Source organism: Thamnophis sirtalis, unplaced genomic scaffold, assembly GCF_051295495.1.
Source record: "Thamnophis sirtalis isolate CommonGarterSnake01/CBP01778 unplaced genomic scaffold, rThaSir2_p1.2 scaffold_10, whole genome shotgun sequence".
NCBI classification, from domain to species: Eukaryota; Metazoa; Chordata; class Lepidosauria; order Squamata; family Natricidae; genus Thamnophis; species Thamnophis sirtalis.
Window position 1 is genome coordinate 51,404,232 of NW_028261390.1, and position 1,153,433 is coordinate 52,557,664.

At 37.8% G+C, this 1,153,433-nt stretch overlaps 5 protein-coding genes, 1 long non-coding RNA gene and 1 pseudogene across 12 annotated transcripts; 4 read left to right on the forward strand and 3 right to left on the reverse strand.

Moving 5' to 3' along the window:
* Nucleotides 1-118,089: 118,089 nt before the first annotated feature.
* Nucleotides 118,090-123,521, forward strand: HAND2 (heart and neural crest derivatives expressed 2). Its single transcript, XM_014064831.2, has 2 exons — nt 118,090-119,355; nt 122,798-123,521. Exons 1-2 carry the CDS (start codon nt 118,777-118,779, stop codon nt 122,894-122,896), a joined length of 678 nt encoding a protein of 225 aa, XP_013920306.2. The 5' UTR covers nt 118,090-118,776; the 3' UTR covers nt 122,897-123,521.
* Nucleotides 123,522-140,961: 17,440 nt separating this feature from the next.
* LOC106541286 (ribose-phosphate pyrophosphokinase 1-like) lies at nt 140,962-141,850 on the forward strand (annotated as a pseudogene).
* Nucleotides 141,851-213,509: 71,659 nt separating this feature from the next.
* Nucleotides 213,510-223,007, reverse strand: SAP30 (Sin3A associated protein 30). Of its 2 annotated transcripts, none has more exons than XM_014064836.2 (4): nt 222,081-223,000; nt 218,818-218,940; nt 216,741-216,839; nt 213,510-213,871 (listed from the first exon to the last, which is right to left on the reverse strand). In XM_014064836.2, exons 1-4 carry the CDS (start codon nt 222,417-222,419, stop codon nt 213,749-213,751), a joined length of 684 nt encoding a protein of 227 aa, XP_013920311.1. In that variant the 5' UTR covers nt 222,420-223,000; the 3' UTR covers nt 213,510-213,748. The 2 variants fall into 2 exon arrangements, with proteins under 2 accessions (XP_013920311.1, XP_087580706.1); XM_087724580.1 differs by having other exon boundaries at nt 213,719-213,897; nt 222,081-223,007.
* Nucleotides 223,008-242,126: 19,119 nt separating this feature from the next.
* On the reverse strand, nt 242,127-287,565 carry GALNT7 (polypeptide N-acetylgalactosaminyltransferase 7). 3 transcript variants are annotated; one of them, XM_087724583.1, is made up of 13 exons: nt 287,222-287,565; nt 265,131-265,594; nt 259,417-259,583; nt 256,194-256,324; nt 255,918-255,997; nt 254,747-254,929; nt 254,411-254,593; nt 252,666-252,783; nt 251,242-251,364; nt 249,463-249,681; nt 247,761-247,859; nt 246,442-246,570; nt 242,127-245,043 (listed from the first exon to the last, which is right to left on the reverse strand). In XM_087724583.1, the coding sequence occupies exons 1-13, from the start codon at nt 287,345-287,347 to the stop codon at nt 244,906-244,908; spliced, it is 2,160 nt and encodes a 719-aa protein (XP_087580709.1). In that variant the 5' UTR covers nt 287,348-287,565; the 3' UTR covers nt 242,127-244,905. The 3 variants fall into 3 exon arrangements, with proteins under 3 accessions (XP_087580709.1, XP_087580707.1, XP_087580708.1); XM_087724581.1 differs by lacking the exon at nt 254,747-254,929; XM_087724582.1 differs by lacking the exon at nt 254,411-254,593.
* A 175-nt stretch (nt 287,566-287,740) lies between these two features.
* Nucleotides 287,741-292,286, forward strand: LOC148043887 (uncharacterized). Its single transcript, XR_015697904.1, has 3 exons — nt 287,741-287,980; nt 289,660-289,887; nt 291,899-292,286. It is a non-coding gene; the product is annotated as an uncharacterized LOC148043887 (long non-coding RNA).
* Nucleotides 292,287-333,215: 40,929 nt separating this feature from the next.
* On the reverse strand, nt 333,216-909,611 carry GALNTL6 (polypeptide N-acetylgalactosaminyltransferase like 6). 4 transcript variants are annotated; one of them, XM_087724584.1, is made up of 14 exons: nt 909,435-909,611; nt 907,746-908,054; nt 743,661-743,699; nt 676,554-676,662; nt 663,947-664,085; nt 646,555-646,721; nt 466,844-467,029; nt 464,284-464,467; nt 426,788-426,905; nt 417,147-417,254; nt 398,472-398,693; nt 375,023-375,139; nt 363,638-363,787; nt 333,216-334,251 (listed from the first exon to the last, which is right to left on the reverse strand). In XM_087724584.1, exons 2-14 carry the CDS (start codon nt 907,881-907,883, stop codon nt 334,081-334,083), a joined length of 1,848 nt encoding a protein of 615 aa, XP_087580710.1. In that variant the 5' UTR covers nt 907,884-908,054; nt 909,435-909,611; the 3' UTR covers nt 333,216-334,080. The 4 variants fall into 4 exon arrangements, with proteins under 4 accessions (XP_087580710.1, XP_013924050.2, XP_087580711.1 ...); XM_087724586.1 differs by lacking the exon at nt 333,216-334,251 and adding an exon at nt 376,537-376,646 and having other exon boundaries at nt 363,637-363,787; XM_014068575.2 differs by lacking the exon at nt 743,661-743,699.
* LOC148043888 (uncharacterized) lies at nt 630,581-632,302 on the forward strand. The gene is made up of 2 exons (XM_087723820.1): nt 630,581-630,620; nt 631,117-632,302. The coding sequence occupies exons 1-2, from the start codon at nt 630,581-630,583 to the stop codon at nt 632,115-632,117; spliced, it is 1,041 nt and encodes a 346-aa protein (XP_087579946.1). The 3' UTR covers nt 632,118-632,302.
* Nucleotides 909,612-1,153,433: the final 243,822 nt, after the last annotated feature.

Consider the following 1,153,433-nt stretch of genomic DNA (forward strand, 5'->3'; position numbering starts at 1 on the left):
TTCCAGAGAGGTCCCAATTAATTCCCAAATATTATTAGACAAGAAAATATCAAACTTTTTCAAAAAGCAAAAAAATATTTCTTCTGGAAAAGATTGTATATTAGTAATATTCTGTCTACATATTATATGTATGTGGATAGCCAATACACTTTATTTGATCCCTGTAGAATTCTAGAATATCTGATTTGCCATAAGAGAGGTTTGTATGTTACTTAGTAACTTTTAAAGTCAATAAGCCAGGACAGAGATGCTTCCTATGCAAGATCAGAATCTTGACAGAGATCAGATTAAAAGCAGAAGTGTGGGAGGTTTTCAGTCTTAATTTCTTTATGTCATTTCCTTCTGTTATAACGTCAAAAGTCATTTCACCTCCAGAATATACCCTGAAGCAATATTTGTTATAAGATTATTTATCTATTTATTAGATTTGTAACCCATCATGCTGTTTCTGTTTAAAGGTCCTTTGGCAGATGCTAATCAAGGCTAAACTCAATTGACTGAATTCCTGCAAAACATACCACTCACTTCCTCTTAAAGAAAATCTATTTATGTTGTTACTAAGAGCCAGCATCAACCTGATGGCTCAAATTGATCAATTAATCAAATATTTATTAATCAATTAATCAAATATTTATATCTCAAATGCAGAACAAAGAAAAAAATATGAATTTTGTTATTCTCATAAATTGATTGATTTTGATGCTCCCTGATTCCTCAAAATGGACTTAAACATTACTATAATAAGCCAAATGTCGACATACCAATGTGAAAAAGCACATTATTCTTCTATTATTAACTGGTGACCCAGAACTTAACCATTGTAAGCATGCTAATTGCTTATTCTATATCAATATACTATCCTTCCAAATAAAATAAAAATTTTATTATGGTTAGGGACCAGTATATATTTTCCTAAATAACATCCTAGAATGATTGTACGATCCCTTGGCTAAGAATAATGTTATGCTGAAAGTAGCTTTCCTCGAAGAAGCTGTACATTCCTACAGCTTTACTCTTAGTTTCCATTTTTTTTCTTCTCCTGTAAGAGAAGTATTTTCTGATACTGCAGAAGATGAGATACGTACAAACACACACACAAATCTTAGCTATTATAATGCTTACGTATGCTGCTTCACCAGCACCATTTATACCACTATCTCAGAGAACTTTCTCTCTCCAGTGAATGAAAATTTACTCTGTGTGTTTGTATATGTGTGTGTGTGCACATCTTGTTTCCTTGATATAATCAGACAATGGCACGCAAGCTGAACATTAGAGCTCCTAATGGCAGGCTTGGAATGAGCTGGCTGAGAATGCTTGGAGAAGGCTGAGAAGGCTTGGCTGCTTGCACTGAGTCATAAGTTTGGAAACAAGGCCATAAGTCACAGCTATCAGCTGCAGTGCTGCTGTTTTTCTGGTTCATGATAAGCCCGTCTCTTTCTATCCCAAGTTCAGGCCTGCAATTTAACACAGCAGTGACAGCAATTGGTCATCTTGAAAAACATCCTCCACTCCTCAGAAGCTCATACAAATCACTTATTCTTTTTTAAAGGGAGTGACTCATGCACTGGAGCACATTAAGTCTACACTGTCAATGTATGCTTTAATTAGTTGTGTGGCACATAATGATGGAAGGTCAAATCATAATTTAATTTTTGTACATCTTTTTTTTAAAAAAAAACTTAGTTCCAGCAAGACCACCCTCTGTGATGAAGGACCAGCCAGTATAGGGGATCCTAAATGTAGATATCCTGGAAGTTTATGATTCCTTTCTCACAAAGCTTCTTTATATGTTTGGCTTCCCCACCCCCTTTCTTCTTTTTTCAAAAATGACTTTGGCATTCTACAACCTACTTTGAAATCTGTAGCTTAAAACATCAGTGGACAAAAAGGAAACAGATACAAATAAATGTGAATTAGCTTTTTTAGACAAAGTATAATATTCTTTTTTATATTCTTTTTTTTACCTCTCTGCATCATAAATGCCTAAAGTATCATGTAATGCATCTCTAAATGTAAGTGTAGAAAATTTCATTCCTCCCCCACTTCACCCATCTAGAGAAATATGATCACATTGTGACGGGAAAAAAATCTTCAATCACATCACATATGAGCTAAAATATAATTAAAATCTTTAGCACACCATTAACTAGCAATCAAATATGCTGATACATTACATAACAAGAGATGTCCATGTGCATCTGTGGGTCATTACCATTTAGTTTCTTCTCTTCCTTCCTTTCTTTGCAACTGCATCTAAAGTTTTAGAGTTGTAGAGAAATAAGATAGCAAACGTATATTCTGCAGCTTGTTAGAAAACTTTCAAAATCCTTTTGTTGAAGAGATGGCCAGGGAATCCTTCTTCCCTGAAAGATGACTTTTTTATTATGAATGTTTTCTACAATGCAGCAATTTCCAGCAGTTATGGCTGATCGACATAGCCAACTTGTGAATATGGGCAATTGAGCATCTCTTAAAAGCAGGAATGCTTCATATCATTCCGTTGTACCCCACCTATTGCAACTGCAGTTTCCACCCAACATTTTCTGCTGTATGTCAAAAGTGTTAGCAGCTGCTGGAATTGTGTTTGCACAACAGTGGAAAAACAAGATATGAAAATGAATAAATATTAGAATGTACAGGAATGAATAAATTGACAATTAAAATCAAGAGGCTTAAAGTACTTTTTCACGTGGGATTTGTTTTATCAATGGCTAACTAACAGAAACAGAAATTAGAGGAGGGAGGAGCCAATGTCGCAATGAGAAGGTTGTGTAGTCTCAATGCTCTGAGACCACCAACACTTTTGCCACTGGGTGGTTCAAATGGACCTAAACTGTCCCAAAGAGACAGTGAACAGGAAGAATACGTCTTGCTGATCATGGGGATATTGCAAAATCCTCAAAAGAAGCAAGAGAAGTTCTTCAAGCTGGTGACAAAAAATCCAGCCAAGGGTGACAAAGTCGAGGTGGCTCCAAAAAGGAAGAGAAAGTGTTTCCAGCTGGTAAGGAATTTTCATTGTTTTAAAAAAGAGACTGCCTATAAAAACTCAAAAACCAATTTAAATTAAAGAATAGAAGAATCAAGCAGTGGAATTGAATTTGGAATGGTTTTGGACAGTGGTTATCTTACTTTTTAAATATTATTTACATGGATCGAATCTATGCAAACCTTTTGAAATGGATGGATTAAGTTTTCTTCTTCTACCTTCTCTTTGTGACTCTGTAATTTACAGACTAAAGTTTTCCTGTTCCTGTTCCTGTTCCTAAAATACCTGTGGGTATTTTTCTAATTCGTTTAAAGATTGGACCTCTTTTTCTAATTTGATATACAAAAAAGATACAAAAAGAAACTCTCCACTTCAGAGGCTGTGAGGTATTGTTGATCGGAGTTTTGTGTATTCAAAATGGAACATTTTTTTTCTTTCCCGGATTGCTTTGACTTCACACCACAAAGCTTTACTGTTTGGCTACAGATGGATAAGAGCACACAGATGTCCCTTTGAAGTATGTTTTCGACCAGAGAGAAGTGAGAGCAGCGTTCTTTGTGAATCTATGTTTTAATTTTGTTGATCTTTCAAGCTATAATAGCTGTGTTTGTCAGAATGACACAATCCCAAGAAAAAATAAAGGTCTTGACTTTGCAAAATATTTTTTCAGAACTACAGAAATTATCAAATATAGTAGACAAAAAACTGGAATACCTAGAGCACATAACAAGAAAATATGATGAAAAAATTGAAAATGTTCATCAAATGCAAAATGGGGTGATTGAAACTCAAAACACCGAAGTGGAAAATGAATATAAAGAGACTAAACCTGCTGATATCTATGGTAATTGGTTTGTTCCTGAAAATGGAAAGAATGGAATACAGAAAGAGGAATTAAATGGAGAGGAAATCTATTTTAAAGGTCAAGATATAGAAGAAGATAAAATTAAAGAACCTATGGACTTAAAGAAAGAAATTCCACTAGCAAAAGTTTTGATGACACTGCTGACAATCAAAGACAAACTGAATAAGGAAACAGAAAGAGGACATCAAGATTATATGAAGGATAAGCAAGGAGTTGCTAAGAAAAGTCCATACAATGTTGATCAAGAAGATGACTAGAAGATTGGTATCACAAATGGCAGAAGATATGAGATTGTTTTGTTATTGGAACGATACAGGTTGATAGATGGAAGACTATAACTTAATACTAGTTAAACTTAGTGAAATTTAGTGATAATAGATAAAGTTAAAGAAATAATTCATAATGATAATAATGTATACAATGTGTAGTGTTATGATAAGTAATAATTGGATATGAATATTGAATGGTACCCATGAAAGAAAGATTAGAAATCTTTTTGGATTATATGTAAAGGTTAATAAAAAAGAACTAAGTTAGATACAGTTAAGTTTTGATTATTAGGGGAAAATGCTATGATACAGGATATAGTAAAATAAAGGAGGGATAATGATGACAACCTATATATATATGTATGAGTATAATATAAGGAAATTAGATGAAAATTGCCAACAGCAATTTGGAAAGGAGGATTAGAAAAGTTTGTTATTAAATATTATGGATGTTTAGCTAGAATAGGACATAAGGATTCAGTGTTATTGGAAAATTTTAGAAATATTAAATGAAATGCCAGTATGTGGTTATGTATTAAATCTTGGTATATTTTATGATGAATGACATTTAAATAATTATAGACAAATAAAAATGGAGGTATAAGGGTAACATGTATAAATATCTGAGTTAAAATCCTTGAGTTAATATGAATTATGCTTGCTGACTGTGGAAGAGATGCACGAAAACCATTTGTAACCAAATGATACACTTTCTACAGTATATAAAGAAGGGAGATTTTATGTGTCATGTTTGTTTTGAAAATAAAAATAAATTCTATTTTTAAAAAAAGAAACAGAAATTAGAAATCTAAAAGTATGAAAGAAAACACTAATTATGTAAAGAAAGGTCACTAAAATGTATAAGGAAATATTATTAGTACCTGACCATTATTAACGTGTAAGATAAATACGGGACATTACACACACACACACACACACACACACACAAACTATGACAGCACCAGGAAAATACCAAAATAATAAGTTTTCCCCCAAAAGACTGCAGATGAAACAATTTTTCCCCTAACCCTAAGGACAGGAAATACAAAGCCACTGGAATAAAAACCATCACGGCATTGTGGGGAATTATAAAGGACAGTTCCAGAAAGCTCACAGAACCAGAAACGACCAGACAAAAACACCAGCTGAAAGGTAAATTTTAAGTACAACCCATTAAGACAAAGGCTAAAAATAGCTCACCTGGAACTCCCCTTTCCTGTTTCTGGCAGAACTAACCACCAGGATAGGAAAGACAAAAGATCTGGGACCAAAATTAACCCATGAAAACAGGAAAACAGAAGCAGGGCAATTAGAAATCATCAAAACATATCAAACTGCAGGAGCTCACAAAGCAGCACACAACTCAACATATGAAAACACCCATGGAGTCACATAAAAGGTTATTGCTGCAAAAAGCAACCACCTCACAATTACCTCAACAACCAGGTATCACACAGAAACACACAAACCTCTCAAAACTTCCTTGCACCAACCTGGCCTGCCCATATAAAAGCAAACACAAGTGGCTGCTTTTATATGGGCAGGTTGGTGCATGGTTTGCGAGATTGTGTGTTTCTGTAGTGAATTCACTACAGAAATAAATACAAAGTCTTGCGAAGCTGCCTTGCACCAACCTGGCCTGCCCACAGAAAAGCTGCTTTTATATGGACAGGTTGGTGGAAGGCAGCTTTGCGCGATTTTGTGTTTATTTCTGTAGTGAATTCACTACAGAAACACACAAAATCATGCAAATGATGCACCAACCTGCACACTTAAAAGCAACATATTGCATCACAAAGAAAACATTTCAAAAAAACAATAAATTTCTTGTAATAAACATTTTCTGAAAACAATGAATAAATAACCATTCTCTTAAAAACAATTAAAAATATATATTCTATAAATAAATAAAAAATTCCCTAAAAACCATTTTTTAAAAACCACATTCTATAAACAAATAAAAAACCATTATCTAAAAACAATTAAAAAAAACATATTCTATAAACAATAAATAAAAAAACCACATTCTATAAACAATTAAAAAAACCATTCCCTAAAAACCATTTTTAAAAACCATATTCTATAAACAATAAATAAAATATCCTTTAAAAAACATTAAAAGCATAAAGAAAAAAACCTGAGTCACTTACCAGCAGGCAGAATCAGCAGCTCTTTGGTGTGATGGATACAGGCAGCAGGCAGGTGACCAGGCAGTAGGTAAGATGGACTGGAGGGACACAGGGACAACCCAGTCAGCGATCGGCGAACCAGCAAGTCAGTGAACGGCGTGCTTGTAGGCAGATGGGGCAAGCATGGTGCGGACAGGTGGGGCAAGTGAGCGAGCGGTGACCGGGCAGGTGGGGGAGCAAACGGGGGGGCAGGCCAGGGGAAGGAGTGTTCCAGTATGGGGCCTCCAGAAGAACAGATATGGGAAGGCATGCAAAATTTCACCAACCGGTACATTCGTACTGGTGCATAGCAGCTGAACCCACCCCTGATGGGTATGCGGCAAAAGTTATAACTGTGAAAAATGGTCATAAGTCATATTTTTCACTTCCGCTGTAACTTTGAACAGTCACTAAACAAACTATGGTAAGCCAAGGACTAACTGTATACTTGATATATGTGTATTTGGAGTAATCTTTAGATGGAAATTAAGACAAAAAAAAATCAATTGTTTTTCTTCTTTCTTGGTTTATTTTATTTTGGACTAGCTAAATGAAGAACCCCACAATCTTTTAGGAATGAATTGTACTGAAAAACATACATAAATAAAAAATCAATGCCACCTAACATATAGCTTTATCATACATTTGTAGTAAACAGGCATCTCTGTGTCCACCATGACGGAATGTTTTTTTACACATACAGAAGAATCCCATATATCAATGACAGTGTGAAAACAAAGTTCTCCATATTGTGGGTATGGAACAATAAAGAGATTTAAATCATCTGAGTTCGCTCTTGCAATTTGGTAGTACAGTCCTGACGTATATGTTTTTTTTAAATTTCAGCAAGCCATATTGTAGAGTTACCTTGGATCATAATATCATTGACATAACTGAGAAAGAATCTGAATTAAGAACCCAATTCTATGATTTACATTAAAAAATAATTGAAGAACAAAAAGGTTTTAAATAGTGAAGAGATATTTACTGAACGCAGACTCTGTATGTGATCATTAAGAAGAGTTTAAAATAAAGAGTTTAAAATAAAATAGTAAAAGCACAGGGTATAACTGCTAATCACTACATAAGCATTGTAATATATCATTCAGAATGCAAGCAAGATAAGAGAGAATTTATATGGCAATGTATAATAAGATGTGCAAGCATATGTGTGTATATTACACAAATCAATATCCTTTGTATACAAATATTACACTGAACAGCCTTTTACCTTTTGCCATAAATTTCACAGGGAATTTTGGATGTTATGGAATGTACATTGCCTTTCAAAAAAATTCAGCCAGTGCATAAATAGCTTTCTGTAACAATGGCAGCAATATTACCCAGTAATATAAGTTTAAGAAATAATATCAGACAGCAAACCAAAAAATCTTTTTCAGAGTTGAATAGGTCTTTATATTTTCTATATATCAGCTCCCTTATGGCTTGTCAACAATATGAGCATCTTATCCAATTCCCACAGCTGCTTCATATTAGCAATAGGGTTCATTATTAAGTGGTCAGATAGTTTTGCTAAATTTTATATTTTTCCCTTAGGTTCTTGCTGACTGCTGATTTGCAATCATGAACATTATAAATAGCTCTAAAATGTTATTTATCTATTTCTCTAAATTAAGTTTCCCTTCTTCTCCCAATACATGTGAGATATAAGGAGCCATATCATAATAGGTAGAACATGCAATAAACTTTTATACTATGGAAGGTTTATGCTCAGAATTCCAACCAATTAGCCCGTTCTTTTGCACTATAATAATCAATTACTCTACAGTTTGATATTCAGTTCCCTGCATCATATATATGGGACATTCCCAACTTAATACAAATGCACTCTGTACTTATTATTTCCCCATTCAGTTCAAAATTGCTGTGTTCTGTCCAATGCTGCCTTAAGACCTTTAGAATGGCTGGTGTCCATTTCCCCATTCTTATAAGCAGCAACATTGGCTGCTAGGTCTGGCGTGTTCCATCTCTCCAATAACTGGTCATTGCCCCATGTAGGAAATTCATCCCAAGGTTTGGGGGTCTCCATTAGTTAGCAATTGCTCATTGATTTTCCCCCCAAGGAAGATATAATTCTACAGATACTCAGTGATGACCCATTTATTTTCATCCTAGAAACCAGTGTTGCATTGAAACATTTCATCTCTCAGTTTGTATCCTTTCAGTTTCTGGCCAGACTGGGTGAAGAATGTTCTCTTTACTTTCCATGCCCTCTCACACAGTACTGAAATGGTTCCCTCCCCTCTGCCACCCCCATTTTGTTTTGTTAACATATTTAATTTAGTAATTGAAAGCAACTACACAACTTTCTTTATATGCACTGCTACAAACTTTCCATGGTCCAAGGTAGGAATAGGAATAATCTATTGCTTTGATTACTGTATAGAACTATTATAACATTGGAGCTATAATAGTACTATACAGGGAAGAGGAAACAAGAAAGGATCTGCCTTAGTAGCAAACTAAACTAGATGAAGGGGGATGGTAAGGCATTAAGATACGAAAATATCTGAGAAATCAATGGAAATATATAACAGTAATAAGGGAATCATTCCTAAAAGGAAAACTGTCAGATCAACCTATATAGGAGTGAGGTTTATTCTCCCTGCATGGCTGGAAACAACAACAATGGAGTCTAGCCTGAGCACCAGGCTGACCCTGTTGCCAGTCACTGTAATCTGGACTAGAATTTCTGAAGTTGCCTAATGACGTAACCAGGATCAGCACAGGACACAAGTAGTAGCTTAAGCTGCATTGAGGAATTGCCATTACTGCCGTCTCATTTTTACCAAAATAGCATCAATGCATACAGCTGCTTCTACTTAAGTCCCAGGGCAGAGCCAACTATATGCCAAAGCAAAAGGAGGATGTTCTCTCTCTTTTTTCCATGTTGCACACAGACTAAATCTTTCAAAGCAAGTAGTTTCAGCAGAAACCTAATATCCAAATAGTAGTGGAAACAACCAATGATCAAAATGCAATCTAGGTTTACTTATCTTATGAGGAATATATAACTAAAGTTTGATTAAATGTGCACCTTGGTATATTTAAGGCTTTTTGGGATGAATTACTGCATGAATTATACAACTTTATACAACAATGACTTGTGCATTTCACTATGACAGATAATATAAACTGTGTGTGTGTGTGTGTGTGTGTGTGTGTGTGTGTGTCACAACCCCTGGTAAGCCCCAATTATGGGAGGAAGCTAACTGCTTCCAACATCTGTCAATCGGCTCATCACAAGAGTCCATCATGACAGAAACCCAATATTTTTACTGTTGCCTTTTTGTTATATTTGTGGGGTTTTTTAATTTGTGCTGATAAATAAATAAAGGGAGACTAGTATAGATCTATTTCAAGCTATTTAGCTCTCATCAGCTAGCCATACCCTTACTGGGATTCGAACCTGTGCTGTATTGCATCTTAGGCAAACGTCTTAGCCATCAAGCCACAGGTCTCCTCCTTATCAGCTGAAGCCAGGGAAGAAGGTATATATTAGTGTCACAACCCCTGGTAAGCCCCAATTATGGGAGGAAGCTAACTGCTTCCAACATCTGTCAATCGGCTCGTCACAAGAGTCCATCATGACAGAAACCCAATATTTTTACTGTTGCCTTTTTGTTATATTTGTGTTTTTTTTTTTTGTGCTGATAAATAAATAAATAAATAAATTTATTTATCAGCACAAATAAAACACACACACACACACACATATATATATATATATGAAATACTATGTCCATATAATTCTGCAGAAACAAACAAGCATATTCTCCTTTACCACGCTTACTATAAAGATTTATGAAAGTACCATATAGCATCAATGAGATGGCAAAGTATTGTTATCAGACGCCAATAAATTCATAAGGAGTGCTGCCACCTATTGTTAGATGGCAGTGGCGATACAACATCAGTTGACTCAACAGCTTTATAATTTTATAACTTGACAATTTAAAATTTATATTTTAAATTTTACTTTAAGGATGCAGGATCATAATATATACAATATAATATTTTGATTTCTTTAACAAATCTCCAGAGAATGTTATGCTTCCCAAAATATTGAATGTGGGTCCCAAGATTTTTAATTGTGGTTTAATTTAATGTGCTTGAGAAGAAAAAAAATATTAAAAATGCCTGGAGGTTAGGGAGAAGGGAAAGAAGAGGAGAAGAAGAAGAAGAATGCTTAATTTTCAATGATAAATGTTATCTAATGTCATGACTGCATATCATCTATCCAAATGTAACTATTTAAGCTTCAGTAAAGTATTTTCTTGGCAAAACTAATGGCCAGGAGTCTTTTTTTTTGCTAGATGACTGAACGGTTCAGGATGGTTGACAGACTACCTTATCTTACTAAATTCTGCCATACTACTGAGATATGGCATTCGAATAATTTATGTTGCATATCCAAAAATCTTAAATTACACAATGCAAAGTATATCCAGAGCCTGAACTGATAATCAGATAAGTAATCAGTGGTTGAGATAGAAGATGAGTTTAAATTACCTCATTTGTGTGATTTTTCACCTACTAATCAATGGTCATCTAATAAATATTAGAAGCAATTATCACAAAAGTAATGCCTGTGAAATTTTAGGCAGCAAAAGCAGTGATAACTAGCTATAACTATGGAAAAGAAGCTCACTCTACACTTCTATCATTTTCATTGGTAGTTCTATATTGAACTGGAAATATTAATTTTCAGCCTCTTTACTATAATATTCATAATTTCTTCCTTCACTTTCTCCTTTTATTCTTCCTCCTTCCTTGTTATCTTCTTTTCTTTCTTAAAGCACTATATTTTAATTACTGTTCATAGATTTAAAAGATGTCTTTTAATAAGATACAAGATTCCTGTCAGGGCCCAGGGTTGGTGCGCAAGCAACACACTAGGCGGGAGCTTGACAATCTTTATTCAACCACCATTCCCCACTATCCCCACAATCCAGCAAGTTCCAGTCCATTCTCCAAAGTCTCTGCCTACAGGTTACTACGGGAGAAAACACACACGCCCACACAAGTTTCGTGCAACTTCCTAGCAGTGAAAGTCCACAGGAGCACCATCGCTCTCGGAGCAAGACAGGACATCAAATTTGATAAAGTTCACAATGAATATCAAAGTAAAGGATCAAACCTCATTCCACACCAGCAACTATTCTGGAGCAAAGTTCTTGGAGCAGTGGAATGTGTTGCCATGAAATACAACACTTGCTTCCAACAAAAGTCCCTCCCCATGGCGTGTCCTTAAATGCTACTCTCCAGGTGATCCTGAGGAGGAGGGGCGAGGCACCCTCCTGTTGGCTGAGTAGTCAGTTCACCCTGCACTGACTTTGACTTCTCTCCATTTTTCCACTCGAGGATCATGTGGGAGAAGCATTTGCTGGTCTCCAGAGTTCCTCCCCCTCTGCTCCACTGCCTGTGCTTTCCATCCCCTTCCCCCTTCTTCAGTCAGCCTACACACTCTCTTTCTTCCCCTCTGCCTACTCTTCTGAAGTCCAAGGGGCCCCAAACTGCCTCATCTCTAGCCCCCTGGTCATTCCTCATGAGCCATAGGAATTGCACCCTCCCCTTCTGTTGGCCCCGGCTCCATCTCCCCCTCCTCAGATCTGGGCTCAGATGGAGCCATGATAATTCCTTAATTTTTGAATGGCCTTGGCCTGTAGATTTCTGCTTCAGAATTGATCTCCTTGCCATTTAAGTCATATTTGGATTTATAAAAGTAAAGAGATACTTCTCTGTCCTCAATTGTCTCTATCTATTAACATCAATTGTGCTGAAGGATTAGTGTAGTAAAAGCAAACTTTTGCCAAGCAACATGTTTCAATTTCAGTAGTTTTGAAGCCAAATATAGTTTACAATCATATAAAATCTCTTGCATTTTTGGGCATTTATAGTCAGGAAACACATTGCTTTGTAAAACAACAACCTACTAAGAAAATATTTGTTCATTCTCAGAATGCAACATGTAAATAAAAATAAGTCATTTCTGGCTGAAAACCAGAAAAAGAGAACCATGAATGACCAAAAGCATGTAAGATTCAAGCCCTATAAAAACTAGGGCCAGTTATTAATGGAATCTAAAAGCGAATCTCTGAAACCAATAAAAATCAAATATCATCATTTTTTGCTTTTGATTATCTGGCCCCACTTATAACATTCATATCCTATCAACAGCTGCAGACCAGCGCAATAGGTTATCCACAAGCAACAGACCAAATATTTTCATTGGGTCTATTTATGTGGGCCCTGTTGGCACAGCCATGAGGTGTAGGTCCACATCCAAGGAAGCTTTTTGGCTCCATAACAGTTAAGAAAAACTACCTTAATAAATACCAAATGTCTGCATCATTCAAAGCCAGGCACATTGAAAGATAATAGCATATTTGACATTCATGAAATAAATAAATGTGTTTTGTTTAATTTTCTTGATAGATCCAACATTTTCTAGCAATTGATAATCCTGTGGTTCTTGATAAGAGTAACATCCACAAATTAAAATATTGCTACCTTAGGACTACTGCTATTTGGCAAGAAACATATAACTTTTCCAAATGATAAGGATATGACTGTTAAATTAATAATTGAAAACCTGTAAATTCAAAGTTACAATTAGTAAGTCATTGCTTACTAAGCTTTCACTTGGCCTCAGAAATTAATGAAAAGTTCATTTTAAAAAAATGTTCTCCCTTTGAGAAAATTAACATATGCATAAGCTTTATGGTTAATAGTGCAATATATAATAAATAGTAGTTTTCCTATCCTGCCTGTCATTTGCTTTTCTACTCTGTTTATCATAGGAATCCAGTTCAAGGCAGTGCTTTATGTCAACTCGATTGTGAGTGTCGAAGCAGATGGTGGTAATTTAGTTAGTCTTTGGTTAGTCCTTCAATCTGGCGGAAAGGGGCCTTTCTGCTTGCATATGGATTTAAGAGTGGTCACTCAAATTCAAACATAAGTTCAGTTTGGCATTTTCACTTTGCACTTCAGTCAAATTCTGTCAAATTGAAATAGTCCTTCAAAGTTCTGCCAAGTCCTTAAAGGAGTTAGCACACTGGAAACTGCATATGGTCATAGGTATTGCAACATACAAGTTAAATGTGATATGGAGAAATATGTGTGTGTAAATGAGTAAGGTCCCAAGAACTATACTTTGGGTTACCTGTTCCAGGTATTTTATTTTAGCCGCTGTGGTATACTTCCTGATTTGTTCAGCAAAGTTGGTTCTGATTTAGGGCAATGAAAAAAAAAGTACAATTGGTTTTTCTTTGAAAACAGTTTAGTATTATGTCAATAGTCTACAGATCAAACAAAACCAAACTAAATCAGTAACATAGGTAAGAAATATAGTTAGTAAACTAGACCTGATGGAGTGCCATAAATAATATAGAAAGTAAAATGGAAAACATTGTAATTAATCATTCCAGCACTATCCCATAGTGATATATTCCCAGATGCATTCTTTTTGGTGTTAATATAACAGCTATGGAATACTCACAAGGATTTGCATCATCATCATCATCATCATCATCATCATCATCATCATCATCCATTCCCAGGATTTTGGGGTGTAGCACAGCCCTGGTATTTTATGGTCTTGAAATCAGTTTAATATTAATCTGTTTATACCAGATTAATATTAAAACTGAGAATTTTAGCTGTTTAGTGGCAATGTAGCATTTTGGTTATGTTCTGTACTGTTTTAGGCTCTTTGGATGGGAAGGTTCACATATAAATACAGTTAATAATTATTGTTTATTGTTTGTTTATTTTTATTGTGCTTTTTTGTGTTTTATATGAATAAAACATGGAATTTATGACAAAGTAAGGTAAGCCATATGATAATGTAGACATACTGTGGTCTTTTTAAAAGAATATTGTAATGTTTCTATTTGTCATCTTCTCTTTTTCCTACTTAGATTTTCCATTTGTTTAATTACTTTTTTGTTTATGTGTTGACAATAATAGTGGTTGGATATATAAAACCAGTTTAATTTGAGAAATGTTTATGGCAGTTTTATATCACAAGTCTTGTACTGAAAGTCCTGTAGAGATCTGGGGAATTAAACAGGGTGGAAAAATAGATATGTAACTCATTTAAAACATATGTTGCAGATTTAGTAGTGTGTAATATAACTTATAACATGTAAATTTCAAATAGTAAAATAGAAGCATGCATGCCTAATTCAGCTCTCTGCAGTAGAGTCTTCTAAAATCTCTATAAATCCTAATGTGGAAAATCTGCTTTTTTCTTCAGAAAGGAATCATGGGTGGAATACTTGCTAGTAAAAGCTGCATGCGCTCTCTCAGTTTTTCTTCCTTACACACATATATACACATCAAAAAACAAAATGCACAGATACAGTATAGGTGGTGCCTTGCTCAATAGTAGTAATGGTGAGAGCAATCTTGGAATCCTAGTGAACAACCATTTAAATATGAGCCAGCAGTGTGCAGCAGCTACCAAAAAAGCCAACACAGCTCTAGACTACATAAACAGAGGGATAGAATCAAGATCATGTGAAGTATTAATACCACTTTATAATGCCTTGTTTTAAGGCCACACTTGGAATACTGCATTCAGTTTTGGTCGCCACAATGCAAAAAAGATGTGAAGACTCTAGAAAGAGTGCAGAGAAGAGCAACAAAGATGATTAGGGGACTGGAGATTAAAGCATATGAAGAACGGTTGCAGGAACTGGGTATTTCTAGTTTAATGAAAAGAAGGACTAGGGGAGAAATGATAGCAGTGTTCCAATATCTCAGGGGTTGCCACAAAGAAGAGGGAGGCAAACTATTCTCCAAGGCACCTGAGTGTAGAACAAGAAGCAATGGGTGGAAACTAATCAAGGAGAAAAGCAACTAAGAACTGAGGAAAAATTTCCTGACAGAACAATTAATAAGTGGAAAAGCTTGTTTCCAGAAGTTGTGAATGCCCCAACACTGGAAGTCTTTAAGAAAATATTGGATAGCCATTTGTCTGAAATGATATAGGCTTTCCTGCCTAAGCAGGGGGTTGGACTAGAAGACCTCCAAGGTCCTTTCCAACTCTGCTATTGTATTGCATTGTATTGAATTGAATTGTATTAGAATCTAAGAAAATTGTATGACATGACAGCATGATGAGGAAGCAACTTCGATTCAGAATATAGCTCATGAAAAAATTCCATTGTAGAGTTGCAGTCAATATGTATACCCATCATTACCTGAATACAAACTTTTGTATTTAATACTGGTATCCATATATATTCAAGCTTTTGTGAAACCAATTTTGAAGTGAGTGGTGCAACATTATGTTCTCATTACAACTGATTCCTTCTTCCTAGGTTAAAAGTCTAGGCAATATATACCAAGTTGTAATCTGTGAATGATCTTAAGAATAATTTAAATATTGATATCAGAATAGTGCAACATTGCAAACATCAGTCTAAATTGATTTTTAAAGCAAAAAAGATATATAAAAACATAGTGTATATTTTTCCATGCTTAAATATATATATTTAGTTGATAGATATTCATATTCTATAATTAAAAGAACTATCAGTTATAAAATAATTTACTTTTTTCAACATATTTAACAAACAACTTCATGCTGTGATTACTTTGACTCTGGCCTAACATGTTATATGAGCCACATCTTTACAGAACTGCATCATTTGTTTCCCCATTTATTTCTAGGAAGATTCAAAATATTTCCTCAACTTACAATTTACAAAATAATAATAAAGAATTACCAACTTATTTTTCTTCTCTACATTTATGTCCCACCAATTAACAAAATCATTGTTCAATTGCATAGATATAAAAGCATACAATATACAAAGTAAATTATCTAAAAAACCCACATATTAATTCATTTTTCTGCCAAGTCCATCCTTGCCATCTGCAGTAAACAGTTAAACTAGAGATATTTTAAATCATTTAAAGCAGTCCAAATAATTATAAATAACCAGTATTGTATTGAAAGTTTTGGAATATTTCTATCTGAAGCAGAGTACTAATATCATATAAACCTGTTCATTAATCTCTGGGTCTATATGCCTTTCCTCCTACATGATTTTGCCAAAGGCATTAACCCTTTCTCCTTAGCAGCTAACCACAATTAAATTAGCCACTTACAGTTACCAAGAGATAGAACAAAGACATTCATATTAAAAAACATTTTCTTCTGTCAGGCATTGGCTGTGACAAAATGTTTTAATTGTACTACAGAATTATGAGAATGCTGTTCTTATTCAGAGTTTCCTGTTTCCTACATGGAATAAGTTTAGTGTTTTATCAGAAAAAAAATAGTTGTTTTCTATTTCTTAGGAAAACAAGAAGGAAGGCTTTGTTCATTTGGCAAAGTATTACCTGAAATACAGGAAACACTATGAGTAAAATATCACTATCAAAAAGCGATGTACCTCTTAGTTTAAAAAAATGAAACCACAAAATAACGTTATCTCTAATACAATGTAATTCCACGTTTGCTCTGCAATAATTTTTCAATCTTGGTAGTGGGTGGGTGGTTGCATTTATTAGACAATGTCAAATTACAAAAAAGGAGTTGTCTAGGGAATTACTTAGCAATAGCAATAGCAGTTAGACTTATATACTGCTTCATAGGGCTTTCAGCCCTCCCTAAGCGGTTTACAGAGTCAGCATATCGCCCCCACAGTCTGGGTCCTCATTTCACCCACCTCGGAAGGATGGAAGGCTGAGTCAACCTTGAGCCGGTGAGATTAGAACTGCTGAACTGCAGATAAGTCAGCTGAAGTGGCCTGTAGTACTGCACCCTAACCACAGCGCCACTTCGGCTCTACTTATTTTAACAGCACCAACATATTAAATATTAAGTTTAGCTGCAAATCCATGTCTATCTCCATTTTAGCTTAGTTAAAACTTTTTTCCTAATCCATTCTGTCTCTATTTTTGCCATGTGTTCAATCAGTGAAACATTTACTTTTATTGAGGTGGAATTATTTTCATACAACCAAAAGAACCCCACAGATTTTTCCACTGTGTCAAAACAGATACATATCCTTTATCTAATTTGTATTATACCCACAGGATTAATTGATTTTCAAATAATATTGAATACCTATATCTTCCTTTTCCATGGCAAAGATCAATTGACTTGTAAAATATAGTATTATAGGTTAAAGGCAGAGAAGATTACATTTCCTATGCTTTATTGCCCAAACTGATATGAATCAGATTAGAAATTTCTGATCTCAAAGAAGTTTTATGTGAATTAGTTTCCATCACAAATTAAATGTTTTCTTGCAGCCAGGCCAGATGAAGGAAAGTGAGTAAGAAAACTCCGTAAAGTTATCACTATCAGCAGATAAGTCTGTTCTTCAAAACAAGCCCACAGGAAAAATGTTTTTATCTTATCATTTTTTGCACACAGTTCTTTGCAAACAATATTGTGTGCTTTCCTTTATGAAATGTGTTTGTGGAAAAGTGGAGTCATAGGATTTATATACTGGGAATATAGGAAAGGAAAGGAAAGAAGATGTGCTGAAACTATATTAACATGCCAAGCAAATGTAATGCTGAGGCTACGAAGACAATATAAGCAAAACAGCTTTCAGTTGTTATATATGTCATACATAATTGTAATATCTAAATGTATACACATGTGTGTGCATAATTATGTAAATATCTACATATACTTTATATGTGTGTATAATCAAATCTTGCTGTTTTCTGGAGGAGCAACGTGCATTTTAACAGCATTAACACTGAAAATAGTTCTGTAGGTATGCTTGGTATTGTATTTGATACAGATAATAAAAGGAAGATTAAAATCTGGAATCATATAACATGAAGTGTGCCAAAATAAAAAATTAACAAGGAAAGACAAAACAAATATCATACAAAATTCACTGATTAGATTATTCAATATAATTCTTAATTATACATTACATCTCCTATTCATTTTTGTTAATGTCAAATTATATTTTGTGCCCAAATAATCTGTATTATTGTCCTTAAAATCTTTAATATTCTTCGGGTCTGTTAGACACTTCATATGCCAGTTTTAATAAATGATAGCTTGAAAAGTCTGAAAGAAAATTCCTTGGAACTTTGGAATATTGAAGTTTTTGGAATATCATTTACACTATTTAATTTTCTAATTAAATTAAATTCTCTAATTTTATTTTCACAAAACAATAATATATTACGCAGGAATTTAGAATCATGCATCTTCATAATTATTAATATGTATCACAAACAACATTAAACTCATCAATGCTTATTTAAACAACATTCTTGAACAACAAAAAATAGAAGTCCTATGATTATACAATTAAAGAAAAATAACATTTTGAAAAAGTAAGAAGAGAGAAATATCACTGGGGAAAAAATGTACTGCTCTTAAATCTAAATTTCTGAGCCAATAGTTCAACGGTTTGTTTTGTTTAAAGATATAAATAAAAGGATCTTTCACCTATGTAGCTGGCTAGAGTATCAGGCTTCCAGAACCAGGCTGTCAAACTCTTGATGGTCATTTGATTGTCACCTAACAAACAAAATTATAAGTTTTAAACAGATTGTGTATCCTTGGCCAAGATGGATTTTCCCATTTAATGGAGGAGCTGGAAGAGAAGCTGTTTGTTTCCAGATATAAGTTCAAGTTGGATCACTGGATAAATAATTCATCTGGGAGTATCAAGGGACACAAAGGTATCTTTGTTATTCTAATGAAACCAATATTATGCTCTCTAGAATCAATGTGAATCATAAAACTACCTATGACCAAGTCTAAAAAGTCTAAGCTTTTAGTGCCGTGTGGTGATAACCAGAATTCTTCCGCCCTGATCTGGATTTCCTGAACTGCTAGCAATATATAATTTAATTTTCAATGTAAAAATGTATTACATATGTTCACTAACACCTCTTTTATTTCACTCTGACTTATATATAGGCCTTTCAAGTCATTGCACTACAAACAATTGGTATTAATGGCAATACTTTAAAGTAATATTGAGGCAGATGCATATTCAGACTGAGGTACCAGAACATCAGAAGCATTTTATTTTTAGAGATGAAACATGGTAACATGGTAACAGAACAGCACAGAATGTTAGTAATCACCCATAAGGTCACGTACAGTATCTTATATTTCGCCTGTTGAGTGTTTGTGTGCAAGTTTTAGGGTTCCCAAAGACATGAAAAACCACTAAGAGAAACACGATCCTTATGAAGATGTGGAAATACTGAAGGTCATAAATAACATCAAAGACCATTTCTACTCTCTAATCTTATCACAAAAAAAGCCTTCTTCAACATGGTGCCCTCCAGATAAGATGAGATTGCAACTGTCAGAATGCTCAGCTAGTCAAGGAGTCTGGAAATTCTGGAAGGTGCAATCCCACAATTTCTCAAGGACCTTAGGTGGAAAGGATGTAAAACCTTATTTTCAAAACATTGTCTAGCTCAGCTGAAGAAGCTAGACATCTCATGAATTGCTTGCCATGATTTATGATGCATCACAAGCAGCTTTGTCACAGCCGGTATACCTCTAAAAGTAGTATTTATAAAAGATGCTCAATCCAAAGCACATTATGATACAAAAGCCATAAGTGACCATAGAGTCATTTTCAAAGCATAATAGTAGAAATGACATCATTGTATTGCATTGTTATAAGTTATTTATGTTATGTTATATTATGTTTATATACCGCCTGTCTCCCAAAGGCAAAAAAACCCTTCTTAATCTAGAATCAGTTTGTACAACCTATAAAACTGTACTACATATGGTCATGTGATTGTAACCTGGGCCCTTGGCAACTCATGTATACTTACAACCGGTTTGTTTGTTTGTTTGTTTAAGTTTATTTATAGGCCGCCCTTTTCCCTGAGGGGACTCAGGGCGGCTTACAACTTATATAGGAAGGGGAAACATACAATGACATATAGGACAATACATAATTAAAAGAATAGAGCAACATTCATCATTCGGGTGGGGATGGATTATAATCTTTGGATCTGGGTACTTGAGAGACCGCCTTCTGCCGATCACCTCCCTTCGACCGATTAGATCACACAGACTGGGCCTCCTCCGCACTCCATCTGCCAGTCAATGTCGACTGGCGACTACACGGAGGAGAGCCTTTTCTGTTGCAGCTCCGACCCTGTGGAACGACCTCCCCGTCGAGATCCGCACCCTCACCACCATCCAGACCTTCCGCACAGCCCTCAAGACCTGGCTCTCCCATCAGGTCTGGGGATAGGTTTCCAATTTACCCGCCTGAGTGTTGACTGTTGAATGCAAGTTGTGTTTTTATTATTTTCTTTCTTTTGTTCACATATTGTTTGTCTTTGATAGTGCACCCCCTTCCCTTTGATTGTAAGCCGCCCTGAGTCCCCTCAGGGAAAAGGGCGGCCTATAAATCTTAATAAAATGACTAAATGACTAAATAATCTTTAACCCCAGGCCTGACGGGATAGCCAGGTCTTGAGGGCTGTGCGGAAGGTCTGGAGGGTGGTTGCCAAGCACCTGCAAGCACGTCACCATTTTCAATATTGCCTGTCTGCAGAAATGCTTTCTGATTAAATTTTCTTAGGATTTTTGGGGGGATTTTAAGAGCCAGAGCAGAGAGACACTTGTGTGTGGCAACTGCAGGGTCTCTCCCACCCCCCACCTCCCGAGGCGCCCTGTGTTCCTTACCTTACTGCTGCCTCTGTGCTTTGGCATTTAAAATCCTACTTGCAAGCAGAATTTTCAGCACTAGAGTGGAGATGAAATATGGTACAGTAAGGAGTGCTGGCTGCCTGTGGGTGATAGGGAGGCCATAGGAGGCCATGCACGTGTCTCATCACTTGGAAGCTAAAAATTATGCTTGGCTTTGGCCAAGAGGATTTCCAGTCGCTGTGTGGAAAGACATCTATGGCCTATGCTCAGCCTCCCAAGGTCTTCCTCCCCTCCCCAAGCCACCTTATGTGCCTTGCTTGGGATTCTAGCTGCTTAATGACCCATGACAACAGGTGCACCCAGGAGTGCTGGGATTGTAGTCATTAAGCAAAGCAGTCATGTAACAACTTGCTTAATGATGCTTTGCTCAACGACCAAGATTCTGGTCCCCATTGTGGCTATAAGTTCACATAGTCTTTATCATTATGTGCATTTGTCAGTATGTCAATTTTTTAATATAACAAATTTAATTATAACCCCACAGTAGAATTATTTTTGCCGTCCATTGATTGTATCTGTGGCTTTATTCTAAATATGTGTTGAATTCTTCAGTTGTTTGAAATAATTACACCTGCTTTTAATTGTGCTAGTATCAAAAAAGAAAAAAAAGGTGGGGATAGGAGAAGGAAAACTGAAAACTCTTAGAGTAATTTTACTATATGGTTAACTTGTTTCACATTTCTTAAATGCAGCAAGAAAGAGAGCATTAATTAATTTATTTGGGAAGGAAGCTAAATAAAAGTCAAATCTTGGTTGCATGCTTACAATAAGACATTTCTTCTGAAATTTTGATATTTTTTGTACAATACCCTGGCAAAAAGCAAAGACATCTGTGAAAGAACAATTTATTTTATGGACATCCTTGTTCTGCCAGATAAAAATAAAATGTTCCACATAATTCCTCCATTTCTTGAGCTGAAATGTCTGTTTACATGCTTAAATAGTATTGATTTTCTCAATACTGTACAATGTAAACACAGAAATATATATTTTCAACAAGTTAACTAAAAACAACACTGTAGAATTGAAGATAATTAGCTAGCTGATTCACAGTATATACTTTTTTCAAGTTCTGGACCTGAACCATAAGTCAATATTTATGACTGCATAGATAACATTATCTCTATTATCTCATTGGCTTTGGGAGAAAGCAGAATATGGGACAAGACATATGTAACAAGGAGACATAATGGCTTGAAATAGCACAACCAAAATGTTATCAAATGACTGCACTTTATTCCCTAAGCTTTAGATTCAGGAAAATATGAAACCCCAGATCCATTACAAAAGGGAACAACATTGGATGTGTACACGGTAGTGATAATGTCCAGTTATACTGCTGTAGTAATAAATTACAAATATCCATCATACAAAAAGTGACAGTAAGGCAGATTAATTGGCTAAGGAAATAGCATATACTGAAGTTAACTGGAAACTTTGATTAAAGTAGTAATAAACTTCTTAAATTAAAAGTACAGGTTGTTTTGCAAAACCAAAGTAAATTAATGTTCACAGTTTTAGAAAGATATATAAGTCTCTTCTAGCACTGAGAAAAAAATCTTACATGAATTGAAAGTCTTGAATTTGTAGATTGACTAGTACTAAAGTTGCCAGCAAAGGAAGAAGTATGTATAAAATCAGTGCCTGTAGCAACTCCATTCTCACTTCTAAATAAGATATATATGAAGATCTAGAACAATATACAATATACCTCATAAATAATGTGAACTTTACTATATAGAGCCTCCTTAAGTCAATCAGCTATTTCCCAGTATAGAAGATAGTCTTAATGGTTGAACAATTTAATAGGTTCAATCTAACATGGTTTAAATGTTTGAATTTGTGCCATGCCATCAATGTTACACCAGATTATTAAATATAGAAAACATATTCATATATACCAAATATATGCATCCTCTAGAGGCTGCATCTGAAAATTCCAGCATTCCACTAGTAATATGTACCAAATGACAGAGTTAAGGGCTATCGTTCATATCTACCTTCCAGCTGTTAAAGATTTTCAGAAGATCCACTGTTGCACACACTGTTCTTATTATTTCTATTTTTATTTATTAGATTTATATTCTACCTTTTTGAGGCATTTAAGTGATATATTGATGGCAATATGTTCCACATATTTATAGAATCAGCAAAAACTTACATTTGTGTAAATTTATATTTTGATTTAATTTTAATTCAATTATTGCTAAACAAGTAACATTATTTACACTTCATGAACCAGTAAATATATTCTTCATGGGTACAACAGGATCCAGGAACACTCTGAACAAATGGGGATATCCAGTGGCTTCTATTTTTTGCGATTGTGGTGACATGCAGAAAATAACACATATGTATACCTGCCCTTTGTGTACCGATCAGTGTACACTTGAGGCCCTCATGGTAGCACAACAGAAAAAAATTATGTTGCTAGTTTCTGAGCATTTAATTGATACATATTTTAATCTTGTATATTATATTTTAAATGTTATAATATAATATGCCTTATTTTAATTGTGGTCCTTCTGACATGAATAAATAAATAATGTATTCATACAATTTAATGGTAACCGCTGGAGATTCCTAGGAAGACTGCATGTGCAGTCTCTTTAGGAATATTAAAGATTAATATAAAATCCATAGTAAGTCCTCTCCATTAGCAAAATAGCAGTAGCAATAGCACTTAGACTTATATACCACCCCGTGGTGCTTTACAGCCCTCTCTTAGTGGTTTACAGAGTCAGCATATTTCCCCCAACAATCTGGTTCTCATTTTGCCGACCTCAGAAGGATGGAAGGTTGAGTCAACCTTGAGCTGGTGAGACTCAAACTGCCAAACTGCAGTCAGCCAGTAGTCAGCAGAAGTAGCCTGCAGTACTGTATTCTAACCACTGTGCCACCACAAAATGAAATGGCTAAGGTGACAGATGTTAAAAGTAAACAGTGCAAGACTAAAAAAAAAGAACTATATGCCATACAATAAATAAAAGAACTGCACCCTAGAGAAACATTTGTTTTAGAGGTAGCACAGAATGTTACTTGACTATTGTTAACATATATTATGTTAATATATGTTAACAATATTATTTGTTTATTATAATAAACATATATTATAATATATGCACTAAAAATCTCTTATTTATTGTCATATGACACTGGACAAGCAATTGTTTCCAATTCACTTATTTCAGGGGTGTCCAACTCGTGGTTTCACGTTGTTACATGATGTTTTGTAACTTTTTTCCCCTTCACTAAACCGGGGGTTGGCGTGGCCATTGTGTGACGCATCCAGCCCATGGGCTGTGAGTTTGATAGCCCTGGCTTCTTCTAAATAATTCACAATTTTATTCAACTTTATCATATCCTTCACCCTACACCTCTGTAAAAAAAAGTCACTTTTATTTTTTTCATAGTGGAATATTTTTGTTTTTCTTTTCTTTTTCTTTTCTAGTCCTATTGCATCTTTTTATTTCAGATGAGGTTATAGGGTTTAGATAACAGACGTTTGTGAATAAACTAACATTTTATTTCCTGACTGTCTCCTTCATCTTTCCCATCCAAATTACTTGGTGTCTTTGAATTCTTTTGCCAGATATTCTGATGTGGTGTCTTTTATAAGTATTTCAGATCATGTTAAAATCATCATATTAAAATCATATCATGATTTCATAAATAAACATTTTAATAATTATTTTAGATTTTGGTTTCTCACTTCACTTGACAAATTATTATATAAAAACATTTCACAATGTTGGTTTGAATAGCAAATGGATTCTTGTTCCCCAATGCATGTTAAGTAATGTTTTTAAATTTTCACTTACCACTATTAGTTATGCAGCATATTTGCTGAATTACTTGATTCAATTTCTTAAAAACTACGAAGTGGATGAAGAATAAATTTGGCTAGAAAAATCTCATTTTGTAATCCTCTTCCCATAAAATATATGAATTTAGCATATATTTTGTGTATTGCAAGAAAAACAAATGCAGTTAGTTCAACATAAATGAAAACATTAAAGAGGTAATATCCACTTGAATGTTTTAGAAAGTATTCCAAGATTTTATTCATGAATGGATTTTCTTTTTATGATTATGTAAGCCACTGATATTTCAAGCTTACATTGGCATATGCGTTCAAACACGGATTTGTAATGAATGAAAGGTATATATTAAAGTATACGATTCAAGAAAGGGTTTGGATGAGGATGGATTGTTTTATTTTATGAAATATGCACAAGATTTGCATTAATCCAAGCTGTGATTTAATAATGAAAAAGATTATCACAATACTTGATAGCATATCAATCTATAAATCAAGTACAGCCATGAATTGCTCAGAGATTCACCTATCTGATTTAAGTGAAATCTGCGTGCACATATGAATATTTATGAGTTCAAAAGCTACAAAAATTTCCCTAGTGCACAAAGCCACTCTCTTTACTATCATAACTGTTCTACTTTCTACATTCTAAAAAAATTCCTGGGATATAAATAGTTCAACAAATATATGAAACAGATGGCATCTAGGAAGAAATAACAAAACAATAGATTTATTTGTATTTTAGAATGAATAAGGAAACATCATTTACAACAGAAACACATGACATGTTTCAACCCTGTTTGAATTTTATGTAATTCAACGTCCCAATACTTTACATACTTAATATAACACTTGTAATGTATTCTGTATTTCTCTTTTTCCTACTTTCTTCACTTCATTTTGTTTACTTCAATCAAATAAACAGCATAAATGATGAGAAAGACACAAGAAGGGATTGAATATGGCTGCTAGAAAAGCTACATCAAGTATAAGGAACTGGAGAAGCCGGGATCTTATTACTATTTTCACATTTGCAATTTTCACTGTGACAAAGATTACACACAACAATCAAACATTTTTTCTGTTTTTATTAGAACTGATATCAAGATGCTGCTATCTTATACTTTTCAGTAATTTTCTTTCCATTGCTCTTTTTAAGCTGATTTTTGGGAGCAATTCTGTGGGAAGAAGTATTTTATTTTAAACAAACTATTAGAAGTTAGCTGTTAAATTTAAATTCTGAGCTCTATTTAGTCATTTTAAAATTAATTGAATGCATTTATTTCCACTAATGACTGATTCAAGTCCACACTATCTCTCTCCTTCCCTTCTTTAAAAAAAAAAAACCTTGCAACTGCATAACTGACTCACAAATCACTAGTAATTAAGTTAAAGTTTAATTTCATGCCATTTACAACATTTATTACCATATAATTTGTCTATCTTAGATATTCCCGACAGAGTGGAGCACTATCTGTAAAACATTTTGTGACAATTTTCCTTTACATCATAACATGGTGTAAACGTTATAGATTTAGTTCATAACTCTCCACATTGTTGTATTGTAACTATATCTTTAAAGTTTTGTATCTAGTTTAGCAGACCATTTTTTGTTTGTTCTGTCTCTGTGTTTTATCTCAGTAAAAGTTTATTGTCCTAATATGTGCTGGTGGTTTGTATGAGTGTTTCAAATTCTGTATATTTTCCCCTTAATGTTTCTTCTTTTTTCTTAAGATCTAATTTTATCCTTCTGGCTATTTGTAAGTACATAAACCATGGAATATTCCAACAATCACTAAGTAGTTCTTGCTCTGTGTTTAATTTAGTCATAGAATATGAACCATATTTGCATAAGTAATTATATTTTTCATGTTGTAATTATCTATAATATAAAAAGCATTTATATATTTACAGAATTTATATGGCTATTTCATATAATAATTCTAGGCAGATTACAAGAATCCATAAAAACATGCTAAAAACAAACTATCCTTGCCCCCAGATCAAACATCTTCCCAGTTCAACTCCCATTATAGCCGAATGCCTCAGGAAAGACTCAGGTTTTCATAGCCCTCTTAGGCTAAAACTGAAGAGTTTTTCATTTTTTGCCAAAGTAACTAAATTAGTGGACCAGCGAAATGCTGTGGACACAGTATACTTGGATTTGTCAAAGTAGACCACAACCTACTTTTTGGTAAGATAGAAAAATATGGTGAAAAGCATCACCACCAGATGGATTTGTTAACAAACACAAATCACACTCAGTGTGTAGTTCTTCATGCAACTACATCTACATGGAAGTGAGTAAGGAGTGGAGTACTCTATTTTAGAGCCAGTACAACATCTTCATAAATGATTGAAATGAGAGAATTGAACTCATCAAATTTGCAGATGACACTAACTGGCGGGAATAGTCAACACCCAAGACTTGAAGACTGGTCCTTATCTAACAAAATGAAATTCAATGTAAAGAAAAGTAAGATTTTACACTTAGGCAAGAAAAACAAAATGCACAGGTACATAATAGTGAAATCTGCTCAATAGCAGTAATTGTGAGAGGAACCTTGGAGTCCTAGTGGATAATCACTTAAATATGAGCCAGCAGTGTGCTGCAGCAGCCAAAACAGCCAATGCAATCCTACATTGCATTAACAGAAGAATAGAATCAAGACATGGGTGGGTTGCTACCAGTATTACTGCCGGTTCGGAGCACAAAAAAAAAAAAAAAGTAAAGGGGAAGGTATTCTGCAATGTATTAAAAAAAAATGAAAATATAGATGCAAAGGACAAAGCTAAAGAAACCTAGAAATGATTAAGACCAAAAAAAGCAAATAATGATTTTCCTGAAAACAAGCATGTTTTCTTTTTATGTTTTGGAAGTGGGCAGAAAGAAAAACAAATGAAAAAACTTAAGCAGAGTGAATGGAAATAAGAGCAGAAAAAAATGAAATTATCTAGAAGGTATGCTGGAAAGAGTGTTTTAGAGGAAGTCTAAATGGATGGGTAGAACTGAAATGCTGCAAACATTAAGCTTCAAATTAAAAAATGCTGACAGAATGCCGAGGTGGTGCAGTGGTTAAATGCAGCACTGCAGGCTACTTCAGCTGACTGCAGTTCTGCAGGTCGGCTGTTCAAATTCTCACCGGCTCAGGGTTGACTCAGCCTTCCATCCTCCCGAGGTGGGTAAAATGAGGACCCGGATTGTTGTTGGGGGCAATATGCTGACTCTGTAAACCACTTAGAGAGGGCCGAAAGCCCTATGAAATGGTATATAAGTCTAACTGCTATTGCTATTGCTATTAAAAATGGAAAGGTTGCAGGTGTTAGTGCTACCATAGCAAAAATATTAAAATCTGGATATGGTTTATGTATGAGGTGCAATTTATTTAATTTTTGTGCAACATCTATCCCTGACAATTGGAAGAATGCCTCTTGTACCTTATGTATAAAGAAAGGAAAGAAGAGTGGGGTGGGGGGGAGGAAGAGGGGATGCTTTGTTACATGCACCTGAAAATATGTTTGACAGATTTCTCATCAGAAGGATTTAAGAGATAATGATAAGCAACATCTGGGAATGATTCTTTATGCAAGGCAGATGTTCGGATGCATGTGAACATGGCAAAGAAATTTATTGTATATGTATATGTGTGTGTGAAAAATCTTGTATTATGAAATGTTTTGTGCAAACATGGCACTTACTGCTGGTTGGTTAATAAAATGTTGCTTTTTGATAAAAGAAGTATATGCAGGAAATAAAGCATTTGTGTGAATAAATGGTTCAGTGTCGACGAGGAATAAGATAAGATATGTGATTTTCCATTGGTTATTTAATGTATATTTTGGTATATATGAATGTTAAATGCTTGTGAAAAAAGTGTCACTAATGGATATAAAAGTATCTGTAATTTTGCAGGTTATGCTGTATTACTGTCTGAGCACACAAATAATTTGCAAAAAAATTTACATAGATTGTATAATGCATCACGTATACAATGAAAGTTAAGGTATCATAAATCAAGACAGTTGTGTTTGACAAAGAAAAAAAGTGAACAATTGTGAACTATTCATTGATAACAAAATGCTAGATCAAAGAATGATTTTGTGTACCTTCATGGAAAGGAAGCTACATTTCAAAAATAGATGCAGAAAATTTATGATGTGGAAAAAATAGCAGTAAATACTATGCACTCTACTTGAAGGACCAGGTATTTGTCTAAAGAAGTGAAAATGAATGTATTTAAAACATGCTTATGTTTAGCCTATCATTTGGAAGTGTGAATTGGGAACACAAGGAGAAACAAAATTAAATTGAAATATGGCAGGATTTAGACATTTGTGTTATAAAACAAGAATAAATAAGGTAAGGAATGAATGGGTGCTAAGAGAATGTGTGCTGAATATAGAAGGGAATTAGCAGTATTAGTAGTATGAAAGAAACAGCTAACAATAAACTACAACATAATAAAACTAAAGAAAAACAAATGTGTTGAGAAGAAGGGAAAGCCTAAAAAGCCACTGTTGGATGAAATTCCAGTGGGGGACTGGAGGCTAAAACATATAAAGAACAGTTGCTGGAATTGGGTGTGTTTCGTTTAATGAAAATAAGAACTAGGGGTGGCATGATAACAGTATTCCTATATCTAAGTGGTTGTCACAAAGAAGAGGGGGTTAATCTATTCCCCAAAGCACCTGAAGGCAAGAACAAGGACAAGAACAATGGATGGAAACTAATCAAAGAGACAAACAACCTAAAACTAAGGAGAATTTTCCTGACAGTCAGAACAATTAATCAGTGGAATGACTTGCCTCCACTGGAAGTTTTAAAGAAGAGATTGGGCAACCATTTGTCTGAAATGGTATAGGGTTTCCTGCCTGATCAATGGGTTGGACTAGAAGACCTCCAAGTTCCCTTCCAACTCTTTTATTCTCTTTTGTTATTCTGTTAAATCCATGAAACCCTAAAAAAGGAGTGAAAAAGATAAAATATGAAGATATGATGGTTTGTAAGGATGGCTTGTAAGAATAGAAAAATATGGAGAAAATTACTGAATAGTGTTTATGTACACAAGTTTAATTTGCTTCCTTTTTTTGTTATCTTTTTGGCTAATTAATTTTCTTTCATGCCCTTATTCCTTTTGGTGTTCTGCTTACTCTGACATAAAATGCCATGATGGATAGATTATATGTTCTCTATACATATAATATGTGTTCCAAGCCTTTATTTATCTTAACATATTTTTAAAGTATTTTGCTTTATGTTAGCAGTCAAATTTCCTTCACACAGAAAAATGGTGTGACCAACAGGCATCTGGTCCTTTTTTGTTTGGAAAAAACAAAATAATATTAACTGGATTGCATTTTGTAGCAGTACGAATATAACAACAGTTGGAACCAGAATTTATTTATTTATTTATTTATTTATTTATTTATTTATTTATTTATTTATTTATTTATTTTTATCCCACTTTTATTGTTTTTACAAATAATGAGGTAAACACATCCAACATATCTTCTTCATACTATTTTGCCAATCCTTAGTGGCATAAAGCACAATGTCATGTTGACTTCCTTTTTAGCACAATACAATATAATAACATTGCAACCTCAATGCTCTTATTTCTTTTTCCCTTTCTACCATGTCTTCTCTTTTTCCCTTTTTCCTTCCCCTAGTTTTCCACTACTTTTAATTTTCCTTTGTATTTTATATTTTAATAAGTAGATAAAATGTGTAAAAATTATAAAGCCTGATGTCACATGAATGCACCACTTGATGATGGCAATCCCCCAAGTCCTGTTGTTAACAGATTAGTGTGTCGGTTGTTAAGTGAAAGTCTTTAGAAATTCAAGTAAATGAGTGCAGATACAATATTGTTGCTATTACAGAAAGTTGGTGGAATGAAACCCACAAATGGAACCACACTCAACATGTAGTCCTCAATGGAACTGCATCTAATGGAGGGCAGTATGCAGTGGAGTATCCCAAGGTTCTCCTTGGGAAGAGTACTTTAGGCCAAGTACTCTTCAACATCTTCATCAATGATTTGGATGAGGGAATAAATGGGAAACTCATCAAAGTTGGAGATGACACCAAGCTGGCAGGAATAGCCAACACTCCAGAAGAGAGGCTTAAGATACAGAAGGATCTTGACAAACTGGAACATTGGGCACTATCTAATAAAATGAAATTCAATGGTGAAAAGAGTAAGGTTCTACATTTAGGCAAGAATAGGTGGTACCTTGCTCAATAGTAGTAACTGTGAGAGGGATCTTGGAGTCCTAGTGGACAACCATTTAAATATGAGCCAGCAGTATGCAGCAGGTGCCAAAAAAGCCAACACAGTTCAAGGCTACATAAACAGAGGGATAGAATCAAGATGAAGCGAAGTATTAATGCTACTTTATAATGCCTTGGTAAGGCCACACTTGGAATACTGCATTCAGTTTGGTCACCACGATGTAGAAAAGATGTGGAGATTCTAGAAAGAGTGCAGAGAACAGCAACAAAGATGATTAGGGGACTTGAGACTAAAACATATGAAGAACGGTTGCAGGAACTGGGTATGTCTAGTTTAAAGAAAAGGAGGGGAGACATGATAGCAGTGTTTCAATATCTCAGAGGTTGCCACAAAGAAGAGGAAGTCAAACTATTCTCCAAGGCACCTGAATGTAGAACAAGAAGCAATGGGTGGAAACTAATCAAAGAGAGAAGCAATTTAGAACTGAGGAGAAATTTCTTGACATTTAGAACAATTAATCAGTGGAACAACTTGCCTCCAAAAGTTGTAAATGCCCCAACTCTGGAAATCTTTAAGAAGATGTTTGATAGCCATTTGTCTGAGGTATAGGGTTTCCTGCCTAGGCAGGGGGTTGGACTAGAAGACCTCCAAGGTCCTTTCCAACTCTGCTATTGTATTGTATTGTCTCACCTAACCATGACTTCTGACTTTCTGCTAGCTGCCCCACTGAAGCCAACAGAAATATTTCAAATCACAGTCCTTTGATCGTAGGATATTGCAACAGATGAAACTATCAAGGATCTTCATAAGTACCTGTGTTCAGTGCCGTCATAAATTTGAGCATTTGCTGAAAGAATAATTGCAACCTAAGGACAAATTGTATATTTAATAAAAAGGCTGATCCCTATGCTCCTCCCTCCCTCTCTCTCTCTCTCTCTCATTTATTTATTTATTTATTTATTTATTTATTTATTTATTTATTTATTTATTTAAAACTTTTATATGCCGCCCAATCCCAAAGAACTCAGGGCGGCTTACAAACAAAATATAAAAAACATAAAAACAATACAATTTAAAACAACAATCATCCATCAAATTCATTCTAGTCAGGGCTGGACCTCACTAGTGAGATCAACAGCCCCAGGCCTGCCGGAACAGCCAAGTTTTTACGGCTTTCCTGAAGGCCATCAGAGTGGGTATGGTCCGGATTTCCCAGGGGAGCTGGTTTCAAAGAGTCAGAGCAGCCACTGAGAAGGCTCTCCTCCAAGGGCCCGCCAGCCGACATTGTATGGCCAACGGCACCCGAAGGAGGCCCAATCTATGGGATCTTACTGGTCGCTGGGAGGTATGCATCAGCAGGCGGTCTCAAAGGTATCCTGGCCCTAAGCCATGTAGGGCTTTAAAGGTGATAACCAACACCTTGAATTGAGTCCGGAGACCAATAGGCAGCCAGTGTAGCTCACGGAGGATAGGTGTAACGTGGGTGTACCTCGGCACACCCACTATCACCCGAGCAGCCGCATTCTGAACTAACTGCAGTCTCCGAACGCTTTTCAAGGGTAGCCCCATGTAGAGCACGTTACAATAATCCAGCCTTGAGATGACAAGGGCATGAGTGATTGTTAGAAGCGCATCCCAATCCAAATAGGGCCACAATTGGTGCACTAGGTGAACTTGGGCAAAAGCCCCCCTGGTCGCAGCCGACAGATGATGTTCCAATTTCAGCTGCGAATCCAGGAGGACTCCCAAATGGTAAGCCCTCTCTGAGGGGCGTAAATTTTCTTCCCCCAAGGTTAAGGATGGACTGTCCAAACAGTCCTTCGGGGGCAACATCCAAAGCCAGTCTTATAGGGATTGAGCACAAGTTTGTTTGCTAACAGTCTCCAGACATCGGCATATCATGTCCACCACTTCACTGAGCTGGCAAGGGGCAGAAAAATATAATTGAGTATCATCAGCATATTGATGATACTTTACCCCGTGCTGTCGCATGATCTCACCCAGCGGCTTCATGTAGATGTTAAATAGGAGGGGGGACAGGACCGAACCCTGCGGCACACCACACTCGAGAGGCCTAGGGGTCGACCTCTGCCCCCCTACCAACACCGACTGCGACCTGTCAGAGAGGTAAGAGGGGAACCACCGTAATACAGTGCCTCTCACTCCCACCTCCCCCAGGCGTTGCAGAAGGATACCATGGTCGATGGTATCGAAAGCCGCTGAGAGGTCAAGAAGCACCAGAATAGAGGAATGTCCTCTATCCCTAGCCCGCCAGAGATCATCGGTCAGGGCGACCAAAGCAGTTTCCGTGCTGTATCCGGGCCTGAAACCAGACTGACAGGAGTCTAGATAATCCGTTTCTTTCAAGGTCCGTCGGAGTTGAAGCACCACTACCTTCTCAACAACCTTCCCTAAAAAAGGAAGGTTGGAGATGGGACAATAGTTTTTCAAAACAGCTGGGTCCAGGGAAGGCTTCTTGAGGAGGGGTCTCACCACTGCTTCCTTTAATGGTTGCAGGAAAAAACCCTCCTGCAAAGATCCGTTGATAATTGTCTGGAGCCAGCCTCGTGTCACCTCTCTGCTGGTCGAAACCAGCCAGGAGGGGCACGGGTCTAATAAACAGGTGGAGGCACTCATTGCTCCCATGGCCTTGTCCACTTCCTCTGGGGTGACAAATTCAAACTCATCCCAAAAAATCTCTCTCCCTGTTAATTTTATTAGAATGATATTACCAGTAATTTTATATCATTCTCATGTTGATTTCACAACTTTAGTCTTTTGAGCAAATCACAAATGTTTCTTTTGTCCAGCTAGTGGGATTTGTTTTTGTGACTCTTGCTGTGTTTGTTCATAGCTCCTTTTTTGACAACTCCATGTGTGCTTTAAATATTTCCTGTGCTTAGTAAGAAAGCCTTGTGTGAAGTTTGGAAATACAGAGCATGTTGTAAGTCATATGAAGGTGGAGGGGATTATTTTATTTTATTTTAGTTTGAAAATTAATTTTAATGCCAACTGACTTTTCTTGTTAAAAAGGTAGAACTTTTTGTAAAACTTTGTATAGAAGTGTAGGAAGTTAAGCACCCAGACCTCTCCTAGAAAAATGAAATACCCTAGGAAATATTGAAAAGGCAGAATATTATATTTCTCTGGATGTGAAAAGTGAGAAACATGTTTTAAAGGCAAAGTCGCTCCCTGCAGCTTCCTGACCATCCCCATTTGTCAATGGGCCATTAAGATGCCCAAGCCAATCTATACATAATAAAGAGTTCCTCCCTTCAGCTCCAGGTGATGGGATTAAGACATGATAGTATTAGCCCTTTACCCAACTCACCATATGGCATTTCAGAACTCAACCAAACTTGGGACTCAAAACACAGCCTAGAGGGTTGCCCCTGCATGGCCCCATGGGAGTCTGACAACCAATCAGAATACATTTCTTTCACAGGAACAGGAAACAGAGAGGTGGGGGCAGAGTATTAAAAATCCAGCAAGCCCCTCCTCTTACTCTCTTCTTCTTCATGCAACACCTGGAAGCATGTGATCATCTTTTTCCCCAGGACCTCAAGCCATGTGGTCCTGTCCACCATTAAACCATCTTTCTAAGCAGCCTCCATGTTTCCAGTGTCTTTTTCCCACTCGGTACTGAATCCAGAAGGACATTTCTTCCAACAGAAGCTAGCAGTAGAGTAGTGTGTTTGCTTATTTTTGCTAACCAAGACAACATCTAAAATGTACCTTTCTGTCACCTGGCAATCCAGAGTCATGTGTATGTTAAAGAAATCCCTTGATTAATTTTAGTGGACTTCTGCAGCTGCTTTTGCACAATAAAATCTCACCTTCTAGCACTGCTTTTTTTAAACAGAGGCAGTATTAATAGAATATACTAAGCCCACCAAATGTCAAGCTTACTTGAAAGTGAGTGGTATTTAAATGGGCCTAATACCAGTAGGTCTGAAACTATTAAGCCTTTACAATGCAAACATACAGTCCACTTTATGCCATTCTGACTGGGATGTTTAAGATCCCCTATGCAGCTGTTACAGCTTCTTCTCTTTCCTCAAGAGAAAAGGGGAGTTGAGTCATGGCTTTTGGTTTCTTCAAGGTTAATCAAAGGATTGTGGTGTAGGTAAGTTTCTTCAATTCTGGACTCCCTTGCCCAACTAGTCTTACTCTAACCCATCAGAACTTTGAAGTTGTATTTTTTAAAAGAACTGTACTCTCTTCCTCTTTGCTAGCTAACAAAAAGAATTATTATTACTACCACATTTGTGTCTCTTGGATTTCTTTCCCTTTTTATTATTTTGGCTAATGCAGGCCATTTTACAACATAATTGCACTGAAAAAGAGCAATTAGAATAAAAGGAGCTTCAGTCAATAAGTACTGCACTTATTACAATTATGCTAATAACCTTGGAAATGTAAGCCTGCTTGAATTACCCAAATAATCCTTTAAGAGAGGGAAAACGAAAGGAGAAAAAGAGAGATGGTGGAAGAAAACTGATTTTAAGTGAAAGAAAACATGCAATTGGAAGTCTGGATCAGAAAAGCAGAAGTGATTCCTATCTGGGATAATCAGCTTTGTAGCCTCAGTTGTCTGTCTTTCTGTCCTGCCATTGGCTGTCAAAGAAGATATGGCCAAGCTTTCTATTTTCACAACAGGATATCTGATTCCTTTCATGAGGATACACCTAGGTTAATTTGGTTTAGTGGTTTGCTGGAAGTAAGCACACTCTTCTCAGCACAAACAGCAAATTCTGCTTCCCACTTTAAAGCAATTTCTTGCTAATAGCCAAGGCCTGATTGGCAGCTTGGCATTGTAAAGTGTGATTTGGTTGGATAAATATGTTTAGTCTGGTAAGCACTTTAGTGATTGAGTGCCTGTTAATGGATAAAGGTGGATTATGGTGAAACCTCTACCCTATGGAGGCTATGAGCTGTCACTGAACACTTAAGAGATAGGAAACATCTGAAAAAGAGGGCAAGCAAATAATTGGGAAACTATCGACAGAGTTCTCCAAGACATATTCAAAAGATTTGATGGTTATTTTAAGGTCATAAGTGTCTTAGAAAATAATAACCTCAATAGAGAATATGTTTCCTGAAATATCACCTAATCCTATTTCAAAATTTCTGGATTTCTACCTGCAAAAACAGACAAATGGTTTTTAGCAAAACCTAGATGAATAGGATTGCTCTTGGTACTTTATCTTAATGGACCAACACAATAACATAGAAAACATGTGCAACCAGGAAATCATTGAAAATAATTATAAATGGGAACTGATAAAAAAAACATAGTTATAAAATTAGCTATTTTTTCCAGAATGGGAATATTGTAGTATTTCCAAAGAGTAACATTCTAAGAGAAATTATTCTAAAAACAATTTTAAGCATACCCACAGTTTATGCACACATAGAAGAACATATAAATATTTTTTCTCTTCTCTCTCCATGTTTTTAACAACTTAAAAACTTAAGCGCTTGGGTGGCACAGTGGTTAGAGTGCAGTAAGCAGGCTTCTTCTGCTGATTGCTGGCTGACTGCAATTTGGCTGTTCATATCCCACCAGACTCAAGGTTGACTCAGCCTTCCATCTTTCCAAGGTGGGTAAAATGAGGACCCAAATAGTTCTGTAAAACTGCTTATAGAGGGCTGTAAAGCACTGTAAAGTGATATATAAGTCTAAGTGCTATTTTTATTAACAACTCCACAATATGATTTTTCAGATAAATCAGTGCTTCCCTAACCAAATTAGGTAAAAATGGCATTTCTTTTTATAATGACACATGAACCCATTACCCACAACAGGGACATTGTTTAAATTGACTTAAAGTGTGTCACCTATATTGGGTAAAAAGGACTTTCAGATTAATAGTTTGGGATAAGGAAGGGAAAAGGTTTGGGAAGCCCAGAAACAAATCAATTGCTTCCATAATAAAAATTTCAGATATACCAATGAGACAGTGGCAGCAAACATTTCCAGAATGATAATAATAGTGGGAAAATTGCAGCATCCAATCTGGTTCGGTCACTGGGACCAGATCTTTTGTCTTCCAAGGTTTTGGACTTATGCTGGAGCCCATCCTCATGAATGGACCAAAGCACACAGATAATTTTTGTGCTGAAGATGGGCTTAAGCACAAGTCCAAAAGTTCAGAAAACAAAAGCTCTGGTCTGACCCAGATTGGGTCCTCCAACATTCTCCTGGCACACGTATATTTACCTACATTCAGTGGAAAAATTATTACATTATTTCAAAAGCAGGATTTTCGGCATTAAACAGAAGCCTTTCAAAATAACCTTTTTCCTGCTATAATTATTTGTCACAGGAAACGATATTTTCTTCCATGGGCATTCTCAAACTAATTAGTGTTAAAATAGGAGATGAATTATACCATCTCATAACTTTATAAATGGGGAAAAGTCATAGATCTAATGGCAAATACTCTAATTGGAAGGAAAAAAATTAGGTTATTAATCCATTCTGACAAGAGAGTACGCACAATTGAACATGTATGCAAATCCATATGACTTTGCAATCCAAAGCTTGTTTAGATTTACTTCTATTATTCATTATTACTTTCCTAGAGTACTTAACTCTAATTTTGGAAATAGATTGCAGCAATGGCAACTAGCACATTATCTAATTTCACTTTAATAAAGATGAACTGTGCAGTGTTATCCTTCAGTACTTTATGCATTTGAAAGTTTACACTGACTTTAAATAACATTTCTAATCTTCTTGATTATAACAAGTCTTATACTGTTTATCTAGGCTACTTTGCTGATTTGGCCAGAACAACCAAATACAATTTATCAAAATGTTATTTTGTTAAACGTTTTGTTAAATAAATGCCATTATACTGTCTGTTCACTAAGTTTTTCAGCATAATAATTAATGAGGGGAAATCTTACATGCCTATGATTGAAGAATTTTATATATCTAAATATCCTATATACCTTTACTGCTTTCTCCAAACTACTATAGATATAACTGAAAACAAAGATGGAAATGTCACTTAAAAAACATTTGTTAAATATTATTCCCAGACTGATGTCATTCTGAGAAAAATTCCAGTTTATATATCTGGAAAATATGTTCAAAAAATAAATTCGTTGTTTAGAATATTTCTAAGGGAATCCTCAATTACAAGAATATTTTTTTGAGAATACATAATTACCAATTAATAAGGAAGGACTCAGTTTTCTGAATTTAAAGCTATATCATGATACTTACCTGTTGTCAAGAATTAAATACGGTACATGCTAAATTGACTTTATGGGTAAATCCAATTTTAAAAATTGGGATAAAATAACACAATATCATAACACAATGGCAATTTTTACAGTTACAACTCTTGTACACAACATTGTTTGGACCAGCAGCATTTTTAGCCTCTGACACCTGAAATATTAGAACATCTTGTTAAATCCTTTAAAACTAAAAAACCTACCATTCGTTTCTATAGATATTTGTAATCAAAAAATCAATTTGACTTGGAGCTGTTCAACAATGAAAGAATTAGAGGTTCCCAAATTGTGAAAATAATGGGGAAATGTTTTAATTTATATAGCAATAGTGTCAATGGCTCTCAAATTGTGACTTATACAACAAAAATATATTTATAATTTATTGTTTATATAGAAAAGAACTGACAAAACAGTATTTTGTTGGAGATGAAATAAAGATAATGCTTGTCCTTATGGGTTTTTTTTCCCCTTTTCTTTGACAATATATGTTTTTCTTTGTGGTTCCCCCCCCCCGGTTTCTCTGTCATAATTTTAAAAGCAATAAAATAACAAATATAATTTCTACTGCTTTTAATATCTTATATCCTGTAAAATGGACTTATAAATTCTTTGTTGCTTCACTAAGAATTATGTTTCTTTGTGTTTTTCCCCACTGAAACTCCTACACTTGCTATACTCACAATTTCATCTTAATCACATTTCCTTCTTTCTGTTGTCCCTATATTTCTAGTCACCCATGTTTCCTTACCTTCCCAATTTATCCCATTCAAACTTAGACCAACAGTGAATCTATAGTTCAAAAGGATCATTCCTAATTCCCCAGCCTCCTCCTCATACAACAAATTAATGATTTATGTTAGTAAGTCAACTCTTTGTTCTATTTTTATTTTCATATCTTCTCCCAGGAATTAACTGCTTCTTTCTTCCAAAATTAAATTCTTAAATTACTTATTTCATGTACCTATAGCTTAATTTTTATACTAGCTAATATTTTAATATTGTATTTTAACTAGCCAGTCAAAAGAGATGTGTTTATTTATTCATTATTCATTTAATCCCTTTTGATTTTGGTTCTGTCAAAATACTTTCATCTGTGATCTTTTTTCTGCTGTATCTTCTTGACCTAATTTCAACAGTTGTTCCTTGCATTAACATTAAGAAACTCTTCTTCAAATCTGCCAAAAATTTATTTATAGTTTAAATATTATAAATGATTACTATTTTTGTCGTTTTAATTTAAGTGAAAATTCCTATTTATATTCCACTCCCATTTTTATTAAGAGCTGTGTAAAAGGATTAAATACTATATTTTTTGTTAAGGTTTGACTAATGTCTTGGTAAAGCAAACCTTATCCTCTCTCCAGTTCATTTTCTTCAGTTTACTAATTTCCTGAATACTTTTTCCTCAAAGTAATTAAAAAACTTAATTACAATATTGCCCAGGTTTGTTAAACTTTGTAAGACTGCCTTTTGAACCCTACGTGCCTGGTTTTTTTCCCCAGACAAATGTAATTCTTGTAAGATATCATTAAGTTTCATTATTATGTAATCTATCCTGCTATTGTTCTCAGCTTTTTTGCTAAGATCTTTGATATTGAGATAGTTTTTCCTGTTACAATCTTCAATGTTTGACAGTGGGGTTTAACATACATAAGATCCTTCCAATCTCAATACAGAATGAAGAATAATTATTGGGAAGAACCTTGGGGGTCTTCTAGTCCAACCAAGTAGAAGACCCTAAACCCAGTGGTGGCATTCAAATAATTTAACAACCGATCCTCTGCCCTAATGACTAGTTGGGTAGGTGTGGTAGACTGGTTATATGACTGGGTGAGCATGGCCAATGTGACATCACTCAGATCGAGGGGTGGCCTCACCTGGCATCTCATGACCGCAAGTATGGTGCAACAGTCGTAAGCATGAAAAACGGTCATAAATCACTTTTTCCAGTGCCATTGTAACTTTGAATAGTCACTAAATGAACTGTTGTAAGTCAAGGATTACCTGTACAAAAAAATACAAAAAGCTCTTTGCTTGCAAAAAGGTTCTCTAAATACCAATAATTAGATTAGAAATGGGGGAATACTCATGAAGATCAATGACAGTCATAGCCATCATGGAAACCTAAACCATTCAGTCTGGATAGCTTCCTTTTCATAAGCAATACCTGCAATCCAGAATTACAAATCAGGCAGGGTGCCAGAGCACCTTGGGGAATTAAAATAGTTAAAATGCAGCAATAACTATCGGCAGCCAACTCTTGCTCATAAAGTGAAATCCTTTGGCAGAGAGATCATTTAAGCTCTTCAGAAAGTAGGTGGGCATACTTGGGCTACAAAATGCCAAAAGACAAATTAACAAAGTATATAGGAGACCCAGGTTCAAGTCTCTGCCTCCCAAACTTGTCAGGATCACAATAAAATTAGTACATGTTACAGATATGTAAATAAACTTCAAGCCTGGTGCCATGTTACTAAGCCTTATTATCATAAGAGAAAACTACAATGAATTGGAGGGAGCATTAACATCCCTACCCACCATTTTGTTTAAAAAAAACTCTTACTATCAGTGAGCAATCATGTGTCTTGGCTGCTCTGAAGCAATTCAAGAGATTCCTGTCCCAAAGGTGTTTTTTCAAGAGGCAATTGGACTTTCTGGAAACCAAGAAAGTCCAGTTGCCCTTGAAAAAAGCACCTTTGGGACAACCATGATCTGGATGACTGAAGAATCCCCATAGACAAGAGTCTCCTTTGCTCAGTGAACTGACAAAGCATCCTTTCCCACCCAGGAGAAGCAGTCCTCAGATCCATTTGTACCACTTAAAGATACCAGCTGGTCTCACTCACCTCACAAGATATGCCAAGAAAATCATCCAAACAGACAGCCAAGCTTGCATCCTGTCTCTTGGAAGTATACCCCAAAAAGACAGTGCCATGAATCAGTAGAGCCTGACCTTATAAAGTGGGAAAAAACAAAAGGCTGTTTCTTCCAACAGCCGGTTTGTCAAACTGCTCAGAAAGTGAACAAATGGTTCTCCTGAAGTCGGTGCCGACCGACTGAATCCCACCACTACCTGAACTATTTCAGACAAGTAGCTTTCTAATCTCTTTTTAAAAACCTCCAATAATGGAGTACCTACAACTTCTGAAGGCAAACTATTTCACTGATTAATTGTTCTCATTGTCAGGAAAGTTCTCTTTATTTCTAGGTTGGTTCCCTCCTTAATTAATTTCCATCCAGTGTATCCGGTGCTTTGGAGACTAGCTTGATTTCCTCTTCTTTGTAGCAGCCCCTTACCATATTGGAACACTGCTATCATGTCACCCCTACACCATCTTTTCATTAAATTAGACAAGTGAATTCAAGTCCTGTGTTAGCCAGGAAAGCAAACTAGGTGACTTTGTGTCAGACACTCCCTCTCAGCCTAACTCATTTACATGGTTGAGAAAGAATAAAAGAAGGAAAGTGTACTGGATATGTTTGCTGCCTTGGGTTTTTTATTTTGAATAATAATATGATTTAAAAACTGCAGTTTGTGTTTCAGTTTGGCCTCTTCTTCGCCACTGGAAGGGCTCTGCCAGCTACTTGGTTTTAGTTCCTTCATGCACATTCTAACTTTTGTGGAGCATTTCTGGACCTTTTATATTTCCTGATTGTCTGAATTCAATTAAACAATTGATAATAATTAAAATGTTAGAGGAAGAGTCAAGATTTTATGAGACTAAGTCATACTCCCAAGAAGAAAAAGGAATGTATGGAAAAGATTTGTATGAGATAAAAGGGTTACTATATGAAAATAGGGATGATGGTTATTATTATCCTTTTTATAGTGTAACTAAATCTATTCTGAAATTTATATTAAATAAAAACTTGAATTCATTATATGTGTGAATGATTTTATTCCCAACCTTACTGTATTGCAGAGATCTTTTGATTTGCAGAGTTCAAATTGAACTTTTCTTCAAAGATAAGAGTTCTGCTATTGATATATAGGAAACCTAAATGATCCGGCATGAATTTGGTGAGTTTCATTCAGTTCATGGTATTTCATACCAATTGTTTTATAACCAATTCTAGTTTACAGATGTTGAAGTTCTACAAGCCTAATGACTGTTTATCCTTGCTTTAGAAGAATACCAAAAGTTTGATAGGGTAATTTCTCCAGCCTCAAAATATAAAGTCTGTCTCTCCCTTTCACACAATTAAGTATACAATTTAAAAGAAATTATGGATGACAAATATTCAGACAAAGAGTGTGTGTGTGTATGCCTACATATTTAATATTTCAGAGAACTGCAATTTAAATCTTCAAGTCCACTGCATGTTTCTATAGCTACATGTTTAGCTGAGGAAATGCTTCTTTACCATTTAAAATTATTAATCTTGCATACAAATTTCATATACTAATAACATATTTGGCTAAAATCCTACGTGATTTGGCAGTTTACTCTTATGTGTCTCTGATAGTGGAACTGGGGCATGCCTTAAAAATATGAGAACTCCAGACATACATCTGATCAACATCTGTTTGTAATAAATATATTTAACCTGTGCAGTACTTACGGTATTAAATTTGATTCAGCACTTTCCTGGCTTAGCGTGCTATGGAATTTGTCATAAATATATGTAAATATTTTTACAGACAAAGAAACTGAGCATGTATTATTTTTTTATAAAGCAATGAGAAACAAAGTAGATCGCATATTAGAAGAATAGCAAAAACCAAATCTATGACTATACATTACCATCTTAAAATAGAAAAACAGACTTTTGTTGAGTCAGATCATTGGCCAAGGTTTTTGGCACAGTATAGCTGGAATTTTTCAAAGTTTTGGATAGTCTTTTCTAAAATTGACAGAAGCACTCAAAGCATGCACTTTGCAATGAAGCAACAGGCTCCTCTTCTGGTTCATTTGTTGAACTCCCCAATCACTCTCTTTCAGGATAATTTCTGAGCATCAGCTACAAATACTTATTTTTAAGTCACAAAATACCTTGATTTAAAGGATGTCACTGCATATAAATGAGTCTGCATTATAAAAAAATATGGACCTTTCTTAAACAACAGATTATGGGAGTTCTATACAAAGAAAGTTTTTTAAAATTATATTTATTTTTGTTTTAATTTTTTAAATTTAGATATTTAGATTTAGATATTTATTCTTTTTACAAACTTTTTTCCAGTAACCTCAGAATAGATTAAAAGCAAAACCTATCTTATTTTGGAATTATGAACATCATTCATGAAGCCAGCATAGAATGAAAATGTGGGATAAAAGTGGTGCAAAATGGTGAGTTTTCACTTTGCAGCTGGATTTCTAATTTTCCAGATCAGGATCTCTAGAGTTTTGCTCCTTGGTCGGGGGTTCTGCAATTTCTTTTTTAACTGGCAGGTTTTAGAACAACAAAAAGATTGAAAACATTTATTTTAACCTGTCCTATTCTCCTATTTGTTTCTATGCTGGCTTCATGTTTCCTGCTAGGTCTTTAGCATGGCCAATCACAAAAACAGATAGCAAAATCATATCATCATGTTTTGGTCCTTCATACAGCCTAATTAAGTCAGGACTAGCATAATATCCAGTGATCTCTCCTTCGTCCCAGCTGGTGCCTCATACCTTTCAAAAACCCCAGTTCATATTCTCTATTAGAGCACTAGGAAGTAATCTCTGCTGCTTTTCATTTCCATATGCTTCTACTATATATTGCATTTTGCTTCTTTAACATCTTATTTTCTCTTTGATCCCTTTTAAAAGAAGCATATCTCACATTTCAATTCTGTATTCCCTCCAGTATATAGGAAACCATAGCAAATGGGACTACAGATAGACAAATGTTTCTTATGTTGCCCATCTGTAAAAATAATAATAATCTCGGTTTTAAATTTTAAAAGAGACTTGGAATCATTGGAGTACATGTGTTCTACCTATCAAAAGGAAGCAGCTGTGAGGCTGATAAGGAGGCTTTTCTTATAAACAAAGGACATTGTCCAAACTTGTCTGCACATGAATATTCAATCTGCTGACTTCAGCTGACATCATTATCAGAGATAACAGTATTCCAAAGAAGTGGAACACCTTGTTGTTTGAGAAGTTGCCAGGCAAGATAAGCAAATGACAAAGTGGCAAACCAGCAAATCAGTTCCAACATCCTTGATGGCGTCAAATCTAACCAAGTATGTCAAGTCAAACTAGTCCACAAGGTTGAGGGAACAATCCATTGATAGTCATTCACACCTATTCTCTATGAACAGCAGTGGAAACAACTGTTTTCATAGGCAAACTGTAGGGAAGTTCTTTACCTCTGTAGAATAATACAAATATAAAAATTCTAGCCAGTTTATCAGTTCCTTTCTTTGGAAACATTTGAAATCTCTGTTCATTAAACAGTAATTTTGTTTATAATTATATTTTATCAATCTATTGTTGATAACACATCAGAAACAAAATAAATGTCATTTAGTTGGCTGTTCTTGCATTTGCTTTTTACATCTGCAAGTGTATTATTACCAACTGAAGAAGATAGTTCACCTTAATGTTTCTTAAACATAATGCATGTTAAATAACAGATAATTAAATCACTAACATGATTTAGCAGCTGTAATGCTCTGGGATCTCCAATTCCCAGAAATTAAGTGACAAATTATCAACAAATCACTTCTGCTTCTATCATATTGCACAATGTTTATTGAAATCATCTACTACTAAATATTCCCTTTTTAAAACTATGCCCTGAGAAACAAAGGTGACAAGCATTATAAACAGACATGAAAAATGAAATTTCAGACTTCTATTTGTCACAGTCTTTCTTCACCTTTTTCAAAAAAATTCATTACGGGTAGCTTCAAATGGCTTGTTCTACCATGTAATTGGTCCGCATCAGCTTTTTCAACCTGGTGTCATCCAGATGTTTGGACTCTAGCTCCCCAAATTCCTCACATGCTAGGAGGAAATGGTCGACCAGCATTCCCAATTCATTTGGAAAAGCCTACACTGGGGAAGTTTATTGTGTACCAATGAACTCACATCTCACATAGCTCTGAAAGAGGAAGCAATAAAAGGTAACTTCTGACCTTAGGAGGATTAATTTTTTTCCTTTTTATTATTATTTGCAGATAATGTGTTTCAAGACCAAAGACATTATCTCAAAATAAGTGCTAATGCTGTGTGGCATGATTTATGATTCAGAATTTCATAAATTCTGTTGCTACTCTTAATCCTGTAAAATTAATAAAAGCTTGGAACAAACAGATATGGACATTATTTCATTATATGAAAATGTAGACTTTCAATTAGAGTATAATAAATTAGGAACCAGACACATTACACCAAGTACAGCTTTCAACCAAAGAAAAGTTCATTCCTGTCATACACATTGTACATGAAGTGTAAGATATATATTTGCTACATGCAGTTCTACCTGACTAGATGATTTTAAACTTCAGAATACAAGCATCTTTGGTGAATTTTCTGAGAAAGTTCTGAAACCTCCCATTTAAAAAAAGTCAAATTAAATTATTTAAAATAAAGTACACTTAAGATCATTCTGTAGAATACCTTGTTCCACTTCATTTTGCCATCAACTGTAATCTCTGGTCTAACCTGTGTGCCACCCCAATTTAGTCTACATCTCCATCTCATTGCTCTCATCATCCTGAGATCTGATTTCTAAAATCAAGACGTGTCTCCAACCTGTGTAAGATCTTCACACAACAAGGAGCTCCCCCCGTTTCATTTTGTTGCCTTTAAGCTAACACTTGAGTGCTTAACGTCTTTTATATGTCTCTTTTGTATTTCAAGAAGATATTTTTTTCAAAGCAACTAATGATCTTTCCTATATGAAGTCAGCTTCTTCTTCCACCTCCTAACAAAACTCCATCAGAGATAGGATTTTTCAATAAGCCTAATTCAGATTGGAAGTGCAACCCACTCTTTTGTCCTTATTAATTGGTATATTTTTAAGAACAAAATCAAATGGGAAAAATGACATATGAGATTCATAATTTACTGGATTATTCAAATACTCCAATAGTGAAAAAATATACATTTTTGAAAATTAAAAAGTACCCATCTCCATTGTTTCAAAATGATTTCAGTACATCAGAAGTTTTCAACACATTCCCAAGGGTACTCATGCAACTACTTTGGCTTTCCTACCCACAACAGACATTTGTTAATGCTATTCTAATAATGTAAAAGAAAACAAACACTATCTGCTTACCTGGAACACCACCTATTTATTAGAACCTTGAGAATATAGCCCATTTCTTTTTCCTTAAGTTTATCCTGAAATGAAGTGTTAAGAAAATTTGTTTTTGAGGTATTAACAAACAAGGAACATAGAATTTCAAGATCTTTAAAAGAGCTGATAAACTGCATATCTGTATCTCAAATTTGTAGACTGACTCCCTTCTCAGTCTTGTATGTATTCCCATCTTTTGCTTCTTTACACTATCCTTATTAGCTTTTGAAATACCAATTAATTTCTTCTTTCAAGGCCAGTCTTTGGCACACTTTTATCAGATTGGGTAGTATAGAGTTTTATTCCTTATTTTAGAGTGTGAGAAGATAACAGAAAGTGACAGCCTCTTAATGAGCTAATATAAATAGTCTGGTCTAGAAGAGTTTTGCTGACTATTTTTAGCCATATGGCTTGACTCAGAAGAAATAATCACACAGCTTAGAAGTTAAAAAGTAAGGTAAAATACATATTAATGGTCTAGGCAAAATGAAACTTCTGTCACATGTACAAGTAGAAGATAAACTTCTTATACTTTTAAGTTTATCTTCATAAACCTTAGTTAATGATTAATTCTGAAATAATCTAATTTTTTTAAAAAAAATAATGTAGTTCAAAAGTTCAAAGAATTATAAAGATCAATTTTGGGGGCAGAGAAGCTAATTCCTTATATATTTGCTTTACAAATATTTTACTAAACAATGAAGTACTTTTCCTCATAATGGTAGTGTATTAGAAGAAGTTTCCTAGATGATTATAATAGTTAGTTAACAATAAGTTTTGGAATTTAATATTGCCTTTCATTATAATTGATATTTTTATTATTTCTATGTTTTATATAATATTCTTATTATTGTTTTTCCTGCTATTTTGTTATTAATACAACAATTTAACAATAAGAATAACAATTTCTAAACAGATTTAATGTTGAATAGTTTTAAATTCCTTTGGCCTGTTTTGTAAGGAGTGGGAAATTAAAATTGTCATACTATATTAATCAGCATTCAATTAGGGAAGGTGTGTGTTTATGTGTTTTCTAAGACACTTTTTTTCTTTTTAACGTCTTGTTTGTTAATGTTCTTGAATAAACTAAATATATATTTAACTAAATATATTTTAAAATAACTATTAACTTCATATCTCTTTGACTCAAAAAAGCAAGTTCTGCCATTCCACATGGTGTGTAGGTACTAATGACCGCATCCATCATTAATCTTATCAACTCCATAGAAGCTACCTATATCAAATTCTAAAGTTAATTAAGCATATCTATATTAAAGTGTCATCCAGATCAGTGTAGTTAAACTGAACAACCCATACATAGTTTGCATTCCAACTTCCATAGTTTTTTTCTCCTTGACCATGCTTTATATTGTGATTGTAAATTTAGCTTTACCACCAAGTCATGCTTCCTTCAGATGAACCATTTTTATAGAGCTAAGGTGGTGCAGTGGTTAGAGTGCAGTACTGGAGGCTGTTTCAGCTGACTTCTAGCTGCAGTTCAGCAGTTCAAATATCACTGGTTGAAGGCCGACTCAGCCTTAAATCCTTCCAAGGTGGGTAAAATGAGGACCCAGAGTGTTGGGGTCAATAACTCTGTAAACCACTTAGAGAGGACTGTAAAAGTACTATGAAACGGTATATAAGTCTAAGTGCTACTGCTAGTTGAAATAAGAGCAGAATCTGGGCAAACAAGTTACACTTCAATGCATAGATACATAAGGTGACCAGACGTCTCACTTTTGGTGGGACAGTCCCGCTTTTGAACCATTTGTCCCACGTTCCGCGGTGTTTTAAAAAAGTCCCGATGTTTTTCCGAACACATCCCAGAATCACGTTTCACAGAAGAGAATTGTATAGAACATGCATGAATAAAAAGGAGGCTGGGATTTTCCCACCTAGCAGCTGATCCCGTGTTTGTCGTAGAAGCGTGGCGAGGAAATCAATTGGCCTGCAAGGGAGCTGCAGCAGCCATTGGCCAACATGCTCAGGAGAGATCGTTTCCCAGACCTTCCCGCTTTGTTAACTTCCCGTCAGGGTCCCCTTTCTATGTCGTGTCCGCTGTTGCTTTTGTTTTGGGCCACCGCAGCCATGGCTAATTCCCGACCTTTGTGGCAATGGGCAGCAATGGCTCGCTTGCAGCCGGAGGCAGACGAAGCCCGTCAGGCAACAGCAGTGCGGGAACTCCTGGAGCGGCTTTTGGGCCTGAGAGTAGCTTCTGCCTTCGCGGTATCCATGAACCGGTCTTTGGCCGGGCCTGGCGGTCTGGACACATACCAGCTGAGCTCGAATAGGCCAAACACAATAAACATCTCTGGCTCCAGTGGAGTGGCCGCCGCCTCGGGGATCTACCATTACTTGAAGAACTTCTGCGACTGCCGCAGAGTTTGCCCCCTGTCTCCGCAGAGATTATTGTCACCAGCCCCAACAGGTGATTCGACCTTGGAGGAGAAAGGAGGCAAAGGGTCTCCCTAACCTCTGTGTGTGAAGTAGGAGCATATCCGGCTTCGTCTTGAAGATATGGGAAGGCATCTTTAAAGGCGGCCCTGGAAAACCCGCTTCAGATAAATTTAGCAGTCTGCCAATTGACCGAAACTTTTGAGCCTGAATCCTTAAGTGCTGAAATGAAATTCGCAGAATGTTTGACATAAAAGCTGTATCTGGGACTTATTGAAAACTCCCTATTGTCCAATAGTTGCTTAAGGCAAACTGGTTTCCTTCAAGTCCTCAACTTATAAGTTTAGGTTTAGGGACTGAAGTTACAACAACACTGGAAAAAATTGATGCAATGACTTTTTCCACACCTAGGACTACCTCATGATCACGGTATTTGGACTTTGCTTTGCAACTGGCAGGTATTTTTGACTGTTGCAGTGTCCCAAAGTTAGGGACCCATCTTTTGCAACCTGATAAGTAAAGTCAGTGGGGTAGGTAGAGTCACTTAACAATATTGTTACTAACTTAATAACTCTAGTGAGTCACTTAACCATGGCAAGAAAGATCATAAAATGGGGCAAAAAACACATAGCAACTGTCTTGCTTAGCAACAGAAATTTTGGGCTCAAATGTCATAAGTTGAGGACTACCTATAGTATTGAAAGCAATGCCTTAACACGTATAATTAATTATCACTCAATTTCTGGGTGTGTAATTCAGTGACGCCCGTCTTTTCCAGTTGGGAGTGAGCTGAAATAATTTTTCAAGTACAGTATAAAGGCATTATCTCCCAATGAACTTGAGTCATACAGGTAGTCCTCGACTTACAGCCATTAATTTATGACCATTCAAAGGTACAATGGCAGGGGGGGGAATGACTTGTGTCCAGTTTTCACACTTAAAACTATTGCAACATTCCCATAGTCATGTGATCAAAATTTGGGTACTGTCTGATGTCACATGATCACCACTTGAACCCTTCCCTGCCAGCTTCCGACAAGCAAAGCCAATGGGGTAAGTCAGATTCACTTAACAACTTCATGATTCGCTTAACAACTGCAGTGATTAGCATCTCTGTGGCAAAAGAAACCTCATAAAGTAGGGCCAAAGGAAATTTTGGACTCAATTGTGGTTGTAAGTTGAAGACTATACAGGTAGTCCTCGACTTACAACAGTACGTTTAGTGACCGAAGTTACAACGGCACTGAAAAAAGTGACTGATGACCATTTTTCACACTTATGACTGTTGCAGCATCCCCATGGACATGTGATTTACATTCAGATGCTTGACAACTGGTTCATAATTATGATGGTTAGAGTGTCCCAAGATCATGTGATCATATTTTGAGACCTTCTGCAAAGCAAACTCAATGGGGAAACCTAATTCACTTAAAACCTCATTCACTTAACCATACTAATTTAGCAACTACAATGATTTACTTAACAAATGTGACAACAAAAGATCTAAAATGGGACAATACTAAGGTGACCAGACGTCCCGCTTTTGGTGGGATAGTCCCGCTTTTAAACAATTTGTCCCGCATCGCGTGGCATTTTTAAAAAGTTCCATTTTTAAAAAAAATAATAATAACAAGAACAAACCCACCCACCCACCCACCCACCCGCGGTCAATGGTGTCCCATTTTACCAATGTTAAAATCTGGTCACCTTAGAGATACAGGACCTACTCACCTTGGTAGAAACATTAATTCTGACCATGACTAAGATGTGACCTCCCAAGTGCAAAAGCAGATCAGGAAACAAAGGTCAGAGAAGGCAATATAAACTCTGATCAGTAAAAGCAATATTCAACTGAAGACCATGAAGCTACAATAAATAGGTTTCAACCTGAGAGCAATAAAACACTGCGACATTTTCTAGAACAACTTTGATCCTTTAACTCCAAATCTTGTAAACCTTCTAGAAGTCTTAGACTGAACCTGAAAATGCTTTGTTTCTCATACTGAATCTTGACTTGAATTTTAAAATGGATCTTGAATATCTTCTATGGTGCTTTTTCTGGTTCTTTGATTGGTCTGTTGGACTATGCCTTCCCATTAGGGCAAGATGTTGGATATCAATGTAGTCTTTATGACCATGTGAACTGTTCAATTCTATACTACGCTTTTGCCGTTCAGTATTATTAATTCATCAGTTTCCTTAGTATTTTCCTTTTTTCACTTTTAAAAATCTTCTCCATCTCTGATATGTTAGGTTTCCTGATTGAGTTTTAGGTTTAATTTGATGATTCATCTGCATGGGATTTTTTGTCTTCTCATTGGTATTTGAAAATTCTTTCAAAGATTCAGCACCAAGAAATTTATTTAATGTCATCTTTATTCTTTTTTTCCCAACCACTAATAGAATTCTTAATTAAAAACAGACCTAGATTGATCCCTGATGTATTTTAGACATTATTTTCTCTCCTTTCATTTAAATCCTTTTTTCACCAAAGATGATACGGAACCTCTTTATGAGCTAGCCTTTTTGTTTGGCAAAGAAGCAAGGATAAGGTTACCATCTTCTGTGACACAGATGGATCTGCCTAACTATTAAGAGGCAATGCCAAACTGGGGGTTCTGCTGATGGCCTTTAGTAAATACCTTTTTACGTGTTTGATCTGTGCCCAATTATATACTTATTAATATGTGAGTCTATAAAAAATGCATACAAATAGATTAGCTTTCAGATAGACCATGTTGAATCCGGCAGCTGCATGACGATCATGCTAAAATAAATATATTATCACTTTATCTCTTACACAATTGCATGGCAGAAAGAGTTCAGTTGTGCTATTGGTTCAGTTACAATATTCCCTTCCCCTTGTAGGAAGTTATCACCCAGCCCTCTCCCAGAAAAATGAAATATCCTAGGAAATATTGAAAAGGCAGAATATGTCTCTGGATGTGAAAAGAAAGAAACATGTTTTAAAAGACTGAATATCTTCCTGTAGCTTCCTGCCCATCCCCACTTTGTCAATGGACCATTAAGAAGGCCAAGCTAGTCCCTTTACATAATAAAGACTTCTCCATTTCAGCTCCAGGGGGATGGGATTAAAGCATGATAATATTGGCCCTTTACCCAACTCACCAAATAGCATCTGAGAATTTAACCAAACCTGGATTCAAAACGCAGCCTAGAGAGTTGCCCCTGCATGGCCCCATGGGATTCTGACAACCAATCAGAATACAAGCTCAAGATCAAAGGCCAGAGAGGGGATAAAACCAGGGACTCTGCATCTCAGTCCTTCCTTCTCTTTTTTCCACCAACATTAAAGCATGCGATCACCTTTTCTGTTTAGGACTCATTCCATGTGGTCCTATCCACCATTAAACCATCTTTCCAAGCAGCCTCTATGTCTCCAGTGTCTTTTTCCCCACTTGGAGCCGAACCCAGAAGGACATTTCTTTCAGCACCCTGAAAAGGGAAGGGTGCTCTATGTATAGTGTTGTCTCAATAAAGGATCATTCCTAAACAGTTTTCTCAGTAACACAACTTTTTCTCTTAAAGGATGAATAACAGTGTGGCATATGAGTATATGTGTGAAGAATATGAAGCTATTTCGATACCTGGACTTTTGAATGAGGTCTTTCCTTTCTCTGTTTTTTGTAGGAGCTTAGATAATATTGCATAAGACTCTGGCTGGAATCTCTTCATGCATTATTACAACAAATATAATAAAGATGCATGACTTAAAGTGAGTTGCTTGAAGAGGAGAGCCTGTGGCTAGATTGCAAACAGAGCAGATAAGATCAGTCCAGGGGTGGGTTTCAACCAGTTCGCCGCAGTCCCTGCGAACCGGTTGATCAGCGAACCCAGAAGTAAGTAACTTCCGGGAATGGTGAAGGGCCCACCCGTCCGCCCACGCTCCTTACCGGTCTTTGAAGGCTTCTGCGCTTCCACGCAGGCGCATGACACATACAGCACCTGCGCGATTCTCTGCAAGCAGCTGGATGACACATACAGCACCTGCGCGAGTCTCCGCGAGCAGCTGGAGCATCGCGCAGGCGCTAAGATGCATGTGTGAACTGCGCGCGTGCACGAGGACGACGCCGGCCCCATTCCAACCGAACCGGTTGGAACGGGATTAGCAACCCACCCCTGGATCAGTCCTATGTTTATCCCAAAAGACTGTCACAGCTAGGACAAAAAGCCAGCAGGAAACAAAAGAGCAAGCTTGAGGATGATGGCCACTATTCTGCTCTCACCTTTCCTCAAATTCTGAAAAAGTTTATTAGTCCAATTATTGAACAAGAAGCATGAGTCAGAATTTAGTCAGTGTGAAAGAGATAACATACCCAGAAGGATCCAAGAGATAAAATATGGTTGCCATTAACAATACAATACTTAGTTATTTGAAGAGCTCCAAGTTATGAGAAACTAGTACTGTACAGGTTGTTTTGCAGACCACGTGTGGAGGTCAAAAGTGAGCCAATAGGCATATGGGGAATAGATGCAGTATGATAATTTTCAGCTGGTCTAAGCACTGACATAAAGGTCTGGAAAATTAATTACATATTAATCAACATGTTAATATACATATTATGATCATATGTGGAACAGATCTGAAATATGGAATTAGGAACTGATTTTCTTTGATATTGCATCAAGGTTTTAGGGAAGTGGTCCTAAACTTTATAATCCCAGATCATTGTGAACTATTTTATGTTATATTTACAGATCATGAAAGTTTAACATTCTGCCAGTTTATCAGCAGAAAATAAACATATTGATTTAATGATAGCCAGCAATATAAGATTCCAGCCCTTAGAGGTAACTGAAACAATATGACTGACTGATCAGAAAGCAGGGTGAAAAAAGCCTTTTCCCCCAAGGCCCTCCAGAACCTTCAGGAGCTTCCCTCTGGGGCGTGAAAAATCAGCCCTGTGGGCAAATTGGAAGTTCAGGAACAGACTTCTGGTTTGTTCATAGGGGTGGTTTTTGCCCTCTGGAGCCTTCAGCGAAGGCTCCTGAAGGCTCTGGAACATGAAAAACAGCCCTATGGACAAACCGGAAGTCACTTCCAGTTTGCTTGTAGGGCTGTTTTTTTGCCCTCCGGAGCCTTCAGGGAAGATTCCTAAAGGCTCTGGAGGGCAAAAAATGGCCCTACGGACAAACCAGAAGTCACTGTTCCCAAACCTCCGGTTTGGTGGTAGGGCTGTTTTTTGCCCTCCGTAGCTTTCAGAAAAGTTGAAATACAAGAGCTGAGGTGGCGCAGTGGTTAGGGTGCCGTACTGCAGGCCACTTCAGCTCACTGTTATGTGCAGTTCAGCGGTTCAAATCTCACCGGCTCAGGGTTGACTCAGCCTTCCATACTTCCGAGGTGGGTAAAATGAGGACCCAGACTGTGGGGGCGATATGCTGAGTCTGTAAACCGCTTAGAGAGGGCTGAAAGCCCTATGAAGCGGTATATGAGTCTAACTGCTATTGCTATTGCTATAGCTCCTGAAGCCTCCAGAGGGCCTGTGGGGGGCAAGGAGGCTGTTTTCACCCTCCCCTGGCTCCTAGAAATCCTCTGGAGCACACTGGTCATGCACACATGTACAGGGGGGCTGTCCCACGCACATGCATGCTGGGGTCACCAACATAGCATTATAGGTGTATGCACGCCCGCGCACGACCCACCCTGCATGATCCACAAAAGGTTAGCCATCGCCTGCAGAGAAGCACCTCTGTTCTTCGCTGAGTCCCTCCGAGACCAGCAAACGACTGCTCTTTATGCCGCCAGACCCCTGGTTGTCAGCTAGGCTTCAGAGCTATCTCCAAGCCTGCCGCCATAGCCAATGACGTCACCGGAAGTCTCCCGCTGGAATAATCCATTAAATAATAATATACAATAATATTGAAATCTTTCCATATACATTTGATTTGGTTCTGTCAAAGCCAAATGGAGTAAATGACTTTAAGTAATTATGTACTTTCATTTTTTTAGTTTAATGTAGTTTAATCAGTTGTGATTCTCATTGATATCAATGATCTTTTTTGAATGTGTGTGATTCTGAAACTGCTTCTTTACTACACATTTGTCTTAATGCAAAACATCATAGTTACTTGAGCATGTCTTAATATCTAAACAGATATCTTAATATCTTAATATCTAAACCTTTTAGGGAATAGGGCGGCATATAAATAAAATAAAGCTTAAACTTAAATTAGACTTAAACATAGAGAAAGTTAAGCAAAATTCAATTGTTTGAAAAGGAAGTCATCCAGGATGCTCATACAAATGTCCTTAGCTATCTGTCTGTTTTACAGATAAAGAAAGAATGGCCTTAGATGGTTAAACTGCAGCTGTTCTCTCCTTTAGGCTATATGGCAAATGGTGGGAGTTCCTGGGAGCAATCACATCTGGAAGGCTGCATATTATTCCTTCACTGTAATATTTTATCTAAAAAAGAGAGTTGATAGTTAATAGGTAAAGCAACTTGTTTGATCAGTAAAAGATTTATTTATCTTGGTCTTTCTTCTACAAAAAAAAAAAAAATCATGAGGTTAACTTTTAAAATGTATCCAGGTCTTAACAGTTTTAAATAAACACTGTACTGCACAGAGCACAGAAGGACACAAGAGAGCTAATTAGATATGAGTTAATTTGGGGGGAAATGTTCTTCAACAGTTCTTTAATACACTGTTCTCTTTTTGCTATTAGTCTTCTCCACAGCACCCTCCACTGCTTATATCATGACACTCTTGAAGGAAGTATCTTTCATGATAATTGAAAACATTTCTTATTTCACTTCATAACTCGTATTTTAGAAAGCCTTCAGGAAACACATGTATATTTCTGCATATGCAGAGAATGATGCTGGTTACTTACAATTTAACTATCCTTGCTTTCTAGTCATAATATTTAGAAATCAATGTTTATAATGAATTTCCATAATACTTGGCTTGGCCACTGAGTGAACTTTTTTTCAAATCCTGATCATCTAAGCTATTATGTTAGCAAACTGTTAAGAAACATCCAAATAAACATTAGAACTGGTTTTGAAATGATAATAAAAAGTAGAGTTGCAATACTTACATTATTTAGAATGTAATATTTGCTTGAAATACAAAATATAAATACTGTATAATGTTTGCAATGCAAAAAATATGTATTGTATTACTTTTTTCTTGGTTTTGTTTTTTATGTAGAAATACAAAGCAGTTCATTCTAGTTAAAATGGAAAATTAAGAAATCTAATTCAATCTACAGTACCCTTTTAAACAAACCTCTGTCAAAAAAAAAGATAGAATGGCAGTATTTTTAAAAGAACTTTAAAGAGAAAAATAATACAATCCTGTCCAGAATCAAAGTTGATATAATGACTCAAGACTTCCACAGCATTTTCCATCCATCTGAGACTGAAGATAGTAAAAGCTAGTATAAAAATTAGTTGTTTTTAATCATAATTATGACATCTCATCTTGAACAGGTGGCTGTTCTCTTTCATTGACTTCTTATATATTTTAAGTGAAAAATTGATCAAACTCTGGGAACCTCATATTGTAGTGCCTTAAATACTGAATTTCCCCTCCCCATTGATCACTGACTCCATTGTCCACATAGAAAAGAGAAAATCATAGCCAAGATCTGGAAGCTGGAAAAAAATTACAGAAAAAGAGAACAATTTATTTTCATATTGTTGTTAAGAAAACCATATGACATCTAGTGACTCTATTTAGTAATTAGAATGTGAGCTACGTTTGATGCTCTTTCCCTGATGTTTATATAAAACTTAAATGAGTGTTAAATCCCCAAAGGCAAAATATATACTTTAAATTTAAGAATGATTTTCTTCTGGCTGTTGTTGCTGTGTGTTTGGAGTGCTTGAATAGTACAAGAGCAATAACATGTATGAAAATAGTACATCCCATTGAATAGTGCTGTATTACTTTTTGTTCTGTAACTGAAATTTAAGGAGGACAACAGGTGGTGGGATTTAGCTGGTTTGCACCAGTTTGGTGGAACTGGTAGCTAATTTTTTTGCTGAGTTCAGCAAACCGGTTAGACGTCTTTGGAAAAATCTGTGTTTTCCAGAACACGTCTTATTTTTATTCAACTTCCTTCCAGGTTGGGGGGGAAATCCTGCCCAAAAGTCCAAGAAAACTGTCTCATTTTACAACAGGCGGAGGGGAGAGGCCTATGCATAAGGTGTTAGCCCAGGGGCAAAGCACCAGTGGAACACCAGAAGGTCAGAGAGGATGCAGGCATCCTGCCTGCAGTGTCCATGTCAGCTGCCCTTTCCGGCCAGAGCTGAAAGGCCACTGTGTTGAAGTTCTGGCCTTCCCTCTGGTGGGCCTGGGCAACTGCTGGAGAGGGATAGGCCTGGTTCAGCTCCTGGCACCCAGATGCCCTTGCTTCCCTGAAGCATTTCTCCATCGCGTTTCTTGCCATCATGTGCAGGGAAAGAAAAGTTTGTGGGACTAAAAAAAAAAGTTCAATCGAACAATTCCAACTTCGCAAGATTTTTTTTTCATGAGAAGTTGGAATTGATTGATAGACTGATCAAGGTGTTCTACTGGGCAACCATTTGTGTATGAGACAGCAATATGCTGCAGCTGCCACACACCAATATGATCCTAGGCTGCATCATTAGAGGAAGAGTATCAAGATCACATTATATAGTCGTACCACTATAAACTGCTTTGCTAAGACCACACTTGGAATATTGCATTGAATTTTGGTCACCATGGTAGAAACAGTTACTGAGACTCTAGAAGGAGTTCAGAGAAGAACAACGAAGATAATTAGTGGTCAGGAGACTAAAATATATGAAATCCCTTCTATGTTCTGCATTCTGAATTCTTAGGAATTTCAAATAGACCAAATACATGTTTGTTGGTGTCATGATACTTAGAAAGTCACATTAATTCACTCACACAAAATTCCTTAATTAACTATTTATGTTTACGTAATAAATTTTAGTACTGCAATTTATTCAAACTATTGACTTGTGGAAAGGTAAGGCATTTCTTATTTTATTTTACAAATGATGAAATGCTGGTTTAATAGATAAGCACAAGCCACAGATAGGAACAGACTATGACAAGTGCTTGTTGTATATTCTAGTGTCCCTCCATATATAGATAATTTTAAATTATTTTGTTTTTCCACCAGAACACAGGATGGATTATGTGAAACATGCCAAAAGGGCACATTGACTTTCTTCAAGATCTGTAATTAACCTAATAAGGATTTTCTACTGGACATCTGATTGCTGCGTATATTAACTATAGCAACAAGGACATCTGGAATATGCATAATAGACTTTTTGATGGGCATAATTATTATATATTTGGGAGGTCTGATTCAGAACTTAAAATCACTATTTTAATAGAACAATAGATATATTGTTTTTTTTAAAAAAATCGCTCAATTTAAGTATGTTTATACTTTTACAATGGGCCTTATTTTTCATCCTACAATGTTTAAGTAAGGACTTATATGATAGCACCTGAAACAGCATTGTATATATAGACCAATTTTACTCTATGTAAAATCCTTAGCCTACCTCCAGCTCAATCTATCTCACAGGATTATTTCTATGATGGAAAAATGGAAATGGGAGTATTGTTTTACCCTACAGCACTAAAGTACAATCAAGTTCCAGTCTTCTCCTTCCTAACTTCTACTCTATTAAGTAGAAGGCAAATACTCTTACTAGGGTTTGCTCTGATTCTTTAATCTTTAATACTCTTGCAAGACTCACCTAATCAGGGCTCAGTATAAATTTACAACCACCAGTTTTTACAGTTTAACTAGCGTGAAGCAGGGACAGGCAGTCAGGGGAGGCAGAGCCTCACCATTGTCATCATGAAAAGAAAAAAAATGTAAAAGGAAAAAGGCAAGAGCTGAGTTCAGGCTGAGCTAGTTGCTGCCAGAGTCACTGTGGATGACTCTGCTTAACTGTTTAAAAAAGACTCTAAAAAAACGCCCTCTCCAGGAGGAGGCAGGAGAACGACGTGCCTCATCTAGTCTGACCTTAGGCATTTTATGATCACTCGAGCAGAGTAAAGCAAGGATTAAAAGCTGAAAAATTCCTGACATAGGCAAGGCATGTCGTTCTCCTTCCTCCTCATGTAGAGGGCGCTTTTTAGAGGCTTTTTAAAACAGTTAAGCAGAGTCATCCACGGTGACTCTGTCAGCAACTAGCTCAGCCTGACCTCAGCTCTTGCCTTTTTCCTTTTACATTTTTTTTTCTTTTCATGATGACAGGCAAGAGCAGAGTTGAAATCCTCTCTGAAACTGGTACGTGTGGGTCAGAGAGAGGGGAAGGAATTCAAACTTCATCCTCAAGTGTAGATCCCTCCCCAAGTATAGTTTGATTGCAGGCAGAGCCACGTTGTCTTTTCAAACACACACACACACACACACACACACACACACACACAGCTGGATAAAACTATATAAGCCCAGCTTCACTGATTACAAGTTTGAAAAGGCAACGTGGCTCCACATGCAATCAAAGGCTGGGATTGGCTCCCCTCCGGCTTCTCTGCCTCTTCTCTCACCCCAGCCTGCAAGCAAGAGGTGAATGGGTGGGTGGGTTTTATTGCAGTTCAGGTATTTCCCACCCAGACAGCAGGCTACATTTGCAATGGTGGAAACTTCTCTGTGTGGGTGTGTCTGTCTGTTTGAGAGAGGGGGGAGGGAGGGAGAGAGGGAGGGAGGAGAGGGATGGAGAAGAAAAAGAATGAAGGAAACTTTTTCACAAAGGAGAAAAACAAATTCTGTCGCTTTAAATTGAAACTGAGCATCCTGGCTGTGGAATTCTGGGAGTTGAAGTCCACAAGTCTAAAAAATTTGAAACCCACCACTGTGTCATTGCCATAAACTTCATCGGATGTCACTCATGTGAAGGAATGTAGATCTGACCTTGGAAATGGAGGTGAAATGCTCAAACTGTGTAGAGAGGAGTTTCAGAAAAGGTTACTCACATTAAAAAGATGAAATTGTAAGAAAGAAACTTCAAATAAATCTCTCTTTATTTTATTCAAAATAAGATAAAGAGAAGCTCTGATAGGCTTTCAAAATTTTGTTCTAACTTATAGTGATTATTAGCAATCCTGGAATCCTGTTGTGCCTTTTTTCTAGATCTTACCAACCTCAAACATCTGATATTAATCTTGAAAGTATCCTTGCTCTCTTATCAGAGAGGTTTAGACTAGAAATAAAATGAGGCAAAATATTCTAGAGGCAGCAGAACAATTTTTGAAGCATTATTACAGCATCAGCAGCAAGTAGTTATGCAAACAGCAAATTTGCATAACGCCATGGTTTAGCTAGCACTTTCCAGTTCCATGTAGATTTTCTCTCTTGCATTGTCTATTTAACTAGGGAACATGCTAGGCCTGCCTTTAAGAGAGGAAGATTGAATGAGTAAGTGTTTGATGAGTTATATGGCTTGTTTGGCATGTGGGAAGAATGAGTGATTCTGACAGAAAATGTGATGGTGAGAGGATGTAAATTTGTGGAATTTCAGAATAAGTACTCAGTTCTAATAAATCACAAGGCATAATTGATTTAAAAAACTTAAAATGACCCCACTTTGATTTTATTTTGTATAAGATGAAGTAGATAAAAAATCTGACAGTTTTTAAAATTGCATTGTATGTTATATACTCTACTATTATACATATAGGTGCTGTCTGCATGTCAAACAATAGCAAAGGGCCGAAGCCATTGGTAACCTCATTTGTTCAGACTGTCTCTGGATCTTGTACCTGTGTGCAGTCTATTTAATGATTTCCATACTTCCCAGCTTTCACCAGTTTCAGTTTGGATGGCCCAGGTGCCAGTTTCTCCATTGGCTCATCCAGTGTTGTTCTTTGGCTATTTAGTCTGCAGTCACATTGGCACAATCTCTGCAGCAAGTTGGGTCATTATTCAGGCAATTTAACAATCTCCACTCAGTAGGTAATTTTCCCAAAGTGAGTTAAATTCCCATCCATTAAGGACTGTATGCATTGTGTATGAGGTAGCCTGGTGTAAGCTGAGACAGAAACCTCAACAATATTATCAGCTAAATAAAAACCCAGCATGTTTGGAACAATGTCCCATTTCAAGTATCTAACAAACATCTCTTATCAATTCTACAGAACAGCTTTTATCCTTGGCCCTACAATTTTTTCCATTTGTTTCTTTCCTCCCTCACAGAGCAACTTTTAGAAGGAAAAGCAAGTAACTTCCTTGTGTATGAAAGATTTTGCCCATTTGCTGGAAAAAATAGTTTCTCATGTGCTTCCACACCATCCTTAACATGGTGAGCTAACTTAATGATGCTCTTCTTATCCTATTCTCATGCCAGCTCCAAGAAGAACATTTTCTTTCTCTTAGCTGACAAGTCACCGTACAAGATATCTTATCTCTAAAAGAGACACTAAACTTGTTGCAATTGCCATTATTATCAGATACTTTCAGCAGCCTTAGTGAATTTGTCAATACTTTCTAAGTTTATTTCAATAAATATATCATGGTTATCTATTACATCTTTGGTTTATATAACAAATATCAAAGAATATATGTTTGTTCAAATGTGCACCAGAATTTTTAGACTTGATTTTTAAATTTCATCAATTTTATATCACCAATTTCAAAAATATGATATTGATGTCTGTTAGATATATGGTCACAATGCAAATACCTTGAAATATGTTTTTTTTTTAAAGTGACCAGCCTCATAGACTAATTTGGCCTGTTAACAACTCCAGGGCAATAAGGGAATGGTAACACCTAATCTAAACCTTACCTCCTAACCTAGAAAAACATGTGCTTATTACTAATCCACTGGCTATTCTAAATTAAAACTGAAATTTATTATATGGGGAAAGGATAGAAAAATATAATAATGTTGGCTAGGGATCATGCCTGATATTTTGTTTGTTTTTTGGTTTTGATTTTTGAAAGCTGAGAATTACTAGACTGGGAAAGCACTAAAACTTTGGAATTCAGGGCTTTGCAGGGTACATGATCAGAAATGCTTAAAGATTCATAGCTCTCCAGTGGTTCATTTCAAATTTGAAAATTATTTGTAGCAACACAATAGGATTAGAACAATCTAACTAAAGATGCAACAAAAAGAGGGGGGGGTGGAGGCAGGCAAGACATGCATGTGTTGCACTACAATCAGCAGAGCAATTTAGACAACTCCTGTGTTGTAACTGTATGTTTGATTTGATAGGGCTGTAAGTAAATAATTAATGGTCTCATTGAACTCCCTGTTCTTGTTTTAAAAGAAGAGTGCAAGGGTATATAATCTGCAGTCTCCCACTCCAGATTCCTTTTTGTCTTTTTATAAAACAACATCCAACTAAAACTAAAGTGTGTAACTTGCTTCCCCAGCTGGCACTTCTAAAACTAAAAGTTGGACTAAAGTATTATCTTATTCAAACTAGGTAAAATAGAATATCATCAACCAGAAACCTTAAAGCCTACAGAGAGAGAAAAAATTCCTATCTGCCTCAGAGTTTTGTTCAATTGCATCAAGTATTCAGGTAACATAACAGCAGAGTTTTATATACAATGGGTTTATCATATGAAATTTTACATGACAATATGATGAAGTTTTTTCCTTTGAAACTTAAGTGAAATGCAACTGGATAATTATTAAAGCCCAGTATTCTAAACAGGCTTATGGTTCATTGTTACAACCTACTTGCTGTCGCAATAAGATACTCCATTAACTATTTGGCATTATCCCTATAATGCAGTCACTAGTCATATACTGAAGCAACTTGACGTTAAGCTTAAATTAGTGTTTTACAGATTATGCTTGCACTAGATCAACTTTGTGGCCATACTACTTGGAGGAACAATGTCTGAATTATCCAGTTAACCCAGCAGGCTTTCTGTGAAACTGCCCCTCCGGCTAGTGTGCTGTGCCATTTCAACTATAGATGCAAAAGAAACTAAATATCTTGCTTTAATTTGGATAATGAAACATCTGCAAGAAAACAACCAAGCATAGAGAGCACCATGGAACCCTATTTCAACCCTGAGCTACAAATTGTTTCCTCTATTGGTTCTTCCTCTTCTTCCCTTCTTTCATACCATGGCAGAGAGGCAGGGAGAGAGAAAGGGAGGGAAGGAGGATTGACTAAGGACAGCTCCTTTGATACCACAATATTAATACTTGGTAACATATGAAGTCCCAATTGCCAATAAATTGCCTTGATCACGATTGCAATAGCACAAATATCCACACAAATTAAAAACAATTAGTACAAATAACCAGTCTTGATGTAATTAGTTTAACTACATCACTAACAGTTTATTTGCATTTAACAGTAGGAAATATAAATGATTGACTAACAACTCATAATATAATTTCACCAATTAAGTTTCCTTTCTTTGTGTTATATTTAGCTTCTTTTAGCGCAATTTATTTATTTGTTTGTTACTTGTTTGTTTGTTTATTATTCATTTAGTGTATGGTGATGTTACTTTAGCTAAGAGACTACAATGCTAATACAGAGTAATAGTTTGGCTACCTAAGACTGCTATCCCATTCAGTTCATGTTTGCACACTTTCCAAGATGCACCGTGCAAGGGTAAGAGAAAAATTACTTAAATTCCTATGACAATTCTTTTTTATCACTGGCTGTGGTCATATATTCTCCTGATGACTGCACAGCAGTGATGTGGGGTAAGGTTTATGGCTGGTGAGACACTGACGTCATCATAATCAGATTTACAAACATTAAAATCCTACAAATTATCTTATCCAATATTTGATTGGCAGCAGTTAATGGGTTATGTTTAAAATCTCATATCAGCATTCTTTACACATACTCAACTTACAACTGTTCATTTAGTGACTATTCAAAGTTACACCTCTGAAAAAAGTGACTTAAGACCGTTTTTCACTTATGACCATTGCACCATCCCCATGGTCACATGAGCAAAATTCAGATGCTTGGCAACTGGTTCATATTTATGATGGTTGCAGTGTGCAGAAGTCACGTGATCACTTTGTGCAACCATCTGACATTTTGCAACCTTCTGACAATAGACAAGCAAAGTCAATGGAGGAAGCCAGATTCATTTAACAGCCATGTTAGTAACTTAACACCTGCAGTGATTCACTTAACAACTGCAACAAGAAAAGTCGTAGAGTGGGGCAAAATTCCCTTAGCTGTCTTACTGTGCAAAATAAAATTTTAAGTTCAATTGTGGTCATAGGTTCAGGACTACCTGTCTCCTATTAAAATACGACAAATGATCATCATGAAGAGAGGACTGTGACATCTTTAATCTTTTGGCAATTGCATAGAAAATGGGGAGAATTAATATTCTACTTCAGTTCTACTTGGAAATGAACAGCTATCAGTAATAAAATTTAGCAGGGAATGGCATACACTATTGAAAACATATTGTCCCCTAGAACCCTGGGTAGAAGTTTTGGAATATATTTAAGGCAAGTTAAATATTAATAATTAATTTAATATATGTTGCCCACACTGGATGTTTGCATAAGCCATTGAATAAGGAACATTTCTAATACAGACGTATATATGTTGATCTGCAAAAGTTGCTTCAGGTGAAGTTTTCTGCATATTTAATTCAGAATGGAGGAGGAGGAGGCGAGATGAAAGGCAAGGGGGGAGGAGGAATTCCTACTCTTTCCCACAGTGTATCCCTCAGCAGTATGCTTAAAGCCCTCAATGGCAGGTAACTGTAATTCACATCCAGGTCTGCTCAACCACCCCACTTTGCACCCCAAGTATTATTTAGCTAGGGGTGGGTAGAAAATAATGAAGAATAAACGTGTTCCTCCTGGAGCTTGTGGAGGGGAGCAGCCATCCCCACCTGTTACCAAAGGAACCTCAGACGGTTAAAAGGGAATAAATGCAGCCTTAGTTCAGCAGAAATGACTGGATTCTATTATTAGCCCACCTCGGATAATAAAGTGCTATTGCCATCCACGCTCTGGCAGGCTGGGATGGGGGGTAACTTCCAACAAAATGCAGCAACCAGAGAAAAGCATCTAGGGACGAAGAAGCTTGTCCGGGGAGAGCCAAGTGCTGCTTTCGCCTTAGATTCCTCTCCTCCACACGTGCACCTTTCCTCCCGGGCTCTCTCCCAGCCACCTCACCAGCTGCTTCTTTTGCCATGCCATTCCCCGGCATGGCAAAAGACTTTCTTTTCCCTTCGCCTTCCAGCCCTCCAAGAAGCACCAGATCTGAGCCAATCCACCATTGCAGCTTGGTCTGGGCTGCAGGGAAACCTTACTAGCGGAAAGCACTTTTTTTCACCTGCGGCGGAGCTCAGGCATTCTCTGCTTTCCCCCCACATCCCACTGACTAACCCACTTATTTTTTGGAACCTTTGATAGGCTCGCATTCCCCCACACACACAATCTTCCTCCTTTTGCAATTATGCAAGGTTAATTCAACAGAGAAGACTCAATCCAAATGGCGACTGGCATTGCATTTATTAAAGAAAAAACAAAAAAAGGAAATCTGAAGGAAAAGAGGGAGTGTGGGGTGGGGTAGGAGGCATCAGAAACAGAGAAAGAGAAGAGGAAGAGCAAGCGCGACACTGCAGCTTTAAACAGAATGACAGAGTTGGAAGGGAAGGGACCAATGACTGCACTGGACTCATCACTTACTCTGCTGAGTCAAAGGAAGAACCAGCGCCCTCTACTATGAGGCAGGAGAACTGCGTGCCTCACCTACCTCTGGACTTTTTAGGCTTTGCCTAAAAAGTCAGACTAGATGAATCACGCAGTTCTCCTGCCTCATAGTAGAGGGTGCTTTTTAAGAGGCTTTTTTAAACAGTTAAGCAGAGATATCCACGGTGAGGCAGCAGCTAGCTAGCCTCACCTCAGCACTCGCCTTTTTCCTTTTACATTTTTTTTTCTTTTCATGATGGGAGTGGTGATTCTGTGCCTCCCCTGCCTCGTCTGACTGCACGTCACTGCTGTACAGTAATAGAAACTCTTGTAAGTTTGTTGGCCATAAGCCATCTAAAGCTTTCTAATGTTGTGAGTATCATGAAGTGAACTGGAGTTGTTTCAAAATGCAGTAGGTAATTTGGAACCTACAATTGTATTTGCCACTTATTCTGATACTTTCTTGGCCAGCTACACTTTCTGAACTTTTAAAGACACCACACAAAGAATGTATATTGCAATACTTTAGTTATATTTAAATGAAATAATTACTTCTTCTTAGGAATACAGATTAAGAAATGCGTCAGAAAGGAAGCAGAAGGCCTTAAAAGTGCTAAGTATATGAAAAGAAAAGAAAAGAAATGTATACCGTGCATGTTCTTGATCAGTTTTATGGTTTTATTCTGCAATTGTTTTTACTCAAAAATGTGAAATGAAAATCAATGTTGCATTTTGCTAGGCACTCAATAAGTAACATGAATAGAGTCTTTCTAATAAAAAAGTGATTCACAACATAACTTGAACCAATGCCATCAATCAAATTTATATATCCCGCCTGTTTAAATGGAACAAACATATGGCAATCATTTACAAAGAAAATCCTTTGGAAAACTTTGTACAATGTTCCTGAAATAACAGCTAATCTTTGACATAACCCAATGGAGAGAAAAAGAGTTAGAAGAAAAGAAATCTCTTCCCTCCCACTCTGATTAGAAAATGCTGGTTTTAACTTATCACCATTGCTCAACCCCATTCCTAGTATTTGGCTCTATTGAGCTTTAACCACTAAAATTATGTTGCTGTGAGTGCTAACAATTTTATCTGTGGCTTAGTTTATCAATTAGTAATATTTGAATCTAATGAAATCACATTTGTGTTTTAGTGCTGCCAGAAGTAAACACACTTTGGATCACATGCTTCCTTATCCTTAACAAATCTCCATAGTATGAACAAATATTCTTACATAAATCATCTCTATTTGAAAATAAGATCTCTCAACTGAAGAAACTTTGAATATATATTTTATTATTGTCCTATTTCCATTAAACTGCTAGCTTTTGAAAAGGAGTAAAAAACTATGTTTTCTAAAACCTCGTGGCAAATTTCCTTTCTGTTTTAGATAAAATGAATATCGCTGGTGCACAACATAAATGCATTGATATGCTTTTTCCATTTGTTCCTTTTCAAGTTTTCTTCAAAGTTAATGAATGTGTGGATCAAATAAAAAAGGAAAATACAATTTCCATTCAGAGAGATCATCTCATTTCTCATTCATATTTCTTCTGCTTCTTCTTTATCTTATCAATTATCTGATGTTATGATGAACAAGATGTAGAAGATTTCTTGTTTGTTTACAGTGAAAGAAGAAAGAAGGAAAAACAACTCCTACTACCATCTAGTGATTCAAGGTGACCTTTTTTTTACCGCCTCCCTGATCTTCAGAAAATCCTTTTATTTCCTACAAAAGAGGTGCAGAATGTGAAAAGTACTGCACAAAATGCCAGTACCCTGATTCAGCATAACACAAACCTACTGCTGAATGCTGAAATCATTTACCAAATGTTACTACTACATGTGCTGTATGTAACAGAAATATTGTATATCTCTGCAAAAACTAAAACGAGGATTTATTGATTATCTGCAAACTCTAAATTCTGCATAGAAAGATCTATCAATGCTGCATGTAATATCTCACTGGAAGAACACATGACATTCCAGATGTTGTTAGAACCCAATTCCTAAAATATCAGCTCATATGTCATGCTCGCTGCGGTAATGGTAAATAGAAATAAACAACATATGGAAAACCATACATTTTCCACATCTGCTAAATATGAGTATTTTCCAAAAAATAAAAAAGACATTTTGCCATAGTATCTGCTATATGAGATCCTTTAGATGGAGATACCAAACTTTAAATATGTGATCTTCTATATATAAAGCTTTGTTTTACCATTTGCATAAAACTGTTTGAGATGTTCCCTGTCTTCATAGTCTCCTCCCTTACATTTTTATAAGTAAACAGACTCAGTTGTCTCATAGCTTCAATGGTTTCTGCCAACAAATGCCCTTACTGTAGGGTGATACTTGCTGTGCTAAAATTGTGTTTATTCATGGTTTTATAAACTATCATTTATTCAATCCAATTTTCTGGATTCAAACAGCACAGTGAGTTGAAGCAGCACGTATGCTGGCTTCCCCAATGTATTAAATTAAAATGAGATTGAGTTCTGTGCAATAGTGACTACAGCCTAAATGTTAGGTTCTTTATTAGTAAGCACTATCATGTATTTTATCAAAAGCATGTAGAACTTGGTTAATGGATTACAGGTACTCCAATCCAGTCATTGTATCATTGCATAACACTTCTAAATTTGTAAATAATGTTAGATAATGCAAGTGAATTAAAGTAGAAAATTGTTAACATTCTAAAATATGATCAGAACTTATGGAGTTTCACAAAATACAAATTAACTCATAAGAATGAATCTCTTAGGAAAAGGTAAAAGAAAAAGAAAACATAGCTGATTGCATTTTGACATTCTTGGTAACACATGGAAATTCCTCTATGAGGTTGCTTTCTATATAAAGAAACATCTTAAAAATGCTTGTTGAGAAATTTTCATGTTTTAATTCCTAATTCATTTGATCCCTACCCTTACACAGTGACACATTTTTTTCAAACTCAACCTACTACTGTTTATGTGGCAAAGCAACTGATAAATAGCAAAATAGATATGACTCTTAGGGAGAAAAGTATCAGCACCATCCAAGGGCATATACTGTGATAAAATATGTGGCCAAAACCAGATAATTACAGAATTTTCTCGACACTTGGAAGAGAAAATAATGCATAAAGCCCATTAACCAGCAATTAGATATTATATTTAAACCCTAAGTGATTTAATTTGTTTGAACATTAACAGTTCATATTACAAAGGATAGAAATGTCTGATGTTTTCATTCAAATCCATTTTAATTTCAACATGCAAGATCCAGTCATTTAAAATACAATTAACTATGATTTCATTTAATACCATCACACTAATAGAAATGCTACTAGGCATTAAGTATAAGGTTTGAGGTTTGTAAGTTGAAAGCCATTTTATATGTAATGGGAGACATTGCCACCTTCAAAATTCATATTTTGTGCACTTATATCATTAAAGCAGCAGAAAGGAATGGGTGGTCAGTGGTTTTGTGCAAGAACATAAATATATGATGTGATCCAATCAGATCATACTGAAGCCCTGATTTCTAATCTTTATTAGAACATTACATAATATGTTTATACTTTGAGAGGAGAGGAAATCCCATTGTACTATATAAAGAAGCACTTCATTCTTTATCATCCAATAGAATGAAAGCTGCATTAAAGAAGAGATATACATAGAAAGTTTTGATAAGGAAATTGGAGTATAGTACATGATTTCCTGTCTTAACATAAGAGATATTCCCAGGAGATTGGTTTCTTCCTTTCCACATTCTCTTTATTTATTTAATTGTCTACACTGAAGAGAGAGATTAAATTATTTCCATAGACCCTTAAGGAATTATCTAGTGAATCTGCCACATAGAAAAGCAATTACATAAAAATAAGCTACAAATGATCAACCAATAATTAATTAGAAACAGAGGAACAAAAACAAATGTTAAAAAAGATGGCTTCTTGCGGGAAAAAACAATTCTTCAAACTCACAGAAGTCGGTCAATTTCATTAAAATTTCAGGGGCCAAACACAGAATAAGTTCAAGTCTGATGACTGGACTTTGGCTTACAAATTTTTACTAATAGATTCCTAACTTCCCTGATCTTACATGATAATTGTATGTCAGTATGGAAGAAAGGCATATATTTGTCCTAGAACCTTGAAGCCTGTAGCTCAATATTAGATTTCAGTGACATGCAGTGAGTTTTATGGCTGGTGAGGCAGCAATTTTTTTAGACTTGTGGACTTCAACTCCCAGAATTCCACAGCCAGGCATGCTCAGTTCCGATTTAAAGTGACAGCATTTGTTTTTCTCCTTTCCTAAATAAGTTTCATTCCTTCTTTTTCTTTTTCTTTTCCCTTCCCCTCCTTCCTCCCTTTCTCCTTCCCTTCCCCCTCTCTCAAACACACACACACAGTTGCACCAGGATTCAGAAAATTTAGGTTTTCCTCCTCAGCCCATGTTAGCAATACCACTAGCAACATTTTGGCTGGCAGGTGTAAGTAGAAGTAGAAATTCATTCTACTGAAAACATTGTTTTTGCTTATGATTGGATAATTAAAATTTCAGAAGACCCAAAGGCATAGTATTAGAGTGTTACATAGTGCATAAACTAAAGAACTGTCTCAATATGCTCCCTCCCCCCTCTCTCAAACACACACATACACACAAACAAAATTGCACCAGGAGGATGAAGTTTGAATTCCTCCCCCTCCCTCCGATCCACATGTACCTTTTCCAGCTGTTTCAGAAGGGATTTCAACTCTGCTCTTGCCTGCCATCATGAAAAGAAAAAAAACATAAAAGGAAAAAGGCAAGAGCTGAGGTCAGGCTGGGCTAGTTGCTGCCAGGGTCACTGTGTGGTTACTGCTTAACTGTTTAAAAAAGTCTCTTAAAAAAACGCCTTCTACAGGAGGCAGGAGAATGACGTGCCTCATCTACATCAGGAATTTTTTGGCTTTTAACCCTTGTTTAGCTCTGCTCAAGTGATCATAAAGTCAGACTAGATGAGGCACCTCATTTTCCTGCCGCCTCCTGTAGAGGGCACTTTTTTAGAGGCTTTTTTAAACAGTTAAGCACTAAGTGAAGTCATCCATGGGGACTCTGACAGCAACTAGCTCAGCCTGACCTCAGGTCTTGCCTTTTTCCTTATACATAATTTTTTTTTCATAATGACAGTAGTGAGGCTCTGCCTCCCCTGCCTCCCCTGACTGCACGTCCCTGTTAGATTTCAAGATAGCCTTCCTGGAAATAGGTTTTCTGAACTTCTATATAAAAAAGACACAAGACAAGGATGTCCATTATCCCCATTGTTATTTACATTGACACTGGAAGTGTTAATTAGAAATATTAAACAGGATCCAGAAATAAAAGGAATGGAAATTAAAAAAAAAAAAGTATAAATTATAAGCTGTTGCAGATGAACTGGTTTTTATATTAGAAGAACTCTTAGAAACCAGTCCAAACTAATAGGAAAAATAGAGTTGTATGAAGAAGTTGCAGGATTGAAAACAAATAAAGAAAATAAAAATAAAGAAAGAAAAAACTAAAATATTTGTTAAAAATCTTACAGACAATCAGAAAAAACAAATTCAGAAAGAAGGTCTCCAGATAGTAAAGAAAGCAAAATATTTAGGAATTTACTTAACAGCAAGATGTGCAACAATTAAAGATGATAAAGGTAATGCAACAAATTAAACTGTATTTGGAGAAATGGAAGAAACTCTCTGATAAGAATAGCTACTATAAAAATGAATATATTGCCTGAAATTACTTTTCTTATTCCAAATTATACCGATAAAACTAGAGAAAAATATTTCGAGGTCTTGAATCAAATAATTTTGAAATATATTTGGCAAGGGGAAAAGGCAAGAATAAGACTGGAAATGTTACAGGAGTCTAAATGTAATTGTGAGGAGGGGTTACAGGATTGGGAGTTGTATTACCAAGAATCTGTACTTACATGGGTGAAAGAATGGATAAATATGAGGTATAGATGATTATTATTACTGGAGAGCCATGATCTTTCTGTGGTATGGAAAGAATACAGTACATAGATACTTTCAAAGACACTATGTGAGGAATGTTTTATTTTTAGTATGGAAAAAAAGTGAAATAAAAAAAGTTTAGGTTTATGGTAGCGCAGTGGTTAGAATCCAGTACTGCAGGCTACTTCTCTTGACTGCTGGCTGCCTGCAATTTGACTGTTCAAATCTCACCAGGCTCAAGGTTGACTCAGTCTTCCATCCTTCCAAGATCGGTAAAATGAGGACCCAGATTATTAGGGCCAATATGCTGACTCTGTAAACCTCTTAGAAAATGCTGTAAAGCACTGTAAAATGGTATGTAAGTCGAAGTGCTATTGCTATTGCTATCTGGCATAGCTCTCATATTCCTCACAGCACATAAGTCCCACAATAACATCAAGGTACTGCTTATTGGGAAGTTTTTATTTATTTATTCACTGGGGATTTATTATAATTTGTCACAGAGCCAGATGTATACTCTGGATTTGATATTTTTGTCCATCTATCAAGTTCTTCCCAAGGACCTGGGATAGACAAATGTTGTTGTTTGATTATGTGAAAGATATCATTATTTCCAAATAAAACTGCCTTTTGCAATTGACGGATTTGATCAACGTCAACGGTGTTTAAGTGGTTCTCCAGATGCTTTGGGATTTCATCCAAGATGCCTATTACTAGTTTGCTTTCTTTTACCACAGTTGTTGTAGTTCAATTATTTATTTATTTGTTCATTTATTTGTTTATTTTTACATTAATATGCTGTCCTTTCTCACCAGTAAGGTGATTTCTGTTTCCTGTTTTGAAAATCTGGTGTCTTGGCATATCTATAGGATACCAAGTTAAGAAATTTCACTAGAAACAAATTAGATTTAAAAGCTGAGAAGATATGTGCAGCAGGCACTTAATATAAAAGGCATGAATCAAAATTGACAGATTCTAGTAAAATTCTCTAGGAATGATTTATACCCAATATTTTTTGGGCCAGAACCATTAAATATCTTACCTATTTAATAAAATTGTGTCTTCTAAGCATGCTTTTTTCAGTTTTCAATTGCATTACATGGCATAAATCATTATTTCCTTTTTTCAAATGAGTATATCATTTCATAGAGTGTGTTTATAGATGACCATAAGCAACCGATATTTAAAAACATAAAATTTCAAATAATCTGGTCACAGATGACAAAAGAATTCTTTTATCAAATGTGAAGCACCCAAGAATGTTAAATGCCTGCCTTGTGCCAAACATTTGTGAAAAATGAAATGTGCCAAAGAAAAAGAAATGGAGAAGAAGAAGAAAAAACTTGGACACTTGCCATAACACCCATTATAGTACAGTCTGAGATCTTGACCTTTAATGTTATACTTATTGTGTTTCTGACACATTTAGTCAATTAAAATGGCTGAAGTGTAATTTGTTTTTTTAAGTTTAATACAGCATGTCAATAGAAGTTAGCCAAAATTTATAGTAGGAACACTAAAACTGCCATGTGCGCTTAAACAAATGAAGCACAATTCATCATGGTTGAAATAAAAATGTACATCAGGCTCACTGGACTGTATGCTTGGCATACCCGTGTTGCCAAATATAGCAAAGCATGTTGTAGCTGACACTTCCAATGGAAAAGACATTTCAGTGTGCCTTAAATATTGGCAAGAAAAATCTGGACCCTCTCCAATCCTAAGGAGTGTTAACATTGGCACTTCCACTGTGTACTTTTACTGTAAATTGTTGTAGCGTATATTTGACATGGAATACCCAGAGGATTGATGACTGAAGAAAGGAAGATTTTTTATTGTGCTATGTTACCTTTTTCAGTCATACATACTAAGACTTTATGTCTTTGGAGTTTAAACAAGTCTCCACCTGTACTCAATCGCTGAAAGTTATTTTTCATGCGACCCTAGTTTGCTTTGTTATAAATCCATAAAGCATTTTCCATTTTATTAGCCAAAAACAATGACTGATTTAATAATAAAACATTAAAAGCTGGAGGTTTTTACAGATATTTCAGCCTTTTTTTTCCTTTAAACACATGTATCCTTCCTTAAATATATCAAATTAGCTAGTCAATTCTATGTACTTTTATATATTAACACAAATAAATACTATTTTTAGTGTTACCCACATGATTATATCACTAACTTTATTTTTTGCTATTTATTTATTTGTTTGTTTGTGTGTTAGCTATTATAATGTCTTGAGTGATTCTGGGCTATGACTTTAGAATGACTAGAAAGGCAGTGATTTGAAATGGTATAACCTAGAATTAAGAACCTCTAATATTGATGATGAAGCCTGATATCATGTCTTAAAATATAAAAAAATAATTGTATGTTGTTTGGCTCCCTTTTGCTTCACTCATATAACACAGGGACAAATTGCAAGTGGTAACATCAGTCTTCTTTTTGGATAACTTCTTTTGAAAATAATGTTAAACTTTTGCCAGTAGGTAAAAATGAGAAAGAAGTAGTTATGTTTTTTCCCTTCATTACTTGTCTGGAAAATAATTTGCAATGGCTTCACATTGCAAACTGTCTTAAGAGATATTGAGAATCTATAAAAGTTTTATACTGGTCCTTGATATTGTCTTTACAAACATCCTGACCATGCCTATCTATAAATAGCCTCTATATCTGGCAGTTGGATCAAAAGACATTTTCAGCTATAGGATTATCTCATATACACATGCACAAACATACACACATACATGTACAACACATACACATATATACTTCTGAGATTCTTTTGAAATAAAGTCACAAAATAGCATCAACTCTGGACCTTATAAAGGTTAATAATAGGTTTATATTCAGTTTGTTTCACTGGATCAGAGGTGGGTTCCTACCAGTTCGCACCTATTTGGTAGAACCGGTTCGTCAAATCTACCAAACCGGTTAGAAGAGGTTCCACCAGTGGACCCGGAAAGCAGGCCACACCTACAGAAGAGCTTCCAAAAAATTTTGAAACCCACCACTGGTCCTTGGATATGATTATTCTACACTCTCATGCTCATATTTATAAAACTCAGTGCCTCTGTGAAAGGTAAGGATGACTACTGCGTTTGTGGTGCAATCAGAACATTGCGTGTGTTGAAGTTGTTTTAACGCAAACCAAAGATGCCTTTTAAAAAAACAAGTTTACATCATATTCTTATGCATGCCAGTGCTGTGTGTGAGATAATTTAAGGTGGTTCTGACAAGTGTCGTCAGCATCTTAATATCCGGTCACATGGGCAGCAAGCCACTCCCATCCGGTCACATGGGTGGCAAGCCATTCCCACAAAGGAGGCCACACCCACAGAGTAGGTTTGAACAATTTTTGAAACCCACCACTGCACTGGATGTCTGTGGATGGATAATAGTTGGTGAAGAGAACAGATGCTTCATCTTTGGGAAAGTACCCACTTTCCTTGTTATACCTACCAATGCATGAAACTTAGGCTAAATGCCATGTTTGTTTTAATAGTTCTTTATTAAACTTGTCAATAATCTCTGTTTTCAGTTCAGTTCTGTCTACTTTAAACAGTTCCCTTTTAAGTTCCCTTTCCTAGGATATATATATTTGCCTTCATTGGTGAGTTATTACCAATCCTTGGTTTGAATTGTTGGTACATTATTTCCCTAAGCTTATTATGAAATTCCTAGCTGAGATCAAGGGCAAATAATTTGCAAAAATATTCTTTTTACCAAAAACAAATCCCATTAAATGCATGATGTTATTTTTTCATTTATTTATCTGATTTTTTAAATCCCACCTTCTTTTTACTCCATATACAATTCAAAACAGAAAACATATATAATACTCCTACCTCCTCCTATTTTCCTTACAAAATATGGTGAGTTAAATTGGGCTGAGAGGGACAGTGGCCCAAAGTCATCCAGCCAACTTTCATCCTTATGGTGGGACTAAAATTCACAGTCTCCTGCTTTCTAGATCAGCACCTGAGACTGTAAAACAAGACTGATAATAGCAAGAAAACAATCCCCTTTTTCTTTATGTACTTCAAAACTAAGGTATAAGGACCGTGTATCCAATGCATAAGAATGCTAGAAACAGTTCCTTCTATTTTAAGAAAAAAAAATGAATGCAATTTATGTCAAACCATAATGCAGGTGTCCTAAGCAGAGGTGGGTTGCTCCCTGCATTACTGCCGGTTTGGCGCACACAAAAAATTAAATTTTAAAAAAATTCTTTTTCACATAGTTGCAGAAATTAGTTTGCAAACATTTCCTTGTTTTGTTTGCTTTTTAATATGCTAAAATGCAAGAATGGAGAGGGACCTTCAAAATCACCAATCACTTTATGAAGGGCTAAAAGGGTGATTTTGAAGAGTCCCTTTAATGCATGAAGACATAGATTCAATCGAAAGCAAGTCAATGCAGGCTATAAGAAGCAGCTAAAATATCCCTACTTCTGTTTCATGAACCTTGTTATACTGCCTCCAAGTGTTTACAAAGCTGTCACCTTTAGTTAAATTTTAAATAGTTGTGTAGATCCACCCAGAGATCTAAGAAGATAGTTTGGATCTGTATCATCCGGTAACAGTCAGATATGTTACATAACATCAAAGTTATTTATCCACCAAATTCGGCAGTTTTCACAGATGTAGCAATACAATAGGGTCTCAAAAAATCTATATTTATACTAATCTTGCCTGAGAGAGCAGTAATAATAAAATATTAGGCATATATATGCAGAATTCTTTCTTTTCAACTTGCTCATACACTTGCTAAGTAATGTTATGTCACAGATTGCCTAATTCCTTTGAATGAAAAATAAAATAACTTGATGCTCTCTTTTGAACACTTCAAATGCCTAAATTCTAAGGAATATCGTCCATACACTTTATAAAACAAAAATATATAATCTTAAACACCCCAACTTTCTTTTCTAGTGTTCTAGTCTACTGTGTTTTAGATTTAAAGTTTATCCAATTATGCATCTAATAAATAAATTCAAGTCTCTATTAAATCTTAACTTTTCTAAATTACTAAAACTATCCCACAATTTTTTGAATGGGATGTATACTTTTAGTATCATTTGCCTTAAAGTGGGGACGTGGTGGCTCAGTGGCTAAGATGCTGAGCTTCTCGATCAGAAAGGTGGGCAGTTTGGTGGTTCAAATCCTTAGCGCCACATAACGGAGTGAGCTCCTGCTACTTGTCCCAGCTTCTGCCAACCTAGCAGTTGAAAGCACGTAAAAATACAAGTAGAAAAATAGGGGCCACATTTGGTGGGAAGATAACAGCGTTCCATGCACCTTCAGCGTTTAATCATGCCAGCCACATGACCACAGAGACATCTTTGGACAGTGCTGGCTCTTCAGCTTTGAAACGGAGACGAACACTGCTCCCTAGGGTCAGGAATGACTAGCAGATATGTGCGAGGGAACCTTTACCTTTACCTTATGAACTAAAGCAATGAAAGCAATTCAGCTAACAATAAACAATACTTGCATATGATGGAATGGGGAAAGAGAGAGAGAGAAGGTGAAATTCCTATAGTAACAAATAGAATCCTTTTCTTTCCTTTCTATTGTCTGGTTGTGACATCCTCTAGAGAACATTTTCTTACGTCCCAATTTGGACAGGAATGTTGGCTTCATTTTGGTATATATCTATTAGGTGCAGAGTGATGAGTCTATCTGGCTTGTGGTTCACAAAGGCTTTTCCTGAGCTAACATGTGACTGATCCCTTGGTCACCAAAAGGATATTTTCCATCAGCAGGAACAGATGTTACTTATTCGTAAGGTCTAAATAAAGCATATGATTTTGCAAATGTTTGCCTCATGCACATTTGTTGGCTGCCAAATGTAGAGTATAGATTTAAAAGGATTTGCACTGGATTTAAAAATAGTCATTAGTAAAGTTACAATTCTGCATGTGCAAAGAAGGTATAGGGTGCAAAAGGCATGGGATAAGCTAAAAGTACTAGCAGAGTGTCCCATTTTTTAAGGGCTTTTGGGGATTTAGGGCTTACCTATCATTAAGCAGCCTAAAACAACTGCTGCAGATCATGGGGAAAGACAGCAAGCAGCCTCCCACCAGTCCTCCTATATCACCTAAAGTTATTTAATCTGTGCCAGCACCACCAGCCTGTGCAGCACACTGTCCAATGATTAGTGTTGAAATAAGATTCATTTCCCATTCTTTTTGTATTCAGTATGCTGGATATGCTGACGGAATTTGCTTGCTTCAGACTCGGGCTGGATCTGCTGGGACTCTATATTAAACTAGAAACTTAGTCAAAGATCTAGCTTGATAGTTTAAAGTTTAAAGAATTTTCTCTTCTTTCATACTGGCATTTCTAAAGATTTGCTGAATTTACAGATGGGAAGAATTTTGATAGCTGCTGCATTTGACATTTTGGGCAGTGAAACAAAGGCTGTATTGCATGAGGCAATGATATAAGCTTTGTTTATCTGTGAACAGAATTGTGATTTTTTTCTGTTTCCCTGGGTTTTTAGAAGATGTTCGGGCATACAGCATTTCTATTTTAAGCTATTTTGTTGATTATGGGTTTCCTCCCTCAAAAAAGGCAAAATGGCTGCCAATTTCTAGTAATGGTTCCAGAACCATTGCAAATTGCACATGAGTCTAAAATGGAGCTTTGGCATGGGTGTGTGCCATATTTTGGTATTCAGATATGTATATAGTATGGGTCTCAAGCTAGTTTTTCCTTAATCAATTTAGAGAATAAACTGTTTTGATTTTTGTTTCCTTCCCTGAGTTCAACTAATTAAATAGAGGGATAAATAAAACTGTTTAATAAAAAATTATGCTCTTGACCTTCTTCATTTTGTAGTTCTTCAACTATCCAACTATCATCTATCTCTATGATCATTTAAGTCTATTCCATGTTGTCAAAATCACAAAGCTACTGTCAGTCTAATAAAATTTGTCATTTTTTTTCAAATATGGATACATCTATGAATCCTATTGTGCATATAATAACAGGTGGAAGCAGAGGCACAATGGTTAGAATGTAGTATTACAGGTTAACTCACTGCTCACTGCCAGGAGTTCGCTTCCCAGTAGCAAGATTGACCCACCCTTCCATCATTCTGAGGACAATAAAATGAGGACCCAGATATGCTGACTCTTTGTAAACCGCTGTAAAGCATTGTGAAGTGGTATATAAGTCTAAGTGCTATTGCTATCTTGACATTTTGACTATATTCTTTTAACAACCCTGGGTCCTGCTTTACTTTCTGGTGTACTTTTCATATGAACCCAAACATGTTTGGCTGAACATGGTTAGAGTTATATTTATTGAAGAAAGCACCTCAGACCTTTATATCTATATTAAACAGATTTAAACAGTGTTATATAATGAATGCATGTATTTATTTGTACTTGAAAAGAGTACCACAAAAGCATTTATGTTTCTGAAATGTTGCAACATTCAACTACTTGTTACAAATTAGACAAATTTAATTAAATGGTATCAATCTACGTTTTAATGTATATGATTTTTTCAAAGACACTGAAAGTTTAACAGACGAACAAAAGCTCCTTAAACACTATTGTAGAGGTTATACAAAGGTTATGTATAGACATGCGCAGCAAACTGCCATATCTTAGTAATCGATTACCTCAACTCTCTATGAGCTCACCTAATTAGTGAAACCAGGCACTACCAGGAACTGTTCTGTTATGTGAGATTCTACCTTGGCTGGGATGGTCTTAGAGATTGACAAGGAGAATGTACCAATAAGATGCTGTTGCTATCTATGCTCTTGCTTTACTTGCTGAAACTGTATAAAAGCCTAATAAACTCTGCGTAAGGCAGAGAGACATTTTGGACACCTGCTGTGATGGATTTTTGAGACCAACACACTACCTTGTTTTTAGCTTTCTCATTCAAAGTCTTTCTTTACATTTCATTAATACTTATGTATGAATGTGCTGTTTATTGACCCAATGAAAGATAGGTCAAATATAGACTAAGCTTCTGAAATGTACTAATATTCAGAGGACCTCTCATGGACTATGAATGCTAACATGCTTGTGAAGAAGGCACAGAAGAGGCTGTACTTCCTGAAAATGCTAAGGAAGATAAATCTATTTCAGCATCTACTTCTGTCCTACTATCGCAGCACTATTGAGAGTCTCCTGACATACGGCATTCTTGAGTAGCTCTGCAGCAGACAAAAAAGCTCTGCAGTGAATTATTAAAACTGCCCAGAATATCACTGGGCTCCAGCTACCTGGATGACATCTTCGCATCTCGCTGTTTGAGGAAGTTGCATAACATTCTCAGAGACTCTTCCCATCCTGCTTACATTCTTTTTAGACTGTTGCCTTCTGGCAGAAGATACAGAACAATTAAAACAAGGAGCACATGTTTTCTGAATAGATTTTATCCCAGAGTTATAATTTCACTCAATAATGAACTAAAGAGCCACCATCAGTGAACTATTGGACAGCACTACTTGGTCTATTGTGTTGATGTTTGGGTGGCTTGGGGGGGTGATTTTTTGGTGGGTGGTGATATATTTGGGGCTTGTTATGTATGTTGGGCCTGGTCTCTGGGTGTTATGTGAATTTCGTTGTATGTGTAAACTATGTATATACTGTATGTACAATGACAATAAAGTAAAGTAAAGTATTGATAATAATAATGATCGACAATGATCAGTATCAGGTTTTACCAGGGTGAAATATTGTATGTCATCAGGAATGTCTTTTCAGGCTTTTCTTGCCCAAAAGCTTCACTGCAACATAATTGCTCCTAAATTAGCATTCAATATAGTTCAGTTACTCCAAGGATATAAAACACAGCAGAATGCCACTGCAGTCTGCTTACTACTAAGAAAAATAGTATCATAGAACCAAGATCTAAACCTTTTTTCTTTTCTTAATATTTTTTTTTATTTTCAAACATACAAAAGACAAAACTTAAACATAGATTACTTTTACACTAAGGTGACCAGACGTCCCGCTTTTGGCGGAACACCCCCGCTTTTTGATGCATTTTCCCGCGTCCCGCCCGCTTTTTAAAAAGGCACGCTTTTTTTGGCGCTTGCAGCTCCCACCCATCAGCTGCTGGGCTGGTTCATCGTTCTGTTCTATGCTACCACCTACAAATTTAAGCCAGCCCAGCCTGCCGCTCACTGATTTGATTGGCTGGACTTCAGCCAATCAGTGAGCTGGCCAACCAGCTCACTGATTGGCTGGACTCCTTAGCTGAGGACGCATGCGCGAGTCTCCATTTTATTTCGTCTTTGTTTTGGGCAGCTGCGCTTACTCACTGGTGGTGAGTAAATCATGTTTTGTATTAAATTTGGTACCGTGGGAATCGGGAGGCGCTGGGCTGGGGGAAGGAGACAGCCCCCTTGCGGAGTTCGCAGCCAGCCCCTGTGCTGCGCTGGAACGGGCGGCAAAACCTCTGGAACCACGTGGAAGTTCTCGGGCGGCTGCTCCCAGCTCTCCTGCCCCAGAGGGAGCAGCCGCCGGCGACGGCGGAGGAGGAAGCAGCCCGGCGTCGCTGCTCGCCGCGCGCTCCCTCGCTCGCGGCCAGGCTTTGGTGCTGCCTTTCCCGCTCTGTGCGTGCTGCCCAGACCAGACCTCTCTTCCTTCCCTGGAGTCCGTTCGTGAATCAATGGGATTCGCCGCAGAAGGAAGAGAGGTCGTGGCAGCGGCAGACGCCAGCAGAGAACGTCCCCTCGCTTCTGGGCCTCCCTGCTGCTGTCCCGACCTCTCTTCCTTCCGTGGAGTCCGTTCGTGAATCAATGGGATTCGCCGCGGAAGGAAGAGATGTCGGGGGAGCGGCGGACGCCAGCAGAGAATGTCCCCTCGCTTCTGGGCCTCCCCGCTGCTGTCCCGATCTCTCTTCCTTCTGTGGAGTCCGTTCGTGAATCCATGGGATTCGCCGCGGAAGGAAGAGATGTCGGGGGAGCGGCGCCGCCAGCAGATAACGTCCCCTCGCTTCTGGGCCTCCCCGCTGCTGTCCCGATCTCTCTTCCTTCCGTGGAGTCCGTTCGTGAATCCATGGGATTCGCCGCGGAAGGAAGAGATATCGGGGGAGCGGCGCCGCCAGCGGAGAACGTCCCCTCGCTTCTGGGCCTCCCCGCTGCTGTCCCGATCTCTCTTCCTTCCATGGAGTCCGTTCGTGAATCCATGGGATTTGCCGCGGAAGGAAGAGATATCGGGGGAGCGGCGCCGCCAGCAGAGAACGTCCCCTCGCTTATGGGCCTCCCTGCTGCTGTCCCGATCTCTCTTCCTTCCGTGGAGTCCGTTCGTGAATCCATGGGATTCGCCGCGGAAGGAAGAGATGTCGGGGGAGCGGCACCGCCAGCAGAGAAAATCCTCTGGCTTCTGGGCCTCCCCGCTGCTGTCCCGATCTCTCTTCCTTCCGTGGAGTCCGTTCGTGAATCCATGGGATTCGCCGCAGAAGGAAGAGATATCGGGGGAGCGGCGCCACCAGCAGAGAACGTCCCCTCGCTTCTGGGCCTCCCCACTGCTGTCCCGATCTCTCTTCCTTCCGTGGAGTCCGTTCGTGAATCCATGGGATTCGCCGCGGAAGGAAGAGATATCGGGGAAGCGGCGCCGCCAGCAGAGAATGTCCTCTGGCTTCTGGGGCTCCCCGCTGCTGTCTGTGGATCAATGGGATTCTGTTAAGGTTACAATTGGATGTGTTGGACGAATCTTAAAAGATGAAACTTTTATTAAAACGTTTGACTTAACTAATAAACAAACTAATCCAACCTAAATGTAGAGGAGGAGAAGAAGGGGGGGATTTAAAAAGAGCAGAGGAAAAAGAAAAGAAAGCATGAAGAAAACATAAAGAAAGGGATGGGAGGGAGGGAAGGAAGGAAGGCAGTTTATGTTGAAACAGAAAATATTATATAAGGAAGAAAATGGAAATAACTTAGGAAGGAAGGAAGGAAGGAATTGCACTTAATATTGAAGGAAAAGAGAATGAAGGAAAAAGTATTGGAAGGATTGAAAGAAGGAAGGAGGAACAAAGAATTACACTTAATATTGAAATGGAAAAGAAAATATAATGAATGAAAGAAGAAGTATAGGAAGGAAGGAAGGAAGAAACAAAGACTGTTGAAACAGAAAAGATAATATAAGGAAGAAAATGGAAAGACGTATAGGAAGGAAGGAAGGAAAAAAGGAAGACAATGTTGAAATGGAAAAGAATATAAGGAAGAAAATGGAAAAAATTATAGGAAGAAAGGAAGAAATGTACTTAATATTGAAACAGACAAGGGAATGAAGGAAAAAAATATTGGAAGGATTGAAAGAACAAGGTTTTCCTTGTATGGGATTGATAGTGTCATTCTTAAATTTATTCCCCAAAATTTTTCCCATTTGTCTAGTTCAATGTTATAGCCAAAGTTCTGTGCCCATTTTATCATTGGTTCTTTTACAGTTTCCAATTTCCTCTTCCATTTGATACTTCAAGAGGAATTTGTATATTTTCCCTATCATCTTTCTGTCCAGACTTTGAATAATTTTATTCAATTTGTGTGGTTCTGTTTCAATACCATATATTTTAGTGTCTTTATTGTATTTAGTTTTAATTTGGAGGTAGGTTAGCCAGTCACCTTTCATATTCTGATCTGCCAATTCTTCAATTGTTTTTAAATTTCCCTGTCTGTCAATTAGATCTCTGTATCTTAGAATTTTGTTCCAATCTGTAAAATTTGGGTGTGTCGTTCTTTCTGTTGGTGATAGCCAATTTGGGGTTTTCACATAGTGGATTTTTTTGATTTTGAGCCATTGTTGCAGTAAAGTTCTAATTAAATGATTTTGAAAGTATTTGTGCGTTTTATGTTTGTCATTCATTCCATAAGAAATTATGCCAGTCTGCCTGCAGGTCATGGACTTCTAAGATCAGAATTCTTTTATTCTTTAACTCAATCCAATCCTTCATCATTGTCATTGTTACTGCAGTTGCGTATATATAGGCTCCCTGTGTGCTTCCATCCATCCCTACGAAGATCTGCTGACTCTGCCTGCCTGCTGGTAAGTGAGCTGGGTTTTTTCTTTTATTTTTTTAATGTATTTTAAAATAATATTTTATTTATTGTGCATATGATTTTTAAAAATAGTGTTATTCTGTGTTGATTCTTTTTTTAAATTGTCTTAAACTATTTAAAAAAAGATTCTATCCAAAATAAATTGAAACAAGCCATTTTTAAAATTTCTATGCACAATACTTTGAAATGGACTCAGGAGCCATGATTGACACTGAGTGAATTTGCACTTTTAATAATCAGGAAGATACAATGGCATTGAAAAAAGTGACTGATGACCATTTTTCACACTTAGCGACCGTTGCGACCATTTTTCACACTTAGCGACCGTTGCAGCATCCTCATGGTCATGTGATCAAAATTTTGTTTGGCAACAGATTCGTATTTATGCTGGTTTCAGTGTCCTGGGGTGACCTTTTGACAAAAAAAAATTTTTTTAATCAAGCCCCCCCCCCCCCCCCGGTCAAGGGCGTCCCTCTTTTCCAATCTGAAAATCTGGTCACCTTATTTTACACACTACATTGGAACTTCGTGTTCCTTCTTATAGCAGTTTCACCTCAGTACAATTCTCCTTATGTTGTTTCCCCTTCTAATATGTTTCACTTAAATTTCACCATTTTTAACCCTCTTATTTCATTGTCTTTTACTTATCTGATATTTTGGCTAATTACCTCTAATAACTTTAAATACTCTTATGTGTATATACCTAATAAACCTCCTTAACTTCTATTTAGGACTTCATTAATTTCTTTCATTGACCTTTGTTTCTTTCCTCCAACCACCTATACTATTTTCTCCACGTCTGATAATATTCTGTCTCTTCTTTTTCCTGAATTTCTTTTGTTAATTTGACCATTGTGGCACAATCCAGAACCTTTCTTATTATTTCGTCTTCGTTTGGTATCAGTTTGTTTTTCCATTTCTGAACGAAAGCAATCCTCGCCACCATAATTATGTGTAGGATTAAATACAAAATTTCTTTTTTTATACTTGGTTGTCATTATTCCTAATAGGAATACTTCTGGTTTCCAATCAATTTTGATTCCTATTATCTACTCTAACTAATTTTAAATCTTTTTCTAGTATTTTTCTGCCTTCTCAAGGTCCACCATGTATAATAATAAGTTCTGTGTGCTATTTCACATTTCCAACACTTTGGTGATATACTTGCTGAGATTTTTGCTAGCCTTGCTGGTGGAAGGTGTCATCTGTAAAACATTTTATACTGGTTTTCCTTGTATGCGACTGAAAGTGTCATTTTTAAATTTGTTCCCCAAAATTTTTCCCATTTATTCAAATTGATATTGTAGCCAAAGTTCTTGGCCCATCTTACCATCTGTCCCTTCACTATTTTTTCTTCCGTTTTTTATTTCAGAAAATATATATATATATTCTCCCTATTATCTTCCTTTCTGTACTTTGCATTATTTTATCTAATTTATGTGGCTCCATTTCATATGCTTTAATATCGTTGTTGTGTTTAGCTTTGATTTGCAAGTAGGTTAGCCAATCAACTTTCATCTTTTGATATGCCAATTCCTCGATTGTTTTCAGAGTCCCCTGTCTATTAAATAAATCTCTGTATTTTGTCACTTTGTTCAAATCTGTAAAGTTTGGGTGCATAGTTTTTTTCTTTCTGGGATATCCAATTCAGGGTTTTCATATAATGATTTTTAAAAATTTGAGCCAATTTTGTAATAACTCATTTCTAATTAGATGTTTTTGAAATAGCAATAGCAATAGCAGTTGGACTTATATACCGCTTCATAGGGCTTTCAGCCCTCTCTAAGCGGTTTACAGAGTCAGCATATCGCCCCCACAGTCTGGGTCCTCATTTCACCCACCTCGGAAGGATGGAAGGCTGAGTCAACCTTGAGCCGGTGAGATTAGAACCGCTGAACTGCAGATAACAGTCAGCTGAAGTGGCCTGCAGTACTGCACCCTAACCACTGCACCACCTCGGCTTGGGAAAGTATTTATGTGTTTTATTTTTACCATCCCATAAGAATGTATGCCAACATACTTGAAAACCGTGCCCTTCTAAGGTCAAGATTCTTTTATTTTTAAGCTCCATCCAGTCCTTCAGCCATATTAGTGTTGGATTTGGGCACCTTAGCTTTTCCTAAAACTTCATTAAACATTTCCAGTCCTAATTCTTTCAATATTTTTTTATTATATTTATATAACTCCATCAGAATCCCATACTGGTCCTGGAGTTTTATTGTTCTGATTTTTCAGGACTAATTCTACTTCCGCTGTCATTATTGGCCTATTTATCACCTCCCTTTGTTCTTTCAAGATTGGGTTTATCTTTTCTGAGTTTAGATGTTGTTTTATCTTAGTTTCCACCAAAATATCTTGTGCAAATAATTTTTTAAAATATTTTTATATAATTTACTTCTTTTTTCCTGATTTATGTTTAATATTTCCTTCATCATCTTTTAGCATGAGCCGAGGTGGCGCAGTGGTTAGAGTGCAGTACTGCAGCCACTTCGGCTGACTGTTAGCTGCAGTTCGGCAGTTCAAATCTCACCGGCTCAGGGTTGACTCAGCCTTCCATCCTTCCGAGGTGGGTAAAATGAGGACCAGACTGTGGGGGCAATATGCTGACTCTGTAAACCGCTTAGAGAGGGCTGAAAGCCCTATGAAGCGGTATATAAGTCTAACTGCTATTGCTATTGCTATTGTTATTAGTTATCTTTCAAATCAATTGTCCTCTCTGTCCAGAATGTGGACTTTGCTGTCTTTAAAGGAGTGACTTTTGTCTTTCAAATGCAGATGGAATACTGAATCTTGTCCTGATGGGCTTGTTCTCCTATGTTGTCCATGCATTTGTGAAGTGATTGTTTTGTTTCTCCAATGTACAGATCTGCAATAGTCTTTCTGCTTTATACTACATATATCACATTGTACAGCTTCTTTCTAGGTCTTTTACCCTTGGGTGGAGAAGCTTCTGCTTTAGTGTGCGCATGTATGTATGCATGTATGTATTGGTTGAAAATCCTCAGATATTCCTACAATGTATGAATGACAATGTTGCTTTGTTTGTTGTTATCTTCTTTGTTTGATCAAAGAAGATGATCAAATCCTGAAAAATATCCAGTAGGAGCTCCTTCATAACAAACAAAGAAGAGAGGTAAAAGAAAAAATTAAGAAAGTCCTATTACTTTTTGAAAATGCGTCTTTGGGTAATCAGGGAGTACACATGAATTAATCACATGTAACAGCTCCAAGGGAGTCTCCCTTGTCCTCTGGATACAGCCATATGCCATCTTAATATAAATTAAGTTTGAAATAAGGGGCTAAAATAGGACTCCATTTATTTCAAATCAGTTTAGAACATACTCTTACATCAATTATAAAAGTCAGGCTTGAATTTTGCCAGACCTTAAATTGACAGAAATATCAGACCTGAGGAATCTTGCCATTTTGAGACTAGCATATTGGGTTGGGGTAGTAAAATACAAGATACATTGAAATAACTTTTTTAAAATGGCCAGTCCGTTACAAAGGGCAAAAGGTTCCATTCATAATTCTTTATTGTGAAGTATATCTAGAAGATAAATAATGCTTCCCCAAAAGCACATTTGTTTTCTATCCTTTTCTTAAGCAGAGTGAAGCTGTCATTTCTGCTTCTACCTGTCATGAGGGGAAAATATCCAACATATAGGGAAAATGAATTTTACATCAATCCTGTTAAAACAAAGGAATGGTATTTTCAATAAGTTCTGTTATATGTCATCATTCAAGGGTAATGGCATTAACTACAATCTGATCAATATTTTAAATATTCTAAGGGTCTTTTTATATGACTGGATTCTTGTAGAAGCATTTTTTTCTCATGCTCTATGATGGAAATTGAATCTGATGGCCATATTCTCTCTACTGAACTTACTTTGGTCTAAGTTATTATGCTGCTTCTACAAAAATAGTGCAGAAAGGTAAATAGCAATAGCACTTAGACTTATATTACAAAGAGTCTAGTCTCCTCTTTGTAGCAGGTAGATCAATTATGATTTCAGGGGGAAATGTGCAATTATATTGCTGTCCATCACATTGCTGACCCTATTCATAGAGGAAATAGTATATGAAATTCTTTCCTCCATGGCTTCATTCATAAGTGTTATTGAGTATTCATATTATTTGGATATCAGTAAAAATCCCATATATATACTTTATTCTTAATCATTTCACAATTCCATTTTCACAGAATTCACAACCTTCTGCCTGAACATTGGGGGCAAAATGTTAGTTTGGGTCTTAAGCACAGATATATGGCATAGATGTTTCTTTTAATGAGATGGACTCAATCCAGATTTTTATTTTATTGTTATATACATGTTTTATATAGTATATTCACTGCCCAGAGTTGTTGCATAGAAAGGTGGCCGTACAAATTTGATTAAATAGATAATGCCTGCTAAACTATGATTTTGTGCAAAAGTATATCTTTGTTTCCAGGCTGACAGTCAAACTTAATCAGTTTAGTGTAGTGGTTAGATCATTGTATTAGGACTGGTCTAATCTTGGTTCATGTCCATGCTCAGGGAGGAGAATACTTTAATAATTTGGATCAATCATATTAGATCAAGTTACTTTGCAATTGTGTTATTTTCATAATACTGGAAAAAGAAGCACTCTTATGTACACCACAGTTGAGTTCATGTAAGAAAAGTGGAAGATAGTTCAAACAAGCAGCAAACACTTGGATATTCAGTGCTGGGCCAGAAGCTGGATTGAAAAATTAGGGAGGGCAGAGACAATAGAAATAAATATGTAAATTAAAAAATTAAATTAAGAAAAAATTAAGTTAAGACAATTCTTTCATGTATTAATACAAGACATGTTACATATTATAATAATTATTCTAATATAAATAAATATTATATAAAGTATGGATTTGTATTTTGAAGTGTCATCTGCTCCCAATAATTTATGCTTTGAAACTGGCAAAAAAAAAATCGGTTTATGAGACCTTTTTTTAAAATCCCTTCTGCTGCCTAAATAAGCTCAAATTGTAAATTGTGGTTAACTATTACAGCTTGCAATTTAAAGTCAATTCCAGGACAGGTGAATCTGAATTTCTAAGTAAGGGCTAAAGAAATAAGAGCATATAGAAATAGTCTCATGGTAAAATTTGCTTACAGTAAATGTATGTCTTTGGGCAGTAGAATTGACATAATTAACATAATTTAAGCCTTAAAATTTATGCCAAAATATTAAAATATTTAGCTTTCTTTAGTTCATGAAAGCCAATAATACTAATATTATTGGAAAATATTTTATTGGAAAACATTTTAAAAATTGGATCTTCCATAATTAATTGCCAATTCTGTTAATAAAAGGATGCTAGTTTCTTAAAGACTGCTAAATAAGGCCAAGAGAGAACAATTGTACTATAACTGTAGTGAAATAGCCAGCTGTCATTTAATTTGTTAATGATCTTCTTTAGGCCAATTAGGATATTAGTCATGCTGTTCCTGTCCTTTTTGTATAGATTTTAAAACAATTATAGTTCCTCCTTCCCAGTTGTCTGGGATCATAGCTATATGGTTAATATATGGAAGAAGAGCAGTGGTGGGTTCCAGATTCTGTTCCAACTGGTATGGTTGGAATGGCTCCGGTGCCACCCACATGGACGCACGTGGCATGTGCGCACTCGCTTGCGGGGTTCTCATGCGTCGTACTTGCCTGCGATGCTTCCGCAAGCCTCTGCGGCAGAGCATCCTGCAGGCATCATATGCGCCATGCGCAGAAGTGCCAAAGGCTTAAAGAACAGGTAAGGAGCTCGGGCGGGAGAGGAGGGCCCTCTGGAGCACCGTATCGGAACGGTATCCAGTGTTCCAGGCAGGCTATGATATGCCCGTACCAGGCCATACTGCCTGCAACCCACCACTGAAGCAGAGAGAGCAACATTGGTGTCCAACAATTAGAATTAGATTTAATTAGTTGAAATAACGAAGACTATGTGTTGACTTCAAAGCACAGAAGAGTTTATTATTGATACCTCTGATAAAAAAAATCTAGATATCTAGAGGTCAAAACTAAATTGGCACTAGATAAGGGTCAGCAGAAATCATGGGGGGATGGACTTATGTCTTTTGTGACAACTGATGACACATTTAATCCTACCTGCATGTAGGATTGTATGTAGAAAAGCTCAGTCTGCTCTTCTACATTTACTAAATTCATTGGTATTGTTTTCACTTTTATAAGTTTCTGGAATATGTAGCTTCAATAAACTTGAGACTATTTTTATTCCGATCAAGTGGGTTTAATCTTCATGCCTCATATTGTCTTTCTGCTCCTTTAATATTGTACTGGTAAATCAGATGGCAGTAAAATAATGAAAAGCTCTAATAATGCTATTTTACCAGCAACGCAAGTTTTGAGTGGAGTTCCCTTCAGTTTGAACTAGTCATTGTCCTCCTTTCAAAAGTTTTGAGTCTGGCCACAGGACCATGATACATTAAATATTTTACTATGGAAAGGGGAAGAACCAGGTGGGTTTAAATGTACATCAAACCTGCAGAAGATTGAAAAGTGTGTATTTCTTTCCTCAGAGTGAAACCAGCAAGACAACCCATCTTCAAGGGAGCCATTCCATCTAACTCTGTGAAAGCAATCACTACCTGGCAATTTAAGTAGAACATAACTTGATGCTTGATTGAGCCTTGCATAAATTCACAAGTAAAAATTAAAAAATTGAGACCTAGGAACTATATCAAAGTATTTAGGACCATAGAAAAAGTTATCTAAAAGTTAATAAAATATGGCAGATAATTTATGAGTTACTAAAATATCATTTTAGCCCATATCATTTCTAACAGCTATTCAGCATTTGTAAATAGGCCTATTTATAAGACATATCAATAAAGCTATCTGGCTATTCTTTTTTCAGTGGACATGGACAGGAATTGTACCTATCATCCATTTCCTTATCTGTTACAGCTGCCAAAGTCTTCCCATTTCATACACATCTATTCCCTCCTGCTGGGGAATTCAACAAGAACAACCAACCTTTCCTTCTTTTTCAGCGGAAGTCAGAAAGGATTATCTTCTTACTAAATACTAATATTGATGCTTGCTAAGTGCTCGGGCCTACAACCACCTGAGGCCTGTCAACCAGAAAGCCTCCTCATCAGCTAAGGCGCACTGCTGGCCTGGCGGGAGAATCCGAGGCACGCCATTGGTTAATAGGCTGACAGCTCAAGGTATAAAAGAGCTGTCAGCCAACAGTTTGTGTTCTTTCGTTACTTGTTCTAGTTGAAATAAACAGTTGATTAGCAGCTCTGCCTCCGCATTTTTCCTCAGGGCTCAGGCCTGAGCAATGCTGATGTTGGAACATGTAGCCAGACTGATGGTTTGTGCTTGCCAAGTACCAGAAAAGGGCCATGTTGTTATTGTTAGAAATGATGCAATAATGCCCAATCTCCCATTTACCACAACACTCGATGAGAAGAAGCCAGTCCCAAATTGTTGTAGGCATTTGTGCAGAAAGAATGGTGCCAGTCCCTTTTTCTAGAAATACTGGCTTACAATTTCTTTATGATCAGGTCAAACAATAACTTCATTCATTCCTTGAAGATAACATCATCTTTAAAAGTAATTTATTCACCAAATTAATCTTTGTTTATTATTTATCATTTCCATACCTGTTTTTGTAAGTGTTCACACATTTGATAGAGGTGATACTTTAACCAGTTAAACAATTTGATACTAGCAAATGTAGTAACATGGTGTTCAGAACACAAAAGCAACATGCTTCCAAAGGACTAAAAAATACTTCCAACATTGCTCTTTTATGAGGGGGTAACCAAATTTGTTGTATTTATTTTGTACAGTGACAATAAAGACTATACTATAAGAGGCATCAACCTTTTAGTTTCAGTTTTTTTCATTAAATACTTACAGCAGATCACCGTTACTGTAAATACTGTACAATAAACAAGTTAGAGGAAAAGATTCACAATGACTAGAGAAACTTTCAAACTTTCAAATGGTACTAAAGGAACCACTTTACTTAACTATAGCTTTTTGGCATCAAGCTGTCCATTCATATTATAGGAGTCTGTGCAAAACATTCATTTGATGGTACTCGTAGCTCCAAGAAGAGGGACCATGATTGATTTTTCTACCAGTCAGTAACTTCAGCCAAACTACAGCTACATGTTATCTTTCCTGCTTGAGGAGTTATTCACTGAATAAAGGGAGGGTAGTTTGAGTATCCTTTGAAGTCAAGCATCCTATTTGAAATTAAAGTAATAAAAAGACAAAATGTTTTACTAAATCTTCTTTATCGTACTATTGTCTTCCATGAGCTTGATCTAATTAAAGATCTCTCTGGGCTTTATTTCATCTGCAGGATAGTTTTTAATTCTCCAGTTACTTTTTATCTGACAAAAACTGTTTGTTCCAATAATATATTATTATAGCATTATTTCATTAGTTCATTGAAGGTATGCTCACTATAGGTGTCAGTTCTATTCATAAAAGGGTAATTATATATCATGAAACTAAACAGAGTTTTTAATTTTAACAACAAATATGCTAACACTTTTAAAAACAGTAACCAATGTCCAAACTAAATCTTTTGTTTGTTTGTTTGTTTATTTATTTAATCAGACATACTATAGCCCATTGTTTCTTAAGGAGCTAATGAATGCATATATTTTATAAAATGGAAATTACCTTAGCCACCTCTACCATTAGGCACAATAGAACTACTATCTCAAGCAGCTGTTTTGTGGTGTCATAGAAGTGCAGCAAATAGTTATTTAATTTATTGTGGGGGAGAATATTGTCAGGGAAAGATGTTTATGAATATTTCTGCAAACATAAAGTTGTGCAGTTTTAAGGACTTTGCAAACTGATTTCATCATATCACTGGCTATTGGCAAGGGTCTCAGAAACCACAGCTGCAAACACCAGCCTATTTTCTGTGCCAATACATAATAAATGGAAGAAAATGATTGCATGGAAATGTGTTTTCACATGGAAATGTGAAAACAAAAACAGGCATCCATGTGTATATAGAGAGACCATAAATCTTACTTTTCCTTGTAAGTTATTTAAAATGGGAATTCATTGTTAAGACAAAGAAACTTCAAAATGCTGATTGGTTCAACAGGGAGGACCAGGTGTTAGTAAGGGAGTCTTGAAATTAATAAATGAGTTGTTTGGCCTCAAAGGTTTCCTTTTCAGCTGTTATTTCCTGTATCATAATTCTGTTCTTTGATCTTACACAAAACATTCCAATCTGTGTCATCTTTCTTATGCGTCTTTGGTAAATGTAGCCCTATAAGTATTTTTATATGCTGAGAAACACAGATTGCTATCAAACTGCGCATGTGAAATGTATTATTCATGTGAATAACCACAAAGATACTTTTAAAGCATTTATTAAAGATGCTTCATATATCACAACTCTGAGAAGAATAACAGCTGGATGGAAAATCTGTAAGCTTCACAAGTTAGTTCCTTTTGGATGAAACAAAATACTGCAAAATTACTAAATTGCTTTTTTTAAAAACCTCTCCCCACATTAATGCTCCTTTAACAGTCCGTGTGTGTGTGTGTGTGTGTGTGTGTGTGTGTTTGTGTGTGTGTGTGTGTGTGTGTGTGTGTTTTTGTATCAGGGGTGGGTTCCTGCCAATTCTAACCTCTTCTATAGAAGAGGTTCCACAAATCTACAGTGCCGTTTAGGTTCCAGCTCCCTCCCCCCACCCATCCGCACATCATCAAGATGAAGAGCGAGAGGAGGAATTCTGGGAGTTGAAGTCCACAAGTCTTAAAGTCTGTCAAGTTTGAACACCCCTGGGGTTTTTTTCTAAAGGGTTAGGGGTGCAAGGGTCTTGTAACTTGACAGCTTTAAGACTTGCGTGCTTCAAATGCCAGAGTTTCTGAGCCAACATTTTGGTTGCAAAGCAAGAGCGTTGTTAAGTGAGTTTAAGTGGTTTCTATGTTTTTGTAACTCTGTTTGTATTTCCCCTCCCTTTTTGAGTTGTGAGCCGCCCTGAGTCCCTTCAGGGAAAAGGGCGGCATACAAATAAATTAAACCATAAACCAACCATAAACCATCACATTTTACAAGTTGACCACACCCACCCAGTCACATGGCTGGCAAGCCACTCTCATCCGATTACATGGCCAGTAAGCCACTCCCACCCAGTCACATGGCTGGCAAGCCACTCCCACAAAGCAGGCCACACCTACAGAAGAGGTTCTAAAAAAATTGAAACCCACCACTGGTTTGTATGTATGTGTTTAGTGCCTTTGAGGCCTTGAAGATAACTGTTGTTATCCAATGCCAGCCTTAAAAATGGGAAGTAATTTTGTGCAACATAAGAAATGTCTAAGCGCAAGGTATTTTATACTGTCAAACATAAGTAGAATAAATATAATTTATGGATTTCAAAGGGGTATATTTTAATTAGAATGCCTTGGAATTATGGGAATGTCAAATGTATCTTGAAGGCACTATGCCAGTGACAATCTACTGAGCCTGTTATGAAGGCTAAGGCTATAGATAACTATTAGCATGATAATTCTCTATGTCTTGCCTTCATGCAAACAGAAAAGTCAGCTGCATTCATGTTATATATGCAAATTTCATACCAGGAATGAGAACACAAAACAGGCTTTTGATCTAATCTTAGAGAGCTTGATCTTAGTGAAGTTAAAGATTGCTTGAATGCAACATGGGTTAATGTTGCATTAACCCTCTGCAGCCTTTATTTAGGCTAAACGAAGTTTAATATTAGTTTTAACAATATTTACTCCAGTTAAATTTATTTTCAGCTTGCCAGTGCAGATTAGTTTTGTCTTTTCTAGTTCTTCCTATTAAGGGTAGAAAACAGGTTTTTTTTAAACTGTATGAAAAAGAGAAAGGAAATAAAATGAAATCAATAAAAATATGTACACAGGGAAACAAGAGTAGTCATTATTGGATGATTAAAGGAAGGATATTCAAGGGCAATTAAGCTATTCATCAGTAATCGTATTGTCACATTTAACAGGAAGCAATAAAAAGGGTGGTCTTACAAACAGGAAACTTATTAAAAGGAACAGAAGTCTTGAAAAACTTTTGCCTGTCCATACATGACAAGCTAGTGCTATAACTATTATTCATTAATGGTCACAAAGTAGACTTGAAAAAAGAATGAAAAGGAGCACAGGTTTAAAATATAAAAATATGAGAATGGTATTATCTTGTAGAAAGTGATGGGAAAGGGTAATTTGGATTTAACTATGAGTAATAAAAGAAAATATAAATGCTGACTTTTTAACCTATTAAAAGAAAAGCAGTGTTCAAAAGACAACAAATATTATTAAACCTGAAATAAAATTCAGCTTCTCCATGATGAAATTATTGTTAACATACAGTACATATCTCAACATGTGTCTTAGATAGGAGATTAGAATGTGTATGTGTGTGAGAGACAGACAGACAGAGCATAAAAGAATTGATATCTTGCATGCTAGCTATCTCTTTGTGTCATGGTGTAAAATAAAATAAAATAATCAACATTTAAATAATGTTACTTAACAATTTTAAAAAGGAAATTAAGCTTATTAGTATATGCCGTTCATACATATAAGTAGTCTTGTACACAGAATTTCCAACATTTTAGTGCAATTTTTTCTATGTCCTATAATTATTAGGAGACACATGGAAGGAAATCAAATAAATATCACTAATTAAAGGATTTTTAATTTGTCATGACAGAAGACAGGAACATATAATGAGGACAGCAAACACATTTGCTGTTATACCATGTTACATGGTATAATATTTGATCCATAATGTATGTTCAGAGCAAAAAAATCTCTTTATCGCATGTGCCCATAAATATTATCTTGATTCATTTATCTAATACAACATGAATAATTCATACTAAGGGTGGCAGAGGGACAAGTGAATAGCATAGTATAATGTTCTTTGGCAAACATATCATGTTACAAATACTGTTTTGATAGATGAAAACTTTATTCAAGTTAGATTTATTTACCATTATACTTATTGAAACTGATATGGCTATGCAAATGTATCCTTTAAAAAGCTATGAAATAGAAGTGCTTAGAGACTGCGAGGACCTTAATCCAGACAACAGGTTCCATTTATTAATGCACACAGAGACATGTAAAAAAAATTAAAAAAACATTCCAGCCCCTCATTAGACTTCTTTATATCTTATCGTGCCCTCAACACCTTTTGGCTGCCAAGGATATTAATTAAGGAAATACTAACTTTTCTACTATGTGTGCTTCAGGATATTCTCAACCAGCTCTCTAGCCTTGCTATGGTTTAGTGCAGCACTCCAAGCAATTCAGAACACCATAAACATTTCAATTTTAAATTAAGATGGACTGTGGGTAGCTAATTCATGTCACGATGAGATGTGATCAGAATAAATCCTCTTTGGGAAACAGAAGGGCAAGTAGATCAGACTCCAGGTTGCCACAATAATGGGGACTGGTAATGGCTAGACTTGAGGGATTACTTAAACTATGAGATGAATTGTTTTTCCTTATTGCTGAATGAAAGGGATCTTCATCCATCCTTGAATCAGAGAAAAAAGAGACTTCATAAAATGATCTCCCCCACCCCTCATTATTAGTCTCTATCCTGTTTCTATTGCATCTGCTTCCACTTAATTTCTCTCCAAAATAATGGATAATAAAATCTAACAAACTGCACACATCTTGAGTCTGTCCTTATATATGTTTGAATAAGAGGGAAAATTCTAGTCTAGCACCAATACAGCTGAGAACAACTTAATCCTGTCTCAGGCATAGATTGGAAACAAGATGAAAACAAATGCATTTGTCTGATTGATTAGTTGGCTGGGTGGCTGGTTGGCTGGTTGGTTGGTTGGTTCCACTATCACAGAGCAACATATAAAAAGAAATGTTGCCAAGGCTTGTTTATGGCATGGTTAGATACAAGAGGAAAAGGTTCTCACTGAACCTAATCATCTTCATAGAATTGTTATGAAAATAAAATGGTTGAAAAACTCTTGATCCGCTGGAAAAAAAAGTTAGCTTTCACAAGTTGCAGAAACAACTCATCGTAGGTGTGATGATATAACTACAACACTATATCACATCAGCTTTCACTAAATTCTAAATTATTGGCTTGTGAATAAAATAAAAAAATATATTTGTTAAAAAAAAGAGGAAAAGGAAGAACTAAAGAAAGGAAAATATACAGATAAAGAAGAAATGTGAGGGCGCACATCATTTGTCCCACTTCACTGTTCTGAAACCAAACCATATTTTATCGTGCAAGCTCTTTATCAAACAAGTTCAAAAATCAAGCAGATTTTGCTCACCTACAGATCAAATTATTTTATATCTCAGTTGACACAAATTGATGTTATCTTTACTATAATAACCTAACCAAAAAAATAACTTTTTGTTCAGCAAGCAAGAGTTTGTTTGTTCGTTTGCTTGTTTGTCTGCCTGCCTGCCTGTTTCAATATAGTCATCCTGGGTAGCTAACAATATTTAAAAAACTATCAGCAACCAACACAAAAGTAAAAACAGTAACTTAAATGAATTGATGTATTTGTCTTCTGTCCCTTTCTCTTCCTTTACTGCCTGTTCTTTTGGTTCAACCCCTTCATCAATGGCTTAGTTAAATGCCCGATTGAATTTCACCCTTTCCATTTGAACTAGGTTTGCAGTAGTTCATTGAAGGGTTTATAGATCATGAATGACCAAAGTGCTTGGATGTGTGTATTTAGGTCAGTTTGCAGGATGATGTCTGTGCAGTGGGGGCAAATCTTTCTAAAATAAAACAGCTGCATAAGAAATGGTCAATGGCACTGGAGGCAATACGATAGCTGCTATTAAAGCCCACTTTGAAACACTTCCTTTTAGCTTTGATGATGTTTTTATCTCAAAAGTTGCAATTGATTTTTTTTCTTCCACTGATTTTTTCCTCAACTGACCTTAACTCAACCCCACAAATCACAGCTTACGGTAATCTTTAGCCTATTCAGACTCTTTTTCTCTCCAGGATAGGAAATAAAGGCTTTTGTATAAATGTCCATTTAATCATAACACTTAAAATTAGGTTTCTTTATGCTAGCTAATGATCAATTCACTAAGTACAGTAGAACAATTACTTTCTGCCCAAAAGCTTGAGAAATAGTTTTTCCTTATTAAGAATATTATGCTAACTACCCCAAAAATAGTTGTATACCAGTATTTCTCATTGTCCTATTATCAGTAATCCTGTCCAGAATACTGTGTATGAATGGATCCTGTGCCCCCATCAATAGGTAATGATGAGTTTGTGTGCACTCTTCAATCAGTATGAAATAAAATTAATATAGCAAATTAAACTGCAAGAGACCCTAAATAAAAATTGGCTTAAATCTAGAAGGTTATTATTTCAGGAATCTTATTCTCCATAACCTTTATATACATGTTTTTGCTGAGACTTTATTTAAAAATATTTTTGTGTTTGCAAGTATAATGTGGTTTGTCAGTGTTATATATAAGTGATTGCATGATATCTGTAGATGCCATAGACTAAATAAATAAAATAAATTTCATAAATCTGAAGTAGGAATGGAGGATCTGGTATATAATTTCATTGGATAGTCCATTGGGAATATAATTAAAAATTCCAGAGAAAAATGAAAGAAAGGAAAAATAGGATTGATTTTTGATCATTGGGGCTATGGCAATATTTCACTGATATGTGATGTAAAAAAATAAATAAAAGGTTTTAACAAAATTTCCCCAACTATCATTTTACTGTATTTTGTAGATAAAAGTAAATACCATTAAAATATTTATCTGGAAGATCTTCTTCCAGATTCTCAAAAGCATAATATATCCTTTGAGAAATGCCAACTAATTCTATACCAGAAATACCAAAATAAGTTACTATGAAAAATGGCCCTTTTTTACCTGGAGATTGGAGAAAGAAAACTGGCATTACCCTTACTGTGAAACTAATTGCTGAGCGGTGGACTAAAAACAGAAATAATAAAAATTGGATCTACAAAAATTAAAAGATGATTTTCAGGCTTTGGGGACTTCATTTTAGGCAGCCATCTTGTATATAGTAACTGAGAAAATATTGCACTGTAAATTAAAACTGACCTCTTTGGCATTTAGGTCCAAGAAGTTTTGTTATTCTGACATTACTTAAGATCTGATAAACTGCTATAATCTTCTCCTATAAACATTTTATTAAACATCTCACTATCTCAAACCCAGGAATGTTGTACAACAAAACAGCCACATTGCATCATTAAAGATGAAATATGCTGAGAATCTATGAGGAGCAATAACTTAAATATAAACAAGATTATCCTTGAATAAACAGCACTGAACATGCTAAGCTCAAAAATAAAGGAGAAGGGATTTTTTTTCTTAGCTATTTATTCATTATTGCACTGGCTTGTTCATACTACTCTATTTGCAGTGCTATCTGAAAGTACCTTCTCCATCTTTTTTAGAAGGAAAAAATTGCATGTTACCAGAGGTGGGTTTCTGCCAGATCGGCCCGGATCGGGTGAACTGGTAGTGGTAGCGGCTGGAGGCTCCGCCCACCCACCTGGATGCTACTGTGCATGCTTAGAAGTGTTGTGCATGCACAAGCAAACCAGTATTAAAATAAATTGAAACCCACCACTGCATGGTACATATTTATCTGATTAGAATTGAATCTGCTTGAGAATGAGGATGAGGATGACAATTACTTTAGTACTTAATTCCAGACTGCAGGGTGAAATCTAATGTAGTCTTTCAGTTAATAAAATTGATTCTCTCTGTGAAATAGAAAGAGGACCAAAGAAATTACGCATTCCAAATCTGCTGTGGGAGGGTAGGGGGTTTTCGTTTGAAGGAAGCTCCCTTTTGAATTTTGAAAGCATAATAAATGGATTATAATTGGGGAAAGGTGGTTCTTCTGGATTTATTAATAAAAACAATTCTTTCTGTCCAAGAATGAGAAACTGCCCTTTGGAGAAATGTTTAACTTGTGCTGTAAATGAGTCCAAACACTTCTCTTGCACAGAGGCATCTGCTCCCTAAATGTCTCAGTTGCACTTTGGAAGGCATTATGTGTGTTTCTTATTTCCACAGGTTTTCCAGTCTTCTAGCATACCTTTTTAAAACATGTGTAACAAACTTGTAGAAGAGCAGTAAAACTATTTTTTTAAAGAGTGACTGTTGTTCCAGTCAATTTAGTCTGAAAAGAATTGCCTCATGTATTTTCTGTCCAGTTTATCCTCAAGTATCCAAACTCAAAAGTTGAATTTGGGCCTATCTTTATCATTCAAATCCAACTACCTCATAGGGAAGTTTGTTTGGAGGGATATGAAGCAGGAGATGCCATGTATAGCATGTTGAGGCAAATTATAAATCAGAGAGAGAGAGAGAGAGAGAGGGAGGGAGGGAGGGAGGGAGGGAGGGAGGGAGAGAGAGAGAGAGAGAGAGAGAGAGAGAGAGAGAGAACAATAACCAACTTGTTACTATTCTCTCTCTCTCTCTCTCTCTCTCTCTCTCTCTCTCTCTCTCTCTCTCTCTCTCTCTCTCTCTCTCTCTCTCTCCCTCTCCTTCTTATGTCTTTTGCAGTTGCCCATGTGTAGAAGTCATTTGTGAATAATGCAGCCCTCCATAGCCACAAAGACAAGCTCTCAGATATTGGACTCCCATATTCTATTCACTACTGGTTCTCCTAGCTATGACTACTTGAATTCAAAGTTCAATAATACTTGGAGGACCATCACTTCCCCCATTTTTGCATTAAACAGGTACATGAAATCATCTTAGAATCTTTAATAGAAAATTTATTCTTTAGATCCTAAAAACATGGCAACATTGACTGTCATTGCAGGTCTGCTGCTGTTTTTAATATTGCCTGTTTTAGTAGAGTAATATCTGTCTGGCAAGTGTACCAGACTGATACTCACAGACCCACACTCTCCATTACTTCCAAAGGTATTAGTAAAATGATCCCAGCTGAAAGCATTTATCCAATTTTCCCATTGTTATTTGGACAACTAAATCATTAAAGAGGGCTGTATCATTACCCTTGCTACTGTTTTCAAAATATATATATAATGTGATATCTCTATAGAATCAAACCTTGGGGGAAATGGACCCTAGCTGTGGAGATTATTCATACATGTATGTATGTATTTGCGTGTGTGTGTGTTTGTGATAGAGAGATATATGGACCTAACTTGACTGAAGCAAGGTTAGTTTGGAACAAATGCCCAGAATACAATGATTAAAGAAAATGAGTTTCAAATAACACTTCATAACTGTGAGGTTTCAAAAGAAAATTGTACATGTGCATTTAAAAGCTTCAAAATGATTATAATTAGACTTATGTAAGCACAAAGTACCCTGTATTGCATATCAAACTGTCTTCAGTGCTACTAACCTCAAACATGGCGTGAAAACAAAAATCTGTATTATTAAAACATGATTTATGAATAATTTGAATTTTCAATTGTACTTGACTTTAAGGGAGTCAGATTATTGTATATCAGTTAAATACTGTAACTCCATGCCTCTTATAAAAACATACCTCTTTTCATTACACAGCATGGACAATTTAGGCTTATTCAATTTAGAATAAGGTAGCTTAAAACTTTTTAAAAAAACATTTTATTGTAAGATGAAGAATATTTGATATGTTAATAATATTCAGAAGAATCAAAAACCATCGTTAACTGAAAATGCATTGGCTTGATTTCCACAAATAAAAAGAAAAGAGTAAAGAGACTATGTTTATAGATAAAAGATTGCTCGAAGAGTCAGTGTTTTCACATTGTGCTTGTGGTTTTGTTCTTTCCCAGCTCAATCCTATGTATAGAAATAGGTCTGTTGAATTCAACTGGATGTGCACAATAAGATGTGTCAATATGAAAAATAATCACACAATTTGATTGAGTAACTAGCACTAGTTATGTATGTATTTCGTTAAGCAGTTAAGACATATTTGTTTTGCTTTATGAACTATTTTTAAAAGATGATTTAAAACTATTATAAAATAATATAAAGCAAGAAAATGAAGAAAAAGTTAAAGATGCAAGAAAAAATGTAAAGAAAAATAGAAAAAATACAAAGTAGAATCTAATTTTCTTTACAGCAGTTATAAATACAATTATAACTGTATCTATTATTTCATGATTATAGCATCACTTTCAGACTATATATTCTGTCTAATAATATTCATATATCTGTCTAATAAATCATATTCATTTTTTCTGATTCTACAAAAAGTCTGGAGAGAAAGGAAGGAAGGAAGGAAGGAAGGAAGGAAGGAGGGAAGGAGGGAAGGAGGGAAGGAGGGAAGGAGGGAAGGAGGGAAGGAGGGAAGGAAGGAAGGAAATGGAGGAGATCTCAGATGGTCACAGACATCTACACTTAACTTCACAGTTGACTGTTTTTTAGCTAGTGCTAGTATTAGCATAGTTTATGTGCAGTTCAAAAGCAGTATGAGATCCAAGCTATTATGTCGATGCACATATTTTCTAAGTGCAGTCCAAGATTTTTTTGAAATGGTACCCATTGAGATTATTAAGGCCAGTTAATAGCATAATCTTTTAACTTCTATTTTCAGATCTTGATACTTCTCCAATTCTTTGTTTTCCACTGTCTCCTAATATTGCCACATGGATTGTTCACACTTTCTGTTTTTCAACCATAGTTAAATCTGGTGTGTTATGAGTCAAAGTTTTATCAGTTTGTATTCAGAAATTCCACATTATGCTCAAACCTGCTCATTATTTTACTACTTCAATTTTATGTTCTCACCAAGTTTTGTTACAGTCACATGGTAAATTTTGAGATGAATTATTTTGGTAGTCTTTGTTATTGATTATAATCAGTCTATGTGATCTTCCTGCATGAGTTGAATATACGAACTCCTATTTTTTCTGCCTCAGCAAAATCTGCATTTGAATCATTTGGTTATTTTTTTAAAATTCTGACCTTGAATGTATCAGTTCAAATAGCTTGTTCTTGAGCAACCAAAATCAAGCCATCGGTTTCTTTTTTTATGTTCCAGTTGTAAGTCGGGTTTTATTTATATCCACTCATTTAATCATTTTTACCAGCACATTTATCTATGGTAACTTGGAAATGTAGATATAGATACTGCTATTGCTATATGACTTGCTTAATACATGTATGAAAATGGTATCCAAGTTTGATAATTGAGGGATTGCATTATTGTTCCTTCATATAAAGGTGTAAACAGCCAGAATGAATGATAAAAAAATTACAGATGTGTTAGTTTGTTAGGTAATATTTACAAAATGTTTGGAAAACTTCTGAATGAAAATATAGAAGGGCTATTGAGCAAAACTTAAGAAGTAGAATGTGGTTTTGTGTTAGACAGAAGTGAACAAACCAGATTTTTGATCTTCAACAAATTAAGGAGCAACGTATAAGGTGAGAATGAATGTTTATAGTATGTTTGCTGATTTGGATAAAGCCTTTGAATAAACTGAAGATGCATAAATTATTGTGCATTTGGCAAAATGTGAGAAACATTTTGATTGTTAAATATGATTAAGAATAGTATACAGTGGAATTAAATATCTGTAAGAATAAATGAATGCTTAGTGAATACTCCACTGTTGAGCAGAGAATAAAACAAAGATGTTTCTTGGTATACACTAGTTCCTTAATATATTGAAAGATACATGCATAAGAAATGCTTGTAATGGTATTAGAAATACGTTGTGAATGTTTGTGCATTGATATACGCAGATGATGCAATGCAGTTGCATGAGAATTAGAATGATAAGCTGAAAATCTTGGACAGATTTTATGACACAACAAAGAATGTGGATCTGACTATTATCAAAGGCCACGGTATATAATATAATGTATATGTGACAGGAAAAATAGGGTAAAATGATAAATTGCACCTAATTTTTTTTAAAAAAACATAAAAGCAAATTGACAAATTTGTATACCACAGTAGGATATTTATTAGACATAGGGAAATGAATGGAGAAATTTTAAAATAGGTAAATGATAGTAGAAAGATAATATGTTGTTTGTCAAGGGAATTGGTGCTTTAAAAAAATGCTAAAGAACTCACGAAAACATGTTTCTCCCTAATTTGTTATATAGAAGTGAGATTGAGGTATGTCAGGAATAACATAAAGTTGAGTGCAGTGTAAATGAATTGCTTAAGAACTATGTGAAGTTAGGTTCCAGAATGGATTATAACTTGATGAATGTAAATTGAATTTTAAAAGTTAATGACAATTATGAACAAGATATTGTAAGGTATGTAGGAGTATTTGATTTTGCTGGTCTCTAATTGCCTTTTCTTCACAACACAATCCTATGAATGTTTACTCAAAAATGTAACCCATCCCCCCATGTTCAATTGTCTTCATCCAAGGTCAACTTGTAGCAGATAAACTCCTTAGTGGCACAATAAGGCTACTTGCATTGACAACCCTTCATAGGGAGGCTTTCAAAGGTTTTTTTTCCCCATGAGCAGAGAAGAAAAATAAAACTTATATCTAAAACAGAGGGCAAAGTAGCCACCAGCCAAATCAGAATTACAAGCAGCAAGAGATTACATTCTGACAAAGGTCTTCACTTCTCTTTACTGCCCATTTGTTTTTGTAGCTATATTTAACAACACTTGATTGAGGAAATGTTGAAAATAGCAGCTTGGACTTCCCTAATGAGACCTCTAGAGGAAAGCTGTGATGTCCAGAGGTGGGGGCCAAGAAAAAAAATGGGACAAGAAAATGGAAGGAGTGGAGAAAAATCTTTAACTCTTTACAGGCATCAAAGCTTTCGCATATTAGGATGCTTTGCCTCACAGCTTGTCAAGTTTTTTATTTAACTTTTTGAAAGAAGTTTCTTTTTTTCACCTTACTCTCTGGGTACTTGAGAATTTTTCTCAACTTTATCTTGGAAACATTTTGGCAATCACTGGCTTGTCAGAGCTCTCAAACAGTAAAGCTATTGTGTTCTTCGTTTCTATCACATCTCTTTCCATCGCTCTTTAGTTTCCCTGGCTCCCCGCATTTCCAAACCTTAAAAGGGAGAAGGTGAAAGGCTTCTCCATAGATATGATTGTGTAGAAAGGCAAGAAAGAAGCAAATTGTTAGACAAATGACTGCACAATGAAAGTGAGAACCACAATTCACAAGACACTAGCAAATGCAACACAGCCTAGAACATCCACAGTACTGCTTCATTACTGGGGTAAAGGACACAGCAAATTGGCTTTGAAATGATCACCTCTTCTCCTTTGCACAAGTGTACCAGTGTACCAGTGGTACACCTACAACAAGTGGTGCAGCTACAACAATCTGCAAACCATTTGCCACAATCTCTAATGCCATTTGGTATCTATCAACTTTCAAGAAAGAAAAATTAAGACAATCTTCAAGTTGGTTTCAATCCAGCCTTTCCAGTTCTACTAACTCCTATCATTCAGCAGCCATGATAACACTCCTTTCCCTACCTATAAGAATGCAAGCCTATTCTGAAATCCTGCCAAGAAAATCACAGGGAAGAGTTGCCAGGAGTCAAGAATGACTCAAAAGCACAAAAACAAAACAATATATGGCAGCTTGGTAGCACTGGATGCTTGGCTTGGATCAGTCCTCTTGTTCTCCATCAGTACAGCATGAAGTACAGTAGGGATTCAATCTATTGATTAATCTTCTACATCAACAAAACGGATGCACCATCCAATCATCCTTTTGAGTTCTTGCTACAAACTCCTGGAAAGATAATTATAAACAAATGAAATCTGCCCGTGGAACAAGCCTACTTTGAACAAGACCAGAACTGCATAGACAAGGTGGTAAGCCTAAGAGGCTATACTGACACAGGATTCCAACGAGGCCTCAAAACTGTGGCCTAACTGCAGCATACAACATAGTTTGGGGGGACAGGTTGTTATATAAAATGTGCCATATTATCCCCTGCAAAAATATTTATTATCTAATTAATAACATGCTATGTAATAGGTCTTTTCAGATAATAATGGGGACAACATACGTAAGTTAGGTAAGAAGATGAAACAATGGCATCCCACAAGTCTCTGTAATGTCATCTACACTATTCAAGTTATACATATCAGATGTGCCAGCAGCAAGGAGATACAAATTTGTCTATGCTGATGATTTGGCCATTGCAATACAAGAAAAACACATAGAGTTGACTGATAGCTTCCTGTCCTCAAAGATCTTAACATCTTGGGCATTTTTTTTCTCACTAAAGAACAAAAATATGAAGCCCCAATGGACTACTTAAACAACAACTTACTCCCATATGATCCCCATTGGACCAGACTCTCCCCTATAAGATACACCTAAAAATATGGTGGTCAAAATCAACACTATGAACAACATACTTTAGAAATTATGTGGAGCTAAATGTGGAGCTTCAGCTGCCACCCTCAAATCATCAGCACTCGGTTTGGTCTCTTCCACAGAAGAATACTGTGTCCCTTACTAGTAAGAGCTGCTATACTAGCAAGTTAGATGCCAGACTCAACAACACCAAGAGAATTATAAATGGATGTATTAAAAATGGTTCAGGCTTCCTGTCCTGAACCATATAGCGCCACCAGAAGGCAAGATGTACTAGTGAGAAAAATGCAGAAAAAATATGAACAATTCACTCCTACCGGTGCATACTGACATTCTTCATTTATCAGCCAGAAGACTCAAATCCAGGAAACCCCCACTAACACTTGCACAACATCTCTCTAACAACTTTAACATCAATTTCCAATAAAAAGTCAAATGTGTTGCTGGATGGCAGATATAGAAAGACATATAAATGACCCCATAAAAAGGTGCCAGTCTTTGAACTACCATGTCTGCAATGGACAATCTTCAATAGGATTTGCACTTCAGTGCTCCACATCTTCTGGGATTCTCTGTATAAATGGGGCATAGCAACCTCCCCTTAATGTGATATCATGACCAGCTGTAAACAGAGGGCATATACTGGTCTGATTTTCTTAAATAGAAATGATGCTGCACTTCAATGGTTAGATAGTCTAGACATTGGTATTGAACATAGATCTTTTTAACATTTAGATTTTATTGTGTTCTCTCTAATCTAGATAAAATGTTAATGCATATTGCTAGTTATGTATGATGCACCATAAGCTAAATAAATAACAGTGCATGAAAAATAACTACAATTACTTAGGCTTGAAATAGCATAACAATGAAATGGTGTAGGAATGAAATAATATAGAATAATAGACTGAAACTCTGAAATGATGGGGAAATGCCACTGTCTTTGCTTCTTGAAAGAACATGATGTCAGCATTTGTTACCTATATAAAGAAAGGAAAAAAGAGGTTCTAAATAAAATTGATGTATGTGAATCATTTGTCTCATTTTTTATTTTATTTTTTAAATTCAGCTTAATACTCAACTCATAGCTTTGGTTATTGGAAGCTGGACATGCAAAATTAGGGCTGCCCCATTTGGCAGTGAGCCCGAACTGAGACAATGAAGTCAAGAGTTGGAATTGAAAGCAGCAGATCTTCTGCCAGATTGAACGATGGGGGAAGAGCACTTCAACTCAGCAGTGAGAAAATGGCCTATAAATCTCATGCCCTCCTCTGTCTGAGCCTGAGGAGATGTGGTAGCAAGGATAAATGCAGTAAAAGCACATGGATTATAACAGAATAACGGAGTTGGAGGGGTCCTCGGAGGTCTTTTAGCCCAAGCCTTGCTCAAGCAGGAGACCCTACCATTCCAGACAGGTGGCTATCCAGATACTCTTCTTAAAAGCCTCCAGTGATGGAGCACCCACAGCTTCTGAAGACAAGCCATTCCACTGGTTGATTGTTCTCACTGTTATGAATTTTTTCCTTAGTTCTAGGTTGCTTCTCTTCTTCATTAATTTCTATCCATTGTTTCAATTATTATTCAAGACTTGCAAGCAATGAAATATGATGCTTTCCTAAAGGCAACTGAGCTTTTAAAGGATTCTATCCTTCCACTTACTTAATGATGATTCCAAGAAACAGCTTGTATTGATACTGTAGCTCATTTTGGTCTTTTGGATTCATCAAATATGTTCATTGTCCCCTTGCAAAAGATTCTTTCCCCTGCCTTGGAAGCAGAGCACTCCTATGTAAACTCAGAATAAAATTGCACTAAACTGAATAGATGGATATTCTCCAACTTGGGGGGAAAGGGGAATTGGTTCCAGTAGTTCAGGGACACTTTCTTCGGAGCAGACAGACATGGACTTGGATTGGTCCTTTGAGCCACCTTCTCTCTTAGGTGTACAACTTGTCCTTAACGGGCTGCAGGTGTTGAGCACTGCGGCTTTTTCAGGATAGTTCTGCGATCTTCCATCAGATGGTTTAAAGGATCGGTAAGGATCATTTCTCATTGGCCGCTATGGCTGCGGGTGATGCCCAAGACCTCTAAAAACAACCGGCCGGTTGCAGACGGCTGCTAAATTTCCTTCCGGCTACAAGATGCTGATTCTTCTGGTTCTTTTCCTGGTGTCCAAAGAGAAGACCACCAGACCCCATTCGGTTAGTCCGGGATTCACTTCCTCCCTCCTCCCCATAGCCGGCTTTAGGGTGCACCGCACGCCCTCAAGAGAACCGGGAGGGCGGAGGAGCTGCCGGATTGCAAAGGAAAAAGGCAAAGGGCGGGAGGTTGCTGCCCATTCGTTCTACCGTGTGTAGGTTACGACATTTTCTATTTGTCCTTATTTCTAAAATTAACTGGTGTCATTTTTTAACGTGAGCCAGAACAGTTTTTCTCCTCGCGTTTTGTACACAAATGCCTTTCCTGCGATGATGGTCTTTCTTAAAACCGCCTATATGTTCCCTACTCCAGCAGCCTGTTTACTAGCAGACTTTTCTATACTTTCTTCTCCTCTCTCCAGTCCTGGCCTTACGGGGGTGTTTTAAGGATTTGCCCTGTCTTGCTTTATTTGTTTGTGTGAAATTTAGTTTGAAAGGAGATCACAGAGCGCAGAAGGAGTTTGTCATGAGAGAATTACCAAGTGACCCTGCGTCTGATTATATGTCATTATCTGGAGACTTGGTGTATCCAAATTACCACAACGGTCTCACTCAGCCAGATCAATTACACTGAGATACCGGGGCGGGGGAGGGGGCGGTTAAGCACACCGACACCTCTGTAAGAAGTGTGCGTGAACGTGGAGCTTTGCACGACTCTTGCAACTTCGAAAGGCGACTGCTTTTGTCAATGGAAATGGCAAGAAGGGGTCCGGCGGCGGCGATCGATCTCTTGCTGCCTCGGAAGAACTTCCGCTGAGCTCCAACGGGACTCGCTCGGTCGCGCTGGGATAAATGTCTCCGGTCCGCCTTCCTGTTTGACAGTTTCGCGTCTACTGCGAAGAAGACCGGAGAGAGCGGATCAGCGCTAAGAGAGAAGCCGCGAAGGGTATTCCCCTTTACGCACTTGGGACGGAAGGAAAGAGTCTTGGAAGGCGCTGCTTGGTTTCTCGCGACTCAGGAAAGGGAGTGAAAGCAAAGGCCTTTGAGCCACAGGCCTCGCTCCTTTGGGCTTCTCAACGGTTACCTGAACCCAAAGGCCACGAAACTCACGACTGACACTTGAAATGCTCTGATATGTCAAAACAAGGCGTTGAAACTTGTAGAGTAGAATTCGGCGCATTTGAATTCGCAGGTCTTTCCAGGGCTCAAAATAAGCGCGGCAGCAGCAGAATAACGGTATTTGCAGGGAAAAGCTCGCGTTCTGGCTTTGGCGCTTCTCCAAAGTTACTTGAGTGCTACCAAAGCCCCCGTCTCTGCATGTATATATCACAGTTTTGCTATTCTCAGCATTTCACTTCTGTCGCCGCGATCCCCACCCCTGTTCAGGACACGGAGGACCGAAGCCCAGAGCCAGAAAGGCTTTCTGCCTTTCTCCCGGCGCTCCAACTCTGGGAGCCGACTGGAGAAGCGGCCACAACCGCAAGGGGGTCTAGATTTCAGGAGAGCTTATAGTTGCAAGAATATAAAGACGGGCGGAAATTCGTTTTCCTGCTAAAGCGATTCGGTTCAGGACGGATGGTCCTCCCGCTCTGCTCCTTCCCACCTCTAAATGCAAATAAATCGTTGCCAAGGGTCCCTTCGCATTTCGTATTTAGCAGAGCTTCCATAAGTTCGAAGGACTTCTGCTAAACGAGTAAACCATATATACACTCGCTCTGTATTCGCTCTGTATTCAATGTATGGGCCACTCGTTCTTCACAGCTCATGGGATCTTGTCCTGAGTAACTAACCTTAATTACACGATTTCCTTTAATTAGGCAAACTGAAGCCCAGATTTTCCTCTGCCCCTACAACGCATTAACCTCACCAGGGCCCTAGATCCAAACTTTGCAGAAGGACGCAGTGATCCCACGTGTGCGTTCTGCTGACTGAGAAGACGCGCCAGGTCTTAAGAGGGCCAGAGGAAAGGATCTTTGGAGGTGCTTGTGCAAAAGAAAGTGCGGAGAAATCACTTGCGAGAGCTGTGGAATTTAAGCCGAAGTCGCCAGCCTGTCATCTTTATTTTTCTAACAGCAATTCAGTTCCGGGCACAGAATGGGCCAGAAACACTGGGATTTCTTTGTGCCTCTCCTTCCAACGATCGGAGTCCTCTGGATAAGTCTGACTACAATTTCCATTATCCCCAACGAGAATGCTTATTGGAAGGAAATGCTGAGAATTAGTATTGCTGCTATTATTAAATCTCCACCCCTTGAACGGGGAAAAGCAAAATAGGATTATATTTATGAATGGTGAATTGGTATCAAGGTGAAGCTCAGCATTCAGCCCAGACAAGACTGAATAGCTAGGAAGGCATTTCACAGTATCCCATTAATGGACAGGGATTTTAATACAATAAAATAAATGAAGTTTAGGCTGTTACTCTGTAATATATAAATTGACTCCCTATCCTATGAAAGAGTAGATTTTATTCAATTGAAATCTCCCTTCCGACATACAGTTTACTTGGTTGTGGGAATTATCCCTAGACCCACATAAAAAAGCAATTCTCGTATATTTCAATTAATATGCCTTTGTCCTAATTTATATAGTTGTTTAAAAGTAATCTATACAATTGCCCTGTAAAATGCTTAGAAAACCAGAAAGCTGTTTCTTGCAAATAAAGAACTGTAGGTTCCTTTATCTAAACCATAATTATTTAAACAATATGAAATCACAAAATTGTATTTATTTTGTGCTTTTAAAACACCTCTAAAATAACATTATAAAATATTATTAAAATGCAGGAATCTGTGGACACTATATAATGTCACGAAAATTATCTTAAAATAATAAATATAATTTTGTTTTTAAATAATTTTAATTTTTGCAAACGATGATGGGCAAGGAAAAAGAAGAAACTTAAATAATAATTTCCCACATCTCTTGGGGTACAACCTATACTCGCTATAAAATACCCTCTGAATTCTATGGAATGTAGGTCAGAGTAGACGTGGATGGTAAGGGACTCTCAAATTGTGTGCTGGCAAGCGAAGACATCTTGATTTCAATTACTGAATGGGAGGGGGAGATCTCACATATCTTAAATTATAAAATTGATGAAACAACTAACAGTCGAGAAGAGCTATGGCTCCTTAATAGTGCGGGTGAATGTACCGCCCTGCTCGCCCAATCACACTCCATTTTTTCTTCTGAATATGTAACTGGAATGTTGGGGGGGGGGCAATCTCAATGGGAGATAGAGATGAGGTGAATGCAACCAGCCAGATGTCAACCCTCCCTCAAGGCTTCCCGATTTCTCCATAAATCAATAATCGGAAGGAGTTAGGAAATTGGATGAATGGTTGCATGAAAGAAGATCTGAGTTCTTCAAGAATAAACGTGTTAAACTGTAATCCCATCGCTTAAACCCCAATTTTCTGAGAGATAAAGCCCACTGAATTAGTAGAACATATTTCAGGGCAGGTTTTCTCTGGATGGCTCCTCTTCAGATGAACAAGATATTTAAGGAAGCACGCAAAGAACCCACCCGCCTGCATCTGATGCTCCCAAGTACTCAGCAATTGGGAACGGCAACGATTTTCCTCCCCATTACATAAACCTAAGTAAATCTGAACTCATTTAGATGGAATTCCTACAAACGCTGTTTTTGAAACCAGTGAAATAAATCTCAAAGAGGAGACATACCTACACAATGTTATAAACACTAGACACTATAGTAAAGATTTGCATTCCTCCATCACCAAAGGGAATCGTTACCCAGCAATAGTGTATTGGAGGAAGGAGGTAATGTCAGTTTCATTTGATGAAATTATCAATATAGATTATTGAAATCTGGAAATAATACACAAAATAGTAAAAATAGGGGGTTTGGAGAGGAAGAGACAGAAAAATCTTACTTTCTCGTCCATTTTGACTCATCCACTGCAAGGATAAGTCAAAATTGCTCCCAAAAATAAACTATGTTGGCAGACGCATCAAAAAATTAAAGTGTAGGAGAGACAGCAGAATGTTTTTATTTCCAAGACATTCTTGGGTATCACTTTATGAACTCCTATTCATTGCATTATCTTAGTGTCCTGCTTTAAAGACACGTATGTATGTGCGTTTTAATTGGGACCTACTGCTAGATAAACCTGTCCAATTTAGCCTGCAACACAAAGTGGCGGCATGCAGTCTAACCCTAAACGCCGCCGATTTAAACGGGAAAGCCCGCTGGTCTGAATGAACTTGCTTAGATTTGTGGCCTCCAACACAGAATCGGTAGAAGGCGCTGTACTTGCCCTGTGGTGCTGGAGAGAGAGGAGGGGAGTGAGATGCTTTTGTTACTCTCCCGGGTAACTGTTTCCCTTGGGCCAAAGGCTTCGCGGGCAATTTCCAGAATCCGGATCGCAGATGGGGGGAAATTGCAGAGCCAGGCTCCTTTCTGTCTGAGTGGTGGACGGTCATTCCTTCCCAGTCATTTTTCTGCTTGCGGTGAGAATCCAAACAACCAAGGCTTATTATACCCAGCAGCTGTCGACTTGAGCATCCCTAAGAATAAATCGCATTCATTCAACATTGTATTATGACTGAGATGTTCTTGAGAGGAGTGGGTCATGTGATAATTAAGGGGCAAAAAAAAAGAAGCTATGAAGAAATAGCATCAACCCTCGAAGGCTGGAGTGAGGCTTAAAACACGCCAAAGTCTCCCCGCACATTGTAGAAGGAAGGACGAGGGTGGAGTGGAGAAAAAACTGGCGTGTATTCCACCTCCAAATAATCCTTTTTAAGCCATCCTTTCCTCGGTACATTTCCTCTCTCGAGTTTTGCCGCTTGTAAACAATGAACATTTAAATTATCCTGTCCCTTCCTCCCTTGTTAACGGGACTAAGAAGGAAGAAAGGAAGAAGGCTCGCGGGGAAGGACAGCCAGACAAACTCTGCACTTTGTGTCTCTGGCTTGTGACCTTTTAGTAGGTCTTTTGGTTTCTTTTATTTGCATGGGCCAAAGAAGACAGTGGGAAGCGAGTTTTACCAAAACGTACAGTTCTTTTCTGCTTCTCCCACAGGGAGGGAGGGAGGGAGGGAGGGAGGGAGGGAGGGAGGGAGGGAGGGAAGGAAGGAAGGAAGGAAGGAAGGAAGGAAGGAAGGAAGGAAGGAAGGAAGGAAGGAAGGAAATGAAACTAACAACGAACACATTTTGTCCAACTTAGACAAGGATAGAAAGAAAAGAAAGGAACAGATACAAGAAAAATGGAAACCAAGGCAAATCATCTGCATGTGGGAGAGATTTGTGACCTGGATACTCGTTCTGAGGTCGCCATTCCGCCGGTTACACGCGTCCGGCTCCTGGGCCATCCAACAGCATCACCGTGCATCTGGCCACAGACCCGAAGAGCCCCACTTGATCTTTGCTCTCCAGTGGCTGCAGCTCATGGAACAGACTGAAATGCGCCCTCTCTCCGCTTCTTTCGAAACCTCTGGGGCTGCCCAGCGCCCTTCGCGCTCCAGATTGTAATCTGCCCAAACTTCTAACAAAGAGCTCTGGAAGAGAAAGCAGACAGGCAAAGTTGAGAGTTCGAGGTGCAGGCCACCGAACTGCGGGACTGAAAAGGAAATTGCCTTTCATCGTTTCCCTCTTAACTTTCTCTTTCCGACTTCTTTCTTCTTTTCCATTAATCCTTTTAATTATTGTTTCTTCATTTCACTTTTTTCAAACAACTCCCCCACCCCATTGGTCTCATAATTTATTACAGTGTATTCCCATACACTGCTACATTGCTATAGCATGCCTCTTAATTAACTTAAGAGAAGCTCAAACTCAGGAAAAGAAAACTATACCGCCTTGAACCGACTTCTTTGAACACATAACAAGCTTCCGAACTTGGCTACAACGCAGCCTCTCTCGGTGGAAGCTGTTGGTCCGCTCCGGGGGAATTACTTCGAAGCGGATCTGTACAGAACACAATCAATATACCTATAGGTGCGAGGCGTCAGTTCTCTTAAATTAATGCCGATTTACTAAAGAAGTGAACGGAGCATCTGTCTCTTTGGACTTTGTAAAAAGAAAAAGAAAACATTAATTTATAGGAGCATGGAAGGAACCCAAAAACGTTCGCTTTACTGACTTCTATGGATCTTCCAAGTCCTTCTTAGTTAATAAGGAGGTGATAATATGAATTTGCCAAGGTGGCTCCTTATGGAAAAATAAGGAAAACTCAGGAGGAGTTGTGGGACGAAGTGAAGGCCGAATTGCCCTGCAGTATTTAGAGTCAGGCAACTGTCACTCCGGAAAGCCGAAGGGTTCGGTTCAAGCAGCCACCTCGCTCGGAGACGAGAAAAGGGCCGCTCGCTGGTATCAGACGAGTACGAGGGGGGGGGGTTTGTCCTCTCCGCTTTTCCTCTCCTCTCTCAGAGGGCTCTGATATTCCTTAGCTCCTCCGTTGTTTCTGGCCGGGACTTTTTCTCGGAAGCTCCGTAGAAGCAGCCGCAGCGCTTTGCCGAAGAAATGTCTCAAGAGATGCGTTTTCCTCGAGCTGGGGATCTAAGAAGTGCGGAAAAGCAAGTCCCTGTACCCCCATTGCTGCGTTAATAGCCAGGTTAACTCGTGCCGTCTGATGAAACACAATATGATGGAAACCAACGGCTGCTTTATGCCTTTCGCATCAGGGAAGTCATTCCAAAGTTTAGCGACTAACAATACAAATCCTAAAATGAAGGCGTTTAATTTAAAAGGACACGAATCCCGGCTTTTCCTCAACAACCTGATGCGGTGTTGTGGCAAGAAATTCCGCTGGCTTCCCCTTAAATGCAGCAGGACTGCACGCATTCGTGGCGGGTAAACGCTCCTGTTGGAGAGGGCCGCTCGGCTTCCAAGGAACTATGCTAGGATCTGAGTGTAAATTGACTTAATGCCTCAACCGGAAAATCGGGATCAAGCCAAATGCTTGGATTTAACCGAATTGCCGGTGGGGGCTCCAAATGGCTCCCTTGCCTTTACTGCTCTCCTGACAGTCATCTGCCGTACTGAGGGCAAGTCAAGCTCCCTGAGAAACCAGGGCCAAGTCCTCAGGTGCCTGTAAATAATTAAGATCGCGTTCACCGTCCTTTCCCTCCTTAATGAGACTTAATATCAGGCCACCAGAGGATTCTAAATTTAAACAGGGGCAGGTTGCAGGCCAGACTAAGGGTGCCATTGACCGTCTTTATATGGGGCATATTTAGCATTTGCCCATAGATGGTTATTTATTTTCATTAAACTCTCCATTTCTACATGAAGATTCCCCTGCATTCACATGTGTGAAAACACATTCATTTCAGATTGGCTTGTTTGGCCAAAAAAGATAATGACAGTTATAGGGTAAAGTTTATGCATCTTTTTTTTTTCATTTCAGCCTTCATCTATCTGGTTTTGGGAGAATCTGCCACCCTTCTGGGATTTCAGTAGAAATGGATGGGCTTCCCTTTGTGCAGTAAGGAGCAAAGGCCTAACACACACATATTGCTTTTCTCCCATTAAGCCAAAGATTTCTCGAATAGGTTACAATGGAGCCATCAATGGCAGCAGAATGCTTGGAGTTAGATTTAGCCATTATTTAAAATGAATCAGTGAAATAATTGCGACTTTTCCCCACCTTTATTCAGAAAATTCCCTGTGAATAAGATTCAGAATTTGAATCCCATTCATTTAAGTTTGAATGTACTGAATGAGAGGCAGTCTTAATCTAACAGGAATCAACAGCAAGGCTTCTCTTGCTGGGAGAAAACTTGTAGATTACTTATGCACCTCTAAGAGTGCTTACTCAGGAGTAAGTTCCACAGCTAGATATGAGCTGTAAATCCCACAGTCCACTTTAAGGTCTGCACCCATCAGATTTTGTCTCACTTCTGCCTTTGGTTATGACCACTTGAGGAGGGGGTAGCAGTGAGATCAAGCAGTAGTCTTGAAATAAAACAGGGTCCCATATTGCAAAATCCAGAGTTGGAGTGGCAAGACCCCTTCAGTTTTGGCTGGATTTTTGATTGTCTCCTCCTCCTCCTCCTCCTCCTCCTCCTCCTCCTCCTCCTCCTCCTCCTCCTCCTCCTCCTCCTCCTCCTCCTCCTCTTTCTGATGAACCACAACCTATACACTTATTTTATGTATTCCTCTCCTTCCTTCCTATTTTCGGGTCACAGGTAAGCTTTAATTTTGCTTTCAGGAATTTTTCTTGAAGCAACAGAGACTAAGAAACTTTTATTCTTTGTACAATTCTATGATTGTGATCAGGAGAGAATTAAGCCCATATGCTGGGTAAAGCAGCAGAAATAAAAATAAAGTTTTCCAGGATGTGTGTGATTATTTGATCTGTTGCTCCCTTTATGTTTGGGGCTGTGTCCTAAACTATTTTAACCTTACTCTTCTTCCCAAGAGTGCAGGTGGCGGGAATCTTTCCCCCACATATCGATCCAACCTCAGGGACAAGGCTAGACAATGCCTAAGTTCAAATTTCTAGCCCACGCGTGAAATGAACTTTTCCTTGTTTTTGTGTGTTCAACATTTCATATGCACAAAAATTACAGGTGAATACTATTTTTTTATCAGGACTTTGTTACCTACCATACTTTATAAAGTTCAAGCCCTGCCTTAGCCAGCTGGGTGCATTCTCTCTCAGCCCAACCCAATCCATGCTATCCCATAGAGTTGTAGATGTAGGAAAAATAGGAAGTAAAGTAGGTTGGCTAAATTCACTGCCTTGAATTATTTGTAAAAATAATAAAGGAAGGATAAATTTATATATACTTTAGCCTAATATTACTGTTAGATCACACACTGTTTTCCTCATATTTTCTGGCCCACACTATTATTAACAGTCATAAAGTAGCTGTGTCTTGTATTGTTAAATATAAAAAATACAAGCATATGCTTAGATATTTTTAGCAGAAATATAAAAATTAAGAGCTTGAAGTGCTGTTGAAAAGATTTGATTACTTACACAGGCTAAATGAAGGGGCGGCTGATTTCAGGTGGTAATACCGGACTGACCAAAAAGCTTGGGGCAGGGAGCATTAAGATTAAAATAATTTTAGGCAAGAAAGATATTAATTCATGGCTCAGGTCAACATTTTGAACAACTGACTGTTTCCTTAATATAAGACCCAGTTCTCCTCTTTTTAGATCATACAATTCCTTCTTTTATTCCCCCCCTCCCCAATTATCCTTTTGCTTTCCTCTTCTTTTGGAGGGGAGGGTATTTTTATTTTTTTATTTTTTTATACGAATAACACTGAACAAGCAGGCATCGTTTTATATCAAAGGAATCTTATACAGACCTAGAGGTCTCATTGGCTGCAATAAGTTGGCTTGCAAAAATAGACTCATTAATAACATTTTCAGGAGGATTACGGTCCTATAGCGGGATCCCTTCTCATTATACTCCAGATCTTGATTTCTTTCTGGACCACGGAGAGGTTTACATTTATGAGACAATAAATGATACTGACAATGGCTTTCTCAGCATCAGATATCCTCCCCTCATCTTTGTAAATGTAATATTAGTATAATTTAACCAAGTTTAGCTATAGGCATACTTTTATATCAAACATATAATACAATACAATACAATTGTATTCTGGTATATTATTCATTGGTTGGCAATATATAGATATACTTACATCATACTATCATAGTATAATAATACATCTGAACTGAGACAGTCAAACGTTTTCCTTGTTTTTACTTTCAATCCATTTTAATAGTTAAGATTTTCCACCAAAACACAGGGAAGGCACGAAGATACTTACAGGAAAGCATTGTTTAAATACTTGCATTAATCTTTGAATGCTGGGGCGAGGCAGAGACTTTTCCTGGTTTGTTTTAATTATATTACGGATAGAAACGGCAGCCAATCCTAAAGAAGAAGTTGAACAATTAGCAGCGCGAAGATCAAAAAACGTTTTACGGCTCAAAGCAAAATATCCCGCCCCCGTCTGTAGTGATTGGCTTAAAGAGCCTCTGACGACATATATTAACCCGAACTACCCTAAAGATGTAGCTGTACGCGGAGACCAAGCTGGGGAAATCGACCAGTGCTTTGCGCAGCTCCGACTCTCCTATCTAAGCGTTGTGCTGTTTCCTCCTCTGCCTCTTTCTTCCCTCTTTCGCCCTTTTTCGAGACCATCCTTATCACTCTTCTCAGCGGGTTCCACGTCGGAGCAGGAAGAGCGCCGGATTTCCCCTCCTCCCCCAAAACGGACTGGCTGGGTTTTGTAGTCCCGGGAGCGGAGTAAGAAGAACTGGAATCCCAGAGGAGAGAGCCTGCTGCTCGCACTTTAATCGAAGGAGACGCGATTCCCGTCCAGGCGGTGGGCCTGGACAGCCGGAGGGCAAAGGGGAGGGAGACGCGGGGACGTTAGGGGGGGGGGGAGCAGGTGTAAGTAAGCAGCCCTTCCACCGCCCGCTTTCTTGCTATTTTGTTCGCTAACTACTCGGAAGACGTGAAGGGAGGAGAGCTCATCCATTCGGGGAGGGGACGCTGCTTTCATTACCTTTTCTGCAGCTTCCAAGGTTAAGCCCCCCCTCCCGCCCCGTATGAGTGCGGCGGTGGGGACTGATCCTGCCCTCTCGGCGCCCGGGGGACTTGGCAGCGCCTGCCCGATGGCAACGAGCTGGTGCTAAGGCCGGGGTCTTCACGGGAGCGGAGATCCAGGGGAGCGGATCCGGGGTGGCGGGCGGCCGGGGAAGGCCGGCGGCGATGAGTTTGGTAGGTGGCTTCCCCCACCATTCGGTGGTCCACCATGACGGCTACCCCTTCGCCGCCGCTGCAGCAGCCGCCGCCGCCGCCGCCGCCAGCCGCTGCAGCCACGAGGAGAACCCCTACTTCCACGGCTGGTTGATCAGCAGCCACCCTTCGGAGATGTCGCCGCCCGACTACAGCATGGCGCTCTCCTACAGCCCCGAATACGCCAACGGAGCGCCAGGCCTGGAGCATCCCCACCACTACGTGGGCGGCGTGGCTCCCCCTGGTAGTGACGGCGGGCCGCCGGGCTTGGGGGGCGGCCCCCGGCCGGTCAAACGGCGCGGCACGGCCAACCGCAAGGAGCGGCGCAGGACTCAGAGCATCAACAGCGCCTTCGCCGAGCTGCGCGAGTGCATCCCCAACGTCCCGGCCGACACCAAGCTCTCCAAGATCAAGACGCTGCGCTTGGCCACCAGCTACATCGCCTACCTCATGGACCTCCTGGCCAAGGACGACGCCAACGGCGAGGCCGAGGCCTTCAAGGCTGAGATCAAGAAGACCGACCTCAAGGAGGACAAGAGGAAGAAGGAGCTGGTCAGTGTTTGCCGCGGGCCCGGGAGGGAATGGGGCGGGGAAGGCGAGTATCACAGGCCCCCAGCGCCGAAGCCTCTCTGCTTAGGCCGGCACTCTCTCTTCTGAAGGGCCGCTGAAAGACGTAGCTCAGAAGCAGAGCGGGCCGCGTTTCTTAGTCTCACCCGGCTAAGTCCGCCCTTAATCGATTGAAATTTAGGGACCAACCGGGCAGACGGGGGAAGATAGTGAGTTTCGGGTAATGCAACAAAAGGGTCGTTTCTTAGGCGTCCCGGATGGATCCAGGAGGAAGGTTCCCCCAATGTCTTTGGAATGGAGCTGCGAGGCTTGCTTGAGGGCCCAGAGAAACAATAGCCTGGTGTCCTCGCCCCAAACCAAGCTCATGGAGCCAAAATGAGTAGGGACGAATTTGACCCTGGTCAGGGCTGGCCGTAGGGGATAGAGGTAATGATTTTGGCTTGATTTCCAAATAAAATATTCTCAATTTGAAGTAATTTGCATTTCAAATTTTGTTTAAATAGTGCATAATGTTTTTTTGGAGTTCAGAGCCAGATGAATGGGAGGCCCTTGGATAGGAGAATATGCCCACCCCAAGTAGGAATTGCATTCCTGTGGCCGATTGGAAATGGCCCTCGTGATAGTCATATATTAATTCATATGCAATAAAACATCCATCTTCCTTTATTCCCAAGGAAGACTTTTTTAAAAATGACAAAGAGAGGGGAAGATGCAGAGATAGGATCGCTGGCTGGAGCAGCCCTTTCACTTCCCTTCTGACCAGGTTTACTGAGTTGCTGTGTAACTAACACAGGTCCCTGAGGGGAAGGGGGAAAGTATTTCTTTAGATGAAATTGCAATTCATCTTTAAAATAAACCCCATCCCTTTCAGCTGCATTGGTTTCTAGTCTCAAGGCCTTTTAGGACTGCAGACATGAGAAACTAGTCAAGGATTCACAAATTGGCTAAATGAGCCCACTAGGATTTTGTAGAAACTGTCTTGGGAGCCAACATCTTTATAAATTTGTCCCTGAATGAAATCCTTTGGAATGTTCTCAGCAATGATAAGCAGAGGGATCTACTAAGAATGCCTTTTTAAAAAATCAATAGCTTTAGGGGGGAAAAACTATTTCTCTCATTCTTCTTGCTTTAGCTCTCCAATGTTGGAAGTTTCCATTCCAGTTTAAATCCAAGTGTTTAGTTTTTGCTCAGATGTGGGTTGGAAAAGATCCTAATTTGTTTGAGGATGAAACTGAAATCAGTTTGCAAACCCACCCAGCCCCCAGTTACTAGTTTCCCATCACAATCCACATTTTGACTTTAAATTGTTAATTGAGACCCAAGAACATCAGAGTTCTACAATTTATGGCTGTCTTAGGAAAGGAATATAATTTGGGAAAAGAAAGGGAGGATAGCGGACACCTTCTATTGTTATGCCCACAATAAAAACTGCCTTGCAAACCCAGAGGAATTGGAATAGTTTGACTCTAAATTTCAAGTGGTATTGCAGTTTCAGATTTATATTCCTTCTCCCTCTCCCCCCCCCCCCCGCCCCCGTGAGTGCCAATGAGTATTCTTTGTCACTGCATAAACATTGAAACTGCAAAATATGATTTTTTCTTCAACCTGGTAACCTACAGATAGCTACAAATTCAACCATCCTCAACAGAAGGTACAACACAACTGGCAGGCACCAGCCTGGGGAAACATGTACTACAATTGGATATTAACCGAAATCTCCAAATGTTGTACTTGCCTCACACTGCTTTGTGCTTTCTACTTAATTTCTTTCAGAAAATATCCAAGTCTTTTTGCTTCCATTCGTACAATAAACTAAATTGTGGTGTTAGAATTAGAATGGAAGCACAACTTTTATTTTAAACCAACTTCAGCTTAAATAGCTTACAGGAAGCCCTTCTTCTTCTATCAACGCTTCCAGTTGTCATGTTTCTTGATTTCTTGCAAGTTAAAAGCAGCGGAAAAAGCTTGCGTGTAAGCAGGTTTGCCCATGTGATCAATTGGCAATCTCTGATTATTTTCTTTCATATTTTGGGATGCTATTTATGGAAAATAAATGTTGTCATGTTTTGGGGCATGAAAGCTAAAAGATGCATCCCCAAGCAGACTAGAAGAATTAAGGTTACAAACAAGCCTGAAGGTCATTTTAAGCTGCAGTTTGGAAAAGGGTCAAGATAAAGAAATGAATAAATTCCAAATTGGAATTTCATTTCAAGCAGACAGGCTAACCCATTGAAATTGATGGAATATGTACATATATGAATTTTATAGCAGCCGGAGCATTCAGTGGATTGGGGCCTGAAAATCCACATTCACTTGAAAAAATTCACTGGAAAAATTAATGGCATTTTGATCAAAATATCTCCCATATAAAATATGCATCCAATTTTGGAGATTAATATATGGAAAGTGATTTAATTTTTGAAGGCTAAACCTTTTTGAATAGGGTCAAACCTTCTTGTAGAGCTGTGGTTAGAATAAAAAAATACCAGGAAGTTTAGTATTTGCTCTTTAACTGGCGTTGGGTGACTTGTGGTGGAAATATCTTTCCCTGGATCAGCTATCCTCCCAAGGGGGGGACGGGACCCTTTCCTTAAATTGAGATTGTATCAATATCTGAGGCAGCTCATTTAACACCCATTTAAACTGACCTTTAGCACGTGTGTATCAGACATCATTTTTTTCTTGCAGATATGGTGCAGACAGTATATAGACAAAATGATGAATTTGGGGACTGGGCTATGTGTGTGTGTTTTACAGCAAGTTTACTAAGAGGCTTACTCTGCACTGTGCATTTTGTATCAATACAGTCACAAGTACAGTCTCAGGCTATTTGGCTATATATTTGCAATTAAGACAACCCCATGATCATCAGAAGCATTTTTTAAATTGAACTTAGATAAAGATATTTAAGTAAGTATGTGCGCGTGTTCCCCTGATTCACCCAGAAAGGAATTCCAACAATCAAAGTTGTTAAAATCTGGATTACATTGCAATGTTTTGTGATTGCGCCGGTCTGGAAGACGTAAAACTGAATAAGTATCCAATAAATTCAGAAGGGAGAGTAAGGTTTCTTTGACCACAGTTCCCTTGTTCTTCACCGAAACCAGCCGGCTTGCAAAGTAACCCCAGCACAACCCCAGCACGCATCTACCAAGAAGTAAACGCCCATTGAAATGAACGGCGCTTGCTTCCGACTTGTGGATATCTACGATTGCAACTTTAACTTGTGAATCGCCGGTGGCTGCGAATAAACCGGCTTGTGAAAAATAAAACGCTGAATCTGGTTTTCGGGTTTTCTGTTCTGCGGCCAGGTCTGACGGCCAGTCCCGCAGAATCTCCCCAAAGGGGACGGATGGGAGGTAGTGACCCACAAATGAGATGAAGGATAATGGCTTTGTTTCTCTCCTTCACCCTTTTTCTCAAACAGAACGAGATCTTGAAAAGCACAGTGAGCAGCAGCGACAAGAAAACCAAGGGAAGGACTGGCTGGCCCCAGCACGTTTGGGCTCTGGAGCTCAAGCAGTGAAGGCGAGTGTGAAGAGTGGAGAATTTGTCCCTTCTGGGACTCTGGACCTTCCAAGCGAGGTTGCTCAGCTGAGGACTTTTCCTTCTTGCCCTTGTTTTGGAATCGTATGGTTTATTTATGTGCAATTTCCCTCCCCTAGTCTTTCTCCTTTAAAAAAAATGTGGATCCTGGAAGAAAAGCATTCCATACTTCAATGAAATAAATAAAGAGGAAAACTCCGGCGTGGTATGGTAAGGAGAAACACGATCTCCAAAGGGTGGTTCCCCCTTCCATCGTGATGAATGTTATGTTGCTTTGTTTGTATAGAATCCAGGATACAAAAGGAAATCAAAATCAAAAATGAAGGCATTAGTGTGTAATATGAAATGTATATCTTTAATACCTGCTCTGTTTTGAATGATTGTGGATGATAACTGTAAGCCAGTTGCTTCCCCGTCCCCCACCCCCCAGGTTTCCTATCTTACTCGAGATAGGACTCCAGAGTTGTGAGCGTTCCCCCTCCCCTCCCTCCCCACCCCCCCATCCCACAGTGAAGAAAATAGTGTCTAACAGTTCTTTGTTAATCTGCACTTCAGTCCTAAAGGAAGCAAAGCAAAAATTAAAATTAAACTTAAGCAAACTACAATTCGTGCTGTTGAATAATTAATATTGCAAGTCCCAAATGTTGTAAGTATTCATTGGATCATTGAGTGTATTTTTAAAAGTTAAAATAATTATATTTTATAACCTGAAAGGCTTTAAACCCAACCTCAAAATCTTTTGTAAAAAAATTCTAAACATTAACCACAGAGGTTGGTTAAAGTGAACTAAAATACAATTCAATTATGAAGACAATATATAAAAATCGATCCTGTGTGCGATTGGCTGGGGAAATAACATGGAACCCTTTAAGACTCACTGCCGAGTAAATGTGATTAAGAACAGCTTGTAGTTTTGTCTGGTTTTTTGTTTTTTTTAAACAAGGCTTTTATTTGGGAAACTAGCGGAGGTTACGTCGGTGGTTTGGAAACTGAAGGGGCAAAAGATATTCCAAGGGCGGGACATGTTTATTCAATTGTTATGATTTTGAGATTTTGGCTCATTTAGCACAGCTTTTTCTCAAAGGGACATTCCTTTGTGATCAAAAGAGAGAAGCCCTCTTAGCGTTTAATTTATGTAAGAGTCGCTATGAAAAAAAGGAACGCCAGAAACCCACTTTTCCTTTGCTTTCTGGGGACGAGGAGAGGAGTAGAGTCCGCTTACTTTTGCACTGCGATTTTTACTGATGGGACTAATAATTTACCGCGGCCTTTGAAAGGTGTTTGTTGTGAAAGAGGGAGGAAAGCAAAGACGGAAGCTAATCTGGGCCTGTCTTTCACACTTATCAGAGTGAGGGTGCCCCCCACGCCGGCTTCACTGCTTGGCGTGGCTCGTCCAGCTTGTAAGGCGAAGTTAGGAACGGTTTCTGACGGCAAATCACCGGGCGGGGGGGAGCTTTGGCTGGGGCATGCCAACGCATAGTTAAGCGGGTCGGTTGGCCTGATTACATAACAATCTAGGCATCTGGAAAATGTGTGAGAGAGCCATTTACACACGAAATGTGAGTGCCTTTCTCCTTTGCGATATCCCCGAACGAACATTTTCCAAAGGCCTTTTTTTTATATTTTAACTCACTCCCCCCCCCCCCCTTCAAATGCTCTGGCAAAAGGCTGGCGAATTAGAATTGGCTTGTTTGCATAGGAGGAGAGAGGAGAGGGCGGCTTGCGATGCGGGGCGATAATGGCACTTGGAACCACACCGGGAGAAAAAAGGTGCTGGACTAAGTTGCCATGTCTTCCGCTCCAGTCTTAAAACTGGCCGGGCCCCGGTCCTTCCTATATAAAGGCAATTGGTCGGACGCCTTGGGGAAGTCGAGGTGTAAGAAATCGCGTTTGCAAAAACGTTTGTTTTTTTCCGGCCTTTGTGGGCAACAGGCAGGCATTACTTACCGGTAGAACTCAAATCAGAATATCCAGCAGAGAAAACGCGCGATCCTAATTACCGCTATAAAATTTTCGGGTTGAGCTCTAAGATCTAATGGCCACAAGACCCGGAAAGCGGGGGAGATTAAGATCGCTTCCTTGATCGCTCTTTGTTAGGGACTAAGTGACCGGAACTGTTCACTTTTCTTTTCTTTTCTTTTGCTCCGTTTTTTGCATCTGTACCCCCTTAGCGTGCAATGGAACCTCTTCTGCACGTTGGCTCTGCTCCAGATCCAAAGGGAAAGGCATACGTGTCAGTTATAGTAAAGACACCAAGAGATTTTCCAATGTCCTCGATCATTGCTCGCTCCTCTCGCTGACTACAGGAAGGTTGCGAGGTTAGAACAACCGGCCAGAATGATGTGCCCTTTTCTAGCATTGGGGTCAGACTCCTTGGACTAGCCGGTGCACTTGCTTTCCAGAAAATGCCCCCCCCCTCCTTAAAAACAAGAAAGAGAGAAGAAAATCACTGCTACTGTAGCTGAAGTTGGATCCCACCGGGCCTCCGCTTCCTTTCCAGGATTTGTCCTGGGCGTTAATGTTCAGGTCACCAAAGTTTCGGGTCAGCCCTTCCCTGCCTGGAAAATTTCTAGTCTCCAGGCACAATCGCATGTAATCAATATACGATGATTTCATCAACCTATAAACACAATGCTTCACACTGGACTTTTTTTTATTTTTTTAAAAAAGCCCTTGCTTTCAATCAGATGGTTCGACTTCTGCGCCCCCCCCCCCGTTACTTTCCTTTTAAAATATTTCCCACTTTAAGGGAAGAAACGTATTGCTTCCGCCTAAGCCACTTCTAATTCTCAGACACTAGAAAGAACTCTAACCAGCGTCTGGTTCATTTAGAGAAGTTACTTGAGGAAGCCAGCCTTCTTCTCACGCCAGGGTTCGCAGCTCAGACAAAGCAGGAAGGACAATTGGGAAGAAGTCATTTCCAAGAACTCGGTGAAACAATAAATATTGCGGCCTTTTGGGTGAACTCTATGGTGGATTCCTCATCTATCTTTTTGAAAGTGAACGGCGCGCGCATGCATTCAGGCAACGCTGGGATGATGAAGTGAAAGCCGTGAGTGGAAAAGGCAGAATCCAGCTCCTAGTCCGGAGTTTTTCAAGGTGCATTCCAGTTCAGGTTTATTCGGATATAGTTATTGGGGGAAATCATCGTAAAGGTGGATGGTACTACCTGAGCTGCCCTATACGTTAATCAGAGTTCAGAAGCATATGGTTAAAATATCTATGGATTAAAACTAACCAGAACTAACATTTCCTTCTCAGATGGCAACATCGCTTGTAAGCATTTTCAAAGATCATTTCAGGCAATGAGATTTCAAACCTAGGAGGCTCAGGATCCAGGGCATAATGAATAAAAGATACCAGTCAGTAACTGGAAAACTTTCCTTCCTTCGTCGCAAAAATGATCCCTAAACTTTGGGCTTTAAAATGGTCTCTTTCGGTCAGCTGGCGGTCCCGGGGAAAGGTGATGGCGAGCGACGAAGTGTCTAGAGAGGGAGGCGGAGGGAAGGGCTTTTTTTAATTGCTCGGTAATGGGGCTGTTGCTGTTTTCTCAGGAGCAATCATTCCTGGAGCTAAATCGCAAGAGCCCTAGACAGGCCGGAGCCGACAAAAATGTAGCTTTTGACGTTAAAAGCTAAATGGGGAAGCGGGGCGGTGGGAAGGTAAATTGATGGCCGATTGGGATGTCAGGAGTCCTGGCCCCAAATCGCTGGATTGGAGCGGCGGGCCTGATAAGGTCCTCGTCAGAGTACGTGGCCCTTTTGGGCAGCGATTGGCGGGGACCTAGGACGGGTCTGGCAGGGGGAAAAAAGAGGCTTCTCACAGCCCGCTCTCTCTCCCTCCTTCCCCCTTCCTCCTCTCCCCCTCTCCTCCTTTCTCCCTATCTGCAAAGTTCTCGCGAAGGTCAAGCCTGAACTCCCCCCCCCCCTCGCCTTTTGAACGCGCGCGCGCAGATCTACTGGGGCCAGAACTGCTCTGGGCTGAGCCGCACCGTTGGGGGGGGGGGTTGCTCTTTTTTCCGCCTTCCGGCTGGGAAAAATAACTTTAAAAAGTTGTGGCGAATATCTCATAAGTAATCGGAGAAGAAAACTAGAAGGTTGGCGAAAAAGAAGCTAGTGCAACTGTTCTGAATTTTTTTTAAAAAAAAAGCCTCCCCACGGAAAAATCAAAGGGCTGTGCAATCTTTTTCGGTGCAATCCGAAAAAGCTCCTGCCCTTGCGAGGTTTGTTGGGTGTAAGGTTCTGGCTGATGGAGGCAGTACTGGTGCCCGGGACTTTGGGGCTATTTTCCGCTTAGAACGGGCTCCGTTTCAAGGGAAGAAAGTTTCCAGCCGGAAACCGGAATCACGCTGGCTTGGAGCCCTGTACTATCCTTTGGGTCTACTTAAGGCCATGGAAGACAACTAGCCTCTAGCCAGTTTTGAGCCCGTTTATCACATGAATGATTAGAGATAAACTCTAAATAGGGATCAGTCTGGATTGCAAACCCACAATTTCTATTTTTTTAAAAAAAATCCCGACCATAAGCAACTCACAGCACTTTAAAAATACACCATAAAATATATAAAATAAAATCCATAAAAACATTCCTTTTAAATTGAGATAAATCCGATGTTTTATTTTTCTTCCCTTTTAAAAAGAGCAACATGTCTTTTGGCACCTTGATGCTGAACTGGCATGCAAGCTTCCATAGGCTGTACCAAGATTCTTTGTTAGTTGCAGCAATAAATAAAAAAATAAAAACAAATCCATTGCTCCATTTTTCTGGATATTCTATACTGTATATTAACAAACTGCAATGACAAAAATATTTATATCTCATTAAATTGGATGGAATTAATCCTAAATAATAGTTGCATAGGACTCTGCTGTCAACCCCTCATTGCAACCTGAGCTTGCTTGAGTGCCAGCTGGACTTACTTTCTAGTAAATGTGCCAATGAGTTAAAGTTTTAAAGTTCAATAATAGACTGATGCACAGATTTCCAAAGAAATGCATTCTACTGGGGACAATAGACAGATTATAAATGTGAAGTGGGGAGAGGAACTCTAGAAATATTTTTTTTTAGATTTTTCAGATGTAGTTTTTATGCAGGTTTATATATATATATATATATATATATATATATATATATATATATATATATATATATATATATATATATATATATATATATATATATATATATATATATATATATATATAGGTTTTTTCTAAAGTATTTGGCAGTCTCGATCTAATTTTCAGAAGGGTGCTCTCTTTGCTTCTCAGCTATTTGCCAACCATCCTTTCTCCACTAACCAAGCCTTCCAGAGTAATTCAACCACCCCTACTGATTCCAAAACCAGGACAGGCTTCATACTTTCTAAAGAATGACTGGTGAAGGTAGCAGACTTAATGAGAAGGGATCTACACTGAGAAAATGGCTGGGGTCTTTCCAAAGCATAGAATGCTTATTGGACTAGGACAGATGGAGTTGGCTTGCTAGACAACAGAAACTTGTGGGAGCAGTTCCTTCTCACTTGCTTATTTTCAATTTACACTGCTTTAAGAGTTAACCGATTTTGTCAATTACCTGGCATTCTGATCCTAAACACATTTGCTTAGAATTAAGTCTCTTTGATTTCAATGGGACTTTACTTTCCTATAATATCTTCCGTCTGGACTGTGTTCTTTTACAGCTTTACAGGAGTGCTGCTGCAAAGTATTTTTATGTACACTAATTTGGGGTTTTAAGCTTACTTGCTAGGAAGTGAATCCTACTGGGATAGGTGGGAAGCCTTCCCTTTAGTGATATTATGGAGAGGAGAAAGGCCGGTTTGCAAATGCCTGAAAACAAGCCTTTTCTCTATCTGTGGAGGTATTCAGACACAATAATGTATGTCTGCTTCTTAATATAACTACTTGAAAATAATAATAAGCAACCTCTACTACTGACTGAATCAGTATACACAATGCAGTTTATTTAAGATGTTCATATGATAACAACATCTATTTTAATTACTACACAGGAAACAGTGAAATATTCTTATTTTTCATCTGATGCCCAAAAGTCATCCACGAAAGTTTAAAACAAAATCCAACTTGTTTTGAGAGAGGTTGTGATGGCATCATTCTTTTCCAGCTTTGTATAATAATTCAAAGCAGGCACTGTACAAGTGTGTGCGTGTGTGAATAATTAGCATTTGAACTAGGATGAAAGTTCCAAGCTTATCCTGATGGAAAAAAACTTTTTTTTTAAAAAAAGAGTCGGATTAATCATGTTTGTTTATTAAAATTAATGCCAGTAGAAGTCATTATTTGGCTTTTTCGGTAGTTGATCACTACAGTGTCTGGCTTTATGTACCAGGAATTTAACTCTGTTGCATTGAAAAGGACTTGTTTCCAGTAGGCATATATCAAAAAGTAGTTATTGTCTTTTTCTGCTTTTGATCTCAGCACTGTTAAGCGGTTTCTAGGTATGCCTGGATTGAGGATGCTCTCAAGTGTTTAGTTCATTGAAAAAAAATTACAACCATATGAAAGTTGCCATCCTGTCCCTTTGCCTATTCAGAAATAAGTTTTGATTAGCTAAATATGACTGTCTTGCCCCTCCTGTTCAACTGTGCCCCTGTCTCAGAGACTGCCTGCACCTTTCTTGACAATGTTTTTCAGAAGTGGTTTACCACTGCCTCCTCTGAAGGGTTAGAAGATGAGTGGCTCCAGTCAAAATGTTTGGACAGGGACAGGGTTAAGTGATTAAATATATATAAGCTATCTGAATATTTTCAAAACAACCTTTCAGGAGAACAGCTAAAGTTGAGCATAAACTGCCTGTTTACTTCCAGACAAGAATGTAGGAGTACAGTATGTATAGGAGTCAGCTCTAATCAAGAATCCCCCAACAATTTTGTAGAAACAAAGGGACTGATATCCAAATTGGGCTATCAGATCTCTATTGTGAAAATCCAGATGATCCTTGGATGGGAGCAAAAAACATGAAACAGACAACTTCCTTACTGCCATTATCACCGAGATCCTTTGGCCAGCTCTGGTAGCTCTAATTATGTAAGATTACAATTCAAGCCTGTTATGCTAGGGCTGATGTTAACTGTGGTCTATGTAAATGGCCATAACTTACTAAGGGTGAAAAAAAAGCTACTTCCTCCTGCGTCTGGTGTTCTTACAGTTAAAGTTTATTATTGTTTTTCTTCTCTCTATCCTATGAAAAATAGACACTTTTCTAAAGCAGCTTTTCTCATTTCTAATTGGTCAATTATGGTTCAGCTGTTTCAGCCTTCACCACTAAATGGAGTGCAATTATTATCTGAATTACATATTCATATACATTCTGAGAAGCAAAAAAACAATAATGAAAAGGAGCAATGGGGCTTGGGAGAAAGTTCCTACTTTCAGAAGAGATTTTGTGGGCAACGTATCTTTGCCAAAACAGAGTGGTATCTCTTTCTCTCAATCCACCCACCACAAGTATTCTTGAAACAATATTATTGCTTTGAGGATTGTCTGCTAAACCATTGATTACAAATTTATTCTTAGGCAAGATGTACTGTATGTCCTGATATTTATTAAAAGACATCTGGCACTGAACAATTCTTTCCTTTCCTCTCTCTATCTTGCAATGAAACCCTCTGTGGACCTTCTAACGTCACATCAAATGGCGAGGAGCCATCCTGCTCTGAAGCTGAGTGTAATCACCATGCTATTTTTCCAAACACCATCAGCTGAAGTCCAGATCACCAGCTGGAATGCGGATGCAATGAGACATTTTTCTTGTTCTTTCTTGTTCTTTTCTTTTCTTCATGTTCACCCAAACCCCCCATTCCTTAGGTTTTACAGTTGCTGCAATTACATCTCACTTTTTAAAAATGCTATTTGTATCATATTTATTTATAAATATATTGGAAACACAGGTGCAGAAGCAAAGGAACAAGGACCACCTATACTTTCTAGTGTCTGTGCATTTTGTCATGAATCTGTTCTTACCTGGGCTACATTTTCACAAATCATTCCAAACTATAATGTGGTGTTCTGTGTTTTTGGTTTTGCATTACAGGTGTATAATATTTATGTTCAGAACAAATCCTATGATGAGTAAGCCATGATTATAAAAATAATTCTAGGCTAGGAACACAAAAGCTTCTTCTTCCCAACTATTCAGACATTTTGACCACAGATCCTATAATCTATCCGGCAGCAGCCCTATTGCATGAGCTGATTGCAATTGCAGTCTTGCATGTATGAAGAGCACCAAGTTAGGAAAGTTTATACTATTCACAACTCCAAAATAGATATAGTTGAAGCATTTTTATCTCCCTTAAGCCAAGAAGGATTCCTTAAGTGGCTGACAGATAACAAGATAGAAAAGGAATTTGGGGAGGCAAAGAATTGACAGACAGCTCTTTTGAATGGAAACACCTAGTTTTGTTCATAGTACACTAGAGATTTAAAAAATACCCCTAAAAATGGGATAGGTTGAGAAGGAATGTCAGCATCAATCCTATTTGATAAGGTATTAAGCCTTAATGTAGTGATGTCCAGGAGTGAAATAAATTGCATGGCTCCAGTGATGGCTTTGTTGCTGCAATGCAAAACTTCCCCAATCTAGGCCTCTAATGCTACCATCTGAAGTACAGACATCATCTCTCATTCTCCATTTATTGAATTCAAATAAATGACATTTGAGTCATATTTCAACATTGATGGCAGAAAATCTTTGCCACACCCAAAGGCAAATGTTTAACTCTGCTAGCACAGAGTACAGATCAGGAAATGGAACTCAGGGAGATGGATGGAGGTGCTTGGCCATGGCAGAATCTTCATGCATCTTGCAATTCACCCAATCTTTACTTTTGCCAAAGTTGAACAAAACACTTGCTATTGTTCAATACTTGCTTAATATTAATCTCACATTCAATCATTCTTTATGGCTCTCTTAATAGAAACACCCCACCAAATAACAATATATTTCCCCCTAGACTAGAACACACATATTGTTCAGGATGAAACATTGAATGGATGCCTGGGGCTGCCATCCAAAGTTAGACAGGGGACCCCTAAAGGTGCTTTTTGTTTCAATTTCAGGTTTTGTAACATAAAATGCATTTGATATATGATCCTCTTCAGGTAGCTTAAATGTTCACTTTTAATATGTTCACATTCACTTTATAATGCAGATTATAATACATATGTATGTAATGTAGTGATTAAAGAACTGGACTTGGACTAAATTTAGGTTCTGGTCCTACATCGCACAAAGGTACTGAATGGTTCTGGGCTGGACTCTTAGCCCCACTTTCCACACATATCTGTTGACAACAGTTTAACATGGGAGGGGGAGAATATTTCTGCCACATGCACTACTTTGAGTCCCTCCTCCTCAAAGGCAAATAAATAAACACTAAATGGTCATCTATTTATTAAAGTTGAAAGAATGATTATAAAACCTTTGTACCAAGAAGAATATTTTCAGGTTGTTAAAATGATGACCTATATTGGCCATTTAATTCCTTATTTCAGACCGACAGAATATTACAGAATATGTGATGAAGAATAATGAATGACACTTGGATACTGTTTGGAAAATGGGGGAAACAATCCTCTCCCCAATTTTGCACTATTGCAAAGAGAGTTTCAGCCATGTAGGTCTTCGGAGGTACTACTAAAAGTAAATAAAAATGAAGTAAATACATGTCTATGGAGATTCTCAGTCATATAGGTCATACAGGTAGTTGACCCAAAGGTGCTTTTTCAAGAGGCAACCAGACTTTCTTGTTGAAACAAGAAAGTTTGGTTGTCCCTTGAAAAAGCACATTTGGGACTGAAGTCAATAGAGTTTTGCAGTTGCATATTCCTAGCACTTCAACAACTTTTGGATCGCAAATTTTAAAAATCAGAGGATTTCTTTAAATCTGGGTTGCATGTAATTTGGCTACAGTTTGACTATGACTTCAATGATAAAGAGATAGATAGGGAACAATAGAAGAGAATATTTAAAGCTCAGTTTAAAGCTCTTGAAATGCAGCTCTTGGAGCTCTCTGAGGTTGCTGGTTTTCTTGAAGATATTGCATTACCAAACTAGGTAATATCATTAATGCTAGTCCTAGTCCTAGCACTGATTATGTTTGAAACATCTGCAAGAAAATCACCAACTACAACAGATGATAGATAGATAGATAGATAGATAGATAGATAGATAGATAGATAGATAGATAGATAGAATAGCTTTCTAAACTTTAGAATAGTGTATCATGAAACCCCATTTTCTAATTTTCAGAACAGAGCCCTTGCTATAAAGCATCATACAGTATTTTTTCCTGGCTTTCAATGAATTGCAAATTACTTGTAATAGAATAAAGTATAACCAAATCCAGCTTTTCCTAGAAGCACCATGTTTAATATTTAAAAGAAGAAGCCAGCTGCATTTAAATACTAAATGTGTGAGCTTGCAGCCGTGGTGGCTCAGTGGTTAAATGCAGCACTGCAGGCTACTTCAGCTAACTGCAGTTCTGCAGTTCGGCTGTTCAAATCTCACCGGCTCAGGGTTGACTCAGCCTTCCATTCTTCCGAGGTGGGTAAAATGAGGACCCGGATTGTTGGGGGCAATATGCTGACTCTGTAAACCGCTTAGAGAGGGCTGAAAGCCCTATGAAGCGGTATATAAGTCTAACTGCTATTGCTCTTTGTTATATTCTGAACTTTCATGAATTTCAAATGGATTTCTGGTAGAATTTGATCATGCCACCTATCCCTAAAATTGGGGTAAGGAAAATTATGTCTGGCACCAGAAATTAAATAGTTGTATTCCCCAGAAGAAACGTGTGTTGCACCATGCAATCCATCCATATCATTGAACATGGGTTAGTTACATATCATAAACCATTATACTGCTTGAAAACTCTTTTTCCTTCATCAACATTATCTCAGTAGATAGGTATCAAAATGCCAGCCATTCACTGAAAAATGATTGCATGCTTCCCATGCTACCTGGACACAGGTTCTCATGTGAAAGAGAGAGATATATTGTCTGCTTTGATAGAGTTACATGCTTCCTTCCTGGATTCTGGGCTTCTGTGAGGAAAAGATTTGATCTGACCCTGGAAAGCAGGTTGAAGCTCCTATATTATATGCTCACTCTTCCTCCTTCCTGTCTTCCCTCTCAAAACAGCTGGAGTCCACCATTGCAATCCTAGGCTAATTTTGCAAATAAACTCAATGGAAAATTAAAATTATGTTCTCTTTACTTGGTTATAAAATGAAATGCAGCCCTGCGTGACATAAACCCATAGAATAAGCCATGCAAATTCAAATGAAAGACAGGAGGAAGGAGGATCTGGTTTTCCTAGCCTTAGGTCCCACAGTAGATCAGCTGGAAAGCAAATGCATCCAATAGGTCTGGCCTAACATGCCACCATCAGGAGAATATCCTCAAACCTCTTTAGTTTAATGTCCAACAAATGAGTTTGTTTGGATGTAAGACAATGTTGCAGCATTTTACCACTGCAATAGAACAAAGGAACTACTGGATATGCATGTCTCCAAATGTTGCTTAACAGTAATTTGCAACAAGTTTTGTACTGATACATTAAATATTGAAATTTAAACAAGCGTGCAATTTCTATCAATTGAAGAAAACATTACATCATGGAAAGGCAAAGGCCAACTTCAAATGTGGGCAAAGCACAGGTACAAAGGAGAATATCTGAGCTTCTTTTTTAGTAGTAATTTTTATTAAAATTACAACCACAATGATAAAAAAAACTCTAATACAAATTTTAAAAAAATAAAAACTGGGAGTTGCAGCTCACAAAAAGAAAATAGAAAAAAGGACAAAATTAGAATATAGTAAAGAACAAGAAATATAAAAGAAATTATTTCTCCCTTCATTAAATTATAAATGATTTTAGTAATTTATCACCTTACTTAAAATGCAACACATTTTTTCCCCCTATATTCCCATGATTAAGAACCTATGACACAAGTGCCACAGGTGGCATGAGGAGCCATTTGTCAGGGCACACAAGATGTTGCCCTGTCAGCTGGGCAGTGTCCATGCGAACGCTGGCCAGCTGACTTTGGCCTTCTTTTGAGGCTGTTTTTCACCCTCCAGAGGCTTTAGAAGGCTTCCCCGAAGGCTCCAGAGGTCACAAATTGTGTGACCCATCAAAACCGTGCTCGACTAAGCCGCGCCCGATTAAACCACGTCGCTGACGTCATCAATAGGGCGACAACAGCCACCGCGGAGAAAGAAGGGCGCTTTAAATAGCGCTTTGAAAGCAAGCTGATTCAACTTAAGGTAAGGGTTAGGTTTAGGGTTAGGTTTAGGGTTAGGTGTAGGGTTAGGTTAAGGGTTAGGGTTAGGTTTAGGGTTAGGTTAAGGGTTAGGGTTAGGTTTAGGGTTAGGGTTAGGGTTAGGATTAGGTTTAGGGTTAGGGTTAGGGTTAGGGTTAGGGTTAGGGTTAGGGTTAGGGTTAGGGTTAGGGTTAGGGTTAGGGTTAGGTTTAGGGTTAGGTTAAGGGTTAGGTTTAGGGTTAGGTTTAGGGTTAGGTTTAGGATTAGGATTAGGTTTAGGAGGGTTAGGTTTAGATTTAGGGGTTAATTTTAGGTTTAAGGTTTACAGCGTGCTTCTGTCTCCGCACTGTTGTCGCCCTGTTGATGATGTCAGCGACGCGGTTTAGTCGGGCGTGGTTTAGTCGGGCGCGGCTTTGTGGTGGATCCCACAAATTGGCCCTACAAACAAACCAGAAGTTACTATTCCCAAACTTCCGGGTTCCCCTTATGTCCGTTTTTTGCCCTCCAGAGGCTTCAGGGAAGCTCCTGAGGCCTCTGGAGGGCATCTAGGGTGGGGAGGCTGTTTTCACCCTCCCCAGGCTCCTAGAAAGCCTCTGAAGCCTGGGGAAGGCAAAAAAAAACTGTGGCAAAAGCAGGGGGGATTAGCTGATTGTGAGCACGTGCGTGCAATGGGGGTGCACATGCATAGCATTATGGAGGGCCCAACAAAGGACAGTAAAATTTAATTTGCTCTTGAATGTTTCATAACACATAAAATTAGGCACAAAACATGTCTTCGCTAACTCCCTGACTAAAAAAAATGAAAGTTTTTTTATCAGAGTTTTATCTAAGTCTATAGACCCCAGATAAAATGCCAGGTTTTTGATATGTAAAAAAATCAGACCAAGATAAATCACTTCAGAATTCTTTACACATTCAATATATTATATAAGCAGTAAAAGTCAATTGAAAAACTGAAATCTTTTAGTTTAGAAAAAAAATAAGAAAAACCTACAATAGTGTGGTTCCATAAAGGTGCATACATGTAAACTAATACTTCATTAAGTATGTTGGTATCCAATCTTTTGAGGTAGAAGCCTAACAGCATGGCACATCTTGCCTTGGGAATCTTTGAACTCTCTTCCTTGCAGTAGTGCTCCAAATCAGTCAGATTGCGAGAGCAACTCCTTTGCACAGCCCTCTTTAGATCAGCTCAAGATTTTCAATTGGATTTAGGTCAGGGTTCTGCCTGGGCAATTCCAAAATTGTGATCTTCTTGTGAAGCTATTCTTTTGTTGATTTGGAGGTGTGCTTTGGGTCATTGTGTTGAAAGGTGATATTCCTTTTAATCTTCAGCATTTTAGTAAGGGCCTGAAAGATTTGTGCCAAAATTGATAGGTATTTGGAACTGTTAATAATTCCCTCCAGCTTGAGTAATGCACCAATTCCAGCTGATGAAATGCAGCCCGGTTCCACCACAAAACCGTGGTAGACTAAAGCGCGTGTGACTAAAGCGCGGTGACAAAACCACACCTTCAAAACCGCGCGACAACAGCGCGCCGACAACAGCGCGCTGACAGAAGCGCACTGTAACATAACCCTAAAAATAACCCTAAACCTAACGCTAAACCTAACGCTAAACCTACCCTAAACCTACCCTAAACCTAACCCAAAACCTAACCCAAAACCTAACCCTAAACCTTACCTTAAGTTAAATCGCGCTTCTGTCGGAGCGCAGTTGTGGGCGCGCTGTTGTGGGCGCGCTTTTGACATAGCGGTTTTAGCACCGCGGTGTGGTCGGCGTGCTTTAGTCTACCACGGTTATGTCGTGCCACGATGCAGCCCAAAGCCCAAGACTGGCACCAACACTCTTCACTGTGGGAATGTGGTACTTAGATGACTTAGCTGAGGGAATAGAAGGGGAACTCATTAAATTTGCAGATGATGCTAAGCTGGTAGGAATCGCCAACACCTTAGATGATTGGCTCAAGATCAAGATGAATCTTGACAGAATAGAACACTGGGCCCCATAAAACAAAATGAAACTCAATGTAGAGAAAAGTAAAGTCTTACACAGGCAAGAAAACCAAAAAAATACCCATAAATATGGGGTAAAATCTGGCTTAATAGTAGTAACTGTGAAAGGGATCTTTGAGTCTTAGTGGACAATCAATTAAATATGAGCTAGCAGTGTGTGTCGGCAGTTCAAAAAGCCAATGCAATCCTAAATTGCATTAACAGAGGGATACAATCAAGATCAAGTGAGGTACTAATACCACTCTATAAAGCCTTAGTAAGACCAAACTAGAATACTATATCCAGTTTTGGTCACCACACTATAAAAAAAGATGTTGAGACTCTAGAAAGAGTGCAGAGAACAGCAACAAATATGATTAGGGGACTGAAGGCTAAAACATATGAAGAACAGTTGCAGGAACTTGGTATGGCTAATCTAGTGAAGAGAAGGGCCAGGGGACACATGATACCAGTGTTCTAATATTTGAGGAGCTATCACAGAGAGGAGGGGGTTAACCTATTTTCCACACCACTTGAAAGCCAGACAGGGAATAATGGGTGGAAACTGATCAAGGAGAGATTCAACCTAGAAATAAGGAGAGATTTCCTGACCTTGAGAACAATCAACCAACGGAACAGCTTGCCTTCAGAAATTGTGGCTGCTTCATCATTGGAAGCTTTCAAGAAGAGAATGGACAGCTCTCTATCAGAAATGGTATAGGGCCAGGATGGCGAACCTATGGCACGCGTATCACAGGTAGCATACGGAACTATTTGTCAGGGTACACGAGGCGTTGCCCTGCCAGCTGGCCAGCACACATGCATGCACTGGCCAGCTGCATTCAGCCTTTTTTAAAGCCATTTTTCACCCTCCACAGGCTCCAGAGGCTTTATAGGAGCCTGGGGAGAGTGAAAAGAGCCTCCCGGGCCCACCCAGAGACCCTCCGGAAGCTTCAGAGCTTCTCTGAAGTATCCAAAGCGCAAAAAAATGGCCCTATGGGCAAACTGGAAGTTCGCTAACGGACTTCCGGTTTGCTCATAGGGTCGGTGTAAGCCCTCCGGTGGCTTCAGGGACCTTCAGGAGGCTTCGGTGGCTTCAGGGACCTTCAGGAGACTTCACCGAAGCCTCCGGAGGACTAAAAACAACCCTACAAGCAAACTGGAAGGTCCTTGAAGCTTGTAGCGTCGGTTTAAGCCCTCTGGAGGCTTCAGGGACACCTCCTGAAGCTCCTTGAAGCCTCCAGAGGACTTCCGGGGGAGTGGGGGAGGCTGTTTTCTCCCTCCCCAGGCTCCTATAAAACCTCTGGAGCCTGGGGAGGGTGAAAAAAGTATGCAAAAAATGGGGGAGCGCCTCTCATGCGTGCATGCACACTGGGAGGGGGTGTTGTGTTTTGCATTATGGGTGCAGACTGACAGGGTCCCTTCCAACTATGCTATGCTTATGCTATGCTTTGCTATGCTATGCTGTTATGCTCTGCTATAACGCTGCACAGCAAACATGCTTTTTGTACCAAACACATTTTCCTACATGCTTTTTTTCAGACTGTTGGAAGAAATGTCCTTCTGGGTTCAGCTCCAAGTGGAGAAAAAGACACTGGAGACATGGAGGCTGCTTGGAAAGATGGTTTAATGGTGGACAGGACCACATGGTTTTGAGTCCTGAACCGAAAAAGTAATTACATGCTTCAATGTTGGGTGAGGAAGAAGAGAGATAGAGCAGAAGAAGGGGTTTGCTGGGCTTTTTATAATCTGTTCAGCCCCACCTCTCTGTTTCCTGTTCCTGTGTAAAAAATGTATTCTGATTGGTTGTCAGACTCCCATGGGGCCATGCAGGGGGCAACTCTCTAGGTTATGTTTTGAAACCCAATTTTGGTTGAGTTCTCAGATGCCATGTGGTGAATGGGTAAAGGCTAATACTATCATGCCTGAAGGGGAGAACTCTTTATTATGTAGAATAGACTGCCTTGGGCATCTTAATGGTCCATTGACAAAGGGGAGTGGGCAGGAAGCTGCAGTGAGCTACTTTGTCTTTAAAACATGTTTCTCCCTTTACACATCAAGGGAAATATAATATTCTGCCTTTTCAATATTTCCTAGGATATTTCATTTTTCTAGGAGAGGGCTGGGTTTTAACTTCCTACAAGACAATGTAGGTTTTAGCAAAATGTATTTGGGCTTCAATGTTTTTCTTTGTAAGAAAAAGCTTCTGCTTGCCATCCTACCCCACAGCCCAGACATATGGAGAATACTGGAGATGGTTGTCATGTCTAGTACACAACCAGTATTTTGCCAGAAATTCCTGCAGCTCTTCTAATGTTCCTGTAGGCCTCTTGGCACCCTGTCAGACCAGTTTTCTTCTTGTTTTCCTCAATTTTAGAGGGGCATCCACTTGTTGGTAACTGTCTTGACTTTGTTCCAAGGTATAGCCAATGGTTTGTAATTTTTTGTAACATTCTTTTAATTTATAATTTCAAACAATGAGGTCTCTTTGCAAGCCATAGTTTTTGCTGTGAGAGACAACTAAGTAAATATCAGAAAAAATCCTAATAGAACAGCTGAACTTTATGTAGACTTGATCAGACTGACTTAAATTGATGGCAGATATGTACTGACTACTATTTAACAATAGTTTTAGTGTCTCTGGCTAATTCTAAACACAGCCATATCCGTACTTATAGGAGGGTGTGAACACGTATGCAGTTATTTTTGTTTTTATTTTTCCTACTAAACAATTTGCTTGTTTTTCAGCCAAATTTTACAGCTTATATGTTATATTAAAAATAGGAAAAAAATTCTACATTTATTGTGTTCTGTTTTCTTACATCTCAAAAGCCTGACAACAGGGATATATAGACTTTCTGTATCTATTGTAGATGCCCAGGTTAAAATGCAGTTTACCACTTCTTTTTCTAGCAGAAAAGTATACCAGAATAAAATTGATTTACTAGGTTACTGAACTGTATTTTGTCTCACCATAGATTAACAGTTTTAAAGTGGGAAATCTCCAGGAAGATTCCCCTGATCTTGTTTCCCACCAGCCAAAGAAGCACAAATTGCCTTTAGAAAAACTGTTAAGATCTGTGTTTTCTCCCTTTTGAGTGGAGTTCCCTTTTGGTTATTTGTCATGCCCAATTTCTATTTTATACTGCTCTATTAATGCTATGTGCTTATTATTTTCTCTAATTACTGTTTCTTTCTGTTGGACACTACAAAGAGTCAAATGGTTGGAGTTGGATGGCTCTATGAGTCCTAAATAAATAAATTGCTCTCCTTAATGTGAGGTAACCCAGAGCAGGAAAAAAACAGGTTTGGTCATCCATCAAATTGCCTGCTTAAAGACATGCGCGTTGCAGTCTAGGTAGGGCAGAGGTCTCCAAACTTGGCAACTTTAAGACTTGTGGCTATGCTGGCTGGAGAATTCTGGGAGTTGAAGTCCACAAGTCTTAAAGTTGTCAAATTTGAAGACTTCTGCGGTAAGGTAACAAAGGGGGCGTGGACAAAGATGGTGGCCTAGTGTGCGCGGCCCGTCAGTCCGTATTTGTGCGTTCGAGGGCCGCCCGTGCGTCGCACGTCCCTTTAAGCGGCGCCGGCGCCCAAAAGGCAGAGGCACTGCGACGCTGCTGCTACTGGATCTTGAGAGCGACGGGCGGGAGGGCCGCAGGGAGACGGCGGAGCTGCTGCTGGTGCCTCAGGGAGGCGGCGGCCCCGCGCAGAGCGAACCTCGTCTTCCACCGCATAGCGCTGCTCGCCGCCGCTGGTCAGGATGCCCAGCCTCAAGATCGTCACCAGCAGCTCGCACCGGGACCCGGCGCTGAAGATCGCCGACCGTCTGGGCAAGGTCGTCACCAAGAAGTGCTCCAACCGGGAGACCTGTGTGGAGATCTGCGTGAGCGTCCTCGGCGAGGATGCCTGCATCATGCAGAGCTGCTGCTGGTGATCAATGCCTGCCAAGATCTCCTTGGCCAGCGGCGTCAGGGCCATCAAACCTGCTTCTCAGAGGGTTGCCAGGACAAGAAGGACAACAGAGCCAGCCCAGATCTCTGGCAAGCTGGTGGGCAACACTCTCCATTCCCAGCACAGAACACACCATCACCATGGACCTCCAGCCTCTCAGAGTCAGAGTTTCTTTGATATGCTGTGAACAACCTGTATGCTGAACCTGGTGTCCTAAAGTGGATCAAGGAAAACATTGTTGAATGGAAACACTGCACCATTGTCTCTCCTGACACTGGGGGAGCCTGTACTGGTTAGGTGAATATGGGCTTTGCCCTCATTCATAAAGAAAGGAAGAAGATCAACGAGGTGGACCAGCATGCTTCTGGTGTGGGATGTGAAGGAACAGATGACCACCCTTGTGGATGAGATGGCATTCACCTATGGTACCATCTGCCATGCTGATGACAAACTGCTTACAGCTGGCACTATCAAAGTTTATACCAACCTGATTCATGGGATCTTTTCTGGTCCATCCATTTTCGGAATCAACCTTGCCTGCTTTGAAGCAGTTGTAGTCACAAACACAAATCCCCAGGGAGAGAACAGGAAACACTACCCTAAAACCCAGGTCTACATCTATGATTCTGGCTGAAGCCATCAAGCAGACTCACAATGTGGAATCTGTCTCTTACCTCTTCAGTCATGTCCCTTTATAACTATAGCTGCCGCTTGGGTGGCTTTTTGAAAAAACAATTTGTTTCAAATTCAATTTAAAAAGTTATTTTTAGGCGTATATACTGCTTCATAGTGCTTTACTCTCTAAATGGTTTACAGAATCAGCATATTGGCCCCAGCCTGCAGTACTGCATACTAACCAGCAGAACAGGATAGCACTTTTTTAATTGTCTGATTAAAACTTGGGGGCTTAGAGATTTCTTATGCCTGACATCTGTCAGTCAGGCCATCTTGGAGCATAGGTCTAGAGCAGGGGTCAGCAAACTGTGGCTCTGGAGCCGCATGTGGCTCTTTCCTCCCTCTGCTGTGGCTCCGTCACTGGTCGGGGCCACAATTTTGAGGAGTTTCCGGTGGGGGGGGGGAGAGAAGCACAGTGCGCCAGGAGAAGACTCTATGGCAAGGGGAGGGTTTTCCAGTTGTCTCCACAATTGATAGGGCTTTCAGTTATGACAGGTAGAGGAAAAAGTATGCAGCGCTAGGAGGAGACTATGGTGCGGGAACTGAACTTCCTGTCAGCTCCAGAATTGAACAGGGGGCTTCCAGTTAGAAACTTTGTGGCTCCCGGTGTTTTCTTTTCTGTGGGAAACGGGTCCAAATGGCTCTTTGAGTGTTTAAGTTTGCTGACCCCTGGTCTAGAGCATTTCGGAAATAACCCAAGATTTAAATTCAGAAATAAGCTGTATTGGGTTATGAATTCAGAAGAGCAAGTTAGGATAAAGTGGAGGGAGGTATTCTGACCTACAGGTATTCCTCAATTTAATAGCAGTTCACTTAGTGACCATTCAAAGTTACAACAGCACTGAAAAAGTGACATGACCATTTTTCACACAACCGTTGCAGCATCTCCATGGTCACATGATCAAAATTCAGATTTTTGACAACTGATTCATATTTATGATGGTTGCAATGTCCCAGGATCACATAATCACTTTTTGCAACCTCCAAGCAAAGTCAATGGGAAGCCTGATTCACTTAACAACCGGGTTACTAACTTAACCTGTGATTCGCTTAACAACTATGCAGTGGTGGGTTTCAAAAATTTTTGGAACCTGTTCTGTAGGTGTGGCCTGCTTTCTGGGTCCACTAGTGGAACCTCTTCTAACCTGTTCGGTAGATTTGATGAACTGGTTCTACCGAATAGATGCGAACTGGTAGGAACCCACCTCTGCAACTATGGCAAGAAAGGACATAAAATGGGGCAAAATTCACTTAACAACTTTCTCACTTAGTAACAGAAATTTTAGGCTCAATTGTGGTTGTAAATCAAGACTGTATTGAGTTAGGTATAGTTAGCTGGACTTTGTAGATAAAGGTTTCAGATTTCTTTAAAAAAGCAATACATTTATGTTTGGAATAGCCCTTCTGACAGAGGAGCAGAGAAGGGATTGCAAGGAGCATTTGTGATGCTTTGGTCCATTTCTCCACTAGAAATGGGTGAAGTGGGAGGAAGAAATCAACAAATACTCTATTGTAGAGTACTGCAAGGGAATGGCAGTACTTTTAAAGTGTGGTCATAGTTGGCAATCCCTAAAAGTGTATGGAGTAGGCAAAATAACAATAAGCTATCTTTCCTAGTTTAAATCAACTTTCATTATAGCCTAGAAAGGTGCCTTGTTTTAGGGGAAAGCTGACTCTGATCAGGTATTATATAGACAGATTCCTCGGTGGAAGCTAGTTGCTTGGGCCCACTTGGCCCAAAGGATAATAATGGGGAAAGCCCAGCACACAGTGGCTAGGAGGCAGCTCTAGGGGCGTGACCCGTCAAAAGCGCGGAGGACAAAATCGCGCTCGACGAAAGCGCGCATGTGACGTCATCACAGCGCGACGAAAAAAATTAAAAATTGAAATAAAATTAAAATTAAAGCAAGCCGATTCACATAAAGGTAAGGGTTAGGTTAAGGGTTAGGCTTAGGGTTAGGTTAAGGGTTATGGTCAGGTTTAGAGCGTTAGCGTTAGGTTTAGCGTTAGGTTAAGGGTTAGCGTTAGGAACCACAATTTGAGAATGAGTCCTCAGTCTGTACAATTTAATTCACAGTTTAAAATATTCTCTTCAAGATAAAATCACAGAGCATTGACAGAATTCCCCGTAGCTGACCTGACAGAGGAATTTGAACATTGCACTAGAAGCACAAGAGGATATTCTCAACTATCCTAATATTAAGCACAACTGAATAAATTGAAGGATGAATACCTGTTCACCTATGGGTTAAGTGAAAACAAATAGCGGAATGTACAACAAAATATCCATTGATCAATATCATTCTACACACTTTTAGAAAAACACATAAAGTATCCCTATACAAACGTTTAAAAAGAAATTGCTCCTATTTCTGTTCTTGGGTGGGCTGGCAGATGTCATCCACTGTTTGCAGACTGAAAAAAAGATACTGCTTAGAACTGCTGCACTTAAGGGCAACCTAAGTCCTCGGTTTGCCATTGAAATGGAACAATTGGGGACTTAAGTGAACGTGAAGATCGGAGATGTAACCAGGGCAATCTTCCTGGTCTCCGGCTACGCTGAAAGTCATCGAAAGACGTCGTGGCGCAGACTTTCCAACCAGCCATTCTGCTCGGCAAGTTTTCTTGACGTCCCTGCCTCGCCTTCTTTTCATTGATTTACCTGCCGACTGCTGTGTATTTTGGCTGCTCAGTCTCTCCCCGCTCGCCTCTCTCCCCTTTGGGACACCTCCGCAGCGATCCCTACAGCATGGAGGAAGGGAACTCCCTTGGAGGGAGTGGGGAACGCCGCCGACCTTCAGCCTCGCTTCTTGGAGGGGTGGCTCTGTTGAGGAGGCCTGGTTTTCCTGCGTTTACTCACTGAATACGCTGGAGGGGTCAACCCTCGAGGTCTGGAAAGCGGGGGCAAGTGGGGAGTCTCGGTTGCCAGACGCTCCCCGCAGACTCTGAGCAGCCCCTCCCACCTCCACGAAGGGAAGAGGGGAGATTCTCTAGGTGGAAGAGCGACCTCTCGGCGGGTGTGCGCAGGCGCGCGCGTTCGGGTCAGGCTGCGGCTGTCAGCGGTGATGGGTGCCAGAGACAGGCGCTACTGTGGGGCAGATTGAGTTTCTCAAACGAAATCTCGCGCCCTTCCGCCGCCCTCCTCCCGCCTTTCTCCAGTAGCGACGTCCTTCCAAAACAACAGCGAAGAAACCAAGAAAAAAAAAAGAAAAACACCTCCCCATCTGCCACAGATTCTGTAGCGGACGCACTTGGAGACCCCTGGAGGGGAAAGGTGAACTCCAGGAGCGTTCAGTGAGCAGCCAGGACTCAGGAGGGGCTTGGCCCGCCCCACCTCCCGCCAGTCTCTCTCGGATCCTCTCGGCGGTTACACAGTCCTTTGCTCAGTTATCGGCGGGAAGAAAAGGGAGGAGACGGTAGGTCACCGGCTGCAGACGGGGACGCGCGAGGAGGGGGCGCTTTTCTTGGGTCGCGGGTACTGCAGAGCCTCCGCTCTCTCCCACCGCTATCCGTTGGAAACGTCCCACTCCCGGATCCCAATGGGGAAGGTTGAAAGAGCTTGGCCTGGAGGACTGGGGGTGGGGGAGGAAAAAGAGCCCCTGAGGGAGGCCGGGGAGATTTCTTGGCCCATTGGCTCCGAGGGAAGAGTAGAGAAACGCGGCGTCCTAGAGAAGGTTGTGTTCGAATTCAGCCTCTATTAGTCCCGCTACTTAGGGAGAAGTGTAGCGCTGGCCTTTGGCCCAGGGAACTCCACCCCACCCCACCCCCAAGCTGAGATTTCGAGAGGAGTATGGGATTTGGATCAGTTGGTGCCGCCCACACCAAAGATCGAGCTGCACACTATATTAGATTTACCACTGGATGAGTTTTATCACAGAAACAATTGGCTAATTCAGTGGTGTCCAACCTTGCCAACTTTAAGACTTGTGGACTTCAACTCCCAGAGTTCCTCAGTGGTCTCCAACCTTGGCAACTTTAAGACTTGTGGACTTTAACTCCCAGAGTTCCTCAGCCAGCAAAGCTGACTTAAAGTTGAAGTCCACAGGTCTTAAAGTTGCCAAGGTTGGAGACCACTGGGCTAATTAACGCAGGGTCCTTGGGTGCAGATCAGCAATCCAGTTTCCTCAACTCCAGACTTCAACAAAGTCTAACTTTACCCAAAAGGGTATGGTCTCCATGCCACCCACAACATTTTCTTTCAGTCCCTGGTACTGTGCTTCTAGATATTTTCATTATAAATCCATCCACAGATTTGTGTTATGTCCTGGATTCATAATAGCTGGTGTTTCAAGAGCTTAATAAAATGCAGGCCCAAAGGATAGAAAGCCAGAAATCTGAAATAGGAGGGCTTTGATTGCAGATATTTATTGGAATTACATTACTGATTGAAAAAGAATTTTTTGGGGTTAAGTAGACGTTCTTAAGTAAATTAGGGTCAATTAAGATTTGGAGGAACTTGATATAAGATATTTCCTTTCATGTGTTGATGTAAAGCATTTATAACTACACCGGTTAAAAAGCATTAAAACCAACATATAAGAATTGAAGTGTTTTGGATGACCCCTTTCCATCTGTTCCCTCCTGCCCCAAAATTGTCTCTAAAAATAGAAAGTTCCTGTCTAGCTTGTTGTTTTGTAATTTGCAGAGATCTATTCATAGGAGGAAGTATTAGACTATTTATCTGAAAGGCTGTAGCTTCCTGAAGAGACTCATTTTCCAAGGAATCTGTTTAGAATCTCTCTATGGATATTGCGCACCAATTTTATATATTTATATTTGGGATATTTGTATATCATGCAGTCAGGCTCTTTTAAAGTCACTAAATGTGATGCTATTCGTTTCAAGTAAAAAGTTGTATTTACTTTTGAATCATAATCATAAGAACCATTTTTCCTATCTCTCAAAATCTAATTGGAGTCCACTGAGCTACTTGTGTTAATGTATGAATGCAGTGTGATACTTACTTTTATCCAAAGTTAATCTATTATTTGTTGTGTGTGTGTGTCTCTCTCTCTCTGTGTATCTCCAATACAGAATATTCTTATTCCAATTAGAATAAAGGATCCAAGACATACAGACATGTAATGTGGATTTTGCATCTCCCCATTCTGTTTTGTTTCTTCTTCCAGTGCAGCAGTTACAATAGTTGCCATGTAAAAGATAAACATTTCCATTTCCAACTTCCATTTTCACCATCTTCCTTTCTTTTTTGTCTGTGTTCATTCATCCACAAGCTCCAGATGCATCCCTGCCTAACTAATTACTGTTTATTTTTAAATGCTAATGTATTTTTAAACATTATCTAAATGTTGTGAATCACACAGAGTAATTTGATTGAGATGAATGACCATATAAATCTAGGAAATATGAGTAAAAATAAAATAAATGAAACAATATTTTTATATTTTACAATAAACCCCCTAAGGCAAGCTCCCCAAACCAAACTGATGCTTTCCGGTTACTATGTACTACAGGCCCTATCATTTCATTTTGCTGTCAACGTCTTCAGCATGTTACAGAGGATAATGGGCACTGCGATCCAAGGCACCTGGAGATCATCACCATATGGAAAAGCTGACCTAGATGTGTGACCTGATTTGGCTATTCCTGCTTGCCAGAATGCTGCCTCTGGCCAGTTAGTTTTCTGATTTGCATACCTGAAAACTGGGCCCAAAATTAAATAGCCTTTTTCCAAGGAGAAATTATCTGAGCTGACTAGATCCAGATGGAAAGATTCATCATCAACAGCAATGATGAGAATGATTAATGATAGCAACAACTGGAACAATCTGTTAAACAATTTGTATTATGCTAGATCTTAATAAAATTTGCTCAAGTTTTTGGTGGAATCCTTTCAAAGACATCCCATTCCTTTAGCATAAACTGCCTTTTTCTAGCATCATTCATTTAGCATGAGAACCAAGGACCAATACAAATGCATCTTCCTCGTCCTTCATGCGGATTTATTTCTGAATGAAGTATGCAGGAGCTCTGAGATCCTTATAGAAGGAAGGCCATATTTTACTCGGATTGATTTCTCCCCGCTAGAAAAATGAGAAAACTCCTAAAACGCTGCTATATTCCCAACTACCTACTTAATAGCTGGCTGGAGAATTCTGGGAGTTGAAGTCCACAAGTCTTAATTTTGCCAAGTTTGGGGACTCCTGCTCTACAGGGATTTCAGTCCTCTCTACCGACAGATCCTGGGCGTGGTTTTAGAAAAAGACCTACAGAATCCTAGGTAGCTTGAGCCTAAGTTAAGAATAGCCCTTTTCTGTGCTAGAACTCGACTCGTGCTACTTGTAAAGAGCCGACAAGCGGAAGGCTTAATGAGCAATAGCAAGGACACACAAGCAAGCACAGATCCAGAATCACGCCTGATTCCCTGGCGTCTGGGAATTGGGTGGGCTCTGGTTTTTCCGGGCCTCTGATCAATAAGAGCTATTTCTTTCCAGGCGACTGACCGTCTTTGACTCCCCCCCCCTCTTTCTTTTTAAAGCGTGCTTGTTTTTAATTTTGACCCCGGTCTAGTTCACCAAGTCTCCTGTTGGAAGCAGTTAGTTGCGACTGCATTAGCCGGGCTGGACCTCCCAAGTGGCTGCGGCCGGCGTGTTAGCGAACAGAGGCGGCTCTGCACAGCGTAAAGTCTCGTTCTCGTCAAGTTGCTGGAAGCGGGAGTCGACGGGCTCCGCGGCGGCGACGGCCAGAGTCGTAAACAAAGTGGAGGCTTCCTCGCTGCACCCCCCCCCCCAATCCTCAGGGCAGAGATTTCCCCTCTCAGCTTCTGAAGACTCCCATTTGGGAAATCACCTTCCAGAAAACTTCACCAGTTTAGATTTCTCTGCCCCGTCCTAAATGGCGTGCTGAGGGTTGCCTGTTTGAGCAAAGTGCTGGTAACTAACGTGAACATTTCTTTTTTCTTTTAATCTCCCCTCCACCTTTTAGTTTTCTTTGCCCGTTTCTCCTCTTTGACTGAGCTTTTGGCCCGGGTTTGCGTCTTCAACGAGGCCCTTCCTTCCTTCTTTCCCTTTCAGGCAAACGCATTGATTTCTTTCAAATCCACTTTTTGAGATGGAGAAGTTTTCAGGGCGAGGGGACTGCTAGCTCAGCAGATGAAGAATTATAGAACGAGTCCCCTCAATGCGTTCCTCCCGGAGATATTCGCGGGGAACTTCCTGGCCCTAGAATGGCAACCCAAGACCCCACCGAGCAAAGCTGTTTCCTCCAGTAAGAAACGTGCCCACGAATGACAAAACACCCCAGACCTTCGCTTGCAATCATTTGGGCTGATTTCGGAGTAATGGAGCTCCGGGGTACAGGAGAGAGACCGTGCTATCGGCCTTGTGGTTTTGCTAGCCAAGGGGTCCGAGTGCCCCGAGACCAGAGGCTACCTTCCCACGGACTGAACTTACGAAGGGCGTTGAGCGAGTGAATAGAATAACAGAGTTGTGAGGGACCTTGGAGGTCTTCTAGTCCAACCCCCTGCTTAGGACGGGAGCCCGTCCTTTGTTTCCGCAAGAAGAATAAATGGCTACAGAACTAAGAGGATTTCAGAAGCCCATCCCAAAGCTCGGAAAGGTGTCTTGAAATCCCCTCAACTTCTAGCTCTGCTGATATTTAGTCCAAGCTCTAGAGACGATTTAAAGGGTGTTTGATTAATTTAACTCGGACCTGGAATCTACTTTCCGCGCTGTTAAAGCATCTTCCCGAAGTAAAGATTCTGTTATCCTCCCACCTTGTTTGCAAGAAAATGGTTTTTCTCAACCCTCTTTAGCTGTCTAGCAATTACCATGGTTTCCTTCGGCCAATTCACTCGAAGGAACCGGTCGGCCGGAGAGCGGGACGTTTGTTCCAAGGACCCCTCGGCAGCTGATTGCAAAGAAGGTCCCCACTCTGCAACCGATGCGGAAAAACGGGTAAGTTTCGCTTCTTTCGTAGAGCATACGAATTTCTGAAGATCATCCCGGGGGCAAAGGAGATTATCATGTTGCCCTTCTCCAACTTTCATTTTTGACTCAGCAGAGTCTTTGAAATGGTTTGACACAGTCCCATCTGGGGTTTATGGTATCTGAAAATCTGACACATTGCAAAAATATCCCTCCCCATTAAGGAGATGGTTGGTTGGTGGCCTTTGGGGCTCCCCGGTTGCATGCAACATTTGGATAGAGGAGGGAAGAGGCTTTGACTTGTGCAAAGGCCATATTAAAATACAGCTCCAGCAAGCCATGGACTTTTTAAAAATTATTTCAGCTATGCTAGAAGTTCAGAAATACCTCACAGACTTAGGAGCTCTTGATATTTATGAGGGTGTTGTGCCTGATAGATTTCATTAACGATTCAGAAATTGATGTGCAGAATACATCAATTATACAGGCTGACTGGGTATCAGTGCAGTGGGATTTAATTCCAAATGAAGGGGGGAATGTGCAATTGCAAGCTTAGTGTACTTCAGTAAATACTAGTTGAGTGTGATGTTATCAAAAGGTGGCCATAGTCTGTATAAAACATCTTTATTTCTAAATAAAAGGGTTGGTTTTCAGTTATCTTTTAAGCAAAGTGTTTTGTAGTGCAATTTTTGAACTTCCAGTCAGCTATTAGTTGAGTTTCCCTTTTCTCAATTTGTTGGCTCGTTGGTTTGCTATATAAATTTATCTGTTTATTTAGAGATCATTTAAATCATGAATGATCAATTGACAATAAAAGATGGTCCTGTTGGAAGGTTTCTTTCAATGTCCTGCGAAAGAGAATTATTGAAGTAAATCTCTTGCCTTTTCCCAAAACTTCCAAATAATCTCCACCTGTTTAAATAATCTGATAGTAGTTTTAAATGGATTTCTGTTCGACATTTAAAATAAGGAAGCAAATCTCTTTAAACACTTCTGTTAGGATTGGAGGGGAGGTGGTGTCCCCCGGAGAGCTGTAAAACAGCACTATCCTTTACCTGCCATTCCTTTGATTTAAAACCTAATTTTGATATGTAATATGGGACAAAATAGAAATATTAAACAAATTGAATTGGAAGAAGATCCCAGAAACACCTGAAAGTCAATGTATCAAAGACAGGGTAAAATGCTTAAGTCATAAACTCTCAGAAATACCTCGCAGATTTAGGAGTTCAAGGGATGGAAATGCAATTGAGATCTGAATCATTATACAAACCCTTGAGGTTTGAGATTGATCAAAAACTAACCAGTCCAGGATAATTCAAGGTTTACACAGGTGATATAATAATGAGCATTTTAATTTCCTACCATGTGTGGAGAAAAAATATTTTAAAAAGGTTGAGGATTTGAGTCAAAGACCATAAATGTTTTTCTTTCTAAATTAAGTATCTCACATTGTAAGGCATTTAACAAGAATCTCTCCAATTAAATGTTGGAAATTACGTTCATGTTTTGGTTTAATTTGGATATTCCTGGGTTGAACTTCTTAGCTGGAAGCCAGCTATGCCACTTCAGCCTCTAGGTGGCTTGTGAAACAGGGCCAGGTGAAGAAGGAACCCACTGCAGAAGAAGAAAGAAGGGAAGGCAGCGTTTCTGGTTTCTCTCCATTTACGCCTGAACGAAGGGGCTACCCAACCACAACTGCAAACAGAACATTTCCAGACATACAGAATCATCGTGTGTGATGGTTGAACAAGAGAATCCACCTCTGAATATTTTCTTGTATCCTAAATATCCCTGTTGGAAGTTAGGGCCAACTTGTTTAAAGCAGCTTGTGTCCAATAATAGCAAATGGAATGGAAGCCTCATTGGATAGTACTGTATATACTCAAGTATAAGCCTAGTTTTTCAGCCCACTTTTTGGGCTGAAAAAAGCCGCCTCGGCTTATACTCGAGTCAGTGAAAAATTTGTCCGAAATGGAGGAGAAAAAGGGGCGGGGCCATGCCGCTGGGTGACGCTCGTGAATGGCCCAGCGCCCCTGTGAGTTTCCCCTCCCTCTGTGTCAGTTTGCCACGCAGCGTGCACTGCATCATCCCCCCTCCTCACGTTCTAATGTAATGCAGGGCTATCTTACGATTCCCCTTCCTCCCCCTCCTGCCGCTCTGCAACGATGTCCCACCTCCTCCTTGTTATGGCAAGCAGCCACATAGCGATGTCCCACCTCCTCTGGTACAGTGATCCAATGATAGGAATCACTGTGCCGTGTGTCATAGGAGGCGGGACATCATCATCACAGCGGGACATCAGCATCATGAGGTGAGTGAAGTATTTCATTGAATACACCGGTATTGTCTGATAATAATTTGTTATGCAGAGCAAATTTTTACAATGGCTACTGTATATTTAATGGGCACAGGCAGGCTGTATATGTTATTCAATGGGCAATGGCATTATTGGTATCTATTTTTATTTTTGAAATTTATCGGTAGCTGCTGCATTTCCCACCCTAGGCTTATACTCGAGTCAATAACTTTTCCAGTTTTTTGTGGTAAAATTAGGTGTCTCGGCTTATATTCGGGTCGGCCTATACTCGTGTATATACGGTAAGTAGGGAGACCTGCAGCCATCCAGCTGTGGTCCTGAACAGTGTGCTCGGTGGTGAGGGGTAATGACAGTGACGTTTCAGCAGTTTTTAGTGCTTCTACTGCTCTAGATAATAAAGAACAGGGAATGAGGTTTACTGATAGTCCTCAATTTATAACCATAATTGGGAACAGAATTTCTGTTGCTAAACAAGGCAATTGTTGAGTGTTGCACCTGATTTTACAACCTTTTATTTGGTTGGTTGTTAAGCAAATCACCACAGTTGTTAAGTGAATCATGTGTTCATTAAGCAAATCCCATTGAATTTGTTTTTTGGAAGCTGGCTAGGAAGGTCACAAGTGACAATCCTGTGACCCCAGGCCCTGCAACCATTGTAAATACATGCCTGTTGTCAGGTGTTCAGATTTTGACCACATGACTGTTGTGGCCCAGCAGGAGCCGTTGGAGCTGCCACCAGACTCCGACAGCGAGGGGTGCTATGAGTCGGCTCTGGAGGATGTGGAGGACCCTAGACAGGGTTCCGACTCTGAGCAGGGTGCAGAGAGGCTGGTTGGCCACCAGGAGGCACCTGAGCCTTGGACCAGTGGGGAGGAGACAAGGGAGAGTGAGGCAGACAACAATAGTGAGTTGTTCCTGGATGCACGGCATTGAAGAGCTAATAGGCGTCAGGAACAGTTGTGCAGTTACAGGAGGTAATTGCACTCAGCTGGTGGTCATTAGGAGCCTCTCCAGACTATAAAAAGTCTACTTGTGCACACGCCCCTCTTTGCAGAAGTCAACACAGGATCGAATGTCGGAGAACATTGTATGAGCTTGGCAGGCTGGATTGCTGCCAAGCCTTATCTGTGTTTATTGCTGCCCAAGCTTGTCTGTGCCGGGTTGCTGCCAAGGATCTGTTTGTCTGTTAATTAAATGCCGTAATTTATCTCTGGCTCGGAGTGTGCTTTGGTGTGGAATGAGGGGGCCAGAACACATGACTGTGGGGATACTGCAATTGTTGTAAGTCAAGGACTGGTCATGTCACTTTTTTCAGTGCTGTTGTAACTTCAAATGGTCACTAAACAAATGATTGTAAGTCAAGGAGTAACTGTACCTTATCTTTTTTGTTATTGTCAAATTTCTCCTGCCTAACATTAATATTTTAGTATCACTTGGTTGTGTGTGTGTATTACTTTTAAAATAGTTTTTATATGCTTATATGCTTTATGATATATATTTGCAGTGCAGGGTCACTATACAGAATAACAGAGCTGAAAGTGACTTTGTAGGTCTTCTAGTCCAATTCCTGCTGAAGAGGGAGACCCTATACCATTTTAGACAAGTGGCTGCCCAGTCTTTTCTTAAAGGCCTCCAGTGATTAAGCACTTACAACTTCTGAAGACAAAGCACTACAGTGGTTTATTGTCCTCACTGTTATGAAGTTTCTGGTCAGCTCCAGGTTGATTGTTTCTTATCTTTTGGTGCTTTGGAAAGTAGATTAATCCCTTTCTTCAGATGGGTGGCTATATAAATCAATCAATCAATCAATCAAACAAACAAACAAACAAACAAACAAACAAAGGGAAAAAAATCCAAATCTCCACCTTCCCTGAATATATGAATAGTTTAATATATATATTCTTTTAGAAAGCCAAATATTTTCTTATTTTTGGCCGAGCCAGAAAGCAAATGTATCATTGTAGAAGAATGCTAGAAACATAGCATTTTTAAAATGATTTGGAGAAAAAAAATTGAACAGGTGCAGAAAACCTAGCAATGGCTGGAAAACTGAGAAATGGAGGCATTTAACTTAGTTAAGAGATGTCAAGACAGCATCTATGTATTTTTCAAGTACCCTTACCTTCCAGACTTCCAGCAACTAGAGACTCTTTCCCAATTGAGGTTTATAGCATTCCTCTACAATAAATTGCAACATCCCTTATGTGGATATGGCTATCATTTTATAATCTTCCCACTTCCTTTCTAGAACTCTTTGGGAGTTCAGTTAGCTCTACTGTAGTTCATTGCATTAACTCACCAATAGTCTGAAATAGTGCCCATTATTTGATTCCACAGTTGCCACTGCATTCAGCAGCACTTATAGCCTTGGTCACCACAATCCATCCTTCTTCACCATGCATAGTGCAAGACACTTCCTTATTGCTGCCAGAACGGTACATGGATATCACCAGGAGCCCAGAGTGATTTAAAGGAGGATGCCATAATCTAAGTCAGAAGGAAATAAAATCCAGCATTCATTAGGATTTTCTTTGTTTTGTACTTCTATAACACTTACAGAAAAAAAAGCAAGGCTTGCAATAAATAATATATTTTTCCCTTGTGCCAAAATTAGGCCATAATTCCAAGTGCTTTTATCAACTTATTCTCAAGAACTGGCTAGGAATGTCTTGGCTTTGTTTCTTTTGCCGACAATTCTCTCTTCAGCAGATCTCAAGGTTTTCCAATCTGTATTGCAGATGAGTTGGATTACTGGCCCTCAAAGTCCCTAGCAGTGGGAGAGGAGTTATGGGATTTCCAGTCCAAAACATCTGGAAGTTGCCAGGAAAGGCATCTTTAGTCTATTCATGTAACCCTCCCTCTCCACCCGCAACTCCTGCTGTTTATGTCTTAAATCAATGTGTACCGATTCAAGGTTTTTTGGGGGGGTGTATCTGTCCCTTTCCTGGACTGCAAATCTTATTTCCTTAAGTTTTAGTTCCCAACACTGAAGGAGAAAAGAAAGAGAATAGAAAAGTCAATCAACCAACAGAACTTCACCCACATTTAAAAAGCAATTTTCAAAGTGCTTAATGGAAGGCAGGCAGTTATTTCCTTTCCTTTCAATTTTATTTCACTTTTACCAACCTTGCTTTTGTATTTTTCAGCTTCCACCTGGAAGGACACAGTGTCAGTTAGGTTAATAATGCGAGGAATTTCCAACACACCCCTCACCTTTTCCCCCGTGAAATACAGGTAGTCCTCAGCTTACAACTATTCATTTAGTGACCATTCAAAGTTATAACAGGACTGAAAAAGCGGTCTTACTACCATCTTTAACACATAAAACCTTTGTAATATCCCCATAATCAAATGATCAAAATTCAGATGCTTGGCAACTAGTTCATACTTATGATTGTTGCTGTATCCCAAGGTTATGTCCTCACCTTTTGACGGTTCCACCACAAAACCACGCTCGACTAAACCGCGCCCGACTAAACCGCGTCACTGACGTCATCAACAGGGCGACAACAGCGCGGAGATAGAAGCACGCTGTAAACCTAAACCTAAAATTAACCCCTAAACCTAAACCTAAACCCCCTAAACCTAATCCTAATCCTAAACCTAACCCTAAACCTAACCCTTAACCTAACCCTAAACCTAACCCTAAACCTAACCCTTAACCTAACCCTAAACCTAAACCTAAACCTAACCCTTAACCTAACCCTAAAGCTAACCCTAAACCTAACCCTTACCTTAAGTTGAATTGGCTTGCTTTCAAAGTGCTATTTAAAGCGCCCTTCTTTCTCCGCGCTGGCTGTTGTCCCCTGTTGATGACATCAGCGACGCGGTTTAATCGAGCGCGGTTTTGACGGGTCACGCCTTTTGACAAGCAAAATCAACAGAAAAGCCAGATTCACTTAACAACTGTGTTACTAACTCATCAACTGCAGTGATTCTCTTCACAACTATGGCAAGAAGGGTCATACATTGGGGCAAAATTCACTTAATATATGTCTCACATAACAACAGAAATTTTGGGCTCAATTGTGGTCATAAGTCAAGGACTACCTATAAAAGGGTTTTTTCTTAACTTCGCCCAGATTGCCAAATGTACAACCCCACTTCTCCAGAAGAGAATATATAATGATACATTTACTTATTAAGGAATAAACCAGATTGAAATTATGGAATTTTCTTCTAAGTAGTCCAGAACATTACATTCTGGCTGTAAAATATGCAATCAGTGAAGCTGGCTATAGAAAAGGAAGCAAATGCAGATCAGCAGGTCAGGCTCTCAAGCCATCCTCAGCAAACTGGCGCCTTCCAGATGTGTTGGACCAATTCCCAGAATTCCCAGCCAACATTAACAAAACACAAAGGTCATACTGGCTGAGTATTCTGCTAGTTGAATAGTCCAAGAAGATTGTGGATCTTGGGGAAGATTGTGTGAGTCTATAAAGTGCTACATTTTCTTTTCATCACCACCACTTCTTTCTCTTTTACTCCCCCTTTTAAAATAAGCATTTTACCACAAATAGTCTGCAAGTTTGTATGTTTTTTTTCCTTCCTTGCATTATTCCCATCCTATGGCAGGGTCTGCTTGCACTTTTGCATGTTTTAATCCAACAGAATAGACTTCAGGAGTGATATTGTGGCCTTGATGGGTCCTTGGTACTCTCTGAGTTTGGCTGTTTTCTTGCAGAAGTTTCATCATCCTAACTCGGTAACAACATCAGTGCTAACAAGGAGTAGGGTTGGCTCTTCGTTTATATTCTATATCTAGGGACTTGCCCTGCTAACTTTGGTGGGAGAGGTCTTGGAGGTTCTATGGTTGGGCTGTCTACTTTTAGCTTATTAGGCCATTCCTTGATTAAGGAATTGTTTACTTCTTGATTGTTGGTCTGATGTTAATCTTGGTGTTAATCTATGCTTATTTGGGTGTTCTGGAGAGTTGTTTTGGTCTTTTTGTTGCCTTTTTGGCTTGTTGATTGTCTCTTTTGCACACAGTATGTAGATGTTGTTTATATGTCTATTGATGGCCAGTTTGTCAGAATTTCTAGAAATTCTCTAGTGTTTTTGGACTTGAATTGGTTTCTCAGTTGAAACTAGGGTTAAATCTATCGATACGTCGTGAAATTAAAGAGTTGTAATCATGTCTTTTGACTGCTGGTTGGTGTTCATAGATGCTTACTGATAGTCTTCTGCTTGCTTGTTTTACATAGTAGTTATTGCAATATTTACATTGCATGCTGTAGACCAGTGGTCTCCAACTTTGGCAACTTTAAGACCTGTGGACTTCAACTCCCAGAGTTCCTCAGCCAGCTTTGCTCTGGAAGTTGAAGTCCACAGGTCTTAAAGTTGCCAAGGTTGGAGACCACTGCTGCAGACAACTCCTGTTTTTTTCTTCCAGGGCTGCTGAGTGCTTTGGGTTACTTAGGGTGTTTTGGAGGGCTTTAATTGGTTTGTCTATTATGCTGATTCCATGAGGTTGTAATAGTCTGTTCGTGGCTTCTGATATCTTTTTATGTATGGCAATGTTATCCCTTTTATGGCTAGTGTTGGTTGTGCTATATTGGGTTGAGTGATCATGCACTTTTTGATGACGTTTGATATCCATTTTGCTGGAAGATGTTATATAGAAGCTTCTTTCCTTTTCCAGATGTTCAGATTTCTGAAGGATGTTTGTACTCACCTAAATAGAGGTCTCACACAAGACCATCCCACCAACACTGACCACTAGAATATAAATTGAGAGCTAACCATACTCTTTACTAGCACTGATGATGTTATCTCAATTGGATAATGAAACATCTACAAGAAAACAACCCATCTCAGAGAGCACCAAAACCCATTCTTTGAGATGTTGCAGATCCTCTGTGTATGTAGATTAAATGCCTGCTCATTTTAAAGCTTAAATATATGTACTTATTTGGAAATAGTCACATTTATGGTAGCTCCTTCAAGAAGCACATTTGGATAATACAAGCCCAAGTCTCCTTTGGAAGTATAAGCGCTTTTAGTGCCTGGTTCTTAGCACCTGGATCAGGTGATAATTAGAGGTTGAGAGGTGACAGAATGAAAGGTCATTGATTCCTTGGAGAGTAAAGAGGCCATTGAGACACATATAACCTTGTTGGCTGGTCCACACATCACTCTTGCCTGCATCTACAGAACCTTCTGTTAGCAGCAATGTGCTCTGCTCCCAGATCATCCCAACCAAATGGCTTCCTCCTTCCCCCTTAACTTTGGAATGTCATATCACTGGAGCTCTAATGAAGACAAATAAGCTGTTTTCAAAGCTGTTGACAGATTGTCCTAATAGAGAAGGGGGGAAATCATATAACTGCACCAAATACCAAGAGGCAGTGATTCATTTGGGAGGCAGCCTATCTCATTATGTACTTCCACTGTGACTCCTTCTAAATAAAGCAGAAGTTCTTATTAAAAGATTAGTGAAAAAAAGGCTTGGGCCCAGTCTTGAGTAAATCTAATGAAATGTACATGTTTTATTAGAAGACTCCATTTTAGCTTAGAACAGACAGAACAGTTTGAACAACATCCTCTTAAGTGGATCCACTACAGCTATCTTCAATCTGCTGCAACGTCCATGTGTTATTGTCCCCCACATAATAAGGGTACGAACTTGGGAACACTATTTTGCCACATTAGTCTTATTTATAAATATACTACTAAAACTCCCATGTCTATTTCATTGCAACCTTCAATTGGGAGAAACAGGGCACCATAGGGCAACACCAACATTTTTCACATAGGCTAACTCACAGAATGCATCCAAAATCTGAGACTCTGACTCCCATAGAATTCAAATTTGGCAAAGTTGTGACTGCTTCGGTGCCGTTGCATTGCCGTAATCAGCTGTAGTCATGTCAACGTCATTTCCAATGTTCCCCTGCCAGCTTCCTATAAAGAAAGTCAATGAGGAAGCCAGCAGAAAGTTGAAAGTCACTCTTGCTACTGCTTTCTTGCCTGCCCGTTGTCATTCTATTACTTTGTTTATATAAGGAAATATCGGAAATGGTGATTCAGTGAGTCTTGGGTTGTCTAGTGATAAGTAAAAAGAAAAATAAACATCAGTGGGTCTACACTTATCCATAATCTTGGTATTTAATTTTCTATATGCAGAACAATTCATACAGGTCGTTGAGAAATGTATGAATATGATAAGTATAATTGGTGTTTTTTTATTTTCAGAAAGTATATGTTAAAGCAACCATAATGAAAAATATTTGGCACAAATATGGAGTTGAAGATTAGTTGGTGAAGGTAATAAGAGTGATTCATGATGAAAGTAAAACATGATGTAATAAGTAAAACACTTAATTCAAAAAATAATTGGCTCCCCTCTCACTTAAATAGGGAGTAGACAGGATTATAAGATGTCTCATTGAATGTCTAATACATGGGTGTGCGAATCAGTAAAGAGTACTTATTTTTATACATGTATATTCTTAGGCATTTGTATGTATATCATGTAGCTATAGGAGCAACAATTCATACAACTTGAATATCAGAAATTCGGGAAGTGATATTCTTTGCCCCATGCATTTTTCACGTAAACAGTTTCCCAGAATTAGAAGTTTATATAATTTTGAATTATATTCCTATTGCAAGAAAATTGGGACAATGGAAGTCGTTTTTTTACAGCCTGCCAAAAGTTTAAAGATTTCTTCTTTGTTATTGGAAGTATAAACTTATTGTATAGCCCCAACTATTCAGTGGCCCACATTTCTAAAGTTAATAGTGTCAGCCTCTGCTTTGCTTGCTTACTATTAGCTGCCATAAGAAACGGGGAGGATGGGGGCCTGGTGTTTGGGATGGGAATAAATGGTACAGGAGTGAATGGAAAAGGGAGTTTTCTTCTCACCCTTTTCTGCGCATGCTGGTGGCCGGTGTTTGGACTTGGTCAACACCAACCATCCTGCACACCAACCTGATGATGCCTTTTGGAGATGCACCCCACATGACATCTAAGGCAGTTGCAGATTGGACACTGGGGTGGAGTCGTTGGAGGGAGTGGGCTGGGTTATCATTTGGTATGTATTTGTTCGCGCCTTCCTGGCTCAGATCTTGCTTTAGTTTCGCTGCTATCTTTTTATAACCAGTAAAAGAATTTTAATTCCACGAACAATGGAGTTAGGAGTTTTCTTTCTTGGTTATTGAGGGAGGCACGCCTGACAAATAGCAACATACAAAGTGCTTATCTATGTAAATTAGCTATGAATGATAATAAATGAATGTGGTTATCACTTATTGAAATACATATGCAAAAAAGTTGTATGTGTACACATACTCATGAATATAGGTCTTGCATTTCATTATTTTTTTCTTTATCATTTTGCATATTTTTCATTTTTATTTTTGCGTTGTATACAATAGCGAAATAAATAAATATACATAAACATATAACTCTGTCTTGTTACCAGATGTAGTTTAGTGCTGTGCCTTATCCCTCATTATTTTCTTACAAATTATATATTTTTAAAGGAAGATTATTCATTTTATCTTATCTCTGTTGTTGTACCTCTGATTCATGAGCTGCATTGACTACCAGTTTTCTTTCAGGTGCAAATCAAGATGGAGCTGGTCTTCTGAGAAATTGTCTCTCCCTGATTACATCTGCCTGTTCTATTGAGCCTGGCAGGAGTGAGGCCCATTGGGCATCCCACCTCTTAAGGCAGGAGTTCCCAACCCTGGTCCACAGACCACTGAAAACTGGGCTGCACAAGAAGCAGGCAAGCATGTGAAGTTCCATTTGTGCAAGCGGTGGGCACGCTCATAAAACCATCCTCTCCCCCTTGCTGCCACCATCTCCACTGTTGGTCTGTGGAGCCAAAAAGGTTGGGGACTGCTGTGTTAAAGGATTCCATATGATGAGATTTAGGAGAAAGCATTTGTGGTCTTCTGGAAGTCCTTTAAAGCATGCTTTTTTTCAACAGGCCTGGGAATCCCCTGGTAACAGGGAGCCTTTGTATTGGTTGCATCATGTGTTGCCTCTTGATGTATTCCTCTCCTTTTTTAATTTATTTTATCATTTTTATCTGGGTTTGTAAAATGTTTTATTGTTGTTTTAGTGTATGCTACTCAGAGCTGCTTTGTGCAAAATTAGTGGCCATATAAATTTGATACACTCACTCACTCACTCGACGCCTCTTCACCCAACGTGGGTATAGGCGACTTCCATGGAAATTTATGGCGATCCATGGAAGCTGTTTCGGCTGGATATACCCAAGGGGACGCCAGTCCCAAGGGTCGACAGAGCCCGATTGGTGGGAACAGGGGGCACCACGTGAAGGCCGGGTTGTCGTTTGATAGTTGAGAGGCTATATTTGGTGCATCAACTATCCTTGCCCCCCTAAATTTAATAAATAAATAAAAAATAGATACAAACTGTGCAGGCTTATTTTGATATTTCAAAAGAGCAGATTCCTATGTTATACTGTATATTAGTTTGGCCTTGTTCAAAAATACCTCACTATAAAGACTCTTGAGTGGAATAAACGTCTAAACATTGTGCCTCCCTATTAATGTCTCACTGTGGCCTTCTTTATAATGTTGGTATTTCCTAGGTACTTGTCAGTAGAGAGTAAAGACATTGCCATCTCACTGTGTTCTCTGAAAAAGAGAAAAAGCCAGTCCTCTTGAGGAGGAAGTGCAAAATTTCCCCTCCGTCAAATTAAAAAAAATATGGTGGCTTGCTATAGTGACAAGGCATGACCTTAACCCTTGTGGTTAAGGTCATGCCTTGTCACTACAGTATGTCACCATGTTAACTTTCAGGGGAAGAAGGAATGAAGCAAGGAGACAGGATAAGACCCTAATTCTCACTAATGGGAAACCGCTTTCCCCATATCTCCAGCATTAATGTTTTGCAGCATTCCTCCCATGCCACAGCTAAGTCTGAAGTAAATTGGCTCAGAGCTAAATTGTCATGAGAATATTGAGTGGAAGGGTAAGGGAGGGTCGCAGTTGCATGCAATTATGCCACTCAAAGATGGAGCACCTCAAATCAAGTGTGTGGAAGAGCCATGTACAACTTTGTCTCCAGTTCTATGATAGGAATAAGGTGAAGAGTAACCTTTGTAGACTACATGGATATGTTCACATAGCTTTTTTAGCAACAGCAGAGAAGTGGTTTGTCACTGCCCTTTTTACATATTTATTTTATTTTCTAAGTTATAGTCCTGAGATTTCCTCCTGATCTTCCATCCAAGTACTTAATGGACTGCCTTATTTTTCTGAAATCAGTCAAGGCACTTGGCTACTAGTGTGCGTTTTAACTAACTCATTGTAAAAGAGGAAAAAAGTCTTTTCAGAAACCTGAAGTTGAACAAATCATATGCAAAATGTTTAGAATACCCAGGGGTGGGATCCTACCAATTTAACAACCTGTTCATTTCGCACGCACTTTGCACGCATTCACAGTTTAGAGAATACTTACTTTCCGGATTGCTGCTTGGGAAGGAAAACAGCTGAGGCACAGCACTCTGCCGTGCGACTCAGCTGAGAAGATAAAAGTAGGTAAACCGGAGGGGCGGGCAGGTGGGCCCACTTGCTTGTCGGAGTGAACTGGTTCACTCCCAGCTGATCTTTGGAGCTACAGGTTCACCTGAATCAGTCCAAACTGATAGAATCCCACACTGAGAATAGCTGAAAGTGCTTAATAAAGTATAATTCATACGATCTAAACAGACTTTTGTTGTTTCTGTTGCAACAGACTTATAAGTGCCATCCTCTCCACCACTGTATTCTCCTACTACTATCATTTGTTCTGGAGTAACTACCAGCTGGAATTACTGTAAATAGTAATACTAATGGTAGAAAAATGTTTTCTGCTAGGATCTCTGAAGATTGACTTGTAGATTCTTAAGTCTCTGTGTGCTGTCAACCAGATTAATTATCTAGCCATTAATTCTTCTCAAGCAACATAAATGCCTTTGGTACACCCTCCTGGAAGCCTGCTGAGTTTCTGTTGAAATGTTTGGCTTTCATTAGAGAAAGAATGATTGTGATATCTGCACATGATCTGCTTTTATGGAATTTAGGGAACTCTAGGTGCTCATTATGTGCAAAGCTTTCAAAGAGGCCTCAAATGTTGCATCCCAGCAAATGAGCAATCAGCACAGGAATACTTAATACTTAGTAGTTTTCCACTCAAGAAAGAGACTGCAGCAATGAGACCAGTTTATTTATAATTCCACAGCAATCTAATTCTAAGTGGAGACAACATTTTTTCTTCTAATGCTGACTTTTTAATTGTAGATCTAAGATATGCATACATAGAAGGATTGAGACCATTTAAAGAAGTGAAAGGATCCTTACATTGGGCAGCTGATTATAGGTTTAATATGTAGGTATAAGACTTATAAGGTGTACCTTCCTTTCTATTTATTTATTATTGCTTTCCAAAATAATGGACACATTGGGGTTAGGGAATATACCGAATTAAATAAGTCTTCATTTGTTTCATTAAATTTGTTCCTGGATCATCTGCAGGATTATTATGGGACCATCCAAGACATTTTGCACTGGGCCTTTTCTTTCACTCTCAGTTCCATATATAGAAATTGACTACATCGACAGATGAACCTTATTTCAATAATGATGACGGGACAGTATTGTCTGCTATACCTCAGAATAATGGGTTACTTATAGGAGGTGAGTCAGTCTATAATTTTAATATGGAATGCTCCAGTATTAGAAATGAGCTGTATTTACAAACTGAATGGCTTCATCTCCTGTAAGTGTCCTATTAATCAATGCCCTGCAGACCCCATTATCAAGGTGTGTTTTTTTTGCAGCTGTGTTATGATTATTTATGCCAAAAGGTTTTGTTGTTGTTGTTGTTTTATGATTAGCCATGTAACTAGAGCAGTCATTTTAGGAATGCACAATTGTATCCCTTTAAGATAACCATATTGCTTATAACATGGTATCAAAATTTCAACTGGCCAAAAAGATTGGGGATTGCTTCTCTAATACCTCATCATTGGCTGCTTGCCACACCATATGATGCCTTCCTACTGCCTCTTGAATCATTGGTTATTCCTCAATTAATTATTATTTCAGTATCAATGTGCAATTTGGGAGTTGAGCAATTCAAATTATGTAGATGGTACGTGGTAGAGCACATGACTTGTGCTTTTGGCAACTCTGTGGACCTGCACAGTCTGATGGTTTTTTTCTCCGAATGAACTGTTTCTATAACAATCACCAAGAGAAACAGGAATAGCCAAAGTTGCCATGAAATGTCCTTACAGCAATCTATTCATTTAAATATAACAGGAACTCAAAACTGACAATTTGAGAGAACTGATGATACTGAATATTTATGTTTACATTTTATAGAATCAGAACTGAAGGTTTCAAGCTTTAAAAGATGGAAAGCTACAGGGACTGAAGCATTATAATATTTTATAATTTAATGATCTCAGTTTCTAAGATCAACTTCTTGCAAATTTAGCTCTGGATGTAGAATATTAATAGTTTGTAAAAACCATCTAGCTTAATCCAAGACACTGAATGCTCAAATGCTATTGTTCTCAATGTCACAATTTGATTAGTACTAGAATACATTACATGCAGATTTCACTCAACAACTGCTCTGCTTAATGACCATTCAAAGATATAAATGTGCTGAAAAAGTAATTTTAGAACTAGGCCTCCTTTATAACCATCACAGCATCTGTACCAGTGGTGGGTTCCTACCGGTTTGGATCGGTTTGGCCGAACCAGTAGTGGTATGGGAGCCTAGGTCATTGGAACCCAGGCCTGCCACGCCACTAAACCACTCCCGAACTGGTTCACCAGTCTCTTCACTGGCATGTTTCTGCACATGCACAGAACAGTTTTCTGCTCATGCGTACAAGCAAAGAAAGCAGCGCACACTTAAAATACCCTCTCAGTGAACCAGTAGTAAACCAATTAGGAACCCACCACTGATCTGTATGATTACATAATTGTCATTTCAGTGCTTTGAAACTTGTGGGTGTTTATGACCATTGCAGCATTCTGTGGTCAAATAATATCCATTTGTGCACTTCACTGCCAGCAGCCGACAACTTCAAGGAAAAGTTGCCAGTAAAATTGCAAGTCACAATCACATGATCACATATAGTCACTCTGCGCAGTGTTGTAAGTTGAGGACTACCTATATTTAAACTCCTCTGGTATTTAAGGCAATCAGGGCTAATATTTTCCCAAGACCAGGGTGCGGAATATGTGGAGAAATGGGACTTTCAAATCACTCTTTCTAGAAGTTTAGTTTTCATGTCTTAAAATCCAATTAGGGAGCTGGGGGCGGGGGAGAGAAATAAAGGACAACAAAGGCTATATAAATTGCAATATGGAATGCATGTGGTGGAAATTAAAGTCCTTACTGGCCAAAACATGTTTCTTAGGTTTTTTTTTTTTTTTTTAGCTTTCTTTCCCCTCCCTCTCCTCCCCTCAACACACAGGCAAAATAACTCAAGGCCATAAACACAACATTAAGTTTTTTTTTTCAGCAGCAAGAAAAATAAGCAGAACTTCTCAGTTCCAACTTTTCCATTAAGAAAAGCAGAAAAAATGACTTGGTATGAATCTCAGTTCTAAAAGAAATAGATAGGAGAGGGGGGGAGGGAGGGAGGGAGAGACAAAGACAATGGATGAAAGTAGTATTTTAAAAGAGGTTTTAAAATAAAATACATTTATCATCTCTATAGCTGTACTCAACATATGACAGATATAAAAATAGACTGTATATACATTACTGTATTCTAAAATCCAAAGTAATTCAATAAAACTGAAGTTAGGGAAAAGTAAGTCATGTAAAATGTTGGTCTATAAGAAGTTTAACACTCTTGTTTGATTTTCTTCCCACTGAAAATTGGTGGAAAATTGATCTACGATCATTCACATTTTCCATTCAATTAAAATTCATTATTTTAATGGAAATAATTTAGCTAGATTTCATTAATGGCATGTGTCAAATAAGGATAATAATGTTCAAAAATCTACATAATTATCAATAAACTTGATAATTGAACTGAAAGGATTTCTGAGAAAATGTAAGAAAACACATTCTCCAAAATTTGCAAACCGTCAAAAAGAGAAAGAATATAATATTTTAGAAATTAATAATTTCAGTATTAAGACCGTGAATACTATACATTTGATAATAAAAAATCAAAACCATTAACTAATGGACTGAAAAAATGAAACACCTGATTAAATTAATGTAAGATCCTAATGGTCAAATAACATTTAATATGTTTAAGATCACTTCTCATTCTACAGCACTTTTCAACAACTATTACTAAATCAATAAAACCAGAGGTAGTTAGTAAACTCTTGATATTTTACTACCATATTTTTCGGACTACAAGACGCACAGGTGTATAAGACGCACCAAGATTTCAAAGAGGTAAGTAAGAAGAAAAAAAGAACACTGCTATCATGTCTCCCCTAGTTCTTCTTTTCATTAAAATAGATATATCCAATTCCTGCAACCGTTCTTCATATATTTTAGTCTCCAGTCCCCTAATCATCTTTGTTGCTCTTCTCTGTACTCTTTCTAGAGTCTTCACATCTTTTCTACATCGTGACGACCAAAACTGAATGCAGTATCCCAAGTGTGCCCTTACCAAGGCATTATAAAGTGGTATTAACACTTCAAGTGATCTTGATTCTATCCCTCTGTTTATGTAGCCTAGAACTGTGTTGGCTTTTTTGGCAGCTGCTGCACACTGCTGGCTCATATTTAAATAGTTGTCCACTAGGATTCCAAGATCCCTCTCACAGTTACTACTATTGAGCAAAGTACCACCTATACTGTACCTGTGCATTTCGTTTTTCTTGCCTAAATATAGAACCTTACTCTTTTCACCATTGAATTTCATTTTATTAGATAGTGCCCAATGTTTAAGTTTGTCAAGATCCTTCTGTATCTTAAGCCTATCTTCTGGAGTGTTGGCTATTCTTGCCAGCTTAGTGTCATCTGCAAATTTGATGAGTTCCCCATTTATTCCCTCATCCAAAGTTGATGAAGATGTTGAAGAGTACTGGGCCTAAAACAGAGCTTTGGGGTATTCCCAGTGACGTGCAGTCAGAGGAGGCAGGAGAGGCAGAGCCTCACCACTGTCATCATGAAAAGAAAAGAAAATGTAAAAGGAAAAAGGCAAGAGCTGAGGTCAGGCTGAGCTAGTTGCTGCCAGAGTCACCGTGGATGAATCTGCTTAGTGCTTAACTGTTTAAAAAAGCCTCTAAAAAAGCACCCTCAACAGGTGGAGAGCACGTGCCTCATCTAGTCTGACTTTAGGCGTTTTATGATCACTTGAGCAGAGTTAAGCAAGGGTTAAAAGCTGAAAAATTCCTGACGTAGATGAGGCATGTGCTCTTGCCTTTTTCCTTTTACATTTTTTTTTTCTTTTCATTATGGCAGGCAAGAGCAGAGTTGAAATCCTCTCTGAAACAGCTGGAAAAGGTACTTGTGGGTCAGTGGGAGGGGGAGGAATTCAAACTTCATCCTCCTGGTGCGGGGCTTTGGGCAAAGGCTGGAGGGAAGTGCTCTCCCTCCCCAAGTGTAGTTTGATTGCAGGCAAAGCCACGTTGTCTTTTCAAACCTGTAATCAGTGAAGCTGGGCTGAATCCTTCCGGGGCTGGGAGAAAGTGTGTGTGCTTCAGTATGGCTCTTTGACTGGCTTCCTGCCTCCTCCTGTGGTCTCCCTGACTCCCTCCAATCCAACTGTGTGTGTGTGTGTGTGTGTGTGTGTGTGTGTGTGTGTGTGTGCTTGTTTGAGAGTTTGTTTGAGTGAGAGAGGGAAGGGGGTAGTAGGAGAGATAGTCCAATCCAACTTCTGTGTGTTTGTGTGTGTGTGTGTTTGAGAGGGGGGAGGGAGGGAGAGAGGGAGAAAAGAGGGGAAGAGAGAAGAAAAAGAAAAAGAAAGAAGGAAACTTATTTCGCAAAGAAAAAAAACAAATGCTGTCGCTTTAAATCGGAACTGAGCATGCCTGGCTGTGGAATTCTGGAAGTTGAAGTTCACAAGTCTAAAAAAATTTGTGTCAGTGCCTCACCAGCCATAAACCTCACTGTTATGTCACTGGGTATTCCACTGCATACTTCCCTTCATGTAGATGCAGTTCCATTGAGGATTACACGATGAGTGCGGTTGGTCAGCCAGTTAGGAATCCATCTGGTGGTGATGTTGTCTAACCCACATTCTTCTACTTTATCTAATAGTAGGTTATGGTCTACTTTGTCAAGTGCCTTACTGAAGTCCAAGTAAACTATATCGACGGCATTCCTCTGGTCCACTAATTTTGTCAGTTTGTCAAAGAATGCAATAAGATTAGTCTGGCATTCTGTTTTGACAAATCCATGTTGGCTTTTGGCTATTACTTTGTTTGCTTCTAGGTGTTCGCTAATTCATTGCTTGATTATCTTTTCCAGAATCTTTCCTGGTATTGAGGTCAGGCTGATAGGTCTGTTGTTTCCTGGATCTAATTTTTTTTCCTTTTTTGAAGATGGGAACCACATCACTTCTTTTCCAGTCCTCTGGGAGTTCCCTGGTGCTCCAGGATCTCTGAAATATATAGTTTAGTGGTTCTGAGATCTCATCTGCCAGTTCCTTCAGAACCCTGGGGTGTAATCCATCCAGTCCTGGTGATTTGAACTCGTATAGGGTACACAGATGCTCACTTATCATTTTCTTCCCTATTTCAACTTGTGTTTCTAATCTGATTTTTGTGGTGCTATTTTTGATAGGTTGGACTGTTTTATCCCTTTGTGTAAAGACAGATGCAAAAAATGAATTAAATAGTTCTGCTTTCTCCCTGTTGCTTGTCACCTTCTTGCCACTTTAAATGGACCAATTGCTTCCTTAACTTTTTTCTTTTTTTTACATGTTGGAAGAAGCTTTTTTTGTTATTTTTTACTTTTGTGGCAAGCCTTTCTTCATTGTGAGCCTTAGCTTTCCTCACTTCATCTTTACAGGCTATTTGCTGATATTCTGCCTTAGTTATGTCCCCATCTTTCCACTTTTTATACTTACCTTTGTTGTCTTTCAATTTGTCAGAGAGTTCTTTATGCAGCCATGCTGGTTTCTTTTGGGAGCTGTTATTTTTCTTCTTCATTGGTATTGTGCTAGGCTGGGCTTTTGTAATCTCATTTTTCAAAATTTCCCAAACTTCTCGAGTTGTTTTCCCCTTGAGAATTCTCATCCATGGAATTATTCCCAAGCTCTAAGTTTATTGAAATTAGCTCTCTTAAAGTCCAAGTCTCTAGTTTGACTTTGTTCTACTATTTGTGTTTGCATAATGTTGAATTCCATATACATAAGCGAAATAAAACTTATGCATCATCATGAAATCTCCAGAGCTATAAAGCCTACAAACTAATTTGCCATGTATGTTCCTCTTGGCTTCTAGATGCTCAATAAGAAAGGATTTTTCCAAATTACCACCAGAGCATTAGTATTTCCTATATTATTATTAACACACTCTCATGCTAAGGAGTTCTACTCCCCTTTCCAACCTGAAAAGAAATTTGTTCCAAATGCAAAACACAAGGAGAGATGAGGAGATTCAGTTTCAGTTTTCCTTTCAGAGCAGGAAGCAGCTTTGCTACAGAACAGTTGAGCTAAGCCACTTCCAGGCTCTTTCCTGTTTCCTTCTTGCTCGCATAGCAAATACTGTTTCACTTTCAAAACAGCCCTTTGATGCTAAGGATTTCTACTCCCCCTCCCCACCTCAAAAGAAATCTGTTCCATGCTCTGATGCTAAAGAATTCTACTCCCCCTCCCTATAATTTAGCTCCATAGTTGAGCTAAGCCACACCCAGACTCCTTCGTGTGTCCTTCTTGCTCACACAGCAAATACTGTTTGAGTTTGCAAACACTACCCAACTCTCACACACACTGTCAGGATGCTAGCCAGATGAATACCGATGGATGCTGGTAGGCAGAGGCAGATTATTTTCTCCTTATTTTCCTCCTCAGTTCAGACAAATGTAACTGTAACACCAGTTAAAAGGAAAGGGGACAAAAATGCAGAAAAAGATTTACAGATGTGATTAGGAAAACACAAGTAAGAGAACCTGCACACAAGTATCATTAAACTCTTCCCCAAGTCAGTAGACAGGCTGTAAAAAAGTATACATCTAATAATCCCTATGTTAATCAGTCACAAATGCAATAAATGCCTTGGACTAATAAGTATTTGTGAGTTTTAAATATGAAACTCAGATTGATTGCTCCAGGGACAAGGTTGTTAATCTCGAACCCCAGTTATCATGTGCCTGGTGCCATGCTCTAAAGTGGCAGGATGAGAGTCCTGGGATGTGTTGCAGTGTCGGTAAAGTCCATCTCCCTCCCCTTCAGCCCTACCTTGAATGCTTATGCAGCCTTTTCACCCACCAGCACCCAATGGCAAAACACTTTCTGCTGTCTGTATGTACAACGGATGCTTCCAAATGACATCTTTTGGAGGCATAGAGGTGAAGGAGGGAAATTTTATGCCAACATTCAAAATGCAGGAGCAGGTCTACCACAGGATAGGGAGTATCATGGTGAGACCTCAGCAGCATCCTTATTTCTCCAGATATACTTTGTTGGTGATGATGACAATGAGAAGCATATCTATTGTGGAATCTACTCAGGCGTTAATCCACAACTGGTTAGCCAACTGCAGAAGTTGCTGCATGAACACAACAAGTATATTCTGGAACTTAAGGCTGCTGTTGATTCTGTTCTTAAGGGCCACAAGAACTTCCAAGTGGTGATTAACACCAATAGCAAGCCTTCTGGAGCTCACCGAGGTCGTTTCAATGCCCCAATCATTCTCCACAGCAGAGACAACAAGTTGTTATGAATCAGTGAGACGCACCATGACTATGACGGTCTCCAGTACCCTCTGATGTTCTGCCGTGGAGAAGATGACTATTACATCAGTATACATCAGTGCGACCCAAACACCAAGGTTCCTCTCAAGAAGACCGTGTCTGCTGCTGCCTTTTACAGCTACAGGAAAAGGGAGCGTGAATGGCGAAGAATGCTGCTTACTGCAGTTCCAGTTCCATAGCAAAGCATGAGTATTCAACTGACTAGTTAGATATAAATTCAGAACACATCAATAAAAATGTCATAATTTATTAAAATACATGCTCATACCTGCAACAATCAACTTTGTACAATGATGGAAAAAAGGCATGATATTGAGAACTGAAACTTGAAAACTATGCAGCAATCTCAAAATAAACAATATATATGCACAATAGAAATTTAACTAACTTTAACCAAGAATGGCTTCCCTACATATTATATATTATACAGCAAGATAAATACAAACAGAGTATGGTTTCTAAAGTTTGCCGCAATACGTACTACAAATTATTCCTCAGAATTTAAGATTATGCACAATTTAGGAAGTTTATAAGATTAAAAATTTAAGCAAGGAACTTTTATTTCTGATTTTAAAAAGCAAGGATTTGACTAATTGCCTCCTAAAACTACAAAGATTGTCATGATAATCAAGGAGAAGCTTAACTGCAAAAATGATAACTTAACATTCCAAAACTTTGGCATCTGATCCCAATAAAATATCATTGATAGTGCATACATATCCGATGACTTACTGGAGAAGCTATAAAGAGAAAAGGCTTTTTTTTCAATCTCTGGAGAACATGTGTTAATGGTACAAAATTCTGAGTGGAGGTTTTTGATGAAACACAGGATTGATTACTCTCCAGGTTTAAGTATGTTAGGCGTATTCAATAACAGAATAAACAAATTACAAATCAGAAATAGATCAGAAATATTAGAAATTTAAGAAATTATTCCTCAGCACTGGAAATATTTAGATAATTTTTCTCTTCAAATATTTCAAGGTAGGTCCAGTTTATTGATATGTGAATAATTTTGAAAAAAATATGCTCGATGAACAAAAAATAAAAAAAACATTTTTATTGAAAATGTTATAGTTTTATTTGTCAGGTAAGCAATAAACTCCTCTACAAAAATCTTAAAGTTTATGAGAAATTGATATGTAATGGCATACGAAGTAGTTATATACCTGTGAAAAATGTAGCGGGTATGTGCATATATCTATTTTCTATTCAGTAAAAATAAAAATAAAAATGTAATTCAACATTTATGATCTACCCAGTAGATAAATATTTGACAGCCCAGGTTGTCTAAAGAATGAGATTGCTCAATTCTGTAGGGAGAAAGAAGCAGATAGATCTCCCCCCACCCCCACCCCCACTTTCTTACTAAAAATTACCTCTTAAAATATCAAAAATAGGCCTCTTCTATTCTAGCATGAGACCCTTCAGCATAGTATCTTTGACCTAGCAGCTCATTCAGTCTGATATATGTTCAGTTTGTGCTATGAAAACTCCACAGTTTATGTTTCATTTCAATAGAAGTACACTTTAATAAATCTGTGTTCTAGAGATTAAAAAGAACAGTATGTGGGCTGACTGTTGTGTTTATTTGTGTAGTATATCCCAAACAGACATGAGAATCCCAGGAAACATTATCTAAGAAGCATTAACAAAGACTATCTTCTTCAAACATATCCTAAATTCCTTGACAGCATCAAGGCAACCAGACACTCCTCCATGTAATAAACTGAGCTCATTTCTAGAAATCTTTCAGGCTTTCCAGGGGTTCACTGGCTGCAAATTGAAATGGAATTTCAATAATATGGGAGATTATTTATGTAAATGCATTGGTTTATCAGTTTACCTACAGAAAGACACCATAAAGTCTTCTACTGTTTTTCAGTGTTAAAATCTAGTAACACAGAACAATTTTAAAAATAATAATAATTCAGCATTTACAAAGAGCAGAATCAGTTCATAGTTTGCCACTTCTCTAAGAAAAACTGCCATTGAAAATAATAATTAGAATTAAGATTTAAAATGCCTTTTTGTTTTCATTTATTACAGAATCATATGTTGAATATCATATACAGTTGCTCATATAAAGAAAGCAAAAAACCCAAAAACAAATAAACAATAAAAAAGGCAAAATCCAGAGCTCAAAACTTGCACATACAGCTTTTGAATAGAACAGACTCATCTTTCACACATCCATCCTTTCTCTTATATGGACCTGATTTTCACTGATAAGGGAGAGTGGAAAATATATTTGAAAGGCTCTTGTCCAAATGGAATTTCATTTCTCTGTCAGAGCCTCTACTGGCAAAACAAAATCACCAGCCTGATTTCTTAGAATCTTTTAAATACAATTTATGTTTTCTTGTCTGCTGCAGAAACTCTTTTAAAAACTCAATTTATTTCCCCACAAGGCCAAAATAAGTTAAATACTTGAAAGCATATAGCATAGATCTTTTGTGTAAATCTTTTCATGGAAAAACTAATCTCCAAAGTACATGAGAAAGGTTTCTAGAGGAAAGATTCAAGTTAGAAGTAGGATTAGATGAATCCATGGGAAAGCTGATCAAAAATAATTCAGAAGACAACCAATACTAAGCAACTATGTCAGGAGCAAATAGCAAGAACACCATGTAAATATGGTGTTCAATATTACATCATTAAGTTGAATCTAAATAGTATTACTCCTGAACTCAAATCAGTGATTTTTCAAGTAAAGTTTTCAACTCATGAGTAAATTTGACAAGATATTTATTCCTGTACAGTACATATTTGGGTTGCAATATTAAATGAATGGGTTTTTTCCTTCTTTGAGGCCAGTAAAATAAAGTAAGAGAATTATTTTACTAAATTTGGATGTGCCTAGGGCTGAGGAACCAGATTATCTGAAAAAGTTTCAGAGCTCACAGCCTTCTTCTAAAAAATTCTGTTGTAAAGTGCAGTAAAATAAGCAGAAAGGAGTTACAACGATAGAAATAAGCTATCCTCCTCCACATACTTCTGAAGAAAATTGGAAACTTCAAAATACTCTCTGTCAAATCGCTCCTACAGCTAAAAGATAGGGTTGCTCTACTTGTGAAATTAATAAATGTACTTTGTAAACTATGATGAAAGATTTTATAAAGGAAAGGAAGCATGCAAATGTTAAATATAAATATAAATACATTATACATGCATTGTGCAAATACATCAGTATACAAAACAGCGTTGCAGGAAAATGATTCTGCTTCTAAGCTGACACACTCAATTTTAACAGCAGGAGTGACACCAAAAGGAAAGGAGGAAAAGGCAAAACATTTGTGCATAAATATCAACTGGTGGTTCCCAATGACATCTGAGGTTCACAACATACATACTATTACTTCACTATGCTGGGTGTTAGAGATCAATAGCATATGTTTAGAAGTCTTTAAGCTTACTTCTAATCATTGCTCTTGAAACATGGAGAAATGTAACCTTAGCCATATGGGCTTCGAAGCTTTTCCTTTGTTAACTCCAAGAACCATTTGGGAGAGTTAGCAGCACCTTTGACAGCCAAGTAGAGATACGCTAATTTAATTTTGTAAGTGATTGTATGATCTTGTATGTGTTTTTTATGGAGAGAAAATGATAAGAAAGCAGAAAGAGAGAACAGATGTTTTTGCAACCATGAAAAAAATCGAATATTAATACAGCTGTAACAGAACAAAGATTTAAGAATCTCTTGTAGAAAAAGTTGGGGGTTTCAATTAGAAATACCTCTCTCACATGAATAATTTGAGATCCATCCAAAACAAAACCAATAAGCTATGATTAGCCATTTTAAGCTAATGCTGTGCCCAAATCTGCCATGAGTTTCTCAATATTTTCTACTTTGTGAAAGCAGTTTCTTATTTTTCCATGCTCTTAGAATAGTTAACAATTACATTTGAATTCCTATTGCTATGTTCTGCTTTATTGTTGGAATTAGTGAGGGATTTTATTGTTATTGTTATTGTTTTCCGAACATATAACCTTCCTCATTCCTTAGTACTTATACAGATAATCCTTGCTTGCTTCATGACTGTTCAAAGTTAAGACGGACTCAAAAGAAGTTACTTATGACCCATCCTTACAGATATCACTGCCCCCTCCTTGGTCATGTGATCGTATTTCATGTGCTTGGCAACTGGCTCACATTTATGGCAGGTGGCAATGTCTCACGGTCTTATGATTGGGTTTGTGATGGGTTTTGGTGTTTTCTACAGAAAATGCCAAAAGACATTGGATATGCTGTATTCACTTAATGTTCACATGGTGCACTTAGCAACCATATGATTCAATTAACAACTGATCTAAAAATGTCATAAGGTCAAATCAGTTCCCATTGTGACCTGCTTAACTGCAATGACTTATGGGACTCAATTATGGTCATAAGCTGAGGATTACCCTATACATTTCTGTGAACAAGCCCAACGGCAATTTCACTTCTGATGTCTTTTCTAGATTTTAACTAAAAATTGAGAGTTTATGGGGACTGTGGACTGCTGGTGATAAAAGTATACAATGAAAAAGAAGAAATGTCTACAGCTTTATTTCGTGGCACGACAAAACCGCGCTCGACTAAAGCACACCCGATTAAACCGCGTCACTGATATAGCAATAGCAGTAGCAATAGCAGTAGACTTATATACCGCTTCATAGGCCTTTCAGGCCTCTCTAAGCGGTTTACAGAGAGTCAGCATATTGCCCCCAACAATCTGGGTCCTCATTTTACCCACCTCGGAAGGATGGAAGGCTGAGTCAACCCTGAGCCGGTGAGATTTGAACCGCTGACCTGCTGATCTAGCAGTAGCCTGCAGTGCTGCATTTAACCACCGCGCCACCTTGGCTCTGATATCATCAACAGGGCGACAACAGCAAGCGCGGAGAAAGAAGGGCGCTTTAAATAGCGCTTTGAAAGCAAGCCGATTCAACTTAAGGTAATGGTTAGGTTTAGGGTTAGGTTTAGGGTTAGGTTAAGGGTTAGGGTTAGGTTTAGGGTTAGGTTAAGGGTTAGGGTTAGGTTTAGGGTTAGGTTAAGGGTTAGGATTCGGTTTAGCGTTAGGTTAAGGGTTAGATTTAGGATTAGGTTAAGGGTTAGGTTTAGGGTTAGGTTTAGGGGGGTTAGGTTTAGGGGTTAATTTTAGGTTTAGCGTTTACAGCGTGCTTTTTTCTCCACGCTGTTGTCACGCTGTGATGACGTCAGCTACGCAGTTTCGTCGAGCGCCCTTTAGTCAAACACGGTTTTGTGGTGGAACCCTTTATTTAGCTCCTAATAAGTGCAAGAACAATGCAATCTTTCCATGACTAAATCACTGAAACATTGTTTTCTCTTGAAATAAAATTAAAATCAGATTCTACATCAAATTTAATAAAAATGCAGATTTTTCGCCCTTCATTGCACACTATTTGAACTAGGGCTTTGTTGTTGTTCAGGTCAACATTAAAACAAAAATAAGATAAAGCTTATGATCAATGTAAAAATAAGAGTACATATTTCTAAGAATGCTTTGTTTACCCAATTTTGTTTAATCTACAGTAGTACAGGGCTTCCCAACCCCAGGCCATTGGTTGATACTGATCTGTGGCCTGTTAGGAACTGGGATGCACATCTGGAGGCGAGCAAGCAAAAGAAACCAAAACCCACACTTCACCCAGTCCATGTAAAAATTATCATCCACAAAACTGGCCCCTTGTGCCAAAAAAGCTGGGGATCACTGGTCTAGCACACACCAATGTAAGCTACACCAATATCTAATTCTTATACATAACATTTTGCACTATAGTTATATTTGAATTACGAAAACACATTTCTGGAGATTATGGGTAACTTGCCCATTCATGACATTTTTGCATAGTGGCCTCATCATCCACAATCAGATACATCAAACATTAAGAGAGAAGCAGATGGGTGTTTATGGACATCATGAGGGGAACCTCCTAAGAACAGATACTTGCCATGGTAGAGGGTTAAAAACAGTCACAAAAGGTTGGCTCATATGACACATGATTTGAAAGCTCTTCTCGATGGGCATTCAGAAAAAAAGGTGCATGAGAGAACGCAGAATGTTCCTACTTAACGACCTAAACTTTCTTTCTCCAAGCCATGGTTACAGCTCCAGTTTTTAGTCTATAGTGTCTCTCCAGAGGATTTACATATTCCTTCTTCAGGGAGCAAAATAAAGATTAAGGACTGAAAAGAGTCAGACTAAACTGGAAATACACAAGTCTATACAATACAAGAGTCAGACTAAACTGGAAATACAAGTCTATTTCGAGTATTCATCTAATGAATGTTCCCAATTTGTGTAACTCCTGAAAAGTCTTTTCAGGAGTTACACAAATTGGGAACATTCATTAGATGAATACTCGAAATAGACTTCCTTCTACTAACATCATTCAAATTAATGTCAGCTACCTTGCAGACATATGTATATTCAGCTTTGTCAGACTTTTGGCTTACAAGAAATCAGAATCCATGTTGTCATATGCACAAAGGATTTTCTCCTAAAAATATATATGCTGAAAGTGTGGTGTGTTTATGAAGTCACCGTAATTTTAGTGACATCACATCACATTCTTTGAAGGGACAAAGGAAGATAAAAAGTTAAACATTTATCAGAAATGCTCATGAGGTGTATTCTCTAGTTTGTATGAAGACTAAGAGATCTTCAGTTGGTAGGCACCTTCTTCCTCTTCTAGATGGTCTCCGGTTGATAACAAACTTTGTAGGAAGAAGAGCAGTAGTAGGAATATTCAGATAATATTCTCTCCACAATGCCCCATATTTATTTTCTAAAGACATCCAGTTGGATCAATGGTACATCATGACATAAAGTAATACATACCCGGGATATACAAATTAGCATAAACTCAACCATTTTATATTCCACATTCAGATTTTGTCTCCAAAAAATTATATCTAGTTTTTTTTTACTGAAATCTTCAGACTTTAGTTTTCTGGGCCACTTAGTGATGGATAGGGTGAGTGGGCTCTTAATGCTTTCCATCCCTTCCCAGCTAAAATGACTGATATTTTAGAGATGGATGAGGCTTTTTTCCTTTGTAGTGTCAATGTTCAATTCAGGAAGCATTACAAGCCCCCTCCCCTTTTGCAAAAGTCTGTCTGGTGGCAAAGCTGAGACAATTTGTGGCTATAAAAAGGAAAATCCAGGAATTCAGGACATCTCCCCCCCCTTAAAATGTAATCTTTTTTCTTTTGCAGAAGGATGAATTCTGCTGCTAGCCTGACTTCACTAATAGGACATATTAATTCCACAATAGATCTTGTAAGAATGAAAAACCTAAGTCTGTTCATAAGATCCATGCTAAGTGTGCTGTTGAGAAACTATTTCTGCCCTCTTGGCACATGAGTTTCTTTCAGAAGAAAATAAGTTTTTAAAAAAAATACTTCAATGTTATCTGTAGGGTTTTGGAGGATTTTTCTGCACGTGCTTTTATAATCAATAAATAATCACTAACTCCTTGGGGGTTTGAAAACAGGGTGGTAATAAGCATGGAAGTGTTTATTCTGAAGTAGACAATACATGTTCAGAAAGATTAAGGATGCTCAAATCAGTAAAAAATGGGGGCTCCCCATAGCTTAGCCCAATATATTTGATGAAGAACAGGACACACATTTGAGAGAGGCTGTGTATGCAAATGAAATTGGGAACACATTCTACCAATTAAAAGGATTTGTTCAATGAACACATGAAAAAAAGTCAGATGGAGGAGCATACAGTAAGAGAAGAAGTTATGTTATAGACACATGTTGTGATGACTTTCAGGTTGAAAGTTTCTGATCTTATAAATTTCAAAGCTCGATCTTCCAAGGAGTTAATACATATTTGATTTTTTTTAAAAAAATGTGCTTTCATTTTTAGTTCTTTGCAATATTTAAGTTACAGCAACTTGGTAAACTTCCATATAGCTTCAAATGAATCAAAGACTTCAAGCCCACCTCAGGTGCTAGCTCCAAACAAAATTGCTTTAAACTGTGAGTGACAATTGACCCATTGACTCCCATATTAACTGTGGACCTATATCAGTGCCGAGATAAAATTCTGTCCATCTTTGAAGGGAGTATAAAATATTGGCATTAATTTGCTGGTCCTACTGAAGATCCTTCTTCCTGTGCAAAGTGATGATGAATTTATCTGGTTTTGCACCTAATCCTTTTCAATAATCTGAAAGAAAGTCACCTGCCAATTTTAATAGTAATGCAAGCATGTGACAAGTTGGAGTCTAGAGAACTGAGTGGTTTTGATGTGCTTGACTGTCCCTCTTGTTTTAACAAACACTGCAAGATCCAATAAGGATGGATCTATTCACAATCTCTTCTAATCTGCCAAACACTTATTCTGTAGACTTTCAAATTTGCCTGGTTTTGAATATGTTTTAAGGAAGGCTTAAAACCAATTTAATAAGACATTCCATGCCTGTTCCACTTAACTGATTGTCATATATCAAAAAACCCTCTCCTGATGTGGTCTGGCTCTTACATTGCTCAATTTTTATATCATTTTTCACTTATTAGGTAAATGGCAATGAAAAAAGATCCATATTCCCATTCCTCCACTGTGAGGAAAATACACTATCAGGTATTTTTTAAAGCTCCTTAAAGATCTAGTATTGATGAGTAAAATTGAGTAGATTATATTTCAGATATTCCATACTGTATTATTTTTTTCAAGCAAATACTTTTTTAAAGCAGTGTGCACAAGGAAGTATCCAAAAGTGGATTTTTTTTTCTTTAATGGAAGGCAGCAACTACATTCCAGGAACCATGAAAGTTTTGGAGGCTAAGGTCACTACAAACTGATATATGACTCCTAATTCTATGCATTTCCTGGAAAGTTTGCTGCCAATATTTCTAAAAATAAATAGTTCATTTGGAAGCAAAAGAGTAGTGATTTGATTTGCCATTTAATTATTGGTATATGTGAATTGTCACATTGTAGTACTGGTACTGCAATATACAATTTGTTGTCCGTAATGGAAATCTTTAGAATGGGACATCTGATTTGTTTAGGATGGACAATCTCAATGTGATTTTTTTTAAAAAAAGAAAGACTGCAGGCAATGTACTTGGCACCATTTTTAAAACTTATAGGAAATGAAAGATTGCACTCCAGAAAGATACTCCTTGCTATTTTGACTGTGAAACAACAGCACATAGCCTTTTTGCTCTTAGAGGAGCCTGAAAAATTATTTTAAAAAGAAGGTAGTACGCGGTGGAGGGGGGAGAGGGTTGTTTGTTTGTTTTGCTATTGCAATTATCCTCTGCTAGCAACTTTGAACTTCCTACTACCCTATTTAAGAAATTCTTGTTCTGATTTTGGATCTATTTACATAGATATGTCTTGCCAGAAACAGAAGTGATAGGCCTCAGATAACATATCTCAATGGCAGCCAGTAAGAATTCCATCAATGAGCTGCCAAAACAGATAGCATATCTGTTACAGCAATTGTCTCAAAGGCATTTTTTCAAAAGACAACTGAACTGTTTTTTCCTTATGGAAGAATAAAACATCTTGCTTTTCCTCCAATAGCTTCATGAGTTGTGATTGTGGGGGATGGAAAGATTTGTTGTTAGTTGCGAAGTCGTGTCCGACTCATCGCGACCCCATGGACAATGATCCTCCAGGCCTTCCTGTCTTCTACCATCCTCTGGAGTCCATATAAGCTCACACCTATTGCTTCAGTGACTCCATCCAGCCACCTCATTCTTTGTCATCCCCTTCTTCTTTTGCCCTCAATTCACAGCATAAGGAATGATTGAGGGCTCACTTCTCCACCGAGTCCTTCCTTCTCATTAGGTGGCCAAGGTATTTGTTTCATCTTCAGGATCTGGCCTTCTAAAGAGCAGTCAGGGTTGATCTCCTCTAGGACTTACCGGTTTGATGGAAAGATAAATACTAACAATTGAGACTGAATTATTATTATTATCATTATTTATTTGTCTTGTATGCCGCCCACTCCCGGAGGACTCCGGGCGGCTCACAAAAGACAAGGGAAAGGGGGGAACAAGACAAAGACAACATATTAAAAACAAAACCAACATTCACAATTTCTGTGGAGGTAGATGCTTCTCAGCTCCCCACAGCCTGCTGGAACAGCCAGGACTTGGTGGCTTTGCGGAAGGCCGGGAGGGTAGTAAGGATCCGGATCTCAACAGGGAGCTCGTTCCAGAGGTGGAGAGAATGGAAGGATAGGTTCTTGGATGAGAAGCAAAATGTTTTCTACTTCTTCCTCAAGGAAAAGACAATCCAGTTACCTTTTGAAAAAAGCACCTTTGAGACAACTGTGACCTGGCTAATTTAAGAATCTTCACAGATGCCACAGCAATTCTTTTCTGAAGACCTTTTGAGTTGGTCTGATTACATTAGCATTTTTCTTATTCTAATGTGTATACTTATCCACTGTAACCACACTAGATCATGCAAGAGGTTTTTTCATTTTATTAGATTGCTATGTTATAATGAGGTACTCAAATGATTTAAAACATATTGAATTTGATACTCAACACATTTTGATGCAAAAAAATTGTCCTGCTATTCATTGTTCATTTGGTACTCAATGCACAAGCTAGAATTTGTCTGTGTCAGCCGCCTTGACTCATTACATTATTCTTATAGGAAAAAAATGTTTGGCATTCATCGTTTTTGGTCATCATTGTGCCTCCTTGAACCAATTAATGATGAGTACCAAGGTACCATTTTACTTGTTTTTCCCAGAAACTTTTTTATTGTCTTACATAGTATACATTGTATAAGTATAAATTCACATAGTTTTTATTCTTCTATATGTTTATCATTCTTATACATTTGTTATTTCATTTAATAGGTTATAATATACAGTTTGGGTTGCTTTATTTACCATCCCTTCTTCCTGTTTTAACACCACCTCATTTTTCCTTTCTTTTCTCCCTCCCTCCCTTCTCTACTTTCTTCCTTCTTCCTCTCCTTCCCCTTCCTTTTCCCCTTACCTTTCTCTCACTCCTCCTCTTCCTCTTCCCCTGTCTACTCTCTCCCCTTCTCTTCCTCTCTCTTCCATCCTCCTCTCCTCACCTCTTTCTTCTTTCCACCATCTTCCTTTCATGTTCTCCTTTCTCTTTTTCTTTTCTATTATTGTAGGTGTCTCTTTCCGGCCTCAGTTTATATTTCCTTGGGATGGTATTTCCGCAGACCCAAATATAATTTGATATCATTTCTTATTCCCTTACTTTCAGTAATCTATCCTAGCTATATTTTCCTCCCCTTTATATCTTGCTTTTGGATGTATACTTATATATTTAATATTTTCTTTTCTGTTTTCCCCTTCTCCCCCTCCCCCCCGCTTTCCATTTAACAGTGCCTCATCTGGGTTCTATATCTTCTCCCTATTTTCTTTTCTAATTTCCTTTCTATAGCCAATCATAGAATCTTCCCCATGTCTTTTGGGCAAATACAATTCTTGCTGCTGTAGTTACATGTATAATCAAATAAGTATCCTCTTTCTTGAATTTCTCTGGGATAATACCTAATAAGAATATCTCTGGTCTAAATTATATTTCTTCTTGTAACATTTTCTTTAACCATACTCTTATTTTAGTGCAATATTCTCTTGCTTCTGCACATGTCTACCACATATGATAGTAGGAGCCTATTCCTTGTTGACACTCCCAACAATTCACTGATTTGTCTTAAGACATCTTTGCTAATTTTCCGGGTGTCATGTGCCATCTATAAAACAGTTTGTGTAAGTTTTCTTTATAGGCCATTGACGTGGTTAATTTATAGTTCCTTTGCCATAGTTGTTGCCACTTTTCTAGCTCAATCGTGTGGCCAAAATTCTTTGCCCAAGTTAACATTGTATCTTTAACCACTTCTTCTTCTAAGCTAGTTCTTAATAGGTAGCTATATAGTTTCTTAATTTTTCTTCCATTCCCATAAATATCTTATCCAGCTCTGAAGTTCCTAAGTTAAAACCATATTCCCTTTTAACTTTCTCATATCTTGCTTGTATTTGTAATTGTGGAAACCATCCTATATCAAAATGGCCTATTTTTCGCTCATTTCTATCCTTCCAGCCCCCGGGAGCACTCTGCAAGGCTCCTAAAGGCTCTGCATGGCCATTTTGGTGAAGGGGGCACGGTTTTGGGAAGCAAAAAATGCTGTATTCAGTGTATAAGATGCACCCAAATGTTCAGCCTCTTTTTTGAGGGGAAAAAGGTGCATCTTATACTCCGAAAAATATGGTGCATGAGTAAATAAATGAATGTTACCACACTCATCTTGCTAAAGTGGGAAAAACAATTTCATTGAAATAATAGAAAATACTTGTAAAAACAATTTCAACTCAAGGATTTGATAGCCAAAACTGACATATGATTAGGCTCAGAGAAGTTTCATAGATATTTTATAAATGTCTTCAGTCACTTTTGCTTTTTTAACACTGTCACCAACTATCTAATAAAACTGATGGAAATCAGTTTTAGTTCAATTAATTCTATTTTATTTTTTAGGAAATTATACTGATATTATCTCTACTACTAAGAACAAAAGTAGCAAAGCCATTAATCATATATGTACCTGTTCTGACCCTCCCCCTCATCCCACACTAACACACACTCCGAGCCAGAGATACATTACGGCATTTAATTAACAGACAGACAGGTCCTTGGCAGCAAACTGGCACAGACAAGCTCGGGCAGTAATAAACACAGATAAGGCTTGGCAGCAATCCAGCCTGCCAAGCTCACAGTAATGTCCTCCGACATTCAATCCTGCGTTGACTTCTGCAAAGAGGGGCGTGTGCACAAGGTATCTTTTTATAGTCTGACCACCAGCTGAGTGCAATTACTTCCTGTAACTGCGCAACTGTTCCTGACACCTACTAGCTCTTCGATGGCGTGCATCCAGGAACAACTCACTACTGGCCTCCGGCTCACTCTCCCTTGTCTCCTCCCCACTGGTCCAAGGCTCAGGTGCCTCCTGGTGGCCAACCAGCTTCTCTGCGCCCTGCTCGGAGTCTGAACCCTGTCCAGGGTCCTCCACATCCTCCAGAGCCGACTCATAGGGCCCCTCGCTATCGGAGTCTGGTGGCAGCTCCAACGGCTCCTGCTGGGCCACAACATGCACCTATTAGAATTTTCTGGAAAGAAAATAAAACATGGAAAATCTTTTCTCATTAGCTGTTGGTAGAAGTTTAGGAAATGAATGGTATCAAACTTTGTTCAACAGCTTGTTAGTTTTAAGATTAGAAAAAAATATCTATATCGGGGAAACTGAAAAAGGTTCAACTTGGAAAGAACAGCTACAAGGGAAGATAGAAATTAAAACTTAGAGAACAAACTCTATGGGAAAAAATGTGGGTGGAGGACTAAAAACACATTTCAGATAGAATGTGTGTCTACATAAGTCACATATGAAAATATATTAAAGTTGGAATAAAGTGAAATGAGAATAATTTTTCATATGTATACTCCCCAATGTAGTGGGTCTTTTAGTGCTTTGTGTGAACTTCAATATTTTAAATCTTTTGACTTTTTTTTTAGAAAGAACTGATTGTAGCTTCATTTCTTTTTTAAAACTGTGGTTGATTGCACTTTGGGGAATAATTTTTTTTCTTACTTTATACATAAAATCACTTTTGTCTAATATTGATTTGGAACATCTGTTGTGGACATCTAGGTTTTCAGCTTCAAGGAAATTTTTAACTGGCAGACTTCTGTTAAGATGCTAAAACATATAAAATCAATTTTTAAATCAGCCTGAGAGACTATGCATAATGCATGAGATGAATTATTTTTGTTTTCTTACTTTAAAAAAACATGTAGGAGACTAGTCCCATCAAAGCCTGATCACTTGAGATAAATATTCCAGCTTCCCATAACATAAAGTCAAATTTCTTGTCAAGTTAGAAGCTGACCAAGTGATAATGGAAAAGAAGATAGAGAACCACTTAAGAGAGCAGTAGCTGATGAGAAAAGGGACAGAAAAGTAGATGAAAAATCCCTGGGGCTTTCTAAGGAAAAAGAGATGACACAGGATATTAGTATCAATGGAATAGAACTGGATAAGGTTATGCAGCCCATCCAATAATAGAACAGAAATGCTACAATGACATTGAGACCTGAAACAGGCATCCAACATGATTTTAGCCAGGAAAAAATAGTTATTAAGACTGGGGCAAAAGTGAATTACAGAGTCAAGAATGAACAATTCCGTTTCCTAACAAGAAAACTGATTGCTAGAACAATAATGAGTCATAATGTCATAACTCTTTTACTTACATCCTAATAAACTAGTATATAAAAGCATAATTTGAAGTTTCTAGTTGATTTGGCAAGAGAAGACCCTGCATGGGATGCACCACCAACATATACCTGAGATGGCAGGCATTGGGAAATCCTTTCAATGGCTGGAAAGGACTAGACTAAAGACAGCACAGAGGCAATAGCAATAGCAGTTAGACTTATATACCGCTTCATAGGGCTTTCAGCCCTCTCTAAGCGGTTTACAGAGTCAGCATATCGCCCCCACAATCTGGGTCCTCATTTTACCCACCTCAGAAGGATGGAAGGCTGAGTCAACCCTGAGCTGGTGAGATTTGAACCGCTGAACTGCTGAACTAGCAGTCAGCTGAAGTGGCCTGCAGTACTGCACTCTACCCACTGCGCCACCTCGGCACTGATCATAGCAACACAAGAACAGCCGGGGTAGGAGAAATACAAAATTATTGACTTTGGAGGGACATGGTTTGCAACTAGGTTGGCATAAGGAATAGACTATTAACAACGTGGGAAAAAGTAAAAGAAAAACACTACTTAGAAATACCAATGTGGCTTTCAACAATGGAAGCATTGACACACCCAAATATTTGTAGTATGAAGAATATTATTAAATACAAAGATGTTTCAACAGAAAGGGGGGAATTAAAACAAAAACAAGAGTTAGAAGAACAAGGGATTGATATAGGTTGGTTTTCATAATGGCAAATACAATCAAACTACGAAACAGATAAGAGGGAATATGGTTTCAATTTGGGAAGCTCAGAGCTGGATAAGATACTCATGGGAGCAGAAGAAAGAATAATTAAGAAATTATATAGCTATCTGTTATGGCCCAGAAGGAGCCATTGGAGCTGCAAACAGACTCTGACAGTGAGGGGCCTTATGAGTTGGCTCTGGAAGAGGTGGAGGACCCTGGACAGGTTCCGACTCCGAGCAGGCCGCAGAGAGGCTGGTTGGCCACCAGAAGGCACTTGAGGCATGGAACAGCGGTGAGAGTCGAAGGGAGTGTGCTCATGACGTCAGGCCATGGAGTAGTGACGAGGAGACAAGGGAGGTGGTCCTGGATGCCAGGTGACGCCGGGCAGATCGATGGAGAAAACAGCTGCGCTGTTACAAAAGATAATTGGACTCAGCTGGTTGTAACTAGGCTCCTCTCAAGATTGTATTTAGGAGGGACTCAGGGATGAGTCTGATTTGCAGGATTCAACTTCATTCATAACGCTGGAGAAGCTGTTATCTGTCTATGTTGAAGTCTGAGTTGCTGCCAAGGTTCTTATCTGTTTGTTTATGTTTGGGCTTTCAGCCACTGAAGTTTATGTTTCCTGTTAATTAAAGTGCTGTGAAATTCCAGTTAAGCTTGTCTTGGCATTTGTTACTGGATGGAGGAGTGGGTCAGAACAGCTATCTATTAAGAATCAGACTAAAAGAAGACGTGGTTAAGGATACAATGATAGCATGGGCAAAGAATTTTGGTTATACAATTGAGTTAGAACTATGGGAAAGGAATTACAAATTAACTATGTCAACAGCGTACAATTTTTTTAATATAAAATGTTTTATAGATAGCACACACCACCCGAAAAATGAGCAAAGATGTTTAAAAGTAAATCAGTGAAATGTTGGAAATGTCAACAATATACGGGTTCATATTATCATGTGTGGTGAACATGTGCAGAAGCAAGGAGCTATTGGACTAAAATAAGAACATGGTTAGAGAAAATGTTACAGCGAAACATAGAGTTTAGACCACAGATATTTTTATTGGGTATCCTTCCATAGAAATATAAAAAAGAAGATACTTATTTGATCATACATGTAACCAGGGCAGCAAGAATTGTATTTGCACAAAATTGGAAATCAGATAAGATACCAACAAAGAAGAGATAATAAAAAAGATTTTAGATTGTGCAGAGATGAACAGGTTAACTTTGAGAATAAAGGATAAAGAGGAATCAATGTACTTCAAGACATGGGGAAGATTTTATGACTGGTTAAAGAAATCTAGAAAAAAAAGCAAGAGAGCTAGATAGAACCCAGATGACACACTATTAAATGGGAAAATGGGGGAAATAGAAAAGAAAGTATTAAGATACAAGTATATGTTCAAGAATGAGACATAGAGAAAAAATAGTTAGGACATGATAGCGAATAAAAGGGAATAGGAGAGGATAAGCATAAAATTATAACCGGGTTTGTGGGAATATCATCCCGAAAATACACAAGTTGAAAGTCGAAAAGAGATCACCACAACAGAAAAGGAAAGGAAGAGAGGAGGAGAGGAGAAGAAGACAGGAAAGGGGAGGGAAGGAAGAAAGAGGATGGGAGAGGAAGGATGGAAAGGATAGAAAGAGAAGGAAAGAGGGTAGGAGAGGGAAGAAGAAGAGAGGAGTATGGGAGAGGCAAGGGAAGAAGGAAAGGGAAAGGAAAAGAGGAAGGAAGAAAGTAGAGAAGGGAGGGTGGGCGAAAAGGAGGAAAAATAGGGTGGTGATAACATAAAATATGTGTATGGGATGGTAAGCAAAGCAACCCAGAATGTATATTTTAACCTTTTATATGGAAAAATAAATATGTAAAAGTGATAAAGATAAATAAGAATAATAACTCTGTGAATGTATACTGTAGGGGTGGGTTCCGGTTGCCACTACTACCAGTTCATTCAGGGATGTGGTGTCCGTAGGAGCACACATGCTCAATATAAGAAAAATTGCTCTGTGCATGCACAGAAGACAAAAACAAGATGGTGTGCACCGAGAGAACCAGTTCGGGGGTGTGGCAGGCCTGGGTTACTGCCGATTCCACCGACCCAGGACGCCAAGTTACTACCAGTTCAGCCGAACCAGTCCGAACTGGTAGGAACCCACCTCTGAAGAAAAGGCACTAAACACCAGGTCTAGCAATAGGGGATCCTATTACTTAGAAGGAAACATCTGAAAGGATGAGGGATGTGGATCAGTGGTGGGTTGCAGGCGGTACGTCTTGGTATGGGCGTGCTGGTGCCTGCCTAGAGCACCGGGTACCCTTCCAGTATGGTGCTCCAGAGGACCCACCTGCCCGCCCAAGCTCCTTACCTGTATTTGAGCTCTTCAGCGCTTCCATGCATGCACACAGAGCGCACTACGCCTGCTCAATGCTCCACCAAGCAGCTGGAGCATCACAGAAGCTCATGGAGGCATTGCAAGAGGTAAGGATGCATGTGCACGCTGTTCATGTGCGTTCATGTGGTGGACGCTGTGCACTGTGGCAACCATACTGGTTGCAAGAGCCGAGGTGGCGCAGTGGTTAGGGTGCAGTATTGCCACTTCAGCTGACTGTTATCTGCAGTTCAGCGGTTCTAATCTCACCGGCTCAAGGTTGACTCAGCCTTCCATCCTTCCGAGGTGGGTGAAATGAGGACCCGGATTGTTGTTGGGGGCGATATGCTGACATTGAAAACTGCTTAGAGAGGGCTGAAAGCCCTATGAAGCGGTATATAAGTCTAACTGCTATTGCTATTGCTATTGCAATGGGATCTGGAACCCACCACTGATGTGGATAGATTTCATTCCATCTGATTTCTTTGGATGAACAGATATTATCGGGAGTTTGCAATTCTGTAACTGTTCAGATTCATCAAGATTTTTAAAGGAGCTAATCAGCACCTTGAATTTATTTATTTATTTATTCTATTGTCATTGTTATCAAAATGATAGATGGCAGTTCACAGAGAAAAAGTGTGATATAAAAACCAAAAATAAGAGCATAACAATCCTATAACAATGCAAAGAGAAGAAAAAGGTATAAACATAAAGTTGTACTGGAAGTTAGCTGGCAATCAGTTCAGCTCCCACAGTACGATGTGATCTAGACAAGTTGGGATACACCCATAATTATTTAAGCCGTTGCATTCTGGATAAGTTGAAGCTTCAAGGGTTGTCTCCCGTAGAAAATGTTGCAATAAGCAATTAAGAAGTAATTTAGGCATGAGTAACTGTGAATAACATTGTCTGAAGGACAACATTGTCTGGAGTAACATTGCCTGGAGAACATTGTCCATGGGGTCATGATGGGTCGGATATAACTCCGCAACTAATAAAAAAAAAACCTGTGTGTAAATGTTCCCATTTTAGGGGAGGTCATAAGTTGTATGTATGCTAAAGCTGTGCAGGCCTGCTATTTGCTGAAATATAACCCTGTAAAGAACTAGATGTATTTTTTCTCGAAATAAATGGCTACCCAAACTGAAACCATTCAGTCTTTCTCAGAGTAAACTAAGGTTGTTTTTTCCCAACTAAACGCTAATAGGCTTCACAACACCACTTCAACAACAGCATCTGTTCAGCTCTGTCTTAAAATACTGGACTTACAACCAGGTGATCCAAGTTCATATCAACTGGGTGATTTTGGACCAGTCACCCAGGAAGTGTTGAATGGCAACAGACCAGAGATATGACATGAAGCAAATCGTCATAAAGTTTATTCATATTTCAGTTTAATAAAGCAAGACTTTTGATATCTGATCTCCAATATGAAATGTTTTGATTATCTTTTCAGTGTTTAGTTGTCTTTAATTCTTCTGTAAGAACTAGTACCTGCAAATGTATATGTTTGTGTGAATATAGCTTTTCCATCTAGTTCAGGTACTATCCAGAAAGAGATTTCCCTCCACCCAGATTCCAGGTTCCTTCTGACAAATTGCCTAGTGTATTCTTTTGCTGCTGATATTTTTGACAGATTAGCAAAGTATCTCTTCCTTGATATTCAATGTTCCATTTGAGAACAATTGCCTAAACCATGAGTCATTCTCCCAGGCTTGTTTTAGGTCACTTTTCCAAGCAATCACTGCCGAAGAACCTGTACAAGTAATGCATTGTATGAATGCACAAATAAATGACACAACCCAATGGTTTACTACTATCTGCCAAGTTAAACTAGTGTTCAGCAGCTGTGTACATTTAGAATGAACTCTGGCACAACTGAAGTTCATAAATCAAGAACCACATATTTTCTTCCCATTAAGATGGTTAAGGGAGTGGGGAAAGGGAATTAATGTGTCTAGGATACAAATGACATTTCTATGTATTTATAAATGCAAATAAAATAAATTGTATATAAAGCCTACTGTAAGACTGAAATGGTGAAGGGATTAGTGGGTTTTTTTAATATTTTCATCTAGTTCTGAGTATTTTCTAGAGTTTTTCTGAGCGTAGTCTTGCTTTTAATATGCCTTTTTTTCAATTTTTGATTGCAAAAAAGAAAATAAATTAATGAAGAGATTTATTAACCATTCAGAGCTTTTCAATAGTTTCAGCTATTTTATCCCATCCACTCTCCCTAAATTAAATGAATTACACATTCTTATGAAAGGGAGTGGCAAAATATACAATTTAAAAACCTAAAATCCCAGCTTCATCAAAACTATGACATAAGCTATGTCTATGCTTGTATGCTTATGTATTTTCAATCAAATATATAAATGCAAACTTTAAATCTTTATTTATTTATTTACTGTATTTTATATGCTGTCCATCTCATGATCGTGGTGACTCTTGTAAATAAAATAAGGAATCTCTAAACAGCAAAACCAAAAACATTTTCCATCCCATCTTCAAAAATGCTGAGACAGTCCTTTTTTCCCAGTCTTTTTCTATAATGCAGTCTTTTCTCATATATAAAGTGAAAACCTTATGTAGCAGGGCGGAGGAGTGAATAAAAGGGGGGCTTGGGAGGAAGGGGAGGAGACAGAGGGAGTGCAAGAAAAGGAAGGAGGGATTGGCTGGGGGGAAAGAAAAAAGGAAAGGGAAGAAAAGGAGCAGGAAGCAGGGAGAAAGGAGGTGAGGGAAAAAAAAGGGGGGGAATAAGGGAGTAGGCTAGCAGAGGCTTCTGTGGGCCAAGCCTGAGGGAGAGGCGTTTGAGTGAAAGGAGACAAGCGGAGAAAACAACGAAGGAGCAGAGGCTGTGGAAGGAGAGCCCAGCAGGCAGTTCAAGAGAAAGCGAAGATAGAGGAAGAGGAAGAAACTCCAACCAGCCACATGAATACCACCCTATCCATGACCTGCCTGCTGACCACCACCACATCACGTGACCCTGGCAAGTAGAAGTGCATCATAGAGGGGTTGCCAGGTTGGACTGGCAGCCATACGAAGAGGGCCAAGAGAACCCAGACTCCAGCGGCCCTTAACGAGGGTTAGCGCTACGCTTATATTTCATTAAATGAAAAATAAATGAAAATAGGTTTTAATCAAAGACTAATGTGTGACATTATTTCCTTTTTAATATTAAATCAAGATTCTAAACAGCACCGGCATTAGACACACAAGACAGTTATCTCTGGCAGCAGACCCGAATGAAAGGTAAGACTTCTGGATCTGGGCTGCAGAAATCCACATACCACTAGAGGGCATCAAAAAGTTAGAGCAAGAAAAGTCACCATAGTTGCCTACCCCAGAGTTGGAATCTCCAGTATCCTTTGTACTCATTGAGTGGTCAACTGGAGTTTGCAATTCCAATGTAATAGCCATACAAAGAGTGGCAGCAACATGTTCTCAGTAATCCCTATGACAGTGTTTCTCAACCTTGGCCACTTGAAGATGTCTGAACTTCAACTCCCAGAATTCCCCAGCCAGCATTTGCTGGCTGGGGAATTCTGGGAGATGAAGTCCAGACATCTTCAAGTGGCCAAGGTTGAGAAACACTGCCCTATGAAACCCTATAAAAGTTGCATTCTATCATAGTGGCTTCAGATAATATTCTGATCAGTTTCGATATATATAATAGATAAGGAGCCGAGGTGGCGCAGTGGTTAGGGTGCAGTACTGCAGGCCACTTCAGCTGACTGTTATCTGCAGTTCCGCGGTTCAAATCTCACCGGCTCAAGGTTGACTCAGCCTTCCATCCTTCCGAGGTGGGTGAAATGAGGACCCAGACTGTGGGGGCAATGTGCTGACTCAATTTGCTAAAAATCTGTAAACTGCTTAGAGAGGGCTGAAAGCTCTATGAAGCGGTATATAAGTCTAATAAATAAATAAATAAATAAATAAATAAATAATAAGAAATGAAACAAATATCTTTTACCTCAGGAAAGAAGCTTGATGTGCTTCGAGGGCCTATAACATGCAAGCTGCATAGACATGGCAGGGCTATTCTTATGCATCGGGAGGCATAACATAGGAATTATCTTAATTTTTCCTCTCACAGTGATGCAAGCATTAACATTTGTTCAGTAGGAAACTGAAATGATCTCAGCAAAGTTGTGGTCTGGAAATCACAGCTCAGCTGTCTGAGACCAAAGTACACAAATACCAAGATTTGGCCTTTCCACAAGAATTGCTAGAGTCTTCTGCCCGTTTGAAACAAAACTGCGGGAATCGTAAGAGAGGAATGCATACTCTTTGAACCTTTTTTGGTTCCAGAACACAGGTTTTGGGAAGGAAATAAGGGGGGGGGAATCTAATTTGTTTTAAGATTTTAACTGTTTTTAGCTAATGGTTGATTAGATATTTGGAATGTAAATAAATATCATAAAGAAATTGTTTTATATTCAAAATGTGAAACATTAAATATGACTATAGGCTATGATATGAGAGGACAGGACAGAATACAGTGTTTCTCCAAAAATAAGACTGGATCTTATATTTTTTTAGACCAAAAGACCCATTAGGTCTTATTTTTGGGGATGTCTTATTTTGCTGCTGCCTGCCTTCTCCCTCCCACCATCTGCTTGCCCAGGCTGCGATGGCTTACAGGGCTTCCCATGACAGACATATTTTTCTTCCAGCACAGACCAAAAGCTTCACCTGCTTGCAAATGGGGTGCTTTGAAACAGAGTGATTTGTACCATTCCCGAGTGCCTCATACAGTGGTGGGTTTCAAAAAATATTAGAACTTCTTCTGTAGGTGTGGCCTGCTTTTTGGGAGTAGCTTGCCAGCCATGTGACTGGGTGGGCGTGGCCAACTTGCAAAATGTGGTGAAACTCACTTAACAACGCTCTTGCTTAGCAACCAAAATGTTGGCTCAGAAACTCTGGCATTTGAAGCACGCAAGTCTTAAAGCTGTCAAGTTACAAGACCCTTGCACCCCTAACCCTTTAGAAAAAAAACCGAGGGGTGTTCAAACTTGACAGCTTTTAGACTTGTGGACTTCAACTCCCAGAATTCCTCCTCCAGTTATGTTGGCTCAGGAACTCTGGCATTGAAGTGTGCAAGTCTTAAAGCTGTCAAGTTACAAGACCCTTGCACCCCTAACCCTTTAGAAAAAAAACCCCAGGGCTGTTCAAACTTGACAGCTTTAAAACCTGTGGGCTTCAACTCCCAGAATTCCTTCTCTTGTTCTTCATCTTGATGATGTGCGGACGGGCAGGGGGAGGGAGCTGGAACCGGTTCTAAATGGCACTGTAGATTTGTGGAACCTCTTCTATAGAAGAGGTTAGAACTGTCAGGAACCCACCCCAGGCCTCATAAGTGCCCAAATATTTTTTCCCAGATGGAGAAATGATGGAGACTGAAAGCTCCATCTGCTTGCAAATGGGGCGATCAGCAGGTCTTCCCACTGCCATGGGTAGGTGCCCTTGGGCCTTTGGGGAATAAGGGCCGATTTTGAGGTTGTATTGGCATGTGTAAGGATTAAATGATTAAAGAATATTAATTTCATTTTTTCCACCTCAAGCACAAAGTCCAAAAACAGTTTCCAAGTAGAAACAAAATTAATTTTATTCTTTTCTTTAATCAAAGCAGTCAGTTTAGCCATCTCTGCTAACTCCATCAAGTTTTGCAGCCATTCCTTCATTGTGGAAATTAAAGTATCCTTCAATTTTTGTGCATAAAGTATTCTTGCTGCTGTTAGTAGCAAGTTCCATTTTTTTCAAGTTCTTTATCCATTAAGCCTATTCTGCTAATGTTACTAATATGAGACCTGCGCCTTAAAGTTCTTTCCAGAGAAACAAACACAATTGGGATAAAAGGAACTTTAGTATTCCATTCTGTATGATAGGCACAAAAAATGTCTTGAGAATGACTGGAGGAATGGTTAACTATCTTCTCAGGTTAACTTCTTAATGCTTAATTGAAATTATTCATGTTAATACCAGTCCCCGTACCTTACCTCATCTGAAAGATCTTGGTGTACAAGCAACAGGTTCCTGGTTGCTGATATTTGAAAAGGCAGGATTCTGAAAATGAAGCAGTTCCACATTTTAAAAAAATCCCTATAAATAGAAGCAGGTGAACTGTCAGGCAAAACAGACATCTATATACAGTTAGACTTACTGTATATAATCTGATTAAAGTTTAAGAAGCTTTGAAAATCAGCTGCTAATTAAAGCTTGGCAGAAGTGCTCATCAATAGATTCCACCTCTAGGAGAACATACTGGTTGATGCCTCATGAAACCAAAGCTTATATTAGCAGCCACCGCCAAATCTGCTTTTAATAATCTCTCCTCAGGCATTTGTTGAGCAAGTGAAATTATCTCTTATATGACCCACAATTAGCTGTTTTAAAATATACAAGCTGTCATGCTCACTTATGTTGCTTCAGGCACAGTTGTTGCAAAATGGGAACTGTGATGTAGTCAAATGTAGGCATTTCATGTTATAACTCTGACCACATCTAAATTTAGATCTCAAGGACAATCAGGTGCTGCTGTCCCTTAGGCAGCCATCAGAAACCTGCAATGGAGAAAGCCAGAATAGATCTATCATGACAATATGTCATCTCTCTTATAGACAGGATTCTAACATCTAAAACAAAAGAAACTAAAGAGCTTGTGTAAGACTGGGGCCTCTGAAGAAAGAGGCGATCATGGAGGAGGAAGTGACCAGGGCCTCTAAAGGAGCAGAAATGGGACTGGTGAAGGGAGAGCGGGTGGCATACAGGAGGAACCTCTGAAAGATTAGCCAGGCCTGGGCAGAAAATAGGTAGATACGTAGAAATCCAATTTTTTCCCTACCGGGTTCTGTTGGGATGGCTTGGTGGTGGGGGTCATGTGACTGAGTGGGCATGAGTGACATAGAGTTGGCCATACCCACTCAGTCACATGACCCTCCACCAAGCCATGCCCACAGAACCAGTAGTAAAAAAAGTTGAATCCCATCACTGTGGAAATGTGCAAAAACGAGCAAAAGCGGCCCTCTTTTTTGCAAAAATGGGCCCGTTTTCTGTCAAAAAAAAAGGCATGCATAGCTTTTAGGATGTTTATAGAGTGCTTCTGGGGGCTGAGGGGGCAAAAACAAACAAAAATGGTCCACTTTCCACTCAGTTTTGCCCCTCCCCAGCCCCCAGGAGCACTTTGGAAGCCTCCTAAAGGCTATGCACAGCCATTTTTGCAAAGGATCCAGGGTTTCAGGAGGCAGAAAGTGCTCTATTCAGTGTATAAGATGCACCCAGATTTTCACCCTCTTTTTTGAGAGAAAAAGGTGCATCTTATACTCTGAAAAATATGGTACTTCATTTTCTATGCCATACAAATAAAGAGCCTTTACCCACTCTACCTACCCTCAAAGACAAAACCATATATCTATGAAATAGTTCTCCCTATGCTTTATCCCTATTCTGCCTCTATTACTTCTCTTTTGACTCAATTTTACATGAATTATGTGTAATATGACTGCGCATATCATGATTATGCAGGAAGAACAAGCAAAGCAAAAGCCAATTGGGGGCTAGTCTAACTGCAGGATTCTTCCCATTATCTCTAGGCTTTTTCCGGTGCCTCTCCTACATCCTGTTTTGCCCTAAGCTGGGTTGAATACAATTAAAACAAAAACAATCTGAAATCACTGATTGGTAGGAGCTGAGATAGAAGCATAAGAGATTAAGTCATTTTTTCCATAAAGACATTCGTCATTAAACTGGTCAACTATTTAAACATCACTGACGAAGTATTGTCAAACAACTACTAAAAGAGAAGTGACTGGCAATAAGAAGATAAAATAAATGGAAAACTTTCCACCCTTTTTAAGGTACTGTCATTAAGTCAACCCGCTGTGGTCAGATTGTATAAGCTGATCTGAAGGCAGGCTAATGTGCCTCTTCTCTCCCTGGGCTTTATGTTGGTGGTTCTCAATCTTTTCTGCACCACAGACCCCCTTTAAATGCCTTTTGTGCCCAGGGCCATGGCCACTGACCTCAAGACTAAACTAAAGATTTAAATCATAACATTTCTTCAAGCCTTCAGGGACCCCCTGTGACAACATCGTGCCTTCCCAGGGGTCCGCAGATCACATGCTGAGAACCATTGCTTTACATAAATAACTACATAAATATCACCACCATTTTTCTGCATCTCCTGTGGTATTTTTGTTCTCATCAGAACAAATTGAGGGCTTTGGTGTATGACTAGACAATCATGGACTATGATATTTCACCATGAAAGAGACAGCTGCAAAGAAGATTGCAGGCACCTGTAGGCCTTTCTCCCCAGACTCAAATGGCGGAATTCCTTATAAAGAGCTAAACTTTGAAACAAGGAGAAATGTGAGGTTTGTGGATGCACAGCTGCTGCCAAATAAAAGGACTGAAGAGTCTGGAGAAAAGAGAACAGGCGCAAGAAAGCAAAGAACAATGTTGGGATGGAACTAATGTTTCACCTGCTGCCCATTAATAAAAATGATAAAGAATAGAAGAAATGCTAGAGAGAAAGAGAAAGAAAAAGGGTTTAAAACATTGGTGTCCAATCTTTTGGCTTGCCCAGTCCTCACTGAGTGAAGAGGAATTCTCTCAAGCGACATTTATACTAAAATATATAATATAGTTAATGTATATAAATATCACTAAAAAACCCCACATGACGTTAAAAATTAACAACCTTATGAAACCACATTATTAGATATCCAAAACCATGTGAGGCCCCTAGACTATGGGTTTTGACACACACCTACTTTAAAATCAATCCAGGATCTGTAAGAGTTAAAACACTGTTGGATACTAAAGTATAGTATCAATGGTAATGGTATACTACAGTGGTAGATTTCAAAAATTGTTCGAACCTACTCTGTGGGTGTGGCCTCCTTTGTGGGAGTGGCTTGCCGCCCATGTAACCGGATATGAAGATGCTGACGACACTTGTCAGAACCACCTTAAATTACCTCACACACAGCACTGACATGCATAAGAATATGATGTAAACTTGTTTTTTAAAAGGCATCTTTGGTTTGCGTTAAAACAACTTCAACACACGCAATGTTCTGATTGCACCACAAACGCAGTAGTTATCCTTATCTTTCACAGAGCCACTGAGTTTTATAAATATGAGCATGATAGTGTAGAATAATCATATCCAAGGACCAGCGGTGGGTTTCAAAAATTTTTGGAACCTCTTCTGTAGGTGTGGCCTGCTTTCCGGGTCCACTGGTGGAACCTCTTCTAACCGGTTCGGTAGATTTGACGAACCGAACCAGTTCTACCGAATAGGTACAAACTGGTAGGAACCCACCTCTGGTATACTACTAGTAAAACTAGTACAATATTGCATAAAAGTAGAATACTGTAGAATAGTAGAATTTGATATACAAATAGCATTACTAGAGAAAAACTCATAATAAAGAACTCACACACATAGATTTGTATGTTTCATTTTGTATCTTGTCCAAAGTTTTTAAAATAAAACACACCTTTTTATAGTGTGATCTAAAAATCCAATTATCTTTTATTGATCTTTTGAGGCAATTAAATTGGGTAAAGTTTAAAAAGAAAATGTCACAAATTGATGTTAGCTCTGGGATCAAAACAGAGGGGATTGGCTCAAACTCAAGAGAACCATTAAGTACTATGTCTGTAAGAAAACAATCATCTACTGTTGAAAAAGGGAATTTGGACTTCATATGCAATAGCCAACATTCTGGCTACAGAAACCAGACCTCTCACTATCTTGTTATAAGCAATTTTGTCCACTGAGGCTGAGCAGAAGATTCAAATAGGGAGAAAGGAAGCCTAGGTGCCTGTAATTTTCTTTGCAGCCTGCTGTTAAATAAAGATTCACCAAATGGCTTTGGAAGACATTAATGGAGAAAAAACTTAATCTCATTCTGGACCTGTGGATTAGGCAATCCCAAATAATTATTTGTTGCTCTAGTGTTAAAGTGGCATTTTCCACTTCCATTATAGGAGTTCTTAAAGGTCATCAGTTTCCTTGCACCAATCAGAAAGAACTACTTATACTCCATTTGTCTTTTGGATAGTATAGAATAAATGAATCTGTCAACTCACAAAATCCTATAAAGATTGCAGAGGCAGGAAAGGCCTGTAGTACTTTATAGAAAGTAGCATTTTATGGCTTAGTGTCACTATATAGAACAGCTGTAAACAGCTCTTAAATTAAAAATCTTTTTTTAAAATTAAGACAATCTATTTAAAAAAAAATGGGGCATCCCAAGAAAAATGTTATACTGGGACATATGTTTTTCAATGACTATCTGAATATATTGGTTGAAACCATTTCAGAATATGGAGCTTAGTGCCCTATTTTTCCTATTTATTCAACTACATGTACAGAAAATATTTGTTATTTTCAGAGTTAAGAGAAATGAAAAGTAAGCACACTCCAGATAAATCAGAAGTTGATGCAGTGCCAGTCAATTGTTCTGGATGCGTGTTATTTAAGATTTATCTGTTCAATAAATGATTCTCAGCTTGAATTCAACATTATTTTTAGAATCAGTTGGTGCGCTAGAAATGTTATTAGAAGACTTAAGCTGGGCATGCATGATTCAGTTGTTTTCAGAATGTGTATTTTGACCTTATGTTGAAGTTTTACCTTTGGCTACTACAAAATATTGCTAAATTGTCAGTATGCTTAAACAACTATAATGATATCATACAATGACATATGGCAATGCAGATGTGAGATTATCATCATTTTTTTAATGTTTCTTTAATTATAGCCCATCTTTATTATTTTATAAATAACTCAAGGCGATGAACATACCTAATGCTACTTTCTCTTCTATTATTCTCCACAACAACCTTTGGCGTGAGTTGGGCTGAGAGGGATTGTCACGGTTTTAAATAAACATTTCCCTATATAATCATTTTTAAAGAATTGGCACTACTGGTTAAATCACTTATGGACACCATTTATGGTAATGTTGACAATAAAAATCCTCAGGGTTTAGATATAGATTTGCCATGCAATGACAAAACTTACCTTTGTCTTTTCCACTAAGAAAATGAATCTAGATTTTTTTGCTTCCACCGAGATCTCTTGCATTTTGCTGTGCCTATCACCCTCTCTACAAATTAACCTTTTGATGTTTCTGCCTTTCCCCTTTGATATAGTGATGTTTGTAGAGCCAGAACTTCATTTACTTCTTTTCCGTTTCGCTGTTTTATCTCCCTCATACCAGCACTGGATCCACCCAGTGGTTTTTCCCACCCAGTGCATCTTTGATGTTTCATTTTGCTATTTGCTACATGTGAATGTAGTTCCATTGAGGACTATATGTTGAGTATGATTTGTCAGCCAGTTACAAATCCATCTGGTGGTGGTGCTATCTATCCCACATTTTTCTAACTTGCCAAGAAGTAGGTTGTGGTCTACTTTATCAAATGCTTTACTGAAATCTAAGTGTACTATGTCCACAACATTTTGATAATCTATTAATTTGATCACTTTGTCGAAGAATGAAATAAGATTTGTTTGGCATTATCTGTTTTTGGCGAACCTATGTTGGTTTTTGGTTATAACTTTCTTTGCTTCTAGGTGTCGGCAGATTTCTTGCTTGATTATCTTTTCCAAGATCTTCTCAGATATTGATATCAGGCGGATTGGTCTGTAATTTCCCGAATTTTCTTTTTTATTTCCTTTTTTGAAGATGGGAACCACATCAGCACTTTTTCAGCACTCAGGTAGTTCTTTGGTGATCCAAGAACCTTGAGTTGAGTTGAGTTGAGTTTATTATATTTCTATGCCGCCCTATTCCCCAGAGGGGACTCAGGGCGGCTCACAACCAAGTCAGGGGGGGATATGGTTCTGAAAAAAACATCTCTTAACTCTGGGATGTAGTGCATCAGGATTAGGTGATTTGAATCCATCTGAAGAACACCTGTCATCTCTTTTTGCATATTTTAATTTGCATTCCTGTTATTTATGGTTCTGTTTTTGATAAGTTGAGTAGTGTTTTCTTTTTGTGTGAAGTCAGATGCAAAATATGAATTAAACAGTTCTGCTTTCTTTCTACTGCCCGTTACTTCTTTGCCATCTTCTCCCATTAGCGTATCTATTGTTTGATTTTTCCCCTTTTACATTATATTAAAATGCTGAGAAATAGTTTTCTACAAATACAATTTCTTCAAATGTTGTCCTGAACTATTTTCATGTACTGTAAATATGTCAAGTGAGTTTCAACACAATGTTGTTTTTTATGTAAGTGAATGAATTGTTGCATTCATTGTAACATATATGCTATGGTATTTCTATGTAGTCTTTTGATTTAATCCGGAGGCTTAAGCTGGTGCTGTCAGAATTCTTCTATTCATAGCATATGCTTATTATACATGCTGTTCTGCACTTTTGCATGAGTTCAATTTGTGTACCCACCGCAGAAGAAAATATAATAACTAATATATTTAAATCTTAATCCTTAAAATAAGACTGAAAAACCAATCACTTTCTAAAAGAATTTCATTGAAGATAATAAATTGGAATCTAGATTTGTTTACTAGTTCCAAGATCATAATTCTTGCAATTTAAGATTTCATCTACGTGAATTTCAGCCATACTCTTAATAGGCACACATTTTGTTGGTATTGTTTTAAAACAATAGAACAGGGAACTACAATTACACCTGTACTTATAGAACTAACATTCTAAAGGTGCTTGAAAATGGGTAATCATAAAATGGTTAAAAAAGAACAATTGACAGGATTTATTGAAAATATACACAGTGTAAATAAAAATGTCTTGCATTTTCTTTCTACTCGCGAAAATATTTAACTTAAATGGCAAGTATTGCTTAGTTGGTTCTTGGTTTAGCTAATGTACAGTGAGAAAGATGCAAATGTCACTGATCTTCCTCCTCTCAGTTATAACAAAACCAGAATGTCCTTAATCTTTAGAAACAGAGCTGGGAGTAAGAGGACATAAATAAAAGCAAAGTCAGATAAATCAATTAATATTGGCCTCTTACCACTCCCACCATTTCCAGTATCGTAATTATTTCATATGATCAGAAACCTCTTAGAAAATTTTATTCCATGAGAAGAAGACTGTGAAGACAATTTATGTAATAATCTTTTTGAAATAATTTTATTTGCCTGGAACCTTTAACATTTTCAAGTACAGAAAATCTATGGTCAGCCAGATGTTGCTGGACAATAATTACACTTAGTATCCTGTCTTTGACTATACTGTTTTGAAATGATGAGAACTGAATGGAATAACACAAGATCACATCCTATTGTATAGATATGGATCAAATTGGAATCTAAATCCATCTCCCATCATCACTTCTGCAAAGAACTATTATTTAACTATTATTAATCTTCTATTAATTAGTTTCTGGCTTCAACAGTCTGCCATCTCAGGTGGCTCCTCTGACATATTGCAAGTCTTAAACAAGGATGGTGTTTAGGTCTACTTTACAATGCCTACACAAAAATAAATATGGCAAAGTGATAAAAATAGATACATTTGTGTTGGCTACTCCCTAATTATCCATATTTTAAATATTATTAATGTTGCATATGAGAGATAAACTTCTAAGTACTGTAGGTAATATATACTATTGGTATGCATGTATAAATAAATTTAAAAAATCAATTGCTTTCTAGGACCACCAGATGGAGCCAGAAAACCTTAAAATCAGGATTTGAACATTCAGAATAAGGACCACTGGTGTGCTACAGTTAACCAAGAAATGAACAGTGTTTTTGTGTTGAAAGCATAACCTTGATTATTACAAAAGATTATTACATGGAATAATTCCACTACCTAACTCTTTTTTACTAGCTAATCTGTTAATTTATACCTTTATATTTTTAAATATTTCCCCACCGAAGCTTCGCAATGTACTGAAATTGAATTGATCCCCAAATCTTTATTTTCTAGCAAACTTTGGTATTCTTTCACCTTGAACAGAACCTCACATCCCAATTTCTGAAACAAGCAATCCTTTAACAGGGTTTCTTGAGTGTAACAGATACATGCAACCCATTCGCTGTTAGCTCTATGGATCATCTGCACCATTTAGTGGGATCCAATGGGGTGGATGTTGGAGCAGCTGGCTTTGATCTCCAGGCAGCCATGAAGCTCACTCGATGGCCTTGAGTATTCTGTTTAGACTAAGCTATTCTGTAGAATTATTTTGAGGATCACAAAATATGAAATCTTAAGGATTCTTTTTCTTTCACAAATCATGGAAGAAAAAATTAATAAATAAATATTCAGAAAAAGACTTTCATGTTCAGAGGTATTAGCAAGTCTGCATTTCCCAATTTCTTTTATTTCTGACAAAACCCTTCAGAAATGGCTAAGGTTGTTTTTATTTTTAGCTATTTTTAAACAAACTTTTTCATTTAGAACACAAAATTTAAGAAGTAAGAAAGGCAGAGATTTCATCATGGTTTGGGAAAGTGCCCTTATGGGATGCAACTTTTGTTCCATCTTTCTTATAAGCTGCATCAGAAATAGAGAAGGTGAGGCTCTAGAAACAGCTGCAGCCCTGAAGGCCTTGAATGGGACCTACAAGGCTTTTAAAATCTGTCACCGTCATCATTAATTAAATAGAAGGGAAAATACCATTAAAAATAAAGAACAAGATCAAATTAACTTTTTAAAACTTTTAAAAACTTCTGTTTTGTCCTAGTCCTGTGAGTTATTTTTCCTTGCTCCACCAACATACAATATTTTTCACACTATAAGACGCCCCCCCCAAAATAGTGGGTGGAAATGTCTATGCATCTTCTTTTTTTCCAGTGACAAACAACAGCTCTTTATTAGGCAAACTATGTACAATCCAGCACCATTCTGTTTGACAGCTAGCCCTTTTATAGGGAACTGTCAAACGGATCAGCCAATCAGCTTTTAGTATATTGCCACCAGATCGAAGGACCTTGGTGGAACCTACCATACTGGCTGCCAGTATGTAACACCCCTCCACTCTTAGTTGGGCTGATCCAGCTGGTGACGTTGTCACGTGGGAAGGCGGGTCTTTTAGAAACTCTCTCTGACCTGTGGAGTTCAGTTGTTCCTAGGATTTCAGTCAGGTCAGTTAGACCTGTTGTCTCTCTGGCTCTGCCTGGTGGAAGCTCCTGGAACTTTCCCTGGGGCATGGCTGGAGTTCCTAGAGCCGGTTCGCTTGGAACTCACTGCGGGCCCCCAACTTTCTCAGATAAGTACTCCGGTACCTTCGGGCTTGAGAAGTCTGTGGAAGAAGTGTATGCTTGCTCCTTTTGGGTAGAGCTTTGGCTAACTCATGCAGGAGTTACCTCTGGTTGCCTAAGATTTGAATGGTCGAGGTGGCCTTGGAGCTGGTCAATGTGCCACTTCCAAACTTTCCTGTCCTCGAGTTCCAATTTGTAAGAGCAAGGTCTGGTGATTTATGCAATTGTGGCAGGAATCCAGAGAGCCCCCCCCCCCCAAATGTAGTTATGGGCGTAAACTCGATCTCCTATGCTAAATGATCTTAGTTTGCTGGTCAAATCAATAGGTGGCTCGGCAGAATAATTTAAGGGAGACCTTAGTTGGCGACCCATTCATAGCTCAGAGGGGCTTCTGCCGGTCGTGGCACTTGGCATGATGTGTTGGTAAAGGAGGAATTGGTCTACCCAGGTTTGCCAATCTCCCAGCCCCATCCTGGTTAGGGCTTCTTTTGCAGATCACACCATTCTCTCCGCCTGCCCATTGCTAGCCGGATGGAATGGGGCAACCAGGGCATGTCTAATTCCCCGTTTTGCTAAATAAGTCTCAAATTGGATGGCTGTGAATTGGGGCCTAAGATTAAGACGTCGGGCAGGCTGTACATGGAGAAAAGTCTCCGTAGCACCTTGATGACTGCCTCTGCCGTGGTGATGGTCATGAGGACTACCTCTAACCACTTTGAATAAGCGTCCCAACTACCAGAAATACTTGCCAATGCATGGGATTCGCAAAGTCAATGTGTACTCTGGATCAGGGTGCCTGGGGTCTTTTTCATACCTGTGTGGGCACCTCTGGGGGAGCTGGTCGGGATTCCTGGCACGGAGTGCAGGTTGCCACCCACTCTTAAATCTCCCCATTCATATTAGGCCACCACACGTAACTCCTTGCCAAAGATTTCATCTGGACAATTCCCGGATGCCCTACATGCAAGGCCTCTAATACTGCAATTCACAGTTTGGGTGGAACAATTACCCGGTCCCCCCACAGGAGACATCCCCATAATACAGACAATTCATCTTGCTTTTTAACAAAAGGTTTGAACTCAGCCCCAACCGGCCCCTTGGACCACCACCCCCTGTGCATCTCATAGAGTGAATATTGGGTCAGGTGGAGGGGGTCGGTGCCACCGCCTGTCACCGCTGCCACCATTTGCCACTGTCTGGCAAAGCAGCTGATTGGAGGTTGGATCGGCCTCCCAGAATACCACCGATCAGCTGTTCTAGGTGGTGGGGGTCACTGCCGTTGTTTGCCGCTGCTGCTGCCAATCGCTGCTGATTGTCACTGCCAAATGGCAGCAGCGCCAATCAGTGGTGAATGGCAGCGAGCTGTGATCGGCAGCAGCAGCAATCAGAGATGACGGTCTGTGGCAAATGGTGGCAGCGATCGGCAGGCAGCAATTGGCGGTGGCAAACAGTGGCGGCAATTGACGGTGATTGATGGTGGTGATGCCCGCCGCCTAGAACTGATTGGCGGTATTCCACGAGGCTGATCCAACTGCCAATCAGCTGCTCAGCAGTGAAGGCTGCAGCCTTCCCCGCTGGTGGTAGCAGCTCAAGTCAGTTGATGGATGGTGGATGCATGTGCCACGTACCAGGGCTGCAAAAAATGCTGAAGCTGACCAGGCTGTTCGCTTTTTGCTGCAAGGACACTAGCCAGCATGTGTTCATTTCTTTGGCAAAGAATCCACAACAGCATTTTTCCTGACTTTCTGAAAATCTTCAAGACCTGGTTGTGTTAGCGGGCTTGAGATCCCAGGGACTCAGCGAATTCTTGAGGTTGCACAATTAATATTCACCTATTATTTATTATTTGTAACTGCAATTTCTACATTTTAATGCTTTTAACAGTTCTTATTTGTGTATTATTGTTTTTTTAACTTTGTTTTACACTATCCAAAGTCATTTGCTTTGTAAAATTGATGGTTGTATAAATTTGAAAAATAAATTTAAAAAATAAATAAATTGACCACTCAAATGACTGAACTTCTGCATAGAGATTGAAAATTGTAATGTGGGATTTGGCTAGACTGGACAATAATATAAATAAACATAGAACTGGGTAATTTTGGCAAAATCACATCAGATAGCTGTACAATTAGAACAGCTGCTAAATGTACCGGTGTATGATACAATTAATTAATCAGATACCTTGGCAAAATTACATCAGATACCTGTACAATTAGCCCAGGTGACGTCCAGGGCTGTGTGCTCTCTCCATTATTTTTTTCTTTCTATACCAACAACTGCATCTATTCAGAAGAGAAGAGGAAGGGATCTTGGAGGTCTTCTAGTCCAGCCCCCTGCTCAAGCAGGAAATCTCAAAGTTAAAGTACTGAAGTTTGCAGGTAATACAACAGTCATTGGTTTCATTTGAGACAAAGATGAGTCTCCACATAGATGGGGAGCTGAACAACTGGCTCTGTGGTGCAGCCAGAACAATCTTGATATGAACACACTCAAAACTGTAGAGATATTTCTGCTTCCATTTCCATTTCCATTCCATTCTTTTTGCTGCATGTGGCTACCTATGCAAATAATGACTTTTCTTTTTTAACGCCAGAGAAAGTGGAACAATAAATCATAAATAAAAACTAAGGAAAAATATATGTGGAAAGGTTTGTGGCTTACTGAAAATGTAATTTAAGTAATTTTTAATCAAGTAATGTAAGCACCAGCATCCTGTATGAAGCTCCTTGCGGCATGAACCTAATTTAAATATAGGCACATCAGAGGATTAAAGTAATTCAATATAAGAGTATGTTGAAAGAGAATACATAAATATTTCGGCTGTATGAATACACAACCTTTGAGGTGTAGTCAAAGGATACATGTGGCTGCACTTGCCTTCTTGATATTTCTTTTTCTCCTTCTCTGTAGATGTGCCTATTTGTGGAATGAATTGGGGATGCATGAGAAAGAAGTGGGAGAATTACAAAGTAAAACACAGCATGCACAGAACACAAACCAGTTTTTTTTTTACAGTCCATCCATTTTCTTAAAACCTCTTTTTTCCCGTTTTTATCCAATTCTAAAATCTTTTTAATTTATTAAAATTGGTGGCAATGGATGAGAGATCAGGAGACTGCAGAAGACCACAGAAGGGTACATTTAGCCCTATGACCATAAACTTTACATGGTATATAGACAGTCTACAAAAGAGTGGCAACCATGGTTAGAAGGCAGCCATAGAAACATTGAAGAGGACAGCACAGACATGGTACACATTGTCCATTATTCACACATAAGCCTTTACCCTTTAGATTAAGAAAATGAATCACAAAGTGAAAATGAGATGATTAATTAGCTTCTATTCCTTTAAAATAGGGACACGGTGGCTCAGTGCCTAAGATGCTCAGCTTGTCAATCAGAAAGGTTGGCAGTTCAGTGGTTCAAACCCCTAGCGCCGCATAATGGAATGAGCTCCCATTACTTGTCCCAACTTCTGCCAACCTAGCAGTTCGAAAGCATGGAAAAATGCAAGTAGAAAAATAGAAACTACCTTTGGTGGGAAGGTAACAGCGTTCTGTGTGCCTTTGGCATTTAGTCATGCTGGCCACGTGACCACGGATACGTCTTCGGACAGCGCTGGCTCTTTGGCTTTGAAATGGAGATGAGCACCTCCCCCTAGAGTCAGAAACAACTAGCACATATGTGCGAGAGGGACCTTTACCTTTATTCTTTAAAAGTCATCACAGATCATTGCTGGACAAAAGGTTGATTCAGTTAAGGTAAAATTTTATTTAATGCCACAAAGAACAAAGAACAGTTTCTTGTTTAAATTTTTCAGTTTGGGGAAACCTGCAGCAAGTAACTACATTAGTGAGCCCGTTTGGAATTTTGAAATCATATTATGGCCATATTTATAAAAGAGCAGAAGGCAAAAAGACAGCACGGACAGAAATTACTCTATTTTGGGGGCGGTGGGGGTAGGGATTAATAAGGGAAATAACGGTCATATTTCAAGATAATGCTTTGTTTGGAAGCATACTCCATAGACTTTTAGTTATGCACCTTGGGATAAACACCTGGGGTGTGAACAGATTTCCAGAAAAATTGCAGACTACAGGAACCATTTCCACTTCAGTTTGAGATTCAGACAACACAGACTCATCTCCAACAGCCTCCGCTTGTGCTCAACAGTAAAGGAACACAGGGCAGAAAACCGTGACCCATCAAAACCGTGCCCGATTAAACCGCGTTGCTGACATCATCAACAGGGCGACAACAGCCAGCGCAGAGAAAGAAGGGCGCTTTAAATAGCGCTTTGAAAGCAAGCCGATTCAACTTAAGGTAAGGGTTAGCTTTAGGGTTAGGTTAAGGGTTAGGGTTAGGTTAAGGGTTAGGTTTAGGATTAGGATTAGGTTTAGGGGGGTTAGGTTTAGGGGTTAATTCTAGGTTTAGGGTTTACAGTGTGCTTCTGTCTCCGCGCTGTTGTCGCCCTGTTGATGACGTCAGCGACGCGGTTTAGTCGGGCGCAGTTTAGTCGAGCGCAGTTTTGTGGTGGAACCGCAGAAAACATCCTGCAGCCAAGAAGGCCCCACACCCATTTGCACTATTCAGGTAACCCTCAGCACACAGTTAAAGCTCCAAGTGGCCTGAATGACTTTCTAAAAGAATGCAAATGACCAGCCGTCTGGAAAGAATATAAATTCTTCCATTCTTCACCATTAAGTGAGAGCTGAAGAAGCTTCTTGGATGAAAAGCAAAATGTCTTCAAAGAAAAAATAAAAGTTTAATTGCCTCCTGAAAAAGCACCTTTGGGACATGCATCAGGAATGGGGAACCTGTTACTTTTCAGGTACTTCATCATCCCTTCTTACCTTTGGCCATGCTGAGGTTCCATGAGAATTGTAGTTCTCTAAGGTCTGAAAGGCCTCAGATGTCTCCACTGTGGCAACAGTAACCCATGAACTCATCACTATGCAATTAGGTAAGTATACTGCAATGCTCTCTGTATAAGCCTGACTCTGGAAAAGATCTTAAGCTATCTTTGGGACAAAAGGTAGCAGCCAAGATGTTAGTAGGTGATATTCCTATTCAAAATGACTATTTCATACTAGTAGTGCTGCTTTTGAACATAAAGTCCTACCTGGCTTGGTTCCAGGATAACTAAAAGAAATCATCTCCAATCTATTTAATGTCTATGATTTTTTTTATTTATTTTGAAGCCATTTTTCTTTTCTGAGCATGTCACAATCTCCATTTGCAAGTACCATGTTGCTGTTGTTGCTTTTCATTAATTCCCACTTAAAAATCAGAACAAAAGAATTTTGGTTAAACCCTGAAGTGTTTACAAGCATCAAGTTTCTATCCTGAACTGATAACATTTCAATAATTGCTTGGAATTTAAATAAAGGGATAAAGTATTTATAACACATGACTCAAAACATTATATTAACATTTCTAAATATAATTAAATGAACTTTATAATTCATTTAAGTATAAAGCAGCTTGCAGTATTGTTTTGAAACACCTTAGTGTTATTGCATCTAATAATTCAATTCAAATGTTGATTCTATTCTGCTCTATTTTAGGAAGACGTGGAGAGGTTAAGAACAAGATCTGCCATACCTTAATTTATTCACTATGTTAAGCTAATTGCAATAGAAACTAATGAAAATCTCAGTAGCAGTCAAATTATTGCATATATTGAATACTATAACAATCCAACACATTTGTTTGTTTTACATTGCTGTCCTATACATCTTAAGTAGGGCTCTGTGGAATTTTATTTCTTCTGAATAGATACACTGTAGATTCATACTCAAATCTCGTATCAAAGTCAGAACTGATCATTTATACTGTATTAGTGACTCATCATGATTGGAAGAACAAAATGAATCTTAATTTTTTTCAATGTGAATAATTGAATATGTATGTTTACTCTGGAGAAAAATAGCTTTATAAGGAAAAAAACAAAGTATCTTAAGTATTTTTAAAAACTTTATTAAGTCCTTTTTCAAAATAGAAGTCCTTCATTCTAGCACTGATACACTAGGTTTGGACATTAGTCCATTAGTATATTTGAGTTCATTTGAAATATTCATCTGTAGGTCTAATGAAGATTCATGAAAGCAAGAATGCGCCATTTCTACATGTACCGTATATAGGAAAACTCTGAAGGAAGCCTGCAACAACAGTCCTTAATTCTTATATTTGGAATGCCCACATGAAGCATCCTAGATCCTAGATATTTCAAGATTATTTCTCTGTTCAATAGGATTTCAAAAATCATTGCCATCAAAATATCTTCCTTCTTATGAGACTGCTAATATGACAAATTCTAACAGTAGTTTGACAGGTGAAGACATTCATGCAAAGCAGCTTTTGATCACTGTATCTTTTTAGCTGCTAAAATGTTTATAAATTGAATTTGTTTTTAGGTCAAGTAGGAATATAATATGCAGTCTGCTTAGCTTTTTAGCATGGAGTAGGAAGGCTACTATAGGCAGCTATCTTCTTAAAAACATGCTGTTGAGGAAATCATATGCATGCTTATGTAAAATAAGTACCACTGGGTTCAGTGGGATCCAGTGCCAGAATTAGTTTTCCTTAGACTGGCTCCTCTTAAATGTGATCAAGCCAGGAATTTCAAACAAAACAAGCTCACAGTTGTGGGCCCTCCTAATTTGCATTATACCAGGCTGAAAGTGTATTTTATTGCTTTTTTTATATTTTTACATTTATAAAAATGTAAATAAAGTCTACTCTCCCCTGCTAAGCAGGTATTTTTATAGTATTGTTCTGTTTTTTGTTTAGAATCATTCTGAGAGTAAACAGAAAGTTTCCTATGGACGTCTGTGTACATTTTACATATCCCACTGATGCTTAACTAAGGCAGATTATACCAAATCTAAAGACATGGTTTAATAAAATATGGTTGTCATAACACTGGATTCACAGGATCTGTGAAATTTGGATTCAAGTTTCAAGTTGACTTTGAAGATCAGTAACTCTTTAGCAAACTTTTATATGTCTGTTGAAGAAATGAGGGGGTGAGCCATCATAAGCTCCCAAGGGTCTAAATCCAATAATTAAACAAAACATATTACTCAAGTTTTGCATAATCCAATCTCTTAGCTTTTGCACCATTTCTTTCAATGTTTACTCTTACGAAAATACAGAGAATCCTGTAAAAACTGCAGCATCAATTTTAATACCTAAGTGGAATTAGTGAAAAGAAATTATAATTATTGAATTTCAGGTTTAAAATGTAGTGTATTGAGAACAAACTGTAATGAACAAAGGGACATAAACATGAATAGGGCTGTATGGTCCACTCAAATTTAAATTCTTGTTTAACATTACAGTTTCAATATTAATCTGTTAATTTATCAAACTTGATATTGTAATAATACAAATATAATTACTCAGAACTTCTCACTCACTGACTCCATCTTACTATATATGTTGGAAGAGCTATATGTAAAGTCAATTCAAGACTGGGAGACAATGTGCAGTGAAATACCATGTTTTCCCAAAAATAAGACTCAGTCTTATATTTTGGGGGGCTCCAAAAGAAGCACTGGGGCTTATTTTTGGGAAAACACAATTTCAGGGTGATCAGTACGGCTGGTGTCCCTCCCCACTTCGGCACGCACACAAGATGGTACGTGCGTGGGAACTGATGGTATCTTGCAGCAGATGCAGCCCAATCTCTTGGTCGGCAGACTCTGGGGCTGCGCAGCCTGTGCAGAGCAGATGAGTTGATTCCCTGTTCAAGCAGCAGACATAGGCAAAGGCAGTGGTGAGGCAGGCAATCTGGATGCGCCACACAGACTGCATGAAAGGTAAGACAGTGGGCCAAGCAGGCAGCCGGATGCAGGAATCTTGTCTTCATATGGCAGCACCAGCAGCAGACAGAGGCGAACAATGGGGTGAAAGGCAGGCAATCCCAACATGCTATGTTGATTGCAGGCAAGTCGAGAGACACCAGTCCACTGACTCTTAGCTTTCCCACAGGCTGTTTGGTGCTTCAAGATCACCTGGAATGCATTCCCCCACGCCTCTCCCTCCATCTGACTTGTTGACTTTCCCATGGCTCGCATGCTGCATCTGGATTGTCTGCCTCACCCCCTTACCTCTCCCTCCATCTGCTCCTTGGACAAAGAATCAACTCCTGTGCTGACCATACCCTCCACTAGGACTTATTTTCAGGGTAGAGCTTATATCAGGTGCAAGTATAAAAACCAAACTAGGGCTTATTTTTTGGGGGGTAGGTCCTATTTTTGGGGAAACACAGTAGACGGGATTGTGAGGAATAGAGATTTAAACTTAGCAAGAAGATCTGGTAGGGCACCATTGAGTGTTTTTTCATATCTGGCCACGGTCTATCAAGTTGTACTTCTGCTATACCCTGACTTTACCAACATTTGGGTCAAGTGGACTTTGTTTAATTATTTTGTTTCTTTGCCATAGAACATTTATATTTCATTTATTGGAATTTTTTAAATAATGTATTTTGCTTGTTTTTCGTTTTCAGCCCAGACTCACATCACGTGAGTTGAGTGGCCTTACAACATGCATGTCATAAAGTAAATATCTACAATTAATTCTCAAAATACAAATCTTGTCATAGCTCTAATGGACATTCCTGAAATATATTGCCCTGCAATGTAGAAGGCAATTGGAAAACTGTTGGTGACACTTGTTTATTTCTGATATGTCTATTCTTTGCTTAGCAACAAAATTTTTGGGCTCAATTGTGATGGAACGTTGAGGACTATATTGTTTGTCTGCTACTGAAGAAAATAAATCAGTTATACAAAGTGTAGCAGTTAGCAGTTAGGACAGCAATTCAAGACATTCCAGTAAATTTATAGTTTCGTTTCTGACCACAAAATCAAATGGTTGTTATTATAGACTGTAATATAATAGGTAAGTATAGACTTCCAGCACATTATCTGAAAAGTAAAGGTGCTGGCATGATTGAAGAAATACCAAGCATGATTATGCTTCTTGGTATTTCCTCAAAGACACTGCATAGCAGCTACGTGATTTCAGGAAAATATGTATGTCTTTGAGATATTATGCCATGCATATCAATGCCAGTTCCTCCTTAGTTAAATATGATTCTTTTTTCTGAATCTTTATTATAGACACCGGACAAGCCCAGAAAACAAATGCAGCATCATATGCAGGCTCACAGATTCAGAATGCATTATCATGCATCTCAAAAACACCTTTTTTTCTTCCTATCCAGAATGCTGAATACCCTAATAATGAGTTCATTTAAAATAAAAAAGACATGTTGGTTCCTCAATGCCACAAATGAGCCTTAAGACTCATTAATGTCATCTAAATCATGATTTAGAGTAGGCATGGCACAGAGGGCAAATCATGCTTGGAGTTTTCAAACAAGCCTATATTCGTTTTAAATGCATACAGACTTTACAGTCAATAAAAAAAAACAAGCACTATTCTTATCATTACTTTTATCATACAACATAAAGGACAAATCGTGCAAACAAGAGCATCTGAGGTCACTCAGATGAAATATTCAAAATCATACAAAGACATCAAGGAACGTTATAGCTAAATATACTTATCCTTGCTCAACCACTTTCATTATAAAATCTGTATGCATTTAAAAAGCATGAGCAACATTCAAATGAATGAAGTGTTTTGAAAAACAAAAGTAGTTCTAGTGTTTAGTTCAAAATTCTTCCTTTCCAAGGTGATAATCTTCTGCAGCTGCAATGCAGTTGCAAGGATCAATGAATTCAGACATCATACAAAACTACTCAGCATAAAACAGTTTGTAATCAACATTTCCCAGGCTTTTACACAAACAGGTACTAATTTAGTCAACTGACAAATCTCTAGAAGTGTAAAGTGTGTGACTTTACATAATCTTTAAATTTTGCTTAGAAAGGTATTAAGGATTTAAAAATATATACCTGAGAAAATATAAGAGCTCTGACGCATAAAGGCCTTAAAATATTCTTTGGACATAATTCTGAATAAATGAAAATAAATAAAATATTCTTTGGACATAATTCTGAATAAATGAAATGAAGCTTTAATATTAAAGCTTACAGAAATGTCAGTTATTATTCCGATATAGGCACAGGGACATCAATAGTATTTATTTAAAATACTTTCATCATGGAAACCTAATTTATGAGAATAGTATTTTCCCAAGAAAAATAACATCAGAATACTCTGAATACTAATACAAAAAATGCTCAGAACATCCAAACCAGTCTTCAGGTCTGTAAGTCTTAAGTTTGTTTATTTAGTGAATACTGCTATCCATTTTTAGATCAGATTTGTTCTTGTCATTCTTCACTGAATAGATGAAATAGGTTAAGGTATCCTTTTCATTCACTGGAATAGTCCGAAAATGACATCCAATTATCTAGAGAGGGGGAAAAAAGTATTTGTCTATATATTGGAAAAAAAGATTGGACAATGGTCTAAGAAGTAAGCCAAGTAATAATAATTTATTAAAATGTTAAGGAATTCATGCAATAATGGAAGCATTAAGATACCAGTCTTCTTAAAAAGTACATTAAAAATGATAACATAATTGTTATGCTTTGATTAAGGAATAATAAAAAACAACTTATACCCATTATACCATCATGTATCTTAAATGAAATGATGCAATATATTAAAGATTAACTTATCAAAGTAACCTGTAAAATAAGTTTAATACATTACCAAATATGACTCATTTCCTTATAATATTTTGAAAAACTTGAGAATTCAACTACTCATGAATGCCAACTTTTTAAAGTTTGTTAAAAACGTTTTTTAGTTTGATATAATTAAGGATCTAATATTAATGTTTTTGTCTCCTGCCTTAATTATGTGCTATTCTTTTATGCAAATTATAAAAAACACACACTGAAAAATATCAAGGGTCCATACTGGGACAATTATGCATCATCACCTTGATAAAGTAGCCACATTTTAATCTATACCTATTGGACGAGTTTTTGCTACACAGAATGAAGAACTCGAGAAGTTTTCTAAATTTTCAAAATATCCTCAAGATAAACAAAAGTAAGCTTGATTCAATCAAATGTTCTTGATCAGTAGCCCCCAACGTGTTGAGCACCAGGGAACAGTTCTGTGGAGAGAGATTTTTTCACAGACCAGTGTGTGGTTTTGTGTGCTGCCTGCATCCTGTAGATGGGCCTCTGCTTGTTTGCAAGGACCAGTTTCTGCCATGTTATGGATCGGTGCACAAGTCATGCACAAGGACTTGTGGACCCCTGTTCTTGATGAAAACCAGAAGTACTGTTTCATATTATATTTCTGATGTTTGAATACTACATTCAATCAGTTTCCTTTAAGAGGCGCAGTGGCTTCATGACCACATTGGAGATGATCTCCACCCCAGTGGTTTGAGTCCTAGCACTGCATATCAGGGTAAGAGCCTGTCACTCACCTCAGCTAACTTGTTAAAAGTTTGAAAGCATGTTCTATGCTAGTAGGTAAAATAGGTACCACTTTGGTGGGGGAAATAAGCTGGTGCTCCATCCAGGGCGTCATTTTCCTACCCTCTGAATCTTCCTGGTTGCAGCACCTGTTGGAGAGGCAGTTCTGGGAGGAAGAAGGCCTGCTGCAGGAAGAGCTACTTTTTCTTTTTTCTGGTATGAAGCCAGCTTGCTCTTTTGGGGTGTGCGTGAGAAGTGTGTGAACATTTCCTACAACAGAGCTGGTACCTTGGCAGCCAAACTACCACTTTACAATAGCATTATGGTCTCCTGGTTAATGTAACACCACCATATGCTAATAACAACAATAACAGTAGTAGTTTCCTTTGTAATATCCCTTGTTAAATTTGGTGATATAACCTATTCTAATAATTACCGTGTTTCCCCGAAAAGAAGACAGACCCTGTCTTATTTTCTTTTGACCCCTGAAATAAGCGCTTGGCCTTATTTTTGAGGTGCAGAAGGCAGCAAGTGTGGTCCCCTCATGACTGCTACTGTGTTGCAATATTTTCAAGGAGGGCTTATTTTCGTGGGAGGGCTTATTTCAGCTTATTTCAGTTCAAAAGCCTGACTGGGCTTATTATCTGGGAAGGTCTTATTTTCTGGAAATAGGGTATACTTAGCCTATTAAACTATTTTAATAACTCTATTTCTTCCAATTATCTATATGTATTCATTCATTAATTCATTTATTGTACATAGTTACCCATCTCTCCATTATGATGTAGGTGGATAAAAGCATAAAAATATTTTAAAAACCCAAACAAATCGGCAATATACACATAATATAAGCAAGCTCTCTAAATGCAGGTGGCCAATACCTGCAATCCCTTCCCCAAAATCTCTTTTCTGATCATTTCCAGGCCTAGATTGCTTTTCCATTGTTTCTATTCTTCTACCTTTTCATTGTTGTAACATTATAAGCCAACATTTATCAATGAGTTTTCTATCTTGTTCTCAAGTTGTCTTTCTAGAAGTTAAATCCACTTCAGATTCTAGCCATGTTTATTTATGAACAGTTATAATTGCTTGCTTCCATGCTTTTCATTTTTGCAATTATATCAGTAAAGACATCATGTTTTCAACTTAGAATTTACCCCTGCAAGTTCTTCATAATCTACATAGTATTTGATTCCATTTTATTTATAATACATTAATTTGAGCTTCAGTTAACAAAACTGAAGGACCTGGATTTTTGGGGGCAATATGCTGACTCTCTGTAAACCGCTTAGAGAGGGCTGAAAGCCCTATGAAGCGGTATATAAGTCTATTGCTATTGCTAAAAACTAAAGGTCTTTTGAAATGGCCAGTCTTGAACCACTTTCTAAAAAGCTCAAAGGAAAGTTATTTCATAAGTGTGTGTCGGGGTGGTCCCAAATAACATTTCTTTGGAACTACACTTAATGCATAACTTCCAAAAGTGGAAATTTAGAGGAGAGCCTCTTCTACAGACTTCAACCCCAGGCAATTAAAGACGAGAAAGATGTGGTACCAACATATGTCAAAGCAATAGACTCTTCATCCATCCAAACCTGGCCAGGTACATTTATTAAGTGAGCAGATGTTTTCCCTAACCTTGTTGTAAAACTATATAGATGTCAACATGAAGGAATAGCAAAGATTTGCAGAAATAGAACTTGGAGGGAGATATAAGCAATCATTGGAACGAAAAGAAGCCCTCAGAATTAAAACATTTAAAAGCTATAGTACAATTCAGAAAAATTATGTATTATGGCACATTTAATTTTTTGTACTCAAAAGAAAAAATAAAGTCCTACTTACTTCAACAAGTTGTGCTTTATTAAGTCCGGGTCTGGTCTGTAATTTGAAGTGCCTTTTGTATCTTCTTAGTGTGTTTACTTGCAGCTGAAACAGATCAACCTAAAAAGGAAGAAACATGGTTCTTTAACCTGACAGTAGTCAACCTGTTTTATCTTCCAAATATTGTGTGAAATTTTGAACAATGTTGTCTTCGTTTTGTAATGTATAGCAGGGGAGTGCCACTGGAACTCTTTGGTTAAGGAAGGTACATGTTTTACACCAATGAAGGGTCCCAGTTTCAATCTCCAGAAACTGTTTTAAAATATCTCAAGTTAGGGGCCCTGGAGTGTAGTGCCACAAATCCACAAAGCTGCTATTATAGTAGGCTACAAAATAATGAGTTTCACTTGGTAAATTTAACTATCTCATTCTAGTAATGAGTTTAAAGTACAGCAAAACAGCTAAGCTGACCAAAATCTAAAATAACCACCATTCTTTATTTATTATATAAACTGAGATGGATAAATGATGTTCCAGATGTTACTGAAATACAGCTCTATACATTTCAAGGTCATAATTCATTTTATGGCATTTATATATTCTTACCTAAAATCATTTATTCTTAGAAGTAAACCTTATAAATGGGAGTTATTTGACATAGATTGTCAGGAATCAGAATTAGGCAAAAATGATGGTGGATATAAATCTTAATAAAAATGAATCATATTTACCGTGTTTCCCTGAAAATACGACCTGTACTGAAATTAATGTCCTGCCACATTTTTCACGTGGGCAAAAATATAAGCCCCCCCCCCCTGAAAATAATCCCCCTCCGGCCAGGCAGAACACTGCTCACTGACCTAGTGGTATCCCAAAGGTGCCAAGCTGCGGGAGCTGGGGGGGAGGTGCTAACGTTGCTTGCCGCCTTTGGGATACCGCTAGGTTGGGGAGTGGCGTTCTGCCTGGCCGGAGGGGGGAGTTGCTCCCTTCCGAGCGGGCTCCCGAAGAGCCGGGCACAGCCTCAGGGGCGAAGCAGCCATGAGGTAACCACACTCACAAGCAGCAAATCCCCTCTCCAGCCGGGCAGAGCGCCATTCACCAACCTAGGGGGTATCACTAAGATGCAAACTCATGTGGCACTCTGCCCATTCCCCAGCTCCCGCGGCTTGGCACATTTGGGATACCCCGTAGGTCAGTGCATGGAACTCTGCCTGGCTGGAAGGGGGGGGGGTTGCGTGAGCGCCTGTTCCCTCGCCAGCTCCCCAAGCCCTTGCGCAGCTCTCCCAGGGCATCGCCGCTGGCCGTTGCCACCACGCTCCAAGCATAACTTCCAAACTCCAAAACTCGGGACCGAGTCTTCCAGCATCAGCCGCTCTAGGAGTGCTCTCTATGGTGGCCAGGCTGCTGGAAGACTCTCTGTCCAGAAGACACTCTGTCCGGCAGCCAGCCCACCATAGAGAGCACTCCTAGAGCGGCTGATGCTGGAAGACTCGGCGCCAAGTTTTGGAGTTTGGAAGTTATGCTTGGAGCGTGGTGGTGGCAGGTGGTGGCGGCCAGCAGCGGTGCCCTGGGAGAGCTGCGCAAGGGCTTGGTGAGGCTAGACGTGGAACAGGCGCTCGCCCAACCCCTCTCCAGCCGGGCAGAGCTCCATGCACTGACCTACAGGGTATCCCAAATGTGCCAAGCCGCGGGAGCTGGGGGGCGAACAGAGTGTCACGTGGCTTGGCACCTTAGTGATACCTCCTAGGTCAGTGAATGGCGCTTTGCCTGGCTGGAGAGGGGATTTGCCGGGCAGCTGCTCGTAAGCGTGGTTACCTCATAACTGCTTTGCCCCTGAGGCTGTGCTCGGCTCTTCAGGAGCCAGTTCGCAAGGGAGCAGCCACCCGGCAACCCCAAAACAATAAGCTCTTCCTGATAATAAGCCCAAGGCCATATTTCACAAAAGAAAATAAGATCCTGTCGTATTTTCAGGGAAACACGGTAGCACTAAATGAGATGCAACACATATCTAAGCCACCAAATGTTTGAACAAAGTATTGCTTTCGTATCACATATGAATTATGCAGAGACTAATTCTGAGAAAAAAATACGAATCTACCTCTGGAGTGTCGATGTCTTGCACTGGTGAATCACCATCATCATCACTGCCTTTTCTCTTTCTTCTGTTTCTGACACTCTGAATTAAGTTTTTGTGGAAATCACAAATATAAAGATGTCTTGCCTGAAAGTTTAAAGAGATACAGTAATTTAACATGCATCTCTGTAACATTTTCTGTAATCATAATTCACATGCAAATGATTTTATTAATATAATGTAAGCAAAGCAATGATATTAATCACTAACCCTTCTGATTCAAAGGTGGGTTGCTCCCAGTTTGGTCCGGTTCAGCCAAACTGATAGTGGAATTGTGGCCTGGTCGCAGAACTGGTGGCGACCCAGGCTGGCCATGTCCCGAACTAGTTCCCTGATCTCTTAGGCTGTTGCCAGCATGTTTCTGCACACGCGCAGAACAATATTTAGTCAACTGCACATGCACCAGCAATGCGCGGCCAGTGCACGCGCACAACGAACCAGTACCAACCAATATAGGAACCCACTTCTGATCTGACTGCACTAGTTGATGTAAGAGGAAATTTGGCACCTTAGTTACTGCAGTACCATCATGACTTAGCAAATGTTTTTTAACCTTTTTAACCTACTAGCTAGGCAAACTCAAAGAAAATGAAGTGATACTGTGTTCATGTATATACAAAATGTACAGACAGGAAAATAACTATTGTACAAAAAAAGAAATGTTCAATTCTCAAAAAGTAATTTAACTTTCCTAATATGTTTTAGAATATTAAATTGCAAAAGTAAAATTTCTGACTGTTTTCTATGCAAAATAGATATTTTTGATTGTGCACTGAGTAATAAAAAAGCAACAAAGCCACTTTAAGAAAAAATATGTATGGGTAATTTAATGATGAATACACAATATTAGAATTATTTCTACCACAGAAAGAAGTTGTTTGAGGAAAAAATGCCCACTTCAGTAAAGAACTAAAGAGTTTGGCAATAGATGCAATAAAGTACAGGATATTTTATTGGCACTCAAAACTATAGGATCAATAGCATATTTACTAAAAGAATGTTGAAGAGCCTCAAAGCCCACAAGGTTACAAGTTATATATTCTCTGAAATAATACAAAGGACTTACAAAAACCAAGTGAATGATAACATGATTTTATACCAGGAATATAGAATCCGATAACATGGGTTGACCTCACAAGACCCATGCTTTAAGTTTTGCTCTTCCAAGAAGCTCCTGACCTTTCTACTGATATTAACACCTTATAAATTAGAGAGTGTCCTTCCATGCTTGATAATAAGCAACCAACTTATTCCTAATAACCAACTTATTCCTAACAAGTTGCTTTTTGTTTTTGTTATCTACTTCCATTCAATAGTCATCAGACAATTCCAGCTTGTCTCATTCCATATACACTTCAGGATCATATGTACAGATAGAATATTATTTATCCCCCATATTCCTCAATTTTCTTTTCCCTCCTTTGGTGGACAATACAGTGGATGGAGACCAGAATGAGAACAGACAGACTATCCTGGAGTCTTACAGTTGACATCAGGAATTACAAACAAGTTCCACAACAAGACAGTCCACGCATTATCCATACATATATTCTTTCAAGCATTCTTTCAGAAAGAATAAAAATACAATAAACAAATATTTGTTATTCCCTGGCAGTAATTTATGTTCTAGGACTTAGGTTTTACTTATTTCTTCCAGAGTGTGTGGTTGTGAATCAATGCAATGTTAGTTTGCATATGGGTATGCTGATTAATCTAAAGCAACATGAAAAATGCACTAATTTTCATGCTACACTTCCATTATGACATAAAAGCCCCCACAAAGTACTAGGATAGATAAGCATTAACCATCTAACTATATTTATTTGTTTTACAAAATCTAATAACGCTTCCTGTCAAGAAAGTATCTAGCAGTGTACAATAAAGTAGCAATTCTAAAACTATTTGCTAAGGACAGAGTAGCTCACTGAATTCTAATTTTCTAGTAAAAATAAATATTCTAGTTGTGCTATTAATCCACTAAGGATCACACTGTAGGAGTTTATTATCATCTTTGTTTTGGTTTAGGAATGAGTAGCATGCTTGGCAAGTAGTAAGGGGACACACACACACCAATGTGAATCTTCAAGGAATTTCTGCAATTAATCATATCATACGCTGCCAACATTTAACAACATTGTTTAATTCCATCAATACTGATAACGAGACATTTCCCAGACTTGTTCTTTCCGGTGGAAAAAATCACAAGTATCCGCTCTACATGAACCTAACAGATGTTTACTGTCTGGATTACGTGCTTCGAGTTTAGGAATATCTCGCACTAAAGAGGTTTTTCTCATTCTTTTATTTAGCAATGTATGCAGAAGCCACGAATACCGTATATTTTGGAGCATTTTGTATTTTAAAAAGAAAGGTTTTCTAAGAGCTTGATGGCTGCCAAAGGAAGACGACAAAGTGGCAAAATGGGACGTGCAACGCTGCAGCACGAGGCGGAGCAGTCAAGTCCTGTCCTCTCCAGAAGGAAACAAATTCAGTGCTTCATGTAACACACACCAATGATCGCTACGAACAGCGATAAACAATACTTGCAATTTCTTGCCTAGAGACCTTCACACGACTTTATGCTAAATCCCACCACCATGTTCAAGGGGAAAAGAATGAGCTGAGGATAGACAAAAGCAGAAAAGAGCAACAAGAGAAGCTACTCACAAAGACCAGTAGCTGAGGCTGCTCGGCTTTTGCAGCGTCAGCCCACAGCCAACTAAACAGCAAGAGCAAACAAAAACAGAAACAACAAGCTTGCTAACAGCTAACCCTTCAAAGATCTGGAAGGAAGAGGAGAAAAAGAAGATAAATCGCCCCTGTCAAGTCTTTTCCAGGTCTAAAGCCTTCTCCATGCAAATAAATATTTAATACATATTCCTAATATAGACAAAACACAAGTCGCCACAAAAAGCTGGAATGGGCTGTAAGAAAAGAGCAAATTTTCCTCTTTCAATAAAGCTGTTCTTGCAGAGAGAGAAAGCCAAGCCAAACCGTACTAAAATCAAAGGAATTAGAAATCAACACAGCCAGACCACAGAACCTTTGGTTTATCCGGAAAAGCATCTTTCCCATTCATTCCCCGTAGTCGGTTCGTTTTTGTTTTCTTTACTGTAACCGCCACCGCTGAGGTTATATGGGGCTGGCGATGGCGGCTTTTAAAAAGGTCAAGGGATAATCCCAAATCAACCAAAGCCAGGAGCTCCCCGCAGATTTAAGACACTTACACTTTTGTCCAGCTCGATCTTCACCTTCTTCTGCGAGATGCTCTTCTGGATCCGCTTGCTGAAGCTGGCGTTGCCCGCAGCTCGGTTACATCTCTCGCCCTCCTCCCGTAAGCAGCATAACTGCCCAGCACCGGGTCCTGCAGTCCCAAGGGGACCGGCTGAGCCCGCGGCTATTGCAGCAGCAGCCGACGAAGTCGCTCCCAGCCCGGCCGTCGGCTGCGGAAGGGGTGGCGGGGGCGGCAGGACTTCCACCGCGGCGGTAGCGTTAGCTACAACGGCTGGGACGGCGGCGGCTTCTCCCCCACCGCGGGTCACTTCCTCGGGGCCAAAGCCGTTCATCGCCCGCCTGAGTTAAGGCGCGGGCTTGCTCCGGTAAGACTAAAACCCACTGAAGTAAAGTAACTCAACTGGGCGGCGTTCCTGCTGACGCTCCCCACTCACCCCTTCCAGACACCGCCTCCGTCTCCTTTTGTCAGGAGGGGATCGGAGGAAGGCCCCTCGGCCTCTGGCAGTCCTTGGGCTCTTGCAGTCCTCTCGCAATGCCAAGGGGCCAAGGGCTACGCTGCAATGTGGGAAAGACAAAGTCGGACACGCCCCGAGTCCTTTAGATGAGAGTGGTACAAAATGCCCGCTCCTTTTGCTCCCAAGACTGACATTGAGGGGAGAAATGGAAACTCCACCCTCCCGCCTCTTTTCTCCCTGTAAAAAGCAGAGCCCAGCTTTTTCCTTCAAGTAGCCGCGGCTCCAGAATCTTGCCTCCCCGGAATAATTAAAATTCCGCCTCCTTCCTTGGTAAAGCTACGGACAGGTCGACTCCGTTTGCTCCTTTCCGCACTCTTTTCAACCGGCTGTGCACTTTTCGGTTGTTTCCAAATTGCAATAGCAACAACCTGCCCCAATGCTGTTTTTCTCCTCCGCCTTTCCTCATCTTCCCCGGGGCTTCTCGGGAAGAGTAGTTTCCCCGTCTCGCCTTCCATTAAAGGAGCCGTGAGCACGGACTACAAATCCCAAGATGCACCTTTGGTGTTAAGCAGGACTTGTATTTACAAAGCGGTCGAACGCGGCGGCTTAGCGGATCTTCGCTTGGACGCGCGCGTGCAAGCCACTTGACTGGCTGTGGCGAGCAGCCTTCGGAAAGGCAGCGAATGAGGGGCCTCTCTACACTCCTGTCGTCTTACTAGGCGGAAGCACGAAAACAAGATCTCCTTCGGTTTATTACACTGGAATGGCTATGGAAAGGTCTTACGCTGCAGTACGCGCATTATCACGTACTACGTCTATCTAACTGGCGTTTGTTAGAGGACACCTGGTTGGAAGAGGCGGCGCTTCGTGCAGCCGTTGATGTTTGAAATCTGTACTGAAGGTTTCGGGAGGGGGAAAATGGAACCGTTGCTTTCTCGTTGTTTGCTGCAGTCTGTCTCCTGGAAGCAATAAAGCGCGGTGTTTTCAGTTGCTGTTCTCCATGACTGAGCTGATCTCCAACTTGCGTTTTCTAGAAGCGCTTTTAAACGCGCTTCTAGAAAATGCAGCAAGTTGGAGACTCTTTTAGCTTGGTGTAGACCAGTGTTTCCCAACCTTGGCAACTTGAAGATGTCTGGACTTCAACTCCCAGAATTCCCCAGCCAGCGAATGCTGGCTGGGGAATTCTGGGAGTTGAAGTCCAGACATCTTCAAGTTGCCAAGGTTGGGAAACACTGGTGTAGACTTCGCTCAAGACGGTTTTGTGCGAAGCCTTTTGTCGGTTCAAGAGGAGGTAGTCTTGTAGAAAATATTCCAGCAACAGTCGAATTTAGTAGAATATTTCTTCCCTACAGACAAAATACAAATCATTTGAATAAGAAAATACGACCATTATTCAACTAAATAACTTTTAAGGTAGTTCATAAATTTTAATGATGATTTTATTAACACTAATTTTAATATAGCACAGTACATACTTTCTAAAACGTATTTTCTAATAGCTATACTAAAGACATGTGCATAAGTATGTATAATGATGTGGGAAGTTATCATCTAGCCCTCTCCCAGAAAAAATGAAATATCCTAGGAAATATTGAAAAGGCAGAATATTTCTCTGGATATGAAAAGAAACATGTTTTAAAACAGTGATCCCCAACCCCCGGTCCGCGGACCGTTGCCGGGCCGCGGAGTACCTGGCACCGGGCCGCGCAGCGGCCGGGGGCCATGCAATGGCCGACTCTTCACTCATGCAGCGCCGTCCCGGAGGCGGGGAGCTGCGCGGAAGCACAGGAGCAAGTGAGGCGAGGAGGAAGAATCCCCCGCTACTACACCACCTCCGCCCCCTCCCCGAGTCAGCCGTCCCCTCAGTGAACGCCTCCGCCTCTTTCTCCTTTCTCGCCTCAGTCGGCTCGCCTGGAAGCGAGGCGAGGAGGGGGCGGACCATGCGCTGGAAGCAGAGCCCTTGGAGGCCCTGGCGGCTTCCCCGGCGGTCGTTGCTGGCCGCTCTCTTCTTTTTCTCGCTGTCCTCCTCGGCTCAGTCGTCTCCGAGTTGTCCAGGGAGGGGCGGCGCGCCCGGGACGGAGACGGCGCTTCCCCTCCCGGCCTTGGCTTGTGAGAAGGAACGGCGGGAGAGGTAGAGAGAGAGAGAGAGAACGTCGGGCAGCCGAGGGCGGGGCGGTCTTTTGAGGGGAGATGGGGTGTGTGTGATTTTGGCGCGCGTGTGCCCTCCGCGGGCGTGGGTGGGGGGCTGAGAGGAGTCTAACGGTAGCGCAGGAAAGGGGAGGGTATGAGCGCCGCCTGAGGTGGTGAGGGGCAGTCGCCAGATTCAGGCCGCCGCTGCCGCTATTGCAGCGCACGGTGGAAAAGCGGCGGTCTTGCCCACCCCTTCCCTGCCTCCCGCCCGCTCCAGTTGCCACAGCCAGGGATGGGGGCTCGGTGCCTGAAGTCTCTTGCCTCTCTTCCAAAATTTTAAAATTTAAAAGACAGAATAGTTGCCTGTAGCTTCCTGCCAATCCCCACTTTGTTAATGGGCCATTGACACGGCCAGGCTAGTCACTTTACATAATAAAAACTTCACCAGCAGCTACAGCAGAAAGGCATGATAATATTGGAACTTTACTCAACTCTCCACATGGCATCTGAGAACTCATCTATACCTGGATTCAAAACACAGCCTAGAGCAGTGATGGCGAACCTATGACATGCGTGTCAGTGCTGACACGCGTAGCCATTTGGGGTGACACGCACAGGATTTCATGCGATTCATCCTCGGCTCCTGCACGGCCGCCGAGGATGAAAGAATCTGTGCTGGAGGAACGGGGGGGGGACGTGTGATCCCTCCCGCCCACACTCACTTACTGTATCGCCGCCGCCCCTTTCTGAGCGCAGGGGCTGCTGGTAAGGCGTGCGTGCCGTGCGCACACATGTCATCAGCGCGGCGAGGGAGGACCCGCAGGAGAGGAGCGCGGGAACAGTGTGCGCCTCTCTCCAGTCAGGCCGGCACAGAGAGTCTACTCCTGGGACTGTCGGTTACGACCGCACCACAGCAGGGAACAGCGGAGTGCCAACGGGAACTGTGAGCGCCATTATACATTTTTGTAGTTTAAACTATAAATTGCGCAAAATTATGTTTTTGTCGAAGTGACACACAACGCGAGTTATGCTTGATTTTTTGCCGATTTTTGACACACCACGCCAAAAAGGTTGCCCATCACTGGCCTAGAGAGTAGCCCAACTTCAGGCAGCAATAGGGTTGTCTCTATTCAGTCATGTCTGACACTTGATTCTAAGGATCAAGTCTTCATATCTTCTGATTTTGCATTGCTTTGAGTTTTTCTATGCTTTGGCTGATGTCAGCTTTGATGGTGTCCAGACACCATGTTTTCTGATGGCCTGCTTGCCTTTTACCAATAATTCTTCCAAACAATTGATTTCTCCTAACCTTTTCATAAACTAAACAATAAGGACTATATGTTATGTAGATTCAAGCCGCTTTAATAAACTTTATTTTTTAAATAAATCCCCCTTCATGGATTACTGCCTTGTTGTAATACTGGGATACAATCCCCAAAATGACAATGATCTCAGTTCGAATCCAAGGAAAACCATTCAACATCAGGCTAGTCCAAGTCTATGTCCCAACCACTGGTGCTGAAGAGGATAAAATTGACTGATTCTATGAAGTCCTACAGTACCTTATAGAATTAACACCAAAAATGATGTCTTTATCATCATGGGGGATTGGAATGCTAAAGTAGGAAGCCAAAAGATAACCAGAATAACAGGCAAGTTTGGCCTTGGAATACAAAATGAAGCAGGGCACAGGCTGATAGAATCTTGTCAAGAGAATACAATGGTCATAGCAAACACACTCTTCTAACAGCCCAAGAGACACATGGACCTCACCAGTCAACACAGAAATCAGATTGACTATGTGCTCTGCAGCCAAAGATGGAGAAGCTCTATACAGTCAGGGAAAACAAGACTAGGAGCTGATTGTGGCTCAGGTCATGAGTTTCTTATTGCAAAATTTAGGCTTAAATTGAAGAAAGTAGGGAAAAGCACTAGGCCACTTAGGTCTGAACTAAATCATATCTCTGATGAATATACAGTAGAGGTGACAAATAGAGGAATTAGATCTGATAGACAGAGTGCCTGAAGAACTATGGACAGAGGTTCGCAACATTGTACAAGAGGTAGCAAGTAAAACCATCCCAAAGAAAAAGAAATGCAAGAAAGCAAAATGGCTGTCTGAGGAAGCTTTGCAAATAGCTGAGGAAAGAAGGGAAACAAGGGAGAAAGAGATACACCCAATTGAATTCAGAATTCCAGAAAATAGCTAGAAGAGATCATGCCTTCTTAATTAAACAGTTCAAAGAAATAGAAGAAAACAATAGAATAGGAAGGACCAGAGTGTCAGCGTTCCAAATATCATGCAGAATTAAATCAGAGTCAAAGGCAAAACTATGCTTAAAAGTTCCAATTTAATATGGCAGGCATGTTGGCATCGTGCTGTGGGATTCCAATTCTGGAAGTTACATCAGAATCCCACCCAGTTAAAAGTTCATGATCTTGTCCTCACAGCCACAGTCCATCACATGGTCCAATCTTCTTCTTCCACGCTAGCACCTACGCTCAACTGCTTCCGATCAGGTGCAAAGGTTTGGGAGACAAAAGATGACCTTGAGCTTCTAGGAAGGAATTTTTTATTTTGAAAACAACACATTCTACCCCTTGCTAAATCCCCCCCCTTAATGAGAGTGTGGCAGGCCAAGGTTTCTTAAAGGAACCGCTGCAGGCCTGACACAGAGATCTTCTCAAGAAAATTGGAGATATGAAGGGAACGTTTCATGCAAAGTTGGGCATGATAAAGGACCAAAATGGCAGGGACTTAACAGAGGTAGAAGAGATTAATAAGAGGTGGCAAAAATACACAGAAGAATTATACAAGAACGAGCTTAACGTCCCTGATAACCATGATGGCTGACCTCGAGCCAGACACCCTAGAATGTGAAGTCAAGTGGACCTTAGGAAATGTGAGCAACAACAAAGCTAGTGGAGGTAACAGTATTCCAGCTGAGCTATTCAAAAGTTTAAAAGATGATACAGTAAAAGCGCTACACTCAATTTGCCAGCAAATTTGGAAAACTCAACAGTGGCCACAGGATTGGAAAAGGTCAGTTTTTGTTCCAATTCCAAAGAAGGGCAATGCCAAAGAATGTTCAAACTACTGCACCATTGCACTCATTTCACATGCTAGTTAAGTTATGTTAAAAATCCTACAAGCTAGGCTCCAGCAGTATGTGGACCGAGAACTACCAGAAGTACAGGCAGGTTTTTGAAGAGGCAAAGGAACTAGAGATAAAATTGGCAACATATCCTGGAGAAAGCTAGGGAATTCCAGAAAAACATCTACTTCTGCTTCATTGATCGTGTGGATTACAATAAATTGTGGCAAGTTCTTAAAGAGATGAGAGTTCCAGACCATCTCATTTGTCTCTTGAGAAACCTATATGTGGGTCAAAAAGCAACAGTGAGAACAGGACATGGGACCACTGATTGGTTCAAAATAGGGAAAGGAATCTGGCAAGACTGTATACTGTAGCCCTGCCTATTTAACTTATATGCAGAGCACTTCATTAGAAAGACAGGGCTAGATGAATCAAAAGTTGGAATTAAGATTGCTGGGAGAAATATCAACCTCAGGTATGCAGATGATACCACTCTAGTGGCAAAAAATGAAGAGGAACTAAACAGCCTCTTGAAGTGGATGAAGAAGGAGAGTGCAAAAGTTGGCTTGAAACTCAACATTAAGAAAACTAGGATCATGGCATCTGGCCTTCTCAATTCCTGGTAAATAGATGGGGAAGAAATGGAGGTAGTGACAGATTTTATTTTCCTGGGCTCCAAGATCACCGCAGATGGGGACTACAGCCAAGAAATTAAAAGATGCTCCTGGGGAGGAAAGCTATGGCAAATCTAGACAGCATACTAAAAAGCAGAGACATTACCCTGCCAACAAAAGTTTGTATGGTCAAGGTTATGGTTTTTCCAGTTGCAATGTATGTCTGTGAAAGTTGGACCATTCGAAAGGCTGAGCGCCAAAGAATTGAGGCCTTTGAACTATGGTGCAGGAGAAGATTCCTGTGAGTCCCTTGGACTGCAAGACGATCAAACCGGTCAGTCCTAGAGGAGATCAATCCTGACTGCTCTTCAGAAAGCCAGATCCTAAAGATGAAACTCAAATACTATGGCCACCTAATGAGAAGAGCCTAATGCTGGGAAAGATTGAGGGCAAAAGAAGAACGGGACGACAGAGAACGTGGTGGCTGGATGGAGTCACTGAAGCAGTAGGCGTGAGTTTAAATGGATTCCTGAGGATGGCAGAGGACAGGAAGGCCTGGAGGAATGTTGTTCAGGGGGTCGCAATGGGTTGGACATGACTTTGCAACTAACAACAACAATGAACTTTAATTTTGCCTGAAATCTTTGTAACTGATGAGAGAAAAAGGGGAGAAAAAGTTAACCAACTAAGGACTGCATTATTTAATTTTGAATATAGATAAATTTAGAAATACTTTTCTATTAAGCAGGCAATTTGAGAAGGTAAGAAGCAGTGACCCAAATTGATCTTCAGGAACTGAAAATCATTCCAGCAAAGAACAATTCCAGAAAACAGTTGCGCACAAGCAGCATAGTACTATTTCCTAAACAGTACTTACTTGACTCTCATTTTCCTCTAAGACAGGGATCCCGAACCCCTGGGCTGCGGACTTGTACTGGTCTGCAGTCTGTTGGGAACCAGACCATGCAAGCGAGCAAAGTTTTATCTGCACATGTGGTATCTAGATAGCTTGCGAAACCATGCCCTCCTGGTCTGGTTCCGGTGCCCACAAGATAGCAGGCCGCTGCTCTAAGAGATCCCTTGACAATAAAAGAACCCTTGGAGTCTTACCAAAATGGCATAGCTGGTTCTTTTGGCAGCACACTTTCCAGATTTGAAGAGCAGCTATTAGGAATGATTCAAGATGACTCTTGGACAACTGGACCTACACGAGAAGAGCAATTCTGAGTGGGGAGCAGTCAGAGGGTGAGTCTCCATCTATCCTTCTAGCTATCTGCTGTTTTAAGTACCTCAATGTTTTTTAGGCTAGTCTGCTACAGAGTTTTTCTTGTCTGAGAGATCTGCCGAAAAAGTTTCAGCTGTGAAAAGTTTAACTATGGAAGTGCTTTGGACTATATCAAAATACAGTCAAACTGCAAGCAATACATAAAGCTAAAGCTTATTGGGAAAGCTGAGCAGAATGAATATTTTTGAATTTACAAACACAACTTAAAAAATTGTATTAAAAGCTTGATAAAGTTCTAAATCAACTCGAAAATAGTAACTATATGCAAGTAACAGCAGTACAAGATCTACAGTCTGACAAGATTGGAATATAATTTATCACTGAAAGACCTGAAAGATGAGCTGCCCTTGGAAAATGCAAGTTGGCAAGGACTCTGGGGAAAGTTTGGATTTTAAAGACTAATAGTTGATAGAATTGGCCAGTTATGAACTCAACTTTTTCAAGAAGATTGAAGGAGTTGAAGAATACATTTATCAAATCTGACAAATGTTAAGAGATGTTACATTACAATTTACAGAACACTTATTTTGTACAACAAATGCGGTGGAGATATACACAACAGGAACTTATGACTTCTGGGAAATAAAATCCAATTTTTAGGAAAGATCCCAATTAATATTTTAAGGAAAAGTCTCATTATTAAGAATCAATCAAGGATATTTGATCCCAGATGGACTAGAGACGACTGTGGTGACTTAAAGTAGACTAGAAGCTACACGTGAAATACTATAAATAGACTATTAACAGAGGAAGTTCAGTGTTAATTATGTTTCCATATAGTAGATGAATGTCAGACTGAGTAGGGTAAATATTTTTCTAGAAATCTAAGTTGTGTCTCTCCTTTATCTTTGTAGCATATCAGTATTCAACTAGTCGGACAATTTAGGTGTTTTATTTTTTATTTTATACACTCTTTTTGCGTAGTCTTGTTTTGTTGTGTTTTGTATATTGTTTTGCAGTTTGTATTTTAATGTTTTGAATAAAAATAAAAATATTGTGAAAATAAAAGGAAAGAGGAAAAGGGGGAAAGAGAAGCTGACAAAAGCTTTTTTCCTATATTTGCTGCTCACTTATCAGCATGAGATATAGTATAAAGAAAGTGTAACAACTGCAATAGAGTGAATGCAATACAACGAACACTAATTTAATTTACAGGTGTCAGGGTTCGAAGTAATAGCCCATATAAAATCAAAGCTCCAAGGCAAGTTTCCTCAAAGTATAGATTTATTAGGCATGTCATATTGGCACAGCTGGTGAAAACCTGAATCTGAAGTCCCCCGGGTTTTCCCCACCCAGTTCAAAATCCAAAGTTCTTTCCCCCCCCCCCCCATCACACACAACCATCACATGCCCCAATCAGGTTTCTCTCTCCATCCCGGAGACTCCCATCTACAAACTTCCAGATGCTGATGGGAGTGTCCTTGGTTCCCAGAAGAAAGAATGTTATTTTGGCTACATATTCCCCCAGTGATCTGTACTCCACCCTCCCTTTCCCTGAGCTCCACCCAGCCTCGCTGTTCCAGCCCTGAAGACGTTCAAAGATGGCTCCAGGGTTGACAACAGATACTGCTGATTTTGAGTTGATGAAAACTGCAGTGCTTTCTCAAAATCCAAAACAGTTATACAATTGATAATGACTGAATGTAAGGTATGTAAAGAGAGATACACCCCTATTGCAGCACAATTTTGCCATGGGTGTAAGGCAAAATTACAAGGATGACAGTACATATATTGTTAACTGAACAATAAAACTGTTGAAAAGTGCTATTTATCAGCACTTTCTCTTTTACATTAACTATATAACACCTAAGAATTTTATTCGCATTTGCAGAATATTTGGACAACATAATTTATCAACAACAACCCTGCCCAATACAACAGCAGTTTATCCCTTATTTCATATTGATAGTTGAATCTGGTTCATCAATGTATGTATGTATGTATGTATGTGTGTGTGTGTGTGTGTGTGTGTGTGTGTGTGTGTGTATGTGTATACAATACATACATACATACATACATACATTTATTTATTTATTTAAAGTCACAACCCCTGGTATGCCCAAATATGGGAGGAAGTTCACTGCTTCCATTCTCTGTCCATCGGCTCGTCGTAAGAGACCATCCAGACAGAAACCCAATATTTTTACTGTTGCCTTTGTTACATTTGTGTTGTATGTGGGCTGATTTGTGCCTTTATTTATTTATCAGCACAAATACAACACACACACACACACACACACACACATGTAATACAGGTAGTCCTTGATTTACAACAGTTAATTTAGTTACCATTGAAAGTTACAACAGCACTGAAAAAAGTGACTTATGACCATTTTTACACTTAGGACTGTTGCAGCATTCCTATGGTCATGTAATCAAAGTTAGTCGCTTGGCAACTGGTTCGTATTTATGATGGCTGCAGTGTCCAGAAGCCACGTGATCACCTTTTGCAACCTTCTGACAAGCAATGTAAACGGGGAAACCAGATTCACTTAGCTGCTTCAGTAACTTAACAACTGCAGTGATTCACTTAACCACTGTGGCAATTAAGTAATATAATGGGGCAAAACTCACTTAACAAATATCTCACTTATCAACATAAATTTTGGGCTTAATTGTGGTTGTAAGTCGAGGACTACCTGAATCAAAAAATAAAACTATAGTATTTAATGTAATCATTAAAACCTTTCTCCCCAGAGCTGTTAAACTAGAATTTGCTTGTCTATGACTGGATAGGCACTTTTTTTGCTGCACTTTATATGAAAGATAATTTAATGCAGTAATTCTGGCAATACAATTTCTGATAAAGTACTGTAATCTTTTTGATCGGAGTTTTCACTGAACTGTCTAGTAGAACATATATTCCATTATTCTCAGAGACTGTTGCCTGAAAATACTCAAGAGAGCCTAGCAGAAATAAAAGGTATGGAAGAAATTTTTTAAAAGTCAATATATTCTTAGTCACAGAAGTTCACTGGATTACTTAGAGTCAGTCATTTTTAGTACAACTTGTCTTCAGGGCTGTTGAGAGGAAAAGTAGGAACTCTTAAAAAGTCTGACTATAAATCTAACAAATGGTAGAAAAATAAAGATTGCAATAGCTTTGTCCCGGCAGTTGCAACTATTATTACTGGAAGAACACTTTCTATCATGTTGTTTTTTATTCCATTTTGCTGTTGGTAACAGAATCAATACATAATTCTTTACAAGAATGTCCTTTGTTTAACAGAACTTTCTCTAGAGTTGCAGTAGAATCTTTATACAGCATAATAACCATGAACAAATCAATACCAGTATCTTCTATATATGGTATGCTTTCATAAACTAAAAGATAATTGGGATGCAGTGACTTGCGGTGAGGTTTATGCCTGGTGAGGCACTGACACAGAGATTTCAATTTTTTTTAGACTTGTGGACTTCAACTCCCAGAATTCCACAGCCAGGCATGTTCAGTTCCGATTTAAAGCGACAGCATTTGTTTTTCTCCTTTGCGAAAAAGTTTTCCTTCATTCTTTTTCTTCTCCCTCCCCCTCCTTCCTCCCTCTCTCCCTCCCTCCCCCCTCTCAAACAGACACACGCACACAGAGAAGTTGGATCCCTCTCTCACTCAGTCTCTCTCAAACAAACACAAACACAGAAGTTGGTTTGGATATATTTTCCAATGGATTGAAAGCAGTTCCTCTGCCATACCCCCCCCCCCCAATTCCCCTGCTGCCTTCTGATCCGAGCCTTTGATTGCAGGTGGAGCCACGTTGCCTTTTCAAACTTGTAATCAGTGAAGCTGGGCTTATATACTTTTATCCAGCTGTGTGTGTGTGTGTGTGTGTGTGTGTGTGTGTTTGAAAAGGCAATGTGGTTCTGCATGCAATCAAACTACACTTGGGGAGGGATCTACACTTGTGGATGAAGTTTGAATTCCTCCCCCTCCCTCCGACCCACACACATACTTTTTCCAGCTGTTTCAGATAGGATTTCAACTCTGCTCTTGCTTGCCATCATGAAAAGAAAAAAAGCAAGAGCTGAGGTCAGGCTGAGCTAGTTGCTGCCAGAGTCGTCGTGGATGACTCTGCTTAGTGCTTAACTGTTTAAAAAAGCCTCTAAAAAGTGCCCTCTGCAGGAGGAGGTGGGAGAATGAAGTGCCTCATCTATATCAAGAATTTTTCGGCTTTTAACTCTTGCTTAACTCTGCTCGAATGATCATAAAACGCCAGACTAGATGAGGCACTTCGTTCTCCTGCCTCCTCCTGTAGAGGGCACTTTTTTAGAGGCTTTTTTAAACAGTTAAGCACTAAGCAGAGTCATCCACGATGACTCTGGCAGCAACTAGCTCAGCCTGACCTCAGCTCTTGCCTTTTTCCTTTTACATTTTTCTTTTCTTTTCATGATGACAGTGGTGAGGCTCTGCCTCTCCTGCCTCCCCTGACTGCACATCCCTGTTGGGATGTCCCTGAGCAGAATACAGGAAGGAAAAATCCTTACCAGTACAAATTCTTATTTGATGAGGAAAAGAAACATGTTAAAAGTGATATCAGACTACTTTTTTTTCAAAGTAACCAAGATTATTAAGGTGAAGAAGGAAACATCCTCAGTCTAATTTGGCTACTACTATTTGAACAGAATTATATATAGCAATGTCTTTCAAGGGCTTAGCAATGTTGAGTCTTTTCCCCTGCTTTAGTCACATTCATACTGTAGCTATAAATAACACAGACCAATGTATACATTACAGTGAAGGTATACTTACTCTGGTTACTTTCAGAATCAGCACAGATATTATAAAAAATGTCAACAATTGCCTAGTTCTGAAAAGTGGCAAGCATGATTCCTCAAACGTATCTCCCAAGTATTTTCTAGTTGTCAATTTAATATATGAAGAACTAGATTTATTTCGTAGATCGTTTTTGTTTTAAAGATCTATTGGTATTGTACCACATAAAATAGAACAGAAGAGATTGGATAGCAATCAAGTATTTTGAAAAACATATAAATATATAACGCAAATTTGTATGAAAACACAACTGAGACATATTTAAAGTCATGATTTGATTATTTTTGATGAAGCAAAATTAAGCAAAATTAAGGTTTTCAGAATATAAACCTGTTCTCATTGCTAATGAAATGTATCATAAATCTTGTATGTAATCCATGTTTTCTCATGATTTCCTCAGATCTGCGTCTATAGAGATATATTCATGAAATCAAACAGTTATATATTGAATGAGTCTAGTTCTCCATATTCAATATTTTTGGACCATGAACACCACAGTGTTTCTGGCAATGAAGTCAGCCAATAAGGCCATGCTTCAGATTTGAAACTAAAAAGATACTTCGGAGCTTGCACAAGTATGCATATAGTACCTGTCTGCAACTCCCTAAACATCAGTTCCTGGAATTGTGTAGCAAATACAGAGGTAGCCATACAATCTTGGAAAAAGAGGCATTTGTTTTAACTGGTACCACATGAGTAATTGCATTTTTGAAGGACCTGTCTGCCTTTGAAGCATTGCATAAGCCAAAATCATACTTATATGATTTCAGACTACAATTTATGTGTTTGTAGAATTCATACAATCTTAATAATATTGTCCCTTTTCAGAAAAGAGGGGTGGAAGGAACAAAGTACATGAAGTAATCTACATTCATACATGGGAAATACCTACAGCAAAGATTAATGTTAATTACAAGTAGAGTCACTTCTGGGTGAGATGAGTATCATATAAATTTAATAAATAAAACATGGGTTTTTCAAGAACAAATCTTAATACCTTATTCTTTTTCTATTGGGCAGCATTAACAGGCATACACAAAGATCAGGAAAACATTTCGCAAAGTATCTCGTCACATGTTGATTATTAAATTTAGTGTGAGGTGGATGGCATGCTGCTTAAGAGGTTACACTGTTGACTTGGAAAAATGGTATTCAAAGAATTCTCACTAATACTTCCTCAACAAATTGAAAAGCACTATTAGGTGTCAAAAGACTATTCCTGGTTCCTATAAGCTTCAATACTTTTATTAGTGATTTGGATGAAACAGTGGAAGGAATGCTCATCAAAGGACAAATGACTCCAAATTATTTGGGGTAGCTAATGTGTTATAATACAGAGATGATATTAAAATGATTTTGATAGGCTATAGAAATAGAAATGGCAGGTTATAATTATCAGAATTATTTGAAACTAACAAAACTTAATCATGAAAAGTGTAGACTTTTTCCTTAAGAGATAGAAACCCAATGCAAGGGTATAAGACAATAACCAAAAAAAAAAACATGTTTTCATATATAACATATTCCAAACTGAATATAAGCCAGTAGTATGATACTGCTGCAAAAGCTGTATAAGTGCCACACTTCAGAAAGTACTTGTTCCACTTTATTTTTGCTTTGATCAATTTCCCTCTTAAAGTACAATGGCCCTTTCTGCCTATCATGCTTTAATACATCCCAAGGAAATGCAACAGGATCAGAAACAGCAATGAATATGATAAGGGAAAATGAAACCCTATGAACTGACACTAAAAGATACAGATGTGTTTAATCTTCATCTTTAATCATGAATGGGATTGTGATAAGAATCAATTTGCACAGATCAGTAGTTTTCTTATGCTAGGCAGCACACAGCATAATGAATACAGGTAGTCTTCCACTTATGCCTGCAATTGAGTCTACAATTTCTGTTGCTAAGTGAGACATTTGTTAAGTGAGTTTTGTCCCATTTTGATCTTTCTTGCCACAGTTAAGTGAATCACTGCAGTTGATAAGTTAGTAACCTACTTCTTAAGTGAAATTGGCTTCCCCATTGGCCTTGCTTGTCAGAAGATCACAAAAGGGGAATCACATAACCTTGGGACACAGCAACAGACATAAATATGAACCAGTTGGCAAGCATCTGAATTTTGATCACATCATCAAGGTGGGTAAAATGAGGACCCAGATTGTTGGGGGCAATATGCTGACTCTCTGTAAACCGCTTAGAGAGGCCTGAAAGGCCTATGAAGCGGTATATAAGTCTACTGCTATTGCTATTGCTATCATCATGAGGCTACTGCAAAGGTCACAACTGAAAAAATGGTAATAAATCACATTTTTCAGTGCTGTTGTAACTTTGAACAATCACTAAATGAACTGTTGTAAGGATGATCTGTATGAGGTTCAAGACATTGTGATTTTTGATTTTGATTGAATACAAATTTCCTACCAGAATGGACAGTAGAACCAATTCAAATGGAGCTGGATGTCTCATCATTGCATATGTTCAAATGGAGGCTATATAGCTGAAAGGTTTTAATCTGGCTCCTGCAGCAAATATTGACTGGATTTAAACATCTGCATTGCTCTTCTGAGTCTATGACTATTTATGCTGTATCAGATTAACAATAGCAAGCTATGTGGAAACCAGTAAAATTTAATACCTACTTTCTATAAATAAGTCTTCTGTAAACTGTAGAGTGGAATTGTTTTCAAGCATTAATTATCTTACTGAATACTTTACTAATTGGTTAGTTTTTATTTTACCTATGTTTCACATATGAAATAAAGGGAGCCAAAATACACAGAGAAAAATATTCTTTAAAAATAATGCTACACGTAAAGTCAATTTCTTTAATTTATTTCCAAGTAGCTCAATTTATGAAATTAAAGCTGAGGGATTCTTAAACATTTTTATACTTTTCTATATAAATTATAACATTGTTTTCAATTTCCAGTAAAAAAATCTACTAAAGGCAATTTTTAAACTTCATTGTGAAAAATGTAATAGTTTATGGTTTGTTTCAATGACCAAAACACTTTATGCAAGCAGTTGAAATCAGTGCAGATTAAGTTACATTATTATTGTAATAGGAATTTATATATTTACAGACATGTGAAAAAGAAAATAAACCTTCTTTGAATTCTATGGTTTTACCTTTATAGTAAAAATCATCTAGTCCTCAGCTGGTATTAAAAACAGATAAACACAACATAGCAATAGCAATAGCAATTAGACTTATATACCGCTTCATAGGGCTTTCAGCCCTCTCTAAGCGGTTTACAGAGTCAGCATATTGCCCCCAACAACAATCCGGGTCCTCATTTTACCCACCTCGGAAGGATGGAAGGCTGAGTCAACCCTGAGCCGGTGAGATTTGAACAGCCGAACTGCAGTCAGCTGAAGTAGCCTGCAGTGCTGCATTTAACCACTGCGCCACCTCGGCTCTTATAGGAGTCATGCACCAGGACAATGATCCCAAATATACCAGCAAATCTACAACAGAATAGTTGAAAAAAAAAAGAATCAAGGTGTTGCAATGGCCCAGTCAAAGTCCAGATCTCCACCTGATTGGAATGCTATGGCAGTACCTCAAAAGAACTGTGTATAAACAAATGTCCACAAACATCAATGAACTGAAGCAAAGGTGTAAAAAAGAGTGAGCAAATTCCTTCACAACGATGTGATAAAGTCAGACAGAACACAATTATTTCAAGTAAACGTTGCTCTACAAGCTATTGGATTATAAAATATACTTTGTTTTTCACACAAGCTTCTCCATTTTTGCTTTCTTTTTGTGAAATATGTCGTGTTGTTTATCTGAGGTTGTATTTGTCTATTTTTAAGAACTGCTAAGGATGATTACTATATCCTGATATGTAAACTATAGATCTCAAAGACAGTATACTTTCTTTTTATATAACTCTAAAACATTGTTAGGGTACAATATTAAGGACAAAAATGTATTTTTTAAATAAAGCATAATTGATTAAAATCTCCATATACATGTATCTCAGTAATATGTAATATTGGGGTTGTTTTATAAGGGATGCAGTTATTAACTGCATAGATCTTATATAGGTAGTCCTTGACTTACAACAGTTCATTTCGTGACCATTTATAGTTACAACGACACTGAAAAATTACATGACTGTTTTTCAGTTGTGACCTTTGCAGCATCCCCATGATCAGGTGATCAAAATTAAGACTCTTGACAACGGGTTTACATTTATGACCCTTGCTGTTTGCCAAGGTTATGTGATCATTTTTTGTAATCGTCTGAAGCAGGGTCAATGGGAAAGCCAGATTCACTTAACAACCGAGTTATTAACTTATCAACTGCAGTGATTCAGTTAATAACGGTGGCAAGAAAAGTTATAAAATGGGACAAAACTCACAAATAGCAGAAATTTTGGGCTCAATTGTGGTTGTAAGTTGCGGACTACCTGTAAATGCAACAGATCTTAGGCAGACTAATTTTGCCTTCTTACATTACTCAGGTCTCACTAGTTCTGATTAGAATACAAGATTCTTATCATACATTAAGAAAAACTTTAAACTGTACAACTACTATGGAAGAAAAATGAAAAATCATATCTAATAAGTTCCTTATACTTCTATATTTGAAGCATAACTAAAATATTCCTATTTCCACATGAAAAATATACTGTTTTCTATTTTACCAATTTGCAGCTCCCTTTTCAAGTTCAAGAAATTCTGTGAATCACTAAATGTGGCAGCATTTCAGCAGAACCAAGACTCAAAATGCTTTTGATTTTTAATCAAGTAAAACCTGGCGGGATCCCAGAATGAGGGATCAAGCAGGGTCAGACTATGTGTTTTCCTGATGCCGCTTTTCTTTGGTGTGTGCTACATAATTTCCTGACTGTTGTAGTTTCAGCAGAAATCATGGCAGCATATTCTATTGGCAAGCCTTCCCCTGATTTCCTTAGTACTTTTCTTTCATTTCTTTCCCCCATTCTATTTCTAGATTTATTACATCCTTTTTATAGTAGGAAATAATCACTGTAGGGATTTTATTAATTATTGCATATATGGAGATAAATTTGTAGCAAATTCAGTTTAATTATATACTTTCTTAATTGTGATAAATAAATGGATAAGGGATATGATATAAAACTATGTTCACACTGAACATGTTTCTAAGCATAAACACCTCAACTTTGAGAATAAAATGGACATGCCAAATATCCACAATAATTGTTGCTAAATTATGTCTGCCAATGAAGTTATTAAGAGTTATATTTGCTTTTAGTTCAAGATCTATTTATTTTCATAGTTAAGTATGCAGTCTAACAATCTAAATGAAATAAAAAAATTGATGGAAAATCTTCATTCCATCTCATTCCTATTCAAGAATATTTATGTTTGAGTTATCTACAAAATGGCTAGATTGGGAAATGCAATTCTTAAGTTTTTAATACTTCCCTTTTGTAGTACAGCAAGTCTCAAAATCACATTGATTCTTACCTTAATATCTTACTCCTTTTTAAAACAGGTGTACTTGAAAATTGAATTCTCTTTTACCAACACACATAATAATGCACACGCCAGCACAAACAGCAACTATTTTCAAGTGCAAATTGATGCAAGAGTTGCCTTCATACAATAAATTGCTTTTCAAAATAAGATTTTGAGCCTGATTTTTAGCGTGCTCCTAATAGAAAGCCTACCCCCAAAATAAGCCCTAGTTAAGATCATCATCAGCTGGGGAGGAAGTTGCCAGTACCGGAGGTAGTAAAGGTAGTAAAGGTGTGAGGGTTGACGGTGTTCAGCAGCAGCCACAGCCTGTATAGTGCACGGGTGTTGATCACCTGTCCAAGCAGCAGGCAGAGGCGAGGCGAAGTACGCAATCCAGACGTGCCATGGGAAAGCTGAGAGATGGTGGGCTGGAGTGGCTGGCCGGCCATGGGAGGATCATCTTTGCATGGCAGCACTGCAGCAGATGAGGCAGAGACATGGGGGGAAGTGACACACAATCTGGATGCGCCGCATGGGCTGCAGGCAAGCTGAGAGACCAAAGACAAGTCTCCTACGGCTGCCTGCCCATCAGCTTGCTGGCAGCCCGCGTCTGGATTGGGTGTCTTTCTCGCACCTCTACCTGCATAGCATGGGCTGTGCAGCTCCAGAATGCGCCTTTTGTGAGTGCACTAGAGGGATGGAGTGCCCAGCTAGGCTGATCACCCTGACATCGTGTTTCCCCCAAAATAAGCCCTAATGCTTATTTTGGAGCCCCACAAAATATAAGACCGGGTCTTATTTTCTGGAAAACACTGGTACTTTAATATTCTTGTCTTAGAAATAAATACATTATTCCATGTATGGATTGATTATGCTTCTGCATGGATCAAAGCTTGTGTGCTTTGTTGGTTCAGAGCTGGATATTTTACCAAAGGCATTCCAGGACAGGAATAACAAGGAAAATTCCAGTGGTGGTAGAAAGACATGAGAAGTGAATGCCGGATGGTAAGGATAAAAATATAGGGTCCATGTGCTGTAAGTTCAAGCTGTGGAGAAACAAGGTGCTTGGAAGATAGGCAGCCTAGTGTTCTGACCTAGGCTTCTTGATACAGTAAAAAGCACATGCTTAGGCCCAAGAACCCTCTTTTTATTTCAAAGGCCATGAATTATGTTCATTTACAGCCCATAATGAGTCCCAAATAGTTGTAAAGAGTCCTACAGTAGGCTGCCAAAGTCTTCAGGATAAGGCTGATAAGCACCCACCTTTATCTTCCTTGAAATGCTGCCAAAGACTTAATTAGCAATTAGCTTGGCAAGGCCACACAGAGCAAAGAGTCAAAACAGAGCTTCAGAAGATAAACTGACCAGCATGAATCAAATTGCTTCCGGCAAAGGCTCATGTGCCTTTGCTTCTCCTTTATGTCTTATGGCAGGGGCCAATCTCCAAGCCTTACTCCTGAGTCGTTCCTTCTGTCTTAACTGTTCTTGTCTTTCGGCAGTTCCCAGTTCATGCGCACACTGGGAAAAGGGAGAACCTGTTCTTCTGCCTCACTGATGTCTGACTCTTGAAACTCCAGAGGCAGTACAAAACTCCCAGATGGCGCTGGCCCCCTCTCTGCCTCTGATGCAGAGCCCTCACCCAAGCCTTCCCCAGACTCCAGGACTGGCCCATGTTCCTCCCCAACCTCCATGCTGTCGCCATGCTGCTACCAGCTCTGCAGGCTGCCAGTGGACCACAACACATAGGTATCCAATGCAGAGGATAGGATGCTGCACATCCCTCATGCAAAAGAGAAGCAGAAGGCTCTCAGAAATGCCCTATTTGCCTAGAATTGTTCCAAATTTGCCTCAGTTGAAACCTGAATTATTTGAGTTTTACATTAGGTGGACCTGGGTTGACCACTGGAATAGCCACCACCTCACCTGGATTAACTCAGCCAAATTGATAAGGCATAATGTTTTATTTCTATCTGTAGGGCAAAACCCATTTCCACTTTATATATCTCTGACATTATGTAGTTTTCTTGGTAAAAATACAGAGTGGTTGATCATTGCCTTCTCCTGTGTAGTATGAATTGATGCTGTTAATATCATAATCCCTTCTAGCACCTAGCACCTACCTATATTGCTTATATATATACTTTCTCAAAATGTTTTGATTATGAACATGATCAATTATTGGTGCAAACATATTTATGAACATGATCAATATTGGTGCAAACATATTATAAACCCACAAGTTAAAATTTATTTCTTCACCTAAAAAACAAGCAGCCCAGAAGATATACAGAAAAATTCCCAGATTATTTCTTGTAAAACTTTTTTAGATTTATACAATCTTTACAGAAACATACAGTGTATCAAAATCTGCATAAATCAAATTTATAAAATGAGTAAAAATGCATAGTGATCAACTTACAGAGCAAGGATATGGGATCTACTTCTTAAAAAGCAGGTTACTGTATGAAAAGTCATTAGGAGTAACGGCTTATGTTATAAGATTTACGTTTAAAAATACAGATCCATTCTCACATACAGTATCATTTTAAATGGATTGCACACAATACCCATTTAGCACATACACACTTGCACAATGTGCAATCTCTTTCACTTATGCATAGTAATATGATTAATATATATTCAAAAATGAAATAATTTCATTCAAGGAAATATTAAATGTGCCCAGAAATTTTATCACCTTTTCCCATCTTCTTCCACTTTTATTTCTAAATTATTAACACTTTTTAATACCCAAAAGACAGATAGTTGAAAAATAAAATCACTCTAAAACTAAATTACATGTATCTGGTCTTAGGGTCAGCATTTATCCTTTTAAATAAAGAATCTCCATCACTCTCTTTGAGGAATAGACAAAATCAGTGCCAAAGATTTGCACTACTGAAATTATTTTTGTAATTCAATAAACTCCCTATTTACGATTCCATAATCCTTTAATTTGGGTTAAGGTTGGGGCAACTGGAGGGAGCTGAACATCAGAAGATTTTTTTTGCACTCTAGGAAATATCTGCCACCACCTAGGATTGAACTCTCAATCTTACGAGTGGGAGACAAGCGTCTTCACCATTAAGCTACCATGCCACTCATGTGTAATTCAAAATAAAATAATTTTAAAATGATCTAATTTTAAAATGAATCTGAATTAATTGATTCTATGCATTAAGTATTTCAGTAGAATATAGGTGTGCAGCACTTCACACCTGACCCACAGGGTAATTATTGAAATCACTCTTTAAGACTGAATATTTAATTTGAACATTTTTTTAATTCTCACCAAAAATGTATTTTATTAACCAAAGTTTTTTTAAGTATTCTTTTTTAATTTAGTTAGGACTAAGCAATGCTTCCAAAATAGTTTGGAAAAGGTGATTCAGGAAGTACCAGGAGTGTGATTAGAGAACCTACATGCAACTCTAAAGCAGTTTTAGATTGCACAGCTTCCCTCTACAGCTCTCGTGTTCTCAGGAAAAGAAATACATTAAAAAATGAAGACAGATATTATGTTTACGTCACTGAATTCTCCCAAGTACGTTTCTGAAACTGAAACAGAGTCATAGCGCAATATTAATGTGCTGTATATATTTAATTTTCTACGTTTGATTTTGTCTTCATGCTATGGGCAAATCTAATCGTTCAAAACATCTCTTAATTAAACTATTTATTTGGAAGAATGAAGTTCTCAAGTTGTGTACCAGAAACAAAAACCCACTCTCCAATTCTACTATACATGGATAGATTTCTTACCAAATACTGCCTGTAAAATAATTCAGAAATTGTTAAGAAATTGGATTCAAGTTTATGAACTGGATCAATTTTGCTACTCAATATTAGGCAGATGTAATTTTTTTTCATTTCTGACATATTTTGTTACGTAAGGGATACTATAGCAGGGAGTGCTTGTATCTACAACAAATTCCATTTGAGGCATCAAATTAGAGAAGACTTAATCTGTTTCAATGGTTCATAGATTTAAGTGCTACCCTTTACACCAATTTAATCATTCAAAATGTTCAAGATGTTTTAACATTGCTATTTTGGACACCCATATCACATTATTGGTATGCTTTATGCACAAATTATTTAATGTACTAATTAGGAATAAAGAGTATACTAGTAAAATTAGAACATTATTTAAACGTAATGTGGGCATTGCAAATTTTTCCTGTTCCTAATATGAAGAGAGACTTCAATATATTTATCCTGTAATGAATTTCTCTGGTCAGTTAAGGAGGAAAAATTAAGGAAACACTAAATATACTGAAGATTCTTTTTTCAAAAAAGCAGCATGACTGTGAAAGAAGGCCACCTTGGCTATAAACCTGTGGCAGTGCTTAGTAAAATGTAAAAACAAACAATATATAACAAGTCAATAATCCCATATTATATGCCAAGTTTTTTTTCAAGTGTGAATGTTGGAATTAAAAAAAACAAACTGCCTGCAAACCCCTGAGTGTAATCCCAAAGAAGACAACAAATACTTGGATCCAATTCTTTTGTTTGTGCCCAAGTGAAAGGCACTTAATCACACCTGGGAAGTTGCCGATTTTCAGCCCTTTACACCATTCAGAACGTTTATAGAAGGTCCTTAAGGAGGGCTCTAGGATAAGGTTGTCACCATAAGAGGAAAAGGAAATGACCTCTTACCCATGTAGAAACAACCTCCTACTACTTTGGATCCAAGCTTGTGCTTCTAACTTTGTTCCAGTAAAACAAGTCAAAGCACTTTAAATGATAAGCCAGAGCATCTAAAAACAACATCCTAAAAGAAAGCAAAGAGATGTAAACATCTATTGACGTTTAAGGTAAGAGCAGTTTTTGTAAACATTAACTGCAGATGATAAATCTATCACAGTTCATCTAAGTCCTTCATCCAGATCAGGACATTCCAGGCTCCCAGCTATACAAGTTAACAGTTGCAGCAGTTTTCAGGTTATTTTCAGTTCTATACAAATTACATTTGTCAGTAGGTAGATGCAGCTATTTTGTTTACACACTTAGGATATTGTTCATTTCCCATTTTTGTGTTTCTTTATTTGAGTCACAATCTGAAATAAATACTTGATGTAAAACTTCTGAACGGTCCAAGCATTTCCCTGATGAGATGTGAGTAAATCTACGAAGATTCTGAAAAGCAAAAGCAATATGCTGTTAGTTTTTAATTAAAAACAACAAATCAAATTTAGTTTTTCTTTAACTTCTCAACAGCAAAGTAGGAATATAGGTTAGGAACTATTTGTTGGAGCAACCTGCCTAAGCCTGACAATTCTATGAATCTTGAGTTTTTGACAAGCTGCTATTTAGATTCACAAGAAAAAAATTACACATAGGAATTCAAATACATTGTACTAGTAATATATACACAAAAGAAAAACCAGACCTAATAAAAATATTTCTTTTTGAGTAAGAAAATAAAATTCTGTGACTAAAGCTTTGGGACTTAGGTATGTGAGCACCTAAGTAAGAGTTGTCTGTTGTAAGGTTCAGTTAGGAACAGTGTGACCCTCCTGGTCCTGAAGTGACTTGATACCATCTTATCACAATCCCCTTCTGGACCAGCTCTGAAGGGTGGAAACATAAAGCTCAATTTTATAAAGGTATTTTACCTTCCTGAAGGACTGGTCTCAATTGACTATAGTGGAGGCTGAGGCATCAAATATGCAGGAGCTCCAGTATGAGTCCTGCAAGGGGTCAGCCTTTCTGTCCCACTATTCAGTTTTTAAATGTACATTTTGGAAATGGTCAGATGCCAACATCCTATGAATGTTACATTATAACTTTTACTGCTTAATTGCCAATTGCATTATTCAATTATTATACTTTTGCATTGTATTGTATAATGGAAGCTCGGTAAGCCATGTAGAGGGCAGTAAGGTTTCGGGTAGCAAACAAATTTTAAAAATAAGTAAGGAGGAAAGTAAGTAAGGAGGAAAGTAAGGAGCCGAGGTGGCGCAGTGGTTAAATGCAGCACTGCAGGCTACTTCAGCTGACTGCAGTTCTGCAGTTCTGCAGTTCAAATCTCACCGGCTCAAGGTTGACTCAGCCTTCCATCCTTCCGAGGTGGGTAAAATGAGGACCCGGATTGTTGTTGGGGGCAGTATGCTGACTCTGTAAACCGCTTAGAGAGGGCTGAAAGCCCTATGAAGCGGTATATAAGTCTAACTGCTATTGCTATTGCTAAGTAAATAAGTACTTCAAGACCTATAGATATCACACTATTGGTGTATCTGCAACTTATTTTCCTCTCCGCCTTGCCTTTTAAGTCACAAAATAATACATACATACACACATATTCATACATACATATTAGGACTATACTATGTTGTGGATAAATTCATTAAATCTTGTTTATAACCAGTAATAATTTCTATGATGAACAAAGGCAGTTACACAGATGAACCCATTCATCCAAAGATAATATCTCATGTTTATATCAACCTGTTTTATGCTATGATTTAAATCTAAAATTCATAAATAGAATTATTTATCATTATCCTAATGGAACTCTCAGCACTAATCAGATACCTTGAAGTACTGCCACTCCTTGTATTCATTTAAATTGCAATGTGTAATCATAACTTTAGATCCATCAGGTCCTTTAATCAAGCACTGGTCATACTGCATGAGTTGGTTAGCTTCGTTAATTCTGAAGAGCTAAAAATGAATATTAAAAACAATGCATTATTTTGTTCTAAAAACTGAAAAATGTTAACATATAAAACGTATTGATGCATACAAGTAAGACTGAAATCAGCCTATAAATATAACCAAAGAGGCATACTTAAATATGTATTGGCAAAAATAAATAATTATGACAAAAAAATTAAAAAGCTATATGCTAAATATTACCATTTGAGAATAGATTTGAAAGTGTATCTATCTATTTCTAGCTAAGAAATTAATAACAATTAATTTCAAATAAGCAATTTCCTGAGGAAGGTTCTGGGACTTCTGTATTTCAACTTCTGAATTCAGAAAATTTTAGAACAAAAGTTTATTTGAAAGACTAAACTAAGTGAACTGTACACAGAAACTAAACTGCTAAGTCTTAAAGGTAAAGGTTTCCCTCACACATATGTGCTAGTCGTTCCCGACTCTAAGGGGCGGTTTTCATCTCTGTTTCAAAGCCAAAGAACCAGTGCTGTCCGAAGATGTCTCCATAGTGATGTGGCAGGCATGACTAAACGCCTAAGGCACATGGAGCACTGTTACCTTCCCACCAAAGGTGGTTCCTATTTTTCTACTTGCATTTGTACATGCTTTTGAACTGCTAGGTTGGCAGAAGCTGGGCCAAGGAACGGGAACTCACTCCATTACCCGGTGCTACGGATTTGAACCGCCAAACTCCCGACCTTTCTGATCGACAAGCTCAGCGTCTTAGACAGAGCCACCATATCCCTTGCTAAGTCTTAAATATAGAGTGAGAATATTATTCCTGTTTACATGGCATGAAAGTTAAGGTAGTAACTTAAAATCTGTGCACTTTGGCTGCTTCAGTTTATTTTTCAAAATCATATAAACTGAAGCAGAATTACAACCCAAATCTCTTTACATATAGACAGTTTCTCTGTATACATTACATTGAAAGCATTTTTTTTTAAAAAAGAAACAATTTCAAATAACTCAATAAAAGAGATTAAGTATACATAGTATTTATTGGGTAAAGGAATATGGGACAATAATAACTTATGATACACACACAAACAAGAAAATTTGTTATATGGTGTTTATATCACAAAAATGTTTCTTGGATTGGGAAGGAGAGCAGCTTCCAATTTAAAAATCATAAGCAATTTATTTAATATTTTGGCTCACAACTGAAACTATTATCTGACTCTACTTACTTGATTTCCTCCCATTCTATGGCATGGACCAAGTTCCACAAAGCCTCCATTGGTATGACCCATACTATCTATGCAGTATGCTGTTTCAAAACCTCTAATCTGAAACACATTTATGATTTGCACTACTGTTATAATATAGCAAATTAATAATAAATAGAAATTATATGGAAAACTATTATTTGTAAACTACAACAAAATAGCGTAATATAACCCATGCATGTATAAAGGTAAATAGTATATCAAATAACAAAAGATTCAAAGTAAACCCTATAACTCTCCTTATAATTAATGCATGTTATGTTCACTCTCAAAGGAGCTTCAGATATGAGATAAGGATCTCCAGGTATTGGTGAACTATAGCCACAACTTTTTTTTTGGGGGGGGGGCATAGTAGAAGCTGCTGAACTGTAGTTCACCAACATTTAGAGGCCACAAGTTCCTTAGCCTGGATTATGGAGCACTAAATTGAAAAACAAGAAAGAGAATTTGTGCATACACCTAATCTTGTTTTCAATTCTCAATTATTAGCACAGAGAACTCTCCCTTTATAAATTTCACTGACTGTCTAAAGCATGGTTTCCCCAAAAATGACATCCATAAATGTATCTGTCCTAATATTCTCTACCATAGCCACAAACTGTATTATATATATTAAATATTATCTCATAGCAGCAACCACAATAATCAATGAAGTCTAATGAAATACATTGAAAATATCTGCTGCATGAGAATAAGAATTATTCTTGTTATAGGCAAAGAACAGGGAGTTTATTTCAAACAAGTAATTGGTAGGCAAGATGTTAATGATGTGTGATATTATACTATTTAAGTAAAGCAAAAATTTAATTCCTCTGAATAACTATTGCTTTTATTTAATTCTCTATACCTGGCAGATGTCAGTGGCCAATTATTTGAATCAATGAATGGCAAAATGGTCTTGGCAATAACTGCAAGCTTTATTTTAAAATCTTCCAGATTTGTCTTGTTTTTTTCCTATTTTCTTAAGAAGCAGTATTTGGCTGTTTGTCTCAATCTTTATCTATCTCATAAATGAGCATCATAAGGAATAAACCACTTCTTTACTAACCCTTCTCTTTGCCTTCTAAATTCAATTTCATAAAGACAATACTTATTTTAACTCCCATTGGCTTATTTATTACAAAATACTGATTACAAAACTTTCCTCTGGAAAAAGTACAAGGGCCATTCTATCCATAACAATTAGTTTAAAAATGTGTTTTCATTTTTATAGTGCCTAACCCTAGGAAACAATTTTCTGTTCATACAACTAATACATTTTGATTCTCTTCCATACCATGCCTAAAATCTCACGTTAATACATCAATATCTGCTACTTTTTGCAATGGTTTACAAAAAAAATCTAAATGTTCAGTTTCAGCTCAGGCAACAATAATGGCATGTGTATCTCTAGTTGGTCAGCAACTCCTACATGAAAAAAGCACTGTTTTCTGACAAGATGGTTTTGTTCAGAAAATCTGAATTTAATTTAATATGGTTTACTATGTGATCTAATATGGTTCCAACTGTTTAAATACTGTAATTCCTTTTCTACATATAAGAAGACACCTATTTCTTACAAGATTCCTTTTGCTTCCTCATCTAATATGCATTCTTAGATAGACAAGGCTAGTATTAGCTGAGGAGAGTATTAAAATACTGATTAAGATGAAAGAGAAGTTACCTCTCCCCACTCCACATTTCTAGGTGGCAGAGGATAATGAGAAGTTATATCATAGGCTATTTCTTCCATAAACCATTTAAAGCTTTTGCATCTGTGATCTTCACGAAATTTTTTCAGGTCTGATATATCACCATAAGCTAGTGCTTTTGTTTCAGGACGACTAGCATAGAAATAATCTTTGAATTCATCCCACCAGACCTCGACAACACGGACATAGTTCTGTAAAACACAAAATTAATGCATACATATGAAAAAGGTAAAGCAACTACAGATAGTCCTTAATTTTCAACAGTTCATTTAATGACTTGTTCATTCAAAATTATAACAGCACTGATAAAAATGACATGGCAATTTTTTAAACTTATGAACATTGCAGATCCCCAAGGTCAAGTGATTAAAATTCAGACATCTGGCAACTATGGTGTTTGCAGTGTCCCAGGGTCATGTGATCAACTTTTGTGACCTTCTGACAAGTAAAGTCAATAGGGGAGCTAGATCCTCTTAACCCTGTTACTAACGTAACACCTTCAGTAATTCACTTAACAACGGTGGCAAGAAAAGTTATAAAATGTAGCAAAATTTACTTAACAAATGTCTCACTTAGCAACAGAAATTTTGGGCTAAATTGTGGTCGTACATCAAGGACTATATTTATCTTACTTGACTAATTTTATTCCAATCACTTATTCAAGAAAATATATTATGAATGAAGGGAATATTTCACACAATGATGTCAATTTGCATCTTCAGTTAATCAAAATCGATTTAAGTACTTCACTCTAAGAACTTAAGAAGGTTTAATCTCTGTCACATTTCCTGCAACAATGTGAAAGTTGGGACTGAAGAATATTGTCTACTATCAATTTACAGAATGATTAGTAAGCAATTATACAGAAAACTTTTTATGTATTTTTATTTAATAAAAGTAGGGATGGAGAAGTTTTACAGTTTAAAGACTAGAATTTAACTGTCAAGTGTCAGCAGTACAATTTAGATGGGATTTCCAGAGAATGCAAAAAAGTTGCCTGGGATCACTGAATGCTTATCTATTAACTAAACAGGGATAGATAATTAGAAAACAATTATAAGGATGTGCAAAATTGTCCAATTGTAGGATTCAAATTAGGTTTTATTTTATTTTACTCCAATAAAGTCAGAGGTTGTCTGTTCAATCTAGATCTGTTTAGCAAAATATCTGAATAACTGAATAGGAATTTCTGCATTCGTATTTATTTCTGGTATGGAGGAAATGCAGTCCGCGGTCTTCACTCTGCCAGTTTGACCCGGCTCTGTGAGATGGAATGAACTCACGTCACTTATCCCTAACTCCTGCCCACCCAGCAGTTCTAAAGCATGCAAGTAGATAAATGGGTACCACTTTGGTGGGGAAAAACCTAGCAGAGAGTGGAAGTGTATGCAGAGAGTAAAAGTCAGTGCTGGACCTGGCCAGACGTGAAGCATTGTGACTGGAGATGAAGTAAGGCAAGACCAGTGGAGGAGCCTGGAAGAGCTATCAACCCGGGTACTGCTAGCTACCTGGTGTAAAAACTCGCTACAGTGCACCAAGGATATATATGCAAGAGCCAATGGAATGGAGTTTAGAATTTGCGGACTACATTGCGTGTCTACCATGCGTAGATTTCCCTGACATTGTATGCCATATGTTAAATTAGTAAATAAATCTGTTGTGAACTTATACAGCTTTAATTTAATTTAATTATTAACACGAAATGATATAGTAGGTTTATATTATTAACATTTTAGTGACATAAGCATTACCTTTAAAGTAGGAGATGACCCAACATAAGCTGGAGGTGGATTCCCTTGCCATCCCTGGAGACGATATATGTGCCCAACACGAGAACAAGGCACAAATAGTAGCTTTCCTCCACACTGCCAAATCTGAATATACAAGGAGATTTTACCAAATCAACACTATATTGAAAGCTTTAAATTGAACTGCACTCTTAGCATTAGTACCAAAATAACCAAAGTAATATGTCTTCCCTAATTAAATCTAATGAGCAGTTACACTTTATGTGGAAGAAAAAAAACCATAAGTAATGTTCAATATGAATAAAATAGTCAAGATTATAAGAACTGGATTTATTCCAAATTATGAAGTCATGTCTGCAAGTTATTTTAGAGACTCGTTTCATTTTGTAGTCTTACATTAAAACCAAAAAATGCAACGTAAGTCTGAACCATATTATTTTTTTCAGACCATAGCAAAATGTTCATTAGATTCCAAGTTGATATATTAAATTTTAGCACACTAAAGAAATACAATTTTTGACTTTATTAGCAAGATTGAACTGAAATAAACCCAGATGTGCCTAGACACTTGGATGATATTATATCAATACTGTTTTTATTACCAAAATCTTGATATCATCTGAATAGTTTAACAGGCTAGATAATTTTACATTTTAAATATTTTTGTATCTGTGTAGGCTTACTCAGAAATATTGCTCTAGTTCATAAACGGACTTCTGTTTTTATGTATTTTGATATCATTTCATCAAAAAGATTATCCAATGACATGTGTGGTGAAACTGACAATTTTCTATCTAGCCAACAATTTACATTAATTCACTTTGTAAAGATATAGGTACAATTTTCAGGGCCACAGAAGTGGTTCAACTTATAATGTACAGTATTATTCAACCTGACCTTGTTCAAACTTCAAAATTACGAAGTGGTTATTTTAAAAAGTGCCATATTTTAAATCTTATATATATAAGAGTTCTCCAGCTTCACCTATGCAAATTTCTTTTTAAGCCAAACTCCCAAAATATTAGGCAAATAAGGAACAAATTCAAGATAACTAAATGTGCTATTTTTAAAAGTCCTACAGAAAAACAGCTATATTTGGCTTTAAAAAAACCTCCTAAGAAACAAAGCACTGGCCTTAAAGAATAAAACAAAACAAACTAATTTAAGATTATCCACAATGAAGGATTACATAACTGAAGGAGTACTATGTACCTGTCTATATAACCTTCATTAGAAGCAGATTATTGTATTTGTATTGTATTTAATAGATTTATAGGCCGCGCAATCCCGAAGGACTCTGGGCGGCTATTCTTATAAGGTTATAAGAATGAAGAAGTCATTTAGGCCCTTTATCAATGAAGGTCACGAAAAGTGATCACACAATGACTTGAAAAATGGTAATAGACTCTCTGGAATGACTGGTTTACCTTGTAGGATATTTCAAAGTTTTCCCCACCCCAGATTTGTAGACCCGGATCATAGAGGCCTAACTCAAAAAAGAAATCACGTTCAATGGCAAATAATCCACCAGCCATGGCAGGCGATCTAGAAGATAAAAAAATATGTGTCTCTGTGTAGCATGACATAAATTGTTATTTTATTAAAGAAACGGGGAATAATTTAGATATGCAGAAATTATAAAGCATTGATTCTGAAGTCACAATAAGATAATTAGAATTTAGGAATACTGAAATAGATTAAATGTTTAATTCTTTCTTTCAAAGAATTTTAAACAATAATACAAAGGAAAAATGCTAAAATGAAACAGTTACTTTTCCAAGCTTAAAAGGGAAAAAAATTACAGCTTGTTTTAATTGTTACATAAGGAGGCATTAATCACCATGTGCCAATAGTTGTATCAATTCAGAATAGATTAAAACATGTAAAGGTTAAAAAAAAGTTCTTAGTGGGTCAAGTGACTGGAATGCTATTGAAGTTTCTGCTATAAACTATTGAAAAACCCTTGTTGACTGGATTTGAGAATGGGTCAAAATATTTTTTTGCTAGAAAGCAAAAATGTTTAATTAATTTATCAATGCTTCATAATTTCAATGAAATATATCAATAAATCACAAAGTAAAATAAAAACAATGCATCAATTTTTAAAAACTGCAGGAAATGATTAAAAAACAGATTTCTTCAGCTAAAGGGAAAGAACATTTGAAAAGAAAATAAGCCAGTTTGCATTGTTAGTGAAGAATAATTGAATCAAAGCAGAACCATAGGTCTATTAATATGGGGAGAGGGAAAAGGGAAATTAGAATAATCTTATTCCTTTCCAGGTAGGTATATTTTCTTCTTGGACATCCATTTTATTGGTGAAAACAAATTAAAGAGAATTGTGAAAATCAACAAAATCAACATATTTACAGCAAATGTATTTGCTTGTATTTGTTGTTATCAGTGTTAATAATACTTCAATTAATCTGGTTAACTCTTCTCCTGACACCAAGCTTGAGAGAGCTCTGGCCACGGTGTTCTCCTGCCAAACACTTGTTTTGCAGAAGTAACTTTGTCAAAACTCTTGACCCTGGATATATTCTCTACTTTCTTTTGGGGTAGACCCAGCACTGAATGGAAAAACTGAGCAATAGCTGCAAGCATTTACAATTTTCTGCTATGATTTCCCTTTCAGCATAGCATAACAGAATATTTTATCACACAACTGCTAATAATTGAAACTAATCTCAGTGTCATTCAAATATGTTAAAATATACAACGCAAAATAAAATAATATATAAGGCAATTCAATGCACTGGAAACAGATGTCAGAAGGGCTGCAAGCTTACACTGATACCAACATGCTTTGCTATTTCCCATTATGATGCCTGAAGTGTTTCATTACTTTTCTAATCAATAAGAATAATAACCATGCACTGAATTAGGAAACATTAATAACCTGAAGGATGTGAAAATTGCAATATCCATTCTAAGCAATTCCTAAAGCAGCAATAGTGTATTATATGTTGCTTAGAAAATTTAGTAGATAAACATACTATAGACAAGTTGCAAAAGTTAATTTAGTTATATTAGAAATGCTTGATCACAGGTTAGTGAAAAAAGAAAGGGCTTATTTTAAAGCATTTTTTTAAGAATGGAAGATCATGCAAGTATTTAATAGGTCAGTACATCCTTAAGAAAAAGAAAAACATTTAAGCCATTTAGTGATTACCGATACGGCTCAGTTTTTGTCTTTCTCACTGCCTTCTCACGTTTGGTCAGGGGAACCCTCTTCCAGAGCATGCTCCAATCCCATGCTCCTCTAGCAAACCCATCTTCGTCACCACCCCCTTGGGGTACAATATTATAAGTGTTGCCATCTATGACATCTATAAGCGGCACAGTACATGTGGTTCTGCAGGATTTTGGATGATGATGGTGAGGATGAAGGAAGGCATATGGCACATTTAAACGAACCATGGTTCATGGAAAAGAAAGGGGGAGAAATGAAAGAATTTAGGTAAGCATGAATTCACAAAGATCAATAGAACAAAACAATATTGTTTACCGATATGGCTCGGTTTTATATTTTCTTTTTGCCTTTTCCTTGTGGCTTAATGGAATACGTTTCCATAGCAAGCTCCAGTCCCAGGCCCCTCTGGCAAAGCCATCTTCATCCCCGCCTTGCTGTGGTTCAACGGAATAGTCATTCCCATCTATGTAATCTATTAGAGGCACAGTGCATGTAGTTCTGAAATATTTATGGAAGGGGAAGAGACAAGATTAAGCTGTCTAATCTAATAGATTACCCACTATCTTTAATGCCTTACCCAAATAATTTGAACAAATACAGTACACAGACATACACTTACTTTTCCTAGAAAACAAAACTGAGGAATAGGGATTATGAATTAACAGAATTAATTCAAATTAATGCTGAGAATACATTTATCTTTTTCTGCATAGATTCTTGAAAATTAATTGTCAAAGGGAATGATGAATAATGTGGTATTGTGCTGTTAAATGCATTTGTCTTGTTGGTTTCATAAGGCAGAAGGACTGTCAAGTGATTTTGCCAGTTTCTTAAACATATCATCAATAAAAAAAAACAATATAAATCTTGCAAATATAATATTTTAACATACATTTTTAAACATGTCATGCATTTTTTTAAAAAATGGGCCTGATTTAAAGCTAGCAAATATACTATTTTAACAGATACATTTATGAATTCTAAACACTGTGAAACAAAAACTAGCAGTTTGCTATAATTACCCAATCTAATTATTTAAAAGGAAGGAAAGGGAACAATTTAAATAATATCTTTTATTTCTGACAATTCATATGCAATTCTGCTTTGCACATTGAGGACTACTTAGATTTTTATTCTTTATTTCAATGTAGCCTTCGTTTATGTAAATATGGATAGTAACTTTTCAACTGTTTGCATTACAAGTGAAATCAATTATGCAATTGATGTCTTTAGGTAATAACAGAACTTTAAACTATTTACAGTTCTAAGTGTATTTTAGATAAAATTTGTTAAGTATTTTTCCTAAATTAGTCTTCTAGAGAAAGCATAGTTTTATCAGCCAACCTGCAAACTTCTATTTGGGCAGCTGAAAAAATGTGTTAGAAAATTACCCATTTTTAAAAAATGATTATCTGTCTGGGATAGATTACTACAAAATTACAATGTTTAAAGGATTCCTGAGGGATAGAAATAAGCAAATTATTACCTGTCTTTAGATATAGGAGCTATTAGTGGCACATACCAGTTTACTGCCACCTCACAGTGGGCATCAAGGTAAATTAAAACCTTTAAAAAACAAAGAGGAAAGGAGATTTCAATTTAGTTTATATTTTCTTATAAAAATGCATGTTGAGTTTATTTTTTTAAATGTGATTTTGCAATTAAGAACTGTGATTGCAATAATAAAGTGGATTAATATCTGTCAAAAGCAAAATTGAGACTATATGGAAAGAAGGATTTTATTTAGTGAACAGTAATCTACCTTTCCAAGTTTAGCCTTCTGGGCTCCAATGCTTCTAGCTTGAATTAAACCTTCTCTCCTTTCATTTCGAAAAATCTTTACAAGGCCATTCCACTGCTTAATATAATCCTCTAGTCTTTCTTTTAAGTGTTCTATCAAATAATAAAAAGAGGTTTCCATGTACGTTATAAATATTTAAGGTTGAGCTAACAATACAAATTACATCTATATTAAAAACAAACATATATTTGACTACATATCTACATACCCCAAAAATCAAGGATGCCAGATTCAATGTGTAATTTAGGTATATTTATTGATAAATGCACACTTATTTAAGAATTGCTTCTTGATTATTCTCCAAAAGTTAGGGATGTCAAATTTATTATGTAAATTTGGTATAGCTGCAAGCTCACTTAAGAATTACTTCTTGATTATTTCACAAGTATAGAACAAAACAGAAAGGCAACATTGAAAATGTAACATTGAAAAATTAACCTTTGATATATTATGGGCATATATTATATCCTTATATTTTAAACTCTTTTACCAACAGAAAAGCAAAAGAAATACTAACCAATTTTATAGACATGTCACAAATGTATATATGCCATTTTAAAACAATGATTTCAGATTTCATTTTAAAAATTAGGCTTCTTACCAGTGTAAAATACTCAACTGACATCAGAAAAATGATAAAATACTATTGCTGCTCTCTGACATACATCACCCCTCTAAAATCATCAATACTTTAACTCACAAAATAAAATACTTCATTTATTAGCAATCAAGATGTGATGAGAGGATATATTGGTACCTGTAATTTATTAATACATCTGACCCTGAAAACAAAAGATTCTAGGATCCTTAAAATACCTTCAATACATATACATGTAAAAAACTGTGTAACATTTTTTTAAACATATTTCAAGATATAGATATTTGATCCTTATTTCAATTACATTAATAAAAGAATTTAACAAATGTAATGCATTATTTATATAATGTCTATGTGTCATTTAAATATTTGCAATTGGAAAAAGTAAGTACACCTTGCATGAGGAAAAAGTACACTTTACAAAGTAAATGTATTTATCACTACCTCAAATGCCTAAAATTATAATCAAGTGCATCAGATGAAGTGTAAATGATTAGAACAGTATTAGAAAGGATCTAAAGGAACCTAAAACCTCAGACATTTAGTTTCATTTGTTCTTTGTTGTTGAAGTTGCGGTGTTATCATACCCTGCTCAAATGAGCTCTCCAATAACTTCAGAAAGATTGTAGATGCCTATGAGTCTAAGAAGGGGTTTTTAAAAGATCACCAAACAACTGGCATCAATTGATGAAAAACAAAGACAGCATTCCACTAGAAGAATTTAATACAACTATAAAGCATGGTGGTGGTAATGTTATGTTTTAGAGCTGCTTTGCTGCATCATGAACCGGGCAATTACATCACAGAATCAATTATAAATTTTTCATTGTACCAGAGGATTTATGAAGGTAATGTCAAACCATCTGTCAGAAGGTTATTTTTAAATTCAAAGATAAAATGATGCAATTGAGTAAAGACACTATGAAAACTGACCTTGTAATCATCTACTCAAAATAATAAACAGAAAAGCTACTTCTATGGAAAAGTAAGTATATCCTTGGTTCTAATACTTGGTATCCGCGCTCCCCAGAAACTACCTCGGGTAGGTATTTCTTATGACTGTCTACCACTCCAGGTCCATCTGGTGGGACTCAGGATCACTGTTTCAGCTATAGAACATATCATTTTTCCTGTGATGAGGTTCACCTTCCAGAAAGCCTTGAAAACCTGATTGTTCCATCAACCCCTGAGGATCCCCTGATGAGCCTGCAATGTACTTGAATAAGGCTAAATTATGATTGCCCACCAGCAATCCTGGGATTCTTTTATGTTTTATTCCTTTGTGTTCTTTTTATCTGCTCATATCACATTGTGATATGGCTTGGTATTTTGCTTTTAAGCCCCCAGAGTCACTTTTTATGAGATGGGCAGCAATATAAACTTGCTAAATAAATATGTTAAACAAGAAAAACAAATCTTTACATGAGGTGTACTTACTTTTTCTCTTAACTGTATGTCTTTTATAATAATTAAAAATACAGGAAAATATTTACATTGATTACCATATTTTTAGTGGAATACTATGTTTAAAATACTATATTAAAATGATCATTCACAATTCTGTGTAGTCTCTTAACTGTTCAATGTAGCAAGGAATTATGAATTGGGATTTTGGAAGAGATAAGCATATCCTCCCAAATGCAATAAGCACTATTTCAGCAAGAAAATGCAATGATTGAAATATGTGCATTATTTAAATTGCTACAGCCATATTTACTTTAGTCATCTACATGGTTTGACTGCTATAATTTTCCCAAATTCTTCATACTGTATCTTTAAAAAATCTAATTTAGTGACTGTTTGAAGTTACAACAGCACTGAGAAAAGTCACTTATGACCATTACAGCATCCTCATTGTCACGTGATCAGAATTTGCATACTTGGCAACTGGTTCATATTTATGATGGTTACATTGTGCCAAGGTCATGTGATCACGTTTTGTGACCTTGTGACAAAGTCAATGGGGAATATGTTCACTAAACAATTGTGATATTAACTTAGGAACTGCAGTGATTCACATAACTGTGACAGATCATAAAATGGGCAAAACAGAAAAATAACAACTGTTTCGCTTAGCAACAAATTTTGGGCTCGTTAAGTAAAGAGCACCTTTATTAACTGTTCCTGAAAAGGTTATAGATTTAGGATATCCAATAGATCCACCAATACTAATCCATTAACCATGCTCCTTATCAAATTCAATTAAATTAATTCACACAATACAATTCAAAATTGAAAATAATACTTAATTATCTCATTTATCGAATTAAAACCTTATTTAAAAGTTCATATTGTAGCAACATATAATGCAGTGAAAAATAATTGAATAATGATATATTTATAAAGACCTAGTATTTTAACTTATTTAATCTAAATGATATTTATGGGCAATACAAAGAACACAAATTCATATAGTCACAGTGACACACATTCTGTGACATCTCAAGATTGAGAGCCCAATATTCCTCAAGTTATGTTCTAAATAGGAACAGAAAGAGCTGGATATCAGCTCAGTATTTCTGATACTCAAATTTTCTAGATAATGATATCCAACCTTGGTTTCATACTTATGTTAAATGCATTTACCTTTATTGCTAAAATCATCAATTAAAACAATTTCAGCCAGATATTTTCTTGGAGTTCTTTTAATTACACTATGAACTGTCCGCATGAGTGTAGACCACCCTTCATTATGGAAGACAATTATAACGCTGGAGGTGAGAAGGTTTTCATCGTAGTGCCAGTATTTGCACCTGCAATAGACAATTTTGTTATTTAAGCAGTTAGTTCCTTTTAATAATTTAAACAATGCAATCAAAAGACGAACAGAGGTAGATGCAAGCATTTCGGATTGACCATCACTACCTACATTACAATTGATTTTTCAATTTTGTTATTGATTTTTATTAATACCTATGACCAATATTAATTTCAATAAAACTAATTTCAATAAAGAATAAATTGAATAGAAATACAAATTTAGAAAAACAGTTATAGTTGCAAAATTTAGCATTGATCAGTTGGAAATTCTTATTAATGTCTCTTGGATATTAAATAGGTCAAAACTCCATTTCCCCCCTTGTAGCAGTTTATCCATTAAGGGAAAACCTGTTTTTATTTACAGCATAAAATTATACACCAGTTAATCTAAGTACCATATTGTGAATCAACTGAAATTTCAAAAAGCTGCCCATGTCTTCTTTCAGTCAATTTTCACTGGAAACTACATAGCAATAATTTACAATGATTTGCCATTGCCTTTCTAGTATATCCTGCAGACCTGGTATTCTCTGGTGACCAAGTACTGATTAGAACTGAGCTTACCTTCTAAGCCAAGACAAGATCCAACAGAACTTGCCAAAAATATGATCAAGGCCCTCAAACTACTTCAGCTTTGCCTTTGTTTTACTGACCTAAAGCTATTATTGTTTTAGTTCCATGCTAACATATTCCTATTTCTAATTCAATTCAGAAATGCTACTAAAAACCCAATTCTATTAATTTCTGCATCTTAACATGAAATTCGTATGCTCAAATAATGACTTGACTTCTAGGTTATTATTTTAAAAAATCTGTAGTTTTAACATAAGCAGATGTGCTACTGAAACCCAAATTTGCTGTGTCTGTATACTCTTTATGAATACTGTTTTATAAACAAAGAATTTTGCATTTTTCCTCTCAGCTGGTGACTTTGAATTTTAAATTCAAAAGTCTGAAAGTTCAAGTTTATTCAGATTGAATATTTCACTCTTCTATATTTTTTACATTATACTAACAATGTATCTATTTTTATTTTAATACCAAGCAAACAAATATTTACGGAAATTCTGTTAACTTGGTATGTCTAGTTTAACAAAGAGAAAAACTATGGGTGACATGTTAGCAGTCTTCCAGTATTTGAGGGGCATGGAGAAGAGAGGATCGACCTATTCTTCAAAACACCTGAGGGCAGGACAAGAAGTAACAGATGGAAACTTATCAAAGAGAGAGCCAATCTAGAACTAAGGAGAAATTTGCTGACAATGAGAACAATTAATCAATGGAATGGCTTGTTTCCCGAAGCTGTGGGAGGTCCATCCCTGGACATTTTAAACAATAGATTGGAGTTGGACAACTATTTGTCTAAAATGGTATAAAGTCTCCTGCTCCAAGGCCCCTTCTAACTAACATTCTATATTCTGATTTTTCTCTTCCCCATTATTCACAGTATCCAGAATTTAAAAATCAGGTATAAGCAAAAGAATTAAGACATCTATATCAGGCAAGTATTTTCTTTTAAATAAATCATAAGCATCATTGAACTGAAATGTCTGCTACTGTCTAAGCAAGTTTTCAAGCATTTAGAGTTTAATATTAAAAAGCCATCTGCTATTTCACAGAACAAAAGTGACATCTAGTGGCAAGTAAACTACCATCAAAAAGGATGTTATTGTACTTTTCATCACCATGTCTATAAATATTTTTATAAAAAGCCATAAGGCCACTGCCAATTGTCATTTTATAATTATATGAAAATGAGCAAGGGTGGTTATCAACTATTTTGCACTTAAGGCTGAATACTAATATTGTAGTTATGATATAATCATACTTCCATGCACGTTTTTTGTATTAAACCTAGACTCATTCTGCCACCTAGTGTTAAATCTTTTATGAGAACAAATATTCTATTTTAACAGTACTTTAATTACTACAACAAAGATTCTATTTTAACAGAACTTTAGTCACTAGAAAGATAGTGAGTGGGTTATTCAATATTTATATTTATTTATTTATTTATTTATTTATTTAATCTCACCCTTGTTTTTTTCCCCAAATATTCTTATCTTCATTCCACACCTGCATATTTGGAAGCATTTTTAAGCTAGAAAATTGTGTACATCACATGCTCTATTTATGTGTTTTTTGTAACATACAGACACACTGACTTGCTACAGAAAGAATTCTATATGCTTTCACCTATACAATATTCAACCATAATGTAGGGATTTTTTTTAAAATGGTTTTTTTATTGACAGATGATAAAAGCTTTATACTATATTATTCGACAAACTCCTCAATAGTGGAGTTAATTTGCATAGCAATAAATACATTTCTATACTAGAAAGACAGCATTTATTGAATTAAAATATTTACTTGTCTAATACAATACAATCTTGGGTCTCCACAATTTCAAAATTTCTCACAGGCCTATTTCAGGATTGAATCCATGCCCTCTGAAAAATCTCTGAATGCCTATTTATGAATTTGTGGCAGTAGAAGAATTTGAAATATTTCTCATTATTTATGTTTATGTGAGAATTGAATCTCAGAAAAAGACCAAGTTTTAAAGACTTTTATACTGTATTCTAAGAAAAAGAGAGAAAAAGAAAAAAATACTCTTAGTAGGTATTTACAAAATCATTCTTGTAACAAAATAAAGCAGCATATTGTTATATACTCAGTAGAACAGTGTTTTTCAACCTTTTTTGTGCAAAGGCACACTTTTTTCATGAAAAAAAATCACGTGGCACACCACCATTAGAAAATGTTAAAAAAATTTAACTCTGTGCCTATACTGACTATATATAAAGTAATTCTCCCACGGCACACCTTACACTATGTCACGGCACACTAGTGTGCCACGGCACAGTGGTTGAAAAACACTGCAGTAGAACATTTTTTGCCTATATAATTCAATTTCTTTAAGGAATTGCAAACTGGCACTACACTATCTACTCTCCACTTCAAAAGCACATTTTTGTCTTTGAATATAAAGTACTGCAAAGCCGTAACAAAAAATGCACTGAAAAAAGTATTTGGCTTGCTAACAATATCATAATCAAGAAGTTGACAAATGTCTTACATTAATTAAATATTTGATAAAAGGATAAAAAAGATTGTTTTATTTATTTAATCTACTTAGAGAGAAAAAGACATAATTGCCTCAATGAAAATTAATATCCTCTAAGGCTACTTTTATTTACTGAATACTAATGAACCATCTAATATTTTTAACTATTTATACTATAGGACAAAATAGGCCTTCACAATTCAATTGTCACAGTACAAAAATAAAGTATTATATAGAAATAAATATGTTAAATGGAGAAAATGAAAAACAAACATTTAGCTGGTAATTCTTATTTCTAACAAGTGCTCTTAATAAAAAAAGTTTAAGCAAGATTCTGTAGCTGATCATTCTCTGGTTAATGTAAATGACCTCCATGCCACAAAATTCTCCCTAGGAGCAAGAGCAAGTTCCTAATTCCAATTGTAGGTGGCGGAACAATGAAATGATCTTCTATTGTTTTGACAATAGAAAAGCAAACGGACTGAAAACTTTATATGGACATAAGGAACGTTCACTACAAGAGGACAACTCTAAGTTGTCAGACTATCTGTCTTTGGTTTCATGATATATGAAGAAACACTTGTGTTAAGGCTCCCAGGTAATAAGTTGAAAGAAAGCCAGGATTTCAGATCGAAAACATACCAAAACAAGATGGCTATTAAAGATCTTTATACAACACAAATTAGCAGAACCCAAAGACTCTTGAAGCCGACCCTCCGATTTAATGCCATATTAGGATGCTTTGCAACTTGATAGTCATAATTTTCCACATACTTTGTTATACTTCTCTACATACATCTAATGCTCCTTACCATCATTTGAAAGCCAGCATGTGTATTACATTATTAGATTTTATCCTCACTTTTTCACTTAAAGTAACTCAAGGTGGCAAACATGCCTAACACTCTTTTCCCCAATTTTCCTCATAATAACAATCATGTACAGTGGGTTGATCTGGGAGAGAGTGACCTGCCCAAAATCACCCAGCCAGCTTTCATGTCTAAGGCGGGACTCTCAGTCTCCTGATTTCTAGATCAGCACCTTAACTACCAGATCAAACTGGGTATTGCTATTTTAAATATCAATAATTTAAATATTATTTTAACATATAAGTTTTATAATAAAATACTAGCTTTGTAAACACTGAACCACAAACAGATTATTTTTTTACTGAAATTAGAACTACAATTATGCATGTAGTACTATGATTCACATAACTTTTAAATAACATTTTGGAAATGTATTTTTGATAGGCTACTTTGTATACCTGCAAAAACTAACCTATATTTCTAGCTTCTTATTAAATAAAAAATAAAGCAATATAAAAATATTGAATATTACTAATGTTTAGTCACATAGCTGCAGAAGAAAGAAAATTATTGCAGAAAAATATGGTGAAAGTAGATTATCAAATTATAAGTTTTAAGGCATAGAATACATTACATGAGATAAAAGATAAATTCTGAAATTCTAACTAAAACTGTATAATGTCCAGAGATTTTGAAGCAAAGATTTTATTTTTTCAATAAAAATTGAAAATTTGGGAAAAATTAATGTACAGGTCATGTTTATTTTTAAAATATTATTTACATATACTTTGTTACTTCGTAAAATCATAAAGTTGTAAGAGATTATTTAGACATCAAGTCCAACTCTGCTCAGTGTAGGAATTCAAAGTCATTCAAAACAGATGGTTATGTAGACTTTGCATGGAATGTTGTCATTATATATTCCTGTGTTTACTTATAAAAGGACGTTTTGTATAAAAATGTAAAATATAGTTTATTCAGAAAATAGTTGAGTTTTAAGTCTTTTCAAGTAATACATCTTCCAATCAACTTCAGGTTTTGAACTAAAGGTTCTGTTTAACAGCATTTTTTCTTCTATGCTTTTATCATTTTATTACTGCATATGCTCCTGAGCTTTGAATTTTGTCTACACTGAGGCAAGTTTCTGAATTCCTTTACATGCGACTACTTTGGTTTGATGGGAGTATTCTAAAGACAGATTTATTTATTTTGTACAATTTTTCTCTCTCGTTTTATTAAATTTATGTGCTACTTATCTAGTTTACATAACACCATATATATTTAAGATCCAAATAATCCCCACTTTTATTGTTTAAAGGTCATGAAAAGCTGACTCTTCACCAGACTTTTGATGAGTCAGCCCCTCACTTCATTTCTTCTGTTCAGCTGTGCTTGCCATTTTTTATATTTTCATTTATTTCTTTAGTGGTTGTGAAATTGCTAGACTGATTAAGAGACAGGTGGTGTACTAGTTTAATAAATCATCATTAGTAGTATAAGTGGTAGGAAATATTTAATTCTCTATTTTTTTTCTATGGTGGGGCGGATACCTTGCAAAAACTGTTACATCTTTATCACAGTAACACAATATAAGAATCAATTTTACTGACATTATATCACTCTTGAATAAGTAAGTATAAAATAGCAGAACTGAAACTTACTCTTCTAGGCGTAAATCATTAATGCTCCGATCTAATGAGATCATATCACTTGCTACCATGTTGAATCCAAATTCTTTAATGCTGGCTTGAATAGATTCTTTATATTCTGATCCTAAAACATATGGCTTGGCTTCCTCACCAGGACCACCTACAACTCCATGGGATTCAGGTTCTTTGAGTTCAAAATTACCAAGAATTCCAGGTCGCAATACAGGGTCATGGTAGATATTTGTCTGTGGCTTAAACGTAAGATACTGTCTCTGCATAATATTTTGCTGATCATTCTTTTCACCAGCATGAGGAAATCTCTCATTTTTGGCCTTATTCCTTCGTCGAATTGATTCCAAGTCTACTTCCACACCTTCAACATGAGGCCAGGGTAACACTGGCTTAAATTTGTCGTTTCCAGGGATTAGACCATTATCTTTATTGTTTGGCATTAGATTGATGGCTTCTTTGTAGTCCTACACACACACACAAACAATAAATATAAAACAAAGTGAATTAGTTACATGGCAACTTCATTTTCATTTTTCCACATTATTTTCACTGTCAATTTATCAATATGAATATCTTACAAATTGATAAGATAGATCTGTATTACAGGCAAATAAGTATAGAATACTTTCTCACAGTCATGTTTTATATCACAAATGAAGGTGAATATACATATCCCAGGACATTGTTGAAGGAACCAATCTGGGTCAGTCACCGGGAAAGGATTTACTTCTTCCAAGCTTTTGGAATTGTGCTGGAGCCCATGTTCAGGGAATTCCTCTCTGTGCTTTGGCTACTCTCTGTGTGTCCTATTCTGCATAATATTATGTTAAATAGTGCCTGGTTGTGTGACGCTTTTTAGTAGTTGATTGGGATGTTGATGGTCAGCTATTAAGCATTAGTTCCTTGTGCTGCCAAGGCCTCACTTCCTAAGCATTGATAAGCTGGTGGTAAACCAGCACTCTGACTGACAAGGGATCCATTTTGCAGGCTTCAATCACTTCCCTGGCTGATTTTGTGCCTGCTCATCCAACAATGTTGGTAGCTATAAAAAATTGAATTGCAATGTGAAGCTACCAATGAGTTCAGATCTCTTTGCCTGACTGCTTGCTTGTGTTCTGTAATCTATCATACATAGTCCAGGCAAGTGATCCTGTATATTACATTGGAAGGATCTCCAAGCAATCTTTGCCATGCATAATTGGTCCTCATATGGTAGCCTCTGGGCTTACTTGCAGATCTCGAAAGCTGCTTTCTACTGTTTTCAAAATGTTTTTGATGTATGGCAGGCTGTGCCATTGCACTAAATATGTATATTCATTCATTCATTCATTCATTCATTCATTCATTCATTCATTCATTCATTCATTCATTCATTCAATCAATCAATCAATTTCTATAGCCACCCACTAAGGTTTTGTATCTTGTTTCTTTCTTTCTTTCTTTCTCTCCACATGTTGTGCAGACATTGTGTAACAAATGCTTGTCCGTGCGCCCATTCTACCTGAATTGTTAACATAGGAACATGCTCTCCAGAATTCAATCACTTCAGAGTTTCCACCAATCTAGAGGGAGGCCTTGTCAGGAGCCTTATTGATCTCTGAAATGTGTAAGTAATAAAGGCCCCCAACAAGAGTTTACAAACTTTTTTTCTTGAGCACAAATCCTAGAGAGCTGTTTGATTTACAGAAGAATTCCCAGGCATCACATCAAAACAGAAGCTCGGAGTGACATTGGAAGGAGATGAGAAGTATGTCAACAGATAGCATATGGCAAAAGTCCCTATTCCATATTAATAGTAGGGGAAATGGAGGGTAGAGCTGTTTGTACGAGCTCTTGTATAGGAAAATTTAGAATTTAATTAATTTAATTTCTAAAATTAAATATGCACTTTCACTTTTATTTATAAAGCATAAGAACTAGTTTTTCATTTGAAGATTGACAAATAAATAGAGGAAGCATTGAAATGAATGGTGGCATGGTTATTTTGAATTTATGAGGTTATTCTGAATATATTTGCACAATTATGTGTTTAAACGGTATAGGTTTCCTGCCTAGGCAGGGGATTGGACTAGAAAACCTCCAAAGTCCCTTCCAACTCTGCTATTGTATTGTACTATGTTTTCTAGCAATGCAACATGTTTGCTTTGCAAATTACTTACATTCAATTGGTTGAAATAGCATAAAGACATTTGTAATAAACTGTGTGGAAAATAATAATAAATCAGGTGACAAATATAGCCTTGCAATATTTGTTAAAGCAAGATCCTATTTCCCAATCTTTATTTGTTATTTGTTGTTTGCATTATATTTTTCTTTAATGTTTATCTTAAGTGCTCATTCAGTCTATAAAAACAATAAAAATAAATGGATAATATCACACTCTGAGGAAGTCTTGTTTATAATACTAGAAAACTCATAGATTGTTTGTGTAATAATGTATACATGTGAATAAAAATCAATCCTTTCATTAATTTTCAACTTTTAATGCCTTCTGCTGATTTTCAACTGCATAACATTCAAATATTTCTAAAGTTGAGTATTCAATCAGTTTTTCTGAAAATCATGTTAACTCCTTGGCACAAGATTATTTCCATGGCTGCTAAAATAAGTCTAAAATTTAAAAGCTCCTACAGATTTGTTAAAATAATATTTCTGCACATATAGCACATTTCACTCTCATCTTGGCTAAGAAATGAGTTTCCCTCTGAGAACCTCAAGAGTCAATTCAAACAGAGAGGGGAAAAATACAAAGAATAAATCTTAATTTAATAATATCTTTATTTAGTAGATGGTTATATTTAAGCACAGTAGAAGCCTGCTTTTAATGGCTGAGTACAGTAATTAGTAATAGTTACTCCATAAAGGAAAACCTCACTATATTATACAAGCAAAAAATGAAGAAACAAATATAATCAAATATCCAAAGCAATTGCCACCATGCTACAGAGATAATATGAATTCCATATTTTCACCATCAACCTGGGTCAATAGAATTGTGTGAAAGCGACTATCTTGCTAAAGCAAGGAAGATGACTTTGAAAAAATTGTTATTGGTATTTTTTATAAAATGGGTAAAATTGTAATTGGTATTATTTATAAAATGGGTATGCAAAAGAATTAATATGGAATGCTCTGTTCAAGATTCTAGCCCATTCACTGCCAGTCATTTATGATCTTTCTTTCCCTTTCCACTATCTTTCAACATAACTCCACTTTTCATACTTAATCTTCAATGCATTATTAGAATCTCTTCTTTTATTTGGATCTCATGTCTGCCCAAGCCCAAGTGAGTCTAGGGGTATCCAATAAGTCCAATATATGGATTTAAAATACACAATAAAAACTGTATAAATGTTTAACACTAACCAATATGCAAAAAAGAAATAATCAAAGGGTTTACAAGCACCCCAACCCGAGGCCTTGAGAGTTCCAGAAATCGAAGAACGTGGGAGGTGTGCATATGTATAGTCACGTAAAAAATTAAAATTATTCAACAAATAATGAACAGAGATGATATTCCCTTTCAAGGAAAAATAGACCCTTCTAGGCTTCTCAAAGACTACTTTTAGCATCCTGCATCTGCTATTGATATGAATTTGTATGGAACAGCCTGGTCCGGGGTGGGTGGCAGTGGTTTGAAATCTTCTCCACTTGATGGTCTTCTGCATAACTGTATGATGATGTCTATCTGTTTGTCTTTTAAAATCTCTTCCCACTCTCATAGCTATTGATAACCTTCTTTCTGAAGGCCTTAGAAGTCATATGGTGACACCACACACTTTAGCAACAAAGAGCAAATCAAATTAAATTAAATGCCTGAAGTTCCTTCGAATGGTCTCTAACAATGGTCATATTTTGAATCTTAGCTGGTGCATCTAATTTTAATTTTAAATATTTGAGATAGTGATAAATCTACTTATTTTTTCCAGATGCAAAATTTACATGTATGTTTATTTAAATTACACAATGGATTTCAAAATGTAAATGGTACATTGCATTTGTTATATATCCTTTAAGAATTTTGTCCAAATGAAGATCAAATATATATCTATGTGGAAATATGCTAAAAAGGTTTTAAAATGTCAATAGGTTGTATTTATTTTCACATGATTTACATGTTCCCTTCTTCCCACTCCATTTTATTTACCTATCAACCTGTGAAGATTTTTTCCCTTCTTTCACTAAACTAAACCATGTCATTCCAGAAACCAGTAGATATTTCAATCCTGATTTTTCTTTCCATTGTGCAAACTACTTTAAATCTTGGGATTACCAAATCTTTGGTGTATGATGCAGCTTTGCCATATTAGATGGAATACTTTATGTAGTAAGTTAATGATATTGACCAATAAACAAATAGGGTGTTGGTACTTACCTGATATGCCTATTCTCATAGTGTGGGAGGAGTATCCAGGATAGGATGGGTTGACCTCGTTCTCTCATTGGTTGAACTGAGTCCCATAAGCTCTTTAAGACATGGCCCTATTGCCAGGTATTCTATCAGACTCAATATGTCATCCACTCAGATCTTGTCGTAATTCTAACAAAAACTTTATTTAAACTTTAACAGAACCGGTTCACCACTGCGAATTATCTCAACAACAAGACAATATCAGGGAGGGGCTGGATACTCCTCCCCCACTATGAGAATAGGCGTATCAGGTAAGTACCAAGACCCTTTCTCCATAGTGAGGGGAGGAGTATCCAGGATGGGACGTACCAAAGCTCAGCGTCACTAGGGAGGGTTCCCACATAGTGTAAATGCATAACCTTATACTAGGTGAGCTGTTTCTCCCACTCTGTGAACAGTCTGTAATACCCTACGTCCAAATAATGCCTCCACTGAGGCGAAGGAGTCCAGTTTATAGTTCCTCATGAATGGTGAGGGAGAAGTCCAAGTAGCTGCCCTGCAGATCTCCGTCAAGGTGGCTTGCGTGGCCCAGGCTGCTGAAGTGCCCGCGCTTTGTGTGGAATGTGCAGTAATCGGCCCCGGTGTCTGCAGCCCCGGTGCTTGGTAGGCCGTTGCAATGCAGGTCGGTAACCATCTGCCTATGGTGGTAGCAGTCACCTTGTTCCCCAAGGACCTGGGCTGGAATGAAACGAACAGGGCTTCTGACCCTGCTTGGCCGAGTCCTCTTGAGGTATATCCTCAGGGCCCTCCTCACATCCAAAGTGTGCCATTTCCTCTGTAGCGGGTGAGAAGGGTCCGGACAGAAGTTTGGTAGTATCAATTCTTGTGACCAATGTAAACAATTGCATACCTTGGGTATGAAGGAAGGGTCTACCCAAAAGACCACTCTGTCCTGGTGGAACACATGTAGATCTTCCCTGTTGGACAATGCCTGTAGTTCAGATATCTGCCTGGCTGAGGTAATAGCCACCAAGAAGGCCACCTTGAGTGTCAGGAACCTGAGGGATATTGTACGAAGCGGTTCAAAGGGGGAACCTGTTAGGGCATCCAGCACTCTGTGCAAGAACCAGGAAGGGTACCTGTGTACCGTGGGTGGTTTAAGGTTAAAAGTCCCCTTGAGGAACCACCTGACCAGGGGGTGGTGAGTCAGTGTCTGAGACCTACTGAAGCACCGACAAAATTGCAGATACTTGTCTCCTGATGGTGTTAAGAGCCAACCCTCTGTCCAGGCCCACCTGAAAAATGTCCAGGACCTGGGGGACTGTGGCTTGAACTGGTTCCTGGTGGCGCACCATGTGCAAAAAGGCGCATCACGTGGAGTTGTAGATACATTCCTTGGACAGCCTGCGTGCCATCTGGATGGGCTGTATAACTCTGGGGGAGATGTTTCCCTCCCTTAGGACGCTCCGCTCAAGTGCCAGGTGGTCAGCTGCAGCCACTGAGGGTCCGGGTGCTCCAGCAACCCCTGGTTGAGGGAGATCCTTTCCCGAGGGATTCTCCAGGGCCTCTCCACCGACAGGGATCGGAGGTCGGCAAACCAAGGCCTCCAAGGCCAATGTGGGACAATCAATACTACCTCCGCCCCCTTCCGCAGAATCTTCTGCATGACCCTGGAAATCAATGGCAAGAGTGGGAAGGCATAAAGGAGCCCCTGGGGCCACGGGCAATGGCACATGTGTCCACAGAGAGGGCTCTGCATGCCATCACAGCTATAGATAGCTGAGAAAAGAGAGACTGCTATAACACAAATTGTCTAGGATTTTTACTTTCCACCTTGATGAAAAGACATCAAGGACAATTAACAGAATCAGTGAAGCATCAGAAAATGTTAAGCCAATAAAAAATTGGCAAATATAGGCTATTACTTTTAAAAGAACCATTCCTGTTTCCACGCAGACTAAAGTATTTGACATAACATGAGAGTATTATAATGAGGTTATAGGTTTATAAAAATCTTCACTGAAAGTCAATTTGATATTTTTAATTTGTATCTGTTAAACATATTGCTCCTCACTGTAATGACTTACAGGTAAACTTTGCTTAATGACTGTCCCATTTAGCAAGTGTTCAAAGTTACATCATGCTGAAAAAGTAACTTTATAACCCGTTCTTGCATTTACAATCACTGTAGAATCCCCATGGTCTTGTGATCGACATTCAGGAACTTTGCAACAGATTTTTTTTAATTAATTCATACACTTATTTTTGTTGTTTTTTCATGCTCCTTCTGTCCTAAATTCTATTTTCTATTCACAAATTTCCCCAAATCCATTTTAAGTTTATTTGTTTTGAAACACTGAAGTTTGCTCTGAGAAAATTTGATCCTTTTTATAAATTAGTTGTTTGCAAACTGTGAGAAAACTTTTTATTGGAAAGGCAACATGTTTTGTGGCACTTACATTCACTATGTTCATGTGAACCTGCAGTAAAGGCTAAGTTTAATTATTTTTTCCCTACTCATCTGTTTTTATATAGAATCTAAATCCTTAGGATCTAACATTACATTTTTGATATTGTCTATGTACCTGAAGAAAAGTATATATACCTGAAACTTTTCTCTCCAAGTATTACCATTCCAAAAGGCAGCTATTGGAATCTTCATCTCAATACTTCCTGTCAACAGAACCATGTTCTCCAATCCACATAATGTTTAACCAAAGACATCTTCAGTGAATATCATCCACAATCCATTTGTCATCATGTGACTGAAGAAAATTATGCTGAATCTCAAAGTGGTATATATTCAAAATGATTACCATTTAGTAAATGTATTCATGCAGGTTTTAAAGCATAGTGAAGATGTGAAACTGAAGCCACCAGCTCTGTATATCATAGGAAACTGTCAAATGTAATGCATTTTTTAAAAGTTTAGTAGACAGTGAAATGACCAGTCATCCCTTCTTTTACCAGTGTATTCGTTAAATGAATATACAGGTCAATAAGTGGAGCTTGGGGATGGGGGAAACTCTGGAGGCCTAGTGTAGGCACAAGCCCACCTGCTGCAGGACTCTCAAGGTCTCCCCCACCCCAAGATATGCCATGCACCGCTTCCTGCCCCTCAGGTGCCTCACATGCCAGTCTTCTGCATAACTGACTGTCTTGCCAGTGAGAAAAAATGGGGAAGGATACGCTGGCCATGATTGTCTATCCCAACTTTCCTCAGTCCTTCTCCCTGCCAAGGTGCCCCAGAAAGGACCATTTCTTTAGCCTTTCAGAGCTTTCTGCACCAATCAGCTGGCTATCAGGAGACTGGAAAGCTTTCCTACCTCCTGCTAGAAGCAAGCCCTTGCATAAAAGGCAGCAGCTTCAGGATAAGAGTCCCAAAACCTTTCTCTTGCTTAATCTCTCTCTCCCTCACACAAAACCACATTTCTTCAATAAACAAAATTAAAAAAGCTTGTTGATCTCCCTCCCACACATCTCAATTAGGTGCCAAAACTAAACAGTCCACCTCTACTTTCTAACCCTTTTAAAAACCTTGTCTCAGGGCTGAAGAATAGAGGAAAGAAGCAAGCAAGGGGAAAAATTTTCCTGCAGCTTTTTCCCTTTAACTGGAGAAAAAAAAATGTTAATCTCCAAAACTAGAGACTTATGCAACAAAATGAAGGATGCTGGGTGTCTGCAAACTTTAGATGTCCATCTGACTGACTGTTAGGACTTAGAAGCTAGACTGTAGACTTCCTCTACAGGCAGTCAGACAAGTTGTTGGGACTCCAAAAATGGCGACCACTTCCAGGAGACATGGGGAGCAGGCCTGAGCACTGTTGGTCCTCTCAGGAGAAGATGAGGGAGAAGAGAATACTACAGTATCCCAATGGTCTGTTGCAGTGGGGGGTTCCTAATCGGTTTACTACTGGTTCGCTGTGCACGCACATGTGCCAGATGTGCTCTGTGTGGCGTGTGCAACTGAACAAAAATTGGTCAGAAAAAAGGGAAAACAGCTGAGAACGCCAATTCAAGCTGCCGCCCTGGATCAGCTGGAAACTTGAATAAAAGTAAGTATAACCCAGGGGTGGGTAGGCGGGCGGGCGGGACCCCTTTTAACAAAAACATAGTACTGGTTCGCTCTCTGTTCGATGGCAGCACTACTGGTTTGGTAGAACCGGACTGAACCGGTAGGAACCCACCTCTGGTCTGTTGTAAGGACAAAGGACCATGGAGACACTGTAGATATCTTAATTTAGAAACATGATTATAAGTAGTTTGGGGTGTTGGTCGTAGCTTTATACCATCATAAAGTAGCCTGTCAATTCTCAAGGACTACCTGTATTGTAGCAGGAGAAATTGAATGGGATACATCTGAAGGAATGCTTAGTTACTAAAGCTGTTATTTACAGCCCCCGTTTGATTTCTATAACCTGAAGCTGTACCACAAGGTTCTGTCTTCAATATCTTCATTAATGACTTAGATGAGTGAATAGAAGGAAATCACATTTACAGACAACACTAAGCTGGTAGGAATAGCAAACACTTCAGAAGACAAGCTCAAGATCCAAAAACATCTTGACAGACTTGAACAAGTTCTTGCAAAATGAAATTTAAAGTGGAGAAAAGCAAGGTTTTACACTTAGGTAGGAAAAACCAAAGGTACAAGCACAGATTAGGGGAAACCAAGCTCAAAAACAATAATTGTGAGAGGCACTTTGTAATACTAGTGGATGATTACTTAAACATGAGCTAACTGTGTGGCAGCAGCCAAAAAAACCTAATACAATCCTTGGTTGTATAAACAGAGGCATAGAATCAAAATCACTTGGAGCTTTATAAAGCCTTAGTAAGGCCACACCTGGAATACTGCATCCAGTTTTGATCACCACATTACAAAAAAGATGTTGAGACTTTGGAGAAAGTGCAAAGAGCAACTAAGATGATTAAAGGCCTGGAGACTAAAACATATGAAGAACAATTTATTTTCCAAAGCACCAGAGGGCAGGACAAGAAACAATGGATTGCAACTAATTCATGACAAAAGTAACCTTGAATTAAGGAGAAACTTCTTAACAGTGAGGACAATTAACCAATGGACCGGCTTGCTGCCAGAAGTTGTGGGTGCTTCATCACTGAGGTTTTTAAGAAGAGACTGGACAGTCATTTGTCTGAAATGGTATAGGGTCTTCTGCTTGAGCAGAGGGTTGGACTACAAGACCTCCAAAGGTACCTTCCAGCTCTATTCTGATTGATTGATTGAACCATATAAAAACGATGAGTAAGAGAAACTAGATACATGAATGGGTAAGGACCACACAGTGAATCAGATTAAGTGTAAAGGAGTGCTATTAGACTCATATAGAATGAAAGAAATAGGGGAAGGGCGGTGGAGGGCAGTGGTGGCAGACAGAAAGTAAGGCCCCCAAACATACATTTATGATCCTTTATCACCATAATGCATTTTCTTATCATAACAATGATATTTTCAATCCATATAGAAACATACAAAAATCTTTTAAGGAATAGAAACTTTGCTTGGGGATTTAAACATTATCTAGAAAGTTGCCTACTGAAAGACATGGACTTAGGCAGATACAAGCTTTCCCATCAGTCCTCATCCTATGGCAATTACTTTAAAATCTTTCTATTTAGACATGTAATTTATTCAGTTTTTGTGTTTACAATAGTCCTTGCCTCAGCAGGTGGCAGGACAGGACTATCATTATTTAGCTTTGGAAGCAACTGGGATGAAAGATTTTTTAGGAAACCCCAGACTATAGGCTAGATCCATCATGACAAACCTATAGCACACGTGCCAGAGGTGGCATGCAGAGCCCTCTCTGTGGGTATGTGCGCTGTCGCCAGTTGCTCTTCTCGGTTCCAGCATGCCAGCTGGCCCAGCGCGCATCCGCACCGGCCAGCTGCTCTCTTCTGGGTTCCAGCATGTACATGCTGGCCCGCATGCATGTGTGCACCAGGACCCAGGAGAGAGTAGCTGGCTGGTGTGCATGCACGCTGAACCAGCTGTTTGGCACACATGCGCGCTATGGGACCTGGAAAAGCAGCTGGGCACTGAGTGCACGTGCACCGGCCAGCTACTCTCTTCTGGGTTCTGGCATTGTGACGTGCATTCCAGTTTCAGTACTCAGTGCTGAAAAGGTTAACCATCATTGGGCTAAACCATCCTCTAAAAAATACTTGGGCATTAATAAAAAGATACTTCTGCACTGCTACCAAGAGAATTACATAGAGCCATATCAATAAAGTTACAATACTGTAGGGACTGGAATCTTGGTTGCTGAACAAAGCAGGCCTTAAACAAGACATGTACATGACTGCTTCCCTCAACAACCACAAAGCCAACACTCTGAGTTGTGGTCATTAAGTAATTTCCTGGGTTGTTAAGTGGATGGAGTCCTGGGGAAAGAGCTTGGGTGCTTGGGGTGGGGAGAAGCCCTGAAATGGTACACTGGGAGCAAATCCTCATTGGGCTGTAGGAATGGAGTTAAAATCTTCAGGAAGGATCCAATGAAGGATTTATGTTGCCTCTGTCCAGTGAAAGTTTGGGTTGGAAATGTCAGCTCTGGAAGAGGAGAATCATGGGAGTCCTTTTGATTTTGAAGAGATGTCCTGTATGGATCTGAGATTCCCCATGGCAGTCTTTCAGATGGCTGCACAGAACTTTCCCTGCAGTATTTCCCATGGACTTTCTAGGGAAAATAGCATAGAATATTGCAAATAGAGGTCAGCAACCACAAAGATTGCAATCATGTGACCACCGGGGGGGGGGGGCACACTTTACAACAGCCAGTAGCACTTTACAAATGGTAAAGCACCTTTTCCAAAACCCATTGTAATTTCAAATGGTCATTAAATGATCAGTTGTAAGTTGGAGACTGCATATAATTCAAAATAATTTGAAAGACTCTCTCTTTTATAATATTCCTTTGAATTGTGTAGCTTTCTTTACGGAATTCTACCCACTGTAAGCACTTGCCACTGCTTGCTCCTTGCCACAGCAGCCACCCCTAGCCCATTCACCACAGCAGCAACCTGCAGTTTTCCATCCTCCAGAGCTCTCTACCCATACCCATGTCATGGGAGCCTTCCCACCTTTGGAAGCAACCATCCCCAGCCTGGCTGTGCTTGTGCAGTAGCTGCTCATGAATGAGCTTGCTCACACTAATTTATTTATGTATTTATTTATTAAATTTCTATGCCACACATCTCACTATTTAAAGCACTTCCTGTGCCCGGCCTTGCTTATGTCACAGCTGCTGCTTTTCTTCCCATCAGTCTGCTTGTGAGATAGCCAGGAATTGCAGCTTCCTGTCAGCTTTCTCATTGAACTGCTTGTTAGAAACTGGCAGGAAGTAATTAGGACATCTTACTTAACAACCCCACAATCCTTGTTTAACGCAGACAATGGAACTGCCAGAATTGCTGTCGCTAAGTGATGTGGTCACGTGATGTGCTTTACAAAAGCATCACAAAGTGGACTTCCGGGGCGGGACCTTGCTGATGGCGGCAGCTTAACGAGCTGCCCCCGGGTTCCTGGCCGCGTTATCTGCCTAAATACCTGGTAGATACCTCATTCTTCAGGCAAAGAAGAATGAGAGAGAGATCCAGCTGGTAAGAGCTTTTCTTTGAAGTTTGCAGCTTTTTTTTTTTTTTGCTGCGAATGGAAGGGGGGCCGACCGAAGGCTGAATCACATCTCCGTGCCAGAAACTTCTGCTGTAATCATTACGGCGCAAAGTAAGGAACCCCTGCTTAGGACAATTTTTGATATATTTATTTGAGATTAATACAAGCAGAGTCCGTACCCGAGAACCTTATCTGCCCTTTTTTTTTTTTAAAAGAAAGAGCTTTCTTTGTGCACTTGGTTTCTAAAAAAAATAAGCTCCTAAAATGGCGGGTGCCACATTCCTAACTGTCCGGCAGAAAAAGATCAAAGGAACAGCCAGATAGCATTCTCTTACTAATTAGTTTCGTTTCTCTGAAGAGCTTACAAGACTTTTTTCTTATCAACTTTTAAAAGCTTTAAAAGACTCCTTGTTAATATAGAGACATTCCAAACAGAGATGAATATGAACTGTTTCGTTACAATGCTAATCTTTTGAAACCTGCTTTGTTACAATGCTCTTTTCTGAAACCTTTTGAAAAACCTCTAAGAACAAATAAAGGGGGGACTTAATACTTTCTTCCCTCGTAAGCTACACAACGGGCCAGCAGAGTTTGAATAATTGTTGAATAATTGTTTGAAGAAAAGATATAATGGCATCAAAATTAAATTCGGGGAGACCTCTTTTTAGGAGTACATCTCACGCACCTGGCACAAAGTTGCAGCTTCCACCCTCTACACCCCCTACTGGAGATTTGCTAACGAAAGAACTTTTTTTTGAGACACTTAGAGAATTTAGAGAGCAGAATTTAGAAACTCTCAGAGAATTCAGAGAGGAGATAAAGAAATTTAATGCAGACTTATATGATAAGCTTGATACTAGGATTGCCAAAACAAAGGACGATATGGTGGGACTTGTAACTGTATTGACAGAATATGTTTCTGGAATGGAAGATAAGCTAGAGGTTCTTGATGAAGCCAACACTAACTTGACATCCAAAATTGAAGTGGTGCAACAAAAAGTTGAAAACGCTGAAAAACAAATTGTTATGATACACTACAAACAGATGGAGCTTGCATTAAGAGTCAGGGGGCTGCGTGAAAACGAACAGGAGAACTTGAAGCAGATTTTCTCAGAGGCTTTTAACCATCTGGTGGAAAGACCGGGGTCCAACTTTGACTGGCAGATCGAAAAATTTTATCGTGCTAACTCTTGGGTGGCAAAACAGAGGCAACTCCCCCGAGATGTAATTATATACTTTACTACAAGAGAGTTTAGAAACATGATACTACAAGAGTCTTATAATACCAGGCTTCAAATTGGCGGACAGGACTTGATTGTCTTGAAAGAAATACCACCCCAAATGCTAAGAGCCAGGAGAGATTATGCTTTTCTAGTGGAAGAACTCAGAAACCGTCAGATACAGTATAGATGGGATGTACCATTTGGTATCATAATTACATTTGATAAGCAAAAATATCGTCTCAACTCTGTATGGGAAGCCCGAGATTTTTATCACAAGACCCTGAAGGTTGGACACCCTGAATTATCTGGATCTGGAGAAAGACTACGAGAAGGACAAGATAAACAGCAAATCACACAACTACCAGACAAAAAGCACCATTTCCTCCTTCCGGAAGGGCAAGGGACCAGAGAACAAAGATCTAGCCGTATGACTACCAAACAAATGGGAAAACAAGGCATATTGCAACAACCTCAATAATCATCGGCCATTGATCAAGGAGTTATGGTCTGAACTCTTTACAGAAGAGAAAGAAAATATTTCACTATCTCAAACAGTTCAAGAACGATATGGTTTGTCTGCAAGAAATTCATATCAAATCAACTGATCAAAAATATCTGTTCAACCCTGAACTTGGTCAATATTTCGTGACCTCTGCTACGGAAAAGAAAAATGGTATAGTTGTATATTTAAGAAAAGACATTAAGGCTGAGTTAATTGAAGCAGATCCCTTTGGAAGATATATCGCATTAGACCTAATTCTAGAAGGGAAAAAGACTTGATGGACAACTTCGAATTGAGAAATGTTTGGCGAGAAAGAAACGCAGAGGCATATGACTTCACCCCTTTTTCTGATGGACATCAATCCCTTTCAAGGATTGATTTTATACAAATCACTAATGATTTATTTTCTAGGGTGAAGAAGACAAAGATTGCGGCGTGGGTCCTCTTGGATCATAACCCAGTCTGGACGGAATTGGGAAGGGTAGTGCAGGCAAGAAGGTCTTGGAGGTCGAATGAGAGTTTATTTAGATATGAAAAGTATATTAATGATTGTAAAAAATTGCCACCTGAATACTTTGTTCTGAATACGAATAAGGGTATATTCATGGAATTTGTAGGGGATGTAAGTAAAGCATATATGAGAGGAGTACTGATGAATATAAACAAAATACATAGACATAAACAAGGGCAAAAACGAAAAGAATTGGAAGAGGAAATCAAAAGAAAAATTTGAAATGTATCCAAATTGTGTTATAGAGGGAAGGAGGTACAAAGGGGACAAAATTAAGGGTTTAGATATAGACAGATACTTAGATAAAGAGATAATACCCCTAGTTAGAGAAGAGTACAGGCAAAAGTTGAACCAACAAATAACTTCTGGGGAAATCCTGCAGGTAATCAAACAACTAAGATTAGGAACAATGTAAACTGCTTAAAGTCTGTCTAATGGCAAGAAGCTGAGTTCAACGCAGAGATTTTACTGACTTTTTTTTCTCTTTTTTTTCCTTTTTTTTAAAAAATTTCCTTGGTTTTAATATATCTTAGACTGTGTTTGATAAAAAGCTATACTGTGTACGGGCTCTGGGAAGTCGGGGGGGGGAAGGGAGGTGGGGTCATAGGGGAGAGGGGGGAAATATAGTATGTGCCAGATTTTAAAGTAACATGATTGCACTTGTATACTGTTGCCTTTTTAATTCTAGTGTAAAAATAAGAAGCTGAATATATTGATAAGATAGTAGAAATACACCGAAGGGAGGAGCAGAGGGAAAGAAGAAAGAGGGGTAGAGGGGGTGGGAGAGAGGATCGGAAGGAGGGTGAGATGGAAGGGAGGGAGTGTATTGGGAGAAAGGAGTGATAGAGGGGGAGGGGAAGTAGGAGAGGGGAATGTTGGAGGGGAGAAAGGAAAGTTGGAGGGGGGTGAAAGAAAGGGTGTATGGAGGGTTGAAGTGGTATATTGGGTTTGTATTTTGGGGAGTATTTTTGACAAGGATGGCTGTGTTTATTGCTCAATGTTATATGGCCCCGGTCATGCACAGTATATATGTGACTATATGAAATGAAAATGAAAATAAAACATATTTGAAACGAAAAGCATCACAAAGTGATGAAAATTCCAGTCCCAGTTTGTCATTGTAATTTGAGGGCTACCTGTACTGAGACTAGTTATAATAACAGAATGTTGCATTTCTTATTATGTTATATTTCTTCCTGTTATTTATAGTTCTGTGAATTAAAGAGATGTCAGATTGAACTGCTTATGAGTATTATGCGCCTGTTGTGGACTTAAAATATTTTTTATCCCTTGTCACCCTAGTAACAATTTTTCTTCAATATCTGTTTCAAATTGACTACATTTCATGGAAAACTTCTGAAAGTAGTTTACATGAAAGAGTAATGTTAGCATTTATACTGTGTCATAAGTCAATAAATCATAATTATGATTTGTTTGAGCAAACAAGACCATCCAAGTTCACACAATATTGAACCTTAATACACTGAATTGTCAGTGTAAGGAAACAAATTTTAAAAATGATTAAATAATCAAAGTAATGTTAAGTTTAATGAGTGGTAATTTGAGCCACCATGTCCCAGCTCTAACAATTATAATAACAGAAAATTCATAGTATAGTAGTACAATTTAATTAGCTATAAACTTCATGTTTTGATGTCCATTAACTGGGCAAAACAGTACATCATAGGGCCGTGATGGCTAAACCTATGGCACGTGGAGCCATTTGTTAGGGTATGCGAGGCATTGCCCTATCAGCTCCAGTCTGCATGCATGCACTGGCCAGTTGACTTTGGCCTTCATTTTTGGCTGTTTTTCGCCCTGCAGAGGCTTTCATGAAGCCTTCGGAAGGCAAAAAACAACCCAAAGCGCAAACCGCAAGTTTGCGAACATACTTTCAGTTTGCGCATTGGGCTGCTTTTCACCCTCTGGAGGCGGCCTACAGGCAACCTGGAAGTCCGTTTCCAAACTTCAGGGTTGCGTGTTGGGCTGTTTTTCGCCCTCAGGCGGCTTCCTGGGAACCCTGGGTCTCCATGTCTGATAGCCCTGGTTCTGGCTCATCCTCCTCTTCCAAGAAAAAAACCAATGGGGCCATCACAATGTGAAGAAATGTACCTTTCCTGATCCACATCCCTGGCTCATTGTGCATCCCCCACACCATTCCCTCACAGACTATTCCTGAATTTCACAGCATTTCTTTCCAAATCCATGCTACCCACGATTGGCTCATTTCTCACACAACTCTGAGATCCCCTTCTTGACCCATACCATCACCCTCTTGTTACACCCCAATGATTCTCATGGACCCTGTATCATTGCACCATTTCTAGCATCTGCATGCCCTGCCTGACCCATGTAGTATCTTTGGTGCACACCACTACCATTCTCAACTCATGTAGCACCTTTTGTGCATTCCCTCACATGCACTCCTGATATGTACTCCTGCACATGAAGATGGCAAGAAGGTTGGAAATTGCTCTCAGTGCTACTGCTTTTTTGCCTCCCTGTGGTTATTGTTTCTCTATTTAGGTAAGGAAATATCTCTGAAATGATGTTCCAACAAGGCATTGATTGCCTAGTACAAATTAAATCCTAGGAAGCATAGGAGGTGATAACTAGAAACAACTGGTTGATCTCAACAGAAGCTAAGCTTGTGTTGATCTAATTAATAGCTGGATTGCCTTCCAATCCAAACACAAATTATTTTTCTCTATTTTTCTCTTTTCCTTGCAAGCCTGTTCAAATGTAATAAATCTCATAAAGCTCCAGTTGAAATATTTTACCTAATGTAATATGCAATTTTACCACCTGTAAAGTACTTCGGGCTATTGCACATAAGGATATTTTTATACTAAGGAAATAAGGTATGTGAAATAGGCATCTATATAAACTGAACAAACAAATAGAAATACTGTATTATGCCCTGGATTTTTCCCCACAAACCCTTTCTCTCCTAAAACTTCCTCATATTATATATTAGCAAACATCTTTATGAATTTGTAAATATTTTTGTTTGCTTTCTCAAGTGTCTTTGGAACTGCATATTCATGAATTCAGATCTTCCGAAAGCTGGTCATAATGGACAGTTACTCTGTTTATCTGGAATAATGCAGATTGGTTTTATATAGAGTCTAAATACAGCTAAGCGTTGGACTATAAAAGTTCACACAATTGTTAAACATGCACATTTCCTTGGCCTGTGGTTGCATAGAGTGAGATTCTGCCAACACAAATTTAGTAGGACTTTTGCAATCAAACTACTCATTGTTTCAGGATTTCACAAGCTCTTTAGTGTTGAAAAGCTGTGATTTGTGGCCTTTTTGAAGACTGCTCTTGCTTTATATTCTTTATATCAACAGAAATTATCCCCAGGAGAGCTGGAATTGAACCTCTCATGTATCACAATCAATGTTCAACACAGTTGGTGAGGATGTTATTTTTTTCAGTGAACTACTTGTTAACTAATTTCATGGCACACTGCCCCAAAAGCAGATAGTTCACTGCTAAACAATTAGTGTTAGCAAACAGTATTGTACTGAATGCTTACTTAAACACAATCTAGCTGTATTCTTTTTCTTGGAACTGAAGCTATGGTTATTGTGGGGAGGGGGGAATCCAAAAGCTTTTCAGTAGCATCATCAAACAGCATCTTTTAGAAAGCTCATGTTTAATGGGGGAAGAAGGGTTAGCAGTTAGGCATAAATTAGGCAAAGCAGAAAGCTATGCTGCTTTGATTTCCACTATTTGTTTCCTCAGCATTGTATTTTGCATAATGAAAACAGCACAAAAGATCACCCCAAATCACAATACCTGTAATATCTATGAAGTCCAACCCACAATGTTTGGTTTTTATGAAAAACAGATGTAATTGTTTTCTTCAGAATATTACCTTTTTTTATGCCGTTAGTTCCATGAAAGTGTTGTGACACATTTCAAATGATAAATGATCCAATTACTTTTAATGGCCAAATTATCATAGTACAAAAGAGGATAAAAAGCACAATGACCTAGAATATTTAACACTATATGTAATTTTCTCTAGAAATTGATCTACATGCTATTTTGGGATTGAAAATTCATGAAGTTCTACTTACACCTCATCTATACTATTCTTCAGGAAAAGAAAACACCAGTAACAAATATGGTAATAGATGAATTTACAAGCAAAACATTAAGAGCACAGGCTACTGCTTATTTAGGGGCAACTGAAAGATATTGTTTTAAAGCGATTCAGTGGAGATTCAGCATGTTTTACATGCAGATTTCAGGTTAGGTCACTTGTTCTTCGAATTAAAAAAAATCATTCCTGGTAAAAGGAATGAATGTACACTTGTTATAAACTTGACACATTTAAAAATAAAGCAAGAAACAAACACCCTTGGATGAGCAAGTTAGTCAACACTTTCTGGAGAGACTCATACCCTGCATTAGTACAAAGTAAGGTATTAATATTTGTTTTTTTTTAATAGTCTGCATATACAGATTGAGCCTTTTCCTCTAAGTTTATATTTAAGATGTGTGATATGAAAATGTATTTAACACTGTCCTCCAAGCTGTTTGTTGCTGAAGAAGAGGTTTTCATAAAACACACTCTAGGAGCAGTACCTATACAAGCAATACTCATCAACAAAATAAGAATGTACATGTATAACTAATATAAAAGAATAATTTATTATATGCACTTATCTCTTTCCTTTATTTTTTTTTAAATTTAGGAGTAAATTGCATTAACACATTGTACAACTTCTCATGTAAGCACAGACTTTGGAATCTGCAGGTTGTTAGTACCTACTATCAAAGATTTTAATTTTTTAAAATGTAAGTTTGTGGAGCACATTATTGTCATTACTGTATAGCATTATTGTAAGTTTAAATCTGAATTCAATCTGTTTAAAATTATTTTAAGTCTAGGAGCATTCTTTGTTTAATAATTCTGCCTTATACTAATTAATATGGGAGCACATCTATACTTTTTTATTGCCCTAAGTAGTGTTTGGTGAAAAGGAATTTGTTACTCCTATTTCAGGAATAACTGACTAAATGTAACATGCCTCACAAAATATTGTTGAAGGGTTCTGGTTTACATACAACAGTGTCAAAGTGCTGCACTTAACCTTCTGGATTTTTATTAACATGTCTTTTTATATGTACATAATTTAGACACAAATTGCTTTAGTATTTGGCTAACATCCCTGTCTTAGAAGGTTCTCAGTGTGAAACACTTACTGTATTTATTACAGTTTTGACATCAGATTGATTTAAATCAAGGCAATATGTAAATTTAATTACTTCTTAAAAAGAACTACCAAAGACTCAACTGGAAATAAACAAATTGTGCTATGGGTGATCTCAAGTTATGACAGCGATTTCGGACTATAAAAGTATGACATCATGTGACTACACTGGTTAGCAATGACAATTCCTTTGTCTTAACCAAACCCCATCAGTCATTAGGCCAGGACCCAACCTGATCCAAGTCATTCCAGCTGGCTCCCTCCCAGCCCCAAGCCTCATCCGTAAGGTAAAGGACTGCTTCCTCTTCAGCTTCCCCACCCACTTACCTGTCCCATCTCTGCCCTTTTGACTCCCTCGCACAATGGAATTATTAGTAGCAGTGACATTTGTGCTAAAGTAGAAGCCTGATCCTTCAGCAGTCTCAGCCAATCACCCCGGTGCCGCTACTTTAACCCCAGTGCTGCTCGAGACAAGCATTACTGTGCAGGGCAATCAAAAGAAGAGAGATGGGGAAGATAGGTGGGCAATTTTAAGCATGGGTACAAAAGCCGAAATTTTGATCACATGATGGTAGGGTTGCTGCAACAACTGGACATGAGCACCATTTATTGAACATCACACTATTATATATAGTTGAATGGTCATTAAGCAAGGACTACCTGTATTTATACTATTGTACTGCAAACCTCTATCTGAAAACATTCCAGAGAGAGATAATTCTGGAATTATTAGATTTACCCTTAGAACATCTTCCCTTTTGAAATCCAACAGATTCTCTGCTCTCCTAGCCTCCCAAAGAGCATTGAAAAACTGGCTTTTTCGCGAAGCACTGGGATAGGTGAGATGGGTAAGAAGATTTTATGAAGGATTTTATGTTGGAAGCTTATTGTTGGTGCCTTTTTATGTTTATGGTTTTAATATATTTATGTATTATGTTGTTTTATTATTGATATTGTTTTAATTGATCATTGGGAAGCACCCAATTTTGATAGAAGACAGATGGCTATATAAAAGTTTTAAATTAAGATCAATGCTGAAAGCAACCCTAAGATTGATGGAACACCAATCAGTGTATACAATAGACCATTAGAAATTAAATGTGTTAATTTTGTTGGTTGCATATATTTCAGTCAAAGTTTTGCCATTATAATTTTAAAAAACAGACTACTGTAAACAAAAACAGTTGATATTTAAGTCACAAAGGCCAGCTAAAGAAGCGCAGAAAATGTAGGCATGCACTACTGAGTCTTAATTCAAAAAAGCACAAGTGAGATTTTATCCAACTACAATACCAGAACAAATCATCAAATTTGTCAAGTTTTGGTATAACTGGTACCAAAATTATAAACACTATCTTTTACTTTTACCAGCAATCAAAAATATTAATACTAAGGATCTTTTGGTTTGGAAAAAGATTTTTAAAATGCACATCTTTTTTTCAGGACTCAAAAAAGCAGGATTAAGTAAACAAAGAAATAGACACTGACATTGGCTATTAGTTTCACATAATTTATTTCTGAAACTTAAACATCTATATGTATTGTTTTTTAGAAATAAGTTCCAGTGAATTCAAGATAATAGCACTGGACTACAAGTGTGCAAGGCAGCACACAAATGCACCACCTGCTGGACTACAAGTTCCCGGTATGGTAAGAGTACATGCAAGTAGGTTGACTGTTTAAATGAGATACAATGCAAAGCCCTCTGGGTAAAGATTTTGTTTCTGCCTACATTTTAATTTTTGCTGTGTGTTGAGTTAAGGAGGCTCAGGTTGAAGTCCATCTTTAACCATAAAAAATCAAGTGATGATTGATTTTGGGCTGTGAGTCACTAACTCACAGCCAAACCTAACTACACGATTTGGAAGAAGATAATAGGGGAGAAAATATTACATTTATAACAGATGAAAAACAAATTGCTAAAGACAGAAGTATTCCATTATATTTCCAGCCCATTCACACCGATCAAAAATAGTTTTCAAAGGATACTAATTATAAACTGCCTGTATCTTTCTATAGGAAGATATTCAGAGATATTAAAAAAGAGAAAATATTTTATGAATCTCTGTATGTGATTGTTTCAGATAGAAGCACCTGTCAGAAGATCCTGTGTTAAAGCATCTCGGTTATTTCCACAGTCTTGATTTAAGAGGCATCTTACACCGGCCCTTCAAATTATAATATTACTTAGGGCTTTTTCACAGCCTTTTCCACCTTCCGGACATATTAGTAGGTTGCTAAGGGCAAAGTCCCGCTTCATCTAACATCAGCAAAAGCATTTATGCAGGCAATGTCCGGCTGCCTCAAGCAACACCACCCGCCCGCTGCCACTGCTGGGCGGCCACCTGCCCACCGCCTCCCCATGGCAAAGGAAGCGCCCAGCTCGTAGTAGAGCCCTTCCAAAGCCGTCACTGTCCTTTCGCAGGCCTTGCCAACGCCACAGGCCGCAGCCTGGGCAACAGAACGAACACCAGCCGCCGCCGCCACCGCCCCCTCTCGGCCGGACCCACATCGAAAGGGAGCTTCGGCCCGACACCCAGGCAGCCGGCTGGAGAGGGTTGTCGGCCGGTGTTCGGAGCCGCACTCCACCTTTCCCCCCCCGCAGGCAAACACCCCTTCCCTTTCGCGGTAGCCACTTACCCGAATCCTTTCCCCCGGGCTGGGCTCTTCGGCCCGGGGGGAAAGCGAAGACCAGAGCAGGAGCAGCCCCAGGAAGGAACCGACCAGGAGGACGGCGCGCAAGAGGAAGCCCAGCTTCAGCCGCATCTTCAGTGGCGGCGATACCGGCTTCCCCAGCCGCCGCCGCCACTGGGATACCACTGTCGCCACCCTCCCGACGACTGCTGCTCTTCACTTGAGCGCAGAGCTTTGCGTGTTTCCCCTTCCCTCCTCCTTTTGCTGCTGCTGCGGCCGCCTCTCTTTCCCCTCACAGACAGGCGCCTGGCGCCGAGCCCCGCTTTGCTCTTGCTCGCCTCCCCTGCAGCTTCGCTTTTCCTCCTCCTCTCCTCCTCTTTTCCTCCTCTCTCGGCCTTCCTCCTTTTTCTCCAATTGTTACCGCCTCTCCTTCCCGGCCTCTTGCAGCGCGCCCGCTCTCACTCTGTAAAATCACAAACTTTTTTCCCCTCTCTCCCCTTTCCTAATACAGTGTGCCTCCCCCCCGTCCCCCCCGGTTCTCTTTGAATATTATTCTTGTTCCTTCTGCTTTCCTTGCTAATCTTTCAGGCCAGTTTGTCAATCTAAGCAGGAAGTCACCTCCAGAGCAAAGACTCCACGTGGCTCATTTACAGCCGCGGGCTTGATTTGGATTGGCACTAGAAAACTCGAGGTTCCCTCCTGCCCCTTTTTCCCTTTGACGCGTCGCTTTAAGGAGGTGGATTTGCAACTGTAAACCTGAAAAAAGTTGGTTAAATACCGGACTCCTTCTCCCAGCTCTGGTGAGATGGGAAGGAGGATTAGCACGCTTGCCAAGTCTTTCACAACTGGCCTCTGTCTTTCTTTGGACTTACACGAAAGAAACGAAAAAATTCGATCAAAAAAGAAACGGTGCGTCCGAGAACTACATCATTAAAAAGATTCTTAATGTTCGTGGTTCTCAAGCATTGCTATACAGGCTAAAAATAATGTCCTAGGAGGTTACTTGGGGAAAGGATGAAGGGAGGAAAGTGAATGTTAGGGAAAGAAAGGAACAACTAATCGGCTCACCGTGATTCTTAGCGGCTCAAGTGCTCTCTGCCTCAAGAAACGAAATGCCAAGTGTGGAATTATTCAAATAAATAAGCCCCAAAGGATTATCTAGAAAGAATTGTCCTAGTTGTCCACTCGTGGTCAGATTCTGCTCTGGTGATTTAGGATTCTAGGTAACCTTTCAAGCCTGCAAAAGGAGAGGGATGGACCTCGAGTTCTTTAGTGTCAAGTAAATAGTTGTATTGATGTTTTACTGGGGAGAAGGGAGGACTGCAATTGAAAGAGTTGTTTGAGCTTCGGCATTTTAAATATCACTTAGACCCACTGACTTTTTTAGAATAAAAGTGAAACCTGGAGCTAAAAAGTACCAAGACTTCTGACAAATTAGTTTCCCCTTTTTGTTCCCCCATTTTGGGGGGCTGTTGAGGGACTTTGATATGTTTTTTTGGGCAAGCCCTTAGAATAATTGTTAGCTGCCACTGAAAATGGTTTTTTTCTGTCTTTTTGTTATATTATTCATTGACTTGCCTTTTATTTTAGAAATATCTTATGGATGTTTCTGTAGTAATCTATTTAATAGTTCATAAGTGTCAAGGCATAGCCATCCCATAAGAAGAACAGAGAGCCTTGAAAACTTTACATTTGTTTTTTTTTCTTTTAAAAAATGAAAAAAGCTGTTACACTATAAAGCAAAGATGATCTACCAGACCCTCTTTATTTACACATCCCAATTAAATATTAAAGAACTTTCTTAGCAGTTAAAAAAAGTAACAGGCAATCACCTAACAAGTTACTTCCAAGCAAATATTTATTTGTTCATTCAATTTACAGTTATCCATTTCTAATACATGGTTCTGGAGAGCCAGCAATGCTTACATACAAGATAAAAACACATAATAATAATATAGTCAACAAACAAGAGAAAAACTAACAGCAATTAACACAATCATGATAAGAGTTCAATCATACCCTTGAGTCCCAGGCTTGGTAACAAGAGCATGTTTTCAAGATCTTATGACATGCCTCAAGATTGCAGCGAATTTAATCTAGGGGATAATATTCCAGACAGAGCCTCTTCTTGGGTCCCACCAAATAACACACTGCAATGCACAAGATCTAGAGCATGCCTTTTCTGCAAGATCTAATGGACAAGCTGCAAAAATGCAATGTACTTAATAATAAAAATCTCATATTGACACAATGATTATTCTACCTCTAAAATAAGGTGTAAAAAACAATATGTATCATAAGTTAAAATTATTTGGATATTATCAACAGGTTCAATGTAACATCCACAGAGCAAAATGTTAGTTTGCTTTTACAGTAGTATTTGAGTGATAACCATTCTTTTAAAGTTACAACAGCACTAAAAAATTTCTTATAATTTTTCACAGAACCATTGCAGCATCCCTGCAGCCACATGATCAAAATTTAGACGCTTGGCAACTGGCATATACAGTGGGGCAAAAAACTATTTAGTCAGCCACCAATTGTGCAAGTTCTCCCACTTAAAGAGATGAGAGAGGCCTATAATAGACATCATAGGTAGACCTCAACTATGAGAGACAGAATGAGAAAACAAATCCAGACAATCACAGGAGCAGTTGTTTTGTTATATACCGGTATGTGTTTTTATTTAAAAGTTAAAACTTAAAGTTGCATTACAAATTAATGGATTGATAAACTCATATATCTTATTGTTAGTTTTGTGCTGTTACTAACCGAGGTTTGTAATATAGATTCTGCTGTGAAGGTAGAAGGTCATAAAATGGGACAGATTAATTTACTGAAGTCATTTTGGATACTTTAATTTCTGTAAATGCTTTTGCTTTGGAAATATACAGTTCCACAGCAACAAAACCGACATAAAATGCATTGCTTCCACAATGATTACATTGTGTTAGAGAGATACTAAGCTAAATATCTTACTTCCCTGATACATTGGCTACCTATTTAAAGGAGCAACTGCAGTATTATTTCTCAATATTTAAAAAATTGAATTGGTCTCTTCTCCCTGTCTTCCAAGGTCATTCCCACATCCTTTTACAGGTATACATGTATGAATATAAGAACTGTGCAATTAGAACAAAATAGGGAAACTTGAATGAAAGCCATTAGCCCAATTCAAACAATGAATCAGCAAGACTTAAGTACACCCTTTTAAAACACATTGCATGAAGAAGTCTTGTTAACAGAGGTCACATCAGATTTTCATCATGGGTATCCTTGCATTTACTCATGTCACTTTAGTGTTTGCTATGGTTGTTTATCTTTTAACAGAAAATTGAGACACAAAACATCATAGAAACCATGAGACAGAAATTTGATGCTAGACAAGATTGGTACAAAAACTGGTTGACTATCAAGTTGGACTGGTTTATGTAGACTTAAAGAAGATTTAATGCAGGAAAAAATGTCTTATGTTTCTTTTGTCCTTGCTATTATAAAAACAGTTGCTTAAATCATAAATTCTATACTAAAATGTTTTGAGTTTTTGTTGGCATAGTTGGGTTGTCATTTCCAGTTGATATTAAAATTGATAGCCACAGAAATCTGGTGATCCATTGTGAATCAACAGTTATAGAGAGTATATATGAGTCTTACTCAAAAGATGTTATGAAAAGGAAATTGTAATTGTCTCTGTTTGTTTATTTTTTAAATAATTTAAAATATGGGTCATGACTATTTAACATTGCTGGAAGTTTATTTACATCTGTGCATCTTGCTACATGTAATATTTGAATTTGGAAATGAAACTATAGAGCAGATTTATCCTTTTCAATCTTAAGATAACTGCTTCAAGGTAATGCTTCACTAATTTAATACATGTAGGTTAGGTTTGGAACACAGTCATTCTTCTTACCCTAAGTTATCATTTTCATTAGGAAGTGACTTTCCAATTCGTGATTTCATGCAAGTTAATTATTTTTTGCAGTTAATTAGTTCATTCTTTAGAAGTCATTTTACTTAAGTCACTTGTTCTGTGTATTTTTTATTTTAAGTTATTTATTTTATTTTAAGTTATTTATTTTATTTTAAGTTATTTATTTTTTATTTTAAGATATTTATCAAACATATATAATAATATTAATATTTGTAAAATTACAAGTCATGGCACTGTTTGATAATATTATGCGAATACAATTGTCAGCAATATAACAAGTGCCAGGATGAGAACACATGTATTGCATGCAGAATTCTGGCATTTCCTACTACGGAGAACTGCTGTCACTGTTAACAATACTTGGTTAGATCAGATATGCAAAATAGCAATAGCAATAGCAATAGCAGTTAGACTTATATACCACTTCATAGGGCTTTCAGCTCTCTCTAAGCAGTTTACAGAGTCAGCATATCGCCCTCACAATCTGAGTCCAGTGAGATTTGAACTGCTGAACTGCAGATAGCAGTCAGCTGAAGTGGCCTGCAGTACTGCACTCTACCCACTGTGCCACCTCGGCTCTACATACACTACATACATCTTTTTTTGAAAATTTCTTAGATCCTTACTATCACCTTAATTTTAAATATTGGGGCAAACATTTGTGAGGTTTTTAAGAGTAAAATAAAGTTTTGCATAAATGTGAGATGCCTATTTCATCCTTTAACACCACCCCTCTTCCCTGAATCTAGTGTGGTGTACCGCGTGGAAGAGGTATGTTCCTGAGAAGGATAATTGAAGAACGTCAGGAGTGTATGCCAAGAGTATGTAGTCACAGCAGGGATACCTAAAAGGACAACCAAGAATGATAGAATAAATCAATCCAGAGTTCTGAAGACACACATGAACAGGTTCAAATAAACCTACTTTGCAAAGACCTTGTTCTCAAGAAGACTTTAATGCTGAGAAAGATGGAAGGAAAAAATATGGATAACTAACAGCAAGATTGATAGTTACAGCAACAATGAGTCTACATTGGAAGACCTAAACGGTTAGTGGCAGATCACCATGGAGAAAATCTGTCTTGTGTCATTACTAAAGTTGATAACAACTTGATGGCATTTAATAAATAAATCAATCACTCTCTTAAAATTCACAGGGTCTCCATCATTCTCCGTATCATGCTCCCATCTACTTTTGAAGTACAGTATGTCCTTTTACATCCTGTGCAAAGCCTCTTGCATCCTCAAACCATCAGAAATTGGACTAGGTGGACAATAGTTTGATTGTGTAAAACAAAACCTCTATATTCCCAGAACGTTGTTTGTTGATATAAATAACATTATCTGGCTCAGAATGAATCATCTTATACTGATGATGTAAATAGCAAAAATGTTCAGAGCAGAATAGAAAAATTATGAAGCCAATATTTTTTTTCTTTTCTCTTGATTTTTTTGCCCAAAACTATTTAGCAAATAGCATATTTCAGTAGTAGCATAACTCTGAATTTAATTTGTTTTAACATAACACAAGTGAGCAATTGCCAACTGTTAAATCTGTTTTTCTTTGCTGCTGATTTTGCTATTCTTTCTCTCTCGTATCACCCACCTTTCATTATTTATTATTATTTCTCTTCCTTTGACATAGGCATTAGACTAATTTCAACATGCTGAGGAATGAAAAAAAATGTTTGGTTTTAATTTTAGCTTCTTTATTCTAATGATGGCATCTTTTGTTAAGATAATATAATTTGCACTTCAATGCTGCCTTCTATTTAGAGAACTGAAATAGGTTCTGTAAGTCTTAATGAATTCAATCTCAACAGTGGAGAATAAAATGCTATTAGCTTCATTTTACATAGAAGAAAAAAACTGACACACAAAGAGTTCTCCTAGTAGAGCACGTATTTGATTGTCATAAGGTGAAAATAATAAATTACATGATACATAATCATTTTCTGCACTTAGGTCTACAGTAGCTCTAGCAATCTATTAAGCTATAGACTTTTAGGGGGATTCTGTCTTTCATGAGTTTCCATAGTAGGAAGTAGTACTACTTAGCATATTTCATTCACACGTATTATGTTTATGCTATATAAATGACAGATTCTTATTTTTCGTTGGTACTGTCATTTATCTTGGGCCAAATCTTTTCCTCCTGAAGATCACATTTTTACTGAGCAAAAGGGTATTTGCTCAGATAGATACTCTTCAAGGGAACACCTGTTTTGTCTTTAAAAGCTATGCAACATACTTGTTAAAGAAAATAGATCAGGCTTGTCAAACTCGCGGTGTCACAGTGATGTCACGTGACCTATAAGGACTTCCCCCCTCTTTGCTAAACTGGGCGTGGCCATCACATAATGCATCTGACCTGCAGGCCGCGAGTTTGACAGCCCTGAAATAGTCACATTGATGACAAAATGTGCCAGGGGTATCATGACAGAAACTCCATCCTTTTATACTTGAATTGCAACAGGGTACATATGTTGGGGTAGAGTTTGCATTGTGAAATTGTCATGTATGTCGTCTTTTTGATGGAAAGGAAGCTATAACAGCATCTGTCCTTGCTTTTATATCACTTTTTCCCTTTATTGTTAGCATTGCTGCTAAAGGATAATCTGCTTTCAACTAGATTTGCCATTGGCAGCTTTAATTTAGTGGTACCACTAATTTTAGTTATTGGTATGACTGAACCATGGAACATGCTTACTCAGGTTTTGAATTTTTCAAATGACACCTCTGATCTGCTTGCTCTAAGAACATTAATTTGTACTCTATTAAAATGTCATATTTTGGGATGAGTCAGTAACACACACACCTGTTTTCCTGTCATCCAAGTAATTTTTCATTAAGCTTGCACTTAGACAGAACATTCAGTTCGGGAGTTGCCATCAAACATACAATACATTATATTATGGTCCTATGTAGTAAAATTTACCAGCATAATCTTATACTGACAATGCTTTATACTGGCATTTGTATCCTAAATAACCTTGAAAAAGAGTTTTATTGATTTTTATAGGGTATAAGTATGGCTTGTGCTACAGCTGCAGGGTAATTTTTGCTTTTTCTAAGGAACTGACTGATCAGCCAATGGTATTTCTTCAAATTAAAGTTCTTCATGCTTAAATTTCTGGTACTGACTGGCACTTATTAATAAATCCCATTTACGTGGAAATGAAGAATGTAGCTATGCTTGTAGGCAGACATTTTTAACATTAGAATATATTTACTTTCAAATAGACAAAATACCTTTATTTGTTCTTTTAGTGTACTTTGTACTGTGACTTTCATATTTATTGTGAAGAGATATTGTGAACTGTTGTTAAGAGATGCATATAATATACTGTGAAGTATTATCCTATGAATATGACTCACTAAACAAGAGATCAAGACCTTTTATTCCATTAAATAGCATTTGATAGAGGGTATTCTCTCTTTTGGAAGACTGCTAGTCACATGGGTAGTCTTTAGGTTAGAGTTATGCACACTTCAGTATAAACAGATGCAAAAGAATGGTAGACTTTAAGCCTCTGCGTAGCGCCGGGAGGCCGCGGAGAAGCTTCGCTCTGCTTCTCACTCAGCCTTCCCCCAGAGGCGATCCGAGACTTCCAGCGGCGGAGCCTGGAGAAGCAGGCCGGGGCAGCGGGCAGCAGCATCGGGGACGGTGGGGCACTTACTTTGCATCGCGGGAGCCGCCAAGCGCCCAGGTCTGCAGCAAAGAGGCAGCCTCCTCCTTCTCGCCCACTCCTCTCTCCTCTGAAGCACGCCCCGCCCAACGTAAGCGTGCTCAAGAAGACACGATTGGCTGCTTCCAAATCAGGAGGCGGGAGAATTAGTGCCTCTTTTCCATCTGAACTTCTTTGCCTTTTAACTCTTTATTAACTTTTAGAAGGCGAAAAATTCCTTATGGAAAAGAGGCCCCGAGTTCTCTCGCCTCCTGCTTTGGTTAACACTAAGCAGACACCAAGCCACTGGGACCTGGAATCTGGTAGCAACTATCTTGGCTTTAATTATTTTAAAAAAAATATTTAAATTTATTTTCTTTTCCTGAGGAGAGTGGTGAGGCTCCGCCTCCCTTGCCTCTAGTGACTGCACGTCCCTGCATACATACATACATACATACATACATACATACATACATCTTCAAATTAAGCATGACTTCACCATACACTTATGGTACTTTTTAAGTTTAGTGATGCCTCATAGACTCATTCAGCCTCATTCAGTTGAAAGTATTCAAGGAACTGACATTTTAGATGACATATGATATTTGAACTTAAATTTAATAGCTTCTCCCATTTCAATTTATCACAAGACCCAGATACTGGATTCTGTTTCTTTTAATCATTTATATATTTTGAGTTGAAGCTAGACCTGAATCTTGACACTTTTCCCTTGTCAGGGATAAAATAAGTATTGCGTTTTTAAAATAAGCAAGCCTTCCTTGTCCACATGCAGTATGCAGATAAGCAGGCAGATTATTCTAGCTGCCCAGGAAGCAAACACAAGGAAGTATTCTGCTTTCAGTGCTACATCAGTTGCAGATGTCAAGCTTTTTGTTCATCACTACGAAAAGGGCAATTCTCACTGACATGTCTTGATTATATAACCTGACTGCCTACTTAAACCAAATTCAGTGACTGCTCAGAAATGATGGTGCTTGCGTAGTTGAGACATTTCTTCCACATTATAATTCCAGAAGAAATAGGGCTGAATAGTGGTATGGGTGCTGACTGAAATTGCTATTATATTTAAGTTTGCAAGCATATACATATTTATCAAAATGAATGTCTCAGGCAGCATTTATTTATTTATTTGTTTGTTTATTTATTTATTTATTTTTCCCTTATGAAACATAAGACAATTTTCTTCTGAATAAGCATGTATAAGATTTAACATCAGGCCTCATTCTTATGCATAATGCATATTTCTCTACAAATAATTAGACAAACAGCAACCTATACTTTTCTGAATAAAAAATTAAAAAGAAATCAGTTGTCTGTTGACGGCAAGAATGTCATCTGTAAACCTAGTTCTGTTAAGTCCTGGAAATGTGCAGATGTAGGCAGTTTCTTTCTGACAGCATGATTACTTACAGTTGATCAAGCATATCTATAGCAGTCATTGGGAACATGTTAGGCTGAAGGCCTGTTCGGTGTGGGCCTAGACAATTTTTAAATGGGAAGAAATTAGAAGTCACCATCATGAATGGGTCATTTGGTGATGGAGTTCTTTATTAGCACTTTGGCTGATGTCCAGATGGGATACTTGAGAGCAGATTCTGTTTTGAATATATTTCAAAGCACAGATTAACAACTTGTGACAGCTATTGATTTGCCTTCACTATCAATTATGCACAGCAAGCTATTTTTATGTCGCCTCTCAATGAGCAGTGACTTTCTGCTATATAGCATCTAAACATTTAAAATAGTTTATTTCTTTAACAAAGACCAATGACTGTCCAAAGACTGTTAAATGACAAATACACTGTATTGAAATAATGATGGTAAGCCTAATTATTACATGTGCAGTTCTTAGGTTGCTGTTTATTGGTATATTTTATTTTAAAATGTGCCATCTTTTCCAATAAGAGGAAAAACCTTTATTTTTTGTAGTTATTAATGCATATCAAAATAACAATTCAAACATTTTTGTAGCATATCATTTTTATACTTTCACAGTACCTCCTTTTAGAAATCAATGAGGGAAACCTCAGATTATTTTTTAAAGTTTTCTGTTGAGATTTAAATAACCCAATTATTAGAAAAGCTTTAGACATAGTATTTTTTTTACTGTAACATATTAGGCATGTAAATTGGATGCAATGCTTTTTATAGATTACTCCCATCATCATTACATGGTGAGGATGTCTTTCTTGAATTTTCAAATATTGGTGAAACCACAACCCCTATATGAAAGATTTGTAATGACAAAATACTTTGGTTAAGGTCTACTTTTTAAAAAATGCAACAGAAAGTTGTATCCACTTTTTAAAAAAATACAAAGCCTGTGGTTTCTCCAAGTGTTGCTGAAAGGAAAGAATAGGAGAAAAGAGACATATTTCACCGGTTCTAATGTGACAGAAGTTGCTTTTTGCCCTTAGAATTTTTAAAAAATGATTTAAAACAAATGTCTGATCTATTTTTCCCTCTTATTCAATTTCTTCTTCCTAATCATGGATTTTAAGAAATAATTTTGTATTATTTGCTGCAAAAGAAATCAGAAGCTTTCTTTCTTTCTTTCTTTCTTTCTTTCTTTCTTTCTTTCTTTTTCTTTTTCTGTCTCTGTCTCTCTTTCCCTCCCCCCTTCCTTTAGTATTAGTTTTTCTGGGTTTTATAAAAATATTTTAAAAGTTCATGTCTTTTAGATTGAAGATAGGTACTGATACTGATTGATTAACTGGGTTCTCATTGAAATTTGTATGTAACTGTGGAAGACTTTTTTTAAAAACACAGAACAAGAAATAGTTCTGTTCTATTCTGGATTATTGAGGTATATCTGAATAATCCCAGAAGACAGGACAAGGAAACTTTCCCACCAGTAGGAAATCACACTTTATAGTTCTAAAGATGTGGTACAGAAATGTCTTCACAATATTTCCTCTGACTTAGGAGCTGAATAATAATTAATTGATGAGTTCAGCTTGTCATCTGATCCACCATATAATCCCCATAATGTCATAGAAGCAAAGGTTGACAAAACTGTGGCATGCAGTACTATTACAAAATGTATTACAAAGAACAGTTGAAGATCCCTTTAGCTTGGAGAAAAATATTAAATGGAAGTATGATTGCACTCTTCAAATATTGCAAGGCTAGGTATATAGAAGGTGTACCGGATCAACTGATTGGTTGGTTTTATAATATAGCCACAAAAACAACATTAATGTTCTAATTGAATATTTAAGAAAAAAATCACCAGAAGAAATTTTCTAAAGACATTTTGGATTAAACCAATTTAATCAAGGGGGAGGGGGAAAATAAATTTTGGTTTTAAAATAAAAAAATATTTTAAATAACCAAAATATCAATAATAAAAGTAAAATAAAAAAAACATGTGACAGCCATTTAGCAAGTATCCTTTAGCTACATTAAAAAGGGGAATTGACAGGAGATTGCAGTGGGCAGCTTCCAAAATCATCCCCAAGTCCATGATTCAATTATAATTTATCCACGAACGTTTTCACATTGTTCAAATGAAACTATTAAATCACGGAGTTGCCCTGTGATTAAATTAGAACAGTAGATCTTTATGGTGAAAGATTTAGCAAACAGGATATTCAGCAGTCCTTTCCAACAATTCTTTGCTGCATAATAGTATTGTTTTTAAAGCACTATTCTCCTCCCAGCTAAGCATAAACTCTTCTCCAACTTATAAATACATAGGAAGCAAGTTAATGGCCACAACATTTTTTCCCCAATAAATGAACTCTGAATACTAGCACAAACTTGATTATTATAACATATTGTACATTGAGCTATTCTTGGGAAGTGTGCAATGTAGAGATCAGATGATGACTGTACCAAACAATCTATATCTAATTGCTCACCTGGCTCAACTTTCAGTGTTTGTATTGATTGAAGTTTTAGGATCTGATTATCTGAAGCACCATCAGTGTTATGGCTGATTTGTTTGATTATTAAGGTCAAAACAACATTAAAGGCCAAAGATTCTTTACTGAAGATGACCCTACTGTCAGAACCCTGTCTATATGGGGGGGGGGGGTGTATTAGAACTGCATCTGTCTTTGGCTGGCATTTATTTGTAAAGATGGAGGTCTATGACAACTTGACACCACTAGCTCAAGGTGGCCAAAGGGGTGGCCTTCTCATCACCACCAACTTTCCTCTGCCAGCTCAGTGTCACCATTTCTTTGCAGGACATCTCAACCCTGGAAAGTCACTGCAAGGATAACTTGCTGTGGGTGCTGGATGGAGAGCCGGATGAATGAGCAGGCTGTCAGAGGCTGCTGGCGGTAGGTTAGCTCCACTCTGAACTGGCAGTTTGGCTGCAGCAGGGGATGGGGCAGAAGTTGGGGAGGCACCAGCAAGTGGGGGCTTCCTATTTTGACACCACCCACATTGCCCCCGAGCCTTGGGATGCATCACTGTACAAGGTTTTATTTAAAGCACTTGCTCACCTTTGACAGCAGGGAACTTTTAGGTCCCCTACAGACTCTCCACAGTTCAGGGCTTAGAGTGCTTTCTAAGGCAGAAGAAAAACCTGGCTGGGGGGGCGGGGGTCTTTGGAAATTTATCCCTTTGTTCCCCTGGGAAGGTAGGTGCTCTCAGTCTGCTACTTGAAGGAGAAAAAAAGTAATCAGGTGAGTCCCTGGCTGGGGCGGGGCAACAAAGCAAGTTCACTGTGGAAGAATCAGCTGTTCTAATGGACAATAAAAGGTGCCACAGCTTCTCAGGCGCAAGGGTTTTTTTCTTGGTTTTTTTGCATATTTACCTTTCTTGTTAAAAGAGGCTTTCTCTAGTTGCAGCCTGCTCTTTCCTTTTTTTGTGGAATTTCTGTCATTTTTGAGGCTTTGTGATTCAAGATGGCGAGAGGGTGGAGCTGAGATAGCCGAGCCAGAATAAGAACCTGATACAATCTGAAACTAAATCATGTGGAAATTACTCAAACTATTTTTGCACTTTTTGGCTTAAACGTTCTAGTGAATCTGTTGAGCTGACTCAACAGATTTGGCTTTCGGAATTTGAACTTTTTGTATGAACTGTGATGGCTGCTGTGAGGGGCAGGAACAGTTTCATTTTAAACAACTTTTGGTTGGTCATTTGGGTTCATATGATGTAAGCTCTGTTTCCCCCCTTCAGAGGCCTTTTCATATAATAGTGTTGATTCACGACAAGAGGGAATCTACAATATTGCTGACTCTTCTTTTTTATTTTTTAATAAATATTTTTATTTGACATTTTCCAAACATTAAAATCACAATTACATTTTTGTAGCTTTCTGTTATTGGTATTTCTCTTTTTCTGATTTCAGGTTTTCTATTTTCCATTCCATTAACTTATACATATTCTTCTTTGTTTCATACTTTCTCATTTTTACAATATACATCTATATACAATATTTCCATCTGTATTGATTTCTAAGTATATGCCATTTCTTTTCATTGTGTTTACTATATATTCCTTATGCATTGATTTTACATCTCTTTTCGAGCCAGCTATACCACCTGTTCCATATCTTGTAGTGCTCTGTTTCCTCTCTATCTCTTAGTTCCATCGTTAATTTGTCCATTTCTGAGCATTCTAGCACCTTTTTTATGATTTTTTTATGACAGGAGATTGATATGTTAAAAATAGATACCTTTCAAAACAACAGTTACCTAAACTATCACAAGCCCAGAGACAACTTATGAACAACCCGATAACCGCTTCTGAAATATCAGAAGCTATTAAAAAACTGAGGCCAGGCAAGGCCCTAGGCTAGATGATCTCGCAATATTTGTTTCGAGGATGAAGCCAATATTGTGCTGTTCCCAAAGGAGGGTCAAGATATTACAAAGACAAAGAATTATAGACCAATCTTTATTATTAAATAAAGATTATAAACTCTTTGCCATTCTGGCAGAAAGACGTTTGAAAATTCTACAGGAAGACCTAGCAGGCTTTCTGCCAAAAAGACAGCTAAGAGATGTGAGGACTGTCCTAAATATTATTGAATACGTACAATATCATAATGAGAAACAGGCTGCCTTAATATTTCTAGATGCAGAGAAGGCCTTTGACAATCTAAATTGGATTTTTATGTTTAATGTGTTGGAAGAAATGGACTTTAGAGTGAATTTTATCCAAAGAATCAAAATGATCTACATGTCACAAAATGCAAAAGTGTCATAAATAGTGAATTAACTAACCCATGTGAAATTTAAATGGATACAAGACAAGGATGTCTTTTGTCCCCTTCGCAGTTTATCTTGGTTTTTGATAGAAGTATTAGACAAGGCAATAAAATAATGGGTATAAATATTAAGTAAGAAATTTATAAATTTAGGGCCTTTGCTGATGACATGGTTATATTTTTACAGGACCCCCAAATAATATAGAATATTTGATGAGGAAACTGGATGAGTTAGGGACTTTGGCAGGTTTCAAAATAAATAAACAGAAAACATCAATGCTGATCAAGAATATGCCTTCTCAGGATAATGATATATTGAATAAAAAGTCAGGCTTTAGGGTGAGAAAAAGGTGAAATACTTAGGGGTTATGTTGACAAATACAAATATAAAACTGTTTCAAAATAACTACGTCTCCCTTTGGAGGCATATTATACAGAATTTACAAAGATAGGATAAATTGCATTTATCACTATTGGGTAGGATTTCTGTAATTAAGATAAATACTTTACCAAAGATGCTTTTTTATTTCAGATGTTACCAATACTTACAACTAATAATCCATTTAAACAGAAGGATATTTCTAAGTTCACATGGCAAGAGAAAAAAACCAAGAATTAGATATATGTTATTGCAAGATGCTAAGGAAAGAAGGGGTTTGGGTCTGTCACATCTGAAATTGTATTTTGATGCATGCTGTTTGACCTGTATTCTTTGCTACAATGGATCTTGTAGCATCATATATCTATACATTTAGGCTGAGTAAATGAAATCAATAAAATATGAATAAAAAACTGAAGTTAGAAATTATTATGGTATTTGAGCATCAGATGAAGTACAAGAATTATTTTTTTCTGACCTAATGAAACGTTGAAGATAAATATACAAAAGGAGTTTGGAATTCTGTTGGTTTATCTATCTATTAAAGAATGACTGTTTCAAAACAGAACTACCTTTGGCATAGTAGAACCCAAGAAATAAAACATTATAGATGAAAATGAACCATATATGGCTGGAAATTGCAAGCAAAAAAGTTTAGAAAGCATTCTCCAGTATAATCCAAATAGAGAAAGCAGCTGAATAGTGGCTCAGAATATTGTTACCTGCTCCATTCTAAATGCATCTAAATTCCTACTTCCTAGTCATGTGTTCCAAAGAAGGCCCAGATATAACTTTTTCTACATCTGTAATAATCATTTGGTTTCTTTCAATCAGGTTCTGGAATTCCTAGTCAGTGGGTCATGACCAGAGTTTATAACTCGTGGTTGGAGAAAGAGAAAATATTTGGATATTCAATGGCTTCTATGGAAAGGAAGAAGGTAGGAAACCAGAGGAATACTTGGTTCTGGAAGGCATTTTGGCCAGGTGATATTTGAAATGAGATGTTGTCTTCAAATATCCTGAATCTTGCAATCCAAACTGAACAATAAGCCATACTATAGACTGTGCTATGTTGGTGAAAAAAGTTCAGAGATAGCATAACCTTATATGCTATATTGGTTGTCTTCTTGCAAATGTATTCTGACTAATCTTCTGAATCCCAACTGATCTAAAGATATATATGCTAGGACTCAACTCATCTATATTCCTTACCTTTCTATTTTAATTATCATTCTAATGATAATTTGCATCCTGGGAGCTTCCCTTAGGATTTTTTTTTCAGCATTCAAGAACTGAAGGGAGTGGCTCGTGGTGCAGTGGTATCTTTGAGTGGGTGAAATCATAGTACTGAGGGGAATGTTGGAAAGAGCAAAATGGATAAAGCAGAATTTTACATCTAGATTTATTTTAGTTAGGAAACTGACCATCCCTATACCAATATTCTTGGTTTCATATTTAATGATTTTGTAATGGTGTCATCAATCATCCTTCCAATGATATTCATGAAATATTTATTGTGATAAATTTATTTGCTTAATCAGCCATTTCTGTGCATTTACATAGTTAAGGTTGTTGCTCACTTTCTAAAAAGTCAGCACCATTGTGAATGTTTATTTCATCCTGCAGAACTTTCTGGCTTGCAATACCAAACATTCTTCCTGCTGTTATTGTTTGATTCTGCCAGCTGGTGATTTGGCAGTCAAGTCACCTTTATTAACTATCTCTAGTATGACCATCTGTAGTTTACAATTGTATGGATTTGCCACAGCAGCTGTATATTTATTTCTACTGAAGATTGTTGGTTGAAAATATGAAATTTAGCATTGAGTAAATCTATCTCCACAGGAAATGGTTAACTATTTTGTGGCTTCAAATACTTCGACATGGTCCTTTGAAAATGATATTCACAGTATTAGGCAGTGGAAAATGTCTTCTTTTTGGAGGTTTTGTATTAAAAAAAATAAAGCATGGATTTTGCTCTACTCACAAAAGATAAACTAATACCAGTTGTCCTTGACTTACAACCATTCATTTAGCCACTGTTTGAAATTACAATAGCAGTGAAGCCACAACAAGTCCTCCACAAAGTCATATCATCAAAATTTGGGTGCTTGGCAACTGGAAATTCAAAATCAGGCATGTATATTTATAAACAGTTTATAGCTATGATCTCCTTGGTACTTTCTAAACTTGGTTCTTTTCTTGCAGCTATTTATTATCAAATCAGTGCTAAAAGAAGTGAGGTTTGTTCTCTTTACACACACACACACACACACACACACACGAGATATATAGTACATAAACATATACATACATATATTACACACTCATATATACAGTATATATATATTATACTCCATATCTATCTCTATCTATCTATCTATCATATTATAACTATTATACATATTTATTTATTTGTATATGATATGATATGATATGTATATTTATTTATTTGATATGTATATTATATGACAGGATTGCCCTGTCAGTTTTTATGAGAGTGTTATTGACAGGATACTTTTCTACATCAAATCTAAAAACATAGATGTTCAAAGATCAGTGATGAAGTGTTGGAAATGTAATTAAAAAAATGGGCACATATTATCACCTGTGGTGGACATACCCAAAAGCAAAACCATTTTGGGTGAAAATGCATACTTGGGTAGAAAAATGTTAAGACAGCTTATAGATTTTAAGCCAGAACTATTTTTGTTAGGCATAATAACAGAAAAATATGATAAAGGGAATGTATATTTGATATTGCATGTTTTAACAGCAACAAGAATTGTATTTGCACAACATTGGGAAAGCGAGGAAACACCTACGGAAGAAGATATAATTTAAAAAATGTTGGACTGTGCAGAAATGGACAGATTAACACTACAGATAAAAGAAAAAGAAGACACAGAATGTTTTCAAACTTGGTACTTATTTTATCAATGGTTGGATAAAATAGAATAGAAATTAGGAACTTATGAGGTATTACTATGTATACAAACTCACCCAGACAGCATGCTGCTCATTAAGCACATATTGTATATAAAGAGAAAACAAATAAAAAATATGAAACAAAAACAAAAAACAAATCAGTGATGTGGGAAAGGTTCTTTGTAGGTGTTTTATATCAGTGAATGGTGCTCTTAAAAAAGATTCTTCAATAGGCTGTATTGCTGCATATGACATCATTGGAATGAAGTGGGCCAAAGTTGTTGCCATGGCCCTTGTGGAATTGATGGGGCAAATGATACCTTAACTCAAGCAAAGAATGAAATTTACACCACTTTTAGGATGTTTGAGGATTTTAAAAATGAAACCAATAGCTTGCTCATGTTGTCCTTCAAATCCCTCAACCAAACTCCAATTATGAGCTGACAAGGCAGGATGTCCCTATTCCAGGGTCTGTAAAGTGAAAAATCTATGGTGGCTCATAGGTTTTGCTCTTGTTTTATAGCCAGAATAAATAAAAATAGAAATTTAATGGTGTATATTGTTAGCTAGGTGTTTTTATTTTGCCTCTTAGATCTCCCCTCTATAGACAGAATATTAATTCCATGGTGCACAGTTCATATGACCATTAAAGTTTCTACTGCCATTCTTGTGACCTAGAAATTGCATTGCCAAAATTTGGTAGATTTTTTTTTTTAAAAACCCTAGTATTTGAAATATATGAAGCTAGGGATCCATTAATGCATCTATTTTATTTTAAAGGTGAAGAAAATCCACAAGCTCCCAAAGGAAAACAAATTTAATCCCCTACTAGTATATGTTTGCCTCTTCTGGTGATATTTGGCATTACTTCTGTACTTTTTGTCCTCACTGGAGAAGACAAAAAATGCTTGTTTGTCAGTAGGCAGTCCCATTTGTTCATCCTTGTCTCATAGTAATAATACCAAGATCCTTCATAAGAAGACTTACTGCACATCTATTTAGTTCAAGCATACAGGTTAAGTGAGAAAATCCACATCTTTGGAAGCAGCCTAGAAAGAGCCATCCTTGTAAAACAGAAGATGAGATTGGACAAGAGTGTCTCAAAGCAGTTGCTGGGAGTGTGCTTAGGAATGAGTTGGGCTCTTGCAGGCATCATTGCTGCAAGTGTAAAGGTCACTGAACCATAAACTCAAATCCTGAGTTCTGCCAAGAACCAAATTTAGTTTATGACTATAGTTTACATTTAGATGGAATGGAACTAAAGTGCAATCCTTCCCATGTCACTCAATTTGCTCATGATCCCACATGGTGTCGCAACCCAAAACATGATAATTACTACCTTATAAGATATAGAGATAACTGATGCAATATATATCAAGTACTTCAATAAATTATGGAAAAAGCTAGTTGTAACTATGTATTTGCCATAGTGCTATGACATAGTAAATACAGTTCTTCAAGCTTGCTCTGATTAGCTCTGATTAGCATGGCATTTAACTTACATCATTTATTTTCTTTTTCTTATGCTCAACAATTTGAGCCTTAAGATACTGGATCCTATTTACTGATTATTGTGAAGTCCTAGGTGTTCTTGGAGTTTGGTTGTTTGCTTGCAGATGTTTCGTTGCTTGCTACGTACAAACATGGTTTTGAAAATGTCTGCAATGTTCCCTCGTCCAAAATTAATCCACCACAAAGAAAACAGGGGCAAAAAGAGATATCAATAGAGGACTGTGAGAAATTTAAGGCAACTTCAGCAGCCACTATCCATTTCATTTCCTGGTTGTGCTTTTTCATTCAACATTTGTAATTTCTCACGTTAAACATCAAATGTTGCCTGTTAATATTTTAATAAGATAACATTTTTCCTGCTGAACTTTAAAAAAATATGAAAGCCTGGTAACTCATTTCCTTTTCCAGAGTTTGCAGAGGGAATTATTACAATTTCATGGATTACAGTAACCACTTTCTTTTATCTAAAATGCTAGAATTTCCATTTAACTGCTGCCTTCATTTGTTTCCTTGTAGGTATACAAAATACAGCTGGTAGTTATATCACTTTCGTATGAACCTATTTTATACTTTTCTTTAAGTCATTAAAACTCCTTTCCATTATTCCTCCAGAAATATATAACTCCTCTTAAAAATTTTAAGTTAATCTGTCTCAGAAGCACTGGAAGGCAGCAGACTTGACAAAGTTGTTTTAAACTTACAGTGAAATTACCTTAACAGTCCTAAATTTGAACTATCAAAATATCCCATTAGTTCTTAGTTAAATATAGAAATATCCTGGTAGATAAAGCTACAGGTGCACCTAGACTTACAGATATATTTCTCTAGAAATCATAGGGCTAACAGACTTGGAATGAAAAATCCAGATGACAAAACAGACTATAAAGACAACTCCTTGTTATCTTAAACAGCTGCCCTGTTTTTGCAATGCAAACATGGTAAGGAATTTTCTTCTTCCTTTGTCTTTTTCTAGAATTTAATACCATTTAATTTATCATCTTCATTCCCACATCTTGTTCATAATCATTACTCAGAATTCATTTTATCTCCTTTTGAAAAAAAAGTGACCTGTCCTCCTTCTTCTAGGATTCAGAGTTCTACAGAAGGAACTTACTCATACTCCCAATTGTATTTTTGCTCTTCTACACCCATCTCAAAATATTCCTGCTTGTTTTAATGTAACCTTCTCCAATCTGAAGTATTTCTTCAACTGTGGATGACAAATTCCATCACCCCTACCCTATACAGTTGCTCAGTATATTGTATCTGCAAAACACCAAGTGAGGAACATTTCTTCTATTGATTGCCTGTGGATTAGCACCAGTTTGTAAAGCTGAAATGGGAATGTTTGTGAACACAAAGGAATATTTTGTGGTTGGACATGAACATTTATAGAAGTACTTCTGAATATCTAGTACCAGCCTCCAAGTCTTCTGTGTTGCAATAGAGTACTGTTTATACTGTAATTGGCAGCCACCCAGTTCAGGTGGCATGAAATAAAAGTAGGATCTTGTTCCTGGTAAAACCTCCGTGTTAGGAATGAGTAAGCAAAGGTGTGTTTGATACTAGAGGAATGCTAGTTTTTCTTACTTTTACCTTTGTCCATATATAAATGAAAGAGAAAGGTTTTTCTCCCCCTTAATAAGATATTGCAGATAGATAATTGAAAGGCTGGCAGGACTTCTCCTGATATATTTTTTCTCTCTTGCCCCCATTATAAGTAGTAGTTGCGTTTAAAATATAATGGGATTTTCATGGGAGATTCAATCTCACCATATCTGTAGAATGGTACATAAATCAATTTCTAATGACCAACTGTCTCACTAGGTTTCCTCAGTGGAAAGTTGTATTTATTGTCCCCAAGATTTGATGGTATAAAATAGGGACAGGCAAGTTTTTTGTGGGGATACATTATTAAATATTCTGTAAGTCTGCTGGAGGCATAAAAGTGATAAATAATACTAGGAAACAAAATGGCCAAGAAACAAAATTTCAGTCCTTCTTAGATTGTATTTTGGGAGGTTTAAGCTTTTATGTAAGAAGCCTTTCTTTTACAAAACTCACAACAACAAAAGTATAACTAAACATTGACAATATTTTGCCAATATATTGAAAAGTCCAAGAACTGCAAAAATGTATCTGTGGGTTGCATGAGACTGTGGGTTATAAGGTGTGGCTAATAAACTACTGGTAATCCTTTTCAGTATGAAGCATTCAGGGCCTTCTATACAATCCTGGTAAACTACCCATAGCTACAGCTGCTAAGGGCTAAGATGTATATAAAGGGTAATGACTTAGGTTTGCACTTCTATTTTCTATGACAAGATAACTTAGAATCATAAAAGATGTATGTGCAATGTATATTTGGCAATCAAATCTTAGCTGCCAAACCCCAGCAAACACAAAGACTTTGAGTCTTTTGTATCTCTCTCCTCATAACTCTCTCTAGAAGTCACAGAAAATTTGTAAACCAGATGAGATAATTCAAAAAAGTCATGAAAGGGAGAATTTCCAAATTTTCTTACTGAAAGTGAGAGAGAAATGTGAAAATATCAACTTTCCCAATAGCTTTTTTTCTGGATATTTATATCAGGTAGATTGATAACTGATTTGTCATGGAGAAGGCTGTAGTTTTAAATGCAGCTGCAGTGAACTTATGTTTTTACTTAATCTAATTATACAATTTAAAAAAATTATAGAAGCAGACTTCTGCATTGAAAAAAACTGTGAGCTCTAAATTTTTAATTTGAAATTATCTTGAAATAAAAAATTAAAGTTAAAAATTATCTTACACCAAAATCCACATAGTAGAATTCTGGATTTTAATTGAATACAAATCCACAAAGGACTGTTGATCATTAATATGTCTGGAATGAAGGAGATCTGCCATTCAGTCTCTGGCTTTAGTAGATAGAGCTGAAATATACTGAGGTACTGTAGGTGAATCCATATCCTTAATCAATATAGCAATTTATATTCCTAAAGTCTGCCTGCAGCTAAATAGCCTGTATTTTACATTTTAAATGAACTCTCTGTAGTCCCTTTAATACTGTCATTTGCATGTAATAGTTTGAATGACACAGGCAAATCTGTATGTTTCATGGCTTCTACATTAAAATATAGCTAAATTTAAAGGCCAAGTATCAGTAGCACCCAAGAAAATGTAAAGGTAGTCTTAACAGGTGTAGTTTCCCTTCTATAGAGAAAGATAACATAAAACAGTGTTGATAATAACAATATTTTATTCAAAGTATCAGTGGCACATTTTGTCATTTGAAATTTCCTTTTGCCAATATTAATTGCATATGAAATTGTTCATATGAAGAGTTAATGTAAACCTTTTGTAAACCATTTCAATCCTAGTTGTTTTATTATTTTGACTATTCCAAAACAATTATTGTTTCAGCATGACTCATTAACCTGCATGGAATAGTGGTTAAACCAAATATGACTGAAACTGGGAATTTTGCATCCAGACTAGAATTAACTTTAAGATAGTGATACATCCTTTCTGGCACCAGCATTTACCTCTCTGATCAATATAATTGCCTGTTTGAAGAGATCTCAGGAACACATCAACACAATCAATAAAATTCATTCCATGAATGGACCTCTTTCATCCTCAACAGGCTTCCACAATTGAACTAAGAGGCAGCTGATTAATAGCTTTGACTATGTCTGAACTGTAAGATTCTCCAATTACTTTTAAGGCAATTGTGTTGTTTTTATTGCCCCTCTTATTCTTTTGCTATGGATTTATTCTCAAATGATTTCTTTTATTCCCGTTAGCACAAGAAGAATTATTCTAGAGTTGCTTTCAATGTTTCTTTGAATTTCTTGCCTATCTTTTGCTTCTCAAAATGATTGAAATAATATATAATGATGCAGTTTCCATAATCACCTCTGAGTCTTAAAAATAGTGTTAGCCTTTTTGCCTAAAGTGTATACAACATATGGGATCAACTCATTTGTATATAATAGAAAAATATGAGACTAGCATCACAGACAATGTATAATATTAAGCATATATTATAATATGTACTGGGTTTCATTTTTGAGGAATCCTAGCTTGATTGAAAATAAAATTCACATTAGCCCACTTTTCATTTAAATTTATATTAACTGGGGAAAATATTGATGAGAAATAGTCTGATTTTAGAGGGGAATGATGACCTCTAAAACAACAACTGGTTCTTCTCAACCCAGATGTTCCCTTTTGAAGTCTTGTTGATTTGAAATCAGCTTTATATTTGCTATCAAGGGAAAGGCTGTGGGAAAAACTAAGGGGTTGCTCAATTAAAAAAAGACTGCTTCTTAGTCAATCTCCCTACTGTAATAGTTCTTTGAGAGTTCGATGCTCATCTGGAAACATCTTTTTGGAGTGCTTCTCACACAGAGAAGAGTGATGCAGGTGTTACTATAACTTTTATTATTAACATATCAAATGTAACCTAATTCACAAAGATTCTGGGCAGTTTGTAAGTAAAAGCATGACACACAAGAGAAATACAATAATATATAAAATGACAAGGATGAAAAAAAATTAACAGGAAGGAGAGAGAAACAAATCTACAGAAGCCAAAGTGGTGTGTGTGTGTGTGTGTGTGTGTGTGTGTGTGTGTGTGTGTGTGTCACTCATCCATGGTGAAAAGCCAGGTCTGGGTGAAAAGCCAGGTCTTCAAGTCCTTTGAAACATCAGCAAAGTGGAAGATGTCCAGATCTTGGGGAAACCAAGAAACCAAGCACTGCAACCAAAAAGGCACACTTCTGGGGTACCAATAGATGGCATTATTTAATTGAAACAATCCAGAGTGGGCCAACTCTGTCAGTTTGAAAAGATCAGGCAGATATATGGGAGATAGGCAGTCCCTTAAGTAATCAGGTGTATGCAAAAAAACAGATTCCATGTGTTGCTGTTGATATATATTAGACTGTTAATGACTGTTAATGGTCAAGTCCGTGGTTACCAAGGAAGCCACAAACTCTGAGCAGATCTGGACTCAATATCATTTGGTGATCAATTAAAATCCCCACCCGAGAATTCTGTTACATATATACAACAATCTAGATCAGGGATATCAAAGTCAGGGCCAGCGGGACAGATGCGTCATGCACTGGCCACACCCACCCCAGTTTAGCAAAGGAAAAATCATGATAAGTCATGTGATGACAATGTGATGATGTGAGTGTGACCCCACTGATCTAGATCCTCTTGGTTCTGAACCATTACCTCCTGTATTAGCAGGTAGAGTATTTCCAGCTCTTTTGCATGGATAGATTATTATAATCATATTTCCCAGGTTAAAATAAGACCGTTTGAAGACACTGGCCTATTTTTGCCTTGGTAAATCTTGGTATGAATCATCAGAAACAAAGATTTAATAGTTGCATGGAACTTTTACAAAAATCATAACTGGCAAAATAATAGAAATTTTATGAAGCAGGTACATACCTATAAATCACAGATGGGGAACAATGGCCCTTTTATGACTTGTGGACTTCAACTCCTAGAGTTCTTTCGTTTAAGCAGTAAATTCAAACAGGCTTTTGCTCTAAATATACTCCGTTGATGATGGCAAGCCCAAGATCCAGTCTTGCAAAAAGTTACGCCTAAATATAGAAAGGTGTTAACCTGTTCAATTGGTTCACCATCTAATTGCCACCTATGTTTCTGATAATGTTTTCCAAATGCCATTATTTTTGATTTAGATTTACTAATGATTAGGGAGTTATCCTGGTAGTAAGAGCTGAATCTTCTTAATAGCCTACTTAATCCTACTTGTAAATATGATAATAGAATCATATCATCAGTATAAAACAAGTTGCTACAGTAAGTATATAGGATCTTCCGCATGTGTACTATGAGATCCTTAATTAACCATGGCAAGTCATTGATATATTGTTGGAAGAAATGTCCTTCTGGGTTCGGCTCCAAGTGGGGAAAAAGACACTGGAGACATGGAGGCGGCTTGGAAAGATGGTTTAATGGTGGACAGGACCACATGGCTTGAGTCCTAAACAGAAAAGGTGATCACATGCTTCAATGTTGTGTGAAGAAGAAGAGAGCGAAGAGCTGAAAGATCCTGGATTTATACTCTCTGTTTGGCCCCATCTCTCTGTTTCCTATTCCTGTGTAAGATATGTGTTCTGATTGGTTGTCAGACTCCCATGGGGCCAAGTTTGAGTTTCCAGATGCCATGTGGTGAGATTCTGTGGAAAGCTAGTACTATCATGCCTTAATCCCATCACCCTGAAGCTGAAGGGGAGAACTCTTTATTATGTAGAATAGACTGGATTGGGCCTTTTGATTGAATGAGTCTATACTTTGAATAGGTTGTTTTGTTGGGGCATTACTAAAAAATCATTTTTATCAGATATCTATGGAGACTCTCAGTCATCCAGCTCATGGTTTTCCCAAAGGTGCTTTTTAAAAAGCAACTGGACTTTTTGGTTTTTCTTTGAAGATGTTTCGCTTCTCATCCAAGAAGCTTCTTTAGAGCCAAAGATGAGAAGTGAAACATCTTCGAAGAAAAGCCAGAAAGTCCAGTTCCTCTTGAAAAAGGACCTTTGGGACATTTATATCAGAGCATTGTAGAAATGGTTCAATAGCATCTGTGAGCTAAATGTTTATTTTTGTGCTTTTTACAGGAATCTTAGATGATTTTAAACTGTTTCATCCTAGTGAAATTGCCAGCTAGAATGGACCTCTCCTTATTACTTCTACTATTCACTTGGATACCATTCTTTATTTTATTTTACTGTATTTTTAAATTTCTATCTGAGTATTTTCGGTTTGCATGCATACCTACATATTTTATTGTTTGACTTCTGGACTATGATTATTAAATTAACTATTTCATTTTTAACTAGAATTTAATTAAGTGCTTTTGACAAGTTTGGACAAATATCTTATTACATTCTTGATTGTTTCAAAGCAAATATCAACAAGAATTTAGCACTCTCTCTTTCCCTGCTACATCCTTTAGAAGTTTGTTTAACCATTTATAAATGGACTTTTATGGTCAAATCTTCCATAGGCTGCTTTCAGGATACAAATTTACAATATATAATCATTCTAAACTGGTAGACATCATAATCAATAGTAAGAATTTATATAACACTATTCACAAACAACTTTCATCCCATAAACAATAGTAAGTAATTCAAATAAACTAATACTAGTTATACAGGAATCTATAACACACATATTTACTTGAAGAATCTGGACCTTTCATTTTGTTCAGGAAGAGAACCAAAGATAGACATAATTGAAATAAACTGCCACCCCTGCAGTTCACCAGCTTAATTGTTCAGGCAGACAAGCAAATAAATAGGACTTTGGAACTGACATCTGAGCTGCTCTATGTAAAGTCACTCCACCAAATACATGGAATAGGAGAGGATGATTTCTGAATGCTGGTCAGCATCTTTCAAACAATTGTCCTGTGACCTTTAGTGTATGGCAGAAATAATAGTATTGTGGTGAAGATGGAAAAATCTAGGTTGCTCTTCCACTTGATTAACAGGATAAATTATAATATGTTTAAGCTAGATCTTATCTTAAAGCAAACCCCCTCCCATTTGTTAAAAGGAAGATAAAAGCAGTTAATTGAAACTATAATTACCCTCAAATAATTTCTATATGGAGAAATCTGAGGTCAGGAAACTGAAAGATAATGCCAATCGCACCAGCTGTTTCATCTGATAAATAGGAAGACATGCCATTAAAATTAGAGGGTAAAAGCTATCTAAAGTTATCTATTGAAGACAGCTGGAGAATAGCTTTTAAGGGCTTTTGCGCTTGCAATAAAATTATGTGGCAGCATTAAGTAATAGCTGAAAGGCAATCATTGTGAAATTATGTGTAGGAAAACAGTAGTAAGATAAGATGTGACTCTACTAACCTAAGCATATAATTTCAATAAAATTACTAGAGTAAGAAGAAGACAGAAAATATAGGCAAGGAAATTTCAGCCTTTTATTCTTCTTAATTTTCTGTAAGCTGCCAAGTCCAAATTTAATTTACTAATTGCATTTGGCTCCATAATTTCTTCTCAAAACTAAAAGGTGAATTGCTACTTCTGCTACATTCCTTTTCCTTGTAACAAGCTTTAATGAAAATGAGTTGTGTGCACTTAGTCTGTTTTTCTAGTTAAATGATTGATAGATTGCTTGCCCTTAATTGCATAAGAATGGTTTTCTTATGTCTCTTGAAGAACTGTCAAACTAGAAAATGTATACTAGAAAATGTATAAACGTACCGTGGACCAGAATATTTTATGACACTTGCAGGATTTTTTGTGAGCTAACATTTCCAGGATCCACAATCCATAATTCTACAATCCCTTTGAGAACTTAAGCATGTATTATTATTTTCTTTATACTGTATACTTCACTTCCTTACTTTAGTCTATTTCGGAGTTAGGAAAGGTTTTTCAGCTTCATGGGTATGTTTATTTTATACTTTCATTTTTGCACCTTGCCTGAGATATTTGACAAACAATGCTATGAAAAGGAAGTAGAACAGGATGCCTTCCAACCACAGCGTTTATCTGTCAGCAGATAGGCTCAGATTCAGACAAGGGCAACCTGTGATTATAGGCCCACATGAGGTTCTCTAATTTTATCCAAATTTGAAGAGTCCTTCCCAAACAATCAGTCCAGACCATTGACAGTTCCAATTGATCACCATGAGTTCATGGGAAGGGAAGGAGAGAAATGTCAGAAAGAACCATCCCCCCAAAGGGAATAATACCTGATTTTTTAAAAAAAGATTTAGGAAACATTGACTCTACCGCCACTTGGTTTAGCCTCAACCAATATTGATATATATTCCACTAATCATTGGTGCCTTAGCATTCAGCTATCAACACTGCCCTATCCTATTCTAGTTTTTTCTAGTATCTGTATTTTGGAGATTTCGGTCATTGAGTAATTCCAGTAAATTCAATAGGGAATATGTTAATCATGACTAGCTTCTTTTGCACTAATTTAAATGGGGTGGCTATCGAATGAGTATATATAAATCCAGCTATCTATCAAAAGCCAGCTTATATAGCGTAATTGATAAGCAACTTATTTTGTGTTACATTTATCTATATATTTTATAAAAACTATGTTGATGTGCCCAACTATATTTAACAGTAAGTAAGTCCCACGAAGATCTTAAAACCCATTTCCAACTAATGGAGATAATTATATTAGGAATAAGAAACCAGATCCAAATCTGTTTATTGAATAGTTTCATTAACTGCCTATCTCAACTGCTTGGAGAAAGGACTCTGCTTGGAGAAAATATGTTTTTAATAAGTAATAAGTGCTTTAGCAGCCTTCTCTCAAACACTTTTCTTTTTTATGATTTGATCTTGACTTTGATATAAATAAAAATAGAATAGAAATAGAATAACAGAGTTGGAAGGGACTTTGGAGGTCTTCAAGTCCAACCCCCTGCTCAGGCAGGAAACCCTGTACCATTTCAGACAAATGGTTGTCCAATCTTTTCTTAAAAACTTTCAGTGTTGGAGCATTCACAACTTCTGGAGGCAAGTGGTTCCACTGATTAATTGTTCTATCAAGAATTTTTTCCTTAGTTCTAGGTTGCTTAACTCCTTTATTAACAGATTAACAGAGTTAGAAGGGACCTTGTAAGGCATCTAGTCCAGTGGTGGGTTGCAGGTGGTACGCCCCGGTATGGGCGTACTGGTTCCTGCCGGAAGCATTGAGTACCATTCCGGTACAATGCTTCAGAGGGCCCACCTGCCCACCGAGCTCCTTACCTGTATTTGAGCTTTTTGGCACTTTCGTGCGCGCACACGGAGTGTACGGTACCTGCGCGATGCTCCACCAAGCAGCTGGAGCGTCGGGGTGGCATTGCGGAGTTAAGGATGCATGCGCGCATGTGTGCACATGCTGCACACATGCATGTGCGGGATGCTGGGCCCCGTTGCATCATATTGATTACAACGGGATTCGGAACCTACCACTGATCTAGTCCAACCTCCGCCAAGCAGGAGGTACCCTACACTATTTCTGACAGATGGCAGTCTAGTCTCTTCTTGAAAGCTTCCAGTGATGAAGCTCCTGCAACTTCTGAAGGCAGGCTGTTCCATTGGTTGATTGCTCTCACTATCAGAAAATTTCTCCTTATTTCTAGGTTGAATCTCTCCTTGTTCAGTTTCCATCCATTATTCCTTTTCTGACCTTCAGGCACTTTTTTTCTCTTTGCTAAACCAGGTGTGGCTGTGGCCAGCGCTTGATGCATCCAGCCAGGGGGCCACAAGTTTGTCATCCCTGATCTATGGTGTTGGCTATTCCTGCCAGCTTAGTATCATCTGCAAATTTGGTAAGTTCCCCTTCTATTCCCTCATCCATTTATACCATTTATGAAGATATTGTAGAGTACTAGGCCTAACATGGAACCTTGTGGTACCGCACTGCTTACTTCCCTCCATGTAGATGTAGTACCCTTAAGGACTACTTGTTGAGTATGGTTTGTCAGTCAGTAACAAATCCATCTGATGGTGATGCTATCTATTCCACTTTTTTTCTATGTTACCAATGTTACTATGTTACTATGGTCTACTTTGTTGAATGCCTTGCTGAAGTCTAAGTATATTATGTCTATAGTATTTTGCTGGTCTACTAATTTAGTCACTATGTTGAAAAATGAAATAAGATTGGTTTGGTATAATCTATCATTTAACAAACCCATGCTGACTTCTAGTTATTACTTTACTCCTTTCTAGATGTTCACAGATCTGTTTTTTATTATCTTTTCCAGTATCTTCCCAGGTATTGATGTTAGGCTGATTAGTCTGTAGTTTCATGGGTCTTTTTGAAGATGGGAACCACATCAGCCCTTTTCCAATCCTCAGGTACTTCCCCTGTGCTCCAGGATTTTTTTAAAGTTGTGGTACGGTGGTTCTGAGATGACATCTACCAGCTCTTTTATAATTTTGGGGTGTAATCCATCAGGTCCTGGTGATTTGTATTCATCAAGATCAAATAGGTCAGTGATAGCTAACCTTTTTGTCATTGTATGCTGAAAGCATGTGCACATGATAGTGTGCCCACATGCACACACCCATAATGCAATGTGTACACATGCCCCTGTGTGCCCCTGTACATGTGCGCATTACCCCCATGCTCCCCCGCATGCTGCATATGCGCATGACCCTCCCACACCATGTTTGGGGCCTAGTAGGCATATCTGCATCCTCTTGTGAGCACAAACAGGCCACGAGGGAAGGGTGCCACCACCCCCATGCTCCTCCACCCCCTTATTGCAAATATTTGTTCATTCTGAGCCTTTGGATTTCTTGTTTTTCTTTTTCAGTGGTATTATGCTGGACTGGGCTTTTATGATCATATTTTTCAGAGTTTTCCAAGCTTCTTGAGTTCTTTTCCCCTTTAGGATTTTCATCCCAAAAGTCTCTGTGAGTTTGTTAAAATCAGCTCTTTTAAAATCTAGGACTCTGGTATCATTATGTTCTATTGCTTGTGTTTGCATTATGTTGAATTCTGGTATGACATGATCACTCTCACCCAAGGTTTCTGCAATTTCAATTCCCTCTATTTGTAAGAATTAAATCCAGTATGGCTGTCCCTCTAGTTCCCTCATCTACCTTTTGGACAACAAAGTTGTCAGTTAGATTGGTCAGGAACCTATTTGATTTTCTCATATGGTGCAGAATTAGTCTTCCAGTTGATGTCAGGGTAATTGAAATCCTCCATTACTATTGTAATGTGTTTCCCACATATATTTGTTAGTTGGTTGGCAAAAAGTACATCTATTTTTTCTGCTTGGTTGGATGGCCTGTAGTAAACACCTATGGCAATTTCATTCTTTTTTTTTCTTTTATACGGACCCAAAACTAGGAGGTTTTCATCTTTGGTTTCATCCATTTCTGTAGCAATGTAGCGGTCCTTTACATACAGCGCAACTCCACCTCCTCTTTTGGGATCTAGCTTTGGGGTCTGGTTTTTTTTGAACACTTTTTATCTTTCTATCAGTATGTTCCAGTCATGTGTTTCATCCCACCAAGTTTGTGTAATTCCAACTATATCATATCTACCTTCATGTATTAATAGTTCAAGTTCACCCTGTTTGTTCCCCAAACTTTGTGCATTTGTATATAGGCACTTGAGGTCTTTATGTCTGACTCTGGGTATGCTTCCTATGTCTCCTATTGATGTTTGAATTTATCTTCCTTCCCATCCCTCCGTACTTCATTATTTGACTTGCTTTCCAGGGTTTTTTGATTGGAATTAGCTTCTGAAGATTGGTTATGCTTCTCCCTCAATTTTAGTTTAAAGTCTTCCTGATAAGTTGAGCCAATCATTTTCTGAAAACATTCTTCCCAGTCTTTCTGAGGTGCAGCCCTTCCCTTGCCAAAAGTCCATCATGGAGGTAGTGCAGACCATGGCCAGGAACCCAAAGTTTTTTTTGTGGCACCAACCCTTTAGCCAGTGGTTCACTTCTAGAATCCTTTGTTCTCTTTTTGGATGATCTGTCGTTGGGAGTACAGATGAAAAAATTACTCATGATTAGTTTCCATCCATTGCTTCTTGACCTGCCCTTAGGTGCTCTGGAGAATAGATTGACCCACTTTTCTTTGTGGCAGCCCCTGAGATATTAGAACCCTGCTATCATGTCTCCCCAAGTCCTTCTTTTCATTAAACTAGACATACCCAATTCCAGCAACCATTCTTTATATGTTTTAGTATCTAGTCCCCTAATCATCTTTGCTGCTCTTCTCTGCACTCTTTCTAGAATCTCAACATCTTTTTTACCTTGTGGAGACCAAAACTGGATGCAGTATTCCAAGTGTAGTCTTACCAAGGGATTGTAACAGTGGTGGATTCTGGATCCCGCTGCAACCGGTATGGTGCAATGGGGCCCGATGGCCACCATATGAATGCACGCAGTGCGCACACACATACGGGCAGTGCATGCATGCGTCCTTACCTCCTGCAATGCCTCCGCAATGCTCCAGTTGCTCGTGTGCAGATGGCCCGTTTCCTTCAAATACAGATAAGGAACGAGGGCAAGTGGGTGGGCCCTCCAGAGCATCATACTGGAACGGTACCCAGTGCTCCCGGCAGGCACTGGTACGCCCGTACTGGAACCCACCACTGGATTATAAAGTGGTATTAACACTTTATGTGATCTTGGTTTTATCCTTCTGTTAATGCAGCCTAGAAATTCCTCAACTTCTCTTAGAAATATTGTTTTACCATTTATAGTAGTTTATCAAAAGGTAATTCTGTATCTAGGATCTCTTTCATTCAATGTTTGTATAGTTGGTTTCTTCAGGTTTTTAATTCCAAATAACGAAGAAAAATGTTTTTGTAATTCTTATAGGGTTTGCTTTAGGTGTTGCTATTTATCTAAAAAAATATAGAAAATTGTTCTAGATAGAACACATCCTTAACTAGATTATTATTATTTTAGTAACTGATAAGTATTTCTACTTGCTCATTTATGAAAGAAAGTTTAGTAATCATAATTCTTCCAGGTTATTTGTATACTGATACATATTTATCTGCTAGGCTTTGTTAGATGAAATGCTAAAGCAGACCGTTTTATATTAATCAAAACAAACAAAATTGAACTGCCTATAATGAATTAGACTCATGGAGTTGAATAATTGGAATGATTAAATAGCTGTCGACTTGATAATCACTTGTCATGACTTGCTGATATATTTAGTTAGAGTATGATTCCGGCTTGTTTTTTAGTGTTTAGAATAGCATACATATAGTATGCTATTTTAATGGGGATTTTCACCTATACATCTAAAGCTATTGATAAGCGATGCTAATTTAATTGAAGCTCAAGGAAAAAAAATGTGCTATAAAGAAGCATTGATAAAAATGATACCAAATTACTCTAGTTAAAGTCAATAATGAAGAGCACAAGAGGATGAGCAAGGTAAAATTAATATTTGCAGCATTTTCTTTCAGAACCCATGAAAGGCTACCATAGAACCCAAAGACAGGAGAGTAATTATCTTGAGTGGCAAAGGCTACTTTAGGATCAGCTTGTAACACAAGCTATTGGGCTTTGTACAATCATAGCTTGTTCTTCCAAGTATCTTAACATTATGGCTGATTTCATGCATCACTAGCACCATAGCTTATTTTATCATGGCTTACCGAATAAGCCACAATGGTTGAAACCACTTAGCATAATATATAATTCTTTCTGCTGATCTTTGCCAGACAACAAAAATCATTGGCTTTATTTCACAACATACTTAATCCTAATAGTCATCAAATGGTTCTGGCACATGGTTACATAGCTGGGTCAGATATCATAATCTAGAAAAATTAGGAACTCTAAATTTCTATAAGAACTCTGTAACATCTTACAATATTTCTACAAGAGACGAACTGAAAATAATTAATTATATCACTGTGCCTTTCCCTATTAAAGTGGTAGTAGGTATGAGTTAGTTGCTGCAGATTACCCAAACCTTGGTAGGATTTTGCAGTAAACTCCAAAATGAAAAGTCTTGGATGTTCAGCTGTTCCTTTTCTTGATGTAGACAAACAAAATCTGGTTTTAGGTAGTTTTAACTGGCTTTTGATGGTCTTATGACAAAGCCACAGGGTAGATAGAATGAACTTGTGGACTAATTTGAGCTAACGTTGCTGATTAATTGATTGGGTCTACCAATTATTGATGTCTACTCAAATTATTAATAGTTCTGACTGACCCAGTTAAATATGTTATGGGAACAAGGCCAGTATGGTAACTAAAGGACATATAACTTTTAAATAATGCCACCTCCACATGTATTGAGACTTCTATTTCTTCCTAAGCAGCTACAAATCATCATTCAGTGATTGCAACCAGCCCATAGACTTAACCCATATATCTTTGTACATAGTGTGTAAAGGACTTTATTGTTCAAGATTTATTCATTTGTTGTAAAAAATAAAGGTTAAGATTTCCCTGTTCAGTGTTATCTGACTTTAGAGCATGGAGCTAATCTCTGTCTTTTGGTCGAGGGAGCCAACAGTGTCATTCACGTGGTCAGCATGACTATATGCCAAAGGCACATGGAATGCTGTTACCTTCCCACTGAAGTGGTTTATATTTGTCTAGACACACTTTACATGCTTTCAAAATGCTAGGTGGATAGGACAACAAAAGGGAGCTCACCCATTGCGCTAACAAGCTCAGCCTTTTTAACCACTGAGCCATCGCACCACTTTTTATTTGTCATGTATTCATTTGTTATACCCTCTATTAAATATAATTAGGAGTAAAAGCAACTTGAAGATGTCCGGACTTCAACTCCCAGAATTCCCCAGCCAGCGAATGCTTCAAGTTGCCAAGGTTGAGAAACACTGAACTAAGGCTTGCTACAAAAATCAAAGATAATAAAAAAGTTTCTTCAAATATATAAATAACAAGAAAAAAGTCAAGGAAACATTCGATCCAAGAAAGAGAGTAGATGGCAAGGAAGTAACAGGCAGTAGGAAGAAAGCAGAGCTGCTTAACTTGTTCTTTGCATCAGTCTTCATGCAAAAAGAAATTATAGCCCAATGAACCAAAAAAGCTACTGTAAAATACAAACCAGAAATAAAAATAAAAATAACCAACAATGCCACAGATCTGTTAAATATATGATGAAGATATGTAAAGAAAAAATGTGTAATAAAAATAAATATTAAAAAAATAAGCAAGAAAAAGATAAGCGAACACCTTTCTGACCTTGTTGAATATAAATCACCAGGACCTGACAGATTACATCCCAGAGTTCTAAAGGAACTGGCAGATGTTATCTCAGAACCATTGTATCATATCTTTTAAAAATCCTAGAGCACAGGGGAAGTACTTGAGGATTGGAAAAGAGCTGATGTGGTTCCCATCTTCCAGAAAGGGGGGGGGGGGAAACAGACCCAGCACCAATCAGTGTAACATCAATACCTGGGAAGATCCTGGAAAAGTTGATCAAATACAGATCGGCAAACAAGTAGAATCAAATAAAGTTTTAACTAGTAACCAGCACAGGTTTGTTAAAAACAGATCATGCCAAACCAAAATTATTTCATTCTTACACACTAAATTAGTAGACCAGCAAAATACTGTGGACATAGTATACTTAGATTTCAGTAAGGCGTTTGACAAAGTAGACCACAATCTACTTCTTGGTAAGCTAGAAAAATGTGGAATAGACAGCATTACCACCAGATGGATTTGTAGCTGGCTGACAAACCATTCTCAATGTGTAGTCCTTAATGATACTACATCCACATGAAAAGAAGTAAGCAGTGGGGTACCACAAGGCTCAGTACTCTGCAATATCTTTATAAATGATTTAGATGAGGGAATAGAAGGGGAACTCATCAAATTAGCAGGTGCTACTAAACTGGCAGGAATAGCCAACATCCCAGAAGACAAACTCAGGATCCAAAAAGATCTTGACAAACCTGAACAATGGGTCCTATCCAACAAAATGAATTTTAATGTGGATGAAAAAAAGCATTACACTTAGGCAGGAAAAATCAAAGATATAAGTAGAGATTAGGTGAGATGTGGCTCAAAAACAATAACTGTGAGAGGAACCTTGGAGTCCTAGTGGATGATCATTTGAATATGAGCCAGTAATGTGCAGCAGCAGCCAAAAAAGCTAATACAATCCTAGGTTGTATAAACTGTGGCATATAATCAAGATCACATGAAGCATTAATGCTGCTTTATAAAACCATAGTAAGACCACACCTGTAATACTGCAAGCAATTTTGGTCACCATACTACAAAAAAGATGTTGAGACTTTGGAAAAAGTTCAGAGAAAAGCAACTAAGATGATCAAAGATCTGTAGTCTAACCCATATGAAAAACAGCTGCAGATTTTGGGTCTGGCTAGTCTAAAGTAAAGAAGAATTAGGGGTGACATGATAGCAGTATTTCAGTATTCGAGGATCTGCCACAAAGAAGAAGGGGGTACCAGAGGACAGGGCAAGAAATAATGGTTGGAAACTGATCAGAGATAGAAGCAACCTGGAATCAAGAAGAAATGTCAGTAAGGACAATTAACTAGTGGAACAACTTGCCTTCAGAAATCGTGGATGCTCCTTAACTAGAGATTTTAAAGAAGAGATTAGACAGTCACTTATCTGAGGTTGTATAGATTCTCCTGTTTGAGTAGGGGGCTGGACTAGAAGACCTGCCAGATCCCTTCCAGCTCTATTCTATTCTAATTCTCTCTCTCTCTCTCTCTCTCTCTCTCTCTCTCTCTCTCTCTCTCTCTCTCTCTCTCTCTCTCTCTCTCTCTCTCTCTCTCTCTCTCTCTCTCTCTCTCTCTCTCTCTCTCTCTCTCCCCCTCCCTCCCTCCCTCCCTCCCTCCCTCCCTCTCTCTCTCTCTCTCTCTCTCTCACACACACACACACACACAATCCCAGTCTTGGAGACATAACTCACTGCATGAATTCCAAAGGACTTTTCAGGGGAGGGGGGAATGGTGTTTCTGTGTGTACATGCATATGGAGAGGTATAATACATTTACATATACGCATAGAGCAAGGCAATTACGAGAGAGAGAGAGAGAGAGAGAGAGAGAGAGAGAGAGAGAGAGAGAGAGAGAGAGAGAGAGAATGAATGAATTGATTGAATGAATGAATGAATGAATGAATGAATGAATGAATGAATGAATGATGGAGACAATTGTTATACACATGACCAAATGAGAAAGACAGATCTATGGACTTTTTTGCTGATGTATAGTATTGTCAAGAATATGTCATTGCATATACTATGTAAATGGCATGTATCTAGGTGGCTGTAGGGAATTCAACTCTCAGTATACATTGAATTAGGAACAGAAATAGTACAGGAGAAGAGAAAAGGCAAATTTTGCAATAAAAAGCAGGAATGCCAGTTACAGCACAGTGAGAAGAAAATGATATATTTTTGAAATGATTAGTCTGAATAGTTAGTCTATTTTAGTGTTAATAAAATTTTAAACTCAAAGAATATATGGTATACAGAAGTGTTTAGTAATATCAAATCTTATGAACTGTGCAGGAACGGTCATATTCATTTTCCTATATACTATATATAGCTGAAAATATTAACATAGTAAACCAAAAAGAAGAAGAATATGTTTATTCTTCATGCCAAAGTTTGATATTTAGTATTTTATTTATATCTAAGGCAATATACGATGTGTTTCCCTCCTCTGAACTATCAACATCCAGGTATGAGTAGGTAGCACTAAGAATGATTTAAATTATACCTTAAAGTCAAGAAGATTCTGGTAGCATTGATGTAGGATTTAAATTGAAACAAGTTACAAGTACTTTATCAAGTAAATCCTACATCGTTTCAGTCACTCCCTGGTATCTGATGAAATGAAACTGCATCTCATTAAAGTGTTTGCCTTTAATGAAATGTCTTAGGGTGAAAAGTGACTTGTAGACTTTCTCAGATATTTGGATATTATAGACTAACAGACTTCTTATCCTACAATGTCTTTAACTAAATTTAGTAAAGAAATGTTCTCTAGGCTAATTCCACAGCTTTGTTGCCATATAGTGCTCATACTGCTTTTTGAAGCACAGATATAAAAGCTATTGGCTAATATTCTAATCTTTGGATTATGTTATTTTTAGGGTAATAATCATGATTTGTTTAAGGTTTTGCATATTTACATTTAAGCCTATTTGCTAGATTTTTACCAATGGGATCTGAAATAGGCTCTTTCTGTTGACACAAGTAGGACAGGCTTGTCCTAGTAGGGCAGGGTAATTCATCAGATAGCAGGGATTTCTGCCATTATGGCTTTAAAGATAATAACCAACACATTGAACAGACCAGTAGCCAGTGAAATTCACACAGCAGAAGTGTAATAGGGGGTCCAAGGACTGCTCTCACTGCTGCACTTTGCACCAGGTGAAGCTACCATGTGACTTCAAAGGTAGTCCCATATAGAGCGCCTTGCAGTAATCCAACAGTAGTGTGAAATGATCAGGACTTGAATAATTGAGCACAGGTGTCATGATCCAGGGAAGGTCACAATTGCTGCATAAACAGGAGCTGTGAAAAAGTTTCCTGGTGGTCATGACTGCCACCTGTCGTTCAAGCAGGAGACATAGGTTCAGGAGAACCCTAGGTTGTGAACTGTGTCTGAATGGATTAGTGGAATCCTGTCCAGAATTAAGGTTCACAAACACTCACATCCTGAGAATTGATATGCCCCAAACCATTCAGCCTTGCCAGGGTCCATTGTCTTTTGTTTCTCATCCATACATCTCTACAGCTGTAAGAGAACATAGAGACAGAATCACTTGGGTCACCATGTGTAGAGATGAAGAACTGAGCATCATCAGCATATTATTTTATCTCAACCCATGGTGATGGACAATCTCACCCAACAGCTTCATGTAGATATTAAACAAGAGAGGATAGAATACTGAGCAAAACTGTACAAAAACTCTGTTGCCCAGCCCCAACTCATGTAGATGGCCCAAAAGGATATCATGGTAGATAGTACTGAAAGTCCCTGAGAGGTCAAAGAGAGAGAGAGAATTGTTGCATTACTCCAATCCTGCCAAAGATCATCCATGAGTGCAAGAAAAGCTTTCTTTGCCACATTGCCAGGCCTGAATACTGACTGAAAGGGATGCAGGAAATCCATTTCATTCAGGATCTCCTGGAAGTGCTGAGCAACTACCTTTTCCACCACTTTCCCCAGGAAGAGAAGATGGGAGACTGAGTGAAAATTGTCCAGTGTGTGTATGTGTTTGTGTGTGTGTGTGTGTGTGTGAGAGAGAGTGATGGTTTCAGGGGGTATGCCCCAGTATGGGCGTACTGGAGCCTGCCCATACTGGAGCCTGCCCTGAAGCCTGAGCACCAGGTACTATTCCGGTACAGTGCTCCGGAAGGCCCACCCACCCGCCTTCACTCCTTACCTGTCCTTTAAAGCCTTTGGCGCTTCCGCGCACGCTCAGCCGAGCAGCTGGAGCATTGTGGAGGCTTGCAGAGGCATCGCTGGAAGGTAAGACACATCCGTGCACTGTTTGCTAAACACTTCTATACCATCTATCCTTTGAGTTTAAAATTTTATTAACACTAAAATAGATTAACTATTGAGACCAATCATTTCAAAAACATATCATTTTCATGTGAAGGATGCCAGGTCTTGTTGCAACTGTACTGATTGCAACGGGATCCGAACCCACCACTGGTGTGTGTGTGTGTGTGTGTGTGTGTGTGTGTGTGTGTGTTAGAGAGAGAGAGAGAGAGAGAGAGAGAGAGAGAGAGAGAGAGAGAGAGAGAGAGAGAGAGAAGAGAGAGAGAGAACGAACTTACCCTTATCTTAGGCAGCTGCTTCTGTTTATTCACAGGGGGGTTCAGAACACTAAGGTAAGGAACACTAACAGATTCAATTGTATAATCTAAAACTATAATTTAAAATTAATCTAAATGTGGCCACAAATTAAACCCAAGAGTCCCACTCTAACAGGGAGATTTTGTATCAGATGAATAACATATTTAGGCAGAAGATTGCAGAATTATATTTTTGGGATTGCAAGTAACCTTGCTGGGTCTTCTACAAGAGGCTGTATTAAGATCATTATTGACTGTTTGATGCCTCAACAGAGGAAATCAGTTATGCTGTTTTTCGAAAGGACTCTACATTTGTAGCAGTGGTGGGTTCTGGATCCCATTGTAACCGGTACGGTTGCAATGGGGCCCGGTGTCCTCCACATGAATGTGTGCAGGGCGTGTGCAGTGCGTGCATGCATCTTACCTTCCAGTGACGCCTCCTCAAGCCTCCACAATGCTCCAGCTGGTTGGCGGAGTGTCATGCAGGCACTGTACACGCCATGCATGTGCGTGGAAGCGCCAAAGACTTTAAAGGACAGATAAGAAGCACAGGCAGGTGGGTGGGCCCTCCGGACCACCGTACCGAAACAGTACCCGGTGCTCCGGACAGGCTTCGGTACACATGTACCGGGGCGTATCTCCTGCAACCCACCACTGATTTGTGGATATAACTCCTATAGGAAGTATAGGAGCCAGGGTGGTACAGTGGTTAGAATGCTAAATCTTGCCCACTGCCAAGAGTTCAATTTTGAGCAGCTCAAAGTTGACCCATCCTTCCATCCTTCTGAGCTAAATAAAATGAGGACCCAGATTGTTGGAGGCAATATGCAAATATTACTTATACATTGTAAACTATCCAGAGAGTACTGTATAAGCCTAAATGATAGAGGAAACCTTAAAAAGCAGCTTCAAATTTATCCTGTCAGTAACATGGACACTTGGAGGAATTGGAATATGTTTTGATTTGTTTGATATTTTTGCTAAATTTTCTTTCGCAGTGCTGCAACACAGAATAATTGCATAACTGAAATTGCTGTTATAATCATTTTTTTCCTATAGCCCAGTTCCTCACTTGGCTAAAGTTAGGAATTTGAATTTTAGAGGGTTATTTTACTGACCAGAAAGTGAATAAAGTAGTATATTATATTGGGATATTTCAGCTTTACTGCTATTAAAAAATAATAATTGAAAACATCTCTCATTCTTTCTTGAGATAAATTGAGATTTTTGTAAAAATGTATTTTTTTTCTACAAAATATTTTAGAATATACTGTACTTCCTCATCTGTACGGAAGCACCATTTCCAGACAAGTGGTTCTGGACTGGTCTTTGGGAAGAAATTTTAATGGCCAACATTTTTTTTTTTTTACCATAAAATGAAATTAGGATTATACAATTGTAGAATATCTCGGTCTCCTTCCTCATCCTCCCATAAACTAGTCAAAATAATAAGCTACTAGGAACTTTTGCCAAGCAACTTGAGGTGTTACAGTACTTAGTTCTTACCTTGCTGGTTAAAAATATCACCCTTTACTGTAGCCATTATAGGAGTTACTTATCTTTAAAACTGGGACAAGATTAACTTAGTTATTGAGATAAACAGATTTAAATTGACAGGAACAAGAAGAATAAAGAACCCCAAATACTTGTCTGGGTCCCCCATCACCAAATGGACTACTAGCAATAAACAAAGATGTATTCTTTGTCCTTCTTACTTACTTGTAAGACTGCCAATAAATATCACATCAACTGCAGTTGGTGTTTATTACAAGGAGATATTGTTTCACCATATAAGACAGCTATTACATTGTTGTCATCTGACTGAACACACTGTTAAGCCTTAGGTTGTTAGAAGAATCAATTACACTTTTATCTGTGCTTATCTTTTTTTTAAAGAGAGGCTCACTTTGCTATTAAGAACAGTTAGTGTACTGTACAGCTTTTAAAATAATTTTTGCACACACTGATGCACATGAATTACTATTTACTGTTCAAGAATCCAAGCTGAAAAAAGTGTCTTAAAATATAATTCAACTTTTTAACATTAAGGAAACCAGTTTGATATGAGATTATGGTCTAGCTCTTCATGTTTTTCAGCCCTTCTTAGATGATTATTACTGTGATAGTACCTGGTTCCTATTCTGGGAGGAAGCTGTGATTTGGTCCCAGGTCCTGCAGCTTTTTTACACTGGGGTTGTGTCTTCCCTTTGTCCCATATGTTCTTCCAGTAGTGTTCAATTTTTACTGTTTGTGGCTCTGCTATTACTATGTTATTGCACTGCAATTGGGATTACACCTTGGATGATTCCAAATATGCCCAAATAAAAGGGCATTTATTTTCTTGGTCTCTGCTTCCCTAGTGTATCTCCTTTGTCTGGTAGCCAGCCTTTGTTTAGTTGTTTATCAAGCTTCAGATGGAGTCAAGCCCCTGTGTTTTTTCAGAAGCCAATCTTATCCTTAATCCCCACCCTTTTTTATAGTTTCACTTGCTGACTAACTTCTTTCCCAGTTGCCTTAATATTAGCCTCCAACATCATTTTCTGAGGGCTGATGTACTGTTTTTCTTCTTGATGTGTAGCCAAGCATTTCCAGTACCACCAAAGTTATAGTATATACCAGTGCATTCGTTTGAGTTATGGCGGTTGGAGGGATTGTCATGAGGACTCTACTAACATCTTCTAGCATACTATCTGATGGTACTTCACTGTCAAACTGGTCTCAAGGGTTGGCCGTAGGTAGTTTTATGCTTCAGTCAGTTGCTGTGCTCTGTAACGGAAAGATTGGCAATGATGTTCCAAATTCAGGTGTTTGCTACACACCCAGTTGTTTTTCCACATCTTCTTCAATCTGCAATGCAATGTGTAATTTGTGTATTTCAAACTGTGAGAGAAGCTTCCTCTTCATTAAATTGAAATATTAGGTGACTAGCTGTTTTTGTAAGAGATGGGGAGCTGGTACAACGGACTTCAGCGAACCAGCAGTTTCCCAGGATGAAGAGAACACAGAGAGAGGAACAGGCAAGAGCCCTTAGCTAGATAGGAAACAGAAGAAGAAAGTAAGGACAACTGCTTTATAGAACGTTGCTGTTTATATCTGTTAGGGTGAGTGCAGTAAGGATTTAGTCTGGCAAAATTATGTCTATTGTGTATAAGCAAATAAAAAATTGCTCTTCATCCTCGGGTTTAATCTGACTGTTTCTCAGTTACTATGGATATAGGTCTTATGTACAGCCATAGTTCCTTCTTACATTTCATATATCCTCTCTGATCCACTGCTGGAAAGTTTGACAACATTCGTATTCCTCTCGGAGCAGTGGACTTGTGATCTTGGTCTGAGGGGTAGTGAGATCATACCCCTGTCGTGGTCAGACCATTGCCTACTGAGGCTTGACTTTCGGAGGCCAAACCTCCACTGTAGGGAGGAGGAACCGACCAGGTGGTTCCGCCCCAGGTGATTTATGGACCCCTTGAGGTTCCAGACGGAGCTTGGGGTTATTCCTGATACTCTCGCCCACAGTCCGGTGGAGACTCTGGTTGCTGCCTGGAACTCGGCAGTGTCGGAGTCTCTTGACCGGATTGCGCCACTACGGCCATTCCGAGGCAGTGGATCCAGGAGACCCCCTTGGTTCACCGCGGAACTCCGGGAGAGGAAGCGCCGGAAGAGACGCCTAGAGCACTTGTGGAGATCCAACAGATTCGAATCGAACCGAGCACTTTTAACATCGTGCATCAAGGAGTACATCAGCGCAATTAGGACGGCAAAAAGATCTTACATTGCCACCTTGATCGCCTCCGCTGAGTCCCGCCCAACCGCCCTGTTTAGGATAACCCGTTCCCTCCTAAATAGGAGGGATACGGGGGATCCCCTGCAGGGTAGGGCTGAGGAATATGTCCAGTTCTTAGCGGACAAAGTTGCTCGGTTTCGGTCGGAGTTGGACTCCGATTCTGCAGATCCAGTCAAGGCACAGGGGGATAATCTGGTTGACCACCGCTGGGTTGAGTTTCAGGATGTTGCCCCAGGGGACGTGGACAAGGCCATGAGAGCTGTGAGTGCCTCCACTTGTGTACTGGACCCGTGCCCCTCCTGGCTGGTTGCTAACAGCAGGGAGGTGATACGGGGCTGGATCCAGGTGGTTGTTACCACCTCGCTTCGGGAGGGGGTCTTCCCCCCCGCACTCAAAGCGGCGGTGGTGAGGCCCCTCCTGAAGAAACCATCTCTGGATCCAGCTGTTCTTAACAATTATCGTCCAGTCTCCAACCTCCCCTTTGTGGGGAAGGTTGTTGAGAAGGTGGTGGCCTTTCAGCTCCAGCGGTCCTTGGAGGAAGCTAACTATCTTGACCCATTCCAGTCCGGCTTCAGGCCTGGCTACAGCACAGAAACCGCTTTGGTCGCATTGACCGATGATCTCTGGAGAGCCAGGGACGGAGGCCACGCCTCCATCCTGGTTCTCCTTGACCTCTCAGCGGCTTTCGATACCATCGACCATGGTATCCTTCTGCGACGACTGCGGGAGGTGGGGGTGGGAGGCACTGTTTTGCGGTGGTTCTCCTCTTACCTCTCGGACAGGTCGCAGTCGGTGTTAGTTGGAGGGCAGAGATCGACCCCTAGGCCCCTAACATATGGGGTGCCGCAGGGTTCGGTCCTGTCCCCCTTACTTTTCAACATCTACATGAAACCGCTGGGCGAGATCATTCGGCGGCACGGGATAAAATACCATCAATATGCGGACGATACTCAGTTGTATCTGTCCGCCCTGTGCCAACTCAATGAAGCGGTGGACGTGATGAACGAGGGACTAGAAGCCGTTAGGGACTGGATGAGGGTCAACAAACTCGTGCTCAACCCAGATAAGACCGAGTGGCTGTTGTGTTTCCCTCCCGCCAATTTGGCAGGTATTCCATCTCTCAGGCTGGGGGGTCAAACATTACACCCCTCAGACAGGGTCCGCAACTTGGGAGTCCTCCTGGACCCACAGCTGACTTTTGAACACCATTTATCAGCTGTGACCAGGGGGGCATTTGCCCAGGTTCGCCTGGTGCACCAGTTGCGCCCCTACCTGAATCGGGAGGCTCTCACAACAGTCACTCGTGCCCTTGTGACCTCTAGACTGGAATACTGCAACGTGCTCTACATGGGGCTGCCCTTGAGGAGTATTCGGCGACTTCAGCTAGTCCAGAATGCAGCCGCGTGAGCGATTGTGGGTGCACCTCGCTTCACCCACATAACACCTATCCTCCGCGAGCTGCACTGGCTACCTGTCGATCTCCGGATACGCTTCAAGGTGCTACTTGTCACTCATAAAGCCCTTCATGGTAGTGGATCTGGGTACTTGAGAGACCGCCTACTGCCAATTACCTCCACACGACCCATTAGATCTCACCGATTGGGCCTCCTCCGGGTTCCATCTGCGGGTGAATGCCGACTGGCGACCACGCGGAGGAGGGCCTTCCCGGTGGCAGCTCCGACCCTATGGAACGATCTCCCCATGGAGATTCGCACCCTCACCACTCTCCAGACCTTCCGCACAGCCATTAGAATCTGGCTATCCCGCCAGGCCTGGGGCTAAGATTGCACCCTCCCGAATGGTATGAATGTTGTGTTTTCTTTTAATTATGTGTCATCGTATATGTTAAAGTCTGTTTCCCTTTCCCTTTCGGATGTGAGCCGCCCTGAGTCCCCCCAGGGAAAAGGGCGGCATACAAATAAACTTCTGAATCTGAATTTAACTTGCTTTTAAAAACTGCCACTCTCTTAAGGTTCTGCACAAAAACACAATATCATACTTATCTTCTAAGGTTTATGAAGCACGTACCAGTCCTGTGGACAGTTAAGTCTTAATTTCATTGAATTCCATGAAATAAGAAGTCTCTTAGAAGAAAATTTGCTTCCTAAATTAACCACCTCTTGTGAAATAAACCTCTTACAAAAAAATATGAGCATGTCCTATTTTTGTTATATAATATCTTATAAGTTGGGCAACACATAACATAGAGTTGAAGAGGCACCCACAACTAGTTTTTTGGGGATATCCAGATCTGCAATTTACATATATCAATCTCTTCAATTTGAAAATTCCTAGGTTTATATCTATGATCTCTTAAAGTATTATTCACATTATTAGTTCCTTTTAATTTCTTTTCTCAGTTGCAATGAAATGAAATGTATATTTTACTATCCTTCTTCCAAAGAAGAAACGTTTTAAATTATTTTTCTCACTTGATCCAGTTGAGATTTCAAAAAATTAAAAATCAAGATCACATGAAGTGTTAATACAGCTTTATAATGCCTTGGCAAGGCCACACTTAGAATACTGCATTCAGTTTTGGCTGCCACGATGTAGAAAAGATGTCAAAACTCTAGAAAGAGTGCAGAGAAAAGCAACAAAGATGATTAGGGGACTGGAGACTAAAACATATGAAGAAGGGTTGCAGGAACTGGGTATGTCTAGTTTAAAGAAAAGAAGGACTAGAGGAGACATGACAGCAGTGTTCCAATATCTCAGGGGCTGCCACAAAGAAGAGGGAGTCAAACTATTTTCCAAAGCACTTGAGGGTATGACAAGAAGCAATGGGTGGAAACTAATCAAGGAGAGAAGCAACTTAGAACTAAGGAGAGATTTCCTGACAGTTAGAACAATTAATCAGTGGAACAACTTGTCTCCAGTAGTTATGAATGCTCCAACACTGGAAGGTTTTAAGAAGATGTTGGATATCCATTTGTCTGAAGTGGTGTAGGGTTTTCTGCCTGAGCAGGGGTTTGGACTAGAAGACCTCCAAAGTCACTTCCAACTCTGTTATTCTATACTCATCTAACACATGTCCCTCTAGGAATTCCAATTCTTGGAACTGGAATTGACTGGATATATTACTTTGGGTAATAGTTATTTTTACAACTCTATTAACTTGGTTAATATTGGTGAAAGAGCATCTCTTAGCTTTAGGCAATATAGCTTTTCTTGACAGGTTCACAATGCATTTTCTATCAATTTAAAAATAGTTACAACAATTTTCTTAATAGATGACAGACACAGTATGAAGATTTTCAAAAAGAATTTTTTTCAGAAAAATGTGCAACATGTTGCCAATGAAAAATGAGTTCTCTGTAACCTTTTTGGTTTATTTTATAAATGATGGCTTAGGTATGAATAACCTGAGTTGATTGTTCAGTAACACTGTTTAATATGATGGACATTTTATTTAATTGCTTTGACGGAAATTATTATTTGTTAAACTGCAAGAAAAAATGGGGTCTCAAAACTTTAACAATCATTTTCATGCTTCATTCAAAAATGCAATCCTATTTTTTTTAAAAAAAACCCATTCCCTATTCAACACTGAAAAGAAACATAACAAGAAGGCTGTCAATATTCTCTGCTGCAACCCTTTATTTTGATAACCTCTTGACTCAAGACGTTTGCTGAGGGAATGAAATGGCATTAGAAGACATCTCCTTCACAATTCTGGCAGCATTTCATACATGTTGCTAGTTCAATGCCCATTTGAACATCCCCCATAGCAGTCATGCACTCCATTAGTTACCCATAAACGACAACAACTAATTGTACCTACTCACTATAGCAGGGTTTGACCTGAGAAACTCTAAAACTCTTGCTTAACTTTATTAACACTGAGCATTTGAATCATTTCATAATTTTAAATAAAGTTCTCCCTTGACCAGCAAGGGAATTGTCAGCAGAGTTTAAGCCTCAGCAGCAGCTGGTAATGTTCTTAGCCAAATTCTTCAGATATTGTCCATCTGCAGTGATATGTGGCTGGCTTCTGCCCTGACATTTGCTTAATCTTCAGAACAGATTTCCTGGCTCTAGGAAAACTTAATTTCTGATTCCTCTAATCCAGATGCTGGCCAAAATGCTGTTTTCAATCTATACAGAGCAGTTTGTTTTCTGTTCCTCGTTAAGAGCTGGTTTCTTTGCTGATAATTTTTTCTATAACAGTCATATTAATATGCTCAAAAATCCACTGTTGAGTTTCAGATAAAGGATCACATCTATTCATGAAAATCTTCTTTTCTGCTGGATTGCAATCAATGCAGCTGCCACTCACAGTATGGAATAAAGTTTTGTCCTGTGGGATGAAAATAAAAACAATTAATGAACAACCAAGTTCCAGATTATTAGAAATGGACATATTTCCAGAACATACTTTTAAACATCTAAGTCTGGTTTCTTTGAGATTTATGTAGCAATTCTACAGTGTAATTTAATACTGGAAAATATTTCCCCAAATTATTTTCAATGAATTATATGTTGTCTTCAGCAGAGTTTCTCAAACTTTGCAATCTTTAAGATGTATGAACCTCAATTAATAGAATGGTATTCTGAGAGATGAAGTCCATACATCTTAAAGATTGCCAAGTTTAAGAAATATTGGTCTAGAATGGAATAGAAAGAATAGAACAGAACAATTTTGTTTTTACATATGACTTTCAGCAGATGGCAGACCTTAGCTGATTTTAGCAGATCCAGAAAGTTAAAGAGATCCAGCTTCGTTAATGTCAGGGAAATTTAGTGCTATACGCTACACTGGGAAGAAACCATCCCAAAAGAAAAGAAATGACAAGCTGCTTTTCCCTCTTATGCCAAGATAATTGCTTCTCCCCACCCCTTATCTAACCTCCCTCTCCCTCCCTCTCTAGATAGATAGATAGATAGATATATCCGTCCGTCCATCCGTCCGTCTGTCCGTCTGTCCGTCCGTCCGTCCGTATGTATGTATGTATGTATGTATGTATGTATGTATGTATCTATCTATCTATCTATCTATCATCTGTCTGTCTGTCTGTCTGTCTGTTTATCTATCTCCTATCTATTTCTGCATGCAGTGATCCAAATGTTGGTAATGAGTGAAATAGGAAAGATTGTCCAATATTTATAAAGATAATTTCCCTGCTTTCAATAATTTTAATATCAAGCCCACACACTTAAACATTCTGTCCTGTTTTGTTTTTTACTCCTATCTTGTAGGAACTGGCTTGCCAAAACCACCATGATAGTGGGAACTTAGTAATAAGGTAAAGGTAAGAGTTCCTCTTGCACATATGTGCTAGTTGTTTCTGACGCTAGGGAGTAGTGCTCATCTCCGTTTCAAAGCCGAAGAACCAGCACTGTCTGAAGAAATCTCTGTGGTCATGTGGCTGGCATGACAAAGGACTCATGTCCACATTGATGAGCATAGTGAATTCTGCATTCACTATAATATCCACTGCAGGAATTGCTATAGCATGAACCTTGACTATAATGTTAATAGCAGTTAGACTTATATACCACTTCATAGGGCTTTCAGCCCTCTCTAAGCGGTTTACAGAGTCAGCATATTGCCCCCAACAACAATCCGGGTCCTCATTTTACCCACCTCGGAAGGATGGAAGGCTGAGTCAACCCTGAGCCGGTGAGATTTGAACAGCCGAACTGCAGAACTGCAGTCAGCTGAAGTAGCCTGCAGTGCTGCATTTAACCACTGCGCCACCTTGGCTTAAATCAAACTAGGTAACTCACAGACTGTATTTAGGTGACAATCCTAAAATCTAATGGGATTAGCAGAATAATACTGTAGTTAACTTTCCTTTTGTTGCAGTTCTTCTCCTGATAATCTAACTGATGTCATGGAGAATGGCTGCCAATAAATGTGGAAAATACATAATAAGTAAATGAACAAACAAACTGATTTTGGGTTTTGTTAATGCCATTCCCTATTCCACATGAGATTCAAGGGTTAAATTGTAAAATCAGAACCAAATTGGTAACTGATCTGATGAGTAAATATTTTAATGAGATATAGTCTTAAAGACACTGTACTCAAAAAGGAAAAGTTATGCACATTGTAGTGACATGCAGCAGCTCTCAGAAGACAGATACTCACACCCCACAATATAATGACAATCATTTGGGTCCCTTGTTTTAAGCTGTTCTTACCCACCATACTACTCCAAAGCCAACTCAATATTTTCTAGTTCTAACTGCTGATGTATTGCCAAAATGGTAAGGCAGATTCATTTTGAAAAGTCAAATCGAATTTTGACTCTTTCTGTATAGCATTGTTTTTTTTGTCATAGCACTTTCTTTTGACAATGCATTATCTTTCAGATCCCTAAAAGTGTCACTGCCATTCAATTGGGAGGAGGAGGGTCTCAGAGTTAAATCACTAGTGTATCTGTAACAACTGGGTTTTATAACTTTACAACTGGTTTCCTATCACCGGAAGACTGAAGGTCCCAGCATTTCTGGAGGGATGTTTATGATAGCCATGTGGGATAACTTACTTTAATGTCTAACTAGAGACAGCCATGGGAACATGTGTTTTATTGACTCTCAGGGCAGAAGACTTAAGGAAACATCTTCACACTTGTGTATTGGTATTTCAGAATACAGAATCTGTATTCGGACAAAGGGGAGGGGTCATTATCAGCTTAATCCCATTTGCATTGCCTAAAGGGTTTCAGATGCTGCTTTGCTTCTAATGGTTTCCATCCTTATTGATTAAAGGTTCCTTTTGAAATAATCCGTTTCAAGAGTCTTTACTTTCTCAAGTTAGGAGAGGAGCCATTACATAAAGCAGCATCTCTCTTCAAAGTAGTCAACCAGGAGAGACAACCTTTTACTCTACTGAGGGGACCCAGCAAACCATGTCTGAGCATAACAGCGAACAAGGACGAACTGACTGCTGGAGGGAGATGGAAACAACCAGAGACCTGCTCCTTGAACGCTGCCAGAGAGAATGAGGTAAGCTTGGAGGACCCTAAAAAGCCCCATTGGTCAATTGGAATCGGGGTGAAAGACAGCTGGGAAGGGAGAACCAGGGGACTCACTCTTACCCGAGGTAGCCAAAAACCAGGGAGGAAATTGGAGTTAAAAGCCCCCTCTGGCCAGGAGGAGCTAAATGAAGCCTTGCTGAGAGAGGATCCTCTGAAGAGGCATGTAACCCAGTTGGTGGTGGAAATTTTGGAAAATCTCAACATCCGGGGGGAGCCAGACCGGCAACTGAGAAGCAGTGGAAGGGCGGCAAATGGGGATGATGCCAGGGGAACTAACCCCCCTCTGGTCCCTGCTGATCAAGCTGACGGCACAGCAGCAGTAGCTAGGAATCCAGAAAACCCTCCCCCCAGTTGGCGCATGGGTTGGGAGCCACTCCTAACCAACTCTAAAACCTGCAGTTAGAAAGGAAAACTCCTTCAATGGGCATAAAATTTGATGGGAACCCAAAAATATTGGGATTCTTTGTGGCACACGTGCTCACCTGCAAGAATATGGCTGTGATTTTCGAACCCAAGGAGCCCGAGTGCGAGTGCTCACCCTAGACCTGGAAGGAGCCACCACTAGATGGAATGTAACTTTACATGAGTGGTATCTCATTACTGAAAAGGCAGAGATTGACATGGCCAGAAATCAGTACCGAGCAGGACAAATGTGGAAGAAATCCCCACCCCAATGGAAACAAGAACCTTTTAAACCACAAATGACACCTTTTTCGAAATCCTTAGCCTGTTTCAAGTGTGGAAAAGAGGGGCACCGAGCTGCAGAATGAGGATCTCAGGCACTGGCCAAGAAATCAGACCATCCATGGAGGGGGGGACATAGGAAACCTGGCCAGCATGGAAAGGAGACGGCCCTGAGGAGTAGGGAGACTGTAGAATCTCCACCTCCTCCCTTCTTTGAGGAGGAAATCCTGGCTTCGCAGCAGAAGGAACCATACTCATCTGGAAGTGATCCAGAGGTTGAACCACTGGTAAGCAAACCAATTAAACTGCTTACCTTGCCCTTAGACTGTTTATCCCCAACTGGGAGAGGGGGATGAAAATCTCAGCTTTAGTGGACTCGGGGTGCATCCGTTGTTTGATCAGCTCAACCCTGGTAAGGAAGTTGAGGATTAATGTAAGGAAGCTGAAAAGCCCCATAGCTTTTTGCCAACTAGATGGGTCACTAGCAGGCGGGGAGCCAGCTTCATTTGCCACTGAGCCTCTACAGATAGGCATCGGAGGAAATGCTTACATTTATAGCCACAAGGAAATGCTTACATTTATAGTGGCGCCTGGCATGGAATGGCCACTAGTTCTGGGTCTTGCATGGCTGAAAAAATGAAACCCCAAAATTAATTGGAAGCAAGGCACCATAAGAGTGCAGATGCACGTGACTTTTGCTGAGAATCCAGACAAAGAAACTGAGGGGGCAGAGCACCTAGAAACAGCAATGCCTGCTTACACTATGCCAACCCAGGGCATACCCAAAGAATATAAAGACTTGGCTGAAGTTTTTAGTGAAAAAGCATCTGATGAGCTTCCCCCCCCCCCCACCGCTCCACTGACTGTGCAATAGAAATTCTACCCGAAGCCAAACTCCCTAAACCCAAGATGTATAGCATGTCTCCAAGGGAGCTGGAAGAACTGAGGGCATTCATTGAGAAAAACCTAGCAAGGGGTTTCATTGAACCAGCTCGGCCAAAAGTTGCAGCCCCAGTGCTGTTTAGAGAGAAAAAAGATGGCTTGAAACACCTATGTGTCGATTTTCAAAATTTGAATTCGATCAGTATGAAAAATATATATCCTCTCCCACTCATGAAGGATATGCTAGCACACCTAGCTAAAGGGAGAATTTTTTCAAAGCTGGATTTAAGCGAGGCTTATTACCGTATCAGAATTAAAGAGGGAGATGAATGGAAAATGGCATTTAACACCCCTCTTGGATGCTATCAATTCAAAGTGTTACCATTTGGGCTACAAGGGGCCCCTGCAGTATTTATGCAATTAATAAATGAAGTGTTGCAGGAGCATTTATATAAGGTCTGCATAGTCTATATTGATGGCATTTTATTATATTCTGAGACCAAGGCAGAACATGTAAAACTAGTCAGGGTGGTTCTGAACAAACTTCGCTCTGCAAAAATTTATGCTAAACTTTTCAAATGCGAATTCCACCAAGAAAAAATTGATTACTTAGGATACTGCATTTCACACCAGGGAATAGAAATGGATCCTTCGAAAGTGCAATAGTACTTGACTGGGAACCACCCAGAACATGCCAACAGTTGCAAAGCTTCCTGGGATTTGCAAACTTTTACAGGCAGTTTATCCCCGCTTTCGCCCAAATTGCTCTCCCCATCACCAAACTCTTAAAAACTAAGGGGGAAGGAAATCTGAAACCGAAGCAGCCTTTGAACTGGACAATGGAATACCAAGCAGCATTTGAAAAACTTAAATGGCTGTTTTTGGCAGAACCAATCCTAAAGTACCTGGACACAGAGAAACTGTTTGTCATAAAAGCAGATGCTAGCGATGTGGCGATAGGAGGCATCTTACTTCAGAAAAATGAGGAAAACATCCAAAAAATTGAATGAATCTGAGCAAAGGTGGGCTATTTGGGAGAAAGAGGCTTATGCAGTTTGATGGGCTCTTTTAACCTGGAGACATTTCCTAGAGGGGAGTAAGATCCCTTTTGAAGTCTGGACGGATCATAAAAATTTAGAAGCCCTAAAGACCCCAAGGAAACTCTTTCCAAAACAAGTACGATAGGCTCAGTACTTTAAAAGGTTTGAATTTACTCTCAGATACCTCCCGGGGGGGGGGATTTCCTGACAGATGCACTATCCAGGAAACTGCAATACAATAGTATGAAGCCAAACATAATCAAACCCATTATACAAGACAATTAACTAGTCACTAAAGTAACCACCAGATCCCAGGGAAAATTATTATTATTATTTTTTTGCAATTCCTACTCTTCAAATGTTTTATTTCATTTTTCATTTTCATTTCATACAGTCACATATATACTGTGCATGATTGGGGCCATATAACATTGAGCAATAAACACAGCCCTCCTTGTATTCCCCAAAATACAAAACCAATATAGCGCTTCAACCCTCCATACACCCTTTCTTTCTCCCCCCTCCAACTTTCCTTTCTCCCCTCCAACATTCCCTCTCCTACTTCCCCTCCCCCTCTAATACTCCTTTCTCCCCCTCCCTTCCATCTCACCCTCCTTCCAGTCCTCTCTCCCTCCCTCTCTACCCCAACTTTGAATTTTATACAAATCACTAATGATTTATTTTATAGGGTGAAGAAGACAAAGATTGCGGTGAGGGTTCTCTTGGATCATAACCCAGTTTAGACGGAATTGGGAAGGGTAGTGCAGGCAAGAAGGTCTTGGAGGTCGAATGGGAGTTTATTTTGATATGAAAAGTATATTAATGATTGTAAAAAATTGCTATCTGAATACTTTGTTCGGAATATGAATAAGGGTATATTCAGGGAATTTGTAGGAGATGTAAGTAAAGCATATATGAGAGGAGTACTGATGACTATATATATATATATATATATATATATATATATATATATATATATATATATATATATATATATATATATATATATATATATATATATATATATATATATATATATATATATATATATATATATATATAGAGAGAGAGAGAGAGAGAGAGAGAGAGAGAGAGAGAGAGAGAGAGAGAGAGAGAGAGAGAGAGAGAGAGAGAGACAGAGACAGAGACATAAACAAGGGCAAAAACGAAAAGAGTTGGAAGAGGAAACTAAAAGAAAAATTTGAAATGTATCTAAATTGTGTAATAGAGGAAGGAGGCACAAAGGGGACAAAATTAAGGGTTTGGAAACAGATAGATATTTAGATAAAGAGATAAGATCCCTAGCTAGAGAAGAGTACAGGAAAAGCTGAATCAACAAATAACTTCTGGGGAAATCCTGCAGGTAATCAATCAATTAAGATTAGGAACAATGTAAACTGCTTAAGTTTGTGTAATGGTAAGAAGCTGAGTTCAATGCAGAGATTTTACTGACTTTTTTTCTTCTCTTTCTTTTTTCTTCCCCCCCTTTTTTTTCTTTATTTTTTTTTCCTAACTTACTTGGTTTTAATACATTTTGAAATCCTGCAGGTAATCAATCAATTAAGATTAGGAACAATGTAAACTGCTTAAGTTTGTGTAATGGTAAGAAGCTGAGTTCAATGCAGAGATTTTACTGACTTTTTTTCTTTTTCTTTTTTCTTTTCCCTTTTTTTTCTTTATTATTATTTTTTCCTAACTTACTTGGTTTTAATACATTTTAGACTGTGTTTGATAAAAAGCTATACCGCATACGGGCTCTGGGAAGTCGGGAGGGAGGAAGGGAGGTGGGGTCATAGGAGGGAGGGGGGGAGGGGGAAAATATATTATGTGCCAGTTTTTAAAATAACATGATTGCACTTGTATACTGTTGCTTTTTTTTTAAATTTTAGTATAAAAATAAGAAGCTGAATATATCGATGGATAGTAGAAATACACCGAAGTGAGGAGCAGAGGGAAAGAAGAGGAAATTATTGTCTAGACCATAGTCACTAAACTCTGAAGCCCAATGCTGTCCTTTTAAGGATAAGATGAAGGAATGGTAGCTGCTCTTTTTAACCTGTTATGTTTTCAGCTATTAGATGGTAATGTAACTCTATATTTTATAGTGCTTTTATTCTTAGATTTTATTGTGGTATCATTGTTGTGAGCCATCCAGACGCTATTGAATATTACAATTCTCTTTCTCGCTCATAGATTATTCTTCTTCTACTCAAAACAGCGAATATTACAATAGCCAAATCCAAGTATCACCCTCTTTATTTATTTTGGATGTTCTAGATATTTGAAAATTATTTTATTTCATTTCTGCTGTTAATGGCCACAATAATGTTATTTGAATTTGAATCCAAGTATCACAATGATACATGCATATTGTAGGGATATCTTCCAAACAGAAAAATGTACTCAGCAAAAGGTTTTTGGTTTTTTTTAACTGGAGAGACAGCATTATTTGTTACATAAAAATATAGCAGATGCCAATGTGGCTAGAACTCAAGAAACCCCTAAATATAGAGCATTAATTTCAATTGGACTTAAGTATGATTAACTTTTCATAAAATGCCAAGTAAGACATCTGTCACATATTTATAAATTTGTTTTCCTAGTCATATTGTAAAGACTGCCTGGCTGGTTCATATTTATTACTGTAGTATATCATATATGAGATAGAGAGACTAAGGAAACTATCAGTCTAGTTTCAACAAAGGTATCACATGCCTTAAGGCAGATCAGTTCTGATAATATTTTTTTGTTATATAAAGTCACTTGAAAAATGACCTAGAATTGCTGCCAGAAAAAGAAATTCTAAGATAAGGTCCATGAAAAAAAGACAAGCTTCTTTATTTTGAAAAAACCAAAACAACATCCCAGTCTATTGATTTCTTTAGACTTAAAAATAACCATTTAGCACAGAAGACTGGCACATTCCAGAAAATGCTCTACATCACATAATGAAGCCACTAGCATTGGCTTCTTTCTCTTGAGGGCAGATAGTGATCAGGTTTTATTATTTCCTATTTTTTAAAAAGTGTATTGGATATAAGGAAAGCATCTTTAGATTTTAGATTTTAGATTTTATTAATATTTGTAGGCCGCCCTTTTCCCTGAGGGGACTCAGGGCGGCTCACATAAAATCAGGGAGGGGGAATACAAACATTGACATAGAGACATATAATAAAATAGCAAGCAACATACATTCATCATTCGGGAGGGGCGCCTATCCTTGTCCCCAGGCCTGACGGGCTAGCCAGTTCTTGCACATTTATCCAAGTGGCCTCTATTCCTGAGGATCAAAATGCAACTATAATGCACTCCTGAGAAATCAAGACGATAAAATATCTGGAAAGAAAAACTTAGAACATTTGGAGATATATTGGGTATGTTTAACTTGGAGAAGAAAACACTGCTGAGAATTGTGATAACAGTCTTTGGACAACTCATATGGAAATGGGGCTGAATTGTTCAGAGGTGTTCCAAAAGACAGGACAAAAGGAATGGGTTTAAATTTGACTGAATAACAGGAAATATTTGCTGACAATAAGACCAAAGATGGAACAGGGTCCTTGGAAAATGCCAGACTCTGTGAGACATATTTGCTCTTTGGAGGACAAAAAAATGAAATAAATGAATGGATGAATAAAAAATATCCATAAACACAAGTACAGCTTTGTGAAAAAGTCCTGCACGCTTTCAGTTTTAAGCTGTATTTACATGTTTAATCAACATTTCACTCATAGAAACCATGCAAAATTAGTACTTTGATGAAAATGTATGTAGTCGGATTGAGATGCATAATTTTTATTAATATAACCAAAGTCTTTTTAAGGTTTTGAGTGAGTTTATGTGCTAAAACAAACACAACTTGAATTTTTGAGAATGTTAGGATTGAAAGTAGCCAATCAGCAGTGAGATGCACAAAGGCTAAATCTATGAACTAATCAATGTTGTCATACTCTCTGACTATAAATAGGCATGAAAAGCATTGAGAAATTTAATTTGGCTCTGGCTGTGGGCAAGGATGAAGGCCTTTGCTTTCACCAATACTGAGCAGCGGCATTGCATCATTGTGCTTCATGAAGAGGGTTACTCCTGAACAGAAATAGCAAAGAGAGTGAAATGCCATCGCACCACAGTGGACAGAGTGGTTGAAAAATACCAAATAACTGGTTCAGTTGATGACAGACTCCGCTCTGAAAAACCAAGAAAGTCGATAAAATGGCAAGATCGGGCTCTGCAATACATTTCAATGGCTGACAGGAAGCTCACCTCACCTCAGATTACAAGAATTTGGGATGAAACGTGATGTAAAAGTGTGCACAAACACAGTGCATCGCAGACTGCTTGCCAGAGGGCTCAAAGGCTGCAGGGCTCAAAGTAAACCTTTGCTCACAAATGCTCACTGCTCTCGTTGAAGTGTGTGGGCCAAGAAGTATGCTAAATGGACCAACAAGCAGTGGGCCAAGGTCATCTTCAGTGGTGAGAGCAATTTCTACTTGACTGGGAATCAGTGCAATAAGTATGTCAGAAGATTTCCAGCTGAAGAATTTAGGCCATATTGCCCGAATCTATCTGTGAAGCATCCATTGCATGTGATGATCTGGGGCTGTATCGTTGCTTCTGGTATTGGTCGAATACAAATTGTGCAGGGAATCATGAATTCCAAGCAGTATGTTGAAGTCCTGGAAAAAACCATCATTCTTTCAGCTCAGCAACTTGTAGGGAAGGACTTTTACTTCCAGGATGACAATGCTTCTTGTCATCGAGCCAAGTTGGTCCAGCAGTGGAAGAAGAAGCATGGTGTTTGACTCCTGGATTGGCCAGCTCAGACCCCATATTTGAACCCAATTGAGAACTTGTGGGCCAAGATTGGTTCTGAAATAAGCAAGAAGCATCCGAAGACCAACCAGGAGCTGATTGAATCCATTATTCAGCCTGGCACCACATTATCACCAAAGATCACATGCAAAGGCTTATACAGTCTATGCCGAAGTGATGCTGCCTGGTGATAAGCAATAAGGGCTGGCCAATTTCATATTAGTAACCATGTTTGGTTACCTAAACGTGGGCCATAAACAATAAAAAGGTTAACAAAACACTAGCATCGTCCTTAGTAATTGCAACACGTATACCTCTGGGTATGCATCAGTTAATCTGTTTTCATAGTCATTGTAAGCATGCATTGTAAGCATGCAAGAAAATTCACAATCCCCATCCAAATAGCACCAAATTGCAAAAAGCATATGCTTTTCACTTAAAAACCACCAATATTTATTTAAATATAACAATATTTGCATAGCAGTTAGCATAAAATATCATAAAATCAATGGCCTATCCAAAACATGTCATAAACCGTAAAGGGTACAGCACTTTTCCCACAGCTGTATATATATAATGCACAAATTAATGATATTTGACTTCTGAGTCACAGTATCTTCAGTTTCTTGCACATTTGAACCTGCGTATATGGAATGGACTCAATATATCATTTTATCATAACTACATGCTGCTGGATTTGACATGTACGTGTAATCTGCAACTGTCCATTGTCAAACTTCACCAGCTCATATTTCAGCCCAATCAAAGACTTACTATCCAGCTAACCTCAGTATCCAGCTTGTAACATGGGATAATGATGGCCTACCTTAAAGGGATGCTTGTGTGCGTTACCCATAATTCTATAGATATTCAAAAGGTTCTGTCTAAAAGAAATGATTATCTTCCAGAAATAATGTTTAATTTCCAGAAAAATATAATCCCTACTAGAAACAAATAAAGAAATATTAGCAGTAAGAAAAGTTTTAATAATAATCTGAGATGTGCTGAAACAATTGATCAAATACTGTCATTTATTCAACATTATTGTTTTCAATGGTTGTGGCTTCGTACCAAAACAATTTATAGCTATTTATGAGTGTTCGTCTGTTGGTGTGAACTGACAGGATGCACTGCTATTGGATTAGCACTATGTATTTCCAAACACTTCTTTTTTATCAGGTTTAAGAAATTCCTCAGTCAGAAACATAGATTTTTGGTTTGAAAGAAGAAACTTTGTGCTCTATTACAAACCCAAATAATAAAAGTAAATCACAACTGTTTTTTCCATTGCTTGCTGACATACACTATAAGGGACCCATTCACTGGTATCTACTGAGTTTCAAATTAAAAATACAATGGGCTCAAATCAAAGGAAAACACTTTGATATGTGTTCTCGTTCACAGTCACACCTGGATCATTAGATACTAATGAAGACTTTCATTTCATCAATTTTTCCCCCATCTTGAGAAAGCAAGAAAGAAATTGTCTGTGTTTCTGAACAAGAAACTTCAATTACAGTATGAAGTAGATTCTTCTCTGACATAAACGGAACTTTTGCACCCGACTTCAAAGAAATAGGGCAAGCTTGCATAATTTGAACATCCAGTATGTTTCTTTTAGCTGCCTTACAGATATAGCATCTCAGCTTGGATGAGAAATCAGTTCACTATGAAAACTGACCTTCTTTGACTACAGCATAAACAGTAAACAGGCTGAATAACTGAGCACACATGAATGTCAGTAGTCTTTCCATCACAAAATTTTAACAAGGCTCTATTTTCAGATAAAAATTTCAAGTCAAAATTTCAGATAATATGAACTTGGAGAAACCTGCCATCTGCTGTTTCTTTCCTTCCTGGAATATATCCCATCCCTTCACTAATTATAAATTCCACATGCCTCTTCTCCAGTGAGAATCTATACTCTCAAATTACTTATTCTGCTTTCTCCATCCAACAGAATAATATATTTTTTTAAAATCATATTGCCATAGCTTAGGAGAATCTTGTAATTGTTTTTTTTAAAATATATTTTATTCATTTTCACATTCCATTTGCAATCACTTATATACAGGGTATTTGCTATAAGAAAAGAAAAAAAAAGAAATAAAACGAACAAATAAAAAGGAAACACAACTCATCATTCACAACCCCACCTAACACTTCCATCCTCCATACACCCCATCTACCCCCTCCAACTTTCCTTTCTCCCTCTAACACTCCCCTCCTACTTCCCTTTCCCCTCAAACCTTCCTTCTCCCCTTACTCCCCACACGCCCTCCTTACATTCCCCTTACTACTTCCTTACTCCTCCCTCTTCTTTCCCTCTACCTCCCTCCTTGGTGTATGCCTTTATTCGAGTGTTGTTTAATCTGATAAAAGTAAAATAAACCAAGGGAAATATATATATATATATATATATATATATATATATATATAAAGAAAGAAAAAAGAGAGAAAAGAAAAAAAGAACCACCGTATATAAATACATTCTTGTTCTTATTGAGACTATGTTAACACCCCCCCCCCCACAAATCCCCATCCCTAATCCTCCCGACTTCCCAGGGCCCACACCTGGCACTACCTTCTGTCTAAAATATCTTGTATACGTATGGATTAAAAATAAAAGTAATATGTCAAAAGAAAGAAAAACAAGAAAAAAGAAGAAAGAAAAGAAAAAAGAAAAAAAAGAAACCACTCTTTGTGTTGATCTCAGCCCCCCATCTTTATCTATGCTTAAATAGTATAAGTCATTCTATCTATATTTTATTCTCGTCTCTTACTTCTTTGTTATTTACCCCAACCTTCTGTAGACTCTCCCGTTCCTCTTCCTAAACCTTATATTCAGATAAACATTTATACAAATTTGTGTAGGCATCAATATACAATCTAACCAAAAATGATCCCTTCCGATAAAATTTAAGCAACGTGGTTCATGCCACATATTCAAATATTACTTTACAGAAAAATAATCAAACTTTCCCTTCTAATAAAATTTAAACAGCGTAAATAATCTTTCTTAACCTCCTTTTCAAACAATAATTCAAAATAATCTAACCAAGCTTCCCCTTCTTAGTAAAGTTTAAGCAGCGTAGATCAATTATTACTTTACACAAAAATCAGTTTCTATCTTAAGATAATCCCAACCGACTTTCTCTTCTAATAGGATTTAAATAACGTAAATCATTCCACATGCATTTTACCCTCATCCCTTGCTTGTCTGATATTTACCACTATCAAATTTATGCAGACATTTGTTTAAGATCTAGCTCAAAGTAATTTCAACCAACTTTCCCTTCTAATAAGAGTTAAATAGCATGGATCATTCCACATATTCAAATAATACTTTCAGCAAGAGTCAGTTAACCTTCTGTTTTAAAGTAGTCCCTTCTAACAAAATTTAAACAACATAAATCATTCCGCATTCTTTTTACATCTATCTTAAGATAATCCCAACCGGCTTTCTCTTCTAATAAGCTTTAAACAACGTAAATCATTCCGCATATATTTTACCCTCATCCCTTGCTTGTCTGATGTTTACCACTATCAAATTTATGCTGACATTAGTTTAAGATCTAGCTCAAAGTAGTTTCACCCAACTTTCCCTTCTAATAAGAATTAATCCGCTTTTTCTACCGGAGAGAGGTCTCAAACCCCCATTCAGTCCTCAACTTTGACAAATATTTTGAAATGTCTAAATTCTCGATCTCCGTTTTTCTGCTTCTCCGAGGGAGGAAAGGCTACCCCCTCCATCTTGCAGCCACGCGGCCTGCCGCTTGCCTTCTCCTTCCGCTTGTCTCTCCTCTCTTCCAAGTGAGTCAGGAAGTCCCGCCTTCAAAGTCCTACAATAGAAATCTCGGGCCTCCGAAACAGAGTTAAGACGAAATCTTTGATTCTCAAATGTAACCGTAATGCCAGCAGGGGCCTCCCATCTGTATCGAATCTGTTGACTCCTAAGCTCTTTAGTTAAAAAGGCGTAGTCCCTTCTTGCTCTCAACATCTGGAAAGGTATATCTTTGAAGACAATCAGGTCCTGGTCATCAACTCGGAGACTGTTATTATGAAACTTTTGCACAATCGCGTTTCTAGATTCTTTTGTAGAGAAATATATAATTATGTCCCTCGGGAGCTGTCGCTGTTCCGCTACCAATGAGTTCTGGCGATAGATTTTCCGAATCTGCCAATCAAAGTTAAGTCCCGGGCTTCCCATCGCATGGCTGAAGGCTTCAGCAAAGGTCTGTTTCAGATTCTCTTGCTCCTTTTCACGGAATCCTCTAACTCTTATTGCAAATGCCTTCCTATTAAAATTTATCATCACAAGCTGTTCTTCAGTGTCTCTAATTTTTTGTTGTAATATTTGAATATTGGTAGTCAAATTAAAATTAGCCTTCTCCAAGCTTTCCAATTTATTCTCTATTTCAGCAGAATAATCTGACAGGGCAGACACGGCTGCGAACGTATTCGCCTTCATTTGATTAATTTTAGACTTTAAATCATCATATAGTTCCAATACAAATTCCTTAATTTCTTGTTTAAAATCATTAAACATTTTAAAGAGATATTCCTGTGTTAAAAATTCTCAAGTAGAGGGCATAGGAGACAAAGGCTGTGGTTCCAGTAAAAATTCTTTAGATTCTTTAGACACATTTGTAGCAAGGCGCTTCTTTGACCTGGGTGCCATAATAAATAAACAAATAAGCAGCGCTTTTGCTCCCCTCTGTTTCCAAAGAAAAAGGGTTTATTTTGTTAAGGAGCGGTCTGCAGGAAGGTAAAACCGGCTAAGTACATCCGCTATCAATCACCCACGGAGAGAAATCGCCATTTTGAAGTCCGTTTAGACAAAGAAGTCTCTAAGACAAATGGTGCTGGTATTTAAGATAGTAATAAAAGCATAAATCTCACAGGAGTGGGACCCGCCCGTATCAATCCTAGCTTGAAAAAACTTTGCTTTGTCCTGGGGGGGGGGGGGGCTAGCCTGTCTGGGGCTGCCAAAAAAAAAAGCAGCTGAGAAGAACTGGCTGGAGATAAAAGCTCCGCTCCTGCTGGATCTAATCTCTGTCCACAGCCAAAAAAAAGAAAAAGGCTGTGGATTACGAATAGACCCTAGCATACAGAGCTACTCCCTGCCCCTTTCTTAGCCAAAAAGGGGTGATATCTATGATCTTATTTAGATATACAGACCAGATCTCTGAGAGGAGCTCGGTTGAGCCCTCCTCGGCAACAGGCCACGCCCCCAGGAAGTCCCGAGAATCTTGTAATTTTTAACAACATGAATTCTTGAGCATTCTATTCAAAAAAATCTTTCACAATATTATAATAAATGATACTGAAGATATAAGATTATAATTGTGAGACACCTCTATTTTGATTATCGTTAAGAGAATATTGATGCATAAAGGATTTGTACAACAGAGTCCTTTTTCAGAGCAAAAAATTTAAACCCTTATCCAACTTCTACTGGGTGATAAGAGAAAAGAAGAGAGTATATTATGTAACAATCCAGGGAAATGGATCCATTTGTGTCTCATACACATACAAGAAGTATGGAGAAGAATTAAAATCATATGGTTCCTGAAGAATCTATTAAGTTGACTATACTTCACATTTAGGAGTAGGGCTAAACCACACCTATATTGTATAATCCCATGAGTGATTATTTAAAAGTATAAGATCACTAAATTCAATACATTTAACAGAATAATGGAGTTGGAAGGGACCTTGGAGATCTTCTAGCCCAACCCCCTGCTCAAGCAGGAGACCTTATACTATTTCAGACAAATGGTTGTCCAGTTTCTTTTTAAAAGTCTCCAGTGATGGAAGATCCACAACTTCTGAAGTTGAGCCACTATATTTTCACCATTAGTAATTTTCTCCCTAGTTCTAGGTTGCTTCTCTCCTTGATTAGTTTCCATCCATTGCTTCTAGTCCTGCCTTCTGGTGCTTTGAAAAATAGGTTGATGCTCTCTTCTTTGTGGTCACCTATCAAATATTGTAACATTGCTATCTGTTGCCCCTAGTCCTTCTTCTCACTAGACTAGACATACCCAATTCCTACAACTATTCTTCATATGCCTCCAGCTCCCTAATCATCATTGTCACTCTTCTCTGCACTCTTTACCAAGTCTCAACATATTTTTTTTATACTGCAATAACCCAAATTAAATGCAGTATTCCAAGTGTGGTCTTACAAAAGTTTTGTAAAGCGGTACTAACACTTCACATCATCTTGATACTTTCCATCTGTTAATACAGCCTAGGATGCAATGGCTTTTTGGTGACTGCAGCACATTTCTGGCTCATATTTAAGCAATGGTCCACTAGGACACCAAGATCCCTCTTTTTTTTTTTTAATTTCAAATGTTTTATTTTCATTTTCATTTCTTACAGTCACATATATACTGTGCATGATTGGGGCCATATAACATTAGGCAATAAACACAGCCATCCTTGTACTCCCCAAAATACAAAACCAATATACCACTTCAACCCTCCATACACCCTTTCTTACTCCCCCCTCCAACTTTCCTTTCTCCCCTCCAACATTCCCCTCTCCTACTTCCCCTCCCCCTCTGTCACTCCTTTCTCCCCCTCCCTTCCATCTCACCCTCCTTCCGATCCTCTCTCCCACCCTCTCTACCCCTCCCTCTTCTTTCCCTCTGCTCCTCGCTTCGGTGTATTTCTACTATCTATCGATATATTCAGCTTCTTATTTTTATACTAAAATTTAAAAAAAGCAACAGTATACAAGTGCAATCATGTTACTTTAAAATCTGGCACATACTATATTTCCCCCCTCCCCCCTCCCCCCTATGACTCCCCCTCCCTTCCCCCCTCCTGACTTCCCAGAGCCCGTACACGGTATAACTTTTTATCAAACACAGTCTAAGATGTATTAAAACCAAGAAAGTTTGGAAAGAAAAAATAATAATAATAAAGAAAAAAAAGGGGGGGGAAAGAAAAAAGAAAGAGAAGAAAAAAAGTCAGTAAAATCTCTGCGTTGAACTCAGCTTCTTACCATTACACAAACTTTAAGCAGTTTACATTGTTCCTAATCTTAATTGTTTGATTACCTGCAGGATTTCCCCAGAAGTTATTTGTTGATTCAGCTTTTGCCTGTACTCTTCTCTAGCTAGGGGCCTTATCTCTTTATCTAAGTATCTGTCTGTTTCTAAACCCTTAATTTTGTCCCCTTTGTGCCGCCTTCCTCTATAACACAATTTAAATACATTTCAAATTTTTCTTTTGGTATCCTCTTCCAACTCTTTTCGTTTTTACCCTTGTTTCTGTCTATATATATTTTTTGTATTCATCAGTACTCCTCTCATATATGCTTTACTTACATCTCCTACAAATTCCCTGAATATACCCTTATTCATATTCAGAACAAAGTAATCAGATAGCAATTTTTAACAATCATTAATATATTTTTCATATCAAAATAAACTCCCATTCGACCTCCAAGACCTTCTTGCCTGCACTACCCTTCCCAATTCTCTCCAGACTGGGTTATGATCCAAGAGAACCCTCGCCGCAATCTTTGTCTTCTTCACCCTAGAAGATAAATCATTAGTGATTTGTATAAAATTCAAAGTTGTCCATCAAGTCTTTTTCCCGTCTAGAATTAGGTCTAATGCGATATATCTTCCAAAGGGATCTGCTTCAGTTCACTCAGCCTTAATGTCTTTTCTTAAATATACAACTATACCATTTTTCTTTAGTGTAGCAGAGGTCACAAAATATTGACCAAGTTCGAGGTTGAACAGATATTTTGGATCAGTTAATTTAATATGAATTTCTTGCAGACAAGTTATATCGTTCTTGAACTGTTTGAAATAGTAAAATATTTTCTTTCTCTTCTGTAAAGAGTTCAGACATAACTCCTTGATCAATGGCCGATGATTATTGAGGTTGTTGCAATCTGCCTTGTTTTCCCATTCGTCTGGTAGTCGTACGGCTAGGTCCTTGTTCTCTGGTCCTTTGCCCTTCGGAAGGAGGAAATGGTGCTTTCTGTCTGGTAGTTGTGTGATTTGCTGTTTATCTTGTCTTTCTCGTAATCTTTCTCCAGATCCAGATGATTCAGGGTGTCCCACCTTCAGGGTCTTGTGATAGAAATCTCGGGCTTCCCATACAGAGTTGAGATGATATATTTGCTTATCAAATGTAATTATAATACCAAATGGCACATCCCATCTATACTGTATCTGACGGTTTCTGAGTTCTTCCACTAGAAAAGCATAATCTCTCCTGGCTCTTAGCATTTGGGGTGGTATTTCTTTCAAGACAATCAAGTCCTGTCCGCCAATTTGTAGCCTGGTATTATAAGACTCTTGTAATATCACGTTTCTAGACTCTCTTGTAGTAAAATATATAATTACATCTTGAGGAAGTTGTCGCTGTTTTGCCGCCCAAGAGTTAATGCGATAAATTTTTTCGATCTGCCAGTCAAAGTTGATCCCCGGTCTTCCCACCAGATGATTAAAGGCTGAGAAAATCGGCTTCAAGTTCTCCTGTTCGTTTTCACGCAGCCCCCTGACTCTTAATGTAAGCTCCATCTGTTTGTAGTGTATCATAACAATTTGTTTTTCTGCATTTTCAACTTTTTGTTGCATCACTTCAATTTTGGATGTCAAGTTAGTGTTGGCTTCCTCAAGAACCTCTAGTTTATCTTCCATTCCAGCAACATATTCTGTCAATACAGTTACAAGTCCCACCATATCGTCCTTTGTTTTGGCAATCCTAGTATCAAGCTTATCACATAAGTCTGCATTAAGTTTCTTTATCTCCTCTCTAAATTCTCTAAGAGTCTCAAAAAAAAATTCTTTCGTTAGTAAATCTCCAGTAGGGGGCGTAGAGGGTGAAAGCTGCAGTTTTGTGCCAAGTGCATGAGGTGTATTCCTAAAAGGACGTCTCCCCGACTTTGATTTTGGTGCCATTATTTCTTGCCCACAGTTCGGCGGAGACTCTGGTTGCTGCCTGGCACTCGGCGGCATCGGAGTCCCTCGACCGGATTGCGCCACTACGGCCCCTCCGGGTCGGTAGATCCCGGAGGCCTCCTTGGTTCACCGAGGAGCTCCGGGAGAAGAAGCGCCGGAGGAGACGCCTAGAGCACCTGTGGAGGTCCGATAAGTCCGAATCGAACCGAGCACTTTTGACAACATGCACCAAGGAATATATCAGGGCATTGAGGACAGCAAAAAGAACATATATTGCCACCTTGGTTGCGTCCGCTGAGTCCCGCCCAGCCGCCCTGTTTAGGATAACCCGCTCCCTCCTAAATAGGAGGGATACGGGGGACCCCCTGCAGAGTAAGGCTGAGGATTATGTCCAGTTCTTAGCGGACAAAGTTGCTCGGTTTCGGTCGGACTTGGACTCCACCTTTGCAGATCCAGCTGAGACACAAGGGGATAACTTGGCAGACCATCTCTGGGTTGAGTTCCAGGATGTTACCTCTGGGGATGTGGACAAGGCCATACGAGCTGTGAGTGCCTCCACCTGTATACTGGACCCGTGTCCCTCCTGGCTGGTTGCCAACAGCAGTGAGGTGACACGAGGCTGGATCCAGGCGGTCGTTACCGCCTCCCTTCGGGAGGGGCACTTCCCCGCCGCACTTAAAGCGGCAGTGGTGAGACCCCTCCTGAAGAAACCATCCTTGGATCCAGCCGTTTTCAACAATTACCGTCCAGTCTCCAACCTCCCCTTTGTTGGGAAGGTTGTTGATAAGGTGGTGGCCTTCCAGCTTCAAAGGTCCTTGGAGGAAGCTAGTTACCTTGACCCCTTCCAGTCCGGCTTCAGACCTGGTTACAGCACAGAAACCGCTTTGGTCGCATTGACCGATGATCTCTGGAGAGCCAGGGATAGAGGCCATGCGTCCAACCTGGTTCTCCTTGACCTCTCGGCGGCTTTCGATACCATCGACCATGGTATCCTTCTGCGACGACTGCGGGAGGTGGGGGTGGGAGGCACTGTTTTGCAGTGGTTCTCCTCCTACCTCTCGGACAGGTTGCAGTCGGTGTTGGTTGGGGGGCAGAGATCGTCCCCGAGGCCCCTAACATATGGGGTGCCGCAGGGTTCGGTCTTATCCCCCCTACTATTTAACATCTACATGAAACCGCTGGGCGAGATCATTCGGAGGCACGGGATAAAATACCACCAATATGCGGACGACACTCAGTTGTACTTGTCCGCCCCGTGCCAACTCAATGAAGCGGTGGACGTGATGAACCAGGGTCTTGAGGCCGTTAAGAACTGGATGAGAGCTAACAAACTGGTACTCAACCCGGACAAGACCGAGTGGCTGTTGTGTTTCCCTCCCAATAATTTGGCCAGTGTTCCATCGCTCAGGCTGGGGGGTCAAATTTTACACCCCTCAGATAGGGTTCGCAACTTGGGAGTCCTCCTGGACCCACAGCTGACTCTTGACCATCATTTATCGGCTGTGACCAGGGGGGCATTTGCCCAGGTTTGCCTGGTGCACCAGTTGTGACCCTACCTGAACCGGGAGGCCCTCACAACAGTCACTCGAGCCCTTGTGATCTCTAGGCTGGAATACTGCAATGTGCTCTACATGGGGCTGCCCTTGAAGAGCATCCGGCAACTTCAGCTAGTCCAGAATGCGGCCGCGCGAGTGATTGTGGGCGCACCGCGGTTTGCCCACATAACACCTATCCTCCGCGAGCTGTGCTGGCTACCTGTTGATCTCCGGGTACGCTTCAAGGTGCTACTTACCATCCATAAAGCCCTCCATGGTAGTGGATCTGAGTACTTGAGAGACCGCCTCCTGCCGATTACCTCCCTTCGACCTATTAGATCGCACAGATTAGGCCTCCTCCGAGTTCCATCCGCCAGTCAGTGCCGACTGGCGACTACGCGGAGGAGAGCCTTCTCAGTAGCAGCTCCGACCCTTTGGAACGATCTCCCCGTGGAGATTCGCACCCTCACCACCGTCCAGACCTTCCGCACAGCCCTTAAGATCTGGCTATCCCGTCAGGCCTGGGGATAAGATTCTAATTCGCCCCCACCCGAATGTTGAATGAAAGTTGTGTTTTATTGCTTTATTTTTTTTTTCATTCACATATTGTCTTATGTTTTGTCTTGCACTCCCCCTCCCATGAATTGTAAGCCGCCCTGAGTCCCCTCAGGGAAAAGGGCGGCCTATAAATCACAAATAAAATCTAAAATCTAAATCTAAATCTTTTCTTCAAACAATTATTCAACAATTATTCAAACTCTGCTGGCCCGTTGTGTAGCTTGCGAGAGAAGAAAGTATTAGGTCCCCCCTTTATTTGTTCTTAGAAGTTTTTCAAAAGGTTTCAGAAAAGAGCATTGTAACAAAGCAAGTTTCAAAAGATTAGCATTGTTATGAAACAATTCATATTCATCTCTGTTTAGAATGTCTCTATATTAACAAGGAGGCTTTTACAACTTTTAAAAGTTGATAAGAAAAAAATTCTTGGTAGGTCTTCAGAGAAACAAAACTAATTAGTCAGAGAATGCCATCTGGCTGTTCCTTTGATCTTTCTCTCTGTCGGACAGTTAAGAATGTGGCATCCGCCATTTTAGGAGCTTTTTTTTTTTTTTTAGAAACCCGATGCACAAAGAAAGCTCTTTCTTTTTTAAAGAAAAAAAAGGGGGGGACAGATAAAGTTCTCAGGTACGGACTCTGCTTGTATTAATCTCAAATAGATATATCAAAAATTGTCCTAAGCGGGGGTTCCTTACTTTGCGCCGTAGTGGTTAGGGCAGAAGTTCCTGGCTCGGAGGTGTGATTCAGCCTTCGGTAAGCCCCCCTTCCATTCGCAGCAAAGAAAAAAGCTGCAAACTTCAAAGAAAAGCTCTTGCCAGCTGGATCTCTCTCTCATCTTCTTTGCCTGAAGAATGAGTTTATCTACCAGGTATTTAGGCAGATAACGCAGCCAGGAACCCGGGGGCAGCTCGTTAAGCCACCGCCATCAGCAAGGTCCCGCCCCGGAAGCCCCACCAAGATCCCTCTTGCAGTTACTGCTATTAAGCTACATTTCACCTAATCTCATTGGTACATTTTGTTTTTCTTGCCTAAGTGTAAAACCTTACTTTTCTCTACATTGAATTTCATTTTGTTTGATAGGGCCCAGTCTTCAATTCTCTCAAGATATTTTTGGAACTTGAGCTTGTCTTCTGGGGTGTTGGCTATTCCTGCCAGCTTAGTGTCACTTGCAAATTGGATGACTTCCCTTTTTGTTCCTTCATCTAGATCGTTTATGAAGCTATTAAAGAATACTGTACCTAAAATGGAACGTTGGCATACCCTACTGCTTTCTTTACTCCATTTAGATGTAGTTCCATTAAGGATTACATGTTGAGTATGATTTTTCAGGCAGATATAAACCTATCTGGTAGTAGTGCTGTCTATCCCATATTTTTCTAGCTTGCCAAGGAATAGTTTGTGATTTAGTTTATCAAATGCTTTCTTGAAATCTGAGTATACTATGTCCACAGCATTTCACTGGTCCACTAATTTAGTCACTTTGTCAAAGAATGAAATAAGATTGGTTTGAAACGATCTCTGGTATGTTGCTTCTGTTATAAGTTTGTTTGATTCGAGGTGTCAGCAGATCTGTTGCTCGGTTATCTTTTCTAGAATTTTTCCAGGTATTGATTTCAGGCTGATTGGTCTCTAATTTACTAGATCTGTTTATTTCCCCCCTTTTAAATATGGGAACCTCATCAGGTCTTTTTCAGTCCTCTGTAGTTCCCCAGTGTTCCAGGATCTTTGAAAGTTATGGTTCAGTGGTTCCAAGATCACATCTGCCAGCTTCATCAGAACTCTGTGAGGTAATCCCATCAAATCCTGGCCATTTGAACTAATCTTGACAGATGTTCTCCTACCATTTTCTAGCCTATTTTAATTTGAATTCCTGATCTATTCTGTTTTTGGTAGGTTGGGCTATTTTGTGTGTGTGTCTGTCTGTCTGTCTGTGTGTGTGTAGGCAGATGCAAAGAAATAATTAAGCAGTTCTGCTTTCTCCCTGCCGCCTGTCACTTCCTTGTCATGTTCTCCCATTAGTGGATTGATCGTTTCTTTGACTTTTTTATTTTTTTCTATGTTGAAAGAAACTTTAAAAAAAATATTTTTGAGATTTGGTACCTGTCTTAGTTCATTCTGAACCTTAGCTTTCCTGACTTCATCTTTGCAGATTCGGGCTGTGTGCTGGGAGTCTGCCTTATTTATGTGTTCCTCTTCCAATTTTTTATACTTATCCTTTTCATCTTTTGGTTTATCATAGAGTTTGTTGTGCAAACATGCTGGTTTCTTCTTGTATTTCTTATTTTTCCTTTTTAGTGGCATTGTGCTGAACTAAGCTTTTATAATCATATTTTTCAGAATTTCACAAGCTTCTTGAGTTATTTTCCCCTTTTAAAATTAATATTTAAGCAATGCCATTCTTTTTTCCTTTTATATTAGCCCATGTGCATTCTAGGAAACTTTCATCCTTGGTTATGTGCATTTCAGTAGAGATATAATTACATATAATGCAATTTCACTTCTTTTTTTGTTACATCTGTTTCTTTTGAACAGTTTATATCCTTCTATCAGGACATTCCAGTCGTGAGTTTCATACCACCAAGTTTTGTAAGGGTGAATAGGTTTGTAGTTTTAATGATTTGAAGAAGATGGATGTTAGAAAGTGGGAAATGGGAAAAGTGAGTATGGAGCATTATAATTTTACAGATCATGTCCATCCACTGTCATTCACTAAGATCTGTAAAGAAAAATGTAATCAAGGTCACTTACTGGATGCCCATTTCCAATGAAATAAGCATAGTTTTCCAAAGCTTTGTTATGGTTAAATAGTACATATGAAGATTAAAAGATAATACACAATTTCAGTCACAAAGCCATCTATTTGGGGGATTTATAAAAATGTTTAAATACAGATGGCAGCTGGGACTTCTGAACTGTAAAGCATGGTGTTTACTAGATACAAGAATGAGTGTTGTAGCAATTTAAATAAATGGTAATTATAATTTTAAGACATGAAAAGATGATCTATATGAAGGGTGTGATGGATGGCCCCAGTCAGCTACACCAAATGAGTGGCATCACGCTGGCCACTCTCACCCAGTTGGCCATGCCCACCTAGTTGGCACACCCATCCAGTAGACCATGCCTGCCTGGTCAACTACGGCCCTGATGAGGCCCTCAGTGAAATTGAGTTTGACATCCCAGACCTATATAGTAAATTCATATATATTCCTAATGTCTGTAACATAGAATAAGAATATTTTCAGAGCTGCCTACACAGAGAATTGTAATTTTTCATCTTATACATTACTGAAATTGAAATTGAAACTGAAATAAAGAAATACAGGTGGGATAAAAATCAAATAAACATATGAACAAATGTATTCCTCATGCAGGATATGTATAAAACCACAATCAGCTGTTAATTATGGAAATATGGAATCTGAAAAATGCATTTATGCCAGATTTCAAGGAAGATAAATAGTACTTATGCTTATTCTGTGAGAAAAATTTGCTTTCATTAGTAAAGTTACTTTACTGAGTATCACCAACACAGGTAATCCCAATTCAAAGGAATCACAATCTACCACTAAACAAAAAACCCACCTTAACAATAATTCTTAAAATCAAATTATTGACAGGCCTAAAGGAAGTCAAATGCTAATCCAGGCTTCATCCTGACGGCCAGAGAAATATTTTATTCAAAACTTATTCAAACATAAGTCTCCATTAAAGCGAACTTCAAACTAAATGTGACATTAGATTTCAATGAAGCAGTACAGAACTCTAAAATTACTTATTTTTATTTGACTTAAAACTAAAACATGCAACCTTCAAATAGAAAAACTATAAGACTATAACTAAATTTAAAATTATTACATTGAATATCTGGAGGACGAGTACACCTATTCCTAATTAAATGCCGATAGCATTTTTAATTCAAAGGATGGAATGTTTATTATACCAGAAACCTAAAAGTAACAATAATCCTTATTCCAAAGCCTCTCCCTAAAGTTAACCTTGATACCATGCAGCTCAATAAGTGTAATCCTAACTACAACATTTTGTTACACAATAGAGCAAGCAAATCATATATAAAGAAACTAATGCTACTTCAAAATATGAAATTTCTTTTAACCGTTATGATAAAATTAACCATAGAACTAATAAAACCTAACCTTAACTTTGCTGTACTTGAGAGACCGCCTGCTGCCAATTACCTCCCATAGACCCGTTAGATCACACAGGGTCGGCCTCCTCCGGGTTCCGTCTACCAGCCAATGCCATCTGGCTACCACCCGGGGGAGGGCCTTCTCTGCAGCAGCTCCGGCCCTTTGGAATGAACTCCCCACGGAGATTCGGACCCTCACCTCTCTCCAGGCCTTCCGGAAAGCCGTCAAAACCTGGCTGTGCCGGCAGGCCTGGGGTTGATGAGTTCCCCTCCCCTCTCGACTTGTATGGCTGTATGACTCTCATGTATTTTAATTACGTGTATTGTGTTTGTATCCCCTTTTCCCCTTTTAAGTTGTTCGCCGCCCTGAGTCCCTCCCGGAGAAGGGCAGCATATAAATAAACTAAATCTTAATCTTAATCTTAATCTTACAAAATATTTTTTTAATCAAAAATTTTCCTAAGCATTCAAGCCAGTTTGGTCTAGTGGTTAAAGCAGCAGGTGAGAAAGCAAAAGACCATAATTTCTAGTTCTGCCTCAGCCATGAAAGCCACTTGAATGCCTTTGGGCTGGCCACTCTCACAAGTTGGAGAAGGGTGTGTTGAATATGTTTATCATCTTGAGTTATTTGTAAACATAATAAAGGTGGGATATACATAAATAAATAAGCAAGCAAGCATCTACTGTAAAACCACCCTAAATTAACAATACCATTCAAAGAAGCCTAAGCCCAAGTTCATCCTCTAGCTAATGTAACTTTTTACTTGAAATAGTTCACACCTGTCACTGGCCAAAAACATTCATAGTAAAGCTACTGCTAAACTCAATTGAACAACAGATTTGAAAGAAACCTAAGGTTATGCATCACTTCATCCTCACTGCCACAGAATTTTCAGTGGCAGTGACGATGAAGTGTTACAAGAAAAGAAAGTTGCAGAGAAGACAGTCAACATTATGGCAAAGTGGTGCGGACAAGTGGTAGCTCCATAAAATCCTGCTAAATTCTTCCACCGAGGAGGGTCTATAGGGCAAAAGTCACCCTGTATGGGTGATGAAGACAGGGGATGCTTCAGTGGTCACGAGGAGAGTGCATCTCCTTGTTTGACCCAAAGAAATCCCCTTTAACTGGCGGAAGAGAAGATGGTCATTACGGCTGAATTGGAGCCGTGACAGCTGAAATGGAAGAGAAGAAAGGAAAGATCCTGTAACAGTGTGCTCGGTCTGGGTAAAAACTTTCTAACTTTTGCCACCTCCTTTGGAAAGTGGGACTCAATTGAGGTGGATAGCAGAGACTAAGACTTGGAGCTATTGTCAGATTTGGAGAAAGAAAATAAATTGCAGACAGAAGCAACCTTAAAGATAAAGGATAGACTGGATTGACTAGTTTTTAGAAATTTAATTCATTTCAAAATATTGGATTATATGTACTTCTATTGCCACCTTGTTTTAAAGGACTTTGTAAAATTATTGGAAAATATTTTTGGATATATTTTATTCGCAGCAAAAGCAGAGAAAAAGAGTAACAGTGATACCTACTGGCCAGAGAAGATATCAGAGAGCTGAAAAAAGTGGAAGAAAGAGTGAAAGTTGTTTAGTCTACAAATTAGCTGGAATACACCACCTTCAAATTGATTATATTTGGTGTTTGGAGACATACTGTGAAAACATTTATGTCAAGCCAGCCTCCCTCAGCAACCAAGAAAGAAACCATTTAACTCCATTTTTTTTAGAATTAAGAGTACTTTTACTGGTTATGAGTAGATAGCAGCTAAGCAAAGCAAGATCTGAGGCAAAAGCGTGCGTAATCATAGATATCAATATGTGACCTAACTCCTTCCCCCTGGTAACCCCATCCTATAGTCCAATCCGCACAACCCTCAGGTGTCATGTGGATTCCATCTTCAAAAAGCATCATCAGGTTGGTATGCCGGACAGTTGGCCTTGGCGGGCAGATTCACTATCTCCAGCATGCGCAGTAGATGGTGAGAACAAAACTCCCTTTTAACAATCACTCCTGTACTTAAGACTTCCCCTTCCAAATACGATGCCTCCCCCTCCCCGTTTCAATGACAGCCGAAAGCAAGTAGCGAAGCAGAGGCTGACATTTTAACTCTTAGAACCTTGAAGATTACAAATATGCTAGACAGTGTGAGAGTGGGAAACAGCCTGGATTTGTTTTGATACTAAGTGAAGGTTGCTTCACTATTTAATGGAGTGATTTTGTGAACTGATCTAATATTGGCTTTCTTGGTGTGATGAATAATTGGGACATTGGGATCTTGATAGATTACTGAGTAACATTTTAATTGACTAAAATAAGGAAAAACATTACAACAGGGGGAGATAAGTGTATTACTAAAAGAAATATTATTGATGCTTCAAGGTACGCAGGAAATGATGACAAGGAATCATAAGGAGATAAAGGAATTGATACATGACATAGTTGTGAGAACAGAAAATTATGAGCAAATGACACTGAATAATGAATACGAAATCCAGGAAGTAGAGAAGAAAATAGAAATAACAGAGGAAAGGACAGGGAAGGAAAAACAACAAATGATTCAAAAAGAAAAATAGATAGTAAAAACTGATGAGATAGAAAGGGAAAATTACAGTTTAAAAGATCAAAAAATGGAAGAGGATACATGGAAAGACACCCCTGAAGTGAGGAAAGAATCATTAAAAGGTCTAATGAAGGCCCAACAGATTGAAGGAGATATTCAGATTAAACAAGAATGATATAAGAAATATCTTCTTATAAGATCCCAAGGGTGGAGTTTGGGAGTTGTGCCAAGAAGTCAATAAGAGATGAGATACGTAAATGGGCAACAGATGAGGGATAGATGTAGAATACTGTTTAATGTAGGAGTTGTTCTATTAAAAATTAGTATAGAGGTAGAAACTAGAAATGGGGAAAATATTACTTTTTAACTTGGGAAATATTTTATTAATGGTTAGAAAATAGAAGCAGAAGTTAGAAACTTAAAATCAAGGAGGATATGTAAACAAAGATGAAGTAATTGTAATTAAATAATGAATATTGAATAATTAGGATAGGTAAACATTATGATTAATAGACGTGGAGGACAATGGTTATAAGTGTGATGTTTACATGATGTTTATAATGTCTCATATTATTATTTGGTAATAGACAAAACTGGACAGAGAATTTAATTAAACAATGGAAAATGTTTAAACAAGGATAAGCGAAGACCATGGTGAATAGATTTTGAGAATAACAGTGATAATTATTGTGTGTATAATATTTTTATGTATATTTAAAAGAGATTGTACCCAGACAGTACACTGCTAATGTGAATATGGAAATGTTATATATAACAAAGAAAATTGCATAATAAAATAATATTAAAAAAGACAGTTGCCACTATAATATTGTTTAAACCTAAGACTTTTCCTAATCATACAAAATCATATTTAAGTTAACATACTACATTTTCTATAAACACCAGGGAAATCTAACCTTAACCCCATCTTTATCCCATTGCCAAAAGGGATTTTTAAAATCCTAAATGTTATTGCCAAAACCATGCCCACATAAGCCGAAGTGTAACTTTCAGTAAACATGAAAGTTCACCATAAAGCTAATCATTCTAACTGGTTAGAACACAGTATTGCAGGATAACTATGCCTACTGCCAGGAGTTCAATCCTAACCAGCTCAAGGTTGACTCAGCCTTCTATCCTTCTGAGATTGGTAAAATGAGGACCAAGATTGTTGAGGTTAATATGCTGATTCTGTAAACCATTTAGACAAGGGCGTAAAGCACTATGAAGTGGTATACAAGTCTAAGTGTTATTGCTATTATTGGAAATATTATAATGTATGTAACCCACGCAGTAAATTTATTCATATATTTTGGTAAATTGTATAAGTGTGTATTTGGGATTTGATTTCACATAGTTAGATCTAATGTATTTTGTCCAATTATTGCCACACTATTGCTCTTTGTACACCTAGTAGCATTTTTTAAATAAACTGTTAAAAATTCAAAAAAATTCAGTGTTGATTTTGCTAACTTTGACTTTGGAACCTCTGCATAATTATCTAGATCACCACATGCCTTTAAAGTATCACAAAGCAAGACCAACCTTCTTATAGCTCCAATGCTGGTTGCCTTTCATACCATGACAGTCATAAAGTGTGACAGGACTACTGTGTGAAATTGCATCAAAGCAGAATTTTCGGGTGTGAAGAGGTTCTCCTGGACGGATGTCTTCTCTCCAACCAAAGGTGAACAGCTAAAAAAAAACAGTGAAGGAAAACAGTGATTGAATGTGACTTTTGAAAGAAACATGTGGCAGTAGGATGTCATTCCAGTCAGAATTGAATCTATTTTTGTCCACCTGAACTAATCATTAAGATGAAGTAGTTTAGCACTGTTGTAATAACATGTCTATAAACTGCTAAAAATAAAGGTTAGATTTAGTTAAAAGATCAGATTAATTTAAAGGAAAACATATTTTAAATATAAAAAAATTCACAATGTACCCAAAGGAAATACATACTTCATGAGCTGAGAAATCACCACATTTCTATGGAACTAATACTAATATTTACAGGAAAATGGATGGTATGAAGAAAGCCACAGAATAGTGAAGCTATGAGAAGACAACCATTGACAAGAATAACTGAAAAGTTCATTGAGAATAAGGTAGAAAATGTATGTCTAGGCTATACGTAATTCAATGCTCACATCACTGAGTAGTTTACTATGAAATAAAATTAGCAGCCAAGGACACAGATTTTGTTTAAATTGTCTTACAGTATTTTCTCTTGAAGTGATACACTGAAGCATCACATTAGATTACTATTTGAAGTTAAGACATGCAAAATTCAGCAAACATTAGGAAATAGTTTATGAATCTGAACAAGTCAATATTTTTTAAAACTTTTCACAGATAAGCACTTCCAAACATTGATTTTCTCTACATTTTGAGTTGCGAACAACACTTGATACCACTTTGCAAAATAGTTCAAATGCAATGCAAATTTCCAAAACCTTCAACATTACCACGGTTAGGTAATGTAAATATTCTTTTCTTCATTTAAGATAGATATGGAATTTACATTAAAAAAAAAATCTTTTGCTTGTGGGTATAATTTTTCCCACTGGAAAGAAAGCTTACTTTGTCTGCACCATCCCCATTCTTATTGTTTAATTCAAACAATGTAAGAGAAAAGTCCAGGGCTGGGCTGCTGCAGGTTTGCACAGGTTCGGGAAAACCTCTAGCTAAGAATCTGCCCAGTTCAGAGAACCCGCAAATCCAACCCCTGGATGGCCCTGCCCATCCTGCCCCTCCCTCCCAGGAGACTCCATGCAGCCTGTTTGGGATGCCAGGAAGTACAGGGCCCGCGCGGATGCTCAGGGAGGGCAAAAAACAGACCTCCCGGAAGTTCTGGAAAAAAGCCTGTTTCCGATCTCTGGAGGGACATTTTCATCCTCCCAGCAGATCCATGATGGTTTTCAGGTGGGCTAGCACTAGCCTTTCAAAGGTTTTCATAACATAGTGGATGTCAGAGCAACATGTCTGTAGTCATTTAGTTCCTTGATGGAAGGTTTCTTTAGCACTTTAATGATAGTAGAACATTTGAAACAAGAAGGAACATAGCACATCTCTAGTGATTTGTTAAAGATGCGGGTGAAGATGGGGGCCAGTTGGTCAGCACAAGCTTTCAAGCAAGGAGTTATATTATCTGAGGCTGGTGCTTTTCCAGGTTTTTGTTTGTGAAATAGTCCATGCACATCATTTTCTGTAATCACCAGAGAGGGGGGGGGGGTCATAAAGGGATGGGGTCTGTTATAGGGGGCTTGGCTGTTGTTGTGCTTTCCTGTCAAATCTACAATAAAATAAATTCAGATCATCTGCCAGTTGTCAATTTCATTCTGCATGGGAAGGAGGTTTGCTGTAAACAGCGGTATTTTAAAGAATTTTCAACAAATTTGCTGGATGGTTTGTTGATTACTGATTTTTTTTAGCTTTTCAGAGTAGCTTCTTTTTGCTGCTCTGGTCTCCCGTGTTAATATATTTCAGACTTGAACTTATGTTCATTTCAGACTTGACTTATGTTCATAAAATAATGGTAAAATTTCATGACATTTGTTAAAAAGGCTGACCATGAGGACATTTAGTCAATGTCCTGTATTATTTTTGATCTCCAGTCTTCTCCAACTTTGCATCCTATAATTAGTGTATTTTTCAGAGTATAACACACTCACGAGTATTAGACGCACCTTAGTATTTGTGGTAGAAAATAATAAGGAAAAAATTCTGCCTCTGCCTACCAGCATCCATGTTATTCAGCTGACACATGGTAACAAGGTCAGCCGATGAATAGGCATAGCAACTAAGTCAGCCAATGAGGGCTATTTGGACTATGAAATTTGCTGTGTGAGCCACAAGAAGACAGGAAGGAGCCTGGCTTAGCCGAGAACTGGAAGTGAAACTGTTTGTGTTTTGCTTGTATTTACTGCTACCTTGAAAAACCTGCTTTTGGTAATGTATTGTATATTATTATTATTATGAATCCTGCTGAATCAGTTACTATGCTTTCTGAATGTGATTGCTGCTGCAAACTCTGATCAGCCAGGTCAGCTTCAGCATTTATTGCAGCCTGATTCAGCACAGCTGATTGGCGGGTGGATCGGACTGCCAAATACTCCCAATCAGCTGTCCCAGGCTGCAGGGATTGCAGGGGTGAGTTCCTACCAGTCCTTGCTGGTCCTTGCGGACCGGTTGGTCAGTGAACCCGGAAATAATTAACTTCCGGGAACGCCGGCAATGTTCCCTCTAAGGTGCGGCTAGAACTGGCCACCCGCAAAGGACCTCCTCAGACTTGTTTTGTTGAGCACTGGGTGACTGACGGTAGTTTGTGCCATCCATGGCTGTTCAAACTAGTGCCAGTCGCCCAGTTTTCAGCAAAGCAAGCCCGGGGAGGTCCTTTGTGGGTAGCAACTCCTAGCCGCTTGCGCCCGGCGCTGCAGCTAAAGTGAACCCCCAAAGCCCCCACTGCCACCGGAATATCTGCTGCCTCCTCCTCCTCCTCCTCCAACAGCACTGCTGGATTTGCCGCCCAATGCTGCAGCTGAGGTGAAGCCGCCAAAGCTCCTGCCGGCACCCCCGCCCGTGGCAGCGATGCCTCCCCCTCCGCTTGGAGCACCTGAGCTGGGCCCTGCCTTATCCCTCTTCCCTCCTCCTCTACCGTGTAAACTATTAAATCAGATAGTTTGACCAGATGCTTCACATACCTCACAGGATGTTTTTAAAAAAAAAAAAAAAAAATGAGCCTAAAGCCTCGATGCTTTAAAAAGAATCCTCATCAAACTAGACCCATTACTTTCCAAACTAATTTTAGACTAATGCTCATTATGGTTGTCAACTTTCAGTACAACATTATGGATTTTTTCAGGCTATCATTTATAATTCAGAGATAGTATTTGGCCACTGCAGTGTTTTGAATAGTGTTTCTGTTGATGGGATATCACATTTTTGTAATTCTAGAGTTGCAAAATGCAATTCTTAGCTGATCTGTAATAGAGCTATTAACACAAGCAATGTTTGCTGTTTGGTAATATGTTTTAATTCCGCCCAATCTTCATTATGTCACTAAAATAGATACATTAAAAAGATGAGTATTTTTCCTTCTGGCAAAGTATTGCTCTATTGTAAAAGTGAAAAATAAGTTGAACCAGGGGTGGGTTTCTCGCCCGTTCCAACCGGTTCGGTTGGAACGGGGCCGGCGGCATCCTCGTGCACGTGCGTGGTGCACGCATGCGTACTAGCATCTGCGCAACACTCCAGCTGCTCCTGGAGGATCGCGCAGGCGCTGTATGCGTCCTGCGCATGCGTGGAAGCGCAGAACTCGTCAAAACCGGGTAAGGACTGCGGGCGGGCGGGCCGGCCCTTCGCCGTTCCCGGAAGTTACTTACTTCCGGGTTTGCCGACCAACCGGTTCGCCGTGAAACCCACCCCTGAGTTGAACTGATTCTTTAATTTTTGCAAATGCTGTGGCTATTTTCTTTTCTTTCCACACTGGCATTTAAGAAGTCAGTTTGTCATTCTAGAGCAAGGAAAACAACATTGTGTAATCCTGTATAAAGCAATCAGATTCTTTCAGTTCCTGTTCAGTTCTTGCATGATTTATTTAGCTCTAAAGATAAAATAAAGCTGCTATGAGCTGGCAGCTTTCCTGCCTGAGAAGAACAAAAGCCAAAGCAGGTTTCATTGACAATATAAGACTGAAATAATGATAACTACCATCAAAGGAATTTCTGGTGCTGCCACAGAGCTGAAGAATGGCATGCATACTCAAAACAGGCTGAGACTTTATGTGTCAGGGTGCAATATGTATCTAAATGGCTAGATTCCAGCAGCTAAAACAGGAGTGTAACCCAGAGCCACCCACAACTTTTTTTTTATGATGATCAAAAACTGTCAGCAGTTTTCTTTTATGAAGAGACAAACAATTCACAAATCTGATGCATGTGTTATAACACAATATTGACACTGCTTCTAATTACCACTTGAATTATGGAAATAGGAAATACTGTCAACTCTAATAGGTATCATTATTCTGCCTGGATGTAGCTATCAGTTTTGCAAAAAGTGTTATCCATGCCCTGGCCACAATATCCCTGCTTTAAGTAGGCTTCAAATCTGACTTGGACTGGAATGAGGAGGAAGAAAATGAGGCAAGCATATTTTATGTAATTTGTACTCGCTAAATATGCAAAAGGAAAATTGCTAGCTTCCAAGAAGTTATTCAATAAATAAACAAAGGCATCAAAATTGAATTATAACATACAATTATAACATACAATTTAGTTATCTTGGCAACTTTAGATATTTTTGCACAACCAAAATAGAAAAAAAAAGAAAAAAAACTTAGAATATTACAAACAATTAAAAAAAAAACCCTAAAGTCTAGCCTACATGGTGAAAATACAATCACAACCATCAACTTATGGATCAAGCTGATAATTTAATACAATAGTCAACTGAGGTGTACACTGAAAATCTTGACCACCAAACCAGAAATTAATGATACTAAATAATCTCCTGCATCCTTGTAATGATGTCAACAGATACTAAGGACTTTTTTTTGGCGGGGGGGGGGGGAACGATGATGACGACTAGATTTTAAAAAGGGCTTTATGATAAAGATCAATAAAAAACTATTAAAGAAATCCAGAAGGGTTCTTTGCATAAATGGAATCTAAACATAACTATAAAAGGCATTGGCTTAGAGATTAAAAAATTGGAAAATCAAAACATTCCATGATCGTTTTTGGAAAAGTTATTGAAGGGAAATCATATAATACCAAAACAAGATGGTGGCTTAAGAATGGTACCCTTTAAAAAAACGAGCAGGAATGCTTTTTGATGTCTGAGAACAAGCACTATTTACAAATACCATGAAGGCAAAAAAATAGAAAAGACTATCTTGGCTACTAAATGTTGATAAAACTGAAATACTTGATCAGAAAATACTTAGATGCAGCAAAATCACAGATACAACTGGAAAGATATTATTTATGTTAAAAATCAGATTCACAATCAATAATAGATACATAAAATAAAGATAAAGTCTTTGAAATTGGCATACAAAATTTATTTGTTGAATTCCAAGGGCACCTGTATTTTAGATGACTCTCTGTAGCTTTAAATTAAAAGCCCAACATATAAAGGAGCACACTGACCAGAAAACAAAATATCAGTCATAAAGCTATTAAAACCAAATGGAAAGGCTCTACGATCATTGTGTCTTCGAGGACTTGGGGGAACTACAGATATTTAATGATTTTCTATACAACATAAAGTTGAAAACCATTAAAATCTCTAGGGGAAAAGCATTATGGATAACAAAGATTGTAATAATTTAGGCAGTTTAATCAAGAAACCCCAAAGTGGGTAAGAGCAGTTGGGAAGAGATGGCTTAAGATAGTCCTTCAGGTAGCCAAGGTCTGGGCCATGAAGGATTTTAAATTCATAACCAGGATCTTGAATTGTGACAACTGGTAGCTAGATGAACTCACTAAGCTGTAGAGTCACATGTACTTATTATGGTGCCCCCATTATGTTTGCTGCATTCTGGACTGGATACAACTTCCAAATGGCTTCAAGGACAACTCTAAGTACATGTAAATAGTAATCACAACATGATAAGCTTATGGCATTATTATTTAAAGAACCTCCTCATCCAGGAAAGGATACCACTGGTGCATGATGTACTTTTGAATGATTTCTTGCCCTCCACTTCCACCTGAACTTCAAGCAGGACATGAATCCAAGTACAACTCACTAAAAGTCAACAGTGGATCACCTACACTATTTGGGAACCCAAATAAAACAGCCCCTTGGCCCATGGATGGGAGGATGGGAGCCTCCTTGTCTAAGACTACATAGTGTATAGGCATTGGATTAGGACTTTGCCTGCAGCACTTGTCTACTCATAGATATAGATATATAACTGGGTATAATAAGTCTATTGAGGCTTGAACAGCAGATGAGCTCACCCAATGGTTTTGTTTGATAATAAATATGAAAGAGAGAGCTTTGAGCACTGTGGCATCCCATAAGTGAGAGGCCAGGGGCCAATCTCCCCCCTATTTATCATTATGGATAGAAACTAGCCACCATGCCTTTTATCCATGAAGAGCCGAGGTGGTGCAGTGGTTAAATGCAGCACCGCAGGCTACTTCAGCTGACTGCAGTTCTGCAGTTCGGCTGTTCAAATCTCACCGGCTCAGGGTTGACTCAGCCTTCCATCCTTCCGAGGTGGGTAAAATGAGGACCCGGATTGTTGTTGCGGGCAATATGCTTACTCTGTAAACTGCTTAGAGAGGGCTGAAAGCCCTATGAAGCGGTATATAAGTCTAACTGCTATTGCTATTGCTATTGCTATCCTAAACCCCCAAAATTGATCCAAAAGGATACTGTGGTCAAAGGTATTGGAAACTGCTGAGAGATCAAAGAACACTAGGATTGATGTGGCACCCCCAGTCCAGGTCTATCCCATGACAGCAACAAGTGAGATCAAGGCCATTTTTATACTAAATCTCATACCTGGAAAAATGGTAGCAGAAAATGAGAAGTGAATACATCTACACATGCATATTGGTTCAAAGTTGTATCCACTTTATGACAATAAGGGCAACAAAGGAGGGATACTTTTCAACCTTTTTACCCAAACAGTGATACCATTTTGAATATTCTAAGTATTTTTAAGGAAAGATGGGCTGGAAGATTCCATTACTGCAATATTGGGTGAACAGTTCATGGGTAAAACCACTTGTCTAGATACTGGCTTGGAAGCTAGAGTGGAAAGAAAGTGAAGAAATGATGGCTTGACAATATTGTTAAAGGTTTTTTTTTTTTTACTTTGTAGATTTTAGCAAATAACACACAGTTCTTAATGAGGTCAGGTCTATACTAACGGATTAGCCCATCATTCAACTGACTGATTAAAATGATTAAGGATCTTTAAGAGATTAAGATGATTAAGGATCTTTAAGAGATGGAATGGTTCCAGCTACTTTGGAACACTGGTTTTCTTCTGCTCAAGAAATCAGTATTGGATCCACTTGTAATGGATAATATACAAGTTCATCTTAATAAAACAGCCTTTTGTTTTGAAGAAGATTGTTGAGAAAATGGTGGTATGGCAATTACAAAGAACTCTGAAGAACCATACGGACCAGGGCTCTCTTAACAGCATTATGGACCCCGGGCAAAGCAGTAATGTAAATGGTCAATAAAATTAAACATGTATTTAAATGTTAGTATTAATAAAAAAATGCAGTAAAATGTAATAAATATGTTGCTGTGTTTATATGATACAAGGTGCATTGAAGGGTTAACATGCAAAGATTATTATGGGCCCCCTATACTCGTGGGGCCCACTGACAAGTGCCCATCAGGCCCATGTGTTAAGACAGCCCTGATATGGATCCATGGCAATCTGGATTCAAACCTGAGCATGGCATGGAAATTGTATTGGTTGATCTAATGGGTGGCTGGTAATAGGATTTGGATGGGGAATATAACCATTCTTATCCAACAGCCTTTGATATTATCAACCACAGTATTCTTCTGAAATGCCTATAAATTTTGGGCATGGGAGACACTTTTGCTCCTGAGTGGGTAGATCCTGCTGGTAGAAATAGGGTGAGAAAATATCATCCATCGGTTTGGAGTGAGGTATCAACATGCAGGTGATAGCAATAGCACTTAGACTTATATACACTTCTTATATATGTTTTACAGCGCTTTCTGATAGTGGTAAGTATATTGCCCCCAACAATCTGGGTCCTCATTTTATTGACCTTGGAAGGATGGAAGACTGAGTCAACCTTGAGCAGAATTAGCCTGCAATAATGTATTCTAATTACACTGCCATCACAGCTCTTGATATTGGATTTATATGTCTACCTGGGTCAAGTGGTAGATTCAGAGCAGTGGTGGGATACAACCGGTATGCCTCAATACAGGCATACCGGTGCCTGCTGAGAGTACCAGGTACCATTCCAGTATGGTGCTCCAGAGGACCCACCTGCCTGCCCGCTCTCCTTACCGCTATCTGAGCTGATCGGGGCATTTGAGCACGCGCATGGGGCATATGGAGCCTGTGCTCTGGTGAGCAGCCGGAGTGTCGCAGGTGGTGGGTATGCATGTGCGTGCTGCGTACGTGCTATGCACGTGCACATTTGGTGCATGGCCCCATTGCACCATACCGGTGCAACTACTGATTCAGAAGTCCTGATTTAGTGCCTGGAGGCTGTCAGGGCATGGATGGAAAAACACACTAGAATTAACTCCAGCAAGATGGAATGCATTTAAATCAGGAACATACTGCTTCCAGGACAAAGCCACTTCGATTAACAAGCTATTTTGTTCCAGGGAAGATAGACTGCAACTTGAATTCTGGGCTCACAGTTCTTGCTGCAAAAGCAGGATATCAAGTGCATCTGTCTAGTTTTAGTTCGTTACATCAATTGCACTACTGCCTGGAATTGGATGCACTAAGGATAATCACTTATGCCCTGATTATCGTACAACTGGATTACTACGATTAGTTCTACATAAGGCTCCCTTGAAAGTCATTTGTAAAATTCAGTTGATTAAAAAAATAATGGCCTATGTACATACTATGAAGAGTTAGTACTGCCATGTAATACATATGCCCTGGTTGCTATTGTGCTTCCAGTGTAATTCAGGCTGTTAATAAATATCTATAAAGCCCTACATAATTAAGGGCCTGTGTACTGTATTTAAGAGACTGCCTTTCCCAGTAAGATTTTTCCCACCCAGTTCAGACAAGGGGCAGCTGCTGAAAGCCCACACCTGAGATATAATGGGAGGATGTTTGACAATGGCTCTTATTTGTGTGGGCCCCAATCTTATGGAACAAGTAGGGGGCAAGATAGCTGTTCCACTTGTGGTCTATCATGAGAAATTGGTTCTCTTGGAAGACCTTTCAAAACTGATGGTGTAGCATTGTTAAAACCAGAATAATGTTGATGTTTTATGTTGATATTATTATATAATTGAGCTACTTATTTTGTTTTATTTCTATATACTGTAACTGCCAAGAGCGCTTTGGATTCAGGTAGTCGATACACCTTATAAACAAAGTTATGTCTTTAATCTAGATCTTTGACCTTTTGAACAATGATAGACTTATTATATTTATTATGTATTACTTTAAATCAAGAATAGTAAATTAATACTGTTTTTCACTGCCTTTGGAACAATATTATATTGCATCTAGCTACAGAAGCCCTTTGCTGAAAAATAAAGAAATCCATATACTTGAATAGTCATTTATTTTTCAAATGATTTTATTCACCTCATCATTTTTTCTCAGTTGACTTTAACTTTTGATAAGCTTTCTATCTTAGTGCTTTTGGGCTCTCAAAATCTCTAAAAAAATTAGAGGATTATTATTTTTCTTTCCTGCCTTGGTTCAACCTGAAACTCTATTTGTCTAGCACTGCTCTCTGCTGATGTTTTGGGGAACTACAGATTTTGAATTAAAAATGTAGACCTATTAGGAAAAAAAAGTTACCGGTATGGGGATATCTATTTTTAGAATCCATTTATTTAAAAGATTTATTATAGACATAGACCAGAACAAATAAAAACACTCAGTAAATATACAATTAAAAATTCTAGAATAAAACAATAAATAACAGATAAAATCTATGTTAAAATCCAGCAGACACATGCTCTACCTAACTAATATTACAATCCATAAATTGTGAGGCCCAAAGTCAGTTTAATACTAAAAGGGAAAGGAATAAGCAGTGCAAAGGTTTGCCACATTTGTTGTATAAAATAGCTATGGTGGATTAGACACATGTTCCCAACGAATCCCCATTAAGTCAGTGATTTCTTCAGCTTTCATCTATATATTGAGTAAATCAAAATCAATATGCAGGAAAAGTAAATAAAAAAAGGTGAGGAATTGAGCTAATATACACCACATTCCTAATCTATCTCCCAACCAGCAGCCTATGACAGCTACTGACTGAAATATTGACTGGTTCAATAAATCAATCAGAACAGAGCTGGAAGGGATCTTGGAGGTCTTCTACTCCAACCCTCTGCTCAGGCAGGAAACCCTATAACATTTCAGAGAAATGGTTGTCCAATCTCTTAAAAAACTTCCAATGTTGGAGCACCCACAATTTCTGGAGGCAATTTGTTCCACTGGCTAATTGTTCTCACTAGGTGGGTTGTCTCCTTGATTAGTTTCCATTTATTGCTTCTTGTCCTACCTTCAGGTGCTTTGGAGAATAGCTTGACTCCCTCTTCTTTGTGGCATTCCTTAGATATTGGAACACTGCTATCACCACTAGTTCTTCTTTTAATTAAACTAGACGTACCCAATTCCAGCAACTGTTCTTTATATGTTTTAGCCTCCAATCCCCTAATATCTTTGTCGCACTTCCTGTACTTTTTCTAGAGTTTCAACGTCTTTTTTTACATTGTGGAGATCAAAACTGGATGTAGCATTCCAAGTGTGGTCTTGCCAAGACACTACAAAGTGGTATTAACACTTCACATGATGTTGATTCTATCCCTCTGTTAATGCAGCATACAACTGCTTTGGCTTAGAGAAGAGAGGCTTATCTTATTTTTCAAAGACCTGAGGGCAAGTCAACAAACAATGAGTGGAAGCTCATTAAAGATATATCCAACCTGGAACTAAGGAGAAATTTCCTGACAGTAGGAATGTTTAATCAATGGAACAGCTTGCTTCCCAGAATTGTGAGTGCTCTATTGCTGGAGTTTTTCAAGAAAATATTGGACGGCCATTTGTCAAAGATGGAATAAAGTCTCCTGTCTTAGGCAAAAGCTTAAAACTAGCACACTTCCAAAGTTCCTTTCAAGCCCAATAATTCTAAGAGCTTCTAGTGTGACCAATGTATGAACAAAATAAAACATCCCTAAAATATACTTGTCTCAACATACCTGCTCATGTGACCATGTCCGTTCAGAACCATCCTTCACACATATATCTAGTCTGAGTTCAGTGCCTGTTCCACCATGCTTACTGTCCATACAGAGATTAGCTGCCACATTTCGAATCTGTAAAATTAACAAATCTATTTTAAGCATCACAACACAGCTTGGAAAATGCTGATTTGTCTGGAAAGAAAGAGAACAAACTTTTGCTTTATTTGCCAATTCAGTTCAGTACAATATTGATAAGAAGTTTTACTTTTGGCTAAAAATCAGCTGCATTTTGCTTAGTTTTAGCCTATAAGAATGTAAGGTGATTTATGAGAAAGATATATGTTAACTGAACATGGAGGAGTAAAGGAGGAGCATCTGAGCAGGGATGTCAAACTCAAGGCCTGTGGGCCAGATCTGGCCTACAGGATGTTTAAATCCATCCCTTGGGTCTGGCTTGGAAATATCAAAGGAACGGCCCATGGTGTCTCTGCCAGCCAAAATGGGTCACATGTCTTGAGTTTGACATCCCTTCTCCAGATGCTCTTCCTTTACAAAAGTGGCCCATTTTTGGCCTCCCCAGCTTCCTGCAGCACTCTGCTGGCCAAGAATGGGCTGCACAGGGGTCTTGCGAGGCCTCCATGAAGCCTGTTTTCTGGCTCCCCGGCCTCCAGCAGCATTCTGTCAGCCAAAAACGGGTCGCTCAAGGCCCTCACACGCCCTGTTTTTGGCTAGGAGATTGCTGCTGGAGGTTGGGGAGGGGCCCCCATGCCCCATTTTGGCTGGCAGGCTGCTGCAGGAGGCATCCGCCCCATCCCTCCCCCTAATCAAGATGACAATCCATTCTGAGAGGCGGGGAGGAAGTCTGCTCACGAAGGAAGTAGTGTATTTTGTCTTGCATTTGGGTTGTATCTGCTTAGTTTTCAATGGTTTTGCACAAGAGATACACAGTAAAGCCTTGCACTTGGTGTATCCCAATCTACATTCATTCTTATTGTATTTATATGAGTTGAATGAAAACATCAACATTTCTTGGGATAAATCTTGGCTCTTAAGCTCAATTGATTATTAACTTGTGTTGATATCAACTGTATGCTGCTCAGGAATTGGATGTTACAGAGAAATATTGAGGTTTATACAGCTCTTTCATATGAGTATATTAATAGTCTGTACCAATGCTTCTGTTCACCAATTTCTCAAAAGCAGTTGTTTTGGTGATCAGTGAAAATCTTCACTATTGCGGCCCTTGTAATTGTGCACTCTTCAACTGACCTGATAATTAGGGGAGTGTAAATAAAGTTATTGTACCTTTCTTATCCAAATTTTAAATTCATTTTGGTGCAATTTTGAGCCACTTTTCCTAATAATGCATTTAGAGCACCCATGAAACAATATTGTCTCAATAGATATATTTGTATATCTATATTTACAGATCAATACTCTAATCAAGAAACTAAAGAGAAAGCTACACTTTCACCAAAACTGACAGGATAAGCTACTGCATATAAAAATAGAGCAAAGCCCACACTCACTTGTACTGATAATGGTACCCAGATGGATAATAAAATCTCTGATAGCCAACAACCAAGCTCAGGATGCACCAAGAAGTCCACAATTTTGTCGTAGTGTTATTCTTTGGTAGCTAAAATATGAGAGGAAGGGAGAATGACCTTCCTCAGAAGCTTCATAGAACAGCATTTAAAATGGAAATATATCCTTTGGTATGCACTACTGCTAAACAAAAAAGATAATTGTGAACCTAGATCAGGCCTCCAAAGAATAGAGAAAAACCTAGCTAAAGTATCCTACTTAAAATGATATCTATTTTCTAAGAAATTAAAGCAATTTTATTTCTAGTCATAACAGTCACCACATAAGGGAGTAGATTTGCCTCTGATTGTAGTCATCATATACATTTGCCTTAGCCAGGGGTCAGCAACGCGCGGCTCTGCAGCTGCGTGTGGCTCTTTCATCCCTCTGCTGTGGCCCCCTGTCGCCAGTTGGCACCACAATTTTGAAAGGAGCTTCCAGTCAGGAGGGGGGGGGAGCAGGATGCGCCAGGAGGAGATTCTATGGCAAGGGGCAGGTTTTCAGGTCAGTTCCACTATTGATAGGGATTTCGGTTATGACAGGTAGAAGAAAAAGGACGCCACACTAGGAGGAGACTCTATGGTGGGGAAACTGGACTGCTGGTCGGCTCCTGAATTGAATGGGGGGCTTCCGGTTAGGACCTTTGCGGCTCTTTGAGTCTTTAAGGTTGTTGACCCCTGGCCTTAGCAAACCTTATAAAGCAGAGATGGCGAACCTTTTTCTTACGGCATGCCAAAATTGTCCGTGCGTGCTATGTCCGCGCGCATGCCCACTCAATTTGTTTATTATTTGTTTGTTTATTATGCATTTATAGGCCGCCCTTTTCCCTGAGGGGACTCAGGGCGGCTTACAATAAAAGGGGAAGGGGAGTGTAGGACAAATACAAAAAGAAATGTGAGCAAAAATAAATTAAACACTAAAACACAACATTCACTCGACATTCGGGAGGGGCTAAAGTAAAGACTTATCCCCAGGCCTGACGGGCTAGCCAGATCTTGAGGGCTGTGCGGAAGGCCTGGACGGTAGTGAGGGTGCGGATCTCCACGGGGAGATTGTTTCCCTGCCCACCTGCGCATGCACACGTGACTGCCTCTGTGCATGCGCATGCAACCCCCCCATGTTCCGGAGACTTTCCTGAAGCCTGGGGAGGACAAAAATGGCAAAAATGGCCTCCCCAGCTCTCCAGACACCAGAAACAGATTGTTTCTGAACTTCCAGTTGGTCCCTTGGTGCTGTTTTTTGCCCTCCCCAACATCCGGAGGCTTTCCTGAAGCCCGAGGAGGAGGAAAAATCAGCTGGCCTGCATGCACACGCATGCCGGAACTGACAGCTGGTGTGCTACCAAACATGGCTCCACGTTCCACCTATGGCACGAGTGCCATAGATTCGCCATCATGGTTATATAGTGATCCCTTGGTACTCAATTGCTTTGAAACTCATTGAATTTTGTACTCAAAGCAAGTGAAAATTTTGTGCCAGTACTCATTGTTTGTTTGGTATTCAATGCACAAACTAGAACTTGTCAGTATTGGCTGCTTTGTGACTCGCTATAATATTCCTTATGGAAATATTTGTTTGTTACTCATCATTTTTGGTATTCATTGCACCTCCTGGAACCAATTAATGATGAGTACTGAGATACTACTGTACAAGTTTTCTTTAAAAAAAAAAGAATGCCACTGTAAGTGATTTAATAATAGTAGTGACTTTTGATGCTGATATTACAGTGCATATGTGTGTATTTTTTAATGTTTATAAAGCTATCTCTTTTTTTGGATTTTTTTTTTGCTTATGTTAATGTTAGATGCCTAGAGTATCTTGTAAGTAGGCAGCCATATAAATGAAAATAGCTAACTAAATAGACTGCCTGCTTTGTTAGCTGTGTAAAGTTACCAGAACTGTTCTTATAGGAGGGATTGTTCAAAAATATACACATATGGAGTGCTAAGTCAAGAAGAGCAATATTTTTTTTATAATTCAATGATTGGAAATTTTTGTAATTGTTTTCTTGAAAACAAGCTATAACATTAGGCTCAGGAAATTCAATTTGTCAATTTTCCAGTTCAGCTCTAAGTCAAGATAACACAAAAACATCATCTTTCAAGAACATGTATAGAAAATGCACAGTTCTATGATATACTTTTTCACCAGAAAAGCAGATAATGGATTATAGCTTCATACAATACAATATTTCTGAATGTAAAACTATGTATTCATAGCCTGTTGTCAGCCAGCATTAAAAATGTGTGTACATATCATATGTATATCCATCCACAAATTAAAAAAATACTGCATGCTAGATAAAACAAAAAAGAAAGAACAAAAGTTAGGATAGGAGAAACCTATTTTCTGATGAAAGTTTCAAAAAATTACACATTAATTTTGTGAGAAAACAAATATCATTGATTCTCCATAAACTTAAAATCTGTGAGGCATTTGCAATCTTAGTGCGTTTTAGTAACAAAGGAGAACAGGCAACTTTATCAATTTCCGTTTTTCTAGTTAAAAGTGAGAATTCTGCCTTGGTAGAAAAGCAAGGAACAAGCCGTCCACAGATTATCTTACTTCCTTCTTTTCTTTTGCGTTAATTTCTTGCTGGTTCACTATGTAACCTTGTTAATGGAGTTCAGCAAACCTTAGGTAACCTTTGGCTAGGCGCACAGTTAAACCTGCTGCTTCAAGTCTGGAAACAAATTCTTCAACTGCTGCAACTATTCTTCCAAACAGAGTTGTAAATAATTATATTCTCCAGATATGCTTCATAGTCAAAGGTGGGTTCTGGCTGGCTTTACTGCCAGTTTGCTTGTGCACGTGCTTTGCGCATGCATGCATAGTTCAATTAAAATTGTTCTGCACTTGTACAGAACTCAAAAACAAGATGGCAGTGGTGATGGTGGCAACAACGAAGGAACTGGCTCAGGCGCGTGGTAGGCCTGGGTTGCTGCTGGTTCCAGCAACCCAGGCTGCCCTACCACTACTGGTTGGGCCAAACTGGTAAGAACTCACCTCTGTTCATAGTGCCTCCCCAACAGAAAATCTATTACAACTAAAAGGCATATTTGAAATGAGAATGACACTGAATTGTAATAAAAGCTGTTTTCTCTGGAAGTTGCCAGGATACAAATCTGCCTATAGATCTTTCTAAGTCTGGCTTAAGTATTTTACTCTTCTCAATTGAACTAGTTGGCCATCTACAATAGGCAGAGGGTAATAGGAGAGAAGAAAGATAGGAAGAGAGGGACAGGAGGGAGGGTGAGTGGGGAAGATGAGATGTATAAGGAGGAGTGGTAAGGGGAGAGAGGAGAAGGAGAAAGGAGGGGGAAGTAGAGTAGAAAATGATGGAGGGAAGAAAGGACGTAGAAAGGGGGAGGAGAGAGGGGGAAGAAAGTGTCGGATAATGTATAAATATGGTGTATGGAGAGCAGAAGAGCCAACAACTGGTCTTTCTTTCTTTCTTTCTTTCTTTCTTTCTTTCTTTCTTTCTTTCTTTCTTTCTTTCTTTCTTTCTTTCGTAGTTGATGTAAGATGAATTGATGTAATTAGTTAATAATACAACATGATATTGACTATGTAATAGTATACATGTGATTATATGCTATGAAAATGGAAAATAAAAAAAAATATGCAAAAAAAATAGGCAGAGGGTAATTATAAACTTTATTTCTTCCTTGTGATATCTTAAGTCTATATAAAAGCTGATTTAGATTGATGCTTTTGTCTTAATTATCTGTAGAATATACTGTCTGTCATGTCTGCCATCTTTGGCTTGGTGCATCACTAGCATCTACCATCAAAGGCTAGGAGGGAGAGGGTAGAGGAGGAACAAATGGGTAATCAACCCGTATAGGTGTGGGATAGGAAACAGAGAAGCTTAGAACCAGTTTGTACCAGCACTCAAGGCCATGCACCCTGAGAAAGAATTTGTGGATTACCACAAATATCGCAGTGTTCTTAAAACACCTAGGCACATCTTCATTGGCTGAAGATGGACTGATCATGGGGCTGGATCTGGACCATGGGGTGCTTAGATCTGCCCTGCATGGTTGCACTGGAAACAGCAAAGGACCAGCCTATGGTGCCCCTGCTAGCAAAAATGGAGCTCCTGAGATCTGTTTTTTCTGGCAGAGAGTTGCAGGAAGCCGTTGCAGCTGAAAATGGAGCTCGGGAATTTGTTTTCACTGGCAGAATTCTCGGCCATCACTGGCACCCCTAACGCGAGTGATGTCAAGCTGGCCATGCCGAACCTGGCCACATCCACCCAGGCCCCCCAAGATCAAACACAACCCTGATGCAGCCCTCAATGAATTCGAGTTTGACGCCACTATCTTGGTCAGTTATGATATATACCAGTGATGACGAACCTTTTTCTTACGGCATGCCAAAATTGGGTGCACTATTATGTGCACGTGCCTGCCCACTAAATTTCCGTAGTCACCTGTGCATGCACACATGATCCCCTCCACACATGTGCGCATGACTCCTCCCCAGGCTCCAGAGGCTTTGCTAAAGCCTCGGGAGGGTGAAAACAGCCTCCCCTGCCCCCCCGAGGCTGAATGGTTCAACGAAGAAGTTCATTCTTGAACTTCCGGTTGGGCCATTGGGACAATTTTTTGCCGTCCCCAGCCTCTGGAGGCTTTCCTGAAGCATGGGGAGGATGAAAAATCAGCTGGCTGACACGTGCATGTGCGCTGGAGCTGATGGCTGGCATGCCACCAAATATGGCTCTGTGTGCCATTTGTGGCACACGTGCCATCGGTTCGCCATCACGGATATATACTTTATATATATACTGAATACATATGTACCTCTCTTTGTTACTAATTACTAGAATTACCTCCACAGACATTTAAGGAAATGATTCACAAAGATAATTCACTCAAATGAATTAGTTGGTGTGTATCTAGCTGTTGACCCTTTGACAAGTAACATTTAAATTTTCTTTATTCCATCTATTTTCCATCTTTATTCTGTATGGTTATACCAACCATACCAGTGGTTGGTTTCTGCCAATTCGCACCGGATCGGGAGAACCGGATGGTGAAATTTACTGATCTGATGAGAGAAGGTTCGACCGGTGGACCCGGAAGTAACTTCCGGAACGCCTGCCCGGTCCTGTTGCTCCTCGCCCATCTGGAAGCCACTCCATTGCTCACTCTCCCCGCCCATCCGCACTATCCTAGACCAATTCAGTGTCAAGTCCCACACCTGGGAGTAGAGGTGGTGAACGGAGAAGCATGGAGAGGTCCAGCGGCACAATCCACCAGATAGCAGTGGCAAGCTCAGGGATTTTCTCCTGGATTCCTCTCTGTCATGCCTCCTCTGATCTCCCAAAGTTCTTTCTCCAGAGTGTGATAGCTTTCTCCTGGATTCCTCTCTGTCATGCCTCCTCCGATCTCCCAAAGTTCTTTCTCCAGAGTGTGATAGCTTTCTACTGGATTCCTCTCTGTCTTTTCTCTTCCCATCTCCCAAAATTCTTTCCCAGCATGTGGTAGCTTTCTACTGGATCCCCCTCTGTCTTGCCTCCTCCGTTCTCCCAAAGTTTTTTCTCTCCAGACTGTGATAGCTTTCTACTGGATCCCCCTCTGTATTGCCTCCTCTGATCTCCCAAAGTTCTTTCACCAGTATGTGATAGCTTTTTACTGGATTCCTCTCTGTCCTGCCTTCTCCGATCTCCCTAATTTCGGCCCTTAATCCTTCAGTTGTCTATTTTTGGGAGGTTTTCCCTTCTCTTCCCCCCCTTCATAAGAGTCCCAAAAATTTTTGCCACATGATTTGGGGATGGTGGTCATGTGACTGAGTGTGCATGTGTAATATCAAGTTGGCCATACCTGCCTGGTCACATGACTGCCAAGCCACACCCACAAAATAGGCCACACCCACAGAATAGGTTCTAAAAAAATTGAAACCTACCACTGCACCATACCATCTGTACTGGTCTAACCTACCAGTACAGAAGGTAATGATTTTCTTCTTTGGTAAGTTTCCCTTCACATCTCATGCTCAAAAGCTTCATAGATTTCACACAGTTGAGGAACAGGCTATATTCAACAGACATTTTAATATTCAGCCTTTCCCTCATTTCCCAGTGTCTTTTTCCCAGAATGTTCTATTGTGTTGATGTGTACAGATAATGTAAATTCACCCCTTTTGTCAAATCTCTATCTATCGTGTCTCCCTTTTCCTTTGTGCATTATGGTGAGAATCTAAGTTATTTCCTATTCTCAGCTCCTTATTAGCAAAACATAGCACAAAGGCTGTCTGCGTTCTGCATGGATTAAGAGATATGTGGAAAGCCAATGTGATGTCATAATGTAGAACGAGCTAATCAGAAGACACAATCTCAAGAAGTGAAAATCCCCACTTTTCACACATGCAGTTCTCATCTAAATGTCTCAAGTCTTCAGAATAAAATAGATATAATGAAATAGGTGAGTTCTCTGTATTTAAAACGAATAATACACCACATCAACTAGCTAATTATATTGTAACATTTCCTAGGTTTTTGAAAGCCAGTATGACACCTCAGCTACCATCCAAATTAAGCAATTTTAAATTAAAATGAACTTGCCATGAAAGTAAAACAGAAGTGTCAAATCACTAATGGTAACAACACAAAAGCTTTAACTCTGAAACCTTCCCAAAATAAAAATGAGCAGGCTTTCCAGGTAAATACTAAAATCTTGGACCTATTCCTAGAATTCTTGAACTGCAATCTATGACCAAAAAAAAATTATGTGACTGACTGAACATATAGTCTATTCATTGATTATTTTTATGTATCATATATTGACCAATTATCTGCAATGGTGCTGAAAGGGCTGCTGGTGGTGTGTGGTTCGATTTTCAGGTCAAGGAGTTCTAGACATAAATAATATACTCAAATTCATGAACTGGTAACTCCTCGTTTGTCTACTTGATTTTTTTTAAAATTAGAGCTGCTATTTCAGATGGCTTGAAGAAAATAACTGAACCCGGTGCTTTACTCCTCTCAGGAAGGTAAAACCTATTAGATCAATCTATTCCAGGTAGAACATATTTGTCAGGCACGCCTCCTTCAGCAACCAAGAAAGAAACCACTTAACTCCATTTGTAGAATTAAGAGTACTTTTACTGGTTATGAAAAGATAGCAGCGATGTAAAGCAAGATCTGAGGCAGAAACGTGCGAAATCATACATATCAAACATTTGCCCAAGCCCCTCCCCCCCAACAACCCCCATCCCATTGCACAATCTGCAAATCCCTTAGGTGTCATGTGGGTGCATCTTCAAGAAGCATCATCAGGTTGGCCATGACCAACTCCAAACATGCGCAGAAGATGGTGAAAACAAAACTCCCTTTTTAACTATCACTCCTGTACCAATTATCCGAGCCCAAATACCATGCCTCCTCCTCCCCATTTCTATGGCAGCCGAAAGCAAATAGCAAAGCAGAGGCTGATACTATTATAAATCTATTCCAGATGTTGGATTCCAAGGGGATCGTGAAGTTTTTCTCTGGGACTCTGCACACAGTCTGAATTAGGCATGTGGCAAAGACCTTTGACTGCACTTTAGCCCTTTGCTGGGCATCAAACCATGATGCTCCTTGATTTTTTTCCCAGCAAAATGAGGTACAATGCTCGAAGAGACACTTGGAGTACTTCTGGAAAAAATGACAAATAGAGCTGATGAAGCACAAGAAACAGCACTTACTAGTGATTACATTATGGCAATATGAGCAGCAACACATAGCCATTTTTCCACTTTTAATACATCCACAGTTAACCACACAGGGACCCTTTTCAAAGTGACTTATTCCTTGCTGGGGAGGGTTGAGCTACAGCACCATCGTAGGGCTACTATGAGGAATAAAGTCATTTGTATTCACTTGAAGTTAATTTCTGAGTTGGCAAGTCCTATCATCACTAAATAAAGTTTTTGTGGGGTTGCCTAAGGCAAATTTCAATCTGTAACTCTTGAAGGAATGGGCAAGGTTCTTGGGCCTGCTAACTTTGCCATCTGTTCATTAGATGTACATTCCTCCTGGGAGTGAAAGCTATCGAAGAAGTGATATGCAATTGAGTACATGCAGTAATACTCCTTCATTGAGCAGGCATTGGCACTATTCACCTTGGAGGAATTAACAATGCCTTCTTTTCTCAAAAAAGTTATTTTTTATTCATTTATGAAATTTATATGGTCAGCCACTTACACAAATAATTCTGAGCAACTTATAAACAATAAAAGCAACATAGTAAAATGAAAAATATAAAAATAAAGGCACTTTAATTATCTTATTCTCAATCACAAATTCACAGTATCAACATTTTATCAATGCTTGTGACAAATACTAGTTTTTAACTCTCTGGAAGATCAGCAATGTTGTCTGGATTCTCAGAGTGAGGCTGTTCCACAGGGCAGATGCCTCAACAGAGAAGGTATATGTAAGGGCTCCTCTCCTAACTTAAGAAAGTGAAGACTCTTGAAACAGAATATTTCAAAAGGAACCTTTAATTAAGAAGGCAAAGCATTAAAGGCAAAGCAACATCTGAATCCCCTTAGGCAATGCAAGTAGAATTAAAGCAGTAGAGACCCTTCCCATTTGTCAGAATGCAGATTTTAGCCAATACACAAGTGTGAAGATGTTTCCTTTATCAACTGCCCTGAGAGCCAAATAAATATACATTCCCATGGCTATCTTCTGTTAGGCATTAAAGTGAAGCATCCCACATGGCCATCATAAACATCCCCCCAAGAGGTGATGGGATCTCAGGCATTTCGGCACCAGGAAACCAGTTATAAAATATCAGTTGTCACAGGCACTGCCAATACATTGACTCCAAGGCCCCCCTCCTCCCAATTGAATGGCAGTATCATTTTTAGGGACCTGGGTTATGCAAAATTGCACTGTTTCACTGAGGGGACCTAGAGCAGAGCATGTTCACCCTGCTGGGGTTTCAGAAAGAAGTGAAGACATGTATCATGCAAGTAACTTGATCCTGTGCCATATCAAGCTTGAAAGGTCATAACCAACATCTGTAATTGCACTTGCAAATATACTAGATAACTAACCTGAGAAATCTCAGCATGCTCAACATCACATTCTATTCTGAATCAGCAGAAGCTTCCACATGCTTTTTAAGAAAAGTCCCAAGGACAGAATAACAGAGTTGGAAGAATCTTGGAGGTATTCTAGTCGAACCCCCTGTTCAAGCAGGAGACACTATACCATTTCAGACAAATGGTTGTCCAGTCCCATCCAGGACAGATGCAAAGAAAGAATTAGGCAGCTCTGCTTTCTCTCTGCTGCCCATCATTCCTTGTCATCTTTTTCTGTTAGTGAACTGATTGTTTCCTTGACTTTTTTCTTGTTTTTATATGTTAAAAGAAACATTTTAATTATATTTTACATTTGTTGTAACTCTTAGTACATTCTGAGCCTTAGCTTCTTGACTTCATCTTTGCAAATTCAGGATATATGCAGATATTCTACCTTAGTTATGTGTCTCTCTTTCCATTTTTAAAAAATTGTTATCCATTTTATCTTTCAGTTTATCAGAGGGTTCTTTCTGTGATCATGCTGTTTTCTTCTTAGATTTCTTGTTTTTCTTCTTCAGTGGTATTATGTTGAACTGGGTTTTTATAATCATAATTTTTTAGAGTTTCCTAAGCACTTTGGGTTGTTTTCTCCTTTAAGATTTTCATCCATGGAATCCTTCCCAAGCATTCTCTATGTTTGTTGAAATCAGGTTTTTTTAATAAAAAAAGTCTAAGACACTAGTTTGATTAGATTCTATTGCTGTGTATGCATTACATTGAATTCCAATATGACATGGTCACTCTACCCCAAAGTTCTTGCAACTTCAACCCTTCTAACATTTCATCTTGTTAGTAAGAATTAAGTCCAATATAAATGACCCTCTATTTCCCTCCTCTATCTTTTGGATGACAAAGTTGGAACCTGTTTGATCTCTCACTGGATTCAGAGTTTGTCTCTCAGTTGATGTCAGTGTAGTTACAGTTCCCCATTACCTTTGTGGTGTTTCCTATATTCATTTGTAAACTGGTTATCAAAATGCTTATCTATTTCTTCTGCTGCTTGGCCTGTAGTATACACCTATGGCAATATCATTGTTTTTCTTTTAGTTTAACCCATATGCATTCAAAAAGGCTTTCATCCTTGGTTTTATGCATTTCTATAGAGGTGTAGGTACATCTCTACAAAAATGGTAGAGTATGTAGCATTTCTATACAACTTCTGTACAGATTTAGTAGACAGTGCATTGCAGTTATCAAGGGATAAAGTGATTAAAGCACGAGCGACTGGATGCAGACCCTCCTGGTGTAGGAGCAGCAGAAGCATAAGGTAAATTTAACAAAAGGTCTCTGAGCCTTGGCAACCACCTACTTTTTGAATAGGAGTTGGGAATCCAAGAGGACACTCCAGACTGCACACAATTGTGGTGCTCAACAGTTGTGTGAAATCTTTTGTCTACTCTTGACCTATTTTTAGAGAAGGTTGTTAAGAAGATGGTCAGGTTACAGCTTCAGAAATTGATGTTCTGGATTTTTTACAGTGAGGTCTCAGATGAGGACATAGTACTGAAAACGTATTGATCTTGCTTAATAATCTGTAGTGAAACTGTAATAAGAGTAGTGCAACCTCTCTGATCTTGATTTCTCAGCAGCTTTCAGTGCCATCAACTATGGTATCCTTCTGAACCACTCATCAGTTGTAACATGATGCATTAAATGTTAGTTGTTTTGGCAGAGAAATATAAAGGAATATATGCCTCTTAATGGGGTTTTGTGACTCCAAAGAGAGAGTGTTTTTGAATAGTTTTGCCATAAGATTCTTTTAAGCAATAATACATAAAAACCTAGAACTTGTCTTCCTCATGAGGAGGGATGAGTTTAACAAATTATATGTCAGACAAGTAATGGATAAGGTGCAGCTCCTGTTGTTGAAAAGAAAGAGGAATTATGATTTAAAGCCTTAGTACAGTAGGCAGTATTGATGGAATCAAAGATATTGCAGGCAAGATGCAGGAATATACATATAGATGTTTACAGCTAGAGCAAATCCTGAAATTAGCATAAAATACCATGAGAAAAGTGACCAGCTTCCATACAAATTCAAAGTAATTAATTAGTTGGTTACAATCTATATGTTCTTTGATCTGAGAACTGTGCAACATAATAATAAAATTTTTTGATGTTGTAAAGTGAATGTAATATTTGTGTTATAATTTTAATTGTTTTGAGATCTTTACCAAAGGGGGAAGAAGTGATATATGGTAGAATCCCGATGTTATTTTTATTGTTCTGCTTTGCATCTATTCATTAAGTTGTTCCTAAAATATGGCACTCAGAAATAGATTCACTATGGAGGAGGAGCCAATATCGTAACGATACATTGTGCAGATTCGACTGTCCAAATCCGCCAATGACACTTTTGCCCCTGGACGGTCCAGCAGGACCTAAACCATCCCGAAGAGATGGTGACTGGGAAGACAAGACCTTGCTGGTCGCAGGAACATTGCAAAGTCCCTGATCGACCCAAGGGAAGTGCTTCCAACTGGCGGCAAACAGACAGCCCCCCCCCCCCCCGGCTGACATAGTTGGAGACGGCTCCAGGAAGAGAGAATGAAAGTGTTTCTACCTGGTGAGGTTTTTTTTTCTTTTCTTTTAGAAGAGTGCCCTAAGAAACTCTTTTCTTAAGCTTAATTAGTCCATTAAGCAAGAACAAAGCAATGTATTTAATCCCCATTGGACTGCCTTAGAAAGTTTTTTGCTCTTGCTTGTAATCTTTTGTGGATTGAGTGATTGCAACGCTTCCATTTTTTCCGCTTGAGTTGAAGGGATCTTTTTTTCCCTATTTCCCTTTACTACTTTAACTTTTTTGGCTTAAATTAAAACTCTTTTACTTTAATAAATTTCTTCTTCTACTTGTTGCAATATTATATTGGAGATACTTAAGGAAAGAGGTTTTAAAAGAATCGAATCTGCCACTTGGAAGCCCAAGTCCGAAGCTTTTTTTCCCTTTGCTGTTGTAACAATGTTTTCTTTGTTCACTCTTATCTGACTATACTGACTGTGCAACAAAAGGGTTTGGAACGTCTCTTTAAAACCTGATAAAGACCCAAGGTCACAAATAGTGGTGTGTGGAAAATATTTTGACAAGAATTGGAAAAGGAAAGAAAAACTTTAGAACCCTTCTTCTTTGAAAACCATAAAAGAACATTTGTCTAAAATAAAAATAGATATATTCTTCAAAATCTGTGACAGGCTAGAGTGGCAGATAGTACCAAATTCTTCTTCTTGCTCTTTCTCTATACTTTTCCTTACTCTAAAAAATGGAGCAATACTCAGATGAAGAAAACTTGTTAATTCAAAATATTTTGGCTGGACTTCAAAACATCTCAGAAGGACTTGAGAGATTTGACAAGAAATGGGACAGACTATGGGATATTACAAAAAAAGATGATGGGGTTATAGCCCCAGAAATTAAAGAAGTGAATGAAAATACAGAAAACAAAGATAAGAACTCAGATGAACGTATAAATGGAGTAAATGTGAGTGAAAGTGGAAAGAAGGGAAGCTGGAAAAGTGACTTTGATAATTTGGTGTTCCACCCCAAAGATGTAGGAGAAAAAGAAAGAGCGAAAAAGATGGAGTTAATAAGACAAATCTATTCAGAAACAAACCTGACAACCAAAGTTAAGCTTACATTAATAACAACTCAAGGGCAACAAAACCACATGAGAAATCATTTAAGCTTTAATGTGCGGAGATAAGTCTTAAACCCTGGAAAGGTTCTGGATATAGAATTGACACAACAACTGGCGAGAAAGACCATTTTGTTACTGGAAAGATACTGGTTAATAATGCCAATTGATGGAAAAAAGCTAGTTAATTTTTGATGATTATTAAGTAGAGATTTTAGTACCTTATAGACTGTTTTAGATTACCATTGACTATTTATCCACTAACATAAATTTACTATGATACTAATAGAGAAATAATAATCCTAGTTAGGATAAATAACCAGGCCATAGAAATGCTAATGTACATTCTGGGTGATTTGTCAAGTAGAAATGTTAATATTTCTTAGATTGTCTTAGATGTCTAATGTTTATTTTCTTAGCACTTAATTAATTAATTAACCAAATTAATTTTAGAACATGTCATAAAGGTGTAATGGTATTGGAGATCTATTGAAATTGCAAATGAACGCCAGTAGGTGGTTGTGTCTTCTAATATAAATGATTCTAGATAAAAACATGTTTAAACAATGGTAACCAAATGAGAATTATGGTACAGGGATAGTAAAATACATCACTTTTCTTTCTTGACTTAAAATGTACAACATGATTTGAATGAAGTATATGTAAGGACTATGGAAGAAGTGCACGGAATATATTTGTAACCAATCGATACGATTTCAACAAGATGTAATGAAAGATGATTTTTTTCCTTATTTTTTTTTGTTTAACTAAAACAAAGGCTAAGATCAAGTGTAGTGTGTGTGTGTATTTGAAGCACACAAGTCTTAAAGCTGTCAAGTTACAAGACCCTTGCACCCCTAACTCTTTAGAAAAAAAAAAACCCAGGGGTGTTCAAACTTGGCAGCTTTAAGACTTGTGGACTTCAACTGCCAGAATTCCTCCTCTCACTCTTCATCTTGATGATGTGCGGACAGGTGGGGGGAAGGAGCTGGAACCGGTTCTAAAAGGCACTGTAGATTTGTGGAACCTCTTCTGTAGAAGAGGTTAGAACTGGCAGGAACCCACCCCTGGTATATGCACTATAAAAAGACAGAGAAGAAATTTAGCAACAATTATTTGATTAGCCCAGGCTCCATTTTCAAGCAGTGATCAGACTATGGTTTTGTCTAAGTGATGACTTTACAAGTTTCTTCTGGCTGTTGAAAACTAGGCTTGCACAGATTAGAAAAATACCAAGTGACACTTCAGCAGCACGACGAACACTGGAGGTGGCGAACAACTAGAGTGCTAAATAAAGCAATTTGCGGAGTCTGGAATATATGGCAAGCAAAGTCAGAAAAGCTGCTCAATTGAATAAACTATTCAGATAATGTATTGTCCTTGACTACCACAGTCAGTGTCTTTACATTCTATGTCCGGGTCACTGCCATGCCATTTTACAAGATAAAAGCTTTCAAATCCCACAGATTTACAGAATAAATCTCATATTAAAAATGCCATGAGGTATAAGGAGGCTGCCAGTAGGGAAAAAAAAAATCAAGGATGCAAAATTGAAAAGAGGGAAGTCTATTGCTCCTTCAGTTCATTTGAATTTAAATCAATGCTATATCTGGCTTAGCCACAATAATTAGCATGGGGAAGACAAAAATGCAGATTTCAGAAATTAGATTCTCTGTCCCTCAGTTTGTGCAGGTCTCATCTAGAGTCTCTTATATTTTTTTCTGTGCTATCAGTTTTGCTTAGGCCTTTATTATCTCATTTTTACAGTATCTCAACCATTATATACTGTTTTTATTTTTAATAGACCTATATATACACTTCCTATTCTTTCCCTTAGTTTGCTGAAGTCAGCTTTCTTAAAGTCTAAAATGCTAGTCTGACTTTGTTCAGCCATCTGTCCCTGCATTATGGTGAATTCTAGTATGACATGATCACTATGCTCCAAAGTTCTAACTATAGCTAAAATTCCCTCAACGATTTCGTCTCTATTAACAAGAATTAATCCAGTATAATTGACCCCCTCCACCTTTTGGGAGATAAAGATGTTACCAATCACCATTACACACCCTTTTCTGTTTGGGGAACTCAGCAGATTCTTCCTTTTTGTGACAGTCTGAGCCACATTTCTTCCTGTCACTAGATGAAGACCTTACTTCAGAAGTCTGTGTGATTTCTTGCAGGGGGAGGACATAAGATCAATTGTTCAACTCCAGTGATAGGAACATTCTTCTTGGTTTTTTTCTGTTCCTTTTGGTGTGTGTGTGTGTGTGTGTGTGTGTGTCCGTCCTCTGAGTGATATGTTGCCATTGGTCTTCCTCTAGCAGCACCAACCTTTTGGGCACCGTGACCTGACAAATGCACGAATGTCAAAAGTGCGCCGACAAAACTGCGGTGCTAAAACCGCGATGTCAAAAGCACGCCGACAACAGCGCGCCGACAAAAGCGCGCCGACAGAAGCGCGATTTAAGTTAAGGTAAGGTTTAGGGTTAGGTTTAGGGTTAGGGTTAGGTTTAGGGTTAGGTTTAGGGTTAGGTTTAGGGTTTGGTTTAGGGTTAGGGTTACAGCGCGCTTTTGTCGGCGTGCTGTTGTCGGCGCGCTCATTCGTCGGCGTGGTTTTGTCGGCGCAGTTTTGTCACCGCGGTTTAGTCAGCCGCGCTTTTGTTGTTCGCGCATTTGTGGTGGAACCTTTGGGCACCACACACTCAGTTCCACGAGGAGAAGTTTTTTTTTTTTTTTTTTTTTTTACTACTGACTTTTTTATTTCATTTTCATTTTCATTTTATACAATCACTTATATACTGTGCATAAAAAAAAAGAAAAAAGGAAAAAAAAAACCCACATAACACTTCATTCCCCCATACACCCTCTCCTCTCCCCCTCCAACTTTCCTTTCACCCCTCCAGCATTCCCCTCCTACTTCCCTACCCCCTCAGACATCTCCCCCTCCCTCCATTTCACCCTCCTCACATTCCCTCTCACTCCCTCTTTACTTCTCCCTTCTCTTTCCCTCTTCTCCTCACTTTGGTGTATTCATACAATTCAATTTGTTTTTTACAATAAAAGTAGAGAAAGAAAAAAAGAAAAAAAAAAGAAAAACGAGCCCCAGTACACAAGTGAATTCTTATTGTTCTAAGGATTGAAACTGTAATTCCCCCCTCCCCCCTCCCCTCTATAATCCCCCCTCCCTAACCCCCTTACGGCTTCGCAGGTCCCATGCCCGGCATAGTTCTTTAACAAGCATTTGAGTATAGTAAGGTCAGCTAACTTTAAAATTAAAAAAATAAGATAAAAGTAAAGCCAAAAAGAAAAAGGAAAAATAATAGAAAATAAAAAATAAAAAACAAAAAAGAAACACCCACACTCACACACAAAAAGAAGAAAGAAACAAAAAGGGTCAATAAACCCACTACGTTAACACAGCTTCCCATTATCTGTAAATCTTAAACAATGTGATTCATTCCAAATTTCGATTATTTTGCTACTTGCAGGGTTTCAAACTATATTAGAACCAGGTAAGTTGATCAATTAGAATTCCCCAACTAAAAATCTCCTTGCTTTGTCTATCTATTCAGACCTTTAATTTATCTCTTTTTTATCCAAATATCCAAACCTTTCTATAACACCATTAAACTCAAATACTTCTTTCATTTTTCATTTCCAACACCTCCCTTTCTATCCTTACCCACCTCCACATATAAATTTTTTACCTTCCACCCTGCCTTTATCCATATCCACATATATATTTTATCCACATTCATTGCTCCTCCCATGTTTACTCCACTTTCCTGAAGATTCTCCGACCAATCTTTCTTAACCTTATATTGATATAGCAACTCAAACAAACATCAGCTTGCGTTCTAGCCCCAAGTAATCTAATTAAACTTTCGCTGCCCTTCCCTCTCCCACACACCTCCCAACTCCGTTCGTTCCAAACCGCAACTCAAAAAGATCACAATTTCCGTTCTCCTTGCCTAAGAAAATAGTTCATGCACAATTTGAGTTAGAGTTCAGACAAAACTTCTGTAGAATATATGTCCAGAATCAGCAACGCTTCTTTCAGTCTCCATGTCTCATCATCAATATGCCACTTTTCCATTTTATCCCAGACGGAAATCATAAAGCTTTAAAAACATCGCTTAGTCTTTATTCTTTAGTCTTCTGCCCTTCCGGAAGAGGAAAGCAACACCCTCCGCCTTGTAGCCACGTGTCTCGCTGTTTGTCTTCTCCTTCTCCTTGTCTCTCCCCAGATCCGGATGAATCAGGAAGTCCCGCCTTCAGGGTCTCGTAGTAAAATTTTCGGGCTTCACAGACGGAGTTAATGCGGTGTTTTTGGTTGCCAAATGTAACTGTAATACCAGCTGGGACTTCCCATTTGTATGAAATCTGAGAGTTTCTGAGCTCTTCGGTTAAGAAAGCGTACTGTCTTCTTGTTCTTAATATTTGAAATGGTATGTCTTTAAAAACAATCAGGTCATCCCCATCAATTCTCAGCCTCTTTCCGTAGAGCCTCTGTATTATCTCATTTCTAGATTCCCTTGTAGTAAAGTATATTATTATGTCCCTCGGAAGCTGTCGCTGTTTTGCTACCCAGGAATTCTGGCGGTAAATTCTTTGAATCTGCCAATCAAAGTTAAGTCCCGGACTTCCCACCAAGCGACTGAAAGCTTCAAAGAATGTCTGTTTCAAATTCTCCTGTTGGTTTTCACGCAGCCCTCTAACCCGTATAGCAAAGGCAGACTTGTTATAATTTATCATGACAAGTTCTTTTTGGGCAGATGCAATTTCCTGTTCTAACGTTTGAATTTTTGATATCAGATTAAGGTTAGTTTCTTCCAAAAGTTCCAATTTGTCCTCCGTTTCAGCAATATAATCTGTCATGACTGTCATTACTCCGATCATATCCTGCTTTGCCTGAGCAATTTTAGCATCAAATTGATCACATAAATCCGATATCAGTTGATTAATCTCCTGTCTGAAATCATTAAGCGTTTTGAGAAGGAATTCTTGTGTTAGCAAATCTCCCGTGGAGGGTGTAGGAGACAAGGGTAGCTTATTAAGGAAGCGCTTCTGTTTAGGTTTGGGAGCCATTCCAGAATAAAAATAAAAGACAAGCAATCAAGCGAGCCAAAAATCAAAGTCTGTGCTCCCCTCAGTTAATCTTTTAGCAATTAGTACGGAGAAGCCTTCAGGAGGGTAGGGTCAGCTAGCTGCGTCAGATCAAACACAAAAGCTACGAGATCGCCATCTTGTGACGCAGCTAAAAAAGAAAGAGAGCCTTTGCGAAATTGAAGCTGGTATTTTAAGTAGTGATAGAAGAAATTCCTCGGGAATAGTCCCCGCCTGGATTGGTTTTTAAATAGCTTAGCTTTGTCCTGGGGGGGGAGGCAATCTGCCTAGGCTGCAAAAAAAACAGCGCGGAAAACTGGCCGGAGTAAAGGCTCAGCTAATGTTGAACCTCTTCTTCATTCACAGCAAAAAGAAAAGCTATGAATTACAAAGAGATCCTAACGACTGACCTTCTCCCTGCCCCTTTCTGCCAGAAAGGGGAGATATCTATAGATCTTATAAGATATACGAACCAGAGTCCTGGCAGGAGCTTGGTTGAGCTCCCGACGGCGGCAGCTCCTCCCCTCGAAGCCCCACGAGGAGAAGTTTTTATGTGGATGGGAGGGGGAATGGTTTTGCACACTGCTGCATCCCATGCGGGTGCGGATGAGGCTTTGCTTGCTTAGGCAGTCTGGTTTCTGGCACACCGCATCCAGTGGTGGGATTCAGCCAGTTCGCACCTATTCGGGAGAACCGGTTGTTGGAAGAAATCTCTTTTGTTTTTTCCACTTTACAGGGCTAATCCTGTAAGGAAGGCAGGAAGGAAACATTCTGGTATTGTTTCTAGCCTAATCTTTATTGCCCTGCTTACAGAAACTGCCTCTCTGGTTAACCCTTATTACATTGTAACAGCTAAGGTGAAGTGTCCATCATCGTGAGTGATGTTGAGTTGGCCATGCCCACCCAGTAACATGACCACCAAGCCCCACCTACCCTGCTGGTCATTAGGGCAGAGAACCGGTTGTTAAATTATTTGAATCCCACCACTGACTGCATCCCAATGCCAGTCCGCAGCCCGGGGTTTGGGGACCCCTGCTCTAAGGCTTCATTTTCTCTTGTAGTTGTTTATTCCTTGCTGTGTTTAATTTGAATACAAACTTCAGCCTTTCTGAGGTATTCCTCATTTTCATGAATGAGATTCAGAGTGGCTAGATATGCCTTTAGTCCTCCCACTCTATCCTCTAGCAATCTTATCAGTTTGCACTACACACACTTAAAAGAAAATGTTTAAGGCCCCTGTAAAGATTTGGTTTATGTGGCTGAACTTCTTTTCACTGAGATTGTTCTCTTCCTGACACACTGTAATACATTTTTTTCTCTAATTTATCCTGATATTGGAGAGTAGTAACTGTTGAAAATGATCCCAGCACAAGTTTAGCTGCATTCCGTGCAATGAATGGAGATACGTGAAGGTATGTACTATACTCCATCCTATTAGGATCCTTGAAGGATGAATGAACATCTCTATTCATATGGCAAAAACCCAGCCTTTTCATGCATCTCTCTAAGGAGAGAGGAGATTGAAGGAGCAATTGAAAGAAAGCTGTCTGCACAACAATTGCTATTCTGCAGTATAGCCAAAGAGTTCTACAAAATTCTAATAAGGGATGGATGTCACACTATCCATTTTTTAACTTTCCTACCATATTCATTGTTCAGAAATTAATTCACAATTATGCGGTTAAGTATGCAATGTTGATAAGTATAATTTAAACCCAAGTGTGCATACCTCTATATATTTTATTTCAAATTAAACATTTAAAATTATGTCAATTCTTTCTTAGCCACAAACTCTATCACACAATTCAGAGAAGATGAAATCCCAGTGATAACTCCTTAAAGAGGTGCTTGAGATTTGTTTTAATTGATTCAGTGGCCCAGTGAATTGAAGTAGGGTTTGTATAAAGCAAATTGCATGCTTTGGCATTTTAAGTATAATAGAAGTGACCATGGCGAATTAAGGCTCACTGGTGTCCTAAGCACTGACAAATCTTAGTGCCCCTCATTTATACATACTGTACAAATCTTCATTGTTTTTTTTTTTTTCAACTTTGTGGTGCCCCCTTGGGGCTGGTGCCCTAAGCACCTGCTTAGTCTGCTTAATGGTTAATACACCACTGGAAGTGACAAATAGTATGTACAGGAAAGATAATATTGAGATGTTATTTTGTTTATAATATGTCCAGGTGGAAGAAATAAAGAACTGAACACTAAGAGATTTACAGTGGAAAAGGTTAAAGATGATCTTCAAATTAAAACGGACTTACTTGTACATCTATACAGCTTTACTTGAAAATGCAAGATGCTCACCTATTGGAACTTCTATACTTTATTGTCATATGTTACTATTGTTATATGGATATCCTTTATTTTATTCAACTGAACTTAATGATTCAAGACAGTATGTATAAGTTCTAGATACAAGACAGCAACTATTCAAAAATCTCTGGCACTTTCTAGATACATTTACTTCTAGATACAACGTATCTAGATGTTCCAGATACAAGACAGCATGTATAATTCTTCCCCTTCATATTTTTTCCACAATAATGCTGTTAGAGGTGGGGGGGGGGGGCTGGGCTGAGAGAAAGTCACCCAACTAAAGGAAGTCATGCCTAAGGGAAACCTGGAATTTAGTTTCCTGGTTCCTAGTCTAGCACCTTAATCACTACACCAAACTCTTGATTTCATACTACCAGTGACTTAACAGTCATATTGGATAAAAGTGAACATTATGGTAATAGAGCAGCAACTATTCAAAAATCTCTGGCACTTTCTAGATACATTGTACTCTTTACAAAAATAGTGTAAAATACTGGCCAAAACTATTTTGGGTACAACTGTAGCCCAGTGATCTCTCTGTTGATAAATATTTCTCCTCATGGGAAACAAGGTATAACTATAGATTTGGTTTATTCTTGTCTCTCAGTCCAATCAGTGACAATGCCCCTCAAAACAAAGATACAAAAGAGCTTCAGGAAAGATCCAACAAATTGTTTCAATTTTCAGAAAGATGGAAAAATATAATGCAGACCTATGGAATAGTTCTTTTCCTACTCCTAATAATTTTTAACATATTCTTTCTGTTTGATAAAGGAAAATGTCTATAATACTTACATTTAATATTCCACTTTCAAAAGTGCTAGAAAGAAAATACAGCAATACGATATCTGGAGGGCCTTTGGCTATGCTAGTATAAGGCAATCAAGACAATTTTCCACATCCTGCTATATTATTCCCTATCTACAGTATGTGCTATGTCGGTACAATCACAGGTTAATCCATACTAAAAGCTGTGCATTTTTTTATATGCACTTTTTAAAGTCACAAATTCCGTTGGTTTGTGATTAGAAGGCATTGGGCTTAATTTTGGCCATAAATTTATCTAGGCATGTTTGGGAGAAAGCATGCAAAGAAAAAGCTATAGCAACAAACACACAAATAGACCTCCTGTTGACAATCTAATTGGAACTACTCTAGTTATTGACTGAAACCTAACAGCAAATTAGTAACAAAACATAGCAGCAAATAGACCAAGAAGAGCAAATATCTCAAAGCATCACTTGGAATTTGTTCAAATTGACTCAAGCAATTATATTTTTGTCTCAATATGAATAAAGCAATAACAGGAAACTCTGCTATCAAGTTACCATGTACAGACAAATATATTTACCCAAAAGGAAGACAAATCTGAATTTAAGATTATACTTAATCTTCAGAAGAGAAAATTAGATGGGCATATTACTATTTCCTCTGAAGAAGAGTTGGGTGCAATTTATTTATTTTAAATATGAATATTATGCCTTGTATTTAGTAAATATGTTTTTCTTAAAATGTCAACAAGGGCAAAAAATTAATGATGGTAGTACATTTTATGTGTGTACAGTCAACAATTGATTCTTAGGTAGTTTCACTGGCCTCATCACTGACCATGAAAGTTAAAGCTGATTTTGTGAAATCTGTAGCATGGTCATAATAGCTTTGCTGAAAATGCATAGCTGTATCTGACTATTTTGAATAAAGATGAGATTAAGCTGAATCCTGGATTTAAGTATGTTCCTCACCTCTCCCCAGGAAGCAGGTGGCGGCTCCACTGGTGGGAAATATTTGGGGACGTCCCAGGCCACTGCAGCCATGAACCACTTGAAATCCTTGCACTTGAGATGCTTGCGAAGCTCTTTCTGGGCTGAAATATCACCAGTGGAAAGATGTCTGTATTCAGGTCGCCTCTGATAAACATATTCAGCAAACTCATCCATCCAAGTTTCTGCCACACGTTTCAGATTCTGAACAACAAAGAACAAGAGGCCTAGTTGATTTTCTACATTGTTTCCATGCAGACAAAGCTTTCTTCCAAGTGCTTGTTGTTATCTTTGACATACCCTAAAAGTTATGGAACATCATTCTCTTAACCAGATATAGATGGTTATACATTAGCAAATAGCTTTTAAGCAAAGAGTAATAGCTTCTTAGACAACATCAGCAACACCACTCCTCCTTACTGCAATTACTGAAAGGGGTTTAATTAACCAAATAACAGTAAAACCTCAATTAATGGTTTCAATTGAATGCTACTACCAATCCTACTTTCACTTGTTACTTAGTAAAAGAAAAATGTAGTTGATTTTTTGCATTGTTTGCAGGCAGAAAATTGTTAAACTTTAGATTAATTATTTAGAATTCAAACTGAATCACAATACATTTCTTTGAAGTTCCATTTACCTGGCATTAAAAAATATCTTCTGAGTCAAAAAATTTTTTTTTTCCCTTTTCAGAGACTCAGTTAATTAAACTTTCACTTCCATCTTCGTTTTCCTGGTTTTAGTTTTGACCAATGGGTATTGTAGCAATAGCAATAGCAGTTAGACTTATATACTGCTTCATAGGGCTTTCAGCCCTCTCTAAGCGGTTTACAGAGTCAGCATATTGCCCCCAACAATCTGGGTCCTCATTTTACCACCTCGGAGGGATGGAAGGCTGAGTCAACCCTGAGCCGGTGAGATTTGAACCGCTGAACTGCAGATAGCAGTCAGTTGAAGTGGCCTGCAGTACTGCACTCTACCCATTGCGCCACCTCGGCTCAATGTATCCCTATAGATACCACTCAATGCTCTATTGTGCATTGAGTGGTATCTATAGGGATACATTGGTGGCTTATATTATGCAAAATGAGTTCCATTCAACAAGCTGATATTTGAACATTCTTGTTCCCGAAAACGTGGGCTGTAATTAGAGTTTTGAAATAATTAAAAACATTGATGCAAAGAGTGTGTAGCAAGAACTTGCCAGATACATAGATGCATTTATTAAAGAAACTGATTGATAGGACCTCCAGGGATGGGTTAAAGTAAACAAGTGGTAGAGATTAAGGGAAGAGACAACAGATGTAAGGCTTTATTTGTTTATTTGTTCATATACACATGCATGTATTTGAGTCAATTGACTCCTGATGGCTGCCAGAATTAGTCCCTGAAGTTTTCTTGACAAAAGATTTTGGAATTTTACCATTGTTTCCTTCTACTGGCTAAGGGTGACATTAGACTTAGATATCTCTTAAGGGAGGAACTTTTCTCTCAAGATACAAATGCAGATACAAAAGGGATGAGTGGTGTGTGCATGAGAGAAAGAAAGTGGAGGATTGTGATTAATTAAAATTAGTTAACTATGAAAAGGCAAAGAAGAAAGAGAAAAGGAAGCTTTGGAAAAAATAAAGAGTAGAAAAAAACTTAAATAAAACAATAGAAATATTGCTTCAGTAATAAGCAAAGAATAAAAGAATGGAAACAGAGATATTCATGCTCAGCAGAATTCTCCTCATAGTTCAAAGAGATGGAAGAACTGCACAGAAGCACACAAGGGATTAAAAGTTTCAAATGGGACAATGAGAAAAGCAGCTAGCAAAATAAAGAGAGGGGAAAATGCCTCTCACTAAGAGCAGAGGACCTGATGAGGAAAGGGAAACAAAGCAGCAACAGAGGCAATTCAATATTTTGTTGATGACTACAGTGACAGAGAAAGAAAGATACAGCTAGGAGAGATGACAGGTTTTTAATAAGTACAGTGATTTTCAAATTGGCAACTACACTTGAGTGAAGAGCTTCAAAGGTATCTTTGAAAAAGGAAGCAGACAAGAAGTCTGTGTACAAAGGGACAGTAGTTTGATCACTGTTTTCAACAACTCAAGCTCCTGTTTTCAAAGACAAGGCATTGATTTCTGTTAATGTTACTTTTAGGTTTAAACATTCTAAGCAGAGACACCTGCAAGTTCTGCTATATTACTTGATCATGGTGGTGTTCTGGGGAGGGATGAGCAAATATACAAGAGTGTATCGTAAGAGTACATACTTCCAGTAGGATTATCCAAGGCAACCCAGCTGACCAGCAAAAGCAAGCAAGCATCTTTATTGGGGAGCAGTGTCACACGAAGATGCTGAAGGTGGATTATCACTTTAATGACAATCACAAATACATAATTTCACATTGTGAGGGAGAAGGTGATGATAAACCTGTTACGTACATACGGACGTTGTTAAATTTACTTGTTTTCACATGCTCACCGGGAATTGGTTGCCCAAACCTTGGGAAATTTAAACAACTATCATTGGCCGGCTGGGCTGCCGGAGCTCCTTAATTTACATGTTTGAACATGCTCACCAGGCATTGGCTACCCAAACCCCGGGAAGTTTAAACAATTGTCATTGGCCGGCTGGTCTGCCGGAGCTCCTTAAAAGGCAAGCTCTGGCAGCCCAGCCGGCAGAGCGCAGTCACTTATTCTTGAAATAAAAAGTGCTGAAACTCACTCGTGCCTCTCACCTACTGCTTCTCGCCGATCTAACACTGGCAATGAACGACAAAGGGACCTGAGAACCCTCTTTGGACAAGCAGCCATTTTGCACAAGGACCAAGACCCTGCACCAAAGCACGAGATGGCATCGCAAGCATCCCCTGCACCAGCGATCTTTAACCCACAGACGGGACTGGCACAGATACATGGGGCGATTCAGATTTTCCTGGAAGCCAACAATTACCAGGACCGGCCGGACAATAGGAAGTGGGCATTATTCCTAACTTACTATGGAATGAAAATCTATAAGATGCCACAGACATTGATTGCCCCAGCAAACGTAGAGACTGTTGCATGGACAACCCTAAAATGTGCCCTGGAAGACCACTACGTGCCATCTGCTACCCTCATGATGAGCCAGAATGAGTTTTGCCACCGGCGCCAATGGGAAGGAGAGACAGTGAATGATTTTGTGGCCAGCCTCTGAGAAATTGCAACCCGGTGCGAATTCAGACCAGAAGAAATGATGAAGGACTGGATCATCCTGGGAATGAGAGACCTCTCCTTGCAAAAGAAACTGTTAATCAGAAGGGGATCTCATTCAAGGATGTGGTTGAGGAGGCCCAGGCAACTCAGTCGTTGGATAACTCAGCAGCGTACATAAGGAAAACCAGTGGGGTACACCAAACATCCGGGGAACCCGACTGGACATCCAAAGTTCTGGAGTATGACGATGAAGGGGACGATGCCAACGTCATCCACCATGTGTACCCAGAGAGGAGACAAAGTACAAGGGACATAGAGGGCAGGCATCATGTTGCCTGGGCTGCATAGGATTCCATTCAAGAGTGATGTGCCATTTCTGGGAAGCCATCTGCTGCAGATGCCAACAGAAAGACCACATTGCTGAGGCATTCAGAGCATCACAGCCCACCCCATCCCAGCCAAGACCCATGGCTCCGCAGGGGAGACCAAACAACCCACAACCTGGCCAATAGCAGAATAGGCAGAGAGAGGAACAGTACCAAGCCCAGGGGGAGATCCATCACACCACTGTGGGCCATTCAGATGTCTACGAAGGGGAAATGTTCCATGCCATGGTGACCATTGAAGGGGGACCATGCAAGATGGAGCTGGACACAGGATCATATTTTATGATCATGTCTTGGCAAACCATTAAGAAATTGAACCCAACAGCCAGCAAGAAGCTCCTCAAACCACCAAATGTCCGGCTGAATGACTACCAGGAGAACCGGATCCAAGTCCTAGGAAGAATGGAGGTTGAGGTGGTGTTCCATGTATTCCAGGGTGATCTACTGCTCATCGTCAATGCCAGCCACCAACTGTCCCTACTGGGAGTGGAATTGTTCAAGCCCCTGGGGCTAGACATCACCGGCCTGCATCGAATCTCAACCCACGACTTTGATCAACTAATGGCAGAATTCGTGGACGTCTTTGATGGGGGCCTAGGTAAATATATGGTGAAACCCATTTCATTTAACCTAGATCTAACCCATCAGGCTCAAACCCCGAAGAGTCCCATTTGCTTTACGGTCCAAGATGGATGAGCAATTGGACAAACTAATTGCCCAAGGAATCCTTGTGCTGACTGACCATGTGGTATGGGAAACCCCAATAGTCACCCCTGTGAAGCCAGATGGTTCTGTCTGCCTCTGCGCGGATTACAAGTGTACACTGAATAAGGCCTTACAGCAAAGCGCGTACCCGGTGCCAGTTGTGCAACATCTGTTGCATTCCCTAGGAAACAGGAAAATATTCACCAAACTGGACCTGGTCCAGGGATACCAATAACTGCCTGTGGACAAAACCACCACGGAAGCACAGATGATTGTGACCCACAGGGGGGCTTTCAAATGCACTAGATTGCAGTTTGGAGTCAGTGTAGCCCCATGAGTGTTTCAGTGTTTAATGGAGCAGCTACTGCAAGGAATCCTGGGGGTGGTGCCATACATGACAACATATTCATCTTAGGGGACTCCATAGAGCAGCTGATGTAATGCGTGTGCAAGACTTTGGGGAGGTTCAAGGAGAAGGGACTTAAAGTGAACCCAAAGAAATGTAAAATCGGAGTGAGGCAGGTAGAGTTCCTGGGATACCTCATAGATGGGTATGGCATCAACCCCACTGACAGCAAAGTAAATGCTATTAGAAATGTCCCCACCCCAAGGAACAAGACAGAGCTCCAAGCCTTCTTAGGACTATTGAACTTTTATGGTATTTATTTTACAACAGAAGGCCACCGTTGCTGAACCGCTGCACAAGCTCCTGGTAAAGACAGTGCCCTGGACCTGGGGCATGGTACTGCTGATCGATGTTACCCAGACAGCCTGGTCCCCACCAGGGACATTGTTGAGCATGTGCAAAAGGACAAGGAGTTGCGAAAGGTTCTGAACTGGGTGCTGAGGGGGTGGCCACAGGAGAAGCTGAGTGAAGAGTTCCAGAGCTACCAGAGTAAACAGGCAGAACTATCAACTATCAAGGGTTGCTTGTTGTGGGGGGGGGGGAGAGTCATCATACCCCAGAAGCTGCAGAGGTGAGCCATGGAAGGGTCACCCGGGGATAGTACGGTTGAAGGCATTAGCCCAGAGCTACATCTGGTGGCCCAATATGGATAAGGACATCATGGAGTGGGTAGCCACTTGCAAACCCTGCCAGGAGACACCACCAGCCCCACCCTGGGCACCTGTGTGAGAGTGGGAAGCAGCCAAGGGACTGCGGTCACACATCCACATTGACTTTGCGGGACCAGTGGAAGGACAGATGTTCCTGATCATGGTGGATGCTTACTTCAAATGGCTGGAGGTCATTATCATGCAATCAACCACAGCAGAAGCCACCATCAGAGCTCTCCAGAAACTTTTTGTGACCCATGGCGTACCCGACACTCTGGTCTCTGACAATGGCCCACAACTGACCGCCAAGATGATGGAGGCACTCCTTGCAGAGCAAGGGATCCAGCATGTTCTCATTGCCTCATTCAATCCAGCGAGCAATGGACAGGCCGAGTGAATGGTCACCTGAATGGGACCAGAAAACTGGCAGAAAAAGGTCGACCAATTCCTTTTCACCCAACACATCACCCCCATGCGACCACCAACAAGAGCCCAGCAGAGCTGTTGATGGGGAGAAGATTGAGGTCCAGACTTGACTGGTACCACCTGGACTACCTTCCAGAGAACCCCCTGGATTCTGCTCGATCAACCCGGGAGTTCAACATAAATGACCAGGTATTCTCCCGCAACTACGCTGGGTACCCGACTTGGCTGGCAAGCCAAATTGTGGCCGTCACCAGGCCGAAGTCATACCGAATGGAGCTAGAGGACGGACAAATCTGGAGGAGGCACATTGACCAGCTCTGACACCACTTGGGGGATGCTGAACTGAGGAACCAGGGTGATTGGACCACACCCGCCAGCTCAGAACAATTCCAGGTCTCCGCCCCATGGAGCATGCTCAACCGCTAGCCAGGAAGCAGGCAGGCAGGAACCGGCCCCACCAAGCCAAGAGATCAAGGGACGATTGTCCAACCCTAGCCACGAAGACATAGCTGCGTCCAAAGCTGTCCCGTGAAGAAATGGCATCTCAGGAGCCGAAGGAACCAGGCCAGAGCTCAACTTGTGGGCCAAAGAGCTCCAGAAGGTTCCTTTCCAGGCAGCCGGAGGAACAGCAGGCCAAGCTCTGAGGGACAAGTGATTTGCGCAGGTCAACTAGGAGACCGGTTCGCCCCACCTACCTGAAAGACTATGTCACCTACGTAGGCTGGGGATTGGACATTGTTCATTCTAGGAGGGGAGGGGTGTTACGTACAGACAGACGTTGTTAAATTTACATGTTTTCACATGCTCACCGGGGATTGGCTGCCCAAACCCCGGGAAGTTTAAACAACTGCCATTGGCTGGCTGGGCTGCTGGAGCTCCTTAATTTACATGTTTTCACATGCTCACCGGGGATTGGCTGCCCAAATCCTGGGAAGTTTAAACAACTGTCATTGGCTGGCTGGTCTGCAGGAGCTCCTTAAAAGGCAAGCTCCGGCAGCCCAGCCGGCAGAGCCCAGTCACTTACTCATGAAATAAAAAGTGCTGAAACTCACTCGCGCCTCTTCCCTGCTGCTGCTCGCCAATCTAACAAAATCACTTCTGCATTTTATCAAAAAACCTATGTTCATAGATCAAAGAAAGTGACTGGCAATTTAGCATGATGGTCTGCTCAGGTCAGATAATACTTAATATGCTACTGAGCAAAAGGTAAGAGTACTAATGGGGTTTATGACAGGTTTCTGGACATCTAAGTATTCTGCTGACAAATAAAACATGTATAGGGTTTTTTTCCTGCAAAAACAGTGGGATTCCAGTGGGAACATGGAACATAAAAATAAACATGAAAAAGTTACAGTGTAGATGAAATGAATCAACTATAAATTGATCTAAAACATCAACAGAATTAAAGTGGACTAGAATTGAATATATTTAGTCAGAAAAGCATACTGTTTACTACCATGGACATGAAAAACAAAGAAGAAATGTTTTATTCTCCAATTATGTTTTCATTCTTAATACAATAAACCAATCTATCTATAAATGTGAAGGCAGACAAAGGAAATAATTTATAAGCAATTAAATTTCATTTATTCAGTTTGAATGTTTGGCTGGGTGGAATGAAAGTATTTAAAATGAAACATATACTAATTTATAGAAATATTTCAGTTGCCTGTAATCTCAAATATGGAATATATCTAAGAATAGCATCATATTGAAGTATGATTAGAACAAAGAGTTTAAACAATAGCCACAGCATCTCACAAGTGAAGATTTAATCTTCATCCAATTTATATGAGCAAGCTTATTTTTAAGCAATGCAGGTAATGTATGTTGATATATGCCATATCTTGAATCCCATCTTGGGCTCACAGTTGTGAACTGGTAGCAAAGGTAAGTTGATTTACCTTTGCCTAGATGGACAGGCAGGTAATGGCCAACCAACCAGATATTTTGGCAGTAGATAAGGAACAGAAGACAGCAGTGGTGATAAATATAGCAGTGCCAAGTGATAGAAACATAAGGAGGAAGGAATATGAGAAGCTAGAGAAATAGCAGGATTTGAAGGATGAACTAGAGACATGATGGAAAGTAAAAGCCAATGTGCTCCGTATTGGCAGCATTTGGGGCTGTGACTCCTAAGCTGGGGAATGGCTTCACAGATCCCAGGAACAATGACAAAGATCTCTGTGCAGAAGAATGCAGTGTTACTTCCATGGCATCCTCAAAACTTTTACACCTCTCAGAATTTCCTTCCAGCATGGGGGAGATGAGGAGAGTGAAAAGCTGAGTTGTATGGATTGTGTCTAAAATGTGCTCAGATGAATGCCGGACTTTCTGTTTCATAGTCAGCAACTCGTCCTACATAGCTGTGTTAGGCTTCTATTGCTACAAGAAACAGTTCATATACTGGGACTCTTTCACCTAACATCTGAGATCATTACCTCATTGTAATGGCTCCTCTCGTAACTTGAGAAAGTAAAGACTCTTGAAACGGATTATTTCAAACCTTTAATCAGTCAGGATGGAAACTATTAGAAGCAAAACAGCATCTGAAATCCTTTAGGCCATGCAAATGGGATTAAACTGATAATGACCCTTCCCCTTTGTCCGAATGCAGATTCTGACCAATACACAAGTGTGAAGATGCTTCCTTAACTCTTCAGCCCTGGGAGTCAATAAAGCACATGTTCCCATGGCTATTTCTAGTTAGAAATCAAAGTTATATATCCCACATAGCTATCATAAACTTCCCTCCAAAGATATTGGGACCTTCAGTCTCCCGGTGACAGGAAACCAGTTGTAAAGTTGTAAAACTCAGTTGTTTCAGATGTAGCTAATGATTTAACTCCGAGGCTCCCCTCCTCCCAATTGAATGGCAGTATCATTTTTAGGGATCTTACATGCTGCCATTCTTTAGAAAAAGGAGAGATTCACCTGTGAAAAAATAGGAAAAAAATTGCATCATAGTATTTTAACAAGATTTGTCAGGGTATTGAGAGTGAATTTTTTTCAAAAGGGCAGGGGCTCTAACGTGATGTTTCTCTACCCATTCATTTTGGGCTGAAGGTAAATGCTTCCAAGCAACTAAGTATTGGGTTTTCCCCCTGTGGGTCCTAGAGTCCAGGATTTCCTTAATTTCAAAATGTTGTTCACCTTCTATCATGATAGGACACGAGGTGTAGGTGCCTGTGGTCTGAGTTGTGAGATTACTTCTCGTTTGAGTAAACTAATGTGAAACACTGGATGGACTTTCCTGAGTGTCTTTGGCAGGAGTAATTCTACTGTTACTGGGTTGATAACTTTGGTGATCGGGAAAGGTCCAATGAAATGTGGCCCTAATTTCTTTGATGGTTGCAACGACTTCAGGAATTTTGTCGATAGGTATACTCTATCTCCAGCATGGAAGGGTTTGAGATCTACTCTTTTATTGTCAGCTTGAGTTTTAAAAGCCTCCCTAGCTTCCTGTAACACTAATCTAACCACTGGCCATGTGTTTCGTAGTTATCTGTTGTGGTTGGCCACCAGGTGGCAGCAGAGCATTGGATCAAAGGGAATGTTCCTGAAAGCATTTGGGAGTTGTATCAGGATGCATGCAGGCTTAGGTCTACTCAGCGTAAAGGACAAAAGAGGAACTACAGGAGATGATTGCGAGCAGCTGTTGCTCATTGGGATCCTCGCTGAGTATAAAGAGACTGCTGGTGCCACGCCCTGGTGGCAGAAGTCAAGGTTCCGTTCCTGTTCCAGTGACTGTTCTTGTTCGCATTCACAAACCGAGAGAAGCCAACTTGGATAAGTGGTTTTGAGATAAGAGAAGCCGGGTTTACATTTTGTTATGAGTTATAGGACTTTTGCCAGAGCTATTATCTTTGTTTATTTTGGGCTCGCAGCCAGCAAGAGCCAGGACTGATTAAAAGAAACCTTTTGAGTTACGTGGCTTTTGGCTTTCATTCCTGGATGGAGAAGGGGGGTCAGAACAGTTATCTATCCATTCTTTTAGTGAGGGGATGGTGGATTCCCCTGTAGGTAGTTCAGGCATAGGGTTGAAATCCTGGCCTGTTGCTGTTCTAAAAGGGGTGAACCCAGTGCTTGAGTGCACAGCGTTATTGAAGGCCACTTCTGCAAAAGGTAAAAGATCAACCCAGTTGTCCTGTTGAAAATTAAAAGAACATCTTAGGTATTGTTCTAGAACCATGTTCCAATTTTCAGTTTGATCATTGGTGCACGGATGGTGACTGGAGCTCAGTCCTTGGGTGGTGCCCAGTAAGTTTAAGAATGCCCCCCAAAATTTTGAGGTGAATTGGACTCCTCTGTCGGATATGATTCTCTGCGGGGCTCCATGAAGGCGATAAATGTGTATCAGGAATAACTTGGCTAGAGATTTGGCAGTTGGGATCTTTTGGCACGGTATAAAATGTGTCCATTTTGAAAACAAGTCTGTTACGACCCAAATGACAGTATTCCCTGCGCTTTCTGGTAGTTCGACAATAAAATCCATAGCTATCTCCTTCCAGGGTGCTGAGGGCTCGGCTACCTTCTGTAACAGTCCTGGCATTTTGCCTTAGCATCTTTTGGTTGCCACACAAATTGGACAGCTGGCTACATAGCTCTCTATGTCCCTTTTTAGTGATGGCCATCAAAATTGCCTTTTAATTAGATGTAAAGTTTTTACAAAACCAAAGTGTCCTGCTATTATGGAGTCTGGCACCTTTCCATTAAGTACAGTCTTTGGCTGGCTGGAAACATACAACTTCCCTCCCACCCAAGCTAGGTTATCTTTCATCAGGTAGCTGTCTTTGTGGCTCAAAAACCATTCATCAGGATTGGCTTCCGGGGGAGGAGCCTGCCGTCGCCGGTGGCTCAACGGAGCTGCCCTCAGAGTTCTGGTCTGTATATCTAAAAGATCTATAGATATCTCTCCTTTCAGGCAAGAAAAAAGCAGGGAGGAACTCAGTCATTAGAATCCTCTTTGTAGTTCACAGCTTTTTGTTTTTCGCTGTGAACGGAGAAGAGGTTCAACAAAAGCTGAGGTTTTTTTTACTCCAGCCAGATCTTCTCAGCTGTTTTTTTTCAGCTCAAGGCAGGTCGCCCCCCCCCCCCCCAGGACAAAACTAAGCTATTTAAATTCAATCCGAGCAGCGACCATTCCCGAGAACTCTTTTTTTAATTATTATTCAAAATACCAGCTTCAATTTTATAAAAAACTTCTTTGTCTAACTGCTTTTCAAAATGGCGATTTTATAGCTTCCGCATTTGATATATGATATATTTAATTAGCCCTGTTTTCCTGAAGACTTCTCTTTACTAATTGCCAAAAGTTTATTGAAAGTATTTTATCTTAAATCAAGGTGAGCAGAGACTTTGTTTGTTTCCTTTTTATAATGGCTCCGAAGTCAAAGCAATCTAAACGTTTTTTCAACAATACATCCCAAGCAATTGCTATAAAGCCGCAGCTCTTGCCTTCTACGCCCTCTACTGGAGATTTGTTAACGAAAGAATTTCTTTTTGAAACCCTTAAAGAATTTAGTGAGGAAATGAAGCAACTTATTTCGGACTTATGTGACAAACTTGATGCCAAGATTGCTCAAACAAAGGAGGATATGATCGGGGTTATAACTGTAATGACAGATTATATTGCTGGAATGGAGGATAAACTGGAACTTTTGGAAGAAGCTAATTCTAACCTGACATCTAAAATTGAAATGTTACAACAGGAAGTTGAAAATGCACAAAAACAACTTGTCATGACAAATTATAAGAAGACTGCATTTGCAATAAGAGTTAGGGGATTGCGTGAAAACGAACAGGAGAATTTGAAACAGACTTTTTTTGAGGCTTTTAGTCGTTCGGTGGGAAGTCCGGGACTCAACTTTGATTGGCAGATCCAAAAAATTTACCACCATAATTCGTGCGTAGCAAAACAGAGACAGCTTCCAAGAGATATAATTATATATTTTGCTACAAGAGAATCCAGAAATGCGATAATACAAGAGTTTTATAATAACAGGCTGCGAATTGATGGACAGGACCTGATTGTCTTCAAAGAAATACCACCCCAAATGTTAAGAGCCAGGAGAGACTATGCTTTTCTAACTAAAGAACTCAGAAATTCTCAGATACAGTATAGATGGGAAGTGCCATTTGGTATTACAGTTACATTTGATGACCAAAAACATCGCCTCAACTCTGTTTGGGAAGCCCGAGATTTTTATTACAAGATCCTGAAGGCGGGACTTCCTGAATCTCCCGGACTTGGAGAAAGACAAGGGGAAGTAGAAGAGAAACAACAAAACACACAACTACAAGGCGGGAGGTATCGCTTTCCCCCTCCGGAAGGGCAGAAGAGCAGAGAACAAGGATTTAGTTATGCTTCCAAAACATTTGCTTAATTTTTAATTTGAATAATACTTTCTGATTTCTGTCTTGTATAAAATGGTATAGTTGCATACCGATGAAGAGACATTAAGGCTGAAAGAAGTGATGTTGATTTCCTTGGAAAATATATTGTATGGGACTTAAAAAAGACTTGATGGATAAAAACCATTCATCGGTGGTTAAAGCTTGTTTAAAAGTTTGGGTGGTGTCATTGTCCTCCAGAGTGTCTCGTTTTCCCTGGGATCTGGTGGTTACTCTAGCAGCTTGTTGATTGTCTTGTATCATGGGTTTGATTATGTTTGGCTTCATACTATTGTATTGGGGTTTCCTGGATAGTGCATCTGTCAGAAAATTCCCACCCCTGGGAGGTATCTGAGCGTAAATTCAAACCTTTTAAAGTACTGAGCCTATCATACTTGTTTTGGTGAGTTTCCTTGGGGGTCTTTAGGGTTTCTAAATTTTTATGATCCGTCCAGACTTCAAAAGGGATCTTACTGCCCTCTAGGAAATGTCTCCAGGTTAAAAGAGCCCATCAAACTGCATAAGCTTCTTTCTCCCAAATGGCTCACCTTTGCTCAGATTCATTCAATTTTTTGGATGTGTAAGCGCATGGTTGTAATTGGTCTTCCTCATTTTTCTGAAGTAAGATGGCTCCTATCACCACATTGCTAGCATCTGCTTGTATGACGAATGGTTTCTCTGTGTCAGGGTGCTTTAGGATTGGTTCTGCCAAAAACAGCCTTTTAAGTTTTTCAAATGCCGCATGGCATTCCATTTTCTAGTTCAAAGGCTGCTTCGGTTTCAGGATTCCCTCCCCCTTAGTTTTTAAGAGTTTGGTGATGGGGAGAGCAATTTGGGCGAAAGCGGGGATAAACTGTTAGTAAAAGTTTGCAAATCCCAGGAAGCTTTGCAACTATTTGCATGTTCTGGGTAGTTCCCAGTCAAGTACCGATTGCACTTTCGAAAGATCCATTTCTATGCCCTGGTGTGAAATGTGGTATCCTAAGTAATCAATTTTTTCTTGGTGGAATTCACATTTGGAAAGTTTAGCATAAAGTTTTGCAGAGCGAAGTTTGTTCAGAACCATCCTGACTAGTTTTACATGTTCTCCCTTGGTCTCAGAATATAATAAAATGTCATCAATATAGACTATGCAGCCCTTATATAGATGCTCCCGCAACACTTCATTTATTAATTGCACAAATACTGCAGGGGCCCCTTATAGCCCAAATGGTAGCACTTTGAATTGATAGCATCCAAGAGGGGTAAAAGTGACTCCCCTGGTGTTCCCTTTCCAGCCATCTTTCATCCCGATTCTGATTGACCAACTGGGCTTTTTTGGGTCCTCCAAGATCACTCTGTTCTCTCCGCCAGGATACAAGGAGCGGGTCTCTGCTTGTGGAGGGGTTTCCATCTCCCTCCAGCAGTCAGTTTTCCCTTGTTCACTGTTATGCTCAGACATGGTTTGCTGGATCTCCTCAGTAGAGTAAAAATGTTTCTCTCCTGGTTGGCCACTTTGCAGAGAGATGCTGCTTTATGTAATGGCTCCTCTCCTAACTTGAGACAGTAAAGACTCTTGAAATGGTTTAGTTCAAAAGGAACCTTTAATCAGTCAGGATGGAAACCATTAGAAGCAAAGCAGCATCTGAAAACCTTTAGGCCATGCAAATGGGATTAAGTTTATAATGACCCCTCTCCTTTGTCCGAATGCAGATTATGACCAATACACAAGTGTGTAGATGCGTCCTTAACTCTTTTGCCCTGGGAGTCAATAAAGCACACGTTCCCATGGCTATCTCTAGTTATACATTAAAGTTATATATCCCACATGGCTATCATAAACACCCCTCCAGAGATATTTGGACCTTCAGTCTCCCGGTGACAGGAAACCAATTGTAAAGTAAAACTCAGTTGTTTCAGATGTAGCTAATGATTTTTTCAGATGTAGCTAATGATGAATCCCAGTCCTCCGGGATTGGGCGGCCTATAAATCGATTAAATAAACAAACAAACAAACAAACAAACAAACAAATAACTCCAAGGCTCCCCTCCTCCCAACTGAATGGTAGTATCACGTTTAGGGATCTGACACTCATTCTGTCAAATGAAAGAACAGGCCATGGTTAAATAATTTATCTAATGTGGAGTTCAACTGAAAACTGAAGGAACCAATGCTAAAACCGAAGCTAAATATAATTGCTGCTGGGGATTTTTCCCTATCCCTCCCATTAAATAAGTTTCACTTTCATAGTTGCTGCAGCTGTTGCTTCACTAGACTTAGATTAAAGGATTTCTTTTTCCTGAGGACATTTTGAAAGTAAACGAATTATCCAGCTCCACTTCATAACTACTATTTGCAGTCCTTGTTCTGTTATCTCTTCAGTAGCAAAGTCAGGTATCAAAGACGTGAAATAAGTTTTGAAAGAAATAGACAATGGAAAAATCTAATGTGGTTTAAATAACACTTCTGGTTAGAACAGTTCTTCTACTGTACTAGGGTTGGTTCCTGGGTTTGTTTAGAAGCAACTTCCCTGGATTTTAGTTATCAACTCTGCTTCAAATATATAAATAAAGCTAGAAGTCTCCAAACAGTAAGACTGATAGAGAAAGAGACAGAGCAAATAAAGAACATTTCTGTTTGTTCAGTTGCTTTGTCTCAATAATATAAAAAAAAACATGTTCTGGAATTGCACAAGGGCTCATAAAGAGGCTTAAGGCTTAATGATCTTCTGTGAATGCCTTTTCCTAAATGACTTGTTGCTTTACATTTGGCTGCCTTTTGTTACTATTTTATAGAAACAAGAGACATTTCTATGCTATTAGACTTAAATATTGGTGCCAAAGAAGGCATGGGGTACTAAAGATAAGAAATATGCATCGTCCACCTCTTCTACATCATTGTAATGCAGGACTATTGAAACCATACAATAATTCTACTGAGCCCTGCTTGGAATAGTAGGCTTATAATAGCTGGACTTTTGAGACCATTCAGAAAGGCAAACTAAAAGTAGGTTTTGGCATGCTTTATAGCAGGGATCACCAACCTTTTGGACCTCAGGGACCGCTAAATTCATAATTTTAAATCCCGTGGACCACTGATATGATTTTTAAAAAAGATAAATAATATTTAGTGCAATATAAAAAATGCAAATAATTTTTCTTCGGACCACCCAAATTTCCTCATGCACCACCAGTTGGTGACCGCTACTTTATAGTGTGTGTCTCTTGGCCACATTGGAGCCTGGTTTGCAGGAGGAATTGGAACTGGGACCATCCTACAGGGATGCCCCCTTGTAATATTTGGAGAGGACAGAGGCTGAGGATGATGCTATTCCATCCCCCTCAGGAATTGGGGCTTGGATGGAAAGCTGCCTGCCCTCACAGATCCAGGGGAGAATCAGCTGTAGACAGACAGTGATAAGAGACACCAGATCCCCTCTGATGAGGAACAGCTTCCTCCCCCTCTCGATCCAAGGGCGCAGAAAGTAGAGTGGAGGCAAGCTCAAATGAGGGCTGCAAGACCCCGCCCCTCCTCAAAAGGAACACCTGGTGTGGGTTGACTTAAGAAGAAACTGAAGGGGGGAGTTTGTCTTTGTCAGGAACAATTGTTTGTTTTGGCTTACACTCCCCCAGCTTTGACATGTGCTCTTGCCTGTGCTTTGCAGACTGTCTTTTGCCTTATGGACTTGCTTTGTCTTATGAACCTGGACTCCCGGACCTTGCCCTGTGAGCTTACACCTTTTGACTTTCTTTGTTGTTTACTATGTTTTGTTTGGGGGACTGAGGGTAGGGTGTAGCCTCTACAGGCCATTGTAGTGTTGGAAGAAATGTCCTTCTGGGTTCAGCTCCAAGTGGGGAAAAAGACACTGGAGGCATGGAGGCTGCTTGGAAAGATGGTTTTAATGATGGACAGGACCACATGGCTTGAGGTCCTGGGGAAAAAGGTGATCACATGCTTCCAGGTGTTTGGGTGAAGAAGAAGAAGGGTTGAGGGAGGGGCTTTCCGGGCTTTTTATAATCTGTTCGGCCCCACCTATCTGCCTCCTGCTCCTGTGCAAGAAATGTATTCTGATTGGTTGTCAGATTCACATGGGGCCATGCAAGGGAACTCTCTAGGCTGTGTTTTGAAACCAGGTTTGGTTGAGTTCTCAGATGCCATGTGGTCAGTTGGGTAAAAGGTCAATATTATCATGCCTTAATCCCATCCTCCTGGAGCTTTATTATGTAAAGGGACTAGCTCAGGCTTTAATGGCTCATGGACAAAGTGGGTGGGGGCAGGAAGATGCAGGAATTTACTTTGTGTTTAAAATGTGTTTCTCCCTTTTTCACATCCAGGGAAATATAATATTCTGCCTTTTCAATATTTCCTAGGATATTTCATTTTTCTGGGAGAGGGCTGAATGATAACTTCCTACAGTAGGGCTGGATGTTGTAGGAATTTAATCAAAGCAAAAAACCGACTCTATCGTCATTCTCTGCCTAGGCAACCTAGGTCATAACAGTTTGCCATAGGAGTGATGCTGTGCAGATGATTCTAGGAATCAAGTTGTTTCTGCCTAAAGAGGCTAGATTAGACAAGAGCAGGCAAAGGATAGGTTGGACATCAAAAACAAAAAGAAAATTGATTGCAGTGAAAGTGAAAGCAAGAACTGGCAATGGTTTAGAAAGTTTGAAAAGTCATTGTTCCCAGAAAGTGGAACATAAAAAGAGAAGTGTTTGACTCAACCAAAGACCAGAACTATTAAGGGTATTATATAAAAAGGAATGAATGAATGAATGAATGAATGAATGAATGAAGGAAGGAAGGAAGGAAGGAAGGAAGGAAGGAAGGAGAAAGCTTTTTTGCCAATAAAAAAATTACAAATCTCTGGTCTAAATATGTGGAATGAACAACAACTTCATCTTCTTTTGCATGTGACATAATAAAAGCTTCCTCATTTTCTTAGGCCACAGGTTATTATGGGACAGCTAGTAGATTCTACACTTAAAATATTCCATGGCAAGGTGATAACCCATATGCAGGATCAGGCTGCAATATGGGTATGAGATGAAAAGGGTCTTGACCAATTGGAAGTACATCAAAATAAATTCATATAAAATATTTTGGGGAGTCCCCAGGGTGTTTCTTATCTAATGATGGAGACAGGCCTACCTTCCATTGCCAGTGAAGTAAATCTTGCATTGTTGGGTCACCATAAGAAACTAGAAAGCCTTCAAAAATCTTCAGAAAGTTTGTTTTTTTCCATTGTATAGTTGGGAATCAATGGACCAATCCCTCCCTCCCTCCCTCCCTCCCTCCCTCCCTCCGTGTGTGTGTGTTTGTGTGTGTGCATGCGTGCGCCCTCATGTGTGTGTGTGTTCTACAAATGTGTTCCGTACTACATTTATGAAATTTAATGAACTGAAGAAAATATTTTGTACAGGATTTTTGAAAGGAATGCCAATAGAAGTACTATTGTGGTACAGTCATCTGTATTTTTATCTTGGTTTTATAATTATAAAAAACATCTCAGCGTTATAAAGAAATAATTTTCTTTCAGTATCTAGTTAATATTACAAGTTGTCCCCTGAGAAAGTATTAGGCACCCCACCCCATTTAGGCTTATTCTGTACTAGGGCAGTTTTAGGCTATCCTCATGTGGAGTGTGTTATAGAATCTAAACATATGGTGAGTTTATTTCATGCACAAAGATGAAAAAACTGGAAATACCTACAACAGAAGAGTGGAATTGTAAAGATTACGGATTTGGTCAGAAATAAGACAATGTGTACTTTTATCTGAGATTGAAAACTTTTTGCTAAAAATGAAAAAAAGCTGAACTGATGATTTATGGATTTTCTGACCGAAAAAGGTTGAATATGCAAAGGAGAAAAAATAGGATGTAATTTTATTGAGGGGAAAAAATTAGGATAAGATTGTTTGTACCTCCTGAAAAGATTTGAAATAGTTTCTTTATTTATCTTTTTCCCCCAGGTTGAATTTATTTCTATATTGTATTTTCTTATTTTACATTTTTCTTTTTTCTTTTTCTTACTCTTATGATATATTATTTCACATTTCTCTTTTATTTCTGTGAAAGCTTTTCAATAAAAATTAAATGTAAACATGAGGTATTAATGTATGATGTATTAGACTCGATCCATTAAAAAGCATAGCTGATATTCAGATTAAAGCTGACAACAGGCACTCCTAGTCACAGAACTGCTTACACTTGCCCAGAAAATAAAAAAGGCAATTGATATAATGGAGATCATATTTAAAGGCTAGACAATTAGCAATTACCAGTTTTCCTCCTAGTAAATGTGTACTTTTGTGACTGGCCATTCCTATTATGGCAGCTATTTTGTGTCAGGGCCCATAAATTAATATTTCTAAAATGTCTCTTAAAGGAGATGTTTTATACTTAATTCTTCAAGATAAGATTGGAAGTTGGGAATGTGATATTTGACTATAACTTAAAATAAAGCAAAAATGTATTGTAGACTTTTTAAAGTCAGGGAGTTATTAAAGTCCAGGAACTTACCCTTGCTAAACTGGTACCAGATGGGACTTTATATGGAACATATTTCCTATAGATGTGCCCAACTCTAGAACATGGAACGTCAAACATGCCACCTCCACACATCCAGACCTGTGAGAGAAATGGGGGTTCAAATGTGATCACAAGAATTAAACAGCCACTGAGAATACAAGCAGATACAATATTTAAAGTTTTTGAGATTTATCCTGGTTGCAGTCATTTGTTTCTTTGGGAATAGGAAAAAAAGAAGTATTATATGTAGCAAAATTGAACTAGCATCTATATGCGTATGATAATGTCCTTACCGAACTAAAATTCACTTTTCATAATTTGCTGCAAGTTGGTGCAGGAGGTTTCCAGGCCCAAAATGGGGCACGGGGGGGGGGGAGTGTGTGCTGTCCCCCTTGCCCCATTTTGGCTTCCAAGTTGGTGTAGGAGACCTTCCAGGCCCAAAATGGGCACGGGGGGGGGATGTGAGGGGGCAAAGGTATATGCATGTGGGTGAGGGAGCACTGGGGAGGGTCATGAGCATATGTGCGGGGCAGGGGTGGGTTCCTGCCAGTTCTAACCTCTTCTATAGAAGTGGTTCCACAAATCTACAGTGCCATTTAGAACCGGTTCCAGCTCCCTCCCCCGCCTGTCCGCATATCATCAAGATGAAGAGCGAGAGGAGGAATTCTGGGAGTTGAAATCCACAAATCTTAAAGCTGTCAAGTTTGAAAACCCCTGGTTTTTTTTTTCTAAAGTGTTAGGGATGCAAGGGTCTTGTAACTTGACAGCTTTAAGACTTGCGTGCTTCAAATGCCAGAGTTTCTGAGCCAACATTTTGGTTGCTAGCAAGAGCGTTGTTAAGTGAGTTTCACCACATTTTACAAGTTGGCCATGCCCACCCAGTCACATGGCTGGCAAGCCACTCCCACCCGGTCACATTGCCGGCAAGCCACTGCCAAAAAGGAGGTCACAAGTACAGAAGAGGTTCTAAAATTTTTTGAAACCCACCACTGGTGTGGGGGGTGGGGTGCATTGTAGAGGGAGGGACACATGGGGGTGCATACATACAATGCATTATGGGTGCAGGGGTATGCACACACTTTTGGCACCTAACGACAAAAAGATTAGCCATCACTGATCTAATATCTATTTTCCATTATATTGGGAGATTAATCTATCTTCTTAGGCTTTTTTTTTACACAGAACACTTCTTTTCTTCCTCCCTATTTCCCTCAAGATGTACCTTGAAACTATTAAAAATATGGTCTATCATTTACACACACACACACACACACACACACACACACACACACACACACATATTCAGGGATATTTTTATTCCTTTGCTGAATATGAATACATATGAATATATTCATGGGAAAACCAAAGCCAACAGCTTTTACTAAGCAAATAGTAATCAGCTTAGACTTGAATTTACAAATAGTCTAATAAGTGTTCTACATGTTCTTGTTAGCACTGATGTATGTCATATTCATTCTCTGAGCTTGTGGGTTGGTTTCATTACCAGGCTATGGGTAAACTCTTCAACGGAGTTTAGAGTCTGTCAGTGTTAGTGTTCTTCTGTTTATAAGGACTTCAGGTGTGGGGGTGAAGTGAGGGTCTTGTAATGGATCTTGTGATGGGTAATGTGTGAGTCATAATGACAGCCTTGTGATGGGTTTTGTGATAGGAAAGTTATAGGTGAGGATCACTGGGAGATGAAATGCTGGCTGGGGAAGTGGCTTGTGTGGATTGGTCAAAGGTTGATGCTGTTTCTGGTTAGCTGTGCAGCTGATTTGGATTCCGAAGGGATTTGTAGGCTGGTTGTAGGTCAAGGTGCCTGTTAGTAGAATTGCTTGTCAACGTTGAGGAATGGAAGACTGTTGTCTGTTTCTTTGTCACATATGAATTTGATCCCATATTACTGAGTAGGCGGTGTATTTCTTTAATGACAGAGATGTCATCAACACAGTGTGTTCAGAATTCGGTTGGATGATGGGTAGAGCTATGCATTTGAGTCATTGTATAACTCCTTCATATTAGGCCTGGTATGGGTGATCCCATTGGGGAACCTTGTACTTGCTTATAGATTTTTCCCATTGAACTTAAAGTATGTGTTATAGGCATAGATAGTTTCATCATGGTTTCTTTGGACACAGAGTATTTTGTGATGGCATCATCTTTGTGGGTGTGGTGTTTAGTAAGTAGATGGTGTATGGTTTCCTTAGCCAGGTTGATGTCAATCAAGGTGAAGACAGGTGATGTCAAAGGAGACCATGATTTCTTTCTTGCTGATCTTGGTGTGCTTGATGCATTGGAGAAATTGTTCTGGGGAATTTATTGAGTGGGTTGACTCATTGGCCATGTGTCTGAGTTTCCTCTGCAGGGTTTTTGCTAGTTTGTACATCAGTGTTCCAGGTAGAGACATAATTGGGTGTACGGAGATCCTATTCTTATGTATTTAGGAGAGTCCATATAACCTGGGTGTGGAGGACTCTTGTGGTTACTTGTGCTTTGTCCCTAGTGGGGTTAGCTATTTTTCTTTTTCCATTTTTCTTAGAGTATCTTTTTTATATATTGTCTTTTTATACAATTAATGGGTTTTTTTCTTAAATCATTGTTATATGCTACCAAGTCATGTTTTTGTAAGATGGGTAGCTGTATAAATATGATGCATAATACATCAATATATATTTCATTTCAGTCTTATTCAGACTATTATCTGAACAGTCAAGAGCAAAAACTGCATAGTAGCAGCATTGGTGAACATAAGAGCCTACACACCCAACCACTCCCATAACTCTAAACCAGAGACATCTGATTTGAATGCATTAAAGATTAAAGACTTGGAACAATATAGACATTTTAGAATTTAGAATTTTATTAGTATTTGTAGGCCGCCCTTTTCCCTGAGGGGACTCAGGGCGGCTCACACAAAACCGGGAAGGGGGAATACAGACATTAAGACAGAAACATATAATAAAATAGTAAGCAACATACATTCATCATTCGGGAGGGGTAACTATCCTTATCCCCAGGCCTGACGGGCGAGCCAGTTCTTCAAGGCTATGCGGAAGGCTTGGACGGTGGAGAGGGTACGAATCTCCACGGGGAGCTCGTTCCAAAGGGTCGGGGCTACTGCTGAGAAGGCCCTCCTCCTTGTAGTTGCCAGCCGACACTGGCTGGCCGATGGGATACGGAGGAGGCCTAATCTATGGGATCTTATCGGTCGCAGGGATGTAATTGGCAGAAGGCGGTCTCTCAAGTATCCAGATCCACCGCCATGTAGGGCTTTATGGGTGATTAATAACACCTTGAAGCGCATCCGGAGATCGACAGGTAGCCAGCGCAGCTCGCGGAGGATAGGTGTTATGCGGGTGAATCGGGGTGCACCCGCAATCACTCGCGCGGCTGCGTTCTGCACTAGCTGAAGTCGCCGGATGCTCCTCAAGGGCAGCCCCATGTAGAGCACATTGCAGTATTCCAGCCTAGAGGTCACAAGGGCCCGAGTGACTGTTGTGAGCGCCTCCCGATTCAGGTAGGGTCGCAACTGGCGCACCAGGCGAACCTGGGCGAATGCCCCCCTGGTCACAGCCGTTAAGTGGTGGTCAAATGACAGCTGTGGATCCAGGAGGACTCCCAAGTTGCGTACCCTCTCTGAGGGGTATAAAATTTGACCCCCCAGCCTGAGTGGTGGAATATTAGCCAAATCTTTGGGAGGAAAACACAACAGCCACTCGGTCTTTTCTGGGTTGAGCACAAGCTTGTTAACCCTCATCCAGTCCATAACGGCCTCAAGGCCCCGGCTCATCACGTCTACCGCTTCATTGAGTTGGCACGGGGCGGACAGATACAATTGAGTATCGTCCGCATATTGATGGTATCTAATCCCGTGCCTGCGGATGATCTCTCCCAGCGGTTTCATGTAGATGTTGAATAGTAGGGGGGATAAGACCGAGCCCTGAGGCACCCCATAATTTAGGGGCCTAGGGGACGATCTCTGCCCCCCCACTAACACCGACTGTGACCTGTCCGAGAGGTAGGAGGAGAACCACCGTAGCACGGTGCCTCCCACTCCCACCTCCCGCAGTCGTCGCAGAAGGATACCATGGTCGATGGTATCGAAAGCCGCTGAGAGGTCAAGGAGGACCAGGATGGAGGAATGTCCTTCATCTCTGGCTCTCCAGAGATCATCCATCAATGCGACCAAAGCGGTTTCTGTGCTGTAACCGGGCCTGAAGCCTGACTGGAAGGGGTCTAGATAGTTTGCTTCTTCCAAGGACCGTTGGAACTGGAAGGCCACCACCTTCTCAACAACCTTCCCCAAGAAGGGAAGGTTGGAGACTGGACGATAGCTATTAAGAACAGCTGGATCCAAGGATGGTTTCTTCAGGAGGGGTCTCACCACCGCCGCTTTCAGTGTGGCGGGGAAGTTCCCCTCCCGAAGGGAGGCGGTTACAACCGCCTGGATCCAGCCTCGTGTCACCTCACTGCAGTTAGTAACCAGCCATGAGGGACACGGATCCAGGACACAGGTGGAGGTACTTACAGCTCTCATGGCCTTGTCCACATCCCCGGGGGTAACGTCCTGAAACTCAACCCAGAGCTGTTCTACTTGGTCCCCCTGCGCCTCGGCTGGAACTGCGAGGGTGGAGTCCAAGTCCGACCGAAACCGAGCAATTTTGTCCGCCAAGAATTGGGCATATTCTTCAGCTCTGTCCTGCAAGGGTTCCCCCGCCTCCCTTTTGTTCAATAGGGAGCGGGTTATCCTAAACAGGGCGGCTGGACGGGACTCAGCGGATGCTACCAGGGTGGCTATATGCGATCTTTTTGCTGCCCTAAGTGCCCTGGTGTATTCCCATAGCTAATTGTCTGCCTGTCTGCCCACCCATCCATCCATCCATCCATCCATCCATCCATCCATCCATCCATCCATCCATCCATCCATCCACACACATGAGTGATACAATGATAGTACTAGTCAGCAGAAGAAAATATCTGGCCTGGCCCTATTGTGGGGCTTTGGGTGAGACTGGAAGATGACTTGTCTTCACAATTGATCTGAGGGATAGATAGGCCAAAGTAGCTCAAAGTCACATATTGACCTCTGAGCCTGGATGGATATTTCAATGTGGGTTTATTTGGTTCAATGAATTGAGCATCTTATTACAATGGTTCTCAGTGATTTGACATTTGGGATTTTAGAGGGGATGAATGATGGGGCTGAGGAGCATTAAAGGCAAGTAAATAAAGACTGAGCAACCTGATTTAGGAGATCTCCAGGCTTTAATGCTGGAGTTGATCTGCTGAAGCACTAACTGTAGATTCCAGAAACAGATACTGAATTTCTAATTACCTGGCCCCATGGGCCTTTGAACTAAATTGCAACTTAAATTACTACCTTTACCTTAGCATAAAACTTTGTTCACTACTTATTTCCTGACTCTCAATACTCTACACACAAAAAAAATCCTTACCTCGCTTCTATTCCTTTACCTTTTGCACTAGTTTCAAAGGAGACAATACATTCTATGTACAGTTTGTTCCTATTTCCAACTGGGGTCTGACTGAGGCAGAGAATAGCTTCTATATGAATAGTAGAAAATGCTATTGAAAGTCATTTAAAATTATATCCATGGGGAAGGACATGTACCCTTAGGGTCAACTCACAGTAATGAAATGAATGAGCAGATATAGATAAAATGAGTCCTGATGTAATTTATTCTCCTTCAGAGGATATATCAAGGAACAAAACAGACAGAGACAGTTAGTATCCAAGCTTCCAGTATGGTTACCATGGTTTCTGTGTAGTGAGGAATAGGCTGCCATGCAATTATGTTTCTTCCAATGACAAATAAAAGGAACACAGGAAGTAGAATAATGCAGTCTTTATGTCTTCTGCCAGAATTGTGAGATACAAGACCAATGTGCATTTAGCTGTGAAATACCTTAACAATAGAGAGTGTAACCTGATGCAGTCTAAATCAACTGTCATACGTTTGGCTTATGGACTTTTATGTCTTTAGATTTGTTTTGCTCAGAAAAGACTCAATTGAAAATTATACTGCATGAACTCAATTCCCCCAGTTCGTTTTTATTCTGCTGAAATAACCCTCACTACATGGTTTGGAGTTCAGACATCCCATGCCATCATTTGTGAGTCCATTCTGTGTAATCTGCTCTAGTGTATTACTAATACAGATGGATTTGTTCCATGCTTCAATGATGTTTGAAGAAGCAACAAGAATAGCACAATTGCTAACATTTGACACACTAAATTTGCATTAAAACACAAGATAGGCATTACGATAGATTAAATTGGACTGGGAACCTCTTGGAGCAATGTACAAAGTTTTGTTTAAGATTAGTATTGTGGTCCAAATCTGTCAATTGGAAAAATAGGAAAATACAAATGGGAACCATTTCCTCTACATTTAAAAAAAGTTGTACTTTATGAAATTATATATTGTCAAATTGTAGATTATCAAATAAGCATCTGGTTTTGCATGTGATAGTGTCTCATGGGGGCTAAAATCTACAGGATCATGGATGCAGTATCATTATAGAAATCCCACCCCTTTTGTTTGTACATTTGGTGGCACATAACAGAGGAGGTGGGGATGAACTGCAATGCTGCACCCACAATATTGCAGACTTTGACATCCTTCAACACACACATACACAGTGATGTGCAGTCAGGGGAGGCAGGGGAGGCAGAAAAAGGAAAAAGTCTGAGCTAGTTGCTGCCAGAGTCACAGTGGATGACTCTGCTTAGTGCTTAACTGTTTAAAAAAGCCTCTAAAAAACGCCCTCTACAGGAGGAGGCACGAGAACCCCGTGCCTCGTCTAGTCTGACTTTATGATTACTCGAGCAGAGTTAAGCAAGGTTTAAAAGCCAAAAAATTCCTGAGGTAGGTGAGGCACGTGGTTCTCCTGCCTCCTCCTGTAGAGGGTGTTTTTTTAGAGGCTTTTTTAAACAGTTAAGCAGAGTCATCCATGGCAACTCTGGCAGCAACTAGCCCAGCCTGACCTCCGCTCTTGCCTTTTTCCTTTTACATTTTTACATTTTCATGATGGCAGGCAAGAGCAGAGTTGAAATCCTCTGTGAAACAGCTGTAAAAGAAAAGGTACGTGTATGTGTGGGTCGGAGGGAGGGGGAGGAATTCAAATTTAATCCTTCTGGTGCAACTTTGTGTGTGTGTGTGTGTGTTTGTTGTTTGTTTGAGATGAGTGAAGAGAGGAAGGGGATAGGAGAGGCAGGGAGGGCAGCCCGCCAGCTCAGGCAGGCAAAGGAGACTTTCTTCCGCCTGCCCCTGTGTCCACGGCAGCCCGCTAGCTCAGGCGGGCAAAAGTCACTTTCTTTCGCCTGACTCTGTGTCCGCAGCAGCCCGCCAACAGAAGGTTCCTTCCTTCTTTTTGTCTCTCTCTAACTTTATCTATCTATCTATCTATCTATCTATCTATCTATCTATCTATCTATCTATCTATCTATCTATCTATCTATCTATCTATCTTTCTCTTTCTTTCTTTCTTTCTTTCTTTCTTTCTTTCTTTCTTTCTTTCTTTCTTTCTTTCTCTTTCTTTCTTTCTTTCTTTCTTCTTTCTTTCTTTCTTTCTTCTTTCTTTCTTCTTTCTTTCTTTCCTTCCTTCCTTCCTTCCCTCCTTTCATATCTCTCTCCCACTTTCTTTTTCTTTCTTTTTTCTTTCTTCATTTCTTTTTCTGTTTCTCTCTCTCTCTGTGTGTGTGTGTGTCTGTCTGTCTCTCACTCTCTGTGTGGCTCTTTGTCTCTATCTCCCTCCCTACCTCTTTTTCTCTCTCTGTCATACTCTCTGTGTTTGTGTCTGTCTGTCTGTCTGTCTGTCTCTGTGTCTGTCTGTTTCTCACTCACTGTCTATCTCTCTCTCTCTCTCTCTCTGTGTGTCTGTGTCTGTCTCTCTCCCTCTCTTTCTCTGTCTATAACCCGTCGTCCTGGATCAGGCTGAGCTGCCTGTCCTTCTTCAACACCTTCCAGGGGTGCACGTTGATCGTAAAATCCATCGGGTCATCCAAAGTAGTGGGGTTCAGAATGATCTTTGCTGAATGTATGCAAACACTCAAGTCTGCTGCTCGCTGCTCCTCAACTAGTTGCAAAGTTCTCTCCGGAGATTATGGCGGGCAGAGGCAGTGCTCGCCTATAGAGCTTTGGCGAAGGGGATTTTTTCTGCGGGACGGAGCCTGGGCAGCTGGGAAGTAGAAGGCGAGGCTTTCAAACTAGTCTGGTTCTGCTTGAAAAGGTTGCTGTGGCGGAGCAAAGGGTGCCCTGGCTAAGGAATTTCCTCCTTCAGTCAGTCTCTGAATTTTATATCCTTTTTTTTCTACAGAAGGGAAAGTTTTTTTTGACTGTACAGCTCAACATGATTAAGGTGATTCTGCTCCTCCGTGGAGCTTTTGCGCGTCTTGCTCACGGGCACGGACTGCCGTCTTTTCTCTGATAGCCACCTGGTTAAAAAGGAGGAGGAGTCTCTGCTGGTCCGGAGCCCATCTGGGAAGACAAGGAATGTGAGGGGGATCCCTCCCCCTGCAGATGGGCTCTGGACTTGGTTTAGCCTCCCTTGGTGTCGCAGCAGCCCCAAGCGTGCAGATCTCAGCATTTTTCGCATCGGGGCATGCTGCAAGAGGGAGTGAGTGAAGATCTTTTCTGGCTGGCGCAAAGGACTTCCCCGGACTTGCTTGCTGAGCACGGGGCAACGGGCCCGCATCTCCACAACCAGCAATCCAGGAAAGGTCTTCACTCACTCCCTCTTGCAGCACGTGCTGATGCAAAAACCACCAAGATTGGAGTGCTTGGGCTTGCTGCTGCGATGTCCAGGGAGGCTAAACCAAGTTGCATGGCTTCCTGGATAGCCAATAACCTTCGCACTCTTCTCCGCGCTCTCCTCAGCTCCTTGTGACTGCAACAGACATGAAGTGGCGGGGGCTGACAGGCTGGAAACCCAAGCCCCATTAGCCCCAAAAGCCGCTGCGCCAGCAAATGGCTTACTTACCTCCTCAGCAGGCAGCAATAGGCAGCAGGAGCGAGCGGATGAGTGGTGGATGGGCGGGACCCGGGGGTGAGGAAGCGAGGGGGCGTTCCACCAGTGGAATCGGTTCTAACTGGCACACTAGATTTGTGGAACCTCTTCTAATGAACTGGTTAGAACTGGCAGGAACCCACCCCTGGATCAGATATGCATAAGGATATTTGGTATGTTGAATCATACCAAAAATCTATCTAGTCTTTTATCCAATGACCTACTAGATCCTTATAGGGAGATCACAACACCTCCCCCCAAAATGGTGAGAAGGAAGAGATAAATAAGTTCTTTCTAATATTCCAATTAAACACATATCTTCCAGTGACCACTTTAGTGATTTTTTTTTAAAAGAGTAGAAAAAAGCCATCTCTAAGAAGTTTATAGCATCAGCATATTGCCCCCAATAATCTAGGTCCTCATTTTACTGACCTTAGAAGGGTGGAGGGTTGAGTCAACTTTGAGCTGGTGAGAATCAAACTGCCAAATTGCAGGCAGCCAGCAGCTGGCAGACAGAAGAAGTAGCCTGCATTAATGCATTCTAACCACTGCACCATCATGGCCATCATCATAGAAAAGAAGTGTATACCATAAGTGCTTACCTTGAATGATATTTCATACTGTTCTCCTCCCCAGATTTCTAATCCAGGGTCATAGCCACCAAGATCCCAAAACCACTGTCGGTTAATAGCAAAGAGGCCTCCAGCCATAACAGGAGATCTAAGAAAGAAACACAAGAGACTTCAGGTGATGGATATTATCAAGGCATGAGAGAAAACCATGTTAATCCATCATAGATACTGATACTTGCTATTTTTACAATATTACATGTGTATATGGAGGTTTTTATCCTCCATATGAATTGTATTTCATCTTGCATAATTCCCAGATAGCTGCTAGCTAGGAATCCAGAGAATATACATATCTGGAAGATATCCACAAGGAGAACCCTATTGCAGATTATACAGTATGTACAATATTCTTAGAATCTTTTTCAATTCAGTACTTTAATATCAATATGTTTGCTACTAGGTGATAAGGTATTTAGATGGTTGTTCAGTTGCCACCATGAAATCTCATAACAGATGAGATTATGGTTTAGGTTGAGCCATGATGCCATACATACACATGACCATGAAGATCGCATTATCTGTAACAGAGTTACATAGTTTAGCTTCTGTAAGCATTACAGTATTACAATCAGATATGGCTGGTTCAAATGCTAGGTACAGTTTTCAAGAAGGTACACTGAGGATATTGCAAAGGTGTTTCTTTTTTTGGCCCTGCATAGATCCCCTGCAATAAAGAAAAAGCTATAACAAAGTCTTGAAAGGGGTAGAAAAATAAGGCATTAAATAAATGAAAGACAGCAATGTCTGGCCCCTCTTAATCCCAATAATTTCTAAGAAAGGATGATTGCACTATACTGTGAATGAGAGATAGTTTTATATAGTGATTTGGGTGATGGAGATAATTGGAAAGACTCAACCTCCTTTACAGATTTGTTCTGATAGAAATTGTAGGAAGGAATGTTGGATATGCCACTTTTAACTCCTAGAAGAAAACCTAGGACATGAAATTTAGATGCAACTACTTCATGATAGTAATCTTAACACGGAGGTATGCTTTCTCTATTGTGGACAGCCTTAGCATACAGTATGTACATTAGTACATCTTTTCTCACTTAGTTTCAATTTGCACATGCCAAGACAAGAAAAAAAATGATAGAATATTTTAGTTAATGCATTTAATTCCAAAAGCTGGGATAGCTATATCTTGTAATTTTCAGCTTATCAAATAAGTTATATATTTAAATGCTATTTCATAGCTTTTACTTCTCACCCCTAGGCAATATTCATATTTATTGAACCCATAGACAAATATTTTAGAATAAAATCAGCCTATGAACCATTTTATTTTAAGATTTTTTATTTATTTTATTTATTTTAAGATCTTATGTACTCCATCAGAACACTATGCAGTAAAGACAAGAGTTATAATTTTAACTTTACAGTATGATATGGGACATTCACTATCAATTAGGCAACATATCTTGCAAGTTTGTGTATGCAAAGAAATTTTTTCAAAGAGACCACTACTCATACTACCCTTGAAGAAAAGGTGGGACATAAAACTAATTACCTAACTATCTAACTATCAACTAGAGGAATAAATAAATACTGCTACAGCAAAAACATATTTTCTAAAAATGACCCCATTGGTCTATGATTCAGTGACTACATAATTCAGAACAAAGATTCGTTGAAATTATTCCTTTTTTTTTTTGAAAGAAATTAAAATCAATATATAAAAATATATAAACTATGGGAAGATTCATTCAATCAAAGTAGAAACAATATTTGCATGCCAACAAATACACAGATTTGATAGAGTTCTATAGAATACGGAATAATTGATCTTAGTTTTGAGTGACTGCCCTCTCTTTTCATTTATATTACACATGCAATGACAGATTCATTTTTGGGGATTCATTAAAATATAGAAAATTGGATTGGATATGACATTTTAACATGAACTAGCTTTGGACTTCGAGGTAGTGGAATCAAAGAATAAGAACGTGATTTATCACATTTTTCCTATTTCAGAACTGTCATTTTATTTATTTTTTATATATACTTCTGCTGCCAGAAAGTTTATATATATATATATATATATATGAATGATTTCTTGGTACAGAAAACTGCAACAGGCATATCTATAAATGTTTAAAATAAAATTTGACATGTAGATAGATATATGTATATATTAGAATAGTACTGGTCAAACTTTCTTCTGTTCATTCCAAACCAGTTTATAGGTGGACTGTAAATACATCTCGTTGATCCAGCGTTGAAACTCATTAAGTCACAAAAGAATGATAGAAGAAGCTAAAGGCTATATTTGAATATTCATTGTGCCATGTTAAACCGCCAGTAAACTAAGATTGACATTCAAGAATTACTAAACATCCTCTGGGGTGTCAAAAAAGAATTTGTTGTTGACTTAATTGTATCTTGAGATCAAAGACACATATTTAACGTTGTCTGAAACACCAGCATATTAATTTGTTAAAACAAGATACTCCAAATTTATAGCAAGTTACAGATGTCTACCTTTAAAATATTCTTTAAGTGAGTATAAAAAATAAACGATTGTATATATTTGAGCTAAATGTTAGAGGATTTAGCTGAAGCATATTCTGAGCTCTGTCTGACACTTTCCAGAATGGAATGGCAAACTCTTCAGACCTAGGGAAATAGCACTGTGTGTTTCCTGGCTCAAAACAGAAGGAAAATGAAATTCAGCATGATAATTCAACATGCTACAGGATCTTTGAAATGTAAGGAAAATGAAATTCACACCATAATTCAAAAAAGGATCTTCAAAAATTGAGATCAGTAGCCACATTACATTGCTGAGGGTGAAATTTGGTCATCCAAAATAATAACAAATCTTATTAAATTTGGAAAGCTACTGAGCCAAAATACTGTTAGATAGAATATACTGGCTGTTTTAGTTTTTTATAGTTTATGCAAAGGGATGTCTATTTAAGCAACAAATAAGCAATAGACAATAGCCAGGGAACAAAATGGCTCAGTGATTAAAGGTGCTAGGCTTGTCAGTTGAAAATCTGACAGTCCAGGTTCAAGACCCAACTGTCACGTGACAGGATAAACCATTACTTACCCCATTTCCTGCCCACCCACAGTTCAAAAGGATGCAAATGTGTGTAGATAAATAGGTACCATTTCAATGGGAAAGTACTAGCACTCCATGCGCCTCAATATATAGTCTTGCTGGCCACATGATCACAGAAATTGGCTCAGTCAATCTCATTGTACACATGTTGTACTCTGACAATAAAGGTTGAAATTGAATTGAAAGTGCCTTTAGACAATGTTAGCTCACTCAGCTAAGAAACAGAGATGAGCACTGCCCCTAAAGATGGACACAACTGGACAGGGGAAACCTTTATCATTAGATAACAGACAAAGAATACCAGCACATTTTCCATCTTGTTTTGAAGGATGATGGACTTTATGCTTCTAGACATTTTATTAGTTATTTCTAATGTAGCATTTGTGTAATATAAACCATCATGCACAATTTTCATGCAATTCTGCTTCCTTTTTTGTGTGATTATGTTACCTTATACTTTAAACGCAGAGAGAGGAAGGATATGTATGTAGCCATCCTAAATATGGAATTTTTAAAATTATTTGTAGTATTTATCACATTTACAGAATTTATTATTCTGGCATGTTCTTTTTTATTAATGCATAAAATAAATGGCATCAAACTAGAATGAAAACTGATACTTTAAACTAAGTGAAGATATTTGTTTTGCAATAAATTATATAAATACTAACAGAACTTGGTTGACTAGAGATGATGAGGATGATTTTTAAAGTAGAAGGCCTGGTCAAGCATACCAAGTTTCCAAAGCTGAGTTTAATGGTCAGATTAAGTCAGTGGTGGGTTTCAAATTTTTTTAGAACCTCTTCTGTAGGTGTGGCCTGCTTTGTGGGAGTGGCTTGCTGGCCATGTGACCGAGTGGGAGTGGCTTGGCAATCATGTGACTGGGTGAGCATGGCCAACTTGTACAATGTGGTGAAACTCACTTAACAACGCTCTTGCTTAGCAACCAAAATGTTGGCTCAGAAACTCTGGCATTTGAAGCATGCAAGTCTTAAAGCTGTCAAGTTACAAGACCCTTGCACCCCTAACTCTCTAGAAAAAAAACCCAGGAGTGTTCAAACTTGGCAGCTTTAAGACTTGTGGACTTCAACTCCCAGAATTCCTCCTTCAGTCATGTTGGCTCAGGAACTCTGGCATTGAAGTGTGCAAGTCTTAAAGTTGTCAAATTACAAGACCCTTGCACCCCTAATCCTTTAGAAAAAAAAACCACCAGGGGTTTTCAAACCTGACAGCTTTAAGACTTGTGGACTTCAATTCCCATAATTCCTCCTCTCGCTCTTCATCTTGATGATGTGCGGACAGGCGGGGGGAGGGAGCTGGAACCGGTTCTAAACGGCACTGTAGATTTGTAGAACTTCTTCTATAGAAGAAGTTAGAACTGGCAGGAACCCACCTCTGGATTAAGTGCAATGCTCACTTGTTACCTAAGATGGGTAAATTATGTGAACCCGTATAGTTCTAGATTCATATTCCATGGTGAAGTTCAGAGAATACATGGCCCTGATCTCCTTTTATACTCTTTTGGGTAAGTTATGCAAAACATCATGAAATGTTATTTGAAGTCATCTGAGCTGCATGGAATCTATTGGAAATAGCCACAATTATTAGAAGAATATATTCCACAAATGCTTATGTCTATGCAAAGCATGTTAGATTAGGACAGGTGAAATTTAGTTTAAAATTCTTACTCAGCCACTGAGTTTGCCTTGTGATCTTGGGTCAATAAATATCTCTAAATCTAATATACCTTGCAGAATTGTCCCTGTGAGGATAAAACAGCAGAGGAAATGGAATAATTATATAAGTCACATCCAAATCCTCAGAGGGATAATGAAATAAATAAATTGCCAACTGTACAAACACATTGTGTTGTTGTAGGCTTTCAGAAGCACAGTCTTATTTCTCTTCTGTATTAAAAATCTAATTAGAATATGGGAAAGGTCAGATCTCTATTTCTATTGTTCTTGAGCAAACTGAAAAAGTAGGCAAGAATGATACCACAGCATTAGAAGTGTAAGGTTTTGCTAATCTTAGTTTTAAAAAGGAACAAACAAGACTTTCAAGCTAACAAGCAAGCCTGTGAGTAAATTTATTTCCATCACACCAGTACAAGTCCTACCGACACAAATAAAAGCAGAGCTATGTTATTTTAGCTAGAGCAAAATAACAACTCCACCTCTTAACTTGCAAACCTAGCAAAGACGATAACGCCGTGGATTCCACTTTAAGACAATGAAATTAGAATAGAAAGACTGCATTTCAAAAGGATTAATATCCAATTAGAAAAATATTATCTCTCACTGAAGGAAGGAAATGAATATTTCAAATGTCTAGCTGGATGGCCCAGGGGTTTTGTTATGCTTTGTTTAGGATTACAAGTGGTTGATTAGAATTTTATGAGCAATGCTTCAGCAAGCCAAAGCCTTTCCTGAGCATGCTTTCCTGAAAGTAAATCAATACACAGGTATCTTTTCCACTCATATGAATTTATTTTAAAGGTAATGAAAGTAAGCCTACGGTTTTAGATGTAGACCAGGGCTGTCAAATGTGTCATGCGCTGGCCATGCCCATGACCAGTTTAGCGAAGAGGGAAAAAGTCATGATACGTCAGGTGACGTCACTATGACAACATGAGTTACACTCCTGATGTAGATACTCATACACACACCAAATTTAGCCAAGGATAGTGAGCCTTCTGTCTATGAAAATATTTCTATTTTTTAAATTATATTCAGTCATACAAAGGAAGTCATGCTGAATTAATCACAAAGTAAAAATGTATCTCTCTCTTAAAAATGGAATTCAGAACAGGAAAAAAGCTTGTTCTCTCTCTCTCTCTCTTTATCTATCTATCCATCTATCCATCTATGCGTCTATCCGTCTATCCGTCCGTCCGTCCATCCATCCATCCATCCATCCATCCATCCATCCATCCATCCATCCATCCATCCATCTATTCTAAGATTAAATATAGTAGAAAATTACTGAATATCTTTGATTCGCCAAATTACTTTTAAACTATAATAATAAAAAAAATCATGAATAACAAGTAATATAAATCACATTAAAATTGTGAAATTAAAAATTGTAATAACATATTTTTTAAATAAGGAAGATAGATTACTATTAACATACAAGAAAAAAAAAGATTAAAGTGAATGAAAAATATGAGTTCAATCACTAGAATATTATTTCAATCTACTTGCTTACAAATTCTATACTTCCTTCCCCATCATAATTTGGCTGTTGATTGAAACCAGTTTCTTAGAAAATATTTTTGATTTCTGTTTGAATCCTTCCATTTATTTCATTTTTGTTCTTTTCAGCAAAGTGTTAGAGGAGGTAGCCGTAATAGTAATAAAGCAATCTTCAGCCAAAAACAGATTTTATTCTTTCTTTCTCTTAGATGCATCTGATTGCAATAGACAAAAAGTCAAAATATTTTTTTCTTTTCCTCCATGAGAGGATTAAATATGTTCCATGGCCCACTTTCTTAGTGAGCCAGAACTTGATTGCCTTTCCTATGGGCTGTCTCAAACCTGCACATACTGACATTGATTCAAGCTGACAAGGGCCTAATACTTTGCTAAGTGGATGAGACATACCATTAATGATACAGCCTGTGATCTGCCATGCAGCAGAGAGCAGGTGAATATTGTTCCTTTGATCAGGGATGCAGCAGGTCACTCGTTTCCCACTTAGTTGCACTAGTTCAGCTGGGGATGGGCAGAAAGGCTGGTGACTTAAAGATAAATACTCATATTTAATGTAGGCTGAAGTCTCTAGGGATTAATACAACTGTCAAAATCCATTATGGAGTACCAGGGAAGAAGTGCAAAGCTCCTGCTGTTCTGGGTCATAGTAAAACAAAGTCAAGCCAACCCACAGAAATATTGCAATTAGGCTGTAGGAAAGGCAGCAATCAGTATGAAATGAGAGGGCTGCTAGTGGCCCAAAGTAATTTGGCTTCCTGAAATGTGCTTCTACTTCCATTCCTCCTATTTTATTAACATTCCATAATACACCCTGCTGGCTTTCACAGAAGGTAAGCACTTAGCTGTAATGAAATTCGATTCCTTTTCCCTTCTGCACCAGAGGCACAGCATTTTCTTGTAAAAGCCACGAAAGCAGTTTTTAAAAATGGAATTGACAGAACAACATTGGAATCTATTCCTGTGCAAGAGAAGAACAGAACTGAAAGCTGATGAAGTTGAGCACTTTATTGTCCCAATATTGTTTGTCCCATTTGTCTGGAACGGTATAGGATTTCCTGCCTAGGCAGTGGGTTGGACTACAAGACCTCCAAGGTCCCTTCCAACTCTGCTGTTGTATTGTATTGTTTTTAATTTGAAGTGTGGTGAAGAGGGGCAGGCAATGCTCTTGATACCAAAGGAAATGGGCCATCAGTTTTATCACCCTACAAAGAGAGATTGTTTTCCCATTTATACTAAATAAAAAATAAAAAAGGGTCTCAGTGTGATAATGAATAATGAAATGAAAGCCATCTTTCTACACTTACACAGGCTCATTTGGCTGGATGTAGAAATATGTGGAAACAAGCCTTCTAACAGTGTGTGTAAGAGAGATTATAAGAAAGAAAGGGAGGGTCAGAGAAGAAATGTTTGGAACACTAGCAGGTCAACATCACTAAATAATAAACACCTGTATTTTGAGACAGCATTACTGTAAACAAAATTTATCCAAATATTTAGTATGCAGTGGAAAAACAGCTTAAGTATTGGACTTTTCAGTCACAACATACAGCCCTAACAACACACTTCATTATGTTCTTTGAAAGCTGACATTTCCAGAGTAAGGATGGTACCATAAAGCTGTTTCCTTACCCAAATATTGACTGTTTTTGCATTGATGGATTCATTGGAATTTTGAAAACATATGGTGGGTATCCTTGAAATTTTCCTGTTGTGACACCTTGCACATTCATAAATGGATACTATGGGTACATAACTAAATAAAGCACCATAGGATTAGCTGTTGCAGGATACTTTCTATTATCCTTGATTTTATAATTTCACTTGTGCCTGGTACTACTTTCAGAAAAGGCACTGAGCTGTAGTCACCTACTATTTTTAGTTTTTTACTTTAAAAAGCTTTAAGGAGTCTTAAAATAAGTTTCTGAAATAAAGATTGTGTTGGAAACTGGCTTTTGGGTTTGCAGCAATTTAGGGACACCACAAGATTTAGGTATATCTGTTCCAATAGTTTCATTCAGAGCCTGACTTGCTCCATAGTTGCTTGACTGGTCCTTTCCTCAGTTATAGCAATTAGACTTATATACCACTTCATAGGGCTTTCAGCCCTCTCTAAGCGGTTTACAGAGTCAGCATATTGCCCCCAACAACAATCCAGGTCCTCATTTTACCCACCTCGGAAGGATGGAAGGCTGAGTCAACCCTGAGCCGGTGAGATTTGAACAGCCGAACTGCAGAACTGCAGTCAGCTGAAGTAGCCTGCAGTGCTGCATTTAACCACTGCGCCACCTCGGCTTCTTTGTGTCATAGTGGCACAAGAAGTGGCTGTTGTTACTTAGAACTACTCACTTCTCCTCTTTTTTTCCTGGTGCCAAAGGGGAAGAAGATTTATCAGTTACTGGCAGGTATGATGCTGGTAGTTTTTTGTTTTTCTTATTAAAGCTCTATGACAGATCAAATGGGAAAGAGTAATGTTGGATAATGAAACTCTGTACAAATAAAAACAATTTAAAGTGTTATTAAAATAAAGAGTTGAAGGGATGAAGTGATGATTTTCCAAATTTTGTTTCTGGTCATGGGATCCATTTTTTATAGTGCAATTGACCAAGTTGTGGGCAGTTGGCAGAGGATACAAGCAGGGGTGGGTTCCTGTACCTGTTCACTGTGCATGCACTTTGTGTGTGCACTACGCGCATGCACTACTCGCTTCACTTGCTCATTTGTGCACCAGCTGCGCATTGCTCGAGCATGCAGTTGATTGAAAATTGTTGTGTGCATGCACAGAAACATGCTGGCAATGGCACAAGAGACTGGGGAACCAGTTCAGGGGTGTGGCCAACCTGGGTCGCTGCTGGTTATGCAACCCAGGCCAGATTACCACTACCAGTTCAGCTGAACCAGGCCGAACTGGGAGCAACCCACCTCTGGATACAAGGGCACAGGACCAGGTGTTGCATCTCTATTGCAGCCAGAGAGGTATTAAGAGAAGAGAAGTAAAAGGATAGGCTCAAAAGGGCAAGCAAAACGAGAAGTAGCCACCAGATATATCATCAACGTCATCAACATTGTCTACATGGAGCAACTTGAGCTTGGTTAAGGGTGAAAACACCATTTCCAGAATAGAACACCAAGGTACCCCAGCTAAAGATTTCCTTTAAGATATAGATCAGACATGGAGACTGCATGAATGGTGGGGCAGGTTACCATGGAGCAAGTGACATGGATGTGGACATAGAGAAAAAAGCACTAGAATTCAAAGAATAATTATAAATAAAGAATCTCATGCAGAATAATGAATTTCAGAGAGGGAAAATATGATGGGTGAGGTCAGGAGCATGGCCTTATACTTGACAATTGGAATTCTGGAAACTAATGTCAAGAAAATTTCAGTGGTATCAAATCTATATAAGGCAGAAGAATAGAATAGAATAGAATAGAATAGATTTTTTTCTTGGCCAAATGTGATTGGACACACAAGGAATTTGTCTTCGGTGCATATGGATAATAGGATATTAGGATAATAAAATACATTAATAACATAAGTTACAACAAGTTAAATATCTTATTCATATGCATGAAAATCAAACCATTTTAAAGACAACATTGTGTAACCAAAGCCTGCCCTTAGTCTACTATGTTCTTGTAGAAGTAACAGTTAAAAATTTCACTGTTCTGTCCCTAAACTAGGCCCATATCTGGACTGCAAAACTCCAGACCACTAGATGGCAGCATCTATTGGTTTTCTGGATTTTTACAGCTCAGATATCATAAGGTTACTGAAGTTCACTAACATATAATGTATCACTATCCATACTACAATACGGATTACAAATAAAAATTAAAAATTAAAAGGATAATTTAACTATGATACCTCCCCACTAATTGTTTGTGTGAATCCAGTAATATCAATTTATATTTTAGTTTGTTACTGATGCTAGTGATAGATAACAATGATAAAATTACTTACTTGCTGTGTCCTGGTTTTGGGGTAAATGGAATTGTAACATGTTCTTGAGAGCATATTGACAAATATTTCCCTCAGAAGTGAATAAAGCTGCCGTATCCTAGCAATAAGTGCTGAAAACTAAAATCATTTATTGGTATAAATATATTTGAAATAAAGAAATCGAAATGTTGAAAATTACAGATGAAGGTTGAGAGGATAGTTCTATTTGATGCATTATCTAGGGTACGGCATCCATGATAGAAGACTATTCATCTGAGATGTCCAAAAGTCAGGTTTTCTTTCTTGTGAGTAATCCTACTATTCTAGTGTTCATCTCACAGTGAAATTGATAAATGTAAAGACTATACCAACATGCACATCACTAATCCTGTGTTAGATGAAAGCAGTGAAGGAAAAAAAAGAAGGTGTAGAGATCATAATATCCAATGGCTAGATCCATGGCTGTTAAAATAAGCTTTTTAGTCCCAGGAAATTCCAGGGACTCCAGGGAAACCTCAGTATTTGATTTTGGTTTTGCTGATTTTAGAAAAACAGAGGTAAGTTCTTTTTGAGAGAATGCATATTATGTAACAAAACAAATCCATTGTATTATAAAAATTGTCCTCTTTAGTTCCTTGAACTGAGGGGAAAAAAGTTGCAGTTCAGATTTTAAAGCTTCTACTTTGAAAGTGTTAAAGGTGCTCTGTCCAGAGACTTAAGCCCATCTACAAACGTCTTCATCACATAAACTATGTATCAGACTTCTTTTGTAGCATCTTGTATGAAAATGGTGAATTCTGGAACATGTCTCTCAATGCTCTAATGCAGTGTTTCTCAACCTTGGCAACTTGAAGATGTCTGGACTTCAACTCCCAGAATTCCCCAGCCAGCAAATGCTGGCTGGGGAATTCTGGGAGTTGAAGTCCGGACATCTTCAAGTTGCCAAGGTTGAGAAACACTGCTCTAATGAGTAAGATCTATTAGAAAGAATATTAATGTTTCAATGCGGTAATACTATGTGTGTGTGCATGCGTGCGCACGCATGTATATGCATACACACCTAATCATATACCAAAAGAGAGAAAGAAGCAAATTAAAGAAACAAAAGTTTGGTTCTATTGTGTTTATTGTACTTTTTGGTGTAAAAGGAAGAAGGTTACCACTTTTGTGAATGTGGGAAAAAATCCTGGACACCCTACCAATGTGAGAACTAAAGTTATCCTGTTAAAAACCTCTAGGTTAAAGCAGGCTGGTAACTTGTACGTGAAGGAGGGAAGGATTGACATTCTTTTCCCAAGCTTCATTTGATCATCATCATGCCATCCTTTCTATCTGATAATCTTTCATCTCTTGTTCCACTTCTACTAGCCACGTATAGCCTATCTTGATTACTGTTATGTTCAATTTTGACAGAGATGGTCTCTTTGTTGAAAGTGGGTTCAAAGAGGTCATCTATGTCAAAATTGAAAATTGATACGACATCATCTATTTCTAGTCTGTAACACAGTCTTTTCAGCAGTTCCAAGAAGGCTCCACACCCATTTGCACTACTCAGATGACCTTGAGGACACAGATAAACCTCCAGGTGGTCACAACAACTCTCCAAAAGGATGCAAATGACCAGCTGTTTGCAAGGACTATATAAATCCTTTTATTCCCCATCACCCAGTAAGAGCTGAAGAAGCTTCTTGAATGAGAAGCGAAACATCTTCAAAGAAAAACAAGAAAGTTCAGTTGCCTTTTGAAAAAAGCACCTTTGAGACAAGAAGCTTGAAATGGAGACAGCTTGAAAATTGAGGGAAGCTAAAATGACTAATATGGATTTCTCTGTAGTAGCTATTAGAGAAGGTAATAGAAGGCCACATGGAAAAAGACAGTTGTAACTAAAATCTCATCCTTGGGCTTCTCTCCATGTCTTCTACTCAACATGGGATATGATTAGGCCAGAGCACTTATTGAATATTGTGTAGCAGACTCAGTGCCAGTTGGATTTAGCCAGATCTCCAAAGCTTATTGAATCAAACGTGAACCTTAATAGGCATTCTGCCTTCTTTCTGGCAGATGTAACTAACCTCAAAATGCTTAACCATTTGAGGGCCTTTCTTTTGGTATAATGTCATGCCTTCCCTTCAGCTGTTCTTGAAGACCCAAGAAAATTTCCCACCCAGAGAGACAATGCCCCTGTCACTCTGGACATATAGAAACAACAGAGCATGTGCTGCTCCAAGGCCTATATTATAGACACATAATAAAGCTTCATCTCACTATTATTGCATAAATACCCAGGATGCACAGGACAATTCTACATTTCCCTACCGCTTTCAGATACTAACCTTGCTACAAAATATAACATTGCCAGGTTCTGCACAGCAGCATATAAAATCCATCAGATGATGACCTGTGTCACGAAGTAGTTTTAATGAGCATCTAGAACGCCATTCTATCATGATAGATTTAATCTGCCATATAATAAATTTATGCTCCTCTACACTCATATAATGTTCCTACTCCACGTTTATTAAAATGCTGTAGAGTTGGTTTTTATATATAATCCTGTTTTATACCTTTTCATTTTTTTATTTTTAATGTTTGATGTACTTTCTATTGTTTTTAATTGATTGCATCCCATCCCCTTTTCAATGATCTTTAATTGTAGTAAAGGTTTTATTTGATATAACTATAGGCATATATAGCATAATAGGGTTATGGCTACCTCATATATTTCCATGTAGATTCTAGAGCCTTTGTAATTTTCAGCTTTTTATTAGAGCTGTAGAGTTGTCGTGTGACACTAAATATAGCATTACAGCAGTAAAAATCAAATCGTTTAAATTGATAAAAATAAAAAAATATCTCAGAACTTTCCATAAAATAATGTTCTATTTTGATTTGTTTAATCATAGCAGTATTTTGCAAGGTGCATCCAGGTTTTGCTATAAATGCAGGCATGGTTACCAACATTTTTCTTAAAATAGAAGACCCAAAATGAACGCTAAAGAGAAGAAAATTAGCATCACCCCATGAGAGATTAGACTCCAATTCATAAGCTTCATCCGCTTCAGCCTTTCATCAGAGACAGAAAAGCAATACAATCAAACTGAACTTGTCTTTTAAGGTCAATTAAAGTGGACTCCTGACAAGGTCTTTCCATCTTTAATGGGTATCTTGGACTTAGAAGAACAAGGCCTTTATGGACTTGGTGTCTTGGCAATGAATAATAGAAGGAAAGAAATGAAGAACGTTCAGTGGAAAAAAATGAGCTTTGCAAAAGTCAGCATTCTATCTCTGTCTCTTCTATTCCCAAGAAAGAGACAACAACTACAAGCACATTTGATGCAGCATGCTCAGTTTTAGTGGGTTTTCTTCCCTCATACATCACCCTGTCAGTAGCAATACCTTTTAGACACCCTGATGGTATATTCTGGGAGTGGCAAATAGACTCACATTTCCCAAGGTGACAACTCAACAGTCAGGGAGCTCTCTGTATAGAATGTAAAATGAAAGCGCCTTTGCTTCTCCTTCTGCCTCTGCCAAGAAAATTCACCTCAGGCTGGATTTTAAAGTCCTGCTGCACTGGTAGGATTACAAAGCAATAAATGATGGAAAATCAGTGCTGTTTTTCAGTTTAGGTCCACTTAGGGTTTGGATGAGAATGTCCACAGTTAATGTGCTGTTAAATATAATCATGTTTTCTAAAGGAAGAGGGAAAATATGAAAAAGGATAACTCAACCAGTTCTATTTTTTTGCAACTGCATCCACACCTCAGGTGGAATTTAAAAGCTACTTGACAGGTTGTTGAGAAATAAGAAAAAGAATAGATCCTTTTCTCTGTAGTTGTGAGAAATAATAATGCAGTACCCTTATACTATTAAAAAAAACCTTTATGTATGATTTGTAAAACGTTCAGAGTTCAGAAAACTACAAGTACCTCTGAAGTTTGTTTCATACTATATATGGAATGGGCTGGAAATAAATGGAAACCTAAGAAAGAGCACATCTGAATAGTTCAAGGATCTAGAAAAAAAAAGTTATGAGGAGAACAACTTTTCTCAATAACACACTCATTATATATGGGCTTGATCTCCCAAAATTCCCCAAATAGCATTGCCATTTTGAACATTCTAGGGAAGGCAGGACTGGAATTTTCAAGCAAATCTGTAGTCAACTCAAAGGCAGAGACCAACACAATAAACAGAAACACAAATTTAAGAAAATAAAACAAGATTAAAAAGATATAGATGGTTTACATTCCAAATGCAGCTGATTAGTAACACTGGTGAGCAAACAAGCTTCATAACTTCATATAGCTTCAAACAGTTGTTTCCTATAAGAAGCACATGGCATCTTCAGAGGTGGGTTCCTACCAATTCGGACCGATTCGGCTGAGTAGGTAGTAACTTGGCCGGCCATGCCTCCGAACTGGTTCTATTGGTGGCACCATGGGCACCACCATCTTGTTTTTTGCTTCTGTGCATGTGCAGAAGCAATTTTTTCACTATTGTGTATGTGCAAATAGCGCGTATCAAGTGAGTGCATTTATAAAGCATGTGCATGCCTGAAGCACTTCCCTGAGCGAACTGGCAATAACAGAAGCCAGAAACCCACCCCTGGGCATCTTGTGTCATACAAAAGGGCATAGGTTGAAAAATGAAACATCTGTAGGAAAACGTATTAATGAAAACTGAAATTCAAATGTCAATAATGTACTTCATTCAATTTTCGTTAGCTTAAATCCATGAAACTTTTACCTCTATAGACAAAGGTTTTTTTCCCCAAAAAAATAAGAGGGTGAAAATTTGGGTGCGTCTTATACCCCGAATGTAGCCCCACACACCCCCACCAGAGGCCAAAAACGCAAGGCAGGAAGCAGCAATGGTCTGTGGCAATCCCTGCAGCCTGGAACAGGTGATTGGGGGTATTCTGGCAGTCCGATTCACCTGCCAATTAGCTGTGCTGAATCAGGCTGCAGTAAGTTCTGAAGCTGACCTGGCTGGTCAGAGTTTGAAGCACCAATCATATTCAGAAAGCACACACAAGTAAGCAGGATTCCAAACAGGGGTGGGTTCCTGCCAGTTCTAACCTCTTCTATAGAAGAGTTTCCACAAATCTACAGTGCCATTTAGAACTGGTTCCAGCTCCCGCCCCCTGCCTGTTCGGACATCATCAAGATGAAGAACAAGACGAAGAATTCTGGGAGTTGACGTCCACAAGTCTAAAAGCTGTCAAGTTTGAACACCCCTGGTTTTTTTCTAAAGGGTTAGGGGGGGCAAGGGTCTTGTAACTTGACAGCTTTAAGACTTGGGTGCTTCAAATGCCAGAGTTTCTGAGCCAAGCTTTTGGTTGCTAAGCAAGAAAGTTGTTAAGTGAGTTTCACCACATTTTACAAGTTGGCCATGCCCACCCAGTCACATGGCTGGCAAGCCACTCCCACCCAGTCACATGATTAGCAAACCACTCCCACCCAGTCACATGGCCGGCAAGCCACTCCCACAAAGCAGGCCACACCCACAGAAGAGGTTCTAAAAAATTTTGAAACCCACCACTGATTCAAAATAATAATAATATACAATACAATACCAAAAGCAGGTTTTCCAAGGTAGCAGTAAATAGAAGCAAAACACAAGCAGTTTCATTTTCTGTTCTCAGCTAAGCCAGGCTCCTTCCTGTCTCCTTATTGCTCACATGGCAAATACTATTTCAGAGTTCAAATAGCCCTCATTGGCTGACTTAGTTGCTATGCCTATTTATTGGCTGACCTTGTTAACTTGTTTTCCAAGTCAGGAAGCAAGCCAGCTGAATACCTTGGATACTGGTAGGCAGAGGCAGAATTTTTCTTATTATTATTTTCCTCCCCAAAAACTAAGGTGCATTTTATTCTTTCAGAACATTATTAGATGTTCTTACCAAATGGCTGTAATGGGTGCTCATGTAGTCATAAAATGAATAATATGAGGTATACAAAACACTAATTTAAAAGAAGGCAGCCAGTGAGGTATATCTCACCACCATCTGTATTCCCTGATGTTTTCTGCTACCTGAAACTTGCTGTGCATACTTCCAGTAAAACTCTGGGCAGCAACTTCTAGTAGTTTCAGTTTTCAGAAGATGGCTATGTGATGTATACTTTTAAAAACAAAAATGATACTAGAAGTTGGCACGTAGTCCACCTGGTCATTCGCAGTGACAAAGAATCAGGAGTAGGCCGATCCCCAGCCAGCAAGCCCAGTAGCGATTTGTGGTCCATGATGAGTGCAAGGTCACGGCCGTAGAGGTACCCATGGAATCTTTTTACATTGGCCACTGCAGCCAGAGCTTCACGGTCCAGCTGGCTGTAGTTCTGCTTGACAGAGGACAAGGTCCTTGAGTTATAGACTATGGGTGCGTCGGTCCCATTGGGCAGTATGTGGCTGAGGACGGCTCCGACACCAAACGGGGAAGCGTCACAGGTTAAAACAAATGGCAGGGTCTGGCTGTACTGGACTAGGAAGGTGTCCGCTGACAACAGTCTTTTCCACCGTGGCAAATGCGGCTGCCTCGGCTTTGCCCCAGGACCACTTCATGTTTTTTGCCAGGAGACAATGTAAGGGCTCAGCAATGGTGGCTTTCTGTTTAAGAAAGGCGCTGTAGAAGTTAAGGAGCCCGAGGAATGCCTGCAGCTCGGTCTGATTGCGAGGTGTAGGGGCACCCTGGATTGGTTTAATTTATGTAGAGGTCGGGTGAATCCCACAGCTGTCGATGAGCTACCCTAGGAATTCAACCCTTGGCACATTAATTTGGCATTTTTCTTTTTTGAGACATAGGCTTCTGTCTCTAAGTCTGGTCAAAACAGTTCTTAAACATTTGAAAAGTTGCGCCTCATTTGCAGCCGATACCAAGATGTCGTCAAAATAGGGGATGACTCCTGGAATCCCCTGCAAAAGCCTTTCCATGACGCTTTGGAACAGTTCAGGGGCGATACTAATTCCAAATTGCAGGTGGTTACATTTGAATGTTTAGATTTTTATTTAAGTGGATGAAATAATGCCTCTTTCAAGGAACTTCTCTATACTGCTTAGATGACTCATCTCTAATTTTCTTGAAGAATGCATCTGAATGCTACAGCAGGGTTCGCAACTTGGGAGTCAGGGTTCGCAACTTGGGAGTCCTCCTGGATCCACAGCTGTCATTTGACCACCACCTAACGGCTGTGACCAGGGGGGCATTCGCCCAGGTTCGCCTGGTGCGCCAGTTGCGACCCTACCTGAATCGGGAGGCTCTCACAACAGTCACTCGGGCCCTTGTGATCTCTAGGCTGGAATACTGCAATGTGCTCTACATGGGGCTGCCCTTGAAGAGCATCCGGCGGCTTCAGCTAGTGCAGAACGCAGCCGCGCGAGTGATCGCGGGTGCACCTCGATTCACCCGCATAACACCCATCCTCCGCGAGCTGCGCTGGCTGCCTGTCGATCTCCAGATGCGCTTCAAGGTGCTATTAATCACCCATAAAGCCCTACATGGCAGTGGATCTGGATACTTGAGAGACCGCCTTCTGCCAATTACCTCCCTGCGACCAATAAGATCCCATAGACTAGGCCTCCTCCGTATCCCATCGGCCAGCCAGTGTCGGCTGGCAACCACAAGGAGGAGGGCCTTCTCAGCAGTAGCCCCGGCCCTTTGGAACGAGCTCCCCGTGGAGATTCGTACCCTCTCCACCGTCCAAGCCTTCCGCATAGCCTTGAAGAACTGGCTCGCCCGTCAGGCCTGGGGATAAGGATAGTTACCCCTCCCGAATGATGAATGTATGTTGCCTACTATTTTATTATATGTCTTCTATCTTGATGTTTGTGTTCCCCCCTTCCCAGTTTTATGTGAGCCGCCCTGAGTCCCCTCAGGGAAAAGGGCGGCCTACAAATTCTAATAAAACTAATAATAAAAAAAAAAAACTAAACTAATAAGCATAACTATTATTCAGATTATATTTATTTTTTCTTTTGATTAAAATATCACCACAATGCTAAATAACATCACTAATAAAACAAATATAGTTAAGAATTAATAAAATTCTGAAGGCTCCTTGGCAGGCAGGGCAGAACAAAAATGTCATCTTCCATAGCTGATGATGTTAACCTTCATGATATTTTATTTGGCGCATCAGGTTGATATTCAGTTCTTAATATTAAAGACACGTTATTAAATAAAAGCTTTCATTTGAACAGACCGTTTGTAGAATGGCAACAGTTCAAATGGTCTAATTGGTATTCAGGACTACTTCACCCTTGGAAACATACAGCTTTAATGCACTACTTTAGCTATTTCTGAAAGTTCCATTAATACAAATCTAGATTACATTTTTATTTCTTAACAATATTAAACAGCTTAACAAATCACTACAATTGTTATTTATTATGAAAAAGGACAATCTTTTAAAGAAAGGCATGACAATTAGTATGCAAGCCTTTATATTACATTACATTAAAATTATTTCTGTGGGATTGTACATGAAGTCAGAACTGATGTCTTGACTATACAAAATATTCTTGTGCCTCTATGTCATAATTTCATGGCTTGTAGACCACAGTATCCCTCAAAGTCTTCACAGTACCAGTTTTCCCTCAGCTTTTAAGGGTGATCTACAGAGAAAAATACATCCCAACTGCACTACATAAACTCTAGGCAATCCCTATATTGATGAGAGTTTTCTCATTTGGGGCTGTTCAAGATACTTTATCAACTCCAATGACAAGGTAATAGCATTGCCACTGCTCTTTCAAGCACAAAGTACGAAAATCTTTCTGAAAGATAGCACAGGAATTTGCTGTGCTGATAGAGAGGTACAGAAAGAAAGAAAAAAAGTTTTGGGTTGTAAGAAAGGATGACAAAACTGCTTCCAAAATGCAGACCAAAGAAAGAAATTAGAATGCAATTACTTTCATCTGACTTTAGATGCCATTCTTGGCAGAAAGGAAAGGTAGAGTTCAGCCAATATGTAAAATACAGCACAACTTTTTTTTAATAAAATGAAAGCACTATGCCTGATAATTAGGAACTATAATAATAAGCATGAAAATGATGCAAATAATGGAAAGACATGAAAATGATGCAAATAATGGAAAGACATAACCCATGTTAGGACAGTCCTACCGTGTTTCCATGAAAATATGACATGTCCTCATAATACAGCCATGCCACATTTTTCTGGTGGGCAAAAATATAAGCCCCCCCACATATAAGCCTCCTACACAACCCCCCACCTCCAGCCAGGTAGAGCGCTACTCACCAACCTATCAGTATCCCGAAGGTGCGAAGCCGCGGGAACCGGGGGAGGAGGCACAGGTGATCGGGTTGCTGGGCACCTTCGAGATACTGCTAGGTTGGTGAGCAGCGCTGTGCCAAGCTGAAGAGAGGGGTTGCCGGGTGGCTTCTCTCTTGCGAGTGGGCTCCCAAAGAGCCGGACACAGCCTCATGGGCGAATGGCTGTTTTGCACTGTCGCAGCAGCACAACGCAACAGCCATGAAGCGACCACACTCACGAACAGTCACTCGGCAAACCTCCTTTGCAGCCAGGCACAGCACCATTCACTGACTTAGGGGTATCGCCAAGGTGTGTGAGTGCCTGTTCGCTGCCACCCGGCTCCCGCGGCTTGGTGCCTTCGAAATGCCAGTGAATGGTGCTCTGCACAGCTGGAGAGGGAGGTTGCACGAGCAGCTGTTCTGTTCTCGCTCACCCGCCTCCCAGCCTCACGATGCATGGCCCAATTCTCATTAAGGAGCCAGGGCACCCACGCTGCCACTGCCGCCACCATCCCAGCCTGGCTTTTTCCACGTCTTCCAAACTGAGTCTTTCGGCAGTGGCTGTTCTGGGCGCATGCTCTATGGTTGTGGGCCAGCTGCCGGCAGAGCATACAACTATAGAGCGTGTGCCCAGAACGGCCACTGCCGAAAGACTTTGTTTGGAAAGCACGGAAAAAGCCAGGCTGGGATGACGCCTCTGAGGGACAGTATCTTTCTTGACTGCACATCCTTTGCTGCAAGCTAGAATTATAAAAGAGTGGAATTAGCAATAGAATGGAACTGTGCCAAGAAACTTAGAAGGAGAATTTAGAGTCTGGATATTGTATTACACAGCTTGTTAACGGACTGGAGAGTTAGTCCAGAGATTCCGATGAAACTCTTGTATTTCTAAGTCTCTTATGGCAGTTACATTATGAACTCTTAGCATGGATTCATGGGGCTAAATTGTGCCACCATAAAAACTTTAAAAAGCAATGATTGCTTTTCTCAAAAGAGAATCGATCATTTCCCTTTTACCTGCTTGTAATGACCATGGGGGTTCCTTGGTACTGTGTTGTTATTTGCAGGAATGAGGAGAAGATTCAAACTGAACAGTTCAATTGAATCTTGGAAGTGGCTTTTGATGATTCATGCCACCACTTGTAAAGTGTATGCATACTCTAGATCAGTGATGGCAAATCTTTTCGGCACCAAGTGGGAAAGCGTTGGGGAAGCGACCCGGAAGAGGACCTGCCCAGTGCACATGTGCGCACCAGAAATAAGAACCTCTGATTTCTGAGATGCGCATGTGCACCAGGCAGCTCCTCTTCTGGTTTCTGATGTGCATGCACAATGATCATCTGGCTGGCAGACATGCGGAAACTGAAAGACCAGCTGTTCCAGTTTACAGCACTGCTGAGCACATGAAAGCCAGGTGATCCTGCAATTGTCGTAACTGTGAAAAATGGTCATAAGTCACTTCTTTTGTTTGTGTGTGTGTGTGTATATATATTAGCTTAACTTAAGCACAAGTTCTTTTGTACACTTCAAAGGAGAAGGGTTCTATCTTTTTCTTTCCTTTTCCTTCTCTAGCCAAAATATTTTCCAAGAGCACCTGCAAAAAGCAATTCATGCCCTTGACTCTTTATCAAATTTTGTAAGCAAGTTGCAAACCCTTCAGTTACAAAGTCAGTAAGATCAAATAGGAATGAACAAAGGATACATTGTTTCAAAGAAGGAACTTCAGACTCTGACTTCCAAATGGCAGATTCCACTTTTTCATACTTTTCTCAATTTTATGGAAAACAAAAACCTTTTATTGACTTTGATTTTTTTTTAATTTTATTTAGCATTTATAGGCCGCCCTTTTCCCTGAGGGGACTCAGGGCGGCTTACAATAGTAAGGGAAGGGGAGTGAAAGACAAAATACAAAAGAAAATGTGAAATAACTAAAAAGTACTAAAACACAACATTCACTCAGTATTCGGGAGGGGCAAGAAAATTTATCCCCAGGCCTGACGGGCTAGCCAGATCTTGAGGGCTGTACGGAAGGCCTGGACTGTGGTCAGGGTACGAATCTCCACGGGGAGATTGTTCCATAGCGTCGGAGCAGCAACTGAGAAGGCTCTCCTCTGGGTGGTCGCCAGTCGGCACTGACTGGCGGATGGAATACGGAGGAGGCCCGCTCTATGCGATCTTTGGTGGGATTTAATAACCAATAGAAGGGAGAATTTGTTAAAATAAAAAAGAGAGTTTTAATTTAAGCCAAAAAATAAGGTGGTAAAAATAGCGGAAATAAAATCAATCCATTCACTTCAAGTGGAGAAACAGGAAACGTTGCAATCACTTCTATCCACAAAGTATCATTACAAGAAAGAACAAAAACTTTCCAAGGCAGTCCAATAAGAATTAAATTCACCGCTTTATTTTTTTACTTAAAGGACTAATTTATCTTTTAAAAAAAGTTTCTTTGGGCAATCTTTCTCAGAGTAAAAAAAACCTCATCCGATGGACTCACTTTCACTTCCTTCCGGAGTCGTCTCCAACTTCGTCAGCCTGGGGGCTGCCTGTTTGCCACTGGCTTAAAGCGCTTCCCTTGGGTCAATCAGAGACTTTGTGGTGTCCCTGAGACCAGCAAGGCTTTGTCTTCATGATCACCATCTCTCCGGGATGGTTTAGGTCCTGCTGGACCATCCAGTGGCAAAAGTATCAACGGCGGTCTCAGACTGTTGAGACTGCATGTTGTGTTGTTGCGACGTTGGCTCCTCCTTCCACACTTAACTCATTTCTTATTGGTTACTTTGAGGAAAAAGCCTTGTAAGTAGATATTGTCTTACTTCTCCTTTTGTTTTGGGGCACAGGTACTGACTACGTGTCTCCGAGCGAGCTTTAGCTGAACCTTGTGGTTTTGGGCTTTTGACATAAGGACATTTATTGGAACATTTTGTGGTTGAAGGCTCCCTCAACACGGATTGGGACCAGTCCCGGAGAAAGGACTGGTCCAGTGCAAAACTGAACACTGCATTTCCATAAATTTGCATATTTGTGTAAATAAATATATAATTTAATTACATAATTAATGATTTAACCGTGCTATTTAAGTTTTATTTTGTTGTATTTAATTGTGATTGACTGCTATTGACTGATGACATTTCCCTGTCTTTTTACAAGCAAGCTTTTTATCTGTCCCTTATGCCACGTCTTGTTTTTATATTTTAATCCACATTTTATTCTGCTTTACTAGTGGCTTGCCCTCTCAGAGTTGGCAGGAGTGGTCTTGGTGGCTTTCTTTTTGTTTTGGTTGGGCTGTTAACTGTTGGATTGTTTGGCAGTTCCTTGATTGGGACATTGCTTACTTGATTGTTGATCTGATGTCAATCTTTGAGTTAATCAATGTTCATCTGGGTGCTGATTGCTGGTGGGGAGGTGTTTGGTCTTTTTGGCTTGTTGATCATCTCCTTTGCATAGTACATAGATATTGTTTATGTCTAAATGTCTATTGATAGCTAATTTGTCAGAGTGCCAGGCTTTTATAAATTCCCTAGTGTTTTTGGTCTAGGATGGTCAGTGTTTCCCAATTAAAACTATGGTAAGTCTGTCAATATGCTGTGAAATTAAAGGGTTTTCATCATGTCTTCTGACTGCTAGTTGGTGTTAATGGATTTATTCTGCCAGTCTTTTGCCTGTTTGTCTTACTCAGTGGTTGTTGCAGTCATTATGTTGTGACTCATGTTTTTCTCTTCTGGGGCTGCCGAGTCATTTAGTTTACTTAGCCTGTTTTGGAAGGATTTAGTTGGCTTGTGTGCTACACTGATTTCATGTGGCTGTAGTAGTCTGTTGGCGGTATCTGAGATATTTGTGATGTATGCTTGTATTTATTGTGCTGCATTAGATTTAGTGGTCAGGCATTTTATGATAAAGGTGCATGGATATCCATTTTGTTGGGTAGCCACAAAGTTTGGGTAATGAAATGTCAACAAGAAAACAACCAAGCTCAGAGAGCACCAAGGACTTTTTATTCCTACATTTATTCTATGTTATTCTATCTTACTTTTTATTTAATTTTACTTTATTTGCAATGTTATAGTTGTATCTGCTTATATTTTATGATTCATTTTCTAAATGCAGAATGCTGTAACATTTGTCTGTCACACACTTTTAATTATTTCCCCATTTCAGCTACTGATTTCAAAGCATTTCTTTATTTAGAAAATTTATAGCTTCTAGATCACAAAAAAGTAAATCTAGGCATCTTTCAAGCAGAATATTCAAACACAATATAAAATACACACAATATAAAAACAATTGGCCCTAAATCACAACAAAAACAACAAAAACAAAGGAATAAAAACATAAAAGAACCCCAAGATAGTGAGAGAACAACAAACATTTAGCTTCATACAAGGCTCACTTTTATATTTTCTCCAGTCTTTCCCGACCTACTGTACCCCACATTCATTTGCTTGGCTCAGTACTAGCTGGAGGCTGTTTGACATAGTTTATTTCTTTGCTGTCTTTTGAAGTCTTTAGTTGCTTTAGGTATTCCATTCTGCTGACCACCATTCTATATTCATCCTGTAAAAATCTTGGTTTACCAATACCTGGACTCTGGAAGACTCTGAATCTTCTAACTTTCTATTTCCATTACTGGGTCGTATGGCTGCTTCTGGTAGCATTGTAACCATTTTGCTATTGCTGCACCTGATGATTGCTCATAGGTGGCTGCTCCTCTTGCTAGAAACTGCTTCCCTTTGCTTCCTTTGGCTTATTCTATTTCAATTCCTTCTGCTCTTTTCTTCCTTTTCCTCTCTTTTCCTCCTTTGATTCTTCATTTCTTCTATCTTCCTCTTCCTTTTTCCTCAGCCATACCACTTCTTCAACTAACTCTCTTACTGGGCACATCAAATAATACCCATTATAAGATAGAGGTGACTTAATGAATAAATGTCCTTGGCAAATTTGTAATTATTCTTTCTGAATAAAAAAAAATAACTGTGAATCTGTTTTTATATTATATTCATTTTTCTTGTCAGTAGGTGGGGATATAACCTCAGCAATGTGCTATTCAGCAGCATTTGATTTTTACGCCTGTATTGGCCATCTGAAAATTAATTAAATCTAAACATTCTTTGCAGCAATTAGTTGAGAGGGGTAAGTCTGCTTACTCTTTAAGTCAGGAATAACAAATATTCTGATACAACATAGAGCCTTACTTTCTTATTTGAAGTAATTCTTCTAATTCACATGAAGTATAGCATTAAATAGTTTAACGTTTAACAATATTAATATGTTATTAAAGCTTATTTAGTGACCTTGTAAGGGGCAAGATAAGGTTAATCTTATTCTGAAAATGAATTTCAAACATTAATGACAGTAACACTGCATGCATAAATAGCTACAATTAGGAGGGGGTGGCGTGGACAGAAGAAAGGAGGAATAAGGGGTGACTTTGCCTCATTCTTCTTTTGGAAGAAAGGAGGGTCAAGCTAAATGCCTGTCTTAACTATTGAGTTCAATTTGGGAGCAAGAGCTCTACTCCAGCTTTACCGAGCTTGCAATGGAGAGCACAGAGATAGAAAAGTTAGATAATTCTATACAAAGAATGCTGAAATACGTTGTTGTAATCTTGAATCTATGGCATATAATGGGATTCCATAATAAGGAAAACACCTCTGTGAATATTGTCCAATTTGTTCAACTCCTTGCTAATCCTGAATCTATAAGTTTCATAAAGTTTCTTGGAATCTATCTATCTAGATCGGGGTGGGTATCCTATAACCTCAGGGCTGCCACAACTCCCAAGACTGTAATTGCTATAATTGTTATAATGTCACAGTAGTTTCCCATCATTTTTAGGTGTAAACAAATTGAAATTGCAACTTAAATCAAAAATAGAATAGCTTATGTAAAAAGACAAAAAAAGTACCCAAATCCCTAGCCCAACAAACATGGTCCTTAATCACCAAAACATGTTCCTTTTCTATGTGAACATGGCAAAATATTGATACGCACAGATATCGTAAATGTGTGCAGAAGTGCACTGTGTGTTTTTCACTGGGCATAATGGAGTAGCATTTTACAAATGTATCATAAAAATCATACTTACCCATTCTCCATCTACCAACTGCACTCACCAATCTGGATCCACATTCAAAAGCCACTTGAAATTCAAATACTATATAATCCTTTAATCAATTTCTGGTTTTCATCAGATTACTATGGTAACTCAAAACTGTCTATTTTACTTAGTCCGATCACAGCATGGCCACAAAAATAATCAGTTGGGCTATATTCCTTGGAATGGGGGGAAATTAATATCTTTTTATCAATCTTGTTGTTATTATGGTTAATTTTCAATTCAGCACACAGTCTGGGACTGGTAAAAACAGTCCAAGTCCTAACCAAGGACTGAATAACAACTTCTTCATCTTCCCTTAATGCAACATCTTGTCTTATGTTGATAGGTCCAAATATCACTCAATAGCCTGTCAGTAGCCTGTCACCACACCAAAGTCTCAATTATCTATGACCTCAGAAAACCAGCTTAGAAATGGTTTGCTCAATCCTAGTGTTGCTCCTCAGGGGAATGCACTAGTTAGAGTCCTTTATGTTCCACAGTTTGTCAATGTTCCATTTAGGTAATCCAGGAAGATTTCCAAATATCTCCTTAAGTCACTCTGTAAATTCAATCATAGATCCTGGCATTTAAAAGTTGCTTTCTTTAGATGTCTTCCATAATCTCACATTTAAACCTCCAATAATCATGAAGTCGACAGATATAGAACAGTAGATAGCACAGCAGTCCTCCAGGTGTTATTTATTTCCATTTTTCCCCTTTGTCTTATCAGTACTTCCCAAGGTTATAGGAGTTTAGCATATATTTCATTCACCAGTAGATTGAGCCTTCAGCTTAAATTTCAACGTTGCACAAAATCTAACATATTTATTTCAGATTTTTTTAAAAATAGTCAATATTTAGACAAATAGTCCCAGCATTTTAAAATTCTTTACCAACATAATGCCAATAAAGTTTAAAAATTTAGTTCATTTTCTTTCAGGTCTATAATTTTTCTCTCTGTAATTATTCACCACTTTGACAAGCATTTCAAAGAATCTCTTTTCCAAGGTTTATTTTCTTTAGGGTTAGGTTCTAGGTTTAAAAAAAAATCACCTCACCTAGTTCCAATCACTGTTCATCTACACTACTCCAGCACATTCTTTGTTTCTTCGGCTGCCCCAGATTCATGGCAGCCATAATGGCTGCCTCTCCTTTTCATCATTGGATAGGAGAGAATCCCTGGGTTCAGCTGAAGAGCTGCTGCTCTTTGTGACCTGCAGAGTGCCCCTCTGCAACTTGAAGGGTGTCCTTTCTTTGTCATCCCTATAGGGTGACTTTAGCCCCTTAGGGGGCCCTTCAATGAGGAGGATTTGGTGCAAGTTTAAGGAGTCCGGCTCCTCGTGTTTGATCTCACCACGACATCAAATTGGTGTAGGCTGTTCCTTTGCAAAGTCAAAATATTTAGGTCTAATAAGTTCAAAATTCCCATATATCTTAGCAGCCCTTTGGGTATTGCTTCAAAAGTTCCTATTACTATTGGTACAACCATTGACTTCTTCTCCATACTTGCTCAATGTCAATTTGGAAATCAATATATTTTTTTAAATCTTTCTCCAAAAATGACTTTTCAAGTTAAGGATAACTGCTAGGGAAAGCAGAGAACAGGAAATATTTCTGTATATTTTTCCTTTGTAAATCAATCTATTTAAAGATCCAAATCCAGAGCAATTAAAATGGTAAATGCCTAGAAATCATTCTGACCTAACCATTTTGAAAATATTTTTTACCACTTATATTTAGCAAAAAAAAAAAAGAAAAAAAAAAGGAGAAGAGTTCTTGGCAGGGTTTTTAAAAACCTTTTAAAGAAAGTAATTTACCATTCTTTAAAAGAGGGAAACAGATTATATTTTCTCCATTGGAATGTGTTTATTTTTTCTTCCTCAAATTTTGAAGTCAAGGCACTTAAATCCGTATTCTGCTAACATATGGAATTGGTTGCCCAAGGCAACAGGCAAGCTGACCTTATGTTACTGATTTTATTTCCCTTATATTTTCGCATAAAATATTTAACTCAAATACTCTGTAGTTTTTTCAATTTTAAAGTAAAAGTATTCAAAGTAATTAATAAAACCTTAGTTAACCCTTTTTATTTATTATCAAAATATGTCACTATATTTTAATCTATGCATTTATTTTATTAATCTCTACATTGCCTAAATCTTAAAAAGAGTAGCCAAACAGCAAAATCATGAAGCCAATGCAGAGCTAGGAGCCACTTTGGCCTAAAAGGACAGGCTGTTCCATAGGAAGGGACTTCCTTAGGGAATACCCACTTTCAGTTCAATTCTCACTGTAGTGAGAGTGAGAATTTAATGGAGACATTTAGCAATGGATTTGATTGAGATAGATAGAAGTAATCTGAGAAAGATGTTGTATTATGTATTATAGGGCTGTATAGATATGTATTATAGGTCTGTATAGATAGTAACCCACACTTAATTGCCTTTGGAAATATACCAGTAGATCGTGCAGCACTTACCGCAAAGGTATTACATGACATTAACTATATTTTCCTGTAAGCATATGAACCAGTTGAAGTGTTCTCCATGGCAGTGCTTTGTAGTTTATAGTTCTTAAATGGAAGATAACTAGACTACAAGCATGGCTGCCTTTAGAATATCTTGTTCTAGAGTTGCAATTCATATACCAACTCAAGTTGGACAAAGAGCTACTTGTCCATAGCTTCTACTTGCTTTTCCCAGTAGGGCCCCTAAACTCTGGAATAGTCTGAACAGAAGCCTACTCAGAACCAAAAATAGTATAATCCTAGACTCAGAAGGCAAACTTTTAATAAGGTAACGATATAAAGCAACCAAACAATAACAATTTATTCACAATAACAGAATTCCAAAATTCAATGAAGACATTCAATGCTGTCGGTATATTAGACTCCCCAAATTGTTGTTTTGCTTTTCCAATTGTGCTGGAGAATAATTTCTATTAGTGCCATTTGAAGATCAGTGGCTAGATAGATACTTTGATTCAAATAAACTGAAAACAGTACTTGGCTATCATTAATGTCCATCTATCTATTTTGTAGGAGGAGTAGCAGAACAGGGGAGTAAAGTTTAAAAGAGGGAGCCATCTGGAATCCCTACATAGTCACAAGTAGATGAATTCCAATCATCCTTTGGATTTTGTGGTCCCTTATCTAATTCTGAACAGATGTTTTTAGTTGAGAAGATTGCGGTGCATAGGCTGTTCAGCAATAAATCAGTTTACTTGAACCTACATGTGTAGATCTGGTCTTTTGAGCCTGACAATTTAGCTATCTAGTGCAGGAAAATGAAGTTATATCGGTAATGGTTAGTTAAACAGACTAATATGTATCACCTACAGCTGACTACCACTTAAGTGTACTGCTTTGGCATACATAAAATTGATCGTTGAATACATGCAATGACCTGATTTGATACCAACTGCATGATAGACAAATGTATGCTCAAAATAGTTTCAAGAATGAAATGGAGCACCAAATTGCCAGCTCTGGAAAGAAGCAATCTATCTGTTATTTAGAAAAGAGAAAAGCATATGGAACCATGTATTGTATTATCAGAAACAGAAACTGCAGAAAACGTCTGTTTTTCCTAACCCATCAGCCTTTTCTCTGAAGCGAGAAGGTCACACATATATCATAGAGATTTAAAAACCTTTGTTTCTGCTGAAGCTCTCTTCTACTGTCTATAAAATGTTTTTAAATGCTTCAAATAAACAAATACATATATTATATTCATTTATTATTTATTAATCAGATTCATACATCACTCATTTGTGACTCAGCAAGTAAAAAAAAATCATAAAATCCTAAAGAACTAGACAAAGTTAAAAAGATGAAGAAAACAGCCTCAAGCTATCAACCATTCCCAGGGTTGCATATCACTTTTGGATTCCTATGCTGCTTGACAGAACCAAGTCTTAATACTCTTCTAGAAAGCCAGAATATGCCCTGACACTGAGAAGTAATCTTAATGTATGTAATTATCAGACACATAAAATGTACTAAATGGCAAGATATTTGTATGGTTTACAAGTCCAGACCAGCGCAGATCTATTCCTCAATTAGTTTTATTGATTTCCAGGAATCAGAATTGCGAACTGAACTTTCACAAAGTTGCCAGACATACAAAATGGTTAATGTCCTGCTATCAAAATAAACTTTGTTATTTTACTTGTGTTTTACTTACAAATAGCAATCTATATATAATGTATGTATGTATGTATGTATGTATGTATGTATGTATGTAGGAATGACACCAGGCCCACACTCACAAGACCCACACAGGATGTCACCACCAAACATCCACAAAAAAAGCAGACAAAATCCCACACTGATGATGAGGCACGACCAAGGACCAGAAGCCAGACCGCAACTGCACCATTAGCCACTTTAAACCCCTCCTATCCTTACAATAAACACAAACCCCCAACCAAACAGAACACACCTCCACCCAATCAGAACACAGCCAAGCTCCCACCCAATCAGCTCAAACCCCCACTGGCAGTTAAAAGGAAGAAACAGCCAAGATCTCACATTGCTCCTGGAAGCACGAAGCCTGAAGATGACGAATGAGACTTCGTTGAAACGTCGCCAAGACACTTCCAATTTTACGCGGGAGAAAACGTGAATAACCAAAGACACATACATACATACATACATACATACATAAGCGAAATGCCACTCATATGACATCATGAAATCTCCAGAACCATAAAGCCTACAAACTTGAAATTTTGCATATATGTTCCTCTTGGCATCTAGGTGCTCGCTAAGAAAGGATTTTTATAAACGACCATCAGATCATTAGTATTTCTTATATTATTATTAACACACTCTGATGCTAAGGAGTTAGATGTTCTACTCTCCCTCTCAACCTGAAAATACCTCTGTTCCAACTGCCACTTGGGCATGGCCAGCATGTGACTAATCTGGCCTGCAGACTGGGAGTTTGGAGAAGATCAATGGGGCTAGCCTGAGGGAAAGAAGAGGATAAGATAGAAGAGGCCTCTGTGGGGCAAGCCTGAGGGAGAGAAGGGGATAGGAGAGGATCAATGGGGCCAGCTTGACGGTGAGAAGAGAATAAGATAGAAGAGGAGAGGCTTCTGTGAGACAAGCCTGAGGGAGAAAAGGGGAGAGGAGAGGCTGATCATAACTACTCATTAATTTTCAAGCTGTAAGTGTCGATTTATCAAGCCCGATCAAGTTTTGTAGCAAAGTAGGGGTATTCAGCTAGCATGTAATATTTTGGCTTCATCCAAATGAAGCTCTTATTATGTAATTATTTACTCATTCATAGAATTTTGTTAGAGTCAGGTGGGAAGAAAAAAATAGTCCACCACTCTCATTTTGTATTTATAACCCTAGCTTTCCCTACAGCTTCATTCATATATTTTTTCTTTCTAAAAATCTTGTAAAGAAGGTAAGATTTTAAGAGGAGGTAAAAGAAATCCTCTAGAAGATCTGAAAGTCTACTTTAAAGGTGTGATCAACTGATTTTTGATCGGTCTTGAAAAACTGTGGCCTGGTTGGTTTAGGATTTAGAAAGATAGAACTGTTAAAAGTAAGCTATGAAAAGAATCTTCCAGGTTGCAAAAAGAGATGACACAATTCTTTGAGAGGTGAACCTTTCTACATGTCTGCATATTTTTGCATCCTGATATGGGAAAGAATGTAGCCTGAACAACAAATATCCAAATGCACTCTTGCTTTTCTTTTGCAACTATTACTTTTGACCAGTTTACAAGAAAAGGAGAAAACCAATTCACTATCATTATGTTGGGCAGTAATCAAGAATCACCCTGTAATTTGAATGATAATGTGGCTGGAAATACCACACTAAGTAGCAATTGCTATTTAAGGATAAGAAAAATGTCCCAATTCCCCAAAATCAAGTGTTTGTCAAAGCCTATCATTCAATAGGAAACTGCTATCGCATTGGCTATAAGCCGCAAAATAAAATGAAAGGAAAAAGAAGTTGCTTCATTTTGAATATCCTGTGGTATAGGCAAATAAATGTGATATATAACTGGTTAAATTTATATGGAAAAAATAGTTCTTGGTGCTTTGTAGCGACACAAATATGCTGTTAGATTTTGTCCTGCTTACTTTGCACACAGTAAGTTTTTTTAAAATATAAATCAAATCCTGAATATATGTTCCTATCTCTTATCATACTCATGTCACATCATAACTTAATTATATGTCTTCATTCTTATTTTCAGATAATTATATTTAATTTTAAAATAAATTAAAATCAGAATTATCCATCCCCCAAGATCAGGAATTTATTAGACTCTTTAAAGTTGAATTTGAAGAAGGTTGGTTGCTTTCATTTCAACTTTGCTGTGTGGCAATGGAAACCTCTTTCTGATTTCAGTTACTGCTGTGTTCACTTAGAAACATTACTGGTGAATGAGCAGTTTCAGGAGTCAGAATTATTCCATTTACTTTCATGGCCTATTCCTAAATAAACAACTGTAATGGGAAGCTGGAAGTGGAGGAGGGAAGGAGGGAAGAGAATGACAGAGGGATGGATGGATGGATGGATGGAAGGAAGGAAGGAAGGAAGGAAGGAGGGAGAGAGAGATTTCTGATCTCCCTGCTAGCTTCCCAATGGGAAAATTGGCAGGAAATCGAAAATCACTTCTGCTGCTTTTTTTGCCTATTTGTCATTCAATTTTTCTGTTTAGGTTACCTCTCTAAAATGATAACCCAACTGGTCATAGGTTGTCTAGTATATACTAATTTGAATACAATTATTTAGTGTACACATTTATATTATATTTTTTATCAGAGAGTCTAATACTTAACTCCTCCCCAAGGCAAACAAATTAAAGGCACAAAAACAAAAAGGAATACAGGCAGACAAACAGGCTGACAAACAGGCCAGATTTATCTTCCCTGTGAAACAAATGTATTTTAGATAATAAAAGCTTCGCCAACTATCAAAAGGAAAAAAAAATCATTATCTTTTGGCAATAAGAAATTCCCTCTTCTGAATAATATTTCTTCAACCTCTAATAAAACCGCTTGGGTGAGAAAAGTCTGATTTTGATCAGCAAGAATGTACAAATGTTGAAACACTACCACAAAACAAAACAAAACCATGATATTGATCCTTGTGAAAAAGATTACATGCTTTTGGCAACACTGTAAGAAACTTCAGAACAGATTCTTAAATAAAATCTGTTTGGAATACATATAATAATGTGAGCCAATTCTGAAAAGTATTCAGACTTTTGGAAAGATTATTGCTCTACCTCAGATTTAGTCTTTTGTTTGGTATGTATTAACCTAACTGTAGAACTGAGGTAGTGGTAGGAGTAATTTCAATTTCCAGAAGGGAAGGGACTGGTTGTCATGCTGTCTAAATAGAATTTCTATACTATGCTTAGAATGAAAATCCTACTTAGCTAGTATTATATATGCAAAAAAAAACAATAATCACACACACAGACACATATACATATGCCTGTGGCAAAAGAAAGCAAAGGAACTACTAATAATCACAGATGCCTTGCATGTAAGCCCAAAACAAATGGAGCAGCATTTAAACATCACTGGCATTGACAAATTCAGAACCAGTCAATTGCAAAAGGAAGCTTTACTCAGAACCGTGTACATTCTGCAACAATACCCCTAACATCATTAAAACATCCACATCTACCTCCCAGGTCCTTGGGAAGGACTTGATACGTGGACAAAAATGCTAAATCCAGTCTGAACATCTGACACTCTCTTCCCCTCCCCCGTCTCTCACACACACTGAATTGAATACTTTATTTGACCAAGTGTAATTAGACACAAGGAGTTTGTCTCTGGTGCAAATTCTCAGTCTATGCAAAGCAATAGAATGTACCGATAATGATAATCATCATCATAATACCGATAAGAGAGTGGAGTAAAGAAGATAATAGAAGAATAAATATTAATACTACAGCCAAACTACATGGGTAAATTACACATAGATTTTAGACAGTGTTATGAAAACTAAGTCTTCAGCAGAGTGATGGCACAAGGGGAAAAAAAAACTATTTGCGTGTCCTGTTTTGTTATGCAGTGCCCTACAGAATCGTTTCAAGGTGAGGAGTTGAAAACAGTCACTCAGATTCTGGTACTTTTCTGACCTTTTGTCTATGAAAGAGACTCAGAAATCTTTTTCTAACATCATCAGAGGTTGGGGGGGGCAGAAGAACAGAAATCGGTGTAAAACATTGACTACTGTTGGTGTATTTGAAGTGGGGTAAGTAACAGTAAATGACAGTGTCCTCCTCTTCACATTCAGGTCATCTGCAGTTGACGATTCTCTTCAGGAATGGAGGGAGGTCTGCTGTAGCTAATGATGTTCTTCAGGCTTCACCACACAGTTGCAGATTCATTAGCCGAGAACAGATTTCTCAGCTTTGCAGAGTGGCTTCTCTTTGCTACCCTGATTTCCCTTGTTGATATTCCTGGCCTGATCATACAAGGTCCTACCTTCTTTCTTGTAGGCCTCCTTTTTGGCATAGCAAGGCTGCTTGATCTTAGCTATAAACCAAGGCTATACACAAACCTTTTGTCCTCACAATGCTAACATATGATGTCACAGTCTCAATAAATTCATTTAAGTACATTGAAGCAGCTGGAAAAATACTCCAGTCCATGCAATCGGAACAACCTATATCTTTTACTTTGCCTTCTCAGTACAGCTCTTCACTGTTCTTACCTCAGGTTTTGTACAAAGGGTGAAATCCTCCCAGTTCGGGCCGGTTTACTCAAACCAATATGGATGATAGGCCATGGTTCTCCGAACTGGGGGTAAAAATCCCTGGTGGCCCCACACTCACCTGGTTGCCCAGTCACATGTTTGCTCACTCACCGCTTCCGGCCATTCAGTGGTTTGCTTCCGGCCCATGCACCCCCCCCCCTATATAAGGCCCCTTTGCCATGTGGCCTATCTACTTGGTTCGCCAACGCCTGCTTGATCAGAAGCCTTAATCAGAAGCCTCGCCTAAAAATTGTCTAAGAAACCTTGTTGACGGCCGGTCACTCAAAAAGGTTAGTGGTGACCTAGTATGCCCCCTCGGTCCCCGGGCTCCCCTGCCTGGCCTGGCTAAGCCACCTGGCTAACTACCAACTTTCCCCCCAGCCTCCAGCTTGCTTACCTTCACTCGTCAGACCGACTCCCAAGCTGCCTTGCTGTTCGAAGAACGCCTGCATTGCTGTTTGCCTGCTCAGGTGCTTTTGAAATCCCTCAGCTTGCAGTTTGCAATCCATCTCTTCGGCTAGCAACTGAATCTGCCTGCCTGCCTGCCTTGTGCCTTCAATTCGGTAAGTAAGTAGGTTTTTTTTTAAAACTTTTTTAAAAAAAAGGTTACTTGGGTTTTTTTAGGATTTTTTTTTTTTTTTAGGAAATAGCCATTTAAAATTTATAAAATTTTATATTTTAAAATTTGTGCAGCTTTCTGAGATATTGTGTGTTTCTGTAGTGTTTCATACTCACTACATAAACACACAAAATCACACTAAGCTGTATGTGAGATTTTGTGCTTGTGATTGTTGGTTTTGTGAGTTCTCTGTGACTGAGTTTCCTGCTTGTTATTGCAGGGGCCATTTTGTGTGCTTTTACATTGTGCATGAGTTGCACAATGTTGCATTGTGAGTAACTTGCACAATGTTGTGAGTCAGTTGTGTTGTTTTTGTGTAAAGTGTGAAAGTTGTTTGTTGAGCTCTTTATGGCTCTATTTCCTGCTTCTGGAAGGGACCATATTGTGTGCTTTTGCAATTCTGCTTGGGCAGGGGGTTCGACTAGATGACCTGCAAGGTCCCTTCCAACTCTGTTAATCTGTTAAGTCTGTTGTAGGGACCAATTTCTGTGAGGTACAGCTGCTTTTGCATTATGTGTGAGTTGCACAATGTTGCATTGTGAGTGCATTGCACAATGTTGTGAGTCAGTTGTGTTGTTTTTGTGTAAAGTGTGAAAGTTGGGTTTAGAGCTCTTTTTGGCTCTTTGAGTTTCCTCCTTGTGGCAGGGGCCATTTTGTGTGAGGTGCAGCTGTTTCTGCATTGTGTGTGATCCAGTTGTGTTGCTTTTGTGTTGTGTTTTTGTAAAGTGTGAACGTTGCTTTTTGAGCTCTTTGTGGCTCTGTGAGTTTCCTGCTTGTGGCAGGAGCCTTTTGTGTGAGGTGCAGCTGCTTCTGCATTGTATGTAAGCCAGTTGTGTTGCTTTTGTGTTAAAACAAAGACCACACTTTTATTGCTCTTATGTAAGTATTCTTACATAAGTATTCTTCATTATTCTTATTTAAGTTTTAAATACATGAAATAATTGGTATATTTTCTTTTTGTAGGTCATAAGTACCAAGAAGTGACGTTGACTTGGCCACACCCAGCCAGCCACATGACCACCAAGCCACGCCCACCAAGCCACGCCCACCAAGCCACACCCCCAGAACTGGTAGGGAAATTTTTTTAGATTTCACCACTGCTTTGTACATTTAAGTTTCTGCCTCTAGGTGGAGCTAAGATGGATTGTACAATGATGAGAGGGACCTGTGGCTGCCCAAGAAAGACAGTGGTAAGTACCTTTTAGCATGGACTAGCAGTGATCCAATATATTGTTGCCTCTAATGAGACAGCTGACTTGCTAAGTATATCTGGGTAATTCATGAGTGAGATTAGCTTTGTTAAAATCCCTAAAACAATATCTGGATATTTCCTTTCTGTGCAAAGACTCTGCTATAGTCTGCAGCATATGCTCGTGCAGGCCATACATATATAATTTTTATTTTAAATTTTACAAATGTACATAGTACTGTACAATTATCATGAATGTAACAGTTCAATCACACTGTTTCCATAGTGCAATCTAGAATTGAGAAATTTCCTGACAGTTAGAACAATTAATCAGTGGAACGACTTGTCTCTAGAAGTTGTGAATGCTCCATCACTGGAAGTTTTTAAGAAGAGGCTGGACAGCCATTTATCTAAAATGGTATAGGGTTTCGTGCCTGAGTAGGAGTTGGACTAGAAGACCTCCAAAGTCCCTTTCAACCCTGCTATTCTGTTACTCTAACTACTAACCAAAACTCCAGTTTCTTTCCTCTACTACCATTGATTTTAGTTTTGTTAGCAGATGAGCATAAATTCTTTTACAATATAGAAAAAAATTAATAAAAAAGGGATCTGACTTTGTGAAGACTAGGGAGGGACTTATTGTGAACCATGAAATATTAGTGATAAAATGCTAGTTTATTTGAACTTATTCACAATCAGTTGTGTATCACCTAAGCCAGTTTTCTCTACTGGTTAAGGCACCAGGCTCAAAAATGGAAGATCATGAATTCAAATCCTATGTTAGCTATGAAAAATTGCTGAACTTAAGCCAGTCACTCTCTCTCATCCCCTCCGACAAGGTTCTTATGGCAAAACTACGAGCAGGACATTGTGTTGGATATATTTGCTGCTTTGAGTTATTTGTAAAAATAATAAACGTGGGTCACAAATAAATAAAAAATAACAAGATGTATATCGTAGCAACACAATCAATAGTAATGCCTTAGCTAGATGAGAGCAAACTGAAGTTTATCAGTTACGTTAATCTCTAGCAAACAAGTAATCAAATAAAGTCTCCTTAAAGACTATTTTGTGTAATAGGAATCAACACAGATAAATTTATTTCCCATTATCTATTATTTTTCTCCTGTTAATGACTAGATTTTTTCCTGATCAAACTACAGTGCTAGAGGCATTCCTATGGATCCCTTCATCCACCCTTTGATTTTTCTCTCCATGGCTCCTGCATGTTACTAGTTTTAATAAAACTGTACAATCTGAGCCTAATTTGCTCCATCATCTGTAGTGTTTCATTTTCATGTTCAGTGCAATGACTACTTACTCAAAAGGGTCACTGGGATCAGTCCTTTGGAGCTCCGGTGGAATTGGTATTCTTTTGTAATACATTTCCCAGTCAAAGGCTCCACGCATGGCATCCCCTGCTTGTGCCTCATACCCAAAGTGATTGTGGTCAATGACATCGATCATAGGACATACAATAGTTTTATGGTTCAGTGCAATCTGGTCTGAAATATGAAAACAGAAAATACAAAAACAGCAAGACAGTCAAGCCATTTATCACCTTACAAAAAAAAAAAAAAAAAAAAGCCCTTGGGCTTCTTCCCTCTTCCTCTGCTTTACTATTTTTCGAATCGGAAGATTGCTTAGGCAAGTCCCCATGGCCCTAGAAGCATTTCAGTTTTCATATCTTCATCCAGGCTCAGTCTTGTCTGGGCTTGAAGTACTTTGCACAATGATTAGAAGCAATTATAGTTCTTCAAAAAGAGAAGCATCCCAGTGAGGCCATCAAAGTCAAACCATGTATATCTTTGTCATTGCAATGCTCTGTGCTGTCTCCACAGAAGGAGCCAACAAGGATGCTCAGAAAGAAAAATGAATGGAAAATGTTCATTTGAGGTTTGCATACAATATTCACCAAGAAAACTCTGCTTCTTGTTATTGAAATTTAGGCTTTACAGTACCCAGTACTGTAATCCAGTACTTGAAAGGCAGGGATTTTACAGTCCATTACACTTTTACATACCCCATAATACTATTTTATGTCTGAATTAATCTACAAAAATTAATTTGCAAAAAGAAACTCCAAATTTTAGGGTATTTATTTCGTATCAAAATATTAATGGCATAAAGGGTATTTTAATGAATCCCAAGTTATACTGGATTCTTAAACTGACTTTGTCTGACTCATCAGGTGACTACCATGTATATAAAGACATCTTCTTATCTAGTACGATCTAGTCAGCATACTTTGGGTCATTTAGTTTAAGCAATGTTATCTTGTGGAGCTCAGGAAACATGCCTTCTCTTTTGGTCCTGTCCAGGGGTGGGTTTCTCGCCCCGTTCCAACCGGTTCGGTTGGAACGAGGCCGGTGGCATCCTCGCGCACACGCACGGCATCCTCGCATGCATACTAGCGTCTGTGCGATGCTCCAGCTGCTCCTGGAGGATCGCGCAGGCACTGTATGCGTCCTGCACATGCATGGAAGCGCAGAATTCGTCAAAACCGGGTAAGGAGTGGGCGCGTGCAAGCGGGGGCGCGTGGGGGCGCGTGGGTGCGGGTGGGCCCTTCGCCGTTCCCGGAAGTTACTTACTTCCGGGTTCGGCGACCAACCGGTTCGCAGGGACCACCGCAAACCGGTTGAAACCCACCCCTGGTCCTGTCTATAGAACCATATTTTTCTTGAGATTTGTTTAGGTGTGATACAGTCTGCCTTTAGAATTTAAATACCTGTTCTGTCCACATAACCATCTCAGGCATTGGGTTTCGGAGTTCTGTGACTTATTGAATGAGGATTCCGCCTCACCAGCATTTAAATAATTGTATGTATTGCTGCTTTGCTCTATGAATGCATGGAACTGTCAGCAGACTTACTTTTATTAAGCACGAGTCAATGTTTCTGAGCATTACAGAAAAACAGAATCTTTCTGCCTTTCCTTAATGGCAGTAAATCTAATAGAGAAGGCTTTCAGTGTCCAAATGGAGTATTGAGGAAGCAGAGGCAATGAGTACAGGAAGTTAAACAGGACAGAAACATAAACTTGTATGACTGACAAGGTTGGAAGAAATTACGCTTAATTTTTCTGCTGCTGCAGTGACAGTATCGAAGAAGCAGTTACAATATTACCTACTTCCTTTTCTCCTGCTCACCATCGATTGCTGGTCTGAGATAATAGGCTGACACCTGAATTTTTTTCTTTGGCAGCTCCATCTAGAATATTTGCCTTAGGTCTCAGAGAGATTTACTTATGCCTCTGCTTTCCCCCATTTTTGCAGTTTCCCATTATTGTGTGGAAATGCTTTCTTCTCATCTATGACCCAGTAGAAAACTATCTGGAAATTTGGTGTCTCTATTGTCAATCCCTATCCTGCTTCAATTGTTTCTGTTTCAAGTCACTGATTTCCTTCAAAGGCAAGAAGTGACAAAACCTAATCACAAATTGAGGAATGTTTTGAACAGTGTCAGAATTAGAAAAAAAAACTTTTATACAAGTAGAGCTAAGGACAGCTAAAGCCTATCTTACTTCATGGATTGAAGTGAGATCATGATAAAATCACAGGTGTGCAATGAAAAATGATATTCCAGAAAATGGTTGTGCTGTGGTTACCTGCAAGTGGAGAAAACACTGTATTTGCAAAACATTTTGTTTCTTCACAACGTGTTACCACTCTCAGCTATAGATCTACCAAATCCTAATATCCATAAACATTGTTTTTAGGAATCATACCCAGATCAAAACATTTGGTTGCACAATGAATCTTTCCATGTCTATCTATCTGACTTTGTATATAGTTATCATTTCAAAAGTGATAGAAGTGATGAAGAAAGAAACAATGGCAAACATAATCTAATATTCATATTAAGGTACTTTATGCTACTTACTTAATAAAGGAGGTAGCCAGTTCACATTAACTTCACAGTGTGAATCTAGAAAAGTCAATACTTCTCCTTTAGCTATTGAAGCTCCAAGTAATCTGGTGCGAATAAGTCCTTCCCGCTTCTTGGTACGCACAATTCTCACTTTGTCAATATGAGCCATATATTCCTCCAGTTTCTCTTTTAAATGTTCTACAAAAGATATGGATAAGAATATGGAAGCATAGTTAGGAAGGGATGACTCAAGAATATATGATCCTTTTCATTATACGTATTCACATTCACTTTGCTTTTTTTTTCCAGAGCTCCTCAATATTTGCCAAACTGTCTGAGGCGCTTCATAAATTGCAAATATTCTTTATATAAATACACAAAAAGAAGCAAATGACATTTTAAACCTCTTCATAGCACATTCATTGTTGGCAAACTTCCATCCTGCATAATATCATAGTCATAATGACCACAAGATGCTCATCAACACTCCAGAGCCTGCTGTCCAAGGCCAAATGAACATTCTGGCATATGTTTCTGTAAATTTTGCTCTTTCTAAATGAGTTTACTAGCCATTAATTATGTAAAAATAGGCATAGTATGAATGTGTATTTATTTCCATTTATATAGTTAAATCACCATTAATGAATGCGTAAGATCAAATCAACTTTGAAGCAACTTCAAAAATTAGATACAATTTTTCAGCAAATAAACAATTGCTAAGGCTTTATTAATAGTAATTAGCTATACATCCCTTCCCCTTTCATTTCCTCTAGTTGACATTAGGAAGAATGACAGTCAGAACAGGCATCAGCAAAACACAGAGACCGTGAGGTCTAGGGTGCCTTACATATAAAGTCAGCTACTTACTTTCTCTAAGCCTTCGGAAAGAGGCAATGACAAATCACTTCTCAGTCAGAATATTCAATCAGAATTGAATGGGAAGGGACCTTGGAAGTCTTCTAGTCCAACTCCCTGCTCAAGCAGGAGACGCTATATCATTTCAGATAGATGGTTGTCTAGTCTTTTTTTTAAAAAAACCCAGTGATGAAACACCTATAACATCTGAAGGCAAGCTCTACCACTGGTTAATTGTCCTCACTGTTAGGAATTTTCTCCTTAATTCCATGTTGCTTCTCCCCTTGATTAGTTTCCATCCATTGTTTTTTGCCTTTCCTTGTGGTGCTTTAGAAAATAAATTCACCCCCTCTTCTTTGTGGCAGCCTTTCAAAATCTGAAATACTCCTATCATGTCCCCCTAGTTTTTTTCCCCTCTAGCTGGCCATACCCAATTCCTGCAGCCATTCTTCATATGTCTTTGTCTCCGGGCCCCTAATCATCTTAGTTGCTCTTCTTCACACTTTTTTTTAAAGTCTCAACATCTTTTTGATAATGTGATAATGAAAACTGGATGCAATATACCAGGTGTGGTCTTACTAAGGCTTTATAAAGTGGCACCAATACTTCATGTGATTCTTTTATACAACCAAGGATTGTAGTAGCTTTTTTTGTATTAGCTGCTGCTGTACACTACTGGCTCATGTTTAAGTGATCGTCTCCAAGGTCCCTTTCATCGTTACTGTTTTTGAGCTAGGTTTTGCCTAATCTGAACTTGTACCTTTAGTTTCTCCTGCCTAGTTTTAAAACCTTGCTTTTCTCCACATTAAAATTCATTTTGTTGCACAGGGCCCATTGTTCAAGTTTGTCAATATCTTCTTAGACCCTGAGCTTGTCTTCTGGGGTTCTGGCTATTCCTGCCAGTTTAGTGTCATTTGCAAATTTGATGAGTTCCCATTCTATTCCCTCATTTATGAAGATATTGAAGAGTACTGGGCTTAAGACAGAGCCTTGTGGTACCCCACTGCTTACTTCTCTCCATGTGGATGTAGTATCATTAAGGACTATTCATTGAGTATGGTTTGTTAGCCAATTACAAAACCAAAAACCTGCAGGAATTTGTTTTGACAGTCTGAAAATTGGACATGATTGTATAGAAGAGAGAAAAAAATATGGTCTGCATATCTGTCTTTTTCTAAAACCAATGTATTATATCTTTGGTATATGAAGAAAAACAAATATAATATTGGTTTCATAAAATATGTCACTCTACCAAATTAATTATTCTAATATCAATTTATGAGTCTCCAGCAATTATGAATACATCTTGTGGATTTGGGGGTCAGGTAGCATCAAATCAAAATGGTAATAATAGTAATAATAGAGATCCAATATGCTGCCTTAGGCAGCAGGCTACAAAGCAGGCTAGAAAGCAGGAGACCATGAGTTCAAGTCCTGCCTTACCCAGGGCCAGTCACTCTCAGCAGAAGTCACCTCACAGGGTTCTTATGGGAAAAATAGGAGGAGGAAGCTGTGCTGGTTACGTTTGCCATCTTGAATTATTTGTAAAAATAATAAGAGGTGGGATATAATAAACAAATAAATCTTGAGTTTTGTCATTACCTACTATGTGGATCCTAGAAAGATCACATAAGATTTTTTTCCTGCCATAGTTCCAAGGATATTATTTAGGCACCATTAAAGGTTTCTCTTGAAATCTACATAGAATACTGTATGGAATGCAGTAAATTGTAATGGAAGACAAGATAATTATTTTGTAGAGTTCATGACTGGGAGCCAAAAATTAAAGTTTTGTTCCTTATCTGCCATGATCTGAATATTACTCAGACTTCCTTGCAGCTGCTATTTGCCTAATAAAATTGTGTACATTAATTAAGCATACTATTTCATGTGGCAAAAATCCACACAATCTTATTTTTCTTTTCGCTGCCCTCTAGCAGTATACATTTTTGCAGCCCAGATATGATAAGCCTAATATTAATTTCATTAATATAATCAACTTAATTAATCTGACATTCAGTGTTATCCCAAGAAAATGAACTTGCATAAAACCAGAAGGATGCCCAGTTTTGACCCTATGAGCAAAATTAGATATGGCACTAAGCTAAGCTACCTCCAGATAAACATCTGATAAAAATAATAATTAGTTATTTGCTAGCATTTAGTGATTATCAGGATTTCCCCAACTCAAATTTAACAGCCTTATTTTAAGAAGCAAAATTTCTTACCTCAGTCAAAAACTAAGAACAAATAAAATTAAGTTCACGTTCAGATTTTCACTATAGCAGTAAGACTGGTGGGAAGCCTTTAATTTTCTGCCCTTATCTCATCAGAAATTATCTAGTGACACTGTTAAAGGTTATCTATATCTGAATCAGAAGAACTACATTTAGGTGTAGTTTTGTGACTTTTGTAGACATAATAATTTGTCTTGTTTATAGTCAACTGTCAGCTGGCCAGAGATTGTGAATTGGGATTGTTGAAATCTTGCAAGGTCATCTGAGAATCTGTGGACCGAGAAAGTAAACAAGGTTCTCTTTGTCCTATGTGGACTCAAAAGTAATTCTTGATTCAGGCATTTAAGACAATTCATCCCATTTTTTTTGGGGGGGGGGGGAGATTGTTGAGATTTTGATAGGCAGCAACTACAGAGAACCCACACATGTCAATTCTATGTGAGGGATCAAGGGACAATTGTACCTCAGATTGAGCAAGGAATGTGATGGAAATCTTGATTAGGTACACTATTGTATTATGCTCAGTGATATTACTTTTCATTATATTCATTTTTTTATAACAGTTATTCATTGTTTTTTACTGTGGCTTTTAATTTACATAAATACATTTATTTATTCATAATATTAGTTTATATTAATTTTTTATCATATGATCATGTGGACTTTGGATTCATATAATTGTCAGCTGCCCAGTGTCTTTAATTGGGGAGACACACAAAATTTTAGTTAATAAATAATTAATTTCCCTCAAATAATTCCAGGACTTATACTAACAGGTTTACAATTACAAAATTGTCTGCCATAGTAACCTATTGCATTCCAATAAACTAGTCAGTATCATTGCATGCAAATAATATCATATCTATTGCATGCCAATAAACTAGTCAGTATCATTCAAAATAGAAATTTAGATAATTGCTCAATTTCAAAGCACAAAGAAATGTGATATTATTTCAGATTTATATTACAAAAATTATAAGATTTCTATAAAACTGTGTTATGCGTTAATGAAAAAGTCCACTAAAATAACTATAATGTATTTAGAATGCATGCAGCCTAGTAATTTATTGTCACTGGATTCTGTTCTGGAATACTTGCTGTGACACTGGAACATTCATCTCAGATAGGTTTTTATATGGTAAGATATTGCATAAATTCCAATTTTAGACAGAGGACTGAGAGATAAGAACCACAAGAATTTGGTTATGTTTATTTATTTTTTCTTCTGCAAATAATGCTATATGTAATGTGTAGACACCAGTATAATTTTTGATGAAAATGGGGTTGGTTCTTAATTTAAATTATTTTTTTAAAAAAATAATTCTTTTCTTCATGCCATTTACTAAACAAGGTGATCAATCATAGAGCAGATATATGCCAGGAATATGCCAGGTAGGAATTGGCAAGGGAACGGACAAATAAAATGATATGCAGGAACAGGAGCTTTATAGGTTGTCAGTGGCTTGACAAGCAATGATAAAGGACAGTATTATGGTTCCTCTAGTGATAGTCTATAAACAAATTCTCTATTGTAATTATTTTCTGTGTGTCTTTTTTATCTTCATTTAAAGTAAAGAGAAATTTACAGAAAGAATAACAAACAGGCCATTCCTTTCCCTGTCCTAATAATTAAGAGGAACTTGGCAGAATGGTTAAAGGTATGCTTCAATCAAGGCTGCCAACTTCCTTGGCCTATTTTTTAAAGTTGCCAACTTTTTCAGACATATTTCACAGTCTGTGCCAAAATACTTCAAACACCTCAATTCTGTGACAATGAAAATTGCATCTGTGAATTTTCTGTCTCTCACATAGGTAGTGGGAACATTAGGTAAGGGATTGAAAATAAAACTGCCGCCTCATGATGAACTTGTACTTGAAATACCGTGCCTAGTTTGGTCGCCTCATTTGAAAAAGAATATAATGAAACTTGAAGCAGTACAATAGATGGAAACCAAGCAGTCAGGGACTCAAAACTCTTTCCTATGTGAAAAGTCTAGAATTGCTCTTCTGGAAAAAAAAAGATGATTGGAAAGGGACCATGATTGATGATAAAATCATGATTGATAAAAGAAAGTGGTCAGAACATGATTTTTCTCCCATTCTTGAAACATTATGACAACTGGTAATAAGATAAAATTGACTGGGAAGAGATTTAAAACAGAAAGAAGAAAACACTGCCAATAAAGCTATGGATTTAATTGCTAAAGGACATAGTGATGGTCACTAGCTCAGATAGCATTAAAATAGAATTGGATAAATTAGTGGAGGGCAGTTCTGTTGAGAGCTATTACCTCCACATTGGGAGCAATTCCCTTGCAAACCATTTCAGGGAAACAATGGTGGAAGGAGTATGTCTCCATCTTCTGCTTGCAAGCACTTCAGGGACATCTGGATAGCAACAATGAAAACAAAAGATTGAACTATTAGAATAATAGGGTTACTCTTATGTTTAAAATCAGATGGCTACTGGCAGAAGATTGGATGCAACTGCATCTGAACACAGATTTTTGTATGTCCCCATCTGTACAGAGTAGGACAAAAGCAGAAAATAAAAATATTGGTTGATGCTTTGCAATGCTTAGTTCAAAATGAAAAAAGAGACATTTAAATGATATAAAGAAAATTAAATCCATTGTATGTTCAACAAAGATTAAGGTTTATGAGTTCTAAGCCATGAAGTATTTAAAATTAAGAGACAGATTTCCTACAAGTAGAGAGTTAACAAAAACTTCCTTTACAACCTTGTTCCTTAGCCTTTCCATTTCTGTTTTAGGAAGCCAGAAATTATGAGTGCAAGGGTATTCTCTTATTTGTTTTTCTTAGATAGACTGGAATACTTAATACAACTGGATTTTTTCTATCTGAGAAACAGAGCGGTCATAATGGCCTTGGCAGGTGGTCAACAGTTTGAATCCAAGACTGTTTAAAAGATTCTATTAGAGTTGTGGGTTCCAGATCCCGTTGCAATGGGTACAGTTGCAACGGGGCCCGGAGTCCACTACATGAACGCGTGCAGTGCACATGTGTCCTTACCTTGTGCAATGCCTCTGTGAGCTTCTGTGACGCTCCAGCTGCTCAGCGGAACATTGCTCAGGTGCCGTGCGCTCTGTGCGCATGCATGGAAGTGCCAAAAAGCTCAAATACAGGTAAGAAGCTCGGGAGGGCTGGTGGGCCCTCTGGAACACCGTACCGGAACGGTACCAGGTGCTCCGGGCAGGCACTGGTGCGCCCATACTGAGGGGTACCACCTCCAACCCACCAGTGCTCTACTATATAAACTCTCCATATAAACTTTCCAAGCTCAAAGATCAATTACACGTAAAAGTTGTTTAATCAGAATGTATTATTTGAGTAATTAATTAATTAATTAAAAGAGATTATCCCATTTACTTACAATTGGCATTTTAATCCTGTTTTATTATATACTGTAGCTGCTAAGCAAACATTAACTCAAACTTTGAAAAAAAAAACAAGAAACTAATATAAATGGATCAGGAATAAGCTGGGATGCTATGAAGGCAGTATTAAGAGGACAATGTATAAACCAGGGGTAGTCAACCTTTTTATACCTACCACCCACTTTTGTATCTCTGTTAGTAGTACAATTTTCTAACTGCCCACCGGTTCCACAGTAATGGTGATTTTATGCCAACCTAATGAAAATGTTTAAATAATGCTATGATTTTTTTTAAAAAAGTCAATTAAATTAAAAAAAGGGAAAGTGCTTCAGTATAGGACAAAACCCCTACCACCCACCATGAAAGCTGGAACACCCACTAGTGGGTGGTAGGGACCAGGTTGACTACCACTGGTATAAACCATATAAGCACACATTTCAAAATAGCATTACAAAAGGCAAATAAGCTTTATTCAAAAATAACAATATATTGCCAAAATAAAAATATAACTGGATCAGTAACAATTTATAAACAAATAATAGGAGATTTGAGGACAGATAAAATCTCTTCTCAGGTTATTTTTACCAAGCAAAGCTACTATGAACATGATAATAGAAATGCTAACATATTGGCAAATAGATTGGGAAAAAAAACTACAATTAAAAACAAAAAAAGCTTAGTTCAGTTAAAAACAGAAAGAAGAATCATCCATTCATTTGTGGTGGTCATGCAATTTTGGAGTAAAATGGTAATGTAACACTTAAGATGTGAATTAACAGCCTCTTTAGTTGCTATTTTACAAATAAAATCAAAATAATAAGAGATCAAATCATAATTGGAATCATAATTGTATCAAATTTGAATGGATGTTTAAAGTTTAGCTTAATAGCAATAACTATAATATTTTACATATAAGAAAAATTTCTACATGCACAGTACTTACATTTTAAAATATTTGTTTGCATTTTCTATAACCATTTTCGCTACGCATTTTGCATTTACTTACATTTTGTTACCTGACAAGGTTTGTTAACTGTAGTTCAATAAAAACAAAAATATAAGTGCTAAAAATAGGTCTGAAAATCACTTAACTTAAAAACCAATTAGTCTGACAGCTTTTTTGTTAGTGGTCACATAATAGTAGAGGTTTTTTTTTTTTTTAAATTATGCCACCATCAATAAAAGCTTTTAAGAGATCTTATTTGAAGTTAATTGTTTGAAGTAGTGCTGGTCTAAAATTGTTTTAAAACTGTGTGCTTCAGTTTAGACTGTTCTTTAAAATGATTGCTTTAATTAAAATGTAATTGATTATTTCAGAAGCATTTTACATACGTTGCCCTGTTGGATCTTGCCTAAAAAAGCTGTCTAGGACTATTTTAATGAACTAAACAAATTAAATCGGTGTAAGCTTGTTCCAGAACTGATGCTATTTTACTGATTTTTCCTTCTTTAACAAAGAAGCAATAGAAAATGGAAATTTTGTATACTTTATATATAGTATACTGCCTTTTGTGAAGCATTTGGAAATATTACACAGATAATCCTTGCTTACTGACCACTTGTTATAAGAGAATTTTATGGCCATTCAAAAGCTTTCAAAGCATATCTCAGCCACATGAATTGCCATTACAGTCAGTATCCTTGTCCCTGCCTCATCTGTTTCTTTTCTTTTCTTTTTTTTCCTTCGTTGCACAGCAGAGAGATTGCAAAAGAAGGCATTGCAAGAGATTAAGCTGTTTGCTTTCAAACAAAATGAAAGCAATGTGATCATACAGTGGGTGATACTATGCAGACAGCTTACATTACTCTCTTATCCGCTCAAATCTCTCTATTCTGCAGGAGTAAAGAGACGAGTAGAGTAGAGAAAAAATGGAAGCAATTACTGTAGGCAATCTCTTCTTTGCCCAACCCTTTCCTATTGCCAGCATGATCACATTGCTCTTGATGGATAGAAAAGCCAACAGCTTACTCTCTTGAAATATCTTCCTCTCCGATCTCTCAACTCTATTATGGGAGAGAAGGATCAGGGAAAGAAGAGATTACCTATAGCAATCTTTCTCTCCTCCTCTTCCCCCTGCCAAGAAAAAATGCAAGTGGTTTCTGAGGTTTCTGGGGCAATATTTCCTTTGCCTTAATTCCCCTACCCCTCAGCAAAGAGTGGAGAGAAAGATATTTAAAAGAGTACTATAAACTGTATATGCAGCACACCTGAAAATCCTAGTCCCAATTTGCCAGCACTATCACAGTTTTTGACAACACAGAAAGCAGGCATTCAAATATCCCAAAGGGTAAGAGAATTGGTTAGATGGCAAAGAGAAGAAGAAAATGTGAAAATGAGTAGACTTGTCTCTTTCCAGCCAGAAAGCAAAGTTATGGTCATAGGGTAGTTTGGGAGGAGCCGAGGTGGCGCAGTGGTTAAATGCAGCACTGCAGGCTACTTCAGCTGACTGCGGTTCTGCAGTTCAGCTGTTCAAATCTCACCGGCTCAGGGTTGACTCAGCCTTCCATCCTTCCGAGGTGGGTAAAATGAGAACCCGGATTGTTGTTGGGGGCAATATGCTGACTCTGTAAACAGCTTAGAGAGGGCTGAAAGCCCTATGAAGCGGTATATAAGTCTAACTGCTATTGCTATTGCTAACTGCTTCACCTAGACTAGATGCTGAGTTTCTGGTTCCAATGAGGACTACCTGTAACTACAGGTTTCTTACAAAAAATGCACACAGAAACATAGACACATCAAAGTAAAAAAAATCCACAATCTTTTCCCCTTAGAAAGATAAATGCTGATAAAATCCAAATTGAACATAATTACTCCTACACATATAAAAAGCATGTTGCAAAAAGAATATGAAATTCATATTTCATGAAAATTATCTGGATTTCGCAGATACATTTTGCTTTCATGAAACAATAGCTGTCTGATTCACTTTGCTTTCTGAATTAGATAGCTATTTATGTGAGAGACTCAAAAAATTAGGTAGCATCATTAAAAATAGAAAGTACAAAATATCTAAAAATTAATGCAAGATAAAAAGTTGGCATATATTGTTTCCCACAAATAGTTTTCCTTTTCACAATTGTACTCAAATTTTGAAAAATGTAGTTAGACATATGTCCATGGAGATTTTCAGTCATCTGGGTCATGGTTGTCCCACAGGTTCTTTTTGAAGAGGCAATTAGACTTTCTGTTTTTTTTTCTTTGAAGATGTTTCATTTCTCATCCAATAAGCTTCTTCACAGCTGAGGTTGAGAAGTGAAACATCTTCAAAGAAAAAACAAAAAGTCAAGTTGTCTCTTGAAAAAGCACCTTTGGAAGTAGTTAGACATATATTTACTGTTTGAGGATTAAGAAAACATTACACCACAATGTGTACCAATTTGAGTTATTGAAGGATATAAGTTAGTTATTTAAGAGTTCTCAGAAATTTCTACTGCTCCTTAATACATTATGTGCATTATGTCAACTGCTTTTATTTAGGTAAACCAGTCTTTTTTCTAATTTCCAATTAGTTTAATTGACTTACTCTGTTTCTGAGCATAATTTGATGTTAAGTGCTGCTGTTAAGCTTTAAACTTTTCCTCTCAAAATAAATGTGTGTCATAAGATACCATTAGTTCATCCCCCCCCCATCTCAGTTTATTGCACATTACACATTAATTTAAGATTTACTATAAATCATAATATTCTATTAGTGTGGTCAAGGTTACGGTTTGAGAATGCCATGGGCAGTCAAGACTGTAAAAAAATAGATCTCTGAGTATATATCAATCTAGAGTTTTCACTTCAGGCACAAGGTCAAATTATTATTATTTGGATAAATTAAGCAAAGACAATGAAGAAGGTTTCAGTTTTGGAAAATTGGAGGGAAAGAGAAGAGGATGACCAGTTACAAAATGGAAGGACTTCTTCACAGTGGTGATGCATGCGCTGTTGTAACAAGGTTTACTTATTTATAATACTGTTAAAAATATCTCATATTTTGTAACCTATAGTTATACTTTAAGTTTCCTTGTTTATGCATAAATCCTTCTTTCATATACTTCATTTTTTTAAAGGATATAATTTCCTTAAAACCATTTAGTATAAAACATAAAACAAATCTAAAAATCTGCACCAAGTTTTAAATAGGCAGAAAAATGCCCCATTTCCAATTATATATATATGAAAACAGCCTACCCACCTCTACTTCTACCACAATTCTGATAAAAATTGACAATTTATTGATTTTTTTAAAAAAAATTCCAATGATTTTAAAATTATTTAAAACCATTTAAAATATGTTAAATAATTTTACAAATTAAAAAAAATCAAAAATATTATGTTATTCAAATTTGACATCAGTTGACTAAGAATACACACATACACACACACACACACACACACACACAACTGACAAAGGAGACCCAGATTCAACTGTTGCCAAGCCATAAATTTCACAAATTAAGCTTAGTTATTATCTAAGGAAAAACTAGTCTTTCCTCATAAATTGTAGTGAATCTATATCTTACCTACAAATATATTTTTGACATCTTCGAAGGAAGGTTGAGAAACTTTAATAATAGTCTAATTAACAGTAACTAATTTTTCTTAAACAATCTCTACGAATGATATATTTAAAAGTTTTAATTCTTTAGTCTTCTGTAGCTTCAGCAACTCTTAAGATAGCAAAGCTTGTTCTCAGTCAGTGATTTGCAACAAGAAAGACACAGTATAAGATTAATGAGAAAGTTTTACAGGAAAACAAACCTTTTCTTTAGAATGAACTATATTTTTATACAGGCACTGTACAACTATAAAATTATTTTAATTGCATAACAAAGTTCACATTTAACAGACAATTTTAATAAGACTCTTATGCTTATTGGCATCAGTTAATTACTTTATGTTGGGTTGAATCAAAGAAATACTCAGTAGCAGGTGTTGTTCACAGACAGTTTGTTTTATTGCTTTATTTTTTTATCACAAGTTTCAAAGAGAATCCCAATTCACAAAAGTGTGACATAGGAAATGGGATTAAAACACCCAGAGCTTCATCATCCTGCTGTATCTGTGTGCCATCCATGACATATACCAGTGTCTTCTAGTGAAAATGAATACTCTAGAACAGTATTTCTCAACCTTAGCAACTTGAAGATGTCCAGACTTCAACTCCCAGAATTCCCTAGCCATCGAATGCTCTAGAATACAGATAAGAAAATGAGTACAGTTTTCATTTTCCTATTTTATTTTGGTTTCTAATTTACTAAAAACAAAAGCCCTGTATATTTTTCATGTATATTTTTCATTCCCCTTGACTATATTTTCCTAGTGTTTGGTATGTACCTTTGACAATTTTCTCTAATGTAAAATATTTTGGGTAGCTTTTTCTAATTTAACAGTTCTATGTGTTCAGACTCCTGTGACAGAAAGAAAGGAACGAAGATGGATGGATATTTGCTCTACCTTTACCATGGCCCCTGAATATCTGATAAAAATATGAATTTCAGTATGCATGTAAGCTCAAGGCAACTTACTTTAGATATACTATATTATAATAATAATTTACTGTGGTAAGTCCCCCCTCCCCAGAATAAAAATATTCTGCAGGACATTAAAAGAAGCAGGATATAATATTTTCCCTAAAGGAGAAGAGGAGGAATAATCTTAATAATGGCAGAAACAGCCCTAGTCTTCCTGTCATAAGAAAACACCTGAAGCAGAAATTTGAAGAGAGTAGTCTTTAGGAATGGAGATTTTGTATCCATTCCAGTGGTGGGTTTCAATTTTTTTTAGAATCTCTTCTGTAGGTATGGCCTGCTTTGTGGGAGTGGCTTGCCGGCCATGTGACCGGGTGGGAGTGGCTTGCCAGCCATGTGACTGTGTGGGCATGGCCAACTTGTAAAATGTGGTGAAACTCACTTAACAAAGCTCTTGCTTAGCAACCAAAATGTTGGCTCAGAAACTCTGGCCTTTGAAGCATGCAAGTCTTAAATCTGTCAAGTTACAAGACCTTTGCACCCATTAGCCTTTAGAAAAAAAAACCAGGGGTGTTCAAACGTGACAGCTTTAAGACTTGTGGACTTCAACTCCCAGAATTCCTCCTCCAGTCATGTTGGCTCAGGAACTCTGGCATTGAAGTGTGCAAGTCTTATAGCTGTCAAGTTACAAGATCCTTGCACCCAACCCTTTAGAAAAAAAAACCCCCAGGGGTGTTCAAACTTGACAGCTTTAAGACTTGTGGACTTCAACTCCCAGAATTCCTCCTCTCGCTCTTTATCTTGATGATGTGCAGACGGGTGGGGGGGGGGAGGGAGCTGGAACCGGTTCTAAATGGCACTGTAGATTTGTGGAACCTCTTCTATAGAAGAGGTTAGAACTGGCAGGAGCCCACCCTGATCCATTCATAAAGACTGAGTGAATCTATTCATAAGCAAAGAACAACCAGAAACTCCAAATAAGCAATACAATAGGCAAGGAGCCAAAGATTAGCCCAAACAAAACACCTAGGATTGCCTAGAGTCAGCCATGACCCTAACATGGCCCTATAGGAATCTGTCAATGCCCATTAAAATATTAAAGGACATATTCTTACGTATAGGCATCTCAATCACAAAACCCCAAAGATTGAATAAAAACACACCTACTCTGAACCCCATTTTGTCAGTCACCCCAGAAACATGCTGCTGTCCCTGAAGTTTATGGCTACCAAATAAACAAAGAACTTCTGTCCTGAAGCCTGCTTCCATTTTATTTCAGCGTCTAGTTCTCCTGGCTTGGAACTGGACCTGATTTTTCTTCCAACAACTAATCTGAAAATTAAACAGAATGGCGAAATGCATAAACAAATAAAATCAAGAAGAAAAGAAAGTGCTACTATGATTAGTGTTATATACTTTAAATCAAATTAATATATTTACTTTTTTATGGATTGTATATGATAAGGTCTGGACATTGACGTGGCCATCAATATTTAATAAATAAACTAGCTGCAACAGCTGACATGGATAAGCATCCATTCCTACAGTTTTTTAAAATGTATTTATTTAAAAGGATCCTCCCTTCCATGGTTTTTAAAAAAATGTTTGCATGTTTTTTATTTTATTTTGGTGATCCACTTGAAAAATGACTCTAGACATGAAAAATGTACTGCATAGCATATGTTTTGGGACACAAAAGTAGTATATGAAGAAGAAAGAAATAAGCTTTGAAATCTGTCTAATTTAATTGCTGCTTTGTCAAATAGTGTTTTGTATGTCTCGGTTTATGTTTTTACTGTTCAAATAGTTTATTTTAAAATAAATTATTTATAAAAAAATAAAACTAAGCTTAGTTGTACATTGTACGTTCTAGTGTCATTAGGAATTATTGGATACACATATTTACAGTAAAAGTATAAATTAGCATTAAAAAACAATCAAATGACACTTAGTTAATTAATTAATTAATTAATTAATTAATTTTGTATGCCGCCCACTCTCAAAGAGACTCAGGGCGGCTTACACTAAAAAGGGTGGGGGGAAATATAAAAAATAAAACAACAGTTTAAAATTACACAACATTCACATACTTGAAATGGGGTTGGACAACTCAACAGCCCCAGGCCTGCCGGAACAGCCAGGTCTTAGTCGCTTTGCGGAAGGCCGGAAGGGTAGTAAGGGTCTGGATCTCAACGGGGAGATCATTCCAGAGGGCCGGAGCAGCTACAGAGAAGGCCCTCCCCCCGGGGGGGGGGTCGCCAGCCGACATTGACCAGCCGATGGAATCCGGAGGCGGCCTAATCTGTGCGATCTAATCGGTCTGTGGGAGGTAATTGGCAGGAGGCGGTCTCTCAGGTAGCCAGGTCCGATGCCATGTAGGGCTTTAAAAGTAACGACTAGCACTTTGAAGCGTGTTCAGAGACCTATGGGAAGCCAGTGCAGCTCGCGGAGGATAGGTGTAAAGCTGTTCAAGCCCAATTCACATTTATATACCCTGAGAACGTATTTACTCAGCTAGCTTTTATGTCACATACACAAATTATTTCATCTCGTATGTATGTATGTATGTATGTATGTATGTGTATGAGAGAGAGAGAGAGAGAGAGAGAGAGAGAGAGAGAGAGAGAGAGAGAGAGAGAGAGAGAGAGAGAGAGAGAGAGAGAGAGAGATAAAAATGAACCACATTTGCTGCATGAGAGTTCAAATATAGTTAGTGATACAGTTTTCTTGGTGATCGCTGAGTTTGATCAATTACTTGCGGACATTTCATTACTGACTAGGTAATATCACTGATTAGTCAGGTAATGAAACGTCTGTAAGCAAACAACCAAGCCCAGAGAGTACCAAGCACTCCACAGTTCAACTTCGAGTTACATACATTTTCATCTATTAGATAAGACATCCTCAGTATGAAAGAGCTATGCAAAACCCTGATTACACTGAGTTGTCTGATCTGCCTTTAACTAGCTGTAGTATCTGTGATGGTCTTCTAAATATGCCACCCAAAGCATTTCGAAGATTTAAAGTTAAAGATTCGCAATATTTTCTTTCTGATTAATCTTGCATTCTATTAGATTTTTATTTTGTCAGTTAGTATAAAAGCTAATTTGTTCGGAAGAAAACTGAAATTAATCATTGGCTGGCAAACAGTAGAAGGGGAAGGGCAGCTGGGCGGTATATTCCAGACTTTTTTTTATTGTCTTGCAGAATGCCAAGCTGCCCCCAAAAGTGGATGTTCCATTTAATCTATACTCTTTTAATTGTTTGATAGATGAAGAAGGGAGAATTTTAAATTTGTCTAATTTTGTAAAGGAAATGTCTATTCACTCCTTCAAATCACACATTTTGCTATTTTGCTGAAAGTGATTTCTATGCATGTCCTGGGGATATGCAGGACATTAAAAAGCAATAGAAATATGCAAATAAAATGGTGTTAATGGATATTCAGATCTGATAAGTAACTTACCCACCCTCCCCCTGCTCCATTCCTGCATAACTGGGAGGTCTATTTCTATTGAATTCTTCAACTGATTTTTAAAAAAAATATTATTGTATACATTTTACATAACACTAGCAATCGTAATACTTTGGATTTCTATTTGTTAGAGGAAGCCAACTTAGGTAAGTTAAACAAAGATGGTAATGAAAATTATCTTTCCTAAGAGGTAAAATGTCCTGAAGATATTTTTGCAGAACTATGTGTGTGTGTGTTTGTGTGTGTGTGTGTGTACAGCAAAATCTCAGGGAGCATCACAGAACAGACATTGGTGAACCTCTATTAATCCGCGTTTTTCATGCCTTAAAATTTATTGTTCTGAAAAATTAGTAGAAACCTTAATAGTAGCTGTTTTCGTCTATTTTCTACAGTACAGTGAACAATAACAACAAAAAGAGTTTCACAGTCATCTCAATACACAAATTACTATTCTACACAGAGCCATCATATTAACTTATTAAATCAACGGATTGGTTTATAGAGATATTGTCAGTGTCACATACTCTGGAAACACTGCACATCACTAACTACCATATGGTATGTGATTCATAGCAGTATCATTCATATATACAACTGTCAGTTTTCAAAAATAATGCCTTTATGTGGATATTGTCTAAGACATATACAACAGCATTGTTTAGGCAACCTTCCCATTTTCAAAGCAATATATCACTTTCATATCATACATAATGTTATGAGTATCAACATTCTGCTATTTATAATTTATAACAGAACATTTATAATAAAGTTGAAAACTAACCTTTTTTGTTTGCCAACTCAGTGGCAAACAATTAATAACCTATTTTCTTGTTTCCCTGGAATGATGATTATCAAAGGGATAACCAATATCTAATAGCAATCACACTTGAAAATTTAGGTTTCAAGCATATATTATTTAATAGTATAACTTTCTATGAAAAAGATACAGCAAGAAAAGCTGGCAGACTTTTTTTCTGGGGATCGTCCAATAGCATAGTTTTTTCCCCATGGTAGATGGCAAGAAAAGGAGAGAAAATATTACAGTATTCTATTCAGAATTTAGTAAGCCACAGCTGATAGGGTATGAGGGTGAAATCCTTTACTGTATGATGTCAAACTGCCATATTTAAAATAATAATCAGACCTTAAAGTGAAAATCCTAATCATCAAAATAATAAATCACAGGTTTATTTCTTCTTTGCATGAAAAAAACTTTTTTATTCTTTCTTATCATTTTGCATACCCAGCTCTTCTTTTTCTGAGTCTTTACTCACATAACTGTCTATCTTGGAACTGACAAATCATTTTGGGGCATTTAAATTTTGATACTGGTAATATTAGAGTTTTCTTTTAATTTTAATTCAAAGCATGAAAATGTATGTGTGCATGTGTATATACACCATACCTCTTGTTATTTTGATAAGGATTAAATGAAAGACAAGGCAATTTAAGTCAATTTGTTTGAGGAAAGAAAAAATAGGACATTTGAAAATATTGAAATATCAGAGTCTAGCCACTGTAACAGGAAAATATTTTAGAAATTACTTGAGTATTAGATGCAAACTATGACTATAACTATTAATATAATGTCTAATAGTATTAATATCATACAACTGTTCAATAAATGGTTGATGTCATCTGGTATATGACTTAGCCCAGTTTTCTCAAATGGTACCAATACTTGTTTTCTAAAGCTAAACCCAGTATTCTGAAAGCCCCCTCCATCAGTTTCCCTTAAGTATATAATTGCTTATCAGTAGTCTCTGCCACTGGTGGGTTACTACCGACGTTCCTACTGGTTTGCTGAGCGCGTGCTTCGTATAAACTTTAAATCAGGAAGTTTTAACCATTGAAAATAGCATTATAATCTGTAATGTAACCTAGAATACTATTACCGTAGGTATTTTTAAAAATTATTTAAGAGTAATTAAGTTTTCCTTTAATTTCAGGTAATAAAGCAGTGGCGAAACATGTCCCATGAAGTAAAGTCTCCCAAAAGATTTACCAAAAAAGGGGGGAGGGGATACATTGTGGAAGAAATATTTTTCAGATTCCATCATTCTAGAATATTAAAAGAAGTTTGGATTCTTTTTGTGAACTATCCATAGTAATAAAAAATAAGTGAAATGTGTAGATCGACAGACTTAGTCTCAAAAGATTAGCTAAAATCTCTGAAAGGAATTTCAAGAATACCTTCTTGCATTAAGATTAAATTCTTCCTGATGGGTAGCTGTTAAGGATTCCCTTCTCTGTACTATAACACCTACATATGATACGGTGGCACACTTGCGATTCAACAGACTTGTGTAATAGATTGTGTTATGAAGGAGCTGACTTGTGGATTTCCATGATCCTTTCATTTTACAGTAAAATAATTAGATTGTAAATTTGTAGAATAAATAAAATACATATTAAAATACATACAGAACCATGGATGTAAACTGGATCCTTACTCATGTAAAATATGATACAAAGACGCCCCAAACATTTGAATATTCATTATATCAGGCATGCAACTAATCCCTTTTTCACCACTCCATATTATCAAAAAGAAACAATTATATTTATTAAATTGGATGTGTGAGGCATATGATCAAATAAATTTGTCATCTTTCTACAGGCCAAAATTGTACTTTTAAAAAAAAACCATACTAGTCCCATGTTCAAACCATGAAGGCCTCTTTCTCCTATTTCTGACAGTCAATTGACATATTGCTCTTGTTTGCAACTTTGTCCCTTGTTTATTAAACACTTTTGCTATTAAAATATTCAGTCCAAACTATACATAATTAAAACAAATATTTTGATAAATCTTTCTCTCCACTTTTTCTATTTGGAAAAATGTGCTAAGTGCAATAACAAATAGGAAAGTAAGAAAAACAAAAACAAATGTTACCAGCTGGTTTTTTTAACTGCTGCAATTCTTTTTAATATTGTTCAAAGTACCCTGAAAATTCTTTTTTTCAACTTAAGAAAATCTTTTAATTATCACTACAGTACATCTACAACATGCAGTGTAAGGACTGTAATAGCCACTATGCAGTACAAACAAGAAAAAGATTGGCAGAAAACATCTGCAAATACTAACTAGCAGTCAGAAGACATGATGAAAACTCCTTAATTAAACAATCCATGGACAGACTTAATCATAGTTTTAACTGGGAAACCATGAGCATCCTAGACCAAGCCAAGTCCAAAAAACACTAGTGAATTTCTGAAAGCCTGACAAATAGGCCCTCGACAGGACATAGACATAAACAACATCTACATATGATTCAGGAGCCCTGGTGGCGCTGTGGTTAGAATGCAGCATTGCTGGCTAGCTCTGTCTACAATCTGGATTTTGATTCTGGTGGGGCTAAAGTTTGATTCAGGCTTCTATCCTTCCCAAGGTCTGTAAAATGAGAACCCAGATTATTGGGGACAGTATGCTGAGAGAGGACTGTACAGTCCAGAGAGTGCTGTAAAGCACTATGGGGTAGTATAAAAGTCTAAGTGCTATTACTATTCAAAAGAGACAATCAACAAGCATAAAAGGAAACAAAAAGATTAAAGCAATTCCTCACCAGCAACCAACCCTGGATAAGCAGAGACTAACACCGAGGTTAACATTAGTCCAACAATCAAGAAGCAAATGATAACCCAATCAAAGAACTGTCAAAGAACCTAACAGAGAACAACAGTTAATCAGGGAACCACCAAGATCACCCCACCAACACTGACAGGATAAGCCACTATCATATAAACAGAGAGTAAATCCCACCTCCTACTAGCACTGATGAAATTACCTATGAAGAAAACAACCACATTCAGAGCATACCAAGGATCCCACAATTGTAACTATAGACAGATTATTTCAATCAAGGGGTATTCTACAACATTTAATGTCACCACCTGCAATTTTAACAGGAGCTTACGCATCTCTAACAGCCTCAAAGCAGGGAAAGCACATACATGTAGAAATTTTAGCAGTGACAATAATTTTCCTTCATCTTCAGGCACGGCAGAATCATACAGAATTTCAGATGAGAACTCATTCAATAATTATGCTTTAAAAAAACACATAGATTTCTTTACATTAAAGTCTAATGAGCACATATAAAAAAAGCAGCACCAAACAGGCTGTTTTCCCTAAAACACTATACAGATAGTCCTCATCTTACTGTCAGGCCTGCATCCGGTTCCTTTTGGGATCTTTGGCCTGCCACACAAGTATTCTATTCTACTATGCTGTTTCATTAGTGGGGAATTGGGAGGGGGAATAGTAAGGAGTAGAATGTGATGTCAAAATAAAATTCCTTTCTAGAATCCAAGGTCATCCTTTGCTCTACACCCCTGCACCTGACCGGAACTGGATGGGTGGAACTGCCAGCATGACAATGGAAAATTGGACCATGTGATGGACTTGTGGGTGTGGGGCAAGATCATGAACTTTGAACTAGGTGGGGAAAAGTCAGGAAGCTCAGATTCTGGTTTTCCCAGATGTGCCAACATGACTCTCTTAATAAATTGGTACTTAGAGCAATACTTTGCCTTGGACTCTGATTTAATTTTGGATGTTATTTGGAACCTTGACATTAACCCAAATCTCCATTAAAATACTTTACCAGCTACCCCTGCCGTGAGTGCTGGGAGGGGTGCTGACTCCCATCACTGACCTGACCCGGGCCAGCGTAAAATATCAGTGAAGATGAAGATAGAGCCCATGGGAATGGTAGCAGATAACGAGTTGCTTCTCTGTGTGGAGACAATCTACAAACATCCCAAAGCTATAAAGAAATCTGCAGAGGAGGAAAACTGGAAATTTATGGCTTCTGGATTAATGCTGTCAGAGCTGGAGGGGGTTGAAAGGGCTGTTTCAACATATGGCTGGAGAAGACAAAAGCAATCATCCAGTAGCTGACCAGATGATTGGAGCCTCTCAGACTAACTTGTGCAGCCAAACCTGAGTGAAATCAACCTTGGCTTTAACTCAAGACCTCCTGATTGGGGCTTGGCTCAGCCCACGTTCTCTTTCCCTAGCAGATGCTCTGCAACATACTGGAGAGAAGATTTTTATTCCTTCCACACAGCGACAAGTGAAATGACCCATCACCCTGCAGCTGAGCCACAGACAGATCCCCCATCAACATGGAGAAATCAATCCAGCCAGCAGAAATGGGTTTGGGCAATATCTTCCCCTAGCCAGCCACCGAAGTTTGGGCTGCAGCCTGTGAATCAAGCACCACTGGGGTGGACTTTCTTCCCAGGTCATGGATGGGAGAGATACCAGTGGCTGTCTGCTCGGCCACCAACATGGGGAAATCAATCCCCCCAGCAAAAAGGGGCTTGGTCCATATCTCCCCCTAGCCAGCCACCGATGTTTGGGCTGCAGCTTGTGAATCAAGCACCACCAGGATGGGCTTCATGGATGGAAGAGATGCCAGTGGGCGCCTGCCTTCCCTCAGCAGATGGCACCATGTCAGATAACTGGCCAGGGGCCAACCCAGGGATTGACCCCCCCAACGATTTCAGTCCTACCTGTAATGCCCCAACAGGCTCTTACCCCACCTTCCAGCAGAGAAATAATCTCGAAAATGGCAGAAAGGATGAATGAGGGGGAAATGGCAGAAAGGATGAATGAGGGGGAAGGATGGATAGTGGAGTATTGTGATGAAGCGGCTCCTAAGTTTAGAGATGCAACTGGATTCCTTCCCTGGGGGGGGTAATAAAATGCCACCATTGCTGTCAACCTGGCCACAGAGCGTCAGAGTGCCTAGCTCCTGCCCCACTATCACAAACGTGTGCACCAACTGCCAGTGCAGTAAAGAGAAGACTCCGGAAGCCACCAGAAAAGAGTCATCTGGGTCAACAACCTCAGAAAGTGGATGTCCAACCTAAGGTGATGAAAGTCCAACCAATGGGGGAACCTCGGAGGAAGAGAATAGTGTAGATGACCCGATAGTGAGTGCACCATCCAAGCCAAGTTCTAAAACACCGGCTGTACCTGATGCTTAAACAGCATGTCGATTGTAAAACAACTAGGCATATGCACAAGACCTCTAGTCCATCCCATTCGGTTTGAGCAGGTGGAATGCTAATTGGAGGGACCCTGGCCACACTAATGACCAAACTGGTAAAGTTACAAATAGACCACCACTATGAACTCCTCAGATTCATTGTGGCTCTAAAGATGCTGGAACTAATTGTCTTGGGGCTTGCATGGCTTGACAAGTGGATGCCTATGATAAAGTGGGAAGACGGCCTTAGGAAATTGATTATTGGATTTGGGCCACTACCACCAGTGGAGCCAAAGGCCAACCAAGGACAATTGAACCCAAGGGCCCAGAATTTGCAGCACCTGCAGCAGAGACAAAACCAAAGGGATCCAACAATTACCAAAAGACTTCTGGGCCTTGGTGGAGGTGTTCAGTAAGAAAGATGGCAACTATGTTCCCCTTCACCAGCTCATATATTGCGCAATAGAGATTTCAAACCTGGGACTACCCTACGAAAGCTGAAAATGTACTCTATGACTCCCAAGAATATGTCCAAATTGAGGAAGTACATCAACACCAATTTGAAGCGGGGGTTTATCGAACCAGCAAAGTTGAAAGTAGCGGCCCTAGTGCTCTTCAGAGAAAAGAAAGATGGCGGTTTTCATCTCTGTGTTGATCTGCGAGCTTTGAACATGGTATGCATGAAAAACATCTATCTCCTCCCCCTCATGAAAGATATGTTGAACCACTTGCTTAAAGGCAAGGTCTTCACCAAATTGTACTTGAGAGAGGTGTATTACTGCATACATATCAGAGAGGGGGATGAGTGGAAGACTGCTTTTAATTGCCCCCTTGGCAGCTTTCAATACAAAGTCATGCCATTTGGGCTACAAGGAGCACCCACAGTCTTCATGCAGTACATAAATGACGTGCTACATGAGCACCTGTACTGCGGAGTGCTCGTTTATCTTGATGACATCTTGACCTTCTCTGAAACCCTGGAAGAACATGTGAAGCTGGTATGACAAGTCCTGGAAAAACTTCTAGCTGCCAAGTTATATGCAAAGTTGTTGAAGTGTGAATTCCACAAAACCTCACTAGATTACCTGGGTAATCTAGCACCTCTCCAATGAGGGGATAAAAATGGATCCAGGAAAAGGGAAAGCTGTGTTAGACTGGAAACCTCCAAGTACTTGCAGACAACTACAAAGCTTTCTTGAATTTGCCAATTTCTACAGGCAGTTCATTCTGGCTTTTGTGGAAATTGCCCTCCCACTGACTGAATTATTAAAAATGGGGCCTTCCCCAACAAAGCCAAAAGCAAACCAACCCCTAAAGTGCAATGGACAATGGACTGCCAAAAAGCCTTTGAGAAATTAAAATGGCTCTTTGTCCAATAGCTCATACTGCAACACCCTGACCCAGAGCAACAATCTTTGTAGCATGTGATCAAAATTCAGATGCTGGGCAACTGGTTCATATTTATGACCATTGCTGTATTCCAAGGTCATGTGATTACCTTTTGCATTCACTTAACAACTGTGGAAAGAAAGGTCATAAAATGAGGCAAAACTCACTTAACAAATGTCTTGCTTAAGAATAGAAATTTTGGCCTCGATTGTAGTTATAAGTCAAGGGCTACCTTCATGTGTCTACTAAAAACAAAACAAGTCCAACTGGACCCACTTGGACTACATTCATAATAAATAACAATGATGAATTTATAAATAATCTGGTGTAAAAATTTCCAACTTAAAATATAACACATTAAAACTAGAATAAGCCCATCACTGCTGTACTTTTAGTAGTGGAAACATACTAATGCTCATTACAAAATATATACATATATACAAAAGAAATCATCTTATTCAGGCTAATGCTCCACCTAACTCTGTTGACTATACTATCTGGAAGCAACTCTAGAGATACAAGCTGGAGCTTCAGTATGAAAAGCTTCTAGCTACATTATGTCTAGCTTATGAAAAGAAGGTGTCTTAGTGATTGATAGCCATATCTCTATGCTCAAATAGCATTTTTCATCTGTCCATCAAACAAACTCAATCTTGCCTGCAGTATATTGTTAATAATACTTTATTTCCTTTAGAGTAAGTGGAATGTTGGACTTTTAATGGACTCTTAATCTAAGCAGATTGTTTACATGAGCAAGATCATCAGAGATATGGTATGGTTTATTTGTTGAATTAATTAAGTTATGAAATTGCATAAGGAAATAAAATTATCTTAGGAATTTTCTGTAGCTGATTAAATTTTGATTAATAATGAAAGAACATATTTATTTATTAGATTTCTTTCTGGTAGTTTCTCAACTCTCATGGAGATCTTTTAATTTAGGTCCACAACAGCAATCTTGTGAGGTAGGCTAGTGTAAGAGTCAATGAATAGTGAGTTTCCATAGCAAAGAGTGCATCTGAACCCAAGTCTCCTTCATCTTAGTTTAACACTTCAAACCCTACACCAGACTGGCTCATTTGAATGTATATTAAATACTGATAAAAGGGATTACAGGGTTGTAAAAAGAAAATTGTTTACAAAAATAGGATTGCCAACATGATCACCAATGTCCAATGACAGATATGGAAGAAGAAGAAGAAGAAGAAGAAGAAGAAGAAGAAGAAGAAGAAGAAGAAGAAGAAGAAGAAGAAGAAGAAGAAGAAGAAGAAGAAGAAGAAGAAAAGGGAGAGCATTTTAGTTAGCAGAGATGTTAGATGTATCTAGATGTTTCTCTGTTCTGATTTTTATCTTCACTGTGCTATACTTTTATTCGCAATCTTATTTTCGGAAAGTCTGTTGTAGCAAACTCTCCCTTATCTCATGAAGTGAGAAAGCTGTCAACTGATATTTTAATATTCAGTAAAACCAAAGCATCAAACCAAAGCTTATGCTGCTTTGGATTCTGAAACTTTGCTAGAATTATACTAGACATTGCACAATAGGTTGCACACTTCATTAAAATGGTAAAGACCGTATCACTCAAAATTGAAAGTATCAGAGATATCTCCCAATGACTGGGGAAGGAAAAAAGTTCACACCACATTACTTATTCAGAAAATCTGTTTTTGTGTAAAAGATCATAGTAGCTTGTATTACTGGAGATGAAACATCAATCCATATTTAGAGTAGCAAACCCTAAAAGATGCTATCCATTATGAAGGTATATTGTTTCGCCTTTCCTATTTTGTATTTGTGGTTCCTTCATGTTAAAAACAAAATGTATAAACTCTGTGAGTATTCAGGGAGAACATGAAATGTGGATCTGGCATTTTATCCCTTTGCCATATATTTATACTATGACTAAATTGTTGAATTGTGCTAAGTGATTCTGTATTTACTTTGGGTTATGTGCACATCAGTTGCAACAGTAGATTGTTGAGTTACATTCTTCAACTTTTTTTTACATTTAAACAAGTTTGTTGAACCATTCAATTTGCTATTAGTAGTTTTACATTTTCTTTTTTTCTTATATACCTTTACACCAGATGGGCTAGTAATATTATGGTTACTACTCTTATTGCTTAGTAATATTTTTAGAAAATAAATAAAAAAAACCTAAACAAACCACACTGGTTTATTTTGTTTTGGTTTAATATGATAGGTTAATTCAGCCACTGTGGTTAGGCATTCATGGTTTACATTGTTTTTCAGAAGAGTATTAAGACATGGGTCTGCTAATTAACATAGGGTTCTAAGAATGACATACAATCCGATGGGAAGGGTGAGGGGTGAGAGATGGCTCGAGAGCACCCCTTCTGCCTTCTTAAGTTTTAGCTTTGTGAATTTGTAAAGTTTGATTTTCACTTTTAACTTAAGTTTGTTTTTATCTCTGCCTTTCATCATTTTTATATTGTTTTATTAAGCTGTTTATAAATTTCCCATAGTCACCTAGATGAGATAGACATTACGGAAATTTGAAAAACAAATAAACAATGAAAAATTATTTGTATGGAATGATGGAAAAAATTGAGTCATTGAAGCTTATGCATGAAATCATATTGAACCAACCCACCCGTTCAGCATAATGCTTAAGCCTAGATTTTGATATTATTAGAACAAACAAAAACAGAAATATCTTTGCCATGTGTGGATCCGAGACATATTTTGGAATTACAATAGACAACTGCACTCAAAAGTATTACTATCCCACTATATGCTCAAGGTACTGAAAAGTGGGAGCATTATATGATAGCGTGTTGCCCTAAGACAATTCAATAATGGTCGGTATTTTTGAGAGGACTGAGTTTTTATGAGATGGAGAAAAAACAGTGAACTCTTAACATGAAAGTTGATTTATATAGTTCAAGCAGAGTGAAGCAAATGTATTTTGTTACCCAGCTGAAGGCCAAGATGTTTGCTCTTCTCCTTCACATAAAAGCCAACAAGACTGATTGAGTTAGCAATATGACAGTCCTCCATCACATTCAAGGACACAATGTTAATTAAGAGAACTTCATTTTTAATACGGCCATGAATTAGACTTCTGGCATTAGGAATTTTAATATAAGTGAAAAGGATATTTTCCCCCACTTTATTTTGACAAAGCAATAGTACTTAGCAACAAAGACAAAAAAGGATTCCATAAAAAGTTGTGGAGACAAAAGAAAGAGCAATTTACTATCCCAGCACTTTAAAATAAATAGTCATTTAAATAACATATTAATGCTTCTCTGGTACCTGCAATATGATCAATTAGCAAAATAGTTGCTAAGTGAAACTATGATTATTGTTTACAATCTTTCTTCAGCTTTCTTTTGTTGTACAGACCTGTGAAGGTTGTAAATTCAATCCTTTTCACTATTATAATTGTGAACTGTCACTAAATGAGGACTAACAATATTTCTTTGTACCCTTACAATGGCCCCACACAACAATGATACTGTAGCCTTATTTATTTAGCCTTTATTTGTTGGTATTGTGTGAAATAAGATTTAATGTGTTGTTGTTGTTGGAGAAGCAGCTCTGATGGAAACCCACTCAGAGTTATCTTGTAGTAAGATGTGTGACCAATACATTTTACCAGCAGTAGAATAAACAAATAATAAATAAAAGGTGGGTGACCAATACATTTTAAAAACAAATAACAAATAAATAAGTTAGTATCATTATTTGTAAATAGAAAGGAAAAGATTATGAAGATAGGTGAGATTCGTTACAAAAATGATGATGTGAAAATGTATTCTAAGACCAAAATAGGCAGGAAAAAATGTGGAGAGGTTCAGATAGCTAATCCACATGATTATAAAACGGGAAGGATTACATCACAATCCAACTTGTAAAACTCTATTATGATAGTTGCATCAGTTTGATTGCATGATGGTGTAAGCTCACATTCTCCGCTCTCCTGCTAATCTAGAAGTTCAAAAGCACGGAAATGCAAGTAGATAAATACGTACCATTTTGGTGAGAATGTAACATAGTTCCATGCATATTTGACATATAATCATGCCTACCACATGACTACAAAAGCATCTTTGTAAAATGGTGGCTTTTCAGTGTGAATAGGAGATGAGCACCACTCTCTGGAGTTGGTGCATAGTATAACTGGCAGGGGAAACCTTTATCCTTTTTTAAAAAAATGTGAAAAAAAATAGTCCTAACCTCCTTGTGGCATTGATTCCTGGCCAGGTTTACCCAGTGAGGTTTACAGTGAACCTATTTGTATAAATGCTATCTTAACTTCTAATTTGCTTAATCGTGGTATTTTTATTCTTTTCTACTTTAATGACTAAATGAACGAATACAGTGTATTCATTTGAGGAGAGCTATTTGGTGCATTCAACATGAAAGCAAATGAGTAAAAGCAATGAATATCCAATGGGGAAAGAAAGTGACATTGAGAATGTTTCTAAAAGAGTTTGTTTTTTTTAAGTGATAAGGTTTAATATTAAAAGTGAAGGATTTTAAGCACGATTTCACAAGTAGACTTGGTAAAAAAGAATTACTCCAATCAACTTTATTAAATGGTGCCCTTCAGGATACAATTCCTCTAATATTGACTAGAAATTACAGGAGTTGTAGAACAATACATAAGGAAGGCCCAAGGAGGAGGAAAATTAGACTTGCTATTTCTGCTGGCAATGCTCTTTATTTTATTAATCTATAGATATTTTAATATTTTTCTTAAAAAGTTTAAAACAAGCTACCAGAATAATGGGCTTCTGTTGTTGTTGTTTTTTATGGATAAGCCAAAAATATTTTCAATAAAGTACATCTGTGCAGATCATATTTGTTCAATAAGGATGGAAGAACAATTGAACTGTATGTGAACATTTTTTCCACATGGTTATCATATATACACCAGAAAGCTGTACAGAAAAATATATGTACAGGGTGTAATTAGTATATTATATTTTATATGTTCATTCAATCAGTCTAATGTCAATTCAAAAATATATTCCATAGTATTCAGCATTCCTTGTTTTCAGGTAAAGTGATATTATATATATATATAAAAATATCCCAAATATTAAAGATTTCCCTTGCAATCCCCCCCACCTATTTAACTAGCTGTCTTTTTGCTCTCCACATGCCATTATCAACAGTCCAAAGGCTGGTAACTTTTTCATTTGAACCAGATGACAATTTTTCATTCCAGGCTGTGGAACTAAATGGTCTGTATCTGTCCTTTCTCAACTAATATTGGAATTTATTCCCTGGTTTCTGAATTGAGAGGTTCATTAGCTTTCTTATCTTCTGAAAAATATGATGTGTCAATTTAAAACCTGCCAATATTAAACTATATAAGTAACAAAGATACAGAAATTGATACAGACCTGGCAGTCTCTTGAGTGAAACTTCTCCTAATAGTCCTCTTGTGCTTCTTTGACAGTGTTGTGCCATTCAGGCTGATGTCACAATATATCATTATTTTAGAAACTATGTAAAATTAAAAGGGCACTAATGGACCCAGTTTCATGACACAGAGGACCAGCATCAGGTGGCAGCACTATAAGAATCTGCTGACTTAGTGGGATCTAATAAATAATTTAGGATGCCAGATGGTGTCATGAAGTTTGAATAAAGCATGGAAAATCTGATTTAGAAAAACTGGAGAGAAAAAAATACAGTGTTGTTACAGTGTGAATGATACTATCATGAAACAACTCTTCTGTCACCGTTACAACAGGATTCAGAAAATACCTACACTTGTCAAGGTTGTGTAAAATATGTAGCAAATGTCAAATATTACATGACATTTATCAAATAGCCAAAGATCCATATTAACTGACCTTTTATATATGACTAATTTACAACAAAAAGTTAGCCATGAACTTGTTTCCAGAAAACCAGAATCTATGTGCCTATTTAAAGATATGGAGATTTGGGCCTGGGGTTTTGCATTGCCTAATTTAATTGAGCATGCTGAAGACCTTCAGCCAGATTTACAATGGCTCTTTGTATATAGTTTTGTATGTAGCTTTAAAGCAAACATTTTAAACATAAATTTAATTAAAATTAACTATCTTACCAAATGTTCCCCACTTCTTCATGTGAAGAGAAGTTCAAATGCAAAGCTTTTCTACTTAGCATTATTCTTAATACATGTTCAAATTGCCTTGAATTATAACACAATGCAAATGTTATAGAAACAGAACATAAATATGGACCTGTTTATCAGCTTCCTAGTTCATAATCAGGAAGGCTGGAAGGCTAAATCAACCAATCCCAGTCAGGATTAAACTCCAAGCTGTACGTAGAATAGTACACTGCATTCTAACCACTTTGCCACTACTGTTACCTGTGAAGCTCTCCTTATGAATTTTCATTAAAACATATTTCTTTAGAAGCAAGATGGTTGGGAAAATGGGATTAAAATAGAATAAGAGCATTTTAAACATTACTAAAGATCAGGGAGGGGCACAGTACTGCCTTAACAGAGACAGAGTATATTACTTTTGAGGACTTTACTTGAATTGAAACTTGAATTGACATAGCTGATCTTTATAGATGAATTGCTTTCCTTTGCCTTGAACTTATAGTCAAATCAATTTTATTGAAGGAGGCCACTGTGTATTTTTTTTAAAGTTTTAGAGCATTGTTCAGAGTGGTAAATGAAAGAGCAAGGAATCCAGGTTCTACATTTTCAAAAAAAAATTCATGGAAGAATTTGAATAGAAAACAACCAGTCCTTGATTTAGCTGAGATTGCTTCAGATCAGTGTACAATTAGTTTCAGTAACTTTTGTTTCTATGTCATTTAGCTTAGGCAGAAGGAAAAACCCAAGATTACATATACCTCTTTAAATTTAGGAAATGTGTTGTATATTGTTTAGTACTTCTGCTTTTGTTACAGTTGCTAAATAATTATTACTATAATCTCCCAGGGTCAGTTGGGAAAGATATGATAACATATAGTACAGTGATGGCAAACCATTTCGACACTCCTCCATGGTCGCGGCTCCTCTGGGCCGCAACCATGGAGAGGAATTGCGCAGAGGGCATGCACACACCAGAAAATGTACTTCCTGTTTTCGGCACACACATGCACACCAGGCAGCAAGTCTTTCAGTTACGGCTATGCATGTGCATGCACATGCACTGATCAGCTAGCCGGCATCCATGCTAATGCCGGAAAACAGAAGATCAGCTCTTCCAGTTTCCGTCACTGCTGCACACACAAAGGACAGCTGATTGGCATGTGCGCATGCGTGCCAGAAACCTGAAAGAGAAATGGGTAATACCGCATATGCCTGGCACTTCGGGCACGTGTGCCACAAGTTCACCATCATGGATATAGTACTTTTTATTGAACCAACACTAGGAAATGTGACATGAGCTTGAAACCATCATCCATTTTGTACTCTGTTAATTAACTTTTGCTGAAATACTCTAAGTGCTATGATTACCATCTCTGAAATGATATTTGTCTTTGTTCCTCCTGCACCCATTTCACTTCAACATGGTCCTTGGGAGTCATCTATTAATTATTTGATTATAAAGGCATTTCAAAAATAAATACACTTCCACAGCTAAGTAGTTAAAGTTTAATTTAAAAGCACCAGACCATGGCATAATTTCAGTTTAAAATGAGCCTCCAAACTGGGGCTAATTAAAGTAGCTTCTGGGTCACGAGGTACATACTTTGGCTTCAGAGACGGCTATAGTTATAAATAGTCCAAAACAGTTTGCCTTTGAGCTATTTCATTTTAAAGAGACAGTGTCTGCTGATCAGATAAAATCCATATCTTTATGCAGCTTTCTCCAACTTACTGCATATCAGACATGTTTGAATTCTAAGACCCTAAAGTTCTTGTAATCTTGAAAACTACAGGATTGGTAATCTGGCATCTTTCGAAGGCACTTGTTTGGAAACCATTGTTGTGTGCAAAACTAAAGATTGTTTTGTATCTGAGATTTAAATAGGTTACACATTAGATTGACACAAAGGATTGGGTTTCTGTGGCATGAATGTGGTGGTAGTTTGTCTTCTCCCTTCAGGGTATATTCTAGTGGTGATAATTGAGGAGAGATATACCACTTAACAATAGCAGTTAGACTTACTGTATATAGTGCCCCAAAGTGCTTTATAGCACTTTCCAGGCAGTCATCAGTCCTTCATATGTGGGGTACTGAGGGTTTGGTATTTTCTCCTCTCTTCTTTAACATGTACACGAGACCACTGAGCAAACTCATCTGTCAATATGGGTTGAGGTATCATCAGTACACTGATGATGCCCAATTACGGTATATCTCTCTGCTTCTAGTGAATTAAGGCTACCATGAATGTGAGCTTCAGCTGAACCATAGCAAGACAAACTGGCTCTCCAGAATGAAAGACAATCTCCATGTGTGAAAGTCCAAAATTGATTCATTGTTACACAGCCTATGCAGGGGAATCTTCACAACTGGTTAGTATTTACATGGTGTTAAATAAGTGTCCATGTAATTCAAATGGGGTTGAACTTACTTGACTTGTGGCTATGTACGGATTATAGACTGATTCCTCTTTAACTGTGCCCTCAAGTTCTGCCACTCCTTTTCCTACATTGGCTCTGCATTTGGGGGCCCACTGTTTCCAGGACTGTGCCATCTTTGTTGCTGGATGGAATTGTTAAGTGATGAATAGGTGACAGTCATGGCTAGGAGGATCTTTACTCAGCTTCGTTTTGTGTGCCAGTTCTGCCTACTCCTAGATTAGCAGACCCTAAATATTGCCACTCATGTCCTAGTCATTTCCAGATTGGACCAATAGAATGCACTTTACATGGAACTACCCTTGAAGCGTGACTCAACAAATGTGCGCACGACAAAAGCGCGCCGATGAAACTGCGGCGACAAAAACTGTGATGTCATAAACGCACCCACAACAATGCGCTGACACAACCGCGCCCACAAAAGCGTGATTTCAGTTAAGGTAAGGGTTATGTTCAGGGTTAGGTTTAGGGATTTCAGTTAAGGTAAGGGTTAGGTTTAGGGTTAGGTTTAGGGATTTCAGTTAAGGTAAGGGTTAGGTTTAGGGTTAGGTTTAGGGATTTCAGTTAAGGTAAGGGTTATGTTCAGGGTTAGGTTTAGGGATTTCAGTTAAGGTAAGGGTTAGGTTTAGGGTTAGGTTTAGGGCTAGGTTTAGGGTTAGGTTTAGGGTTAGGTTTAGGGTGAGGTTAGGGTTAGGGTTAGGGTTAGGGTTAGTCCTTTCATTCCATCTCTGTTTTATGTTAAAGGTCCTTGACTGCAGGGACTCACTTAAAAAGTGTAATTTAAGACAGAGCTAACAAATTATCAGATATATCTCTCTTCAGAGGGGCGTTGCTGAATTGTAGTTATAAGTTTTAAGAGACTTCCCAAATATTTCATTAGGCATAATTTAATAATTAGATATATACCTGAGACATCCAGTTTGGTGTGAAGATAGCTATTGTTGTAATTAACTATGAAACTTTTATCTTGGATTGCTAAGAGGGAAGAGTTGAAAGAAACAGATAAACATTGCTCCATTACTCTATCAACTTAGCTGAAGGCCACAGCTGTTGTTTTCACATTAGGACTTTTATGCTCTCATTTGGAAACTACAAACAGACAGAAGGCTGTGAAGTTCTGCTGATTAAATTGTGCTGCTTTACTAGCCAGAAATAATACATATTAAAAAGTGTAATTTAAGACAGAGCTCACAAAGTATCAGATTTATCTCTCTGTAGAGGGGTTTGCTGAATCGTTTTAAGAGCCTAATCAAAGATCTAGAAAAAGCATTTAACTACTGGTTCTTGGTGTGGCTGGGTTATGCATTTAACTGAAGATGTTGATGTATACATTAAATCAGGGTGGGTGGGTGAGGGAAAACCAACTGATCTTCTTCTCCAGATGTTAAACTTCAAAGAACTTTTGCAGACGATCATTGCCATGAAATAAAAGGGGACAGAAAATTATATGCTGAATAAATGACTGTTAACCCCCTATTACTGGTCCTATATTTCAAATAAAAATACTTCTAATGTTGCAGCTAAAATAGCTTTTGCTGAGAAATAGTTAAATCTGGCGAACAGAAACTGCATAAAAATGGAACTCTCCAAATAGTAGTATCAATAGCACAAACATCATTATCATACATAAACCCGAACATTAAATATAATTAATGTGAAATATGAAACATATTTCAAGGGTCCCTTTAAACATATGATCATGATCTCACCATCAGCATAACCTAAGGAAATCACAAGAATTTTTTTATATACAAGATAATAATTTTGAGTGAAAATCATTAGGCTTTTAATAATTACACTATAGGCTGGTCAGCTGAACTATTACAAGTGAAAAACATTTATATCATTCTGTCTAATGATTTCCTGACTTCAATTACTAAGTTGGTGCCCAATAAGATTGGACTAATGAAAACAAAGGGAAGTGTAGATGACAAACTGCCCTATACCAGCTATACATCCTAATTCTGAAAACATGTCCATTAAGAAACAAGAGAGCAAAGATGGAAAATCAAATACAGAAAAGCAAGAAGAGGAAAGCATCTGTATCCTTTATTGTACTACCAAAGTGAATTATAACAATCTTTTAAAGCTTCTGAGCATAAACAATAAGATATGTGCAACAGTCAAAATGTTGTCTATGATGACCAAAGCAATCAGTAACCAACAAAGGAAACAGGAATAATAAGGCCAGCAGCACCATGTCCAAACATTTTAGGACATACTGTATCTAAATACCATTACTTGTAAATCATAGTTTGAGTTTTCTTGAAAAGTATCAGGGAAAGTGCTTTACACATAATCTGGTTATGACAACTTTTGGAAGGTAAACTTGGGTTATCTAACTTCCCAAACTCCAGAGGTTAACTCAAAATAATATTTTGTGCAGCTGCTTCAAATTTTACTTCAGATTGACTTCCCAAAGAAACAATTTTGAAAAGTGGAATAGTTGCATTATAATGAAGCTACACCAAAAACATTGATAACTAATGATAAGCATAAATTGTATATTAAATTAACATTTAAGCAAGACATCTTGGGAATTATTTCAATAATATTTCTGTAATTTTATGGTAAAATGTTCCCAATGTAATCATTGACAGGAGTTGTCAGATCCCTAAAAGTGATTCTGCCATTCAATTGGGAGAAGGGGGCCTCGGAGTTAAATCACTAACTGTATCTGTAACAACTGAGTTTTACAACTTTACAACTGGTTTCTTGTCACCGGAAGACTGAAGGTCCCAGCATCTCTGGAGGGATGTTTATGATAGCCATGTAGGATAACTTGCTTTAATGTCTAACTAGAGATAGCCATGGGAACGTGTGTTTTATTGACTCTCAGGGCAGAAGAGTTAAGGAAACATCTTCACACTTGTGTATTGGTCAGAATCTGCATTTGGACAAAGGGGGGCATTATCAGCTTAATCTCATTTGCATGGGTTTCAGATGCTGCTTTGCCTCTAATGGTTTCTATCTTGACTGATTAAAGGTTCCTTTTGAAATAATCCGTTTCAAGAGTCTTTACTTTCTCAAGTTAGGAGAGGAGCTATTACAGGAGTTTTATATCTGAACAAAGGGCTAATAAATGTTTTCAGGGGTAAGAGAAGAATTAGTAAGTTAATAAATAATAATTACCAATTGCAATCCAAGCTTCTTCTAACCCAACATTTCTTTAATTGGCATCTAATCAACAGAAACTTTTCGCTGCCTGCCCTGCAGACTATCAAGACAAAACAACTGGATGTCTACCACAGTCCCAGTTATATACAATCTCTGGCTGAAAGGTCTTCTGGGAGAAAAATAATTTTATTATTAACAGATTTTGCATGGATCAAGATCAGAAACTCTACAATCAAGCAACAAATCCATGAGAAAGAAAGAAATCATGGTGGGTTCCAGATTTCTAAGCATTGCACAGCAAGCTAAGCACAACAGGACTAAGGCTTGAAAAGGTGACCTCAGCATTTTGTCCCACTGAGTGAAACCAATAAATCAGCCATGCTGAACTCAGTGCACAACTGAGCTATCGCCTGCTGATCTCCTACTGGCCTCCTTCTTGGCACAACTCTCAGACCTGTGGAATTCAGCCCTCTTCTGTTGGATGTTTAATGGATCTGTCTCAGCTGGAGTAGTTATTAGGTCCAACACTGCTGAATCATTGTTGTCCTCAGATGCCTCTGGCTCCACATCCTCACAGTTCTCATCTGATGATATATCCAGCTGATCTCCCCACTTGGAAGGATCAGGTAATTGTCAAAAGTAAACCTAGCAATATTGGGAAATATAACCAAAAGGGCAATAATCACCTTCAAGAAAAAGATGATTTAGATGCTACAGCCATGGTTGGGAAGCAGATTTAAGTCTTGAAGATACACCTTTATTATGAAAATAAATAATATGGCTTTAACTCCTTAAGGGTAGCATAATGTATGTTTCTTGATATTTAGTCAGAACAAGTGTTCTCACAATCAGCTCTTGAGATCTAATCACTGTAATTTTGGGATTAGGAGATCTAAGTCCTCATACCAGTTCATTAAACAAAGCAATGTGGTCAAACTAAACAACTTGAATAAATATTCCCTGATCAAATCCAATATAAGCATGAAATCATTATGGGAACATAAAGAGATAAACCCACCATGCATCTGATATCACTAGTTCAATTAGTAAATACCATGATTATATCTGGTTTTATTAAGATTAGGAAACACTTTGAAAATAGATGACAATTACGCCATGTAGTTTCAGGTGGTTTGATAGTTATTTATTTCAATTTATAACAAGACTGGCTTGGAATACTAGAGTGGAATGCTTCAATTATTGATAAAGATGCTTCAAAATTCTTAAAATTGTATGTTATAGTGCAGTGATGGCTAATCTTTTTTTGCTCGGATGTGAAAAGTACACACACATACCCAGACCCATAATTCAACACCCCCCGCATGCATGACCCCCCCAACTGCCCTGTCCCCTTGCATGTGTGCATGACACCCCCCTCCTGAAGCCGGGGAGGGCAAAAACAGCCTCCCTGTCCCCCCCCCAGAAACCAGAAATGAGCATTTCCAAACTTGTGGTAGGCCCATTTTTCACCCTTCCCAGGCTTCGGAAGCTTTCCTGAGGGCAAAAACAGGCTCTCCCAGCCCCCCAGAGGCCTTCAAAGGCCAAAAATCAGCTGGCTGGCATATGCATGCACGCTGCAGCTGACCTAGGATAACGGTTCATGTGCCCTCAAAGATGGCTCCATGTGCCACCTGGTTCACCATCACAGTTATAGTGTATTATGAAATATCTGAATTCTAGAAAGTCAGGCTGACATAATTAATTTCGTAGGATTTGGGTCAGGTTTTGTTCCAACAGGGAAATCAAATTCTCCTGTCTTTTGGAAGTTAGTTATTATGATAAACAGGAACTACAATGTGGAGGTAGAGCAGATGAATTTTGATTGCATTCCTCTGCATTGATAGTGATATTCAGGATAAAGTATAAGCCCAGCAAAATAATGGTGAATGTTTTTCTGCCACTAGTAATAACAATCCTTAAATCCAGGCTCAGTCTGCAATTTAAATATCCCACTATACAGTATATTAATAGTAACTCAGAATACCTGGGTTCTGATACATATTCAACATTGGAAAGTAAATTTCCATCTGATATGACATTAGTAGGAGACATCAATGCTGATGATAAAACAGCAAAATACTTGAATGTTAGTGAACTTAACCTTCCTTTTCTTTTTAAACATTTTAACTGAAGTACTTTAATTTGAATCTAGCAAAATAAAAATTGTTGGATTTACTATATAAAAGGAATGATCACATTCTGTATTGTTGTTATCTCTGAAATAAACACTATATTGCCAAAAGTATTCACTCACCTGCCTTTACTCGCATATGAACTTACTGTAACTGACATCCCATTCCTAATCCATAGAGTTCAATATGATGTTGGTCCACCATTTGCAGCTATAACAGCTTCAACTCTTCTGGGAAGGCTGTCCACAAGGTTTAGGAATTTTTGACCGTTCTTCCAAAAGCGCATTTGTAAGGTCACACACTGTTGTTGGATGAGAAGGCCTGGCTCTCAGTCTCCACTCTAATTCATCCCAAAGGTGTTCTATCGGGTTGAGGTCAGGACTCTGTGCAGGCCAGTCAAGTTCATCCACACCAGACTCTGTCATCCATGTCTTTATGGACCTTGCTTTGTGCACTGGTGCACAGTCATGTTGGAAGAGGAAGGGGCCAGCTCCAAACTGTTCCCACAAAGTTGGGAGCATGGAATTGTCCAAAATGTCTTGGTATGCTGAAGCATTCAGAGTTCTTTTCACTGGAACTAAGGGGCCAAACCCAGCTGGCAACCGCCAAACCCAGACTCATCCATCCAGTGCCAGATGGAGAAGCATGATTCGTCACTCCAGAGAATGCGTCTCCACTGCTCTAGAGTCCACTGGCGGTGTGCTTTACACCACTGCATCTGACACTTTGCATTGCACTTGGTGATGTATTGCTTGGATGCAGCTGCTCGGCCATGGGAACACATTCCATGAAGCTGTCTGCGCACTGTTCTTGAGCTAATCTGAAAGCCACATGATGTTTGGAGGTCTGTAGTGATTGACTCTGCAGAAAGTTGGCGACCTCTTTGCACTATGCGCCTCAGCATCCATTGACCCCGCTCCGTCACTTTATGTGGCCTACCACTTTGTGGCTGCATTGCTGTCATTCACAAACACTTCCATGTTCTTATAATATAGCTGGCAGTTGACTGTGGAATATTTAGGAGTGAGGAATGTCACGATTTGTTGCATAGGTAGCATCCTATCACAGTTCCACGCTGGAGTTCACTGAGCTCCTTAGAGCAACCCATTCTTTCACAAATGTTTGTAAAAACAGTCTGCATTCCTAGGTACTTGATTTTATACACCTGTGGCCATGGAAGTGATTGGAGCACCTGATTCTGCTTATTTGGATGGGTGAGTGAATATATATACGGGCTAAGTAGAATTGATTATGTATCTCCTTTGCTAAATAGAAGTTTTTGAAATATTGAGCTCATTTCAAGAGATTGTAGTGATCGCCAAATTATCTCCTCTCTATAATATTGAATTTAAAGTTAATAGGAGTTGAACATATAATTGTTTAACTGAATTAGAACTTTTGAGCCAGAAAAAAGGAGAATTAAATGATCTGTAGGTTTAGAGAGATAATTGCTGCAATTCTACAATAGAACATCCTTCTAAATTTTCCCGACAAATTGCATACTGCTGACTCATGTTCTCCAAATGATCTGAGATACTATTAATATATAGTGGAATATTTAAAACAGGATTTAGTACAAGACAATTGTAAATCAAGACCTTTTCAATGATATAATCATTGATTTGATGCAGAAAGTAAAACAGCATACCATATGGTTAGGAATCTGGCAAGGATATGAAGCGAAGTAACTCCCTGAGGATGATTTCAGAATTTATTATAAAGAAAAGGAAACAAACTCCCAAAGAGAAAGAAAATAGTGTATCAAAGGGGAGTCTGCAATTTACTTTGATTGCCCTAAATTCTAAAGATGCATCAATGAATTTATTTAATGAAAGTAACAACAAAACACATCAGCAGAGATTTGGGGAACATGTTATAAAGCAAATTTACTTTTGCTCCTATCTTGGCATTCTTCTTATGGCTTCAGATAGTTATATTATCACTTTTGGGCCCCACAAATAAATTCACTTATCTCTAACAGAATAATAAAGTTTAAGCATGCAAGTTGGGCTAATAACCTCACCCTTCACCCCCACTCATAACTATAGTGAGAAAAACTTAGTCCTGCACTTTCTGCTTATAATAGAGAAATTTCTTCAACCTCCTCTTCTCCTGATATGGACTTTTTCAGAGTAAGTTTCTTATAACTATATGTGGTATATCTAAAAATATGCCTGCTTCCTTTTTTCCTACAGAAACTGAACAGACAAATAGTTATCAGGAACTTTAATTGTTAGTTCCTCTCATCTGATTCTCAGTTTGCCAATCTGTGCATTTTGGAACAATCTGAATTTGCTATTTTACCCTGCATTTTCTTTTTTTAAATAATTATTTGTTGTGGCCCAGCAGGAGCTGTTGGCGCTGCAAACAGACTCCAATAGCGAGGGGCCCTATGAGTCGGCTCTGGAAGATGTGGAGGACCCTGGACAGGGTTCAGACTCTGAGCAGGGACCAGGTCACCAGGAAGCGCCTGAGGCATGGAGCAGCAGTGAAAGCCAAAGTGACTGTGCCCATGACGTCAGGCCCTGGAGCAGTGGTGAAGGCGTCGGGCCTTGGAGCAGTGGGGAGGAGCTAAGGGAGTTGGTCCCGGACACCCAGGCAAAGGCAGGCAAATAAGCGACAACAGCAACTACGCAGATACAGAACATAATTGGACCCAGGTGGTTGTAATTAGGCTCCTCCCAAGAGAGTATAAAAGGAGAGACTTTGGGAGGAGGCTGTTTGCAGGATTCAACTAATATACCAATGCTGGAGAAGCTCTCCTGTGTATTTTTTATCTTGGAAGTCTGGATTGCTGCCAAAGTCTTGTCGGTGTGTTAATTTACTGTGAATAAATTGTCTAGCAGTAATCTTGTCTCGGAGTGCCTCAGTGTATGGAGGGGGGTCAGAACAATTATTATTGATAAGTTTTACTTGAATAAAATTAAAATAATATAAAAGAAAGGAGAGGAAAAACCACAGGAAACAATACAGTTAAAAGAAAAGGGGAAAATATAATCAATGAAGTGAGTTCTGACTTTCATTACAGCAGTTATATTGAAAGTTATTATCCCTTATCTTCTTAAACATAACCATAATCCCTTCACCCACATACTGAACACTTTTTCAATCATCCATCCTAAAACAATCATTATTTTAGGTTTTTATATTTTTAGCAAAAAAAGTCCAGAATAAATTCAATATTCTGCAAAAATATTTATTTTATCTTCTATTGTGACTAATCTGTTTCCAGATTATTTTTCATTAAAATTATAATCTTTCTAGTTGATGAAATAGTGTATTCTTCTATGAATGTACAATGTTTCTCATAAACAAACATTTTCTTTTACAGTGGTCCAACAATTTCCTTTCTATAACTTTTACCTCCTTTAGTAATAAGCATTTTTCTTTATCTCAAATTTGTAATCCATAAGAGGATAGTAAAAAACAAAAGAGGAACTGTTTTCCCCATGTTCATAATATTTCAATCCCTATATAATGCCATACAGTCATACCTTAGTACTTGACTGTTTTGAAACTTGTCAAATTCGGTACTTGATTCATTTTGAAGCAAAATTTTTGTTCCAGTAATACTTTATTTAGTATTCCACATGCAAATTAGAACTTGATGGTGTAGGCTGCCTGGTGACTTGCTACTCTTTCCAGCTAAACAAAGAATGATGTGTTAATCACATGGTTTGTTTGTTAATTGTCATTTTAAGTATTCCTTGTGCCTCCGAGAACCAATTTATAACAAGTAGTGAGGTACCACTAATGAGTGGTGGGTTTCAAATTTTTTTAGAACCTATTCTGTAGGTGTGGCCTGTTTTGTGGGAGTGGCTTGGTCATGTGACCAGGTGGGCATGGTTTGGTGGTCATGTGACCGGGTGGGCATGGCCAACTCGGAATATGTGGTGAAACTCACTTAACAATGCTCTTGCTTTGCATCCAAAATTTTGGGCTCAATTATGGTCATAAATTCTCTTTCTTTCTTTCTTTCTTTCTTTCTTTCTTTCTTTCTTTCTTTCATCTCTCTTTCCCACTTTCTTTTTCTTTCTTTTTCCTTCCTTCCTTCCTTCCTTCCTTCCTTCCTTCCTTCCTTCCTTCCTTCCTTCTTTCCTTCCTTTCTGTGTGTATCTCTCCCACTTCCTTCCTTCTTTCTTCCTTTCTTCCTTCCATCCTTCCTTACTTTCTTTCTCTCTTACTTTCTCTCTTTCTCTCTCCCCCCTCTCTCTCACACACATCCCTTCTAATTATTTTCGTAGCTATATTCTATAAACTAAAACGGGTGCCCAAGAAACACTGTGATTATGGCATTCTGTGTCCTACAAGCCAATTCATAGAGCTCTCTATTCAGCCTCTTACCACTCTGAGGGTTAACCAAATATGGTTAGTTGTCCTGTTATCTCTTGGTCTTGGTTCCCATCTTTATAGCAGAGTGGCAGAGAGGGCTAATTTCAAATGGCTTTTTTTCCTTTTGCTGAAGCCAGATTTCTCTGCCGCTCTCAGGGTGACCTGGTGGGTATCTGAAGATGATGGGTATGTCACAGAAGGCACACGCACACAAACACACACAGACACACGCACTTGCAGCAATGCAAGGCGCATGTGTAAGGGGGACTGGATCAGCTGGGAGGCTGGCAAAAAAGAAGCTTCTGTTTCTCCACTGCTACAGCTCGCAAAGAAAGAAGGCAGGGATGCTGGCCGGTGCTCTCTTCATTTGCCGCTTGCCCCTGCGGCCCACTGGGTGCAGCCCTGGCTGGCTGGCTGGCTGGCTGGCTGGGACAGTGGTGAGGGGCTGAGCGCTGGCCATCATCCCTGCCTCCTTTCTTTGCGAGTTGCGGCAGCGGAGAAACAGAGGCTTCTTTTTTGCCAGCCTCCCCGCTGATCCAGTCCCCCCTTACACACGTGTGTGTGTGCACACGCGCGCGCGCGAGAGAGACCTCATTTCCAATGAGGGGAATCCATAGAGAAAGAGAAAAAATGCATGGATTTCTTCCCCACCCCCATTGGAAACCAGACAGCTGTCAAAAAGAAGGGAGAGTGCACCACATAGGCTTCTCAAAACAGCCGAATCCTCATCTCCTGTTCCTTCTTTAGCTGTTGGACAAGCCCATGTGGCGCACACTACTCACTTCTCTTTGACAGCTGCCTTGTTTCCAATGGGGGGGGGGGGGAAATCCATGCAGAAGGAGAAAAATGCATTGATTTCTTCCCCACCTCCATTGGAAACCAGGCAACTGTGAAAGAGAAGAGAGTACATGCTATGTAGGCTTCTCCCAATCCTCTGCTTCAGCAAAGGAAGTGGGTGGACGGGGCAAGCCTGGTGCAGACAGGCGGGGCGAGCAGCAGCGACTGGGTGGGCAGAGGGAGTGATGGGGGGCAGGCCAGGGGAGGGAGCATTCCGATAGTGGACTTCCAGAAGTTCAGGTACGGGAAGGCATGCTAAATTTCACAAAGCAGTACGTGCGTACTGGTGCGTACCGGCTGAAACCCACCCCTGCACTAGATATGTATAACCGTGGTTGTCTCAGAACTTCTTTTCCACTTGGCTCTTTATTTATTTATTATTATTTAATATAGTTAACCAATCAGCTTCTTTAACAACTTTAACATTCTTCTAAACATTGTCTGCTTATTTAATTCACAGAATACTTGAATTGTGGAACTATTTCAAATGTACCTGTCCCTTCAGTCTGTGTTTTAAGTTTCTTATTCTAAAATGCCAGTTACCTTTTTGTATTTAATCCTTTTAAAATTTTATAACTAGTTATTTCCATTTTATTTAATCTTTTCTGGATCAAAAGGTTTTAGGTGATCTATTGCTCTTTACAGTTTATTTTTTCTACATTATATATGTTTTGGAAAACAGATTGGGCAGACCGAGTGTCCTTAAATAGGTTCTGCATGTCTTCTTCCATGGCTCTTAGCAGGCTTCCCACAGATCCAACAGTCTTTTTATTGCAAAAATCTATTCTTTCAGCACAAGTGGATAATCCCATGGTGTCTCCTTGTCCATAGAAGCTCCATTAGCTTGGGTACAGCATCTGGCTGCTAGTCTTTGCCTCTGCATTATCCATGTTGTTTTGTGAAAAAGTGCTAGTGTCCCATGTTTCCACACAGAAGTTCACCCAGCATTTTCTGATTTTTATGAGCAGATCCTTTCACCAGATTTTTTTTTATAATTTGAACAACTGAGACCCCAACTTTTAGGAAGGGGGTTTACACATTTGTACATTTCTAAAATCACAAAATAACATTGGCCTTTGATATGTGCATATTGCAAAACTATACTTGAATGTACTACTTAAAATATTCAAAAAGGGACTCATTAGATTTCATTTTCACTAATGTTATCAACTATTAGGAATAGCTATTTATTTAAAATGTTATCATAATTTCAAAAACCTCCCATGTTATTCACTGCTCTATTATTCTTGCTGCTCATGGATAATTTATGAAGGGGAAGTATGTAATTCCTATAATCTAGGTCATTGAATATCAAATTAGATGAAGAGTCTGTAAACTTTTCCTCCAGTGGCAAATAAACAATTTTTAAAGTAGATTTTGGTTCATTGGTATATATTTTAATAAGTAAATAAATAAATAATTAGAAGTTAATGATAGATTTGATGAAAAGGTTAAAGTATATTTTTATTTGTTTGTTTATTTGTTTATTTATTTATTTAATTTATTTGCTAACCATCTCCTTTCAAATGACCCTGAATGATTTACAGCGTAATAAATATTAAAACCATTAATATAACTGAATATAAAATTACAGAACAGACAAAATAAAATCATTAACACCAGATGGAAACGGGGAGAGCCAGGTATATGGGGAGGAGGTTGGATTATTTTTTTAATTACCCAAATCTCCAATGAAAAATTCTCTATTGGAAATCCAAGCCATATGACAGAACTAGGCTTTAAGGCTCTTATGAAAAATTAGGAGGGTGAAAGCAATCTCACTTCTTGGAGTATGATGTTCCAAAGGGCAGGAGCCCTGGCAGAGAGGACTCTTCTGGATGCCATCTGCCAAAGTCCCTTAACTGACAGGATGCACAGTATTCTGTCCATGCTAGTGTGGGTGGGGAACCAACACTCACTTGGTTTTGCCAGGATTCAGCCGAAGCCTGTTTTTCCTCATCTAGGCCCCTACAGCCTCCAGGCACTTTGAGAGTATCGCTTGGACCACCAGGGGTGGAGATAGGACACTGATGATAGCTCAATCCATGGTGATGAAGAATTTCACTCAGCAGCTTCATGTAGACATAAAAGAGCAATGGAGAAAGTACTGAACCTTGCAGCATTCCACAAAGTGGCTGTGGGCTGGATCTCTCAACTCCCTCAACACGGATTGGGAACAGTCCCGGAGAAAGGACTGGTCCAGTGCAAAACCGAACACTGCATTTCCATAAATTTGCATATTTGTGTAAATAAATATAGAATTTATTTACATAATTAATGATTTAACCGTGCTATTTAAGTTTTATTTTGTTGTATTTAATTGTGATTGACTGCTATCCTACCTTGGCTTTTTATGACTTTGCTGTGAGTTAAGATTGAAATATTAAACATATTTTATCCTGTATTTCAGTCAAGCACTTTTTCTTTTTGCATTTTCCTAACCCTAGAAATCCTGTTAGGTAAGTTGGACTAATGACCTGGCCAAAGTCATTGAAACAGCTTCCGTGGCTAGGAGTAGAATAGAACCTGAATCTCCCTGTCTTCCCAACAGTTTAATCATATCATACTAGCTATCACATTGATAACAGTATGATGGGAAAAAGGGAAGATATTTGTACAAAATTTGCAAATTAAATATACAATAAACTTTACGTTGTCTAGGCAAGAAATTTATAAATGTGGACTAACTTTTTCAGAATATTCTACTACTTTTCTAGTTCCATTTGCCGTTCTTATTATGGCCTGTTGGCCACCAGCCCCTCCAGCAGCCGAATCAGAGGAGGTGGTGGCGTGGGAGTCAGGGTCAGCATCAAGTCAACCAGAGAGCTCCGAGTGGGAAGAGGGAATAGAGCTGGCAGAGAGAAAGATACAGAGGTGGCGCCTGGACTGTCCGTCAGCCCTTAGAAGGAGAATCAACAGTCCCCAGGTCTGGAGCTGGTTGATGAGGAAGAGAAGAAACAGCTGGTTCCAGTGCCTGATGCGTGGATGCGCAGAAGGCAGAGGAGAGCAGTGGAAATCCATGGGTCGATCCTTGGGAAGAAAAAGCCATCGCTGCTAGCAAAGCCCCACCCTACGTCTGGGGATAAAAGGCAGGGGGAAGAGAGGAATAGAGGTGGCAGACAACTATTCATCTTCCGGCCAGATGGATTTATTAGCCTGCGTTGAGAGAGAAACTGTTTGCTAGGGCTGTTGGCTCTCCTTATAAAGGAATCTTTGAGTTAACTTCAGACGGTTTGTCATATTTGGAAAGCTGGGTCAGAACAGTTCTGTGGAGACAGGTGTTTCTACAAATCACAATGGGCATGCTTTTGCAGGCTATCTGCATCCCACAGATGGGGCTTCACTTATTTGTGCAGCCTGGTTTCTGGCATGTTGCAGACTGGTGCCAATCCATGGACCGGGGGTTGGGGACCTCTGAGCTATGATATACACCTGAGCCTGCTGATACTTTATCTTGCCTGCCATGATTGCATGATGTTAATTTTCCTATATTTATTCTACTAGGGCTTAACTATGTAAATCAGGACTATCAGGTCACTTCCACTGCGTTTTGAAGAATTTGTATGATGCCCAGGTAGAAATAGCCAGGTTAGAATACGGAGAAACTCAATGAATGCAACAAAGTTAAATACTGTCTTCTTATTCTTACCTTTTATGTAGAATATACTATGAAAAATCCTGTACTAGAATAAATAGAAATTGATTGATTGATTTGATTGATTTACTTTATTTGTATGCCGCCCTTTTCCCTGGGGGGACTCAGGGCAGCTCACAATTCAAGGGAGGGGAGGAACAGACAAGTTACAAAACATAACATGAAGATCATACACCGTTAAAAAGCACAACAGTCATACCATTCGAGTGGGGCTTTAGTCTTTAGCCCCAGGCCTGTCGGAACAGCCAGGTTTTAAGAGCGATGCGGAAGGCCTGGAGGGTGGTGAGGGTACGAATCTCCATGGGGAGTTCATTCCAGAGGGTCGGAGCAGCCACCAAGAAGGCCCTCCTCCGGGTAGTTGCCAGTCGGCACTGGCCAGCAGATGGAATTCGGAGGAGGCCTAGTCTATGAGATCTTATTGGTCTAGTGGAGGTAATTGGCAGTAGGCGGTCTCTCAAGTACCCAGATCCATTGGGACTTAGTTTCGTTTCATTTATTGATTAGCCCATAGGCCATATCAAAGAACAGAGTTCCAAACACAAATTATTAATAAAAAGTCCCATAAAAATAAATGAAAATGAAATTTGATATAGAGGTAAGTAAAATAAGATTAAATTATATTTCAGTATCACCTCTACAATCTACCCCAATCAGTCCCACATATGCTGATCTAAGCCAAACCATTTTACTCAAGTACTTTGCTGTATTAAATGTTTTCAGATTTTCGCTGCATATATGGTATGTTATTTTAATATGGAGTTCCCAATGGGTGATTCATTTACTATATGAACCAAGGTACCTGTCTCTCATCCTCTTATACAAACAATAATCAAATATTACATGAGCCAAGTATTCTATCTTCAGTGCTCTGCAAATGCAGATACATCCATTGTATGGTATAGAATGGAATCATCCATATCTGACCACTTTCTCAAGCTGTTCAAATCTCATGTGAATATGTCCCTAAGATGTTTTGGCAATTTAAATAGCTGTCTGTTTGAAAAGTATGTTTATATTTACTCAGCCATTTCAAGTTACTATGAATAGCTATATCATCTGTGCTTCTATGTCCATGATTCTTTGAGCAACTCTTTTTTTAACTTGTTTTCCTGTTACACAAGAGACAGGAAGGCCCACAGCTTCTTACAAAATTTGATCCAAGAGATTTATATTTGTAATTTTATCTGAAAAATGGAATTATAATTGCTGAAACAATCTGCAACAATTTCAGATATGATGATGCTGAAAGTAACAAAGACTCAATGAGCCATCATTTAGGATAAAAAAGAGAGTGCAAAACCACTCTGTGTAATGGCTCCTCTCCTAACTTGAGAAAGTAAAGACCCTTGAAACGGATTATTTCAAAAGGAACCTTTAATCAAGCAGGATGGAAACCATTAGAAGCAAAGCAGCATCTGAAAACCTTTAGGCCATGCAAATGGGATTAAGCTGATAATGACCCCTCCCCTTTGTCCAAATGCAGATTCTGACCAATACACAAGTGTGAAGATGCTTCCTTAACTCTTCTGCCCTGGGAGTCAATAAAGCAGACGTTCCCATGGCTATCTCTAGTTAGATATCAAAGTAATATATCCCACATGGCTACCATAAACATCCCTCCAGAGATGTTGGGACCTTCAGTCTCCCGGTGACAGGAAACCAGTTGTAAAGTTGTAAAACTCGGTTGTTTCAGATGTAGCTAATGATTTAATTCCGAGGTTCCCCTCCTCCCAATTGAATGGCAGTATCACTTTTAGGGATCTGACACTCTGCTGCTCAAAATAAACAATGACTTCCCATCAACATTATGTCAACTAAGCTAACCCCACGCAAAAAAGCAAAAAAGTGAAATAGAAATGCCTTTTCTTCCTAGGCTGAACATTCGTAAAGATATAGACATGAAGACATTCACAAATGACAAATGTCGGCAAAATATTAAAAGGTAGAGTCAAAAACTGATGTTTTTATTGTTTTCCCATTTGCAACTTATAACTAAAAGCTGAAACTGAAAAATGACTGATGAAGAAAAAATGTACTTCTAAACTGCGATGCAGAAAAAAATTGTTAAAAGTACCTTGGACCAAAGAGAGACATCCAGAACTAAACAAAATAGTGCTAACTGGAATGAAATTAAGCTAAAGCTTAATCAATTGTGCACATAAGGTAAAAGCAAGAGTCACTGGAGAAAAGTCAGATGCTTGGAAATATCGGAGACACCCAGAAAATAGGCTGATAGAAAACAAGGCTAGTTGCTGGCATTGGTGACATGAGCTTACAAAACTCAAAAAAGGAAATTACAAGCAATTTTAGGAAAATGTTCTTCATGTTATAAGTAGTAGAAGCAACTGAATGTCTGTATGCAGACCTGCTGCCCTTTCATTATGCAGGGGCACCAGAAACCAGAAGTGTGCTAAATCAATTACCTTCTCCAATGTCTACAGCTGTTTTGCAACACAATTCACTGTTGCATATGTTGCACTGTTGCAAAACATTTGTCGAAGTTTTACAATTATAGCACTAGGAAGATGGGTTCAAACATGATGGAAAAACCCAGCAACACTATTATGTGATATTTAATCATTGGAAAGCATGTCTAGTAATATCAGAAATGCTAAAATCTTGCATAAATTATCATTATAGCCAAAAGTAATATAATGGTAGAAACATTTTGGGCAACAATGCCAACCATTTTTGGTACTAACAATTAATGAAAAACAGTTTTGTTAATATGATAGCCTGCCTTTTAGAAACTATTTAATTTTATGGCACCAATATTTCAGTTGTGTACACATTACACAAACACACACACGCACACACGAAATAAACTGATGTTAGGCTTCATAGATTCAGGCAGATTAAAAGGGATATAATTATATTATAAATGCTTTGTCCAAATTAGAGAAGACAAAAAACACTGCAGTGAGTGATCCCTTTCATAGTATAAATTATTATTCTATGAAATTTTATCTGTTAAGTCACATTAAGACTTTGATCTCTATTAAATTAGTGGGGTGAACTGGCAATTCTGCTTATCTAATACAAATCATCTTCTTTTAAAGACTTTTGTTTTTAAACAACAATGCTTTGTCAACATTTCAGGATATTATTTTGCAATTATTTATTATTTTTGCATTCACCAGCTTGCTCAGACCCATGCAAACATTGATACAATCCTATATTCTGGCAAAAACTTTAGGGATCAGACTCTCCATATTTTTTTTCTTCCAATTTATCTTGGCATTAGACATTTTACTAAAATAAGTTATGAGAATGGTTGTTTTGTTTTAGTTTCCAAATATGTTATATTCTAAAGTTATATATAATTTTGAGAAGAGAGGTAGTGCTATGCTCCTTCCTGTATATGTAACTTCTAGACTTAATTAGAAAGTCATGGTGTATACTTGACTGCAATACACCAATTCTAATTAATTCTAGATTCAGGAGGTCAGGGTCTTTCACAGCCTTCCTGTAGTGCCAGTTTGCTACTTCACTGCCTCCATCTCAGCGGTTCAGGTTCAGCAACAAGTCTCCCAATAACTATTAATGTTGTGATTAGATGAAGGGCAGAGAAGTAGTCTTCAAGAGCAACCTCTTTTGCTCTTGAAGCTATGCTAATGATAGAACTTCAATAGCATGCAAGAAGCACGAACCAATGAGGAATGTGTGTATCTCTCTCTCTCTCTCTCTCTCTCTGTCTCTCTCTCTCTCTGTCTCTCTCTCTCTGTCTCTGTCTCTCTCTCTCTCTCTCTCTCTCTCTCTCTCTGTGTGTGTGTGTGTGTGTGTGTGTGTGTGTGTCTGGCAGAGAGAGAGAGAGAAGATTTGAAGCTAAATCATAAAATTACTTGCTGATTAGAACTAAAAAGATCTTGACTTAATGAAAATCATAAGGCATTAAAAGAGCATGCTTTGTTTTAAGTGCCCCAGAGCAAGTTCAAGGTTGTTCTATGGCCCTTGAAATACCAACCATCATTTAATTAAGGGTGCTCCAACTGAAAAGCTACTTCCATATTATTTTTGCTCCATAGGTCTCTGCTATTTTTCTTTTACATTTTCCTTTTGCTTTCAAATGATTGCAGTTTTCACTGCAGACACTTTTCAATAGCTAGCTGAAAAGGAGAGTATTATCAGTCTTTAGTCCATGTATATAAAACAAATCTGTTAACAAACAATTGTACCTGAACTCATAGCTAGACGCCCTTGAAATAAATTACTATTCATATAATTTCTCAACCTTTAAACAAATATTTTTCTGTAAAAGATAAAATGATTTCCTGTACAACATTTCTGTTAGACTAAATTGTCTGGCACATTATATGTACCAGACACTTTAGACACAATACAACAATATAGCAGGTCAGAAATATTAGTTTAAGTACTAAACAGTGCTTACAGCAGTATTTCCCCACAGAGTTTATGTATGACTCAGCGTACTGTATTATCAATGTTATTTTCTAACTGCAATGTCAATTATTGTATTTTTCAGAATATGAGACACACCTTTTTCTCTCAAAAAAGAGGCTGAAAATCTGGGTGCATCTTATACACTGAATACAGCATTTTTTTTGCCTCCTGAAACCTTGCCTCCTTCACCAAAACGACCATGCATAGCTTGTAGGAGGCTTTCAGAGAGCTCCTGGGGGCTGGGGAGGGCAGAAATGAGCAAAAAATGGACCGTTTTGTGCTCGTTTTTGCCCCCCCCGAACACTCTACAAGCCTTCTAAGGGTTATTCATACCCTTTGGGGGGGCGGGTTGCAAAAAATGGGCCATTTTGGGGAGGTTTGCGGAGTGCAAAACCTTTTTTTTAATTTGCCCCTTCAAAACCTTGGTGCATCTTATACTATGATGTATCTTATACGCTGAAAAATACAGTATATCTTCTTAGTACAAAACCAGATAATCATCAATTGCCTACCCTTCATCTGGTTTCTCATGAAAAAGTTATTTTAAAAAGTTATTAGTGGGGGCAGTGTGACCATAGCTAAAGGTACACCGAAGAAGTACTAAGGTCTCCAGAAGTGTTTGAGTGCTGCTCCTAGGGTAAGAACCTAGGAGCAAGTAGTATGTTAGGTGGATTCTCTCTTGAATGGTTGTTGCACATGTGGTGGTAGAGACAGGAGAGGTGGGAGCCTAGATCATGTTGAGTGCTTAAGCTATAGCACTGTGTGGGTTCTCCCCCCACCCATGTCTCAAGATGTAAGAGATTGGTTGGCGGGAGATAGCAAAGCTCTTAGCTCTAATAAGAGGGAGATTGGGAAGGGAGAGTTGATCACCTTGGGGCATATGAGGCAGGACAATATATTAGAGTGGTGACTTCAGAAGCCAGTGGACAAGTTGTTAGGGAAAGAGTCCCGGATGTGTAGTATTGGTGGCATGTTCCAGGCCCCTGAGCTGAGTCAGTTTCTGGACAGTATACTCTCAAAGGTCCCGAAGTTATAAATTAGAATAACAGAGTTGGAAGGGACCTTGGAAGTCATCTTGTCCAACCCCCTGCTTAGGCAGGAAATCCTACACCATTTCAGACAAAAGATTATCTAATCTTTAAAACTTTCAGTGTTGGAGCATTTACAACTCCTGGAGGCAAGTTCCACTGATTGTTCTAATTGTCAGAAATTTCTCCTTAGTTTTAAGTTGCTTCTCTCCTTGATTAGTTTCCACTAATCACTAATTGGTGACCTCAGGTGCTTTGGAGAATAGTTTGACTCCCTCTTCTTTGTGGCAACCCCTGAGATATCAGAACAGTGTTAACATGTCCTTTTCATAAGACTAGACATATCCAGTTCCAGCAACTGTTCTTTATATGTTTTATTCTAGAATCCCCTAATCATCTTTGTTGCTCTTCTCTGTACTCTTTCTAGAATCTCAACATCTTTTTTACACTGTGGCAACCAAAATTGGATGCAGTATTCCAAGTGTGGCCTTACCAAGGCATTAAAAAATGATATTAACACTTCATGTGATCTTGATTCTATCCCTCTGTTTATGCAGCCTAGAACTGTGTTGGCTTTTTTGGCAGCTGCAGCACACTGCTGGCTCATATTTAAGTAGTTGTCCCCTAGGACTTCAAGATCCCTCTCACAATCACCACTACTGAGCAAGGTACCACCTATAGTGTACCTGTGCATTTTGTTTTTCTTGCCTAAATGTAGAAGCTTACTTTTTCACCATTGAATTTCATTTTGCTAGATAGCACCCAGTGTTCAAGTCTGTTGAGATTCTTCTGTATCTTAAAGCTATCTTCCGGAGTGTTGGCTATTCCGGCTAGCTTGGTGTTGTCTGCAAATTTGATGAGTTCCCCATCTATCCCCTCATCCAAATCATTGATGAAGATGTTGAAGAGTACTGGGCCTAAAACAGAGCCTTGGGGTATTCCACTGCATACTTCCCTCCATGTAGATGCAGTTTCATTGAGGATTACACGTTGAGTGCGGTTGGTCAGCCAGTTACGAATCCATCTGGTGGTGATGCTGCCTAACCCACATTCTTCTACTTTATCTAGTAGTAGGTTATGGCCTACCTTATCAAATGCCTTACTGAAGTCCAAGTAAAGTACAATATATCAACGGCATTCCTCTGGTCCACTAGTTTTGTCACTTTGTCAAAGAATGCAATAAGATTAGTCTGTCATGACCTGTTTTTGACAAACCCATGTTGGCTTTTGGTTATTACTTTGTTTGCTGCTAGGTTTTCACTGATTCATTGCTTGATTATCTTTTCCAGAAATTTCCCTGGCCTTGAGGTCAGACTGATGGGTCTGTAGTTTCCTGTATCTATTTCCCCCTTTTTGAATATAGGATATCACCTCTTTTCCAGTCTTCTGGCAGCTCACTTACCATTTTCTTCCCTATTTTAACTTGTGTTCCTAACAGGTTTGGCTATTGCTCATGAATGCCAGATTGATCAATAATAAGTCTACCCTTACTCAAGATATTATTGAGGGAAAGAGAACTGATGTGACATGCAACACCAAGATCTGGCTGATACTGGAAGAGCAAGTGCCCCTCTTGGCGATGTACCCAGCTGGGCTTTAGGGTTTGGCATCAGCTAAGATCCCAGGGTAAGAGAGGTAGAGGGGCAATGGTAATCAGAAAGTCTTTTTTGTCTTTCAAAGGCCTTGCTTCTCAAGTTTCTAATTGTGAGTCCCTATTTCTGAAGTTAAGCTGACAGGATCAGTTGGCAGTGTTACTGTCAGGCCTGCAGTTATATCCCTTTTAGGATCTTTGGCCTGCCATGCTCTCTTTTACTTCGTTATGCTGTTTCATTAGTGTAGTAGTTGGGAGGGGGGAATAGAAAGGAATAGAATTGTGGAATGTGTTGTTGTAATTCTTTTCTAGAAGCCCAAGATCATCTTTTGTCTCCGCACCTCTGCACCTGACCGGAACCAGCTGGGTGGAGATGCTAGCGTGGAAGAAGAAGATTGGACCATGTGATGGATTTGTGGATATGGGGACAAGATCATGAACTTTCAACTGGGTGGGAATCCTAGGTAACTTCGAGAATTGGGATTCCACAGATGTGCTAAGATGTCTGATTTATTAAATTGGAACTTTAAGAATCGTTTTGCCTTGGACTCTGATTTAATTCTACATGATACTTGGAACGCTGACAGTTGCTAGTATAGCAGACTCCTGCTGTGTGGTAATCTCCCTTCCTGAGCTGCTAGAGGCTATTTCATGACTGTCGGTGGATTTTGATCTGTCAGGATCCAGGAGAAGGAATGTCTCTGCCATGACTCATGCTCTCGGGAAATACTTATTCCCTGACTCCAACCCTCCTGATATTTCAAAAGTGCCTCAATACATAGTTCTGCCAGATGGCTTGGGGGCCCAATGGGCGAGCTTCTTACTGGAGGTTGCTGACTAAAATTTAATGCTACCTTTCCCATGTGTCTGGCTTCTTTGCCATATCGTCTCCTTGATTTTATCTGTTAATGTTTTTGTATTGTAAACTGCCCTGAGTCATTGGATACAAGATGAGCAACAAATAAATGTTGTGAGATAAGTGGAGTGAAAAGACAGAGAAAACTAAGGAAATACATTTAAACTGGAGCCACATTGATGATTCTAGTAATTCTTTGTGGTTTTATCCCTTTGAATTAAATCTTTAAATGGAAAGGAATATCAAAAGATAACATAGATCAAAAGAACTATGACCTGATTATTCCTTTTGTTTTAGCTCAATCTTGTCCTTTGAAACATGGATTTATTTGCTATCAAATTCTTATTCCTTGACTGTCATATTGTTAATAAACAAATATATCCTGAATTTACCACAATGTATCATCTTTTGACATCAACATAATTACTTGTTATAATCATTGACAGTTTTTGCCATTCGGATCATACAATTGCAGCATGCAAGGTTGAATGGGAAAGAAAACACACATGGAAGATAATAAGTACTTTGAAATCTGACCTCATTCACTATAGACAGCATGTGTTTAAGCTAAATTGCTCCAGTTAGTTCTATCCCAGCTTCAGCAACCTTCCCTTTCAATTATGAATAGCAGGAAACTTGAGAAACCCTCCACTGCTGATTTAGCTAGTTTTATAACAAAAAGGCAATAATTAAGGTGCAGGAATACCAGGAAGAAAGAATAGTGTAATGAATTAGATTAGCTGATCAGCAGCAGGAACAAGAAAATGGTAAGTCTCAGAATGGAGGAGGCCAAAAGGACACAGATGGGAGAAAGATAGGCAGGTGCCTTCTAACCATTGATCCACCACAGTTCCAAATGGAAAGAACATATATTTTTTTTGATCCTTCAAACCCAGAAAATATTAGAAAATCCATAAAATTCTCAAATCTCATTTTAGGGAAATTTGATATCTCAAATTCATTTGAATATCTAATTGGGTGGTTCCATTAGATTAGGGGTGTCAAGCTGGTGGGCCATGGGTTGGATGCATCATGTGCGGCCCATTCCCACCACAGCTCCGCAAAGGGGAAAAAGTCACAATACATCATGTGATGGCAACCTGACATCGCAAGTTTGAGACCCATGCACCAGATTGCCATGAAACTGAATCACAAATCTCTACATACATATGTGAGATGGGTGGCTATATAAATTGAATGAATGAATGAATGCATGAATGAATGAATGAATGAATGAATGAATGAATGAATACCTTTCCTGTTGTGGCCCAGCAGGAGCCGTTGGAGCTGCCACCAGACTCCAACAGCGAGGTGCCCTATGAGTCGGCTCTGGAAGATGTGGAGGACCCTGGACAGGGTTCTGACTCTGAGCAGGGTGCAGAGAGGCTGGTTGGCCACCAGAAGGCGCCTGAGGCCTGGAGCGGCAGTGAGAGCCAAAGGGAGTGTGCTTCCAAAGTCAAGCCTTGGAGCAGTGGGGAGGAGACAAGGGAGTGTGATCCTGACATCATGCATTGGAGCAGTGGGGAGGAGACAAGGGAGTTGGTCCTGGATGCCCGGCAACGGAGGGCTAATAGGCATAAAGAACAGTTACGCAGTTACAGGAGATAATTGAACTCAGCTGGTAGTAATTAGGCTCCTCTTAAGAGTATAAAAGGAATGGCTTTCCACAAGCTCATCGCAGGAACCAATGTATTTACTAGTGCTGGAGAAGCTATCATGGCTATCTTGGCAGGCTGGACTGCTGCCAAGGTCTAGTCGGTGCTGGATTGCTGCCAAGGTCTAGTCTGTGCTGGATTGCTGCCAAGGTTTGTCTGTGTGTTAATAAATCCTTAAAGTATCTTTGTTTCGGCGTGCTTTGGTGTATGAAGAGTGGGGTCAGAACACTTCCCTAAGTTGAGTCTCTAGAAAAGCTGGTATCTTGGAATCAGTAAGCTTGTAGGAGTCTCCAAATTTCTTCTATGAATTTGGTTTAGGAGAACTTTATTTCTAACTTTATTTTTATCAGGTACTCATGAACACAGCATAAGTGAGAGATAAGGATAATTGCTTTCTACAGCTTGTTCACATAATGGAACATGCTATAGAACAAAACAGAAACATCAGTGGGTGTTCTGACATTCTCTCTTCTGAATAAAGACAAACCAATAACATGGAGTACTTTTTCATAGTCCTAGAAATCTAGTGATATTAATTCTATGAAGAGTACAACAAAAGTTATATATCTAAAAATTGAAATCCCCAGCAATATATAGTATCTTTTATAAAGGCTTCAGTTGAAAACAGGAAGAACAAAGGCTAGCATTAGCCCTGCAGGAGCTTAGTGATTGCTGCAAGAGATCAGACAATTGACATTTATTTTTCCATAAAAGAAGAGAAAAAGGAAAAAGGGAAAGAAACATGGTAATTGTAGGAGAGTGGACAGAACTGTATAATTACAGAAGCTCAGCTAATAAGGGTAATCAAATCTCATACTTCAAGGTGTGAAATAATTGCCTCATGATCAGAACAGAATTATTTCTCCTTCCAAATCTACAAAAGGGAACATTATCTGAATAAACCAGGTATAAAGACGAGAGCTATTTTGGATTGCAGGAAAAGTTGGCATCATTACGTTGCATTCACTTTTAAAGATCAACCTTCAAATATGATTTCTTGGAAGCATTGAAAATAATGTACTTTCCCCTAGAGTAAATTCTGCTAAATAAACAGCTAACCCTCAGTTTATTATCTTAATCCTGAAACATATTCATAGCAAATCTCAGCCCTACAGTAGTAAGTAAGGTAGTTTGAGGTAGTGGTTAGGGAATCAGGCTAGAAACTGGGAGACTATGAGTTTTAGAACCATTTTTACCTCCCAACGACCAATAAGATCACACAGGTTGGGCCTCCTCTGGGTGCCGTTGACCAGACAATGCCGGTTGGCGGCTTCCCGAGGGAGGGCCTTCTCTGTAGCTGCACCGGCCTTGTGGAACGAGCTTCCTGCTGAGATCCGGACCCTCACCACCCTCCCGGCCTTCCGTAAAGTGACTAAGACATGGCTGTTCCGGCAGGCCTGGGGCTGTTGAGTATTCCAGCCCCATTCGATGAAATGGATGCTGTGTTGATTTTAATTTTGTAATTTTAAATGTTTTAAATGTTTTTATTTGTTGTTTTTATTTGCTGTGAGCCGCCCAGAGTCCCTAGGGAGTGGGCAGCATACAAATACCATTAAAGTTTGAAAGTTTGAAAGTTTAGGCACAAAGCTGGGTCAGTCATTTCTGTCAGGTCTAGGAATGGCAAATACTTCTGAAAAACTTACCAAGAAAACTGCAGGGACTCTGAGAATCAGATATGACTGAACAAAAGAAGAAAGTAGTGAAATTAACAAAACCTCCTGGCATTGCTCCTGGCCTCATGGTACCATTAAATGTGCCTCATATGACTGAAAAATATAGATTTTTTATGAACCCGCTTGACATTTCCCCCCTCTCCTCTAAAGGTGATATTGCTTTGATGTGACAATAATCAATTATTTCCCCTTATAAGGAAATATCTGACATTTACTAGGTACATTTTTTGGCTAGAGATTTATGTCTATTTTTTCCTAATTGCATTTACAAAAACCAAACAGTTTTTGGTCCTCATCATTAGTTCAACATATAGGCAACAGCACAAGAAAACTTGTCACCTATCTCCCCCCCCACCAAGAAACAATATGATGCATTGTACAGTTCAGCTAGTTTCAAAGACAGGCAGACGCACTTCTATGTATAGATATTAATAGACCAATGATCTGATTCAGTATATTAAATATGATTAATTGATATCTTGGCTCATACAGCAAAATGTTATTGGTTAATAAACACTTTGTAAGACTTTGAAAATGATACTAATTACAACTCCCACTAACTGGAATGGAGCCAGACTTCATTCTTCAGGTTTGTGAGGTAGACAGGCAGAAAGAGACACAGGATATCTGCATGAGAGCAGGTTATTCACGAATGAGATTTTCAGAAAGGTTTGGGGATGCCTCTGAATGTCATGATGCCTATGAGCTACTCTACAATAAATGAAGCAAATTGTCTATTCACACTGATGCTTTATGTTTTTGCTGACCGGAGAATGAACCTTTCTATAGCTATTGGGATGCCTAGATATTCTCCTAGAAGGAGAAAAAATGTTACAATTCCATATAGAAAATTATTGTTTTATTTTTCATTTTTTAAAAGTTTTTAGCATAATTCAGAGTCTGGCTTTGTTAGTCAAAACAATGATTGTGTCTAATTAAAAGGTCTGTACAAAGCTTCAAAGAGTGGCAATGATCAATGTACTTATTTTTACAAGTGAAGTTAAGATGCCATGTTGCTTTGCTTTTTGTTGTTCAAATGGTATCTCAGACATCTTCAGTTGCTGGAAAAGGCTTCTGTGCATATGTTGTAGGAGGCAATTGGAGCAACGTGGAGGACTTTAATTATTCCATGTCACAACCAGGTGCAGGATCATTTGCTTGATTCAAAGTGAAATACTTTCTGACAACCTTGCATATGCCTATTTATAATCTGCAGCAAGTTAGCACATTTTCATTAAAATCCCACATTGGAAAGCAGATGCTAAGATGGAGATAGTTTGGTTTGAAGTAAAATAAGCTAAAACTGACATTTGGGAAATGAAAGCATAATACTTTTTCAGTTGACTGTAATTTTTTTGAGTCAAACTTCATAACAACCTGAGATTGTAAAACATTTTCTTTTGAATAAACACTGCCATTTCTCTAGAAGCCACGTACCAAATCATCTTCCTGAGCCTTTTGTGCTGCTGGATACAACAAAACACTTAAATTTGTCTCCCTCGGGTATTTCTTGACTTCAATGCATGCTATCCTTCTCAATTATATGATGGGAGGAACATTTTCAAGGACAAAAGGAAAGGAATCATTTTGATCCCTTATAACATGATATCTCTGCATTCAGCCTTTGCTCCCAATATTTTTACAGCAGTTCTTACTGACACTAATAGCAATTGCTGTACAATTATGTGGGATGTTTTTCTCAGAACAACTGGAAATACATCCAAGTAAATTCTTTCTCCATACTTCTATACCAGAAGCTGCTATCTGTCCCTTTCCACCCCACTCTTCATATTTCATGACTGACCAAACAATATTTTTACTATGGTACATTAGTGAGTTCTGGAATGACCATACTTATTGCCTTTTTTACACATTTTAATTATTATTAAAACACTTTAATTTATTTATAGTTTGCAAAACATTGACTTTAAATTAGAAATGGTTCTGCAATCCTAATTTGCAGGTGGAAAATGTTTTTGGACTTTGTATTTTCAAAATCAAAATCTGGTGGGATGAAAGAAATGCCATTCAGGAACCTTTTGGGTTTTTTTCTTCCAAATTCTTTAATCTTCCCAAAATATGGGCAACCACTATTTTAGTTGGGTTATACATCCACCTAGGGATATGTAACCCCTTAAGGACATTCGTAGAGAAGACTAAATAGAACATAGGTATTTTCCTGTGCGTGGAAGCTATAAATTAACCAAAGTACAGCAATTGTACTGGGAAAAGTATTATGAAATGAACCATACAATTTCAGGCTGAAAAAATGAAAAAGCTAATAAATATTTGTTTTGGACTTCTTTGCAACATCTGTTATTCTAGATGATTGTGATCACTGGATTGTAGAAATAATAGATGGAGTTATGCAAAATATTGAGCCATGTTGAACTGTGCTCAATGTTGGTTTAATATGTGTGAACTTAGCCAACTATAATATGTGAATAAGCACTAAGGTTCCAGAGCAAGAGTGCAGTTGTTATTTCCTTTTTTGAGGCCAAAGTACAGAACACAATGTGCTCAGAGGCAGTAAAACCTATAGTAAGAGCGATGCTCCTTTCTCCATTCTTTGACTCATATAATTCTATATAGTGTTAGACCAGTGTTTCTCAACCTTGGCAACTTGAAGATGTCTGGACTTCAATTTCTAGAATTCCCCAGCCAGCGAATGCTGGCTGGGGAATTCTGGGAGTTGAAGTCCAGACATCTTCAAGTTGCCAAGGTTGAGAAACACTGTGTTAGACAAAAGCAAGACCCTAACTAACCCTAAAAGCGTTCAAGGGTATATAATGTACTGTAGTTAAATGTGCAATTCTTACCTTCTCATATATCAAAGACATGTGTCATATGTAAAAAGGAAAACTGAAAATCTTGTTTTATAAGACTGCTGAATGAACTTCCCACTTTTTAGTGCATAGAACTGGGATACTTTTTACAAGCAGCTCAAAAGTATAAAATTATCAAAACCTCTTATTTAACAATCATCGGTTCATCAATTTAGCTTCTAATAAGAAAATATTTAAAAATAATAACAACAAATATTAAATTAAAATTACCTAAATAATCTCAATATCAGAATGTTTAAAGGTACAAAAGCTTCAACTCTATCAATGAGAGTCAATTTGGTGTAGTCATTCAGGCTAGAAAGTGGGAGATTTAATCCTGTCTTGACCACAAAGCTAGATGGGTAATGTTGGGCTAGTTACAATATTTCAGGCATAGGAAGGGGGCAATGCAGAACACTTCTGAAAAACTTGTGAAGAAAATTGTGAGGACATAATCAGGAAGTTGCCAGGAGTCAAAAGTACCCAAAAACAAACATAACCCATAGATTATATTAAGAATCAAATAACATTGTTAAGTCCTGTTTCAAAGATATTCTGAAACTCTGGTGCAAGAACAATTGTCAAGGATTAATCCAAACAACCAAATTCAATCCAAATTCAAGAACACTCATCAGTAGTTAATCACCTTGTCACAGATTTTAAGCAGTATTATTTGTCTTTTCATCTACAAAGGGAATTAAAATAATTAATGTTATAAGCCCTGCCATACCAATACTTCTCTGACAGGTTAGAAAAAATATAACAGTGTCTATTGCTTCTATACAATATTCTAATTATGATTAAAGTACATTTCATTTTTTTTCAGGAGAAAAAAATACTGGTTATTATTAGATGTTGGGACTATAGAAAATAATCATTTTCACCATGTTAGGATTTCATTCTGTGTCCACGAGATCAGTGGAACTTAAATTGGACAATAGATAATTGGAGATATGATTGTAATAACACATGGAGAGCATAAGAATAGGGAATTACAGAGCACACAAGTTACAGAGCACAATGAAATCAATGGGGAAAAATAGCTAGATACAACTTAATCTGTATCCAATTCCTCTAATCTCCATTCTATTTGAGAAACCTGCAAAATTGGAAAACCAAGATTAAGATTATTCTCTCTCTACGTGTATATTTGTATGTGTGGTTCTCTCATAAGATTGTTTAGGATGAAGGTACTAAGGAGAAATGGATTCTTTCTGTTTTGCTGATGTTAATCCACCAATTTCAGTTTTTGAAATCCAGCCATCAGCCACATTTGAAATGTGTACCCTGTCATATCACAAATGGCAAAAATTAGGTAGTATTGGCACAGCCTAATTTGTAGGGAAAAGGCATTTTAAAACTGCCATTTCATAACAGAAAAGGTCCTCTTGGCATTCCCACATAATTTACCATTTTGAAGCACTAGCTAATAAGAGGCCCTCTTTATAAGTGCCAGCATTAGGGCCACAATTTGCTTGCCAGTTACATGAACATTTTCTTATTTTGCTGAGACCAAGATATGAAATAGTGCAGTTTGTTTCAGACTGCTGTTATATTATCTCTTAAAATTGTTTTGGATGGCAGCATGGTGCCACCTTCTATGCCATAGGTGGCCTCCAGGAAGCTTCAAAACACATATCAACTGAGGTTAGAACTAGGGGTGTGAGTTGCAGTGGGAATTGAACACATATTCAGAACACTAGTTTTATGACCTAAGAAGTGTATTTTATGTAAAAATAGAGAAATTTTCCTTCCTCTAAGAGGACTGGTAGAAGTAAAATAAAACCTTGTACACTAGGACATGACATAATGTAACTTAATACATATTTGTCTCTGAGAATTTATGGGAAGTGGACTACCATTCCGACAGTATATTCCTCCCACAACAGTGCTGATATATATATGATTTTTACAACCCCCGGTATGCCCAAATATGGGAGGAAGATCACTACTTCCATTCTCTGTCCTTCGGCTTGTCACAAGAGACCATCCAGGCAGAAACCCAATATTTTTACTGTTGCCTTTTTTGTTACATTTGTTGTATTTGTGCTGATAAATAAATAAAGGGAGACTAGTATAGATCTATTTCAAGCTATTTAGCTCTCATCAGCTAGCCATACCCTTACTGGGATTTGAACCTGGGCTATATTACATGTTAGGCAAACATCTTAGCCATTAGGCTACAGGCTCTAATACGTGATGGACTCTTGTGACGAGCCGATTGACAGATAATGGAAGCAGTTAGCTTCCTCCCATAATTGGGGCATACCAGGGGTTGTGACACTAAATATATATATAGTGTGTGTGCAAATTATTTATGTATAAAAATACAACATGGTTTTGCTGCCTTTCCTAACTAACTGAAAAGCAAATGTAGAAATCCAAAATAAGTAACCAAAATATGCAAAAATAACACTTTAACAAAATGGCTAAAAGGAGGAATGAGCTGAGAGCCTATGCGTAGATATGAATTCATAATTGCTCATATTTGTTGGTTGGCAGTGCTGATAATACTCTGCTAATAAACATCAATATTTGTAATCAAATATTTATTTGGCGTGATATGTGTTGCTGGAGTAAAAATGTCTGATTCAACATAAACTAGACATTAAGATTTAGGAAGGGCACAATTACAATTTAGTTTGTAAATCAAAGTTACAGAGTAAGTCCATTTGATTAAAACTGTTTAAGATTCAAGATTTTATTTTGGAAAAAAAGTGTTTCATAGATTATAGTAGGAATGCATCAAATGGTTGTAGCTGCTAATTTTTTTCCTTCTTTTGAACAGTCTTAATGCACAGCATCAATATGTACATCTATCCAGCACAAACCATTGCTTTTAAAAAATTTGCCAGTACTTTTGCACTTCAATAACTTCTACATCTTCCTTTTATTATCAATGGTAACATAGCCTAGGTATGAAGAATTTTTTTCCTGTGTATCAGAAAGATAACCCTAAGCAACTATTTTTTTAAAAAAAACAATCCTTCATGTAGTTAAGTTGAGGGAAAGAAATAGTATTTTAAAATTAAATTTTAAAATAATCTTCAAGGTTCTGAACTGGCAGCTTCTTACATATAAGATGTATAACATCCCTGCTATTTTAATACTGATAATAAAGAGAAAGACTTAGAGGCTTTTAGATATCAGAACAACTATCATCTCAGCTGTAGAGGCACTTCTTCCTCTGTGAAGTAGCTAAAGTGAAGTAGCTAATGAACTAATGGGGTAACAAGAAAGGAAGTTAAGTATTCCTGCTGAAACTGACAAGTGTATTTGGTGAGATGAGAAGAAAATACTACTTTAAAGCCACAGCAGTAAAACATGACGAGGTCAAATTTGTGATGGCAGGAAAGCAAGTAAAGGCTGATTTAAGGCATTTTTGATCTAAAGGAATAGTTGTTATCTTACGCTCTAAAACAAATTAGTTTTTAATCTGGATTCACCCATTCTGCTTTGATCACCATTAATTTCCTTTTTGCCCTGTTTGTTCCATGGAAGCATTCTACCAGTTTGTTTCCTTCTGCTTTATATTATGACCCCTTTCTGAACTACTTCTGTTCTCACTGTTTTGAAAAGAGAGAGTTACTAAAGGTCATAATAGTAAGCCACTAATATTCTTCAAAAGCACATGTCCTGGTTTCAAAAACAAAAACTTTTTATCCGGAAGCAGTTTGGTAGTTTTAGAAAACAGAGCAAATACTCATAGTTTATGCTCTTAAAATACAATTGTTTCCCCAATTTAACTGTGAATGTATCTTTGAACAGAGATTTATTGTATCAACAAAACATTGTTTATACTTATTATAAAAAAGAAACCAGAAGAAATACTTAAAGCAATTTCAATGGAATCACAGCATGGATGATGAGAGAATATTCATCTTTATACTTGCTTTTGAATGTAATTTGGAGGACTTTAAAAAAAATGCTCTAGTCACATATCGTTTCAGTGGTGAGAAAAAGCTTCACAATTGCAAATCAATTGGAGATGTGCAAAAAGAAAGAAGATTGCTGAAAATATAACTTTTTTTTAAAGTCCAATAATCTTCATCCAGTTCCTAATCTTGGGTTTCTCATGACTGAAGTCTTTGATTTAGACAACTCTTGTGCAAATTTGGTCCAGTAATCTAGTTCTTGATTTATCTTTGAATTCTGGATTGATACTTTCCCTGCAAACTAACTTATATTTGTAATGAATTTGCACTATTGCTTCAGTTTGCCTTTGGTTTTTTTTTTGCCAGAACAGGTGGTTATGTCGTGCCTCAGTTTATCCCAGGTTCTTTTTCCAATAGCATCAAGTTATCAGCCCTCTTGTTTTATTGCTTTCATGTCTCTGCTAAGCTAGGGAGTTTGTCTGACTTTTAAAGAGATAATGAAATCTAGAATTTAGAAATAGTGATGCTGTTTTAGACTTGCAAATGAAAAGAAAAAGTAATCCATTCTGATCAGCGGAGAGAACTGAAGAGTAAGGTTCAAAGCAATGGAAACTTCTTTCTTTCTTTCTTTCTTTCTTTCTTTCTTTCTTTCTTTCTTTCTTTCTTTCTTTCTTTCTTTCTTTCATACATTTCAGGAACACATCAATCAGTCAAATGGAAGATGAATAAGGAATGTAACTATTAAAGGAACACCTAGTAATATAAAGATACAAGTATTGCGAATAAGTCCAATATTTAGTGCACTAGATTAAATACAGTAGACCAAGTGTTTTTGTTTTGACAAAAAAACCACAAGGTGACAAGGTTGAAAAACTAGATCTAATGGTCTAGATAATTTAACATTCAATATCTTCACATCTACCGGCATAGTACAGAAATAGAAATAGTAAACTTGCAAATATTGTATGATAACATGAAAATTATTTTAGTCAATTTGGATAATTTGTGTTGTAGGCAGAAGAAAACCTTGCTGCCTCTACTTTAATATTTAAGGACAAAGCAAGGCAGATCTAGAAATCAATCAACACAATATTTATTGTAAATTTATGAAAGATATATTGACATTTAAAAATATTACTCTATTGCTGGGTGTGACAGGAACAGCAACTCATCAACAGACGAATTACATGGTTGACATCTTTGTTCATAATTGCTGCAAACTATCCTTGCATTGAGATATAAAAAAGTTTGCAAAGCACTCTATAATTCTTGACAAGATCATAGAAAGTGTGAAACATTCACAACAAATGTCATGTGAAAAACATTTTTTAAAAAAAAACTGTTTTACTTCAGATTTAGCTTGCAGATAGATCTTGATTAAAAGATAAACCACTAACTTGTTTACTGGTTCCACTAAATCAGGGCTGTCAACACCCATGCCTGGTTTAGCGAAGGGGAAAAAAGTCCCGAAACTTCATGTGACACCGCCATGACAACACGAGTTTGACACGCCTGTACTAAAGCTTAAAGGAAAAACTGAAAAAATTAGCTGACTCCCCTGTATTGGATCAACATTAATATCTATCTAGTACGTACTTGACTTCTGTCAGTTCAAAATAAAAAAAATTCTTCATATGTGCCTCCATGCTTTAGTAATTGACAAAAGTTCGTTATTTAGAAAACTATTATAGTATTTCACAATATATTGAAAATATTCAAACTGCCAGGAAGCCACTTTCAACACTAAGGAAAATCTAATCTAGGCAAAAATGTATTTATACAGATTATATAATTATGTTTTTAAATAGTTTTTAGCCCTAGAATGTATTACACAAAAATGTACATAATATAATTATACTTCATATAAGTACGAATTTAAACCATAATTTTAATCATTGGCTGCTCCAAAAGCAATACTTCAAAGATTGGAATGGTACAACATTTTAATAATCTTCATTGACCCAAGTGCAAAAGTAACAAGCACATTAATTACAGGAATAGTCTTAGAGTACACATGAGAGTAAATTGACAACAAACAATTTCTAGAAGCAAATGAAAAATAATCACATTAGAATAAAAACAGCAGAATATTGAAGTGCTCAGAACAGAAACTATTTCATGGCTTATTAAGGTCTTCTGGTAGCACAAGACCTCAATAAGCACAATTAGGACCCTGAATTAAACACATGGGACAGCATACCAATGAGATATATGACACGTGCAGTAAGGTTTATTGAGTTAATGTTTAGATTTACATTATTGAGCACAAACTTTTGCTTGCCAGTAATTTTGGAAATTCAGCTGGGCCAAAAACCCATGTGTTCTAAACATATTTCTTTAAATCATATCTAGTCATATTTTATTAGGAAATAAAACAGAGAAAGTATATTGCAGAGAGAAGACAGTTATCTTTCACTCTACCCTATGCTTTGGGCAAACTTCAAACTAGCTAAAGTTCCACACCAACTTTTTCTTAACAAGTGAAAGAACAAAGCTGAATTAGAGTACAGATTTAAACTATTACACTTTCTAATTGACAATAATCTTTCATTGTTAGTTTTCCTTTTAAGCCAGCAAAGGATATAAGAAAGCTAATTTGAAAACTTTTTAAACAACTGAATCTTCCATGTCTTTAATAAAATCTGGTTTTGAAAGGTAACATACAAACTGTAAATGTTAAATAGACAAACAAGCACTAATTCTCTCTTTCTCTTCTCATATGCCACACATCAATTATTTGTATTTTGTTATTATTACATAGGATGCAAAGACTTGACAGTACACCTTTTATATATGGAATAATAGGTGAGAAAACCACAGAAAAGCTTTAGTTCATGCTTGGTCTTGGATTTTTACAGAATAGTCTTGCTTCTTGCAAATGGGACCGATTTTTGCCTCCTTTAATCAGTCCCTATCATTCACCTTCAATATTCTCCCCTTGATACTTTTTTTAAAAGAAATATAGGGCATCTTGCCAAGTAATTCTGTGCCACTTCCAACAATTAACTGGAGGAATCAGATGGTGTTCTGTGATCCACTAATTGCTGGGTTTCATGAACATGATGAATTGCTAAAGCATGGTAAGTTCTAATGTTTCTTGAAGATGGCTCTTTTCCTACTTTCAGCTACTTCCTTGCTAGTTTCTAGAGCTAAAATAAAGTTTCCTGGGGCCCTTTTGTACCATCAGAACTAGTTCCTGTTTTCAACCATTCCATCATTCTAGTTTTCTCCTTAGTTTAATATTCCAACCACTACCCCTCATTGGCTATTACAATAAATACAGAGAAATAATTACTTTCATGCCATTGCACATCTAATGATGCTTCACTAGCAGATATCTCAAAAACCTGGATATTGGCCACCCAGCAGATTTCTCTAGGAGGGGTTAAAATGAAACCCAAATAAAGACTAAGAAGCTGTTATTGTTTCTCTCAAAGGAAACACATCTTAGAAAGAAAACATAGATCTAAGATGCAATATGTTATAATTTGCCAATTCTTACCAACCCTTAACTTAATATCATGACTTTAGGTAACATGAAAGAAATCAATCAAATAAAAGTTTCAAAAATCAGCTGGGAGATATGTTAACTGAACTGATGCACAATTCAATTAATGATTTCAAATTGACAGTTATTAACATTAATTAGTTGGCTCATTCTGAAATAAACAGACTTCAACTGGAGGTTCTGTTGGAGTGATTAATTTAGTCCATAGCATATATACAGACAGACAGACAGACAGACAGACAGACAGACATAAAAACTATATATTTGTGCCAGTACTGCATCATAACTCATGAAATGTCATTTTTGCTTACAGATATACTTCCATAAAAGTTAAACATGTAGTGTGAATTGACCAAAAGCCTACATATATAATTATCAGTAGCTTATTTTTAGAAATATGTCTAAACTGAGCATAGAGTTATCAACTTTATGACTGCCTGCAAAATGTGACAAGGATATAAATTTGCACTCTCCTTCTTTGGAAACCCTTAATCTCCAACTATCCAACTAAAAAATTAAATTTAAAACATAATAGGTATGGAGGCTTTTCTAGGTTCTAGTAATGTGTAGTTGCTATTTGGTTACACTACTATAGTAAGCCACTGAATGGTTATACCATTTGTAAGAAGGACCTGTTCCTAAATTCAAATGTTGTCAATGATGATGTTTAATTAAACTTCTGCACAATCTTTATATAAATCTTAAGTCAATTTTGATCGAAACATATTCTTTTAATTCCAAGAATAATTTATCTTTCTTGGATAAACCTGAAAGTTAACTTAAACTGAAAACAATTTCTAATGTTAAGAATAAACTGCTCATCCAAGAGACATGTCTCATTCAATATTTTGATTTCTGATTATTTCACATTAATTCATAATTACATTACTATACGTTGCTATAATAGTATATAATACACTAAGCTATATTAAAGTTCCAATGAAAATCTGAATGTCAGCAGAGTGTTACTTGTAGCATATGCAATGATAATTTAATATATTAACTTTAACACTGAGATTGAAGTTCTTCTTATTAAGAGCAAAGTTCATATCTTATGCTTAGCCTAATATAGAAGTGGCAGCACTGTACACCCTGTCCTTATTGGTTACTTTCTCAAATTAAGGTTAGCAACTGCCTATTTGTGTATTTGACAGCCAACCAGATTCTGTTTCTTTGTGAGTCTTTGTGTGGCTTCTCTAAGCTAAGGATTGAGATGGGAGATAATGTATTCTATCAGCCAGTGAATCACTGCCAGCCAATTATCATTTTTCTTATGAATAATATTTATAGGTAAAATAATATAAAATTTGTTTATCAAACAAATTTAAAATGAGGTGAGTCTAGTCAGCTTATAACATTAAAAGTCCACAACATAAAAACCATTCTCCCCAGCCCCACCCCATTATAATAGCAACACAATAAAATCAATCAATTGTTTGGCTTCATCTCTATTCATGGTCCTCAGGCCTGCTGACAAAAAATACATCTTCAGGGCCTTTTAGACAACAACAAATGATAAATTTTCTTATATTTAAAATGTGTATATTTAAAATTTTAAAACAAAAGTGAAACAAAAACTAAAAGATGAAACAACAAAGTGGGAACCAACTGTATTTCTGGGGAGAATGGTTTCCATAATGAAGAAGCCACAACCAAAAAGGTCCTTTTTCATGGGTTCACCAGACTACATTCCGAATATTATAGATGAGGACCACAATATACCCTGCTTTCACATCCTAATGGGCTGGGTGGGTAATTTTATTCGTACAAAATAAAGCATCTTGTCTACATATTATTTTTCTGTGAAGATTTTCAGCTAACATACTCTTTTGTATTCATATTTTCATGCACAGCCTTAAAGAATGATAATTTGCTTCCTTAATGCCTTAATTGCTGATCTAAGTGCATTTTTCATTACTATTCAACCTGACACTTGTTCATAATGAACAAAGAAGAATTTGACATATATAAATGTCTTTTTCATCCTATTTTACCCTAACTCTGTTCTTATCAGAATATTTTCTTATAATATAGAAAGCTCTTTACATAAATTTATCATAATGTGAAGTTAAAATTATTACACAGAAAGTATGCTAGTAAAAGGCTACATTTTCTACATTTCCTTATCTACTACTTATTTTTTAAACTAATGAATCGAATCTGAAGATGAAAATTACAAGACTCTTGCCTGGTTACTTCTCAAATAATAAAAGTATTAATGAAATTATTATATTATTATTTAACATTGTGCAGATTTTTAGTCTAACAGACCTTTGAATCGTTAACTGAAACCTGAAGCCATTTTTTCCATATCTCAGATTCAACTCATCTCCTAAAATTACATTTGTGAAATCCAGCAAAAACCACCAAACATAAACATAAATAAGATTCGTAATATTCATATGATCTCAGAGAACTTTAAGTTATCAAATGCTCAAATGTTTTTTTTAAAAAGATGAAAAAGCTATCCTATATTTATGTTTGAATTATGTCATGTCATCTTCTTATACTGTATCCTGAGCTTCTCAGACACGAAAAGTAATAATTAAAAACAATGATGCCCCCTCTTCAGTGCTATATTGTTTTGTGGACAATATTGAAAGTTTTTACTAATGAGTTTGTCCCCAAATACCTTAAAAGGCAAGTCAAAACAATGGTGCGGGCAAATCTTATAAAGAGGCAAAATATTGTGTCTGGATTATGTTGGTTTTTTATGACTTAATTATGGCAAACAAAAATTATCATGTTTAGTTATTACATAATAATAAAGAGTTGAAATAGAGTTATTTATTTTTTGTCAAGTTTTTAATACAGTATTTGAGTCCACAATAAGTTCAGTAAATGTTGAGAGTAAGACTTTGTCAAATAGAAATACTCAATGGATCTTGGATATATGAACCATAGTATGAGGGCTGGAAAATCTAGGAATTGAAAGACAAGACCTTTAGAAGGCCAAAGGCAATGGAGGTGGGTTAAAACTAACATTTGGACTAAATTTGAAAAAGTTGTTCATTGTTTATTTGCAATTGATATCAATTAAAAAGCAAGCGAACCTTGACCTATTTTGAATTTTAGATACATTAATCTTCAGATTGCTCAGTCACAAAACAATATGATCTTTACTTTGTCATGGCTATTTTAATAGTATTCTGTCAACAGCACAGTTATGAGCATGATGAATGTGTATTCATGCACAATAAGGAAAAGGCCACATTAGCATGGAAATGCAATATTTAATTGAACTTTTTTATTGATGCTTGATAAATTGGCTATTCCAAAGAACAATTTCTTCTGCAGAAGAAATTTGACATGTCACCTAATTGTATATACGTTCTCACCATAAATATAAGCTTAATAAATGTCTTAAGGAATGTACAGAAGAACAAGTCTGGTTTCTATTCCTTCTTAAGAAGAAAAATAAAGGAAAGGGAAATAGTTTAATAGTAAGAGAAAAATAGTGATGAAAAAAGAAATAAACCAATGGATTTGTCCTTCTGCCTTCTGAAGTATGCTTATAAATAGTATATTTTTTATAAACTAGAAGCTGTACCACTCAAATAACTGTAACCACATAATGCTATTTAACCTATATTGCAGGAACCTCTATGAGCCTGCACTATAGTGCTGAATGATTGCAGCCATTTCAAATGTCCTTCAGGTGACCAGTAGTACCTTGGGAAAAAGGTTTTCAATTGGTACTGCTTCACTTATGAGTATCTTCTTCCTTCACCATGTAAAGTAGTTTACAGTGAAAATTCTTTTCTTTTTCATCTAGCTAACACAAAGGAAAACATTCAATTATTTAACCATTCAGTTTTATGTTTATGGTGCAATGAATTTTTAATCATCAATGCATGTTTATTTGGGAATATTATTTAAAACACTATTTATCATTACATAACAAATCAATAAAATCATTTTATTTTATTTTATAAAATATCTATTATTTCTGGGCAAAAGTTGAAGACAGTATTACTTGAGAAGTACAACTCCAACACTAACAGTTTTCTTGCTGGAAATGACCTATAAAGAATTCACCTCTTGCCCTCCAAAATTGCCAAATTTCAACATTTGAACCTTGTAACTTATTATATAGAAGATCTAAAATATGTCCTTTAAAGTTGAGTTTAAAATGAAGATAGCAGGAATCTTTAAGCAACATATCAAAGTTCACCAGTAGGATAGCAAGTTACAGTGTACTCACCATGAGGACATGTGTTAAGTACTGAAATATTTTTATGTTGCATTTCTCTCTAAATTGGTATATGCAAATGGGTTCATATCTGCATGCTCTGTAGTGAATTGTAATTAGTTTTTTTTCTTTATTGGAGATGTCATAGTGCAGTGATGGTGAACCTTTTTTTTATGGTGTGCCAGAATTATGCACTACTGCATGCACCCACGTGCCCCCAATTTTCCGCCCAACTGCGCATGCACATGTGATCTCCCCCAAAGCAGCGAGGGAGCGAGCTGTGATAAGCAGTAAGGAAAGGGAGCGCTGGCCAGCATCCCTGCCTCCTTACTCTGAGAGCCGTGGCAGAGGGGAAACCAAGGCTTCTTTAACAGCCTCCCAGCTGATCGGTCCCACCCAGCCACTGTTACACACACACACAAACACACACACCACATTTGCCAGTGTGATGCGAGCGCTTCCAGGGAGAAATCAAGGAGAGAGGGAGAAAGCTGAACTCCTGCTAAGGACGCCCTTCTCCCTCTCCTCTCAATTTCTCCCTGGCAGCCCTCACTGTCCCTAGCAGAAGTTTGTTTTCTTCTCCCGCTGATTTCTCCCCAGCAGCGCTCACCTTGTGCAGCAGCAAGTAAGGTGGTCTCAAAGACAATGAAGCAGGCACAACACTTCTTCCAACAACCAAGGAAGGAAGAGAAGCTGGGGCCTTGGTTGTTGGAAGAAGCACTTGTACCAATTTCATTCTCTTTGAGAATGCACATGGGCCACCCAGAATCTCTAAGGCAACCATCATCTCCTCCAGTCCGGGCACAACCACAGTAGCCCAGTTCCCAGCAGACATGGACTGCCCGGAATTCCCGAGGCTTTGAAACTACCATCACCTCCAGCTCAGGCATACATGGGCTGTTCAGGGCGTTTTTTGGGTGCCCAGCGTGCCAGACTACCCTGGTGCCCGTCACAGCTGCAACGGCAATGGTTTCGGGAGACATTGGCCGGTGGGGAGGGGGGGCTAGGTGAGCTGTGGTAAACCCCCTTCCAGCCTTGGCTCTTCTGAAGAAGTGCTATGGCCGCTTCCTTCTCTTTGAGAGCCACCTTGAAAAATGGAGAATTTTCTGACATTTTGCAAGGTGGCTCTCAAAGAGAAGGAACCAACCACCAGCGCTACTCTGGGAACTTGGCCTGTGGAGTTTGGAGTTCCAGGAGACTCAGCTGCAGCCTACTCCCCTGTGAGGGGCTGCCCCCCATCCACCCGCAGTTTCTGCCTCTTGCTCTACTTCTTTGCGGTAAGCAGTGGTGCAGCCAAGGAGCAAGCAGGTGGCTGGGTGGGAAGTCAGTAGGCTGCTTTGGACCCTGAAGCCCCACAGAACTGGCATGAGATGCATGGGGGTCCAGGGAGCCTGGGTGGAAGGCAGCATCCTCAAGCAGCGGGGGCGGGGGCTCTGCCTTTGCATAAAGGGAGCGGGTGCATGTGCGGCAGCCCCGGGATGTCTTGCCCTTCTGCAGCATCGCCACTGCTGCCTCTCTCAGCCCCAGTACAGCGTCTGCATTTCCACCAAGGGATGCCCACTGGACGCTGATCTCAAGCGGGCATGGGGATCTGCCAGTAAGGCCATGTGGAAGTCAAGGAAGCATGGCAAGGCCACAGGGAAGGGAGTAGGCTGCTTGCTCCCTTCTGCACAGCCCTGCAATGCTTCCCTGCCTCCACGTGGCCTTCCACTTGCCTGCTTTCACAAGCCATGGGGAAGGTGGAAGGGGCAGCTAGTTAAGCCACGACTTGCAGTCTTACCTAGCAGACAGATCAGGGGCACAGCGCTTCAGGCAGGCAAGCTGTAGAGTAGAGATTGGGTGGGGTGGGGGAAGCGAACGGTGACCAGGTAACTGGTTAGGGGTGAAAATGGCCTCCCCTGGCCCTCCAAAAATGTGAAAAATCAGCTGGCTGGCACACGCATTCGTGTCAAAGCTGACAGCTGGCGTGCCACCCAATATGACTCCGTGTGCCACCTGTGGCACGCCTGCCATAGGTTCGCCGTCATGGTCATAGTGCTTTCAAAGAGGTTATGAAATCAGTGTCAATTTTCTGAGTAGATTTTCCTTTTGACATTGTTAAATGTTTTTTTTTCCCTTGGACATTTCAAATTAATATTTAATTCATTGGTTTGTTTCGTTTGTTTGTCATATTATTGTTGTTATTATTGTGTTACACAGTTATATCCCTTCTAAAACTACCTTCTGGAAAAGAAGTTTAAAAAAATATATTCCTTCCTTTTACAGTATTTTGCATTATATTCACTTAAATATCGGACGTGGTCAATGTGTCTTTAAAAGTAAATTTGCTTGTGTTCATGGAAAAATAATAGTACAAGTATGTACCAGTTTTTGAAATAAGTCTCACACGAGCCATTTGTTTGCTTTTTTTTGTATAAAAAGCTTCATTCCTGACAGCAAAGATAATTTGTCTGGATGTGAAGGAACAGCAGTAAAAGGACGTAAAAGTAGACATAAATGATATGGAATTTTGTTTCTCTCCTTATATTCTGAAGATCATCTTCTGACCTCAGTTGTTTAGCAATATTATATGGGTCAGAATGGATTCTTTTAAAACATAAAAGGAAACAAAATATGCTTTTATAAATGGGAGCTACTAATAGCTGTTTTAAAAGTACATTAATTGGAAGGAGAAACTTGAAAAATATATTTAATATCTAGTATCCTTTGTTTCATAAATATCTTTACATTGTTCAGTTGTGGATGCAACACATGAAGATACCATATTCTTTATCCTTTAACTTTATTATTAATTACCTGCCAAAATAGCAGTAGAGATATGTTTAATTAGGAGAGACAAGAGTTGACTATTGCAGCAGCAAAAATACAATTAATCTTTAAAGCCTTAGAGGATTGATATATAGGATGGACTAATGGGGAAAAATAAAGCTTAATGATGCACAGTAAAGTATTTGGGAATATTAGTGTTATCAGAGACTAACAAATAGATTGTAATATTATAGAACAAGGGACTAATTAGAATATTTCTGCATTTAGAATGCAAAGGTGAAAAGTGAATTTTAAACTATTTCAACTTGCATAAATAAAGGATTAGTGATTATTAACATTTCCCATTTTACTTGTGCTACTTTTGTAACTTTCACAAAAGATGTCTTGTGTGAAAAGTTTTGCCAAATATAAACTTGGTTTTTCATAATGTTTGACATTTGAGGAAAACATATTAAACTAAACAAACTAGCACAGCTTGATATAAATAGATCTTTAATTATAAGCAAACAATAAATTCAGTGCTTAAAGAGTATTTGTGTACATCTGTGTATTCAAATTAAGCACAAACCAAAATATACAATTTTATTATGACATCTTAAAACCTGCCAAATTATGAGAATGTATCATTTTGTCTGTCTGTCTGTCTGCCGTCATCATCATCATCAATCTAACTTCTAAAACTCTTTTACCTAGAACCTTTAACAGAACAAAACTATGCATGTTAGGGCAGCATTTTTTGAACCAAGAAAACTTAAATGACTAACCTACAGAATATTTTGAGCTTTCATGACTTATGAATAGAAATTGTTTATGACATAAAAATTATTATAAAGCTTGTTATTATATAACATATCACAAGACATTTCCGGTGGTCAACTGCTTATGTTTGATTTTGCTATAATTCAACATGACCTATTTTCAAGGCAGATACCTCTTTGAATATCTTGAATTTTTAAAGAACTTTTCCAGTAAAGACAGCATATTAGAGCTCTGTCATTGTTGAAGGCACTAAGAAATTTTGTAAAGAAATGTCTCTGAAATTATGACCCAAAGAGCCATGTATTATATAGAGAGATATTGGTATAAATAACACACATTAGACATCTTACCTGGATATAATTTAGATTGTATTTATATTTTTTAAATTTGTCCATATAGACAGATAGTCCAGATGGCTTTGCGGAGTTCAGATTCTTTTCTAATTGTTTAATTTTATGGGGTGATGCTGGTATTTCTCCTTGATAAAGAGAATGAAAATACCAGCAGCGAGAAAGTATTGGTAAATGGCAGAAGCTAGAATTAGATTTTTAATTCTTTTGACATTATTTTTAAAATAACTCATAATGAGAATTTACTCATTGCATGTAATGATAACTAGGTTCACTGATTACTTCTTATTGCTTTGAAATATATTTTAAAATATTTGAAGTTCTTTTACTTATATCAATCCTGTAAATGTGTCAATAATTTCATAATTTCAAAAGCTTTTTTTTTTTTTACAATGCTTGGCTAATTGGCCCATTTTATGTTAATTACATACAAAGTGGAAGGTTTTTTTTAAAAAAAACACGGTACATTTAAACAATGTACAGGACAAGTTTTATTAGCTAAGAAATGTATTTTTAAATTTTAGTGCATCAGCCTTAAACCAATTAGTAAAGATAACTAAAGTTATTGTCGAGTCCTTGTTTGCTTGCAGATATTTCATTACTTGACTAGGTAACATCATCGATGCTGGTGAGTATGAGGCATTTTTCCCTGTTTATATGCAATAGCTTGCTTTGGCAGTGTTGGGCAGGAGTATTTTTTCTCTTTAGTAGTTCCTTGATTAGGATATTGTTTTCAGCTTCATTATTTTTCTGGTGCTTATCTAGGTGTAGGTTCCTGGACAGAATATGTTATGGTCACCCTGTTTCCTTCTTAGCCTTTTTATTGCCTTTTTTAAATGTAGGAAAATGTGATTGATAGCTGATTTGTCTGAATGCCAAACTTCCAGGAATCCTCTAGCATTGTTGGACTTAGTGGTTTGGGATGTTGGACACAAGTCATTGAACAGTAATGGAATGCAAATAATTTAGTAGAATCATGTGAGCCATGATTCAAATCATAAATTGCAGAAAAGCTAGTTTATGATCCTTGAAAATATTAAAATCTTTCTACTGTAACTAATAGGGGATTAGCTACAATTAAATTATAGAAGGAACCAGAGCTCTCTTTGTTTAGAAAGATGACAACAGAAACACAGACAAAAATGGGTTGGTAATATATCCTAGAATTCAGAACTCCTCAGAATTCACTGCACGAGTCCCAAACCTGTGTTTAAATAAATACACAAAAGCTATGATTTTTTAGGCATCGATATCATTTATTTTTCTTTTCACAACTGAAATTCAAATTATATTACTAATTTTTGATTTGATTTTGCCTTAACAGCTGAGATTCCTTTGTATATCCAATTTTTTCCAAACTGCATATCCAGTGCAGATAGTCCTCGATTTACAATTTGTTTAGTGCCATTTACAATGGCACTGAAAAATGTGGCTTAAGACCATTATTCACAGTTACCACCTTTTCAGCACCCCCATAATTACGTGATCAAAATTCAGATGCTTGGCAACTGAATCATATTTATGATGTTTGCCGTGTCCTGGGCTCATGTGATCATCTTTGTGACCTTCTGATAAGCAAAGTCAATGGGGAAGGCAGATTTACTTAAGAAAGGTGTTCCTAACTTAACAACTGAAATGAATCACTTCACAACTGTGGCAAGAAAGGTCGTAAAGTGAGGAAAAACTCACTTAACTAATGTCTTATTTAACAACAGAAATTTTGGGCTCAATTGTTGTCATAAGTTAAGGACCCCTTGTATATCCTTTAAATAAGGCAAATTAGCCACTTGTAAGCTTGAGAAAAAGTTTTATATAATAGATTTGTTTTTATAGAACTTAAAACAAGAATATCTGGACAGAGTCAAGGCAAAGGAATTATCATTCATAATTCTGCATTTAATGAAAACCAATTTCAGATCATGAAGTACTATTACTGAAATTCTGTGGAATAAATTGATTCAGGGCTCTAAATATGCCTTCAAGATCCCTTTGAAACATTGACAGGTCAAAAATTATTTCAGTTTCTATTTGCATCAGTCTCCTCTATCAAAGAAGTTACTGTTTGTAGTATGAGAAATAAATTCATCAGATTATAATAAAACACTTTCCTAAGCCCTTTCCATAAGAATATTAGACTCTTGAATATGTCAGATAGTGTTTCTATTACAATTGTCACCTACTTTAAATAAGCTCTGAAAATTTATCAAATATTTTCTTCTTTTTGCCTAACAGTTTTTTAAAGTCATATTTCAACAAACATTAGCAAAAAGACAGGAAAGACTGTGGGAAACAAACCTATTCTTTAACTTCTATGTGACTGGAAAAATTGCAGGAAGAGAACTGGGTTTTTAAATCTTTTTTTAATCACTGTGAAAAGTGAGAAATATTTTGGCGGAACTTCATTTCACATACAGTATGTCTCAAGAAAGAGATTTATTTTATTGTTTCCTTTCTATATAAATGCTGCCCTATATATTTATCTATATATAATGTGAATATAGGGACGCAGTGGCCCAGTGGCTAAGACGCTGAGCTTATTGATCAGAAAGTTTGGCAGTTCGATGGTTCGAATCCCTAGGGCCGCATAATGGAGTGAGCTCCCATTATTTGTCCCAGCTTCTACCAACCTAGCAGTTTGAAAGCATGTTAAAATGCAAGTAGAAAAATAGGAACCAAAAACTTTGGTGCGAAGATAACAGCGTTCCATGCACCTTCGGTGTTTAGTCATGCCAGCCACGTGACCATGGAGACATCTTCGGACAGTGCTGGCTCTTCTGCTTTGAAACGAAGATAAGCACCACCCCCTAAAGTTGGGAACAACTAGCACACCTTTACCTAATGTGAATATATATCTGGAAATGATCCAGAATTATTGCATAAGTCTTTAATTTACCCTACAGCTTTTAGGTTCTTACGATGTAAGACAGGAGATTGTTGGGATAGTAAGTTGCAATAATAAACTTTTAAGTGGGGACCAGCAAAGTGCAACTGAGACATTTTATACTGTATTCCTCTTTACAGCTTTCATTTATAATATAAATATTTTTATTAATATAAGTTTAAGACAAAATCCTATTGTTATTTCTGTTCAAAGAAACTAATTTTGCCAATAGAATGAGGATTTCAAAAAGCTTGAAAATCTTCTCTAAAGGATTCTCCCAACCTCCAGAGTTTTATTTACTAAGGAACAGGAAAAATAGAGAGAAGAAACATCCATTAAATGAAAGGGTTTTTATTTGTGCAACATGGAATTCTGCCTTTTCTGTTTACAATTTCTGGTGATTTAGTAATGTACCTTGTGAAAAAGTAAAAAGAGTTATGAAATCAAAGATTTGTATAGTCTGTGACAGTGGTGAGTTCCGGCAGGTATGGCCCAATACGGAGCAGTGCTTTGGAAGGCCCACCCACCCATGTTCCTTACCTGTATTTGAGCCAACCGAGCCATTTGCACATGCACACACAGCATACGGCACCTGCGCAACACTCCGCCGAGCAACTGGAGCATTGCAGGGCAGTGGGTGTGCATGCGTGCGCACTTGCACGTGGTGGACTCCTGGTCCCGTCGCAGCATACCGGTTGCGACAGGATCCAGAGCCCACCACTAGTCTGTGAGATAAAACCTTGTTATTGAGAAGAAATTAATAAGCAATGCTTGCCCAATTCTTGAGCCACTGGAAAAAAAGTAATACAAGCAACATAATTGAAAGTATTTCTGAATGCATGACTTCAAGTCAGTGTTGAAATGTTGTTTCACTTAGATAAGTCCCTGAAGTTTTCTTGGCAAGGTTTCAGAAGTGGTTTGCCTTTCCTGCAGCTGAGAGAAAGTAATTGGTTCAAAGTCAGCAAGTTTTGCCTAAGGTGGGGCTAGAACTCACAGTCTCCTGTCTTTAGCCTGAAGCCTTAACAACTACATCAAACTTACTTTCTTGAAAGTTTTTTAAGTAAAGAAAACCTCTGAGCTTGCTTGGTTTTTTTGCAGACGTTTCATTACCCAAACTAACATCACCAGTGCTAGTAAGGGATGCAGTTTGTGGCCAGTTTATATTCTAGTGGCTTGCCTGTCGGTATTGGTTGGGGTGACCTTAGAGATTATTTGATTGGGCTGTTTGTTGTTGGCTTGTTTGATGTTTTCTTGATTGGGGCATTATTTACTTGATTGTTAGTCTGATGTTAACCTTGGAATTAATGTATGCTGATCTGGGTGCTGATTGTTGGCGGAAAAGTGCTAGGGTCTTTTTGTTCATTTTTGGACTGGGTGACAAGTCTCTTTTGCATAGTCTATAGATATTGTTAATGTCTATGTATCTATTAATGGCTGATTTGTCAGAGTGCAAGGCTTCTAGAAGTTCTCTGATATTTTTGGAGTGGGCTTGGTCCAAGATGATCACATTTTCCTAATTGAAACTGTGGTTAAATCTGTCTATATGTTGTGGATGCTTTCTACTAGTCTTCTGCCTGCTTGTCCTACATAATGGTTGCTGCAATCCTTCCTGCAGTGGGGCAGTGGTTAGAATGCCGTATTACAGGCTACTTCTGCAGATTGCTGGCTGCCTGCAATTTGGCAGTTCAAATCTTACCAGGCTCAAGGTTCATTCAGCCTTTCACCCTTCCAAGATTGGTAAAATGAGAGCCCGGATTGTTGAAGGCAATATGCTGACTCTGTAAACTGCTTAGGGAGGGCTGTAAAATCACCATGAAGTGGTATATAAGTCTAAGTTCTATTGCTATTGCTATTACACTGTGTTGCAGATACTGTATCTCCTGTTTTCTTTTTCCTGGGGTTGTTGGGTCTTTTGGTCTGCTTAGAATGTTTTGAAGGGCTTTAGTTGGCATGTGCGCTATACTAATTCCATGTGGTTGTAATAATCTGTTGTTGGTTTTGGAAGGATTCTGGATGTACGGCAGTGTAATTCTTTTTAGGGCTTGTGTTGGTTATGCTGTGTTGGGTTAATGATCAGGAACTTTGTTTCCAGTAATAATAATATAGTTCAATAACTCAACAGTGCTAAATAACACAATGAAAGTGTAGTGAAAGTACACAAACAGCTACTAAAATTGCAATCTTAATCTTTTTCTCCAGTGTTTTCAATTTAAAATTTTAATCCTTTTTAAATTAAATTTAAAAAACCATTTACCTTCAAAACATACAGCACTGTCCTTCTTAGCACTTTCATTGGCAGCAGATTCAGGGAAAACCCACCACACAAAATCAGTCAGTTAGATAGTTTAATAAAGGATAAAAAGAATGAAGAGGAGTGTTGTGTCCTCGAAGATACGACCGGTGGCTCCCAAGAAATACAGGAAGAGCCCTGATTGGTTGTGGCGCACTTGCCGGCTGGCGGAAAGCATACAGCTTCCCCATTGGTTCCCTGTCTGACAGCTCCCATATAAATTGCTGTCAGACAGGGCTTCCTAGTTTGTTCCGTTCTACTTGTGTTGAAGTTAATAAATAGTTCTGCTGCAACTAGTCACCTCCTCAGTTATTGATCACGCCGCCAACTGACAAAAAAAGGGCGACAATAAAGTCCCTGAGCCTTTTAGTTCCAACCACTGCTGTTCACTTTGACACTATAGTAACTTTCAATTTTTCATGTCTCCTTTTCCCAGTAATATAAGAGAAGATAAACTCTACTTTCAAGGAAGCACTCAAATTCAGTATTGCTCCATGTAGAATGGTGTGGTTTAATTTTCCTTTTCTAAGAGCGTTAACTTGTACGTCACATTCTTCAAAATTATAACCATGTATAGATTATGTGCAGATGCCAATGGAAGTTTTTACCAATCTTAGCTAACATCTAATTTGAGTGTTTCAGAAATAAAACAATAGGCGGAAATTTAAACTTCTCATCCTGTACTTGATGGTATGCTGCCCACACTAACATATAATTAATATGATAATTAGTGGTAGATTTACTCTGATATATCAGACTATATCAGTTTTTTATATAGAATACAATAGTATAACGGAGACAATGGGGAGTTCTTACAATAGCCTGAAATATTCTGATTATCTGCATTTAGTAGTAGGCATGAATAGAATCCAAACACATAGTTTTTCCAAAGGCCTTTTATTGCAGTTTTGTTAAATTAGCATTGGTACACAGATAATTTCACTGTTATACTTGAAATCACACTATTATATTGGATAGGGAATATCATGGATTGTTTGTAGCTGAATCCAACCAATTCTTCCTGCGTTTATGAAGAACAAAAAAAGCAAGAAAAGAAATAGGACAAAAGTCCACAAATATTGGACTTCATACTGGATGACATTAATGTTATCAAGAAGACCATTACATTTTGTATAGATCAGGAATTCTGGTAGCACAATAAAATTCTCCAAAAGCTATGAATACTACAAAAATCAAAGCATCAGGACTTCTTCCCAAGATGACTACTGCATGGTAAGAGCCAAAGCTGTCAAAGCTGGTTCTTACTGCTGCACCCTAGTTTTAAATGGGAGCATTTAGAAATGATCCAAGAAGAGTTTTGGATGAATGTGGACTCAGCTGGGAAGGGAGGATGCTCAAGATTCCAATTCAATTTGGAAGCGATCAAAATCATTGTGTATAAATCTTCCTGTTAGCAGTTTCATTTTCTTAAGCACTCCTAGATATTAACTTTCACATTTTGAACTTATTGTTTCATTGTGTTCCTGCTTTGATTAATGGTTGAATGCTGATCTATTTCAACCCTTGCTGGATTCTTATTGCTTTTTATTTTTTTCTTTTTGATATATGTTATTCTGGATAACCTTTGTCCCCTTTGTAAGGAAGTACTGCAGACACTCAGGGGGAGGGTGAAGAGTTTTTAGATTCTTACCACAGGGTTTCTGTACTTTTTGAACTGGCAAAATATCTGGAGTTCATTTTTACTGAATTTTTCTTTTAACCTGGGATCGCAATATAGAGAAACATATAGACAACATATTTTTTTTGTTCCCTGATCAAATTTCACAGACTAAGAAATGGCTTAATAGCGGCTGAAACCTAAGAAAGGGAGGTGGGGAATATGCAGGACTTAGCTGAATTTTGTTTTTAAAAAGCTTGATGAAATGATAATGATCCTGCAAAATATGATGGGGCATGAAACTTTGGATAAAGATACATAAAAGGACCTTGATCTAGTTCGAGACCAAAGAGATATTCTCACAACTGCAGAACTAAAAGTGTGGATTTTATTGTTTCTCTGAAGTTTAAATCTGCATATTTTACAGTATTAGGATTGTAACTGAAAGAGGAAATGTCATCTTTCTTTTTCTTACAAAGATTGAGGGAGACAGGATGGATTTATTACAATTAACTAGTAACCAGTTCTATTTGGACTTCAATCAGATGATAGACTTATTCTGAAGATTGAATCTATTATATTTGATTAAACAAAAATTGATAAGAGATGGCATTAAGAAACAAACATGGATATTTGATCCAGGAAAAACTATTTATAACTTTTGGGATGATTTGGGATAGATAAGATGCCAGGTAGGGGTGGGTTCCTGCTGGTTTTAACCGGTTCAGTAGAAGAGGTTTGTCAAATCTACCATAACCGGTTAGAAGAAGTTCCAGTGGTGGACCCAGAAGTAAGTTCCGGAACGCCTGCCCCGGCTCTGTCATTCTCTCGCCCCACCTGTTCTATTGCAGCTCACTCACTACCCCGCCCATCTGCACTAAACTAGCCCAGCCTGCTGCTCACTGATTGTCTGGAGTCCAGCCAATCAGTGAGCGGGCTGGAGTCAACCCGCCTGCCTCTAACACCTATTTAAAAATGCGGTGCCAATGGCCAACATTCCTCTTTTGAAAACAGTCTTTCTCATTCCTGAACAGCCGTCGCATCGCACTTGCTGATTGGGTCCTTCCTTCACTTTGCTTCACTTCGCCTTCTAGCAGCTTCTGGCTTCCCTCAGGTAAGGGGGATGGTGACGGGAGGCTAGTGTATGCCAGCTCGCGGCTTTCGCAAGGGAAGATCTGAAGGCCTTCCCTTGTGAAAGCTGTGGGCTGGCATATACCGTGTGGCCGAAAGGGGTATGGTGGTGGCGGTGGAAAGCTAGTGTATGTCAGCCTGTGGCTTTCGCGTGGGAAGGCCTTCAGGCTTTCCCTTGTGAAAGCCGTGGGCTGGCGTACGCTGCGTGGCCGAAAGGAAGAGGGCGGCAGGAGCGGCAGTGGGAGGCTAACGTACGCCAGCTCGCAGCTTTCGCGAAGGAAGGCCTTTAGGCCTTCCCTTGCGAAAACCGTGGGCTGGCGTATGCTGCGTGGCCGAAAGGGGGGAGGTGGCAGGAGGCTAGTGTATGCCAGCCCGCGGCCAAAAGGAGGTGGGCGGCAGTGGCAGGAAGCTAGCGTATGCCAACCCATGGCTGAAAGGGGGAGGGTGGTGGTAGTGGTGGGAGGCTAGCATATGCCGTCCAAGCCTTCCGCATAGCCTTGAAGAACTGGCTCGCCCGTCAGGCCTGGGGATAAGGATAGTTACCCCTCCCGAATGATGAATGTATGTTGCCTACCATTTTATTATATGTTTCTATCTTGATGTTTGTATTCCCCCCTTCCCAGTTTTATGTGAGCCGCCCTGAGTCCCCTCAGGGAAAAGGGCGGCCTACAAATTCTAATAAAACTATAAACTAATAAAAAAAAACTATGCCAGCTCATGGCGTTCATGAGGGAAGGCCTTCAGGCCTTCCCTTGCAAAAGCTGCGAACTGGCGTATGCTGCATGTCCGAAAGGGGCATGGCATTGGTGGTAGGAAGCTAGCGTATGCCAGCCCGCCACTGAAAGGGGGTGGGTGGCTGCAGCGGTGGGAGGCTAGCATACGCCAGCTTGTGGCTTTCATGAGGGATGGCTTCAGGCCTTCCCTCGTGAAATCTGTGAGCTGGCGTATGCCGTGTGGCTGACAGGGGGTTTCCCGCTATCCCCTGCCCCCACCCCAGTCCCCAGCCTCGCCTGGTTGGCCTAGCTGATCGGTTGTCCCTTGTCCCTTCAGTCCAGCTTACCTGTTGCCTCATCGCCTGCCTGCTCCCTCCTGCATCCATCGCATTGGAGAGCTGCTGATTCTGCCTGATGGTAAGTAACCCATTTTTTTTCTTTTATGCTTTTAATGTTTTTTTAAATAATATTTTATTTATTGTGTATAGAATTTTTAAAAATGGTTTTATTTTAATTTATTGTGTGTAGAATATTTTTAACTGTTTTTATTTTAAATTTTTGTGTGTGGAATACTTTAAAATGGTTTTATTTTAAATTATTGTTGATAGAATCTTTTTTTAAATTGTCTTAGACTATTTAAAAAAATTCTATCAACAATAAATTAAAATAAACAATTTAAAAATATTCTATCCTCAATATATTTAAAAGTATTGTGGATAGAATATTTTTTTAAAACGGTTTATTTTAATTTATTGTGTATAGAATATTTTAAATGGTTTTATTTTAATTTATTGTGTATAGAATATTTTAATGGTTTTTAAGGATTTTTTAAATTATTTATAGAATATCTTTTAAAAAACATTTTAGGGAATTTGTATTTATTTATTGTTTATAGAATATGTTTATTACAAGAAATGTTATTCCTTTTTGCAAATGTTTTATTTGTGATGTAATATGTTGCTTTTAAGTGTGCAGGTTGGTGCATGGTTTATGTGTCTCAAAGTGGCTGCTTTTCTATGGGCAGGCCAGGTTGGTGCAAGGCAGCTTTGCCAGATTTTGTGTGTTTCTGTGTGATACCTGGTTGTTTAGGTAATTGTGGTTCCTGGTTCTGTGAGCTTCATTGCACTGTTCTTTATAATTTCCCACAATGCCTTGATGGTTTTTATTCCAGTAGCTTTGTCTTTCCTGTCCTTAGGGTTAGGGAAAAAACCTTGTTTCATTTGCAATCTTTTTGGGGAAAATTGTTATTTTTTGGTGTTTTCCTGGCACTGTCATAGTTTGTGTGTGTGGGTATGTAATGTCCCACAGTTATCTACACATTAATAATGATCAAGTACTAATAATATTTCCTCATACATTTTAGTGACCTTTCCTTACATAATTGGTGTTTTCTTTCATACTTTTAGATTTTTAATTTCTGTTTCTGTTAGTTAGCAATTGATAAAACAAATCTCACGTGAAAAAGTATTCGAAGCCTTCTTGATTTTAATTGTCAATTTATTCATTTCTGCACATTCTAATATTTATTCATTTTCATATCTTTCCACTGTTGTGAAAACACAATTCCAGCAGCTGTTAACTTGTGTAGAATTAAATATGTATTGTATTCCCTTTGAAATGCCCAACCAAACATTACTGGTTTTAAATCCATATCTTGATTTACCATTGCTTCTAACCATGACACCACTAACTCTTGAATAGCTACTTGGTCTGTCCTAAGTACTGAACCTAATTAATATATTCTTGTTTTTTGAATTGAGGAATAAATTGCAGAAAAAGAAATCTGTATTGCTCTGTGAATGTAGCTATGACATTCATTCTTGATCTAACTTCTTAGATGAAAAACTATATCTTTCCTGTTTGTTGGGGGACATCCTTCCTGAAAAGACTGTACATTGTTGGGTGAAAACAGAGGTCCCTTCTGTTAGTCCTCAGCTTACAACCACAATCGAGTCCAATATTGTTTTATTTCTTCTGCAGTTAGTATTATTTAACATGATAAAGAGGCAACGGAGTATGACCGCTAGGACAGTCATCTTTCTTATGTAAGTAGCTGTTTTATTGCTTTGTGTGCTTGTTTCATCCTTAATATAGTAGTGCAAGCAATTAAAGTCTTCCTTTCTGTATCTCTTTGTTCAGGCCATTCATTGGAACAAGGTGGTCAGTGGGTGACTTCAACACACAAAAGGATAGTAATCTCCCTTTTCTATTATTTTGTGTGCTGGTTTCATCCTAATGCAGTGCATGCAATGAAAGAGTTCATTTCTGTGTCCCTTCTTTGTGCAGGCCATTCATTGGAGTCAGTGATATTGAAGATTGGCAAGGACAATCATCTTCCTTCTGAAAGGACCTATTTTATTGTTTTGTTTATTTTAATCTTATTTAGGTAGTAAGTACACAAAATAATAAATTTCCTTTTTTATATTTTTTGTAGATCATCCATTGGGGCAAAGAATTCAGTGACATCTTCTTGGCCAGTCCCACCTGGTCACATGACAGACAAGCCACTCCCATCCAGTCACATGGCTGGCAAGCCACTCCCATCTAGTCACGTGGCTGGCAAGCCACTCCCATCTAGTCACATGGCTGGCAAGCCACTCCCATAAAGCAGGCCACACCTACAGAAGAGGTTCCAAAAATTTTTGAAACCCATCACTGATGCCATGGTAATCTTTCTACAAGTGGATTGCAATAACTGTTTGTTAAAAGAGAGTTTTGAAACTTTAATTTTGTTTTTTTTAATTATTAATGTTAATTACTTGCCACTAATAAATATATATATATATGTATATATGTATTGTTATGTATCGTTTATTTTTTTATTTTTTGTCTGTACCCCCCCCCCTTCCCTGATTTGATTTGTTAGCTGCCCTGAGTCCCCTTCGGGGGAAAAGGGCGGCATATAAATGTAATAAATGAAATGAAATAAATGAAATATCTAGTCATTATTTCATAATAATAAGTCGGCGACTTTCAAAGTCTTGTTTAAAGCCATTTTTTTTTAGTATATGGAAAGTATTCCAAATGCAAAGTATTTGTTTTGTACTAGACCTCTGACTTGACAGAAACAGTCTAATAAACGCAATGCAGGGCAAATATTATATATAATGGGACTTTCAATGACATTTACAACTTACTGTTTAACTGAGTAAAAAAAAAATAGATTACTTAAATAAAGAGATTTCTTGGTAATTCTAAAGTCATAGAACAGTCTATCAAAATGTCAACTACTCATACTAGGATTGCTTTAAGTGAAAAACAAAGTAACAAAGATTTTTCCAGACAGCTGCACTCAGCAAGGTGTCCACATTTGCAGTACAATACAAACAGCATCTGGTGGGATTAACCTTTTAGATTTCTGCTGTGGAATGAAATTAGAGTTTTCTGTTCAATATTATCGGCTGAAACAAATAAATGGAGTGAGAGAATAACTGAAACTCACCTATCTCAAAATTTACTAAACATTGAATTAAGCTTATCTCTAGTCCAATCTATTTTTTCTATCATTAGCTTATCAAAAAAGCACCTTTGAAACAAAGAGAGAGAGGAATAAATTCAGCTATTCAAATAATTTTACATGTACTGTATCAAGTTAATTTCTAACAGACTATGAACTTCCAGCCATTTAACTAAGATCCATTTATTTGATACTTTTTTCTGCTTTGGTGCAGCTTTAGCTACATATTGTAATAATAAATAATTATGTATCTAAAATAATAATCATCTCACCACCCAAACCATGTACTCATCAAATTCATATTTAATTAACATAAAAGATCAACCTCCCTGCAAAACAATTTTAGAAGCAGAAAGGAAGGGAAGAGTTCTGGCAGTGTTCTTGGATATTTAGATGTACCACACATTTCTGATATTTTCTTCCTGGCAAACCTAGAAGCCATGTAAGGAGCAGATCATCGCAATCCCATGATCAAATGTCTACTGTGAAGCTAGCCAAATATTTATGACAGAGAGGGGGAAAAAGGGGTGTTCAGAACATTGTTAGTTCTCCAGTGATATTTTAGTTTGAAAAGGTTAAAGGGCTCAAAACTTTGAGATGCTTTTTAAGCTACATATATGCAGATATAGAACAGGATGCCTGAAAAGTGGAACCATTAAAGTTTTTTCCATATAAATATTAATAATACAGGAAATTGTATAATTGTGTCATCCAAATTCTTGAACACTGTAAAACGTTCAATTTGAAAGATACACACAAGATATACTCAATGCTTCATCTTAACCAGGGATTTGAAAAGTATAGAGGCTGAATTGGTATTTCACTATGCCACAAACCAATCAACTAACCACAATATGAATTAGTATAATGTGTGAATCAGATTTCAATTCTATTCCTTTGCCTAGTGAAAATATGGTGCATAAATAGAATTAGACGGGCTCAAAATAAAAATGTGCTTTAAAAAGTATTTTATTCAGATTGGCCAAGAGCTGTTGATACAGTTTTACAGAGGAATTATTGAGTCTGTCATTTGTACTTTTATAACTGTCTGGTTTGGTATAGCAACCAACAGGACAGGTACAAATTCCAATGGATAGTTATGACTGCAGAAAGAACAGTTGTAAACAGCCCATCTTCCATAGGATACCTGATATTATGAAGGGTTAGAAGGAAGACTGAGAAGATATCTATATAGACCCTCCTTACATCCTGGTCATAAACTCTTTTAACTCATCTCCTCGGGATGCTGCAACAAGACATTGCATGCCAAAACAACTAGACACAGGGACAGTTTCTTCCCTCATGCCATCACTCTGCTGAATACATAATATCTCACAGAACTTCTAATGTCTATCTACATTTACCCATGCTGTATGGCTACAGCATTATTTTTATCCTATACCAGTCCCCCTATTAGTATTACTAGGGTTATTATTACTCTGTTGCTTTGGATGCACACTTTGAGCCTCTGAACCGGAAACAAATTACTTGTGTATCTAAACACACTTGGCCAAATAAAGTATTCGGTCTTCCATCTTTTTCTAAAAAGTATCTTCTGCATCAATTTTGTTGTTTTATAAATCCTTCTTGTAAATTTGAATATTGTAATCCAACTCAGTTAATAAATTACTTTGGAAATGATATAAAAGTATTACAACATGATCATAAGGGGAATTACCGGAGGAAAAATTAATGACAAGAACATCTGAAATGGCATACTGCCTAGTGTGTTGGGATTCACCCCCTGTAGTTATGAATTATACTATAATTAGCCTTCTAGTTGCAATGTTACTGCTGCCAGAAACAATGGCACATTACTGAAAAGATAAAGAAGTTTAAAATTTTATTCCGGTTATGATGTCTTCCATGGCCTTAGAAATAAGTTCTTTTTATGAACTAGAACAGCCTTGAATGGCATTGATTAAACTTAATGAGCTTCAATCAAAAATCTTTTCATACTGCATTGAATAAGAATTGTTATCATTAACATTTTTCTGTGACTACATGCATTTTAAATAGTTTTAAAAACTACAAATTAAGTGCATTAATTTTAGAATCAGTTTCCAAAATGCATTTTCCTAAACTTAAAATGTGTATTTTAAAAAAAATCCCTACAATGTTTAAATATAAGTAAATACTAGTAAATTTAACTACATTATAGCATACAGAGAATTAGTCCTTTTGGTATGTAACTCAAAGTTGTAATTATCCCTTGGTTTTGTCTTGCATGTCACTGTATTTTTTGTCTAAAATGTATATATGTTATAAAAAGAAAGGGCGGGAGGCATGTGTCAGCATTCCAAACAGCATCCAAAATTAAATCAGAGTCCAAGGCAAAGTATTGCTCAAAATTCCAATTTATTAAGAGAGCCATGTTGGCACATCTGGGAAAACCTGAATCTGAAGCTTCTCGGTTTTTCCTCACCCAGGTTGAAGTTCATGATCTTGCCCTCCCCACCCAGAGGTCCATCACATGGTCCAATCTTCCACTGCCATGCTGGCTGTTCTACCCATCCAGTTCTGGTCAGGTGCAGAGGAGGCTGTTCCACCCATCCAATTCTGGTCAGGTGCAAAGGATGACCTTGGCATTCTAGAAAGGAATTTTATTTTGGCTACATAGCATTTTACTCCGTATTATCCCCCCTCCTAATTCCCCACCATAGAAACAGCATAGTAGAATAATAGAAAGTGTGGCAGGCCAAAGATCCAAAAGGAACATGGCTGCAGGCCTGACAGGTGGCCTCTCCTCAGAAGACAACTCTTTCCTGAAAAGAAAATTAAGTAGGGGTTAACATAACAGAACTAACCCCCCCCCCCCAGCGGGGCCCTTTGGCTTATCGGGAAACTTATCATGGAATTGTTTTACTAACTTATCAGCTTTTAGATTCCAACTTTTTACCCAAGTAGCTTTGGACAAAGGGTACCTTTTCCAATGCATTAAATATTGTAAACGACCCCTATACAGCCTGGAGTCTAAAATCTTCTTCACCTCATAGTGTGATTCTCCTTCTATCAACTACTGGAGGAGGGGGAGGCTGGGTGGATTGTCTTAAGTTGGACTCAATTACTGGCTTCAGTAAGCTGCAATGAAAGACTGGATAAATTTTCCCTAAAATTCTGGGTAGATTGAGTTGAACTGTAACTGGGTTAATTATCTTCACTATTGGGAATGGACCTAGAAATTTTGGGCCAAATTGCTTGCTAGGCATTCTTAATCTTGTGTATTTGTTAGACAAGAAAACTTCATGGGAGCTTGACGATGAAGTCCATTGTGATCTCTTCCCATGGTTGACTAGGGTTGGCCACCTGTTGCAGTAGTCCAGGGGGCTTACCTGCCCATATTTTCATGGTTGCACAAGTGGCAGAGATTTTTATATAATCTTCCACTTCCGCTCATTTTTGACCACCAAAATTGATGCCTGGCAAGATGGAGCATTTTTAGGAATCCAAAGTGGCTCCTAATTTTGCATCATGGCTTTGCTGTAGTACTTCCAGCCTCAAGCTCAGGGGAACATACAGTTTGGATCTTTTCCAGGCTAAGCCATCTTTCATTGTCAGGATGTCTTTGTTGTCATTGAGCCATGGGTCCGCTAACAGTGCCAATTTCATTGCTGCAGTCAGCTTGTCCTGGCTGAGGGAAGGCGGCCGGTTAGTCTAGCTTCTGATGTGACTTGGGCTGCCTTTTGGTGGGAAGGAGAAAGGATGGAGTGAACCACTTCTTCCTTCGTACTGTGGTTTTCTTGATAAGGCATGTTCTTCCCTGCAGGTATGTGCTTCAGTTCAAATTTGAACCTTCATAAGTATTGTGCTCAGCAAACTTGCTTTGGGGACAGTCTTCGAGGGCTTTTTTAGGGCTTCAAGGTTTTTATGGTTGGTCCAGACATCGAATGGCACGATGCCCCCCCTCCAGGAAATGTCTCCAAGTGAGTAGGGGCCACCTGACCGCATATGCTTCTTTCTCAGAAATGGCCCACCTCCTTTTAGTAGTAGCTTTTTGGAGATGTAAGTGCATGGCACTGCCACTACAGCCACATCACTGTTGGCACATTTGGGAAAACCTGATTCTGAAGCTTTTCAGTTTTTTTCCACCCAGGTTAAAGTTCATGATCTTACCCCCACACCCACAAGTCCATCACATGGTCCAACCTTCCATTGCCATGCTGGCTGTTCCACCCATCCAGTTCCAGTCAGGTGCAGAGGTGCCAAGACAAAGGATGACCTTGGCATTCTAGAAAGGAATTTTATTTGGCTACATAGCATTTTACTCTGTACTATCCCCCCTCCCAATTCCCCACCATAGAAACAGCATAATAGAATAATAGAAAGTGTGGCAGGCCGAAGATCCAAAAGGAACATGGCTGCAGGCCTGACAGCATGGATGTATAAAAGGCAGTAGGAAAAATAAAAGTCAGATGGTTTCTAAAAAGAAAACAACGTATTTATTTTCCTTTTCTTTTTCATATATGGATAAAATAAAAATCAAGAATAGTAAAAGTGTCCCTAAATGATCCTATTCAAATAAACATTTAAAATTATTGTAAAAAGCCTTTCCTCTTAAGATAGTTATTTGGAATAATGGATTTTTTTTCATAGCCACCATACTTAACATTACAATACGTCTATTGTTTCCTCCACATATTTTCTTCCCAGTTCTTTGCTGACATAATCTGCAAATACTTCACTGTATTTCTGAACAATGATGTTTAGCTGTCAGTGTGACATACAATAATAAAAACATTTCTCTACTTCCTGACTTCCAAATTCCACACAGATTCTCCTTATTGTCCAAGAACAGGTGCATGAAAATTAAAAATATGAGCTGGGCTTTTGAAAAGAAGCTGACTTCATTAACTGAACCAGAGGACCAAAGATATATTGTGACAGTGTTCGTATTCTTTTGTTTCTTTCAAATACAGAGATGCAAGGTTCCTGCTGAATAAGAGGTTGGGCACTTAATGTAGTATTATGCAATAGTATTTACCAGTATTAACACAAAATGCAATGTCACACTTTTCTTCTAAAGAAAGAAATTGCTCAGAGGATTACATAATATGATGACACTAAAAACACATTTGAGACAATGAATAGTACATTTGGGTCTATCCTACTTCTTGTAATGTCGAATTCCTTCTGTTTAAACATGCTTGCGGACAAAGAATATACCTAGATGAACACAAGATTGATTCTAACTCTTTCCATTGGTTAACATTACTGTATGCTACAAAGAGTCAAGATTAAAGACCTGGAAAGTTATCTTAAGGCTGTAAGATCTAATAATGGTTTTAAAGCCTATTGTTTCATGCAAACACACATACTTTAAAAATGCCTAAAACTTTCTGAAATTCATTTTTCCCCCTTTTTGCTCTTTAGATTTTCTGTTTCGTTAGCTTGGCTGTAATCTTAATATTAACATGGTGAATTGCTAAACAAGAATTTTTAAATGTTTTTTAAAAGGCATTAACAGTGTGGAAGTCCCTATAAGCATTTAGGTTGGGAGTTATTCATAATCATAGGAGGTCACCATGACTACTTTCGAATGATAGTTCTACCCTGATGAAGCAGAGTTAAAGATGCCAAAATGTCCCAATTCTGGGAACTGCAGTCTAAACTTGTTCTCTACTATAAAACCTTGAGGAAACACTCCATAAAATTTATTACATATTGTTTAATGCTGATGCTGATACATTGTTAATCAATTCCACCACTTCTTATTCAAAAGCAAGAATTATTAAAATAAGCAGAGTTAGTGGGACACTTTCAAAACCAGATAGAATGAGTTGTTCCTGCCTTGTGTGGTCATCAAACAGTTCTGAGCCTTGTTGAGCAGAATAAGCAGCAGTATCCAAAAAGAACAGGGCTAACAATATATTTTGAAGACTTGAAGTCCATTTTGAAGATACACTATCTTCTTTATGAGATTGACAAACGGTGAGGTGCGGTGAGGTTTATGGCTGGTGAGGCACTGACACAGTGGTGGGTTTCAAATTTTTTTAGACTTGTGGACTTCAACTCCCATAATTCCACAGCCAGGCATACTCAGTTCCGATTTAAAGTGACAGCATTTGTTTTTCTCCTTTGCAAAAAAGTTTCCTTCATTCTTTTTCTTCTCCCTCCCTCTCCTTCCTCCCTCTCTCCCCCTTCTCTCAAACAGAAACACGCACACAGAGAAGTTGGATTGAACTATCTTTCCTACCCCCTTCCCTCTCTCACTCACTATCTCTCAAACAAACACAAACACAGAATTTGGATTGGAGCCGATCCGAGCCTTTGACTGCAGACATAGCCACGTTGCCTTTTCAAACTTGTAATCAGCGAAGCTGGGCTTATATAGTTTTATCCAGCTGTGTGTGTGTGTTTGTGTGTGTGTTTGAAAAGGCAACGTGGCTCTGCCTGCAATCAAACTACACTTGGGGAGGGATCTACACTTGAGGATGAAGTTTGAATTCCTCCCCCTCCCTCCGACCCACACGTACCTTTTCCAGCTGTTTCAGAAAGGATTTCAACTCTGCTCTTGCCTGTCATCATGAAAAGAAAAAAAAATGTAAAAGGAAAAAGGCAAGAGCTGAGATCAGGCTGAGCTAGTTGCTTACAGAGTCACCGTGGATGACTCTGCTTAACTGTTAAAAAAAGCGCCCTTTACAGGAGGAGGCAGGAGAACGACGTGCCTCACCTACGTCAGGAATTTTTAGGCTTTTAACCCGTGCTTAACTCTGCTCGAGTAATCATAAAATGCCTAAAGTCAGACTAAATGAGGCATGTCATTCTCCTGCCTCCTCCTGTAGAGGGCGCTTTTTAGAGGCTTTTTTAAACAGTTAAGCAGAGTTACCCACGGTGACTCTGGCAGCAACTAGCTCAGCCTAACCTCAGCTCTTGCCTTTTTCCTTTTACATTTTTTTTCATGATGACAGTGGTGAGGCTCTGCCTCCCCTGCCTCCCCTGACTGCACGTCCCTGTTGACAAAATACAAGTAAGTACACAATCTAAAATGTTTAAGTGCACCATTGTTCATATTGTAATTCCTGCAAACACAATAGATTTATATAGTGTGGTTTTGGGATTGGACTAGGGATCAATGATTCAATGCATTGGTACAGTTTTCTTAATTTTTTCCTCCAAGACTATTTTAAATATTACCAATTTCAGATAAAGATCTCCCAGAAAGTTTTTGTCAATATTACTATTGTTGTAACTGGTAAAATATGCAATCAATCAACCAACCAGAAGAGAAAAAAAGCAAGCGAACCAATAATAAAAAGGAGCCTTTCTTCCAGCTGAAAAGAACACAAGCTGGAAAGACCAACTTTGTGTAAAGGAGTTATATACTGTGTCTATGAATGACGCAAAAAATGCATCTTCCAACTTCATTCTCTTAGAGCAGCAATCCAACCTTTTAGGCACAAGGGACTGGTTTTGTGACAGATAATTTTTCCATGGACCAGGAGAAGGGTGGTTTCAGTTTTGCTTGTTCGCCCTGCAGAGTGCCAGTTAATTTGTTCTTCTCCATCTAGGAGGCAAATTTTACATTGGTCTTCAAAATGAATTGCTTCACATAACTTTTGCCAATATGGTGAACATTTATATCCTATCCTAGTAAATGTGGTTTTCCCCCCCTCTTTTTCCTGACTATTGGGAACATACTTTTCAGTATCCACTGAATAATACATAGATATCAAAGTTACACACTTCCAGCTATTATAATAAAATAAAAAATCTACTTTTGAAGAAAAAGCCACTATTGAATCTTCCAGGGTTACATTATTATTTTACAAGATGATAGCGTAGTAAAATAATAGACTGCAAGAAAGCCAATCTGTGAAGTCATATTTTATACAGAAAAGGTACTTCATGCCAAAAGTGCTTATAAATCTGGAAGCAATGTGTTTGCGTTCCAAGAACAATGACATGATTAAATGCTACAATTGGTTCTATTAATATAAGGCTGTTATGATTAAAATTAAAATAAAACTGCCATGGAAAGCAACATTCAGAATACAGAATTTTACTTATTGGTTTTTTGAGGAAGAGAGACTGGGGAGGAAAGGATAGAATAGACTAGCACTACGTAAAGACAAAATGATGTGGTTTCATCAGGTAGCATCTAGATTTGGAGAAAGAGAAATAGGTATTTCATACCCTGTCTGGCAATATTTAAGCTAGCCTATTGCTTCCTATTGCAATAGAGAATGCTGTCCCTTCACTGACATTGTAGAAAGATTGCCCTTCCAATCAGTTTTTGCACATACAATGTACAAAATGAAGAAGGATAGTTTCCTGTTTTCTACTTCGATAAGGTCGTATCCGAAGTGACAAAACACTTAAACAGCAAGAAAATGGAACTCTTCTACCTCCAATATATTTCCTCCTCTCTATAAAAAAGAACAGATTTTTTTTATCATGCTAAAACTACATGATAATGTCCTGAAATAATATATGCCTTATTCTTATCTTGCAAATCCATGGAATTAGGCTGAATGATAAAAGAAAATGAATGGTTCTCAGAATTGGCTGCTTAAAAAAGAGTGCACTCTCTCATTACTCATTCTTTTTAATTGGCAGTCCACCATAGGAAACCATAGGAAAAGAAAGAATGTGCCCATTGCATTAGGCGATGAGAGTTATGATCTTCTCTTTATGATGTAGCATAAAAAATATAGCAAATTACAACAGCTGTTACGGATGTAATACAACTGCCAATATTCTGTTAAAAGGTTTTCTTCCAAAAGATCTTGTTCCAAATTCTAAATTTAGAAGGGAATTTGCCAAGCACTGAAAAGCTTAGAAGTATCTTTTTGTCATGCAAAGATATCACAATTAAGTATGCAAAAATGGCATAAAAAGGAAAGAAAACAGAAGCTATGTTCTCATGATTTCTTTTGGGGCTGGATTTTATTGTTTTAAATTGAAAAGAGGAATTATTATTTTTTCTTCTGTTCAATCTTGTCCAATTCTAGGAGAGTGCCTGAACAAGTGCCTGAAATTTTTTTGATAAGATATTTAACAAGTGGTTTCCCATGGCCTCCTTTCTAGATTGAGAGAAAGTGACTGGCCCAAACTCACTAATTGGCTTTGTGTCTAAGGCAGGACTAAAACTCATGGTCTCCTGGTTTCTAGCTGATGCCTTAACCATTACACAAAACTGGCTCTCATAGAGGAAGGAAAACTACAAAACAAAACTATGTGGGACTTTCAGATGACAGCAGTTTTTTCTTGGCAAAGGACATCTAATTAAAAATCCTAGTTCACTGTGTTTATTTCCACTGGAATTATATATGTTATCCATCATATTTTTAGAAGGAAGCAATGTAATATATATAATGCATTGTTGCTGGTAGACAGTTAACTACATTACTTTCGAAAGAGACCGCACATAAGTCAAAACCAGAATCTAATTATTTGTTATTAGACCAATTTCCAAAGCAGATCTGTCAAGTGTTTCACAGAAGGAACATTGCTTTGAAAAAAGTACTCAGAAGATTTATATCCAACTATTCATTTACTGTAACATTTAGACTGTTACCAGAACTTTGATTCTTAAAAAAAAAATCAGATTAACTGCTTTATCCTAAGACCATTTTTATGAAGGATGTTTTCACCTCTTTTTTCCATTCCTTGACATTTGCAATTGTAATTCAAATATAAAAATTACATTGCCTAAGGGCAAACTAAGACACTCAATGATACAATGAAGATGGATTTTTTTTTTTTTTTTGCAAAAGCAAAACCATTTAGGTGGCCCTTTGCTTCTTTGAAAAAACAATTCTATCAAATCCTACCAGCCACATTTGGAAGATAAGCATCACCACATGTTCTATCTATTATGCTAAATAATCACACACAAATTTAGAAATAACTTTTGACCATTCACCCACAAAATCTAAGGTGGCCTCACAAATGTAATTTAGTTTATCTTTTCCTAGCACAATCCTGAACCCAAATACCTCAAATAACATTTGGATCCTGATATCTAGTAGCAAAATGGTTGAATTTTAGTATTAGCATTTGTGCCCATTTTTGTAGGAATGGTGATTTTAACAATGCTCATTATGTGTCCTTCCATTCTATCCTCCAACATAGACACAGACATCCCTGCCAATATAAAAACTAGTAATAATTCTGACAGAAATTGACTGTATAATCAGTCCACCCCCTTTAAAAGATTGGGAGTTTAAGTTGCACTCCCAACCTATTAATATTAGTAGCGTATTTTTCAGTGTATAAGACGCACCCCCCCCCAAAAAGTGGGTGAAAATTTTGGTGCATCTTATAGACTAAATAAGGGCCTGTTTTGGGGCTCCCAAACTCTCTGCATGTCACATTTTTGCCCTCCCTAGCCTGCAGAAGCACTCTGCAAAAAGAGGGCAGTTTTCACCAAAAATGGGCTCATTTTGGGCTCCCAAACCCTCCACATGTTGCGTTTTTGCCCTCCCTGATCCCCAGAAGCACTCTGCAGGCCAAAAATGTGCATTTTTGGCAAAAACGGGACATGCAGAGGACTGCAGAGTGCTTCTGGGGACCAGGGAGTGGAAAAACCCAACACGCGGAAGCAAAGAACTATTTTCTTTCTTGTTTTCCGCCTGTAAATCTAGGTGTGTCCTATAGTCCGGTGTGTCTTACAGTCTGAAAAAAACGGTACTACCTGCAGTGGATAAAACACTCTTGCAGACATGTGCCATAGGTACGCCATCATGGGTGTAGAATCTCCTGCTTGGGCAGGAGGTTGGACTAGATGGCTTACAAGGTCCCTTCCAAACCTGTTACTGTTATTGGAATGCAAAATCTACTCAAAATATATGATGTGTTAAAATATCTCCTTTTGATCACATAGTAACAGAAAACTGCAATATTTTAATATGGGCGAAGTATAGAATGAGTGGGAAAACACTGATAACATGCATGATGATGCAAATGAAGCATGCAGTCTTCCTTATAAAAGCACAGGAGAAAATGCTTACACACATATACACACTAACATAATAAAAGACATAATAAAGCTCCTGAAATGGAAAATAGGCAAATTCCCTGAAGCCATTTTCACACAAAAAACAAACTGCTCTACATAACATCTAAGAGCCACTAAAAACAACATTTGCTGTGTTTTTATAAGGAAATATTGGACACAAATTATCAGCGTGTCTTTTTGTAACCGGGCTTAAAGCAAGCATTGTACTTGACAGATAAATAACTATATGAGAATAAAGGCTAGAAGTTATAATGTTATTTCTTATGTCAACCTGAAATTTGTTTTCCTTACTCTTACACCTATTTTGCTTCTACTGTTTGTTTTAAATCATTGCTAGATGGTTTCCAAGACTAAGCAAAGTCACAGTTTTAATTATCTTTTTTTGGCATTTTCAGCAGGCCATCAACTGGTGGCTATCAGTCCCAGCACTATACTTCTTAACTTAACTTCATGACTGTCAAGTTTCTTTAAACTCTTTTTGTACTCAACCTCCTATATCCCATTTTGTCACAGCTGAAGCTGAATATACTGTAGTTTTTTTTAAAGGAATCATTAAGAAAGCTGAACCACTAAGAACAGTTTTATGGAGAAAACATTTCATTTAGAAGTTCTTCTTCTTTGTTTCAGCCAAACGCTTAGCAATAACTTCAGCAAAAAGTAAAATTCTCCCATAATTTTTTTAACAACACTTATTAAAACATGACAAAAAAGTTTCAGAAATCTAAGAAACTTGATTGTTTTCACTTTACAATCTGATTACAAGTTGCTAAAATAAACCATTTCAGACTTTTACTCACAAGCTCTGGGTGAAACCAGTAAGACTCTTATCTTAATTGATAATTAAGAAAAATTGCTTAGGGTCCGAATACATTTTTTTACGATTTATTTTACTTACATTAAAAACAAACACTGTCTTTCAAATTCCTCTGTGCTATGTTGCAGAAGTATAGATGAAGGAGATTGGTCCCATTATTTCACTTGTACTGTACACTGCTTTATTGTTTCAGAAAACTTGCAAAGCAAACCTTGGAAGGTAGAATGGGCAACTGCATTTCTGCAAATCCAATAGACACCAATGTAACAGCGACTTAGCTTTATACGACTATTTTGGAAAATAATTGCAAAATGATAGCAGAAGATCCAGACTGGAATCCTAAGGCCTAATTAGTCTGAGAAAACAATAAATGCCTTCTGAATATACCCATTATTGGTGATTTTGTCACTGACATATTAAACAGCAAAGGATAATAGGTTTTGCATAGTCTGAAGCGCTCTTTAATTGTCTGACTTTGCCTAGTATGTGCATGTATATATTCCTTGCAGATAAACCACTATTTGAAAGACAAACCTCATTTTGCTCCTGGGTCATCTCAAAATAGTCACACTGAGTGTGACTCTGACACAAAGCTTCATAGTTTTAGTTCCATTGTCAGTAAAAATCCTTTAGGGATTATCGAAGATGACAACATATATATTTTAACCCAGGTCAAATAAACCAACTTTATATTATTTTCTTTTTTAAAAGAGTCTTGATACTTCAAATAATGTCCTACAATTTGACTGTTTTATTGTTTTATTTGTCCCTTCTCATAAAAATTCTTCAAGATTTTAACGAGCCTCTTTTGTAAATCCAATGCAGGAAAATGATCAAGAATACTGTATTAGATTTTTTATTTAGCCCTTTTAATTATTAAGTCTCCCCTTGTAAGTTCAGTATAGCATCTTTCTGTGTATTATTCTTGTAGCCCATCATTTTAAAATCTACTTTCTGAGCAGTTTCAATTATTTTAAGTACTCAATTAACAAAGTTAATTATATTAAATTATTCTTACTGGTCCATCTGTTTTCTGATATGTGGGCCTCCACTGAATTAGCTGGAACTCAGAGGTATATAATACAAAAATTACATTTCAAATAGTCCTTGATTAATGACTGTTGTGAAATAACACAGAAAGGAGAAGAACAATTTTTCAACTCATTCTCCAATAATATATTATTATATATGTGGCTACTAAAATGTAACTGGGATAGGAAGAAGACTTCTATTAGGTACTTTCTCACCTATAGTGTTTGCACTTAGAATTACTTGTAGTTATGAAAGAAAAAAAGGAAAAAAGAGACTCCCTCAGTTTACCAAACTTTGTGGATTCAGAACTTCACTAATAAACTAAGAATTTAGCCACATGTAAAAATTTCTAACCACTAGATCCCACTCCTTTGACATAAGATGTAATTCTAGCTGATTTATACTTTTATCAAAACATGCATGCACTTCTCTATTTAATCAGGACTGGATTTGTCACTTGGCAAAACGCACCATAGGGGATAATGCAGCTGATTAGACTGTTCAGTAAACTGCCATGGCATCTCCATTTGTATATATTCTCCCAGATATTACAATACAATGCCTCTGACCCTGTGGGCTTTTCACAAGACCTTAAAGACATGGTTCTGCCACTGGATTTGAGGATCAGGAACAGTGTCTGAGCCTATATATATATTGCTTTTTCTTTTTAATGTTTTAGACATTTGAGATTATACTGAATATCATAGAAAACCTTAGAAGTCTTATAGTCAACCCATTGCCCAAGGCAAGAGTCCTTATGACGTCCCAGACAATGGTTGCCCATTTTTTTTTCTTGAAAATCTCCAATGATGGACCACCCACAATTCTGGGAAGCAAGCTATTTCACTGATTAATCACTCTCACAGTCAGAAAATTCCTCCTTATTTCCAGATTGGATCTACCTCTGTTGAGCTTCCACATATTGCATCTTGTTCTACCCTCAGGTGCAATGAAGAATAAATTGATGCCCCCTTCACTGTAACAGCCCTTCAAATATTAGAAGACTTCTATCATGTCTCCCCAAAGCTTTATCTTTGTTAAACTAACATGTCTACTTCTCTTGTTTATCATATGAGGCTCAAACATTGCAAAGGCTCAGAAATTGTTCCCGACCCCCAAATCCAGTGGCAAAAACATTTCGCTTCCAGACCCCTTATCATCTTTGTTGCTCTTTTATGGACACTTGCTAAGACTTCAGCATCTTTTTGTTGTCATGGTGATGAGACCTGGACACAATATTGCGAATGTGACCTTCCTAGTGCAGTAGAGAGCAGTACTATAACTTCCTGTGAACTTGCTACTCTCCCTCTGAGATAGCAAAAGGCATGGAAAACATAGGAGTAGAAATCTTATCACGTATGCCCTTCTGCTGAAATGACAATGTAAGTAACATTTCTTCTATCACAACATCTCTTTTTTGTAGTTCAGGACCTGATTATTATATCCCAAAATAGTTGAAAAGGATAATTCAAAATTCACATTTGAATTTCTGTAGTCATTAGTGGATGGATATATAAAATGTATCCATCTAACCATCCATCTGTACATACATATTTATAGCTAAGAGATAAGGAATACTTCACTGGATGAAACATCCTTCAGTACATTCTCTGTGTACTTCACTATTTTTAACAAAAGAAATTTTATTGACTATTTTATACTACTAAGTATAGTTTTGAAATTGTTTAAAGATGGTTTCAGCCTCAATTGATGTGAGAGTTAGCAAAGAGATAGGAAGGGGTCTTTGGGGCAGCAGTTTGTAATCCAATTCTTCCATTCCTTTAATAATAAGGCAATCAATGTCTGTCTCTCTCTCTCTCTGTCTCTCTGTCTCTCTCTGTCTCTCTCTCTCTCTCTCTCTCTCTCTCTCTCTCTCTCTCTCTCTCTCTCTCTCTCTCTCTCTCTCTCTCTCTCGCACACACACACACACACACACACACATCATGTTGAGGTTAACCAGCTAAAGCTGAACTTTTAAAAGTTCATATTTCACTGAAGCATTAAATATTTATCATGTTTAAGAATAAAAAATTCTTAAATATCTATTTATTTCTAAAACTAAACTATGCTGTCTGTGCAAAAAATTCTTAAGATGGAAAACAAGAATACCAACTCTAATGAATATAGTAAAACATAAATTTAAGTGGAGAAGAAGTGTTCCATACAGCCAAATATCCATTAAGTGGGGAAAATGAATAAAATACAAATAACACATGTAAAATGTAAGTAATATGTGTAAAATATATAAACATTGTCAGGACTTATTTGCTCAAAACTGATTTGGGGGGGGGGGTGTTTACACTTACAATCCCAAAAGTTAAGGAACAGAATTGTAACAAAAAGAAAAATTTTAAAATTGAAAGAAAACTGATAGGATATTCCATTTAAGATAGTAAATGAGGCCAGAAGTGATGTACCATGAGGTTATTTTGCAAAACAAAGTGTACAAACTCCTAGTAATTCTAGCTCTCTGGGATCTGATATATAGTTTGAGACTTAAACCCTAGGTCTTTTTTGTGATGCCAAATTGCCCAATAATTATGATATGATTTTTAATGGATTTTTTGAAATGTAAACTAGAAAAAAGGGGCACCTGAGATGGAATTATTTTTCTGAAATCCTTACACAATGAGCAGACAAAAGTGCCTCAAATGATATTATTGTATCATGAATATGGTTTTTGCGGGTCTTTATTAAAAGGCATTTTTTAGAAAGTGCAGGTGAAATGGTAGGAGGGAGAAATAAAAGAGTAATTGCTACCCAGCCTTTAATATAATTTAGCAAGTAAGCACAGAAAGAATGCCCTTATTTTACTGGTGATCTGTGATGTGAGGTCAAAGATGAAAACTTATATTCCATCACAGAATAAGTCCTATCGAATACATACAAGAAAAATTGAGAGACAGTTGCAGAGACATCAGTTACATTAACAAGCAACAGTCACTTAGCTTCAAGGACAAGTGCAGGGCAAAATGTCCACTATTCCAGGGAAAGTAAAAGAAAAAGAAGCAACAGAATAATACCACCAAACAATAAAGAAATGTTTTGTCTTCATGTTGCAAAAATGCAATGCTTTCTAGAATTCTAGAACTCAATTTGTTTAGCCATTTTGTCTGAAAATCTTAGCTAAATTTGAATTATGATTTTAGACAATTTATACTAAGTTGACAGTATAAGAATATCTGCCAGTGAATTTGACAGAATGGATAACAGAATTTTAAAACATTATCTAATATTTGTTGGTATATCACAGCTGAACAACAATACACCAGTTTTTAATGAGATTCTTAGTCATCCAGGTCATGATTTCCCAAAGGTACTTTTTCAAAAGGTGAAGTCAGACATGTACAGATCATACATTGGAGAAACAAAACAACCGCTTCAGAAACACAAGGAACAACATAGGAAAACAAACCTACCAAGACAAGATTGAGCAGTCCATCTGCATTTGAATGACAAAAGTCATTCTTTTGAAGGCAGCAAAATCTATTTTCTGGATAGAGAGGTCCTCTGATTTGAAAGAGGGGTCAAAGAAGCCACCTACATTAAGATTAAACAGTCCCCTCTCTCACCAGAAGGGGAGGGATACAACGTCATATATCTCCTGTTTATAATACAGTCCAGTGATGTGCGGTGAGGTTTATGGCTGGTGAGGCAGCAATTTTTTTAGACTTGTGGACTTCAACTCCCAGAATTATACAGCCAGGCATGTTCAGTTCCAATTTAAAGTGACAGCATTTGTTTTTCTCCTTTGCTAAATAAGTTTCCTTCTTTCTTTTTCTTCTCCCTTCCCCTCCTTCCTCCCTCTTTCCCTCCTCCCTCTCAAACACACACATATACACACACACAAACTTGCACCATGATTCATAAAATTTAGGTTTTCCTCCTCAGCCCATGTTAGCAATACCACTAGCAGCATTTTGGCTGGCAGGTGTAAGTAGAAGTGGAAATTCATTCTACTGAAAACATCATTTTTGCTTATGATTGGATAATTAAAGTTTCAGAAGACCCAAAGGCATAGTATTAGAGTGTTACAAGTCATTGTCTTCTTTGCTGGTCTGGAACACCGTTGCTCTTAAAACTGGTTTGATCGATGTAGTCGTGAAATATTCTTGGCATGGTTTCAAGTGGAATGTTTTCCCATTACTGGGAGTGGAAGTCATGAAGACATTCACCTGAATTTGAACCTGCAGCTGATCGACACACACTGTTCCAAAGATGACCCAACTGAGTCTTGTCTTCTGGGCGAATGGGTCCTCGACCATACTTCTGACTTTCCATTATCTGTCCTAACGGGTGGTGTAAAAAAGATGATGATTTCGCTCCCGTATTGAGCAGAGATACAAACATTACTTCTCTGGTTCACAAAGGCATTTAAAACAGATGTGATCACATGCCATGCAACTACATTTTCCATAAGGTAGTCTCTGCCTACATTTCCCAGGAGGTAGTTTCTTAATGGAGACAGCTCTTCATTCCTACACTAGCTATATACTGCTGGGGCAGCACAAATTCCCAGAAAGAGTGATAATGACCAGATAATAGCAAGGAATATAAATCCTTCCATCCTCCACCATTCAGTCAGAACTGAAGAAGATTATAGGATGAGAAGCAAAAGGTCTTCAAAAACAAAGTGCTATTGCATTTTGAAAAAGCACTTTTGGGATCACCAGTTCTTAATATTTCCATGATATCTGGAAGGATATTATGATCAGTGGTCCTAGAGTGAAATGTGCAAAGACCTCTTCAGATGTTCATCTTTCAACATAATATATCCTTCACTGTGACTAAGATGATAGGAGTATCAGACTTTGATCTGACATGAAATAAAAGTAGATCAAGGGAATATAAACTGAAGAACAGTTTTATCATTGAAATGTCCAAATAATAAACTAATTAATGTTTGGTGTATTAACATCTACTTTCGTTTAAAAGACAAAAAAATAGCAGTACTGCATTACACAATTGAATACTCTGACATCTATTATAAGCCTTTGTCTCAAAAGCTATTTACAGGTGGATAGTTAAATTACTTGTGCAGAAATATAGTAGTAACATTTGGTATAATTTGATGAGTGTTAAATACTAGCTATTTAATCATTTTAATTATGTTTCCTGGAGCTGAGCTGAAGTTGTCTTAATTGGTTTTGATTCCAGAGCCCTTCTTATTGAAAGTCACATAATGACAGAAAGAAATCACCCCCCCCATTAATTTTAGACTTGACTGTGTGTTAAACTTAGCATCTATTAATCACTAATATATTTTTTGAAATTAAATTCTTAGATGTTTTGAACCTATGCAGACTTTTTTCAAATTAGTTAGGATTTATGTAATCTACAATTCTGATATGAAGATCATATAAATTAGTATATTTGACATTTATGAAACCAACATCAGAAGTTATTTGTGTTTAATTCGTGTAAAATAGCAATAGCAATAGCAAAATCTGACAGTTAGGTTATTACTTTGATTGGGGGAAAACAAAAGAGACTTTATCTTTATCATATTATTTTTATTTTAAGGTACTAAAATGCTCCCCAAAATATAAAGGAGGATAAAGGGGATAAAGGAGATAAACGTTAATTTCTTCATGGAAGGTTTCTACAATGAGATATTATAATTGAGATGGATGTTTCTTTGTTAGAATCAATGGTAATAAAATTTTGGAATCATAATTTATATAAATGGGAGTGATTATGTAGTAACTTATGACACTAATATGTTTTACCTGCATCTAAGCTAGATACATACAAAACACATTTTGTCAGATAGATTGAGAGAAAAACGAAATCATTTTTCTTGGCTGATAAACATGTATATGATTTTGAAAGAAAAGTGAAATTAAAATAGGAAAAGAATGGAAATAATGTTATTGTTATTGTGATATTATGCCTAAAAATATGTTTTCCCATTTCCCTTGCTCAATATTTTTAAATTGTGAACTATATTCACAATTATTAGCATTATTTGTATACTTTTATTATTAATATTCCAATATATTTAAAAGAGCAAAAAATCAATTGCAATTCAGAGAACTCATTAAGTATCCACTATAAGATTGTTGATACTCATAATAGAAAAGATCTAATCTGTTATTACCAAGCCTGATGATAAAACCTGATTTTATTGTAATGGGAAAAAAATGGAAAAACACATAAATCTTAAAGAATAGTTTATATGGAATTAAAAATAAAAATGTTCATATAATTTAAGTTCAATTAGAATAATATAGAAATACCTCTTCTCAGAGCAGAGCTCATTATGTTTCCATTATAACCATGATAGCGAACCTATGGCACGTGTGCCACAGGTGGCATGCAGAGCCCTCTCTGCAGACACACGAGTTGTCGCCCCACTCAACTCCACCACACAGGCAAACGGGCCTCCCACCGGCCAACTGGTTTTCAAATCTCTGCCATGCATGCACGGGGAGTGGGGCACTTGTGGGAGATGTGTGTGCATACATGGTGCGAGGCACATGTGTGGGGTGTCACACTATCTACTGTTCTATATCTGTCTACTTCATGGTTATTGAAGGTTTAATTGTGAGATTATGGAAGACATCTAAAGAAAACAAGAAGGAGCAAAGACAAGAAGGAGAAGACGATAAAGACTTATGAATCAAATAAGGGACAATATCTATTAAGAGATCAAAAATGGGATTGGATAAAAAGAAATATATTTTTAAAGAGAAAATAGGGGCTTGGGCATATCTTCAGGAGGTATGGCAGCAAAAGATAGTAGAGATGGAAGAAATATTTGGGTTAAACAGGAAAGGTGTAGACAGAGACAAAGACCCAGGAGGGAGGAGTTTGGGGGGCAAGTCAAAAAGCGAATAAGAATTGAAATATTAAAATGGGCAAGAGATGATGGTTAGAAAGGGAATGCTGTTTAATACAAGACTGGCTTTATTGAAAGCTGGAATAAAGACATAAACAAGATCAATGGGAATATTATTATACATATTTTTAGATAATACACTAAAAGTAATAGCTAGATGTAAAGATTAAATGTTGAAAGATGGTATCACTATGTATGTTTAAATAATATTGTGATGATTATTAGAATGGCACACAAAAACACTGAACAACTAAACAATGAAGGAACACTCTAATACAAATATGTATAATACCACCAAAATTATGTAAGTATGATTAATGTAACAAATATTATTAATATTACTATTATTATTTGTATTAAAATGAATTATATCCAGATGCCTCACTGTTCATGTAATATTGCCCCCACCACAAAAATTGTTGAGACCCATAATAGAAGTGATCTAACCTGTTATTACTAAGCCTGATAATAAAACCTGATTTTATTGTTATGAAAAAAATTGAAAAACACATAGATCTTAAATAATAGTTAAATAATAAAAATATAAAAATGTTCATATAATAATTTAAGTTCAGTGAGAATAATATAGAAATCATAGTATAGCCCTGCCTTGTGCCTCTTCTCAAAGCATTTGCTATGAATACTGAGAGCTTCTTCACAGTGGTCATTTTCTGTGAATTTCCATGGAGCCAGATAAAGTTCTTCTCAAAATCCATTTTGAAGCATCTGTAATAGAAAACAACTACTGCGAGCTGTCAAATACTATGAACAACTGTTTTCAAGCACCGTAGGGATTTTTTCTGTTATAGCAATGAACAAAATGATTGTCTGCTTAGGTCCACCATGTGCATCTAGAAATTCGTCAGGGCCCTTTATTTCTTTTCTCCTTCCCTCTGACATTAATTATTATTTTCTTGTAAAACTTTTAATAAAAAAATACATAGATGTTAGTCAGAGGTTTGTCCATATATCCTGCTTCCTGCTCTCATAAAAGTATACCGTTAAACAACAGTTTCAAATGAGCCATAGTATTTGCTCATTTGTAAAATATTCATTAGTAAGTCAATTTGGCTAATTATTTCTCATTTTAAGATTTTTAATTAACCACTAACTTCTTGCTAAATAATTCTACTAAGCTTCAATAGCAGTGAGAAAGAATTTTCAATTTAATTTATTAACAAATGTATCAGCCTTTGTTGAATTAGAAATAATTGATTTATTTAAATTTAAAAGAATGAAGTTTCTAAATACTCTATGAAAGAATTGAAATATTCCCAGGTGATTCTTATCTGGATAATGGCTCTTACTAATTGTTCTAAAATATAACTTTCAGATTAATACTTAGTACATTTGAGATGAGTAAATTTGCAGATATTTCATGCAAAACAACTTTTATTTATGTTGTACTTATGAATAAAATATTAAGAACCATTGTCTCTTAGTATATTTGGCCATACTCAATTCTTTAGTTCCTTCTCATATGAAAGACTTTTTAAAAAATAGATTTGGTATAGAACACTCAGCTAAGTATCTGCATCCAGCTGAATTTGCATAGTTATAAAACCTAAGCAAGTTAAATGTCATGAATACCTAGATAATATTAGATAATATCCCAAGGCTGTAAAAAGAAAACAATTCTTGCTAGAAAATAATAAAAAAAAATGTCTGTTTTGTGGCTAACAAAATGAGCATAATTTTCTTTGTAGAAACAATAATATAGTATATAGTGTGAGAGCATTGGGGTTTTTGATATTATTTAGACTTGGTTTTCTTTTTTCTTGAAGACTTATGGTAACTATAACATGGAAGGGACAAGTTTGTTGGTTATTAATATATAGCAGGGCATGTTACCAACCTTGCGTATGCTTAGCCAAGAATTCCTGATTGGTGGTATTGTTTCTTCTTTGGCGTGCTATTGTCTGATGTTGTTATTGTGTTGTTATTAGTGCTGATTTTTACTTAGATGGATATTAATTAACAGGTGTGTGCTAAAAGGAAGATGTCATCTGTACAGTTTCCCCCTTGCTTTAACCCTTAGTTGCATATTTTGACTGGTTTGTAAATGGAGTTTATTTCTCTACAAATGTTTGATTGCTAATTTGTCAGAGTGCCAAGCCTCTAATAATTTTCTTGTACTCAGTGGCAAGATCCAAAATGCCTACAGCTTCCCAGTTGAAATTGTAGATTAACTTTTCTGGGTACTGAAATTTCAGCATATCTTCTGACTGCCAATTGATATTTGTAGGTGCAATTTGCTAATTTTATACCTATTTGTCCTACATAGTGATTTTTACAGTTCTATTCTGTTTTGTTTTCTTTTGACAATTGCATTTATTTTGGTTGACTGGTGAGCTATATTCAAGGGGGAGTAGTAATATGTTAGTGATTTCTGAAATGTATTTACATACGGAAGACTTCTTTTTTGTGGATTGTGAAAGTTATGTGGATAGAAATTCACTTTTATACATTACCACAGGTATCCGTTGCAGTGGAAAATGTGTTTCAGCTTTTTTTTTTTGCTTTCTGAAGTTCTGAATTACTGTAGCATTTTTGTTTTAATAAACATGATTCTTAAACAGCTTATTTTATGTGCTGTAGGATTATTACTCAGTGTAGTTGCTTTAAGCTGCACTTTGGTTTGCAATTTGCCCTTGTTTTCTTTGCTGATGAAAAAGTCCAGGAAATTTGTTTATTCTTTCCTATTTAGTTTGATAATTAAAGATGTTGTTGACTGTACTGTGTATGATCTGAAATTCTCTTTTTTTATTACAATTAAAGTTTGGTTAATCAACTGGATCCATTATTTGTATGTGGAATTATGGCTGCATACCATTATGTGTATGTGGAATTATGGCTGCATCTGAGGTAAGTGTTTTGTCAATTTGTTATATAGTTATCTATCAAGCTGAAAGTATGTGAGCAATAGCAATAGCAATAGCAGTTAGACTTATATACCGCTTCATAGGGCTTTCAGCCCTCTCTAAGCGGTTTACAGAATCAGCATATTGCCCCCACAGTCTGGGTCCTCATTTCACCCACCTCGGAAGGATGGAAGGCTGAGTCAACCTTGAGCCGGTGAGATTTGAACCGCTGAACTGCAGATAACAGTCAGCTGAAGTGGCCTGCAGTACTACACCCTAACCACTGCGCCAACTCAGTGAGGTGGTAAAGGTCTATGAATTCCATAAGTGACAGGGGCTGAGGTGGTGGGGAGAGATATAGGGAAGCAAAAGTAGGATTGATGAGTACAGTTAAGGGTCCCAGATCTGGGTCGCAAAAATTTGAACAGTTGCTGGCAATACAAATGTGAGCAATTCACTGCCATACACCATAGTAATTATCCTGATTTTTTACAGTCTATATTTAGCAGCTCAATAATGGAAGCTAAGTCTCTTAAGAATTTCATTATTCTAATTTTTTTTACATAAATGCCCAAATGATTAACATTTAGGATATTATCTCTTCTATTTTTTAGCTATAGTATTTTCTATGAAAAATCCTCTGTAAAACCAAGTCTGAAATTATTTATGTAATATTACTGTTTCAACAATAAATAAGAGATGTTATCTACTCAAACCACACCTATTAATACTAATTTATAATGGAGTCTCAATTCCATTGATTTATTACTTTGGAACATTATTATATTGTTTGACTGAAATATATATTTTGACACACATCTGCATTAAAGACTACATAGAATCGTTAAGAAAAGACTGTAGATAATTGAATATATACCTGTCCATTTTTATTCTTGTTTTTAGTCAAGCATTGAAAACATGTCTTCATTAGAAGCATTAACATGCAACAACTGTAGCAGATTTATACAATGAAAAGGTCGTAGCACTCTAATTGCGTGGCATAGTTTGCCAAGAATATCTTTAATGCCAGCCACCTTTACTTTCAAACTTGGATCTCTGCCACTGATTGAATGCAAATTACATTACAGCTATCTTAAAATAGGGGGCTGCTTAGATTGGAGATTAAAAGACTGGATTCCCTGTAGGACTAAGAAGCAATTTTAACCCTAGTATTAGACCAACAAAACACGAGTGAAGTAAAAACAATTCCAAGCAAATTTAATTTAAAATGCTTTATTATAATAAAAACAATATTCCAGATTAAATCATCTATGGTCAAATGATCATTCTGGCATGTATGTCATTAATATAAGGAAGATACAGACATTCTTCAATTTTCAGAACTAAGGTTGAATACTTCCAATAAAAATATGTATGCACCATTGCTTGCCTTATCTATTTTTTTCTGCAAGAATTAAAATCTTGTTTAGGTTTGATTCCATGTGTTTCTTTCTTTTTCTTCCTAATCTACATATATAACTGGTATTTTAATCAAAATAATACAGTGATGTAATCTTGAATCATTATAGTTTCTTCCTGAAGCATCTGATAGTTTTCTATTTGCAAGGAAACTGCAAGGATAGAATCTGGAAATCTACACTTGCGACAAATGCCAAAAATAATAAAACAAGTTTATTTCTACATGTAATAGAAAAGAAAAAAGTCAAGGCAATGATCACTCTGCTAGTAGGAAAATATGGCAAGGTGATGGTGGGTAGCAAAGAAAAACAGTACAGAAAAAAAAAGTCTAACCTAACCAGCACCATAGGAGACAATAGAAATGCAAGTCAAAATAGGAAAAAAAAGGATAAGAAAACACCTGTAGATGAGTTCCAAATGGATTAGAACCCAAAGATATGAAGATGCTGGCAGATGTGATCTCAGAACCACTGAATAAAATCTTTCAGAACTCCTGGAGCATGGAGAAACTACCAGAAGTTTGGAAAAGAGGTGATGTGGTGCCAATTCTTGGTAAGATTAGAACAATGAGGGATAGACATTACCATCACCAGATGGATTCACAATTGGTTGACCAACTGCACACAACGTGTAGTCCTTAATGGAACTACATTTACATGGAAGGAGGCATAGCTCAAGGTCAGTGGTGAAATTTAATTTTTTTTACTACTGATTGTGTGGGCATGGCTTGGTGGATGTGACAGGGGAAGGATACTGCAAAATTCCCATTTCCTTCCCACTTCTGGGGGAAGGATATTGCAAAATCTCCATTCCCACCCCATTCTGGGGCCAGCCAGAAGTGATATTTGCCGGTTCTCCGAACTACTCAAAATTTCCCCAACCGGTTTTCCAGAACCTGTCAGAACCTGCTGAATTTCACCCTTGCTCAAGGCTCTGACTTGGGCCCAGTGTTTTTCAACATTGAAAATGACTGAAAAGAGGATAGAAGGGAAACTCATCAAATTTTCAGACCACAACAAACTAAGGGAAATAGCTAACACTTTGAAAGATAAACTCAAAATTTAGAAAGACCTTGACAGACTTGAACACTGGGCCCTATGCAACAAAAGGCAATTCAGTGGTGACAAAAGTAAGATCCTCCACTTAATTAAGAAAAACGAAATGCATAGTTATAGTACAGGCGGTAGCTGTGCTACTCAATAGAAGTAATTGTGAAGAGATCTAGGTGTTCTAGTGGATCACCATTTAAATAGGAGCCAGTAGTGTTCTACAGCTGCCAAAAAAGCCAACCAAGTCCTAGGATGCATCAACAGAGGAATAGTATCAAGATCACAAGTAGTGGCACTTTATAGTGCACTGATGAGACCGCACTTGGAATACTGCATCCAGTTCCAGTCACCACAATACAAAAGAAGATGTTGAGATTCCTATTCAAATAGTTACCATAATATACATTTTGTAACCTGGTATTAACACAGAAATTTATCTTTTTCATATAGCATCCCCATATCTGAATATTTTATTCTTTAGACGTTCTCTTGCAAAGTAATGAATACGGAGAAGTGCAGCTGGCAAAATTACTTTTCTTTTTTTTTTCTCTTATAAATATTGGAATCATAACACACTCATCAAAACCAGTAGAAAAGTAACCAGTTCATTCCCTTTTTGTTGCTCTTTACTTCACAAAAGTCTTTACATTTTCTCTTTAGCTTTAAAACATGATTGCCCTTCCAAAACAATGATCTTTTTTTTTACTATGCCAAAAAAGTGTTCGTGAATGAAAAGTGATATGTTTACTTCTTTAAAACTACTGAAGCATACGCTGAAGAGGAAAAATGAATTGGAATTTTGATCTCCTAAGTGAAATCGCTCTTGGATTCAAGGGGCCAGGGCAGGGTGAGAGGTCCATTTCTTGTGGAAAGAAGCAAGGACAAAACTTGGAGAAAATAAATTTATACTCAACCAACATAAATGTATCAATTACATTATATTTAATCATAAATCACTGAAGCTGATGCTGATGTGAGCTAGGGTAACCGTCACAGTCGTCCCAATTCCTGTCCTTCTGAACTTCTGCAGATCTCCCTTCAGTGTTGGGAACTATAATCCACAGAAATTTTGGCTTCAGGAGTTATCTGGCGTCTACGCATACATCTGTCAAGTTTATCACATCGCTAAAATCTGAATCACTTATCAGGTTGTACACGAACTTTAAAAAAATATACCCTGTTTTCCCGAAAATACGACCTGTCCTGAAACTAAGACCTTCCACATTTTTCCTCAAAATAAGCCCCCTGGACAAAGTCCCCTCCAGCCAGGCAGAGCACCGCTCACCAACCTAGCAGTATCCCGAAGGCGCCAAGCCGTGGGAGCCAGGGGGGTAAAAAGTGCTCCCATTGCTTGGCGTCTTCGGGATACTGCTAGGTTGGGGAATGGCATTCTGCCTGGCCGGAAGGGGGAGTTGCCGGGTGACTGCTCCCTTGCAAGCGGGCTCCCAAAGAGCCGGGCACAACCTCAGGGGTGAAGCAGTCATGATGTGACTACACTCATGAGCAGCAAACCCCCTCTCCAGCCGGGAATAGTGCCATTCATTGAACTAGGGGGTATTCCTAAGGCACCAAGCCACATGGAGCTCTGCCTGCCCCCCCAGCTTCTGTGGCTAGGCACATTCAGGATACCCCCTAGGTCAGTGCATGGAGCTCTGCCCGGTTGGAGAGGGTGGTTGCACGAGCGCCTGTTCCGCCCCCAGCTCACATGACTCCCAGCCTCATTATGCCTGGCTCAGCACTCCCTGCAGGGCCAGGTCCCCCACCGCCACACTCCAAGCATAACTTCTCCGGCTTTCAAACTCCGGAACTCGGCTTCCGATTCTTCCAGCAGCGGCCATTCTAGGAGTGCACTCTATGGTTGTTGGCCCTATGGCTCGCGCAACCACCCTCTCCAGCTGGGCAGAGCTCCATGCACTGACCTAGCGGGTATCCCGAATGTGCCAAGTCATGGAGCTGGGGGGCAGGCAGAGCACCACGTGGCTTGGCACCTTAGGGATACCCCCTAGGTCAGTGAATGGTGCTCTGCCTGCCTGGAGAGGTGCTCTGCCCAGCTGGAGAGGGGGACTGCTCATGAGCATGGTCACCTCATGGCTACTTCACCCCTGAGGTTGTGCCTGGCTCTTCGGGAGCCTGCTCACAAGGGAATAGCTGCCCGGCAACCCCAAAACAATAAGCCGTCCCCTGATAATAAGGCCCAAGCCATATTTTGTGGGTCAAAAGAAAATAAGACCCTGTCTTATTTTCGGGGAAACACAGTACATTTAGCACTTTTGGAAGAGCCTTAGTCTTGTATTACAAAATAGGTAAATTTAAACCAAAATACTGAAGCAGATTCTGCCACTATTGCTGACATTACGGACTTTCCCTTGCTTCTGTTAAGATCAATTTTTTTGTGGCCAATTTTGAAAGCTTTTCTTCCTGTTACTTTTTGGCTATTAGCCTACTCTAGTTTACTTATTGCATGATGGCAACTTAATCAGGCAATTTGACCCGTATTCCACATGCGATGCCACAAGAGCAACCCACACTTAGCCAATCCTATGTTGTTTGACTAATTACCGTGTTTTCCCGAAAATACGAACCGTCCTGAAACTAACGTCTTGCCACATTTTTCACTTGGGCAAAAATATAAGCCCACCCCCAAAATAAACCCCCTGGATACCCCCCTCTGGCCAGGCAGAGCACCGCTCACCGACCTAGCACTATCCCGAAGGCACCAAGCTGCGGGGGCCAGGGGGAAAAGGTGCTCATGTTGCTTGCTGCCTTCAGGATACCACTAGGTTGGGGAGTGGCATTCTGCCTGGCCGGAGGGGGAGTTGCCAGGTGGCTGCTCCCTTGCGAGCGGGCTCCCAAAGAGCCAGGCACAGCCTCAGGGGAAGACTGGAAGACTCTCTGTCCGGAAGACTCTCTGTCCAGCAGCCGGCTCACCATAGAGAGCACTCCTAGAGCGGCCGATGCTGGAAGACTCAGCGGCCAAGTTTTGGAGTTTGAAAGTTATGTTTGGAGCTTGGTGGCAGCAGCAGCCAGCGGCGGTGCCCTGGGAGAGCTGCGCAAGGACTTGGTGAGGCTGGGGGCGGAACAGGCGCTAGTGCAACCTCTCTCTCCAGCCGGGCAGAGCTCCATGCACTGACCTAGGGGATATCCCAAATGTGCCAAGCCATGGGATCTGGGGGGTGGGCAGAGCACCACGTGGCTTGGTGCCTTAGTGATACCCCTTAGGTCAGTGAATGGTTCTCTGCCCGGCTAGAGAGGGGATTTGCCAAGCGGCTACTCTGAGCGTGGTTACCTTATGGCTGCTTTGTCCCTGAGGCTGTGCCCAGCTCTTCAAGAATCGCTCACAAGGGAGCAGCTCCAAAACAATTAGCCCTCCCTGATAATAAGCCCAAGGCCATATTTCATGGGGCAAAGGAAAATAAGACCCTGTCGTATTTTCGGGGAAACATGGTAGCTCCTATAGATCTCTGATAAGCAGATCAACCTCAGTTCATAGGATATGGGCAGCAGCTATTAATCTCATAATCATTGCCTAGAACTAAAATATTTAATTTTTGGAACAGAATATTTTCTCCGTGCTGCCAATCAATTGGTCACATACACTGAAGCATGAGCTAATTCTACTAGTGAAAATAATTTAACTCTACCTGTCTACAAACTAAAGTTTCTTTCATCTAGAACAGGTTGCATATAGGCAAAGGGACCCAAAGGATCTTGCTATCTCTATAGTTATGGTGAAACTTGCCTTTGGAACTCAAAAGTGCATTCTTATGCAAGATAAACCAAATGAACTGTGCAATATTGAAACTGTATTCTATTTTGGGAGACTGCTAAAAGCTGCAGCTCGCAAATGCTGTTCCTATGCCATGAAGAACACAACTATGTTCCACATATACATTCTTCTGAACAAATCCCAAGTTGACCAAGCATCCTGAAAAAGGTTAAATTTCTGATCATATCAATATTAAGATGTAATCTAAAAATAAATGTAGTTTTTCAGTCATAATAAATATGTATTTTCCTCTTGTTAATGGTTTTTATAATTACATAACTGCAATTAATATTTAGTGATTAATTGGAAAAAGGGCTTTATACAGAGTATATGCTCTAAGCCAGCATGTTAGTTTCCTTATCTTTTTGGCTTGAAAAATATATGTAACTACTTTTATCATGATCTCTTGAATTCAGGATGACATAATTCACTGAAATAATATTCCTGAATTTCATTATTAGTCATTAAAGCATTTTGTATACTTCCAAGGCTCCATAAAACTATCACTTATATTTACTATTCTTAGCTGAATATATTCAGCTTGGAAAGAGTTATAGCACTCCTATGCCGACATGCATAATCAGTTTTTATATTTGCTGTGTTATTTCTTTTATAAGTCTCCCATATAAAATACAATGTATCTCTTATGTTTATATTCAGGAAAATATTTGTAACAATTTATTTTAACTTTCCTACCCACTAGAAAACTACTAATGGAAATCTTTGTAATAAGTAAAAAAAGAACATTTAAAGAACATGAAAGTCTTACCTGAAGCTGTGTTTTATTACTTATTATAAAGATTTCTATGAGTAGTTTTCTCTTAAAAACCATTCAATAAAAAGCAAAGCATAGTACTAGTATATGCATATATGTGTGCATTAATATCAGTGATATTGCATTATATTACTCAAATAACCAATTAATAAAATAACAAAAGCAAAAATAAAGATTGATTAAGTTTCTTATCAGGGTGATATAAATCAAGTTTCTGCTGAAAATTGTGGCACCTTATCAAGTGCCAATTTATCCCTGGTTATAAGCACTCATTTAAAAATTTTATAGTGTTGTGATGCAGCCAGATGAAATAGATGGAAAAGCAGAGCTGCTGGATTATTTCATTGCCTCAGAGAAGAAGTTGTGAAATGCTAGTTTCCCACTTGATTCGCAATGAGGAAGAATCAGCTGCCTGCAGCTCCTTATTTAAGGACTGCTGAAAAATTAAATAAATTGGATTTAGAGGAACTTGGCAGACATCCCAGACTGAGAAAGCATAAAGGAATAAAATTGGAATGTCAGGAGAATTAGATAAGGATTTAAAAACAACAGGAGAATTTACTTTTTTAAAAAAATTAGGAATAGGAATAAAATGGAATTGCTAAGGAACCTCATTTTAAACTTTTCATTGTTATGTTCAACTTAGTGTAATTCTCTGAAAGTGTTCCTGTTTTACATCTTCCTAAAATTTTGTTCTGACTAAAAATATTATTTGTCTTATTGTGAAACTAAAACAATTTGCAACTTAGGCTATATATATATATATATATATATATATATATATATATATATATATATATATATATATATATATATATATATATATATATATATATATATATATATATATATATATATATATATATATATATATATATATATATATATATATATATATATATATATATATATATAGTTTTTTTATTTGTGCTGATAAATAAAAAAACACAAATATAAAAAAAAACACAAATATAACAAAGGCAACAGTAAAAATGTTGGGTTTCTGTCGTGATGGACTCTTGTGACGAGCTGATTGACAGATGATGGAAGCAGTTAGCTTCCTCCCATAATTGGGGCTTACCAGGGGTTGTAAAAATCTTATATATATATATATATATATATGCTGATAAATAAATAAATAAATAAATAAAATCCTCCCATACTTGGGCATACCAGGGGTTGTGACTTTAAGTATATATATATATATATATATATATATATATATATATATATATATATATATATATATATATATATATATATATATATATATATATATATATATATATATATATATATATATATATATATATATATATATATATATATGGAGGGAGGGAGGGAGGGAGGGAGGGAGGGAGAGGGAGGGAGGGAGGGAGGGAGGGAGGGAGGGAGGGAGAGAGCGCCAAATACGGGAGGAAGGTCACACTTCCATTCTCTGTCCTTCGGCTCATCACAAGAGACTATCCAGACAGAAACCCAATATTTTTTACTGTTGCCCTTTTGTTACATTTGTTATGTTTGTGCTGATAAATAAATAAAGGGAGACTAGTATAGATCTATTTCAAGCTATTTAGCTCTCATCAGCTAGCCATACCCTTACTGGGATTTGAACCTGGGCTATATTACATACTAGGCAGACATCTTAGCCATTAGGCCACAGGCTCTATCCGTTATCAGTGAAGCCAGGGTAGATACCTAATAGATACCTTTCACCCTGGCTTCGCTGATAACGGATAGAGCCTGTGGCCTAATGGCTAAGATGTCTGCCTAGTATGTAATATAGCCCAGGTTCAAATCCCAGTAAGGGTATGGCTAGCTGATGAGAGCTAAATAGCTTGAAATAGATCTATACTAGTCTCCCTCTATTTATTTATCAGCACAAATAAACACACACACACACACACACACACACACACACACACACACACACACACACACACACACACACACACACACACATATATATATATATATATATATATATATATATATATATATATATATATATATTCAACCAATGAACCACACATCTTATTACTGACCATGTCCATGGCAGCTGTCTAGTGACATTCTAAGAAATAAGATATGCTCTTACAAAAGCTCCTCTGCATATTGATGTTCCCTGACTAATCAGAGGCATATGAACTGTGAATAATCTATTCTCATGAATCCTCCAAGATCTTGGCTGTCAGTTGTGGTATAAAGCAATACATTAAAAGTTGATTAGATTGCATACTTTGGTAGCTACGTGCTATGCAATAAAGAGAACCAATCTGAAATAACTGAGATCTTTTAGCAGCAAAGCCACATACAAATACAATGCCATCACATATTGCATTAGTATCTCTACTACAAATTTTGCTCAGACCTACACAGAATAACAGATATATAATTTTATATTTTGGAACATAATAAATATGCCAGATGGTGATCCAGATGTTAAATTTGTTGTTGAGTTAATTTTGTAAATATTCTCTCAGGAAAATACTGATTATGTCAAATTAATGTACCAATCACACTAAAACTGGGCTTTGAGGTGCTTTGTACTATGCAGACATAATAATAGACCAGCTATTTTGCAACACTGAAAAATTATAATGCAAGCATTTGTGAACTACATTCCACATTGTTGTTTCATTAAATGTCATATTCTACAAAGATCAGGTTATATTCTTTGATTAGATGGCATCAAGCTGTAATACTATTGGGATAATATGCTGGCTTGTTTAAACATTGGAATCTAACTCAGGATCAATGTCATTGCATCAGAGTGGATTCTCTATCCTGCTTTTTAAAAAGAAAAATAATAATGGTCATAACAAAGCAGCAAGATAACAGAAAAAGAGCTTACTATCATTAGCAGTTATATATTAGCATAATTACCTATTAGGATGATCAAAGTAGAAAGGGACCCTGGAATGATTTACATTGTAGATTATGTACTAACATATAATATTTTCTGGCAAACAAAATGCTGTCTATTTAATATGCTATGCATAGCTTATTACAGCTAAGCAAGCAGCTAGCATATGAATGGATGATCACCAGAAATCTCAGGGCTGCATAAGGCAATAGGAAATCCATATTGCATCAGGTAACCACCAGATTCTGAAAGGACTCAGTATATAATTTTTTTTGAAAAGATTTTTTTATTTTAATTGAACAAAAACACACAAAAAGAATCATCCTTCATTACATCTTGTAGAAAGCGTGTCTATTGGTTGCAGATAACTTTTGTGCATTTCTTCCACAGTCATTACTTATAGTTCATATTAGATTATACACTTTAAATCAAAAATCTTTGTATAGCTTACTATCAATTCTCATTTGACTACAACTATTTGAAGGTGCTTTTACCTCAAATCATTCATATTTAAAGACAGAACCACATAATGGCATTCATTAGCTATTTCAAAACATCCTCCAATAAAATTACACCTTTATGACATCTTTTAAGTAAAAGTCAATTAATAAAGTTTCTAAACCTTTCCCTCCCCTTTTCCTCCCAACTCAATGTTTAGAATTTATATCCAAGTTACTTTTGCCAATACCATAGCATGTATATATTATTAAACAATGTCCATTGACGTTTCCTTGTTGTTATTATAATTGGCTAAACATTTATTATTTATGTCCCATCTCCTCTCATCAGACCCCCCCCCCCCAAAGAAAAAAACCTTACACCTTTATGACAAGATCTAAAAAAAAAATTGTTAATAAAATTTATAGGTCTTTTTCCCAGGTCACAATTTGCAATTTATATCCAAATTGTTTTTACTAGTTTGCCAGTACATGTATATATCACTAAGCTGTATCCATTATCATTTCATTATTGTTATTATAGTTAATTATTTGTTAATGAATAAACATTTAATAACAATCTAAAACAATCAGAGTTACTAAATTCCTTATTTATTGATCACCAAAATCAACTATTTTTTTATTATCAACTTTCATTGTCAACCTGTATCTTTTCAGTAACAAAACAGTCTTATCTCTCTTGCCAATACAAAGTCAGTGAAATCAAAGAAGGAAAGAGAAAGGTTGTTTCAAAAACTCCAGCCTCTGACCTCCGAGTGGCAGTGTTGCTACTTTTCACTTTGTAAGTTTTATTTTAATACCAAGTAATAGGAAGAATTGTTAAAATAAGAAGGAAGGTTTTAATCCAGAAGTCAAGAAATAAAGCAACAAAAACAGAAGGAGAAAAAATCAATCTGTTCACTTTAAGAGGAGAAATAAGAAATGTTGCGAGCACCTCAACCTACAAAGAATAGTTACAAAGGAAAAAAAAGCTTTCCAAAGCAATCCAGTATGGGTTAATTTTGCCACTCAATTCTTTTACTTAAGGATCTAATTTGTTTTTTTTTTTAAAGTTTCTTTGGGCAGTCTTTCTCAAAATAGAAAAAATATCTCACCAGATGGACTCACTTTCTCTTTTCACTTCCTTCCTTCCAGAGTCAACCCGACTTCATCAGCCTGGGGGCTGCCTGTTTACCGCCGGCTTGAAGCTCTTCCCTTGGGTAGATCAGGGACTTTGTGATATCCCTGAGAACAGCAAGGCTTTGTCTTCCTGATCACTGTCTCTATGGGATGGTTTAGGTCTCATTGGACCATCCAGCAGCAAAAGTGTCAACAGCGGTTTCGGAATATCGAGACCGCATGTTGTGACATCGCAATGTTGGCTCCTCCTCTCGAAGGACTCAGTATATAATTGATGACATCCTGATCTACTTATTACTCATGCTAGTCTCAGAGCCAGAGATAAGAAATAATGTGCCACTGATTTTTAAAAGGGACATAAGAGAGATTTAGAAGTTACAAAGCTGTGAATTTCATGTCTGTTTCCGGTAAATGGGTAGAAATAGCAATTCAATGAAAAATAACAAGGCTGGTTTGTGTCTCAAATCAGATTCAAGTAGTCTGAGTTTAGAAGTAAATTAGTTTCTCTCTATCTCTCTTTGAATTTTATGGTAACTTTTCAATTAGAAAAAGCAGCTGGTTGCCAACTCTCTGAACCAAGACTTAGTAATATTTATTTACTACAAGATGTTCACAGTAGAAAACCAAGAATTACTTTTAGTTGGATGTTGAGACTTGTCATATTCACAAATGTATGGTACTTAATGATTTTGTTTTTATATGATCCAATAAAATTTTAAACTACTAAAGGTATTTACGATAAATGGTGTCTTCTTTGTCTTCATTGCTTGATTTTAAACAATGAGCAGGTAGAAAAACAAAATGTTCCAAAGAGATTTAATGGTCATATAAAATAGAAAAAGGCTTTTATTATTTATTCAAAGAAAAGAAAAATTGAAAACTTTATTTTAAACAGTTTAGATCTTCAGTATTTTGCTTATAGATTTCTGCTTAACCCTCATCAAACCTCCACAACTTATAATTTATAACGATATTTATAACTTTATTTCAAGGAAAACTTGCTCTGAAAAAAAAAGCAACTTTCAGCTTTCAAGTTTTCAGTAGCAGATAAATTTAGGACATTTTTACGTCCTAAATTTAAAAAAAGACAAGAAAATATATTGACTGGATTTATGTAACATGCAAAACCACAATTTGTTAAATCTGTTTGTTTGTTTGTTACTAAGTCATAATTGGCTGGGTTCACATGCACTGCTAAGTCATATAGCTAGATTTAGCAACCAGAAGATTAGATTTACACATCATGTTTTTTTGGGAGAAAAGAATGATAATATACTGCCTCAGGTACCTATTAAATGCAGAGAAAATCAGAAGATTCAGGCAGTTCAAATGAGTAACAGGTGTGTCCCCCAAGGTATAATTTTATGATCCCCACTTTTTATACTTTTGTGATCATATTATTAGTAACTGTGTTCTCTTCACTGATGATGTAAAACTATTCAATACCATCTGCTATCCTACAAAAAGACCTTGACTATGTGTCAGAATGGTCAGACAATTGGCAACTCCAAATCTCAACCAACAAATGCTCTGTCTTACACATTGGTAAAAAAAATCAAAACACAAACTATAAGCTGGGAGGATATGATCTCATAGATAAGCCTGACTCTGTCAAGGATCTTGGGGTACTCATCTCAAAACAATCTAAGTGCCAAAGTTCACTATAACAGCATTGCCAAAAAGGCACTAAGTGTTGTAAATCTAATCCTGCATAGCTTCTTCTCCGGTAATATTAAACTGCAAAATAGGGCATACAAAACTTTTGCTAGACCAATTCTTGAATACAGCTCGTCTGTCTGGCACCTGCACTGCATATCAGATATAAATACAATCAAACGAGACCAGAGATATTTCACGAGAAGAGTTGTCCACTCCCCTGCTTGCAACAGAATACCTTATGCCACTAGACTTGAAATTTTGGGCTTAGACAACTTAGAGCTTCACTGTCTCCGATACGACCTAAGCATAGTACATTCAATTATATGCTACAATGTCCTACCTGTCAATGAATACTTCAGCTTCAACCGCAACAACACATGAGCTCACAATAAATACAAACTGATGGTAAGTTGCTCCAAACTTGATTGCAGAAAATACAACTTCAGTAACAGAATTGTCAATGCCTGGAATACACTACCTGACAATGTGGTTTCTTCTCCAAACCCACAAAAAATTTAATCTTAGACTGTCTACTGTCGACTTCATCCCATTCCTAAAAGGTCTTTAAGGGGCGTGTATAAGCGCACCAGAGTGCCTACTGTCCCTGTCCTAATATTCCCTTGTATTTGTATCCATTTCATGTATTCATAATCATGTTTATACATATATCTGTTATCTAATTCATGCTTGACGAAATAAATAAATAAAATAAAAACTGAACTAGTAACGGTCAAGGGAAATTAGTGAAAATTAAGAAAGGAATTCAAAGTGGGCTGAACTTTGATTTCTTGTGGATGTGCAGGATTTCATGATTGATGGCATGCTTCATCCCTCCCTCAGGCTCAGCTTGGTCATCTCTTACAATACCAACATGATAATTATTACAGCTAGTTCTTTTATTGGAAGTGTACCCTTTTGCACAGAAACAGAGAAAGGAAACTGAAGTGGCAAAGAATAGGTGGTATTCAGTGGTTCACAAACAAATGACAATTTATATGCAGTCCTGACATGAGAAATAGTAATCTATCTTCCTTAAGGATATATAAAAAACAAAGAAGAGGGAGGGAACAGTTATTCTACCTTTACCAAAAGCCCCAGGTGGGCTATCAAGACTAAAAAAGATTTGTATTTATTTGTATCCTGACTTTATTATTTTTACAAATAACTCAAGATAGCAAACTTATCCAATATGCTTCTTCTTCCTATTATCACCATAACAACAATCCCGTAAGGTAGGCTGGGTTCAGAGAAAGTGACTGACCAAAGTCACCCAGCCTTCTTTAATGGCTAAGGGAGGACTTGAGTTCACAGTGTCCTAGTTTTTAGTGTGATGCCTTAACCATACTGTCTAGCTCTTGTCTAAAGCAAAGTTCTTACCCAAAGATTCATTTTTATAACTAGACTGGAGTCAAACACTTGTTGAATCTATTTGTAGCTTTGGGAACTTACAACCTGAATGTCTGAATGTTGCTTCTTCATTCATCTGTAAATTAAAATACAACTCCTTTGAGTCTGTTTTGCTGTGTATCAATAATAAAACTAGATAGAGGAGAAATCATTTACACATTTCAGTACATACTTTCTTCGGAGGCCAGCTGACCTATATTGGAAAAAGAATGATAACATTCCTACCAGGATTTAGCCATTCATTTGGAGTTATAAGCTTTCAATTTCAGTTCACATGCTGAATCAATATTGGATACGCCAGAAAGTCAACTGCACAATCAGATCTAATTTAAGCAAGCAGGTACTGTGGAAATTGTAATTCACAATGAATGCTAATTCATTTTCCTGCCAAAGTGACAGTCTAACAGGTTCACTATATGTACACAAATTTATTTATTATTCTTAACAATCTTTTTTCTATCTTTTCTTTGCTTTATTGAGGGATTTAAAAGAAAAGATGGAGACTTTTCCAGTAGAACCATTTTGACAATTGAAGCCATTCCTATCTTTTATAATTAACTTTTTCTTTTTCATTGAATGGTTTTCTTTCCTAAATGTGGAAGTTATAATTAAGACATTGTGGAAATTGTGAAATTGTTTTTTTTTAAAGAGATGAACAAAACTCATCTGCATGCTTGCCTGTAGCTAAAGAAGTAGATAAACATATAGAGAAGGTGGGCTTGAAGCCAGCTGGTGTGGGTCTGCTTGAATGAACATAGATTTGCCACACAACAGAGTAAAATTGCCTGACACAGATGGATGATGGGAAGTGTATACAACTTTTTAGTTGTGTAAGTATGTGCTCAGGTGTTCAGCAAGGGGTTCTCTTAACTAAAGTCAACAGGGATGCAATAATTTCACACATGGAAAGGCAGAGTTCTTATGCCAGACCTGTCAGAATCTGAATTTCAATTTAATGTGTTCCATTTTTTGCTGACACTAGACTCTTTCCCGAAATGGTAAACAGAACATTGACTGAAATGCTTGGGAGTCTCAATTATTTCCCAGTGTTTTAGAAGTGAAACACATTTTTAAACAAAAAAGCTCAGGAGAAAGAAAAGATAATAAATCTGTGTTTGAATATAAAAATGGAACCACAGAGCAAGTTAATTATTAAAGTAATATGCAAAGAATATCAGGGAAATAATCCTTTTAAATGGCATGGAACAAATGTTTTCATATACTATCTATAAATCTAACATTGATAAGAAACTACAGCTCTTCAATGAACAATTTATAATTTTGTTGTTAGAAAAAATCCTTGCCTCATGGTTTATATCTATCTGTCTAAATCTTTGCAATATATACTTAAGTATTGTCAAATAAAATCAAACCTTTATTATGGTTGAAAATCAGCATAAGGAGGGTGGGGTATAAAGTACTTAAAGGATAAAACATATCAAAATAAAAACACAAATATAAAGCAAAAAATATTAAAATGAATACAAAATACAAAAAGGAGGGTAGAAACAATACCTAGGCACAAGAAAGCATAGCAAACTATATCACAATATAAACCACTCTTGAATAATGAGCCTGGTGCTCATTAAAACTGGTTTATGGCACATGCCATCTTTTGATAGATTTTAGTGGTGCTGTGAAGAACCTGGAAACATTGTATGTTATACAGGATTGGTGAAGGGATGTAAAATTGTCCTGTGCATCCCAGATTTTTATTCATTACTGCATAAATTTATTTATCTATTGTTTATGCAATAATGTAAGATGGGGATATTACAAATGTCTCTAGAGTACAGGCATCATATACAGGAGTAATGTAATCTAATTCTAATAGATATTTCAAGATTAGTTAAGTATGTTGATTGGCAATAAAGATTGGGATCCTGGCTAGGTTCAATTGGCACTCTGTGTCTGCTACATGCTGTTTAATGGATGTTTTGGCCAGTTCATATCCCATGCTGAAGAGAAGTAATGAAGAGAAGCCCAAATACAAGATTTTCATTTTGTGCTGAATTCCTTGAGAAAATTTCAAAGGACTTCATTCATTCATTCATTCATTCATTCATTCATTCATTCATTCATTCATTCATTCATTCATCTCTTTCTTTAAATATCCAAACCTCTTATAGTTCCTGGTGTTTCAGAATTTTTCAAAGATATGATGCAATGGTTCTGAGATAACCTCTGCCACCTCCTTCAGAATGCTGGTTGTAATCTGTCATGTCCTAGTAATTTATATTCATCAAATTCAAACAGGTGTTCTCTTACCAATTACTTGCTTATTTTAATTTTTATTTCTAATCTTTCTTTTACAGTTATGTTTTTGGTAGGTTGGGCTCAGTGGTGGGATTCAGCCAGTTGCACCAGTTCGGGAGAACCGGTTGTTAACTTTCTGAGAAGTTTGGTGAACTGGTTGCTGGAAGAAATAATTAGGGCAGAGAACCGGTTGTTAAATTATTTGAATCCCACCACTGGTTGGGCTATAGTTTCTTTATGTGTGAAGACTGATGCAAAGAATGAGTTAAGTCTGCATTGGATGTGGGGAGATGTCTGAAGTAAATCCAAACTGTGTAGGCTTAAGTATCGGACAGAAGACATTATTTCTGTCCTAATTTCAATTATTTCTCCACACAGCACTTCTGTCAATGATCCTAGTTTTAGTGTTTGTACCAGCTGTAGTGATTTGAATTAAGATCACTAATTATAGTGATCATCCTGTTGTATGAATGTTTCTTGGCTAGAACACATATTCTGACTCTTTCAGTTTATGACAATTGAGTATTTGGGCTACATTTGGGCAGCAAAAGCCAAGATAACCAGACTTCAGGGGAAAAAACAATAGTGAAAAGCAGGAGATTTTTTTGTTATTATTTCATGATTGCTCAGTATATCAAGAACCGAGCTGAACAAAAGAAATAGGCTATAATCTAAGCCTGTGATAACGAACCTATGGCACATGTCACCCCAGCTCAACTCCACCATGCATGTGCATGCCTCCCGCTGGCCTGATTATTTTCGGGTCTCTGCTGCATATGCACGGGGGGAGGGGAGAATGCAGGAGATGCAAATGCATGTGTGGGGGGATCATGCACGCATCCGCGGGGCACCCGGGGGGAGCACGAGGGTGTGGCATTCCCCCTGTGCCCTGTTTTTGGTTCCAGGAGGCTGCAGGGAGGCCTGCTAGGCCCAAAACAGGCTGGGGGAGGGTCGCACATGCTTGCATGGAGGGCTGCGGGGTGTGGGGAGCATGGGGAGTGTCACATGCACATGCTCAGGGGGACAGGATGTGGGTGTGTCACACATGCATTGCATTATGGGTGTGGGCATGCACACGCATGCTGTCGCACGCACACACTTTTGGCACACGACAACAAAAAGGTTAGCCATCATTGATCTAAGCATTGCATTTTTGGCCCATTTCTGGTTTTTATATTGGGGGGAAAAGAAAATACACAAAGTGCCCTACTTAAACTTATCATCAAGTTTAAAAATCTTAGTTACATAATTAAAGAAGTAAAAAGCTTTAAACTTGCCAATAAATTTTGCAAATTCTGAAAGAAAACAATATTGGAAAGTCAGGGTTGAACTGTGGATTTTGAAACAAAATGCCTCCCTATGTATTTAAAAAGAAATAATTATTACATAGTAACATACAATCTTGCCTTGAGTTCAGTTGTATTTTAATGCTTACAGTTTGAAAATGATCATATTATAAAACTAAATGAACTAAAACTAAATTGTAGATGAAATTTTTTATTTTTCAATCAGAACAGTCCAGAATGTGTTATATTCATTATCTGTCAACTTTAATTCTTAGAAGATAATATAAATTTCTATTGTTTTCAGATTCACTATGATACTTATTGGGTACAAAATCATCAAATTATCTAGTATTTGAATTGCTATTTTTATGGCTAATTTAAATAGTTACAATTTCAATGTGAAAATAAAAATTTTTTTTTACTCTGCATTAGGAACATTATTTAATGGAAAGCTTTATGAATAATGACATATAATTGGTGGTGGAATTCAAAAGTTTTTACTACCAGTTCTGTGGACTAGGTGAGTGTGGCAAGACATCGCTTGATGGTCGTGGCAGTGGAAGGATACTATAAAATCTCCATTCCCTCCTCACTCCAGGGGAAGTTTACTGCAAAATCCCCATTCCCTCCCGATCAGCTGGAACTTGGGATGCAGAGAATAGTTTGCAGGAGGGCCAGTCAGAGGTGGTATTTACCGGTTCTTCGAACAACTCAAAATTTCTGTTACCAGTTCTCCAAAACTGGTCAGAACCAGAACTGCTGAATACCACCTCTGGATATAATGTATTCATTTGTCACTGGCATAATCAGGTTGCATATACTACTTGAGCCAAAAATTATTTGCAAGGAGAGAGAGATAGAGAAGGAGGGAGGGAGGGAGGGAGGGAGGGAGAGAATTGTGCAAAGCTCTTAAGCCACCGTTAGATTTGTTGCTGTAGCAATGTTCAATTATCATGTATAATTATGTCTTAGTCTCATTATTATAATACAACCAGGAAATACAGGAAATTTATATACAATATTTAAAAACAGGAAAAGCAGAAAAAACAACTTTCATAGGCTAAGGTGGCAAGTATTTACATTTGAGCAACATTGGACACCTAGCTCCTGTAACTCTAAATGGAATGGAACCCTAGATACTGTCATTGCTAACACCTCTATGTGTCTAATATTTCAAGACAAACTTACTGTGCAAAAATGTCTATTGCACCAGGTTTGTGAAAGACATGTTTGAGCATTACATATAGTATATACACATGTTATATGCGTTTAATTCATTGGAACTTGCTAATAAGACATGATTTCAATCACTCTCAAAGAGAAATCAGCAAACAAATTGGCATGGTTATCTATTATTATGCATATTATATAAAGGTTTTTGAATAAAAGTTAGAAGATATTTTAAATAAATAAGTTCATTCTATATAATTTAGTCATGTTACTAGGAAAGCCAATCATGGATTATGAGAAGAGTCCTTCTATAGATCAGCAACATATTTCTCATAGCAGCCAATCTGAAGCACCTACCCAAAGAACCATACACAATGCTTGGGATAAATTCTTTAATTCCCAATTGGCCTTCAGGAACTACTTTTCAAAGACTGCTACTTAATTGTGTTGCTAGTATATTGTTCTATAGAAGCATTATTTCTTTTAGCTATTCATCAGAATCAAAGATGCATACTGTGAGGACTGAAGTTTCCAAGGCCAGTAACAAAGACATTAATAGTTAGACAGGTCCATTATCAAAGTAACTACCCTTCATATCCAAGGTTACACAACTACCCTTCATATCCAAGGTTAAAGAACAAGTGGCATTATCAAAGTAACTACCCTTCATATCCAAGGTTACACAACTACCCTTCATATCCAAGGTTAAAGAACAAGTGGCAAGAAAGCAGGGAAGAAGACATAACATTTAAATCCTAGAGGGACCTGGATTGATCCTGAAGTAACTGATCTGTGTTATTTTTGTTGTCTTCAATGAAAACAACTGATTTATCCGGATCTTGACCTTGATTCTTGCACTGCTAGTTCATGAAGGCTGGTTAAATTTCTAGAGAGAAATTTATTGCCGTGCCATGATGAATCTTTGTCTCACGTACTCATATACTCCAGCCATTATATATCAACTGTAATTGAAATAAAATATGCAACCACAGTGCTTTACTTTTATTCTAGTCTTTTGAAAAGGGGTGGGCAATCCATGGTTGGTAGATTTTATGTGACCCTCAAGGTTTTGCTGAATGTACAGAAAGCTGCTGAATAATGGCAATTTTCCACCAAACTCCAGAAGGAAATCAAGAGAAAAAAGATGCCTCAAATTTCTGATAATAACAGGAAAAAGAAATCTTAAAGGAAAGAAAAATGGACCATAAATCCTACCTTCCTCAGTGATATCAATGCATTGTTACCCCATCTCTAAAATCAGCCAGTACAAATAGATACAGCCTTTTTGAGAAAAAAAGTTGCTTTGCTTTGTATTTAAAGCTACTACATATTAACGGAGCTTAAAGAAGGATGCATACTATATAAATGCAGAGTGTCAGAAAAGATGAGTGGTGTGAAGAAAGTTAACGATAATACTTTAAGCCTTTAATCCCAAATGCATATGACATATTAAGAGAAGAACACACTTTTCAAAGTAGGTCACAACTCCATTTGCTATTTTGCCAGGCATATTGTAATTTCAGACGTTGGTTATAGCCACAATGGCTATCAAAACATAATGATAGAATTAATTCTAGTTAGATAGTATAGCAGGTAAGAGCTCTCATTCAGTTCAATAATCATTTTCAGGTGCAAAATCAGTGGCACTCTTTTTAAATCATGCTTCATTTTTTCTTCTTCTGTGATTGACACAATCAGAAGCAAAGTGCAATTTTTCAACCAATAGCTATGTAACTTTTCTAACTTTCCTCTAACTCCCTAAAATTGAAACAAGTCAAACTGGCTGCAGTTAGATGTAGAAGATTATAAATCTTAGACCTGACTCACAAGGCAAGAAAACTATTATTGTTAATATATGTTTGTCAGTGCTCAATTAGGAGAAATAATATGTATTTTTGGTATTTTTGTCTTTCTAATCTACATTTCTGTTCTGACACCACCCGCACCCCCGTTCCACATCAAAGCACACTCCGAGCCAAAGATACTTTACGCAATTTATTAACAGACAGGTCCTTGGCAGCAAACCGGCACAGAGAAGCTGGCAGCAATCCAGCACAGATAAGCCCTGGCAGCAATCCAGCCTGCCAAGCTCACAGAAAATGTTCTCCAACATTTGTTCCTGTGTTGACTTCTGCAAGAGGGGCGTGTGCACAAGCAGTCTTTTTATAGTCTGGAGAGGAGCCACCAGCTGAGTGCAATTACCTCCTGTAACTGCACAACTGTTCCTGACGCCTATTAGCTCTTCGGTGCCGTGCATCCAGGAACAACTCACTGCTGGTGTCCGGCTCACTCTCTCTTGTCTCCTCCCCACTGGTCCAAGGCTCAGGTGCCTCCTAGTGGTCAACCAGCCTCTCTGCGCCCTGCTCAGAGTCGGAACCCTGTCCAGGGTCCTCCACATCCTCCAGAGCCGACTCATAGGGTTCCTCACTGTCGGAGTCCGTTTGCAGCTCCAACAGCTCCTGCTGGGCCACAACAATTTCTAATAACTTTATTTAGGTACGTGTACACACACACATTATATATACATACATACATACATACATACATACATACATACATACATACATGTGTCATATACACACACACACACACACACACACACACACACACACACACACACATATATATATATATATAAAGTCACAACCCCTGGTATGCCCCAATTATGGGAGGAAGCTAACTGCTTCCATTCTCTCTCAATTGGCTCGTCACAAGAGTCCATCACGACAGAAACCCAATATTTTTACTGTTGTCTTTGTTATATTTGTGGTTTTTTAATTTGTGCTGATAAATAAATAAAGGGAGACTAGTATAGATCTATTTCAAGCTATTTAGCTCTCATCAGCTAGCCATACCCTCAAATCCCAGTAAGGGATTCATATATACATATATACATATATGTTGTATTTGTGCTGATAAATAAATAAATAAATGTATCAGCACAAATACAACACAAATATAACAAAGGCAACAGTAAAAAAAATATTGGGTTTCTGCCTGGATGGTCTCTTGTGACGAGCCGATGGACAGAGAATGGAAGCAGTGAACTTCCTCCCATATTTGGGCATACCAGGGGTTGTGACTTTAAATATATACATATATACATACATACAAGTTATATCCTTGTATGTTAAAGTTATATCCTTTGTATGTTTTTTTCTTTAGAAGTGTCATTATTAAACAAATAATTGACTGCTACCAAAGTTTGGGCTACTACATATATTAACGGGATCAAATAAGAAGCTTAAGAGCAAGGGTTTTATTATCTACTTAATCTTAGCTAAAAACGTTGAATATTTCAGAACGCTAAACAAATTAACAATTGAAATATAGATTAACAAAGCTTCTTCATTTGCCATGTTAGAAAAAATAAGGATAAAATAATGGAACATCAGAGGCATGAAAGACAATTCTACTCAACTTGGGTGGATTTTATAGTTTTATCTTAATTGCAATAGACCTAGTTTGTATAAGCAATAAATCAATTTCAAACATTTTTTCTCTTGAGTTATTGTTACTGTATTTTTGTTCACACTGTCCAACCTTAGGCTTTTCAGATATGTTTGGACGGCAATGTATATTAATCAATCAATCAATCAATCAATCAATCTGTAGGATATAGAAAGTCTGGAACTATTTTTCTTTCATAAATTACAGGTCACTCTTGACTTACAACAGTTCATTTAGTGACCATTTACACTGGTACTGAAAAAAATTACTTACAACTATTTTTCACACATACAATCATTGCAGTACTGTTGTGTGGATCACATGACCAAATTTCAGACACTTGGCAACTGACATTTATGACAGCTGCAATGTGCTGGGGGTCATATAACCATCTTTTGCAAATTTCTAAAAAGCAAAGTCAATAGGGAAGCCAGTTATGTTTCTAACTAAAAAGTGATTCACTTAACAACTCTGACAAAACAGATTATATATTGGGGGAAAATTTACTAAACAACTGTCTTGCTTAGTAACAGAAATATGGGGGTCAATTGTGGTTGAAAGTCAAGGACTGCTTGTTGTTTAAAATAATGATAATTTATTCATAGCATTGCCTCATAGACTATTAAAACTGCATATATATGCATGCATGTATATCTGCACACATGTTGTGTGCATGTATAGTTTACACAAAATATAGTTTCTATAAAAGAGAGAGAAAGCAGGAGAATGAGGTGTAAATGTAATTTATAGAAACCTATACCTAGAATGGTAACACTTAGGTTCAACAAGGATTGTGCTAGGTATTGGATTTCCTAGACATAGATAAAGTATATACTAATCCACATTAGTTTGCTGGATTAATTATTTTGAGTTATAGTAGGTGGTGGCGAAGGAAAAAAAGAACTCACAAATGTTATCATTTTTTTAAAAAAAATCTGAGAATTCTACTGAATTCTTCTAGGAATATCAGAGTATCAAAACCCAACATGAAAAGCTAGTTTTCCTTCTCTAATGTAGTTTTCAATAAGAAAGTGGTAAAGAGCATTGAGATCTGTCAATAAATATTCATAGGCTTACACAATGAGATATCAATCAACCCTTATTCTCTGATCAAGAAAGAAATGGTTGACTGTTAATTAGGTCAGATGGTAACCCTTTCAAGGAACTGAAACAAACTTTTTTTCATAGGAAGAGTCATTTGTTTAACTATGCCATACTGTGAAAATCATACCATCTGTTAAATTTTATTATCATTGGAAGGTTGCTTTTCAAGAGTTTTCTGAAGTGTTTAGCTTTGATGTAATATCTAAGTTTCATTCAAATTAATCCCCAAATGAAAAAATAAGATTACAGAGAGAATGGTGTCTTTCATATCATGTATCTCTAAACTAAAAATATTACTACCTTGGAATAAGGAACATTTTGTTATTTCTCAGAATACTTAAAACCATGTTGCATCCAAACATAAGATTCAATTATTGAAGTTGTCACTGTTGTCTTAAAAGGACTATACTGCATATCTTGGTCCCAATTTGACATATTTTCCCACTTTTGTTTATATCCCTGGAGAAACAGATGTATTTGTTCTCAAAAGTAAGCATCTTGTCAAATGCTTTATCAACAGAATGCTCATGAAGCAGATACCAAAATAATTTCTCAACAATACATCTGTTATTTTCACAATTTCGGCCATCAGCAACTTTAGAGCCAAATATCTGCTTAGATTTAAGAACTATAATGTGCAATGCAAGACAATTCTAGCTTTAGCCATCTATCTGGATGGTTTAAAATGTGCAACACTCATGCATTAATGAGTTTCTTATAATCGCGTGATGCATTGTTTCATTGTCTCCAATGGATTTCATATTGCTATTAAATTCAATAACGCTTGGTAGGAAATACTACTGAAGGAAATTGACATTTGACTTTTTAAAAGTTCAAAGTATATGAAAAATCATATTACTTGTTACTTTTATGAAGCAAGTAACCTTTGAAGATCTAGTCCATCAGGACATTTCATAAAATTCAACTTTCCTTCACAGTCTTATTTATACTCAAAATCTTTTTAACCTTGTATAAATTACTTACTGAAATTAAGACATAGGATATTATTTAAATTATAATCCAAGAAAGAAAGTACAGAAGCCGTGTAAGTACAAAGTAGTTTGAAAAGAACCTTGTATAGGAAAAAAAAATTAACTCAGGAATGTGTCTCTTTAAATCTGAATTAATTTGCTGCATCAAATTGTAAATTCTTAGTTCATATACAGTACCACGAAATAAATAAGGAAACTATAATATTGCTTCATTGATGTAGGTGTGTCTCCTTGCATCAGAGAGTCTGAAGACAAAAATATTAAATTTATTTATATATAAATTTTTAATCTTCCTATGATAAAGGATCATTACTATAGTTTTGGAGGAGCAAAACAACATCCAAAATTTAATTATTCCTCTCTGTTCCTGTTATGAAGAAATTTACAAGCCTTTCCCAAATATGCACATACACATATACTTACACTTACAATTATTTTACCAATAATATCCCCCCCCCCAATAAAATGCAGTTTTATGTTTATTTCATCTTAATATAAACAGTTTAGGTGTTAAATGTATGCAAAACATGCCAATAATTTTGAATAAGTAAATGCATAAATTTGTAGGGACAAACATTTGAAATATAAATTACAGCAAAATTTATATTCCATCATCTAGCCAGTGTAGACTGGCAACTACCCGGAGGAGAGCCTTCTCGGTGGCTGCTCCGACCCTCTGGAATGAACTCCCCGTGGAGAGTCGGACCCTCACCACCCTCCAGTTCTTCCGCGCCGCCCTAAAGATCTGGCTGTCCTGGCTGGCCTGGGGTTAAGACTCTAACCCCACTCGAATTGTGTGGCTGTTGTGTTTTTTAATATGTTGTATTGTCTGTATGTTGGAAACTGTTTGTCCTCCCCCCCCCTTTTTTTTAACTGTGAGCCGCCCTGAGTCCCCCCAGGGAAAAGGGCGGCATACAAATAAAGGGAAAATGAAAATGAAAAATGAAATGAAAAGCAGCACTAAAGAATCTGGAAAATAACTTGAAAATTTATTACAGTCATTTCACTAGTTGTTGCAGAAAATCAGGAGACCTGGACTGCGAGATCAAGAGATGCTTTATTTGGCCAAATGGTTCAGTCAGTCTTAGTCCCCGCTTCAAGACTATTTTTTTTTTAGCTGCAATTGAGATTGAGAGAGATGCTTTATTTGTATGCCGCCCTTTTCCCTGGGGGGGACTCAGGGCGGCTCACAACTCAAGGGGAGGGAGGACAAACAAGTCATAAACACGAAAAACGATACATCATTAAAAACACAACAGTCATGCAATTCGAGTGGGGTTGAAATCTTTAGCCCCAGGTCTGTCGGGACAGCTAGGACTTAAGGGCTACGCGGAAGGTCTGGAGGGTGGTGAGGGTACGAATCTCCACGGGGAGTCTCGCCTTTTATAGTGCCTTAGTATAACATTTGGCATAACAAATGTCAAGTTAATATTGCAGCAGTACATATTAGCAATGCAAATATATAATACGATCAGGTAATGATAATGATACATATCAGTAAGGAGAAAAAGACAAGTGATACATATATAGGATGTTTCTCAGACCTCATTCTCTCAAGGCACCTTCTCCAGTCCCCAGAGTGCATGTTCCACATATGTTCCTGTATCTGAATCTTCTTCAAAGGGGTCAGAGACAATCTTACAGTCAATGAGGCTTTCCATCAGGACCAACTCCTTTTCAACCCTTATCTCCTTTACTGATCTCATAACAAGCTGCCTGAGCAGGGGGATTACACAAGGGATAAAGACTAGGCCTGCAAGCCCACATAACAGCAGAAATAGCATCTGTTTAATCCAACCAGTTCCAGGTAACCAAGAAAACCACATGTCCATTACTTGTAACCTCTGTCCAATCTTGGATGTCCGGTCCTGCAAATCTCAGGCAACCTCTCTAACCACCCCTGATTTATTCAAGTAGAAGCAACAATTTTCACCTAGGAATACACACAGCTAACTTTTTTCAGCTGTCAAGAGGCCTATGGCACACTGGTTCTGTAAGACCACTGCTGCTAAAGAATCAGTCTGGTCTTGCACCTCACACTAAGGACCCAGCAATTTGATTCAGGCTTTCTTAGAATTACTCAGATAATTGCTTAAACTGTATCATGGAGTGTGCCATTCCACCTACCCCTGTACCAACTGCTGTCCCTATCCCCAGAACTACTAATAGTGGGATTAAAAGTGGCATCCTTTTCTGAACATGCCCCATGAGAGGGACAGGGATTGCTTGTTCTCCACTAACAACACCCATCTTGGGAAACAGATGTACCAGGGTGCATGTTTCCATCCAATTACTAGGCAAGCATAAATATGCATTTTTCCCACATAAGAAGACTCCACTCTCTCCTACACATACAGACACCTATGTTCATGGGAAAGGCATGGGCTCAGAGGTTCTTTTCATTAGTCCAGGCCTGCAAGGTTCCTGCCAGGAACATACCAATTAGTGGTTGTAATGGAGCTCCTTGGTTAGGTCCTCTTGCTTATCCCTGAGGATTGGACCTTCAAAAGGATAGGGGGAACTGGTGTTTCCAGGGGGGAAATGAACACAAAATCCTGTGCTGGATGGAATTGAGAGCCAAATTGGGAATTGAGGTGGCTGAAATGGCCTTGGGCATTTTTCAGTAGTCAAATTCCCCTCCCAACGATTACTAGTGAGGGGGGGATAGAAGCGAGAAGGTGACCTTCCATTGGAAGAGGCGGTGGACAGATGGAGACATACTGTGGGTTAATTTTACATCCATGAGTGTCTTTCTAGGCCAAGGTATACTTCTGACGGACATTGCTCCTCTGCCAGTGACCCTACAGGAATTCCAGATTCCTGATAATGTTTGACACACAAGGAGGGTGACCCTATGATTTCCACACCCATGGTTATGGGGCCAACAATGAGGAGGCGACTCATCCCCAGGCTTTTGAGTGCATTATAAAAGTCACCTTGCAATTTAGCTTCTGCCATCTTGCTTCTCCATCTACCACCCTTCTCAAGGACCATTGTAGCCCTGGTCTTTGCCCAAAGGTCTGGCATCACTGGAACAGCATTGTAGGATGAAGGAGTTGCAGACAGGCACAACCAGCACTTCTGACTGAGGTCAGGATCAGTCTGATTAATTAGGCTTTTGCTCAGTTCCAGTATTTTTAACATATAGTTTCCCTTTCTCAATTGCTTCAGGGGCCCATTCTCCCTTTGTTCTACCCTACATTTTAAGGGGATTGTCAGGCTCTTTTCTATAGGACTTGGGGTTGGCTTAGGTCCAGGATATTGACCTCACCAGCAATAATATGTCTTTGGTGGGAGCAAGCCTGGCCCAATACTTCTTTTTCCCATGCTCAGCACCCTGGTCTTGTCCTGTCCTTTGAGATTCTCAACATCCCAGATCCTCCCTCAAGGGCAAGGGGGGGGGGTGTCACTCGGGCATTCTCATAACACTGGGAACTACTGTTCAAGGTGTTATCACCCTTTGACAATAACAGACAAAGCCACAAAAAGCTCATAATTATCCGTTACACAGAACCTACCCAATCACAATTTTCTTAATCTACAAAATCACCATGTGGGGAAGAAAGTGACTTAGGAAAGAGCAAATTCAGTCTTAGGTGTTCCACAAAACCACCCCCTATTTGTAAAATACAATGTCCACAGTCCTAGGACAAATACAGCACTACAGGAACCCACTCCCAGATTTCCTCAAACATAAGTATCTCCAGGGGTTTTGATGTAGAATTTACATCAAAATGAAAATTTAAAAATTGCAACTCACAAATGTTGAAAATAATGGATATCTAAATGGAAATGGATGATAATGAAAAAAAATACAAATACACTGGAATACACCTAAAAACCAATAAACCTAATTACAACAAGACTTAGACAAAAATGTGAGGATTTTGAGAGAAGAATGTATCAGTATAAAAATGGACAGGTTCGCAAATGTGAGCATACATATGTCTTTTAAAAAGTATCTAAAATATTTTGCTGAATTTTTTTACAAGATTATTTTTAAAAACCTGATTTGTATATATGAAACTTGAAAAATTGATACAGACAAAAATTGATCTATTATTTTATTCCTGGTTTGGTTTGGTTTATTAGATTTATATGCCGCCCTTCTCCCAGGGCGGCGTACAACATTAAAAGAAACACATAATACAAAAGTTAAAAAAATAAATAAATAGAATATCCCAAACAAACCCAACTAGAATTGACAATAACATTTTAAAAAAATAAAATAAAATTAACAATGATCAATAATTTATTTTGTTTTGTTCAGGCCAGGCTGGCTTGCTGTAAAAGCCAATGTTTTAGGGTGCATCGGAAAGACCAGAGGTCGAAGATTATACAAAGCTCCGGGGGCAGCTCATTCCAGAGGGAAGGCGCTCCCACAGAGAAGGCTCTCCCTCATGCTAATTATTAATAGTAACTTATAGTTATTCTTAGGTTGATTATAGTTTTATGATATTTTTGGTTTCAGTCCCAGAATCTTACTTTCTTCATAAGATGTTTGGTTTTATTCCAGTGTACTGTTAAATTTCAAGTAAAGGAGCCTTGTTTTTAATAAATGAATGCAATATGCCTTATGCTGGTAAATGCTGGTAAATACTATTACAAAACATTCTTTAATTAGAATATACTGAATAGGGACAGATATCTTGCTCTGACATCTCCCAGGAAACTGATTTAGCTAATGATGGTAAGTGGAAATAACAGTTGTTTAATCAGCATGTCATTAGCATAAATTCAGTTTAATAGGGATTCATTTAAATTGCTGTAAGCAAGTAAAACATAGGTAACGTAATGTGAGAAATCTCTAGATTTGGATTTAGCAAGCTGCAAATACTAAGATTTAAATTATGGAAGAACTGGTATTCAAACAAAGCCAAATAAGACTAAAAAAAGTTCTTTAAGGCAAAAGAAATGATTTCATATATTTTATATCCTTCACCGTAACAGTTGGACTGCTAAGTCCTTCCTTGCTCTTCTTGTACTTCATTTACTCTATTAATTTTTAACCTTCATATATATTTCTATAACTTTCAATTTATCTTTGTTTTGGATCTTTCCATTTCTTGTGGACCATTATGAGAATAAGGAAAATCCTCTTAAAATGACAACATTCATTAAAAAAAGGAATATCTGGTCTCCCTGGGCCTAACGTAGAAGGGAAAGGAAATTTTCTTCTTGAAGAATTCGGTGTGGGACCTATACTGAGATAGAGTAAAGATTTTTCTTTCGGCAGCTATTGGAAAGACAGTAAATTGTCTGTCTGCAGGATCAAAAGCTTAAAATAAGTCTTGTACTCTGATGAGAAAACTCAACTGAATAAAGCATTTTGTGAACCTAAATAATATATTTTTCCTTGGTCAGTATTTATCTCCGCATGACCAACTAAGTTTCACTATGAAAAGTTACAGTTTAAAATGAGGCACAAAAGAAAAAAAATGCATACAATCTACTGAGTTCTCAAATAACTGGGAATTCTAAATCAGCAATGACTATTTTTACAATAGTAGCTAACCCGATTTTAGATTAAGTGATGCTGCATTATGCCCTGGTTATAGAAGTGGTCATTCTTTCATTTTTCCACTGCCTTATTATCACAAGGCATTGATTTTGTAAATCTCACACTAAGCGATAACAGAAATGGAAATTCAAATATACTGAAATTAAAAAGTTACATACATACAAAAAAAAGTTACATACTGTTAGAAAAACATATAAAGCTGATTTGGTAAAAAATAAAAAAGCATACAAATTCTGGTGGTAACTAAAAATTATTCTAAGATTCAGAGTTTAATTATGAGCATATTTGTCAAAATAAAAGTTAATAAAATAATAAGTATATATGTACCCAGTGTTAGAATTCTTACGTGGTTATTTGATACACAGCCATTTCAAATAAAAGATTGGCCACAAAGATCTTGTCAATATATGGTTATCTATAATATCATTTCCTTAATCAAGAAATCATGCTTACGTGCCTTACTCAACTTACATGATAAAAAACATTTCATTTATACTATTTTTAAGGTATAATGAGATGTTTATTTAAGATATTTATACCTTATAAATACCTTATATTTATTTATATATGGTATTTATATATAATAACATATATAAATAAACAGTATTTATATAGGGTATTATATAATATACCATATATATAACAAAACCCAACCAAAAACAGAAGGAAAAAAGCCCTCCTCAAGTAGGATTTTTTCATTAGTCATACTAGTGAGGGACATTGCGTAAATGTGGTTGAGAGAGAGGGTGTGTGTTCGTGTGTGTTTATGTGTATACTTTGTAAGCAGTAAAGTTTGCTGTTATTTTAAATTCACTGGGTCTCCATGTATTTTAAAGAACCGTTTGTGCCTCTATGTTAAGGTGACCAGATTTTCAGATTGGTAAAGAGGGACACCTTTGACCGGGGGTGGGTGGGTGGGTGATTAAAAATTTTATACGGAGCAACAAAAATTTTCATACAACGCAAAAATAGTATTGTAATATTTTTTTTATTTCAACATAACTACAATTTACAAATATAAATTGTAACTGTTGCCAAACATCAAAATTTTGATCACGTGACCATGAGGATGCTGCAATGGTCGCTAAGTGTGAAAATGGTCACTAAGTGTGAAAAATGGTCATCAGTCACTTTTTTCAATGCCATTGTAACTTTGGTCACTATACCACCTTTCTGGCCACAGTTCTTAAGTGAATAACTGCAGCTGATAAGTTAGTAACATAAGTGAATCTGGTTTCCCCATTTGACTTTGTCAAAAGGTGATTATATGACCCCAGGACACTGAAACCATCATAAATACGAATCTGTTGCCAAACATCAAAATTTTGATCGTGTGACCATGAGGATGCTGCAACAGTCGCTAAGTGTGAAAATGGTCGCTAAGTGTGAAAAATGGTCATCAGTCACTTTTTTCAATGCCATTGTAACTTTGGTTACAAGTGAATAAGTGAATAACTGCAGCTGGTATTTTGTATTTTGGATAGAATCTTTTTTAAATAGCCTAAGACAATTTAAAAAAGGAATCTACACAGAATAAATTGAAGTAAAACATTTCAAACTATTCTTTCTATGCACAATATATTTCAAAGTATTGTGCATAGAATTTTTAAACATGGTTTCACTTCAATTTATTTTGGATAGAATCTTTTTTTAAATAGTCTAAGACAATTTAAAAAAAGAATCCACACAGAATTTTAAAAAACCCTATGCACAATAAATAAAATATTATTTTAAAATACATAAAAAAATAAAAGAAAAAAAACCAGCTCATTTACTAGCAGGCTTGCACTCCAAGTGTACCTAGAATGATGTAGATGTTAATACAAAGAACTAAGCAAATTGAAATGGTGAAATTAGTCAGGGAAACATTTTTCAAAGAAACTTTGCCACCATTTTTTCTAGACCTCCAACCTCCGTGCCCTTCCCCTCCGGAAAATCCAGGAAGTAACACTTGTGACCTCTCTAGCCAAGTGTTTCCTGCAGCTCTATGGTACTTGGTCATTTTTTCTTATAAAATGAGGTAAAAGGGGCGCGGGGTGTGTGTCCGTTTTGTTGCTTTAAAGTTTTAATATCTTCAATGAAAGTACTGAGACAGAGAGAGAGGTTAGACAGGGTTTCTTTTGTCTTGCCCCGGCTAGGATTTCTTAAGCAAATCCACTGGGCTTTCAACATGAAGCCAGAAAATCGGGATTTTTTAAAAACGGCCCGGGACATGGGACAAATTGTTATAAAGCATGATTGTCCTGCTGAAATCGGGACGTCTGGTCACCTTACTCTATGTTCAATTGAAAATGATCTGAGTGTGGCAATTTTCCAGAGTGAGTGACCATAAATTGAAACTGAGAACACACATGTAACACTACTAGACTACTATATCTAGATTGAAACATTCCACATTAAAGTAACACATAAGAAATATTTTTAAAATAATGGAAAAAAATCTACTGGATGGTGAAACTTATAAGGGTGAAGTGTAATCTTCTGTTTTGTTTTTTTTGAAATTTGTTTTGCACTTGTTTTGCATTTGTGTAATGTTTTAATAATATTTCTGTGACACATCTCTCTCTCTCTCTTACACACATACTCATTGACACTCATTCATATAAACAGCACAGCGTAAGACTTGCAGGCTGGAAACATTTAAGGTGCGCAGCAGATTTATTTGTGACTACCAGAGAAAGGAAATCAGTAAAGTTTATACTGCTTCCAAACCAGATGGTTTCAAGATAAAACCACATTATTATCTAAAATTGAAGCACTGGTTGTAAACTTAATATTCTTTAAAAAAAAAAACCACAGATACGCTATGGCTCCTATTAATAATACTTACAGTCTAAGACAGAGAAGGAAAAGATGGCACATAGGATCTGATTAAAAGGAACAGAAAAAAAAAGCAAAAAATAAGCAGGAACAAAGCAACAATGCTGACTAATTAAAAAAAACACACACAAACAAAACAAACATGCTCCTAAGGATGTTAAATAAATTATTCTTTCAAATCATGATGAACTGTATAAAAGTTCTTTGTTTCCGGAAGGAATGGGAAACTCTGGCTGACAGGATTCACATTCTGTTTTGCATCCTACAATTGGTATTGGCAGATCACAAATCACAATTTTGAAATGGAGGCTGCTTGAGGAGATGCATGCTGCACAAGATGAAAGCTTTGAAGACAGGATTCCTGTCATGCCCCTGTCAGAGTCTGAATCTGAGGGGGAAGATGAGCTGGAGCAAGAACTGACAGCGATTGAGAGGGCAGTTCTGTTGGCCTTGGAAGAAACTGGGGAAGGGCAGAGTCAGTCCAGGCAGTAATTAGTAAGGTCTGCAGGCAGAGAGGAATAGAGGCAGAATGAACACGAGAGACAGAGCTCAGACAAGGAACAAGAACCATCCCCTCCTGATCCAAAGATCAGTGCAGAGAAGGTGTGCAGAGAAGGCGTGATCAACACAGACTGAGCAGGCTACTCAGGAGGAGAGTGCTCCGCCCATCTTCACCAGACACACTTGGAGAATGAAACTTAAGGAGATGCTGTGGGGAGGGGCATTTGTCTGGAACAAACGCTGATTTCCTGAAGTGTTGCGTGCCAACATTTCAACTTGCCAAGAGTCCTTGCATTCTTTTTGGCATTCTGGACTAATTACCTGGATCTTTTGCTCCCTGAACCCCTTGATTTGCCCTTGATTTGCCAAATCCATTTGGATTTATTGTGATATAGTCTTAGTGCCTACTGCGCTGGGCTGAACTAATTGCAGCCAGAGGTTGCTTGAGGTTTGTGTGGGGGTTTGTTATCACTCTGCTCTGGGACTTGCCAGAAACATGGGAACATTTGGGGAGATTTGGAGCAACAAAGGGGTGGTTTAAACTGCCACCTGTTTGTGTTATCGCTGTGCTGTGCCCTGGGTTATCACAATTCCTTGCGACTGGACCAAGCACTAGGCGATGGACATTTCAAATGCTGTTGCAACTAAATTATATGGCATTATATGTTATAGATAATAACTGACATCTGCTGTAGCTTGGATCCTAAGCTTTTTACATGTTGCAAACAACATTATTTTTCAAGCATACATCTACATAGTGATCTAAAATAATTTTACAAATATATTTAGATTAGAAAAAGGAAAAAAAATAAAAAGATTTCTGAAAGAAGCCAAAAGGACAAAAATAACTAGTCATCTGAAACAGCTTTCAGACAAGTTCTAGTTGCAAATGATAATGTAATAGAGCCATCAAACATCATTGATAAGCTTCTTACACATTTTGCTGATGATTCCCCCATCCCAAGGAAGAGGTGTGCTGAAGCTCAGTGGTTAAGATACTGGACTTGCCAGCTGGAAATCCAGCATCCCAGGTTCAAGACTCAAGTTCCATACAACAGGATCAGCTCCCATTGTCGTCCATGTTCCTGCCAACCTACCAATTCTAAAGCATACAAATGCGAGTAGATAAATAGGTACCACTTTGGAGAGAAGATAATATCAATCCATGATGTCATGCTTGAAAATGTCTTCAGACTGTGTTGGCTCAACGGCCTTGAAACTGAGATGAGCACCAACCCTGATAGTTGGCAATCACTAGCAGAGTAAAATCCCCAGGACCTCCTTTACTTTTACCTGTCCTCCCCAAATAAGAGAAACAGAGAAAAAAATTCCCCCAAACAAAAAATATATCTGTAATTTCTGATTTTCCAAATTAATGAGTTCTAAAATAAAATATTACCTTCATCTTTGCAACAATTATGTATTTGAAGATATAATAAATAAGGTCATCACAAGACAACAAGGACAGCAGGCTGACACTGGGCAGTGTTCCATTGTTGCTTTTGTTAATGTAGTAATGAAGCATTGTAACAATGAAGCCAACCTGGCATTAACCATTACAATACATTGATAGCTGGAGCTCTGCTGTTTGTAATTAGCTATTCATTACACAATCAGACTGTTTTGAAGAAGGGGACTCTGTTATAATCTGCTGTGCAGATGAAGCAATATAATTACACCTCACATGAAATCAACAAATTAGGGTTTTGTTTTCAGTTGGCTATACTACCTACAATTATGACTCTAGCACAAGCCAGTTGTAGTCATTAGTGTTCAAATAAAAGAATCCTAATTAAAATAATGTACATACTATTAAAATTGCTATATATGCTGCACTTTGGGGTAATATATGTACCTGTATATGAATTGGAGGAGGAGGGAAGATTTTAGAATTTTAACCTCTCTGAACATTAATGATATTTGTGAAAAAAGTGCAAAGATAAAAACTGACAGGAAGAAGCACATTGCTTTTCCTTTACATAATAAACTTCGCATTTGAAAATTAATAATGTTAAATGCCCTTTTGAAATAAGAAAAGCAGGAACTAACTGAGATTCTTGGATTTGTTTCCAATTTTAATTTTCAAATGATCTACTTTTTCATGTAACCTATATTTTTCCTGGCTGCTTCAGTTACATAGAAGTAAGGATAATTTATATTCCTTTAAACCTGCAACAAAGATTTCCATGAACTCAAATCTATTCTGATGTTTCTTCTATAGAAAAGGACAACAAACATTTGTCAATAATTTCCTTGGTGCCCTGGAAATTATTGAAAAGCTTCAGATGGGAAACCTGAAGCATCACGGCAAGACTGGTTGGAAATTAGCAAGCTCTGAGGAGACATTGTGAAATCCAGCCAGACAAACCGCTGTTGCAGGGGGGGGGGGGTTTCTGTGGACCAGAATCATCCTGTAAGGATGGGGAAGAAGGAGAGGTGCCTTGGATGACCAAAAGGAACTGGCAATTTCCTCAGTAGGTCAGAGGAAAACTCTTTGAATCAACAGCCGGAGTGGCAGCCATATCTAATGGCCGCTTTCAAGCTGGGGCAACTGGATGAAGAGTTTTGAGCTGGAGAGGTATTTGAGCAAAGCGGGTGAGTGATTGGCTAACTTACAGGTAAAATAACTTTTAAATTTGGACTTAAAAAGGATCCTGCTGTGGAATTAGCAGCTATTTAGCACTTGGAAAATTTCATGGAGGATGAAAGTTGAAGCGGAGGCTTAAGCACTTAAAGCCTCAAAGGATCTATGTTTTATTTGGATTGAAAAATACTAAATTTGACAAAAAGAAAGAATTTGGGGATAAAGTTCCTTTTTTCATTTTTTTTTTGGGGGGGGAATAAAAATGGTTTTGAACAGTTATTGACAATTAACACATTGGAGTGCATAGTGGAGTGACACCATTTGCTGGTGAGAAGAAATCATTACAATACTTAGAGAAGGGCAAAAGAGGAAGTACAGCGGAGAATTCACCAAGTTGCTGCTAATGACAGTCAGCTGACCAGGCCTCAGATTTTGGTTTAACTGAACTGGTTGCTATTATACTTCAGGATTCCTACTCAAATGCAAGTGTAAAACATTAAGATGATTATATATTATCTAACCTGCAAAATTGAATCTTTTCAAATTCCTAATTTGCAAAGCTGGCTGAGGAAGTCTGGGAGTTGAAGTCCACAGGTCTTAAAGTTGCCAAGGTTGGAGACCACTGTCATTATGGATCAAGAAATGAGAAAACATCTTGAAAAATAAAAGCAGTGGGTTATTTAGTCACTTATTTCATAACAATTCTTTGCACTTGGTATGCAACCTGATCTGGCATCTTTTCAAATAATATTTTTTAAAAATATAGGTAAGAATGGTAAAATTCCATAAAATAATAACATATCATATAGGAAAGCTAGATGGCAGAGTGGTTTAATATACTAGGTTCACTGGTGAATGATAGTGAAATTCAAACAAATAATTTGTGTGGAGAAGCAGAATACACTATGCCTAGAGAGAAGTAATCATCATTGTCTTGTTTTGAAAAAATAGACATCTAAGAAAGATTTGGCAGTGATATTTTAACTAAACATGAGCAGTGGCTTAAACAATTCATTATAGATTGCCAATTCAGACTTTGGGTAATGATTTACATGCAGAATGAATTGGAGACTGATTGCATTTCTCTGGAGGGAAATTAATTTTCTCCTAAGGTTGTTTATGGCACTTTTGGGGAAGAACTGAATATCTAAACCTGTTTTGAAAAGATAATTTAAGGATGAAAATCATTGCTGCTATTGTTCTCTGCTTTCCCCACCCAACTATCTATAGTGATAAATTATTTTATATATTTAACTATGTAAATTGATTAAAATAAATATGAATCTTAGTGTCAGATGATGCATTAGTTGAATTAATTAAATAAATGTTAAAATTTATGAGTGAGAGTGTGGTGAACTGGACACAAGGATTTTTCAAATAGATACTGTTGTAGTGCTTCACAACTCTAATGATGACATATTTTACCTACAGCATATAAAATATACCAGTATGTCATTAAAAGTATTTGGAACTATTGCATTTGACATGATAAGCAAAGAGAAGATAATACAGTTTCTAGAACATGATATTGGCTGTAATACAAATAGTGCTATACAGATAGTCCTCAACTCATTACCACAATTGAGCCCAAAAATTATTTGTTAAGTGAGAAATTTGTTAAGTGAGTTTTGCCCCATCTTACAACTTTTATTGACACATTTGTTAAGTGAATCACTGCAGTTCTTAAATTAGAAACACAGTTAAGTAAATCTGATTTGCCCATTGACTTTGCTTGTCAGAAGGTCAAAAGGGGATCACTTGACTCTAGGATACTACAACTGTTGTAAATGTGTGTCAGTTGTCAAACTTCCAAATGTCATGAAACTATGAGGATACTGCAATGGTCATAATGTGAAAAATGGTAATTTTCAGTGCCATTGTAACTCCGAATAGCTACTAAACAAACTGTTCTAAGTTGAGGTCTGTACTGTATATAAATATAAGATACTTAAGACTGACAATATTCCTGAGGATTTCAGACAGGAAACTTCCCAAGATTTACATGAAAATGTAGAAAATTTTCTAGAAACCTTTGCATGCTTAGATGCCACATGAGTTCTCATTCATGCAGCAGAGGACCTGAAGAGCACTAAATTTTATTTTGGTAGTACAATACCTGCTCCCTAACCCATTTGTTCCCTAAGACAGGAACATTCACTTTTATTCCATATTTACCTTGCTAAATTCTGATAAATCTTCTAAAGAAAGGTAAAGAATTTCTACAATGGCAAAATTAGCCATATTTGTACAAAAAATTGCAACAACGCCCCCCCTGAAAATTATAGCTTTCAGCCGCCCAAAGCTGCTTGGCTTTGCCCTAACATTTTACTAATAAGTGTTTATCTTTTCTGCATATTTTCTGTCCTCCACATTTCATTTTTTCCTTTAGCATTTTTTTACTACCTCAGTCTTTTCAAATTAATCTATTTGAAGGAAAAGATTAAAGATTCAACATTAAGCTTCACATCCTGTATCCTAAGAAAACATACTGTATTTTGAAATCTTGATGAATATTACTAATAAATGGAGTTGTTTCTTTGATAAAATTCTAAATTCAGTATTATGATTTATAATTGGGACATATTTGTATGCTACTAAGATGTCAGCTAATAATTTATTAACATTATAGTTAATAAATCAAAAATTCAAAATTGTGACAATAGTGGGGTCTTCAAAGGGACTTAGTACAACCTTCCACCCAGCGACCAATGGTAATGGTAACATGGTAATTCACTTGTACACTTATAGTCTGTTAAGACATTTAAATCTCACAGTCTCCCCTCTCCCCCCACCCGCATTCATGCTTTTTACCTAGGTTTTCCAGAGAGGCAATCACAGCATATGAGTGAAAGAGCCCTGATTGAAAGCTGAGAAATTATTAGGAACACATACAAATCATTTTCAATAAATCAGAAGCATCAACAAAATTTTGCTGGTTACAGTGTAGATTTGCTCTCTCTCAGCCTCTATTCCCATCTACCTGTATCATTCTCAATTAGGCTGCTCCAGGCACAAGCAGGACAGAAGTTGCTAAGTTTAGATCCAGGAGGACTCAAAGTATGGAAAGGCTTCAAACCTCATTTCATCTCCCATGACTCTTTCTTTGTTGATAAATCTGGTATCTGTCAATGGGATGGACTATGTGAGTATTCCATTTGCTCAATGCTTTTGGCCTCCTTTTTCAAAGATGACATTTCTCCTTTGATCCTTAACAATTTGGATCCTTCTAATTTACCTCCAGAAATGATATTTTTGACAAGATTCCTTACTTTTGTTCTCTCTGCATACATGCTCGCTCCATTTTTAGGTTATGGCAATTTCACCCTTTGTCACATTATTACACAGCCCCGTTTTATGTTCTCATATCAACAGCAATTTGTATATATTTTAATATATAATTTTATATATTTTCATATTATATATTTTTAAAAGATGTCAGGGAAAAAGTATTTACCTATTAAGACCCCAGAGTCTCTAAAATTCACTAAGGCTGATATCAAAAGAAGGAACCAGGTTTGAGCACCACCACTAAACTAAAAACACCTGGCATGTTGGACACATCAATATCTTAGGGCAATTTTAAAGATAAAGAAGCATTTTCCATCTGAAACCAGTAAAGCCTATGGACACTACCCTGGCCAAAATTAGCTTTTACAGACATTCCAGAAGTTCAAGATTGAGGCTATAGTCCTAACCCTCTAATGTTTTTTTTTCATCTTGCACTTGTGAGATAAAATCTGAAAGCTGCTCTGACTACTAATCTATAAAAATGTTTTTTACATTTTGTTGGAGCAAATTGCTTGCTCAGAATTATACATGCTATTGCAACCACTCGCTTGCACAGCATTATCTGCTGATATAACACTCCCACAGCTGATTAAAGACTATCTATCAATCTTTGAATCATAAGAAAATTAAGTCAATATAAAATGTACTGTGTCACTAGCAATCCCTATCCTGCCATAAGCACAATGCCTGCATGAAGTGATATCTTTATTTACAACATACAGATGCATTAACTTGGTGGATTCTGTCAGCTGTGTTTCCCTCTCCTCCCACCAAACATCACCAGCCATTCGAAGATCATCCATCAATCTCCCTGCTTAATATGCAGTGGGGTTAGGGAGGAAAGTGTGAGTTTTGACTGATGACTACCTCAGCAGATTTCGGTGATCTGTCAAAATATAGTCTGATTTTCTACAAATGTTTTCTGGGGATGCATTCAAGGGAAGCTCAACTATTCACCAGTATCATTTGATAGCCATACTCTTTACAATTAAGACTCTTCCACAAAAGCAGTAAACTGTTAAAATGAAGACAGTTTAAGAGCTATACCAGAAGAATGCTGAACCTATGTTCAAAAGCAGACTTGCTGACAAATTTCAGGAAAAACTCCTACATGAAGCAGCAAACAAAGATACTTTCTCCATCTCTTTTGGTTCTTTGTGCAGCTTATTCACTATAATTGCAAGTCAGATGCTATCTCAAATGAAATAGAGTTCTCAGTCAGGGATTACATAGGACATCTGCTGGCAGACTAAGAGGGTGATCCCAGATTGAAAGAAATGGACTGTCCAGCTGCCCAAATAAGAATGATACTGGAAGACCATGTCTAGAGACTAGTAAGAGCTGAGCTGATCCAAACCATAGCAGTCACAACAGAAGGATCAATGAAGAAAGCAAGCAGGATTGTAACCATGGACAATTGCTTTGAGATTACAAGAAAAATGCTACTTTAAAACAGATGAGGAAGATTTGGAAGGATCAGGATGAAGGTGACATTGTAGGGACATATTTGTGACACAGTTAAGGGTAAGCAAGGAAAGGCTCAATTTATGATAGTTGTGTGCAGACACTATATTGCCTTTTGTCAGTTGATGGTCTAGCCTTGCTTTCATCTGGAATCTTAAAAAAAAATATGTTGGTTTAAATATGTTAAAATTTTGCATCCTATTAAATTTTGTTTTTACCCAAATGCATTTTCAGGTAGCCAATTTTTTGTCATTGTAGATTGTAGATTGTATCGCTGATATCATTTTAGTTAGTGATGAACAGAAAATTATAGTTTAGAAATGGGATAAGGAATCTCTAACAGCCACAAGGGGATACTAGAATTTTTTTTTTAAAAAAATAAGGCTGAGACTACATTTTATTTGTTTTCCACCGCAGCATTTTGTTGATATCTACTAATTCCATGAAGCAGATTATTATATATTCAAAAAGTGGAAGAGTTCAACACTAACCACAATAGAGAAATGGTTGGTGAAAATGATGCAACTTGCAGAAATTGTTAGATTAACTTCCTTGGTTAGAAAAAAGACAATATTTACATTTATGGTTGAGTGGATAGCCCTTACATTCCTTTGAAACATAAAGTGCACATGATATGGTTTTGATGATTAGAAAAATCAATAGATAATAGAAGAAACTGCGCTTTTTATAATCATACATGCATGGGGCTGTTGGAAAATGGATGGGGATGGGGAGGAAGCCATTCCTCCCCCCCAACAACTGGACAAAGCTATGCAAAAAGCCAGTCTTCACCAAGTTCAGAGACAGTGGCCTTGTAAAAGGCAGCGTGGCTTTGCATGCAATCAAGCTAGATGGGGGAGGGGGAGCACGAGGAGTACTGAGGAAACCACGGGAGGAAGGAAGCCAGGTAAAGGGGTGAGCAAAGGTATCTGCAGCTTGCTATAGCACATGCACTTTCCCTCAGTCCCCTTCTTTCGGACGGCTCCAATCCGCTCCTCTTCAGCTTCTCCGCCTCTCCTCTCACTCCATTGATCAGACAGCCAGCAGGAGGTGAGTGGGTGGGCTTTATTGTGTTCCAGACATTCCTACCTGAACAGCACACTGCATTTACAATGGGGGAAGTGTTTGAAGAATGGGGTGGAGCAGAGGAGCTGCTTTCAAGCCATTGGTTTTTGCAGGGTGGAGAATCTCTCCCTAGTTATGCAGGTAGAGGCATTCTTCCCATTTTGGTAGCCCCCCCTATGCCCCAATAGAGATTTTTTTTTAAAAAAACCCATGACTCAAGCTGTCTGCCAGGCTAGCAGCAGAACCTCTGTGCCCTGGATGGACCCGCCCACACCACCCATAAATGCATATATGCTGGCAGCACATTGTTTGTACAAAATGAGAGTCTTTTCCTCCCCTAGGCAGTAGAGCCGCATTGCTCATTAGTGCTGAGAGGCTGAGGGGAAGGCATTGTGTGTCTACCAAAAAGTCTTTTTGACAGCCTCACCTGTAGCAGAGATGAGAATGTCAACTGTCTGTAGCCCCTAATTCTCCTTGAGTATTGCCAAATGAGGAACAGCACTGGCAGACTTTCTAAGCCTAAAGCACAGAGGGAGCAGTGTGTGTGCATGCACATGTGTGTGTATTTGGGTGGTTGGGGGAGATTTTAAAAACTTTGGTGTGAATCCCTTTCCAATTATTTGTCTCCAAAGGTATGCATGCCCATGCATGGGTCCATCTACTGCTTCCACTCATCTGCCCCCCATTACCCTTTCCCGATGTTTTGGTCAAATCAACAGGACAATCACTGAGGCTTTGGCACCCAGCAGATTGGGAAGGAAGAAGTGGGTTAGCGCTCACTACCAAGTGGCAGGTTTTTAGGGGAACTGATTGTGGGAACCCAAAGCCCAGGCTCCCAGTTTAAAGAGGAAGGAAGGAAGGAAGGAAGGAAGGAAGGAAGGAAGGAAGGAAGGATTGCATGTGGCCCCAAGTAATTTTAGGAAGCCGAGAGGGAGGGTGGGAGAAAGGAAATATTCTAATACATTATTACTAGTATGATTATTAAGAAGATACATTCAAATATTAAGAACTGAACACCTTTCTCTCTCTCTCTTTCTCTGAAGTATATTGTTCTGTTCATTTCCACATTCTTAAAAAAAACCCTAAATTATCTAAATAGGATCATTTATAGTCAAGTTAACAAATCTGAGCTAAAGCTTTTGTCACGGCATAAGATCAGTTTTGAACAAGACTTCTAGAGGTCCTTTAGATGTGATTCCTAAAACATGAGAGAGAGAGAAAAAAGAAAGAAAGAAAAAGACAGACAGAGACAAAGAAAGAGAGAAAGAAAGAGAAAGAAAGAAAAATGAAAGAGAAAGAAGGAAAAAGGAAGGAAGGGGGAGAGAGAGAAAGGAGAAGAGGGAAGGACCGCATTGCGTACGTTCATGTGATAGACACCGGGCTCCATTGCACAGTACCAGTTGCACCGGGATCCGGAGCCCACCACTGGTCCAATCACACTTGGCCAATAAAGAATTCTATTCTGTTCTGTTCTATTTTATCTATATCATCTGGATTATTTTGGTCCCTCTAACGGAGAGGAAAATTGCCAGAAAGGAGAAGGAGTTTACTAGGACAAGTCTGCCATGCAAGGCAGAGATAGTCCTTGACTTATGACCACAATTGAGCCCAAAATATTGGTTGCTAAGCAAGAGCATTGTTAAGTAAGTTTCACCACATTTTCACCACATAACAGTCATGTGCATGCTAGATAATAACATCTGAAGGCATGTGTAATGTTCTAATGTTAAATTATAGTTAAATGTGGGACAGAAAGTGGACTCTGGGTGTGTTTTTCCAAATGCAGTGAGTGAAGTTGAATGTTTATACCTCCTGTTTATAGTTTTATTGAATGTGTGTGTGTGTGTGCATGTGTGTGTGTGTACATACATCTACAGTTTATATAGTAGATAATGTATCTTTTTGTGTGCCTATACACACTCTATACTGTGCAATTTGTATGTACACATATGGCATATATACGTAGGATTAAATAGTATATTTTGTATGTTTAGTAGTAAATAAATAGAAATTGTATCTCGTTGAGGCCTTTGAGGCAAGGAGCGGCCAGGCAAGATGCCCTTGATGTGAGTGACATCAAGTTGGCCATGACCACCTAGTCACATGACCAACCAGCTATGCCCACCCAGTCATTTGACCAACCAGCTACGTCCAGTCACATGGCCACCCAGTCACATGCCCATGAAGTCACACTGCCCATCCCATGACCAACAAGCCATGCCTACCTTCACATGATCATCAAGCCACACCAACCAAACAAGCCACGGCCACAGCACCGGTAGAAAATTTTTTGAAAGCCACCTCTGACTACATCCACATGGACAGAAGTAAGTAGTGGGGTACCACAAGGCTCCATCTTAGGCCCAGTACTTTTCAATATCATCATAAATGACAGATGAAGGAATAGAAGGGGAACTCATCAAATTTGCAATGACACTAAAACTGGCCTATTCTATTCTATTCTATTCTATTCTATTCTATTCTATTCTATTCCATCCCATCCCATCCCATCCCATCCCATCCCATCCCATCCCATCCCATCCCATCCCATCCCATCCCATCCCATCTCCTACTCCCTTCTATTCTTAACCTAAACTAAATCAATGCTTTTTAGCATGGCCCCTGTGCTGAAGCAAAAAGAGCAGACTCATAATGTATAAGGTTTTCCCATAACAAAATAATGACCTATTTGTTATATGTTCTTGTTCTATCTGCTTTTTCTGTTCATTGCAGTTCTATCCTCATGCAAAAGAGATGTTAATAAATAAAAGACACTATACAAAGAAAGATTCTATGCAAAATATTCAAATTTCCTAATTTATGATGGCATTTCAAATTTCCACACAATGGAGCAAAGGAATATTTTCAGTACAAGGCGCATGAATCTCATTAAACATAAATGCTCACTTTTGGTTATATAGAAAATGATGTTTTAATATAGTTCAATCTGATAGCATTCAATGTAATTTGTTTTTCAGTTTTATACATCATAATAACAATAGAAGTAATAATCAATTCAAGCTACATGTAGCCATCCTTGTGACAAGGGAATGGATTTATACCCTAAAAAAACATGTAATACATAAGCCTACTGCATTGTTTACAAAATGCCACTTGCTAAGTAACACCACTGGCTATGTGTGATATTTTTCTGTGTATGATTTAACAGTTGGAAGATAATTTCTTTTAACGGGTGTTTTCTTTACAGCACTTTATAAATTACAGTTCTGCATCTTAAATCTATTTCCGAGACTGTATTTTTCTCTTAAGAGTTATTGCAATAAAGAAGTACTGACTATTCAGCTTACATGGAACTCGGCTATAGATAAGGTCCCTTTTACCTTCACTTTCTGACAAAAAAAATACACAAATTATGCAGGATGAGATTTCTTTTTTATATGTACTCCTCTATACAGTATATCACATAATGTAAATTACAATTCTTATTTAAGGCAGAAAATTTAAGATTGATCAAATGTTGATATAAGGTTCAACAGAACCTTATATCAACACTTGATCAATCTTAAATTTTAAGATAGTACCTTGTTTCTCAGAAAATAAGACCGAGTCTTGTTTTCTTTTAGACTTGAAAATAAGCACTTGGGTTTATTTTTGAGGTGGTCTCACTTTTTTTGAGGTGCATCAGGCAAGACTGAGTGAGCTGGATGCACCATAGACGCACTGTTGCCTCCATTCCGAACCTTCAGCAAGTGTACGCCATGCCATGGGAAAAATGAGAGGCCCTGTTGTCGTGCAGAGCCTCCTGCTGCTTGAGGGGCAGGGAGAGGGGCAAGGAGAACGGTGAGACTCAGGGAGTAGGTCAGGTGAAGCTGGCTGACTGGGGAGGGGGGAATCTTGCTGCTCAGAAGCCAACCCCACTGCTGCCAGAAGTTTGCTTTGGCTGAAGCACGGATTTGTCCTTCCATCACACACACACAAACAGAGGTTGGAGAGCTGTGTCCCTCCAAGAGCCCTATGTGTACACAGACAACCCATTTTCAGAAAGGCCATGCATGGCTGGGTGTGCTTCCTGGCAGGAGGAGCCACCACAGCTGCTGCTTGTTTAGTGGAAGTGGTTCTGGCTATAATGGACGTCTTCATTTTTTTGTTCACCACAATTCCACCGCTTGCCCCACCCACCACCAGCCAGATGCCCTCGCTTCCCCCAAGCATTGCTTTGCCTACCTGATTTCCAGCTCCATCATGTTTTTTGCTATTGCGTGCAGGAAAACAAAAGTTTGTGGGCTAAAAAAATTCAATCGATTCCTCCTTCGCAAGATTTTTTTCTACCGCAAGAAGTTGAAATTGATCGATTGCACTTTATTTTTAGTCCCATTAAGTTTTGTTTCCCTACACATGATGGTGAGAAATGCAACGGAGAAAGGCAATGGAGCTGGAAATCAGATAGGCAAAAAAATGCTTGGAGGAAGAGAGGGCATCTGGCAGGTGCCGGCAAACTCATCTGCCCACAAAACCTCATCTTTGACCGCTGACACAAAAAGTCACAGCAAGAGCTGCCAGGAAGAAGCCAGCATACCCAGGAGTCTGGAATACCGTTCTTCCCCTATCCCACCTTTCCCCACCTGCCACACTCCCAAATTACAGCAAAAGTGAGGGACAGGAAGCCCTGCCATGCCTGGTGAGAGGGAGGGAAAAGGAGCTCTATCTCGCTCCACGAGTCCCAATGAAAGGAATCGTCAGTCCGGCCACTTTCCTTCCCTGCCCTCTCTGGTGTTGGAAGCCAAGTGTCAGCCACATGCCCAGTCACCCATGCAGAGATCAGGTAAGCTACAGCAAAGGCAGGCAAGCAGGCTGGACTGTGTGGGAGGCAGCTGAGGGATGAACTCACCAGGCACAGATCAGCTGGGCTGGGGGACCATGATCAAAGCAAGTGAGGGAACCAGAGAGCAGCAGCACCTATGCCACAGGCGTGACTGTGGGTGGGGCAAGATAAGGAGTGAGGGCTGGGGTGGGGTGGGGCCAGCCAGCAATTTAACAACCGGTTCGGTTGAAGTAGTGCGAACCGGTTGACTCCCACCACTCATACCACTCCATATTTAATCTCATTTATCTCTTTTTGATATGTTCTTCCACTTCGACATTAGCTTTCCACTCTCTATTTCATTATTCTGAGCTCTGCTGGATTTGTGAGGTCATTTAGGAACTCTGGTGTCAACTTCCAAGGACTCTGTATGTTCCACAATAAGATAATGCCCACTGAATGGACACTGAAGTCTCTTAGGGACAAGAGGTGTTAGGAATTTATTTATTGATTTAGCAAATGTATATGTTGCTTATCTCATCAAAGCAACTCTAGGCAGCATAGAAACATTCAATTACAATTACATTGCTGTAAAGATATCATCCCAGTTATCTTAAGAAAAGACAATGTTGTCATAGATGGAACAGTAACAGTAACTATATACCGCCCTGGTTATCCAAGTACAGCAGCAAAGGATTCCAAAATTCGGAAACTTAATTGGACTTGTCAATGACATAGGATTCTTATGGATTTAGTGTGATACATCACCAGAATATTGTGGCCAATTAAACTAATTATTTTTTCATCTGAAGAACTTTAAGCTAAGGAAAGAGATGATGGCACTCCTAATGTTATTGACTCTGACTCAACAGTTGCTCCAAGGTATATGTTTTTTTCTATAGATCTAATCAGGATGAAGGTGGACCCCTTGGTCTACCACTAAGACATAGCCCTCAGTGGCACATTTTTTGGTCCCCAAAGATGGGAATTGCCATAATGATTTGGGTGCCTTTGAATGTCTTCCCTGCCAATTCTGAATGAATCTTTCTTTTATTATAGCATCAGTTCCACAAAACTAAAATATTTTTAAATCATTTAGATATGATCTAAAAATGCATTAAAATAACATTTTAAAAAGTTATCTGTTTTAAAATCACTCATATCCAAAGGATTAAGGAAACATAGAGGCTACACATGAATAGGCAAAAGAAAATGCACAAGTAAAATAAGGCTGATGATTATTTCAGACGACAGAAAATCTTAGCTGATGAGCAGAAAAGTGTCATGCTTTCCAACTTGCCAGGAAATTAAATGTCACAGAAAGGACTACTATCAGAGTTTTGTGGCTCCTGTAAGCCCACATAGATAGTGATAAAGGAAATAAAATATTTTCTAATTCTAAAGACAGGTTGCTTTATGTTTATCTTATCTTCAAACCTAAATAGCCATTTTAAGTCTTATAATCAGAAAATGTCCATAGGATGTTGTGAAGGGTCAATGTAAAATAGTATTTTAAAGCAATGTATATCTTTTTAAATGAACTTTATAAACAAGAGAAATTAAAAATTCTTAAAACTTATAGGCTAGCTGCCTATAAATTCTGTGTAACAGACATTGCTGTAAATTTTATATGTAGAAGAATAACTTTTTTGGTATCCAAGTAGAATATTTTTAAATGGTTTCTCAGTATTACAGAAGGCATGGCAATGAAATGATGATGTCACTATCAAGTAGGAAATTCATACTCTTAATTTTTCTTTTTGCTATTCCAGACTTTGGATTAAAATAAAATAAAATGGTGGTGCCTATTTTACATGTGGGCCAGAGATGGGTTCCAACTGGTACGCCCCGGTATGCCTGTACCAGTAGCTGAAATTGGGTGTCCGTTTGTGTACCGGGCCCCCTGGAGGCCCCGTTCTGGCTATGGTGCCTCCCCTGGCCTGCCCCCTCCCCTGCTCTCTCCCCCTGCCCGCCCAGTCCTCGCTCGCTTGCTCTCTCACCCCACCTGTCTGCACCTTGCTTGCCCTGCCCACCCACTTCCTTTGCCAGAGCGAAGGACTCGGCTGTTGGAAAAACCCTCTCAGCACGCGCTTCCTTCTCTTCCCTCTAATACAGGGGTGGGTTTCAATTGGTTCGCGGTAGTCCCTGCGAACCGGTTGATCACCGAACCCGGAAGTAAGTAACTTCCGGGAATGGCGAATGCCCCACCCCTGCGCCCGCCCGCGCGCCCGCGCCTGCTCCTTACCCGGTTTTGATGAATTCTGCGCTTCCACGCATGCGCAGGACGCATACAGCGCCTGCACGATCCTCCAGGAGCAGCTGGAGCATCGCACAGAAGCTAGTACGCATGCGTGCGCCGCACACGTGTGCGAGGACGCCACACACGTGCGCGAGGACGCCGCCGGCCTCGTTCCAACCGAACTGGTTGGAACGGGGCGAGAAACCCACCCCTGCTCTAATACATGGATTTCTCTGCACCCCATTGGAAACCAGGTGGCTGTCAAAGAGAAGGAAGTGCGCAGGGGCTTCTTACAACAGTCGCGGAAGGAAAAGGCCAGGAGCGAAGGATTTGGCTGTTGGAAGAAGCTTGCACATGCTTCCTTCACTTTGACAGGTGGCTTGCAAAGCCGGGACTTTGCAAACCACTTCTCAAAGAAAAGGAAGCTGAGGGGGAGGGACTTCTTTAGACGAAAGCAGAAATGCTGCTTTGCCTCCACTGCCCTCCTTCCCGCACTGCAGGTGCGGCCTCAAGGGGAAGATGTCCTACCAAGGCAAGAACATCCTCAAATCACAGTGAGGTGAAGCGCCCTCAGGCATATTCTGCTGACCTTGGGTGGCTGAAGTGGGGGAAGTGGGTGGTAGGAAGCTCCAAAAGTCCGGCTTCTTTGAAACCCTGAGGACGCAAGGTGGAGAGGGGAGGGGCTTGGGAAGAGGTCTCCCTGTGCTGCCTGTGAGGCGAAGATGGTACAGCGCCAGGGTTTCATCACCCAGAGATAGTGGTGGCTTGGATTGGGGGAGCGGCTGTTATTAATATTAATTGGCTATTAAGTCACTCTATCTAACCTGAAAATATGGAAACAATAATGGAAGGGGGTGACAAAATACTTCCTCTGTGTGTGAGAGGGGTGAGTTATGTTTTTCTAATGAAAGTAGCACACATCTGGAGTTTTAATTTGCTTGTTTGCTGGATGTAATTCCCCCTGTAATCCTGAACTTCAGAAGGACTCAATGGTGTTTTTAGCTTCAGGTGGAGAAGCTTCATAATGGCTTACCTGGGTTCTGAGTTTTGCTGATCATAAGATAACGCTCTGGTTGAATCAGACTCCTTTTATTCGTCTATATATCTGCATTTTCCAATCTTTTGTATTGGATCTCTATATAGCACAAGGTAGTGTAATCCTGTGCATAATTGAGTTGAGTGTAGGTTTATGAATTTTATGAAATTTCTTGACAGAACAATTAGCGAAATGGGATGCCTTCAGAAATTGTCCATAATTGTATAGGGTCTCATCTCATGCTTCAGCAGAAGTTGGACTAGAAAACCTTCAAGGTCCCTTCCAACTCTGTTATTCTTTATAAATCTCTCCCCTCAGTCTTACCAAGAGAATGGTGATAAACAATATTTGGAAATGTATATCAGGTGGTCTTCTGACAGCAAAAACTCATAGAGTTGGCCATACCCACCCAATCACATGATCACACCCACCTAGTCATGCCCACCCAGTCACATGACTGCCAAGCCACACCCACAAAATAGGCCATGCCCACAGAATAGGTAGTAAATGTTTTTGAAACCAACCATTGATGTGGGCACAAACATGCATAGACAGAAATACCATGCAAAATACTTTCTCATAAGATTTAGAATATCTTACTTTTTCAATATTTAGCAATGCAGAAAAAGGGGGAAAATAGTCCAGGGAAAAAGAAAATAAACAAAGCTTTTTTTTTTTTACTTGTTTCAACTTGAAGATTTTTTTCTTATTGTTTTGTTTGTTTGCCAAGAATATATTTTAGAATATGCCTTTCTTCAGACCACATTATTTCTGTTTTTTTTCTTGTTGTATGCTTAAAGCAGTGTAATCAAGGCCAATGATCCAAGAATAACAGTTTCATAAGCAATAAAATATCATTGAACTGACAGCATTGCCACATTCCCAAAGAGATCAGTAGTTGATCTTTCACACTCATAGTCATAGAAAAAAAAAGTATGAACACTGTAATAAATAATAAATAATAAATCAAAGCTAGCTCTTGATGTTCCTTATTTTTAGAGCATCTTCTACCAGGCAGTGCCATTTAAACTTGATGAGATTGATTTCCCCCTCCAAAACAGTTCTCTTAACCTCAATCAGAAATGTATAAAATTAATTAGATGTCCTACATTAGATACACACCATTTCTTCATAGATTTTTTTCAGCCAACATAATTGCTTTATTTCTAGGACAAGTATACTCTTTCTAATAGATTTTGTACATTACTTCATATATTAGACACAGCAAAATATTCTAGCAAAACAAAAGTCCTTATTATAACTTAGAAATGGGACTGAATGAAACAAATTAATCTCTAATAATATCCTTGGATATTTCATTACTTTTTGATAGTTTTTAAAATGTCTGATTTCACTTATAACTTCAAGGCTAATAAAAGGACTGTGACATCACTTTTGTACCTGTATAACAGTGGTTCTTAACCTGGGTTCGATCGAACACCAGGGGTTCGGTGAATCAGTCTCGCGGGTTCGGTGGAGGTCAAGACACACACCCGACTCATATGATTCATGATGACGCGCCCCGCTTGTCCATCATTGGCTGCAGGTGATAACGCCACATCGCTTGGCCTATCTGTGCTGCAGGGAATTTGGTGTGCCCAGTAGTCGAATTGTAACTGTCGTGATGGTACGTTGTGTGATTTCCTTCTTAATATTTTAATCCCTTCATACTAACTATGTTGAGCAAAAAAAGAAAGTGGTCTGACGAATATGTACAATATGGATTCACATGTATAATGGAACGTGATGGGAGTCAGCGTCCTAACTGAATGATTTGCAATGCCAAGTTGAGCAATTCTAGTCTAGCAATGGCAAAACTAAGAGAACACTTCCTTAAGCTGCATGGAAAATACAAGAACACAACGCTTGCTGAATTCAAGGTGAAGAGAGCTAGATTCGATGAAAAGGCTACTCTGCCTGTTCTCGGCTTTGTACCCACCAACAAACCGATCCTCACAGCATCGTACAAAGTTGCTTACCTGATCCTAAAGCAGGGCAAACCACATATCATTGCTGAAACACAGATAAAACCAGCTGTGTTGAAGATGGCAAATATCATGCTGGGAAAAGCGGCTGAAGTTAAGTTATCCCAAATTCCTCTTTCAAATGACACCATCAGCGACAGAATAGAGGACATGAGCAAAGTCATCTTGGCTCAAATAGTTGCAGATCTTATTTCAAGCCCGGCAAAATTCACCCTTCAACTTGATGAGACCACAGATGTTTCCAATCTAAGCCACCTTGTAGTATTCGTGCGCTCTGTGAAAGATGACGTGATAAAGGAAGATTTTTTATTTTGTAAGCCTCTTACAACAACAACTAAGGCAGCCGATGTGAAGAAACTTGTGGATGACTTCTTCAAAGACAACAATCTTTTGTGGGATATGGTTTCTGCAGTTTGTTCGGACGGAGCTCCAGCCATGCTGGGAAGGAAGTCTGGTTTTGGTGCGCTAGTGAAAGCCGATGCACCACACATCATTGTTACGCATTGTATTCTGCACAGGCATGCGTTGGCAACAAAAACCTTGCCTCCAAAACTGGCAGAAGTATTAAAAATTGTAGTGGAATGCGTGAACTATGTGCGAAATAGTGCTCTGAGGCACCGCATCTTCAGGGAGCTGTGTAAAGAAATGGAATCTGAATTCGAGGTACTTCTGTACCATTCTAACGTTCGGTGGTTATCCTGGGGACAGGTGCTGAATTGTGTTTTTGCCGTGCATGTGGAATTAGCCCTGTTTTTGCAAGAGCACCAACATTGTCATGCAGATTGCTTCAAAAATTTTGAGTTCATTCTCATTTTAGCGTACATGGCTGATATCTTCGCAGCTCTCAATCATCTCAATTAACAGATGCAGGGCAGTGGAGTCAACATCATCGAAACGGAAGAAAACCTGAAGGCTTTTCAAAAAAAGCTACCGTTATGGAAACGACGAATAGAGAACGATAACTTTGCAAACTTTCCCCTGCTAGACGACTGTGTAAGTAAGATCGAAGATGTATCTGGAATTGGAGACATTTCTGTACCCACGGATCTGAAGCAAGCAATTGCCACGCACTTAGATTCGCTTGCAAAGTCTCTCGACGGATACTTCCCTACAAGAGAGTCATATCCAGCATGGGTGAGACAGCCGTTCACGTTTAGTGTTGAGACAACAGATGTCAATGATGAATACCTCGATGAAATCATTGAAATTCAGCAGAGCCAGGTTCAACTCTTCAGAACAACAACGCTCTCAACGTTTTGGTGTCAACAAATGGTATCGTACCCTGTTATTGCTAAGAAAGCTCTGGGGATTTTCATACCATTTGTTACAATATACTCCCTTTTCGAGGATGCTGGACATAAAAACGAAGAAAAGGAACAGACTTTGTTGCGAAAATGACATGAGAGTGGCACTTGCCAAGGTAAAGCCGCGCATTTCTGAACTGGTCTTTGAAAGGCAACAGCAGAAGTCACACTGATTTGCAGTAAATATTCATTATTATGTTTTTGTTTTTGTGTGAAAATCATGTTTTAATATTTAATGGTTTTGTTCTTTAATGGTTTTGTTCATTTTGTGCACCTATGTATAAAAATATACCTATGTATAAATATATACCTAAATATATACCTGTGTTTTGAATTTGAAAAAATCATATTTTATTTTTCCAATTAAGAAGGGTTCAATGAATGCGCATATGAAACTGGTGGGGGTCAGTACCTCCAACAAGGTTAAGAACCACTGCTCTATAAAAACTATGAAATTCTTTACTGTTCAAAAACTGTTTGAAAATAAATTTCAGGAGTAGTTACAAATAAAATATATTTTTTCTGGGAAAAATATAAACTATAAAATCATATTGAGCATTTGTGCAGTCCGAACTGGTAGTGGAATTCAGGCCTGGATCATAGAACCAGCAGCAACCCAAGCCTGCAACGACCCCGGTTTCCTTACTGGTGGTGGGTTGCCGCCAGGCCACCACCAAGCCATCACCAGGCTGCCACCATTTTGGTTTTTAGTGACAGTGCGTGTGCAGTTCAGTATAAATTGTTCTTTGCATGCGTGAAGAACAATTTACATTGAACAGCGCACACATGTATTGCACGTGTTGTGCAAAGGTTGCAAACCAGTAGTAAAACTGGCAGCAACCCACCCCCGGCTTGTATGTATATCGGTGTGTATGCATAAAATTATTAAAATGCAAAATTAGACTGGACTTTATATCCCTGGCATGGTTATATTACCTAATAGCGAGTATGACAAACCATTAGGTAATCAAGTTTTTCTTATACTGAAAAAAATGATGCATTTCTATTGTTATAATGCTGAAAAAGCAGTGATGAAATAATTATATATACATTGAATAGTAGTTGATGTAATATATTAAGAACTAATAATTGAAATTATAATTGGCATAATTGAAATTTTTCTATAAAAGCTTTAACACTTATATAACAAATGCTTTAAAAAATGCGACCCAGTTGGCTTTCATACCAGACGCTGGATCAAGACTCACAACCAGCTTCAAAGCTGAGCCCCTGATGCAATGGAAAGCTACTGTGCTGTAGTGTAGCATCCTGTGTACCCACACATCTCCACATTTGCTTTGAATCCTAAAGATGTAAGAATGTGTTTGGTGTTTGAATCCAACCTTCTCTTCAGGAAACATTTCATCTTGTGGCTTCGCAAGCCAGTTTCTTTCAGCTAACAGCAACCCTGGGTCTTACTTTGCTAGGGGAAGTCTTTATCACTTTTTTTCACTTTGAGTATCCACTTTATTACTTTGTTCCTGGAAAAGTTTTACTCTAACAATAACTGTCCTTACAAATCCTCCTCAAGTTGCTACATATCACAGAGCTATAAAAGTGACAGTAGATGGACCAAGGGAACCACGGAACCCCAGACAAGCACAGTCATCCCCTCCATGGTCCTATGACCAGTCTTACCCATCATATTTGAGCCAGATGACTTCACCATCCATTCATTCCACAACTCCCTTGTCCTCCACACGAGGTACAGGGCTTCCTGCCATCACCGATGTGCCCAGACGGCTCTCAGATTCTGAGCCTTGTACTCCAGATACTCCCTCTGCCACTGCTTCACCATCATCTTCTGAAGATCCTGCAACACTCACAGCTCCTCCTTCACCATCTCCTCCATTTGGTTGTGACGTCTCCATATTTCCCTCACCACAGCCCACCTCCACTATAGCCCTGAATCTTGAATCATCACAGGTATCTGTTCCTGGCTCACTGAACCCACCTTCTGCTTCCATTTCCTCCCTACATTCTGGTCTTCCTTCCACCGTAACACCAACTGCCTCTGTTTCAGTTACACAACCCCGCATCTACTCACCTCCAAATATTGCTGGGTCACCCAGCCATGGGCCACACCTTATTGACTGGCTTCCATATCTTGCCTCAGTGATGACCACCACAAAGAGAGGGAAGGAAGAAGAACAAACAACCCTAGGAACGGGCCCAGCTGAGCACATGAAGCGCTGTGGAAGCACCTATTTACCAGTACTCAGTGAAGGGGAGAATGTTCATGCTGGTTTCGTCAAGCAGCAACCTCCAGAGTCAGTTTGTTCACCACCCCCATTTCAGGACATTCCCCCCCATTCTGAGCAGGTACCTGCCACTCTAGGAAACATCCTGGCAGAGTTGAAGACAATGAACCACCACCTTTCCATCATAGCAAGGGCTCTTAGCCACCTTGCCTCATCTTGCACAACTCAGCAGGATTCCACAAACGTGCAAGACTTGTAAAAGAGGAAATGTCTGCATCTTCTAACTAGAAAAACAGACAGATTGGTGTGAAAGGCTGTGTAAAATGTAATTACAGACTGTGGCAGGAGTGATTTCTGGGAATTTGCCTTACCCTTGATACAGGAGAGGTTAGGTAGGTTCTCGGGCTTCTTGTTCTTCTCTTGGAATGCAGACCTCAAAACTATATCAGTATCAATAAAGTCATTGGTACACACACACACACACACAAAAAGACTCACAACCAGCTAATTTCCGGTTCAGCACCTTATAGCAGCCAGTCTTTCAATTATTCAATTAATTTGATAGTTATTTATACATTCTACATAGATGTTGCTCTTTTTATGGACAGTAAGCCATAAAGAGAATTGTCTATAAATGCCTTCCAAATCTGATTTGACTGTGATTTTCATCTTTCCTTACTTCAGGCTGGGGCTGGTGGCATTTGGAGGTAAGCATTTGTAAGGCTACACTTTCTTCTATGAATACTTTGTAGAAAAGGCAGAGGGTGAAGATGAAGAAAATGAAGATGGCGAAGATGAGGAACAGGAAGAAGAATAAGAATTCAATGAAGTTTATATTCACAAAACTATAAACAAATAGATGAACTTATGTAAATTATTCTTGTGATTACTTATATATGTGATATTCAGGAAGTCTTTGAGATGAGTGTTCACTTAATGGTCATTTGAGGTGATGATAGATCCAACTAAAGCTACATATGACCCACCTTCCACCCTTCCAAATTCAGCTTACATTTTTTTTTCATATGGGAACAGCTTATTTCTTCATGCAATTCATAAAGCCACCTACTTCACAGCACTCCCTGATGATACTGACTGCATAAATACAAGTATGTATTTTTTTAAACAAAATGTAAAATATATACCTCATAATCACTAAAACATTATCAGTTCATGATCTTCTGAAAAATTCTCTTTTATTATGAAAATAGTTTTAGACTGTATTCCAAAATCCATTAGTGTTTATGACTAGGCATTAGCATGAGCTTCATTAATTACATACAGTATATTCTTCTTTTAGAAAGTGTTTGTTACTTTGCCATTATCAACTTCAAATTCAATTAGCAAAAACATAACTTGATGCCAATTAAAATGATTTACACTTTAAAGATTGGGAAGACCATCTCATGAGTCAGACTGATATAAGGCAGCCTGAAATGACCAAATTTTTAGTCTATTTCTAAATAGACTATTTTGTCTCTTGCTATTTTAAAAACTAAAATTTTATGAAAAAGTTCCAGAATAAAGATTACTGTAAAGGTGATTGACTTTTGAGGTGCAAAGCATCACAAGATTCTTTTGGTTATCTACTAATAAAATATTTAGGTAAGTACGAGGTTTCCCTGAAAATAGGACATGTCCCAAAAATGTTAAGAGCCGAGGTGGTGCAGTTAAGAGCCGAGGTGGCGCAGTGGTTAAATGCAGCACTGCAGGCTACTTCAGCTGACTGCAGTTCTGCAGTTCGGCTGTTCAAATCTCACCGGCTCAGGGTTGACTCAGCCTTCCATCCTTCCGAGGTGGGTAAAATGAGGACCCGGATTGTTGTTGTGGGCAATATGCTGCTGCCACTATCCCAGCACTGAGGATGGCTTCCTCTGCTGTTTCCAAACCCCCAGCTGGAAGCCATTGGAAGCGGACAAGATGCCAGTTGGGCCAGTTTCCTGTTGCCAAGTTTTCCAGGAGCCAAGGCAGAGAGTCTTATGGCAGTCAGGGCAGAACCATAGAGTGGGAGGCGCACTCACAGAGCGGCCACTGCCAGAAGACTCTGTCCCAGCTCTGGGTTTTGTGCTGTTGCAGCAGTGCAACACAGTAGCCATGAGGTGACCATGCTCATTGCCTCCTGTACCCCCAAAATAAAAAGCCCCCCTCCCCCCAAAATAAGGCCAAGCCCTTATTTCAGGGAGGTAAAAGAAAATCGCTCTACATGGGGCAGCCCTTGAAGAGTGTTCGGAGACTTCAGCTTGTCCAGAATGCAGCCACGCAAGCGATTGTGGGTGCACCTCGGTACACCCACGTTATACCTATCCTCCGCGAGCTGCACTGGCTGCCTACACGGAGCAGTCCAGGCAATAATCCTTCAAAGAGTTAACTGCAGTAACATACCTTATCAGTTCCTTGCCAATCAGTTAATTACCAGGCTGTGAGCTTCCAGCTGTAAAGCTACAAATTAAGTTCTGGCAAGCAGTCTCTGAGACACAAAGCACAATAAACCAAATCTTCAGAAATCCGAACTGTTGTCTTCTACAACCACCACTTCCCTTTCCTTCTATTTATTCTTCAGCCAGGGAGGAGCCATTTAGTGTCCACGTGTGCCTTGCTACCCGAATTGATTCCTTGCTGTCAATTGTTCTCTTCTCCCAACAGCTCTACACATATGCACATCTGGAACAGCCCCTAGATGTTCTTCCTCCCCATTTATCTCAGCCTCCAAAGTCCTCTCCGGTGGCTGGGAAATGTCAGACGTCCCTGGCTCTATTTCTGTATCTGACACAGAGCATCCATCAGAGCCTTCCCCAGACTCCAGAACTGGCCCAAGTTCCTCCTCAACCTCCTCATTGTCCAAGTCTGCTGCCAACTCTGCTGCCAGCTGGTGGGCCACAACACCACCATTTCAAAATTTACCTTTCAAATGGATAGCAAGCTGTGCCTTTCACTCTTAATCACCTTCAAGGACTATTAATTTTTTCTAAGTTAAATTAAAGAGGCTCTCCTTAGTTGCAGCTTGCTACACCTTTTTGCACCCTTTTAGGAGTTTCTTTTGTGCTAAATAACAAGGAAGAAGGCTGCCAAGGTAAGCCCCCCCCCCAAAAAAAGGAAGTATGGGAGGGGGGGAGAAGCTGACAAAGAAACATAGACTGAAGACTATGATTTTATTTTATTATTATAGTAACTTGTAGCTTGGTCTTCTTTAGTGTGGCTAGAATTTTCTGATCCTGATTAAAGAAGGAACCAGATGGAGAAGCAAAGTATTAGAGATATATTTGAAATATCTCTAAATAAAATCCACCAATTTGTTAACCAGCTGAGTTCAAGGATGATAAAAACAATCCTTTCAAATTACTTTAGAGATGCAAATATGTGGAGAAAGTTACCAAACTATTGAGGCAACTTTACAAGTAACTGAAAAGACAGAGGAGTTCATTGCAATTTTGGAAATAATAACTTTTATTATGATGGTTTAAATGTAAAGCTCTCAACACAACTGAAAGAAGAGCATCAAGAAAAAAGACAATTTTGGGAATTTTTCTTTAAGGACATTAACAAGGTTGAGAAATCTGCAATAAAAAGGGAGGCTTATAACTATTTGATAAGCTTTCCAGAAAACAAAAAGAAAAAGAAGAAAAATATTTTACTCCATGAAGACAAGCTGGAAGGAGTGACTTAAACTTAAACTCCTTTTCCTTCCCTTAAATTCCTATTTCTATTGTATTTAATATAAATAAATAATTTTTTAAAAAGATATGTTATTTAACAGCACTTTGCTCAATGATCGTCCCAATTGTAGTCATTAAGTGAGGACTACTTATACACTTAGAAAATTAGCAGACCTACAGTCTAATATTTGAGGAGAAAAGACTTTATGTTCTAGTTATAGAACATATATTTGGAGTCCCTCCCCCTCCCAATCACAAGGTTGAAATGAATTTAACCTAGTAACATAAAAGTGAAAAAAATCAGTGCTTGCTTGTCTTTCAAACATGCCTCCTCCCAAACACACAAATTTCCCTCCTATTTTAGTGAGATTTAATTATTTTAGAGAAATTCCAGATCTATTTTCCCCATACTTTTAAACATGGTGGTTGAAAAGTCTTCTTACTCTGGGTTCTTTTTAAAATTCCCTAACACTGTCGCTTAGCTAGAAAGCCATGTTATAAATTCAATGTATCGTTCTATATTGATTTCTCATCATTCTTCACTTCACATCAAACTTCTAATCCCTGGAAATTTCGATCTCTTTTTACTCAGTATCTGCAGGCACCAATGAATCAATAACTTGGGTTTAAGTAACATCCTATTACTTGACAACTGAGTTACTCATTTTTTTCATTCAGTCATCAATCACCGGAACCTTTTTGCTTACCATTTTAGTCAGAGTAACAAAGATTGTACTCATTCCTGACATAAGCTTTATCAGTTCAATACTGTTTTGAGGTGTTGTAATTTAGCAAGGTTTTTTTTTGTCTTAGTTAAAGAATACTAGAAATAATTACGTTTAAAAGACCTCAATCACATTAGCTAGGTGAAATGCATGTTTCTTTTTATGCTTAATCAAATCATATCAGATCTTTTTCTGTGTATGTAAACTTAATGTGCTCTTGGCACTGTTGTAGTGGCATAAGCCCATGTTGAATGCGTTTTGCCCTCACTCGTACGACTTACAGCCAACAACAACAAAGCCGCGCTTGATTGGCTAAGGCGTGGCTGGCTAAGTGCGGGCTGTCAGACGCGTGCCTATTGGCCGCCCTACTTGACAGCTCCGTATAAATAGCTGTCAAGCAGGGCGAGATGCCAATCTACTAGCGACTAGTTCTGTATTCCTCTCTGTTGAATAAAGCTGTTTAGAGTTACCTCAGGAGCCTCCTGACTCGTTATTCCTTCGTCCACTTCAGAATGATTCCTACACAATGGGAATATTAATCTGTGGAAACGTATTAGTCGTAGGGTGTCCTGCTTGGGCGAGGGGTGGACTAGATGACCTACAAGGTCCCTTTCAACTTTGTTATTCTGTTATAAATATTTTATCATTTTTGTTGAAATCTTGTATATACTATTTAAACAGCACAATTTGGTTTTGGTGGTAAATTTAGCATTAAAAGACTGTATTTCCTTTCAAGTAATTTATATTTATCTATTAAATGTATATGCCAACCATCTCATAATTGAAGCAGCTCTGATCAGCTTACAATTAGAAAAATTGATAGCGTGGTTTCCAATTATCTGTTGAATAGATAACTAATCAATCTTTCTATATTGAAAAGAATTGTTGTCATGAAACTATCATTTACAGAACTGGGACAATATTTTGTTAGTGTATGAAATCCGCGAGATCCGCGAGGGGATGAGGCATCATTCACCTTCCCAAATTTGTAGTTCTGAATTAAAATGAAACAAGCCAGAAAGCAAGGTCCAAAAGGACAGTAATACCCAAAATAAAAATGGTAAGCCAAGCAACTAAAGTCTATTCAGATACAGATTTACAAGGGTCAAATAGAAGACTCCAGAATTTTTTAGCAGAAGTACCAGCTAAATGCTAATAAACTTCCACTTAACGTGCTGCCTTCCCTTAATATTGCAGGTATGAGCTCATTAGGGTATAATATGGTTCCATATTATTCTTTATGACTTCATTAGTCCTGAAGAACATGTCTACAAATAACTACTAGACATGGGCCATTATTAACTTCCTTTATCACAGATCCTGATTGAGGTATTTGCCTGAACAAATGGAATACCATATGCTCTATACACTTCCTGCCTCTTCAACATGCCCACATTCAGGCAGGAAGTTTTCTATGCCTTTATTCTTATAGACTGAAAAACACAGAGGATGGGGAGAGACTGAACTGTGGGAAAGGCTTCAGTTTCTCCATACTTTGATCCCTCTGTATATTTAGACAAAAGAGACTCTGCAACTTGTTTTCCAAATTGTTGTTCCAGTTCCAGTTGTTGGGCAGTATGACTGCAACAGTGGTGGATTACGACCAGTACGCCCTGGTATGGGTGTACCGGTGCCAGCCGGGAGCATCAGGTACCATTCCATTATGGTGCCACCTGCCCGCTTGCTGTCCTTACCTGTATTTGAGCTCTTCAGGGCTTCCGCGCACTGAGCTTGGGGTATTTGTGTGACGCTCTGCTGAGCAGCTGGAGCATCACAGATGGTAAATACGCATGTGCATGCTGTGCACATGTGCGCACGTGCTGCACGTGTTCATGTGGTGGACGCCAGGCCCTGTTGCACCGTACGGCTTGCAATGGAATCCGGAACCCACCACTGGACTGCAAGTATATTACTGGGCTTCTCATTGTCAAATGTAAAAAAGGAAAAATGGAACTTGAACAGAATATTTCAGTGTCCAGTGCTCTTATTCACAATAGATAGCCAACTGCCTAACAACTGTCTCTCACAGATTTTATTGTTCCGATTTCATTCCAGGTTACTTCTAAGTGTATAAAATAGAATGAACATGTTTTGTCTACTAATTTTAGTGGATTCTAAGCATACCTCCATAGGATGTTGGGAAGGGTATAATTTTGGCTTCATATTTGAATACAGTATTAGTTTTAATTCAATGTGTTCTTAATAAAATATAAATATGTATTTGTTTAACTGTTTGTAGCTTGTTGCTATCGTGATGAATAAAGATCATAAAATAAAGGAAATATAGGAGATAGAAAGATCAGAGGAAAAGACAGAACAGATAAATCAACAAATAAAATGAGAAGAAAGAGAAGACAATAAAGACTTACCCATCAAATAAATGACAATACATATTAAGAGATAAAAAATGGGATTGTATACAAAGAAAGATACTTTTGAAGAGAACATATGAGAATTGGCAGATTCTCCAGAAGTATGGCAGCAAAAGATAGTGGAGATGAAAGAAATATTTGGGTTAAATAGGAAAGATGTAGACAAAGACCCCGGGAGGAGTTTGGGAGCAAGTCAAAAAATGAATAAGAATTGAAATACTAAAGTGGGCAAGAGATGATGGTTAGAATGGGAATGCTGTTTAATATAAGACTGGCGGTATTGAGAGCTAGAATAGAGGTAGAAATAAGATCAAGGGAAATATTATTATACATATTCTTATATAATATAGAAAAAGTAATAGCTAGATGTAAAGATTAGATGTTGAAAGATGGCATCTCTATGTATGTTTAAATAATATTGTGATTGTTATTAGAATGGCAAAAAACACTGAACAACTAAACAATGAAGGAACACACTATAATACAAATATATATATAATAACACCACAATTACATAAGTATGATTAATGTAACACATATTATTATTATTATTATTATTTGTATTTAAATGAATGATACCCAGATATCTCACTGTTCATGTAATTATATTTATGTATTTATAAAAAAAATAAGTAATCATCTTCCCCTATTTACTTTATTCTTGTAATAATCACCTATCAGAATGATTATTACAGAGTCACTTGGCCACTGCATTCCTAAGTGATCATAGTCACAGTAAAGAATATACCATAATAACAAGTGGCATTGTACAGAGAATAATTCCATATAGGACATGGCAACACCTAGGAATAAAATTCAATTAATGTAGCACACATTTAAATGGGCTGAACAAGTGAATCATTTTATTCTTTCTTCTTACATGCTCTGATAAATACCTTATAGAATTCCAGAATTAATACTTGTTCTGAATAAAAATGCCTGTAATAATAACAATGAGTATCCAGACTGATTTTTTAAAAATAAGTTTGATATAAAGAATTCAGCACTGTAGGTCAACCGTAGTAATTTATTTTCATCCAATTAACAACATCTAAGTAGGGATGAAAAAAACTTACTGCAGACAATTAGAAAGAGTGAAAGACACAACTGCTTGACAAATGAGGATTTCAAAATTATTCACCAGGCATTAAGTGTTAGTTGTTGACAGGATTGGCAGTGCTAATGCAGCCATTAAGGAAAGAACAAAGGACTGACTTGCAAAGGTCATAATTAGCATATTATCTAAAGCTCGGTTTATAGCTAATCTTGTGACCACCATAGAACAGATTAATCCTCCTAAAAGCAAGCCAAACAAATTATGTTCAAAGGTCTGTCTTATGTCAAATACATGTTTTAGTTCTCTCAAATGCAAAACAAAAATGTTGGCAAATATGTATTTTGATGTGGAACTTAAAAGTGGGAAACAGGATATGAAAGACAATATAGTCCTTGAAAGAGAAAATTTGGGCAAGGGATAAACATCCAGAGCTGAGCTGGCACAGTGATTAGGGTGCAGTACTGCAGCCACTTCAGCTGACTGCTAGTTCTGCAGCTCGGCGGTTCAAATCTCACCGGCTCAGGGTTGACTCAGCCTTCCATCCTTCCAAGGTGGGTAAAATGAGGACCCAGATTGTGGGGGCAATATGCCAACTCTATAAACTGCTTAGAGAGGGCTGAAAGCCCTATGAAGCGGTATATAAGTCTAACTGCTATTGCTATTGCTATCCAAGCTCTGTTCATTCTTGTCATTCTGGTCACACATTACAAGTAGAGGGTGAGTATACCAGATCCTCTCTTTTTTATCCTGTTGACTCCACTTATAGAATCCTGATCTTTCAACATTCACTCACACATTGAAGCAGCCTCTTATACTAACAGACACCTATCAGTTAAAATCGATGATAAAGAGGACAATGGGCAAAAATGATGAACTTCTGTCTTCTCTATTGCTGGTTCAAACTTTTTGCTCCCTCCAACTCAAAGCATAAAGTACTCAAAACTAATCTATCCTTGTGGCAGATAATCCCATAAGCAGTGAAAGGCAACTGTAGTGCATTAATAACTGACATTTCACTTCCTCTAATGATGCTAGAATTGTGCTGCCTGAGGCAGCCACTTTTCAGAGAATTAATTAATTTTTATATAGCTTTTCTCCTCTCCTCTGACTTGAACTTTGCTATTCTATTGATAATCCTGATATCCTGCTTTAAAAATTAGCCTCTTATAATGGAAAGTATCCCCCAAGAGCCAAATGGTCCCAGCCCCATTGGCCTTCCAGAAGGCCTTAACAACCTGACATTTCCCTCAGCCATTATGGTCAGGTTCTTAACTCTGGAATGCCACATCTTCTTAATAAAACCATTCAACAATACTCCACTGAAAGAGAAAGGGAGAAAATTTCCTTATCCCAGCTCAGTTGTATTCACTGAATTTGGAGGCTTGCTATTTGAATCATAAACAAAAATACAATTTCTTCAAATCTTCAATTCAAACTAAATCAGGTAGACACACCAATTTTACAAATATATAGGATAAATATAGGAAGTTACTCATGCTTTTGATGCATAATTATCAGAAAAAATATTCTGACAATTCTGAACAGTGGCTTAGCTTCCAATTCTTTTTATTATTTCCCTTCATTGATCAAATGTATTTGCTACCCATTTCATCATTCAAGTTTCCTGAGTGGTTCCTCTACCCTTTTCTAACTAATCTAGGAATTTTGCATAGTTTTTTTTTAAAGATTTATACTTGTCCTTACAATTCTGTGTGGTCTAAGTGCTAGAAATGATTATTCTTTTAAATTAAAAATACTTACAGATTTTGAGGCCAGGGAAAAATGTATATAATCCATATAATAAATTAACAGAGTAGTTTGGCAGAATATTCAATGGTATACCATGTGCTGAAACATTTTTATAATCTATCATAGATGGGTAGGGAGCACAAAAAACAGCCCTATTGGCAAACCAGAAGTTTGGGAATGATAACCAGTTTGCTCATAGGGCCAGTTTAAGCCCCCCGGGGCATTCAGGAAAGCCTCCTGAATGCTCCTGAATGCTCCAGAGGGCTAAAACTGGCCCTACAAGGAAACTCAAAGTGACTTCGGGTTTGCTTATAGGGTTGTTTTTTGCCCTCCAGAGCCTTCAGTGAAGCATCCTGAAGCCTCCTGAACGCCCTGGAGAGCTAAGACCAGCCTTACGAGCAAACAGGAAGTACATCCCCGAACTTCTGGTTCACCCATAGGGCTGTTTTTCACGCTCCGGAAGCTTCAAGTAATCCTCCAGAGAGTGAAAAATGGCCTCAAAAGGCCAAAGGCCGAAGTCAGCTGCCCAGTGTGCGCATGCGTGCTAGCCAGCTGACAGGGCAATGCCCCGCATGCCCTAACAAATGGCTCTGCATGCCACTTGTGGCAAGCATGCCATAGGTTCGCCATCATGGCCCTATACCATTTCAGATTTTTTTAAAAAACCAGTGATGAAGCACCAACAACTTCTGAAGGCAAGCCATTCCACTGGTTAATAGTTCTCCTTAATTCCCGGTTGCTACTCTACCTGATTGTTTCCATCCATTGTTTCTTGTCCTCTGCTGCTTTTGAAAATAACTTGACTCTCTCTTTGTGGCAGCCTCTCAAATACTGCTATCATATCTCCCCTACTCCTTTTCACTAGACTAGGCAAACCAAATGTTCTTCATAAATTTTAATCTCCAGGCATTTAATAATCTTAGTTGCTCTTCTTTGCACTTTTTCCAAAGTCTCAATGTCTTATTTGTAATGTGGTGACCAAAATTGGATGCAGTATTCCAGGTATGGCCTTACTAGAGTTTTAGAAAGTGGTACTCATACTTCATGTGACCTTGATTCTATGCCTCTGTTTATACAACCCACATTTTTTGGCTGCTGCTGTACACTGCTGACTCATGTTTAAGGGATTGTCCACTAGAACTCCAAAGTCCCTCTCACAGTTATTTGTTTTGGGCCAAGGGTGAAATCAACTTACCTTTGCTACTGGTTCGCAAATGTGAGCGTGAGCACAGGACCTTCTGTGCATGCACAGAGCATCAAAATGGAACGTGATGATGTCAGCATGGGTGGGTGGAGCCTCCTGCCACCACCACTACCAGTTCACCCAAACCGGATAGAACTGGCACCACTGTTTTGGGCCATGTTTTGCCTAATCTGTACTAGTTTTTCAGGTTTTTCCTGCCCAAAAGCCTTGCTTTTTTCCACATTAAATTTCATGTTGTTGTATAGGGCCCATTGTTCAAGTCTGCCAAGATATTTTTGGATCCTGAGTTGGTCTTCTGGGATGTTGGCTATTCCTGCCAACTAAGTGTCATCTGCAAATTTGATGAGCTACCCTTCTATTCCCTCACCTAATTCATTTATGAAGATATTGAAGAGTAGTAGGCCTAAATCAGAATCTTGTGGTACCCCACTGCTTACTTCTCTTCATGTACATGTAGTACCATTAAGGGCTACTTTTTGAATACAATTTGTAAACCAGTTACAAATCCATCTGACAGTGATGCTGTCTATCTGACATTTTTCTAGTTTACTAAGAAGTAGGTTGTGGTCTACTTCATCAACCTTGTCAGATGTCTTACTAAAGTCTAAATATACTATGTCTACAGCATTTCGCTGGTGTGCTAATTTAGTTACTTTGGCAAAGAAGAAAATAAGAGTGATTTGGCAAGATCTGTTTTTAACAAACCTGTGCTGGCTTTTAGTTACAACTTTATTTGTTTCTAGATGTTGGTAGATCTGTTTTTATTAAATTTTCCAGTATTTCCCAATACTGACGTTAGGCTGATTTGTCTGTAATTTCCTGGGTTTGGTTTTTTTTCCTCCTTCCCTTTTTTGAAGATGGAAATTACATCATCTCTTTTCCAATCCTCAGGTAATTTCCTGTTGTTCCAGAATTTTTGAAATATATGATACAATGGCTTTGAGATAACATCTGCCAGTTCCTTCAGAACTCTGGGATATAATCCATAAGGTCCCAGTGATTTATATTTATCAAGATCAGTCAGGGGTTCTCTAACCATTTTCTTGCTTATTTTAATTTTTTTTTCTAGTTTAATTTCTATTTCTAGTTTTATCCTGTGATAGTAATATATGTCAACATATAATTTCAGGATTGGTGAATTGGTATGATGAAGCATATGCCACAGTGTCAGATTGTGCAAGTTTGGATACGGAAGAAAAACCTTACTTCAACCTTGACAAGACTGAGTGGCTGCGTCTATTTTATCCATCTGGGTTTGGAGATGTTTCATCCTTATGAAAATGTTTCATCTTTATGTGGGGTTGCATCTTCCTCTTAATGACTGTTGTACAATTTGGATTCACAGCTATTATTTGAGGAACAGGTCGCAGATGAGGCTCATACAGTGGCTTCATACATTCCTCTAGTGTACCAATTGGAGAACCTTATGATAGTTATCATGCTTTGGTCATCTCCTATGTGGATTACTGCAATTTGGTCCATATAGGGTTGCTCTTAAAAGTCCACTGGGAAATGCAGCAGGCAGCAGATTGCAGTGACACCAGCGGTTATGGGCATGAAATGAATGGCCACATCACACCTTTACTGTGTGAGCTGCACTAGTTACTAGTAGGCTTCTGCTGAAATTCTCTCCAGTATTCCTACACAGACTGTTCAACAACTGTTAGTGAAGAAGCCTAGAGGTCTTTCCTAGGCTCAAGGAAATACACAGATATTTTCATAGTTCTTATTGCCCCTTTTTCTCTAAAAACGTTGCTACTCTTACTACATATTTACCTGAAATCACATAATTATTGTGGTCATAAACCAGTGCAAAGCATATATTTACCCAGTCCTTCTATGTATCACATACCAACTTAGTTTCAAAACTACAAATTCAAAACTATATTTCTGAGACACATCTTATTTCTTTCTCTTTAACTATGCAAAATACAAGATTTTTCATCCAAGAACAACAAAAACACAAATATTTCCATCATCTGTAGCATTATCATAGAAAAACACTGCAACAATTCATCTGGAGTGAGATAAACATTTTATCCAAGGCCTGAAAATATTAATGAAGACAATACTTGCATCTGATAAATGCTTAGTTGCTATGGACAATAAAACCATATCCAAAGCATGTAAGATCAACCTTAATAATTAATGCAACACTTTTGTAACAGAAAGGAACAAATTTGATTTTACATCAAATCACAAAAAAAGTTGCCCTGAATCAACAATTAGCAACTGATATGAAAATGAATTTTCACATGTCTGAAAATCCTTCTAAGAAATCAGTGAAATTATATCTATTCAAACTAAGGATAGAGATGGGAAATCTATTTTTTTAAAAAGAGGGTTGGTTACAGAATTCCCAAGACTGAGATTTCTAACCATAGGATTTCTAACTATTGTTAGAAATGGGAAGTTTCAAAACACATCCAGGAGAATTGGAGAACCCAAATAATATTGGAGCGGACATTGCATGCTTGTATTTATTTTTTAAATTAATATGCTGTTCATCTCACTATCCAAAGTGAAGGTGGGCAAATTACAGTGGTATAAAAAACATAAATAAAAAAATCATTAAAAGCATTAAAATTAACAATTGAGTAAAGGGTAAAAGCAAAGGTTATACAAAAATGAGAAATATTTTTAAATGGTATCCTACCTCCAGGAAAGGCTTTTACCAAATCATTTCTTTTTTTAAGATATAAAGGAAAATGTTTGTATGCAAAGGGGATTTCAAAAGAATTTCGCATTACATGAATAGGTTTCATATTAAATAGAGTTACTGTAATCTACAAATTGTCCAACCAGCTAATCGACAATTCTACAAATTGCCCAACCCTCTGATCTCAAAAAGCTGAGAAAGATTGAACCCAATTAGTATTAGAAGTTAGACTCAAACCAACAGCATAGAATAGCTTATGATATGACAAATCATACATTGAGACTAAGGAAAACCAGTGGACATATCCATGAAGTCACTTAGAGTTAAATCTGATTCAAAAGCTTTTCTTTTTATGTCAATCTACTTCAAGAAAAGGTACACTAGAATGCAAGCAGCATCAATGCATTTCACAGACTTAACTCTGAAACTCAGAAATGATACTTAGTATCATATTCTATATATACACCTTTTATACACCATTTATACACCATTTATATGTATATGTATGAACTGAATCATTATCACAGCCTCATAAGAAATTTTGGGCATAATGTTGTGACAACAATATATAAACACTCAGATTTGAATCTGAGGCTCTTACAGACCTAGTTGAATGCTTAAAATTTTACATTACTTTAGTTCCCTAATAGAGTAGAAGAATGAGTGCAATGAATATACATAGAATTGTATTGTTAAGTACAAAATTTAGTTCCAAGAAACAATAGATGGTAATGTATCTGACTCTGTTGGCTTGATCTCAAACAATTTGAGGACACTCATGTTTTTAAACAAATTTTGTTTCTAGTCCTAAAAAATTGAATTCATAACATTGTCATTCTAATGCACTACCACATTATTAGAGGACAACTATTCATTTGTATCATGCAATAAAACATAAAAATTGTAAATCTAATAAAACATTTTTATTTAAAGGTCAATTAAATGATTTTCATCCAGATGAATATTACTATTGCTACTGCATATACACACACATGCACCTACTCACACTTATATAGAAAACTATAAATACATTTAACTATTTAACTATTCTATCTTAGAAGAAAGGACACACAGAAGTTCTAAGCCTTCTTTTTTATTACTACGTAATGTATCATGCTCTGGAAAAAAAAAAGAACTAAGCAGGATATTTTTATTTTATAATAATACCAAATTGAACACAAAGCTTCTACAGAAAATAAAATATTCCACAAAACAGAGTTATAATTTATAAGAAAATTATAATCAGCAATTGTGAAGTTGTTTGCCTTTTGCCTTACCTCTATCACTGAAGTCATCCACAAGAATAATTTCTGCTATCAGGCTATTTGGTGTCCTGTTGATAATGCTGTGTATAGTCCGCAAAAGTGAAGTCCAACCTTCATTATGAAATGGGATAATTATACTAGTGTTTGGGAGCTTCTCCAAGTATACCTTGTCCTTACAGCTGAGGATGAAAAAAAAAGAGGTACCTTGTAAGAATAGAAAAAAGGAGAACTGCATTTTCTCATTTATTACTTTTTCCCAGTAAATATGAATATGATACCACAAACAGATCATGATTTTTGTAGTAGAAATCCTCTATTACATTATCAGTATTGGATATTCAAAATCAATCTGTTCTGAAGGACCAGATTCTTCTTGTTCTTGTTAAGACTGATTTATACTGTTTGAAATGAAAATTCCTTATTTTGGTGAAATATTTCATTTTAGATAACATATAACATAAAAATGTAATATAAAAAAATAACCACCACCCAAACTTTTATTTTGGAATTCTCCAAGGTTACTCTATACAGTATGGTAGATTTCACATAATAAGTTAATGAATAAAATGCATTCACATTTTTTTTGCACCCTAGAGGATGCAAATATCTATTCTTCAGTTTTCTGAAAACTCTAATATTATTTTATTTATTTGTATCCCTTAATACACACACACACACACACACACACACACACACACACTTAAAAAAAGAGAAATCTCACAGGAAATTGTTGCCCCAACATCTTTGGAAGGTATGAAATGAATAAGCTGTATCACTTAAAAATAGTTTAACTGAAATGAGAATTGTATAAGTGGTTGTCAGACAATACTATATGTCATTTTATTCATTATGAACTATCTGTTTTATTTACAATTTAATTTATTTCTATATGTGGAATACTATGGTTTTGTGTAATAAGAAGTTTTTCATTTGATTTAAATCAGCTAGCTTCCTTCAGTAGAAGAGGCTTTTTTGAAGAGGTGCCTGTTGCCAGAAGCTTGGCTATCCTAATGGCAGGAGGTGACTTTCTGGTTTTTACTTCATTCCAAACAGGGAGTAAAATTGTAATAATGTTCAGATTAGGACTAATTTGAAATGGCTGATTGAAACCCAGAACATTATCTTCTGAGCAATTTCTGGAATAGGGGTATGATTATTTAGACAATATCTTGCTTTACAACGTCCTTGCTTCTGCCCCCAGCACAATCTGAAGATTTATAACTCTGAAGTTATAACAACATGTAATCATACTTGTAAATGCCTTTTAAATGTATCACTATTTTATTTATTCATCATCTCACAATCATATGACTCAAAGTGGTATAGAACAGTTAAAAACAAAATGTACTAATTAATATTAATATTAAAAACGTTTAATATTATCAAAGATAATAAAAAGACATTTTAATTTGGACCATTTGTTTGAAATGATATAGGCTGTCCTGCTCCAACAGGTAATTGAAGACTCCAAGACCCCTTTCAACTCTGTTATTCTGTGAAGAATAATATATGAAGATGGAAAATAAAGAGAAAATGGATAAACTCTTTATTGATTAGGTCCTTTAGCTTTCTCTCAAATAACATACCATAGTTCCTATTATCTTCCAATCAGCTTTCAGTTCAATGAATCAAAAACATCAGTTCATCATTTCCCCAACCTAGGGATAAATTGCCATATAGTATCAACTATTTTAATCATTTTCAGACAGCTATAATTAAGCAGGGAATTTAGGATTGTAAATCTTATATTTTCTTGTGTGCTGGATAAGCAGAAATTCCATTTATAAAAGTAAGTAAGACAGAATTATTTAATCTCCTTTACTTATATTCACTCATGCCCTCCTTCATATAAATGCTTCTAGTCCTGCAATATTCATTAAAGTGAGCATGCAACCACCACTGAATGTAAGGATGGTAGAACAGATATTTTTCTCATAGGAAAATAAATAAATTTGATGTGTTTATCTTGGCAAAGTTGGTGAACAGAGGCATATGGAAATGGTTTTGAAGAAAGAATTAAGTAACCATTATATAAGAATCATCTTAGCCCATACAAAAAGGTGCAGGTGAAAAAACCTCAAGTTTACCTTGAGGTTAATACAGGAAAGGATCTCTGTCAGGCTTTCAAGATTTTGCTATTATGCCCTATGACAATAGAGCTTCAGTGGTTCATGTATTGTCTGCCTTCTAAACATGATCTACCTGAATTGGCTGCTAGTTTGTGCTGGAAGTGGAGTGTAACAAAATGTTGTTGAAGCATAGCTATTGTTTTCTGTGATTGGTGTGTCCATTGAAGGTTCCTAAATTACCTTAAGATTAGTAGTTCCATTATTCAGCACAAAACGTCTTGATCCTTTCCTCTCCCTATAGTCTTCATAGAAAAGCCTTTAAGCCAAAGGCAGGGAGTTGGTAATCTGATGTTATATGTGACCCAGACATAGAACTATATTTTATATGATACAGATAAAGCAGAAATGAAGAGTGGTGAGAGAAATTGAACCACACTTTATATAAGGATGAAATAAACCTGAGGTATACACAAGCTCTGTACATTAGGAACCAAACTGAATGGTCTTGAAAAGTCTGCCTGAGAGAATAAACAGAATGTCAGAATTCTGGCTGGTAAAGAAATTCCATATGCAGCAATATTGTTGAAGTCTTATATAATATAAGCCTCGCTAATACAATTCTAACAGTGCAAATAAATTCTTAGAATAATCAGCACTATTTAAATATAAAATGTAAGTGCAAGTTTATCTCTAGAGAAATAAGCTTGTATCAGCCGACAAGTAAAAGTGAACATTCAAGTATAAGTGGGAAAGCCGAAAAGCTATTTCGTGAACAACTTAATAAGGCACAAAACATATCTGTATATTGCTAGCAACAAGATAACATTTAGAAATTCATCATTTTACAAGAATGTTGAAATAGTATTTCAATAATGAAGTAGAAATAATGAATAAAAAGTGAACATTTCTTCTTTTTAGTAAAATGGATTGGGTACTGAGGTTAGTTGATCAAAGCATCGAGATTCAAAAGCAACAAAACCATTTTCTTGACTAATTTGTTTTACTGGCTGACACTCAAATATACAATAGCATTTAATATTGAAGACTGCATCTAAGTTGTATCACATCGTCATATTTAAGTACATTATAGGCAACATTTATGTTGTCATGTCATAATGCATATTCCATCTCCCCCCCACCACCATTTATGTTTCCAAGGATGCCTATGAATACACATTTTCTCTGAGGACAAGTGTGAAGAATGAAAAGACCGATGAATGGAAAATAGACCCAGTGTTCCCTCTTTTATTTATGCCTTGCTAAGATTCCATCTAGCAATCAGTGAGAAGCAAGTCCTTTAAGAGGTAGCTTCGTTTTCTGCCAGGGAAGTCCACAAGTCCACACAGATCCATTTAGCTAAAGATAATCATTAAGATCTTGCATAGAGAAACTTGACTTGGATGTATACATGCATGTATTAATTGACTGCATTAGGAGATAACAACAGCAGCAGCCCATACATGATTTAGAAACTCATGCAACAGCTGAGAGAGGGATTGCAGAGATCAAGCCAGCTAGGAGAAATTATAGCAATTGCCAAGTAGCTGAAGAGAGGGCTAAGAATGTGGGAAGGTAATCTGGTATTAGCAGTGGAAAATGGCACTGAAAATGGTAGGCCGGAAGGCCGTAGCAGTTGGGAAGACCTCAGAAGCACAGATAGGGTGGAAAGACAGCTCCGACTCCTTCAGAAGAAAATGGCAGCAGCTGTATTGTCAAGTGAAACAGAGAATCTGTGAGGACTAACAGCTGTAGCAGACCTTGCTGACCTCTGCGCTCCCCCCAAAACAGAAGACCATACAAGAGTGGAGTGAGTCAATTGGCTGCAGCCGCCTGGAGAGGATTCTAGGTGGTGTGCAGGCAGCAGCCTTAGGCATTGGGATTTTTCAAATTTCCAGCCACTGCCACACTGTCAGGGTGAAGAGAGCAGAACCAGTGTCATCTGATTGACCGCAGCGAAATCTGATCTAGATTCCAGGATCGGGCCCCAGGATGCCCGCACTGCTCAGTTGACTGGTGCTGAGCCCCACAGTCAGCTGTCCCCACTGCACAAGTTTTGACAGGGTGCAGGTTTGAGTGAAAAGCAGCTGCTGCTCACATTGGAGACAATGTGCAATGTTGATGGCCAGAAGGAAGAGACAGCAAGCCAGGACTCCCAGCATTGGATGTTTTATCACTTAAAGAAAAAACAAGTCCTTTTTGGTGCGATATGCCCTCCCTGTCCACAAAATTGTTTCTACTGTGTGTGGAATAAAGGAAGGTTTGCCCAGTGTCCTACTTTCCACTTTTATTTTTGCTAGTATAAAAAGAGTTGCTAGATTATCTCACACTGAGTAAAGCTGGAATAATGTGCAGATAATGGGGTATGATGGAAAAATAATAAAATAAATATGCTAACTCTTTTCCAATCTCCACATTTATCTTTAATTCTCCTTCCCCTCCTTTCCTGTTGCAAACACTTTTCCTATTTTCCTCTCTGCTGTCTCTTCCCCATCATTCTAAACATTGCTATATTTTCACTGCCAGAATAGCCTTATCATCATGTCCCAAGGAGAACAATGCAAAGCACTCACCTAAAAAAAGTTCACCTAGGAAGCAGATGGTGAGAAACTGCAGATATTCCATCACCATCAAGTGTGTAATGTCTCAACATCCCATCCTCTGTGAAATTCTTAGCAATTTGCTTTACAAAAATATTTTCCTTTGTTTGAACATCTTATCTCACTTGCTCAAAATGCCTCCAGGAATCAGCCGCTTCAGATTTCCCACAGTTGAATCCCAAAATGTATAAAGATCCCTTCCTTTCCAAGCAGGCAAGAAAAAGCATGGGAAAGGAGAGAGGGGAAGAGAAAGAGGGAGAGGGAGAGAGGGATACCACACAAGAAGAGAAAGAAACAAATATCCCATCCTCAAACAAAGGAGCATCATGCTGCCAAGAAAGGGCCACTCAGTTGTGGGATACCCACAGCAACTCTTCTTATAGCAGCAAAAATAAAAGTAGAAAGTGGGACACCAGGTGATGGCTTCTTTTTTTCTACACATAGAAAAAACAATTTTGTTGCCAGAAATGCCATATTGCACCAAGAAGAATTTGCATTATTATTTCAAAGGCAAACCGCCCAATCCTGGGAGCGAGGAAAGAGGAGATAAAAGTATTAAAAATTTTGGCCGCAGAGCCTTAAAGAATTAGATAGAATAAAACATCAATAGGGCAGAGATGAAAAAAAAATGAGAATTATTAGCTAAGCTGTAAATAGCAAAAGCACAAAGATAAGAAAATAAAATAGAATATAGAACGATAGGATAAGATAAAAATTAGAAATAGAAAACTGAAAAATAGAAAACAGGCTGTAGATTAGCGTTCAGAACCTAAGAGATAACTTCAGAGCACATACAGTAGAGCATAAGAATGCAGGAATGAAGAAAAGGTAAATCAAAAGGCAATTGGACAATGAAGATTTTTTTTGTATGATTTATTGTTGGTTTTTCTAACAGGTTAATTTATGTCTTTGCTCCTAATCCCATAATATGGTGGCAAAACATTCCACTTGAGAAGAATACTGAAGAAATAGTACATTTATGAATATATACCTTAAGTAGTCCCTGATTTATGACTACAATTGGAATCATAATTTTCATTGCTAAGCAAGGTGACTATTAAGTGGATCATTTTATAGGCATACAATTTTACAATTTTGGTTTGGTTTAGTTTATTGGATTTATATGCCGCTCTTCTCCCAAAGATTCAGGGTGCCGTACAACATTAAAAAAAACATATTACAAAAGTTAAAAAAAATATAATATCCAAAAAACAAACCCAATTAAGATTAACAATAACATTTTAAAAAAGAATTTGATTAAAATTAACAATAATCAATAATTTATTTTGTTTTGTTCAGGCCAGGCTGGCTTGCTGGAAAAGCCAACTTTTTAGGACGTGTCGGAAGGACCGGAGGTCGGGGATTATACGAAGCTCCAGGGGCAGCTCATTCAAGAGGGAAGGCACTACCATAGAAAAGGCTCTCTCCCTGGGGGTCGCTAGCCGACACTGTCTGGCCGACAGCACACTAAGGAGGTCAACTCTGTGGGATCGCACTGGACAGTGGGAGGCTACCGGTGGCAGTAGGTGGTCTTGCAGGTATCCTGGGCCTAAGCCACACTTGTTAGGCAAATCACTGTAGTTAAATGAATCACATGGTCATTAAATGAATCTGGCGTCCCCATTGAGTCTGTCAGAAGCCAACTGGGAAGGTCGCAAATGATGATCACATGACTCCAGGATGCTTCAGCCATCGCAAATACATGCTGGTTGCCAAATGCCCAAGTTTTGCTGCTATGTCACTGTTTTCAGTGAAGTTATAATTGTGAATGGTTGCTAAACGAATGATTATAAGTTTAGGACTACTTATACTGCACTCCACTAATGCTTTGTTGCTGCTAATGCCTGATCAATATAGAATGTCCTCCCAGGAAGTATAGGTCTGAATTTGAGGATTATTATTATTTACTTCCATTCTTTGTATGTATTCACTAAGTAATTTCTAGTAAGCTATCTTCATATAAACAAATGTCTGCTTTGATAAAAATATTGAATATGAATGTTTAAACCTTTACATCTTTTATCTAGAGCATTAACAATTAAGTGGTTTGTTTGCTAGGGGTTTGTGTATTATGTAAAACTGAAAAAGCCCTAAAAGTGATGTCTTGGACTATATCAGGGATGTCAAACTGGTGGCTCACAGGTTGGATGCATCATGTGCAGGCCAGCCCACCCGGCTCCGCAAAGGCAAAAAAAATCATGGAACATCACGTGATGTGACTGAGTTTAACACCCATGGACTATAGAGATCGACAGCTGGCTAATTAATCACAGAAGCAGGCTTGAAGATTTAGCTTATAAAAGCAGTTGACACCCATGTTTCTCAGGAGCATCATATAAAAAATATGTGGTTTGGGTACCAATTCGTTAATTAATTAAAGTGTTCAAAAGATTCCAAGATTATGAAATCTTGCCGGTTTTGGTGATATCACACCTTATGGAAGAACCTGAAATATCTCAAGAAATTAAAATGATGCTGAGATGCTAACAATTTTAGCATAATGTAAACTATGTATTTATTCAAGTTACACATTGTTGTCATATATTCATGACAATAATGAATTAAAACAAATACACTGTCCTTCAGTAAAACCATTCAAATTGCTTTAAAAATAAATTACAACAATAATCAAATATCTTCCAACATGGATCCTTCCATCTTCAATAGAGAAGAATATATGTATTCTAGCTAGGGAGAACGCTGGGTGGGCAGACTGAGGCAAGCCAGGTCTTTCAAATGCTAACAGCTTTAATGCTTAACAGGTTGCCAAACGCAGCAATTCACAACTCGCACATCTCAGTTAACTGCCAACAGCTGAGCCCTGTTTGACAGCTCTTTATATATACCGGCTGTCAAACAGGTAGCCAATCAGGAGTGAAAACAACACCCCCTAGGCAGATGGACTGGAGGGAGAACTACTGCACATAGCACTCCTCCACACTTAGAATGTGCATGCATAATCTTCTAAGTAGACTGGGTGGCGCCGGAGCCACCCAGATCTTTTTAGTGTTCCTTGGCTCATCGGAGCTTGTGGATTATTTGGAGATGACACCATCTTTTTTCCCGGAGAGGCCTTCTTTGCTGCAGGACCCGGCGACACTGGAGTGGCACTGTGAAGATCAGGTAAGTCTATGGTTGGTTTTACTTCAGTGGCATTGAACCTCTTGAGGGTAGGCGAGCCAGATCGTGGTTCTCTTTCCTCAGAGTCAGTTGGGGCTGTCTGTAGGCCTCGTTGTTTCATTTGTTGGGCCTGCTGAGCCCTTAGCTGGTTGAGATGTTGCCTCCAAACCCTGTCCCATCTATCTCTACCTCGTAGGAACAGGGTCCCGCAATTCCTACTACTACTCCTGGCAACCATAGTGGGTGGTCTGAGTAATTCTGGGCATAGACCTTGGCCTATAGGCCAAACCCTTTAAGCTGTCTGTGGGAATCTCGGGGCCTAGTCTGGGTGGAGGCAGTATAACGTGGTCCTTAGAACAATAAGAGTTCTGCCGGACTCTTATTGGTGATTGTGCATGGGGTGGCATGCTGCTATAATAAGAACCGGTCAATGTTTTCCTGTCAGTTGCCAGACCCAAATCTACCCAGGGCCTCTTTAGGCAGATGGACTGGAGGGAGAACTACTGCACATAGCAATATGTATCTCAGGGTTGAATTGTAAAGTCCTTGGTGCTGTTTGAACTTAATTGTGTGTTTGCAGATGTTTATTCTCTGACAAGGTAACATGTCAAACTAAGTAGCACTCTTGATGTTACCTAGTCAGCTAATGAAATGTCTGAAAGCAAACTACCAAGCTCGGAAAGTACCTTAGACTTCACAGATCCTTCCATTTTACAACCAATAATGAACAAATGGCAACTGACATACCAGGCACTTAACACTTTACCCTAATGCCTGAGAAAACAGTCAGGTCTTTAGCACATTATGAAATGCCACCAGTGTCAGGGCCCTCTGGGTCTCTTCAAAGATGCTTTTCGACAAAGTAGATGCCTCAAAGGAGAAATCAAATCCACAATATGAGATGTTTTAATGGAAGGGAGCCAGGATATGTCCATCATGTCTGCTTTGGTGGGAAAAGTAGAAACAGTTGGATGCAAATAGCCCCTCAGTTAGTCTCACCCTGGGCCAAATAAGCTTTATAAGCCAGCAACTTGAATTGCACCCAGAGACTCATTAGAAGTTAATGCAAATGGTGCTATTATATATGAACATATTGTGAAATGACCAGAATGGTCTATACTGTAAATAGTATAGTACCACCACACTATGGACCAGTTGCAATTTTCAAGTGCTCTTTAAGTGCAACCTTGTGCACAGCACATTATAGTAATTCAAGTGATTGCTATATGAATTGCTGAGAATAGAACATTATTATTTATTTGTATTTTTCTTAACTAGGAATTCTACACACTGGTAATCAGAAAACTGTTCCTAAAAACAGAGACTACTGATAGTTTTTTAATAGGATACAAACAGTTACTAGTTTGATAATCAGAAAATTAGAAGTATTTTTTTTTAAAAAAAGAGCAGGTTAATTAAGGGTTACAAAAGGCTTTTATTAAAGTGTAACGGAATAGCTAGCTATATTTGAGAATAGAGTTTCGTCTATGCCATACTTTCTTATAATGCATGAGATTTGAATGGAAGAAATTGTCTTGTATTTAAAATATCAATTTAAAAGAAACTTTAATTATTACTAGTATAGCTCCAATAAAACATGCTTTTTCTTACCTGCTCTTTCATAATAATAAATTTTTAGCAGCCCTATCTTTAAAAGTCTGCAGGACAACATTTCAAAACAGCTTGAGCTTTTTAAATGGTAAAACAGGGTTGGCAGCATTCTATGAATTTACCCTGTTTTCCTGAAAATAAGACCTCCCTAGATAATAAGCTCAATCAGGCTTTTGAGCACATGCGCCAAAATAAGCCCTCCCTGAAAATAAGCCCTTCCTGAACATATTGCGGCACAGCAACAGCCATGAGATGACCACGGTCACCATCTCCTGCACCTCAAAAATAATAAGACCTCCCCAAAAATAAGGCCAAGTGCTTATTTCTGGGGTCAAAAGAAAATAAGATCCTGTCTTATTTTCAGGGAAACACGGTATTTAAAAGGTCAATTAAAAAACCTGAAGTTTGTTTGACTCCATAGTTATAACAATAATATTTTATGCTTGTTAATAGTTACTAGTGGAAGACCAGCTACTACTACTACCATTTAAATCTGTTGTACGTATCAACAGATTTTAAAATGCCCTTCCTGCTAGAAAAAGAAATATATAAAGAAAAAAATATACATAAAAGACCCAAGTATATCTAGTAGTTAAGGCGCCAGGGTAGAAACCAGGAGTCTTTCTAGTCCTGCCTTAGGCGTGAAAGCCAGCAGTGGGACTTTGGAACAGTCACTCTTTCTCAGCCCAATTTCCTCACAGAGTGAGGAAAAAATAGGAAGAGGAAGGTGTATTACATGTTCTCTGCCTTGAATTATTTATAAAAAGTGGGATATAAACTAAAACAAATAAATCACAAGGGAGATGTGTTGTCTGCAAAACCTTTAGGAAATAAGAGAGAATAAATGACAAGTATAGGAATTCAGTGACAATTAAAGTAACCCCACCTCAATTTTCAAAGTCAAAACAAAGAGATAAAGTTTCAATTTTCCATTCAGTTTTTGACAGTTTTTGTAACTATTGCTAATAGGGGGTATTTTAAAGGACACAGAGAGAAAGAGCTGACCTTTTCTTTATCAGAGAAACTACAATACTACCTGACATTAAGCCAGTGACCGGTATGCTACAGAAAAATACCAGCCTAAAACATTTTCAAGCAAAGATTTACATAGTACCATATTTTTCAGAGTATAAGACACACTAGAGTATAAGACTCAACAAGGGTTTGAAGAGGAAAATTTTAAAAAGGTTTTTGCACTCTGCAATCCTCCCAAAAATGGTCCATTTTTTGTGAAAACAGGCCTGTTTCCCCCCCCCCCAAGGGCATGAATAGCCTTTAGGAAGCTTACAGAGTGTTCCTGGGGGAGGGCAAAATGTGCAAAAAATGGCTCACTTTTGTAAAAAAGGGGGTATGGATAGCCTTTAGGAAGCTTATAGATGCTTCTGGGGTATAGGGGGATAAAATTGAGCAGAAAACAGCCCTCCTCAGCTAAAAGCTTCCTAGAGGCTCTGCACGGCCATTTTGGTGAAGGGATTGAGTTTCGGGAGACAAAAAATGCTGCATTCAGTGTATAAGACACACCCAGATTTTCAGCCTCTTTTTTGAGGTAAAAAGGTGTGTCTTATACTCTGAAAAATACAGTAATTGTCTCAGCCTGTCAAAGTATTCAATTTATGGGAGTTAGCTAGAGCCATACCAGATTTCTTTTTCAATCTAGCCTTGTCAGTTGAACTTGATAAAGCAGTGATAACTAGTAATTTGCACAACCATTTGACAGGTCTGTAAAATTAGTAAGGATGGGACAAATGAAAATAATTTCAGCCATCATGGTAGTGCACTGCCTCAAAGCCTTAGAGGGTACAAACATTACAGAATATTTCTGTATTAAACTGGAAATTAAAATACTAATATAAACTTAACTCACGTGTAAAGCCAGAGAACCTGGATAGAAACTGGTTCCTAAATCAGCTTTTAAGTTGAATAGTACAGTTAAATTGGTTTGTGTATAACTACATTGACCTCCGGGGGTTTTACTATTATTTTATTTATATGCTATAGGTGTCATTATAAAAAGGGACTCACACACAATTATTCAAAAAATGTTTTCTCCACCATGTCTTTGGATCGGAGAAGCAGATGACTTTGCTCAACAACTCTATCCAACTAGTTTAGGGGTGGAACATGTGGAGTTATGTGGAAGGAACAGCATGCAGTGCTCTTATCTTCTCAGGCTTGCTCTTCATATACTAACCATATTTAAAGAGAAGTAATGCAAACAGAGTAAAACTTACATCTTTTAATCATATGGCTGCTAATGTCCCCCCTCCATCCAAGTATCTTAAATTTATTTATTTTAGTATATGACATCTACAGAGTTCATGCAATCACAAATTTAGTTTAAATAAAGTGTCAACTAATACACAGTGCTGTGCAAAAGTGTTAAGGCAGTTGTCCAAAAATGCTATAAATTAAGAATGCTTTCAGAAATAGAAATGTTAATAGTTTATTTTTATCAAGTAACAAAATGGAAATTAAATGAACAGAAGAGAAATCCACATCAATATTTGTGGTGACCACCCTTTGCCTTCAAAACAGCATCAGTTCTTACACTTGCACAAAGTCAGTGTTCTGACCTAGGCTTCCTGAGACAGTACAAAGCACATGCTTAGTCCCCAAAACCCTCTTTTTATTTCAACAGCTGTGAATTATGTTCATTCACAGCCCATAATGAGTCGCAAACAGTTTGTAAAGAGTCTGACAGAAGTCTGCCAAAGTCTTTTGGGATAAGGCTGATAAGCACCTACCTTTATCTCCCTTGAAACTCTGCCAAAGACCTAATTGCCAATTAGCTTTGCAAGGCCACATGGAGTACAGAGTCAAAATGAAGCTTCAGAATTTAAACCGAACAGAATAAACAAAGTTGATTCCTGCAGAGGCTCACATACCTTTGCTCCTCCTTTATGTCTTATGGGAGGGGCCAATCATCTCCAAGTCTTACTTCTGAGTCACCCCTTTTTTCTTAACTGTTCTTTCCTTCTGGCAGCTGTGCGCACTGGGAACAAGCTCCCCCTGTTTTTCTTCCTCGCTGATGTCCAACTTTGGAGGCAGCACATAACTCCCAGATGGCCCTTGCCCCCTCTCTGCCTCTGACACAGAGCCCTCATCTGAGCCTTCCCCAGAGTCCAGGACTGGCCTATGTTCCTCCCCATCCTTCTCACTGTCTGACTCTGCTGCCAGCTCCACAGGCTGCCGGTAAACTACAACAGCCAGTGATTTTGTAGGATTAGAGTCAGGTGTATAATTAAACATTATATCAAGCAGGTGCTAATGATCATCAATTTTATATGTAGGTTGAAATACAATCATTAACTGAAACAGAAACAGCTATGTAAGAGGTTTTATCTTGGGTGAGGAGCAGTCAAACACTTTGTGAGCTTGTGGAAGACAGCTTCCTGTCACTGGTCATACACCATGGCAAAACAGCACAGGAACAAGACAAAAGAGAGATATACTGCATCAGCAAGGCCTCTCCCAAGCAAACATTTCAAAGCAGCCAGGGATTTCAAGATGTTCTGTTCAAGCTCTTTTGAAAAAGCACAAAGAAATGGACAATGTTGAGGACCATAGATGCAGTGGTCAAGGAAACAATGCAGCAGATGAAAGACACATCATGCATGCTTCCCTTTGATATCTGAAGATGGCTATCAGTATCATCAGCACAGAACTGGTGAAAACCAATGGGGCTCAGGTACAACCATGTACTGTCTGGAGAAGTCTGGCCCGAAGAGCCGAGGTGGCGCAGTGGTTAGGGTGCAGTACTGCAGGCCGCTTCAGCTGACTGTTATCTGCAGTTCAGCGGTTCAAATCTCACTGGCTCAAGATTGACTCAGCCTTCCATCCTTCTGAGGTGGGTGAAATGAGGACCCAGACTGTGGGGACAATATGCTGACTCTGTAAACCGCTTAGAGAAGGCTGAAAGCCCTATGAAGCGGTATATAAGTCTAACTGCTATTGCTAAATGATCTTCATGAAATAATTGTGGCCAAAATGCCATACCTCTGACATGGAAACAAGGCTATGTGTCTCAGTTATGCATGGAATATAGGAATTGGGGTGAAAGAAAAATAGCATCAGGGGCTCTGGACTGATGAATCAAAATCTGAACTATTTCAGTGGTTCTCAAACTTGGCAACTTTAAGACTTGTGGACTTCAACTTCCAGAGTTCTCCAGCCAGAAGAGCTAGCTGGAGAATTCTGGGAGTTGAAGTCCACAAGTCTTAAAGTTGCCAAGTTTGGGAACCACTGAACTATTTGGTTGTAGCAGGAGGAAGTTTGTTTGCCAAAGTGCTAGAGAGATGTAAAATAATGAGTGTCTGCAGGCAACAGTATGATGGAGGCTCCTTGCAAGCTTGGGGCTGTATTTCTGCAAATGGAATTGGTGAGGATCAATGGTGTCCTTAATGCTGAGAAATATAGGCAGCTAATTATTTGTCATGACAGGGATGTGTGCATTTGGTCCCAAATTTATTCTATAGTATGACAAAAACCCTAAACAAATAACCTTCATCAAAATATTGTACATAGGACTGAAGAAGCCAAGTTTGCACAATATTTTTGATCCACCTAATATCAAACAGCTTCTTATTATAACATATAAAATGAAATAAACCAGAACATAATACCAGAACAGGAAAAGACCTTTGATTTGTGGTTTTTATTCCAGTTAGAAGTTATCCTACAAATTCAGGCTTTGTCTGAGAATGACAGTGCCCTTGGCAAGCCACAGAAGCTAAAACTAAGGAAACTTTCTTCTCATGGAGAGCAATTAACTAGTGGAATGGCTTGTCTTCAAAGTTGTGGGTGCTTCATCACTGGATGCTTTTAAGAAGAGACTTGACAGCCAATGGTCTGAAGTGGTATAGAGTCTCTTGTTTGAGTAGGGGGTTGGATTAAAAGACTTCCAAGGGTTCTTCCAACTCTATTATTCTGTACTGGAAGAGCAGGAACCAAATTAATGCTCCCATTAAGTCGGCACTGATAACACCTTATTTCTGGGGTCTTTTAAGAAATGTCATGGCCACCTGGCTATCAGTTGGCAAAAAATCAAATTTGCAAGAATAGTTCAACAAACACAATAAGATAAAGTGGCATTCAGCTTCATCATGTCTCAAATGATTTTTTCATACTGTTTCCTTTGGCACAGTTTTGAACAGAAGTAGAAATCAGGATAGCCTTTCAGAGCAAAAGCTATTATGTACTCCTTTTTTATCATGCCAAAATTGCCAAACATGCAATAGAATGCTACTTCAATGCTCTATAATTAGTTATTAAAATTCCATATAACTAGAAGCACTCTTGGCCAAAAGGAACTGCTGTAGATAATTTCAGGTGATTTGAATTAATTTTCCCAGCCAAAACCAAGATATTTAAAATTGATGGATCAGATAAAATGCTGTTAATTTGTTCCATTGATCATTTGAAAGTGATAGAGATTAGTACATAGCTTTCCAAAGTTTCATGCTTTCTCTTCTTGAAAGAACATTTGATGTATTAAAAATTACATAAGCATCTTAAAAACTGAAAATAAAAACTTTTATCAGTCTTTCCCAATCTGGTACTTTTCCAACTTCCAGAATTGTTGCTGAAATTCTGGAAATTTAAGTTCCAAAATGTGAAGAAAATGCCTGAAAGACTAAGACACTTAAACAAACAAACAAACAAAACTCAGTATAAATAAATGTTATACTGAGTTCTTCCATGTATAATCCAGAAGTAAAGTTTTTGAAGCAAGTTCTATTGGAGAAACATATAAACAGAGCTGTGTTCTTGCTCAGCTCACATTCATATTATAGGTTTTATGCAGTGATAGGACCTCCAAGGTGCTTGACCACTTGATATTTTCACTTAGCAGTTAATAAGAATTACTTAAATAAAACTAGCATTATTCATCTAACTTGCAACAAAACCAAACCCGCACAATCATGCTCTAAATATTCTGATTAGTCTTCTCTCACAACAATTTTACATCATCTGTGGTATAAGAATCACCACAAGCTCCACTGTTATCATGCAGGCTAGGACTGAAATTATTTTTCAACTTGTGTTGCTGCTGTTGTAATAATTCTCCTCATCTATTCTTTTCACATGACAGTTAAAAGTTACTATGCAAATGGTTTAGGACTGGTATAATTTTCTTCTGTTTAAAAAAGTCTGCCATCAATCTGTTCCCAACATACTTCAATGAGACTTATAATTATGGTATGATTGGTGCTCTGCCAGTATGACATATCATTAAGAAACAAGAGCAGGATAAGATACAGAGAGAATTGGCTTCATGGAGCAGTACTGGGTGGAAGCATGCCCAGCCATTTCATAACTTGACTGCTGAATGCATAAGAGCTTTGCTGGTTTTACATAAGAAAATAAAGGATAAAGTAGAATCAAGTATATGGAGAAGTACATGGAAACTAAGAATTCTGGGCCAACAATCAGAGCTGGTTATGTTTGGATAAAAGTTGAATACTTTCATTTAAGATGCTTGTGTGTATTTACTTGTAAGTAGTCAATCACCAAATATTTTCCATGACTGTCCATTAAAGTGTATCCATGTGTCTGTCCTGACTACTCTGTATTCAACTTCCTGAAAACTGTGGCCATTTGTTTGGCTCTACTCTGTTTATTGTACCTTGGATGTCAAGAAGGAATATTTCAAATCTTGGGATGGACTGGATTAAGACTCTGTTTATTCAGTTTGACTGTGAGTATCTGTTGTAGCCTGTTGGCCACCAGCCCCTCCAGCAGCTGAATCAGAGGAGGCATGGGAGTCAGGGTCAGCATCAAGGCAACCTGAGAGCTCTGAGGGAGAAGAGGGAATGGGAGTGGCAGAGAAAGATGCCATCGGTCATCCCTCGGATGAAGAGTCAACAGCTCTCAGGTCTGGAGGTGGCTGATGAGGAAGAGGAGGAACAGCTGTGTCTAGTGCCTGACACACAGATTTGCAGAAGGCAGAGGACAGGAGAACAGTGGAAATCCATGGACCAATACTTGGGAAGGAATAGTTACCACTGCTAGCAAAGCCCAACCCTAGCTCTGGGGATAACATTCAGGGGGCGGAGATGAATAGATATGGCAGAAACTATTCATCTCCCAGCTGGTTAGATTTGTTAGCCTGCGATGAGAGAGAAACCTTTTGCCAGGACTGTGGCGCTCCTAATAAAGGAATCTTTGAGTTAACTTCAGAGGGTTTGTCATGTTTGAGGAGCTGGGTCAGAATAGTATCTCTACAAATTTCAATCTCCCAGAATCTAACAATTTTTCTGAAAAATCTGGACTAAAAAAAAGCAGAGATACTGGTTTTGATTTGTGCCATTACTTTGGCAAGATTTTTGGGAAATACTGTCCTCCTGAAATCAAACAACAGCAGTCCAACAACATCTGATTCAAATCTATTTAAACATATTCATCATCTGATTACAGGAAAATGTCACAGGAATTTTCTACATTTATCTGTCCATAAATTTACTTTTATTTCTAAAGACAGGTCAATGCAGAAAATTCAGTGGATCCTGTGACACTTTTCTAGTAATCTGGGTATTGGATAATTTGAAACATATTTAAGTCAGGTCACACCTTGAAGTACAAATCAAATCAATTGGACATCAAAATAATAGCTTCTTAGACTTTCTGGGCAATTATTAAGCATATAATAAACATACTTGATTAATGTGTGTTTTTTGTTTATCAATTCAAAGTAGAACTTTATATATTTCAACCCAGTAAAAGATAGGCTTAAGCTACTACTAGTATTTCCTATATGCTGCCATTAACATATGTGAACAAAAATTTCACAATTCCCTTGTATTAGATAGCAAAGCACTGTCTGCAATAAAAATAAGAAAACAGTGTCTTTTCTTATTCATTTTAAAAACTGTAAATAGAAGAAGAAACCTCTGACATTATCAGCTTTATATCATTTCTCACCTTCCATTGATTCAGATTCTTCTATGTAAGAAAGTAAGTACAAAGATATTAAGTGAAAGTAATAATAATCAAACTTAGTGTACCTACTTAGGATGTCGAATGTCTGGCAGTGATCGTTCCAAGGCTATATTGTTGCTTACAAAAATATTGAAACCATTTTCCCGATAAGCAGAATCATCACTGTCTTCTTCTGTGACAGGATATGGCTTTCCTTGTTCACCTTTCCCTGAAATGGTATTAAATCAAAATGTGATCAGGGATGAACAAGATCTCAAAAACAGTTAGCAGTTTTTCCGTAAATTAAAATGTGGCAAGTCTGTGCCAAGTCAAACATGAACTTGTGTGTGTGTGTGTGTGTGTGTGTGTGTGTGTGTGTGTGTATTTGTGTAAACATTACATACACACATACTAATGGATAGAAAAAGCAACAGAATTTTGGTGTAATCTCTGTTTTATTGCAGTTGTTGAAATTACAAGGAGTGTCAAACTCACGTTGTCAACAGTGGCGTCACGTGACATATCAGGACCTTCGCTAAACCAGGCATGGGCGTGGCCAGTGTGCAATGCATCGGGCCTGAGGCCCAGGCGTTTGACAGCCTGAAATATACTGTACGGTATTGTAAAGCCAGAAGTTAAATTCCTTGAGAAAAGCTTTGCTCCAGTAATTATCAATATTAATCCCTAACTGTAAAGCTGGAACTCTTATTTTTGTATTTAATGGAATTTAAAAAGAGTCAGAATGAACTAACCATTTATATGAATCCAGGATGAGTAAAAAAATGGATTTGAACATAACATAAGCATACTTTACTTTTTATTTTGGATTTTTTTTTCTTTTTTTCAATCATGTTCCGAGACTGACTGGACCAGTTCCTGCATCTTCCTTAGTAATGTTTTTTTGGAAAAGGTTTGCTGTTGCCTTTTTACGAGAGCTGAGAGAGAGCAACCGGGCTAAGATCACCTAGCTAGTTTTGTGCCTAAGATGGGACTAGAACTCATGGACCGCTAGTTACTAGCATCATGACCAATCCAATGAACTTCACTGATGCCTAGTATATCAATGTTGAACCTATTCTTAATACTATTTCTTATTTAATTGCTCTCTGATTAAATATAGTAAGTTTGACCTCCAAAGTTGGTCTGTCTTCACCTAAAAATCCAATTGGAATTATTTTGCAATTAAATGTGATAAATCCATTCCCGAATCATCTTCAATCTTCTTACGGAAAACCCATTTATCAATTTTCACTCCCTCAGATTTCTGTTATAAGAATTCAGGTTTGAACTTCTATTGCTGTAAAGGTCATATTTCTTTCCAATGAATCTACTGCTTTCAGATCACATTCCTTTGGTGAGTCTAATGTATCTATAGTTAGATGCATCTGAATATTTTCACAATCAGTGTCATTTTATCAAACTTTTTTTAAAAAGTTTTCACATGTATTGAATATTATCAAATAGTATTTTTTTAAATATCAGCCACTTTTGCTTGTCTGTAATCTAATACATTGGTGCTCTGTGTACTGGCAATGATAGGTAAAAGAATATAAGAATCCTCAAAATATAAAACAGCTTTAAAAAACAGTGCAAATGTTTCATGGATATTTTGATCCAAAATTAAAAGATTAAAAAATAAGTTCCAAACATTTTACAAATTATTAAATTGTAAAAGTCCCGTAGTGAGAGTACAATATAAATGTAAATCAAATGAAAACACTTTCACTATATCAGAATATATGATGTTTTCCTTATGAAATAGCAAAAGTTATTCAGAACAACTTTTCCAAATAAAGGGGAAAGAGAAAAAAAAGAACAGATAATGTCCACTATGGAGTTAAAATAAATCAGTATTCACTAGCTCAGGGACGTGTGGTGAGGTTTATGGCTGGTGAGGCACTGATACAAATATTTTTAGACTTGTGGACTTCAACTCCCAGAATTCTATAGCCAGACATGCTCAGTTCCGATTTAAAGTGACAGCATTTGTTTTTCCCCTTTGCGAAATAAGTTTCCTTCTTTCTTTTTCTTTTTCTTCTCCCTCCCTCCCCCCCTCACAAACACACACACACACACACACACACACACTTGGACTGGAGGGAGTCAAGGAGACCACAGGAAGAGGCAGGAAGCCAGTCAAAGAGCCATACTGGAGCACACACACTTTCCCCCAGCCCTGGAAGGATCCAGCCCAGCTTCATTGATTATAGGTTTGAAAAGACAACATGGGTCTGCCTGCAATCAAACTACACTTGGGGAGGGAGACCACTTCCCTCTAGCCTTTGCCCAAAACCCCACACCAGGAGGATGAAGTTTGAATTCCTCCCCCTCCCTCCGACCCACACGTACCTTTTCCAGCTGTTTCAGAGAGGATTTCAACTCTGCTCTTGCCTGCCATCATGAAAAGAAAAGAAAAAATGTAAAAGGAAAAAGGCGAGAGCTGAGGTCAGGCTGAGCGAGTTGCTGCCAGAGTCACCATGGATGACTCTGCTTAACTGTTTAAAAAAGCCTCTAAAAATCACCCCCTACAGGAGGAAGCAGGAGAACGACGTGCCTTATCTATGTCAGGAATTTTTCAGCTTTTAAGCCTTGCTTAACTCTGTTCGAGTGATCATAAAACGCCTAAAGTCAGACTAGATGAGGCACATCGTTCTCCTGCCTTCTCCTGTAGAGGGCGCTTTTTAGAGGCTTTTTTAAACAGTTAAGCACTAAGCAGAGTCATCCACGGTGACTCTGGCAGCAACTAGCTCAGCTCTTGCCTTTTTCCTTTTACATTTTTTTTCTTTTCATGATGACAGTGGTGAGGGTCTGCCTCCCCTGACTGCACATCACTACACCAACTGGTCAACTTTTAAAGATAAAAAACAAAATAAAAAAAAGCTTTGAAAAATGAAACCCAGGCATGCTTAAGAAAACAAACTGCTGAAAGGAAAGATGGATGCCCATGACTTTCCAACTGCTCCCAAAGGGAAATGGAATCTTCAACTTTCCCCTTCCCAGGTGGGTCCATGACTGTCCAAAAGCTGTCTTAAGTCCTCCCTTAGCATTTAAGTGTTTCTAAGTGCTTCCATTCAACTTCAGGAGCAGCACTGCCAAAGAACCAACTTTGGCAGCAAAATTGGAAGATTGTTGGCAGGAAAAAGAACAGTTCCTACCATTCTTGAGAAGGAGTTCATTTGATTGTTGTTTCTGAGTGTCAGACCTTTGAGATTCGCAAGATGGGAGAGAAAGAGGGAAATGCTAGGAATGCTTTTAATTGTGGTAATTGTGATAGCAAAATCTTGAAAACTGTTGGAAGTTTCTCTCAGATCCATCTTATATAAGGCAACATTAAATCAGACTTAATTTGATCATCTTTCTCATTCTTTTCTTTTTCTCAGGACTGAATAATGTTTTCTTGAAGCTACCCCAACTATCCTATGCATACTCCATAAAATATTATACATCTCTTTCCATATGCTTTCTATTGTGAAAATAATATGTATGGCATACTCAGTAGAAAGTTTGCAGTGGTCACTTGAACAGCTATCCATAAAGGGTTGAATCAAAAGATGCAGGTCAACTGCAGGAAATCAGAAGTTCAGGCAGTTCAAATTAATACATAGGTTTATTTGTTGCTATAAGAATTTGAATCTAAGCCAAAGGGAGTTGGCAGTAGATAAGAGTGTATGGAATTCAAGGTGAACTGGACTTAGAGCTCATGTGAGCACAAAGGGACTTGAGACTGATGACACTTTGACCCCTCCCATGGCTCAACTTCCTATTCCAGAATTATTAAATATGTCTATCTGCTGTCTCAACTTCCCATACATTTTTATATTCATGACATTGTGTCAATTTTATAAGAAATGGTGTTACCTCCAAGTATGAAAGCAACATTTTTTCCAAATGCCATTACTCTGCTAAACAAATAATTCCCTCACCACTGTCAAACTATTCACTAAGGCTTCATTACTATTAGTCTTCTCATCGTTCCTATCACCCATCTCATCACACTTATGACTGCAGGACTGTAACTTTGTTGCTTGTATCCTTACGATTTATATTGATATTGTTTTCTGATTGCTTATTTGTACCCTATGACTATCATTAAGTGCTGTACCTTATGATTCTTGATGAATGTATCTTGTCTTTTTATATACACTGAGCATATGCCCCAAAGACAAATTCCTTGTGTGTCCAAGCACACTTGGCCAATAAAGAATTCTATTCTATTCTATTCTATTCTATTCTATACTTATTCTTATTCTTACTCTTATTCCATTCTAGCATACATATTTGTTACTATTCTGCAAGGGAATATCAGAATGTCATTTTATAATTCAACATGATACAACATGATATCAGATAGAAGAGAAAAATAAATGCTGAAGTGACTCAAGTGATAATTTTATCCTCAATAAGTTAGTCTCTCTGAAATTAAACACAGTAATAATGTCATAGTGTAGGACAGAACATCCTAATAAAATTCCTTATGCCATATCAGATGACTGGTCCATCTCTTATACTGTCAACACTGATTCGAAATGTGGGATGCATTCATTTTGGAGATTCAGAAAATTGAACCTCAGACCTTATGTTTGCCAGACAAATGCTGTGCTACTGAATTATAGTAGAAGTACCTGAAGCATAGCAAAGAAGAGAGAAGGAAAGATTCTTGTCTTAAAAGCAAAAAAACCAAGAATTAGTGAGCCAAGAAAAGGAACATTATTCCCTCAAGCTGGTACAGGTGTATAATAGCATAAAAATATCAGGCTATGAGACAAATCAGTACCATTACCAGGTATGCTAATTATCAAGTTAATTGTTCAGAATAAAATCCTACAAAACAAACAATTCCCCTCCCAAATTTCCTTTAACCTACAATATTCCCCACGTAATGATATTCAAGTAAAGTATAAAAATTTCCATGTAGTAATTAGAGACGCGAGGGACGGTGAGATAGAAGGAGGAGAAAGCTGGAGGGGCTATCAGAATGCTTTTTTTATAATGTGTGTCCTTTTTAATTTTTTATCTCAAAATCATTCAAGTGCTGATGTCTTTGTGAACACACACACTTGTTAGCTTGTATCTTATATTTAATCTTAAAAAAAATAAACAGACAGACCCATTGTACAATCAGGGAGTTTTTGTCTGATGAATGAGGAAGGCAGGCAGGCAGGACTAGGAGGGCTTTTGATCAGTTTCAGATTATGTACCAGTTGCTCCCACTTTGGCCTCCAAGGTCCTACACTCATCACTCACCCGGGGGAGGGCCTTCTCTGTGGCTGCTCCGGCCCTCTGGAACGATCTCCCCAGGGAGATCCGGACCCTCACCACCCTTCCGGCTTTCCGCAAAGCCACTAAGACCTGGCTGTTTCGGCAGGCCTGGGGCTGATGAGTTCCCAGCCCCACTTGAATTATTGTGAATGATGTTGTGTTTTAATTTGCTTGTCTTTTTGTTTTTGTGCATACTCCCCTTCCCCTCTGTTTGTTAGCCGCCCTGAGTCCCTCAGGAATAGGGCGCCATACAAATTGAATAAACATAAACAAACAACATGATTCTACATGGATTATTGTAACATGTCTATATAGGGCTGCCATTGTCAAACATCTAGTAATTTCACATGCTGCAAAATGTGGCAGTATTGGCAGTTATGTGCACCTCTCCTCCACAAGCTAGATTGGCCACCAGTTTACTTCAGGATTCAAGATGCTGGCAATGACGTATAAAATCCTGAATGGCATGGGACCTATTTGAACTTGCTGACTTTCCAGAAGAAGCGAAAAACATGGCTTTGCCATCTACATGTGAATCCAGTAATGTAGATATGGAATCTGTAAGGTAGTTAGGAAAACAAGTGACTCTGCTGTTCCACAAATTATGGTTTTATAATTTAATTATAGTTTAACTGGTTTTGATGCTTGCAATGCTTTTTGTTGTTACGTTTTCTTGACTATCATTGTAATCTTTTTCAATGTTGTTTACCAATTAGAGTCACATATGTGACATGGGCGACTGTCGAATACATAAATAAATAAAGCAAGTGCAACCATGCATCATGATATAGCAATAGCAATAACACTTATATATGCTTTACAGTGCTTTATAGCCCTCTCTAAGCAGTTTACAGAGTCAGCCTATTGCCCCAACAATTTGGGTCCTCATTTTACCAACTCAGAAGGATGGAAAGCTGAGTCAACCTTGCACTTGGTGAGATTTGAACTGCCAAATTGAAGGCAGCAGGCAGTAGAAGTAGCCTGCAGTACTGCACTCTAACCACTGTGCCACGGTGGCTCACGATATGATTAATGAATAACAAATATTAATGAATGACATAATTTAGAATCATTATAATTAATTAATGTTTCATCTTGATAATTATGTATTGTAATCCTATATATGTGTAGAAAATAAGTTCCCACTGCATTTAATAAGATTTAACCTCATCTACATACAACATTTAGATTGAATTTAAATTATTTTAAATTTTTTTTTAAAAAAATAATTAATTAAATTATTTACATTAAATTATTTAACACAAATTTAAGTTAAATACATTTAATTTCAGGGTAACCACAGAATTACTGTGTAAACTGCTGATTAATCAACTGTTTTGAACTCAGCAACTAACTGGTCTATTACATTAAAATAAAGATGTATATACACATCTTTTCCAAAAGAATTATTATAGGGAGATAACTAAACACACTGGAGAAATTCAACTTTTGACTTTATGACAGGATTTGGCTGGATTTATATATGTAATTTCATTATGGTAATGGTGAGATTTATACTAGTTTTAGGAGTGTTGTAACTATATAACAGACATTGCCATTTGGGTATTTTTTGTGTGTCTATAATGGAAAGAAAAGTATAACATAAATCGATATTAACCTTTAAAAACAATTTAGCACTTACGGTACTCATGTTTCAACAGACACAATGAAAGTTCAAGTACATGTTTTAAAATAAGAAAGACTTAATGCATAAAGACCTACAATATAGTTTGTCCAATATATGTCTGAAGTGTACAGTGAGAGATAAGGAAGCCTGAATGGTCTTATGAAATTATAAGAGTTCACCATATAAAGGGCTTTTATTTCAGCAGCTAACTGAAATGAAATGAATTCCAGCCAAGGGATGCACAGTACATCTTCTATTTAGCCCAGCTGTTTATTGCCCAATGACACAACTGCTCAAATACCATTTTCCAGGTAATGTAAGAAGAACCTGGCTCTTGGTAATCTCCCAGAGCCAAATCTTATGAATTGCAAAGAAATAAGTGTCTGAAAAGGTACTTCTCAACCGTCATATTAAAAATAGTTGTATTTTGAGTAACTCCCTGGCTGGTATGTTTAGAAGAAAGGAATTCACCACAAGCTTGGATAATCAGAACATTTCACCTTAAGAAGGGAGCAATACTTAACAAAAACATGCTGCAAGGATGTTCTATAAGGGAATTGTGTTTGTGCATCATGCATCTATCTATCTATCTATCTATCTATCTATCTATCTATCTATCTATCTATCTATCTATCATCTATCTATCTATCTATCTATCTATCTATCTATCTATCTATCTATCTATCTATCTATCTATCATCTATCTATTCCCCTTTTTTAGACTGTTGATTGTAAAGGAAGAAAGCAGAACTTATTAAAAAATTATTAAAATAAAAATATGTAACATATCAAATGCAATAATAACCTTTAGGCTGCTTTCTTCATGCATACATTGCCATTATATCAGTCTTTTTCTCTGTCTGCTTGCCTGCCTGCCTGCCTGCCCGACTGCCTGTGGTAAAATTTGGAAAACTGAAAAATTATCCATTATTTGTTCATTTTCGGTGTTGCTACTGCTGTCATAGTGATTAATGTTGGAAAAGTTAGCTAACATTGGACACACAAGTCCACTTGACCATGAAATTCACTGAATAACTTTTGGCTAGATCTCAGACTAATCTTTTTTGAGTTATTATGGACATAATCAGTGGCAATAGAGAGAAGAACTATACATGTCAGCTTGAGCATCTAGAGAAAGATGAAATGTTCATAGAATTTAATAAAGATCTTATTCTTCTGCAAATTAAGAATTGATTCAGAATACTTGTGAGATATCAATTGTCTCAGATATAATTCAAATTATCAGTCTGATTTGAATTTCCTAATAATATTGTCAAACTGAGTTGATTCAACTAAGTTATTCTAATTAGGGTGGCATAGCGGAAAGAGAGAAAGCCTTTCAGTACATATCCCAAAGCCTACTAAATATCTCAAATTAGAGGCCACGTTTCTTTTTATTTTTAATATTATATTTGGTGAGCAAAAACCACAGGGAAGCAGATTGGTGATTTAGTAAATCCAAGCCTTCAGTTGTTTCTGAGTATGCTTTTAGGTACTGTAAGAAAATCCAATACACTTTTTGTTAGTAAAAACCAACTTTTTCAGCTTGTTGTCTTAGAATTTTCCACAGTGGTGTTCTTGATGCTCTGGAGACCACAAAAGAGGACTTCAGGACCTATATATAGCTCCTCTGTTCTTAGTTATCCAATTATATGGAACTAGAAAACTGATACTCAAATTTAGTCCTCAAATTTTCTTTTGAAAATTTAATTGTGGGGCTCAAAACAAATATCAGTTTATGATTTTGTGCAGCATGTGAAGCTAACCTTTGAAAGTACATTTAAACATTTTAAACCATAATCAAGATTTATGTTTAGAGTTCCTCAGCCACCATTGAAATGTACAGTATTTCAGGTAATCCATGGCCAAGGTCATCCCTTAGAGTGTGCAGTAGGTGCCAATGGAATATGATGAACAGAAACAATCAGATTAACTTCTGGCCAGAAGTCAAAACTCTTGATGCCATGAACTTTTTAAGAGATACTTTAGCTAGTCTTATCAAATAAAAGTGATATTGTCACATTGCATGGTCTGCAGTTTTCTGGAGCTCAGCTGTTTGCAAGGACATTAAAGAAAATGGATTATACTCAGATCATTAAAAACCGATTTGCTAGAGAGGCCTTTCATAGTCTGTATGTGTATGTGTGGGAGGGGGCAATTAACTACTCTCAATTGACTTTTGCTGGTATTACATACTTGTTTGTAAAGTGGCTGTCAACATGAAAAGTTTTTAAGAAAGCATATTGAATAAGTTACTAATCAAGAAATATAGCTTTTCTTATAAATTTCAACCTTCAGGGGTGGAGTAAAGGATCAATTTTAGATTAATATCGACATGAAGCTGTGATACTTTCTCTTCATTAAAATAATGGAGACCTATTAAATATACTTTACTTCATCTTTTCTCCAAGGGCTAATCCCAATACAACTAAATTAGATTGTCTGAAATATTATTTGTTCAAACTCATGTACAATATTAAGGATCAAAGATAAATGTAAATCTGGGCTGTTTTCGGTTTAGTCTGATGCTTTGTTCCAAAGATAAGCAACCTGTTCTGAAAATTGATGAATACCTAGCATTCCTAGAAAACTGGGCCAATGACACTAAATGTGGGCTACACATTTTAGTTCTGAAATGAGTCCTTACCCCTTCTCCGCATTCAAAATCAGACCAAATGTTTTTTAGTCCTCAGCTCTCCTGAGATCCTGCTGTGAAATTCATGCTGCCATATATGAGGCAACTATACAATTTCTTATAGCAAAGAAATAAATTTTTGAATAGACTTTGTAAAATATTATTGCTCTCCTTGCTAACTCTTAAATACTACAAAATTGTAATTCCTGGTTACAAAATAGTTGGCCACACTTCCTCTTGACCATTTTGGATTTTATGGGATGCTTTGTTTCTAAATTTAGAAAGTCTTGAAATAGTGTGCTTTATATCCTACTTTATTTCAAGGTAAACATGTATTGATACTTTTTTCCATACTCTAAACAACCAAAAAGAGACAGTGCCAATTCTTTGACTTGTTTCAGGGGTGGGTTGCTGCCGGTTCTAACCGGTACAGTAGAAGAGGTTCCTGGAATTTACTATACCTTTTAGAACCCGTTCCTCTGGTGGGACAGTACTGGAACGCTCCCCGCACCTGTCCGGTCGCCACTCATTCACTCCCTCATCTTGCCCATTCCGTTGCCGCTCGCTCGCTTGCTCCCCCTGTCCATCCGCACCATGCTTGCTCCCTGCCGCTGCCTGATTGGCTGGCTCACCAATCATCCCGCCCGCCTCTAAGAGCCTTATTTAAACTGTGGCGCGGACAGCCCATTTACCTTTTTGACTCTCGCATCATCATTTCCTAGCTGATCGATCCGCTTGCCTTCCCTGCTGCTATTGCTACCTTCCTTCCTCATGTAAGTAACTAGATACACCCATGTCACACCTATCCTCCACGAGCTGTACTGGCTCCCTATCAGTCTCCGAATGCGTTTCAAGGTGCTGGTTATTACCTTTAAAGCCCTACATGGCCTAGGACCCGGATATCTGCGAGACCGTCTTCTGCCGCATACCTCCCAATGGCCGATAAGATCACACAGGGTGGGCCTTCTCCAGGTGCCATTGACCAGACAATGTCATCTGGCGACCCCCTGGGGGAGGGCCTTCTCTGTAGCCGCTCCAACCCTATGAAACGATCTACCCACAGAGATCCAGATCCTTCCCACTCTCATGGCCTTCCAAAAGGCTACCAAAACCTGGCTATTCCGGCAGGCCTGGGGCTGTTGACCTCATGAATGAGGTCCAGCCCCGCCTAGATTGAGTGTATGAAGTGATCTTTTAATCTGTTTTTTTTTCTCTCTATTTTTAATTCTTTATTTTTGGAAATGTATTTCTGTAAGCCGCCCGGAGTCCTTCGGGATTGGGCGGCCTATAAATTTATTAAATACTTAAATACTTAATACTTAAAATGTAATGCATGCAATTGAAGAGTTCATTTCTGTGTCTCTTTTTTGTGCAGGCCATTCATTGGAGCAAGGTGGTTAGTTGATAATGTTGAAGGCACACAAAAGGACAGTCATCTTCCTTTTCTATTATTTTGCGTGCTTGTTTTATCCTAATTCAGTGCATGCAATTGAAGAGTTCATTTCTATGACTCTTCTTTGTGCAAGCCATTTATTGGAGTCAGTAATATTGAAGACTGGCAAGGACAGTGATCTTCCTTCTGTAAGTAGCTCTTTTATTGTTTTGTGTACTTATTTTAATCTTATTTAAGTAGTAAGTGCACAAAATAATAAATTTCCTTTTTTATATCTTCTTTTTGTAGATCATTCTTTGGGGCAAAGAATTCAGTGACATCATCTTGGCCACTCCCACCTAGTCACATGACTGACAAGCCATTCCCACCCGGTCACATGACTGCTAAACCATTCTCACCCGGTCACATGACTGCTAAACCATTCTCACCCGGTCACATGACTGCCAAACCACTCCCACACACTCACATGACTGCCAAGCCTCTCCCACCTGGTCACATGGCTGGCAAGCCACTCCCACCCAGTCACATGGCTGGCAAGCCTCTCCCACCTGGTCACATGGCTGGCAAGCCACTCCCACAAAGCAGGCCACACCTACAGAAGAGGTTCTAAAAAATGTTGAAACCCACCACTGACTTGCTTGTACATCTTTTTACTTTTTTCAGTTAGGATAAAACTTAATTTGATAAACAAGTTTTAAATATGATGCAAAGCATATTGTGCTTCTGTGATCTTTATTTAGTTACAATGTGTAAAACTTTGAGATGAGCTAGCACACTTTAGTATAATCGGTAATATACTTTAATTGTAGATTAACTCTTGGTTCCCAATTTCACTGTTACACTAGAAAAATGTGCCACTTTCATAGAAATGACAGCTGCTTCCATTTGATTAAAGAATTAGAGGCCAACAAAAAAAACACAGGAAGAAAATCTCACAAGCTGCACAAGGCAACCCTTAGAAATATATGTCTATATAAGTCAGTATTGTGTTATGATTAATACTGAAATGTGACTAGTAACAGCTCGGTCAAATCCCCACTCAGCAATGAGATTCACTATGTGACTTTTAGTCAGTTTGCTCCAGTCTTACAGTTTTAAAAACAAAGTAGTAAGTGAAGTACATAAATCATTCAAATAATTTAATTTTTACAAGAGCTGAACTTTAAAGGATAAAAAAATATAAAACAGGGAAAGGATACTTTTAAATGTATCTACTGACAGTGCTATAATAAAACTTCAGCTTTTAAATAATGGAATGGATCCACTTTTCTTCCTATTTCAATTATGACAATTCCTAGTGGCATCCATAATGATGGAGGGTAAGGGTAAAATAAGCAAGATGGCAGATGGAATGTCACACTAACTTAAGTGAACGTTTCAACTAAAATATAGTTCCAACCTCTGATTCTGGGCCTTCTGGCACTTCTGGCTAGACACTGAATTTTAAAAATAATTGATCAGTTACAAACAACAGTTTAATGAAAGTGGATTTTCATGAAACTGTGTTTGCTATTCAACATTTTGCATGACATTTTAGATACTTGAAGATAGCTCTGTAGATGCTATTTATTCAGGTTTAATGCAAATCTACATAGTGTCCAGTAGAAACCACAATGATGTGAAAATGAAGAAATGTGCATAGTAACTTCACAACACAAACTGACATTTCATACTTGTATTTTGACATTGCTCGCAAGTATGTAAGTAATGTAGTTGTCTCATTTCTTCCCTTTGCCCATTCCCAATTGTTTATATATATGGTCAAGTTCCTTAAGCATCTCACCTAAACGCATGGCATCTTTTTGAATACGTTCATAGTCATGCCAGTCCTTTCTTTTCAAACCATCTGTCCAGGTATACAATTGTCCATCTCCAAACCTCACTGGCAAAGTCTGCAAAGGAAACAGCTATAATTATAGTGTGAAAAGAAAAACAAATAGCAGCAAGTGCTCATTTTTTTGGTTGAAAGTCAAATTTATTCATAGGCAAAAGCAGGTACCAGTCAGGCTTCTTGTATGAACCACAACATACGGATGAAATTCTTCTGTACGGTAGCTGATTTTTCCATTCATTTGAATGACTGAACAAAGAATGTCCTATGTGTAAAAATCCACTAATCTCTCCTTAGCAAATACTTTGCTTATTTGAGTCAATTTTAAATGTTTATTCATTTTCTTTTTTAAAAGGAGGGTGTTAGTTACTGGAGTTTATTTATTTATTTAGATTTTTGGTTTTGTGAGGAAAACTACAGTTCTCCTTTTAACATACAAACTATCTTGATTCTTAACATAAAAATGGAACTAATAGACTAAAATGGTGACAAATCCATTTGAAAAGCTAGCTGATTTATTTTTAGATATGAATTGCTCTATAATGATATACTATAAGTTTCCTTCTCTGTCTCTTTTAACAGGCTGATTACATATCAGATTACATAAAATAAAAAAAAAGTTTGGAAACAGAGATATCTATGGGATTGTTGACAGATTTTAATAAAAAGAGCTGGAGCTATGGTTGCCAAATGCTGAGGTCACATAGATAGAAGTATAATTAAACACATTACAAAAAATAAATACTACATTTAGAACAAATTTCTTACATGCCAAAAGCCAGGGTTGTGGGAGGATGTAGAGACAGCACAAAAAAGTCATGAACATGGTAACCATCTAATATAAGCCCTGCCCTTTTTACACGTGTTGCAAAATCTTGCCACCCCATTACGCTCTCTATCAGTGTCCTGCTACCTGCTATGAACTACCCTGTTTAGTGCATATTATTACTTTACTTTACTTTATTGTCATTGTACATATATACACAATTTACACATGCAACGAAATTCACATAAAACCCAGAGACCAGGCCCAACACACATAACAATCCCCAAACACACCCCACCCACCAAAAGAAATTTCCCGCCCCTAAACCACCCAAGCATCCACACAACAGACCAAGTAGTGCTGTCCAATAGCTCACTGATGGTGGCCCTTTAGTTCATTGTTAAGTGCAATTATAGCTCTGGGATAAAAGCTATTCAGAAGACGTGTGGTCCTAGTTTTAATTGTTCTGTATCTTCTGCCAGAAGGCAACAGTCTAAAAAGATTGTAAGCAGGATGTGAAGAGTCTCTGAGAATGTTATACAACTTCCTCAAACAGCGAGGTGCAAAGATGTCATCCAGTGCTGGTAGCTGGAGCCCAATGATATTCTGGGCAGTTTTAATGATTTTCTGTAGAGCTTTTTTGTCCGCTGCAGAACTGCTCCGTTACCATGCAAGAGTGCCATATGTCAGGACACTCTCAGTAGTGCTGTGATAGTAGGACAGAAGTAGATGCTGAGAAAGATTTAACCTCCTTAGCATTCTCAGGAAGTACAGCCTCTTCTTTTTTTAATATATTTTTTTTCAAAACAAACACAACACATAAAATCTTCCTTCTGTAGAAAGTGTATCAGTTGGTTACAAAAGGCTTTCGTGCATCTCTTCCATAGTCATCAAGCATAATTCATATTAACTCAAGTATTTTAACTCAGATATTTATACATGTTACCATCATCATACCTCCATTTTCATTTGACTATAATTGTTTAAATGCCCTTCATCATAAAATATACCAAGATTTAATACATAACCACATACTGGCATTTCATTTACTATTTCTAAAATCCTCCAATAACACTGAATCCTTATGTCCTATTCTAGCTAAACATCCATAATATTTAATAACAAAATTTTCTAATTCTCCTTTCCAAATCACTGTTTACAATTTACATCCAGTTTCCTTACGTTGTGTGTGTGTGTGTGTGTGTGTGTGTGTAGTTATCTTTATCCCTCCTTTAGTTGACTATATCCTGTATCATAACATTTCCCCCCTAATAATCAAGACTTAACTGAATCTAACTTGATTCTTTTTATTAACCTTTATATATAATCCAAAAGGATTTCTAATCTTCTTTTCATAGGTACCATTCAATATTCATATACAATTATTACACTACACATTGTATAATTAAATTATTTAGTTATTTATTTAACTATATCTATTGTCACTAAATTTCACTAAGTTTAACTAGTTTTAAATTATACTCTTCCATCTATCAACCTATATCTTTCCAGTAGCAAAACAGTCTCATATCTTCTGCCATTTGTGGTGTCAGTCCTCTAATCATCTCTTTAATCAAATTTGTCTGGATTCCTCTTAGCAACTCCTTGCTTATAAAATCTCTCATGTAATTTTGATGCTCTTCTTCTGTTTCCTTAATCAGCTTGTCTTTGATTGTCGGTAGTGTTTTTTTTTTATTATTATTAAATGTTTTTTTAGTTTTAGTTTAAAGCTGATACAACATCTTTCTTAATATGTCAATCAATTACAGATAATACAGAAAAAAAACAAAGACAACAATCAGAGAAACAAAACAAAACACAGGTATCTATTATGAAAAAATAGGAAGTATATCAACTGGTTACAACATGTTCTGGTGCTTCTCTTCGATTGACTCCCATTAATTCAAGTATCTTAACTCGAATATTTGCCATATCAACATCATTATACCTCCGGTTTTAATTATTGTAATTATTTAAACATCCTTCATCCTTAGTTATGCTAAGGAATTAGTCCATAACACATGCTGGCAGTTCATTTACTTATTTGTAAAATCCTCTATTATCATCAAATCCTCATATTCTATTTTAACTAGACATCCATAATATTCAATTATATCATATATCCTAACATTTTCCCAATATTGATTAACATTTAATTATATGGATTTTATTTAATTTTTAATAGTGCTAATTATTATAATTAATACTCTTTATGTATACCCTAAGGGTATTTTCTCATATCCAATTGTTAGTTATCATATCGACTCCACATTATATACATTACTATTAATATCAATTATTATTCAGCAATATCTGTTACACAAAAAAAACAATTAGATTTAGCTAATTTTCAGTTATATTCATCAATCTATCAACCAATTCCAAATTATATATATTGCTATCTATATCAATCATTATTCAGCTATATCTATTACAAATTGAAGTGATCCAATCTAGATTCTATTTTAGCTAAACATCCATAATATTCAATTATATCATATATCATAACATTTTCCCAGTATTAATTAACATTAGATTGTATGGATTCTATTTAGTTTTTTAATAGTGCTAATTATTATAGTTAATACTCTTTATGTGTAATCTAAAAGTATTTTCTCATATCCCATTGTTAATTATCATGTCAACTCCACATTATATACATTGCTATCAATATCAATTATTATTCAACAATATTTGTTACACAGAAAAGCAATTAGGTTTAACTAGTTTTCAATTGTATTCAACAATCTATCAGCCAGTTCCAGATTATATATCTTGCTATCCATATCAGTCATTATTCAGCTATATCTATTACAAATTAAAGTAATTCGATCTAGCTAATTTTAGTTTTTATTGTCCATCTGTCAGCCTGTGTCCCTCCAGCCACAAGGTTTTCTCCGTCCAGTAGCCATTCGTTGAATAAATTTACCAAATGTTTCCATAAGCAAGTCCAGACAAAAGTATTTCGGCACCTTTGGATTCTGAATATCAGTGATGAAGTAATAAAGTTGTTCTTGGTTTATAAAGCTTCCCAATTTAACTTTAATTCTCAAGGGTGGATTCTCCATTCCTTCTGCACACTGTCCCTTTAAATGAGCCGTCTTTATGGCTTCCCCCTTCTTCTCTTCCTCTGAGATAGACCAGACACCATTTCTCACATTTTCCATTTGTGTTTCAGGAACATTTAAGCATTCAACGTTCTCAGTTTTAGCTTCATATTTTAGAATAAATTGATCCATTTTTCTTTCCAATCTTTGGTAAGAATGAAAAAGTTCTCTACACGCAGAGAAAAGAGTCTGAAATGAAGTCTTGGAAATATCTTGGGACGCCATGATGTGTCGTAGTTAAAATAAAGGCTCTCTTTTTTATTTCCCCCAGAGGCTTCAAAGCACTTTTTAACTTTTTTTTTTTATTCTCTTACCAGCTGTCAATCTTATCTAGTTGTAAACAGAGCTGGATAGTAAAGTAATAAAAATGTCAAATCGTAGCGGGCTAGTTAGTAGGAAATAAGTTTTACGATCCACTTAGGAAGATTCAGAGGGGGGAGAATATCGCGGAGTTTCTTGAAGCATTTAAGAGGTAGAGTAACCACCAGTCATAAAACCATTAGAAAAGCTAATTCGCCGCTGATCTTCTGTTGTTTGGTTTTCAGTTAGCTTAATTTTTAACAGGAACAATCTCTCTTGGATAATAAAATCAGCTTACCAGATGATATCACTTCTTCCATTCTTAGGGGCGACCTGCAGTTTCAGTTAGCACACAGCTAATCCAAAAAGGAATTGGCACGGGGAGTTAATGCCCTCCCCCAGAGATTTGCGATTATCTCTGGGGTCCTGGGTCCCTCCCCACCTCCACTGTCGTCTCCGGGACAGCTGGGGTTCAAAGAACCCGTCCAAAAAATCCTTTGGTATAGAGGAATTTCAGGAGTAGCCTAAAACTCCATCTTCTCACTGCTAAGCCCCGCCTTCTTCCGATTGTCGGTAGTGTTATCAATGATGTTGCTAATAACATTTCTCTCTTTAAATCCATACTTTTTTTATTTTTTCTTTTTCTGTGTCTTGCCATCTGGGATAGAATTCCCCATTTAATTCCCCTTTCAGTATTCCACTCTTTCCATTTTCAGAGACAAACCAATCACCATAAATAGCAGCAATTTTTTTTTTATGGTCATTTTCCTCTTCGGTTTTTAGGATTCTAACCTCCACTTTTTCCACTTGATAAACATCTCCAACTTTATCATATTTTACTGTTAGATGCTCTAAGTCTTCCAACTTCTTCTCTGTCCTCTCAAATGTGTTTGATAATTTCTGTATTTCTAAGAATATCTTTTTGCAGACTTAAAGTTTCTTTCTGCTGTTGAAATTGTGCCATTATCTCCAGCTAACAAACACTACTACTCTAACTTGGAAGATTTTAACAAGATTAAGCATAGATTCACAATAAAGTTTTATTTTCACTTTTCTCTGGTTAAAGATATACTACAAAGGGATATCTGTATGCTTTTCTTCTTATCACTCTCTATAAACAAGCAGTGAGACCTTGGAGTGCCAAGCCAGAATAATCAGAAAAGTAATAGTATTTCATTTCCAATACACAAACCTCCAGCCTCCAAGTAGCAGTGTTATTGTTGCAATTTTCTTTGTTTCTTTTTGTATCTTTTTTGTATTTCAAGTTTTAAAAAATCCAATTCTTGAATGAGTTAGAAGAACACCCACAGTAATGAAAGAGGAAAATTTTACTCCATAGGTTACAAAGAATAATAAAAGAAAAAAAAATAGAAGAAGAAAACTTAATCCATTCGTTTTAAAAGTCTTGCATAAATTCCATCCATGAAATATAGCATTTAAAAAATAAGCTAACCCACTGTCCAAAACCATTCCAAACTTAATTCTGCCACTTATTTCTTCTGTTCTCCAATTTAAATTCATTTTAAGTTTTTTATAGGCAGTCTCTTTTAAAATGGTAAAAATTCCTCACCAGCTGGAAACACTTTCTCTTTCCGTATCCTTCTGTTTTGGAGCTGCCCTGACTTCACCAGCCTAATGGCTGGAATTTTTGTCACCAGCTTGAAAAACTTCTCTTGGATCGATCAGGGACTTTGTGATGTCCCTGAGATTAGTAAGACATATTCTTCCTGTTCACCATCTCTGTGGGACGATTTAGGTCCGATTGGACCATCCAGCAGCAAAAGTATTGGCTGCGGTCTTGGGTCATCGAGACCACACATCTGTATCATCATGACATTAGTTCCTCCCCCAGGAAGTACAGCCTCTTCTGTGCCTTCTTCACAAGCATATTAGCATTCATGGTCCATGAGAGGTCCTCTGAGATATAAATGCCCAGAAATTTAAAACTATCAACCCTCTCCAACTCTTCTCCATTTATCTACAATAGTAAATGTACATCTCTCTTCCTCCTGAAGTCAATTATAAGTTATTTAGTTTCTTTGGTGTTAAGTGTAAGATTATTTTCTTTACACCACAATGTCAGCCCTTGTACTTCCTTCCTATAAGCAAACTCATTGTTCTTATTAATGAGCCCCACCACTGTTGTGTCATCCTCAAATTTAATAATTGTGTTGGTGTTATACAATGGGGTACAGTCATGTGTGTACAAAGAATAAAGAAAGGGGCTTAGAACACAACCCTGCTGGGCTCCTGTGCTTAATATCAGAGTAGAAGAATGGTGAGATCTCATCCTTACTGACGGTGGCCTATCTGTCAGAAAATCCTTTACCCAAAAACAAATCCTCAGATTTATACCCAAATTGGACATTTTAAGAAACAACCTATTAGGTAGAATGGTTAAAGGCAGAACTATAATCCACTAACAGCAACCTTACATACAGTATGTTCCCTGTTGTTCCAAATGATTTAATACATTATGGACAACAATAGACATAGCATCATCAGTTGATCTATTACTCTGATATGCAAATTGGTATGGGTCCAAAGTAGATGGAAGAATAAACTTAATATAGTTCAACACAAGTCTCTCAAAACACTTATTCTACTTATGGTTAGCTTCTTAGAAGCTGTTCACAGTGGACTGCAACTAACAATTGTGTCCAATCTTTGTGGCATAGACTCACACATAATTTAAATTCAGTGAACTGAATTTGTGTACTGTATCATGCTATAAAAGCAAAAATACTTTAAATTCAGTGCATTGACACTAGAATTCCACCCTCTGCTTCTGGACATCATATTCAGGAATCCTTCTGGCAGCAAAGCTTTTGTCTAGACATTGCATTTTAAGAACAACTGATTAGCTACAAACTTCAGTTTAATGAAAGTGGATTTTCATGAAACTGAGTTTGTATTATAAATCTGCAGCTTTCCCCCCTTCAATTTTGTCGTGTGACTTCAACATTTAATAGAGGCAAAAGGAAAAAACAATATAATCACTACATCTAGTTATTGTTTAAAAAATCATAATTAACTGATGATTATATATTATATGCATTATTAGTGATGTATATTGATTACATAAATAATTGCCCATAGACACAAAAATCAGACAATATGGTCTAATGTATTTTCATTTCAAAAAGTATACTGCAAAAGGTTATTTTGGGGTGAGAGGCACAATAGATTAATTGGCAGATTGTAAAGTTAAGATGATAATTTAATTATGGTAAAGTTAATTAGGTACTTCCAGACATAATTAATCTATGGTGTTAGAGAAACTGAGTAGAATCAGCTACTTGTAAAGCAAATGGAAAATTGTACATTTTTTGAAATATTTTACTCTTTTATCTATACATAATATATCAATCAAGCTAGTGTTGAACTAGTCAGCTTTACCCTATGAATCATGCTTCTTCCTCCTCCCCCCCTCCTCCTCCTCTTCTTCTAATTCTACTTCTTCTGTTTTGATTATCAGAAATCTCCTCCATATACCCTTTTATGTCAATTACTCAGCAAATTTTGTAAAAGATTTTATTTTTCTCTGGGTAATACACAAATTTCTGGATCACAATATTATTTAGCCAAAAGCCTGATTTGGAAAGTGAAAGCTTCATTTACAAGTGAAACCTTCATTTAAAAATCTGATACTAAGTTTTATTTTTCTAAATTATTTTTCTATGTCTTCCCTTTATTCTATTCAGAATGATGCATTACAATGTCAGAACAGACACTGCAGATTATTTATTACTGCAATAACACATACACACACAACACATACATCCATATGGATGAAGTTTACAAGAAAACTGATACTCATAATTTACAGGAGCTGTATTGGTTCAGTGGTTAGAATGCAGTATTGCAGGCTAAGTCTACTCATAGCTAGGAGTTCAATCCTGACCAACTCAAGGTTGATTCAGCTTTCTATCCTTCTGAGTGTAATAACCCAGGGCAAGGCATGGAGACAACACAGTCAGCTGATATTTCAAACTCCACTTTATTGCTCCAACTTTCCCCCAAATGATCCCACGTTTAATGCAAGCACAGAGCAAAGCTCTCTCACACATGCCTCCAAGAGCATCTGGCTGCGAGTAGTCCAGCAAAGGGGTGTTAGCCCAATGGCTTCAAGGCAACAAGTGAGGTAAAGGAACAAGCCAATGAGTCCATTGAAGCAAAGGAACAAGGCAATAATAAGGCAAGAAGTCCAGCGAACTCCAGATGTCAGCAATGGCACACAAAACTTCACAAATTCAGCACTTGTTCCGAACAAGCACTGCTGCTCCACAGTGTCTCCTAAAGCCTCAGTCCCCAGGTGTGCCTTGTGAAGAGGGGTGGGACATTCTCCTCCCAAGTTATTGGGTTGGCCTGCAATGTTTCCACCTCTTGTCCATTCTTGGTGTTCAGGAATCAGGAGGGGGCAGTCCTTGCTCATCACCCAAGCTCCATCGGTCCTCATCTCCACTGCCTGCCCTTCTTTCCCCTTCTCTTGGTCATCTTGCCCCTGTTCTTCCCTGCTGGTGAGCCATCCCAAGCCTGAGGGATCCAGGGCTGCTTTGTACTGCTCCACCCCCCATTCCTCCAGAGCCAACAAAGCTGCCCCCTCAACTTCCATCAGCCCCAGGTCTGGCTTGTTCACCTCTGCTGAGTCAGATTTGACGAGGCTATGACACTGAGGTTGATAAAATGAGGAAAATGTAAAATGAGGACCCAGATTGTTGGTGGAAATATGCTGACATTGTAAACTGCTATAAAACACTAGGAAGTAATATATATGTCTAAATGGTATCGCTATAGCTATATGGGTGATTCTGCCTACCAAGATAAATGTACTTCCAGTCCACCTTGCAGAGCCGTGATGGCGCAGGGGTTAGAATGCAATACTGCAGGCTATTTCTGCTGGCTGCTGGCTGCCTGAAATTTGGCAGATCAAATCTCACCAAGTTCAAGGTTAATTCAGCCTTCCATCCTTTCAAGGTGGGTAAAATGAGGACCCAAATTGTTGGGGGAAATATTCCGACTCTGTAAATCACTTAGAGCGGGCTTTAAAGCACTGTGAAGTCTAAATGCTATTGTTATCTCAATTTCACATCACTCTTCTCATTTATCCAAATTTGGTTTTTAATATAATTAAAATTCACAGACATCTAGTTGGTTAAACATCAATCCTTGCCTTTCAAATAGACATTTCTCTAACAGTCACATGTACTGCAAAGCAAAAAATAAAACTGTATTGTAGATTACTGTATCTACAATGCTGAATCATCTTTTCATTGTAATATAGAATGAAATATCAGTATTCACATTGACTTTTGAAACTTTATCTTCAGTGTCTCACTATAAGAAATAATTTATAAAATGTATACAATGATCTAATAGGAAAGTTTCTGAACAGCAAATTTCCGTTTTAACTATTTTTCTAACAATATCTGTTAGTAAGGAATAAATGAGCCATATGGAAAAATGAAATGCTATTTTCTCCAAGTGCACACACAAGAGATACATTCTTATTCAGGGATCTTAGAGAAGATGTTATAAATTTCCAAAAAACCTCAGTGTCAAGCTTTGTAAAGCAAGGAAGGAATGTGAAATTAGGGGCTACAAACATTTGAAGCTTCCTGCAATTCCTCAGCTACTGATTTCCCTTGTTAGCAGCCAAACATCTAGAAACCTTTTCTTTTGAAGTGCTGCTATGGGTTTCACAAGATTATGCTAAAGCACTTTAGAAAATAATTTCCTTGATTTGCTGAAGGCAGAGGCGCTTCTGTTTGATAAACCTGGTTTCTGAAGTGTTATTTTTCAAGCTGAGAGGCTTACGGCCTCAGCAGGAATATCCAACATTACATTTAAAATCAAGAAAATGAATTAAATAATAAAAATGTAATCGCATTAATTAAATGATTTTCTGTTCCGTACTAGAAACAGTCATTTTGCTTCTTCCATCCCTGCTCCTAAAGAGGTAAAAGCAGTAGGCAGTAGGTAATCTATGTTCCATAACAGAACAGAGAGAATTAAACAACAATGGAGGATATCAAAGTTATAGCAGAGATTGTCCAACTAGAAAACTGTTCAGGAGAAAAATAACAAAAAGCTAAAGCCATATAGAAACTTTCTATGTGAGGTTGACAAATATATTGCAGTGATTAAAAAGCACTTTGCAAGAATAGAACGATGGTAAAGCTGCTCTCACTGTCACCACTGCCATTGTTACAGTAGTACAACTAATAAAATAAAGATTAGCTTCTAAGTGACAGGTTGATTTTGAAAAACTGCAAGGGAAGGAAAATGAACATGAATATTCCATGGATTGACTACAAAAGGCATCTGACTCACCGACCCATGATTGGGTAATCTAGTGCCTAGAAATAACAGGAGTTATAGTACATCAGATGCTGTGTACAAAGATTGATAGTACAATGGAGGATAAACTGTAAGATATTAACTTCAACAGTGGAATTTCAAGAAGACTCCCTGTCTACTGCTTGTCATTGCACTGATTCCTCCTTTAACTATATTGAATAACTCAGGCCAAGGATATCAGCCATCCAAAACATCTGCCAGGCTTTATATGGATAATCTGAAACTACATGAAAAAACACCATTTAAAGCAGAACCGCTTCTCAACACTATTTGTATATACAGCCAAGACATTTCAATGGAGCTTGGACTGGACAAATGTGCCACCCCCACCATCAACATGCAAAACCTGTAAAAATCGAAGGAATCATGATGTAAATAACATCAAAAGTCTGGATGAAGACAATCATTACAATTCCCTGGCATCCTTCAAACTGATAACATCAAGCAAACTAAAGTCAAGAAGAAGGTTAGAAATGAATACATCAAGAGATTAAACAAGATCTTAAAGTCCAAACTTAGTGGAGAAAATGCCATCAAAACAATTAATATCTGAGCAATTCTACCAATTAGAAATACAGCTGAAATAGTGGAATCAAGCAGAACAAAAAGCCCTAGATAAAATGATCAAAAATAATGACAATGAATTGTGCTTTTCATTCAAACACAATGACACTGACAGACTCAAGTTGTCAATGAAAACAGGTGGGCTAGAAATGCTGCAAGTACACCAGACAGTTCAAATACATAAAAGGGCATTGGTAGAATATCTGAAGGACAATGAAAAATGTGAAGCTACATTACCAGACAGTCTTATTGAGTACAGAAGAGACCACATGGGCCTCAAGAAAAATGAAATGGGGAATGGGAAATAGACATGGCAAGACAAACCTGGCTAGCATTTAAAAAAAATAGCAGAAAAAAATAACAAGACCTGCTAAGTGGCTAAGTGCAGGAAAGTTGAAGAAAGAAACATTACTTAATTCCTACCACTACATCTACCTTGTTTTTTATGTGGCTATAACTCTAGATCAGGGATGGCAAACTCATGGCCCACAGGCCGGGTGTGTCAAGTGCTGGCCCCACCCTGCCCAGTTTAGTGAAGGGGAAAAAGTCCTGATATGTCACATGATGCCGTGAATTTGATACCCCTGCTATATATGTTATAAAGTATCTAAATTGTAAGATGTTTTTATACAGTTCTTTTTCTCCTTTATTGACTTCTTTACACCTGTGTGGTCTAATAAGCTTAGCTGAAGATTATGGACCATTGCTCAGTCTGAGATATAAAAACCTCTTTGATTTGAAACATAACCATCACTTTAGCTTGCCTTTAGCTATGCTGGAGTTACTTAGCTCTGTTGCTGGCTGGCATTTCAATTCAGTACTGTTGGCTTCTGTTATGAACTCCTACAGAGGCTTTGGCATTGCAATTTTTCAGTTTGTGTTGTGGGGAAAGGAAAGATGCATTTTCAGTTGATGGCTAGCTGTTGGCTGTTAGCAACCTTTGTTGGAGGTAGTATGGCTGCCAAGCTCCAGTTCTTCATTCAGTATTTAGCTGTTGGTTTGTCAGAATTCACATCCAAACTTCCCGTGCCACCAGTCATCCATTACACATTATACTTTATCCATTTTTTTTCAATGTACACACTCATGCTCACAAGCATCTTCCTTTTATAGGTGTGCTACATGTGCTACTTTAGGTTCCCAAGTGGGAAGAAAAGAAAAAGTAAAGGAAGAGCTTGTGATGACTATTGTGAGGCTTCTTTCAACAAACAAGAGTAAAAATACCATGCTGTAGCATCGCTAAATTAAGGTTACAGAAATATTCAGAAGGCTTTCTTTCTTATTAGAAAAAATGGATTTAAAATTTACTTTTTTAGAATGGAAAAGTGTGAGGTTTCACCATTTATGGCTCTAGTCTTTTTGCTGTATTGTAGAAAACTATGAAATGCCTTTTCTGACCAGTAACATTAAACTCATTTTCAAAATCAATTATTGCTGTTACAGGGTTCCTTGAAACTTTTTTGTTCCAAACTCTTTTATAAGTTATTGACCATTAAGGTTTGTGTTGTGGCCTAGCAGGAGCCGTTGGAGCTGCCACCAGACTCCGACAGCGAGGGGCCCTATGAGTCGGCTCTGGAGGATGTGGAGGACCCTGGACAGGGTTCCGACTCCGAGCAGGGCGCAGAGAGGCTGGTTGGCCACTAGGAGGCCCCTGAGCCTTGAACCAGAGGAGAGGAGGCAAGGGAGAGTGAGCCAGACGCCAGTAGTGAGTTGTTCCTGGATGCATGGCACTGAAGAGCTAATAGGCGTCAGGAACAGTTGCGCAGTTACAGGAGGTAATTGCACTCAGCTGGTGGTCATTAGGCTCCTCTCCAGACTATAAAAAGACTACTTGTGCCCACGCCCCTGTTGCAGAAGTCAACGCAGGATTGAATGTCGGAGAACATTGTTATGAGCTTGGCAGGCTGGATTGCTGCCAAGCCTTATCTGTGTTTATTGCTGCCCAAGCTTGTCTGTGCCGGTTTGCTGCCAAGGACCTGTCTGTCTGTTAATTAAATGCCGTAACTTATCTTTGGCTCGGAGTGTGCTTTGGTCTGGAATGAGGGGGGGTCAGAACAGGTTTGTAAGAACTGGGTAGAATTTGGACAGAACTCCATGGTATATTTTGATGACTAAACCAAAGGAACTTTCAGCTGAGTCCTGAAATCTAATTTTAAACCAAGTTCAACAGCCTGCCTAGAAACAGAAGTGTTACTATCTTCAATTTCAATAGCTCTTCAACAGTTTTCCTAGATATTCTTAGGAAAACATTTTATTCAAATTATTCAAATCTTCATAGATTAAAGTAATTTGCATAATAAAAGACAACTGAGAACCCTGAAAATGTAGTTATATCTGTATTTAAATGTTGTTTTTCTTTACTTACCTAACAATAATTTCAGAAAATATGTCAAGCAATTTTAAATGTGTGCAGACTTAATAAAGAATAGAGCTAATATAAACTAAATAAATTATATTAGATGCTGCACTTATTTGTTACGATATATTTTATGGTCACTTTGTCAATTATTCTGTTATACTTGAGGTTTCTTTTCTTTTAGTGACCTGGTAATCCCTTGCTGGGAGAAATATCAACAATCTCAGATATGCAGATGATACCACTCTAATGGCAGAAAGTGAAGAAGAACTAAAGAGCCTCTGATAGGAATGAAGAAGAAGAGTGCAGATGTTGGCTTGAAAGTCAACATTAAGAAAACTAAGATCATGGCATCCAGCCCTCTGAATTCGTGGCAAATAGATGGGGAAGAAATGGAGGTAGTTACAGATTTTATTTTCCTGGGCTCCAGGATCACCACAGATGGGGACTAAAGCCAAGAAATTAAAAGACGCTTGCTCCTGAGGAGGAAAGCTATAGCAAATCTAGACAGCATAATAAAAAGCAGATACATCAACCTGCCAACAAAAGTGTGTATAGTCAAGGCTATGGTTTTCCCAGTTGCAATGTATGGCTGTGAAAGTTGGACCATAAGGAAGCCTAAGCACCAAAAGATTGAGTCCTTTGAACTATGGTGCTGGAGAAGATTCCTGTGAGTCCCTTGGACTGCAAGCTGATCAAACCAGACAGTCCTAGAGGAGATCAACCCTGACTGCTCTTTAGAAGGCCAGATCCTGAAGATGAAACTCAAATACTTTGGCACCTAATGAGAAGGAAGAACTTACTGGAGAAGAGCCTAATTATGGGAACAATTGGGGGCAAAAGAAGAAGGGGATGACAGAGAATAATGTAACTGGATGGAGTTACAGAAGCAGTCGGCATGATCTTAAATGGACTCCGGGGGATGGTAGAGGACAGGAAGGCCTGGAAGAACATTATCCATGGAGTTGTGAAGGATCAGACATGACTTTATGACTAACAATAATCCCTTGCATTGAGGTGGGAAGATTGAATGGGGCTGAATGTTTACTGGCCAGATGCTCTTACTGATGCCTTTGTGCCCAGAAAGAGAAATATTTGCTGCTACCTGGGATCGAACTCACAGCCTCCTGACTGTGAGGTGAGAGCTTCACCTCTAGACCACTATGCTGCTCATTCTGTCATACTTGAATAAAGGCAGATATTCCTGTTATTGAGAAATATATGTTCAGAACTATCAGAAATGCCATAAGTAACTACAGAAGTATTCCTTGAATTATGCAGATAAGTAAAATATTTTCAATTGAGTAATGTTTAGTTGAAAAGCTATTAAAATAATCTAGGTACAAACAATAAGCAACCATCGAGCCAACAGAATATTATATTCATAAATATAGTAGTTTTTTAAAACAGGTTATTGTAAATAATTAGTGACTGGCAATTACAAGTTGTTTGGTTTGGTTTGGTTTATTAGATTTATATGCCGCCCTTCTCCCAAGGACTCAGGGTGGATACAACATTAAAAGAAACACATAATACAAAAGTTAAAAAAAAATTAAATAGAATATCCCAAACAAACCCAATTAGAATTGACAATCACATTTTTTTAAAAAAATTAAAATTAAAATTAACAATGATCAATAATTTATTTTGTTTTGTTCAGGCCAAGCTGGCTTGCTGGAAAAGCCAACTTTTTAGGGTATGTCGGAAGGACTGGAGATCGGGGATTATACAAAGCTCCGGGGGCAGCTCATTCCAGAGGGAAGGCGCTCCCACAGAGAAGGCTCTCCCCCTGGGGGTCGCTAGCCGACACTGTTTGGCCGACGGCACCCTGAGGAGGCCAACTCTGTGGGATCGCACTGGACGGTGGGAGGCTACCGGTGGCAGTAGGTGGTCTCGCAGGTACCCTGGGCCTAAGCCATGGAGCGCTTTAAAGGTCATAATTAGTACCTTGAATCGCACTCGGAAGACAACCGGCAACCAGTGCAGGCTGCCTAAAAGGGGTGTAACATGGGAGCGCCTAGGTGCCCCCATGATAACCCGCACAACCATATTCTGGACCAGTTGAAGCCTCCGGGTGCTCTTCAAGGGCAGCCCCATGTAGAGAGCGTTATAGTAGTCCAGGCGAGAAAGGACAAAGGCATGAGTGAAGTTGTGATGTTCTACTTTTTTGTTTCAGTGTATGTGCAAACTAATTTGTCTAATACTTCCCTATTATACACCAAATAAGATTAGTGAAATAAAATTAAGGGAACCTTAATGTACATTAGCTGCTCAATATTTATTTTTACATTTTTTACAAATAAGTCTAGTACCTGGGAATTCCAAGTATGATTCCTGTGGGTGCGTTGAGCGACAGGCACTTCCTGTGGCTCATACCAGACTTCCTGACCAACAGGATGAATTGATAAAATGCTTATTTTATTTTAAAAAGTAATGCCAAGTTGCAATTATTAGCTTTATTTCCAAGAATGTTTCTCAGCCTGCCTAGAGGAATTTTTTTAAAATGTGTCGACGGATATGCAAAAGAAATTAAAAGAAACTGAGGTGATAAGTAATATTCCATAATAGCTACAGAGAATGATGAGGTTTATTTTCATCAACTTCACCATACATGTTCCATTACAATTTACACTTCCATTCTTTCTTCTTCTTTCAAAAACAAAACCAAACTGCCACATTCTTAATGTTTTGGGTAATATGACTTAGTTGTGGCATGACCTCAAATTAAAGACACACATGGACATTACTTTCCAGATCATTTTCTTTGGGAAATCAGAGTTGGAAAGAGTGTGTTGCTGCTTGTTATATTATCTGAAAGATCAAAGGGATGATAGTGAAAAAATTCTGGTTTAAATTATTCTTAAAAGTATCAGTATAGCATATTCCCCAGCATTTGTTACACCTGGTAGATATCTGCAGGAAGCATATTTTTAAGTGAATTAGGTCAGAAGGTATTACCAAAACAGCAAAATTACATGCAAAGTCTCTCTCATCATTTGATTTTTACATTAACCTGCAAATCCTATGAGATGCCAGTCTAATAAATTACTACATAGATTCCGAAGATCCTTCTTCTCTAGAGAAAAATTAACATCTGGTTCAATTATAGAAAAATGTGATGAGCCAAAAAGACACATGATTATCAAAGAGATTCACTCACAGATTTATTAAAATCCTAGGAGAAATAAAACATGCCTTTTTTCCTATTGACATTTGAGAGATGAAGTTTAGTAATAGCTGCATTTCATTGAGAATTAATTTGTTTTAATTTCATTCAATGAAGATACAGTGCAAATTTGAAAAATATATTTTATAAAAAATGGTAATGTATCATGAACATTCATAAAAAAAGATATTATCTAAGTTTTTGTGTGCTGGCGATTCTCTTTAGGAGAAAAAAAGATGAATATATTGTATATATAGTGCTTGTATTTAAGAGTATACTTATAATTAAAAATGCTATATGTTTTCATCTTAATTCAAAAAATCAATACAGCAAAATGAAGTAAAAAAAAAGGATTTGATAAAGGAGTAAGTTAAAAATCCAGGAACATTGTTATCCAGTTACATTTTGCTTGCCTTATTAGTTATTTCTTAAATATCAAGGTGATACTGTATTTTTCATTGTTAGAAATTAATGTTGAAGGAAAATATTTCCTGATTTTTAACATTATGAAAAACTGATACTGATTTTATAATATACCTAAACTTGAAAAATTGAAATGTTGTATATATTTAGGAACAACACAAAGTTTTAATTGTATCTTCCTTATGAGCATGCTCATTCAGATATCTGCTATGAAATATTGCTTTATTCTAAGGCGGGGGGGGATCTAGAAGAGAAATTTGGCCTCCTTTAGAAAAGTTTGTCATCAAGAATCTTCCATCTGCCAGCCAATGTCAGCTGGTGACTCCCCAGGGGAGAGCCTTCTCTGTTGCAGCTCCGGCCCTTTGGAGCGACCTCCCCTTGGAGATCCGGACCCTCATTACCCTCCCGGCCTTCCGCAAAGCCACCAAGTCCTGGCTGTTCCAGCAGGCCGGGGGGCTTGTGAAATATCCAGCCCCACAGAAACTGTGAATGTTGCGTATTTTTAAAGTGTTGTTTTGTCTATTTATCCCCCTTCCCTTGTCTATTGTGAGCCGCCCGGAGTCCTTCGGGAGTGGGCGGCATACAAGACAAATAAACTAAACTAAACTAAGAATGTTAGCTAAATTTTATAATGCAAAGGTGAGCTAAATTATAAATAGCAACAAACAGTTAGTTAGTTTATTTTATTTATTTATGTAAGATGATTCTAGGAAACTTATATTTTGGTCAAGGTAGAAAACAGGAGACTGATTTCACCATAAGCATGAACACAGCTGGTTGACTTTGAATCAGTCACTCTCTGTCAGCCCAATCCACCTCATAGAGTTGTTATTGGAGAGAAAAAAAGTTATTAGGTACGTTTGTTACCTTGAGTTCCTCATAAAAAATATTAAAGGTGGGATGAAAAGTAAATAAATAAATAAATTAAATATCATCAATTTTATTAGGAAAGATGCTGATGGAAAAGCATATAAATTAAATCAAATATTTATTATGGTCAAAGGGCAGCATAGGTAGATGAGGAACAAAAAATTAAAAAAATAGTAAAACAAAAATATAAAAATAATCTAAAAAGCATCTAAAAAAAGAAGTAGGAACAGTAAATGTGTGTAAGGAAGCATGACAATCGAAGTAAGGCCTTCACATAAGAAGAGAAATTCATTATATGGGTTAAGCACATTAGCAGCTGTATATCTTCTAAATTACCATTAGTATATAAATGTATTGCAGAAGATTCCAAATGACTGTTCACATACAATTAAAAAGTACTAATGGTATTAAGATTGATACTAATTATTTCAGATAGAAATAAGGTTCAACTTTCAAATAAAAGCTTGGAATACACTATGTTAACAAATAAATAGTTAACAAATATTTGTCATACACACAAATATTCTGTTTATTAAAGTAATAAAAATCTTAAGGATGCTTTTCAGGAAGCATTTTGCTACTCTCCTGTTTTTTGTTTTTTTGTTTTCTAACAATACTAGGATTATATTAGTTTCTTTCCAGTCCTTTCATATAGAAGATGTATCTTCGTTGCTTAATACCAGTAATTTATAATAATAATAATAATAATAATACTTCAAAAATTGTGGATGTATATCTCTGCTCCTAGTGATTTCTCTACCGTAGTTTCAGTTTTTCATTAAAGCCAAGAAGCTTATCTCTTGCAACCTTAGTTTGTTTTGTGCCCTGAAAGCAGTTACAAAAAAATAAATAAATATGGTACTTAGTTCCTCTGCGGTGTATTCTACATTTAGCATTTATTTAATTTCCTTCACTGAAAGGCCAATTACCTTCTCAATCTAGCACCTATTTTTGATATATTATTTTGTTTTACCTTGTTTCTACCACTGCTATCATTTCTGATTGCATTTCTAAAGTCTAAAATGAACCAGACGTAGTTTCTTTGCTTAAACAACTGACTATAAAAGAGTATGTATTTTTTTTCTACCATGATTATATTGTCAAAATATAATTATAATGGAATCTCTCCTTCCCTTCCCCAAAACTGCATACAGAAGCAGTCGGGGAGATGGTCCTAGAATGATTCAGAATGCTTGAATTCCTTAAATCACAAGCCGAATATGTAGCAACCCTCTTACATACAAGATATGTGTGTGTGTGTATGTGTGTGTGTCAGTGATGTGCAGTCAGAGGAGGCAGGGGAGGCACAGCCTCACCACTGTCAATCATGATGAAAAGGAAAAAAAAACGTAAACGGGAAAAGGCGAGTGCTGAGGTTAGGCTAGCTAGCTGCTGCCACACTATGAATGACTGCCTATTTTAAAAAGCCTCTAAAAAGCACCCTCTACTATGAGGCAGTGGAACTGCATGTCTCATCTAGTCTGACTTTTTAGACGCTCGAGCAGAGTTAAACGAGGGTTAAAAGCCTAAAAAATCCTGAGGTAGTTGAGGCACGCAGTTCTCCTGCCTCATAGTAGAGGGTGCATTTTTTAGAGGCTTCAACTCTGTCATTCTATTTAAAGCTGCAGCATTGCACTCACTCTTCCTCCTCTCTTTCTCCATTTCTGATCACCCCCACCCCCACCCCATGCTCCCTCTTTTCCTTCAAATTTCCTTTTTGTCTTTTTTCTTTAATAAATGCAATGCTCAGGCATTCTCTCCTCTCCCACGACACCCCACTGACTAAAGCACTTTCTTTCGCCCACCTGAGCTCACAGCAGCCCACCTGACCTCTGCTGCGAGCACAGGTGGGTGAAAGTGCTTTAGTCAATGGGGTGTCAGGGGAGAGGACTGCCTCACCACCCATAAACCTCACGGCACGTGTGTGTGTGTGTGTGTGTGTTTTCATGCACATACATACACCTATACCCTTTAATGGTCACAAATATAAATTTAGCTCTAACTTCTTTTCCTCTTTAAGTTATATTTCTTTTTGATAACATATTTCTTCTTATTGCTATTGTTCTAATTGCTGCTCTTCAAAAATATTACTGAGGCTTCTTTTCAATTCTCTTTTTAACAACTGTACATCAATAGTCTTCTTCTGAAACAATATTTTATAGATCTGAAGATAATTGTTACCCAAAATACCTTTTAACAAATTTGTTAGTCTGAGGAGTATTACAAGAATTTGGCTCCTTTTCTTCTCCTTTCTACAGTAGCTATACAGTACCTATATACTTGTCTTCCTGAAACAACCGAAAGGGTGTTAAAAAAAATCCAAAGATAAGATAATAATCTTTGGCTACCATCTAGTGGCCCCCTGGACTTCTGTAGTCCAGGTGCAGTAACTCTACCTGTTTCCATTTTGGAATACCCACAAACAGGCATTAAAATTATTTCTTTATCTGGTATGAGTTTTGTTTTTACAGCAAGATGGAGAGTTCACAAGTTGTATAAATATTTATATTTCAAAAACAGCTTCCTGAAATATGGCATAAGCAATTCCTATTTTAGAAACTCCTGCTGTTCAAGTTCCAGGGCAGGATATTTTTTCTAATAGGATGCAATGATTTCTGCTTATTTTTTCATAAATCCCACTTTGCATACCTAGAGTGAGAAGGTGCCCTTCCCAGAAACTGAGTTAAGGGCAAACCTCAAGGCAAGGAAAGGTGCTACTGTATCTTTTGTTACATAATTTTAGTTATTTGCCATGGGAAAATTTTGCATCTTGATGTTCCTTGACCATATCTTTTTTACTGTGTTCAACTGTATCAGAAAAAATGCTGAGTGTTAGTCTCATATGATATCGGCTACGGGAGAAAATGTACACAACTAACTTCAAGTAGTATTTAACACTACCTTTGAGAAAATATGTGTCCTTTTCTCATCATGACAATGCCGAAGTGTTATATATGTCAGAGACCGCCTCCTGCCGATTACCTCTCTCAGACCAATTAGATCGCACAGGTTGGGTCTCCTCCGGATTCCATCTGCCAGCCAATGTCAGCTGGCGACTCCCCGGGGGAGGGCCTTCTCTGTTGCAGCTCCGGCCCTCTGGAACGAGCTCCCTGTTGAGATCCGGATCCTTACTACCCTCCCGGCCTTCCGCAAAGCCACCAAGTCCTGGCTGTTTCAGCAGGCTGGGGGGAGCTGAGAAGCATCTATCTCCACAGAAATTGTGAATGTTGGTTTTGTTTTTAATATATTGTCTTTGTCTCATTCCCCCCTTTCCCTTGTCTTTTGTGAGCCACCCAGAGTCCTCTGGGAGTGGGCGGCATACAAGACAAATAAATAAATAAATAAATAAATAAATAAATAAATAAATAAATAAATAAATAAATAAATAAATAATCTCAAAACCTAAACTTCTCACTTTCATATTTCTGTTGTAACATTACATACAAATATGTAAGGGACAGAGTTTGCTTTGAAAGACTGAAATAGACATTTTTTCATTTGTTTCCACTTTGGATGTTTACATCTGAAGCTATGATCATTCCAAAACAATTTTGCTAAATTTCAGTGTACATAAAATAGAAATAATAGTTATTCAATTATTTAAATATAAAAAAACATCATTTTATTCACCAAGATCTAATGCAGGTACAAATACATGGGTATACACATAGTGAAACATATCAATCTATGTATATTTGTTTTAATGTTATCTGTTGCTACAAAGTTTGACAACTTGGCAGGAAAAATCAAGGCTTATCTAAATGTAATTTTAGATTCTATACTTTGGGAGGAAGTCACCAAGGTTCTGAAATCTAGAGATCTGAATTGGGATTCTTCAAGGTTTTCTTTTCTTTTTCCTGTTCCCCTTATCATCACACAATCTTTGTTCTTGGTAAGATTTCAATTGCTTGAAATTTCACTGGGGATGTTCCTTAGTTTGGAAAATTTAAGAAGTTCTGCATGGGACTGTTCTAACTTGCAGTCATGAGGCACACTATTATTTGCCCCCTTGAAATACTTCATGTCACTCTGACAGCTTCCTCTGGTGTATCCAGTAACTAAAACAGGATACTGCACATATGGTATGCAGACACTAAAGCCACTTCAGTAATTCATTAGCAGCATTCATTTCACTGCATGAATAGAAACCTATTGGATATGCCAGAGGAGACAGTTGAAATGATCTGAAATTAAGTGATGCAGTAGTTTTATTTTGCTTCTAAAAATAAGAGGACTGTATTACTTTGCAAAGCCAATTTAAGGGGAAGTTTTGCCTGAAACACTGTCAAAATGAAGCACCGTTTTGAAAATCTGCACAACCCCTTGATTTAAGATTGAATAAACATTTTTTTTAATTTAAAAAGTGCCATTTAATGGTTTAGAGCTCTTTTAAACCTCATTACAACTATGTAACCATTTAGTTGTTTGATATAAATGACCATCTTCTATATATAGCAATACAAGCATGGGAAAATACAAGTCAGTGTTCACTATCCTTAAATATGTCTATCAAACTTGTATACAGAATAAACACAGGTTAATTACTTTTCATCTAAAGACAATAGCTAAAACAATAAGAAAAATATAAAGCAAGTAAAATTTAAGAAGATAAATATTTAAAATTGTTTATCGATATTTTTAACAATAAAAATCAGCAATAATCACATTAAAATCATAGCTCAAATAACATATTAAAAGATCCAGAAGTATAAAATTGCTTTTTTTCTCACAACATTTTGAACACTTTACTGGACAGAGAATTAGTTATTACTAAACAGTTCATTAACTTGGCAATTAATTTGCCATATCTTATTATGAGATAGCATCCAGGTCAGGCTTCTGATGATGAGATTACTTCACTGATAGAAACATACAAGTCCCTTCAAATAACATCCATCCATCCATTCATTCATCATATCTCTCCACCCATTCAGTTTATATGGCTGCTCAATTGTCAGATGGCTGTGGGAGTTTCTAACAAGTTAAAAACATCATTTTTTGTGTTAGCAAGTCAAGTTTAAGCGTATTTCTCCTTTAAGTATAACTATTAGTTTATTCATGTTTTCTCTAGTTTCCAACCTTGAAAGGCCCATCCCATCATTTTTTTCTCAGAATTTAAAATACCAGCCATTTTTCATGGGAAAAATTCATATAATTAATTTCAAAATATTATTTCAAATCCATCTGGATCCTCAGTCTGTTTATAACTTTAAAAAAATAACTTATAATTACTTTTTTGTTGATGGGTCCTTACACTAGTACACTAGCATTTATGATATTATCTAGTTGTCATCATATTGAAATGTCTTAAGAAAATAATCAAGCTCAGAGAGCACCAAGGACCCCTCATTTCAATCCTAAACAATAAATATCCTCCTTAATTGATACTGTTTATTTTTTTTAAACATAATATATTTTAATCCTTAATCTTGTAGTTAAAACTTCTATAACTAAGGGCTGAAGAAAACATATCCAGTGAATGCCATAAAATAATCCTTAGAAGGTAATGAACACAAAAAAGTGACAAAGAAGGATAAAACATAATAATCATTAAGGTAATAAAAACATAATCTGTGGGAAAATGTATTCAATCTCACTAATAATACAATCACTATACAGATTATGTACTACTCCTACCAGATTCTCTAAACTAGGTGATAAAGCCTTGTCTTCAAGTTATTTCTGAAAGTCAACAAGGTATTCCATTTGTAACACTTGTTTCTACCAAACCTGATGAGATGAACAGATATGATTGGGGAGAGGCAGTTTCTCAAATACCCCAGTCCTATGCCATATAGGGCTTTATAAGTCATTAACAGCATCTTGAATTGAACCCAGAAGCAAAGTGATAATGCAGCTCATGGAGCAGAGGTGTAACATGCACTGACCTAGGAATATATGTAGTTGCTTTCACAACTTTTTGCACCATCTGAAGCATCCAGATTCTCTTCAAGAGCAGTCCCATGTGGAGTGCATTACTATAATCTATGTGAGAGAGGTGCGTTCTGGTTCAGGAATGATACTGTGTACAACCTGACATTGCATAAAGGCACTTATATCCATGACTGTTCCTGCTCATTGAGCAGGATTTCTGAGTTCAGAAGGACCCACCAAATTGTTTAGTGTGTCTATCTGGGGCAGTGTCCCCATCCCAAACTAAAGATAATAAATTCTGAAGCCCCAAAATTGCTCAGTCTTGCCAGTGTTGTGCAGCAGACAATATATGTAATGCTGGCTTGTATACACTAATATCTCTGGGGCAGTGTCCCCATCCCAAACTAAAGATAATAAATTCTGAAGCCCCAAAATTGCTCAGTCTTGCCAGTGTTGTGCAGCAGACAATATATGTAATGCTGGCTTGTATACACTAATATCTCTGCCATACTCAAGTCCCATACAATGGATATGGAAGATCCTGTAAATGAAAATCTCCTTTCTCCCCAAATGGTGTCTCTTTACTTAGTAACTACTTAAAAGTGTTGAGGTTTAATTTTATTAGCCCTCTCCCTAAATTTATCAAACTGAACTTTTAAAATTTATTAGTTTCAGGGAACATGAAGATTAAGTTGTCATAGCTCAGAAAGCATTTCTTTTTCATTAAGAGATATTAAACTTTAACAAGGTCTTGCTTTTAAAGATATTAAAATAAAGGATCAGGTATATGTGAATTAGCACATGCTGGAAGGCAGGAGCTCATGAGAGAAGCTAATAAAAGGCACAGCAACAGAATAGCCATAAAGCTGACATGGAAAAGGAGTAAGATGGCAATACAACTGTGATTAAAGTAGTAAAGAGATGCATCAAATCAACCTTCCCACAAGCAATTCCAAAGTGAAAGAAAGAGAAGTAATATCAGGAAAATGTGTAGGTCATTTCAGGGCACTACTACTACATCTACATATATGTATACATCTACATATGGTGGCGCAGTGGTTAGAGTGCAGCACTGCAGGCTACTTCAGCTGACTGCAGTTCAGCTGTTCAAATCTCACCGGCTCAAGGTTGACTCAGCCTTCCATCCTTCCGAGGTGGGTAAAATGAGGACCCTGACTGTGGGGGCGATATGCTGACTCTGTAAACCGCTTAGAGAGGGCTGAAAGCCCTATGAAGCGGTATATAAGTCTAACTGCTATTGCTATTGCTACATATGCATATGCATATGCATATACATACATACATACTCTCTCTGTCTCTCTCTGTCTCTCTCTCTCTCTCTCTCTCTTTCACACACACACACACCACACAGAAACACACATACATACATACAGTGACGTGCGGTGAGGTTTATAGCTGGTGAGGCAAAAAGAAAGAAAGCGGCTTTTGGCCGCCCTGCCGCTATGTCCGACATAGAGGCATACTGCCAGCAGAGGCAGGTAAAAGACCCGCCTTTGCTGGTGGGCTACCCTGACACAGAGAAAGAAAGCTGGCGGGCTGCCCCTCTCTTCTCAAACAAGCCACTTTCTGGAAAGAAAGAAAGTGCCAGCCCGGCAGCTGAGGCGGGTAAAAGACCCGCCTCTGTTGGTGGGCTTCCCAGACACAGAGAAAGTAATCTGGTGGGCTGCCCTCCCTGCCTCTCCCTCTGAGTGAAAAAAAGCGTGCGCGCGTGCACACACACACACATTACTTACAATTACTTACAAATTACATTAATTTTGAATTCCTCCCCCTCATACTGACCCACATACCTTTTCCAGCTGTTTCACAATCACAGAGGATTTCAACTCTGCTCTTGCCTGCCATCATGAAAATGTAAAAATATAAAAGGAAAAAGGCAAGAGCTGCTGAGGTCAGGCTGGGCTAGCTGCTGCCAGAGTCCTCTATGGATGACTCTGCTTAACTGTTTAAAAAGCCTCTAAAAAACACCCTCTACGGGAGGAGGCAAGAGAACCACGTGCCTCATCTACATAAGGAATTTTTCGGCTTTTAACCCTTGTTTAACTCTGCTCGAGTGATCATAAAGTCAGACTAAATGAGGCACGTGGTTCTCCCGCCTCCTCCTGTAGAGGGTGTTTTTTAGAGGCTTTTTTAAACAGTTAAGCACTAAGCAGAGTCATCCACTGTGACTCTGGCAGCAACTACCTCAGCCTTTTTCCTTTTATTTTTTTTTCTTTTCATGATGACAGTGGTGAGGCTCCGCCTCCCCTGCCTCCCCTGACTGCACGTCACTGCATACATACATACACACATATACATACATTATACACACACACTGAATTATTATTTTTTTAAAAAAGTTGTTTGATGCTTATGAGAATGCAGCGTGCTGCTTTTCAGAAAAATCTAAATGAGAAAGTTTTGACTGGAATTCTTTACAGGTTCAATATTCTGGATTTTCCTCCTGCTTTCTCTTTTTATATATATTTACATAGCAGCAATTAGAGGTTCTATTTTTCAGTGCATTTGCTATAGTAATAGTTGGTGTATGTCGTTTCAGATGATAGCATCTTAAAATAGCTGCTATACTTTATTGTATTAAATATATCCAATTTTGTTCTTTTTTAAGGATCAATTTGACTACCCTTATACAAAAAAGTCAACCAAGCTTCTTTGCTTGGAAAGACAGATTCACTATATCTGCATTTAGAATGGCAGCAAAACTGAGTTTCTTAACATTCTTTGATCAATTATCCTAATGTTCTTTGAACAATTCCTTCAATATCTTGTTTCGTTTATCACAACAGTACCATTTTAGTCTGTTATTTAGCCTATGGACCTATCACAGGAAGATGGAATTATTAAATAAAGGTAAAATAGAATGTCCTTGCTCGGGAGTGACATTGTATGATTGCATTCATGCAGTTTTCTTGGCAGCATTAGAGAATAGCTTTGCTTTCTTCTGAAATGTTTTGTCAACTTCCCAGTCAAGCCAATAGTCCTAGGATTCCCATGCATTCTCTTATAGCTATTAAGTCATCATTTGTGAAGTTATAACAGTGGACTTTCCATGACCTTTTAATATAATAGAAAAGAGGTTTTTTTTCCCAACTGTGTATTCTATACACTTTATATTTAACAGCTACCAACTAATTTTTCAACTTCTACAGAATATTATTTACTAAAACTATTAGCAACTTCATAAGTATCTAATTCTGCTAAGTTTCAGAGATTCCCATGTGAACTTGCTGTGATATTTGGAAACAAAATTGGAAGTTAAGTGTCCTGTTTCCATATTTCCTCTGATTGTGCAAGATGGAAAAAACTTATTTTTGAAGAGCAGCAATTAGAATAATAGCAATAAAAAGAAATATGTTATCAAAAAGAAATATAACTTAAAGAGGAAAAGAAACTCTTATTTCTTATCATTAGACCTTTAACTTTTTTTCTTTTTTCTGAGATGACCTTTTACATGTTTTTTTTCATAGAAATAGGATAAATGCCATAGATTTCTCCTGCTCTGTAACAGTTTATATATCAGTTTTTCTCTTTTACTTTGGTGAAAGTTTACATAGTTCTTTTTACAGTAGTTATATCTCACCTCAGGATCTTTTTTTAACACAGAAGAGAACAGGGATATTTTAAAATAAATCAGTATTTAAATCTGCTATGGATTTTCCTAAGCACATCTCCCATAATTTGTGATGTGTAACCATCATCTCCTGCTAGAATGTCATATTAGGAAGAATAATGAGGGTGAATTTACATGTTAACGATCTGTATTTAATACATATACTAATGAAAAGTCCTTATTTCATACTATCCACTTATATTTTTAGAAATGCTTGAATTATCATAAATAAAGGCTAGGTTATAATAAAATTATACACTTATAATAAATAAATAATTCTCATATAATATTTTTCTATAGCCAGTCTCCCAACTCATCTTTCATTTTCAGTGACAGGTTATGCCAAATGTAATTACTTCAATATAGAGAATCTTAACAGGCTTTCTTCAATGAAGGTGTTTTCAGGCAGGCATCCAACTAAGTCAGCAGTTAATCCCATATCAAAACATGTCTGAAATCCAATAAAAGTAACTGACATTCCTCGAGTTATGACAGTTCACTTAGTGATCATTGAAAGCTACACAATAACACCCCTCCTCCAGTATTTATGACATAGTATTTGTTTAGCCAATTTAACATACCTTCCTTATATCACTAGTCCTTCCATATATTTTACATAGTTTCTAAGGAGCTGTTTCTAGCTCCTTTTTTTTCAGCTAACCATTGATACAATAAGTCCCAAGTTGAAAAATATTCAATTTCCTTCTTTTCCTTAATTATACGTTCTGACGACCTATGTTCCAAAGTTCATTGTAACTTTGTAACAGAGTTGCTAAAAAAGCATTGAGAGTTGTAAATTTAATTTTGCAAAGCTTTTTTTCTGGAAACATCATATTACTAATTAGAGCTTATAAAACTTATGCTAGACCAATCTAATTGTGCAACTATTTGGAATCCTACCATATATCTGACATCACTACAATTGAGCGGGTCCAAAAGTATTTCACGAGAAAAGTTTTGCACTGTTCTGTACACAATAGAATTCCCCATTTCTGTAATAGAGTTATCAAAGTCTGGAATGTTCTACCTGATCCAGTTGTCTCAGCTCCAAATTTTCATAGTTTCAGTTGCAAATTGACTTCCGTGAATCTTACTTCATATTTATGTGGTCAGTAGTGGGGGCGTGCGTAAGTGCACTAATGTACCTATTGTACCTGTAATTGTATTTTTCTTTCATTCTTGTTCTCATTTTTGTTTGACAAATTGTAATAAATAAATAAATAAAATAATAAATAAGTTTTAGCTTATACATTTCTGCATATTTTTAATATTTTTAGATCACATTTTCATCTGTTGGGATCTATTCACTTTTCCATTGTTGTGCAAATACTATTTAGCTGCAGTCAATACATTTAGAATCAAATATCCATTCCCTTTATTGTACTTGTCTGGTAAAATGCCCAACAAAAATGTCTCTGGTTTCAAATCAATATGCTGTTTTGCCATTTTTTCCAGCCATTTACATATATTTTTCTCCTTTTTTTTTTTTTTTTTTTTTTTTTTTTTTTGCTTTTCACCACCTATGATAGTATGAACCAGGTGTTTGGTGGCATTTCCAACATTTTGCCATTTATCTTCGAACATCTTTGCTAACCTTGAAGGTGGAAATTGCCATCTATAAAACATTTTATAAAGATTTTCTTTGTATGCAGTAGACATTGTTAATTTATAATTTCTATGCCATAATTTCTGCCATTTATTTAACTCACATTGGATAGCCAAAGTTTTTAGCCAATATTATCATTGTTTCTTTTACTTGTTCATCTTCCATCTTAATACTCAACAAATAGCTGTATATTTTCTTTATTAATTTTTCATCTGTCCCTATTAAAATCTGATCTAATTCTGTTAATTCTTTATTTAAACCATACATTTTAATATCCTTCTCATATCTAGATTGTATCTGGACATATGACCACCATGTTATCTCAATTCCTTGATCACTCAGTTCCTGCTTAGTTCTAATTTCCCCTATGCTGCCCCAGCAGTATATAGCTAGTATAGGAATTAAGAACTGTCTCCTTTAAAAAAATACCTCATGGAAAATGTAGGCAGAGACTGCCTTGTGGGAAATGTAGTTCCATGACAATTGATTACACATTTCTGATTAGCCACTGGGGCATTCTGCCTGTGTGCAAAGTTTATAGCCGGTCAGTTTAAATGCCTTTGTGAACCAGAATAGTAGTGTTTGTATCTCTGCTCAACATGGGAGTGAAATCATCATCTTTTTACACCATGTGATGGGACACATTATGGAAAGTCAGAAGTATCTTAACACTGAACTGTAAGTTTTACTATTAAGAATGCCTGATAATAAGCTTGATCTGAATGAGATTCCTAAGCATGGCATTAACTGCGTGCATCCGAACAAGCTTACAATGCTCGAGGCGGAACATCCCCATTTTCATTTAAAATAACTTTATATCTGGAAACATTCTCTATATCAATAACATTTGGATAAATCAGTGTCTCAATTGTGGAGAGCCAGACCGATATTTTCAAATAATGTTGTTCTTTAATTTTCTCCCATACTAATAATAATGCATTCCTAATATGGTGTCTTTGGAAATAGCTATGTATTTTGTTTTTTCCATACCATACAAAAGTATGCCAACCTAATTCAAGATCATGTCCCTCCAAGATCAATAGTCTTTTATTCCTCAAGCCAATCCATTCTTTCACCCAAGTAAGTATCGAAGTCTGATAATACAATTCCCAATCTGGTAGCCCAAAGCCACCTCTGTTTTTATAATCTTGCAACATTTTCAAATTTATCCTTGTTTTTTTCCCTTGCCAAATATATTCTAATATTGTTTTATTTAATTCTTCAAAGTAATTTTTCCAATTTTATGGGTGCTGTTTGAAATAAATATAGTAATCTTGGCAATATATTCATTTTTTTAGTGGCTATTCTTCCCATCAATGATAGTTGTAGATTTTTCCACTTCTCCAAATCCATTTTAATTTGTTGCACTAGTTTGTAATAATTCTCTTCTTTCATCATTACACACTTTGATGTTAGCTGAATTCCTAAATATTTAACTTTCTTAACTATCTGTATACCTATTTTCCTAATTAGTGCTTTTTTCTGTGTCTGAAACATTTTTAACTATTATTTTGGTTTTTTAAAAAAATATTTTCAGTCCTGAAACTTTGCCATATCTTCTATTTTCCTAATTAATTTAGGTCCATTTTCTTGTGGATCTTCCAAAATAAAGACCAAATTATTCGCAAATATCTATAATTCACATTGTTTCTTTTTTATTTCCATACCTTTAATTTCTATATTTTGTCTAATATTTCTATTTAACACTTCCAGGGTCAATATAAATAGTAAAGGAGATAGTGGACATTTTTGCCTTGTGCCTTTTTTATATTAAAATTCTCTGTCATATCTCCATTTGCCATCACTTTTGCTGTTTGTTTATAGTATATTAGCTTTATCACATTAATAAATCTTTCACCAAAGTCCATAGATTTTAATTGTGACAACATAAATTGCCAGTTTACGTTGTAAAATGCTTTCTGTGCATCTAAGAAGATGCCATTTGTTTTCCAGGATGTGCTTCAGAATATTCCAATGTATTTAAAATCATTCTCATGTTATTTTTAATCTGTCTCTTAGATAAAAAGCCATTTTGATCTGGGTGTATAAATTCATTTAAAAATCTTTTTAATCTTTCTGCTATTATTGAAGAATATATTTTATAATCAGCATTCAATAAAGATATGGCCTATAATTTTTTATCTGAATTTATTGAATTACTTTAATTGTGGATAGATTTTAGTGAAATAGATATAAATAATTGGTGACTAAGATCAGTAAAATATTTTTGTTATAATCTGCTAATATTCTGAATATTTATGAATTCTTCTATATCTTTTAAAAATAGTATACATAACACAAATATATTGCATAATATTATGGCAGAAACTATAGGAAATAGTGACAGTCTTATGTATATAATGTCAGTGTTCCAAGTATCATGCAGAATTAAATCAGAGTCCAAGGCAAAACGATCGTTTTTGTTCCAATTTAATAAGACAGACATTTTAGGCACATCTGTGTTAATCCCAATACTGGAAATGACATCAGAATTCCACCCAGTTAAAAGTTCATGATCTTGTCCCCACACCCACAATTCATCACATGGTCCAATCTTCTTCCTCCACGCTGGCGTCCATGCCCACCTTCTTCCAGTCAGGTATGAAAGTCCGGAGACAAAGGATGACCTTGGCTTCTAGTAAAAAATGAAAACAATACATTCCACAATCTCACTCATGTCTATTCCCCCCTCCCATTGACTATACTTAAAGAAACAGCATAATGAAATAAGAGAAAGTGTGGCAGGACAAAATTCTAAAAGGAATATAAATGCAGGCCTGACATATATCTTATGTTACAAATAATTCTACCATTTGTCTTTTTTTATTTTGTAAGTGTTATATTTAGGTCATACTTTATAAACACAGCTATAATTATTGTCAAACAGCTTGTCCTTGGAATACAAATGTTCTTGACTTGGAGCAGTCATTTAATGACTGTTTAAAGTTCGGACAGTCTTTTAAAAAATCAGCCCTATATCATGGTTATGTGACTGTATTTTGGGCACTTGGCAACCAGTTTACACTTATGACCAGTTGTAGCATCCCATGTGACCACAATTTACAATGTTTTTGCCAGTTTCTAACAACAAAGGCCATTCAGAAAAATCAATTCACTTAATGACCACATGATTTGCCTAATGGATTGTAGCGACTCACTTTACAACTACTGAAATTTCCTAAAATTGACTTTGATGACATGACTCTTGGCTTATGATTGCAAATGAAATTCCAGGCTACATTGTTGGTTGTAAATTGAGAACTACCCGTATCTAAAAAGATAGCTATATATCTAGGAAGTAGTATGAAGTTTAACAACTAAGATATACTTATTATATTTTAAATACAGTAATACTTTTCAGAATTGATAAATAAGTATTGTTTAGACTGGGAACTCAGTCTTATCTTGATTTTAGAGGGAAGGGAGTGAGAGCAGAATTTCTAAGTACATATTTACTAACCACCAACTATTTGGAGAGATACACCAATAGCTACAGATTCCCAATGAAATATCCAGTGATGATAAAAAGCTATTGATGTCTAAATCTGCTTGTATCTCAGCAGGCATGAATGCTTGCCAGTAGTAATGAATAGGAGCATCTAACAAACCTTTCTAGTCTTAGTGCAACTCTTGATGCTTCTTTCCTTATTCCTTCTGTTCCTTAGCACAACTTTACTTTATACATTTCTGTCTTTTTAGAAAAGTTGCTTGTATAAGTTCACTTCATATGTATCTTTCATGTTTCAGATAAGAATCTTTTATAAGTATACCTGAAAAAATCAAAACTGAACTCAAATTTTCTATATGTAAAATAGAGCTATTGCTCTCACCTTCATTGTTTTGTAAACAAAGCTTTCTAAATGTTCTACAGTATTAAAAAGAAACTTAAAAAGAAACTCATTAAAACCACCCATTAATTAATCTAAAAATAGCAGTCTAGACCCTGAAGACAAGAAATTAAATAGATATTAGAAAATTAATTAAATAAAGAAAAATATTATAACTTCATAAAGTTATATTAAATGATAGTAAATTAAACCAGTAATTATTTTACAATACTTTTTATAATAAATTGACCACAGTATTAGAATAAATATGCTTTTGATTTTCTCCAGCACAACCCTTTTTATTTCATTAATCTTTAAATACTGAAAGTATGTTCAAATAGAGAGACGATAATAAAGGAGATAGTAGCAGTAAGCAGTAAGTGGTGGAAATATAGTGTGAAAGAAAAGTTGGTGATGTCATACTACACTAATAGAAGCAGTCATCACTTGTTTCACAACAAATTACTACTTGTTTTGGATATAACTATAATACTATGTTACTAACTAACTATAACTATAATTCTATGTTAAAAAGAATGCAAACCAGTAGCCTGGTGGAAATCCTTCCTAATGCTTTTTAGAACAGTTGTAACACCTATTGAAACTGTTCATTCTTTAATGGGCCAAGAAGCGATACAGAAAGTAAGACTGGAATGAACTGTATGAACTGTCATTTTTTATGCTCAATTTTACATTCCATTTTAAGATTATTCAGTGTTTCCCATAAACTTTCTCAACTGTGATTTATCTAAGGTTTTAAAATTCTGGCTTCTTAGAATAACAAGAAATTGGGCTTATTTCGTTCCTCAACTTCCAATAAGATTCCTAGACTGACTTATCCCTATTAACAAAGATGCATGAGTATTCTACCCTTTTCAGATTTTCAGTTTTGCCAATGAAAAATACTGCATTGAATGAGATACAGCATCTCTGCATCTCAAAAGGTCAGAATAGATAAAAATATTTTAATATAAAATTATCAATGAAAAAAATATTGTGCTGAATGAGATACACTGTTAGCCAGCTTGCTGCCTGTTGCCATGGAAACAGGTGGAGAGGAAACGATGGGAAAGCATACAGAAGGAAACAGTGGACATTTTTCATGAAGCCTCACACCTGCCAGCTTGGACTTTGCTTATTTCTTCAGGGTCATTTTTTCTGGCCTTGGAATTCAGAAGGGAGAGATGAAGCAACTGAATTAGAGACTTTCCCAAAGCATTTTCTGACTGTTATTGAACTTTGGTTGCCTACCTACCAGGGGGGTTGGGCTCTAGGGTTTGTTTCAATTTGATTCTGCGTGGTTTTGCTCCAGATTTTGCCTGACTTAACTGTAATCGCCTTGTTCCTAGTAAAAGTACATTTTTTCCTAATTCTATGGAGATCCAGATAATCACTGGGTGTGAGGCAAAGGGAAGACCCCCAACTGGATGAAAGCCCAGAAGATGCCATGCTGAATTAAGCCCTATTCCTGATACAAGAGGTGATGGAAAATCAAAGAGCCTGGGAAACTCTCACGCAGATGATTACCCAAAGTTCCAGGATCACCCCAACCCAAGCCATTGATGGAGCTATTATGGTGGTGGCCGCACCTGCTCTGCCTGGACAGGCATCAGTGCAAACAATGCCAGCAATAGCAACACCTGCTGTACAATCTCCTCCACCTGCAGGGAGTGTTCCTTGGAGGCATTGAGCCCCAAAGAACCCAGCCATGAGGATGAAATATGGGGGAGATCCCAAGCAACTGAAATTCTTCCTGGTGGAAGTCTCAAACTACATGGAGGAGTATGGGACTGAACTGTGGATGGAGGCAGCCTGAGTAAGACTCATGACCATGTGTCATGCCCCTATCAGAGTGTGAATTGGGCAGGAGGGGGTGAGCTGAAACAAGAACTGACAACGATTGAGAGGGCAGTTCTGTTGGCCTTGGAAGAAACTGGCAAAGGGCAGAGTCAGTCCAGAAACACTTTTCAGAATTAGTAAGGCCTGCAGCAGGGAAGAACAGAGGCAGGATGAGCATGAGAGACAGAGCTCAGGTGAGGAGAAAGAACCACCCCCTCCTGACGCAAGGGGTCAGAGAGTGCAGAGAAGGTGTGATCAGTGCAGACAGAGTAGGCTACTCATGAGGAGAGTGTCCCATCCACCTTCACCAGGCACACCTGGGCAATAAGACTTAAGGAGATGCTGTGGGAAAGGGAATTTGTCAGCAACAAACACTGAGTTTCTGAAGTGTTACGTCCCGATGTTTGAACTTGCCAGGAATCATTGCATTCCTTTTGGTGTTCTAGACTAATTACCTGGATCTTTTGTTCCCTGAACTCTTTGATTTGTTCTTGTTTTGCCAAATACATTTGGGATTTATTGCCGTTCAGCCTTGGTGCAGACAGCGCTGAGATGGACTAATTGCAGCCAGAAACTGCTTGAGGTTTGTGTAGGGGTTTGTTATCACTCTCATCTTGGACTTGCCAGAAAGGAGGGAGCATTTGGGAAAATTTGAAGCGATAAAGGACGGTTTGAACTGCCAGCTGTGTGTGTTATCTCTGCCATGCCCTGGGTTATCATACCATGGCTCTGAGGATGCAGCCGTCAAGTGGATGGTCTCCCTTCACATTGACAATACCCTCCAGCTGTGGAACTACAACCATTTTATGGCATCCCTTCACCAATGGTTTGAGAACCCATCCATGGACTGCAAGGCTCAGACATCACCCAAGGGCAGCGGTTGATGGCTTCATACACCCAGGAGTTCTGAGAGTTGGCAGGCCAACTTACTACATCTTAGTCGACTGCTTCAAAGATGTCCTCAACCCTGATGTCTACCACACCTATATTTCATCACACACCCTACAACACTGGTATGTGTTAGCAGATGAGGTAGAAACTGATGTCACCCGACACCGACACTGTGGGGATCATAGATGGTGCAAATCTTTCTCTCCTGCATATAAATAAACCCTGAGGGCAGCAAAGATTGACTCTGGATCTAGAGGTCCATGGCAAGCTGTGGAATACTGATCCACCAAACCCAGCCACAAAGCCACAACAACTCCAGGGAAAAAGGCAGAAAAGCCAGTTCTGAGAACTCAGGAGACAGAACTGAAAGGCAAGGAGGTTCTAGAGTTTGCCCCTCCTGGAGCTTATGGGCTGGGAGCTCCAACCAGCTTGGGTTAGAGTAAAAGCGACTTCAACAAGGATCCCATTAAGTCAACATGTGATCCCTATAACCATTCCTGTAGAACTAGTGGTGCCCTCCTTAGGAATCCAGGGGAGGATGTCGGCTTTATTGGACTCGGGCTGCACTAGGTGGGTGGTTAGCTTTGAGGTAGTTGAAAAGCTGGAATTGAGTGTCTCCAAATATCAGAACACACACAGAGACAGAGACACACGTTATATCCAAAACAAATAGTAACTTGTTACACAAGTAGTGATGACTCCATCTATTAATGTAGTCTGACATTTTCAACTTTTCTTTAATATTAATTCCCACCACTTATTGTCCCTTTCTCCTTTATTATTTTCTTTCTCTGACATGTAACAATATTTTTCCAATTCTCCCTTTCTCCTCCTCCAGTTTAAATGTAACTCCACTCTGATCCCACTAATCAGTTAAACTTCTGTCACTTCATGCGCGCAGAACAATTTACATTGACCAACACACACACGCATTGCACACGGGTTGTGGACCGGTAGTAAAATTGGCAGCAACCCACCCCTCCCTCATAGGAATACTAAACGACTTAATAGCAATAGCAGTTAGACTTATATACTGCTTCATAGGGCTGTCAGCCCTCTCTAAGCGGTTTACAGAGTCAGCATATTGCCCCCAACAACAATCCGGGTTCTCATTTTACCCACCTCGGAAGGATGGAAGGCTGAGTCAACCCTGAGCCGGTGAGATTTGAACAGTTGAACTGCAGAACTGCAGTCAGCTGAAGTAGCCTGCAGTGCTGCATTTAACCACTGCGCCACCTCGGTTGAATAAAACATATTCAGAAAAAAATACATAGAAGCATGAACTTACATTGTATTACAATTGAACAACTTTTTGGAAGGATCTAATTAAAACATGTTTTCAAAATATTAATGAGCAATAGTCTGTAGGTCTGTCAAAAGATAACTAAAAGATAAATGTTGCTGTAGTAGCAACAGGCATTGAAAGTTTGTGAGAAAGAAGAAATTTCCATTATAGGAAGGGAAGAGGGGGAATAAATTTCCAATCAATGAGAAGAATGAATCCATGGCCATGACAAGATAAATTTAACATAATGCTGAAAAGTTAGGAATAGCAATGATGATGCTTCCTCATGAATATCAAACTCTAAAGCTTCCCTCCTTTAGTTTATGTCCCCTTCTGGCATTACTAAGGTGGAAAAAAAATCAATAAACACAAGTAGTAAGTGTCACCAGTCCTCAAAGAACTGCACTGATGATGATAGATTTTGCAATTAATTCTAGAAGAAATTGGACACTATTAATGATAAGATCTGAATGGACTTTCACCTTTCTCTTCATTTTCCATTTCCCTTAAGTCACTTTGTGAATGAGAAGAAATGATGGTCATTGAAACATGTTATAATTACAAATCTATTTGATATCAGTTAATCTGGTTATTGGATCTTATGCACACATCTTACTTGAAAATAACTTAAATTCTGAATGTTTGTAGCACTGTCACAAGTGATTAACATGTGGCTGAATAGATTTTAACCGTGAAATTTAGAAGCTTGATGACATCTTAAACTCAAGTACTAGAAGGCAACTTTAAAACTCTGATAGAACCGTCCACTCAAGAGGGTGGAGAAGACATTTTACAATGACCTGTAGGTCACAAATATGACAAGATATCTATATTTGAAGTAAGCTGCCTCCTACTCACTTGGACTGACTGTCTCATTTCTGTTGCCCACTCAATCTTTGCATTATTCTTGAATAGAGAAAACTGTGATGTGTTGTATTGTGTTATGTTATGCCTTATACTGATCACAATTTCTTCCTACACTTTACAATAGAAAACAAGTAGTATTCCAATACAAATGAGAAGAGCCATATTTGAATGATGGACAGCCCTCTCCATCTATTTTGAGTCAGAAACTTTCTCTTTTTAGTTATTAAGTGCAGTAAAAGAATTTATACTAGCATGGGGCAGAATGAAGATTATTTCTTTATCCTGAAAAATTACATTCCATCCGTGGACAAAAATTACATTCCATCCATGGACAAAAAAGGAATACAAGTCAAATATGTTCAGAAAATTGCTAACTTCTCTAACTGCAACTGAAGTGGAAAAACTGTAGAAAAAAGAAATGTATTATCATACTTAAGAAATTTGGAAAAAATAAGCGGGCCCTTTTCCATGGAATGGATGTTACAAGCAACATAAGAAATGCAAAATCACAATTCTCAATTCTTCCATTTTCTAGAGTTGCAGAGAATTAGAAGAAATGCACGTCTATTAAGAATAGTAGCTATTGCAGGAGACTGGCATAGATTATTTTTTAAATTTCTCACCTCCCCATTATTTTTCAGATAAAATTGCTCTGTGTGTGCCCATATTCTTCCCTCCCCAAGTGAAGAGGTAGCTTTCCATCTAGGATTTTTATGGAAAGTAATGAAAAAAGTTGCATGTCCTTCCCACACAGAAATTCAGAAAGAGTTTGTGTCAGATCCCTTATGTGATACTGCCATTCAATTGGAAGGGGGAGCTCGGAGTTAAATTACTAGCAGTACCTATAACAACTAAGATTTACAACTGGTTTCCTGTCACCAGAAGGCTGGAGGTCCTCTTCTGGACGGATGTTTAGGATGGCCATGTGGGATATTTTACTTTAATGTCAAACTAGAGGTAGCAATAGCAATAGCAGTAGACTTATATACTGCTTCATAGGCCTTTCAGGCCTCTCTAAGCGGTTTACAGAGAGTCAGCATATTGCCCCCAACAATCTGGGTCCTCATTTTACCCACCTCGGAAGGATGGAAGGCTGAGTCAACCCTGGGTAGCCATGGGAACATGTGTTTTATTCGACTCTCAGGGAAGAAGAGTTAAGGAAACATCTTCATACTTGTGTATTAGCCAGAATCTGCATTTTGGCAAAGGGGAGGGGTCATTATCAGTTTAATCCCACTTGCATTGCCTAAAGGGTTTCAGATGGTGCTTTGTCTCTAATGGTTTCCATTCTGCTTAATTAAAGGTTCCTTTTGAAACAATCCATTTCAACAGCCTTTACTTTCTTAAATTAGGAGAGGAGCCATTACAGTTTTTTTGTTTTTTTGTTTTTTGTATTTAAAAAGGAAGGGAAGGAGAAACAAACAAACATTTCTAGTTTCAAATATATGTATTTGCTCTAGAAACATAGGAACATAGGTAGCATTGTGACAAGATAATTTCCAAGAAAAGGAAAGGTTTCTTGTAAACTAAAACTCAATAACATAATACTGTTGAATGGGATTAGAAGCGACAACTTTAATTATGCTGTTTTGTTTTGTTTAAGTTGAAAACAACAAAATTGCACTTTGGCTCCCACAAGATTGGATATGCAGACACTGTGATCAAAACAACTTCCCAGAGGAAAAGTGAATAGTTAGTTTCTGTGTTGCATACAAACTCTCAATACTCTAGCAATGAGAGCTGAATTAGAGATGGTGACATTAATTATGCATATTGAAGAGTTGGGTCTAGTCTCAGTTTCAGATCTTAGGTTCTAATCTTCTGTAAAATACCTTCTGTAAGTCCACAGGTTCAAAAATCCCATAAAAGGCACATGAAAAATCACTGCCAAAGTTAAAATATGATAAATGCAAGTATTCAGCATGAAATGCTGGGGTTTATCAACCAGTGAATAACTCAGAATACTCCAGAGTATTATACATAAGGGGCCATCTGTTCATGTTATTAGTAAAACATGTTCTCCAGAGAACTGAAGCCTGGGGTGAATGGAGTTTGGCAATAGATGGAGGTCAATTTCCAGTGCATGCCAGATTTTTCTTGGAGTATCTGAAGTTAACTGGGAATGGCCTAAAGCATTATTTCAGTCTGTTTATGGTGAAAAGTCATTGCTCATCCAGATCTGGACTTAATATGAATCATTTATAAGAAAAAACACAGTGCAGCAAAGACTGTAATGTGTTGAATTAAATTAATGTACCTGAGAAACAAGTGCTATAAACTGCAGTCTGGCATTTTTTGAAAGAAATTCTATTTTGTTTGGTGCCTGCTAAAATCGTTCTGAAATATATGTGGAGATAGAAATCTCTTCCACAATAACAAGATAACTATTTTTCTTGTTGTTAATCAATGCTCACATGGAAATGGTTAAAAAAGAAGAAAATGTTGAATGTAACCATAATTCAAAAGACTGAATCCAATTTCTAAGTCATTAATGCTAAATATTCTATTAATACTGTGCAATGGTATGTGGGAGTGACCTTGGAAGACAGGAAGAAGATCAACAGATTAGGCAACCACCATGACAAAGATGAGTCAGCCCACAGAAATACGAAGGGATATGGGAAACATTTCAGAACAGAGTTTTCTTAATTTTCTGAAAGGTAAAATGAAAGGAGGGAGAAATACTTTCATACCTACCAAATTCTGTCAATATAACATTACAATAAAGATAGTACTAATAGTTTGTGCTTCTTGTCTTGACTATCTTGAAGGCTAACATACTGTTTGGACAGAAAACAAAGCTGATTATGCCCACCACATCTTGCTAGCTCTATCCTCATACTAAGTCTGTATTAGGGATATTTCATAAGATAAAAAAAACCTGCCAAAATAGTTTAGTTCTTCTTGTGAAACCTATTGCAGTCAAAGTCCTAACACACTTCAAGACTATAAACATTTGTGATCTTCTTTCTATAGGAATTTCCACCAACAAATTATGGAACAAGACCACACACACTGCTTCGCTAATTCCCAACAGACTGCATGTGATATGTTCACATGCCCTCAACTGCATGTGAACATATCAAAGTTATAAACTAGAAAAAGTGAAACTTTTCTTTCCCACTGAGAAACAGCCCTGGAAAGAGCAAAGGACTGGCCTGCAGTGCCTCTGCCAGCAAAAATGGAGCTTGGGAGAGCCGCGGGCAGGAGACCATCACATCCAAAAACTCGTTCAGCGGCCCATTTTCACTGGCTGAGTGCTTGGGCCATCACAGTCTCCTCAACATGAATGACGTCAAGCTGGCCACGCCCACCTTGGGGCCCCAACCCTGATGTGGCCCTCAATGAAATTGAGTTTGACACTCCTGATGTAGATGAATATATAATAAAATAAGCTGCATTGTTTGCAATGGACACAAGGAAGATACGAAAGCCTATGTTGACAAATAAGGCTGTAAATATTAGATAGGATGTATTGAACTGATATGGATTATTGTAATTTTATATGAATTTAAACCTATAGTTGCAAATAAATGTTTCAAATAAAAACAAAAACCCTGAAATATTTAGTTCCCTCTAGTGTCCAGTTTCTGAAATTATGAAAATTTTTAACTATGTTATGTCCTGTAAAAGCCAAACACAATCTATTTCTAAATAGAAGCTATTTGTACTTTACAGTTAATTCCAAACTCTTATTGTGAAAATTTCAATATTCTAATTTTATCTTCAGCCTTAGTCCATTTATAACTTTCTAGGAGCAAAAGCTTATTTTGCTTTTGGCTGTTTATTTTAAATTCACTAAACTCTGATTAAACTTTTCTTTTATTCAGGATTAGAGGCAAACTTTGTCATTTCGAAAATAATAGTTTAGTAGTTAATGAGAAATTCCTGAAAGTGATTAGAAAGTAAGATTTGTAAACTTGGTGCCCGTTAAAAGGCTCTTCTACAGTTATGAGCAAAATGGCTAATCCCATCATCTCTCAGTGCTCAAATTCATGGAAAATGATTGTTCTGTGGTCTCCTCATAAGAAGAGACTGTCCAGAACACATTTAGATTATCCCCCAAATTCTCTTTACCTGGACAGGTTTGAAGCAGCCATTCTACTTATGAATTTCTTTGTCTTTGCTGCAATAATTGGCTATGCTTTTGTCCAGTTTGACTTGCCTCTTCTGGAAATACATTTTGGCAAATAATTTTATATAAATACACGTGTTATTTAAAAAAAATATTCATACAGTATTTTATATTCATATTTTCCCTGTGCATGAGTAAATGTACTCTTAATTTCATTGGAGAACTGGATTGAGAAATTCAGGAAATGTGATTTGGCAAATAATAGGTTCATATTAAAATGTAAAATGAATTAATTTCTTCTGATCCTAATTTTGAAGATTAGAAAAGGTATGCCTTAAAATATAATGCTCTTTCCGTATAAATACAGCGTATTGTTAAAACCACTATTAAACATGGAAAGGAAAAGTCAGACACAGATATCCTTGTTTCCCAGTCCTTGTTCCATTACAGTTAATAGTATATTAATATAACTAAAAGCCTCCAAAGATTCCAATGCCCTGAGCAGTTCCTGTATTTTTCAATGAGCATCAATGGTTTTTTTTTTTAAAAAAAAAAACAAAACTAGCGTCTGTGTGTACCTATGTAAACACCACCCACCATCTCTGTCTGAGGCATAACAACAAGTAGCTAACTTGATTGAATGTAACATTTATTTTCATGCAAATTAATTTTCTTGCTTTAGCAATGTGCTAGAACAATAACAATAAGGAAAATCTAGCAAGTTGCTTAAACTTAATTTATTTTATTTAGGCAATGTCATGTTGAGCTTAATTCCACAGTAAAATATTGAGAGTTCTTAAAATATTCAACTATTTCCATATATTCCAAATGTACAGATTATTCTTAATGGTTATAATTAACCAAAAGTACAAAATTAAAAATGAAATAGGAAATCTAATAAATAAACATTAAGATTGGGTTTTTTTGTAACAGAATGAACCAATTTCAAGAAAATTAGCATCCATATATGCTAATGTTACTGCTTCAAATAATTATTTCCTGTGCTGTCCCAACAGAACATTTCCCTTCCCATTCTATGTTGTTTCTTTCACTTTCCCCTTGACAACACAAATAATTGCCTTATCTTCAAAGTCCTTTATTGTGCCTTCCATATATATGGTTAGCAAGTCTATCACATCTGTATATTTTCAGTAAAGATAGAAAATGTTGTATATTGGGTATTAAAGGACATCAATTTTGATGACAGCTTTAGTCCACATTTGGTCAGGAATGTGCCCTTGATGCATTCTTATTCTTCCAAGCTTTTCAGGCCACTGGACCCATCTGAAAGTTGGAAAGCATGTCTTGGGCACTTTCACAACTTTTCACATTGAACATATAGCAGTCACAATACACCTATTTACCAGCTAGACTATTAAAGTTATTTCCCACAAGCACCTTGACAGAATATCCTCTACCACTGCAGTTATCATTATCTTTTTTTTCTGGACTGCCCCTTGCATTCATTTTGAAAGAGCTGTATGTAAGTCCTGGAAGTGAAACAGGTATATTACAGATGTCTATTGTCATCTTGAGGGGGACGAGGTAATGGGGTTGTCAGAAGATGTCTTGTGAGCTTGCTTGCTTGCTTTTTAGGCATTAGAAAAAACTTATTTTGCTCACAGAACTGCAGCTTGTCTCTGCTGTAATCTCTACCTGATGTAAGCACATTCTTAAAGATTTTATTTAAGGATTGAACGGATTGAAAGCTTCTCAAAGAAAAAAAATTATATGGCAACTTGTGTGCCGAATATCCAAGTTTCTGAAAATGTTTGAGTGTATTGAAAGGGAACACAGTATGAATTATTTTCTTTAAAAATAGGACTTCACCAGAGCCAGACTTCAAATTCCCTCAACTGATTTATAATATGATGTCTGCTGAATAGAATCACTTGTCTGCTGGAGTTGTTTATCTCATAAATAACAACATCACAACCATATAGTTTACTATGTTTGCTATAACAGACCAGTTACTTGGGAAAGTGGCATAATTAATTGTTTGCTTATTCAGAACTGTTTGTGAACAGGGCATATATGAACTATATTTAGAGATTTCATCTATAACATAAGTTTAAATAATAAAAGTTTAAAAGAATAAGTTCAACAGCTTGATGTCTGGCCTCTTCCACGATTTGATCATATTGTATCTATACATCATCTTCTCTCCAAAAATAGCCTATATGTCACTTATAAGAATAATGCCATGACTTGACCAGAAAATAATCACACATTAGAATTAATAGGATTTGATTATATTAGATTTAATGTAGAATTAAACTAACAGGAATAGTAGATTGTAATTCTGTTTTGTTCCAGTCTTTTAAGAATGAAATATGGAATTGGCATGGGAAAGGAGAGATTTCTGTTTTTTCAGGCACATCCATGTGCTTATCTTTCTTATGCTTATTATAATTCTTTTAAGGAAGTAGTGATGAAGATATGGGAAGTCACACATCAAAACATTTCCCAGATGAAGATTAGATACTACAGTGCTTGATGGTTGTTGTTGTTTTTGTTAAGATAAAGAATAAGAATATATATAGAATCTTCGTATTGAATGGCTAGATCACATCTTGTTAAGCTATGTTGTATTCTGTTTTTATCTTGGTTTTGCCATACAATGAGCATTCTAGAATAATTTTGAAATTTGGTATTGTTCAAATCAACCAATAATAAATAAATAAGAGTGCTAACTGAAGAGATGCTCTTAATTGCTATTTCCACAGAGTTATGTCTGGAATACAGTCAGATTTTTTTTGGTGCCAGGACTCACACCAATATTTTACTCTTCATTGCCTCCTCCCATGTTAGTTTGTCTTACCATAGCTTACAGAAAATGTAAGAAGAAGAAAAATGAGAAGAATATATCCTTGGTGGAATTAAACAATGGACCACAGAAGTCAATTGGTATCAAAAGAGGTGTTCCTTCCTTTTCTTGTGTGAACAAAGCTTTTGGCTTCATTATCAGGCAGAATGAATTCCAAAGCACAATCTATATATTTTTATGCTAGCATATATCAGTATTGCAATTAAGAACAACAGTTTAATGCAGCTTTATAAAAGAATCTAACTTCATTTGCTTTTGCTGTGCTACTTCATGCTAGATAAAATTATTTAGGCCTGTACATATCATATGTGAGCCATCATATATAGAGGCAGGTTGTTTCACTTTATGTTTTCATTAGCTAGGGTAAGTCCAACCCAATGATCTACTATATTTTGATAATCGGATGTCTGAGCATTATAGAATCCCTTGTTATTAACTGAATCAAAACAATATGGCTGTTACAGCCATTGGAAGTAAAAGGGCACTTCATTTTGATGAGACACTTTGCAGCTCTGATGAAGCGAACCAATCCTTTAAATATCTCTTAGAGCCCTATGTCTCATTTGCTATTGAGTGCTTTGATTGGTAAATTTAAAATCTTTTATAAAGTCTAATTTATTTAATAGATAATTTGAAATTTAAGATCACATTAGCTATACTTGAATAGGCAGCTTTTTAAAAATTCTATAATTAAGCTGCAGAGGCTTACTGATATTAGCTACAGGGAATGATGATTTAATGCTTTTTGCATATCTTGTGACTTTCATCCTAACCTCTCTGCATTCATGAAGTACAAATACTAGTGATAACTGAGCAGAAAGCAATTATAAGAAGACATATAATGATGATATACCTATCACACTATGCTTTTTATGCTTTTATTTGGATTAACATGATGTATGTTCAGTACTTCTAATGAAACTGTCATCCCCTTCAGAAATTAGAATGTATTACACATTATTATACAATATTTGAAAGACTCGAGATGATATTATGATTTGGGCAGTTGGAGAAAATTTGATTGTTTTCAAAAGTAACTTGGGAAGGTTTATAGGAAAGATAGTACATTAAGAAAGCAGCAGGCAGATTTTTATATTTTTAACTTTATACATTATTTTGGAAAACAATCTTCACTATATAACAACAACAACAACAACAATAATTCACATGTATTTTCTGGTAGTGTGTGTATTCTTTTGTCTTACGAACTTCATAACAAAATGTAGAGAAGCATGACATAATAATTGATATTCATATTGTTTCAGTGAGATGTTCTTGATTAAAAAATGGAAATGTATGTGTTCAAGTCAGTTCTGACTCCCAGTAACTTGGCAGTTTTCTTGGCAAACATTCTTGAAAGTAGCTTTCCAGTTCTTTCTTGCTGAGCTGAGAGAAAATGAATGGCCAAGGTCACCTAACTGGTCTTTTGCCTAAACATACTAAAGGCCCCATTCTCCTAGTTTCCAACCTAGTGCTTTAACTATTACACCAAACTGATAGGGTGACATTAAAATGTCCAGTGATTTTTTTTCTGGCATCTCGGTTGAAAATTAGTAGGTTAACTGTGGCAAGGTGTTTAAGATTTAGATCCTGTAGAGGAACATTTTTATAAATATGTGTCTTACATCCATAACATGAAGCTTTTAAATAATGTTGATCTGTTCAAACTGTCCAAACTTCTAAAATTACTGTTTCAGAAAGCGGGAAAGCCTCCATTCATAATAAAAATGGAATTTTACATTGTAAACTAGAAAAGTGCTTACTGGTAGTTATTTATTATCTACGTTAAGTATTAGGGACCAGTAGATGGCATGCCAGTTTTATTTCTAAAGCAAGGAAGGAAAAAATATATATTATAGTTTTATAAATTTGATCTTAAATGTTATGTTGTTTGAATCTGTAGGATAAAGCTAATAAACCGAAGACACATATTTTTCTGTGTTTGTTTCTATAATACTCGTGAAAACTGGATTGAGAGAATTAAAAAATTATTGTAGCATATATTCATGTTTTATAACAATGAAAGTACTATTCTATTAAAGCTGGACATACAAGTCCTGGTTACTATACCCCCTGTCTCATATGGTATCTACCTGACCAGTTCCATCTGATAATGTTGCCTATTCTGGGTTCCATCTCTTAAGCAATGCTACCTTTCAGGGCCTTAGAAGCATGTCTTTTCTATAGAAGTGCCTTTCCCCTAGAATAATGGATGGCATAATAAACTTTTTTTCTCATTTTAAAATGGCTGGTGTATTCACTTTGTTGTAATCATAAATAACTTTAAATGTCAAGTAATGAAAAGAGAAATATTGATGAATTTATTTCTGTTTTTCAAATTGCAAAGCTTACAAGCTATACTTACTAAGCCCAAAATGTTCTAGCAAAGTCACTAGACCTTCCTTAAAAGATAGTACCATGTGTTATTAAAATTGGTGGTTATATATAAAACCACCATATATGTATGTATATGTGTGTGTATATGTGTGTGTGTGTGTGTGTGTGTGTATATATATATATATATATATATATATATATATATATATATATATATATATATATATATATATATATATATATATATATATATATATATACACACACACACATATACATATATACATATACACACACATACATGTATGGATGTATGTATGGATGTATATATGTATATGCATATGTATATGCACACAAACATATATATACATACATACATACATACACACATACATACATACACACATACCCACCTACCCACCTACCTACTTCCAGATTCAATTCATGATATTTCAGATAAGCCAGAAAAATGTCTGCCTTTAACTTATAAAGACACAGTCAGCATCACCAATTATAGAATAAAAAGAAAAATGGTTTCTGTTTCAGTTGAGATGAACCCTCTATAATTTGGAGTTATATTCCAAAAGAGTTATTTACAGTCAATCACATTTAATCTGCATCAGTCAGACATTATTAATGATTAACATTTAGTGTAATATAATTTTTTCTACATTCAGAGCAATTGGCTATTTCAGGACTTTGAATGCACCTCAATTGTAGTGAAACTTCATTTCTATAAAAAATATAATTCAAGTGAAAGAAGCAAGGCCAAAAAAAACCAAAAACCTTGGATTAAAATAACATTGGAATGAACATGCACACGGGAGAAAATGGAAAGAAGTATGCAGATTGCAATGTTTGAAATATTAACTCAAATTAACATACCTTGTTTGCAACTGACAATTTAATGAGAACTTTTTTCTATAGCAGAAATTAGAGTGTAGAGCAGAAAATTGTTCCATGTTGGAAAAAATAAAGGAAAGCTATTGGTAGACCTGAGGGCAGCTTTATTTATAAATACACAGCTCCATTACATTTTAGCTTTCTCATACTGAATGGCTTGTTTTTGTAATGATAAATGAAGAAAAATATGAGAATAAGGATTTAGAATGCATAATTGTGATGAATAACAAGGTAGGTAGGTAGGTAACTACCTAAATAAAGAGGTAGGTTGGGATATTTATTGAAAATGATGACACAGTTTTGTTCCATCAACTGTGTGAATTCTCAAGTTTCTTCTTTTTGCTATGTATTCAAAATGGACAGTGTTTACACACACAAACACACACACACGCACACACACTCTATCTATCTATCTATCTATCTATCTATCTATACACACACACATGGACGCACACACATGTGTGTGTGTAAGTATATATATGAACATATATAGCATGTGTATATGTATGTTATGTTTGCGTATGGGTAGATATGTGCTTTATTTTGAGAAGAGGCAACAGAATTTCATTGTTAATGTGTCCTCGCAGTAAAAATATGACAACAAAGGTGAATAGAATAAAACAGAAGAGAACAGAATAGAATAATGAAAGGAACCTTGGAAGTCTTGTGTCCAGTCCCCTGCTTGAGCAGGAAAACCTATAACTTTTCAGACAAGTTTGCCAGGTCTCTTCTTAAAAACCTCCACTGATGAAGCATTCATGATTTCTGAAGACAAGCTGTTACACTGGTTAATTGTCCTTACTGTTAGGACATATCTCCTTAATTCCAGGTTGCTTCTCACTTTGATTAGTTTCCAATCATTGTTTCTTGTCTTGCCTTCTGGTGCTTTGGAGAATAATTTGACCCCCTCTTCTTTGTGACAGCCCCTCAAATATTAGAATACTGCTATCATATCACTTCTGATTCTTCTTTTCTCTAGACTAGATAAATCCAAATCCAGCAGCCATTCTTCATATGTTTTAGTCTCCAGGCCTTTGATAATATTTGTTGTTTTTCTCTGAACTTTTTTCCAAAATCTCATCTTTTTGTAGTGTGACAAAAAATGGTTGCAGTATTCCAGCTGTGGTATTACTGCAACCAATTTTGGTCATCACACTACAAAAAAGATGTTGAGATTTTGGAAAAAAAGTTCAGAGAAAAAGTTCAGGATATCTTATAATTCAAGTATCTGAAATTCAGAATTGGCTGCTCAAATTTATTTAAAAACATTCTAGCAATCAGTAGAAAATTAAGGCAGTATAACAACTTGCCAAAAAATCCCCAAGCTAAGACTCAGAAGTTTTACATTATGTAATGGTAATTGGGTTTTTTCATATCTCCAGAGTAATCACAAGAACATAAGAATTCCCCCACCTGAATCTGTTCAATCATCTATCTATTGTTGTTGTTAGTTGTGAAGTCATGTCCTATCCATCACGACCCATGGACAACGTTCCTGTCAGGCCTGCAGCCATGTCCCTTTTGGATCTTTGGCCTGCCACACTTCTATTCTACTATGCTGTTTCAATAGTGGGGAATTGGGAAAGGGGATAGTATGGAGAAGAATATTATGAGTCAAAATAAAATTCCTTTCTAGATTGCCAAGATCATCCTTTGTCTTGGCACCTCTGCACCTGACCGGAACTGGATGGATGGAACTGCCAGCATGGCAGTGGAAGATTAGTCCATGTGATGGATTTGTGCGTCTGGGGGCAAGATCATGAACTTGGGTGGGGAAAATTGAGAAGTTTCAGATTTGGATTTTCCCAGATGTGCCAGCATGGCTCTCATAATAAATTGGAACTTTGAGCAGTACTTTGCCTTGCACTCTGATTTAATTTTGGATGCTATCTGGACATTAATTTGAATCTCTCTTAAAATACTTCACCAGCTACCCCAGGAGTTTGGGCGCTGTTCAAGGTTCTGAGTCCCAGCACTGACCCAAGCTTGGGCAGTGCAAAATCTCAGTGAAGATGAAGGAGGTGAAGAAAGCCACATGGAAAGCAGCAGATGACGGATCGTCTGTCTATGTTGAGACCATTTACGTGCTTTCTAGAGTTGTGGTTGAGGCAGCAGAAGTGGCGGAGGATGCAGGGAGAGAATGCCAGCTGGGGGCCAGTTGTGACAAACCGGCCCCTAGGCCTCCCTCACAAATGGAATTAGCTCTGCAAGATGATTCCTTGGGATTTATTGTCTCTAAGGAGTTGCTGCTGAAGCTGCAGGGAGGTGTGAGGGCAACCTCGACACACGATGGAGGAGATCAGAGCAAGAAGCTGGCACGGGGGGGGGGCACATCTTCCCCTAGCCAGCCACTGATGTTGAGGCTGCAGCCTGTGAATCAAGCACCACCGGGTTGGGCTTTCTTCCTGGGTCATGGATGGGGGCAATATCAATGGATGCCTGCCCCTCCTCAGCAGATGACACCATTTCAGGTAACTGGACCAGGGCAACCCCAGGGATTGATCCCCCAACCGGTTCTAGCCCCACCCACAATGCCCCAATTGTCTCCTGCCCAATCTCCACCACTGGGAGCGGCTCAACAAGGGGGGGCAGTGCTCCAAGCAGCCAGCTAACCACCCACTCAAATTCAGCCACCAGCCCCATTGGCTCCTTGATTTTGGGCAACATTTGATGGGACCCCAGGAAAGCTAGCTTATTTCCTGAATCAAGTCTGGGCATACATTGATCAATTTGGGGTTCAATATCCTTCCGATAGAGAATTGAAGGGATAAATGAGAGGGAAACTGCAGAATGGATAGCGGAGCTCCACGATGAGGCAGCTGCTAAATTAGGAGAAGCAACCGGGTTCATCCAACTGATGCACACCCAATTTAGCATTGTGGGCCAACACATGGAAGCAGAAGAGCAGATCCAGGGATTGTGATAGGCTGGCCTTCCCATGAAGGAGTTAGTCTAGGAGTTCAGGAGAATGGCTGGAAAACTGAGAGACTGGCCGGAAAGACTCCTGGTCCACATGTTCAAAAATGCTTTAGATCCTGAAGTGAGGTGAGCTTGCAGCATAAGGGTGTGTGTGTGCTCCCGAACGGATCCAGAATTGGTACACTACCGCAATCCTGCTGGACCACGATCTTCATCCCCATCGAAAGCCTGCTGCAGAAAGACCTGTTAGAAGGCCTTTGGGCCGCTGAACCAGACGAAGCAAGCTGAGAAGCCTCCCCCTCCCAAGGGGGAGCAATAAAATGTTACCGATGCAGTCAACCTGGCTACAGAGTGTCAGAGTGCCTGTCTCCAGCCCCAGTCCCACAAGCGCACACACCAACTGCCAGTGTGATAAAGAGAAGGCCAGGGAAGTCACCGGAAAAAACTTGTCTGATCCAACAACCTAAGAAGTCTGATCCCCAACCTAAAGAGACAAAGTATCTGACCAATGGGGAGACCCCTTCCACCTCAGAGGAGGAGGAGAATACTGAAGATGACCCAATGATAAGTGCACCCATCTGCCCCTTTACCATCAAAGCTAAGCTCCAAGTGCCCGAAATTTGGGTAGAAGGGGAAGTTGGGGTAATCGTGGACACCAGCTTCAACCGATGCTTAATCAGCATGTCTATTGTAGACCAGCTAGGCATATGCGCAAGGCTTCCCATTCGGTTTGAGCTGGTAGATGGAACGTTGATTGGGGGGGCAGCGATGCTAATTACCGAATTGGTAAAGTTGCAGCTAGGCTGCCACTATGAATTCCTCAGATTCATCATGGCTCCAAAAATGCATTAGTCAATCATTTTGGTGCTTGTGTGGTTGGACAAGTGGGCACCTACAATAAAGTGGGAGGACAGCATTTGAAAATAGATTATAAGCTTTGGGCCGCTACCAGAGGGCTGTTTGGGGATGATCAAACCCAATAATGCAGACCACCCAGAGCCTGCAGCCCCTGCAGCAGATGCAAAACCCCCAGGAATCCAACAAGTGCCAAAAGAATACTGGGACCTGGCAGAGGTCTTTAGTGAAGAAGATTGTAACTATCTCCCACCTCATCAGCCCACCAATTGTGCAATAGAATTCATACCTGGAGCTACCTTACCAAAACCGAAAATGAACTTCATGACACTCAAAGAGATGGCAGAATTGAGAAAGTACATTGACATCAATTTGAAGCAGGGCTTTATTGAACTGGCTAAGTAGGAAGTAGCGGCCCCAGTGCTCTTCAAAGAGAAGAAAGATGGCAGGGTTCGTCTCTGTATTGATCTATGGGGGGATAAACGCTTTGTGCATAAAGAACACCTAGCCTCTCTCCCTCATGAAAGATATGTTGAACCACTTGGCTAAAGGCAAGGTGTTCACCAAACTGGACTTGAGAGAGGCATACTACCGCATACGTATCAGAGAGGGAGATGAATGGAAGACCGCTTTTAACTGCCCCCTTGGCAGTTTTCAATTCAAAGTTATGCCATTTGGGCTACAAGGGGCCTCTATAGTCTTCATGCAGTACATAAATGAAGTGCTACATGAACACCTATACTGTGGAGTGGTCGTTTATCTTGATGACATCTTGGTCTTTTCTGAAACCCTAGAAGAGCATGTGAAACTGGTGTGACAAGTCTTGGTAAAACTTCTAGCCACCAAGTTATATGGCAAAGTTGTTGAAGTGTGAGTTCCACAAAATCTCACTGTCTTGGACTCTGATTTAATTTTGGATGCTATCTGGAACATTGACAGTTCCTCCAGAACTCCTGTCCTCTACCATCCCTCGGAGCCCATTTGAGCTCACACCTACTGCTTCAGTGACTCCATCCAGCCACCTCATTCTCTGTCGTCCCTTTTTTCTTTTGCCCTCAATCTTTCCCAGCATTAGACTCTTCTCCAGTGAGTCTATCTATCTATTACCGTTTCCTATTTCACTTATTATTGCGCTGCTCAAATCTTCGCTTTATCCACCAGCAATCATTAAAAAGTGTACATTTATTTTAAAAACTGCCACTGAATTCATAATCCACCACATAGCATTCATGAGAAAATAAAGATTACAGAAGTTATTGAAGAAATATTTTAATCCTAGAGCTAAATTACAATTTCAGAAAGTCCAACTTTCACTTTAAAAAGGAAATATTTCCTGTGTGCCCACATTGTAATATATATCAATTGTTTATTCTTAGTCTGTGGAGTATTAACAAATAAAACATGCTTTAGAAATATGCGGTATATTATAAACAAATGCTTTATGAGCTTTTTCAAGACTAGATATCATTTCAAATCTTGATTTGACAGATGCATTTATAAAGACTCTCTCAAGTCAGCTTTAGTTCCTGGTATATCTGTGATCATGATCTGGAATTTTTGAAGCAAAAATACAGAGATTGTTTTCTACTTCTTTCTTCCAGATCATTTGTTTTTTTCATTTATCTAGTCTGACTACCATCCTAGAATTTCCTGGTTGTCTTCCTGAGTTTCTGTCAGCCAAGCTTCTGTGGTATAAGGAGACTTGTCTGTTCAACATTCAAGATTAAATATTTTGCCAGTACTTAACAAGGCATTAGATAGCAAGACCTATAGGTTAGAGAGGCTACCTTTGCTGTTTTGAGGTCAGTTTTACTTCATTAATCAAACTGCTAAGGAAAGCAATCCATGGATACCAGCCTACCCTTGCAGCATCGCACTATATTTCCCAGTTTCCATTTTGATTTTTGATTCTAGGACAGATGCTCAGTATCCATCATATACAAGCAGCATCAGCATTAGCTGATAAAGTAAAATGGCAGAGCTAACATGCTGAAATTCATGATGTCTTTCTCATCATGACAAAAAGAAAATGGCTGAATATTCCTATAGCATTAATAGATTTATTGTGACAGAATGTTGCTTCGATGAAGCATTGATGCATCTGATGAAATAGCTAATGTTTAATTTATTGAAGAATGAACTTGTTTGCTTATCAAAGCTTTCCCACAAGTTAGTTAAGCTTTTTGTGCCATAAGCTGTTCATTATTTTTGGTGTAACAGAATAGCATGAATTCTCTTTTAGAGTATATATATGTGACTAATGTTCCCCTAGGCTTCCAGATGCAAAATGTTTTATCTTTATTCTCCCCTCTCCATTCTGTCACAAAACATTTATGGTTATTTTTATTACATACCGTTTGTGTTTCAAACATACATTTTAAATATATTCATTTGCTGTCATAAGTATCTTAATCTGTTTCCATACTGCTGCTTAAATTTTCACTGTGAGTAAAGTTTACGGTCTTAGTAGCAATTGTTTGTGAAAAAACAAAGTATGCAATACTGTTTAGAAGATACTTGAAAGAAATGTACTTCAAGGAAATAACTACATGATTTTGAATTAAACAATTTATAACTTTCTACTTTCATGTCAGTTTAGCCCTCAGAAAAAAAGTTCAAACATCAAGATCACACAATATCTGATTCGCATAAATATATTTATGCAAATCTGAAGATTTTCAACTGAGGGCACAGCAAGGCTTGAAACTTCCACTTTCATGGAATTTCAAGTGCAAGATGCCAGGGATTCAATTCAAGCTGTCCTATAACTTTCTATTTGATTATATGCTATTAAATCATTGCCAAATTTTAGTCATTACATTGATTTTCTCCATGATCATCTGTCCTTAACCTGGTCTTTCAGATCTTCCCATATTGTACTGATCACCAGTGTAACTGTGTTCATCCAGCTTTCTAGTGGTCATTCTTCTCTTTTCTTCAAAGTTAATTGTTTGCATAATGTGTTTAAAGTAGGATACTTTTAGTCTATCTGTGTAATTTTCTTGGTAAAAATACAGAAATGGTTTACCATTACTTTCTGATGCATAGTACTAATTGATGTCCTGTTACTAAAGAGATTACCTGTCTCCAACACATTCCTATAGTACTACTGACTAATATACATGCCTGCTTGTCTTAGCTAAGTAGCTAAGCGGTGATCTTCTTGCCTTGGATGATCCTGTTTTGAATATAGAGACATACTCTAGGTATGTACGCCAATGTTCTTTGGTCATCCCTCCCAGGAACATCAGGGGCCAGCACAGTAGAACTTGAAAGGATCAACTTTCATTGTGCACTTCCCAACAGTGATAGAGTAGAAGGACATTTCTTTCATTAAATAGTGTGAGAAGCTTTGCTGGAATGGGAAGCTATTAAAATAGTTATCTGCCATGGTCCAGGATACTCCTAGACACTGTTTTCAAGTCTATAGTTCAAAGGCATCTATAGTTTTTTTCTATCTTTTTCTGTGCTTAGCTTTTATAGTTGTATATTACTACTGGAAAAATTGTATGACTATAATTGACTGTAATAGAAATATCCTTCATCATCTTATTCAAGTTTGCCATTACTTTCTTCTTTAAAACTAATCTCCTTTTCTTCATTGACATTCTGATAAATTTTCATTGGTCTTCACAATGACTCTTATATTTTACATTCACAATGACTCTTCAGGCTTTTCATAGACGTTAAGAATACCGAATCCATTCTCTACATTGATCTTTCATTTTGATCCTTTTCTCCATTTATACCTACTACATTTAGTTTATATATCTCTCACCTGTATAGTTGCCACAAATAATTCATGTTTTATTCCCCAAACTGGAAGTATTCTGATTGAATTGCATTTCTATATCTTGTGATATGAATTATATGGTTGACTTTATTGTAACATTGCCTGTTCTATATAGTTACATATTTGTGTCTTTTTTAAAAATAATTTTATTTTTTATTACATAGACAACATCACATAACAATAGGAAAAAAAACAAAGGGAAAAGGAGAGAAAAAAAGGGGAAAAAAAGACAAAACCCACCCCCATCATCACATACAGTATGTCATTTAATCACAGGTGCATCCCTACTACGTTTCCCGTATCTCTCTGTTGTATATTTAATAGACACCACAATAACCTAGGGTTTTTTAAAAAAAACATCATCACATACAGCATGTCGTTTTGTTGAAAAATGAAGGAATAAGATCTCTGTTTGAAGGTATGAAATGCAAGGTTAACAATAAATAGAAGTATACTTTCTGGGGAAAAATAATGCTAATGTTAACTGAATATATATTGTAGAATGAAAATGAGGCCTTTAGTTATATTAGATGAAATAATTGAGACGGTAAATATTATTTGAAGATGCAGATGTTAAAACACTTGTAACATATTTGTGTCTTAAAGCAGGTGTTGGCCATCAACAGAGTTCTGTTTCCAAAAAAAGAGAGAAGGATGGAGTTGCATTTTCCTAATGTATTATTTTAGAAAAGATAAATTATTCTTTGATGCAAGACTATTTCTCTAAAGAGGTCATTATGAAAATTTACCATAAATTGGAGTAATCACCACATGATGAAAGACACTGCTCAAGAAGGCTTAGATACTTCTGCTTTGTTTACTTATTCAGTACAATTCCATGCCCGTCAACTTATATTGGCAAAATCTGGAGGCGGCTATGCATTTCAGGGCTAGATATTCATCATCTGAAAACAGAAGGCTCCATTCTCCAGGTTATAATATGGAAGCTATCGCAATATTCCTTCTTCCCAACCTTACCAGTCTAGTATAAATTTACTTCATTATGATCTACTGCTGCACTGGCAGTTATTAAATTAGGAAGTGCTTCAGTATTAACCTGGCATAATGTAGATTGGTAAAACATCTGGGGAGACCATGTTCCATAGCTAATGGCAGTATACAGAGTTTATAGAAGTTTGCAAAATAGCAGTTAGCAATAGCAGTTAGACTTATATACCGCTTCATAGGGCTTTCAGCCCTCTCTAAGCGGTTTACAGAGTCAGCATATCGCCCCCACAGTCTGGGTCCTCATTTCACCCACCTCGGAAGGATGGAAGGCTGAGTCAACCTTGAGCCTGTGAGATTTGAACCGCCGAACTGCAGATAGCAGTCAGCTGAAGTGGCCTGCAGTACTGCACTCTAACCACTGCACCACCTCGGCTCTTCTGGAACAAAAACTGATTTATAAACTGATCAATTGATTATAAATAAACAGTGATTTACTGTGTTACATTAATATAACAGATTGTAGAAGGCTACATAAGATTCTATTACATTATTAATTGTCAGAACTAACAAAACCAGTCCTATCTGAAATACTAAAGACCATATTAGTCAATTAAAATGATTGGACACCCCAATATATTTATGAATACAGACAATTATTTATATTTTCATCTTGTGCATTTCACAGCCCATGGCCACATCCAGCCTGCAGGTGGTCAGAGTCCAGCCTGCTTCAGCAGTGGTGGGTGAGATGTCACAGCAGCATAGATAGAGAGTCATTGGTAGTGGGGAGTGGTAGTGGTAGGATGGACACGACAGTATCAGCAGAAGCAAACAATGCAGCATTGGCAAAGAAAAAACTTCTTCCCTTTTCCAGCACCTTAAAGCTACAGGACATGAAATTAATTTTGAAGGAACCAGGTTAATCTCCAAAACTGAAAACTTCAACAAGAGAATAATTATGGAAGCTATCGAAATAGAGAAACACCCCTACAACATGAATAAATGTCTACCGCCTACCAGACATTTGGAAATCATCCCTAGTCAACAAACAATCCCCACTCACCACCCAGGCTGTTACAACAAGAAACAACAACGGACACACAGCCAGCACCCATCAGCACCAATCTACCAATTCTGATACAACGACACAACCAATCATTCCGCTTACTGAAACAAAGCCATCACTCCACACACACCCCACCTAGATTTATAGAAAGACGGCAGCTCCGACCATGCTTTAAATCCAAAATCCAGCCTGAAAATGGCGAGTGCGACCTCACCAAAACATTGCCATGGGCAATGTTCCCTGTGCTCCCAAATGGAATGTGTGCTTTTTTCAAGAGGCAACTGGCCTTTCTGTTTTTGGTTGAAGAAGTTTTGCTTCTCACGTTCTAGTCACACATTCTAAGGCTTCCTTGGTTTGATTAGTTTTTTCTTTCTTATCTTTGCTGGTAGGCAAACTTTCAGCTTGTTGGTGAAGGATTCTGATGACTTTTGGCCTATATGTATTTTTCTTAAATATCTTGGCATTGTCAATTTGGTTTTTGATATCTGAATATTTCAATACCAGTTAAGTATTAAAAAACAAGGGAAGGCTGAATTCCCGTACTGCTTCAATGTTTTCAGTTCAATTCCCGAGGGCTCAAAGAACATAAAAGTATCAAGGATCTTGTGTGCAGTGCCTCTTGTTTTAATATCCAGAAGCCAGAAAAGAAGTTAATCACCTTCAAATCAAATCTTTATTGCTAGGATTAAGTCTACCTCAATTTAAATGCTGTGATTATGGTAAATTAATTCAAAATAATCCATGAATGCAAACTACACATTAAAACTAACTACAATAAGACATGCTAATTATTTCTGAATATTTGGATGCTCCCTCAGGAATATATTTTTATGCATAGAGAACATAATTAATTATGTAATCATAAAACATATGTTTACATATGTATTTGTGTTTTACTTAAATTGACTTGATCAGCTGTTGCTGATGTTGTACAGGCTTGTTCTATAAAAGGTCATAAAGAAGAGGAATTACATAATGGTCAAATTCACCAAATTTAAGATATGACTATAACTGCATGTATCATATATTCACCATTCAATTTCAACAAACCCATCAACAGTCATCCAGCCTTAGCAGCAATTTGCGCATACATGCATACAAAGATATATGCATTCTGAAGTGACAGTATATAACTGTATTCAGTTACTACATCTAAAGTAAGTTCTACTCACAATGTTTTTTATGAGCTGTCCAAGGTGGTATCAAGTCTGGATAAATAAATAGAAGTCTAAATAATCTTGTGTTAATGTAATGGCTATGTTCCCATAAGATAATGAGCCACAAATTATAGAACCCTTCTCATCCTAATGTAATGTGTTGTAGACACTAAATGTGCTTCTTTAAAAAAAATACTATATTCATTCATCCCAAGTAAGAGCATCATGGTGGCCCAGTGTAAGCACACTTGCCTGCCACATGGAAGATTGAGAGTTCAATCCTAGGTAGCGGTAGATATTTCTTTCTCAGGGCACAAAGAAAACATATTTGCTGTGAATTCCATGTGGCAGAAGAATAACATCGAGCCAGTAAATGTTAAGCTCCATGCAGTTGCCCTGACTCTACTCTGAACTAAGGAATTATAGGATCATAAAAAGGGAGTTTTTATTCATCCAAAGTAGATGAGTATAGAATTAATGTTAAATTCTTTAAATGAAAAAGCTAGAAACTGAGGAAAAAACATATCACACCTGTTCTTTAAAAGAGAAATGGGATGCATATATTTTAATCCATGAATCCTAGTTTAAATACATTTTTAAAATTATATTTAAGGCTTATTTGCTCTATGTTGAATTTATTTCGGGATATGTTAATCTTATATATAAACAAGTCTAAACTTTTTATCTTTTGGTACAGTGACACACATACACACACAAACTTTAATCAACACTAATTAAAATAGTTAGAACATTTTTGCCTTTAGTCTCTGGCATCACCATATCTTTCAGGATAATTCATTTGATAAACAAGGCCAAGAAAGAGATAAATGATATTACCTTTGATTCATACAGATAATTAAAGAAATTAAACCCTTTATTAGCCTCATAAGAAAAATATGCAGAGTGTGAGAGTGTGATATGATAAGTAGAAGACAGAATAAAAATATTATTGGCAATAATCATCAGAGAAATGAGAGGAAGCCTAGATATCAAAGGTACTACTATAGGAATGTAGATGGCAAGCTAAAATTGAACTGCCTGCTATTCTTGACCAACTTCTTTCTTTCAGTTAAATGTCTTAGCCAAAAAAATATATTCTGCTCTGCATGATGGATCTCTTCCTAAAGAGAATAGGGGAGAATTGAAATAATTGGATAACCTTTCATTTGCTATGCTAGCCATGCACCTAAGTTGCTAATGGCCATCAACCTGAAGATGCTAGTTGTGGAATAATTGTTGTCCACTTCTACTTTAAATGGAATTTCTGTTGCTCCTTAATGGAATTGTGACTTTCTCTTTAAAATCAGCCATTTCCTGAATGATGGGAAGTAAGCATTATTTTCAGGCAACAAGCTTTGAGTGCCATGTTTTTCTTTTTCCTTTTCCTTTTAATTTATAAAGTGAATATTCATTCAAATAAGGTTCTTATAACACTAAACCTAAATTTCAGCTTTAAAAAGGTTTAAAGTAACAATACAATGATATTTTTTGAGCCAGCTCATTGGATGTAAAATATGCACAGGATACTATGTGTCATGATTTGGCAGCATATGGGCATGTTTTGTTCTTCAGGTATGGGTTTATTGTGGCTTATGAGATAGTAAAACAGAATATACATACAAATATAAACATGACACACCTATATTTGACTGAAAGCAAAAGAGCTATAGTATATGAAGATAGGCCTGTTCAGATAGATATTATCTTTCCAACACATCTGCTTGCCCATTCTGCTTTTGTCTATCTTCATCCATTCTATGAATAAAAGCCCCAGATCAAAATCAATACCTGAACTTTTTGGTAAATAGAATTTGAAATGCCATGGATCTGGTCAATAGCCCTGAACTTATGCTCTATAAATGTACACTTCGCAATAGTTATTTGCTTTGCATTAGGTTAACTTTAAACTAATTAGGAAGCTATAAAGCCATATAATTAAGTTCTTTTGTCAAATATGCCGTCTTTGGCTTAGTGCCTTGCTGGTATTCTGCCATCAAAGGCTAGGAGGGAGGAGGGGAGAAGGACAAATGAGCAATAAATATGTGGGGATTCAAGAGAAAATAAGGAAGGGGGGCTGACGGCTTGACAAAGACCAGGGAGACAAGGAACCAGTTTGTGCTAGCTCTCAAGGCCGCACACCCTGAGAGTGGAATGGCAGTTGGTCTTACCTGAACTGCAATTTTAGGAGTTGGGGCAAGATGGTCCACCAGTGGTATAATCACGCCCAATTGGCCTCGAGACTGGGATGAAGCTGAAGCCATGCCTCTGTGCTCCACCCTTCTTACTCCAGTTTCATCAAAACATGCTTTCCCGAGACCCTGAAAACAAGTCACAAAGGAGAAACCTCCACCCCACACTCAGTCTACCTAAATCTTGGGTGGGAACTGGACCATCCTACCCCAACTTCTAAAATTGCAGTTCAGGTAAGACCAACTGCCATTTTCTGGAGTGAGGTGCAGGATAGTCCAGTAGTGGGACCTACCCAAGCTACTGTTCCATGAGGTGGAAACTATTGATCTGCTAGGATCTGTTGAAGAACCTGGCAACCGAACGCCGCATCAGCCGATACAAAGGCATCCAATCTGTAATGCTGAATAAATGATGACAGAGAAGCCCATGTTGCCACCCTGCAAATGTCACCTATTGGAGCTTGAGTGGCCCATGCCGCTGAGGTGGCCGCAGTCCTCATGAATGTGCCATGATACTGACCGGCACCAGCAACTTCTGTGTCTCATAAGCAAGAGCGATAGTCAAATTGATCCAACGGCTAATGGTGGAAGAAGTTCCCCTCTACCTAGTGATGAAGGCTGAAAAGATAAAAAACAAAACCTCCGACCTCTGAAAGCTTGCCATCCATTTCAGGTAGATGTGCAAGATTGGCTCCGGGTGCACCAACTTTCCCTGATGTAACTCTATCCCCTACCAGAATCCTCCACGGGGACTGAACTGACAGGCCCATGAGGTCCGCAAACCAAGCCCTCCTTGGCCAGTGGAACCATCAGGATGATTTCTGCCTGTTTCCTGACTACCTTCTGAACTACCTCAGGAATGAGGGGGAGGGGAGGCGTACAACAGCCCATCTGGCCATCTCATGAGAAGGGCATCGAACCCCTCCGTTCCCCGAGCTGGGAACTGGGAAAAGAACCAGGGAAGCTGCACGTTGGATGGATTGGCAAATAGGTCCACCTCCGGTCTGCTGAACCTATGGCAAATACTCCAGAACAGCTCCTGAGATAGACTCCACTCCCTGTTGTCCACCATCTCCCGACTCAACCAGTTGGCCTTGCGATTGTTGATGCTGGAGATGTGCTCTGCCTGGATGGATTGAATGTGCCTCTCCACCCAGTTTCCTAGCAACATCGCCTCGGTGTGCAGCACCTTGGAGTGTGTGCTGCCTTGCTGATTTATGTGGGTATTTGCAGCAACATGGTTGGTTAATACCAGGATGTGATGTCCCTCGACTGTGCTCTGGAAATGCTGCAGGGCCAAATGGACTGCCTGGAGCTCCGGCCAATTTATGTTGTGCTGGAGGTCCCTCCATGACCATCTGCCTTGTGCCAACTGAGAATCCAGAGTCACCCCCCAGCCAAACAGACTGGTGTCCATCGTGAGGATGAGACGTTTCTGTTCTCTGAATTCGCAACCCTTGAACAAGGCTGGGGACAATCACACTTGAGGGAAACCAGTACCTGAGGAGTGGCTGGAACCTTGGATGCTGAGTTGCTGGTGTTGGATCTCTGGTACAGCAGGAGCTGCCATTGTAGAGTCCTGGTGTGAAGCCGCATCCATGGCACCAGGAGATGAGCTTCCCCAACAAGCTGGAGAGAAGGGCTATGGGAACATAATGATCCCTACGGACCTGGTTGACCATTTTAACCAAACTGGCCCTGGAAAACCTTACCTAAACGGGATTCTATAACTGCCCCCAAATGAAGAATCCTAGTTGACAGGGAGAGAGAACTCTTCTTGAAATTTACAGAAACCCCCAAATGCTGAAGGGTATCTATGACCTGTAAAACGTCAACCCTCGTATGGATAAGTGATGCCCCCTGGATGAGAATGTAATCCAGGCAGCATTGTAGTCTGATGGGAACCCCACTCAGGTAGGCTGCCACTACTGCCAGTACCTTGGTGAAGGACCTGGGTGCTGAAGCCAAACCAAATGGCAGGGCCCTGTACTGATAATGTACTCCCAGGTAGGGGAACCTGAGAAATCTCCTATCCTTCAGAAGAGTGGGAATATGGAGGTAGGCCTCTGTGAGGTCAATGGAAGCCATATAGTCACTCTCCAGTATGCTCACCAAAATAGACTTAAGAGGGACCATCTTGAACCTCCTATAAACTAAAAACTGGTTCAAGAGCTTCAATCCAGAATAGCTCTCTATCCCCCTGAAGCCTTTGGCATGAGAAACAGGTTTGAATAGAACCCCTGGCCCACTTGGTCCAGCAGGACCAGCTCTACCACTGCAATGTCAAGCAGATGTTGAATAGCCTGATGCATTTGTCTGCATTTCTCTATACGCTTGGCCGGAGAAAATATGCGAAAGAGGTTCGCAGGGAGAGAAAGGAATTCTAAACGAAGCCCAGATATAACTGTGCTAAGTACCCAAGTGTCAGAGGAAATCTCTGTCCAGGCATAAGAAAAGAGCGCCAGGCGACCACCAATGGGTGGGGTTGAAGCCAACATACTTGCCCCGGTTGTCTGATCCCAAATATCACCAGGCGACCACCTCCCCACCGAAAGGGGTGCTTACTCTGTGGTTGGAAACAGGGCCTATCTCTGTTGTAAAGAATACCTGCTCTGTTGCGCCTCCTGTTCCTGTGGGCGATACGACGGCTTGCAGTAGTAAAGCATAGACTTTTGCTCAGCCTTCTTAGCCAAAGAAGGGAAAAATTACAACCTTTTCACATGAGAAATTTAATTCTAACCTAATTTTACTGCAGCCAGCAGTGTTTAGTAAAAGAACCTTTCACTTCACCCAAAAGGAATCTTTCTTTCCTAAATTCCTGAATTGGGAAACTCTGATATTAAACTAGAACTGCAATAACAGCCAACCTAGAGAGGTTCTACCATGGGGGCGGTGCAAAGCATATTGGCTCACAAGAATGATCAGGAGGAGGTTGAAGCCTGGGGTGAAGCAGCATCCTAAAAACCCCATGGCAGAATAGACCTCCCTGAATGGCTGGATGAGGTGGAAACCAGCAGCAACCAGCCAAGACCCCAATAGTCACTGGGGGTTGAAAAGAAGACTAGAAAGAAAAGTCATCCAGGGTGCATATTCATCGGATAATGATGTAGAGCAAAACAAAGCCCTTTAGCACTGAATATATTCATAAAGAATAGTTACAAGATGAGGTTTTAGTTACAATGTGAGTTTTTTAACCTTTTCCAAGAAACTGTATGTGGAAATCACAAAACAACTGGGAGACAAACTCTGTGCCTACTGGAAGATCAAACAGATTCCTGACAAAGCTACCAGACAACTTTGTTTCCCAAAATATAGAGAAGGGAACTAGAGGGTCAGTCACAATGGACTTAATTCTCATTAACTGAGATAAAATAATAACAGGCATTGAAGTTACAGGAATCTTGGGGGGAGGGGGAGCAACCATGGAATATTGGAATTCAACGTTATGTAATGACAAGCAATAGAACAAAGTCAAATTAGACTCTTGGACATTGAGAGCTGATTTCAATAAATTTAGAGACAGCTTGGCTAGGATTCCATGGATAAGAATCTTCAAGGGGAAAACAATCAAGAAGCTTTGGAAACTTGAAAAGTGAGATTATAAAAGCCCAGTCTAGCACATAAAAAAGAGTTCTCAAAATAAACTAGCCTAGCTGCACAAAGATCTTTCTGATAAACTGAAATACAAAAAGAACAAGGATAAAAAGTAGAAAATGGCCACATAAATAAGGTAGAATATCAGCAAAGAGCCCAAACCTGAACAGTGGAAGTCAGGAAAGCTAAAGTTCAAAATGAACTAAGACCTGCAGACTTGGCCTGCAGGAATTGGCAGGCATGAGTCAGAACCACTGAACTATATTTTTAAAGTACTCCAGGAATACTGAGAAACTATTAGATGATTGAAAAGGAGCTGATGTAGTGCCCATCTTCAAAAAAAAAATGTATCCAAGAAACTATAGCCTAACTATCAGCCTGACATCAATGCCAGGAAGATTCTATAAAAAATAATTAAGCACCAAATCTGTAAACACCTAGAGGCAAACAAAGTCACAATCAGAAGCCAACCTGGCTTTCTTAAAACAGATCATGCCAGACACATTTTATTGCATTCTTTGACAATGTAACTAAATTATACTGTAACTAATTTACATTGTATAGAGAAATGCTGCTGATATATTTTACTTGGACTTCAGTAGGGCATTTGATAAAGTAGATCACAACCTACTACTTGATAAGATAGGAAAATATGAGTTAGACAGCATAACCACCAGATGTATTTGTAATTGGCTGACCAACCACATTTGATAAATTGGATCTACATCAACATGGAGAGGAGTAGGCAGGGGGTACCCCAAGGCTTTGTCTTATGCCCAGTACTCTTCAATATCCTCATTAATAATTTACATGAGGGGTGTCAACTTGTAAAGTGTTTCCATGCCTATTATGAAGTTGACATTGAAGGAAGGGAGAATTCTATGCATACCTTCGACCAGGGTCGGATCTCAGATTTCTACAGCAGGCGTATGAGGCGCGAAAGTTTACAGCCTGCTGCAGAACCTCATTGGTGAATGTGATTTATGACACAGACTGAGGGGAGAGGAGACACAGAGGTAAAGTTCAGACACTATTAACCAGAAATCAGATTCAGCTCCACAGCAGTAAATGCCCAAATGTTGCTCCTAATAAATGACTGGATTTCTTTTGAACTTTGTCTCAATGCTTACAAATTAATCTTTTGGAAGAGCTGAATCTGACTTTTAAAATTTATCAAGATTACTGGGTTTCCTGAATCCTGGGCTCTCCAAGCACTCCCCCAATACTTGACGTACTTGAATCAGGCAACCATGGCAGAGGACAGACTATCCGAAGAGAGCCTGATTGCAGCTGAAGGAGTGCAGCCATCTCTAGACATCAAAGCCCCAGACATCAAAGCTGACATGCTTTTCCTAGTGGCAGAAGCAAGAAGGGATGAGTGCTGGTGCAAATTAGCCACCCAAACAGCTGAAGTTGTGTTCCCTTACCCCAATGCCTCCCAAAAAGGGAAGGGTCCTGAATGAGCTGGCAAGGGTAGACTGGATGTGGGACTGGGAACAAGCAAGTCTGACTGCTATATATAGGTTCAATAGTTCTAAGACCCATTTGCTGTTGCTCAGTTCAAAGCTCTCTGTTTTATTTTTGCTTATTTTGTTTTATGTTATTGTATTTCACCCAACTAACTTAAAACCAGATTTAGAAATGACATTACTTTCCTTCACAACATACTTATTGAAGTCTGCTTGCTTGCTGTGTATAAGCTGCCCTCAGGCCCTTCCACTGAAAATCCAGGCATCTAACTCTTTCCAGGGACCATAAGAAGTTTTAAACAAAAATGCTATTTGTTCCATTATTATCAACTGCAAAGTTTCTTGTCCTGTTTTTAAATAATCAAGTACTTCATGCTTTGAATAAGCTAGAAAAGATTGATACTAATAAAATAAATTTTTCATAAGAAAACACACCATCTCTCTCTCTCTGTCTCCATCCAACCAACCAACCAACCAACCAACCAACCAACCAACCAACCAACCAACCAACCAACCAACCAACCAACATGCTTACTTTTGAGATCAACTTCTTAATGGAAAAATGCTGAATAGCAAGGTGGTGTCAATTAGTTTTGCTTTGTGTGTGTCCATTAGTCTTGCTTTACAGAATACTATCATCTGTTTGAATGCATTATCCCTATTGTAAGCAGGGGTGAAATGCTCTGAAGTCTGCTACCAGTTCACTCCCCATGCACATGCGCATCTCAGGCACTAAGGAACCTTTTCTGAGTCTGAAAAGGTAAGTAGAACAGTGGGGGGGGGGAACAGCTGTTCTGCACAATTTAGATATGCTAGAAAGCAGGGTTTCCTTCTTTCTAGCGAATATAAATCATGCGGCATAGCTGATTGTCAGAACTTTTTTTTAAACTTTTTAAATCATTTTTAAAGCATTTTTTTACTACTAGTTCAGGTGAACTGGCCCAAACTGGTAGCATTTCACCCCTGATCTGAAGGTCTTTTTAACCTGTCTGAAGGATACAGAATCTATATCATAGGTTATTGCTGTGGGGGGTGGGGGGGAGGAAGAACAGAATTCTATGTACAATAATGTGAATTACCAAGGGGAGAGGAAGAGAGAGGGAGAGGGAGACAGATAGAGAGACAGGGACAGAGAGAAATGACAATTTAATCATAGAATGTCTTAATACAATTATGAGTGTTGTTTTAGTCTTACCTGTTTTCTTTTTTCCGCTTTGGCACATCTAGAAAGCACCTGAGATGAGAAAGCTTGCTTTAAACCATATTATCTCAAGAAAAAAAAACATTTAAACGAAGTCTAAGCAGTTTAGTTTTATCATTCAAATGAAATATCCTATCATATCACATTCCAAAAGGAATACAATAGTACCGTTTACTTGTCAAATAGCTTCTGCAATTTATGAAGAACACTGTTTTTATTATAGCTGATAAAGGATTGTGGAATAAGGATATAGTTATTATTTTCAGTGTACCTTTATTTATTACTTTAGCTGCTGAAAGCAAATGCATATTTTTGTAATTTGTCTACGCTTTGAGTTTTTGGTAAAATCATTTTCATACATTATATAATTTTCATATTATTCATTTATTAGATCTAACATGAAAGAGGCAGGACTACCTCTCTATTACTTAGAAATCTTGTATACTGAAAACTCATACTATAAAGGTAAATAGCTTTTGTTCCTGACTATCACCCTGACTATAAAGAGTAATAAGAACTTCTAGTAAGTCAACTTTTTATGCCAAATAATGACAATGATGATGTTGTAACAGTAGCAGTTAAATGCATAAGGAAAATCTATAAAGGCATCAACAACTTCATAATTACTTGGGGTATTACAGCATGTTATTTAGCAACTAAATGAAGACAACTTCATAATTCAGATGTAAGATATTTAAATATATAAGATGAAACTGACAATAAAAATAAGACCGGAATGGATTTTCCTTTAGCTTTCACTGTTATAGTGAAATAACAGGTACTAAATGGTCAATGCTTTGGGGACTGAGGTATCAGTGTATCACTAAATATAAATCTAAAATATTCAATAAATATATTGATGCATTAAAGATCCTTGTTTGGGGTAGGTGATTGATAACCCAATCAACCTATGGCCCTTCAGAAGGCCATAGGTTGAGAAAAGCTTTATGATACAGTAGTCACAATCTGGATCTATTAGCTATGAAGACTAATATCTTTTCAGAGAAAATAAAAAAACATATCTATAAAAGCTGTATGTATTCAGTATTTATGATTTATCTTAAATATCTATGTAATTAAAAACTAGATCTTAGTTTTCAACAACAATAAATCAAAAGAGAGATAATTCTTCTCATGGCTATGTTCTCACTTTGAAATATTGCTCAAAACTTAATGTTAAATTCATACATAAATATACTCTTGCACAATTTATTTTACCTCAATCCACTATCTTCTATAAGCGATTCTTTCAACTCATTTGGTGCTGTTAATGTTATTGTATGCTTTGCTTTACATTTATGGGAGAAATATAGTATTAAAAGCTTTCCTCTGGTCCAGCAATATTGTGTTATGTATCTGGGAGCTGTGGAATTTACAACTCAGTGATTTGTATTTCCTACAGTTTCTATTAGAGAAAGTTTTAAGTGATCCATTTCTGCAACTATGTATAGATATAAAGAAGTATGTCATGAGACATAATGGATTCTATATGGAGGGTTTTCGATCTACAAAGAGATAAGTACTCAAGATGTATAAACAAGCTGTCCAGATGCATTGGAATTATTATAGCTGGAACATTTTGGTAGTTCAGTCTAATATTAGAGAAGTATTGCTGATGAAGAATAAAAAACAGTGACAGAATATTGCTTGCACCGATTGCAATTTATGTTGGCTATAGGTATAGAATCCTGGGTTGGAAAATCCATTTAACCAATCTCTAGTACTTTGCAGAATCCAAATTAAAGTATCTTCAAAACTATTCCTAAAATAAAATAAAATCCACTGAAAGACAATCCACAATTTCTACGAGTAATCAATTTGACTGACAAACGTCTCATATTCTACAAAGTTTATTTCTCTAACAGAGAAGCAGAAACTACCATCCAGTACTTAAATCCATCATTCCATGTCCTTTTGACATAGTGCAAACTTTTCACATTTCATTACTCTCCTTTTACAGATTGTTTTCTTCTAAAATGAGTGAATAGACTATACCCTAAGGAAAATATGAGCTATATCACTGACATAGTACATGCCCAGAAGGGTGGCCATAATAAGACATCTGAATAAATATGATTAATTGGAAAAAGAGCTGGCAGCCCATTCCAGTATTCTGCCAAAAGCTCCAAATGGAGATTAACAATCAAGACATTTCAACTTGATCCAAGAAAATGACTCTCCTCCCCTTTCAGGTTAAAGGGCATCCAATTAGTATTGAGAGAAGTATGACGAACACTTGTTCATGCTGTTGCTGAATTAGAGTGTGTGACTGGCCCAGGGTCACTTAGGTGGCTTCAATCACTTCATATCCCGCAAACAGCTAGAAATAAGAAAAACTAAAGAATTTTTTGCTGATTTAGGTTTAGGTTTATTATTTATAGGCCGCCCTTTTCCCTGAGGGGACTCAGGGCGGCTTACAATTTATAGGGTGGGGAATACAAAACAATAAGACATAAACAATACATAAGTTAAAATAGAACACAACATTCATTCATCATTCGGGTGGGGACGGATTACACTCTTTATCCCCAGACCTGACGGGATAGCCAGATCTTGAGGGCTGTGCGAAAGGTCTGGATGGTGGTGAGGGTACGAATCTCCACAGGGAGATCGTTCCAAAGGGTCAGAGCTACTACTGAAAAGGCTCTCCTCCGCGTAGTTGCCAGTCGACACTGACTGGCGGATGGAACTCGGAGGAGGCCTAATCTGTGTGATCTAATAGGTCGTGAGGAGGTAATTGGCAGGAGGCGGTCTCTCAAGTACTCAGATCCACTACCATGGAGGGCTTTGTAGGTGGTAAGTAGCACCTTGAAGCGCATGATTAAAAGGTAACTATACAAAAGCCTGATGCTAAATACCCCCCCCCCAAAAAAAAACCAAGCAAGATCAATCAGTGCTAATAGACAGAGAAAAATTCAAATAATAATAGACTTTATTTTCCAAGACTCAAGAGTTCACTAAAATGGTGATGAAATGAGTAATGTATCTGCTACTTGTGAGAAAGATTCTAGACAATGTGTAAAAGTGCATAGGTATCATACTAACAGCAAAGGAACATACTGGCATGGCTATGACTTTCTCAGTTTTAACATATTGTTTTGAAATCTGACTCATCGGAAAGTATTAATGACTTTAAATTATAATACTGGACAATAATTGTTGAAGGCACCTCAGACTGTAGAAAGATAAAAACCATTAATTACGAAATAAATGGCAGCTGACCACTGAAAACATTAATAACAAAACTAAGTTTAATGTTTTCATTGCATAATCTAAAAGTAAAAACTGGTAAAAATGTTGGTGCTCCATCAAAGCACAATGATGGAGGTGACCAAACAACTGAATAATAAACAAGACATTAAGAGTTCAAATTTCTTATTAAAATCAGAAGACAGCAGAACTGGAAAACAATTGAAAATTTTGCCCCCATATCTTCTTATGTGTTTCTCAGGGACATACACTTCACTATTGCTGAACTAAAGTCCTATTTATTTTTCCAATTAAAAAAGTATTTTTAAATTCTTATTTAGGGTCAGGGTTAGGGTTATAGCATATCATGTACAATCTCCAAAACAACAGTTATTCTAAGTAAATACTATTGGATTTATCCAATTGGTGGTTTTACTAAATATGTGGCAGCCGCTTCTATATGTTTTATAGGCTGCATATCTACGGAGTAAGAAATATAAATATTCATTCTTGAATTTTAATAAATGCATTATTATAAAGAGCCAAATAAAATCTAAATATTCACAACATCAAGATTATAATAAAATGCACTACAGAGAAAACCATTATTATAAAAATAAAAAGTATACTTCTGGCAGAACAAAACTCGATTAAATCCTGTCTTGTCATGGTTCCTGCACTTTACACTTTCCCCAGCATCAGCACTTTACTTAGATCACCTTTGTGCTGATCGTGCAGTTATTTCCCCAACATCTAAAAATCAATATATAAGAAATTTTCATATCTCCTCTTATCAGATATATAGATTGCCCCAGAAATAATTTGCTCTGTAACTTATAGCCAAAAATACATATTTTACCTTTGACTTTAACTTAAAAAAACAGCAGTCAAAATCAGCTAATCAAAAGTCAAAAATCAACTAATACATCATTTTATTGTTTAGATAATGGTACATATTATGCTATTTTTCATAAAATAAATGTTTAATTTCAAGTGTAATGAGCATCTCAAGTCCCTAATGTATTTCTGTTAATATATTTCTGAACATAATTCTGTACCAATAAAATTAATAAGACTCTGTTTAAACACATATGAATGAATCTTGAATAGGAAATACAGTAAATTTGAGTCCAGCTGTCTCAATAGTGCTGCTGTCGAGCATTGAGAGAAGGTTGCTGAGAATGTAAGTAATGAAGAGTGAAAACTGTGGGTCACTCAGTTAAATTGGAAACTACTTATTAGATATTAAACTCAACATAGTAAAGAGACGCACATGATTCTTAGTTGCAGCATCAAGTGCAGAGTTGCAAAACAAAACTTGAATAAAAGTCGGATTCTTCTATCACATCTAGTGCCCTTTATTCATTTAGGATAGATTCAACCTAACTGAAGAAGGACCTTGACAGAATATTGTATATTTATTTGCTTCAGAATTTCTGTGTATTTTGGACATTCACAAAATCCCAAAAATGTTTAGACATACAAAGGTATTGTGCACACATGGATCTCTTATTAGGGACTCTCTCTTTGAAACTAATTGTTTACTTTTACTTAACCTTTTAGATAGAGATAATTTTTTTTTTAATATTTTCTGTTATTAAACCAGAAAAAGTTACGAGATTTTGCAACCTTGTGTATTGATCTTATATATAAGATTGAATGGAATAAGTAAAATGGCAGCCATGAAAATAGTAAAAGTAGTCAAAAGTACAGCCACATGAAATCCCTAGTTAAGCTTTGGGAAACCTTTAATGAACTCAGAACTGAAAGAGCAAGCAACGTATAAATGGCAAACTCAGCTCTTTCCAGCTTAAATTGAGCTTCAGTGCAGAGGACTGGACTGAAAATGCTAGTCCTATTTTAAGCACTCTTCCAGCATTTAATGCTTGTCTCTCAGATTAAAAAGGCAGATACTGCTGTGGAACCCAATCCAGATTGATTCCAAGCCAAAATGGTCTGGAAGGGTGTTGTTTTCATTTAGAGGTATCCAAATGTGTGTTATTATTATGATTGGTCACACAATTAGTCAGACTGTTTAGACTGGATCTGGCATTTTAATCCATCTATCAAGAAATTGGTATAGGCAGATGTTGTTTTTTGATGGTGTTATAAGTAATGTAAACTGTATGTAAAGATGTTTCAAGTAAAACTGCCTGTTCCAATTAACTGGGGATTTTGTCAATGCCAGTGTTTTTTAAATGGTGCTCCAGATGTTGCCTAGAAGTCAAGTTCTCCTGGTTTCTTGATCAGCATTTTAACTACAGTATCTAACTGTAGTCTTAAAGTTTTTGAGAGTTTGTGCAAACTGAGTCTAGACATCCTCCAGTGACCTTTATGTGCTATGTTCCCAAGTCTTATTTAATCATTGTCCTAATTTACTTTGTAATCTGCAGATCAGATCACCCTCCAGCCTTCCTCTAGCACTGTTCCAATCAAACCCAGAGTTCCAGCAAAGAACTGAAGCAAAGAGCTGAAGGCAATTTAGAATTGTGCTAAGTGCATTTAGCCCTCAATCTAGAAACTGAGAAGTAACCAAAGTTACTTTACCATGATGGCAATTTCTGCACCATGCACATGATAGTTTGTGCAGGTGACAGTTGGAGAGGAATAGATGCCAATACTGTGTTCCTCTTGCCATCAAAACCCCCTTGATTATTCAGGATATTAAGCAGAGTCTGCAGCTGCAGTGACAAATCCTACTAGCCATGATAACAAGGCCAATAGGATTTGTCACTGCAGCCCCAGCCCCAGACTCAAGGGGGTTTTAATGGCAAGAGGAACACAGTATTGGCTATCACCTGCACAAACTATCATGTAGTGTCTCTGCAAAAGAGGCCACAAGGCAAGCTATTTGGTATAGGCAACTCCAACTTCTATTCTGAATTACCTAATACTCTACCTTCCATGTAGGGTTATGAATATTCTGTGAGAATCATATTAGTATCTATATTAAGTCAAGTAAGTCTAGGCAGCAAAGCACTGAGATGAAAAGTATTAAGTGCACAAAATATTCCCTAAAAGTATTAAGTATACAAAATGTTCCCTGTTGCATTCTTAACAAAGAGAAAGAGTTTAGAATACTTTTGTGCTACACGGGAAGATTTTCATACAATTTGAAGAATTCCATTATTAGAGTTTCATTTAAACAAGAAGCAAAATATTAATTTTATTAATTTATTTACAATGGACAATTCTGATATATTGTAATAGGAGCAGAATAGACTATGCATGCGCAGTGGTGGCTTAGATGAATCCCAACATCCTATACATTGGATAGGATTTTATAAATTGACCATAGTAAGTGTATGTCACCCAAAATCACATCTTTTGCTTATAATCACTATTAGAAGATATGATTACCCTTCTTACACATGCAGATTCTGTGACAGTCATGCCTGGGATGTTAAGCGCTTGTTCCCAATCCCAGTGGAATCATCAACATTCCCATTCCAATGACAAGATTTAGAATTATTTCCCGGTAAATTTTTAATCCTAAATTGTAGAGTCAAGATAATTACCTAATCTTTCTGTGTATTCCCTCACAGTCATCACTGCATCAGTAAAGCATGCTAAGTAGTCACTATGGCAAAAATTGTTGAAAGAAAACACCAATTTAAAATTGCAACAGCTAAGATGACTCTTAGATTAACTTGATTGTGAAGATGAGAAAAAGCAAATTCATAAAGATATGACAAAAGAAAGCAGTTACCAGGGCATCCTGATGTTGCAATTGGGAACATAAGAATGTCCGCTATGCAGATGACTACTTTTTGAATCAAATGGAAATGACTCAGATCATTCCTTGATATTGATGAATGTTATTCTCTTCACTATTAAATCATAAAGAACATTGAAAGTTAGATCTCAATCTTCTAAATCTAGAATTTATTTCTAAATGCTGAACAAAATTATCTTTTTAAATAGATCATTGCAGCTATGTCATTTATGATACTCAGCATTAATGCTAAGAACAACTGTTTTGGATGACTGCCCTAATAATATGTGTATTATGCCCTTTGGTTTCTAGGACCTCAGGGTTTTTAACTTTTAAAATGTATTTTAAGCATTTTCCTTTGCTGTCCCAGTGGACTACACAGACAGCTACAATACACAGTAAAATCTTGTCCTCTTCCAATGTCTATTTTTGTGTCCAGGTCACATCAACAATCTTTGCAGTAATAAGACTTTATAAGAAAGGTCAGAAGTTGCCATTGGCAAAGAAGGATCTCGGCTGATGACTTATAACATACCTTGCTAAGTACATCATATATCTGCTCTGATGATTAATGACTTATTGATTACCAATATGTAAATTCACTCTATTTGGGGTTAAAGGTAAACCTTAATTTAGATTTATTTTTCATAACTCAAAAAAGTAATTTAGTTTAAGTTATTACACTACACTACCTTTCTCGTCATTTAGTCACTTCCATAAAGATCAGTACACTTGTCTGAATAATAAACATGACTCATATGCTAAATGAAACATGGAGTTTAGCAGTTAGATTTGAAGGAAACTCTCTTCTAGTGTAAAGATCAATAGCCCTCATGTCCTCATAATGAGTTGAGACAATGCAGAACATTTCCAGGTGATCTGGTGATCTAGAAACTACAATTGAGGAAGGAGCATGCATATCAATCAAAACTAAGGAAAATAAATAACTCTATAGGCTTTACATGATATTGTCTTTGAATGCATAATAAACATTATGCAAGAGAAAGAAATTTCAGCCAAGTAGATAACCAGGTGGCAGGACATTTTATCTACATGCATGAAACTTCCCTCTCTAGAATAAAAAAATTGCAGTAGAAAAATCAAATGAGGAATCAAATGAGTATCATCAGCAATACAGTGTGATTGCAAAAAAGGGAAATGCAATGTCAAAATGCAATGTCAAAATGCAATGTCAAAATGCAATGTCAAAATGACTTAAAAGAAATATAATGTCAACTAATGGGTAATAATCACTCAACTGTATTTTGCTTTTCTCAGTCTTCATTCAAGAAATGTGCTCAATTCTAAGCATTACTCTTAAAATGGTTCTTAAAACTTGAAGAGACACATAAAAGTGCAACAAAGTTGATGAGCAAATTAGACTTGAGATTGTTTAGTCTCAAATAAAAGGCATTTGTGAAAGGATATGATAGAACTATTCATATACTTGAAAATATGTTACATTAAAAGAAAATAGAGAGCTGTTCTCTTTTGTTCATGCCACTGAATAATGGATTCAAGTTACAAGAAAGCACTCTCAGAATAAATGTTACTAAAACCCTCATAGCTGTAACAGTGTCTGGAAAACGGAACAAGTTAGCCAAAGAGGTGGTGAACTTCCTTTCATTGGATATATTTATGTAGGGAATGGATAACCATTTGCCTGGTACTGTTTAATTTGTATCCCTTTGCAACGCAATGCGGTGAACTTAATGGTCTAAGCTGATCAGTTGCTAAGTCATGTCCAACTCTTTGTGACCCCATGGATCATACCACATCTCCCCCCACTTCCCCATCCTCCACTGTCTCCTGGAACTTGCCAAAGTTTATGTTTGTTGTGTTGACGGCACTATCTAACCATCTCATCCAGGGGTGGGTTCCTACTAGTTTCAAATTCTTTAATTTTCACAAAATGTCAAAGGTCAAATATAAAATTAGTAATTGGTACATTCTAATGCTTACTTTATAAATGTTAACTCATTCACACATATACAAAAAAGACACACCTATGAAATTCTAGTGACTACCCAGATGTAATCCAGATGTAATGGGTAGAACAATGTCAGATGTATGTCAACAATTAATTTTGTTATAAGGACAATTTTTGTGATTTATCACTTCTACTGTGGAAATTATTTTGTAATACGTAAATCCTACAGAGGAGTAATTTTATTTGTTTACATGCTTATCATGGCCTCCCATGTATAAAGTGACTCTATACAATGTGCAAGGACTAAAAACATAATAATCACCCTTGCCTCAACAACTTATAACACAAAAGGAAAAAGTACATCCACATCAGTAGATCTTTCCTTTGCAAATCCAATTTTACATATCAAATATTGTCACAGTCGTCCAAAGTCAGGATTTTGACGGATTAGTATATGACTCAAATACAAGTGTTTTTCTAAGAATTAGTCTGAATTAAAAATGAAAGATTGGTAAAAGAGAAAAGACAGGGCCAAGAGATAATATCATTAACAGAAGGAAAAAATCCTAAGAGACAAGATGAAGGGAAGTGAGAATTAAAGTGCCCAGTTCTAAAATAATTCACAGCATAATCAAACATTGACAATCTCACTGAAGTATCTCTGAAAGTTAATCTAAAGATATGAATTTAACAGAAACATAAAAGTAGAGTTATTTATAGAGACAATGCTATTTTTTAGTATTGTATCTAGAAACATGTTCAAATATATTTTGTTGTACCCAGTGGTGGGATCAGCCAGTTCGCACCACTTCGGGAGAACCAGTTGTTAACTTTCTGAGCAGTTTGGTGAACTGGTTGTTGGAAGAAATCATTAGGGCAGAGAACCGGTTGTTAAATTATTTGAATCCCACCACTGTTTGTATCATGTGCAATGATAATAAAGCGAAGCAAAGCGAACTAAACTAAACTAAACTAAACTAAACTAAACTAATTTATACATTCACTAATAGAATCTGATCCAACTTTGTACAAATCAGGAGATTTTTGGTGTCTCAGCTTCCATATTTTATATGGTTTTTGTAGTTGCTGTACTGTTAATTTAAATATCAGGGTTTAGAATCTATATTTAATTATGATGTTGTTTGTAATTAATAGATATTAAATATGAAGATAATGTAACACATAATTTTTAAGGAGTTTATCCATGTATTAACTGAAAAGTATGGCATAAATTTTATATATGTATGTTACTTATATATTTTATATGTGTACGTTAATAGCTAAGTTTCAAAACATTCTGATTTAATACTTAGTCTAACCAGATTAAGTATAATCTGGTTAGACTAAGTATTAAATCAGAATGTATTGAAATTTAGCCATTTTTATATTTCAAATCTGCACACAGTTTTGATGCCCAAGCTTTCTTTCCTGCTAACGAACATTACTAAAATTTAGTATCAAAGCCTGAATTTTAAAGATGCCTTTTTTTTCTTTGATCATCCCTGCTTTTAATTGGATCGTGGAAAGCCCTAAAGAAGAGCCTAGGGCTGTGATGGCAAACCTATGGCACGCATGCCAGAGGTGGCACGCGGATCCTCTCTGCGGACCTGCAAGCTGCCGCCCCAGCTCAGCGCCTAATTTACCTGTATTTTAAACTTTACTATGAGAGTGACTACAAGTCAGCTAGGAATTCAGTCTCAGAGTTTAAAATACAGGTAAATTATTGTGATATTTTTCCCATAAGGATAGTGGGGCATGGTTCTTGTAACAGTTTTGCTGTATTTGCTTATGTTGCCTTAAATGAACAAATACAGCAAAACTGTTACAAGAACCATGCCCCACTATCCTTATGGGAAAAATATCACAATAAATAAGGAGAATCTTAATTACAGAAACTCAATCCATTAGCCTGGATTACATGAGAAATGCTGCTTCTATACCCTTCACTGGTGAATGGGACACATCATAGCAATTACCCTTTCCAAAATTACTGAGACTATTGTCATTTTTGTACTAATGCGGGTCAAAGACATACATAAATATAGGTGAAGTAGACCTCAAGTATTTAAGATTCTTTCAGGCATTCAATTCAACAGATGGTAGACTTCAAACTAGATTCAGAACAGAGTTTCACATGTATTCCCACTCTCACTTTTCCCAAAATTGCAGGAAAATAGCAGTAGCAATAACACTTAGACTTATATAACCACTTCATAGTGCTTTACAGCCCTCTCTCAGCGGTTTACAGTCAGCATATTGCCCCCAAGAAGCTGGGTCCTCATTTTACCCACCTCGGAAGGATGCAAGGCTGGCTAAGATTTGATCTGCCTAAAAAGAATACTGAAGAAATAAATTATAGTTCACAAGCTAGAAAGGCAGAAAAATTAACCGTTATCTATTGATTTATGGTTTAGAAAACAAAGAAAAGCATATAACATAGATGTATGTGTGTGTGTGTTTGTGTGTGTGTGTGTCAGTGGTGGGTTTCAAAAAATTTTGGAACCTCTTCTGTAGGTGTGGCCTGCTTTCCAGTTCCACCTCTTCTAACCGGTTTGGTAGATTTGACGAATCGGTGCAAACCGGTAGGAACCCACCTCTGGTGTGTGTACAGAATATACAAAGTATATAGAACAATCTTTAGTATCACAATATTTCATTTCAGACAGCCTTCTTTATTCCTTCAAGTGACATGCCATCAAGATGGGATTACTTGAGCTAATCAATTACCTTAATTAGGCAAGGGGCTTTAGCATATGAGGACTCAGAAGAGCAAGAGAAACAGCTAAAGCAGAGTAACCCCTTCGCCGTCGTCCATTAAGAAAAAAAACCTACTGTATCACTTGAGGAATATGTTTCAACAACATAATCTGAGAATCAGATTTTCTCATTAAAGCTTTGCAGAGCCATAATATCCACCCATTAATATACTGCAGACGGGACACACACTCTTATAACATCAACAGTTGAGAATAACAATTAGAGTTATTGCATTGAAGACAAAAGGAGGAAAACCAGCATGTAAATAAGGGATCATTAAACCGTAACTATCCCTTCCTCCCTCCCTTCCTTCATACTGTGTGCTGGATAAAGCTATTTTTCCAATTGTCAACTGTCAAAGAAGTCCCAAGAACCTATGAATATTCAATTGCTGTTCTTGGTACATTTAGCATTTTGAAGCCAAGGAAATAGAATTCATGAAATATGAAAGGACTGTGCCATGTCGCCTTGTAGCAAATGTTTCCATTAAGATGATATATGGACAACTTCACACCTTCATCTTCTGAGAGTGTTATGCTGTATTTATAATCAGCTCTATTAACTTTGCTTTGAAAGCATTACTGTTGGTCTGAATTTACTTGCCTGGTGGAAATGTGCTTTGGATTGGTAATGTACAGCCTGTCCTAAAGTCATCCTGATATTGAGAGATGTGAACTTAAACAAAAATAGTGTTTTGGGGTGTGTGAGGTGGATCTGGTAAACCAATAGAATTCCCAAGCAGAACATCATGGAACTTTTCAGAACCAAGGTCTTTCCCAAATGAGAATCAAAAATTTATTCATGAATGTATCCATGGTCATATATCTTATATATGAACACTTAAATAAAAGTTATTTTTTCTACCTCTTGTAGTTCTGATAATTTTGGAAATACCAAAATAATGATTATTTTAATCCCACACAATCATTTTCATTTTATTCATTCTAAGAAGAAAGCCTCAAGAGATACAGAGACTTCTATAAATTCTATAAAATAGTGTTTGGTACTTTTAGTAGCATATTTTTACCTCACATATTTTTGGCTTGTAATCTTGATAGTTCCTCAGTTTTTGAGATTTTTAAAAATAAAAATATAATTTTCCTAACCTACCCTCTGAATAAATTGAGATTAAGTAATTAAAGAAAATAGTTTTATTGGTATCTCACTTCTAAATACTAGTTTATAGGATTTATTTATGGAGAAGTTAATAATGAATTTAAAAAGAATTCTTTAAAAAAAATGTTAGTAAAGTTTAAACAATTTAAATGCTTAAAGAAACATATTTAGCCAACTGTTCCATCAGGCATTAGATGTAATGGCTCCTCTCCTAACTTGAGAAAGTAAAGACTCTTGAAACGGATTATTTCAAAATAAATCTTTAATCAGTCAGGATGGAAACTATTAGAAGCAAAGCAGCATCTGAAAACCTTTAGGCAATGCAAATGGGATTAAGCTGATAATGACCCCTCTCCTTTGTCCAAATGCAGATTCTGACTAATACACAAGTGTGAAGATGCATCCTTAACTCTTCTGCCCTGGGAGTCAATAAAGCACATGTTCCCATGGCTATCTCTAGTTAGACATCAAAGTTATATATCCCACATGGCTACCATAAACATCCTTCCAGAGATGTTGGGACCTTCAGTCTCCCGGTGACAGGAAAACAGTTGTAAAGTTGTAAAACTCCGTTGTTTCAGATTTGAAAAATAACTTTATTGAGAACTGTTTAGTCCACATTTAGTTTAAAAATCAAGAACCATGAAAAATGGTTGTTCAAAACAGCTCATCAATAACTTCGCACTGGGAAATTTCTTCATATCAACATATTTCCACAAGGATGCTGTATGCTGTATTTCAGTTATAGTAATTATTTCACCTATAGTTTTCAATCTGCTATGCAAATTGATGTTATATTTTATTTACTTTTTTGATGATAGATAAATGTAGCACTGCTATCAAACAGACCTTTGGGAACATGCTTTCTTTCTTCCTTGGAATATTAATGGAAATATTTTGTCCATAAGTTGTTGTTTTTTAATGACATAAACTGTGGTCTCTGAGCTTGTTTGTTTGTTTGCAGGCATTTCATTATTTGACCATGTAACCCTTCATTTGCAGTGCTAGAAGAGTGGAATTTGGTCTCTATACAGTATACAGTAACTTGTCCTGTCAGTTTTGCTGGGGGTGCTATTTTCTCCTTGATATTTGCTTGAGTAGGCTGTTGTTCACTGCTTATCTGAGCTGGTACTTTGTTAATTACATGTTGCTTATTACTGTTTGTCTGGTGTCAATCCTGGTGTTACTACCTACATATCTGAATGCTGATTGCTGATGAGGAGATGTTGTGGTCTTTTGTTGCCAATTTAGCTTGTTTATTGTCTCCTATGAATGCTGTGTAAATGTTGTTTATGTGCCTATTGATAGCTGATGTGTTTGAGTGTTAAGGTTCCAGAAATTCCCTAGTGATTTTAGATTTAGCTTAGTTTAGAACAGAGGTGTCAAACTCATGTCATCATGGCAGCATCACTGATGTATCAGGATTCCCCCTCCCCTTCACTAAACTGGGCATGGGCATGGCCAGCATATGACACATCTGTCTCACAGTAGAAACTATGGTTAAATTGGTCCATGTGAAATTAAGATGTTTTCAGTGTGTCTTCTAAGTCTAGTTGGTGTTCCTGTATGCATTCTGCTTGCGTTCCAAATGAAATGAAGTAAAATCATAAATAATGTTAACACAATGATATTTTGTTTACTTTTAAAATAAATGTATAATGAAAATTTATTTTATTTTTTTTCTTTCCTGTTTTCTTTCCCGTTGTCATGTAGTTAAAAACCAGAACATTTGGTCATAATATAGTTAATTGGTTAAGAAAATAGGTAATTAGTTAAGTTTGAATTATTACCATCACTGTAGACTAAAGGTTAGTGATTTTCTTTTCTTTTGGAACTGTAAACAAATTATATTCTCTCCAATGCTGTAGTAGTCAAAACATTTTAAAGACTCTTGACACAATATTCAGACATTAATTTTGTTTGCCAACTATACCAAGGATAAGCAGAATATCCTAGGGCTGTACGTTTTGGTAGTCTATGAGTTCTCAAAATTGGTTATCATGCTTTCCTGTTATTGTGAGATAAGAAACACAAGCTTCAGTATATCCCATAATTATAATTAACATACTAAAAAAACCCACTCACCCCAGATACCAAGTCTTCTTTTCATTCATTTGTATCATTATCTTTCTCACTAAGCTCACCATTTTCAAAGTTATAACTGCTGCAGCCCTTAGCACTGCAAAAGTTGATTACCCCCAACCAGGCCTGAAATTAACTCACCTTCGCTACTGGTTCACAAATGTGAGCATGCGCACATTTGACTGTAATGAGTCAAATGTAGGGGAAAGGCATGAAACTATAGTTGCTCTTGCTAGCGTTCTTTTCAATAAACAGCTGTTCTAGTTACCTCAGCTGTTTGTCGCCTCATCTGTCAGTCCAGTCTTCTTCACTGGCAACGAGGAGAGGATACTGAGGGACGACCCACTTAAACAGCTATGAGGAGCCACTTCCTCCTCCACTGAGGTATATTGGTTGCTATGTCTTCTCTCCCTCACTTTGCCCCATTTGGTTCCACTTCAGAATCATTGGCCGGCTTCCTGGAGAGATTCAAATGTTTCCTGATCACCAATAACTACCATCAGCTGCCTACTATAAGCTACTATAAAATGTAGTTTTTTCCTCAGCTCATGTGGTCCGGATACATTTACCACTGCTAGAGCCCTAGCCTCACCTTTAGCGGTCCACACCTTATTGTGGGACATGCTGATTGCCAAGCTTAAAAGCCACTATGCGTCTCCACCTTCTCACATAGCCCGCCGCTACACCTTCCACCAATGTGTGCAGAAGGACACAGAGACAGTTAGCCAGTTCCTGCAATCTCTCCGAATGGCAGCCATTCAATGTGAGTTCGCAGACCTGGATGACTCGCTCCTAGAACAATTTGTTTTCCGCCTCAAGTGGAGGTTGCTGGCCCACTCAGACATCACCTTGCAACAGGCTGTGGATGAAGCCAGGGCCACAGAACTTCCTGACAGGTCCACAGCCAAGATCCAAAGATGCCACCAACTAGTGTCTCCGGCCCCGAGGACCTGCCTCATCAATGAGTTGGCCCCTCTAGATAACCTTGAGGAGGACCAGGTCAATCACCTGAGGGCACAACCCAGATGGGTGGACGTTTCTCCCTCCGCATGGCCTCAGGCTGGGGGCTGCTTGGATTGTGGCAGCACATCCCAAGCAGCCCACTTTAAAACCACGATCTGCCACCACTGTAACAAAAAGGGCCACCTCGCCCATGTCTGCTGCGCCACCTTGCTGCCTGCACCCCCAGCCAACTACCACTCTTCCCCGGGGCACCAGCAGAATCGCCAGCTGACTCCCAGAGATGACTGCTTCACCGTCTCTAAGAAGCAAGACCTCCCTGCCACCTCAGTAAGCAAGGCTTCGGCTGACGCTAAGTAAATCACCATCTTGCTGCTCATCGAAGGGGCTCCCTGTTCGATGGAAGTAGACTCTGGGTCCTCAGGTCCCTTCTATCATGGAGCACCCTGACCACGCTATGCCCCGCCATCTCCAGGAATCAACTGACCACGGTGGACATCACCGTCAAAGACTACCAGGGGACTAAAATTCCCACCCTCGGTTGCATAAGAGGGTGGACTATGGGGTTTTCCATGGCAGACTCCCTATACCGGTAGTAGAAAAGCCCCTGCTGGCTTTTTTGGACCTCAATTGGTTCCCTTCCCTAGAGTTGTCTCTAATGAGTGTTCACCAGATGTCCCATATGGCTGAGTCTGTTGAAGACATTATCAAGGAATTGCATAAGTGTGTGGGAGGACTATGGGGGTTTTCCATGGCAGACTCCCTATACTGGTGGTAGAAAAGCCCCTGCCGGCTCTTTTGGGCCTCAATTGGTTTCCTTCCTTAGAGTTGTCTCTAATGTATGTTCACCAGATGTCAGGATTTGCACTGACTATAAGTCGACTTATAGTCTTGCTCTTGGGTGACCGAGTAGTCATTCCCCCCTCCTTAACGTCCCAAGTCTTAGAGCACCTCTATCTGGGCTACCCAGGCATAGATCACATGAAGACCTTGGTTGGCAAGATAAACCACCTACTATACATGGATGACTTAAAAATGTATGCAAAAAGCCCCACTGAACTTAAATCAATACACAACACAGTTCAACTGTTCAGCAGTGACATCAAAATGAACTTTGCTCTTGAAAAATGTGCTATATTATCCATGCAGCGAGGAAAAATGAAAAAAAAACCAGAAGGAATAGAACTGGGAAATGGAAATATAGTGAAAGCATTAGTAAAGGATGATGGTTACAAGTACCTAGGCATATTGGAAGCAGATAACATTTTGAGTGGAAAAGTCAAAGAGTCAATGCAAAAGGAATACATCAAGAGGGTCCGCAAAATATTAAAATCAAAGTGGAATGCTGGAAACATAATTAAAGCCATTAATACATGGGCAGTTTCAGTGATATGCTACTCAGCTGGAATCATCAACTGAACTCTGGCTGAACTGGAAAATTTGGACCGAAAAACATGCAAACTTTTGAATATGTACCACGCTTTACATCCACGAAGTGACATTGACAGGTTGTACCTGCCAAGAAAAATAGGAGGCAGGGGGCTATTGAAATCCATCAAACTGTAGAAGAAGAAAAATGAAGTTTGAGTGATTATGTGAATGAAAGTACAGAAAAATTGCTGCAGGCTGTGAAAATAGAGAACAGCATAAAAACAACAAAAACAAAGGCAAAATATAAGGAAAAACAGCTGGATTACAGATTAAATAGATGGAAAACCAAAGCTTTGCATGGACAGCACTTGAAAACATTGAAGGAAAATGTGATGACAACTTGACATGGATATGGCTTAAGATGGGAACTATCAAGAAAGAAATGGAAGGTTTAATACTGGCTGCTCAAGCACTACAAACTAATGCCATGAAAGTGAAAATACAAAAATCCACTGACAACTTTGCAATAACAAAGTCAAAACTGTTTCACGTTTAATATGTGAATGCAGCAAAATTGCACAAACTGATTACAAAGTTAGACATGACCAAGTTGCTAAATTAATCCACTGGTCATTATGTTAAAAATATGATTTATCTGTATCCAGGAAGTCATGGGAACATAAAGTAGAAAAAGTTATTGAAAATGAGAAGGTGAAGATCTTGTGGGAATTTCAAATACAAATAGATTGTCTTTTGGAGCACAACATACCAGATATCACGGTTGTAGAGGGCTGAAGTGTACCGTTTCTTGATATCACTGTTCCTGGAGATGCCAGAGTTGAAGAAAAAGAACTAGAATAAATAATAAAATATTGCGACCTGGCCATCGAAACTACACGGCTATGGATGACGCATGGTAATACCCATTGTCATAGGGGCACTTGGTTCCATGTCCAATAATTTTACAACATACATCAACGAATTGCAGCTTCCTGCAATAACACAAGGAGAACTGCAAAAAACTGCGCTACTTGGAACATCTTATATTTTAAGAAGGTACTTGGTTGATACCTAGGATACTGAAAGCAAACCATATCAGCCATTAGCACCTGTCACTGGTATTTGTAATGCATTTTTGAATGTTCAGTTGGCTGAGTTTCATGTTAAATGAATAAAGTATATAATAATAATTAAGGAAGTAGTTAAAAGATAAGATTACTACTGTAATTAGCTCAGGAAATCAGAAGGAGTCAGATAGCACCTTTTCCAAATCACAATCTTTATTATAAGGCTGCCATTCGCTTTATCCGATGCATAGTTACTGGATTTAAGTATAGGAATTAAATTGGGGTAAGGCAGGAAGGGAAAGAAGAGTGGTTATGCTCTTGAAAATGTATGACTTTTAGTAAGATCTGTTAGCTGAAAAAGCTTCCATCAGATTCCTTCTGATGTTTTTGTTATCCTTCATTAAAATAGCTGTCTTCCTGTTTCCTTATCTGAGGATTGATCTAAAGTAGTAATACAAAATGCCACCAAAGTAAACGCTATTAATTTATTTATTTGTAATATTGACATAGCATCACTGCAGATTATTTAGTTGAAAAAGCTGTTCAGGAATAAAACATTTTCATATTAACAAGCTTTTACTACTAACACTAGAGCAATGTTTGAGAAGGATTCTGAAAAAAGGTAAACAAGCATACAAGTTAAATAATAGAATAGATTGAAAACATTTTCTTGCAAACCTTTGATATAGCCAGATTTCTTTCAGGAATTGTTATTGCAAACTCCAGACAATGACATATTGCAAGTCTTCTCAACTTTCCCTGACTATATATAGAGATACTTGACACATAACTTGTCATTTCTAGCTTCCTTAAAAATACAGAGAAATCCTTTTTCCGCTATGTTTGCATGATTACTTGCCAGTTCTCAGTCCCAATCTATAAAATCTATTGCTACTTCATCATACATTGATTTCTTCTATTTTATTGTATCATGTAGCCATTAGTATGTTGCAAAAATAACGGCCATTCACAATTTTCTAAAAGCAATATGCCAAATACAGCTTATTTCTCTGCATTTTACATATGAGTAAAGTAACAGTATTTTTAAAAGGGCCTATACTCTGCTAAGTAGATATATTAAGGCAAGCTTAATGTTGCAATATAGGTTGCATGTGGAAAATCAATAAACTATTTAAACAGTTAGGATTTTAATTAAGATAAACAAGTTACTGAATGTTTCCTTATCTAACAGATACCCTTTTCATATACTGCAATGCCTAACTCTTCCTATAAATGAAAGGTTATAAAACTAAGGCCAGTCCAAGACAAAGTTTTATTGCTACTGTATATATTTGCAGATAAGCCGACAATTTTAGGCTCCAAAATACATCAAAAAAATTGAGTTTTATGCTTATGCATGGATGGACTTACCCATAAATATATACGGCGATACTTTTTAAAAGAAGCTACATACTGTATACTCGTAGATAAGTTGAACCCAAATGCCATGAAAAATGTGCCACCCATGGATAAGCCAATTGGGAAAATTTAAAATACATTCTATTCTGGAAAACAACATTTATTGATATAAAGCGAAGTCCTTCAGAATATATTAAAAAAATTATGGGAGAGTTATATGAAAATATTGAGGATTGTTTTCTCCATGGATTGACTTATCTGCTAGTATTTACAGTACGCATAGATCTATTGAACTTATCACAAATTAATATTGTTCAACAATCATTTATTAAAAATGATAGGGCATGCACACAGTTATGGGGTTATTTTACATTTTACACATTTTGACAAATACATTTGACAGGTTTTATGCAGGGAATCCCATTCTTCTAAAAATAATAAAGTAAAAAAAATGAAATGTTTTTCATATATGTACATTTTAAATAATTAATTTTATAGCTTGTATAAACAAAATTCTTCCTTTGAAGTCCTACCTGACTCTGTATAAAATTTGGGCAAGGGTTTTTCCATCAAACACCTTTAAGGCTACTAGCAGTAATCCTATTCCTTTGGAGTAGAAGAATCCCTTGATGTCTATTGAGGACCCTGAGAATGTTTGAGTATTATATATTCCTGATACTTTTAAGATCCCCGAACATGGAAGACCACTTCCATCTATTTAACATGCGATGATTTTATTTGCATTTATTAGCCAACTTAATTGATTTCTGGTAGGAGCAGGATCATAGATCATGGAATTGTAGTCGGAAAGACTTATTGTTCACACCTATACGTAAGAATCTGATCAACTTATGGTCAGCAATAAATTGGCACTAGATAAATGTCAACAGAATTCAAGGGAAAGCTGGACTTGGATCTCTTGTGGCAACACAAAGACTCTAAACTGATGATAATTTAACTCCACCCACTAGCTTTGCCTTTTTCCTTGCAAACATGCACTTTACATTTTTTCAATATTAGTATTTTATTTTATTTTTATGTATTTTTGGTAATTTATACTCAGCTTGTTTACTTTGCTGAAGTCAATCATGGTTTTCATGGCTTTTCTGCAATTTTTATAGGGATCTGCATAGGCATTACATATTTCTTCTGCTGCAATGCCTTCCAGGAGGGACAGAATAATATTTTATCATTTTCCCCCCTCAGGTGCCAGCTATGCAACTAGCCAAATTTTGTGTGTCTGCAATGAAAATACAGCAACATTTAGCATAAATGTAAAACGTTTTCCAGTTGGAAAACGTTTGGATCTATTTTACTAATATTAAGTTTCCTAGTGTCATTATATTAATGTTATCCTTCTTGTTTAACTACTTTTAATGCCATTGATCTTTGATTGTAATACATTTGATTTGATAAAAATTTGAAACAAATATACATTTCAAAGATTATAAGATGCATTAAGCACACTTGCCAGGAAACTCAAGTGCTACCACAAGTCAAACTGTGAAGAAAGAAGGACTTTTGAAAAGAATATTATTTTCAAACAGTTAAAATAAGAGCTGGATCACTTTGGATGATTAATGCTTTATTCTTTGCTTTTCCAAAGTAACTAACTGCAGTGCAGTGCACCATCCCTATCCCCATGACTGAGAGTAGCAGAAATCTCTCTAACTTCTATAATTTATTTAATATGAAAACATATTTAACATAAGTATGTTGCAACCCATTTTTATACATAACTATCTTACAGTAATAATAATTTACATCTAAGCCTTAAACTCAAAATGTTTCAAGAGTAGCCATTCTAAAGAAGATCACTTGAAAGTATTGTTTAATTTAAAAAGACAACATCGCTTTACAAACTTAAATTGTGCCAGAAATAGGAAATGAAGATAAAAAGACTCTACTGAAAGTCAAATAAATGGAACAGTGCAAAATCAAGGAAGGTCTTTGTGTCTCAGATTTCAGCTTTGATCTCTCAACCATGAAGTGTTCTCATTAGTCTTTCCTCTAGCCTTCAGGGTCAGCCAACTTCTGGTACATATATCTGTGCAAAAATGATGGATATGAAGTGATCTAACCCACCCTCATTCTTCTATTTTGATCATCAAACTATCTCAGTCTGCTTTCCCCAAGGTACATTTGTGGGGGCTATTGTCTCTATAAATAATTTCCACTACAAACCTATTATTCCAGCTGTCTAAAACTGCCAATGTCTGTCTGTCTATCATCTATCCATCCATCCATTCCCCCCTCTCTCTATTCTATCTATCTATCTATCTATCTATCTATCTATCTATCTATCTATCTATCTATCTATCTATCATCTATCATCTATCTATCTATCTATCTATCTATCTATCTATCTATCTATCTATCTATCATCTATCATCAATTGATCACATGCCCTATTATAACGATGCCCAGCTGTACAAAAAACATAAACAGCATCTGGCGGGTTTCTGTGTTTCTTAAACTCCTTGCATGCAAGCACAAAAGGGAAAAAACCCAAGGGGGACACTTCTGCTATAGAATCTTATGGCCTCAGTGTTCAAGCCAAGTAGTTAGAAAGAGAAATATATAAATAAAAAAGTATGAAAGATTTGAACAGAGCATAATAATGTCTATGCCCACCTTTAATTCTACACTCCGTCGATACACACCTTAACTCAAAAAACTCAAAAGAACAAAATTGTTCCGATAAAGTATTTCCACAACTTTTTCTGACTTATTTTTCTCCATCATTCAATTCTTTGTGTATCATTAAGCATAAGCATAAACTATTATTGCTCCTGTCTTCTTGTTATGAATTAAAATATTTATGAAAACCAAAGATTTCAATACAGGAAACTGAACAATACATTTACTAGCCAGAAGAGGCAGATAACAATGTGAACATGTCTTCTGAGACAACATGCAAACATTATTAAATCAAGGTGGCAAAAAGATTAACTAAATCCCTCCAGAAAAGAGGCTTGTCATTGACTAATACATTTTCGGGTTCCTGAGCCTGTATTACGCTGATGTACTTTTATCCTGGGTTTAATCCAAAGTGGAGCTGTGTTGCTATCCCTACAGCTGATCAATCATTCCTGTTTTTACAAAGAAAAATAACTTTGAAAACTACATCTAGCTTCTATATACCCATCAGGCAAACAAAATAAAAAGGTAAACTTGGCAAGTGCTGCCTCCTTGCAGAAACCATTAATCTTAATAGCTAGCTATAATTAGGGACAAGATATATGAGCAGAGAACAATAAATAATTTTAAATCAGAAAGGTGTCAAGACTCAAACCTAAGAAAGAAATTTGTCAATATAAATCCCTTTGTGGGAGTTCTTTAGGGATATAAAAGTTGACTTGGCCAATTTACATTTTCCCTTTGATGCCAATTATTGTAGATAGACGCAGGGATTTGTGGAGCATTTATGAAAACAAAGAACTCTACTCTTGTACAAAATTTATACACATGAGAAAACAAAAGGTAAAGAAAAATGGTCACATTCTGGTCTTGGATTTAACAGATGAACAGAGTTTGAAGGGACCTTGTAGGTCATCTAGTCCAACCCCCACCCAAGCAGGAGACGCCTCCCTCTCTCTGAGAGATGGCAAGCCAGTCTCTTCTTGAAAGCTTCCAGTGATGAAGCTCCCACAATTTCCAAAGGCAAACTGTTCCATTGGTTGATCATTCTCACTGTCCGAACATTTCTACTTATTTCTAGGTTGTGAGAATAATGCCCAGGGAATAACCCTATTGGTGTGAAATTATCAGAGACAGTTGAAGAATAATAAAGAGCCATTTAGGAGCCTCCATGCTCATAAGGCAGAGCCAAAGGGGACATCTTGCATAGAAAAACATGATATTTATATACATTTTCATATGCTTGGCCTTTTTACTGCGCACTCATCCTATTGGCTAAATTCTGGTTATGTAAGGGCCCTCTTCCCATAACTTCCATTTCATCTGTTCTACTCATTTCCAGTAATCTCCAACCCTTTTGATGTATTCTCCATCCTGTTTGGCAGCTGCTACTATAGTCACCATTGTTACTTTTAGCATGACTATTGACAGCCTGCCAGCTATTTTTAACCAGGTTGTGTGAAACAAACTTGTTATTGTAACTACAGAGAACATTCTTACATAATATCTTACTTAATATTCCAGTAAAGTATCTTAGGTCACCTGGAGGTTAAACATGCAGTTACCATTGCTCTATCTTTTACAGGGATAATCCTTACTTCTCACGCAGGTTGAATCTCTCCTTGATTGATTTCCATCCATTTTTCCTTTTTGTGTCATTTGGGTGCTTTGGAAAATAGCTTGACCCCCTCCTCTCTCTGGCAGCCCCTCAAATATTGGAAGACTGCTATCATGTATCCCCTGGTACTTCTCTTCACTAGACTAGCCATGCTCAATTCCTGCAACCATTCTTCATATGTTTTTGATTCTTTGAGTTAAGGTTGATAATATTTCAGAACAAAGTTAGTATACATTCTAAAGCTAGCACATCATGATATTCCACTTTTATTTTGAAAAGCACATTAAAAAAAGATAGATGAACATCTGCAATTCTTTACATTTAAAGTTTTTAAAATCTTTTTTCATGTTAATAGAAAATAAAAAATATAAAATTCTTATCCCTGTACACTGGATCTACCAAATAGATAATAATAGTTATTGTCAGCAAGGAGATAATCATATTATGTCTTGAATAATGAAGGTATTAAAGGACTTTTAAAATGTCAGGAGCAAGCATTCAACAGCAAAATTATAATCAAATGTAAAACAACTCATACCCAGACTTTTAAAAAACAAGCATTTAAATTTCTGCCAGCACAGATTTTTTTTCCTGTAAGAGCTTTCCAAGCTTAAAAAATCATTTTCTTTAACAAAGATTACATTTTTTCAAATTGGCTTAGTGAACAGAATGCCCTCTGCTTCTAAGCAACAACAGCTACTTTGCCTTGCTCAACTAAAGCAGTTTTTGCATATGCATATTTTAAAAGTCACACTTCCAGAAATGAGGTGTCCAATGGAATCAAACTCACCTTGTTTTAAACTTTTCAATTGAAAGAATGAATCAAAGCCCATTAAGATATAACTTCTATGATGCAATTGCTTATCAGGCTGAGATGCATTTGGTTAGTACTTCCTTATTTCCTGTTTTTTGTTTTAATAAATTCTCATCTATAAAACACTGTCTCACTCTCTTTTCTTATTGGGGACTCTCTCTCTCTCTCTCTCTCTCTCTCTCTCTCTCTCTCTCTTACTCACTCTCACTCACTCACTCTCACTCACTCTCACTCTCTCACTCCCTCCTTCCCTCTGTGTTTTATTATTTATTTATTATATTTTATCCTTTTATTACTTTATAAGTAACTCAAAGCAGCAAACATACCTAATACTCCTCCTATTTTACTACAATAACAACCCGCTGAGTTGATGGGTCTGAGACAAAGTGACTGGCCCAAAGTCACCCAGCCTCAGGTGGGATTAGAATTCAGTCTCCTGGTTTATAGGTCAGCATCTTAACCAATAGATAAAATGTATGCATGCATGCATGCATGCATGAATGTATGTGGAGAGAGATGAATCTATCAATTAAAATCCAGTTTCAACAGCCTAGGGATCTGTTCTGAGTTATAGTCAAAACAATAGTAAATACAGAAGAAGTCCCATGTTCTCTGTGCCCACAGCTGACTTTTCATGTTAAAGCATATCACATTTGAAAATGGTATTCATGAGCAAAAGCAATGCAGTATCTACATGTCAGGCACTTTGGAGTTCACAATCTCTAACAATCCCTAACCCAAAACAGACTGTAGAGCAGGTTCATAGTCAAGAAATCAAATGGAAAGGGGCACTACCATGAAGAGCTGCTGGAACAAATCACCAGTTTTGACTGTGTCAATTCAAAATATCTCCTCCATGACTATGGAATGTCTTTTGAATATAATGTGGAAAATTATGGTCACAAAAATTGTTCACATCAGAACACACACAATTTTCTTTGAACAGTCTTAACAATGAGTTGACAATTGATCATCATCTTCTTCTTCCTAGCATATTTCCACAAGTGCAGGATCCACTTTAAAGATCATTGAATGCCACTTTGCAGGGTCAGGTGCATCTCCAGGGCACTAGCCCATGGCTTGCATAACTTTATTGATGGTGTCTTGCCATCTCTGTTTTGGTGTCCTCAAGGTCACCAGCCATTAACTTCTAGTTGGTAGGCAGTCTTGGCAATGGTGGAAGGTGCTGCTCAGGACATGTCCATACCAGAGGAGCTTGCCTTCCCTCATGTTCTCTATAATTGGTGCCACACCAATGGTGTCATTTGTGATGTGGTCAAGAAGGGAGATGCTCGATGTCCAATGGAGTATTTGCATTTCCATGGCATAGAGATAGCTTTCTGTCAATGTTGTTGCTGTATTCAGTGCCATACAGGCCAATGGTTGTCTTGTAAATCTTCTATTTAAGACAGGTTGCCATTCAACTATCACATAACACACCAGTGAGTTTTTGCCAATGCATCTAGGCTGCATTCACCCTTGCTCGCACCTCACCATTCATGTTACCATTGTCTTGGAGATGGGATCCCAGATACCAAAAAATGTCCAGCTTTAGGTTTTCTCCATTGATTTGAAGGATTCTTGGGATGGTGACAGTCTCTAAGTACTTGATGTTCAGATGGAGTCTGAAATGGTTGAGGCGATCATTCCATGTTTGAACTTGCTGCTGTAGTTTGCCTCTGGAGCTGGAAGCAAGCATAACATCATCTGCCAAGAGCATAGTCCAGAGTGCTGCAGGTCTGCTGCAGGTCTGCTGTAGGTCATATGTGATGGTATCCATGACCAGTATAAACAAAAGTGGGACAGTGCAATACCTTGGTGTACCCCAACAGTCACTGGGAATCTGTTGGAATCTGGATGCCAGCTGGGCATCGCACTTGGCTGCTGGTGTTCTTATATAGCATTTTGACCCAATCAATGAGTGGTTCAGGTACTCTGGAGGGCATATCATATCAGTTGGTGTGGGACATGATCAAATGCCTTGTGTAGGCAATGTCATGTGTAGTGGTTGTCTCTTCTCACAGAATTTCTCTATGACCTAATGGACTGCATAGATGGCATCAGTTGTTTCACATCCTTTAATGAAGCTGCATTTGTTGATATGTTATTTGTAATTTAATTGTATGTTACTCAAGGTTGGGCAGCCCTAAAATCAAATTAACAAAATAAAATGAATGTGTAAGACATACAACCACAATTTTTTAAAATATAAACATTTTCTATTTCCAGCCAATTTAATTTCTTAAAAAGGCATGAATTGGTTGATAGTGCTGGCTTTAAAGTAAACATAATATACATTACTTTAAAAATGATTAAATCATCTAAAATGATTAGAAATAGGATTATCAGTAAAGAATAAAAAATGATTTTTATATTTGAAAAATTCAGTGGTGCAAAACTAAAGGATAGTGCTGCCAACTATTGGTAAACATCTCTAAAAAATACCACAACCTGTATTTGATTAGATGTCACAGCTTAGTAGGCACACAGAAAAGGGGAATAACTTTAATTGCATTAATTTCCCAGTTTTCTAAGTAATAATGCCAAAGTAAAGTTTTGAATTTGCTTGAAAGCAACATGAATTAGTCCATTGTGATTTTTTTATGAAAATCTAGTTGCTATAAATTGTGTTAGCGAATTTGGGCTTTGTTAATCTCATAAAACATTCTTGAAACTTTGTTTTTAACCTTTTATTTTTATTTTATTTAATAAATTTTTAAACTCCTTTATATATACTGTAAATTGTGTCCAAAGGCAAAAACAATATAGCAACCACAATAAAATATTAAAATGTCATCACCACAGTAAAGCATTTAATTATATTAAAATGCAACATAATTCCACATGCAACAGAAATTATAGTTTTTCATACCAATTTCTAATCCATCCTAATCCTACTTTTTATAGGCCAGAAACCTATGTGAAACATTTTTCTTTCTCTTTTTTCCAAATCCTAATCAAACATATTTCCAAACACCTGATGTGTTAGTATTTAGACTATCTCATGTATACATTGATCTAATTGAAGAAAGGGAGTTGGTAGCAAGAGTTACCCACTGAACTTTGGTTTCTTAATTTCCAACTCTAATATATTTGATACTAAGTCTGAATGGACATTCTATCACATTCAATCAAGTATAAGTAGAATATATTTACATATAATACAGGGACACTGTGTTACCAGGGTTTCCTGCTGCACAGAAAATTTTGGCAATTGAAAAGGCATGAGCATAGCCTTGTCATCATACTCAGGACATATCTCCATCCGTGCTTTGTGCTTTCCCTCACCAATAAAGATTTTTTTCCCCTTTTAATTCCTCCTAGCCTGAAACTGAATATATTTCTTTTGATTAATAACAAACTAATTTTCCAGTTCAATTTCCAGAATCAAAATTCAACGTCTCTCTCTTTCTTCGACACTTTCTGGCATGTCTTCATATTATTTAACAACTAATTTAATTTCGGTGGCTCAAATTCATCAAAAGCTAAATACATAAGAGTTTCAACATTTTAAGTCTTTCCACTTGAAAAGAGAATTTATTAGCAGCATTGCTCATCAAAGATGAAGTCAAATTTTTCTTTTAGCATGAAATCAGGTGATGGCAATATAATTTTAAGTTATTTCCTAGAGGTATGTAAGGTAACTCTGACATATATCTGATATGTTTGAAGTAGCAGTTGGCTCTAGTTTCCAGACAAAGTGGTTAAAAATGCTAAATCAGGGTACTTGGATATTTTCTAGGATAAAAGTAATTTTCTATATATAGAAAACCAACAGATTAGGAAGAAGACTAAGTCAGACCTCTACTATATATCATCAAATGATATATATAAGGACAACATACTACAACCATAGAAATCTGTAATTCCTTCCTTGCTTCTTTAGCCATACATTAGTCATGTGTGTCAATCAAATAGTTTTATTTATTTGTATCATATAAATGATCCTAAACACAAACCTGAAAAGATATTGTTTTGTATAATACATTAATCTTAAATACTAACTTATAAAGTACAAATAATAATCACCTTTTCTTAGGACGCTTTGAGATTTTATCGAAATGAACCTCTACTGCATTTCTTAAAAGTGCTAGTCAAATTATGGTGTTCTCTGTGTAAAGTTTTAATCATAAATAAGATAAATGTTGAGTCACAGATTAAAAATAAAGGTACAATTTGAAAGCCACTTCCTTTAATAAAGCGTGGTTGAAATTAACACTTAAGAATTATTTTCAGATCCAGTATGCAACGCTGAACTTTCACAAGCAGCTTTTCATATAGTAACCTCTTATTAGATACTGATCTCTTAGATGAAGTGAAATGAAAATTGCTCTTTTGCTAAACATATCTTATCAAAATAGTTCCAAAAGAATAACTAAAACTCCAACCACTGTGTTTTTAGGAGATATATATTTTCTCATAATTCTTGATTTAGTGATAGCTTTAAAATAATCACACAGGAGTTGCCTTTTGCACCATGAAAGTTTAACATTTTATTGACATTTTGAACTGATAAAAAATACAGCTATTCATGAAACAGAAACACCAAAGCAGGTATTTTCTTGGTTTTGCTATTTCCTAAGTTCTAAATCAGTGACAAGCTTGCAATATCTCATCCTGATTTCTTCAGGAACATCAGAAAGTAAATAATTGCACCTGAAAATAAAAATTAAAGAATTACCATGAATCTAAACCTACTAATTAATCAGTGTCATTATGAAAGAAGATTATAAAGGAAAATATCTTTTTAAGGACATTTCTCAAGTTTTCTTTTTTTGTGTTTTTAAAAAGTTGATCTTAGATATTGATTTTATTTAGAAAGTGTGAAAGTGGAAAACAAAATAATTTAGATTCCATTAAATTTTATAGCTTTAACTATAAGAAGTTCAACCCATTGTTCACTGTTGAGCAGAATATCAACCCAGGTAAAAAAAGAACACCAGTGTTCCCCTTGTACAAATCAGGATTATTGTTTACAGCAGGGGTGTCAAACTCAATTTCATTGAGGGCTGTGGTTGTGTTTGACCTTGGGGGCTGGGATGGGTATAGCCAGGATGGGTATGGACAGCTTGACATCACTCGTGTTGGGGGTACCTGTGGTGGCCTGAGTGCTCTCCCAGCAAAAACTGGCTGCCAAGATCTGGTTTTGGCAGTGACAGCCTCCTGCAGCCCTCTGGAAGTAAAAACAAAGCTGGGAGTGGGCACGTGTGGTCCTCCCAAGCTCCATTTTCACTGGAAATTTTCAAGATTTATAGCATCTGGGAAGACACAAACGCAGCCAGAGGGGGATGGAACATAGGGGCTGGAAAGGCTTATTCTACACACGTCTGGAAGCGACAAGATGTTTGGAATCCCAGACCAACTTCTACAACTAAACGTGAGTGCATGTTCCTCCTCCTTCCGCAGCCAAGGCTTGGGGAAAAAAACCTCTGGAGTGGAGATTTTGACTCCTTCCAAACAGCGATAAATGAAATGACCCATTACCCTGCAACTGAGTCGAAGACAAATTCTCTATCAAAATGGGAAATTCAACTCAGTCAGCAAGAAGGGATTTGGCCAGCATCTGACATTAGCCAGCCACCGAAAATTGGGCTGCAACTTGTGAACCAAGCACCATCAGGTTGGGCTTTCTTCCCAGGTCATGGATGGCAGAGATGCCACTAAGCAACAGGGGAAAATCATCCAAGCCAGCAGAGGGGACCTTGGCCAGCCAGTGATGGTTGACCTGCAACCTGTCAATCAAGCAACCCCAGAATGGGTTTCCTTCCCAGGTCATGGATGGGAGAGATGCTCTCGCTCAGCAGATGGCACCATGGCAGAATACTAGGCAGTGGCTAACCCAGGGATTGACCCCTCCACCGGTTCCTGTCTCCCCTGCAATGCCCCAACAGGTTCTTACCCCACCTTCCTACAGAGAATAGTTCTCGACAATGGAAGAAGGGATGAATGAGGGGAATGCTGCAGGATGAGTGGTGGAACAATGTGTTCCTGCAATGCCCCAACAGGTTCTTACACCACCTTCCTACAGAGAAGAGTTCTCGACAATGGAAGAAAGAATAAATGAGGGGGAAGCTGCAGGATGGATAGCGGAACAATGTGATGAGGCGGTTCCAAAGTTTAGAGATGTAACTAGGTTCCTTCCCTCATGGGGGGGCCAATAAAATGCCACCGTTGCTGTCAACTTGGCCACAGAGCATCAGAGTGCTTGACTCTGATTTAATTCTACATGATATTTGAGAGATATTTGTGCAACCGTGCTGGTATTGAAGCATGCCAAACCAATTTTATTTCATTCTTGTACAAAGTGGCAAAATTAGTAGGTCAGTGAAATTCTGTAGACATAGTGTACTTAGCAAGGCATTCAACAAAGTAGACTATGACCTACTTTTTATAATTAGAAAAATGTGGCATAGACAGCATCACCACCAGATGGATTTGTAACTGGCTGACAAACCCTACTCAATGGTACTACATGGAGGGAAGTAAGCAGTAGGTTACCATAAAGTTATATCTTAGGCCTATTACTCTTCAATATCTTTATAAATGACTTAGATGAAGGAATAGAAGGGGAACTCATCAAATTTGCAAATGACACTAAGCTGGCAGGATAGCCAACACCCTAGAAGACAAGCTCAGGATCCAAAAAGATCTTGACAGACTAAAACAATGGGCCCTATACAACAACATGAAATTTAATGTGGAAAAAAGCAAAGTTTTACAGCTAGGCAGGAAAAACCAGAGGTACAAGTATACATTAGACAAAACCTGGCTCAAAAATGTTAACAGTGAGAGGACTCTAACTGAAGGTCACTTAAACATGAGACAGCAGCGTGCAACAGCAGCCAAAAAAGCTAATATAACCAGAGGCATAGAATGAAAATCACATGAAATATTAGTTCCACTTTATACATTCTTAGTAAGACGGCATCCAGTTTTGGTCATCATATTACAAAAAGAAGTTGAGACTTTGAAAAAAGTGTAAAGAAGACCAGCTAATTTGATTAAAGGCTTGTACACAAAAACATATGAAGAATGGTTGCAGGAATTGAGTATAGCTAGTCTAGAGAAAGAAGGATTAGGGGGTGACATGATGGCAGTATTCCAGTATACTGGAATTCGATAGGCTGCCAGAAAAAAGAGTGGTCAACTTATTTTCCAAAGGACCTGAAGCAGAGGTGGGTTGCTGCCAGTTCGGTCCAGATCGGGTGAACTGTAGCAGCGGTGGTGGGAGGCTCCACCCACCTGCCTGGACACTTGTGAACATGAATAGAAGCGTCATGCGCACGTGGGAGCACATGTGGGAGTGTGCCCAAACCGGTAGTAAGAAAATTGGCAACCCAGCACTGACATGAAGGGAAAACAAGAAACAATACATGGAAAATAATCAAGGAGAGAAGCAACCGGGAATTAAGGAAAAAATAAAGTTCCTAATACTAACAATGAGAACAATTAACCAATGGAACAGCTTGCCTTCAGAAGTTGTAGTTGCTTTATCACTGGAGATTTTTAAGAAAAGCTTAGACAACCACCTGTCTGAAATGATATAGGGTTGGACTTGAAAACCTCCAAGGTCCCTTCCAACTATATTCTGGTTGATTGAAGAGATCATCCTCTTCTATTAATAATTCCATTTTGGGAAATATGATGCTTATGCAAAAAAATTCTAGAAGTCTTTTATTCCTAATACTAATGAAGCTATTATTTTCTAGCTAGATTCAGATTTATTCATACAAATAAATAAAATGCACTGATTTAAATATGTCTCCTATATAGGCAAATCTGGATTAATTTGTATCGATATGTCTATCTTTTCTAGGATTACATATTGACTGGCAATGAATCCCTACTGTACAAACAGCCACATTCTTGAGCTGAAACATCATCTTGAGTCCTTAAATGCTGAAAAAAATGTAATGTTTCAGCATTCATTTGAATTGTAATAAATTTGATACTTTTTTATAACTGAGATTATTCTAAAAATATGTTCTGCATCAGAAGAAAACATTTTGATTATTCTTTTATTCTACTCTATCGATCTTACCTCTTTTCCTGTAATATTCAGAATACATCATGTCGGCCTTTTTTTTTTTTCAATTGTAAGATTTGGTCTTATGTGTACTATAGTATCTTCATTCAAAACTCATATTGTCTATCTCTCGTCCTTTCTGACTGACACACTTGTATTGGCTTTTCTTTTCACATTGCAATCTATGTACCAGTGCATATTCATTTTTTTTTAAAAAAATCACACTTCATTTTATGCCTCATTACACTTGGATTGTCCATGCAAAGCATTTTAAGGGAAAATAAGGGCATTTTTCCAAAAACTGACGATAGCTGACGAAATAACTATATTTGTAGATGCTGAAGGATATTAGATTTGAATTTTCTGTAATGGTTTTGCTGTAAAATATTAAATTAATATCCTCAATAAAGTAGCCATCAGGTATATTTGGGTCAAAGATTTCAACATATTCTGAAGCTTAAAAACTGTTTCCCGAATACATACACGTGAGCTTTTTGTTCTCTGTGTGAAGATATGTACTTTTTTACAATTCTGGTGTAAACTGGAAGCTAAGAAGAAAGGGTGGTTGTTTCATGAAACAAAACATACACACATACACACATACATACACACATACACACACACACACACACACACAACTGTCAGATCTGGCTGGTTCAGTTGTGGAGGGGGGAAAAATGGATCACAGGGATCCTGCCATAAAAAGAAGATGGGGAGGGGGGAATGAAACGGGGGAAAAAAGAACAATAAATCTTTGTGTGTACATGATAGGAAATTGGGAAGAGGGAAATAACAGATGATAAGGACCAGAGCAATCAGATTCTGTTTGTACCAGCATCCCATCGCAGGGCATATGCAAATTGCTCCCAAACATCTCAGAGTTCTCAAAACATCTTGGCGAGCTCCAGTTGGCTGGAAACAGACTGGTCATGGGGAGAAGGATGGGCTGGAGGCAAACCTACACCTTATCTTTGCGATCCAGCGAGTATGAATTTCAGAGCTGGCTTAACTTTACTGCAACCAACATTCTTCGTAAAAGAAGCCTTTTACTAATCCTGATTTAGTGGTCAATTTATTTTATGCAACAGTCTGATAATTTATCTCTATATTTTCATCCTCTTCATCCAGCATCAGTTCCTCTTCATTCAAGAAGTAGCATCTTCATCATTTTCATTGGTTCCACCACAAAAGCGCGTAGGACAAAATCGCGCTCGACAAAAGCGCGCTGTGACGTCATCACAGCGCGACGAAAAAGATCGAAAAAATGTAAAAATAAAGCTAAAACCTTCCCCTAACCCCCCCAAACCTAACCCTAAACCTAACCCTAACCCTAACTCTTAACCTAACCCTAAACCTAACCCTAAACCTAACCGTTAAAGTAACGAAAAACGGAACGGTAACCCTTATCCTAACCCTAACGCTAACGCTAACGCTCTAAAGCTAACCCTAACCCTTACCCTTACCCTAACCCTAACCCTAACCCTAACCCTTACCTTTATGTGAATCGGCTTGCTTTAATTTAATTTTTATTAATTTTTATTTGAATTTTTCGATCTTTTTCGTCGCGCTGTGATGACGTCAAAGGCGCGATTTTGTCGATCGCGCTTTTGTCGTCCGCGCTTTTGACGGGTCACGATTTTCATTAACTTCTATTTGCAAATAAAACAAAAAACAACCTCATTCATGATTGAAATACACTGTGGATATTCTTCACAACATTCTGTCCAAAACAAAAATATGGGGTGAACGTTAAAAAAAACAAAAACAATTTCATTGCCAAAAGGACAAGTATAGGATGCAGAGACCACATTGGACAGCAGTACAAATGAAAAGGTGTTGGATGTAGTGATGGATCTCAAGAGAAACATTAGCCTACCATATGATTCAATTTTTTAAAAAAAGAAACAGGTTCCTAGGATACATCAGTAGAAGTAATCACATCGGTAAAAAATATTCCACTCTATTTTACATTGATCAAATCATATTTACTAGGCACTGCATTTTAGAAGGAGACAATCAAATTGGGAAGGCCAACCAAGATTATAAGGAGCTGGGGTGGGGTGGGTACTCAGAAGGACTGATTAGAATCACTTAGATATGCGTAGTCTGGAGGGGAAACATAATAGTTGCCCTTAAGTATCTGATGAGCTGCCATGCACAAAACAGGCTAGACTTGATCTTTGTTATTTCAGAAGACAAGAAACAATTAACTTTTAATTACAAGGTAACAGATTTACATTTTATGTCATGAAGAATTTATTAATGATAAGAGCTGTTTAGCAATATAACAAATCAACTTATGACATGGTAGACTCGCCTTATTAGAAGTATTTAAATTGTGATTGGTTGCTTTCTGACAAAGATGCTCTCATAATGGACAGGGAATTTCACTAGAAAATTTCCCTAGGTTCTTATTTTATTTATGTATAAAATTTATTAGTCAACTATCTTACCATAGAGTAACTCTGGGCAGCTTACAATTGCATCTTAGTTAAACATCAAATGTTAAAATCAAATCTTATAGCCAAAGAAACATGGGGAGGCTGGGAGTGGAGTGAGGTTGGTAGGTGGGATCTTTTATTATTCAATCAACCTCCTCTATTGTACTGGGGTTGCAAGCTGACTGGCAGAGTCAGGTCTTTAGGCCTTTACGAAAAGATAGGAGGGTTGAGACCAATCTTACATCAGAGGACAAGTGTTCCAATAGTAGAGAAGGCCCTTGTCCTGGACCCCACCATCCAGAATACTTAGACCTTCTCTGCTGACAAGAGTGGTATGGGACAATTCCAGTGGGGTGAAATGGTCACTCAAGAAACCTGGACCCATGCCACGAAGAGCTTACATTCTATGATTTTATGGAAAAAAAAGAAGCAAAACTTTTCTTTAGGTATAATCAGAGGTGAGTTACTGCCAGTTCGGCCCAGTTCAGGCGAACTGGTAGTGGAAATCAGGCCTGGGTTGCAGAACCGGCAGCTGCCATGCCCCTAACCGGTTCCCTCGCCGCCTCTGGTCATTGCCATTTTGGATTTCAGTGACTGCACATGTGCTGTTCACTGTAAATTGTTCTGCACATTACATTGAATAGCGCATACATACACAGCACACGTCTGGCACACACAGGCGCGAAGTGCGTGCCCGCACGGGTTTTGAACCAGTAGTAAAACCAGCAGCAATCCACTCCTGGGTATAATAAATGAGCCTATCTATTCCACTTTTCTAACAATGTATCTAATTCCCTCTTTAATACATAGAAAACAAAAATAATCTGAAACACTTTAAAAGTATTCCAAACACCAAAGTGCATGTTGTCACTGGCATTGAGAAAGGAAAACAAGTGCTAAGTTTTCTTATATCTCTTTAAGGTATCTGACATTACTGAGCCACATTCACATATTGTAAAGAACAACTAAGTTAAATCCTCCAACTTTTGACAAAATGCTGAAATACAAAAAAGTGAAACTACAAATTCAAAACTGGTTACACACTGCCCAGGGCACTTGGCAGTAAGTCATCATAAATCATAGCTAGGAATTGCTTCTGTGTCAAGCATAGTTTCCTTGAGCCATCTGTAGGACTGCCAGCATCTATTAGAATTTCATAAGAAACAGGGGAAATGGCTTGGCTCATTTTAGCAGCAGGCATGTTATAATGTTCTGTGGAGCTGAAGAGGTAGCTTTTCTGTGAAATAATCATGCAATATTGGTAAATGGTTTCTTTGTTCTACCATTCTATCATTATCTGGGATTTCAAAATGCCTGGCTTTATAGAACGTATACAAGTTCTTTTGGACAAAGTTGATGTCCAAGAATGTCCAAATATCAGAATATGCTTGCCTGGTCCTTGGATACCACACAAAGACTTGTCCTTTTCACTTGGCTTGTTAATATACCTAGATGTAAATAAGCAAAGACTACCATATATTTAGAATTTGATATTCAAGATGAATCCAAACCTCAAAATTAGGAGTCTGCTATCAACTTACAGAATAATTTATTTTATTGAAAGGTAAAAGCTTTTGTGAGATAGATTTAACTACATCAAAAGCATGGACAGTCTGGCTTTCTTCCTACAATGTTTAAGTCTACAATCCCAAATCAGAGGATATTTATTTAAAGAAGTATTAGCTTTATCCAAAATGAAATGAGAGCTACCTGTGGTGAAGGGTGGCGGGAGGGGACAGATTGAAAATACCTTCAAGTAGCTGAAGGGATTTTAAAAGGCCCCAACCTATGATTTTCTTTCAGTGCAGGATGCATATCATCTTTGCATTTATTTATTAGATCCATATTTCATTTTTATTTAGGAGCTTGGGGAAACATATAACTCTTTTCCACTTTTTCTCCAAACAATCCTGAGGATTCAGCTGAGAATGACTGACCAAGTTATCGAGTGAACTGAAAGTGATATGAACCTGGATCTCTTTATTACCATTTCAATTCTCTACCATTATATTCAAAGAAAGAAACCTTGCCTTACTTTAGAAGGGGTAGGATTTCAGCTTAGTTATCAGGCAATATCTTTTACCAGTAAACACATTTGACTATTAAAGCATTGGCCTCTGGCCGTGATGGCAAATCTATGGCACACGTGCCACAGGTGGCACATGGAGCCATTTGTCAGGGCACGCTAGACGTTGCCCTGTCAACTGACTTTGGCCTTCTTTTGAGGCCACTTTTTGTGCAAAAAAATGGCCCTATGGGCAAACCGAAAGTTTAGGAACGTACTTCGAGTTTGCTCATAGGGCCGGTTTTAGCCCTCTAGAGCCTTCAGGGAAGCCTCCTGAAGGCCCCTGAATGCTCCGGAGGATGAAAAACAGCCCTATGGACAAACCGGAAGTCACTTCTGGTTTGCTCGTAGGGCCGTTTTTTTGCCTTCTAGAGCCTTCAGGGAAGCCTCCTGAAGGTCCCTGAAGGCTCTGGAGAGCTAAAACTGCCCCTACAAGCAAACCGGAAGTCCATCCCCAAACTTCCAGTTTGCCTATAGGGACGGTTTTTCATATTCTGCAGACTTCAAAGAAGCTCCTGAAGCCTCCGGAGGGCCTCTGGGAGGGGCAGGAGAGACTGTTTTCACCCTCCCCAGGCTCCTATAAAGCCTCTGGAGCCTAGGGAGGGCAAAAAAAGCATGCCAAAAATGGGGGGAGTGCTGGTCATGCACACATGCACACTGGGATCATGTGCATAGCATTTTGGGTATGGCACACCCACACACAACCCCGCTCTGTGCTCCCCCCGCTTTTGGTATGTGAGCCAAAAAAGGTTCGCCATCACTGGCCTATAGAGATAAACCATTTCCCTTTAATCCACATATTCAATATATGATGGAGAGACATTTGTTGTGGATGTTCCAATTCAAATCCTGAACTGAGAAGAGAATTAGATTTAATGACATGAATGGTCCATTGTAGCCATATGTGTTTCCATCATGATCTTTTTGCTACTCAAAAGATTTCTGCAAATATAATCCTGCTACAAAGATGATTATAGAAAACAGTGGAAGTGATTGGAATTTCATATTTTAAAGGCCATTTGCATACAATACTTTGGATCAAGTCTGACATTTGAAATCCTTTCAGATTAAAGAACTTGTAATGTGGATGTGTACATGGGTAAGTTGTCAACTCATTTGTTTTGAAAAGGTAACAAAGTATAAAGGACTATGGGCAGCTCTTATTATCTAAGTAAGGTCCTAACACTTTTTCTCTATTTTTACTGGCCATTTATAGGCCTATGCATTGACAAGAATCAGCAGGAGTTCATGTCACAACTGTCTTCTCAGCCTGAGAGCCATGATTCTGTGTACTCTACTTTTAATTCACTGCACCAATATCAAATCACATAAAAATATAAATTAAGTATCTTATTGTAGTTGTAGTTTTTAAACTTATTACAACCTTATTATATACTGAGCTAGTTACATTATTCATTAAAATATTGACAATAACTGCCATTCAATTTTGCTGAGTACTTCTTTTACTACACATTCAGTAGTATACATTTATCTATTTTTTAACTTTTATTAGTCTCAAAGCCCAGATACATTTTTAAAGAGCCAAAGGAAATGGTGACATATTTTATATAATTTTTAAAACATTATGCACATTGTTTGACTTTAAAACTTTTTTTAATATTGCAAAAATGCTCCTGTGTATTTAATATGCTGCAATTTTTATATTTCACATCTCTTACATGTAAAAATTAAGAATGACCACACTTAATCACCATTTCTGTGGAAAGATGGCTATCTTACAAAAGGGAGGGAGGGAGGGGGGGGAGGGGGAGACAGAGAGATAGAGAGAGGGAGGGAGGGAGGGAGGGAGGGAGGGAGAGAGAGAGAGAGAGAGAGAGTAAGGTGACCAGATTTTCAGATTGGAAAAGAGGGACACCCTTTACCGGGGGGGGGGGGGGGGGCTTGATTAAAAAAAATTTTTTTTGTCAAAAGCTCACCCCAGGACACTGAAACCAGCATAAATACGAATCTGTTGCCAAACAAAATTTTGATCACGTGACCATGAGGATGCTGCAACGGTCGCTAAGTGTGAAAAATGGTCGCAACGGTCGCTAAGTGTGAAAAATGGTCGCAACGGTCGCTAAGTGTGAAAAATGGTCATCAGTCACTTTTTTCAATGCCATTGTAACTTTGGTCACTAAATGTTTTCCCCCTCCTCGAGACTCCTCACTTCTTCCTTCATTCCTCTTGCTGATCTACCTTCACCTTATCTGTCTTCTGCTCTTTCCCTCTCTTCCTTCCTTCCTCCCTCCTTCCATCCTCTTCTTTCCTCACTCACTCCCTTCCTCCTTTTTTCTCTTCCTTCCTCCTTCCATTCTTTATACGATATAAAATTCAATGAGGGTGAAACACACCAAATCTGGCAAAGCTGCCTTGCACCAACCTGGCCTGCCCATAGAATAGCAGCCACTTTGAGACACATAAACCTGGTCTGAACATATTGCATCACAAAGATTTGCAAAGATCACATTTGCAAAAAGGAACATTTCTTGTAGTAAATACATTTTATAAACAATTTAAAAGTAAAAATCCCCCCAAAATAATAAAAAAGGTATTCTATAAATAAAAGAAATCCTTAAAAACCATTGTTAAGTATTACACCAGCAATAATTTATACTGTCACCATTTCAAACTATCATCAGAAATACGAATCTGTTGCCAAACATCAACATTTTGATCGCGTAACCATGAGGATGCCACAACGGTCGCTAAGTGTGAAAATGGTCGCAACGGTCGCTAAGTGTGAAAAATGGTCGCAACGGTCGCTAAGTGTGAAAAATGGTCATCAGTCACTTTTTTCAATGCCATTGTAACTTTGGTCACTAAATGTTTTCCCCCTCCTCGAGACTCCTCACTTCTTCCTTCATTCCTCTTGCTGATCTACCTTCACCTTATCTGTCTTCTGCTCTTTCCCTCTCTTCCTTCCTTCCTCCCTCCTTCCATCCTCTTCTTTCCTCACTCACTCCCTTCCTCCTTTTTTCTCTTCCTTCCTCCTTCCATTCTTTATACGATATAAAATTCAATGAGGGTGAAACACACCAAATCTGGCAAAGCTGCCTTGCACCAACCTGGCCTGCCCATAGAATAGCAGCCACTTTGAGACACATAAACCTGGTCTGAACATATTGCATCACAAAGATTTGCAAAGATCACATTTGCAAAAAGGAACATTTCTTGTAGTAAATACATTTTATAAACAATTTAAAAGTAAAAATCCCCCCAAAATAATAAAAAAGGTATTCTATAAATAAAAGAAATCCTTAAAAACCATTGTTAAGTATTACACCAGCAATAATTTATACTGTCACCATTTCAAACTATCATCAGAAATACGAATCTGTTGCCAGGCATGGGACTGGCTGGGGAAGGAGGGAGGGAGGGGGGGAGGGGGAGAACATGAGTGTGTGTATCCCTCCTTCCTTCAGCCCAACACTCTTGCTGGCATTCTGGCCAGACGAGAGGGACTGCAGAGGGTCTAGGGCAGCGAGCCATTCAATCAATGGGAAACTTGCCTCTTGGAAGGAATGACCCGGTTTGGCTCCCACTTTCAACAATCAAACAGAGAAGCGAAGAGGCAGGACAGACGAAGCGGGAGCCAAGCCGGGCTAGAGTGTTGGGCTGAAGGAAGGAGGGATACACACACTCGTGTTCTCCCCCTTCCTCTCTCTCTCTCTCTCTCTCAAATGGCAAATCGCTGCTGGGAGCCCGGTCTCATTTGGGGGAGGGGGAGGAAGCAAGCCTTTTTCCATTTCAAGGAGCTGCCGCTCCTCCCCCCCACCTCTTAGAAGTCCAGCCAGCTGCCTGCCAAGCTCTCCACGGAGACTAGTATCCAGCCGGATTTCTTGAATCCCCGCGTGTGTGCAAGGCAGCTAGGCAGGCTCTGCTTGGGAGGACCAGGCTATGGAGGGCATAGCATGGTCATCTCAAGCGAAGCTCCCCTCCCCCGCAAACTGCATTGCCCACACGCGCGGGGATTCAAAGGATCCAGCCGGATTTCTTGAATCCCCGCGTGTGTGCACAAGACAGCTAGGCAGGCTCTGCTTGGGAGGACCAGGCTATGGAGGGCATAGCATGGTCATCTCAAGGGAAGCTCCCCTCCCCCGCAAACTGCATTGCCCACACGCGCGGGGATTCAAAGGATCCAGCCGGATTTCTTGAATCCCCCGCGTGTGTGCACAAGACAGCTAGGCAGGCTCTGCTTGGGAGGACCAGGCTATGGAGGGCATAGCATGGTCATCTCAAGCGAAGCTCCCCTCCCCCGCAAACTGCATTGCCCACACGCGCGGGGATTCAAAGGATCCAGCCGGATTTCTTGAATCCCCGCGTGTGTGCACAAGACAGCTAGGCAGGCTCTGCTTGGGAGGACCAGGCTATGGAGGGCATAGCATGGTCATCTCAAGCGAAGCTCCCCTCCCCCGCAAACTGCATTGCCCACACGCGCGGGGATTCAAAGGATCCAGCCGGATTTCTTGAATCCCCGCGTGTGTGCACAAGACAGCTAGGCAGGCTCTGCTTGGGAGGACCAGGCTATGGAGGGCATAGCATGGTCATCTCAAGCGAAGCTCCCCTCCCCCGCAAACTGCATTGCCCACACGCGCGGGGATTCAAAGGATCCAGCCGGATTTCTTGAATCCCCGCGTGTGTGCACAAGACAGCTAGGCAGGCTCTGCTTGGGAGGACCAGGCTATGGAGGGCATAGCATGGTCATCTCAAGCGAAGCTCTCCTCCCCCGCAAACTGCATTGCCCACACGCGCGGGGATTCAAAGGATCCAGCCGGATTTCTTGAATCCCCGCGTGTGTGCACAAGACAGCTAGGCAGGCTCTGCTTGGGAGGACCAGGCTATGGAGGGCATAGCATGGTCATCTCAAGCGAAGCTCCCCTCCCCCGCAAACTGCATTGCCCACACGCGCGGGGATTCAAAGGATCCAGCCGGATTTCTTGAATCCCCGCGTGTGTGCACAAGACAGCTAGGCAGGCTCTGCTTGGGAGGACCAGGCTATGGAGGGCATAGCATGGTCATCTCAAGCGAAGCTCTCCTCCCCCGCAAACTGCATTGCCCACACGCGCGGGGATTCAAAGGATCCAGCCGGATTTCTTGAATCCCCCGCGTGTGTGCGCAAGGCAGCTAGGCAGGCTCTGCTTGGGAGGACCAGGCTATGGAGGGCATAGCATGGTCATCTCAAGCGAAGCTCCCCTCCCCCGCAAACTGCATTGCCCACACGCGCGGGGATTCAAAGGATCCAGCCGGATTTCTTGAATCCCCGCGTGTGTGCGCAAGGCAGCTAGGCAGGCTCTGCTTGGGAGGACCAGGCTATGGAGGGCATAGCATGGTCATCTCAAGCGAAGCTCCCCTCCCCCGCAAACTGCATTGCCCACACGCGCGGGGATTCAAAGGATCCAGCCGGATTTCTTGAATCCCCCGCGTGTGTGCACAAGACAGCTAGGCAGGCTCTGCTTGGGAGGACCAGGCTATGGAGGGCATAGCATGGTCATCTCAAGCGAAGCTCCCCTCCCCCGCAAACTGCATTGCCCACACGCGCGGGGATTCAAAGGATCCAGCCGGATTTCTTGAATCCCCCGCGTGTGTGCACAAGACAGCTAGGCAGGCTCTGCTTGGGAGGACCAGGCTATGGAGGGCATAGCATGGTCATCTCAAGCGAAGCTCCCCTCCCCCGCAAACTGCATTGCCCACACGCGCGGGGATTCAAAGGATCCAGCCGGATTTCTTGAATCCCCCGCGTGTGTGCACAAGACAGCTAGGCAGGCTCTGCTTGGGAGGACCAGGCTATGGAGGGCATAGCATGGTCATCTCAAGCGAAGCTCCCCTCCCCCGCAAACTGCATTGCCCACACGCGCGGGGATTCAAAGGATCCAGCCGGATTTCTTGAATCCCCCGCGTGTGTGCACAAGACAGCTAGGCAGGCTCTGCTTGGGAGGACCAGGCTATGGAGGGCATAGCATGGTCATCTCAAGCGAAGCTCCCCTCCCCCGCAAACTGCATTGCCCACACGCGCGGGGATTCAAAGGATCCAGCCGGATTTCTTGAATCCCCGCGTGTGTGCGCAAGGCAGCTAGGCAGGCTCTGCTTGGGAGGACCAGGCTATGGAGGGCATAGCATGGTCATCTCAAGCGAAGCTCCCCTCCCCCGCAAACTGCATTGCCCACACGCGCGGGGATTCAAAGGATCCAGCCGGATTTCTTGAATCCACGTGCATGTGGGCAACGCCGCTAGGCGGGCGGGCAACCCGCTTGCTGACACGCTGGACGCGGCAGGGCAGGGGCCCGCGGCCGGGAGCGGCTTCTGGCGGCTACCGGGCGGCGATCTCACACCATCCGCTCGCGGCTCTTAATACTCACCAGTCAGCGCAGCTGCAACCTCTTTCGTCTTTTGGTGAAAGGAAATGGAGACTCGCGCAGACGTGCTGAAAATTTCCAATCCCAGCCAGCTCACTGATTGGCTGGAGTCCAGGCCAATCCAATCAGTGAGCGGGCAGGCTGGGCTGGCTTAAATTTGTAGGTAGGTAAAAGCACACTTTTTTTGGCGCTCGCAGCTCCCGCCCATCAGCTGCTAGCTTGCTGGGCTGGCTCATCGGTAGGATAGAGAACAAAACGATGAGCCAGCCCAGCAAGCTAGCAGCTGATGGGCGGGAGCTGCGAGCGCCCAAAAAAGCGTGCCTTTTAAAAAGGCGGGCGGGACGCGGGAAAATGCGTTTGAAGGCGGGTGTGTCCCGCCAAAAGCGTGACGTCTGGTCACCTTAAGAGAGAGAGAGAGAGAGAGAGAGAGAGAGAGAGAGAGAGAGAGAGAGAGAGAGAGAGAGAGAGAGAGAGAGAGAGAGAGAGAGAGAGAGAGAGAGAGATTCCAAATGATATAAGTAGCTGATGCTTTCTTTGTCCAAACTGTTAATGGAAGATCTGGGCATTTTACAGACTATGGCCACATCCAGCCCATGACCTGTCCCTGTCTGGCCCATGGCAGCATCAGTGGAGGCCCGAGAGCATCAGCATGGAAAGGTGAATGCTCTCTGGTGGCGGGGGGAGATTTATCGGGGGGCGGATCATGGTAAACAGGAAGGCAAAGGCAAGTGAGGCAGCAGGGGGCAATGTCATCGGAGAGAAGTGGTGTTTTGAGGGATGGGACAGTAGTCCTCTACAACAGTCTCTGTTTCTCATACGGCGTGTTGGAAAAATTAATTGCAAACCCTTGGTTTATGGCAAATATGGATAATGTATTATATTTGTTTAGTAGTTGCAATGTTAAAATCTCCTATCTAGAAAGACATCATAGCTTATCTACAACTCAGTAGTTACCAATAATTTTGCCATATTTTTCAGTACATTCAGGCATATATTAAAAAACTACTACATCAATCCTACAACTTGCCCAATATATTGAACAAAGATGTGATTCATTGCATCTAAACTAATGATTTTTAGATTGGTCATATATTCTACTAATATTTTGTCAGAGTCAAGATTATAGGGAATCATAAAATCCAAAATGATGCCACTTATTTTTCTAGCATATTTAATTAAATTCACTAAAAATATAAAAATGGCAGCTAATTAGTAATGTGATTCATGCACTAAACATCTCTTTACTTTCTTGATTAGTGACATCCTATAGATGTGCACATTAATATATTACAGTCCTGAGAAATGATAGCAGACCTAAAGATGCAAGATTGAAAAAAAATATTTTAAAGTAAAGACTAATAGTGCTGGGATACAGGTATATTTCTTGATTTCTGATTAATCATCTAGTCTGCAGCATATGTATGCTGCTACTTCCAGAAAATCTTACATAATGCCCAATTACGAAATATCACTTTCTCGTATAGTGGCATTATCCACATCTGTTTTGAAATCTGTACCTTGTCTCCCATTCCTAACTTATTTAATCTAAGAATCAGTGATCAGTGGATATCTTTTTATAACTTTTAGCACTCTCTGTTTTTGAATTATCTTATATTTGGTTAAATTTGACAAGGACTCATTTCGGTAGGCAGCAAATGAAATTTGATCAGATGTCAGCATTAATGAGAGATACAAATGAGGTGGGGCAGATGAATGTATTAACTTTAACCATTTTGGCAGGTTGTCCTTCACTAATACCTAAGGATGGCATTGGTTCGAAAACTGTTTGGTTGAGAGAGTGTTTGGCACAAAGTACACAAATCAAGCTCATGGATACAGTTATGGAATATGAAATAATCAAGCAGAAGGAAATAAAATTAAGAAGATAAATAGAGATTAAATTCTGGCAAGTACTTAAATTCTAGTATTAATAAAACAGTGACAGAAGCACATTTATGTCTTCATATTTAGGGAATTAGAGACATCTCATTAAGATGTCATTATACAAAAAATTCTCTTTTGCCTAATTTCTGTTATTTGGTAGAGATTTAAACATTACTATATGCTACTTAAAAAGCTTCTATCATTTTAGCTTTGGTTCTGTCAATATTAGGAATCATCTCTACTAAGACAGGAACAGAGTTCTAAACCTCTTATGTTCTGATCAGAATTGACTCTAATAGGGAATGGAAAATGAGGCATTTGAGAGAGTAAATACCATATATCTTATGCTGCTTTAAAGTATAACCCGCACATCAAAGTTATGTGCAACAGAATATGCATCATTGCATATTTACTGCATATAGCGAGAATACTTTTTTCTATGAATAACACTTCTGTTTTATTTCACTCCCCCACCACCGCCTCTTGTCTTCATTTTCAGAGCCCCATCTGTTTGGAGTGGGAGAGATGAGATCAAGTTTTCCATAGTCTCCAAACAATGAAATGTATTACCATGTCATTAACTTAACACATATAACCATCCAAACCATGCCAAGATACTGTTCACTTTCAGCTAGGTCACGTGAGTTGCAATAAAATGATTTAAACATAGTTTTTAGGAATTTATTTATTTATTTTATGAGATGTATTTATTTATTTATGAGATGTATTTATTTATTTATGAAATGTATTTATTTATTTATGAAATTTTATTTATGAAATTTATATGGTTATGAGTGGCATACCAAAATCCAATAAAAACACTCATAGTTACAAACATTACATAATTATTGAAAAAGCATTAAAAATTATAAAAACAAAGCTAAAACAGGAAGAAAGAATATACGGAGTATATAAATAGTAAGGAAGCCACCTCATAAGTTCACCTTTCAGTCCAGCTGGACTAAGTAGGTATTTAGTTGTCATACGTTGTAAAAAGTGTGCATTAAGTGGAGATATTTCTATATTCATATAGGTAAATGCACACTAAAGCCACCAAAGATCAAACAGGGGGCGAATATGTGAAAGCCGAGCAGCAATTCAGATCTTGGTTCAAATCTTGAAGGGAAAGAGATATCTCTATTATCTCACAGCCAGATATCAGAGGAAATGATTTGTCCCTAAACTTTTTACTGGGATGAAACTCAATGCAAACTAAATTCATTTAAAATCTGCAGAAGTGTATGTTTACCTACAACGAATCACAGTAAAAATTAATATGCCTTTCACTAAGCATGTCTAAGCTACCACTTTTTAATGAGCTGTGGCCTTCATCTAGTGCAGACCGACAATATGACTTTCTGGCATCCACATCAGTTATTCTGAAGCTAGAATTGGGCTTTCAATTCTGTAAGGAAATGAGATTTTGTGTAATTTTGAAAGCAACACTCAACTGACTAGGACCAAGAGAGATTATTGGATGAACCTTAACACTAGTATCTTGCCTGCTGAAGTTTCTTGGGCCAAATATTAGTGTCCAATATATAAGTGAACTGTAGTACCAAACAAAAGCCACAGCCAGCTGAGCAGTTCTATGAAACAGCCTTTCATTCTAGAATTCAACTGATTTCTATTTCAGTTAAAACTTCATAGAAATGTATGGTACAATGATTTACCTAGGCATGTAGCTTCATTTTTGTTACTTTTGTTTGTAAAACTCTATGAGAAACAAACCCCAAACTAAACCCTGAAATTGTTAAAAACAACTCATAATAACTGAGCTTATAAGACATCTTACTCTGAACTGTTAATATTCCATTTTGATAAAGACAGGCTATCATCACTTTATATCATAACATGAAAAGTAAATTCGATCGAAAGATATGTTAAAAATATCATCTGCTGGGAAGACTAGAGATTGAACTACAGGGCCCTGTTGATTAAAGTGTCCTTCACAACACTATTTATTACAACTAATAAAAACAAGAGTTAAAAATTTAGATCCAAAATACCTTAAATAATGTTTATTTAGTAAAAAAAAAAACCAGAATTAAAAAAAATAGAACAAAGAAAGATGATATAAACCCTTCTTCTTCAAGTTTCTATTGAAAGCAGTTGAACTTTTAACATAAACTTTACAGCTCTATCCTGACAAGCTAATGATACCCTAACCCGTAGCAATAGTGTTAATAACTTCTCTAGGTCTTGGGTGGAAATGTTACATTTAGCATTAATATAGCTTCCACCCACACTTTATAGATAAATTAATATGCCAATTTAGATTAATGAATAGAAAATAAATGGTAACATTTTAAATTAACAATAACAAAATTATTTAAAATTAAGATAATATTCCACTGAATAGATTGATCAGGGACTACAGAGCCAAACCAAAAAAGGAAGAAGTATCCCTCCACCAACCCCATTCTGTCCTATTGATTCCTGTACTTGGTTCTCACACCAATCATTTATTCATTAATCTTCCAGGGAATTCACACACCAACCAAGGTATGGTTAGCCACAATGGACTGAAATTACACTAAGCCATAAGCTTAAATTTTATAAAATATTTTGGTTGGATTCAAGCTAAGTATTGCTAAAACCAAACAACACTATGGTTTATAATAAACATTATTTCTTTACATGTACAAAAGAACAGTTGCAGCTGCAGTTGCAGATCCATCTTTTCTATCCCTCTTTCCCATTTATGACACAAAACTAGGATTTTTATTGGGCAGGAAAAGGTGAACAAAGTTGGCTCAGGGCTCTTTCTTTTCTTTTTTTAATATTTTTTATTATTTATTTTCAAAACAAACAACACATAAAATCTTCCTTCTTTACATACTGTAGAAAGTGTATCAGTTACAAAAGGCTTTTGTGCATCTCTTCCACATTCATCAAGCATAATTCATATTAACTCAAGTATTTTAACTCAGATATTTATTCATGTTACCATCATCATACTCCATTTTTATTTGACTATAATTGTTTAAACATCCTTCATCATAAAATATACCAAGATTCAATACATAACCACACACTGGCATTTCATTTACTATTTCTAAAATCCTCCAATAACACTGAATCCTTATGTCCTATTCTAGCTAAACAGCCATAATATTTAATAACAAAATTTTCTAATCCTCCTTTCCAAATCACTGTTTTTCAATTTACATCCAGTTTCCTTACGTTGTACCCATACATATATATATGTTGTTATCATTATCCCTCCTTTATTTGACTATATCCTGTATCGTAACATTTCCCCCCTAATAATCAAGACTTAACCGTATCTAACTTAGTTCTTTTTTATTAACCTTTATATATAATCCAAAAGGATTTCTAATCTTCCCTTCATGGGTACCATTCAATATTCATATCCAATTATTACTTATCATAACACTATACATCGTATACATTATCATTATCAATTATTTATTTAACTATATCTATTGTCACTAAATTTCATTGTCACTGTATAAATTGGTTTCGCTGGAATTTTATCTTTAATGTAGAAGATTACTCCTCTTTTCTTACAATTCACCAATGTAGTAAACGTTTTTCCAAGCTTTTGTTGTACTAGTAGATGTTCATGTCTCTTTTGAATATGCACTTCTTGTAGGCAGATTATGTCAAGTTTTAACTTTTCTAGTTTGTGGAATATTTTCCTTCTTTTAGTTGCTGAATTAAGTCTGTTTATATTAATTGTGACTATTTTTCTTCTTCCATGTTTATATTTTATATGTAGGATTTATGGCTCTAACTGATCTCGGTTCTCGTTGTTCTCTGAGATTTACGCCATCCACCGTGCCTTATTCTATATCAATTCCACCTACAGCACCTTGGGTGCCTCCAGTAGTTTTACCAATAGTTCTTCTTTTCCAGTTTTCTCAGCCATTCCTCTGAAGTGTTCTGTGTAGAAGGCTTCTGCCTTGTTGATTGTATCTATTCTGTATCTTTGTCCTTGCCATGCAAATATTAAACCTTTTGGTATGAGCCATCTATAATTAACACCTTTCTTGAGCAGGATCTTAGTCAAAAATTGATATTATCTTCTCTTCTCTCGCACTCTTCAGTTTTCCGTCTCGTTTTCTGTAATATTTGTAGTTTAGTTGCTTTCTTAGTAAAATTTTTGTGGACTTCCCTTGGGAAGGCATTTCTCATTGCATATCTTGTGTGTACTCAGAATTCTTCATCTATGCCATCCAACATCTTCTCTTGAAATATCTCTAATACATTTGTCAAAATTTTGGATATTATTTGTACTAGGTTCTCTCCTCTTTCTTCTATGTTTTGAAATCTTAAGAAAAATTTGGACCGATCCATCTCCCATGCTAATATTCCACTGCTCTCTTTTTCCACATCGCTCAATCTGCTGTCAAACTCCTCAGTGTTCTTCTCTTCTTGTTCAACCTTTTCTTCGATTTTTTGCATTCTGTCCTCATATTTCATCATCCATTGTGGCATGTTTTCTATTTTTTCTTCCAATTTAGCTGTCTTTTGTTCTATGTTTCCTGTTCGTTGCTCTATTGTCTCAATTCTTTTTTCTATACTCTCAGTCCTCTTTACAATGGTGTCTAACTTCTCATCATTGCTATCAGCTCCTGCTTGCAATTTCTGTATCCCTTGCATAATTTCCTCTAGGGTTATTCCCTTCTCTTTTTCCTTTTGAAGCATCATCTGTATTGACTGTTGTCCTCCTGCAGGTGAGGAGGTAGGGGTTGTTGTGGAACCAACAGGTGTTATCTTTCAACTCATCTTCTAAGTTTTTTTTCTTTTTATATTTTAGTCCAATTAATATCAAATAATGTAAAGGTCCCAAATAATCACTGGGGTACCACAAAGATTAAGCATCAACTATAAAAATACAGAGTTATGAATAAAATGGAAAAAGAAAAAAGGAGAGGGGAAAAAAGATTTCTTACTTTTAAAAAAAGGGGGAAAAATTCTTCAGTCCAATTCACAAGGTTTAAAACAAGCCATCCATATGTCTCCAATATCTCCAAAAGGAAAAGAGAGCAAAGAATAAATACTTCAGAGCTTCAGAAAAAAAGGAGCCAAGGAGCCAAAAAAATCACCACCTCCCTAGCAATATAGCACAAACACTGCCACCAAAAAAAGAGGAAAGAAGATTCAAAGTTTTTTTTAAGATGAAAGACTTTTCAAGGTCACTTTGAGCTTTCCCTTAGAGCTTCTGTTTATTCCAAAGGAGGTTTCCAGATACTGAAAGTTTTCACAGGAAACATCTGTATAGACAACTTTGTTCCTGCCCCTATCAGTTCTTAACCAAATAGCCTTCAAGGGAACAGCTTCTCTCTAAACAGTTCAGATAATAAAACTTAGTAACAACTTAGTAACAATGTTTCAAGTCCACTAGGGGGCAGTGGTAATTGTATCAACTCTCAATCCTTGTCTCTTTCCACTCTGCCTTTAACTTAATAATAATAAAAAAGACAGGAAATAAAAAATACAAAAAGGAAAGCCAAAAAATAAAGAGAGGAAAAGGAATCTTTAAAACAATTAGAGCTTAGATATATTCAGTGTCCACACAAAGTCCAAACGTAAAAGTATAGGAGAAGTGCAATAAGCCAATCCACATTAAACTGCAATTGAAGTCTAGCTTGGCTTCCGACAATAAAAAGGGAAATAAGAAAATCTTCAATTGGCCATCTTAAATCTGCCGCTTTCTCTCTCATCAGCCTTTATTTTAAATTAAATTTCCAGATTTAGGATGTTCTCTCTCCAATAGAAAAATGATTTAAAAATTCTCACCAAAACAACATGCTTCTCTCCTGCGCTTGCATATAGGAGCTGTCAGCAGTTTCAGAGTCTGAGGGCTGACTCGAGATCACTGGCAAGAAGGGCTTTTTCTGGGTCACCAGAGACTTTGCAGGTGTCTCTGGAACCACAAGATCTGCCCCTACCCTTTCCCGTATCTTTGGGACGGTTTAGGTCCAGATTGGACCATCCAGACGATACGAATTCGATGGCAATCCCGGAGATACCGGAAAAGTCGCTATACCACCGTGACGTATAGCTCCACCTCCATATTGCAACATATATTTGAGTCTTGATTTTCTGCAAGAAAACAAGCAAGCTCAGAGAGCACCAAAGACTTCTCATTCATTCCTAGTCATTTCCCATTTCCTGTCCCACACTTATGTATCTCACTTGCTCCCTAAATGATGTCAAAGAAAGTAAATTTGATGTTTTCTACTACATGCTTCAGATATCAGTATAAAAGTTTCACTGAATCATTTTATCTCCCATCTTAGAAGTAGACACTTTTAAATTAAATCACATGCAAGATGTAAGGATGATTGGCAGGAATGCAATTTATTTTTCATTAAATAACATTAGTTTCATCTGCAGGCAATTATATAAATTACAGAAACTATTTGAAAATGAGGTTACCCATTGGAATTCAGTGCAAGGACAGGTTTAGATGGATACTACTGTCATTTATCAAACTGTAATTCATCCTGCACAAAAGAAATCGCCCAGCTAAATTCTAGCAAACTTAATAATGCATCAGGAAATGTATAGTTATTGGGAGATAATACATTGAGCACTTTAACAAAACTATCAATAGATTACAGCTTGTATTTTAAAGCTTTTTAGCATATCTGAAGCAGATTATGGAAGTAGCATCTGTTCTTTCATTCTTCTTTTATGCTACCTAGTTATTGCTTTAAATATTTCAAGTGTCTTAGAGAATTTTTTTTTCCAGGATAATTCTTCCTTCCCAGGCCTCTATTATATACTATCAAAAATGTAACAGTTGGTAATAGTAATATTGGCTTTAGTAAACCCTTGGCTCTTTCACTACCTCCACTAGACCGATTCGATCGCATCGATTAGGCCTCCTCCGAATCCCATCTTCTAGCCAGTGCATACTGGCAACTACCCGGAGGAGAGCCTTCTCGGTGGCTGCTCCGTCCCTTTGGAACGAACTCCCCGTGGAGATTCGGACCCTCACCACCCTCCAGTCCTTCCGCGCCGCTTTAAAGATCTGGCTGTCCCGGCTGGCCTGGGGTTAAGATTGTAGCCCCACTCGAATTGTGCGATTGTTGTGTTTTCTTTTTAACATGCTGTATTGTCTATTGTTTGTCTTCTCCCCCTCCCTCTTTTGAATTGTGAGCCACCCTGAGTCCCCCCAGGGAAAAGGGCGGCATACAAATAAAGGCAAAACAAAACAAACAAAACTGTAGTTCAGTTCAGTAGACAGAAAGATTTTTATTCAGTTTTATTTATAATAAAAATGTAAGAAAAACCTATTGTACACTCATCCTCTTCTCTCCCTTTCTCTCTGTATAGTTTATCCATAGTTTATCCTTTTGAAATAGTGTTAAATTGTATTTATCATTTTTATTTAAACAATTTTACTTGTCTATTTCAGCATAACTATCATTTCTTCAGCCCAAGATCGCAGAAGGCTAAAGTTACTTGTCTTTATCAAGAAGGTAGAAATACAATTCAGAGCACTTACTTTTTTTTAGCAATGAATGGACTGCACATAGGAACTGTTTACAATATCTGTTTGTCGTCTTGTAATAATCCTTGCTGAGAATTACATTTTAGCATTTCTGAAGGGCTGAAACAGAATTGTATAGATAAAAAGTATGGAATGACACCAACTTGACTTTGCTATAGTACACCTAAAGGAGATTATTAAGGGTTGTTTTACTGTTTTACTTTGTAATGATTGTTTCTGGTTTCTGGTTTTGTTGTGAGCTGCCCAGAGTTCTTTAAAATGGGGGGATGGGGTGTTATAAACCTTTTAAATAAACAAATCCATGTTTGAATCAAGCCACAGTGCAACGTATGGTGCTAGCCAGCAGCGGGTTTCACATTTTGTTACCACTGGTTCGCCCCGTGCACGTGCTCTCACTTCACAAGTTTTAAATATCCAAAAACAATGAATTAGCATATTACAAAGGTAACCTTCAGTGCACGGGTTAATATAACTAATTTTTTTTTTAACCTTATCTATGGGATTAAAAAGGCATAAACTACTAACATAAACTAATCTTGAAACTTTAGCTTCATGAATTCATACTGCAGATATATTTTCAATCATGAAGCCTCCAATGCTAATTATCACAAATATTCACTACGTTAAAACTAAAGATTCCCATGGCATCAGCATTTATCGAACCTTTCCCACAGTCTTTTAACAAGTTTTGAAATTCCTTGTTGTAGGGATGAAAAATCACAAACCAAAGGCAATGCAGCAGTGCCTTTTATTTTACATATTGCTCTTGCTACTTCAAATAGAAAAGTGAAATATCTAGCCTAGTAACCATCATTTATAAAAAGAAATTGTATTTTATTTTAAACTGAGCATCCTTGGTTACCCTTCCAAGGAGAAGATACATTTCAAACTCATGCTTGAACAGAACTATCTTGATAATATAGAATATTCGATAACAGCCTTTTGGCCACAGATTGATGTTCATGCCTTTCCACTTCTTGAATACAGGAAAGAGTGTGTGTGTATGTACAGTAGATGAAATGTGATAATTCCTATCCTTTCTTTTTATATGTAATATTTTTATGAAATTTTAAAATTACAATATAAAAAAACCTAAGAAAAATATGAAAAAGGAAATGTAAAAAGTGCAGAGAAAAAAGGAGGGGAGAAAAAGTGACATGTGTGTGCGTGTGTGTGCGTTTGTGTGTATATCAGGAGTGGGTTGCTGCCAGTTCTAACCTCTTCTATAGAAGAGGTTCCACAAATCTACAGTGCTGTTTAGAACAGGTCCCAGCTCCCTCCCCCTGCCCGTCCGTACATCATCAAGATGAGGAGTGAGAGGAGGAATACTGGGAGTTGAAGTCCACAAGTCTTAAAGCTGTCAAGTTTGAACACCCCTGGGTTTTTTTTTCTAAAGGTTAGGGATGCAAGGTTCTTGTAACTTGGCAGCTTTAAGACTTGTGTGCTTCAAATGCAAGAGTTTCTTAGCCAACATTTTGCTTGCTAAGCAAGAGTGTTGTTAAGTGAGTTTCACCACATTTTACAAGTTGGCCACACCCACCCAGTCACATGGTTGGCAAGCCACTCCCACCCAGTCTCATGGCCTGCAAGCCACTTCCACAAAGCAGGCCACACCTACAGAAGAGGTTCTAAAAAATTTTGAAACCCACCACTTGTGTACACACATACAAACATACATACATTCATATACACACATACATACAAAAGTAGAAAATGTTTGATTTTTCCCTTCAGCAAGACAAACAGTTTCAGTCTTTTAACACTTTCTCTAATATTTCAAGCAAATATCTCTTCATGCTATATCTCAACTTTTACCTATTAGTAAATAATAAATCATAATCTTTCAATAACGCTAAGATAAAGAGAATGGAAATTATCTGGAGATTTAGCAAAATTTCTGCCACAAGACATGAAAAAATGCAGGGCAGTGTAACAAGCCTAAGACTTATTTCAGTTCTAAAATGAAGCTTTTCCCCAGCATCATCAACATTGACTTATTTGCAAAAAACTATGGCAGTGCTTATGAGGGAATCCTGTTTAGGTAAAATGCTATTTCCAAAATTGTTTTTTAAAAAAATCTCAGTAAAAGCTTTTTAAAAAATAACAAGCAAGTCCTTGTATTCTGCAACAAGTGGAAGAGTCCTTGAAAAGAAAACAAATACGTTTTTAATGAAAAAATAACCCTTTGGTTTCAAGGTCTCGAACTGGAGTTAATGATGTACATGGTATTGTCAAGTATAGATGAATAAGAGTTTTAAATTCTTTTGAGCACTGACACATTCTATCTGCGCAAAGTGTCAGATGAAAAAGTGAATGTAGAGCACCCTTAAAAAAATTATGAAACCAAACTTGCTATATATTGAGAGTTGTGGTAAACTGGTCAGATGTTTCCAAATAGTGAAAATGTTTTAAAGTGTACATGCAAATGTAGGCACGTCAATCATCTTAACTGCTACATAATTTGGATACAGGGAAAGATTGAACAGCAAATATTGTTTCAACTACATTTAGATCTAAATGTCAGATGCAATGGCTCAATAGCTTATTGAGGCTGGAGATGGTCTTTGTTCTGGAAGTTCAAGTCCTAGCATTGTATGGTGGGGTGAGCTCCCATCACTTGACTCAGCTTCTGCCCACCTAGCAGTTCTAAAGCATGTTATATGTAAGTAAATAAATAGGTACATTTTGGTGGGAAGACAAGCAGAATGTCAACCATCCATTTGGCACATTTAACAAAAGAAATTCCTGGCTCTATAGGATGACCAACATTTTAGCTTTATTGAAAGATCCATCTAGGCACAGCTGAAACAAAGTCAATTCTGGGATTTCCCCACAAAAACCCACATAGGTAAAACCCACTTTTTTCCCGCTAGGCCACCCATATTTCATCAACTGAATTCAGTTCTGATTTGGAAAAACTGTCTGCACTGCTCAAACATTCCCCATAACTTGACCTGGTGGATAATGCCTTATTAGCAACATAAGGCTCTTGTGCATTCCATAGCCCCTTAAGAATTCACCACCCTCCTCCCACCACTGCTTGGCAAACTGTGATTGAAAGCAGATGCAGGCAACTATGGAGTTTCACACAGATGCATCATGCAGACCATCAGAAGCCTGCTGGCACTGGACCTTCCTGGAAGCAATGCCCATTTGCAATATGGCTTTGGTGGAAGGAGAAAGATCTGGATGATGTTGCAGGATGTAATTCATTTTTATTTTTGATGCAGAGCTAGCTTGCACCTAGGGTACACAATAGATAGTATACGAGTGTGAATAAACAGGTTAGCAGTCTTAAGGTAGCCAAATAACTACTCTTTTTTAGTGTTGTAGTCTCTTGGTTTATGTACCATCACTATACAATAAGTAAATTAGATCCAAAATTGAAATGCATTTCTTGGTTTAGCCTGCAGAGAAAACTGGTCCAAACATTCCAAACATCTTAATTGGTAAATTACAAACTATAGTTAATGGCTTAGTCAATAATGGTCATAGATACGCTAATTAGACTACTGCAATTTGTTTATCAAACCAGAGTGTAAACTAACTATTGCTTGAAAAAGAAACAGTTCACAGATTAAAGAAAATGAAGGACAAATATGAATCAAAGAACTGTATGTGTACCTCCAAATAATTCATATTGTTTCCTAAAACAAAAAATATACAATTACTTTAGGATTATAGCTCTTGAATGGAAGGGAGATATAACGGACATGCTAAATACATGTTAATAATAATCAACTGTTCATAAGAAAGTTCATTTAGTCGAGCCTAATTTTAATTTAAATAAACTATTTCTCTTTTTCCTCCTCCTTATTTACCAGTACAGAGATTCACAATGTTCAAAATCCTACCTACTCAATTTTTTTAAAGATAATATTAGCCAACCCAATTTTCTTTAGTTTCTATAATAGATGATTTTATGGAAATCAAACAGTAATGTGGGTGGGTGTATCCTTCAAATTAAATATTTCAGATTAATTATTGCTTACAGGGCTACTACATTTTACTCCTCACCACTTTGTTGTAATTGGCCCATGAGCATATGTGTTACATGATTTATCAGCCTTTCTTTCTAAACATAGATTTAGAAAGAAAGAAGAAATAAAGAAAAACCGTAGATTAAAAAAATACAGTTTCTTCATTAAAAGCAATCGGCTACATGCAGTTTGCATTTTTAGTTGATGAAAATAGACAGAGATAATTCCTGGAGCAAAACCTAACTCCACAGACACAAGATAAACATTATTTGCAGTATTGATAGAATGACAGCTATGCACTGCAGTAGGTTTTACTGATTCAAGTACAGTAATTAATTGTGATATTTTATCTATAGATCTGCATAGCTATTCTGAATGTTTTAGTTTGTCTTAGTTTGACTTACCAAAAAACCATGTCACAAGTACAATATGTATTCCTTTAGAAGTCTGAAAGTATTCTTTATAATTTAAATCAAGTTCAGAATGCTATTACATATCTAATGTTTTCATTCATAAGTGGAAATCGTACAGATTGTTAATTGTACAGTCGATTGTTAATGTTTGTATTTAGCATTTAGCAATGAAGAAGAAAAAAATGTCCTACATTAATTCATAATATACCTGATAAAGACAGATCTCAAGTTCTTAATTTCTGAATGAACTTCTGTAAAACTGAGGTCAGAAGTACAAAGAGAATTTCTTTCTTTAATTCCAGAAAATAAGTTTTAATCAATAGTTAAATAATGCTGCTTGGCAGTATGGCAGACTGCTTGGAAAACAGTAGTGTGTCCATTCCCATCATTTAAAAAAATTAATCAGCAGACACCTTGCACATATGTTGGGACTCAAATTTCTAGAATTACCATGCTGATTGCAGAATTCTAAAAATCTTTTCCCCAAAGCATCTAGTGGTTAGGGTTCAAGGCTAAAATCAGCTGCCATCAATTCTGATTGGCCAAGAGAGTTAACCTAAATTATCATTAGGAATTAATTTATATATTTGTTTCCTATTACTATGAAGACCAGTACAGTCTTGACTAGAAAACCCAGTGTAGAATATAGTGCTATATATGTTCACTTATTGTAAATATAGGTAAATAAGTAACCATTACAAATAACTTTATTAACACTATAACAAAAACCTTGGAGATCTTCTAGTCCAACTCTCAGCTCAAGCAGAAGATTCTGTAACAGGGGTGTCAAACTTGCTACCCACAGGCCAGATGCATCACACGGTGCCCACACCTACCCCGTTTTAGCAAAGAGGAAAAAGTTGAGATACGTCACGTAATGACATGAGTTTGATGTTCTATAACATTTCAGACAAATGGCTGTTCAGAGTCTTTTTAAAAGCCTCCATTGCTGAAGTACTCCTAACTTCAGAAATCAAGCCATTCCACTGATTTATTGTTCTCACTGTCAGGAAATTCCTCCTTAGTTCTAGGTTGCTTCTGTCCTTGATTAGTTTCTATTCATTGTTTCTTGCCTTGACTTCTGGTGCTTTGGAAAATAGGTTCTTTGTGGTAACCTCAACTATTGGAACACTGCTGTCATGTCAACTCTAATCCTTCTTTTCACTAGGCTAACACCCAATTCCTGCAATCATTCTTCATATATTTTAATCTCCTGCCACCTAATCATCTTTGTTGCTCTTTTTTGCACTCTTTCCAGAGTTTTGACATCTTTTTATATTGTAACCAAAGCTGGATGCAGTATTACTAACACTTCATGTGATCTTGATTCTATCCCAGTATTAATGCAGCCTTGCATTTTTTTTGTGCCTAAACATTTTGTTTTTCTTGCCTAAGTATAAAACCTTACTTTTATCTACATTTATCTACATTATCTACATTTAATTTCATTTTGTTAGATAGGGCCCAATGTTCTAGTCTGTCCAGGTCCATCTGGATCTTGAGCCTATCTTCTGGCTATTCCTGCTATTTAGTGTTGCCTGCAAATTTGATGAGTTCCCCTTCTATTCCCTCATCTGAATTGTTTATGAAGATATTAAACAGGATAGTCCTAAAACAAAACCTTGGGGAACCCCACTGCTTATTTTTCTCCATGTAGATGTAGATCTATTAAGGTCTACACACTGAGTGTGTTTGCCAGCCAATTATAAATACATCTGGTGGTGATGCTGTCTATCACATTTTGCTAGCTTACCGAGAAGTAAGTTGTTGTCTACTTTGTCAAACACCTTACTGAAATCCAAATATACTATGTCCACAGTATTTCCTTAACTCCACTAATTTAGTTACTTTGTAAAAGAATGAAATAAGATTTATTTGGCTAGCGCTACAATAGGTCTGAGTGGAACTCCTATTTTGTGCATCTTGGGGAGTCTGAGAATCTCACTGGGACAGGAACACATCAAATGTGTTACTTGACTTTACTGTTAATTGATTAATTACGACCGCTGTTGTTCATACCTATTTATTTTGTTGGTGCTCTCATTGTTTAATGGTTTTTTAATTGATTACATTGTGTTATAATTTTAAAATTGTAAGCCCATCAAGAGTCATTTAGTTGAGTTGGCCAACTATAAATTGGTTGAATAAATAAATTAAAAATAAAATAAATATACACTTCTAATCTAAATGGAAGTACTTCATAATAAAACATGTGTTGATAAAAGTGTATTGGAATTATGTATGCCACACAAGAGCATGTTGTAATAACATTCATGAATAATTAAAAATATTACTGTCTATAATTTTGACTAATTATACACAAAAAGGGTTGAAACAGGACACCATGGAAATAGAATAAATATTTCTTTTTGTTAATGGATCCTGTTGGCCAAAGAACTTAGTAATAACTTAGGTAATTACCATTCATTTTATAAAAAAAACAAGAAGCAGAGGTAAATGATATTCTGGAAATGTAAGTAGTAGACAAAATTAATAAAGAGCAAATTTTATTAATGAATGAATAAAAGATAAAATAATTTATAACTCAATAGAATATAGTGTACAGTAGGACTGTCAAACTCCCGACCCACTGGCCGGATACATCATGTGCTGGCCACACCCACACCAAGTTTAGCAAGGGGGGAAAAGTCCCGATACATCATGTGATGCCACTGTGACGATGTGAGTTTAGCATCCCTGATCTACAGGTAGTCCTCAACTTTCAACCATTTGTTTAAGTTGAAGTTACAACAGCACTGAAGCAAGTAACATTCCACCAGACCATCATCACAACAGCACCACAGCCATGCGGTCAAAATCCAGTTACTTAGCCACAGCATTTGGTATTTATGATTGGTGGAGCATACCAGAGTCATGTAATCAGCATTTGTGACTTTCACAGCTGGTTTAACAACTGTATGATTCCCTTCACCACAGCGGAGGTTTACTTAACAATCACGGCAAAAAAAGGTTGTAAAATTGGGCCCACAAACACTTTTTAGCAATGGAAATCCTGATCCCAATTGTGCTCATACGTCAACAATTATTGTAGTGATTGTATTTGATTCAATATATTGAAGACTAAGCCTTAAGCTTAATAACAATTTCAGATGGGAAGGAACAGTATGCAAAATAAGCTACTTCAATGCAAAAGCATAAGGACATTGATAATTAAGCCTGTGTACTTTAACAATCAACCAGAAGCAAAAAGAAAATAAAAATATTTCACATCTCTAGATCTAAATAAAAATATACCATTATGAACAAAAAACATACTAATTCCATTAACTACCAAATACAGCCTAAGTGGGCTATAGGAGAAAAACTGGCATAATGAAACCTCTTTTTTTACTTGATGATGCCTGTGGGCTATGATTCTGCTAAAAACAATGCAGACAGTGTAGAATGTGATCAGATGTGAAGGCCTTTACAATGAATTTGAAACCTAGTTATGTGCATTTTCTATCAAACCAGAAGATTATTACTGATCCTTGTCAATATCTAAATGTTAGATGACTTTTTGGCTTGTTGAGGTGAAAACATTTCTAAGTGATCATGAACATGATGCTACATGTAATCAATTATAATTTAAGTTTTATAAAATCTAAGAGTAGATTTAGTTTCGTCCTTTTGGAAATGTTCCAAGACAACAGGATGAACCATAAACTGTCCAATTACTATTTATTATACCAATGCAACACATGAGAAATTGTTTGATCTAAATTTGTTTTGTCTGAATCTGTTCAACTGCTACATATGATTATTAGTTTTTGCTGAAAGCTTAGCTTACAGCTTATATACAGCTAATATATGTGCCTGTATGTTTTGATATGTGCTGGTCAAGTAGTGTGGTAGCCTAGAGATGGAGATTTCACCTTACAATCAGGAGGCTGTGTGTATGATCCTAGGTAACAGCAGATATTACTCTCTCTACATAGAGATCTTTGGAAGGGGGCATATAGCCTAGGATTTAATATTGTTTACTACATTACTACAGTGATGTTTGGGTTCTGTCTAGCTTTGACTCTTTCAAATGTAGTGTCATTGGGGATCGCTGTTTGAAAATCTAAAGTTTAAAGCTCTCCTTAAGCAAAGTGATTTGGTTTGTTTTACAACTATATTCTCCACTTTAGAAGTTTATAACTTATTTTTCTACAGAAACATTTTTAAATAAAGTGCTTTAAAGTATACTTTCTAGAATTCTGGGTATGTAGCATTAAACAAGCTTTTGAGAAGATGATTCATGTATTTCTCCAGGACAATTCAGTGAAATCAATATGCATGACACCAGAAACAAAAGTATCTTATTGAATACTTAATCAATAAATCCTTAGAATATTATTTTCTGAAAGGACTTATTTCCTGCTGTGCAATATAATGCTTTCAAATATGTTTTGCTGAAGAATGAGCAATAATAGAAAATAAATCTGTGCTTATTGTTGCATACCTTTAAACATCTATACACTTTCATTTATTTCTTCAACTGGTAACTAGTTTTAAATAATGGCTGCATTTTCACTTAAGCAAGATTTAAGGAGTGGTATGGCAATGACCTACATATATATTGTCTCAAGTCATATTGTGGCTTACTTCATGTTTGTCTTACCCTTTATGTGAATGAATGGTTATAATATATCAAACAATGATAAATAATAAACTATGGCTGAGAATGAGGAGTGAACTTAGCCCTAGTTAAAGAGCTTGACAATGTGAATAATAAAAATATTGACAAATAATTTCTCAAATATATTTAGCTATTCATGTTCAGCTAATTTAAAAGCTACACTACATGCTATAACTGGACTCATACATTGTGGTAAGTTGTGATGTGGTTTTGATTCCTTAATGTTTAGTCAGTTGTGTGAACACAGGCACTGTGGTTTCAATAGCATGTTTTTTGTAAGCATTACTCTGACTTATTTCACAAACTGCATGATATGTAAATAGCAATAGCAGTAGACTTATATACCGCTTCATAGGCCTTTCAGGCCTCTCTAAGCGGTTTACAGAGAGTCAGCATATTGCCCCCAACAATCTGGGTCCTCATTTTACCCACCTCGGAAGGATGGAAGGCTGAGTCAACCCTGAGCCGGTGAGATTTGAACCGCTGACCTGCTGATCTAGCAGTAGCCTGCAGTGCTGCATTTAACCACTGCGCCACCTTGGCTCAAATGTTAGTATGCAATGCTAAATATGTTATAATGTGATGAGAATTAGCCATCTCTCTCTTCCTTTGCAAGAGGAAATGTTAAGCCCACTGTTAGATTGGGTAATAGATAGGCACACATAGTCTTAAGGGTACAACAGCTCTTTATTGAATACAACAAGTGAGAACAATCCAGCGAAGGTTGAGTCTGACAGCAGCCCTTTAAGAGGGAGCTGTCAGACCCTTCGACCAATAGGATTAAACCTCTGTTCCCGCCGGAATAGAGGACCTTGGTGGAAACCCCTGTAGATAGGGTGAATATCTAACACCCATCACTGTATGCACGCTTATGTGTTGTTTGAGCACTGGTGTAGATGCTCGCGCGCGCGCACACACACACACACACAAACATTTTATCTTTCAAAATAATTATTCCGTAATTTTCCAGTGCTGGTGTACTGTGCACTGTTGTGGTACAATGAGACAGATTCAGATATGACCTCACTTTGCCTCACTGTAACTGAGAATTTTAAAATGCCTCAATAAGCTGATTTTAGAGTTCAAAACTTATTTTCTTAAAAAACTTTGATGTAATTAAATGTGCTTTTTTTGAGTAATAAATAATAATACCACTTCTGAAAATCTATGAAATTCATTTATGGCACCACTCTGTTCACCAAACAGAGTTATCTCTTTTTAATTGTCCACTGGCAACCAATTGCTAACATTTACAGTTGTAGATAATTGGATAACGTGCTAAATTGGGACAGGAAAAATACACTTAGGAAGTGAAGAAGGAGAAGATAAGAAACCTAATTAGTAGTGTTGCCAAAAAAATCTATGCAATAAATTAATCTCTAAAAGTGAAATGCTTTCAAAATACTTAAGAAATCTGTTAAAATTATGTCACTGACAACTACAGAGCTGCCTAGGAAAATGCATGCCAGTGAATGGCTATTACTGTGAACAATGTATTTATTTTCTTTTTTATACCGACCATCTCTTTTATAAGGTGACATATAGTGAATAATATTATAGAGCAGAATAATGGTGAAACTAGTCAAACCACATAACATACAAATTTCACAGTTTTGAATAGCTATAGAAATAGAAAAGATAACACTGCCATACACCACAAACAGAAATAGCCAACAGAGTATTCCAGCAACACTGTATCACCACGGGACACAAATCAACTAAAGTCCTCTAAAACGTCGTAAGTGAATCAAAAAATCCAAAATTGGGGTTTTAGACAGTTTGTTTGTTTTTGCTTGGATCCAGTAACCCAAGCAAAAAAACAGAAATTATCTACAACATATTGTGTAAGAACTGTAACAGCCACTATGTAAGACTTATTGCAGGTTGACTCTGTCCATTGCCAGGAGTTTGATCCTGATTGGCTCAAGGTTGATTCAGCCTTCCGTCCTTCTGAGGTCGGTAAAATGAGGACCCAGATTGTTGGGGAAAACATGCTGACTCTGTAAACTGCTTAGAAAGGGCTGTAAAGCACTGCTAAGCCGTCTACAAGTCAAGGTGCTATTGCTAAGTGCTATAAGCAGAGGTCTATCAGAATATATTCATGAATACCAATTAGCACTTAGAAGACATGATGTAAATTCCTTAATTTCACAACATGGACAGACCTAACCATAGTTTCAACTGAGAAATTAATTACAATAACCGTAGGGAATTCCTGGAAGCTTGGCCCTTAGACAAATCAGCCACTAACAGCAATATAGACACAAACATTTATACACCATTCAAAAAATACAATAAGAAAGCTAAAAAGGAAACAAAAAGACTAGAATACCTTATCAGTAGCAATCAGCAACCTGTTAAACAAAGATTAATACCAGGATTAACACCAAGCAATCAAGCAGTAAATATCTAATCAAGGAAATGAAAGACAGAGCAGCAACCCACCAACACTTGATAGGACAAGCTGCTCTATATAAGCAGTAGTCTCTTCTTGCAATTCAAGTTATTACCTAGCCAGGCAATGAAATATCTGCATGAAAACCATCAAGCTCAACCAAAGAGTGAACCAAGGACTTCTCAGTTTTGAAATAATTTTAGAAAATGTCCTGGGTTGCAGCAGAAATGAAAAATAGAAAACTAGTAACGCCTGAGGTTTTTTTAATTTAAAAAACCAAGTAATTTAAAGTAGGAAGTAGACTGAATTGAAAGAAAAAGAGATCATAACCTTAAAAACCAGATATACAATTTATCTATCAATTTAGGAGGGAGAGAGAGAGAGAGAGAGAGAGAGGCAGGCAGGCAGGCAGGCAGGCAGGCAGGCAGACAGACAGACAGACAGACAGACAGACATCAGTACCAGTAGCTACTTGGAAAAATGCCAACTCCCCACAACATGTTAAATCAAAAATAACAAAATCATGAACTCAGTTTTATGTATTTACAAAACATGCAGAACATAGCCTTACCCTGTATTTCGGTTCATCTATTACTCTAAGCTAAAATGTGATGTGTTAGTTTGTGGTTTTACATAGCCACTGAATGGCAAATTGGAGAAATATGTTAGGTGAAGTTTTAGAGATCTTTTTATAGAAGGAAAATCCTTCTAAATTTTTTCCTCCTTCTCTTCATGATCATGATGTTGTCAAAATAATGCCATCTATATATAGAGATGTCAAAATCCATTAAAACAGTGGTCTCCAACCTTGGCAACTTTAAGACCTGTGGATTTCAACTCCCAGAGTTCCTCAGCCAGCAAAGCAAAGTTGGCTGAGGAACTCTGGGAGTTGAAGTCCACAAGTCTTAAAGTTGCCAAGGTTGGAGACCACAGTGTTAGAGTGAGGTTGTAGTACCTCAGTCCAATCCCTGTTCCTTTTATGTGTGTATTGTATATTGATGGATAGGAAGTGGGGCGTGGATTGCACCTGCCATCTTACAGATTTGAAAATTTTGACACACACACTGCAGAGACTCATTTGTTAATCCCTGAATGGAAAATATACCTTATGCATGTGAATGAGGATTAAAAGGACAACATTCAGACATGAACTTAAAGTCAATCATGGCAGATAGTCATCCTAAATTGATGCAAACGCTTGGTTTATTTACTACTTCATAGTAGCAGACCTGACAATCTATTTCTAACATTATAATTGACAGAATTAGAAGAATCATAAACATTTTTGGTAGCATAGAAATTTAGAAATCGTTTTCATTCACAGAAGAAACAACATAAGCATTTCTAGGGAATGAAAAATACTTGTGCTAAACACAAAACAAGAGCTTTAGGGTGAAAAACAATGGGCAATAAAATTATACCCTGCAAGAGGACAAACAGAAATTGTAGTAACTATTGATGAATTGTAGTAGCTACAAAGAACAGAAAATAACATACACCAGATGGGCTGATTTATGGAGTAATAGGTCTGCTGGGAACATGGATCAGGGATATAATGGAGTAGCTGCCAAGACTCATCAATCCCACTGACAAATACCTTTTCCTAATCATCCATATGGAGACTGATGATATTGCCAAGAGCAACTACAACACATCACCTAGGACCTTGAAATTCTAGGAAGGAAGTTGAAGGGCCTGTCACGCATCTTAACTGAAGAACATGATCAAGGAAGAAAAATTCACATGGACTTCCTTTTGAATTAGAGGTTAGAGTATAAGAACTAAGATGGAAACTCTCCAATCCTATGAGTTTTTCAGTAAGTTTATTTAGCCTTTGAATTTCTTCTTCACAGTCTGCTTGCACAATTGAGTAAACAGCCATTTGTTTGATAAGCCAATAACAACTTCTCCCTTCTGCTGATCGTTTGCTTTTTCTCTCTCTCATGCTCAGCACAGTTTCCCAGGAGACTCATGTGCTATTCTCATCCATCCTTCTAGGCCATGGAGCAAGACTGGAAAAGGGGAGGAATAAAACAGCATGGGAATGCCTGGCTATTATGCCTGCATAAAATATTTGGATATTGGATACTGAATTGCAAACATGAAATATATGGCATCTCACAGCAACAAAGATATTGTGTTTACTTAAAGCATGTCGAACTTCATCAAGAAAGCTTTGAATCCTGAGAGGATTGGTGAGAGAAACCCAATTCATGATTCTAAATGCAAGACAACATGATAAAGTAATTAAACTGGGACCTATTAAATCACAGAATGAAAAATCAATACGGACTCATAAAGTTCATGGTTTTCATTGTCTATATTAATTTTCAGAGACTAGATAATAAGTAAGATAAGCTTGATCTTATTACAGCAAGGCAACTAGGATTTAATATGTATAATTGAAATACAGTGGGATTATTCTCATGATTACATCCAGAAGTTAAAGCATCCAAATGTTAAATGTAACAGAAGACAGAAAGAAAAAAACAAATCATATGGTATGTTAATATATTGTAAATCTAAGGAAAGAATGTTGTGATTCTGTGGGGGCTATTTGAGGGAAGATAAGGAAAGAAGGGAATAAAACTTGTAGCACTTTTTCTACTATTGGCAATCTACTTGTTGAAAGGACATATTTTATAAAATAAATTGTAGATCTTTCAAAAAGGCCTATAGTACATTGAGGAAAACTCTGTTTTGCACGGACTTCCTGATCCCCCCACCCTAAGTTTCTTCTTTAGTTGCTGGAATATTAACTAATTTCAAAATTAACTTAACTAAAATAGAAAACAAGTAACAGACAAAGTAACAGTAACAGCACTTTGGTGGAAAATGGCTATTCCATTTATTTAATTAAATTTATTTTGTTTACATAATATCCCACTTAGATTTGCTGGAAACCACTCGTTTACTACAATGAGTCACAGCTAGACTTTATGCAAGATGGCAAGACAATACTAAGTGATGACAAAAAAACATATTTTCCTTGAAGTAGGCTAATTTTTAAAAAAGTTAAAAAGTCATTTTTGTGCACAATATTTAACAGATGTTAAATTATGTTAAGCAAATTATATTCAGAGAAACAATTCCACTACACAATTAATTTATTAAACAATGTATTGTAGTTTGCTGATTTATTGGCACTCTAAATTATTCCATTGTAAAATGGTCTGTTTAGAAACAAGTACACATAATAAAATAACATAGCAGTAATTTAAGAAAATACTCTTATACTGTGGTTTAAAAATTAATTATTATTTTTTCCAATATATATAAATGACAAATGGACCAGATTAACTGCAATGGAGTTGTGAGTTGAAAAGTTAAAAAGAAAAAAAAATGCTAAATAACGGCTGCATAGTAGTGCATAGTAGTGATATAAAAAGAAATTTATCTGGAATTAATTATTATAGCATGTTCTTCTATAAATAAAGAAATATTCCAAAGATAACAGAAAACCACAAATAGTACTTTGCACCTCTAGTTATCTCGGAATTAATGTTTTACATGTCAGAAGAACAAATTCTATAGTATTTTTAAGATACAAAATAGATACTGAGAAATAGATCCATTGGTAAGGATGCATTAAACCCATTATAACACCAAGATACTTAAGAGCAAAATGGCAACTTTTAAATGTCTATCTTTCTATCTAACTATGTATCTTGTTTATAGTAGATAGTAGATATAATTTTCTATCTATTTTACTCAATAGATTTTCCTTTTGTTTTCAGTATGGCTTATTCTGACTCCTGTTTTCCAGAAATTTATTTTTACATATTTTTCAGGTAATGGAATTAGAAATAATGCAAATAATTAATTCTGATCCAAAACCATATACAAACTGTGTGGGGTAGAAACCAAGACAACACGCAATGATTGTCCAATTCTGACTGTGCAGAATTGACTGTAAGAAAACCTGCCAAAATCTAGCCATTTGCACAACTGATAAAATGGTGGATCTGTATGTTGCAATTGATGATTGCCTAGTGACAGTGATATTCCATAATGGATATGAAAATAAATGATAATGTCATAAACATCAGTAACATCATTTTTAATGTTAGGTGGCGCAGTGGTTAAATGCAGCACTGCAGGCTACTGCTAGATCAGCAGTTCAGCGGTTCAAATCTCACCGGCTCAGGGTTGACTCAGCCTTCCATCCTTCCGAGGTGGGTAAAATGAGGACCCAGATTGTTGGGGGCAATATGCTGACTCTCTGTAAACCGCTTAGAGAGGGCTGAAAGCCCTATGAAGCGGTATATAAGTCAACTGCTATTGCTATTAATATTATCTTGCTTAGTGCCGCTTACAATTGTTTTAATTTAAATAACCTCCAAGACGAAATAAATAAATATGCTTACAAACAGCAAAACCTCTCCAATTACTTTGTGTACTTCAGAGACTTGTAGCAGTATAGTTGAACCTACAGGGTGGAAGACTGGCAGTCGTAAACCTCTCACTTTACTTCCTGCCTGTAGAGACTTGGTAATTACTGCTGCTACTATTATTTTCTAGGGAAGTATCTCACATGGCATCTTCCCAATTCTAGCATATGAGAGAGAGATAGAAACTATAGACTATGTTACTTTTTTGAACAAGTAAAAGGAAAGAGAAAGGAAAAAAATCAAATAAATGGTATAGTCAGCTCCTCAGGTACATGGCTAAAGAAAGCAGGATTTCTTCTCTAACTCCCATGGGTGACAGAATAATGTTACAAGCTATAACTAAAATCAAACTTCATTATTTTAAAAATAATGTTTTAACACTGTTGTTTATATATCATCCTGTAAAGATATTTAATAGCAGATGAGATTAAACTATTGTTTAAATTACAGAAAAAAACATCTTAATTAAACTACCAAAATGAAAATATGATTATCTGGGTAGGTACCAGTGGTGGGTTATGGCTGGTACACCCCGGTACGCCCCACTACAAGCGTACAGTTCTAGTATGGTGCTTCAGAGGGCCCACCCACCCGCCCGCACTCCTTACTGGTATTTGTGGTTTACACGCACGGAGCGTACAGTGCCTGCGCAGCACTCCACTGATCAGGTGGAGCGTCATGGGCAGTAAGTACGCATGCACGTGCTGCATGCATGTCTGCACGTGCTATGCACGTTCATGTGTGGATGCCTGGCTCCGTTGCACCGTAGTGGTTGCAATGGGATCCAGAACGCACCACTGGTAGGCCCAGGATGCTGCTGCTCTGATCTTACCTAGAAGAATCTAGGAAAGTGATAGTTAACTTTTTCAGCACTCAGTGCCAAAACAAGAGCATACGCTGAAGCACTGAAACCTGGAAGAGAGCTTCTGGACAGGTGTGCATGCGTGTGGGGCCAGCTGCTCTCTTCTGGGTTCCATCACACACGTGCACAAATACCAGCTGGCCAATCGCGCATGTGCTCAATGGAACCCAGAAGAGAGCAGCTGGCTCAGCGTGCATGTGCACAATGGAACCCAGAAGTGCAGCTGGTGATTTCGTGCATGCCCACAAGAGGGCTATGCATGCCACCTCTGGCACGTGTGCCATAGCTTTGCCATCATGGATCTAGGAAATCCTAAATGACATTAAATATATAATTACTGACTAGCTGAAAACAAGCTGCAGAGACTATGTATTAAACATATACATTAATCAGAATCAACTGTTTTCCACAATTTTTTCTTAGACCAGTGATGGCAAAACTTTTTTCCTCGGGTGTTGAAAGTGCACGATAGCATGTGTGCGCATGCCAAAACCCATAATGCAATACCCCCCTGAACGCCCTACTCCTGCACATGCGCACATGACCGCGCTATGCTGCCCCCTCCCCTATGCATGCAGGCATGACCCCCATTTTGGTGCTAGCAGGCCTCCCTGAAGCCTCCTGGAACTCAAAACAGAGACGCAGAAGGGTGCTGCATCCCCTCACCCTCATGCATGCACACGCAACCCCCCACCCCCACATATGTGCACCCATCTCCCAGAAGAGACCCAAAAATCAGCTGGTCAGTAGGAGGTGTGCACGCATGTGCAGTGGAACTGACCTGGGCAATGGCTTGAATGCCCACAGAGATGGATCCACGTGCCACCTGTGGCACATGTGCCATAGTTTCACCATCGCGGTCCTACACTTATTTACCAAATTGAATGCTTTCTTTTCCTCCTCCATTTTGCACTTATTTTCTTGTTTCTTATAAATTATCTTTTATCAGTGGTTCATCAGCAATCTTTTGTAATTCAAAATTCAAATTGTTGGTTGTTTCCTTTCTCCTGCCTGCGGTTTACACATGCAGAAAAAGTGGGTTGTAAGGACATATTTTATTTTGCTAAATATTAAAAATATTAAAATAAGTATCTATTCCTCACTGATGTTTGTTGGAGAATTCTGTAGTCTTCCTGACATGTAATTGACAGTTTGGGTACTGTAAAATCAGGTTGGCTTTGAATCAAGGTTACTTGCCAAGGGGTATTTCTATGTCTGCAGTAAGCACTGACATCGTCAATTAAATAATTCATTAATTCTCCCTGTCAAATTTGCAAAGCCCTCAACTTAATTGTCTGAAATTTGGTAACTGCAGAAGGAATATCTAAGTTGCTAAATATACTTTCTTTCTTCATGCCCTATCTCTGTAATATTACAATATATTTTTATAAATCAAAAAGGTGGTGGTGATGGTGGTAGACAAGGAGGAGGAGGAGGAGGAGGAGGAGGAGGAGGAGGAGGAGGAGGAGGAGGAGGAGGAGGAGGAGATTAAGGATTCTGTCTTCTTTAATTCCCTAGAAACATATTTTGATCTCACATATTTCACCCCATTTTATTGATTTTTTTAAAGCTAGAATTACTTCTGTTTTCTGATGCTATGAGTTAAATGAAAAAAAGTATTTTGGAACAGTCTTTAAGTCATAGCTGTTTTTGATTTGGACCTCCTTGAAGTGAGAATAGTTTCTGTTTTATGCATTAATTTTGTTAAATTGACTTTCAATTTTATTACATTAAAGTTACAATTAAAGCATAAAAGTGCAGAAATGAAAAAGTAGAAAAATATAAAAGAAAAAATAAGAATATAGAAAGGAATTGTTTTTAAAAATGTATAAACAAATGATTTCTCTTTCATCAGAGTAAATATACACAATATCATTTTTATTTTAGTAACTTATCACATTCTCTTAAAATGCAATAAATTATTTCTTATTCCTATCTCTTTTCTATAAACAAATCCTTACAATCTCACTGTTCAGTCCTGATTAGCAAAAGTTCTTTAAGGTTATCAGAGATAATTATGTAGCTATTTTAACATCAAATAAGCCAACTTTATATTCCTTCCTTTTACTTTTAACAAATGTGATCTATAGTTCCTTGAAATAATGTCCGATAACTTGATTTCCTTCATTCTTTTCTTTGTCCCCTCTAATAAAACTCTTTGAAGCTTAACAAGTCTCTTTTGTAACTCCAATATAGGAAAATTATCCAGATTAATCTCTAATTTTATAATCCCCTTAATTATTAAGATATCAGACAATTTCTTTTGTATCTATATCCAGTGTATCTTTTTTCATATCACACAGCTATTATTAATTCCACTTCTGATCAATCCCCAACCAACAAATCTATTTCCCAACAATGTTGTTAGATAAAATTTGTACCACTTTCGTAACATCCTTGGAACACTTTAAAGCAGATACTTTTAAAATTAATTTATGAATCCATTGTTCAAAGATAGATCCCAATATGTCCAATGTTCAATTATTTTTTTCATACTAAAAGCATTTTACCATAAAGAGGATTCCTATAATTATTTTCAAAATTGAATTTCAAATAAACCTGGACTCTTAATCTGTTTGTAACTTTCTAAAATCAAAGTTGTAATCATCCTTTTGCTGTTTATTTCAAAATAATTGTTTTAAATTCTTAAATTTGTATTTAAAACTTATTTTGATATGGACTGAAGAAAACTCGACCCAATGCTGTAAAACCTGTCAATCCAAAGATTCCCAATAACTGAATAGCATTCTGGTAACTTCTGTAAACAATATGCAAATCCAAGTGCCTTTTGAAGGCACCAGCTGATTGAAGCAAAAAGATGACTATTTACTTGTCTCCCAGACCACTAAACCTGCTACTGTTTACAGTCTTGTGGTCCCTTCATGAGAAACAACTATATGGAGCACTTGTGGGTAATTTTAAGTTGTCTCCTTGTTCAGAAAGAAATTACAAAGATTTTCTCTCTGGCTTTCCATTCTGTTGCAGTCATTGACTCTGTTTTAAGCTGTCTTCAGTTCACATTTGTTCTGGAGAAATGAAGTTAGAATAATTTCTAATGTCTCAGTTTAGGATATGAAGCAACACTTGTGGCCAATGATTTCTTTTCACTAGATCAACATTGATTTTAAGAAGCCTTAACATAAATTATTAACGTAACATTTTAACAGATAACTCTACAACCATATGTATTACAACAAATATCGATATTATGTTTGAAAAAAGTTTCCAAAGACATTATTTCCTAAACAGTTTTCTAATATATATAGAAAATGTTTTTCAAAATGTTCCTAGAATTAAAAGGAAACTTAAGCATCATAACTGAATATGAAAAGTCAACTAAAAATAAATGTATTTCCTGAATGGGCTCTTGTAGAAAACTGCAAGAAATGTATTAAACATATAAAGAGTTGCTTGGATAGTGAGATTGGTGATGTCTAAATTTAATAACTAAAATATATATGCAAATCAACTATCCCAAACTCCTTTATTAAACTGCTACCATCGATTTAGGATATTGTTTCTATATGAAATTTGTATACTCTATTTAAACAATATATTTATACATACATCCCCCAAACCATCTGGATAATAATTTTCCTGTTTGATGAAAGAGGCAAAAATTTAACATTTTTAATGCTATATATTTTGTATTGGATGCAGGATGGTACTATTACACCTGAGGGTGCCAATATTATTTTAACATTATTTTAAAAACAAGTTGGCCTAACAAGTAATATTATGAAATTAGATTAAAGTTTAGGATTCTCTTGTGAGTTCTTAGAGTAAAACCACCGAAACATATTATATTTAATGTTTTTTTTTAAATTTTTTGATTATTTTAAACTTTCTCGCTAATGCATCAACTGAAAAAATATCTAATGTTGTTCAACAATTTTAAAATCTAATGGTTCTGGGTTAACTGAGTTAACTCTAGGCAGTGTGGCAGATCTTAGCGCTCCATAAAGTAGCTTTATTCATTAACTGTCAAGTTGCAAGGGTGGAGGGGTTTGATGTAAGCTATCAAAAACTGATTGAGAACTGAAAATGATGTATCATTGTCAATTCACTGTTGCATGTCAAGGATAAGGGCATGTTAATAGGTGAGGCAGTTTCAGTTGAGTGAGTGTTGCCTCCATCATCATTTGAGAAAATCTTTCAAAAGTTTGAACAACCCTATTCAATAATATAGTTTTAATTAATTAGAATATTTTGTATATGTTTGTTAAAGTTAAAGAGTGTATTATCTACACTAGAGCTGTCAAATTCCTGCCCCATGGGCTGGATGCATCACACGCTGATCATGCCCACGCCCAGTTTAGCGAAGGTGAAAAAGTACTAATATAACATGTGATGCCACTGTGACGACATGAGTTTGTAAACCCTGATCTACACAGAATGTAAGTATATAGTTAGAAATAAAAACATTTCAAAGCAAGACCTGCAATTTTCTATTAGTATATCTCTTCATCTTACACCACATACCCCCACAGTATTTTTCAGTACTTAGGCAAGATTAGACAGTGCTTAAGAAAACCTTTCATACTTAATGACAAACCAGTCTGTCAAACTAGTTTTTTAATTTAGAAAAATCAATTTAGAAATTGATGTAAATGAATAGGATGAGAATTGGTGGAGAACTGTGCTATAAAACTCACCAATAACATCTTTCAAATTCTTAATTTGTTTTATGCTTAGCACCAAACAGGGCTTAACATAAGGGTTTTCTGTACATATGAGTATAACCAGACATCTGCAAAATGGGAAAAACATCTATGCTACTTTTTTGATTCAATAATCATATATAAATACTCAAATTTAAACTTAAACTTAAACTTAAGCGGACAATAGCAGAAGGACACAGTTGTCAATTGTTCTCTCATAGTTATCTGAAATATTTAAAATGGATAAAAAGTCATATACTTTGGAACAAATTACAAATTTGAAGTATAGCTGTGTACTCCTGAATATGCAATTGCTAAAATTTACACACTTTTGTTGACATTTTAAATACAAGAATAACAGGCTAAACAAGGTATGATAAAATGGTCTAAGAATTTTGGTCATAATATACACATGGATCAGTAGGAAAATATGTAATTAAAAGGGTTATAATTTATATTGTGTCAAAGAATTTTTTTTTATAAAATGATACATTACTGATACATGATGTCAGAGAAATTATCTAGAGCAGCAGCCCCCAATCTTTTGAGCACTAGGGAACAGTGGATGGGGCTTTGCTTGTTTGCCCAGCCCAATTTCTGGTATGTTGCTGTCCATGGACTGAGGGTTGGGGACCCCTGATCTTGAGTATGCAAGAGCACTTCAAATATATGTTGGAAATGTAAACAACATGTAAGGAACATTGTATCCTGCTTCATTCACGTGTAAAAAAGCTGTAGCAATGTATTTGTAAAATACATACTATAGAACAGAATAACAGAGTTAGAAGGGACCTTGACGGTCTTCCAGTCCAACTCACTGCTCAGACAGAAAAACCTATAGCATTTCAGACAAATGGTTATCCAATCTTCTTAAAAACTTCCAGTGTTGGAACATTCACAACTTCTGGAGGCAAGCTGTTCCACTGATTAATTGTTCTAACTGTCAGGAAATTTCTCCTTAGTTCTAAGTTGCTTCTCTCCTTGATTAGTTTCCACACATTGCTTCTTATCTTACCCTCAGGTGTTTTGGAGAATACTCAACTAGTAAGGCGTTTCCAAAGAGCCTTAAGCAGGAACACTTGCAAAACATTGTAATATAGATAAAGAAAAATGACAAGTGAAACTAGAAAAATGAAACAATTGATACAAAAAATATGAATGAGAAAGGATTTGATTGTTTTTTCTTGATATGTCTAGATTATTATTTACATTTTTTTTTGCTCATCCAACTATGCTTTTTCTGTATTGTTCTCAATTGTCAGTTCCTCTATTTAAATGCCTGTGAGCCTGTTCTCTGTAAGGGTCTTTTCTGACCATAACCAACACCGCCCCCCCACAAAAAAAGTTTTTACATGTATATCACTTTGGGTTTTCATGAAGTTTCCCTAATTTTGGATTATTCATAATATGTTGTAATGAAGAACTATTTTACTCATAGTAACACTTTTTAGAAGATGTTTTTCTAGATTTATTTTTAGCAGTTATATTCAGTTGGTAAGCTGCTAAAGGCAATTTTATCTGGACTACTATGAGCTATTTTGGGTTGAATGCCATGTCAGAAATGTTAACTTTCCAAGTTAACAGCAAAATCCCAAACTTGGGTTTAATGAGAAACTAGGGATTTACACATTGTAGAAACCTCTCTCTCTTTGCTAAAATTTAAAGTGCAGCAATAGTAACATTTTCATCTAAAATGCCTTTTTTTTGAGATTCCCTAAACGTTTGAGTTATAATTATTTGAATTCCTTCACATGTATTCCAGTATTCATTAAAGAAAAGGGCAAACTGAAGAACACAGACTTGACTGAAGTCACATAAATAATTGAGTTTAGCTGGGAAAGTTGACAAAACCCTTCTACTATTGCTCACTATATTAATGTCAGGTAATGCTAAGTATAAGTTTAAGTATAATTTTTATTGTCATTGTACTTAAATACAACAAAATTTGCATCTCACTGGTGCAAAATTATAACAAAAGAGAAAAAAGAAAGAAAAAGGAAAAAAACTAGCGTGTGCATGGATTGATTGTGGTTGTATTTAAAAGTCTCACAGCCCAAGGATAGAAACTATCTTTAAACCTGTTTGTTCGGCTGGCTATACTTTGATGTTTTCTGCCTGATGGTAGAAGTGCAAAGAGACACTGACCAGGGTGTGAATCATCTTTGACTATCTTCCTTACTCTGCTAAAGCAGTGAGATCTGGCGATGTCATCCAGTGGTGTCAGAGGGCAACCAATGGTTTCTTGTGCCGAATTGATCTCTCTCTGTAATGCTTCCTGTCCGCAGCTGTTAAACCAGCATAGCATCCTGTAATACAATATGAGGACACTTTCTATGGTGGACCGATACAAAGAGGTCATCAGCCGTTGTTCCACCTGATTTTTTCGCAGGACTCTAAGCAATACTACCTTATTTTTCTTGCCATCCCTCATCAGTCTGATACAAGATTTCTGGAGTTTCATTTCTCCATTCCCCACCCTCCAAAAACATACAAATTAATAAACTTAATCTGACATATAATTAGTAGAGAATTATCAGCTTTGCCTTATTTCATTCATTATGGAAAAGCACACAGCTTTCCTATCTCACTTCTATAACTATGACAAACATCTATTTTTACTAAGGCACTCCTTGTCTTATGAAGATCACTTAATGACTATTCAAAGCTACAACAAACAAACTATTCACGATGTCCTTGATGTTCTGACTACTGCACCCTCACAGTCACATGATCTCATTTTGCTTGGTAACTAGCTTGAATTTATGACTGGTTATAGAATTCTGCAGTTATCTGACTCTGATTTGTATTGTTTTTTCAGTTTTCCAGCAGAAATTCACTTAACATCCATGTAATTTTTTTAACAACCAAAGTAACTCTCTTTACAACTACAGTAAACACAGTTGTAAAATCAAGTCCAGTCACGTGTTTAGACTTAGAATAATTTTATTGTCACTAATTTAATGTACACTAATTGTCATACATTAAAATGAAATTTCATTGCATACAGCTCTCAAAGGTTCACCACCTCCAATATTTATCCATGAGGGGATAAATGGAAACTCATCAAATTTTCAGATGCCACCAAGATGGCAGGAATAGCCAATAAGGAATAGCCAACACTTCAGAAGATAGGCTTAAGAGACAGAAGGATCTTGACAAAGTTGAACATTGGGCACTATCTAACAAAATGAAATTCAATAGTGAAAAAAATAAGGTTCCACATTTAGGCAAGAAAAACAAAATGCACAGGTACAGTATAGGTGGTACCTTGCTCAATAGTAGTAACTGTGAGAGGGATCTTGGGATCCTAATGGACAACCATTAAAATATGAGCCAGCAGTGTGCAGCAGCTGCCAAAAAAGCCAACACGATTCTAGGCTGCATAAACAGAGGGATAGAATCAAGATCACCTAAAGTGTTAATACTACTTTATAATGCCTTGGTAAGACCACCCTTAGAATACTGCATTCAGTTTTGGTCGCCACAATTTAAAAAAGATGTGGAGACTCTAGAAAAAGTACAGAGAAGAGCAACAAAGATGATTAGGGGACTGGAGGCTAAAACATATGAGGAATGATTTCAGGAACTGGGTATGTCTAGTTTAATGAAAAGAAGGACTAGGGGAGACATGATAGCAGTGTTCCAATATCTCAGGGGTTGCCACAAAGAAGAGGGAGTCAAACTATTCTCCAAAGCACCTGAAGGCAGAACAAGAAACAATGGGTGGAAACTAATCAAGGAGAGAAGCAACTTAGAACTAAGGAGAAATTTCCTGACAGTTACAACAATTAATCAGTGGAACAGCTTGCCTCCAGAAGTTGTGAATGCCCCAACACTGGAAGTCTTTAAGAAGATGTTGGATAGCCATTTGTCTGAAATGGTATAGGGTTTCTTGCCTAGGTAGGGGGTTGGACTAGAAGACCTCCAAGATCCCTTTCAACTCTCCTATTACATTGCATTGTATATAACATAAACATAAATGAATGTTTATGTAATCTAAATAACTAAATAAATACAAAATGGGTGTTGGTTCTTACCTGATACACCTGTTCTACAGATGGTAGAGATGGTGGAAGCAGCCAGAATGGGATTGTCTCTGTCCGCTGACCAATAGGACTGAGTCTACAGCTGTGACATCACTGGTGCCACTGGTGACTCTTCCAAGCTTTAACGAAGGTAGATCTGTAGACTGACGCATGGTGTTAATTGCGAGAATCGATAACACCCTCACACTCTCCTCCAATATGTCCCGAGCTATTCCTAATTCCAAGTCATTAATAGTTATCTCAGAATGAGGGATGGGGCTTGTTGCTGTCTCCACCGTCCAGAGAACAGGCGTATCAGGTAAGAACCAATGCCCTTTCTTCCCAGTTGGTGGAGACAGCAGCCAGAATGGAACAAACCAAAGCTTGTCCATAATGTTAAGGGTGGGTAGATGACTAGCCTGAGGTTGATGAAGCAGTCCTGACTTGGAGCACTCTCCTGCCAAAAGCAGCATCCGCTGCCGTGTATCTGTCTAATCTATAATGGTTTACAAATAGAGATGGTGAAGACTACGTGACCGCCTAGCAGATTTCCACAATGGAAGCCTGGGTAGTCCACGCTGCCAATGTGGCCGCACTCTTGTCGAATGCACTGTCATGTGAGGAGGGAGTGATAGCCCTTGAGCTCCATAGGCCTTCAAGATGCAGGACCTGATCTAACATCTGACAGATCTAACTATGGTACCCATGTAAGTTTGATGAAAGGAAAAAAACAAGGCCTCTGAGCACCAGAAGGAAGCAGTTCTGAAGATATAAATGTGAGGTGCATAGCGCACATCCAGCTTGTGCAATTTGCGCTCAACTCTATGTGCTGGGGAAGGACAAAAATTTGGGAGAACGATATCCTGGGCCCTGTAAAATCTGCTATTGATCTTCAGGATGAAGGCCAGGTCAAGATGAAGCACCACCCTGTCTTCATGGAAAATACAAAGGTCTTGTCTAGTGGACAGGGCTGCAATTTCAGAGGTGCAGTGTGCAGAGGTAATTGCCACCAAAAAGGTGACCCTGAGAGACAGGTACCTCATGCAGATGGTGTGCAGCGGCACAAAGGGGGATTTAGTGAGGGCGTCCAGAATTCTGTCCAGATCTGAAGTGGGGAATCTGTGCACTTTGGGAGGGCTGATTTGGGTCACTCCCCTGAGAAATCGAGTCACTAATGGGTGGTCATAGAGGGTCTCAAATGATGAAGACATGAGAACCAACGCAAGTGCAGCCACTTGCCTTTTTAGGGTGTTGATGGAAAGTCCAGAGTCCAGTCCTTGCTGGAGGAAGTCCAAGATTGCCCAGACCAATGCCGAGGTCAGGACAATATCGTGACTGTCACACCAGGTGTGGAAAGCCCTCCAGGTGGCGTCATAGATGTGATTAGTTGAGGCATACCTGGAGACTTGGAAAGTCTCAATGACCCTTGGAAAGAGGTTCGCCGCAGCTAGGGCTGCCCGCTCAATCTCCAAGTGGTCAATTGTAATCAGAGAGGGTCCAGATGGAGGAGAGAGCCTTGTGTCAGGGTGGCCTTGTGCAGGGGAATCCACCATGGAGGGACCACTGAGAGGATGACCAGGGGACGATGCCAAAGCAGGAGGCCATCTTTCCCAGCAGGTGGGAAATATGAAGGAGATATGTTCTGCGGTCCTTTGCACCTGTCGGGCCATCTGCAACAGACTGGAGAGACAGTCTGGGGAGAGAAAAACTGTGCCCTGCACCATGTCAACTACTGCTCCTTGGTGTAATAGCCTAGTTGTGGGGATGAGGTGGCTTTTCTCCATATTTATGGAGAAGCCATGTTCCCTGAGAGTCAAGAGAGTGGTCTCAAGCCCCTGTGTGCCTGGCATGCTGACTTGGATTGTAACAAGACATCATCGAGGTAGCACTGTAGTCTGATGGGCAGGACATGAAAATGGGCTGCTATGGCTGTCAGTACCTTTGTGAACACCTTCAGTACGGATGACAGGCTAAATGGAAGCGCCTTGTACTGGTAGTGCATAGCAGAATCTTAGATATTGTCCGTGGGCAGGTAGGATGGAGATATGCAGGTATGCCTCCGTTAAGTCCACCAATGTTAGGTGGTCCCCCTCCCAGACCTCTTACAGAAATGTTTGGAGGGAATGTAGTCTGAACCTGCGGTATTTGATATACAGGTTCAGAGACTTGAGATCAAGGATTGCTCTCCACCCCCCTGATGCTTTTGGAATGACAAACAGTCATGAATAAAACCTTGACCGACCTGATGGGACCAGTTGAATTGCCTGGATCTCCATTAGGCGTTGGATGGCTTGTTCCATCAGGAGCCTGCAAGACAGTTCCCGAGAAGCAAGACAAGGGAGAAAAAGCATCGGAGTGGGAGAGAGAAATTCCAACAACAGGCCGAATTTTATTATATTCAGGACCCAGTGGTCTGTGGTCATGGCTGTCCACCAATCGGCAAAGACCGAGAGATGACCCCCTATCAGGAGACTGTCCAGTCACTTCTGACATCTGAACAGTTGGTTGGAAGAGCCCTTGAAGAGTTTCTTGGGAGGAAAGTTGGTTTCCCTTCACGAATCTATCCTGAGGTTGGTAGGACTGCCTGAAGTTTGACTGGCATTGGGGATGAGAGATGAAATACCCACTGTCCCCTCCCCGAAAGGGAGACCTATGGTAGAATGAGAGGCCCTATTCTCTGGCTTCCGAAAAAGGGAAGGTAGAACCTTGCGCTTATCACGAGATTCCACCAGGAGGGATTCCAATAGAGCCCCAAAAAGTTTTTCTCCCCCAAATGGAGCTGAAGCCAGCTTCCATTTGGCTCTGGCATCGGCTTGTCATTGTTTCAACCAGAGCAAGCGTCTGGTAAAAATAGATGAAACCATGGTTTTGGATGAAAATCTGACTGAATTAAGGGAGGCATCTGCCGCAAATTCCATGGCAATTTTGTTAAGGTCCTTATGGGTCCTAGAGTCAGACATGGGAAGCTGCTACTGGATCTGTTTGACCCAGAGAATGGCAGCTATGCTGAAAAAGAAAGCAGAGGTAGATGATCTAACTGCCCAGGGTGAAGCCTGGTGCCCTTTGACCAGTGTTTGCTTGAAACACTTGTCTTCAGGCTTCAGAACTTCCTCTGGGGCCCCTGTCAGAGCCAAGGGGGAGGACAGGGACGCCACAGGTGGGTCTACAGATGGGGTTTCCAGGAGCTTAGCTAGCTCTGGCCCCACATTGTAGAGCTTCATGTCCAGAGAGTTAGGAAGGGGACCCAATCCCAGGGAACCCCATTGTGTTTGCGCTAAATCCAGGAACAATTTGGTAGAAGGGATGACTTCTTTTTCCTCGGTGTGTTCCAGGATTGTGAGATGGTCTAGGTGATGGCACAGTAGGAGCAGATATAGAAGCCTGTGGAGTAGCTGTTTGTTGTTGAAGGCCAACTGCAGTTCCTTGCTTGATGGCCTCAGATACAATGGAGGCCATATCCAGCCCAACTGAAGGCAAGGGACCCTGAGGCAAAAGATATGAAGGCTGTACTTCAGGAGAAGGCTGCGGAGCCGAAGGTGCATAGCTGTGTCAACAGGCCCAGAACAGGGCTGGTGTGAAGACTCCTGTGATTCTTCCTCACTATCTGAGAACAGATCAGTGGCCTGAGGCCTCCCATTGGAAAAGGCCCTGGCTGGAAAGGATGAGTGCTGGCTGGGCACTCTGCAATGGCCTGGGCTTGGTCTTTGGCTGCTAATGCTGTGCCTTAGCAAATTCCTTTTCCAGCTGGCATTGGTGATGATCCTCCGCCTTTTGGGCAGCCTTAGAAATTTTGGGGGTCCTGCATTTGTTGCGAGGCTCAGGAGCTGCCCTCTTCCTGGATTGTAATCCAGAGGGACCAGCAATGGGGTATCAGGAGAGGAAAGCTGAAGGCTGGCTGGGCCCAACTCCCCTCTTACCAGAGAAGCCATAATTGGTGATTCAGGGCTCTCATACTGATCACTGCACTCGTTGGTGGCTTAAAATGGCCACTGAAACTTTTGCGCCAAACAAAATGGCAGTCAAAACTTTGAAAGAGCTTAAAATGACCACCAAAGCTGTTTTTTGGTGCCAAAATCACAGCGAACCTTCAAGGGAGCCTCATAACCAGTCACCGAGAGGACAGAGGCCATTGGGTTGCCGCCCATGGGCTTGTCTGATGATGTTACACTGCGGGGTGCTCCTGAGCGTACTCGTGGCACCTACGGATTGCGGAGACTTCAAGCAGCAGCAGTCATTGTCTGAAGAGGCTTGAAGCAACAGCAGTTGATTTTAGAAGAATTTTGGAGGAAATTTGGAGTTCCTGCAGGCAGGAACGAAGCCAATTAGAGCCAATTGAAAGAGTGATCTAAACCTAACTAGGAACTAATTTCTAAATATCTTTTGGAGGAAAATTATAAAATGCGTCCAGGCCTGATCGGACTGAGTCTAAACCTGGGAGGAGTCACCAGTGGTACTAGTGATGTCACAGCTGTAGACTCAGTCCTATTGGTCAGTGGATAGAGACAACCCCATTCTGGCTGCTGTCTCCACCAACTGGGGAGAATTATGCATATACCCATATACTGTATATTATGACAAAAATCCTGCATGCACACATTTTGCAGCGGTTTTAATAAAAAATGTTGATAAATTGTGAAGTGTCATTTAGAATTCTGCTACAATAGCATGAAGGATTTCTACATTAGACTAAGATATTTATTTATTTATTTTAGACTAAAAATCTTTTAGACTTTTTAACTTTCTAGACTTAAAATTTTATTTTAAAGAATTTTCAGGTTAAACAATACTTTAAAATGTATCAAATAATTCTTTTCAATTTTTTTTTAAAATTGGCACATTTACAGCAGTGCTAGATCCTTTCTAAATATACATTTCCCACTTTTTCTGTTATTCTATGGAATGACCATGTGATAATATGTTGGCCCCAATTCGTAACCAAACTACTACGAACAAGGGCACTACATTTTGCTGGAAGGTACAACAGAATTGACAGTCATTCTTGTTCTGTTCTGAAACTGATATAGAATATTTAGCAGGTTCTAATACCCAGTTAAAAGACAGATTGAATTAATTTCAATCAGTTTTCACTAGAATGGGAGCAGTCAACAATTTAGTCATGTATTAAGTACAAAATTCAGATAAGAAATAGCTACCAAATCTTCTCTGAACATAGACCTATATAATCACAAAGACATTTTTTTTTACCATGGCTTCTTCTAGCCATTGAAGTATTACTATCTATGAGGAATCTTTGTCTCATAGTAGCACATATTATTCTCCCCCCCCCAAAAGAATAAATTATATAATCAATCATCACTACTATTCAAAATGGTAAACTGCATTTGGAAACATATTCAAATTGTAGTAACTATTTCATATAAGCACATGCAATTGGATAATCTCCAGGAAAATTCTATATTATACTACAAAGAGCCCTCATAACATCTAAAACAATTCTTTTTATATTTTACTGTGTTTGTTGCTACTAGTGTATAATTTGTAATTAACATCCCATGTGACAAAGACCTACAAAATAGTCCTGAAAATGTCTAAGGCTATGACAGATAAATAAATGAAACAGGGTACATTTTCGTACTATCAAATAGTGTGAATAATTATAGAAAAGAAAGAAAAATGTTTCCAAAATAGCCTTGTCCTTTCCTAATATATCATAGAAAGGTAACAAAAATTAAATATATAATAGAATTCAGACTAAAAGAGAAACAATGAAGGCTATTTTTTAAACCAAGAATCCACTAATTTAGTCATTTTATCGAGGAAGGAAATAAGATTTGTCTGAGTGAAATCTTTTAACACATTTCTATAGAACATATAATAATAATTTTACTTAAATATTACTATATAACCATACATTTTGGTGATCTTAAATTGTCTCATTCCTAGCATTATCTGGGTAAGATATATATGATTGACAATAAAATTCTAACATTTACACAACCCTTTACCCACTGCTATTTACAAGATTCATGCGCAAAATGACTTTCGTGCTCCTTACAAAGAATCCTAATTGCTCTTTTATTCAAAAAGGAATAAATCCTCACATCTTTTCCATAACGAATGAATTACTCTCTAATTTTAAGTCTTATAGTGCATTCCCCATCAGTTCTTATTCATTACCAATTGAATTGAAATGTCCATTAGAGGTTAAACAATGAAAAATTGTTTCTGATGACGATATACAATGTGATGCATCATTAGTCTTTCAATAAAGAAAATGCATACCTTTTTGATATAACATACAGTATTTAGTTAGCAATATTAGATAAGAAAAATACGGAATGAATTTCATTACTATGAGACAATGTTCATATTTTACTTTCAGTAAATAGTTAGTACACATACTATCTTTAAAAAATAAAATTTCATAACATTTTCTTCCTTCTCTGCAAGACAGTAAGTTGTATCTCAACTGTTCAAATCTCACCGGCTCAGGGTTGACTCAGCCTTCCATCCTTCCAAGGTGGGTAAAATGAGGACCCAGATTGTTGGGGGCAATATGCTGACTCTTTGTAAACCGCTTAGAGAGGCCTGAAAGGCCTATGAAGCGGTATATAAGTCTACTGCTATTGCTATTGCTATTATTAAAATCATTATTTCAGCTCATTTTCTTCAAATGTATATATAGACATTTGAGACATTTTGAGACATTTATTAAGATTTATAGGCCGCCCTTCTCCCTGAGGGGACTCAGGGCGGCTTACAATCACGGGAAGGGGGTGCAATAATAAAAGACAAACAGTGAGTAAACAAGATAAATAATAAAACACCAACTTGCATTCAACAGTCAACACTCGGGCGGGTAATTTAAGAACTTATCCCCAGGCCTGCTGGGAGAGCCAGGTCTTAAGGGCCGTGCGGAAGGTCTGGATGGTGGTGAGGGTACGAATCTCAACGGGGAGATCGTTCCACAGGGTCGGAGCTGCAACAGAAAAGGCTCTCCTCCGTGTAGTCGCCAGTCGACATTGACTGGCAGATGGGATCCGGAGGAGGCCCAATCTGTGCGATCTAATCGGTCGAAGGGAGGTAATCGGCAGAAAGCGGTCTCTCAAGTAATATAATTGTCAATAGAGGTTTTTTTTAAACCCTTGGTGCTTTAATCAAACAAATAATCAGTTTACCAGTACTCCAAAGATATGTAACTCAAATTACAATACTAAGAATCATCTGGAACTGGGTGATGTACGGGAACAATATTTATTTATTTTATAATAATAATATTTTATAACAATATTTTATTTATAATACTAACCAAAACCAAAGATCCCAAAGTCATTATTTAAATTCAATAATCAAACTTATGGGAGTGGATGGATATCTTTCAGTTATAAGGCACTGATCTCAATAGTCCTGTGTTCCATTAACAGATTTAGAACTGCATATAAATCAGATCCGGAAATTGCCCTGATTAAGGAAGAAATAGTGCAGCTGGACCAGGGGTGGGTTTCTCGCCCCGTTCCAACCGGTTCAGTTGGAACGGGGCCGGCAGCGTCCTCATGCACGCGCGCGGTGCACGCATGCGTACTAGCGTCCAGCTGCTCCTGGACGATCGCGCAGGCGCTGTATGCGTCCTGCGCATGCGTGGAAGCGCAGAACTCGTCAAAACCAGGTAAGGACCGCGGGCGGGCGCTCCCTTCGCCATTCCCGGAAGTTACTTACTTCCTGGTTCGGCGACCAACCGGTTCGCAGGGAACGCCGCAAACCGGTTGAAACCCACCCCTGAGCTGGACTTATATCTTGCTTGATATCTCACTGTAGTCAGGGTATTCCTTAGATGCTACTAAACTTTCCTAGAGCACTTCCTTGTTGCAATTACACTTCTCTTTTTTCTACTTAAAAAGCAACTGCTTTTTCTGCAAGGTAAAAGGAAAAATTAAATAAATGTCATTTCCTCCATAGTATTAAGATTTGCCTTCTAGCTAGAATAAACTCTTCCTTATCAGATCCATTTGCCCTAACCACTTCAAATACAATTAAACAGTGATTTAGGCATACTCTATCCTATGCAAGGTACAAACATTGATATGTAAATACCTAGCAGAGAATCCTACAGTCATCATGTTTAAGGATGGGGAAAAATGATTGGAATAAAGTAGATGTCCAAATGTTGGATTTTTGTTTCAGAGATTCTAAATGGTATTGACAAAAGATGAGGAACAACCAAAGTGAAATCTTTTCCGTAAATACCTTCCCCCAAAATGCCCAATTATACATTCAAGTGAGTCTTAATTCCTGGCAACTGTTTGATATAAGGCCGTGCAATTTTCTTAGCAACATTTTCAGAAGAATTTTGCCATTTCCTTTTTCCTGAGGCTGAGAGAGTGACTGACTCAAAATCATCCTGCAGACTTAAATGTTTAAGGCGGAACTAGAACTTGTTGTTTCCTAGTTTCCAGTCTGGTTCCTTAAGCCATTACACAAACTGGCTCTCCCAACTTGTCTGACAGTACTAATATTTTGACATGAAGAATGTACGGATCTCCCAGGCTTCTAATTTTTTAAAAGTAAAACTTAATCTAAAATCAATAAAGAAAGAAACATATGCTTTAAAAGATGCTTATCTTAAAAGCATGTTATCATACTTTTAATATATTTCTGAAAAGAGAACATTGTCATTTTCTACTGAATTGTATGATTTAGTATTAGAACTGTGGCTTTAAGTTATTCATTTTGCTACATACAGTAAGCATGCACTCCATATGAAAATGCCAATATGAAAGATGCTTCTTTCAACTATATTCCTTTGACAGGAAATGTTTTCATGCTAATGCCATCATCAAGCAAAATCTGAGAGATATTGTTTGAAATGCAAATACAAAATACATGCAAAATACATGATCTATATTATTTATTGATTTAATCTCATTTTGCATGCAGAAGTAGGTATGGTATATATTTCAAAAATTTAAAAGATTACAGTAATGCTGAAATCAAATTCAAACATCAGGCAAATGACTAGTGACAGAAACATGGGTATTCCTCAGGAAGACTAGATAACAAACTGTCCTTTCATTCATTTAAACAGCCATATAGATGACTTTGATTGCATCTTAACTCCAAGTTACCTTATGATGAGATGAACAATAAACAAAATGGATGGATGGATGGATGGATGGATGGATGGATGGATGGATGGATGGACGCCAAAGATACTTTTGGAATCTGAGGAAAAAATCAACAATAATTCATTTAATTTCAAGAAAGAACAAGAGGACAACTTGTCAGTATTACATTACAAAATACTGAAGTATTAATAAAGTTTGGTAAGGATCCCCCCCCTTTATACTAATATAGGAACTATACAGTTACTTAATGGATTTTGCAAGGAAACATACTTTTTGTTTTTATTATAGCATCAAGACTGTGGAAGGTAAGACTGCATTTTATTGATATTAACATGCATTTTTGCCAGTTATTATTTTTATGAGATATTTTAATTTGATTAAAATCAGATATGAGATTTTACCAACATTAGCTAACATAGTATAGCTAACACAGTCTTTCCCAAAAAAACCATTTTAAAGCACATTCAGGACCATTTTTAATCTTAGTTCTGTTATCAAGTATTAAATGTAAACTGCTCACTACTATAACCTAAGTCTGACAAGTTTTTTCTAACATTTATTTTCACATTTTTGTGCCCTTCTGTTCTCTGAACAATTTAGCAAGGAATTGTTTTCTTGATGCGAGAATAATGTACACATAGGTAGTCAGCAACAAAAGCCCAAAGTCTTTTTCTATAAACATGATGATATCTTAAAAGAACCCTTTCATCTTCCCCAGGCTGCATACTTCACAAATCAGAAATTGTTCTTATGTGGTTCTTAAGAGATTAAAAGATTGGAGTTGTTTATTTTAGAATAGAGATTAAAATGTGATCAAAACTGTATTAAAAAAAGAGAAGAGTGTTGTGAAAACAACTAGGGGGAATCTACTTCATTCCAGAAGAAAAAAAGAGGAAATGAAAAATTGATAAAAAGAACATTGCATTTCCATATATAGTGCAAGAGGATTTTGGAAGTCACACTATGGAGACAAAATTAACAAAAGAAATGGACATTTATTGCAGATGGATGTTCGTGGTGTGTTTTCAGAGGCTGTATTAAGGATATATCTAATGCAAAACAAAATACTTCTATATAAACCACTTCTTTCTAAATAGCTAAATTGAAGCTTTCTCCATTATCACTTCAAACTCATATTTCTAGGAGGTAAGAGGTATAGATATAAAAAATAATATACAACCCTTCTTTCTTAATTATAATTATTTAAACTTGGAAAAACTTCATGGACACTATATCCTTTTTGGTTTCCTAATCTCCAAATTTAAAAGAGCTAAATGGAAAGTAATAGTATATTAGAAAGTAGAAAGTAGAAGACTGGCATGAATAATAGCCATCATAAAATATTTTTCCAATACTGGCATTCCAAACTATACTACTGAAATGATAAAGGGTTTGTGTAAACATGTGATTGAATTCTGAGATAAAAAAGACTGTGAACTTCCTTCAGTTCTGGTATTAAAAATGAATGTCAAGAAATAGTAGCTAATTAAAAATAAAAATAGGATGCATCTTTTCAATTTTTAAGATCGGCTGACAGCTTTAGTATATTAAATAACTGACTGGAAAATAAAATTGTTAGATGTGGAATACTTGATGCTGTTTGAGTTTGGTTGTCTGCTTGCACTTGAAGACATTTCATTACCTGACTAGGTAACATCATCAGTGCTAGTAATTTGGTACCAAAATCCAAAAATGCTGGGGAATACTGGAGCCTTGGTATTCAGACAAATCAGTCATCAATAGACATATTCAGATAAACCACGTTTACACATCATTCAAAAGAGACAATTAAAAAGCTAAGAAGGAAACAAAAAGATACATCCCTTTTATCAGCCAATAACAACATAAGCAGGTATTAAAACCAGACAAGCAAATCAAGCAGAAACAATGCTATAATCAAGGAACTACCAAGGAAAAAACACGTCCCACCAACACCACATCCGAGCAGAGCAATCTACCCTAAGTCCCACAGAAAAAAAATCTATATTCACTACACTGATGATATTATCTACCTATATAGTATAATATAGTCTTTGTTCTCATTGTACAAAATAAATACAACAAAATTACCTATCATCAATTCAGGTAATGAAATGTTCTGCAAACAAGCAACCAAGCTCAAAAATCACAAGGACTCCATCATTCAATACTGAGTTACATTTTTCTTCTATTAAAACTATTAAATGCCAAGCTATGAAACGAAATAAATAATTAAAATAAATTAAGTCATTATTAAAATATGTAGCATGTAAACCCTATTAGGAAAGATATTAAGATTCAGGATGACCTTGTCATGTAGCTGCCTTTTGAAACATCTTCTAGAGATTAGATTGGCTATGACTCTAATGGCATTTCACAAGGCCTTAAAGACATAGTTCTGCCACTAGCCTTTGGGAATTATGGTAGATTTCTCAACGGGTTTGTGCAGAGGTAATATTGATTGCTATTGGTTTTTGCTGTATATTTTGAATGATTTTTATATTGTTTTTGTTGTTTTATATAGCTTTTAAATCGCTATTAGCCATTTGGGTTCATGTATTTGAAATGGCTGGCCATATAAATTGAAATAATAAGTATGCAATTGACAGAATTGAGAATTGTGGACCATTACTTCCCATCACACAATTATGCCAAGATGATAACAAACTCAACTGATTTATTTACCTCTCTTCAGCTATAAATTTAATTTTACTTTCAACTAAATGAGGTACACTTTCAAGATGTATACTAAATATTTTTTAAAAAGCTATATTTTAATGAGGCAGCACTTGGTCTGATGTTAAATAATATTTAAATTATGAACAGAGATCTGAATTAAAGCAATGGATTAATATTCTTAATTAATCATTATATATGCAGCGGAATTTAATCAAAACCAGGTGGTGTTCAATTATTGTTAATCTATGACATTCTTTTTGATACAATATATTTTTGCTGCCAACAAATCAAAATTATATAACATAATTAATCTTGATGTCAAAGAGAAAATGAAAAGTATAATTTTGAAGGTTATCATTATACAGATTTTTTTCTTTCCATCTCTCCCTTTGTTACTTTAAATCAATGATAATAAGAGCAATTTAAGTCACATTAGTACATAATTTAAATTAATAGTAAAAAGACTAACAGTTGCAATGACCAAACAATAGACATAATATAACAGCTATTTAATACAGAAACAATGGATTGAATACGCAATTTGACATAATGAAAGCTCAATTAACTGAGGCTTTTTTTTAAAAGACATTTCTCCAATGAACAATGGATATAAAAATGTGTACTATGTTCAAAGTTACAGGAAAAAATGGGTGTTAAGTTTTGGAAATAATTATTCTTTGTGCATTAGTTACACTATTTGTGAACATGAAAATAACATCCAGGCTTTAAAAATACACAGCAACATATTGCCAAAATACAGAAATATAATGGAAAGCAAAACACCATTATCTGTCAATCCCTCATCAGTTTTAACAGATGGTAAGCATAGGTTGTCAGTAAAGTTGAGAAACATTCAAGGATGAAGAATCTATGTCATTCTTTACTTGACTGGGCCATTCACTGCCCTGAACTGATATTTTCACTGACAGCTTTTCTGAACTATTATTCTATTGCCAAACTTACACATGATTATAAGATGTCATTGAAATCAGTTATAGAAGAGCATTGCAAAGATTTTTGTACTCTTTGTGTCACAGTTATATGTAGAAAATGAGAAGAGGAATAGTCAGAAATAAGGATTTACATTCAGGCATCAAATAAAACGATGCATACTTTGAGAAAGATTTTTTGCTATCTGCTTCTCAAATTAACTTGTAAGTCAAGACAAAGGTGTCTTTCCATTAAAAATGTTGGTATGCAAAACGTACCAATATTTCTGTAAAGAAACACAGTATGCATTTCTCACTCTAGGTAATATGTAGAAAATCAATGTTTCAACTGAATAAATAACTTCAAAATTCCACAACATATATATTTTGACTCTGATCAAATAAGTCCATTTTGAATTCCTCCCGTTTACTTTTATTGCTCTTTAATTCCATCAAATAATGTTCCATAAGCTGATTTTTTCTCATTTTTTTCTCCTCTCAGAAATAATTTATCAGTTAACATTTTTTGTAAATAGAAGATAATAGGGCTTTCTAATCACTCTTCCTATTTTATTATTTGTATATCTCCTTAAGACAATTTTTTTTCCATATCATCTTTTTTTAAAAAAAATCCAAATCCACATTCAAAGCAGCAACCTCCTCTGTTTTATCCAATAAAATCTGTTGTTCTTCTATATCCTCTGTTACCATATCAGGCAATATTGTAAGTAATTTTTGAGCACATTGTTCCCCAAAAGCCTTAATTTCTTCAGTTAATCAAATAGTTTTGCTCCATTGTATTGGGTGAAGTAGGGTCTCTTTTCCTTTAATTGTAATCCCATTCTCTATAGTCAATCTTCAGTCCCATCTTGTCATCTATTTATTTTCCACTCAAAAAACTTCATATGGGAGGATTTATTTTATTTAATTTCAAATTTTGCTTATAATTTTTATAAAATTTTAAATATTACACAGGAAACAGGTGGACTAGAATGTTAATTTTGAAAAGTTAAGTGAACCCAATGTCCTTCTGAAGACTCTGAACCACAGCTTAGGTAGGATGTTTTTCCCCATTTTACAACCTCATCCCAGGGAAATTCCCTATGCAGCCAAGTTGTGTTTTCCTCTCCTTGATCTGGAAATGAGTTATTGGATGCTGATCCATTCACTGGCTCCTCTTTTCACTGTGGTTGTTGGCTCCCCAAAAACAGAGCCAACTTTAGTCTGCTATTGACTGAATAATGATCAGTGACAATATTGACATATTTTGCAATTCCTTAAAACTAGCTAATTTACCCAAACCTTTATCTTCATTTTTTATACCAATTTGGGTCTCTTGCAAGTATACTTCAGTACACTTCTTGTGAACATTTTAAAGAAGATTTAGATATTTAGTTTAGTTTACCATATTCTTGATAAATCTATTTCAGCAATCTTTCCTCTGATGCTTTTTATATTTTCATGTTTTGCCCTTATCATCTGTTTAATGATAGCTTCTGTACATCTAAGGCAATAATTTCAGATATGCTTCTTTCCCTTATGTGAAAGGCACTTTTCACAAACTTAAAGCAGACCTTTTCTAGCAGGGAGGTGTTATCATTCATGTCAGTAATTTGCCTGAATATTCCTGGATGATTAAAAGAAGCAGCACTATTCTTTCAGCTGATTTTCTATAAAACCAAATTATTAATCATGACTCCACTGGCATACACAAAGCATCTTTCAAGTCTGTTAGCACTTTAGAAATTAATTCATTCTTTACTGAAGCCACTGTCTTGTTCTGAGGAGGCTGTTTTTGTCACTTTCTTCAGAATGACACTAAATTAAGTTGCAATGGTTGTTACTGTAAATCACAGTCTAATTTACTTGTCACTGTGTTATGACACTTGGTTAAAAATGCTTTTTAATTGCATGTATAAATTATGCATTAACAATTCCTCATGGCAAACCTAATACTACATCAAAATATTCTGGTTCTGGAGAGCAGGGAGTGGAGGGTAGAAAGATTGAATTAGTCACAACTTCAAGCTGAGATTTGAATATATAAGATGTATGTGGGAAAGCTGTATGTTGCATTTTACTTCTAAACCTGTGTGCTTTTTTTAATGGAAATTCTATCAAAGATAGAACTAAAAAAAACTAAATCAAGCAAACTGGAATATTACAACCATTTAATGGGCTGTTGTTTCTTCAGACTTTTATTAGCCACTGGGGAGCTAAGTCTTTCTTGATTTTTAGATGCTATTTAAGCAGGATTGAGCCAATCCTATTAAACCTTTTGAATGACAATTTTCATAAAATCAGTTTTTGAAAAGCAGATTATATTTTCTTAACAGGAAATGGTACTTGCATATATTTATAATATTAGTGTCACAGAAACTTACTTTCACATGTTCAGAAATAATGATTTTTTTCAGGCTGGGAACAAGGGGTATTTAGGAAAATTTCAAATGAAGATGTATAAAAGCAAAACAAAGACAACAGCAGCAACAACAACAAATTAGGAGTAGCATTTTTAAAATCATGTCCAACAATGTTTCGGATCATCTTTTGAAAGTCAACCATCTGTCTGCTGCTAATTATCATATTACTCATGATCCAGAAGAGGATCTCTTAATGGTAGGCAGAAGTACTTTCTGACTAACTTCTATCCTCACATCTTAGAAATTTGTATATCAAAACCAGTATTTCAAATACAAAAAATGTTCATAATCTAATTAATATACGTTTTTACCATAGAATTTTGGAATTTAAAAAAGTAGAGTTAAGTGAGTTTGAGTCACTGCTTTCTGAGTACTGTATGCTAATTTAAGAATAGTGTACAAACTGACATCAATTTTTTTTATCTTAACACAAACAGTTTTTCTATTAAATTTCCATTCAGTTATAAATGGCTGTTTTGATAAGATTCCAGTTTTTAGGTTCTCATACAAATAATCCTTAATTTACAACGACAACTGCAACCAGAATTTCCATTTGTAAAGAAGGCAGTTACTGGTAAGTGAGTTGTGCCTGGTTTTATGAGCCTTTGTGCCCTGGGTGTTAAGTGAATCACTACATTTGTTAAGTGAATCATGTGGTCATTATTCAAATATGACTTTGCTTATGAAAAGTAAGCTGGAAAGATAGCAAATAGCTATCACATGACCCATGGGCACGGCACCATCATAAATACATGCCAATTGCCACATGCCCAAATTTTAATCATGTGCCCGTGGGATTCTGTGATGGTCATAAGTTCAAGGACTGGTTGTAAAATACTTTTTTCAGTGCATTTGTAACTTCAATAGTCATAAAATGAATAGCTATGAGTCAAGACCTATCCATACATATAAAAAAAACCATGAATCTTATTACAAAAGTACCAAAATGACTGTGATTACTATGGGAAGAAATCTGCTGTCATTTGCTTTTCTGTTTAGAAGCCAGATACATGCCAGATACATTCAAATTGAATGTTCATGAAGAAAATGTTTATATTAGAAAAGATTTTTAGTTGAAGGAAATAACTGAGTCTTATTTCATAATTTGCTGATCTGAGTTTTAAATCCAACAATGTAAACTTACATGGAAGTTCCTTGATATTATGAGGTTACAATCTTTTAAAATATTTTTGAAAACATTTTTTTTATCGACTGATATTGAGAAGAAAAGAACTGGCAAAACGTTTTTGTTTATGTTTTGCTTGTTGAGACCCCAAAACCTGTATTTTGCTTGACGGGTTTCAAAAGAATCAGTCTCTAAGAAGTGGGAGGATGATCCACTTATAGCAATAGCAATAGCAGTTAGACTTATATACCGCTTCATAGGGCTTTCAGCCCTCTCTAAGCGGTTTACAGAATCAGCATATCGCCCCCACAGTCTGGGTCCTCATTTCACCCACCTCGGAAGGATGGAAGGCTGAGTCAAACTTGAGCCGGTGAGATTAGAACCGCTGAACTGCAGATAACAGTCAGCGGAAGTGGCCTGCAGTACTGCACCCTAACCACTGCGCCACCTCGGCTCTTATAGGTAGGTGTTTTGTTGGAATACTGTCATGAACCTTCTTTGTCCCATTCACATTTCAACATGACCATGTTGGTTGATCTGGTCCAAAAACGCATACTGATTTCAAAAAATATATACACATTTTCACATAATTTGAGATACATCAACATCATCTGTTGTGTAAATAGTAACATCCAATAGAACTTAAAAATAATCAAAATAGTTTCAAATATATTTTTTAAATGACTGATTAAAATAAGTTTTAAATATATATTTCTTTCTTATCATAAAATTCATAACAATACAATTTTTTATAATCCACATATATTCCTGATACATATATTCCTTATAACACAGACATATATTCCTCAGAACATAATGTATGTCTTAAAAAAATTCTGCTCACACTATGAAGAAAGTAAAACTAGAAAAGTTGTCAAAAAATAACAATTTCCTCTTAAAGGCTTTTTATTAAAAAGAGGAACAATTATATCTGAATGTGAAGCATACCTCCATCAGAGTAATTTGCCACAAGATTCTATTGTGTAAACTGAAAGCAGAATAATAGCTTTCCAATCAGTTATTCAATAGGATAATTTTGAGGCTAAAGCTTCTATGGAACAAATCAGATAAAGGATGTTTCAAGATAGGAACTTGCTATGTATTCTATACCTGTGACTGAAATAAAATAACTGACTGTTCTACAGCTTTATTGATTTAGACATCTGAAAAAAAGCATGTGAGCTTGCTATGCTTATAATACAAAAGGACAATTGGCAAGTTAGATTTCATACTGATTCATCTGACAAATCCTTAGCCTGGAAGTTTCTGACCAATATATCTTGGACTAATTTTCATTAGTCTCCATCTAGCTTTGTCAATAATGAAAAAGGAAGGAAGGAAGGAAAGAAGGAAAGAAGGAACAAAGGAAGGAAGGAGAAAGAAAAGACAGACAAAGAAAAAGGAAGGAAGGAAGGAAGGAAGGAAGGAAGGAAGAAAGAAAGAAAGAAAGAAAGAAAGAAAGAAAGAAAGAAAGAAAGAAAGAGAAAGAAAGAAAGAAAGAAAGAAAGAAAGAAAGAAAGAAAGAAAGAAAGAAAGAAAGAAAGAAAGGTGGAAATGGCATTTCAAAGCATTTATGGATACCATGTTAGCTCCCAAAGCCTTGTGGTTTTTGTTTAAATTCTCTTTAAATTTCTAAAATCACTCGAACAACACTATTTGTATAATTACTTTAAAAGATTTTGCTAGTGCCTTTTTATTTTAAAAAAGGATTTATACAGTTTAATATTGGGCCTCCAATATTTTCAGTTAAAGCCCTGCATGGTATCGGACCTGGGTACTTGAGAGACCGCCTCCTGCCAATTACCTCCCTAAGACCTATCAGATCCCACAGATTAGGCCTCCTCCGAATTCCATCCGCCAGCCAGTGTCGACTGGCAACTCCCCGGGGGAGGGCCTTCTCTGTGGCTGCTCCAGCCCTCTGGAACGATCTCCCCATTGAGATCCGGACCCTCACCACCCTTCTGGCCTTCCGCAAAGCCACTAAGACCTGGTTGTTCCGGCAGGCCTGGGGCTGATGAAATTCCAGCCCCATTTGAAGCTGTGACTGTTGTTGTATTTTAATTTTGTTTGTCTTTTATTTTCTTATTTGTATCCCCTTCCCCACTTTGGTTGTTAGCCGCCCTGGGTCTCTCGGGAATAGGGCGGCATACAAATTGAATAAACTAACTAAACTAACTAAACTACATAATAATCTATCAGTCATTGTTACAGTACACTTGAACTAAAATGGCACGCTTGTTTTGGTAAATGAACAATAATTCATACCTATAATGCTCAAGATGTTCTTATCCCACCAACTAGAGTTGTTAGATAGGAATTATTTCCATTGAACAAAAATAGACACTATTTTCTATAGACTTTGTTGCAAAGTAAAATAAAGTCTGAAATTGACTTTGTTCTGTGCTTTTGACCAGCATGATTTTTCTCACAGAAAAGGAAGTCTAGCCTTCACTGATTTTCCAATGTCCTTAAATCTGGATAAAAAGCATTCAGCTCTTTAGATTAAAAAGTGTTTTAGTGTGATGTTTCAAAATGGTATCTCAGTTTGCTTTATGCTAGAGACAGATATAATTTGCATAAGTGTCATTTCTTTTTGTCTTCCTTTTCCTATTCTTTTCCCCTGGATTTTTAACCACTGTTGCATAAAAACATTGCAGAAACTTGAAATTTTGCAAGCTAATGTTAACATGTAACTTTATCCAAATGAAGCAGTATCTCACTAGGAAAGTTTAAGATGTTTTTTCCCAGTCATAACCAATAATTATATAATTGAAAAATGAAGCAAAGAGATGCTGTTCTAGGTAATGATCAGATAAAAGAGGGCGGAGCATAGTGCATAGTGCAATCTGTATTTTCAGATTTCCAAGAATTGCTTAATGTATCCTTACAATAGTAGAAGTAGCTGATCTGTTCTGTTTCCTGGCTGGTAAACCTGGGAAAACTGACATCAAACTTGCAAGTTTGAAAGTACTATTCTTCTACTGTTTTCTTTACAGCCTGAAGTTAGAGAGGTGCCTTCTGAGCCTTTTTTCTCCATCTGTTATAAGCTACAGCCTACACCAGTGATGGGCAACCTTTTTGGCGTGGTGTGTCAAAAATCGGCCAAAAATCGAGCATAACTCGCGTTGTGTGTCACTTCGACAAAAACATAATTTTGCGCAATTTATAGTTGCTGCTAATGGCGCTCACAGTTCCCGTTGGCACTCCGCTGTTCCCTGCTGTGGTGCGGTCGTAACCGACAGTCCCAGGAGTAGACTCTCTGTGCTGGCCTGACTGGAGAGAGGCACGCACTGTTTCCGCGCTCCTCTCCTGCGGGTCCTCCCTCGCCGCGCTGATGACGTGTGTGCGCACGGCACGCACGCCTTACCAGCAGCCCCTGCGCTCAGAAAGGGGTGGCGGTGATACAGTAAGTGAGTGTGGGCGGGGGAGATCACACGTCCTGCCCCCCCCGTTCCTCCAGCACAGATTCTTTCATCCTCGGCGGCCGTGCAGGAGCCAAGGATGAATCGCATGAAATCCTGTGCGTGTCACCCCAAATGGCTACGCGTGTCAGCACTGACACGCGTGTCATAGGTTCACCATCACTGGCCTACACCCTCTCTTAACTGATCATTCCTTAGGCAGCATCTCTTTGTCCTTTTTCTCAGGGTCTTTTTCACAGGCCATCACATTGGCTTGTTTTGTGCATTACCTTTTCCAGACCTATAATGACATTTTTATGTTTGTTCATCATCTTAATAAAGATAGATCAAAGAATGATTTGCAGCTATATAGATAACATCAGAACAAATGAATTAGCAAAATCTCAAAATAGATCTAAAAAAATAGAGACAAATGATTTTGTCTCCATTAAAACAGAAACCATAAAAAAGCAAAGGTAGAACAAAGAACTATCTTGCTGACTCATATTTGCTCCAAAGAAAAAGGTGATAATGTACACAGAGGAACAATGAATCAAAGAAGTTAAAATAGGATTCAACAATCATAACAATCCAGAGGGAGTTAGTAAGGCAAGGACTATAGTAGATCAGCAAAAAGCAAAGCTCATAAAAATAAAGTATCATTCAAAATAGAAAAACAATTTTCAAAACAGACAAAGAAAGGGGAAAATGGGATTTATAGCACAGACCTAACTTGACATAGCTTGTTGGAAAGAATTTACTTCAGACATATGTTTTTCTCTGATAGCTGCATTCTCACTGTAATGACCAAAAAATCAAAGTTAAAAAAAATACAAAAACAAATATGACATGCTGGATTCAGTTTAGTCAGGAAGTATTTTTAGATAATCTTGATAAAAATAAAACGCCTGCAGACTGATAGTTATTGTGTAGCTTTGATCAACTTTCTTGACTGCCAGCTTTAGCATATTGTATCCTACTTAATATGCACACAGTAGTATATTAATAGCTATTGTCACTATTAACATATTTAGTTCAAAATATATATTAGATAAAGTGACAAGAACAGGGAAGGACAAATAAACAATTTGTTCCTGAAAAAAAATTATCTTTGTCATGGTTTTCTACTTTTATCTGAAATCCTATGGATTACTATGGATTACATAGTTGTAGTTAATTGGGTGTTCCTTGATTTTCCCTAAGTCCTAGAGTAGTTTTATTAAAAATTTGTTTTTGTATTCATGCCAATACGGATGTTTTTGACAGTTTCAAGCAGATGAAACATGAAATAATTTAGTTGTTTTAAATGTGATCAGCCTTGGGCAACATGACCTTAAAATATACAGCAATAATAAATTTCCCCAGTGCATTCAGTAGCAAAAATTCAAAATACTCTTTTTATTATCTGAATCTATTGACACAAGGGATACTATAAAACCTTTCCATTATTTATACATTCAAAGGGATTGTGATGGCAATAATACCATCTCTGCTAAAATGACAAGAACAATGACAAAAGGTACCCATTACTAAATTCCACACAGAATTAATTAAGGATTCAGTTAAAATATAGCTATCTACCTCTCACAATAGCAAAACCAAAACTTCTTTCTTGTGTGTGTCAGATCTTCAAAGTAGTACAGACTAGGAAATTAAAATCTTAGGCCAATATTACTTTTATTTATAAAGATACAGTAATAGAATCCTGTAAATCTGAACGTGTTTCCTCATTCCCTCCTTTTATCTTCCTGTGAATTAGGGATTATTTTGTCTCAGATGTTTTCTCAGGTTAAATTTCTGCCCCAAACTCAGTCCTCTTTTAAACTCAGTCCTCTTTTATCTGCATCTTGCCTTGGAAGCAGCTCTTCTTCCTGTCTTCAAGGCTATTCCTTCCCTTTCTACAGGCAAGAATTGCAAAAACTGACAACACTGTTTGTAGAAACCAGTTTGAAAGGGCTATATCAACAACAACAAAATTTTCAGACTTTATACTGTACTATAGAAAAGAAAGTTTTCTTTAAAGTTTTCTTAAATTAGAATTCCCTCAGCCCCAACCAATATAAGGAACATCAGCAAATATACAGAATAACATATTTTCAGACTAAAACATAATTCCTTTGAATCCGATGGCTATCCCTGATAAAGATTTGATTTTAAGGGACCAATCACATGTGGAAATTTTGCTTTTCCATATACAATATATCTACACTCGGTGCACAATTATTAGGCAAGTGAGTATTTTGATCATATCATCCTTTTTTTGCATATTGTCCAACTCCAAGCTGTATAAACCTGTATGCTTGGTGGATATAAGCATATCAGGTGATGTGTATTTGTGTAATGAGCAGTGGTGGGTTTCAAAAATTGTTCGAACCTACTCTGTGGGTGTGGCCTCCTTTGTGGGAGTGGCTTGCCGCCCATGTGACCGGATGGGAGTGGCTTGCCGCCCATGTGACCGGATATGAAGATGCCGATGACACTTGTCAGAACCACCTTACATTACGTCGCACACAGCACTGGCATGCATAAGAATATGATGTAAACTTGTTTTTTAAAAGGCATCTTTGGTTTGTGTTAAAACAACTTCAACACACGCAATGTTCTGATTGCACCACAAACGCAGTAGTCATCCTTACCTTTCACAGAGGCACTGAGTTTTATAAATATGAGCATGAGAGTGTAGAATAATCATATCCAAGGACCAGTGGTGGGTTTCAAAAATCTTTGGAATCTCTTCTGTAGGTGTGGCCTGCTTTCCGGGTCCACTGGTGGAACCTCTTCTAACCAGTTCGGTAGATTTGACGAACCGGTTCTACCGAATAGGTGTGAACTGGTAGGAACCCACCTCTGGTAATGAGGTAAGGTGTGGCCTAAGGAGATCAACACCCTATATCAAGGTATGCATAATTATTAGGCAGCTTTTTTTCCTCAGGCAAAAAAAGAGATTTAACTGACTCGGAAAAATTGTAAAACAATTTTCAGAAATTGCTAAGATATTGGGGTGTGATCACAGAACCATGAAACTTTTTGCTGTAAATAGTCAACAGGAAGAAATGTGTTGAGAAAAAAAGACACACTTTAATTGCCAAAGATTTGAGAAGGCTCAAATGTGGAGCTACCAGGAACCCATTATCTTCCAGTGCTGTCATATTGCAGAACTGCAACCTACCTGGAGTGCCCAGAAATACAAGGTGTTCAGTGTTCACAGACATGGCCAAATTAAGGAAAGATTAAAATCCAACCACCACTGAGCAAGACACATAAGTTGAAATGGCAAGACTGGGCCAAGAAATATCTGCAGACAGATTTTTCAAAGGTTTTATGGACTGATGAGATGAGAGTGACTCTTGACAGCTGAATCAGTAACAAGGACAGAGCTCCACTTCGACTCAGATGCCACTTTCTTCTATTTTGAATTATCCGCTTATTATGTTATCATTTTACTTTAACAGATGCAAATAAATGAGTGAGATGGGCAAATTTTTATTTTTCATTTAGTTGCATAATAATAGTAATTCTTCACATTAATAGTTGCCAGTAATTGTGCACATATAGATATTTTCCTAAGAAAGCCAAAACCTCACTATTACTCTCTTAAATATTCAGGTTTGAGGTTTATTAACGCTTTAAATTGACCGAGAGCACTATAGTTGTTCAATAGTAAAATTAATCCTCCAAAATACAAAATTTAACAACTTGCCTAATAATGGTGCACATGGTGTAAACATGCAGGAGGGATTTTTCATGACATGCAGTGAACCTTTGTGTGCAATGGGATACGGGTAGTCCTCGAGCTGCAACCACAATGAGCCCAAAAATTATGCTGTTATGTGAAACATTTTGTTAAGTGAGTTTGTCCCATTTTGCAACCTTTCTTACCACAGTTGTTAAGTGAATCACCACAGTTGTAAATTTGTAACACTGTTGTTAAGTGAATCTGGTTTCCACATTGATTTTGCTTGTCAGAATGTCACAAAAGTGATCATATGATCCTGGGACACTGCACCTGTTGTTGTAGCAGCAAAATTAATATCTGCCCTTTACTTACGTCAAAATAGGAGCCAACACCACGAGTTTCCAAGAGAAGACAGGTTTTATTTGAACGCATTCAAGAGCCCAGTCTGATTTGCATCAAACTGAACTGTCTTAGGTATCCCTTGGCAGAGATTTTATACTTTCTAATTGATCATTACAAATCAGACAGACGTCACACAAGGCGTATACATTTTTAAGGTCATAAACTTCTTACTTAGGTCAGTAAAGGACATTTCGGGAAAGTTACAAATATTCTGGGAAAGTTACAAATACATGATTCTCATAAGATCCCCAAAATAGAATAGGAAAGTGAATATAATAGGGAAGTAAATCTTGGTTACTCATGAAGCTGACGGGAAGATTGCTAAAGTATTGCTAACATATTGGGTTACTATTGCTAAAATATCGCTGATTACAAGTTAAAATCTTGTTGTGTCCTAAGTTGACATTTAAACTGTCACAATGTCGCATGCGTCTATGATTAATGTTTGTGGTTTACTGCCCACCCAGGTTTCCTATTTGCCAGAAGCGTACATTCTAAGTTCCCCTTATTTGAGAGATGCAGGGAAAATAAGGAACTACTTTAGTGAGGCAGAGGGTACTGTGATTTCTTTCTGACATTAAGCATTTTAGAATTAGAATATTTAGCCTGATTAAGTATTGGGGGGTTCACTTGTGTACCCCGTGCTGCATCATTGTAAATGTGAATCATCTGTCAAGCACCTGAATCTAAATCATGTGACCATGGGAGAAAGAAAATATTTTATTATTAACATGTCATTTTTAAATATATCTTGAGCATTTGAACATTCATAACAATTACTTTGTATGTAAAGATAGCTAACAGGGTAACAAATCTGTGTTTGTTAATATTATTTATTGGGTTAGGGACTTTTTGTCTTCACTGTGAATTGTATTGTGTTCGGGGGTGCATTGAGGGAGCTGAACCAATCTCATTGCACATATGTTGTGCACTGAGAATAAATTATTATTATACAATTGTTATCACAGCGGCCAGTTGTTTCGCCGGATTTGGCATTGGTTACTAGTCGGGCCCCACCCAGGGGCCTAGGACGTCGTAACGTATTTTTGTAATATGCGTGCAGAGCCAAGCAGTGCGCCTTTATGCATTTGACTGATGGTGATTTTGTCAATTTTTAACTGTTTTAAATGTAATTCCAGTGCTTTTGGAATAGCACCCAGTGTGCCGATTACCACTGGAATTACCACTGCTGGTTTGTGCCATAATAGTTGAATTTTGATTTTTAAGTCCTGGTATTTCGCGATTTTTTCATGTTCCTTCTCGTCAACCCTGCTATCACCTGGTATTGCGATGTCTATGATTGTAACCTTATTTTTATCACCAGTGTCATGTCTGGTGTATTATGCGCCAGTATTTTGTCTGTTTGTATGCGAAAATCCCACAAGATCTTGACCATCTGATTTTCGGTGACTTTTTCAGGCTGATGTTCCCACCAGTTTGTTGCTGTTTTAATATTATAATTTTTGCACAAATTCCAATGGATCATTTGTGCTACTGAATTGTGCCGCAATTTATAATCAGTCTGCGTGATTTTTTTACAGCAGCTGAGTATGTGATCAACAGTTTCATCAGCTTCTTTGCAAAGTCTGCATTTGGCATCATCAGAGGATTTTTCTATTTTGGCCTTAATGGCATTGGTGTGGATAGCTTGTTCTTGCGCAGCCAGGATTAGTGACTCTGTTTCTTTCTTTAATGTACCTGTTTTTAACCATAACCAAGTTTGTTCACTGTCCACTTTATCTTTTATTTTTTCCAGAAATTGGCCATGCAGTGCTTTGTTCTGCCAACTCTCCATTTTTGATTTTATCACATCTTTTCTGTATTCTTGTTTCGTCTGTTGGGCCTTCAGTTGTTGTTGTTGTTGTTGTTGTTGTTGTTGTTGTTGTTATTATTATTATTATTATTATTATTTCTTCTCCATTCTTTATATTAGAGTTATTAAAGCAACAAATTGGCACATGACACTTTTGTTTTTTGAACTTATATAGTGAAAACTTTGAATAGCATTTGGAAGAACTGCAATGTCTGGCATGCATAACATATGGAAGGGTAAAATTATTGGCCTCACACCCAAATAACGATTAGTTAACTCAATATTTTTTCTAATTGTTACTTATGGCTACAAAACATGGACTCTGATAAAGCTAATAGGAGAAGGGTGGACACCTTTGAATGGTGGTATTGAGACTAAATCTCAGCAAAAATATCACTTGTAGCCAAGATTGCCAAATGGAGTCTGTCATACTTTGGTGATATCATAAGTGCTGACTCACTTGAAAAGTCAATTGTGCTGAAAGTGATCAGCAGAAAAAGGAGAAGAGGCCGACCAAGTACCTAGCTGGACACTATAAAGAATGACACCAGAATGACCATGGCAGATCTAAAAGAGGCAATGTGAACAAGACAGAGGGCATGGAGACTACTGATCCATAGAGTGGCCAAGGATTGGACATAACTGAATGGCTGATCCAACAAACAAGTGAAAATTTCATGAAATTTACAAATGCAGTTATACTAGGATAATTTTAAACTCAATACTACAGAATAATACAAAATACAAAATAATACAGTTGGAAGGGACCTTGGAGGTGTTCTATAGCAATAGCAGTTAGACTTATATACCGCTTCATAGGGCTTTCAGCCCTCTCTAAGCGGTTTACAGAGTCAGCATATCGCCCCCACAGTCTGGGTCCTCATTTCACCCACCTCGGAAGGATGGAAGGCTGAGTCAACCTTGAGCCGGTGAGATTTGAACCGCTGAACTGCAGATAACAGTCAGCTGAAGTGGCCTGCAGTACTGCACTCTAACCACTGTGCCACTTCGGCTCTTCTAGTCCAATCTTCTGAAAGAGACCCTGCACCATTTTAGATAAATGGCTTTGCAGTCTCTTCTTAAAACTAATGAAGCACAGTTTGTGAGGGTAAGCCGTTCCTCTGATTAATTGCTCTCACTGTTAGGAAATTTCTTATTAGTTCTAGATTGTTTCTTTCCTTGATCTATTTCCATCCATTGTTTCTTGTCTTGCCTTCTAGTGCTTTGGAAAACAGGTAGACTTGTGGTGGGTTTCAATTTATTTACTACCAGTTCACTCATGTCCACATACTTGCGTGCTCGCTCACTTGTGCGATGCTTCTGCGCATGCCTCCCACCACCGCCACTAACAGTTCACCAAATCCAGAGTGGACCAACAGAAACCCACCTCTGAGGTAGATCCAGTCTTCTTTGTGGCATCCCTCAAATATTGGAACACTGCTATCATGTTATCACAGTCCTTTATGTATTATATATACTTTATTTATATATTTAAAATATTAACTGTAATGACATTATAAACTTCATATAATAAGTAAGGTTGAATAAGGTAAGCGAGTTCCTCAATACCTAAGAAAATTCTACAACTTGCTCAGTACTAAAGACATTTTGAGAACATAATATATTTTAACCAAAATAACCCTCTTTCCATGCCTTCCAACCAATAGTTAAGAAGTGTTCAAATGTAATACTTCCTTCTTCTCTTTTAAATTAGAAAAACAACAGCACATAAGACAAGGGATTCATATTATGAATATGCATGCTTCACAGATGATTTCAAAGTGTTTTGGCCCTCTGTGAGCATGTTGTCTCTCTGCCATTCATTAAAGCAGCTAGTCTTTTCCCCCATACATCTGTTTTAACGTGACAATTCATTTAATGCTGTGGAACTTACCTGCTGGGAAATGAAGTTCTCCCTAAGACTGCTGTTATTGCTACAGAAATTTCAAATTTTCATCTGCCACCATGCTCTAATCAACATGTTTTTACTTCCATGCCAAAGAATAGGAGAAAAAGAAGTATCTTAAAGTGTTATGAATTCTGAGAACATTGTGGATGTTCCTGTAAAATGTCTGCAGGAGGGTTTTGCCAAAAACCAGTTGTCCTGGGTGTCACAATTATAATAGTGTCACAAGACTTTGCACTTCCGGAATACCTTCCTACCAAACTTCTTTTAGGGAAGGTTTAAGTAAACCATTGCGCTACAGCTGCCTATCAAAAGGCAGGAAAGAAAGAAAGATAGATAGAAAGGAGGGAGGGAGGGAGGGAGGGAGGAAAGAAAGAAAGAAGGAAAGAAAGAAAGGAAGGAAGGAAGGAAGGAGGGAGGGAGGGAGGAAAGAAAGAAAGAAAGAAAGAAAGAAGGAAAGAAGGAAGGAAGGAAGGAAAGTAAAGACTCTTGAAACAGATTATTTCAAAAGGAACCTTTAATTAAGCAGAATGGAAACCATTAGAGGCAAAGCAGCATCTGAAACCCTTTAGGCAATGCAAGTGGGATTAAACTGATAATGACTCCTCCCCCTTGTCAGAATGCAGATACCGGCCAATACATAAGTGTGAAGATGTTTCCTTAACTTTTCTGCCCTGAGAATCGAATAAAACACATGTTTCCATGGCTATCTCTAGTTAGAAATTAAAGTAAGATATCACACATGGCCATCATAAACATGCCTCCAGAGGTGCTGGGATCTCCAGCCTTCTGGCGACAGGAAACCAGTTGTAAATCTCAGTTGTTACAGGTACTTCTAGTAACTCCGAGGGCCCCCCCCATACTGAATGACAGTGTCACGTAAGGGATCCAACAATATCATTGGAAGACATGAAGGATGAATTTAAGGTTAGGCCAGTGGTTCCCAAACTTTTTCAATCCACCACCCCCTTGCTGCTACAAACTGATCCTCAGTAGCCCCCACCCAGTGGTGGAATTCAAATTTGTTTACTACCGGTTCTGTGGGCGTGGCTTGGTGGGCATGCCTGGGGGGTCATGTGACTGGGCGGTTTGCACGACAAAAGGAAGATAGTAACAGTAAAATTCAAAACTGTAACAATTAATTGCACATTTATTCAAAATCCAATTTAAAAACCTTTTTAGTTAATGTTAATTCAACAAAATTGTTGAACATGATCCAGTGATACCAGGTTTTCGAAGTCTGATAGTCATTTATCAAGAACCTTAGTGACTAGTAACTTACTAAACTGAGTAAAATTTAGTAACTACTTCACTGTTCAGTAAATTCTTAATGTGATGGGCTCGATGAAGAGATACTAGTTTCCCAATGTCTGGTTTTAAGTCACTTAGCAGGAGTCTTAAATCACCACGTTCAGTAATCTGGAGTTGATTTCTTTGCTTGGAGAGAGGTTGGATGACCACACTGAAGCCACGTTCCACCAAATATGATGTTGGAAATGCAACAAGGAGCTTCTTAACCACTGTCCATAGTTCAGGATAGCGATCAGAAATTTCTTTCTGTAACCAAAACTCTTGGTACGATTTCTTAAACTTTGGCTTCAGAACAATGTCATTTTGCAGCTCTATGAATTGTTCGTCTACTACCTCATCTTCCTCAGTATCTGAAAATGGATTTATCATCCAATCTGGAATTTCCATCAAAAGAAGCTCCTGATATTGCTCAGACATATCTTTATGCTGCATGTCCAAATGGTCACAAAAAACTTGAAGATCATTATCTTGTAGCCCACCTTTCTCTTCTAGCTCAGACAAGCTCGGAAATTAGTATAGCTCGCGACGGCCTATATTGCGCTTGAATAGAGTTAACTTTGAAATAAACGTAGAGATGACAGATTTGGCCTTAATAAGATTGACCTCATTTCCTTGCAACTGCAAATTCACTTCATTGAACTTTGCAAATAGTTCTGATAAATAAGCAATGTCATGCCTGATCTCTTTGAGCTCACCATTGAGCAAAGCATTGTTGTCTTCAAAAAACTCCACAACAGTGTCAAAAAGATTGTAAAAGCATCTCACACAGTTGCCTTTTGATAGCCAATGAACTTCTATATGAAGCAGCAAACGATCAAAATCTTCATCATTCTCAACACAGAGTTCTCTGAATAGTCGATCATTGAGAGCATGTACTTTAATTTTGTTAACTGCAGTAATGATAGTGTGTAATGACTTGTGCAAGTGATCACTGAGGTTTTTTGCAACCAGATGTTGGCGATGAATGACACAGTGAATGGTAAAGACGTTTGGCACTGCTTTTTTCAAGTAAGCAACACACCCATGGTAGCGACCAGTCATTGATGGTGCTCCGTCAATTGCACAAGTCAGTATGTTGGTAAGTGGAATGTCCTTGTCTTTGAAAAACTGCTCAACAACATGAAATATTGACTCCCCTTTAGTATCTGTTTTTAGTTGCCTCACAAATAACAACTCTTGAGTCAAACTTTCATCTTTAATAAAGTGCACATAAGCAAGAAGCAAAGATTCATTGCCTGGCAAAGTTGATTCATCCACTTGTAATGCAAAGTCTGTTGTCCATAGTTTGCTGCACAATACATCTTCCACATTCTCAGCCATTTCATCTATACATCTTTGCACTGAATTGTTGCTGAGAGGAATTGTCTTAATTATATCATATGGTGACTTATGCAAAACAGTACTCAGAACCTCATTAATGGCTGATAGGATGAGTTCTTCACCAATAGTATGTGGCTTTCCAGACTTAGCAATGTTGTATGATGCATGCAAACCATCAGTGTTTTGTTGGGAAGCATTGTAAAATATGTGTGACAGTGTTGAGCACTTTGGCAAGTTGTCACGAAGTGATTGAAAAAAAGTTAGGTTCTTGTCTGTCTTGTCAGAATGTGCCTTCTTCAAATGTTCATTCAATCTGGAAGGCTTCATTGCCTCATTAGAAAATACTTTTTCACATAGTAGGCACCGTGGCAGCTGCTGGTTTGATGGTGCTGGTATAAATCCATACTTCAGATATTCCACACTATATTGTCTACATTTCTTCCTTGATTGTTCTGCTTCTGCCATTTCTGCTCTGAAAATCAGAATACTTACAATATGTGTGTGTTCACATCTGGCTTAAGGCTTTGCTAAGTGAATAAATAAACCCTACCAACTCCCTGCCTGCCTTCTCTGTGCAAATAAACCAGGATGTTGCTTTTTACTCTGTAGCAAAGCAAGGATTCTGGAGCGTGATGTCTACAGGGAGATTCTCAGTCATCCAGGTCATGGTTTTCCCAAAGGTGCCTTTTCAAGAGGCAACTGGACTTTCTGGTTTTTCTTTGAAGATGTTTTGCTTCTCCTCCAAGAAGTGTCTTCAAAGTATTCTGCTGGACCCGGGTCCCATGGGGACCCCGTTAAGGATACAAAGATCCAAACGTACAGTCATTTGTCTTACATACAAACTTGCCCAGTTAGCATTAGGGTCTTTAAATTGTCTGGAATGCAAAGAGTCTCCTGTTACATTTTCATCATAGTGAATCTTAAAATGATTAATGCTTGATCATTTGGTCCCATTCTAGCGTTTAAGTCCCCCCCTATAATTATTGCAACTTTGGGGAATTTGGCTGAACAGCCAAGAATAAAATCTTCTATGTTGTCCCAAATCTATATTCCTCCACTTCATAAGAATAATGCGATTAACAAGATTTGGGACAGCATAGAAGATTTTATTCTTGGCTGTTCAGCCAAATTCCCCAAAGCTTTTAATTAATTGCCATCCAACATCATGTAGAGACATTGCTTTGAATGGCTGATTTAAGTGTTGGGTAGAGGAGTGGGGAGGGTAGGACAAGAGTCCCAAAGTGGCCTTATAGGTGAGAGGGGGGCATGTAAATTTAATAAATAAATAAAATGAATAAAGGCACTTCTAATGGTTTGGAATGCTTAAAAGGGGGAAGGGGCTTTTTATTTGCGTTGGTATTATTATGTTTTTACTGTGCAAGAAGTTCACACTTTCTTTTTAGGGTGGGACTTGGGGGCTTGTCAAAACAACCTGGCCTATCAGAAAAGCCATAAATTGTCCGCTCTCTAAAAATGGGTCTAATAATAACATTTCAACAGAATGTCCCGACCAAAGGAACAGGGAGGGAGGGGACAAGGCTAGCCATTCCACTCTGTCCAACCTGCTCTGAAGGACTGCTAAGCAACTTTTCCACGTGTGCACACGAACACCAAACCAGCAAAGTGACTGCAGCGCCATGTAAACACTCCTGCAATGCAAACTGCCCCAACTAAGTGGTGTTGCTCGGGTTTACCTAGGCAACCCTAATGCGAGCTTTCCCAGCCCCTCCGCTGCAAATGCGCTACAGTGTTACAAAGACAGCCAACTTTGCACTTTTTTGTTTTTTACTTCCCGCCCTCCATCTAAGAGCAATACAAAGCAGGAAGGAGAAGAATTTCACCCCTGCTGGAAGTGCTCAGCTGACTGGCGGCCAACAGAGCCCCAGGCAGAATTGCGCCCTGCAAGGGGGCCATATCCAGCACTCCTCTGCCACTTCCCTTACCTCTTAGCGCCCCCATGCCGCCCCCTTGCCTCTTAGCACCCCCCTTAAGTCATCCCACTGCCCTCCAGGGGGCGGTACCACCCACTTGGGGAACCATTGGGTTAGACCATCATGGAGCAGATCTACTTAATTAGTCACTAAGAGTGACTTATGGTATATAATCAATGATAAATCACTAGAATCTTGTCTCACTAATTTCATAAACTGCCAGTCTGTTTCACTATTTCTATACAGATTGTGGCTTTCTATTCTGTTTTTAGGTTTCATATGATTAGAAAGCTAACTTCTCCTTCAGACTTAAATGACGTTGAGATGAACCTGAGCCTGTAACCAGATTGTAATAGGCTGCTCATCAGTACTAATTCATGATTTGGTTTTTAGCTATCCCTAAATTTCTTTTTTCCTCAAGCCAGTAAAAGTTTCCCTTGCTATCCCAAACTATAGCCCATCATTACAAGTTGAAAACCTTTGGAAATATATCTTCTGATGAAATGGTATTGTCAGATCCCTAAAAGTGTTACTGCCATTCAATTGGGAGGATGGGAGCCTTGGGAGTTAAATCATTAGCTATATCTATAACAACTGAGTTTTACAACTTTACAACTGGTTTCCTGTCACCAGAAGACTGAAGGTCCCAACATCTCTGGAGGGATGTTTATGATAGCCATGTGGAATATCTTACTTTAATGTCCAACTAGAGATAGCCATGGGGATGTGTGTTTTATTGACTCCCAGGGCAGAAGAGTTAAGGAAGCATCTTCACACTTGTGTATTGGTCAGAATCTGCATTCAAACAAAGAGGAGGGGTCATTATCAGTTTAATCCCATTTGCATGGCCTAAAGGGTTTCAGATGCTGCTTTGCCTCTAATGGTTTCCATCCTGCCTGATTAAAAGTTCCTTTTGAAATAATCCATTTCAAGGGTCTTTACTTTCTCAAGTTAGGAGAGGAGTCATTACAGGTATTTCCATATATTGCAGTGATCGTAGTGTAGTGAACTTTTATTGAGGAGATCCAGGTTCAGTCTAGCCTCAGCCATGGAAACTTAATAGGTGGTTTTGGACCTGAACCTATCAGTAAAAAGTGATACTGCAAGGAAAAAAATGGAACAAATAAATACTTTGCATAACTTGAATATATAAACAAAAAATAGGACATAAATCTAACAAATAAACAAAAAAAAAGCCCTGGAAAGTGTACAAAAAAGCTCTGTAAGGAAAGCTTAGCTGATCTTGCTTTGAAATTATCACTGCATATCCCTTAAACCAGTGTTTCTCAACCTTGGCAACTTGAAGATGTCCGGACTTCAACTCCCAGAATTCCCCAGCCAGCGAATGCTTTTTTATGACAGTAAACAGGATTACAAAATAATGTACTGTACTTGCTTTGTTCGCAAGCCGAGGTAACGCCAGACAAGTTGCAGTGAACCATTTATTAACAAGATAGCATTGAATTACAATAGGAAAAGGAGAGAAGCCGTCTGATGGCTATTTGTAAGACTGCTCCCAGGCGGCCAGCCAATCCACGGCTACGTTTAGCAATCAGCGAAACCCGGCGCAGCCCAGCTCAGCTGTCCGAGAACTTAACAGTACTGTATGTTATAATGTATTTATATGCATTTATTACCTCACAGTACATATTTGTATTCCAGCAGGCTAAATTGAAGGAAATGAAACTTGTTGCTGCTGTTAGTTATAATTATTTTGATTTACATCCCAGCTTTTGGCCCATAGGAAAGATTTTTTAAAAAATCTTTGTAGAAACCTACAACATTAAATAAAACTAGGGAAAAACCTCACACAGGGCAAATCATGTGTGAAAAGCATGCAAATACAAAGAAACCAGAATTCATTCACAATATTTGACAGATTAAAAGAGAGAAAAAGAGACAAAATCATAGTACACAATTATTTATCTAGAAGATGGGCATACAAAGTCAGGGAAATCTACCACACTAGATACAATGCAGTCCTGAAAGCCTAGATTGCTACTTTGTCCCGTTCTGCACTTACCCACCTATCCTTGGTGCACTATGGGAGGGGATGTTGTTCTAGCTTTACACCAATTACCTAATTGGTGGGTAAAGTGGGTAAAACAATTACCTAAATTAGGTGGGTAAAATGAGGACCCAGATTGTTGGGGGCAATATGCTGACTCTCTGTAAACCGCTTAGAGAGGCCTGAAAGGCCTATGAAGCGGTATATAAGTCTACTGCTATTACCTAGTGGTGCTTGGGTTGCTGGCTCTTCCAGGTTCCTCTGCCAGTCTCTCTTCACCTCGTTTACTGTTTATTAGGATTTGTATGCCGCCCACTCTCGAGAGACTCAGGGCAGCTTACAGATAAAGGCAGGAAGGGGGAACATATAAAAATTAAAAAACAGACATTAAAATTTCACAACATTCATATAGCTTAGAATGGGGCTGGATAAATCAACAGCCCCAGGCCTGCCAGAACAGCCAGGTCTTAATCGCTTTGCAGAAGGCTGGAAGAGTAGTAAGGGTCCGGATCTCCACGGGGAGATCATTCCATAGGGCCGGAGCAGCTAAAGAGAAGGCCCTGCCCCAGGGAGTTGCCAGCCGACATTGACCGGCAGATGGAATCTGGAGGAGGCCTAGTCTGTGTGATCTTATAGGTCTCTGGGAGGTAAATGGCAGGAGGCAGTCTCTCAGGTAGCCAGGTCCTAAACCATGTAGGGCTTTAAAAGTAACGAGTAGCACCTTGAAACGTGTCCGGAGACCAATGGGAAGCCAGTGCAGCTCACGGAGGATAGGTGTAACGTGGGTGTACCTAGGTTGCCATGCCTCACATCTGGCCAGGTCCAATGCCAGCTTCTGCTTTCTGCACAGATGAGTGCAGCTAGGATTTTTTTTTCTCCACCAAAGTGGTACCCATTTCTCTACTTACAATTTGCATGTTTTTGAACTGCTTGATGGGCAGGAGCTAGGGATTGAGTAATGGGAGCTTACTCTGTCTCATGGAGCTGGGTTCAAATCACTATAGTGCAGACCATTTCTAGCAGACACTTTCAGTGTCATTAAGCTTCTGTGCCACCACATTCCCTCTCATTGTGGGAACATTGTCCAGGATAAAAACTATTTATTTTTTAAAAATTATTTTATTCTAGGGATGATTGATATGCAAACATTTTGACTCCTATACAAGAGTAATGAATAATGGTTATCCACTGATATTGATTCAAATGGCACTTATTCACATCACCCTGGAACTGAAGATATTATGTTTATAAATATATTGGCTCGAATTTATTAATGGGCACAAAATATCCATTTCTAAAGACTTCTGTCATCTGCTGGGGGCTGTTTTACTATACAGGAAATTGGGGCTGCTTTCTGTCTTTAATGCTCATGTTTCTCCATTTCTCCTTTGGGGAAATATAATATTCTGCTTCTTTTAATATTCCCCAAAATATTTCATCCTTCTAGGAGGGGGGTTATCACAATACATAATAATACTTTACAATACAGAGCAAATTTTCTCTACCTTCCTCTTTTTCATTAAGCAGAGTTTTGAAAAAGGCATCAAGACAGATCCCAGCACTGCCCTGGCTCTAACTGTTTGTTTTAATAATGCTTCAACTTATCTCCAGATGTTACAGCTACTAGGCAGTGGGAGGAATACAGAACAACAGTTTCAAGGTATATATTTAGACATAGGGGGGGGGGGAAAGGCCAACAGATATAACTGGCTATATTTGGATTCCTTTGTTGAGAAAACTTTGAAAGGTTAATGCCACATTATTTGTTGGCTTTAGAGTTAGCTTGCTTTTATGTATAAAGCCTAGGCTTCCCCAATATTTCATTTTTTTTAAAAAAAAATCTATATTTCTGAATTAACATTACTAGGAAGGTTGATTGAGAACTAAATTTTCATATGAATTGCAAATTAACCTGCTCCAACATGAGCACCATTGTGTATACCAATGTTTGTGGAGTCTGGAGTTTGATCATGACTAAGTTCAAGGTTGACTCAGACATCCATCCTTCCAAGGTCAGTAAAGTAAGGACTCAGATTGTTGGGGGTAATATGCAAATAACGCTTCTACATAGTAAACCTCCCAGAGAGTACTGGAAAGTGTTATGGGGCAAGATATAAACCTAAACACTATTTCTATTTCTACTGTGCAGAAGTCTTTGTAGAGGTCTTTGATAGAACTTACCTCTTGTATGTGCATAGCTACTATATGTGGTAGCTAATGCTGGATTCTTTTCATTACACTAGCATACATCACAACTCAAAGGTCTTTTGATCTCCTTATCTAAGCAATTAGGCTTTACTTTTATTGTTGATTTTTCAGATACTTTATAACCAATTACTTCCTTGAGTTCAACTGCTGTTAATTATACTATAATATGTCAATATCCCTAGTATCTGTTAATATTTGCACTGATGACTATATGGACAATGCCCTATTTTAGTATCCTCAATAATAATTTTATAATTCTTCCAAGAATATGCCAATGAAATTTTGTCATTTCCATAAGACCTATTTGAGTTATTAAGGATATACACTTCTTAGCTGACAGAATATGTGTGAAAAATCTGAAGAATGCCAAGATGTTTTATAGGAAATTTTATAATTACTGCATTTCATTCTCTCTCTCTCTCTCCCCAACCTCCCTCCCTCCCCTTTTCTTAATGGTTAGATGAAATAAACTGAATAAAATACATTTCAGGGGGAAAAGAAATCCTGAAAGCTGATACAATCCCATGAAACTACTGCAACCTTGAAACTTCCTATGCTATGCACCTTTTATGGAATCGGTTTGACAGTAAGTAGATTGTTCCACAAATAATTGAAAGATTTGATTGGCTGTTCGAGATCAAACAGAAATCTGCCCTAATGTTTTCTCAATACAAACTCATTCCTGCTCTGGATTAGTAATCCAGACAAGGTGATTGACGCAGCATTTGTCATGAAAAACAGGCACTAGCTAATATCTTTGACAAGTTATTAGCGTCTGATTGATTCACAGACAAATAGAAGTTGGAACTGGAAAAGGATTGGAAGAACTAGAACTTTTCCCCCCAGATATTTACTTACCTGAAATATATTTATTATGAAAACTCCATGTGTATGTGCACCACCCATCATGGCTTTCAAAACAATGAACAATTCAAATTGTAGTGTGATAAACATGAGATCTCTCTCTCTCTCTCTCTCTCACACGCACACACGCACACACGCACGCACACACAAGCACACAAACACACCCACACCTGAAAACAGCCACATAAAACTTCCCAAATATTTTTGATAAACGTAGTTCTCAATGTCATAGAAGGAGAATGTGGTACTCATGGGAGAAAGAGGCATTTCAGATATATATTGGAAAAAGGTACTCTTAAGAACATCCAGAAAGATTCCAGAAAGCAGCAGTTTGGAAATAGGGATAATGAGTGACAGCTGAAAAGGTTAATGTGGGCTTAGGTAGCTCTAGTAGCTGTTGAAGATGGACTATTTCAATCTAAAAATAGTGGAACAGTGATCCAAAATTACATTAGACACTGTTTGCATTTCTGAAGATGCTTTAGTTTTAAAGTGCTTTCAAGTCCATGAAGCATTCAAGGGCTCAATCTAGGGAAGGGGGCTAGCCCAACCTGTGCTGAAGGTGGAAGGACCCTTATCTACTCAACCCTACGAAATTTCATTTCTGCTCTAAGTAACAGATGTGACAAGGTCAAAGGTTTTACTTGTCAAAAGATCATCAAGCCTAGCTGTCAACTTATTTAAACAAAGCAAAGATATATTTTGTCCTTAATACCCATAGGTTCTTCAACTCCAGAAGTAGACAGAATAGATGAGGTGGAAACATATTTGATTCAGATACTATGTTAAGCTTAGATTATAATCTTTATAGGTGCAGGCATAGAATGTACAAAGTTGAGGTCAGAAAGAAAAAGATCCTCACTTTTAAGTGTATATGCTGAGAATTTAAGAATAGTCACTTGTATTTGCAAAGCTTGCTGCTGAGAAAATAAAAGTAGTTTTTATGTTTTATAACTGGGTTGAATAAACTGGGGGTGGGGAATGGAACATTGTTACACACTGTCTTTTTCAATCAAATTCTTCTACCCTTACACATACCCAGTGACATCAGCACTAAGCTGCAATCAGTAGTAATGTTCACTGCAGTATTTGGAAACTTAGGCACCTCCTAGTAAGGTCAGAATTGGCATCCCAATGCCTAAAAAACGATTAACTGAGTCTCACAAAGCAAGAAAATGCTAGAAATCTTTATCAAAGTTATAATAGAGCAGTTTATATTGTAAGAATAAAACCTCATTGGGTTTTGTCAAAAGTTATTGCACTAATGTAAAATTATTAAAATGGCCATCTAGTATTATGACATTAAATCTTACCAGTAAGAAAGTTGTTCTATATGGCATTATATTTTTGAATGTTCCCAAAACACTTCAGTAGCATCTTCAGTTCATGGTGCCATCATAATTTCATCTCAAAAAGAAGTTTGAATAAAGTATGTTTTTATAGAGAACATCTGTAGAAAAGCTTCTAGCTCACAAATCCCAGTACCTAAAGACATATCCTAGTGAAACATGTAAACTTAAGATGCCTTGTATAAGGTGACCAGATTTTCAGATTGGAAAAGAGGGACACCCTTGATGGGGGGGGGGGGGGGGGCTTCATTAAAAAAATTTTTTTTTGTCAAAAGGTCACCCCAGGACACTGAAACCAGCATAAATACGAATCTGTTGCCAAACAAAATTTTGATCACGTGACCATGAGGATGCTGCAACGGTCGCTAAGTGTGAAAAATGGTCGCAACGGTCGCTAAGTGTGAAAAATGGTCATCAGTCACTTTTTTCAATGCCATTGTAACTTTGGTCACTAAATGTTTTCCCCCTCCTCGAGACTCCTCACTTCTTCCTTCATTCCTCTTGCTTATCTACCTTCACCTTATCTGTCTTCTGCTCTTTCCCTCTCTTCCTTCCTTCCTCCCTCCTTCCATCCTGTTCTTTCCTCACTCACTCCCTTCCTCCTTTTTTCTCTTCCTTCCTCCTTCCATTCTTTATACGATATAAAATTCAATGAGGGTGAAACACACCAAATCTGGCAAAGCTGCCTTGCACCAACCTGGCCTGCCCATAGAATAGCAGCCACTTTGAGACACATAAACCTGGTCTGAACATATTGCATCACAAAGATTTGCAAAGATCACATTTGCAAAAAGGAACATTTCTTGTAGTAAATACATTTTATAAACAATTTAAAAGTAAAAATCCCCCCAAAATAATAAAAAAGGTATTCTATAAATAAAAGAAATCCTTAAAAACCATTGTTAAGTATTACACCAGCAATAATTTATACTGTCACCATTTCAAACTATCATCAGAAATACGAATCCGTTGCCAAACATCAACATTTTGATCGCGTAACCATGAGGATGCCACAACGGTCGCTAAGTGTGAAAATGGTCGCTAAGTGTGAAAAATGGTCATCAGTCTCTTTTTTCAATGCCATTGTATCTTCCTGATTATTAAAAGTGCAAATTCACTCAGTGTCAATCATGACTCCTGAGTCCATTTCAAACTATTGTGCATAGAAATTTTAAAAATGGCTTGTTTCAATTTATTTTGGATAGAATCTTTTTTTAAATAGTCTAAGACAATTTAAAAAAAGAATCAACACAGAATACCACTATTTTAAAAAATCATATGCACAATAAATAAAATATTATTTTAAAATACATTGAGCCTATACTCCTTACAGTAAATGACTCATCTGGAAACAAGCCAATAGCATTTTTTGTGCTTTCAAATTTACAGATGTTCCAAAATCAGCTTAAAGTCCAAATATTTAAAGACCACCCCCCTCAAAGCTATCTTACCAGAGCTTTAAATATCTTCTGGGGAGGCCCTGTAATCCCATTCATGACAAAGGTAGGGCTTTCTCAGGAGAAAGGTCTCAGCTGGTGCCCTGCCCATCCTTTGGAAACCTCCTCCAGAGCAGGGAGCCCTAACCTGCTGTCCATTCAGGAAGGCTGTACAAATTATTCTGTCTTCTAGAGCCATTGGGATTTAATATGGTTTTATCACTGGATTTTCTTTTTATTGTTTTTGTGGAATTGTTACAATGATTTTATAATAATATAATTTTATTTGGCATTTTTGTTGCTGTAAACTGCTGAAAGCCCCTGATAGAATACAAATTATTTAATAATAAATTTAAAAAGCTGGGTGCAAGATATGAAAACACTGCAAACTATTGTTCAAGATAATTTGAGAAAAGGGAATCATTCACCAAGAGTGCTAATAACTACTGCTAAGTTATATAGCAAATCAGATACTAAGGCCTAATGCCACAGAGGGGAGAGAAATTCATAAGTTTTCAAGATTTCCTGCACTGCTTCAAACATATACATTTAATACCAATGAATCACAGCTATTATTTGATACAAGAAGATGGGTATGGAGAACGGAAAGAAATTTAAATTAATAAAAAAGATGCCACTGAAATCATCTGTTTTAAATTATAATCCCTCTTCCTGACAGTGGATCAATAAAAAAAGATTATGCCCAATTCAAACTGGAAAAATACATTTAGCTCAAAAAAATAAGATCGTCATGGTGATGAAAGAACATGGCAAGTATCCCTAGGAATTATTTGTCTCTCCAGGCAAATAATTGTTGCTCTGGTCTTTAATGCAATTCTTGCTTAAGGCGGAGCCCTCCCCCGAAAAAATGCTTCTGCCGGGCTGCGAGAGCCACGTGGAAGTTGTCTGCACAGCTGACAATACCTGTTGCTCTGGTCTTTAATGCAATTCTTGCTTAAGGCAGAGCCCTCCCCCGAAAAAATGCTTCTGCCGGGCTGCGAGAGCCACGTGGAAGTTGTCTGCACAGCTGAAAAAAGGACTGTTTGCTGGGCTGGGGGGAGGAGACAGCCCCCTGCCTTCTCCCCCTTTGGCTTTGCGGAGTTCACAGCCAGCACGGGCGGCAAGTCTGGATGGAACCACTTGGAAGTTCTCTGCCCGACCGGCAGCCGCTTTTTACTCCCGAGTAAAAATTTTACTCGGGAGTAAATTTTACTCCCGAGTAAAATTTTTACTCGGGAGTAAGTAAAATTTACTCCCGAGTAAAATTTTTTATAAAACATGATTTATTTTACTCACCACCAGTAAGTGCAGCTGCAACCCCAACAAGAAAGACAAAATAAAATGGAGACTCCTCTGCGTCCTCAGCTAAGGAGTCCAGCCAATCAGTGAGCTGGTTGGCCAGCTCACTGATTGGCTGGAGTCCAGCCAATCAACTCAGTGAGCGGCAGGCTGGGCTGGCTTAAATTTGTAGGTAGCATAGAACAGAACGATGAGCCAGCCCAGCAGCTGATGGGCGGGAGCTGCGAGCGCCAAAAAAAAGCGTGCCTTTTAAAAAAGCGGGCGGGACGCGGGAAAATGCATCAAAAAGTGGGGGTGTCACGCCAAAAGCGTTATGTCTGGTCACCTTAGCCTTGTATAAAAGACAATATTTTAGGTGCCCCAAATTATTTCATAATTTACAAATCTAGATAGCATTTGAACTAGGCATAGACACCAGATAAAAGCTAATACAATTAATTTGTAGGCATGATTTCTAACTGCATACTAGTCTGAATATCAGTTTTATAAATTTTCCAAGACTAAACCAAATGGTAATTGAATAAATATGGCCACAACTATTTCCATTAGAAAGAAGATGCTGCTTCTGCTATAGAAAAGCAACTCTAACTATACAGCCACCTGACATCCCAAAAGCAATGCCTTAAATCTCAAAACTTGATTATTCAGAGATAATATAAACAAAAAAGTTATCCCCAGAATATCAAACAGCTTTGTCTGTAAGTTGCTACATAGATTGAACTCATTTTGTCCACATTGCACTCCCTATTTTTATTATAATACTCAGGGAACTTTTCCAGACTTCCAAGGCTTTCTTTTTTTTTTTTTTTGAAAAGTTTTTTTTAATTTTTTTGTTCTCTATATACAATTATAGGTATACATTCACATAGTTATTTTTCTATTTTATATTTGTCGTTCTTATACATTTATCATTCCATTTACAGGGTTATAACATACCTCCTGGGTTGCTTTGTTTACCATCCCTCACCTGTTTTGACACCATTTCGTTTCCCTTTCTTTTCTCCCTCCCTCTCTTCTCTACTTTCTTCCTTTCTCCTCTCCTTTCCCTTCCTTCCCTTTCCCTCTCCGCTACTCCTCTGTCCCTCTTCCCCTTCCTACCCTCTCTCCTTCTCTCCTTCTCCCTTCCATTTTCCTCTCCTCACCTCTATCTTCTTTCCCTCCTCTTCCTCTCATCTCCTCTCCTCCTCTCTTCCGTTCTTTTTCTATTGTTGTAGGTGTCTCTTCTGACTCTTAATTTTCTTGGGGTGGTATTTCCGCAGACCCAAAAATATTTTAATATCATTTCTTGTTCCTTTCTTTCTCAAATCTATCCTAATTATATTTTTCCCCTTTGTATCTTACTTTTGAATATAAACTTATATATTATTATTTTCTTCCCTATTTCCCCCCCTCTTCCCCGCTTTTCTTAATGGCGTATCATTTGAGTTCCACATCTTCCCCTTACTTTCTTTTCTGTATATATTTCTCTAACCATTCATAAACCATTCATAAAATCTTCCCCATGTCTTGAAGTACACCGATTCCTCTTTATCCTTTATTTTAAAGTCAACCTCTTCATCTCTGCAGAGTCTATAATTTTTTTTTATTATCTCCTCCTCTGTTGGTACCTTATTTAATTTCCAATTTTGAGCAAATACAATTGTTGCTGCTGTAGTTACATGTATAATCAAATAGGTATCTTCTTTCTTATATTTCTCTGGAAGGATACCCAATAAAAATGTCTCTGGTCTGGGGTCTCTTTTGTTGCAATATTTCCTCTAACCATGTTCTTATTTTATTTTTTTATTTTATTTTTTATTTAAATAAAATAAAATATTAAATAAAATAAAATATTTTTTATTTTAGTCCAATAGTTCCTTGCTTCTGCACATGTCCACCACATATGATAGTATGAACCTATTGCTTGTTGACATTTCCAACCTTTCACTGATTTATCGTTAAACATCTTAGCTAGTTTTTCTGGTGTCATTTGCCATCTATAAAACATTTTATACAAGTTTTCTTTATAGGCTGTTGACATGGTTAGTTTATAGTTTCTTTCCCATAGTTGCTGCCATTTTTCTAGCTCAATCGTGTAACTAAAATTCTTTGCCCAATTTAACATAGTGTCCTTGACCACTACTTCTTAGACTTCCAAGGCTTTATTGATATCAGTTTAAAAAGTGGCTATATAGAAATGAGTTCTAGAAGATCAGAATATTTCATAAGCTTGTCTGCCAGTAACTTTATATGGATTATAAGAAGCATAGGGAACAACATATTACCCCGAGGGGCCTTGCGAAGTAATCAAAACAACCATGACCTTCTTGAGTCTTCAACTAATATAAGACTAATCCAGAATTTATACATGTATGGAAAAAAACTAGGAACCCTATATTTCCTCCCACTATTTCATTTGTATTTGTACCATGATATCACCAGCATGGGGAAAAGAGGCTGCATTGCAGTGCAATTCTGTTCATTATTCATGTTTCTGATACCGTAATTACTTTATTAACTGATTGATTGATTGATTGATTGATTGATTGCATTTCTTTTTCATCAACCATAACATTTATATTCCATTTTGCTTCCCAGTATAATCACATAAAAATAATTCAACCATTCATAAATAAAGCAAAGGTACTCTGCATCATTCAGTAACATAAAAGAAGAATTTCCAAATGCAAGATGACTATTCAGTGTAACATAAAAATCAGGTATCATTTTATGAATCTAACTGAAACATGGCAGTGCTCTTTAGTTTAATACATTAGCTAACAACTATTTAGAAGTTCCCCAGGTAATACTTCACAACTATCTAACAACTGCAGAAACAGCACAAACCAACACCATTTTCTGTCAAATATAAAATACAATGATATAAAAATATATACTTTCCCTCAAAATGCAGGAAGCAGAAAAGAACACCCAACATTATTCTGTTTGTTAGTTGGACTTGGACTTGGACTTAATCTTTGTAAATGTCAACATCCATAAGGCAGTGAACGTTGCATTGTGAAGGCCAGGGGCAGGACGTCACGGATTACAGCACACCATTGATTCCGATTTAGGGCGGCTTGTTGGGCATCGGTTATTGAGAAATGGAGTGGTTGAAGATCGTGAGCCACTTGGGATATCCACGTTTTTTTGGGGCATTTCGTGCGATTTTCCACCCATCCGGTCGCAGCGAGTTAATCGATCGGTAAGGTAATCGGCTATTGTCCATACGGCAAACGTGTCCAAACCATCTAAGTCGTTGTCTTCTTAGGTAAAGTTCGATTGTAGTTTGGTTTTTACACAGTTGCAATACCGTTTTGTTTGTTAGTTGGATCAATAAATTTCAAAGATGGCAGTTAATGAATTTAACCTTTAAACCATTTTGCTTTGAGCCCTACTAACTACTTCAAGATAGTGTGTTCAGACTCATTCCAACATTAATATTCAGGTTTTTTTAGAACATTCTGCCAGAAGAAGGTTAATCAATTTAGACAACCCTCTGCTCTGAAATCACATTAAAGTATTGTTTTAGAACTTTAAAGTTATGATTAAAAATTAGAAGTAGTGACAACCTAGTTTTGGTCCAAATGTTAGTAAATAAAAGGTTTTTACTTTTATTTGCTTTTTATTTTTTCCTTTAAAAATGCATTCCCTCAAAGCATCCATCAATTCTTGAGTAGGGTTTGATTCATGTTTGAAAGGCAAAATATCTTCTGCTTTTTAAAATGGTGCTACTTGAGATGACAATTCAAGTTTAAGAAGAGAAAGTGGAATATCTCACTGTCTTAAATTAAGTTCTCTCTCTAAATATTACTTTTCTCCCCACACTGCAGACTCAATTTAAAGAGAACAATAAGTGCTAAAAATAAATATAATATGTAACTCTCAGGCAATGTCAAATACAATGGAAAAAGAGTCATGACAATTTTGAAGTGAGAATTTTAATGACTCTTCTTCCCTCATGATTCAGTGTTAAGTATCATTCATTTTCAAATTGGTCATAATTTTCTTTTAAAACACTGCCATCTTGTCAAAACCTGCCAAATTGTTGAACAGTAAAGGAATTGTGGCCAAGATAGAAGCCAATAATAACAAACCGTATTGGTAGCTGAAATGAAATACAATCCATGTATTTGTTTATACAATATTTGGAAAATAACTTTTCCTGTTCCAAATCATGACAATTAGTACAGAAACTTTATTTTGTGTGTCTGTCTGTCTGTCTGTCTGTCTGTCTGTCTGTCTGTCTGTCTCTCTCTCTCTCTCTCTCTCTCTCTGTGTGTGTGTGTCTGTGTGTCTGTGTGTCTGTGTGTGTGTGTGTGTGTTGGAAGGAGGGGTGTTGTCAGAAGCCTGAAATCAGGAACTTAATGGCTGACTTTAGCCTTGACTGCAGAGTCCCAAATTATGCTCAGCAAACCCACTCTCATACAATAATGTTTTAAAAAATTACTTATTTGTAATAGCAAAGTCCCTTCAAAGTAACCTATAAAAATAATTAGCTTCACTTTTATAGAAGGCTAAACTTCATATGCATAAAAGGAACTTTATGTTTCTAGAATGAACATCTGAAGAATCCTAATTTCATGATTCCAGTTTCAGCAATGAATGATTAATCTTTAATCCCTACATCTTTGATAATTTTTAGTTGAAATTTATTTACAGTCAAAAACTAAAATATCTAAAGTATTAATATATAGTCAGATAAAACTGTATGGCAAATAATCAAGAGATTACGGAATTACAGACAATTCAGGCAGAAATAAATAACAAAGCTTAGGTTTTTTCCTTGCAGATGTTTCACTACCTAACTAGTGAGTTAATAATGTTACACAGTCAGATAATGAAATGTCGGCAAACAACCAAACAAACAAACACAGAGAGTTCAAATCTGAGTTACCAATATTTCTTTCCACTGGAAAAATAAATCAACCAGCAGGCATTGCTAATATTAATTGTAATTGAACAAACTTTGGCAACCCTCATGGATATTTCTGTTAATTTCCCTCCTAAGGAAAGTAGAGATTTTTCCTTATCAGCTTAGAGTTTAGCAGAGGGTTCAATAGTGATACTAGTAATTCAGTGCCATGGTCTGCACAAAAGTATAAACAAAATTGTCTTGATTGGCCACTTTGGCCAAGAATATATTATTAACACTATCCTGTAAGACTACTGATAGCAAATTGTTAAATATGGCTAATAAAAATGGTTTTTGTGTGTGTGTAATAGAAAGAATATTTTTAAATCATTAGCTAAAAACAAAGTAACTCTGTTTCTGAATATCCAGATCAAAGACTCATAGTTTTATCTCAAGGGTAGCTTGGAGATAAAATGTTGTGAAAACCATTATAATTTAGGTCCAGGCTATATTGTCTTCAAGAGGAAGTAAATATATTGGATAGTATTAACTGGGTGAAAGAACAATTCCAGGGGTTAATTTTAGCCAATATTTTAGCCAGCAAGATATTATATAAGCCTCCATAAAATCACAGCTCCCTTCCAATCAGTAGCCAGAAACTTCAGTGATAGCAGCATGTTTCTGGGGTAGCTGACAAAATGGGGGTAATATAGGTGGGCTTTTATACCTTATTTGGGACCTCATAATTGTGATGCCTGTTCCTGTACAAGAACATGTCATTTAATATTCTATTGGTTGTTGCCAGATTCATGTGGGGTCATGTAATGGTTGTGGCTGGTTCTACAATGCAAATCCTAGGTGTTTGATCTAATGTTGTCAACTTTGGCTTGCCTGTGTATTGCTTATCTGGAGTCTCTGTTTGCTCTTTGCTTATGAATAGAGTAGTCCAATCTTTCTGAATGGATCCAAAATCTCCTAAGAACTGGCCTCTTCATGCTTCTGCTTGAGTCTGTTTTCCTAGAGCAGGAAGACTGGGGCTGCTTTCTGCCCTTGTTAAGACTTTTCTCCATTTCTTCTTTGCGGGAAATATTCTGCCTCTTTTTAATATTAACAATAAAGAATATTTTAATCTGGAGAGTTGGGGAGCTCCTACAAAACAATCCAAGAAGAAACTAGCATGGTTGCATAAAGTTCTCTCTGATAAACTGAAAGAAAAAAGAATAAGTACAAAAAAATGGAAAGAGGAACACATAACTAAAGCAAAATATCAGTAGGTAGGCGGAATCTGTGAAGATGAAGTCAGGAAAACAAAGGCACAGAATGAACAAAAACTTGCAACAAAAGTCAAAGATAATTTAAAAAGTTTCTTTCAAATATAAATAACAAAAAAAGTCAAGGAAACTGTCAGTACACTAAAGAGAGAAGATGGCAAGAAAGTAATAGGCAGTAGACAAAAAAGAGTTGCTTAACTGCTTCTTTGCATCAGTATTCACATTAAAAAAACCTATAGCCCAACCCACCAAAAACATAACCATAGAAGACAGACTAGAAATAAAAAATTAAAATAAGCAAGAACATGGTAAGAGAACATCGGTCTAATCTTGACACACATAAATCACTGAGACCTGATGGATTACATCCCAGATCTCTGAAAGAGCTGGCAGATGGTATCCCATAACCACTGTATCATATCTTTAAATACTACTGGAGCTCCAGGGAACTACCAGAGGATTGGAAAAAAACTATACTACTTGGTAAGATAGAAAAATGTGGGATAGACTGCATCACCACCAGATAGATTTGTAACTAGCTGACATACTGTACTCAGTGAGTAGTCCTTGGTGGTATCACATCCACATGGAGAGAAATAAGGTCTGTCTTAGGACCATTATTGTTCAATATCTTCATAAATGACTCAGATGAAGGAATAGAAGAAGAACTCATCAAATTTTCAGATCACACTAAACTGGCAGAAGTAGCCAACAGCCCAGAAGATAAGTTTAGGATCCAAAAAAATCTTGATAGACTTAAACAATGGACCCTATTCAACAGAATGAAATTTAATTTGGAGAAAAGCAAAGTTTTACACCTGGGATTAAAAAACCAAAGGTACAAGTACAGATTAGGTGTAACCTGGCTCCAAAACAGTAACTGTGAAAGGAACCTTGGACGATCACTTAAACTTGAGTCAGCATGTGCATAAGCAGCCAAAAAAGCTAATACTATCCTTGGTTGTATAAACAGAGACATAGAATCAAAATCACATGAAGTATTAGTACCCCTTTATAAAGCCTTAGTAAGACCACATTTGTAATACTGCATCCAGTTTTGGTCACCACATTACGAAAAAAATGTTGAGACTTTGAAAAAAGTAGAAAGAAGAATAACTAAGATGATTAAAGGCCTAGAGGCTAAAGAATATGAAGAATGATTGGAGGATTTGGATTTGGCTAGTCTAAGGGGACATGATAGAATAATTCAGTATTTCAGAAGCTGCCACAAAGAAAGGGTCAATTTACTTTCCAGAGCACCAGAGGGCAGGACAAGGGACAATGGATGGCAACTAATCAAGGAGAGAAGCAACCTGGAATTGAAGAGAAATTTCCTAACAGTGAGGTAAATTAACTAATGGAAAAGCTTGCCTTCATATATTGTGGGTACTTCATCAATGGAGGTTTTTAAGAAGAGACTGGACATTCACTTGTCTGAAATAGTATAGAATCACCTACTTGAGCAGGGGGCTGGAATAGAAGACCTTCAAGGTCCCTTCCAGTTCTACTCTGATTCAATTCAATTACAATCTTTATAATGGCCAGCCACATTAACTAATGGACTCAAAATGTTTTTAGAAGATAATTTTGAATTTTCAGTTTATGCACTGGCATGTCAGTGAAAAATAGTGCCATTCTTACATAATGTAGTAGTTTCTGTTCCTATTCTGTTTTATAGGGAATCCCATTGGATAATGCCACTATTTTATCACCTACTACTTCCCTGAGTGTTTTCAGACTTAGTTTATGGAATTACAAATAGCCCTGAATAGTTTGAGTGTAAGACTGGAGTAACTAAACTGTTTGGCCTAGAAACCCTCACAGGATCAAGCTTGGCCTTCCAAAAGAGCCAAGTATAAAGTTTACTAAATGTCTTCACTCATATAAGTTCTTACAGAGCTTTAATTCATCATTAGAAAACTTCCTTTGGGTCTCCTTCTTGGATAGTTTAAAGGAAGAGAGCATTCTTAAGAGCAATACCACAGTGGTGGGATTCAAATATTTTTACTATCGGTTCTGTGGGCGTGGCTTGGTGGACATGGCAGGGGAAAGATACTGCAAAATCCTCATTCACTCCCCACCCCACCAACTTGCTTTCCATCTCCATTCTCCTGTTCAGGGAAACAAAAAAAGATCAGCTGGGAGGCAGTGGGGGCGGCGCCAGGCTATTCTCTGAACTACTTTGCCAGTTCTCTGAACTACTCAAAATTTCCACTACCGCTTCTCCAGAACTGGTCAGAACTGGCTGAAAACCACCTCTGCAATACCATTATTTAATACCTTTTGTCAAATGGTTCCCAAGATATGCTAAATTTGTAACTATAAATTTTTTTCATGATATTTCATTCTAATATATCATTTTTAAGTATATCCATTGCTGGGATAATTTTTAAATAGACTGACAGGCTTGCTCTGATAACTGTCAATAATAAGAGACCAGGTCTGGATGTGAGGTCGATCTCACTGTGACATCTGTCACCCCATTGATCGCCAGAGTTGACCGGGTCTTACTCACAGAGCAGCATAGATTTAACTATGTACATTTAGTAGTCATCACTAGAAATATGCGTGAACTAAAAAATGTCTCTCCTGCAAAGAAATTGGCCTTTTCATTTTTAGAGAAATATGCCATGACAGCATATGCCACATGTGTGCCTGAAAGGAATAAGACATTTGCCATGTGGTTCCTATGCGTGATCTCTGGAGTCAACAGTTGTACTCAGTTTATCAACAAAATATGTTGAGAAGACCAGAGAGCCTGTAATGGCAAAGGATGTGCCTGGCAGGATGGGATAAGAAGGCTAAATGTTAAAGGATAGTGCCATATTTGGTTAAAGGCTTTCTAATAGTCAGGTTATTTAATGCATTAACTTTGACTAATTATTTTTTGTTCCCTGTACTACATTATACTATCTAGTTCCCTTCTTTCTTTGTCTCCCTATTCTTATTCCTATTCCTAAACACTATTTTCTTTTGAACTGGAGATAATAAATTTTGTTCTATACAATATTGTTTGGTTATTAATTCTCCAGGTCAAACAGATCCAATCTACAAATCCAAAAGCTCTGGTATTCTATGCAGCGTGGATGTGTCCTTAACACATCCATCCTTCTACAACTATTTTACCTGACATAAATTAATGGCATAATTCTAGATGTTATAAAATGTGGTCTATATAGGGTTATATAAAGAAATAGCCCAAAGTATAAAGTGAAGAAAAAGTAGAAGTTAAGTATTTTACAGAAGTAAAATATTAATGTTAAAATAATGTATTAAAATAATAGTGTTCAAGCAATGTTTTAAAGATTAACACATGTATTATTACATCATTAGCTTTCATAAATTACAGTTCAGATCATCAAATGCATAAAGTTATAATCTGGTTGTATGTACTCACGCCTACACTTGGAAATGCTTTATAAGAATGGGCCCCAAGCTTTCCAGCTTGATGGACTGACAAGGGGGAGAGAGGGGATGGTTCTGTGGGAGCAGCAAGTGCTTGTGCTTACACACACAGCTCCATTTCCACATGTGATGGGAATGCATACATACCACTCACATAAATGGAGCTTTGCATACAAGCACAAGCTCCCACTGCTTGCACAAATGGAGCTGTGCATGCAAGCATGAGTGCCCACTACTCAAGCAAGTAGAATTGTGTGCGTGCTCGCCTACCATTTGCATGGTACCAGATCGCAGCCCAGGGTTGGGGACCAGAGAGAGGGGGGGAGGGAGGGAGGGCGGAGCACTTTGGAAACATCTGATATTTATTATACACTGAAGTTAAAAATATATCTGTATTTTTAAACCTATAATAGATACAGCCTACAAAATTCATTCACATAATTTATTCCTGTAAATGATATTATCCAGACTAAGATGAGTCCGTGTTAGTCGCTTATAAAATATTTTAAATCAAAGTTAAAATAATGTTGGTACAAACTGATTTGTAACAATAAAGTATGACTAAATATATTATACAGTCTTCAAGTCATAAATTATAAGCACTTTAAATTATTTACCTAGTTCAAAAGAAAAGAGCTATCTACATATTCCATTCAGCTTTAAAAACATGAATCCATAGATGGAACGTTATTGGTTAATTCTCTCAACCATGGCCTAAAGTTCAAACTATACATGTATGACAGGAAAAAACATATTTGTTTAGTAACAAATGAATAAAATAATGAACATCAAGAAATGCACAAGAAAGGCTATCAGACTTATAAAAAAGAATGAAGGTTTGTATATGTACAATGAAATCTGTCTGTCAGAATATCAGAATCTGTAACTAAAATAATTCCACAAACACTTCCAAAAATATGTAACATTTCATCTATCCATATAAAAATTGCATTTTATGCTCAACTAAAAACAAAAATACCAAACTCTATTGATTAAGGAAAGTACAAACAATGAATTATGTATTCATTAAAACTTTTTGTCAAATTTGTAAAATTGGACCAAAGATATAAAACTCATTTTAGAAGACCACAAAAATTAATAATTTTATATACGTATTTATCTAAAAGTTACTGATAATTAGAAACTATAATTTTTATTTTACTTTGAAATGAAAATTAAAAAGTCATTAAAAGTCTCATTTTTTTATAAAGCATGGCAGTGACAAGTGGTTGTTTCAAATGCACCTGTACATAGTAGGTAGTATTGATCTAATGCTCTGCATGTGCAGATAAGAGCTGAAAGGACAGCTATTAGTAATATTTTTGTCACTTGGATTTATAGAAATATACATCAAAGGATTTTTTTTCTAATAATAACATGTCCACTTTATCTGTTCTTTTACAAGAAACAAAGTTTAATTTGACCTACAGTTCATCAAACTTTAGGCAAAGATGTAATCATTGGCTTTCAGCAGGACAAGCACGCTTTTCTACAATTTGTCCCGTGTCCCGCGTAGTTTTCAAAAAGTCCCAATTTTATAGCTCTCTTGCTCCCCCGCCCATCTGCTGTTGCTCGCTCCCCTGCCCATCCACACTACGTCTAAGGTAGCCCAGCCTGCCGCTCACTGATTGAGCCTGGACTCCAGCCAATCAGTGAGCGGGCTGGGGATGGAAAAGTTTAAGCACGCTGCTGACTCAAATCTCCATTTCGCCTTAGCCTTTGCTGCTTCAGGTAAGCAACTCCGGCGGCGGGAATCAGGAGGCTTCGGGTGGGTGGCGGCGGCCTAGCTTTGCAAGGGAAGGGTTTCCCTTGCGAAAGCCTTCCCTAGGGAGGCCACGGGCTGGCAGTAGCCGCTGCCGTCCAGCTCCCTCCTGCCCCACCTCCTCTCCATACCACTAAGGGACCCTAGCCTTTTTTTGTCAGTGTCTTACCTGTTCCTGCTGCCTGCCTGCTCCGTGTTTCCATCCACCACTGCGAGGATCCATCGCATCGAAGTTCTGATTCTGCCTGCCTGCTGGTAAGTAAGCCGGGTTTTTTTCTTTTATTTTTTAAATTTAATGTATTTTAAAATATTATTTTATTTATTGTGCAAAGGGGGGGGGTGCGGCAGAGCCAGCGGCGAGAGAGCGATCTCCGCCGCTGTGCAAAAGGAATCCCCGCCACTGTTCCCTCTAAGGTGCATGGCTGCACGGCCGCGCACGTAGCAAGAAAACCCCGCGCAGCACTTTATAACTGCCCTGCAGGGCTCAGAAAATCTAGGGTTAGCACGGGTGTGGGGACGGCGGCAGGAACTTACATGGCACAGCTGGTCTCCTAGGACCTCCTAGGCACAGGCTGCACAGCTCATTACCATCAGTCGCCCCGTGTTCAGCAAAGCAAACATGGGGAACATGGCAGCGGCAGCGGTGCCTCCCCCTCCACTTGGAACACCTCAGCTGGGCAGAGGTGCTGGCAGGAGCTTTGGCAGCTTCACCTCAGCTGCAGCGTTGGGCAGCAAATCCGGCAGTGCTGTTGGAGGAGGAGGCAGCAGCAGCAGATATTCTGGTGGTGACAGGGGCTTTGGGGGTTTACTTCAGTTGCAGCGCCGGGCGCAAGCGGCTAGGATTGGCCACCCGCAAAAGACCTCCCCAGACATTTTGATGAGCATGGAGCGACAGACGGTAGTTTGTGCCGGCCGCAGCCATCTAGCCCTATCCTACAAAATGAATTTTAATGTGGAGAAAAGCAAAGCTTTACATTTAGGCATCAAAAATCAAAGTTATAAATATAAATTAGGTGCGACCTGGCTGAAAAACAGTAACTGTGAGAGGGACCTTGGAATCCTAGATCATTTGAATATGCACCAGCAATGTGCAGCCAAAAAAACCCTAATACAATCCTGCATAAAAACATTAAAAAACCTTAAAATCATCAGTTATAAGATAACAAAGCAGTTAAAATAAAAAAATATTAACACAAGATGATAGAGGAGCCCTATATACAAGGGGATTAGCTTTTAATTAGTCAACCACCTCCAGTATGAAGCTCCCCCTTGGGGTTCCCAAGACCCCAGGGTTGGATCTCTCATGCCCTATTCAAACAGTTTGGGACCAGACTTGGAGAAAGAAGCTGAACCAGCAGAGGTCAATGGCACCCAGTTCCAGACCCACAGCATCAAAGGCTACTGAGAGGTCAACAGGACTGAGGATGGTTGCACTACCCCCAGCTCATTCTCACAAGAGATCTTCAGCAAGCACAACCAATGCTGTATCTGTCTCATAATATGCTTTTTGGTGCAAAGCACCAACAATTGAGGTTTCAATTTACTGCTTTATTACTCAAATCTATACATAGGAATCTTCTCAAACTAAGAGTTGGCATTTGTAAAACTAAATAAAGTTCAGTGACATTGAAGAGGGATTGGATGTCATCCTATTATGAATAATAGAGATTCTAAATTAATTCCCTGCTTGATTCCCTCCCCCCTTGATTCTGCCAGTTTCTCTTTGACAGTGCATTGTCTTCCTGACAGTTTTCTTGTTTTCTGATCCAGGTTTTCATGTTTAATCTGGTTCCAGTTAACTATTTCACCTGTATATATATAAAAAGCAGGGACTTCCAGGTATTAGTTTCTTTAATGACGTTTGTACCATTTAGCTTTAATTTCATTTTTTTTAATTCATTTGATATATTTTCTTTGACTTGATTCCATAATAAATCATATGCTTCCATAAATCCCAAATTATTTCTTTCCTTCTTCTGCTAATATGGTACTGCCTTTAACAAATCTTCATTTAAACTGCATCAATCAATAATTATTCAATGACTAGTAAAATTAAGTTGTATTTCATCATCCTTAATAATTTTGCCTTCCTTTATGACAATAATTGCATACTTCACAGTTCAAAATGGTATTCCAATATCTTTTTGAATTCTCTTGTGCTTTTTAATGTGAAACTTAGTTCAGTCTTTGTTTTTTCAAATAACTTTAAATCATCCATATAGAGTAAATGCTAAATGTTTCTTTTTATGATCACAGTGGCCAAAGAAAGCAAAAGTAGTATCCAAGTAATAGGTCCCTTCGGTGCAATCCTAAAATGTTTGGAGAATCATTTGAACACCATCAGCATTCACAAAATCACAATCAGTCAATTGCAAATAGCAGCTTTATTTGCAACAGTCCTGTGATGGTACCTTTAAACTATATCTATCTATACAGGATCTTAGAAAGATGGACCCAATAGATGGACAAAATACCAATTCAGACTAAGCATCTGGTTGGCTGTTATGAACAACCATTACTTCAAATTGGTAATACAAGAAGTCCTTGACTTATGACCTTAATTGTGATAAAAATTTCATAATAGATTGTGATGTGAATAGAATCAGACCTAATTTTACAACATTTTTACAGTGGTTGTTAAGCAAATCATGCAGATGTTAAGTAAAGGCAGCTTCCCCAATAAGCATTTTTTGCAGAAATTTGCAATCTACAATCACATGACTGCACAATGCTGCAACAGCTGTAACTGCAAGCCTGTTGTCAAGAACCTCAATTGTGATCACATGACCACAGATTGCTGGTTTGTTCCAAGTCCAATTCAATCAATCAATCAGAATGGAGCTGGAAGGAACCTTGAGGTCCTTTAGTCAATGGTTGTGAGAGTACAGGTCATAAGTCACTTTTTCCTAACAATCATAATGTTGAATCATTATGGAAATAATGTTTGAGGACTACCTTTATAAAGATCCATGGACAAGGCAATAAGTCCAGGCATGTAAGCATTTAATAATGTAAATATAAGACTAAATCTCACATGACTTCAGTAGTTCTTAATTATAATCAGAAGAGAGCAGCAGCAAATGTTTCTCAGATTATTCTGGCTAGTTTAAAGGCACTTTTCCTAGTTAAACATACAGCAAGGCTCAAAATATGTACAGGGTTTGTCATTTTCTATATCTTTACCAAGTACAGAGGGTATAAATAATTCAACACCTGAAGATGGTTTGATGACAGAATATATCATGAGTTTGAATGAAAGCCTAATATTTAAATGGTTGCCAAGGATATTTCAACTAAAAAAATGTCGTGTTATGTATCTTACCTATAATCCTTTTCCAGGTGTTAAACCAAGAAATATAGTATGTTCACATTGCTTGAACTGAACTGCATGACAAAACCACCAATTAAAGGAGGAGAGTTATGAAGACCTTTTACGAAACATATGATGCATAACAGTGCAGAAGAGAAGCCATTTTACATAAGAAAGCACAGGGAAAAATGAGACACATTACTTAAACCTCCTGCCATTACAATAATCTTCTGCAATAGCACTACAAAGCACAATAAAAATTACATTCTCATAATATATTATATATAATTTATATTGCATTATTTGAACATGCAAGAAAACTGGAAGATAATATAAGGCTCATTAAACCAAAGACTATGGCAAATCATTTTTTGCTATCTTGAGGTTTTAAGTTTATCTTTTAGTCTTTATTCATTTACATTCAGTCTATTCAGCTTGAGATTTTCAAGCTCACGACTGAATGTCTTCCTTAACTAGCTTCTGTGGTATCATCAATTGCTGAGCACTAGGCTTTCCAGCTTTGCAGTTAGGCTATCTTGTAATTCTATGACTTTTCCCTCACATTATAAGCCTGTAGCCTTCTGGGAAAATGATAACATTTGCACAATTTCTGAGAAAGAAGCTAAAGTGATTCTTCACTCAGATTTGTACCATTTCCTATTTTATACAGCAGAGTTGTCAAACCATGAGATGCTGCAAGATAAAAATATCATTTGTATAAATCTCAAGACCTCAAGTTATTAGATTTCTCTAACCTAGTGTTCTATAAATATGTTGGCTTCACTTTCTCACATAGACTATTGTATCTGGTGAACAGATATATATGACAAAGGCTAAATAAAATTTAATGAGTATACATGGCAGGATTTCTAGTAAATTAAGATAAGATACTAGTTGTTTAACATATAGATCATGGATTTGCATCTTACTGCGCTCTAAGGCATTCTCAGCTAAAATTCACATATTTCCTGGATATTGGACAAGCTGCCTGTAAGCAATGGGAGTTATTTGAAGTACATTAATTTGTTTACCAATCATCTTTACTGAGACTAAGATAAAGAGACAATCATCAATGGAAGAGGAGGACAGCAAAGGTGAGAAATAATGAAAAGGAATGGATACTAGTCACGTTTCTTGGGATTATGAGTTTTCTCAGATGTATGTACAGAAGATACAATTTAAAGAAAAAAATGTTTAGATATCATGAGACTTATGCCTGTATAGGCAATGTCATATTGTGAGGCAAACTAAAACCCCATGTCTTATCTTGTCCCATTGTCCAAACTTTCATTGCCAATCCCCCATTTCTAACATTATGAAACAATACAGTACATCTTTATATAGCAGATTGTGGCTGCTGACTGAAAGCCAAAGCGTATTGGCTTACTCATATACTGGCACAAATATAGTATTTCTTCAGTATTTCTTTATAATAAGCTGGTGATCAAGATTTTTAAAGACAGGTTCAAAGTTTCTCAGAGATGGAATAGAATTATGTAATAGTTAGCAATAGCAATAGCAGTTAGACTTATATACCGCTTCATAGGGCTTTCAGCCCTCTCTAAGCGCTTTACAGAGTCAGCATATCGCCCCCACAATCTGGGTCCTCATTTTACCCATCTCGGAAGGATGGAAGGCTGAGTCAACCCTGAGCCGGTGAGATTTGAACCGCTGAACTGCTGAACTAGCAGTCAGTTGAAGTGGCCTGCAGTACTGCACTCTACCCACTGCGCCACCTCGGCTCTATCCAACTTCCTGAGGTAATCCAAAAGTTCTGAAAAAGCAATTGACTTTATTGGAACTAAATTGAACTACTAGACCCGTGATGGCGAACCTATGGCACACATGCCCGAAGTGGCATGTGGAGCCATGTCACCTGGCACAGGTGGCATCACCTGGTCATTTTCCAGGTTTCTGGCATGCATACGCACACAACGATCAGCTGGCCTTTGTGTGTGCAGCAGTGTTAGAAACTGGAAGAGCTGGTTTTCCATTTTCTGGTGGAAGCATGTGCGCCAGACAGCTAATCAGCATGTGTGCATGTGCGGCAGTATCCGGAAGACTTATTGGCCAGTGCACATTTGTGTGCCAGAAACCGGAAGTACATTTTCTGGTGTGTGCATGCCCCCTAGGCAACTCCTCTTCCTGGTTTCAGCCCAGACAATTGTGCACAATTTTCAGCACTTGATGCCACATGCATGCGCTCCCTTTTTGGCACTCGGGGCTGCACATGTATGTGCAGGATCCCTTTTCTGCACTCGGTGTCAAAAGGTTCACCATAACTGTACTAGACTGTTCCTGTTACAGAGGCAGAGAGTTTAATTTTCTATGTGATTACTTCTATATATTAAATTGGATATGGGTTTCTTCTACCCTTGAACTGGGAAAAGAGCAAAGGCTAAATATTATCTGTTTTAAGGAAATGCTCTTTGCAGAGGAGAGTTAAGTTTTCATTAAATTTGTCTACACATGAACTCCAGAAAAATCTTAAAACTAAGATTTAGTATCTCGAGACAGTGCTCAATATAAAAACAGAAAAAAATGGGATAATTGCTATATGATTTAAGCATCAGCAAATAAATTTGTATGATCTCTCTTCAGCAGTGATCAATAATACAAAATTACCCCACAAAAATCCATTGTATTATATTACTAGATACTCCTAAGAAAATGACTGAATATATACATCCATCCATGTGTGTGTGTGTGTGTTTGTGTGTTTGTGTGTGTATGTATGTATGTATGTACGTATACATACACACTTCTGCATGGTAATCCTAGTACTGTGTGAACTTCATTTTTCTCCTTCAAATTTAAATTTAACTCGTGAATTAAATATAGACTACAGGTCATAAAGTTTACAACAGGGATGACAAACTCAAGGCTTAGATCTGGCCCATAGGATTGCCCTGGAAACAGTGAAGGCCCATCCCAGGGTGCCTCTGCCAGTGAAAATGGAGCTTGGGAGGGCATGTGTGCCCCCTCCCCTCTGTTTTCTCTGACAGAAGGCTGCAGGAGGCAGTCCTGGCCGGAAACAGGGCCTGGGGCATCCACGTGCCCTTCCTGAGCTCTGTTTTTGCTGGCAGAGGGCTGCAGGAGGCCATTCAGGCCAAACATGGAGCCCAGGGGATCACACATACCTCCGAGCAAAAACAAAAAACAAAAGGAGAAATGTTTCACCTTTTGCATTTGCACATCCAAGAAAGTACAAGAAAGGACAGTGGTGTACAGGGGGGGAAGAGGAAAGACAAAGAAAAAGAAGGGACAATGGGAAGAAAGAAAGAAAGAAAGAAAGAAAGAAAGAAAGAAAGAAAGAAAGAAAGAAAGAAAGAAAGAAAGAAAAAAAGAAGGAAGGAAGGAAGGAAGGAAGGAAGGAAAGAAAGGAAATGAAGAAAATAGGAGAAGGAAGAAGAAAGAAGAATGAAGAGGGAAGGAAAAACAAAAGGAAGGAAGGAAGGAAGGAAGGAAGGAAGGAAGGAAGGAAGGAAGGAAGGAAGGAAGGAAGGAAGGAAGGAAGGAAAGTCCTGTCTTAGCACTTGGCTACCAGCAGCACTGCTGCCCTTTCACCATCCACTTGTCCCTTCCTCCTGACCTCTCATGGTGGTCTCCCTTCCTATTGCTGAGGATGCTTTAGTACAAGGCTGGGTCTTCTTGCATGGAGAGGGAGTGGGCCTCTCTCTGAACTACACACTTCATCCTCCTGCACACACCATGAGGAACCTGGCCAAACAGAGTGAGAACAGCAGCAGCAGCTTCAAGGAGGAGGTAAGTGCAGTCGGGCACCCTTTGGACCCAGCACCCAGTGTCCTAGGAGATCAAGGGCTGGGCTGGGCTGGGCTGGGCTGGGCTGGGCTGGGCTGGGCTGGGCTGGGCTGGGTGCTTGCCGTCTGCTGCCTAGGGCTCTGGACAGCCAGCACCACCATCCAAGGGTCCTCTGCGTGGCCAAAGAGCGATGACAAGGCTTCTCTGGAGGCCAAGGGTTTCACACTCTCCCTGGTCTTGCTTTTCTCCGTTAGAGACAATGGATGCCCCCAGCCCTGCCCAGGTTACCACAGGTGCCCCCAACATGATTGATGACTAGCTTGCCATGCCCTCTCTGGCCATGCCCACCTGGACCCCGAGGTCAAACACAATCTGATGCAGTCCTTAATGAAATCAAGTTTGACATCCCTGGCATACACCCGTGGCATACATACAAGAACAGCTTAGTTATATTGAGCTTGTTCACAAATGCATATCACATTCAAGGTAATATGGTATGAACAGCCTAAATGTAAAAATGAAATAAAAAAGCTTGCTTGCCTTGGCTGAAATATATACAATATATTTAGTATCATACTGGAAATATACATAGAATTTCGCATTTGCTTCAAAAAAATCGTTGGAAATACATATACTGTACTTGACATATTTTACCCATTTGATAACAAAGAAGTCAGAGGTTTAGATCTATGGATTGATATTCTAGACCACTATATACATATGATATCATTCATGATCTTTTCATGACAATTATTGACTATTGAACTATGAGGAGATACAGCGTGGTCCTTATGCATCTTCTCACAGGAGTATCACTAGTTTGGTCATAAATCAAGAACTACCTATAAACAAATAGCTCATGATTTCTGGAAAAAGCAAAGGTTTCAACATCTCACTCTAACATTTAACTTCTGGGAATTTTAGCCTTTTAAAAATTATCTGCAATAATTGAAGCCTGCCCAATAATTTAGAAAGTTCTCTAGGTGAAGCTCAACTATTAACAGGAACCAAGGGCTTACAACAATGAATATACGAGGGAAAATACATTGGAAATATGCAAGAAAATAACCACCATACTGAGATTGTCTGCTCTCAGAAATGAAAAGTGTCATTTTTATTTCATACTTCTTTTCACAAAGTGAGAAACAATAAATATTATGCAAAGTCCACTGAAATAAATTGGAGAGTATAAAAACCTACTCTACTGTAATTAAATCACCAGTATAATATCAAGCTCCTAAAATAAAACTTTATGGCATTTTATGTTTTGTTTGGCACAGTTAAAGTAGTTAAAAAGTATTTTTAATCTTAATATTTTACTAAAGCTTACAAATGAACATTACAACATTAAAACAGAATATTAAAAGAGACAATTTTTATTATTTAGTGAAAAGAAAACCTTCTTGGTCAGTGCAAATCTCAAGTGAGCTTAAGCAAGCATTCCAAAAATAAACTGATATCATATGAAAAAATAAATCACTTTCTTTATCACTGTTAAGCTAGGAGATATTCAGTCAATTTTCTCCTCATATATCAGTGTTATGAAATAATATTAGACTGCCTTTACAGAAAATAATGAATTCTACTATGCACACAGAACAAACATATTTTATATCCAGTGCAAATTAATGAAACTGTGATTATATTATTTCATTTTTCATATGAACTTTTATATAGCAACAAAGTTGAGCTGGTGATAGTTATTGTCATCAGCATCAGCATCATTACCATAGTGTTATGTTCTTTGCAGAATTTTTTTTTAATCATAGTAAGAATTCTTTTATTTGCTGATTTTCCAACGGCTTAAAGTGTGATCGGAGCTGCCATCTTTCTATAAATCTTGGTGAGGGGGTGCAGAGTGCTGACTTTGTTTCAGTAAGTGGAATGATTGGTTGTGTGGTTGTATCATGATTGGTAGATTGGTGCTGATTGGTGCTGGCTGTGTGTCTATTGTTTCATGTTGTAACAGCCTGGATGGTGGGTGGAGCTCGTTTGCTGACTAGGGCTGGTTTCCAGATGTCTGGTAGATGGGAGGTATCGTCACATTTATTCATGTTGTGGGGTGTTTCTCTATTTCGATAGCTTCTATAATTATTCTCTTGTTGAAGTGTTCTGTTTTGGAGATTAACCTGGTTCCTTCAAAATTAATTTCATGTCCTGTAGCTTTAAGATGCTGGAAAAGGGAGGAAGTTGTTTCTTTTTTTGCTTACTGCGTTCTTGTGTTCTGTGATGTGTGCATTTATTCTCCTGTTCGTTTGTCCTATGTACATTGCAGGGCAGTTTTTGCATGGTATTTCGTAGACTCCTTGGTTTTCTAGCTGAGTTTTGTGGCAGATGCCCCAAACTCCATGGCCTCTCCAAGATACACAAAGAAGGAACACCACTCAGACCCATAGTCAGCTCCATAGGCTCACCTCTACAGAATCTTGCCAAATTCCTCACCAAACAACTCCAACCCTACAGAGAATCCATCACCCCACATGTAGAAAACTCACTCCACTTCATAGAAACAATAAAGAAACAAAACCTACAACCCAGAGATCTACTCGTGAGTTTCAATGTCATATCCCTCTTCACCCAAGTGCCTATAAAAGAAGCCTTGACAGCTATGCAGAACAAACACAACCCCCCTAAACACATCCTGGATCTGACCAACCACTGCCTAACCAATACATACTTCATCCATAATGGACAGAGACAAACAGATAGAAGGAGCACCCATGGGATGCACCCTCTCACCCGTCATCGCAAACTTATACATGGAACATTTTGAAACTAATGCCTTAGATAAATCTGAACACAAACCAAACTCTGGCTTAGATACGTTGATGACACTTTCATAATTTGGACACATGGGAAAGAAAAACTGGACAACTTTCTCACACATCTCAACAGCCTGCACCCCAAAATACAATTCACCATGGAAATAGAAGCAAACAACCAACTTCCCTTTCTGGACGTCCTAATCTACAAAAAACCCAATGACTCCCTAGGAAACACCATCTACCGGAAAAAACCACACACCAACCACTACTTAAATGCCCAATCCCATCACCACCCTGCACAGATCAACTCTGTAGCCAAGACCCTCATCTCCAGAGCCAAACGCCTAGCCGACGAAATACCACCTGAAAACTGAATTACATACTCTCACAAACGTATTAATCTCCAACGGATTCCAAAGAAAAACAATTACCAACCTAATCCAAAGGGAGACTCCTCCCAAAAACAAGACACAGAACAGGTAAACGGCATCGCCCTCCACCCTTACATCAAAGGCACCACAGATAACATCAGCAAAATTCTCCACAAACACAATATCAAGACAGCCTTCAACACTGACCAAAAAATAGCCAACATCTTAAGAAACCCCAAAGACAAAATCCAGCTAGAAAACCAAGGAGTCTACGAAATACCATGCAAAACAGTAGACACACAGCCAGCACTAATCAGCACCAATCTACCAATCATACATACATACACATACACACACACACACACACACCTGTGTGAAAAAGTCCTGCGTGCTTTACGGTTTACAGTTTATGACATTTTTTTGGATAAGTCATTGATTTTATGATATTGTGAAGTTCCCAAGAGATGACCTAATTAATTTCAGAGCCTCAAGACAAAGTTCAAACAAAAACCATTCCTTTATTAGGATCAACATCTTGGCTTTTCTCCTGTGGAGCCGAAACTGGCTCCTGTTTAATTGCATTTGAACTTTACCCCTCTATCTCTTTCCTTCTATCATACGTATAATTCATGTTCACCAACTAGGTTGTAGGAATATGAGATCCGACTCTGGCCAAAGGTATGCATGGAATCCTCTCTCCCATGCCAACCTGATAACATGATATCATTGATAAGCATTGATAATGGTAATGCTTTACAAGTTGACATCCAGCTGCCCTCACTTCCCAAAAGTGACCTGTGTGACACAAAGACTATTTGAGTACAGGTATATAATTTAGGGATGCGTTCCTCCCCCAGGCTTGCCTGGATTTTCTGCATGGAATTTTGCTATAAGGCGATCAGCCTGGATATTACTACTTTTTACCCAAAATGCCTCTGATAAGGAGTAGCACTTCCACTTGATTAAGTATTGGAGTTGTCTCCTGTGCCATCTCGAATCAAGGACTCATTGAACTTCATAATCTGTTTGGCCCCCTATGGCCATATGGGCTCCCAGGATGGTGGTCTCAGAGTGGATCCTACCATGGGTTTTAAGAGGCTGCTATGAAACCTCGGGTGTATCTTCCCCAGCAATCGAGGCAGTTTCAATTGCACTGTGACTTGGTTGATGATCTTTATTATGGGAAATGGTCCCATAAACCTTGGCCCCAGTTTCTTGCCAGGCAGTTTTCATCTGAAATATTTTGTGGACAGATAAACCTTCTCTCCCACCCGGAATGGCCGTTGCGGAGCCCGGTGTTTATCTGCCTGTCTCTTATAGGTCTGTGCTGCTTTAGCAAGTGCTTTTTTGACATTTTCCCAGGTTTCTTTCAACATCGACATCCAATTAATCAAGCTGACTGATGACGGGGGACCTCTTGGATACTCAGGCATTGGGACAAAGTTCATACCACTCACTATTTTGAATGTCATGAGTCCTGTGCTAGCATTATTGTACATGACCTCAGCAAAAGATAAAAGGTCTGCCCAATTGGACTGCTGATAGTTCACATAGCACCTCAGGTACTGCTCTACCAAGGCATTCAGTCTCTCTGCTGCCCCATTTGTGCTCGGATGAAAAGCTGTTTGCAGCAGTCCAGGGTTTTTACCCGGTCGTCTCTTCATTGTGGTGCAACTGTTCACGTAACTATCCACATCTTTCTTTATGCCAGGCCACCAGAATTGCCTCTGGGCTAAGTGTAAAGTCTTTAGGAACCCAAAGTGGCCTGCCAGTTTGGCGTTGTGGCTCCTCTGGAGAATTAGGGTGCGTAGGGATTCTGGGACGTAGAATTTCTTCCCCTTCCATTTTGTGTGGTTTCTATGAGTGAAAAGTTGATTAAACATGTAAATACAGCTTAAAACTGAAAGCATGCAGGACTTTTTCACACAGCTGTATATGATAGACTTGAGATCCTGCCAAATCTACAGGGAGGCTGAATCTACTTGAATGGTTTACTTCAGCAACTGATGGGCCAACTGATGGGCTCCAAAGCAAACTAAGAAAGATCCTGGAGATACTGCTGCACAGTCCTGTGTTGCTTCTGGTTGCAACCTGGAATTTGACTGAAGTCCTGGACAGGATCATGCCTATGCACCCTTCTCCTGACAGCCTAAGGCATAACACTCCCCGTGGTTTATGGAGAGGCTGAAAGTGTTAAAAATGGCCAAGACAAAGCTAAAATGCTGCTGAGGAAAACAAAGAATGAATTTGACTGAATACAGCAATTAAGGCCTATTTCATTGCAGCAGGAGCAGCGAAATACCAATATTTCACTGCACTTACTGTATCCACAGCCTGTCATCCAGTGATCCTGTTCAAGGTCACCTGATCCCTACTCAGAAAAGAGGGCTTGGATGATCATCTTTAGCGCTGCAGAGAGGGTTTGTGCAACATCTGATGGATAAAATCACTCATGTTTGTGCTCACTTAGAGTTCAAGCATGGTGCACTGATTATTTATCTACTTCCAGGTTAAATTCAAGTATTATCTTATTTAAAAGTCCTCCATGGCATGGGTCCATGATATCTGTCGAATCATCTTTCCTCAATGGGATTGGCCCATCCACTCGTGCTTGTGGGTGTGGCGTACTACAAATCCCTTCACCCAAGGAATTGAGACAGGTGAGATTCTGGAGAAGATATTTTTTATGCCAGGACACCTTAGTTTTGAAACATCTTGTCACAGGAGGTGAGATTCACCCCTCTTGTTTAGTTTTCAGGAAAAGCCTTAAAACTAGGTTATATCAGTTGGCTTGGACTCTGAAGGAGAAGCTGTTGGCTGAAGGTGGTTGCTGCAGTAATGCAAAAGGCACCACCATCTCTCCCCCTTTTTTAGTTTGAATGTTTTGGTACTTTTCATCTGTTTTTATATTTATAATTGTTTTTATATTTGCATATGTTATCACATTGCAAGCTGTTCAAAGTCTCCTTGAACCATGAGATGAGTGCAAATATATTTACACGAAATACCATTTGTATGCAACCAAGAACCTGTTCAACCATAAAATACCACAGACTTAATAATTGTCAATAAGAGAAAACAGTCTGGTTAGTGGATATGGCAATACCAGGATGTAGCAGAATAGAATAGAAAGAATTGGAGAAGGTAACAAAATACAAAAACCTGTAAATAGAAATAGAATAACTGTGACAAAAGAAAGCAAATATGGTATCAATGGTAATAAATGCCTTGGGTGAAATCCCAAAACAACTGGAGCACATTTGAAAACCACTGACATTGATAAAATTATCAGCAGTCAATTGTGAAAGACAGGTTGAGGCTGAACAGTTTACATATTTAACACCATCAACCATCAAATCTGCTTATCCCAGGTCCTTGGAAAGGACTTAATAGGAAATGCCAAATCCATCTAGCATCTGGCTGACTGGGCAACAAGCCATAATATAAAAAACATCTATATTTTAGTCCTTTCTATGACAGTAGAATATTGCTAGAAAACAACAAAATATTCTTTTCGTTGCCATTCTTGCACACTATGCAATCATTATGCCTTACAAAATGCAGTCTAAAAGTTTAAGTACTTAGAGAAGCATATTATAATTATCTTTAGTTAACTAAGTACCCAAAGAATAAAATAGGATAAATTAATTTCAGAAATAATGTGCAAGTGGTGATATAACTTTTTCTACTAACTTTATTGCTGTAAGGTTAAGTAAGGAAATATACTTAAACACTCTGTGTAAATACATAAAATTAATTAGAGGCAGGTGGAGCAATTGGGGACTATATGCAAAACTATTTACTGAATATTAGTTATTCTTTAATGCTTTTCAATCAACTAATTGCATTCATAACCAAGATGACTCAGGTATAATGCAAGAGAAAGTTCTTAATACATAATTATCAGTGTAATAGGGATTCAAATTTGATTAAATAAATGCATATATGAAACCAGGAAATATTAGCTATTCTGGAAGAATTTGAATTAAAATGCAACAAAAAATGAAGTTGTCAACAAAATTTCCCTTTTATTCACCTGCCTTTAGTTTAAACCTTTTATGCATTTTTTAAAAAGAATGCCTCTAAAATAGTTCAGTTACTCCAATTGACAGAATTGTAGAACATATTTAGCTAGTTTGTGCAATAGAATCAGATCTGACAATTATGTGAAAGTTTTAATTCTCTCCTAGTCAAACATCAGTCTCCTAGTCATGAAGTCTACTCTCCTACTCAGATGAAAATAAGGTTTTTTGAAAAACCTCTAGGAAGCCTAGAGAACACCAGCATTATGTGATTCCCACATAATCCATTTTTCCTGGTTTTCTCTAGGCTTCCTAAAACTGATGCTTTAGGACAGTGGTTCCCAAACTTGGCAACTTTAAGACTTGTGGACTTCAACTCCCAGAATTCTCCAGCCAGCAGAGCTGAAGTCAGTCCTTAGCTGAAGTCAGAGTTGAAGTCCACAAGTCTTAAAGTTGCCAAGTTTGGGAACCACTGTTTTAGGACATCATGATGTTTACTGAGGCACAGAAGGTATATGTGGTGCTCAGTTCGTTGGACACTTCATGTGACGTTCTTGTGACTAGACTAGAGTCTATGCAAGACAGACACTTAATCATGACATATTTGACTGACCGATTGCTGGAGGAAGAACAAAATGGCTGGAGAGGCAACTAGGAAAGGGACAATGCTCAGCACAGGCCAACATCTGCAACATCCCAGGATGCCAGCAGAGCAGCTGAGACTGTTTACACAATGAAGTGGTGCTACACATGTGGTTCTACAGAGCATCTCCAGAGATGGTACCCTGAGAGGAGAAACAGAGGAGCAGCAAGACAAGGGTGTAAGGCTACTAAACACATGAGGAATGGTTCTTCATCATTGTTTTTCCTGACAGCAACATCATTTGAAAACACTAAATTGCAAATAATTCATAAATGTTTTCTGGCTTGAGACCAGCTAAGCAAACATCTGTTAGTTTGGCCAATGGCCAACTATCTGCTGTTAAAGGGAAAGGGAAAGTCGATGTACCTGAAATAGGAGAAACATTAGAAAATGTCTTACATGTACCTGACTTTGATCATAATTTGTTGAGTATTTCCAGGTCAAATACTGTTTGTAGGAGGACAATACACTACAAGGAAAGGTGGAAGAATTTGTGCACAAGGTGTTAAGGAGGATACATATTAAGAAAGCAAAAAAAATGGTTGTGCACAAACACTTACAAACATTCCCACACATGACAATTGTGTACATTTATTGCATAGGAGATTGGAGCATGCAAGTTTTAGAGTACTGCAGAAGATATCAGATCTATCTAAGGGACTTAGAATAAAGAAATGCAATGTGTACTTAGATTGCACTGTTTGTAAGGAGGTAAAATCCAGGGTGTATCCTGTGAGTAGAAAAAAATTCAAGGCAAACAAACAAAATTATACCTAGGAGACCTCAAAGGTGTAATATAGGTATACTCCTGAGCGGTTCACTGCAAGTGGGGTTATAGTATTTTTAATGAATCCAGTAAGTACCAAGAGATATGATCATGGTCATTGCCTAAGGGGAAAAAAAGATAAATGGAGGAAGCCGAAGTTAAAGAGAATGTCAGGCAGACAGATAAACCAAACTAAGGAAATTGAGCTAGTCAAGATAACGTGAAGGAATTCAGCCAAGAGATGGTGAACAGTAGGTAAAGAAAAATAATGAGATAGAGTGTATAGAGCCATTAGAAAATGAAATTAGGAGCAGTTCCAGCAGCAGCAGTAATGGTACTAGCAGTGTTTGTAGCAGTGAGAGTAGAAATCGAAGCAGGAGGCAAGGACATAATAGAAATAGAAAGCAGCATGAATATGTTAAAGCATTCAGCTGTTCAGCTTTAAAGGGGAGGATGTCAGAGAAATACTTTAAGGACTGACCATCTGCCACAATGACATAAGGCAGGGAATGAATCAGCAAGGTTTTTGGGCTGATACAACTTTAAGAGGTTGTATATACAAGAGAGGCCTGGTGAGGGTGTCCTTCTCTCCGTGTGTGCTTCCGTGCTATAGTTGATGATTGATTGCCTGATTTTGCCTAGAACATGCATGTATATATTCCTTATAGATAAACCACTAATTGAAAGACAAACCTCTGTTTACTATATTTTGCTCCTGGGTTGCCTCAAAATGTCACACTGTGCACACTCTGACATTTTCCAACTCTGTTATTATGTTATTCTACTTACTCTAATAACAATCCACAGCAAAATCAATTGAAGGACATATTTTAAAATATCTAAGACCCACCAAATCAACCCATACCAGTGACATTAACTTGGTTTACATATCTGTAAATTAATGAACATTTATATTTTATCCACAGATATTTTATCATTTTCAGAAACAGTCTCCAAAGCATTCCATATAATTTTTCAGTACAATAATGAAATGCTAACATGATTCAAATATTAGGTGTTATGCTAATACAAAATCACAGTACTTGCAAAATGTGAAAACTGGGTAGTCAGACAAGATCTCAGGAGAGGTAACGGTTTTTCTTTCTCAACTGGGGTGACTTTCATAGAAAATAGAATATATTTTTTTGACCCTCCAGGCATTCAAGATAATAGTTTTTAAATATATTATAAAATGTTAGTCTTTGCAGAGTTTATCAACATCCCTAAAATTAAACAAGGGAGATGTAAGATCAGACAAATAAAGCAGATTAATTAATTTTAGAGCATATGTATTTATTTGCTAGAAGAATGTGTAACAGAAAATCAGCATCATTCAAAGGAAGAACTAAGTTCAGACTGTAAATTGGCCAGGATCATGGTTTTCACAGTCACATTTTCAAAGAGATAAAATCCCATGTTGAGAAAGGATTTAATTAAAACATGGGTATTTTAAATAAAAAGAAGTTCAGAAGCTTTGCAGTTAAGATTCCCTGAGTGCATAGAAGAAATTTGATTAAAAAGAAAAGCTACACAAATCTTTCTCTGTATCTTTAAATCATAGCTATTTTATATATAGAAAAAGCAAGAGTGTGAATAATTATACATTTAGTCTATAACCTTCAGTAAAAAGACCTTCATTCATACACACACATATGAATACATGTATGCACTTGCATGAGAAACCTTCATCTTTTGCTATACAATGTATCATCATTAAAATTCAATCATGTAGCTGGCCTGATTAATTTCTGGGTTAATTTTGTTATATTTAAATACTTCTTTCTCTCAAGATAGTCACTCCCTCAAGATCTGAGGAAATATTCTGCTTCCTTGTTCAAATTAATTTTTTCTAAGAGTAAATTGCGATGTAAATTGCATGAGTGATTCTGAACTAGCAAGTCATACTTGTTCCATTTTAAATGACCATGCAAAAAGAGTATAATTCTGTAAAGTGTGGTCTGCTCTCACTAACAATATATGTTACTGACTACATGTACTAATTGGGGTAGAATGGCACCCAATCCCTTACATACGCCAAGGGTGCTTCTTATTAAAACTTTTAATGATCTCATGATGATTCAACTAAGTGTTGGTTTTACGTTGTATATTTAAGATTCATTCACATATAAGAACCCTTCACTGAAACTGACATCCCTTATATGGAAGATTTTATCAGTGTATATTACCTACATATATCAGTACATCTACAGAGTCCCTTTTCCTACTGGCTTCATCTCAAGTTGTCAGGAAAGTATTTTCCCTACAGATAAGAAATGTGGGTACAAGTGCATACCAGTGGTTGTAGTGAGCTGACACAACTCCATTATATTTCTATCACAACCTTTTTATTCATACTGGAAGATGAGAGACAGAAGAACCAAATATAAACTTGTTTTTTACATACTTTGAGATATTATTGCACTCCACTTCTGCAAACAATGATTATTGAAATAATATTAATAAGATGAAATGAAAACTATTCAAATTCCAGCTCAAGAACAATATTCATATTTGGAATATTCTTTCCAGGCCTTTCCAATTAGGAATTCGGGAAGCTGTAATCCTAAAAATGCCAGTCTGGGGGAAAAAAAGCCTTAGACCATGCTTATTTAATTAGACTTATCAGGAAGATAATTTTTCAATACGCATAGCTATATAGTTGCATTTATTAATCTATAGCAAGATGCTTATTCTTATACTTGAAAGTGTGGCTTATTCTATAGTAGAAAAATCCCCATGCTGTGCTTTTAAAAGCACAAAACTATAAAATGTACATAAAATCAAAATAACAAGTTGCATATGCTCAGACAATATAACAGACAATTTAGGCACAAAATTATAGCTTTTCCATATATAAGGGACTGCGAATAGGACCAAAGTTAAACAGTATCTTTTTATCCCCACAAATATACTCTGATAATATTCCTGCAAATTATAAGTATTAAATTAGACACAGGGGGCTGTCTCCAGCAAAACTGAATAAAACAGCAAATACTTGCTAATGAATATAAATAGTAATTTGTGGTCTTGTGAAATAAAGCACAACTGTGCTAAAGTGGCTTGCTCTGTGGTAAAATTACACAGGTGCATAATGTATTTCAAAATTTTGCACTATAGATTTTAAGACTCATTGCAAGATGATTCTGATGAAGCTTCTTGGATGAGAAACAAGAAGTCTTGTTCTTCCTCAAGGGAAAAAAATATAGTCCAGTTGCTTTTTGAAAAAGCACCTTTGAAACAACCATGACCTGATGACTGAGGACCTCTGTAGACCACATATAAGCTGTGTATCTCAACTGATGATATAAATCAAGTTTCCTAAATCCAATATACTGCAAGTGCGCTATGAATCTCCTGTCAAATTTCCAAAGAAATATGGCAAAGCTTTTAACTTTAGCTCCCAACCATATTGCTAACAAGCTTCCACCATATCTGATGATGCCATCAATAATAATGAAAGCAGTAGTTTTTCCTGGATGACAACATATGACCAAGCAGCAGAATACAAAACTTTCATCAGCAATGTTCTTATATAAGGACACAGACACAGATTAACAGATTTGGAAGGGCCTTGGAAGTCTTCTAGTACAATCTCCTGCTCAAGCAGGAGATCCTATATCATTTCAGACTAAAATAGCTGTCCAATCTCTCTTTAAAAACTTCCAGTGATGAAGCATTCACATTTTCTGAAGACAAGCTATTCCACTGATTTATTGTTCTGTCGGGAAATTTCTCCTTAGTTCTAGGTTGCTTCTCTCCTTGGTTAGTTTCCAACCATTGCTTCCTGTCTTGTCTGCTGGTGCTTCAGAGAATAGATTGATTCCTTCTTTCTTCTTTGTGGCAGCCCTTCAAATATTAGAACACTGCTATCATGTCACGCCTTATCCTTCTTTTCACTAGACTATACATACCCAATTCCTGCAACCATTTTTCATACGTTTTAGTTTCCAGCCCCCAAATCATCTTTACTACTTTTCTACGCACTCTTTCCAGAGTCGCTTTATCTTTTTTTATAATAAGGTGATTAAAACTGGATGCAATATTCTAATTGTGGTCTCATAAAATGGTACTAACACTTCATGTCATCTTGATTCTAACCTTCTGTTAATGCAGCCTAGGACTTCATTGGAGTTTTTTTGGTGGCTGCAGGACACTGCTGGCTCATACTTAAATAATTGTCTATCGGGATACTAAGATCCCTTTTGCAGTTACTGCTATTGAGCCAAATTTCATTTAATCTGTACCTGTACATTTGGTTTTTCTTGAATAGGTGTAGGACCTTACTTTTCTCTACATTTAATTTCAATTTGTTAAACAGGGCCCAGTATTCAAGTCTGTCACGATCCATCGTGGATCTTGATCCTATCTTCCGGGGTGCGACTACTCCTGCTAGCATCTGCAAATTTGATGAGTTCCCTTTCTATTCCCTCATTCTAAACAGCCGCAATTTAAGCATTCAGAAGATAACACTGGTCTCTCTTTTCTAAAGAAATATTTTAAACAAGCATCTGGAGATACAGGGAGAGGGATAATAAATATTAGCACTTTTTCCATAATAGAAAAAAAACAGGATATCTCAAAGGTGGATGACTTACATGCGAATTGATTCCAAGAAGAAATTTAAAATCCAAAGGAGATATGTATTCTTAGCATCTGTATAGGATGGAATATTTTAAAGTAACTTTTTCATTGAGACAGCAACTTGTGTGGCAAAATATTTTTATCCATATTAGTTGCAGTCTTTGGCCTTCTTTATGCTTCATGGATATAAAGATTTTTATCCAACTGGGCAAGGGAGGTACAGTTCAATTTTTTTCTTCCAATCTGCTAGTAACTTGGACTCAACATCTTTGTTACCACTCCAGCCATTAACGTGTATTAAGAACTTGAAATCTACTTGATTGGAAGTTTTATTTCATTCATGGAAAGCCATTGGATAGGTTAACTCAATTTTCCGTCATTTCCTTTTCCTAAGCAGCCTCAAATATTATTTCTGCAATTTTATGGAAAATATTCAACCCTGAAGAATCAATTTTATGATAGTAGGGAAAAGTAGACAGAAGTCAGCAAAGCTTTTCTTCATTTTATATCCATTTAGCAGAAAAAATATGTTGGATCAAACATTTCCAGATAAGAGGAGAATCCCTTTTCACAGGTGCTGGGATTATCCAAACCACAAATGTTGTGTTCACTTTCTCTAATATGGCTCTGATAGAAATTAAACTAACTGAAGAAAAAAAAATTCTCCTTGGAGAAAATTACCATTGGTCTTTTTATTACAAATAATTTGCTAAACAACCATTTTAAAATGTATGTTTTAATTTACATTGTTTCTAATATAAGGAGTTTTTAAAATCCATTTTTCCCTAATGCATATAACTGTTAATGTAAATCCCTAAAATAATTTAAATATTCCACTTAGCTTTCCCTTTATTTGTTCTTTTGCATACATATACCTATTACAACCAAGGTTCATTTTTCAGATGCATCTCTCACAAGCCATGAGTGTATTTAATCACACACACACACAAAGAGACTACTCACTTCTGTTCATGACATTGTGAACCCTCTGTCCCATATCTTCCAAATCTAACTCTATACAAAACTGGTTGAGTTTTTTATACAGCCTCCTTCAGTCACAAGCATATTTTGGAATCGTTAGCACACAAAAGTAGGCTAGCCGAAATTACATTCTATTGTAACATGTTAAATATCTTTTGTATGCTACTGAAGAGCTTGATGGATTAAATATAATAAAAACTCATTAAAATGCACTGAAAGAATATATTCAAGGTTACTCAGCTATTATTAAGAATGACTGCCAGGTTAACCAAAAGGAAGGAGGAAAAAAACAAGGGAAAAAGGGAGTTCTTGCTAAAACATAAAAAAGTAACACTATTATGAAAAATCACCCAATGTTTTGTCAATGTCTAGGGCCGGGATGGTGAACCTATGGCACACGTGCCACAGGTGGCATGTGGAGCCATTTGTCAGGGCACGTGATGTGCTGCCCTGTCAGCTGGCCAGTGGGCATGCGTGTGCTGGCCAGCTATATTCACCCTTTTTAAAGCCATTTTTTGCCTTCACCAGGCTCCAGAGGCTTTATAGGAGCCTGGGGAGGGCGAAAAGAGCCTCCTCCTTCCCTGATGCCTCCGGAGCACAAAAAAACAGCACTATGGGCAAACCAGAAGTTTGGGAACGGACTTCCAGTTTGCTCGGAGGGTCGTTTCGAGTGGTCCGGAGGCTTCAGGGACCTTCAGGAGGCTTCCCTGAAGCTTCCTGAGCAGTCAAAACGACCCTCTGAGCAAACCGGAAGTCAGGTTTGTTCGGAGGGTTGTTTAGACTGCTCCGGAGACTTCAGGGAAGCCTCCTGAAGGTCCCTGAAGCCTCCGAAAGGCCTCTGGGGGGTGGGGGCTGCTTTTACCCTCCCCAGGCTCCTATAAAGCCTCTGGAGCCTGGGGAGGGCAAAAAAAGCATGTAAAAAATGGGGGGGGGTCGCACCTGTAGTGCATGCATATGCACTGGGGGGGGGTTGCGCATTGCATTATGGGTGCAGCACACCCGCACATGACCCCCCTGCGCTAATCCAATTTATTGCATGTGAGTCAAAAAAGGTTCACCATCGCTGGTCTAGGGAATATGCTAGGGAAAGATTTACTAGGGCACTTAAGATCTATATATGAAGGTTCCAATATAAAGACAAAATAAAGGAAAACTAATGGTAAAAAATATAAAAGTATTTGTTTGTGTGTGTGTGTGTGTTTTCATAGATTTTCATGGGTGTAGGTATGTAGGTCTTGGCATATTTGGGTCTTTTCCCGTGTAAGATTGACAGTATCTTGGTGAAGTTTCGACGAGGTCACACTCGTCATCTTCAGGCTGGTGGTTTTGGCTTCATTCTTGTGCGAGCAAAGCGTAATCGGAGCTGCCGTTCCTTCAAATGGTTCCTTCAAATTACTCTCCAAAACTGAACACTTCAACAAGAGAATAATTATGGAAGCTATCGAAATAGAGAAACACCCCCACAACATGAATAAACATGATAATACCTCCCGCCTATCAGACATCTGGAAACTAGCCCTAGTCAATAAACGAGTCCCAACCACAAAAACTGACACAGGACCCAGAACAACACAGAACACCATCACCAATCACCCTCACCAAACATCAATTGCATCAACCAATCAAGATGTGACAACACAGCCAACCAATCCGTTTAAAGCAACAAAGCCAACATTACACAGACACCCACCTATATTTATAGAAAAACGGCAGCTCCAATTGTGCTTTGCTTGCACAAGAACGAAGCCAAAGGCACCAGCCTGAAGAAGGCGAGTGTGATCTCATTGAAACGTTGCCAAAATACTGTCAATCTTACATGGGAAAAGACCCGAATACGCCATATATACATACACAAAAATTGATAATGCTACAAAATAAAAGTAATAACACATTCTTAGTTTCATATTTTAGAGCCTAACAAAAATGAGCAGTTACAGAGAAAGGAGAAAAATTTGATCATTTCTAGTAATATTGTAATTTTATTGACAAAAATATTTTTATCAGCTCAGGATTCTTACTGTTGTGTTATTTTAAAAATACAGACATATATATTACAGATTCTTTTCTTTGAGATTACTTGCCTCTGATCTTTGCACTCAGTAACATTTGGTTACAAAAATTCTGTGAAAATGAATAGGTAAAGGTTTAACACTTAATGCATGTTAAATTGGTCCAGTTTAAGAACAGTGCATTTTCTAACTTGTTTTTCATCACAATTTAGGCATGGACCTTCAAAAGCAAAGTACTGTATATGTATTTTGTCATTATATGCCATATAGGTGAAACTCAAAAAAGTTTCATCAAAGAAAAGGACTTTGGACCACTGAGCAACAGATCAGGCCCATTTTTCTTTAACCCAGTCAAGATGCTTCTGATGTTGTTTGTTGTTCAGGAGCGGTTTGACAAGAGGAATATGACATTTGAAGCCCATGTCCAGGATCTGTCTCTGTGTGGTGGCTCTTGATGCACTGACTCCAGCCTCAGTCCACTCCTTGTGAAAGTCCCCAACACTTTTGAATGGTCTTTTTCTGACAATCCTCTCCAGGCTGCGGTCATCCCTGCTGCTTGTGCACCTTTTTCTTCCACACTTTTCCCTTTCACATAACTTTCTATTAATGAGCTTTGATACAGCACTTTGGGAACGTCCAACTTCTTTTGCAATTACCTTTTGAGGCTTTCCCTCCTTATGGAGGTGTCAATGATGATTTTCTGCACAACTGTCAGGTCAGCAGTCTTTCCCATGATTGTGATTCCTACTGAACCAGACTGAGAGACCATTTAAAGGCTCAGGAACCCTTTGCAGCTGTTATGGTTTAATTAGCTGATTAGAGTGGGACACTTTGAGCCTAGAATATTGCACCTTTTCACAATATTCTAATTTTCTGAGATTGTGGATTTGGGGTTTCATGAGCTGAAAGCCATAATCATCACAATTATGACAAATCACAGCTTGAACTATCTTGCTTTGCATGTAATGAGTCTATCTCATAGTTTCACCTTTTAAGTTGCATTACTGAAATAAATGAACTTTTGCACGATATTCTAATTTTTTGAGTTTCACCTGTATAAGCATGTAGTCTACAGGATGTATAGTCTACTGTATCATGTCACCAAGTAAAAAGAACTACTTCTTCAACATTCATTGGGTCTTAAACTAGCACACAACAAAATAGTTGCATCTCACACCTGCACCCATTAAAGGGACTGTTATACTGTACAGAAATTTATTCATGATGACTCCTAAAGCTAGTACATTGAATGTGGAAGTAGAAAACTATCCCAGATCTTATATTAGGAGAACAATTGTTGCTTATCATCCCAAGTAGTATTAAACCAAATCCCTTGCTGTAAGCAACATAAACAAGACAGCATGAGATAAGATCTTCTAACATATATATGTGAGAGCAGTGGTGTCCTGCTAAATTATGGGTGTCAAATTCGATCATATCATGTGGATGTTATGTGATATATTGTGATATTTTTCCCTTCTTGGAGCTGGGGTATGGCCTGTGTGTGACACATCTGGCCCATAGGCCACAAGTGTGACACCTCTGTGCTAGATGTGTAAGAACCAGCTCACCCAAATCTATTGCTGCCACTGTGCTGCAGTGTGTTGAGACTTTGTGCACCTCTATTGTTAACCGGTTCCCAAAAATTCAGAAAATTTTCTCACAAACCAGTGCAAGTGACCTTCAGCACATCTCTGAAGTTAGATCATCTAACTCACTTTTCCCAAACCATGAACTGAAGAACCTTCTTGGGTGAGAAACAAAATGTCTTCAAGCAAAAGAAAAAAGTAGTTTATATTTCCATTATAGAATCATTATATTTCTAATGTGGTTCAATTGCCATGATGCCCAATACAGTGCAATTAGAAAAGTTTGTCTAATATCTCCAAATGTCATGTTTCTGGTTTAAGGCATAAATCACATAAAAACAGCCAAATGGATTGGATATCATGTTTTCCATCATGACTAACCAACACTTACAGGAACCCACTCACTCATATGAACATAGTTGTATTTGCCCATATTTTGCTTCCTTCCTGAGTAATAATACGCAAAAGGATTTTTTCAGTGTTGTTTTGTTTGTATTGCTTGAAGACTTGTGGAAAGCAAGTTAAGATTGTTTGAAAAGAAGTGTGGGCTGTGGAAAGGAAATGTTTCACCTTAAGGACTTGCTATAAGTCTGCCTGGGAATTTATTTTTTTATTTTCAATATTATTATTTTTTCCCTAAGTAGCATTAAAAAGGGGGGGGGGACACAGGAGTTGACCAGAAGTTCTCCAGCTGGACAGGCGACAGAGGTGGGAGCTCTGAAGAGCCTCACATGAACTCTGTCTGACAAAACAATTCCGAGATCCTTTTTGGATCAGAACCCACCCCCCGACAGGTGAAGAAGGGGCAGCGTCTCATCAGACCCAGAGGGAGTGTAACAGGTCCCTCATAGGTCGGAGATTTGCTCTCTGAATCAGAGTCAGGGCGGCAGCATGGCAACATGGCTGCACAAGAAGCCTGCTTCCAGTCAAAGCAACTGAGCAGGAGCATGCAGGACAAGATGAAAGCCTTGTAAGAAGATCTAATTAACCCACAGTCATAAATCAGAACTTGAGAAAGGCAAAGAACCTTGAGAGTATAAATAATATTAATGGACAGATCTGTATTTTGGCAAAAAGAAAAAAAGGGGGAAAATAGAGGGGTTGAATCACTAGCCCAAAAAGAGTCATTTGCTTGAAACAATTTGGACAGAAAATGAGAAAGTAGAGAAGTGACAAACACACTCAAATACAAACCCTAAATTTGGTTTTGGATTTGAAAAGATTGTGTTTTTAAAAGAGATTAAGAGGTTGAAATGGAAACCAAAACATTCCAAGATTTGCTCTATTCAAATTTCTTCTAACTAACATATCTTAAGCAACTCCAATTAATGAGAGGTGGAATGTAATAAAGGAAAAAATGTAATAAAGAAAAAAGCACTATTTTCTCACTGATAACCTAATCTTGGCTGTGCAGTGAATGGAATGTGAAACTCTCTTGAGATTATAAAGACAGAATCACAAATTTGGGGCATGTAAGGATGCATAATTATATAAATATAATGATGATAATAGCTGGAAATTGTAACCAGGTCTACATCTCGGCCAAAAATAGGCTTGGGGGGGGGAATACAATTATGTTTGTGTGTGTGTTTGTGTGTGTGTGTATGGGTGTGTGTTAAAATTAAATATGTATGTTGAAAAGGAATTCTAAACACCATCAACATAAAATGGAGCTCGTTCAGAGGCTGAAATATACCAAGTAAATGAGATGAAGAGTGTGAGAGGAGAGGAGAGAGGTAAGGGAAGAAGAGAGGGACAGGAGAGAGGGTGGGGAGGGAGAGGAGGAGAGAAAGAAGGAGTGGAAAGGGGAGAGAGGAGAAGGAGAGAAGAAGAGGAAGTAGAGAAGAGAAGGACGACAGAGGGAAGAAAGGAGGTAGGGAGGGGAAGGAGAGAGGGAGAAGAAAGTGATGGATAAAGTACAAATATGATGTATGGAGAGCAGAAGAGCCAATAATTGTTTTTGCGAGTTGATGGTAAGATGAATTGATGTAAACATTTAATAATACAATACGATGTTGGCTATGTAATAGTATACATGTGGTTATATCTTATGAAAATGAAAAAACAAAAAACTTTATACTATAAAAGGGGGGAGACGTGGTGGCTCAGTGGCTAAGATGCTGAGCTTGTCAATCAGAAAGTTTGGCAATTTGGCCGTTTGAATCCCTAGTGTCACGTAATAGAATGTGCTTCCATTACTTGTCCCAGCTTCTGCCAACCTAGCAGTTTGAAAGCATGTAAAAATGTAAGTAGAAAAATAGGAACCACCTCTGGTGGGAAGGTAACAGCATTCTGTCCACCTTCGGCATCTAGTCGTGCTGGCCACATGACCACAGATATGTCTTCGGATAGCGCTGGATTTTTGGCTTTGAAATGGAGATGAGCACTGCTGCCTAGAGTCAGGAACAACTAGCACATATGTGCGAGGGGAACCTTTACTTCTACCTATTAAAAATGGATTTCTGAAATCTGTGTATGTCTTGCTTCTTCAGTTTGTCAACTATGTGAGGTTTGGCTGCATATTAACTCTGGACCAAAATTTTCTATTTGCTTAGATTCAGTTAATAAACATTGATAATCTTACATTTACAAAATAGTTTAAATGAAGCTACTTAAGCCACCATCATATTCCTTTGCCAGAAAATTATATAATTTCAAAAACAATATTTTAGTTCCTTGGATCTACTTCAGATCAGTTTCATTTATGTTACTTCAGTATTTTTAAAGAACGAGATTCAAATGCTTGTCCTGAAAATCTGCCTGGATCCGTTTTGTTGTTGTTATTGTTGTTGTTTCTTTGTATTTTCCTTCCCTACCACATGTTGATCTATTCACAGTTTTCCACATGCAACAGAAACATAAATTTATATCAAATCGACTGTGCTACTGGACTACATTAACAATTCCCAAAAAGTTTTAGCTATCAGCCCTTTTCCCCTATATATATATATATATATATATATATATATATATATATATGTGTGTGTGTGTGTGTGTGTGTGTGTGTGTGTGTGTGTGTGTGTGTGTGTGTGTGTGTGTGTAAGTAATTAGTGTCACAACCCCCTCTTATGCCCAAATATGGGAGGAAGCTCACCGCTTCCATTCTCTGTCAATCGGCTCGTCACAAGAGACCACCCAGACAGAAACCCAATATTTTTTACTGTTGCCTTTTGTTACATTTGTGTTGTATTTGTGCCTTTATTTATTTATTTATTTATCAGCACAAATACAACAATATATATATACACACATACATACATATAGATATAGATATACATATACATATATTCATATGCATATGTATACATATACATATACATATACATATACATATACATATACATATACATATACATATACATATACATATACATATACATATACATATACATACAACATATATATATATATATATATATATATATATATATATATATATATATATATATATATATATATATATATATATATATATATATATATATATATATATATAATGTTGTATTTGTGCTGATAAATAAATAAAGGGAGACTAATATAGATCTATTTCAAGCTATACAGAGAATGGAAGTAGTGATCTTCCTCCCATATTTAGCCATACCGGGGGTTGTAACTATATATATATATACATACACATACACATACACATACACATACACACATACACATACATACTAAGTTACCCATTGAAACATTAAGAATATATATTGATTTATATTTTAACTGTTATCCACTAAAACATTAAGTTTCATTAACATCTAATTAATTATTCCCAATTCTACGTCATAAGAACAAATTTTCTGTTTCTTTATTTTATTCATTTCATTCACATCCATGGCTGCTCAAATGCTCAATGACTCCAGGCAGCTTACAAACAAAACAAAACAAAAGAAACAAACAAACAAACAAAAGAAATTACAATACATACCTAAAAAGAAAACCAGCCAAGAAGAACCAACAACCAATTTTAAAGAGACCACACTGAACTAAATTAAACTAAAAGGAGTTCCACAACTGCTCTGTTTTAAGGCTGGGAAAATAACCACGTTTTAATAAACTTACAGAATGTCATGAGCAAAGGAGCCATATAAATCTCTGGGAGCATATTTTGGATCCCACCAAATATCACTAATGAATAAGACTCAAGAGTGCACCATGCCCAGAAGGACTTTAAAGGTGATAACTATCTACTAGAAGCCAACAAGTAACCCTGGCAATGGGATCATGGTATGTTGTTATGCATAGTGTAATACTTCCCAATTTAGTTCTAAATATTATCTCCTGTTCAAGTCCTGAAATATCCTTTAGTAAAAGTCTATGGTATTGTTTTATTTTATTTGCTATCCTAGATAGAAAATGAAAGTTCTGAATATTTGTCATTACATGCAAACCTATCTATCTCCCATCATACTGTATAATTACCTGAGCTATTAGCCAGCATCAATGTTTTGTGTAAACCAAGATTTCTTTCTTTCTATAGTTTTTTTTACTACTTGTAAATTACTTCCATTGCATTCTATTCCCAAGAACTTCAAATGTTAGTGTGGCAAGGCTTCCATTTGCAGAAGCCATGCTGATACAGCTCTAAGATGGTTTCCACTATTTTCTAACTTTTCACTAAATCATTCAAGATAGATGTCACATTAATGGCCATATGATTTCCTGACTTTCCCCTGACTGTTTAGCCAGGAAAACATTGAACAAGGTGGAAAGAAAGTTATAACAGCTTTTTTCCAATCTTCTAGTAAAGAGTCTGACTTTAGAGATAAGATGCAGAGATGATTACATAACAAACGAAACTCTGAAATTGTTTCACAATTAATTTCACAAATGCTGTGTACATGTCATTAGGACATGATCACTTGTATTATTAATGCATCACTTAAATCTATACAATTACATCATGCTATTACAAAATGTTAATTCTTTGAATGCTTCTGAAGCAATTTTGTGACATTTCCACAAAGATGGAACTAAATCAAAAGAATTTGTTCAGTTACCAGTCAGTCCCATTACCCTCCTTGAGTACATGTTAATTGTCTGATTCACCCCCTCCACGCCACTCCAGACATTTTGCTGTTTCTGATTAATTTAAGAATCAATCTCTCTCTGTGATTTTAACATTATCTGGTTTACAAAGTCTAGTATCAGTTCACACATGCATTTCATCCAGCGAATAATTTCAATATATAACAGAGAAATAAAAATATTGAGAGTTTGCAATCATAGATCCCTTCAAAGTAGAGCCCTGCAGAAGTTATCTGTTCTCACTTCAGCCTAAATCTTCTTTGTTGCATACTTATGCCTGTTTAGAAGATCTACAGTGTTCAATATGTCCTACTTTTAAGCAACCAAGTAGAAGATTGCAGCATTCATGTGTACATTTTGTTCTGTGATAAAGTTAGAAGGCATACTGAAATGAAAAAACATCCTTAAAATTTTAGTCACCATGTCAGAAATCCATAGACGTTAGAATGTCCAAATATTAATGTTAGTTATAATACAGTGTTATCAGGTTTAATCTCTAGAACAGTCGTGTCAGTGTTGATATGCCCACTAAATGTATCTGATTTCAATTTTGTTAATTATAAACCATATATAATTTAGCCAACAGCTAACATATTACCAGTCCTTTCACATGCTGTTTTACACTGCAATCACATACACATTTTCTCACATCGGTATATTGAAATATACTGATTTCATTCAGACTTAACTTCTGATTGAAATCTTATTAAATAACCAGATAAATGGTTATAGGATTACATATTTCAGTAGAAATCCACAATGTACTTACACAATATCCACAGTATATTATAGCATGCTTTTAACTAAAATTGCAAAGATGTATTCTGCAATGTAGTCTTAGGAGGGAAAAAAAACTTTTTATAGAGCTGAGATTAGGCCGATTTAAGTGCATTTTAATGTTTAAATCAGATATCATTCTACTCAACTAAAATGATAACAGTTCAGGAAATGTTGGCACCATAATCTGATACACATTTTCCTGAAATTAAAATATAAATAAATTATGTTATGTAAATACCTAGGGTCTTAGAATCCAAATCCCATTACTTGCACTCCTACAAAGTAGGTCACATGAAACTAGTAATTTGCCACGGAAAATATATATATCTTACAGATAGAAATGTGCATTGCTACATCTTATTTGATTCCCACTTGTACAATAAATATCTATTTGCACAACTGAAGCAGAGTTCTCTGGGCATATACTTTGTGCCATGTTACATTCTTATTTTTTTTTCTTGCTTTAATATCAAAGCGATAAACCATGATGTTATTTAATGCATGTTCTAGAAATCTGATCAGCCCTGATTTCTCCATATATATTGCTGCAATTTATTCATGGAAAATTTCAAAACATCAAAAGAATAGAATAACAGAGTTGGAAAGGTCTTCTAGACTTGTTCAGACAGGAATCACTGTATTGAGCTGGACTACAATTCCAGCCAACTGAAATGATGGTACCTGGTGTCCCAATGCAACCTACCTCATTTTCCTTCATGACCCCTTTTTTTAAAAAAATGTTGTGTTTATCGGTCAGACATTTGGGGTTTTTTTAGGAAGCAGAGTAATCAATAGTATGACGGGACATATTTTTATGGTTGTGATAAGGCTTCTCTGATGATTAGAGTTTAGAATTCTGGTATGTATATTTCTTTTGGGTCATGGTTATACTTTCCAATTCAATTCTAGACAAATTTTGTATAAGCTGCAGCAGAATATACTGCATCGGATTGGGCTGTCAGTTGATTAGGAATTAAAAATATATGCTATTTAGAAGACATTCAGAATTGTAATTCATACTCTTACACTGTCTTAAACCAATATTCCTAAATCCTGTCCAGCTTTCTCTAATGGGTAATGGAGACAGGTGTTGGAAACCAGCACACCTGAAGGGCAACAAATAGAAAGGCCACCACTTAAAAATGAGTTTAAAAGTTATTACTCTATTACTCTATTTATTTATATTCTTATGTAATGAACCAGACTTCTGTATTCACACACAAACATTTTATCATATTTACTAGGAAATTAGCACTACTCAGAAAATGTTATTTCCAAGTAAACATCCTATGTTTGCTGTAAAATACTTATAAATCTTGAATGTAACCTTTAAAAACACCTCATAAAAAGACTGATTGCTTATGAAAGTAAAGCTTTTTACATAGCACCATGTTTCAAAATACTTTAAAACTGAACTTATTACCGGTAGATATATGTATTCAGTCAATGATGGAGCATGCTATCAGTTACCAATCTGATATGCAAAAGTGTACCTCTTATTGACCAAAATAATCCATCATTATATAATGTGTAGAAGAATAATACACTTGATAGTCCTTAAAATTAAATATATTAACATAACAATGTATATGGTGATAGTATCTTGTTTTGATATAAAATATAATTGTATTTTATAATCTCTGTGCTTAGTTGTCTTAAAATCTAAAGAGAACATTCTGCAGTTAACATTTCTCTGGCATTATAATTACACCTTTTTACCTATTAGAAGCACTTTAAACTTTTGCATAAAAGAACTCTCTAAAAGGCACTTACTTTAATGCAAGCCTTATTTTGGCTTACATGTCAAAGCTATGCTTCACAAACTGAAAATTATGGCAAAAATTAATCTCAGATAACAAAGAGAATCATAAACTAGATATAGTTAAGAGAACATTGTAACACCAAGAAGATAGAATAGCCATAAACAATGTGTGTGTGTGTGTGTGTGTGTGTGTGTGTGTGTGTGTGTGTCTATATGCATGCCTGCAAACATACTTTTCTGTGTAGTGTAAGATCAAGCAACAATACTGCATGACAAAAAAACTTTATAAATAGAAATAAAGCAATTGAACCAAAGAGACAAAATCCATTTCTAACAGGAAAAAACAGAAGAATATTCTGAATAGAAAGATTAGGCTGCAATACATTTCAAATAAAATCCCATTGAAGTTTACCAGTCAGAAGATTTTTTTGCAATGAAATGAACAACCAACTTGTAAGTTGACTTATTTCTTTGGAACAGTTCAAGAAGAAAGAAAGGAATCTTCATATGTTTTATTCAATAAACAAACTAGTAAGGATCATTATACCACTTCAATAAACTATGATATTATTGATCAATGTATAATTGCATTAGATAATTATATTCATATTGTAATATCAGCTTTAAGCTGCATCTACATGCTTCAACAGATTTCTATACAAAAAAATACAGCCTAATATACATATAAATATACATGTATTCACTTTATAAACTTTTGAGTTCCACCTGAAACAATGTTATGACTTATGAGAAACAGAATTAATAGGTCCAGATATTATACTTAGGCAGAAGTTCTATAATCTTGTTTTCTATCTCATCCCATCATTATTTTTCTACTTCATTTTAATCAATAGTGAAGCTAATTTAAAATCCTCTGCCTCACAGGCTCCCTAGAGTGGATTCAGTATTCCCACAACAAAAGATTCAAATTTAAAGGATGCATCATTGCTAAGAGCCATCCCCGCTTTTTATAGCAGCTAAACAGACACTTTCACTCCCCACTTAACACACAAACAATTTGCTTTGCTGCCGGCCACTTTTAATCACATTTGTTTCACTTACCTGCTGCTCTCCCAGCACTGTGGATTTCATAAAATGTTTTTCCCTATACAAAGACCAGAGTCCAATATTTGGTAGGAATATTAGAGTCACCAGGAATAGCAGTGTCATTTGCAGAAATCTTTTCTGTTTTCTTTTCATGGCAAAAAATAGGGAGCGAAGAATAAGCAAGATAGATATTCTCCTCTCCTTTTGTAACTGCAGTGTTTTCTTCCCCTTTTTCTTCACACGAATTCACCCCCAAATCCTGAACTGAAACTTCAATTCCACTGTCAGTTCAATCTCCACTTCATGGGGGCAGCAATTGATAACCTACACATCCAAGGCAAAAAAAACAGAATTATATCAGCTAATCTCTGAAACCATCACCTAGCTTCAGCCTGCTCCGTCATTCAAGGAAGACCCAAAAACCCATGGATCAGTTCCATTTCCCCTCCTCCATTCACACAAACCACCAGAGGAAAAGGATGGGCTGAGCACATCAGCCAAATGATTGCTAAGGAGTATAACAATCCCGACTGCTGCTGGTGACCAGAAGTTACAGAGGGCAATTGGGGAAAGAGTTAAGGGCAATGTGACCAATTCCTCAGAGAACAGCAGCAGAATTTGGGGGTGGGGGGGGGGGTGGGACTAAACAAGGAGCACCTGGCAAGTTTTCCTATGTCAGATATCCTGCTCCTTCCTTCACCCAAAAGTGAGAAGGGGCACTTGGACCAGGGAGTCCAAGCTTCTTCCCTTTATGGAAGTAGATCTCAGGTTTCATGGTCCAGCCTTACCTGGGACCTTGTAGCCTCCAATTGAGAAAGGTCTTCAAACTCTCCCACTTCCATAAACGCATTCAGCTTTATCCCTCTTGTTCATCCTATTGCTTCTCCAGCACATGGACAATCTCTTTAGCAAGAGGAAAAAGCTCCGAGGCGCTAAATTTGGCAAGACATGTAATTTTCACCAATGTACACATACACGTCCGTCAATCTTGCTCTGACATTTATAGTAGTCTTCTAATTTATGGCTTGGCAGGTCTACTTTTACAGGGAGCTGCCGCTTCAGGTGTGCGGGCGGCGGGGGGGGGGGAGAGAGCATCGAAATAACAACATAAAATTCACACTACGTCTAACGCCACCACATTACCATTCTTCAGAAACAAACAATCCGAGAGGCGAGGGGTTCACAACACATCAGCCTCAAGAACCCTTCCCCGCTGCCAACAGAACCAAAGACATTAAAAAGTGGGCAGGTAAAACACTCCCGCGTAAGCATCGTCACGTGTGATCCTCTCCTTTCTCCTCCCCTCCCTTCCCCACACACTGTCTCGACCGTCAGTCCATCCGCCCGCCCGCCCGCCCGCCCGCCGCTTCTTTCCCTCCCTTCATCTGCTTACTTCCAGCCTCATTTAGTGCAGCGGATCGTCTTCTGGAGTCACCCAGCTCTCCTTGTAGAGATAAATCAGCAATGTTGTAGCTCTACGTCGCTTCAAAGAGGGTTGGGTGACTCTCTAGAAGATGTTACGATAAGTCGCTGTGGGGATCCTGCATTTTAAAACTGGCTATTGGCTAACACGTGCACAGGGACGCCTAATTAAAAATCGGGCCGGGAGAGGAAGGTTGAAGGTGGGAGGGTCGCCGTGTCCCAGACCCTTTTTCTCGTCGCGCAGCAATTTTCCGGGAGAATCTGCGTCCCTAGCCGCCTCACCTGATCCTCCAGCCCAGAGCTCCAGACTCCAGAGCAGGAGCGAACGGGAAGAAGCAGCGATTTGCTCCTGGGTTTTCTGTCCTCTCCCGATTCCTTCATGATCAGTTGATCAACAGCCACGCAGCAGCACCAGCAAGCGGGCGTCTTCGACTAATCGCTCTGAAAGTAGGCGGGGAAGCGTTGGAAAAAAGCGAAGGAATAGAGAGGCTCGGCTGCTCAGTCGCTCGTCTTTTGGAGCCGCTCACGCTCCCAGTAACGGCAGTGGGAATCCAACACGGAATTTGCAAGCGCGGCAACGCCCTAAGCTGCTCCTGCAGCCATTGAGTGCCTGCAGGTGCCGAGAGACTCCCAAGAACCAGATGTTAAAGAGAGGCGATTGCAGGGCCTGCAGTGTGTCAGGTTGTCGGGCGTCCTATGTCCATCTTGTCAGTGGGAGCTGAGAAGAAGAAACTAACGAGGAATAGAGACATTAAAAGGAGACGCCGAGGCAGCCTCCTAGCGCTGCTTAGTGTCAAAATAACAGGAAAGTTTGCCGGTGGAAAAGAATGACAAACCAGCTGAAAGCGAAGTGCCTTGAACATGCAGTTAAGGCAGGCACTAGTTCTGCTTTGCAAGGTACTACTCAGTAGTAATGTGGATGGATTGAGCCACATCAGACACCAGATGGCAGTTTGCAGCTCTTTCCGAGAAAGGGGGGGGGGGGGATAGTTGCTGCTTGTAGAGCTTAGAAATGTCCATAACAATTCCAGATTCAATTGTGTTTGGCACAAGAGCTTTGTAGAGCAGAAAACAGACCAAGTGAAACCAATCATTGGGTCTGATAAACTACAGAATGTTTTGAAATCACTTTCACCCCTGTACCCAAGCAGTGAAAGGAAAACTCTTGCTGGTCTTCCTAGCACATTTGTTCTGGCTATTGCTGCTGCTGTAGTTTACATTATAATCCTCAGAAATATAAATATTTGAAGAATCAAAGTAACTTCACCCCCATGTAGCCCTCCACACTTTTCTGTGAATAACACCAGAAACTATTAGCTGTGTGTGACATGACAGTATTCAATACTATCTAGTAAGGAAGATATCACTGCTGTGAATATGAATATCTAGTTAAAATGCCATTGCTATACTGTATGGCATAACCATCTCTATAATGCTATAACATCATGGAGCTTTCAGTGAAGGCTACTGCGTGTTACAAGTGTGGAACAGAACACGGCATTCCAAGATTGGGAAGATATGGAAGAAAATATTAGAAATACCTTGTTTTTAGAAATCAAATGAACATGACATGAGTTATGGCATAATAGCCAAGGTTAATATTGAGATGTGGGATGTGAAAATAATAAAATTACAGAGTTGGGTCTTCCAATCTAACTCCCCCTGCTCAAGTAGGAGACTCCATACCATTTCAGACAAATGGCTGTGCAATCTCTTCTTGAAAACCTCCAGTGATGGAGCACCTACAACTTCTAAAGCAAAACTATTTACTGGTTAATTGTTCTGTCAGGAAATTTCTCCTTATTTCTAGGTTGGTTCTCTCCTCAATTAGTTTCTACCCATTGCTTCCTGTCTGCAGGTGTTTGGAAGAATCGTGGCACGACAAAACCACGCTCGACTAAAGCGCGCCCGATTAAATCGCGTCGCTGACATCATCAACAGGGCAACAACAGCGGAGAAAGAAGGGCGCTTTAAATAGCGCTTTGAAAGCAAGCCGATTCAAGTTAAGGTAAGGGTTAGCTTTAGGGTTAGCTTTAGGTTAGGTTTAGGGTTAGGTTAAGGGTTAGGGTTAGGGTTAGGTTAAGGGTTAGGGTTAGGGTTAGGTTAAGGGTTAGGATTAGGTTTAGGGTTAGGTTAAGGGTTAGGTTAAGGGTTAGGTTAAGGGTTAGGTTTAGGGTTAGGTTAAGGGTTAGGTTTAGGGTTAGGTTTAGGATTAGGTTTAGGGGGGTTAGGTTTAGGTTTAGGGGTTAATTTTAGGTTTAGTGTTTACAGCGTGCTTCTGTCTCCGCTCTGTTGTCGCCCTGTGATGACGTCAGCTACGTGGTTTCGTCGAGCGCGCTTTAGTCGAACGCGGTTTTATGGTGGAACCTGGAAGAATAGGTTGACCCACTGTTGTTTTAATGGCCCCCTCTTCTTTGTAGCAGCTGATATCATATCACTCCTAGTCCTAAATGTTCATTGACATACCAGAAATTATCTTATGTTTCTAGAAGCATTATCCTATTCAACAAATGTTTATATTATTCTCACTAAAAACTTGCATGTGTGCTTTAGAATTCTTAGTACTAGTGAATTTTCTAGAATTTTCTGTGTTCCCAGCTGGTAGCACTACCTAGATCACCTTGGTTACCACAGAAAGCTCACACCTGTTACTATTTGGATAGGACTCTATCAAAAAATAAAAGAGTTGTGGGCTAGGTTGGAGCTTCTGAGAATTTCTGAGAAGGCGGCAATGATAAGCCACTCCCAAGAGTATATGGAAATTCTGATATAATTCAAAACTTATTTAGGATACAATTGTGTAAGCTTTTGCAAAAGGATTCTCAATCATGAAAGATGGAAAGAGAATGTCTGACAGCTTTGGATACAGAGTTTAAATACATTTTTGGGGTGACAGTCCACTTCCTTACATGTCCATGTTACACAAGTTTGCATTATACAACACGTGTTACACAATGCCTTGGTAACTAGTCAAACAGTTTGCAGCCCAAAAAAACCCTCAGTGGAAAGTCCCCCAATTGCTTCCCACCATATTAGGAAATAATAAGAACATAACAAGATAATCAATCCCCTTCAGCATCTTGAAACTGACTCCAGCAGTTTCCATTGAGGCCCAAGTTGATTTGGCCTGTTTTTCCTCAATCAACCTCATAGCTCGGTTATTTCCCTAAATGTTCCCTCTATATAAGATCTTAGCTTAGTGTGTTACAAAGGTGCAGCTTGTGTTCTGTAAAATGGAGTCGCTCAGGTTCTCTTTTACACAAATAACCCCATTTCTCTCAACCACAGAGGTGTCTTTTTTTTAATGGCCTGAACCATAATTTATCATGTTTTAATAAAAATGTCAGTTTAAAAAGACTGAACAATTTTACAAGATAAACAATTGGATATCACATGTTTCTTTTTTTATATAATATTTTATTGAACATTTTTTCCAATTTTTAACACAATTATCTAGCGTGCAATATTTCCATCGTTATACCTCCATTATAACATTCTTTTCCATACATATATACCATATTTTTCAGAGTATAAGATACTTCAAAATATAAGATGCACCTAGCTTTTGAAAAGAAAACAAGGGGAAAAAATCTGCTTCTGCCTCTTAGCAATTTGCCTCCTTGCAACAAACAGCAAACAGTACAGATGATATACACTGTTTGTGGTATTACATTTCAGACTATACTTGTACAGATGCTGTTAAAATTGATGTGGCTTTCTGGAACTATAGTTATTCTCTGCTATTTGCAGCAACCAGCAAGTTTCACTTTCAATTTCAGCATGTGCCTCCCGATCATCAGCTATTTCAGGCTGCAGGGATTGCCATAGCCTATTGCCGCCTCCGCAAGCCCCATTTTCCCCATTTGCTGCAAGGAGATACCGTATTTTTCAGAGTATAAGACACACCCTTTTCCATCAAAAAAGAGGCTGAAAATCTGGGTGCATCTATACACTGAATGCAGCATTTTTTTGCCTCCTGAAACCCTGCCTCCTTCACCAAAATGGCTGTGGATAGCCTTTAGGAGGCTTTCAGAATGCTCCTGGGGGCTGGGGAAGGCAGAAAAGAGCAAACAACAGGCTATTGTTTTCAATTTTGCCCCCTCCCCCCAAGCCCCTTGGGAGCACTCTATAAGCCTCCTAAAAACTATTCATGCCCTTTTTTTGACAAAAAATAGAGCCATTTTCACACAAAAATGGGCTTTTTTTTGCTTGATTTTGGCCCCCCACCCCCCAGGAGCACTCTAATAGTCCTAAAGACTATTCATGTCCTTTTTTTGAAAAAAGAACAGGCCCGTTTTCATGAAAAATAGGCCACTTTTGGGAGGTCTGCAGAGAGCAAAAACTTTTTTTTAATTTGCCTCTTCAAACCATTGATGCATCTTATTCTCTGAAAAATACGGTAAATTGCTGGGAGGCAAAGGCCAAAGGATTGGGGATGGTGGGTGGGTGGGGCTACATTTGGTGTATAAGACACACCCAAATTTTCACCCTCTTTTGGGGGGGGTAAGGTGCATCTTATACTCCAAAAAATACGGTACTACTTTTATACATTTTAATCTACTAATTTATCTGCAATACATCTTATATCTATACATATGTACTTATACTTTTTTATACATTTTAATCTACTAATGTACTAATTTATATACAATACATCTTATATCTATATATGTGTACATATATTCCTCTTATACATATTGGTCTATTAGTGTACTATTTTATATACAATATACGGAGATATCTTTGGACAGCATTGAAATGGAGATGAGCCCCCTAGAGTCAGGAACAACTAGCACATATGTGCGAGGGGAACCTTTACCTTTGTTCTATCCTGGGATTACATGTACACTGGATGGGATAAGATAGATTTTATTTAGTATAGCCTTTTCTATGACCTAATCTATTATTTCAGCTTTTCTTCAAAGATAAAAAAGCAAGTAAACATACCTTGAAGTCTTGAAAATATGGAGAAGCTTTTGACCTGTTAATTAGTAACTATAGATTTAGTCAGCATGAGCTATTTTAGTTATCATTATAGTCAGTAAGTTTCATAGCAAGGCAATCTTGTTTTTTATAGTCCTATTAAGACAGCCCAGTTTTTGACATTGTAATTATGTTGATCATGTCAAGCTCATTTTTTTTCATAATATGATCTTTTTGTTCATTTTTTTTCATTCTTCCTGATTTCCAAAGTTTCTGATACTAAAAAGATTCAGCAGCAAAAACTTAAGAAGGTTGAAATAAAGGGAATCAGTTTTAATATCAGAGTTTTCCCTTAAAATTGGAGTGCTCTGATCATGAACCAAGGAAATCTTGAATTAACCCATTGATAATTTATCATAGGATTTAATTTTTAGTAGTTTTCAAAATTTCAAATGCAAAATAAACCAAACTGAAATATATATATATCAAAATAACAAAGGTTATTTTTAATGCATGAGAATTGTTAGAAAATATTATTGGAGTTCCTGGTATAGTCCTTTCTTCTACAACAGAACCAATCTTTAAACAGTGTTCAGTTGTTTCAACATCCCTCATCCTCATATTAGGATAGCCCTGATAATTCGATTGGCCTTTTGGAAGGTCTTGAAGACCTGGTTATTTTCCTGGGGTCTGAAGTGTGTCAGGGGTCCCATAACCTATTTTATGTTGATACCTACAGAACATAATATCTCTTTTGCTATTTGTATTAAATTTTTATAGCATGTTTTTAAAACTGGTTATCTGTTTTTATGATTATTTGCCACCTAGAGTTGCTTATTTGATGGGTGATAGATAGATAGGTAGGTAGGTAGGTAGGTAGGTAGGTAGGCAGGCAGGCAGGCAGGCAGGCAGGCAGGCAGGCAGACTTTGGAGTAATGCAGATAAAAATAAAGTTTCTGTAAATTCAACTTTTAATTAATTGCACGTTTAAATTCCAAACTTTGTTTACACTATTAAAGTAGATAGAAATGCTACATTTTGAATGACAAAATATTTCTAGTCATTATTATTTCTAGTCATATTGCATGACACTAGCAAAATTAGATTCTGGGAATATTTCTCTTGCTTCCTTGGATGACTAAAGCAGAAAATACAGAATCAAAAGTAACTGGCAGTTTTCTTCCTCCAGAATAGCAGATTAACAGAATATCAGAAAAAAATTATTTACAATACAGGGAAAAGGAGTTATACCTTCCTGATATGTAACATTCCTCATCTGCAAGAATCAGCTCTCCTTGCTTTTGCTATTGTAATTTATTTAATGCAAATGATGTAGCTTAGTTTTGCTGCAGAATAAGAAGAGATGAATCAGGCTTCAATATTTGTCCTCTTATCATACAGTTGATTGCAACTAAGCAAATTTGCTAAAACCATGGAATCGTAATACATTTTTCTCCAGCTGTCTAATGATATAATAATATGATCCAGTAGATTTATTTCCTTTTTAAGCAGTGCATAATTACACTGATCAATTGCACCTTCTTCAGTACATTATTGAAAATTGTGATTTTTTTTCTGCATCTCATTTAACATCCGTAATATATTGTATACCAGTGATACAAAGTATAATGAAGCAACTACTGATCTACTATGCCTTTTTGTTCATTCATAGAAAAGAATAATAAATATCAGGCTGTAAGAGGTGGTGATTCCTTTTAATAAAATTTCAGGCAACCCATATGCACAAAAAGCTACTGTTTCTTTCCATATAATTATATAGAAAGTTGCCTTGGAACAAAATAGATAGCAAATAAATTTAATAAGTATATACACATATACTCAGGGGTGGGATGCTGCCGGAATTGCTGCCAGTTCAATTAGTAAAAAACATGCTGACAATGGTGTGAACCAGTAGCAACCCACCTCTGCATATCCTGCGTGTGCGTGTTTGTTTGTGTGTGTGTGTGTGTAATACATACATACATACATACCAGGGGTGGGTTTCAACCAGTTCGCGGCAGTCCCTGCGAACCGGTTGGTCGGCGAACCCAGAAGTAAGTAACTTCCGGGAAGGGCCCGCCCGCCCGCCCGCGGTCCTTACCCGGTTTTGACGAGTTCTGCGCTTCCACGCATGCGCAGGACGCATACAGCACCTGCGCAATCCTCCAGGAGCAGCTGGAGCGTCACGCATACGCTAGTACGCATGCGTGCACCGCGCGCATGCACGAGGACGCCGCCGGTCCTGTTCCAACTGGTTCGGTTGGAACGGGGCGAGAAATCCACACCTGATACATACATACATACATAATATAATACACAAACATACATATTTATATTCAGAAATGTTATATTCACATATACAGTATGCATACATACTGTACATACAAGTAAGAGAATTGTGGGAATTCTGAGTGGATGAGATCTTTATGCAAAAAGGATGACAGAATAGAAGAATGCAAAATCAGATACTAGGGGGAAAAACTCAAGAATCCATTATGAGCCATTGTGAAAGGCAAGTGCAGTGTCATACAGGCAACCAGAAACCTATAATAAACCTATAATAAAGCTGGATAGCTTCAGAAAGAGGTAATTAGAAAGGAATGGTTACTGCTCTCCTGTCCCATTCTCCAATTTTAGATTAGACAAGGAAGCTTATGTTGAGGAATGGTGAACTGATGTTCCACGGATTAGTGGGAGGTGTTACAGCCAAAAAGGCATTTGGAAGCTGGATCTGGACTAAGGGGAGCTCTTGATATCGCTCATATGAATTAGTTACAGCTGGGGGTTGTTGTTTTTTGTCTCTACGGTCAGCTGGGAGTTGTGGGATTCCATCAAATTCATGGCCATTAATTTAGCCTTTTATAGACTCGAAAAACAAAAAGTGGGTTACTGGATTTTGCAAGAAGAGGCTTTTCATTCCTGCCCAGTCTAGCAAAATGCCCAAACAATATCCATGTATGGAGTATAAACATTAACAGTCCTGATGAAATTTCCTGAGATGTAAAGAGATATACAATATTCAGCACTTCATTTGTGGAACTTAGTTCCAGATTGTGTAGAAATCTTCATATATGGCATTTCTAAAGATATTCATGGTCTGTGCCAACGCAAGGAACCATATGACTGTGAAAATGAAGCTAATTAATGGTTTACAAGTAGTGCAGCCATGAAACAGAACTCAATGAATATTTGTCATTACATGTTCCAAGTTGGAAGAATTTTCTATTCCTAATTCAAGAGTTTTCAAGAGTCTGAAATAAATTAGAGTTAATGTTACTGGATCATGATAATAATTTTTAAAAGTATAAGGCTTAAGGTGTGAAGTTATTTAGCTTAATCTATGTTTTGACACAAATCAAAGTATTCCTAGAGTTGATGTAGACTTCCCTTTACAGTTCAGTATAAGAAAAGGAATAAATAATTGAATATATCTCCAAGGTTAGTTTGTATTTTGAGAACAACTTTTCGTAGTAAAATTGTAATTTTGAATAAAGTTCTTGAGTAAGTTATTGAATAAATTTCATTGGCAAGAATATGCTTAAAAAATTGTCACTATAAGGTAAAGTGAAAGGTGGATTTGATTTCCTATTTTTTTTAACGAAGGAGGTATTCATTGCAATTTTAAATTTATTTTAAAATAAACTTTAAATTTATTTAAAATTGGTAGTTCTCAGCTTAGGGCCACAATTGGCACAGAGCCTTGGGGGCACAGTGATTAGATTGCAGTATTGCAGGCTAATTCTGCCCAAGCCTGGAGTTTGATCCTCACCAGCTCAAGGTCAACTCAGCCTTCTATCTTTCTAAAGTAGATAAAATGAGAATCAAGATTGTTGGAGGCAATATGCTGACTCTGTAAAGCACTATAAGTGCTATTGCCATTGCTGCAATTGAACCCACAATTTCCATTGCTAAGCATGATAATTGTTAAATGATTTTGCCCATTTTATGAACTTTCTTACTATAGTTATTAAGAGAATCACAGCAGTTATTAAGTTAGTAATGGTTGTTGAGTCATTCTGGCTTCCCCGTGGAATTTGCTTGCCAGAAAGTTGCCAAAGTTGATCACATGTCCCTGGGACATTGCAACAGTTATAAATACATGCCAGTTGCCAAGCATCTGAATTTTGATCATGTAACCATGGATTGGCTACAAGAGTTATAAGTGTGAAAAACATTCATACGTTAAGGACTACCAGTAAGGAACTTCTGATTTTAGGTCCTTTTTTGTCCTAAACTTACTATCAGACTTCTTTGAAATTTTGGCATAGATTAACAGATGAAAGACATAAATGGAAACATTTAGGTTTAAATATGGCAATTTTTTTAAGAATGAAAAGGTTATGTTATGAAATAATTCATTTTTAAAACATAAAATATTTGTTTAAAATATTAAATAATGGATTTAGTATTGATTTACCTCAGAATGATGCTAGGCAGGCTTTTCAATTTAAGCACTTTTTTTAAAAAAAAGTCTAGATGCATTTCTCACTTCTAAAGCCTCACAATGGCTAGATCTAGGTCACCACCCGAAGCCAGAATAAGCTGACGAGTACAAAGCAGCACTCCCGGTTCAACAATAACAAGGACATTCTAATGATGAGCGGTGGCTTAGCCTGGAAGGGGTCCAAACTATATGTCCCTGTGGGGTTGAGGCTGGAAGTCCTACAGCAAAGCCATGATGTGAAACTAAGAGGCCACTTTAGATTCCTAAAAATGCTCCACCTCGCCAGGCATCAATTTTGGTGGCCAAAGGTGAAATCGGAGGTGGAAGATTATGTAAAAAGCTGTGCTACTTGTGCAATGATGAAAACATGGTTGGGGAAATCCCCTGGATACTACAAAGAGTGGCCAGCCCTAGCCGACTATGGGAAGATATTACAATGGACTTCATCGTCGAGCTCCCAGACAGCAGCGGAAATAAAGTAATCTGGACAGTTATTGATTTGTTTTCCAAGCAGGTGCATTTCATCGCTTGCTCAGGGCTTCTGTCTGCAAAGAAATTAGCAAAAATATTTGTGAAACATATTTATCACCTGCACGGGGTGCCCAAGAGGATCATTTCAGACCATGGAGTTCAGTTCACCACCAAGTTCTGGAGATAGTTCCTGAGGTCCATTGGGTCCACACAAGGACTCAGCTCAGTGTTTCATTCCAGCATGAACGGCGCAGCGGAGAGGGCCAAAATGATGCTGAAACAATACATCCGGTGTTACGTGGATTATCAGCAAGACAACTGGTTGGACTTGCTACCTTTCACCAAAGTGGCGTACAGCAATGCTGTCCACAGCAGCCTTGGATTAACTCATTTCCAGATTACCAGTGGCATGGAATTTGTTCCCATGCCTGAGCTGTCTAGAGGACCTCCCTCTTCCATGCCTCTGAATGAATGGATGGACACACTAAAGAAAGGATGGGAAAATATGAAGAAGGCTCTAGCAGATGCAGCAGAAACCTACAGGAACAAGCTGATAAACATCGCTTGCTCCAACCTCCCTTCCATGTGGGGGACAAAGTTTCTGTATCTACCAAATACATAAGATTAAGAATGCCTAGTAAGAAATTAGGGCCAAAATTTCTAGGTTCATTCCCAATAGAGAAGATAATTAACCCAGTTACATTTTGACTCAGTCTACCCAGAATTCTAGAGAAAATTTACCCAGTATTTCATTGTAGCTTGTTGAAACCAATAATTGGGTCCAGCATAAATCTGTCCTCCCAAGCTCCCACTCCTCCTGTAGTGGTAGAAGGGGAAACACATTATGAGGTGAAAAAAATCTTAGACTACAGGCAGTATAGGGGTCGCTTACAGTATTTAGTGCATTGGAAGGGGTACTGTAATGGCTTCTCTCCTAACTTAAGAAAGTAAAGACTCTTGAAATGGATTATTTCAAAAGGAACCTTTAATCAAGCAGGATGGAAACTATTAGAGGCAAAGCAGCATCTGAAACCCTTTAGGCAATACAAGTGGGATTAAACTGATAATGACCCCTCCCCTTTTTCCAAATGCAGATTCTGACCAATATACAAGTGTTAAGATGTTTCCTTAACTCTTCTTCCCCGAGAGTCGAATAAAACACACGTTCCCATGGCTATCTCTAGTTAGACATTAAAGTAAGATATCCCACATAGCCATATAAACATCCCTTCAGAGGTGCTGGGACCTTCAGTTTTCTGGTGACAGGAAACCAGTTGTAAAGTTGTAAAACTCAGTTGTTACAGATACAGCTAGTTATTTAACTCCGAGGCCCCCTTCCTCCCAATTGAATGGCAGTATCACTTTTAGGGCTCTGACAGGTACCCTTTGTCCGAAGTCACTTGGTTGAAAAGCTGGAACCTAAAAGTGGATAAGTTAGTAAAAGAATTCCGTGAGAAGTTTCCCAATAAGCCTGGAAGGAGGAGCCAATGTCCCTATGGTACGGACATACGGTCTCGATGTTCTGACACTGCAGCCGATACTTTTGTCACTGGGGGGTCCAATCGGACCTAAACCATCTCGAAGAGATCGTGAACAGGAAGATCACTTCTTACTGATATCAGGGACAATGCAAGTCTCTGATTGATACAAGAGAAGGACTTCAAGCTGGCGACAAAAGACAGCCTAGGCTGATGAAGTGGGGACGGCTAAGGAATGGAAGGAAACAGAAAGAGAAAGTGTGATCATCTGGTGAATCCTTTCTGTTTTGAAAAAAAAACTGCCCAAAAGAATATCTTTTTTATGCTAAACTAAATCCTTAAGCAGAAGAAGTTAGCGACGGAACTGATCTTCATTGTTTTGTTTTGGGTAGTATGCTTTTCTTCTTGTAACTATTGAAATGCTCCTCGCAATTTTTTCTCTCTTTCTCCCCTCTGCTTAAAATGAACAGACCGGTTTTTTCTTCTTTGGCTCCTTCCTGCTTTATTTTTCAACTTAAGGACTAAAATCTCCCTCTCTACTCTTACAAAAATCATCTATTATTTGCTATTAAACTCCATTTAAGAACTTTGCCCCTCCTAAATCTGAGACAACGCAAGAAAGTGAAAAAATACTAATTCTGCTGCTCGAAAGCTACAGGCTAGAGCTTTTTTTCTGAAACCATGCTTTTGTTCCCATTTCTCCTTTGATCTCACTGTTTCCGTGCTTCAAAGCTCTGTAACTAAAAATGATAAGAGCCAAGGGCACAAATTGTTTACCACAGCTGTCTTTTGAGAGCTCTATCAGCACTGGGAACCTCTCTCTTGTGAAGATTAAAGCTACAGTGGCAGTAATTTACAATTTGGAACATGGAGCAATTTACAGAAGAGGAAACTTTAACTTTGCAAAAGATTTGGGATGCAATTCAAAAGTTATTGGTAACTTGGAGAATTGACAAGAAGAGAGTGTTTATACCAGAAAAAAATGAGGGAGATGGAGTTCCAAAAACTGAAGAGAAAAATGAACACAAAGATAAGATAACTAATGATTTGATTTCTGAAATGAAAGTGGTTGAAAGCGAAAGAATGGGAGTTTGGAGGGGGGAATTGGATGGTCCAGAGCTCTACCCCAAATTTCAAGGCACAAAAGAAGAAAAAAGAGAAAAAATGATGATTTTAAAGAGAAAAATCTTATCAGAAACAGGATTGACAATCAAAGATAAATCAACTAAAGTAGCAAAAGGGCTCTGAGATTACCTGAGAGATCCAACAGACAACAAGGTGCAGAGAGATGTCCATAAAAACTTTACCAAGGAAATAAATAGAAAATTAACTCCACAAATGGCAAAAGAAATAAGACTACATGCCTTCTGGAAGGACACAGGTTGATATATGAAAATTGATAATAAAAAAATAATAATAGTTAAGTTTGATGATTAGTAAGTAGGAATTCAGTAATTCTTTAGATTGCTTGCTTAAATAAATAGTTGATAATGGTAACAAGGTATATTTCTATGTTGGCTCGAGGTGAGGAAGTTGGATATAAGTAATAAATGATTTTGTTAACAAATATTAATGATAATAATAATGAAATAATAAGTTATAGTTAACATATATATGTACTGGTTTAATATAAGGAATTTGGATATAAATTTCAAACAATGATTTGGGGAAAAAAGGTTTAGAAATTTAATTAATTAATTCTTACTTTGAATATGCTATAAAGGTGTAATGTTATTGGATATATGAAAGTAGATAACAAAAAAATTAAATAAGTTTTATAATTAGTAAGCAGTAATTTAGTAACTTACAGATGGTTATGTTAAATAAATAATTGATAAGGGCAATAAGGTATACATATATGTTGGTTTGATGAGAAGAAAATAGATATAACAGTAAAGGATTTTTTGTTATTAATTGTTAATTATAACAACTAACGATGGAATGATACGGATAAGGGATACAGTTAATTTATATACATACATACATACATACATACATACATACATACATACATACATACATACATACACTGTATCCCTTATCCTTATCCTTATCCTTAGGGCTTAGAAATTTTGTCAACTAATTTTTGTTTAGAATATGTTATAAAGGTTTAAGGCTATTGGATGACTCTGTAATAATTAATGAAATGTCATTAGGTGGTTGTGTTTTTAACTATGGATTATTCTAGGCAAAAGGACACTAAAACAATTTCAGTCAAATGAGAACTATGATATGTTGAAAGTAAGACTCATTAAGAACTTTGACATTTGATATGAATGTAAGTAATGACTATGGAAGAGATTCATGAAAGCTAATTATAACCAATTGACACACTTTCTACAAGATGTTATGTAAGATGATTTTTTGTGTGTGCGTTGTTTGTTTAATAAAAATAAAAAAGTAAAAAAAAAGTTTCCTGATAAGCCAAAGGTTCCCCCTGGGGTGGGGGTGGAGCAAAGAAGTGGTTAATTTTGTTATGTTAACTTTTATGTTATTCTCTTTTCAGGAAACATTGTTCTTCTGAGGAGAGGCTGCCTGTCAGGCATTCAGTCATATTCCTTTTAAAATCTTTGGCCTGCCACACTTTCTAAAAAAAAAATTCTATGCTGTTTCATTAGTGGGGAGTCAGGAGGGGGGAATAGTAAGGAGTAGAATGTGTTTGTTTTCAAAATAAAACATTCCTTTCTAGAAGCCCAAGGTCATCTTTTCTTTCCGCACCTCTGCACCTGACCAGAACTAGATGGGTGGAAATGCCAATGTGGCAGACGAACATTGGACCATGTGATGGACTTGTGGGTGTGGGGGCAAGGTTTTGAACTTTCAACTGGGTGGGAACCCAACAACCTTTCAGATTCGGGTTTCCACTGTTTATACCAACATGTCTGTCTTATTAAATTGGAACTTTGATGAAAGTTATGTCTTGAACTCTGATTTAATTCTGGATGATATTTGGAACGCTGACATCTTATTTCAAAATTCTGGTCCATATTAATTAACCCATTTACTCTGAAACTGGAAAAGAAGCTAACGCCATCTTAGTCCTGTGCAGCAAGCAAACAAAGTAGAGAGAGGAGAGGAGAAAGGAAAAAAAAAACTTTTGTGATTCCCAGGTCCGATACTTATTCTTTGCTTCAGACACTGCTCAAAATAAATCACTTATAATAAGTTTGTAGTCAGCCAAAAGTTTTTCTCTGTCTCTACTTTTCCAAATTCTGATTTGTAGTAGTTAGTTAATTAAAATTTCTACACAGTGAGGGTTGAGTTATCAATAAGAGAACATGCTTTCTTCTTCTTTTTTTCTTAGTTATATTGGCTGGAAGGGATTCAAACAAAGTAAAAGTATTGGCTTCTGTTTAAGATCCATCTACTTTGAGACCGAAATAGAAGCTATCTTCTATATCTTAATCCTCCAAAGGAAAAAGAGAAGAGAGTGGAGAAGAGGAAAAAAAAACCTTCATACTACCCAGGTCCGATATTTATTCTTTGCTTCAATCACTGCTCAAAATAAATCACTTATAATAAGTTTGTAATCAGCCAAAAGTTTTTTTCCTCTGCCTCTGCTTTTCCAAATTCTGATTTATGGCAGTTGGTTTTAAATTGTCCATCATCTGTAAGAGGACGTACCTTTTTTTGGTTATATTAGCTGGAAGGAGTTCAAACAAAGTAAAAATATTGGCTTCTGTTGAGATCCAAAGCCAAATTTAACGTTTATAATTGAGTAAGTTTGTCTGCTTCTCTGCTTTCTATTGTTCTGTTCAAAAGCATTTCAAACAAAAAAGGTCAGGGGTGTGTGTGTTACAACCCTCCACCTTCTTTTCTTCCTTTCTTTAGGAAAAAAAAAGTCCCAATCTGACCATCAGTATTATTTATGTTCTCAATATTTCTTTGCCTTTTCCAAATTTAATTTATAGTTGTGGTTTAGATAAAATTCTCTTACCAGGCCCTCATCTCTCCCGGTCTCCACCTGCTCAATTAGCTTGACAAAAAGACAGCATCTTGTCAGCCATATTAATGACTGCCACTCCAACTCCGATTCATAGGCAAATCTCTAACCCATGGGGGATCAGTTGCTTCCCCCAGGGTCTGATAAGATGCTGCCCTTCTTCGCCCCCCACCTTTCAGGGGGGTTCTGCCCCTAAAAAAGGGACACTGGAGAAGTTTTGTCAAACACGGTTGATGTGAAGCTCTTCGGAGCTCACATCCCCCACGTCTGTCCAGCTGAAGAACTTCCTGACGACTTGAATATGTTAAGTACCTTGAATCCATGTAGTTTCCCCCAAGATGGGCTGCTACCAGCAGGAACTCATTGAAATCTGATTGGCCGAAGGCTCTACCGGAGCCCTATAAAAGGGCTGCTGCTGTACAGGACCTTTGCTGTATTGTAGATAGCAGTCACTGAATAAAGAGCTGTTGCTACTGAGTATGCCTCCTCCATTCACCTGATCTAACAGAAACGTCTGCAAGAAAGCTAGCAAGCTCAGAGAACATTATTATACTCATTGTCACAAGCAGAAGCAGAAGCAACAACAATAGCAGCACAAGTAAAAAAGAACATTTGGCCAATGAATTATAATGCAGAAGTGACAAATTTGTTTTTTCAGTTCTCAACTCTGTATCTTTTATTCTTTTTTTTGGATTTCTGTCAATTCCATCCAACCACAACTTTCCCATACTCAATTACTCTTTTTTCATGTTTGTTTGTGACTTGATCCTCATTCATTTTCCCTATTTGACCAAATCATTTCAACATATTTCATTCATGGGAGGCACTTTGAATGGTCACTCATGCCCTCGTCACCTCGACTGGATTACTGTAATGCGCTCTACATGGGGCTGCCCCTGAAGAGTGTTCGAAGACTACAGTTGGTCCAGAATGCAGCCGCGCGAGCGATACTAGGTGTACCTAGATACACCCATGTTACATCCATCCTCCGCGAGCTGCACTGGCTCCCTATTGGTCTCCAAACTCACTTCAAGGTGCTAGTCATTACTTTTAAAGCCCTACATGGTTTAGGACCTGGCTACCTGAGAGACCGCCTCCTACCACATACCTCCCTATGACCAACAAGATCACACAGGTTAGGCCTCCTCCGGGTGCCGTCAGCCAGACAATGCCGGCTGGCGGCCCCTCGGGGGAGGGCCTTCTCTGTAGCTGCGCCGGCTCTGTGGAACAATCTACCCGTAGAGATCCGGACCCTTACCACTCTCCCGGCCTTCCGAAAAGCCACCAAAACCTGGATGTTCCGGCAGGCCTGGGGCTGTTGATTAATGTCCAGCCCCACCTAGACAGTATGGATGGTGTGTAATTTTAATAACTGTATTCTTATTCTTAAATTTTTATATGTTTTTTTATCTTGTTTCTGTAAGCCGCCCAGAGTCCTACGGGATTGGGCAGCATACAAATTTTATTAAATTTCAAATTTCAAATTTATTGGCTATTCACTTTTATATACAATCTCTATCAATTAATCAACCATTCATTTTTGAGCCTTTCTCTTCTTGTTTTAACCCCTTGTTTCTTTTTTATTTTTTATTTATAATTTTCCTTTAGCAACCAACGTATTTTGTGGACAGTGTATTCACTGGATCATATATTTTTACACAGTGTTAACAATAATAATACAATTAAATATACATAAACTTTGTCTTCCAACTTCTAATCTTAACATGCTCATTGTAATTATAATAGATTATTTTATGCATCAATATATTTAACATTATTTTGGATCATTTTGTACCAGTTTAATATTTTAAAATTTACTCAATGTACCTCTAACATTCCAGTATCCCACTATCTAAAAACTCCAAAGAAGTCAATTATTAATAAAATTTAGTCAATCCTAGAATTATTCCTAAATACCCTAAATTTCTATTCCTTAAAAGCTATAAATTGATAATGTATAATCTTTAGCCAAGGTGGCGCAGTGGTTAAGTGCAGCACTGCAGGCTACTGCTAGATCAGCAGGTCAGCAGTTCAAATCTCACCGGCTCAGGGTTGACTCAGCCTTCCATCCTTCCGAGGTGGGTAAAATGAGGACCCAGATTGTTGGGGGCAATATGCTGACTCTCTGTAAACCGCTTAGAGAGGCCTGAAAGGCCTATGAAGCGGTATATAAGTCTACTGCTATTGCTATATTGCTATTGCTATTGCTATTTATCAATTTCCAGTCAACATGTTCTCAATTTTCCAAATTTTAAAGTCTTGATTATCTTTTCTTCTTTCTTTTTTCCTTCTATCTTTTGCCTTGTAGAATGTTCTATCAAGTAGGATTAGTAATCGAAATCCAAACTGGCCCACCAAGTTCCCTCAAGTCTTTCAAATTCACCTTCCAGTAAACAATTTCAATAAGGATTCAGTTATTTACCCAACAATTTGTGTTAAAGATCTTCAAAAAGTTCATGAGATATTTTCAAACATCCAAATCGCCTACTGAAATAGGATCAAAGTCAAGTGGCCTTCAAGGTGTTATTTGCTTTCACTCCTTTTCTTTAATTGTTTTCTTAAACAATTATCACTTTCCCATGCTGCAGTAATCTTCTTCTTCCAGCAGATGGTTCTCCTGTTCCAAATCCATTAAACAGCATGCAAAAAACAACAGCTGATTATTAATTCATTAGGGAGGGGGGTTAGAAATAAAAAAAAACATTTCTCCCAATAATCAGTTTTCAAAGTATTGTTAAATTTTTCCATGCTTTCTATATTTTAAAGTTTCTATTAGATATTTCTTTCACATCTGGATCTTTAATCTTTTTCTTACCCAATCACCACTTTGTTAAATGTTTGGAGATTATTATTTTTTAATTCTTTTACTTGGGCTATGTCTTTAGAACAAAAGTTGGAAATTGTCTCACCAGGACAAATCTTATTGTCCTAGTTGTCACAGCTTTTGACTTGTCAAAAATGACCACCGTCTCTGCTGCTGTTTGGGAGAGTTTTCTTCAGACCTAATGAAGAAATTGTGGTTTCCTCATGGTCAATGAAGCACCTCTCCTTCCTTAGCAATAGCAATAGCAATAGCAGTTAGACTTATATACTACTTCATAGGGCTTTCAGCCCTCTCTAAGCGTTTTACAGAGTCAGCATATCACCCCCACAGTCTGGGTCCTCATTTCACCTATCTCGGAAGGATGGAAGGCTGAGTCAACCTTGAGCCGGTGAGATTAGAACTGCTGAACTGCAGATAACAGTCAGCTGAAGTGGCCTGCAGTACTGCACCCTAACCACTGCGCCATCTCGGCTTCACCACCCCTTCAGGGCAGCTTTGACCTCATAGGGTCTCCAGGCAAACAGATACCTGTCAGTTTTCATGGAGCTCAATGGACTCCCACTATTTCCAATTGTTCCCACCATGATGCCAACCGGTTCTCACTCCTTTATTTCTTAAATGACTCACTATGAACTTATTTTTATATTTCTACAGATTCAACTATGACTTACTGTTCTGACCCCCTCCTCTGTCCAGTAACGAATGCAGAGCAAGCTTAACTGGAATGTACTTTAATAGCAAGAAACCAAAACCTCGGTGGCTGAAAGCCAAGCATTATAAACGGATAAGGACCTTGGCAGCAACTCAGACAAGTCTTGGCAGCAATCCAGCCTGCCAAGCTAGTTACAAAAGTTCTCCAACTTTTAGTCAAAGCGTTGACTTCTGCAAGAGGAGTGTGTGCACAAGCAGTCTTTTTATAGTCTGGAGAGGAGCCTAATGACAACCAGCTGAGTGCAATTACCTCCTGTACTTGCGCAACTATTCCTGATGCCTATTAGCTTTTTGGTGCTGGGCATCCAGGAACAACTCACTATTGGCGTCCGGATCACTCTCCCTTGTCTCCTCCCCACTGGTCCAAGGCTTAGGCGCCTCCTGGTGGCCAACCAGCCTCTCTGCGCCCTGCTTGGAGTCAGAACCCTGTCCAGGATCCTCCATATCCTCCAGAGCTGACTCATAGGGCCCCTCGCTCTCGGAGTCTGGTGGCAGCTCCAACGGCTCCTGCTGTGTCACAACACTTACATTTAATGAAATAAATTGAACCATAATCTTATACATTGTTGTTTCTGTTGCTTTGATCATACTTCCATTCCTTGTGATAGACAACTATGTCCATCTACTGGCATTTCACTAACATTTGGAGGAAGTGCTGAAAAAAAAGTATAAACCTGAAAATATTGGATATATCCTTTGGATCAAAGCATAAAAAAGTTCATTGGAATGCAGCCTAAATTCTTGTACAGCAACAAAGGTCTCTGTACACAATAAGTCTATATTTGTTTTTAATCATCATGTTAAAAGCATGTCTATGGATATTCTGAGACATCCAGGTCATGGTTATCCCAAAGATGTTTTTTCAAAAGGCAATTGGACTTTTTGGTCATTTGCATTTTTTTAGGGAGTCATTAAGACCACCTGGAGATTTATCTGTGTCATTAGGGTCACCTGAGTGGTGCAAACAGGTGTTGAGCCTTCTTCGAACTGTTGAAAGGACTGTGTTGTAGACTGGATGTAGATGATGTTGTATCCTTCCCTCTCCGTTGAGAGAGGGTTGTTCAATTTTGACATAGATGGCCTCTTTTATCCCTCTGTCAAACCATTGGTCCTCTCTGTCCATAATGTGGAGTTTGCTGTCTTCAAAAGAGTGGCCTTTATCTTTTAAATGCAAATATACTGCTGGATCTTGTCCCGATGGGTTTGTTCTCCCTTATTGTAAACACATGGCATATAATGTCTTTAAAGAAAAACCAGAAAGTCCAGTTACTTCTTGAAAAAGCACCTTTGGAACATGTTAAAAGCATATTCATATTTAAATGATTTTTCAGATTTTTATTAAATATACAGAATTCTAGTAATTTTGTATAAATAAATCTTTCATATAAAAAAGTGACCATATATCACAGTTCGGATATTAAAAAGACATTGGGAAGAGAATGATATTTTAAAATGTAAGTTTAAAATTATTTGGTGTAAAATTAGTTGTAGTTACACAAATCAGCTTCATGGTGGAGCCAAATATATCTTCTTAACAGTTCAATTACAAGCACAGATCCAACATCGTGTGTGTGTGTGTGTGTGTGTGTGTGTGTGTGTGTGTGTGTGTGTGTGTGTGTTTTCTGAGAACTTACAGCTACTTATAATATGCAGAATACTTAAATCTCTTCTCCAATACATTTTTAAAAATAATTTTATTATATGAAACATCATTCTACTACATACTAACCAAATAGTACTGGTGATATAAAATACATGTTTACACCTTCTAGATTAATATGCATAATACCAAATGTGCTAATTAACATAAAGGCAATTAGGTACTGTATGGACATATTTTTAAGAAATGGATTTTGTAAAGTTAATATGTTTTTAATAAATATTTTTTATTTATTCCCTGTATTCCCTGAGTTATCTATCATTATCCAGCACAGAAGCAGATATTCTCCCACAAGACCAGCATTTAAATTATGACAGCAGCAGTTCACTCTGAATTACTTGACTCCACAACCACAACCAGCATTCTTCATTGAATCACATTTAAACGAACAATTATATCCAAAGCATCAAAAAAGCTAATTCAGCACGAATAAACACTGATTGAATAGGTATTAACCTCATTCCGAGTTGTTAATGGTTTCATCACTTAGCTAAATATATAACATGCTAGATCAGTGTTTCTCAACCTTGGCAACTTGAAGATGTCCGGACTTCAACTCCCAGAATTCTCCAGCCAGCGAATGCTGGCTGGGGAATTCTGGGAGTTGAAGTCCGGACATCTTCAAGTTGCCAAGGTTGAGAAACACTGTGCTAGATGGAAAAATGTCTGACATTTGAAACTACAGATAGTACTCACTTAACATTCTTTCATTTAGGGACCAATGTTACAACTGTACTGAACAAAATGTCTTACAACTGGTCCTCAAAGTTCTAGCTGTTGCAGTGACTCCATAGTCACACGAACAAAATTCAGATGTTTGGTCCGCAGTTGAAGCATCCTGTGATCATATGATTATTATTTGTGAGCTTTCTTTCCAGATTCCCATAAGCAAAATCTATGGAGAAGCCACCAGGGAAGATTACTTGGTAAGTCTCTCCCTCCCCCATCCCACCAAGTCATTCACATGCACTGCATCCTCCTTTCCTCTTTGCTTGTATGCACCATGTTTTCCTTCCTCTGTCCTTCCTGAGCTCATGTTACGTATATCATAGCACCCTTCTCCCTGCAGCCTATGTCAGATCTCCCAGTGTTCTGACCTAGGCTGCATGAAGCAAACTCCTTGTTCCGGCAAAAAAACCCGTTTATTAATTTACTGTGAATTCTGCTCTTCACATCCAGCAAAATCTTTCACGGGAGGATTTATAGTCACAGACCTTATCTGTCTTGGATAGCTGCCAGGCCAACATCTGCAAAACTGGTAAGGAGTCTCGGAAAGCCACAAACCAATTAAACGAGCTAATTGTCTCCTGCAAACTTCACTCTCCTTTCGCTCCTCTTTTATTTTCTCTGTTCATTGTCCACCTGTGGCTTTAATCCCAAGTTGACCCCTGTTCTTTAGCTGTTCCCTTCATCTGGCAACTCTGCCCATGCGCCCACTGGGAACAGGCTTCAGCTGTTCATCTGCCTCACTGACATATGACTGAAGACAGCTGATAATTGGTATACGACTCTGGCCCCCTCTCTGCCTCCGACACAAAGCCCTCATCAGAGTCTTTCCCCAGACTCAGGACTGGCCCATGTTCCTCCCCAACCTCCTCACTGTCCGAATCTGCTGCCAGCTCCACTGGCTGCTGGTGGGTCACAACACCCAGGATCTTCCCCATCCCCTATCCTACTGCCATATGTTTTACCTTGGACTCCTGCTGCTTCCTGTTTAACTACCTTTGTGTCTCAGGTTCATGATAGCAATCAGGACTGTGACAGTTACCCCTGCTCAAGTTGTTGTCCTAACTCAGGAACAACCTGTTATGGGTAGACAGGGAAAAGGTTAACTTTCTGATATATCATCAAAATACTTTTTTGTTCCAGTGTCATAAATAAATAAAATACTTAAAAGCTGGTAGCTTTTAATGTTCTCCAAATAGAATTCAGCAATAAATATAGCTTAAATCAACCAAGTTAAAAATAAACTTTTACAAAATGGAATACATTAAACATTTTGGTGAATCAGAATGTCTTCCTCGGTGAAAAGTTTTAAGATTTAATAGGTGATGCAACTATCCCTTCATTAACAACTCTATCCAACATCCTTAAAGTATGGAACATCAATACACCATAGAGGATTGGGTGAGATAAAAATGTCTTATGTTTGTTTCAGAGGTGGGTTCTGGCAGAGACTATTGCTGGTTTGCTCAGGGGTGCACACATTTGCAGTACAACTAAAATTGCTCTGCCCATGTGCAGAAGCAAAAAACAAGATGGCGGCACCTACTGCGCCACTGGAAGAACCAGTTCAGTTCCAGGGACCCAGGCTGCCAAGCTACTACCAGTTCGGCCAAACCAGTCTGAATCGGTAGGAACCCACCACTGGTTTGTTTCCATTGTTATAATTCTCACTTTTTGTTAGATGTAGATGTTTGCCTTCAGTATGACGCCTCTTTGATATAAGGAGGGGGGGCTTCCAGCAAAATCAGCATGGTATGCATTTTGGAGAGTCTCATGGAAAGAAGTTTCTATTGCACACAATCATTCTCTATGTATGACAGGCAAAGAATCTGAAAATGGAAAGGGCAGAAGCAAATACTTCATCTACACTCTTCCTCCTTGTGAGTAAAAGCAAGTTCCTTTAAAAACACTTGAAAGCAGCTCTAAAATATAGGACTGAGATTTTTTCATTTTTTCATTTCAGTCTGGAAGATGTTTAATGCATTTTTTTTTACTTTGTTCTCTTTCTGATTGTTGGAAGAGGTAGATTTTAGAAGCATATACAATGAGTGATTCAGCTTCAGCATGATTTTTTTGGCTTCAGTTCCTTAGAGAGTATTATTTATTGGATGTTCTCAAAGTCCCTGAACTTGAGTTTCCTTTTATGTGTATTGTTTTTTTCCTATGCATCTCAATTTCTCTTTCTGTCTCACAAGGAAATATTTTATTTAATATTTTATAAGTCTGGTCTCTTTGTTGTCCTCTTAAATCTCATCTGTTGGAGAAGTTGTGTTGGGGGTGGGGGGATATTTCAATCTTTTCTTCTTTTGGAGATTTTGCTAAAGTTTTCCCTGGAGGTTCTTCAGAAAGTTCTTCAAGTTATAATTCTAAGTTTCTTTTTCATTTTATTTTTGCTATAATGTACATCAGTATACCAAGTTTTTCATTTTTAAAAATATATATTTTATTATTGGAAAGCTTAATTAAAATGTTTTTCATATCATAGCTTTTCTTTGTTCTATCAGATCTTGTTGTATCAGGTTTTATGTAAATCTTAACGTAATTCAAAATATTGTCAAATTGATCACTTTCTGTTTTGTGGAGTTTAAGAATTGAATTTCAGTCTTAAGAACTTTAAAAAAAGAGAGAGATATAAACAAGACTGGAAAAAATGGATTGACTATATACAAAACAAATATGGGACTAAGAAATTCCAGATAGCCTATGCTTAAGATCACGGATGATTTAAACTGTTCAAAGTTAGCGTAGCAAGAAGAAGCTAAGATCAATGTAGAGATGTTATTAACCCCCCCTTTTTTTCTTTATTTCTTTTTTCTCAATATATCTTAGACTGTAAAAATTTATACCGTGTACGGGCTCTGGGAAGTCAGTGGGGGGAGAGAAGGATATATACTAGGTTGGGTTAGATTTCACTGTAATGCGACTTCACATGTATACTGTTTTTCTTTAATTTCTCTGTAAAAATAGGATAAGTTAAGTACATTGACATATAGTGGAAGTGCACCAAGGGGAGGAGGAGAGGGATAGAAGAAAGAGGGGTAGAGAGGGCGGGAGAGAGGATGGGAGGGAGGGTGAGAAGGGAGGGAGGGAGTGGATCGGGAGAGAGGAGTAGTAGAGGGGGAGGGGAAGTAGGGTAGAGGGGGATGATGGAGGGAGGATAGAAAGTTGGAGGGGGGTGGAAGAAAGAGGTGTACGGAGAGTGGAAGAGGTATATTGGGTTGCTATTTTGGGGGGTATTGTTGTCAAGAGGAATTGCTGTGATTATTGTTTAATGTTGTATGGCTCCGGCTATGTACAGTATATATGTGAGTGTATGAAAATGAAAAAATGGAAAATAAAAACCTTTTTATAACAAAAAAAAAACCCACTTAGCTTCTTTTATAAGATAGAAACCTAGAATTCCAAATGAAAAGCCATTGATACCAGAAACTGAATTATTTCATAAATTAAATATCTCAAGAATTAGAAAGAGTCAAAATAATATTCATAAATTTTATGTGAAGAATTTTGCACATTTCTAAACTAATTCTTCTTCCATTCAGACATTCATTTTTATAAACAAAAGATTTCAAAAGCACCAAATTTTAAATATGCAGCATAATGAATATTTATTTTTAATCTTGTTTGCCATGACCAATTTCAAACCTTTAAATGAAGATTTTAATCATTACATATTTCAATAACCTTATAACCTATTTTGGAAACTTTAGTTTGGCAACTAAACTTAGAGAAAGAGACAAGAATAGAAAGAATGGTAAAAAGTTCAAGAAAAAAAGAGAAAAGTAAGAATACAATGAAGAAAAATAAATATATAAAGAAGTTACTTTCCACATTCATCACAAGAAATATAAATTAATTTAGCAACTTTTCACTGCTCTAAAGTGAATAGATGAAACACATCCCATATCTGTTTTTTACCTCATGTTTCCCAGAAAATAAGACTGACTCTTATATTAATTTTTGCTCCAAAAAACGCATTTCTTCAATTTTAGGACAGGTCTTATTTTGGGGAAATACGGTACTAAATGTGCCCGTCTGGTTGATGGTCTTAACTGGGGCTTCTTTTGGGTAGAGCTTATACTACAAGCATCCTGCAAAACCATGCAAGAGCTTATTTTCCGTCTGGTTTTATTTTCAGAAAAACATGGTATAAGCAAAGCCATTAAACAACAACTTTTAAATTTTGTTGTCAACAAAAAAAGTCATAAAGGGTTAACAGAACTTGAATGTTCTGTTAAAATGTAGAAATGGATGTTTTACAAAGCCAGCCTTATGCCAACTTTATGTCCCTTCTTTTTTACTTCTAACAATCTTTAATTCAATCAAATATTGTTATAGGATTTTATTCTTTTCAATTCTTTTTTATCCCATTGCTAAGATTTCTTTAAAAGGTTGGTATGGGGAAATGAGAGAGAAGGCAGCTGAATGAACAAATGCTTGCTGGAGTGTGCTGGAGCAGCTGAATCTGGGGGTAAATGGAAAAAAGTATTTGAAGAAAAACCCCAGGTAATTAGCATAACTGAAAATCAATTCAATCAGTGAAAATTTGATATAAACTAAATCAGTATAAAATGTTTGAATGATATTTTACAACACATCTAATTAATATGATGATGGCCATATATGAGGACATCGTTATAAAGCAACTGCATTTTACTACTGCCAAGATTCTCAATTCTGATTTCACAATAAAATATGGATGGTTTTCAGAACAATTTGTTTTCATCTTTAATATAACATATAAGCTGTACAATTCAATTGAAAAAAATAATAATATTGTAAAAAAGAACAATAGCATAGTTGCATAAGTGTGCATAACTTCTTATAAAAAGGGATGTGATGTTCAGCATTAACCAATCACATTCAAACTGATGTTAAATAGTAGTCAATGCACCCTTGCCAGCAATTACAGAGATCAAGCCTATAGAAAGCTCATCTGTGCCAGTAACTGTTTTCTGATATTTACTCAGTTGCTTCTTATAGCAAAAGCCATGTCTGCAAAGAATTTATAAGGCATTAAAGGGGTCTCATTGTTGAAAGGTATCAGTCAGGAGACAGGTACAAAACAAATTCCAAGGCCTTAGATATACCATGGAACACAATGAAGTCAGTCATCATCAAGTGGATAAATATGCAAGAATGACATTATCAAGAACTGGATGTCCCTCCAAAATTGATGAAAAAACAAAAGAGGCTATCAAGAGGCATATGACCAAATTAAAGGAGCTGTAGGAATATCTGGCAAGTACTGATTATATACTAGGTGTGAAAACAATCTCCTCTATTCTTCATATGTCTGAGCTGTGGGATAGGGTGACAAGATGGAAGCCTTTTCTTACAAAGAAAAACATCCAAGCCTAGCTGCATTTTTCAAAAACCTACATTAAATATAACAAAAACATATGGGAAATTGTGTTATAATCTGATGAGACCAAGGTTGAGCTTTTACCCATCATTCCAAGATATACGTTTGACACAAAAACACCATGGATCACCAAAAGTACATGTCCATAGTGAAGCATGAAGGTGACAACATTTTGCTTTAGGCTGCAACTGATACTTCAGTGGAACTGCGGCTTTAGTCAAGGTAGACGGAATTATGAGCAGTTCCAAATGTCTGTAATTTTGGTACAACCTTCAGCCCTCTGCTAAAATGCTGAAGATGAAAAAGAATTTCATCTTTCATCATAATAAGCCAAAGCATACTTCCAAATTGAAAAGAGAATAGTTTCACTAGAAGAAAATAATTTTTTTGGAATGACCCAGCCATAGCTGTGACCTGAATGAACTTGAAAAATCTATGAGATAACTTGAAAAGGGATGTGCACAGGAGATGCCCTTGCAATCTGATAGATTTGGAGTGCTTTTGCAAGGAAGAGTGGTCAAAGATGTGCCAGCCAATAGGTTTCTACCCCAATGGAATGCTGTAATAAAATCAAAAGGTGCTTCACCAAAGTATAAGTTTAAGAGTGTACATACTTATGTGTTGTGACTCAGCAGCAGCTTGCTGTGAGTTGCGTCGGGATGCAGGAATAATGAGCAGCTGTTGCTCATTAGGGTCGTCTTCTGCAGATAAAAGACAGATGGTGCCACGCCTTAGTTGCAGAAGTCAACGTTCGTGGTTCATCATTCGTCGTGTGTGGTTCATCGTTTCGAGATTCAAAGAGGCACTTCAATAAGTGATTTGTTTTCTGTAAACCTGATTCAAAGAGGCACTTGGATAAGTGATTTGCTTTCTTTTTTATATTCCAAGTTTTAAAAAAGGTCCAATTCTTGAATGAGTTAGAAAAACATCCACAGTAATGAAAGAGGAGAATTTTAGTCCATAGGTTACAAAGAATAATAAAAGAAAAAAATAGAAGAAGAAAACTTAATCTATTCATTTTAAAAGGCTTGCATAAATTCCATCCATGAACATAACATTTAAAAAGTAAGATAACCCACTGTCCAAAACCATTCAAAGCTTAATTCCACCACTTATTTCTTCTGTTCTCCAATTTAAATTAATTTTAAGTTTAAAAAACTTAAAATGGTAAAAAATTCTTCACCAGCTGGAAACATTTTCTCTTTCCATATCCTTCCATTTTGGAGCTGCTCCGACTTCATCAGCCTTGGCTGGATGTTTTGTCGCCAGCTTGAAGAACTTCTCTTGGATCGATCAGGGACTTTGTGATGTCCCTGAGATCGGCAAGATGTATTCTTCCTGTTCACTGTCTCTGCAGGACGGTTTAGGTCCGATTGGACCACCCAGTGGCAAAAGTATCAGCTGCGGTCTCAGAGCATTGAGACTGCACATCCGTATCGTCGTGATGTTGGATCCTCTTCCTAGATTTCAATTTGTTTTTCAATTGATTTGTACAGCTGATATATTATATTAAAGGTGAAAAAAATTCTGAAGTGATGTATTTTGGTCTGGGTTTTTTTTTTTTTTTTACATTTCAAAAACGTGGCATTTCAGTAAGGATATGTGGACTTTTAACATCCATTGTAGATAATGTTCTTTTAAAAAGAAATGTAAAAATTGAAATAACAGAAGGGAATTTCTATTAAGAGGCTTAGGATACAATATACAATATCCAGCATTAATTAAATATAGGTTCTTTTTAAGTTTAAAGGCCTTGAGCTGTACTTAATGAGTATGGTCATCATTATATTTCTGCAACATTGACCATAATGTACATTTTTAATACAATCCCAATGTTTATTTGATTAGCATTTCACTGATTATTAAATAAGCACTTTCCCCTCTCCAGCTTGAACAAGGAAAGGTGTCTGCTGTTATGGAACATTTACTTCAAATTTGAAACAAAGATAAATAAGAAGAGTATTTAAAGGAAAATACTTGAATCTTCAAATAATATGTATTTTCATAAAATTTAGTATCTATGAATTATTAGAAACAAAGATTTCCAAGTTGGAAGGAGAGACAGTATATAGATGAATAAAATGTGCTCTCATATCTCTTCTAGGTATATGACACCCTTGGTCCCCAGTGATAATACAAAAAACCCCAAATGCTGCAGATTATGAATATGGAATATGTTGGTCCTTTCCCAACATATGTACTTTTAGCATAGATTTAGTTGACTTTTGCATTTGGTAGTTGTTCCAGATAGATAATTATTTTCAGAAACCAATAGGATTGTTTTATTAATTAATACATTATAAATTAATACAGTAACTCAAACATTATTTGTTAAATCTAAATTAGAGGGTTTTTTTTAAAAAAAAATCAAATAACTGCCTTTCAAATATACAGTTGTGTGTGTGTATGAAAAATAGAGAGGAGAATACAGAGTTTACCTGAGTTTGAACTCAGAGTAACCTTTGTGTTCGTTGAATATACTATTTATTGAATTATATATTCAATTAATATGGATTGCTATTCAGTATAAATGTAATTAGAATTTGGTTGCATTGTACTCAGTGAGGCTTATTATGAGGTAAGCATGCAAAATTTACTATTATTGATTTTTCTTTGCTGTAATCACATATTTCAGATCAACTTGTTTTGGCTACTATATAAACTTTTTAGACACTTAAACATATTTACATACCCTTTTTCATTAGATTTATTTAATAAATATAACTGCACCAAGCATACTACATTTAATCTCAATCTGTTTAAATTCTATATTTCAGAAAACATGGAATATTAATCATTGTTTACAGAATTGCATAAAATTCTGGGGGCAAATCAATGTAACCCAATCAAATTCAATCTTATCATACTGATATCTTTCTAGTTTGTGAATTTTAAAATATGGACAGCTTTATTACTATACTTTAATTATATTACAATAAGTAATGTAGGTAAGAACAAAACACAAAATAGCAAACACAATAATAGCAATATCATTGCTATTAAAATAAATATTATTAAAATATTAAAAAGTTAAAAGCATTTTTGTGAAATACTAAGAAAGTGGGGGATCAAACACACATCCCAGGGAAAAACATTCTATAACCATGATGACAAACCAATGGCATGCATGCCATAGGTGGCACGCGGAGTCATATTTGGTGGCATGCCAGCTGTCATCTCCAGCGTGCATATGCGCACTGGCCAGCTGATTTTTCACCCTCCCCAGGCTTCAGGAAAGCCTCCAGAGGCTGGGGAGAGCGAAAAACAGCCCCAACTCCAGAAATTCAGAAACAGAAGCTCAGAAACAATCCATTTCTGGCTTCTGGAGGGCCTCCTTTATTGCCAGTAATAACTATTGACGGCCAAATTTTAAAAGCAGGCCCCATCACTCATGCCACAGTGCCTTTACACGATAATAAATCAACATCCAGAGACATTAACCCTTTACATGACATCAATATTCCACTGGTGCTGGTTACCTCGATCCCACAATTAAGTGGAAGGACCAGTCTATTGCTTTTTATATCCATCAATGTCTTTCTCTCTGTGATTGGCCTCCAAAATCCCCTGAAATCTAATAGAAAGATTCCAAAACTGTCAAGTAAATATACAGATTTTGCTGATGTTTTTGGAAAGAAAGACGCTTCAGTCCTCCCCAAACACAGTCTGTGATTGCACTATAAATCTAGTCCCTGGTGCCAAGATTCCTGCCAAGAAACAACACCAAATGTCTGAAACTCTGAAACAATATTTGGACTCTAATGTGCAAAAGGATTCATATGAACTTTAGTCTCCTGCCTCAGCGCCTGCCTTCTTTGAACCCAAGAAACAAGAACACAGTAAATCTAACAATAGTGGGAGAGTGGTCCATTATTATAAAGCTTTGTACTCAGTGATAGTAACAGACCATTATCCACTGCCATTAATTCCAGACCTCGTGGATAGGCTGCAGAAAGCACACAATTTTACAAGACTGGACCTCTGCAGTGCTTACAACCTCATTAGAATCAAAGAAGGCCATGAATACTTAATTTCCTTTGATACAGATAAAACAAATTTGAACACATCGATAAATTTATGGTGCTCTATTTCAATGACATTTTGATCTACTCTGAGAACAAAACTACAGGCTACATGCACACAGTTTTCTGTAAACCAAGGGATAACTATCTCTTTGCCAAGCGGAAAAAAATGTTCCTTTGACCTGCAACAGCTAGACTTCTTGGATTACCATATTCCTACAAAAGGCATACATATTGACCCCCTGGAAGGTCCAAGCTGTCTTAAACTGGCAAGCCCCAATATGTCCAATGCTTCCTAGACTTTGCTATGTTCTATAGGGAAATTTATACCAGGTTTTTCTCATGAAGCCAAATCACTGTTACAATTGACTTATAAAAGAGTTTGTTTGGACTTCTACACATCAATCGGCATTTAAAGAGATAAAGCAGCTTTGCTTGCCAGGCCTTGCTTCAGCACCTGGACACATTAAAGGCATTTATTGTCCAAACAGATTCTTCAGATGCAGCCATTGGGGCTGTTCTTTTACAATAAAGAGGGGGTGAGACAATAGCCTTCTGCCATGTGCCTTGTTTTCCAGATCCTTGATGGCCCCAGAACACAATGATATTTTTAATAAGGAACTCCTTGCCATTAAATTAGCATTCAAACAGTCAAAACTTTTCCTAGAAGGCACACACTTTCCTATGGAGGTCAACACTAACCAGAAGAATCTACGCACTCTGCAACAAACCAAATTGCTTTTGCCCAGACACAAGAGTAAGTATAATACAGTTTTCACTACAGAAACCTGGTGAGATGAAACTCATGACTGAAATGTACTGATACAAGGATAAAAACTATTCAGAAGAAACAGATCTAACAAAAGAGAAGTTGGAGTTACATTGTATGTTAGAGATCATTTCCTCTCTACAGAGATGCACACAACAAAGGATAAAAGCCTTCTGGAATGCATATGAATCAACATAAAAGGGGGGGGGGAAATGACATTGCCATATGTGTATACTACAGGTCACCTAACCAAGCAGAAGAAATAGGTGACCTTAATGCTAATCAGCTAACCAATATGTAGGAAACACACCACAGTAATAATGGGGACTTTAACTACACTGACAACTCAGAGACAAACTCTGCAACGAATCTATTTTCTAACCAACTTAGCTGACAACTCCATCACTCAAAAGATAGAGATGGCAACTACATGGACAACTATAATGGACCTTATTCTTACCAACAGAAAAGAAATGATGGAGGGGATTGAAGTTGCAGGAACTTTATCAGAGAATGACAATGTCATATTAGAATTCAATATAAACCAGACACAAGCAACAGAACATAATCAAACCAGTGATTTTAAAGTCTTAGTCTTTAAAAGATCTGATTTTAATAAACTCAGAGAGACCTTTGGAAGGATCAGTGGATGAAAACCCTAAAGGGCAAATCAACTCAAGAAGCATGGGAAATCCTGAAAAAAGCTTTATAAAAGCTTTGAACAGAGTAAGACTCACAACAAATGTCAAAAACAATTTTAAAAAGTTTCTTTCAACACATAAAAAAATAAGAAAAAAAGTTAAAGAAACAATCAGTCCACTAATGGGAGAATATAGCAAAGAAATAACAGGCAGTAGAGGGAAAGCAGAATGGTTTAATTCCTACTTGACATCAGTAGGAATCAAAGTTTGGCTCTCTTCCAAGTTCTTAGCCACTTCAACACCTTCCAAGTATGATCATTCAAACTTCTCTGACAAATTAATGCTGGAGACTTCCACCTCTATCGTCTCCCTTCAGTGAAGGTGCATCCAGTATTCACTGAGCATTACTTTCCAAAGATGCTCCTCCAAGCACAATACAACCCCAGTGCCCCCTTCACTGCCTGTCATAGTAAAGTGAGAACCAGAATACAAGGTGGAACAAATCCTAGACTCTAGGAAAAGAGGCAAAAGCATTCAGTACTTAATTCATTGGAAAGGCTGCCCTGTTGCAGATTGCTCCTGGAAAAACATACAATATGTGTATGTTCTTGGTTTAGTTTGTCAGTTTAAAAAAAAAACCACTTTCCTGATAAGCCATAACTGACCAAGCTCCCAGCATCCCATCCTGTCTTGCCTGATGAACTAGTTGGGGAAGAGATTAACAGGCCGCCCTGCATTTCTCTGGTGGAAGGTGGCACACTCTCCTTTGATGGGTCTTCTCTATCTGGCTTCAATTCTTGGTACCTCTAATGATGTTTTTGTGTTACAACAAATATTACCTGGTTTGTCAGCACCTTCACAAGAGGAGGAGCTCAATTCCTTTGAGACTAGGTTTCCTTTCTATGTTTTATGTTGATTTCTATAAAATGCACTTTATATAGTATATATTACTTCTGAAATATTTGTTTATATTTTGTCCTAAAATATGATGTCCATTTTGTCACAGACTGCACTCCAGAAGTCAGAATAGATGTGATTTGTATAGAAATCTGCATAAGTGCAGGCGGTTTAATCGAAGACTTAACCTAAAGTTTCCAACTTTTCTAATTAAAATGATTGATTCTTAGGGGAAGGGGTATGTTGTCTCAAATGTTGCAAAAGGTAGTCTTTCTCTATCTTGCCTTATTTCTTTCCTTAAAAATATTTGCCAAAAAGGCTTGTATCTTCATTTTCCTACAGTTTAATTCTAATAATTTATATATAGCCTATGTGTATATATCTCCTTTGAGTACATATCTTATTCAAGCTTTCTTGAAAAGTTAGAATGATATAATCCAGATTTTAAGAATTTCAGTAGCACTTTTTAACTCTCTTAAGATGCATTTAAAGTTGAGAGGTTTGCAAATTCTACTACATTAGGAATATTTTGCATTCCAAACGCAGAAGTTAATAGCAAAACTTTTTACATAGATACCCATGAGAAGCTGGCATTGAAAATTTATCCAAAGATGTCTGAGTGAAACTCCTATTGATTTCATAATTCTTTAGAAAATTCTTTTCTTTAGAACATCTCTAAGTTCTTTAGTGTTATGATTTGAAACTTGGTCTTGAATAATAATAAAGGGACGCAGTGGCTCAGTGATTAAGATGCTGAGCTTGTCGATCAGAAAGGTCAGCAGTTTGGCAGTTTGAATCCCTAGTGCCACATAATGGAGTGAGCTCCCATTACTTGTCCCAGCTTCTGCCTAGCAGAACCTAGCAGTTCAAAAGCATGTAAAAATGCAAGTAGAAAAATAGGCACCACCTTTGGTGGGAAGGTAACAGCATTCTGTGCACCTTCAGCATTTAGTCATGCCAGCCACATGACCACGGAGATTTCTTTGGACAGCGCTGGCTCTTCGGCTTTGAAACAGATATGAGCACCGCCCCCTAGAGTTGAGAACGACTAGCACATATGTGTGAGGAAAACCTGTACCTTTTTTACCTTGAATAAATAAATTTTAGCCTGCTCATCACAATGCCTCTCACACATAGAAGAGGGAACACTTTGAACTACTAATAGAAGTCATGTTGCCAGTAATCCTGTGTTAAAAGAGCTGAACATCATACATAAAAATAAACAATTTGTTCTCCTTTGCTGTAAATCAGATGGGACGTTGTTCTGGGTTTTTTTTGCTGTTAATTTGCCAGATTTTTTTTCTCTTCTACAAATCAATTTGGTAATCATGTATCTTGCTAGGCAAAATTCTAAGGAAGCTGCAATTCATGGGCTGTTAAGGAGCCTTGCCTGAGCTTTTCTTGTTGCTGGGGGTCAGATTTCTGCTAACAGGATGCAATCATGAGAAAAAGAAAGTGCCTAAAGGTGTGAATGCAACAGACATTAGAATTATACACTCTGTGAAGCTCATTGAGCTTTCAAAATGCTGTATTTTATGAGTGTATTTGGATCCTAGCTGTGTAACTTTATGCTTTTGATAGGGTCTCATTAGGCAATCGCATTAAAATAACAGAAGTAGAAAAATAGCCTTTCTTTGATGTGAATTATACAGTTGTTACATTGACATTCAGGTACCAGCATAGACTGATCTTGAAAAGTCACATTTTCATGAAAAGAATTCTATGATATGACTTATGCTCTTGCTGTACTAAAGGCACTGTGTTATTTGCTTTAATGAGGCTTCTACAATGTTCCCACTGTCAGAGATGTTGATATCCAATTCCATGCTTTAAAAATGAAATCTTTGAACTTCACAAGCTGGCACGCTGTTTCTACATTCATCTGGAATGTGCAAGCAGAGACTAAAGTAAACTGAGAATAATTTCAGAACAAAACTTACCTATAATTCTTGGAAGGAATCACCATTCTACATTCCTGAATGTTAAATATCAGTTTATGAACACTGCTTAGTGCTTCTTTGATGACTAATATTTCTCCTGGATTTGAAATGATGGAAAGGTTATAGCTGACCTGATTTTTGAATGAGTTACATTGGTGCTACCTTAATGAGTCCCAAACGATATATGCATATAATATTTCAGAGAAGCGTTGTTTATTCTATTTTTAGAAATAAACCACACTGATTTATTTATTGAATATATTGTCATACTGCTTTTGTTGTTCTAAATCTCACTCATTTTTAACTGCAACATAGCACACTGTTCCTCTATGCATACATTATGCCAGGAGATCCTCTTCTGACAATCTTAAAAATAGATGCACTGATCCCAAAGTTATATGCCATAACCATATTTTGAATTTGGTTCAATAGCTAATTATGCATGCAGTTGTTTTAACAATAGTGTAAGATGTGTACAGCTAAATATTTGGAAATCACATTCTGCACCATTATAGACTGTATATTTTAGCAATAGCAATAGCAGTTAGACTTATATACCGCTTCATAGGGCTTTCAGCCCTCTCTAAGCGGTTTACAGAGTCAGCATATTGCCCCCAACAACAATCCAGGTCCTCATTTTACCCACCTCGGAAGGATGGAAGGCTGAGTCAACCCTGAGCCGGTGAGATTTGAACAGCCGAACTGCAGAACTGCAGTCAGCTGAAGAACCCTCAGTGTTGCATTTAACCACTGCGCCACCTCGGCTCTACATCTATAAATGTAAGCCTAACTGTACAATAATAATTATAGCTATACTATCACTGTCTAGGGATGAGAATGATTAAATAGACCTCAAAGTATTCTATGAAAATTCTGAATAGAGGTTTGCTACAGTATGTAACTCTAGTTAAATAAAAAAAGTCTAGCTCAAAGAGGAGTAAACATCCACTGATGTTTAATTTGTTTTTTTAAAGTTTTTATTAAACATTTTAACATTTAAAAAAAAACAGAAAAACCCGCAAAAAAATACAGGAAAAAAGGGCACACATAACAATATAAAGTAGTTTTACAGCCTTCTGTATTGGTTTATATATTTAGTTTTTATAGTTCTCTATTCTACATTGCCTTCCTATCGGTTTTAACATCTGTAATAGTATTTGTATTTGTATTTGTATTTTATTATTTGTATGCCGCCCTTCTCTGGGAGGACTCAGGGCGGCGAACAATTCAAGGGGGAAAAAAGGGGAACATAAAAGACAAAATACAAATAATAAAAGTAGACAACAGTTGCACAGCCATACATGTCGAGAGGGGAGGGAACTCATCACCCCCAGGCCTGCCAGCAAAACCAGGTTTTGACAGCTTTTCGGAAGGCCTGGAGAGAGGTGAGGGTCCGAATCCCTGTGGGGAGTTCATTCCAGAGGGCCGGAGCTGCCACAGAGAAGGCCCTCCCCCGGGTAATAGCCAGGTGGCATTGGCTGGTAGATGGCACCCGGAGGAGGCCAACCCTGTGAGATCTAATGGGTCTGTGTAATAGTGTAATAACAGTTGTACTCACAGTTGTAACAATAATAATTTGATCATATCACCATTATATTTACATTATGGTCAATATTTTAAGTTTGATAGTAATTAGTAACTTTGGTTAATTTTAATTCAATACTAATTTAGAAAAAGCAAAAAAAAAAGACTTCTATTTCCTGTTTTGGCTTCTGTTTTCTAGCCACTTATACATTCTGTTTCATATATGATTCTTTTCTTTCTTTTAACTCCATGGTCATTTTGTCCATCTCTGCACATTCGAGTACCTTTCTAATTATTATTTCATCTGTGGGTGTATTGATTTGTTTCCAGTTTTGTGCAAAACCAATCCTAGCTGCAGTGAGTATGTATAATATTATGTATTGAGATTTTTTGCCTGTTTTGGGGTCTAATATTCCTAATAAGAACAGTTCCAGTTTCACTTCACTGATGTTTAATTTGTATTTGCAATTTGTAATTCGTTTTCTTAATGGACAAAATAAGTACGAGCAACACTCCTGAAGCTACCGACACAGAAGTATGCAAATGATGCAGTGCACCTATTACTAATAGGATTAAAACAATCTGGGAGTTTCAGTAGCACATTGTTCTGAGCTAGTTATTTCTAAAGCAAGATTTTATTTTTTTAAAAACCTAGAATAAATGTCTGGTTTAAATGGTTAAAAAACACAGCAAGTTATTTTTTATAAAATGGAGTAAAAAAATTAACTCCAGTTTGTCATAGCTCTACCAAATGCAAAGTATTAAACAGTTAAAATATACAAAATCACTATCATCAACACTTTCACTGTTCCAGCTCACTAAGATCATTCAAGATCATATATCATCTTACTTACTCTACAGTGGATCCATTCATAAGTTGTACCTAATGTGGTACTGAGAAGCAAAGATAGTTGGATTAAAGTCAAACTGGGTATATGGATCTATATTATTGTGACTGGCTAAAGATAAATGTTTGTTCAAAAAGGTCTACTTTTTGATCATGGCAGATAATTATGAATCAAAAAGGAAAAGTTCATCCTTGCAATAACACTCATTGCAATACTCAGAAGTTATTTTGATGTCAAGCTACATTTGAGTGGTAAATGTAATGTAGTCAGGTCAGCTTTGTACTATATATTTGAATAAATTCATCCTACCCAGGAATGGGTTTCTGAATAATCAAGCCCCTTCTTTAGATATAAATATTTTTAAATCAAAAAATATTCCCAAACTAACTACAATTGGAAGATAGTATCTATCATTTGAACAGGAAAAAAGGCAGAAGCACAAATAAGGCAGCTTCTAGCTTCAGAAGAGTAAAACAATAGTGTATTGACCAAGACGGAGAATGGTGAACACTAAGCCACAATATAAAAAGCATCTATTATCTGCTCTATCATCCAGAACCAGCATTTCATGTCAAAGATCAAGACTCTAGATTTGTCTCAATTTATTTTAAAGAAATTTTACCTACAATATTCAACAAAGTCTGTTAAATATTATTTGAGATTCATTCTTGAATGGACAAGCATAATCTTCCATGATTAAGTGAAGGAATTTAGAATTCCTTCACCCAATTTAGAAATTATTCCAAATCATTAAAGTAAATATTAAATTATTCATGCTTCCACAGGTCTGTCCAGATCAAACGTTGCTGTGCTATTCCTCATTTTCCAGTTAGAATATCAGATTTGCTTATTTTATGTTAGTCATTATTATCATAGAGTAAATGAAAAAGCTTGTTTAAATTTATTTTAGTACCAAGCTTTGGAAAGGCAACATTCTTTATAGTTTTATTTTTTCTTCCTTGGAATGCTCCTTGCCTGGCTTTGTAGTAGAGCAACTGATGTTGATTTCACAGTTCTTAAATAAATCAAAATTTTGATTGGATGAAAGCTGCTTTTTAGTTATAAGATATTTCCAATCAAAAGTGGGGGATTTCAAAATTGCATCAGTAACAACAAGCAGAAACTTAATGTGGATGGACATATCCACGGACTGAATTTTCTTACCTTTTCTGGCACTAGATTAAGGTTCTTCATTCAAGATGCTGCTTCTTTCAGCAAAAGATTAAGGTCAGGCACCTGAAATTTCTGGCAAAAACAGGGTGCAAGAAGTGATGTCTAACAATTAAGAAACCTACAGACACATCTCTTTTTCTTTTGGATGATTTAGTCTCTAGTACTGGATTGAGTTTTCTATCCTGCTGAGTGTTTGATATCATAGCAAACAGGTATTAAGCTCGATCTGATTAAAACCTGAGCAATTTGTCTATTTTCTAACATTAAAATCAGACTACTAAAATAGATTAAAATGTCTACAAGATATACTGATAAATAGTGATATTTATACTTTGTTTCATTTATCAGTCGTTAATAACTGTTTCCCATGCAAGACACTAAGCAACTCATGTTAAAATGATTTGTTATCTTATCTTTAATTTGTTCAGTTCATTTCTGTAATCCAAAAGGCTTTTAAAATTCTAACAGACAAATGGCCTTGGCTTCCTTTCAGCTAAAATAACTAAACCAAGTAGCTAATTAAAATAAAAAAGGAGTTCACCAGCCAGGAGGAGTACTCAACAACATCTTTCCCAAGTCCCTCAGGAACTGAACTTGCAATCAAGAATATGGGATTGCTCATTCACTTCGTAAATCTCCAAAACCATGATCAATGACAGTAGTAAGAACTAACTTACTGGCAATAGGCATCCTAGCAATTAAAACCACTTGGGTTTAATTATAAGTCTAAGAACAGCCCAAAGGTATGAACCTGTAACTTCTGAATTGCTTTGTTGCCCTTATCACTATATCATGACATTAAAGACACTAATTAACAGTCTTATTGTATTTGATCTGAATGCCATCAGAATATTAATGACAGTCTCAAAATATCTGATAACCACCCTCAGCAATCATCTAAATATTAGCAAAAAACAGAAGACAATGTTTTATGGTACTGAACTACCAAGCTGCCAAAGTGTGAAGGCGTAGTCACCCAATATCACACACTAAAACCATCACAGAATAAAACCACTATAATAAATTACTAATCTAATTATAGACATGATCCAGGAGTTAATACTGATCAAGCAGTTGAGATAATGAATGTGGGCCTTTCTAGCTGAACCTGTCCCAAAACTAGTCCAGATTGATAGAAATCAAAATAATCAGTCTCTTTGAAGAACATGAGCTACAGATACCATCTTCTCAACCAACTTATCCCAAAGGAAATACTTATGACTAGAAAGCAATTGGTAAGTTCTTCTGGATTCAAAATATTGCTTCATTTTCAGGACAGGGACACTTCAAACAAAAATAAATGTGTCCCTAAGGACTGTGTTTGAAATTCCTTAAACTTTTAAAATCTGAAAAGCCTATATAAATGTTGGAATTAGCATTTCCTCCTACAGACGTGATGCAGAATTTGGACAACCTCTTGAATACATAGCTTCTGTCAGAAAGTACTTGTGGCCAAAAAAGTTTTCAGTGATTAATCTGGTAGAGGATTTGCACTAATTCACAACCAAGAATTCCTTCCTGTAATCAGTTATGTCTTATCTTCTCACATGCGGATTATAGTAGTGTGCTCTATATGGGACTGCCTTGAAGCTGAGTTGGAAGCTACAGCTGGCCAAATCACACTTGTGCTAGTAGTTATAGGCACATCTAAGTGTGCTTATGTGAGTTTCAAATTTAACAAAAGATGTTGTATAAAGCCCTGGCTCTCTGACAATCACCTCCATCTCATTATTTCTGCCTGTTAGAAAGTGTGCCTTTTCTACTGCAGCCTTCATACAGATTCAGACTGCCCCAATCCCACATTGACTTCTAAAACCTCCCCCCCCCCCCACACACACACAAGTCATGGGAAAGATCAGAGTATGCCCATTTGGTATATTATATCTGCTTTAGTTAGGATATGGCTGTACCTGGGTCATATTTACTGCTACAGTTTAGATATTGTATCTGTTTTTAATCTGTACACTGCAAAGATTCAGGTGGCTTTATCATTTTAAATTATGAATTAATTTAAAAATATAGGTCATATTTTAATTATCTAGTAGAAATGGAAATACCTGCACTGTTTTTCCTTTACTTTTGTCTCCTTTTTCATAGCATACTGCATTTAACTGATTTTCTATTGGTATACAACTGATGAAGAAAACAAAGTTCTTATGAATATCTGAATAAACAATCATATGCTTAAAAGAGTATTGCAGCTAAATATACAGTAGTGATTGCTGCCTTTCAAGAAAATGATTACATCCTTGTGTTTTCTCTCACTTTTAACCACCAGAAATCAGAACAAAATCCTGCTAGTGTTTTTCTTACATAGTTGCTTTATCCTCTTACTCTATTGAATATTGATGATCTCCTGTGGTGTCATTCTTTTACAACCTACAAAAGATGCAGGGACGTTTTGCATATTTTTCTAAATGTTTTCTTCAAGGTCACTACTGACATCTGGAAGACAGCACAAACATCTTTTATGTTACATTTAACTTGCAAACGCTGGAAGGCAAAAATATAATGATGCTGTCTCCAAATTCTAGAAATTTTATACTTTGTGTATTGAACTGAGTTTACTTCAATATTCTATAGATAAAAAAACAGGGGCATACTTGCAGCCCTATTTTTCCTATTTTGATGTTTATTTCTAACTAAATATTATTGAAGTTCTGCAATGTGTTGTGCTAAGTGCTTGAATGTGTTTAATTTTCTAATGTTTATATTTTATTTTACTACCCAGGATAATATTTTACATTAAACAGCAATGACAAATCCTTACAGCTGGTCTATGGTATGAAATAAATCACTCAAGTTAATTTCACTAATCATAGCACAAAATTATATTGGCATGGTTTCTGGATCCTTAATTAAGGGTCACTGACTTTATGATATCCTTCCATCACCCTTTTGAAATAGACCAGAGTTGTGAATATTTAAACTACTTTTATTATAAGATTTAAGTAATAGAATTTTGCAGGTCTGAATATACTTGGTTTATCTTTGTGACAACTATAGAAGGTCTTAAATTTGAGAAAGTATGTCGAATTACATTTCTGCCTTGGACTCAAATTTCTTTTTTCATCTGTTCCTTTTGGATGTTTGGGATCATCAGAGTACATCAACATTATGTCCCTGATTACCAGAGTCCAAATAAGATCAGACATGTCATCAAAATTGATAATCACTTTGACTATGCAAGCATCTACAAAGATGCTGTGAATGAAAGAATGTCTATGCTATTGTAACATCCAGATTTGAAGACAGATGCTATCAAAATCTGATAGAAAGCTATGGGCAGCTTTACAGAATAACACCCACAATTACAAAACAATGGACTTTCAGTGCACCCAGTGTGCTAAACTCTGATTTTGCAGATTACATAACCACCCCCATAGCCACAAATGAACCGTGAACACAGTGTCTTCTTTGAATAGGATGATTTAATATATATGTAGATGTTGTGGCCCGGCAGGAGCTGTTGGAGCTGCCACCAGACTCCGACAGCGAGGGGCCCTATGAGTCGGCCCTGGAGGATATGGAGGACCCTGGACAGGGTTCCGACTCAGAGCCGGGCGCAGAGAGACAGGTTGGCCACTAGGTGGCACCTGAGCCTTGGATCAGTGTGGAGGAGACTAGAGAGAGTGATCCAGAAACCAACAGTGAGTTGTTCTGGGATGCACGCCGTCGAAGGGCTACTCGGCGTCAAGAACAACTACATAATTACAGGAGGTAATTACACTCAGCTGATGGTCATTAAGCTCCTCTCCAAACTCTAAAAAAGACTGCTTGTGCCACACCCTTCTTGCAGAAGTCAACACTTGGACTAAAGAGAAACGAACTTGGCAGGCTGGATTGCTGCCAGAATTTGTTTGCATTGCTTCCAAGGTTTGTTGGACTTGCTGCCAAAGTCCTTATCTGTTTATGTATTTGGTTTTCAGCCACCGAGAGTCTGGTCTTGTTATTAAAGGACATTCTCATTAAGCGTGTCTTGGCTTTCGTTACTGGACAGAGGAGGGGGTCAAAACATGTAGGTATGTTTTTGTAGAAAGGGGATAACTCTCTCATCCTCCAGTTCACAGGAAAACATTCCATACTTGACAGCCACTTATCTGGAATGATATAGGGTCTCCTGCTTGAGCAGGGAGTTGGACTAGAAGACATCTAAATTCCCTTCCAATTCTCTTATTCTGTTATACTGCACTGTTAATGTGAGAGTAGTCAGTACTAAAGCCCACCAACCCATGTTCTCAATTGATAATTCCAGAGTATAATATATCAACACAAGATGCATCCATTTGTGAAATGACATTCTTGACCATACAGTGGATATGCGCATAGAGAGCAATCATTTTTTTCTTGAAAAAAAAACCCTCTAAATTTAGAAAGACCCCATTTCATGGAATTATTTTAACCTGTATATGATGGAATTTCATAGTCCCAAGTAATGTTGATGCCTATACTTTTTATCCACAGGTCAAGCCTTGGGCATGAATATCAGCATGAGGGGAACTCCTTTGAAGGGCTGTAGAAACAGAGCTCAGATCTCCCCCCACCCACCCTTTGGGATCTGAGATGCATTCCTGCAGCCTGCAAGAGCAATTCTCCATCATGCACAGAGGGCAGATGAATTCCTCCTGTGGGGTAGAGAAATGTAGCTCAGATCATGAATAGTTCTGTTCTTATAGTTCACCATAGCAGTTCCCTTCTGCACACAGAGGCAATTTGAACTTGGCAGGAAGCACTTTCATTCCATCCACTTAACAAACGGAGAGATTACTTAACATCCTCATCTGGAAATGCTGGCATTGATCATTGAGCAAAGCAGTCATGAGGGCTTCCTACTTAATGATTGCTTCACTCAACAATCCAGATTCTGGTCCAAATTGTGGTCGTAAGTTGAAGACTACCTATAGTGAAAAAGTGCCAGTAGATGGGGAAAGCTTCCAAAATGGGACTGTTATAAATATTAAAAAGTGTGTGGGAACTATAGTGTTTTGGAGCCATAAGCACAGAACAAGCTATCATGCAATGTATCCTGATTTAATTTTTCTGCAACTCAAACCTAGGCTGGATAGCTGCATTTTGAACTGGATAAAATGTTTACTGGATAAGTAAACATAAATTGAGTGTGGCTTTTTGTTTAGAAGGTAAATAATAACAATTGTTATTTGCATTTGTGTGCTCAGTGTATTTAGAAATAAGAACAAATAACACTGGAGATGTCATAAAGACATTCTTTAGGAATCTCAGTGTGAAAACACTACTAAACAGAACAAGAAGCTCCATGAAAATCTCCCAAATTACCTTCTCTTCCATACTTTTTAGGATTTTCCCCATTGGTGTTTATTCTAAAATCATCTGGAAACTCAATGGCATTAAAATCAATGTTTCTCAAATAAATTATTTTAGAAGGCTGTAAAGCACTGTAAAGTGGTATATAAGTCATAAGTGCTATCGCTATTGCTATTGTTCAGTTTAAATAAGTTCCCACAAATGTACTGCAACCTTATTTAGAAGTATGTCCTTAAGAACTATTTTATATCTTTTATATTCCAGTTGAGTTTTCTGATAAATCATGAGATTATCTGAAATACCATAACAATAAGCACAGCAGTTTATTAGTTAAAAATAACCATTTATTAGCTAAAAAGTAGCAGTATTCTATGGGCATTCTTTACATTATTCTTAACATTTACCTTTACATTATTAACATTTCTCAAAAAGGAGAAATGGGGAAAATAAAATTACTGTTATATGTATAGTTGCATTCTTGTCTGATTTAATATAATATAGAAACGAATCATGCATTGGTTAGTTTATTGTTCTTTGCATTGATCAAATAGCTGTAGATCTTTGTGTACTGCATGTATGCCTGTGTGTGTATATATGTGTAAAGTTTATAAACTTAACAAAATGCTACTTCCACTATTTGTTAGCCAAGGCAGTTTTATGATACTGACCCTATTTTCCAGTCCAACAAAGACAAAAATGAAGTAATCAACTGACAGAAGTGTTTAGGATTGTTCTTTTAAAATCTCATTTAATTTTATTGCAGATTTTTCTTTATTCCACATCTTTAAAAGTTTATAGAGCAATTAAACTATCTTATGTGTTGCATAGTAGGAAAAAGACATAACCTAGCAGTTAACAAATGGAATTTTTCAGATTGGTGAACTGTTTGTTCTAACAATAACTTGGCATAAAAACACACAATACAACAAATAGAAAAGGCAGAAAGATATCTGCTGAATTGCATTAGCTCTCAGCATAGTTCAAAATGTTGATCATAAATTTAAACCTTAATATTCTTCATTGCTTATGGTCAAACTACCTAAAGAAAGCTTGGCTCTACAATTTACTGTCTCCACTGTGAAAAAAATGAATAATTACAATGACTTCTTTGGGTATTGTAATTATATTTTTTTCCCTGTAGAACACAAGACTAGTCAAGCATAAATTGTTCTGTATATTTTATTTATTCATTCATTTATTCATTTATAAGCTTGTTTGCTTATAATTCATAGTTCTTAATTGTCCATCTCCCTCAGAGAGGGGCTCTGGGTGATATAGAGGAGCTCTGGATGGTGTGGACAACAGCTAAGAAGTAGGAAGGATAATAACCTCAGCACTGGATACATGATTTTGCTTTGGTTCTGCAATTCTCTCCTCAAAGATGCTCACTTAATATTTATCCTGGATTTTTTGTCCCCTTTTCCTGAGCTTTTATATGCTTCTTAATGTGTTTTACTCTCAGTTCATGTATAATTGTTCTATTGTTTAGAGGAATAATTGGTAGAGCATATGTTTTTGTAAGTACTTCACAATCACACCAATTGAATTCCTTAATTAATATTCTTTCCTGTGCTGAGTATATTAATCTGTGCTCAGTAATATTATATGTTTCTTTTCCTTCTGCTGGTGTTCAAAGAGAGTTGACTTAACAGCATTGAGAAATCTACCAGGTGGGCAAATTATTCGCAAGTGATGTGATTTCTGAGGAATCATTAATGTTATTTGCTAATTCTTTTATTGATTAGTGGTCAGGGTCTTTGCTGTACATATATATATATTGATAAGTCAATGCTGAAAATGAAATAACAGCAAGGCTAACATTGTCTAAGCCTCATTTACTTTTTCAACCCTCAACGCATTTAATGTGGTCAGCTACAAGCTTTAACTTCTCTTCTTTGTCCCTGTGGAAATTTCCTGGTCAATGCTGCTTCTACCAATATAAATGGAAGTCTATTTACCAATCAAATTTTAAATATGGACTCAAAGCTGACCTGTATTATTACATCTTATATCAAATATTCTTTATATTGCTTTTCAAATAAAATGGCAATCCACAACTGCCATTTATTCAAGATGAGCCTCTATTTCTGTGTTGATGCATTGGCACTCTGCTTCTACTGATTACCTAACTTGAAGTATTAAGCTATAAATTTAATATAGGTTGTCCTTCCAAAGTGGGGTTCAGCTTTCTATCCAGCTCTGTCAAGTCTCCTGAGATCTCAGAAACCCCGGTGAATTAGAGGAATAAACATAAGTAGTTATTTTTAATTGTTTTTGAATGTTTTATTTTCAAGTTGGAGTTGTACTCTATCTACCTGGTTCAGCTTTTTTATGGGTTCTTATCAAAGTTTGGATGCTATTGCATGGTCTTTTCTTCACTCTTGATATTTCTGCCTAAAACTGAGATATATTTTAAAATATTTATTTGTTAGGAATATAATTCTAACAGTTGGGTTGGCAATATATAAATCATATAGCAATGTTATGCCTGTTTCTTTAAATCATACTGTAGAATGTGATTGGTTGCTGTTTTCCTCAATCGGCCATAAGAGGGAGCCAGAATGAGTGTTAGTTCTCTCTGTTCGTTACATGCTGGGCTGATCATGATCTGAGTGTCATGAGCTATTGTAAGTTTTGCAACTGCTAGCAAATGTTGAGTTCTGAACTGATTATATGATACCGCACTATGTTATTTGGATTATCCCTTAACTGAAATACATTGATGACTGACTGTCTTATCTGTGTATGACTTGGACTGTTTTATGGACTCTGATACCACTATTTCCATGAAAGTAAAAACCTACTTAAACTGTAGTGTCTCTGTATGCTGGTTTGTGTGTTCTCCAACAACACTCTCACAACGCTTCTCTGAATGTACTCACTCTCCCAACGGGGAGCTTACCTAACAGTGGCAAACCCCTTGAAGGTATTCTGAAGCATGGTAAAAAATGAAATAGGTATTGAATAACATCTAAAATACTCAAATGGTTTAATAAATACAAAAAAAAAATCAAGCTTGTATTTGAGGGGGATACCTTTTAGCACACAAAGCAACTAAATCACTTTGAAGGTAACAACTGTTTCCAGCTAAAATAGAAACAAGCTTGATGAGGAAAATATATGGAGTTGTGTAAGAAAATATAGTAAAGTCAGTTTTTATACTGAGAACAAATTATTGGTTTGAACCATAATGTATGCATGAAAAACTACACCCTGCATAGTATAACATTCTTTACATGCCATTTGAGGGATTTTTTCCTAAAAATAAAATGAATTTAATGTTGTCAAACTTTCCTTTAGAATATTTTAGTCCTAATACACAATTGCCAAACTTTTAAAAAATCTTATGATCTGCTTCTTCTTTGTAAACAAATACACTGTGAAATTTATTGAGTGACTCACCAAAATGTATGAGAATTCTTCAAAAGCATATTCATGTCCTCTGGTGTGTGTCTGTGTGTGTGGTTGTTGTTGTTGAGTTCTTTTTTTCTCCCAAGATAAAGAACAATATTCTATTACAAGCAAAGGTCAGGATGAGTAATAAATTTGAAACTGTGGTCTGTTTTATCATAATATTGGAGTCTAAATGCCACATTCTGTAAGAAAAGGTCAATTTTAGCAAGTCATATTCAACCACTTTCCTAGGCATCAAAGTAAATCAAGTTTGACATTGCAAAAGCAAATATTGCAGCGTGTATGGAAAACTAAATATCAAATGATTGGCCTGGTGTTCATCAAATGAAAATATGCTATTAGAAAGATAGAACCCTACCAAAGTGTAACTTGAGTATGTATGCTTATATGTAAATATGTTTTATTATGGTCTATTATGTTTGTTTGTAGAATTTTAAGAAGAATTCTAGAGACGAGGTTCGGGGTAGAAGAATAAAGTTCCCTTTTATTATCCAAAAATCAGAGCTAATTTGAAAACGGTTTGCAAAGCGTTGGTGGGTCTCACCCTGACTTCACCTGAGTCACAAAGGAGAGCCACACCAAATTCGAAAGTGAAACAGCAGTTATACCCTACCTAACTCCTCCTACTCCTGGTCAGCTAGCCTGACGAGGGTGGTTACAGACCAATCAGAGACAATAATTACCCTATCTTTTACCTTATTTGGGAATACAATTTTTAACCAATTAGCCCTTGGCATCCTTCTGGCCAATCAAGCAATCACATTTTTCCCGCTCAATTCATAGCCACTCCTCTTACAGTTCATTGTTCTCCTCTCAAGTATTTACATATTCCTTCTCTACGCCATTACCACGTGGTATAGCTCCCCCTAGGGGACTATTTCAGTAAAATATAAACACTTTATATTATTTTATTACTCCAATTCCCCCATTTCTTATTTGGTGATTTGTTTAATATTTTCTTTTATTTCTTTCAATCTTTCTTTCTCAGTTTCAGTATTTTTCATAGGGTGTAGAGTGTCCATACTTTCCAACAGGTGTATTTGGTTACCAATTTCTTTTAGTACCATCATTGTTTTCTCTGTTTGTTGGGCCTGCATAATACTTTTCACAGTTGTGATTACTAAGTTTCTTATTACCGGGATTAGACATGGCAACAACATTAATCCAATAAAAATTACACCAATGATAAATAAGGCTTGCTTCCAGTTTCTGAAAATGTCCCCTAGGAACCCTCCTTCATCTAACAGGCCAGTCCAGGTTTGTGAACCACATTTTCGGAAGGCTATCATATCCATTGCTCTACATACATCTAATGAAAGCTCCCATTTTTCTTCTTTGGTGACCACCGTATGATTAAGATATTTTAGTAATGCTGCCCCAGGTTGTCCACTAATAATTCCCAGTCCAACCCACAGGGTCACATTATACCTTGTGAGTAGGCCTGGGTTATGGCAAGTAATGCTCTGTTCTTTCTTTTTCCATGGGGGTTTAAGGGATAGGCTGGTTGATGACTCAGAGCAGGTTCTCACAATACTTTACACAACCCCTTCCTGGTTGTAAATACTGACTCCTAGTATTATCACATAGAAAGTGGAGATTCTCAGTGCCTTCCCCTTCCGTGCCACAACCACTGAACCACAAGGCCTTCCCTATCCAATAGCACCTTGAGTCTCCCCTGGTTGCATTTTCACACATCTGGGTGATTCCACTCATCCACTCTCTACTTTGATTTTTACAAGTCCAAGCTGGATCTCTCTGAGTTTGCCTTGGTGTTACCTCCAGAGTCAGATTACATCCATATTGGGCAGTTTTCCAGTATTGGAACTCTCCCTTTCGATGTCCCCCACTTTTCAAACAGATCACCATACCAACGGCTCTATTCTTTCTCTGCAGGGAGCGTCTCCTAATAGCCAAAGCAGTCAGCATCCACGAGGGGATAGGAGGAAATTCGAAAGAACTTGGGGAGACCACTAAAGAGCTTGTGTTTAAATAGTCTTTCTCCTCCCACATTGTACAAGTATATCTTCCTATAGTCTCTCGGTTTATTTGCAAATATAGAGTGGTTTGACACTTACCCCCTCTCTTTTGTGTTACCACTATCCAACTTTCCTCCTGACCCACTTGTTGCCAGTTTGGTTGTAACTTAGATTCATACCACCAAATTTTGGGTTCAAAGATCCAATTCATGGGAAAACACTCACTCTCCTTGTCATTATAACACCGAATTTGTGTCCAAGTTCCATCAGGTTTCTAGGCGGTTCAATCCATAATTCTCCCCCAACCGCCACTAGGGTTATAACACCAGTTTCAACGGTTCTTTTTGAAGGGCTTTCCATGTTTCCGACTCCTCCAAGTTGGCTCTCTTCGCTCTGGTGTAGTGGGTCCAGCCTTTTTCTTTCGTCCGGATGGCAGTGTCTGTGGTCAGCAACACCAGGAATGGTCCATCCCACTTTGGCTTTAGGGAATCGTCCTTCCAAGTCTTTATCCACACCTGGTCTCCCACTTCAATGGAATGTACTTTGAAGCTCAATGGAGGAGTCTGTATTAAATAGCCCGCTTTTCTGAAAGAATCAAAAGTCTGGGACAGTATTTGCAAGTATTGTATCAACCCTTTGTCTTTACTAGGTAAATTCCCCATTCGTATCCCAGCATTCCTTAGTGGCATTCCAAATAATATTTCATAAGGTGAGACTCCCACATCCCTCCTGGGTTGTGTTTTTATCCTAAACAGGGCTATTGGCAAAGTTTTCATCCAATTCATTCCTGTCTCCAAATACAACTTTGTCAGCATTACTTTAATTTTTCCATTCATATTCTCCACCTTTCCACTAGAGGGCGGATGCCACGGGCTATGCAGGTCCCACTTAATTCCCAATATATTAGCAATTCCTTGAGTAATCTTCCCCGTGAAATGTCTTCCCTGATCACTATCGATTCTCTGAACCACTCCATATCTTGGTATAATATGCTCTAAGATTAATCTGACAACAGTTCTAGCAGTTTCATCAAAACATGGGTAGGCTTCCACCCACCCCGTTAAATGATCTATAATAACCAACAAATATTTATATCTTCCCACCTGTGGCATTTCAGTAAAGTCTATTTGTATATTTTGAAAAGGATAAAGCGCTAAAGGCCTCCCTCCTCTTTGTTTTTCCCTTAATTGGTTTTGATTTACCCTCTGACAAATTATACATTTTTGGGGCACTTGTTGCGCGGCAGTATAAACTTTTATTCCTGCATACTTCTTTAGTACTTCATCAATCAAAGCCTGAGTTCCCCAATGGCTCCCCTCATGTAATCTCTCAAAGATTTGTCTCATTAGGGGGTAATTGAGGATTTGTCTCCCATCTGGTAACCACCATTTCCCCTCTTCATCCTTCTTTCCCCCCATTTGTTTAATTTTATTCTCCTCCTTCTCATTAAAAATTGGTATTTCTTTCACTTCATACACATGGGGAATCATAACTTTGATCTGTTCAATGACTTCATTCATGCCTGCTCCTTTAGCCTCCTGGTCTGCCAGCCTATTTCCCTGTTTCTCTATTTCATCCCCTCTTTGATGTGCCCTTAAATGCACCACTGCAACTCTATGTGGCAATACAAGGGCTGATAATACTTCTTCTATTAATTGTTGATGGATCAGGTCTTTCCCTTGGCTTGTCACATACCCCCTTTCCTTCCAGATTTTCCCAAAGGTTTGCACCACTCCAAAGGCGTACTTAGAGTCGGTGTAAATCGTTAAATTTGATTTCCCCCCCCCCAATATGAGAGCTCTTTTCAAGGCATATAATTCAGCTGCCTGTGCAGACCAATGGTTTGGCAACCTCCCCCCTTCCAAAAGAGCCCACGTGCCCTCCTGAATTATAGCGTACCCATTTTGCCTTTTCCCCTCCACCACTCGTGAAGAACCATCAATGTACCATATTTCTCCCTTTTCCAAAGGGGTATCCTGTAAATCTGGCCTAATTTTTGTTTCTAAATCCACTATTTCACTACACCAATGTTCAATTTCTTCACCTCCTGATGAATTAGTTTTATTGAGGAACTGTGCTGGATTCAATGCCGAGTCCGTTGTTAGAACTAGGTCAGCATGATCCAGCAACATACCCTCATATTTCAACAACCTTGAATCAGTCAACCACCTCCCAGCTTTTTGTCTCAACAGTGTTCTCACTTGGTGTGGGCTGCTTACAATTAGCGCCCCTCCCATTGTGATTTTCTCACTCTTATACTGTTTCTGGATCACTACTACACTATTGGGTTTCAATTTTATTTTTAGAGGCTCTATCTCTAATCCACCTCTATTTCCTGGTTGCACCCAAACTAAAGGATCAATCTTTTGTTCTTTCTCTTCTGTTAGAACATAAACTGTTTCACTTTTATTAAAGCTTATTGTAATTCCCAAGGCAGACATCAAATCTCTTCCCATGATGTTAATTCCTGCTTCAGGCACATACAATAATTTTAGAGTCCGGATCTCATTTTTCCCATATCTTATTTTCACTGGTTCTAACTGCTTCACATTAAAAGCTTCCCCTTTTACCCCACTAACTTTGATATATATATATATATATATATATATATATTGGTCTGATTATCAATTTTACCTTCCCCTGGCATCACACACACAGAGGTGCGAGATGCTCCGGTGTCCACTAAGAAGGTATATTCCTGGGTTCCCACCTCCAGATTTATCAAGGGCTCCCGGCGGGAACTCCTAATGAAGGGCCCCTGACTTCCCTAATATATATCTTCATCTTCCTCCATCAATCGGTTAATTTGCTCCTCCCCGGCCAGAGCAGGACATTCTCTCTTAAAATGTCCTGTCTTGCCACAATGGAAGCAAGTTACTCTCTCTCCTATCATTCCTCCTCTGGTTATTCCGCCCCTGCTTCTCATTCCTGGTCTTCCTCTAAACCCAACACTTCCTCTTCCTCTCTTCTCTCTCTGTTTCTCTCATCCTCTATCTCTTTGTTTCTGTTCACTTTCTTTTTCTTTCTTTTCCATTCTTCTCTCTCATCTAGGCTGTGATGAGTTCTCAGATGCCTTGTGGTCAGTTGAGTAATATCCCTTCCCCCTACAGCTGCAGTGAGGAGAAGTCTTTATTATGTAAAGTGAGCTAGCCGGGCCATCTTAATGGCCCATTAGCTGGGGGTGGGCAGAAAGCTATAGGCAACAATTCTGTCCTCTGTCTCTTTCTGTCTCTTTCACTCTTTTTCTTTCTCCCTCTCTCCCACTCTTTTATCACTTTCTCGTTACTCTCTACTGTCCAACCTGTCCCCATACTTATCTTTGATTAATCATGTTTGCAGTAACTCACCTACTTCCCTAAATAGGCGCAATTCCCTCACCGGAGCTTTCGTTCACTCAAACACATACATACACTCTCTCCCCACCTCTCCTATTTTCCTCCAAAGAATGACTCAGGGGGAAAAGAGGGGGGGGATTCACGCAGGCGATCACAGGTCTTTGGATCTCTTCAGTTATCACTTTCGGGGACATATACATTCATACTGCAATCATGCTTGCTCATGCCAACCAATCATTATAATTATTTCGGGAAGCTTTTTCACAAGCCACCAAGCTTCATTTTATTTATTAGAGGATCTCACCCTCCTTTCAGGTTTGGAAATGATAGCGCACAAGCATACATGCATATACCATTAAACAATCTTGCAGCTTACTGTTTCTTTATAGTACATTCATATCAACTTTTACCATGACATACATTTGCACTGCAATCAGGCTGCTTGTTTAGATTAATTTCACATACAAAAATATCCCATTTCATTCTTCTTTCATACAAAGCAGTTATTATAATTATTTCAGGGAGCTGTACATAAGCCAATGAGCTCCATTTTCTATTTTTAAGAAATCTCAACTTCCCTCCAGGTCTGAAAATGATTACACACACACATGCACACATACCATGAAACAACACTTTCAGGCCTGGGGGAGGTCCTGTCACTTTAAATCTTCAAATTTCTTTCCTTGGAGAACTTATGGCTCATTCTCCAAGCAGCGGAGAAACTCAGAGAGAGCAGTTTAAATCCTAACTACTCTCCCCTCCCCCACAGCTTCAAGCCCAAGCTTATTTATTTATTTAGCTAACTGGTCAAACATATCACCATCAATTCCATTCAATTCTACATGTTATTAGATGCACACCTAAGAATTTTTTTAACAGACATTACATCAAATTAATCAAGTCCAATTACCTAGGTCTTCCCATTCAGTCAGGCTTTACCTTATTATCTGCTAACTTTCTTACTTTTGCTTGAAGTTACACCCGTTGTTCTATCTCTTTAAGCACTATTTCGTTAATACCTGTCTCTGCCCTGTGATGTTCCGTTTCTATCTTGATCTCCCAGCAGCGCTGGCATAATTTTAAAGGTCAAGATTTATAGAGACAATGTATAGGGATGTTTGTCCACACATTGCTTGGCCAGGGTTCTAGATTGGACCTCCCAGCTGAGCGCTGGCATAGTTTTAAAGGTCCAAACTCTTAGCTCTCCCAGCAGAACGCTGGCATAGTTTTAAAGAGCAAGATATATAGATATTTTATTAACACATCATTTGCATCTGGGTGGGGCTCGAGCTCTACTTTTCTTTTAAAAGACAACTATTAACAGCTTTCTAACATGTCCCTGTGGACTTCTTAATCGCTTTGGGGAAGAAACTCAGGTAGAACTTCTCTTCAGTTCACCTGATGGTGGCCAGTTCCTGAGTTTGTTACAACTTGATGGACTAAGCTTATAACCCTAGGATCCAGAGTTCCCTCTGGGGGCCATCCTACACCAAAAGTGGGCCATTCTGACTCACAAAATATTTTTAAATTAGCCTGGGTTGATGGGGGGGGGTCCCCATAATCCCCATTATATGCCTTCTTAAAATTCTTCAACATACACTGGAGGGGTGTTCTCAGGACACTACCTCCTCCTCCCTGTCTATATAAACCTTTTGTGCTTCTCTTAACAGAACCTTCATAGCTTCTGTGGTCCAATTCTCTCTCTTTTGTAACTTCTTAGCAATATCCGGCCAGGCTTTGGTAACAAACTGGATTTTCACCAATTGGATATTTAGAGCATTGTCTGGATCTACCCCAGCATATTTCCGCATTCCATCTTTAAGACGCTGCAAATCTATCGCCGGGTCCTCATCTTTTCCTTGATTTATATTTACTGCTTTGGTCATGTTTTGTGCTTGTGGAATAGCTTCTTTCATTCCTTTTATGATTATTGATCTCAAATCCATCATATTCTGTCTTCCCTCTGCATCGTTATTATTCCAATTTGGTCTCACCAATGGGTATTTAATGTCCCCTCTGATTTGATTTCCTTGTACTCCCGGATTCTCCCTTTCCCAAATTGCCATTGCAGCTGTCCTAATTAAATTTCTTTCCTCTGGGCTAAACAAAGTTCTCATTATATTTTGCATTTCATCCCAGGTATAAACGTTAGGTCCTAATAAGGCATCCAACTGGTCACTTGCGGTCAGAGGATCTTCAACAAAACTTTTCATTTCCTTTTTAAATGCCCGTACTTCGGACGATCGCAAGGGTTCATGTACATATGTTATGATCGGAATCCCATTGGGATCATTTCCGTTCGGGGTTTCCCTTAAAGGGAATTGCTTAATTTGTTCTCCTTCTTGTGTGGAATCCAAAGGAGGCTGTCTAATTAGTTCCTCTTCCTCCATCTGCCTTGTTAAATCTTTCCTCACGTTTGCTAGCTCATTTCCCCTACAAACCTCCCTTTTGTTTCACGTAATCATACAGATTACAGCATTGAGAGTAATTTTACAGCGCCATCTCGTGGCCACTCAACATTATTATCTTTCCACCAAATAAAACAACACAAATTTACCATATTCTCTTTAGTTAATCCCAGCCTTAAAACCTCTCGATTATAGGGTGGGGACCCCCCCACCCAGCCAATATCTGGCCTAACGGGCCATTTGGATTGATTTTAAGTTTGGGATTCCTTTTCATTTTCTTTACACATTTCATTTTTGGTTTAATTGAACTTCCACCACCCATCTTCCCGATTGATGGCTAACCTTTCTCCTGAGTATGTGTTCCTATGTCCCTCTCAACAACCCTTCCAAACTCACACGTCACCGTCCCCGGACATTCAACAATATCCCCTTCACTCACTCCGTCCTGCGGGTCCCCCTGAGACCCCTCAAAAGGACTTCCTCCCGGCCCCCGTTGTTGATTCTCACCACACAACTCTAACCGTGACCGCCCTGGGGTCTTGTTCTGGTGTCTTTACCAGGTACTCACTCAGGGTTCTGTGCACAGATGTTTCCCGGTCGATCTCCAAGTCATCTCTTCCTCTTTATTCAACCTCTTTCCCTTTATTCAACCCCTTTCCCTTTATTCAACCCCCACTACTGCTCGTCTATCGCACAATTTTTACGGGCTTCCAAGAGCTGCGCAGTCCTCTGGGTGATTCTTCTCCTTTCAAAAAGAAAAGGGGTGCACCTGAGGAGAATCCCTCAGAGTTCCAGCGCAGATTGGATCCCGGATACGAGCCCCCAATTTGTTTGTAGAATTTTAAGAAGAATTCTAGAGACGAGGTTCGGGGTAGAAGAATAAAGTTCCCTTTTATTATCCAAAAATCAGAGCTAATTTGAAAACGGTTTGCAAAGCGTTGGTGGGTCTCACCCTGACTTCACCTGAGTCACAAAGGAGAGCCACACCAAATTCGAAAGTGAAACAGCAGTTATACCCTACCTAACTCCTCCTACTCCTGGTCAGCTAGCCTGACGAGGGTGGTTACAGACCAATCAGAGACAATAATTACCCTATCTTTTACCTTATTTGGGAATACAATTTTTAACCAATTAGCCCTTGGCATCCTTCTGGCCAATCAAGCAATCACATTTTTCCCGCTCAATTCATAGCCACTCCTCTTACAGTTCATTGTTCTCCTCTCAAGTATTTACATATTCCTTCTCTCCGCCATTACCACGTGGTATAGCTCCCCCTAGGGGACTATTTCAGTAAAATATAAACACTTTATATTATTTTATTACTCCATGTTCATTGGAACATCTTTAATCCAATGTATTCTGGATGGCCTTCTAATAGTTTTGAAAGGGTTACTATCCTAATCTGATGAAATATGTGTGAGAGGGCATCTAATAAAATATAAAATCCAGCACCTTCTACACTTAGACTTCAGGAAATGGAGAATATTTTCTTAGAGACTGCTGTATATATTTCTTTGCATGATTGCATAAGGCATGCTGAAACTCTGTCTTGAGGCACCTGTTGTGTACCGCTATCCTATACCCTTAATATTGTTTATTTATTTTAAAGTTGCCTCAGCTTGATTTTGATTTTGGCTTGATGTATATTAGGATATCTTTATCCAAAACTCAAAGGAAACAATGCAGGAATTACTCTGTTATATAGTGAACATTAAATGTTTTATTTTAGAGCTGATTCCAGTAGAGTAGCGGCAAAAGTGTTTATCACTCAAAATTCAGATTCAAATTGAGTGGTGATATTTGAACATTAAATTTAAATTATATCATAATATCTAAAGACACTTAATTACAATAAACAACATTGTTCTATACTCACAATTAGTGCTACTGTGTTCTGGAATATTGCTTTTAGTAAACCACAAGTCCAAAATGCAGACAGACATGGCACCTACAGCACCTTTTCGTGACCCTTAGAGAAACTTTTCCTGAAATCAAAGAAGTCAGAAATACAATCCCTTCACCGGCAGTTTTAGAGAAGGTTCAGGGATAAAGATGTGTCTTAGGTCTTGCACTTCAGTCTCAGCATCCTTTCTAAGAATCCTGGTCTTCAAATAACCTTTGAATATAGACTTTAACATGTCATATGAAAATTGCTATTGTAGGTATTAAGGATCAGGGGTTCCCAGGCGATAGACCACTATTATTACACATTCAACCATTTGCCAGTTTCAAGACATCAAAACTCTGCATTAAATATCCATTAATTTGGTTGGCTGTCTGATGTTTATTTTGTTGTTTAATGGATTTATGAATACATCTCTAAGGAATATTTCTTCTAATGTTGATTGGGTGCATTAACTTTCATATGCATAATGCCATCTTGTCAGCTGATAATCCAAATGAGGTTTATTTATTAAAGTTATAGGCCACTTATCTCATTATCAAGTGACTCTTACAAGATTTGCAGAAGTGGTTGGCCATTGCCTACTTCTTAGGACTGAGAGAAAGTCTTACGCCCAAGGTCGTCCATCTGGCTTGATGCCTAAAGTGGAGGTAGAACTCCATCACCCAGTTTCTAGCCTAATGCTTTAATACAGTGTTTCTCAACCTTGGCAACTTGAAAATGTCTGGACTTCAACTCCCAGAATGCCCCAGCCAGCATTCGCTGGCTTGGGCATTCTGGGAGTTGAAGTCCGGACATCTTCAAGTTGCCAAGGTTGAGAAACACTGCTTTAATAGCTGTATATCAAAATATTTTCATATTATACTTATCTTTATTATTTTAGGGTAAACAGTTTTTGTTTCATTTTATTTTAAGAAATCCAGAATGTAAAGCATACAAACTATAGAGCAAATGAATATTAACTAGGGTTAGAAAAAAGAAAAGTTATTTGTTGTGTGCTTCCAAACTGGTTGCACTTGGCAAGCTAAAGAATATCCCATAACATTAGCAGCTTTACCAGTAAAATAAATGCTGTATGCTATCTTGCTAATTGTGTTGGACATAATCCACTATTATAACTACGAACACAGGAGGTTACCTATCAATAGGTAACCTTTTCCCCAGATAGCCATGTGCTGATAAGCAATAACACATTGCTTTGACAGACTTCTGTTCATCGATTTACTACATAAGAGATCACAAATAGGCCACATAATATTTTCCATTTAGTTTCAATAGCCACAGTTGCCACCTAAGGTGTTTGATAACATTCAGGTTTTTATTTACATCTATCAAGTTAATATCTACTTTAGATAATATGGCAGGAAGTATTAATAAAAAGAAAAATATGGAACATAAAGAATAATCCTTGCAAAACAGGAATCAACATGGCTTTTGCAAAGCTAAGCCTCTTCTCAATAAAGTAAAGATAGAGGTCTCTACCTACTCAAAGGCTTTCATGGGTCAGAACTACATGTTTTTCTCAGATTTATGACCTTGTCATTTACGTACCATTTCTTATTTCTGTTACTGCATTCATTTTTATTCATCACTACACATTTTTATCTTCCTTGTTAGAGATCTAAACTGAACATTGACCCTGATGGATCCTTTCATCTCTCTTCTAGTCTGTCTATGGCCTTTGTCTCACATACGAATAAATTAGGGTGAGACTGCAAAGTGCCCAAGAAAATCAACCCCTGGTATAGGAGGCACGTATAGGGAAATAATTTCATGAGTTCATTCCTGACCATTGTACTCTAAATCAGGAAGAACATGGTTCTGACTTTCCTCCTGTACACCTTTCAAGTAATGCCTGTTTTCCTTTCCTTAGCATTGAAATATTTCTATTCCCTTAGCCTCGGACCACTACTTTCAGACAGCCCCACGACCAGATATTTACAAAGCAGAAACCAACATTTAGTCATTTCTGAGTTCCATTACACATTTACTACATTTAGTGTTCAAAAAGTTATTAGTAATTGAACATGTGTCGTATGCAATATACCTGTATTTGTATTTATGCATTGTTAGGATACATCACCTACAAATAATATTTAATTTTCAGTAATTTGCAGTAGTTTTCTTTTATGGGAGAAAATACAGCCACTATACTTGTTGTCTTACAACTGAGTCTTACAACTTATATTTATATATAAATATAAATATATATTTATAACATGAAGAATCAATGCACAAGTATAAAACTTAATTTGCAGATTGTTACCTGTTTGAAATATGGTAAAAGCGCTACATAACCAGTTAAAGCTGCTATGTGTAATTGCTGGAAACAAGAATCAATATAAACATAAACCTAAGTGCAATATATTCTAACAAGTAAAAGGCATTAAGGAAACAAATAAATGACATTTATATTTGTTGAAACATGCATATATACATATTTGCCTGCAATTAATATTTTTAACTATTATGTGATAAGTTAAGACACTCTAATCAAGAGAAGAGCAACTGCTTTGCATGGATAAGTTTCTACTTTCAGTCTTATAAACCACCAGCTTAATGAGAAAAAAAGTTAAAAAGTTAGTCACATAAAACTTTCTCTCTGTCCTTCATATGCTACACTAGATGAAAACAGAGATGGGGATCTTGTAGTCATCCAGGTACTCCTGAAATACAATACTGATATCCATGGTGATGGATGTTGGGAGCTGTAATTCATCAGGATTGTATTCTCCTGAGCTGGGATAACAAAATAGTATAACTGATACAATTAGATTTGGTGCCTTAGAAATGAAATTGTGTTACGGATGAACTTTTTCCTTGTACATGTAATCAAGATTATGTTTTAGTTGACTAATATATCTAGTAAATAAATGAAATCTGAAAAACTGGCAGGTTAGTAATAGTTTAAATAATGAAATAAAGTGTATCACTTGTAGGCAATGCAGGAAAAGAATGATTTCCACTTTAGCTCAAAAGTGCTACTAACTATGGAACACGTTAACAAAGCCTATTGATGAATTAATGTTTAAAGTGAGATATGAACTAGTGATTTTCTCTATTAGAGTTCTTTCCCTTAACTATTACATTAGCAGCTCTCGCTAGACTTTTAAAGAGTAAAGAAAATTAATTGAACTGCCAATTAGCTGGACTTTTATTACTATAAAGACAGTCCTTTTGAAATATGGTTGTCAGCAGGATCTTATTAATAGTCTGATAAAATGAATTAGCTGGATGCTTTGAAAATATTTTTCAATGGTAGTTTGAAAGAGGCAAGTTGCATATGAATAATTTGTAAGAATGTCTTTGATAACTACTATATATGTGCAAAAAAAAAAGCCTCAAGTCCTACTGTGCTGCTTGATCATGGTGGGAGATGTTCCAGGTAGGACGAGTGAAGAACATTAGAATATACCAAGAATATATATTTTCCAGCAAGATCAATCAAGGCATGAAGGTTATTCCAGCTGTCTAGTTCAAGCAAGCAGAAAACTATATGGACTAGCAATTAATATAAGAAGATGCTGGAGTAGGTGACCTCTTTAGTGATAATGATAAAGGTCTCAGTTCATACTGTGCAGGAGAAGGAAATGTAAACCATTCCTGTATTGCCATAACCATTCCAAATTATAAAATGTTTGATATAATGCTAAATGTTGAGCCCCTAAAGTCATATTACACTTAATATGATGCTGAATACTAATGGTATTTATTATGCGGTTAGATTAAACCATTTGGGATGTCTAGTTATGCATACAGGAAAAACCCAAATCTATAAAGGCAGAATTAAAGTAAGAACATGGAATGAAAGGAACATAAACATGGAAAAGCTCAAAACAGTGAAAGAAGGAATTTCTTGTCAAATTGATCTATTAAGTATCAGAAAATTAAGATGGAGTGGGATGGGACACTGTTAGTCAAAGATCACACTATTTATTACTCAGACATGAAAATCAGAGTGTTGTTGATTTTATAGTTAGAAGGAGTATAGATAGAACTATACTTGTCTACAATGCAACTAGTGACCAAATAATATTTATTTAACTTCATGAACAATAATTTTTTTAACAAGACAATCATTCAGGTTTATGTTCAAACCACTGAGGCAGAAGAAGGGGAGGTTAATGATTACTATGATCAAATTCAATTTAAAATGAATAGAATGCAGACATGATGTATTGCTGAGAGTTGAGATGGGAGTTCCAATGTAAGGTAAAAGTAAAGGTTCCCCTCGCATATATGTGCTAGTCATTCCCGACTCTAGGGGGTGGTGCTTATCTCCGTTTCAAAGCTGAAGAGAAGAAACAGTGCTGTCCAAAGATGTCTCTGTGGTCATGTGGCCGGCATGACTCAACTCCAAAGGTGCACAGAATGCTGTTACCTTCCCACCAAAGGTGGTTCCTTTTTTCTACTTGCATTTTTACGTGCTTTCAAACTGCTAGGTTGCAGAAGCTGGGACAAGTAATGGGAGCTCACTCTGTTAAGCAGCACCAGGGATTTGAACCGCTGAACTGCCGTCCTTTCTGATCGATGAGCTCAGCATCTTAGCAACTGAACCACTGTGTCCCACAGCTCAAATTTAGAAAACATTAAAGAGGAAAATGCAATTCCTTAAAGCAAGAGGATCTTTTTCTGGGATTCTTTTACAGGTACAGCATAAATCCCTAAAAGACACAGCAATTGCAGAGAATGCTATATGTTCACTGTTTCAAAATTATGTGCCACCCATCTAATGGTTCAAGGTGACTCTGAATGACTCACAACAAAATAAAACACAAACTTTTCATAATTATAAATATAAAAACAGATTAAAATAAAATAAAAAACTAAAAACATGGATTTGGAAGGGAAAGGTCTCCCTTAATGCACCAACCACCTCCAGTTAACAAACGCTCCTTCAGGACGCCATGCTACCTGGTGTAACCAGGTTTTAAGGCTTTTCCTGACAGCTAAAAGAGAAGGGAAAATCTTACCTCATGTGGCAAGATGTTCCAAGGGTGAGAGCCAAGGCAGAAAAGGCTGTCTGATGTTTATTTTGTTGTTTAATGGATTTATGAATAAATCTCTAAGGAATATTTCTTCTAATGCCGATTGGGTGCATTAACTTTCATATGCAGATAATGCCATCTTGTCAGCTGATAATGCAAATGAGGTTTATTTATTAAAATTATATGCCACTTATCTCATTATCAAGTGACTCTTACAAGATTTGCAGAAGTGGTTGGCCATTGCCTACTTCTTAGGACTGAGAGAAAGTCTCACGCCCAAGGTCATCCATCTGGCTTGATGCCTAAAGTGGAGGTAGAACTCCATCACCCAGTTTCTAGCCTAATGCTTTAATACAGTGTTTCTCAACCTTGGCAACTTGAAAATGTCTGGACTTCAACTCCCAGAATTCCCCTCTTTTCCTGATCCCACCAAATTCCCAGAAGCAGATCAGCATCCAGTTCAGCTCACATATCTGAGGTGATACAACCTAGGGGCCTCTTAAATTGTCCATGCCCCTGCATTCTGAACCAATTGTAGTCTGTGAATATTCTTCAAGGATAGCCCCTTGTAAATCATGTTTCAATAATCAAATAAAGAGATAAAAATAAATAAAATAAATTAAGTTCCCTGGAATGCTATAGTTATTATTTTAATATTGTTTTAATGTGTTAATATTCTTAGCTTTGCAAATTTAAGAATGTGATAACATTAGCCTTACCATTGTGTTCAAAATTATTACCACTATCATCAACAATAATCCTATTCATGAAAACGGGCTGCTGCTTATAAATCTAGCATATTTATAGATATATAGATTATTTCTAGTAAATGTAATACAGGAAATTATGGTCAAATATTTTGCAACAGCTCCTATGAATGCATGAGACAATTGTGTAAATGTTTGCAACAAGTTTTGTTTGCTCTCCATTTTGGAATATATAATAAGAAAGTGAAATATTCTTAATAACCTCAACATGACCAGTATTAATCTTTATTGTCAGTCACATCTTCTATGGAAAATTCTGTGATGCTAATGCAATAAAAATGCGATATGTCAAAATAATGATATACAATCAAATAACAAGGTACACAAAGGCATAGTATCATTTTTTTGGACAGCCTATTAAATCCTAAATTACTTTAAGGATTATTTATTGTCCATTTGCTTTTCTATTTTTATGTAAGAGTGCTGTGACTCAAATAGTAAATATATGCAGATTTCTTTCACTATTCTACTGCTAAATATTTGGAGCTTCTCCAATAATTTTCATAGTGTTTGACATTGTCAAACTACATTGAATAAATTGCCTGAGCAGTGAATGCCAGGGGTATGTGTCTGAAGACTCAACAAAATGAATGATTGAAATGTAGGGAGTCTATGTGCAGGACTCTACTTAATTGCCATATTCAATTTCATTAGCAAGCATAGTTTAAAAAAAATATGTCAGCTTTTGTATTCACTTGTAAATACATGTTTTAAATGTAAATTTATGTAAGTGCATGTCTTGGAGCAATGGCAAAATCTAAACAACCACATTAACTAGATGATAGGTTTCTCAGCTGAGAAAGAAGATCATGCCAAGTTGACAACATTTTCCTTTCACATACTGAAATAAGGATACTGCCTTCTTACCTTTGTCTCACTTTTAGGGCTGGAAATTTGAATTGCTCTGCTTTTTCTGTCTTTAACCTCCACACATCATGAGAAAGAAGTTGAATATACAGAATAACTCAATCATTGGTGGAATAATAGTCCCATAAGCAAACAGCTTCTTAATGCCTTTGCAAATGACAGTATTCTGGAGTTGCCTAAGCAAAATAATAATTTCTCTTTCATCACAATGAAAGTATTAATATATGAAATGGTAGCAGTTTAAAGAGTAAAATTATAATAATTTAAAAGAAACACTGAAGCTTTGCTTATCAACATAGTTCCAAAAGTTTACAGAATATATTAGCCTTAAAGATTTACTTACTTACTTACTTACTTACTTACTTACTTACTTACTTACTTACTTACTTACTTACGAGCCGTGGTGGTGCAGTGGTTAGGATGCAGTATTGCTGGCTAATTCTGCTGAATGCCAGCAGTTCAATCCTGACCTGCTGAAGGTTGACTGAGCCTTCCATCCTTCTGAGGTCGTTGGAAACAATATTCTAACTCTTTAAACCAATTAGAGAGGACTGTAAAGCACTATGAAGCGGTATATGTCCATGTGCTATTGCTATTTATTTAATGTTATTTATAGATATTTATAGCTGTGGCTCTGTATGTCATCCAGAAATAAAACCATCATAAAAATATATAACCCATGATAATCTAGTTCAAACAATGACCCCAGAAGAATCTATATCATCAACACAACTCATCTAACCTCCTGGCCCAAATGCCTGGGAAACAGCCCAGTTTTCAGTAACTTATGAGATGCCAAGAGGTTCAGGACCATCTGATCTCTCGGGGGGGGGGGGGAATGCTTTTCCACAGGTTAGACACAGCCATGCAAGTAAAGACTTCAATAAAAAGGCATTGTTTGATGGGAGGGACTTGGAGCATGCCTCCCCACCCCTGGGGCTAGTTCCTAGTGAAAGTGGCCAAAACAGTGGGACACAATGGTGCACAAAGTATCTTGGAATTTTAATTTCCAAAAGTGTTTCCTAATTGTGTATATTAAATTATAATTTGTTAATCTTAACATTAAATGTCATCTTAAATTATGTCACTTGTTAAATATAACTTTTATAGAAAATTTGATCCTTAAAATTGATTATATTCCCCAAACTAATATATCTTTTTCAAATGATACAATGATACAATGTAGCATAACATAATACTTCCTAACACTGGAATTAGAAGTTCCAATTTGTGTTCACCATCAGTCATGGATAATCAGTAACTGACTTTGGGCCAGTCATTCTCTCTCAGCTAAATTAACTTCAGGGTTTGTTGCCTTGAGAAAAATAAGAGGAGTGATACAGTACATGTCATTAAAAAATAATGCGTAAGACAAAGTACTTTATAACATTTTACTTATTTCAAAATAATAATTCTTGAAGTAGAAGAAATTAGAAAAGAGATAGTGTAAAAAAGTATTAAAGAAAATTGGAGCTTCATAAAAATATAGTACTTTTTATTGGAGCTCCATTAAAATCTGCCCCTGGAAAAAAAATGGGGAATGTTTTTGAAATTAATACATTAATAGTATTACACTCAATTTCTTAAGCAAAAAAGTGACTATATCTAAGGATTATTGGATGAAATGTGACAACACTGAAATAAACTAACATCTCTAGTAAGATTGCCAAACAGCCAACAATTTTGAAAATCAATTTCAGGGAAATAAATAAGGACTGTATTGTTCACAGTTTCCCAAACAAGAAAATGCAAACAAATGTAAAAAAGTTAAAGCATTTTGGATAACAATATGGTGGATTATTCAAAATATTCTTAAAAAGAGGATAAAGTTTATTCCTCAGTTGTTCTTGCTAGGTATAATTACAGACTGTACAGTTATAGAGACTAATTTGATTCTGAACTTAATAACGGCAGCAAGATTGTTGGTGGTGCAGTACTGGAAGAAGGAAGAATTGCCTACTATTCAAGAATGAAGGTTAAAAGTAGTAAATTTAGCAGAGATGGCCAAAATCTCAGCATATTTAAGGGACCATTCAAATGAGAAATACAAGTTGGAATGGAGAAGATGGATTGATTACATTCAAAATAAATATTGGACTAAGAAATTTTAATTAGCTTATGAATGAACAAGGAATGTTATAATTTATCTAAATTTAGTTTAATAAAAGGGGAGTTAAAGTATAAGAGGGAGGTAGGATGCTATAGTTAGTTAGTTTATGTTAGTGTATGATTGCAAAATACCCTGTATTTTGCTCTGGGAAGTTGGGGGGGAGGGTTGGGGGGGAGGGAAGGGGAAGGGAAAATATTTGTAAAATTTATTAAAACTTCAATAAAAAATAAAAGAAAATGCAAACAACAAATAAAAATATTTTTATTTATTTTAAGATTTATGCAGGTGAGAGCAAGAAAAATGAAAAATGGCAAACCTTCAGGAAATGACTGTGTTATGGTTGAAATGATGAAAGCTGGTAGCCACAGTTTACACAAGATACTAGCCAAGATACTCTAGAGCAGGGGTGTGAAACTCATGTTGTAATGGCATTTTGTGACATATTGGGACTTTCTCCCTTTTCTACACTGGGCCTGGGTGTGGCCAGTGTGTGACTCATCCAGCCTGTGGGCTGGGAGTTTGACAGTCCTGCCCTTGAGAATAAAAAATACCTGATGCATGGAAAAATGCTGAAGTGATTCTTATAGGCAGGAAAGGGGCCTAGGTGATTTAAATAACTATTGCCCAGTAAGCCTTTTTTCAGTTATCTACAAGCTTTTCACCAAGATAATAACCAAAAAGAAAATTGAGAACATTAAATGATGCACAGATAAAGGAGCAGCAGGTTGTTCAGCAAGTCATTGAAAGGCACAACGAGTACACCATGCCTCTATGCATGGCTTTCATTGACTACAAAAAGACATTTGACTCAGTGGTCACACTTTTTGTTTGACAAACTTAAAACTTCTCTGAGTGAAATATTATTTTGGTGCAGTGGTGGGTTCCTACCGGTTCAGCCTGGTTTGGCTGAACCGGTAGTGGTTTGGTGACCTGGTTGCTGGAACAAGCAGGCCCGTCCCCAAACTGGTCCCCCAGGAGGTGCCATGGGTGTCCCAATCTTGCTTTTCAGTTCTGCGCATGCACAGAACAATTTTAGTTACACTGTGCATCAAGCGAGCATGAAGCGTGCACAAGAGCAAATTGGCAGTAGTGCCTGCCGGAACCCACCTCCATCTTGGTGCTACATAGTAGTCATAGCTCATTGTGATAAATATCTTCCTTTGGTTTCTCTTTTAGCAGTATTTATGGAACAAAGACATAATGTCTGCACAAACAGCTGAAATTTGCACAGGAAGAACAGCTATGATATGTCCCCAATATTTTCCTCTAAAAATATATCCATTTTATTTTTACTTGCAAAATTGTGTCTTTTGATTCCTACCAGATATTAATTTACTCTGCTTGCAATTATCAATCTTCAACTGTTTGTTGATTTTTTGGAAACAGAGAATAAAGAGTGAAATCTACTTTCCTTAAAAGCTTATAATAATGTCTCTTTTTCCTGTTGAGATCTTTTTGATGCACTCTTTCCTTACTTTATCTTCCAAACATTTCTTATGTTCTATAAATTGATCTATGCCCCCAATCTTCATTCTTGCCATGAGTGCTGTGGAAAAGGGATAAAATGACAGATTAATGATGAGGGAGATATGCTAATTGTACAATAAAAAATTTATGCAGCAGGCAGGGAAAAGAACACAATAATGGAGATGCAGACAGACCATTACAGTGAAGTTATGAAGCATTAAAAATGAATAAAAGATCACTTTTGTTGTTATATATTTATAGAACTGTTTAGATTTACTTATTATCTATTTTCTTATTGGGCTTTGAAATGGCACATCAAATATATCATCTATATATTAAAAACCAAACAATACAACACAAATCAATCAATAATATTTATTTGGTCAATGACCAACAAAATATAAAAGAACACTATGATGAAAGCAGAACTGAAAATGGTCTCTTAAGTAACAGCCAAATTGATTCTATAACGTGTGTGTGTGTGCTATACATTTTCATTTTATTTTATTTTTAATAATCACTATAGGTTTTGTCAGCATTTAGAATGCAATAAAGCAAGTTCCTTAAAGTGCCTAGTGATAGTTTTTATAAAAATAGAAGTTACCTAAATTTACCTAAATTTATATCATTGAATCAGATGAAATTGTGCAAACATGTCATGCTATACTGTGTGACTAATCACAAAATAACCAAATATCAGAACACAAACAGAAGGCTATGCTGCAGCAACACACCATTCTATTGTTTAAAATTTCATTGGGACCATATAAAACGGGTGTGAAATTCCATTTCATTGAGGGCTGCATCAGGGTTGTGATTGATCTCGGGGGGGGGGGGGGCAGATAGGCCTGGCCAGAGTGGGCATGGCCAGCTTGATGTCACTCATGCCAGGGAGGTTTGTGGTGGTCTGAGCGCTCTGTCAGTGAAAACAGAGATCAGGAGGGCCACACATGCCTTCCCTCCTCCCCGACCTCCATTTTAGCTGGCAGAGGCACCACGGGCCAGTCCTTTGCTGTTTCCAGGGTGGCCCTGTGGATCAGATCTAAGCATTCTCCATTCTTTCTAATCTACAGTAACCTTTATGAAATATTGAGTTCCAGGTTCCATGTTTCCATCATTCCAGGCTCCTTCATGTCAAAAATGTCATTTGTCAGCACACAGGAAGTGTGCTTTCTTTGTTTCTTTCTTTGCTGCCCTCTGAAATTAGGTTTCCCTCTGAGATTCAAATGATTCTTATCCTATTGGTGTTTCAAAGGGTCCTACCATTTTGACCCTTTTTTGTGTGTGTGTTGTAGTTATAGCTGCCATTTTTATTCTGTGGTTTTGTGGTGTGGATTTTGTTGTTTCTTTGGTGTTAAATGCTTTTAACAATTTGTAAAACACCCAATGTTGCTAAGAATTGGTTGCCTACAGTATATAAATTTAATAAATGATTATTAAATTGTTTCATTATGAGTTTTGTTAATGCATATTGCAAAAAAATCAAAGATTAAAAACTACTATTTATATTTCTCTAAAATTTCACAATTTTCATTTTTCAGTTAAACCCACTATGCTTAAAAATTTGATTTAATCACATTAAGTCATGTCACAAAATAAGAATATTCGTAAGGCTCCAATCAATGTTAAGAAATTCAAAACCTTGGAAAACAACCTAAGTTGGATTCTGTATTTCATTGCAGAAAATAAATTATTTAAATTATTAAATAAAAACAATAATTTTTTATCCATATTACTCAAAGTACTGGAATGGATTTGGAAGGATTTATGTATGCACTTTTATAATATCAAACATACATGTTTTCCATATAATAGAATCAAAATTATTTCCAATAGCAGCCCATACCACCCAAGGTTCCCAAATCTTCTTGAATGAATGTGCTTTTAACACAATAATAGAGTTGGAAGGTATCTTTGTAACTTTGAAAAGTCACTAAAAAAATGGTTGTAAATTGAGGACTACCTGTAATAAGCATAGTGCCAATTGTATGCTTTTCAGGGTCATATACTATATATAGTTTGATCCAAAGTGAAATGAATAACAAGTGCATATGAGAAGAGCTTTTTCTGCCTGGCCATTTTTCATTTCAAGAATTTTTCTGTTTAAGGGTAGGTGTTTTTTGCCCTTAGAGTAATCCAAAATTTGTAAATGAACTTTAATGAGAACTTCTCAAGCCTTTTATAAAGGATAAATGAATGTGGATTTGTCTGGCACATCTGTAAATCATTCTGTTTCTGTCTTACGGCAGCGTTTGAAGTCTGCTGGATGACTGGGTAGAAGCTTTCTAAGTCATCATACATATGGAGGAAGTAAAATTCTGAAAGCCTGAGGGCAGGCTGGCTATTTATTTCTAATCTCCTTCTTTTCATTGAATTATGAGCCACTTTTATTCTTAGTTTTAGCTGAAAAAACTAAATATGAATATAATTCTTTCGGGAAACTTCTACATCTGACATATGAAATCGCATTGTTAAGATTTTATGGATTGTCTCTAAAATCGAAATGCAGTTTTTAATGACTTGACTTAAATTTATAGCCTCCTCTGCCTGAGAGCTTCTCTCCTTGTTTTTCATCACATAATGTAAATGTCAATGAAGTCAGAGAAACTATTTATACATAATGACAAACTACATTCATTACTGGCTATCTGTTTTCTACTTCAGGGGCCAGAAAATGCCAGTACAAGATTATGGGGAAATATTTTCCCCCCCATCATAAATATAGAGACAATAAATGCAATGGCATTCATGACTGCTGCACTGCTGCACTGTTAGTAGTAATTTATTTTATTGGAGTAATTTGTGCATCCTTGTATGTCTGTACACACACATCCTGTATATTTGTATAGTGTGTTTATATATATGAAAGCATGCATGCATCTGCATAAACATACACACATACACAGAGCGAGACGGAAAGGGAGAGAAGGGAGGGAGGGAAAGTAAGAGGAAAAATCAAGACAGTCATTATGTAGATCTACTTTACTCTTGGATATTACATATTCATCTTCCATTCACGCCTAACACCACTGATCCATTTCCATATACTTTTTTCTCACAAAACTAGATTTCCATAAGCATAATAAAAATATTTTCATTCATGGACATTCTCAATTTATAATTGAGAACATTGTTCCTAATTGTTCGTAATCACATATTTGTTTGTGCTGAACCTGCCTTCAGTCATAACAGCATGCTGACTTTTCAGGTTTCAGTGAATTCATAAAGATTCCCTACAAAACAGATTGTATTGTTCTATTGATAAAATGTTGTTTAGTTTTGAAAGGAAATAGACTTTGTAGGAGAGAGGAGTAGATATGTAGTGGTGAAGAGTAAAATGTTAAAAACTACCTAAGAGGTATCTGGCACTTGAAAGTGGGAGAAGCTTGAAATAGATTTGATAATTGCAGGTAAAATGTCTGAAAGGAAGGAAACTATTTCATCTACTGAACACAGAATTTTACCTACATTCAGTTTACAAGCTTAATAAATAAATCAATTTAAAAGAAAAGATTTATGTGTGAAAATAGATGACAGTTTTATAAAAAAATTAAAAAATAGGGATTGTATATTTTTTTCATTTTTTCCTAATATTACTAATGTTCAGTTTAATTGAAGATTGTAATATTGCTTCAATTTAAATTTTTACTTATTTATCTTTTTAGAAACAGCAAAAAAAAAGTGAAATAAGAAATAGAAAAATAAAAATAATTGATGCAAATTTATCTTCCATATACTGTCAAAACTGTCCTATTTGTTTGTCTGCTTAAAATCTTGAATTGGGTGAAATGGTGCATAATAGTGCAAAAAGTTTTTTGAATAAAGGTATATTAAATGGTCTAACTAAAATAATGCATCTGAAATCCTGGACTCATTGCTCCCAAGAGATTGAAATTTAAAGCATCTTCAAACCAGTTGTATTGACAAAGTTGTGAGGCACTGCCATGATCAGCTGCAGTCAGCTGCAATCATGTGATTGTGGTTTCTGACATTTCTTGTCAGCTTCCCACAAGAAAAATCACTTTCCTTCCCACTGCTTTTTTTGCCTGTCAGGGTCATTCAGTTTATCTGAAAGATTACCCAACATTAAATTATATATAAATATATTAACAATGTAAGAATTTTAAACTCTGATATAAGTGCCAATATTCCATTATTTGTTGACTAAGGAAAAGAGAAAAAAAGAAGTGTTTGTTCTAGTTTTCTATCAATTCATATAAACCTTTCAATTTCAAAATCTTCTGGTCAATCTGTCTACATTTTTTGCCTTTTACATCAGTTTTAATTTATGACCAGCATTACTGTAATAAGTTTGGATTAAAAATATTAAATTATTGAAAAATTGTGTATTAATACTTCATTGCTGACACATTATCCATTTGTTGAAAAACAGCAACAACATATAGACTTGTTTTCCTAATGGAGATATTTTACTTTAGGATTCTTTGGGAAATGTTCAAAGCATTTATTCATGGTTACATAATATAATGGATAATGCATAATACAGTTACGCTTTTTGAAAGAAAAAGTGTCATGAATCAAAATGTGGGTCAGAAGAAAATGAAGATTGAGTCAGAACTTGAGTCAGAAGTAAAGGACGATTTAAAATGCATGTTATCAATGAGCTCAGGTTTGATATCATGATTTTTAGGTATAAGTGATTCTCAGAATGTATTACTCATGTAATGTGTTGTAAAACTAATGAAACAAATGTATTGAGAATTTGTTTAAAAAGTGTATATTATTAGCATATTGTTTTAAACTTTTGCAGAAATTCAGATGAACTATAATAAAAATATTTTTTAATTTTCAAATCTTAAAAAACAGAATTCTTGTTCATAGGTTGATACAGTGAGAGGGAAGGTAGAAATTTCTTTAAATGTGATAAATAGTCCAAATATCATAAATATAGTTATATCATTGATTTCTGTTCTAATATTGTATTACTGGTTCAGATTTCGATCTGGCTATCATGGCTATTATTGCACTATGATTTTACCTGACACTTGGTTTTGTCTTTTGTCAATACTATCTTGTGATTGTTCGATTACTGAGATACTGTATCATCACAAGATAGAATTATAATAATTATAGGCAGGTTGATAGGCTACAAATATATACCTCACCATTTCAGGTTCTTATTCCATTTTTTCCTATTCATCTGTTTCTTATCTCTAAAGCCCATCCATTTTGTAAAATAGAGCAGAAAACTGTGGTTTCAAAAGAGTGATTTTTTGTGCTATTCTAGCTTTAACTTCATACCTAATTTATTGTGCAAGTTACTTTTCTTTTAGCTTCCTCAATTTGTTTAAAGGGAAATGTCTGGCCTGGATATATCTACCTATCTTAGAAACAATGTCTTAGTGGCTTCAGTGAATGGAAGACAACTTTGTTTTTCTATATAACCATCTATAGGACTATATTTAAAATTGCATTTTTCTATAATACTAGAAATACAAATGCATTGGTAGTGAACAAGAAGATTACTTGCAAATCAAGTAGGAATTAGTCATCTTTGACTAAAGAAACTCAACTTGATGCTTTCTTGATGCTGTAACACTGATTATGTTGGGGTAAATCATTGTTCAGGGAGTTTTGTGGTTGGGTTCTTTTCCTTCCTTCCTTCCTTCCTTCCTTCCTTCCTTCCTTCCTTCCTTCCTTCCTTCCTTCCTTCCTTCTTCAGGATTTGAATCCCAAATGCTAAGTCTCATTCATTTTCCTTGTGTGTTCTCGTAATTTTTCCTCTATCTTTGGATTGTATTTGTCCAGCTCTGACATTTAATGGTCCCTAATTTCATACTACATTTTTTTACAATCTATTTTCATCTCATAGTAAACTTGTAATTGTACATTTTCAGATAAAACAGGCTCTATGGCTCAGGCTTTTTGAGGAAGACAGGGACTATCTTTTTTATGTAACTTACCTTCAAATTACCCCAAGTCTTTACCTTGTTTTTATTAATTACAATTTTACTTGAGTAGAAAAAGGGTATTTTACATGTCATAGGTAAGGAATTGCTTTGCTGTAAAAAATGATATTTCATTAGGCATTTATTAATTTATCCAAGCTGATACACTTGCTGATAGAAAGGTGCCCAAAGATGTTGAGTAAAACAACTTCAATACCTAATAATACAATATGCCAGCAGATGAGCTTGTGATACTTATGTGATTTAATTCAATGAAGTTTGAGCATCTAAACCCAGGCACAAAAGCTGCTGATAATTACCGTGTAGCTCATTTACTTGTCTTTGTGCCAGAATTTTAACCAACAGAATTAAAAGGTTTCTCCACTTACTGTTGTTTATTTGATTAGTGTCTAGCATTTTCAGACTTCTTATGCTGAGAATCTAGTTTGCATGTAGTAACATTATGCAATTAAGCAATGTGATGCCTATCCTAAATAAAGAACTCAAAATATTCTTCTCTAATAAACATATCAGCTTGAGCACATTCTTGATTATTATTATCCTTTAAAAACAAATCCTTTTACTATTTAATATAACTTCCATTTGAAATCTCTGTCTCTCTGTCTCTCTGTCTCTGTCTGTCTGTCTCTCTCTGTCTCTGTCTGTCTCTGTCTCTGTCTCTGTCTGTCTCTGTCTCTGTCTGTCTCTGTCTTTGTCTCTGTCTCTCTGTCTCTCTGTCTCTGTCTCTGTCTCTGACTCTGTCTCTGTCTCTCTCTCTCTCTCTCTCTCTCTCTCTATGTCTATCTCTATCTCTATCTCTATCTCTATCTCTATCTCTATCTCTATCTATCTATCTATCTATCTATCTATCTATCTATATATATATATATATATATATATATATATCAGAATTAGTCAAAGTAGAAATGATAATGAGAGGTAATTAGGCATGGCAGATTTCCAAAATTACCATATTCATTTATATGGCAAAACATAATTTAAATATACCTTGATCCTAGAGTACAAACATGAAAAGACTGTTATACATCATTTAGTATGAATCTTTGGGATGATTTAAATTGAGAGTGGTGTAATATTTCACTGGTGTATATTAAAACTGATGTGGACTTTGCTGCATACATGTAGTTCTCAACTTACAACCTTCAGTGACCATTCAAAGTTACTGCAGATCTCCCTAAAAAATCCCCAAATTTTTTACTACTGGTTTGCTTGCATGCTCTTTCTCTCTCACACACACATGTACAGAAGCATCTGGGCAAGTGGGTGACCACTGCTACTACTGGTTCGGCTGATCCAGGCCAAACCAGGAGCAACTCACCTCTGCCCTAGAGCTACTTGCAACATATTTTGAAGTGTTAATGGCCACCACCATGGTCATATGATTGATTTTGGGTCCTTGGCAATCAATCTGTATTCATGGCTGTTTGAAGTTCCATGGTCATGTGAAAACAATTTGCTATGTTATTTGCTAGAAACTGGCAATTTACTTTCGAGGTTTCACTTAATGAAACCTCTCATTTGCTTAACAACTGCAATGTTTACTTAATGACCATAGGTTTCACTTAACAACCTCTACACATCTGTTGTAAAATCAAGTGAGGTCACATGGTAATTTGCTTAATTATTGCAATGACATGGCCTAAATAAAAACAAGACAGGCCTGGAAGGCTAGAGTGGCAGTCACTATTAGTTTTTTTTTTCTTTCTCTCTTCTGTTTTGGAAACATGGATCAATACTTAGAAACCTTAAAATTCCAAAATATCTTGGCTGGAATTCAAAATCTATTGGAAGGATATGGGAGAATTGAGAAGAAGTTGGAAAGACTAGTCTTCCTCACAGCAAAAGATGATGAGGTTGGAGCCCCAAAAAGTAAAGGGGAGAATGAAGATATAGAAGATAAATATAAGACAATAGATGAATTTATTAATGGAACAAATGTGGGTGAAAGTGGAAAGAAGAGAATATGGAAAAGGGAATTCGATGAGTTGGAGCTCTAACCCAGATTCCAGGACACAGAAGAAAAAAATACTAATAATGATAGACATAAGAAGAGAATTTTTTTCAGAAGCAAGACTGACAACCAAAGATAAGTTAATTTTAGTAGCAACTGGTGGGCAATGAGATTATCTGAGAGACCCTTCAGGCAACAAAGTGAGTTGGAAAAAAAGGGGAGGGGGAAGGCTTAGAAACTTTATTAATTGACTTTTACTTAAAAGAAGCTATAAAGGTGTAATGTTATTGGAGGATTTTTTTTGAAATAGCTAATGAATGCCATTATGTGGTTGTGTCTTTAAGTATGAATAATTTGAGGTAAAATCATGTTTAAATAATAGTAGTCAAATGAGAATTGTGGTACATTGATAGTAAGATCTACAAAGATTTTTGACTTAAAGTGTATACTCTAATATGAACTATAAGTAATGACTGTGGAAGAAATGCACAAAAGTTATCTGTAACCAATGAACACGCTTTCTACAAGATGTAATGAAGGATGATTCTTTTTTTGTGTTTTTGTTCTATTAAAATAAAAACAAATTTAAAAAAAGAAAATCCACCAAGATGATACCTTGGAAGAATAAATTTAAGAAGAATAGTAATAGCAATAGCACTTAGACTTATATACCGCTTCACAGTACTTTTACAGCCCTCTCTAAGCGGTTTACAGAGTCAGCATATTGCCCCCAACAATCTGAGTCATCATTTTATTCACCTCGGAAGGATGGAAGGCTGAGTCAACTTGAGCCTGGTGAGATTCAATCAGCAAAATTGGAGGTAGGCAGTTTTCAGCAGAAGTAGCTGCAGTACTGCATTCTAACCACTGTGCCACAACAAATCAATGGTTAGAAATGTATTGAATATGTTTAATTTAGGACAGAAAAGATTTCAAAGAGAAATATCTTCATGTATCTGAAATATCATAGAGATGGGGTATTGGTTAGACTTGTTCCAAGAGAGAAAACAACGTGGTAAAATTATAAGGAAACAAGGAAGATAAAGCAGGAATGGTTAAATTGATTATTTTATTCAAAGAGGAAAATATGTTCTTATTTCAATATCACTTCTGGAATTTGTGCTTGTGAAGAAAAAAAAGAACTTTGACCTTGGTGTTGTTGATTAAAAAGATTTGGTGCTACAGGAATGGCTAGTTATACATTAATGTGTTCAAGCAAAAAGTTTAGGTTGGAGTGTGTTTATTTTGTACTGTGCTAAGAAGAGTTGGAAGTTAATGCCCCCTTTTCTTACCTCTTCTCTTTTCCCTTATATTTCACACACCCCTTTCCCCACTCCCTTTCCTTCCCTTAATTTCACTTTTTTCTTCTCTTCTTTGCATTTTGCATAATAAAATAAAAATGATAAATGATCAAAAAATTATAAGGAAACAATATTTGGTTGGGGATACAGAAAAAACCATAATGATAAGAACAATAGTCAACTGATGGTCTCAGGAACTAGTGGGCTATCCTAGCTGGGGAGGACTAGAAGACATCTAGAATCCTTTCTAACACTTATAGTCTATAATTCTATGAAAAAGAATTTTTAAATGGTAAAAAGATTGAATGCATTTTCTTTAACTTTGGGTCTGGATTAAAAGGTGATTGATTTTTCTGCCAGCTCAAGTGTCTTCTTCCTTAGAGAAAGGATAAGACTTTTGATCCTGATTTTGAACCTATAATAAATCAAGTGAAAAACATAGAAGGCTGCTGATTCAATCAGAAAAAAAATCACAAAAAGCTTTCTATTTTGCAATTAAGCAATAAAGCATTCAAAGAAAAGGGGACTGCCCCTTGAGAAAGGCCTGGGGTCACAAGTTCAGAACCTCACTGTGTCAACAGTAAGTCAAAGTACTGAAGCAACCTTGCAGTAAATTCTGAAATAATGGATTGTACATTGCTGCATACTACAGCTGGAAAATAGTGTCAACTAGAAGAATTTGATATGTTAGTTTCTGGCTGATGAAAAAAAAATAATTATATAAGAATTTAAAACAATCTCAGATCCATATGAACATGCATTTTTTTAAACTTAGGCATGATAATCTAGAACAAAAGAACAAAGATAGATTTAAAAAATATAGAAAGTGAGATCAAACATCAAGCTTGGGGAAAATAGAAAATCATACATTGTATTGTAAAAAAGTAACTTCAAGTTTTTGTGAACAAAATAGATTTCAGTAAGATAAGGTTTTCAATAGGATCAATTCTTTATGTAACAAATTTAGGCATACTTATTAGTGAACAAGCTCCATTGAATAGTATGAAATTTACATGCAGGTAAATATATAGTGTAGAGACGTAGTGGCTAAGACGCTGAGCTGTCGATCAGAAAGGTCAGCAGTTCAGTGGTTCGAATCCCTAGTGCCATGTAAGTGATCTCCCGTTACTTGCCCAGCTTCTGTCCTAGCAGTTCAAAAGCATGTAAAAATGTAAGTAGAAAATAGGAACTACCTTTGGTGGGAAGTTAACAATGTTCTGTGCACCTTCGATGTTTAGTCATGCTAGCCATATGACCATGGAGATATCTTCAGACAATGCTGGCTCTTCGATTTTGTAATGGGGATGAGCACTGCGAGGAGAACCTTTACCTTTATAAATAATATAGTGTACTGCAGTCTAGGAATTAAATGACTGCTTTAATTACATAACATCTACATTGATCCAGATGGATCTTGACAGGCCTAAACATTGGGCCCTATCTAACAAAATGAAATTCAATGTAGAGAAAAGTAAAGTCTTACACTTAGGCAAGAAAAACCAAAGTATATATACAGACTGGGTGAAACCAGCCTTAATAGTAGTAATTGTGAGAGGGATCTTGGAGTTTTTGTGGACAACCAATTAAATAACCACTTTGGACACTTTGGAAATTGGACAACCAATTTCATTGTATTCATGTACAATGACAATAAAGATTATACTACTATAAAATATGAGCAATAGTGTGTGGCAGCAGCCAAAAAAGGGCATGCAATCCTAAATTTCATTAACAGAGGGAAACAATCAAGATCACATGAGGTAGTAATACCACTCTATAAAGCCTTAGAAAGACAACACCTAGAATACTGCATCCAGTTTTGGTCACCACATTAGAGGTGGTATTCAGATAGTTTGCACTGGTTTGGGCAAACTGGTAGGGAAAATTTGACCTGGTTTGCTGAACCAATAGCAACCTCTGGCTGGCCCCGCCACGGTCGCCTGGTCGCCTCTCGCCCTGCTTGATGCTCACTTGTCCCACCCACCTGCTTGACTCTCGCTCATCCTGCCCACCCGCTTGATGCTCTCTTGCCCCCTGATGCTTGCTAGCCTAACCCATCCATGGCCTATATATGTTGCCTTCAGCATGTGGCCCAGCTAATCGCCTCACCAGTCACCTCCACCTCACTCCCTCTGCTCATCTCACCAAAGGTAAGCATGCTGCCTACTTACCCTTTGCCTTGGGTTGGGGCCCAGGGATGTGCGATTCCCTGAGGCCCTGGAGCCACGACCCACCTCTTCTAGGTCAGGGAATGCGCCATTCCCCAGTTCCAGACTTGCCCCAGAGCAGCTGCCCACTCACCGCCTGCTCTCTCTTCTTGGTCATATATGTCACCCCATTTTCCCTCCTTCAGAGGTCCTGGCCCTAGCCCCGCTCCCTCCATGACTGCCTCTTTCTTTGGGCTTACCTTTCTCTTGCAGCAGCTGGCCCAGACTCCGGAAGGCGAGCTTTCTTTATCAGTGTGACTGTGATAAACCTCCCAGTTGCCACCTCTTTGCCAGCTGCTTCCCAGCAGTGGCAGCTGGCTGGAGGCTGCCCAAAACTACTGGAAGTCTAGAACACACTGAACAATCTGCTGCCATCATTGCCCTGTTCTTCACACTGGCTGTGCATGTGCATCCCATCGCTTGCTGCACCAGAGGCACTTGCCTGGGCAAGTCCAAGTTAAGTGGCCCAGCAGGCAATGCATGTTTTGTTTTCAGTTTTGAATGTGTTCAGTTCTAGATTGTTCCAGCTACACCACAGGGCCAGTTGTTCAACTTCCCATCTGTATGCAGATTTGTTTTTGTCTCAGTTGAGACCAATCACTGTTGTATCATCTGCAAACTTCAGTACTTTAACAGATGGATCCTTTGAAATGCAGTCATAAGTATATAGAGAAAAAAGGAATGGAGAAAGTACACAGCCCTGGGAGACACCTCTGATAATTGTATATGTATCTGATGAGATTTTCCCTAGCTTCACCTGGTGCTTCCTATCTGTTAGAAAGCTTATAATTCACTTACAAGTGTGGTCAGACACAGCTAACTGAGTCAGTTTAGTGAGAAGAATATCTGGAATGATGGTATTCAATACTGAGCTGAAGTTTACAAAAAGGACCTTTGCAATATAAGATGTTGTAAGCTGCAGTGCAGTGCCATATTAACAGCATCATCTGATGATCTATTTGCTCAGTGGGCAAATTGCAATGAGTTTGACAATGGGTCCATGATGGTTTGCTGGTGGGCAACTACTAGACTGTCAAAGGTTTTCATAACTACAGCTGTCAGAGCAACTGGTCTGTAGTCCTTCAGCTCCTTGAAGGGGGTTTCTAAGGCATTATAGTACAGTGTTTGAAGCAAAAAGAAACATAACATATCTGTAGAGATTTATTAAGGATACTGGTGAAGATGGGGACAAATTGGTCAGCACAAAATTTCAAGCAAGGAGGAGTTACTTTGTCTGGGCCTGATGCTTTTCAGGCTTTTGTTTGTGAAATATACCTTGTACATCTTTTTCTGTGATAACCAGACATGGGGGTTCCAGAGAGCTTTTATTTACTTATGTAGAAATTTTATAAGGCAGAGAGGTGAGCAGAAGTTGCATCAGTAATCTTATCCAGAGCCTCATTCACCTTCCTATTCCAAACAGTAACTAAGAGCTTGGCTGGACTGTGCAGCAGATCTGCAGTTATAACCTCCCGTTCCTTCTGGAATTCATCAGGGTCCATTAGTCAATGGGGGCAGACCAATCTAATAGGCCCTGCCTCCCTCTGTGTGTTGGGGGTACAACTCTTGAGAAACTCATTATCACCAGACTATGATCCGATCATGACAGGGGGACCTGTCCAATTGGTACAAGTCCACCATTTCCAGGTAATATAGGCACTGCTCCAACAAGAACATCAAATCAGGTGTGTGGCTATTTCTAATCGGGCCCTGGATGTCCTTGGATAGGCCCATGGAAATCATGGTTTCCATGAAATCTCAGGCTACCTCTGACACCGATGGAAACAGTTGTAGGATTTAGTGTTGATGTATCTGAGATGCAGTTGGTGGCAATAGTTGAAACTGATTTCCTCTCAAACCTACAGTAAAACACATTCATCTTCCAGTTGTCAATTTTCTTCAGCATGGAAAGGAGGTTTGTTGTAAGTGATATCTATCTTTTCCACACATTTGCTGGTTCATTTGTTGAGAGCTGATTCCTCAGCTTTTCAGAGTAGCTTCTTTTTGCTTTCTGATCTCCCTTATTAATACATCGCCTTTCTTGTAGGCTTCCTCTTTGATATAACATAGCTGCTTGAGTTTAGCTGTGAACTAAATTCTTCATTCTTACTGTTTATTCATAGTTTTCTGATTGGCACACACAGGTCTTCACAAAAACTGACATATGTCACGGTATCTGTGAGTTCATCCAAGTCTGCAGAGGTAACTTCAAAAACATTCCAATCTGTAGAGTCGAGGCAAGCCTGTAGTTTTAATTTTTCCTCTTCAATCCAAGACTTTCACTCATTTAATTGTTGGTTTTATGATTTTAAGCCTTTGTCTATAATCAGGTACCATGTTTTCCCAAAAATAAGACATGGTCTTATTGTCTTTTGACCCCTGAAATAAGCACTTGGCCTTATTTTTGGGAGGTCTTATTATTTTTGAGGTGCAGGAGGCAGCAAGTGTGGTCCCCTCATGGTTGCTGCTGTGTTGGAATATTTTTGAGGAGAGCTTATTTATGGGAGAGGGCGTATTTTAGCACAAGCGCTCAAAAGTCCGATTGGGCTTATTATCTGGGAAGGACTTATTTTCAGGGAAACAGGTACAAGGTGAATCATACAGTGATCAGTGTTCCACACTGCTTGTGGTAAAAACCGATAAGCATTATTTAATGTGTAGCAGTAGTCTAAAATACTATTGCCTCTAGTAAGACAGTTGTCATGCTGAATGTATTTTGGTAACTCTTGGCTTAAGTTAGTTAGCACTGTTGAAATTTCCTAACATATTGAGAAAGGAGTCTGGGTATCTTTCTTCAGCCCACAGAATCTAGTCAACTGGAGTTTGTAGTTCATTATATTATGCAAGCTTCAGGTGGAATGTACGAAACAGCCAGAATAAATGAGGAAAACTCTGGTTGGCAATAAAACAGTTTGCAATTGATAAATAATGTCTCTAAGTCTTTGTCACAAAATTTCTTTAGTGTAGTTACATTTTTGTACCATCGGTTGTTTATATAAAAGCAGAGACCTCCTCCCTTTTTAACCAGATGTTTCTGAAATTCAATCCGCTCTTTGAATCTGAAATCCTGGAATTTGCAAGCAGTTATCATTAATCGAGTTGTTTAGCCATATTTCAATGAAGCAGAAGGCTGCTGAATTAGAAGTGTCTGCATTGTTTCTATTTCAGAGTGGTTGTTCATCTATCTTATTTACTAATGAGCAAAAATTAGTTACATGCAGCGAGGGGAAGGGAGATTTGCTTACACCATGCTTCCTGAACATTTGTAATTTGCCTTCTCCCTTGCCTCTTTTCCTTTTTCTCTTCCTTTTGTTCTTTTTCTGCTTCTTCGTTTCCACCAGGCCAAAAGAAATGATGTTCTCTCAGTTAGAATTTTCTCCGCATTTGAAAAGAAGGGAGGAATAGTCCCACAAAACTATTTGCTATTTAAAGACCATTCTTTGAAATTCAAAAGTTCAATTCTTGAGTATGAAATTTGTAGAAAGTCACAGAAAACAATTTTAAAAACCATTCAAACTACAAAAGAGCATTTTACCAAGGCTGCTGTCAGCAGCTCCATCTTGAGGTAACATTTATATTATAGAGAAAGCTGTTAGAAGGTCAAGTTAAATCTTCTACAAAATTAACTATGGTTAATTTCAGTTGTAAGTTTAAAGTTTAATTTTTGCATTAAGATGTTTAAAAATATTTAAAAATCATAAACATGCAAACACAGAAATATCTGTCATGAAGTTCAATCCAATTATTACATTAAGTACAGATGCAAAATTATCTGCTTTTAATAAGGCTCTTGTGCTGTTTTACAGATACGTTTAGGATTTGTCTGAGAGTCAGTTGATTTAGTGATTAGGGCATCAGGGTAGAAACCAGGAGATTGAGTTCTAATGCTGCCTTAAGGAATATATATATAGCCCAGGTTTCCCAGTAAGGGTATGGCTAGCTGATGAGAGCTAAATAGCTTGAAATAGATCTATACTAGTCTCCCTTTATTTATTTATCAGCACAAATACTACACACACACACACACACACACACACACACACACACACACACAGACACATGCATATATAAGAGACCATACAGACAGAAACCCAATATTTTTACTGTTGCCTTTGTTACATTTGTGTTGTATTTGTGTTGATAAATAAATAAAGGGAGACTAGTATAGATCTATTTCAAGCTATTTAGCTCTCATCAGCTAGCCATACCCTTACTGGGATTGGAACCTGTGCTGTATTGCATCTTAGGCAGATGTGTTAACCATTAAGCCACAGAGTTCCTCTCCTTATCAGCTGAGCCAGGGAGAAAGGTATATATTTAAAGTCACAACCCCTGGTATGCCCAAATATGGGAGGAAGTTCACTGCTTCCATTCTCTGTCCATCGGCTCATCATAAGAGACCATGCAGACAGAAACCCAATATTTTTACTGTTGCCTTTGTTACATTTGTGTTGTATTTGTGCTGATAAATAAATAAAGGGAGACTAGTATAGATCTATTTCAAGCTATTTAGCTTTCATCAGCTAGCCATACCCTTACTGGGATTAGTACCTGTGCTGTATTACATCTTAGGCAGATGTGTTAACCACTAAGGTCCTCCTCCTTTATCAGCTGAGCCAGGGAAATAGGTATGTATTTAGTGTTACAACCCCTGGTAAATACAACAAATACAACACAAATGTAACAAAGGCAACAGTAAAATATTGGGTTTCTGTCTGGATGGTCTCTTGTGACGAGCCAATAGACAGAGAATGGAAGCAGTAAGCTTCCTCCCATATTTGGGCATGCCAGGGGTTGTAACACTATATATATATATAGTGTTACAACCCCTGGTATACACACATACATACATACATACATACATACATACATACATACATACACATATATATACACATACACATACACATACACATACACACACACACACACACACATTCTTTATTTTGATATTTTTATGGTCATCAGCAATAGAAGCAGTGGTTGCACTGCCTAGAGTTGAATTTGCTAAGATGGACAGAAAAAGGAAGGAAGGAAGGAAGGAAGGAAGGAAGGAGGGAGGGAGGGAAGGAAGGAAGGAAGGAAGGAAGGAGGGAAGGAAGGAAGGGGACCTGGTAGCATAAAGCTGTATGGAGCTATGTAACTACACACTTACAATGTTGGTACAGGTATTGGGACTTGCATAGAAGAAGCAAGGTCAAACATTTGTTATCTTAAAGGCCATCTGGTCAACCACTGATTGGTCAAGGCAATGCCACAAATTTCACTGATTGAGAAAACTATATAATCAATACAATTAGTAGGCTTTATTCATAATTGGGAATCAAATTTCTTAGCAAAACCCCTGCATTTCCCATTCAATGAAATAGACAGAACAGAGAAATATCAGGAAAAAATATAGGCAAACTGATAATCTTATTGCATTTAATTCACATGAGCCAACTTGGAAAACATTTCAACTGATCATTTCCATATACTAATATGCCAAAGACAAGGGTTTCTTCCATAATGAATCTGCTACTTTGTAAAGTGCTATATTATGATCCTGAATTTTAACAACACAACAGATTTGTTGTCACATCTTGAAAGCTTTTGAGATTCCCACTTGCCCTAATACTGCAGAGCCTGCAGAATGTTGCCTTGACCCCAGATATGACATAGAAGAAATGTATCTCTGAACTGTGGAAGAATATGAAAAACAAGTAAAGCTAAGAAATGTGTTATTCTATATAATTCTCATTGGGTTAAGAAGTCCATAAATTAATACAGATTGTATCTCACCTCATCTCACCTCACCATCTTATCTGCGTATGTGTCTGTGTAACCATTCTATTTTTTCTTCATTTTTGTAGAGAAAAATGAACTTTTATTTCCTGAATACTCACCAACCTCCACACTAATATTGTGAACGTCACCTTTGTACAGTCTTGCCTAGTCTGTGAGATGCATTATATTGGCACCTTTCTAAAATAGAATAAAAATATATAGAATATATACTGTACATTCCTTCTTTTTCTTTCAAAACTTACATTATAAAGAATTTAGGGAAAGAAAATGAACTTTGAACCTTTTAAGTCAAAGTTTGTTCTTCAGAAGAATTTTAAAAGTGTTCTGGTTACATTGTCACCACAAGGATAATTTGATAGAATCAAAGGATAAAGGGGATAAGTAATTAACCCAATATTGTTTGTCCTACATAAAGGCTGGTTCAGTCTTTACATTTTATGTTGTAGATCAGGGATGTCAATATTGTGGCCAGAGGACTGGATGCGTCATGTGTAGGCCACACCCACCCTAGCTCTGCGAAGGAGAAAAATGTCATGATACATCACGTGATGGCAATGTGATGCTATGAGTTTGGCACCCATGTTGTAGATGAATCCTATTTTTTTATTTTTTAGGGAATGAAACATCTGCAAGAAACCAACCAAGCTCAAAGATTTTACTCTCTGTGTATAATACATAGTTATATAATTTACTATAGAAATGTAAAAATGGCAAATCCTCTTTAGCACATAATGTCACAAAATTTGGCAGATATTTGACAGCTGTGCCCAGGTTGCTATTTTTTATCTTTTTCTTTTCTTTCAGGATTTAGACATGTTTAGAAATTCTAAAGGCTGAAAATATAAAGGCAGATGGCAATGTGAAAATCCAAGGTTCCTAAGCTAGAGGAGCCATTATTTAAACATACCTCAGCCACTTCCCAATGCTGCCAAGAACACCAAGAACACTCAATTTTCTAACGCTTACTTCAGGTATTAGAACCAAGTGATGACACATATTGTTAACTAGAGTAGCCACATGTCACAAATGCTGAGTACCTACCTCATTGCCTAATACATTCAATTATAAACCATCCTTGCTCTGTGTGAATTACATAACACATCTGTATGTATTAATTCTTTCCCTGAAGACCATATTATTTTATTCCTAACTGAATCTGAGTAAGATTTATCATTCCCATAACCAGAGGTACTATTGAGTGGGAAACTCCATAACTCAGATTTATATAACCTTATGTACCTTGTAGTAAACTCTAAAACTTAACTTCAAAGATCCTGTGAAGCAAAGTGACTTCTACAACAAACCATAGGCTAAGAAGAAATGAAGAAATATATTGCTAAATTTTAGCTGTTAAAACAAGATTTGGACTGGACTGAATAAGTGATAACTGGCCAGTTCGAAGACGACTGTTACAAAATATAAGATAAACTCATTTATCAAAACTTCTAGACAAAGATCATGAGAGTGTAATTCCAGTTCTACTTACTCACAGATAAAGTTCACTCAAGGAACATACTGCAAAAAATTTCTTTTCCTCTCCCTCTCCTCTCCAGATGCCTACCTTAGACTCTGGACATTGAACCTGTCAACTAAGCACTAGTATAGAGTATCCTCAACTTACAAATGAAATTGTGACTGTATTTTCAGTTGTAAATTGAGGCACCCATATAACTGGTCCCAATTTTACAACATTTTTTTTGCTATAGTTTTAAATGAATCACCTTAGAAGTTAGCAAATCCATGTTTGTTAAGTAAACACCACAGCCATAAGTGTGAACCTATTCTTTCAAATGTGTTTTTTGATGAAAATTGGCCAACATTTTTGAAAACTATTGTGACATAACCACAGGATGCTACAATTGGTTGTAAATGTGAGCCAATTGCCAAGAACAAGAAATGCAGTCACATAACTATTGGGAGGGGCGTGTTGTCATGACACTTCATAACAATCAGAAGTATTTTACAGGTCATAAGCCTCCTGTAATTTCATAATTTGATGATTGATCATGTCAATGATTTCCTGTAGATCAAACCATTTATCAGAGAAAATCTATGCTTGCAAGATCTGTAGCTAGAATGCACAAAATTGTACATAGGTTCCTTCATATCTTTCTGAAGTTTCAACACAGGTTTGTTTTTGTGAGGAATGGATATTTTGGAAGCAGATGCCTTACATCATGGGTGTCAAACCCAATCACATAACATGACCTTTTTTGTGTGTTTGTGGAGCCGGGATTGGCGTGGCCAGAGGGCTGCCAGTTTGACACCCCTGTCTTACATGCTCCAAATCTGGCTTGGCAGAAAATGTTGATGGTCCCACTCTCCAAGGAGTCAGAAGCTAAGGCAAGAAACTGAGTTGTGTCCACACATGAAGAGCTTCACAAGAATATTAAATTATACATTTTATTGAATAATCCACATTAGTCCTGAAATAAATCTGCAGGTCTTAAAAGATTCTGGCACACCTCATATTTGTATATGTTACATTTCTCTCTATTCTTATGCCTATTTTGCTACTGTTCATTCTTTTGAGTTATTTTGCTTAAAAAAAGAATTTTTTCCCCTGGGTTCTAAACCTAATTAATCTTTATTCAATAACATAGACATTCAGTCTGTTATCCAGATCCCACTTTACTTCCCCATCAGTTATACAAGCCGATGAATCTGGGTTCACTTTAGAAGCTCTGCTGTCTGATATGATCCAGAATTTTAAGACATATGCTTCCCTTATGCATTCCTTTACAAGCAACTTCTCCAATCAACTGAAGTTTGATTGCTGTCCTCAAAAAAGATATTAAATTAACCAAGGCATAACTAGAAGTCTTATGCCAAATGTAGTTGAAAGCTGACTTTAATATTAAATGTCTGATTTACTGTTCACTCTGGATGAGAGGTTTGACATATTTAATATACTTTTACAAAATAATAAGTTTATACAGACCATTAAAAACTGCTACTGGAATAGATTAAATTATAAGTATATGGATGTATGCAATAACTACTGTAATTGGAATGCCCAATACATAAATATCAGTGGAAATCAATAAAATTATTGATTGGACACAAATAATAAACCTTGGTGAAAAAACAATTAACTCTATTATGATTATTATTTTCATGCTATCAAATTAGTCTGACGCTCATTAGCATACAAACTAAAATACAATTTAAAAACAGCCACAATAAGAAAAAAGAAACAATAAATAAATAAATAAAATTTGTTTCTCAGCCCTTGTTACTACAGGATTCCCAACACAAAAATAATTTAACTCAACTGAACAAAATGAAAATCATAAAAAGTGGTGCCAAATACCCTCCATAAGAGGTTAATCTTAATTTTTAAACTAAACTAAAATTATTGCTTTGTTAACTGTTTCAGATATTAAACAGAAACTTAAATATACGAAACAACACTTTTTTGAACATGCAAATAAACTAGAGAGATGGTTGGCATACAAACTAAGAAAACAGACAGAAAAAAGAAGATATTGTAGTATTTGCAGTTAGTTGGTTGGTTGGTTGGTTGGTTGGTTGGTTGGTTGGTTGGTTGGTTGGTTGGTTGGTTGGTTGGTTGGTTGGTTAGTTAGTTAGTTAGTTAGTTAGTTAGTTAGTTGGTTGGTTAGTTAGCATATGGTGATGTTACAACTTCCAGGAGACTACAATGTTAGTATATTAGTAGCTTTTTGGCTCCTAAAAAATGCTATTCCATTTAGTTCATACTCATGAGCTTATCCATGGTGCACTTCAAAGGGCAAACTGACTTTGCACCAAAAAGGCAAATGGATCCTTCCGTGACATCCAGAGGCTTCTCTCACCATTGATATTACCTCACCTCATAGTCAGAGGTCACATCTGGATAGGTCCAGAACCTGCAGGGGTCCGACTGTCTGTACAAAAATCTGCCGATATTTCCCACCAAAGTGATACCTATTTATCTACTCAAATGTAGTATGCTTTCAAACTGTTAGGTGAGTAGAAGCTGAGGCAAGTGATAGAAGCTTACTCCACCACATGGTGCTAGGACTTTAATTGACAGAGCAGAGACCATGTCCAGCATCTTTACACCACTGAGTCACAATGCCTCTTTTTTAGGGGAGTTAGTATATAGAATCTATTCACACATAATGACCTATAAATACCTCACATTTAAATGAAACTTATACCAGTATAGTTGTTAACTCAACAATATTGTTTACAGAATGAAAGATCTAAAATAATAATAATAACAACAACAACAACAACAACAACAACAACTTTGCAAAGAAGCTGATGAAACTGTTGATCACATACTCAGCTGCTATAAAAAAATCGTGCAGACTGATTATAAATTGCGGCACAATTCAGTAGCACAAATGATCCATTGGAATTTGTGCAAAAATTATAATATTAAAACAGCAACAAACTGGTGGGAACATCAGCCTGAAAAAGTCACCAAAAATCAGATGGTCAAGATCTTGTGGGATTTCCGTATACAAACAGACAAAATATTGGCGCATAATACACCAGACATCACACTGGTTGAGAAAAACAAGGTCACAATCATAGACATTGCAATACCAGGTGATAGCAGGGTTGCTGAGAAGGAACATGAAAAAAATCGCAAAATACCAGGACTTAAAAATCAAAATTCAATGACTATGGCACAAACCAGCAGTGATAATTCCAGTGGTAATTGGCACACTGGGTGCTATTCCAAAAGCACTGGAATTACATTTAAAACAGTTAAAAATTGACAAAATCACCATCAGTCAAATGCAAAAAGCCGCACTGCTTGGATCTGCACGCATATTACGAAAATACGTTACAACATCCTAGGCCCCTGGGTGGGGCCCAACTAGTAACCAATGCCAAATCCAGCGAAACAACTGGCCGCTGTGATACAATTGTATAATAATTTAGAAATTAAATATTTTTCCTTGTGTGTATTTAAAATAGTCATTTTTTCTTTACACATTCTACTCTACTTATGAGAATTATTCATAGAAATATAGACAACATGGCCTGATACTCATTGAACAAGAAATGTAAAGATATACTCAGGAAATTTAGACTCAGAAGGAAATCTCTAATTTGGACATTATGGAATACTGATGAGAGAGATATATGACCCTGTTTTACTAAGGTAATGGGCATATTCCTAGTGCTACTATAACATAAAAATCATGAACAGAAACAGGAACTTAAATTATTATTTCAGATAATAATTCAGAGTCTTATTTGCACAAGTTTTATAAGTGTTCAATATTCCTGAAGTAATTGGGATAGTCCATTCCTAAAATAATTGGAATCGAACTGAGTTGGATTTGCCTATGGTGAACTCAGTCTCTTTTGATATTATGGAGTTCCAATGAATCTTTTAAGGTTTGCGGAACAAAAGTCTGATTAAAAAACTAATTAAGTAGTTTTTCATGCCAAGGATGTTCATGCATGCCTATCACATCCATATGTATAAGGATAGTCCTTGACTTACAATTATTTATTTAGTGAGCATGTGATATTACATCAAAACTGAAAAAGTGATTTGCAACTGTCCTCACACTTACAATTGTTATAGTGTCCTATAGTTATGTAATCAAAATTCAGACTCTTGGCACCTGGCATATATTCATGATAGTTAGAATCTCAGGTTCATGCACCTGCCATTTTGATTATGCTGAATTCTATGACATGGTCACTCCCATCCAAAGTTCCTACAGTTTCAACTCCCTCTATCACTTCTTCTCTGTTTGTAAGAATTAAATCCAATATGGCTGTCCCTCTAGTTCCCTCCTCTACCTTTTGGACAACAGTTGTCAACTAGGTCAGCTAGGAACCTGTTCGATTTCTCACTTGGTGCAGAATAAATGTTCCACTTGATGTCAGGGTAATTGCTATTGCCATTACTATTGTAATATTTTTCTACATATATTTGTTAATTGGTTAGCAAAAAGTATGTTTATTTTTTCTGCTTGTTTGGGTGGCCTGTAGTATACACTTATGGCAATGTCATTCTTTTTTTCTTTTATATTGACTCATATGCATTCTAGGAGTTTTTGTCTTGGTTTGATGCATTTCTGTAGCAATATAGTGGTCCTTTGGATCTGGGCTTTGCTGTCTTTAAAAGAGTGGCCTTTGTATTTTAAATGAAGATGAATTGCTGAATCTTGTCCTGATGGGATTGTTCTCCTATGCTGTGGCATGAGTTTATGAAGCGGTTGTTTTGTTTCCCGAATGTACAGATTTGCTACATGTCTCACTGCATTTTACTGCATATACCACATTGCTCGGTTTGGTGTCTGGGTGTTTTATCCTTAGAGTGGACAAGCTTCTGTATTCTTGGGTTTGAAGGGTGCACATTGACAACTCGCCAAGCATTCCTGACCTGCTATCAAGTTACCATAGGCAGAGGGATGGGGAACAGAGCCTTGCAGCTGCAGTGAGGGAATTGCACTTCAGTCAAAACAAAATCACATTCCAGCCATCTCTATGTCAAGGCCATCTCCATGGAGACCCACAGTGGCCAGAGGGAGAGACTTCTACAACCCGTGAAATTGCTTCACTTGGGAATGTGACTGATGCCACACCTTGAGGAATCAGAGCCAGTGCGCGAATTGAGGTCAGAGTTGGCTTCACTTGGAATGTGCCAACATGAATAAATAAATAAATAATTTGATTTCTTTTGAAGCCTGGGGTGAGGCTCATGATTTAATTAGGGCATCGGTCAGAATCCTGACACGCATATGTTTTGTTGTCTTCAGTAAGTTCATTACTTACTTATGCCAACTATTTAATATATCATTTTCGGTATGTACAGGAATGGTTTACAAAAGAAAATTAAGTCTTGGTAAAACAAGTCATCTTAACAACTGATACTTAACCTAACATCTAAGAAATATATAATATTTTCCATCTTGAGGCATCTACTGTTACACTTCCCAATTTGGAAAAGTATTTGTTTTTCAATAAATCCTTATTATTTTTTGTCAACAAAGTATATTCCTAAGTATTTAACCTTTTTTACAATGTTAAACAGTAATACTAAGAACAGATATTGCTTTTCTTTGTTAAATTTTATATCAACATTTGAGGGTTTTTCCCCTTTATTTATTAGATAATCTGCCACAAAAACCTATTACTGAATATATTAATAATATTAAAGAACCTTTTGATTGGGTAATTGTCAGTACGGTTCCACCACAAAACCGCGGAGGACAAAATCGTGCTTGCCAAAAACGCGCATTTGACATCATCACAGCACGACGAAAACATTGCGCTGTGATCAAAAAATGTAAAAATAAAGTGAAAACCTTACCCTAACCCCCCCAAACCTAACCCTAAACCTAACCCTTAACCTAACCCTAAATCTAACCCTAAACCTAACCGTTAACGTAACGCTAAACCTAACGCTAACCCTTAACCTAACGCTAAACGTAACCCTAACGCTCTAAACCTAACCCTAACCCTTAACCTAACCCTAACCCTAAACCTAACCCTTACCTTTATGTGAATCGGCTTGCTTTAATTTTAATTTTATTTCAATTTTTAATTTTTTTCGTTGCGCTGTGATGACGTCACATGTGCGCTTTCGTCGAGCGCAATTTTGTCATCCGCGGTTTTGACGGGTCACGGTCAGTACAACATTATCACTGTATATTTCAATGTATATTTTTGAATTACTAATTTAATTCCTGAAAGGTTATTTTCCTGGTGTATTTCACAGTTAATGGCAATAGTGCCTGTATAAATAAAGGAGAAAAGAGACCATTTTGTCTTGTCTCTGTATAGTGCATTGTTGTGATAAAAAGCCATTTACTAATAGTATGGCTTTTTGTTTATAAATACACTGTATCCAGTCCTTTAAAAAAATAGAGTCTGAACTCTTCATTTTGAAAACAAGTTTGCACCTTTTCTCCTATTCCTCTTAACCAAACTTTTTCTTTCTCCCTTTCTCCTGATTTTTCTGGAAGACACAAAATATTCCAAGTTATATGCATATACGTGTATGCTTGCTTTTCCATATGACAATGAATTGTGTGAGAAAAAAATGATTCATGTATGCAGATGTGAATCTGAGGTGGCAGGCTGAACCAAGATAGGCCTCAAGCCTGAACCAAACTAGGGTTTGATATTAAGCTTTTAACTGTTCATATATAGAAATTGCAAAGTCTGCTTTTAAAACATGATGCGGTTGACACAGGTTAGAAGGAAGTCTGCACATGAAATCTGCTGAAGCAAAATATCTATTTTAATCTATCTGCTGGCTTGACTGTAAATCTGTGTGGTAGACATATATTGCTCCATTAGCTGACCCATGCATACTTCCTGTAACTTCCTGTAACTCAAGGGCAAATCTTGAGGGGTGTTTCCAAAGCTAACAGCTGGCTTTATCTGAAAGTGATAAACTATATAAGGAAGTTCCTGAATTTCACTCAATGTTCAGGCCAATTATTCTTTGCTATGAACCTGCGCAAATAAACTATTCCTTCCCTGAAGAGTTGGCTTGCGTGTCCTATTTTTTCTACAACAAATCAATTAATGGAGATAACTTATTGTAATTGCAATTGTTTAGCCAATGGTTGCTAAACTAAACTAAAAATTTCTAGTCCTGAAATTTTTGTATATCTGTCAACAGTCTGACTAGCGAACCCAAGAAAAGTAGACATACTCAGGAACTTGTAAATCTCAAATGCAAAACTTTACTGGATACACCAGTTCAGCATTGAAGAATAAAAACCAAATCTGTTTTTTCTCACGCAATGATTGTTAAGTTAAACAATAGTTTCTCTTCCTCACTGTCCAATTATATTATGAATAGTCCTTTTGTTTTGAGAAAAGTTCACTTCTCTGTCAAACACTTATATCAGTGGCCTTGGTGGAATCTTGGCTCTCATGGTCTGTTTCTGGAATGTCTGCATTCTTTCTACCCTTCCTGTCCCTCAGTTCTTTGGCAAATTGAATAGCGATAAGATTTAATGCTTCAAAAGCAGTTGAACCTTCACAATATCGCTTTTAGGAGCTTAATATACACACTTGCACATAATTATTGACTACTATTTTTGTCAATATTTTCAGATGTTATAGTAACAAATGTTGGACCTCCTTTGTTTAGGTTTATTCATTTTTCTAGTTTCAAAGGGCTGGTAATCTTAAACATATTTTATAGCTTCTAAATCTACTGATCCAATTAACATCTTGGCTTATCTGTGGAATCCTATTGTGCAGACTTTAAGTACCATGTTTTAATGAATGGCAGAAAACAATAAAGCATTTAGTTCAGGTGCAGAAAATCTATAGCAAGTTGCATTCATAATTGTATAATGTCCAGAGTTCTCTAAAATTACACCATCAAGACTTTTGGTGCAAATTGTTATGCACCTGGTATTTTATTTACACATGATTTCATAATAGCAATAACAGTTAGACTTATATACTGCTTCATAGGGCTTTCAGCCCTCTCTAAGCGGTTTACAGAGTCAGCATATTGCCCCCAACAATCTGGGTCCTCATTTTACCCACCTCGGAAGGATGGAAGGCTGAGTCAACCCTGAGCCGGTGAGATTTAAACAGCCGAACTGCAGAACTGCAGTCAGCTGAAGTAGCCTGCAGTGCTGCATTTAACCACTGCGCCACCTCGGCACCTCGGCTCTCATAAGACATTAAGAATGCATTGATGGACAAAAACAAGCCATATGAGTTTGTTTAATATCTGTTTTTAAAAGTCTAACATTTTAAATTTTCTTTGGTTTGTTCTGAGCTGAATGATGGGATATAAATATTAAAAATTAACAAACTTGAGATAAAAGCTGTTGCAATGACAATAAAGAAGATGTCCTTTGTTATCATCCTATCAGAAGAATGGCATTTGGATGTTTGTTTTTGTAATTGTAAGGAAAAGCACATTCCCATCCAATGCAGTCATTGTAATATAGTTCATCTGGAGCACATGATGTTAAGGGAAAGCTATTATGCACAGAAAAATTATTCATAAGCAATTGATAAAGATTTAATGGCATACCAATTCTACATGAAAACTTTATGTTCTAGGGAATTCCAAAACAATTAAAAACTCTTTGGTTGACAATTGAAACAACTCCAGAATTTTAAATAGAGGCAGCTGCTAGTCTTTACTCTTCTGTATATTTCTGTGTATGTAGTAACACACAAAAACACAAAGAGAGACGTAATGCTTCAAAAGCAGTTAAACCTTTGCAATATCATTTTTAGGAGCTTAATGTACACACTTGCACATAGTTATTGACTGCTATTTTTGTCAATATTTTCAGGTCTTATAGCAACAAATGTTGGACATTATTTGTTTAGGTTTATACTTTTTTCTTATTTGTTTTTCTTGAAAGAGGTTGCTTTAAATTTGATTAAATAAATATGAAGAAAATATGGGTATTAATATTTTTCTACTGTCAAAGGGCTGGTAATCTTAAACCATGTGTTTCTAGCAGCTAGGATTTCCCTGACGGACTTTTGCTAAATTGTAAAAAAGATTCTGGTTTAAAGTTAAATATTTCTGATATGTGCTCTAGTAGATGTCATCATATTTTATGTTCATAAGATAATATTACCTGATTCCAGCAATCTTTTCTTAGCATTAGGCATGTTATTATCAGCTGAATCAATTCTAGCAGTGTTCCAATATCTAAAGGACTGGCACAAAGAAGAGAGGATTAACTGTTCTCCAAAACACGTGAATGAATGGAAACTAATTAATGAAAAAAACAACCCAGAAATAAGGTGAAATTTCATGACAGTTAGAACAATTAATCAGTGAAATGGTTTGCCTTTAAGTTCTGGGTGCTCTATCATGGGAGGTTTTTAATAGAATTGGACAACAATTTGTCTGAAATTATATAGGGTTCTCCCTCTTGAGCAGGTTGTTGGACTAGAAGACCTCAAAGATCATTTCCAACTCTATTTTGTTATTCTGTGTAGGGTTTTATTGAATATAGTAAACCCGTGATGGCGAACCTATTGCATGCATGCCACGCATGCCACGCAGAGCCATTTGTTAGGGCATGCAAGGCGTTGCCCTGTCAGCTCCAGTGCATATGTATGCACTGGCCAGCTGACTTCGGTCTTCTTTTAAGGCTGTTTTTCACCCTACGGCCAAACCAGAAGTCCATTCCTGAACTTCCGGTTTACCCATGGGGATGGTTTTCTGCACTCTGGAGGGGGGGCTGTTTTTGCCCTCCCCAGGCTCCTATAAAGCCTCTGGAGCCAGGGGAAAAACAGGTCCATCATGGGCCAAAAGTGGGGGGAGGGTGGGAGTTGCATGTGGATGTGCGCACAAAGCATTATGGGTGTGGGCATGTCCACACATGAGCCCCCCTGCTCTCCTCCAGCTTTTGGCATGTGATAGGAAAAAGGTTAGCCATCACTGTAATAGACCATAATCTATTACATTGGTCCAAGTAAAGGATTAGTAGAGTGTTGTTGTTTTGTACTTCCCAGTCTAGGATTGAAAGAGAATTACTAGTGTAGAATCAGCTTGCTGGCTTCTAAATCTAAGAGAGGATTGATATTATTACTTTTTACAAGTACTTATTTTCTTTCCCAGTATTGCACTATGTAAAAAGAAAATATTTACATTAATTCATATGTGTTCATAGGTATCTTAGTGAAAATTATTTCGTGTGTGTGTGTGTGTGTGTGTTTCATGGGTACAGGTATGCAGGTCTTGGCATATTCAGATCTTTTCCCATGTAAGATTGAGAGTATCTTGGCGACATTTCGACGAGATCCCAGTCTCCATCTTCAGGCTGATGCCTTCGGCTTCATGCTTGTGCGAGCAAAGCATAATCGGAGCTGCAGTCTTTCTATAAATATTGATGGGGGTGTGTGGAGTGTTGGCTTTGTTGCTGTAAGCGGGTTGGTTGGCTGTGTTGTTACATCTTGATTAGTTGATGGAGTTGATGTATGCAGATTAGTCGGCTGTTTTGTAACATCCTATATGGCTGAGGTACTAGCTGCCCATTAGTCCTTTGTGTTGTAACGACCTGGGTATTAGGCTGTGTGATGACATCCTGAGTTCTAGTGTAGTGATATCCTGACTTTTGTGCTGCAACATCCTGGGAGGTTGGCTGTGTTATAACATCCTGAGCCTTTGAGGTTACAATGCAAAGGCTCAGGATGTTACAATGCAACCAACCTCCCAGGATACTGCAGCACAAAACTAGGATATCACTACACTAGAACTCAGGAGTTTTAGCTTTGCACAAAAATTTTCTTAATGAAATTTTTCATTAAGAAAGTTTGAAGTCTTTTGCTTTAAGGAATCCACTCATTAAATTAATAAAATGTTAAGGCAGTAACATTGTTTTTTACAGGTAGTTACAGAAGTTTTTTAGAAGTTTTTTGTCCCCTGAGATTTACAAAATATTTATAGAAGGTGAAATATTTCTTTCTAAAACAGTAGTTATTAAACAATGTCTTGGAAATTTTGTCACTCTCTGCAAAGCTGTATAATTTCATACTCAAGCAATGGAGTTCTATCAAAAATCATCATTCCCTGTATCTATAAGATTAGTTATTTGAGCTTTGTATCAATTTAAGTAAACAATTGAGATGTTTGCATATTCTTCAGAGATAAGAACCCTGGTGGCACAGTTAAAATGCAGTATTGCAGGCTAATTCTGCTGGCTGCCAGCAGTTTGATCCTGACTGGCTCAAGTTGACTCAGCCTTTCATCCTTCCAAGGTCAATAAAATGAAGAGCCAGATTGTTGGGAGCAACATGCTGACTTTATAAACCACTTAGAAAGGGTTGAAAAGCACTATGAAGTGGTATATAAGCCTAAGTGCTATAGAAGGTGGCTTCAAAATTTCTTTCCATATGTGCTAAGAGTTGAAGATAATTTTTTTGTCCAAGGCTGCCACATCTAAAGCCATTGAAGAATGTAATAATATACAGCAGTGGTCCCCAACCTTTTTATCCCCGCGGACCAGTCAGCCTTTGATAATTTTACCGTGGCCCGCTGAGCGCGCGCAGGGGTGGGGGGGCGTTGTTCACGATGACACATTGATTGTTTATATATCAGATTGTTTTGATTAAACAACTTTTATTTTATTGTATTTAAACATGCCTTACAAAATAAAATACAATTACATATATATAAAGTGCTTTAATATGCCCCCCCCCGCACCCGGACAGACTTATGTTCCTCAAAGACCATCCTGAACCCTCAACCCGTACCAACCTTTCTGCCCGCCCTCCCCCTCCCCACCACATTCGGCGGGTAAAGAACAGAGCGCGCGCGCGCGCGAATGCCGTGGAGAGAGAGAAAATAAATATATATATAAATATATAACTGTTTGGGAGTAAAAGCGGGGAGGCGCACCCGGCCAGGGTGGGGGGAGGAGGAAGGAGGGTGGGAAGGAAGCTGGCAAGCGAAGAACAGAAAGTAATTAGCAAGGATTAAAACGACCTGCCGGAAAAAGGAGATGGGAAAAAAAAAAAACCAGATCTGACGGCTAGTGCAGCCTCCACCAGAGGGGCTGCAGAAACACACACCGCCAGTCCTGTCCTTCCTTTCCAACCAGTCTCTCTCCGCGCGCGCACACACACACACACACACCACACAAACACACCCGCCGGCAGATAGGCACGCGCACACACTTTTTTTTTTTTTTGCAATTGGCAGAACTACGGTTTTCTTTCTTTAAAAAAAAAATAATTAAATGGAGGTGGGGGGGTGTGTGGAGAGAAAGGGAGAGAAGCGGACACATAAAACCGAGCCGCACTCGCGAACCACAGCATGCATCTGGGTGACAAAATTGCAGGGAGAAAGCAGGAAAAGCCGAGGAGAGAGCAAAAAAAGAAAAGAGCCAGGCCAAGCGCGGCAGGGTGGGAAGGAAGGCGATGATGATTGGGGGAGGTTTGAAAAAGCAGATCCAAGCGCAAAAGTTACTGAGTCATTTCAGCGGCGGCCGGAAGAGTTTTCTTGACTCCCTCCCTCTCTCTCTCCTCTCTCACTCTCTCACTCTCTCTTTCCCTGGCGATGGATCGGTGCGGGAGGGGAGAGAGAGAAAGGAGGAGACGGCGAGGGAGGGAGGGAGAGAGAGCCGAGGGTGGGACCAAAGGGGGGGGAGAGAAATGCATTTAAGAGGAGCGGATTTAAAAGAACGATCATGGCCCCCGGCCGCTGCGCGGCCCGGTGCCAGGTACTCCACGGCCCGGCACCGGTCCGCGGACCGGGGGTTGGGGACCACTGATATACAGCATAAACAAAACCTGCCTGTCTACTACTGATATGTAGTTGAAGTCACCTACATGAAGTCAAATTCTCTATGGCCAACCAAGGGATAATTCCAGAACAGAATTCCTTTTTGTGGATGGACCATTCTTTTACCTAAGGAAAGACAGTTCCAGTTGCTTGCTTGAAGTTATCATTTGAAGATCTGTTTTTTACTTCCCCTTGCAGGTGTACCTATTCAAAGCCTAATTTTTCAGCTTTTTAGTAAGTAAGCTTTAATGAACTGAACTGTATCAATAATACATATATTATTCTGAACTTACAATAAGTCAAAAATAACACATTATTTATTTATTGAATTTATATTGCTGCCTATTTGCCCATAGCGACTTACAGAATATAAAACCTCATTTAAAACAATAAAACTAATAAAAAAGAATTAAATAAATTAATATAATATAATAAAATCAGCCTGCCCATCTCGGCAACAGCAGATCACACAAGCCATTTAATGTGCTCCATTCTGCTATAGGTTCTCCAGGCCCCTGGCAGAACCAGGTCTTTAGTACTTTCTGGAAGAGTATTAGAGGCGGGCTGTTCTAATCTCTGGGCAAATGATACTCCAGAGAGAGGCAGCCACCATGGAGAAGACCCTTCTTCTTGGTTCCACCAGGTGTATCTCCTTAGAGCCATGATGGCAAACCTATGGCACACATGCCGCAGGTGGCACACAGAGCCTCTTTGTGGGCATGCACACCATCGCTCTATCTCAGTTCTCCATGGCATTTCTTTCATGAGCTTCTGTTTCCCTGCAAATTATGAAATAGAAGTTCATGAAAAAAAGATCTTACCTCTGACAGAGCTGCCTGTGTGGGATGCCCCACCTCCTGCTGGTGAGCTGGTCTTGGGGTCTCTGCTGCGCATGCATGCGTGCATATTCGTGCACACAGGTGCGCATTTGGGCCTTGCAGTTTGGGCATGTATGCGTGTGCAGTTTGGAAACTTGGTGCCTAAAAGTTTCACCATCACTGCCTAGGGGATGGGACCCGCAACATTCCTCGCCTCCCCACTCAAGTGGGCCGGGTAGATGTGGCCGGCAAGATAAAAATTTGCTTGATTTTTCTAAACAATTGGTCTGACTATGTTGAAATAAAATTCTTAGCATTATAAATATTTAAGAAGTTCAGTCAGGAGAAAAACTAAAAGCAAATTATATACTGTGAGCAGATAGCCAACACTGAGAGATCAGTTCTTTTACAATAGATTGCACTCTGTAAGAAATGATTACTATCACTGCAGCTGCAATTCACACATAAAAGAGAAATGTCATATAAAGGGAGAAAATAATTTGGTAATCTATTCTATAAATGTGAATTTTAAATCAATTTCAAGTAAAATGAAAAAGAGATGTATTGGTTATGATAGTCGGTCATATTACACTAATTGCATTTTTTATAAAGAGATTAGACACAGTGGCAACTCAAGTGTCAGCCTCTGTTTTGCTGCTTCCTTTCGGCTGCCATGAAATGGGGAGGGGGGCATGGTATTTGGGTGAGGAAAGTAGTCTGAACAGGAAGACTGTTAAATGGGAGTTGTTCACGCCATTTGTTTGCGTATGTGGAAGGAGGGGAGTTTCCCGCCAAGGCCAACTATCCGGCATTCCAACCTGATGATGATTTTTGAAGATGTCTCCCACCTGACAGCTGTGGTGATATACGATTGGACTATGGACTGGGGTACCAAGGGACGGGATTGAATCATGTGTTGATATCTAATGCTTTTGCGCCCTTTTGCTCAGATCCAGCTTTGCTTAGCTTCTCATTACTTATAATCAGTAAAAGTACACTTAATTCTGCAAAATGGAGTCGAGTGGTTTCTTTCTTGGTTATTAAGTGAAGGAGCCGTGACATCAAGGTTATCAGAAGCATATGTAGAATTTGAGGGGTAAAATTCATACATTAAACATATGTATTTGTCCTCCTGTTAATTATATAAAACATATAGTGTGCAGCTGTCTTTTTGTTTACTTTTTTATAATACTATCTGAGGAAAAATGCAAAAGAAACTCACTCTTATCTCCTTTATGTGCAGAATAAGTCTTCCTTCCCTAGTTACTCAATAACGCTGAATCTACTCCTGTGCTTCATACCTATATGGACTGAAAAAACAACAATAATCTCTCTTTGACATTAATGAAGGATTTCTGTATATGAAATAAGAGATTATTTTACACACATCAAGTAGTAGAAAAATAAGATTTAAACACCACACTAATACAAGGGTTAATGTCTAATTTAATGCCAGTCAGATAGTTGGATATTATGTATTTCTGAGCATCTTATGGAAACTTGTTTCGGGATGATTTTTCAGTTAAGCCTTTTTGTGACAGAGAATAAAATATTTTCCTTGGATTATGAAATTCAGACCCAAAGCAATACAAAAGAAAAAAAATGAAGTATGGGAATGGAAATAAATAAAGCTCCATATATAGTTGCACATGAGTAAATCTGCTTTTTAAAGTTTTTTTGCATATACTATATTTCCAGATGTTCTGCTAGGTCAGTGGTTCCCAAACTTGGCAACTTTAAGACTTGTGGACTTCAACTCCCAGAATTCTCCAGCCAGTTCTGCTCTGAGCTGAAGTCCACAAGTCTTAAAGTTGCCAAGTTTGGGAACCACTGTGCTAGGTCAAGAAGTATATCTATTGTGTATTTCTACTTTGTCATCGAAGTGGGGGAGAGGGAGGTCCTTATTAATCCAAAGCTAATTTTTTCTAGGATTAATTAAATTCACTAAATCATTCCCCTCCCCCAAAAATTACCTTACCTCTCTCAAGTCATTTCTACAATCAAGCCATTAAGAAATCCGATATTTCATACATGACTTCTTCTTTTTTTTACAGTTGTATGACTCTAAATGTCTTTATTGTAGAAAAAAAGGTCCTAATCTTTCACATTTTATTTCTAAATTTACCATAACAACAATGCCACTTCATATGCAGCATTTTCTATATCTTATTCTGTTAAAATAACTGTTTGTAAAATATGTGCTTTCTACTCACCACTAAGATTTCATGTTTATTTTCTGACTAGACTAAATCAAATCTTCTTACCTGTTTCTCTACTGGAAGGTTGAATGTTTGGGGTCTTGTTTGTTTCTTGCTGTTATAATCCTTTCCAGTATTGGCCTAATTTTTATACTACACAGACATTCACACAAGAGTCCAAAATTTGATAACTGAATAACACAGCTTTATTTATTTGCACAGTTCTTGCTATATTTGGTTTAATCCAAATACTACAATCACTACAATCACTACCACAAAACACCTTTTTGCAGTGGGACTGAAGAATTTTTTTTTGCTGGAGTTAGCAATCCAGCATCACTGTCATAAATGTCTGTGTATATGGGTGTGTGTGTGTGTGTACCTATGTGTCCATGTGTGTTTTATATATTATTTATTTATATATGATTTCAGTCATAAACAGCTGGGAAGAGAACAGTCACCAGTTGTCTTTAATATGCCAACGTAAATTTGCTGTTGTCATTGCTATTGCTGTTACATAAATTATCAGCTTTGTGTGACTATGCATTCATAAAAGTTCATTGTTATATATTTATAACAACAGTATGCAACACTCTTAAATAACCAAGTAATTAACAGCCAATTAAGAATACCCTTTCTTCTCCTTCTTCCAATGACAATCTTCAAATCTCACAAGACCCCAAGGACTAATTCTAATGTATAAAATGAGTACCAATACAATAACGTTTTATTAGCTTCACAAGTCATCAAGATACCTTATTTTCTATCTATTTTATTTTTTAATTTCCTTTCCTTTATTGTACACCTTACATTCACCAGAAAATAAAGTTAGACAAATAAATATTGATCTTTATTACAGCTCTATTAAAATTCAACATAATACAGAATTTTCTGCCTCACCATACTCTACACTGCAATGAAGTCTAGGAGAGTCTCACATACACTTGAGTGAGTTAGAGTTGAATTGCTTGAAAACTTGGATAAACTGTGGGGATGAAATTGACTGAACAGGGTGACTCTCTACCCTGGCATCAATTGCAGTGCAAGTATGGCAACAGGACCTTCATGCCACAATAGTTCACAGTAAGGCCACTTCCAATGCTAGAATGAATTACAGGATGAAGTTACACACAAAAAAAGGATTCAGTTCTTCTCCAACATGATTTAAGCATATAACAATAACAATGATAATGCTCTTCATGCATACGGTGTCAGAAATTTGCCGTACTTTTGTGTATCCGTTCCATAGAGGTGTGGCCACGCCCCCATACCGGTATGTTCCTGCCCTTTGCAAGGCGCTTCTCAAAGAGAAGGAAGCAAGGGCAGGGCTTCTTCAGAGGACCTGAGGCAGGAGCAGAGTTGAAGTCCTCTCTGAAGCAGCTGGAAAAGGTATGTGTGCGTCAGAGGGAGGGGGAGGAATTCAAACTTCATCCTCCTGGTGCTGTGCAGGGCTTTGGGCAAAGGCTGGAGGGGAGGATCTTGGATTGCTTGTGCTCCCCAAGTGTAGTTTGATTGCAGGTGGAGCCACGTTGCCTTTTCAAACCTGTAATCAGTGATGCTGGGCTGGATTTTTACATAATGGATCCTTCCAGGGCTGGGAGAAAGTATGTGTGCTACAGCATGGCTCTTTGCCTGGCTTCCTGCCTCTTCCTGTGGTCTCCTCAGTGCTCACTTGTGCTTTCCCTCCCCAAGTGTAGTGACTTTCTGCCCAGATCCCCATCCATTTCTTTCTCTATCACACACACACACAGCAGGATAAAACTATATAAAAATCCAGCCCAGCTTCACTGATTACAAGTTTGAAAAGGCAACGTGGCTCCGCCTGCAATCAAACTACACTTGAGGAGGTAGAGCACAAGTGAGCACTGAGGAGACCACAGGAGGAGGCAGGAAGCCAAACAAAGAGCCATGCTGTAGCACATACACTTTCCCCCAGCCTTTTTCTTTTAGAAGGCTCAGATGGGATCACCTCTGACTTCTCTGCCTCTCCTCTCATACCTGCCTGCCAGCAGGAGGTGAATGGGTGGGCTTTATTGCTTTCCAGGCATTTCCCATTCAGACAGCAGGCTGCATTTGCAATGAGATAAGTGTTTGGGGAATGGGGAGGGAATGGCAGAGGAGCTGCTTTCAAGCCATTTGAAAAGATATCCAATCCAACTTTTGTGTGAGTGTTTGTTTGAGAGTGAGTGAGAGAGGGAAGGGGATAGGAGAGATAGTCCAATCCAACTTTTCTCTTTGTGTGTATGTTTGAGAGGGGGGAGGGAGGGAGAGAGAGAGGAGGGAGAGGAAGGAAGAAGAAAAAGAAAGAAGGAAACCTCTTTCGCAAAGGAGAAAAACAAATGCTGTTGCTTTAAATCGGAACTGAGCATGTCTGGCTGTGGAATTCTGGGAATTGAAGTCCACAAGTCTTAATAATTTTAAATTGAAAAGATGCAGGGAAGAACAAATTGGTTATATGGTTATATGTTATATGGTGTTATGTTTTTGAAGTTTTGAGGTTTGTGCAAAATGAGCATTGTGTTTCTGAAAGGCTTGTGAATAGAGCCAAACTTTCTCGAGGGTCATTATCTCATTATCTCTATCTGGCAGGCATGTGGAATGAGCCTCAGGCAAGTTTCTTTGTTAGCAGAAAGAAAGAAAAAAAGCACAGCAATTTAGGGCTAGAAGGCTACTAGGAGGTCATCCAGTCGAACCCCCTGCTGCAGCAGGAAACCTTACATTGTATGGATTATTTTGGTGCCTCTAACAGAGAGGAAAATTGCCAGAAAGGAATTATAGTTTACTAGGACAAGGCTGCCATGCAGAGGAAGGCAGAGACAGTCCTTGACTTATGACTACAATTAAGCCCAAAATTTTGGTTGCTAAGCAAGAGTGTTGTTAAGTTAGCTTCACCACATTTTACCCAATCCATGAAATCTCCTGGTGAGTGAAATCAAGTTGGCCATTCCTACCCGGTCACACGACTGCCAAGCCACTCCCACAAAACAGGCCACGCCTACAGAATACATTCTAAAAAATTTGAAACCCACCACTGATATGTATATATAGATATAACATCATCTATAGACATGCATTGCTATCTTTCTTAATTTCTTTTCTAAAGCAAGGCCTTCATCTTAGCTAATCAAAAGTCTGGCTTTGATCAACCGCTAGAATATTTTTTCCCTATATATTGGGCAGATTTATTTTTAACTAAAGAATGTTTCAGATTTTGCACCTGAATTTTTAAAAAAAATTGAAGTAATCAGTTTTAACACTAGATATCTTAAAATCTGTAATCAAAATACTTATAATCAAATTCTTAGCAGTAAACAATTCTATGCTTTTAATATAGTAGATGCTTACTCACAATACAGTCCTATACATATTTATTCAGAAATTTAGTGCTTTTTTGTTATTTAAGAATATGTAAGAGTACACCATTGTTTAATTCAACATCCCTATATTCAGTCCTGTGAATCTTGATTTTTCCTAAATTTGCAATTAAAATTAGTAGTTGAAATAGGATGAAAGCCTATTGTGTTTTCTTTTGATGCAAATTTCCATTAGCCAGTAGAGAATATCTGCTTAATATGCAAATTAAAAAGACTGCATTCTTTAGATCCAGGCCTCATTCAGAGGTTCAGGTAAGCCACATGTCAAACGGGAACCTAGATTATCAAGGAAAGATTATCAATATTACATGAAAGTCAGTCAACAATGAGAATTAATTAACACAATCCCTTCATAGATTGAAGATAGATTGAAAATGAATTTCTGCTGAACTGAGGCCATGTTGGGAAACATTCCTATAGCAGCAAGATATAAGAAACTTCAGCCGCTATGGTTTGATATTGAGCCTATTGATATACAGCTAAAATTATGATCCTGCCCACTTTTCAGGGACTAAATGTCACGAAAATCAATGGGATTTTCTTTTGAGTAGATATGTGTAAGATTTCATTCTCTGAAACAATAGTTTCCATTCTGTTATCACCTTCTTAGCTTTCCTGTAATCAGGTGGCAATACTTAGAACCTTTTTTACTTGAAGAAAGGTAACACAATCTTACAAAGCATAATTCTGCATATTTGAACCAATACTGCTGCATGAAGAATGTGGAAGAATTTTTATGCATTAAGCACACAATTCCATTAAAACACAAATTGGTACTAGAGGCAAAAGAACAAGCCTAAAAGATAGGAACGAAACCCTTCTATCCAGACATATGCAATTACAATATACATTTAATCAGTAGAGCATTTACTTATTGGATAATAGCTTGTACATGTTAATGAGATCGGAATGATGAGATAATGGGGCATGAATACAATGGCTTCCTTGAGTCAAATATAAAGGTCCAAAGAATGTGTCTGTTAAGATGTTACTCTTCTCTGGCTATTATCTGGTATTCTTATTTCCAGGATTTTTACAATACTCTTGTGTTTGAATCAGCATTCTTTTGTGTCTAAGTATTTTATGGTATTATTTTCCCCAGGAACTGTATTTGAGGAAGGGTAAATTATTTGCTTAACTGAACATCATATTTTACACTTCAGGTGTGACATATTAAGATTATCAGAAAACAAATGATGTTTGAAATAATGAATAATTACTGTGGTGTTAGAAATCAGAAGGTCAGACAGAGAGAAAATGTCAAGTTTTGCAGCTTACAAAAATGGTAAGGCATATAATGAAATAGTAATGAATGTATAGTAATTATATATACACACACACTATACTATATACAGTAAGAAAATTTAGTTTGATGCAGTTGTTGTGCCTTCTGAAAGAGGAAGGGAAGAAGAGAAGGAGGGGAGGGGGAAAGGAAGATTAAAGGACAATGAGTTGTATTGCAGTTCTACCTAAGCTTTCCTTCTGAATAAGCGTCTCCTGATTTATTGTTGAGAAGCAAGTCAGGGATAAATGAGGATGAACTCTTTATATCTATGTTTGGCTTTGTATTAATATGAAATCATCTCGTAACTTGATTTCTCATATTATACAAAGCTTAATAGTTCATTTTCAATATTCTTCACATGACTGAATTTCTTTCCATCCTCTTCTTTTTATGCCCTGCCCAACCTTTAAAAATGCTCACAAGACCAAGGAATCTATCTTAACAGATATCTCTTAATATTTCCAGAACACAAGGGAAATGCTGCTGGATATTAGAATTTTTAATAATTTCAACTTCACAGGAATTTTATGTCCTTTTAAGACATAAAATAATCTTAATCTTACTACTTCAACAACATTTTGATCCAATTTGTTTTCTCACCAAATATGTAGGATGAGAGGTATTGGGAAAATTGGAATGCTTCTTTTAAAGTCTATAATGGCTAGAACATGGTTTTTTAAGTGTGCATTAGACTTAAAATGAAATCCACTCATTTAGTCCACAAATGGACTAAAATTAATCTAAAAGCAATAAAAATGCAGTTTCAGACTATAAGAATAGGTACATCTTTATCATGACTATAATAAGCTAAGTACATATTTCACTGAAAAAATATTGACTATCAACATTTGGTTGCTGAAATCCTGCTTTCAAATGATTCAATAAAGCATTAAAAAAGAATATAATTCCTGGCCAAATGGTTTTCCAATCTTTTCCTGAAAATCTTCAGCAATGGACTACCCACAATTCCAGGAGGCAAGCAGTGCCATGAATTAATTATTCTCACCATCAGGAAATTCTTAATTCCAGGTTGAATCTCCCTCTGAATAGCTTCCACCCATTGCTTCTTGTGCTGCCCTCTGATGCTTTGGAAAACAACTACACACACACACACACACACACACACACACACACACACACACACACACACACACCAATTAAAGAGCTGTATTTAAGCTTTACTTATATACAGTTCTTTAAGTATTGGAAGATTGGCCATCATCTTGTCCTTAAGCCTTCTTTTCCTTAGGCTAGACATACCTAGTTCCCTTACCCATTCAATGTACTTCAGAATTATAATTCTGAGGACTAATTCAAACACTATAATGGAAGCTTTATATATCTGTCTAGTATCTTTAAAAAGTGTATAAAAGTGTCTTTTAAAGCAAATGAAGGAATGTTACTTGTTCTGACCCCCTGGCCTGTGAATAAACCAGAACACAGGCTTGCCTGTTTGCCACTGTTCAATTACTGAGATAACGAATCCTTTGGCTGAGGGCCCAGGCAACTCACATTCAATAGATTAGCTCTGCAGCAACTCAGATAGTTCAAACGAAGCAACGCAGATAGTCCAAACGAACAGACACAGCTAGAATACACAAACTACTAATTTGAACGGTTGTTTCCTGCAAATGTCCTGTCCCAATGCCTCACCTATAATCTCTCGGGAGGGGCCAATCAACAACCACCTGTGCTTAATCATCTTTTGTAAGTCTTCCTACGGAGTTGCTGCTTCCGTTTCTCAGCCCTTCTCAATCTAGCATCAGGAACAAACTGCCTTTGATCTTCCCCACTGCTCCATGCCTCAGGCGCCTCCTGGTGGCCAACCAGTCTCTCTGGTCCCTGCTCTGAGTCTGAGCCCTGCCCAGGGTCCTCCACATCGTCCAGGGCAGACTCAGATGGTTCCTCACTATCCGAGTCTATCAGCAGCTCAACCGGATCCTGCTGGGCTGCAACAGTTACTCATCTTATTACTTTCTTAGCAATTCTCTCTCCCATGTTTTTATTTCTGCTAAAGTCATTTCCAGGTTGATTTCAGTCATAAAAAGTTGGAAAGCTTAATTGCTAAAAAGTAATAGTACCTGAGAATTTTCTCCTCTCCATCCACTCTTTTTTGTTGTTCAAAGGGATTCTATGTTCTTTTAAATCTAATTGGAACAAAACAGTCCTGTGAGCCGAGGCTGAATTGAAAGACCGAGAACTGTTACCAGGAAGGCATGTCCTCAGACTTTCAACTCAGTCAACAAGCTAGTATGCCAGAATAACCCATCCTGGACTCTCCTGTTTACCATGGAGAATTGGTTTGTCTAGTATAGTGAAAAGGACTAGGGGTGATATGATAGTAGTGTTCAATATTTGAGGGACTGCCATAAAAAAGAGAGAGTCAACCTATTTTCCAAAGCACCAGAAGCCAAGACATAAAACAATGAATAGAAACTAATCAAGGAAGGAAGCAACCTAGAACTAAGGAGAAGTTTCCAAACAGTGAGAACAGTGGAATGGCTTGTCTTTGGAGGCTGTTGGTGCTCCACCACTGGACGTTTTTAAGAAGAGATTGGACAACCATTTGTCTGAAATGGCATAAGGTGGTCTGCTTGAACAGAGGGTGAACTTGATGATGCCCAAGATCCTTTCCAATTCTGTTATTCTGTTATATGAGACTATTATGCTTTCTTTAACTTTAACTTTGTATAAATGAGTTTACATTTCCTTATATTTATCCATACAAAGTTTATGTCTACAGGCAATCAATTCATAATAACAAGTATAATCAGGTCTTCATTCCATTGAGGAAATTGGGCTTTCCAATGTTGCAATATAAGTCTTTTCAATATACTAATGGATGGAGAATTCATTCACATTGTCAAATTCCATGTATTAGGTATATAACTCAAGAGAATATTATATTCCTACAATTTAAGCTCATGTGGCACTCAAAAATAGTATATCACTTTCTCCCAAAGTGTAGTTGGTATAAGATATTGTAAAAACATACTTTTTAAAAGAAGCATTGTCCTTATTACTTCACCAACAAAATGCTGTCCTAGACAATCCTTTTCTCTACTAACCTAATGGAGTATAATAAAGTCTAAATATTATTTTTAGTTCTTAAACTTCAACATTATGTTTAGCCCCTCCCTCCAAACTGCCCTTATAGAAATACACACATACACACACACAAAAATATATATATATATACACACACACACATACACACACACATAATATCCTATTTAACACACAGTTTTTTCTTTAAACTGGTATTTCTTTAAAGTTCTCTTAATACAGGTACTCTCAAATACATTTACAATATTTTTGCCTATTTTAACAGTTGCTTAAGCAAGGATATGTGTGTGTGCGCGCGCGTGTGCATGTGTATGTATGTATGTATGTATGTATGTATGTATGTATGTTTATGTATACATACATACTAATCTACAAAAAACCCAATGGCTCCCTAGAATACACTATCTACTGGAAAAAACACACACCAACCGCTACCTAAATGCACAATCCCATCACCACCCTGCACAGATCAACTCTGAGCTGCACTACCTGAGCCACTTGTGTAGGTTGTAGACTCCGTCTCATGCTACCACTAGAGTGAAAGCACCACCAGCATTCAAACGTGACCAAACCATCAGCCAGAAAGCATAGGAACTGAGAAGTGGTTTGTGATCACCACCTGTAGAACCACTCCTTTATTGGGGATGTCTTGCTAACTGCCTATGCTTTCCACCTGTTGTCTATTCCATGTGCACAACAGCATGTGAAATTGATTGTAAATCAGTGTTGCTACCTAAGTGGACAGTTTGATTTCAAAGACCTGTGATTGACTTGGCGTTACATTGTGTTGTTTAAGTGTTCCCTTTATTATTATTTTTGAACAGTATATATTGAATGGTCCTGAGATAACTGAATGAATATTTAAAAAATTGTTTACTTGTAAAGTTTTACAACTGGATTGTAAATTTTTATTACCTAGATCATAAATTTCCTTGAACTGCTTTTATTACTCTGAACTGAAATTGTCATTCTACCTTCTTTTATGGATTACAAATAGTCAGAGACTGAGAGGTGGTCCAGCTGAGAGGCAGCCCAATATCCCAACTGAGAGGTGGCCTAATTACCCATCTGACAGAAGGAGAGACAGTCAAGCTTAGAGACAGACAGGCATCCCAGAAAGCCACTGACAACTGACCGGAACCAGGGCGGTGCAAATGGAGACTACTGAGCAGCAGAGAAATGCAGCTAAGTGGCAGTAGACCAGTGGCTATGAGCAGCATGGCAGACCTTGAGAAGCAGTGGTACAGAGCTATGTGGCAGAGGAGCAAAGTGCTCTGAGTAGTGACTGATAGCAGCACGGTTGACCAGCAGTGGCTAAGAGCAGTGCAAATGGCCAACTGAGCAGCAGCACCAGTGGTGGGTTTCAAATTTTTGAGAACCTATTCTGTAGGTGTGGCCTGTTTTATGGGAGTGGCTCAGTGGTCATGTGACCAGATGGGAGTGGCTTGGTGGTCATGTGACTGGGTGGGCATGGCCAAATTGGAAAATGTGGTGGAACTCACTTAACAATGCTCTTGCTTAGTAACCAAAATTTTGGGCTCAATTGTGATCATATTTCCTTCCTTCCTTCCTTCTTTCCTTCTTTCCTTCCTTCTTTCCTTCCTTCTTTCTTGTGTCTCTCTCCCCCACTTATTTTCATTCTTTCTCTTCCTTCCTTCTTGTGTCTCTCTATCTCCAACTTCTTTCTTTCTCTTTCCTTCTTTCTCTTACTCATTCTTTCTCTCTCTCTCTCTCTCTCTCTCTCTCTCACACACACACACACACACACACACACTTTCCCTCATGTCTGCCACTGACAGCTCTCAAACAGAAGGAAGGACTCCTGTCTTGGGAAGAGTTGGACTAGATTACCTCCATGTTCCCTTGCATCCCTCTATGTTCTTTGTCCCATTTAGTCACAAACAGCCCCATTCACTTTAAAGTTGGTCACAAACTCCACTCACTCTGTGCACGTCCTGGTCCCACCAAGGTGAGCTGTGAGGCAGGGGAAAGGGGGAAGTCTGTGGCTCCACATCTCTTGATCTTCTTCCCTGCCTCAGTTCTGCGGGCAGGAGGTGCTGCTGATGCGGCGGTGCAGCAGGGGCAGGCACAGAGTCGGGCTGCTGCCCATTGAGCAGTGTGACCCACAGTGAGCCCAGGAACAATAACCGCCACTGCCGCCAGCTGCCTCACACCACCCTCACTTGCTCCCCCCAGGCCAGCGGATGGGCATGCAGAGGGGGGGCGGTGGCAGCAAGGGCAGCTGAGCGGGGGCAAAACTTTGGTGCGCGCTGAGGGAAGGAAGGAATTGCAGGCAGGAGGTGCTGCTGCTGAGGCGGTGCAGTGGTGGCTGTAAACTTTCAAGACAGGAAGTAGAGCCTTAAGAACAAAAAAGTCAGGGCACTGCCTGCTGAGCAGCATGACCCACAGCCAGCTCAGGAGCAGTAGCTGCCACCAGCACTAGCCGCCCCGCACCACCATCGCTTGCTCCCCCTCAGGCCAGTGGCTGGGCATGCAGAGGGGGTGAGGGAAGCCAAGTGGGGGCAGAGCTTTGATGGGTGCTGGGGGAAGGAAGGAATGAAGAAGAGCTGAGCTGAGGGGGGGAAGATCTGCCAGGCGGGGGAGTGGGATGGGTCACTCCATGGTGGGCCAGTCCTGCCACTGCAGAGACTTTTATTATTTTTTTCTTTTCCCCTCATGAGAGTCACACCAACAGCAGTGGCAGCAGGAGAAGCAACAGTCTGGTGTGCGCTCCCGATCCGGCCTGCCTGAGGAACAGGAGGAGAGAGGAGGATAAGTACAAGGCATTTGTGGAGGGAGAGGAAAGGGATAAACTTTCAAGACAGGAAGTAGAGACTTAAGAACAAAAAATCTCCTAGAAAATAGCCTGAGACTTCCAACAGAAAAAGTGCATATTACTTCATAAAGGACCAAAAACTCTTGTAAATTCTTAATTTTTTAAAATCTCTAATTTCCCTTTCTTAAGAAAAAAATCATTTTTCATTTTTTTCATTTTTTATTTTTAAGTTCCTTGTTCCAATTTTAATCTTCTATATTTAAACTCTTAAATATCATTTTGAATTTTACATCTTTTTTTCAATTTTTAAAACTTTTTTAATTTTAACATTTTTTCAATTTATTTTTTCAACTAAACATTTGGAAAAAAACAGTTTATTTATTCTAATTCTTTACAAATTGTTAAATTCTTAATTATCTAAGAGGAAAAAAATAAAAATCATAAAAAAGAGACAAACAGTACTAAAAAGAGGTGCTGGCCGGTTGCTTGATTACTTCACTCCTCCTCTCCCTAGCCATCTGTTGGAATGTCCTTGGTTCCCACAGCAAAAAAAAATGTTGGGACTTTGGAAAAAGTACAAAGAAAAGCAAGTAAGATGATTAAAGGCCTGGAAACTAAAACATATGAAGAACAGTTATAGAATTTGGGTTGGCTAGTATAAAGAGAAGAAGGGCTGGGGGGGGGGCATGATAATGGTGTTCCAATATTTGAGAGGCTACCACAAAGAGGAGGAGGTCAATTTATTTCCCAAAGCATCAAAGGGCAGGACAAGAAACAATGAATGGAAACTCATCAAGGAGAAAAGTAACCTGGAATTAAGGAGAAACTTTGTAACAGTGAGAACAATTAACCAGTGGATCAGTAGCTGTGGGTGCTGCATCACAGGAGGTTTTTAAGAAGAGATTGTATGGTCACTCGTCTTAAATGGTATAGGATCTCCTGCTTGAGCAGTGGGCTTAACTAGAAGACCTCTAAAATCCCTTCCAGATGTATTCTGATCCTGTAATATGGATACAATCCAGCTAAAGATAAGCCACTTTTAAAATTTGTGAGTTCAGCTGGAGTTAACTGTGAGCTTAATCTATTTTGTTAAGGTTTTTGATGAATTAGATTTTAATAACCAATTATTTTTATTTTATTATTAAAAAGAGACGGTAATGTCTCATTTATGGGAAATAATTTTAACTCTGTTAATATGTTGATATACTAAATGTTAATATGTTATATATACTAAAATTCTAAATCTTTCATCTCATTAAAACAAACTGACATCTCCCATAAGTTATGAATGCCATTTGCAACATAATAAGAGTTTAATAAACAATCAAATGTTATTTTTCAGGACACTGTTTACTACTTGGGTATTAATCATTCTAGACATGAAAACAACTTTTGCAATTGTTGAATCATAGTTGACATTTATAACTTAGCAGTTATCCTTAAATAACTGTAAGGAAATTTCTGAATAAGTTCACATGACTATTACGGTGTTTTGTTTAATTTGTATAATGAAATGAATTGATTACATTTGTCTCAATTTTATTACAGATTCTACTTAATTGATTGATTGACACTGTCAAGGCAATTTCCTCAAATCTGAGGACATTGCCTGACATCTCCTTCTCATTGTTTGCTACACAAGACAAGGTGCCTAGTAGAATTGTCTATACCTCTAACATATGTATTCAAAATTATCACTTTTTAAACCTATGTTTGCTGTTTCTTTTTACCATTTTGACATTAAGAAACTAATAACTGCAAGTCAATATGGCACCTTGAATGTGCTCAAGGGCAACAAAAGAATTGTAACATATGCAGGACAATAGGACTCTTCCATCCATAAGATTTTGTTCAAATTGATTCCTTTTTTTCCCAATCAGGTCATGCCATATGAAGGTTATTAAAAAAATATCATTCATTCTAAATATATATCAATAAAATTTACTGAGTTCACCTAAGCAAGTAAATTACTCCTGTTTAACCAACCTCACGGTGTAATAGAATTTTATAAAATGTTGCTTTGAACTATTTCAAGGAAGGCAAGATGCAAGTATCATAAATCACATAAATAAAATTTAGAACTCCTTTCCCCAAAACCAAAGTTTTTACTCAGTAAAAATTATCAATATATGCCTTGCTGAGTTTATAAATTGTTATGGATCTTGAAACATCTACAAATCTATTTGTAATAAGATTTCACTTTAAATTGATAAACAGTAGAGAGACCATATATTTTCTATTTCACAGTAGTAAGAGTCCTTAGGATGCCTGATAAATATGGCAATAGTATTTGGATAATATATTGTTTGTTTCCTAATTTTTTAATAAAAATAATGATTATGAATTATCCAAATTTCTACTACTTCCACTATATTTTTTTATAACTAGGAATGGAGTCAAGTGTCAGATATTTAAAATTCAGTTAGATGCCTATTAGCTGAATAATTTCATCCACTGAAGACAGAATAGAATGGAATGGAATGGAACGGAACAGAACAGAGCTGGAGGGAACGCTAGAGGTCTTCTAGTCCATCCCCCTGCTCAAGCAGGAGAACAAGTGACTTCCCAGTGTCTTCTTAAAAATATCCAGTGATTGACTGCCCATGATTTCTGGAGGCAAGTTGTTCCACTGGTTAATTGTCTTCACTGTTAGGAAGTTTCTCCTTAATTCCAGTTTGCTTCTCTCTTTGATTAGTTTCCAACAATTATTTCTTATCCTGCCCTCTGGTGCCTTGGAGTATAATTTTACACCCACTTCTTTGTGCAGCCTCTCAAGTACTGAAATACTGCTATCGTGCCATGCCTAATTCTTCCTTTCTTTAAACTAGCCAAACCCAAATCCTGCGGCTGTTCTGGTATGGTTTAGTCTCCATGCCTTTGATCATCTTAGTTGCTCTTATCTGAACTTTTTCCAACGTGTCATCTTTTTTGTAGTATGGTGACCAAAATTGTTTGCAGTATTCCAGGTGTGGTCTTACTAGGGTTTTATAAAGTGGTACTAATACGTCACATGATCTTGATTCTATGCCTCTGTTTAGACAACCATGGATTATATTAGCTTTTTTGGTTGCCGTTGCCCATTGCTGGCTCATATTCAAATGATCATCCACTAGGACTCCAATGTCCCTCCCACAGTTACTGTTTTTGAGTTAGGTAGCACCTAATTTATACTTGTAACTTTGATTTTTCCTGCCTAAATGTAAAGCTTTGTTTTTCTCTACATTGAAATTTGTTTTGCTGGATAGGAGCCATTGTTCAAGTTTGTGAAGATCTTTTTGGAACCTGACCTTGTCTTCTGGGGTGTTGGCTATTCCTGCCAGTTTAGTATCATCTGCATATTGGATGAGTTTCCCTTCTACTACTCTCATTTAAGTCATTTGTAAAGATATTGAAGAGTACTGGGCCTAAGACGGAGCCTTGTGATACCCCACTGCTTACTTCTCTCCATGTGGATATAGTACCATTAGGGACTACTCATTGGGTACAGTTTGTCATCCAGCTACAAATCCATCGGTTGGTGATGTTTGTCTATTCCACATTTTTCTAGTTTACCAAGAAGTAGATTGTGGTCTGCTTTGCCAAACACCTTACTGAAATCTAAGTAAACTGTGTCCACCACATTTTGTTGGTCTACTAATTTAGTGACTTTATCAAATAATAAAATAAGATTGATTTGGCATGATCTGTTTTTAACAAACCTGTGTTGGCTACTAGTTATAACTTTATTTATTTCTTATTGTTTGCAGATCTGTTTGTTAATTATCTTTCCCCAGATTTTCCCAGGTATTGATGTTAGACTGATTGGTCTGTGATTTCCTTGGTCTGTTTTTCCCCCTCCTTTCTTGAAGAGGTGAACCACATCAGCCCTTTTCCAAAGTTCACATACTTCCCTGGTGCTTCAGGGTTTTTGAAAGATATAGTACAATGGTTCTGATATAACATTTGCCAGCTCCTTCAGAATCCTGGGATGTAATCTGTCAGGTCACATGATTTATATTCCTCAAGGACAGATAGAAGTTCTCTTACCATTTTCTTACTTATTTTAATTTTTATTGCTAGTTTGCCTTTTACAGTAGCTTTTTTGATACATTGGGCTATAATTTCTTTTTGCATGAGGACTGTTAAGCAGCTCTGCTTTCTCCCTACTGCCTGTTACTGACCTTTCCATCTTTTCTCTTTAGTGGACCTATTGTTTCCTTGACTCTTTTATTATTATTAATATGTTGAAATGTTTCCTAATTGTCTGGGCACTTATATACCATCAATTTTTATTTTCCAAATCTAAAACATTAGTTTTGGATAATCTGCACTTTTTACTAACTGTAAGATGGAGATACCCAACTTTTTTTCTTTTTAGAAGACTTGTGTGATTGCCTAATCTTTCGCGTATCCCCAGTCCACAATGGAGGCAGGCTAAATTAGATTATTACTGTTTTATTCTTGCTTAAATGTCTGTGCTGACCAATTGGCCTCCATCTTCACCCGAATCTTTAATAAATCACTAATGATGTGCTATGTTCTTTCTTGCTCCAAACGCTATACTATCATCTCAGTGCCGGAGAAGCCCACCAACAAGGAACTGAATGACTACAGACCAGTTGCTCCAACATCTGTAGTTATGAAAATCTTTGAAAGGTTAGTGCTGGCCCACTTGCAAACCATCACGGATCCATTGTTAGACCCCCCTGCAATTTGCATACCGAACAAATAGATCGACAGATGATGCTGTTAGTGTGACTCTGCACTACATTCTACAACATCTTGAATCTCCAAAGACCTACCCAAGTTCCTCTTTGTAAACTTTAGTTCACCATTCAATACCATAATTCCAGACATTCTTCTAACTAAGCTAAACCAGCTAGCAGTACCTGAATACATTTGTAAGTGGATCATAAGCTTCCTAACAGACAGGAAGCAGCAGGTGAAGCTAAGCAGAATCACATCAGATACTTGTACAATCAGCACAGGCCTCCCTCCAAGTTTGTGTGCCCTCCCCACTTCTCTTCTTTCTATATACCAATGACTGCATCTCGAATGATCCATCTGTTAAACTACTGAAGTTCGCAGATGATACAGCAGTGATTGGTCTCATTTGAGAAAATGATGAATCCGCATACAGATGGGAGATTGAACAACTGGCCCTGGGTGTTGCCGGACACTCAAAATAATGATGGTAGACTTTAGGAAAAACCCTACCATACTACCACCTCTTACAATACTGGGCAACACAGTATCAACAATAGAGGCCTTCAAATTTCTAGGTTCTACCATATATCAAGACCTAAAATGGACACCTAACACCAAAAAAGCACAACAAAGAATGTTCTTTCTGCACCAACTCAGAAAGCGCAAGCTGCCCAAAGAGCTGCTGATTCAGTTCTACAGAGTAATTATTGAGTCTGTCATCTGCACCTCTATAACTGTCTGGTTTGGTTCTGCAATCCAAAAAGATAGACACAGACTTCGGAGGATAATTAGAACTGCAGAAAAAAGAATTACTACCAACCTGCTTTCCATTGAGGACCTGTCTACTGCACAATTCAAAAAGAGGGCTGTGAAAATATTTACAGACCCCTTCCATCCTGGATATAAACTGTTTCAACTCCTACCGTCAAACTATGCTATAGAACACTGCACACCAGAACAACTAGATACAAGAAAATCCCACCCCCCCCCCCAATGCCATCACTCTGCTAAATAGATTCCCTCAACACTGTCAAACTATTTACTAAGTCTGCACTACTATTAATCTTCTCATCATTCCTATTACTTACCTCCTCCCACTTACGACTGTATGACTGTAACTTTGTTGCTAGTATCCTTACGATTTATATTGTTTCCTAATATGATTTGATTGCTTATTTGTACCCTATGATTATCATTAAGTGTTGTACCTTATGATTCTTGACAAATGTATCTTTTCTTTTATGTACACTGAGAGCATATGCACCAAGACAAATTCCTTCTGTGTCCAATCACATTTGAACAATAAAGAATTCTATTCTATACTATTCAGTTTTTTAATAGTGTATTTGAATTCCATCTCCTCCTGTCTTGTTTTGCAACTGATCTACAATGTCTTCTGCATAATCTTAGTCATTATATGATCAAGGGCTGTAATCTGGCTTACCAACTCTGTTTGTGTAAAGTTGTTATTATTTAGTATTCCACTATTCTCTTAGAATTCTCTGCTTTGTATTTTTTATAATCTGATTTTATTCATTTATTCTTGTTCTGCATTGTTTTAATGATGAGGATTTTTCTTCTGAACAACACTCAGTAATACCTAAAATATTATTTTCAACTTTGGTTTTGATTTTTAGTTAGTTTACCAGTTCTATTGATAGTACTATTTTAAGGCTGTACATGAGCTGTACATGACTAAAGTACATCTCTTTAGTCATTTTTGTCATATTTAGTTCAGCAGCCCTTTTTTCATTAATCATTGTTCTACAGCTTCATTCATGTATTTTATATTTTCTCTGAGGTGTTGCTGATATTCAGACAGTTGTAGTTCTATTATTTTCACTTGATGTTCTGGGTGTGAGAGAAGTTCCTGTGAGAATAGTTCACATATGATTTTATAAAATAGGGTACCTTTTCACAAAATAAATTTTACTGACAAGCATATGATACATACATTCATACATATACCGGTGGATACGTGCACTCTTTTGTTGAATGAGAAGTGTATTTACAACTGTTTCAGCTGGAATTAGTATTACCTTAAACTGACGTGGAAGAATTATTGTGTTTTTTCCCCATGAGTGAATTACATTAAAATCATCTTCCTTTTTGGTTAATCTGTAGTTGATTTGTTAATCTGATCAATTTGTGAATCCTGTTTGAAAATTAGAATTATAAATATAATTTTATTCTGAACGTCTGGTGTAAATTTAGTAAATGAGAAAAGAGTAGAGAGAGTATAACTGAAATGCATGTTTATTTTCTAATGATGTTAAAAAAATATTAATAAAAATATTCTGAAATAAAGGCAATGCTTTACAATCCAGGACAATGAAACGAGAAACTAGGATTGGTAGCTGGCCTAGATTAACCTTTTTTCTGTTAAAAATATCATTCTGATGAATATATATTATGGTTGCAGGCATTAATGAATAGGGTCTAATAGGAAGGAAAAGCAACTTCCTGCTTAAAAGTACAAAATGTTTTTCTCCACCTAGGTAAATATGCAAATGAAAATTTGCAAATGTCATTCCTCCATTAAAATAAATTGGAAAATGCCTATTTGAGGGGAAGATTTATATGCAGAGATAAATGTATATACCTGAAATTAGTTACCAGATTAACGTGGCAGGATTCTGTTCTTTTTTGCCCTTGAAAAATTTACATTACAATCTTTTTGGCAGACTTATTTTGACAATTGTATCAAAAATAAAATGGAAGTGGAAAAGTATATAGAATAGTTTTATTTACCATTAGATGAGGTGTAAAAAAAATCAATCTGAAACATATTGAAGTTTTCTGTCTAAATCAATACTGGCAGAGTCTGTCTTGGCAGCGATAAGGGAGATACGGTCTTTCTATGAGGCTAAAAGTAGGAGAAGTCACAAGATGAGTCATAATCCAAAATTATCTACTATGGGATGAAACTTCAATCAAAGGTGCACTTCAGATTATCTATACAACTGAAAAAGGCAACCTTTAATCAAATATTGACAGATGAGTTGTTTTAGTTGATAAAAATAGATTGAACACCCAGGTTTCATGAAAACCCTGGTCAACCAGTTGAAATTTAATGCAAAATGTATATAAATACCCTGGTATAGAAAAAATATATCAAATGCTAGGCACTACTGTATTAAATTTTGTTAGTATAAATCTATTATTTAAAGCTGAAAAAATCCCATATTAGCATATATATTTAACTTAACTGTTCAGATGAACAGTTATTTTCTTCTAATAGGACACTACACATGAATAATTTAAGTGGTTCTGGTGTACAAGAAAAAAAATATGCAGCTGAACAATTAATTTCATTAAATTCCTATTCCTATTAGTCCTAGGTACCAAGACCAATAAAGGAAGTAATAATGGAACAATATCCGGAGGTCCAAATAGCACATACCTAAAGTATGAATTAACAGTAAAAAGCATTTAATTGACCTTTTTTCTAGGCTATTCACAGTAATTATATAATTCAACTATTTCTGTAGTAAAATAATATTTATTTACATTAATCATATAACACTACAATCATGCCTAAAAATATTATAACTCACTAATGTTAATAGCTAGAGTGTATCACTTAGAATATATTTTTCAAAATAAAATGTTATCTTTGCATACATTCTGTCAGCCCTCATGCTGACATTCGCGGGGTAGCAGCTTTTCTGTGGCACCGCTACGTCCTGACCTCGGCTGTGCTTACACACCACCAATGCCAACGCTGCCGCTAACACCACTGGGGCTGTTGCCAGAGCCCTTCCCCTCCACTCGGAGGACAAGGAGGAGCTTGTTAACTTTGTTAGAACTGACTTGGATTTGCTTACTTTTGTATCATAGTCATTTAGTGCTGGTTATCGTGTAGTTTCTTAGATAGAGATAAAGTTTTTCACCAAACAAATTGACTCTCTGTTTATTTTCAATGTGAATTCCGAAACATGACAAATACTGGATCCTAACATTTGGCAATTTTTTCCACATAAAACGTATATCATTGTTTTGTATGCTACTGCAAAGCCATATTAAGTAAATCAGAAGATTTCCTGAAGGAAGTAAGAACTTTAATATTTACTATACTTTAATACAATGAGATCTGATAAGAATATAGATTGCTTGGATGTGAAGTTCCCAAGGGATAACCTAATTAATTGACGAGCCTTGAGACAAAGTTAAAAAAAAAACATTCATTTATTAGGATCAACATCTTGGCATGATCTCCTGTGGAGCCGAAACAAAATCCCACTTAATGGTGTCTGAACTTTACCCCTGTGTCCCCTCCCCTCTGCCTGAAGTCATAAATCACATTCGCCAACAAGATGTTACATGCCAGCTGCAAGAATATGATACTTGACTCTGGCCAAAAGTATGCATGGAATTGTCCTCCCTTCTCGAGTTGATAGTAGTCATAGAAACATTTTACACATTGACGTCAGATTTGAATTGGCATGATTATAGCAGTTTTCTAGAATTTCTTTCTGCAATATCTGAGTATTCTTTAAATATTGACTAATTTTAAAATTCTCAACAATGGTCATCCTGGATATGTGAATCCTGGAAACTGAATGAAGAAGACCAACTGGGAAAGACTGTAATATAAGTGCAGGAAGATTTTAATTGCTTACTTACTTATTTATTTATTTTGTCTAACCATAAACCTAACTCCTCTGGCCTTGCAGTGGGGAAGGAAAGTTAGAAATTTGAGTAACATTGTTACTTAGGACAGACAATCAAGAGAAAGAAGGAAGGCACAGCATTTTTAATACATTTATTGGTACAATTATAATGTATAACTGTAAAGATTAATTTATCATATCTGTATTGTGTTGACCTTGACACTCTTTGGCATTATTCAAATCAATACTAGCTTCTTAAATATCAACAAATCATTGTTTAATAAATGTCTGGCAATAATGGTTCTCTTTCTCTTCTATTTTTCTGTCCACATGTACTGTGATATCTACTGTCAGATCCCTAAAAGTGATACTGCCATTCAATTGGGAGGAGGGGAGCCTCGGGGTTAAATAATTAGCTACATCTGAAACAACTGGATTTTACAACTTTACAACTGGTTTCCTGTCACCGGGAGACGGAAAGTCCCAACTTCTCCAGAGGGATGTTTATGGTAGCCATGTGGGATATATAACTTTGATGTCTAACTAGAGATAGCCATGGGAACGTGTACTTTATTGACTCCCAAGAGTGTCAAGTGCAGTTTTGTTATTGGAAAGATACTGGTTGATAGATGGAAGAGTATAATTTAAAACTAGCTAAACTTAGCGAAATTTAGTGATAATAGATATAGTTAAATAAATAATTGATAATGATAATAATGTATACCAGTGGTGGGTTTCAAAAAATTTTGGAACCTCTTCTGTAGGTGTGGCCTGCTTTCCGGGTCCACTGGTGGAACCTCTTCTAACTGGCGAACTGGCTCTACCGAATAGGTGCGAACTGGTAGGAACCCACCTCTGATGTATACAATGTGTAGTGTTATGATAAGTAACAACTGGATATGAATATTGAATGGCACCCATGAAAGGAAGATTCGAAACCCTTTTGGATTATATATAAAGGTTAATAAAAATAATAAAAAAAGAATTAAGTTAGATTTAGTTAAATCTTGATTACTAGGGGGAAAATGATATGATGCAGGATATAGTCAAATAAAGGAGGGATAATGAATATATATATATATATATATATATATATATATATATATATATATATATATATATATATATATATATATATATATATATATATATATATATATATATATATATACACATACATACATACAGACACACACATACAGACACACACATACAGACACACACATACAGACACACACACACACACACAGACAGACACACAATATAAGGAAATGAGCTGTAAATTGTAAACAATGATTTGGAAAGAAGGATAGAAAACTTTGTTATTGAACATTATGGATGTTTAGCTAGAATAGGATATAAGGATTTAATGTCATTGGAGGATTTTAGAAATAGTAAATGAAATGCCAGTATGTGGTTATGTATTAAATCTTGATATACTTTATGATGAAGGACGTTTAAACAACTATAGTCAAATGAAAATGGAGGTATGATGATGGTAACATGTATAAATATCTGAGTTAAAATAGATTCTTCATTTTCAATTACTTTGTCCATTCTGTGGTTCCACCAATTCTTGCTTGCAAGCAAATCATAATTGTTGTTGATAATTCAATGCACCATTGTTGCTACTTTTTCATGCTATTGTTTGCAATCCATCTGTGCAAACTTTATGCAGCAGCTAACTAGGTCATCCACTGTTTCTTCAGCTTCTTTGCAGAGACAATATTTGCTGTCTGTTACTGTCTTTTCATTTCTAACTTTGAATGCATTTATTCTTAAATGTTGGTCTTGGGTAATCAGAATTATCCGGTCTGTGACAGGTCCGATAGATCCCTATCAGGATGCTGCAATTCTGGTGAGGTGGGGGGTCTGGGTGCATTCTTTAGTTTATAGCTTTTTTCCTGGTGCCATCTATCCTGTACTATCCAGTATCATGCAAGTGACACCTGAGAACCACTTATTATTATCTTCTCAGCCTGCAATTCTCAAAACAACTTCACACCTGTGGATTGGCCTATTCAACACTGGACTGAGGAGAGGGGTTTCTAACTGCTTTAACCTCACGGAATTTCACAGGAATCTTCAGATCCTACTTTCTTTGTCTTGCTATCACCTTCCTTTCAATAAAAGTTTCCTTTTGAAATGCTAAGTGCTTCAAGAGTTCTACTTTTTAGAGTGGAGGGGAGAGGAAAGTCCTTACACTCTGCTTCTTTATTCAACTTTCCTGCTCCTAGCTATTGCCAGGTTTTGTTCTCTACTTTGCCTGCCATTTTTTTGTGTAGTGCCCATTTAATATTTTGCCTTGTTATGTCTCTTTTCTATTCTTCATTTGAACTATTCTTCATTTGGTGTTCAATAAACCTTCACGGTATAATAACTTCAGTGCATCTCCTTCTCTGTCCTCCTGATATTTTTCCAATGACCTTTTTCTTCTTTAACAGTGTGGTGTTCATGCAACATTGCATGCTCACCTATTTTCCAGTAGTCCGTCAATATCACGGTGTGGATGAAGGTATAATTCTTTGTCATTATTTTTCTGATTTTCGTATCCAAGACTTTTAGTTCCACTTGAGTCCAGTGAATCTAATGACTGGAATTGTTATAGGTGTTTCTTCACAAAAGTTGTAGTGTAAGATCTTCTTCACTCTGTATTCTCTGTAGGATGTATTCTGCACTTTAGTGTGGGTAATATTTTCAATTTGAAGGATGTCCTGGTATTTGTAGGGATATTTTTCCTCTCAACTCTTGATATTATTTCTATCTCCTCCCTCCACAATTCCAAAAATGTCAGGTGGCAGACTGTGGAGTTATGCTAACAGGATGGCAACCATGACAGGTAGCCTCACAGATGTTTTTTTATGTTTGATAGCCCTAGTCTGACTTATTCAGTATTGCTGACAGAACAATCAGTTCTGTGACAAATAGTAAAAATAGTAATATTGAGAATGAGTCTCCTTGAAAGATTCCTCTCTTAATATTAACCTCTTCCAACTGTGCCTTCCACTGTGCCATTGATCTTTGTACACAGCTTCTGATGTTTATACAGACTCCCATTATTTTGAGGCACCTGATTATACGATGTGCGAGAGAATCAAACTCCTTTTTATATTCAATCTAACCTACATTCAAGTTGGTCTTTCTCCTCTTGCATTTTTCCAAAAGCATATTGTGAAGTGGGATCTTTTGTTCTTCTGCTGTTTGGATGGTTTTCTTTCTGTTAGAAGTAAAAATAGCTTGATTTCAGCTGGTTGCTGCTGAACTGCAACAGCTACTAAACCTGTTAGCAATTGGAAAGTTGTTGGTATGTCATCATACCTGTACATGTATATAATATTTCGCTTCTATATTTATACACTTTATACACAGTGTGTAAATATATATTTGTATTTAGTATGCCCAAATATGGGAAGAAGCTTACTGCTTCCATTCTCTGTCTATCGGCTCGTCACAAGATACTATCCAGAAAGAAACCCAATATTTTTACTGTTGCCTTTCTTACATTTGTGTTGTATTTGTGCTGATAAATAAATAAAGGGAGACTAGTATGGATCTATTTTAAGCTATTTATCTCTCATCAGCTAGCCATACCCTTACTGGGATTCGAACCTGGGCTGTATTACATATTAGGCAGATGTGTTAACCACTGAGCCACAAGGTTCTCCTCCTTTATCAGCTGAGCCAGGGAAATGGAAGCAGTAAGCTTCCTCCCATATTTGGGCATACCAGGGGTTGTGACACTAAATACATACCTATCTCCCTGGCTCAGCTGATAAAGGAGGAGAACTTTGTGGCTCAGTGGTTAACACATCTGCCTAATATGTAATACAGCCCAGGTTCGAATCCCAGTAAGGGTATGGCTAGCTGATGAGAGCTAAATAGCTTGAAATAGATCTATACTAGTCTCCCTTTATTTATTTATCAGCACAAATACAACACATATTTACATGTATATGTAAATGTATATGTATGTATATTGTTTTTTGGCTTAATTAATTTTATTCTTGTTTTGCAGCCATTTAATGATGACATAACAATGTTGATGTAATGACTGTAAGGTGTTGTAGAAGGGAAAAATAGTAAAAAAAATCTGCTATGGAAAGTTGTTGGTAAACAGGCAATTGGCCTGTATTATTTGTGGCTGCCCCTTTTGCTGGATTTTTCATTATTAAGTAGTTTTGCAAGGTGATAACCAATCTTCAATTTCACCTCCTTGCAGTATATAGTTAAACTGCTTGCAAATGAGTGGGGGTGGACCAGTCAAATGGTGCTAACCAATTCTTGATCTTCCTTGCCATTTTCTCCACCATTTCTGTTATTACAAGTTTTTTTTATTTCTGCTTCTTTTCTATTCTTATCCATCTCCTTGATGCAAACTGTAATTTAACTTTCATATGATCTTTTCCTCACTGTACAGAAGCAAATATGTGAACTAATATATAAGAAATATAATATTAAATCCAGTGATTTAATTGAAATTTAAGCAAGAAGAAAATATTCCTTGTAGGAGTTCTTCAAAATAAACACAACTGAACAATATTTGAATTATTGTATGTCTCCACAACTTTAGTTCCAATTTGTTAATGACGGCAGATATTATTAATTACAAAGTGTACTCATGACCAATAAAAGGGCATAATTTCACCCAATTCAGAATTGGGCATCTATGATAAAGAAATGCAATATTCTACCTTATTTTTCCATGTAATATACAAAGTCTTAGTGCTTAGCTGGTTTGAGGACTCACAGATTTTAAATTCTATGTTGCATGGTTCTAAAAGATTTTAGAGTTGGTGATTATTAGGTATATTAAAAACAGGGAAGATGGAAGGAACAGAGATGTTGTGTGAATGTTCTTGTGAAGCATCAGCTCTAGATTAGCCTGAGCCAGAGTTCCTCCAATTTATTTTTATTTATGTAATCACGTTTTGAAATTATTCATCTGTCTCATAAAGGAAGAGATCTTTCACTCTTTATCAGAAAGAACAATTTGAAAAACAAATGTTTTTTGGAGAAAAAACTTCAACTGGTAGTTTCCTTAAGATAACAGATAAATGCTACCATACAAGGCATATCTTGAAGTTTACTGACAAATGAATGAGTTATATCTCCTGAAATATTGTGATCATTATTGAAACTCTATTGTTGAAACTGTATACAAAATTGCATATGAGTACCCCTATCCCATTGAGGACAGGTGGTTGATTTTGGTTTCTATCCACTTACATCTTTCCTCTGCACAAAATAAACATTTGTATTCTCTACTCTGTGTACATTGATTGGCTATTTGCATGCAGAGACATTTCAGGGTCAACAACAGGAGGAGTAAACTAACATATGTCAAGAATGTCAAAATAAGAGAACTCCTAGGTGATCGTGTTGTAAGTGGTTCCTGTCATCAAATTATCTCAGGATGATGGCTTTGGATGGCATAAAAGGCAGTAAATATTTATTTAATTCAGTTTTAATATTTTGGGGTTTAAGGGAGGGAGTATATCTTTTGTGAAACAAACATACTTCCCATAATTGATATGCATTTTGATTTGGCATGTTGTGTCTCTTTGTTACTTATGTTCATTAAGCCTTCCCTAACTATTTCATTGAAGGAAAAAGAATACAAACCCCTAACCTTTTCACTAAGAATCTATTTTCCATACAAAAGGAGATAATGTCTTGCTTACAACAGATCTACCTTGAAATAAATAAATGTTTTAGTTGTGAATACTTTCCAGCAGTGGATAGTAGGTTAAGACAATAAGACTGCTAGGAATTAAATCCTAGTAATTATAATAAATAATTCCCCATAGGGTCAGTAGCATTTTTCTACAAATTTACTTCTTTCAAGTATCACAGAACTTCTCTGAATATATTGTTTTTAAATATATTTTCTTTTCTAATAATTTTACTCTACAAATGGTTAACTGGTCTATATTTTCAGATTTCATCTAGCAGTTTCTAGGGATATGGCTTCAACTTGGTGAAAGCAGTAAAATATTATTTTTTCTAGCTGGGGTTTGGATTGCTATCATGGGTTCTTCAAACTCATAAAATCAAGACAGCTGCTCCTCTTTCGAGATGGCTGTTGCACCCTAAGAGTTTTATGTTCTCTTACCAACAATTGCTGATTTCACTGCTAAAGCTGGTTCTTCGGCAGTGCTACTCCTTGGTTCAGAATGGGAATATATAGGAGTGACCCAAGACGACTTTTGGATGATCATGGACTCAGTGGGCAAGGTTTTTTTTTTTGTTGTTGTTAAAATTCCAATTCCCTCTGAACTGAAAAGACATTGGCTATAGCCATCTTCCTGTCAAGTAGTTTTGTTTTCTAAACCGAAATTTTAACTTTAACTTTTAGACTTAATTTTGCTTATTGTTTTAAAAGTTGATTAATGGTTGGGGTTCTGATTTATTTCAATACTTTGCTGGACTCTAATTATTTTTTCTCTCTTTTTTCTATTGATATATGTTTTTCTGGATAATCTCTGTCCCTTCTGTATCGAAAGCATGGCAATGTTCAGGATGGTGGCAAAGAGTTGCCATTCTCACTATTGGATTTTGTATTTTTTGAATTTGCAAAACATGTGAAGTTTATTTCCATTGAATGTTTCTTAGAATCTTGGATTGAAATATAAAGGCAAATAATTTTTTTTATTCTTTTTTCCCTAGCTAAATTCCACAGATTAAAATGGCTGAAGAGTCTCTGAAAACTAAAAAAAGAAAGTGGGGAGATGTGCAGCTCCTAGCTCTCCTGAAATCTTGATCAAACTATAATGATTGTTAAAAGAATATTAAAATCTGAAGCTTTATTTTTGGGTGTGGATGAAGATACAGAAAAGAACTTTGCTCCAGTTTCACATCAAAGAAATAGTTTTACAGCTGGATAACCAGCAAAGTTGATTTCATCCGCTGTTATGAAGTTTAAATCTGCACATTCTTTCAACATTATGGCTTTGATTACAAAGGAAAAAGACAGATTCCAGATCACTAGGAAGTTTGAGGGAGACTGGACAGATTTATTACTGTTAATTGGCAATTACTTCTGCTTGCACTTTCATTGGAAGATAAGATTTATTTTGGAGACTGAATTTACTATTAATTAAACAATTGACTAGAGATGATGTGAAGAAACAAGCATGGATATGTGATCCAGGATTATTTATTTATAACATTTGGGAAGCTGTATATAAGTCTAAGTGTTATTGCTATTTGGGATAGATATGATTTTGCAGTAAATTTTCTATTGGTGGATTACAATAGTAGTTTGTTAACAGAGAGTCTTGAAACTTTAATTTAAATTTGTTTTATTAATATTGTTTTTCCTCTTAATTACTTGGTGATTAATATAACATATAGAAGGCAGATCAAAAAATTGCAAATAGATTCAGTAGTTTAAATTTTTTTTGGAGGGTTTGTTTTGCAAGGGGTGGGAACCAGAGGTGGTATTCAGCAGGTTCTGATCAGTTCTGGGGAACCGGTAGCGGAAATTTTGAGTAGTTCAGAGAACTGGTAAATACCACCTCTGACTGGCCCCGCCACCATCTATTCTCTACCTCCCGAGTCCCAGCTGATCGGGAGAGAATGGAGATTTTACAGTATCCTTCCCCTGCCATGCCCACCAAGCCACGCCCACCAAGCCACACCATTCCCACCAAGCCATGCCCACATAACAGGTAGTAAAAAAAATTGAATCCCACCACTGGTGGGAACCAATGTTGTAGTAATATATTAAGCAGTATTCAATCAGAGGGGATAATATGTGTATAATGTCTTTTTTGATGCACCTTTTTATTGTTAATTGTTTTGTGTTTTGTACTTTTCTTTTTTTTTTTGTTCTTTTGGGGGGGAAAGTGAGTTCTGTCTTGTGTATTTTTGTTTAAATAAAATAAAAATATATTACAATTTTAAAAAGCAGCTGCTCCATATATCCTTTAACTATTCTTAAACTGAAGATGAGAAGCAAGAACTAGTGATTATATAGCTCTTTTTTATTTTAAAATGCTTAGTTTAATTTTATATCACCAATACTATTATTTTTTCAAATAATTACCTTATTTATTTAAGAACATTTATATCTGTTTCTATTTGATTTATAACATAACACACATTAATAAATTAGTGATTCCTTAAAACAAAATCTCACACATTGCTGGTGGTTGTTCATTTCTTCTTTTATCTACTAGCAATGGTGTTACAAATTATTTAATCTACAGGCTGAAGCACATAATTTTCTGTAAATGAATAAGGACTAGAGACATTCTGGTGAGTTCCAATCATGTACCATACCTATGTAGCCCAGGAACTATCTCCATGAACTATTTTGTTGAAGTCATGACCAATACTCCTAGGCTCTGGATAATAGACAGTTTCACCTTTGAGGTAGATTTAGGGGTTCCAGACAAGGGATATTGGTACTCATGCTAATGAATACATCATTCAGAGGAAGAATGCTGTCACTGTACTAAACGAGTAGTGATGCACACCTCTTCAAAGAGCAGTGATTAAATTCTATAAATTTTAAATTCTTAAATGTTATAATTATTGACAGTCTCCAATATACGCAGTTTGGATAAGATTGTTGGCAAGTGTTTGGGTTTTAACTATTGTTACTCTATACTGTTATAGATTAAATTCTGGGTCCTTTTCAGTCTGGTTTCAGGCCTGGCATAGGGCAGAAACCCTATTAGTTCACGTTATAGACTGTTTATGGTAGTATTCTTGGTTAGCTCCTTCAGTGATGGTTAGCTCCTTCAGTGAGTTCTGCTAAGTGTATCAGTTGCATCCTTTTCTGGACCAGGAGGAAAAGGACAGTGATTAATATCTCTGTTAACTCCTAATTATATTATTGCACTTTGCTGAAAGCAAAATGGGCAGTCGAGATGACTCAGAAGCTGCAACTGGCACAGATTTAAATATATTTTGTGTGGGTTGCACTGGATGCAAGCAAATCTCTGAGCCTATTCAAACTGATAGTTATGTACTTATAATGCTTAATACAGTTTGCACCATTGCTGTCACAGGGTTTTGCCATCTATATGATCTGTCCAGGGATAGGAAGCTGCTGATGCTTACCCGTGAGAGAATTCATCACACTGTCCTTTGTGTAATAGCTCCATCACTATGGAACAGGTTCTAATAACAATAGCAATATTACTTAGACTTATATACTGCTTCATAGTGCACTCTGAGAGATTTACAAATGTCAGCATATTGCTCCAACAATCTGGATCCTTATTTTGCCAACCTTGGAAGGATAGAAGGCTGATTCAAGCCAGTCAGAATCAAAATCCTGACACTGGACAGAGTTAACCTGCAATACTGCATTCTAGTTTCAGTGCCACCATAACTCTAACCAGGTGATGGCAAACCTTTTTGTAAACATGTGCCAAAATTGTGCATGCATGTGCAACAGCGTGCATGTGTCTCACACCCACATGCATGCCAGTGGTGGGTTTCAAAAATTGTTCGAACCTACTCTGTGGGTGTGGCCTCCTTTGTGGGAGTGGCTTGCTGCCCATGTGACTCGATGGGAGTGGCTTGCTGCCCATGTGACTGGATATGAAGATGCCCACGACACTTGTCAGAACTACCTTAAATTACCTCACACACAGCAGTGGCATGCATAAGAATATGATGTAAACTTGTTTTTTAAAAGACATCTTTGGTTTGCATTAAAACAACTTCAACACACGCAATGTTCTGATTGCACCACAAATGCAGTAGTCATCCTTACCTTTCACAGAGGCACTGAGTTTTATAAATATGAGCATGATAGTGTAGAATAATCATATCCAAGGACCAGTGGTGGGTTTCAAAAAAAATTGGAACCTCTTCTGTAGGTGTGGCCTGCTTTCCGGGTCCACTGGTGGAACCTCTTCTAACCAGTTCGGTAGATTTGACAAACCGGTTCTACCGAATAGGTGCGAACTGGTAGGAACCCACCTCTGATGCATGCGTGAGTCACATACGTGGGGAGGGGGGAGTTTTCACCTTCCCAGGCTTTAGGAAAGCCTTTGGAGCCTGGGTAGGGCAAAAAACAGGCCCAACAGGCCAACTAGAAGTTTGGAAACGATCTGTTTCTGGTTTACAGAGGGCCTTCAGAGGGCTGGGGGAGGGCATTTTCTCCCTCCCCGGGCTCCAGAAAGCTTCAGGAGAGCATGGAGAGGGCAAAAAAATGGGCCCAACGGGCCAACTATAAGTTTGGAAACACTAAAAAAATAATGTTATAGTTGTTACTTAATAAAAAATCATATACCCTAACATTTTATGGAGAAGAGAATAGAAAAAGATTAATAATTTTCCTAAGTTATCTGTTTGAGGTTTGAGAAGATGTTTATGAAGGAATTAAAGTTAAATACTCTGAAATATTTTCATCATATGGCTCACAAATTTGATATTTCACAATAAAAGTGCCATATTTTTGGAGTATAAGATGCACCTTTTCCTCCCCTAAAAGAGGGTGAAAATTTGGGTGCATCTTATACACTGAATGTAGCCCCACCCACATCCCCCACCCTTTGGCCTCTGCCTCCCAGTAATTTACTCTTTGCAGCAAAGGGGGAATATGGGGCTTGCGAAGGCTGCAATAGGCTATAGCAATCCCTGAAGCCTGAAACAGCTGGTGATTGGGAGGCAGCTTAAACTGAAAGTGAAACTTGCTGTTTGTTCCACAAGGCAAATTGCTGGGAGGCAGAGGCAGATTTTTTTTTTTCTTGTGCTAATCAGGCTGTTTGCTGCAAGAAGGTAAGTCAATAACTATAAATGCCTATAGAATGTTCAAATTATTAGAATTGTTTTTTAAAGACTGCTTTATTATTGTTCTAGACATCTTAACAAATTGAAGAACCTTTTTAAAATAAATGGTTGGTCTGAAGAGACGCAGTGCTATTGTATCTTCTTTTAACTAGCAGAGAATAACTATACTTCCAGAAAGCACATCAATTTTAACAGCATCTGTACAAGTATAGTCTGAAATGTAACACTACAAACAGTGTATATTGTCTCTACTGTTTATTGTTTGTTGCAAGGAGGCAAATTGCTGGAAGACAGAAGCAGATTTTCCCCCCCCCCCTCATTTTCCTCCCCAAAAGCTAGGTGCGCCTTATACTTTGGAGAATCTTATACTCCGAAAAATACGGTATATGTGATCTATAGTAACAATCTGCATGTGGGATTTGCTTGAAATCTCACTTTAGTAGACCAGGCCAATTTGAACATGGGTGGCATTCATCCTGCTGAAGAATGTCACTAATGTATCTTTTAAAGACCAGCATTACCTACTCAAAGCCTAAATTTTAGTCCCTGCTATATGTCAGTCTATTGCAGTTCTATTAATAAATTTTCCTACTCCTTTTCATCTCTTTATTCCATATTTGTTATCTTTATTTGTGGAAGGCAAAGTTTAATTTACTGCAATTATTTGCTTGTAACACAATTGGGAATAGAGGCAGTTTATCTAGCAAATTAATTGAAGTAGAAGCTTGTACCAATGGATGATTATCTAAAGCAAATACATGTATTGCCAAATGCAGAATCAGCCTCCCTTTAGGAAAAAAAATGGAGATCTTTTATGTTCCCAGTTTCCTACCTATCTTTCTCCAAAAATCCTTTAAAATTCTCCTCTCCAACTTAATTCAACAACCTCACCCTAACCCTAACCCAATCATATTACCAAGTGAGGATTTATTTTCCTCCTTGAGCTGATTGACTTAGATGATATTGCTTAAATGTTTACATTGTAAGCAGTGGTGGGTTTTGGATCCCATTCCAACCGGTATGGTTGAAACGGCCCCGGCATCGCCCACATGGATGCACCCAGCTGCTCGCCGGAGCATTGCACAGATGCTGTATGTATCATGTGCATGTGCGGAAGCGCCGAAGTTTTTAAAGGACAGGTAAGGAGCTCGGGTGGGCAGGTGGGCCCTTGGAGCACTGTATCGAAACAGTACCTGGTGCTCCTGGTATGCTCAGGTATGCCCATACCGGGGCATACTGCCTGCAACCTACCACTGATTGTAAGGCTTAGAATCTGTTCTCAGTTACAGCAATCTATACTTGTTTCTAAAATTTATACAATAGGAATTTTCTTTCCCTGGTTTCTTTATAATCACTAATGGCCCAATTTCTCAAGCAATCTAATAAAACGAGAGTTCAACAGTGACAAACATTTGATGGAATTCTTCTACTATTCCACATGCTTCCATCTAAGAAATGAAAAAGAAATATTAAAACCTGGTGAAAATGCTTTATTCCCCCCCTGATCAGACATCATGAATGGGGGAAATCATGATCATCTCCCAACATATCAACTAGATGTACCTTTCTCATTGTAACCAGTTGATAGGTTAAGAGTCAGCATGATCAGATGGTAGACCCCTGGCAAAAGACAGATGATGCAATATCTGTTATTTTGTGGTTTATTGGACACAGGTTGTTATATATCATAAAGACAATGTGGTAAGGTGGTTAAGATATTCACTGATAACTGGGAAATCAAGATTCTAGTCCATCCTTAGCAATATAAGTTCTTTGACTGACCTATACCTCTTTCTAAGCCTGACCCATCTTAGGAAAAGTTTGAGTAAGCACTATGTAATTAAAAATTTATGTTTATGTACATGAGTTTGTGTTTATGTATGCGCGTGCCTATTATTACATAGATAATTTAGGAATTAGTTCCTAGAACTCTGAATAATTCATTGATACTATCTATATTACCTGCACTGAATTTTAAACAGCCCTAATATTTCTTCTCTAAGTGAAAATGACAGGCAATCATAATCTCTCCTCCCACAATGAAAAGAACATAAGGATAATATTTGAGCCAGAGAGTCTGAGTTCTGAATTATAGTACATAAGCAGGCAATAAAGTCATAGTTACAGGATTCATTTGGTCTGCATTTCAGAATGAGTTTATTGGTCTTGTAGTTGAGTTTATTGGTCTTGTATGCCGCCCACTCCCGAAGGACTCTGGGCGGCTTACAATAAACAAGGGGAGGGGATAAATAAATTCCCTGCATTGTTTAGTTGAAGAATTTGTTTTTTCAACATTTTGGTTTTCCAAATTATATCATACACTATTTGATACTTAAAATATCCTGATACTTTTCATAATATGTGATACTTCAGTGATATTTTTTAGTGCTCAAGTGCCGTTTTATTCTTAAGGTTTTTATTTTTATTTTTGTGGTTTATTAGGGGATAGATATAGGGTTTCTCTAGAGCAGCAGTGTCAAACCTGCAGCCCGTGGACCACGCCCACCCCCATTTTAGTAAAGGGGGAGAAGTCGTGATACATCATGTGACAACAATATGATGCTGCAAGTTTGATACCCCTGCTCTAAAGTTATTGCTAGGTTTTCAGGGACTGCCTGGTGTTGATGCATTGCTGGAAAAATAATTAGAATGCATATTTTACATGAAGATATTAAATTCTATTTATACATTCATAGTATTAAAATATCTTTTGTACTGATTTTTAGGATGCAAATATAGGTGAGATTGATGTATAAATAAATTGACACAGACCAGAATTACTCATGGCTTTAATAAATAATTGCAGCTGGTTCACAGCTCATAGTTAGCAATCAGTGTAAAATGAAATAGGATTTACAATTAAAAGGATAATGTACCTTTTTAAAAAGAAAATATTTCTTTTAAAGGCATTCCAGAATTCAAATTTTCTTTTGTCCTTCTAATATCAAGAAGTAATGAAAATTAGAATGTACAGACAGGTCATGTTAGGAGAATATATTTCGTGTTTAATTTATGACAAAATAATTTACAAGTTGATTTAATTCAGCTGTGAAAATTAACATTATAAAAGTGCTTTCAATTGCTGAGCTTTGAATTTCATGAATTCATATTTTATTAAAAAGCACCATAGAAGGGTTTCAATATAATTTATTTGTAAACTAATTATAAAACATTGACCTTTGTAGAAATCTTGGTGAGGGTGCAAATGAAATATCTAAGAAGGATAATTCTGAGAAGATTCATGCATTATATTCACAATACATTTTACATTATTGGAGAATCAAAATATGTGAGATTTGGTGGTTATATTTTGAGAATGACATAGAAGTACATACAAGAGGAATCAAAGTGGCAACTAACTTTTAAAAATTCAACACACTACATTCTGTACTGCATCCAAGAATACACCACCTAAGAAAAATTACAGAGGAAAGTAAATATAAACAATTAAGAGAGAATGTGTTCATTCCAAAAGCTCAAGCAGAAGAAGCAGAAGTCATAAGTTATAAATTAGGTCTGAAAATTCCTATTGCCATTGTTAAGATTCTGAGTCTTACCTCAAGTTCTGGTATTAAAATGAGTTTATAGAAGACTGTGTAATTCTGGCTTTGTTGTTTATTCCTTGATGTGAAGAGCTTGATAGGGTAGCTGTCAAGAATCACTTCTCCTATTTTTAAATATCCCCACCACTCCATTGTGATTAGTGGTAGGACCATTAAAGCCTTCTGGTCGGGAGAAAGTAAAATGGAAATTAGATTTCTCATTCTCATTTTCTCATTTATTAAGATTTATAGGCCGCCCTTTTCCCTGAGGGGACTCAGGGCGGCTTACAATCACAAGGGAAGGGGGTGCAGTATCAAAGGACAAAACAGAATGTGAACAAAGAAAAAAAATAAAACACAACTTTCGTTCAGCAATCAACACTCGGGCGGGTAACTTGGAAACCTATCCCCAGGCCTGCTGGGAGAGCCAGATCTTGAGGGCTGCGCGGAAGGTCTGGATGGTGGTGAGGGTACGAATCTCAACGGGGAGATCGTTCCACAGGGTCGGAGCTGCAACAGAAAAGGCTCTCCTCCGTGTAGTCGCCAGTCGACATTGACTGGCAGATGGAATTCAGAGGAGGCCCAGTCTGTGCGATCTAGTTGGTCGAAGGGAGGTAATCGGCAGGAGGATGTCTGGATATATGTCTTATCTGAGACAGGGTGGTGAATTCTAAATTTCCATTTATCTTACAGTAGTTGTAGTGTCATAAGATATTATTTTTCTACAAAGAGCACCACGGAGACCATGGAGAAGGGAAGTCAGGCAAAGGGGGACGTCCACAGCATTCCGGGCCTTAGAGATTTTCTAAGCCAGCCTAGAGCAAGAAGGGAGGGAGAGAAATATCCAATCCAACCTGTGTGTGTGTGTGTGTGTGTGTGTGTGTGTGTGTGTGTGTGTGTGTGTGTGTCTGTGTGTGTATGAGTGTATGAGTATAAGAGAGAGATATGCGATCCAAATTTGGAGAGTTATATCTGGGCTGGCAGTGATCCCCCCCTCTCATACACACATGTTGCAGAGTTGGCCATGCCAGAGATGGTATTCAGCCAGTTCTCATTGGTTCACATGAACTGGTGGTGGCAATTTGCCTGATGGCTGGCTGGCCACACCCTCAAACTGGTCCCTCTGTTGCTACTCATTTTCCCCACCACCTGGTCACTGCTTGCTTGCTCCCCCTGCCTGCCCACCCGACACTCGCTCGCCCCACCCACCTGACATTCACTCACTTGCTTGATGCTCGTCCCACCCATCCAAGCCTTATATATGCCTTTGTCACATGGTCCAGCTCTCAAAGAAGAGGTGGCTGGCCACAGCCCCTGAAAAGTCCTCTGGTCGGTGAAAAAGCTGCTGCTGTCACCACCATGTTCTTCGCACACATGCATTCTATTTCCTTACAAGTCCAAATGGACTTGCAAGGCAATGGGATGTGCATGCACAAAGAACATGGCAGCAATGGCAGCAGCTTTTTCTCCAACTGGAGAACTTTTCAGCAGCCAGCCCAGTGGTGGGTTCTGGATCCTGTTCCAACCGGTATGGTTGGAACCGGTCTGACTTCGTCCACATGGACACGTGCAGCGTGTGTGCACACGTGCACAGCACGTGCATGCATCTTACTGTCCAGTGACGCCTCCGCGAGCCTCTGCAACGTTCCAGTTGCTTAGCAGAGCATCACACAAGTGCTGTACATGCCGTGCACGTGCAGGGAAGCACTGAAGGCTTTAAAGACAGGTAAGGAGTGAGGGCGTGTGGGTGGGCCTTCCAGAGCACCATACCAGAACTGTACCTGGTGCTCCGGGCAGGCTCCTGTACACCCATACCGGGGCATACCACCTGCAATCCACCACTGAGCCAACTGCCTTATTACACTCTTTCCTTGTACCCTGACATAAGACAAAATGATATAATTGTTGGAGTCAACATTAAAGAGAAACATAGATTTACAGGCTTTTTTGGATGATTTTGTTATAATTTTATAATATCTTTTTGAAGGAATAGAAACATTAATGGAAAATACCTACAGGATTTCAGAGTATTAGCTCATTTTAAAATTAATATATATATATATATATATATATATATATATATATATATATATATATATATATATATATATATATATATATATATATATATATATATATATATATATATATATATATATATATATATATATATATATATATATATATATATATATATATGCTAAGATGGGACAAATTACAATTGTCTTTATTGGGCAATTAACATGTGATAAAAATAAATGTATTGCCTAAAATGATTTTAAGTTAAGGTTAATATGGATTTCAAAACCATTATGTTAGAAATGTCATGATCAATTGTATGCTTATTTAATTAATCGGCTTTATAGTTTGAGATTCTTTACTTGAGCTGTTATGCCACTCATATAATAGATTTTGCAATACTTACAGTGGTGGTACATGGATATAAATTATATGGATGGGCTTGATCATAACTGTCACTGTGCAGTAGATAAAAATAATTGATTCACAACAATATTTGATGGGCATGAAGAAATGTTACCACGGTATGTCCACATAGTTTATTCAGCTGACAATGCAATTCATACACCTACTAATCAAATACTCTTTCCATAAGAACATATGAATCTTCTACATGCTTACTGTTAGTAGTTCTGGCTAGTGCAATGCTATTTCTAAGCATGTGCTACTTCAGATTACAGAGTACAATAACAATTTAAACTTAGCACTCTTGATATATTATCCTGGAAAACTGCAAATCTTACAAATATAGTGTTGTTAGAGAGGTTGCTTTGAGCATCAAATTGTAACAACTATTGGTTTCTACCAGTAGTGGTTGTTTGTTTATTTAACATTCTTGAAACTAAGTCATAGAATCAAGTTTTAAAGTTTTGTGCTTGTTCAATATGTTCCAAGAGATACTTATACAGTAAACCAGAACGTGGCCTTTTTCTTTTCCATTAATCTTTATTGGCTGTTTTATGGAACCTGCAGTGTTCAAGTGATGAAGGATTTTACACATTTTCTGTTTTAATGTATATTACCCCACATAAAATTGATTAAGATATTTTTGCTTAACTGCAAATTCTACTACATTAGATAATATACTACATTATTCATTGCTGACATTAGGCTAAGGTATTAACACAGATGATCCACAGCCTGTTTTGTTATATTAAAAACCATTCAGTACCAAATTAACCCATATTCTTTTATACAGGGGCTTCTACGAGTTACATCCTACATTTTCTTCCAGAAGAATCAAGCTTTGGTTATAGAAGCCATGCCTTTTGGGAGGATTGCATCCTCCGTAGTGTGTCACCAATTACGTCCTTTGTAATAGACAATGAGAGGTGGGCCGCTACCAGTTCACACTGGTTCCCCGAACTGGATGTTAATTTTCTGAGCAGTTGGAGAACTGGTTGTTAGAAGAAATCTTTTCCCACTTTACAGGGCTAATCCTGCAAGGTTTCCAGAAAGTCCAGTTGCCTCTTGAAAAAACACCTTTGGGTCAGGAGTCTCTTGCATTGCTTCGAAGTGGGCAAGGCACATGATTGATCACTGATAATAAATGGATCCTCCTTCCAATTTGTTTTAGTTTTCTTTCATGATAATATGGCATGCTATGGCCGAGGTGCCTCCGTGGTTAGGGTGCAGTACTGCAGGCCACTTCAGCTGACTGTTATCTGCAGTTCAGCGGTTCTAATCTCACCGGCTCAAGGTTGACTCAGCCTTCCATCCTTCCGAGGTGGGTGAAATGAGGACCCAGACTGTGGGGGCGATATGCTGACTCTGTAAACCGCTTAGAGAGGGCTGAAAGCCCTATGAAGCGGTATATAAGTCTAACTGCTATTGCTATTGCTATAGCACTAATTGTGGAAAGCACCCACCCCTCTCCTAGAAGAATGAAATATTTTGAGAAATATTAAAAAGGAAGAATATATTTCCCTGAATGAGAAATGGAGAAACATGTTTTCTTAAAGGGAGAAAGCAGCACCCACCTTCTTTAACAGCCCACATAATATGTCAGCACTTAAGAGATAAAAAGATAGATAGCTATGTTCATAGGCAAAAATTCCCTGCAGCAAGGTTTGAACAAAGCAGAGTGGGATTAGCCCTCAATCAAGATGTTAGTTTCTTAATTTGTCTCTTTAGATCAGCATTTTGTAGCCCAGGTATGCCCACCCACTTTCTGGAGACCTTAAATGACTTCTCTGCTAAAGGGTTTCCATTTTATGAGCAAAAGTAATTTGGCTGCTGATAGTTATCCTTGTATTTTAACTATTTTAATTCCTCAATGTGCTCTGGCAACTTGCCTGATTTGTAACTCTGGGTTGTAGGTATTGCTGAGGAAAAGGAAAGTATTCAGACAGAATGGTTTAGGTTTCCATGAGGGCTGTGACTCATTGATCTTCAGTGTGTATTCTCCCATTTCTAATCTAATAGCTGGTAGGGCAGCTTTTTGCAAGCAAAGAAACTTTTTTTCGAACACTAGTAAGAATTCATATTAAATCCTACTTAGTGGTGATAAAAGCGGCAAAACAGCAACATTTTTCTGGTCTTATCACATCCACAGATAACTGCCCAGCCGCCCTGTTTAGGGTTACCTGCTCCTTATTTAATCAAGGAACTGGGGAAGACCCCTTGCAGGGTAGGGCTGAGGAATTTGTTCAGTATTTGCAGGATAAAATCATTCAGATTCGGACAGGCTTGGACTCTGACTGGGTAGATTTGGGTGAGTCGACGGGGATGATGTGGAACTATCTGGGATGAGTTTGACCCTGTGACTCCTGAGGGCATGGACAGGATTATGGGGAGACTCAGTGGTGCCACTGGTGTGCTGGACCCATGTCCCTCTTGGTTAGTTTCGGCTTCCCGGGAGGTGACCACTGTTCCCTCTAAGGTGCGCGCGTGCGCGGCCGCGCACATGGAAAGAAATCCCTGCGCAGAAGTTTCTAACTGCCGCGCAGAGATTTCTACCAAAGCAAACGTGGGGAAGTCCTTTGCAGGCGGCTAGAACTGGCCGCCTGCAAAGGACCTCCCCAGACTTGTTTTGATGAGCCGCCAGTCCTCTTGCTTCTTCTCCTTCATCAGCAAAGCTCCCGCTGGCTTCCCGGCCCATGGCAGTGGTGCCATTCCCTCCACGCGGAGCCCCTGAGCTGGCTACCGCGTTATCCCTCCCCCTTCCTCCTCTGCCGTGTTTTTGAGGCCGCGGGAGCTAGTAGGAAAGGACTCCTCAGCTGGGCTCTGGGTTACCCCTGCCGCCGCCTCCACCTCCGCCGCTTTCCTACTAGCTCCCGCGGCCTCAAAAGCACGGCAGAGGAGGAAGGGGGAGGGATAACGCGGGAGCCAGCTCAGGGGCTCCGCGTGGAGGGAAAGGCACCACTGCCACTGCCATGGGCGGAGAAGCCAGCGGGAGCTTTGCCGGTGAAGGAGAAGAAGCAAGAGGACTGGCGGCTTTGAAATGCAACCCCCTGGTCCCGCCGGCCGCAGATTTGATTCGGCGTAAGTGGGGGCCGAACACATGCTGAACCGACTTTGCGCAGTGAGGCGGAGTAATTAACCCCCCCCACAAAGAACGTGTGTGTGTGTGTGAGAGAGAGAGAGAGAGAGAGGGAGAGAGAGAGAGAGAGAGAATTGGATCAAAATTGGTGGCCAAAGGAGTGGAGGGAGGGAGGGAAGGGAGGAAGGAAGGAAGCCCTGCCCCCTGTGAAAAAAACTGAAGATGGAGCAGTGAATGAATAAACCATAAAAGCAACAAACAGTTAATGCGTAAGTAAGCTGAGGAGCAAGTTCTCAACTAAGGAAGAAATATAAGAAAGAAATATAAAAAGCTCAATATGCCAAAACACTTATTTTAGTCTTCATTTAATTACTTGTATTGTAGTCTGATGTAACATCTTTTTAAAGTTAACGTTAGAAAAGATAGGGTACAAAACTTAAATAATAAAAAAATTGTACATTCATTTTGAAAAATAAATGCAAGACTTGATTAATTTCATATCTTTATTTAAAATAGTTTTGGCATGGCATATGATTTTATTGACTCAGTTGGAAATGATGTGGATGTTGTATCTGATTCTGAGGTATATATATTCTTAAGTAACATAACATATAGCATATTGTCCAAACTTGCTAGACTATTTAATTGATCTTACTACTTTAAAGGGGGAGAGTTTCATGATAAATTATTTTATTACATTTATGTTGCATTTATATATTATATTTATTACATTTATATTCCACATTATATATTTGTATTGTTATTTTAGTGTATATTGTCAATTTCGATAGATATTATATTGATATATCAATACTGATTTTAATCATACTAAATAACAATTACTGCTATTATTTATCAGCATTACATATTTACAGTTTTTAATATCGAGTTAGTCGTATTTTAGAATAATAGCGTTATCTTTTAATAGGATAATTGGCAAAATCTAATTCACATGTGATGGGTTGCATTCCAAAGGAATGTGAGAGGACAGGTTGCCTGCAAAATGCCAGGACCCAGGACCCTGTTGGTGCCATGTCTCTCTCTAGCCAGTCTAACAATGTAAAAGCTGAGCAAAGAGCCTTTTTTTTTCAGGGTGAGCGGAAAAGTATAGTCTTTGAGTGGCACTTTTCATGCCTGGCATTCATCAGGCTGAAACCTCGCTAGCAATCGGCGCTTGACGCTTGGTATGTTGCGCAAATGTCCAGCAGACGCGACAGCAGTTCAAACTGTGGCTCTCTTAGGTGCTCAGGCATGAAACTGTGCCGCTCACACACTATACTTTTCCGCTCACACTGAAAAAAAATTAGAGGGAACATTGGAGGTGACACGAGGCTGGCTCCAGGCAATTACCAATGCTTCATTGAGAGAGAGGTTCTTTCCCACTGGCTTGAAGGAGGCGGTGGTGAGGCCCTTCCTTAAGAAGCCTTCCCTGGACCCAGCCTCTTTAGCCAACTATCGTCCAGTCTCCAACCTTTGCTTTGTAGTGGAGGTTGTTGAGGGGTTGTTTTCATCTCTACCCCTAACCACCCAAACAATGCTCTCGACATGATGTTCTGATGCCTGGAGGCTGTACGGATCTGGATGGGGACGAACAGGCTCAAGCTCAATCCCTCCAAGACTGAGGGGCTTTGATTCCCATCATCCTGATTTGTGCATCTTGTACCATCTTTGATGATAGGGGGAGAAATTTTAGCCCCCTCAGAGAGGGCCCATAATCTGGGAGTCCTTCTGGATATGTGGCTTAGTTTAGAAGAACACCTGACGGCCATGACCGAGGGGGGGATTTTACCAGGTTCGCCTGGTATACCAGTTGTGCCCCTTCCTGGATCGGGATGCCCTGTGCACAGTCACACACACCCTCGTCCTTTCTTGCCTGGACTACTGTAACGCTCTCTACATGGAGCTGCCCTTGAAGAGCACCCGGAGGTGCTCTTCCTCACCTTCAACCAAAGAAATAGCAATAGCAATAGCAATAGCAGTAGACTTATATACCGCTTCATAGGCCTTTCAGGCCTCTCTAAGCGGTTTACAGAGAGTCAGCATATTGCCCCCAACAATCTGGGTCCTCATTTTACCCACCTCGGAAGGATGGAAGGCTGAGTCAACCCTGAGCCGGTGGGATTTGAACCGCTGACCTGCTGATCTAGCAGTAGCCTGCAGTGCTGCATTTTAACCACTGCGCCACCTTGGCTCCAAGGGATTATATATCATAAAAAGTACACTGAGGCAAAGGTTTTTGCAGAAAATTTCAGCATGTGATTATCTCTGTCCCATTGTTTGTCCTTCCCCTAACATAAACATTCATATTCTTCTCTACTTTATGGATTTGCTAAACTTGTTTCTTATTCTCTTTCTTAGTGCCCTGCAAAGTCTTCCCTTTTCCAAACTGACTTTCCTAGAATTGACTGCTACTTAAGTTTTCAACCACAAATATTTCCTTGCCCTGCAAAACAAAGAGAATATAACTAATTTTTCATCTGACTAGGAAAAGTATCTTAAGAATAGTGTTAGGTTTTTTAAACTTTCAAGATATTGAAAAGGTTAAGGTAGGGTCAACCCGGAAAGACTGCCCATGCTGCTGCTGGTTCTTTGCCCTCCTGGCCGGGCTGCTCCAGCCTGGTGCAGGACAAGTTAGCCAGATCTACGACCTTAGGAAAATAAGGCTAGCCTTTACCACCTGACTGTGTGTGTCGGTATGCATATGTGTGACTAGCATCAGAAGTTCCAGGTGTCCACCATGCATATATATGCAGGTTGGTCTTGTCTTTTCAATCTTGTAAGATTGAGATTGTCTTGGCAAAATTTCGGCGAGGTCTCACTTGCCATCTTCAGGCAGGTGTTTTTGGCTTCGTGTTTGTGTGGGTAAAGTGCGGTCAGAGCTGAAGGACATGAAATTAATTTTGAAGGAACCAAATTAATCTCCAAAACTGAACACTTCAACAAGAGAATAATTATGGAAGCTATCGAAATAGAGAAACACCCCCACAACATGAATAAACGTGACAATACCTCCCACCTACCAGACATCTGGAAGCCAGCCCTAGTCAATAAACGAGCCCCACTCACCACCCAGGCCATTACAACACAAAACAACAACGGACACACAGCCAGCACCAATTAACACCAATCTACCAATCATGATGCAACCACACAGCTAATCAATCCACTTACTGAAACAAAGCCAGCACTCCACACACCCCCACCACACCCGTGAAAATTTATGTATGAATATATATATATATATATATATATATATATATATATATATATATATATATATATATATATATATATATATATATATATATATATATATATAAATTATTCACTCACCTGCCTTTACTCGCATATGAACTTACTGTAAGTGTCATCCCATTCCTAATCCATAGGGTTCAATATGACGTCACTCCACCCTTTGCAGCTATAACAGCTTCAACTCTTCTGGGAAGGCTGTCCACAAGGTTTAGGAGTGTGTTTATGGGAATTTTTGACCTTCTTCCAGAAGCGCATTTGTGAGGTCACACACTGATGTTGGACGAGTTTACGTGGCCTACCACTTTGTGGCTGAGTTGCTGTCATTCCCAAACACTTCCATGTTGTTGTAATACAACTGTTATAATACAACTGTGGAATATTTAGGAGCAAGGAAATTTCATGACTGGATTTGTTGCACAGGTGGCATCCTATCACAGTTCCACGCTGGAATTCACTGAGCTCCTGAGAGTGACCCATTCTTTCACAAATGTTTGGAAAAACAGTCTGCATGCCTAGGTACTTGATTTTATACACCTGTGGCCATGGAAGTGATTGGAACACCTGATTCTGATTATTTGGGTGGGTGAGCGAATACTTTTGGCAATAGTGTGTGTGCGTGTGGGTATGTGTGTGTCTGTGTGTATACACACACACACATACATACATACATATAATCCCAGGGAAAATTAAAATGAAGATACTATGTCCATTCATTTATTTTTTATGTGCTAATAGATGTTTTGAGAAAACGTGTTTAGATGGAAATGCAATGCTGTCAGACCTGATCTGTGTTCCTATAAAAAGGGATACTGACAAGGCCCAAACCAAAAGGCAATACCATGAAATCTAGCCAAACACAATAATTTCTTTACTTATATGTAATAGACTGATTCTTGCCAAGCTAAAGGTATAACCTTTCAACTAAATAGATATGCCCTAGGACAGGAGTGTCAAATTCAAAGCCCGGGGACCAGATCTGCATTGGGTGTTTAAATGGGGTGTTTAAATCTAGGCCCACAGGGCTGCTCTGGAAACAACAAAGGACCAGCCCAGGGTGACCGGGCACTAATCTACAACTTGGTGGCAGCCATTTTCATTGGCAGAGTGATTTAGGAGGCTATTGCAGTTGAAAATGCTGCTCAGGAGGTGCACATGCAGGCCTCCCAAGATCCATTTTTGTTGGCAGAATGCTGGAGTAGGCCATCACAGCCAAAAACAGAGCTTGGGAGGGGCACACAGAGTGCTAGAAAACAAGCTAGCAAAACATTGCCTAGGACAGTGGACAGCCGGAACTGCTGTCCAGGGGTCCTCCACGTGGCCTGTGAAGGAAGGTGAGGCTACTCTGGAAGACAAGGGTTTGGCGCTCTCTCTGATCTTGCCTTCCTCTGCCGGAGACAATGGATCCTCCCAACCTCACCTGGGCCACCACAGACACCCCCGAAATGAGTGATTTTGAGATGGCCACGTCCACCATGTCCATGGCCACCTGACACCCGCCCCAAGGTCAAACACAACCCTGATGCGGCCCTCAATGAAATCGAGTTTGACACCCCTGCCCTAGGAGATTCTAGGATATGGCTACCCTCTTTTCCTCCCTCATCCATTTAATTCAGGATTATGTAGTCTCTTGATTTGGGCCTCTCTTTGGAATGTGCTACCTGGTAAACAATAGTGCTATTGTTGACATTCCCTACATTACCACTATTTCTCCAGGTACACATTCCATCACAGCTCATGTTTTGTTATACTCTATGGTCTACAAGGATCTTATGATCTGCCTTATAATTCCTTATCTTGTATAACATTTGGGAAATTATTCTGTCATTTTTGCATACAATTATTATAATCAGATCAGGATGATTCAGCTTCCTTGAATGTAGCCAAATCTATTATACTGCCTGTAAAATTAGACACCCACTGTCAGTCTACCAAGGAATCTGTCATAATGTATTCTGTTATTAAAAATTGTAATTATTCTTCTGATTTTTTTTAACTTATTTTATTTTGAACATGCTTCATTTTGAACTAGTCTATGACTATATTGAATTATAGCTGTATATTTTGATTTCAAATACAGCATTTAGTAAATAATAGTAGATTAGACCACTGATAATCTTAAAGATTTTCTTCTTTTTTATATATTTAATGCAATAATTAAGTCAAAAAATAGCAAAAATAGAAACTGAAAACAGGCCTTTGGAAAAAACAAGTGCCATTCAAAAGAAGTTAAGCTGTTCTTTTGAAATTATATGTAATACAATAGTACTAGTCATATCCCAGGGGCAAGGTTGAGTATTTAATATATGTGGGTGGAGGGAGTAATCTACCTCTTAACATTTCCACTGTGTAATATACACAAATTCAGAACTGCTTGGAGATCATTTATGAATTTTACAAGAATTAAATTACTATATACAACACACAAAGAAATACATATAATATAGTCTCTATGCTTGATATACTGTATATACTCTGCATATCTGAATAATTTGGAGATAATTGTAGGGGTTGAATTTAGAGGCTGAATTGACTTTTTCAAAACAACAAATCGCAATGTCTAAGTATATTTAAACTATTAATGTAAAAAATAAAAATAAATAGAAAAATTACCAACAAAATCCACATTTTTAATGACTGCTAAATATTTCATTTTATAATATAATAATAGACAGTGTCCTTAAGCACTTATATTTATATTTGAATTAAATAAAATTGAATTACAGATGTTGCATTGCTTGAGGGTTTTTTGTGTATGGTTAAGGTTGGATTCACCATTGCTTCTTTTTTTCCATTTATTATTTATTTCTTTTATGCTCATTGTATTGTATTTTTGTTCTCTTTGATTTTATTGTACAGTAGTCAGTTCAGAGTTGGGTGATGCCTACATTGAATAAATTACATTATTTGGGTAATTTTAATATATGAAAAGATGCTGTATCTGTAGTGTGAACTGGTGTAGTTATAGTCTAGAATGGAATATACAGCTTATCATCTTTATAATTCAGAACTTTCATCATATTCAGAAGTTGTTAAATGTAATGTGTAAGTCAGAAAGTAGTAATAATAATTCAAAGAAATATTTCATTAGGAGCTAATGTTTTGCATCCCATACTCTCAACTTTCAGACTGAAGTGTCCTAAGAGACTATATTAAACCTTTAATTTTCAATCTACAATAGACACTGCTTCTGATTAACTAATAATGAAATCAAAAGCAATTCTGTGTTTTTAAATAATAAATAGAGGGAGTTGAAGTTGCTGGAATTCAATATATTGCAAGCACAGGCACTGGAATATAATCCATCTAATGTCTTAAACTTTAAAAGACCTGATTTTAACAAACTCAGAGAGAGCCTAAGCAAAATTTCATGGATAAAAATCCTAAAGAGATATATATGAAATACTGAAATACAAATGAAATATTTGAAATACTGAAAAATATTATCATAAAAGCCCAGTCACTTATCTGAAATTGTATAGGTCAGTGATGGCTAACCTTTCGTCATCATGTGCCGATAGTGTGCACATGCACACACACATAATGAAATGTGTGTGTGACCCTCCTTGTGCGACTCACCCCCACGCATGCATGTGTGACCCCCGCATGTGCACACCAGGTGAGCATGTGACCCACTGTGCTCCCTGCCCCCCATGCATACATATGCAAACCCATCCTTGTGCCCCATCACACACACATGCATGTGCGACCCCACACATGTGTGCTTGAACCTCTGGCCACCCACGCATGCACATGCATCTCCTGAATGCACCTCGCTCCTCACGCATGTGCAGCAAAGACCCGAAAACCAGTTGGCTTGTGGGAGGCGCATGTGTGTGTGCAGTTGAGCTGAGCTGGGGCAAGGTTTGCATGCCTGCACAGAGAGCTCTTTCATAGGTTTGCCATCACAGGTATAGGTTCTCCTGCTTCAGCAGGGGAATTGGAATTGGAATTGGAATTGATTTTATTTGTAGGCCGCCCTTTTCCCTGAGGGGACTCAGGGCGGCTCACAGAAACCAGGGAGAGGGGAATACAATACAATACAATACTACGACAACAACACATAATAAAATAATACGCAACATGCATACAACATTCGGGCGGGGTAGTGGTCCTTATCCCCAGGCCTGACGGGCGAGCCAGTTCTTCAAGGCTGTGCGGAAGGCCTGGACGGTGGAGAGGGTACGAATCTCTACGGGGAGCTCGTTCCAAAGGGTCGGGGCCGCTACTGAGAAGGCCCTCCTCCTTGTGGTTGCCAGCCGACATTGGCTGGCCGATGGGATGCGGAGGAGGCCTAACCTATGAGATCTTATAGGCCGTAGGGAGGTAATTGGCAGAAGGCGGTCTCTCAAGTATCCAGATCCACTGCCATGTAGGGCTTTATGGGTGGTCAATAGCACCTTGAAGCGCATCCGGAGATCAACAGGTAGCCAGCGCAGCTCGCGGAGGATAGGTGTAATGCGGGTGAATCGGGGTGCACCCGCAATCACTCGCGCGGCTGCGTTCTGTACTAGCTGAAGTCGCCGGATGCTCTTCAAGGGCAGCCCCATGTAGAGCACATTGCAGTATTCCAGCCTAGAAATCACGAGGGCCCGAGTGACTGTTGTGAGGGCCTCCCGGTTCAGGTAGGGTCGCAACTGGCGCACCAGGCGTACCTGGGCACCAGGCGTACCAGGGGGCTTGGACTAGAAGACTTCCAAGGTCCCTTCCAGCTCTATTCTATTCTATTCTATTCTATTCTATAAACTGATAAACTGATAAACTGATAAACTGATAAACTGATAAACTGATAAACTGATAAACTGATAAACTGATAAACTGATAAACTGATAAACTGATAAACTGATAAACTGATAAACTGATAAACTGATAAACTGATAAACTGATAAACTGAAAACGATAAGTACAAAAAAGTGAAAAGACATATAAGTAGCCAGAATCTGCAAAGATGAAGTCAGGAAAGCAACTCATTCTTTGCATCAGTCTTCACACAAAAAGAAACTATAGTCCAACCTACCAAAAACATAACTATACAAGACAGACTACAAATAAAAATTAAAATAAGCAAGAAAGTCATTAGAAAAGACCTATCTGATCTTGAGGAATATAAATCACCGGGACCTGATGGATTACATCCCAGAGTTCTGAAGGATCTGGAAGATATTATCTCAAAACCAATGTATCATATCTAAAAAATCTTGGAGCACTGGGAACTACCAGAGTATTGGAAAAGAGCTGATATGGTTCCCATCTTCAAAACAGGGCGGGGGGGGGGGGGTCAGGAAACTACAGGAAAATCATTCTAATATCAATACCTGGGAAGGGGGTCCAATTCACATACAAGCTCTGGAAAGCTTTTGTGACTCTACTTGGGACCAAGCAAGGACTTAGTTCTAGTCATCATCTGCAGACAAACAGGCCCACGGAATGAATGAACTCAGTTCTGGAACAGTACCTGCACTGTTTTATTAATTACTAGCAGGATAACTCAAACTACTGCCTTTTGCAGAAGTAGCCTATAACAATGCATTTCACACTAGCACAGACTTTACCCCTTTCAGAGTGGGCACAGGGCAAGAATTTAATGCTATGCCTTAATTATCCTCACATGAACCAGATATACCTTCCTTGAAACAGTGGATCAGTCATTTACAACCATTTGGCTGGTGGTCCACAAAGCCTTGAGTGAAGCCAAGGCTGCCTATAAAGCACAAGCAGACAAGAAACAAACAGAACCAAACCTTATAAAGTGGGGAACAAAGTTTACCTTTCCACCAAATTTCTAAAATTGTTGCAGCAGTCTAAAAAGTTGGGTCCTAAATATATTGGGCCTTTCACCATAGTTCGTATTATTAACCCTGTCAGGGTGGAATTACAATTCCCTAAGTCATTATGGCAAGTCCACCCCATTTTCCATTGTAGCTTATTGAAGCCTGAAGTCAGATCTAATCTTTGTCCGGCTATTATCCATGTTCCACCCCTATTATGGTAGAGGTGAACAACATTTTTACATTAAGGAAATTCTTGATTCTAGAAAATTCCATGGGACCACTCAGTACCTAGTGGCTTGGAAACAACTCCCCTTCTCACACAATGAATGATTTCACAAAAAAACATGTGCATGCAAGTAAATTAGTATGTATATTTCATCAATTGTACCCTGATAAACCTCGTTGGTTTTATGTTTCCTTTCTCTCCCCATCTTTTTGTTTTCTATCAGGTGGACTTCTAATTTTTCTAGGGTGTGGCATGTCAGGTACCAGATATTTCTACAGGGATGCTGGGATTTTTGTGGGAGGAAGGAGTGATCTATGTATGAAGTTTTCTGTTTCTATTTACTGCATTACTGTGCTAATCTCTGTATGAAGTTTCTGTTTCCCTGCAATGATATAGTGTGGGAGGGGTTTGGTTAGCATTGCTTTAAATAGCTGGTTTTAAGTGAGAAGCTTCAGTTCTTGTCCAGGTCTCTTGTTATCACAAACCTTTCAATAAAAGCTCCTATTGGAACAACTGCAGTTTCAAGAGTCCTGCTTTCGTGGGAAGATTGGAGATGCAAGACCTTACAGTATGTCTAGTCTAGTGAAAAGAAGGACTAGGAATTACAGGATAGCAGTGTTCCAATATTTGAGGGGCTGCCACAAAAAAAGAAAAAAGAAGGGATCAACTGTTTCCCAAAGTACCAGAAGGCAAGACAAGAAGCAAAGGATGGAAATTACTCAAGAATAGAAGCCACCTAGAGCTAAGAGGAAATTTCCTGACAGTGAGAACAATTAAGCAGTTGAATTGCTTGCCTTCAAAAGTTGTGGAGGTTAGACATTTCCTTGTCTGAAATGGAATAGGGCAGTGATGGGAAACCTTTTTCTCCTTGCAAGCTGAAATTGCATGCATGCGTGCGACAGCGTGCATGCATGTGCCCACACCCATAATGCAATGTGCCCCACCCTCTGTGCATGTGCACATGATCCCCCCTTGCCCCCTGCACATGCGTGTGACACACCCCTCCATGCATGCACATGACCCCCCCTGTGCCCTGTTTTGGGCCTAGCAGGTTTCCCTGAAGCCTCCTGAAACAAAAGGACACACACCCTGTGCCTCCCCATCCCCTGTACATGTGTGCACAACTTCCCCTCCCCCCAGTGCATGCCTGCATGACCCTCCCCCACTTCCCCATGCAAACATGTGAGGCAGAGACCCAAAAATCAGCTAGCCAGCAGGAGGTGTATGCGTATGCGCAGTGGAGCTAAGCTGGGGGATGGCTCACGTGCCCCCAGAGAGGGCTCCACATGCCACCTATGGCACCTGTGCCATAGGTTCACCATCATGGGGATTGGGTCTCCTGCCTGAACAGAGATTAGGACTGGAAGACTTCCAAGGTTCTTTCTAACTTTTTTATTCTGTTAAAATAGGAGAGGATTTCAAACTAACAGTTCATATTATGAATCCCTCAGGTAAAGCAGGATACCATGAAAAAATAACCCAAAATTTCTACACAGAGATGTAAGAGACTGATCAATGTTTAGTGGTAATCACTTATTTGTTTTAATATGGTAATTATTTTTCGATTCTAGTAGAACATGTGTGAGATGACTTGGTTTATGAAAAACTGAGACAAATGTGAACATTTGGTATTGTGTTTATCCAGATTCACAATGGATGCCACATAAATTCTTATAACTTTCAGCGATAACATGCAAAGATTCAAAAAAATTAAAAGGAATACAGTAGTTTTTCCCAAAATTGTAATTAAAGTTTACATAATGTGTAATATGCATACACACACACACACACACACACACACACAAAATAGGAATTGATGGGCTGGCTACTAAAGCAAGGTCATGGCACACACTTGAAAGTAAATCAGGAAGACTGTAATGGGGGGGGGGTCTGTCTGGCAAGAGCAAAGAATGCTTATCAACAGGAAATATGCATGTGTAAAGTTTGTAGCTATTATGGGTAGTTAGACAACTTACAGACCTCAGCTAAAGGTTAGGGATGGCCTACAGCAAATGAAATGTGTATTAGATAACTCCTGAGGCATTCATTAGCCAAGGTTTAGGAATAGGGTACAGCTAGGGACCAATAGAATAAATTGTAGAATTATTACTAAAAAGTTTATTAGATGATATGTCTTGTTATCTCACCTTGTCTTGCCTTCTTCTTTAGTGAAAATGCTTTTGACCAGGAACCCTTTTCCTTGGAGTACTCCAATAAACAGCAATGAGAAAATCTGCATCTCGTGTCCGGCATCCATCATTGGCTTCGGCACCAGGCTCAGACCTAAACTGGGGACAACAGAATTTTCAAAGATAGTATTTCTTTAGAAAGAATTTGGAATAAATCTCTTTGGCAAACTGAACCTTTGAATTAAATTTCTTAGCAAAGTCAGGGTAGCCAATTGAATTAGATGCCTTTGTTTCTCTATGAAGAGATCCAAAGGTATTTGAAGTGGAATTTTTGGTGCTTCTGGCTTAGCTAAATCATTGTTGCCATTTCATTCCATATATGGGCAAAGTTCGGTTATTGTATTGAGATAAATTTTGCATTGTAAACTCCACAAATTTTGCTTCTCAGCTAGGATTTAATTATGTAAGTGTATTTAGAGAGGAAAAGGAGATTCAAATGTATTCTGCCTTTACTTCTGGTTTGTTCTTTCTTATATGATTCTGTCTCCTTTCTGAAACCCATACCCTTTTAACCTCATCTTTCCTGCAAATACAATACAGTGCTTATGAATTTCCATGTTGAGTTGTCTGTAGTTCCTGAACTCTTTCAGTTTTACCTTCATTGCCTTCCTCTGTTCTAATACTAAAGAAAAAGATCCCCTTTTCTAGCCTACTTCTCTGTCCTTTCTTGTCTTGTACTGAATACATTTTACATTATGTGACTGAATCCAAGATAATATGTATGCATGCTCTCTCATTTCCTGGTAGAACAGATTGTCAAATTACTTCCAAAAATGTTGCCCAAAACCTCCATAGACTTGCCCATGTATTAACCGAGGCTGGAAAACATACAAAAGAATACATGATTATAACCTTGGAGAAAACCCCAACGTGACATTTACTTTTATGCCAACATATATAAGGTTTATGCTCTAATTATGCAAAATGTTTTTTAATTATACAACAAGGTCTAAAATTAAAACATCTCCTTTAAAATTTCTAAACAAGCACACCATGCAAGTAATAAAAATAATAGTCAGACAATTGTCCAACTCACGATTACCGCTATTATGTTATTGCAAACAATTATACCAAAGTTACACATTTAGTTGCATTTAATTATATTTATTAAGTTCTTACTATATATGTTTGAGCTTTAATGCAAAAGGCTGAATTTGCAGAGGGACCTTATTAAGTTTGGAATTTTCTCTAGTAACCAGTATAGAGAGCCATTAAATATTTCAATGTCACTTATATGCATACTTTAATTTGATCTTTTATGAGCTCCTAGGGTTTTTTGACAGCGGGGATAGGAAAATAGTCTATACTGCTTTACTCACTTTTTGCCTAGTTAACCACCAGTTGCCTTTTGTTTGTATTAAAACTTTACTTTCTTTGTATTTCAGAAATTTGTTTGTGCATTTTAGTATTTATTGATTGATTTATAATCTCAGCTATTTTATTACATTTCAAGAAATTATAGGATTTTCCAAAACTTTTGAAATTAATAACAGATTTTATGTTTTACTGCACAAAATGTAAATCATATTTAATAATACTATCATCAGGGGATGCATAGAATTCAAATAACCCAAAATAATAGATATCATGTCATAAGAAAGATCTTTCATTTTGTTCAGTTCTGAATAAATATGGATATGATGTGCTGAATGAATAGATGGATGGATGGATGGGTGGGTGGGTAGAGATGAGATTCTGAAAATGCCACCGTGATTTGTAATACATAATTTAACATATTTTGTATACATGGTGAAAACTGGTAATTTATGTTTTGTTTCTATAGAATAGAATCTCAGATAGAAACAGTACCAAAGGTCACCCAATTAAAGTTATACTTTCATTGTAAAAATGAAGGAGTCATATATGTTTCTACCATACAAATTTAATAAAGCCAATAATTTGAGGTTTTGATTTATTCTGAATGTCATAAAGTAAGTATAATTCATTTGGTCTTGATTTAGTTTGTTAGGGTCACATCAAGTACATTATATCCCCCAGGCAACTAAAATTTAACAGCTCCATAAAAATGTCACAATGACAAAAATCTCATAAAGATAGCATAAATTTAATATAAATGACCACTATTCTGGTTTTAGCCTCGGGTGATGGTGAAATTACTTTCTCTTATTAACAGTTTTGGGGTAACCTTACAAAAGAAGCATGTTTAAATAATGGTACAGTATGTTCTAATTTACACAACAAAGTATTTTAAATAACTTAGAATCCATGGGATGATGGTACACCCAGTGGAGTATTATTTACTCTCTCCTAAAATAGTTGGCAAATAATTAGAGTCTTTCTGTGTTCTGCTGTATAATGTCCACTATTATAGAAACAACACTCACTAATGGGAACTGAGCATATTTATTTACAAGCTTGTCCTATGCAGTTTCCACAGCTTCTATAAATTTATTTAGCTTCAAATTAACATAAAATTAATGTTAAGATTAGACAAATTATGAAATATATATTTCAGAATAAGAAATAGGATTATATAAATAACAATAATGCTACTGGGAAATTATATAGAAATTGTGATAAAATGATATTTAGCAATAAATAAAATGACCTTCTATTTCCACAAGATAAATCTGATAACTTTTACATAATCAATACAATGAAAAATGTACAATTGATTCAGTTATTAAATTATAATTTAAAAAGAGCTCATAATAACTAATATTTAACAAATTAGAAGACAGAATATAGAAGTTTAGACAAGCGAATGTGTGTATTAGTTAAAATGTTGAGAGGAATCATGGAAACCTGGTTCAAGTCCACAGACACTCATTGGCTGATTTTGGGCCTGTCATTCTAGCTCAGCCAAAATGAAATGTTGTGGAGGAAAGGGGAGGAAAAGGCACTACATTCTCTCTCTCTCTCTCTCTCTCTCTCTCTCTCTCTCTCTCTCTCTCTCTCTCTCTCTCTCTCTCTCTCTATTTATCTATCTATCTATCTATCTATCTATCTCTATCTCTATCTCTATCTATCTCTATCTCTCTATCTCTCTATCTCTCTATCTCTCTATCTCTCTATCTATCTCTATCTCTATCTCTATCTCTATCTCTCTATCTATCTATCATCTATCTATCTATCTATCTATCTATCTATCTATCTATCTATCTGCTTGTCTAATCTAATAACATAATTCTTCTTTTTCTAGGAGAAGAATTAGGAAATCTGGACAAGTTTTTCAATATCCCTACAGAAATTTTAACAAGTGACACTTTTAATGATCTAAGTAAGTATAAGGTGAATTTAGAGTACTGAAACACCACAGATTACAGTCAATCTCACTATGCTTTTTTACTTAAACTGTGCTGTTTCTTCTGGTAAATTTATTCAGTTGTCAACAAAGTTATATGAAATAAGTTTCACTGATATCAGGAACATTAATGTGTATACAATAAGTTCTAGTTGGCATATTAAAACAAACACTTTATACTTGTGCAACTCTTTATATTCTGTATGAATATAATAATATGTTATTAATAATACCAACATGAATATTAGTAATGCAAATATGAATATGATAGTTGCTTCTAAATATTAATGGAGAAAAACTAGATTTACAGTCATGAGCAATCTTCACCATAATTCTTTTTCTAGAAGTACCTAAGGAAGCTCTTCTCCTCCTAGAAGAATGAAATATTTTGGGAAATATTAAACATTAAAAAGGCAGGATAAAATATTTCCCCTAAAGGAGAAATTAAAAAAATATATTAAGGGAGGCAGCCCCAGTTTCCCTGCCCCAAGCAGAAGCGGAGGAGGCCAGCTTTTAGAAATGTAGATTTGGCAATCCATTCAGAAAGACTGGGTCAAGACAGAAACTCAGTTAAGCAACAAACAAAAGGTTGACAAAATTAGCTCTGACAAACACCTAGGATTTACATTTCCTCTTTTGCCTATAGACCCCTACATAACCCCTACATGACCCCCATAGGAATCCAGAAAGTATAAAAAGCAACCCACTCTAAACTCCATTTTATAGCTGTCCCTGAATCACACGTGATTAGTGGTTCTGCTTTATCAATAAAGGAAACTTTTGTTCCCTTTAGCCCCCAGACTTCATTTTATTTTCAGTGCCTTTCTCCCGGCTTGGAACTGAACCAGATAGATTTTCCTTCCAACAAAAGTAAAATGTGTCTGTGGAATAAAATGACTAATTCCACAACCCTAGGTGATTGGATGTAGGAAAGTATTGGAAAAATATTGAATTCCTGTTATGAATCAGGATCTAGCCCTATGTGATTTTGTTATGTTAGTGGCATAACACTAACAAATAAATGAATACATAAAGGCAGTATCTCACACGAGTGCCAAAACTAAGGTGACCAGATGTCCCGTTTTTGGCAGGACAGTCCCAATTATTAATAATTTGTCCCACATCCCGCAGGGTTTCAAAAAAGTCCCGCTTTTCACCCCCTCTCCTCTTTTCAAAGCACACATAAAGTAATTAGTAAAGGGTGCAGGACGTTTTTCCCTGTTGCACAGCGGAACGATCCTTCCCCTCACTGGAGAGCCAGACAGACGCTTTTAAAGGACGGACGCCGTGTTTCTGGAATGAGGGTGGTGGCAGCAAATTTAGTAGGAAGATTCTTGCCATGGCTTCCACCCAGCGGCAGCCATGAATGGCGACCACAGTCCCACAGGAAGGGAGCCTTCTGCCACCGCTGCCGCCCCTCGGCTCCCGGCCTCCCTCAGGAGGTGCCACCAGGCCGTCTGCAGGTGCTCCACTCCCCCCATCCCCACCCCTGGATCCCCTACAGCCATGGGTGGGTGGGCGCCACTTCCCAGCCAGAAGCGCGGTGGTTGCAGCCCAGCTTGCGGAGCCCCTCGGGAGCCACCTGCAAGGGTCGCTGTGGGGTTGCCCAGGTCTGAATGCTGATGAGCTGGGCCATCCCCATGGGCACGATGGCCTCAGAGTCCCCCCAGGATTTGCTGCCTTCGCTGCGCCACCTGGGCGACACTGTGCCGCTCTGCCCATGCCCCGATCGGAAGGCAGGAATCGTCCCTGGTGGCGTTTGTGAACCGCCTTCCCTGCGGGCTTTGCGGAGGGATTTCTCCACATTTTGCGGGAATCCAGTTCTGTCGCTCGGTTTTATACAGCTCCGCCACTTTCCAGGGCTGCAGATTGCAAGTCCCAGGATCCGTGATGCGTCGCCTGCTGGCTGGGAATTCCAGGAATTGAAGTCTGAGGTTGCTAAACTCCAAGGTGGCTTCCTTCCCATGAGCCCCGGAGCCCCAATATCCCCAGCCTCCCCTCTCCGGCACTTCCCCCTTGACCGGTGCACGAGGGTCCGAGAGGATTCAAAGGTTTGAGAGTTTTAGCTCTCTGGTTTGTCGCCTCTTTGGTGGAGTTTCACATTCCTTCCTTTCCTCGGATCCCTCCATCTGCTCCAATCCCTATCATTGGTCCCATCATCCTCCCTCCTGGCATTTTAAGGCATGCAGGATGCCATCGAAGCGAAGCAGGCGGAAGCATTTAACAGATGAGTTGGAGGATGACCAAGGTTGCCCCCGGTGCAAGACCACCAAATACAGGAACCCTTCCCTCAAGCTGATGGTCAATGTTTGTAGGCACACTCTGTAAGTGTCTCTGGCTTGCAGAGGAGTGGTGGGAGAAAGGCAGGAGGTTCCGCTGTTAGGGCTTGGAGTCTCCGCAGAAACTGAGGATGAAAAAGCCCAATACAGAGGATTTCAGAGGATCTCTGCAATAAAAACATTGAAAGGTGAAGCCACCAAGCTCCCGCCGGTGCCCCCGCCCGTGGCGGCACTGCTTCCCCCTCCACTCGGAGCACCTGAGCTGGGGACCACATTACCCCTGCCCCCTCCTCCTCTGCTGTGCTTTTGAGGAGCCATGAGGCTGCGGGAGCCAGTAGGAAGGCAGCGGAGGGGGCGGGAGCAGGAAACAAAAGGCCCCATTGCTTCTCAAAAGCACGGTGGAGGAGGAGGTGGCAGCAGCAGGGGTAATGCGGTGCCCAGCTCAGGTGGTCCGAGTGGAGGGGGAGGGAGGCGGCACTGCCACTGCCACGGGCGGGGGCGCCAGTGGGAGATTTGGCGGCTTCACCTCAGCTGCAGCGGCAGGTGGCAAAATTTTTAATCAAGAACACACCACTCCCCCTGCCCCCCCCCTCGTCAATGGTGTCCCGCTTTACCAATTTTAAAATCTGGTCACCTTAGCCAAAACTCATAAATTTCTCACAAAATAAACCAGCTGTGGCATTGTCTTTGGCACAATGTTCTCATTATATTAACTCACAACCTCAATTTTGTGTATCTGGATTCCTCAAAGTATTCAGCATGGAACTGCTTTGGAAAATTACTCAGAAATGACAATTAATTCAGAATACAGAAGCATAGTTAATGCCAGACATTACTCAAAAAGAATATATAATGCTGTTATTATATTTCCTGTAAGTTCCTGGTGTTATTCAAAGTGCTGGTTTTAACCTGTAACGTCACATATGGTATGCTTTTGCACCTAGAATACTACATCTTCCAACTGGATAAGTTCTTACTATTTCCTGGAATTTTTCCCCCTCATCCATTATGTAAAGAAAGCTGAGCGCAGGAAGTACTGCTTTTCTATTATAACATTGGGCCTATAGATTCTTCCCAGAAATCAGATTTGTATCTTCATTTTTTCTGGAAAATGTTAAAGATGGGATTTTCTCAAAGGCATTTAATGTGCAATTTGTTACCATTGATTTTACAAGGGTTGAAAAAAAAGATACTTATGAAAAGTGGAAGTTGCATCCAATTTCACAATTGCTTCTGGATTGGCTTCTGAGATGTGAGACTAGTGTTGTCATGTTGCAGCAAAATGTCTTTTTTGTGAATTCTGCTTAATCATTGTTTCAAAGTTTTGATGTCGCTATGTAGCACTTTGAGCTGATAATGGTGACAGGTTTAATGATGACCTCATATTTTAGTAGCTATGTGTAATATTCATTCTTGTACTGTGACAAGAATTACAGGCAAATTTCAAGTTTTGAAGCTTTCATTTCTGCCATTAGCAGAAATATTAAAGAAGATCAGTAATATGGCCATAGTTCCCGATGAAATGATTAGCTTGAAAGCAACTTTCCTCTGAGTGATCCATGATTGTCCTTAATCAAGGCATCAACCTTTCTCATGTGAAATTCATTGATTGCTGCCATAAATTGCCCATTTTGTTTTTGATTACGCTGGCGTTTTTTGGCCCAGTGATATAGTTTTCACATCATAATCATAAACAAACTGCATCTGGTGATGAATTTCATTCGAAGACACTCCTTCAAAAGTTAAAAAAAAAACCAGTGCTTTTATGTCTAAAGTGCTCAATTGTAGAGATGAGTACTGACTACAGGCTTCCATTTCAGAAACAGTTCACACACAACATTTTCTCAAAGCTTCTCATTCGCTGAGGTAAAAGAACAGGTGATAAGTAACATAGATTCTAGCACATTAGTACTGTAGTTTGTTGATGACTTACAATATTAAAGGTGTTCCTTTTTATTCAATTCTCATACTATTTTTTAATTTTTAATTTATTCTTCATGCGGTGATGTCAAGTGTAATTATATTTTATTATAAAATGTTTATGTTTTACTTAACTTCTTAAATAAGCATTATATTGTAAATAGTCATAACTCGTGGAATTATAAATGTGATTTTTAAAAGTTGTCATTTCACCTAAAAGTGCTGGTAATTTATATTGTAGTTATAGTCCCATTCACCAAAACAATTTAGTGAGGGAAGCCCCCCCCCCACAAAGAATGGAATATTTTGGGAAATATTTAAAAAAAGGCAGAATATTATATTTCTCTAAAGGAGAAATGGGCAAATGTATTTTAGTGACAGAAAGCAGCCCCAGTCTTACTTAATAGCCCACAGCAGATACCAGCACTTAAGGAGATAAAGAGCTTATTAAAAGAGGAAATCAACTATATAGATAGCTGTTGCCATTGCAGGAGCCATTGGAGCTGCCACCAGACTCCAACAGCAATGGGCCCTATGAGTCGGCTTTGGAGGATGTGGAGGACCCTGGACAAGGTTCCGACTCCGAGCAGGGCTCAGAGAGGCTGGTTGGCCACCAGGAGGCGCCTGAGCCTTGGACCAGTGGGGAGAAGACAAGGGAGTGTGATCCGGACGTCAGCAGTGGGGAGGAACCAAGGGAGTTATTCCTAGATGCCCGGCACCAGAGAGCTAATAGGCATAAGGAACAATTACGCAATTACAGGAGGTAATTGCACCCAGCTGGTGGTAATTAGGCTCCTCTATGAGCCAAGGTGGCGCAGTGGTTAAAATGCAGCACTGCAGGCTACTGCTAGATCAGCAGGTCAGCGGTTCAAATCTCACCGGCTCAGGGTTGACTCAGCCTTCCATCCTTCCGAGGTGGGTAAAATGAGGACCCAGATTGTTGGGGGCAATATGCTGACTCTCTGTAAACCGCTTAGAGAGGCCTGAAAGGCCTATGAAGCGGTATATAAGTCCACTGCTATTGCTATTGCTATTGCTCTCCAGACTATAAAAGGAATGCTTGTGCACACGCCCCTTTTGCAGAAGTCAACGCAGGAATGAATGTTGGAGAACATTATTGTGAGCTGGGCAGGCTGAATTGCTGCCACAGCTTATCTGTGCTGGATTGCTGCCCAAGCTTGTCTGTCTGCTAATTAAATGCCGTAATTTATCTTTGGCTCACAGTGTGTGTTGATATGGTATGAGGGGGATCAGAACAGATAGCTCTATTCATAAGCAAAGCAAATACTGCAAACAGAAATCCATTCAAGACAGGATATTTCAAAACTCCTTTCAGAAAAGTTTGACAGTTAATAAAGACAGAATGGTAGGATTAGAAAGCTGCTCTTCACCTAGAATCCAACACAGGATGAAAGCTATTAGCCACATTGCCCAACATCCTTTCAGAACACAAGCCCCTTCATTGCACCACCCCCAGAACAGTTCAAACTTCAAGGTCACAGAAACCTATAAAGATCGATCCACTCATCCAACAATTTGTTCAGCTGATGCAGAACTCATGCTGTCTTTGCATGTGGTTCTGCTTCATCAATAAACCAATTTTCCAATCAGCCTCCACGTTGTTTCCAGCATCTTTCTCCAAGCTTGGAACTGAACCAGAGGGTTTTTCTTTCTAATAGTAGACAATATCGCTATTATGTTAGATGTTGTGATAGTATGTGGGAGTGTGTCCTGACCCAGCTCCCCAAACATGACAAAATCTCTGTATTTAAATCAATGATTCCTTTATTAGGAGTACCAGCACTTTCTTTCCCAATGCAGGCTAACAAATCTGCCTGGCAGGGAGATGAATAGTTGTCTACCACATCTATTCACCTCTGCCCCCTGCCTTTTATCCCCAGATCTAGGGTGGGGCTTCACTAGCAGTGGTGACTCTTCCATTCCAAGGATCAGTCCACAGATTTTCACTGCTCTCCTCTCCTCTGCTCTGCTCTGCCTTTGGCGCATCTGCACATCAGGGACTGGATGCAGCTGTTCCTCCTCTTCCTCATCAGCCATCTCCAGATCTGGGGGCTGTTAACATAACTTTACAATAAAGTTAGAGCTTATACTTTTGTACATCACCTGCAGGTTTTCAAAAACATCTATCACTTGTCTGGACTGGCTTGAAATACACAAATATTTGAATGTAATTAAGATTAATCTCCAAAATTTTTGAACTGGATTCTGTTAGATCGGCGGCAGAAATGACGAGGAGGCGTCTGAGGTAACCTTTCAAGCGGTTTATTACAAGCAACATAGAACAAACATCAACTGTGAGTAGACCGGCACCTCTCCTCCGTCTGACAGCCTTTTATACTTGGCTGTCAGACGGTCGAGCCAATAGACTCGCGTATGACAGCCCGGCAACCGGCAGGCGCGTCTGATTGGCTAAGACGCGCCTGGCTGCTGCCGAGCTGTCATTCGTAAGTCCGAGGACTTACGAGGCTACAACAGATTCATTTGAAACTAGGTTGATAATTGTGTTTGTTCCTTTCTTCGATTATTTACAAAGTGACAAAATTATCATTTGCAATTAAATTTATAGTTTAAATTTAAAAATATAAAATCCTATATTTTCCAATTTTGTTATATTTAACCATTTTCCATGTCTATGGTGAATGATCAAAGAATGGGAGGAAAGGAAATGTGACAGGATGTTTCTATTTTCTCCAAAAGCCTGAACATAATTTAAAACAATTTTACTTTTTATTTCATACTATCAATATAAATTTATACTGTTTTAACTAATAGTGTCTAATAATTCAGTGTTCATATTTACTGAATATTTCTTATAATAGTATAAATTGCTCTTCAGTTGAAATGTATCAAAATAATTTTTCACATTTGGTTATAGCATTGTGGGTTTTCTTTTCTTTTCTTCTTCTATTCCTTTCTTTTCTTGTCCTGCAGGTGATGCCGGTAAGCACTGTATTGTTTATATTCATGCTTTTCAGATCTTCAATTAGTTCTGTGGGCATTAGAACAGAGGAAAAAACCTTCAAGTACACTTGATCATGCAGCTGTCTTATCTGTGCCTCAGCTTACAGTGGCTACATGTCATCAAGATTTGTCATTGCCAGCCTTTACAAGAAGTCTCTTCAGGAAGTAGCTACCTGCTTTATATGCTTTATCCTTGTCACCACATGAGCCTTCCACCTTTCTAAAACTCAACTTCCAATCTTTTCCAAATTCCACAAACCTTTTCACAGGCATTAAGCAGTTCATGTTTTAGAAAGGACACTTGAGGGGAATAAAAAGCAGAGAAAGCTGGAAACTCAATGGGAGTATCTCCCTCTGAATTTTCCAGGCAATATGCATGAATGTAAGTATGCATGTACTTCTCCCTAAGAAGTCTCCTTAATCATCAAAATATCCAAGTTTATTCTGTGGGGAATAAGCACAAGTCATCTATTGAAGAAGTCCTTTTTTGAAAGCCTCTTCCTATCAAAACAATGGGAACAGAAATATTTAGTTTGATTAATTCATTTATGAAAGAATATAAAATATCTTGGCATTTGTGATGCAGTATATCATGCCACAAGAACTGAAGATTGTACTTAACAATGCAGCTGAAAATAAAATTATAATCATTGTGTGAAGAAAAAAGGAGTCTGCATAACACAGACTACAGCATACTGAAGTGAAGAAAACTTGTTGAAAACTGCTGCTTCAGTTCTATGAAGTTCAAGAAAATATATTCTTATTTAAATTGGAATATTCTTTTCAATTGGCACAGAATTAACTGATAAATGTTGAATACATAAACTGGCATGGCATACCTGGCTGATATATTCTTATGTGAATAATATTCATGTTTTATTGTGAAGTATACATGCAGCTAGATTCAAACTTTGCTATAAAATAGATACAGTTCAAGTAAAATTCACATTTTGGAATTAGTATGTTTCTAAAACCAGTCTTGTATTTAACATAATTTTTCCCCACTATCTGTTATTTTTTAATTAACAAATGACATTTCCATCAATGAAAATGTCAAAGTCTTGATGATACAACACCTGTCTGATTTTCATGCCAAACTGAAGGAATATTTTCCCACTCTAATAGAAGTATTTGATTGGATCCAGAATACTTTTATTTCATACACAGCATCTGAATTGCCATTAAAAAAGAAGGAACTTTTAACTATTTCAAGTTATTTCATATTACAAACATCATTTGCCTTTCCATAAACTAGATATTTGTCCATAGAGCTTTTAAAAGAATATTTTGAAATTATCAATGGAAGAGAATATTTATAGTGCAGGACTGAACTGTGGGGGTCATTCAGCTTGATTGTTATCTTCCTGGATGAAAAAAATAGGTATTTCTGAGAAATGTTAGAAGAGCATGTCATGATTTTTGGATAATATAATTTTTGGATAATTATGATAAAGTTAATTTTGATTTAAAACATCCTTTTATTAGGCATCCCATATTGAGAACATGGAATAGAGATAAAACTAGTATGTGCTCCAAAACATCTATATGGTCTAAGCATTAGAAGGATTTTATCATGAAAAACTGCAGGCTACTGCAAATGATTAATGCATTTTTCAATGATTAAACATTGGAAAATCATCAGTGATAATGTAGAATTAAATCAAGAGATTAATTAATGGCAGAAACATATACCGTATTTTTTGCATTATAAGACACACTTCCTGTCCCCACCCCAAAGTGGGTGGAAATATCTGTGTGTCTTTTGCAAATTATACCAAAGCAACACCCACCCACTGGTCCCAACTCTTTGGCCATTTTCAGTCTCTGCATGCCCCATTTTCTGCCTCCCTATGCCCTGTTTTCGGCTTCCATGTGCCCCATATTCGGCCTCCACAAATCCCATTTTTGACTTGTTTCAGGGAGCAGGGATCACCGCCATGCACTGCTGCTTGCCACTGCTTGCCACTGCTGGTGGTGTTTGGCAGAAGTAGCGATAGGTGGTGGCGGCGATCCCCACTGCCTGCAAGAGGTGGAAAACAGGACATGCGGATGCTAAAAACATGGCACGTGGAAGCGGCAACAGGTGGCAGCGATGCATGCAGCCTGGAACAGCTGACTGGCGATATTCTGGGAGGCCAACCACCAATCATTTGCTCATGCTAAATTAGGCTGCGGAAGTTGACCAGACTGTTTGCTGCAAGGATGCTATCCAGATGAATACCGATGGAAGCTGGGAGTCAGAGGCAGATATTTTTTTCTTGTTTTCCTCCCCATAACCTAGGTGCATCTTAAGTTTCTGAGCATGTTATAGACTGAGAAATATGGTAGTTCTCCATGGTTTCCCCATTTACAATTATCATAAAGATTTAAAATGGATTTAAAATGTATGTTGTGGATTAAAGTAAGATAGAATTTGAAGTACAATAGTGTACCAATGATCAACATGTAATTGTTAAAATATAAAAATGTATAAAGTATATAAAATGCTATGATTTTAAAGAGAAGTTTTATAAAATGATGTATTACTGGTATATATAAATTATAAAGTATAATTTTAGACTATATAACATTTCTAACAAATGTATGTTGGAAATTTAAACAACTTGAAGGATTATTTTATGAACATGTAAAAAATGAACATTGAATTCAAATACAAACATTGATAGGGAGAATTTTAGAGTTTAATATTCCAGAACTTTTCCTTTTAGAATTAATAAAAAAGAGCAATGGAAGATTATTTCAGTATATTATTATGGAGGCTAGATTGCTATACGCACAAAGATGGAGGGATTCAATTTTACCTATCATGGTAAAATTGACAAAAAAAATACTGAAATGGATCAACTGATTACAGAAAGAAAATTACTGATAATTCTTCAATGACGTTTTGGATTTTTTGTATGAGAAAGAAGATGATTTTGTAATTTATGGTTTAGATGATTAGAAAAAATAGTTTATAGAAAGGAATTGTAATGAAATTAGAGATAATTGATTAAAACTTGATTAAAACTGTATGTATATCTGCCAAGAGGGATATTGAAAGCTACTTATGCTACCTTTTCTTTTCTTTTTGTTGGCTCCATAGCTTATTGTAAAATAAAAAAGAAAGAAAAGAAAAGAAGGAAAAGAAAAATTATTCATATGAATAACCACTTCAGAGGGCTTTTTTGTTTCACTGTAGATCCTGTGGCTCATAAAAAAACATTAGTAGTAAATGTGCAGTCTTTTCATCAGAAAAAAGTGAACAAAAGAGAGATTAATAAACAAGATAAAAGAGCAGCTAATGGGAGACTATATTAACTAAACATTAAAGGCACAGATGAAATGCTGTTTGCTGATACCTCAATACAAGTCCAAGTTACTTTGTGAATTTTATACTGAACTGCCCAATAGACACAAGAAAAGAATAGTGATAAACATATTATTGCAAGCAAGACATTCGTTTTCAAGACAACAATTTTATAGTATCTGAATGATCTACAAAACTTCTATTTAACTCTCCCACTGTTGTTAATTAATTTTGCTTTAATTAACAACAATATAATTTTATGCAATTATTTATTATTTATTTTATTCTGAACACGTAATTCTAGATAGTACAATTTCCCAAGTTACATCAGTTAAAAGAATGAATATAATAAACCAAAGAAGACGGCCATAGGGAAAAAATATTTTAAATTCCAGACACTGTAAAGTGTAAAATAACAGTTAAGTAAAATTATATAAAGTAAACATCATTTCAAAACATGTTATATAATCATTGCTATATTTAGTATTCAGGTAGTACAAATCAAATCCAAAGAAGTCTGTTTTGACTGCAGTCACTTCAGAAAAAAAGAAAGAAAATTGATGTGTAGCCCTTATCTCAGTTCAGGAATCTTATCTCATTTCAGGAAGCTAATTTATGACTAGGTTAATGTAGAAGTTTGGTGCAGAGAAGTAATCTAAACATCAAAGAAAAACACTTAAAGACAAAAAAAATTGCAAGCAGATTGCAAAAATTAGAAATTCTGTCATGGAATAACATTGATAGAAAATTAGAGGGATCGAGAAAAATAAATAAATTACAGATAATTTATTCTGATCATCTCTGACAGTATCTGTCTTAATATCTCTCAAAGTCCCATAAATGCAAATTTTAAAATCTGTACAGCATGACTTTTGTCTCTTGTGTTGAGAGAAAAGAACAGCAAAAGGAAGATTCATGTACTTTCAAAATATTTGACAGTTTGTATGCCTGCTACTCAATGAGAATGCAGATTGAAAGGATTATTTTTTTCCTGCTGTGATCAAGAGACATGAATGAACTGTGAAATCAGGCATGGTCATCACATTTATGATTGTCTGAGCAATCAATTCCTTCTGCTGATCCTAGTAGTCTTTATTGATCTTTATTCAAGGTCACAAAAATCTTGAAGTTGGTATATTGCACACACTTTCCTCTTTATTCTGATGAAATATTTCAAAAATTATTACCCTGCCTGATAATTTTTGAATGGAAGATTGATTCTAGTCTTATGCAAATGTTCATGTTAATATCAATAGACTTCCGGTGAGGTAGACAGAAATCCATCCTGTACCAATTCTATTTCAGTTTTCTATCAGTTACAGGTCTGCTAGTTTCTTTAACAAAACAGTTTGGTGAATTACAGGGAATTGCAATCCTAACACAAAAAGTTAGATTCTTAAACAATTGCTGTTTATTTTTCTTCAGTTATCCTTAGTTTTCATTATCTTTGATCAACCAAATTTTCTAGAACCAGGCTGGTAAAAGACGTCTAGGAACTCAAAATTAATTGCTTCAAAATGAAAGGTAAAGTAGAAAATAAGAAGGGTTTTTTTGTCTCTTCTGTCTCCCAAGTTGTTTACCACTATTGTAAAATTTTACTTCTGGATCATAATTTTTTATTACCTAAATGATAAAATGTTATTGTCCTGAACTGCAATTATAATTCTACCTTCTTTATTAGATTACAGTCAGAGACTACAATATTTTTTTTTGCAATATTTTTTAATTTTTAAATACTTCTAAATATTTAAATACTTCTAAATACTTCTAAATATTTCTACCTTGTACTATCTTTCAATACTATATTTACAGAGGGCAAAATCAAGATTAGCTACAGGAGGGAACAAAAAGATAACTTGAACTCCTAGAACAAAGACGTAAGAGGCGGCCAAGCTGAGAGGTGGCCCAGCTGAGAGGCAGCACAGTGTCCCCACTGAGGGATGGTGACTCATCTGAGGCGACTCATCTGAGAGAAAGAGAGACAAATGAGAGATAAAGAAAGAGGCAGTCCAGCAACCCAGCCAGACACCTGAGCACAGACAGTATGGTACAAATAGAAGCCACTGAGCAGCACAAGAGGGGGACAGCTTATTTTCCAAAGCACTAGAGGGCAGGACAAGAGACAATGGAAGAAAACTAATCAATGGGGGGGAAGTAACCTGGAATTAAGGAGAAACTTCCTAACAGTGACGACAACTAACCAGTGAAAAGCTTGCATTCGGAAGTTGGGTGAAGTGATTGGTTCTTTTACTAAATGTGACCCACTCCAGTAAAGTGAGGCTAGAACTAAGATTCCTGCACAAACTTTTCCCCCTCAACTCAACCCTCCTCCCTTGACCAATTCGTCTTCAGCCAATGAAGAGCCACATAGGAGTTTTGAGAAATGCCAGGATGTTTGGGGCAATCCACATTCCATTCTCAAGATATGTGGCCTTGAAGACTGGCACAAGCTGTTTCCACGTCTCCCTGGTCTTTGTAATACACCCTCCCTATTTCCCATATATACTGAAATACCATTTGTTCCCTTTGCCTCTCCCCTAGCTTTTTGATAGCAGAATGCCTGAAAAGTTCCAAGCTGTCCAGATGATTCAACTGTCACCGAGGTTTATCTGGGTTTTTGATAATTTGAGTTCAACAGTCACATAATTAATAATTCATTTTATGGGGAAAGAGCCAATGTACGTCAGAACCAGTTTTTTTAGAGGGTTGTCTAAATTGCAGGTATTTGGATAGATAGACATTGTCTCCAATTTTAAAGTCTTTTGATTCTGAGTGTTTCTTGTCATCTTATTTTTTATATACTTCCCTTTTCTAACCACTGGCCAGATGTTTTGCAGTTGTGAAATCCACTTTTTAAAGAAGGCAATCTGTGGGGTAGCCTGGGGCAGTTTGGAGATAGAAGTTGTAAGTTGTAGCTTCAGATTTAAGATTTTAAAGAAAAGACTGGATAACCACCTATCTGAAATGGTATAGGGTCTCCTGCTTGAGTAAGAGGTTGCACTAGAAGACCTCCAAGGCCTCTTCCAGCTCTATTCTAATTGATTGATTAAAAAACTGATTCCACCATCCTTCAGCCCAATCCTCCAACTTACTTTTTTCAATGGGAAAAAAAATCTCCTGAAATAATGTATGATAGAAGGAAATATTAAGACGCTTTAAAAACATTATTTTCAAAGTTTTGGGGCTAGAAAGAGTATATTCCCATCAGAAGACATTAAAGTCATTAGTAATGATTATTGTAAATGTCCATTGTCATTTTATTTTGGTTACTTTTTGTAAGCCACAAAGAGTTACATTGTTCAAGATGATTGGGCATATAAATTATTTAAGCAAACAATTAAAAAAATTGAATATAATATTCATTAACCAATGACAGATGGACCCCACTAAACAATCAACCATGTTTAAAGGTTAGTGGAATTAGATGAATCAGATAGCATTTCCATGCATTCAGATCTAGGTTTGTGTACCACAACCAAGGTTGAGTAAACACATATCCATAGTATTTACCTGTTGTTTAAGCAGTAGTTGTAAATTCAAGAGGAACCACCCTCTCGGGGTGTTCTCTTAAAGTCTGAAATAAATGTGAATAAAGTTGAGGAGATGGAAATTAATTGACACAGAAAAATTACTATTCTTGCTATTCTTGCTATTATGATGGAAGGAGGAAAATCTTTATGGCGCCTTGCACACTCAGAGAAAAGAGGGATACAAATGTAATAAACAAACAAAATAAATAATAACAGAATAAAGGATAAATAATGAATTGTATGCATTACTGTTGAAATTATGTATCTGATTATTTTAAAATGAAAATCATTTATAGGTCCTTCTACTGTGTGTCAAATAAATGTTAAAATTATGTTTATTTATTTATTTTTATTTGAATGTGCATTATTCAAGATCGTCCCATAATTCTCTTTAAACGAAATGTTTTTGTATTGAAAAAGAATGTTACATTTTTAGAGAAAAATAATGTAAAAATGGTTATCCCATTCGAGATCAGTGCTTGAACAATATAAATTAATAGCTCTAAATATATTCTGTTTAATTTGGCAAGCATTAATGGTTTGTGGCAGAACCTTTGAGATCTTTAAACCTATTGTTTAAAATTGAATGTTCTGATGTCAATAAAATCCTACTGTGAAAGAAAACAGTATTGAATATTTCATTAATATGCATAGGTTTTTTTCATATTCATTGCAATTAAACTACCTGGTACTTTGGATAACACTAGCAATGCTACATTTGAGATAGAATAATCCTGTAATTAAAATTCTTTTCAGGTGATTACACACAGAATGGCAAATGTAAAAAAAAATATATTATGGATTCCCCCTAAAACCTGCCACAGATATATCTTTAAATGGCAATGATTTATATAAGATTTCATATGACTTCAGAGGGAAGTAAAAATCAATGACTCTCTATACCATTGATTTCTAAGACAATTTCTTATCCAAATGTAACAATGCAATCATCCATTAATGGAATGAATGATTGGATGATTAATGGAACTGATTAGTAAATAGCAAATAAGCAAAAACTGAAATTTCCTCTCGGCCCCCACCCCCCACCCCTGCCATGCCAGGTCACTTACCTTGCTAAGATCTAACAAGCTGTCTCTTCTCCAGGCTTTCTGCCATGCAAGATCACAGCCCCCAGAAGCTTCCAGTCTTGATGCACAAAATGTTTGCATGCCAACGGGAGGCTTTGGGGCAGTGCAAAGTGTCTCATTGGCTTGCAAAGAGTTTGGGTGCCAAAACTGGAATCTCTCAGGGCCTCAATCTTGAGTGACTTCAGGCACACATTCTCTGGATGCCTGAAGTCCTGCAAGATGATGCCCCCCCCCCCCGAAGCTTCCAAACTCGGCACTGTTTGCAAGCCAATGAGAGGCTTTCAGGCAGCAAAATCATGCTGCTACTTGTCTTGTTGTACTTAAGCCTCTGTTCTCTGCAAATGCATTAAAAGCCTGAAGCAAATAAAGCAGGCAAGGGAACCATGGCAGAGAGGAGACATCTTCAGAGAGAGCATCAGGTAAAAGCTCTTTCTGATGCCCTTTAACCAGTGGTGGGTTTCAAATTTTTTTGCTGGCAGGCAGGCGTCCTAGAATCTGCCTGCCAGCAAAGCACTTCCCTGGACTTGCTTTGCTGAGCATGGGGCGATGCCGGCGCAAACTACCACCCATCGTGCTCATGCTCAGCAACGCAGGTCCGGGGAAGTCCTTTGCTGGTGGGCAGGTTCTAGGACACCTACCCACCAGCAAATGACCTCCCCGACTTGTTTTGCTGAGCATGGGGTGATGGGCGGTAGTTTGCACAGTGTGGCTGGCACCTAGGAGGCCCTAGGAGACCAGCTGCGCTGTGTAAGCTCCTGCCACCATCCCCACCCCTGCACCTGTGCATGCTGGCAGCCTGCATCTTAGGCAAATCCGGGGACCTTGCAAAGGCCTTGCGAGGTCCCCGAACTTGCCAAAGATGCCAGCTGTGCCGCGTAAGCTCCCACCATTGGGCATATAAATTATTTAAGCAAACAATTAAAAAATTGAATATAATATTCATTAACCAATGACAGATGGACCCCACTAAACAGTCAACCATGTTTAAAGGTCAGTGGAATTAGATGAATCAAATACCATTTCCATGCATTCAGATCTAGGTTTGTGTACCTTGGCAGGCAGCAATAGAGAACCAAGCAGAAAAAAAGGTAAGTGGGTTTAGAAAGGGCTGTTAGAGGCAAGCGGGGCGATTGATGAGCCAGCCAATCAATGAGCGATGGTCGGGGCAAGCGTGGAGCAGATGGGTGGAGGTGAGTGAGGGGGGGGGCGGTTCCACCGGTGGAAAAGGTTCTAAATGGCATGGTAGATTTGTGGAACCTCTTCTACCAAACTGGTTAGAACCGGCAGGAACCCACCCCTGATACATACCAAGAGCAAATTGGAGTTTGAAAAAAGTTCTGAGATTTTGAAAAAACTCTAGCATTTGGAAAGCACTCACATATGGCAGCACTTAGTATAGACAATTTTAGTTTGTAGTGTCTTGAGTGTTCAATAGTTTTAAAAATTCTCAATAAACCATAAAGATTTGGAGAACTATTAGGCAACAAAACAATATGTGCCGGTACAATCACCGATGACATTACCTAAACCTAATGGGGGGGGTGAAAATAAAGAGGAATAAGTTAAATACAAAGATTTCCAACTTTTGTGATCTGGGAAACATTTGGAATTTTGCTGCCTTGTGACAAAGGTAACGTCTTCCTAAGCTATGTTTAACACTTAGTGATATCTCCATTTATTTTTTTCTAGTACCAGAATAGAATGCTTTTGCCATTGTCTTCCTTGGGATGAAGTGAAATATTTGGATCCTTTTTGGTCAGGATTCAGATCCAGGTATGGAATAGAAATGGCATTGATTGCACTTTTGGATGATTTCTGGAATGGGAAGGATGGAGGTTTGCAATGATCATCACTCTATTTGATCTCTTGGCAACTTTCAATATCATTTACTATGCTATTCTTTTGCTCAGTTCAGAGAATTTAGGGTGGGCAATAGGAGGGGCGGGGGAATGGCAAAAGGGTAGCGGGGCTGTTGGTGGCCAGGTGCTAAGGCAGGACTTCCCTCAGACCCCCCCCTTTCTCTCATTCCCTCCCTGCCTCCTCCTTCCTTGGCCTCCCTCCTTCTCATTCCCATCTCCTTCCTTCCTCCATCCCTTCCTCCCTCTTTCCCTCCCTCCCTCCTCCTTTCCTACCTCCTTTCTTCTCATTCCCATCTCCTTCCTCCCTTCCTCCTCCCTTCCTCCTCCCTCCCTCCTTCCTTCCCTCCCTCCCTCCTCCTTCCTTGCCTCCCTCCTTCTCATTCCCATCTCCTTCCTTTCTCTATCCCTTCCTACCTCTTTCCCTCCATCCCACCTCCTTTCTTATCTCCTTTCTTTTCATTCCCATCTCCTTCCTTCCTTCTCCATCCCTCTCCCTTCCCTAAATCTCTCCATGCCCAGGAGGAAAGAAAGATAGGCCGTGGCAGCACTGCCAGTGCCCGTGATATTCCTACAGGGGAGCAGGAAGAGGGGGCAGGGCAGGGATCATCCCAGTGAAAGGAAAGTACTCATGTGTTTTGGGGCTGGTGTGAGAAGCTGGGTCGGCGAGCAGACCATGGAGGCATTGGGCATTGGTGGCAGGTGCAGCACTGCTGCTAGGGTTCTTTCTGCCACTCTACTACAACTTCATGGTGGACAGAATATGGTCAACTTTAGATCTGGCCCACGGATTTACCCTGGAGACAGCAAGGATATGGCCCTCACATCTTGGCCCCAGCCCACCCCATCCTGGCTGGGCCGTCCTCTGTGTGTGTGCACAGGAGGCAATGAATGCACAGAGGTTGGTCGCCCCAGTGATCGTCTTGCCCTACAGCCTGACTACGTTCTGAGCACTTCCTTTTCACCCAGGCCATCAACCCTTGCATGCTCACTATCTCCTGTTAATGTGCCAAGGGGGAATGCTTGGCTGGGCTGGGGTCGGCCAGGGTTGAGGCAGTGGGGCTGACCCTTCACTGTTTCTAGGGTGGCCTGCAGGCCAGATCTAATCATATTGAATGCCAGATCTGACCCACAGGACTTGAGTTTGACATATCTTCTCTAGGAGTTCCATTGGGCAGTGACGTACATTTGGTGGGTCCTAGGAAGTGGGTCTTCTCTGCCATGGCATCTATCTTATGAAGCATTCTGCTCCGAGGTTAGGCTAGCCGCATCACTCCCATCATTTAGGAAGTATCTCAAAATCTGATTAAGTTATCAGGACTGTGGCTTCTTAAGCATATTGTGTATACAAGCTACAGTTGTGCTGCATGTGCACCAGGGGTGGGTTTCAACCGATTCGTGGCGGTCCCCACGAACCGGTTGGTTGGCGAACCCAGAAGTAAGTAACTTCCGGGAACGGCGAAGAGCCCAGCCGCCCGCCCGCGCTCCTTACCCGGTTTTGACGAGTTCTGAGCTTCCACGCATGCCCAGGACGCATACAGCGCCTGCGCGATCCTCCAGGAGCAGCTGGAGCATCGCACAGACGCTAGTACGCATGCGTGCACTGCTTGCATGCACGAGGACGCCGCCGGCCCCGTTCCAACTGAACTGGTTGGAACGGGGCGAGAAACCCACCCCTGATGTGCACATATGTAGCATAAAGTAAACACAATTGCAAAAGTAATTCACATAATTTTCAAACAACTTGTTGGGAAAGAAATAATAAGATAACAAACAAATCCAATTTCATTTTAAATTATATTTTATCCAATTCCATTTTACACTGTTTTTATCAGATTTTTAGTAATAATTTGTGTCTTGAACTCTGCACTTGTATGTGGCCCAAGGCTAATAAACAAAGTAAAGTGAAGTAAGATAAAATAAAGTAAAGTAAAGTAAAGTAAATGCATTGGTCAAAATTACCTTCTTTTCTTACAATAACTAACACCAAATTTTATCTTTTAAAATTATTTAAAATGTACAGGAATATATTATTTTCATTTATATAGGTGAATGTAAATACCCTGTCTAATATAAATATAGAAATCAAATTAAAATTCAGACTTATCAGATGTGTGTTTTATGGGCCATCTGTTATGTAACAATAAAGCTACTTTTGGTAGATAGGCAAAAATAGGCTGGTCTTATAAAGTACATATGGTTGTTTATGAATAGCTGCTGTTAGATATAACTTCGAACAGCTTGGGAAATATGCATTTCTATGGCAGATAAATGAGCTAAGAAACCATTGCAGTGCTTTATTTATTTATATGAGTGAAGAAAATATCATCTGATAATTTTATTATTAAGATTATATGTTGAAAACAAAACCAGATGTAAACATTAGTGAAGAATATTTTGCAAATATATATTTATGTTTACATGTATGTATTTTTAGATGTGGCTAAGCATCCATTGTACTTCAAAAGCAATACAAATATTTTACATACAGTTTTTTTTTAGACTGATTAATAATAAATTATATCCCAAAGAAATTTCTTGCCTCCCCGTCTCCATTTGTCAAGTGTAAGCTTGGAAATGCCAATTCTACTAAATAGCTCAGCTACAAAAATTATCACAATGGGAAGAAAAAGAAAGGAAGGAAGGAAGGAAGGAAGGAAGGAAGGAAGGAAGGAAGGAAGGAAGGAAGGAAGGAAGGAAGGAAGGATGGAAGGAAGGATGGATTTTATTATAGTTGGATTGCTGCGGTTGGGTGAGTGATTGAATTAAAATATGTCTAAAATATTGTCATATGGTACTATTTGGTATTAAGAATACATAAAGCAATTGCAAGATGTTGCATGAACAGTGGTCACAACAACTGTGTATAATTTTCATATGCTCATGGGGAGGCTGTCTCTGCCAAGCAACTTTGCTCTTTTAAATCTTTAGGAATGTCTCCAAATGCCAAGCAGTAGGTGGCATTTAATCATCTCCATTCAAATTATTCTAAAGAAGCAACTCTTAATAACTCCCCAGAATCATTAACCACATCAATTATTCAGTCATAACCTTTGGTGGTACATGTGTAATTCTCTAAATTTATGAAGACGCACAGAATGGGATGGTGCTGGCAGCTGTCATTCAAATGGCAAACAAATTAAGCAATCATTTTCTCACTTTTCAAGTAAAATTTCTGGATTGGTATTGTGCTTTAATTATTTGTGCATTTGAATCCATCAAGAAGAAGTAATTTGGAATCATGTATTTCCTTTTCTAGTAGTGATTTTTCTTCTTTGCAGCTGGTAAGTGTATGAATGGAAATTAAAATAAATATTGTTTTGTTTGATTTGTAACAATATTTTAAGTTGTCAGGATATTATCCTCTTAATAATATAGAAGTACAAAGTAGAATACGTATGTTAAGTATTTACAATGCTGTAGATTTGTATATATTTTAATTAGAAATTAAAATTAATTAAAAATTTAAATTAATTAATTAAAAATTAAATTAATTAATTAATTAATTAAAATTATGAAACTCTTAAGTATAATTGTTTTTACTTCACAACATAGTACTGTAACTTCTGGAAATTTCTCATAATAAAAATGGCATTAGTTTTCCAGCACTCCATTATCTGATTGAGGATTAATACAACTGCCATTCAAATGTGATTTCAAGTTGTACTCAACATAATTTATTCCATGTGCATGTCAAAGCTAGCTTGATGTGGCATATTTGTCTTTGCTGGGATTGACATCAAATAATTGTCAAGTATTTCATTTCAAACATTGATTTAATAAATCTGGAAAAGGAAGATAAATACATTCTAATTATAAAAACAGAGGAAACAATGACTGCCATTGTTTGCTGCTAACAATGCTACATGAATTGTAATCACAAGACTGAATAGTTCTTTTGTTTATATTGTAGAAATCGAAGACTGGCCCCAAGAGATAAAACTTTCCTTTAAAATAAAATGAAATGTTTCACAGTAATGAAATTCACATAGCAAATATAAATGCAAAATCACACATATACAGATACCCATGTAGAGGCCTCCATATTCAGTTCAGTTCAGTACAGTACAGTACAGTATATAATTGTGTATGTATGTATACATTCATTCTCTTACACACAAATATGTACATGTATGTGTGTATGTTTGTGTGTATATAGAGAGATAGCAATAGCAGCTAGACTTATATACCGCTTCATAGGGCTTTCAGCCCTCTCTAAGCGGTTTACAGAGTCAGCATATCGCCCCCACAGTCTGGGTCCTCATTTCACCCACCTCGGAAGGATGGAAGGCTGAGTCAACCTTGAGCCGGTGAGATTAGAACCGCTGAACTGCAGATAACAGTCAGCTGAAGTGGCCTAAAGTACTGCACCCTAACCACTGTGCCACCTCGGCTCTACTTTAGAGATGGGGGAGGGAGAAAGGAAGAGAGAGGGAAAGAGAATTTGGTAAGTGGTAAGTGATATTTTTTAATATAAGAACTGTTTTTATGAACACACTTCATACACATGAAACATAAAATCAAATTCTCTCACAGTAAGGATGAGAAATATCTAATTGGTCTTCGTTTTCAAATGACAATGTTATCATATAATTAAATTTAACTAACTCAACTGGCACTTACACAAAGTTAAATTATTATCTGGTATATTTTATCATAGCTGAATATTGTCATGTTGGGAACTGAATGATCTGTGCTGGTGCGCAGTGTTAGGTATAATTTGCTTTTTCTATTTCCATCACTATGGATTTGGCCATAATTATGGCAGCCACAAAACCCTGAGAAGATTTGTATTATAGTTGCACAGTATAAATATAATAAAGTAATGTAGTTATGCATGCAAGTTAATTATTATTAGGTAATGATTAGAGAACTCAACAGTTACTCCAAGGCAGGATCTACTTGTACTTAGAATTGATACTGCCAGAAAAATATTTTAGCAATGGCTGTTTCTCCTTAGAATTCCATCCACTCTCATCCTCTTCTGAAACATTTTATTTTAGTTTTTGTGCTGTTATACATTCTATAAATATTTAACCCAAATCTGCTGTTATTCTCTTTTGTCTGTGGATAATGGTATTCATACTACATAATAAGGAAGTGACAGTGAATAAGCATTAATGTGCAATGTTACATTGTCACTGATGTACATTAATTATACCCTTCAGGAATAATCAGGAATAACTTGAATAAAATTATTTCATTTATTGTAGAAAACTGTAGCTATAATAATGCAATCCCATTCTGGCCTAAAAGAAACAGTGATCATAGTTATCTTGACAGACAGCAAGAAAGTATTAGCTGTCTTGCTTTTTTAACAAAAATTCTGATCAGATATAATGACACATGATACTTCCAGAATACTGAGCTCTATGAATATATATTTGTATTTATATATAAAATATAATTCTTGGCATCAAAATAGTCAAAGCCATTTCTAAACCTCCCATCTCCTTCAAAGAAGGACTCTAGATGGTGTACAATAAAATATAACCTATTAATAAAAACATAAAATTAACATTAAAATTTAAAATTAAATTAGGGTTAAAATTTAAATTATAAAATAATCACAATATTAATTACTTTATTGTAACAAAAGAAGAAAAAAAGAAATAATATATTCCATAAAGAAGCTATGCTGGAAAAAAAGCAAAACTATAATAAGCTATAATACCCTATTCATATTTGTTTGCTGAAGGAAGGTCAATTGTCTGATAAAATTTTTCAGAATGTATTCTAGAGTTTTATCCTGAATAATAGCGAGTCACAAAGTAATCCATGTGCATTTTATAATATAAAGCATGTGCATGGAACAGGCCGACACAAGGTATGTTTTGAGTTGCTAGCAGCATAATGAATCCCTTGGGTTTTAATTACTATTCAGAATATTTTGGCTCCCTTGTAAATTTACAAACGGCTTGAAAATAATATAAGTATATTCATAACCATAATGTTATACTTGCCATCCTGGGCATCCAAATAAAATGTGAATACATATTTCTCATCTACCACATTTATATGTGAAAAATATACAGGACTAATGAGAAAAAGATTATGCATAATTACGATTAACCAGGGTCTTCTGTATATTCTCTCTCACTCTAAACACAAACACAAATAATTGGCTCAGACCAGTGGTGGGTTTCAAAAAAATTTCAAACCTACTTTGTGGGTGTGGCCTCCTTTGTGGGAGTGGCTTGCCACCCATGTGACTGGATGGGAGTGGCTTGCCACCCATGTGACCGGATATGAAGATGCCGACGACACTTGTGAGAACCACCTTATATTACCTCACACACAGCACTGGCATGCATAAGAATATGATGTAAACTTGTTTTTTAAAAGGAATCTTTGGTTTGCGTTAAAACAACTTCAACACACGCAATGTTCTGATTGCACCACAAACGCAGTAGTCATCCTTACCTTTCACAGAGGCACTGAGTTTTATAAATATGAGCATGATAGTGTAGAATAATCATATCCAAGGACCAATGGTGGGTTTCAAAAAAATTTGGAACCTCTTCTGTAGGTGTGGCCTGCTTTCTGGGTCCACTGGTGGAACCTCTTCTAACCGGTTTGGTAGATTTGACGAACCGGTTCTACCAAATAGGTGCGAACTGGTAGGAATCCACATCTGGCTCAGACACAATTTTAAATTTGACTTAATTTTCTCTATTTCACAGTCACAGACCTCTAAAGCTTTGCTGAGAAGTGCAACCAAATTTTCAGTCTTCAGAGAGAATTTTTTGGTTCTTCCTATGATGACTGGGATATTAAGATTATAAGCTTATGTAGAGGCAAATATGATAGATTTTCTTCAAGTCTTAAATATATATGTTATAAACATTAACTATGTAAGGATGTCCAAAATTTTTGATTATAAATGTTTTACTTTAGAACCATGATGGTGAACCTATGGCATGCATGTCACAGGTAACACACAGAGCCCTTTCTGTGGGCACACCAGCCATCACCCCAGTCCAGCTCCACTGCGCATGCACATGTTCCTCCCTCTAGCCAGCTGGTCTTTGGTCTCTGCCATACATGTGCGGGGTGTAGGGAGCATGTGAGCATATGTATGTGCATGCATGGCGGGGCACATGCACGTGGGGTGCTCACATTGCATTCTGGTGCCTTGCACAGTGCCCCTGCCCCTCATTTTGGCTTCCAGGTTGGTGTAGGAGGCCTTCCATCGCTGCTGGAGATCATACAAGTTGTTATCCTGCCCACTGTGCACTCTAATTTAAAGACAGCATTTATTAATACTGGATTTGTTTTTCTAATCTGAATATTATTATCTCTTTTAAATAAATTTTTGCTGCCAGCCTTATCATTTTCCCCATTTGGTAGTGCAATTTGAAAAGCCAGTCACCATTTCCCAATAAAGATTGATTCAATATGGTTTTTTTGTCCTATTTTCAAACTTTTCTAAACATATTGTTTCACTCATACAACTTTTCTAACTGGATAGAAGCTCTTGGCATTTAATATTGCCTCAAGTCTAACTTTCTCTGGCAAGAGAATATTTGTGTTTTTTTTCAAAATATTCAAGGAGAAGCTCATAAAACTGATGCAACAGTCAACCATGTCAGATACTTAGGGAGGCAATCAGCACACCAGGATGCTTATTAAACTCATCTTCAGGGCCACATTCCTTCTGGCAATAGAAATCTGACAATAATAATGAAGGATTATGAAAAACTAAATATTATGACCAGAAGATGGGACAGTTATTAACACTGTATTGGGTAGGGAAGAAATTTAAATGTAATGCAAGGTTAAGTAATAATTTTAATATTTGCACAGAAGAAAAACATAAATTAAAATCACTAAAAATTTCAGACATTGTTTAGCTTGATTACTTAGCTGAAAGGTAGAATTTCATGGAAATAAATTCTCTTATCAAAAGACAAACTTTGCCAACATTGACAGACTCATTAAAGCAATCTTCAACAGTAGCTATCTTCATTAATCCATGTACTGGGACTTTAACTGAATATGCCTTTTTTAAATGATAGTTACACTGTGTTGCAAAATTTTGAACCAATACTTTATTTTATTGCTTTTAACATAGTCAAGATATCATGGCTATTATGTTTTTATTTGAGAAATAGAAACAACTTGATGCTACAAATTATATATCTATGTTTCTACAGAGTAACAATATTGAAAAGAGGTGGAGTGCAAGCATATTGGCATTTTACATTATTACATACTACTCTTGTCAGATCTGGTCTGGTCAGATCCCTTAGGAAAGAAACAGTAAAGTTTTTTTTACTAAAGGTTTCTGGCTACAGTAAAGTCAGGCTAGAACTAAGATTCCTGCTCAGAAGGTTACAAATCCCCCCCTCATATCATTCACAAGGTGCAGGGCCTTAAAGACTCACACAACTAGTTCTGTGCCTCTCTGGTCTTCCTCAAGCTCTCATCACCCCTGCCTATTTCCCACCACAGCTCTATATCGTTTATCCCCCTTGCCTCTCCCATAGCTTTTGATGGCAGAATACTGGCAAAGCACCAAGTTGAAGATGGCAGAACTGACATACCCCCCCCCCCCACTTTGTCAAAGATGTTAGTTCTGTAAAGGGACCAAAAGAGGAAGGGGAGAGACAAATGCAAATTACATAATTGATTAGTCACCAAGGTTTATCTGGGTATTGTTCATGGAACTTGTTAAACAGTTTGGATTATTTGATATGTTTGGAATCCACTCACTCAGTTTTAGAGGGAGAGAAGTCCTTCCATGGCACTAAATACCGGGTTTTGTCTCAATGTTTGTGAGAGTCCTGTATGCCCCTGACTTCAAAATGTTGCCCCCTTTCAATCTTGATGGGATCAGAAGGATACTTTGTTTTTTGGGTGTAGGAAACAAGTGATTTCTGGTTTTAGGAGGCTGCAATCGATTGAACACACCTAAAGATTTTTGGTAATTTTATTTCAACCGTCACAGGATTAATAACTCTTTTTATGGAGCAAGGGCCAATGTACTTTGGAATCGGTTTTTTGGAGGGTTGCCTAGATTGCATTAATGGATAGATAGACTAGTTTATCTCTAGTCTTTATCAAGCTGCCATCCCTCCTCCCTATTTCCCATACCATTTGTCCCCCTTCCTTCCCCCTCCCTCCTAGTTTTTGATGGCAGGATGATGACAAGGCACCAAGCTGAAGATGTCAGAACTAACAACTGTAATGATACTGTAGAGAAAGTGGTTGGTTGGTTGTTTTTGCACTATTCCTATCTCTGTTCAAGGCTAAGATATGATTACAGTGTTCCAATATCTAAGGGGGTGTCATAAAGAAGAGGGAGTCAACCTATTCTCCAAAACACGTAAAGGCAGGACAGGAAACAATGGATGGAAACTAATCAAGGAAAGAAGCAACCTAGAACTAATGAAAAATTTCCTGACAGTTAGAACAATTAATCAGTGGAAGATCTTTCCTTCAGAAGTTGTTTAGGAATCCCTTGAAGTTCGGTTTCAATAAGAGGAATATGGTAAGAAAGGCTGAATAGGCAACGTGTGTGTCGTAGTAGTAGTAGTAGTAGTAGTAGTAGTAATTGTTGTTTTGTTTTTGTTAATAAGCATCATTTTTATGTGTACTGTGTAGTCAAGTTCATTTATCACTCCAAGTGATACACTAGAAATAACTGCTAATTGAAAAGAAATAAAATTGTGCAAAACTATTCATTGTAACTAAGAGAAGAGCATTTACCATAAGACTTCCAAATTAAGAAATAAAAGAGATTGCATTGTATGACCAAAACTTGCTATTATAAAATGTCAGCATTGATTTAAAAAAAAAACCTGTGAATTATATTGCCTTTTTTCTTTATATTATTTCATTACCCCAAACTGGTGTCAATAGATGGTAACTTTGGAATGCTTTGTTTACAATAGAAACCTTGTATAACTTTGATTTATAAGAAAGTGGTTCATGTAAAATAAAGCTATGCTACTTTTATGTAGCCATTGTAGTCCTGGTAAAAATAGAGGATATTGGAGGACAAAGGCTCTTCCTATGAAGGGCTTGAGTATCTTATCATTGCAAATGAGAGATTGAAGCAGGTGTACTTTCAAAATAGCTCCATACTTCAATGGAGATATTCTTTCAGATTTTATTTTTATTTCCATGGTTATTGTGAATTATTCCATCTGTCATGATCTAGAAGGAGTGCCTTTTTCAGCTGTGGCTCTATGGAATATCTTCCCACCTTACAAGTGAGAAAGCATGGCTTTCCATCTGCCTTGGGAACTCTTTTAGGAGCTTACATAATGTTTATATTGTGTTTAAACAAATGTTCTTCTTCCACAATATTGCATTTATTTATATTTTAAGATTTTTTTTTAAAAGAGCCAGGCCATTGTTTTAAGCATGACCTGACAAAAGGGCGAACGACAAAACCGCGCCCGACTAAACCACGTCGCTAAAACCGCGATGTCATCAACGCGCTGACAACAGCGCGGCGACCAGTGCGGAGATAGAAGGGCAATTTCAGTCGACAGAGGGGCGATTTAAGTTAAGGTAAGGGTTAGGTTTAGGGTAAGGGTTAGCATTACGTTTAGGGTTAGGTTTAGGGTTAGGTTTAGTGTTAGATTTAGGGTTAGGGTTAGAGTTACATTTAGGTTTAGGGTTAGGGTTAGGGTTAGGTTTAGTTTTACAGAGCGCTTCTGTCACTGTGCTGTTGTCGGCGCGATTCAGCGCTCATTCGTCGGAGCGCTTTAGAACACACGGTTTTGTCACCACGGTTTAGTCAGGTGCAGTTTTGTCGTTCGCCCTTTTGTCGGTGAACCGTTTTAAGTGTTGGTTATACACCTCTCAGTCATGTTCAGTGAGATGGGTGATTATATAAATTTATTAATATCATCACCCAACAGGAAGGAACTGTGCAAGTATTATGTTGTGTTATTGTTTCTCCCTTTCCCTATTCCTCTCTTTGTGTCTTTTGAATCAGTTTTGTACTCCTGGTCACTGGCTGGACTAGCCCCTGCAGTTTTCTTGGCAAGGTTTTTGCAATTGCTTGTTTCCTAGGTCTAAGAAATAGTGACTGGTCCAAGATTACCCAACTATCTTTTTGTCTAAGGCAAGACTAGAACTCATGGTGTACCAGTTCCTAGTCTCATGCCTTAACCACTACACTAAATTGTGTTATTCTCTACTTTCATTACAATAAAGAAGGTGAAATTATTCCAACTTTATTTTAAGTGCAAATTCAGTATCAGCACAAGTGCTTTGTGTAACAAATTTCTGGAATACAGATAGTCCTCAACTTACAGTTCATTTAGTAACCAAAGTTACAAGACTGAAAAAATGACATGAGGTTTTTGCACATGACCATTCCAGCATTCCCATGGTCGCATGATCAAAATGCAGAGATTTGGCAACTGGCTCATATTTATAATGGTTGCAGTACCCCAGGGTATGCGATCACCTTTTGTGACCTTATGAAAATCCAAGCAGAATTTGAAACCTGCTTCTTCCGGAATCTGCCTCTGTCAAATTTTATACCAAATGGGATTTTTTTCTCCAGTGATACCAGTCTGTCAGGGCAACGTGGTCTACCCAATTATGGGACGGAGCTTGAAATAGCACTATACTAGCTTATCTTTCTTTCTTTGTCAGTAAAACATAAATTTATACCACATGAATTTTAAAGTTAATTCATTTTGAATTTCTTTTTCATGCTTTTCATTTTCTTAAGGCTGAGAAATCTTCTTTTCTTTTAATGAGATTCCACATGCCTTTCCTTTTCCCAAGGCTAGGGTACATTATTTCATAATATATTTTTCAGTTCTTAATTTACAATACTAATTGGTATTATTGCATAACAAATGAACAGCATGTCATGTACACTGTGATAGATTTTAAACCTTATAGTGTTAGCATTAATGAAGTGAATAGTTTGTCTGACTTGTTTGTTTTGAAATTAAGTTTGACTGTTAGTTAATATATTCTGTGTCAACCACTTGAAGCAAATTTAACTGGAAATATAATGCATATAGTTATCAGTTTAACCAAGCTGATTCTAGTTTCATGTTTACAAATTTGCACGCAAAGATTTTAAGGCTCTGGTGGACTGGTGCAATAAAAGTAATCTGGTTCTAAATGTTAATAAAGCAAAGGAGATCATTATAGATTTTAGAAAGAGTTGACATAGTCATACTCCACTCAGTATCAAGGATGCAGCTATAGAGGTGGCCAACAGTATTAAGTATCTGGCGGTGCAAATAATTAACAATCTGAATTGGTTTCTCCACACATCATCCTTAGTGAAGGGTACAAGCCAGTGTCTGCATTTCCTGCATCAGGTGAGAGCACATCTTTCTCCTTCTTCCTGACGACTTTTTATAGAGGCACTATTGAGAGCGTTTTAACAAACTGCATCACTGTTTGATTTGGTAACAGCAGATAGAAAGTCTATACAGAGTGGCAATGACAGCTAAGATTATAGGAAACTCCCTTCCTGTTATTCATGATACTGCTTATAATCACTATGTGCTTAGAGCTCAAAGTACTGTTAGTGATTCAACACGCTCACTTTACGTTTTTGTTGCTTGCCTGTGGGAGGAGATTTCAAAGTATTTCTAAATACTTTTGTAAAGTGGCAAGATTCATTTTACATCTGAACTAGACTGTATTGTTTTTCTGTATCATATAACATAGGTGGGTATATGCATATTTTTTGTTTGTTTGTTTATTTATTATTTTGTGATGTTTATGTAATGTATATTGGAGATGGTAATCCTTTCAGAGCTGTATGCAATGAAATTTCATTTTAATGTATGCTGATTAGTATACATTAGTGTACATTCAAAGTGACAATAAAGTTATTCTAAGTCTAATGTTGCCTATAATTTGTGAATAATTGTAACACTCTTCATTAAAATTCCATGTCAAAGGAACAAGATTTTTTCCTGATTTAAACAACGCTTCCATCTTGGCTGAGAATAAGTTTTCTGTATAACTATTATGGATTATACAAAATTATTATACAAAATGCACACTTTTTACTTCCATTTTTGTTAGACAGGTTGATTAGAATGTGGGCAATGACATTCTAAGTTCAAAAGTGATGTCAATTTATTAAATAAGCATGTACATAAGCATGTACAGTATGCTACATCTCCAGATGTAATTCCACCGAAATTCCTGAAATTCCTTATCATTAACTCACAGTAGCTGTTAAAATGGGATGTTTTGGATTCAAATTGATTGAATTCAGAATGTTTTGCCCATTTTCTATTAAGATAGTCTATCAAAAAAAATCCCACTATTGAAATGTGCTAAAAAAAACTACTATAAAAGTATACATTGTTAATATTGTATTCATTTGACCTCCCTTTGTTAATTGAGATCCTTTGATCAATGCTTCCATTAACAAAAAGTAATTTGTGATAAATCCTTTTCAATGCTCCACATCATACATTGTTCTGAAGATTAGCCTCAAGTTTCCACAGCATATTTAAAAGAGAAAGAACACAGCAGAGAAAATGGAGACATTGCTAAAAGTTGCATCTACAGGATCAGAAGTATGTTTTACCAGTAGATGAATGGATGGATGGATGGATGGATGGATGGATGGATGGATGGATGGATGGATAGATGATGATGATGATGATGATGATGATGATGATGATGATGATGATGATGATGATATCCTATTTGATTCATATTTCCTAGAGTATAATTCTGTCCCCCCAATAAATTGTTTAGTTTAGTTTAGTTTAGTTTAGTTTAGTTTAGTTTAGCTTAGCTTAGCTTAGCTTAGCTTAGCTTAGCTTAGCTTATTTTAGTTTAGCTTAGTTTAGCTTAGTTTAGCTTAGCTTAGTTTAGCTTAGTTTAGGCTAGGCTAGGCTAGATTAGGTTAGGTTAGTTTATTGCTTAGCCCTTGGGCCATATCAAAGTGCAGAGTTCCAGACAATATTTAATAGTATATTCAAGGTTTCTTTTATATACTTACATTCTAGGTTGCTTAAAAGAATTTCATAGCTTGGTTCCTGTTCAAATACCATTTTCATTTCTAATGTAGAACTCTCTTCCTTATATCAATTTTATTTCACTCCATATTCAGTATTAAAGAACATTTACACAAATAATTTAAATATGGTCTCATCACTTTGTTCTGAAACCATATCAGAGAAAAATGGGCACAGACCTCAAACAGTAGTGCTGATATAAACTGGCATAGATCATAATGCTTACTTAGTCTTCAGCTTGAAACAATAAATGTAATTTATGAGCATCACCTGCACTGTAGTTAAATATTAATGTTCACTGTTTGGGTTACTCAAGCTTTACAGGTGAATATATGGTTTATATGATGATGGAAATAACCTTTAGTTTTCCATTCCTAAAAGCTCATTCTGTCCTTACCTATAAAAATGATATAAATTTATTGTGAATCTATGGGACAACAATCTTTTCAGGTCATTCCACTCATAGTTACAACTAATTAAAATGTGTCAAGAAAGGATAAAAATTTATCTTTGCTCATTAAACCTGTAAAGAGAGTGTTAATTAGATGTCAGACTCACTAACTCACCTAAATGTTTGCTGCCAGTCTAAATTTAGTAAAAAAGAGAAATGCCATTGGCAGCATTTCTCCCAGAAAAATTGATGTGGTGGATTTAAGTAATGGGTTGAATCTGAAGCTACTCTAGAACTCATATGTGACACCTTTAATTTATTTTATAGATTATTTTAAATTACCCATTTCCTAGATCTATTACTTTTGATTCTAAAGTCAAAGCATATAATATATAAATATTTTCTTTTTCAGTTTAAAATGTAAATAGCCATGATGAATAGCAAGATTCAACAAGATTAAGACCTCATAAGAAGTTTAACAATTTCCCCCCACATTACCAGAAGTGATAATAACATCATTAAGCTACAATACCAAACAAATAGATCTATCTCAGCTAGAATACATCTCTCATCCTTGCATCAGTCACCCAGCGTAAATTAAAAAGTCAAAATTTAAATATATGATGGTGCAGTTTTATATTGGAGGTAAAGACATTTCACAAGAAGGGAGCTCCTGCAGAAAATGTTCACCCCTGATCCCCCTGATCCCCCTGCCATTGTACCTAATATGGGGCAGGGATCTCATTAGTACTCTCCATAGGATGTAAAGAGTCTAAGTGGAATGAAAATAAGCAAACTTCAAGCCAGGTAAACATATAACCAGGATCCAAGCCATGCATCTTTCAGGTGCACCTGTAAACAGTTTAATAGCTAAAAGAAGCTGGTAATCATTTCTTGAAACATATGTCCATTGCAAAACTGGAAAGTGTTATTTATTCAATTTCAAGAAAAGTGGTACATTTTTATAGCTTATTTTATCCTTACATAAGGATAACTCTTTGGTAGTTGAAAATCAATAAGCACTGAGAAGGGAAGTGTCAACTTTAGAAACTAATCCATACATTCTTTAAATAAACAGTAATACAAACTTAGTTTGTAATCTAGTGCATGATATTCTCAGTGGCACCAAAAGTAATAAGGCTACAAAGTGAATCTGTTAACTACAGGAATGCAAACATGGCCATGTAGCATTAACAATTAGCCTGGGAACTCAAGACTTTTACATAGATCTTCATTAAAGTAGATACTAAATCTTAGATAGATACTGTTAGAATAAAGTTTGGGGTTTGAATCCAGACAGGATGTTTTTGAAGAACACAGAGGTCAAGTTGCATGGAACAGACACAGAGTTTATTTTTACAACATAATATGCGGTATATCAAGCAAAAGAAAGATACAATACAATACAATAGCAGAGTTGGAAAGGATCTTGGAGATCTTCTAGTCCAACCCCCTGCTTAGGCAGGAAACCCTATATCGTTTCAGACAAATAGCTATCCAACATCTTCTTAAAGACTTCCAGTGTTGGGGCATTCACAACTTCTGGAGGCAAGCTGTTCCACTGATTAATTGTTCTAACTGTCAGGAAATTTCTCCTCAGTTCTGAGTTGCTTCTCTCCTTAATTAGTTTCCACCCATTGCTTCTTGTTCTACCCTCAGGTGCTTTGGAAAATAGTTTGACTCCCTCTTCTTTGTGGCAACCCCTGAGATATTGGAACACTGCTATCATGTCTCCCTTACTCCTTCTTTCTATTAAATTAGACATACCCAGTTCCTGCAACCGTTCTTCATATGTTTTAGTTTCCAGTCCCCTAATCATCTTTGTTGCTCTTCTCTGCACTCTTTCCAGAGTCTCTACATCTTTTCTACATAGTGGTGTCCAAAACTGAATGCAGTATTCCAAGTGTGGCCTTACCAAGACATTATAAAATGATATTAACACTTCACGTGATCCTGATGCTATCCCTCTGGTTATGCAGCCTAGAATTGTGTTGGCTTTTTTGGCAGCTGTTGCACACTCCTGGTTCATATTTAAATGGTTGTCCATAAGGACTCCAAGATCCCTTTCACAGTTACTACTGTTGAGCAAGGTATCATCTATACTGTACCTATGCATTTCATTTTTGTTGCCTAAATGTAGAACCTTACTCTTTTCACCATTGAATTTCATTTTATTAAATAGTGCCCAATGTTCAAGTTTGTCAAGATCCTTCTGTATCTTTAGCCTATCTTCTGGAGTGTTGGCTATTCCTGCCAGCTTGGTGTCATATGCAAATTTGATGAGTTCTCCATTTATTCCCTCATCCAAATCATTGATGAAGATGTTGAAGAGTACTGGGCCCAAAACAGAGCCTTGGGGTACTCCACTGCATACTTCCCTCCATGAAGATGCAGTTCCATTGAGGACTACATATTGAGTGCGGTTCGTCAGCCAGTTACAAATCCATCTGGTGGTGATGCTGTCTAACTCACATTCTTCTACTTTATCTAGCAGTAGGTTATGGTCTACCCTATCAAATGCCTTACTGAAGTCCAAGTAAACTATATCGACGGCATTCCTCTGGTCCACTAATTTTGTCACATTATCAAAGAATGCAATAAGATTAGTCTGGCATGATCTGTTTTTGACAAACCCATGTTGGCTTTTGGCTATTACTTTGTTTGCTTCTAGGTGTTTGCTAATTCGTTGCTTGGTTATCTTTTCCAGAATCTTTCCTGGTATTGAGGTCAGGCTGATAAGTCTGTAGTTTCCTGGATCTGTTTTTTTCCCTTTTTTGAAGATGGGAACCACATCAGCTCTTTTCCAGTCCTCTAGCAGTTCCCCGGTGCTCCAGGATCTCTGAAAGATATAGTTCAGTGGTTCTGAGATCTCGTCTGCCAGTTCCTTCAGACCCCTGGGGGGTAATCCGTCCGGTCCTGGTGATTTGAACTTGTCTAGGGTAGACAGATGCTCACTTACCATTTTCTTCTCTATTTCAACTTGTATTTCTAATCTGATTTTTGTGTTGCTGTTTTTGATAGATTGGATTGTTTTATCCCTTTGTGTAAAGACAGATGCAAAACATGAGTTAAATAATTCTGCTTTCTCCCTGTTGCTTGTCACTTTCTTGCCACTTTCTCCCAGCAATGGAGCAATTGTTTCCTTAACTTTTTTTTTTAACATGTTGGAAGAAGCTTTTTTGTTATTTTTTACTTTTGTGGCAAGCCTTTCTTGATTGTGAGCCTTAGCTTTCCTCACTTCATTTTTACATGCTCGGGCTATTTGCTGATATTCTGCCTTAGTTATGTCCCTCCCTTTCCACTTTTTATACTTATCTTTTTTTGTCTTTCAATTTGTCAGAGAGTTCTTTATGCAGCCATGCTCGTTTCTTTTGGGAGCTGTTATTTTTATTCTTCATTGATATTGTGCTAGACTGGGCTTTTGTAATCTCATTTTTCAAAATTTCCCAAGTTTCTTGAGTTGTTTTCCCCTTGAGGATTCTCATCCATGGAATTTTTCCCAAGCTTTCTCTAAGTTTATTTAAATTAGCTTTCTTAAAGTCTAATTTCACTTTGTTCTACTACTTGTGTTTGCATAATGTTGAATTCCAATATTGCATGGTCACTTGCCCCCAGGGTTCCTGTGGCTTCAACATCTTCTATAATTTCCTCTCTGTTCATGAGAATTAAGTCCAATATGGCTGATCCCCTTGTTCATTTTTCTACTTTTTGGGAAACAAAGTTATCTGCTAGGTTTGTTAGGAACCTGTTGGATCTTCCACTTGTTGCAGAGTTTGTTTCCCAGTTGATGTCAGGTTAGTTAAAATCCTCCACTACTATTGGTGTGGTGTGCTTCCTACATACCTTTGTTAGCTGACTAGCAAAAAGTTCATCTACTTCCTCTGCTTGGTTGGGTGGCCTGTAGTATAGACCTATAGCAATGTCATTTCCCCCGCCAACCTTTAATATTGACCCAAATGCATTCAAGATAGTTCTCATCATTGTTGTGCTCTATTTCTGTAGAGAGGTAATTATTTCTTATATATAGCGCAACGCCACCTCCTCTTTTATTTGGTCCATTTCTTTTAAATAATTTAAATCCTTCTAGCTATATGTTCCATTTGTCGGTTTCATCCCACCAAGTTTCTGTAATGGCAACAATATCATATCGGCCCTCTTTTACTTGAATTTCTAATTCGCCCTGTTTATTCCTCATACTCTGTGCATTGGTATATAGACATTTGAGTCCATTTTGATTGACCCTGTGTTTACTATCTACATAACCTGTGTAATGCCTGACTGCCCCTATTTTTTTGACACTTGTATGATTTATGCACATGGTATGGCACTCACTATTAAATGCTTCATCAGAATATATTTATAGTAATAGTGGGCTTTGATTGTGAGTTGTATAGATCTGTTGATTGAGGTGTTCTTGCCTTGAGGACCTGTAAAGTCTGGGGAGGAAAGTCATCTCTCACCCTGTGAGATATGCTGATCTTTTGTACGTGTTTGTATGAGTATTGTTATTGGAGATTTACATATCTTTGAGGGAGGAGGTTGTTTCCTTATTGATTCACAGTATTGGCTGGCTTCTTGGGGCAATGCACTTTGTTAGTTTCATTGTATCTAGGATGAAGAGTTTCCAAGCAATTTTTATGACTTTGCATATAGGTCCGGAGAGGCTTTTGCCTGTGAAATGGATAGGGAGGGGGTGAGTTTTGTTCTTCCAACAAAACTAAATTTTAGACTCTTTTGTTTAAGTTAAAGGATCTAGTGTATTAGAGAGACCCGGTTTCTTCCCATCTCCCTATGAATTTCAAAATGTATGTGCATTAATTCAATCAGGAATATTAACCACATCATTCACATGGCCTATTGCATAACAAATAAATATCTGTAATTCAATATAACCAATCAGATAAAAGTATGACTTAGATCAGTCTATAAAGATAACTTGTAATTCCACCTCTCTTTAGGCTTCTCCTCTTTCACCTCTGAATACTTCTGCCCAATAAACCAATGTGTCTTTCAGTGTAATTGTGTCTTTGTCTCTGGTTGAAACAAACTCTGGCTGAAAAATTCTCCTTCAAACCATAAGGGCAGAGTTTCAAAAGTTTCTGGGATTTGGGAGAGAGTTTTTTGGTTTTGCTTTCTTTTTAAGAACTGTATTAAGTTTATTATGGGGCTTATGCTACAGTTTTCAACTCTTTTTTAATCTTAAAATAGTGAAAGACCATACTGCTGATTTTTAGTGCTTATGTTTGAATACTTTAAGGGCCATAAAAAAGCAATTTGGAGACCACATGCGGATGTACTTGAGGATTTTCTTTCCCTCCCAACTTGCTTATCAACCATATTACTTCTGTAACAATTTCAGCAACCTGGGCAATTTTTATGCACATTACAGCGTGATTTCCAGGGATTATTGTGTCTGGAAATGCTTGCCACTGAAAACAAGTTTAGACAAGTTCTAAATAGTTGTTCTTAAAAAAAGTTTTTGTGATCTTGTACTTAAAGAGACAAATTATATTTTTAACTTATTTTATTCCACCACATTACTTGGAACATTAATGCAACCTTTGGAGTAGAAGCATTTTAATCCACTCTAAGGGGACCAAAACGGGACAATACTGTGATAAGAGAAAGCTTTTTGATAAATTATCAGGTGATGCTGTGAAGCCTCTCACCTGTTTATCTGAGGCATCTGAGAACTCAACCAAACCTGGATCCAAAACACAGTCTAGAAAGTTGCCCCTGTATGGCCCCATGGGAGTCTGACAACCAATCAGAATACAAGCTCAAAATCAAAGGCCAGAGAGGGCATAAAACTAGGGACTTAGCATCTCAGCCTCCCTTGCTTTCCCTTCCCTTCTCTTTTTCTCCACCAACATTGAAGCATGTGATCACCTTTTCTGTTCAGGATTCAAGCCATGCGGCCCTGTCCACCATTAAAACCATCTTTCCAAGCAGCCTCCATGTCTCCAGTGTCTTTTTCCCCACTTGGAGCCAAACCCAGAAGGACATTTCTTCCAACAGCTTGAAGAAAGTGTTTTACTCAACCCTTGAATGAAGCAAAGGGTTTTCTTAAAGATATGCACAGTTTATAAGGTGAAACCCAAATTAGTATTACTATAGCTTACAACTGTTTAATTCAGTTTTTACGGTCCTCTCTTACTCTAGCACATAAATATATTCCCCTAAATAGAAGCAGAAATTTCATATTCACCCAATGGGGTTTGATCACCAATGTGTTTGGACAAGAATGTCAGAATGCCAGATGACAGCTTGTTATTTGCTTCACAGATACAGAACTAGCCCTCTACACACTCCACCCAGACATATTCTGATACCATATTATTCCTTATTTCTGCCTGCCTGTCTCAGCCTTAACAAACACCAGGATCATTATTGAACATACATAAATGCAATAAAATACATATCTTTGAAATAGAGTTCTATATGACTGAATATGTCTCAGTCCTTCAGTGGCATAAAATGACAAGTACTAAATTGTAGATTTAATTAAGCAGTTTAACCCTGATATGACACAGTCAGACTTATATGCTCCAACATGGACTAGTGGAATCAATCGTTTTGCCTCTTTATTTCCATTGATTGATTGAAAAGCAATTATTTCCAAAGACTGGGACCTTGCCTTAATAATGCCCATTTATAAAAAAAAAGGAATCAAAAGCTTCTAACCATTTAAGAGCCGAGGTGGCACAGTAGTTAAATGCAACACTGCAGGCTACTTCAGCTGACTGCAGTTCTACAGTTCGGCTGTTCAAATCTCACCGGCTCAGGGTTGACTCAGCCTTCCATCCTTCCGAGGTGGGTAAAATGAGGACCCAGATTGTTGGGGTCAATATGCTGACTCTGTAAACTGCTTAGAGAGGGCTGAAAGCCCTATAAAGCAGTATATAAGTCTAACTGCTATTGCTATTATAATCCAGCAGCTTCCTCAGTATCATCAGCAAGATGTAGACTAAACAACTTTTTGTAAAACAACTTAGTTTTAGAACAGACTACTCCATTGTTTACTTTGCCTTGATTCTACAACATCTGGCATAACAGTATAATGCACTTCCAAGCCACTTCACTCTATGTGGTCTTTAGAACAGCTTTTGACTTGATTCCTAGGCCCTACTAGTATACAAATTACAAAACTCACCTATATATAAAAGGCTGCTACTACCATCCATAAACTTAAGTTAAATGTTGCAAAGTCACTATACCAATAAGATCCATGGTAATAAAAGAGTGAGGCAAGGCTTATTCCTGCCCATTGTTGTGTAACTATTATATTAATGCATTAGCTGTTCTCATGGTTGACCTATCTTATTACCCACCAAAATTAACAAAGACGCATGCGGGTGAAACAGTGTTAGTTTCCCAGAATTTACTACAAGGCCAAAGCAATAACCTCTGTGAAGCAACCCAAATACATGCTTGAATTCTAAATAACCACCCTAGTGAGAATATTAAATTGTTTTAGTATCTATATGTAGTTTTTATGCCATTGATTTATGCAAAATTCACAGAGAATATGAAGTTAAAAATGCCCAAAACGATGCATCAGCATTGCAATCATTTTTCTATAGTAGAAAAACTTTATTCATCCTAGCTATACTCCAAGTTCACTTGGTATATCATTCTTACAGTTTCTATAAATAGTTCAGATCACATTTCTCAGTAACATATTTCAAATCCCCTGTTTTCAAACAGTTGGAATACATTATTCATGTATTTTATATTGCAACTGCAATAGTCAACCAGTAGATGGCAGTGTACATAAGTTTGCAGTTGCATCTATGGTATAACTCTATGTGTCAGATCCCTAAAAGTGATACTGCCATTCAATTGGGAGGAGGGGAGCCTCGGAGTTAAATCATTAGCTACATCTGTAACAACTGAGTTTTACAACTTTACAACTGGTTTCCTGTCACCGGAAGACTGAAGGTCCCAACATCTCTGGAGGGATGTTTATGATAGCCATGTGGGATATCTTACTTTAATGTCTAACTAGAGATAGCCATGGGAACATGTGTTTTATTGACTCCCAAGGCAGAAGAGTTAAGGAAGCATCTTCACACTTGTGTATTGGTCAGAATCTGCATTCAAACAAAGGGGAGGGGTCATTATCAGCTTAATCCCATTTGCATGGCCTAAAGGTTTTCAGATGCTGCTTTGCCTCTAATGGTTTCCATCCTGCCTGATTAAAGGTTCCTTTTGAAACAATCCATTTCAAGAGTCTTTACTTTCTCAAGTTAGGAGAGAAGTCATTGCACTATGTCTTTTCTCTGTATAAAGTTTCCTGCTTCCTTCTCAAAATTAAACAGAAAAAGGCCATGTGGCTTGTACACTGTTTGTTCTGTAGAATTATATACAGAATTTTTAACAGGTTGTGGACCCAGTCATTACCAGCTACAGCAAATAAGTGCAAGATACAATAACAGAAAGAAGACAGCAGCAGAATAAAACAAAATGGCTAGTAGCAAAGCTGTAACAAAGCTGTCATTTTCAAATCTGACAAATCAGAACTACCAGTCTTGGAAATTCAAGACGAAGATGCTGCTAATAAGAGAAGGTACATGGAAAGGTATAAATGAAGCTAGGCTAGAACACTCTTCAGATGAGTGGATTGAGAAAGCTCCGAAAGCTCAGAGCACAATCTCTCAGCACAGAAGATGATCAGATCATACATATGCTGTATGTTAAGTGTGAAGCTGCTAAAGAAATGTGGTAAAGATTATAAAAAGTGCATGAAAGACCTAATTTTAGCAAGAAACTGTATTTGATTAGAATCAAATCAAACCAAGGTGATGAACGGCCAGGATATGTAGGATTACATAAGGCACACCTTGGAAATGATTGAAAGTCTGAGAGGTATAGGAGAAGAAATAAAAGATTTTCATGTTACAGCACTATTACTTAATGGTTTGCCAGACAGCTATAAATGCTTGTCACAGCACTTGATGTACATCCAGTTGATGAATTGACATTGGGATATGTTAAGGGCAAGCTTATGGGTGAATATAAATGTAAAACAGAAAGCATGACGGTGCTTCTGTCTCAGAGTCTGCTTTAAAGAAAAATAGAAAAATAGAAATAAAAACAGTAACATGCAGCAAGAACATGTGAATGGTTTTTTTTTTGAAGAATTTTGTTAAATGAACACAAAGAGGCAAAAACAAAAAGCACAAAAACATCTTTCATTACAAATTGTAGAAAGTGTGATGGTTTGTTAAACTCTGTGCATCCCTTCCATAGTCATCACCTATAATTCATATCGAATCACATATTTTTAAATCACGTATGCAGTATTTATATACCTTACTTTCATCATACATCAGCCTTCATTTGACTGTAATTGTTTTTACATCCTCTTATATGGAATATTCCAATTTAAAGCAAAACCACATAATGGCATTCCATTAACTCCTCCCAACATCCTACAATAAAATTGCATCTTTATTACATGTTCTAAATAAAAAAAATGATTATGTTTAATTTCTAAGCTTCCTTTCATAGTCTCCATTTGCAATTTATATAGAATTTCCTCTTAACAAACCAATACATATATTTGCATTATTATCATTATCAATCATTGATTTAACTATAGCCATTTTATACATAATACTCTAAATTTAACTAAATTTTACTTAATTTTTATTACCTCAACCTGTGTCTTTCCAGTAATAGTGCAGTCTTATGTCTTTTGCCATTTGTAGCATTAGCATTCTGATTAATTTCTTGGTAAGTCTTATATAGACTTCTCTTCGCAAGTTATTGTTCATTTCATTTCTTATGTAAACTCGAAACCCTCCATTTCCTTCTTCAATCAGCTTATCTTTAGTTATCACTCATGCTTCTGATAAACTTTTCTCCTTACTTCCATCAATTTTTCTCTCTCTTTTCTTCTTCTGTACTTTGAAGTCTGGGATAGAGTTCCAGTCCATCTATCTCCCCTTTCCATATTCCACTCTTTTCATTTCCAGCCAGTCTCAGTTTACTATCAATATCAACAGTTTTCTTGTTTCTTTGATTATTTTTTCCTTGAATTTTTACAACTCTGTTCTCCACTTTTTCCACTTGATAAACATCCTCAATTTTTTCCATCAAATTTTACTGTGCTGTGTTCTATATTCTCCAATTTCTTCTCAATTTTTTCTGTTACTTCTAAGATCTTTTGAATTCCAAACACAATCATTTGCAATGTTAAGGTTTCTTTTTCTTGTTGCACCATTTTCCAATTTAAACACTGCCACTGTAACATTCAAAGCTTTTGGTTAGATTTGAAGCAAGTTCATTTATAATCTTTCAAAGTCAACGTCTCTCCTTTCTCCACTCCAGCTATTGAAAGAGCTCCTGAAGAGCACCTGTATGAACAACCCGTGCTCTTCCCACTATCACTCATAGTAAACAAACTGAGAGACCTAGAAGTGTAAAACAAATGATCAAAGGGAAGAAAAAAAACAATATTTACAGCCTCCAGTCTCCAAGTGCAGTGTTACTTCCTTTCCTTCTATTGTTACAGACCTCTTTGTATTTCTTTTAATATCTTCTTTGTAATCCAAACTTACAGAGAGAAAAAAACTTCTTAAATGGAGAAAAAAACCATCCAGTCCAGCATTGTAAAAATAAAGGAAAAAAATCGTAATCCATTGGTATATAAAAAGAAATAAAAAGTAGTAGAAGAAAAATTAATCCATTCAGTTTAAAAAATAGGAAATATTTGCAAAAGGTCCATCCATGAAAAAAGATTTTTAAAAAAACAAGGATAACACACTGTCTAACGTAGCTTAATTTAGCCGCTTACTTTCTTCTGTTTTCAAATGTAATTTAACTTTGATTTTTTGGGGGTAGTCTCTTGTCTAATAATAAAATTTCCTCACCAAATGGCACACTTTCTCTTTCCGCTTTCCTCCCATTCCAGAGCTGTCACAGCTTCAGTGGCTGCCCTTCTATTGCCGGCAAGTTCTCCTGGATCAATCAGGGACGTTGCTAGTGTCGCGACGACACGATGTGTGATCTTGGAGCTCCAGGATCGCAGTCAATACTTTTGTCGCTGGACGGTCTTTTTGGACATAAACCGTCCTGCAGAGACAATGACAGGGAAGAGTATGTCCTGCTGATCTCAGGAACTTGTGAATTTTTGTGTGTGCAAGAAACAAGGCTATTTAAAGCAGATGGCAGAATCTGGAAATCTAGACTAAAACAAACTAAACTATAAAAGACCAAAACTGTGAAGGAAAAAACTGATTTTGCTTCACACAATGAATATGTTTTTCAATCCAAAAGTTGCACCTCATCTTTGCAGGCATGGTGTGGAGATTCAGGAGCTGTGAGTCACATGACAAATGACAGAAATTTATTTATTCACCTTTACTAGAGTAAAACAGAAAAAATTACCACAGCTAATGGGCAAATAACGGAATCAGAAGGAGATGGTCTTATTTACTGTCCTATTTCCCAGAGTGTCATCAGAAGGATACTGTATTTGTGAAAAATGTCCTGTATGTCTGTGCTCTTAAAACTAATATTTTGTCAAAGTAAGGCAATGTAGTGAACTTCCAAGGGACAGTTGTGCCATCACAAAAAAGAATATCTTTATCTTGATAAAATTGCAGATGAACTATATTAGCTAAACTGCAATGAGGTGGTTAATACTGCCAAGGAGGAAAAACATTCAAACTACATTCACACAGATGACTTGGGCACATAAATCCTGATATAATAAAGAAATGAATTGAGAATGACTATGCAAGTGGAATAAAAATAATCCATGTGATCAAACAATGAACCAGTTGGAAAAATGACAAGAAAAGACTTTCCAAAGCAGAATAATAGCAGAGCTTTAAAAAAAAAAACCCTTTGGCCTTCATTCAATCAGATCTTTGCGGTCCAGTGGAAAAATTAACTCCCGGGAAGAAGAGGCATTTTCTCACTTTTATAGACGATTACTCCAGGTATATTGCACTATGCCTGTTACACAACAAAAGTGAAGTTCCAAAGAAACTTGAACAGTATTTGGCTCAAGTCAGCAACAAATTTGGCAAAATGACAAGTGTCTTGCACACAGACAATGGACCTGAATATATAACTGAATCTCCATAGACTTTTAATTGAATATATAAATGAAAACACACAGGTGATTCTAAGAAAGCATGTCATACTATTTCAAACTAATGTGCCATGTAACACAGAACAAAATGGGTTGCAGAAAGAATGAGCCATACTCTATGTGAGAGTGGAAAAGACATGCTGTTTGCTGCAATATGCCAACCACATACTTGGGGGAGTCAATTAATATTGCGTATTTCCAAAATCAACTAACAGGAAAATCAACTGAGAAAACTCCATATAAACTATGGAATGGAAAAGCTCTGAATTTAAGCCATCTCAAAATTTTTGGAAGCAAAGTTTATGTGCACATCTCAAAAGTAAAACATACAAAATGGGATGCTTGCGCAAATGGAAGTGTACTTGTGGGGTACAAGGAATCTCAAAAGGGATACAGAATTTTACACCAGGACACAAGCAAGATAATCATCAATAAATGTATAATTGTGGATGAAACTTCAGTGTGTTCAAAATTTCATGAACTAATACAAACACTTCAAACTAAGGGAAATTTCACATCAGTGAAACATGAAGATAAGCAACAGAGTGTCACAGAAATAGAAATTAATGCAGACTATCCAAATACTGTTAAAGAAGAAACCAGGCCAAGAGGCTTCAGTCAGGAAATCCACCACAAACAATAAAGGCATCCCAGCCAAACGTCTATTCTAGGCTGCTCACATACCATTAAAACCAGAGCCAGATTCATGGGATAAGATGCAAAGATTTGGAATACATGAGAAACAAAAGTGGATCAGAGCTGCTGATGAAGAGATTACATCTCTTAGTACCATGTTTTCCCCAAAATAAGACAGGATCTTATTTTCTTTTGACCCTCGAAATAAGCACTTGGCCTTATTTTCAGGGAGGACTTATTATTTTTGAGGTGCAGGAGGCAGTAAGCATAGTCATGTCATGGCTGCTGCTGTGTTGCAATATTTTGGGGAGGTCTTATTTTTGGGAAGGGCTTATTTTAGTGCATGCACTCAAAAGCCCGATTGGGGATTATTATCCAGGGAGGTCTTATTTTTGGAGAAACAGAGTAAGCTGCAGACATGGACACTTTCAGAGCTACCTCATTATTGCAGATGCTTTGATAAAACCATTTACAAGAAACAGATTTATAGAACTCCGATATAAATTGGGACTAGTTTAAGCAGTATTTGTTACATGTGGGTGTTGGAATATATTATTCATATATTTTGGATTGCAACAATTACAATAGTATTGAACCAGTAGATGGCAGTGTACATAAGTTTGTAGTTGTATCTATGGCAGTGATAGTGAACATTTTCAACACCAAGTGCCGAAAATGTCTCACAGAAACATTGCACGTGTACATGCACTTGTCAGGGCCATACTCTGGAAAAGCCAAACTTTCGGGTTCTAGCGCAAATGCACGCATAACAATCAGCTGGCCGCCACACATGTCGATACCAGTTTTCAACACTGCCACGTGCGCGAAGGACAGTTGATCATTGCATGCTCATGCACACCAGAAACCCGGAAGACAAACAGGCAAGGCCACACTTGCTGGGCAATATGGCTTCGTGTCCCACTTTGGACATGTGTACCATAGGTTTGCCATCACGGATGTATGGTATAACTCTGTCTTTTTTCTGTATAAAGTTTCCTGCTTCCTTCTTTCAGTTAAGCAGAAAAAGCCCATATGGACTCTGTATTGTTTGTTCTGTGGGGCTATGTACAGAATTTCTAACACAAATATAATTGTTTACTGTGAGGCCAGCAACAGTAGGATTGACACCAATGGATATACAGTTCACAGACCTGGGATTCTTATTTACAATTTTGTATTATCCTGGCCAGAAGTAATAAGATGAAAAAGTGAAGATCCTTCCATTTTTATTAACACAACTCATCAAAACTGGGGTACAAGTGTGTAACAGTTATGTTGAGGCAGCAGATTAAATATATTGACAGCCAATTAAATCTGGAATCCCTTCCCTGGGATGTACTTCTCACCTAAATAAACCAGCCTTACATATTGCTCATAAATGCTCAGCCAATATCTCACCCTGGGGAAATTGTTCTCAGCTCTCCTGGTAGCATGCTTTCAAAATCTATTCCAGTCCAAGATGTCCAAGAATTTCTCCTGATTAAACTGCAAGTACCATCCCAATATGCTAGCCAGAAAAAGAAAGTACTAAGACATTTCTTTTTCTCTAAGAGTATACTTTACTGAAAAGCCCTGTGAGTACAGAAGTGGAAAGCCAATCCCACCATTTCACAAGTCAAATCATAAGATAAATCCCACCCCCACCGGACTTCCCATTGTCCAATCAGTTGCCCTTGAGTTATTTTGAGAACAATCTGTTTGCCTCAGATGTTATTAGAGTTATTGACCTTGGGGTGGAACTGTCTCAGGTTTCTATATGGCACACTTGCATTCCAGAGCTTCCCTCCCAAACCACCCTCACATTCTAATGCTTCCCATTATTGTTGTGTGGTTGTGTGCAGGCTGCATAGAGAGTTAACCATGACACCAAGTCTTAACTCATTATTTCTAACATCTCTATGGCGGACTAATGTCAAAGCTTTTGTCTTTGGAAATCTCACCTTTGGTAGTGCTGGCACTGCTGAAGTGCCTTTTGCCACCCTGAAATGTAATGATTTCCCCAGAAATCTGGGACTTGGTTTCTATCCTCTACTGCATTTCAATTGTAAATTCACTCAAGTTCAAAAGATAAACATTCCATCTTTTTCTTTCTAACCAACAAGTCAACAATAACACTTAAGACTATTTTAAATTAAATGGTTGTTTTTTTTTGCTTCAGTTAATTAATGTATTGCAGGATCCTGTTTTGGTTCTCATGTGAGAACTGTCAAAGGTGATTTTGCTACGGAATATAACAAAAATGTAAGAATAATAAATTAATATTTACTTTCCTAAGAGAGTTTATCCAGCTCTTCCAAGAGAAAAAATGAATGAAATCACATAGATATTTACTTCCTGTTATGAACTGCCAAAAATAAAATAGCATGTTTGGACTTCTGGAAACATCAAGAATCATAACTGCTCTATGTAATAAAAGATTCAAGAATCAAGATTAATGTATGTAATAAAAAATAGAAAAAGTCTAAAAATTGCAGAATTTTAAAAATCTACATTAATTTCTTAAATTAATTATTCAGTAAGCATATGCTTACTGGAAAGTTCAGTCATTTTTCAACAGAAGGGATAACTATACTCTTTTTAAAAAATGATGTTGGTAACAATGAGAGCAAAAATATACATTCATGTTATAAGCAACCAAAAAAAGTAAGCAAGCAAGCAACAGACTCCTATAAATCCCTGAAGGCAACATAATACCAGCTGCTACAAGCAGATTTTCATGATTTCAGATCACTGCTTTATTGTTCAGCATCAGTTGAAAAGCTTTTCCCATGGCTGCATTAACTTGCTTTTATCTAGTCCTTGAGTCAGCAGAAAAGTATGCTGACATAAATTGTACAAACTAATGGTAAACTTTATTCTGCCATAATAATTAGTCCAGCCAAATTATGCTGTATTTACTACTTTGATGCAGGAAAAATTAAATAAAAGGAATTGGTAAATTCCCCAGTCAGTTTCCTGAACTACTGTCATACGGTGGTGAGAAAAGCCGTCATCAATTGCTGTTTTTACAGTGAGACAAGGATAGTTGAATGTAGGAGGATGTCTATGATAGAGGATTTCTCTATCTGTCTATTATTTGAATGACAGGTTTAAGTGCAAGTCTAGTCTATAATAAAGCCACACCCTAGAATCTCTCAGCATATATCTATCTAAGGTATATATATTTAGTCTGGCAAGATTCTGTCTGTAAGGTATAAGCAAATAAAGAATTAATTGGATTTCACTGTGTCAACTTCATGCTTGGATCTGTCATGAGCCCATGTTTAGTTAACTATCTAGATCAGGGGTGTCAAACTCACGGCCTGCAGACATGATATGTCACATGCCTGCCATGCCCACCCCTGGTTTAGCAAAGGGGAAAAAAGTCACGTTATGTCATATGATGACATGACACAGCAAGTTTGACACCCCTGACCTAGATGTTTTAAAGAAACTCCTTCCTTCATTCTCATAGCACAACAACTATTGGTGATATATTTCAACTCTTGAAATTTTCATTGCTTCCCTCAGCATGTAAGGAGACATCTTACAGCCTTCCAATACTGAAGAATAAATATAATGTAACTCACACATTTTAAAAAAAATGTCAGACTTGACAGCTATTTGCTATTCCAATTTACCATCTTTATATATTTTTACACAGTAGTAACACCAGCATAGCTATCACCATAAACAGCATAAATTTGTAAGTTAGTTTCAATTGGAATGACTCCTTTAGCAATCAAAAATGCAGTCATGGTGTTTAAACCATACTAAATAAGTAGACATTGCAGATTTCCATTGCATGCACAGTTGAAATCTTTTCTCACAGCAATTTCCATTCAACTGACATGAAGGAACAGATGCAAAAAAAATCATATCAGAGCTTTCAAGCTTTACTTTTCATTCATTCCTTATATTCAGCATTTCCAAAGACCTATCAACTATCCTCTAGCCATTTCATAAGATATTTTTGGAAAAAAAGCAGCCTTTTTTTGGAAGTATAGATGAATTCACCACTTCTGCTCCTAATTCAGCCAGTTTGGATGGTTCGGGTGAACCAGTTGTTAAAATTCTGTGCAGTTCAATGAATCAGCTATCCCACCACTAGCTGGCCCCACCCCATCCACCCTTCCTATCCTGACTCTTACAGCCACTTTTTTTCTCACCTCGTCTGCTTTGGCCGCTCACTAGCCTTGCTCATTTTTCAGCCCATATTTTGGCCCCTTTTCAGCCCTTTTGGGGGGCCATTTTTGGGCCATTTTCCAGGCTGTTTTTGAGACCTGGTAAATTGCTGTCATGTATAGGGACAAAGGGGCTGGGTGGGGGCCTTCCTCCCCTTCCTCTTTTGGGAAGTTTTAGAAAGAAAGAGCTCAGAACTTAAAGCCAGGTGCACCGCACAGGCCATGCCTCACCTTGCCCATCCCCACTGGCAGCTCTGGGCTGGGCAGCAATTCAGCTTTCCTGGCTGGCCACACCCCCAATCCCCACCTGTCCTTCCCTTCCTGCCACAGTTGGTGGCAAAGAGGAAGATGAACCAGGTTGAAGAACCACTGCTCAGTCCCCTCCCCTAGCCCACATCTTGTCCCCATCTGGACTCGCCTGCTGCAGCTGCCAAAAGAGGGGGGCAGCCAGGGACTGTGAGGTTGTACTGCTCAGATTGCTTCTCTCCCAACCGCCTGTTCAGCTTGTGGGAGTATCTGGCCTCCCAGCCACCTCCACCCTCTGGAATAGCAGGGGCAGGGGATATAGGATCATGGTAGAGGGAGAATGGGGTGGCTGCTAGCAGAGAGGGGAGAGTGTGAGGTTGGTGCTTCTGGGACGAGGGGAGCTGAGAAGACTCTGGGTCCAGTTCACCCAGCCTCTCTTCCTCTCGCAGCCGCATATCCTCCAACTGGCATGGACAGTGATGGGGAGGGTGGCTGTGTAGGCCTCATCCATGTGCTTTTGGTTGCCACTGTCACTGCCGGCTGACACCCCCTTCATTGCCCAGAGTTCTCTGGCAATGCCCATGACATCTCTTGGCTCTAATGGTCATATGCAGGCTAGTGAAATAAATCTGAAAATGTGTGTAATGTTCTAATGTACAGAAGTTATAGTTAAATGTATGGCAGAAATTTTACTCTGGTTGTATGAGGTTGAATGTGTATAGTTTTAGAAGAGCTCTGTGTGCGCACACACACATACAGTATATATGGTACCTAATGTGTTCTGTCCCCCCCTTCACAGCTCTTAACAAACGCAAGGACAAACTTAAAAAGGAACTTTCCTTTATCAGTTCTCGGCTCAGACTGGCTTCAAGCCCAAAAATAACATCAATACAAGTCTCCGACAAGAATGCAAAACAAAACTCTTACAAGCAATGCACTTCTTCCAAAATCTCCCCGAATCAGGGTTACAGGAAACACCAAAGCACTTATCCAAGTGTATCTTCCATAAATCACGATTAATAATCAAGCAATGTTGTACAAAACAAGGAACCACACGAAGGAACATATGAAGGAACGTATGTTGACTCCTGCGACTAGGGCGTGGCAGCATCCATCCTTTTATCTCCAAACCTGCCTCTCACAAGCCGCAGCTGCCTAATGAATCTTGTATCCCGAAAAGACTCACAGCAGACATCTGCTGAGTCACAACACTAATGTATCTTTTTGTGTGCCTATACACACTATATTCCAAATCTATATGCATATACTTTGAATAAAAATCTAATATATATTTTAGTCATGTATAGTTCTATCACATATTTGTATTATATTCAATATGCAATTCACATAAGGTAATACAAATATTTTTCTCAATCAAAATATACACAAATATAAATTATACAGCTATATATTTTTCCTACATGAGAAAAATATGTAGTTTACAGAAACCAATTTAATAAGTTATGTTTTCATATTGCAATAAGATTAGAAAAATATTTTAAAAATCTCAGTATTTAGCCTATTATGAATCAATAAAGATTGATAACTAAAGAAATATGAATAGAATGCCAAAATTTATTTTCAGCTAGTCTAACATATGGAAAATTTGAGATTCATGGATCTTTTTTAATCTTTATTTTGAATTAAAGAGAAAATATTTCCAGTTTTCTATATTTTTCTAAATTAATATTTACAGGCTTTTCAATATTGTATTTTAGCAGATATTACAATATATACAAAATTATTTTGTTATGCTGAAGTTGCACATGTTTATACTGAAACTAAGGGAATATCATTAACAAAATTATATTCAAAATTAGTCACATCAGCCCAATTTTGAAGCTAGATGAGTTGAGACTGGGCAAAATTTTGGAATGCAATGCAATGTGTTATAGATTGCATCTGAAATCAGAGACATGTTGATGCAAATAGTGTTCCTTCAATCCAGCACCCTTGAGCAGTTATCTATTTTATATTGCATCTTATAGCTAATATAGAGAGATGACTAAGCTTATAACAAGGCAAACATCATCATTCAATTTAAATGCATTAAGGTAAATATTATCTTTTTACATGTGAGAAGGAGACTCAGTTGGCAGTCCTTTTCTTCTTGTCCATGGAGATCCTCAGTCATCCAGGTTGTGGTTGCCTCAAAGATGCTTTTTCGAGAAGCAACTGGACTCTCTTGTTTTTCTGTGAAAACATTTCACTTCTCATCCAACAAGCTTCTTCTGCTCTGACTGGATGGTAGGGAATGGGAGGATTTATATTTCTTGCAGACAGCTTGTCTTTTGCATTCTTTTAGAAAGTTGTTGAGGTCACTTGGAGGTTTATCACTGTTCTCAGGGTTATCTGAGTAGTGCAAATGGGTTTGGAGCCTTCTTGGAATTACTGAAAGGACTGTCTTGTACACTGGAGATAAATGATGTCATATCCCTCCCCTTCTGTTGAGAGAGGGCTGTTCAATTTTGACATCAATGGCTTCTTTGACCCCTCTTTAAAACCAGTGATCCTCTCTGTCCAAAATATGGACTTTGCTGCCTTCAAAGTTTAGAGGATCGAGGGTAGAGAAGACGCGAAAGCCAGGACTTCAAACAAAACCAGGTTTATTCATAAGATGTTTGACAGTGATTCAAAAGTATCTTTTCCGCGCCAAGGTATTTATACAAGCTGTTAGAATAGATGGACCAATGGGCGCTTTAGGAGTGTTTGGCAACTGCTGACGCAGCGCCCTGGCCAATCGGGTTGGCTCAGCCGGCTAGCAACAGGCTATGCTGCGCCTCAGCCAATCAGGGCGCAGCCTGGTCTGTTGCTGGCCTCCCGGTCATAACTCAAGGACTTTATGAGTCCTCAACACAAAGGAGTGGCATTTGTCTTTTACTGAAAATGCAGATGGAGGGCTGAATCTAGTCCTGATGGGTTTGTTCTCCTATGTTGTGCCATGCATTTATAAAGTGGTTGTTTTGTTTCTCCATTGTACAGAACTGCATATTTCACTGCATTATACCACATTGCTCAGTTTGTGTCTGGGTGTCCTTGGGGTTTATCTTGGGTTTAAAGTGTGCATGTATATTGTGTTAACTGAAGATCCTCCTGAGATTTTCAGATATCCCTGCAATTTATGGAATGACAACATTGCTTTGTTTCTCTGTTTTGTTTGTTATAGAGGAGCTCCTGATGAGTCTTTTTTGGAATTTAATGAAGGTCCACTTGGGATAACCAGACATTCTGAGGGCTTCCTTGATGTGTTTTAGTTCATTTTCTTTCCCATTTTTGCTGGTAGGCAGACCTTTGGTTCAGAAGTGTAGGGTTCTGATAACTCCTACTTTGTATTCCAGTCAGTGGTAAGAATAAAAAGATAAATATTGATTTGTGTGTGGGAGTTTTCTGTAAACTTTAATGTTAAGGCTACTGTCTTCCTTAATGTGCACTATACATTAATGTGTACTGCACATTCAGCAGTTCCAAGAAGGATCCACACCCATTTGCACTACTCAGGTGATCCTGATGACACAGATAAAACTCCAAGTAGCCTCACTGACTCTCTAAAAGAGTGCAAATGACCAGCTGTCTGCAAGGAATGAAAATCCTTCCATTCTCTACCATCCAGTCAGAGCTGAAGAAGCTTCTTGGATGAGAAGTGAAATGACTTCAAAGAAAAACAAGAAAGTCCAGTTGAAAAAAAACACCTTTGAGTCCTTTTCTTCTTGTTACTGTACATGTCATATCTCTTCCACTTTCAATACCTTGTAAAAGGAACAAGGAAAGTATGGTTCTGACATGTGGTGATGCAAAATGCGAAGTCAGAAGCACAAGATTCTACACCATGCAGACTCAAGAGTATTTCCATAGCCTGAGTAATCTAGCTCACTTTGCAAGTGATTCTATTCCACCATCCCACAAGACTATAATTAAAAAAAGGAATTTAATTTGAATTAGATATATGCTTACATGACATGGATATAACAGAATGTGCATTCGAAAACCTGTCATCTACAATTATTTTGGTATGCTATTATGACAGTAATAAACACCCATGAAGAGATAATTGAAATGCATCGAATGTACACATGTTGAACTAAGCATTTTATAATGCTACTATAATAATATATAAATACCCTTTGGATTTTACAATATGTCCCTTGTTTCACAAACATGCATCAATCCATATGTTAGGCAGAAATAGCTTCCAAATACCTAATTTTCTTTGGATAAACATAGAGAAAAAAAAGTTTAATGTTACCTTTACCAGAACAAAAAAAAATGGGGGGGGAATGCAGTGAGAGAAGAAGGTGGGCAATTGAGTGGCTCTCTATTTTAAATTTGTACAAATAGAGGTGTTAATATGAAAAAAAAGTTCACTTTAAATTATGATTTTTCATGTAAATTCTTGGGGTGATGAACAATATTCACTGTTTAACAGTACTTGCCATCATTATATTAATTATACTCAATAGTCATCAATAGCAATATGCACCTTCACTAGTTCTAGTTTGTAACGCTTAGTGTTCTCTGAGCTTGGCTGTTGGCTTGCAGATGTTTAATTGCCCAACAAAGTAACATCTTAAGAGTAAGATCTAGTATATTCTTTAGACCATCCTTTTCAATATTGTAGTGCAATCAGTCAAAAGTTTGCACCACACTCAGATCTTGCTGATTCAATTTCCATTAGGATTTAAAAAAAAAAAATTCCGAAGTTCATCCTCCTACATTTGCTTTAAGAATTTCAGGGAAGTTGCAACATTTCAGTGAAATGAATGATGTTCCAGTCATCTAAGTTAAACACCTTCTTTGGGTTATTATTTGGGTTATTGAAAGTTGAGGGTAAAAACAATAAACATAAATTTGCTTTTTATGCCTATGTATGTATATATATCCAGAAGGTCAGCCACAGGAAGGAAAGTGCTTGGCCATTACTTTCCTAGGCCAGAAAAATGAAAGGGCACAGCAGGAAGAGTATTGTTCTTTGGGAAGATGTGGTAATTTGTTGACCAGGCTGAATACCTTAGGAGGCATGGACAAAATGTCTTAGTTTCTAGTTATGGGAACCGCATCAGATAGCTATCCAGACCCAGCCAGGGCAGGAAAGAGGCCTACCTTCCTATTGTTGTTGTTGTTGTTGTTGTTGTTGTAATGAATACTGTTGTAAATATTTTGATTATTATTTACTTAGTAAATAGTCTACTGCTATTTCCTAAAACTATTTGTACCCAGACAACACGACTGTTTAATTGAAAATGGAATTTTTGTATGTTATAAAATTTCAAAAATCTTGGGAAAAAATATGTTGATTTCACAGAATGAAACTGCCTGTATAAACAAGTTATATATATTATAAAAACATGTTTTTGTCAGCAGGTCTGGGTACCATAAATGAAGATGAAGCCATTTAAATGGCTGATTTGCTGTTACTGCCATGGGAGGCAGGGTGGGAGGGGGTTTATAGCTTTTAATATATGATGGATTTTTTTCAAATTTTGTAAGCTGCCTGGAATCACTTATGTGTGAACTGAGTGGCTATATAATTTTATTTATTAAATAAATAACAATACATGAGCTTCCTTGGCAAAAGGAGTACAATAAACTACATTTTTATTTATCGAGTCACCTCAAGCAATATGGCTCCAATTATGAGTTTTATCTGCACAAATTGTGCAATTCTTTAAAACATATTTATAAACTCAGAAAATGTTTATATATGCTTTGTTTCTCTGTGTTTGCAGAAATAACCTCAGTTTTACATGATGGTGGTGTCAGATTTTCAGAAGATAAACTTATGTTTTCGAGTACTATTTGGGCATTTTCTGATTGTATCTTCTCAGAAACAGTAGGAAAATGTCATTTGCTTCCACATGGCTGGTTTTCTGTTCATTACATGGAGCTAGTAGCTATATTCATTTTCCGCCAAAGTTTTTTTAAAGTTTGCTTTCTTGGCTTTTGTATTATTTTCTACTGTCTAGAAACGGTAGCAATATCTAACAATTTTCAATTTCACCTTTTTCCTCTTGTATAGTTGCCCTTTCCCCTTTCTTTTCCTGCTCCTCATCAGCTTTCTGCCATCTTCAACTAACCCTGATAGAGTTGCAAGATGCCAGATTCTGATTCTGGCTGTTCATATTATCCAAGATTGACTCTTAAATCTATCAAGTGATACCAAAATGTGCTTTATGGAACATTTCCATAGGAGCCATCCTTAATATTGTACTCAAGTCAATGGAGAATGGGCTTTTGGGTCTAGGAAAACAGTTTTCCTACTGTATGAATATTGATAACAGTGTTTGATTGAGTGGAGCAACTTATGCCAAGGGAACTGACAGTTTTTGAGGGTTTTTTCCTTTAAACTGAGGGTCACATGTATATCAACAGATCTGTTAAAGTACAAAAAGAATTGACAGCTGCCAGCTCCGTTAAGCAGAGATTTCATTTTCATTACCACTGAAGCGAACTATTCCATGAATCTCTGATTAAGGTTACTTTTATGCAATAACCTGAAGCTCCCCTAAAGTCAGACAAGCATATTTTGTCTGTTAACTGGATATATACTAAAAAGCACTTTTTATCATTGGGATTTTTGTAAGTTCAATACTTAGGATACATCCATACTGCTATCATTTTCACCCACACCCCCAATTCAGAATAACACTAGGCTACCTTGAGTTTTTTGGGTGCTTGAGTCATTGGGATGCCCCCCAAGAAAGATATATTTGCTTTTATTTCAAGATTCAGTGTAGCTATGAAAGCACAATTATCATAATACGTACATGAACACAAACAAGTTATATTCTGTATAGTATATATTTGTGATGGTTTCATTTTTCATTAAAAAAAATTATCTACTATTACACCTCAGTTGGGACCCACTTCTAAAGTCACCATTGGCTACTCTGGACATATCCTCTGTACTTAATGCCTTAATTTAAATGTATTTTTGTCATATATGATTAGTTTTGTGTAGTGACGGGAAAAATTGGATATTTTCTCAGAGAGTAGCAAACCATAAGAGTGAATGGAGTAAACTAGCAAGTGTTGTGGCCCAGCAGAAGCCGTTGGAGCTGCTGATGGCCTCCGATAGCGAGGACCCCTATGAGTCTGCTATGGAAGATGTGGAGGACCCTGGGCAGGGTTCTGACTCAGAGCAGGGACCAGAGAGGCTGGTTGGCCACCAGGAGGTGCCTGAGGCATGGAGCAGTGGGGAAGATCAAGGGAAGTTTGTCCCTGATGCCAGGCAATGGAGGGCAGAGAAATGGAGGCAGCAGTTACGGACCCAGACTCATAAGAGATAATCAAGTCCAGGTGATTGTGTCTTGGCCCCTCCCAAGAGAGTATATAAGAAGAGACTTTGGGAGGAGTCCTCTTGCAGGACACAACTGGTTGTAATAATCTGGAGAACTCCTTGTCTGGTCTGCCTTGTGTTCCTGTGTCTGTTGGAGTCTGGGTTGCTACCAACGTCTTGCCAGTGAGCCGTGTCTGGGCTTTCAGCCAACAGGATTATAATTGCTGTGAATAAAGAGTGGCAAACAGCTAAGCCTGTGCTGCGTTCATTACCGGATGGAGGGGGGCCAGAACACCAAAGTATCTTGACTTGAGGAAGTAGGACTAATTCAAGGAGATGGAAGGCAAGTTAAGACAGGCTTCTCTACCAAGTACAATTACCCACATCTCCAAGGAAACACTGAATATTTTCTTTATAGTATTTGTCTATGGAGTAGCAGCTGACGTTAACCCACACAACTGCAAAAAACATCTTTAATCCCAACAAAATTCAAAGCTATCATAGGTTTCTTGTGCACTTACCAAGATCCATCTCCCTGGCAGAGACCATTTTTGATGCCAATCATGCTTCCTTTAATTGTCTTCTGGACTAGCATGCTATGTATTGAGTTGTTATTAATTTCCCCAAATAATTCCAATATCGCATCTCTCTGAGGTATTGGGGGAAATTAAAAGGATAGCTATCATCCATCACTCTTCCCAATGCCACTACCTCAGTGAAATACACCTGCGAAAATAAGTAAGATGAATCAAGACAAGATGCTTTTAATAGTTTCTTTAAAATTATCTATCTATGGTACAAAAATCCAGATGATAGCAAAGAGTTTGTTAGAGGAAACATGGATATTAAGACTGAAATGTAAAGAATACTAAGCAATCCAAGCATAGAATTTCTTGTACAGATTGATTTAAAGAACAGAATTCACTCAAGGGGAAATTAGGGGGGGGGGGTAGAAAAAAAACTCAACGAACCAAACAGTGGCTTTTGATTTAGCTAGTCACATTTTCAAAGAGAATCTTAAGGCAATCTTAATTAGAGTCAACTCACTTCATAGGAGGCTTTCCCACTCATTCTTTGAAACACCGGTGGTGTAAATAAACTAAGCCTATTGTTTCTGTGTTCTCACTTCTGATATAATTCACAAGAACAGTATGAGTGAATTACAACTAGTAGAGAAAATAGTTGTACAGGAACTCCATGAAGAATAAATTCAATGTGAAAGGCTGCTAAAGATAGTTTCACTAGCCTATGAAAAATTACATAGTGCAAAAGAATGTTAGGACTTTTCTTCTACTTTGATGATTAGCTCTGAATTGCAAAAATCTGGAACTATTTTATAGCATTAAAGAAAAAGTGAAAATTCTAATACTTTGCTGCCACATAGTAGTTATCTTCATTTCTGCATATTTGATCTGCTTGCCCTATTCATTATTTTAAAATAGTAACATTCAAATAAATAAGAGAGGGCAAGTTCAGAATGAAAAGGTACTCTGAATTCTGAATATACAATTCACCTTCTCAACTGAACTGAAATACTTTAAAGTGAGGACTTGACAAGGCCACTCATACTTTCCAATTGCAATTGTGATATATTAGATGAAGTATGTTTCTAACTCGGGAAACAACAATGGGAGAAAACAGTTGTCCCATGTTTATATTCTGGATTTCTCATTGGCATCTGGTTGACCAGTTTGGGAAATAGGATACTGGGGAGAAAAGCAAAACTTGGGCTCAATGATTGAGACTCAATTTATTTTTTTCCTGAGAAGTCAGGGACAAAATAGAGACAAAGAGATTTGTGTAAGGGCAGGGAGAGGGTTATAAAAACTCATACTGGGTGTAAAGGCTCCTCTCCTAACTTGAGAAAGTAAAGACTCTTGAAATGGATTATTTCAAAAGGAACCTTTAATCAAGCAGGATGGAAACCTGTTGTGGCCCGGCAGAAGCCGTTGGGGCTGCTGCCAGACTCTGACAGCGAGAGGGCTTATGAGTCGGCCTTGGAGGAGGTGGAGGACCCTGGACAGGGTGTCGACTCCAAGCAGGGTGAGGAGAGACTGGTTGGCCACCAGGTGGCGGCGGAGCCTTGGATCAGAGGGAGTGTTCAGGGAAACACTCGTGAGTTGTTGCAGGATGCATCCTGTCGAAGGGTTACTTGATGGAAGGAACAACTGGGTACTTAGGAGATGATTGCGAGCAGCTGTTGCTCATTGAGATCCTCTCCTGAGTATAAAGGGAACAGTTTGTGCCACGCCCTGGTTGCAGGAGTCAACGTTCACATTCTCGTTTGCGTTCACAAATCGAGAGAAGCCAACTTGGATAAGTGGCTTGATGAGAGAAGCCTGTTTGCAGTGCTGCGTGAGTTATAGGACTTTTGCTAGAGCGATTATCTTTGTTTCTTTTGGGCTCACAGCCAGCAAGAGTCTGGACTGATTAAAACATTCTTTCGTACATCTGTTTGGACGGAGAAGGTGAGGGGGGTCAGAACAGAAACCATTAGAAGCAAAGTAGCATCTGAAAACCTTTAGGCCATGCAAATGGGATTAAGCTGATAATGACCCCTCCCCTTTGTCTGAATGCAGATTCTGACCAATACACAGGTGTGAAGATGCTTCCTTAACTCTTCTGCCCTGGGAGTCAATAAAGCACACGGTCCCATGGCTATCTCTAGTTAGACATCAAAGTTATATATCCCATATGGCTACCATAAACTTCCCTCCAGAGATGTTGGGACCTTCAGTCTCCCAGTGACAGAAAACCAGTTGTAAAGTTGTAAAACTCAGTTGTTTCAGATGTAGCTAATGATTTAACTCCAAGGTTCCCCTCCTCCCAATTGAATGGCAGTATCACTTTTAGGGATCTGCACTGGTTATTGCAATCAAGAAGGTCCTAGCTCAAGTAACAATCATCCAGAATAAAATCAATAGACATTGAGCAAAGTTTTCCTAATAGATTTCAGGTAGCACAAATTAATGCAGGAAGCTTAGAACAATATGCATGCAAAGTTTATGTTACAGAAGTGCTTCTTTCATTACTTACGGATTATTTTCTCATTCAACTATATTGTTAGATCCTACATTTATATTACATTTGGTGGAAATATAGCATTATTTTTTCCATTTGTTTTTATTAATTAAGAATAAAGCAGCAGAAAGAACAAATAAAGAAAAAAGGTAAATGGAAAGGAGTTAAAGTGAAAATACAAAAGACAACATGTAATGTAATTAGAAGGAAGGAAGGAAGCAAGGAAGGAAGGAAGGAAGGAAGGAAGGAAAGAAGGGAGAAAACAAGCAATAAATCTGTAAGAAAAACAATCAAGTAGCCCCCTTCTTTTGTTCTCTTTTCTTCTCATAACCATTAAATATTACTTAAATATTTTAGTATTATGATTTTAATAATAACTCATTTCTTTTTAGATCATTTTAATTATTTTTAAAGTTTCTCTTTGTCTCAAAAACCCTGTATTTTAAGTATGATATTTTGTAAATAAATATATAAGTCCTGCTTGAATGTGGTTAGAATTCTGTCATGAATATCTAAACTCAGAAGGGTAGCCCTTCAGTCAATATTATTTTTTTAACAATTCAGTGCATATCAAGTCACTACCAAGCACTTTACTATTTTGATTGATTGATTAATTGATTGATTTGAAAATCTTCAGCTGGGAGTCTAGAGGTCAAGGCAGAATACTATTTGGAAGTAAATTGAGATGAAAGATTGTAGGGAAAGTCCATATAATTGATTACATCTCAGCAGCATCCCCATGTTCAAGTGGCTCTGGAGCTGCATGTGGCTCTTTCATCCCTCTGCTGCGGCTCCCCTGTCACCGGTCGGCTCCACAATTGATAGGGCTTTTGGTTAGGACAGCTGTCTTCTCCATAGCATTCCTACCATTATAAGCAGAAATAGCATTGGCAGGCAGGGTTCATGTTTATTGCAGTACACAGGAAATTGCCTGTACCACCATCTTTATTATGCATGCTTTATTCCAATGTGTATTTAGAGTTTGGGGCAAAATACTATATGTTAGCAATAGCAGGACAGGGTCAAATATCAGAGGTTGAGTTCTCTACTAGAAGATTAGTATCTATGCAGAGATGTGGTATGCTGCCAAGTGATCCACTTGAAGTTGTTTTTGTGTGACAGTTTTTAACAGTTGTTTTTTGTGAACCTTTCCTTTGTCCATTTTCTTCAATACAGAAAAAGCCCCAATTTACCTTTCTGTAAAGGTAGAGTTGGAAGGAGAGGAAGTGGTCTCTAGCTATTTCTGGCATTATCACATTGGAATGGATTTCTGCTTTGTTCTTTCACTTTCTTTTTTTGCTGCTTTAACAACATTCACTAAAGTGATAAAATAGCACCAAACCTGTCAGCATTTTTATGTTGCTGACTCTTTCTCCATGACAACAAGAGAGAAACTCCTAGTTTTATTTCACAATCTAAGGGTTCTATTAGCTGGTCACATTCCCTTAATTCTAATTAAGATTTTCCTATTATATCTATAAAGTTGTTAATTATATCACCTTGTTGATAAGTGATGACAATGATATAGTAATTTGTCTTATAGGAAGAAATAGAAAAGAACTTAGTAGCCAGTAGACAAAGGTGAATTTGCATTTACATCTTATTTACCGTATTTTTCGGAGTATAAGACACACTGGAGTATAAGACGCACCAAGGTTTTGAAGAGGCAATTTTTTTAAAAAGTAGGTAGGTAGATGGAGGGACAGAGAGAGGGAGAGAGAGAGAAATACAGTAGGTAGGTATGGAGAGAGAGATAGAGTAGGTAGGTAGGTAGGTAGGTAGGTAGGTAGGTAGGGGGATAGAGAGGAAGAGAGAGAGGAATACAGTAGGTAGGGAGAGAGAGGGAGTAGATAGGTAGGTAGGTAGGTAGGTAGGTAGGTAGGTAGGTAGGTAGGTAGGTAGGTAGGTAGGTAGGTAGGTAGGTGGATAGAAAGAGAGAGAGAGAGAAATACAGCAGGTAGGTAGGTAGATAGGTAGATAGAGGGATAGAAAGAGAGAGGGAGAGAGAGAGAGAGTAGGTAGGTAGGTAGGTAGGTAGGTAGATAGAGGGATAGGGAGAGAAATACAGTAGGTAGGGAGAGAGAGAGAAGTAGGTAGGTAGGTAGGTAGAGGGATAGAGAGAGAGAGAAATACAGTAGATAGGTAGGCAGGTAGATGTTTTCAGGTGCATTTATCCATGTGCTAGAGAAGGAAATCGCTGACAACCTAAGACATGTTTCTGCTGGCACAGCACTTGATCAATGTAATTCTCATTAGTCACTCTAACTAAAAAGCTTTCCGAAAGGAAAAAAAAAAGTTTTTGCACTCTGCAAACCTCCCCAAAACGGCCCATTTTTCGTGAAAACAGGACTTTTTTTCCCAAATAAAAGGCATGAATAGCCGGGGGTCTTGCAGAGTGCTTCTGGTGGATTGGGGGGGGGGGGCAAAAAAGAGCAAAAACCAGGCTGTTTTTTGTCAAACAAAATTGCATGTCTATCCTTATGGAGGCTTATAGAGTTCTGTTGGGGGGGGCAAAAATTGGCCCATTTATTGCTCATTTCTGCCCTCCCCAGCCCCCAGGAGCTGTCTGAAAGCCTCCACAAGGGTATGCACAGCCATTTTGGTGAAGGGGGCGGGGCTTCGGAAGGCAAACAAAATCCTGTATTCGATGTATAAGACGCACCCAGATTTTCAGCCTCTTTTTTGAGGAAAAAAGGTGCGTCTTATACTCCGAAAAATATGGTAATAGTTAAAGTACAGGTTGCTGCTGATTAAGGAAGAGTGGGATATTGTACTAAAAGGGCAAAAATATGGGATAACAGCAAAGAAGATGCTTTACTCTCTAGTTCTGTTATGTCCACTTATGAGACTTGATAATATAAAATATTAAGCACTGTAGTGGAGGCAGAGCAAAATCCTGATGGCATCATTTAATACAGTAATATAGAAGACTATAACATAAATCCACCAAGAGACATTTGAGAGTTTGTTTGTTTTTGAATCTAATCGCATAGGTTGCATAGATCACCGTGAAGCACCAGGGAAACAAGAAAATCCAGGCAGTTTAAATGAGTATAAAGATTTATTGCAAGCTTAAGCTGTCTACAAAAATCTGAAATACTAATACAAAGCAAATTCACAGTAGATAAGAATCAATGGAATTGAAAGTGACTGGACTTAGATCTCTTGTGGGCACAAAGGGATTCGTGACTGATGATGCATTTGATCCAGGGGTGAAATCCAGCAGGTTATGGAGAACTGGTAGCAGAAATTTTGAGTAGTTCAGAGAATCTGCAAATACCACCTCTGGCTGGCCCCAGAGTGGGGTGGGAATGGAGATTTTGGAGTATCCTTCCCCTGCCTAAGCCATACCCACATAACCAGTGGTAAAAGAAATTTGAATTTCAGCACTGATTTAATCCTCCCCTCAGGCTTGGTGATGAAGGAGGGGCTGGTGGGTGAAATGTTTTAATTCATTGGTGTGTAGAATTGGTGTGTAGAAATCCAGATAAATGTAAATCTTTTCTTAAGTAAGTTGGGTCATTGGTTTGGCTTTATGAGCAAAGACTAGTATAAATTTCCTGTAGAAGTTAGCAAAGTCCTGAAAGCATTGAACATTGTTGGCTGTATGAGGGGCTTGCCAGACTAGGACAGCTTGACTTTCTGAGGGCCCATCTGAATGCCTTTTGCGGGAATATAGAAATCCAAGAAATTCAGCTTTTGCAGATCAAATGTGCATTTTTCTGGCTAGGAAAAGAGATGCTTCTTTCTTAGTCTATGGAGAACTTTGCCCACATGATCTGTGTGCTGAGCTTAACTTCAGAGTAGGCCAAAATGTCATTCATATAGAGTACCATGAATTTATCTATGAGATCAGAGAATGCTTGATTCATAAATCTGGAAAATACATCTCCTGCATTAACAAGACCATAGGGGATCCCATATCTCATCCCTTATCTCATCTCACACACACACACGGCCAGCCCGTGGAAGAGAACTACAATGCTGATCTAGCTCTCAAAGAAATACAGTTTGACACCTCCTGGCATAGTGGTTCTGAAGTAGAAGGATTGAAGGTGGAACATCTCTAGACCTAGATCAAATATCTAAACTCTATCCGAAGAAATATCTGATTTATAATATTTATTTATTTATTTTATTTGTTAAATTTATATGCTGTCCATCTCCCAAATAAAGCAAGTATGGGAGGCTTATGATGAAACCTTGAAAATTTCCTGATAGAATGTTTTCCTAAAGTATTCTCTGTATGATAATACTCTTCACGTTTAATATAGTAAAGTAGGCAAGTTATGCAGAAGAATGCTCAACAGGGCTGCATTTTGGGCCATCTCCATTTAACATTTTTCTAAATGATTTGGGAAACTTCCTAAATGAAGTCAAAGGACATTTTCTTAAACTTCAGTTCAGGAAACAGAACATTTTATTAAATGAAAACGGTACAGTGATACCTTGCGACCAACCTAGGATTTGAATTGTCAAGGTACTGTACTTTGGTATTAATACACTGAAAATTAATTACATCATTGTTTTTGATAATAGGATCGCCAACATGATCACCAACATCTAATGATGGATTTGGCACAAGAAAAAGAAATTGTCTTTGAGACAAGACATAAATCATATTCATGGTGTTTAAATGAACATAAATTGGATCAGTTTACAGACCATTTGTTGTCTTTACCATAAGTGTTTTGCCACTAAGAAAGCAACTGCCTCTATTCAGTGATTCTTAGAATTTTCCATTGAAAAAAATCTCAACATCCATTAACAATAATTCAAGTTACATAGCCAAATCTGTGATTCAAATTAGGTACCAATCTATTTCAAAGAATTAAAGATTGTCATCATTCATTACAGACTCAATTCCATCAAATATTGGTTCATGTCCCAAGTTAGGTCTCTAATTCAGTTGTCGAGCGTGAACTTGATTTGGCTGTGGGATTGTTTGTATCTTTGGGTATTCTAATATGAATTCAGTTTGACACAGTTTGGAACTGAAGGAGGATAGAGCTTTCAGTCCTAACATCAAGAGCCGAGGTGGCGCAGTGGTTGGGGTGCAGTACTGCAGGCCACTTCAGCTGACTGTGATCTGCAGTTCAGCGGTTCAAACCTCATCGGCTCAAGGTCGACTCAGCCTTCCATCCTTCCGAGGTGAGTGAAATGAGGACCCAGACTGTGGGGGCAAGTTGCTGACTCAATTTGCTAAAAAAAAATTGTAAACCGCTTAGAGAGGGCTGAAAGCCCTATGAAGCGGTATATAAGTCTAATAAATAAATAAATAAATAAATAAATAAATAAATAAAATCATAGCTAGCTGATGAGTCAAGCACATTCCAAAGTCTGGGTGACCAGAGGAGGAGAGAAGTTACCAAGCAACCAGCTCCCATCTTCTTTGGACAATGTGATAGTTTGTTTTGGAAACTTGAGAATCTGAAACTTATATTCAGGTGAAAAGCCTGGAACTTCAGTACTGGCTTTTCACCAGTTAGTGCCAATATGGTGTGTGTAAATAAATTTGTACTTTCAGAAAAAGAGTGCCTCAGAATTCAATTTGGGATGGATGCATTATTTGGAACCTGACAACAGTTTTGTTACTAAAAAAAACCCCTTGTCTTCTTTTGATTTTAACTTGGTTAGCTGCTCTTAAATTATGATTTATAATAGCTGCTCACCTATTGGCATCAGTTCCTTTACATAGTTACATTGATACAGGGAAGTTTTGTTAGCAGACAAAATATGACAAATAGCATTGATTTAACAATGCTCTCCAGTTTTGAGCAAATGTCAAACTGAACTGAATTGAACTGAAACCTAGAAATCATTCACTAGGATTTGTATGTGGCAGCTGACCAGAATGGGACTGTTCTCCTCCTACCCTTTGCCACCTCTTTTTTGCCCTCAGGCTTCTGCCCCCAACCATTAACCTCTGCCATCTCACCTCCACTGTTAGGACCCTAGCTGTTCATGCCGGCCAACGGGACCCAGCATCTTTAGTCCCAGACCCTTCCTCACAGGCTTTTGGGAGAAATAGTTCACCCTGGGCTTTTGGGCTCAGGTAACAGTTCACTGCCAGCCAATCAGAGGAAGGGAAGGGAGAAAGAGAGAGGGAGGGAGGGAGAAAGTGTTCTAAGCGGGTTTCCTCTCCAGGGGTTTGTTTCTCCATCCAGTTGCCTCGGGTCCCAGCTAGAAAATCCTTTGCATACACCCCCCCCCCAAAAAAAAAATACACAACAGCCACAGGAAGTTAAAATCATGACTTTTTCTAATGATCACAAATCCTCAGGCTCCTTCTCTTATGCCAAAACTCTTAATATTATAATTAGTTTAGTGATATAATCTAACTACATTGTAAAACTCAGTCATATACCCTAACATAGAGACATTCCTTTCTGGCAGTGTTTATCTTTTGTTATTCCTGATTGGCCTATTAACAGCACAAAAGGTATGAGGATTGCTCTGCTAGTTTGAGTTACCTGCCAAATCCTGGAAGGAATGGGGATGGCATTTAAAAGGACCCATGAAAGATCCAGATCCCAATGCAGGAAGGATACAACTGACTGCAGGCATATGCTTTCGCAGAGGCATATGTGCCACAAATGCCCAACAACCAAATGGCCAAAAGGAAAACACCTTTACAGCATCACAACACATATTACAATAGAACAAATTCCTATAGCATAAAAAGTTTCTACTTTATGTGATAATACTTATTACTTTTTATTTATTACCATTTCCTTCATTTTTCTCCCTTTTTCTCAAACAATAGAATTCTTTCTATCATAATGAATGAGGGGTGCGTATTTAGCAGGGATAGTTTGGATGGCTATTTTCAGGCTTATTATGAGAGGTGGCAGGCACGGAAGATACAATGACTGTCATCCCAAAAGGCCAGCAATTTGTGTTGCAAGCAAACAAACAAACAAACAAAATATCAGTGGGGCACCTTGACTCATAAGCATTTAAAGATGCACTCAGATGTAAAGGAGGGAGGGAAGAACAGCTTCAAAAAATAAAACAAGCAATCCAAACAGAGGTACTTTGAGTCACTCCAAAATAACAGATTCCATTCAGATGGAAGCAAATTCTCCAAAGGCAGCTATCAGAGACAAACAAACAGTGACATAGGATGGAGCACTTTGACTTTGACATCAAAGAGGTAGGTGGGAAGAACAGCTTCAAAAATAACAAGCTAAACAGCTTGTTATTACTTATTGAGGTATAGCAATAGCAATTAGACTTATATACCGCTTCATAGGGCTTTCAGCCCTCTCTAAGCGGTTTACAGAGTCAGCATATTGCCCCCAACAATCCGGGTCCTCATTTTACCCACCTCGGAAGGATGGAAGGCTGAGTCAACCTTGAGTCGGTGAGATTTGAACAGCCGAACTGCAGAACTACAGTCAGCTGAAGTAGCCTGCAGTGCTGCACTCTAACCACTGTGCCATCTCAGCTCTATATGTTGAGTCAAATCAAAATCTACCTAATTGGATAGAAGGGGCACCATATAAATGAGTACATATGTTTCACTAGTTAGTGGTGTTTCTTATCTAACGCTGCAGATGCAGAGGGGGAGGGGATATAGGTTGTGTACACACATCCCATTTATCCCTCGAAAGTCCACACACAACCTCATAGTTCCATCTTTTTTTTCTTTGAAGAGGACTGGCGCTGCGACCCGTGGCTTGGCTGGCTCAATGAACCCCCTTGCTAGGTTTTTGTCTATGTATTTGTGCATCTCTTGCATTTCCCGGGTTGTCATGGCATACAGTTTGGGCTTGGGTAGTTTTGCCCCAGGGATGATTTCGATGGCACAGTCTGTCTCCCGGTGGGGAGGCAGAACATCGCTGAATACTTCTGTGAGGTCCTGATATTCCATCAGAATCAGTTTGGCCTCTTGGGGTTTGTCAGATGTGGTTGCCAGTTGTTCTTGTAGGCTCTTTTGGGGGGTTTCCAGCGTGGGTGGTGTTTCTGCTTGCTGGTGTGGGAGGGGTTGGGGCCCCCTTGATATCCTAAGTCTGTGGGTACCCCCTTGCCACCAGATGGTCAGTCCCCACTTGTCTAGCCAGGAAAATATGACTGTGTCTGTTATTTTGAGGGCTATCATGAATTGAATTACTTCCCAGTGATCTGCTAGCTCTAGCCTCACTGGTTCAGTCAGGTGGGTGCATAGGCTCCTCCCATTAGGGACCCGTCGACCTGCTCGAACCAGATCGGGTGGACCAGTCTTTTTGCTCTGATCCCCAGTTTCAGGACTGTGGTTCGGTTAATCAAGCACCTTGTGCAGCCTGAGTATATTAGGGCTTGAAAATCCCCTTGTTTCCTGTTTTTGGGGAATTTGAGGTGTATTGGAAAAAGGAAAGGGTGAATTGGTTCTCCCACCATTGGGTCATTTTCTCCCTCGTCCTTGTTTTCATATGGTTCAGGCAGCTGATTGTCGTTGCCTGGGGTTCCATCACTTTCGCCTGGGGGGGAAGGGGTGTCTGCAGCCTGGAGGGATTTCCTGGACCTTTGGTGGTCCGTTTGGGGCCTGTCATGTGGCCCATCCCCCGCATCTGTAGCATTTCAGCAGATTTCAAGGGAGGGCTGGTCTCAGGGTCTGCTGTGGTGCTATGGTTCCCCACCAGCTGGGTGGTTTCAGGTCAGGTTCATCTCTCTCTTTTGTGTCCAGTTGCTTTCTCATGTTGTTGGCACGCAGCCCGCTGTCGACTTTTGTTGCTACCTGGAACTACTCAGAGAGTTGATTTGGGATGTCGCAGTATGTAGTTACCTGGGCAATTTGCGTTGATTTCCAAAAGTACTCATCTTTTCTTGCTTCTGCTGCTGGGGAAGACATCGCTGCTTGGCATTGCCGCATACCTCCAGCTGTAATCAGTCTTTTTCTCCAGCCCCCTGTTGCCTGATTTTCCCTCCAAGCCTCCCAAATATTGGGGGAGTGCTTGGAGAGCCCGGGTTTCAGGAAACCCAGAAATCTTAATTGATTTTTAAAAGTCAGTTTCGGCTCTCTGTGAAGTTTCCAAGAGTTGGCCTAATTAATTTACGAGCCTTGAGACAAGGTTAAAAAAAAACCATTCATTTATTAGGGCTAACATCTTGGCATGGACTTCTGTGGAGCCAAAACTAAATCCCACTTAATGGCCTCTGAACTCTACCCCTGTGTCCCCTCCTCTCTGGCTTAGGTCATTAATCACATTCTCCAACAGGACGTTATGGCAGGGTTCTGGACATGCACATTCACATCCCAGTACAGAAATATGAGACTTTTACTCTGGCCAAAAGTATGCATGGCATTTCCCACCCCCCTCCTCAAGTTGATAGTAGTCATGGAAATGCTTTAGACGTTGACACTTTGCACAATCTTTCCTTCCTTCCTTCCTTCCTTCCTTCCTTCCTTCCTTCCTTCCTTCCTTCCTTCCTTTCTTTCTTTCTTTCTTTCTTTCTTTCTTTCTACTAGTTTACAGTAAGCTGCAAAAGAAAGAGCCAGGCAAATATTGTATTATGGAACTATAATTCATTTCTTCAAATACAACAGGGATATCCATTTATTCCTCATGATTATCCTTCTGCTTCATTTATTCTATGAATACCCTCTCTTCGTTATCAATTTTAAACAAACTAAAGCAAAGATAATAAATAATAACAGGTGCAGAAAAGCCCAATTACAGTGATTATCTAAAGTACTTTTAAAGGCAGTTTCATATACACCTAAATATGTACAGAATGTCATAGGTGTATTTTTAAACAACAAGGCATGAATCATCAAAATACAATCTTTTGTGGCACAGGTGGATATAAAAGTCTTGGAAATTGCTGGTATCTTCAAATTTTTAAAGGTTTTTGGGGGGAGGGGGAGGAGGATTACATAAGTTAATGTCCAAAATTAATTTTTAAAAAAGTTGCAGACAAAATAAGATGGGTGTCAATGATGTCTAACACAATAAAAAATGAAATGGATAAAATGGTGCTGCTTTCCCTTTCTTCAGGGGACCATGTGGAGTAACTAACACTGTCATGGGGAACAGTAGTTGATCCTTGATGGCCTTCATTGCCATATCGGTAACATCCTGTGGAGCATCATATAGGACTGGGGGCCCTTTAGAGGGTGGTGTCAACTTGTAAAGCGTTGCCATGACTATTATCAGATTGGCATTGGAGGGAGGATTCCATGCATACCTTTGGCCAGAGTCGGATCTCATATTTCTACAACCTTGTTGGTGAATGTAATTTATGACCCAGACAAAGGGGAGGGGACACAGGGCTAAAGTTCAGATGCAATTAAGCAAAGTCAGTTTCGGCTCTGTAGAAGAATATGCCAGAATGTTGATCCTAATAAATGTATGGATTTCTTTTGAACTTTGTCTCGAGGCTCCTAAATTAATTAGGTCATCTTCTGGAAACTTCATAGGTGGTCTCTTCTTTCTGAGGCCTTGAAATGACACAGTTCCCTTCCTGGGTGCTATGGAATGAGGTTAGATCAATTTCCAATTTACCAGCCAGCATGTACTATCCAATGATGGGATTCAAATAATTTAACAACCAGTTCTCTGCCCTAATGACCTGCTGGGTAGGTGGACTCAGTGGTCATGTGACTGAGTGGGTGTGGCCAACTCAATGTGACTCACATTGATGGGGACTTCACCTTAGCTGTTACAATGTAATAAAGGTTAACCGGACAGGTGGTTTCAGTAAGCAGGGCAATAAAGATTAGGCTAGAAACAACACCAGAATCTTTCCTTCCTGCCTTCCTTACAGGATTAGCCTTGTAAAGCAGAAAAAAACAAAAGGGGATTTCTTCCAACAATCTGTTCTCCGAACTGCTTAGAAAGTTAATAACCGGTTCTTCCAAATGGGTACGAACTGGCTGAATCCCACCACTGGGAGCAGCTAGTAGCCTCTGGAATTCTTGGATGTATGCTTTGATGGAATGTCTCCCTTGCCCGATGGTCCTGATTTTGGTCTTGGCTCTTTGGTCTGCTCGAGAGTTCTCTAACCATTGCCTTATTGCCACCATGAATGCATCAAAATGGTGTAACTCTTCAGTGTCATCATCATGCAATGTCATGATCCATTTAGTAGCTTTACCTTCTAAAGTCCTGGTGACATAGACCTCATCACCTGGGAGATCTGGGCCATAATGATCCATGAAGTCTCAGACCTGGGTAAGGAAGAATTCTAGCTGCTTCATTTCTCCATTGAATTTAACTCCCAGCCCATGTAGACATCACTTATCTCTGGCCACTGGGGTGGTCCATGCTGGTGGTGTTGCCAGAGCTGGTGGTGCTGGAATAAGTCAAGTGGCAAAGATTCCTTGGTTTCAAATTTGTGCCCAATTTGGTTGCTTGAGGAGCTTAGGAAGCATGGACTCTGTGAGCCTCTCTCTGTAGAGAGGAGTCTCCCTCAGCCCAAATGATGCTTTGTTGGTAGGCTTTGGGTCCAGACTCCAGACCAGCTCCTCCAGTTTCCTGATCTCCAGGGACCATTGGGGTCAATTTCTCTCTGGCAAGATTCCTGAAACCTTTCAGCTAGTCAAGGTAGCGGCATCAGTTTCCACTCCACTGTTGTGGCCTGGTTCCAGGTTCAAGCTGGCTACACCAGGCCTATTGCTGGGCACATTTTGGTTCTGATTCTTCTTCCAACCTTGGTTTCCACTGCTGCCCCCCAGTTTGATGCAGCTTCTTCCCATTTCTCCGTTTTCTCTTGATCCTCATCAGGAAACGGCATGGTTGCACAATCCCCATGGTAAATTCTTTCTCCATGTGGATTGTTATCACAGTTCTGGCTTAATGTCAGTCCTGCCCCAACTTAATCCCTTAAGCAAGAATGACCCTAGACTCAATTTGGTGTGAAAGGTTTACTTTACTGAAGGCCAAGTGGATTACAGTATAACAAAGCCAGAATGCCAAACCTTCTGAGTTAACTTTTCATATCTAATTCTTCCCCAGTTCCTCCCACTTGCTGGTCCTTATTGTCCAATTGCATTTGAATACATTGTTTTGTGAATTGTCTCTTCAACTGGGGCTGGTGGTGAGCCATTGCATTCCATTCCCAGCATTTTGACCTTGAGTTGGTGTCTCTTGAAGGTATGATGAGTAGTTAGCTTTCCCTCTCCCACTGGCTCCCCCCCACCCCATAATTCATGGCAGATTGGTAGCTCGCAGATGTGAAGCTCAAGCATATGATGGCAGTTTGGTAGTCAGATACTACCAAAATCCAACTAAAAAAATCATTCTCATTTTACTCTTCCAACTATGTATCATATAGTAAAACCAAACCATATTTAATTAACTATGGCTGCAGTGATCCATAAAATTGAGGAGTCTTATTATGTAGAGAATTAGTTATGGATAGCAATGTAAATTACATTCACATACAGAGTTTTATTTCAGATTTTGTACCTCAGCACAGAAAGATCAGAGATGGAAAATCATCCATCATCATTTGCTCCCATTCTTGCTTTCTCAGGCAAGTACAATCCTATCTAGTCTCAATCATTAGCTCCAGGAACCACTTTCCTTATTCATAGTATATCTGTTTTCTCTGGGTAAAATTTCTACTTTATCCCTGCCATCCATCATAAAACAGCCTCAATATATCAGTTTAAAAGATTCATTGAAATGAGTAGCTGAACATTACAGGGGAAAAGAAAGACATCTTTGTATTACTGATATTTAATATACAAACTATAATTGTCCAAGGTTTTTTAGGTAGGAATTTAAAAGCATAGTGTCCAAAATAGAACCATATTAGGACATGGAGTAGAATAATTGCAGCTATAACCTTCTGACATCAATTCTCCATGAAACAACTGAGTCACCATATCTATCAAAAACCAATCTGACTAGGCAATCTAGAACAATAGTATAGATTATTGCTAATGAATATCAGTAAGAGGTCCTAAAGAATTGATAGGGTAACTTTAATGTGTAACAAAAATTATATGTCATCATGAGATAGACTGGACCAAGAAACTTAATAAACATGAATAATAATGCCACTTTTATTATAAAGTTACAATAACAGATCTTGCAAATCTGAATGCCTTTACATTCCATAAAACTAATGAGGGTCAATTCTGATATGCACATTCAAATTAAAGTCCTTCTGTGTGCTCAGATTTCTCAGTGTTCTCAGATTTCATTTAATAGACAATCATCTAGGCTACAACTCTTCCTCCTGTCTCTCAAGGTTATTCTCACAACCAATTACAGTTGTTTCCACTGAACCTATTTACGAAATAGGTATTAACAACATAATTCAAAATCTTATCAGTATCTATCCTATTCAAAACCTCATGCAGGTAGTCTGAATTTAGCAACACAATTGAAATTGAAATTAGCAATTCCATCACTAAGCAATGCGATCACTAAAATCACATGACCACAACTTGAGATTTTACTATAGGCAGCATGCAAATAGCAATAACACAATCATGGGATGCTGCTATGGTATTAAATATCAACTAGTTATAAAGTGCCAGAGGGATGCTGTGATAGTCATAAAAGAAAAAAACTGGTAATAAAGTTCATACTTTTTCAGCACAATTGAACTTTGTATGGTTGTCACTATATGGCAACTATGGCAAGTCACTACAGTGACTTGCAAAATGTGTCACATTTTTCAGCTTATGCCCACAGAAGACCCAGACTATATATGTATCGAATGTAAACTGCATGAATTGCTAGAAGAAAAAGTAAAGGGCTTAGAGGGAATTCTAACCAATCTGAAACTCAATGAAGAAATCAAGAAATCCCAACCTAAACAAGAAGTTTACTATTACTATTACTATTACTATTACTATTACTATTACTATTACTATTACTATTACTATTACTATTACTATTACTATTACTATTACTATTACTATTATTACTATTACATTTTGGGGCATCTATTGAGTTCTTCCCAAGTACTTGGGGTAAGTAGATGTGTATGTTTGATGATGTTACTTATATTGTTCCGAGTAAAGCTGACTTTTGTAATTAACCGGTGGTTAATTTTTTTTAATATTGATAGTGTTCAAATGATGCTGCAATTGTTTTGGGATTGCATCCAACGTGCCTATTACTATTGGCATTACTTTTGCCATAGTTTGCAGGTCTTTGTATTTTGTTATCTTCAGAAGTTTCTCTTCTGTTCTTCTGTCTCTAGGTAGTGCCATATCTATCACCCAGACTTTTTTTGTCTTTCTTATCGACAATTGTTAAGTCTGGAGTGTTATGTGGCATATAACTTTCTGTTTTGAATTCTAAAGTCTCAGAGCATTTTAGTTTCTTCATTTTCAATTACTTTCAATTACTATTTTTTTGTTCCCAGCAGTTCTTGCTTGCATACTATTATTGTAACTATCAGAATAATAGATTGTAAGGACTAGAAGGGACTTTGCAGGTCATTTAGTCCAATCCCTCTGCTCAATGCAAGTTCCTGTAACACAGTGTCTCTGACAGCTTCTGTTACCAATTTTCAAATTAGACTATTTTCCCATTGAACAAATCTTATCATCAATATTTTTTTCTTGGCACAGTTGAATCATGCTCCTTATAATTAGATACATCCTTGGCCTATCATAAATGTTAGAAAATAATAAAAGTAAGCAGTAAGTAGACGATATCTCTGAAGTTTTGAAATGCTGTCTCAACCTGTGGAGGTGGGAGTGTTCATGAAAAAGATGGGAGAATATCTGGAGGGTGCACCAAATGTATATAATCTCAGCACGGTCACTCAAGACATGAAGATGATCCCAGAGACCTAGCTATATTGGACAGCAGAAATGTGGAGAGATGTTAAGGGTTGGTAATTACCTTAATGAAAATGGCAAAGGAATAATTTTATACTTTGCAGGAGAATATAATAGTAAACTATTTCAATCTTTATTAAAAGAACTACATGGATATAAAATATAAATTAATTGATAATTAATTGATAAACTAATACCCACAACAACAATCCTGTGATGAATTGGACTGACAGCGAGTGACTGGACCAATGTTATCCAGCTGGCTTTCATGCATAAAAGAAGCCTAGAATTTATATATAATGTTTTTTTGGACTGGTGCCATCAACAGTAGACCAAACTGGCTCTCATGAATGAAGGGAAATATATGTGTCCACGATAATGTTGCATGACCCAATCAAGACTGATCACCAGAACCAGAGATTTAGTTTTCCAAACTTTTGGACTCATGCTGGAACCCATCCTCAAGGAACTTCTGTCTCCATGGAATATGAGAGAAAAATTCTGAACTTCCAAAAACTCAGAAGACTAAACCTCTGATCTCGGTTTGCTAGTTTGCAACCTGCAAACTAGTTCTATTATTCATGCCAACTCATTGTTAGAGCTCAATACATAAGGTAAGGACAGAGAAAAAGAGAACTTAACATTCCGAGACAAAGAAATAATTAAAGGAAAGATAATCAGATAAATCATAAAATAAAGAGAATATTCAAACTTACAAATAACAAAGCACATCTTTTATGTGCAGAATAATTTCAGAGATACTTTCTTGGCTTTTTGTATTGCTAAGGTAAGCTTAACTCAAGCATACTGCTTTTTCCAAGTTGTTTATCTAGTAAAAAATACAAAATGGACACAATCTGGTTTAACCATATTTTACTCTTTGGGAGTGATGTAATATCAACCATCTGTAGCAGGTTCAAACTGCACTCCAAAAACACAAACTAGGGGACAATGCCACTGAGTTCAGTGTGGCTGAGTTCTCAGTAAACATGCTTACTGAAATGAAGCATAATTGGAGGAGGCAGTAAAATACTTCAGCTTAGATGTTTGGTACATTAACATTCGTAAAAGCTATCCAAAATGCAAGAACATGTACCTGTCATTGATAATAAACAAGATTTTAATAAGCACGAAGAATGAATAATTCATCCAAGCAAAGTTCTTTGAATTGAAACTCCTTTTCTTTCCTTTAATCAAATTCCAGACTTTAGAGGCATAACTTACAGGAGATTTCACAACATTCCTTTATTATTGTCAGCATCTAATAAAAAATTGAACTGTAGGTTCAGGTTGATTATTGTAAGTTCCAAAATTAGATAATAGCAAAAGGTGATCACATCACCCTGGAACATTGGAAGCCTCATAAATATGAATCAGTTGCCTAGTGTTTCAATTTTGATGATGTGACCATGGGGATACTACATTTGTTTTAAGTGTGAAAAACAGTCATAAGTCACTTTTTTCAGTGCCATTGTAACTTCGAATGTGTCACTAAATTAACTATTGTAAGTCAAGGACCAACACACCTGACTTAGTCAAATACCTTAAGATAAAAATACTCAGAATCATGGACCTCATCAGCCTCTGCCTCACTGCATACATTCAGTTTTATGGACAAATATATCAACAATTCAGAGGAGCACCCTTGGGACTAGTATTCTTAGGAGTCATAGCAGAGTCTGTAATACAGCATCTAAAAAGATAGCACTTCCATACAAACAATATGGATCTGATATGTAGATGATACCTTCATCATACTGGATAAGGCCTTCAGACTACAGACTTCCTATATAACATACAAAAAGTAACCCACACAGCTTTATCAAAAAGTGCCAAACCACTCACCTCACTACAGCACAACTATTAAAACCTATGAGAGTGATAATGCTACTATACAGCAAAAAATCTCAGAAACAACCAGCAGATAATTACAACCACTATATAAAATCACTATAGCACACCAACCTACTAAAGATCTCCAAAACATTTTAAGTAAACCAAAGGACCTGGTAGCAAGATAAGCAAAAGGAGGACATGTAGTGTAATGCAACATATAGTATAATGACTATAACAGCCACCATATAAGATATACAGGCAGAAAACTAGCAGAGTGTATTCATGAACATCAACTAGCAGAAGACATGATGAAAACACAACTTAATTTCACAACATATGGACAGATTCAAAAATAGTTTTAACTGGAAAACTATGAGCATCCTAGATGAAATAATATCCCAAAATGCTGGGGAATTCTTCGAAACTTGGTATTCAGAATAATCAACCATCAACAGACATAAGAAATATATTTACAAACCATTCTTAAGAGATAACCTAAGAAAGAAACAAAAAGTTTAGAACACATCCTCTCCAACAGCCAACACTCAGATAAACAGAGATTAATATCAGACAGTCAAGCAGAAAACAATATTTTAATCAAAGAACTACCAAGGACAAAACCATGCCAACCAGAAGGACTAACTATGGTATTTAAACAGGAAGCAAACCTCACACTCACTGGCACTGTTCATGTTACCTAGACAGGTTATGAAATGTCTGCAAGCTAGTGACCAAAATCAGAGAGCACCAAGGATTTCATAGTTCAACCTTGAGTTGTATATACTCTCTTCTATTGGGTTTTTCTAAATGATTTTCAGTTATCTTAAACAAATAAACAAAAAGTCTAAATTAAAGAAGAAATACATACAACATGCAGTGAAATTATCCAGGAACTAAACAACCTTATTTTATCAAAAGTATTTTGCTAAATAGGATGTTCTGCTTGAAAGATGAAATAGGAAGTGGGCTAAGCAGAACCTTTCTATCAGGTCTGCCTCCGTTCAAACCTTAAGAAAGAAAAGCCACAGTTCATTGATTTAAAGAAGAGGTACTTTTACTAAGAATAAACTGATAGCAGCAAAAGCAAGGCAAGATTTGGGAAAATTCCACACAAAAGTTATGCCTTGAAAGTCACCCCAAATCCCTCCTCCCAGAGTTCAGCCCAGAAAGACCCATCAGTGTCCAATGTGATGTTATGAGAAAACCTCTTCAGCAGATGTTGTGTGTCTCCGTAGTCCCAGGATGGTTGGCCTTGGAAAAGTCCAAACAATTCCCTGCAGTTTATGGGTGCAAACCTCCTTTCTCACAGGAATGCTTCACACCAGCTCTCTTCCCCAACTCAAATGGCAAAACCCCCTTCCCTATTTCTATGGCAACCGAGAGCAAACCAGCAGTAAACCACATGCTAGAGATCCAGCTGACATTCCCCCCTTCAACAGAGACGTTAGCCTAGAAAAGAATAAAAGGCATAACACAAAACTAAACTAGTGATCACAAAATGAAATAAGTCAATTAAGGAACATTGCTTAGCTCAGATTTATCAGGGTATTTCCTCTGAAACACCTGAAGGAGTTTAGGGGCCCAAATATTTTGAACATCCACTCATTAAGATTGTGAAGGAGGGAAATGGTTCCAGGCCACTAAGTATTGTACTTTCCCTTTTTGCTTTGCTTTTTGCTCTAATATTTCCTTGACTTCAAAATGCTATTCCCTGTCTATAAGAATGGGCACCAGAGAGGCAGGCTGAGTGGAGGGGAGAAACCTTTTCAAGCGCAAGAAAAGTACCATGAAGCTGTGGATTCGCTTAAGATTCTTTGGCAGGTCCAATTGCACGGTAATCAGGTTTAAATGGTTCCACATAGTTAGATCCCAATTTCTTTGATTTTTTTGGTAGTCCATAAGTATTTAGTAGACATATATACTCCACTTGGAACTCTTTTGGTTTTGCCCTCTTTTTATCAGCCTGTTTCTTATGGGCCTGGTGCACATCTTCCAATGCTTAACATGTTACTGTTGAAGCTTATCTTGCTGATAATTTACATAACATCTAAGGTACTGTTCCAGAACCAAATCAGCACGTTCATATGTCCTGTTAGTTTGTGGGTGATGGGTGGAGCGTAGCCTGGGTGGAGCCTAACAATTTAAGAAATTCCTGCCAAAACTGGGAAGTAAATTCCACTCCTTATCCAAGATGATGCAGTGAGGAACTACATGTAACCTATACACATGTTGAATAAAAAGTTTAGCAAGTATATTAGCTGATGGTATTTAGTGCAGGGTACAAAATGCATTTGTTTGGAAAAAATATCTGTAATGACCCAAATGACTGTGTTCCTCCCACTCTCAGGCAGTTCCATTATAATGTCCATAAATATTTCCTTCCATGGGGCCCTAAGGCTAATCATGTTCTGTAAGAATCCTGCAGGCTTCCCTGGGGGCCATTTAGCAGTTGCGCAGATGGGACAGTAGCAACATAAGCCTTAATGTCCTTTTACAACAATGGCCACCAACATGGCCACTTGATCAGGTGCAAAGTCTTTACAAAACCAAAGTGACCAGCAGTTTTAGAATCATGAGCCGATGTAGGAGAGGGTCCCATAGCAAGAGCACTTAATTTATATACCACTTTATAGTGCTTTACAGCCCTCTCTAAGTGGTTTTACAGAGTCAGCATAATGCCCCCAACAATCTGGGTCATCAGTTTACCTACCTCATAAGGATGGAAAGTTGAGTCAACCTTGAGCCTGGTGTGATTCGAACTATCAAATTGCAGTCAGCTGGCAGTCAGCAGAAGTAGCCTGTGCACCATGTCTCACTTTGGATGATAGGCACATACAATTTGGTGTCAAGCCATGCCAAGTCATCTCGCATAGTGCAGTCATTTGTGCGGGACAGAAACCACTCATCATTCTTTAATGCCCTTCAATTCATGCATAATTCTGTGGGGAGCTCAGGCACTGATTTTCTCTGAGCCCTAGCAATCACTGGACCAGCTAACTGCTGAAACATGATAACTGGCCAGATTACTTCAGCTCTAATATTATTATATAGTGGTAATCTGGATAAAGTATCAGCCATGAAGTCCCTCCAACCAGGGACGTAACACAGCACAAAATTAAAGCTATTAAAGTATTGTGTCCAAAGACTTGCTTAGGCAACACTTTTAGAATAGCACACAGAAGTCCATCTTGAAAACCTAACTGAGATGTTTTTCATTTGGACACTTTTCAGGATTAAATTATTTGGATTATCTTGAAAATTATAACATTGTATAACATATTACATTATTATTTATTTAGAAAAGATTTCTAAATTGTCCACTAACAAAATGCTTGCTATAATACATTTAAAATATAATAAAATAGCCAATAATTTTGCCCCAGACTTCAAATGTTTGGGGTATTTGGTTTTCAATCTCAGGAAAATACTAGTTCCAAGGAATTACTAGTTTTCAAACTTGTGGAACAGATTAAAAGCGAAATTAGCTTAAATAAATTTCTATTAACAATAAATAGAATAATAATAATAATAATTTTTTTCCTTGGGCTTTGCTGATACCTGTTTTCTAATTCTCATTATCATAAAGATAAAAACAAACTATTTTGGCCTATTCACATTTTATGGAAATAGAGAAAGGTTAAAATTGTTTCTACATTTCCTATTTATTAGCAAAATAGTCTAAGCTGTCACTTTACCTGTTGCCTTTAACAATGATTTTGGCCACACTTCTGCACCACAAACATGTTATTTGATGGGATTATAAATTAAATTACCAGAAATAACATGCAAGGGAGATATTTTTCATGCACTAAATCTTCCCCAATCAAATTGCACGTGGAAGGATGAATATAATTGAGATAGCAGGTGGAGAAGGTATTACACGCCTTGATGTAGGAATATACAGTGAATGGGCAAGATCTAAGAAAGTTGTGTGTAAGAGTTGAGATGATCCAGCTGCTGCTCTTAAGTCATAGCCCATAAGTGAATGAAGCAGGAGGTAAAAGGTTACATAGAAATATTATGTTGGTTACCACAGAGAAGTAACATGTCAGGCCTGCAGTCATATTCCTTTTAGGATCTTTGGCTGGCCTGCCACACACTCTTTCTTTACTATGCTGTTTCATTAGTGGGGAATTGGGAGGTGGGATAGTAAGTAGTAGAATGTGTGGTTGTTAAAATAACACATTTTTTTCTAGAAGCCCAGTCATTCTTTGTCTCTGCACCTCTGTGCCTGAATGGAACTAGATGGGTGGAAATGTCAGGGTAGCAGAGGAAGATTGGACCATGTGATGGATTTGTGGGTATGGGGACAAGATCATGAACTTTCAACTGGGTGGAAACCCAGGAAGCTTTTGGATTAGGGTTTCCACAGATGTATCAACATGTCTGTCTTATTAAATTGGAACTTTGATGAAAGTTATGTCTTGAACACTGATTTAATTCTGAATGATATTTGGAATGTTGACATAATAAGCATTGCATTCAAAGCTAGTTGGATTAGATACTGTCCAAAGAATTGACTATCTGTGCAATGGTATTTTTTAATGTGTGCTAAAATTCAGGAAGCATGAAAAAATAAAATATGCCATGTGGACTTCCTTACTACCTCCAACATACTAAAATGTGTTTTGTGCCATCCCATTTTTCCTGAATTTGTTTGTTTGTTTTAGAAAATTTATATTGCCGCTTTCTCACACATGGCAACTCAAGGCAGCTTACACAGATATTATATATATATATATATATATATATATATATATATATATATATATATATATATATATATATATATATATATATATATATATATATATATATATATATATATAAAGAATAATAAAAAAGAATAATAGATTAGTAAAATAATAACCTCCCACCCGCCTCCACCCCTGTGACAACACAGTTTTATACAAACCATCTAATGGGCTCCATCCCATTCTGCCTTCTCCAAGCCCACTGACAGAACCACATCTTCAGCACCTTCCGAAAGAGTGTTAGAGTGGGGGCCAGTCTAATGTCTGGAGGAATGATGTTCCAGAGAAAGGGAGCCACCATGGAGAACGCCCTTCTTCTGGGTCCCACTAGATGTAGCTCCATAGGAGATGGGACCCACAACATTCCTTGCCTCCCCACTCTAGTGGTTCGGCTAGATGTGACCAGCAAAACACGGTCCTTCAGATAACCTGGTTCCAAGCCATGGAGGGCTTTAAAGGTGACAACCAGCACCTTGAATTGCATCCAAAAGCCAATTGGCAACCAATGCAGTTCCCACAGAAGAGATGATACATGTGCACACTGAGGTATGCACAAAACCATACTGCTTCATTTTGCACCATCTGAAGCTTCCGGATTCTCTTTAGGTGAAGCCCCATGTAGAGCATGTTGAAATAGTCAAAACAGGAGGTGATTAGGGCATGAGTGATCATGAGTAGGGATTGTTGGTCCAAGAAGGCCTTCCTGGCCATGACTGCCACCTGCTCTTTTCTTTGATCAGGAGTTGCATGTCCAGGAGAAGCTATAGATTACTCACAGGGTCTGTTTGGGGCAGTGCCACCCCATGTCAGGCCTGCATTTATATTCCTTTTAGAATTTTGGCCTGCCACACTTTCTCTTATTTCATTATGCTGTTTCTTTAAGTGTAGTCGATGGGAGGGGGGAATAGAAGGAGTAGGATTTTGGAATGTATTGTTTTTCATTCTTTACTAGAAGCAAGGTCATCCTTTGTCTCCACACCAGTACACCTGACCGGAAGAAGCTGGGCATGGACGCCAGCGTGGAAGAAGGAGATTGGACCATGTGATGGACTGTGGGTGTGGGGACAAGATCATGAACTTTTAACTGGGTGGGATTCTGATGTAACTTCCAGAGTTGGAATCCCACAGAACGATGCCAACATGCCTGTCTTATTAAATTGGAACTTTAAGCATAGTTTTGCCTTCAACTCTGATTTAATTCTACATGGCATTTGGAACACTGACACCCATTCAAGACCAAAGGTGGTAATTCTCCATGGGCCAAAGAACCCCAAACCCAAAACCACTTAGTCTTGCCAGGGTTCAGTTTCAACCCATTTCTTCCCATCCAGCCCCTAACAGCCTCCAGGCACTGCGAGAGGGAGTCACAGCATTGCTTAACTCACTATGGACTGAGACACACAGAGGATAAATTAGAACAGGGATGTCAAACTCATGGCCTGCAGGCCAGATATGTCCCATCATTTTAGCGAAAAGGGAAAAAGTCATGATGTGACATGATGACACTGCAGCACTGCAGGCTACTGCTAGATCAGCAGCTCAGCAGTTCAAATCTCACCGGCTCAGGGTTGACTCAGCCTTCCATCCTTCCGAGGTGGGTAAAAAGAGGACCCAGATTGTTGGGGGCAATATGCTGACTCTCTGTAAACCGCTTAGAGAGGGCTGAAAGCCCTATGAAGCGGTATATAAGTCTACTGCTATTGCTATTGCTATGACACATTTTTGACACCGCTGAACTAGAAAGTCTGGATTTTGGCAAGAACAACTAAAGGAGTAACCTACTAGAAAACAAGGATGGATTTACATTGGTGTAACTGCAATTGCCTGTTGAAGAAAACTCTGCATTCCATCATTGCCACCAATATGATAGTGACAATAGCAAGTATTGTTATTGTAGTATAATGATAACAATTAAAGATTATCTTCTGTATCAGTTTTTCTTGGTGTTTAGCAATAAATTGGTAAGAAGTATTTCAGGAAAATGACTAAACTTCTGTTACATTTCTACTAAAACATTGATTTAATGTAAAGTGCTTTTGCATAAAATTTCCTATTTAAAAATCTAAGATCTTATTAAAAGTTCCTTTTGAAATAATGTGTACTTACCAGTAGGCTCTTAATTAGATTTTAATATCAATTTAAAATTTAAAGACCTGTGAGTTTTACTTCTTTTAAAAATAGAATTAATTTTATAAGTATTTAAATGGAATTTTACATTGCAATTACTGGAGCAGAAAACAAGGAGTGGAATTGTAGTACCTAAATATAGAACAATATCATCCCCTTGTGACAACACTAGGAGCCAGCATTGAAAGTAATGCTATGTTGTGTTTTTAAAAGATTTAATGTTCACTTTGAACATTGCTGTTTTCAGATTAGAAAAAGATAAAATAAATCTACTTTTTGACACATTTTATGTATCATCTTGGCCACTGACCCCCTCTTTTTCAATTTTCTTGAAAAATCTTGTCCAGATATTGAGTATGTCCAAATACTAAAACAGAGATTGAAAGTCTGCCATAAATTTCAATATGTGACAATTATTCTTCATTATCCAACCAAGCTGGTTCAAACTTTCCTGTGTTATTGTAATTAATAACATTTTCATTATTTAATAATCGTAAAATACTATCATAATTGTCATAATATAGTCACAATTGTCATAATTCAGTCTATGTATCATACACATTTATACACAAAGAGTAACAAAAATATGGTTCCTATAGGCATTTCCTGTGGTGTTTGTTAAGTATCCTCCCTACCATTCATCTTAATTGGTATATTTATCCTGATGTGTTATTTACTAGTAGATTTTTTGTTCAATTGCACATACACATTTTTAAAATATCAATAATTTGCTTTTCATGAAACTGTTTAAAACAAAATTACTTTAGTGCTAAAGTGTTCCTTAGTTTCATCCATTTCATTTTGGCTCAGAAATAATTTTGAACAATAAATAAATAACTGGAAAAAATACAATTTATATCAAGTTGAACAAGTTTGTGTGCACATGTTTTCATAGGGATTGAGCCTATGGGCTTTAATATTCTTTTAATTAAAATGATGTTTGCAAGAATACAGTGGGGGAGGAACTATTTGAAGTTCTTTTATGGTATCACTGAATATTTGTTTTACAGTGCCCTACAATTTTTTTAAATAAATAAATTGTTGAATTTGGATTCAAGTTGAAATGGGGTCACACTTTCAAATAGTAAGAATGGATCATGAGATAATTTTGATTCTGGGGTTTCTGTTCCTTAATTGGTTCATTAGGTTTTTACTATATACCTACAGATCAAGCTAAAATAACATTTCAAAGTCAGAATGACATTACAAATAAACAAGTGTGCATATAGTAATATAATGTTACAAGTAAAAACATGGCTTTTAAAAGGAGTAACTATATTTTTATTCTATAATCACATTACATTCTATATTTACATTCGTAGAATTTAAACACTGTAATTTATTGATAAGATATTTCTGATTGTCACCTTGAAAGTTGCTTTACAATTAGACTTCTTAGAAATCAAAATAGTAGCACTGGTAATAATGTAATTACATTCCATTATCTTTGAGGGTTTGTCTTTTTTCCTCCCACAAGAAAAAAATAACCCTACTCTCTTATGCTAAAGAAATGACAATTAATACTAACACTGCTATATGTTGAATAAGAGTTTTTATTAAGCTCTTCTTACTGTACACTGAAAATTATTTTCTTTAAACCAATATTTTAAAACTGTCAAAAGAATATATCATTATTTTCTTTTTCCAATGCTTCAACATATTGTGTAAGCTGTTAAAATAAATTATGACCACCAAGTCTACTGTAGGTTACAGAAGTTTCAATGAACTTAGATATTTGTCTCTCCATACAATGCTGTAAATAATCAGTATTGTCCTTGCAGTGGAAAGAAGAATGGAGTATGCATTATTTATACTAGGGTATCAAACTCAAATTCATTGAGGGCCGCATCTACATTATGATTGCCCACAAAGGGCCATTTGCATGTAAGACAGTGGTAGGATTCAACTGGTATAACAACTGATTCGCTCTGCGTGTGTGGAGTGCATTTGAAAACAGTTCAAAAACTTACTTTCTACTGCAGCCACGCTGAGTAAAACAGTTCAGGCATGGCAATCTGCTCTGCCATGCCTATCAGCTGGGCTTCAAACAAAGGAAATATAGGTCAGTATACGTAGGAGTGGGTGGGTGGACCCACCTGATGATCAGAGTGAACTGGTTCACTCTCAGCTGATCATCGGAGCTACCGTGCCTGGGTGGGCATGGCCAGCTCGTTGCTAATCATTGAGCGTGGCTAACTTGGGATGGTTGGGTCGGGATAAAGTAAATTGCACCAGTTAATTTGACATGGAGATAATTTGGTGTCCCACAAAGCTCCTTGCCTCTCCAAACTGCTGGCAGCCAAGTGCATGTGCACACACACACACATGCACGCACATGCGTGTGCGCGCACACACACACACACACACACTCACACACACCACATTCCATGTTTGAGGACTTTCATCCACAGAGGAAGGAGAGGGCCCAGGCATGATTGGGAGTTTGTAAGCTCAGATGGGTAAAAGTCTCCAAGCTTGGAAAGGTGTGGGGTTGCATTCATGTGCACAGCATGCCAAAGGAGACATTCTTCTCTCATTTCCAGACATCATTGGTGTTTTCCTGTCCAGTGCCCGCTCCCAGCAAAGCAGAAGGTGGAGGACAATACTACTACATGTGGAAGCTCAAAGGATAAAATTTGCAGGAAACAGTTTCCTCCAAATCCATCTTCTGCCTTGACAGATCTCTGGAGAGCCAAAAGAAGAAGCAAGGAAGCAGAGTTCCCTGTTTCTACCCAAGGAGGATGGCCCTTTTCAAAAGGGAATCTCCATTTCCAATCATGTGTAGTAAGCATGAGGCTTGTTGGGACAGCCTTCCCTTATGCAACTCACCCACCACCACCCCCTCCTCCTCTCCATAGATCTGTCAAGGGAGAAGTTGGACTCAGAGGAAACTGATTCCTGCAAACTTTCTCCTCTGTGCTTCCACATGCAGCAGTGTCATCCTCCACCTCCTGGGGAGGGGCAGGCAAGGCTGGGAGAGGGGATCTGGGGGTCTCCAGTGGAGGAAGATGAGACCAGAGAAAGCACCAAAGTCTCATCCACTAGAGGACTCTGCTGTCCCTCTCAGTCCAGATGGTGTGGGCAAGTAATAATGGGCAAGTGCACAGCCCAGCCCTCAATGCTCCCATGGCACCAGGACCCTACAGCCCAGCCCAGCCCTGCTTCCCTTCTCCTTGAGGCTCTTGCTGCTGTGCTTGCTCTCCTTGGCCAGGTTGCTTAAGGTGGGTGCCTGTAAGTCTTGACATCAGTCCTGACACAATGCTGGCCTCCTGCCCATCCTTGGCCTTAGAAGCTGGGCAGAGAGCCAAAGGACATGTGGCAACAGAAAACAAAGTGTGTGGGTCAGAGGGAGGCCCACTTTATCTCCATTCAAGGAGACCCAGCTTTGCAAGCAAAGTATCTTCAGCAATAGGATGGGAGACCATTAGGAGAGGTCAGGAGGAGGGAGCAAGGTGATGGTGAGAGGGCAGCAGGGGTGCTGATGGGCAAGTGCTAAGATAAGATTTCCCCCAAATCCTCCCTCCCTCCCTCCCTCCTTCCTTCCTTCCCCTCATTCCTTCCTTTTTCTCTTCCCTCTCATTCTTTCCTTCCTCTCTCCCTCCCTCGATTCCCAGGAAGGGACAAGGGGAGGGGAGAAAGTAGCAGTTCTGCTTGTGGCCATGGTGGGAGGTGGGGTGAGAGTGGAGGCCATTCCAGTAAAAAGAAAGTGTTCATGGGCTGAGAGGCAAACAAATGGGCAGCAGAAGTGCTGGTTGCAAGTGTGGCACTGCTGCTGGGGCTCTATACACTGGTCTACTACAACTTCATGGCAACTGTGCTCATTACATGTCAGCTGTGCATTAGCCTCCACATGCTCACTGCCTCTGTGTGCACACCCAGCCAGGATGGGGTGGGCCAGGGCCAAGGCAGAAGGGGCTGCTCCTTAACCATCTCTAGTGTGGCCCTGTGGGCCAGATCTAGTCACATCAGGCCTTGAGTTTGACATGTGTGGCTTAGTGAAAAACAAATCAGGCCAAAACATGCATAAAGTTTAAATCAGGCTCTTATTTTTAGCTATTCTGCTCTGATAACAGGATTTGGACCTGTTTGGCGTTCAATTGCACCTCTTTCCCCTTTATTACTCTCTTAGTATTTCATTAAAATACTTGGCTTGTTTTGTTTCACAATTGAAGTCCAGTTTAGCTAAGGTTGGAATCACTAAATCATATAGTAAACCTGCTAACAATATGAATCAGAGGTGGGTTCCTACCAGTTCGCACCAGTTCGATAGAACCGGTTCGTCAAATCTACTGAACCGGTTAGTAGAGGTTCCACCAGTGGACCCGGAAAGCAGGCCACACCTACAGAAGAGGTTCCAAAAAATTTTGAAACCCACCACTGACACACACACACACACATACACACACACACACACACACACACAGACTCACATAGAGAAAGAAAGAGAAAGAGAAAGAAAGGAAGAAAGAAAGAAATAAAAAAAGAAAAAAGAAAGAAAAAGTGAGAGAGAGATGAAAGAAAAAAAGGAAAAAGGGACAGAGAGGCAAAAGGAAGGAAAGAGAGAGAGAGAGAGAGAGAGAACACATGGCTGGCAAGCCACTCCTACCAGGTCACATGGCCGGCAAGCCACTCCCACAAAGGAGGCCACACCCACAGAGTAGGTTTGAAAAATTTTTGAAACCCATCACTGATATGAATCTACCTTCAGTTACTTTATAGGATTCCAGTTTTTCCCTTTTTATTTTTAAATGGATGCCACAATCTGAGATTGTGCACTTTGTGCACTCAATACATATGTTGCATGAATAACTTCACAAGAGTCCATGCAGACAGAATCTTGGATCAAGCCACAAAGTTTGGAGAAAAGGTCCATAATAACCCAAATCATTGTGTTTCCTAAGCTTTCGGGCAATTCCACAATAAAATCTATTGATATTTTTCTCCATGGGATTGGAGATGGATTGCAGAAACCTTGAGATCATGCCAAGGCATCTCTTGGCTGAGGTACAGACTGGGCAACTGGCCACATCACTTTCAATGTCTCTTTTCAGAACTGGCATTTCACAAGGTGGAGAGTTTTAACAAATCCAAAATGCCCCACTGTCTTAATGTCATGGCTACATAACAGCACCAGGGTTTACTGGCTCATGGGCACATACAATCTACTCCCAATCCACCCCAGGTTATCCCTTAGTGAACTTTCTTCCTTATGTGGTTGGAACCATTTGTCTGTTGCCAGAACCTCTTTTAATGCTTGGGCTAGATCCCCATCTACCTGTTTTGGGGGGATTTTTTATTCCCTTGTTAGGGCTAATGCTATTTGTTTCAAAGTGATGATGGAATTGACAATTTCTTCTTTGGAACTGTTGTACTTGGGCATCTGAGACAAGGCATCCAAAGGATATCCCCCCTGCCTCTGGGGAGGTACCAGAGGGTGAAGTTGAACCAATTGAAATATTGAGCCCACCTGACTTGTTTTCCCATGCTAATGTTCCTGCCCAGTAAATTGGGATAATAACAGAAAACCATCTTTTTTATTATTATCTCAAAGTTAACAAAGCTTCTTTCCTTTGCTTTTTAAAAAATGATTACAGACTTTATCTGCAATGTGTATAGACCCACTTATGACACAAAGAAAATAGTAGGATATTGATAAAAGAGTCTAGCATCCATTGTCCATGTTTATATTTAAATATTTTTTTTTACCATGCTTCTCAGAAAATTCTACTACCTTTTCCTTCTTCATGGAAAAAATATAGTCACTCACAATAAACTGCTTGCTTTAGACTGATAAAATTTTCAGGTGGACCATCTCTGGTTTATTGGTTTTCTTAGTGAGTTATTTTTTTGCCACAACACACCAAAATATTCATTTCCTTAAATGCAATATTTCAAAAGAGTTTTTATTAGAGCTGTGCAACAGAGCAATTCATAAAGCATATTGGTTGTGAGAAAAGTAGCACTTCTCTGAACAGCTTCTGGAGTTACTTTGAAAGTATTTCTGGCTGTCACTTATACTTATGCATGCCAAATATTTTGCTTCATTGATTGTTCTAACAGAAGTGTTGTCTATACATGCATATGCACTCTCAGACATCTAGAATGGCCTCTGAAGCAGCATGCTTTTCTAAAGACACAGCTCTTTCAGTACTCTGAGGAAAAGCATGGATCATGCTAATATCAGTGGTGGTATTCAGCCCCATGCACGTGTGCAAGCCACACACATGAGCAAAGCACATACATGGAAGGCTGTGTGCATGCGTGAAATTGGAGCAAGTATACACACACACACACACACTCACATTTTCGGTGCACAGTGAACCAGTGGTAAAATTATGTGAAACCCACCTCTGGCTAACATACTTTGTGAATACCCTTTTGAATGCTTGGCATAGCCACAGTTATTGTCAAAAATGTATAACAAATCTATTAAAAGATTTCAAGCAGACAAGATTGCTTTGTTTTGTGCAATTGCTTATAAAAACCTGCCAGTTCCTTGGAA

Excerpts from the sequence above, each read along its gene's own strand:
- HAND2 (XM_014064831.2), top strand. The coding sequence starts at position 118,777 with ATGAGTTTGGTAGGTGGCTTCCCCCACCATTCGGTGGTCCACCATGAC. Across the intron at positions 119,356-122,797 it reads ACAAGAGGAAGAAGGAGCTG|AACGAGATCTTGAAAAGCAC; the intron begins GTCAGTGTTTGC and ends TTTCTCAAACAG.
- SAP30 (XM_014064836.2), bottom strand. The coding sequence starts at position 222,419 with ATGAACGGCTTTGGCCCCGAGGAAGTGACCCGCGGTGGGGGAGAAGCC. Across the intron at positions 216,840-218,817 it reads AAGACATCGACACTCCAGAG|GTTGATCTGTTTCAGCTGCA; the intron begins GTAGATTCGTAT and ends CTTCCTTTTTAG. Across the intron at positions 213,872-216,740 it reads ATAAAGCACAACTTGTTGAA|ATAATTGGATGTCATTTTCG; the intron begins GTAAGTAGGACT and ends CCCCCTCTCTAG.
- GALNT7 (XM_087724583.1), bottom strand. The coding sequence starts at position 287,347 with ATGCGGCTGAAGCTGGGCTTCCTCTTGCGCGCCGTCCTCCTGGTCGGT. Across the intron at positions 256,325-259,416 it reads TGATGATTTTAGCAATAAAG|AACACTTAAAAGAAAGACTA; the intron begins GTAAATGCATTT and ends ATTATTTGATAG. Across the intron at positions 252,784-254,410 it reads ACAAAAACTGAGCCGTATCG|ATCGCCTGCCATGGCTGGTG; the intron begins GTAATCACTAAA and ends TTTATCTTCTAG.
- LOC148043888 (XM_087723820.1), top strand. The coding sequence starts at position 630,581 with ATGGTTATATTACCTAATAGCGAGTATGACAAACCATTAG. Across the intron at positions 630,621-631,116 it reads CGAGTATGACAAACCATTAG|TATCCACTTTATTACTTTGT; the intron begins GTAATCAAGTTT and ends TTTCACTTTGAG.
- GALNTL6 (XM_087724584.1), bottom strand. The coding sequence starts at position 907,883 with ATGAAAAGAAAACAGAAAAGATTTCTGCAAATGACACTGCTATTCCTG. Across the intron at positions 464,468-466,843 it reads CTGGCTACCTCCTTTATTAA|ACCAGATTGCACTGAACCAT; the intron begins GTAAGTAGCATA and ends TTCATATTTCAG. Across the intron at positions 398,694-417,146 it reads CTGGTACCAGTTTAGCAAGG|AATCTGAAACGTGTGGCAGA; the intron begins GTAAGTTCCTGG and ends TTTGTTGTTCAG.